The sequence below is a fragment of the Myotis myotis genome, unplaced genomic scaffold (assembly GCF_014108235.1).
Source record: "Myotis myotis isolate mMyoMyo1 unplaced genomic scaffold, mMyoMyo1.p scaffold_m19_p_3, whole genome shotgun sequence".
Lineage (NCBI taxonomy): Eukaryota > Metazoa > Chordata > Mammalia > Chiroptera > Vespertilionidae > Myotis > Myotis myotis.
In genome coordinates this window covers 149079001-150153115 of record NW_023416335.1, presented here as the reverse complement: position 1 = coordinate 150153115, position 1074115 = coordinate 149079001, and the positions used below count along the sequence as shown (strand labels likewise).

Sequence of the window (1074115 nt, the reverse complement as noted above, 5' to 3'; positions counted from 1 at the left end):
CCACCCCTGGGTTAGGGGGTGTTCAGACTGGCAGGCAGAAGCAGTTAAGGGCAATCAGGCAGGCAAGCAGGCAGGCAAACGGTTGGTCGGACATCCCCCACAGGGTCCCAGATTGGAGAGGGTGCAGGCTGGATTAAGGGACACCCCCCCCCCCGCCCCCGGTGCATGAATTTCGTGCACCAGGCCTCTAGTAATTATTATAATAATAATTACAATTCTAGCCAGAGGCTAGTACACAAAATAGAGCTAGTAAAGAAGTAAATGAAATAGCACATTATTCTCTCACATGGATAAATGAAAGATAACATGGCTATCATTGTGGTATAATAGATAACATGATTTGTGACCAAAACTGTTTCAACTTTTAACTAAATATATTCCTGCAACACCATTCTACTCAAAGATACATCCTGTTTAAAAGAAGCACTTTCCTTACCAAAGAAATAACTTTTGTATGAAAAAAGACATTGAGCCAAAGTCTAATCTTCTATAAGTCAATGAAAATTCTCCCAAAATTTATAAATAACATCCTAATTTATCCTTTCCCCTAACCAAACCAAAAAGCTAAAATCACAAGTGAAACACATAAGCCATCAAAGTAGAATAATTCTGTTTCTTTTTACTAGTCATTTGTATGCCTATGGGGTAGTTTGAAGGAATTTTCGTCTCTATGATTTGTTATTCCTTAACCTGTCACACAACTTGAACTGAAAAATGAAATTTTTTCCTGGCTTCCCCATAATCACCAAAGGACCACACCTCCTTAAACAATCAACTTTCAATTAGCTTTAGATTAAAATTTTAAAACCATGTTTAACTTTTCTTTCAGCGTTCTCATATCATTTGTGAGAACATTCAGGGCACATTAGCTCTGGTCCAATGCAGAGCAATAGAAAAAGCATGAAGTGACTATGACCCTTCTGGAGGTCTTGTGCCCCAGCCGAGGGGTTGGGGCCGGTGGGGGAGGGGCGGTATTGAAAACGTTTCACTTCGCATAAATCCAGAACCTGATCTCATGAGTGATAAGGCAAATTAAGTTTTCAATGTGGTCTTTGTTAACTATTTTTCAAAGGCTCTAAAAACATAGGAAAATATAACAACTTTCCCTCCCCTGTTTGTCAAGCCATAAATAAGAGGCAGGGTTATAGCATGTAGCACAAACCATTTTGAAAGCATTTTATTTTCTTCTTTCATGGGGCTATAAAATTATATGGTGCATTTTCAATTTACGTAGGAAATTGCTGGAGGAAAAGAGCTTAGGAAATATGCGTTTCCTACGGGACACAGGAAATATGCACAGCCTTCTCGCTATCTCTTTTTCCCTTAACTTCTGGATCTAGGCCAACATTTTTTAACTCAGGCTTTGACTCAGTAATTGTTAAGCACAATTGTGCAGTTGTTCTGTTGTTAATTTCCACACATATTCAGTATGTGGGCATACTCAGTATGCAAATTGAAGCGGAACTGAATACATTGACAGTTACTTTCACTCATTCAGGCATGCATACATTTATCCAACAAATGTTTATCGCGCACCTGCTATGTGCCACGTACTGAGCTAGCAGACGCATAGCTTTGTCTCTACTCCCAAGGAGCATACAGTCCAGCACAGGAGGCTAAAAGTAAATGGCAGCAACAATGCAGTGTCTAAAGTGACATGTCAGAGGGATGCTCCGGGGGCTGCGGGAGATGTGGGCTCCCCACTTAGGTGGTGTCCGGGTTGAGTAGGGCTCCTGCAGGGAGGACCCGTCTACACTGAAGCCTGAAAGATGGGAAGGAGTTGAGCCAAGCAAAAAGGAAAGGGGAAGGAGGGGCTGCTCCCAACAGATCCATAGCGCAATCTAAACACCAGAAGCATCGAAGCAAAAGACTTGTGCTAAAACGAATATTTTTGAACAACTACTAATGTTTACATTTCACCTCTGGAAAGTGTGAAGAATAATTTGCAGTGGTGACTGGCTCTGTGTGACCCTGATCAGCCAGTTGATGACATCGTACCAGAAAATCCGGGCACAGGCGAAGGAAGCAGGTCGGAGCTGAGGCCCCCCAGGTGACCAGGATTTCATGTTGTGAAAATCTCCTAAGTGTCCTGGCACAAAGGTCACTTACACTTCGGGTGAGCAGGCTGAGAGAGCGACGGGGAGTGGAAAGCAGGGTGGCGGGAGAGCAAGCAGATGGCACTGACGTTTTCCCCTTCACTTTCTTCAGTTCCTGTTGCTACAAATTCCGTTGACAAACATTTTTGCAGTTCTGTGAAGACTTCCAATAAGTAAAGACTTTATTTAAAGAAATTATTGTGAGATGCTTTTTTTTCTTGCATCTTAAGGACATGAGGAGGCATGTCAAATGTATATCTTTGTTATGAGCATTGAGAAGCAATTGGTTTAGGTTCCTAAATATTTATATTTTGGAACTGAAGGTTTTCCCCCCAAATTTTGGGTTAAATACAGTTGCTTTTAATCCTTGCAAAATGACAACAGATATATGATACATTCTTCAATGATCCATATAAATCTTAGCACAATGACTGGCATATAATAAGGGCTCAATAACAGATTTATTTTTGTTGATATGACATATTTCCAGTAAATAAATTCAGAATGTTTTCTAAGACATATACACTCTTTTTTAAAAAAATAAACAATACAGGCATGTGGTGAAAAAAGCAAATAGTTTGCAAAAACTAATGGAAATGACAGTGACTTGCCCCTCCCACTCCTACTCTCTCATCCTAATGCTCACATACAGCTAAGCACCTGTCATTCTTTTATTGGTTCCTTCAGGTTGCTGCCTATTCTTTCTAAATTATAGACTTTAACGAGTGTTTCATTGATGAACCAATTTGAGGCACTATCAACTGATTTCCATGGCAAATGAGAATTTAGATCTCTTGTATCATTCACTTGCTCATTCACTTTACCAATAATTACTGAGCACCTCCCGTGCTGAGCACAGCTAGCTGGGCCCCAAGGATGCCACTCTGAACAAAGCTGACAAAACTCCTTGCCTGCATGGAGCTTTCCTTCTAATGGGGAGGAGAGACATTAAACAGATAAAATGCATAGCATGCCAGGTGCTTTTAAGTTCAATGGAACAAAATAAAGTGAGGAGGAAAGGCAAGGAGTGCTGGGTGGAGGGGCTGTAGTTTAAATGAGTTGGCCAGGAAAGGCTTCCCTGAGAAGTTGATTATTTGAAATCTTGGGAAATTTTCTTATGTTATTACTATGATGATTTCTTCACCTTCACTTTCTTTATTCTAGCTTTTTGGATCGCTACCAGTCAGATGTTGACCCTGCTGGTTTAATCCATATGCTGCATGGATGTTTTAAATGTTGTTTTCGGTGGGTTTTTTCTTTTTTCTGTCTTTGTCTTTTTGTTCTATTCTCTGGGAGATTCTCTTGATTTTATCTTTTTAGTTCTTCATACAACAAGTATGTAGAGGCCTTTTTTCTAAGACTCTTGAGGTCCCCTGGGAAGTCACCTCTGACCTCTAGGCTCAGGAAAGAAACCAGGCTGCTGACATTTTATGCCCAAAGAAATGGATGGCAGTCAACTGACCCATAAAATCTCCATGTTTTCAGCCCTACGCCTAAATACCACCCACTACCTGGCATCCCAGAATCCTAAGTCCTTCTGGGATTCCTCTGGGAAAATCTGATTTCTTTTGTCTCTGTCCCACTTTGCATGCAAAGAGGCCATTTCTCTTGAGCTGCTGAATTTGCCGAATCTGCATTCCAGAAATGTGAGTCTCTTATTTGCTATTGACTTCAGTCCCATTCTTTCTGTTCTCATGAATCTACACCTCTTATATGCTCTTACTATGGTTCTGACAGGGACCTGGGGAAGAAGAAAAAATTAATACATTAGCTAATCTGCCTTCTATAACCAGATATCTATGTACAGTTTTAAAAAGCATTTATTGGCAGTGCCCTCAGAGGTCCTGGATCTGTCTCTTGCTTCAACAGTGTTTGGACGGAACAGACCCAGGGACGCCCCTTCTTCCAACCTCCGCCCACTCTCCTGCATCTCATCCAGTCACCACCTTCAGAACTACCTCCGGGACCAGCCAACACACTGGGGTTTTTCTACCTTAAATCCTTATTGCCGGCCAACCATGAGCTCCCAAATTCGTCAGAATTATTCCACCGAGATGGAGGCTGCGGTCAACCACCTGGCCAACCTGCATCTGCGGGCCTCCTACACCTACCTCTCTCTGGGCTACTATTTCGAAGACTGTGATGATGTGGCTCTCGAGGGTGTGGGCCACTTCTTCGGCAAGTTGGCGGAGAAGAAGCGCGAGAGCGCTGAGCGTCTTAAAGTAGCAAAACAAGCGTGGCGGCCGCATTCTCTTCCAGGATAAGCAGAAACCTTCCCAGGATGAGTGGGGCAAAACTCAGGACGCCATAGAAGCCGCCCTGGCTTTGGAGAAGAACCTGAACCAGGTCCTTTTGGAGCTGCAGGCCCTGGGTCCTACCCGCGCAGACCCTCATCTCTGTAACTTTCTGGAGAACAACTTCCTGGATGAGGAGGTGAAACTGATCAAGAAGATGGGTGACCACCTGACTGACATCCGCAGGCTGGCCGGCCGCCAGGCTGGGCTGGGCGAGTATCTCTTCAATAGGACCACCCTCAAGCATGACTAGGAGCCTTTGGAGCCCAGAGGCCTTTCAGAGGCCCCTCTGCATCCCTCTGGTGTCTCTGCCTTTTACCTGAGCCTCTTCCTGAAATTACTAGTCATTCTTTTAACCACCCTGGAGCCCGATCCCATGCATTGGACCAAATGAAACAGTAAAGCTTTTTGCAGCAATAAATCAATCAATAAATAAGCATTTATTGATTCTTATAATTCCCACCATATATACATATATTTTCTAGATAGGTATTATATATGTATATGTGTGTGTGTATATACAAATGGATGTATCTGTATGTGTAATCTTTGACTGGTGGAAGGGCATACCATATTGGCTAGAGTGTTGATTCGTTTAGAAAGAAGGAAATGATCACAGGAGATGCTGAAGATAAATTTTTAAAAATGGAGCCAGACCCTGTATTAGTTTCAGATTGAATGTAAATTATAATTGAAAAATAAAAATTAATTATTTTTTAAATGGAGCCAGATGCTAAGGGGCCATGTAAGCAAAGTTAAGAACTTTGAAGTTTATTCTATGATCTATAGAGTCCTACTGAATGAGTTGAGCAGAGGATGATGTAATGAGATTTATATTTTAGAAAAATCACTGGCTACAGCAGAGAATTTAGTAGGAGGCAAAACAGACAGACATGAGGATCAGTTCACAGGCAATTGGAAGGATGCAAGTAAGAGGTAAAGGTGGTCTGAACCAAGACTGTGGCAACAAAACCTGAGGGATATGGGTACCAATTTGAGAGATATTTGGGAAGTAGAGTTGATGAGTCTAGAAATGGGTGTGTGAGTGGGAAGATGAGTTCAGGATAATTCCTGGTTCTGACCCAGGCAGGTGTGTGCTGGTGCTGTTCACTGAAACAGGATCCATAGAAGGAGCAGGAGGCTAAGAAGCTGATGAAGGGACAGAAAAGACAAGATTTAGAAGCCTGCTCTATTCACCAAGGCCGGCCATAGCCAATACAGACCTTAGCATGGAGGGAGGGCAACCTCACCTGCGTGTAGATTGAAGCATTGATGGATATCTCCTGCAGGACCCTGAGAGGTGGTGATTTGGGGGTCCAAAGTGGAAACGGGACTCTAGATTATTTTGTGGGGAAAAAAATACATTTTCCAGAATTTATATCTAGGGACAGAGGAAGTTCACTCCCACTGAATAAATTTATTTTTTTTCCACTGAATAAATTTAAAATTATATTTTTGTTGTAGGCCATGCCTCGTGGACTGAAATACTTATTACAGCTATATGAAGCTCCTTGCTCCCAAAATCAAAGATACGCATCCCATTCAAGCACAAACACAACACTTAGCAAAATCAACCACATACCAGACACAAAGGACAGCCCAGAATTTTTCAAAAATTTGTCAGCATAGCGATGACATTTTTAACCACATTGTCACTAAATTAGACATCAATAATAATAACATAGAAAGGGAGAAACATCACATTTTGATTAAGCACATCTCCAAACAATTCATGAGTTGAAGAGGAAATGACAATGGAAATTACAAATCATTTAGAGCTGAACAACTATAAAAGTACTACATATCAAAACATATGGGGTACAGCCAAAATGGTTCTTAGATATAATTTCATATTGCTTTTAAAAAGTATTAAAATGAATAACTATTTACTTTAAGAAAGTGCATTAAGTCACTTGAAGAAAGTTGGGTATTGAAGTAAGATCTCCTCTTTCTTTATATAAAAAGTTATTGGGTAAAAAAATAGATGGGCATTATTGGGTAAATAAACAAACACCTATTTAACCAGACTAAAATTTATATCATCCAAGAAATACAAATGCTGATTTCATTCATGCTACCCTCTTTGTCTTTTTTACAACTGTATTGATCAAAAACTTCAATGGGTTAGTAGCTATTTGGCTTTCTCATATGCATTATGTATATATAATATGGACATATATATGCAATATGATTCTCTGTATGTATATATTATAGTCCAACTGGAACATTTTGCCTCTAAATAGAAAACAACTCTGAGAGAAGCAAGATGGAGGGATGAATAGGACCACGGGCCCAGGGTCAGACAGCACTGAATTCTGTCTCCACTTTAACCCATGTTAGCTGGGTGACTCAGACACATCTATGTAACCTCTGAAAACTTCTGTTTCCTTCTCTGTAAACTAGAGTTGCTGCAACACTGGTACCAGCCACACATGAGTGTTGCCATGATTCTAAGTTATGCATATGCCGTGCTTACCTCGCTGCCCAGCAGAGCCAGCGATCATTACATAGTAAGTTACTAGGATTAGAAGAAGGGTGATGATACTTTATTGTGGAAGGGGACTCTTAATGTTAACAAGCTCTTCAATGGACACTTTTCATTTGGCTTTTGACATTCCTAATACTCCATGAGATATGGTTGGTCAGGCTTTATTTCTGCTTTACAGATAGAGCAAGCCAAGCCCTAAAAAGCTAATAGCAACTTTGTCTGAAATAAAAAATAAAAACTAGTTAGTGACGATCTGATATGGGAACGCTGCTTTCCTGACTCCTGGTTTGTGTTCTTTCTATGATACATTTCAACAAAGACAGTACTTATCGATCTCTTGTAAAGGAACTTTATTTTATTAGATTCACTTAACTATCTCTTAAGACAGTAGAAAAAATAACACTCTAAAAATACAGACCTTTCTCAGACCAAAAAGACCTATAGAATCTGTTCACATTCTTTTTTAAAAACTTAATGTTTACATAGAGTAAAAATGTATCCTTTCTAAGGTAGTTTTCTGAGTTTTGATAAACACTTGCGTACACATAACCATCACAACAGTTAAGATAAAGATCAATCCTGTTACTCAAAAAATGCTTCTGTGTCACTTTGTAGTCAACTCCTTCCCTCACCTCCAGTCCTTAGCAGTCACTGGTCTATTTTCTCTCTATAAACTTCGTCTTTTTCAGAATGTCACAAAATGGCATGCAGTACTAGCATGTAGCCAATGTAGTTTGGATTCCTTCTCGTAGCAGAGCGCATTAGAAATTCATCCACTTTTTTGCATTTATTATAGGTCTGTTCCATTTTTATTCCTGAGTAGTATTCCATTGTATAAATGTACCACCATTTGTTTATCCATTCCCCAGTTAAGGGATATTTGGGTTGTTCCCAGATTTTGGTGATTACAAATAGAGCCACTATAAACATTCATGCATGGGTTTCATGTGAATATACGTTTTTATTTATCTTGGGTAAATACCTAGAAGTAAGACTGTCCCACGTGTAACCTTCCCGGGAACTGTCGCACTGTGGGCCAGAGTGGCCACACCATTTGCATGCCCAGCTGTGCTCATTCTACAGGCATTTGTTATTATCAGGGTTTTTTTGTTTTTCACCTTTGTTTGATTTTAACCATTCTAATAAGTGTTACGTGACATTATGTTTTACTAAGAGATTGATACAGACTGAATGTTTGTGTTTCTCCAAAGGTCATATGTTGAAATACTATGTAATGATATTTGGAGTTGGGGCCTTTGGAGTGATTAGGTCATGAGCACGGAGCCTTCATGAATAGATTAATGTCCTTATAAAAGAGACCTCAGAGAGCTCCTTGGCCCCTTCTGCCACCTGAGTTCATAGAAGATGGCCACCTATGAACCAGGAAGCGGGCTCTCACCAGACACTGCAAATCTGCCGGCACCGTGACCTTGAACTTCCCAGCCTCCATAATTGTGAGAAATAAATTTCTGTTGTTTATAAAGCTACCCAGCCTTGGGTATGATGTTACAGCAGCCCAATGAACTGAGACAGAGGCATTAGTTAGGATTACAGCCTAAGGATCCTTGTTCAAACAAATGGCTATTTTAGTTTTCAAGGAAAGTATAAATAAGTCCCTAACCAATAACTTTGCTAGTTGTTCCTCTTCCTTATTCAATTGGGTGTATTGCTTAAATAGAGGTATGAGCACAAACATACACAGCCACATAAGCAAATCTCACTACTTTTGTCAAGTGCCCCCCTCTGGGCCTACCAGAGAGCACTTCCTCCTAGGACTTGAGTACTGTGTCCATTTTTCCAAAGGGGAATAAACAAGGCTTGTCAGGTTTGGTAGGTCACATACTGACCCCCAAAGAGGTCAACCCCTAGTTTACTGAACCTGTGACTGTGTTATGTTTCGTGGCAAGGGGGAATTAACATTGCAGATGGAATTAAGGTTGCTACTCAGCAAATCTTGAGATGGGAGAGTATCCCTCATCACCCAGGAGGGCCTGATGTAATCACAGGGGGGGTCTTTTAAAATAAAAGGCAGGGGGGGGGAGTCAGTGTCAGAGTGATGCCATGTGAGAAAGACTTGACCCGTCATTTGTTGGCTTTGAAGATGCAAGCAGCTCATAAGCCAGGGAATGTGGGCAGCCTCGGGAAGCCAGAAAGGGGCAGGGAAATAGGTTCTTCTCTAAGCCTTCCGAAGGGGTGCAGCCTGGCCAGCGCCTTTGCCCAGTGGGACCTATTTTGCACCTCCAGAAACTCAAGAGAATAAATTTATGTTGTTGAAGCCACTGAGTATGGGGTAAATTGCTATTAGTGCCTAAGAGTTCATTACAAGAAGAACCATAGTCTGGGTTGATTTCTGAAAGTCTTTCCTCTCATTCATTCACAAAAGTCTGAATACTAAACAATTGTGATCCCCGCCTTTGCTACAGTTTCTTAGGATTTAGCGCTGGGACACCTCATTCCTCCCGCTTCCCCTTGGCCCTGCAATGGCATCCACACTCATGGCTTCAGGCGCCGTTCGTCTATGTGGATGATTCACAGATTGGTATCTCTCACTCAGTCCCCCTGTCAGAGCTCCCGTTCCAAAATATGTCCCTGTGGCTGTCTCACAGGGATTTCAAACGTGATATGTCCAATCCTGAGCTCTTGATTTTTTACCCCACACCCCCCATCCTTGCATCCCCCCCTGCCCTTTCCCTGGAGTGTTCCAGTTATTGCTCATGATAGAATCTAGTCAAAAAACATTTCATACCTTTGCTCAGCCTCCAGTTACCAAGTCTTATGAAATCTGTCTTCAAATACATCTCTAATTTATCCAATTCTCTCCACCTTTCATCACCAACCTCGTCCAAGCTATCGCTCATCATTTCTTCCGTGAACAGCCTCCTAAAAGCTCTGCTTCCCACAGGATCCCTCCAATTCATTCTCCACTCTGCAGCCAGAGTGACCCTTTAAAACATGAATGACATGACATCATACTGTTTAAAACCCTTTAATGCAGCGGTTCTCAACCTGTGGGTCGCGGCCCCTTTGGCAGTCGAATGACCCTTTCACAGGGGTCGCCTAAGACCATCCTGCATATCAGGTTTTTACATTACGATTCATAACAGTAGCAACATTACAGTTATGAAGTAGCAACGAAAATAATTTTATGGTTGGGTCACAACATGAGGAACTGTATTTAAAGGGCCAGAATGTTGAGAACCAGTGCTTTAATGGCTTCCCATTGCTCATACAAGCAAATCCAAACTCTTAAGCATGGCTTGAAAGGTCCTGCATGATTCTCTCCTCTCTCTCAAAATCTCTCATGCCACTTCCCCTCTCACTATTTCTGGAAAACTGTGAGGTCATATTAAACTTTTATTTGTTTGTTTATTTATGAATGACTCATCACCCAAGGTTCCCCCCCCCCCATTAGTTTTTAGAGAGAATGGAAGGAAAAGAGAGAGGAGGGGGAGAGAGGGGGGGGGAGGGAGGGAGGGAGAGAGAGAGATGTGAAAAAGATACATCGATTGGTTGCCTCCCACATGTGCCCCAACCCAGGCAGGGATTGAACCTACAACCCAGGTATGTGCCCAACTGAGAACCAAACCCACCACCCTTCGATGCACAGGCAGACACTGTAACTGCAGTACACTGGCCAGGGCACATTAACCTTTTAATTCCTTGGGCATCTCAATCTCCTTCCAACGTCAGGGCCTTCCTACAAACTATTCCTTCTGCCTGGAATACATTTCTTCCAACTTTCACTTTCCACCTTACCAAAGAGATCTCCTTTGACTTAAAGTAGTTCTCATCACATCCTGTTATTTTCTTCCATAGTTCTTATCTTTAAGTTATACAAGCACTTATTTGTTTAATTTCTGTGACTCTCACTAGCCTGTAAGCTCCCTGGTGAAGAACCCATGTCTATTATGTTCCTCTCTGCATTGATAGTCCCAGCCACAATGCCCAACACATAGTAGGTAGTCAGTAATTTTTATGAGAAGATAAAATAATACATGAATGATGGATTTGGATAAAGTGAACAGAATTTTAAAAGTTCTCCTATCCTTTCCCCTATTGGAGAGCATTTCTTCCTCTGCCCCCCAGCAGACTATCTTTGTGTGATTTTCCAAAAGATGGGTGTGGTTATCCCATGGGAATTTAGAAAGAAGAGCCTCCTTTTTAGAGAGGCACATATCTGAGCACAGGGGAGCGAGGTTGGGTATGGCGCACCCATGAGGACACACCTGTGACTTGCCCAATTTCTTGGCTCAGTTTCCCTTAGATTATGGAAAAGTCATAGTTAGTGCACAATTTTAGATTACTGTTTTATTATATTACATAAATATTGTTATATTATCAACATAATATTAATAAATTTATCTTATTATTACTACCACCTCCCATTTGGTAATTCTCTTTAGATACATCAACCCGTCAGTGAAATCTAATTTACCCATGTATCTATGTATGAATGGCAAGGCAAACATAAAAGTAATGCAGTATAAAAATATGTATCAGAATATTTTGGTTGCTAAAAATCAAATTGGTTTAAGTGGAAAATGAATTCTTTAGATCATTGAACTGAAGATCCAAGTGCACAAACTATGTATTTAAGAACCTCTCTTTCTTTTCCTAGTGCTATTTCCCTCTGTTGTCTTTCTTTTCAAGCATTCTCTCCCACAGATGGGTGCAATGAACACTATAGTTCCCATTTAGCAAGTTGACAAAATTAGGGTTTCTCTTTCCAAAATGTTTTAGTACTAGGCAGATCCTTACTTGCTTCACTTGTCGAATCCCAAACCACTTGCTGTGGCCAGAAGTGGCCACACCTGTTTAAATGTCCATCTCCAGAGCAGGAGGGTGAGTCAGGCCCTTGAACCACATAAATCAAATCCAAAATGACAAATCTGGATAGCAGGCGCATAGCATTAAAAAATAGATATGTGCCCACGAGTGTGGCTCAGTGGTTGAGCATTGACCCATGAACTAGAAGGCCACAGTTCGATTCCAGGTCAGGGCACATGCCGGGTTTGCAGGCTCTATCCCCAGTGTGGGGCATGAGGGACACAGCCAATCAATGATTCTCAGTCATCATTGATGTTTCTGTCTCTCTCTCCCTCTCCCTTCTTCTCTCTGAAGTCATTAAAAACTTGTAAAAAGAAAAAATAGATATGTAATCTTATATCAGGTGATAAGTCTTCTAAATAAAAACATATCAAAGTAAAGGAATATATCAAAGTAGAGGAGGCCAAGTGTGAGTTTTAGAAAGTGTCAGCAGGAAATGAGATCCCAGAGCTAGTCTTTGACTCTGGGTAGAGTGCTTCAGGTCTGAGGGATGATAGGTGCAAAGGTCCTGAGGCTGGTGTGTGCTGTGAATATTTGACAGACAGCAGAAGTCCATGTGTCTGGAGTCCAGCAAGCAAGGAGTAAATGACAGGAGATGAAGAAAGAGAGGTAGACAGGAGGCAAATCAGGGACAGCCTTGTAGATGACGGCAAAGACTACGTTCTTTATTCTAAATGTGACAGGAAAGTATTGAAGTAATTTGAGCACAGGACTGACATGATGTTACTTATATTTTAAGGGGATGACTGCCTACTGTTAAAGACTTTAGGAGCCATCGGGGAAGGGGGAGAGAGGAAACGGATGAGTTAGGAGGCACAGCGCGCCAAGAGATGAAAGATAACAGTGGCTTGGGCTACAATGGTGGTGGAGGAAGTTGGATATATGGTTAGATTCAAGAATTATCTTTGAAGTTAATGCCAATTAGATTAGGAAATGAATTTGATATAGGATGTGAGGAAAAGGAAAGAGTCTGGGGTGATTTCAAGGTTTCATGCTAGAGGAAGCAAGGGTTTCATTTAGGTGACAATATGTGAAGAATAATGGCACTATGTCAAAACACACACACACACACACATTTTATTAAAGAGCTCATGAACTCTGTTACTGGGGATCTGGCACTCCGTGCCTGCACATGTCTGGTAATCCTAAACATCACTCTGAAGACTTCCATCCTTCAGGCCTCCAGGGAAACACTTCTCAGTATCTCTTGCCCCCTATCCTTAAACTATAAGCATATGACTCCCTCAGTGTGTACAGGTGTGCCATTGCCAGCGCTGGAGATGAAACACCGCTTTGAGAAGAGGACTTGAGCAGTGAAAGTACTGAGGTAAGAGAGAAAGACAAATGAACTTGTCACATCATTCCTCTTGCATAAATAGCACCATTTCCCAACAGGACTGGGCATCCGTTTTCTTGCTTCTTTTGATGTTCCAAATTGTAGTCTGGAAGATGCTCCCCAATTAGCTCATTATTCAAAACTGCTGCACATGGCTTCGGTAGAAAACAATTTGCAACATTTAAAAATTCACATTACTCTTAAATGTATGCACTCAGACTTAGATCGGACTGATGAATAAAATACAGGCACAGGGACGAGTTCCGAAAGATGCATCACTAAGTCACTTCGCCTTGTGCTAACATCAGAGTGCCCTTACGCAAACCTAGGCGGCCTGACCTACTACACACCAGGCGCTCAGAGAGCCTGTTGCTCCGAACGGCTATAAACCGTACAGTCTGCTACTGTGCGGAACACTGTAGGCACTTGTAACACAATGGTAAGTACTTATGTATCTAAACTCATTTAAACAAAGAAAAGTTACAGTAAAAATAGGCTATAAAACATGGAAACGGTACACCTTATAGGCCACTTAATGAGAATGGGGCTTGCAGGACTGCAAGTTGCTCTAGGTGGGGCAGTGAGTGAGTGGTAAGTGAATGTGAAGGCCGGGGACATTACTGTACACCACTGCGGACTTTACACACACCGTACACTAGGCTACACTACGAGGTTAAGTCAAGCACAAAAGAAATTATGCAATCAAGAAACGTGGTAAACTCGAGATGTATGAGGCGGTTGCTAGTGTAACACAGCTTACTGTTTTACAGAAAATATTTTTTATATAAGAAAATGTACACTCAAATAATGATAAAAGTATGGTATGGTAAATGCACAAACCAGGAACATATCATTTACTATCATTATCAAGCATTATGTGCTGCACACAATTGTATGAGCTATACTTTTATATGACTGTCAATGCAGTGGGCTTGTTTTTGCCGGCATCACCACAAACACAAGAGTAATGCATTGCGCTATGGTGTTATCACGGCTATGATATCACTAGGCAATAGGAAGTTTTTAGCTCCATAATAATCTTATGGAATCACTATTGTATATATCATTGACCAAAACATTGCGATGGGGCCCATGACTACATAATATGGATTATTTACATTGTAATTAGATGACCACTGAACACTGGATTTGCAAATAATTTTACTTTTATAAAATATTTAATAATATTTAACTTTTCAAAAACAGTACATTTAAATATAGGAAAATTAGGAGACAAGGCACAGAGCCCTGCAGAGGTAAGCCTTGAATGTTAGCTCTGTGAAATAATCAGCCGCATTTTCTTGTCCATGATCAACACACCATGGATATCCCAGAACCAATACATTAGTATGAACATCTTTTAAAGAGATCAGTTTGTTTTTAAAATTTTGATTTAAAAATTTTATATGCATTAATTATCATGTACTTTGCCTTTTAATTTTGTAGATAATTTTAAATATTTAGAAGAATATTTCTTGAAAACACATAAATAGCTTTAATGGATTGATTTTGCATTTACTTTAATATACAGACAAGATATATTCCAATTTCGTATCCATTGACTACAACTGCATTTTATGGTTTAATCCTTTAAATCATAATTATTAACATAATACAAATTAAATGAAAGTATTTATTATAATAAAATAAATGATTTTTTTGCTAAAGTCAAGAAAAATCTATTTAGGGAATAACTATAAAAATGTCCACAATAATGTATAATAATGTGTGAATTATATTTTTATTACTCATCCAAATGTTACTAGCCTATAAATTAAATAATGTTTAATAATGGCTGTTAAATGTGATCTTCTGCAATATTTTGTCAACTTTCCATCTTATAAAAACAATGTTTGCTCATAATTTTTATTCTGTTATTATGATGGTATATTTGACAAGGGAGACTAGAACATATTTTATTCAACCATTGATTAGCTTGATTTATAACTTCTTAAACATTTGGACATGTGGTATGTAGACCTCCATCTGTGCTTTTTCCTGGGCCCTATAAATGTTATGTTCAAAATACCAGGAGAGCATTGAGGAGAGTGTAATTAACTCTGGGAGGTCTGCAAGGTTTCACTGAGGAGATGGTGTTTGACTGGATCATGGAGGATGGTTAGGAGCTCACCAGGCAAACGCGGAAGGGCATTCAGACAGTGGGAACAGCACATGCAAGGCTGAGTGATCATGTGACACGAAATACAGCAAGCTTAGCATAAAATAGTGTGAGGACATGGAATGGTTGGACATGGAGCTGGAGATAAGACTCGGAGAAAACTATCTAGAACAGATATACCTATCTCAGCTACAGCTTTTATGCATTCAGAAGTATCTTTTTGAGTGTTTACCATGTGCCAGGCATGAGGCTAGAGGCTGGGGGCACCATCTTTTCTCCCCAGGAGTTTATGTGGAGGGAGTCCAGGGGGAAGGCGTTGTGTAGCAGTCACTCTGCACATTTTAAGAAGCTCCATGAGTGAGGGATCCTGGTACAAGTTTCTTTGCAATTCCACTCAGCTCAGGATCAGGTAAATACTTCAGGAATATTCAACTCCTTGCTGAATTGAAGTGAAAACATTACAGCTGGAATATTTGAATTTATTCTTAAGGCTACATTGCAGGCAGCACATTTGTGAACTTTTTCCCAAGGTCTCAAGTCTAAGGGATGCTGGGACTCCATTAGCTCATTGTTAGAAATGCTGTGAGAGAGCTAAAGTCTTGCAAATAATAAAGTATTAATAAAAATTAAAATAATAAGAAATTATTATTGGCAATACTAACAGCTGCCATGTATCAATCTCTCAGTATGCACCCATCACTATGTGAAGTGCTCTGTATGAACAATCCCTATGATCTCTTAATCCTCACACCAACCCTATGACATAGATGGAGATACAGAAGGGCAGCAAAATGAATTAACCTGCCCTGATACCACTGACAGAGACAGACCAGAGGTTCAAACCCAGGTCTACCAGGACCTCCTGAGACATGGAAGGTGTCCTTTACACACACACACACACACACACACACACACACACACACACACACACGGAACAGGCAGTGCTTTTAAAATGGTTCAAAGAGCTGTGATCAGCCTCAAAATGCACCGCCTGGTGGGTTTTTTCTCTCCTGATGATTTTACACAGTTTGGACAATGGCCACATCTATATGGTAAACAGATGGAGCACGGACTCCTTCCATCTGGTCCATCTCTAAAGCATGCTCATCTCAGTAGACTGGTGCTGGGGATTCTGTGGTAGGTCAGGGACTCTTCAGCCAATTGGAAGTACAGTTCCTCAATTGACAGAGCTGAGACCAGGGTTCCTGTGCAGGGTTTCTCAGTCCTGTTGTGAGACTCTACTTGCCTCATCAAGGAATCAGTTGAGAGACACGTGTTGGTGTGTGTGTGTGTGTGTGTGTGTGTTTCAATTAGAAGCATTTCCGTCCATTAGAAATGTTTAGAAGAATGTAACTATTAAGAGAAGGGAAAGAATTACTTCTCTGGATACAAAACCTTGATGAAGAGATTTCTCTACAGATGAGTCTTAGTTCTAAGAGCCAGAAGACGGTGAGAGTTTGCTCAAGATCAGTGGAGGAACTGGGCCGCCATTGATGGCTGGGCCACTGGTTCACTGTGTACCCAGCCCTGGTGGCAAGAGAAACTGAAATCTTGCGAGCACTGTGCTCACCCCGTCATGCACACGGGTGCAGGGCCGTCTGCCCAGAGGGGTACTTTGTTTGAATCTATACTAATAGCCGCCCTGCCCTAACCTCCTTCCATGCTGAGGGTGCTAGTGGTGACCTCAGGTGTTCATTCCCACTCTTCCAACTCTCTCCCAGAATTTGGAGCAGAGACACTATGGAGTAGTAGGTAGACCCCTAGCTCTGCACTATCCTATTCGGGAGTCATGAACCACCTGGGTAGGGGTCCTAATCACTTAAAATGTGGCTGATATAAATTGAGATTTCTGAAATGTAAAATATACATATTTTGAGACAGAATAAAACAGAACTTAGGTATTCCTTAAAATTTTTTTTATTTTGATTACATGCTCAAGTGATAGTATACTAATATATTGGGTTAGAGACTTGGGGTGATAAACACACAATGTAATATACTGATGTTTTGTAGAATTGTATACTTGAAACCTGTATAATTTTATGAACTAATGTCATCCCAATAAATTCAATAAAAAAGCAGCCCTAGTTGGTTGGGCTCAGTGGATAGAGCATTGACCTGTGGACCAAAGGGTCCCGAGTTCAGTTCCAGTCAGAGCATGTACCTTGATTGCAGGCTCCTCCCCGGCTCAGGCCCTCATCAGGGCTCATGTGGGAGGCAATCAATTGCTGTGTTTCTCTCACATCAATGTTTCTCTCTGTCTTTCCCTCTCTCTTCCACTCTCCCTAAAAATCAATGGAAAAATATCCACAGGTGAGAATTAACAAAAAAATTAAATTCAATAAAAAAGCAAAAAACATTTAATTTCACCATTTCTTTTTAATTTTTAAATATGGCTACAAGAAAGTTTAAAATTACGTATGTGGCCTCCTCTGTACTTCCCTTGGTCAGTGCTGCTCAGGAATCAGGCAGAGGCGGTTTAAATACCCCCCCATCCACTGACCAGCAAGGCTTCTTCAGGCAAGTTCCTTAATAGCTTCTGTCCTGTAAAAATGAGATGATAATGTCATAGGGTTGTTCTGGAGAGTAAATGAGGTCATGCATGCATCCTAATACTGTATCTGACACATGAATATTTATTGTCACTATCGTTTCCTGGTCACGTGGCTCCAGAGGGAGGGGCAGGAGAAGCAGGTGGGCAATGCCAGGATCCCAAAGCACCGGTGAAGTTGGGTGCCAGAAGCAAGGCATAGTCTCAAATGGGGAAGGAGACCTTGCAAAGGACCTTGTCTTTGAGCCCCATTTTCACTGTCAGAAACCCTGCCTTTGTTTCCAAGAAGCTTGCTCGCACTAAGGAAGCCTTCTGGCTGGAGCTGACTGCGGCCACCTGCCTGCAGCACACTGCAGTGTGGGTTCTCGGGGCCAAGATGCAGATCTATTCTCTGCACCAGGCTCTCCTGGGGGCTCACTTCTAGGTTGTGTTTTTATCAGCACTACTCTTTAACTGTACCATAAACATACCACTCTTTTCCTCTTTCGGGAGTGTAAAATCAAACAAAACAAGCAAACAAAACCTAGCTATTCTGAAAGCACAGTACTCACTGCTATGCCCGTATATCCAGCTTTTCCTTGGGAAGGTGAAGGTAGGAGGCAATGTTTATAGTTTTCATTTTGAAAAGGCCTCAAAAATCTTTATGGCTTAGTCCAGACAGATTTCTTTGTGGGTACATTTACAATGTTTTTATTCGTAAATTACAAAGCTAAGATAGACATCCTATATAATAAAAGGGTAATATGTAAATAGACCAAACGGCAGAATAACCGAACAACCAATCAAAGCACAATATGCTAATGATATGCTAAGGCTGCTCAACTGCTCACTATGATGTACACTGACCACCAGGGGCAGATGCTCTGACCAGTAGGTTAGCTTTCTGCTGGGGTCCAGCCGATAAGGACATAGTGAGATGGGCCGGACACTCCCTGGAGCCCTCCTTCGGTTCCTCCTTGGCCCAATTGTGCACTGGGGGAGGGGGGACCCCTTAGCCTGGCCTGCACCCTCTCGTAATCCAGGACCCCTCGGGGGATGTCAGAGAGTGGGTTTCAGCCCAATCCCACAGGCCACTCCCCTTGGGAGGGCGCCAGATGCAGGGCTCATGGCTGGCGAGTGCCGGGAGCCTCTCCCTATCTAGACTGATTGGGCACAAGCCCATGGCAGGCACAGTGGGGCCGGGATGAATGGGAGTGGCAGGTAGGAGCTGCAGGTGGGGTTGGACTGTGGGTTTCGGCCTGATCCCTGCAGACCATCCAAGAGGGACCTCACCTGTGCATGAATTTGTGCACCAGGCCTCTAGTATTCATATGAATGCTCAATTTCTGAACAAGACTAAATGTTTGATCGTCTTCTCATTCCACATCTTCTCTTCTCAACCCCCAGAGGGGTTGACACCAAATATCTAGGAGCCAACAAGTTGCAACCGGCGTCAATTGCCTATATCACAAATATCATTTTTCTCTCAACCACCACCTCGGGTGCCTCATGGTCATTTCTTTAGTTTGCTTTCCCACTAAGGCTTGTCCTTGGAATGGCACAACCACAGAATTTTTCACTATAAAGGAGGCCTTGGTAAACTCAAAACCAAATGATTTTTAAAAATAGCAATTTTAAAAAATGGATCACTGTCTGTTGATTGGATCTGTGCTTAGAGAGCCATGGGACATTCTAACTTTTAAATTTTTTTCTAGCCAAAATCAGAAAGAAGAATGTTAGGCTATGTGCCACAAGCTTGGAGGTGCAGGAGGGGGAAGTAGATTAGAATAAAAGGCAGATAATGAATATCATTTATTTTAAGAAATCTGGATTCAGTTGACTGCTGTGAACTTTGAGAGTTCTGGAATTGCCTAGCGCAGGGCCACACTTAGTCAAAAGACTTCCACCCCTTTCTCTCTTCCTCTCTCTTTCCCTTCACTATCCTGTTCTATTTCCAGTATTTTTTTTAGCTGAAAAATATTTTATTTTTGAGTTCTGAAAAACAGGAGGCATGGTCTTAAGCCATAGGCTGTTTTTCATTGGGAAAATGTTTAATGAATGTTTAGTAGCTCCAAGACACTCTCCAGAAATCAAAGCAGACACAAAGATAAATGAGCATCGAGTGTGCCCTCAAGGAGTTTCAGTCTTGGAAAAAAGCTTAGACATTTATCCAATCATTCAACAAATGTTTATTAAGTGCTTACTGCATGCCAAGCATGTTCTAAACATCAGAGACACCGCAAGAAATGAAGTAAAGACATTGCTATTATGCAGCTGAAAACCTGAAGGAAGGAGATTGACAACAAAGAAATAGCTATTCAAGGTTGGGCAAAAGTAGGTTTACACTTGTGAGTGTGCAAAACAGAGTGAATAGCTAGTGTAATAATCATAATCTGCGTGTCTTTTTCCATACGAACAACTGTAAACCCACTTTTGCCCCAACCGGTATAATATCTCTGATATTAGAGTGCTAACTTAGTGCTGGTCACCAAATATTGCTGGTTGCATGCTTGCTGGCCACATGCATCATTCTTCCTTCCCCCTTTTGGTGTAAGTGTGGCCATGTGCCTTGTTACGACCAATGACATAGGAATAGAGGTTACGTATGTCACTTGCCAGCAGAAACTAAGAAACAGCACCCAAACCACCACATTCCCTCACCACTGCTGCGGTAATTGTGGAAGAAGTATGTGAGTGAGGCCTCGTCATTCTGAGACGGTGAGGCCCCCGTTAGCCTGCCGTGGACAAGGTGCATGAGCAAGATGCATTTTTGCTGTGTTTCCCCACTAACATTTGGACATTACTTGTGACCACAGAATAGTCAGAACTCTTCTGAAAGGAGGGGGTGGCTAAGTACACTGTAGAAAAATCAAGCAGAGTTAAGAATATTTTTTAAAATGACACAGAAGGCATGGCTTTTATTTCAGATAGAGTGGTTAGGATTGTTCTCTCTGATAAATTGATATTTGGTCAGAGACCTGAAAGAAACCAGAGTGCCAGACATGAGGGGATCTAAATGAAAGGCAGGGAAAGATGGGCCAGGCAAAGGTCCTGAGATAGAAGCTGCTTGGAGTGTTTGACATGACCAATGTGGCCAAAGTACAGAGAGCAAGGGGAAGAGTAGTAGCACATGAATTTGGAAAGCCTAGTGGGGAGTTGCTGATGAGGAGGCCTTTTCGGTTCCCATGTAAAGGTCAAGCGCAATGGAAAGTTAGAGATGTGTCCTAGCTGCATAGCTCAGTTGGTTAGAGTGTCATCCCTATACACCAAGGTTGTGGGTTTGATCCCCGGATTGCAACCAGTGAATGCATACATAAGTAGAACAACAAATCTCTCTCTCTCTCTCCCTCTCTCTCTCTCTCTCTCTCTCTCTCTAATCAATTAATAAAAAATTAACAAATATAATTGTTTTTTTAAAAAGAAAGGTAGAGAGGTAAGTGATGATAGCAGATGGATGAATGGCAATTGACCTGGTCATCTTTGACTCCTATCTCTACCTCATCTCTTATAGCTAATTCATGATCAAGTCTTAATTATATCTTGGATCTGTTCTCCATGCCCAGACCCAACACCACTGCCACTACCTTGGTTCCAGCCATACTAGCCTTGACCTGAACCATTGCAATGGCTTTCTAACTAGCCAAGTCCTGTGCTTTTTGTAGCTCAAATGAATCTTGCATGCTACAGCCATTGTCTCCAGGAATTGATTCCTTAAAAACTCAAAATTGAGGAAGTCACACAGCCCTGATTATAACACATCAGCACCTCCACACCTTCCAATGAAAAGCAAAACAAACCCAACTCCCTAGCATGGAATTCAAGGCCCTCCATCATCATGCCAGCCCTTAGGTCCTCCCTTCCAGTCCTGACTCACCTTCACCCTCTCCTCCTCCCCTGCAGAGTGATCTCACTCCTTATGACTCCCACACGCCATGTTGTTTTATGTCTCCATGTCTTTGCACATGCCATTCTGTTGGCCTTTCCCACATCCTCATCTGTCCACATCACTATAACCTTGCTTAATCATGGCCTCCTGTGAAAAACTTCCCACGGACACCGTCCCCACAATAGACCCACTGAGGCTCTCTCATTCACCTTAACATTTTAGAGATTACATCCAGGAGTGTAGCTATGACATGATGTGCGGTTCTCGGTTTCTGCGGCTGTCTCCTCTTCTGATGTGTTCATTCTCTGAAGATGAAACTTTGTGATTCACTTCTCTGATGCAAGCTGGGCCCTGCACAGCACTCCCTGCCCCGTGGGGTCATTGTGATGTCTCCTTCAAAGGCATGCTCTGTGGGATTTTTCCAGGCCTTCCCTCCTAAATCTCTTCCAGACCCAGTTGCTCATTCTTCCAACTCTTGGTTTTATCCTCTCTGTGAGCTGTTTGGGCTTAATGTTTTAGACCTATCCATGTTTCGTGCACCATATTTTGCTTTGAATACCAAAAACTTATAATATGGGAACCTGCTTTGATCAATCTTAGTATCTGGACAACCACCAAAACCAGAGTCCTGTCCCCTCATTCAGGCAGCAGGTGGACACTGCTCACCTCAGTGCAACAGCTGTTCCATACAGGATTGCAGAACTGAGCTGATTGCACCTTACAGACAGGCTACACCTTCCTTCTTCTTCACCGTGTGCCCTCCGACCCCCATCAATCTCTGCCTGGATAAAAGCAAAGTTTCAAAATATTTATAAGGTGAGTGGTAGCCTCTTCCCACAGCAGTTTGGGTGGCCCCCGAAGGGCCCCGGGCATATTTTACCCACCCTTCCTCTCCTCCTCCTGCCCTGTCGCCTTTCTCCCTCCTGTGTGGGAAATGCCTTCAGAGCCATCATTTAGCAGTAGAGTTAGTAGAATTTGTCCAAGCCTGTCGAAAATAGGGTTACAAAAACCACAAGAATGAAGTTGTGCGTGTTTTCTATTTGGTACTTGGCAATTCTTCTCAAACATGCATTCTGACACGGGTGCAGGTCAGGATGAGCTGTACTCCTTGTCAGGCTCTGTTATGTTAGCACGAATCTCCTCCTGGGGCCATTTTGCCTCAAAGAGTGTATTTTGAATCTTCTTTGTCCTAGAAAAACCCACATGAGCTGTGAGTAAAGATGGTGGCATGCCGGGGCCTGGGTGTGGGCTGGGATGGCTCTTGCCTGCCAGCTCCAGAGTTTCTGGGAAAGCAGCATAATTGTACTCAGAACGATTTCTAGGCAATGCTGACTTCAGAGAATAAAGGTGAAAGTAAAGGGAATATAAATTTCAGAAATGAAAACAAAGATCAAGTGACCTTCCTTTTTGATGACTTGATTAAGCCCATTACTCCCTGATCGGTGGAAAGATGACCCAGGTGGGGATTTTGAGCTTGTGCTGTCCATGAGGGTTTCATGTCTAGAAAGCAAAAGGAGTTGGAGGAAAGGGCACCGCAGCAGATCGGCGATGTCATGGTCAGTTCTAGATCTCACAAAGGGAAGGGAAGGACTGGCCTCGTCTTATATTAGAAGACTAATGGCAGCTACAGACATCTACAAGGAACATTCAAATGGTAGGTGACTGGGAAGTTGACATCTTCTCTACTTTGTTATTTTGACATGACAGCTTATAGTAATGTTAGACAGTGCTTGTTAAAACCAAAACTATCTTCCCTTGAATTTTAGCTGTGGGTGAAGTGTATTCAGAGACCATTGAAGATGGGTAGGATTCAAGTGGAAAGGTGGAAAAGCTGATTTTCATATAGAGCCCCTTTGCTCTCAACGTTTGAAATAAGTACTAACCCTCCAGCAAAGTGATTTCCCGATCCTGCCAGTGAGCACCGGTAGAACAGGAGAAGCCAGGAGCGAGTGTCTCTGACACTCAGTCAGAAGGCTAGGTCTGTATTTCTCAACATATTGAGATCACCTGGGAATTTTTTTATTCCCAAAGGACAATACGGTTTCTAAATGGAAAACTAGAGCAATGGCGAAGTAGCTGTAATACAGCTTCTGCCTCAACTGTGAGGTAAGAGGGAGATATTAAATATTAAATTTTAATTTATATTCATTGAAAATAGGAAATACATTAAATTAATAAATTGTACATTATTACATAATTATCCATATATTAATTTAATAATCTATACATATAAAGAGGTAGTATGCTAATTGCCGTTATGGTGTCCCTGTAACAACCACTTTACATATTGATGCATGCGCAGCAGGGGGCAGGGGGCTGGAGCCAAGTTCCCCCGGGTCTGAGGAAAGTGCCTGACAGGAGCCCGGACTGCAAAGAAGGAAGAGGAAGCGGCCATGGGGAGCTCTTCCAATCCCCGTGGAGAATGCCCTACCCCACCCCCCACACCCTCAGGGGGGCAGATGGACACCCTACCCCAGCCCCTGCACCCCCGGGGGGGGATGAGGAGGCTGACCAGATGGGGAGAAGACCCAGCCTTGGGGGTAGCTGCAGCCCGCACCTCTGACTCCCGATCTCTTCCGCTGCCACCCCCGCCAGGGGCGCCCACAACAATAGCACGCCGAGGACCACCTGTCAGCGCCCCTGAGGCACCCAGGGCCCGAAGCCCGCCTCTGCGGAGCCCCCTCCACCGGGGCTGGGCACGCCTCTTCTCCCTACAACTCCAAACCCAGGTGGAGGTAGGCCTGAGCGGCCCCTCAGGGTCAGACCCTCTCCCCCCCCCCCCCCCCCTGCCACAGTGAACCTTTCCAGGGGGCTGCTAAACCTGCCCTCCTAGCCCACCTGGCTCCACCCTGGCTGGGCCCCCACCCCGCTCCAGGAGATTGGAGCCCCGCCCTGAGCAGGTACAGCTTCGAAACAGCCACATGCAAGTTAAAGAATGGTGCCAAGCAGGAAGGTTTGACAGTTACTCCCCCTTCGGCCTCGCCGCCCCTCTAGCGACCCCCTAACTCCCTGACCCCTGCCAGCGCCTCCAGGGACAACCACTGCTACAGGGCTGCTGGTCACAGCCCACCCCTCAGAGGCCTGCAGAAACCTCTGCAAAGCGTCCATAGCTACAGTCCCAGGAAACAATCATGCCCTCCTCCCCTAATCAGCACCTGCTACCTGTGAGGGTACCTATGGGCTTAAAAATAACAATCCTTTCCCATTTAGACATCACTTACTTGATGAAACATTTCTAGGTTTATTAGCTCAGAACCTCCTCATGACAACCCAGTGAGGTAGGCGGAGAAGAGATTACAATTCACATGGTATATGCATATGCATTCAGAAATGAAGCTCAGAGAGGAAAAGTGTCAAGCCCAGTAGTTCCCAAGGTGCAGCAGATGCCCCACGGTGGGGGGGGGGGGGGGGGGCAATTTGATTTTAAGTGGAGGCAATTCGAGAATGAGTTAACAGTGATTTTTTTGCATTTCTTATGGTTCATCTACAGCATATCCTACATAATAAAAGGCTAATATGCAAATGACTGAATGGTGGAATGACCAGTCACTATGATGCACGCTGACCACCAGTGGGATGACACTCAAAGCAGGAGCTGCCCCCTGGTGGTCAATGTGCTCCCACGGGGGAGCGCCACTCAGGCAGAAGCCGGGGTCATGGCTGGTGAGCACAGCGGCAGTGATGGGAGCCTCTCCCGCCTCCATGGCAATGCTAAGGATGTCTGACTGACGGCTTAGGTCCACTAAACCGTCAGTCAGACATCCTTCCAGGGCTTCCAGACTGCCAGAGGGCACAGGCCAGGCTGAGGTTCCCTCCCCAGGTGAACGAATTTTGTGCACCAGGTCCCTATCCTATATAATAAAAGCCTAATATGGTAAGTGTCCAACCGTTCAGCCCTTCGGCCAGTCGCTATGATGCGCACTGACCACCAGGGGGCTAATGCTCTGACTAGTAGGTTAGCACAATCGGGACTGGGCCAGATGGGCCAGACATGCCCTGGAGCCTTCCCACAGTCCCTCCCCAGCCCCGATCATGCACTGGTGGGGTCCCTCCACCTGGCCTGTGACCTTTTGCAATCTGGGGGATGTCAGAGAGCCACTTTCGGGCCAATCCCTGCAGGCCAGGCTGAGGGACCACACTAGTGCAAAAATGCATGCACCAGGCTTCCAGTTATTATATATAATTATACTAGAGGCCCGGTGCACGAAATTCATGCACTGGAGGGGTGTCCCTCAGCCCAGCCTGCACCCTTTCCAATCTGGGACCCCTTGGGGGATGTCCAACTGCCGGTTTAGGCCCAATCCCACAGGGGATCAGCAGTCAAACAACCCTATCACAATCTAGGACTGCTAGTTCTCAACCGCTCGCCTACCTGCCAGCCTGACCACCCCCTAAACCAGGGGTGGGCAAACTTTTTGACTCGAGGGCCACAATGGGTTCTTAAACTGGACCGGAGGGCCGGAACAAAAGCATGGATGGAGTGTTTGTGTGAACTAATATAAATTCAAAGTAAACATCATTACATTAAAGGGTACGGTCTTTTTTTTCAATAGTTTTATTCATTTCAAAGGGGCCGGATCCGGCCTGCGGGCCATAGTTTGTCCACGGCTGCCCTAAACACTCCCCTGCCAGCCTGATTGACACCTAACTGCTCCCCTGCTGGCCTGGTTGTCCCCAACTGCCCTCCCCTGCAGGCCCAGTCACCCCCCCCCAACTTCCCTCCCCTGCCGGCCCAATCACCCCCCAACTGACCTCCCCTGCAGTCCTGGTCACCCCCAACTGCCCTCCCTGCCAGCCTGGTCACTCCTAACTGCCCTCCCCTGCCAGCTTGGTAGTCCCTAACTGCCCTCCCCTGCTGGCCTGATTGTCCACATCTGCCCTCCCCTGCCGGCCATCTTGTGACCACATGGGCATGGCCATCTTGTGACCACATGGGGGCGGCCATCTTGTGACCACATGGGTCAATTTTCAAATTACCTCTTTATTATATAGGATTATTTTTCTACTAGAGGCCCAGTGCATGAAAATTCATGCACTGGAGAGGGGGTCCCTCAGCCTGGCCTGCCCCCTCTCACAGTCCAGGAGCCCTCATGGGCAGGAGGCAACCCAGCAATCAGGGGAAGGCGACGCCTCCATCACACCTCTGCTTTTGCCACTGCCGGCAGCACAAGCCTCGGCCGGTCCTGGTTACCTGAGCCTCAGGGAGGCCCTGGGTGTCTAGGGGGGCTGAGGGGACTGGGGGACTCCAGAGGCAGGTGTGCAGCGGGGCTGAGGGGACTGGGTGCTCCCATCTTGTGGCTGTGTGTGCCACCATCTCTGATGGCAGTGGCAGTCAATTAGCATATTTCCTCCTTATTGGCTGTGGGCACCACCATTTTTGTAATATATTAATAGAATTATTAACATAAATTATATAATAATTTAATAGTTATTGGTATTAATTTTATTAAATGTGTTTAATATATATTTTAATGGTATTAGATCAGAGATCACTAAATCTTTAAAAACATATATTCCTATTTTATATAATAGTTCTAAAAACTTTAAAAAGGGGGAAGCTCCCCAATTCCTTTTATGAAGCTAGCAAAATCTTAAAATAAAATTCCACAAAGGCACAATAGCATGATAAAAATTATGTGCAAAACATAACTTAATATTTATTCATTATTTTTTTTACCACAAAAAGTAAGGAAGAGATAGAGAAGGAAGGGAAAGAGAAAGAGAAAAAAAGAGAGAGACAGAAAGGAAAAACAAAGAAACATATGGTAAATTTGGAATTAAAAAAAATTCTTAAGCTGATGTAGATACCTACCCACCACCTAAATCAAACATCATACTTAATGGAAAAACCAGAAACATTATCTTTGAAGTCAGAGACAAGGCAACGGTGTTCACTATTACTGGTTCTATAAAGGACAGAAATACACAAACAGGGGGAAAGAGAGAAAAAGAACAACTGGAAAAATGAAACAGTATGGTCAATATTGCCCAATGACATGATTATCCTATGTAATAAAAGGCTAATATGCAAATCAACCAAATGGCAGAACAACCTGTCAATATGATGTGCACTGAGCACCAGGAGGCAGATGCTCAACACAGGAGCTGCCCCCTGGTGGTTAGTGCTTGCTCACAGGGGGAGCGCCACTCACCCAGAAGCCCTGAGCTGGGCTCACTGCTGGTGAGCACAGCAGCAGTGGTGAGAGCCTCTCCCATCTCCGCAGCAGTGCCAAGGATGTCTGACTGCCAGGTTAGGCCCACTTCCCGAGGGGAGCGGGCCTGAGCCATTAGTTGGACATCCCCTGAGGGCTCCTGGACTGCAAGAGGGCACAGGCCAGGCTGAAGAAACCTCCCAATTGCATGAATTTCATGCACCGGGTCTCTAGTTTATATATAAAATGAAAAGGAATCCACAATTAGTTTAATAAAATTAATGAGAGCTCATCAAAGTTGCTGGGTAGAGAAGCAATATATTAAAATAGTAGCTTTACTCTACCTAATAAAAAATATTTAGAAAATTTAAAGAAAAATCTCATTCACAATGGCAGCAAAAAGATCTAAGGCAGATAATATACACTAATAAAAGACAAACATGCAAATTGACCATACCTTCACTACACCTTAAGCCATGCCCACCAGCCAATCAGAGCGATTATATGCAAATTAACCCAACCAAGATGGCGGCGGGCAGCCACAGAGCTGGAGCAAGCAGGAGGCTTGGTTGCCCCAATGATGGAGGAAGCCAAGTTTTCCGCCTGCCGCTGCCAGCTCTGAGCTCCACTCAAAGCAACAAAGTTTCAATTATAGAAGATAAATAAACCCCAGATACCTGCTTTCAGTGGTGTGGCCACGGAGCTGGAGCCTTGGGTTGCCCCTGGCAATGGAGGAAGCCAAGCTTCCCTCCCTCCCACCCTGGCTGGCTCTGAGCTCCACTCCAGGCTACAAAGTTTCAATTATAGAAGGTAAATAAATCCCAGAATAAAAAAGAAAAAAAGGAGAGGCTGGGAGTTTCCATCGCTGGGTGGGGCTTGGCCAGCCTGAAAACGGCCCTCAGCCCCTCACCCAGACTGTCCAGGCACTCCAGTGGGGACTCCCCACCTTAAAGGGGGTGTGGCCAGCCAGAAAACAGCCATCAGTCCCTCACCCAGGCTGGCCAGGCACCCCAGCGGGACCCCAACCCTGATCCGGGACACTCTTCAAGGCAAACCAGCCAGCCCCAACCCATGCACCAGGCCTCTATCCTATATAATAAAAGGGTAATATGCAAATTGACCCTAACAGCAGAGCGACTGGGAATGACTGGTCACTATGACACACAGTGACCACCAGGGGCCAGACGCTCAATACAGGAGCTGCCCCCTGGTGGTCAGTGCGCTCCTACAGGGGGAGCTCTGCTCAGCCACAAGCTAGGCTGGCGGCTGCCAGTACAGTGGTGGTGGTGGGAGCCTCTCCTGCCTCCTCAGCAGTGCTAAGGATGTCCGACTGCAGCTTAGGTCTGCTCCCCGCTGGCAAGTGGACATCCCCCGAGGGCTGCCAGGCTGCCAGAGGGATGTCTGACTGCCAGCTTAGGCCCAATCCCCGGGGGAGCAGGCCTAAGCCAGCAGGTGGTCATCCCCCGAGGGGTCCCAGACTGTGAGAGGGCATAGGCCGGGATGAGGGACCCTCCCGAGTGCACAAATTTTTGTGCACCAGGCCTCTAGTAAATTTAATAAAAGATGTACAATATCTTAATAGAAAATATAAAAATGTATTAAAGGACATAAAACAAATAAATGGAGAGATATAAAGTATTAATAGATGGAAAGTCTCAATGTTGTAAAATTTATCATTAAAATTAATCTATAAATTTGTTGGCATTCTAATCCAAATTTTAACAAGGTTTCTGATTGAAATTGATAAGCCAATCCTAAAATTCATATGAAAGATTAAAGGATCTAGAGGAATCAGGACAATGATGGTTTTTTAAAAATCCCTACATAACATCTCTACATAAAATGAATTCTAGGTTAACAGTCTAACTATGAAAAGCAAAATTTTAAAATGTGAGAAGACAATGTGGAGACTATCAATATGTAGGAATATCTTTATCACCTCAAAAAAGAGAAAAATGTCTTAACAATCACAAAATGTACCTCATTTAAGCAATTAAATTTTCAGTATGCCAAAACCTTCTAAACAAAATGTAAAGACAGCCCTGGCTAGGTGGCTCAGTTGGTTGGAGTGTTGTTCCGAACACTAAAAGGTTTTGGGTTCAATTCCCCATCAGGGCACATACCTAGGTTGTGGTTGGATCCAGGGTCAATGTGTGCAGGGGAGGCAACCAATTGACTTTTATCTGTCTCTTTCCCTTCCTCTCTTTCCAAAATCAATAAAAACATATCCTGAGTGAAGTTTAGATAAAAATAATAAAATGAAGAGATGAATTCCAAATGTAAAGACCCACTGTTGGAAGCAGGTGTAGATGATATAATAAAAAATATTAGACCCTGGCCAGTTTTTCTCAGTGGCTAGAGTTTCGGCCCGAGGACCAAAGGTTAGAGGGTTCCATTTCTAGTTAAGGGCACATATCTCGGTTGCAAGTTTGATCCCTGGCCCTGGCCCTGGACGGGGCACATGGAGGAGGCAACCAATCAATGTTTCTCTCTCTCTCCTCTTCCCACCTCCCTCCCTTCCACTGTGTCTGAAGATCAATGGAAAAAATGTCCTTGGTGAGGATTTAAGAAAAATTAGTATACAGATTTAAAAATCTATGAATTAACAAGAAAGAGACCTTTGGATAGAAAATGGGTATATGATATGAACAGGAAATTAACAAGAAAAGGATACCACATGGCAAATAATCACACCAAAAGATTTTCAACTCCCCTAGTAATTAGAAAAAATGCACATTAAACAAAGTGAACACATTATGCTAACTAATTTGACAAATATTAAAAAGTCTGACAAAACATATCCTAAATAATAAAAGCCTTATATGCTAAGTGTCCGGTCATTCAGTTGGCCATTCAACCAATCAAAGTGTAATATGCTAATGATATGCTAAGGCCGCTCAATTGCTCGCTATGATGTGCACTGACTACCAGGGGGCAGATAGTCAACTGGTCAACCAGTCACTATGATGTGCACTGACCATTAGGGGGCAGATAGTCAACTGGTCAACCAGCCACTATGATGTGCACTGACCATTAGGGGGCAGATAGTCAACTGGTCAATCAGTCACTATGATGTGCACTGACCATTAGGGGGCAGATAGTCAACTGGTCAACCAGTCACTATGATGTGCACTGACCATTAGGGGGCAGATAGTCAACTGGTCAACCAGTCACTATGATGTGCACTGACCATTAGGGAGCAGATGCTCCAACCTGTAGGTTAGCTTGCTGCTGGGGTCCAGCCGATCAGAACTGAGCAAGAGGGGCTGGACATCCCTGGAGCCCTCCCGCGATTCCTCCCCAACTGGCCAACCTCCCACATCCCTCCCTAGCCCCAATCGTGCACTGGTGGGGTCCTTTCACCTGGCCTACGCCCTCTCACCATCTGCCCCTCCCCGGGGGATGTCGGAGAGCCAGTTTCTGCCCAACAGTGGAACAACCAGTTGTTATGACATGCACTGACCACCAGGGGGCAGACACTCAACACAGGAGCTGCCTCCTTGTAATCAGTGTACTCCCATAGGGGGAGCACCGCTCAGGCAGAAGCCAGGCTCATGGCTGGTGAGCACAGGGGAGGTGACGGGAGCCTCTCCCACCTCAATGGCAGTTGGACATCCCCTGAGGGTTCCCAGACTGCAAGAGTACGCAGGCCAGGCTGAGGGACCCCCCCCCCCCCCCCCGCCGAGTGCACATATTTCGTGCACCGGGCCTCAGGTGTTAGATAAGCTTCATTCAGGCATGAGTTCTAGTGCTGTTGCTATGAGTTCAATGTTAATCAACAATAAATATTAAATAAGGTGTCTTTAAAGAGACATATACATAAGCAAGGTTATATGTTGATAAATTGATGAAAATATTGACCAGAGGCTCACAGAAACCTAACCCTGCATTACTCCTGGGAGCAATGGTTCACTATTCTCTCACTCTGTGCTGCTGGGACATAGACCTTAACTCCTGTGAGTAGCAAGAATTGACTGTGTGTTTAACATCTGAGTTATGGACATCTTTTTAAAATGGTTTGTGAAAAGCTCAGACTTTTTTGTATACACAAAACATTTCATAATTATAAAGTACTAAAAATAAATAAAAGGCAATGAGGCTGGAGCGTAGTCAGTGAAAGGGAAGCTGAAGAGGCAGGCAGGCAAGAACCTGGTCACAGAGGGGCAGTGGGCAAAAGCAGTAAGTGAATTTTTATCAAGACCCAGACTAAGTAACTAATACCAGCAAAGGATTTTGCAAGGTTATTTCTTCCCTTCTTCTCTATTCTCTCTTCATCCTTCTTTCTGTAACTTTCCCACCCAGCTCTCAAGAGGCCCAAATAGCTAGATTATCACATTCAATAGGACTTCCCTAGGATATACATTTCTAGATACTGTACTTTCACTGAGGATTGTGATATATATATATATATATATATATATATATATATATATATATACTGCTGACACCATTCAAGCCTCACCCCTGTCTCTTTCCCTTTGCCCCACATCTGGAGGAGCTGACAGAAAGCCAGAGTGCTCCCTCCTTGGGCTGTGGTGGGACAGTCAAGTCATACAAGTCTCCATTCATGCATCCCCTCAGCCTGACCTGCCCCTCGAACCGTTTGCAGGCCTGCTTGGTGTTCCTTCCCTGCTCTCCCCAGAAAAGCCTCAATTAAGAAAGTAATAAACCTTTTCCTACCCCTTGGTGTGCCTCTACATTGGAACCAAATTAAGGGTGGGGGCCCATCAGATTTTTAAAGAATGGCTATCACATTCAATTTGGGAAGACTATGCCAGAAGGAACTAACACGATCCAGGGCCTTGGGGAAATAAGTATGTTGAGAGATTAATAAGACTAACCATAAATTTTAGAAAAACTAAAGCAACACAATTTCTTTGGTGAGTGATATGCCAAAAAGACTCATTTGGGGTTTTTGTTTGTCTTATTTTAAATGTATTGCACTTTAACCTGAAGAGTATCTTATTCTTAAGTTATAGTAAAAGATAAATAGGAGTCTTTCTAGATTTATCTAAACTATTCATTACTTGTCCAGTGCTATTACTCTTCATATTCATTGCAGAGTCCCATAGCTACAGATCAAAAGATAAGCACCATTCCCTAAGGAGCTCTCTTACTTCCCTGAACCTCTCTGCCCCCTGCCCCCCATACTCCATAGCTATGGCTCATCTGGCTCAGAGAGGAATATAGGATGTTCCCCCTTAAGGGAAGAGCCTTCCATTGCCATTTATGCCATACTAGAAGCCTGGTGCACGAATTTGTGCACCAGTGGGACCCTTGACATGGTCTACACCCTCTCGCAATCCGGGGTCCCTCAGGGGTTGTAGATAGCTGGTTTTGGCCCGATCCCCATAGGCCCAAACCAGACAGGATGGACCCCGATCCTGTTCATTGAGTGTCTGTCCCCTGGTGGTCAGTGTGTGTCATAGCGACCAGTTGACTGGTTGTTCGGTTGTTGGATCTCTTAGGCTAATATATATATACTAGAGGCCCGGTGCACAAAAATGTGTGCACTCGGGGGGAGAGGGGTCCCTCAGCCTGGCCTGTGCCCTCTCGCAGTCTGGGACCCCTCGGGAGATAACGACCTGCTGGCTTAGGCCTGCTCCTGGGTGGCAGAGGGCAGGCCCAATCCCTAGGTGCAGCTCCTGGTCGGGCTCAGAGCAGGGTTGATTGGGGAGGTTGCGGTGCCACCCCCTGTCACGCACAGAGCAGGGCCCATCAGGGGGTGGGGCACAGCCCCCTGTCACTCACAGAGCAGGGCCCATCAGGGGGGTTGGGGCTCTGTACCCTGTCACGCACAGAGCAGGGACAATCAGGGGGTTGGGGCGCCGCACACTATCACCCACAGAGCAGGGCCGATCAGGGGGTTGGGGCGCCGCCACTGTCATACTCAGGGCAGGGCCAATGGGGAGGTTATGGCTCTACCCCGTCACATACAGAGCAGGGCCCGTGGGGGGAGGGGGGGTTGAGGCACCGCACCCTGTCACACACAGAGCGGCAGGGCGATCAGGGGGTTGGGGAGCTCCCCCCTATCAGGCACAGAGCAGGGCTGATCAGGGGGTTGGGGTGCCTTCCCCTGTCACGAACAGAGCAGGGTGGATAGGGAGGTTGTGGCCCCGCCCCCTGTCACACACAGAGCCGCAGGGCGATCAGGGGGTTTGGGCGCTGCCCCCTGTCATGCTGATCCTGGTGCCGGGAGGCATATTACACTTTTACTATATAGGATAGAGGCCTGGTGCACGGGTGGGTGCCAGCTGGTTTGCCCTGAAGGGTGTCCTGGATCAGGGTGGGGGTCCCCACTGGGGTGCCTGGCCAGCCTGGGTGAGGGGCTGAGGGCTGTTTTCAGGCTGGGGGTGACTGAAGCTCCCAACCGCTCCTTTTTTTCTTTTTTTCTTTTTTATTCTGGGCCAACTTTAGCTTTGAGGCTTGGCTCCAGTTCTTAGGTCTCTGCTGCTGAAAGTAGGTTTCTGGCCTTTGCTTACAATGTTGCGATCCTGCTGGCTGAAGCCCGGCGGACTAAAACAGGTTTCTGGGGTTTTGTTTAGCTTCTATATTTGTTACATAGTTGCTTAGAGTTGCAGCTCAGAGGCCTGCAGCGGCAGGTGGGGAATGTTGGAGTCCTCCGTCACTGAAGCAAGCAAGCCTCATGTTAGTTTCAAGCTCCCTGGCTGCCGGCCGCCATCTTGGCTGGCAGTTAATTTGCATATTGCCCTGATTAGCCAATGGGAAGGGTAGCGGTCGTACGCCAATTACCATGTTTTCTCTTTTATTAGATAGGATAGATAGATAGATAGATAGATAGATATACATACGCCTGTCCCTTGCTGTCACATAAGAGGCAGTCAGCTAAAGGCCTGTCATTCTGCATATGAGCTAGAAAAATCTTCCTCTTCTTCCCTCAAAATGGAAAGTACAGCTATAATAAAGGGCCCGTAATTAGAAAAAGGCATTAGCTAAATGTGTATAACAATGTATTTGTGGGATAACAATAACTACCATATTCTGAGCATCCACCATATTCAAAATCATTTCTATCTTCTTCAAGAGGCATTCTCCATGCCCCTTTTCTGGGCTATAATATTGGCATGAATGCCAAGAAATATGATTTAATGAGGGAGAAAAACAAATACCAGATGTTTACACAATATTATCCACTGTGTACTTTGTAAAATTCAGATGGCCAGGATTTGAACCTAGATACACCTGCTTCTATAGCCTGGGCTCTTTGTGTCATGTGAATGCCACCAAGTACCATTAGTCCCTCACCAAACAGACCTTCTCCTCATTCGTCTTTGCTAATAACAGATTCATGTTTCTTTTCAGCTATCAGGTGGCCATGTGCTACAGGGGAATTTGTTCCCTGCCCAGACCAGAGGTTAAATCAAATATGGTAGTTCTATTTCTGTTCTAGCAAATAATTGAGCAATGGGCATGTGACCCAATACTGTTAAATAAGACATGTGGGAAGTCTGAGGGGAGGCTTCTTGAGATATTTTTCTTTCTCTTAAAAGATAAAGATACAAAGATGCCATTGACTTTATTTAGATTTTTTATGTGTGGTTTGGTGGTTTTTTTCTCTCTGTGATGTGATGTTCAGAATTTTGGTAGCCACCTTGGAACATTGAAGGAATTTTCCCTAAGAGGATAGCACACTATCCTGAGAATAGTAGAGTGGGGAAAGAAAGAACCTAGAACCCTAACAAAATTGTTGACCTGATTTAACTAAAACTTATATTTCCACTTTTCTCTTCAGATAAGATAATAAGTAACTTTTGGTTTAGATATATTAGGTTAGATTTTGTACTTGAAGTATAAAATGACTTAACTGAAAGTTAGCCTATAAAATAAGATTTGCCTATAGTTGGTTTGAACACCGAGAAAGGAATTTTCCTAGAAATAAGTCAATAAATAGGATTTCTGACGTTACTATGGGATGTAGGAAGCAGGAAAAAACACCACCCCACACTTATAACAAAACAAAAGCTAGATAATTTATAAAATTAGAACTTCTCTTAAACCAATCCCAGAGCTGTGGTCACATTAAGAAATGCAAAGAAAGATGGTTGCAGAGGAAGGAAGATGGCAGCATAGGTAAACATGGTACTCACATCCTCCCACAACCACAACACAATTACAACTAAAATACAGAACCACCATCATTCAGAACCACCTGAAATCTGGCCAAATGGAAGTCCTACAACCAGAGAAGTAAAGAAAGTACATGGAGACTAGTAGGAAGAGTGGAGGCGCAGAATAGGCTGGTCCAACACCAGCATGTGGCATTTTTAATCGGGAAGAATATCTTGACTGAGGAGGCCCCCTGTGAGGAGCAAGAGGTTCCAACCACACACCAGGCTCCCAGCCCAGGGTTCCAGAGCCTGGAAGACAACTTTGGGCTGTAAAAATCAGTGGGGATTGTAGCTGAGTGACACAGAGGCTTCTGGAGTCCCAGGTTTTACTCTTTTTTTTTTTTTTTTTTTTTAAGGGAGAGGGAGAGAGAGATAGAAACATCAATGATGCGAGAGAATCATTGATTGGCTGCCTGCTGCACACCCCTTACTGGAGATCAAGCCTGCAATCTGGGCATGTGCCCTTGACTGGAATTGAAGCTGGGATCCTTCAGTCCCCAGGCCAACACTCTATCCACTGAGCCAAACCGGCTAGGGCAGCAGGTATTTCTCTTAAAGGGCCAGTGCACAGGCTTACTCAGATTCACACTCTTTGAGCTCTAGCACTGGGGCAGAAGCTAGAAAAGACTCAGGGACATAAGAGGAGGAACTAAATTGTCTGACATCAAGGCAGCTTTCTCACAGACAAAAGTGCTGAGACTTTCCTCCCACAGAGCTGACTGTCAGGTGCCATATCTGAGTCTCCATCAACCTGGCCCACACTGTTTGCCCAACACTGATGAATCCCTAAGACCCCACCCCACCCAATTTGCAACCCCACCTGAGCTGTTTGCAGCAGCTTTTCCATATGAATTGCCTGTTCTGGCTCAGGCTTCAGACTTTCCTAAAATCCCTTAAACAATCAGCAGCTAGACTCAGTGTGCCCCATACCTCTCAGTAAGTAGCCCCAGATCCAGCACTAGCAGCAGCTTGCCAAGGTTCACAACTTGGCCTCCCCTGGGCATCCCCTGGGCATCTCCTAGCCCAAGACAAGTAGCAGCCATCTGTAGATCACTCTAGCTCATGCTGGGTGGCCCCAGGGAGGGCACAGGCAGTGGCTGACTTTGCACTTCTCTGGAAGCCCCAAAGCCAGTGCACTCAGTGGACCGCTTCAGAACACTCCAGATTACAATTCTACCACATTCATGAGCAACACACTCAAGGGGCAGACTCAGTAAGCACCAAAGCGCCACTAAAGCAAGTCCTGCTCCAAAGTAGTATCTCCTACACAGCAGCACTTCCACTGCAATCACAGCTGGTCCTCAGAGCCTATTGGCCTGGGAGTCAATTCCTCCCAGTGATTCCAACAATCAAGGCTCAACTACAACAGGATAATGCACACAGCCCACATAGGGGCACACCAAGTGCCCAGCTCAGGTAACTGGAGAGGCTGACCCACTGAGCCCTACAGGATACCTACTACATAAGGTCACTTTACCAATTCTGGGAGACATAGAAGCTCTACCTAATACACAGAAACAAACACAGGGGAGCAGCCAAAATGCAGAGACAAAGAAACATGCCACTAGTGAAAGAACAGGAGAAATTTCCAAAAAAGGAACTAAATGTAATGGAGGCAAGCAAACTACTAGATAGAGAATTTAAAACAATGGTTATAAAGATGATCAAAGAACTTAATGAGAGCTTCAAGGATTTTAGTGAGAATGTCAAGAAACTTAGTGAGAGTTTCAAGTAAATTAGTGAGAAAATCAAAGACATGAAAAAGGACCAGTCAGCCAGCTGGCAAGCCTCAGTGGTTGAGCATCAACCTATGAACCAAGAGGTCACAGTTCAATTCAAGGTCAGGGCACATGCCCAGGTTGCAGGCTTAATCCCCAGTGGGGTATATGTAGAAGGCATCCAATCATTTATTCTCATCATTGATGTTTCTATCTCTCTCTCCCTCTTCTTTCCTTTCTGAAATCAATAAAAATATATAAAAAGAGAAAAGGACCAGCCATAAATAAAGAATACACTAACCAAAATGAAGAATAATTTACAGGGAATCAACAGTAGAGTAGAGAATGACAATAATCAAATCAGCAATTTAGAATATGAGGAAGCAAAAAATACCCAATCAGAAGAGGAAAAAGAAAAAATAATCCAAAAATATTAAGATAGTATAAGGAGCCTCTGGGATAATTTCAAGTGTACCAGCATTCGCATCCTGGAGATATCAGAAGTAGAAGAGAGGGAGTAAGAAATTGAAAACCTATTTGAAGAAATAATGAGAAATGACATAAAACTTCCCCTACCTGGTGAAAGAAATAGACATCAAAGTCCAGGAAGTGCAAAGAGTCCCAAATAAGATGAACCCAAAGAGGCCCACACCAAGACACATCATAATTAAAATGCCAAAGGTTAAAAACAGAGAGAATCTTAAAAGCAGCAAGAGAAAGGCAGTTAGTTATCTACAAGGGAATGCCTATATAACTGTCAGGTGATTTCTCAATGTAAACTTTGCAGACCAGAAGGGAATGGCAAGAAATATTCAAAGTGATGAAAAGCAAGGACCTACAACCAATATTACTCTATCCAGCAAAGCCATCATTTAGAATTGAAGGTCAGATAAAGAGCTTCACAGACAAGAAAAGGCTAAAGGAGTTCACCAACACCAAACCAGAATTACATGAAATGTTAAAGGGTCTTCTTGAGTAAGAATAAGAATAAAAATAAGAATAAGAATAAGAATGGGGAGGAGGAGGAGAAGGAGGAGGAGGAGGAGGAGAGGAGGAGGAGGAGGAGGAGGAGGAGGAGGAGGAAGAGGAAAAATAAAAATTATGAACAATAAAATGCCAATAAATATCTATCAATAATTGAATCTGAAAATAAAAATAAACAAATAAGGAATCTAATGAACAAAATAAACTGATGAGTAAAATAGAACCAGAGGCATGGAAACATGGAACAGACTGACAAATGAAAGCAATTATGAGAAGGGAAACGGACAAAAGTGTTATCTAAAAAAATATGGATCCCAGTTCCAGAAGTTGTTAAATTATCTCACCTGAATGATCATTGTTTTCTACATTTGCTTCAATTTTGATTCTCCATTCTGGGTTTTCTAATTATTTGATTTTTGTATGTGAAGATTGTTTTTGTGTTATACCTACATATTTATTTTTAGGTATAACAACATAAATTTAGTAAAAACTGTTATTACTATACTACCTTGAATTTGTGAGCATTTTTTAATTAATGACTTTATAAGTGTCATTAAAGGTGTACTCACAACTCCATGGTGAAGGAAGAGAAAATGTAATCATGAGACATAAACATTTCTTTATAAAATGGCAGAGGTTTCTTGTTTGTTTTATCTGAAACCACAATTGTTATCCAAGTCAAGGCCTCAAGTCTTGTGTGCTGTACTCCTGGGTCTGGCTACTGTTCAAGGTAAAAATACACCCCAAACTTCCAGGCTAGGGGAGAAATCAGGAGTTGAAGTAAGAGTACCAGGCCAGAACTAGACATGCAGAAATGAAGATCTGAGACAAAGCAGACACAGTCAGTAGAAAGCAAGGAAGGTCAAAAGCTTTGGGAGTTTGACCAGGCTTTTAAGCCATGGTGGGGCCCTAACTGGTTTAGCTCAGTGGATAGAGCATTGGCCTGCGGACTAAAGGGTCCCAGGTTCGATTCTGGTCAAGGGCATGTACCTTGGTTGTGGGCACATCCCCAGTGGGGAGTGTGCAGGAGGCAGCTGATCGATTTTTCTCTCTCATCGATGTTTCTAACTCTCTATCCCTCTCCTTTCCTCTCTGTAAAAAATCAATAAAATATATTTTTTAAAAGCCATGGTGGGGCAGAGCTGAAAGCAGATGCCCAGAAAAAATTCAATCCTTTAGGCTTTCTGACTGAGAAAAGATAGGGTCAGGGAGGCCAGTTGCCAGGTGAGAGGAGAGAACCTGAGGCTGAACACCCAGTCCAACCTGGGGTGTTTTATACCCTTCCTGATTCAGGTTCACAGATTAGCTCTGGCATGCTCAATTCACCCACCCTGCTCTCCCACATGGTCCAGAATTGATCAGTAAACTTAGCCAAACAGCTAATTTTGTGGAATAAAAAAGCCAAGCCAGTCAACTGAATTGACAATGTCAGCAATTTGTCAGATATCTTGGTATCTTTTGGGGAGAGTCTATTCATCATTATTCCTGCTTATGTTTCAAAATATGGTTTGATGTTGAAAATAAAACATGGAGTGGCAGAAAGGACATTTTGGAATTGAACAGACTTGAGTAAAAATCATTGCTGTTTCTATGCATATAACTTTGGACAATTAAAAATCTCTGAGGAAAAACCAAGATGGCGGCATAGGTAAACACTGGAGATTGCTGCCTCGCACAACCACTTCCAAAATACAAGTAAAAGACAGAACGGACATCATCCAGAACCACAGGAAGGCTGGCTGAGGGGAAATTCTACAACTAGAAGGAAAGAGAAAAGCATACCAAGACTCAGAGGAGGCGCAGTGCGGAAGTAAAATACTAAGGTGTGGAGTGCATGCGGAGCGGGCTGGCGGCTGAGGGCGTGGTTGTCTGTTTCAATCGGGAGGGAGTCTCAGGCTCTGGGCTCCAGTTCCGGGCGAGTCTCTGGGGACCCAGACTCAAACGGGAGAAGGGGGACTGTCTGGCATCGGTTGGACCTCGAGGGCAACTTTCTCTCTGAGGTTTGCAGAGGTTGCTGGGACACTGAGAGGCAGAGCCTCTGGGGATGGGACTGAGAGCAGCCATAACTGCTCACTCCGCCCACCCTGTTGATCCCCTGGGACCTGCCCTGCCCAAGCCGTGCACAGAGGCATTTGCGGGATAGCCTCAGGCAAAGGCTAGATTAGCACCTCCCTAGAGGACAGAAGTTCTCCCACTGCAGACACAGCTGATTCTCACAGCCAGTTGGCCTGGAGGTCAAATCCCCCCCAGTATTACCTACAACAATCAAGGCTTAACCACAACAAGACTGTGCACAAAGACCACAAGGGGGTGCACCAAGAAAGCATAAAAAATGCAGAGACAAAGAAACAGGACACAAATGACAGAAATGGAGGATATAGAGTTCAAAACCACACTTTTAAGGTCTCTCAAGAACTGTCTAGAAGCCGCCGATAAATTTAGTAAGGCACTCGAAAAGACTGGTGAGACCACCGATAAATATAGTGAGATCCTCAGGAAATCTAATGAGACCCTCAATGTTGTGATAAAGAACCAACTAGAAATTAAGCATACACTGACTGAAATAAAGAATATTATACAGACTCCCAACAGCAGACCAGAGGAGCACAAGAATCAAGTCAAAGATTTGAAATGCGAAGAAGCAAAAAACACCCAACCGGAAAAGCAAAATGAAAAAAGAATCCAAAAATATGAAGATAGTGTAAGGAGCCTCTGGGACAGCTTCAAGCATACCAACATCAGAATTATAGGGGTGCCAGAAGATGAGAGAGAGCAAGATATTGAAAACCTCTTTGAAGAAATAATGACAGAAAACTTCCCCTACCTGATGAAAGAAATAGACTTACAAGTCCAGGAAGCACAGAGAACCCCAAACAAAAGGAATCCAAAGAGGACCACACCAAGACAGATCATAATTAAAATGCCAAGAGCAAAAGGCAAAGAGAGAATCTTAAAAACAGCAAGAGAAAGAAACTCAGTTACCTACAAGGGAATACCCATACGACTGTCAGCTGATTTCTCAACAGAAACTTTGCAGGCCAGAAGGGAGTGGCAAGAAATATTCAAAGTGATGAATACCAAGAACCTACAACCAAGATTACTTTATCCAGCAAAGCTATCATTCAGAATTGAAGGTCAGATAAAGAGCTTCACAGATAAGGAAAAGCTAAAGGAGTTCATCACCACCAAACCGGTATTATATGAAATGCTGAAAGGTATCCTTTAAGAAGAGGAAGAAGAAAAAGGTAAAGATACAAATTATGAACAACAAATATACATCTATCAACAAGTGAATCTAAGAATCAAGTGAATAAATAATCTGATGAACAGAATGAACTGGTGATTATAATAGAATCAGGGACATAGAAAGGAATGGACTGACTATTCTTGGGGGGGAAAGGGGTGTGGGAGATGCGGGAAGAGACTGGACAAAAATCGTGTACCTATGAATGAGGACAGTGGGTGGGGAGTGAGAGAGGAAGGTGGGGTGGGAACTTGGAGGAGGGGAGTTATGGGGGGAAAAAAGAGGAACTAATGTAATAATCTGAACAAGAAAAATTTAATTAAAAAAAAAAAATCTCTGAGTCTCAAGGTCCCCTACATGTAACATGGGGTACACAATGTCTATCCCATGGAATTTCCATGAGCAAATCCCATGGGGAGGGGGAGATGCTACTTTTAAAGCACCTCACACATAGAAGGCATAAAGTAAAAAGTAATAATAATAATAATGGTCATTTTTTATAGTTCCTGTGTAAATTGAAGCTTGGACATTTCAAAGTTTTACATAATCCATCTAGTTTATTCATAAATAAACAATCCATCTACTTCATTCAAGAAATATTTACTGAGCACCTACTATGTGCCAAACATTCTTCTATGTACATAGGATTCAATGACAAAGAAAGGAAAATCTCTGGCCTCCTGGAATTGGCATTCTATTGGGAGTTTGTATATTATATGCCACCCACATAGCAAGAGATATTTCTTCCACCGAGAACTACTTCCCCCGCTGTAACTCTGCTGATAATGACTGAGGCCACTGAATTCAATATATTCAAAGAACAGTCTGTGGGTTTCCCAAACAACACCTGCATCAACATAATGTTCTTCTAGAGAAAAAGGTCCCATTCTGAAGAATGATTATCTATTGAAAACTAACTTGAATTTTATAGACTCCCTCATACAGATACACCAGTAACGTTGTTGGTAGTTCAGAGTAATCTTATGCTACAGGAGTCATAGACCCAACTGCCAACTAAGGGCCATGGGCAAATGAGTCAAGAAGCCCAGTGGCATGACTAAAGAGAAAAAATATATATATATAAAAAGTAAACTTTTTTTTACAAAATGTGCAGCCACTACCATTTCTAGTTGACACTGGTGGAGAAAATGCCAGTGTGGTCATATCTGATTTTTCAAGAGAAGCTGAACTTTTACATGAAATTAAGTGATTTTTCAAATAAAATCTTTCAATGGTACTGGTTCTGCTCAGGGGACATCAGTTTGTAACTCCCATCATGGTCCTTAGAAGACCCCATTTTTATAAAGCAGTAGCATAAACAATCTTCGATTCTTTTTTCATTTTCCATACTGAACTGTATTTTTTAAATTGCAGAATGCCAAATGGCAGAGGTTTCTTGTTTGTTTTATCTGAAACCACAATCATTATCCGTCTAAGAATGTCGAGTCCTCCCAGTGGATCCACTAATTGGTGGAAGAGCTACTATCAGAGTGGAGTAATGATGACTAGAGCGAATGAGGTGCTCTCAAGTCATAATGCCTTCTAGCCTACTGTCGCCTCAGAATTCAGGGGACTTGTTTGTAGTCGCAGGTTTTGTATTCTCTGTTGACTGGCTGCCCTGAGAAAGCACATCTGTGACATGTTTGCCAGCATGTCAAGAGTAACAGGACTCTTGAAGCCATTTCAAATGTCATATCAATCCTTTGGCATAACATCTTTAAAAAGATTGTTGCTTTAACAATCTTAATATTTTTTTAAATGAAAAGCAACCTGTTTAGCCACTTAAAAGTGGAGTTCTTTTTCACTAAGCAAAGTTGAACTTTTTAAACTTCTTTTCTTTCTTTCTTTCTTTCTTTCTTTCTTTCTTTCTTTCTTTCTTTCTTTCTTTCTTTCTTTCTTTTACCAAACAAGCTTCTTTTTGGTGGTGAGCAAATAAATTAGCATGTGGGTCCTAAGTGCTCTTAAAATAGTTTTGCTATAGATCTGTCCACTGTTTATAATTCTTGAATAAAGCTAAAAGTAAAGAAAGCTTTGCTCTGAGGTTTATGAGCATTTTTCCATGAAGCAGAAGTCAAACAGAAGATCAAAGAGATCTAACAGACTGCTTCAAACTTGGGTAGGGTGGGCTAAAGGCCGGTGAAAAGAAACCAACCTCTCCAGATAGTTTGGGAGATACGTCTTGTTATTTCAAAATAAAGCAAAACTAAAACATGATAGTCTAAGTGTATCAAACTGACATTTCTGAACCACGATGCTAAAAGTATCAGTCTTTGATATTTCACCCATAGTATCAAAGACAATTTAAAAGAGATTAGGCAACTGTTTTCCCAAGTGGCAAATAGGAACAAAATCAGGTGAATTTCCTACCTCTTATTTCTAACAGCCATTCTTCTCTGGACTTCTCTGAGTCTTTTTGCAAAGGATACACTCTTCCAGGTTCAAGAATTACTTTACACGGTCTTGAATTATCTCAATACATTCTTTATATTTTGTATACTAATTAATTGATATTTTAGCTTTTGATACACTACCCATTTAAGTGCCTAATAACCATTTACTTTAAAAGAGAAAAATAAGACAAAAGAAATAGAATGAATATATTTGCTCAAAGAACATGAATCTAGCCAGCCATGATTAAACCCTCAATTTGTCTGCTTCTAAGCATCCGTTTGGTATTTAAGTATATAGTAACTAGTCTATTAAATATACTTCTATTAATGACAGTTATTCTAAATTTAATGGCAGTTGTTTGAAATATATATCCACAGATTATTAGCAAGATTTTTAAACCAAGGAAAATGAGTATGAATCCATCAGATGTCAATAAGTCAATTACTATTTAATATAGGATGCCGGAATTGTTAAATCAAAACATACCCAAGTGAGAATGCTTTGAAACCGTTTTAATAAAAAATAATTTGCTGGGGAGGAGAGAGGGAATCCATCCGTGAACTGCTATTACTATTTCAACATTAAATTAAGGATATATAACTTTAAAATATATTTACTGTGTATGAAAATATACATTATGTAAAGCGCATTAACTTTTCTTGATTGGGACTTGATTTTAACCAGAATACCATTTTAACATTCTAAGTCAAGTGGTTTTAATATTTCTGTGGCCAAATAAATATGTGCTAAAAATATTACATGCTATTCTATTCTGGGGATTCACAAGCAGGTTTTTATAAAACATTCCTTTACATTGAACATAAGAAAAGCCTTTTCCAAGTTTTGGTGCCCAACAAGTCCCCATCCCTCAAACAGAACAAAGTTCTGATTCTAAATAGTCTGTTTCTGCCTGCTGGCACGTGCTGTTTCCAGTCAGGTGGACTCCGGCTGCCATAACTTCCTGGCAAGTGTGAATGGCCCATGCCACAGTCGCACGGCCTTGCCCTTCCAGCTATCCTCCTCCACATCACTGGTCATTTATTGGGATCAGAAGTGTAGACTGGCAAGTTCATGTGACTTAAGAATCCCAACCTATAAAGCACATCAGTAGACACTTTGTAGCATGTGCTGTTTATTAGGGTTTCCATTAAAAGTATTATGTTTCCATACTTTACAACCATAAAAGAGTAAATAATTTCAAAGGATTGCTTGATAGGAGACTTCTGTTTTAAATGGAACTTGGAAATATCTGGGAAATCACTGGTATAAATGTACTTAATAGACCTGATGCTGTGACGTTCCTTTTAACTGTTTTTAAGAACATAAAAAGATATACCATTTCCTCCAAAATTTTTTGAAATAGGTTTTGGTTTGGGTTTTTTCTCTGTGTATTTGACTTACAAATATTTCTTACAATACTTCTTTCTTTCTTTCTTTCTTTCTTTCTTTCTTTCTTTCTTTCTTTCTTTCTTCCTTTCTTTCTTCCTCATTTTTAGCTAAAGCTGTCTTCCTAACGCCAGCAGATTCTGCCCTGCTTCACTGCTCTAGCACTACAGGGTACGCTGAACTTAAAATCAGAAAGTAACATCACATGCTACTCAAGAAAACCCGTTGCACCACTTGAAAAGTTGGAAAATGTATACTAAATGCCCCTATTGAAATATTTCCTTTTTTAGAGGAAACAAATTCCAGACATGTAACTAAGCAAATATTTCATCAATCTGGGCCATATGTGAAGCCAATACTGAATTTATTGCATGGAAAAAAATCAATAAGGTCAGCTTCAGAATAAAATTATTTTTTAAAAAAATATTGTTAACATCAAACATTTGAAGAAAAGTTAAGTAATCTGCCCAGCCGGTGTGGCTCAGTGGTTGAGCATCAACTTGGGAACCAAGAGGTCACAGTTCCATTACCAGTCAGGGCACATGCCCAGGTTGTGAGTTGTGGGCTCAATCGTCAGTAGGGGGCGTGCAGGACCCAGCCGATCAATGTTCCTCTATCCCTCTCCCTTCCTCTCTCTCTAAAAATCAATTAACATATTTTTTAAAGTTAAGTCAGCTATAAAATATTAACCTGTTATAATCCAGTTGGAACCATCTAGATTGGCTGTCTCCACAAATCTATTCTCCGGGAAATTACAAGAACTTTTGCTTGATTTTGTCTGTGTAGACATGGCATTAGAACACTTCCTTTATTCAGAGTCATTATTTAAAGACATTTCTGAGCACCAGCAACACTAGCATCACAGACAAGCTGATGAGTAGATAATAAGTAGGGTGAAAATCATTTGATTGACAACAGCAACTATCAGACTTGCATGCCAGGCTCCATGCTGAATTCTTTTTTCTTTTCTTTTTTAATATACATTTTTATTGGTTCCAGAGAGGAAGGGAGAGATAGAGAGAGATAGAAACATCAATGATAAGAGAGAATCATTGATTGCCGCCTTCTGCATGCCCCACACTGGGGATTGAGCCTGCAACCTGGGCATGTGCCCCTGACCAGAATCAAACCTGGGACCCCTCATTCCCCAGGCCGATGCTCTATCCACTGAGCCAAACCACCTAGGGCCCAATGCTGAATTCTTGACCCATATCACATCATGTAATTCTTATAGATCCTCCTCATCTTTACTTTATAAATGAGAAAAATGAGGCTCAGAGAGGTTGACTAACTTACCCAAGCTCACAGAGCTAGTAGTGTAGCTGGGATTTTAAACCACCTCTGGCTGAGTCCAAAGCTTATGATCTTAACCAACAGGCCCAATATCTCTCCTGCATCAGAGTTGAGCAGAACTGGAGGGCAGATCCCAGAGCAAAACCTAGAGAAAGGCTTGATTCTTAGGAGGTGAGGATGCAGTGAAGTAAAGAAGGAAGTCATCTGATGGCCCATCATGGGGCCAAGGCCTCGTCCCAGCAGAGTAGGTCTGCTTGGCAAGAAAGAATACATGGGAGGTGCATGAACAGCCTCTTGGGCTGGGGCACAGACTTAATTACACCCTCTATCAAGTGGGAGATGAGTAAAAGCTATATGCTTCCTTCTGGTACTGAGCCAGGCGTATGTGTCTGGGTGGTAGAAAGCTGGTAGACTCATTTAGCCGGGATAGGCCAGAAAAGAGAAATGAAGGCAGGGAATGGCAACTCAAGGCACGTCTCAAGGCGATCAAGGCCTTGTCCTTCCCATCAGTGTCATACACCCTCACCGAATGAGGACACTATTTGGGAGAGGCTGGGAAATAGAGCAGGAGAGGAGGAATCCAGGGCAATTAATCACCTTGCCTGGCAAGGAGGTGCAGTTCAGAAACCAAAGGGAAAAACAGGGCTCACTTCCCCAAAGCACTCAATCTCCTGAAAGAAACAGCATAAATAGAGTCATATTTGCCAAGGAAGGTTTCTAAATGTTTAAACTAGCCAGTAACGCCACACAGATGGAGAAACTAATGCTTGCGGAAGTTAATGATTTGTACTGTAGTCACTCAGTGAGTTGGAGATAGAGCAGATGTGAACCCCAATCTCTTGACTCCCAGATCTGCACATAAACCATCAAAAACGCAAACCTTCTAGCCCTGAAATCTGCCAAGCCTTTTGTCTACTGTGTGGTCCCCTGTCAACCTTCAACATGGCACTACACAGAAGAAATTTCTTTCCCCTTACACAGTCTGTAAGTCTTGGTGAGCTACGTAACCAGGTCTCCGTGATTTTCCCCTTATCCTTTCATTCATTTGACAAATATTTATTGAGTGCTTCCTATGAGTCAGGCACTGTTCTAGATGCCGGGGATACAGTGGCGCACAAGACAAAGACCTTGTTCTCTTGGAGTGCAGATTGTCGAGGGGCAGACAGGCAGTGAACAACAAACCAACAAATAAACACTAGAGAGTGAAAGTACCATACTGAAAATAAAGGGGCATGATAGGATGAAAATTGACAGCAGGAAATACCTTAGAGCAATCAAGGGAGGCCTCTTACAGGAGGAGACTTATGAGCTAAGACTTGAATGCCAAGGAAAAGCCAGCCACGTGAAGATTGGAGGAAATCGGATGTCTCAACCAACACACACTCCCATAGACTTACCCAGTTATGCTCTCGCTTTAACCTGGTTTTCTTCCACACAAGATAACTTACTTAACAGCAAGGGAGTGAAAGGGTCATCTTACCAGAAATGAATCAAAATATTTCATTCTGAACTTTAAAGTTCCATTAGTAAGCTTTGGTATATGGGCTATTGTGAATATTAATTTCTATTGTCATAAAATTCCTTACACATTTCACATCAGATTAAGACACAGCAAAGTCGTGTATTGGAGAGGTTGCTGTACAAAGGAATTGAGAGGTTCACAGAAGAGCTCAATAGCATGACAAGTGCCATCTCCAGATTATGCTCAAATTCACCTGCACAGTAGAACCTATACACTGTGGCTCCCTGCTATCACCATCTCTTCCCGATTTAGGATTATAGCAGCCTCCTAAGTGGTCGTTCGGCTTCTCAGCAATGATGTAGTGTGCAGGTAATGTTTTATCGAAACTTGTGTGGGTTTGCAAACTAATGCCACTCCAATAAATTCAATAAACAAACAAACAAACAAATGAAGTTATCATATCTCTCCACCGTTCACCCCGCTCTGACATACAACCGTCTGCAATTTCAGGTTGTTATGGAATGAATTGCCCTAATATATCCCCAATATATCTGTATTTAGAGATAGGGCCTTTAAGGAGGTAATTAAGGTTAAATTAGGTTGTTAGAGTGGAGTCCTAATTCCATAAGACTGGTATCCTCCTAAAAAGAGCAAGAGATACCAGATCTCTCTCTCTTTCCTCGAGCGCACAGAGGAAAGGTCATGTGAAGACACAGGGAGAAACCCGTCATCTACAAAATAGGAAGAGAGGCCCCACCAGCAACCAACGCTGATGGCACCTTGATCTTGGACTTTGAGCCTTCCAACCTGAGAAAATCAGGTTCTGTTGTTGCAGCCACCCACTCTCTGGTGCTGTGTTAGAGCACCCCTAGCGCACTGTGCAGGGATATTTGCCTCTGCCCGCCTCCTTTTCCCCTCTGACTCATCTCCTAGGTGCTCCCTTCTCCTATTTCCTTCCAGCCACATGGTGGCCTCTTGTTGCCTGTACTTGCAACACTCCTCCCCAGATATCCCCAGGGCATTTTCTCTCTCCTCTTCCAGGGCTTTACTCAAATGTCCCCTCACAGTGGTACCTTCCCTGACCACCTCTATTTAAAATCATGATGCCCCCCCCCCCCCCCGTGCCCTTTGGTTCACAGCAATTCTCTGCTTTATTTTTCTTCACAGCACTTAACACCTGCCAATCTATCTATATAAAACCCTAATATGCAAATAGACTGAACAGCAGAACAAACGAACAACTGAACAACCGGTTGCTATGTTGTGCACTGATCACCAGGGGGCACACGTGGAACATGGTGGGCATCACCAGCAGGTGGCAGAGCACAGAACATGGCTGCTGTTGGCCACCGCAGGATGGCGGAGCAGGTGAGCGGGGCGCCAGACCAAGGCGGGGTGCCAGTTGCTGTCATCAGGGCGAGCCTCTGGTGGTTACTGAAAATTCTTTGCTCCTGTGTGCCAAGGTCCCACCCGGCACTCATTGCTGGGGTCCAACCCCAGCAGGTCCAGGGGTCCCAAAGGTGTGGATGGAGTCGGCGAAGAAGGAATGACATAGAGACAGCATTCAGTTGATCAGCAGCCTAGCCAGGATCTCTAGCCAGGATCTCTAGCCAGGATCTCCAGCCAAGTTCTGGTCTGGATCTCCAGCGAAGTTCTGGTTAGGATCTCCAGCCAGGTTCTGTGTCCATGTTCTCTTGCTAGGTTCTCCAGCCAGGTTCTGTAGCCATGTTCCCTTGATAGGTTCTCCAGCCAGGTTCAGTCACCAGGTTCTAGTCAGGTTCTCTTGCCATGTTCTATCCAGGTTCTGTAGCCAGGTTCTGTCTCTAGGTTTTGTGGCCAGTTTCTGTCCAGGATCTTTTGCCATGTTCTCTCCAGCGAAGTTCTTCTGTCTCTAGGTTCTGTGTAGGTTCTGTGTCTAGGTTCTGTGTCTAGGTTCTGTGGCCAGTTTCTGTCCAGGTTCTTTTGCCATGTTCTCTCGCTAGGTTCTGTCTCTAGGTTCTGTCTAGGTTCTGTGTCTAGGTTCTGTGTAGGTTCTGTGTCTAGGTTCTGTGTCTGTTGTCTTGTTACATCTGTATTTATACCAGTTGATTCCAATCCTATCAATCTCTATTCCAAAGGTTAGGGCGTTTCTTATCTCCATTCCAGGGAGTAAAGATTATGTAGCTTAAGCATGATTGTTTGTAGTTAAAGTGATTAATTACCCACCTGGCACTTAGTTAAGGGGTTTTATTCCCTCCCTAACTTCTGGGGAAAATACCTACTTGGGGAAACAACCTTTCTCAGAGAGGTGACCCTGGTTAAAACACATAGTGCCAAGAAGGTGAGTAAACATATTAAGAACAGTATGCCATATATGCCAGGTCCCTTGAAACAGCAAGGGTGGACCGGCTCCCGGCAGCTCATACCTGCTGCCAGCACAGAAGATGCCGCTCACACCCACTGCTGGCCCCAATTGCTCCCCGCCATCAGCGGGTGCGAGCGGGACCTGCACTGTCAGTGCTTGGGAGCGGTGGCAGCAGAAGCAGGGCTGCCGGCAGACAAGGGACCAGAGGCCACAACAGGAGGGTCCCGGAGGGCACAGAGGATGGGCCGAGACCCGCCCCTGTGTCTATCACAGCCTCACGGCCCAGAGTTCCTTTCAAGGTGCACAAATTTGTGCACTAGGCCCCTAGTATAATATATGATTGACACATATTATTTGGTGTGTTGTCTGTCTCTTCCCATTATTATGTAGGCTCCATGAGGGCAGGGATGGCTGGCTGTTTGTATTCTGCCAAATAGGGATAAAATGGAGAGTGGATGGGTGTGCTGTCTGAGGAAAAGGAGAGGGAGTGAGAAGGGGGAGAGAAATGGGGGGAGTGACAAGAGACAGAGAGGGAGGAGAGAGAAAGGTCATTACTCAGATCAAGATCTTTGCCTGCTGGAGGAAGTTCTATTGAGTTCTTTAACCAAGTTTCCTAGATGTTGACTTATAAATGCTAATAAAGTAAAATAAAATAAAACAACACAAAATAGAGTTCAAAATGTAATAAAAAGGTACTATTGCCTGGTGCCTGGCAGATGACCCATTACAAAACAGACATTCAGTAATTACTTGTTGAACCCAATAGTCATTGCTGCCATAACCATCACTCCCAGAATCTAGTGACTCCTCAATTGCTATGGTCTGATTATGGAAAAGCTTTTCATCATCTGAAAACTTCATAGGTCAGGCAGAGCAAGGTCTTATGTGCTGAACTGCCTAGAGCAATGCCTGGCTTATAGAAGGTGATCAATTAATACTTGTGATATTAATTGAATTAATTCTAATACAGTAGAAAAACCTAAAACTCTTCTGTATAGCTCAATATAAAATTACCTCATTATTCCTTTCAGTAAATGAATTTTCATTATTCTGCTTGACTCTGAGCAAAGTATTCAAATCAGTCACAGACCAAGACAGTATGTAGTAACAGTATTTGACAATTTGCATTTCACAAGATGTATAAGACACATAAATATGCTTAACAAAACCTTGTTCTAGAAACCAAGATGGCGGCATAGGTAAACACAGGAAATTGCTGCCTTGCACAACCACTTCAAAAATACAACTAAAAGACAAAACGGACACCATCCAGAACCACAGGAAGGCTGGCTGAGTGGAAATTCTACAACTAGAAGGAAAGAGAAAAGCACACTGAGACTCAGAGGAGGCGCGGAAGTAAAGTGCAGAGGTACGGAGGCGCACGTGGAAAGGGCTGGCAACTGAGGGTACGGTTATCTTTTTCAATCGGGAGGGAGACACAAGCTCCTGGCCCTGAATTCCAGTTCTGGGCGAGTCTCTGGGGACCCAGACTCATACGGGGAGAAACTGGACTGTCTGGCATCGGTCAGAACTCGAGGACAGCTTTCTCTCAGAGGTGCTTGCAGCGATTACCGTGGGACACTGAGATTACCAGGACACTGAGATCCAGGGCCTCTTAGAGCAGGACTGATGATCAGCCATAGCTGTTTGCTCCGCCCTGTTGATTCCCTGAGACCCTACCCCACCCAAGCTGTGCACAGAGGCTTTTGCATATGAATGACCTGGCCCTTTGCAATCTGAAATTACCTAACAAAGTGCAGCTGAGTCAGAGAGACCCAAAACTTCGAAAAGAAGGCCCAAGGCCCCACAGCAGCTTGCATTGCTTCACAGCTGGGCCTCATCTGGGCACCTCCAAACCCCAAACAAAGAAGAGGAATCTGCAGATCTCTCCATAGCTCCTGCTGGGTAGCCTCAGGCAGAGGCTAAATTAGCACCTCCTTAGAGATCCAAGAGCCAGTGTACCCAGTGGTCAGAGTGGGACCATCCAGATTACAACTCCTCAGATCTATAAGGGACACACTCAAGGGGCAGACTCAGTGAGCACCAAAGCCCCACTGAAGCAAGTCGTGCCCCAGAAGGGTGTCTCCAGCACAGAAGTTCTCCCAGCGTAGACACAGCTGAATCTCACTGCCATTTGGCCTGAAGGTCAATTCCTCCCAGTGATACCTACAAAAATCAAGGCTTAACTACAACAAGACTGTGCACACAGCCCACAAAGGGGTGCACCAAGAGTGTCCACCTCAGGTAATTGGGAGGCTGAGCCACTGGGCCCTATAGGACACCTAGCACAGAAAGCCACTCTATCAACACAGGGAAGCAGCCAAAATGAGGAGACAAAAATTGGGTCACAAATGACAGAAATGCAGGAAAGCAAACTACTGGATATAGAGTTCAAAACCACGGTTATAAGGTTTTTCAAGAATTTTGTAGAAACAACCGGTAAATTTAGTGAGGCCCTCCAGAAATCTAGTGAGACCCTCGATGTTGTGATAAAGGACCAACTAGAAATTAACCATACACTGACTGAAATAAAGAATATTACACTGAGATCCAACAGCAGACTAGAGGCTCGCAAGAATCAAGTCAACGATTTGAAATACGAAGAAGCAAAAAACATCCAACCGGAAAAACAACAAGAAAAAAGAATCCAAAAATATGAAGATAGTGTAAGGAGCCTCTGGGACAGCTTCAAGCATACCAACATCCGAATTATAGGGGTGCCAGAAGAAGAGAGAGAGAGCAAGATATTGAAAACCTATTTGAAGAAATAATGACAGAAAACTTCCCCTACCTGGTGAAAGAAATAGACTTACAAGTCCAGGAAGTGCAGAGAACCCCAAACAAAAGGAATCCAAAGAGGACCACACCTAGACACATCATGATTAAAATTCCGAGGGCAAAAGACAAAGAGAGGATCTTAAAAGCAGCAAGAGAAAAACAGTCAGTTACCTATAAGGGAGTACCCATACGACAGTCGGCTGATTTCTCAACAGAAACTATGCAGGCCAGAAGGGAGTGGCAAGAAATATTCAAAGTGATGAATAGCAAGAACCTACAACCAAGATTACTTTATCCAGTAAAGCTATCATTCAGAATTGAAGGTCAGATAAAGAACTTTACAGATAAGAAAAAGCTAAAGGAGTTCATCACCACCAAACTGGTATTATATGAAATGCTGAAAGGTATCCTTTAAGAAGAGGAAGAAGAAGAAAAAGGTAAAGATAAAAAGTATGAACAAGAAATACATATCTATCAACAAGTTAATCTAAAAATCAAGTGAATGAATAATCTGATGAGCAGAATAAACTGGTGAATATAATAGAATCAGGGGCATAGAAAGGGAGTGGACTGACAATTCTCAGGGGGAAAGGATTGTGGGAGGTGCGGGAAGAGACTGGAAAAAAATTGTTCACCTATGGATGAGCACAGTGGGGGGGGGGGTAAGGACAGAGGGTGGGGTGGGAACCAGGTGGAGGGGAACTATGGGGGGGGGGAAGAGGAACAACTGTTATAATCTGAACAATAAAGATTTAATTAAAAACAAAAACAAAAAAAAACCCTTGTTCTAAAACAACATTTTAAGGAAACTTTTTCTGAGATTTTAAATTTAGTTATTTTGCTTTTTTCTAGTTTTATTGAGTAAACTATTTTTTAATGCAATGGAGAAGGCTTCTCACTTAAACAGAAAAGATTGAGAATAAGCTTACAAACACTCTATCTGCAAGTAATTAATCCTGAGAATTGAGAAAATTTTTCTTTGTTGGCTTATTTTGTTGTTGTTGTTTTATGTAAATGATTTGAATTGAATATAGTTGACATATAACATTATGTTAGTTTTAGTTGTACAACATAATGATTTGATATATGTATATGTTACAAAATGATTGCCACAATCTATTTAGTTAACAGCCATAGCCACTAACCGTTACATAATTGTTTGTCTGCCTGTGATGAGAACTTTTAAGATCTATTCTCTTAGCAACATTCAAATATAAAATATACCATTGTTCACTATAGTCACCATGCTGTGCATTATGTGCTGAGGTGCCTAGAGCAGGGGTGGGCAACATTACATCCCCAGGATTTATGTATCTTATAACCAGAAGTTGGTGCCTTTTGACTCCCTTCTCCCATTTTGCCCACCTCCCACTCCCCACCTCTGGCAACCACCAATTGTTCTCTGTATCCAAGAGTTTGGGTGCTGCTTGTTTTTTTCAGATTCCACATGTAAGTGATATCATACAGTATTTATCTTCTTCTGTGTGACTTATTTCACTAAGCATAATGCCCTCAAGCTTCACCATGTTGTTGCAAAGGGCAGGATTGCCTTCCTTTTTATGGCCAAATAACATTCCAACGTATATTCATACCACATTTTCTTTATCCATTTATCCATTGATAGATACTTAGGTTGTTTTCCATGCCTTGACTATTGTAAGTAATGCTGCAATTGACATAGAAGTACAGCTATCTTTTTGAATTAGTGATTATATTTCCTTCAATAAAATGCCTAGAAGTGAAGTTGCTGGATCATATTATAGTTGTAACTTTAAAAATATTTTATTTTATCTTATTTTATTTTATTTTATTTTATTTTTTTATTGTTGACAGTATTACAGATGTCTCCCATGTTTCTTCCTTTTGGCCACCCTCCAGTCAACCCCAACCCTGCCCCAGGCCTTCCCCACTTTTTTGATAAACCTCCTTACTGTTTTCGATAATAACTATACCAACAGTGCACAAGGGTTCCCTTTTCTCCACATCCTGACCAAAAGTTGCTATTTCTTGTCTTTTTGGTGGTCATTCTAATAGGTGTGAATGATATATCAAGTGATTTTCTTAGAGAGTGTAATATTGAAATTGGCTGTGTTGCATATATTGTTGTCAGTCTTCAAATAATTGTCTGTCTGTTGGCTAGGGCCGTGGTCAGCAAACTGCAGCTCGCGAGCCACATGCGGCTCTTTGGCCCCTTGAGTGTGGCTCTTCCTAAGCCTTAGGAGTACCCTAATTAAGTTAATAACAATGTACCTACCTGTATAGTTTAAGTTTAAAAAATTTGGCTCTCAAAAGAAATTTCAGTCGTTGTACTGTTGATATTTGGCTCTGTTGACTAATGAGTTTGCCGACCACTGGGGGCGTTTAGACTCTAGGGCTTTTATTCTCTTTACACCCATCCCCAAGCTCTGAATATGCTCACGAGCATCTCCACCAGAAAGCCATGCAACCACTCACTCTACATAAGTCCAGGTAGGTAAAAATTATGTGGGGTTAGAAGTAAAGACTATGGTCCAAAAATATCATGCTCTTATATTTTTCATGGATTTCTACGAACCTGGAGCTCTAACCTACTGAGCTGCATGATTGAGTCATCTGGTTACACACATCTTTGCAGGGGTTATAGCGGTTTCTCAGTAAATTTAGTAGAATTTATATGACTAAATCCTTAATATATTGAATATAACAAATTTATATTTTTTACATGGAGAAACTGCAGGTGTTATTTTAATGTGTTTCCTGTTTAGTTTGTTGTTTAAGCAAAATCAATAAACTGATTTTATCAATTTTCTATTCAGTTGAATTTTTACTTGCCCAGGAAACATTTATTCAGTAGCGTGTCAGTATTACAACAGTAGAAAAGCTCTGGCCAGTGTTGCTCAGTGGTTGAGCATCGTCCCATGCACCAAAAGGTCACTGGTTTGATTCCTGTCAGGGCACATGCCCTGTTGTGGACTCCATCCCCAGAGGGGCCATGTAGGAGGCAGCCAATCAATGTTTCTCTTTCACATTGATCTCTCTCTCTCTCTCTCTCTCTCTCTCTCGCTTCCCCCTCTCTAAAATCAATTTTTAAAAAACACATAAAATTTTAAAATAAAAATCTTTAAAATAAAATAAAAATATATGAACACTTGTCCTTTTAGACATTGTTTTTAAGTTATAAAAAAGGCTAACTTCTGCATCTAGAAAGCAGAGACATGCAGAGAAGTCATAACAGAAAGGGGTGAGTGTGAGCTGAGACCATTTGAGGACATCGGGCAACTTTACATTCAGTGCTAGAGAAATGGTAGAAGTGAAAAAGTTGGCCTGTCTTTAAAGACCAGAAGACCATCTAAATAGAGGCAGTGCCTTTTATATCTGTGTCAGAGTTCATTTTGGGATTGCTTTCTTATATCCTCTGGTAATTGTTTAAAAAGATATCAAAGTTGAAACTGTAAGTAAGTAATCAAATTAAGTTGATAGGTTATTAAATATCTCTTCCAAATTACCAAAAATTGAAATACACAGTTAAAAAAATTGAAGAGATACAATATACAGTGGGAGTCTGTGAATCTCCAGACCTCCATTTCTGAAAAAAGCTCTCCAAATATTCATAAATCTAAGTAACTTCCTAGCAGGACAACTCCCAAACAAAGTGTGGCTGAGCACAGAAAGCTGAAATACATTTAAAAAAAATAAAAAATAAAAAAGCATGCTTTAGGTATATACTTTGTCTGGAATTTATTAGGAAACAGAAATGCCACCAAAATGGAAATTGCACATAAGAAAAAAATCCAACCATGCTTTTATCCAAATAGGTTGAAAGTGATGTAATAAGGCACCGTAATTTATGTACATAAATGTGTGGGCAACTCATTCAGGGAGTGACAAATGCAGGATTCCAGTTGGGGGAAAAAATAGTGGACATCAAAGAAATCTGACCAGCTGCCAACCACCATGAATCTCTTCATGACCTCTTTAATATATAGATGCCAAATACAGCTTGTCATTTTATTTCATCCTCAAAGCAATACATTCTTACTTATGAAGTTATGAGAGAATATAACATTATACTCCATTTGACATGCATCCACAGCGTGTACAACAACCTTGAGAAGATTTCATTTTTAAAAATGAGACATTGATAAATCAACAGCCATACACCTCAAGGATAATGGTTTAAGTCTGACCATAGTCCTCAACTTAACGTGACCGTGATCTTCATTCATCTTGCCGTGGTCAGCAAACCACATCACAGAAACCACTGGATGTGATCCATCACTGAGAGCCAGCATGCTACCCAGGAGAGACTTCAAATAAAGATAGCCCTGAATTGTTTCAGATGTGCAGGCGTGAGAAAAACCCTCCCGGATGAAGATAGAATACATTAAATATCTTAAATATCACACTAAGAGAAAACGTTTGTATAGTTGTCGAAAACCTGAGAGTTTTTGGCTGCAGTTACCACAGAATTACAACATTCCCTGGGCTAAAACATTGTTAAATGATAAGCCTTTTTAATAATGTGGCTTTACCAGAAGCCATTTAGCACTCTTCAGATTTATAGTTTGATAGGTTTTCAAGGAGAGCTTCCCTTAAAGATATTTCCTTCTTTGGGTTTCTATAATTCTATATCTTACACGCCTCAGCAGTAAAACACAATGTGTTCCTTATTACTTCTTCTGCAATGAATAACCAATGTTTACCACCTTGAAACATCACTTCAACAAAGTCTAGATCAAATTATTTCTGCTTATCTGGACATGAAATGAAGATGCCTCATAAATAATCATTTAAAATTTACTCAAGTAATGGCAATACTATAATATTATCCCTCCCACAGCAACCTCAACAAATACTTAGAATCAGAAGTGTGTGGCTGTGTGTGTGAGAGAGAAAAAACAGAAAGTCAGAGATAGGAGATCATCAGTCAAATCAAAATTGCGCCCACTGGGGGGAAGTTCTATGGAATTCTTTACCAAGTTCTCTACATGTCAACTTATAAATGTTAATAAAATGACAAAACTTACTTTAAAGAGTTCAGAACGCAATGAGGAGATACTGCTGCCCAGCACCTGGGAGAAGGCCTGTCACAAAGCAGAGGTTCAATGAATACTTTATGAACTTACTGGTCATTGTTACCATAACCATCATCTCCTTAATCTAGCGACCCCTGCTGCCCTCAGCTCCTATCATCTGATTATGGACAAGGTTTTCATCATCTGGAAACTGCACAGGTCAAGCAGAGCAGGGTTGTAGGTGCGCACATAGGCTGGCTGATAGCCACCAGCCCTGCGGGCCTCGAAAAATGAATTTACCCATCTTCTTTAAAGGCGTCCAAAACTGATGTTATTTCCTACCTTGTAAGAAAGTTATGAAGATACTCAATGGGCCCTATTCTCCCCCTTGTTTTTCCATTTGAAGGACAGCCCAGAGTCAGAGTCCATACATAACCTGATCCCAAGCCTCCTACAACATACTACTATTGGGCCGATAGAGAAAGACGAGGCGTTGGAATCCATTCCCATCCTTCCAGGTTCATCTGGAACATTGGCCTGGTCACAGCGTAGGTCTGCACTTTCCAGGAGGCCAAAAGAAAGTGAAGCCAAAAAACCAGCATCCTTTACCAAGTTCTCAGGGCTAGACCTTGCTCCCTTTCTCTTGGTTAGTGACTGTTTCTGACAATTCCTAAAGCCAGTGCCATCACTGGATATATGCGTCATAACTGGCACTCAGAGAGTAACCAGCCTGGGGCTGTATATTCACAGAGATTGGAACAGAAACAGAAGGCAGAGACCCAGAAAGTACCAAAAGGGGGTTAATCACTCTAGGGGCAAATATGGAGGCACACACCCTGGCCAGTTTGGTTCAGTGGATAGAGCGTCAGCCTGCAGACTGAAGGGTCTGGGGTTCTATTTCGGTCAAGGGCATGTACCTCAGTCGCAGGCTCCTCCCCAGTCCGGGCCCTGGTCGGGGCACATGCAGGAGGCAACCAGTCGATGTGTTTCTTCTCTCACATCGATGTTTCTCTCTGTCTTTCCCTCTCTCTGCCACTCTAAAAGTCAATGGGAAAAGCGTCCTTGGATGCGGATTAAATACATATATATTGAGGCACCGGGAAGGATGGTCTTGTCCGGGGAGCATCCTCTCCCAGAACACAGATTTTGATAAGACTGGATGGTCCCAACTGTCCAGGAACACTGGGCGGGTCCCCTATGGGAGGGAAACAATGTGAACAGGGCACATTTTAATAGGCTTCAGCAGCCTGTGTCCAAAGAGCAGAGTCGAAAGTTACACCCCAAGCCTAGTGTACCCGCACTCCCCAGAACCCCCCCGGCTCTGACACTCTGTCCCTGCCTCTGATTCAGCCTGTGAGAGCCAGCTCCCCTTGCAGAGCATCCCGAAGCCAATCCATGTCAGTTTGTTGCCACTCAGTGGATTTTAGTTCCATTTTTACATGACATATCGATGTGAACTCTTTACGTGCTCACCGCCCAGAATTTACTGAGTCGTCATCTCTTAAGATCCCACACTTCCCAACCATTGAATTCACATGGTTTAATTATTGAGGAGCCCTTAAACGCTCATTACTGGCGTGCAACATTTACCTACAGTGAAACCTAGAAACCTACGAAGAAAGAAAGGAAAGATGTGACGGTAATAAACTAGTATTGAAACAGAATCGTAAAGTTAGGTGTCAAACAATAGGGTATATTGTAAGCCATGCCCTTCCCCAAAGTTTCCCTGTGATAGCCACGGCTCAGGACAACATATGATAACAATAAATATGACTTCCACAAACACTACAGCGCTTTCACCACGGGCTCCATGTGGGGAAGATAAGCTATGGTTCTGCTCTGCATTTGTTGTTAAAAAAGAAATTCTTCCTCACAAATAATAAATTTATAGCAAGAGAATGTCTCTGTGACTCAGGCATCCATTGTAACTTAATTGCTTTTATGGACTGAAAGACTAGCCCGATGCGTGGGAAGTTCGTTAGTTAGGGCTACTTGGGATCGGTGGGAATTGGTTAATGTTTAAAAGGGAAACGTGCGATTCACTTTAGAATCTGTTCAGCTCTCTGCCAGACCCCTGGCCATTTCAACCCAATATGTGAGTTAGTACTACTTCAGTCCGCTCTGGAGTAGCCGGTGGTTCGTATTTATTCGTTATATTTGGGTAAAGAAAGATCAATGGAAAAAAATAACAAGGCACACACGAATGTGTACATCGTTCCGTTCGCTGTGTATGTATTTCAGAATACCGTACCCTTATTTACATTTTGGAGACTGTTTCATTCTTAAAACTCTCTCGGTGTTAAAATAGATTCATTCTTCCAGTGTTTGAGGACAAACAGGGCCCATATGATACCAGAGATACTCCGTGTATATAGTTTATTTTACTTAAGCAAACATGTCAGTGGTTTTTATAAATCAACAGTGCCCAGGCAATGAAATATTTTCATTCAAAAGAAAAGCGTATCTTATGAAACCAAATTATTTGAAAAATACCAGCATTGATCTCGCTGTCTATATTTCAATAGTCTGATAATGGCTCTGCACTTAATCTAAATTATTAGCATCTTCCTTTTGTTTCTCAGCACAAAGACCATCTAAACTGGTGCTACTCAAAGGGTGTAGGATGGACAGTGCTGGCCCTGAGCCGATTGCCACCGTGCTGCAGTGAGGTGAGCACAGAACAGACAGTAAGCATTTAGAAACTTCTATAGCAGTTTGACAGGTGATGTTTTTGGCCTGTTGAATCCAATAGTAAACATCAGAGGCTTGCATTTTGCATGAGTTGGGATGTGTTTTTTATTTAATTTTTCTTGTAATTCATTTTTAGTCTATTTTTCAAAAATGTCAGACATGGCTTACTGGAAATTTTAAAAATAGACCTTTGTTCCAGGTAGTTTGAGAAGCATTGGTCTGAACTACAAAGTGATCTGGATTGTCAGGTAACCATCTTGTAAATTAAATGTACAACATTCAACATATATATTTGAATATATACATAGGTCTTATCTATAAAACAGAACAATCAACTCAGCAAAAACAAAGCTTGAAGTTCTCTCTGAACTCATTTCCCCAGCCTCTCCAGATGTGCCACAGCTGAGGAGATTGCTCAGAAATAGGCATGGTTTGATTAGATGATTGAAACAACTGGATTTGTTCTGCCTTGATCCGTTTTATTCCTTCCTTTTCTCATGTCCCCCCTCCCTTCTTTTTTTTTTTTTCCATGCAGACACTATCATTTTCCCTCTCTTTAAGGAGTGAAACAAAGATCCCACCTTCACTCACACATCAATAAAATACATCAACAAAAGTTCACTGAGATGGGGGAAGGAGAAAAGTGTAGGGATGTATGGAAACAAAACTAGGGGTGGAAAATGTGGGTACAGTAAGCTCTAGAGAAAAGCAGCTGAAGCAAACAAAAGGAGCCTTCCATCTTGGGTCCCCAGGGGACCTTTGATTAATATATTTTAATTGTCTTGATCTGACTTTCTGGAGAACTCTTATTGGTTGTTCACTCATGAAAATCCAAAGGAACTATAATGAATGAAAGTTCCTTTAGACTCTTTGGGGGGAAAAATCGGTGAAGCCATTTCTGCTGTTGCACCCCCCCTTACCCCGGCTGAACTGTTGCAGACCACAGGACTTGCATGGGGCCCACATCATTTTTCCTGGCCTCTGAAATGTGGATGGTTAAAATAGGATGCCAAAGCAACCATATTTCCTCCCACTATGCTGTCCCTTTCCATGTACTCAAGACAATGCGGATTTGTTCTGCCTCACCTGTGTCTTATGTTAGACACATGTCCAAGAGTCTCTGACAACTTCTGTCTTTCATTTCACAATGAAGGATATGTACTACCCAGGCTCACGTGAAAACACAGAGAAATGAATCTCTATCCCTTAAGCTTTGCAATTCATTTTTCTTCTTTGTGTGTTCTGAAAACTGAATTCCCTGGGTTGAAGTTTTATGCTAGAATTTTGTCTTCTGCCCTTTTCTCTACTTCCCCTGCCCCATGGGGTCATTGAGTCCAAATCACAACAGCTTTCAAGTGGCTGGGACAAAGGTCCAAAGCTCCTACATTTCCTAGAGATTTTTATTCTTTCCTGGATTTTCCCAGTATTAGTTAGAGGGCATGACTTCGGGGCCAGGGGGATGTCTGACTGTAAGTATTGTGCCTGGACCCCATCCTGTCTACAAAAGTTTGTGTGAAGTATGTTACTCTTTGCCTGCTTCTTAACCTGAGGCTCAATAGTTTTACAGTGTCAACCCTCCCCCTCCCCCCCAACTGTAATTCAAGAGACAGCTGTCTTTGGAAAAAAATTCCAAATAGTTGGTCTGGAAATGAACTTCGTAGTGGGTCCCTCCTCCATTCTGGCTGACTTTTCCCCATTAATTTCTTTTTCTCTTTCATCCATTCATTGGCTGATATGTCTATAAATACACTTCATCTGCTTTTACTTTGCTTTTTAAGAATAAACTGATACCAAGCACACTGTCTTAATTACATCCACTGGCAAAAGCATAACAAGTTTACATGTTGTCACAATATAGTTTTAAAACTTTACATTGTTAATTAAGCCAGCTGTGACTTGGCTGGCAAATAAAAATTCTAATTTGAATGTGTAAATGAGTAATTCATCTGAAATGGAAATTTTTACATTATTGGTACATGACATTACCCAGAAACCTACAAGGCAAAAGAAGAGAGTTGGACAGGAAACTAGTAAGTGGGTTGGTAAGAAAGCAGGAAAGCATGGCCCCCATGTCTCTGGGTCTCCACATTGCTTAAACTGGACAAGTTAGTCCTCCCAGATTTAAATCAAACAGGTCCCTGCTCCATTCTTGAGTGTCCACATTGTAAGGTGGCTGCTCATTTGTGAGGTTATGGATCCCAAGGGCATACCAAGAAGGAAGGCCAGGACAAATTCTGATTCATTCCCAGAAGACAGTAGGTTTTAGAAAGTTCTGCTTTTGAGATACAGACAAAATTGAAGAAAAGGACTTTTAAGAAAGAAAAGTTTCATAAACTTTGCCAGGTATGAAAATCTTGTCAAAATATTTCCAGAGGGTCTGCCAAAGGCAGTGTGCCAGCCATCTTCTTCCTGAGGTTATATAAATTTGTTGTCCATTTTTGTTTAAGTGCCTTTTGTAAATGCACCCATGAAATCATTATCTCTTCCTTTTCTCCACCAGCTGAAGAAAAAAAAGACAAGATCTCACTATCAGTCCAGAAAAAGAAATACTAATCTTCGAACTGGTTATTTTATGACTTAGCAATTTTTCACTCAAATCAAATACCTTTCAAATTATTAAACTCATATGGCTTTACTTCCTTTTTATAATAGTTTGATATAAATAATGATTATGATAGTAAATATCACTCATATGTTCTTGATAGAAAATATTGATGTGATGGTATGGCTGATAATTTTCAGATAACAGTAACCCATTGGGATACATTAACATTCTGAGTTTTGTAAAGAAATCCTTGGTTTCCTGAGGTATTCTGACAAAACACATTCTTATTTGACAAAGAGCATTGGAGAAATAAAAGTCAATGGAAACTTTGCCAGGTATGAAATTATTATAATGCTCCATTTTTCACACAAAAAGCCACACAAAAATAGCAGTTCATATACTTTGAGTCATGTGTGAAAACTGGTAGACATATCAAAAAAGTTTTAACTGAGCCAAAGAAGAAAAGACTTACAGATGGCTGATCGGTCTTGACATTGATGGAGAAGTATAGGAAGAGTGGTGATCAGATGTTTTACTGTTTCTATGAGGACAATTCAAAATGAAACTTAGTCGAAAAGTCAAGTTTGGCAACATATAAGAAATCTCAGACTAGCTGGAACCCATTTATCACTAGAAAAGTTTACTCCAGGAGACTGTGGAAGAATCTATTTTCTTTGAAGAGAATATTTCCCTTCCTTTAAAGAAAAGAAGAAAACCAGTATCTGTGTGAGTAGTGCTCAAACTTCATTGCATCAGAATCACCTGGAAAGATTTGCTGAAACACAGATTGTCAGCCCCACCCTCAGAATTTCTGATTCAGTGGGTCTGGGTGAAACCCAAGAGTGTATTTCTGACAAATTCTAAGGTGATGCCAACGATACTGGTCTGGTTGCCACACTCTGAGAATCACTGGTCAGTGCTAACTCTGTGTTAGGCGTGGCCACATAAATATCTCACTGACTCTTTGCAACAACTCAAAAGTAGATGTAACTCTGATAGATATACATATATTCCACAAGTTTTCATACATTCAATATTCATCTGTCATGTGTGGACAGCTATAAACTGTTTACTACACACCAGAACCACTCTTTTGTACACCAGTTGATGAACAAACTTTTTGAGAGATCCCCTGGGGCTGTCCACCAACTATAATTCAGTTTGGGCAGCAATGCTGTGTGGCACAGACAGTGTGATGAGTTCACCAAACCATTTTGATTCTCTACTGGGAAAATGGGAAAATTACATCGCTCAGTTCTCTTGCATCTACATGGGATCTTGCTTTATGGCCAATAGAATATGAACAGATGTGATGTACATACTTATAGTCTTGGCCCTTAAAAAGACCCATGAGATTCTCCTCATTGTCTCTCTTTACTCATCAGCTGGCTGAATATGGCAGATGCAGCAGAGGCCACCCAAGAAGACCCTAATGGATGGTGGAGCCACTCAAAGAATATGCTGGGATCCCTGAGTCCCATCTTAGAGAAGAGCTACCCAAGCAAGATCACCCCCATTGAACTCTATGTGAGCAAAACAATGAACTAAGCCACTAAGGTCTGGAGGTTCTTCATAGCAACAGCTAACAGTAACTACCCCAATAAATAGCTCCTGTGGATAGAGCAGTCCAAACAAAGTTCAATATTTGTGCAGTTATTTGAATATTTTATTGCAATTTATTATTTTATATTAAAATGATGGAAAACAGAAAAATAAAGGGATAGATACTAGTAATAGGAGTATCACAAACAATATAAACTAAAAAAAAGATGAATATTATAAGGCATGTTAAAAATGATAAATCTATAGCCTCAGCCAGATCTCACTTAACCAATTGACTGCATGTTCACTTGCAAAGAAAAGTTAACACGGGTGACATGCTAGAATTTAAGTCTTTCAAATATTGTCTGAAAAGCAAAACTTATATGGAAACAGGATTTCTCACCCATTAAATCAATTGTTTCACTATCATACGATCAACTTGCAACCATGTTTTAACTATCAAAAGTACAAAAGCACCTATTTCCTCATTTTTGAATATGAGAAAATTGAAAATCAGAGAAGTTGAACAAATTTCCTCAAAACCATGTTAATAAGTAATAGAACTAAGATCTATTCCAAGATTTGCCTCCGCCTACAGCCTTGTTCTTTTCATTACACCTCATTGCCTCTCATCTCTGCAAAAAATTTGGATGCCTGCCTATCTTTGAAGAAAATGTACAAAATGATCTTATAGCGCCCCCTTTGAGCACTTTGATTCTATGATAAAGATATTGCCATAACTTTCTAATCTTGTGAACGCAGGAACCCTGTGAAAAACGTCCCTTTGCTTCTCAGGTGAATGAGTGCCCAGAGATAGGGCTCAGGTCAGCTACATCATGCTGCTTCTACAAAACAACAGTGTTCCTACAAAGTGTTTCTGTTCATCCAACGTGGAAAATGAAGTGACAACAATATTAATGAGTATGCTGCAGTTTCTGAAAACTTGGCCTCTGTCCCAGCATTCTGCCCAGCCACATCTCACAAGGAAAGAATTCCTCCCATCACTCCACAGCAGTCCATTCTGCTTAACTCAGACCCCTACAGACAGGTGGTGATGAAGACAAAAGGTTTCCCCAGACAGAACTGGCAAACAAAAAGCTTGGAGACACTCTAGTTTTTAGAAAGAATAAAATAAATTATTTATTTATTAACATCATAATGGCCCTTAGAAGAATATCATAAAGCACCCTTTGTCACCAGTGACATACCAAAGCAAATATGTATGAGATACTTGAACTGGAAAAAATTATTTTTCATTGACCAGCCAACAATTTTGACCTCCTACGGTATTTTGAGAGCCCACTATTACAATAAATCAGCTCCACAGTCTTTTGGACCCAATAAAATGTGTATGTTGTAGTTAGACTTTTGCTTGTGAGTGGTGTCAATGTAAAAATAACCTTTAATAAAGTTACTAGCATCCACGTACCCATATGGGTACTCTGTACCCATAACCACTCCATGCCTCTAGTTCTGCCAAGATTCTTGCTTGATGGGTATTTCCTGTGAAGCTTCCCTTGCCTTCTCATCCACAGCACTTCCCTATGGCCTGCACAGGGACAGAAACAGCCACTGGGAGAAATTATTAGCTAACTTTCCTGAGTCAGTCAGGAGCTGGGGCTATCCATTGTTTAGGCACCAGTACCACAAGCGATCTACTTCTCTGCAAACCTCCTGGCCTTCCTTGTTCGCATCTGTGAGCTGTGTCCAAAAGTGGAAAATGAAATATGATGATGGATGAGAGGAAGGGAGAGATCTTGAGGTAAGTATTCATGTCAATACAAAGGACTTGTCGGAGCATCTTGCTGCTTAGATCACTCCTGAAGAGAAAGCTGGCCACACTTAGTGCATTGGAACTTCCAGCCACAGAGCCTATGAGCACTGTCAGGAAGTGTGTCCCCAGCAGGATGTGGTACTGTGTGGATCAGTGTTTCTCAAGCTTTAATGCAAATACAAACCAGCTGGGATCATGCTAAAATGCAGGTTCTGACTCAGTGTCTGGAGTGGGATGTGAGATGATGCTTTTCCAACAAACATTAAAATGATAATGCTTTGAGAGGCAAAGGAGTAAAAACACAAAATCCAATTTTAGAACATATGAACTGTGAAACCTTGGGCTTCAGTCTTCTTATCTGTGAAACAGAGATGAAGTATTATCATGTAGGATTATTGTGGGCACTAAATGGCATGATGGCATATAACAAGGCGCATGATAAGTACTCAGTGCATTGGCCACCATCAATATTTTATTTTTACTACTCTGAGAATTGAAGCAGCTTCCAAAAAATGATGCCCATTGTAAACTTGGTTTTTTAATGGTGAGACCAAGGTGTGTAGGATGCAGTGAAAAGTGTGTATGTTGGGGGCTGGGTAGAGAAGGTGGGCTGAAAAGCAAGTCCAGGCAGCAATAAAATTAGAGGTCCCACCTATACCTCGATTCCTGCTTGGATAGAAACTAGCCCAGTAACAAATGCATCTCGGTGACATTACATTAGGAGAGATATTTCCTGGAGCATATGAAGCTCTGTGGTCTCTTTTGATTATTATTCCAAAAAATAAATGTATTGAAGTAAGATTGCAGCTACCAAAAAACCCCCACATTGCTTTAATCCTCATACTTTGATTCTCACAGAACATTTCTACCAGAGGGATAGGTTTATCAACTGAATGAAAGAAAATAAACCAAATAATTTTGATAATCCTAACCAGCCTATTTTTCATTACCAGAGTATTCTACCAAAATTTCAGTCAAGTGTTTAACTCCTGAACCTTTTCCCAGGATACAGATAGTCTAAGCTCATTTCTGAAAATACAACTAACTTCCAATTTAATAAGAATTTGTTGAGTGCTTCTTATGCCAGGCTAGTCTATGTACTAATCACTTGAAATATAAAAATAAATAAGCTATGGCTCTTTCCCATGAACAGTCTTAATATATTTAGGAAGATATATACATCAGCAAAAATTACAATACATTTTAACAAGTATAAAAGAGATACCCACTGAGTATTATGATAGCACAAGTGAAAAATAACTAAAATAGCAGTTGTATCCTGGTAGCCCATGGGTATAATATATACAGAAGTTTTTTTGTTTGTTTGTTTGGTTTGGTTGAGTTTAATTAGTTGGCTACATTAAAATAAAGGAAGGGTTGTGTTTAATTTCCTCCCAGCCACAGTCAGCTGAAGCTGAGTAATGGCTGTTGCTTTTAGACGAGACATACATTCTCCAGTTACCACAGTCCCCACTGTTTCCTACGCTTCATTCACTGACCTTACCAATCTGGCCTATACAGGGTGTTGAGTTTGACCTAAGGAAAGATGGTAAAGAAGCATAGGATTTCTTCCTATAATGATGGAAAGGTGGGAAAGAGATGAAAAATGAGAGGGGGGAAAAAACACAATTTTAAAAATATTAATCCACATATTTATCATTTGGATTGCTCTATCTATTTCTGTAGATCCAAATCCTCATCTGGTATAATTATATTTCTGCTGAAAGAACTTCTTTTAACATTTCTTACAGTGAAGGTCTCTTACCTTTTATTGACCTGAAATGGTTTTCATTTTGCCCTCATTTTTGAAAAATATCTTTGCTGTGTATAGAATTCTGGGTTGGCTGATTTTTCTTTCAGTACTTAAAAGGTAGCATTCTATTACCTTTAGGCCTACATCGTGAGAAGTCTGCTATAATTCTATCTTTGTTCCTCTGTATATAATGTATCTTTTTACCTATGGCTATCTAAATTTTCTCTTTGGTGTTAGTTTCAGAAATTTAATTATGATATGCCTTGGTGTGTTTTTCTTTATGCTGTTTCTGTTTGGAGTTTGAGATTCGTGGATTTGTATGTTTATTAATAAAATTTGGATAATTTTCAGCCATTAGGTCTTTAAATAGTGTTTTCATTTCCCTGACACCACATTTCTAGGATTCTAATCACACAGATGCTGTATGGCTTAATATGGTTCCAGATTCACTGTGGCACCATTCATGTATTTTTTGTCTTTTTTTAACCTGTGCTTAATTTTGGATACTTTTTATGGCTATGTCTTCACATATGGTGATCTTTCTTTCTACATCATATAATATGCTGATAATCCTAACCAGCCTATTTTTCATTTCATCTATTTTCATCTCTATAGGTTACATTTGTGAGATATATATATATATATATATATATATATATATATATATTCCTTTCATCATATTTGTTTTCTTTTATACCCTTAGCATAAGAATAACATTTGTAATAGCATTGTTCATATCCTTGTCTACTAATCTGCCATTTCTCAGTTAATCTCTCAAAATTGATTCATTTTTCTCTTGTTATGAAATCATATTTTCACACTTATCAGCATGTTTAGTAATTACTTTTTGAATTTCACATTTTGTGAATCTTATCTTATTGGGTGCTGGATTTTTATTGTCTTCCTTTAAGGAACTTTGGGCTATAGGGCAGATCAGTTTGATCTATGAGATGCTTGAGTTTAAGTTTTTTATGGTGGGTCCAGAGCAGCTTTTATTCTAGAACTAATGTAACCGCAGTACTAAGGCATGACACTCCTAAGGACTCTGCTAATGCCCCATATATTTTAAAGATTCGTCATTCAGGCTGGTGGAAACACAACTCTTCCCAGTCCTAAGTGAGCTCCAGGTATTGTTCAGCTAAGTGCATTCTGGTACTTCTTTTCCCAAATCTTGGTAGTTTCTTCGTATGTATGTGCAGATAATAATATTCAGCCAAACACATGGGGTAAACTCTGCAGATCTCCGGAGTGCCCGTTTCATTTCGTTTCTTCTGTTCTTGTAAATTCTAGCCTCCTTGGTCTTCCCAGATTTTTTTATCTCTTTCTCCTCAAATCAGTGAGACCACTGGGTTATGCTTTAGTTCCCACGTCCTGAGAAGTGGCCTGGAAACTGTCTTTAAGCAATAAGCTATGGCAACCACAGGGCTCACCTCATATGCCCTCTTACTCACAGGAATAAAATCTTGTGGTTCAATATCTAACATTTGTATGATTTCTAATTGTTTACAGTAGAATGGAGACTGGTGTAGTAATTAATCATTCATGGGCAGGAGGGGAGGTAAGCATAGTTGGTGGAGACTGAAGACCTGGAGAGCATTTCAGGCAGAAGTGGTCACATAAGCCAAGGCAAACAGTTGAGAAACAGCAATCCATGAGTATCAGGAAGTAACAATTTAGTGTTGCTGCACCCTAAAGCTAAAGGCAGGAAAGGACTGGCAAAATGTGTGGCTAGAGCTGGGCCCCAAAGCCAGAATTTGGGCTCGCGGAGATCATGTGATTGAGAACTATGGAATAGGAAGAAAGACAATGGGCAAAGAGTTAGAAGACCTGGGTGTGAGTTCTAGCCTACTATGAGCTCTGTAACTGTAAGCTATTTTGTGTGCTTTTGTTGTCTCAGTTGTAAAGCTGGCCTTCACTGACTCTTATCCAAGACTGTATTTCAAGACAACATTTCTATAATTGAGTTCAGTGGAGGTGGAGAACACTTCAGGCTGGAAACTTCAGAGAATATAGGTCATTAACAAATAGTGTTTATTGATCACCTTCTAACTACATGCCAAAATTTATGCTCAGAGTTTTAAATACATTGTTTTTATGCCTCACAAACCAACCTTACAGATTAGGAAAGCTTGTTGAAGTTCACATATAGCTAAAAATGGTGGAGACAGAATCTGAACCCAAGTCTGGGTAATTAATTTTTTTTGTTTGTTTTATCCTGGACCCAGGCATCAGTATGTTTTTTAAAGATCCGTGGGTGATTATAATGTACATCCAGGGCCAAGAACCAACCTATCAAAAATATTAAAAGCAGGTTTGAGACATCCACCCTAATAATAACAAGTAATGCCTACAATACTGTTTCTCCTCCCCTAGTGCACCACTTTGGACATACTGTGATTATGCCTGTACTACATGCCAACCCCAGGAGGTAAGTAGATGGGAAAAGCTTTAATTTTTTGGAAGAGTATGCATTTAAAGTCTTTATAGACCTTCTTAGTTTAGCCAACGGTCAGTTGTACTATCTTACTTGTGCTTTTTGCAACAGTACAGATTAACTGAAAATATAGTATTTATTAATATTGATTAATGGGGGGAGTAAATTCACCCCCCATTTTATGCCAGTTAATTTTGGGAGCACGTTAATGGCACTGGGGCAAGATTTTATAGTCCTCATAGCAAACAACTGAAACCTTACTAAGGTCTAGGTACACTGTTGAGCAATCTGCTTATATTATCTTGGTTCATTCTCACAACAATCTCATGAGGTAGATACAGTTATTATTCCTGTTTTACAGGAAACTGAGGCCCGAAGTTACACAGTGGGTCACCCAGAAATGAGGCCGAGCAGTCTGGCTCCAGATCCTAAGGTCTGAGCCTTGTACTGTGCTACTCCTCTCCTTGCAATGGTTGCTGGTAGGAGGGACATGTTCTTTATTTCTTTTTAAGTTGTAAATAGTGAAACTAGAATGATCAAAAGGGTTAAAAAGTATTGCCCTACCATCCTTTTAAAAGGTAGAATAGGACAGGAAAGGAAACTCTTGGTACCCTGAAGCCAAACTCTTACATTCTTCTGTTCTATTGTAGGTGAAACCTCATTTTTGGCACACGGGTCATTGCTCTAAAGCAATGCATGCCTTTATCTTTTTGATCTGTGTGTGGTCTCAGTAATGTACGTGTGTTATGGGCCATGCCACAAATCTGGCTCTCTCTTCCCCAGCAAGGATTTTACTACACAGACCACGTTAACGTGAAAAATCTGGAACAAAGAGAAACTTTGACTAGCAGCATTATGTCCACAGCTAAAGGGGCTACATGATGAATCACCCATTGATAAAAAATTTTTAAACATTTTCTTTCAGTATGGGAACCACTAACATCTAATTCAGAGATGAGTGCCTTTTGAAAAGATCTAGGGAGCTGAGAGGCCAATGAACACAAGTGTGTCTCACTATTAGGTCTCAGATATGAAGCAAAATGGTTTATAGAAAGCAATTGAGACCAGTATTGATTATCTAACATGGTACAGGCTTCTGAGCTTCTCCAAGGGACAATAGGCACTTCCCCACCAGTATGTGAAGTGACTTCACTCTTTCAGGAGAAAAGATAGGGGGAGAAGTTGCTTTTCTAACAACCTCCAATCATAGATTCCCATGTCCCTCCCAGCAAGTGTGGCCGTGAAAACAGTATGCGTAAGAAAAATGCATAGATGACTCTATTGTTTCATTTAGGTATTGGTTTCAAGTTCCCTCAAACATATAATACTCTTTGATCAAACTTACTGTAAAATATGAAAATTAACATATTATTCCACCCATACCCCCAGCTCCAAGTTAGAGGAGGCTAACAAAAACAGCAGAAGAGAAGCCAAATACAACATAATCAGAAATTGGATATTAGCCCAGAACAATAGCTGATCAACCTTACATTTCTATCATTTTTTTTTTTAATGTAAGACGCTCTTGACTCAATATAAAGATTATTTACTCTGTGGATCTCTGGAAGGAGTGAGCGCTTGGTCCCAGGGCATAGTCAGTGTAGTACTGCAGGCAGGATTCCCCACTGGGCAGAAGTTTGGACCGAATGATTCTGGATTTCAGATAGCACATGCTGAATTTGACAATGAGCAGATCCATCCAAGGACAGAGCCTGCCCCCCAGCTAGTGCCCCAAATACTTCCATCAAGGTTTCATGGTGGCAACTGGAGATGGGCTAGTTCCTTCTGAAGCGAAAGCATCATGCAGCTCCTGGGTGTGACACAGTGAACAGTCACTACATGGGAGGGCAGGTGGTCTTAACACCCCAGAAACTGTGCTGTAGCTCCCCTCAGTGCCCTCTGCGGTCTGCTGGCAAAGCCAAGTTCTGAGACTCCATGGAGGCATCCATCCCACCCAACACGTTGGAGGTCTTTGCTAGATCTCTATGGAGTCTGAGGCAAAACACTGTGATGCCGCAGGTCCCAGGGATGATGTCCCAACCGCTGCTGGGAGGCCCCTGCCTTGCCTGTATCATTTTAACAGCTGGACACCCAGTGCTATTTCTCAGTTCCTGTTGGAGAATCAGGTGGACCAGCAGAACCCAATCAATTCGAATTTCCCAGGTTAAAACATGAAATCCCTCTGAAAACAGTCATGGGAACATTTTCCTTTTGGTCTTGCGTTTCAAAATATTAAAATAAAAAAAAAATAAAAAAACCTAATAACTGCTTTATTCCCTCAGTGGTAGTGTGAGTTTTACAACTCACTCTGTTACAGAGGCAGGGCCTCCAAATCCCACTTGAAATCTAAGTCTTGCAGAGAGCCTGCCACCAGAGCACGATTGGCAGCTCTGAGCCTCAGAGAACGGCTTCTTCCTCCTTCCCTGAGCAGACAACACTGCGGGGCTGCGAGGGAAGCCGGCTGTGTCCAAGCCGACGATGAGAGCTTTCCTGTGCGTTTCATCAAAACCAAAGCCAAGACCAAAGGATTATGTCAAGGAAATCACATCAGGCAGTGCCCTTTCAACATCTAAACTCCTGTGCCTTTAAAACACGGAATAGAATTGATGATTTCCACCCCCCTGAAGCTATTTGTTCTAAGTTCATAAGGAATGCCAGGAAAGCATCTCTTTTATCTATTTTTTTTTTTTTTTTTTTTTTGCAAGAAGCACTGGATGCAAAGGACAGGCAAGAATCAGTTGGGGACAACATTAATGAGACAGCACAAGACTAAGTATGAATGTTGTGCTGCTCTTATTTTTGGCTGTCGGTGGAAGCAATTGGAACTAATAAAAAATAAAATAAATACAGTTGCGGTGGTGAGAGTGGCCAAGGGTGAAGGAATGCTCTTCCTGGTGCTCTCCTATTGCTAAGCAGCTAGAAGCTGCTCCAGAACATTGCTTCTGATTGTCTGGCTGCATTCTCTTCCCTTTTTTTTTCTTTTTTTTTTTCATACCGGCAGCAGGGTGAGATGTGTAAGAGGAAAGTCACTGGAGACCTGAGTTCTAGGATCAACTCTGCCACCATGCTGTGTATAGTTGTGCTCATAACCTGGGACAATAATAAAACTTGTCCCATGTATAAAGTACCTACTACGTGCCAGGTACTCTTCTCAGTGTCTGTTGGCTTAGTTCATCATCACAATGATAGTAGGTACTATTTTCACACCACTATATAGAAGAGACAGCAATTAAGTCCCTTGCCCAATGTCACAGGCTTGCAGGTGGAGGGCCTGGGACTCAGATCCAGACAGCCGGGCTCCAGTGCACAAGCCCTTCACGACCATACTATCTTTCACCTGGCTGAGCAGCCCCTGTTTACTCATCTTCAAAAAATGTAGATTATAAACCTCATAGATTCACTGTTAGTTAATGAGACATTGTATATATACTGAGCACAGAGCTTGGGGCATACTAAACAATCAAAAATGCCAGCTATTGCCCTAGCCGGTTTGGCTCAGTGAATAGAGCCTCGGCCTGCAGACTGAAGGGTCCCAGGTTTGATTCCGGGCAAGGGCACATGCTGGGTTGTGGGTTTGATCCCCAGTGTGGGGCATGCAGAAGGCAGCCAATCAATGATTCTCTCTTATCGTTGATGTTTCTATCTCTCTCTCCCTCTCCCTTCCTCTCTGAAATCAATAACAAACAAAACAAGCCAGCTATTATTTGTTTGCCTTTCTTTCCTTCTTCTTTCACCCCAGGCCCAAAGAGGCGGAACCAGCAGGCAGGGAGGACTGGCAGAAACCTTGCCAGTTTCTTTTCTTTCCCACCCAGGGTGTCCTGTGCCCATGCTCTATTGTGCTACTTAACGAATATTCACAGCAATAATAATCAGGCCACTGGGTGCCCAGAACATGTGAGGAATTACGCAAAACTCATCATTTTACATGTTTGCTTTCCAAACCTGGCCAGTCTCTGACACGCGGGTTTAAGATTACTAGCAATATATCCATTGCAAACCCTTTAATACAGAGGGTCTGCTGTTTTGTCTTGCAGGCTTTGACTCTGCAAGCATACAGGACGCTTTGATTTCAGCTGCAAGGGTGTTTGTTTGGGTAGCAGCCAGAGTCTGTAACATTTGGGGTCCTTAAGCCTTTATGCATCTGTTGTTTGGCCATCACAACTGACTGCATTGACTCGGTTGGAATTACAACTCAATTTACACCCTATATTTCCCCTTTACTTGTTCTTCATCATACAGGATGCGAGATTTAACAGCATTTCTTTGACTTTCTGGCCTCCTCTCCATATTTTATTTGATTTCTACAAGTCATATAACTGTGTTCCCTGCAGCCAATAATAAGTCTTCAATCGGATACTCTAACCAGGCTCTTTCCTATGGCAGCAAGCAGCTTTCTCTTCTACCCTGCAGGAAAGACAGACACTGGGGCCGGGGTGGGGGTGGGGGAGTGTCCCATTTTTAGAATGAGGCAAAGGCTGGGTCAACAGGTGAATGAAAGCCAACTGTCCTCAAGGTGGGGAGGGTGCTCCCTCGGAGAGGACAACTCCCCCTCTGTAGGAACTTGCCTGCTTAGAAGGCGCAAAGGCCGAGATAACTGGTTGTGGTCCGGGGCACTGCGTGTTGCTCCTGATGCTCCTTGTCACAGGATTGAAGGCAAGTCCTTTTGCTTCTCTGGGACTCAGTTTTCAAATCTGCGGAATAATATTCTCTGGCGTTTTGACCGCAGAGCTTAAAGCAGTTCAGTATATGTTACCTCTTTCTTCTTCCTTTCAGCCTTGAAAGTCAGGCACAGATACTTTGTTTTAGGGCCTACAAGGAAGCAAAGGAGCAAAGAATGTTGCGGCTGCTCACAAATGGCAACATAGGTCGGAGAGGAATTCACCTTATCTTAATGCGAAGTGCTGTTCCCCAGAAATATCTTTGCCACAAAATGGAATTCTTCACATAGAAATAAACCACCTTGCTTGCTAGTCACTTGACTTGGGTATATAAATGAACTTAGGGGATTTGAAAACCCAACCTAATAGAAATTATTAATGCTCAGCCAGGAAAAACAGGTCCAACAGCGTTTCCCATTATAGAAATACTAGTATTTCATACTTGGGGTCTACTGCCTTGAAACCCTGACTACTTAATCCTCACAGTTACCTTGTGAAACACGTTATTAGTCATTTTAGTTCCATTTTACAGCTGGAGGAATGAAGGAAGAGTGTTGGAATGGCTTCTCTGGGGCCTCAGAGGAAGTCAGTACTGCACAGGAGAAATTCTTGTGTTTGCTCTCTCTTTTCTTCATGCAAATAGAGAAAACAGGTTGTCTGGAGAAGTTCTCACAGCTAAAATCATTCCTGCAACTAGAGGCACATCCACATCACGCCAGCTTTTGAGTACAGTAGCAGCTATCAGATTTCTAAAATACAAAATAAAAACAAATGTCAGCTCCATGTTGTGTTTCTCTAATTGTAGTCATTGGGCCGTCAGGAATTTAAATCATTTACAGCCTATGACACGCTCTTATTTATGCATTAACTATATATTTGATGGCATTCAATTAAAAGCTGATGTCTTCTTAGGTGTATGTGAACAAAGAATAGTGTCAAGCTTCGCATTGGTTTTCACAATGTAGAGCTGTTTGTGTGTGGTGGTGAAGAGTGTGTGTGTGTGATGTTAACTAGGCATTTACTGAGCATTAATTACACTGTGGTTACTTGCTGGGAAATAAAAATAAAAATATTCTCTTGACCTCTAAGGAATCTAAAATTTAGATAAGGAAACAAAACAATATACTAGGCTCTGGTAAAACCTGAAATTTAAATGTGTTATTTTTAATTTTGTGGAATACTCTATGTCTTTGACTTTTTGAACCCTGAAAAAACTTTTTTTTTCAAAAGCACCTAATAATGCCACTATAATTAGTTCTTCACATTTAAAAACTAATTTTTTAATCCTCACTTAGGGATATATTTATTGATGCAAGAGGGTGGGGCGGGGTAGATAGAAACCTCAATGTGAGAGAGAAACATTGATTGGTTGCCTCCCATACATGCCTGACTGAGGATAGAACCACAACCTAGGTATGTGCCCTGACCAAAACTAAACCCACAACCTTTTTGGTGTTGGGACAATGCTCCAACTGAGCCACCTGTCACGCTAGAAACTTAATTTTTTAAGCTTCTGTCTGGGGCTGAAACTTAATTTTTTTAATCTCCCAGTCCATATTCAGGTTTAGAATTTCCTAAAAGGTCTTTTACTTAAGCTCCCTTATAAAGCAATATCAAAATTAAAATGCAAATAAAGACTGCCTACTTTACATTATAGTCTACAACTTTAGGTTAAATTTGAGCCTTCTACCTGCCAGGTGCTGAGGGAGACATGTAAGCCAATGATTGCTGTGCATAGGGTGAATGGCGGCTGATATACCTACAATACACAATACATGAGTGCCTTGAGACCAGCCGCACTACCACGTGGGTGCATGGTGGAGGAGGGGGCGGCCATCTGGTAAAGGAAGGCTTCATGGAGAAAGTCATGTTTGAGCGTTTCTCAAAGAACAGAAGGTCCCAAGAGGAAGATGAGAACGTGTCCAGGCAAAAGGAGAAGCATGTGCAAAGCCTAACTGGCATGATTTGAGAGTTTCCTGGGGGGTTTTAAGAGAGAACCTCCCGATAAGATTAAGATGTGGGACAGTGTGTGTAGGGCGCTCTGCACAGTCAGCTGAGTCAGAAACCCGTCTGCTTCAGCTAATGAAATCTACCACCAGCATCTCCTCCCACCAACCCGCGGTCCCTGACACACCCCTAACTTCTCCTGTCTCCCCCTTTTCCTCTGTCAAATAATAGGAGTATCGCTTCTAATTCCTCAAACATGTGCAAAAAGACCTTGCGCTCCACCAATGAGAAGACCAGTCAGAGCTTCCTTGGACAATAACATGTAGTCCAAATTCCAGGACATGGCTGCTTAATTTGTGTATGAGCCACGACTCCAGTTCCTCCCCCTGTTGCTGACCATCTGGCGATTTCACCATTGACAGTTGTGCGCACAACTGCTTGTGTGATTCCACCCTTTCAGCTGCTGTTACTTCTTGTGGGATAAAAGTTAGAACTGAGGATTGCAATAAGACTTGGGAATAGTCTGTGGAGTTTCTGTTTTCAGTTTGATCTACTTCACAGAAAATCAGCATACTTCTTTTATTTTATGGAAAATTAACATTCCTGTCAAAATGTGTGTATATATATATATATATATATGTGTGTGTGTGTATATATATATATATATGTGTGTGTGTGTATATATATATATATATATATATATATATAATATTATTGATTTTTTACAGAGAGGAAGGGAGAGGGATAGAGAGTTAGAAACATCAACAAGAGAGAAACATCGATCAGCTGCCTCCTGCACACCCCCTACTGGGGATGTGCCCACAACCAAGGTACATGCCCTTGATCGGAATAGAACCTGGGACCCTTCAGTCCACAGGCCGATGCTCTATCCACTGAGCCAAACTGGTTAAGGCCAAAATGTTCTTTTACAGTGGATTTTGATGAAAAATGTTTTAAATCTAGTCTCCAAAATTGTTGGACCATTACACTTTTACTTAATGTCTTGAGTACTAAGAAAAGTCCCTATAGCAAGCATAGGGTTTTGACATTATTAGCAAGGGAAAATACTGTATAGAGATAATTATGTGTGGCTAAAGACCTACCTTAGGCTAAAGTCCTTGAACATAAAACAGTAATAAATATCTTTGTTTGAAGTTTTGTGGTGAAATAACCATTGGAGGCTTATGTATATAAGCCTTGATTGATAACTATCCTATGAAAATATTTTTAAAAGGCTGAGCATTTGCTAGGTAACACAAAGTACATTTTAAAAACTTCATATTGGTGAAGGTTATGTACTTTCACTCAGCAAATAATTACTGAGTTGCTTCATTTGTGTAGACACTGTCAGATATAAATGCTTGTCATTTATATAAGAAGTAAAGATTATAGTCACCAAAGGAGATCTTACAGTGATTACTATTTGCAAAGACAAAATTGTAATAACATTACATCATAATGTATTGAGCAATTACTAAGTACCATGTGCTAAGCTCAATGCTCAATGCATATATTATCTTTTAATCCCCTTGAGGTCAGCTTATTATCCTCTCCCCTCCCCCATTTTTTAGGTAAGGAATCTGAGAGTCAGGAAGAGAAAGAAAGACAAGCTGGTGTGGCTCAGTGATTGAGGGTCAACCCATGAACTAGAAGGTCACAATTCGATTCCCACTCAGGATGCATGCCCAGGTTGTGGGCTCAATCCCCAGGAAAGGGCATGCAGGAGGCAGCCGATCGATGATTCTCTCTCATCATTGATGTTTATATCTCTCTCTCTCCCTTCCTCTCTCTGAAATCAATAAAAACAAATTTTAAAAAAGAAAAAGAAATTTATCCAAGTGTATTAGAGTTAAAAACACACAGAGCCAGGTTTTGAACTCAGGAACTTCTAATTCCGAAGACTTGTCTCTTAACCACTATCTTCTATTTCCCCATTGTCTTTGGTAATACACCTGCTATTGGGAGAGCTACTTAGAGCAGATACTTACCTGTAGTTGGTAATATGCTAACATAGCACCTCACAGTTTGTCAAATGTCTTTACATATGTTAGAACTTGTAATTTCACCTTGGAAATAAGTGTTACAAATTTCTCTTTTTTAGAGCTGGGTATATTGAGAATCAAAGAAATTAAAGGACTTAAAGTCATACAGCTAATATGGGGTGGAATGAAGAATGGAAACTAGGGATTCTTGGTTTCAAATTATCTGCTATTATTTCTATGCCTTTTTACTCTAAATAGGTAGAAAGAGAGATGATGGAAAGTTTGCTCTACACAAACATATACGGACATGCACTCAACAAATAAGGAGGTATTACTATAAATCTTTGTGCTAATAAAATGTAACTCAAATTAAAACAAGTCAATTTATATTTCATTATAGAAACTTAGTAGTAATTAACTAAGCCTAATAATAAAGGCCAAAAGAATCAAATATTTATCAATCCTCATGAAATGGTAAGTTTTACTGATTAGAAGATACACTTATCTTAATTTGTCTATTTAATAATCTTTCAAAGAGTGCAGTCTTGCCGGGGTCCAGCCCCAGTGATCCAGCGGTTCCCAAAGGTGTGGACGGAGTCGGCAAAGAATGTTTTACACGGAGACAGTGTTCAGAACTCTCTAGCTCTCTCTAGTCTCCGTGGATCTTCCTGTGCCTGGCTGAGGCCACAGAGAAAGATCCAGAGGCAAGCTGAGCCTTTATTTTTATAGTCAGAGGTAAACAGGTAGTGGTTACCAAAGTTACACTGTTCTTGTGAGTTTCACTTGTTTACACTGTTCTTGTGAGTTTCACTTGTTTTTATTCTTGTTGCACTTCCCTCAGCCCATTAGCTCCCCAGGTAAGATCTAGGGAGCGTTATAAGGTCAAGCCTAATTATGCTAAGAGGACTGTGCCCTCTAAGCTGGGACTTGTTTGTGACTTTGCCAACAGGTCAGTCCGAGGTTTAACCCTATAGCAGCTCCCCACACAGACTCTCAAAAATTATAGATAATGACTTAAAATTTTTTCACCATAGGCAAAAAAAATAACAAGGGGAGTAACTCATTATCTACCTGTTTTAATGTGAAAAGGGGGAAATTTTTTCAAAATGCATGGTTAGTGAAAAGTCTGAAAAGATAATGAAGCAAAAGACCTTTAGATCTTGTTAGTTCCTGAAGTTGAAATTTTTATATCTAAAATGGAGAGGAGAGAGTAAAAATGTAGCCCTCTGAATGATGTTCAGAGGATAATATAATTCAAGAAGTCAGTGCCAACATAGCATGCAGACCAACAAATTCCTCTTCCTTGGTTTGTATCTGGAGAGGAAAACAAGTCAAAAGGAAAAATTCCAAAGAATTTCCCTCCAATTTATTTTTTTTTTATTATTTTTTTTTTCAAATTCATTCCCAAACCTCAGAGCCTAGCTCAGGTTTGTCTGTGTGGTTTTATTGCTTAGTTCACACACACAAATTAGCACTGGCAATCCTAAGAGCCAGCTTTAATTTTTTTTATTTTTTTATTTTTTTGCTTCTGGTGTTGATGAAAGAAAACACTTTCTCAAAAACGTGATTATTTGGTTCCTCACAAGTTAAAAATGTGTGAAAAGAAAGAGGGGAGTTTCTTAAAGGAACTTTCTTCCACCACATTTTAAAACGCTGCTCATTTGTCAATGATGGGCAATCAGGGGCTTCTAAAAGCAGGGAAACATAATGGCATCTTTCAAATTAGTCAACAGGGAACTTAGTGTCAAATTATGTATATAACCAGAATACCATGGAGTTGCTTTCTGTAGTTACTTCTTTATGGGGGAAAAAATAATACAATAATTTACATTTTAAGTCTTTGGGATTTAACAGTGACTTTTACTACAGTAAAATCTCATTGGGGAAAAAAATATTGCTACAACATTCCCTCAAGAATAACTATTTATAGTTATAGTCAGGTAAAATATGATTTGCTTATAAGGTGAAAGCTACTGCTATGCCCTACCATCTGCATTATATATTACTGTGAAATTATATTGAAATAAGGATTAGAATAACACCAATTGTCTAACCAAAGAAAACATTCACAAATCTAACAGTTTAAAAAAGGATATGAGAAATGTAAGTTATAAAATGTGTACTTTGCTAAAGTCGTTTAACACAATGATCAGGAAAAGAGAGAAAATTGCCTAGAAGTGCAGGAGCTGGGAGTCCCGTGCTGAGCGCCTGGATGGGTAGTCTCTCTGTCCTGGCATAACCGTGCCAGTCACTTGTAAACACACCATGTGCATTGGCATTTGAACTTTATATGTCTTTCAACACTTCAGAAGCCACTACCAATCAAACTAGTTTTTAAAAATACATCAGATCTTGTTTTTCTTGGTCAACCTGGTAAAGCTTTTTGAAATTTTATACTTGGTAACATCCACAGTATCTGTATGGGTTTGAGAAAAGAACAACCTTACTACTCATTTGTTTACTGCTTAAAACAGACACCAGCCCCTAAATCTGTGTTTTCATTCAAGTTTGCTCATTTCCAGTTATCTTATCTTAGCATCTTTTTACACTTTGTAGATGAAATTTTTTGTCTTGATAGGACATGGTCAAAAGATAGAACTTCTATTAGATGTGAGGATTTTGAAACTGCCTCCACCATTGGAAAGTATTGTTTACCAGTACACCTCAAAGAACATACACCCCAAATGTTTTTCAAAAATTAAACAAGATACACCATTATGCCCACTAAGGATTTTGAATACATCTAAATTTTAAATGATTAAAAAAACAAACCAAGCCATTTTGGCTGAACCTCACATGACCACCTACTCTGGGTAGATGTAATGAAGTTGAGCTTATGGGGGTATGACATCTGGCAAGGACTTGTGAATTACAATTTTCTTTTACAACTGAAAACCATATCCTGGTCAGGTCTCAGTGGGGTTTAATGCTGTCAGAGAACACAAGGTTTGTTTTGATCTGTTATGGAGTTACACACATCGCTTTCGTTTCACACTAATAACATCCCCATGTCTGGTATACGCCAATCCAGAGCCTACTAATTAAAGGTTGGAATTAACCAAACACGGTTTCCCCAAGAAACATGTGAAACTTATTAAAACTTAAAAGTAACTGCTGATTCTCAATATAGGCAGAACTGAAGAATGTGAGTCTTGTGAGGTTACTTGAGCAAAAATGTTAAAGCACATTCAAGATGCTTTGTGTCTGCCTGTTGAGTACGCAATGTGTTAACATAGTAGAAAAATGTGCTAAACTTTTAAGATTACTGAAAACCAAGAGATAAAAAGAATTCACCAGGGTTGCCTCCTACTGAGTTTTGGGTTTAACAAATAATTCTATATGCAGTTGTTACCGCACCCATTTCTCGCCAGAAAACTGTTTGTTGATTTGGACATGAAGGGAGTGGTGACCGGCGGGAGATGTGGAGGCAGATCCAAGGACGTGCATTTCAGCCCCCGTGTTATATAATTCAATATAAGGCAACAGCTTTATTTTATTTTTTATTTTTAACGATATATAAAATAAGTATTTAAAAATGCTATTTCGTGAGTGTACAATTTGCTAAGTGTCCACAAAATGGATGTATCTGTGTAACAAGTACCCAGGTCTAGAAACAGAACATTCTTGGCACTCTTACAGATTTTTTTTTTTAACTGAGAGATGTATCTTTACCCACAGTGGACACTTAGATATTGCTGTATATCATGCTTTGAAAGAATACTGAATTTCTGAAGCTGGACAGCAATAGAGATGGCAATAGCTAGCATTGAGTTCTCTCTGCTTGTGGTTTTGACAGAGCTACTGGGTCCCAACATAAGATGTGTGACAGCAACCACTCAAACTGAATTCAAGGAAGGCACAAAAGAGGAGAAAAGCATTTCAATTAAGAGATCCAAGGTGGCGGCAGATTAGGTGGATATTACACTCATCTCCTCCCAGAACCAAAGTGGAATCACAACTAAAACATAGTGCAATTAACTTGAATAACCAACTGAACACTAGTTGAAGGGGAGCCTTTTAACCAAGGATTTACAGAAAAAGACACATCAAGACTGGTAGGAAGGGTGGAGATGTGAAAAGAGCGGACTCACTCCAACAGGCAGCAGCTGAGATTCTGGAAGGAGGAATATCTCAGCTGTAGAGGTTCCCCCAGAGGGGTGTGGGGTCTCAACCCCAAGCCAGGCTCCCCAGCCCAGAGCATCAGAGCTGGGAAGAGGAGCCCACATAACATCTGACTGTGAAAATCAGCAGGGATTCTGTCTGCCAGGGACAGGAGGCTGCTAGAGATACAGGCACCCTATTAAAGGGCCAAGGCACAGAACCTCATTTGCAGCCACACACCCTGGACTCCAGTGGAGAGAAGGCAGGACTAGAGTCACGTAAGGAGAGATTGGGGTTTGTAGCTCTGGGGAAAAAGCTGAAGGAACAGCTACCCAGATACCTGTGCTGAGTCCCGCTTCCTCACTACAGATGCAAACTTTCTTGGGTGGAGCATTCCCTTTGATGGCATCAGCCTGGAGCAATGAAATAGTCCCACCCTCTGAGCTTCCTGCTGCCCTACCCTGGGAAGCTCATGCCCTGCTGAGGAGTCAGCTGCCTGGGCCAGGGTGTAGAGGTCTGGGCAGACTCCAGGGTGTCAGTGACTGAATTGTGTGGCTGCAGGGTGGGGGCCATCCCTCCACTTTCCTGTGAACCCCTCACAGGATATCTTCTAGCCCCACTGCTCTGCTGAAATCTAGACAGAATTTTGGATAGATTAAATTGTGCGGCTCTAAGATGGGGGCCATTTTCCCCTCACACACCCAACCAGTGCAGAGCGCTCCCTTCACAAGGCCAAATCTTGGTCTGTTTGGGGCTGATAAACTCTATTGGCCTAACCCTGATGACTCCCTGAGAACCCGTTCCTCCACAAGGTATGCGAGCAACCAGCTGGTGGCAGCTAGACTTGGTATGCCCTGGGACATTTGCTGAGTGGCCTCAGACCCAGCAGTGGCACCAAATTTGAACTTGTATCAGTCTGATGAACACCATTTACCTCTACCTGGTGACCCACTGGGAACCTACCTTATACAAGTAAAGTACTGCCAGATGCTCTTTCAGTGACTGAGCCTAACAGGCGGTGAACACGCAGAAGCAGGCAAAGATGGATTTCTGGGTGCCTTGGGACTTTTGCTGACCTTCCCCCAGGCCCAGTGCTGGTAAAATCTATCCTTGGTGTGTAGCTTGGTCCTTCCCATGCATAGCCAGGGCAAGCAGAGGCAGGCACAAACTGTGGATCATTCTGTAGCTCCAAACAGGTGGCCTAGGGCCAGTCACAGGCAGCATCTGACATTGGCCTGCACCAGAGTCCCTCCCAGGAGGCCCCAGAACCAACATACCTGTTGGCCAGCATCAGACAACATCAGAGCAGGATACAATTAGCTTCATAAGCAGCATATCCAAAGGGAGATTTCAGCAGGCAACAGACCATGCAGAGGTAAATTCCGCATCATGTAGTCAGTACCTGCACAGCAGCTCATACACTGTGATTGGAGGTGATCCTCACAGTCAGCCAGCCTGGGGGTCAACCCACACATGAACAGGTCAATAGCAATGAATGGGTTAATAGCAATCAAGACTCAATTACAAGGAGAAACCAAGATGGCGGCATAGGTAAACACCGGAGATTGCTGCCTCGCACAACCACTTCAAAAATACAACTAAAAGATGGAACAGACATCATCCAGAACCACAGGAAAGCTGGCTGAGTGGAAATTCTACAACTAGAAGGAAAGAAAAAGCATACCGAGACTCAGAGGAGGTGCGGTGCGGAAGTAAAATACAAAGGTGCGGAGGTGCATGCGGAGAGGGCTGGCGGCTGAGGACAGGATTGTCTTTTTCAATTGGGAGGGAGTCTCAGGTTCTGAGCTCCAGTTCCGGGCAAGTCTCTGGGGACCCAGACTCATACGGGAGAAACAGGACTGTCTGGCATCAGTCAGAACTCGAGGACAGCTTTCTCTTGGAGGCACACCCAGCGATTGCTGGGGCTTCTGAGGACAGGACTGAGAGCAGCCATATTGCTCGCTCTGCCCGCCCAGTTGATCCCCTGGGGCTCCGCCCCCCCCCCCCCAAGCCATGCACGGAGGCTTTTGCATATGAAAGGCCCGGCCCTTTGTAATCAGAAAATTACTTAACAAACTGCAGCTGCCCAAGGCCCCAGGGCACCTTGCATTGCTTTACAGCTGGCTTCTGCTAGGTAGCCTCAGACAGAGGCAAGATTAGCACCTCCTTAGATCCAAGAGCCAGTGTACCCAGTGGTCAGAGTGGGACCATCCAATTACAACTCCACAGATCCATAAGGGACACACTCAGGGGGCAGACTCAGTGAGCACCAAAGCCCCATTGAAGCAAGTCTTGCCCCAGAAGGGTGTCTCCAGCACAGAAGTTCTCCCACTGCAGAAACAGCTGATTCTCACAGCCAATTGGCCTGGAGGTCAAATCCTCCCAGTGTTGCCTACAACAATCAAGGCTTAACTACAACAAGACTACAACAAGACTGTGCACAAAGCCACAAGGGGGTGCACCAAGAGTGTCTACCTCAGGTAACTGGGGAGGTTGAGCCACTGGGCCCTATAGGACACCTAGCACAGAAAGCCACTCTAAGGACACAGCGAAGCATAAAAAATGCCGAGACAAAGAAACAGGACACAAATGACAGAAACGGAGGAAAGCAAACTACTGGATATAGAGTTCAAAACCACACTTTTAAGGTTTTTCAAGAATTTTCTAGAAACCGCCAATAAATGTAGTGAGACCCTCAAGAAATCTAGTGAGACCCTTGATGTTGTGATAAAGGACCAACTAGAAATTAACCATACACTGACTGAAATAAAGAATATTACACTGAGATCCAACAGCAGACTAGAGGCTTGCAAGAATCAAGTTAACGATTTGAAATACGAAGAAGCAAAAAACACCCAACCGGAAAAACAACAAGAAAAAAGAATCCAAAAATATGAAGAGAGTGTAAGGAGCCTCTGGGACAACCTCAAGCGTACCAACATACGAATTATGAGGGTGCTAGAAGAAGAGAGAGAGCAAGATATTGAAAACCTATTTGAAGAAATAATGACAGAAAACTTCCCTACCTGGTGAAAGAAATAGACTTACAAGTCCAGGAAGTGCAGAGAACCCCAAACAAAAGGAATCCAAAGAGGACCACACCAAGACACATCATAATTAAAATGCCAAGAGCAAAAGGCAAAGAGAGAATCTTAAAAGCAGCAAGAGAAAGACAGTCAGTTACCTACAAGGGAATACCCATACGAGTGTCAGCTGATTTCTCAACAGAAACTTTGCAGGCCAGAAGAGAGTGGCAAAAAATATTCAAAGTGATGAATAGCAAGAACCTACAACCAAGATTACTTTATCCAGCAAAGCTATCATTCAGAATTGAAGGTCAGATAAAGAGCTTCACAGATAAGGAAAAGCTAAAGGAGTTCATCACCACCAAACCAGTATTATATGAAATGCTGAAAGGTATCCTTTAAGAAGAGGAAGAAGAAAAAGGTAAAGATACAAATTATGAACAACAAATACACATCTATCAACAAGTGAATCTATAAATCAAGTGAATAAATAATCTGATGAACAGAATGAACTGGTGATTATGATAGAATCAGGGGCATAGAAAGGGAATGGACTGACTATTCTTGGGAGGGAAAGGGGTGTGGGGGGTGTGCAAAGAGACTGGACAAAAATCGTGCACCTATGGATGAGGACAGTGGGGAGGGGGGGTGAGGGTGGAGGATGGGAGGGGAACCGGGTGGAGAGGAGCTATGGGGGGAAAAAGAGGAACAACTGTAATAATCTGAGCAATAAAGATTTAATTTTTTTAAAAAAGACTCAATTACAATAAGAGGTCCCACATAACCCACACAAGGGATATTCCTGGAGCACCCAGGTCAGGTGATCAAGAAGACTGTGCCACTGGTTTCCATAGGACACCTACTACAGAAGGCCACTGTACCAAGACTGGAAGTCATAGAAGATCTACCTAATACATAGAAACAAAAACAAAGTAGCAGCCAAAATGGGGAGACAAAGAAACATGCCCCAAATGAAAGAACAAGAGAAATACCAAGAAAATGAGCTAAATTAAATGGAGGCAAGCAATTTATCAGATATAAAGTTCCCCCCCCCCAAAAAAAAAAATGGTTATAGAGATGCTGAAGGAACTTTGAAAGAACTGAAAAAGGACATAGAACCCATAAAAAAGAACCAGTTAGAAATAAAGAATACAATATCTGAAATGAAGAATACCCTAGACGGAATAAAGAATAGGTTGGATAAAGCAGAGGACTGAATCAGCAATTTGGAAGGCAAGGTAGCGGAAAACACCCAATCAAAGCAGCAAAAAGAAAAAAGATTTTTTAAAAATGAGAACAGTTTAAGGGACCTTTCAAACAACCTGAAGCATAACAACATCTGCATCGTAGGGGTACCAAAAGGGGAGAGAGAGCAAGAGATTTAGAACCTATTTAAAGAAATAATGAGTGAGAGCTTTCCTAACCAGGTGAAGGAAAAGGATGCACAAGTACAGGAAATGCAGCCCCAAACAAAATAAACCCAAAGAGGTCCACACCAAGATACACATCATAATTAACACGGCAAAGGTTAAAGACAAAAAGAGAATCTTAAAGCAGCAAGAGAAAGACAGTTACCTACAAGGAAGGAGCTCCCATAAGACTGTCAGCTGATTCCTCAACAGAAACGTTTCAGACTAGAAGGGATTGGCATGGCATATTCAAAGTGATGAAAAGCAAGGAGCTACAACTAAAACTACTTTCCGTAGCAAGGCTATAATTTAAAAATGAAGGAGAGATAAAGAACTTTCCAAACCCCCCGACCCCCCCAAAAAAAAGCTAAAGGAGTTTGTTATCACCAAACCATTATTACAAAAAGTGTCAAAGGAGTTTCCTAGAAGAAGAAGGCAGAGGAGGAGGAAGAAGAGGAGGATGGGAAAAAAGAAGAGGGAGAGGAACACAGTTAAAAGAATAAAATGGCAATAAATACATACCTATTAATAATCACTTTAAATTTAAAGGGATTAAATGCTTCAATCAAAAGACATAAGAAAACAAGACCCATATATATGCTGTCTACAAGAGATCCACCTCAGAACAAAATGTACACACTATAAAAGTAAAGGTATGGAAAAATATTTCATGCAAATGGAAATGGAAAAAACGCTAGGGTAGCAATATTTATATCTGACGAAATAGACTTTAAAACAAAGATATAATAAGAGACAAAGGACACTGCAAAATGATAAAGAGATCAATCCAACAAGAGGATATAACCCTTGTAAACCTTTATGCACCCAACTCAGGAGCACCTAAACATACAAAGCAAATCCTGATGGACATAAAGGGAGAGATTGCCAGTAATATGGTCATAGTAGGGGATTTTAACACCCTATTAACATCAATGGATAGACCATCGAAACATAAAAACAATAAGGAAACAGCAGCCTTAAATGACACACTAGATCAGATGAATTTAATTGATATCTTCAGAACATTTCACCCCAAAGCAGCAGAATATACACTTTTTCAAGTGCACATGGAACATTTTCTATGATAGAGTACATGTTAGGAAATAAAACAAGTCTCAATAAATTTAAGAAAACTGAAATAGTATCAAGCATCTTCTCCTACTGTAATGTTATGAAACTAGAAATTAGCTACAATTAAAAAAAAACACCTGAAAAACATTCAGATTCATAGAGTCTAAATAACATGTTACCGAACAATGAAGGGGTTAGCAATGAGATCAAGGAAGAAAACATAAGATACTTGGAAACAAATGAAAATAAGAACCCGACAACCCAAAATCTACAGGACACAGTGAAAGTAGTCCTAAGAGGGAAATTCATAGCATTACAGGCCTACCTCAAGAAACAAGAAAAATCTTAAATAAGCAATCTAATTTACACTTAAAGAAACTAGAAAAATAAAACAAAGCCCAAAGAGAGCAGAAGAAAGGAACTGATAAACAGTGGAGCGGAAATCAGCAAAATAGAGTCTAATAAAATGACACAAAGTCAATGAAATCAAGAGCTGGATCTTTGAAAAGATAAAACAAAATTGACAAACCTTAACCAGACTCATCAAGAGAAAAAGAGAGAGGGTCCAAATAAGTAAAATCAGAAATGAAAGAAGAAAAGTAACAGCTCACACCAAACAAATACAAAAAATTGTAAGAAAATGTTATGAACAACTTTGTATCAACAAATTGTATAATATGGATGAAATGGATAAATTCCTAGAAACATACAATCTTTCAAAACTGAATCAGACCAGATATCAAGTTGTATTACAAAGCCACTGTTCTCAAAACTGCCTGGTACTGGCACAAGAATAGGCATATAGATCAATGGAATAGAATAGAGAGCCCAGAAATCGGCCCGAACCAATATGCTCAATTAATATTTGACAAAGGAGGCAAGAACATACAATGGAGCCAAGATAGTCTCTTCAATAAATGGTGTTGGGAAAATTGGACAGATATATGCAAGAAAATGAAACTAGACCACCAACTTACACCATACACAAAAATAAACTCAAAATGGATAAAGGACTTAAATGTACGACAGGAAACCATAAAAATTCTAGAAGAATCCAAAGGCAACAAAATCTCAGACATATGCCGAAGCAATTTCTTCACTGATACAGCTCCTAGGGCACTTGAAACTAAAGAGAAAATGAACAAATGGGACTACATCAAAATAAAAAGCTTCTGCACAGCAAAAGAAACCATCAACAAAACAACGAGAAAACCCACTGTGTGGGAAAACATATTTGCCAATGTCATATCTGATAAGGGCCTAATCTCCAAAATTTATAGGGAACTCATACAACTTAACAAAAGGAAGATAAACAATCCAATCAAAAAATGGGCAAAGGACCTAAATAGACACCTTTCAAAAGAGGACATTCAGAAAGCCAAGAGACATATGAAAACATGCTCAAAGTCACTAATCATCCGAGAGATGCAAATCAAAACAACAATGAGGTACCATCTCACACCTGTCAGACTGGCTATCATCAACAAATCAACAAACGACAAGTGCTGGAGAGGATGTGGAGAAAAAGGAACACTTGTGCACTGCTGGTGGGAATGCAGACTGGTGCAGCCACTATGGAAGACAGTATGGAGTTTCCTCAAAAAACTGAAAATGGAACTCCCATTTGACCCTGTGATCCCACTTCAAAGAATATATCCCAAGAAACCAGAAACACCAATCAGAAAGGATATATGCACCCCTATGTTCATAGCAGCACAATTCACCATAGCTAAGATCTGGAAACAGCCTAAGTGCCCATCAGTAGATGAATGGATTAGAAAACTGTGGTACATCTACACGATGGAATACTATGCTGCTCTAAAAAGGAAGGAACTCTTACCATTTGCAACGTCATGGATGGAACTGGAGAGCATTATGCTAAGTGAAATAAGCCAGTCAATGAAGGAAAAATACCACATGATCTCACTCATTCATGGATAATAGAGACCATTATAAACTTTTGAACAATAATAGGTACAGAGGCAGAGCTGCCTCAAACAGATTGTCAAACTGCAGCAGGAAGGCCGGGGAGGGTTGGGGGGCAGGAGGTAGGGGGGTAAGAGATCAACTAAAGGACTTGTATGCATGCATATAAGCATAACCAATGGACATAAGACACTGGGGGATAGGGGAGGCTAGGGGACTGTCTAGGGCGGGGGGATAAAATGGACACATATGTAATACCCTTTGTAATACTTTAAGCAATAAATAAAAAAAATAAATAAATAAAAATTTAAAAAAAACTGAATCAGGAAGAACCAAAATATCTGAATAGACAGATTACAACTAATGAAATTGAAGTAGTAATAAAAAAAAAAAATCCCAACAAACAAAAGTCCTAGGCCAGGTGAATTTTACCACACATTCAAAGAAGAACTAACACCTATCCTTCTCAAACTATTTCAAATAAGTCAAGAGGAGGAAAGACTCCCAAGCTCATTTTACAAGGCTAGCATTATCCTAATTCCAAAACCAGATAAAGACACTACAAATAAATAAAATAATAGGCTAATATCCCTGATAAATATAAATGCGAACATCCTCAACAAAATATTATCAAACTGGATCCAGCAATACATTAAAAAGATCATACACCATGGTTAAGTGGGATTTATTCTGGGGATGCAAGGTTGGTACAATATCTGCAAATTAATAAGTGTGATAGAACACATAAACCAAATGAATAATAAAATTCTCATGATCATATCAATATATACAGAAAAAGCATTTGATAAAATCCAGTACCCGTTTATGACAAAAACACTCAGCAAAGTGGAAATAGAGGGAACATAATAAAGGCCATCTATGCCAAACCCACAGACATCATAATCAATGGGGAAAAACTAAAAGTGTTTCCTTTAAGATCAGGAACAAGACTGGAAGGCCCACTTTCACCACTCTTATTCAACATAGTACTGGAAGTCCTAGCCACAGCAATCAGGCAAGAAGAAGAAATAAAAGGCATCCAAATTGAAAAGGAAGAAGTAAAACTGTCATTATTTGCAGATGGCATAATACTGTATTTAGAGAACCCTAAAGATTCTACCAAAAACTACTAGAACTGATAAATGAATTCAGTAAAGTATCAGAATACAAAACAAATTTCCAGAAATCAGTTGCATTTTTATACACCAATAATGAGCTATCATAAAGGAAAATTAAAAAAATAAAAATAAATCCCATTTACAATTGCATCAAAAAAGTAAATAAAATACCTAGAAATAAATGTAATCAAAGATGTAGAAGGCCTGTACTCGAAAAAATTGCAAGACAATGAAGAAAGAAGTTACAAATAAATGGAAGCATATACTATGTTCATAGATAGGAAAAATTAACATCATTAAAATTTCCATACTACACAAAACAATCTATAGATTCAACATAATCCCTATCAAGATAACAATGGTGTATTTCACAGAACTAAAGCAAATATTTCAAAAATGTATATAGAAACACAAAAGACCAAGGAATAGCCACAGCAATCTTGAGAAAGAAAAACAAAGTTGGAAGAATCATGCTACCTGATATCAAACTATACTACAAGGCCATAATAATCAATACAGCATGGTATTAGCATAAAAACAGACATATAGATCAATTGAACAGAAGAGAGAGCCCAGAAATAATCCCATACCTTTATGGTCAATTAATATTTGACAAAGGAGGCAAAAACTTACAATGAGATAAAAATAGTCTTTTAAATAAATGGTGTTGGGAAAAATTGGACAGATACATGCAAAAAAAGAAAAATGAGCACTAACTAGTTTGAGCGTCGGCCTGCAGATTGAAGAGTCCCAGGATTAATTCCGGTCAAGGGCATGTACCTTGGTTGTGGGCACATCCCCAGTGGGAGGTGTGCAGGAGGCAGCTGATCGATGTTTCGCTCTCATCAATGTTTCTAACTCTCTATCCCTCTCCCTTCCTCTCTGTAAAAAATCAGTAAAATATATTTTTTAAAATTAAACTAGACCACCTTCTTACACCATACAAAAGAACTCAAAATGGATTAAAGACTTAAATGTTAGCCTTGAAACCACAAACATCTTTGAAGAAAACATAGGCAGTAAAATTTTAGACATTTCTCGTAGCTATATTTTTTCTGATATATCTCCTTAAACAAGGGAAACAAAAGAAAAAATAAACAAATGAGACTACATCAAGCTAAATTTTTTTTTGCAGAGCAAAGAAAACCATCAACAAAATGAAAAGATAACCCATTGAATGGGAGAACATATTTGCCAATGATATATCTGATAAAGGATTAATATCCAAAATTTATAAAGAACTTAGAGAACTCAACACCAAAGAAACAATCAAATTTAAAAATAGGCAAAGGACCTGAGTAGACACTTTTCCAATGAGGATATACAGATAGCTGATACACATATAAAAAATGTTCAATGCTAATCATCAGAGAGATACAAATTAAAACCACAATGAGATATCTTCTCATACCTGTCAGAATGGCTATCATCAGTCACAAACAACAAGTATTGGTGAGGGTGTGGAGCAAAAAGAACCCTCATACACTGTTGATGTAGGTGGGTGCAGCCACCGTGGAAAACAGTATGGAATTACCTCAAAAAATTAAAAATAGCCATAACCGGTTTGGCTCAGTGGATAGAGCATTGGCCTGCGGACTGAAAGGTCCCAGGTTAGATTCCGGCCAAGGGCATGTACCTTAGTTGTGGGCACATCCCCAGTAGGAGGTGTGCAGGAGGCGGCTGATCAATGTTTCTAACTCTCTATCTCTCTCTCCCTTCCTCTCTGTAAAATCAATAAAATATATTTTTTAAAAAATTAAAAATGAACCGAAACCGGTTTGGCTCAGTGGATAGAGCGTCGGCCTGCGGACTGAGGGGTCCCAGGTTCGATTCCGGTCAAGGGCATGTACCTGGGCTGCGAGCACATCCCCAGTGGGAGATGTGCAGGAGGCGGCTGATCGATGTTTCTCTCCCGTCGATGTTTCTAACTCTCTATCTCTCTCCCTTCCTCTCTGTAAAAAATCAATAAAATATATTTAAAAAAAAAAATTAAAAATGAAACTGCTTTATGACCCAGTGATTCCACTTCTGGGAAACACGGAACACTTGAAAGAATATATGCACCCCTATGTTCATTGCAGTGTTATTTACAATAGCCAAGATTCAGAAGCAGCCCAGGTACCCATCAGTAGATGAGTGAATAAAAAAGCTGTAGTACATATTTACACAAAGGAATACTATTCAACCGAAAAAAAGGAGGAAATCTTACCTTTGGGACAGCATGGATGGACCTGGAGAGTATTATGCTAAGTGAAATAAGCCAGTCAGAGAAAGACAAATACCATATGATTTTACTTATATGTGGAACCTAGTGAACAAAATAAACTAACAAACAAAATAGAAACAGACTTATAGGTACAGAGCACTGACTGACAACTGTCAGAGGGGAGTGGAGTTAGGGGACTGAGTGAGAAAGGTGAAGGAATTACTAGTAAGCGAAGAAAAAAAACAACTCGTAGACACAGCCAACAGTATGGTGATTACCAGAGGGTAAGGGAGGTGGAGGGAGGTAGAAGAGGGTATAGGGGGATAAATGTTGATTAAAGGAGACTTGACTTGGGGTGGTGAACACATAATACAATATACAGATAGTTATCATAGAATTGTACCCTAAAACCTACATAATTTTATTAACCAATGTTACCCCAATAAATTCAATTAAAAATTTTTCAGAATACTTTTCAAGTTTTTTTTTTTTTAATCTTTCCCTGAGAGGCATGCTCAAAGTATGCTTACAAGAGTCATGAAAGTACTGTGGTTTGGGGACTAAGATCCCAGGATGTAGAGTCAGGGATACCATCTTCACAACTCACTAGAAGGAAGACCCAGTCCAAGTTGCTTAATTTCTCTGAGCCTCAAGAACTCCATCAACAAAATTGAAATGTGCCAATCTCACTAAGTTATTGAGAGAATCAATGACATCCCCTATAGTTGCTTGTGAAAAGTGCTGAATACAAGCAGTAATCAAAAGATTATTATAGATATTATTCTATAATGATCAAATCATTATTACCTTTATTACAATGCCCGAATATCTGAGTCATCCATTGGAGAGACCGCTTGGTTTTCTCCTCCGTTAACTGTCAGTTCACCCTCCTCATGTGGGTTTTGTCATCTATCTCTTAGCCTGTTAGAACAAAATTCAAGATTAAAGAGTAAGTGGCCTCTGCTGGTGAAAGAACCCAGGTATTCCGTCCCTTCTTCTCTGGACTCACCTAAATCTTTAAACAAACACCTCCTAACATTTAACCTATGCCAGGTTTTCAAAATCTGGTATGTATAAATGTCACCTGGGTTTCTAAGGCTCATACCTAAATATTCTCTTCCAGTAGATTGGGGGTGGGGCCTAGGAATATGCATATGAATCAGTGCCCAAGTGAGTCTGACATAGGTGATCTCTGGGCCACCCTTTCAGAAACACAGACTCTCTGAGTCTCAGGACCTCGGGGATTATAAAAAGAGCATCTGCTGAAGCAGAGGAATATTCACTGACTCAATTGTCTAGGCTGTGCAGACAGTATTTACAGTTGACACTTTCCAAACATTAAAGGAATGTTTTAAGGAATAAAAAAATAATTCTCCAAACATGTGGGCTGCTGGCTTTCATTTCAGATAGATCATTTGTATATCATTAAAAGTCCTAAGCAGAAATAAGATGCTAATGAAATTGGTTAAGTCAAATCAATGCAACTTTAAAATTCATGAAAGCAAAAATAAGATTCCTGCAAATGAATAAATGTAACATTTTTCTCATTATGGTTTTCTATTTCTGGAGCATATTCCTTGGCATCTGACATTCTTTATTTTTTTGGCATTTTTAGTTCCTCTTATTTTTTTCCTAAAAATAGGCCCAGTAATACTATAGCTCAAGATATTTGTACATGTGCTCTTAGAGACATACATTTATATATCTTGAGATAAGCATGCTTTATTGAAAAAAATACTTCTTCCTGACCTTCACACTCCCTTTCTTTTTCCTTGTTGTCATCAGTATCACCTTATTCAGTGCATAGAAAGTTATGTTCACTTTCTTAAAAGATATTTCTTCAACTAAGTTGAAATACTAGTAAATTGGGATGCCCTACCATTAGAAAATAGAGTGTAGAGCCATTGTAATTGGTGCTATTATCAGACATTCTTATTTGTATTCTAAATCCAAGTGCATACTAAGTTCAAAATGCAGTCACTTTGAAAAAGGACCCTTGATAGAATACACAATTTTTTTTTTCTTGGATGTCAAGATCTCAGGCATGAGTAAGATTGAAGATAGTTTAGTGTTCTTTTTTCACCTCAAGTTTCTAAAATAAACATGAATAATTTTTATAATTAGAAACATCCCAGTAAATGTTATTATTTAGGAAGAAAATTTTAGACTCATGGAAGCCCACACATAATTAGGCTTTACCCAAATGTATCTCTACACTACAGTTGTCTAAATGCTTTCGGTGTGGTGGTCAATTTCTTCCAATAACATTCAATGAAATTTATTTGCTTTAATGATTTTAATAATTAGGTATCTTGTATATACTCCTGATTTTTTAAGTCAATCTGGTGTTGGTATGAAATGAATCCAGGAAACTGTACAATTAACAAAATTCCATCTTTGTTGGATATGGCCTTTTAAATAAGCAAGTGTCAGATTTATAATGTGGGACTTATGAAAATGTCCCATTACCTAGGATTATCATAATCCTGGAAATGACAATTTTAAAATTTGTAGATTCATTTTAAGATAACAGAGAAGGATGAAAGAAGGAGTCTATATTTATGGTGACCAGGTGTTCCTGGCCCACCATCTTTCATAGCAGAGCTCACATTGTTCTATCCCCAGAGCTCTGATCAGGAAGACATAAAAGGTATGAACGTCTGAGAGGGCCTGGTAAACTCTTCACCCTAACTGTTCAAAGTACCTCATTCTTGGGGTAGGACTTAACAGCTTCCAACTAAAGGTGAGAAGTGCTAAGATTTCTGCAAGCAGATGTTGAAGTCAGTAAACTCAGTCTATATCTAACACATCATCCCACTGGACCAAATAGGAGAATCAGAAATTGAATTCCTTCAAACAAACATACATGAGAAGGCAAACAAGCATGAAAAAACAAATGATAGAATTGGCTAATCCCAGGCTCAGCCTGAGTGGACTCACAGAGAAATCACTTTTATCCTTATGTTTCCTCTTACAGGCAATATTTAATATTGAAAATGAAATTTAAGAGAAAAAAAAAAAGAAAATGAAATTTAAGATATGCGATACTTTAAAATAATATCAATCAGAGAAAGGAGAAATATGTACATATCTGTATGGTTTAATATACAAGGTTTATTTGTAAGCCTAAAAAATATTATATATTTTAAATACAACTAAGGATAATTTTATTTTTTTAATTGTTCATCTTTATTGTTGAGGATAGTACAGACGTCCCCTATGTTTCCCCCATTTCCCCTCTCCCCTGACTCCCGTCCCACCCCAGGCTTTCCCTCACTGTTGTCTGTGTCTGTTGATTATGCATTAGGTTATCCTCTGCCCACCCTTCCTCCCCCTTCCCTCTGAGATCCATCAGATAATGTTCTTAGATGGAACTATTTCTGAAAAGAAAGCTTTCTTATTTTATCTGTTAACAATCTTGTTCATGAAGATTGAGTTGCTCTTTAAAGGTTTACTACTTTAAGCAACAAAGCAATGAATGAACTCTAGTGCAGGGCATATGAGCAGATTGTTCTCCAACACGAGACACAGAGGCCACTGGTTGCCTTGCAGGGTTCTCCAATAACTTGCATAGTCCTTGGGTGGGAGCTAGATAGACCCTCTCACGGTGCGCTTTGCATAGACTAAGTTTGAATAGCAATGGAGCAGATCAGTTACTGGGTGGAGCCAGACTGCTTGGGTTCAAATCCCGTCTCCCCAGTTTACTAGCTTGTGACCTTGGGTGACTTATTTTAGTTCTTTCTGCCTCTGTTCCCTTGCCTGTAGATAAAGATAATACTACTACTCTATCGTAAAGTTGTTGTAAGGTACAATTAACCCAAACAAAGTTCTTCGAGTAATGCATGGTACATAGTAAATTGTAAATATTAACTGTATTCATAAATACAGTGAAGATAGAAATGAAAGAAATCAAGAAGGAAGAAAGAACAATTGCCAAATAGTATCATGAAGATTATTTTAGGAAAATTATGTGCAAATGTATTCATTGTTGTGCTTATGTAGTTTTCTTTTCTTGTCTTTTTTTCTCTTGCATCTGTGTGAAAGTCTCCAGGAAATGTGAGTGGAGACTTCTCCATTGTTATCTACAACAACCAATCAAGGCTGAGATGGCATTTCTAAAGAAAGAGCAGTTGTTTGTGAAACATTTCCACCTGTAAAAGTAATGGCCAAAACTTGTTCTCAATTTCACTTAGAACCCATTGTGTTAGAAGTGAATCTCTCAAGGACTGGACATCCATTGCACGCCTGTGGAAAATCACTTTTTAATGGCCTGCCGCCGTGGGAAGTGGTACCGAAGAAGGAGGCCAGCTAATGAACGGGAAGCACAATGATGAGTCTAGTTCATCAGATTTCTCATGTAAGTCAAATGAAGAGGAAGGTAACAGTGGATTAGTATATTTCACTCAACACTTCTCCTTCTGCCAAGAATTTTTTAAATGTCAGAAGACTATAACTCACATGCTTCACAGATTGTGAGCAGCTTTCTCCAAACCTTCAACCATGTGTGCAGGAGCACCCACACTCAATGTACTCCAAGCAGGACAGCAAATGGCCAAACACCATCTCGAATGCCCCAGGATATGAAGGAGTAGAGGACCCCATGCAACACTTGCTCACAGAGAAGGACAACCAAATGCTGCTGGGAGTGGTGCACTATGAACAAACAAACTGTAGCTCTGCCAAAGCATGGGAGAAGCTGGGAGCCATCAACAGAGTGAGCACAACGAGAAACTCCCAGTGACGGTCATCTTATCAAGGTGGCTGGCGGTGAAGAGGAAAGATACTCTTGAGCACTGTAGTGCCAATCATGTACAAGTCATGGACTCTTGAGAAGGAAGATCACTTCTTTTCAGCCTTTGGTGGTCAGAGTTGAATACAGTTCCTAACGTATAAAAATAATGATGATCATTAACACTGTTGAAAACTAACTGTATTCCAGGCACTGTGCTAACAGCTCGACTACAAGTATTATCTCATTTGATCCTAAGAATCCTATTTTATATTTCGGGCACCTCAGACACACAGAGGTTAGTATTTGACCTGTCACCCATTAGCAATTGTGACTCACATAATCAATACTCAATATGTATTTAAATGAAAAAATGAAGTGAATGCATTTTAAAGTGGAGTCTAGTTTCCCGATACACAAACTCACTAGGTATGCACATAGTACTAGAGCTGAAGGGAAAGGATACCAAAAAGAGGCTGAGCCCAGCTGCGGTGCATCCACTGTTGAGCATCGACCTATGAACCAGGAGGTTACAGTTCGATTCCCAGTCAGGGAACATGCCCAGTTGCAGGCTGGATTCCCAGAAGGAGGGGGTGCAGGAGGCAGCTGATCAATGATTCTCCCTCATCGTTGATGTTTCTATCTCTTTCTCCCTCTCCCTTCCTCTCTGAAGTCAATAAAATATACATATTAAAAAAAGAGGTTGAATAATTTGAAAATTACTAGGTTCAAAGGGCTTTATAATAACCATGTTGTGGGAAAAATCTTTGAGGCAGGTCACTATTGTTAACCTCATATTTCTATAGTAAACCTGAGATTCAGAACTGTTTGCGTGGTTTCAGAAAGGTATTCTGAGGGAAGGGCTGTGCATGCTATAGAAATACTGAGGATCTCCAGGGTCATGAAACCTTAGGAGTGTTGTAAGAGGCAGTGTTGCTCCTCTAATTTGAGACAGTTCATGCAAAAAAGAAATACAAATAGCCAATCAATATATAAAAATACCTTCAACCTCAACGGTAATCAAATTTGAATTATATCAATTTTAAAAAATTACTAGGATTGCTTAGCAGATGGGAAGAAGCATTATTGCATACTGCAAAGAAATACTGTCGTTATCACACTACCTCCTCCTTGTTATCTTCCTTTTAATTCAATTTCCCGCAAGTATGCTTAAATGGGCCTTTCACTATTCTGAATAGCCTTTATCATTACTGCTTGGGGGTTCTTTCTCTTTTTAGAGCTAACAGTTTATTTGTCTCAAAAAATGGAAGCAATTCCTTTCTTCTTCTAGGAGCAGCCAACTAGTAGTAGCCCAAGCACTCATTTGTTCATTCATTCATTCATTCTACAAATATTCCCAGAGCATCTATTCGATGGGGACATGGTGGTGAACCAGACACAGTCTTGCTTTCAGCATCTTACAGCCCAGTAGGAAACCTAGTGGTAAACAAGTAATTGCCCAAATAGTGAACAAATCATAACTAAGATACATGCTATCAAGGAGAGATACATCATACATGAGGGATATAGCGATGAAACATACAAGCCTGGAGGAGTCGAGGAAGAGTTCACTGATATGATGTTTAAGCTGAGACCTGAAAAGGAAATACAGAATATGAATGGAAGTTGGTTGGGGTGGGGGCATAAGTAAAAAATGTTCCAGGCAGAGGGAACAGCCTGTGACAGCAGGTATAAGGACCATGAGGCAGGGAGAAACTGGACTCAGCATGGATATTTGTTCTAATTATTAAATATTAACACTTTATTGGTTGTCAATCGAGCACTATCTTCTAGGAACTGCCATGTAAACTATCTATTAGAAAATAAGATGCTACAAGGTAGACCAAGAAAAGTACTCAAACCCTGGACAATCCACCATCGGCCATGGTGTAAGAAATTGGATCTATTTGCTCTAAGAACATCTCCAAGGAGTTGCTAAGAAAATCCTGTTGCCTCTCTGAGGCTCTCCTGCCCCCTCCCACCATACAGAATGAGAGAGAGGAGAGAGAGAGAGAGAGAGAGAGAGAGAGAGAGAGAGAGAGAGAGAGAGAGAAGCTTATGGAAGAACCTCTCCCAAAACATTCATCTGATGCATATTCAGGTCTTCCAGCAAAACAGTGTGGCGGTTGGCCCCACTGCCTCTCCATTTTCTCCCCACTCACACTCTTTCCCTGAGGCCTCCACCCACCTTTAACTTAAAAACTTGGGCTTATGCATCTGCCAAAGTAAACAGAGATGCCTTTTTTTTTTTAAAGCAGAGGAAAAGGAGAGAATGAAGAAAATAAATCCCCTCAGGACATCTTGCACTTTGGGATCCACCCAGCAAAACTATCTGAACGCCAACCTGACTCCTGTAGCTTTTCAAAGCACACAACAACCGGGTCACCCAGCTTAAGTGGCATAAAAAGCAGACCCACCAACTGATTGCATTCATGGTGTGTGGTCCAGAAAATTAATCCACTTGGAGGACAAAGCCCACACCTCTTCTTTGCAAGTTCATTCGGTTTCCTCACTTATTGTTTTCTCCAGGTAATGCCTGCAACCTAAGTAGGATCAGTAAAGTAAGTAGCTCTTGATAAAGCGCAGGAAACAGAGGTGGGAGGGAGAGCACGGAGGGAGGTGCGAGGCGAAGTCAGAGAACCTCCGTGTCCTGGGACCCAAGGAAAAGTCCGATCAGAGCCTGCGATGCTCGAGTGAACTCTTAAGGTATGGATAGGTCGTATAGAGCTAAATGTTACTTTTTACTTCTACGTTAATATAAAGCTCAATCACAGAGGATTCAGCATTTTCCTAATTTTTGAAACCCACTCTGAGGGAAACAGTCCTAATTTGGCATGGAAATGGGGTACGTCCCCCGCCCCCCGCCCCGCGGGCTTTTCTGCAATCTCAAATCTCTCTTAAGAGACCGGTCAAGGGTTTCATCTTGCCACCTATAGTCACTCACAGTTTATGGGTGGCTTTTAAAAGTAAATTCTGAACAAACTGTGTACTGTGTAAGTTTATCCTTAGTTCCGTTTTGAGTCTTAAATCAATCTCATTGTTTTAAACAAACAAAACATTTTTTAATTGAGCCAAAAAAAAAAAATGTTACCTATATATTCCTTTTAGGAGTGTGTGTGTATGTGTGTGTGTGTGTGTGCTCGAGTGTGTGTGCTCGCGTGCGTGTGCATGCGTTGTGGATCAAATCTATCTCCTTCAGAAGATTTCCTCTGTCAATAGTTCCTAAAGCAGGAAAACTCAGAGCGCCTCAAGGGTGATGTTCTCATTTTCATGTTGTCCCCTTGTTTCCACAAGACATAAGCCAGCCTCCTACATTGTCCAACTGCAGGGAGCACCATGTTCTTGCAGACCAGAGTAAGAAGGGCACAGGATGGAACAACGGTTTCAAATGTATACCAAGGTCAGGGGTTGCAGAATAGTGTAGAACGTTCGCCAGATGTACACCAACTTCTACATGCACACAGTGTTTTTCCCAACCGCTCTCCACAATGAGTCTTCTCTTGGTCACCCTGTCCCGAGTGGTGGAGGTGGTGGTGGAGGCCTCCGGGAAGTAGGGCCAAGTGAGAGGCGGGTTGGCTGAAACACCTTCCTTTATCCTCTGAACCAGGATGGCCCTGGAGCCTAAAATCCATTCCCCTTTTATGTTTTCCTTTTATCTTCTTAAAATGAAGTATGTCCACCGAGTGCCATTGCAGCCACCCTCCCTGTGACCAGTACACAAAACCCACTCCGTGCTCAGAGCCTAACAACAGCCCGTTTCACAGCTGAGACCTCCTGCGTCTCGCATCCCTCGGTGTCCTATTTCCCCCGAAGCTTTTGCTCTTCAAAGAGGGACATCTCTGGGCAGCAGCGCAAGTTTTACTGATAAAGTTAAACCGACCCCGTTGACACAGGGCAATCTGAACGAACAGAGAATTCAGAATTCAAACGCGGCAGGATAAGGAGAGGCGCTGAGGTCTAATGGCCTGGCTTTTGAGTGCTCGGTTCCCAGGCTGTGCCCCAGGGAGGATCAGGCTTCCCGGACACTCAATATGCTGGGAGGGTACCCGCCTCAGCCCCGGGCTGCGGCCTAGAGGAACCAGAGAAAAACAATTTTCTCCGGAAGCGCTGGGGAATGCAAAGATACATTTAATAATAATATTTGATGGGGGTGGAGAAAGAGGTTTTTTGTGTGTGTGCGCGCGCGTGTGTGTTTTTCAAGGAGAACTTTCTCTGGCACCACAAAATTAAAGGAATTTCTAACCCCGGTCTTCTTTTCGTCTTTCCCAGAGGAGGAAATTGTAAAGGCCGGCCCTTGAAAAATAATATAGTAAAATCTAACTTTATTCCCCTAATCTCTTAATAATGCTGCAGCTGGCCATGATCTATTTAGCATAACACAAAAATAATGTATTTGTACCAAGCAGATTTGAAATGCTTTAAAATAGGGAAAGCTATTTACTTGATTGATTAAGTTAAAGTGTTTACATAAAAGTGTCGTATTTTGACATCAGTCATACAACACCACATATGGTACTTTTAATTAAATTGTGTGAAAAAGGCTACATCTTATATTCAGTCACAACAATATGGCTAACGGGAAGCACAAACGTATTCGTCATGCCAGAACCTGGGAGCCGCGGTCATGGCATGTGGCTGCTAAAATCCCCAGATTCGGATTTTTAAAGCTTTCATAGCCTCCAACACATGTTTTGCCTGAACAAAGACGAAGCAACTGGGCCCCACTTCTGTGAGTCAATGGTTCTTATTTTTCCCATTTTGATTTAAACCTCTCCAAGCGCCATCAGTGAAGTAAAATATACTGAGAATTAGAAGCAAGTTATCCTAAGGAATTGGTGCTCAGAGCCCAGGTAAGGCGCTTTGTTTTGTTAAGCTTTATTCCTGGAGATTAGGAAATAAACCCAAGAAACTTTCCCGGAGAAACAGGGGAGGGAGACCCTATTATTCTATCCGAGTGAGAGCTCATTTGTATCTTTGAAGTGTGGGACTCATACATCCCTTGAAAAGGGCCTGCTCCTTCCTTCTCCAAGCACTTGATTTAAACCACTGCCCCCCTTTTCTTTCTCCCAAAATTAAGATGAAATATTTTAAATATAACAAAGGACAAAATGGCTTGGCTTGTAAAGGCATGCTGACTTCACTTTTAATATAGACAAATAATACTTCAAAGTCCTCTTTGTGTGTGTGTGTGTGTTTTAAGCTAACTTATGTCCACCCCATGTGCAAATTCAATTGACTAAGTCCACAACCGAAGTGAGCCTCCCTGGGAACCATCCATTTGCTACGAAGGTAGAGGAGACACTGCTGTATTTTCTTAAAGAGATTCCTGGCATTTTTCTCCTCCTTCATTTCGCCTTAAAGACTACCTTGAGAAATGTTGCCCAGCAGTAAAAGGAAAATGAGTCCAAGCTTCAAAATCAGGAAATTTGGGTAGTAAAAATGTAAGTTATAAAGCCAATGTTGATCGGAAAATAAATTGAGCTCTTTTAAATGGTGGGTTAAGTGTCAGCCCTGAGAAGTAAAGACCATCCAACTTCCTATAGAACTTATTCGTCCTTCCTCAGGCAAACGCTGCCTCCAAAAGGCTCCTAAGCTGCAAAAGGGTATGCTGGCCCAAGTGGCGAAGCATTTGAACACACATACGGGGCATGCACTTATTTACCATGTACCATGTTCAACCTAAAGAAAACAAAAGGGGGAGGCGGGAACCATGAACAACTAGAGGGCACGGTTTTCCATAATTGCAAGGAGGTTTAGGTAATGCTCTGCGTGGTGTTTGATTTAAAATGTTAAAATATTAACAAAAGTTTTCTATAGCAGAGTGTTCCTATCACAGTGAAATGACTCATAAGAATGCTAAATTCAAACCAGATGGGCACAAACATTAACTGGGGGAGAAAAAAAAATCAGATTTTTAGGGGTCAGCATGGGTCTTCACAAAAATGAAGACCTTGTCTGAGTTTGTGAAAAATGAACTTTCTGTGATAAAAACTAAAACAAGAGAAAATATTAGTGACTTTATTTTAATTATACAAGCCACCGTCAATTAGAAGAACTAACATTTACAAAACTTGGCATTGCCATTTTAATTTGAAAAAGATGACTAGGGTAATCTTGAGACTTCAGATACACAGGGACTTCAGTGTGTCCTGTGCACCCCGAGTGAGGGACACACGGGTTCAGCTGGGTGCCACGCTCTTCTACAACAATCTCTTTGCTTCCCACCGAGAAGTTCTTCTCATTGAAGATTTGTGTGGTATAGAAACCTCCAACCATGGGTCCCCGGCGTGAGGCCAGCCTCTGCTCCTCTTTCAACAGACCACAGAGGAAAATTCTCACCGCCGGGGCAGACACCTAACCGAGTCTGCTCTGCCCTCTTGTTAAAAATATGTTCCCTCGCATTTCTCCCTTTTTGGTTTTTGTCCTGCAGAGCTTTTTACCATTTACAGATTGTCGGCAACATGTGCTGTGTATAAATGTGTACATACCCTACAAGAAGAAAAATATGTGGGCTCAGAATTAATATTGTTTTTGACTTATAGGGAAATTCCAGGTCTGTTTAACTTGGACTGTGGGATCCAGGAACATTACAGAGAGGAGAAACGAATGTGTTTTGAGAAAAAAAAAGAAGAAGAAAGTGTACGGGGAGTTCCCTACTGTTTTGTTGCTGGAATCTTGGGCAACATGGGGAAAAGTGACAAGCACATAATTTAGTCTGGCAGCCGTACACTCTGTGCTGTGCGCCTGTCAGTTCTTACCAGCTAAGTAAGGACTGGCCTGCTTTGGGGTGAGGATGAGAGACCTCCCAGGAACAAGTAGGTACTTCAGGAAATGGTGTTTCTCATTCAGTAGGTGGCCTCTCCTCTCCCGTCCGTGTGTGAATCGATGCCCTGCGTGGTGTTGGGGGCACTGTGCTGCACTAAGCTGTTTACCTTTTGGATGAAACCTAAAACCACAGACCTAACCATTTGTGGTCACCAGAGATCTTATGGCAGACTTTCTAAGAGCAGTTGTGTTAACTCAGGAATCCTGGCCCAAGTCCAACTAAAGTAATTACATTCTGCCTTCCTAAAATTCCCCCTGCAGTTTCAATTGAATACGATAGTCTCAACCCTCCATCTCACAGCGTCGCTAGGCATGGTGGTTAGCATTCCTTGGAGGCGCAGCCCGCAACTCCATGCTGGAAGAAGTGATTCCCTATTCCTCAGCAAGGTGTGGCGAGGCTTAATTAATGCATATTCATACAAGCATGTGGAGAGCCTCAGTTTAGAGTAGGAAGAGTGGCAGGAATGTACACATGTTCAGTTGTCCATAAGAGCCAGCGGCCAATGCACTAGGTGACTGCTCTAATAGAAGCATAAATTCAGGACAAGAGAGGGAGAGTTAGAGTCCTACTGCCCTCTGACCTGGAAATATAACATTTGGGCTAGTGTGTTCAATTCTGGGGATGCTTTTAAATGAGGCCTCATCTAAGTACAGCGTATCCTGAGAGGCCACCAGAATGATGAGAGCATCTAGAAATGATGACATGCTGAAGCATGACAGACACGCTTCAAGGAACTGAGGATGTTTAACCAAAAACAAAGGGAAGGAAGAAAGCAAAGAAGGAAACTGAAATTTGAAGCGCAAATGTACTTTGTAACCTAACAGAACCAGTGGTTGGAGGTTACAAAGAGAGAAAGCCCTTCTTCCCATCCCTTGCCTAGAGTCTTTTCCCACCACCTCTGGGCATCAACTCTTACCCATTCACTAAGACTAAATTACATTCTATCATCAGATGAAATTCCTTCCACCAAGAACTCATCTTATGCCACCTCACTCAGCACTTACTGTCTGAAGCACTAATTTGGCCCTATCATAGGCTCTCAATGGTTAGCTCATTAATTCTGAATTTCTTTTCTCATGACTATGTCTCTAAGAGTTATCAGAGGAAGAATCATGCATTACACGTCATATATGTAACAGTAGTAAGCAAAATACATTTAACTCAGTTTTTCACAATAGCTATTTATTAAGAAACTACGACATGTGTCCTGGGTATACAAAGATGAATATGGCAAACCTACCCCCAGGGTTGACCTCCCTCTGTATGGCATAAATTATTTTAAAAATAAATAAATAATAGACGGGGGAAAACATCAAATTGGAAGATTCAGGAAAGGTTTTCATGGAAAAGTGATATTTGAGGTCCACCCTTGAAGGAAGCATGTCTTTTTAATAGGCTAGTGTCAGGGAAACATTTTACATGGAAGGAACCTTAAAAGCAAAGGCCTGGCAGTGGGAAAACATGGAGTAATTTCTTAGAACAATGTAAAGATGTTTCTTGAAATAGAAACTATAAGTTAGGGGAGGGGCAAGAAATAAGGAAAAGCTAATTGGAAATATATATTTGGAGGACTCTAATACTTAATAAATACCAGCTTGTTAATTAAAATTATATTTTTGTTTCAATGGGGAATATTAAGAAGAGAGTTATGCTTTAGGATGTTGATATAATAGGGATGTGTTAGGTGAGTTAGAGGGATGAAGGCTGGAGTCTAGGTCAAGGTAATTGTAGATCCAACCAAGTAGTAAGCTGTGGTGCTAAAGACATGGGGAAGGGGGAGAATTGAAGGAGAGAGAGATTGATTTTACAGAACTTCAACAAGTTTGCCACAGGGATGTAGAATATTATCTCTAAGTTGGAATCTATATTTTAAAAAATAAAGAAATAAGGAAAGTAGCTGGTTTCCCAGGAAAATAATTAACTTGGTTTTTCACATGTTAAGTTTAGAAACTTGTGCTGAATCCAGGTGAAGATTCCTAAAATGCAGCTGGAAATGCAATATTAATCTTCGGGGTAAAGGACATAGTGATATACCTACTGCCTCTATTGACATGGGGGAGGGGCCAAGGGACAGAGCACATAGAAAAGAAGAATTCTCCCAAAAGGGGAAGCAGTCTGTCGGGCCCTCTGCTGTACAGAATTCAGACATGACAAGGTGGCATATGACTTGATGATTAGAAGGTCACAGGTTACCTTCAAGAGTAGACTTCCATAGAAAATTGAAGGTGCAACATCACAGAGGAAAGTAGAAATGAGAGCAAATATAAATATTTAGATTCTAGTAGGTTTAGAAAAACTATCATAAAGTATATGATAAAAACAGAATAAATAAACAAGAGATGGATTTTAAAATGTTGAGCAATAGTGAATAACTATGGGAAATTTTTGGGATATTGTAAGCACCAAAACAAAATAAAACCACAAACAATAAACACTGTCTTCTTGTTTTTCTCAGTAGTATACCACTTCCTGGTAGTGCACCAACTAGACAGAAATTAAGGGTTGGTCTGGGTGGGGATTTGATTATTAGGGAACTGGGCAGTAGATTCTGGTAGCAGGGCAACATGCAATTGACTCCCTAGGATGGAATCTGATGAGGCTTGAGGTGAACCTGGCCCCATGATCAGGTTAAAGTTGAGATAAGAAAGCAGGAGTGGTAGACACATTCTTTGATACCTGCCCAGGTGCTACGGGTGTGGAGATGGAGATGCATGTATCTCTGAGGGAGTGTTCAAAGAGGACAAGTGGGAAATATTTGCATTGATGATGATGTACAGGTATGATGATCAAATCCAGCCTCCACCACTACCTAGCTATTTTATCCTAAGCTAGTACTTAACCTTTAAGCCTCAGTTTCCTATTCTGTAAAACTGGGGTGGCAATCTTCCTCACAGAGTTGTTATGAGAATTAAATAAAATAACCCATGCACTTGGCTCAAAGTAAGCACCTAAAGAATTTCCCCAAGGTCACCATGTGCTCTTCAACCTACTCCAATCTGCAGCCTTTTCATCTAGCCCTTTCCCCCTCATGCTAGGTCACCATTCTGACCTTCTGTAAGTGGATTGCCCTGACTACTATCCTGCAACACTCTCCTCTACTCCCCAACATGTCCCTGCCACACATACACCAATGAAAGACTAACTGTGTGCTACACTCAGAGGTGTAGGTTAAGGGTTCTGAGCTAAGCCCTACTAAGTCTTAATGAATTTCCCAGCCCTTTATCTCTCTGTCCCCAGGAAGAAGTTCAGATTCATAGCTGAGGGACTGTACCCTAATAGGAATTGGGTGTGCACTGACTAGAGGAAGTCGGTTCTCTCTTTAATTGCTAGGCCTGACTCCAAGATTTCTCTTTCCTCAGTGGAACAACTTAGCTATGAGTCATTCTGTGGGAACATGTCCTCAGGGAATTTGATGAGGAAGGAACTTGAGTAGCAAGCCCCTTGGAGACAGCTACAGTATAGCAGCTATAGCGTAAGAACAGAGAAGGAGGAAGGCAGTACATGGTGGGGGTCCCAGCCCCTCCATTCTGTGCTTCTCTTGGGCCCAGAGCTTTTCCTTTGTGAACAGTGCTGTCTATACCTTGGGTGGGTAAAAACTTAGCTCTTTACTGCATTTTGAGGAGACCGTAGTGCATTTTACCTTAAAAATAAGGCCCAACATTCTACTAGTCTTATAGTCTTTACATTTCCCTTCTAATACCAAGGTTAAAAAAAATGAATAAAATATTGTCTGTTTGTTTTTCAGAGAGGAAGCAGGGGAGAGAGAGAGAGAGGGAGAGAGAGAGAGAGAGAGAGAGAGAGAGAGAGAGAGAGAGAGAGAGAGAGAGATCTTTATATATAAAAGTCTAATATGCAAAGTGTCCCCTCAGGAGTTCGATCGCTCACTATGATGTGCGCTGACCACCAGGGAGTGGTGCGGAATGAAGGAAGGCCCCGGCCGGCAGTGGGGAAGGGAGGCTCCAGCTGGCAGTTGGCAGCCGGCAGCCACTAGGGACCCTACCTGTGCACAAATTTTGAGCACTGGGCCTCTAGCCAATAATGAGAATAATTGATTGGCTGCCTCCTACATGCCCCCTACTGGGGATTGAGTCTGCAAACTGGACATGTAGCCTGACCAGGTATTGAACTGGGGACCTCTTGGTGCATGGGTCGATGCTCAACCACTGAGCCACACCAGCAAAGCAGGTAGCCATTACTTTTCATTTTTCTCATCTCTTCCCATCTTGGTACCAGTCAAACATTCCCTAAACAAAGCAAGCCACAAACCAACCCAGGGATGAAGGCAAGGTGGACAAAGTGGGATCCACTCAATACAACCTCCCCTCCTAGATCAAGGCTCTGCCTTCACTAAGCCACACCAAAGATAACTGTCCTTCTCGAATATGAAGGTGCAACGTTTCATTAATAAAACAGCTAGTGCATCTTCTAATATGCTTGAAAAAGAAGTCCAACCCACCCCACCCCCAAATTCTATATGTTTTACTGCTCTTGATCATGGGCAGGGGGACTATCTTTCTTTTTAATTGTGAACCCAAAGGCAATGACAAGGAATATTTTCTGAGAGGTGGTACAAATTGTTTTTAATGAAAAGATACATTGCAATGCACTCTGTAATACCCCATCCATTCATTCTTTTAACAAATACTTCTGAATACTGATTATGACTTAGGCACTATCAAACTGCATAATTGCAATCTGAAATAAACAAAGGTGTAGGAATCCTAACTAGAACTATGATCCTAGCATTAAGGTATGTGTATGTTTTCATCTAGTAATGCAAATTGTTAGTTAGCCTTTTCATAAAAATGAAAGAAAGAAACACTTTTTATTATGGAAGCGATGTGTTAATACTAGTTGCAAGAAAGAATAACACAAAACTTCTGAACTTGGTAATATCACTCCAAGCGTCCCTTGCTTCCCACACAAATATATATCTTGCCACAGATATAAACATGATCCTCTGCAGTCCTGGCACTGCAGAGAGAAGGAGGCATGGAAAAAGTAGTTCTTACCTTGTGGCCTCTTTGTTTCCCAGCTAACATATGGTAGCGGGTTCCAAGATAGCTTCAAGAGACAGTTCTGACAGTGTCAGAACTGTCTCTTGAAGCTATCTTGAAACCAAAGTTTACCAGGGATCGGGCCTAAACCAGCAGTTGGACATCTCCCAAGGGGTCCCAGATTGGAGAGGGTGCAGACTGGGCTGAAGGACACCTCCCCCCGCCAGTTCATGAATTTCATGCACCGGGCCTCTAGTATAATTATAAACATCTTTCTGTATTTTTAGAAAGACAGCCTAATGATCTGGTTGAGTGATTGCATAATATTCCATTGAGCAAATCTCTTATTGTTCCCTTAACCATTCTCCTATTGTGAGAAATGTAGGGGGCTTCCAAATATTTACTAGTATACAATCCACTGCAATAAATATCTGTGTGTGTAGCTGTTTCCGAAAGAATTGCTTCCTTAGGTTACATATTCTAGAGTAAAATTACTGGAAGAAAAAGTTAAAGTACACAATGAGGTTAAAAACATGGGATTTGAAATCACATACTTCGGAGTTTAAATCACAGCTCTGTCACTTAGTATGTGACCCGAGACATGAGCTTCTTTTCCAAACCTTTCTGAATTTCTGTTCCCTATCTGTAAAATGGGGATGAAGATATCTATCATTAGGGTTGTTGAGAGAATCATATTGAATAATTCACATAATTAGCACAGTGTTTGACTCTCAGTAAACACTTCCAAAATTATAGTTAATATTGGGATTTTCATCCTATAATTTTTAATAAGATAGTGTCATATTGTTTCCTAAACATTGTTACTAATCTGCACAGAAACCTACCCAGTTTTATTACATTGGTAAAACATTTGCAAATTTTACACTTTACCAATTTAGAATGGTACTACAAGGCTATTTTAATTGGAAGTTTTCTGATCACTTAAATAAATGAAACTTTCCCCAGGTGTTTTAAGACCAAGTTATTCTGAACTCAAAGGACACCATCCTCTCAAACCTCAAGTAAGTGAATAGCTTGCAAGTAGTGGTTGTCAAAAGTTTTCTAACCTAAAATACCTGAGAGATGCAGTGTACCTCATTGACAACAGTGGCATTTTATGGCAGAGTTTTTCTACCTGAGGATCATGTCCCTTGGAAGTTATTCTAGAACTAGAGGCCCAATGCACAAAATTCATGCTAGAGTAGGCCTTCCTTCCCCCCGGCTGCTGGCACCGGCTGCCCTCTGGCACCCGGGACCCAGGCTTCCCTCGCAGCCCCGGCTTCATCCGGAAGGTCATCTGGAAGGACATCTGGTCTAATTAGCATATTATGCTTTTATTATTATAGACTAGAAAAGAAACGGGTTGAATAAGTCTCTCGAGTGATTTACCTCATTCAATTAAAAAATTAGCAATGTAAATAAATATACATATTTAATTGTATTGAAGGTTTAAAATATCAATACTCACATCTTTCATCAGCCTTGTTTTCCTACCTATGAATGTCAGGTTGCAAAGTCTATAAAATTGGAAGATGGAGAAACAGGCTATATAGATGGATATTGAGGAGTAGATCCCACTCAAATGGGACCTCAACAACATACTTGCTCTATTAGTTATCACAATATTGAGGCTTAATGTTACTCCCTACTGCATAACTGCTGTGAAAGCTGGCAAATAATTAGGTACCAGAGTGATGAAGAGGATGGTGATGTGCAGTGAAAAACAAAAGGTCTATTGACATTTGGTGACAGAATGATTGATATCCCCAGCCCTTCCCTAACCCAGTAATAGAAATGGGCTACAGCCATCCAGGACCATGATGGCCCCAACTCCAAAGGGCCTCTCTTCACACAAAGTCAGTGTTGGGGGCTCAGATAAGACATAAAGGATTCAGTAAACAAAAACCCTAGTGGAATGAGCAAGAAACGGGAGAAGAGAAGCCCTTGGAAGAGGAAGAATGGGGACTTCTAAACAGAATATAACAATATAAATTATTAAAGAAAAATGCACAACTTAGTATCTTCTTTGCTGATCACCATCCTAGAATGAGAAATCAATATTGAGTTTCTAAGTTAATCAGTTGTACGTATAATATTGACTCCCCAACACTCCTACCAGCAGTCCTCATGCAGGATGGAGAATAGGTTGTAGTTTATAGAGATTGTGCTCACTGAAGATTAAACTGGGTAGCCCTTGAGGTGAAGATGATGGAGTTGAGCTCTTAGGGGATTTGGAGTTTCCCTGAGGCTTGGGAATAGATGGAGGACAAAGTGGCTAAGGTAGCATCCCCTTACACAGGAGGGTGGCTATGAGATGCTGAGTCTGTGAGCAAGGGAGGATGACTAGAGAAGCACCTCGAAGTCAGGCAAGACCATCATGCTGAAGAGACAGATGTCAGAGACTAGTAAAGACAACTGGGCAACAAAAGGAGTGACAGTAAGGGTGACGTGATCCCAGATTGCTGCCTGTGCCCACGTTTTGTCACTACTTAAAACCAAAGTTCCTGTCTGATAACATAGCATGAAAGAAGAAGCCTCCTAAGTGATTCCAGACAAATTCATGGCCAAACATGTTATGGGCTGAAGCAGAATGAACTTCATCTATAAAAGGAAAGTCAGTTTCTGGTTAAGCATGGCACTAGCCTCTGCTCTCTCCAAAAACCTAACTGACACAACAATAAAGAAAAAATTAAAGCTTATACCCACAAATATAAAGAGAATGAGAGAGAAAACAACATTTTGGAAGCTAGAATGATGATGGACAAATGGAAATACATTTAGTAGACTTAAGAGTTAAAGTTTAAGCTAACAACTAAGAATGGTGACAAGCAACCTGAATTACACTGGGGACCCAAAAAAGCTTCAAATATTAGTGGTATAACATGTATGGTAGTAAGGATGAGGATGGAGTTAAAAACAGAAGTCTCTGATGGAAGTCTGCTTCAGAACAGATGTAACGCCTCACCAGATCTCTCTATCCCACTCCCTGTAGTTGGCCAACTGCCCTCCTTCCCCCAGCAGAAGACAGGAGACTCTATTTCTATAGAGTATGATGGAGGGTCTAGACTGGAGGCAAAGGTATCATGTTGAAAACATCATGATTAAGTGAGCAGTGACATTCTTTATGTTGAGACCCTCTGCCTTCTTCTGTTGAGCTTTCAGGACGCTGACATCCAGGCAGGAGATTGAAAGCATCTTCTCTAAATCATGTGATTATCCCAACATGAAAATCTTCAACTAAATGGTCCAGCCAGCTAACACTCCACACACACCAAGCCCCTCCCGCATGTACAAAGTTCAAATCAGCTTTTCAAAGTTCAAATATTAAATATGAGCAGACAATAAGGATCACCAGAAGAAATCCTCTGACAAACAAACAAACAAAAAACAATGTAGAGGAAATGACTTATGTCAAAAATTGTCATTGATAGCCTAAGAACGATAAAGCATTTTTGACACATGAGTAGGAATCTACTTTTCAAATCAAAATAATGTTCAGAGTACAAAAAATGATATTGTATATTCATATATAAGCAGAAATAAAAACTGAATTGAAAGAATTACATTACATTTGAAATTTTTTCAATATTATTAAGATCATATTTATATTGGCCATGTCTATTAGGATATGGAATAATTTGAAAATGTTAAGTACATGATTATCTAGTCGTTGTCATTTTGAGATACTTGTTTGCAAATAATGGATGTGGAAAAGCTCTAAATGTCCAATTATCTTCATTATGTAGGGCTTTCAAAGAACTTATAGGAACAAGTTTGTTGAATTTCAAATTTATTGAAAGCATGGGTTTACATCATCAAATCTGTACCAAATACTTGCTAATTTGTAATCACCATTACCTCATAGCAACTGACAGTTAAGTGGAACACCCACTTATGGCAGATTATTTTACAGATTCTCTCCCCACCCTGGTAGGTTTGCTTTTGTCAGTGGAATGTGGGCTGAAGTGACAGGGCATCAGTTCCTAGCCTAGGCCTTCAAAGTCATCACTTGTAACTACTTGCCCCTCTGGGAGCTTCTGGCTTCTACCATGGAAAGAATATGCCCAGGACACTGCTGTTTCTCCAATCTGGTGCCCACAATAAGAGGATGAGCAGACCTGAACTCCACCTGCACCCCAGTCAACACACAGACCCATGCAAGAGTTACATGCTTATCATGGTAAGCCACCGATGCATTGTGGTTAGTTACTATGTGTTTTTTTAAAGGGTGCTTCCAAATTCTGTTTGAAAAAAGGCCCCTAAAATTCCACCCCATTGAGGAGCTGGAAGGAGAAGAATCAGGCTCCACACTACTCATGCAGCCATACTCATGTAAATAGTTTTCATTTTACAGACAGCATTTTCTGAATTGAGCACATATTCATACCCATTTTCAGAGTCCTATTATTTACAAACCAGAGCATTAGCAATCCTCCAAACATGGTAGAACTAAACCATTTAGACCAATCTTTCCATGAAAGAGGAACTAAGGAGCAAAAGTAAAACAGTTTTTCACAAAATAGTGAAGAATTCCTGGGCCAAAATCCAGGTGAAGACCCCAGAGAAGTAAACACAGTGTTCAAAGTTGCTCTACCCTGAGGGCATTTGCTGATGAATAAGAAATAGTTTTTAAACAAAGCTGGGCTTTGATTAGACTTCAAAGGATCCAGAGTATGAAAATAAAAGTTACGGGCCTGCCAAAAACAAAGATTCTGGTAGTCTCTCTTACTTAACATCAGCATAAGGATTCCTGGAAGTAGCCCAGTCTTCACAGGGATTTATAGCTAACATCTATCTGGGTTGTTCGGGAAACTTTCAGCCTTCAAAACAGATTATGATGTCTCTAGATTCGGAATGTTCCCAGCCTCCTGGTTGAAGCACAATTGTATGCTCTACAGGAAAATAGATGTTTAGGCCTCCAAGCAGTCCTAAATGTGGTGTCTAGCACACACACAAAAATAATTAGGCACACAGAAAGCAAGAGCTCCAGTTGACAACTGGGAGGAATAACAGCTAACAGACCCATAAACATTTGAGATACTGAAATTATCAGATGAATACTATTTAAAAAATATGCTTATATTTTACAAAGACATAACAGCTAAGCCTGAAACTTTTATTGGGGAACAGGAAACTATAAAAAGTGACAGAGAAGCCCTAGCTGGTTTGGCTCAGTTGATAGAGTGTTGGCCCATGGACTTAAGGGTCCTGGGTTCGATTCTGGTCAAGGGTACGTACCTTGGTTGCAGGCTGGAATCCAGACCCTAGTCAGGGTGCATGCGGGAGGCAACCAGTCGATGTGTCTCTCTCAAATCCATGTTTCTCTCTCTCTCTGTCTCTCCCTCTCCCTTCCACTCTCCCTAAAAATCAATGGATAATGTATTTGGGTGAGGATTAACAACAACAAAAAAGGTGACAGAAGATTTGAAAACTAATCAAATAGAAATTCTACAAATTCATGATACCAACAGTAAAAATATACAAAATCAAGATTTTAGACAAACATAAGGAACTATCTGTATCAGATGCAGAACAGACTCTGGCACTGGCTTCCTCTAAGTTAACAAATTTCTGAAGTAATAATGCTTGCAGCCAAGATAATTTATTTAATTCTTCTAGGTATTACTGGTAGTGCACAGCCTGGGCCACATGGCAGAGATGTGCTGTATTGAGTAGTGGCACTTTACTTTAGCTTGGATTCCCACCTCCTACCCCCACTGAATTATTTCTGTTGATAAGAGTAGAAAGCCAAGTCCAGATCATTGATCTATTCAGTAAGTAGAACCTCCAAATACACAGTCATTTTAAGGAGCAGTTCCATTATTGGACGTTGAGCCAAAATCCCCACTAACTACATTTGTCTATATGACATCGAATTTCAGAATATAGCAGAAGTGGGTCCAGAAGAGAATTAAAAAAGAATAACAATAAAACACACAAGGGAAATCCAACAATATATCTCTTCCTTTTTTCTCTTTAAAATAATAATAATCCTTTCCTTTCCCATATTTTTTTATGAGGAAAGAATAAACTCTGTCTTCAGAAGAGCTTGCAAATTAGTTCTTGCACCTTGGCTTTCTCCATTTTGGGGAAAAATAACTTCTCCTCCATGACACAAAGTCCTGAAGCAGCATCTAAAGCATAAATAATAATAATAAATTTTTTGCCCTGGCCAGGTGGCTCCGTTGATTGGAGTGTCATCCCATACACTGAAAAGTGGGTTCAATTCCTGGTCAGAGCACATACCCCGGTTTCAGGTTCCATCCCCATTTGGGGCACATATAAGAGGCAACCAATTGATGTTTCTCACATTGATGCTTCTCTCTCTCCCTCTCCCCCCCCCCCAGACCCCCCCCCCCCGCCACCCCTTTACTCTCTATAAAAAAAATCAATTAAAAAATAATTGAAAATATTTTAATTACAAAAAGATTTTAATTGATGAACTGTGTTTAGAAGATAGTAGGCATTCAATACATATTTATTTACGAGTGCCAATATTTCTACATTCATTGCTAACACGCTTACATTTAATCTTTGAGGTAGATATGATTGTCAAACAAAGGCTCAGAGAAGTTAAGCCACTTGCTGAAAACCACACAGTTAGTCTGTGTTGGAGCATCAACTCAAAGCCAGATCTGACACCAAAGCTAGAACCACACAATAATACTTCTTTGTGGAATTAACTTAATAAACTCCCAGATGTCCAAACATCCCTAGTTCCCCTGTGAAATGGAAAGAATCAGACTTACCTCGTTTTTTGCCATTTAGAAGCAATTAGGTGCATTTTCTTCCTGTGCTTCCGCCCCACCCCCAACCCCCACGCCCGAAAGTCTTAAACATTCCTGTGGACAGTAAAGCAATATTGCTCTCCTGATTAACTGTTTGCTGGAACAATGGTCTGGTCTTTTTTCATGTGTTTCAGGCAGTTCAACAGTCTTCATATTACTTTTTATGGTTTGCCATTTGAAATATCTACTTGGAAGACTGAGAATAAAACTGCTTTTTCCACAGACTAGTTTCTGTTTCCATTTGGTAGACTCTAATATTTCTTTCTTCTCATATTTCGAATTCAAGTGAAGTCAAGATGGCTCCACTCTTGGCCCTTTCACTATTTTCATCTCTGTGCACCAAGGCCTTTGAGCTCATGAGAACATGCCTGCCTCAGGGAAGGTTGATACAAGGACTCCTGAAGCCAACTACCTTTGAGTCTGCTTCCAAATTCCAGATGCAAAAGCATCCCCCCCCCCACCACCATAGATCAGTGCTCCTGGGGACACTAGAGACCCCCATCACTGCTAATATCAGGCCTTGGGCATGGTGCCTTTGAATAGGGTTTCTCTCCTGCAGTTCCTGCCTGTCCTTCCCTACCTCACAACTTCCTGAAGGATTTCCCCAACTTTCAACCCAAGTGATTGAAATTCCCACAGAAACAACACCAGCTCACCCTCACTGGAGATCCCCAAGGCTTCTCCTCCCCTTCAATACCAAGTTGCCTCAAAGAATGATGATTTTATTTTTTGTAAGATATAACTCTGTGTCAAAGCTAGAAGTTAAGTAAACTCTGAATTAATCAATGTTTGCGATTAACAAGAGATAAGTCTGCCAGATACTTCATACAAAAAAAAAAGAAGAAGAAGAAGAAGTGCTGTTAAGAAAGGCAAAGAGGCATCCTTGGAGGCAGATCTTGCAACTTCAAATGGAATAAAATGACCAGCAATGTTCATACCAGGAAGCTAATCTCATATCCCTGCTCACAAGCTCTAGTACCATGTGTGTGCACCGTTGTCTTCACTCCTGAATGTTACCATGGTTTCTCCTCTTTCGGGTGCCTCTAGAACAGTGGTTCTCAACCTGTGGGTCACGACCCCTTTGGGGGTCGAACGACCCTTTCACAGGGTTGCCTAAGACCATCGGAAAACACATATGTAATTACATATTGTTTTTGTGATTAATCACTATGCTTTAATTATGTTCAATTTGTAACAATGAAATTGGGGGTCACCACAACATGAGGAACTGTATTAAAGGGTCGTGGCATTAGGAAGGTTGAGAACCACTCCTCTAGAACTTTGGTGACTCTCCCTAATACCCTTCTAATAATTGAACCCCGACTTTGCTTCTGTTCCAAATATAGTTTTGGTGTTTGGCTTCAGTCTTTGACCCTCCAAACTGCCCTGTAGTTTTTGTTTGTCCTCCACCATGCCTTGTTTGACTGTCTACCCAGCAAGGAGTATACCAGCAAAGAGATAGCTGATTTTGTTCAGACTTCCACCCACAGTAATGGCTTGTTTGGTTAAGGAATAGCTTCCTTTCTGAATGCTATATCTACAATCGAATTCTAAGAGTCATTTCCTATTCTAAAGCCTTTAGGTTTGGGGGTGGAGTGGAGTCTGAGATGGGGGTGGCATTCTTATACTAAAACCATATCTGTATATTTGTTCATCTTGATCAAGAGCTGTATGTACTTGTGTGCATATCTCCATACAGAAGTATTCATTAGAACAGAGACATTTATTTACATTGTTCTTTTAAAAACACACACGCAATGTGCTGCACTCCATTTCTGCTTCCTGTATGAGTGAGTTTCCTTTCCAGGAATAGTTAGATCATGAAAAACGTTCTCCTGAGTTTTACTGAGCAATAATATGACACATAACCACGAAACCTCATATTAAGAAAAAAATTAGTTTAAATAAGAAATTGAAAATTTTGCCCACAAATAATACTGTAAAAGTTTACAGTCCATCCTATCAAGGATACTTTCCATAACTTTAGGGTTTGGTAGTAAAATATATACACACACATATGCATGTTTCTAATAACAAAGCACCAAAGTAAAATAAACCTGCTTGTCCAAATACGGTTGCGTTTCAGTCAAAGTTTTGCTTAATATTTTGAGAAGAGCTTTGAGAAGATAAATATTCTCAGCCTGGGATCTGACATCAGATGCGCATGGTGCCATCTACTGGCCATTGCTATGTGAGTCTTGATTGAGAGACCTGGATTTGGAAAGTTGTTTTCAGTACAAAGCGAACTCCCAGTTACCATATATCCACAGCTCTGATGGTGACTTGATTTTAAAACATCAGCTGTGCTGATGGGACATCCAAATTCTTGTTTCACTCAAATTATATGACATCTCATGTTTGAACAGCAATGCTTATAATTATATAAAGCCTGAGCTACATTCTGCACCAGGAGCCATAGATTGCCATCGAATTCTAGTGAGACGCCTTGCTCTGTCAGAGCATCAGAATGAGAAGGGGAAGCTCAGTGGTTGACCATTGACCTATGAACCAGGAGGCCATGGTTTGATTCCAGGTCAGGGCACACGCCCAGGTTGCAGGTTCGATCCCTATTATGAGGTGTGAAGGAGGCAGCCTATCAATGATTCTCTCTCATCATTGATGTTTCTGTCTCTCTCTCCCTCTCCCTTTCTCTCTGAAATCAATAAAAATATATATGTTTTTAAAAAGAATGAGAAGGGGAAACAGACCTGGCCAACTGTGTCTTCATGGAAACACCATCTCAAGAGCATAGGATGTTCCCAGTAGCATGAAGCTGATAAGAAAGAGGGGAAGCGTTGCCACTAAAATGACTGTCTCTGTAAAGACAGCAGTTGGCAGGATCTGTCCCACCTCTGCAGAAGTCTCGAGGTTACTGAGGCTGCAGCTGATGGCCCGCCTTCCCCAGTGACTTTCTGAGCCAGTTTTCTCTGGTGGCCCAGTGCTGGAGAGCAGGTCCAATGTCTTCTTCCTTGTTCATCTCCCCACTGAGTGCATGCTCTTTGCATGGCATGTCCTACTTTCATTTGTCTTTCAGAAGCTAAGTTTGTTCTCGCCTCTAACGCTTTCTGTCTCCGGTGCAAGAGACCTCTGTGGGTATCCCATACATCACTAATGAGTCCATGGATCGTCCTGCCTGGCCCCTGTGGAGCTATGCTGAATTTGGAGCTCCCAAGGGCCTGGGCGATTTCAGACATCAGCCCAGCTCAGCCGCAGCAGGAGGGCTTCAGAGCCACCTCCGCCGCTGGTCAGGCCAGCACTGAGCAGCCATGGTCCTTTCACACAGGGGTTGTGCACAAACCAGAAAGTGTTCTGTGGGTCTCTGTGCGGAGACCAGCTGGTCAGATCAGACTTCTGAAATCTCTTTTTTATTTAAAACTCTATTATGAAATTATTTTTCAAAAATTAAATTCCAAACCTGATGTATATTTTGAGGCTGGACCCCAAGCTTCTGAGGAGGGTAGGGGCCCTGTTGACCCCAATATTAACTAAACCCCTTTAAAACGCTATGGCTATCTGAGGTCTCTAACAAAGACTCTGTGAAAAATTTGGTAGAAATTAGGAATCAAAGTCAATTCTTTCTCCCCTACACACCAAACACGGGTCTATTTGCATGTCCTTGAAAATAGTAGTATGACTCATGCAACAATGTCGGATGCATATTGATGACTTGAGCAACCAGTCTCTCCTTCTGCGAAACAATAAATGGGAACTTTGAAAGGGCCTAGAAGTTTATAAGAGCACACAATATAAAGCCCAAGACCACAACAATAATTTTAAACAGCAAGTTCTGTAAGCAGGAGTGATACTTAAAATAAAGGTTGTACCCAAATATTGTTTGACTTTAAAAAGGCTAGTCACACTTCAGTTAGCACAGAAAAGGGGCCTAGAAAAAAAAAAAGGTTGTTTCCTGAATGACACAACCCTAACGTCACTTTGCTGGGATCCAACTGATGCCCATGTGTCAGTGGTAAAGGGTTCATTACCCAAAACAAAACAGTTTTTTACCTAGTACATGTGAGCTATAAGAAAAGCCTTTTAAAATAGAACAAGCCTGCAGTAATTTAACTGAAGATGAAGAGACACAAAATAGACTTGCACAGTACAAAGACATAATGTAAGTTAAAGTACTGACATCATCAACTGTGCCCATTCAGAGCCCAAATCTAGTTGATAGACTTTGTGAATTTTCAACTTGATATATTAACAGAGGTTTAGGTTTTGGTCTGGGCCTTCTGAGGACTATTTCCTTGTTTCAAGTTTTTTAAGTAAAACTACCAATTGGTAAGTGCTACTTTTACTATAGGGAGGAACTCGGGTTATTCGAGAAGGGTGCCCAAAATGTGGCACACCCAAGAAACACAGCTTCTATTGCATTTGAACCTCAGTCATATTTACAATGACAGTGATGCACAGAGAAACTAAAATAATATATTTTCACTGCCCAAACTTCTAACTATTCCAAATGTTCATTTCTCATTTTTGAAAGAGATGTCCACCCATTCTGAATTTTCTTTGAGCAATCTTTCTGTTATTTTCCAAGGATCTGCTTGTCTATAAACAGTGAAGGAAAGGAAAAAATAAGGTGTGCTGAATTCAATGAAAGAAAGAAAAAGAAAGGAGTGAGGGAGAGAGGGAGAAAAGACAACATTCGGAGGAAAGAGAGACACAGAAAAGAGGGAGGCAAAGGTAGAGACAGACAGACAAGAGGGGATGAGGGGGTGAGGGCAGGAGAGTGAAGACACAGAGAAAGGAAATCAGGGAGAAGAAAGAAAGAAGAGGGGGAGGGAAGTCAGGGGGGAAGACAATACCAGAAAGATAAAAAAGGAAAAAGGGGAAAGAAAGAAAAAGCAAGAGAGAGAAAAAAAATTTTTTTAAGAGAGAGAATGGGAGAAAAGAATTACAAAGGGGTGAGGTGTGTGAAAGAGTTGAAGAGTGGGGGGGGGGGTGTTGGTGGGGGCAGATTCCTGGAGAGGCTGAGAAACAGAGATAATAATCAAATAGCCTTTTAGGAATTCCATAGGTGGAGCTGGAAGGAATAGTAGAGAACACCTCATCCAACCCTGCAGAGCACAGATTCAGAAAGAGACAACCAGGGAGGTTAATAACTAAACGAAAATCACCCAGCCAGATACCACTGTTGGGAAAATGCCATAGAAACAAAACAAACAGGCACTTCATGGCAGCTTTTCGGTCATGAAATGCTTGAGCAGCACCCACGCCCTGAGGAATGGACCAGGGTAGTCAGAGGTGCTGGGTGTCCCGGGACCAGGCGGGAGCCGTCTGATTCAGCACCCTCTGACGTTATTCCTGGGCTCCGGGTGAATTCCCCGTGCAGCTGACAGCTCCATAAGCGAATAGAAGTCTCAAAAACAAAAAGAGCAGTAATAACAAAACTCTAATCCCTCTGGTGTTTAGAGGGGGATAGGGCTTGAACTCTAGGGTCAGGCTGCCTCTGTGCGAATCCTCACTGAGCCCCTGCCTGCTGACCCCACTAAAGCCTTTTCTTTACCTGTTTCCTAGTCCGTAAATTGAGATCTCAACAGTATTTACCGCCCAATATTGTCACGAGAATTAAGTAAAACAATCCGTGTGGTGTGATGACTGCAGTGGCCGGCACACCAAACACAAAAGTCTCCGGGACTCCTTGCTGGACTACTTGAGCTTCTGTGCCGCTCAGCTGTGCTGAGAGCATCGGACTGACTGCATTTTACTTTTGTACAATACTTGGTTATGAAATATCTTTGGCATTTATAATGAATGAATGAATGAATGAATGAGAAGGTATAGTGCCAGGCTGGCAACCACTCGGTGAGATTTTCCAAGCTCTACTTACCAATTTTGTGGGAACCTAAATGTCCAATGTCTTAGTTATGAAGAATAAAATTTAATTTTATATTTGACGTGCTTGGCTGCAGGCCTACTGAATGCTATTTGTTTTGAAGTGAAAACGGAAAATTTAAAGTAAAGCAGGACTTCCTAACTTACAAACATTGATGCTGATCTGTTGCGTTTGCTATTAAAACAGCTCTATGTCGATTTCAGCCAAGGTGCCGATCCCCCGTGACCACCTCTGCGTCTTTCTTGCCCCTTCGGAGTGCTCTTTTATTGCAGGAAGTGAAGTAAACCAGTGGGGAGGCTGATTAAAATCCCTGTTAGAGGCAAGTGGGTAAAAATGAGATTAGGGAATGTGAGTGCATCTCTAAATCACAGCACTTGACCAAACCAATTACAGTTAAGTATACTTTTGCCTCAATCCAGGGGAGTAAGCAGTGATCCAGCAAAAAGGAGACTCAAACTCCAAGAATGGTAAGCTATAGGTATTGACTGTTCACACACACACACACACATACACACACACAAGCATGCATGATTTTCCTTAGGTGAAGTGGTATTCCCAACTTCTCCAGATGTTGTTTTGTGATAACAATACCTCCTATTATGGAGTACATTATAAGTGACAGACACTGGGCTGGGAATGTCACATATGTAATTTCATTTAATCTTCACAAATCTGTCCGTGGGTAGTGTTCCCCTTACAAGGATGAGGAAATGGAAGCTCAGAGAATAATAGTTACACTTTTTAAAAAATATTTTTATTGATTTTTAGAGAGAGGAAGGAAGAGGGAGAGAGAGATAGAAACATCAATGATGAGAGAAAATCATTAATTGGCTGCCTCCTGCACACCCGCTACTGGGGACTGAGCCCAAAACCTGGGAATGTGCCCTTTGACTGGAATTGAACCCTGGACCCTTCAGTCCGCAGGCAGACACTCTATCCACTGAGCAAAACCAGCCAGGGCAATAGTTATACTTTTTAATACTTACATGTGCTACGTGTTTTTACATATGTTACTTCATCTAATCTTTTTAATGATTCTGTGAGATGGATTTTTCCCCATTAAAGATGAAAACAGCCCAGCCAGTGTAGCTCAGTGGTTGAGCATCAACTTATGAACCAGGAGGTCAGGATTCGATTTCTGTCAGGGCACATGCCCGGGTTGCAGTCTTGATACTCAGTGGGGGGTGTGCAGGAGGCAGCTGACCAGTGATTCTCTCTCATCATTGATGTTTCTACCTCTCTCTCCCTCTCCCTTCCTCTTTGAAATCAATAAAAATACATTTTAAAAAATAAATATTTTTTAAAAGATGAAAATAAGCTGTGGCCAGATACTCGGTTGATTAGAGCGTCATCCATATATGCCAAGGTTATAGGTTTGATCCCTGGTCAGAGCACATACAAGAATCAACCAATCACCCTGACAGGTTTGGCTCAGTGGATAGAGCGTTGGCCTGAGGACTGAAAGGTTCCGGGTTCGATTCTGGTCAAGGGCATGTATCTTGGTTGCAGGCACATCCCCAGTAGGGGGTGTGCAGGAGGCAGCTGATCGATGTTTCTAACTCTCCATTCCCTTCCCTTCTTCTCTGTAAAAAATCAATAAAATATTTTTTTTAAAAAAAGAATTAGACATCTCAAGCTAAACTTACTGTTAAAAAAAAAGAATCAACCAATGAATGTATAAATAAGTGAAACAAATCTCTCTCTCTCTCTCTCTCAAAATCAATAAATTTTTTTAAAAGTTTAAAGGTGAGAATAGTGTGGCTCATAATTATTTAAAATAGCTACCATTTATTGCAGACTAAGCACGCGTCACATCTCTTAAATACAGCACATTATCTCCTATAATTCTTACGACCTATAAAATAAATCCTAATTCCACTTTACGAATAAGTAAACGAGGCACAGCAAGGCACACAACTTGCCCAATATCGGTCAACTAAGATAAGACAAAGCCAGGGTTTTAACCAAGATTTTGGTGATTTCAAAGCCCGAGTGCTTAACCTATGCCTTGTAAATAGAGTTTTAATAAAAGAATACAGATCTAGGGGGCATGGCTCCAAAGCCAATTTGAAGGAGTTCCCACTGACCAAATCTGAAACAATTTGAGCATCGAAATAAATAATAACAGTAATGGATTATAATACATTTGCTAAGAAGGAATTCTTAAGTCCACACTGATATGAATGAATGAAAAGAAGAGAAATCTCATTCTTAAAGTAGGAAGCCAGCCAATAAATACAGGGGGGGAAAAATGATGGAATTAGAAAGCCACCATAGTAGCCACCATTCTAGTAATAACTAATTCTTGAAAGAAACATCAATAGATGCCAAACTTAGTGGGTGAAAGTGGAGTGAAGAATGAGACTTTATATAGTCTAAAAGTATCTCTCCACACAAGATATTTTTTCATAACAAAGGGAAAAATAACTTTACAGTAGAGAGACAAGGCAGACACCACAATCTTAACTAAGAGGTCAAAGTTAATACCACTAGTAACAAGACAAGTAGACACCCCATGCAATTTGTCTCTCAATAAAATGCAATGAAAAGAACACAGCATCCATGATCTCTCAGCCCAAGATGTACCAGGGTCCAATCATAAGACAATGTCAGAAAAACACAAAGTGAAGGACATCCTACAGAATGACAGGAGTATAATCTTCAAAACCGTCAAGGTCATAAAAGGATTGAGGACCTGCTCCAGAATAAAGACACTAGAGACAAACAATGGAGTGCCGCATGTGTCCTTGAATTAGATTCTTTGCTATAAAGGGCATTCCTGGGGAGGTCATTCGCTGCCCCTATGCTTCAGTCTCATTACTTCTGAGGTCCTTTGCAACCTGCAAATGCAAGTGGCCCGCACCTTCCCAGAAGCGTGTAGCACAGCCTTTCGGTGAGGGAGAAGGGGAGTGGGAGATGGGGCGGGATGTGGTGAGTGTTACTGCGTGGTGTGGGGAGGAGCAGGAGGATGGTGGTGCTGCAGAGCACCAGCCTCCACGTCCCTGGACTTCCAGACCCAACAGCTGCTCGCAATCGATTGGGAGGGGGTCTAAAAATAGGTCAAAACTCCATTAACAGCACAAATGTGGAAATAAAAGTACCGTACTGGAAATATTGGATAGATATTAATACTTAATAGACTTGCCATTTGAATAGAAAAACCTAAACTAATAGATGAAAAATGAAACTATGTGGAATATTTGAAAGTCTCATCATCACAGATGTTCCACTAAAATCCTAGAAATTCCTAGACAGGGCCTGACCTTAAATGTAAGTGGATATTGGGGAAATAACTACTATGTTCTCATTCTCTCTCTCTCTCTCTCTCTCTCTCTCTCTCTCTCTCTCTCTCTTTCTCTCTCCATGCTCCCTGGAACTTCTAAAGAGCATTCAAAGTTAACAGGATATAAATTCCACCTTTGAGGGAATTCTGAACAGTTTTAAAGTTTGAATTTATCTTAATAAGGTGTCAACATAGAAAGCAGACCAGTATTCACATCAAGTTCGAAAGAATTCCTTCTATCCAAAGAGATTGACATTTACTGGATTAGAAAGAAATTTCCCTCTTTATCTTTAGAGATTATAGAATTCCTTCTTTTGTTATTATTTCCTTCTGTTTCTCTCCTGGAAGGATGATCTATTTCTGTTTTTCTTACTGATCCATCTCATCCTACTTTAAAGAAAAAGACTTGAGGTCTAGACAGACCACAGACCGTGTTTCATTGTTCAATCACTATAAAAAAGGCAGAAGGATCCTGTATTGCTAAATTTTCTTGAATATCTTTAGTCATTTGTCTCTTTCTTTAGTAACCTTTCATTCAAATGGTGTGTGTGTGTGTGTGTGTGTGTGTGTGTGTGTAGACACACATGTTAGAAGTGATAATATATATATTTTTTTAATTGATTTCAGAGAGGAAGGAAGAGGGAGAGAGAGATAGAAACATCCATGATGAGAGAGAATCATGGATCGGCTGCCTCCTGAAAGTCTCCCACTAGGGATCGAGCCCACACTCCGGGCATGTGCCCTTGACTGGAATTGAACCTGGGGCCTTTCAGTTCGCAGATGACGCTCTATCCACTGAGCCAAACCGTCTAGGGCTGGTAATATATTTTTAAAACACAAGACAACTTTCTTCAAAAATGTACCTGCTCTTCAGTCATTCTGGGAGGCTGTATGCTCATTCCAGTTCTGAGACATCAAGTTTTTAAGGCTGGCTACATTGACAAAAATACAGTCATTTGACAATATAATCTCTGTTAAAATTCCTCAATCTCAGTTAGATAAGCATATCGCTTAAGTAAATCGATTTCAGCTAAATAAAATTATGGTACTACATGCATACAACTGAAAGTATTCCCAACCTGCAGCTGTTAAAAGGGATTATTTAGCTCATCTCCAATACATTATTAAGTGAAAAAAGACAGACTCAGTGGTGTGTGTGGTGCACTATCATTTACATGAGGGGCAAAAAGGATATATACATATACATGTATAAAAGCACAAAATATTCCTGAAAGAATACACAGCAAACGCTGACGATGGCGGCCAGCGGGAGTGTGGCGAGGTGGAATGGAGGCATGGAAGGACAGACACCTATTTGTGACTGTGTATTTGAATTTGTCACGAATATGTTTTACCTAGTCCACAAAAAAGGAAAATAAGAAAGAAGTCTCCTTCCATCCCATGTTTAATGGTCACGTGGTAGAACACTCTATGGACATGAAGTTGGGCTTTGGGGTCAGGCAAGTTAAGATTTGAATCCACATGTTAACTGGGAGACTTTCTCTGGGTCCCCGAATTTTCCTGAACATCCATCGTCTTCCACGGAGAGTGGGAGGAAGGATCACTGCCTTCAGTGTGTTCCTCCTGGACTGACACAACAATGAATGGAAACCCAGAAAGCGAGCAGAAAACCGCAGCCCTGTTTCCTCCCTGCGTGTAGGAAGGGCCTGTGTTGGTTACGTGAGGTCCTTAGTAATTTTTAAACAGTCCATTGATTACAGCTTGTTCTTTTCCACTCTTACCAAGAGGTTACAAACAAACTTTTGATAAGAAACCCCTCCCCATGCCCTAGGGAACAAACCTCCTGCTTCAAAACCACCATCCTGGTAGAGGCATTGCCTTGGGGGATCATGGGTTTAAAGAAAAAGAAGAAGAAAAAAGAGGGAAAGAAAGTTTTACTACTTGTCTTAAGACATGAAATTTCACCATTAAATTTCTCTCTTTATATCTAGGTGGCTAGTAAATCCCTAGCAGCCTTAGTATAAATGATATTTAAACCTCATCTGCTAACACTTTGCAGGGAATTAGTTTAAGCAATTAAAATCTTTCCCTTCCCTAAACACCACCACCCATAAAACAGAGGACATTGAAAGGGGAGGCCAAGCTGTCTCTAGTCCAAATTGCAACTTGCTGTGATTTTAGCAGTAACACTCTCTGTAAGACCCTCTACTGCCACCTGCTGGAAAATTGTAGGTATCTGCTGTACAGATTCTCCCTGGACTACAAGACAATGGCACCCCTGGAATTGTGCAGCAGGGAGCTCACACACCTGGGAGCAAGGCTCCCCAAACAAGCATCACAGCTTCGCCAAGGACTGGCACCACGCTGCAGCGCAGGCACCGCTGAGAGGCAGCTGTCACTTTCTGGTGTGTGTCCCTCATGAATTCTTTCCCACGGGGACTTTCCTGGCCCATCCGTGGTAATGGCCTGAAGGTTGCTCCCTTCCCCAGAACCTCTAGAGTGGAATAGCTGCAAGGCCCCTTCCTACCATTTCAAAGACCCATTCAGACCATTTTGGAGACCCCCTTTCAGGGGTCCATGACCTCCCAGGTGAAAGAGTGCTTCATGAGTGTGAATTCATCTTCCCATCATTGCTTGAGGCAGCACCATAAACTGTGAGTCAGGGAGGTTAACTGGAATGCAGCATTGCAGGCAAGCTCGAAGGATGGGAAACAGATCTGCCTAGATGCCATCAAGACCAGGCAACTGGCCCCTGGAAACGCTGCTGAGGTCTTGGGTGCTGGGGAGCAGGGAGCAGAGAGGAGAGGTAAGAAGTCCTGAGGGGCTCGCACAGCCGGCCAGGTCCTCATCTCCAAGACAGAAATGAGGTTTGGCCTCATTCTTTTCAGCCCACTGATTGCTTTATTTCAAATTACCCTAACTACTTAGCATGGTGAATTAAGTTGAAACCCCCAAAAGTTTATAGAGGATGTCATCTAATCTGATTAAACGGAATATTCCCGTCACAAGCCAGGGAGGAAATGGAAATTACTCTGAGTGCACTGCTATTAAATAATTTGCATAGACTTGCATATGCTATACATCAGCAAAGCATATGCTGTTTAGATTTAATGAAATAATTTTCCCTCTCTGAAGACTGATTCAGTCTCCGTCCTCCTCGCTCTGTCTTTTTCTTTTCCCATCTGTCTCTTTTTGAAGGTTGAAATTATTTTTACGGGAATGGCACACAGCTATGCACAAGTTACATAAAACACACTAACAACCTTCCTGCTGGCAGGACTGGGAGGTCCTCCAACTGTGAGCTTCCCACGCGCCCTCCCCCTCGTCCACCTCACATAATTAAAGGCTCCCTTGAACGGCCCTTAAAAGGTTCAGCTTGATTCATTTGGGGCTTCCATTGATGGGGGGAGGGTGGTTTTAACCTTTGGCTCTGCTTCCCCAGTGATGTTTTCCTAACCCTAAGGAACAGCATCTAAATCAAACTGAAAATGAAAGGACAGGTCTCCGCGGCGCTCATGTCATCCGTATCTGTTGAGTCTGTGACGCCGCCGCTGTGGCTGCACGTGCGCACTAATCACCCCTGAAAGATGTCTGTGCCTGCTCTGCATCTCAAGGTTCCAAACCCCTGACAAGTGCTGGCCGCTGCGAAAGCGTCGTTCCCATTTTTATCAATGGAGACAAGGAAGCCCGGATAGACGAACATGATGTGTTAGTGGCAAGGGGGCGGGTGGGGGGACGAAATCTATCTATTTTTGTATTCTCTATGGATATTCCCTAGTTTGGGGTAATATTTTAGCAGATCTCATGTTCAGTTGTAATGTAGCCAACAGAGGAATTCTAGTGAATTCCCCAACAAAATTACATTAGGATCAAATGTGATAGTTATAAACACTATCCAGATGTTGGGGATGGACTGGATATAACTCTTTAAGCCCCAAATTACAGTATAATAAATGCAGGCATGGGGATCTGCCAATACATCTGAACTTCGTGTCGGAAACCAGGTCTGACCTTAATTTAACTCTATAAGGAACTAAGAGTTTCCCCACTTGGGTAGTTAGGATGCATCCAAGGCTCTCCAAGTGTTGTGATATTGTCACAAGTTTTATCACTCACTTGAAGAATAACATTATCAGTTCCTGGAGTCCAGCCAATCCTAACACAAGCATTTTATTGCAAACAGAATTGCAAATATAAATAACTACTGAGGTTATGAAACAAACCTGTGAAATAAAATACAATATAATATGAAGATCACATTTGTCCTTGGTGAAACTTAGGGAGTCAAGATCCTATATAATAAAAGCCTAATATGCAAATCAACCAAATGGTGGAATGAGTCGCTATGATGCACACTGACCACCAGGGGGCAGATGCTCAATGCAGGAGCTGCCCCCTAGTGGTCAGTGCACTCCCACAGGGGGAGTGCCGCTCAGCCAGAAGCCTTGAGCTGGGCTTACGGCTGGTGAGCAGAGCAGCGGTGGCGGGAGCCTCTCCCACCTCTGCAGCAATGCTAAGGATGTCAGGCATCCTCTAACGGGAGGGTCCAGGCCAGGCTGAGGGACCCCCCCACGAGTGCATGAATTTCATGCACCGGGCCTCGCGTAGTATAATAAATACTAAAATAATTTACTACATAAACCAGCAGTGCAAACTAGCACAGGCCCACAGCAAAAGCTAAGATTTGGCAAGAAAAAACTTCATCCTCTGCCCCTGATGTTTGCTTTCTATCTGGAGGGCTAATAGAAACTGATCTTTTGTACTATAGCTCATGGTCAGTAGTGAATGTATCCTAATTAGAATGTCTGTGGTCATAAGGGAAGATGAATATTTCAAATATTGTAGTGTCCAGAAAAAAAGAAAAAGAAAAAAGCAGGCACTTTGGAAAGCTGGAATCAATAGACTAACCAATTTGTTAAATGGTAAACTATAGCAAGCCTATCTGTGATATTGTGTTGGATATCGCTGAAAGAAACCAAAAGTAAAAGGAAACGTTTAAAGGGGTGCCAAATATGCATCAAATCCTTCAAGAAATGTATGTTTTTTATCTGGACATACCAAAGCATAGAATGGTCTCCCTGGCGAAACTTAAAAAACACAGTGCCAAAGATATGAGCTATACAGCCCCCCAAATTCAGAAGTTAAATCACCAAACCAAATAATAGATGCCATAAGCCAGCATAAGCACAGCATTGAGGGAGCTCTGTGTATCTCCTACCACTAACTTTCCAAACGAAAAATAACTATTTGTAGCAGTCAAAAAGTACTGAAAAAAAACACAAGAAAACAGCTTCCAAAAAATGCAAAACCTAATTGATGGTTATATTGTATAAGAGTATTTTTTGAAATCATACATTTTTTTGCAAAAGGAATGTAAGTCTATCACTATCATTTATATAGTCTGTGAATGAACTCTCCCTCTGCTCCTTCCTCACCCTGCGGCCATCTTCCCCAATATTTTCCTCACTCGGTATGTGAGTTTGAGACAGACAAAGGAGTTTCAAGAAGGGAAGGTTGTCTGCGAATGGAGAACTTGGATGAGCCAGCACCATGGGCCTCAAGATATTCTCAGCAAAACAACCCAAATTTTCCATCGATACATAAACAAAATGTGATCTATCTGTACAGTACAATATTATTCAGCCATTAAAATGAATGACATTCTGCCCTAGCCGGTTTGCTCAGTGGTTGGAGCATCGGTCTTAGGACTGAAGGGTCTCAGGTTTGATTCCAGTCAAGGTCACAGACCTCAGTTGCAAGCTTGACCCCCGATCTTGGGCGGGGCCCATGCAGGAGGCAACCAATTGATGTGTCTCTCTCTTCCATTCTGTCTAAAAATCAGTGGAAGCTCGACAGTCATGGCTCAGTAGCTGAGCATCAACCTGTGAATCAGGAGGTCATGGTTTGATTCCTGGTCAGGGCACATGCCCGGTTGCAGGCTTGATCCCCAGTGTGGGGCATGCAGGAGGAAGCAGGTCAATGGTTCTCTTTCATCGTTGATGTTTCTACCTCTCTACCTCTCCCTTCCTCTCTGAAATCAATAAAAATACATTTTAAAAAATAAAATAAATCAATGGAAAAATATATCCTCTGGTGAGGATTGACAACAACAACAACAAAAATGAATGATGTTCTGACACTTGCTACAACATGGATGAACCTGGAAGATATGTTCAGTAAAAGAGGCCAGATACGAAAGGCCAAATATCGTATGATTCCACCCTTGAGGGGTATACTTAGAACAGGCAAATTCATAGAGACAGAAAGTAGAATAAAGGTTACCTGAGGTTGGGGGAGCTGGGAATGGGGAGTTATTGTTTAATGGGTGCACAGTTTCCATTTGAGATGGTGAAAAAGATGGAAATTTAGTGGTGGTAGTTGCACAAAATTGTGTATGCTCTTAATGTCACTGAATTGTACCCTTAACAATGGTTAAAATGGTAAATTTTATTTTATGTATATTTTACCCTCATAAACAAATACCAAAAAAGAGAGATTGTTAATATTCTTAAGGGAACAGCCGGCGGAAGCCCAGATGCCCTGGCAGTGACAGACCTGCGTCCACTGGGAGAGATCAGTAAAGCGGTAGAGCAGGTTTGCCGCGGGCAGATTTCCTCCCTGCGGGTATGAAACAGCAGGGAGGAGGGATTACTGTGAGAACTCAGAAGTCCTGGTCCTCCTAAAGACAGCAATACTTCCATCAGAAACAAAGCAAACCCTGGACAAAGCATCTGCAGGGCAAGGCCACCAAGTTTTCACTCCTGATAGCAGGTCTCAACGCATGTTAACCTACAACAAAATACCTATTATGCGGCTTCTACTGCTAAGCACATCTTACCAGAAGCTGAAAGTAGAATGTGTAAGAGAAGGAAAGAGATAAGAGGGTGTGTAACAACAAAATGACCACCACCATTTGCAGTGAGCTACTGTGTGCTAGGTAGGCACTGAAGGTGTCTCACTTATGCTTTCTTATTTAATCCTCAGGGCCACCTCTGAGGTAACAACTACCACCATCCCTATGTTGTAGGTACGGAGAGGAAGGTACAGAGAGGTAAAGCCTCTCACTAGGAGGTAAGTGGAAGAGCCATCTGGTTCCAGTCTAGAGTCCCTGCCCTCAAGGCAAAAAAACAAAACAAAACAAAGGTAAACACTAATGATCCTCAAACTGGAAACCTTTTTCAAACACTAAGGTCAAAGAGACATAATATTTAAAGTCGTGAGAGTAAACAAAGTTGACAAAGGTAAGCATATACAAAAAGGAGATGATAGCGTTAGGAGCTCATCTTATATCCATATTTCAGTGGACAAGAATGCAATGGAGATGGAGGAGTTGTCAGAGATGGAGAAAAATGCCAAGAGTGTTAATGACACCAAGTCAAAGGAAAAGAGGGTTTCAGGAATGTCAACAATATTGAATGCTTCGGAGAAAGGACTGAGACTAGGCTGGTACTATTAGGCTAGAGTGCAATCACAAACAACCCCAAACCTGCGAGCTTTCCAAAAGCAAAGTCTAGCTCTTGCTCGAGATACGTGTCCATCCCTGGTTGGTCATTCTCCACATTGATGTTCTTCCTCCAGGATCCTGGCTCACGGCTTCCCCATGGCAGAGAGGGTGGAGAATGACTGGCTGCTAAGGCCTAGCTCTGAGAAGATTTTGTATGTAAGTATACGTCACCTCATATTGCATTGGCCAAGTCAGTCACATGGCCACATCCCAATGAAGAGGAGAGGGGAGTGAAATTCTACCGTGAGCCTAAAGGGAATCAGAAATATTTGGTGGACGGCACTAATAACTACCATACTACCCTCAAGAGTAGTTGCAGTAACAATACACCCCCTAATGTTTACACAGCATTCCACAGATTAAAAACTATTCTTACATATATTATCTCACAGGAGCCCCACAAATCAAGGTCTGTTTTATTATTTCCATGTTAAAGCTTTGGAAACAGGCTCAAAGAAATTAAGTTACTTGCCCAAGGTCACCTACTACTAAGTGGCAGGGCTGGGATTTGAACCCTAGTTTTCTGGCACTTAGTCCATCCAGGGCTATTTCCTTGATGCCTCCAGGCAGACGGATGGGGGCAGATGCCAGATTGCTGTGCTGAGAAATCAGTTGGAAGTGAAGGAAAGGAAGAGTGTACACTAAGAAGCTTAGATTTGATCTTGCAGCCATGGGAAGTCTCCTAGCTGGAGAGTGACTTATTGAAAGGAATGTTTTAAAAGGCTTAATTTACAGCCCTTCAAGTGTGCCCAGCCAGGCAGTCACACACTCCTGGAAGGATTAATTGTTTCAGCCTTTTGGGAAAGTGGTTTGACAATATGGATCAGGAGTCTTTTTTTAAAAAGTTCATACTCTTCTAGAATTCATCTACAAGAATATCACCAGATAAGGATTTACATGTAAGGTCATTAATATTACAGGAAAATATTTTAGTAGCAAAAAATATTTTGGAAAAAGTTTAAATGTCCAAAAATAGGGAAATAAGAAAATTTATAGTTTTCCCACAAGACAGAATAAGAGGGAAGTTATCAAACAAACACTTTTAAAGAATTTCAGAGGCATGGGAAAATTTTTCATGATACAAAGCTAAGAAAAAAACGCATATAAAATTATACAGTGTTAAGACAATTACAAAAATATATATATACATACATATAGATATTCTCTGGGTGGTTGAATTATGAATGATAGCATTTCATTTCAACTTTCTTAGACTTCGTAATTTTCTACTAAATACATGTGCTATTTATATGAAAAAAATAAGAAAAGTTACAAAAATAAAAATAAATGGCTGAATTAAAGGCAAAAAAAAAAAAAGTCCAGGGGAAGGGGGTTTGTTGTTTTGTTTTAATGAAAAGGTGTTTTACTACCTCTGAGGCAAAGAAGCACAGTTACCAATGGAAAAGTTTTAGCTATTAACCACAGCAGAAATAGACCTGCAAAAAAGACCCCTGGTTACACACCATAGTTTCATTTAGCAGCCCCTCTTTTATTTATTTTTAAAATATATTTTTATTAATTTCAGAGAGGAAGAGAAAGGGAGAGAGATAGAAACATCAATGATGAGAGAGAACCATTGATCGGCTGCCTCCTGCACGCCCCACACTGGGGATTGGGCCCACAACCCAGGCATGTGCCCTGACCGGGAATTGAATCGTGATCTCCTGGTTCATAGGTCAATGCTCAACCACTGAACCATGCCAGCCAGGCTAGCAGTCCCTCTTTTTATAGAAAGGAATAGAATTAATCTTGACATGAAGCAGAATGTTAGCGTTTGTGTGACTAGTTGCCACTGCGTTATGTTTTAGAAAAAGACTGGTCTGAGAGTAGAGACCTGGGCTCCTGGTCTCTGTTATGAACTTCTAATATGTTGCAAAAATTGGGACCTCAGTTTCCTCATCTGTTAAAAAACACAGGATTAAAATAGGTGATCTCTAAAACATGTTTCAGCCTTAAACCCTATGACGATTTTTGGTCTGTATTAATTTCATGTTAATGAAACCAACCTGTAAGAGTATTTGGGTAAAACATTTTCAGCTAGACCACCCAGCAAATGCAACTAAATTGGAATGCTTTCATATGTGCCAGTATTCTAGGTGCCATATTAAATTAAAGCAGAGTCCTTTCTTCAGCATCTGACATTTCCAAATATGGTTCATAGACTTAAAGGAAAAGTTAGCTATGAGACTTTTGAAAAGCTTTACAATGGAATGATTTATTTATTTAATTTGTCCAAAGACTAAAAGACCAGGTAGAGGTGGAAGGTGGGGAACGTATCTAAACACATACACACACACACACACACACACCCCTGGCTGGTGTGGCTCAGTTGGTTGGGCATTGTTCCATGCACTGAAAGGTCACTTGTTCAATTCCCAGTCAGGGCACATGCCCAGATTGTGGTTTAATCCTGTTTGGGGTGCATGCAGGAGGCAACCGATTCATGTTTCTCTCACACAATCAATGTTTCTCTCTGTCTCTTTCCCTCTTCCTTCCTCTCTCTCTAAAATCAATACAAATATATTTTTAAAAAATAAACACACATTACAACATGACAACCCTTTGGTGTCACCCACCTTGCTTTGATACTTATGGTGAGTTCGTATACAACTGCCTTCAAGTTAAGAAATTTAGGGAGGTACTTGCAAATATAAAATGCAACCTAACTTCATTAACTAAGGATGGGAGACATAAAACAGACCCAGCTCACCTGAATTTCCAAATAAAGAACAGAAGCGTTCATTTAATAAGTAGGAGGCAGCAAACTTTTCCTTAAAAGGCCAGACAGATATTTTAGACTTTGCAGGCCAGAGAAGGGTCTCTGTCACAACTACTCAACTCTGTCTTTGTAGCACAAAAGCAGCACATTAACCAGTGGGCATGACTATGCTCCAATAAAACGTTGTTTACAAAAACAGATGGCCAGCCCTGTTGTAAAGCATATTTTTTATTTTATTATTTTTAATCTTCACCTGGGGATATGTTTTTACTGATTTTAGAGGGAGAGGAGAGAGAGAGAGAGATCGGTTGCCGAGATCAGTTGCTTGCTGTGCTCGCCCCCACTGGGAATCGAACCCACCACCTTTTGTTGTGCTGGATGACACTCCAACCAACTGAGCCACCTGACCAGGGCTTAAGTTTTTATTTTTTAAAAATGTTTTAAAGAAGTACGAAAGATAAACAGATGGAAGGAGAAAGACTAAAAGTAAAGGGATGCAAAGAAAAGGGATATTCACAAGAGTGTACCAAATGGGGACCAGGGCAGGGTGGTGACAGCCAGGAGGGAAGAAAAATGGGTCAATTTCCCCTGTCCTTTCGGTCTCTGCTCTCTGGAATTCAAAGCGCCAAGTTTGACCTGCAACCCTTTGGTCTTGCTGGAGATTTCCTGGTCAAAATATTCAGCTGGCACATGCCCAGCAGTAACATGGCCATCCCAGTTCCCCATTCCCTTCAACCCATCCCCAAGTCCTAGTGGTCTCAGCCTACCCTTTGCCTAGCCAGAAATTGCTCAATGTCAAATTCCTCCCTTGCACTGTGAGCTCAGTGTGTATACAAGTCTTTAATGACAAGGGTGGAAAATTAACCATGGGTCAATTTCCTCATCCATTGGTCACACCTTAGCATTTCCTTTCAATTAAGAATTACACCAAAAGGACCTCTAGACCTATGGGGTCCTCTAGCACTTTAGTTCTAACAACTAAAGTATACCCTTCAGGTCTGACCTTTTAAACCTTGTAACCTGAGATGTGAGTGTGAGAGAATAAAGGACTTATAACCATCAGGCGGAATTAAATTTTAACCATCTTAATTAAGTGGGGATCTCCCACTCTCCACCCCTTTCCATTTCTTTCTCTAGCACTCTCCTCCAGAGATAATTCAACAGCCTCTTTTCAACCCATACCTGGCTTTAAATAACACTCACATTCAGGAAGTTCTTCTTTACATTTAACCCAAATCCCTTCTGCTACAGTTAAAACCCATTTCCTCAGTGGAGATTTGGAACAGCTGGTTCCCATTCTCTTTATAGCAACTCTTCTTAAAGATTCATAGGCTTAGAAAGGTCGTCCATACCAACGTCGCCTAAGGCATACAGCTTCCTTTTCTTAAGCATTTTCCAAGAATATTTTCCTATATAGTTATCAATAACCAATTGCCTAGTCTGTGGAGAGCTGGCTCATTAAGCACATTTCTACAGCTGGAGAAAAACAATAGCCCCCTATCCAATTACTCAAGGGATTACCTGAATTATTAAATACCTGTGCTTTTTTTTGAAGACACTTAATTTGCAGTTTGGGACAGAACACAAACTAACACAAGAGCACAATGCTTGCTTATGTCTGAGTAGGGAAGCCTGAGGGAATGACCAATCTTTGGCCAAGTGCCTACAGCTCTGCTCAAGAATATCACCTCTTTATGTGAGCAAGGTGAGGCATTTTAGAATTTTGACAAATAGCACCCAATGTTGGTCTCTCACTGAAATTTGTAACTGTCTTCTCCCCACCACATATCTCAAACTGTTTCTTCTCTAAAGCATTAAAAAAAAAAATCCTGGAGCAATACAAAAGATCTTCAACTAACTTCTAGGAGCAAACAACATATGTTCTCGAACATCTGTGCTTTTCCCAAGCTATTTTTTTCCATTATTGTCAAGAGAAAAGTTTAGTGGAATGTTTATCCACAGAGGCACAAGTCTATAATACTCCCTGTTGATTACATATGAGACACAAAATATTAGTTTATTAAAAGCAGCTTCAACCATTGCTGTACAAAGCAGTTCTCCGATGGAACAGATTTATGAAGTAACAGCTGAAAGGTATGCAGATCACAAGATACATGACAAATGTACTTTATTACATGGATCAGAAATACCATATGTACTAGCAGTTACCCAACTAAGACTATTTAAAGGTTTTGCTGATATTGAAAACTATAAAGACACAATGTGAGAGTGAGAAAGTGTTTCATAAGATAGCATAATGACAAGATAAGTCATCACTTTAGGAAATTAAATATTCTGCATATTATAAAACTATGCCATTCTTTAAATTAAAATGCAGGGGACTTTTCCCCATTCATTGTTTAAGGCAGACGTTTATAACATTTTTCATACTTTAAAATGGAACGTAGTGGAACGAATACAAGACTTAACATGAACACATTTAAGATTTCAGATTGAGATACTTAAGTCGCAATCATGTAGCGTTAAAGACTACACAGAGCAAAGCAAGGACAATGCATTTAGACATGACAGCTTCCTGCAAGGCATTTCACTGGAAAGGACTTTAGCAGCTTTCAACCCTAATTCCACATACAGTAGTCCTCCCTTACCTGAGGTTCCATTTTCTGCAGTTTCAGTTACCTGGGGTCAACTGCAGTTTGAAAATATTAACTGGAAAATTCCAGAAATAAACAATTCACACCACTCTGAGTCATGTGATGAAACCCGAGCTACCCGGCTCCATCCTGCCTGAGACATGAGTCTCCCTTTGTCCTGTGCATCCACACTGTACACAGGGCAGTGAGACACTTTGAGAGACCACATTCACATAACTTTTCCTACATATACATGTGATCCTTGAACAATGCAGAGGTTAAGGGTGCTGACCCCACCCCCCATGCAGTCCAAAAACCACGTATAAAGTTTGACTCTCCAAAAACTTAGTTTGTCCTTTGGTATCTGGGGGGGATGGTTCCAGGACTCCCACCCAAATCTGCAGATGCTCAAGTCCTTTGTATAAAATGGTAGAGCAATGCATACAGTTGGCCCCCTGAATCCTTGGATTTCCAACTGCAGATCAAAAATAGTTTTCAATTCGTGGTTGTTTGAACCCACAGATGTGAAACCCAGGGATAAGGAGGGCTGGCTGTATATTTATTGAAAAAGGCCTATCTATAAGTGGACTATCCTATCTAATAAAGAGGGAATATGCTAATTGACCCTCACACCATCACAAAGATGGCGGCACACACAGCCAATAAGGGAATATGCTAATTGACTGCCCCACCCTCAAAGATGGCAATGCACACAGCCAATAAGGAGGGAATATGCTAAATGACTGCCATGCCCTCAAAGATGGCGGCGCCCAGTCCCCTCAGCCCCACCAGGGCGGCAGATGTGCAGCAAGGCCGGGCAGTGGGCCTAGTCGTTCTGCGCGCCTGCCTCAGGAGTCCCCCAGTCCCCTCAGCCTCCCAGCTGCCCAGGGCCGGCCCGAGGCGCAGGCAAGCCTCAGATGGCAGCTGCCCAGCTGCCCAGGGCTGCCCGAGGCTCAGGTAACCAGGGCCGGCCGAGGCTTGTGCTGCCAGCAGTGGCAGCTGCAGAGGTGTGATGGGGCGTCGCCTTCCCCTGATCGCTGGGTTGCCTTTCACCCCTGAGGGCTCCTGGACTGTGAGAGGGGGCAGGCCGGGCTGAGGGACCCCCCTTCCAGTACATGAATTTTCATGCACTGGGCCTCTATTATTATTATAATTGTTCTATTTTATTATTAGTTGTTGTTAATATCTTCCTGTGCATAATTTATAAATTACTTTTACCATAGGTATGTATCAGAAAAAACAGTATATATAGGGTTCACTGTCTGCAGTTTCAGGCATCCGCCAAGGTTCTTAGACTGTATCCCCTGCTGTAGATAAGAGAGGGAGGCGGGGGCGGGGCTACTGGACAGTGTTTGAATCCATTCTGCTACATTCCAACTGAGTGGCTGTCCAGCCTTAGCTTACAGGGTAGTCCTCCTGAGGCTGCCTGTTCTGCCTCCCAGCATCCTGGTTAGAAAGTTCTTCCCTAGAGTGAATCAGTCTCTCTCTGAAGCTTCCCATTAGAGGCATTCATTCATTCTACACGCTGGAACAGCCATGCTCACTATTAAACAGTGGCATGAATTTGGGCAAGTTTACTTACCTCTTCAAAACGGTATCCTCATCTGAAAATAGGAATAAGAGTATTGATCCCACAGCATTGTTTTAAGGATTAAATCATATAACATAGGTAAAACGTTTAACACAGTATGCATCCTCTAAATGTTGGTTATTACCATTATTCTACCAAATGAGTCTTATTTGACATCTCATTATATTTTTCTCCTGCTCTAAAATAGGTGAAGACCCTTAGCATTCAACTTTGCAAAAGTTAAGGGTTTTGTAGGCAGGCACACTTCTGGTCAGGCTTTCCTGCTATATGATGGGACCCTGCAAACAGCAGAGTGGCCTCTGACCTGCATGAGTACTAAACAGCTCCCCACTCCCCTCCAACAATTCCTTGTAAAATTCGTATGTGCTTGATATATATTTTTAATTCTCACCCAAGAATGTTTTTATTGATCTTATTTAGAGAAAAAGGAAGGAGAGAGAAAAGGGAGGGAGAAAGGGAGGAAGGGAGGAAGGAAGGAGGGATGAGAAAAAAAATTGTTTGCCTCTAGTACTAGTCTGTCCGGGGATTGAACCCGCAGTCTTTTGGTGTGCGGGACAACACACCTATCAACTGAACCACCCAGCCAGGGCTGCAATGGTATTTGTATATGCTGGCAAATACAGGGGAAAAGAATTCTATTTTGTACCTAACATGAATTTGAATCACTCTGCCAAGTGGCATCAGAAGTCAATCACTTAGCTAGTCAACAGCCCCAACATCTTCATCTCAATAGCAGTATTTATAAATTTGGCAATTCTTTTACGTCTCTTTAAATTTCTCCCATTTACCTTATTGTGTGGCTAGCACTTCACTAGTCTAAACCACACACCACTGCCCTTCACCATCATTATACAGTCTATTTCAGATATTCAAATCAAGTCAGCTAGTTATTTCCCCAACTCCTAAAAATCCTATCTTAAATTTGATTCAAATTCTGAACATATACAAATTTTCTAATAAATAAATATGTGAACTAGTGGGAAAAAAATGTATCTACAGCCATGTGACATTAAAAATAAAAAGAAGTGGTCAAAACCACTACTTGACTCTACCTTAAGAGTTTCAACTGTAGTTCGCATTTCTTCTGTTTAGTAGCTTGCACACCACTGACCTTGGGCTTCACCTTTGGGACTGGGTCAGCCCATGCTAAGGGAGTGCTACCCAGGGAACTCCAGTCTGGGCTAGGCCCAGAGATCTGAGAAGGGTTCTATAAACCATTTCTCTGCTAAAACCTATTCTTTATCTGATCCCAAGCTTGCATCATGGTTTGGACCAAAAACAGGTATTCTACCCTAAAACTACCTTTCTTTCCCAGCAAGTTTGTACATCCTTTAGAGGCAGAATAGCATTGTAAGATTGTAGGCTCTGGGGCCTAAACTTGAATCCCAGTTCTCTCAGTTTTAGCCATAGGGCCTGTGTGCCTCAGTTTTCCCATGAGTACCCAACTCATAGATTGCTGGGAGGATAAGTTAATACTGTGATTGAAGAGTTTAGGATTAAATAATTTAGACTAAGTCCTGATATATGAAGCAACCAATAAATGAAAGCAATTTTGATTATCCTTATTTTTAATTTTAAAAAAAATAAATAAAATGTTACATTCAATTCAGAACGTGATTGAGCCCACTCATCCTAATTTCAAAAATGATTTGGTGCTTAGCTTGAGCTCCATCTGGTGGTTTTACAGCAATTCCCTGGAAAACATGAGTCAAATAAAAAGATGACAAATTTTCGAAAAAATATTTTACTCATTTAAAAGATTTAAGGATGTTGCTATACTTCTTTTTAATTTTTTTTTAATCCTCACCTGAGGGTATGTTTTCATTGATTTTTTTTTTAGAGAGAGAGGAAGGGAGAAACATCCATGCAAGAGAGAAACATCAACTGGTTGCCTCCTGCATGTACCCCAACTAGGGATAGAACCCACAACCTATGTATGTGTCCTGACCAGGAATCCAACCTACAACATTTTGGGTGTAAAAAACAAAGCTCTAACCATCTGAGCCACCTGGATGGGCTATACTTCTTAATTATAATCTTTAAATATAAAGCAACAAAAGAGTGATCATATCCTATACTCATTTTTGAATGCCAGTCCAAATTTCCTGCCAAAATTTGGAGGGGGTAAATCTTGCTGGCAGTGCAGTCCACCAACTCTGTGCCTTAACGGCCCCAGTCTCAACCTAGTGCAAGACAATTTCTTTTTAATAGCCTTTCCAGAAGCTATAGGACGCTTGAGGACTTGTTTCTCAAATAAGTTATTGACAATGGTGTTTGATTTTGTTAACTTTATGTTAAATCCTGACTGGACAAACTTCAGGACTGGACAAAATTAAGTGAGCATACCAACATCATTATGAGGCCCTGGATGAATGCTCAAAGCAACTACCACTGGAGTCAAATTAGAGGTTATCAGCAACAGAAAATGTATCTTGGGCACTGGACTCTTGGGCAAAATCCAGTAAAACAATACCTGACAATGTTGCCAAAATATAAATAAGCACTAAATGGGTAACATCACCGATACAGACAATTCCCAATAGAAAAAAAGGTAATTTAGCTAGTATATTTAGGATAATGTTAGCAACTTTTTATTTCATAAATAAACATTTATTTACCTTTTCCTCACAAACTCTATTTGTTGTTCATAACTATACCACAAGGCAAAAAAGGCCATGAATGACATTTATTTTCCAACTCATCTTTTTTTCCTCTAAATATATTTTTATTGATTTCAGAGGAGAGGGAAACATCGATGAGAGAGAATGATTGGCTGCCTCCTGCACGCCCCCTATTGGGGATCAAGCCCGCAACCTGGGCATGTGCCCTTGACTGGAATCGAACCTAGGACCCTTCAGTCTGCAGGCCAATGTTCTATCCACTGAGCCAAACCGGCTAGGGCTCACATCTTCTATTAGATTCTTTGAGAAAACTTATTTTAAGTATTTAAAAATTATCCACTAACTTTTTGGTGAACTAACACTGAGTAAATTGAGAAAAGTCTATTACATAAAATAATTTTTAAGATTTTACTGGCATTCAGTTTTATAACTCAAAACTCCTAAAAGATTTGGGTCATGTCCTATTTATCTCTATATTGTACCCCAGCCTAGCAGTTTGCCTAGCACAAAATTTGTGTCCTGATGACTAAGTGACTTTATTCTAACAGATCCCACTTTTAATTTAGTTTTTTCCTGACGTCAACAGCCTCTTCTGAGTAGACATCCGTAAAGGCAGACATCTTGTATCGTTCCTTGTGCCCCTAGCACCTGGAAAAGACTCTGGCACACAGTAGGCACTCAAATATTTGTTGTTCCAGTGAATATATAGTGATGGTTAATATTTTTACAGTGAAATTTCAGAGGGAACGCTAAGTTTAATTTTTTTTTTGTTAAACTTCACCCGAGAATATTTTTTCTATTGCTTTTCAAAGAGTGTGGAAAGGAGGTGGGGGGGGGGGGGGAGAGAAAGAGAGAGAGAGAAACATTGATGTGAGAAACACATTGACTGGTTGGGTTGCCTCCCACATGCACCCTGACTGTCCAGCACTTGGGGGATGCTAAGTTTAAATGTTTAAATGGCTTAACTAAAAGTAAACTTAGCCCTGGCCAGTGTTGGTCAGTGGTTAGAGCACGGGCCTGTGCACCAAAGGGTTATGGGTTCGATTCCAGTCAAGGGCATGTACCTAGGTTGCAGGTTCAATCCCCGTGTGGGAGGCAACCAATGGATGTGTCTCTCACATCAATGTTTCTTTCTCTCTCCCCCTCCCTCCCTTCCACTCTCTCTAAAATAATCAATAGAAAAAATATCCTGGGGTGAAGATTAACAAAACTAAAAATAAAAAATAAGAGTAAATTTAAATAAGAGTGAAATTAGTAAACTGTAGCAAGACAGAGCCAACAAAAATCATTTCATTATACAAACATTTCCAACAGTATATTCTATTCTTCTGAATACTAGTTTTAACAAGTCAAAGCTAAACAAGTTTCTTTATTGCTAGATCTCTATAAAATAATACTGAGCAAATACTTTCTGTGTATGTAGCACTTCCCAAACTGATATGACTACAAAATGTATTTTTTCACCACACATCTGGAAAAATAGATTCTGAGAAATATACTCTTGGAAATGTTGCATTATATTAGGCTACATAATAAAAAAACTGATAAACATTACTCTAGTTCCCAGGATATTCTAATCTCCTTAAAAGATGGATCATACTAACTAGTACATGTTAATAGTCTATCTAAAAATTTAAAAGAAGAATCTGGACTTCTCCACTACCAGAATACCTTAAGGATACATGAAAGAAAAGATATTCACGATCTAAACAAAATACCTTTCATTATGAAGTATACAAACTCAAAAATCCAAACAAGTACTGCTGATAAGATCCACTGACATTACATTTTAAAATAACATTATATAATTAGTCTTCTTTAATCTTAGTATAGTATCACTTATCTTTACTAATACCAAAAACCACAACCACATTAATATTTGATAGAATCTTGATGTCTGAAATCTAATCCCTGTATATCAGATAGCGTCCAATTAAAATATAAGTATAGCTTTCATTCATCAAAGGAAATATTTTATTCAAATTTCTAAAACAAATTTGAGGTGTTATGTTGGGTTTGAATTGAAGAAAAAGGCCCAGTTAAAAAATGGTTTTCCTTTGATAGAAGCTGAAATAAGTGTATACATTCTAAGCAAAGATCTGCCCCATGTGGCACTTTTCAAGTTTTTAAAAGTCTACCAGGCTAAACCCTTAGCCGCCTTCGCTGCTTTTGCTTTGCTTTTCCCCTTTCCTTTTTCTCGCTTTGCCTTCAGCCTTTTTCTCTGCCTCTGGTTCATCCATATGGGGTACTGTCCATGCTGGTCTAGAAGAGTCTTTTTGTTTCTCTTAATGTCAGTCTCCATTTTCATGTCATCTGAATAAAAAAATGGAAACGCTATTAATACTCACGACTAAAAAATCAACCCTGTAAAAGAGCATATTAATGCAGTGAGGACATCAATAGTGAAAGTGGTCTGAAACTACAAAAGAAAAAACAAATCTCTCATTTGACTAACTCTGAAAACCCCTAACAACACTTTCAGTGGAGACACACACATGCTGTCAAGTGTTCCTACAACTGTGAAAGACAAGTATTTGTGAGCAAAGAGACATCACCTTCTTAATCACTAAAAAACTTTCTAAAGAATGTTGTCATGATTGTCCTTCTTTAGAATAATAAAGGTTAAATAGGAACCATTAAGGATGTATGAATTTGAGTTACTGCGTTAGGGGTAAGTATATGGTTCTGAGTGAGTTACAAGAACATTTCTTAAATTAGGTGCCTTCTTGAGCTAAATAAGACAGCTGAGCCATTAAAAAGTGTACCCACACTTCTAATGGACGGGCCTCAGAAGTAAATGAGCTGATTAGGAATGAATGGCCACTTCTAATACCGTGAACTAGGAAGAGGAGGAGGAGCAGTAAGCAGCAGGATTTAGATGACAGAGATGGAAAGAAAATAGAGAATGACTGGATATATCTCAGGGCTACCACACTTTTCTAGCCAGATCACATGAAGAAATCCAGCTCTACTAACAGGAGACTTGGCAGGAAGCTCAGTGCAACCATGCTGTGGTACATCTACCACCAACCTTACTTATTGTGAAGGACATGCCCAGAATGGCCCTCCCTGGGAACTGACCAAGGTATACAAAGTCTCCCATGCTTTCTACCACCTGACATTCACTTATCTGGTTTACTTTCTCTCTTCTCTAAAACAATGGCAAGTCTACTAGAATAGAGGCCTTTTCTCTAATATTCATTATTTCCACAGTACCTGGAATAACTAGTTGATGAATGATTATTTTAGGTGCTATTCTAGATTCTAGGGACATAGTGGTCCAAATAACCTCCCTGCTCTCAGGGAGTTTACAACGTTCTTTTGAGAGGAGAATAACAGAGCAAACCTCAGCCTGTGGTAAGCAGTTTTTTAAAGAGAGGTTCTGTACCTCTGTCTATCAGAATCAGATTTAGTAACACATGGTAGACTCTGGTAAGCACATGAAAAGACAATGTAGTGTTTTAAGCATGAAAATAAAACTTGATTTATATTCTAAAAAGATCACACTGATTGATAGGCTGAAAAAAATCAGAAGGGAAAAAGAGCTGAAGAGAGAAAAGGCAACTATCATAATTCAGTCAAGAGATAGTGATCATTTAAAGTGAAAGCATAAATGAGAAAAACGAATAGATTCCGTTGTATTTTGAAGATACTCAAGATGTGCTAATTGTTTAGATGTGGGAGTAAAAGGAAAGAGGAATCAAGGGTAACTGTGAGGTTTGTGGCTTAAGAAATTAAGTGGGTAGCTGAAGGAATGGAAGGGGAAACTTGAAAGCAGAGATGAGGAACCATATTGAAAACAGGTAGATTACTAAATGGGGAGACACTGTGAAGAATGGGAAAGGAAATTTCTAGGATTCGAAAGTTAAGGAATGCTGCTCTTTTCCTTAATCACTGTACACCACATAAATACACTTCTATTTTAAGACCCCAAGTATTGTGAGTGCTTAATTTAATTTGTTGTCAAAGTAGTGTATTAACCAGGTGAAAACCAATGAATCTTTCTCTGTATTGAAACTATAATATACAGCCTCCAATTTTAGACTATGATTAAGACAAAGTGGTCTCTAGAATCTGTCAAAATCAAATACAGGGAAACTTTATGAATTTTTAGGATAATGTAAGTGCAGAGGACTCTCAGAGTGGGAACTGGTTCTTGCAAAGGGTAAAATGAAGAAAGATCTCCTTTTGTCCTGCCTCGTCCCTGACTGAATTGTGTACCTTCCAATGAGGATGCCTAGGTTTGCCTACTCCTGTAGCACTGTCTATTTCTGAGACATTTGGGCTATTGCATAAACATCAAAGGCCCACTCTGCAGATCCCCAAACGTGCCTATTCACATGAACTGGCTATAAAATAGTTTAGCACAGGATCTCTAGCAGCACCATAAGCCTTCAAAGAATAATGTGGGCATGGCAGGAGGTTTGTAGGGATGCAAGGGTGGGAGTGAATGGAAGACAGGAAAAAAGAAAAAAAGTCATAAAAGGAAACTGACAGAGTATCTTTTTAACTCACCTTTGTCATCTTTCACCACACACGGGGTTTTCACTTCAGAGTGTTTGGGGACCACCACAGTTGCTACCTCATGAACATCTTTCATTAAAACATCCGTATCTACTTTAAGAATACTTTTAAGTCTGCTAAGCTCCTTTGGGGCATTCTTTTTTCTCTTTTCAGCACGCATCTTCCTTTTCCACTTACTCCGTAAGCTTTTAGCCATATTTTATCTGGAAAGTGAACAAAGATACATATTAAAAAGTAAATATGTACCATCAAAAAGGGGCAAATGCTGGGAAAACCGAATCAAAAGGTATCTCTACAAAACATAAACAAACGGAAGGTAAAGCTCTTTACTCTGTTCATGATTTATGTTGGCTTAATGTGCAACTTCTGTGTGGATCAACATGGCCATGTACAGCCATGAAATAGTGAAGAACACCAAATCCAATTCCCCTTGGCCACTCACTAGCTGTAAGTCACGCCAATTCTGAAAGTTCCTGGAGTTTCCATACAAGATGCAAAAATTTAATTTCCCCCAAGATGCAAAGAGCATCACCACCTTACATTTAGGCAACGACTTACAAATCACAAAATGCTTTTATAAATATCTCTTTTAACTGAATTTTGACTTCACTCACTCCTACAGGACACCCACCCCTTCAAGTCAATCTAGCCGTCTTAAAGTTGTCCAGTTCCACTGCTGCTTTCTCTCCATCCCTTATTCCCAGCCCTAAATCCTCCACAAGGTGGTTAGTGAGCTTTTAAAAACTTAGAGCAGCCCTGGCCAGTGTGGCTCAAATAGCTGGAGCACCATCCCGTATACCAAAAGGTGGTGGGTTCGAGTCCCGGTGAGGGCACATATCCAGGTTTTGGATTTGATCCCTTGTTAGGGTTTGTGCAGGAGGCAACCTATCTAAGTTTCTCTCTCACACTGATGTTTCTCTCCCCCACCCCTTCCTCTCTAAAATCAACTAAAAATAAAATTAAAAAAAACAACAACACAAACACACAACTTAGGAACACATGACCGCCTTTCCTTAATGACTTTCCACCTCCTATCTTCAAGATCTACAAGGTTATTTGTGACCTGACTCCTGGTTCCTTCAACTCTCTCTCCTCTTGTTCCATTTCACCCCCAACTGCATCTGAAAAAAGTCCAACTCGTGACAATGCAGGGACAGTGGGGATGTGACCAGAGGGGGGAAGGAAAGGATTATAAAGAGTTTTTAAGGATAGTTTTGAGAGTGATTTCTATCATTCTCTTAATTGTGCTGGATTTATATTTGCATACACTTATCAAAGCTTATATATATTACACACTTTAAACATATGAAGTCTGTTGTGCTAATTACACATCCATAACGCAGTTATATAAATCGTTATGACACGGCTTGGGTGGGAAAAAGCCCAAACGATGTCCACATCGGTCCCTTTCCATTTGCTCTCCCGTGCCTGAGAACCCATCTTCTCAAGGCTTGCTCTTCACTTCACTGCCTGAGAAAGGGCTTCTCTGCCCGTTAGCTCCCCTCCTAGTATCGCCTATGACAGATCCTTCCCGTCCTTTTTAAGATGTGCTACAGTCTGAAACTGCGTTTATCTTCTGTCACCCCCGATGGACTGTGAGCTCCACTGGGCAGGGACTACATCGGTCTTTTTCACCGTTGGATCCGCCGATACGTAACTCTTTGCACATAGCAAAGGTTAAAAAGACTTGCTGAATTAATAATGACTAGTGGGATACCATTTCTTTGGACGCCAGCAATCACAAACTCAGGCTTTTCCCTTGTGAATAACAACCCCAAACCCGTATGCAGTGGGGATGGAAGGATTTCGTTCAACAGACTTGAGGGCCGAGGTTAACCCGGCCAGACTGAACGACGGACTCCAGTGTGCCCGGAACACCGATGCCCGAGGGCCGCCGAGACGAGAGGCCCCTGCCCCCAGGAGCGGCCTGCACCTCAGCCTGCCCAGTGATGGACGAGACTGCAGGCGGGCTTCTCTACGAGAGGCAGAACGGAGAACCAAGTCCCACGCGCCACATACCTCAGGTTCACCACTCACAGCCCACACGCTCCAAACGACCCGAAGCCCAGCACTTCCGCCTTCCGGGCTGCCTCGCCACACCGCCCCGCCCCGCCCCCTGGCGCGTTGCACGCTGGGAGCCCATATCCGGGCACGCCTCCAGAGGCGGGGTCTTCTGAAGTTGCACGCTGACGCGCTTCCGGCGTTTGCCGGCCTGCAGGCCTTGGAGCCTGGCTCCTCCCAAACAGGTTCCGAAGCGGAAGTTGAAGAATGCGGAAGAGCCCCGGTCGAGGTCGGGGCGCCCGCCAGGCCCGCTTCCCGAGCGCGGCGGCGGCAGTCTGACATTTTAACCCAACGAGTGACGTTGACCCCCGGACCCTGCTGCCAGGTAAGGAGCTCAGAGCCGGCCTTTAGCTCTCACGTTCACACAGTACTAATGGATTCCCGCCGAAACATCCTCCCATGGGCACAAACTATAATGGGGTAAAGGCCTAGGGTAGGGGGCTTTTTAAAAAAATTAGCCCGCTGTATTTGGTCAAACATTTAATTAGTTCACCCCTAATGCCTTGGCAGGGACAGACCAAATGACTTCGCAGGCCGGACGTTCCCTACCCTGTATTAGAACTTCTTTCAAAAATAAATGTATGTACTGCGTTTTAGAGAAAGCTCACTTCTACGTAGTTCAGATTGATTGCATCTTGCTTAACATACCAGGCCAAGGCTATTAAATAGACATTTGGCACAAGAAGAGAGAAAAAGACAAACTTATGAAAATGTCTTGGTGTTAAATATATGCCGTAATTCAGCATTACTAATGCTTTAAAAAACTGAATTTTAACCTAATCTTCTCTCCAGTTTGTATAGTTAAGTGGCCTTGGAATATTTAAAAATCCCTATTCCATTCCTTCATCCATTTGTGTGTACTCTGTGATGAGCACTGTGTGATGAGCACTCTGCTGGGTATACAAAGATGAAGGAAACCCCACTACAGACTTCAGGAAACTTGAACCCCTGATGGAAGGACAAGGCTTCGGGGGTCAAAGTGGACATTGCTTCTCCCCCCTCACAGGGTGGACGGATGCTGTGGGGCGGGAGGCACAGTGGGTCGCACTGCGTACCTGACAGGAAGTGGGCTGTCTCCATCTGAAAGGCATACTGCACTATAGCCCCGGCCCTCACCCCGCCTTCCCAGTCAGGCCTCCGTGTGGAACCCCTGATGTGCATAATCACCTAGTGAAAGAGTTAGACTGCTGGGACTCATGGTGGCTCCTGCTGCCCAGGCCCGATGATGGAAGTGGACTGAAGCCAGGTGTGAGAAGTCATGCAGGCCAGTTAGGCAGGGTCTGCTGCACCTCCTTCCTCAGATTACACTCAGTCAACCGTTCTCAGACACTGCCCCTACCTCCCTCTCCGACTGCATTTTGTACCTTACACATGGAGTTGCCTGTCACTCTGAGTCCCACTAATTCCACTTTTTTAGTATTTCTGGAGTCTGTATTTTCACGTTTACTTGATGTAAAAAAAAATGAAGTTGCACGCACCCTTTTATCCAGTAATTCTGCGTCCGGGTATATTCCCTACCTGGACAAACTCTGTTATCTGTGCATGCTGGTAAACATACAGGGACATACAGAGCAGGACTGATTATGATGGTAAAAAATTCAATGACAGAAGAATGTATGAATAACTATGGTTCCTTTATAAACTATAATACTCTACACCAATGGTTTTCAAACTTCTGGGTGTAGTGGTTTCTGTACACCCTTAGAAATTACAATATTTTTCATACCAAAAATTACAATTTTTGGAAAACTTGATACAATTTTTAAAAGATAAATTATTTACATGTCTACGTTTTATCTTAAAAAGTGTATTTCCCAAAACAAAAAAACAATTTACTGAAAACAGTGGCATTGCTTTACATTTTAAAAAAATGGTTTGGCTCAGTGGATAGGGTGTTGGCCTGCGGACTCAAGGGTCCCAGGTTCGATTCCAGTCAAGGGCATGTACCTTGGTTGCGGGCACATACCCGGTAGGGAGTGTGCAGGAGGCAGCTGATCGATGTTTCTCTCTCATCGATGTTTCTAACTCTCTATCCTTCTCCCTTCCTCTGTAAAAAATCAATAAAATATATTTTTAAAAAATAAAAAATGGTTTAGCCCAGCCGGTGTGGCTCAGTGGTTCAACATTGACCTATGAACCAGGTTGCAGTTCAATTCCCAGTCAGGCAGCCAGTTGATGTCTCTCTGGTGTTGTGGGTTCCATCCCAGTAGGGGGCATGCAGGAGGCAGCCTATCAATGATTCTCTCTCATCATGATGTTTCTATCTCCCTTTCCCTCTCTGAAATAAATAAAAAAATAAATAAAAATATATCTCTTTATATGTTTGTATTGATTTGATTAACTTTTAGAGAAACATTTTGTGTCCCACTTATTTATGTATTCATTGGTTGCTTCTTGTATGAAATTTATCTCTCACAGTTCTGGAGGCTGGGAAGTCCAACATCAAGGTGCCGGCAGATTTGATGTCCAGTAAAGGCCTCCTTTCTAGTTCACAGACTATGTCTTTTCACTGTAACCTCACATGGGACAATGGGTGAGAGGTCTCTACAGGGTCTCTAATCCTTTAAGAGTAGGAATCCCATTCATGAGAACTCCACCCTCATGACCTAATCACATCCCCAAAGCTGTACCTCCTGAAACCATCACCCTGGGCATTAGGTTGTGGGACACAAACATTCAGATCAGACCACTGCAAAGTCCTAACTCTTTTTAGTATCTCAGAATGTGACTATATTTGGAGATAGGTCCAAAAGAGGTAATTAAGGTAAAATGAGATCACTAGGGTCCCCTAATCCAATATGACTGGTGTCCTTATAAGAAGAAATTTCACACAGACAAGTATAGTGAAAGACCATGTGAAAACGGGGAGAATATGACAAGCCAAAAGCGAGGCCTCAGAGAAACAAATCCCAACACCTTGATCTTGGACTTCTAGCCTTCAGAACTGTGAGAAAATACAATTCTGATTAAGCTACCAGGCTGTAATACTTCGTTATGGCATCTCAATAAAGTATTACAGTGAGGAAACTTGCCAAAGTTTCACTGGCCACTAGTTTACAGTTATAATTTTAAAATGAAACCTGCACTTAAAAAAAAATGTCAAATTTTATGTCACAATATCTGACTTTCAAGCAGATTAATTTTTAATACATTTTATGATGAAACATCATTAACACTTTAACACAATTCTGAATAATTCTCTGGAATTTATCTTTTAAAATTTTTCCTTTCTAAATAAAATAAACAAATCCCTAGCAGCTCAAGGCAGAAACCAACCCTGGACAGGATGCTGTCGCATCACAGGAGGCACACATACCCTCACTCACTCTGACTGGGACAGTTCAGACGTGCCAGTTCATCTTTGGGATATGGAAGGAAACCAGGGTATCCAGAGAGAGCCCATGCAGACATGGGGAGAACTTGCAAACTACACACCAACAGTGGCCCTTACTGGGGATGGATTTTTTTTTCTCACTGAACAAAATATTAAGATCCTGCTATATTATAATATAGTAATAGATCAGAAGTACACAGCACACAAATAAAGTAATAATTGATAGTTGTTTCAAACTTTATTAATCATTTTACATATCCTGTTTTCAGTCACTTTTTAGCTGCTTCCAAAAGTCGCAACAGGTGCAAGAATAGATTGATGATATCCAAGTAGAGATTGATGGCAGCTAATACATACTCCTCAGGTGATAGCCTGTGCATCAGTGAATGTGTGTCATAGATGATGAATCCACAGAAAAGAAGCGCTCCTACAGCAGCCACAACCAATTCTACTGTCTCACTATAAAAAAATAACTGTAGGCAAAACATTAAAGTAATAAGTAAGAACAGTATTAAGCATACTGAAATATGTAACTCTTAAGTTACATATACTACATACCTATATATTTAATAATGCTGTACAACTTTGAATACAAATGTTAAAAGAAAAAGGCAAAGCAGGTCCACCCTGGCTTCTGATAGATGAAAGAGTGACTGGTTGAATCAATGGATATCCCCCTACTAGATAACCCACTGACTTTGAACAGTAGCATCCCAAATATAAACTACTAAAAAATTTTTTTCATAATGATATGTGCCACTTGGAGGTTAGCAATTACAAATGAGGGCCTTTAAAACTCATTTGTTCATCTTTCTTTCTATCAATAATACTGATTAACATAAAACCTTGATTTTTCAAAAGATAATTTTATAACCGCTCTATACAAATGTTTCAGATAATTATAATGAAGTATCCTATCTTAAGATTATGCCTCTGACAGCTTTTTTGAGAGTATAGTATTTATATTGACATGGCCAGAATTATATTTCAAGTTATCATTCTAAAATAACTCACCCTCAAGATTCCTGACAAGCACAAAATCCACAAAACAGCAAACAGTCTATGGAAATAAAATATTAATAATTAAAATTAAAATATTAATAATTTAGAATATTGTTTCTTACAAAAAACTTTGTAAACCCATTCAACATATTCTGAAGAAATAAATCCATCCTGCTATTTGTCAAAGAATAGTTTAAATGTAAGAATTCATAAGGATCATTCCCATATATCTATTAGTTTGAAGAAGGATACAGCTTAATCAAATGGATCAAAAAGGTTTTAAGGTTCATGCAGACATCTCCAAAATCTTGCTTTCACCAAGGTTTTGGATGGTTTTGGTAACATTTATGTTAAGACAAAAACCTAAATAATTTAGGCAAATTCCATACCATTCATAAAGCACAGAAGCCTACTCTCTAGAAAGCTAATTTATTTTAGAATTCACTTCCTTTTCAACATAGAGGGGAAGGAAATGACTCAAAGCCAGTTTCCATGCCCTTGAATGTTCTGGGAGAGTAGGATCCTATAACTCAAAGAGATGACCTTTCATTGTGCTCCACTTTAAAAGGCAGTATTCAAAACTAACAGTATAGCACTTCTCTCAAAATTATAATATTAAAGATATCTATCATAGCCATGAATACATTACTTACCCTGCTCCAAATTTGCTGAAATCTTTCTTAGATTGTAGAGTATACATAGTCAAACCAAGAAATACTGCAGTAGTCAGTACAAAAGCTTGGAGAATAATATACACATCATAGAAAGTAACTGTAAAATTAAAAAAAAAAAACAGATTAAAAGTGCATATAAATATACTCAGTATAAAACAGCTTTCTTTCTGGGTCTAAACCAAAATGCTTTATTTTCTCATACTGCATGCCAATAAGAACTAAGAAAAGATTCCTTATTCAGCCTTGAGTATTGATTGGTACAGTAAGACTACCTCCATAATGCAATAACTAGGCTCCAAAATATTCATCAATGCAAAATAAGGAGGTCACATTATTCTGAGTTAAAGAAATGACTGGAGATTACACAGCTAGCCAGTTAGGAGTTTTGGGGGTATGGAGGAACAATTCTCACCCTACCCCTGTTCTAGATGCAATTAATCACTATCTGCGGTGATTGTCCATTATGGCTTAGATATCAATAGAGAGGATTCTGGGTTCTGTGGCTGGCCGGGAATTCCTGGATAGTATATAGCAGTTCTAGCAATCACCTGGTTAATTGTACCCAGTTCATGGATTGAATATGGCTATTGCAGTACAACTGCTTAACATTTTAAGAAAATGATAAATTATAACCTCTTTAAAGGAAGTTAACTGATTTGAACCCCAAACCACGTAAGTTATTTTTAATTTTTCAGGGATTAATTATCCAAGCTCTTTCTATTCCTAAACGCTAAATTATTGTAATTTCTCCATTTATGCCATTAAAGGATTAGGAAGGTGAACGCAGAAAGATAAAACATGAAATCACTTTTGCTTCTTGTCAGTAATTTCAGTGTAAGACAGCCGTGGGCAAACTACGGCCTGTGGGCCAGATCCGGCCCGTTTGAAATGAATAAAACTAAAAAAAAAAAAAAGACCGTATCCTTTTATGTAATGATGTTTACTTTGAATTTATATTAGTTCACACAAACACTCCATCCATGCTTTTGTTCCGGCCCTCCGGTCCAGTTTAAGAACCTATTGTGGCCCTCGAGTCAAAAAGTTTGCCCACCCCGGTGTAAGATGTTCTCAGATTATCCTCTCTACGTATTTCTACCCCCAATTCCAATACCCTTGAAATAAATCTCTTTCCTATATCCCTGACAAATGGTGGAGTCAGGGAGGGCAGAGATGGATTTGATAAAAACATTAATAGTAAGTAACATTAATAGATAATAAATCTAACACGTAAATATTAACACTTCCTATGTTATAAAATTTCAGTCCTATTTTAGTACTATTTTCTTATATTCTAATTATTTTATAAAAGAGGTAATTACCAAACAATACATAAATTCAATAAACTGGCATCAAAAGTTAAAAAAAGTATTGACAAGATAGGAAGAGATAAATATATTAACCATAAGGATTAACAGTTTATTGAGAGTAATGGTTAATACTGACCCTTTTGATACCCCAGGTTATCATTTTGAAACAATCATAATTTTTACTGTTAATCATAAATTTTTTTACTTGAGGCATTAAATAGGGTACATCAAGTAATTATAAAAGACATTCCTTTCAAACACATTTAACACCAAATACAAAACAAAAATTACTGCTATTTTTTTGTGGGGCCATTTTTGAAAAGATGAGGATCTATATATATAAAAAACCAGTGACCAAAAACAAAAAAAAAACCAGTGACCAGAACGCCGTAACGACTGAAACAACCAGTCGCTATGACACCCACTGCAGCCAGCCAACCGACCCGATGGGGGGAAGGGGCCAGCCGGCCAATCTCCCATGGCCCCTCCCCACCAGCCGGCCCTGCCCCTGATTGGCCTCTCCCACCCCAATCAAGGGCAGGGCGGCCAGCCAACCCCCCCCCCCAGCCCCCCCGTGGCCCTTTCCCCTGGCCGGCCCCGCCCCTGATCACCCCACCCACCCCAATAGAGGGTGGGGCCAGCTAGCTAACCTCCTGCAGCCTCTCTTCCCACCCGGCCCCACCCCCAATGGGCCCACACCACCCCGACTGACCTGCGGCCCCTCCCCCCAGTCAGCTCCACCCCCCAATCACCCCCACCACACCAATTGGGGGTGGGGCTGGCCAACCTCCCACAGCCCTTCCCTGGTTGCTGACCCCTGATAGGCTCCCCCAGTCAGCCCCCCCCTCACCCCAATCAGGGCCGGGGCCCACTAGCCAATCGCCTGCGGCCCCTCCCCCCAGCCGGCCTGGCCCTGATTGGCCCCGATCAGGGTGGGCCAGCTGGCCAACCTCCCGCCATCTCCGCCCCGACAAGCCTTGCCCTGATCCGCCCCAATTGGGGCCAGGCTGGCTGGACCCCACCCATGCACAAATTCGTGCACTGTTGCACTGGGCCTCTAGTATCATGATAAAGTATAGTTTGATGCAGACAATTTAAGAGGCTGAGCTCGTAAAAAAAAAAGAAAGAAAAAAAGCCTGGCCAGTATGGCTCAGTGGCTAAACATTAACCAATGAACCAGGAGGTCACGGTTCAATTCCAGGTTAGGGCACGTGCCCATGTGTTGCAGGAGGTAGATTCTCATCGTTGATGTTTTTGTCTTTCTCCCTCTCTGAAATCAATAAAAATATATTAAAAAAAGAAAAAGAGGCTGAGCTCATGATGAAAGTACCTGGCTCAAAACATGTCATCAGCTCCTCTAAGGGCCCTTTAAATTACAGAAAAGATTGACTTATTTTTATAAATGAATAAACACAAATGAATATTATTCTACATTCCTACTGTTTTTCTAATTCTTTTTCACTCCCTCTAAGCTCAGTTGAACTATGTAAAGTATAAACATTTAATTTTTGCCTATATTTTAGGAATTTTTTAGTCTATACCATATTTTTGAAATATGACATTCCATGATGTTAAGCTTTAGTCCCAAATCCTTATCCATATTAAAAACTAACTGTAATACATAGGAGAATAATTATGGCTTACCAACACAGGCCACAGACAGAGCTTCCAACAGTGTCTAAGAAAAAGAAATTGAAATTACATAAATGCATGTGAAATTTATACTGTCATGTACATGGTTCTAATTTCTAGTTCAATGTGATTCCATATGTATGATCTCATTTTAGCTTCAGAGCAGCCTTGTAAAGTATATGGGACAGATAATAAGCCCATCATATAAAAATGAGACCTCAATATATTGAGTGAGAATATTTAGATTCTAATTGTGATCCCATCACTCCTTAAACTCCAATTAGATATTTCATTATCTGTAAGAGGAAAATTATAGAAATAGTACTGAAAATTCTATTTTTCTCACTTTGTGTAATGTAAATAAAAATGAAATTGCAAATCATGTGTACATTTATAAAAACATAAATATCTCACTTAAACATAGGAATATTAAACATTTATATTAAATTACTAATTAATTTAATACTAAATATACAGGTAGCACTTTGGTGTGGCAATCTTAAAACTTTCTCACAATATTCTCTTTCTTCCCTAGTAACAGAATTTTTACCTGGACACACATTTTTACCTGCTTTTATTAAACATTCTATTTTTCAGTATCCCTTACAGCTAGATCTGGCCAAGACTATATTCCAGCCAACAGAATGCGAGTGGAAACATGTACAACTTCTAAAAGTAAAGAGGCTTCCTCCCTTTTCTCAAATAATTAGATGGAATATGGATATGATAGTGAACATCTTATACCATATGACACTTTAGGAATATCTGAACCTTAGCAGGTACCTGGACCTCTGACAACTCCACTAAACCGTCATTCATATTTTTTACATGAAAGAGAAATAAACCTTGTTTTAAACCATATCACAAGTAGCTCTAGTTTCTTTTCTCTTAACTATATATCTTTACTTTTTTTATATGCTTACTCTACCATAGATTTGTCTCAGTCATCTGAGAGACTATATCATAAAAGCAAAGTCAGCAGTATCAGTAGTGGTTTATAATCGTACACAGAAACACTCCCTATTAACCTTCCCTACCTAAAATCAAGAAATCATTAGGACCAGAGCAAAAATGGTATTAGAAACTGTACATGGATGTGGAGTCAATGAAGTCACTGCCACATCCTATATAATAAAGAGGCAATATGCAAATTGACCATCACTCCAACACAAGATGGCCACCCCCATGTGGTCAAAGATGGCCAGCAGGGGAGGGCAGTTAGGGGCAATCGGGCCGGCAGGGGAGCAGTTAGGCATTGATCAGGCTGGCAGGGGAGTGGTTAGGGGTTGATCAGGCTGGCAGGGGTTAGGGGCAATCAAGCAGGCAGGCGAGCGGTTGGGAACCAGCAGTCCCGGATTGTGAGAGGGATGTCTGACTGTCCGTTTAGGCCTGATCCCACCGGACATCCCTCGAGGGGTCCCAGATTGGAGAGGGTGCAGGCTGGGCTGTGGGATAACCTTTCCTATAACAAATTTTCAAAGTCGTGAGCTTTTCTTTCATAATATTAACAAAAAGGTGCTATCAGAATTCATAAAACTTTCTTAAAGGCAGTTTAATCTGATAAATAGCATTGTCAATATTATTTGACTATAAATATTCTTAATAGAAGTTTGGAAGATTTTGATGTACATTTTTAAGTCAAAACTCAAATCACACTGGATATAAAAATGGGAAAAGTAATTTTTAAAATATATAACTTGAGGCCTTACCAACTCATTCTGGTAAGATTCTAAGATTGAGTTTTTATAGGTAGTAGTTTGGGTTTTCATTTTCACAAATATTTGAAACAAATGTGACTTAAACTTAGTTCCCCCAACAATGATTTTGAAACAAGTTATTTAGTAAAGCACATCAATTGAACAAAGTGGTCCTTTAAAAGAACCAGAGTCATTAGACAAAAATAAACCGAGAAATTAATCATAAAGATTTCAATTTAAGGCCTATGAAATTAAGGCCAAAATGTAATTTTTTACCAAATAAAAGCATAGAATATTAGGAGTAGAAAGTATCAAAGGGATAATCTACTTTAATATTTTCATTTTACACATGAGAAAACTTAGGTACAGAAAGGCTAAATGCTCTACCAAATGTCACATAACCAGATAGTGGCAAAGCCAGGTCACGTGATTCCAATTCATTACTTTTTCCACTATATCATAATATTGACATTAAAACTTTGAAACTGACAAAAGTTCAAAAATTTTTACAGACTAGGAGACTAGGAGATTATAAATTCTGTTAGTTTACATAGATGCATTCAATTAAGTAAGTAAATTTAAAACTCAGTAATAAATGTTAAAGGGACAGATATTGTCAAAGTACTCACAAATCCAAAAAGCAGGTACAGGTTAAGGGGATGCTTATGTCTATTTAGAATCAATGCAAAAATTGAACCCAAAGATCCAATGGCAAACACCAAAATTAAGGCAGGACTGAAAGACAAAATTAAAAGCAGTTTAAAGTTAAAAAAAAATACAGCATAAATAATATTACAAAATTTAATAAAATGTGTCTATTTTATGTGTTTGTGAAAGTACAAAAACAATTTGAAGGATCCACACCAACTTGTCAAAAGAAATTATTTTTCCATCAGGGAAATCTGAGGAGTATGAGATGGAAAGGAGTACCAGGACAAAGAAAAGAGCTCACAATGCAAGGGGAAGACTTTTCCTTTTTACTTCATGAACATATCATATTTGAATAAATTTTGCAATTGCTTTTTTAACCAAAATACAAAGAAAAGCTATTAAATACTAAACAAATTTTTTAAATCTTTAAACAAAATTTTTAAATATGTTTTTATTGATTTCAGAGAGGAAGGGAGAGGAAGCAAGAGATAGAAACATCAATCATGAAAGAGAATCATTGATCGGCTGCCTCCTGCATGCCCCCACTGGGGAATCAAGCCTTACAACCCGGGCATGTGCCCTGGCTGGGAATCAAAACGACCTCCTGGTTCATAGGTCGAAGCTCAACCACTGAGCCACATCAGCTGAACAATAAACAAATTTTATACCTAACTACTTTTTTAGGTATTTACTACATAGCTGTAATTTAAATTAATGATCTTTACCCCAATTGCAAACAAATAGTTCAAGATTTTCCTTTTGTAGGGGAAGGGAGGATAGAAATTGTCTACTCCTAAGAAAATATTCATTCCTTATTTTTCCTTTCCTTTAATATAAAGATTCTATATTACTTTTAGCCATAAAAATAATTATTCTGGAGGTCAGGTCTTAAACAAATTTGGGACAAATCATATGGAGTGCCTTTGAAAACTTTTCAGTGAAATTATCCTAGGCCTGATCCAATACTAAGATGAATTAAAAACACATTAGTTAAATACCTTTATTTTTCAAGTGCTCTATTAGGCTTTGGGGACAAGGCATAAGTCTAATAAAAGCAAAAAATTAAGACTAAAAACTGTATACAGTAAAAATTCTTAATACAATTCCAGGAAATAAGGGGGTTTAAACCTATAAAACTGTAAACTAAAAAGTTGAGAGGTAAATACCATGTTATAGAATATTTATCAAAACAAAACTAATGTTATTTACAAGAGTTAATAAACACTTTTACATTCAAACATAAAAAGAGAATAGAAAATAAAGAACTTTGCTTATTCCCTTTTGATCAGAATCGTCTTACCTTTCATGTACAAATGTCCGTATAGACTCGAAGTGTAAAAAAATTGCAGATGTCACTGTAGTTAAGAGAACTTGCAAAGAAAGGATGGTGTAGACTTTTCTTAGAAAGGCTAGAAAAGAAAAAAAAAAATCATACATAACTATTTTCTTAAACATTTGTCATAGAACAGCAAGATCAAATGTCTTATTAAATTTGTATATGTATTTCTTAAATATTAACCCAAATAATGTTATCTGTAACTGAAACTTAAAGAAAATGCTTCCAAAGGGGAAAAAATTGTTAAGAGGTAACTGTCTTCCAAGAAGCATCAACTTAAAAAAAAATTAATGGGCCAGAATGTAAATGTTTTTCCATCAATATAAAAAGAAAGCATTGAATGCATATTTGTAAATAGCAGTGGTACAACAAAAGATTAAAAAACAGAACACTTTAAAAGAATGATTCTATCTTGAAACTGAAATGCAGGAACAGAAAGCATGTGTTTACATATAAATTTAAGAAGAAATCTTAATTTCCAAGCAGTACAAATGTTTCCCTAAAATGAACTTCCCCTTAAAAGGCAAACAATATATAAATGTAACTTTCACTCACCCATTTTTATTTCTCACTTATAGTACCTCTGCCTCTAGTTTTTATACAATAGAAATTCTTACTTTCAGAATATTTTATCAACATCCATAAATTAACTCCAAGGCCTAAAGATTTAAAAATACTTAGTCTTCTGATATAGATAATATAAGTAATACACTGAACACCTGACTCACCACCAGCTTCACAAATAAAACATTAACAACAGTTCCCACCTCCTCTATGTAAACATCTATAATAATAAAAGCATAATATGCTAATTAGGCTGGATGTCCTTCCAGATGACCTCCAGCGGTTCTCAACCTGTGGGTCGCGACCCCTTTGGTGGGTGAACAACCCTTTCACAGGGGTCGCCTAAGACCATCCTGCATATCAGATATTTACATTATAATTCATAACAGTAGCAACATTACAGTTATGAAGTAGCAATGAAAATAATTTTATGGCTGGGGGCACAACATGAGGAACTGTATTTAAAGGGCCAGAAGGTTGAGAACCACTGTTCCAGACGAAGCCGGGGCTGGGAGAGAAGCTGGTGCTGGCAGGCAGGGGAAGGAAGGCCTACTCTTGCATGAATTTCATGCATCGGGCCTCTTGTACTGATAATAACATCCCTCATCCCCTTAGCTAACTGCTAGTCACCTTTCAAGATTCAGCCTCTCTCATTTCCCCAGTCTGAATTAAATGTTCTTCCTCATGCTCCCAGTTTACCCTAACCATACTTCTAATCACATTATTTTTTTTTTTTATTTTTTTTTTTTATCTTCACCCAAGGATATGTTTTCATTGATTTCAGAGAGAGAGAGAGAGAGAGAGAAGGGGAGAGAAACATCGATTGGAGGATAATTAATGATATCAATCAAATTTAAAATATACATACTCTTTTGACCCATTAATTTCACTTCTAAAAATTTATCCTAGAGCAGGGGTGGGCAAACTTTTTGACTTGAGGGCCACAATGGGTTCTTAAACTGGACGGGAGGGCCGGAACAAAAGCATGGATGGAGTGTTTGTGTGAACTAATATAAATTCAAAGTAAACATCATTACATAAAAGGGCACGGTCTTTTTTTTGTTTTGTTTTGTTCATTTCAAATGGGCCGGATCCGGCCCGCGGGCCGTAGTTTGCCCACGGCTGTCCTAGAGCAACACTTGCAGAAATTTACAGAGTTATGGAAAGATGTTCCCTAAAGCACTAGTTGAAGGAATACAAAAAAATAACCTAAATATCCATCAAGAGGGTATGATTAAATTAATTGTGGTACACACATACTAGGTAAGACCACTGCCATTAAAAGGCTATTGTGTACTGCAATTTTTCTAAAATATATATTTTGTTATTTTAGAGAGAGAAAGGGAGAGGGAGAAACATCGATGAGAGAACCATTGATCAGCTGCCTCTTGCATGCCCCTATTGGGATTGAGCCCACACCTGGGCATGTGCCCTGACTGGGAATTAAACTGGAACAATGCTCAACCAACTGAGACACACTGTACTGCTATTTTTACATGTAAAACATATTAAGTGAAAATACAAAATTGCAGGAAAGTATATATAATCCCATAAATTATAACATTCTCCTGAGTCTATAAAATAGTATGTGTTCGTGTTTCAAAAATATACATATAGCATATTGCTAAAATAGACTAGTTTAATAGGCTATAATATATTTCATATATAACTAACTATATAAACTTAATTGGCACTGTAAAAGCCACCCAGCCAGGTAAGAACAATGTTATTTTAGACAAGTGTTTTTAAACTTAGTTTTATGTAAATCATGGGTGTATATTATTTCTGGATTATAATTCCAGAGAAAATGAACTCAAAAATTCATTCTCCCATAATTTTTCTGTAGCTTCATGATTTGTTGTTTTCCAACAAGGAGCCTTGACATTTTATATTTATAATATAACAAAATTATTTTCCAGAAAATGTACACATTACAGTCAGCTTAATTTTGCTTTAAAAAACAAGTGGAACATTTCTTTTTTAAAAAAATATATATTTTTATTGATTTCAGAGAGGAAGGGAAGGGAGAGAGAGATAGAAACATCAATGATGAGAGAGAATCATTGATTGGCTGCTTCCTGCACACCCCCTAATGGGGATGGAGCCCGCAACCCAGGCATGTGCCCTTGGCTGGAATCGAACCTGGGACCCTTCAGTCTGCAGGCTGATGCTCTATCTACCGAGCCAAACCAGCCAGGGCTGGAACATTTCTTTTTTACTTATTAATTGGTAAAGGAACAGAGACAGCTGAGAACCACTTTTTAATACAAATGTAGTCAGCTCAGTTACCAGCCTAATTCCCAGGGCTCCTAAGTAAAATGCTCCAGCATAATTTAAATATTCATGAATGAGTAAATGTTCATTGAGTTTTGGGTTATTTAGATCAGTATTGTCATAGTGACATAAGACATACAGAAATAAATATAAGACTAATTTTTCTTTAAAAACAGTTTAGGTATGCAGAGAGGTAGAAATTATGAAATCTGGTTTAGGGATTTATGAAATCTGGTTTCTAGTCCCGGAGCTTCACTGCAAAGAACCATGCTATTTTATTTATATGCTTTTATTTATTTTAGAGAGAGTAAAGGAGGGACAGAGAGAGAAACATCAGTGGTGAGAGAGAATCATCTACCAGCTGCCTCCTGCACTCCCACTCCCCCTACTGGGGATCCAGTCTGCAACCCAGGTATGTGCCCTGACCAGGAATCGAACTGTAACTTCCTGGTTCATGGGTTGACACTCAACCACTAAGCCACCCAGCCAGGTAAGAACAATGTTATTTTAGACAAGTGTTTTTAAACTTAGTTTTATGTAAATCATGGGTGTATATTATTTCTGGATTATAATTCCAGAGAAAATGACAATATTGTTATCACAAAAATTCTGAGCAAAACTTTGTGGCATTCAGTTTCAGGGGTTGGTGGAAGGGAGGGATAAACGGGGAGAGCATGGAGGATTTTTAAGATAGTGAAACTATTCTGTATGATACTGTAAAGGTAGGTGTAAGTCATTATACATTTATCAAAACCCAAAGAATGTACAACACCTAGAATGAACCCTAATGTAAATTATGGGCTTTGGGTGATAATGATGTGTCAGTGTAGATTCATGGATTGTAACGAATATACCAGTCTGGTACAGGATGTTGATAATGGGAGAGGCTTGGAGTGTGTCTGGGCAAGGGTATATGGGAACTCTCTGTAATGTGGATTTCTTTCAATAGATGGAGTTACACATATGTTGATATATATGCGATTTGATATGTATGCTATTTTGTTGTATTGACAGCAAGCTTCAAAACTTCATATGTCAAACTTGCTGAAGGTGTTAACATCATAGATATTTTTACGCTTAAAAAATGTCGAATTTCGTGCCAAAAAAAGAGCATTTGCGGGAAGTTTTAATTCATTACTTTATTTTGAAGAAACGTGCTGCTGAAAGTTATCGTATACTTCGGGAAGCTTATGGTGAACATGCTCCATCTCAAGATACTTGTGAACGCTGGTTTAAACGCTTTAAAAGTGATGATTTCGATGTGAAAGACAAAGAACGTCCAGGTCAACCGAAAAAATTTGAAGACCAACAATTACAAGCATTATTGGATGAAGATGCGTGTCAAACTCAAAAACAACTTGCAGAAAGATTAAACGTTGCTCAGCAAACAATTTCTGATCGTTTACAAGCAATGGGAAAGATTTTAAAGGAAGGAAAATGGGTGCCACATCAACTGAACGAAAGACAAATGGAAAACCGAAAAGTCATCAGTAAAATGTTGCTTCAACGGCACGAAAGAAAGTCTTTTTTGCATCGAATTGTGACTGGCGATGAAAAGTGGATTTATTTTGAGAATCCCAAATGCACAAAATCATGGGTTGATCCAGGTCAACCATCAACATCGACTGCAAGGCCAAATCACTTCGGAAACAAGACAATGCTCTGCTTTTGGTGGGATCAGGAAGGTGTGGTGTATTATGAGCTTCTAAAACCAGGTGAAACCATTAATACTGATCGCTACCGACAACAAATAATCAACTTGAACCACGCTTTGATCATAAAACGACCAGAATGGGCCAGGAGACACGGCAAAGTAATTTTGCTTCATGATGACGCGCCATCACACACTTCAAAACCAGTTAAAGACACATTAAAAGATCTTGCCTGGGAAGTATTAACCCACCCACCGTATTCACCAGACCTTGCTCCTTCAGATTACCACTTGTTTCGGTCGATGGCACATGCACTTTCTGAGCAGGACTTCAAAACATACGAAGAAGTGGAAAACTGGGTCTCTGAATGGTTTGCCTCAAAACAAGAAAAGTTCTATTGGGACGGTATCCACAAATTACCTGAAAGATGGGGGAAATGTGTAGCCAGCGATGGACATTACTTTGAATAAAGCACTTTTGATGTTTCTCTTGAAGTTATCATTTTTCTTTGATTACAAAATCTGCATTATTAACCGGTACACCGGTACTTTCCACATTTAATTTTGCGGTGAATCTAAAACTGCTTTAAAAAATAAAGCTCATCAAAACAAAATAGGCAAAAAGACATTTCTTCATAGAAGATATAAAAATGGCCCATAAGTATATGAAAAGATGTTCAACATCACTAATTATTAGGGAAATGCAAATTAAAATCGCAATGAGGTATCTCACACCCATTTGGATGGCTACTTAAACAAACAAAATAAATGTTGCTGAGTTTGGACTCTTGTGCAATATTGATGAGAATATAAAATGGTCCAGCCTCTATGTAAAACACTATGGTGGTTCCTCAAAAACTTAAAAATAGAATTGCCATATTGTAAGAAAATAGAAAATATATATTGGTCTCTGTCTCTGGCTCCTGACACAGAGCTCATGAAATCCTTCTAATTTCCTGAGTGATAAGAGCACTTGGTGCATGTTCTAATACTGGTTTTTGACCCTGGCTCCTAACATGTCTGGTCCCTTGTAATGTCCTGGGTGATAAGGGTGCCTTTGTTCTGAGTGGCTTTGGGTTGGCTTCTGGATGGCTCCTGGACAAGGGCCAGGCACAGGAAGATCAAGCTATGATTAGAAGTTGGAATTTTCAGCCCAACCCCCATTTTCTTGAGAAGGGAAAAGGGCTGAAAATGCAGTTAAATGCCTACATGAGGAAGCCTCCAAAAATCCCAGTATTGTGGGGTTAAATTCTTGGTTGGTGAATTTATCTGGGAGGGCGAACACTCCAACTGCATGGAGCCAAAAGCTCCTGTGCTTGGGACCATCCCAACGGGCCTTGCCATATGTGCTCCATCTGGCTGTTCATCTCTTTCCTTTAATGAACTGGTTTCCCTGAGTTCTGTTAGCCACTCGAGTAAATTATCACACCTGAGGAGGGAGTCTTGGGGACCTCTAATTTGTGGTCAAGTCAGACAGAAGCTGGGGACCTACTACTCGTGACGCATCTGAAGTGGGTGCGAGCAGTATTGAGGGACTGAACCCCTAACCTGTGGGATCTAACACTATTTAGTCAGAATTGAGTTAAATAGTAGAACACTCAGATGGTATCACAAAGAATCGCTTGGTATTGGGGGGAAAAACTCACATTTGAAAAAAAAAACAACCTCACATTTGGTGACCAGAAATGTCAGAAGTGTTCGGTGTGAGAAGTAAAAGAGAAACACAGGAGAAAGAACTGGGCTTTTCCCAATGGAAAAACAGGTTTTTCACCAAAACACATTTGATCCAGCAATTCCACTTCTGGGTACATATCCAAAAGAATTGAAAGCAAGGTCCCAAAAACATATTTGTATGTTCTATACATAGAAATGGAATATTATTCAGCCTTAAAAAGGAAATATCTGAGACATTCTGTAACAGGGATGCACCCTAAACATGCTAACTGAAGTGAATCACAAAAAGACAAATACTGTATGATTCCACTTATATGAGATATCTAAAATGGCCAAATTCATAGAAACAGACAATAGAAAGGTAGTTGCCAGGGGAGGGGGGAAATGGGAAGTTCCTTGATGGGTGTAGAGTTTTGCAAGATGAAAAGTTCTGGAGATTATTTTCACAATGTGAATAATACTGAATACTACTGAACTTTAGTACTCTTAAAAATGGTCAAGGTGGTAAATGTTTAATGTTATGTGTATTTTACCACAATTAAAAAAATTTTAATTAAAAGCAAAAACTTGCCAAAATAATTCAAAATTCAATTCCAGAAATATAGTTGCTAGAGATCATGATTCTTAGTGCATCAGAGCTCCATAATTCCTTTTCCAGAACAAGTTCCAGCTGCCCAGTCAGGATGAAAATCTGGGGCAGCTTCTGTCATCAATGGGCTAAACTAGAGGGGACAATGAATTCCACTTAAATGAAACTGAGCATTTTATTTATTTAATATATTTTTATTGATTTCAGAGAGGAAGGGAGAGGGAGAGATAGACAGAAACACCAGTGATGAGAAAGAATCACTGATCGGCCGCCTCCTACATGCCCCACACTGGGGATCAAGCCCGCAACCTGGGCATGTGCCCTGACCAGGAATTGAACCGTGACCTCCTGGTTCATAGGTCGATGCTCAACCACTGAGCCATGCTGGCCACGCAAAACTGAGTATTTTAAATTTAGAATAATTTCTGCCCACTAGATATGGAATAATTTAAAACTAATATGGTATTTTGATTGACTTAGAAATCATCTATTTCCAGTACCTGCCCCAATAACATTCAAACCTATGTTGAGTTCTAGTTCCTACAGAGAAAATAATGAACAAGAATAGATATGGTTCCTGCCCTCACAGATCTTATAATCCAGCAAAGGACACAGATAGAAAAATTAAATTGCATTCACACTGTCCCTGGCTGGGTAATCAGTCAGTTAGACTCAGCATCATCCAGTTACACCAAGGTTGCGGTGGGATCCCCAATGAAATATAAATAAGTGCAACAACAGATTGATGTTGCTCTCGCTCTCTCTCTAATTAATAAATAAACATAAAATGCGTGCCCTGGCGGGTGTGGCTCAGTTGATAGTGCCTCCTCAGGTTGCGGGGCTGGATCCCCGGTAGGGGGCGTGCAGGAGGCAGCGGATATAGATGTTCTACTCCCACATCAGCTCTTAAGTTTCTCCCTCTCCCTCTCTCTAAAAATCAATAACAATATAAAAAATAAAATAAAATGCGTTCACATGCCCTACAGCACAAACATCCCAGCGATAACTCAATGCAGGTTTTGTGTAATCACAGTGATTACACAATACATCACAACGGTTACACAACATTGATTACACAATAAACTTATTTTCACCGTGAAAAATAACCTCTGGTATCTTCTCACTTAAAGATGCCCCAGCACGACTGCTGAGGCTTTCATCTGTCCCTTTCTACCCCGGAGACGACAGGGTTCAAGGAGGAAGGGCTCCAGTTTCGTTTTCCCAGCTCGGAGGCCTCCCTGGGCGGCTCTCCCCTCCGAGCCCCGCGCAGGACCGGCCCGGCAGCCCCGAGGGGAGGCGGGGCGAAGTGCTTCCCCGCCCGGACCCCGCTCTCCCGGAGCCGGCGCGGGGGGCGCTCTCCCTGGGAACCCGGACATCCGCCTCTGGGGCGACTGCGCAGCAGCAGGGCCCGGCGAGCCCGGGAGGGCGACCTACCCATGCGGATGTGCACGCTGGCGGAGGCCACGCAGCTGCCATAGTTGAAGTCGTCCTCGATGGAGGAGCGGGGGTAGAGGGGATCGGCGTCGGCCATGTCGGCAGTGGAACCGCAGCTCCCCGCGGAATGACGCAGAGCGCACGGACCTCAACGGCCCTCGGTCACTTCCTGGGCGCAGTCCGCCCCGAGCGCCCGGCCGCTTCCGCGAGCGGCCGCGGCCAATCCGAGCGCCGGTCTCAGCGCGGCTCCAGGAAGGCTGCCGGGGTTAGGGTGCCGGAAGGCGGGTGCGTGCTCGGCGTCAGGTGAAGGGACACTTCTCTCAGATGTTCCTCAACAGCCTTTTTTTTTTTTTTTTTTTTTAAATCCTCACCGGAGGATGTTTTTATTGGTTTTGAGAGACAGAGAAACATCCATGTGATAGAGAAACATGGATTGGCTGCCTCCCGGCCGCCCCCACCGGGGATCAAACCGAAACCTAAGAGGTGCCCTGGCAGAATGGAACCCTTTAAACCTTGGCTGTGGCAGAGGAGCGCCAGCCCGCAGCAGGGCCAGGGCGCCCAGAGGGGGGTGTTGAGGGGCCCTGACAGGCAGCGCCCAGCGCAGTGGGTTAGGACCTCCTGATACAGCCAGGTTGCGGGTTGGATCCCCCGTCAGGGCACAGACAAGAAGCAACCAAAGAGCGCATAATAAGCGGAACGACACACTGGTGTTTCTCTCGCTCCCTTCCTAAAGTAATCAATCAAGCACTAACCGGTTTAGGTCAGTGGATAGAGTGTCCGCCTGCGGACTAAAGGGCCCCGGGTTCGATTCGGTCAAGGGCATGTGCCTTGGTTGCGGGCATATGCCCAGTAGGAGGTGTGCAGGAGGCAGCTGATGATGTTTCTAACTATCTCTCTCCCTTCCTCCTCTCTGTAAAAAATCAATAAAATATATTTTAAAAAATAAAGTAATCAATCAATTAAAATTAAAATAAACCCTCTGGCTAGCAGAGTTGCTAAAACAGTTAGAAAGCGAAGTCCCATCCCTTCCCATTAATTCAGCGGTTCTCAACCTGTGGGTTGCGACCCCTTTGGGAGTCCAACGACCCTTTCACAGGGGTCACCTAAGACCATCGGACAACACATATATAATTACATATTGTTTTGTGATTAATCACTATGCTTTAATTATGTTCAATTTGTAACAATGAAATTGGGGGTCACCACAACATGAGGAACTGTATTAAAGGGTCGTGGCATTAGGAAGGTTGAGAACCACTGCATTAATTCAACAAATACTTCATATCTCCTACAATAATCACACTGGGGATGGGTGTTTGTTTGTTTTGGTTAATCCTCACCTGAGGACATTTTTGCATTGATTTTTTTTTTTTTTTTTTTTTTTTTTTTTTTTTTTTACAGAGAGTGGAAGGGAGGGAGAAAGACAGAAACTAATGTGAGAGACATCAGTTGGTTGCCTCTTACTGAATCCCCAACTAGGGCCCCAGATTGAACCTGCAACCCTTGATCGGAATCCAACCCAGTACCCTTCAGTCCGCCTGCAGAAGCTCTATCCACTGAACCAAGCCAGCATTTTTTTTTCTTTTTAAGTCCTCATCTAAGGATATGTTTTTTTCATTGATTCTAGAGAGAGAGGAAGAGAGAGGGAAAGAGAAAGAGAAACATTGATCAGTTGCTCAAGCAATCCAACAGGGATGGAACCCACAACCTTTGTATGTGCCCTCACCTGGAATAGAACCCATGACCCTTTGGTGCATGGGAGGACATGCTACTGATCCACACCGACCAGGGCCTGGAGGTACATTAAAAAAATTCTTTTCAGATCTGCCCTGGCCAGGTGGCTCAATTGGTTGGAGTGTCAACCTGTACACCACAGGATTTCCTATTGGATTCTAGGTTAGGGCACATGCTTAGGTTTAGGTTAGATCCCGGTGGGTCAGCAGGTGCAGAGGCAGCCTACTGGTATTTCTCTGTCACATGGATGTTTCTCTCTCTAAAAATCAATTTTAAAAACATCTTCAGGCGAGAATTAAAAATATATATATTAAAATTTTTTCAGATCTAAAATTTTATTTTTTAATTTTATTTTTCATTTACAGTTGATATTCAATATCCTATCCTATATAATACTAGTAAAACCCTAATATGCAAATCGACCTAATAGTGGAACAGCTGGTCGCTATGATGCACACTGACCACCAGGGGGGCAGATGCTCAATACAGGAGCTGACCCCTGGTGGTCAGTGTGCTCCCATAGTGGGAGCACCGCTCAGCCAGAAGCTGGGCTCACGGCTGGTGAGCGCAGCAGTGGTGGCGGGAGCCTCTCCTGCCTCCACAGCAGTGTAGGACCCCTCGGGGGATGTCCAACTAATAGTTTAGGCCCGCTAGTTGGACATCCCCTGAGGGGTCCTGGACTGCAAGAGGGCACAGGCTGGGCTGAGGGCCCCCCCTCCCCCGTGCACGAATGTCATGCACCAGTCCTCTAGTTATTTTATATTAGTTTAGATGTACCGTGTAGTGGTTAGATAATCATATATTTTACAAAGTTTTCCCTTGATATTTCCAGTACCCACTTGACACCATACATAGTTATTATATTATTAAATATATTACCTATGTTGTACTTTATATCCACATGACTATTTTGTAACTACCAATCTTAATCTCCACCTTTTTCACCCAGTCCCCCAAACTCCCCACCCCTCTGAAACCATCTGTTTTCTGTATCTATGAGCCTGTTTCTGTTTTGTTTGTTTATATTGTTTTTTAGGTTTCATGTATAAGTTAAATAATTTGGTACTTGTCTTTTTCTGACTGACTTATTTCACTTAGCATAATATCCTCAGGGCCCATCCATGCTGGTGCAAATGGTAAGATTTCATTCTTTTTTATGGCCAAGTAATAGTCCACTTTTTATCCACTCATCTATTGATGGGCACTTGGGTTGCTTCCATATCTCGTACATTGTAAATATTGCTACAATGAATGTAGGGGCACATACATTCTTTCGAATCAGTGTTTTGCATTTCTTTGGATATATACCCAGAAGTAGAATTGCTGGGTCATAGGCAGTTCCATTTTTAATTTTTTGAGGAGCCTCCATACGATTTTCCATAGCAGCTACATCAATCTGCATTCCCACCAACAACGTAAGAGGGTTCTCTTTTCTCAGCATCCTCAGTAACACTTGTTTGTTGATTTATTAATGATAGCCCTTCTGATAGGTATAAGATGATATCTCAATATACTTTTAATTTGCATTTCTCTGATGGTTAGTGACATTGAGCATCTTTTCATATGTCTATTGGCAGTCTGTATCTCTTCTTTGGAGAAGTGTCTATTCATAGGGATGCATTTTCAATTCTGTTATTTTAACAATAATATTAATCCCTAAATGTAATGAGCATTTTCTATAAACCAGGTTTTTGAATGAAATAATGCTTAATCCTGGAAGACAAGTAGGAGCCAACCAGAGAAGAGTGGAGTGATGTAGGTAAATTCTCAAAGGACCAACATCTGCAAAAGAGGGAGGAGGGCAAGCCTCAGTGGGAGTGGGGTACAGAAAGCAACCAATAGGCTGGATAGATAGCAAAGGCCAGATCTCTGTATGCTATCCCAAATGTAGAATACATTGGAGAGTGTCCCAACCAAAGGCAGGTAAGAGGGGCTATTATATTAATCTAAAAGAAATGATGGTGGCAAATTCGATGAATCAGTTACTATTTGTGATATTGTGTCATTTCAATATAAAGGTGAGGTGTAGATTTACCCAGAGTGACATCATCCCAGGGTCCCGGGGACATTTTTTTGATGAGTTTACATTCACTCCGTCCCTACTTTCACCATAATACAGTACTCAAAAGACTTACTAAAAGCGGAACTCAGAATAGCTGTGGAACTGTCTATTTTGAAACTAAATTCTTAAACTTGATGATATTGGAAGCTTTGGTCAAAAAAAATTAACCTCATTTCCATAAGGATAAGCCAAGAAGCACCTTACATGTTATGACTTCACAGACATTTTATAAGCATATTACCCATTTTAATATTAAGTCATAACAAAAGGATTTATTATATTAAAAAACTGGAGTCCTAGCCAGTATGCTAGCTAAGTGGTTAGCACATCCTCTCTTCTCTCTTCTCTCTTCCTCTCTGTCATGTACCTACCAAGGAAAGGTAGAAGGAGGAGAACTCTGTCATCTACAAGCTAGAAGGAGGAGAGCTCTCAGCAGAAACTGGACCCTGCTAACACCTTCATCTTGGACTTGTAGCCTCCAAAATTGTGAGAAAATACATTTCTGTTATTTAAGCCCCATAGTCTGTGGTATTATATGTCAGCCTGAACCAGTTAATACAAGATTTATTTGGGAAATTTATTTAATAGCAAGGAAATGAAAGTAAAACCCTTGAGAGAGAAAATGTACACGATTTGCGTTTATTACATGACAATGAGATTTGTTTTTGTAAGCATTTTTATAAGTATTTTTTTCAACAAACATTGCATCCAGTGTTCTTACAGCCAGGAACAGTTTTGTCATCTGTACAATGCAGGAATTGGACTAAGATCTCTAAGCCCTTTCCTAGTCTTAAACTGCAAACAATCGGAGTAAATATTTTACTGCAAGAGAAAAACAATGTTGCCATATTCTCAGATCTTTTCACATGTCTGGGATTCTTCTAGGGATAAAGAAATGTTGGCTTCAAAAAATAGCACCTTAGCTAATATTGAAATTAGTATGAAAGCCCTTGGCTGAAAATTATTTGATTATAAAAATCAGATTTTAAAAGTCAGTGATAGCTAGGGACACGTTATTATAGGAATACACCCTGAGGTGCAAAGGGCCATGAAAATAATTCAAAAAGAAAATAGTGGCAGCTGTCCCTATGGAACTACTCCACTCCTTTCCCCACCCCCTTTTCCCTGGTGGGTTTTCCTGGCCTTTCTCTCTCCTAAGCTCCAAGGGCCCTTCTTTTGCCTCTGTAACTTGGTTCCTGGATGCATTTCTTCTACCTCTGTGACTTTCTAAATAAACTTTCTCTTATAAAAAAATAAATAAAAATAAACTGTCAAATGGGATCAACCATGCAAGTGTTGGAAGAAATTATTTTCTAGACTTTAGAATTTCCTAATCATAGATACAATGCAATTTAACTTTTGGGAATTTGGAAAACACAGGTAAGAAATAAAATCACCAATAATCCTTGAACCTAAAATGTTAATCATTCAGACCCAGAGAAAGATTGAAATATCTGAATGAGACTTGGTCCCCTCAAAGCCATATATTATTGGCGATATCAGTCACATGCCAACCTGACTCTCAGTGTACAAACCACTGTAATTTTAAATTTGGAGGTCAGGGTAGACCTTAGCCATGTGATAAGTGCATACCAGGCAAAGGAATAGCAAGCCCAAAGGCTCCAGTGTGGGACTCGACCTGGTGTGTTCAAGGACCAGCAAGGAGGCAGTGTGGCTAAAGTAGAATGAACAAAGAAACAATATCAGAGGGTACACAGAGCAGAGGGGCAGGGCAAGAGAGAATTCAGATGGTATAAAGAGTTTGACTTTTATTCTGACTGAAATGAGAAGCCAGTGTTGGCTTTTGAACAGAGGAGAGACATAATCAAATTTGATTTAAAAGGGTCATTCTGGATGCAGTGTTGAAGAAAGCCTGTAGGAAGCAATAGTGAAAGCTACTTTGAGTTAGGGGACAACTACAGCAATCAGACAAGACATGATGACTCAAGCCTGGGGTGGCAGCAGTGGAGGTGGGGAAAAGTGCCAAATTCTAGATACAGTCTGAATAGAAGCAGTAGGATTTGCTGGTGGATTGAATGTGGGCTGTGAAGACATGTAAGAGTCAAGGGTGACTACAGTTTTTGGTTCGAGCAACTGGAAGAACAGAGTAATCTAGAGGGGGGAAATGTGAGTAAAAGTAGATTCAGGAGGCATGATCAAGAGTTCAGTTTTGGACATGAGTCTGGAATTCAACAGACAGATCTGGGTTAAACATATATGGCAGTTCTCAGTAGGTGAATGGTATTTACTAGTAAAGCCTCAACACTGGTTGAGATCACCAAGGGAGTGAGTATAAATAGAAGAACCATGGACAGAGCCCTGGAAGAAGAGGAACAATAAAGAAAGTTGAAGAGTGACCAGTGAAGTAAGTGGAAATGTATGAGAATGTGGAGGGCAAATGAAGAAAGTGTCCAAGAAGGAGGTGGTGATCAACTGTGTCAAAATTTACTAATAGGTCAAGTAAGATGGAGACTGAACACTATTATATTTAACAATGATGTGGACGTAGGTGACCCTGAAGAGAGCAATTTCAGTGGAGAAAGGTGAGTGATGGTGGTTCTACTTAGAGTGAGTTTAAGAGAAGAGCAGAGGAGAAAAATTAGAGACAGTAAGGATATTCAACACTTCACTACAAAAGGGAACAAAGAAATAGGATGGTTGATAGAAGAGGAAAGTAGCATCAAACAGGTTTGTTTTTGTTTTAAGGTGAGAAGAAATAACATCGTATTTGTATGCTGATGGAATTGATCAGCAAAGAATGAGATATTGATTATATGGCAGAGAGTGAAACAGCTGCCCTTGATGTCTGTGAGCGGGGACAGGAGATAGGACCTCGTGCACAAGTGAAGATATTAGACTTAGACAAGAGCCTAGGTAAATCAGTCTTGGAAAAGAGGGGAGAATGTATATTGGCACAAATTCTGGTAGGTAAATGGACATGGTAGTGAGATCCTGTGGATGTTTTCTCCTGATGCATCAGTGTTCTCAAGAAATACTCTCAAGATCATCAGCAGAACCTGAAGATTGGGGAGAAGATTATGTGAATTGAGAAGAGAAGACATAAAACAGTTGTCAAGGAAACCAGAAGAGTAAATGGACTAAAGGTACATCATGTACTGCTTGGCAGCATCAAGGACCAATTTGAGAGTCACGGCTATGATTTTAAACTGAACCCAATTAACAGGGTTTGGATTCCACCCCCTAGCATGGGTGCAGAGCCAAAAATTAGAAAATGAGATTTAATCAGGAGGGTAGATTTGTCAAAAGAGTTCAATAAAGTGAGCGAGGAGCACGAAAATGGAGAGCATAGCAAAGGAGGGGTTATAATAATTGAGTGTGAACTTTATGGATAAGGACAAAAATGAGGGCTTCAAGAGGATGGGGCCAGAGATGGGATGGTAAGACTTTGGATTGGCACACAGCCAGTGTGGCTAAGTGTTTAAGCATCAACCTATGAACCAGGAAGTCACAGTTCTTTTCCCAGTCAGGGCACATGCCTAGGTTGTGGGCTTGATCCCCAATAGGGAGCATGCAGGAGGCAGCCAATCAATGATTCTCTCTCATCATTGATGTTTCTTCTCTCTCTCCCTTTCCCTTCCTCTCGAAAATCAATAAAAATATATGTTAAAGAGATTTGGGATTGGTATTCTGGTGAGAATGAAGGATTATTGATGTTAGAATACTAGAGAGAATGCACTACAAGTGCAAGTGGTGTGGTCAGAGGGTGGATTTATAAAGTATGGATGGGGTGCAGTTATTGACAATGACAAGTTCTAGGGGATGTTCATGCGAGTGAGTGACTGAAATTGGGTGGAGGATAAAATCATTGAAGGAGAGGAGTCAAGGAACTGAGAGTCCAAAGTATTGGAAAGATCATAATCTATTCTACATATATTTTAAGTCACCAAGAATTAAGACAGGATTAGTATTGAAGATAATTACAATGAGAAGGAGCTATATTGTCTAAAAATGAGGAGTTGGAATTGAGGTTGGGGTAGCAGAGGATGACAGCAAAAGTGAAGAGAATAATGAATGATGCTTGGCCAGTGTGGCTCTTGGTTGAGGGATGTCCCATGCACCAAGTTCAATTCCCAGTCAGGGCACAGGCCTGGGTTTTGGGCTTGATCCCCAGGAGGATGTGCAAGTGGCAGCCGATCCATGCTTCACTCTCATTGATGATTCTATCTCTCCCTCTCCCTACCTTTCTCCCTCCCTACCTCCCTCCCTCTCTCTCTCTCTCTCTAAAACAAACACAAAAAGAGTATAATGAGTGATATAATCTAATGATACAGAATTCAAAACTCAGAGGCAGTTCTAGGGAATAGGGAGGAAGCATGGTTTGATACTAGCTACCAACGTTGAAAATACAAGAGGTTTCACATAATCTCTATAGATTTCACATAATCTGGCTTTCACATAAAATTCTTGCTTCTTTGTAAATCAGAAAACTTGGCACAGCAGGCCTTGGTGACTGCTTCATTCATCTTCAGTGATTTCCTGGCTCCTCTGTGTACCTGGGTTTGACTCCCCTGTTCTAGCAACTCAAGAGCGACCAATACTTAATCGTATGTTGCTTCATTACTCACCTTTTTCAGGTGGTCCCTTTGAGAAGTATAGGGTTTCTTAAGCATGTACAGGTTGACAATAAAATCCTAGCCATTTGAACAAAGGGATATAGAAACTCTTGCCCAAACAGCATTGCCTTTACTAATTTTTAAAAAGATGTTATGTAATACTTTAGCTGAGAACGTGAATATTCAGATAGAACTAATGATAGTGTATCTTCACTGTTGATATCTAGGGGGCGCCATTCCTAACGACTGCAAATCTGCAAGGTTTCAAATAGGTGTTGACATTTTTTCAGTTAATGGTCACGGCCCACTCTTCCAGTCATTCAGGTTGGGATGTTTCTCATCACTTTCGAAGCATCCCTTTTTGTCAGCAGCATTTGTGTTATGCCAGCTGGGGGGATATTACCTCATAACAGTAGAAGATTTCAAAACAATAGTCAATTTTACTTAAACTCCATGTTGAAAGCAAAAGGAAGATTGCTTGGTAAGCCCTTTGAGGAAGAACAAAGTGGTCAAACAATGTTTCATCAAGGAAACTCAGAGAAAAAGAGAACATGGTAAAACCAAATACAGTCCAGTGTGTAGAAAGAGGCAGCCTCGTGAAGAAAGTCACTATGATTTTATTCTACTTTTTCTGTCTTTTGTTTTTCTATTGTTGGCATTTGTGTCCATCTTTTCCAATAACTAGTTCATATACGCACATTAATCCGCTTTCATTCAGTAACAGTTGGGAGGATATTGTGCCAGAACATTTGGAGTGGTTGTTGGTTGTCTTCAACACGGTGGGGCTACGAGTGATTATTTTATTCTTTCAGTTTTTCTGGGTTACCCAAGTGTTCCTCACTGTGTCGGTTTTGACAAGATGAGAAGAAGTAAACTCGGTACATAAGTAATGACAGGCCTCATCCCCATCCGCGCCAGGAGGCAGTCACGCCAGGACAGGCAGCCGCTCCATTCCTTCTGCGCTTCTGGTTTTCCTCCAGCTTGCACTCTCTGCTGTGTCTTCAGTCACGTCCCAACCCCAGAGAAAAGAAAAGAAAAAAAAAACCTCTTCAAAACTTAAAGCCGATGACCAGGAACCAGCAGAGGCACGGAGACCCCAGGGCCAAGCCGGGCGTCCCCGGGGGCATCCGAGGGGAGCGGCACTTTGCGTCATGCAGGGCCCGCCCCTTCCAGGACCTGGGTTCGGCGTGTTCTGCCGTCTTGGCCGCAGCCGTGGAGCAGGATTTCCGCGGTTGTGTAACGGCCCCTCGCGGGCGTGCAGAGGTCTGGGCCCCGCATCCCTTCACCTCCCGGCCCCTGGTCTCCGGCGGCCGAGCCATGGCCTGCGCGGCGGCGGGGAGCTGCGGGGCCGGCGGCGCGCTCTCGGTGCACACCCTGCTGTTCGACCTGCCGCCGGCGCTGCTGGGCGAGCTCTGTGCCATCCTGGACAGCTGCGACGGCGCGCTGGGCTGGCGCGGCCTGGGTGAGTGCTGGCGCCGGGCGGCCGCGGCCGGGAGGGGCGGCGGGGCCCCCGCGCACGCTCCCTCCCGCCCGTCCGCCCGTCCGCCCGCCCGCGCTGCGGGGCAGCTGTGCGCGCTGCAGGGCGTCTCTGCGCGGGCGGTCCTGGACGGCGGGGAAGGGCCCCGGGATGCAGCCGCCTCTGGGTGGTTCCCACGGGGAAGCTGCCCTTTCCTGGCCCTGGAAGGACACCACCTCCCGAGACCCTCCCCAAAGCTGCCCCTTCTCTTTCAAAGAAGCCTGGAGTATGGCTGCAAGAGTAAGTGAGCAGAGGCTGGGCAAAAACAGCAAGCCGCGTGCAACCATCTAATATGTATCAAGCGTTCCTGTCTTCCTTCGCTCAGTCCTGTCTTCCTTCGCTCAGAGTGTTGTCAACCCGCATGTCTGTGCGATGCTTTCTGGTCGTTGTTAAATTAGCCGAGACTGGTGTGTTCAGTGCCCTCTCAAGTGACCACCTTACTTAAATGGCAGGTGAAATGCGAAAGTGAAATGCTCTTTGTAATGAACGTGGCTCTCCGTCTTCTTAATTATCTCATTTACCCAATTCGATGGAATGACAGTTTAGGCTCTAGAGCAGCGGTTCTCAACCTGTGGGTCGCGACCCCTTTGGCTGTCGAACGACCCTTTCACAGGGGTCGCCTAAGACCATCCTGCATATCAGATAGTTACATTACGATTCATAACAGTAGCAACATTCCAGTTATGAAGTAGCAACGAAAATAATTTTATGGTTGGGTCACAACATGAGGAACTGTATTTAAAGGGCCAGAAGGTTGAGAACCACTGCAGAGAATGGCTTTTTATTTTAGTCTGGAAAGTTGGCTTCAAAACCCCATTTTATGCAGTCATGGGAAGGTTGAGACACTGCCTGTGGGAAGTGTTGAGTGTGATCGCCAGAAATGATTCAAGCAAAAATCTTTGTTTTGTTAAGCACAGGCGTTTGGGGTTAGATTTGATACTCTGTGATGCCACATTGAATGTTAGTTGAAAATAAAAACAATTATGTCAAAACAACTTAGCCTTAATTCTCGAAAAGTGCTGTTTTTCTTACGAAGGATAGCAGAAGGCCTAGGAGGGAAAAAGTTGTAATTGTTGTTCATGAATATGGTCATACTTTCTGGAATGTGGCATTGGGCTTCTAGTTACATAAAAATTATTTGTATATCATAAGCTCTGTACTTCTAAATTATAACCCTTAAATAAATGCCTCAGAAAAGTATACCCGAGTCTTTGATTTCTGGAAAGCACGGAAATTTCTAAGATACCTTTGAGGAATAAGAACCCTCTCAAAACATATATATTTTATTGATCTCAGAGAGGAAGGGGGAGAGAGAGAGAGATAGAAACATCAATGATGAGAGAGAACCATTGGTCAGCTGCCTTCAGCACGCCCTACACTGGGATCAAGCCTGAAACCCAGGCATGTGCCCTGACCGGGAATCTAACCATGGCCTCCTGGTTCCTGGTTAGACTCAACCACTGAGCCATGCCGGTTGGGCCCAAACAGATCTTTTTGAAATGGATGATGGCATTGGCAGTTTTTGCACCCACTGGTTTTCTAGGGTTACTAATTTTGTGAAAGAAAAATGTAGTTAGCCCAGTACACAGGTAGCAAATGAGGCCAGGTAGGTATTATAAATGAGTGAGGCTGGTTGGTGGAAACTTGGAAAGGGGAAGCACATATGTCTCATTTAAAAAGGGCGGTTAGTAATCAGCCCAGGGCCACTGTGGCTTTCCAATAAGTTCAGCCCAGTGTTGCTGGGTCTCTCTTTCTTTCCCTGTCTCCTCTCTTCTCTCTCACCATCGAAATTCATATATTCATATTTTACATGGGTTATCCCATATAATTCTTCCAGTTGCCCAATGAAGCCGGTGATACTATCATCACCAATGTTTTAACAGACGAGGAAACGGTGGTACAAATTAGTTAACTTGACAAATTGACACAGCTAGGAAGTGGCAGAGCCAGGACTTGAACCTTGGCAGTCTGAATCCAGAGCCTGTGCCCTTTCGCAGCCCCTCTATACTTCCCACTTGACTTCCCAACCATGACTTCCTCAGAGTCACAGGTACCGCTGCACTCTTTCTGCTACACTCTCCAGTCTCCCTAAGGTACGGCCATGTCTGCCATGGAAGAACAATCCCATGAGCCATTTTAAGCCACAGCCCCATTTTCCTAGTTGTGGAAGGAAATGAAGACCACCCACACGAGAACAAACACAGGCTCCTTATTCAAAGCAAGGGAGTCAGCCAGCATCACTTGCATTTCTCAGAGTGCCAAGGCAGGCAGAGGAGTAGAAAAGCTTTATAGTGGAAGACAGGGGAGGCTTCAGATATGCCCTAATTGGAGGCTGTTGGCATGAGGACGCTGTAGAGGGACTAACTACAAGTGGAGCATTCTGTGTGATTGTTTAGGGTGCATATCTGACTTTCTCCCATTTACCCAAAGTTGGAAGCAGGGGCAAACCTTGGGGAAGCTGTTAGTTATTAATCAAGTCCTGACCATTTGGGCCCGATTTCTACAGGGGTTATTGTTTGGCTTCCTGGACTAGAGGCTACAGATACTAATTTGACTTCCCGGACTGGTTCCTGTAGGTGGTAGATTGGCTCCCTAGGCTGGTTAACACATGATGTGGGTCAGGGTTGCATTCTCACATATAGTCTGGCCACTGTTCCTTTGTGTACTCATTCTGTCATAGGGGAACGCCTACTTCTTGATTCTCCAGCTACAGTTCATTGTGCAGGGGGTGGTGTCTATTGACAGCCTGGACCACAGAGCTCTGAAAGGAGACTTGGAGCACACCAGCTGCTTCACGAATTGTTGGCTCAGCAAGAAGGGAAGACCGGCTCCGTTCAGGGTAGTTGAGGGCAACTGCCTGTGTTAAATATGCTGAGTTTCTCTATTGGCCATTGAAAGAGAAAGCGGGGGAGAGGTGCAGGGAGGGAAGACTTGACTTAGAAGTGGGAGAAGAGAGTGTTGGGGGACTGAATTAAGAAGACAGTCCCTTTTATTTATGCTCAAGACAGTGGAGAGCCTGAGGAAACAGAGGGTCCAAAATTCCATATAAACAACAACTGTAATAGTAACAGGTAATGTAATACTTTAAACAATAAAGATAAAAAAATTTAAAAAGTCGCAGATAAGACTGTCTTGAGCTGATGATGATTCTTTTCTTAAATTTTTTAAATTTTTATTTATTTATTTATTTATTGCTTAAAGTATTACAAAGAGTATTACATATGTCTCCTTTTTTTCCCCCCGCCCTTGACAATCCCCTGGCCTTCCCTACCCCCCAGTGTCTTATGTCCATTGGTTATGCTTATATGCATGCATACAAGTTCTTCGGTTGATCTCTTACCCACCCCCCTCGTGCCCTCCCACCCTCCCCGGCCTTCCTGCTATAGTTTGACGGTCTGTTCGAGGCAGCTCTGCCTCTGTATCTATTTTTGTTCATAAGTTTATAATGGTCTTTATTGTCCAGAAATGAGTGAGATCATGTGGTATTTTTCCTTCATTGACTGACTTATTTCACTTAGCATAATGCTCTCCAGTTCCATCCATGCTGTTGCAAATGGTAAGAATTCCTTCTTTTTTTCAGCAGCGTAGTATTCCATTGTGTAGATGTACCACAGTTTTCTAATCCATTCATCTACAGATGGGCACTTAGGCTGTTTCCAGATCTTAGCTATGGTGAATTGTGCTGCTATGAACATAGGGGTGCTGATGATGATTCTTGATGATGGTGACTATCAGGCTGTATTTACAAAGGCAGCTCTGATGAAGGCGAGTCATGTGGCAGCCTATGTGATATGATATGACAAGATAGACCAGTTGTTCACAAACTGGAATCCCATACCATCTTTTAAAGATACCAATGTCCAGGCTCCACCCCGGAGCTGTTGATACAGTAAGTCTGCATGGAGGGTCCAGCATCTTTCTGGGTTTTTTTCGCCAAGCCCTATAGGTGATGCGCAGCCCAGTTGGGAGCCATTGCTTAGGTCAAATTCTCTTCTTTGATAGCATCCTAACATAACAGTTATTTCCCCACACTCTTTTACCACTCCACTTAGTTCTTTTTATCTTTAAACAAATTCTACGTAAGAATCTTCAGATCAATTGTATCAAGTATTGTTATTTAAAAGAGTATCATCACAAGGTAACATATTCTCTGGTTGATGTTTCTATTGGTTTTACAATGAAAGTAGAGCTCTCATTAGAAAATGGTATTTATCTTATACTACTTTATAGACACGGTGTCATGTATACAGAGCCTCTGGTAACAACTCATTTCAGTCCATTACAATAGACTGGTATTTGAATTAAATTGTTTGGAGCACTTCAATAATACACTGAGAAGGAAACCCTTTTTACAAATACTATATAATAGTTATATTCAATTTTCTTCTGCTCAAAAAGGAAATAAAATTATAATAGAAAAAAAGTAATCACTTGAAAACAAATTAAATCTAAAATCACATTAAATGTGTATTTGAGTATTCAATAAAGATTTTAGATAGTAATAATAATAATAGCTGCCATCTAGTGAGTGTTGACTATTTGCCATAAACTGTGCGTTAAGCATTTCACACTCATTTATTTATCTATGAGGTTGTTATTCTTTCTATTTCCATTTTACAGACAGAAAAACTGTCAGAGAATTTAAGTAATTTACCTCAAACCATTGTCCAGTAAATCACAGGATTCTAACCAGAAGGTCAGAGTCCAGAGCCTAGCTATACCCTTATTTATTTATTTAATTGTTTTATTAAATATGTTTTTATTGATTTCAGAGAGGAAGGGAGAGGAAGAGAGAGATAGAAACATCAATGATGAAAGAGGATCATTGGTCAGCTGCCTCCTGAATGCCCCCTACTGGGGATCAAGCCCACAACCCGGACATGTACCCTGACCAGGAATCGAACTGTGACCTCCTGGTTTATGGGTCAATGCTCAGTCATTGAGCTACACCGGCCGGGCACTTATGCTCTTTTTATTTATTTATTTATTTTTTTAAAAATATATGTCTTTATTGATTTCAGAGAGGAAGGGCGAGGGAGAGAGAGATAGAAACACCAATGATGAGAGAGAATCATTGATTGGCTGCCTCCTGCACACCCCCTACTGGGGATTGAGCCCGCAACCCAGGCATGTGCCCTTGGCCGGAATCGAACCCGGGACCCTTCAGCCCCCAGGCTGACACTCTATCCACTGAGCCAAGCCGGCTAGGGCCACTTATGCTCTTTTTAAAAAAATGTTTAAATTGCCCTAGCCGGTTTGGCTCAGTGGATAGAGTGTCGGCCAGCAGACTGAAGGGTCCCGGATTCAATTCTGATCAAGGGCACATGCCTGGGTTGCGGCCTCAATCCCCAGTGTGGGGCATGCAAGAGGCAGTTGATCAATGATTCTCTCTCATCATCAGTGATAATTCTAACTCTCTCCCCCTCTCCCTTCCTCTCTGAAATCAATAAAAATATATTTTTTAAAAATAAATAAATGTTTAAATAGAATTGTTTAGAACAGTTTTAAATTTACAGAAAAATTTAGAAGATAGTACAAAGAGTTTCAATATATTCTATATCCTTCCTTCCCATATACTCTGCATCCAGTTTTTCTTATTATTAACATCTTACATTGGTATGACACATTTGTTACATTGTTGACACACTGTTATTAAAGTCCATACACTATTCAGATTTCCTTCATTTTTACCAGATATCCTTCCTGTCTTCCAGGGTTCCATCCAGGACACCACGTCACATTTAGTTGTCATGTGTCCTTCTGCTCTTCTTGCTGTGATAGTTTCTCAGACTTTTCTAGTCTTTGGTGACATTGACAGTTTTGAGGAGTATTGGTCTACTGCTTTGTAGAATGACCCTTGACTGAAATTTGTCTGATATTTTCCTCATGATTAGATTGAGATTATGGATTTGGGAGAGGTAGGCCACAGAGGTAAAGTACCGCTTTCATTACATTACATCAGAGGTACATGATATTTACATGACTTATCACTGTTGATGTTAACCATGGCTGAGGAAGTGTCTGTCAGGTTCTTCACTTTAAATTGCCCTCCCTCACCCCCATGACCACGTTATACCCTCTGGAAGGAAGTCACTCTGTGTAGCCCACACTTAAGAATAGAGAGTTATGCTTCCCTTCCTGAGTGGAGTGGAGCCTGTGTTCTTTTGACCACCATGTTATTTCTCCCATCTTACTTGTTCTGTTTAGATCTGACTTCTACTCTAAGTTATGGCCCTTTGTTCTGTTCCCCTTTATGATAATACTAGAGGCCCAGTGCACGAAATTTGTGTGTGGGGGTGGAGGGGTCCCTCAGCCCGGCCTGCGCCCTCTCGCAATCCGGGACTGCTGGCTCTTAACCACTCGCCTGCCTGCCTGCCTGATCGCCCCTAACCACTTTGCCTGCCTGCCTGATCGCTCCTAACTGCTCGCCTGCCTGCCTGATTGCCCCTAACCGCTCGCCTGCCTGCCTGGTCACCCCTAACCACCTCTGCCTTGGCCCCCTCTGCTGCGGCTTCGTCTGGAAGGACGTCTGGAATGATGTTCAGAAGGTTGTTCGGCTATCCAGTCTAATTAGCATATTACTCTTTTATTATTATATTATTATAGATTCCTAAAAAGAGCTATTTATGCTCCAGTTCCTCCATTCTCCCTGAGTCTGCTCCAGTCAGGTTTCCTCCCCACCGCTCCACTGAAATTCCTCTCCTCCAAGGTCACCATGGCAGAATCATCGGTCAGTTCTTCATCTTATGTGGCACATTTGGTCACTCCTTCTTCCTTGAAGCATATTCTTTGCTTCTAGGACATTACACTCTATATTATTCTCTCTTTACAGTTCCTCTTGACCTCTGATCTCCTAGAGTGCCCCTGGGTTAGTCTATGGACCTCTTCTCTTCTGTGTATCTACTATACCCACTATCTTGTCAATTCCATTTTTTTTTTTTTTTTTTTTTGCTAATAACTCCCAAATTTCTAGCCTGGGTCTCTCTCTTGATTGTCAGCCCCATCCATCTACTTGCCTGTTTGATAGACAACTCCAACTGAACAGTCCAGTTCCCTTTCCTAAAGTTTTTCTCCAGCCCAGTAATGGCAACTCCGTCCTTCATTTGTTCAAGCCAAAAATATTAGTCTTCTGTGACTTCTTGCTTTCTCTCTCAAACCACTTCCTATCTCTCAGCAAAGGCTGTTGACTGTACCTTCAGGATCAATCTAATAATCTGACAACTTCTTACCGCTACCACCACAGCCATCCTGGTTCAAACCACCATCAGATCCCACCTAGATAATTTCAGCAGCCTCCTCAGCAGGCTCCATGCTGCTGCCCTGGGCCAGTCTCTTTTCAACACAGAAGCCAGTGAGTAAAATATATGTGTAAAGTATATTATATCATTATCCTATTCAGAACCTTTCACTAGCTGCTCATCTCACACTTAACACCAAAGTCCTACATCGCCTTACTCACTTCTTTTCTGCTCAATTGGCCTCCTTGGACATGCAAGGAATATTTTTCCTGCAGGTAACCTTGAGGCTTACTTCCTCACTTCCTTCATGTTTTTGATGAACTATTACCTACCCTAACCACTCTTATGCTTCTTTCCTGCTTTATTTTTCTCCATGTCACTTATTCTTCTCCACATACTTTATGTCTTTATTATCCATTTAGCAATAAGCATCATGAAAAATGTTTCCCTCAGCCAGACCCAGCCTCTCATCTGGGTAGCCGTGCACACAATAAAAGCTCCCCTTACCACTTGGTGTTTCTTTGTAGGCATGCCTCCCCAGCTCGACTGGAAGTTTCCCAAGAGCAGGGAATCCTGTGTCCCCAGAGCCTAGCATAGCATGCTGTTCATAGCTGAAGCTCCATAAATATTTAGAAACGAATGAATGATGAATAAAAGTGGAGATGTTATGAACATAGACTGTACTATCTGGTAAAAAAAAAAAAAGCTTCATGAGGGCAGGGTATGTTTGTTGCTTTGTTTTCTGCATACTCCTCTAGCGTCTAAAATTGTACCTGGTACAGAGTAGGCATTCGGTAAATATCTGTTGATTGAATGAATTAATGAACAGACAGCTGTTAGTGAAACATCCAAAATATTCCTGGGCAGAATCTTAGACAAAGCATTGTACAACATCGTGGTCTCTGCTTGTAAGAATTTTCCAATTTAATATAGGCAACATCTATCCAGATGCTATAAAGAGGTTAACAAGGGAAGACAGTGTGGGAAAATAGTACTGATCATCACCTGGGTACGGACTCTGAGTTCCAGACTGAAACATTGGTGTTGAGAGTGAACTGTTCTTAAATTCTCTCCCAGAGGTAATGTTAAGTCCTTCCCTAGATCTGAGATTGAGAAAGCAGGACAGATGGAGGGATACCTGAAAAATCACGCACAGCCTTTCCAGATATTAAGTTATGAGCCCTACTCAGGTATTGGAGTAACAAGTACACATATGCCTAGGTATGGATAAGTATTGTTTCTTATAAAATTTCTTAGCTAGTGGGGATGATTGCTTCGGTCTGGAAAGAGAAGTTCAGCTAACTTACACTTCTGAAATTTGTTTTACCTTTTTTTCAATTAAAAATATCTTCAATCTCAAATGTGTTTTTTAAAAAATGACTTTTTTTGTGTGTTTTGTAGAAAGAAGAGGCAAACTTATCTTTGTCTCATTAAGTTATCTCAAAACAAACTTTGTGGGACTGTAGTCTTAATTTCCTACAGGTTTTAGCATGTGGTAAAATGCAAATAAAAAAGCTCCAAATAGGGGTGTGTTGCATTATTCTAAAAAACCCCTTCTGACACATATTTGCATATGGAGAGTGATTTCTGCGTCTGAATTCCCCAGCGGTTAGCACTACCTAGAGAGTCCTGCCTCTCAAAACAGCACCTTAGAGCACCCAAAGATTATTTAGCAATCGGTATCTTCAGATAATCTAATCTCTGAGCTCCTCAGGTCGACTTCATGTCTTATATTGTGAAAGATTTCCTTCCAAAAAGTGGTTTTAAACAATGGTCTGCTATAGCATATTTTTAATTTTTTTATTTTATTTTTTACAATATACAAAATAAATCTATTATCAGATTGTAGATACAAAAAAATTAGCCAATTATGTGCAATAAACATTAATATTTCAAGAAAAACAATTTTAAATATAATAACATTACATACAATAAACATTAATATTTCAAGAAAAAAAGATTTTAAATATAATAATATTACCAAAACTGTACTAACGTAGTATAATATCACAAAAGTTGTAGGAAATATTAAAAATCTGCAAATAACAGGATTACTTCTATAAATATTCTAAAATATTTTTTTTCTCTGGCTCTATTTTTGTTCATCAGTTTATGTTGTTCGTTGTATTCCACAAATGAGTGAGATCATGTGATATTTATCTTTCTCTGACTGGCTTATTTCACTCAGCATAATGCTCTCCAGGTCCATCCATGCTGTTGCAAATGGTAAGAGTTCCTTCTTTTTTACAGCAGCGTAGTATTCCATTGTGATGTACCACCTTTTTAAAAAATTCTTTATTGTTTAAAGTATTACATTTAATATTACATATGTCTCCTTTTTCCCCCATTGACCTCTCCCCAGCCATCTCCACCCCCCAGCACATATCCTTACCCCCCTAGTGTCTGTATCCATTGGTTATGCTTATATACGTGCATACAAGTCCTTTGGTTGATCTCTTATACATCCCCCTCCCCTGCCTTCCCTCTAAAGTTTGACGGTCGATGCTTCTCTTTCTCTGGATATATTTTTGTTCATCAGTTTATGGTGTTCATTATATTCCATTGTGTAGATGTAATACTGTTTTTTAATCCACTCTTCTGCTGATGGCCGCTTAGGCTATTTCCAAATCTTAGCTATTGTAAATTGTGCTGCTATGAACATAGGGGTGCATATATCCTTTCTGATTGGTGTTTTTGGTTTCTTGGGATATATTCCTAGAAGTGGGATTACTGGGTCAAATGGGAGTTCCATTTTTAATTTTTTGATGAAACTCCATACTGTTTTCCACAGTGGCTGCACCAGACTGCATTCCCACCAGCAGTGCACGAGTGTTCCTTTTTCTCTGCATCCTCGCCAGCACTTGTCGTTTGTTGATTTGTTGATGATAGCCATTCTGACAGGTGTAAGATAGTACCTCATTGTTGTTTTGATTTGCATCTCTCAGATGATTAGTGACTTTGAGCACGTTTCATGTCTCTTGGCCTTCTGTATGTCCTCTTTCAAAAAGTGTCTATTTAGGTCCTTTACCTATTTTTTAATTGGATTGCTTATCTTCCTTTTGTTAAGTTGTATGAGTTCCCTGTAAATTTTGGAGATTAAACCCTTATCAGAGATAATATTGGCAAATATGTTCTCCCATGCAGTGGGCTTTCTTGTTGTTTTGTTGATGGTTTCTTTTGCTGTGCAGAAGCTTTTTATTTTGATGTAGTCCATTTGTTTACTTTCTCCTTAGTTTCTATTGTCCTAGGAGCTGTATTGGTAAAGATATTGCTATGACATATGTCTGCTATTTTGCTTGCCTATGGATACTTCTAAGTTTTTTATGGTTCCCTGTCTTACGTTTAAGTCCTTTATCCATTTTGAGTTTACTTTTGTGTATGGTGGTCTAGTTGGTGGTCTAGTTTTATTTTTTTTTGCATGTATCTGTCCAATTTTTCCAATACCATTTATTGAAGAGACTGTCTTGACTCCATTGTATGCTCTTCCCTCCTTTGTCAAATATTAATTGAGCATAATGGCTTGGGTCTATTTCTGAGTTCTCTGTTCTATTACATTGATCTATATGTCTGTTCTTGTGCCTGTACCAGGCAGTTTCGAGAACAGTGGCTTTGTAATACAGCTTGATATCTGGTATTGTGATCCCTCCAACTTTGTTCTTCTTCCTCAGGATTGCTGCAGCTATTTGGGGTCTTTTTTTTTTAATCCCATATGAATTTTTGGAAAGTTTGATCTAGGACTGTGAAATATGCCATTGGTATCTTAATGGGGATTGCATTGAATCTATAGATTGCTTTGGGTTGTTATGGACATTTTAATGATGTTGACTTTAGCAATCCATGAACACGGTATAATCTTCCATTTGTTTATGTCTTCCTCTATCTCTTTTTTCAATTTATGTCTTCCTCTATCTCTTTTTTCAACATCCTATAGTTTTCTAAGTACAGGTCTTTTACCTCCTTAGTTAAGTTTATTCCTAGGTATCTTAAATTTTTTGTTGCAATGGTAAATGGAATTTTTTTTTTAGTTTCTCTTTCTGTGAGTTCATTATTGGTGTTTAAAAAAGCCATAGATTTCTTGGTATTAATTTTGTATCCTGCTACATTGACAAATTCATTTATTAAGTAAAATAGTTTTTTGATGGAGTCTTTAGAGTTTTCTATGTACAGTATCATGTCATCTGTGAATAATGACAGTTGTACTTCTTCTTTTCCAATTTGGATGCCTTTTATTTATTCTTCTTGTCTGATTGCTATGTCTAGCACTTCCAGTACTATGTCAAACAGGAGTAGTGAGAGTTGGCATCCCTGTCTTGTTCCTGTTCTTAGGGGAAATGGTTTTAGTTTTTGCCCATTGAGTATGATGTTGGCTGTAGGTTTGTCATACATGGCCTTTATCATATTGAGATATGTTCCCTCTATTCCCATTTTGCTGAGAGTTTTTATCAAAAATGGGTGTTGAATTTTGTGGAATGCTTCTCAGCACCTATTCATATGATCATGTGATTTTTGTCTTTCAATTTGTTTATTTGATGTATCATGTTTATTGATTTGCAAATATTGCACCAGCCTTGCATCCCTGGAATAAATCCCACTTGATCGTGGTGTATGATCTTTTTAATATATTGCTGGATGCGATTTGCTAATATTTTGTTGAGGATTTTAGCATCTGTGTTCATCAGGGATACTGGCCTGTAATTCTCTTTCTTTGTAGTGTCTTTATCTGGTTTTGGAATTCGGATAATGCTGGCCTCATAAAGAGTGTTTGGAAGTGTTCCTTCTTCTTGGATTTTCTGAAATAGTTTGAGGAGTATAGGTGTTAGTTCTTCTTTGAATGTTTGGTAAAACTCCCCTGTGAAGCCATCCGGACCTGGGCTTTTGTTTGGGGGGAGTTTTTTGCTTACTGCTTCTATTTCATCAGCTGTTATTGGCCTATTCAGGTTTTCTGATTCCTCCTGATTTAGTTATAGGAGATTATATTTTTTCTAGAAATTTGTCTATTTCATCCACATTTTCCAGCTTGTTGGCATATAATTGTTTGTAGTATTTTCTTACAATCCTTTGTATTTCTGTGATGTCAGTGGTTACTTCTCCACTTTCATTTCTGATTTTATTTGTTTGTGTCTTCTCTCTTTGTTTCTTGATGAGCCTGGCTAATAGTTTATCAATTTTGTTTATCCTTTCAAAGAACTAGCTCTTGGTTGCACTGATTTTTTTTATTGCTTTTTTAGTCTCTATGTTATTTATTTCTTTTTATAAAAAAGTATATTTTATTGATTTCTTACAGAGAGGAAGGGAGAGGGACAGAGAGCTAGAAACATCGATGAGAGAGAAACATCAATCAGCTGCCCCCCATGCACTCCCCACTGGGGGTGTGCCCACAACCAAGGCACATGCCCTTGACCGGAATCGAACCTCAGACCCTTGAGTCTGCAGGCCGATGCTCTATCCACTGAGCCAAACCTGTCAGGGCTATTTCTGCTCTAAAATTTATTATTTCCTTCCTTCTACTTACTCTGGGCTTTTCTTGTTGTTCTCTTCCTAGTTCTTTAAGTTGTAGGATTAAGTAGTTTATTGTTCATTTTTCTTGTTTTTTAAGGTATGCCTGTAGTGCTATGAATTTCCCTCTCAAGACTGCTTTTGCTGTGTCCCAGAGATTTGGGGTTGTGGTGTGTTCATTTTCATTTGTTTCCAGGAATTTTTTGTTTCTTTCTTGATCTTGTTGTAACCCATTCATTGTTTAACAACATGTTATTTAGTCTCCATGTGTTTGAGTGTTTTTATTGCAGTTTATTTCTAATTTCATTCCACTGTGATCTGAGAAGATGCTTGATACGATGTCAATCTTCTTGAACTTGTAGAGACTTGTTTTGTGTCCTAACATGTGGTCTATCTTTGTGAATGATCCATGTGCACTTGAGAAGAATGTATATTCTACTGCATTGGGGTGAAATGTTCTATAAATGTCAATTAAATCCATGTGATCCAGTGTGTCCTTTAGAGTCTCTGTTTCCTTGTTAAGTTTTTGTCTGGAAGATCCATCCAGTGAAGTCAGAGGGGTGTTAAAGTCCCCTCCTATGACTGTATTGTTGTTGGACTCTCCATTAAAGTCCTCTGGAAGTGTGTGTGTGTGTGTGTGTGTATATATTTAGGTGCTCCTATATTGGGTGCATATATGTTTACCAGGGTTATATCCTCTTGTTGGATCGATCCCTTTAGTATTATTTAGTGACCTTTGTTGTCTCTTGTGATGGCCTTCATTTTAAAGTCTATTTTGTCAAATATGAGTATTGCTACTCCAGCTTTTTTTTCTTTTCCAATTGCATGGAAAAAAAAATTTAATTTAAATTCTTATTGTTTAAAGTATTACATATGTCTCCTTTTTCCTCCATTGACCTCTCCCTGCTGCCCTCACCCCCTTGCACATGCCCTCACCTCCCACCCTTTCTGTGTCCATTGGTTATGCTCATATGCATGCATGCAAGTCCTTTGGTGGATCTCTTACCCCCTCACCCCCCGCCTTCCCTCATAGGTTGGACATTCTGTTCAATGCTTCTATGATTCTGGTCCTATTTTTGTTCATCAGTTTATGTTGTTCATTATATTTCACAAATGAGTGAGATCATGTGATATTTATCTTTCTCTGACTGGCTTATTTAATTTAGCATAATGCTCTCCAATTCCATCCTGCATGAAAATTTTTTTTCCATCCCTTCACTCTCATACTCTGTGTGTCTTTTTTTTTTTTTTTTGAGGTGGGTCTCTTGTAGACAGTATATAGCTGGGTCATATTTTTCTATCCATTCAGCTACCCTATGCCTTTTGATTGGAGCATTTAATCCATTTACATTAGGGTTATTATTGAGAGGTACTTATTTATTGCCATTTTAATTCTGTATGGCTAGGTCTCTCTCTATTTCTTCTTTTTTTAAAAAAATATATTTTATTGATTTTTTACAGAGAGGAAGGGAGAGAGATAAAGAGTTAGAAACATTGATGAGAGAGAAACATCGATCAGCTGCCTCCTGCACATCTCCTACTGGGGATGTGCCCACAACCCAGGTACATGCCCTTGACCGGAATCGAACCTGGGACCTTTCAGTCTGCAGGCTGACGCTCTATCCACTGAGCCAAACTGGTTTCAGCTCTATTTCTTCTTATTACAGCAGTCTCTTTAGCATGTCTTGTAATGCTGGCTTGGTGGTGATGTACTCATTTAGCCTTTTTTTTTGTCTGGGAAGCTCTTTATTTGACCATCAATTTTGAATGATAGTCTTGCCGGGTAAGTAATCTTGGTCTCAGATCCTTGCTTTCCATTACGTTGAGCATTTCATGCCATTCCCTTCTGGCCTGTAGAGTTTCTGATGAGAAATCGGGTGTCAGCCTTATGGGAGCTCCTTAGTAGGTAACAGTTTTCTTTTTTCTTGCTGCCTTTAAGATTTTCTCTGTCTTTAATTTTTGGTTTAATTATGATGTGTCTGGGCATGGGCCTGTTTGGATTCTTTTTGCGTGGCATTCTCTGTGCCTCCTGAACTTGTGTGACTTTTTCCTTTACCAGGTTAGGGAAGTTCTGCCATTATTTCTTCAAACACATTCTCTATCCCTTCCTCCCTTTCTGCCTCTTCTGGCACACCTGCTATTCAAATATTGTTATGTTTCACATTGTCCCACAGATTCCTTAAGCTGTTCTCCTGTTTTTTAATTGTTCTTTCTTTTTGGTTCTCTGATTGAGTGATATTTTCAACTCTGTCTTGTAATTCACTGATTCGATCCTCAGCTTCCCCTAATCTGCTGTGTATTCTTTTCAATATGTTCTTTATTTATGTTATGTCATTCTTTATCTCAAACTATTCTTTTTCATAGTTACTATATCTTTTTTCATGCTACAGCATATTTTAATGTATCTTTTTATTTAGAATGCTCCTAACTTTAACAACACAATGATAGAGAAGTTTACTCTTTATTTGTTTAGTACCATGAGTAAATAAAGTTCTATGTCCTGGAAGGGAACAAATACGGAAGGATAAGAGAAGACTAGGAATATTGAGGAATATATTAAAGTCAAGAGTTTGCATCCTTTTGCATCAAATTGATGGTATTGTTTTGTGGAATTTGATCTAAATGAATTATACATTTTATGGAAGCTAATAATACTCTTCAGTGGTGTTACTATTCAGAATGCATTATCATTGGCGAAAACCTATTGAGGTTGCACTTGGATCACTAGTTGGAGAAAGAAAACACATTTCATTGCTAGTCCTGGAAGCAACCCATGTATGCAGTATCCATTTTAACTGAGCACCAGTCAGTTTTACACTGGGAACTGTTCTTATCAGAAAAATGCCTTTGCCTAATGTAGCTTTCCTTAGACTAGGGGTGGGCAAACTTTTTGACTCGAGGGCCACAATGGGTTCTTAAACTGGACCGGAGGGCCGGAACAAAAGCATGGATGGAGTGTTTGTGTGAACTAATATAAATTCAAAGTAAACATCATTACATAAAAAGGTACGGTCTTTTTTTTTTTTTAGTTTTATTCATTTCAAACGGGCTGGATCCGGCCCGCGGGCCATAGTTTGCCCACGGCTGCCTTAGACAGTGCAAACTCAAAGCCCTTTGCCCCTGGTCAGTGTTAGGGAACTAAGAACTCCACTTTTTGGGCATCTGTTCACTCACCCACCAGCTGAATCTCAGAAATGTGCTTAAGGAAGAGCATTTAAAAAAAAAATTTTTTTTACAGATTTGAATGTTTCTTTTTTTAAAAAAAAATTTTTTTGTTGACTTCAGAGAGGAAAAGAGAGGAAGAGAGAAATAGAAAGATCAATAATGAGAAAGAATCATTGATAGGCTCCCTCCTGCATACCCCCACTGGGGATGGACCTGGCAACCTGGGCATGTGCCCTGACCAGGAATTGAACTGTGACCTCCAGGTTCATAGGTCGAATCTCAACCACTGTGCCACACCAGCCAGGCAAGGAAGAGCATATTACATTAGCAGTTTCTCAGCCGAGTCACAGGACCGGAGAGCACAGACTCATGGCCTGTCGCGCTTTTAAAAGGAAAATTCAGAAATTAAAAAAGAGAAGGGAAAACGGGAAATGGAATTATATGGGAAATCTGACATCCTTTGGACCTTGAAAAGTTAACTCCAGGTTTCCTTAATAGTTAAAAAAAAAGTTCCTTTCCTCTTGTGAGAATCGGGAGAAAATGCTTATATCTTTTTATGTGAAAATCTTGTAATCAAGAAGACTCCTGCTACTATTGCCACCAGATGGCTCTTCCAAAAAGTAAAGCTTCCATCTTTGCGTCAGAAATCTTAAATTGGCCAATCTAACTTATGCGAACACTCAGGTCCCTCTCTGTCCTTTAGTAAATATATATTGAACACCCACTATGTGCTGAGCATATTCTTACAAAGCTAACTTGGGGACTTCATGAAGCTCGTCCACCTGTTCTTAAGCATAAACCTCCACTCTAAGCAACACTGGTGTGCCTTGCCTCCTCTTGCTCTTTTCTCCGTTTCTGGAACAATTCCCCATTTGACAGGCTCTTTCATCTTCCCTCGGCCTGTTTAAACTTTACCCCAGCCCACCCCTGCTGCAAAGCCAGCTGAGGTGGCATCACCCTCACACTCTTTCCCTGACTGATAGCCCACAAGGGAGTCTTCTTTCTTCACCCCTATTAAATTACACACATGCCTCATCCCAAAGATTCAAAGTATAGAGGGAACTGTTTTTCCTGAAAAATAAAGGGAGTAAGAAGAGGCTGGCCAGTGTGGCGCAGTGGTTGAGTGTCGACCTATGAACCAGGAGGTGACAGGCTTAATTTCAGGTCAGGACACATGCCCGGGTTACAGGCTCGACACCCAGTAGGGGGCATGCAGGAGGCAACCAGTCTATGATTCTCTCATCATTGATGTTTCTATCTCTATCTCCCTCCTCTTTCTCTCTGAAATCAATAAAAATATATTTTTTAAAAACATAAAAGAAAGAAAAAGAATCCTGTTTTATGTTACTATAAATATTACTAATCTGTATGGTACATTATGCCTAATATTATCTAAATATTAGCCAATTATCTTACTAATAGAAAAAGTAGAAACCTAAGTTTCCCCTTCACTGAACGTTGAGATTTAGCATTTCCTCATTGGAATGTTAATTTTGAGACTAGGAAGTATTTTAAAGACTGGAGGGGTTTTAAAGTCATGCTCGTATAATTAGCAGGCCAGGGAAGCAAACTAATTTGCTATTATGTTTTGGGGAAGGATTACTTCAAAAGACAGACACTGATGAGAATTTTCAGGTTGCTCAGTGAGACTATGACTTGTCTGCACTGGCACCATAGGTCGATGGCAGAGCCACCACTAAACCAGCATGTTTCTACATAATTCCAGGAGGCCAGCGATGCTGTTTTGACTGGCAACTTTTCTCCTTAGAAGACAGTATAGTCCATGAGGCTCACATTTCATTCTTCTGTTTGTTTTTCAAACTGAAACTCCACGATTTTCTCCACCTTCCCCCCCCTCCACAGAATAGTGTACCCTATCCAATAATTCCTTAAGAATTGGCCTCTCTTTAGAAATACTCCTAGTTTTAGCCCTAGCTGGTTTGGCTCAGTGGATAGAGTGTCAGCCTGTGGACTGAAGGGTTCCAGGTTCGAATCCAACCAAGGGCACATGCCTGGGTTGCGGGCTCAATCCCCAGTAGGGGACCTGCTGGGGGCAGCCTATCAATGATTCTCATCATTGATGTTTCTCTCTCTCTCCCCTTCTCCGTTTCTCTCTGAAATCAATAAAGAAATATATTAAAAAAAAAAAGAAAAGAAAAGAAATACTCCTAGTTTTAAACTTGGCTTAGGCCCCAGTAACCTTGCCCCTAGGACAGTGGTCGGCAAACTGCAGCTCGCGAGCCACATGCGCCTCTTTGGCCCCTTGAGTGTGGCTCTTCCACAAAATACCATGTGCGGGCGTGCATGTACAGTGCGATTGAAACTTGGTGGCCCATGCGCAGAAGTCAGTATTTTGTGGAAGAGCCACACTTAAGGGGCCAAAGAGCCACATATGGCTCGCGAGCCACAGTTTGCCAACCACTGGCCTAGAACATCTGCTGAGCCAGAAAATAAGGAAGTGTTCCAAAAATGATAGGACTTGTCAAAAGAACACAGGAGCCAACCTGAATAGACAAAGCTGGAATAATTTTAGCAACAAAGTAAAATAATGATGGCACTGGATTTTAACCTATGACATAAATATTCATGAGTCCATGATGTTAAAAATAAATAAATTAGTTAAACAAATGGGGGAGAAGAGACAGCACTTTCTTACAGAAGCATTACAGCTAATGAACATAGAAGGAAAAAAGAGAAAATAAAAATATTACCATTAAGCAAACACCAGAGTAATAATTGTGATAAACAAGTTCCACTAGTAGATGTGAACACTTATGGGCAAAATCTGAGGAGAAACAGGATATTTCCATAGTTTTGAAGTATTTCCCCCAATATACTTATCCTATCTAATAAAAGAGAAACATGGTAATTAGTGTACAACTGCTACCCTTCCCATTGGCTAATCAGGGCGATATGCAAATTAGCTGCCAGCCAAGATGGCGGCCGGCAGCCAGGCAGCTTGAAACTAACATGAGGCTTGCTTGCTTCAGTGATGGAGGAAACCAACCTTCCCCGCCTGCCTTGCTGGCCTCTGAGCCTGCAGTTTGAAACATAGTTACAAATACAGAAGCTAAACAAAACCCCAGAAATCTGCTTTCAGCAAGCTGGGATCTCAGACCTGGAGTTATACATTGTTTCGATTATAGAACCGAAACAAACCAGATACCTGCTTTCAGGAGTAGAGGCCTAAGAGCTGGAGCCTCAGAGCTAAAGCTGGCCCAGAATAAAAAAAAAAGATAAAAAGGGGTGGTTGGGAGTTTCCGTCACCTGCCAGCCTGAAAACAGCCGTCAGCCCCTCACCCAGGCTGGCCAGGCACCCCAGTGGGGACCCCCACCCTGATCCAGGACACCCTTCAGGGCAAACCAGCTGGCCCCCACACGTGCACCAGGCCTCTGTCCTATATAGTAAAAGGGTAATATGCCTCCCAGCACCGGGATCAGCGGAGCCGCGAGGCCTCCCGGCACCGGGATCAGCGTGACGGGGGCAGCGCCCAAACCCCCTGATTGCCCTGCGGCTCTGTGTGTGACAGGGGGTGGGGCCACAACCTCCCTATCGGCCCTGCTCTGTTCGTGACAGGGGAAGGTGCCCCAACCTCCTGATCAGCCCTGCTCTGTGCCTGACAGGGGGGAGCTCCCCAACCCCCTGATTGGCCCTGCTCTGTGTGTGACAGGGTGTGGCGCCCCAACTCCCCCCCACCCACCACGGGCCCTGCTCTGCGTGTGATGGGGTAGAGCCATAACCTCCCCATCAGCCCTGCCCTGAGTGTGACAGGGTGCGGCACCCCAACCCTCTGATGGGCCCTGCTCTGTGTGTGACAGGGGGCAGTGCCCCAACTCCCCTATCGGCCCTACTCTGTGAGTGACATGGGGGAGCTCCCCAACCCCCTGATGGGCCCTGCTCTGTGTGTGAAATGGGGAGCTCCCTAACCCCCTGATCGACCCTGCTCTGTGTGTGACAGGGTATGGAGCCCCAACCCCCCTGATGGGCCCTGCTCTGTGAGTGACAGGGGGCAGCGCCCCAACCCCCTGATTGGCCCTGCTCTGTGCGTGACAGGAGGTGGTGCCACAACCTCCCCATCGACCCTGCCTTGAGTGTGACAGAGGGCGGTGCCCCAACCCCACAATCAGCCCTACCCTGAGTGTGACTGAGGGTGGCATCGCAACCTCCCGATCTGCCCTGCTCTGTGCATGACAGGGGCGGTGCCCCAACTCCCCAATTGGCCCTGCTCTGAGCCTGACCAGGGTCTGCACCTAGGGATTGGGCCTGCCCTCTGCCACCTGGGAGCAGGCCTAAGCCAGCAGGTCGTTATCTCCCGAGGGGTCCCAGACTGCAAGAGGGCACAGGGTGGGCTGAGGGACCCCCCCTTCCTCCCCGAGTGCACAAATTTTTGTGCACCGGGCCTCTAGTCCTATATAATAAAAGGCTAATATGTAAGTCGACTGAATGGTGGAATGACTGGTTGCTATGATGCACACTGACTACCAGGGGGCAGACACTCAACGCAGGAGCTGCCCCCTGGTGGTCAGTGCCTCAGCAAGAAGCTGGGCTCACCAGCAGGCTCAAGGCTGGAGTGCGCAGTGGAGGTGGCAGGAGCGTCTCCCGCCTCCGAGGCAGTGCTAAGGAGCAGCAAGCCTGGCTTCTGGCTGAGTGGTGCTCTCACAGGGGGAGCCCCACTCAGCCAGAAGCCGGGCTCATGGCTGGTGAGTGCAGCAGCGGTGGCGGGAGCCTCTCTCGTCTCCACAGCAGCGCTAAGGACCCCTCGGGGGATGTCCGACTGCCAGCTTAGGCCTGCTCCCTGGAGTGAACAAGCCTAAGCTGGCAGTTGGACATCCCCCGAGGGGTTCCAGACTGCAAGAGGGCACAGGCCGGGCTGAGGGAACCCCCACCCCCTCCCAGTGCGTGAATGTCATGCACCGGGTCTCTAGTTGATGATACTAAAAGGAAATGATAGTAAAAGGAAAGATAATTTCATAGTGCAGATACCACTTTACCCAAGTGATCAAGATGAACATCACCAGAGATAAGACATCAGCATCATGAACCTTTTGATTTTATGCATTGAGAAGGACACAATAGCATTTTCCTGTCCTGCAGGAGAAGGAAAAACTGAGGAACATAAGACTGGAGGAGATTAAAAAGAAATAATAACTAATTGTAATGCGGGAAACTGGGTGGGATTTTAGAAGAGAAAAAGGACAGTAGGAAAACTGATGAAATTAGAATAAGGTCATCACTAATAATTGGACTGTGGTTATGTAAAATTTTAAGATTAGGAGAAGCTGGGTGAGGAACTAAAGTTAGTTCAAAGTAAAAACTATAAACAAAATTAAATAAAACACATAAGGCACACCAAATATTTCAATAACGTGAACTGTTCTTTGGTTCTTCCTGTTGCATTTCCACAGCGGAGCGACTTTCAAACACCTGGCTGGACGTTCGTCACATTGAAAAATATGTAGATCAAGGTAAAAGTGGAACAAGAGAATTACTTTGGTCCTGGGCACAGAAAAACAAGACCGTTGGTGACCTTTTACAGATTCTCCAGGAGATGGGACATCATCGAGCTATCCATTTAATTGCAAACCATGGTAAACACTGATTTTTATGACATGGCTCTTGGTCCATTTTATAGGAATAATAATTTGTAAATGTAAATATTGCATTTTATTCAAGACAATGACTAGTTATGCTATATGTCACAGATTTCTTACCAGTGGCATTTATCTGAAGTGGGCCTTACTGCTTCACATTTTTTTGGTGCCACTTTCTTTCTTTGCTACATAATGTATACAGCACATTCTTTTTCTACCACTTTATAGTTTGGGGTTTAAGATTTTTTTTTTTACTTGAAAATCACACTTTTTGAACTGTTTTATTCTTAGCAATATGAACCAACTCTCCAAAATGCTGAAACTCTTTGGAGCATAAACATAACCACAATCACAATATAAGTAAAATATAGATAATTTTATAATTTGTTTTATCATATGATTAGAAGTTAAAAATATAATTGGATTTTCCCCCTGTATTTTTGTGTAAATGATATCCCTGCAGAATAACTGTGGGATTTCTCTTTTATCTGCATTGCTCTTTTTATGCCATTGCCTCTAACTCTGCCTTACCTGTTTACTGTTCATTACACAGGGGTCTGATTCTTCCCTTTGTCTTGTTTGTTTCTCATGCTGCGTCATGCCTTACATGAAGAGTAACCTGATAAGTAAAGCTCATGAAGTTTTCTCCATTCATTCTTTGTCAATAAAGTAATCTCCTAATGTTACCTGTTCTGTTTATTCCACTTTAGATTTATTCACTTCAATAAGAATGATCTTGAGTAATCTTGGGTCTTATAGACTCAGGGCTCTTAGGTTGGAAACTCTTTTGAATCACTATCCTTATTATTTGCCTCTTTCATTCAGTAACATTTTTATTTCTCTATATTTGCACACATCCTTTTGAATAATATACTAAGTGCTCTTGAACCTCTATGTTATTACCCAAAGAAACTTTGCACACACAAAGAAGAAATCCTGAGAGATTTGTACCAGAAAACTGTAGCTTCAGGTTCACTTTTATTCTGTAGGTTTTCCATGTTAATGGGATATTAGGCAGTTTCCAATAGGCTTCTACCATGATATTATCTGCATGACTTGGCTAACTCCTTTTCAACTTTAGCACATTATTTCTTCACTTAGTTTCATAGAGCAGAATCCTGCACTATGAAGCTTACTGATCAATTAAAATGCAGTGAGTCCCCGGGAACTGTGAATTCAATGCCTGATCATTATCTGAGCCTTTTTCAACCACTGAAACCATCCACACGATTCACTATTCATGTATAAACTCACACCACTTTGACAGGACACGTGGGATGTTCTATACTTCAGTGTTCTGGAATAGATTTCAGGGTATCTTTTGCTCTCTACATCATTTATTTATGCAGCAGAGAATGATGCGAACTGATTAGACAAAAATGTCACATTCTTGATTGACTCCTAGTCTGTTGCATATGCAAAATTGATTTTAGTTTTTGAAGGGGAGATTGGCTGATTGGTGAAAAGACAACTATTTACTGCCCTAGTACCAGGAGATAGATAAATTTGAGATGAGTGGAGGACAGCACTTTGCGCTGAGTCCTTTTCTGAGGAAAGTAGTGATAACCAGAACAGTGAACCGAGGTTTCCCCCCAGGGGGTTGTGTGTTTCCACACCAAAGAATGAGCTCTGCAGGCCAAAAGATTGAAGCAAATGCATGGAAATTTATTGCAAGCAGATTCGGGCTCCCCACATGGGGAGGGAGGCCCAATAATGGGTCTCCTGTGAAGCCTGGTAGTCTAGGGGTATATATTTGCTATAAGCCTGCTCTATATCTATGCTAATTGATTCCCTCAATTGTTCTTGCCCAGCAAGTTTCACATGCCTCCCACTTTGAGGCTGCTCAAACTGCCGTGCCTGCCCCTGAGGTATGTTCTACTAGCCTTTGTTTTCCACTGGACCCCTGCCCAGATTGCCTGCGTGTCAAGCTAAGCCTCTCAATAGCATTATTTAATTGTGATTTATTTAGTGGATGCTTTGATTATCTTAAAAAATGTTCATTGTATAGCTTGTTAAAAGCAGCAATGTGATGATTCATTGGAAACAGTAAGTGTAACCTGCTGAACAGATATCTCCTATGATAACTACTCACCGATTTAGGAGTTAAGATAAAAATATTTAGTCTTTGTTGCTACCATGGACAGAGCTATCAGTTATCCAAATAATTTATTATCCATCCAGATATCCATTAAAAAAATTTTTTTTTAAATTGATGTCTGAGAGGATGGGCGAGGGAAAGAAAGAAACATCAATGATGAGAGAGAATCATTCATCGGCTGCCTCCTGCACGCCCCACACTGGGGATTGAGCCCACAACCTTGGCATGTGCCCTGACCGGGAATTGAATCATGACCTCCTGGTTCATAAGTCAATGCTCAACCACTGAGCCACGCCAGCTGGGCCAGATATCTATTTTTGTCTACCTTTTCTTACAATTGTTCAATTTGGTGGAATGGTTTTCATTTTAGAGAAATTCTTACCTTTCACTTGCCAGCCTTCAGGGATCACTTTATAGACTTGGATTTTATTATGAGTCCTTCTGAGAAAGGACCTGTAGTCATCATTCCTGCAATTCAGGTGGCTGCATAGGTGGTTTCTTCACATCCATAAGACATTCCCAGATCTCAGGGCATAATCAAGTTGTTCAAGAAATTAGAATCTTTACTTGCTGTCTTTATACTTCTGGCATGCTTGTCTTTATATATCACATTTTGCATTTATATTTTAATGATCAGTAATTATTTCTTAATTTTGATGTGAAATCCACAGCTTCCTGCTGGCTTCTTAGGAAAGAGCCACATTGAGTCTTCCATTTTATATGACAATGAAGTATTGTCCTCTCTTTTTATGAGCAACAAGAGCAATGACTTTTAGTGCCCTTATAGCCCCCAAACTTCAAATTTTGTACTACACGACAGTACTTTAGGATCATTGTTATATCTTTTTCTTGCCTAATTTCCCTAGCTAGAATCTCTAGTATATTGTTGAATAGAAGTGGCAAGACCAGACATCCTTTTCTTGTTGATCTAAAAGAGAAACTGTTCAGTCTTTCACAATTGTAAATGATGTTATCTGTGGGCTTTTCATAGATCTTTTTATCAAATTAAGGAAATTCTATTGCTATAGTTATTATGATAGGTTATTGGATTTTACAGGTTTTATTCTTCATTCTATAAAAATGATTTATTTTACTGATTGATTTTCAGATATTAAGCCAATATTGGATTTCTGGGATGAATCCCACTTGGTTGTGGTATATAACCCTTATATGTTTCTGGATCTGGTTTGTTAGTGTTTTGTTGAGGATTTTTGCATCTATATACATAAGGGATATTGGTCTGTAGTTTTCTTGTGATGTTTTGTCTGGCATTGGTGTAAGGAAAATATTGGCCTCAAAGAATAATTTGGGAATAAATTCTATTTTGGAAAAATTTGTGAAGGACTGATGTTAAATCTTCTTTAGTTATTGGTAGAATTCACCTGTGAATTTACCCCAACTTGGACTTTTCTTTGGGGAAGTCTTAAAATATTAACTCCATCTCTTTCTTTGTTATAGGTCCATTTAGATTATTTCTTCTTGAGTTAGTATCAGCAATTTGTGTTTTCCTGGAAATCTGTTTATACCATCTATATCATCTAAGTTATTTAATTTTTTTCATACAGTTGTTCTTGTATTCCCTTATAATTCTTTTTATTTCTGTAAGGTCGGTAGTTATGACTCCTCTTTTGTTTTTGTTTTAGTAGTTTTAGTCTTTTCTCTTTCTTGGTCAGTTTAAATAATAGATTGTCAATGTTTTTCTTTCTTTAAAGAATCCACTTTGGTTTCCTTGATTTTTCTCTTTAGTTTTCTATTTTTTATTTCATTTAATTCCACTCTAATCTTAAATCTTTTTTCCCTTTTGCTTACTTCAGTTTAGTTCACTCTTCTTTTTCTAGCTACTTAAGGTATAAGTTTAGGCTATGGATTTGAGACATTCTTTTTTAATGCAGGCATACACAGCTATAAATTTTCCTTTAAATGAACCTCAATAAACTTTGCTTTTGCTGTATTATGTTTTGATATGTTGTATTTGGTTTTTTAATTTTTTTTATTGATTTCAGAGAAGAAGGGAGAGGGAGAGAAAGATAGAAACATCAATGATGAGAGAGAATCATTGATCAGCTGCCTTCCGCAGGCTCCACACTGGGGACCAAACTCACAACCCAGTCATATGCCCTGACCAGAAACTGAATCTCAACCTCCTGGTTCATAGGTCAAGGCTCAACCCCTGAGTCACGCCCGCCAGGCCATATGCTGTGTTTTTATTTTTATTCATTTCAAAGTATTTTATAATTTTCCTTGTGATTATTCTTTGACTTTGTTATTTATGAGTTTGTTGTTTAATTTCCATGTATTTGTGAACTTCCCAGATTTCCTTCTGTTACTGATTTCTGCTTTAATTCCATTGTGGTCAGAGAATATGCTTTGTATGATTTCAACCCTGCCAAATTTATTGAGGCCCATTTTATTGTGTTTTGTTGCCAGTCTTCTAAGCAAATAATTTAAGAAATAGTAGAACACAATCTAAGAAAAATTTGAAGATGAAATGAAAATTTTCTAAAGTCTGAATCAGAATATCAGAAGCGACTGCAAAATATTGCAGGGCTTTAATCTTTTGTAGGAAGCCACATAGACTACTTCAGTTCAGACAGAACTATAACAGACAGAAGTTACAGTCTAAAACTGGGGAGCAGTGGCGGGTGTTTGTAGTGGTTAGCACAAGCATGCACACAACATGCATGTGCACCCACACACATACACACATATGGCATAAAATACTATAGTTTTAAAAAACAAAAATTAAATATATATGCAAAAAGATGATAACAATGTTTATTTTTCTTTCAACTTTCTACTTTACTTTTTAAAATAATATCTAATGCCCTAACTGGTTTGGCTCAGTGGATAGAGCGTCAGCCTGCGGACTCAGGGGTCCCAGGTTTGATTCCGGTCAAGGGCATGTACCTTGGTTGCGGGCACATACCCAGTAGGGAGTGTGCAAGAGGCAGCTGATCAATGTTCCTCTCTCATTGATGTTTCTAACTCTCTATCCTTCTCCCTTCCTCTCTGTAAAAAATCAATAAAATAAAAAAATAAAATAAATAATATATAACACTAATTTAAGGTAGGTATTCCTGTTTTAAGTGAAACAAAATATGTGTGTAAAGTATTTGATCATTAGAAAGCTATTCACATGCATACTTTGCAACAATTCAATGGAAATGAAACTGAGCTTTAGAAATGAACATTACTAGCAAGGTGTTTATTTTTACAGTCTAAGAAAGAAAAAAGAACATGTTTATTAGGAACATCAAAGGTTTTTGTATCTAGCTCCCCTTACCTCTCTTTCAGGAGCAGCCTTGAATCCTCCAGAGCAGCATCATCAGGGGGATGGATTTCCAGACTTGTTCTCCAAGGTAGAGTGTGCCCGCACAGATAATGACCCTTGAATTCTGTTGCATACATAATTGAGCATAAGTGCAGAAAAATGCTGCACTTCAGGTACCCATGTAAAAGCAGGCAAGCCCAGCTCTCATTATTCTTTCTTTAGTTGGGGATTCAGGAAATTAGAGATTCATAGATGCTTGAAGAGTTCACTTTCTCCTCGCAGTGATCTGTCAGAGATGAGACTTAGAACTATTAAGGGTGCTGGGAGTTATGCATTTGTCTTAATTTTCCTGTTCTAATTGGTGCTTTGCATATTGCTGTTAGCTTTTCTTACAGCAAATTAGCAGCGATCACTTTTATAGCAATAGAAGTCATTTAAAATTGAGTATAACTGAATATGACGTTGATATTTGAGTTTTTACAGTTGGTCTGGAAGCCTTAAATATATAAGGCAATGAATATCGTTGAATAAAATACAATAATTTTGCTTTCTACTAGCTTTCTTCTAAATTAGATTTCACTCTATTGAAATGTATAGTCCCAGAGGGAGCTTTGAATTCCTGTTGAAATTCTGTTCTGTCTAGATTTATGAAACTGAATTACTTTAATATGTATTTCTTCTCTTAGGAAACAGCCAATGTCACAGTGGATAATGTTCCTATCCTTGAACATAATAAAAAAGGTAAAAAACACACAAAAAAATCAAACACCCAAACTTCTTTTTAAATCATGTGTTCAATTAAGTCATTTGAGAGGGAGAAATATCCAATAAGTATATTAACTATTCATTAATATGCAGATTCAGGATAAAATTTTCATAGATATAAAAATATTTGCAATTTTGACTGAGACAGTTCTGATGATATATCATTGTGAAATTAAAAATCTGTTGGCCAATGAAGAACATAATTGTGGTCTCTTAGGGGATTTCTTATTTTTTGTTAGTGAAATTTGCTATTTTTATGTGTCAGGAAAACATCTAAAAATTATGTTGGGTTTTACATAGCTTTAAATTTTTTCATGGCATTCGCAGAGATTTTTAGAGATGTTTGTAGAGCAATTCTGAAAGTCACTATGAAAATCCAGTTATTTTCCGTATCAACTTTCCTAGAGAATAATTTAGTTCTGCCTAGGAATCATTCTGATCAACTTCAGTGGCTCTCTAAGGCTGCCTTGTCTAATCCTTGCCACTAGATCTGATGCTTCTTTGGTTCAAGAGAGATTTAGAAAATGTTGGTCCTTTTAAGATTTAGCAGTAGGGTCTAAATCAAACATTAAATGTGGAAATATAGCCAAAATTGGGTTCTGAAGGATTTAGCCAAGCTTTTGCTTTTGGATTTATATTTGATTACTTTTTAAATGTTTCTTCCCAATCTCTGCTTTAGCATCTTCCTAATTTATTCTGCAGAAGTAAAAATAGGCATTTAGAAGTTTTGGCTAATGAAAAATGTTTCCATCAGTCATTCTTGGAAAATATTGTTTAGTAATAGCAAGTTTTCCACTAATCTACTTTTTTTTTTTTTTTTTTTTTTACTGGTTTTTACATTCTTCATAGTTCTAGTGACAAAGAAATAGAACCTTGGAAAAGTTTCCCAACTAAGCTTTTAGGCTGATCTCTTTGTAAGGGTGATAGAGCCACAGTGCTCTTGTTGGAATATCTAAAAAGCCATTTGCTCTGTGAAATGGTGGGCACCAGACCGGAATAAATGTGTAGAGAGCGCATGTGGGTTTCCATTTGGTTCCTGGGCCTCACCCGACTGACTTTCCACGGGGTTTCGATGCGTTTCTGATATGGAAGGCCTAGTTTTTTATAATGGTGGCATTGACTCTTAGAAAAAGAAAAGGCAGCTTATCTTCTCTCTACTTTCCTTCCAAAGGAATAGTGCTTAACTCTTCTATCAGCTTTCAAAACATCATAGAAGGAACCAACAACTTCCACAAAGGTTTCCTCATCGGAGAAGGGGAGATTTTCGAGGTATACAGAGCGGAGATCCAAAACCAAACCTATGCCATTAAGTTGTTTAAACAGGTATGGAAAGAATTACTGCCACAGGATATCAGCTCCACTTATTTGCTATGCTTCATACTAGAAGGTGTCATTTTTCATCAAGATTGAAAAGAGGTGCATTTGAAAATATAATTTCATAAATGGAAATAAGATATATGATCTCAGGTGACTGGAGAAATGACTGAGAAATGAAATGAATGACTGTCTGGCAGGAATGTGGAAGTCAAAGCCTTCCCACCCGCAGATGTATTGCATGAGAAAGACTTTTCTGAAAAGCCTTGTAGGACCTTTGGGACTTTGCTTCAGATGGTCAGATTGTGCCGGCTGCTCCCATTTTCCTGTTTGTTGGATGGGCAGCTTCACAGGCTAAGCCACAGACTGGCATCCCATGCTACTTGTTAAATGGTCTTCTGTCAGAGCTCTGGAGGGTAGCAAAGGGGAGGCTTCAAGTAGGAGCAGCAAGGCGACAATGAGAGTAGGAGATTGGGAGACAGCTGAGCGATTGCAGCCAGTAGAGCAGCAAGGGTCCTGAGGCATCTAACCCAGAAGTCGGGCAGAGATAGGTACACCATACCCCCCAAAGAGCTGCTCCTCATGTTCTTCACTGTTAGTCAATGATTACTAAACAGTTTCTAAGCTTCTTCTATGGGCTGGGTGTTGAGCCTGCAAAGATGAATAAGGCATATTTCGTCCTCAAGTTGCTCAGAGTTTAACAGGGTTAAACAGCCAGCTAAAGAAAATGTTAAATTGCAATGTGAGAAGTACTTTAGCAGCGATTTGTCCAAAAAGTCACAGGATCACGTACCATATAGCCAGAGGAGGGGCACGTCCAGCACCCAGGAGAGTGCCTGGCACCAAGTAACCATTCACTAACAATGTCTGCAATGAACAGATGGAGGAGTGGATGAAAGGAAGTGACCTTTCAGCTGGCTTTTGAAGGATGAGTAGGACTTGGCCGGCAGTGAGGGAGGGAAGTACGTCAGGGGTGGAATAAGTAGCAGAGGCACAGGCCTGAAGGCGCAGGCATTCATTACTCATGAATAATATGTCATTCAGTGGAGTAGAGATCAGTGTGGGGGTGGGAAGGAAGAGGCAGAAAAGGATACTGGAAAGATAGGTTACGTCCATGGATGGTTTGTAAGTGGGAGAGTGAAAAGACTAGATTTGAGTTCTTGAAATATAACTTTGATTAGATGATAGACAGGAAGTGAGCAGAAGCATTGGAGGAAGGGTGGCAAGAACTTAGACCGGAGGTGACAAGACCTGGCAGAGGGATCTTTCAGATGTGTACATGAATTGAGCTTAAACTAATGTTCTTAGCCCTAATATTAGAATCACCTCTGGAGCTTTTTTAAAAAAAATGATCCCTTAGTGTCTGGTTAGGTCAGACTAGAGGGCGGTGGTGGCAGGCATCAATATTTTTTAAAAATTGATATTGAGAGAGCCAGCGAGAGAGAAACATTGATAAAGGAGGCATCATATGGGACGTGATGTATGGGATGATGCTCCAACCAACTGAGCCACAGTGGCCAGGGTGGCGTCAGTGCTTTTTAAAAGCTTCCCAGGTGGTTCATACGTAGCCAGTGTAAGGTGGGGTAGAGGCAAGGGTGGGGGGGGGATGGCAAGGAGAAAGTCTAAGAAAAGAGATGAAATGGACCAAAATAGTGATCTATTAGATAGGACTGGGGAAATAGGGGAGAAAGAGGGAGGACCTGAGATGAACCCTACTTTGCAGCTTACATTACAGGAACTTAAAAAAAATTGTTAGCCTGATTTCTCCATTTCCTCAATTGCATTTTGTCCACTAATTCTATATAGACATCTCAAAATTTCTGATAAGAGGAATGGTCTATTAAACAAATGGAACTATTTACCGGTAAAACCATTCAACAGAGAATGCGGTTACTGTAGAGGTGGCCTAACTAGAGCCTCTGTCTTAGCACTAATGTGTCTCTGGCCCCATTTGTACATTCTCCTTTGGTTGCACCCCAGGGCCACCTCCCCAAAGGCTCCATCCATCTACCTTCCTCTTCTCTCTGCAGCTACCACCAACTCATACTCCCTTTGGGGAGTTTTGTTTCCAGGAGTCTGGCTTCAGAATGAGGTGTCATTGCCTCTAGATCTCCTTCCTTTCCTGCCCCAGAGAATTATTTCCTTGATTGCCTCTGACCCCTCCAGGATGGTTTTCTGACCCTCCTAAGTGTGGACACAGCATCGCAGCATTATATCATAGTATCGATTTCCTCACCTGTCTCTCACAATAGGCTAAATGGTTTTCTTCAAAGAGCTCTTATTTATCTTAGTATCCCAGTGCCTCACTACAGGGCCTGAACCATAGTAGTTGCTCAATAAATGTTTGTCAAGCAATGAAATGAATGATAAATATGCCCGTTTTATGATTTTTGTTGCTGATATCTAGGAGTAAAAAGACAGGAGATGACAAAGGAAGAGGGAAACATACTAGATGTGTGAGATAGGTACATCCAACACCTGGGGAGCTTACAGTTCTGATGCAGCACATCTGGGCAGGGACCTGAGACAGCCTTTCTCCTAGTGAAGCTGATGTTCCTTGTGCACAGACCACGCTTTGAGCAGCAAGAATGCTAGGTTAGCACGAACACAGAAACCAAACCCTTCGGCTGTTCAGATTAAGAAAGCTCTGACCTCAGGGAAATTAAGTGACAGAAAAATCACCAATAGTGAGTGCTAGAAATGAGCCTGAGACCCAATCCACTTGGATCGCATGACTGGTTTTTTTAAGTATAAATTTTCATAAAGATGTCTTTGAAAATGAGCTATCAAACTAGTTTATTGTTTCTGACTTTCTGGATTAACTCGGAAAATAGTTTCCAGAATTCTTGTTGGACTTCTCTCCCTTTATTTCTGAGGACAGAGAGGTCTGAAAACTGCCCAGTTTAGCAATTTGCAAATGAAAGAACCTTACAGCTGATGGGACCTAAGGATGCACTTAATTTAAGTCTTTTATGGTAGAAGTTAGGAACCTGAGATTCAGAGACAAGTGTGACATAAGGTGTAGGAAGCCCTGGAGAACAGTGCCAGGTACAGAATAGATGCTCAGTACAATATCATTGAACTCATTAATCTATTCAATAAATATTTGTCAGGCACTGGGCTAGCTGCTGAAGCATCTTTGAAGTAAGGAGTTATATTTTCCATTTGCTTAGTAGGCCCATCTTTTCAAAATTAATACAGAGGTAAACTTGAACCAACATGTTCACATGACCCAAGTCATAAATGCCAAATTAGTGAGACCACTTCTAACCAGAATGCGAGGATGACAAACTGAATTCTTCATGAGATCAAGTGGGGAATTTCTAGACATCATGGGATTTATTTGAATACATATGCTATCTTTAAATTTATGAAAAAGGTGAAAGTTTAAACTATAGAATATGGCAACATGATGCATTGCATGAAAAACTTAATTTTAAAAAATTAAAATTTAATAGCATTGGTTCTAAATCTGTTTGGGGGTTAATGGGTTTTTGAAAATCTGATTAAATCTAAGGATTCTCTTCCCAGAAAAATGTTCATTTGCACTTACACCAAAAAGTTCATCTAATTTCAGGGAGACCATGGCCCTAGGCTAAGACACCCAGGAATAGCGAGCCTTTCCGTAATTTCCCCCCTTGTTTTTCTGTATGATATTTAGGAGAAAACAATGCAATGCAAGAAACAATGGAAGAGGTTTTTATCTGAGCTTGAAGTTTTACTACTGTGAGTATATTTTGCCTGGAATGTCTCCCTTTGTGTCTGGTTTTCATCTCTGTTCATCTTTGATTCTGTAGCATGGTTGGCATTTAAAAAATAAGGGTTGGAAATAGAACACTGTGTAAATTTCTGACATCTGCTTCAGTATATTCCTTAGAATACATTTAAAAATAGGCCATTTACATAATTCACTTGAACATATTTTAACAAGAAACTGTCACAGGGAAGTGGGTTAAATCATGTGTGACTAACATAGCTGAGTGTAAAATAATTCCTAGAACATTAGAATTGTATATATTTTACCATTTCCCTCTTCCTTAGAGACATTCCAGTCAAGAAACTGTTTCATCGGTATAACCCTTGTCAGGAAGAGAATTTTAGACAAAGAAATCAAGTACTTTTGATGTGTATATTATTTTCTGGGAATTCATTCATGAGCCTGAGCGTCCTTGGGGACAAACTAAAATGACTTCATTTTCATATATATTCATCTCTGCAGCTGTGCAGCTTGCCTCATTGAAGGCCCCTAACCCTATAGAGTTCAATCATCACCCTTTACAAATAGAAAATGTTCTCTTCAAACGTGACCAATACGTGCCTGGGGGAGGGAATATAAATCCTTCTCCTTTTATACCCAGGACCAGAAATCAAAATCTTAAAGACTAATTTTAAAAACTTAATATCAGAAACATCGATCAGACCATCAAACCTCAGAGGGAAGGTAGGGGAGGGTGCAGGTACGGGGGAGAGATCAACCAAAGGACTTGTATGCATGCATATAAGCCTAACCAATGGACACAGACACCAGGGGGGTGAGGGCATGAGTGGGGGGTGGGGGGAGGGCAATGGAGGGATAAGGACACATATGTAATACCTTAATCCAGCAGTTCTCAACCTGTGGGTCGCGACCCCTTTGGTGGTAGAACAACCCTTTCACAGGGGTCGCCTAAGACCATCCTGCATATCAGATATTTACATTACGATTCATAACAGTAGCAACATTACAGTTATGAAGTAGCAACGAAAATAATTTTATGGTTGGGTCACAACATAAAGAACTGTATTTAAAGGGCCAGAAGGTTGAGAACCATTGCCTTAATCAATAAAGAAAAGAAATAAGAAAAAAAGAAAAATAAATAAAAATTTAATATCTAGCCCAGCTGGTGTGGCTCACTGGTTGCGTGACAACCTATGAACCAGGAGGTCACGGTTCAATTCCCTGTCAGGGCACATGCCTGGGGTTGTGGGCTTGATGCCCAGTCTGGGGTGTGCAGGAGGCAGCCAATCAATGATTCTCTCTCATCATTGATGTTTCTATCTCTCTCTTCCTCTCTGAAACCAATAAAAATATATTTTTAAAAACCTTAATATCTATCATTTACTCAATGAACCACTAAAAGCAAAATTTCAATAATAAGGGTTTTATATTTAAGTTTTATTTATTTGCTTATGAATAAACAAGTTCAAAAGATTTCAAAATTCCAAAAGTGAAAATGGGTAAACCAAGAAAATGATTTCTTCCACTATTATCATCTAGCCGCCCAGATGATTTTCCCAAAGCAATCAAGTTATCAATTTCTTGTATGTTTTCCATTATGTATTTGTTTTCTTATTTTCTTCTTCTCACATAAGAGATAGCAAAAATACTTTGTTCACTTTGCTTATTTTAGTATTCCATGTGTGCTGTACTGTAACATTCTCTTATTGATGGGTTTTTATGTTCTAATTTATTATTATTAAAAAATAACGCTGCAACAAAAAAACTTTTACATGTTATTTCATATATAAATATTTGAATATATCTAAGATAAATTTACATAAATAAAATTATAGGGTCAAATGGTGAAATGTATGACATATTACCAAATTGTCTTTCAGTTATGCCAATTTATACTTATACCAGTCATATGTAAGAGTGCCTGGTTCCCCATATTCTTGCCAACATAGTGTTTATTCTTAACTTTTAATTTTTGCCAGTCTGCTAGGTGGAAATGGTTTCTCAGGGTAGTTTAAATTTCTTTTTCTATTATGAGTGAATCTTTTTACATATTAAGAGATATATTTTCTTTTCTATGAAAATATCTTATAATATCCTTTTGCCCCTGTTTTTTATTAGGCCTTTGGTTTGTAAGAGCATTTTAAATATTAGAGAAAATTATCCCTTCTTTTATGTTATGAGATACAAGCTTTTTTTTTTTTTTTTTTTTTACCAGATTGTCATTTGTCTTTGCTTATTCTATCTAGTTTTGGCCATGTGAAAATGGTTTTCATGTAGTTGAATTTAATATTTTTCAACTATATTTTCTTTTATGGACTCTGGGCTTTATATCATAGTTTAAAAGTTCTTTCCTACTGAGAGGTTATAAAAAAATATAGCCATTTTTTTCCAGGTACTTTTATGATTTTATTTTTTACATTTGTAGATCTGGGTCATTTGGAGTTATTCTGGTAAGGTATTTGTATATTTATTTATGGAGACATAATAACTCTATGATGTTGAATATTCCTCATGTACCATCATTATTACTTATATTGCTAATAGTTATTATCAAGAACTTTATATGTATTGATTCTTTATTTCTTTATTTAAATGGTGAGAGTTCCTTCTTTTTTAAAAAAATATATTTTATTGATTTTTTATAGAGAGGAAGGGAAAAGGATAGAGAGTTAGAAACATCGATGAGAGAGAAACATCAATCAGCTGCCTCCTGCACACTCCCCACTGGGGATGTGCCCGCAACCAAGGTACATGCCCTTGACCAGAATCGAACCTGGGACCCTTGAGTCCGCAGGCCGACGCTCTATCCACTGAGCCAAACCGGTTAGGGCATGTATTGATTCTTTAATACTATGAGATAATTATAGGATTACCTATGTGGTAATCAACTTGCCTATGAGGTAAGTACAGCTGTTATCCCCATTTTACATACAGATGAAGAAACTGAGGTAGAGTCTATCCTTTTTCTTTTTTTTTACAAGTTTCAACTTATTTTCTAAATCATCTTGAATCTCCCTCTTCTCCGAGTTTTACTTGTGAGTAAGACAGATGCAGCTTTTTCCTTTCAGAGCATAGTATCTGAGATGTTTGGAGTGGGATTAGACGAGAAGTACAAAATGGCAATTTCAGAAAATTAAGTGATAAGATGAGGAAGTACAGGCATTGAAGAAACTGGAAATAGAAACTTGTGTGTGTGTGTGTGGGGGGGGGTGCTGCAGAGTAGGCTTCTTGGAAAAAGTAACATCTAAGCTAATTAGACCCCATCTAGGACCTGAGGATAAGTTTTTGTTTTGTTTTTTAGTTTAATATTAAGGAAACTGCTTAATCCTTGTGCCTTAAATAGAATTATTCTAAACTCCTTAGAATGTGGCATCTGGTTCTTTTTTTCCCCCCCTTCTTCCTCAAGGGAAGGGAAAGAAGTTAATAATTTCTGAGGTTCTGAGACTTGTCTAGATGTTTAACCTTTAATTTAATTTTCATAAGAATCTCAGGATTGGCTGGCTTAAACAACAGATTTATTTTCTCACAGTTCTGGAGGCTGGGATCAAGGTCAAGGTAGATTTGATTCCTGTGAGGACTCTCTTTCTGGCTTGCAAATGACTGCCTTCTTGTTTTGTGCTCTCGTGGTATAGAAAGGGAGTAAACTCTGTTGCTTCTTCTTATAAGGGCACTAATCCCATCATGAGGACCCCACCTTTATGACCTCATCTAACCCTCATTATCTCCTAAAGGCCTCATCTTGAAATATTATCACTTTGGAGGATAGGGTTTCAAGATATGGATTTGGGGGGGAACACAATTCAGCTTATAGAGATTAAATAACTTGCCCAAGTTTATACAGCTGCTAAAAAGAAAGCCAGAGATTCAAACCCAGGTTTGTCTGTGTTCAACTCTCTCTGTTCTACCACACCGTAGTAGCTTGCATCATGTTTTATCTGTAGTAGGCACTCAGAATATTTGTTGACTTGCTGACCTTTAGATCTATATAATCTAAAATCCCACTGAAAGGATTTTAGTGAAAGAATGGGTGAGGTGGGTCCATATAATTAAAACCAGCAGTCATTCCTATGGCATTTCCATGGTCCATACCTTGATAAAAAGTAACCATGTTTTTGCTTGATCAGTAATAATTAAAAATAAGCAAATGGTCATTTCTGCTCTGTAAGCAAGAGAGCAGAGCCGTGGCTGTGTCTATACAAGGTCTTCTATCTACTGCTTTCCAAAAGATTTATATTTCCCTAGAGGCCCAGTGCACAGATTCGTGCACCAGTGGGGTCCCTCCGCCTGGCCCGCACCCTCTCACAATCTGGGACCTCTTGGGGAATGTCGGACTGCCGGTTTCGGCCCAATCCCCACAGGCTCAGGCCTGAGGGGATTGGGCTAAAACTGGCAGTCCGGCATCCCCTGAGGGATATAGCAGTGTGAGAAGTGGCTGGCGGCAGGAGAGGAGCCCAAGTAGGGGCCAGGCACTGCTCCAGCTCGTCCCGGCCATGCTGCACCGGCTGCTGCCACCACTCAGTAGCTCTGCCGGAGGCGGGAGAGGCTCACACTACTGCAGCTGCGCTCGCCAGCTGTGAGCCTGGCTTCTGGCTGAGCGGCACTCCCACTCCTGCGTTGAGCATCTGCCCCCTGGTGGTCAGTGTATGTCATAGTGACTGGTCAACCAGTCGTTTGGTCGTTCGGTCGCTTAGGCTTTTATATATATAGATTAAATTATTTTAAACTGCAGGAGAATCAACCAGCTAGTGGCATAGATCAGCTATTTAAGCAACCAAATACACCAATTCACTTCCTTTTCAGTCCATTGCTTTTCATTTTATAGATATGATCTGAATCATAATAGGTGCAGGAATCTTTGTGTCACAGTTTTTCACATATCTATATATATAAAAAGCTAAGTGACCAACTGTCCATCTGACCGTCCGACTGATGAACCAGCCAGTACATATGACGCCCACTGGCAATTTAAAAATAAATGTTGACTCATGCATGCATGATACATATAAAGCTCTCACTGGTGCCAATTGCACACGTGTTTTAATTTTATAATACTATATTATATATACTATTTTGACATGTAATTTTTTTCACTAACGTAATTACTGCACGAATCTTTCTTCTAATTAATTTCCTTTCAATGTGCACAAATCCATGCACTGAGCCACTAGTTTAACAATAAAAGTCTGTGTGTTTGTATATGTTTGTATACACACATACACACACATACACCTTTTTTGAGGAAAGAGGAATAGAAGGACTCAGAAGGGAGATATAGATGGATAGATAGATAGATAGATAGATAGATAGAAAGATGAACAGATAATCTCCCTATAGATAGATATCTCTATATACAGGGTGTCCCCAAAAATGTATACACACTTTTGTCTGATAGCTCAATTGATGTTTCTTTATTTTCAGATTTAACCCATTGGAATTAATAATTATTCAAAGTGTGTGTACATTTTTTTGATACCGTATAGATATGTATGTGTGTTATAGCAACGTTTTGCTATTGAAGAAACAAATAATAGGTCTTTATAAATAGGACCATTTTTTAAAAATAGCTTTATTTATTTTAATATCCTAAGCATGCCTACAACACAGTAGATGTTCAATAAATAATGTATTAATTGAACTGAATTCACAGTATGTGGGAAGTTCATATGTTTTGTATTTTATAGTTATTACCTGGGTTTCATTGGTTTTCACAGTGATGACATACACATTCAAGAAATAGAGCTTGAAGGAAAGGAGCCTGAAAAATGAATCTTACACTGACATAGAATTCTATGATTTAAAAATCAGTGATATGTGTTTCATTATCAAACTTAACTAGTCACTTGGGTTTCAGATAACAATACAAACTTTGTGAAGACATTGGCTACATCTTTTACCTGTGTGACTGATGCCTAGTGCAGTACCTGCAGCATCATAGCTCTCAGTAAATGGATGAATGAAAACAAGTCTTTGGTACTCTTCTCTATTGGTGACTTAACTTACACATGTCTACCTAAAGCAATGAAATGGATAAGTTCAGTTGCATTAACTTTACTTATTTAATAAATAGGTTATATTGAGTTTTATGCTGATAAAAATAAATTAATATTCAGTATTGTTGTCTATTTGTTGTATAGTTTCCAACACTCCAAATCTTAAGAACTCTCCGCTTTCTTAAATTTTGTCTTATATTTGGATATTTTATTTGTATTTGCATGTTCACAATCAATCAAAGAGTGACTAGTATTTGTTAAAACACTTGACCAATTTGGAAAGCAAACCTGTGTTGTGTGTCCAATGAAATTACTTCTTTCTTGGCCAAATTTATATTCTGCGTTACACCTATTCCCTACCCCGTGGCCAGAGTGTTGTTGAATAAGCCATTTGATGGATTTAAATCAAATCTTGTGTTTTAAGATTTCATCATCCAAACATCCTGGAGTTGGCCGCATATTTTACAGAGAGTGAGAAGTTCTGCCTGGTTTATCCATTCATGAGAAACGGATCACTTTTTGACAGATTACAGTGCGTAGTAAGTCATTTCCGTTACTCTTCTTGCTACTCCAATTCCCTGTCGCCCCTGGGAGCTGCTGATACCTTTGATGAGAGCTGGGAGCCCAGTGTGCATGCTCACATGAGGGGACAACCTACACTGGGTTTCCCAAGGAGGCAGAGGACTTCTCCGTGAATTAATTTCTTGCTCTTAGAAGACGGCATAAACACCTGAGTTACTACGTGCTGTGCAACATGGTGGCCAAAGGATTTGCTAGGTCCTTACTCCTTATTGATTCTACATCTCAAATGAGTTTACATCAATTACTCTTACTTCTCAGATCATTTTTCATTTATATAACATTACCAAGGTACCATTCAATACACATAAACATAAAAATGGTACAGACTCCTTAAAGTGAAGGAGGTTGAACAAACGTCATGATTTCTCATAAGGTGTTGTTTGAAATATGCTTAAAAATTGATTCCAAAAAAAAAAAATTGATTCCAATAAGATAGGTTTCAGTTAAGATAAGAATAAAATCAGATTATTTTCCATTATCCACAGTATTATGCCACAGATAATTTTAAAATCTTATTTAATGAACTGTTAAACATAATTACCTTATTACCCATAATTTGATTAAACTAATATTAACATTAATAGTTATCTCACTAGCTACAAAGGCCTAGAACAGCTATTGGAAGTAGAGGAAAGCCTTTCTTGAATTAAAAATCCATTACTGTAAGCCCAGCTTCTGTTCAGGCAATCTTCTATGTAATGAATACATGTCTGGCTTTTACTCCGAAAGTGCAACTAGAGCAACTACTCTTGTCTTTTTAGGGGAACACAGCCCCACTCTCTTGGCACATTCGAATCAGTGTATTAATCGGAACAGCCAAAGCCATTCAGTACCTGCACAACATGGTCCCGTGCTCGGTCATCTGTGGCAGTATTTCAAGGTAAGTTCTCCCAGAGCTTTAGGTTCTACCTGCAAGCCCCTTTCACCCGGTGAGTCAGACTTCACACTATTTTCCGCCTGTAGTTTCCCTGGCATGTACATGTACGTTAAAAATGCTCATCTAAGTATTTAAAACCTTACCTTTTTATTAATGAAAGCACATCTACCAAATTTAAAAAAACTACATTTATGTTGCCAAAGGGAGAGTTTATATTATCTTGGGGAATTATTAGTGAATAATATAGGATAGACAGTTTTGTGTATTTTATTAATTATACCTGATAGCAAACTGTGAACTGAACCTGTATTAATCTGACTTACAAGAAAAACAAACAAACCTCCCCCCACCACCACCCAGGTTAAAGGAAAGGTTAAGTGACTGACTTATAGGGGGTCGTAGCAAGGTAACAGTAAAATTCTTTGGCAATTAAAATTCTTTGTCGAGTCTCCAGTGTCTTGCTCTTTCTACTGAGCCTGCTGCCTCGTAGCCATATATATTCATCTGTGACAAGCCGAGCAGCAACTCCCGTGTTCATTTGTGAGACATGAGAAACTTAGAAGCAACAGCTTCCATTAGTAGACATAGGAATCGTTCAGAGAGTAGATAGCCTGTGGCAAACCTCTCTGTGAATTTTTCCTATGTGCCCTTTACCTTGAACTTGTCCAAAAGTACCCAAACACGCCTCTACTGAAGAGCAGGGAAGACTGGATTTAAAAGGCTGCTGCCTTTTCTGAACCATCTCCTAGGATCTTAGGAAAAGCTTTTCGTGTGCTTTTGAGTTGACAGAAGAGGGACTGATTGCCCACTTCTTTGTTTTGCTGGTGAAATGAACTCCATATGAAAAGACTAGATTTTCATTTAGTCCCGGAGAAGTGGGGGATCCACACAGAGATGTCTGCTCCTGTTGCAATGTGGTGATTCATCAGCTGCTAGTGGCCCCATAAATCAGTATAAAATTAGTGCACCCTCATGGCACCTGGGACATAGATGGACGTCCAGTGGAGGTCTCAGAGGCCGGTGGTGTCAGCCACTGCGGTTAGTTCCTAAAGGCTGTGGTGGGTACCCCTAACCTAAAACAGTCCTCTTTCACACAGCTCTTGACCAGCTCTGCCCAGCAGGTGCTCAAATATGTTTTAACTGAGTAAATAAATAAATATCTGGAATTTTGCTGTACATATCCTTTCCTTGGTTTAAACTTGAAATGAGCATGAGCATATTTTCAATCCCGAGCAGTAGTACATGAATTTAATTAATTTTCCTTTTGTGTGACTAAGTTGATCAAATCCTCTCCTGAAAACGCAGCTTGATACGGAAGAGGGGTGAGAAGAGAGAGAATGTCAAGGTTTGGGTACTTGATGGGAGAAGGGGACGGGGAAGGTCACCAACCGGAGCAAAGGGAACATGGGGTGGAGGGATGCACATCCAGGCTCCGCCGGGTCACAAGGTTTTCCACAGCTGGCACACACTAGGTGAGGAGATTTGGAGGTGTCCCTCCAGCATCTTGCTCCTGGTTTCTGGGTAGAGATATGATTTCAACCGGTGTGCCGTGAGAACTTTCAAAATACGCAATACCTGAAATGCCTGACTATTTTGTCAGGGGCACCGATCTTGTTTCCCTTAGATTGTCAAATAAAAAATTAACAGCAGCTAAAACAATAATAGCTGTCCAGTGTGAATGAATCAAAATTATACCTATTATTTTTGTCAGATCAGCAAAAAATATAAGACCCTTTTAGTAATTTAGTAGCAGAATTTTAGTAATAAGTTTATGTGTGCCACGAGATGAAAAAGATGGAGAATCGCTGGGCTAGAGCACAGACTGTGGGCCCTGGTTTCTGCTTTCCCATTCATGTTTAGTGTCTTCAGGCAGCTTCCCAGGAAACAGGCTCAGAGGCAGAGGTTTGCCTGCAGGAGATTTTGAGGGGTGTGCTCTCAGGAACAACAAATGTCAGGGAGGGAAGGAGGAAGGCAGAATTGGGCGGTTGGAAACGCTGAGCTGGAATATTGTCCTAGAGGCCTTGGCTGATTCTATGGGATAGCTGAAGTTGGGGTGACCCTTCAAAAATATCCTAAAGTGAGGCAAGGCGCTCAGGTTTTTGTACCTCTTCATCTGACTGGCTCTGAGAAGGGCTGTAACTTGGCTGAGGCAGCTCCCTTCTTCCAGGGACAGATCCCAGGTTGGGTTTAGCTGTGAGCCATCAGCCACTCCTCCCCGATGGGAAATGGGAAGCGAGTGCCTCCCTGGGTCCTGAAGGAGAGATCTGGGCCACACCGCTGCAGCCACCACAGTTAGGCATGGAGATTGGACTGGATGCTGCTCTGCAAAATGTGACCAAATTATTCTTCTTTCTCATGTGCTTTCCTTCCCACCCCTTTCCATCCTTTCCTCTTAGTTCAGCAGAAGCTGACTTTCTACTTACACTGTGATTCTGAGCAATTTGCTTAACTTATCTAAGCCTTAGTTTCTTCCTCTGCAAAATGAGAATAAAAGAATAACAGCTTCGCCCTGGTGGGGTGACTAGGTGGATGGAGTATCGTCCTGTACACCAAAAGGTTTTGGGTTCAATTCCTTGTCAGGGCACATACTTAGGTTTTGGGTTTGATCCCCAGTTGGGGTGCATATGGGAGGCAGCCCATGGATGTTTATCTCTCTCATCAATATTTCTCTCTCCCTCCCTTCCTCTCTCTCCAAAATCAATAAACATATTCTCAGGTGAGGACTGAAAAAAACAAACGACTCTTAAAAAAAAGAATAAAAACTTCCATCTTAGAGTAATATGACAAAGTATATTGGTGCTTGGCAAAGCATATACTCATCAAATGGTAGTTCCTGTTACAATTGGTCAAGAAGTGGTGGAAATAACAGTGGAGGAGGCTAAGATCTGATGGCTAATCATTCCTTTTACTTCTCTTTTACTTACTGTCTTAACTCATTCGGAATGCTATAACCAAAATACTATGAAGTGGGTGACTTATAAACAACACACACCTATTTCTCACAGTTCTGAAGGCGTGGAAGTCCAAGGCAGGCCTGCTCTTTGTCTGTGAGGGCCCACTTTCTGTTCATAGACAACCATCTTTCCCCTGTGTCTTCACGTGGCTAAAGGGACAAGGGGTCTCTCTGGGGCCTCTCTATAAGGCACTACTCCCTTTCATGTGGGCTCTATCCTCACACTAATCACCTCCAAAGACCTACCTCCTAATACAGTGATGGTGAACCTTTTGAGCTTGGTGTGTCAACATTTTGAAAAACCTGGAGAACCAAGAGGGTGGCATAGGTAAACACCGGAGATTGCTGCCTCGCACAGCCACTTCAAAAATACAACTAAAAGACGGAACGGACATCACCCAGAACCACAGGAAGGCTGGCTGAGGGGAAATTCTTCAACTAGAAGGAAAGAGAACAGCATACCGAGACTCAGAGGAGGCGCAGTGCGAAAAATACAAAGGTGAGGAAGCGCACACGGAGCGGGCTGGCGGCTGAGGGCGCGATTGTCTGTTTCAATCAGGAGGGAGTCTCAGGCTCTGAGCTCCAGTTCTGGGTGAGTCTCTAGGGACCCAGACTCAAACGGGAGAAGCGGGACTGTCTGACATCAGTCAGAACTCGAGGGCAGCTTTCTCTCCGAGGTTTGCAGCAGTTGCTGGGACTCTGAGAGGCAGAACCTCTGGGGACGGGACTGAGAGCAGCCATAACTGCTCACTCCGCCCGCCCTGTTGATCCCGTGTGACCCACCCTGCCCAAGCCCTGCACAAAGGCATTTGCCGGATAGCCTCAGGCAAAGGCTAGATTAGCACCTCCCCAGAGGACGGAAGTTCTCCCACTGTAGACACAGCTGATTCTCACAGCCAGTTGGCCTGGAGGTCAAATTCCCCCAAGTATTACCTACAACAATCAAGGTTAACTACAACAAGACTGCGCACAAAGACCACTAGGGGGTGCACCAAGAAAGCATAAAAAACGTGGAGACAAAGAAACAGGACAAAATTGTCAATGGAGGATATAGAGTTCAGAACCACACTTTTAAGGTCTTTCAATAATTTTCTAGAAACTGCCGATAAACTTAATGAGATCTACGAGAAATCTAATGAGCCCCTCGATGTTGTGATAAAGAACCAACTAGAAATTAAGCATACACTGACTGAAATAAAGAATACTATACAGACTCCCAACAGCAAACCAGAGGAGTGCAAGAATCAAGTCAAAGATTTGAAATGCGAAGAAGCAAAAAACACCCAACCGGAAAAGCAAAATGAAAAAAGAATCCAAAAATACAAAGATAGTGTAAGGAGCCTCTGGGACAGCTTCAAGCGTACCAACATCAGAATTATAGGGGTGCCAGAAGATGAGAGAGAGCAAGATATTGAAAACCTATTTGAAGAAATAATGACAGAAAACTTCCCCTACCTGATGAAAGAAATAGACTTACAAGTCCAGGAAGCACAGAGAACCCCAAACAAAAGGAATCCAAAGAGGACCACACCAAGACACATCATAATTAAAATGCCAAGAGCAAAAGACAAAGAGAGAATCTTAAAAGCAGCAAGAGAAAGACAGTCAGCTACCTACAAGGGAATACCCATACGACTGTCAGCTGATTTCTCAACAGAAACTTTGCAGGCCAGAAGGGAGTGGCAAGAAATATTCAAAGTGATGAATGCCAAGAACCTACAACCAAGATTACTTTATCCAGCAAAGCTATCATTCAGAATTGAAGGTCAGATAAACAGCTTCACAGATAAGGAAAAGCTAAAGGAGTTCATCACCACCAAACCAGTATTATATGAAATGCTAAAAGGTATCCTTTAAGAAGAGGAAGAAGAAGAAAAAGGTAAAGATACAAATTATGAACAACAAATACACATCTATCAACAAGTGAATCCGGTTGGGTGTTTTTTGCTTCTTCATATTTCAAATTGTTGACTTGATTCTTGTGATACTCTAGTCTGCTGTCAGGATTCTGTATAATATTCTTTATTTCAGTCAGTGTATGCTTAATTTCTAATTGATCCTTTATCACAACCTCGAGGGTCTCATTAGATTTCTTGTAGGTCTCATTAAGTTTATCAGCAGTTTCTAGAAAATTCTTGAAAAACCTTAAAAGTGTGGTTTTGAACTCTATATCCAGTAGTTTGCTTTCCTCCATTTCTGTCATTTGTGTCCTGTTTCTTTGTCTCTGCATTTTGTATGCTTCCCTGTGTTGATAAAGTGGTTTTCTGTGCTAAGTGTCCTCTAGGGCCCAGTGGTTCAGTCTCCCCAATTACCTGAGAAGGACACTCTTGATGCACCCCCTTGTGGTCTTTGTGCACAGTCTTGTTGTAGTTAAGCCTTGATTGTTGTAGGTATCACTGGGAGGAACTGACCTCCAGGCCAATTGGCTGTGAGAATCAGCTGTGTCTGCACTGGGAGAACTCCTGTGCTGGAGACACCCCTCCAAGGCAAGACTTGCTTCAATGGGGCTTTGGTGCTCACTGAGTCTTCCCCCTGAGTGTGTCCTTTATGGTTCCACGGAGCTGCAAACTGGATGGTCCCCCTCTGACCTCTGGGTACACTGGCTCCTGGATCTCTAGGGAGGTGCTAATCTAGCCTCTGCCTTAGGCTATCCAGCAAAAGCCTCCCTGCAGGGCTTGGGCAGGGCGGGTCCCACGTGATTAACAGGGCGGGGCTAGCAGGTATGGCTGCTCTCAGAGGCTCCACTTCTCAGTGTCTTGGCACTTGCTGCTAGCCCCTCCAAGAGAAAGCTGCCCTCGAGTTCTGACCGATGCCAGACAGTCCCGCTTCTCCCGTATGAGTCTGGGTCCCCAGAGACTCGCCCAGAACTGGAGCTCAGAGCCTGAGACTCCCTCCCGATTAAAAACGACAACCGCGCCCTCAGCCGCCAGCCCGCTCCGCATGCGCCTCCGCACCTTAGTATTTTACTTCCACACCGCGCCTCCTCTGAGTCTCAGTATGCTTTTCTCTTTCCTTCTAGTTGTAGAATTTCCACTCAGCCAGCCTTCCTGTGGTTCTGGATGATGTCCATTCCGTCTTTTAGCTTTATTTTTGAAGTGGTTGTTTGAGGCAGCAAACTCCGTTGTTTACCTATGCCGCCATCTTGGTTTTTCCTCTCTCTCTTTTTTTTTTTTAATATATTTTATTGATTTTTTACAGAGAGGAAGGGAGAGAGATAGAGAGTTAGAAACATCGATGAGAGAGAAACATCGATCAGCTGCCTCCTGCACATCTCCCACTGGGGATGTGCCTGCAACCCAGGTACATGCCCTTGACCGGAATCGAACCTGGGACCTTTCAGTCTGCAGGCCGACGCTCTATCCACTGAGCCAAACCGGTTTTGGCCTCTCTATTTTTTTAAAAAGTCACTTCTGTGTTAACTTTTTGAACATTTAAAAAAATTACATTCATTTTAATTCACAAATATTCATGGAACATCTGTGTGCAGAGCATTGTATTAGACCATGATGACCATAGTCTTGTCTTGAAGGTTCAGCCTGGTGATCAGAGAGATAACACAATCACAGAAAGTATACAGGGCACCACTAACTATGCCCAATGCATGGCTGGTCTGAGAATGCTCTTCTTCTAATTTGGTAGTTCTAACCCAAGTCTTTGAGGAGATAGGTCATGGCAGTGGATTAGTTGAAAGAAAAGAAGAGACTATTCCTGGTGGAGGTGATAATACGTTCAAGGGGACAGAGTAAAGAATTGCCAACCATATAATGAAAGCAAGACAAATTGATTGATTGGAGAGGAAAGGATGAGGTTGGAATAAGGAAAGATAAGACTGGAGAGGGGTGAGGAATGTGGTTGGGTTGGATAGAGCCTTGAGGTCTAACTGGTCTGAGGACCTAGATTTGATAAGCAGGGCTCTCTCAAGGGACTCCGAGGCTTCTCTGGGGTGTAAGGGGCAAGAGAACGGTTCTGGAATCAGCAGTAGATACCACAATTTTAAAGGAGGCCACTTATTCCAGGCCACTTATTCTCAGTACCTGTTTGGATGTGCTGAATATAAAATCATGCAAGGAACACACTAGATGAGCGCTCGATGAGTAATGGAGATGCAGAGTATGGAACGATATCTCATCAGAGACAGGGAGAATTTCATGGGACAGGCAGAGTTTAAACTGGAAACGCAACTAGCAACATATTTTATTGTTTTAGTTGGTGAAGGGGCTGCCAATGATTGCTGCCTTTTGGGTTTTTCAAAGGGCTCAAAGCCTCAACATAATCATCTGTAGACTATGCCCACCCAGGTGTGTCAGGGTGTGGAGTTGTGTTATATGGGCACTTACTGAGAACTGGTTTCACAATTGTTCATCAGTGTGTTCCTCTCTGCCTCTTTCACAGACACTGAACTCTTGACTTTCTGCTAAGCCTGCCAGCGAAGATGTTAATTAGCAGATTTCTCCCTTCCTTCGGTGATGCACACACCTGTTCTCTAGAAAGTGGAATGAGACCAACTCGTTTCATTCGAGGCACTGAGCATCTGTCAGGTGGTAGTGACTTTCAGTCCCCAACAGCCTTGGCCAAACGTGAACTGGCTGACCTAGATCACCCTCCCGAGTTTCTTTTAAATGAATCTTTCACTTTGCTCTAAGTGTGGGCCTCCTTGGTTCTTGGTTCCTCTGTGTACAGCCTAGTGCGCTTAGGAATTCTTACTTTTCTGCCTTTGTCTATTAATTTTTTAATTCTTTGTAAGGAAAGGCAGCTTCTAGGAGATCTGTCATTTTGTTACACAGCCCTGATAATAGACAAAAAAAAAAAAAAAGGACATTTCAGAACGTGTTAAACAGTGATGAGTAAGTCAGGGCTCTGTTTGTGTTGGAGACATGGGAGATACTGTAATGGGAGATACTGTATTGTTACCTTTATTTTCATTTCTGCATCTGGGGCTCAGATGATGGATCACAGAAGAGTTTAGTGTACATCTTTGACATTATCAAATAATGTTTTTAATAGTATGAAATAACCTGGAAGAATGTGCATAAAGTGAGATTAAGTGAAAAAAGCCAAATTGAAGTAGCATTGAGTACACGATTATAACTTTGTAGTACTACAAATTTATGAATTAAAGAATAGATTAAAGTAAAACATACCAAATAAAAAGTAAAACATACCAAAATATACATAAGGCTTTATTTAGACAGAGAGATGTAGCTTTTAATTTAATGGCTTAGTTATTACTTCTATGCTATGTTTTTAAATAAAATTTATAATAATTATAACGTTTATATAATTGTATAATAAAAATAACATTTATTAGAAAAAAATAACTTGGCATCAGATCTTTCTATTTCAAACCGAGGAAGCAGAAGAAACTCCAAGAAGGAGTCTAGTTACTAAGTGATGTCTGAAAGTTCTGTTTTATTCATTCCCTGTAATTACTTCCATCTACAAAAGAAGCTTGGTAATCTTACGCCTTTGTGGTTTTTAAAATAGTTTAAGAAATGAAGATTGTAAGGTCATTATTCTGCAGCCTGGAGCCCAAAGTGTGAGCAGCACCTTCGTCTAAGCAACGAAAAGGTGCCTGCACCAGCACTGCAGATGACAGGGCAGGAGCACAGGAAATCCGCTCAAGCCCAGGGCCTCCCACTCTCAGGCCACGGGTTTCTTCTCACTTGTATGATCTGAGCCAACAGGGATGGTCTCACGTTGGAGCTCTTCTTGCTTTAGAATTCTGTGACACTGCCCCTGCCTGTTTTTGTGCTGTGCTCTAGACCCAAATCTAGGGATTGTACCAGGAGAAGGATGTGAACCTACATTTTTAAAATCTTGGTCATGCTTTATCCTGATCAACTTCAGAGCAGGGATGAGTTCAGCTACGTTAAGGAGGTACCTCCAGAGACCCACTCACCCTAGAGCAGGCGAGGCAAAGTCCTGAATTGCCTGTTCCCCAGAGTCTTCTCTCTCTCCTTTCCCCTTTTCAACAACCAGCCAGATGTTATTGCTGTCTCTGTTTCTTGTCACTGGTTACGTGTATGGCCTTTGGGTCAGGAAGATCTCGGTTCAAATCCCTGCTCTGCTGCTTGCTATCTGTGTGACTGTTGGTGAATTCCTTAAACTCCCAGAGGCTCAGTCCTCTTATCTGGAACTGAGCCGGCTACTACTGCACTCATCCCAGGTGGTGAGGATGGAGGGAGATCATCTATATAGAGCACCGCCCAGGGTTGGCAATAAGCTGTAATTTCTCTCACCTAGTGGAGGCTGCCTCTTCCACCTCCCAAGTGTCTCATCCAGCACAGCAGTTGTCAGAGCACCATCGCGGTGCAGCTCTGATGATTAGAGCTTCCTTTATAGTGAGCTAAAACCTGTCTTCCTGTGATCGCTCAGCCACTGTTTTGCACTGGAATTTTCTATATACACCTAAAGAAAAGAGGAGATAAAAGTTCATTTCAATTCTGCTTTGTAATCAACAGTTACTTAATCTCTTATGAGTAGCTGAATAAAAAGATTTTTTTTCCCAGTTAACTATAGTAAATTGAAAGAGCACTGAACACAAAAGAAGGAGGGCTAAGCTTTAGTCCTGGCTCTGCCATTAAAAAGTTATTTTGCACCCTAGCCATTTTGGCTTAGTGGATAGAGTGTCGGCCCGTGGACTGAAGGGTCTGGGGTTCAATTCCGGCCAAGGGCACGTAGTTCAGTTGCAGGCTTGATCCCTGACCCTGGTCTCTCTCACATTCATGTTTCTCTTACTCTGTCTCACCCTCACCCTTACCCTGTCTCTAAAAAAGAAAATCAGTGGCCCTAGCTGGTTTGGCTCAGTGGATAGAGCAGGGATGGGCAAACTTTTTGACTCGAGGGCCACAATGGGTTCTTAAACTGGACCGGAGGATGGAACAAAAGCATGGATGGAGTGTTTGTGTGAACTAATATAAATTCAAAGTAAACATCATTACATAAAAGGGTACGGTCTTTTTTTTTTATAGTTTTATTCATTTCAAATGGGCCGAATCCGGCCCGAGGGCCGTAGTTTGCCCACGGCAGGGATAGAGAATTGGCCTGTGGACTGAAGGGTTCCAGGTTCGATTCCAGTCAAGGGCACATGCCTGGGTTTTGGGCTCTATCCCCAGTAGGGGGCCTGCAGGAGGCAGCCGATCAATGATGTTTCAATCTCTCCCTCTCCCTTCCTCTCTGAAATCAATAAAAATATTTTTAAAAACCCAATGGAAAAATATCCTCGGGTGAGGATTAACAACAACAACAAAAAAAGCTATTTTGCACCAAATAAGTCATTTCAACCATGTGGGCCTCATTTACCTCATCTGAAAAAGGGGCGATTATTTTATATAGCAGTGATTATATAGCAGCGATGATGAGTCATTTTCATCTCACATTTCATCTTTGATGGATTGGCAATGATTTCCCACAGGCAGTATTGAAAGGGAATTGTGGGAGGGGGAGGGTGTGCATTCTGAACTCAATTTGTGATGTCTGCCAAGAATATGGGAGGATGTTTTGGCAACATTGGGGCCACATATTTGCCATATGAAGAGAGGTTTAATCTACTTATGGTTTTAAATTCTCTTAATTAACAAACTGATTATATAAACACATGTTTGTTAACTATTTTCTATAGACTCAACATCATGCTTATGTAAACAGAATCTAGTCTCTTAGTAAGAGTCAAATGGCATATAGTGCAGCTGTGCAGTGGGGACTTGGAGAAAGAAGGACTGCTGGAATTCAGGGCAGCTGAGTGAAAACTTCATGGAGGAAGTGAGTATTAGGCTGCAGAGAGGCCTGGATAAAAATTGGGGGGAGGGGAGGAGTACTTTGCAGGTGAAGGGAACAGTATAAAGAAAGAGCACTGAACACAGAAAAAGGAGGGGAATGGCAGAGGAGTAAAGGGTAAAGGGAATCAAATGTTTGGTGACAGATGGAAACCAAACTTTTGGTAACGAGCATGCTGTAGTGTATACAGATACCAAATGATAACACTGTGCAGCTGAAACTTACAAAATGTTCTTAACCAATGTTACCTCAATAAAAATTAAAAATTTAGCCCGACTGGTGTGGCTCAGTGGTTGAGCATCGACCTATGAACCAGGAGGTCACGGTTCAATTCCCGGTCAGGGCACAAGCCTGGGTTGTGGGCTCGATCCCCAGTGCGGAGCCTGCAGGAGGCAGCCAATCAATGATTCTCTCTCATCACTGATGTTTCTATCTTTCTTTCCCTCTCCCTTCCTCTCTGAAATCAATAAAAAAAATATGTTTTTTTTTTTAATTAAAAATTTTTTAAAAGAAAGCAAGCCCTGCCGAAACCGGTTTGGCTCAGTGGATAGAGCGTCGGCCTGCGGACTGAAAGGTCCCAGGTTCGATTCCGGTCAAGGGCATGTACCTGGGTTGCGGGCACATCCCCCAGTGGGAGATGTGCAGGAGGCAGCTGATCGATGTTTCTCTCTCATCGATGTTTCTAACTCTCTATCTCTCTCCCTTCCGCTCTGTAAAAAATCAATAAAATATATTTAAAAAAAAAAAAAAAAAAAGAAAGCAAGCCCTTAAACACCAGTAAGTGCAGTCCTCCTTGCCTGCATTAGTAAGTGCTAATACCTCAGGTAGCTTACAGGCTGCAGACAGATCAGGGGGTCGGTGAAAGCTCGAGGGCTTTAGACCTGACCTAAGAGCCCACTGGACAATGTATTAACCTCCCCAGCAACCCCGAGTTTGGGTACCATTGGTCTTATCTCAGTTTGACACAGGAGAAAGCTGAGACTTCCAGAAAGTAGTAACCTGCTTCTGTCACACCTCTGTAGAGGTAGATGGGGGAGGGAGGCGGGGCTCACATGTGTGTGGGCCCAACAATCACGCTCCTACTGGGTGATGAGTCATTGTCTCTGGGGGCACGTTGGCTTCATTGGGCAGAGACGGGGAAATGGGCAGGAAAGGAGAGCGTGATTAACGTGTGCAGATTTTGAGATGCTGACGTCAGACGCCTGGTGAAAACGGCAGCAGGCGGTGGCCTGAGCTGGAGACGGGACCTGGGTGTGCGTTCAGGACCCTCGCCTGCGCCTGTGAAGCAGTGAGAGCAAACAGGCTCCCCGGGAGACGCTGTGCCAAGGACACTCAAGGAGGAAGCCAAGCCCACATTTCAAAAGTGTTTTTGAGAAGCCTGGTGGTTTCGTTTGCCCAAAAATGTCTTCGTAATTTGAACTCTTCTGAGAGAATGTTATAAAAACAAAACTTTATTTCCAGATGGTGGAATTTGAGGAGGAAAAGGATTTAAAGAAAAGAATCTTAAAGAGTTGACGTCTCTGCTCTTGACAAATGACCTTCCCATTTTTATTTGGGGAACAGAGATGTTTTTGAATTACGGGAAAGCAGTGGTTGTTCTTGCTTTTTCCAACCTATCCCTTCCCGAGCTTAATTGTTTTCACATTTATGAACGATCTTAAATTCAAATGCATTTTATCTTTGGCATTTCTCATCCCAGACATTCATCCCTGTTCATTTCCTGGCGAACATTTCTAATGTTTCCTGTGAGATTATGTCCTCGCATCATTTTGGCCAGATGCATTGCATGCTGCAGCGGGGAGGGCTGTGTGCACCCCTCCCAGTCACCTGCAGGCTCCTGGGGAGACTGGGTCTTGCCCCATGTGGTGAGGGGTATCTTGGTTGTGGCAACAGCAGTAACACAGCAAGATGTCCCATCGCTTCAGGCTGTTGACCAGAGGCCACGTGTGTCCTCTATCTCTGGGGCCTATGGGGTGGAGTCTGGACTTTCCCTGAGAGTTGCCAGGCACTCATGGACTGGGGTACTGGGCACCAATATCGTCCCATAAAATCCTATAAAAGTAAATGTATCTTTAAAAAACAATCTTGCACCTACATATCAAACATGGTATTTGCACTTACGTTCAAATCCTGCATTATAGTCTAGGTATGTTATCTTGCTTTCTATTTAAGGCCCACAGCCTTCTACTAAATCAGGAGACAAACTGGTGAGCAAAGAAAGCAATTCTTGTAGCCATTGAGGGATGCAGTTCCCCCAAAAAGAATTGTGTTAAAGACTTAGCAAGAGGGAGATGAAGTAATATTCCCGCAGTGAGGATGTACGTCACCACCTGTGTAGGCTTCTTCCCATCTCCTTCGTGACCCTATCATTGATCCTTCTGTGGAAGAATGATCTAGAGCAGGGGTCCTCAAACTACGGCCCGCGGGCCACATGCAAATACAAATATTGTATTTGTTCCCGTTTTGTTTTTTTACTTCAAAATAAGATATGTGCAGTGTGCATAGGAATTTGTTCATAGTTTGTTTGTTTTTTTTAACTATAGTCCGGCCCTCCAACGGTCTGAGGGACAGTGAACTGGCCCCCTGTTTAAAAATTTGAGGACCCCTGATCTAGAGGCCTCTCTGTTACAGTAAGTGGTCTTGTGGGAAAGAATAGAAGAAACAGGTTGTAGAGACACTAAATTAAGTGTGTGGGCCATTGGATGTTTCTCACCTGTGTCTTTGGTAGCCACAATAGCTAGCAAGCTGCCCTGTTAGTGCACCATATTGTTACATGGTTTCAGTTATTTATGTTGTCTTTATTTTTTCACTCGTGTTTACCCCCATAGGATAAACGCATTCAGTTGACCTACATGGTAGCTGAAGGCACTTTATGTTGGAACATTCTATTTGAGGTAGAAGCAGGGGAAAGAATTAGGGCAGAATTGATTGTTGACGGGCCTTTTGCAATTCCCACTTTTCTGAAACAGAACATCCTTCTTCCTCGGCTACCATTAACCTTTATTTAGAACAGAGTAAATCACTGGGCTCAAAATTTATGTTATACACTAAGGTCTGCTGGTACACAACTTGTCTTTTCACCAAATATCATTATTCAAAGTGTAAACGCAGTGCCCTCGGACAATTTCGCATTCTTATTGATGGCCTCTCGCTGCCCGAATCCTCCGTGCGTTTTACCGGGTAGCGTATCGTGGTTCCCCGGGCCGCCTCTTACAGAACTGCTTCACCCGCTGCCGGAAGCTTCCCACCAGTTCTGCTGAGGGTCAAGTAAATAGATTCGATTATGGTTTTTGTTGTTGTTGTTACTGCTTTTTTTCCCTCTCTCTCTTTTGTACCTAGGAAAGAATTATTCTTTGGGAGTCTGAGTGATCCACAGATTTAGCTTTTTGCATTCTCATGGCTCTGGCACTAAGTTACGCTTTAACCCTTCTTCAGAGCTGGTGGGGGAAGAAGAGGGCTAGGAGTTTGACAAGGAAAATCTGGCGTTCAGAGCTCTGCTGCCTCCTCCTGGGCTGAGATGAAGAGGGGCGGCTGCAGAGGAGGGCCCGGCCCTGAGTGCGGCAGAGGCTGGAGGGGCGGAAGGCTGGTCCTGGTGATGAGAGGACCTCTCTGCCCACCTCACACCTGGCACATCTGGCACACTCCTGCATTAACTACCCCGGCACTCAGAATTGATCAGGGCATCTCAGGAGCTTGGCCTGGATCTGAAAGAGTGCAGTGCACACCCGTGGGAGAAGTAATTATGAACTAAATGTCTATTCTTACCGAGAGATGGAGAGAAGGTAGGACCTGGCTCTAGTATATTCCTCACCTTCAGAAGCATGTCAGGATAGTTAATGCTGTTTTCCAAATGAGAAACCCAAGAATGGGTGAGGAGTGACATCGGTGTGTGAGACCAGGCTGGTCTTAGAAGCTGCTGGGTTTGAAATATCAGCGGAGAAAAGACAAGGCAGGGAGAGAACCGAGGACTGTGCTTCTGAGATAAGCCTCCTCCCAGATGCAAGTCCCTCCCTGACTTTCTCCTCATTAATGAAGGGACCGCACAACAGGTAGGGGCTCCAGGGCTTATGCAGAAGGTGGGTTCTTTGGGACTTGCGATTCTCCTGCCACCTTCAGAGGAGGGAGAGTGACATGAAGTTTAAGGCGTGTCTTTCTGATCCCGGGGAGCCCCATCATTTTGGCTGTCAATTGAGTCCGAGACAAAGCCTGGGTTAGAATCCTCAAGGCCTCCATTTCAAGTCCTTGAAACAGGGCCAAGACTGACTATTCGGAATCACAGCAGCGCCTGCAGTTCAGACGTGTGGAGTGGCCTGCTTGTCAGCCTGCTCGTCCAGGGACAGCAGGGACTCTGGAACTTTCGTGAGACCCAACACTTATTCAGAATTAATCATTTCCTGTGTTTATCCTGCAGCTATTCACCATGTTTAACAAGAGTATGTGGCATTCCAAAGGCCCATGTGGCATTGGGATGGGCAGGGATCTCATACTAGCTTTGGTTTCAGGGGACAAAAACAAGCCCTGAACAAAGTTGAAAAAGCAGATAACTTTCTCTTAGCCCAATAGCCATCTCTTTTCTCAATAGCCATCTGCTCTCCTGTGAGGAATTACTAGCCTCCATCTAAGCCAGCGTTTACTGAGCATGCCCAGCAGTAGCTGTGTCTGTGCCTGTGAGCTCTGTTGTTTTCCTCATCTCACTCGTGAGGGAAGATGCTGCTGAGGTTTCCAGGGTGAAGTGACCCGCCAGTGGCTACAGAGCCAGGTGGGCCGTAGGAAGTGGGGCTCCCCCTCAGCTTATCTTTTCCCACCTCTCCTACAGCAGCCCTTCCAAGGTCAAACAAGCTCGCGCTTACTTCCAGCCAAGATGTTAAGTGACTATTAAGGTTTGCCTCTGCCTCTTTAGATGGTTATATTTTAAACAAGACTCAAAGACAAGCCGTGGGGATGGGACTGTGGAGTAGGGTTATCCTTAAAGCGGGGCCACTGAAGATTCCTCAAAACCTTGCAGGTGAGTGGCTGTGGGCAGAGCGTTCCACAGCAGAGCTCCGTGCACAGAACTGACAGCTATTGGCTGAGTAAGACCCAGGTCATGTTCTCATCATGTGCAAGAAGAGCACAAGGAAGGCCGCTTTGGTTCACGTTAGTGTCTCCTCTTGACGAACCATCAGCTTTATCCACCAACTCCACGTAGGTAGCTGTAAATTCTAAATGCCCACGGTTTTTAGGTCAGGATTTGGTTTTTGGTTCTATAGAACACTTGGATTTAGGACACATTCTCACATTAAGAAAAATGAAACTATGTCCTACAGTTCATGGAAAATATGGATGGCTCTATTTTGTCCATGTTTGTAATGAATAAGACATGAAGGTGAGCTCGTCGTGTTGTTTTTCACCAAAATGTCTTCATGATGTTTTTGTCTTGTTTGTCCTTGCTCCTCAATTTAGTGCCAACATACTTTTGGATGATCAGTTTCAACCCAAACTCATGGATTTCGCCATGGCACACTTCCGGCCCCACCTCGAGCCTCAGAGCACCACCATAAGCATGAGCAGCGGCAGCAGTAACCACCTGTGGTACATGCCGGAAGAGTACATCAGGCAGGGCAAGCTGTCCACTAAAACAGATGTCTACAGCTTTGGCATCGTAAGTGACAGTGCTCTCAATTGAGTGGGACATTTGAAACCTGTTTGATTTTATTAACCAATGTCATGCAACAAATGATCTCCTGTTAATCATTGTCTTATACATTAATTTTGGGTAATCAATCAGTAATACAATATAAATTCATTAATTGGAATGAACTATATTCATTGTTAAGGTTACTAGCCACCACTAACATGTGGATATAGTTAATGTGCGTAACTGACTTTCTGTGTGTCCTTTGTAGGTGATAATGGAAGCTCTGACCGGTTGTAAAGTGGTGTTGGATGACCCAAAGCACATTCAGCTGGTAAGACTTGTCCTCCCCTTTGCACCGTGGTCATTTTTCTGATAGAGTTCTAAATGAGGTTGTCTTCTTCTCCTCCTAGAGGGATCTCCTGATGGAATTGATGGAGAAGAGAGGTCTCGATTCATGTGTCTCATTTCTAGATAAGAAAGTATTTCCCTGCCCTCGGAATTTTTCTGCCAAGCTCTTCTCTTTGGCGGGCCAGTGTGCTGCAACACGGGCAAAATTAAGACCATCAATGGATGAAGTACGTATGCACACAGTTTTATTAAAAACTGAATCCATGGAGCCATTGAAAATCTAAATAGGACAAATGTGTATTTATTAATGAGACAAATCCAGCCCCCAAAATAGAATTCTAATCTAATAGATAGCTTTTCTAGGTCGAAATGTCACATCATCAAGTACTCTAGTAGAGGTCATTCTTGGGTGGAACCAGGGCACCATGAACATTTTAAGGAAGAGACATAGTAATTTGGAGATAACATTTTATTCAACCTTCATAAGAGATCTGCCCATTAAAAATGCAGTGTGTATTCCCCTTATTGGTTTTTATTTATCTTTCCATCTGTTTAATCGTCCATTCATTTATTTGTTTACAATAAACAAATATTTACTTAGTGCCTACTTTGCAAGGGTCAGATGTTGTGCTGGGTGCTGGGGATACTACATTGATCAAGATACAGCTGCTGCCCTCAAACCCACTATCCACAGGGAGAGTGACCACAGGAAACATGGGATTTCAGGACAGAAAGATAAGGATCCTGGTAGATGGGAGCATGGAATTAGTACATTCTAGCTGATGGAAGTCAAGGAAGCTTCTTGATGGAGGAGCCAGTGGAGTTAGGACCTGAAGAACAGGGTGGATTTAGGTAGCCAAAAGGATGGATGGACATTCCAGGGAGAGAATATACACCTGCAAAGGCTCAGAGGGCTGGATTTCATGTCGCTAAGACCACAGGTAGTTCTGCTTCTGTGGGACTGTGGGGAAGGAAACGCTGCAGTGTTGTAATAGAAGGTTCCAGGTGATAGAGCAGGGGTGGGGAACCTTTTTTCTGCCAAGGGCCATTTGGATATTTACAGCATCATTTGCGGGCCACATAAAATTATCAATTTAAAAATTAGCCTGCTGACCTCTAAAATCAATAAAAATATATTTTTTAAAATAATAAGAGATTCACCCCAGGTCCAAAAGTAGTGGTAGCAAATCTAGGCCTAAGGTCAGGTCTCCTGATATTCAATTCCATGCAGTTTCTTTTATCCTTTGCTTCAAGTCACTTAATTTACTCATTAAAACGAAGCTATTAGCTAATCTTTAATACCTTCTCATTCAAAATTCTGTAGTAGAACTGATTTCATGAAAACAAAAGCACAGTCCTTCAACGGTAGACAGAAAAAGGGTAAAAGGAAACGTTAGTCAAGCTTAACTCTATGTTTGCTTGCTCCTTGGTTATTAGGTCCTAACTACTCTCGAAAGCACTCAAGTCAGCTTATATTTTGCTGAAGATCCTCCCACCTCACTCAAGTCTTTCAGGTGTCCTTCTCCTCTGTTCTTGGATAACGTGCCAAGTATTCCAGTGGAAGATGATGAAAGACAGAACAGACAGCCTCTGCTTCATGATCAACATTTGAGGAAAGAGAGAATGGTTCAGAAAATCCCCTTTGAATGCAGCCAGTCTGAGGTTACTTATCTGGGCTTGGATGGGAAGACAGGGAATGAGAGAAAGGAGGACGCTTGCAAACTGCCCAGTTCTCCTCCTGAAGAACGTTGGTCTCCAAAGCATGCGGCACCAGCCTGGGATTCAGGGGCCCCCCGTGTAGATGCGGACCCTTCTGCAGAAGCTGCAGGCCATGCTCACAGGAGCAGGCCAGTGGAGACCAGCTGTTCCAGTGAATTTGTCTGGAATGAATGTGAGCAGAACAAAAAGGAATCCATTTTACCAGAAGATAAAGAAGATGACAAGTACTACCCAGGCACTTGAGTACAGGTGGCATCTTGGGAAGACATTGCCTTCATAAGTAATGCCCTGAGGGTGATCCATGTGACCTTGGCAATGAGGATCAACAACCTGGACGATCCCATTCTTCGCTCTCCAACTTGGAAAACAGGGGGCCTTAAAAGTGTGTTTTGTCGGGTAATTGCCTCAGATCAAATCTAGGCTGAATTAGAGCCATTCGTGATTCCTTAAGATCCTGGGCCCTGACTTCAGACAAACACAGCAATCAAAACCTCCCCAACGAGACTGGATTCTTACGTCCTTCACGGCATTGATCTGAGTCCTCAGAGCCTCGTTCTGCTAAGTGTGTTCAGTTGGATTCCACTGTTGGGTGTAGCTTGCCTGTGAAGTCGTAGGAAATGTCTAGTTTGTAAATATTAATGGTTGCCCTTTAAAGAATTGCCTTTCCGTGTACTTTGACCCGTGGCATTTCCCTGTTCATCCCTATCAAGCTTGCCTGTGTGAAGATGAGCCAGGCTCACCCTTGGCTATGATATGGTTTCTGCAGAGAGTAGATTTTTGCCCAAGATCTGTAGTCTGTATTTAAACTCTTAGGATAATTTATCACATAGAATACAATTGTTGACTATTATTATAAGTTCTTTTTTACAAATGTAGGTACCTATTATATCCTAAGTAGGATGTATGAAATTTTAATCAAGTAATTTCTGTTTCTGAGAAAATGGCTGGTCATAAGAGCCTAGGTCTGTGTTTTGATTCTGTACCTTCCAACTCGATGCCTTTGCTCCTGCTGTGTCCTGTATCCCTTCCCTTTTAAAATCTTACCAATCCTGCAGGGCCCAGCAGAACTGCCATCCTCCTGAGACTTCCCTCATCTCCAGCCAGAAGTACTCACTTTACCAGCATTTCCATAGCAATATTGTTGTATTTATATTTTATACTCGTCACTTTCTGAATGATACCAAAGTTGCTTGTGCCATCTCTCTCTCTGACCAGGCTTGTAAACTGCCTGCATTAGTTTTCTATTGTTGCTGTGACAAATCATCACAGACTGAGTGGGCTAAGACAACGTAGGTTAATTATTTTGCAGCTCTGGAGGTCAGAAGTCCGTGGCATCCCTTCTGGAGGCTTTAGGTGCAGATTCGTTCCCTCACCTATTCAGGCTCCTGCCTTCCTTGGCTTCTGGCCTCTTCATCCTCAAAGCCAGTAGCGTAGCATCTTTGAATCTAGATCTCTCTTTCTCTCTGACTTCTTCTTTATCACCTATTTCTCATACTTTGGCCCTCCTGCCTCTCTCTTATAAGGATCCTTGTGATTGCATTGGGTCCTCACAGATAATCCAGGAAAATCTCTGCATCTCCAGATCCTTAATTTAATCACATCTGCGATGTCTCTTTTCTTCTGTAAAGTAATATATCCGCAGGCTTCTTAGGACATGGACATCACTGGGGACCATTGCTCTGTCACATACCCTGTGTGTGCAGGGGCCGTCTCTTCAAGGCCTAGCCTGTTATCCTATACAGAGCAAGTGTTTTCTTATAAGTCAAGTTGGATTAAATGATCTCTGTGAACCTACATACTCAAAAATTCAGCTACAGTAAATGCTGTTGGGTAAATTAACAAAGTGGGGATAATGATTGTCTTTGTGATGATGGATGGAAATACTCAAGAAAACCATTTCCAGAGGATTTATAACTGCTCCCTCTTCAGGGCATGTATAATGAAAGGGTAGATCTCTAGCTTCAGAGGAATAGACACATGGCCCGCATGCGCGCGCGCGCGCGTGTGTGTGTGTGTGTGTGTGTGTGTGTGTGTGTGTGGTTGGGTTAAGCATAGATTAGAGTCCAGATTCAAGAACAACTGATCAAAAACAAGAAGTTATCAGGAATTAGGGGCAGGTTAGCAGACCAAGGTCAGAAATGTGGAGCTATAGTTCTGGGGGATAAAGGATTTCATGGCAGAAAGTGAGCTTCAAGACACAATAAGCCTTAGTCTGATTGACAGGCCCAAAGCAGGCCCCAGGTAAGCAGTTAGGAGAGGCCAAGCAGTTAGGAGGGCACAGGCAGGTCTGCCGGCCGGCTGTCCAGTGCTGTCTTCCGCGTCTGATCACGATGTCTGTGTTCACAGTGCTCCCAAATGGTCCCTCTGCTAAGACTAGTAGGGGAGCAGGCTTGGACTTGACTTCAGATGATTTCAATTCTTGTGACCTGAGCTGGCTGGCCACTCTTGATTATCCATGCTAATGAAAGGAAGCAGTAGAAGTCTTTGGCATTTGAATTTATATTATGTAAACCATTCTGAGGCTGATTTACCTTGTTTCATTTGAAAATAAAAAACAGCGAATGTGTTGCTTATTTTATCAGTATTAACTTTATCCTTCCAGATTGGCAAATATTGGAGCAATTGACAAGAATGTGGGCAAAAGGACATTCTTGTTCACTATTGACTGGAGTGACAATTGGTACAACCTTTCTAAGAAGGCAATATGTCCATAAAGAATTATTTAACAAAAAAAGAAGGCAATATGTACTAAAGTTGGCAATATGTATAAAAAATTTAAACGACACACTTTTACCCAGCAATTTGTTTAGGAATTTATTCTAAACATTCCCTGAGTGTGCAGGGGCCGTCTCTTTAAGGCCTAGCATGTTATCCTATACAGAGCAAGTGCTTTCTTATAAGTCAAGTTGAATTAAATTATCAAGTGTGTAAATAAGATGGCAAAGATGTACTTTATGAGATGTATGATATTAAATCATTGGAAACAGCCTAAATGTCCTTCAATAAAAGATGGGTTACACAAAGTATAACACACATATACAATTGACTTATATGCAACTGTCCTTAAAGATTATTTAGATCAATGTTTATAACACTGAAAATTTGTCACTGAAATATTAGTGAATGAAAACTCAGACTCCAGAATAGCATGTTTAATAGGCCACATTTATAACACTGGATATTTTAAAATAATATATGTTTCATAGAGAGATCTTTGCCAAAAGGTTAATAATGGTTTTTTTCTGGCCTGTGGTATTTGGATGATCTTTACTTTCTTTAGACTTTTATGTATTTGAAATTTTTATAATGAGCATGGATCATTTTTATTTTCTTAAAACAATAAAGCTATTTTTATTTTGGAAAAAAATCCTCAACATTTCTATGTTGGCCCTCCTCTTTGCTTCGCTGTGCCCTTGGTAACAACTGGCAACTAGCAATGCTGCTTCTATTCCATTGCCCTTTGTTCCTTCTGTCCTCAAAGCTTAGTGACTGGAGCTCCCACATGGATTTGTCTGGATCCTCAGAGTAACAAGTTTTGGATTGAAAAAGCAATCCCAGAGGCAAAACTAGACAAATTGAAATACAAGAATAGACAATGGCCCTGGCTGGTGTGGCTCAGTTGGTTGCGCATTGTCTTGTGCATTGAAAGGTTGATGGTTTGATTCTGGTCAGGGCACACACTTGGGTTGTAGGCTCCACCTCCAGTAGGGGGCATGCAGGAGGCAGCCGATAGCTATTCTGCTCTCACATCGATGTTTCTCTCTCTCTTCCTCTCTCTCTAAAAATCAATAAAAATATCTTAAAAAAAAAAAAAGAATGGACAATGGATTGCAGTACACAACTGAGAATACTTTATAATTAAATATTACTCAATTTTGGTAAAATCTTTAAAAATCACCTTTAGTATGTACACCTACAAATCATTATTTCAATGAGTAACCTATAAGTAAATTTAAAGATCTTTGGGGAGATAACATTTCCATCATAAAATATCCATTCCTCAGACTTGTGCCCCACTATCCCTTTTAGCCCACATAAAAACTATAACTTGCTGAATTTAGTAGACTCTGGGCTATAGTTATCAGTTGAAAATCAAACTTGCAAGAGTGCAGAGAAATTGTGACTAAATACAGTGGTTTTCTCTAGCAGGTAGAGGTGGAGTCCGTGTAGCAGTGTTAATGGGATTCACACTAATGCATTAGTTAAAGGGAAATAGCTACTATACTCCAGGCTAAAATACCAGTTCTAATGAATCCTGTCTGGAGAGACTGTTTGTGGACATAACTAAGTTACAGAGGGTGTCAGTATGACAACAGCAGCAGCAAAACCCCCATTTCCTTGGCCACTCTAGCTAAAAGACAAATTAGAGCTGGCTTCTTAAGAGCATAACACAGACACAAATTTTGTTCTTTTGATACCAAATTAAGGTGCTGGTGCTGCTTTTGTGTTTTCTGGAAGGGAAATGCCAGCCGTGCCATCACTGCGAGGATTTTAACAAAAGACAAGTTAAGAAATCGAATGAATGAACACTATAAAATGGAGTTGTTCTGACAGCACATTGGAGTGAGGCGTAAATAGCTTCTGCTGGTCTTCTTAACCGGCTTAATCCCTTTATTCACTAATGGTAATTTCACGGCATTCTGAAAGTGTGTACACGCGAATTACAGTGCGCTTACCCAACCATCACACGTTGGGCCTGTGATATTTCTTTTTCTTTTATGTTTGTAGCACAGGATTTTTAAAAAGACCTGCAATGACTTCAGCCGAGAGCAAATATTAATCTATGACCTTTTACTGTTTTTATTTTATATACCCTAGAGAAAAAGGTAGGATTCCAGTATGCTCGCAAAGCCAAATATGCATAATTGTGTTAACTCACTGCCGACAGCTCTGAGGCCTGAGACAGGAGGCAGAGCAACCTCTGACGTTTTCATTATGCATTTGGCAGTTAGAAGGGAAGAAATAATTCATGTCATTACTACTATCCTGTCTTGGCCATTAAAATGTATTTCTCTAATAAAAAAAATATTACCATATTTTAGAAGACAGTCTGACATGCTCTCATCCTTCTCCCTGTCTCATATCCTGGCATTATTGTTTCTTATTTTAACAGTCACTTGAGTGAACCAAGTAGCACCATCACATCCCAGTTAAAAGATCATCAATTACAGTGAAACGACACTTTCACTTCATCTCAGCCACTGTTTCCAAGGCTGTACTCTGAGCCTTATCACTACCTGCAACTGCTAACGTCAGAAATCATAGCATGGTCCTGGCCAGCATGCTCAGTGGTTAGAGCATCTGCCTGCCCACTGAAGGATCTCGGGTTCAAGGGCACAAACCTGGGTTGCAGGTTTGATCCCCGGCTCTGTTCAGGGCAGATGCAGGAGGCAACCAATCGATGCGTCTCTCTCACATCAATCTCTCTCTCTCTCTCTCTCTCTCTCTCAAAATCAATGGAAAAAATATTCTCTAGGGAGGATTAACAAACAAAAAAAATAAATAAATCATAGCATGTTGCTCCTGAAGTCCTGTTATATGATTTTTTTCTGGCCTATCAATGATCTCCTCCTCTTCCCCATTCATATTATTCTTTGCATAGACTGGGCTGTGGGTTCCCCTGCATCAGTGGAGAAATAGAGCCCCACTGAGTATTTCAAGCATATAGAATTTAATATTGGCAATTGGTTACCAAAGGGGTGGAAAGGAAAGGCTAGAAGAGAAAAAAAAGTGCAGTTAGAGATTAATAGCTACCGGAAGCCATTCTCATTCTCATGGATGAAGGAGCCAGGCCATGCCCCACCGAGGCTGCTGAGAACTTGCTGCTGCCATTGGAATGGTGCTGCCAAGGAGGACAGCAGCCTGAAGATGGCACCGCCCCTGCAGCCCCTGCCCCTGCCCCTGCTGGGCCCAGTGAGGAGCAGAGAGGTGGAGCTTCTCCACTTTATCCAGGCTCCACAGTGAGAAGTTAGCTGCTAGGGGCATCCAGGAAACGCAGTTTCCCCTGAACTACAGGACAGCACAGAAGTGCAGGGATAGAGCTCTGAGCCAACCGACAAAACCTACTCTTTGCCTGTTCAGCATTTATTCTCACCCTTTACCCTATATTCAACTTCCAGGAACAATAGCAGGATCACACAAACACCTCTTAGATAATTGAAAATGCTGTCACTTTCCCAAAAGAGAGGCCTCATCAGTCATTATTTCCATCTCTAGGTGATCTGCTCCCATTTGAATTTTCTTAGAATAAAGGTAATCATCAGTAACATTTTTTGTCCTAATATATAAAAAAGCCAGGGGCCGTCATGACCAAAACAAGCGAACAGACAACCAGACGCAGGCTGCTGGGGCAACAAGGCTGGCAGGGGGGTTAGTGAGGGATGAACAAATGACTGAACAGCAGGCTGCGTGGGGTGACCAGGCCGGCAGAGGGGGGCAGTTGGGGGTGACCAGGCTGGCGGGGCAGGGGGGGCAGTTGAGGGCGGCCAGGCCGGCAGGTGGGGGCAGTTAGGGGCAATCAGGCAGGCAGGCAGAGGTGGTTAAGGGTGATCAGGCTGGCGGGGGTGGGGGACAGTTAGAGGCAATCAGTCAGGCAGGCAGGTGACCAGTTAGGAGCCAGTAGTCTCGGATTGTGAGAGGGATGTCTGACTGACAGTTTAGGCCCAATTCCTGGGATCGGGCCTAAACTGGCAGTTGGACATCCCCTGAGGGGTACTGGACTGGAAAGGGTGCAGGCTGGGCTGAGGGGACCCCCGCCCCATGCATGAATTTTGTGCACCAGGCCTCTAGTCTATAAGAATAAAAGCATAATATGCTAATTAGACTGGACAGCCAAACGACCTTCTGGACATCATTCCAGATGTCCTTCTGGACGAAGTTGCAGTGACAGGGGCAAGGCAGAGGCAGTTAGGGGTGATCAGGCAGGCAGGCGAGTGGTTAGGTATGATGAGGCAGGCAGGCAGGCAAGGGGTTAGGAGCCAGTGATCCCGGATTGCAAGAGGAATGTCCGACTGCCGGTTTAGGCCCTATCCCGGGGATCGGGCCTAAACCGGCAGTTGGACATCCCCTGAGGCATCCCGGATTACTAAACACTATATACAATAGGATTCTATTTTTTGCATAAAAAAAGTATATGGACACATAATTGTAGAAAAAGGACTAGAAGAAAATAAAAATATCTAAATGAAACTGGGTATTATGAATATAATGATGTCCCCCTTTATCTATATTTTCAAACTTTTCTACAATGAACATGTATTATTTTAATTTTTAATGGTTGCCAGGATTAGAATAGTTACAAATTAATTTTGTAATATTATTTGATGGAATTTGAATAGTAAGTAAAAGCTATATGCAATAATATATTAGTATTTTCATTATGTAGCTTTTTGTGTAAGAAAACTGCTTTTATCTTTCTGCTTGACCTCTTAATTTCTTGTAGTGATATTCCACTATAGTAGCTCTTTAAACTTATTAATTGCCAGTATCTATTTATGTGAATGCAGACAAGGCTTTGTGTTGCTGTCCTCTGGGAGAGGCTACTATAAGATAGTAAGGATAATGACGGCCAAGCAAATATTCAAGGGACTGAGCTTCATTTGTTAGCATGCTACAGTGATGCGATAACAATGATGGTTTTGCTTCCAGTGGGGAGTATCTAATAAACTGCAGAATGTACCCCTTCGTGGTCCATCCTCTGCCGTGTTGATTAGAAAGGAGACCACAGAGAACAAGGGCAGATAAGCATGAAATATCCTCCCACTGGCCAATCAGTAATCCCATGTTTGTATGGGAAGTGCAGCTGCAGTTGGGTCAGTGAATGTTACTATTTAATTATAATTCAATTAAAATCTAATTTAATTTCTAAATTCAACGACTTTAAAGCCAGCATGATTAAAAGAAGTGAAATGAAAAGTTGTCCGGAAAGTGTTCTCTCACATTCTCATCCTCATACACTTCTCTTCCCTCCGGGGTTGATTCGCTCACTGCTCACCTACCTCCCAGACATTGCTGGTCCACCCTGTGGAATGTTTATTTGCTTGGAAAGAAACTTCTCTTTATTCTTAACCTGCACAAAGACATTTTCGCCCTTCCCACTGTCTTAATGGAACCCGACTCTCTTCTTTTCTTCCTTTGCAATTGTGCCCATTCTTCCATGCCCCTGGCCCTTCTAGGTCCGGGAGGAGGAGGTCTGATTCTCCCAGCTCCACACCGCTGCTGCTATACCACTGACCGCCCAGTCCAGGGCCGCCTCCCCGGCAGGCAGGGGCCCAGCGCGGTCACACAGGCTCGGCACAGAAGTGCCCCAGGGCTTGGGTTTAATGCTCTGAAGTTAATCTTGACACTCAACCATTGTTATGAGCTAATTGTGCCCTCCCCCCAATTCATACATTGAACTCCTCACCTGCAGTACCTCAGCTTGTGACTGTATTTAAAAATAGGGTCCTTTAAAGACATTTTACTTGAAGTTAAATGATGTCATTTGGATGGATCCTAATCCAATATGACTGGTAAGAAGAGGCGATTCCTAACTTTATAAAATTCCTGATAGGGGAAGGGTTAGGGCATAGACACGAAAGAAAGACCATGTAGGACAGAGGGAGAGGCCGGCCCTCTGCAAGCAAAGCAAAGGCCGCAACAGAAACCAAACCTGCGACGTCTTGATCTCAGACTTCTAACCTGCAGAAATGGGGTGAAATAGATTTCTGTGGTTTAAACCACCAGGTTCTTTGTGACGGCAGCCCTAGCAAACCAATATAACAACGTTACCTTTTAATTTGTGCTTCTAGTGAAGTTGATGGCACAAGGGAGCACACAACAGGGTCCCGGGGCCTTGGCTCCCATGGGACCCCACCTTCTATTGCCTCCCCACCTTCCCTGGGCAGGTTCTTGGCTCCCACTCCTCCTCTCCTCTCCAGAACCCTGGGTCCTGCCCAGCCTGCCCTCCTGGCCTCTTTCCCAGGGCAGTGACTGTGTGATGACAGAGTATCAAGCCCAACTGTGTCCCACATTGCCCTCTGGCCCTGGTGGGGACTGGATGCAGGTTCGGGTAGGGTTGGGATTGGGTGAACACCACCTCTGGCATCTTTAGCATGGCAGTGCCATCTCTGCTCTAGGCTGGCAGGGCCACAGTGTGTGTTTGGTGGGCACTTGGCAGAGGTGGGTCCATCGCCTACTGTCACGCAGGCACCAAGGGTGTCCTGGTGGTTATCTCCCCTTGGGAGCAGCCCTTCTGCTGTGGGTGGCGGAGTTGTGCTGTGGGAGGGAAGACTGATTTCTTTGTGTCCAGCAGGGGTGCAGCACATCAGGGGAGTTAGAAATGGAAAGCCGGTGAGCCGCACAGGGACGGAGCCCCCACTGGGCGTCTGTGAGGGTCTGCGCTCACCCTGCAAGTGTCCCCATGTCCAAGGGATGGCAACATGACACAGCAAACAAAACACCGTGACAGGTCAAGAGGGAGCGACTGCAGCAAAAAGGAAAGAGTTTTTCTTAATATTTTAGTATATTTAACAGCATTATATTTGAACAAAGGCCCCCACATTTTCATGCTGCAATGGGTTCCACAAATAATATAGCCAGCCCTGCTCAGCCCCCCCCCCCCCCCCACACACACACACACACACAAATGTCACCACGTTTAGGACTCAGACAACCTGGCTATTTTACACTCTCTCCTCAGTACTCTTGCATACATACAATTTATTCTCTGGCTAGTCTTTTCTTTCTTTCTTTCTTCCTTCCTTCCTTCCTTCCTTCCTTCCTTCCTTCCTTCCTTCCTTCCTTCCCTTTCTCTCTTTCTCCCTTTTCTTCTTCCTCCTCCTCCTCTTCTTCTTCTTCTTCTTCTTCTTCTTCTTCTTCTTCTTCTTCTTCTTCTTCTTCTTCTTCTTCTTCTTCTTCTTCTTCTTCTTCTTCTTCTTCTTCTATTTCAGGAGGAAGGGAGAGGGATAGAGAGATAGAAACTTCAATGAGAGAATGAGAGAATCATTGATCGGCTGCCTCCTGCACGGCCTCCACTGGGGATTGAGCCCACAACCGGGGCATGTGCCCTGACCGGGAATATAACCGTGACCTCCTGGTTCATAGGGCAGTGCTAAACCAGAGCCATGCTGGCTGGGCTCCCTTCTAGTCTTTATCCCCGCTCCTAGCCATCATGGTGTGGTAATCCATTCCTCACACGTCAGACCCAGCTACACCAGATGTCCCCTTCCCTGATCCCTGACCTGCAAATCCAGTCCAGGAGCCCAACTCAGTCCCCTGGCCCATCCTCCTCTCTCCACCCTCAGCTCTGCTTCTCACCTCAGGGGATTGAGTGCACAGCCTGGGGCAGATCAGCCAGCTGTGTGACACTGGACGAGTCTGCGGCTGTACTTGAGCCTCGGTTTCCTCGCCTGCTGTAAGGTTCAGTAAAATAATACACAAGATGTGCTAAGCCTGGTGTCTGGGTCATATGTGTCCTCCTGGATCACAACTTCCCGTCCCTCTGGCTGTCACCTTCGTACTCCCATCGAAGCTGGCTCCCAGCACCAAGATCTCCGGGCTCTCAATCTCTCCCTTTTCTGTCGTCATGACAATCCCACCCCACCTCCAGGCTTCACCCCCTCTTCTGTAATCTTGGCAGCATCCTCTGTTTCCTTTCTGCCATATCTGATGGGCAAAATACCTGATCTGCAAAAAATTGTCCAGTTCTTTTCTCGTTCCCTGCGATCTGCTTTCCCTGTGCCGTGACGTCACAGGCGCCCGTTCCTCACTGCTGCTCGGCCATCTGTCCCCTCCACGCCCAACAGCATTGTTAGAAGGCTTCTCTTCAAGGCTCCGCTCCTTTTCTGTCTTCTGACTCGGAGCCCCTGTGTCTGATTCCCACTTCAGAGGGAAACAAAGGCGGCGCTGGCTGGACCCCGTCCCCTCTCCTGCTTCTGCACTGACCCCTCTGCACTGGAGGCTTCCTGCCTCCTCCCCTCCGCCCGCCGGCCTCCTGGGCCTTCTCCTTCTGTTCCGTGCCCTGGGGCCTCTCCTCTCCTTCCCTCGCCAGCCGCCTTTCTGCTGTCTCCAACCGCTCATGTTCCGCATCTGCTTCTCCTCGACACAGAAACCTGCTTACACCCTTTTCGGTATTTAGGGGTGTGTGTGTGGGGGGGGGGGGAGCGCTTCTTTAATCGCATCTTACCTAACTTCCTATTCTTCCAGGCAGGCCTTGGATAAGGCAGACTGCACCAACTCCCGCCTCCTTTCACGTCCTGTTTGCCCCCCCATCCCCCCCATCCCACAGTTTCTCTCTGAGACAGCCAGAGGCTCCTCAGACATCACCGCTGGACTTCTCTGCAGCATCTGACATTGGTGACTTGTGCTTCTCCCTCTGTCCCCCCACCTCCCTTCTAGAACATAGCTCCCTCGCTTACACGTCTACCATTCCGACCCCTCCCTCTCTCTCCCTTGCTGCCTTCATCTCCTCCTCCTCCTCTGCTGTTTGCTGGGATGTTGCCATTCTCTGGGCTTCTCTCAGCTCCCCTTGCCCTCACAGCCTCCCTTGATGAAGTCCTTCGCTCTCCTGGCGTTAACCACCCTGTGTTCTCCCGCTGGACAGGGGTAGCGTGGTGGGGTCAGCATCCACCAGCCACACCACTCACCAGAGCAGATTTGCGTTAACCTGTGAAAGTCTGTTCCTCACTGGTACAATGAGACTAGATATCTTATGGGCTGGGCTTACTGTGGGGATTAAAATAATGCCGAAAAAACACGGTTCCTGGCTTATATAAATGACTCCATAAGCGGCAGTAATCCCACTGTGGCTAATGGTGCTGCTCCTTAAAGGGAACAGCCGCCCAGGGCCCGCTGGGTACCTGTGAGGTCTCGCCTGCACCTGCCGTAGCCCACCAGCTATAGGTGAACTGCGGGACCTTTACGCGGGCCCACTGGCGCCTCTTTCTGCCCAGAACCATGGCATTGGGAACTGTTGCATGTTCTCCACTTCCTCTCATGTCTAACCCACCTCCCAGCCAGATGCCTTTGCTTCCTGACCTGAATAACCTCCCGTCCCATCTGACCTGGTCTTCTGAGGTCTGCACATGTAAAGAAGCCCATCTCTCCACAGTCTCCCGAACCCAAGCCAGGCCTAGCTGGCACTAACATTCTCCATGTGGTCTTGTGCAGTATTCGTTACAACTCGGCTAATATCAGGGGAACACGGTTTGGGGGACACCACCCGATAGGATAAAGGGCTGGTCCTTACATACTCTTCTACCTTTATCCACCATCCTGTGAGTGCTTATGCCCCCCGCCCCCCAGATGAAACCACTGGTGACTTTCAGCAGGTACCCTGCTGCTCTGGCTTCTCTGTCTGTTCGCCTCTCTCCCCCCCACCCTGCTCTGTGCAGCCGCCCCTAACATCTCTCCCCGGCTCCTAGCCAACTCAGCTACGTCCACTCTGTTGCTCTCTCCTGCAGCTCTGATCAACCTTTTCTATAAATGTTTGCCTCTCAGCTTACCAAACTTGACTTTTCAACCCTGTCTTGGTCCCCACAGCCTTGCATACAGCGGACCTTCAGCGTCCATGCAGCGATTGAATAGGTAAACGAACACTGGAGAAGCGCTTCAGCAGAATCCCACAAGGGGGCGCGTTCTCTACATTTTAGGAAGAAACAGAGCCGGCACTTAGGAAATCAATTCTTTATGAAAAATCCAGCTTTGTGTTTAATTTTTAAAGTCATTTGCTGTTTACTTAATGGGAACTGAAATTCTGCCATGTTAAACAAGCCTCGAAGCACTGTACCACTGCCAACTCTTTCTGCTTCTTACGGATAATGTCAATATTCATGCTTGTGTAAAAAAACAAAATTACACATGGCATTTAATTTTGCATATTAGGAATTCAGATCACTGAATTTATATGAAACTTTCTTCCATATTTTTTAGGTTAATATCCTTAGGTAAGGTTACTATTGAGTTAGTTCAGTGCAAATAGGTTTACAGATTATCCCAAAGACCTGTTCTTCTAAACCTTAATTTCTTTAAAAAAAAATATTTTATTGATTTTTTTACAGAGAGGAAGGGAGAGGGATAGACAGTCAGAAACATTGATGAGAGAGAAACATCGATCAGCTGCCTCCTGCACACCTCCTGCCAGGGATGTTCCCGCAACCAAGGTACATGCCCTTGACTGGAATTGAACCTGGGAGCCTTCAGTCTGCAGGCCAGCGCTCTATCCACTGAGCCAAACCAGTCAGGGCTAAACCTTCATTTCTTCACCATACTTATTTTCATTTAATCTCAGTTGTAAAATTAATGGTGTATTCCTGCTGATCATCTTGACCTGCCTAATACCACAGGGATTTTAATAAGGGGGGTGGAAAGGGGAGAAACTGATTTTACCAGCAATTAATAGCCACGTACATGCAGTACAAACACACTTAGACAGGTATCATGCTTTAATATTCTGGTGACTCCCTTCAATGCAATATTCCTGACTGGCCTCTAAAGCAGCCATGGGCTCAAGGTTCTGCTTTTAAGGGAAAATGTTGTTCTTAGCATCAACTGAAAGCAAAATGGCGCAGCTAGTGGACAGACACTGAGATTATACTCACTGTCAGCTGTCTAGGAAACATGGAGACATTGACGAACGATTCAACACCATCGGGTAAGAACAGCAACAGAACATGAACCATGTACTATGGGAGTTGGTTCAAGTACGATGGCGTGACAGAATGAACTGCAAGGAATGCAGTCACCTTTGGAAAGTGCATGAACTGTCTCCATCCCATAGCAGATGACTGCATATGGAGGTGGGTTCTTTCTCCATAGTATGCCAGTGAGAGTATCTCTGCTAAGTAAACTGTGTGTGTGTGTGTGTGTGTGTGTGTGTGTGTGTGTGTGAGAGAGAGAGAGAGAGAGAGAGAGAGAGAGAGAGAGAGAGAGCAGATTGACATCAGGGATGGCATTTGGAAAATCAACATTCACGGAATTGGAGGGAGGCCTCGCTTTGTCAACTTGGCTCTTGCCCTTTGGAGCAATTGGCCTGCATGGGCACCTCTCACCTGCTCTACTCTCATCCCGAGGGCACGTGTTTCTCACAGAACGGAAAGCAGTTTCTCTTCTCTGCCTGGAACCTTCCCCTGCCCAAGTGATGTGAGAGCACTCCTCCTCCTCGGGACATTCACAGAAGGGTGACTCCAGGCTTGGAGAAAACCTTTCCTGACCGCGTGGATCAGGGCAAACGTCTGTTAAAAGTTCTCTTTTTGCTCTAAATATTTCTCTTTTGTTGCACTTACTGCTATTGCAATGTTGCATTGCTTTAAAAAGATAAACTGAGGCATAGTTACCATTTAAGAATTTATTTGAGCAAAAATCTATTAGAATTAGGCAGTGACAAACTGGCATTTCACTTACAGGAGCTTGGGGAGAGACTTTTATAGAGAAAGAGTGGAAGCAAAGTAAGGGGATTATTGACTGGCTAGAACTGAAAGTCTGATGGCTGCTTGTCGTCCTTAGGTGTCAATCTGTAAACTTAGGGAAGCTACTGTGTTAGCGTCACCTCGGTCTAACGGCCTCCTTGTTTAACTAATTCAACACTGGTAATTATTTAATTAAATACGGACTCCGCTGAAAGCGCTAGGAGACCTCCAGGTATGTCTTTGCTCCCCATTACCTAGCGGAATGCCCAGCACAAAGTAAGCATTCAATAAATACTTGTTGGGTAAATGCATGAATGAATATTCCAAAGGACGAGTAAATCATTTTGTTAGGCTGCAGCACTGGCGGGTTGTTCTGGGAAAAGGGAGAATAAACGTATGCTTGCTTTTCTCTCAGAGACTTGGGGGAACGTAGGCAAGCAGAGGTCCTGACTTTGAGCCCTGCTTAGAGAAAAACTCCCTCCCAAGTTTCTGTCAGTTCTTTTAAGGCAGAGCTCCTGGCTTAGAGTCGAAGGTTCTTTGTTCAGGAAACGTTGGGAAATGTCACTAGCTCAGTGAGCTGATGGTGGAGGGCCAGGCAGGGTGCTCACGGCATGGAAGCTCCATGATCCCAGTGGGTGACATGCTTACCCATTTCTCTGTGCTCCGTTAGTCTGTCATGTCTCTTTCTGTGGGAACACATCTTAGAACCCTAGACTAGAGCTGTACAGGATTGCACCGATTAGCAACAACCTCATTGTATCTGAGCCACAAGAGTCACAAAATTCTGCAGCCTTCTGTGGTCCTCCCATACAAGTAAAACATCTCAGGTTCCTATGCAGTGTAGATGCAGGAAGTAGAGTCACCACCACCCAGCTATTTCAGGGAATTCCCAGGGGAATGTTCACATGGCCTGTTGTCAGCATTCACCACCAATGTCCCTGCCTTCTTCTATCCTCCTGCCCATCCCCCCTTCTTCTCCTGATGTTCCAGCTCTGTCTGAACCACTCACTTTAATTTGGCTACAGCCCAGCCTTTCCTTTAAGACCTTATGAGCCCAGCACCGTTGTCTATAACTTGCTTTATAAAAGGCTGGAAGGAAACAGAGTGGAATTACTAAGCAAAATAAGAAACTTTTGACTCAAGTATCAGACTTGAGCTTACTCCTGCTGGTCTCCTTGGCCTGGCCAGATGCCGTATTGCTGGAAATGGTCTAATCCTATATGGCAAAAGCCTAATATGCTAAGTGTCTGACCTTTCATTAGACTGTTTGACCAGTCACTATGACGCACACTGACCACCAAGGGGCAGACGCTCTGACGGCTAAGTTAGCTAGCTGCTGGGGTCTGGCTGATTGGGACTGGGCAAGATGGGCTGGACACACCCTGGAGCCCTCCCGCGGTCCCTCCCTGGCCCTGGTGTGGTCCCTTGGCCTGGCCTACACCCCCTTGCAATCGGGGGATGTCAGAGAACCAGGTTCGGCCTAATTCCCACAGGCCAGGCCTAGGGACCTTACCGGGCCTCTAGTTTATAATAAATGTCTTCACCTCGTTCTTTATTCTCGATTCTTTTTTTAAAGGATATGTATTTTATTGATTTCAGAGAAGAAGAAAAGGGAGAGAGATCAATGATGAGAGAGAATCATTGATTGGCTGCCTCCTACATGCCCCCTACTGGGGATCAAGCCCACAACTCAGGCATGTGCCCTGATGGGGAATCAAACCATGGCCTCCTGTTTCATAGGTCGATGCTCAACCTTTGCTCCCCTGCAGTCAGGCAAGCTTTAAGCCCACAACCCTCTGTCCTCAGCCCCTTCAGCCCAAATCAATTATCATCCAAAGAAGCCCCCCGAGGACCATGCCCTTTCCATTTTATCTATGACAGTTTCATTTATGCATGTTTACTTTTTCTTATCCTTGTTAGACTTGGAAACTTGGTGATGCATAGCCAAGAGGTTCCCTAAAGCTGTTATCGCTCCAAGATTAACTCTGCTGCATTTTCAAATAGTAATTTTCCCCACTTGCTGCCTATACTCTTTTTTTTTTAATCCGAACAATAACGATTTAATTTTTTTAAAAAAGAAATCTGAAAAAAAACCATAGACAAGCCACAAACAAAAAATACAGTGGGGCCTTGACTTAAGAGTTTAATTCGTTCGATGACGGAGCTCATAACTCAAATTACTCGTATGTCAAATCATAAAGTGAATGAGTGAGACAGGTAATGCTGGGCTGATGTTGTGGCGTTCACTGTGACGTTCGCTGCGCCAACTAGCGGTGGGGTATCTGAAGCTGGCTCGTAACCCGAATTTTAGCTCGCAACTCAAAGCAAAAAATCTGCCGAGAGACGGCTCTTATCTCGAAAAACTCATTAGTCGGCTGCCTATACTCTTTTGATAGGAAAACAGAAGTCCCAAAGTCCTAGTGACTTCAAAGTGGCATAGCTTTTCAGAGGTAGATTTTAGGCCAGAACCTTTAGTTGTGAGACTTCTCACTCCCAATCTAGTACACTTTCTGTATAAATCTCTCTAATCTAATAGCCGAGGAGCTCCTTTAGGGCATGGAAGAGTAATCTCGCTCAGCACAGTGCCTGGAACATGGTAAGATTATGCTCCGTGAATGTCTGCTGCTGAATAGACATGCTTCATCCACATTTCCTCAACATCCTTTTAGCCCCAAGCTCTCCAGCCTTTCCCCTGGGAGCCAGCGACCAGCTGTGACCAGTAGAGGGCAGCAGAGGAGCAAAAGCACTGGCCCTGGAGGGGATGGTTGAAGTGTTGCAGTCAAGTCAAAGCCAGAAACATCATGGAATACAGATGTCACATCTAGCAAATAAAAACACCAGACACTCTGGGACATGCTTAATTAGAAAGTTATTCCTTGTCCTGGAGAGTATTATGCTAAGTGAAATAAGACAGTCAGAGAAAGACAAGTACGTATCACATGATGTCACTCATATGTGGAATCAAATGAACAAAATAAACTGTTGAACAAAATCAATCCAGAGACATAAAAGCATGGAACAGACTGTAAAATCTCAAAGGGAAGGCAGGGGAGGGTGGGTGGGTGGGTGGTGGGAAGAGATCAACCAAAGAACTTGTATGCATAGGTACATAACACATGGACACAGACAACAGGGTGGTGAAGGCCTGGGGCAGGGGATGGGGGTGGGCTAGAAGAGGTGAATGGGGGGGGGGGGAAGGGGACATATGCAATACTTTCAACAATAAAGATTTTTTTAAAGTTGTATTGCATGATGCAAATAAATTATAAAATCTAAATAGCAATTAAATACATTTATGATTAAACAACTGAGTTATTCCTTGTCTATCTGAAATTCAAATGAACTAGGCATCCCGTGTTTTACCTGGCAACTCCAACAAGTGCCATCGCACATGAACCTGATGCTCAGTAAGTGGCCTGGGTCCTCCTGAGGAGCCTGGTGGAAGGAATCTGACAGGGAAGGTGTATGGTGAGCTTACAGAAATCAGATGGTGACAGCTGAAAGGGGATTGCACCATCTCCATATGCGGGCAATTCATAGCTCTTTGAGGGCCTGTGGGGCAATGAACAGGGAAAGCTCCAGGGAGAAGGTGCGCTTTGAGCGAAGACTCAAAGATGATGAGGGAGTTAGCCATGCAGATCCATGGGCAGGAGCAGAATGGGCAAAGGGGGGCAGAGGAGGAAAGTCCGTGAGACCGACAGGAGAGCAGAGCATGGAGGAACTTCTAGGCTTTTGCTTTCACCATAAATGTGATGTGGAGCCATTGCAGGGTTTTGAGCAAAGGAGTAACACACTAAGACTCATTTTATTTTATTTTTAATGCATTTTACTGATTTTTTTACAGAGAGGAAGGGATAGGGATAGAGAGAAGCATCGATGAGAGAGAAACATCGATCAGCTGCCTCCTGCACACCTCCTACTGGGGATGTGCCCGCAAACAAGGTACATGCCCTTGACTGGAATCAAACCTGGGACCTTTCAGTCCACAGGCCGACACTCTATCTACTGAGCCAAATCAATTAGACTCATTTTAAAAGGATCACTATGGCTGCTATGTTGAGGAAAGGCTGTGGAGAGTGAAAACTGCAGAGAGGAGGTTGGTTAGGAGGTTACTGCGCTAGCACAGAGAATGCAGAGCTCGGACTAGAGTGGGAGCAGTGGGCATGTTCAGAAGCCATGAATTCTGGGTATATTTTGAAGGTGAGTCAACGGAATTTGCTCATGGATTGGATATAGAATCTAGGAGACAGAGGCATCAGGGATGAGTCCAAAGAATTTGGCAAGAAAGGAGAATTGCTAGAGTGATGTTCCTGAGTAGATGAGAGGGGACTGGATCTAGACCGTATCCAAAATAGGACTACAACTAAAGCGTTCATACTTCATAACATCAATAAGAAGGAAGATGCTGCTAAATAAGACAGTAAAATATTAATAATATGCTTGCATTGTGAAGACAATGGATATAAAAAGAAAGTGGAGATTGTGAGGCCAACCAAGAGGCAATTGTAATAAGTTAGGGGAGATGAGTACAGATGAAGGTGCTGTAACACTCAGGCTTAAGTAATCAGGGCTCCTCACAAGGGCCCCAGGCATTAGGAGTCTCACTCATAGAAGTGACTTCCTTAAACCTGTGACCCTCTCTGGTACCTGGGACCAGCTGAGATTGGACTGGCATCCACCTGGGAGAGGCACTCCAAGCTACGACTGGGGCCCCATGTACTAGTAGACCCAGTTCCATTTCTCTATTTTGGGATGCTCCCCTTCCTGCAGTATGCTGAGTGGAGTTGACCAGATGTCCCAAGTTGCTCCATGATTCATGCCTATCTGGTCAGTTATCTTGGGTTGTGGCTGGGTCCTGGCTCTAGGAGGTGCCCTGGAAAGCCAGTCATGCCCCTGGGCAATGCAGTTTTGTTTATTTGTTTGTTTTTAAGAACTGTGTGAGATTGGGTTCCCAAAATGGCACTGGCATGCTGACTTAGGCGGCTTAAATCGTTTATGAAGACGGGGCCCTGCAAAAAAAACCCATTTGCACCAGGCTCTACATACCCTAAGGATGACCCTGAGTGTGATATAGCAATGAAGGTTCAATCAAAAAGATAGTTTAAAGAAAAAAGGATTGGATTGTTTATTTGTTTGGCGTTGAGTTTTATGAGTTCTTTGTATATTTTGGAAATTAAACCTCTGTTGGAGCTGCTATTTGCAAATATCATCTCCCATCTGGTTGGCTGCCTGCTTATTTTGTTGTCCACTTCTTTTGCTGTGCAGAAGCTCTTCAGTTTGATATGGGCACATGGTCCTACATACAGATTTTGTAAATTAGTAATCCACACATGTAACTTATATGTTCATGTAGACTAATGTCGCCCCAATAAAATTTAAAATAATAAAAAAAAAACATAAAGAAAAAGGGAGAATGGACACCACCTCACATTATTGGATATAATGATATCTGAGTGTCATCTTAGGTGAATTTCCCCACTACCCACCCCAGAAATGCCTCCAGCCTGTGCTTCCCCCCACCTTTTGGTAATAATGGGATTTAGCAAAGAGATAGCAGGCGGAGCTTTTTGAAGAGCAGTGCGGGAGCTGTAAGGAAGTAATTTTTCTCAAAATATGAAGTCATGGTCAAATATTATGGGGAAGGTGTCAGCCAACAATAATCCCTCCAGAACAGAGCCAGCCAGGAAAGAGGTAAACAGCATTCATTTCTCCCACATGCGTTATTAATCTCAGACCCCTGAGCATAGAGTTCTTACTGATTGATCCAGCAGCTATGTGAAAGATGAGCACACCCCCTCCGTGCAATTTAAGTTATTTATCACTTATTTATGACATCACGTTGTGGGTATCTTTTAAATCTACTCTGAGATCTCAAAGCAGTCTGTGCATGTTTCACAAATCTTAAACAAACAAGTGAGAGGCAACACATTGAGGAGTTTTATTCAGCTACAAAATGAGTCCCCCACATAGCCCAGTGTGTCCACGGTGGGTGTACAGAACCTGAGAACAGAGCTGCGCCTGACCATGTAGTAGCTCAGAGTCTGGGCACGGGAGCCAGACTCTGGGCTCAAGCCTGGCTCATCCACTTCCAACCTCAAGCCCGGCATTTTACCTCTCACTGTTTCCTCAGAGTCGAACGAGTGTTTTAATGGCATCTACTTCATAGATCTGTTGTGAAGAGTAAATAAATTAATTTATAAAAAGCACTTCATGGTTGGCACATCACAAATGCTCAAAAGTACCCATTATTATTGTTTATATCTAAAGGAAAAAGACAAAAATACACAAATGGCCCAGTAGGCTTGGCTCAGTGGTTGAGCATTGACCTATGAATCAGGAAATCATGGTTTGATTCCCATGTTCCCTGGTTGCAGGCTTGATCCCCAGTGGGGGGTGTGCAGGAAGCAGCCAATGAATGATTTTTTCTCATCATTTATGTCTTGCTCTCCCTCTCCCTTCGATATATATATATTTAAAATACACAAATATTCCAGTTCCTGTATATGAAAACATTTTCTCTGCACTCTCCAAATTCTGTTTACTTCCATAAAAAAGGGGGATTTTAGAGATTTTATATGCCTTAGGAAACCTGCCATTGGGTAAAATGAGTTGTCACAGTGTTACAGTTATTTTTTAAAAGAATTTTTAAGTTCTTTTTTTCTGTTGCCCTGCATCTGCTTCCTTGCGCCTCAGTGTAATTTGCTTTCTGTGTCCTATTTCTTGTCTCCCAGTCATCCCTTCTTTTTTTGCTCATGATTATTCCAACCTACTCTTTTTATTTTACCTTTGTCCAGTGCTTCATAAGCTGCATGGTTTTTTCCCCCCTTGACAGAAGTAGATGTGGTAGGTGGAGTCTTCTCACAGGTGGAGGGAATTGTCCAACCATTTAGAATAAACCCAAGAAAACACCTGCTAATCTGAAGGCAGTTTGATTTCTGCAACAAGGCTGGTCCTGCGGGCTGCTCAACTGTATTTCCATTCCATGAAGTCCGTCTTCATCTATTGCTGATTATGGATTGCATGAGCATCGCACTTTCACTTGTTCCCCAATTTGCATTTCTTCTGTTCAATTATTCATCCCTCAGCCAACAAACATAGCATACTATCTTATCAATGTCAATTTAATAATATTTCTGCCTGTTTCCATCGATCACTGCATATGAAATAATAAATCTCCTCTCCAGTCATTTTCTGTCCCCTTAATTGCTTTCATGGTTGTTTCTAGTTCTTAGAATCACTTGATATTTGCTTTTACTTGTTCTTTGACAATCTCCTCCCACTAGAATAGTGGTTCTCAACCTTGGCTGCACATTAGAATCACCTGGGGATCTTTTTTTAAAATCCTGATTTCTGGGCCTCATCCTCTGGAAATTCTGTTTCTTTGTTACTAATGTTGTGGCCTCACCCCATAACAAAGAAACAGAATTTCCGGAGGATGAGGGCCAGAAATCAGGATTTTAAAAAGATTCCCAGGTGATTCTAATGTGCAGCCAAGGTTGAGAACCACTGCACTAGAAGGTTCAGCAACTTGGTTTGTTTGTTCACTGTTCTTCTCTAGTACTCTTAACAGTAACTGTCTTGAAATCTATATTGACTGAATAAATGAGTTATAATCGTGTGCATCTTCTTACTAATATTTTCTAAACTTCTGCAGCTTTTTAAATGTATTGTATAAAATAAGATGAATAATTTTCATAAAATGCCTACAAATTAAGACCAATATGGCGGACTAGGAATGGCTCCCCAGTACCATCTCTCTGGGGTAGCAGAGTTGATGTGTTTTGGGTTTGGTGTTTACCATGATCATGGCATGTTTCTTAGGAAAGAAGCTTATAGAAAACATATTTAAGGAAGCAATAATATTTTCATCAGCATGTTCTCCTACAACTTAAAATCTCACCGACTGAAACAGAAATATTAGAACATGGATTTAGCCCTACAAATATTTTAGCTACAAATATTACCTAAATTGTCACAATTTAGGTAATAATGCAAACTAAAGTGAATGGCAATGGAGGTGATTGGGATCATTTCTTTGTAATATTTAGAGAAAAGGGATTAACATTAAGGTCAACTCATTACACTAGCATTTTGACTGAAGCACCCATATGACAAAGAAGAGGGCATGGATGCCTCATGGGTCTGGAGGTATTGTCCAACCTGTGACCACAAGGATGAAATTACTTTTAGGTTTTATCTTTTACCTTAAAAGTTCACATCAAGTTTCTTCCATATAATATACTAGAGGCCTGGTGCATGAAATTCGTGCACAGAGGGGGCGGGCTCAGCCCGGCCTGCACCCTCTCCAATCCAGGACCCCTCAGGGGATGTCCGACTGCCTCTCGCAATCCGGGACTGCTGGCTCCTAACCGTTCGCCTGTCTGCCTGCCTGCCTGATGGCCCCTAACCACCTCTGCCTGCCTGCCTGATTGCCCCTAACTGCTCCCCTACTGGCTTGATTGCCCCTAACTGCTCCCCTGATGGCCTGATCGCCCCTAACTGCCTCTGCCTTGCCCCACACCCGGGATCCAGGATTCCCTCCTTCTGGCCGGCCGCAGGCACCCAGGAACCAGGCCGGCTTCGCCCAGGCCAGTCGCAGCAGCAGGTGGCTGGGACCATGGGTCGGGTGGCTTGCCCTCTCCCGGACCACAGCCCCAGCTGCTGGCACCCAGGACCGCAGGGTGGGCAGCTTGTCCCTCTCCCGGGCCACAGGCGCAGGTGCAGCTGCTGGTGCCCAGGACCATGGGGCGGGCGCCTTGTCCCTCTCCCAGGCTGCAGCCTGGCTGGTCCCCATTCCTCTCTCCCCAGTGTTGAGTGTCTGAGCCTTTGGCATGACGACGTGAGGGTGTGACGGCCATTTGCATGTTAGCTCTTTATTATATAGGATCCTTATTTTTGAAATATAAAAACAACATATTAAATAATAAATATAACATGAGTCAACTGAACACTCCAATAAGCCTTTTATCTTGAGTGTTATTCTCTTTCTGGTGTTCACCACTTACCGAGTAGGAGTCTGGATTCATTAGAGAATTACAGAACTAGATGTCACTCCGGGGTTGGCTCCTGCTTCTCTGGCTCTCTGTTGGTGCCGCACAGTGCTCTCCCAGGTTCTAGCATGCAAAGCTCCTCTGCATCGGCCCCAAAGGCACTTTTTCAGCCCTTTGCCCCATTAACTCCCAATCTACATACTTTAATTCAATTATAGGAACGTTTTGGGAAGGGCCATTATTGTTTCCTTACGAATCTCATTTAACCTACCAAAAATAGACATCTAGTACATGTTCAATATTGTCAGTGAGGCTACCCTAGGTTCTGCTGATAAGAGAAACAAGTCCACAGTCTTGGTGGGTTAACGCAACAAAGATTTATTCTCCTTTATTCAAAGTCTACTGCAGGTCCACGTAACTCTACAGGACATTTGTCTGTTATAGGATGGCTCACTGTTGCACCTCACACTCCCACAATCACCGTGGAATAATCCGTGCTGGAGAGTTGAGAGATGCAATTAAATGCTTCCACCCTGAAGTGACATGTTGCTCTCATTTTATTGGCCACAGCAAGTCAGATGGTCATTACTAACTTCAAGTTCATGGGGAAATAAAGCCCTACTGTGTACCTGGAACGAGAGGGACACTGGATATCAGTGGGCAACAGTATTACCTGTCACACATACGTCTACCTGTTGACCAAATGAAACCCAGCGCCTTTTTATTATAATTTCGGCTCTGTGCATAATTGTCAATCTCTGGTAATCCTATTATTTAACTTGTTTCTTGTTTTAATTCTACCATTTCCCTTTGGACCCCATTTTAACAAACACAAAAGACAAAATGCTAATTTAGACATGCATCAGGATAAATTAATTTACTAAAGCGCTTCCCCAAAAGTGTGAAGCCATCATTATCATAACTACACATTAATTGGATGCTCTACCTCATCACATTAATTAAGCAGGTCACTAAGCCTTATTCCCTCCTCACTCTCCCAATCAAATGTTTAGGTTTTACTAATAGTAACTTCACAGCGTGGTACTTGCCTTGACACCCCCCAAAGCACTCTAAAACAAATGTAAATATAACCAGAAAACACGTTACATGCAACCTAGGAAAACACTCCTACGTGAGAAGCAACAGGAATGAGATACTGACATTTTTTGCTTCATAATTCAGATTAATTGCTTTCTTTCATAGGCATTTCCTAGGAGAGACTTCACGGGGACATGGAAGGGAGAGCTTGGTTTCTGCTTGATGAACAACCCTGTTTGCAGAAGAAAATGGGTAAGCTGTTTGCAGCCTTTGGTGGCTTCTCACCGACCCCACTGTGGCCTCTCCAGCACCGCAAGCTGAGGTCCCGCCCACCTCCCTAGCCTCCCATGCCCACTCCTCGTCCACCTGACTTTGGCTACTGGCCTCTCTGTCAACCCTGGAGCCCCTCTTGTCCTTTCCCACCTTTCCCTCATGACACCGACTTTTTGGAAAATCCAGGTCAGCTGTCTAGTAGAATGTCCCATCTGCTGGCTTAGGTGTGGGCAAATTTTGGCCTGTTTTGTACAGCCCTGGAGCTAGGAATAGTTTTATATTTATAAAGGGTTGTAAAAAAGAAGAGAAAGAAGAAAGAAGAGGAGGAGAATGATGTGAAAACTGTATGGCTTACAAAGCCTAAAATATTTACTAGTTGGCCCTTAAAATTTTTTTTTTCTGACCTCTGTTCTAAATCTTTGTTTCCTCATGGTATTATTTCGTTTATGCCTCAGCTCCTTGGATTTGGGGCAAATTAGATTTTGGTTCTAGAACTATGTTGTCCAATATGATAGTCGCCAGCCACATGTAGCTATTGAGCACTTGAAATGAGGCTACTTCAAATTAAGGTGTGCTATGAGGGTAACATCACATCAGATTTCAAAGATCTATGATGTAAAATATTTTACCAATGATTTGTATATTGATTGCCATGTTGAAGTAATATTCTGGATATATTGAATTAAGTTCATCTTTAAAATTAATGTCACCTATTTCTTTTTTTCAATATAGCTATACTACAAACTTTTAAATTATATATATAGTTCACATTATGTTTCCATTGGACAATGCTGTCCTAGAGCCGTGCTTAAAATCAGGTTAAATATTTTTGGCAAGAATACTTCATAGCTGATCTTATGTTCATCACTATATTGTATCACAGTGAGACACATTTGTTTGTCCCATCATTAATGACTAGAGGCCCGATGCATGAAATTCATGCAAGGGCCTTGGCCTTGGCCTCGGCCCCCGGCCCCCAGCTGTGACTGGGGGCCTCTACTGTGGCCCCCACCCGTTGCCACTGCAGTCAGGGGCCCCTGTCATCCCTGCCTCAGCCCCTGCCCACTGCGGCTTTGTCCAGAAGGAAGGACGTCTGGAAGGACATCCAGTCTAATTAGCATATTACCCTTTTATTATTACAGATACTAAGTTTGATAACTTGATTAAGGGATGAATGACAAGTACGTGTTTCCATTGGAAAGGCACATTTCCCCCTTCATAATCTGTAAGCTGTTATGAGACTATCAGTTTCCTATTGACTTTTCACTTTATGCTTCCCACATCCTTTGGGGATCATTGCTTGAATCAGTTACCTCACTAGGGATTGCAAAATGATGCTTAATATTAAAAATGTTTTTAATTTAACTGGCATTCTTTTCTTTTCTTCCTTAAAATTTTTTTTTTTAGTATCACAATGGACACATCAAATTTTTATTTACTCAGTGTGTTACAATCAAGCACAGTAATTCTTTCTGATACTCAAAACTCCCTAAATTTGCTTACTGGGACTCCCAAATCGTTTTATCATAACTCCATTAATTTTTTAGTGTTTCCTTGCCTTTTGGTACAAAAAGTCCCAGGTCCATCTTGTACTTGCCCTGTCCCAGAAGTTGAATCAGCCATTTCTTAAGAAGCCTCCATTGCTTTTTAGTAAGATACTAGAGGCCCGGTGCACGGATTCGTGTACTGGTGGAGTCCCTCGGCATGGCTGCAGCGATCAGGCCAAAACCAGCAGTTCAACACCACCTGCTGCTCCTGCCTGCTGCTCCCACTCATCCCAGTCCCACTGCTCCTGCTGCGGGCACATGCCCAGTCAGTCCTGACCAGAAGAGGCTCACGCCAGCAGCCGTGAGCCCTGCGTCTGGCACCCGTAGGCCAGCTGAGCGGCGCTCCCACTGTGGGAGTGCACTGACCACCAGGGGGCAGCTCTTGAATTGAGCATTTGCCCCCCTGGTGGTCAGTGCTTGTCATAGCAACTGGTAGACCAGTCATTCGGTCGTTCGGTCATTTAGGCTTTTATATTTATAGATGGTATTCCCAAACCAAGATAACATTGGTAGACATGGTCAAAGTTAGTAGGGTGACACTGCTTTTGGCCCTTTCAGTAAACAGAGCTAGAAAATATAATTTAAGAAATCACAAGCTCATATTGATATTTCCAATTCAAGTTTAATATTGTAGGAGTTTTTCTTAACTTCTTTTATTTTAGGTCTGTATTTCTTTTCCATGTACATTAAAACCATCATTTGATGAAACATGGATACGTTTTCTTTTTGCTTTATCCTATAATACATAATTTCAAAGTTACTGTAACAATATTACAACTTACAGTAACCATACTGTGTGGTGAGTTTAAGATTTCTTTGTAGACCTTTTGACCTCAGAATATCATCTACTAATATATAGTCCAAGTAAGTTAAAATATTTATTCAAAGTATTCAAAAGTAACTTGAAGTAATTATTTTCCCTGAGAGGTTATGTTATACATTTGATAGACAGTTTCATTTATTTCTGTTTGTGTCCCATTTCAGGTTTTACTTTCTGTTTCTTTATTTTTGAATATGTAAGACATTTACATGGTTCAGTAGTCAAAACCATTACAGAAGGTTAAATTCAGAGATTTTGTGCCATCCCTATCTCTGTACCCTGTTTCCATCCTATTTGTAGGTAACTATTTTCATTAATTTCTGGTGTATCGTTCCTGTATTTCTTCCCCCCTCCCCCAACACAAAAATAACACACACATAAATAAAACCACATGCATTGTTTATGCCCTGCTCTTTCTTGTTTAACATGTTTTGGAAAACACTCCCTATCATAGAGATCATAGAGATCTTCCTCCTTCTTCCTTTTCTTAAATTGCTGAAGAATGCTCCACTGTGGGGATGTACTCTAGTTTATCAACAAGTCTCTTATTGGTGCACATTTCTGCTGTTTCCCATCATTTGCTACCACCAAATTACATAGTGAATAAACTTATGTCTGTGTTGTTTGGTGTTTGTGGAAATGCAGCTTCAGGGTAGATGCAAGAATCTAATTTTTAGAAACATCCCAAGTGATTTCATGCACAGCCAGGCTTGAGTACTGTTGCTTACTGTGTATCGGAAAAATGGTATCCAGGAACCCATTCAAATAGTAGCTGCATGATTTTCAAATAGTAGCCAGAACTGTTAACTTTTTCTTAAAAAATAAGGGATGGAGTCCTGGCTGGTGTGGCTCAATTGGCTGAGCATTGTCCCATGCTCTAAAAGGTTGCTAGTTAGGTTCTGGTTGGCCACGTGCACAGGTGGCCGTCGATCCCTGGTGGGGGGCTGATCCATGTTTGCTCTCACATAGATGTTTCTCTTTCTCTTTCCCTCTCCCTTCCTCTCTAAAAATCAATAAAAATGTGTATTTTTAAAGAGGGATGGCACCCAGCTGGTGTGGCTCAGTGGTTGAGCATAGACCCATGAACCAGGAGGTTACAGTTCAATTCCCAATCAGGAAACATGCCTGGGTTGCAGGCTCAATCCCCATGGTGGGAGTGCAGGGGGAAGCCAATCAATGATTCTCTCTCATCATTGGTGTTTCTATCCCTCTCTCCCTCTCCTTTTCCTCTCTCTGAAATCAATAAAAACATATTTTTTAAAAAGAGGGAGGGGGAAGATGAGGAAACAATAGGTAAAGAAGCAAGGTTATCATCCTGAATCCTCCCCTACCATATCTAGTCGAATGCAATTGAGTTATATGAATGGAAGGTGAACTTCTGGAGTCGTGTCCCCAAATCAGCATGTTGGTAACAAGGCTACCCTATGTATATACACATAAGTGACCCAGATTTGAGCAGTGAACAACTCTCAGTTTGGATGTTTTGAACCTCGAGTAGCCCAGGGGCATCCAATATGGCATCTAATGGGCAGTGGTTTGCACAGGTTTGGAGCTCAGATTAGGAGTGTTTGCTGTAAACAAAGTCAGGTATTCTGTCACAAAAAGGATTAATTCAGGAGAAAAAAAAAAAAAAGGTTTGCAATCCAGTGTGTGCAGACATGGTGAGAGTGAAGCAAGAAGATCAAGAAGCAGCAGGAAGCCCCTTTTTGCTGAGGGGACTAGCAAGTTGAGGGGAGGGGCTGTTGCGCCCACAGAGCTCTGTTGTGAACACAGTTTTTCCTGCAGGGCTTTAGTGACTGACATGTGGTGTCAGAGCTCCTGCCACAGGCCCTCCTCCCGACTCTTGTGTAGGTTGAAGGTCTCATAAATTTTGACAGGTCATTAGCATGTAGGTGACAGAGTAGGTGAAAGATGATTGAAGGGAGGATTAGAGTGAGAAGTTGCTTAAGATGGAACCCTGGGGAACGGCAGTACTTAAGAGGCCAGTAGAGGAGCCCAATAAAGTACATATGGCCAGAGGGGCAGAAGGAAGACCGGAGAAGACAAATCATAAAAGCCCAGGAAGCTGAGTGTCACAAGAAGAAAACAGTTTTCAGTGTCAAATACTGGTGAGAGGTAAAGTCAGAAAAGGCTAAACGCTATCGGTTGGATGTAGCAACAAAGAGACCAGCTGTGTGACTTTTGACACAGCAGATTCAATGCTGTGGTGGAAACAGTAGCCTGAGAGTGTTAAGGAAGGAAGGCAACCTCCTTGAGATGAATCTTGGATCCACTGGTGTTTTGTCAGTTGCAGCAGAGATTTTTTTCTTCTGAAAGCCACAAAAGTGGACATTTGTACCCAAAGGGAGGAAAAATCAATTTTGGTATTTTCTCAAACCTTTGGTGCTGGCTGTTGTTTATATTAGAATCTAGCATAAGATGCTTTTGGATTTAGCAAACAGTGTATGCAGGGTTATTTTAGGTATACTATTAATAAAGTAATTTCATAATAAGTAGTACCCAAATAGTAATATAATGATATATTTTACCCTTACAGAGCACCATGATTTTCAAATAGTAGCCCCATTAAGTATGAGAATCATGGCACCAGAACAATTTTTAAAAACATTGTCGTTTCTCTTCTACTTTGTTGCCCCCATCTCCCTCTATACTCTGGGCTAAGAGTAGATGTTTGTTTGTTTGTTTGTTTGTTTTTGTTTTTTTTGCTTAAAGAAATTTGGGAGACCAGGGTGTACTCACCAAGAAAAAGATGAAAAGGGCTTCAAATGTTACCTAATACAGTACAGTGGTTTCCAGACCTGACAGAGCATCAAAATAAAGAACCTTAACTTGCCTTAAAAGACAGAACCCTGGGCCCCTGCCCTAGATCTAGATACAAGGGGTGGAATGGGGACTAGAGATCTGCACCTTGCATAACTGCTTTTGATGACAGAAATGCAACTCCTTAAGGAAACAGAGGCCCCAAACAGTCCCTAGTCTCAGATCGGAGATTCCCTGTTCCGTGCTCCTGAAGGGCATCTGGATTTTCGTTTTGGGGGTGGTGGGGAGGGCTTGCTTTTCCGGGCTCTCTAGGCTCACTAGACGTAGCCTTCCCCCGTGATTCAGTCTCCGAAGGAGCTGTCGTGGGCTAGCGGCCCAGCAGGTGCCACACATGCAGCTGTCCAGCGAGCTGGTTTCGATTTCGTCCTAACCCCTGGTTCCGTCCAGGCACTGACCCCCTCCGCCCCCGACCCGTGCACACCGCCCGGCCCGCGGTTTGGGGGCGGAGCTTCGTTGCAGCCCCGCCCCTCCGCGCTCGCACTGGCGTTCCCGGAAGTTGACGGTCTTGCAGCCGCGGGCCTGATTGGCTGATGAAGGCCGGGTGCCCAGGCCGGGTTTTCCCGGGTTGGGTTGAGTTTCGGAGAGTTGAGTTATGGCCTCTAGGAACAAGCAATTGCGCGAACTACAGGGACAGCTGCTCCCGTCCAAGGCCCTGGTGGAGGTGAACGAGGACTGCCTGGAGGAGGAGGACGATGACTGCCTGGCGGAGGAGGAGGACGAGCCGGTGTTTGTGGACGCCGAGGAGCTCTGCAGCGGGGGCCTCAAGGCCGGCAGCCTCCCCGGGTGCCTCCCCGGTGAGGAAGCGCGGGAGCCTGGGGGTGGCGTGGGCGACGCGGCCCTGTCCCGGGTATGGCGCCCCAGCGCTGTTCGCAGACTTCCTTGGGGACGGCCTAGCTGTTTTGTTTACTTAGGATAAAATTATGTTGATACTATAGTAGCAGTAACTTGAGCAAATACTATGTGTTAAGCTTGTGCTCTACATGTATTCTCTCTTGTAATGTTCACAACTCTTTGAAGTAGTGAATCGGGGGCTTTTAACTATTTCCGTATCCAGCCTGGAGTCAAATACGAGATTTTTTTCCTGCTGCTTAGAAAACACAGGCGCCCTGGCCGGTTTGCTCAGTGGATAGAGCATTGGTCTGTGGCAGTGGTTCTCAACCTGTGGGTCGCCTAAGACCATCGGAAAACACATATATAATTACATATTGTTTTTGTGATTAATCACTATGCTTGAATTACGTTCAATTTGTAACAATGAAATTGGGGGTCACCACAACATGAGGAACTGTATTAAAGGGTCTCGGCATTAGGAAGGTTGAGAACCACTGGCTGTATGGAAGGAAGGGTCCCCGGTTCAGTTCCGGTCAAGGGCAAATGCCCGGGTTGTGGGCTCCATCCCGAGTAGGGGGCGTGCAGGAGGCAGCCGATCAATGATTCTCATCATTGAAGTTTCTCTCTTCCTTCCTCTCTGAAATCAATAAAAATATATTTAAAAAATAGAAAACACAGGCACCGAAGAAACACCATCAAGGCATCATTGATTCATTAACCTTGTGTTAATACTATTGATATCAGTGTTTAGCGTGTGCAGTTTCCTATGTTATGAATTATCCTTGTGACAGCTGTTTATAATATTTTACTATTTAGACCAGTGCCATCCAGTGGAATTTTCTGTGATGATGGCATAGTTTTATATTTGCGCTGTCCAGTACAGTAGCCACTAGTCACATGTGTCTATTGAGAACTTGAAATGCAGCTAGTGCAACTAAGGACCTAAATTTTAAAATTAATTTAATTTAAATTTATTTATTTTTATTTCCTTATTTTTTAAAATAATTCTTTATTGTTGAAAGTATTACATGTCTCCATTTTTTCTCCATTGACCTCCTCCAGATCACCCCCGTCCCCCACCCCAGGCCTTCACCACCCTATTGTCTGTGCCCATGCATATGCATACAGGGTCTTTGGTTGATTACCTCCCAGCCACCCACTCTCCCCTGCCTTTCCTCCAAGATTCTGCACGCTGTTCCATGCTTCCATGTCTCTGGATCCACTCGATTCATCAGTTTATTTTGTTACTTGGATGCCACATAGGTGTGAAATCATGTGATACTTGTCTTTCTCTGACTGGCTTATTTAGCTTAGCATAATATTCTAGGTCCCTCCATGCTGCTTCACAGGGTAAGAGATTCTTCTTTTTTATTGCTGCATAGTATTCCATGGTATAAATGTACCACAGCCTTTTTATCTACTCATCTATTGATGGGCACTTGGGCTGTTTCCAGATCTAAGCTATTGTAAATTGTGCTGCTGTGAACATAAGGGTGCATACATTCTTTCTGGTTGATGTTTCAGGTCTTTTAGGATATATTCCTAGAAGTGGGATCATTGAGTCAGGTGGCAGTTTCATATTTAAATTTTTTGAGGAAACTACATACTGTTTTCCATAGTGGCTGCACCAGTCTGCATTCCCACCAGCAGTGTACTAGGGTTCCCTTTTCTCCACATTCTTACCAGCACTTGTCATTTGTGGATTTGTGGATGGTAGCCATTCTGATAGGTGTGATGTGACACCTCATTGTCATTTTAATTTGCATCTCTCTGATGATCAGTGACTTTGAGCATTTTTTCATATGTCTCTTGGCCCTCTGTATGCCCACTTTGGAGAATTGTCGATTTAGGTCATTTGCCCATTTTTTAATTGAATTGTTTGTCTTCCTTTTGTTAAGTTGTATGAGTTCCTTATATGTTTTGGATATTAACCTTTTATCAGATGTGTCATTGCCAAATATGTTCTCCCATACAGTGGGTTCTCTTTTCATTTTGTTGATGGTTTCTTTTTTTGTGCAGAAGCTTTTTATTTTGATGTAGTGCCATTTGTTTATTTTCTCCTTAGTTTCCTTTGCCCTAGGATAGTGGTCGGCAAACTGCGGCTCGGCAAACTGTGGCTCGGGAGCTGCATGTGGCTCTTTGGCCCCTTGAGTGTGGCTCTTCCACAAAATACCGGCTCTTCCACAAAATACCAACTTCTGCGCATGGGCCACGAAGTTTCAGTCGCACTGTATGTGTGCACCCGCACGTGGTATTTTGTGGAAGAGCCACACCCAAGGGGCCAAAGAGCCACATATGGCCCGCGAGCCGTGGTTTGACAACCACGGCCATAGGAGATGTATCCATAAACATATTGCTATGAGAGATGTCTGGGATTTTGCTGCCTATAGTTTCTTCTAGAATTTTTATGGCTTCATGACTTAATTTAAGTCTTTTATCAATTTTGAGTTTATTCTTGTGTATGGTGTAAGTTAGTGGTTTAGTTTCATTTTTTTTTTCTTTGCAATAATGGTTTTAATCTACTATTGATGATAAGTTTAAAAACACTTTTAATGATACTTTTTAAAATAATAAATTCACATGTATCCTTTTGGGTACAATTAGACGATAGTCTAAGTAAATATAGAACATTCAACATAAAACCAGCAAATGACAGATTTTAGAAACAGTAGCCCTTCCATGAAACAAATAACGTAGAGTGACAAATCTTTTTCAACAGGTACAGTTAAACCTCGGTTCTCGAACATCTCCCATCTTGAACATTTCGTGTGGTTTTTTTTTTTGTTGTTGTTGTTGTTTTGTTTTTGTTTTTTTTTTCTTTTATTATTAGTTAAGGTATTACAAATGTGTCCTCATCCCCCCCATTAACCCCCAACCTCCCCCCCACACACACATTCATACTCCCATCCCCCTGTTGTCCAATGTCCATTGGTTTGGCTTATATACATGTATACAAGTCCTTCGGTTGATCTCTTCCCCTTACCCCCGCCCTCCCCTACTTTCCTTCTGGGGATTGATAGCCTGGTCGCTGTTTCTCAGTCTTTGGGTCTGTCCCTTTTCATCAGTCTATGTTGTTCTCTATTTTTTTTGCATGTATCTGTCCAATTTTCCCAATACCATTTATTGGCTCCACTGAATGCACTTGCCTCCTTTGTCATATATGAATTGAGTGTAATGGTTTGGGTCGATTTCTGGGGTATCTGTCCTGTTCCATTGATCTATATGCCTGTCCTTGTGCCAGTACTAGGCTGTTTTGATTACAGTGGCTTTGTAGTGTAACTTGAAATCTGGTATTGTGCCTTTTATTTCTTCTTCTTGTCTGATTGCTGTGGCTAGGACTTCCAGTACTATGTTGAATAAGAGTGGTGACAGCAGACATCCCTGTCTTGTTTCTGTTCTTAAGATTTGTCATATATGGCCTTTATCATGTTGAGATATGCTCCCTCTATTCCCACTTTGCTAAAAGTTTTTATCAAAAAAGGGTGTTGGATTTTGTCGAATGCTTTTTCTGCGCCTATTGATATAATCATGTGATTTTTGTCTTTCAGTTTGTTTATGTGATGTATCATGTTTAATGATTTGCGAATATTGTACCAGCCTTGCATCCCTGGAATAAATCCCACTTGGTCATGGTGTATGATCTTTTTTAATATATTGCTGGATCCGATTTGCTAATATTTTGTTGAGGGTTTTAACATCTATATTCATCAGGGATATTGGTCTGTAACTTTCTTTCTTTCTAGTGTCTTTATCTGGTTTTGGAATTAGGATAATACTGGCCTCATAAAAAGAGCTTGGAACTGTTCCTTCCTCTTGGATTTTTCAGAATAGTTGGAGAAATAAAGGTGTTAGTTCTTTGAATGTTTAGTAAAACTCCCCCATGAAGCTGTCTGGACCTGAGCTTTTGTTTGCTAGGAGGTTTTTTTTTTTTTTTATTACTGCTTTTATTTCATCAGTTGTTATTGGCATATTCAGATTTTCTGATTCTTCCTGATTCAGTTTTGGGAGATTGTATTTTTCCAGAAATTTGTCCATTTCATCCACAATGTCCACTTTCGTTTCTGATTTTATTTATTTGGGTCCTCTCTCTTTGTTTCTTGATCAGTGTGTTTAACAGTTCATCAATCTTGTTTATCCTTTCAAAGAACCAGCTCATTTTTTGTATTTTTTTTTTTTAGTCTCTATGTCATTTATTTCTGCTCTAATCTTTATTAGTTCCTTCCTTCTACTTACCCTGGGCTTTTCTTGTTGTTCTCTTTCTAGTTCTTTAAGTTGTAGGGTTAAATAGTTTATTGTTAATTTTTCTTGTTTTTTTTTTTTTGTGGTATGCCTGTAGTGCTATGAACTTCCCTCTCAGGACTGCTTTTGCTATGCCCCAGAGATTTTGGGTTGTTGTTTGTTCATTTACATTTTTTTCCAGGAAGTTTTTGTTTTCTTTTTTTATCTCATTGGTAACCCATTCATTGTTTAGTAACATGCTATTTAAGCCCATGTGTTGGAATTTTTGGGGTGTTTCTACTGTAGTTGATTTCTAATTTCTTTTCACTATGATCTGAGAAGGTACTTGATATGACTTCAATCTTCTTGAACTTTAAATATTTGTTTTGTGTTCTAACATGTGGTCTTGCTTTGTGAATGATCCATGTGCACTTGAGAAGAATGTATATTCTGCAGCTTTGGGGTGAAATGTTCTATAAATGTCAATTAAATCCATCTGATCCAGTGTGTCCTTTAGAGTCACTGTTTCCTTGTTAATTGTTTGTCTGGAAGGTCTATCCAGTGAGGTCAGTGGGGTGTTAAAGTCCCCTACTATGACTGTATTGTTGTCAATCGCTCCATTAAAGTGCTCTAGAAGTTTTTTTTATACATTTAGGTCCTCCTATATTGGGTGCATATATGTTTACCAGGGTTATATCCTCTTGTTGGATTGATCCCTTTAGTAGTATGTAGTGACCTTTGTTGTCTGTCGTGATGGTCTTCATTTTTTAAAAAATACTTTTTTTATTGATTTCATAGAGGAAGTGAGAGGCAGAGAGGGAGATAGGAACATCAATGATGAAAGACAGTCATTGATCAGCTGCCTCCTGTTCACCCCCCACTGGGGATTGAGCCCACAATGCGAGTGTGTGCCCTTGACTGGAATTGAACTTGTGACCCTTCAGTCCACAGGCCGATGCTCTATCCACTGAGCCAAACAAGACAGGGACGTAATGGCCTTCATTTTGAAGTTTATTTTGTCAGCTATGAGTATTGCTACTCCAGTTTTTTTTCTTTTCCATTTGCATGGAAAATGTTTTTCCATCCCTTCACTCTCATCCCGTGTGTGTGTTTTGTTCTGAGGTGGGTCTCTTTAGAGAGCATATAGTTGGGTCATGTTTTTGTATCCATTCAGCTACCCTACATCTTTGGAAGGGAGCATTTAATCCACTTACATTTAAGGTTATTATTGATAGGTACTTATTTACTTTTAATTCTGTATGCCTAGGTTTCTCTCTATTTCATCTTCCTATTACAGCAGTCCTTTTAGCATGTCTTGTAATGCTGGCTTGGTGGTGATGTACTCCTTTAGCCTTTTTTTGTTGTTGTGCAGGAAGCTCTTTATTTGTCTTCTAGTAGCCTTGTGCAAGAAATTCGTGCACATTAAAAGGGAATTAATTGCCCTAACCAGTTCGGCTCAGTGGATAGAGCATCGGCCTGTGGACTCAAGGGTCCCAGGTTCGATTCCAGTCAAGGGCATGTACCTTGGTTGCGGGCACATCCCCAGTGGGGAGTGTGCAGGAGGCAGCTGATCGATGTTTCTCTCTCATTGATGTTTCTAACTCTCTATCCCTCTCCCTTCCTCTCTGTAAAAAATCAATAAAATATATATATTTTTAAAAAGGGAATTATTTAGCAGAGATATTTTAATATTGCTATTTGCCCTTTCTGTATAATAGAAGTGTGAGAGATGAAAGGAAATTAGTAAAATGTATATGAAAATAATATATAAATTTATTAATAAACAAACAGTAACAAAAGGATATAACAACAACAGGCATGATATAAAAACGACAAAAACATGATATGAAAACAACAAAAACATGATATGAAAACAACAAAAACATGATATAAAAACAACAGTGATGCAAATGACTGATAAAGTGATTAAACTTATTCTAATGTCTCCCTGTACACCATATTAAGAGTGAAAACACTTTCAGAGTGCTTGACTAATTTCCCTTGTGATGAAGTACTTAGAACTTTAACTGTAACATCACATGCTCTTCAAACTCGAGAGAAAGCAACATATAACTGACCATGTGCAAAAACGGGTTCAGGTAGGAATATGCCTACTTTGTCTAGAGTTTGTCCTTGTGATTTATTAATAGTCATCACAAATGCTGGCATCACGGGAAACCGTTGTCGAATCAATTTAAATGGGAGGCCAGTGTCAGATGGGGACAAATTAATTCTTGGAATCAGAACAGCCTCTCCCTCTGCAGATCCTGTTAATACTTCAACTTCGATAATGTTAGGTCATAATCTTTTGATAATAAATCTGATACCATTACAAAGACCCCATTTACTATTGAGATTTCTCAATAGCATGATGATTGCACCCACTTTCAATTTTAATTTATGACACAGCATTCCCAAAGGAGTAATACTATTAAAGAAATTCGATGGGAAAATTTTCCTTTTCCACATCATCTGTGGAATCAATGGAATCATCACTCAAATATGTGTGAAAATCTCCATCGAGTATATCCAAATTTTCTTCATTTAATTTTTGAACACACTCAGTTTTTGGACAAAGAATTGCACATTTAGCTAATTTTTAATATTATCTATAGCAATGGTTCTCAACTTTGGCTGCACATTAGAATCACCTGGGAATCTTTTTAAAATCCTGATTCCTGGGCCTCATCCTCTGGAAATTGTTTCTTTGTTATGGGGTGGGGCCACAACATTAGTAACAAAGAAACGGAATTAAAACTTTATTGCGGGGAGCTGCTACAGTATTTTGGACAGGTTCACGCCTTGGACTGATGAGAGGGCACAGTCCTCTCATTGCCACGTGCAAGTCCCAGCTTGGAGGGCAGGGCCCTCCCAGCGCAATTATAGCCAACAGCTGTAGTTGTAAGCTTGAACCTATGGTCCAAACACATGCCTGAGTGATGTAGGCTTGATAGAGTTTAGGTGCATGTAGTTGAGTAGATTGAAACCCAGGAGAATGTTGTAAACATCTTGGTTACGCCCTTACTTTGCCTCATGGCAGATCTGCTATAAAATAAAGACACGGCTGTGGGCATGGTTGCTGTCTCTCAGAGAAGCAGCGTCCCACCGAGACCCAGATTTCATTCTCTGTCTTTTCTAAGCCTTTCAGCTGCCCCTACTCAGGTTCACCCTTGGCCGTGCTGGCACGGCACAGTTCATAAAGATATGCTTCCACGCTCCCAGGGTAGGTTCCTGCCTCAAACCCCGCCCTTACAGGAAACAGCTTTTGGGGGAGGGCGTAGCTGTTGCCCAGACAACCCCTGCAGGGCTGACTGCCTTCCGCTTGGTTGTGGAGGTTCTGGACATGATGAACACCACCCAGGGTTTTTATAAAAGTAGATCCTTTATTTTTTAAGTTATTTTTATTGATTTCAGAGAAGAAGAAAGAGGGAGAGAGAGAGAAAGAGATAGAAACATCAATGATGGGAGAGAATCACTGATTGGCTGCCTCCTGCACACCCCTCCTGGGGACTGAGCTTGCAACCTGGTCCTGTTCCCTTGACCAGAATCAAACCCAGGACCCTTCAGTCCACAGGCTGACGCTCTATCCACTGAGCCAAACCCACTAGGGCTTGACTATCTATTTTGAATGATAGCCTTGCTGGATATAGTAATATTGGTTTCAGATTCTTGCTTTCCATTAACTTGAGTACTTCATGCCATTCCCTTCTGGTCTGTAGAGTTTCTGATGAGAAATCGGGTGTTAGCCTATGGGAGTTCCTTTGTAGGTAACAGTTTTCTTTTCTCTTGCTGCCTTTAAGATTCTCTCTTTGTCTTTAATTTTTGGCATTTTAATTATGATGTGTCTGGGCATGGGCCTGTTTGGATTTTTTTTTGCTTGGGGTTCTCTGTGCCTCCTGAACTTGTGTGACTTTTTCCTTTACCAGGTTAGAGAAGTTCTGCCATTATTTCTTCAAACACGTTTCTCTATCTCTTTCTCCCTTTCTGCCTCTTCTGGCACACCTGCTATTCAAATATTATTATGTTTCACATTGTCCTCCAGCTCCCTTAAGCTGCCCTGTTTTTTTTAATTGTTTTTTCTTTTTGGTTCTCTGAGTGGTTTTTTTCAACCCTGTCTTCTTATTCACTGGTTCGATCCTCAACTTCCCCTAATCTGCTGTGTAGTCTTTCCAATGTGTTCTTTGTGCTATGTCATTCTTTATTTCTGTTTTCCTAATTACTATATGTTTTCTCATGTTGTTGAGCATCTTTACCATCATTATTCTGAACTAGATAAATTTTTTATCTCCATTTCATTTTTCTCTTCTTCTGGAGCATTCTCTTGTTCTTTCATTTGGGGATTGTTTCTTTGTCTCATTTTGGCTGCCTGTTTGGGTTTGTGACTCTGTATAGGTAGATTTGCTAAGCCCCTCAATCTCTAGTTCTGAACAGTGTCAAACTGTTTCTGACTAATTAGATCAAGCAGAGACTCAGATCCTCCAGAGACCACCCATTAAGAGACTGGGTCTCAGGAACTCCACACTGTGCTGAGCTAGCTCAGCCAAGGGTTCCGCAAGCCTGAGGGAGGGCGGTGAAGGATGAAGAAATGGCAGACAGAGAATAAGCTGGGTCTAGGTGGATCTTTCTGTGGCCTCAGGTGGCTCTTCCTGTGCCATTTGAGGCCACAGAGAGAGATCCAGAGGCAAGCTGAGCCTTTATTTTATAGCCAGAGGTAAACAGGGTAGTGGTCACCATAGTTACAATGTTCTTGTCAGTTTCACTTGTTTTAGCAGCACTTGCTGCACCCCCCACAGCCCACTAGTTACCCAGATAAGATCTAGGGAGCTCATAACGTCAAGCCTAATTATGCTGAGAGGACTGTGCTCTCTAAGCTGGGACTTGTTTGTGGCTTTGCCAACAGGTCAGTCCCAGGCTTAACCCTATAGCCGTGCCCTACACACACCTTGGGGCGAGTTGTTTTCCAATAGGGTGGGTCAGCTATCTTCCCCCCGGGCAAAGTTGCCAGTATAGCAAATGTCTGTGTGACAAAGATGACCTCTGCTGTGTGAGGGAATGACTCAGCACAGGAAACTGGGGTGTCTGCCTTCTGAGCTCTAACCCCAGAGCCCCCGTTCCTGGCTCCTGCTCACACAGCTCCAATCCACTCTGCCCTCCCTCTGCTGGAGCATAAGGTGAGTGGGTGCGTTGGTCCTTTAAGAGGGTGTGTGAATTTCCACCTCTCTGTCCCTGGAAGATAAGCAACCCTGCTGCTTTTCACAGCCAGATGTTTTGTGGGTACCCTTCTCAGTTCTAATGTTCTCTGCTGGAGGGCCTAGCTTGGAGATTAGCTCCCACAGTTCTCAGTGGCAACCCCCCTCAGCTGAGATCTCTCTCTGAGACTTCAGTTGCTGTCTGTGGACACCCAGCCAGCCCTTTCACACCTCCGCCCCTCCTACCAGTCTCTATGCGGTCTCCACTTTTGGTCCTCAGGTATCAGGATTCTCTCCTGCAAGTTTTCCGTTGATTAATCAGAAAGTTTTTCTGTATTATAGTTGTAATTCCAGTTTGGTCCTGGGAACAGCATCCACTTACTCAGCCGCCATTTTTAATATCCTATTTAATTTAAATTTAAATAGTTACACATGAGTGGACAACACAGGTTTAGACAATTTTCAAATATTTGTGGAGGGTTTAGTAATTTATCCTAAAAGTATTAGTGACTAGCTACCATGTCCCAAGCAAGGTTGTTGCAGGGATACCCTGGAGAGATATGATGATGAGGTTGCTGTCCTAATGGAGCTTACTATCTAGTGAATTAAACAGACATTCTTTAAATAATCACAGAAGTAACTATCATGTTACTCAGTGCTTATGAGAAATAGTAAGTTGTGCTAGAGAGGTTATATTCATGAGACTCAGTGAAGGCTTTTGGGAGGAAGATAGTTAAGCTGAGATAAATGGGATAAACAGTAAAGAAGAGAATGCTTGAGGCAAATGGAACAGCTTATTCAAAGACCTGGTGGTGGGAGGGACCATGACATTTTTTTTAGAAACTGCATGAAGGTCAGTTTTGGCTGAAGTCAAAGTAGCAGAGAGAGGAACTACTTTTAGAAGAACAGCAGGCTTTGCCATGCACCATGCTTACCTCTTGGAGCTCAAAGTCTAATGAAACATTGTCCTATGCAAGAGGGCTTACAGTGTAGTGACCGAGACAGGGAAACAGGTAAGTGGAATATAGACACCCTAATAGATGTCTGTACGGGTGCTGTGTGTGTGCGGCGAGGGCACAGAGGGGGTGCGTGGGGGAGAATTACAGAGAATGATGGATTGGTTAAAAAACAAAAACATTGGGAAAGAGGTTTTAAAATATACTAAATAAACTTTTTTTTTTTAAGTTGTAATTTCTGATGAAAACACTCGGAAGAAGTATGAAGTGTCTGGACATTTTCCATTAACGGGTCCTTGGTGGCGAGTGAAGGTACAAGTAAAGCCTGCAGGATCAAGGAACTATCAAGTTCAAGGATTTCCATCGTACTTTTTACAGTCCAATATGTCACCACCAGATCAAAAAAATATCTGTTCCCTCTTTCTTACGGACTGTAATGCCCCCAGTGACACTATAACTAAATTTTTAGCTTGGGTAAATGCAACATTAGGCTATGAAAATCTCAACTTTGAAAATCTTTGGGAAACGTTGAGAACTTTTGAGAAGGAAAATATGAAGAATGGTAAAAAACAATCTACACAGCAAGAGTCCCAACCAGATAACCAGATGTGGCGTTCTGTGGAAAAAACAAGTGGGTGTGACTTTTATTATCGAGTTTAGTGTAATTGAGATACTTACTGACTTAGGTCTTTTAAATATTGCCACAATGGTATCTTGGCATAGTACCTTAATTTTTTTTTTAATTAATCTTCACCTGAGGTTATGTTTAGAGAAGTCGCGAGGGGGTGGGGAAGGGAGGGAGGGAGGGAGGGAGGAAGGGAGGGAGGGAGGGAGGGAGGGAGAGAGAGAGAGAGAGAGAGAGAGAGAGAGAGAGAGAGAGGAGAGAGGAGAGAGAGATCGAACCTGAAACCTAGATATGTACCCTGACCGATTCAAACCCAAAACTTTTTGGTTTACGAGATGATGCTCCAGCCAACTAAGCCACCCAGCCAGGGCCATAGTATTCTTTTTTAAATTGGTTTGATGAAAATGTGTTTATATTGCTTTTGAAGTATGTCATTGACATTCCAGGTTCCTCATCTTTAATATGAAGAGACTGAGTCCTAGCTGGTTTGGCTCAGTGGATAGGGTGTCGGCCTGTGGACCGAAGGGGCCCAGGTTTGATTCCATTCAACGGCACATACTTGGGTTGTGGGCTCGATCCCCTATAGGGGGTGTGCAGGAGGCAGCCAATCAATGATCCTCTCTTATCATTGATGTTTCTCTCTCTCCCTCTCCCTTCCTCTCTGGGAAAAAAAAAAAAAAAAAAATACATATATATATATATATATATATATATATATATATATAAATATATTTTTATATGAAGATATTGGGTGAGATGATCTTTGGCAGAACACCATCATATGACTTCAATGACAAAAGGATCACAGTTGCAATGAAATTGATTAAGGTTAATATGTGTATTATTTTTATATTTAGCTTTGATTTTATCTTTATGTCATTGAGTCAAGAATTTTATTCTAATTATTTCCAAGCAAAATGAAACAAAAGACTAGGAAGTTACCTAAGCATTTAAAGGATATAAATTTAATACAGTGAAAACCATCTCAGTACAAATAGATTGTTATAATATGAGTTTTCTTGCTGGTTAAAGTAAATTTATTAATCTCTCTTTGATTTGTATTTCTTGAGCTGGGGTACTAAATAAGAAAATCCATCAAATTGGTTGTTCTGTGAGCTCATTTGTATGTTTTGATTTGTTCTTTTTGGTATCCTGCAGTTCCATTTAGAAGTGTAATGACAGCGTTGAAGTTTCCAAAAATAATGGAATTTCTTCCAGTTCTTCTGCCTCGACACTTTAAGCAGCTCATAAGCTCGTGTCCTAACGAGGTGTTGAGAAACATGGAAGAGATTTTAGGTACACATCCATGGAAGCTTGGATTTAGTAAAGTAAGTAAAACATTTGCTTAGAATTTAGTAATCTTATATAAGGCAAGATTTCTCAAACGTGACAATTTTTATCTCTTTCAAAGGAAAAAAATTGTATCGATCTCAATGTTGATGTATTTTTCTCTTTTAAAAAAATGATTTTATTGATTTCAGAGAGAGGATGAAAGAGGGAGAGATAGAAACATCAATGATGAGAAAGAATCATTGATTGATCAACTACCTCTTGCACATACACTCCCCGTCCCTCACTGGGGATCAAGCCTGCAACCCAGGCATGTGCCCTGACAGGGAATCGAACCGTGACCTCCTGGTTCATGGATTGATGCTCAACCACTGAGACACACCAGCCAGGCTAATATATGTTTCTTTGATTGTTACAAATTAAATATAAACTTACTTTTTTTTTTTTTTTTTTTTTAGTGGGGGGAGAGGGGGAGGAGATCTAAATATAAACTTTTAAAAAATATCCTCATCTGAGAATATGTGTGTGTAGTTTTTTTGTTTGTTTGTTTTTTATTGATGAGAGAGAGACAGAGAGACAGAGAGACATCAATGTGAGAGAGCAATATTGGTTGTGTCCCATACCTTCCATGACTGGAAATCAAATTCACAACCTAGGTATGTGCCCTGGCTGGGAATTGAATTCACAACTTTTTGGTGTATGGGACAATGCTCCAACCATCTGAGCCATATGGCCAGGGACTAAATAGAAAGTTTTTGTGCTTCTAGCTCTTATGCAATAAATATATAAGGGAAAACAAAACAACGAAATAAATGCCAGTCACATTATTAATAATTTAGTTATATAATTTAATTTAATATGGCAAACATTTTTTGCTAACTTAATTGACATTTGCAACTTGAGTATAGATTTCATTGAAGACACAAGTTCTTTGAGTTTGGCAAATGCATTCTGCAGTGCAACTCAATCCTGTACTTTCCTATTAGAACTTTTAAGAACTTTCACTGCTCATATCGGATAGCATGATTAATTCAGATTTTTAAAGTTATTACAACAATATTATTTATGAACGACTACACTTTTGTTATTATTAGACATCAAGGGGCTCCAGTGGCATTGGAAACCAAACGTGGCACTGAAATTTTGGCCGTCCTTGGTTAAAGGTGGTTTTCCAAATGGAAGTACAATTTAAAAATTCTAATGTAATTTTTGGGTCCCCACGAATGTGTACAGACACCCTCCCCATCCTGTTTGAGAAATACAAGAAGAATGAATTTGCCGAAACCGGTTTGGCTCAGTGGATAGAGCTTCGGCCTGCAGACTGAAGGGTCCCAGGTTCGATTCCGGTCAAGGGCATGTACCTGGGTTGCGGGCATATCCCCAGTGGGAGATGTGCAGGAGGCAGCTGATCGATGTTTCTCTCTCATCGATGTTTCTAACTCTCTATCTCTCTCCCTTCTTCTCTGTAAAAAATCAATAAAATATATTTAAAAAAAAAAAAAAAAGAATGAATTTGTTTTCTACGTAAAATGACTGGTTTCTGTATGCTTTGAAAAATAAGATCCTGGGATGTTAGATTATTATATATATTTATTCAGTAGAGAAGCAATCAGAGCAGTGAACATTCTGGGACTCAAGTGGGAAAAGGAGGCTTGAAGTTTCACTGTTGACCATCCAGAATAAAGACTTGTACTGAGGTATTGTATTAATTTGCTAGGACTGCTCTAACAAACACCATAGACTGGGTGACTTATACAACAGAAATTTATTTTCTCACAGTTCTGGAGGCTACAAGTTCAAAATCAAGGTGTCAACAAGGTCGATTTCTTCAGAGGTCTCTCTCCTTGACTTACAGTCTTCTTGCTATGTTTTCACACGGTCCTCTCTCTATAGAGAGAGTTGTCTGTGTCCTAATTTCATAAATCACATTGGATTAGGGCCCTCCCCAGTGGCCTCATTTTAACTTAATTACCTCTTTAAGGACCCTTTCCCCAAATATGGTCACATTCTGAGGTACTAGTCCTTAGGATTTCAACATATGAATTGGAGGTACAATTCAGTCCATAAACATGTGTATGAGGCTCCATGAAAAAAAAAAGATGGAGCTGGTGGAAGACCCGCTAAGTGGATCCTGACAAGGAAGTTCCTTACCTCTTTTGTAGCCTTTGGGCAGAATTGTTCATAAGCACAAAGGAAACTAAAGAAGCCAAGTAACCTGGCTGGTATGGCTCAGTGGTTGAGTGTCGACCTAGGATCCAGGAGGTCACAATCTGATTCCCGGTCAGGGCACATGCCCGGGTTGTGGGCTCAATCCCCAGTGTAGGGCATGCAGGAAGCATTCAGTCAGTGATTCTCTCATCATTGATGTTTCTCTCCCTCTCTCTTCCTTTCTGAAATCAATAAAAATATATTAAAAAAAACAAGAAAAAAAAACAAGGAAATGAGATAGTCATTAACTTCATGGAACACACAGAGTTTATTATAAAGCTAAGGAACATAATCATGGGACATCAAGTTGCTTATCTGAATCCTATTTACACTGATTGAACCCAAATCGATTAACAAAATGTATACTGTAACTTTTTTCAAAAATGAGAAGGGGAGAAGCATATATGGAGGTGATAGTATAAAAGAGAGAGATCTTCTGTAGAGAAAGACTTTCCATAATAGGGAGTTAATATGAGGGAGAGGGAGGTACGAAAGGATAAAGAGGGTCAAATATATGATGATGGAAGATTGGACTTTAAGTGATAGACACACTATATAATATATAGATGATGTATTATAGAATTATAGACCTGAAACTTATATAATTAACCAATATTACCCCAATAAATTTAATTTAAAAATATCTAAAATTTAAAATAAAATTAAGGAATAGCATATTCCTTAACACTAGATTGCCCAAGGAAGTCATTTTGACTGCTTTTTAATTTCAATTAGAAAAACAATTATGTATATAAGGACACAATGTCTTAGAATTTTGTGACTTTTTGTACAACGTATAAATGCGTTTATTAATAATTGTAGTTACCTCCCCCTCCTTCATTTCCGGTATATATATATGTGTTATACCTATATTGCCCAAAAGCAGTCATTTTGACTGCTTGGGAAATTTTAGACTCTTATTATTGAATTGAGTAAATTTCTTATATGACCAGTTCGGCTCTGCATTGAAATAACAGTTTTCATTTTTTTTCGATTACTGTCACATGATAACATACAAGTACATGATAAATTGTCGACACTTGATAAGTTGCAGTTGCTCAATAAGCTAAACTAGTACTTGTTATTCGAATCTTTATGCAGTGATACTTGTTCTAATAAGTTGTTTATTTTATTTCTTTTGCGCCCTAAATTCATGAAAGAAATGTCGAACAGAAGTGAGTTATTGGAAAAGCTAAGGAACATAAGTGAAGAGTGCTCCGATATTATTCTTTCACAATGCAGTCATTTTGACTGCTTTTGGGCAATATAGGTATATACTAAGTTTCAGTCTTTCTAGTGTTAATATACTATACTTTGAGAAAATATAATTTTAATTTAAAAATTATATAGAGCTCTAATCACAGGATAGTCAATAAAAAATTAGTGATGTATTAGAGTTGTTTCCTCCAAATTTAGTTGAAATACATGTCTCTGGGACTTAAAAAATTATTAACACATAACATTGTTTTTACTGTAATTTTTTTTTTTTAAATATATTTTATTGATTTTTTACAGAGAGGAAGGGAGAGAGATAGTTAGAAACATCGATGAGAGAGAAACATCGATCAGCTGCCTCCTGCACATCCCCCACTGGGGAAGTGCCCGCAACCCAGGTACACGCCCTTGACCGGAATCGAACCTGGGACCCTTCAGTCCGCAGGCCGACGCTCTATCCGCTGAGCCAAACCGGCTTTGGCTTTTACTGTAATTTTAATAATACTCATGACCATGTACAATTTTTATAAAGCAGCTTGAACTTTATTTTCTTAAAGGTCACCTACAGAGAGCTGAAGCTTTTGCAATGTGAGGCAAGTTGGACAGCATTTTGTCAGTTTCCGTCTCTCCTCCTCCTGATGACTGATGTGCAGAAGAATGGGTTGATAGTATATTCTAAGCTGAAGCAGCTGTGTAGAGAGCATGGGCACACATATGTGGAAGGACCTGACTTGACTTCTCAGTTGTCAAACCAGATGTCTTTTCATGATGTTTGGGAGTGTCTGAAGTTTTTGAACGATATCCATGTGGTGACCTATAAGAAGGGCTGTGTCTTTCTTTATAACCTTTACCAGGCTGAGAAAGGCATTGCCTCTTCTATAGGTGACCTGATGAAGAGGCCTCCGTGGTGTTTTCATGTCGATGTGAAAAAGGTGCTTGCGTCTATTCGTACCAAAAAACCTGAGAATTCAAGAAGGGGTGATCCATTGAACGAAAGTAAACCTGATGAAACATTAGAAACTTCTGAGGCCAACACACAGGACAGTGGGGACCATATTTGTGATCATGGTGAAGATGAAGGTAATGCAGAAATACCTGACGATCAACTGGACCAGGACCAGGTGGCTGCCTTGGAGATGGTCTGCTCCAATGCTGTGACAGTCATCAGTGGGAAAGGCGGTTGTGGGAAGACCACAATTGTTAGCCATCTTTTTAGGCATAGAGAGCTGTTGGAAAAAAGGGAAGTAAAGAAAGCTTGTGAAGACTTTGAACAAGACCAGGATGTACCAGAAGAGTGGATTACCTATACCGAGCAAAGTCTGCCAAAGGCAGACAAGGGTATAGAAGTTTTACTTACGGCACCTACAGGGAAGGCTGCTGGCTTACTGAGACAGAAGACTGGTTTTCACGCTTATACACTGTGTCAGGTAAAACCTTTTCTATTTCTTCTCAATAGGAAACATTTGCCTTAAAGACAGACCTTATTTAATTAATTTAGTTTTCATTTCTTCATGACGACGTGTGGGAAATATGAATGCTTTTGCTGAATATACACGTTGACTCTAGCTACAGTAGAAAACTTAAATAAATTAGTAGTTACAAAATAATGACAAGGATGTAAAGTACAGCCTGGGGGACATAGTCAGTAATATTGTAATATTATGGTGCCAGGCAGGTACTTGAAATATCGGGGCAACACTTTGTAAAGTACATGACTGTCTAACTACTAGGCCAGTGATGACGAACCTTTTGAGCTCGGCTTGTCAGCATTTTGAAAAACCCTATCTTAACTCTGGTGCCATGTCACATATAGAAATTTTTTGATATTTGTAACCATAGTAAAACAGATTTATATTTTTGATATTTATTTTATATATTTAAATGCCATTTAACAAAGAAAAATCAACCAAAAAAATGAGTTCGCATGTCACCTCTGACATGCGTGTCATAGGTTCGCCATCACTGCACTAGACTATACACCTGAAACTAATACAGAATAATATCGAATGTAAACTGTAGTTGAAAATAAAATTTTAAAAATTACGTGTTACCATTTAAGAATCCTGTGTATACAATATATGTGTACTTATAATATAGAAGTGTTTCTGGAATGATAGAGACCAACCTATTTAAGATGATCTGGCTGCAATGTTACAAATATTTACTCATCTATATTTTTAAAATAGTGAATATTATTACCTCTGTAATAAATCATTTTTAGTTGTTGGGTTTTTTGTTTGTTTGTTTGTTTGTTTGTTTTAATGTGAAGAAGAAGTACGTATTAGGCTGGGAAGACAGCACTTTATTTGGGATGGAGTGTTATGGTTGGGAGAAGAGGAGGACCTAAGTGATTGGGTAGCTCAGACCGGGAGAAGGCTTATTTGGGAATGGAAAAGGCTATAGAGAGCTCTCCCTGGTCAAAAGTAATAAGGGGAGGGTTGAAATTTTTGCAGCGGGATAGTGACATATACAAAGCCTGTTCAACACACTAAGTAGTCATTAGGAAGCACTTTTTTAAATTATTAGATCTTTTTTTTGTTTTTAGATTTATTTGCTCTATCTATTCACCTCTATAACTTTTGTGTTCTCTATTTCTTTAGCCTTTTTCCTATGTTACTCTACTTACACGCATTACCCACCGCCTCCAATTTAAGAATTTTGTTTTCAAATAACATGTTTCAAAAAAAAAATATTTTGGGTAAATTTTATAACCTGAACTTAAAAGTGCAATACTTTACTTGTAGGTCAGTTACAGCTTCTATTTTTGGAAGAAAACAATGGACAAGGAGAACAGCGAGAATAATAGTCCATGGAGATTTTCTTCAGTGAGAGTTCTGGTTGTGGATGAAGGGAGTTTGGTATCTGTAGTAATCTTCAAATCTGTTTTAAATTTATTGCTTGAGCACTCCAATCTTTCTAAGCTTATTATCCTTGGTAAGTTAAAATATTGTTGGAATTCTAATTGTTCAGTTCACAGCATTGTGGTTAAGTGGCGGTTTATACAATTCACTGCTTTAATATCCATATCCTACAATTGGGAAGGCATTCGTCAAAGCCCATACTGAAGCTGCACTGAGTTCAACTTGACCACTCTCTTTAGCAGTTTGGGAGGCTCTTTGTTTTGGCCAGGAAATTGGCAGGCTAGGATATGAATGAAATAGAGATGTGAGGGGTCACTGCTGATCACCTAAATGATAGCTATAAAAATGGTAGAAATGTCACAGATCCAAAGTAAATAAGGATATCGATTTATTTGGAAATAATAAAATGTCTGAAGTATAGACCTCTTAAAAATAATTTTATGATTTTAAGCTAATAGCGCAAATTAGACCTCACCAACCTCTTAAGTCCTTTTCAATTCTGGTGAGATTCAGTTAGGTTCTATTGGGAATATTGTTCTGTAGACGGTATGATTTAATGGAAAAAGAAATAGAATTGTAGTGTGAGAATCAAATTCTGTATAAGTAATTTTTTTGGATATTTGAGGATATTTTATAAACAGTTGATTCTATTAAAGGTTTAAGCATTCTCCTATCTTTCACCTAGAAAGTAGTTTTTCTTATCTTTATGGTTGATTGGATTTGTTTAAAGTAAAAATGTTTTTAATAGAGCAAAATATTATCATTACATTACTAGAATTTATCTGTTAGCAAATGCATTTGGTTTGTTTATTTTGTATTTTATCTGTTTATTTTATTCATTTGAGGCCATAGATTCTTTCATGTTTAGTAAGACATTGAGCAAGATTGAATAAGTACCTGCTATCTCAGGCCTGTGTTTTTCTTCACATGTTGGCCAAAATATATGTCTTTACACAGTTGGCCTGTGGTTATAGGTAGGAAAGAAGTTTGACTCAGATTTTACCTTGTTGAGTTATTGCTATTTTATCCTAATTGTTTAATCTGGATGGTATTTTTGTGTGTGAAAAATTTTAAAAGACTTGTTCTCAAGTCATTTTAAACAAAGATTTTTGGGGAAGGGTTTTTTTTTTTTTTTTTTTTTTTTTCTCAGAGTAAGTCTATATAATTGTGGCATATATCAGTAGGGCGAAATAAAAATAATTCCTAAATTTCAGAACCATGGTTACCTAAAACCTATATCTATTCCCACCCCCACTTTAGGTGATATTAGACAGTTACCCAGCATTGAACCTGGCAACTTACTGCAAGATCTTTTTGATACTCTTAAGTCAAGGAATTGTGCTATTGAACTAAAGACAAACCATAGAACAGAATCTGAGCTAATTGTGGACAATGCTACAAGGTATAATATAACTAACATTTTCCATTTTCTCTTTCTTGTGTTAAAAATAAAAGGTTAAAAAAATACATATTAGCTTTTATTTTTTGGTTTGTTAATCCTCACCCAAGGATACTTTTTCCATTGATTTTTAGAGAGAGTGGAAGGGAGGGAGAGAGAGAGAAACATCAGTGTGAGAGAGACACATTGATTGGTTGGTTGCGTCCCACCCAGGGATCAAGTCTGCAACTGAGGTACCTGCCCTTGACCGGAATCAGACCCAGGACCCTTCAGTTCATGGGCCCATGCTCTATCCATTGAGCCAAACCAGTTAGGGCCATATTAGCTTTTGAATTAATGACAGTACATTTATTATGCCCTTTTAGCAAACCTATTCTATCTTTCAGATATATACATACTAGGCCCGGTGCATGAAAATTCATGCACTGGAGGGGGGTCCCTCAGCCGAGCCTGCCCCCTCTCACAGTCCGGAGCCCTTGGGTGGGAGGTGACCCGGCGATCAGGGGAAGGAGATGACCCCATCACACCTCTGCTGCTGCCACTGCTGGCAGTGCAAGCCTTGGCCGGCCCTTGTTACCTGAGCCTCGGGTGGCCCTGGACGGCTGGGCAGCTGCCATCTGAGGCTTGTCTGTGTCTCGGGCCAGCCCTGGGTGGCTGGGAAGCCACCATCCAAGGTTTGCCTGTGCCTCAGGCGTTGGCTGGGCAGCCAACATCTGAGGCTTACTTGCTCCTCGGACTGGCCCTGGTGGCTGGGGGGCTGGAGGATTGGGAGACTCTGGAGGCAGGCGCGCTGAGTGGCCAGGCCCGCCTTGGGTGGGCCCAGCTGTGCCGCGCACCTGCTGCCCCAGCAAGGCTGAGGGGACTGGGCATCACCATCTTGTGGCTGTGGTGCCGCCATCTTTGAGGGCGTGACAGTCAATTAGCATATTCCCTCTTTATTGGCTGTGGGCGAGCCATTTTGTGAGGTTGTGACACTCAGTTAGCTTATTCCCTCCTTATTAGATAGGATACCTTTTCCTCCGTAATTAGAAAAACAAAGGTAGTATTTTTCATTACTGGCCCAGTAATAAAATTTAAGAGTGAATGTGATTTCAAAGTGTGTATGTGGATTAAAGTTACATCAGTCTTGACCTGGACAGTCTTTCTCAGTGGTTAGAGTGTTGGCCTGTGGACTATAGGGTCTTGGGTTCAATTCTGGTTAAGCACATATATTTCAGTTGCAGGTTCACTCCCCAGCCCCAGTAGGGGTGCAAGCAGGAGGCAACCAATTAATGTGTCTCAAGCATGTCAATGTTTCTCTCTCTCCCCTCTCTCTCTCCCCCATCCTGTCCTTTCCACTCTCTCTAAAAATCAATGGAAAAAAATATCTTCATCCCTTGGGTGGGGGTTAAAAACAAAAGGTTACATCAGTCTTAGTGACTAGAATGAGCCCAAGGGGGACAGAGACTTAGAAACGAGTTCATTAGAGTTCAAGGGAGACTTTGGGAAAAGATTTCCCATAATTTTTGCAAGAGACCTCAAAGCAAAATAAATGAATATGGCATTTTATTCCTTGATGAATCTTGGTGGCATCCATGGCATAGTCTTCTCCTTAAAGTAGAAAAGAAACCTTATTTTCTCATAGTCTTTGCACAAGTCTTTGGAGTGATCTTCTGTAGTAGATGATATGGGAACTCAGATCGCTAAGAGATGGTTTTATTCATGGGCCAAAATTTATCTTTGTTTTGATGTTCTTTTATTGCTTGAACATTTGATGTTGTTTTATTGCTTGAACATTTCCTTGGTTGGAGATGAGCAGAAACTAGAATATTAAAACCTACTTTTTCCATACCCCTGTCTACCTTGGGTTGGATAGTGGGAGTACAGGGAGAATTGATAGGAAAAGGGTAGATGATGTAGGTTTATATTAAAACACTAGAGGCCTGGTGCACGAAATTTGTGCACTTGGAGGGTGGGGGCGTCTCTCAGCCTGGCCTGCACTCTCTCGCAGTCCAGGAGCCCTTGGGGGATGTCCGACTGACGGCTTAGGCCTGCTCCCTCTGGGAAGTGGGGAGTAGGCCTAAGCCGTCAGTCAGACATCCTTAGCGCTGCTGCTCCGGAGGTGGGAGAGGCTCCCGCCACCACCGCTGCACTTGACATCCATGTGTAGCAGCTTCTGGCTGAGCGCAAGAGTGCACTGACCACCAGGGGACAGCTCCTGCATTGAGCGTCTGCCCCCTGGTGGTCAGTGTGCATAATAGTGACCAGTCGTTCCGCCATTTGGTCAATTTGCATATTAGCCTTTTATTATATAGGATTATGAAAAATATGCAATTGGATGTGTTATATTCTTTTTTTGAATATATTTTTATTGATTTCAGAGAGGAATGGAGAGGGATAGAGAGATAGAAACATAAGTGATGAGAGAAAATCATTGACCAGCTGTCTCCTACACGCCTCCTACTGGGGATTGAGCCCTCAACCTGGGCATGTTAACCAGATTGAACCTGGGACCCTTCAGTCTGTAGGCCGATGCCCTATCCACTGAGCCACACCAGTTAGGGAGGATGTGTAATATTCTTTTCCTATAACATTTCTGCTCATTTTGGGGATGTTGGTCGACGATTGGTCATTTTAAAGTCTAAAAATCTTAGGGGAATCTGAAGCACATTAGATTTCAACTCAGTTTTATCTGAAATTTAGGAATGCCTTTAATTAACCCCTTTAATACCATTTGGGCTGAGCTGTGCTCCTTTCATCATTTCTTTGTAATCATCATCAAATATCTATAATCCCAGTGATACCAGATAGAAATATATTGAGATAGAAATATATTACATGTCCTGGGTCAGAAGCAAAATGGGAAATGCGTGGTGATTTTCAATCCCCCAGAAATTAAATCTGGGATATTTCCAGCAGGGCAGCCTTCTTCCCTCTGCTTTCCTCCTCCCAGCTCTCTTGGGCAGGGTTGAAGATGACACAGTTGGGTACCGTTGCCTTTGGTAGCCAGGCTGGTGTTCAGTCATGAGGGAGTCAGTCATCCTCCAAATAACCAAGGGGAGACTGATGTCAAGGCACCTTCCCCTTTCTCTGTTTTCTGATAGAATTTGCTAGTCTTGGGAAATAGAAGAACTAAAGAGGGATGGGGACGGAATAGAAGGAAAGAGAAGATGTGGATACTTGGTTCAACTGGGAAAATGAGGCCACTCATATATGATATACACAGAAGAAAGGGGAAAAGAAAGAGTAAATGTGAGGATCAGAGTCCAAGGTAATTCAAATAGACAAGGATATGGAGCCAAATAGGCCCAAGGAGGCTGACTAGCTCCCTTGCTTCCTAGCTCTGTGGCCCGGGCAACCCACTGCAGTTGACTAAGTCTCATGTTGCTCACATGTGAAATGAGGCTGTACCTACCTTGAGTGGTTCTTTTGGAGAAACGTAGATTAAGTTCTCAGAATGGCGCTTAGTAAACTCCCTGACAATTTTTTCTAATGCTTTTAATTTGCTAGGGATGGGGATCTGATTGCTAAATGTAACATTATGGTCTTGCCAATTCTATTTAAAAATTCATTTACTATTTATAATGCGTATATGAGAGTAGCCTGTTTGCCCTCTATATCTATGAGCAAATATTGATTATTGTAATGACATTATCTCTGGTTATATATAAAGGTACATTTTTGGATATTAAGGTTCTTGGTGTACCATTTTACCTGTTTTTAAGAATCTCAAAACGCCAATTTCCAAAATTTGATGCGGAGCTGAGTATCTCCGATGATCCAACAATCCCTGTCTCAATACAAGATAAAACGTTTATTTTTGTGAGACTCCCAGAAGAGGATGGCAGTTCTCAGTCATCGAAAAGTAATCACCATTCTCGTAAGTATAAACTGGGTTATGTAGGGTTACATGTTTCAGTATTGTAATATAGTTATTAAAGGACTAGTTAGAATGTTATTTGATGGTAAAGATAAGTATTGCTGGCGAAAAAATATCAGGCACTGAAAAGGAAGGAATTTATTAATCATCAAAAGCAGGTTACCCTAGAATTTTGTAATCTGCAAAGGCAGATTACCCTAGAATTTTAGATTTTTAGACTTTTAGCTGTTGTCACATACATACTAAGAGCTCAATAAATATTTGATGAGAGGATAAATGGATGTAGATGATTAGTTTAAAATAAAAGAAAACAAAGCTCCAGTAATACAAGTTATTCAAGAGAAGGCATGTCTTTTTTTTTTTAATCTTTATTATTGAAAGTATTGCCCCATTGACCCCCTCTATCCCACCTTCATGCGCCCCCACCCCCCGCCCCCTGCCCCAGGCCCTCACCACCCCACAAGAAGGCATGTCTTAATGAAGTTTTTCTTTTGTAGCAGTTGTAAAAGTAAATGCATTTGTTATTTTGATTTATTTGTGAAACAAAAGTAATGGCTGTCGACTGTTGCCAAGTTGAGTCCTAATATTTCTGTCCTATTTCTTATTAAATGGACAAGTATTACTTCTATTTATGGGCATTAGGAGGACACTATGACAGGGTTGAGGAAGAGCATGGGATAGGAAATCTTCACCCTTATTTATGTATATGGTCCATGTCACATCACTTAATGGTTTGTAAAATGGGAATCCTAGAGACAGGGCCTGTGGAGCAGTTGTGAGGGTTGAGGCCATTCATCAGTTTTGAGGCACTACATAAAATTTTAGTGTGTTTTTTTTGGTGAATAATAGATATTAAGTTATTCCAAATGAACTTATTTAAATAGATTAAACCTTTTGATCTTTATTTCTATTATAAACTTACTTAGAAAACTTTTTGTAGTAGTATAATGGCTTCTTCAAAGTTGAATCAGTGAAGATTTAAATGATTATTATTGAGGATTTATTATAGTTGGCACAGTTCTTGAAGGATATTTTCCCTACTTAGCTACTTTCACTTTGTATGTGACATTAAGTGACAGAACTTTACCTTTAAGGCTTTCTTCCTTTGTGTGTGTCACCATGTGTTACAATATTCTGTTTTCTTTTTAATACATAATCTTCTATTAATGCCTTTTGGGTTTTTTTTTTAACTATAGAAATAATTTATAACTTAAAAAAGTCAAATGATACCAAAGTACTTGAAGTAAAAATTAATATTTCCCAGTAATCTTCCTTTTGCCTTTTCCCTCAAGACAACCCCATAAAGGTCACATATATGGTAAGGGCTTGGTGTTTACCCTTTTAAACATCATATCCAAAAACAACATATACTACTTATTTTAGTTTTATATAAATTGGATTATAAGCTGCACACTGTTTTGTAATATTTTTAAATTAAATATATTATGAATAATGAATAGATAGTATTTATTGTCACAACAGCTTAGTTAATATAGGTACTAGTACAGATGAAGAAAATGAGACATAGATGGTTAAGTAACTTGGCCTCTTTGCCACTCCATTTAGATCTACCTAAAATATGGTTAGTTTATTTTTGGTACCCCTTCTTTATATTAATGAAAATGTACTTTGAAAAATTGTCTGTTTCAGAATGGTAGCAAAACTTAACTAATGTTGTTTTTCTATCTTTATTACAAACTTTAGCTGGAAAATTAGTCTTCTCTTTAAGAGAATTGAAAAAATACTCCTTAGGCATACAGAGCTTTTTCATTAATAATTAATTAGGTTGTTGAGTAAATTATTTCCATTATTGCAGAGTACAAAGACCTAAGACAGGCTTCATAGCTGGGTTAGAATGAGGTGATAAAATGTGAGCCAAACACATATCGTAGAACCAATGAAATACGATGTGCATATTGATCTGTGAGATGTAGAGAGAGTGAAATAAGTGAGGAGCAAAGCAGCATGATCCTGTATGTGTAGAAGAGAACTGAACTCTGTGAGACCTTGGCAACTCCTGCTCTGGAAGACCAGGGTTGGCCGGGGTGAGCTGAGTATTGGCTACTTTTTAGTGCTCATCCTCCCTCCATCTGAAAAATGAAGTGTTAGCTCACAGCTAATTTAGTCTTTGTGGAGCAGGGCCTCCCAAGACCTGATTTCTTCATTCTCCTGTGGTTCACCTGCTGAGGGAAAGGCATACAGCTGAAGTGTTCTTACTCAAATTGTTATGTCTTCTCTCTCTCATGAGAGATGTTTGTGTTTTGTAGTATTGCTAAGAGAGCTTAGAGGAAGCCTGCTTCTTAGTGCTCTGAGGAAGGACAAGTTGTAAGTGGATGTTGTCACTGTCAATGATCCGACTCCAGTTTCCATTTGGAAAAGTACCTTTGCTTCCAAAAGCCTCAGTTTCACATTCATAACAAGGATGTAATCAGTGTGGTGATAGTCGAACTAATTACTAGCTGGTAGGGTATAGTCCAGGGGTCCTCAAACTACGGCCCGCGGGCCACATGCAAATACAAATATTGTATTTGTCCCTGTTTTGTTTTTTTACTTCAAAATAAGATATGTGCAGTGTGCATAGGAATTTGTTCATAGTTTTTTTTTAACTATAGTCCGGCCCTCCAACGGTCTGAGGGACAGTGAACTGGCCCCCTGTTTAAAAAGTTTGAGGACCCCTGGTAGTCACTCTGGGAATGGGTGCCCCTGCCGTGCCAGGTTAATTTTTTAGTTGCTGAATCATGGGGAGGTGTGGCAGTGCTGGGGGAGGAAAGACCTGTTTGGAGTGGGAATGGGGCATTATGGAGTTTGAGAGTAACCGTCTTCCAGCCATTTTATCTTAATACTAGTGTCCCGGTGCATGGATCTATGCACATTGAAAGGAAATGAATTAGAAGAAATGTGTGTGTGTGTGTGTGTGTGTGTGTGTGTGTGTGTGTGTGTGTATAAAGGCAGTGACCATGACGACTGAAATGACCGGTTGACCAGTCACCATGTGGTGCTAGCATAGACACAGGTAAAGTCTATGAGTGAACTAAGAATGAACAAGACAAATGCTTGCCTTCACAGAGCTCGCACTATAAGAAGGTTAGGTCAGGGATGAGAATTCAAAATTGCCACCAGCACAGATGTGAGTTGCTGTTTCTCAGAGTGGCCAGAGATACACCCAGTAGCGGACTGGGGTGTGACTGAAGGGCTGGCACTGACATGAAGGCAAGGCCATTCTGGATTTCCCAGAGGAGCCAATGGCTGCCTCGGAGGCGGAGCTTTTGATGCTGACTGGCATAGAAATGTACCAATCAGAACCTAATCTGGGTGAACGGCAAAGGCAGAACCTAAGGTGGGGGCTGAGGAGGGTTTTTTTAAAAAAATATATTTTATTGATTTTTTTACCAAGAGGAAGGGAGAGGGATAGAGAGTTAGAAGCATCGATGAGAGAGAAACATCGATCACCTGCCTCCTGCACACTCTCTACTGGGGATGTGCCCACAACCAAGGTACATGCCCTTGACCGGAATTGAACCTGGGGCCTTTCAGCCCACAGGCCGACGCTCCATCCACTGAGCAAACCGGTTTGGCGAGGAGGGGTTTTAAGGGCAACAGCTGTTTGGTGTAAGGTATAAGAAAGCAGTTCAATTTTTTAATAACGGGTTTGGCAGTATCGTGCATATGGCTGGCTATCAATCCAGATATAGGGATTATGTATTTTTGTCTGCAAGAGCATCTCCTCCTGCTGAAAAAGGCTTTTCCACCCCATTTAAGCAATCCTATCTTATATAATCCATCTATACTAATAAAAGGGTAATATGCTAATTAGACCGGGTTGACTGGCCATCTTCTGGACGTCTGACTTCCTTCCGGACAAAGCCATGGTGGTGAGGGCTGAGGCAGAGGCAGTTAGGGGTGATCAGGCTGGCAGGGGTTGGGGATGATCAGGCTGTCAGGGGAGGGCAGTTGGGGGCGACCAGGCCAGCAGGGGCGGGCAATTAGGGGCGACCAGGCTGGCAGGGGAGAGCAGTTAGCAACCAGGCTGGCAGGGGAGGGCTGTTGGGGGCATTAGGCAGGCAGGCAGTTGAGTGGTTAGGAGCCAGTGGTCCTGGATTGTGAGAGGGATGTCCGATTGCTGGTTTAGGCCCGATCCCAGGGCCTAAACCGGCAGTCGGACATCCCCCAAGGGGTCCCGGATTGGAGAGGGTGCAGGCCGGGCTGAGGGACACCCCCTCTGTGCACAAATTTTGTGCACCAGGCCTCTAGTATTTTAATATTGCTATTCACGTCTTGCTAATGAAAAGAAAATAGGATTCTACCAAGTCTCCTATCTATCTACTCCAGGACTTCTGTGAGGATCAAATGAGATGAGGCATGGAAAAACGCTTCACAAACATCTGGTTAAACTGTAAAATGTTTGCACCTGGTTATAAAGCAAGTCTGTTTCCTGGGCTGAAGAAACTCTAAGGGTGCTAGTCGCTAGGGAGAGGAAGCTGGGCATTGCTATGTGACATCATTACCCAGCACCCACAGCCACTGTTTCTGGGCTGGGCTGGGCTGTGGGCCACATTTTGCACCGTGGGGTCTTGGCAGCATTGGCTGCGATTTGGTGAGGTGTCGCTCCAGGGTGGTGGTGGGGCCCGTGTCCCACTTGGGGGAAGCCAAGTGTTAGTTTGTCGGTGCCAGGTCTGTGGTGCCGTTTATTTTTAAATGGCCAGTGCACGTCATGGCAGCTCCTGTGTCAGGGGACGCATCTGCCTCCTGGTGGTCAGTGCGTGTCATAGCTACCAGTCAGATGGATGGACGCTTAGCCTTCTATATATATAGATTTTATGCTGGTATGTATTCACTAAATATCAGCCTTGGACATAATATGTGCCTTACTTATATGAATGTTATGAAGATGAAATTTAAATGTAATACGCAGAGCTGTTCTCAAATTTTAACTCACTACCACTAGTACTACCAGAGCTTAAAACAGAAAGAAGTCTTGCATTAGTAATTCTGTTTCATATTTTTGTCCTCTTGTTCATATTTTATTTATTTATTTAAAATATGTTTTATTAATTTCAGAGAGAGGAAGGGAGAGGGAGAGACAGAAACATCCATGATGAGAGAATCATCACTTGGCTGCCTCCCACATGCCCCCTACTGGGGATCGAGCCCACAACACTGGCATGTGCTGTGACTGAGAATCAAACCGTGACCTCGTGGTTCATGGGTTGATGCTCAGCCATGAGCCACACCGGCCGGGCCTCTTGTTCACATTTTAAATTTAGCATTCACAAATCATCAATGAATACACAGTTATTTTATTACGAACTAGGAGCTGGCTATGGCTGGCCTCTCTGTTGAGGACAGGGTGTCTGGAACCCTGTCTCCACTCTCTTCTGTTGCTCTGGCTGATGCAGGGAATGAGGTTGATGTTCCTGTGATGAACTTGTATTCTGTTTGGTGAGATGTTTTCCTGCACCCCTTAGAAGCAATTCTTAATTCGTTTCTTCAGTGTTGTAATTTGGTGCTTTTCCATGTTAACTGTTTTCTTTTGAATTGTCAGATTTATATTCTGCTGTTGAAAATTTACTCAAAGAAAAGGACCTAGAGAGTGCAGAAACATCACAATTTATTGCATTTAGAAGGTAAAACATTTGCAATATTTTAATGTCTTTAGCCTTTAAATCTTATTAATATAGATATTGTGTAAATGAGAGTCTCTCTCTTTTTTTTAATCCTCTCCGAGGACATGTTTTTATTGGCTTTAGAGAGAGAGGAAGGGAGAGGGAGAAAGACAAAAATCTTGATGTGAGAGAGAAACATTCATGTGTTGCCTCCCATACCTGCACTCTGACTGGGGATTGAACCGGCAACCTAGGTATGTGCCCTGACCGGGAATCAAACCCTCAGCCTTTTTGTGTATGGGATGAATACTCCACCCAATTGAGCCACACCAGCCAGGGCAGAATGAGAGTTGCTTCTAGTTCATCACTGTTTATTCTCTCTCTGATTTCAGGTATTTCTTTGTTAGACATGCAGAGGGCATTTTCTAAGCGGGGCTCTTTCTACCAAATATTATGTTTGGAAATTCACAGGATCTCTGACTGGGGCAAAGGTTTATGTTAAGATCAAATTTACAAAGTACTTTTTCCTGGAGAAAGTCCTGGAGACTTTTATTAGAATCCATTATGTCATATTGTTGGTAACAGAAACAAGCACAAAACGGTTCAGGTGACCTTTGCATTTTCATGTGTTTCAGGCAAGACTGTGATGTCATCAACGACTGCTGTTGCAAGCACTACACAGGCCTACGGCACAAGTGAGCACCGAAGAGCAGGGGCTTTGGGGACGGTCCTACCTTGACTCACTGTTCTTTTGTTTGTTTTGGCATTGATCACTGTAGCCACATATTTAAACATTACGTTTTTTTATTCATTTGTGAAGTAAGATGATCCCTTCAATTAAATATCATTATACCCTAGGAATTGACTTTTTGGTAGCCAGTGTAGTAAACAAGTCAAATTTTCTTTGTGGTTTCTAGGTTGGCAAACTCCAGCTTCTCCAAGATGAGCCTGGAGAATTCAGGAGAATTTTTCACATTCTAATATGTGCGTAGTGTGTCCAAGAACTGTAGCAGCAGGCTGCATGCAGAGAGCACCTTAGTGAGCATCGATCAGAGAAATATGAGTGGAGAAAAGCCATTCTATGAACACAGGAAAAATTAACTCATATCTGTTACATTTATCAATACCTTCTACTTATTAAGTGCAGAAAACTGAGAGATGTGTTAGTTGAGGGAATACACACACACACACACACACACACACACACACACACACACAGCACGTTAGGTAACCTACGAAAGGGTTAACAAGCACGAGATTGGGGGCATGTATTCTGGATTCCAGTGACTATGATCTTGGGCAGGTATGTGAAAGAGGGTACTTACACAGGATTTCCTCATAGAGCTGTAGTAAGGATAAATGAAATAATATGCCTAAAGCACTTATTGCAGTAACTGGCATATTGCCAGCATTTTTTCAATTTGCTGCTATTATTTTAATATGTTACAATTATTATCATAGAAATATGTATAAGTGTTGTAAGACCTGAAATAGGGTAGTGATAGGAGTAACTGCAGAAGAGAGGATGAATTTAAAAGGTGGAATCAGTAAGATATTTGGTAACTTTTTGAATAGAGAGGGAAAGAGAGACATCAACATTTATGCCAAGATTTCTAACAAAAATTTGGCTGGACAGTGGTCTTGAATTTGAGGTGGTGCATAAAGTTTATGTAATCAGGCCACACCTGTGGGAGTCTGATTCCTTGTTGAACTTTGGATAGTAAAAGTGGAGTAAAGAAAATACGGAAATTATTTTGAGCATCAGATTGGATCTGAGTAGGAGTTAATGCTTAAACAAAATGAAATTAAGGTTTTCCAAACTTAATATTGTCATTTTCTAACCCAGAGACCATAAGAATAGACTTATATTTGGAGTTGGCCATAAAATTTGTTGTACCAGGAATGCATATCTCTCGGATTTACTGCCTGAAAATAACTTCAACAGTCAGAAAAGTAATGAACTAGAAGATGGTATGCCTCATGGTGTTGCTAAAAATAAGCATGACTTTGAAAGTGGTATTCGACTCTGCAATGGAGAAATATTTTTCATAAGGCAGGTAAGTGATAATAGAAAAATTGTACCTTTTTACCTATTAGAGGCAGATTTTTTCTTTTTATTGCTCTATGATTGAATCAGAATCCCAAATGATGCTGGCTTTATAAAATGAAGGCTTTCATATATCTTTCTATCTATATATCTATATACAGTGTGTGTGTGTGTATTAATCCTTATCTGAGGACATGCTTGGAGGAACGGGGGGTGGGGAGGGGGAGAGAAGAGAGAGAAGCATCGATGTGAGAGGAAAACTTTGATGGGTTGCCTTCTGTAGGTACCCCAACCAGGTATGGAACCCACAACCCAGGCATGTGCCCTGAACAGGAATTGAACTGGCAAACCTTCAGTGCACAGGATGATGCCCAACCAACTGAGCCACTCTGGCTGGGTTCTTACATTTCCAAGAAGACTTTGTGAGAAACATTTTTAATAAGTTTGAAGTGCTTGAGTAACAAAATCAAAGGACAAATGACATATTTTACAAAGCATAATTTCCTTGGTTGCTGCTTAAATATAGAAACTATAAAAGTAGTCACCTTGAATTTGTTCTCATTGTGGAAACACTCTCTTAAACTAATAAGCTTATTCTTTAAAAGTAGTTTTGCAAAGAGTATATGCAGACTTATATAGTTAGTATAAGAAATAAAATGTTTAGACTTCAAAATAAGAAAGACAACATATACTTTTCCAGAAAGCTAAGTTTCAAGGACCAAAAATTTCCATTTGTGTTTATTAAAATATTTGTGTGTGTGTGTATTTAGTTTTTGCTCAAGCATTGGTTTTAAGCCTTTTGAAATTCTTAAAATTATACTGAATATACATGCTATTTTACTCATAAGGTGTTTGCATATGATATTCAATCCAACCATAGAATATCTTTGCAGCGTGCATATTTGAACACATACAAAATAGTTCTTTGTTTTGATGACAGGATATAACTGATGTAACTTTTGGAAAGAGAAGATATTTGACCATTGATAATATGGCTGGTTTGGAAGTAACTGTGGATTTTAAGAAACTAATGAAATTTTGTCGCATAAGACATGCATGGGCAAGAACCATTCACACTTTTCAGGTAAGAATCAGATTTATGAAGCTGTTTAAAATAGCTTGCCAAGCCATAGAATTCCTTGTATTATTTTCTTCCTAATTTTTATTGCTTTTATTTTTTTAAATTAGGAAACAAAATGTACAAAAGCACAGAAAATGCTATACACAAATGTAAACTTTCTACTCTTTTTTTCTTCAGAGTTGTCTTTCTGAGGAGCTAAGACATGCTAGCTAAAGCCTCATCCTCAGGCCTTCCCTTCCCACCAGGGGTAGAGGGTCAGGACCAGCAGGACTGAGTTTGCCTCTTGCGTCCATCTCCACTGTTATTGATCTTGTCTTTATTTAAAATTTTGATATTTTGTTCATCATGGATCTTTTTGCTTTAAATTTTGCTTTTTAAAGATATTATATTGCAATATTTATCTTGATTGCTGAGTTTCTTGGCATCCTCTTAAATTTTATGTCCTAAGCAAGTGCCTCACTTCTCCTACCCTTGTCCCATGCCTTCCTACCCCTGTCAGAAGTTGCTTCTGCTCTGAATTTGCCCATTCACACAGAAATAGTGTCACCAAGGTGTGCAAAATGGTATTCTAATGCTTATAGATTTTTGTGACTTGCTTATTTTTTTATGTAATCAACTATTATTGGGGTATAATTTGCATACATATTATAATTATAAAGTTGGATGAGTTTTGACAAATGTTTCCCCTTTCTCCACCCTTGTGAGGCAACCACTTTAAAAGAAAAATGTTTTTACTGATTTCAGAGAGAGGAAGGTAGAGGGAGAGAGAGATGGAAACTTCAGTGAGAGAGAAACATTGATCAGCTGCCTCCTGCACAACCCCTACTGGAGATCAAGCCCACAACCTGGGCATGTGCCCGGAACCCGTGACCTCTTATAGCATGCACTGACGCCCAACTAACAGAGCATCACCGGCTGAGGGAACTACTTTTTTTATTTTTTATAGAGAGGAAGGGAGAGGGATAGAGAGTTAGAAACATTGATCAGCTGCCTCCTGCACACCTCCCACTGGGGATGTACCTGCAACCAAGGTACATGCCCTTGACTGGAATCGAACCTGGGACCTTTCAGTCCGCAGGCTGACACTCTATCCACTGAGCCAAATCGTTTAGGGTGGGAACTACTTTTTATTTGGGAATAATTTTAGATTTACGAAAGAGTTGGGAAGATAGCACAGAGAGTTCCCATATACTCTTCACCAGTCTAACCTCGGACCACGTTACAGTTAGTGCAACTTACTTTTAAGCTCTACTTTAATGCTCTTAAATTTTCATAAGTTATTAGTGGCTCTGTTATTTATCTCATTGTTTTGAGCTCCCCTCTCTGAGATTGGCATGTTGTTTTAATGATGAAGTTTCCTCAGCTTCCATTTTTATGCAGAAAAATTTAGGTCAGCCTATATCCTCTACGAGTAGGCAGACACTAATTAGTGTAGGATTTTTATTTTTTAAGTGAATGGTGTCATACTTACCCCATCTCAGTTTCAAAAAGAATTTGAAATAGCTACAGATGTCCACAATTCAGCATGATGTTTAAAAAAAGATAAAGAAATGACATCAAGTGGAAAATAAAGGTAGGGATGGTGAAGGATTCCTGCCAGGAGTGGATTGGAATGCTTATACACACACCAACCTATTTGCTTGCTAATGCAGTAGATCCTGGGACAGAAAGAAGGCACAGCGAAAAAACTGGTGAAATCCAAACGAAGTATAGAGTTTAGTTAATAGCATTGCACCAATAGTAATTTCTTTTTGACAAATACCAAAATTATTTAAGATGTTAACTTAAGGCAGATTTGGCCTTAAATTCCCCCAAATAAGAGAGAAACAGTCAGTTGACTGTTTCTATTGGATAAAAACAACAACCATTTTTGAAGATGTGCAGTATTTGTGGCTGTGAGATCCTGGAGAAATTTCTTCCATGGTCTCTATACTTCTGAAAACTCATATCATTCAGTTCTAGGACATTTTCTTGAATAATTTCATTAAGATCTCATGTCCCGAGTTTCCTCTGTTTTGTCTTTCTAGAACAGTGGTTCTCAACCTTCCTAATGCCGCGACCTCATGTTGCAGTGACCCCCAATATAATTAAAGCATAGTGATTAATCACAAAAACAATATGTAATTATATATGTGTTTTCCAATGGTTTTAGGCAACCCCTGTGAAAGGGTCGTTCGTCCCCCAGAGGGGTTGCGACCCACGGGTTGAGAACCGCTGTTCTAGAACCTCAGTTATGTTGGACCTCCAGAAGTGGTTATCTCAGTTTCTTATCAATCCCTTTTATTTTCCATCTCATTATCATTTTGCTGTATTTTCTGAGATAAAGTAAACTACATATTATGTTAGAAGGTGGTAGATGCTATGGAAAAGGGGTGGGGTGCAGTTGTAATTTTATTTTATTATTATTATTTTTTCCTCACCTGAGGACATGCTTAGAAGTAGAGAGGGAGGGAGTGGGGGAGAAAGAGAAAAAAAGAAAATCAGTGTGGGAGAGAAAACTTTGATTAGTTGCCTTCCCTGTGTGCGCTGACCAGGGATTGAACCTGCAACCTGGGTATGAGCCCTAACCATGAATCAATCCAGCAATCTCACAGTGCATAGGACAGTGGTCCACCAACTGAGCCACTCTGGCCCGGCTGCAGTTGTAATTTTAAATTAGGTGGTCATAGGCCTCATTGAGAAGGTGGCATTGGAGTATAGACTTGAAAGAGGTAAAGAAGTTAACCATGTGGGTATCTGGGAGAACATTCTAGGTGGAGGGAAGAGCCAAGGTCAAGGTCCTTAGGTGGGAGCCTGTCTGGCATATTTGAAGAGTTGGAACAGACAGGAGGCCAGTGTGGGCGTGACAGGAGATGAGGTCAGAGAAGTAATGAGGGGGAGGGGGTTAGAAGGATAGGTCACATCCACGGGCCTTCTGGGACTGTGTATTAGTCAGTAGAGTAGCCAGATCTGGCTCTCCACCTGTTTTTGTAACTAAAGTTTCACGGGAACAGTCACATTAATTTATATGTTGGCTGTGACCGCTTTTGGACTATACAGGAAGAATTGAGTAGCTGCCATAGAAACCATCTATCTACAAAGCCTAAATATTTATTTTTTGACCCTTTACAGAAAAAGGTTTTTGGACCCAATGCTAAAGTCCATATAGACTTTCAGATTCTCAGTCTATAAAATAATGAAGGTTTAAATATTAATGGTTTGTGTCGATTCATACAAGTTGTAAGTTTTAGAACAAATTTAGAGAATAGATATGTATATAATTAAAAGTAAATGTACAAAGCGTGCCTCCCTAAGAAGTTAATAATAGTGTTAATAATTGAAAGAAGATTTAAAGAAATGGACATGTGGCTTATAGCAGGTGATTGAAGAAAAGCTAGGAGTCCTTGTCCTGCCTTCTGAGCCCACCTTTGGCAAGATGTTGTAATTTTTATCATCATTCACTCAGTGAGACACAGAATAAAGAACAGTGAGCAGAATAGAAGTGGTCCCACCTTCACAGAGCTCACAGTCCACTGAGGAATACAGTTACGAAGGTATCTCCCAGGCTAAGAATTCTGTGGTAGAGGAAGTATAGTGTGCTGGAAAGTATAGGGACGGGGCAGGAAGTGAGCCCAATGGGCTGAATGCACTGGCAGAAACACGGAGCGTTTCCTTGCGCTAGAGGCAGCATGGCTCATGGGAATGGAAAGGGGAAAGGAGGGAGGGGAGCAGGGCCGAGGCTGGCTCTTGAAGGGCCATATGAGCCATATTAAGGAGAGACTTTGAGATCCTGGAAGCCATTATTTTTTTTTTTTTAATTTATCTTCGTTGAAAGTATTACAGATGGCCCTAGCTGGTTTGGCTCAGTGGATAGAGCGTTGGCCTGAGGACTGAAGGGTCCTAGGTTCGATTCCGGTCAAGGGCACATGCCCAGGTTGTGGGCTCGATCCCCGTGCAGGAGGCAGCCGATCGATGATTCTCTCTCATCATTGATGTTTCTATCTCTCTCCCCCTCTCCCTTTCTCTCTGAAATCAATAAAAACATATTAAAAAAAAATAGAAAGTATTACAGATGTTCCCCTTTTTCCCCCATTGACCCTCCTCTCACCCCTTCCCACTTTCTCAGGCCTTCACCACACTATTGTCTGTGCCTTATGGGTTATGCATATCTATAATAATAAAAGTGTAATATGCTAATTAGACGGGACATCCTTCCGGATTCCAGACGAAGCTGTGAGGGCTGAGGCAGCTGCCGCGGTTGCCTTGGGCCGGGGCTGCTAGGGCCAAGCCCCTTGCATGAATTTCGTGCATTGGGCCTCTAGTATGCATATAAGTTCTTTGGTTAATCTCCGCCCCCCCCCCCCTTACCTCCCCCTTTCCTCTGAGATTCGACAGTCTGTTCCATGTTTCCATATCTCTGGATCTATTTTGTTTGTCAGTTTATTTTGTCATTAGATTTCACATGTAAATGAGATGATGTGTTACTTGTCTTTCTCTGACTGACTTATTTCACTTAGCATAATACTCTCCAGGTTCCTCCATGCTGTATCAAAGGGTAAGAGGTCCCTCTTTTTTACTGCTGCATAGTATTCCATGGTGTAAATGTACCACAGCTTTTTTATCCACTCATCTACCAATGGACACTTGGGCTGTTTCCAGATTTTAGCTATTGTAAATAGCGCTTCTCTGAACATAGGGGTGTATACATTCTTTCTGATTGGTGTTTTGGGTTTCCTAGGATATATTTCTAGAAGTGGGATCACTGGGTCAAATGGCAGTTCCATATTTAATTTTTTGAGGAAACTCCATACCTTTTTCCATAGTGGCTATACAAATCTGCATTCCCACCAGCAGTATACTAGGGTTCCCTTTTCTCTACAACCTTGCCAGCACTTGTCATTTGCTGATTCGTTGATGGTAGCCATTCTGGCAGGTGTGAGGAGATTCCTCATTGTCATTTTAATTTGCATCTCTCTGATGGTCAGTGACTTTGAGCATGTTTTCATATGTCTCTTGGCCCTCTGTATGTCCACTTTGAAGAAGTGTCTTTTTAGGTCCTTTGCCCATTTTTTAATTGGATCGTTTGTCTTTTTTTTGTTAAGTTGTGTGAGCTCTTTATGTATTTTGGAAACTAACCCCTTATCAGATGGATCATTGGCAGGTATGTTCTCCCGTACAGTGGGATCCCTTACAAAATAAAAAGAGTCATTAATGCGTTTTAAGCAGAGTCTCTGTTGATTGAATTTGCATTTTACAAGTATCACTGTAGCTGCCTTGAGGGCAGCGGAATGTAGCAAGTGTGAGTCCAGGGAAACTGATTGAGGCTTTGGGATTTTTCTCATGTTACTTAAATGATGAGTAAGAACTCAGCTCAGTTTAGGTAGACATTTACCTGTTTGGGAATACACAGTGTAAAGTCCAGAGGAGCAGTGGTGCTGTGTATCTGTTGAATGTATTTAGCATTTCTCTAATCAAGTATCATTTAAGACAGTTTCTGAGACCGAGCAGCACTGGAAGGTAGCATTTGTCAGACTTTTATCATCTGAAGAGTTAGTTCAAACTCCTGGTGTCTACGGAGATAGAAGTGCTTTCTGTGCAGAAGGTTGTTTTTTGTTTTAACTGCAGATCTGTATTTTCCATGTGCCCATCTAGTCATTTGTCTCCCCACAATTCTTCTTTTGGCAGGGGAATGTGGGAACATTAGGGGAGATAATGGTTCAAACCACTTCTTAGTTCATGTTGGCACAGAAAATATAGGGGCTAAGAATAGCTACAAAACGATGCTTTTCTCAGTTAATGGTGACATCCGGCATTTTTCTTGCCTGTACCATTCTTGGCTTGCTAAACTTTTGTTTATCTTGAAAAAAGTAATGAATGGTTCAACAATGGGAAAATACAGAAAAGTAGGACAAAAAAATGATCCATAGGCCTTTCATTTTGGAGACAGTCTAGTTATAATTTTGATAGAATTGCCTTCCTTTTTTGTGATTTATTTTGTTTTGTCACATATTTATGTTTATTTTATAGGTACTTTTTTGGATCAGAGTAATTTTATTTTGTGTTACATAGTTGTAATCATATATATAGTCAATTTTTAAAGTTATATTTTTAAAGTATCTGATGTTTGCAATGTAGTATATCATGTATCTATATGTAGATACTTGATATAAATATATATAAGTAAATATAGTATATATATTCGACTACTGGATTTTTAAGATGTCTGTCTTTTGTAATATAAAGTAAGAGTGGGATAATACATTTATACACAAGCTCATACAACCATTTTATTTTATTTTATTTTATTTTAAATATATTTTTTATTGATTTTTTTACAGAGAGGAAGGGAGAGGGATAGAGAGTTAGAAACATTGATGAGAGAGAAACATCGATCAGCTGCCTCCTGCACACTCCCCACTGGGGATGTGCCCGCAACCCAGGTACATGCCCTTGACCAGAATCGAACCTGGGACCCTTCAGTCCGCAGGTCGACGCTCTATCCACTGAGCCAAACCAGTCAGGGCAATCATTTTAAATTATTCCATTATTTGGCGCTGCACACAGACTTTAAAGTTTATTTCTGGGTTTCTACAAGCCAGCTGTGGATCCGTGAGACCTAAAGTTCGCAGCATAATCCGAAAACGCAAGTGCTTGGGGAATGGGGGGGCTGGGCCCCATCCCTATGAACAGCCCGGCAGGTAGTCGGTGCTGGGCGCACTTGTCTCCTCTGCCTCTGGGGGCTGAAGACACGAGCCTGTGCGCAGTACTAAGTCCCCGGTGCGTTCTTCCCTGTCAGGGGTCCGAGGAGCAGACCGTCGTCTACGCGGTGGGCAAGGCGGGCCGCCAGGACTGGCAGCACGTGTACACGGCGGTGACCCGCGGCCGCAGCAGAGTGTACGTCATTGCAGAAGAGGCTCATCTCCGGAGCGCCATTTCCAGGAACAACGTCCGCAGAAAAACTCGTTTAAAACATTTTCTGCAAGACCAGCTCTCCTCAAGCCCTGCGTCTCCGCCGGAGGGTGCGTCCCCGTCCAAGGGCCCCGAGGACAGCAGAGGCGCCAGCACACCGCCGCCAGCATCCCCGTTCCCTGCAGCCGCCGCTGACTCGGCGACCGGTGATGGCCAGGCCTCTGCGGCTGCGTTCGAGGCATTCGCCTGCCCTGTCGGCTGGAGAGGACCTTTCCCTGGTGAAGTGAATGCAGGCGGAGATCCATCCCAACCGCGAGGGTCCAAAAGAACCTGTGCCATGGCTGGTGAAAGTCCCAGCAAAGTCCGCATGGTAGGAGTGATGTTCTCACGCGCTTGGCTTTACCTAAATGCCGCTCCCGCGGTTGCTGATGTTGCCGGGGCGCCTGCGTTTCTGTCCGTGTGGCGTTGGCTGTAGGACTGAAACAGCGTTTTCTCGCGTCTGTTACGTCCTCTCTGCTGCCCCGCTGGTCCTGGGGTTTCTCCCTCCGCACGAGGCTGGCATGCCAGGCGGCCTCGGCGATGGGCTTGCAGGAGAGGCTGCTGTGTCTGCTGCACCTTCTTTCTGCAGATCCTTCTCACCCTCCCCTCCCTGTTGTAGGCCTAGTCTCGCTTGTCTCCTCACAGCTCCATGGAAGCGGCTGGTTCCAGTCACCTGTCAACCCGAGAGGCCTGTCCCTAGGTCTTGTTCTTGACTGTTTCCCTGACATTTCTAGTAGTTTCACACGCTGCCGCAGTTTCAGTGGTGCCTGATCTCACACCTCCCCCACCTCTGTCTCATCACCCCCTCACCTCTTCGCTCCCCCTCTTGTGTCTTATCTTCCCTCCCTCTGATGGGCACACCTCTCCGGGCTCAGTTCTTCTTCCCTTTGAGGACCCTTTCCACTCTCTAGGTTTCAGCTGTCACCTTTGCACTGATGATGTGTCAACCAGTAGTCTCAACTGTCCACTGCATTCCCGGTGTGGGGGACTCAGTGGTAAGTGACAGTCCCCACTCTCGCACTGCTGGCCTCGGGTGGGGACAAAGGCTGTGCTTCCCCGAATGCTCTTCACACTGAAGAGGATGGACAACCCGGCTCCCCAGGCTGCACCTTTGTTCCTGGGATTGACTTTCTGGGACCACGGCCCAGCATCTGACTCTTTTTTTCTACTTTCTCCACTTCAAACAGCATTCTCCCTATTACACAAGCCGGACTCACCTTGCCTTCGCCCTCTGCCTCCAGCTGATAGATTTATTGCAGAATGTAGCTCTCAGGAATTTCTTTCATTCTATGAAGTCTGGGCAATTTTAGAGCCTTACTTCATTTTTTTGGATGATTGCTGACCCGCTGCCTTCCCCCCTCACTCCCATCCTCCTAGAACACTCTGCACCTCGTTACCAAATTCACCCCCTTAAGTGCTCAGCTCTTTCCTGTGTTAAAAGCCTTCAACTGAAGTTCCAGACTGTCTAGCTTGGCATTTGAAACCTTGCACAGTTTGACTCCAGCTCTCGGCATCATTTTATTTCCCACTGCTCTATTCCTGCGTTAGTCCAGCTAGTCCTCATTCACTGAAATGAACCGAACTTACTCTCATTTCTTCCTTTTGGCTTTTGCTGTGCGACTTGGTTTGGATGCCTTATTCTCTCTGCCTGCCCTCGTTTATTTAGCATTTGATGGAAGTTTGGATCCTCTTCTGGTCGCTGACCTAAATGTGGAGGGCGTAAAACAGCCCCCTCTCTGACTTTGTTGACATTATAGTCTACCAGAGGGTCATAGGCAGAAAATACAAGAGAAATAAAAAGTTCAGGTCAAGAAAGATTCTATGATGAAAAGAAAGGTAATGAGGTAGGGAATGGTGGGAGCCGGGGCGGAGGAGGGCGGCAGGAGGTGCTACTTTGCCACGGGAGTCAGGTAAGGCCTTACTGAGGAGAGCACATGTGAGCTGACCAACCAACAGCCCCGTAAGGCTCAGAGAAGTGCCTCCAGGTGGAGGATACAGAAGAGGCAAAGCCTGAAGAGGGAACGGCCTTGTTGGAAGGGAAGCGGCTGATGTGCCAGTGGGTGAGGAAGAGGGTGTGTAGGTGGCGATGCTGGAGAGATGGCGGGGCCGTGGTAGGGAGGTGGGGATGCGCTGGAGCTTTAGCACAGGGGTGACCCTCTGTGTGCTTACAGTCAGCCCGTGTGTTGCTGTGGAGAGTGAACTGTGGAAAGTGCGGTGGGAGCAGGGAGGCCAGTCAGAAGGCTGTCGTAGGGAAGGTGTAGGGAGGAGCGGGGAGGTGATGAGAAGCGGAGAGATGCTGGATGCATTCTGCAGATGGAGTCAACATGACCTGCTGACTAGATGTGAGGGGGTAAAACAAAACGTTATCCAGGCTGGTTTCTGGGTTTCTGGTTGAAGGAACTTGGTGAGTGGCAGGGCCGCTTCCTGGGATGGCAAGGCCTTGAAAAGAGCCGGGTAAGGTGGACTCACTGAGGAAGCCAGTGGTGGTGGTGGTGGGGGGAGGGTTAGGGCCTCAGGGTGGATTGGGGTGCGCAGTGGTGGGTGGTGGGGGAGTTAGGACCTCAAAGAGGATTGGGATGCGCAGTGGTGGGTGGGGGAGTTAGGGCCTCAGGGTGGATTGGGGTGTGCAGTGGTGGTGGGGAGTTAGGGCCTCAGGGTGGATTGAGGTGCGCAGTGGTGGGTGGTGGGAGAGTTAGGACCTCAAAGAGGATTGGGATGTGCAGTGGTGGGTGGGGGAGTTAGGGCCTCAGGGTGGATTGGGGTGGGCAGTGGTGGTGGGGAGTTAGGGCCTCAGGGTGGATTGGGGTGCGCAGTGGTGGGTGGTGGGGGAGTTAGGACCTCAAAGAGGATTGGGGTGCGCAGTGGTGGGTGGGGGAGTTAGGGCCTCAGGGTGGATTGGGGTGGGCAGTGTCCATGTGGGAGTCATTTGCATGAAGTGGTACTTAAAGGACTAGGAGAGTTAATTTCAGGAGAGACCACAGACAGGTCTGGCAGAGGAGGAAGAACTAGCAAGGGGCCTGGAAAGGTATGAGGGAGGGAGAAGGAAAAGCGGGGTGGTGGGAGGGACTAGGAGGTGGGCGCGTGGGGGAAGCCGTGGGGCAGCGTTTCTGAGGAGAGAGGGCTGTGCAGCAGAGAGAGGGTTGTGTCTGGGTGGACGCCCTGTGGTCGGGGAGCACGTCTTTATTTTGGAGGGCGCATCAAGGCATCCTAGGGTGTTGCTGGCACGGTCCAATGGAGAACAAGGAATTCATGATTCAGAGACGGGCAATTGCAGGAATGGTGTCCGGAGGTGGGTCAGATGGGAAAAATCACGAGTGTGCTAGGTGTTGCCTTTAGATGCAGTCGGGGACAGGGACGCTTCTTCCACTGCAGCCGGGTGGAGCGGGCGCGGTGTGTTGCTGGGTAGAGTGGAGGGCGGTGTTCTCAGCTGATGACCTCTGCCTCTCTTCATAGTGGAATTGAGCTCAGTTTCTGTTTTGTTCATGAAACCTGCCCTTTCTCCGAACCAGCACGCTCTCCTGTGTACAGCACGTGCAGCCAGTTTGACTTATTGAGGGCAGCATGCCGATCCCACGGGAATAGCTCAGAAGTACTTGGTGGTTGTACGAGGAGTTGTGAGTATGTGGCATTCCGACCTTTAAATAAACCGGGCCCTCAGAGTCTGGTTCTTTCATGTGCTCAAGTCCTACGTGTTCTGTAGCCCCCGCTGTGCGAGTTCCTTTGAGAATCCCTTTCAGAGGCAAGAAAAGACCCTTTTGAATGTGTATTATAAGGGAAGCAAATGTCTACTGGGACCTATTTTTGTTTTTAGAAATAACCCAGTCCCATAGTTTTATGAATCAGATGATCCAATTTGGATAATAGCATTTTGTGGGGAAAAAAAAAAAAAGGTGGATTATGAATTATCTGGGTGGGTAAGTTGCTTTCTGTGCCAGCAGCAGACTTGCTGGGGCGAGGCTCAGGCGCCCAGGGCTGAGCCGTAAAGCCGGGGTGGAGCGGGCCACTGTGGGAGCCCAGGGGAGCAAGTGCCCACAGAACCCACCTCTCCTAGGCCAAGTTCTGGGGAGAAACGTCCACAGACCCCACAAGGGTACACAACAGTTAAGCAGTTCACTGGGCGTGTGCCCGGCAGAGGGTCCAGTTGGGAAGGACTGGCACATTAGGCAACGCCAGTCTAGAACAGTGGCTGGAGCAGGGCATGTAGGGCAGGGCGGGCTGAGCTGAGGACACTGGGAGGGGGAGAGGGCTCCTCTACAGAGAGTACATCCGCTGCAGCCATGGAGAGCCCGGAGCGTTGGAAATCTGTGGATTGACATTTATGGAGGTGACTCTGACTGGAGTTTAGTAGATGATGGTTAGGCAGAGGCTAGGGGCTGAGTTCCCAGCAAAAAGATGCTTTGAGTAGCTTGTACAAAATGATTACACCCTAAGTCAGGTGGTGGCAGCTGGGGTGGAGAAGAGACACTGAGGGGTACAGTCGATGGGACTTACTGGTCAGTTACTTACATAAGGGGGTCAGTCCTGAAGGTGACTCCAGGCTTCTGGCTTGGGCGTCCAGATGGGTCCAGGTACCGTCCGTCAGGACTGGGCACAGAGGCTGAGGGACAGGTCTCGTGGGGAAAGTGATGCAGTTGGACATAGTGGGGAGGAAAAGTTTCTTGTTTTTCTTCTTAGTAGCAGCAGGCCCACTGCTGACTCTCAGCTTCTGCCTGTACTCCATGGGATGTGGACTTTCCATCTCAGCAAAGCATCTCTTTTTCTGAAATGAAGTGTGTTAACTCTTAGCAAGACCATGGGGTAAGGAAGGCTCTGACCGGAGCAGAAAGCGAGGCAGCTCCAGGGAAAGGATCTTTTTCTGAAAGTGCCTGGCGATGTATTTCTCAGCAGGAACATGGTGCATGGCTGTGGTTTCTGTGGGGGTGCCGGGGAAGGTGGCAGCGCGATCCCTCTTCAGCTCGGAGCTGCCTCCGGCTGAGGCCGGCATCGCAGAAGACCTGTGAGCAGAGTGACGGCCCAGTGCCGGCTGATGCCGCGGCAGGAGGGCAGCCGCGCAGCCACGCGCTCCAGCTGTGGATTCCTTACAGGGTTTGCCGTAAGCATGTGGCATTGACAAGAATCCCTGGAAACGTGGACTAGGATTGAAAGCTTCAGGGCTGGTGAATTAGGAACCTCTGGGTTTTCATGACTGTAGGCTTTTCGGTGCACTGAGATGTGTAACGGGTCGGATGCAGTGCCAAGGGCTGCCACCCCCTTGCTTTGCACTCATACTGCTGCACGGGAGCCCACCAGCATGTGATTCCTACAGATGCCGATGCCGGGCCCTCTGAGGTGGCAGCGTGTGCTTTTCCATGGACTCATAGCTTTGGCTTTTGGAAAACATCCTAAAAGGAAATGTTAACCTGATTTTTTTCTTTGTCTAGCTTCCCCCCACCAAGAAAAAGGGGGGGGGGGGAGATAGAAATCTCCCTTTAAATGAAAACATGTGTGCAAACATTCTCAAATTTATCACATAAAACAGCGATTTCCAGATTTTTTGAAGGAAAATGACATTTTAAATTTAAAAATCTAGGAAAGACATAATCACATAATTCCTGAAAAAAAGGTAGTCCTTGTATTAGGATTCTCTAGAGAAAGAGAGCCAATAGATATGTCTCTATCTGTCTGTCTATATATCTATCTGGATTTATTTTAAGGAATTGGCTCATGCCATTGTAGAGGCTGGCAAGTTCAAAATCTACAAGGTAGACCAGGAGCCCAGAGAAGGCTTGTTGGCAGCTGGGGAGAGGCCAGTGTTTTCTCTGTCAAGGCCTTCAGTTGATTGAAGGCCCATCTAGTCATGGAGGGCAATCTACTTTACTCACAGTCTACTGATTTAGATGTTAATCTCACCTAAAAATTACCTTCACAGAAACACCTAGAAATACATTTGACAAAGTAAATATCTAGGTACCATGGCCTGGCCAAGTTAACACAGAATGAGCGTGCCTGTGACCACACTGGGCCATTGACTTTAGCTTGGGGATCACTGACTGTACCAAGAAGGTGCCAGTGGAATGGCAGTGTTCCATCTCGCCGCACATAGGGCCGTGCAGCTTAGGCAGTCAGTCACCCAGGCCTTTGTGCTTAGAAGGATCCCGCTCTCGTTATCATGTTCTGCAGGTATCATCTTGAAATTCTTAATTTCTGAACATGGGACCCTCGTTTTAATTTTGTACCAAGTTGTCAAAATATATAGTGGGCCCTGTCCACACCTTTGGAAGCTAGGTATATGGACTCATTCAGCAAATAGTCCCTTCGCCATGCCAGTGCCAGAGCTGGGGCTGGGGTACCGCAGCGAGCAAAGGCAGACGTGAGCCCACAGGAAGGAGCGGGCCCTGCTTGCTCTGGTCTGCGTCTTCCCAGCGATGGGGGAACGTGTTCTTCCGCAGAAGCAGTCAGGGGGAAAAGAAGTGCAGAGGGCAGACTGACTACACTTTTACAAAACTAACCTTTTTCTTTTCTTTTCCCCAACAGATGGAAGAATCATCTCCACAAGTGTCTTCCAGACTTCAGAATTTGAAACTAAATAATTTAACCCCCAGGCGACTTTTCAAACCCGCAGATAATCAAGAAACTTAATTTTATTTCAGATTGCTCATAATCATTTGTCTATTTTTTTTCCATTCAACACAAAATGAACATCATCACTTCAATGTATCAAGATAAAAGAGGATGTCTATAACCGGAGTTCTCTTTTAAGGCGTTTGTGCTAGCAGGTGCTTTAAATTCATTTGATCAAAGAAAACCTTAATGATTTCAGTACCTGTCATCACGAGAACTGATAGCACTGGACATGAATGAGGGAAAATGATGTCATATATATTTTTAAAACTCTGTACTTTCAAAAGTGTTTTATTTTAGGATAATGCCTTATTGACTTCCACGATCATTGTGCGTGATCCTCGCCCACGGGATGAAGCATTCGTATAGATACATGGCAGCTGCATCTTACCGCCCCAATTCCAGGACGGCGTGTCTGCCCCAAAGTGGTCGCCCCTCCAGGCTGCCCTTTGCTCCGTCACTGCGCTGGCTCCGCTGCACCGGGGCTTCCTCCTGGAAACCCCTTTTGAGTTGGGAGCACACTGGTTTTTATTTTCTTAATTTGAGATACAGTGGATGTGTAGCATGGTCTAAGCTTAAGGTGTTCAATGTGTTGATTTGATACTTACATTTTGCAATATGATTACCACGATAGCATTAACTAACACCTCTATCATGTCACATAATTATCATTTTTGGGAGGAGCACATTGTTTTGAAGACACTCTACTTTGGAAAAAATTTTTCTCAGTGATTTTTCTTTTTCTAGAGTTTTATTTATTGTTAAATAGTAAAATGAATAGTTAAGATTTACGTATTATCCCAGTGTTTTAAAAATAGCCTTATTGAGATAAAAATCACCTACAAATCACCCACTTACAGAGTTGAGTGGCTGTTAGTATATTTGCAGTTGTGCTACCAACACCACAATCAGTTTTAGAATATTTTAATATAATCTCCCAAAGAAGTCTTATACCTCTTAGCTCTAATACCCTCATCCCCTCCAGCCCTAGGCAACTGCTAATCTATTTGATCTCTACAATAGGCTCTTTTTACTTCTTTGATTTGCATAATATTTTCAGACTTTATATTGTATCATGTATCTATCAATGTGTTTCATCTCTCTTTTTAAAAAAGGGATAAAAACAATTATGTATAAAAAGCTAGCATTGTTTCTTTTATTGGGTAGATGTCTTGGGTAATCCAGTCAAGGACAATCACTCGATCCAACTTGAAGCCTGTGTCCTTCGTGTACCGCGGGAAAAACTGGCAGCATATACTGAGGCCATTTCTCCATCAGACTGCTGGTTTGAGCTGATGGGGCACGATTGGGACCCCTGGCTGACTTGTACAGGTGGCTCCAGAAGAGTTCAGGTGACCCTCTTGCTTTCAGTGCTGCCATGAAGCAAAGAGCCTTCATCTCTTTTTATTACTGAGTAATGTTCTGTTGTATGGATATAGCACATTGATTTATTCATCAGTTGATGGACATTCAGGTTGTTTCTACTTTTGGGCTATTTTTTAAAAAATATTTTTTTATTGATTTCAGAGAGGAAAGGAGAGGGAGAGAAGAGACAGAAACATCAATGATGAGGGAGAAACATTGACTGGCTGCCTCCTGCACACCCCACATTGGGGATCAAGCCCACAACCCGGGTGTATGCCCTGACTGGGAATCAAACCACGACCTCCTGGCTCATAGTACAATGCTCAACCACTGAGCAACACCGGCCAGGCTACTTTTTGGCCATTATAACTAATGCTGCTATGAACATCTGTGTACAAGTTTTTGTGTGGACATATATTTTCATTTGTGTAAGGTGTATACCTAGGAATGGAATTGCTGGCTCTTCCTGTAGCTCTATGTTTAACCTTTTGAGGAACTGACAGACTGTTTCCCAAAGTAGCTGCACCATTTTATATTGAAACCAGCAGTGTGTGAGAATTCCAGTTTCTCCGTATTCTTGCCAACACTTGTTATTATCTGACTTTTTTATTATATAACTAGAGGCCCGGTGCAAAAAATTTATGCACTCGGGGGGGAGGGTCCCTCAGCCTGGCCTGTGCCCTCTCGCAGTCTGGGACTCCTCAGGAGATAACAACCTGCTGGCTTAGGCCTGCTCCCGGGTGGCAGAGGGCAGGCCCAATCCCTAGGTGCAGCCCCTGGTCAGGCTCAGAGCAGGGCCGATTGGGGAGTTGGGGCACCACCCCCTGTCATGCACAGAGCAGAGTGGATCGGGAGGTTGCGATGCCACCCTCAGTCACGCTCAGGGTAGGGCTGATAGGGGGGTTGGGGCACCGCCCCCTGTCACGCTCAAGGCAGGGTCGATGGGGAGGTTGCAGCACCACCCCGTCACGCACAGAGCAGGGCCAATCAGGGGGTTGGGGTGCTGCCCCCTGTCACTCACAGAGCAGGGCCCATCAGGGGGGTTGGGGCTCCGTACCCTGTCACGCACAGAACAGGGTCGATCAGGGGGTTGGGGAGCTCCACCCTGTCACACACAGAGCAGGGCGGATCAGGGGGTTGGGGCGCCGCACCCTGTCACACTCAAGGCAGGGCCGATGGGGAGGTTATGGCTCTACCCCGTCACACACAGAGCAGGGCCCATCGGGGGTGGGGGGGTTGGGGCGTCGCACCCTGTCACACACAGAGCAGGGCCGATCAGGGGGTTGGGGCACCGCACCCTGTCACGAACAGAGCAGGGCCGATAGGGAGGTTGTGACCCCGCCCCCTGTCACACACAGAGCCGCAGGGCGATCAGGGGGTTTGGGCGCTGCCCCCGTCACACTGATCCCGGTGCCGGGAGGCCTCGCGGCTCCGCTGATCCCGGTGCTGGGAGGCATATTACCCTTTTACTATATAGGATAGAGGCCTGGTGCACGGGTGGGGGCCGGCTGGTTTGCCCTGAAGGGTATCCTGGATCAGGGTGGGGGTCCGCACTGGGGTGCCTGGCTAGCCTGGATGAGGGAATGATGGCTGTTTGCAGCTGGTCACACACCCTTCAGGTTGGGGGTCCCCACTGGGGTACCTGGCCAGCCTGGGTGAGGGGCTGAGGGCTGTTTTCAGGCTGGGACTGAAGGTCCCAACCGCTCCTTTTTTTCTTTTTCTTTTTATTCTGGGCCAGCTTTAGCTCTGAGGCTTGGCTCCAGCTCTTAGGCCTCCGCTGCTGAAAGCAGGTATCTGGTTTGTTTGGGTTCTATAATCAAAACACTGTTTCAACTCCAGCTCTGAGATCCCGGCTGGCTGAAAGCAGGTTTCTGGGGTTTTGTTTAGCTTCTATATTTGTAACAATGTTTCAAACTGCAAGCTCAGAGGCCGGCAGCGGCAGGCGGGGAACCTTGGAATCCTCTGTCACTGAAGCAAGCAAGCCTCATGTTCGCTTCAAGCTGCCTGGCTGCCGGCCGCCATCTTGGCTGGCAGTTTATTTGCATATCGCCCTGATTAGCCAATGGGAAGGGTAGCGGAGGTATGGCTAATTACCATGTTTCTCTTTTATTAGATAGGATCATGTAGTGGGTGTAAACTGATATTTCATTGTGGTTTTGATTTGCATTTCCCTGTGGCAAATGGGTGTTGATCATCTTTTCATGTGTTTCTTGTCTATTTCCACGTCCTCTTAGAACAGTGGTTCTCAACCTGTGGGTTGCAACCCCTTTGGGGGTCGAACGACCCTTTCACAGGGGTCGCCTAAGACCATCGGAAAACATATATAATTACATATTGTTTTTGTGATTGATCACTATGTTTTATGTTCAATTTGTAACAATGAAAATACATCCTGCATATCAGATATTTACATTACGATTCATAACAGTAGCAGAATTACAGTTATGAAGTAGCAATGAAAATAATTTTATGGTTGGGGGTCACCACAATATGAGGAACTGTATTAAAGGGTCACGGCATTAGAAAGGTTGAGAACCAGTGTTTTAGAAGAAATGTCTATTTAGATCTTTCCCATTTTAAAATTGGGTTATTTTTTTGTAAAATTATCTATATATATAAAGAGCCAGGGTCTGTACCGTCCAACATGACTGAAGGCTCAAACGAATGCCAGGCGGGGGGTGGGCGGGGTCGGGCGGGTGCGGTGAGGTACGTAGCCTCCGGCCTGGGTGGCCCACTGCCTTGGCAGTGGACTCTAGCAGGACCTGGGCCCTCCCCTCTGCGGACCAGAGGCCCTTTTCCTGATGCCATGTTTCCAGGTCTCTCAGACCTGTTTGTGGAAGTCAGGAAACACTGCATGTGGTCATCCCGCCCTGGGGACTCCCAGGGCTGACAGCAAGGGTGGGCTTATGTGGGGTCCCCTCTGTTATGCGATCCAGGTTCGCTATATCCTAATATTAACTCTGGCAGGACTTGGGCCAGTCCTCTGCGTATCCGAGGTCCCGCTCCCTATACCTAAGCCCCCGAGTCTCTGAGACCCAGATGAAGAAATTGCCTGTCATTGTCATCCCACCCTAGGGATTCCCAGGGCATACAGCGGGGGAGGACTTTAGTAGGGTTCCCTCTGTTGTGGTGTCCAGAGTCCCTTTAGTGTTTCCTTGGGGTCCTCACCTTGACTCTGGCAGGACTTGGGCTGGTCCTCTGCGTATCTGAGGTCCTGCTCCCTGTACCAAAGCCCCGAATCTCTGAGACCTGGATGCAGATCCCTGGGTGGGATGATTCTGTTCTAGGGTCCAGGGTCCCTCCCTCCTCCCTCATGTTCCTCATCTTGAGCCCTGGCAGGTCCTGGGATCCTTCCTCTGTTGACCCAAGGCTGGACTCTCAGATCAAGGCCTCACTGCCCTGAGTCCTCTGCAGGAAGTCAGTGTATGTCACATCCGGTACCAAGTCCAGCAATTACAAAGACTGATGGCAGGGGCTGATATGGATTCTGTAGGGTCCTTTAGCCCTCCCTCTGATCCATACTTTGACAGGGCCTGGGCCTCCTGTCCTCTATGAACCTGAGTCTGCAATCCTCAAATCAGGTGTCTGACTACCGGAGTTCCCTGAGGAGGTGGGACAGGGGGAGGTGCAGTTTTCAACATACAAACAGGAAGCCCAACTTCGGGAATTTAAATTCCTGCCTCATTCACCTTATACTGTTAAACCCCAAATCTAGAAACTATACCTACTATGCTCACCCCCAAGATTTTAAACAGAGCTAAGATAACCAGTTGAGTAACTATTAAAAACAGCCTAAAGGCAATGATTTCAACATTGAAAATAGAGAGCTGAGGAGAGCCACATGGACAGTGGAAAAAGGGGGGTGAGATGGAAAATTTCTCTGGTAGTAGCCAAGAGAATGGTTTTCAAGGTGCGTATGAGCAACCTGTACTAGGGAAGCAGGATGATTCACATCTCCACAGAGACAGTCACATTACCTTAAAAGATTTTAGGTAAATCTTATGAAAATGAGCTAATGGTGAAGGATGAGAAAGAACAATGAACCACTGAAATGGGTAGCCTAGGGAAACGTTTAGGAAGCATCATCTCCCTACCATGTGACCCATCAGAATTGAATGTGGGGTCAGTAAGTTTGATAAGGCTTAGGAGTGCTAAAGAAATGCCCCTTTTCTCTTGCCAAAGCATCTCAGCCTCCTCACCCCTCCCCATGGGAGTGTCAGGATGGTGTTTTATGATGTCTAAGTTTCTCTCCCAGAGCTACCATTAGCTGGAGGAGAGGCTTCCTGATTGATTAAAGCAGGGGTGGGCAAACTTTTTGACTCAAGGGCCACAATGGGTTCTTAAACTGGACAGGAGGGCCGGAACAAAAGCATGGATGGAATGTTTGTGTGAACTAATATAAATTCAAAGTAAACATCATTACATAAAAGGGTACGGTCTTTTTTTTTTTTTAGTTTTATTGCGGGCCGTAGTTTGCCCATGGCTGGATTAAAGCCTAGGAGGTGTGGGCCCTCATTGTCCTGGAGAAAAGCATATATTCAGGAGGCCTGGGGCAGGGCCCTGGGACATTTTGACATGGTGAAGATGACCAGGAAACCACAAACTCCTGGCACAGTTATGTAACCACCAACCCCATTCACTAAAAGAAGGTAAAAGAGGAAGAAGCCCTGTTAACCCAGGTCCAGTGTCCAGGATGAAAGGACCACACCCAAACTTCTCTTCTTTAGAGGTGTATCCCCAAGACTCCCTGATCTTCCCTGGCAGATTCCATCCTCAACCCATACTTTTTCTCATGAAGACTTTTTTCCCTTTCATCCCAACCATTTCATCACAAACCAATGTCCTACGCTCACTCTGTTGTCCTTTCAGGTACTAAAGACATCCATGAAGGTGGAAATCCCTTGAATTTAAGGGAATTCAAGGAAAGGAGCCTTTCCAAAAATTCCTACCCCTTCAAGAAAACCTATGAAAGCTATAAAACCAACAATATGCGGCCATTATCACAGGCCAAATGAGGAACTGAATAGAAATGATCCAGAAACAGACCAAGATGATGTAGAAAAATTCACCACCTCAAGTGATAACTTGTGCAGCCAGTAACTTCAGAGCAAGGCCAAAGACATCAGAACTATCTATGAAGTCTCTGAAGTCTGGCCCCCAAGAAATGCTGATAGTATGGAAGCCAAATTTTACACCTACAGGGTACACCAATAGTGATGATTAAAATAAAATTGATAAGGGGTTCACTTCCAGTGTAAGCATAATTTGCAGACAATTTTTATTAAATTTATTGGGATAACATCTATACTAATAAAAGAGTAATATGCTAATTAGACCAGGAGACTTTCCAGAGACCTGGACGTCCTTCCAGACAAAACCATGGTGGTGGGGCCGAGGCAGAGGTGGTTAGGGACAATCAGGCCAGCAGGGGAGAGCAGTTGGGAGCAATCAGGCCATTAGGGGAGAACAGTTAGGGGGATCAGGCCTGCAGGGGAGGGCAGTTGGGGTGATCAGGCCGGCAGGCAAAGGCAGTTAGGGGCGATCAGGCTGGCAGGCAGAGTGGTTAGAGGCAATCAGGCAGGCATGTGAGCAGTTAGAAGCCAGTGGTCTCGGATTGTGAGAGGGATGTTTGACTGCAGGATTGGGCCTAAAACAGGCAGTCGAACATCCCCGAGGGGTGCCAGATTGGAGAGAGTGCAGGCTGAGTTGAGGGACACACACCCCCGCCCCCCGTGTATGAATTTCGTGCACCGGGCCTCTAGTTGAGATATAAGTTCTTTATATTCTACAGAGAAGTCCCTTATTAGGAACATTACTTGCAAAAAATTTTTTTTGCATTTTGTGGATGTTTTCACTTTCTTGATGGTATCCTTTGAAGCACAAGTTTTGATATCATGCAAATAGAGATTTACTTCTTTCAAATCTGGGTGCCTGTTATTGTGCAGGTGGCTCCAGAAGAGTTCAGGTGACCCATCTTGTCTCAAATCTTGGGTGCCTTTTCTTGTCTTACTGCCCTGGCTAGAACTTTTAGTAAACTGTGAAACAGACGTGGTGAGAATGGACATCCTTGTCTTGTTCCTGCGAATTTACAAGGTCTGCGAGGCAATCTGCGAAAATGCAAGTGTTGGGACTATTAGTGTAGTTTGTTTTCTTTAAAGGTAGACTAATTAAAATTTGTATATTTTTAATACTTTATGTAAATATTTCATAGAATACATGTATGTTCTCTGAGGGCAGATGCCACCTAAAATAAACGTGCCTTTGTCCTGGGTGTGTTCCTGTCGGCAGACTGTTCCAGCACTTACACGTGTTCACACCTTGTCCTCACAACAGTCCTGGAGAGCAGATACAACCTTCGGTATGACAGGTGGGAAAATGGCTCCCGGTGAATTTCATGCCACCAGTGAGTTGGCATTCCAGCCCAGGTCTGATTTCAAAACCTCTGCTCTTCCCACTCTTCCAAGCTGCTTTTCAAGTTTATGGAAAACCGCCCCCTTTAAAAAATCATGTAGCAATAAGCGTTGTGTAAGGCTCAGTCTAGAACATGAAAACACCTTCAAAACACACCAAAAAAAAAAAATGCATGTCCAATTTTTTTGGCTTTTTAAAATCACTGTTTATTCCATTTGGTAGAGGGTGTTTTTTTTTCTCCATACAAATATTTGCAACAATTTTGAATTCCCCAAAACCATACATAGACGATAAATACCATGCTATTAAAGTATTAAATTTGTACAAAAATACTTTACAGTTTAATACTTGTTTGTTACAAATAAAAATACATATTTAAGTGACTCATGATCTTTTTTTTTTCTAACATGATTCTGCTCTATACTTTCTTGCCCTGGCGGTCCTGAAATGTGATCGAAATGATATATTTCTCTGCACAGAAAGAAAGGTGAACTTTTTCCTTAAACAAAGGACACAGTGTTCAAATGCTTCATCTAAGCGGTCGGTCGTTTGAATTATTGACCAAAATGAAACAATGTCTGGAAAATAACTGTTTCAATGTGGATATTCTACAATCAATATACAGATCTATTTGTTTTTACATTCACCAAATAACAGTTATTAGTGTAACTATTCAAAATATCTGAACAAAGGGAAACAGTTGCTGACGAACATTGAATGCAACTGTCACAGTTTATTGCTCTGAGGGATGGTAATAATTGGCAATGCGTTTTGTGGAAAGTGTATTTACAATCTCGGTGCGTGGCGTGGCTCAGAACAAAAGACAGTCCAGTGTCATTTTTAAGTCCATGTGCTGTACACCCCTCAACAGAACCTGTTTTTAAAACACGTCAAGCAAGATGAGTTTGATTTGCCTATCCTTAAGAGAAACCTCGTTTTAATAGACTTCATTCTTAAATTCTTAGTTTTGAATTTTTAAAAATAAGATAACTAGCTGTCAGTGTTACTAAACACCCTAATTCATTATCTGAGATTTTCAGCTATTAAAAATGTGTCCTTAAAGGAAAAAAAAACCCAACAGGTAACAAGACATATCCTGTTTGATCATTTGTTGCATAGGGAATAGCATACATCTTAGTTAAAATCATTCCTATACTTGGGCAAAACAGTTCCCACCACCTATTAGGAGCTCCCACGTGCATCATTGCGGAAACATCTTAGGATAATTTTCTACCTGCACCCCTCCCCTAGCAGCCGCCCGGCAGTCACCAAACTAGTTCCCCCAGTAGAGCCAGCTTTACGGATTAATGACTTCCTAGTAAGAAACTGATTTCAAAGTGAGTTAAGGAAATTATCATAGAGACTATTTTCAAACAGACGTTTTCCAAAAATCGATAGGAAGATGAGCTTGTAAAAAATGCCCTCCGATGTTCATTGTGGGAGGGGTGGCCTACCTCTTTTTCTGTTTCTTTACCATTGGGCTTGGCAGGGAATCGTCTGCCACATACCATAGTGATCACCAAAAAAGAAACCTCTTCTACGTGGAAAGGGAAGTGAACATGAGCCATGAGAGAGATTTAAAAGACCCCTGTGCTTGCAGTTAATGCCACGTGATTATCTGTGCTTCAAACGTCACAGAAATCTTAAAGGGATTTTTTTTTTAGCACCATGTAGATATTGTCTTTTGTCCTGCTTTATAAAAAGCGTTGCTATAATGTATTAGTGGGCTCTCGAATCTCCAAATTACCACCATGGCTAGGCTGCTGGAAAAAAGCACTGTTCTGTTCGCTCCATCCTCCCGGGAGAGTCTGGTCTGTAGATTTCTGGGAGGCCAGTGGGTTTCTACTGATCACCAGGTCCAGCTTGTTACCAGATTCCGCTATGAGGGGCACCACAAGGCAGCAGTCAAAGTCCCGCGTTCGGACGTGATTCACCTGAAAGGTCAAGGAGGGCCATCCTGAGTCATTGGTGCGTTCTTCAAATCATTCCCAAACCCAGAGGAGCCCCTCAGGCAGAAGGAGTTGTCTTAAAGGTATTTGAAGCTGCACCTGTACTGACAAGTCCATCCCTGCTCTGGGAAGACATAACACACTCATTGGCTTACATAGTCCCTGCTACTCAATGTTAATGCCCCGGAGAGCTGGGAACAAGGACACATCGCCCCGTGCAGAACAGACTGCCTCGCCCACGGCAGGTGTTCCAAGTGCTGAATGAATATTATCCCCAATTTACAGATGAGGACAGTGAGGCACAGAGTGGTTCAGAGATTGGCCTTAAAGAAGCAATTGGGCAAGTGGTCCAGCTAGGATGTGTGATCCCAGGCGTCTGGTGGATTCCAAAAACCCATTCTGTCTTTCTTTTTTTTAAAATATATTTTTATTGATTTCAGTAAGGAAGGGAGAGGGAGAGAGAGAAACATCAATGAGAGAGAACCACAGATCGGCTGCCTCCTGCACATCCCCTACTGGGGATGGAGCCCACAACCTGGGCATGTGCCCTGACAGGAATGGAACAGTGACCTCATGGTTCATAGATGGATGTTCAACCACTGAGCCACACCGCAGGGCAAAAAGCCCGTGCTCTTGACCATGATGCTGAACCACCCTCTTAGGGAACCTCTCCCCCCCTCTCCACCCCCCTCCTCAGCGCACACAGGCACTCATCTCCTGGCTTTCTCTTTATTCTTCACCAACAAAAGTTGTTAAAATCGACATGCTGCTTCCATTCTGTGACTTTCCATTCTCTCCCCAATCTGACCTGACGCTCATATTATACAAATGACCCCAACTGTCCACACAGGAGCCGTGTCTAGGGTTGTCGTTCCCTTTGGCTTTCAGCACCGGCCGCTCTGGACGCCCACCCATCCTTAAGCCTCCACGTCCTGGGCTCCTAGGACGCTACTTTGCTTGGATCCTCTTACCATTTTAACTGCTCGCTTTCGGTCCTTTCCTGCCTCTATTTCTTCCTGTCCTTTAAACTTTGTTTTTCTTATAAGTCCATCCTTGGTTCTCTTCTCTTTATTACTACAAGTCCACCATAGGCAACTTTATCCGAACCCACACCTTCAGCATCCTAAATCTTCAGCTCTGACTCTACCAGCTCTTCTGAGCAACAAATCCAAACCTCCTCCCAGACGGCTCTACCAGGATGCACTGAGGTATGACAGGTGTGGTGCCGGTGTCTTCCCCATACCTACCTGTCTCCTTTCCTGTGATCTTCCCTTCCCCACTCCCCCACCCCAACGCACCCATGATAGTATTTTATGTTTTTCCAAATTATAAATTGTGTCATTCTGCTTACGAAATCAATATACCTCCAGAATGAGCTTGGCAGCCAAGCTCATTCTGGAGGTATGACATCTTGACATCTTGTAATGACATCCAAGAGTCTTCACAACCCGCACCCAATCTACTTTGATAGCCTCCACCTGCATGGAAATAGGTATAGCTCCAATTCATGGGTGAGGAAGACACTCTTAGAAGGCAACTTGTCCATAGTTATTCATTCATCAAATATAAAAGCACCAACGGAAAACAAAAGTGTCCCACACTTCTAGGACAAGACTAACTGTTCTCTTGCCACGGCAACAATGATCCCCAGAATTGGCTGTAAAACTGTCTGACTGATCAGCGTGTTCAGTGAACACGCCTCAGTGCAGCCTCATGCTTTCAAAGCCAGCTGTTTGGTGACACACTCATTCCAGTCAAACACACTTTTAAGACTGGATGCCGATCCTTTCCTTTTCCTGCAAAATGTTCTTCCTAAAAACTGTACAGAAGAAGTGGCTTGGCCCTAGCCAGTTTGGCTCAGTGGATAGAGTGTCGGCCCTGCAGACTGAAGGATCCTGGGTTTGATTCCGGTCAAGGGCATGTACCTCAGTTGCAGGCTCGATCCCTGGCCCCACTGGTTAGGGCACATGGAGGAAGCAACCAATCGACGTGTCTCTCTCACATCGATATTTCTCTCTCTCGGTCTCTCCCCTTCCTTACACTCTCTCTCTGAAAATGCCTGGGAAAAATGTCCTCAGGTGAAGATTAACAACAACAACAACGAAGAATTTGCTTTGCTCAATGAAACTACACCTGACCACGATAGGACTCCATCAAGTAAACAAGGTTCAGCGTTGGTTAGAGATTGAGCTATCGAGCATCGGCCAATGGGAGAACAAGGCACTGGCTCCCTTCTTAAGAAGTGTAAGATCTGCTGGGGCATCAATACAGGGAAACAGGCAATTTCAATAACCCGTAAGTCCTACCAGAGGAAAAGCTTCTATCCTGATCTAGTCCCCGGGCAAAGGAGGATGGGTGGGCTTTGGTCAAGAAAGACTCAGAGGGATAAATTAATGAAAATTCACCTGCGGTCTTACCTGTAAGAGCCTGTCATAGGGCTTTAAGCCACCGAGGTCTCCCGGTCCCGCGGGGCGAATGTTTTTGACGTACACGCCCTTCTCCAGCAGGCCATCTGCCACGCTGAACCCGAAGTCCTCCATGTCCGAGCTCTTGTACAAGGTCACCTGCAGCAGGAGAACGGTGGCGGGGACATTTTAGCCAGGTTGGAGACTGGGCCTGTGAATCTTCTTGACCAACCATCTTTCCAAACTCATTTCAATCACATAATGGATTTGTAATACATTAGGCAGCCCCCCCCCCCCCCCCCCCCCCCCCCCCCCGCCTTCCCTAGAATATCCTTGGAATTTGTAACAGAAAAATAAGGAGAAGGAGAAAAGCTGGAGAGGCCTGGCCTTCCTCTTCTTCTTTTTAAATAGCAGTTCCCAGGTACATGTGAGACTTGGACCAGGGCAAGCTGACTTTTCTATTTTCCTGGACAGCCCTCCAGTGCTGGGAGAGCCAAGGCGGCCCTCAGTCCTGCTGGACACCAGGGCTGAGCCAAAGGCCTTCCCTCCTGCCGCGCTCTGCCTAGGGCTGTGCTGGGTACCGGGCCCAGCGTTTCCTCCTCCTGTGAGCAAGTCTCGTGAAGTCCATCATTTTATTTGCTCTGGTGCCGCAATCATGACTCCAATAATGTTGGTAAAGCAAACAAACCAACAAAAACAGCTACAAGTGCGCCTGTAACAAACCCCTTGCTCTGGGCCCGGCTTCAGCAGCCGCCTCTGTTTGTGTGGAGGGCTGGGTGGAGCAGCTCGAGGCATTCCCCTTCTCAGCTGTGGGCCACAGCTGGTTCTCTCTACACCTGAGACCAGCTGCCGCCAGTTAAGCTCCCCCCAAGGCTCATCTCTCCACCTGGCCATCTGCAAGAGTTAGCCCAGTGTTCGGCAAACTACGGCTCGGCAAACTGTAGCTTGGGAGCCGCATGCGGCTCTTTGGCCCCTTGCGTGTGGCTCTTCCACAAAATACCGACTTCTGCACATGGGCCACGAAGTTTCAATCACACTGTACGTGCGCGCCCGCATGTGGTATTTTGTAGAAGAGCCACACGCAAGGGGCCAAAGAGCCGAATGTGGCTCGAGAGCCGTGGTGTGTGGACCACGGAGTTAGCCTGAGGTTCCTTCACTCATCCAATCATGCCTACTTTCATCAAATGGGGATTGAGTCCCCACCCTGTTCTGGGCACAGGAAACAGCAGTGAATGAGAGGGAAGAGCCCGCCTCCCAGAGGCCCGCGCATTGGTATGTAATGTTCCCCAGCACAGTGCCGGGCCCTGCCCGGGACAAGCTCAGCGCCTCACACTCATTTCACACTTAAAGGCGCCCACTGTTTGTCCCAAGGCTGCCAAATGCCCTCTGCAAAACCCTGTGCACACTTCAAGCCATGACTTGGGCTTACTTTTTTACCCTCGTGGTTTAAAAACATGCCTTTTAGTTTACTTTCACACAAATAATATGGGGACGCATTCTTGCAGAAGAGTAAAAAATTCAGAGCTGTACAGAGCAAAACGTGAAGATGAAAACTTTTAGAGCAGGTTTATTTTTTTATACCCAGTCATTTTAGTTCAGAGAGGTAGGACACATGGAAGGAAGCAGGAAAGTGGCCAGTGTGCGGATTTTTATTTTACTGGACAGAGAGCTAAAGCACCTGCTGGCTGGGTCAGCACGATTCACTAGGCAGCCCTAGTGGTTACTGCCATGTGGAGGTGAGAAAATTCTATTTTATAGAAGGTTAGTAACTTGCCCAAGATCACAAAGGTGAGGGATGGTGGGGCTGAGTTTGTCTGACTACAGACACGGAGCACTCCACAGTCGCGCAAAAGGCCTGATTTCATAGGTTCCAAGAGGCACTACTTTAATATTTTAAAATCTCTGAAATCAGACTGTTTTATTATCAATGGCACCTTAGGTGAAATAAGGCACGTGATATGTGCTGATACATCAGCATATACTAGCATATGGTTTTAAAATCCGAAATGGCCTGGTTTCTGTGGAAGGATCACTTCTGTGGCGTTCAGTTCCACAAAGATAGAGCAGCCAGCCCCGCTGTACTACATAAAAGACCGTGTGCGCCTGCGCGGATGTGTGTGTGGTTTAGAAAATCCAGCCTCCCCCCCACCCCCCCATCGGAATGCACCCTTTGATGTTTGGGGAGAAGTGCGTTAAAACTGAGTAAATGAGAACATGCTCTTCCCCTCCCCCCACCCCGCATCCCCAAAGCAAATCCCATCAGGAGTGGAGGAGACGATTTTCTTGGTGACTTGGGCTCAGGTGAAGTAGGGGAGGACGTGGAAGATGCCCCTTCAGGGAGCTTGAGAGGAGCAAGGACCTTTGGGATATTCATTTCCATATCCCAAATCCCTAATCCGGTGCCTGCCACATAGGAGGGTTGGTATTTTTTGTTGAATAAATTAGAAGATTGGTTCTGACAGTCAGTACTGTCCACCATAAGCTGGGAGTGTGAACTAGGCTGGGCCCCGACGAGGATCCAATGGCGCCACCTGGTGGTCACAGCAGGTGAGAGCACCTCTGACATTGAGCCAGGCCTGTCCCACAGGAGAGAGATGGATGGAAGGTTGAGCAGGAGATGCTGGACTTCTGGCTAATAAGGTCTGTGGGATTTGGCGAGCAGATTAAAACGCAAACAGAATGCTACCGTCGCTACCAAGCTTGTGGAGCAGATCACATGGACAGGGAAAGGAAGGCTCAGAGAGGGTTAGAAACCTGCCCAAGGTAAAACAGCAAGCAACAGAGTGGTTCTGACTGAGAAGTTCGGATTGCTCCATGGTACACTTCCTTAGTAAATGCTCATTTCAGAGAAGAATTTTTAGGCCCCTCTATAACCACGATTTGTCATAGGCCAAGGATAGGAGAGAAAGCTATTTTTAATTTTTTCCCAATTTTATCAAGATATAATTGATGTACAGCTCTGTATAAGTTTGAGGTACACAGAATAATGAATTGACATAAACATATTGGGAAATAATTACCACAGTAAGTTTTGCTAGGAGAAAGCTATTTTTTAATGAAAAAAATGTCAAACACATTCAAGAGCAGAGAGAGTAGAACAATGAATCCCCACATACTCATCACTCAGACCCAACAACCATCAATAGCTCACCACACTTACTTCATCCACCCTTCTGTTTTCTTTTTGGGGGTGGTATTTTCAGGAAAATACCAGTCCTCATGCTATTTCACTCTTACATACCTCAGTATGAACTCTAAAAAACATGAACTCTTCCTATGTAACCTCGATGCCACTAATTCATTTGCAAAATCAATTCTTACTCCTTGATATACTCCAATATCTAGTCCATAATACAATTTCTCTGATTGTCTCAAAAGTGGTTTTTAGAGCTGGTTTGCTCAAATCCGAACAAGGTCCACACATTATGTTTGCTTTCAATCTCTCCCCCCACCCCCCTTAAAATACATTTCTATTGATTTCAGAGAGGAAGGGAGCGGGACATAGAAACATCAATGATGAGAGAGAATTACTGATCGGCTGCCTTCTGCATGCCCCCTACTGGGAATTGAGCCCACAACCCAGGCATGTGCCCTGATTGAGAATCCAACCATGACCTCCTGGTTCATAGGTCAAAGATCAACCACTGAGCCATACCAACTGAGCTCTATCTCTTAAATGTCCTTTTATCTAGAGTATGCCCCCATCTTGTTTTCTCTGTGCTGCTGACTTATTGTGGAAATGGTGTCATTTGTCATTACTATGCTCTTTTATCCCCCGTATGTCCTCTAAATAGATGTGAGCTCTGGATGCTTGATGGGAGTCAGAGGGGGAAGGGTATCCTATATAATAAAAGGCTAATATGCAAATCGACCAAACTGCGGAACAACCGAACAACTGGTTGCTATAACGTGCAATGACCACCAGGGGATGCACACTGAACATGGCAGGCGTCAGCAGCAGGTGGCAGAGTGCAGAACATGGTGGGCATCAGCCAAGGCCAGATGGTGGAGCAGGTAAGCGGAGGTGCCAGACCAAGGCAGGGTGCCAGTCACTGTCATTCGGGCAAGCCTCTGGTGGTTACTGAAAATTCTTTGCTCCTGCATGCCACCATCCCGCCTGGCACTCGCACCCACTGCCAGCACCTGGCGCCATCCCCGATCACTTGGTGCCATCAGCGGGTGCGAGCGGTGGCTGCCAGCCCCAATTGCCCCTCAGGTCTTCTCCACCTCCCCCTGCTCCCGAGGGGCGATTGGGGCAGCAGCCCCCACTTGCACCTGCTGCTGGCGCCAGCCCCAACCACTCTGTGCCATCAGCAGGGCCATCACTGTCAGCACGTGGGAGCAGTGGTCGCAGGAGTGGGGATGCTGGCAGACAGGGGACTGGGGGCCGCGGCAGGAGGGGCTGGGTTGGGGCATGGAGGATGGGCCAAGACCCACCCCTATCCCCACTGCAGCCTCGCAGCCCACAATTCCTTTCAAGGTGCACGAATTCGTGCACTGGGCCCCTAGTAAAGATATATTACCACAGATGGACAGTGTGCTTCCTATGACATCTTGTCACTCAATGTCTAGTCCACTAGACATTGGGTTCTGGTGATGACAGCTCAATTTCTCCACTGTAAGGCTCCCTATCAACTTTTAATCTAGTGGTTTTATCCACTGATGACCTTGCTCTGAATAAATACTTTCATTAGGGCTTGCAGGGTGATAATCTTTTTCTAATCCTATAATATCTTCTGTATTAGCTACAATTCTTTTGTAAAGAGGACTTCTCCTTTCTTCAATTAGTGCTATTTGATTACTCTGAAGTACAGAGTTTGTACAAGAACGGCAAAGGGAATGCTAATTCTTTCCTTTTGTTCTTAGAATAGGAAATTAGGGCACTAAATACTTCCAATGGTGTCCCAGGGAGGGTTTTCTGGGAGGAGGAATGACTTTTGTTAAGTAAAATATCAATATAAACCTTTGATGATCAATTGTGTCATCATTACTTTGGATGCTCAAATTATCTCATCTTTGACCAAGGAGAATCCTTAATGTTGACTCCTATGTCCTTGTGATATGACCCATTTGTTATAACTTCTTCGCTTTCTAGCTCCAGCTGTCACAGACCCACTATGGATATTTCTTGTTCCCCATATGGAATCAGCCATACCTCCAAGGAGCCTTGATTGCAGAAAACATTTCTGGCTTATGTACCAGTCCTTCCCTCCCCTTCCCATGCTCCTCTCCCAAAGAGAGGAAGAGGAATGGGGGGATCAGGGCACAGAGGAGGAGGAGGTGAGTGGCTAATAGGATTGTGGCACCCTGCATCCTTCGGGCCCTGTTTCCTAGAGGGAGAAATCTCTCTGCTCAGGGTCCCTGCTTATGTGCCCTTTGGCTTGGTCTGTGCCTTGTCTGTGGGACCTCTTGTCCTTGTGCCCCCTTCCCACCTTTATTCCCGGCCACGTTCTCTCCAGTGACCAGCAGCACACCTGGGGCAGGAACCTCCTGGAGGTGAATTCCTGTGAGTCCTAGGGACCCTGTGCTTACGGCTGGTTGGGTACATGGATTGGCGTCTGCCCTGCAGACTCTGGGCCCGCCTGGGAGGGTTGCAAAGCCTGTACTCACAAGCAGCACTAGGAAGCCCACTTCTTTCTGAGTTCTGAGGCATGTTTTCCAGCACAGTGACCCTGAATCCTGGCACTGGGGGAACATTGGGCATGGGCCTGGCACAACAGTGACGTCTTCATTGCTCAGGTGGCCGGTGGTTCTTGGATGTCTGCTCCACAGCCAGGACCCAGGAGGGGCAGAAAGGTGAGTGGCAGCCAACGATGCCAACACTAGCCAGTGGGAATACATTCACCAAAGCATTACAGGTGGATGCTAAGCAGAGCCGATGAGCAGGTGAAGGGCACAGCTGTTGACCAAGAGGCTTCACTCTCCTAGGCCTCAGACTTGACGTGTCTCTGTGGTAAACTCTTCTGCATAAGAGGCAAATAAGCGGTTTAAATTGGAAAGTAACCTGTTTCTCTGGAAAGATTTCCTAAGGTGAGAAGAGACTGAATTTTAATAGCCAATTCTGTGGTTCTCCTGGAACTAGCTTATAAATAGCACATAATGAAAATGAAATTATTTTTAAATGACCACGAAAGATAAGATTCCAGAAATCAATAATTCACAAAACTGGGCAGCACAGCTGACTGCGCTCAAAGCAGCAATAATAAATTGTGCCAGGTAGCTGCCGCCCCCCATCCCACTGGAGGTTGGTGGTGGTTACTTCTGATTTATTTCCCGTCCAAAAATAATTCTAAGCATGCCGGGGGTTAGGCCATTTCGTTTTTGTTTTTGTTTTTGCACACATGCCTCCCTTACCCAGGCACTTTCCTACATGTGATTGCTTTTGATCTCCAACAACTCAGCAGCACATTCATTCCCTTCCTGCTAATGGGGATGCTGACTCTTGAAGTTGATGGACAGGCTGGTCCGGTGAGAATGCACAGGCTCTGGGATTCGGTACTAAAATATCTGACCTCATTAGCTGTGTTTGTCAAGTCATGATTTTTTTTTTTCTGGACATAATCTCCTAGCTGGTCAGGCAGCCTTTATCCATTTCCAGCGGCCCAGCAAGAAAAGATGAAAAGTGCTTCATGTCTGCTGATTTCTTCCCATAGAGCCCTCCCGGCCTCTCCATGGGCATCCCCGTACACTCCAGCTCCTAGAGCTCCTCCCGGTCCACCCCAGCCCGCATGAGCCAGTTCATCTTGTAGGGTCTCTATTCTGAGCAGACCAAAGGCTGCCTCCAGGGAACCTGGATAGATTTTTCTGTTCTAAAAGGGCCAGTGAACATGGGACATAACACTCCGGCAAGGACACAGCTCCACAAAGCCCAGTTCCCTTTGAACCCTTGGCCAGCATGTGCTGCAACTCTCCTAACCCTCCTGAGAACGGAGCCTTGGCAGGAGGCAGAGGGTTCGCCGCCATCCACGCTGAGCCTTGCCTTTTATTTCTATCCACGCGTCTGAACAATGTCCTCGAGGCAAAGATCAGAGACCTCCAGCTTGTGTTTTCAGTCTGACATGTGAGAGAAGCTTCGCAGCGGAGCCAGCTGTCCCCGCGTGGATGCTCAGGGCAGCTGGGCCTGCGATCTTCGGCAGGCCACTCTGAGTGACAGGTGTCCGCCGGAGCAGTTCCTACGCACTGCAGCCTCTCTGTGCTCAGCCCCCGTCCAAAGGCCTTAAGGACTTCTCAGAGGTGGTACTGGTCTTCCCGTCAATCACCAGGCATTTGAGTTCATTCTTGCAGGCTCTGCGGGGGTCGCCTTGTTCCTTCAAACCTGACAATTCCCGGAACAGCAGTTTTGAGAACAATCCTGCAATTCCTGGGGGGCTGAAAGGAAAAACAAAGCATGGCCTTCCCAGCCGCATTCTTCCAGCCCAAGAGGAAGGAGGCCATGTCTGTTTATGCCTCTCCAGCTCCTGCCTTTCAAGACTCACTGGGTCAGAGAAGGCAGCGGCTGCCTTCCCATCTGTGAGTCTCTGTTGGCAGAGGAGAAGGAGGGACAGCTGCTTCGCACTGTGCCTCCTGCTGCTCCCTGGCAGGGCCGTGGCACGGGGGTCGACAGTGAGACAACCAGTGTAAGTGTGAGCAAGTCAGGGGCTGACCGGCCCTCGGAGAGCTGAGTCCCAACCAAGGGAGCGCCCGGCTTTTAGGTCTGGTTTTCTCCATTCGTGCAGATCACCTCTTGTCTATCATTTCGCATCAGATCAAAGCGGCAAGCGTGAGCTCATTCTCCCAATTCTCCAGGCGATCAAGCCAAGCCATGGCAGCTGACGGACACCGCGTCCTCGTCAGCTCTGTCGCTGGCCCCTTCCATGTGTTCTGGCCGCCACCGAGCCAGCCAGCAGTGGCGGCGAGTCTGTCCCGGCACCTTTGCCCAGGAGGCTGCTGGTTCCTCACAGCACCGGCCCGCTGCTTTGGCCTTCATGCTCCCCTACCAGGTCTGCTCCGGCCTGGCTCTCCTCCAGCTCTTGACCCTTCCCGATTCCCTCTGCAACTTACTGACCTCATACCCTGCAGGCCTCTGTGGGTAAAACGGTCACGATCACAATGCCAACATGTGTGTAGGGGGCAGGGGGTGTTTCCCCCCACCGCCAAGCAATGCTGCTGCACCAGCTGGGTGTCCTACAATTCAGATCTGGTCTGACCCGATCTGCCTGAAGATAGTATCGGATCCCCCAGGTTAAGGGTCCCGTCCCACAAGGCTGCCCCTCAAAGCCTTCAGGTGCCAATTGCAGGTCTAGCTTATCACTTGGGCTGCTGACCAACGAGCTAGCCACCAGAGGTTCCAACAACCCCCTTCTTGGGTTTGATAATTTGCTAGAGTAGCTGTCAGAGCTCAGGAAAACACTTTACTTACTAAAATACCCGTTTATTATAAAAGATACGTCAGGAAGAGCCAGATGGAAGAGACGCACAGGGCAAGGTGTGGGGAAAGAGGTGGAGCTTCAAGTCCCCAAAGTGCACCGCTCTCTCCACATGTCCACGTGTTCACCAGCCTCTCCACTCTCTCTCCTTGTAGGTTTTACAGAGGCGTCCTTACTTAGACCTGCTTGATTAAACCATTGCCATTGGTGATTGATTCAACCTCCAAGCCCTCTCCCTTCCCTCCTCCTTAGGTGCTGTCCAAAAGCCACCTCATTAACACAGCTAAAGACACCCTTACGCTCTCCACACCCAGGGCATTCCAAGGGCTTTTGGAGCCCCGTGCCATGAGGACATGAACCAGGGATACACGCCTTACTATAAGTCACAATATCCCAGTGGGATTCCTGGCTCCAGCAGCCACCTGCTCCTCTGGGTGGGAGACCAGCCCTCCACCCACCCTCTGGGCCCAGGGAATTCAGGGCCAGGCTCCCTGTCCTTCAGGAAGGATAACAAGTTACAACTGACCAACTCCTGCTGCACTGAGTACGAACAGTCTTGACTGCATTTCCTCATTCCAGGGATTGCTGTGGCCCAACACTACAAAGATTCTCAAGCAAGGAAAGATCTCGGCACCCCACCTGGGGAGACAAGCCCCGGGCTGGACCATGATCACGTCCTACCACAGATCTGCTAGACAAGCAGCAGGGCAGAGCCACGCGGAGGGAGGTGGCCAGCAGGCTTCTCTCCAAGCACCTGGACAGTCAGGAGACAGGGTGACCCTCAGAGAGCTGCACCGCTGGCCAGATGACAGAATATCTTATAGATAACAGAGTCTCTTACAAGCTATAAACATATTTGATCACCACAGAGACATCAGGAAGAGATGAATGCTCTGCAGGCCAGAGCTAGACCCAAGGGAAGCTGGGCACACCTCTGAAGAGGGGTGGTGGTGGATCCAGGACGGAAGGGACAAGACACGTGGTCAAAAAGTGAGAAGTAAGGCACACTCCCCACTGTCTATCAAGCCTGCCCAAGGGCCATCCTTGTCTAGGGGTCGGCAACTCTGTTTGACTTACCAGTTCTATTGCTCAGAGCAGAGCTCAGACTCAAAGTGATAGGATGCAAAGCGACTTCTGTCTGGTAGAATGCAAATGATTCTTTTCCATTAGAAAAGACAACCTCAAAGGCTTTGCTATATTTCCCTGTAAGACACTGAGCATCTTTATTCTAAATTGGGAATTGTACTCCCACATTCGTTCCCTCCCATAGCCTGAGAATATGAGCATATCTATCTATCTATCTATCTATCTATCTATCTATCTATCTATCTATCTACCTACTTACCTACCTACCTATCTATTTATCTATAGATAGATATGTGATACAAGCCAATCATTTGCATATGAATTATGTTTTTCACATTTTGAAAAGTTGTTTTAACAGGAGCATAGACAAGGGAAGCTGACCGAAATGATACATCCTGAGGATTGTCAGGGTTGGATAATCATTATATAAAATGTACAACCTGAGCTCTTTCCCTGCCGCCGCGGAGTTGCGCGGAGGCGGAGGCTTGGGTGCGTTCAAGATTCGGCTCCACCCATAACCCACCGCCATGGCCGAGGAAGGCATTGCTGCTGGAGGTGTAATGGACGTTAATACTGCTTTGCAAGAGGTGCTGAAGACCGCCCTCATCCACGATGGCCTCGCGCGTGGAATTCGCGAAGCTGCCAAAGCCTTAGACAAGCGCCAAGCCCACCTTTGTGTACTTGCATCCAACTGTGATGAGCCTATGTACGTCAAGTTGGTGGAGGCTCTTTGTGCTGAACACCAAATCAACCTAATTAAGGTTGACGACAACAAGAAACTAGGGGAATGGGTAGGCCTCTGTAAAATCGACAGAGAGGGAAAACCCCGTAAAGTGGTTGGTTGCAGTTGCGTGGTGGTTAAGGACTATGGCAAAGAGTCTCAGGCAAAGGATGTCATCGAGGAATACTTCAAATGCAAGAAATGAACAAATAAACTTGGCTTTTGTTTATAAAAAAAAAAAAAAATAAAAAAAAATAAAAAAAATAAAATGTACAACCTGAATTCCAACCCTCATTCTACAATCCATGGTCCCTCAACAACATTCAGATACTTAGCTGCTCTAGTTTCACAGGGCGAGAGCGCGCTGGTCACGCCGATGCGGTGACAGGTTACTAGACACCCCCCATTTGCCTTTGGGTCTCATTCTGGCCCACATCCCCGCCTCTGGGGGGCGGGGGGAGCAGGAAGGGGCTCTGAGGCAGCTGGCTGGACCTCCTGTAAGTCTGGGATCCTGAGGAGACCTCATGTTCTGGGGTTCTGACAGTGCATGGCTTTGGCGAGATCTGAAGGATGGCAACTTCCCCAGGGAAAATGCTGTTTTTGAAGTCTCTTCTCCTGCTAATAAGCTGTCCCTCTGTGCTAAGTGAGCAAACCGAGGATCTGGGAAGTGAGGCGGCTGAGGACTGTCAGGCTGGGCCGAGCCTCAGCCTGCCTGGCGCTCCCTCATTCATCACTCCTCGCCTGAAGGGAGGAGCTGTCTAGCACAGGGGCAGGCAAAAGAAAAGGCTCAGACATCCAGTTCGTAGTTTTAGCTTCTCGTGAGACTATGCTACACTAGATTCGGAGAAGGCCTGGTGTGAGGGCACCTTTGATCTGGGCACCAACTCCTGATACTTGGTGAGGAAGAGGCCTGGGGCTGAATAAGCATGTGCTTCCATTTCACATTCCCGCCTGGGGCTGAGCCTGCTCCTCTGGGGGGGTGGGGGTGGGGGGCGAGGGTGAGGAGGGCTGTGGAAGAAGCTGCCATGGAACACCAAGAAGGGCGTCCTTCCGAGGAGAACACGCTTGTACTCTCAGGAAGAACGGAGTCCCCTCTCCAAACACTCAAATGCGTGGGAACCGCAGAGCGCACTGGCGGGGCTGGGCAAGTCGATGGCAGCAAACGCAGCCACAAGAAACAAACCGGCCTCCCAGTGACGCAAATGCCACCCGAAGCCGCCAGTAACAGTAGATGTGGGAATAAATATCTCTGCGAAATGAAAAATAAAAATAGTTGCATACAAATAAGCCATGTAATTTCATGGAAAAACATGCACGACAGAGCACAGGAAATGTCAATATGATTTTAGAAAGTCCAAATGCTCTGAATGTGGGGAACTTTCTACTCGACTGAAATTTTTTTTGTCTTACACTGTGCAAAGTGAAGCTGGACTTCATCTCAGAAATGGATTAAGTGGACACCAAAGGATATTCACGCTCAGGCGGGAAAGAAGGGTTATCAATAAACTGTAGTGAAGATCCCAGGCGCCTTACTTGCAAAGAGGAAGAATCTGCGATAAGCTGCAGGACAAACCAGAATTCATTGCAAAGATAAAACTCAGAAGTTCCAGGGCCAAAGATGCAACCTCATCTCTTTACCTCATCACCCAGGTGCTGCCTGGGACTTCACCGAAACAGAGGAATCACTGCTACACCCAAGGGAATGATACTCCATCTTTGGGTGCAACAGAATCCAATGAAGGGGTTGCTAAAGGGGAGATTATTGGCCTGACCTCCCAGAAAATGCCGGCCAGCTCAGTCTGGGTGGGGACTAGGAGCCTGCATTTGAACAAGCACCCCATGTCATCACAGAAAAGGTCAGCAGAGGGTCACACGCCAAACTGTTATCTAGGGCTGCGGTCTGCAAACTTGGTTGTGACCCATTAATAAGACTGAAAACCAGCTTCATGCGATCACATTTAAGAAGAAATAAGCAAGAAACAGAAGATGTCAGTGTACAAAATTTCGATTCATTCACATACGAATGTGGTGTATGTGTGTACTGACGTGTGAGATAAAATGATTTCAGACTGTGTGCCTCAGCCAGGACAGTCTGACAGGCAGTGGTCTAAGGGGACATGAGTATCACTTCCCAGTGACCCCCAGCCTGCCTCCCCCCAACAAAGTACTAAACCATCAGTCCAGCTTCAACTTCCTCCCCATCCACACGGGAAGTGGGGCTTCAGTTCTGTTTGTTCTCGAGTGTCAGGAAGGATGGCTAGCGATTTGGGCTCATGAGAAAGATGGACAACCAGACAACTTCAAGGAAGCCCTGCCAGGACCTGGTGGAGCCTGAGACACAGCAAATGACGTGAAATGAACGAAACCGCTTAGACTCTGACCTGAGTTCAGGATTGCTGAAGGTCTAAGGAAGAGAAGGAATGGCTAGGAAGACTCGGTGGAACATGGGCGCAAACAATGAGAGTCAGATGAAACCCAAGAAACTGAAAGACAAGCCCACACTTTGTTCTGCTGTGTGAAGGCGTTAGTCGTCCGTCACCAGGAGATGGGCAGCTTTTCCTTTTGTCTTCTCTCCAGGAATGGGGGTGGATACCTGCTCATTCGCGCCTAGCCTCCTGGTCAGCTTCTAGCGACAGTAAGCGATTGCAGGCGCCGGCCTGGACAGGAACGGCCCACACTGTTCTCATGGAGACAGCTTTCCAAGCACCAGCGGCCACGAGAAAGATGGCCACCGGAAAAGAACACAAAGGTGTTCAGAATGGTGTGTTGCCCATGCCCCCAGCCTCTCACTCAGCTCTTCCCAGCTCCTGGGGAATTCCTCCACCAGGGCCACTTAGAAAGTGCACCCAAGGGGCTCAGGGAACTGAAAACCAGCCCTCACCCCATGTGTCAGGCTGGGTACTCCATCTGGGGGAGTCTTCAACTTGAGGGAGGGGTGTGTTTCTAATTCCCTAGCCCAGTGGTCAGCAAACTCATTAGTCAACAGAGCCAAATATCAACAGTACAACAATTGAAATTTCTTTTGAGAGCCAAATTTTTTAAACTTAAACTATATAGGTAGGTACATTGTTATTAACTTAATTAGGGTACTCCTAAGCTGGTCTTTGCTAAAAACGTCCTCAATCTGATTGAGGTACGTTCGCTGAGGTCGACCCCTTCCAATTCTCCCATCCACACTCGTCTTGTATACTTGTTTCGTCTATCTCCTTTCATTCATCCTCTCTATATGTCCAAACCACCTCACCATACCTTTCTCAAGCCTCGACACTACATCTTCTTTCACTCCACAACGTTCCCTAAAATTAACATAATAAACTTTACTTAAAGTTTTAAGTCAACTTCACACTGTACGTGCGCGCCCGCACGTGGTATTTTGTGGAGGAGCCACACTCAAGGGGCCAAAGAGCTGCATGTGGCTCACGAGCCGAGGTTTGCCGACTACGGCCCTAGCCCCTTCTCTACACCATCACACGAGAGTAATTTTCACAAAGGCTTGGTGCAGGCTGGTGGTACCCAATGAAGGATCACTCAGGTCTGTCAACACGTCACTGTGCATTTCCAAGGTGTCAGCTAATCGTCCAGTGTTCAAAAGGCACCTCCAGGAGGAGGTCTCGGCTCTGAGCGAAGTGACTTCTCATGACCATTTCTCCTCCCGACCACTTCAACCCTGAAGGTTTCACAGCCACCACGTGGCTGGCCTATCAGAGCAACTGAAGTCACTTAGAAAGGAAGAGAGGCCTGAGATGTGAGCAAAAACCACTCGGAGAATCCCGTACAGTCGGCTGCAGGCTCCGCCACTTCACCAGGTCCTATTAGGTGTCACATGATGCCCAGCCACCGTCTATTTTTCAGAGTCTTATTTAGTTTGAGGTCAATTCAGAAGGAAGGGAAGCTATGAGGGAAATGCACTGAAGTGAAGCGCATTGGTTAGGTAAAGCTGGCCCACCCGTGTCTGTGATGGCGAGGCCTCCTGATCCACACACCGGCACAGCTTCAGCCAGTCCATTCCCCGCCACTCACTGTGCTGGGTCAGTGGAGGATGCCTTCGAAAAACTTTTCACAGGATCTATTTTCAGCACAGCCATTTTTTGACCTCAACTGTAACAATTTGCACATCCAATTCACCATCACTATCTGTGCTAAATGCAGCCAGTGCAGGAGGGGAAGGGAGACGGGCCTTTTGTATTGCTGGGCTATCGATACTTTTCCCTGGAGGAGACTGCTTTACTCCAGAAGAGAAGTGACTCTATTTTGTACTTGCGATTCCCCTGTCCTATAGATGGGGCTAGTAAATATCTGCTGAGGAGGGCTATTGTGAGGGGTATACACCGGTGACATGCAGCACACAGTAGGCGCTCTGTACCTGTTGGTGTCCTTTCCCTGGCTGCTGAGGGCGGGTGGGTCAGAGCGTGCTCTCCTCTGCCTGGGCATGGAGAGTTAGAGAAGAGGGCAAGAGGGAAGGGGTCGGGAGGGGCCAGCCCTTTTCTTGATGCAGCAAAATTAGCACTGACTATGCAGCTTCTGCAATTGAAGACCCATGTGAGGCCTTCAGACTCCTAATGGTACTGTCGTTAGTGTGTTAGGACGTGTGAGAGGGGGTGAAGGCCGGTGATCACCAGACAGACACATCCTTTCAGGGTAACTGGATAAACAACCTAATTTGTGGTAGTGACACCTGGGTCACTACCCTAAAACGTCAGAAACTCCTTCGCTTTTCTGTAAAGTTCTGTAGTTCCTCATAAGGCACAGGCTCCAATTCAAGGCTCTGGTGATATGTTGGAATATTCTCATTCTCTCAGCACATCATAGTCTTGACAGCCTTTACACATGCTTTTTTCTGTACTTGGAATGCCTTCCCACTCTTCACCTTTCCACTCCCCGCTTTCCTCCAGAGGCAACATCTGCTCCTTTTCTATTCCTCTGTAGTGGGAAGGGTCCACCCTCTGTCCTCCAAGACAACCTAGTCTTGCTTCTGTCATTGTACCTATCCCACCATCTTCCCACTGTCTCCCAGAATGTCTCCCCATTAGACTACTGGTATGTGCTTGCTGGGGATTCGCAACAGATTCTTTAAGTGAATGAATGCATCCAGCAATGGAATACCAAGTTCAGAACCCAACTTTTCACAAAGTCCTTTCTTTTACCCTGTGCTCTGTTGGCTGTAAAAGAAATAGCTACTTTTAATAGGTGGTTAGGGAAATTGAAGTCTTTAGAGCAGCGGTTCTCAACCTGTGGGTCGCGACCCCTTTGGGGGGTCGAATGACCCTTTCACAGGGGTCGCCTAAGACCATCGGAAAACACATATATAATTACATATTGTTTTTGTGATTAATCACTATGCTTTAATTATGTTCAATTTGTAACAATGAAAATACATCCTGTATATCAGATATTTACATTACAATTCATAACAGTAGCAAAATTACAGTTATGAAGTAGCAATGAAAATAATTTTATGGTTGGGGGTCACCACAACATGAGGAACTGTATTAAAGGGCCGCGGCATGAGGAAGGTTGAGAACCACTGCTTTAGAGGAAAAAAGGAGTGGCTGGACTGTCACCTCCTTTTAATCTGACATTTATTTGCTTTTCTGGGCAAGATAAATAATCTCTAGTTACTAGATTATTGACTACAGAGAGGGTCTTGGCTTTCAAGAAAAATGGAGTGAGATTGTACGTACCCTTATGCATTTACAAAAACAAAGCATTAGTTCTACAAAAGAAAACCAGAGACACCTCTCTACCACAGCTGTACTCGATAGTGGATCCACAAACACTGCCACTCACATATGCCTTATTTAAACTCTGCCGGCCGCTCAAGTTCAGCTCCGTGTGCCATTGCGGGTTTTCTTCCATGAAGTAAAGCGAGGCAACTATCGTAGCAGACATGGAACATTGCCAGGCTTACCCTTTCCAAACCCAAGACGTCTAAATCATCTTGAAGAGAACGTCATGTCCCTCAAGTAATGTAGCCCGCTACTGATAAGTCCAAAATTAAGGATTAAGCCTTCCCACATTATACCTCAAGCCCCTTTCAGTCAAGCTAGGAGCATATACATTTAGGAAAATCCTTCCTGCCCTTCCCCGTGAATTTGGAATAATAGACCAATCATCAAAGCTTCATGTGACACTGGAACCTTGAACTTTCGTAAGAAGATTTTTTGCCACAAACACATTTCTTTATTAATTCATTGCTTGAAAGCTAATTATCTCTGTTTTACAAAAATAATGTCTCAGTGTTGAGAGAACAAGCAAAGTCTCTGCCGGTCTACCTTTAAGCCCTGGCTTCCTTCCTTGGCTGAGACCGAAGTGCAAGGTCATTATCATGCTTGCATCAGGCTATGCACAATGGCTACTACCTGTGACCCTAAGGGAAGAGAAGAAAGCTTCCTGACCTTGTGCAGCTCCACCGGAGTCGGGGACATGATCTCCTTTATTTCTTGTTTCATTTTCCTCAGGGGGACGGACCTCCTGCCCACCTCTGAGGGCAGAGTGTTGCTCCGAGTTGTTTGGCTATAGTGTGGCCGCGAGCTGCTCCGTTCCTGGAAGCTGGCCTGTCGCCCCAGCTGACTGCGAGGTGTTGGGGCCTCATGATTCAAACTCATCGTGCTCCCCGACATGATTGTTGCCTGTGGCATTGACAATTTTCAGAAACAATTAAGCCACAGACGAAGGAAAGGGTTTGGTTGCTCAACATTAAGCACATTTCTGCCTCTGCCCAGTCAAAATTCAGTGTCTTCAGGGCATAACCAAAGACTGAAGGATGGATATAGTCACCCAAGTATGAAAATCTGAAAAAAATGCTTTGTAAGTGCCATTTGTAATGCGCATCTCAAATCCAATTTAAGTACTTAAGCTGCTGGGCTTATTTAATCAGATACCACCCCTGGCAGTTCTGAGGCAAATTGAAAAGCTCTAACATTTGCTTACTGTAAACTACATTTTAAGCATTAACTTTCCATTGAGTGGGCTCTAACGATGGGATTCACGAGGCAACCTCCAATGTGTCTTACAGAAATGAGCTAAGAACAAACAATGGCTATATGAAGGTAAAGTCAAATTGGTGAATCTGCCGGAAATCCTAGGAACAGAAAACAGGTTCCATATGCCGTGTCACTGGCTGCAACTCCACGTAGAGGTTTATAATAATGCTGATGCTAAAAGTAACAGAAGTGTAATCTGTTGAGTCCTTTGAATGTATTCACCCATTGAAGCCTCACAACAACTTTATGAAATAAGCACTGTTATTCCTCCTAATTTTACAAATGGGGAAACTGAGGCACAAAGAGGGTGACTTACCCAAGGCAAAATAGGCAGTAAGTGAGCCAAGGGCAGTACCTAAAGTCATAGATCAGGAGGAAACACTGCACAGTGGGTAGAGCTTTCATTTTTAGCTAAGGTTTTATAATTCCAAATTCGCCTGGTGTCCAACTATAAATATACCTCCAACAAAATTTTTGAATGGCAAATTTTAGTGCTCTTATGCACATATTTACATCTCTGTTGAAAGAGAAGAAATAAAAATATCCTAACTAGATCAGTTTTTAAATGATAATTTTGGAAAAGTGAATGTGAAAAAACCTTCCTGGTCACTGAGCATTAACGTGTGCTAAATACCACTTATATATATGTGTGTGTATCTAGAATATCATTTAGTTATTATATCTTCACATTTCAGTTAAGGCAGGGGATGCCTGGGTAAGTTAAGCAACTTGCCCACGAGTCTTGGATTGCAACCTTAGCAATCTAACTCCAGAGTTTATTCTTGACTACCAGGGTTATAGCTTCTCAGCCAAATATTATGTTGAAACATATAAAACTGACCTTTTTAGTCGATTAAACCCTAATATTTAATCCAGTATGAATTATCCATATTTTGGTTTATTTCAGATATATTCCTTCCCAAATAAAACTTTCAGTGACCAGCTTTATGGATATCCTGGGACATCCTTTTATTTTATGGCACTTAACTCACATGTATCATTTTTTGTTTTGTTTAATCTACTGTAACAGACAGCACCCAAGATTGCTCTCTGGCTGTGGGGACCATCTACCTATTATTGTATTTGCCTATTTAGGCTAGTTATTTGCTTTTATTAACATCTAATTTTTACATTCATTTTTTCGTGGGGCCAGCAGAAAACATGTTGGAAATAACATACTTAATCACTGCAACTGGGAGACAAGTTTGCCTTAGTCATGCAGAAGTTACAAACTGGTCTAGAAAGGGTTCTGATGGGAGCAAGGACATATTCTCAAAAGGTCTTTAGTTCACGTTGATGACTTGATTGCTTTGTTTAAAATGAACTTCAATGGAATCAGTGACATCTCTGAAGCAATATAACAATTAAAACACAAATACATGAACTACAATAAAATGTTAAAAAATATCTTAAATTTTCTAGGATTTTTTTGGGCTCCAAGAGTTATTTATTGGCTTTTTTTATTTTGCATAACTCATAATTTATAATTATAATTTCCTCTTTTCTACATTATCAGTGAGATAATTGGTATGTACAAACAACTTAGAAGAGATATATTCAAGAGTTCTCTATCTGACATTTAAACCTTCTTTCTGTATTAGACAAAAAGTAAAAGCAGTGTTCATTAATCAAACAAATGGCAAAAATAATTCATTTCTATTGGACATTTAGTAAGTGCCATGTAAGTATTAGCTCATTACAAACCCCATATTTTAAAGAAAGAGATATATCTGATAAGACATATTAAGTAACTTGTCCAAAGTCTTAGTTAGAATTTTTCTCTTTTGTTAAAACTACACATTTTTCAGTGCTTAAGTTGAACCTAAATTATTGCTAACAATGGGGAAAATGACTAGTATAATTTTCCTTTTCATTTCAATTGTAGTCATTTCAACTTAGTTAATCTACATTTGTTACAGTTCTAGTGCATTTTGACTTTTATAGTGGATATAAATTTCATATGTATGAACCTAGATCAAATAATATATTTTTTTGCATAGTTAGGGTTTGCAATCAAGGGATCAGAGTTCATTTAAACTAATAAATGAATGTGTTTTTGTGATAAAAGTGTAAATAAGACTGTAATTTACGGTTTGCCAATCATTCTTTCTAGGTGAGGACTTTAATTTCTCAGCCCATTTCCCTTCTGGATTGCTAATTTCAGAAGCCACACCTGCCTGAAGCTACATTAGAAGCTTGGCAGGCGGTTGCAGTATAATCTTTATGCTGATGGGTGCTGTTTTCACTGGATAACTCAATTTTGGGGTGAAAAACACATATTGTGTTTTATATCACTTGCATTTTACCTGATATAACAGAATATTAGAAGGATAGTTGCTTCTACAAAAAAGGATCAACATGCAAAAGGCACGTGAGCCAAACACATGCTTTCAAAAGCAGGAGTATGTTCAGGAATTGTGAACTGAGCTCATCCTTCAGTTTGGGCCCCTTTAGGAAGTGGTAAAAGTTTAAATAAGCCAGCCGATGCTTAAGCATTCTACACTTTTGGAAAGTTGCATGAAAAGGAATTAATTGCTACCATTTTAATGTATTCAAGTTTTATAGGATTATCCATCTCCAGGTCCTTTAACCATGCTCGGAAGCGGAAATTCATGCCAGGTAATACTATGATGTTTACAAATTTAAATTAATATTTTTGTTTATAATTCTCTTTGCAGATTCACACAAAATATCCACACATGCAACTGAGAAGCAAAATAATATAAAGATGAGTCATCGTTTTAAAATTGCAAGAGTTCCACCCAGTTTTGCCATTCACATTCCTTATGGTGACTTGGGGACCTCGTATGACATCAAAATAAAAATGAAACTTTTGCCACTTTATTTTTTACAGCTTAGAAAATTTAAAAGAACATAAAAGGAAATAGTCCAGGACTTCCCAGACCAAAGTGTGAGTACGTCAGCAAATTCATGGCTTTGATTAAAGAACTCGGCAGGAGTTCAGCTACGACGCTCCATCTCACCAGGACTCCTCAAGTTCACACTAAATTAATATGGGATCAGAATTTGCAATGAGCAGCAAAGCACTGTGTAACAGTCTGGCTGCTTAACCCACAGACCGGCCTTTTGCACCAGCTGCATCGCCATCTATTTTAAAGGAGAAAACAAAAGAAAATAAAATTTCCTCTTATGTTCCGCTTCACGATCAAATTAATTTCTGTACCAGGTACAAATGAAAACATGCCAAAGAAACCTTTCTTAAGCGACTAAGGGAATGAGATGCGCCACTGCCGGGAGACGGAGCTGCCTCCTTAGCGATTCGGTGGCAAACAGGTACAGTCAGGGTTAGCAGGGAGCAATGGCGGAAGCCACAAGTCAGTCAGCTCAGGTGGGGGTGGGGTGGAAATGGGGCAATCAATATACTTTTCACTGCATTGGATCAAATCAAATTGCTGTCTGGAAGGCAAGGGGGGCAGGGGAGGCAGCTTCACAAGCAAAAATATAAACATAAAAGGGTAGCTACCAAGAGAGTCATGTTTCTCACAGACACACGCCTGTCGGCTTTCTCCTGTGGAAAGGGGTTAAAGCTTTTAAATGAACTGGTGTGATAAATGCCAACTCAGAAGGACCAAAAATCATGAATGTAGAAACAATCAAAGTAAGGAGCAGGACCCAGGCTACCTCAAGCTCTCTCAGGATCCCCGACTGCCCGCAGGTCTCCAAATCCTCCAGCGCCTGGGACCAGAAGTTTTCCTCCTGCTCCGCCTCCGCGCCGTCAGGAGCCCCTGTGAAGCTGTCACCAAAAACAGTCTTGGTTACGGCGATGCTGCTAGATTTGTTTTCGTCCTGTATCCAGGCTCTCACCCCTTCATCTCACACACCCGAAAACCCCAGGTTCATTTTGGGTTTGGCTTTCTTCCGACTGCGGCCTCCAAACAGTGCTGGCGGGGAGGGCACCTTAGGAAAGGCTAGAATGAAAGGAGGCCCGTGGTCTTGCTCACTGAACTTCAGAGCGCTCGCGGCCACCGCCGAATGAGCTGCATGAACTGGGCGTTTGTGTGGGAATATCTTTCAGCTACTATAGCTGCAGGGGAGGAGAAGTCAAACTTTTCTCTGAGAGAGAGAATGTTTTCCCCACCCTACGGTCAACACAGTGTAGATCAGTGATTTCCAACCAGTCGGCTGCAAGAATTCTTAACACTATTTAGTCAGGGGCACTGACCTCTTTTCCCTTAGATCAGCGGTTCTCAACCTGTGGGTCGTGACCCCTTTGGGGGTCGAACGACCCTTTCACAGGGGTCGCCTAAGACCATCGGAAAACACATATATAATTACATGTTGTTTTTGTGATTAATCACTATGCTTTAATTATGTCCAGTTTGCAACAATGAGATTGGGGGTCACCACAACATGAGGAACTGTATTAAAGGGTCGCGGCATTAGGAAGGTTGAGAACCACTGCCTTAGATTGTCAAATACAAAATGACAACAGCCAACACCACAATAGCTGCCCGGTGTGAATAAATCAAAATGACACCTATTTTTTTTTTTTTTTGTCAGATTGGCAAAAAATATATTTTTTGGTGTACCAAAGAATTTTAGTAATTAGTATATGTGTGCCATAGATGCAAAGGGTTGAAAATCACTGGTATAGATCAAGTGCTATCATTTTTTATAAATTTCCTTAAAGTATTTTGGTAAGGAACACAATGCTAAAATGTATCTTAGCAAAAAATATGGGACCCTAAGTGTATCTTTTTAAAAAATAGAAGTTGATGTGAAACTACCTTTTAAATGAAAGGAGCGGGAACTAGTCACAGAGTGAGGCCACGGTCGTTAGAAGTAGATTTTCCCCACGTGCTGTTGTTTTCTTTAGGGGACACAGCGCTTGCCCTGCTGTGTGGTGGTGCCCAGGTTCCCACTGGGCAGGCACAAGTGTTAGAATCCTGCCACCAGGCCAGCATGGCCGATTCCAGCAGCTTCAGGAAGCCAATGCTGGCAACATGTGCCAATGGACGTAGAGAGGTTCAGATCTGCCCCCAAACACAAAGCAGTCGGGACAGGGCCACGGTAGATGAGCCTTACCCGCTGACCGTGGAGCGGTCCCAGTCTTCGTTACTCAGCCCCACATCCGGGTAAGTCTGGCTCCGAGGCTTAGCGACTGGGGACAAGCTCCCTCTCTGCTTGGAGCTCCTCCAGTCGTAGGTGTTGAAGTTGTATCCCGAGGCCTGAAAGCCGGGCCCTGAAACCAAGCACAAGGCATTCTCTTCTGCCCCTGAGGCCCTCCAGTGAGGTCTGCTTACCAACTTGTCTTTTTCTGTGGTTTCCATCGTTTGTTCAAGGCGGTTGACTCTGACGGAATTTGGGGTCATAAAGGCCATGAAGATAACACTAAAGTCTTACATTTTAAACGCATCCACACACATTATCCCAATTGATTAACAACATCCGTGAGGTAAGACCTTTAGACCCAAGCAGGAGGGGCCGCTGCGCTGGGCTTGTGCTTTGTGTAGCTCCTGCCCTACTCTATCTGGGCAAGAAATCTATTGGGCCAGGGGGATATGCCCAGCAGACTTATATCCAAGCCCTTTTAGAGCAAGTTCCAGAAAGTCAGAACCCTGGATTTCCTGCCCAGGCAACCTCCGAGCTATGTGAGGGCTTCTTACCCAAGTGTGACCTGAGAGTGGAATGTGCTACAAGATGTAGGTTCCAGACCCAAGGAGTGGCCAAAGGGGCTGCTAGTTGCAGATGTGTGGACAGAGCTTGGATATATGGGCTGTGGGCACAAATGTTAGGGACAGGCCTGAGGATGACTTTAGTCCAATGAGAAATGTCATTGTTAGCAAGCAGAGGGATCGAATAACAACAGCAACAACTGTAACAACAGCGAGCACAAAGTGGGTACTCATTCTGCGCCCAGAACTTCATTACGGGCTTTCTTTGTATATACAGCCTTTATGTATTCTTCTGAACCGTCTTTGAAAGTAGGTACTATCACTATTTGCACTTTACAGATGAGGATACTAAAGACTCAGAACAGTGGTTCAAGTACCTAGGACTATTTGCATAATTTCTTGGGGGTTCCAGTCACACGTTTGGGAGAATCAGTTTTCAGATCATCAAGTTGCATGTCCCCAAAACCGACTTGGCTGAGGAAGCACCAGGAGTCTGAGGTCTCCCAGCTCTCCGAGCCTCTCCCTCCCCTCTCACAGTTGTTTTCTGCCTCTTTACAAAGGAATGACATTTATCATCCACCTCAAGCCTTTGAAGGAGGTTGGGCCTGGGATAGAAATAATCTAGAGGTAACTGGGAAAGGCTTGCTCCTGCACCCTGCTGGTGTGGCTCAGTGGTTGAGCATGGACCTATGAACCAGGAGGTCACGGTTCCATTCCCAATCAGGGCGCATGTCCGGATTGCAGGCTTGATCCCTAGTGGGGGGCGTGCAGGAGGCAGCCAATCAGTGATTCTCTCTCATCATTGATGTTTCTCTCCTTCCCTCTCTGAAATCAATTAAAAACATTTAAAAAAGAGAAAGGCTTGTTCCTGAGGGAAGATATCTGAGGAGCAGAGCTTTATGTCAACCAAGTACAGACTCAGGCCAGGCTTTGACCTCTCCCATCCATCGGCCTCTCTGCATCTCAGAGTCAGAGTCAGAAGTGCGGGCACTTTAGTGTGTTTATTTGAATTGCAAATGAAGATTGACTTCCTCTCTGATGAGGAGTTAAGTCTGATTAGCTTGATGGGTGAGACAGTGAGGGATGTTTTTGGCAATTAGCTTATATAATGAACACTGTCTATGAATCTTGAGCTAAATTTTTGGCTCTGTACTTTGACATGTATTATAACATATTTACAGTAAATGGGAAATTCTAGTCTTTGCAAGTATTTAAATTTGGGGAGGAAAACCTTAAGATGACAATTGTAAATGTGTGATGGGGTCTGCAGCTTTTCAAAATTCCTCTGGGGGTTCAGTGGGAGAGCAGGGGCTCGTTGCAGGCCTGACTCTATAGCTTGTGCTGTAGCCACTACTGCTCCATCCACCCTTCAGGTTGTGACCTATTGTGTGTGTGTTTACATGTGTGTCCTGGATTGCAATAAAACATGGGTTTCTTACTGTGTTTAAAAACACTTGATAGCCCAGCACGTGTGGCTCAGTGGTTGAGCGTCAACCTATCAACCAGGTGGTCATGGTTCAGTTCCCAGTCAGTGCACATGCCTGGGTTGCAGGCTTGATCCCCAGCGTGGGGCATGCAGGAGGAAGCCCATCAATGATTCTCTCTCACATTGATGTTTCTATCTCTCTCTCCCTCTCACTTCCTTTTAGAATTCAATAAAAATAGATTTTTTAAAAACCACACAAACAACAACAACAACCCCTCCCCCGGCCCCCACTTAATATAGCAAATAGGCCTCGGCCTATTTTCACATCCTGTTAAATGACCGGACCATGGAAGATGACTGTCTCCATGGCACCCCTGCTTTGTCTTTCTCATTCATGTTCCCTCCACTTGTTAGCTGGCAAAGTGCCATCCTTCCTCTTGGCTACAGCGGGAGAAAGCAGGATGTCCAGAAGACAAAGCTCTGATGAAAGGATCTGATCTCAGGAGAGCGGGAGTGCCCACAGCCGCAAGATGGAGCATCCATGATGGAGGGCACTAAGGATTACAAGTCCTCGGAGCCGGGGAAAGATCTACAGTTCAATATCCCATTTTCTTTCCCGGATAACTGCAGGAGTGTGGCTAGCCACCTGGGAAGAAATCTTGCATGATGAATGTGCAGTTTTCTGTCAAAAGTGGTGGATGAAGGGGACACACACAAGTCCCTTCTAGAAGGGGAGTGACCAGCAACACCACATCTCTCCTGGCTCCTCTGACAGGCAATCTGTTTCCTCCTTCTGAACAACCAGCCCCCAGGTACAGGAAGTCTCTCTTGTTATGATACAAAAAGTGTTAGGCGAAGCCTGTACTTTCCTCAACCAGCCTAGACCTGCTGAGAGCCGAATGCTGTATGGTGGTGTCCTCCTGGGGTAACCCTTTCTGATCAGCACTAACCCACAGGACCATTCTCTTCCCCAGGGAAATTCCAACAGGTTTTAAACTGGGCAAATTAACTTTTTAAAATATATTTTTTTATTGAATTCAGAGAGGAAAGGAGAGGGAGGGAGAGAGAGATAGAAACATCAATAATGAGAGAGAATCATTGATTGGCTGCCTCTTGCACGCCACCTACTGGGGATCGAGCCCACAACCCGGGCATGTGCCCTTAACTGGAATCAAAACTGGGACCCTTCAGTCTGCAGGCCGATGCTCTATCCACTGAGCCAAATCAGCTAGAGCAAAATAACTCTCTTATTTCCCTCCAGCTGTTGTTTGTAAGTGGTTCTTGGTGAATTGGGCAGGAGGGTAGGATGAGCAGATGTGCAGCATCGTCACTAGACAAACGCCATACTGGCGGGCACATGTAGTACACCAAGAATGCGTTGTCTTTGTAAGCACTATTCAATCATTATTGCATTACAGCTGGGCAGGCATGAAAAGGGGATAAAATTTGAATAGCTTCAAATCAGGTGTAGACCCAGAAAACTGCAGCCTGGTCCACTCTATGCTGGCACAGGACTGAAGTTAGGAAAGTCCTGGGTTCAAATCCCAGTTTTGCTACTTTCTCACCCTGGGGGCTTGGCCACTTTGCCTCAGGGACAATGACACATGCATCACCAGGCCGGTGTGAGGAGAAGAACATATATGAACACTTATAAAAGTGCCCAGAACACAGTGAGGTTTTCATGAACATAGATGTCCATGACTTTTATTATTTACTATGCCATTCAACTTTTCAAGATCTCAGTTTTCTCATTTTAAAAAAGGAGAGCAGCCAAAACCTGCTTGGCTCAGTGGATAGAGCGTCAGCTTGCGGACTGAAAGGTCCCAGGTTCGATTCCGGTCAAGGGCATGTACCTGGGTTGCGGGCCCATCCCCAGTGGGAGATGTGCAGGAGGCAGCTGATCGATGTTTCTAACTCTCTATTTCTCTCCCTTCCTCTCTGTAAAAAATCAATAATATATATTTTTTTTTTAAAAAAAAGGAGAGCAGGCAAGGAGGAGAGCCTCACCATCACTCATTCAGTACGTGTTCGAGCGTTTCCCAAAGGTCAGGTACTATATGAGGTGCTGAAACGCAAAGACACTCTCCAACTGCGTGGCTTAGAATATGCATGGGAGTGAGAGAAGGAGACACAGTCATAGAAATAAGCATTCTAATAGCACAGAAATGTTATCTCTTTAGTCTGAACACACTGATTGCAAGAATGAAACCTTAAAATAGGTGGGAATTAAGTTCCTTTAGAGGCCAGCTGGTTGCCTTGGTTGAGAAAAAGTTAGCAGGCCCTGAGAAATATTCCTTTACACCAGGAATCAAAGTTAAAATTCAAAGAAGAAATGGAATAAATGAGGCAGCCCAGGTGTGGGAAGAATCAACTGACAGAAATATAGACTTCATTTTAACTGAATGATAGTACAAATGCATAAAATTAAAATATAAGCATGACATTGGAAACTAGATTTTAACTTCAAAATTGATAAAAGAAACACATTGAAAGATAGCAGTTCTAAAATTTATTTCCTAGGTAATTAGTCTTTTTATTTAAAATGAAAAACCTTTTTTCTTTTTTCTTTCCTTCTTCTCCCCTCCCTCCCATTTTTCCTTTCCTTTCCTTCTTTCCCTCTTTCTCTCTCTCTTTCCCTTCCTTTCACATCTAGGTTTTCATATCTGGTTTTATACTTTGTATCATAATGTTAGGTATGTTATGGACTAATTGTATTCCTCCAAAATTCATTTGTTGAAGCCCTCACTCCCAATGTGACTATATTTGCAGACAGAGCCTTTAAAAAGACAATTAAGTTAAATGAGGTCATAAGGGTGGGGCCATAGTCCAATCTGATTGGGGTCCTTATAAGAAGAAGAAATGTAGAAACATGCACACCAGGGATGCTCACACACAGAAGAAAAGCCATGTGAGGACCAATGAAAAGATGGCCATTTGCAAACCAAGAAGAGAGATGCCTCAGGAGAAACCAACCCAGCTGACATATATTTTTGTTGTTGTTGCTAATCCTCACCTGAAGATATTTTTTCCATTGGTTTTTAGAGAGAGTGGAAGGGAGGGAGGAAGGAAGGAGGGAGGGAGGGAGAGAGAGAGAGGGAGAGAGAGAGAGACATCGATTGGTTGCCTCCTGAGCGTGCCACTCAGTCTGTGGTATTCTGTTATAGCAGCCCAAGCACATTAATACAAGGTAAGAGATTCAGTCTAAATTCCTTTCACTGAAAGTAATGTTAAGTTTTATTCATTTGCTTAATGGAAAATAGGTCTTCACAAATGTAGGTACTTCTGAAAGTTGATGGACTCTTGGTAATGACACTTATTTTTAGGATAACCATACCTCAGATATTTGTAAAATTCTGACACTCCAATATTAGGCAATTGTTTTTCAGTACCACAGTGTTGTGCAGATTAATATCTTCCATTTAGCTCTGAATTATCACTCAGTATTAATTTAGAAAAGTGAGCTAAACAAAGACTCATGTTCATAAGGTTTGAAATTGGAGAATGGTTTTGGAATTCAATCTTCAACTCTATAATTTAGGACTGTAGCTCCTGCCGTTGCTTCATTTTTGGAGCCAATTTTAGTCTAGCAAAGCAAGTCAGATAATTCCCTGCCAAATTGTTTCCTAAAGACCCAATTTTGTTAAAAATGAGAAAAATCAGATCATATGTTTGTGTAACTACTTGTAATTGTTCCTGCCAAGAGCTGTGTAAGGTGTTTGGATGAGACTGCGGTTTGAAAATGGCAGAGCTGCTCTCCCTTCTCTCAGAAATCACCTCAAATCAAAAAGGGATGGAAAAAAAAATAGAACGTGAACTCCATCTTTGGAAAAATTAGAATTTCAAACCATTATACACCAGAGATGTTACCAAATTCTGTGAAAGTCAAACAGGGTATGGGGGGTTCTGTTAAGAAGCCAAGAGGAGATACCTGTGGCCAGAGGTTTTAGCGAAGGCCCGGTCCTCCAAATCAGGGACCAAACGAAGCTTTGTTGGGAGCTCTAAGGACTGCATAGACTGGCGGCAGGAAGTGTCATGACACTAGGGAAAAGCTGGGGAGCTGGGCTGAAAGACAACACCTACGCATGTGCCAGACGCTGCAGGAAGCCAGCTAGTAGTGAGGCGGGCTAGCAGAGAGGGCTTCTGCATTGCTGGCCGTCTGCAGTTGCTGATGTCTCTGGCTGAGAACGAATGCACTCATCACAGATACTGGGAAAGGGTAGGTTTTGCTAGCCTGTAGCACAGCTTGGGCTCTTCTGTCTCAAGACCTCTTGCAAATTTCCAAATCAGTAGGAAATCATCTCATTCAAAGATGAGCAATAATTTAAAAGAAATTGGTATACCAAGTTGACGAGAGAGAGAGAATACTCATGAGAAAATGGCTGCCATAGAGCAAATGATAAATATAACCAAATATATCATCTCAAAATTTAAAAATTACAAACTGAAGCCATCATCTCTCTAAGAGATCAAAGCAGAGATATAAGAGGGCCAGGAAAACTGGGCAAAGCAAGGCAATAGTAGCAGTGAAACATAAGCTTGTAGAGCCCAGAAAAGAAGTGGAAGAGGGAAAAAAAGTCCCTCCCCCGCCACATGGGGAAAATACTGCTGAGTGTCTGGCTATGTGCTACTCTCTGTGTGGACCATGTTGTGTCCCCTAACCACATTAAAGGACAGTTGGATCTCTAGCTGTACATGTTGGTGTCTATTATTAGTCATCACCATCTTTATGAGATGAGAACTACAAGGAAGCATGGAAACAAATGAATAATGCACCCAATTCAAGTCATAAACAGAAAAAAAACCTCTAAGAAGAACACAATAAAGTTAATCAAATTAAAAGCAAAAATTTATTTTAAAAAATCAGAGTGGAACTAATAAGTAAATGCAAGAGTCAGTTCTTTGGGGGAAAATACTGAATAAAAACAAACCATTACCAATATAATCAGAGTGAAAAAACCATAAATACACCAAATATGGAACAATATTGAGGATATAATTCTAGAAACCTAGAATATAAAAATAATTAAACAAGAGATTACTTAATTGTATGCAAATACATATGAAAACCAGGATAAAACAATTTTTTCCCCGAGAGAATACAAATGATAAAAATGGCCTCTAGAGGGTTCAGCAATCCTACTTCTGAGTATATATCCAAACTAAATGAAATTGGTATCTTGAAAAAATCTATTCACTCCCATGTCATTGTAGCATTATTCATAATAGTCAAGATATGGAAACAACCTAAGTGTTTGTCAGATGAATGGATTAAAAAAAAAAAAGAAGTAAAACTCATAGGAACACAGAGGAGAATGTGGCTGCCTGGGGCTGGGGAAGGAGAGAAATAGAGAGATAGAGAGATGTAGGTCTAAGGATAAGGTGAATAAATTCTGGGGATTTAATATACAGCATGGCGACTATAGTTAATGATACTATTTTGTAATATTCTTTAAATTTGCTGAGAAAGCCGATGTCAAGTATTCTCACCACACACGCACACACACACAAATGGTAACTATGGGAGGTAATGGATATGCCAATCAACTCGATGGTGGTAATCATTTCAATATGATTCATACATATATATGTATATGTAAAATCACCACATTGCACATTTTAAATATATGCAATCTTGTCAATTTTACATCAATAAAGCTGAAAAAAGGAACTCAGAAGAAATATCTAAAGATATGATAAGGCAGAAATGTAACTACCTGAGCTGAGAGTCAAGAATTACAGACATCACAAGACCCTCACTGTCTATGAGAATGACAGAGTCCAGGCACCAACAAATCTCCTCTTGTATTGACTGACCTTTGCTAAATCCAAGGAAAGCAACCCTAAGGTTTTCTCAGAGTTAGAAGGAGGGATCAATAAGACAAGGGGGGCAAAAGCATATGATTTTGATAAGGCAGAAGGGCATGAATATAGAGCATGGGGACTGGAAGAAGCTGACCCAGAGGCTGACTAGAAAAAGTTTGCATCCTAGCTACACTCTAGAATCGAGAGTCATCATTATGAGACTTCCTTGAACACACTCCTTCTTTCTCTACCAGCTTTGATTACTCCATCCTTTCCCCCTTTTCATTGGCTACGTAATGCTTTGCACTGTTGGTTGGTTAATTGCCTGGCCCTTCAGCTGGGTAACCTCTTCCATGAGAACAAGGGCCACATCTCCTTTGCCCAACATTGTATGCCCCCTATACTGACCTTACGCTGTGCCAGCCATGAATGGGGCAGGCTTGACATTTTGGACAAAAGCAGGTAACAATAAGGAATGTAGCTGCAGAGATACAGGAATCAATGGAGGTGCAACATCCTATTGGAAATGGGGCAACTAATGTAGACTTACAGGTGCAGTGAGAACGTGCAATCTTTCTAGGAAATGGTAGAGCAGCTGAGAGGCCAGAGGGACAGGTGGGAGAGACAATCTACGTCTCACAACATGATAGTTAACTGGGGAAAAAGGACAGTTCCATGCCTTGCTTTAGAAAAGTTAATCCAGTGGTCGGCAAACAGCTGCTCGGCAAACCGTGGCTCGCGAGCCACATGCGGCTCTTTGGCCCCTTGAGTGTGGCTCTTCCACAAAATACCGACTTCTGAGCATGGGCCGTGAAGTTTCAATCGCACTGTACACGCGCGCCCGCACGCGGTTTGCCGACCACGGGTTAACCCAATATCAGAAGTAAAAGGGGAAAAAAACCACAGACTTTGAGTTCTTGGTAAAGAGTAAGCTCAAAATGAGTGACAGATGGGATATGACCATCAAAATTCTTAAATCGAGAGAGGCTGCACTGATAGGTTCTACAGTCTTCGGCGATAAAGGTGAAAGCCTTGGACTGCTCCGGGCTGTCATGATTGTCTGACTTCCTTCCTGAGTGCTACACTTTAATAAGGATGGAGTTAAATTTGAACATGTTCAGAAGAGAGGCCCCAGGATGATAAAGATACTCAAAAGTAAGCTGCGCAAGGAACAGTTGGAGGAACTGGGGCTATTTTGCTTAGAGAAGGAAAGACTGGAAGGAGGCATGATAACGGGCTTTGAGAATCTGAAGGGCTGTCAGCTGCAAGAGGCTTGTCTAGTTCCGAATGACCTCGAGGGCAGAACTAGCACTGATCGGATTTTCGCTCAGTGCAGCTGAAGACTCGGCGACAGAGCTACGTTCGTGGAGAAGGGAGAGCAGTGAGGGAGCCCCTGTCTCTGGGGTGCTCCGGCCCCAGCCCAGGCAGTGTGGTTCCGCAGCGAGGCTGGCCTTGCACCCAGGCTGCACTCGATGTCAGAGAGCTGACTTCTACATTCTCTCCCAACACTGAAATCCGGTGAGCAACGAGCCTTTTGACTTCTCTGTTCGTGATGGGAATCACTTGAGATTAATTTTGTGAAAGTGGTTTGTAAACACTAAAGTGCTTTATAGATACAAGGTCTTGTGACTATTTTCTCATCACCTTGTAAGACTTCAATTCTGTTCTGATTGCCACTTTCTCTACTTATCTCTAATTTCTCTTCAACCTCATAAAGATTTCTAATTGATAAATGCCAAATGTAATAGTATTGTGACTACTATTCCCTGTCTAGGATTTCAAATGTTCAAAGTGCTTTGTAAATAATAAATGATTCTTCATTTTTCACTGATGAGGCGAAGGCCCTCTATTGAGTATGCTGCTCATGGTGCTGATCCTGCAGTGTAAAGGGACGGGGTAGCTGAATTATTACACACCCACCTTGTGGGGTGGAATTCATTAAAGTCAGTAGCATGCTCACAACATGTGGTGTAACAAAATAGTCTCCACAGTAATAAGCGATCAGCAAACAAACACAGTAATAAATCAACCTCAGAGTCCACACTGACACAACTTGGCTTCTGCTCTCTGTCAGAGTGACCTCTGGTGGCCCACGAACTCTCAGACAATGAGAACACCAGTTTTGGTGGCATAGCTTACTTGTTACAAAGCATTACGACTTAGAAAAATTAACTGCCAGACACATAAATTCCCAAATCTATTTTGGGGTGTTCAAAATTTTTTTCCCACCAAACTCTAATATCATCTCTAATAAGCAATGACTTGAGAGCTCTAAAATATTTATTTTCCTTTTTCTCCAAGGGACTTAGCAGAGAGTGACACAGGCAAAGGCAAGTGGGGAGAAGAAAACCAGGGAGAAAGCAAACTGGATGTAAGTGCTCTTAAAAGGTTAACCAAATTACACAGCAACCCTCACACCCAAACGTGTGTTCTCAAAACTGTTCATCTATTTCATCCTCTGGCTGACGGACACCCAGAGCAGAAAGGGGATTCGGAGCTGAAGTTTATACAAGGCAGCGCAGAGAAGGTAAGCCTCAGATAAGGTGAAGTACAAAGAATTTTTGGATACACTTCTCTTTTGATGCTATGTACCATTGGGAGGGAAACAGATTTTTTTAAAAAAAATATATTTTATTGATTTTTTATAGAGAGGAAGGGAGAGGGATAGAGAGATAGAAACATTGATGAGAGAGAAACATCAATCAGCTGCCTGCTGCATACCTCCTACTGGGGATGTGCCCGCAACCAAGGTACATGCCCTTGACTGGAATCGAACCCGGGACCCTTCAGTCTGCAGGCCGATGCTCTATCCACTGAGCCAAACTGGTTAGGGCCAGATTTTTAAAAGAAGCTTTTTAGTTCATATTCTATATTCAGTCTAACACATTCTGTGTTTACTTTCTGTTCGTGAGTTTTAACTTTTAATGTAGGTTATACTTGTTCACATGATGATGTCTGCGAAGAGAACTCTATTAAATATTTTCATATGTTATAATTACAACTCTCTAATAATGAGTATTTGGGGAAACCCCTACAAGTTGTTTTTAAAAGTCAGAGGAGGCAGGAATAAATAGATCATTGGCTAATCTCTCATGCTCCTTGTCAGCACCCCAATCCATCTTTGCCGACAAGGTAAGACCATGGGGCTATCTTCAGTGAACCGTTCTGTTGCAGGGTTACCCTCATAATTAACTGATGCAGGAAGGACACGCTCCGGATGGAAGACTTGAACCTCGGCGGGTCTAATGGGGGGCCTGCTAGTGTTTGATAAATGTTCATGATTTATCAGCATTAAGGAGGAGGAAATGCGGGGACACTATAGCCATGTGTTCAATACGGTCACATTGACGCAGACATAAGTGAAAGGTGTTCTTTTCGTGGGGCAGAAGGTGGACCCTTGAGAAACATGGGCTTCAGCAATGACACTGCCTCTTTCCTCAGGCCCAGGACATACCTTGACTCCCGTAGCTGGCGTCGATTCCAGAGCCATCCCACGAGTCCACAGCACTGTCCACACTGGGCACAGTGGACGGGTACATGTCGGAGAGTTTGCCCGGCTTCTGTGCTGGCGAGGAGTCCTCCTCCATGTCTCCCAGGTCACCCAAGTGGCTGGGAGTGGGGAATTTCTTGGGACTTGACGCTGACTGAGCTTTAAAGACAGGAAAGAAGTTTAAGCATCAGCGTAAATTTAAAAGCATTTTTATTGCTTTTTTAAAATATTTTTATTGATTTCACAGAGAGGAAGGGAGAGGGAGAGAGATATAGAAACATCAACGGTGAGAATCATCAATCGGTTGACTCCTATACGCCCCCTACTGGGGATTGAGCCCACAATCTGGGCATGTGCTCTGATCAGGAATCCAACCAGCAACCGTTTGGTGCATGGACGACACCCAATCAACTGAGCTACACCAGCCGGGGCCATGTAAATTTAAATAAAAAGATAAACGTTCCCTGGCTAGAGAGTCATTTTCCTAGAAATGCACACAGAGACATTTGCCCATTCTTTTTGGGAAGGAAATGCACTGGAAATTCTTAACTGTGGCTCTCAACCCACTCACCATCTGTCTGTTTCTTAATTTTCAAGGTGACAGTCTCTCCCGCCATTTGTAGCAAGTGGATGGCCTCACTCAGGGGCTTCCCTTTCAAGCTGCTGCTGTTGATGGCCAGGATCCGGTCTCCGATGTGGATCGCGCCGGTTCTGGAACACCCAGGAGCAACAGGAAAATAGAAATAATCCCTGTGTGCTACTCAATATAGATTCCCGGCCATACTTTATATATTCATAATAATAAAGACTTGGCAAGGGTCTCTAGAAACCACGTCTAGCTTTCTCCCGGGCAACGTTACAAGACAACTGCATCTGTTGTGAATTACTTTTTAGTTTCGAATAAAATTAGAAAAATTGTTTTAATTAGTAGTTAAAGTGAACTTGTATGCTTTTTAATTCCAAGAAAGCAGAGTTATTTGGTAACCCTCTTAAAAATCCCAAGGAAACGAACAAGATTGGACAATGAATGTAGCGATGTTTAGCACGGGGCATTCCTTCTTCCTACAGATTTAAAAATGTTGAACATACTCATTCTCCCAGCTCACCAGAAGTGAGGTTTAGAGAGATGGGGACACACCCCGGACGCTGGTGTGGCTGGGCCCCCTGCTGGTGATTCAAAGGAAACGAAAAAGGCTGATCTCGGCAATCAATTGCTGTACAGTCATGCACCGCATAACAATGGAAACACCTCCTGGAAAATGTGTCGTTAGGCGATTTCCTTGTCTTGGGAACATCATAGAGTGTACCTAACATGAACCTAGATGGTGTAGCCTACCACACACCTAGGCTGTATGGTACAGCCTATTGCTCCAGACTACAGCCTTGCACAGCATGTTACTGTACAAAACAACTCGACATCAAATCAAGGCCAAGAGAAAATGATGCAACCAAGAGACTCAGTGAATACGAGATGTATGAGGATGCTGCCAGCATAACTCAATGTACTGTTTTACAACAAACATTTTTATATAAGTAGAAAAAGTACACTCTAAAATAACAACAAAAAGCATAGTATACTAAACACATAAACCGGTAGCACAGTCAGTAATAATCAAGTATTATGTACTGTGCATAACTGTATGTGCTATACTTTCATAAGGTTGGCTGTGCAGATTTGTTTACACCAGTGTCATCACAAACACGTGAGCAATGCGTTGTGATATCACATTTGGACAGCTATGATGTCGTTGGGTGTAGGAACTTTTCAGCTCTGTCATAATCATATGAGACCACTGTGTACGTGTGGTCATCGTTATGTAGCACATGACTGTGGGACTAGGTTTGAATCCAACTCTGCCACCACCAGCTGTGGGACCTCGGGACCCTATGTTAATCTCTGGGTGTCAGTTTCCTCATCACTACATGGGGGCAATCATCTTACTGGGAAGCCCTGAAGATTAAATAGGAAGCTGTATGTATAGGGTGCGGCACACTATTTGAAACGTGGAAATAAAAAATTAATTTATTGATCAATAAACTAATAAACCGATGGCCTTTCTTCTTCCCATGCTCACCCAGTTCTGAACGCGCAGGTTGGAATGTACAGTCCTCATGCTCAGCATATCTATCTTTGCTGGGGAGCACTGGGTGGGGAAGGAGTAGACCCACAGCAGGAAGCTCAGGGATAGTGGAAAACCCAGATCTCTCTGTGCTGAAGGCTGCGGAGAGGGAATCCATGCGCTGGCCTCCTGTGCCCTGCTCACTAACTGCAGCGAGGGAAGGGGTCAGCCCAGTGCCCAGGGCTGCTTGTGACTGAGCGCTCTGACCACAGCTGGCTCTGGGGCAGTGGGCAGCTGTGCTGGGAAGCAGAGGAGACACTGGATCGTGCAGGTTAGCGGGGGGGGGGGGGGGGGGGGTAAGGGGGCGCTGCTTAACAAGTCCACCAATGCATCAACTCTCAAAGAATTCTTCCCCCTGAAAAAAAAAATCACTTCATTCTCTCATGAGGAATCTCCAGATTATGAAAGATCTGTGTTGTAAGCCATACAACACTTGACCAGTAGCTTGCTAAAGCAGAGAAACAGTAATCTTTTCTCGTGTGCTCCCTAACAGAGATACCTAGAACAGGGGGACGCCTGAAGAATACCATGTTACAGGTGTCTCTGTTAATATCAGGTTATGAAATTCTAACAGGGTGATCCGTTTGAGCGGCCTCAGGGCCCTCGCCTGACAGATGAAAATGTTGGCTGAGATGATTTCTAAGGTTCCTCGCAGCTCCACAGCTCTGCAACGCTACGTCTCTATTCTGTTGTCCTCCAGTGTCAGCATGAATGATGTGCGTGCGTTCCTGAGCCGGGTTACAGGAGGCCAGGACTGGCTGTGATGCCTGGACCATCCCCCACAACAGGTCTCAGGAAGATGCAGTTTAGCAGGGGGCTGGGATGTGTGCTCATGAAAACAAATTGCCAAGGGAACATTCCAAATTGCAAGATATCATTAAGATGCTGCACTTTGCTTCCCGAAATCTTTGAGGATACAGCCTGTGCCATCCTCTCCTGAAAAACAGCAGCTGAGGCCATGCCTGTCCGGGGAGAGGCTCAGCGGACGTTTGCTGAATTGAACTGGACAAGCCTCTTAACCTCCCTGAACTTCAGCCTCCTTCTCTCAAAATGGACAGGCTATAAATCTACCTCCAGTCAATTGTGGTCCGTTTATACATTTCTAGAGACTAATATCAATGCTCAGCCCCTGGCACCTTTCACCGCCAGTAAGATGCCCCTCAGAGTCAGGTCGGAGCAATGCCCAAGAGCTCTCAAAGCTCTACAGTCGATCTGGGAACAAACCCACAGAAAACCCACACAGGGGAGGGGAGCACGTGTGTATGCGGCTGTGAGGAAGGAAACCCATCTCGGACCCAGGTAACTGGAGCAGTGTCTTCAAATTGTACCTTTCAGCTAATCCCCCTTTAGTGAGGCTTGAAATGATTATAGGATCGAATGGCTCTTCAGTTCCTGAAATCGTGATGCCGAGGGGCCCCCCGTAGCGCTTCAGTTCCACAGTGTAAATAATTGCCCCGGAACTTTCTTGCTCATCTGCAATAAATGGCAAGGAGTCATAATTGGTTTCTTTGAAAAAAAAAAAAAAAAAGCAAAGTAATAAGACAAATATATTCAGACATAAAACAAGAAATTCAGAACATCGGCACCAGCACATTATGTCGAAGAAAATAATTATTTGGAGAAGTAGCATTTCCTTCATAGGATATCACATTCTAACAGAGAACATCCTAATGACTTATGCTTTAAACCTGAAGAGAGCCACCAGGTGCCCTGCAGGCCCTGCACGCATGCCCATGCCTTGCATGGTGCTGGCCCAGCATTTTGTGAGTGTGCCATCGATACCAGCGGAAGGAACACACGGCTGAGGAGGCAATTAGGGAGGAGAGAGTCATGCAGTGACAAAGAGATCAGGCCACGCAATTCCTATTTTCAGGCTTTACAGCCAGCTAACTTTCAACACAGAAAAGTCGACTTTACTCAGGGTTGGAGCAAGCTTTAACTTATGTGCATGGTTAAGTGGGGCTTGGAGAGGTTGGTTGGCCTGGAAATCTAGAATCCCTTACATATCATCCCACCGACTGTGTCTTCCAATGTACATCCTGTTGATGAACTCGTGGATTTGAAAACAGGTTTGAATGATTACCTCTCCTCAGTTTTTGAATCAAAAGCTGTGTTAGGTTATGTTTCGGTAGCATACACCCGGGTGTCACACTGTCATACATTTATTTTGGCTGCTTTACATTAGCACAAGGGAAGACATCTGTGAACGGGTCTGCCTAAAGCCTCGGTCTGAAAGACGTCTTGAGGTGCCTTCAGCATCAGTGGGTGTTTTGACTGTGTCAGGCTTGCAAATACAAAACCTGTTTCGTATTTGCTGGTGGCATGGTAAAGATTTTGAGCATTTCTTGTTTTATTCCTTGGGCCTCAGGGGGCTGTGCCTGGTTAAGGAGCTATTTCATTTCTGTACCCAAGGACGCAATGAAATGGTCTGGAAGCTACTTTAACAAAACAGTCAGCTTTTACAGTCAGACTGTGTCATGGCGAAGCATTAACGCAGTCACACATCTACCTATCCGTCTGTATCTATCCATGGATATGAAAATCAGGCAAAATGGAAACATTAAGTGAATATTTAATGATATTAAAATTTTTTGCCAATATTTTAAACTGTGATATTTAATTATATATCTTAGAAGTCTTAAATTAGGGCGGGAGTATAGACCAGCAAGATTGATCATAAGTTACCACCTGTTAATGCTAGGTGACGTATGATGGTTTATGACACCATTTTTCTCTATTTTTAAATATTTGAAGTTTATATAATAACATTTAAAATGTAATAAAATGTTATTTTATTAAATGATATTTAATACATTTGTAATAATATTTAATTTAATAAAAACATTAATTCCCTCAGAAAACTCTGTGATGCCTTGAGTAAACTGACATTAATTAGTTTGGTTTGCTCATCTTCATATACTGTGGTGGAGGCCCATTTGCCCACCAGGCGAGGTCCCAGCGCATCCCACTGCCACCTGCACTAGAGGAGGCAGACATCTCAGCTCTGCCCCGGGTTTCATAACAGTGGTTTCTTCCACATGTTTTCCTGATAGGGATCCAGCCTTTGTCCCTCTCCCTTGCATTGATTTTCACCGGTGCTGCCAGCCTATAATTCCCTTTCCGTTCTTCCTGGAATATTTCAAAGGCATAAATCTGAATGTCACTCTCTTACTTGATGCTTTTCATTGGTTCCCCAATTCCTTAAGAATAAAATACAACCCCTTTCTGTGCGCGAGCTGAGCTGGGGCCGCCATGTCTCCAGAGGGCCACCCCCTTCCCATTCCAGCCCAGCCTCCTACATTCTTCCTCACCTAGTTTCTGTAAAAGCACTTCCCTGACGTCTTTAACCTTGCACATGCCACTCACTGGGCACAAACACCTTTCTCTCCTGGAGAACTCCTACTGGGGCCTCAGCACTGGGCGCAGATGTCTTGTCTTTCAGGAGGGCTTCCCGGCTCCCCCGCAGGAGCTCCAGGCCTTTCCTGGGAGAGCCCGCACTCCTGTGCATTCTTCTAGTGCTTCTCACCTTTTAATTTTAATTCTTGCCTCGGCCCCGCGATGAGGAGAGAAATTAAATTAAAATTCTTCCTAACGAGAGAAATAGGAAGGGCTAAGATTCACTCAGGTAGGGCTGAGCTGTGGAGGGCCACTCACCACTGTGATGTAACATCTCCGGTTCCTAACTCTCTGAGATGAGAACCAATTTTTGCCCCCACCCACTGAGAAGGCACGCGCTCTAGCCAGTCCTGTTCACTAGATGCTTAATTATCTCTCTCCTTGTCTCTTCCATTAGAATAAGATCACCTTGAAAACAAGATTTTCATCTTCGTATCCCCAGAGCCTAGATCTAGGACCCCAAGGCTGCTGCAGTAGATGCCTGAACAGGTGAGTGAAGATGAATGAATGTTCACGTCACCAGCTCCGAGGGAAGAGAGCTCTGGGAGCCACCCTCCCAGCTATTCCAAGGCCTAGTTTCCTTTTCCAAAGTGATGTAAATCCAACCTGGCTCCTGCCAAGTGTGAGGGTAAGACCGGGGCTGCCTCTGTGGGAACAGCAGACCTGGAGCATCCTCCCCTCACAGTCCCGAGAATGGCTGCGCCAGCTCCAGGCTGCACGTCCAGGCCCATCTGCCGCCTAGGGCTGGAGCTCAACTGGCACGTGCACGGCTCTGCAGTTGAGGAGCTGGCAGGAATGCCCGTGATGCTCAGGCCATTTTGGAGGTGGAAGCCCTCCAAGTCACTCTCTCCTCCAGGCTGCTCCAGCGTAGAAAGCAGCAACTGGAGGGTTTAAGGAACAGAAACTTTCTGAAAAGGAAAAATGCAGGATCACCAGTAAGTTGCTACGGGAGCCTAACCAGATGTTAATGATATTATAAGCAGCTTTTACATCACAACAGAAGGCTTACAACTATTAGTGAAAGACATGACAGGGGGCCAGTCTCCTTGTTTGTTCTGCTTGGCTCTAGTTAAGAAAATGAATGGGACCACGGAACAGATGCGGAATTGCAGCATTAATTATCAGCAACGTTGTTTTTGGGCTTCTCAAGTGCCTCCTGTTTAACAGAATGAGCGCTCTCTGGCGTGAATCCATAACGGCAGCTGCTCCTGTGGCCGAATAGGAGGCTTGGATTTGGGGGAGAGCCTTCGGAATGCCTAACTGTACAGGTCAATCAGAGTTCATTTTAAACTAAAAGTGATGGGATGCATTTCAGAGTATGGCCACCTTTCTTGGAGGGGGACAGCTTGAGTAAATGAACCATTTAGAACAGCTTCCTTACTGTGGTGTGGTCTCTGCAGACCCCTAGAAATGATTGGAGACAGATTTGGAAGCCTCCATTAACCTCTTCCTACAGTTCCTCCAAATTCTATGCTGTTTTGCTTCAAGGTTCCTTCTCAGATCACCAAACTCTTGCATCTGCGTTTCTAGTGAATCTAGATGCAACCAAGGCAAAGCAATAGATTTTATTTCAAGAGGGTTATTTGCATCTTTGGGGACCTGGGGATTGGGTAACAGCCATTGTTTTGGTGCCCGGGACCCAGGCAGGAACGGTTTGGCTCTACTTAATTTATGTTTCTGTGGTAATGAAAGAAAACAAGTGCAAAGGCTCCTGAAGGCAGAATGGTCTTGAATATAGAGGGAAGGAAATGTCTATAATCAAGTGTTCCAAAGATTGAGCCATTGTAAAATGAAGCTAAAATTAGCGTTAGTAACACCCTAATAATGACTGTTGATCATTAGCATTCATTGGGCCTTATTAAGTGCCAAACATTATTGCTGAGCACTTCAATTTATTACCTCCTTTGATCCTAAGACAGCCAGACGAAGTAGGCAGTAAATGGACATTTACAGATGAGGAAACTGATGCTCAGAGAAGTTAATTTCCCATTTCCCAATGTGTCAGTTGGGAAGCCAATCTAGTGTTTTGTTTTTTTTAATTTTATTGATTTTTTACAGAGAGGAAGGGAGAGGGATAGAGAGTTAGAAACATCGATGAGAGAGAAACATCGATCAGCTGCCTCCTGCACACTCCCTACTGGGGATGTGCCTGCAGCCAAGGTACATGCCCTTGACCGGAATCGAACCTGGGACCCTCCAGTCCCCAGGCAGATGCTCTATCCAGTGAGCCAAACCAGCTAGGGTCAATCTAGTGTTCTTAATCATTTTCTTCTTCAGCTTCTCCCAGAAAGGACTAGAAACAGTTAATTTAGACGCTCTCAAATGTCTCATTCAATATTCTAGTAAATGATTGCAACTGGTGGTCACTGACCAAACACTATGGCCTCACTCTCCTGCGATAAGCCCTCCGCACTGGCTTCTGGGGTAAGTTCAAATGTCTTAACATGGTTAAGAAGGACCATGATGATTGGCTTTAGGAGAGCTTTCTTCTCTCCTACTGCCGAGTCCTTACGCATCGTTTTTGCTTCAGCCACGTCTGGTACTAAGATGTGCCATGCTCTCTGGCCTCCTGCTTGGTTCATACTCTTCCTCTGGTTGATTCTAACAATACCTCCCAGACAATGTCAAGACAGAGATTGTTCGAAGCATTCCTTGAGCTCTCCAGGCATCAGGGCTGCCTGTACATTCTGCTAACATTTTCTGCACACCCTTAGAACATGCATCATGTTTCTCTTATAAGGCGGTGACTGATATAAGGGCAGGCAGGGACTGTGTCCTTTTTAATCTAATTGGCAGTCCCTGGCATAGTAGATTCCACCTCATAGACACTAAATAAATTGTGTGACTGAATGAAAAACAAAGACTTAATGTTTGAGAATAGTTCTGCCATCTCCCTGGGTAAGGTGCAAGGCAGAGCAATGAAACCAGTGAAGCTGGAAAATATGCTCAATAAGCATATCCTAATTATCATCATGTTAGGTATAGAGATTATACCTAACATGAGATTATAGCGGGAAAGGTCTAAAGGGGGAAAATGAGCTGAAGGAAAGCAACGATTCACGTTTCTGAAACTCCTCCCAATGTGCCTGCTCAGCTTGGCTTTGGAACTGGAGCATTGCCAACCGGGAGCTCCAAATACTGACCAAATACTATGGCCTCATTCTCCTGTATATTCCTCTGTCTTGGCTTTTTTGCTCTGCAAGGAAGGTAGCTGAGACCTGCTTCGCTTGGCAAATCGTGCAAAGTGGGGTTCTCCACGGGGCCTTGCCTCTTCTCTAGGACAGAACCGAGTGTTGCTGGAGGCTTTATCCCTCCAAAAGGAAAGTGCAATAGAAGCATGCTTGTAAGGAGAGGAATGCAAATGTTGGCACAAAAAGCAGTTGCTTGGGAAATAATAAGTAGAAACCTATGCATATTTTAAAATGTTGGTTATATATTTGGACAGAATCGTCCTTACCAGCTGTGCAAATTGGCTGTAACTACCAATTTGTTTTGACTTTGAGTAGGAATCGGCAACACATTGCCTGACATAACCATGAACTCAAGGTCTAGATGGTTTCACTACAGGTGACTCCAGAACTTGCATAATAACTCATTATTGGTTTGGATGAAATTAGAAACAGTAGAAGCTCTCTTAACCAAGCTCCAATCACCCAATTGACTAGACTACTTGTGGCTCTGCATTCTCCGCGAGATTCCTGGCGGATGCCATGGACTGCTGCGGATTAGTAGGTCTCCCTCTTTAGTGCCCCGTACTTCTGCTCCTGCTACCTCTTGAGTTATAAGTTTGAAATTTTAGAGTCAATTACATTTATCCCCAAGCCTGTTTTATCCAAGTTTTACTTGTTATTGTAACTATGTAATTTAATGAATCTTACATAATATATAAAACATGAGTATAGTGGTTCTATGAAAATAAAATCAAATGCTTTGGAAAGATTCTATAAAAGGGGTTCATTAAGCAAACATGAACGTATACTTATTAATTATATAGAGGAAAAAGTCAAAAACATTTGGGAAAATAAAAATCTAGATGGAGCAAGCATTCTGATTGCATTGAATTTTTAAAATCCTCACCATATTAAAACAAATGAACAAAAAAATCTAAAAGTGGAAATCATAAATCGATTATCATGGGTATAGTTTGGGCAAAGAAACAGGCAACAAGACATGTAACTATAATCTGCAGAATATTCTTAGGAAAGGCCTTGACTTCACTGGTAAGACTGGCAAAATTTTAAATTAAACATTTATATTATGGATATACTAGAGGCCTGGTGCACAAATTCGTGCATGGGTGGGGTCCCTTGGCCTGGTCAGCCATCGGGGCTGACTGGTGCCGCGGGAGGTTGAAGGGGGGATGGGGGGTGGGAGACCACGGGAGGTTGGCCAGCAGGGGAGATGGGGAGGGGCTGCTGGAGATTGGCTGTCTGGCCCTGATCAGGGCCAACCGGGACTAGACAGCGGGGGGGGGGGGGGGGGGGGTGGATGGGGGGGGTGGAGTGGCTGCGGGAGGTTGGCTGGGGGAGGGGACACGGAAGGTTGGCTGTGGGAGCATACTGACCACCAGGGGGCAGCTCCTGTGTTGAGCATCTATCTGCCCGTGGTGGTCAGTGCATGTCATAGCGACCGGTCGACTGGTCATGCTCTCGTTTGGTCGTTCAGTCACTTAGGCTTTTATATATATATAGATATATTTTCCATAATTCCCCACATTTTGCTGACTCTTTCAATTAATGAACTTTTCCCAATAAGCTCTGGTTCTTATCATAATTAGATAAAAGGGCTTCTACTGCAGGGCTACTCGGAGTGTGGTCCTTGGACCATAGCAGCATAATGAGGAAGTTTGCTGGAAATGCAGAATCTCAGGGCCCCATTTGGGAGCAATGCCCAAGAACTGTGTTTCTTTAAAAAAATAATTTTTAATTTTCCTATTACAGTTGACATACAATATTATATTAGTTTCAGTTATACAACATAGCGATTAGACATTTAGGTAACTTATGAAACAATTATTCTGATAATTCTAGTACCCATCTGGCACCATACAGAGTTCGTATAGCATTACTGACGATATTCCCCGTGCTGTACTTCACATTCTGAGTCTACTTTGTAGCTACCAGTTCATGCTTCTAAATCTTTTCCCCGCTTGTCACCCATCCCCCCACCTCTCTCCCATCTAGTAACCACCAAAAAGTTCTCTACGAGTTTGTTTGTTGCTTTTTTAAAAAAATCTTTACCTGAGGATATGTTATTGAATTTTTATTTTTTAGAGAGGGAAGGAGAGAGAGAGAGAGAGAGAGAGAGAGATCAGTTGCCATTGGTACGCAACCTAACTAGGGATTGAACCCACAACCACTTTGGTGTACGGGACAACACTCCAACTAACTGAGCCACCCACCTAGCTGGGACTTGTTTGTTCATTTCTTTTTTAAGACAAGCTCTTTAGGCGATCCTGAGGCCCACTAAGGCTTGATAAGCACTGCTCCAGTGGATGCATATATTGCTGGAAGCACTAAAAATGGACACAGCCCTTTTAGAAAGAAACATGGTAGAAGACTCATCAGGAATCCTAAGATTTCCATCTCAAACTGACTCAGCAATCTTCTAGGGATATTTCCTAATGAAATAGTTCAAAGGATGAACAACTGAATAAAGATATCTATGCCTAAAGATATCCGTGATTGCACTATCCACAATAATAAACAATTAAAAGAAATCTAAGCAAGAAGAGAAGAATGGTAAATAAATTGCAGGCAGTAAATAAAAAATATAGTAAGGGTTTGTAAAATGATAACTGGTTTATAAAATTAAGTAAAAATGTAACATGCACTATGGTTATAATTATGAAATATAACTATCAACTTGAAAATGACTTGTTCCATTGTACTAGGGTGGTACTGGGTGATAATTTAGTTTTCATCTTTAAAGATTACTTAAATACAGTTGTAATAATGGTTCTATAATGACACTATCTTAATGATATCATTTAAAAGCACCATTACTTAAAATTGACACTAAACTCTCAATGCACAATTTAAAGCCCCTTTTAACTATGCAAAACTCCGCTGCAATGTCACCAGCCAGCTGTTGTATGTAAAACATCAAGATCTAATATCCTCTGTGGCAGATGGGCAGTTAGAGACACCAGTTCCAACGGCAAGGCTATCAATACCTGAATTGTCTTCATCTTTGCGGATTTTGAGCTTCACCAGATCTTCGCACTGCTGGAGGATCTGAACGGCGTCTTCCATGGAGCAGTTGTCCAGGCGGATGTTGTCTATTGCAAGCAATTTATCTCCAAGTTCCAGCGTTCCGGTCCTGTTGGCAAATGCATAGCAACACGCTAACGATGATGAGCACGGACCCAGGCCATTTCAGAGGCGTTAGCATCATGCAGCATGATGGTAATCTTAGAGGAAAAGCGGTTCCTCAACTGCTTTTAAATTGAATTTTATTGACAACTCCCCCCGCCCCCATTCCCTAAGTCTTATTTTGGATGGTCGCCATGACAAGAAATCGCAGAGTATTAAAAACAGCTTTTTCTTGTGCTGCCTTCTATAAGCGAGGACAACACTGTCAGCCTCACTCAGGAATTCTAAGGCTCCCAGGAAGGGAGGGAATGTCCGGCCTCCTATGCTTCTCCACGTTGTCGTGCCACTTTGGACCCTTGGCTGTCGCTAGGACAGGGTGGAGGGAGCGAGGGCAGCCAAGGGGGGAGGGACAGAGTGGAGGGCTGAGACGCGGCGCCTCTGCCATTCCCACCTGCGCGGGGAGCTCATGGTGGGGAGAAAAGGTGACTTCCACGCTTGCTATCTGGAGTGTGGCCATGGAGGGCCTAATACTAGCTGTGGACCCCTGTGGGTCTCTGGAAGTTTGTAAGGTCCATCAAGAAATAAGAAAAATGATACGATTGTATATGTGTTTGTGTGTGCGTATATGTATACACATATAATTGTAAATAAGGTTATGTTGTTTTAAAAAACGTATTTTTATTGATTTCAGAGAGGAAGGGAGAGAGAGAAACATCAATGATGAAAGAGAATCATTGATCTGCTGCCTCCTGCACGCCCCCCACTGGGGACCCAGCCCAGGGCATGTGCCCTGACCAGGAATTGAACTGTGACCTCCTGGTTCATAAGCCAATGCTCAACCACTGAGCCACGCTAGCAATAAAGTTATGTTTTGATAAGAACTATCTTTTATGCTTTGGGTCCGCGAAAGAGATTGCTAATTGCTTCCCAGCATCTCTTCTCTCCTTCCTGCTTTGGGATCACGCCCTAGCGATGCACACCCCAGACTCTCTCGGCCCACTCCTACCTCCCTTCTGTGGCTAGAAGATTGCAACACTGAGCAAGCTGTGAGGATGGCGAGCTGCTTCCCAGCCCTGCAGGGCCTGCCCCACTCCCCACGGTTATGTGAGAGACAAACTGCTGCCTTGTTTGATCCACTTTACCTATGAGTCTCTTTGTCACAGTGGAGCCTCTACCTATATACACCGACACTCACACACTGTCCTTACTACCTTTTTTAAAAACAGATTTATGCATTTATTTATTTTTTAAAATACTGATTTCAGAGAGTAAAGGAGAGGGAGAGAGAAACATCAATGATGAGAGAGTATCATTGATCGGCTGCCTCTTGCACACCCCGCACTGGGGATGGAGCCTGCAACCCAGGGATGTGCCCTTGACCGGAATCGAACTCAGGACCCTTCAGGCCACAGGTTGATGCTCTCTATCCACTGAACCAAACCAGCTAGGGACTTACTATTTTTTGAGGGTTAAAATATTTCTTTAATGAAATGGCTGTGATAATAGGTGGGATTTTTTAAAAAGTCCTTAACTGGAAAGTAAAAAAAAAAAACAACACCCCAAAACAGTCTTACAGTAGTGTTCCCCAATCATTTAAAAAATATTTTTGATCCGTGAAACCAAAAGTTTGAGACTTCCTGATTTGGATGGATATGGACCAAATAGGAGATAAAACATAAAGGCTGAATGAAGGACCTGGCTGGGCCAGAAGGACATCCTGGCATCTAGCAAAGCTCTTGCACAAGCTACTGTCTCCACGTGGGGTGTCTGGTGTACCTAAGGCCGCTTTCAGATTTCCAGTTGGAGAATGAAAGATGGAATATGATCAGTGAAGGAGAGCCTCTGTTGGACTCATAAAAGGCCTTACAATACATTTTCAGGCCTGTGCTTTCTGTACTGGGTGCAGAAATAAATCAGCATGCTGAGGAATTTCTACAACAGCACTGACATTGGGAATACCAAATATGACTGATTCATGGCAGCTGCCTGGGATATATTGAAGCTACCACGATCCATTAGCAAGGTCTGCCTAGGGTGTGGCCGGGGTCATTTCTGCTTTACGAAGAAATGCCTTGGAATAAACAGAGAAGACGTTTTCCTTACCTGTGTGCCACACTGCCTTTTTTGATATCTGAAATGACAAGGGGATCTCCCGGTTTTCTACTGGACGGAGCTGTAACAATGAAGATAGAATAGTCACATCTTTATATCCACGATTCACCTACTATACATTTCCTATTTTATAACAACTGTTAATGCAAGTATAATTTGTATGTAAAGCAAAGATGATCAACAAATGAATTAGAAATGTGCACACTACATCTTCTTGATGTAAACATGTTTATATTACCTACACTAATAAAAGAGAAACATGCAAATTAACCATCATTCTGCCACTCCACTACACCCACCAGCCAATCAGAGTGACTATGCAAATTAACCCAACAAAGATGGTGGTTAATTTGCATACACAGGTGCAGAAGGAATCCTGAAGATGACTGAAGATGACTGAAGATGGCGGTGGCCACAGAGCTGGAGAGAGCAGGAGGCCTGGGTTGCTCCCAGTGATGGAGGAAGCCAAGCTTCCCACCGGCCCTGGACTCCGCTCAGGGAGTGGCTGGGGGCCTGGTCACCAGGGGCAACCCCGGCTTCCAGCCTGCCCTGGGCTCCCTTTGAGGAGCTGGAAATAAAAAAAAAAAAAAAAAGGAGGGGCTGGGAGCAGCCGGAATGGAGAAGCCAAGCTCGCTGCTGCAGCCAGACCAAAGGCCTGGGTCCCAGGTGCCAGAGGAAATCCGGTGCTGGCAGCCAGGGGAAGGAAGGCCTATTGCACGAATCTTCATGCAACAGGCCACTAGTAGTATTTATAAACTTAAAAACTAAAGCATAGCCATTTTAAATTTGTAATTGCAGAAAACAATCGGAGAGCTGCCCATCAGATCTAAATCTATTTTTATCTGTGGTTCTCATGAGAGGGAGACGAAGGGTGGATTCTCCACTGGGCAGGTTGCAGGCTCAATCCCCAGTAGGGGGCATGCAGGAGGCAGCTGGTCAATGATTCTCATCACTGATGTTTCTATCTCTCTCTCCCTCTCTAAAATCAATAAAAATATATATTTTAAAAACTCACTGGGGGCTCCTGTTAGTGGTACTCATGTGTGTTCCCTTTTCCGGTCCTTAACGCCTTTCAAGGGAGAGATACCATTGTCATGGAAATGTACTGTACTACTCAAGTGTCCTGGGTGGGAATGTGGATGAGAATCACTGATTTAAAGTTTTTTATTTTCCCAGATGGAAATCTCTTGCTAGATATACTATAAATCTTTAAATTTTGTTTACAAATTCATACCTGGAATGCTCTAAAATATTTTGGAATGTGACTATTTTATTTTATTGACAGTAGTAAATATTTGGTGCTACTTAATTACATTTTTATGCATATTCATAATATAGTCATGTACATATAACCTCTATGGAGTTTACAGATAAAATTATTATCTGGCACAGTAATCAATTTTGAGCTTTATAAATTTTCTTAGGAATATTTCCATTTTATGAGAATGAAAAAAAAACTAGTAATGAGTCTATGTAGAATTAATCTTGAAAATGAACTCTAGTCCTAATAAATTCAAAAATATCATCTTAATTTAAGAATTTAGAAGTATCATTTAATTTAGGCTGATACTTAAAATTAACCATACCAACATTTGTAAAAAAAACGATTTGCTTCCAAGAGGAGATGTTTTGCCAACCTAAGCTTGTAGTGATCATTAAAAGGCCCCTAAAGTAAGATTTTCTTATAAACAGTCTGATCACCCCATAATAATCATAGAACCATATCATAGCCCGTAATCCCATCTGAATCCCAGAAAAATGTTTATGCACAAGAACAGATGGCTTAATATCTGAACACAACATTGAAAGAAAAAGCAAACACATATACCAATACCATACCCACTGTCTAAATTAGTGCATAGGAAATGTTAATGGGACTTCATTCAATCATTATTCTTGGCTTCTAGCAAAGAATGCAAAACATTCTATTCACTACAATTAATTCATAACTCTATCTCCACGCAATGATGTGAAATAATTCCTCTAGAGAAATATACACATCTAGCATTTTTACTTGTGCCATATTTCAGAACAGCAAATTGTTCTGGGCATGGGACACAGAAATAAAAACTTTGTTATTACCAGCAAAAACAACTTTCCAAGCATCTGCCAATGAATTTACACAATATTTTGCCAAGCAGAATCCACCATGACACAACACTCAACATATCTCTTGGTTTTTTTTGTTTGTTTGTTTGTTTTTTTTTAAAAAAAAATCCATGTTCCACTGAAATGATCTGAAACAAAACAATAATAGATGTACCATCAAACCCATCTTTGGGTATCATCTTTGCAACAGGGGAAACAAGCACTGTGACCTCTTGGACAAACCCATGCAGATTTCCAGAGATGTCGGAAACTTCTCATGGTCTACAGACAAGTATGGTGGCCATTCCCACATTTATTAGATACTTCTCTTTCTCCTTTAACCAAGGCCATGCCTGAGGTTTGAAAGGGTCTTCAGGGTGGATGACCATCGGAGGGGTAAACCTGAACCCAGAAGTGGGGCCAAATCTCTATGGGCTGCTGACAGTGTCACTGCCAGGCCCACCAAGCACGTTAAACGTGGCAATGCATGTTCTGGGGACTCTGTCATGGTGTGAACACCCTGGCATCGTATTTCAACTATCCACTCACTACCTGAGAAGAAGTCATACACCAAGCATGCTTTGCAAGGATTGTAGTGCTTTGAGAAAATTTAGTTACCAATATATCAAAATTGTAGATTTCATATAAATGTATAGCTTCTTTAAAAAAATTAGAGGTAATATGGTATAGTGGTTACTGGGACTTGGCAGTCAGAGTGCTTGGGTTTAAAATCCTGGCTCTACCACTTATTAGCCATGTGAGCTTGAGCACGTAGTGTTTAGGCACCTTAGTCTCCTAGTCTGTACAATGGTGATGAAGATAGTAACAGTGCTTGTCTCATACAGTTTCTGTTGTAGGTTGTTCTCACATGTAGAGTGATTGGACCAGAGCACGTGAAATGCCCCTCATAGTGTTTCTTGTTGGTAGGATTTCCCAGCCGCACTGGACTCGTTTTCCCACCTCCCTCCCCTTTAGGTGGAACCTTCCTTCTCCCTTTGTTCGCTTTAAAAAAAATTTTTTTTAAATTTCTTTTAAATATAGTTTACATTCAATAGTATCTTGTATTATTTCAGGTGTTTAGGACAGTGTTTAGACAACCATATACTTTACAAAGTGTTCTCCTCGATATTTCCAGTACCCATCTGGCACCGTACATAGTTATTACAATACTAGAGGCCTGGTGCACAAATTTGTGCACTGGTGGGGTCCCTCTGGGTCGCCTGCCGAGATTGGACCCCAGCTCACGCCCCCAGCCTTGCAGCCCCAGCTCTTGCCCCCAGCCTCACAACCCTACAGCCCCACCTGGCACCCCCATCTTGGCCTGGTGCCGCCACCTCAACTGCTCCACCATCCTGCCTGCAGGGCAATTGATCAAGGCCCATTGGGGCCGGGCCCCCTGCCTGGCTCCCTCAGTGCCTGGTCACCATCTGCGGGGCGATCGGCTGATACCTGCAATGTTCCGTGCCACCCCCTGGTGGTCAGCACACATCATAGCAAGTGGTCAAACTCCCAGTTGAACGACCGCCCCAGGGATAATTTGCCTATTAGGCTTTTATTATATAGGATTATTGACTATGCTGTACTTGACATCCCCACGACTATTTTGTCACTACCAATCTGTACTGCTCAATCCCTTCATCTTTCACCCCATCTCCCAACCGCCCTCCCCTCTGGCAGCCATGAGTCTGTCACTGTTCTCATTGGAAGGATCTCACTCATTAACTGGCCTCACTCCTGAGGGCTTCTGAGAGTGAGACACTTTGAGTGGTGTGGGTCTATTTTCACTCATGACTCATGGACCCATCAATTTGGAAAGCTATATCCATCAATGCGAGGCAATTTTATACAATGATTTGATGCTTCACTTTTCTCTTTCTTTCTGTAATGGTTGTTATTTGAACTTATCCTGTATAATTCCTCTCTATTCTAGATCCCTCATTTACTTTTGTTCCAATTTCTGGAAATTTTCCACAAACTTATTTTCTAATATTTTATTGACTTTTATTTTCATTTCTGCCATATTATTATGTTTCTAAAGCTCTTTGTTCCCCTCTGTATGTTATTTTGCAATAGTACCGGTAATCATTTCCTCCCTCCTATGGATATAATATCTTATGTTGCTAATGATGTTAATGATAGTTTTTTTTCTTAAGTTTTCTTCTTCCTACATGTGCTCTTTCTCTGTTTCTCTTCCTTGTTTTTGGTGACAGTCTTGCATATTAGATTCTCTCCTCAAGTGTCTGTTTTTGTTGTTGTTGTTTTGTTTTTGTTCTTCTTAGTTCTCTGTTTACACTAGAGTGTGACCCAAAACAGCTGAACATTTGGGGCATCTGAGTGGGCTTGTGCACTTTGGTCTTCACTGTATAGTTCAGGCTAGGCTGTTTCTTTGGGTCAGATGGCTCTGATTCTTTCTCTTGTTTGGAGGGTATTAAGCCTGGCTACCCGGTTTCTTTGAACTTGGGGTTCAAAGAGGTGGGGAGGAGACTAGCAGTCTCAACATTCAGTATGTAAACTTTCACCTACTCTGTTTTCAGAGTAGCCATGCCACACTCAGCTGTGCCCCCCAATCCAGAGACCCTTGGTTCCCAGAGACTAAAACTAGGCTTCTGCCAGGGAGGAAAGGGGTGTCTGGCTGTGCTGAGTGGGAGAAGGCATCTAAGGGACTAATTCATTCTTTTCCTTATTGACACTATTAAATATGTCCTCCATTTTCTCCCCCTAATAGACTTCCAACCAATACTCCTGTCATAGCTCTACCATCACTCTCACTTCCAAAAGTTCTGGATTTCCACCATTTCCTGGGTCTCTTGGGAGTTTAGGATATAAATCAGGTTCCCTGCCAGCTTTCTCTTCTGCTTCTTTAAATTCATCTTTCTCCATGTTCTTTGCCGCTTGCAAATTTTGTTGCTGTTGTCTATTTTCCATTTCCTCTTTTCTTTATGGTTTTTGGCTTTTTGAAAAATCTATACTGTCATTTTAAAATGGGGTAAGAGCTAAATCTATGTGTTCAAGCTATCATCTTTGACCCCTGAAGTTTTAAAGTTGCTAGTCATTCTTTGTTATCAGAAGCTATTCTTAAAGTGAACATGGATTCTTTTCCTCTCAAATAGTTGTTGGAAGAGCTAGAAAATTACAGAATTTATCATTTGTTTAAAAAAACTTTGTAGTAAAAGACAGGTGAAATCTTCTGAATTTTTAAGTGAATTAAATGTGAATCAATAAAGTATTCCAGGAACATGCTATAATATGTAGCCATTCATAGAATTTACTCTGCTAGTTAAAGTACTTTGCTCAATGGGCCTGATAAGTGTCCAATGTCATTGGAGTAACACACACATGATCATTCAGTTTTATTTTAATTACATTTATATTACTTGACAAGTGAAACAAGTTATTTGATTTTGAAGTGAGTAGAGATTTTATTGCAAACTTGGCAAAAAACTTCAACTACTCTCTTCTAAATATGCTTAAGACTTTAAGGGAAAACGATGGATTTGTTGTGCATGTCATGAACTGCTTAATGATTTTATTTTTTAAAAAGTGAGACTTTATTCTTGCAAACAATCTGGTCACAATTGAAAAGGAAAGTCAACAAATTAACTGCACTCCCCAAATGCTGTCTTTTGCTTTTTTAATATGGGATCTGGGGAGGTTCACCAATGAGATAGAGACAGGGATGAGTGGTAATGTGACGGCAAAGCCAATGTTAAGTCAGACAGATGGGTTTGGATCCCTATTTAGCCTTTATAGCTCTCAGTCTTTGGGAAGTTATCCAGCTGAGCCTTACCTTCCACTTGTAAATGGGCATAGATGTCACAGGGCCACTTTGAGGATTAAACGGGAAGATACATAAATTGCTTAGAGGCATGCTCAGAACAAATCAGATACAAATTCGTATAATAAAACCAAGGAAGACAATGTCAATATCAAAGGGACTTTACTGAAAACTGCACATGACAACCAGGATCCTCTGACTTGAGAGGCAGGTGGGCTGCACTCTCTGGCTTCTGATTGGGTGAGGTGTCAGAACTTGAAGATGCTTCTTCCAGTCACAAACTGCATCCTTCTGCCAGGTCGTTCACTTCATTGTTATGATAAATTATTACATGGTATTGCCATAACATCAATGAAAGTAAATGCCTTATGCTAATGTGCTATGAATGTCTCACCAAGAACTTCAGAAAATTAGTCTAAAACCGCTCACCACATCCAAATTCAGAGGGATTCATTTCTCAGTCAATTAGGTATGAAGAGTGAGCCTTAAGCCAAATGTGAGAGGCTCTGATGGTATCGTTCAGAGATGGAGGCCTGTTTCTTACCACTCAGGAGTTTCACAAGGTGAAGAAGACAAAAGAGGAGTTTGTATAAAGATGGTGAGAACCATCAATGAACCCTTGCAGTTCCTTGGTTTCACTAATAGCACTCTGTGTATGTTTGAGAAAGGGTCTCTTGATTTACTCCTTTAGCATAATTGCCATTGGCACTAAAGCTGGTGGGGGCAAAGCTTTGATTTAAATATTTCAGAGGACTCTATGGGTAAAATAAATAATGATCATCATAATGAATAACATTTGTTAGGATTATAGTTATATACAAATGTAAATAAATATATATATATATAGTTATATAGGGTGTTTTAGGCATTTTACCTATAGTAATTCTTTTAATCTTCTCAACTATGTTACAAAGAAGGTAAAAAGTGCACCGTTTTATAGACAAGGAAACTGAAATGAGCTGAGGGAGATTAAAAATGGAGGCAGAGTAAGTGGATGCTGCACGGACATGCTTCCAGGAACAAACTGGTATTACAACTAAAGTACAGAAAAACTTCCTGAATAATCAACAGAAAACTCACAGGAGAGAACCCTGACACCCAAGGATCAAAGATGGAGACTGCATAGAGACTGGTAGGAGGGGCAGAGGCGTGAAAGGGCTGGGCAGGCGCCCACAGATGGCAATTGAAGTCCTGGAGAGATATCTCAGCTATGAGGGGTGCCACTGAGAACTCTGGGATCTAATCCCAAAGCTGGGCTCCCCAGCAGAGAGAACCAAAACTGAGCCACATGACATCTGGCTGTGAAAAGCAGGGCGCTATCTTCCAGGAAGTAATAGCTGAAAATTCAGGCACCCTCTTAAAGGACAGCACACAAAATTCCCTGTGGAGCCACCCATCTTGTGCTCTGGCAGAGGTAGGGTGAAGTGGACTGAAGCTGTGAAAGCAGAAGTCAGGACTGGGGATAGAGCTCAGAAGGCAGACACATTCATTTTTTGGGCTGAGTCATTCCCTCATGCAGTGGAGCACATCTTTCCCATGTAGACATATGCCTAGCCTGGGCAGAAGAGAGTAGACACACCCTATTGGGAAATACCTTGCCCTAAGGCCACTTAAGAGATTAAAAATAACAATTAGCCTCCAGGCAGTAGCAACTTCCCCACCCTGTTGAAAAAACTCTCACCACACCAGAGGATGATTGCCTGTGGGGCAATTCAAGTCAGAATCCTGTCAGTCTGTAGACAGAGGTGGTCTCTGGAGGCTTTAAGTCTTTGCCTTATCTAATTAGTCAGAGACAGCCATTAACACTGTCCTGCACTAGAGATTGAGAGGGATAGAGGATCTACCTAATACATAGTCACAAACCCAAACAGAAAGCCAAAATGAGGAGACAAAGAAACAACCCCCAAATGAAAGAACTACAGAATTCTCCAGAAGAAGAGATAAATGAAGCAGAGATAAGAAATTTATCTGAAACAGAGTTCAGATTAATAATGGTAAAGATGCTCAAGAGCATGAAAAAAGATATAGTAACTATGAAAAAGAACAGTCTGAGATAAAAAATGATATAACACAAATAAAGAACACATTGGATGGAATACACAGCAGATTAGGGGAAGCTGAATCAGTGAATTAGAGACAGAGTTGAAAATATCACTCAATCAGAAAACCAAAAAGAAAAAAAACAATTAAAATAGGGGAGGACAGCTTAAGGGAGCTGTGGGACAATGTGAAACATAAACAATATTTGAATAGCAGGTGTGACAGAAGAGGCAGAAAGGAAAAAAGGCATAGAGAAGGTGTTTGAAGAAATAATGGCAGAAAATTTCCCTAACCTGGTAAAGGAAAAAGTATCACAAGTTCAGGAGGCACAGAGAACCCCAAACAAGAAGAACCCAAACAGGCCCATGCCCAGACACATCATAATTAAAATGACAAAAATAAAAGACAAAGAGAGAATCTTAAAGGCAGCAAGAGAAAATAAAACTTTTACCTACAAAGGTGTTCCCATAAGGCTAAAACCTGATTTCTCATCAGAAACTCTATAGACCAGAAGGGAATGGAATGAAGTACTCAAAGTTATGGAAAACAAGGATATGAGACCAAGATTACTATATCCAGCAAGGCTATCATTCAAAATAGACAGTCAAATGAAGAGCTTCCCAGACTAAAAAAGGCTAAAGGAGTACATCACCACCAAGCCAGCATTACAAGACATGCTGAAGGGATTGCTGTCATGAGAGGAAGAAACAGAGAGAGAAACCTAGTCATTCAGAAATATAATGGCAATAAATAAGTACCTCTCAATAATAACCCTAAATGTAAATGCACTAAATGCTCCAATCAAAAGATGTAGGGTAGCAGAATGGATACAAAAACATGACCCAACTATATGCTGTCTACAAGACACCCATCTCAAAACAAAAGACACACACAGGATGAGAGTGAAGGGATGGAAAAAAAATTTCTATGCAAATGGAAAAGAAAAAATAGCTGGAGTAGCAATACTAATATCTGACAAAATAGACTTTAAAATGAAGGCCATCACAAGAGACAACAAAGGTCACTACATAATACTAAAGGGATTGATCCAACAAGAGGATATAACCCTGGTAAACATATATGCACCCAATATAGAAACACCTAACTATATAAAAAAAAAAACTTCTAGAGGACTTTAATGGAGAGATCAACAACAATATGGTCATAGGAGGGGACTTTAACACCCCTCTAACTTCACTGGATAGATCTTCCAGACAAAAACTTAACAAGGAAACAGAAACTCTAAAGGACACACTGGATCACATGGATTTAATTGACATTTATAGAACATTTCACCCCAAAGCTGCAGAATATACATTCTTCTCAAGTGCACATGGGTCATTCACAAAGATAGACCACATGTTAGGACACAAAACAAGTCTCTACAAGTTCAAGAAGATTGACATCATATCAAGCATCTTCTCAGATCACAGTGGCATGAAATTAGAAATCAACTACAGTAAAAACACCCAAAAGCATTCAAACACATGGAGGCTAAATAATATGTTTTTAAACAATGAATGGGTTATAACGAGATCAAGAAAGAAATCAAAAACTTCCTGGAAACAAATGAAAATGAACACACAAAACCCCAAATCTCTGGGACAGAGCAAAAGCAGGCCTGGGAGGGAAGTTCATAGCACAACAGGCATACCTCAAAAAATAAGAAACACAGCAATAAACTATATATCCCTACAACTTAAAGAACTAGAAAGAGAACAACAAGAAAAGCCCAGAGTAAGTAGAAGGAAGGAAATAATGAAGATCAGAGCAGAAATAAATGACATAGAGACTAAAAAATAAAAAATAAAAAAATCAATGAAACCAAGAGCTGGTTCTTTGAAAGGATAAACAAAATTGATAAACCATTAGCCAGATTCATATAGACCAGGAAACTGGGTACAAAGAGATTAGACAGTCAAGGAGGGGGGCAGTTGGGCTCTGAGTCCTTGCTCTTAATCATTTTCCAAGCCAGTGCTTCTTCAGTCCACACCATAGCCTCTGCACAGACATCTATATTCATCACCTTCTTCAGAGGCTCATTTCCCAGAGAGCACAGTGGCTGGCAGAAGACTGTTTATCATTGACTCCTTATTCATTCACTCAATAGGTAAACATTCAATGAGCACCTGGTATGTGCCAGGAGCTGTGCTAGGCTTCAGGAGTTCACTATTTCATAATAATGAAAATGGATTCTGGCTTTTCTTTTCTTTTAGCAAATTCTGCTTTCTCAATGGGCAAAATATGAGCATTTTCCACAAGGAGACACAAACTCAGGATGGTGATGATTAGTTGTTTAAATGGAGCTGTAACTCTAGAAGGGCTGACAAGCATGTTTGACAAGCTTATGTGTCATTTCTCCATCCAGCGAACATCACACTTTAGCTTCCATGAATAATGTTAGCTTAGGGCCAGCTAAAAGTCAGGCCATTCTTGTCGGGGGTGGCTTGGGGTAGTTTCCATTATTGGTATTAAAATCAATTTTAGAAGTCATACTTAGTGCATATGTAGCATCATCATATAGTGTGATTTTAAATGGTTCTTCATGTGAATAAAATATTTTATAGTTGTGTGTACATGATTACACCTTAAACAAATTGAACATATAAATATTGACTTAAAAAAAGGAATATATCACAGGATTTGTTTTTAAGTGAATACTCTCCTTTATAGTTAAATCACATTTTAAGTATATCAATTTTAAGAATAAATCTGTTGTATAAGAACACAAAAAAGACCTTTTCCCTAATAAAAATTTGAGAGTAAATTAACTGTGTGGCAAAATGTGTAGCAACAGAAACTTCTGAGGAGGTGTCTTCAGTATATGCACTAGCAGTAGCATCTCTAAGGCAGGGAGTGTATTCTCCAAAATTCAGCACTGGGCCTGGGCATGGTGGCCACTCACAATGCGTTCATTCAATGAAGACAAAAGGACGAAAGAACGGAGTGGAAGGCAGGGCCTCTGTGCACAGCCAGCAAGCTATGCACTGCACAACTCCAGGAGGTACCACTTCCACAGCCAATTCTGATGAAATAAATAAACAGAATGGAATAAATAGAATAAATGAGAGCATGGAGTTACAGAAGCTATCTTGTGCTCCAAATATTTTTATTGATTGATTGATTTGAGAGAGAGAGAGAGAGAGAGAGAGAGAGAGAAATAGATTTGTTGTTCTACTTATTTATGCATTCATTGGTTGATTCTTGCATGTGCCCTGACCAGGGATCGAACCTGCATCCCTGGTGTACTGGGATGACACTCTAACTGAGCCACCCAGCAAGGACCATATTTTTAGAATAGTAAGTTCTGATGAGCTCTCTTTTAACTTCACTAATCACAGCTGTTGTCAGAATAATAGTATATCATCTTTGCTTCAAATTGAGCAAACTGAGAGGTTAAGTGACTCAATTAAAGGCATATATGACTTTAAGGACCTAGAATAGGTCTGGAGTTGCCAAAATTCCATTTCACCTTTCTATTTATGGTATAGAGGCACATCAGACACTTCAACCCTACTTTTCTCCAGTAAATCACACTGAGGTTTGGTGGTGGTGGTGGTGGTGGTGGAGGGGGTGGGCGGGTACAGATTCTCTCTTATGCATATTGTATTATACTGGTGTGTGCAATTTATTAGTTATAAATAACATTTCATTTTCAGTGTTAAATTTATATGGTCAATGTTGAACTGGACAGCCCCCGTTTCATACTGTCCAATTGAGATCTCTTTATTTTTGCCAGAACCACTGACATAAATGCTATGCAGCAGAGTGTAATGAGGCACTTTCATGGAACCTCATCACTCTTTCTTGAAGGGACCACCCCTCGGTCACAGACATTGCCTCTGTCTCCTTTGGTCTTTATGCATTAATCATTTGCTTCATTTCCTGGGGGGAGGGGACATTTATGGATATAGTTTATGGATATTAAAAGCAGTAAAACCTCAATTTCCATTCTATAAAACTCCATTGGGGCTGAAATTTTCAAAGTTATTTTACCAAAGCAGTTATAAATCTAGAGCCTGATAAGAGGAGGGAATGAAATACATTTATATATATATATATATATATATATATATATATATATATACACACACACACACACACACACACACACACACACACACATACACATACACACACACATATATATATTTCAGAGAGGAAGGGAGAGGGAGAGAGAGATAGAAGCATCAATGATGAAAGTGAATCATTGACCGACTACCTCCTAAACGCCCCACATTAGGGATGGAACCCGCAACCCAGGCATGTGCCTTGAGCGGAAATCAAACCCTGACTTCTCGGTTCATAGGTCAATGCTCAACCACTGAGCCATGCTGTCTGGGCTATGTTTTCTTTTTCTTTGTGATTTGGTTACTCAGACACCTTGTATCATGGAGGAGTTCAGGAAGTTACTAAAGTAAACACTGTTTTAGTCTTGCAAAATAGATTTTAGCCCTAACCGATTTGGCTCAGTGGATAGAGCGTCAGCCTGCGGACTGAAAGGTCCCAGGTTCGATTCCGGTCAAGGGCATGTACCTTGGTTGCGGGCACATCCCCAGTTTGGGGTGTGCAGGAGGCAGCTGATCGATGTTTCTCTCTCGTCGATGTTTCTAACTCTCTCTCCCTTCCTCTCTGTAAAAAACCAATAAAATATATTTAAAAAAATAGATTTTAGACGCACAGTGACCAGATGGGAAAATGGTCTTAAAAGTAAATAAATGTAATTTTTGTTAGTTAAATAGATGACTGTGAAAACTAAATCCATAATATATTGAAATGTAGAGAACCTATATGCATTTATATGCTCACCTAGTTATTAATGGAGGATGGTAAGAGACACATTTATTGAGCACTTATTACTTGCCAGGGACCACACTAGGTATATAAATGTGTTATTTTATTTAATATAACTCTGTATTTTATAGATATCATTTTCATCTTACAGATGAAGAAACATAAGATTGGAGAGTATTACAGCAACTTGCCCATTGACACAGCTTGTAAGTGTTGGAGGTGGGATTGGCTCCACATTTTTGTATCATTATGTAGAAACTTGTCAATGACACTTAAAACGTTTGCCACACCTGTAAACCGTTTGACAATACAATTTTCTAGTGTAATTTTTAGCGACCACATTTTAAAAGAAATCACTTCTACTTACAACTTATGGTTATTCCAAGTTCCACGTTGTGCTTTTTAGGGAGCTTTACATGAAATGTTCCACTACTCGGGATGACAGACTCTGTAATTTCAAAACAAAAGAGAGTGTTTATCAAAGGTCGGCAAGAAGGGAGCACCAATCAATGAAAATGGACCAGGAAACTTGCATCAGAATCCCCTGTAGTTAAAGCTGTACAACTGAAGAAAGGTGAGTGCCTGTAAAATCCTGGAACCCTAAGCTCCTGGTGAAGAATGTCCTATCCACAGCCACCGTGCATAATTCACAGCAGCAGTCAAGGTCACTGTTTCTTCAGTGTCATTCAGGGAACATGGGCATCAGATTGACCTGGGATGCAAGTTAAAAATACAGATACCGGAACCATCCCAGATCTACAGAAGGAGAATGTCTGAAGAAGAAGCCTAGAAATCTGCATTTTAAATATGTTCTTCAGGTGACTGTTAGGCATAATGAAGTTTAAGAACCTCAAACCTAGTTATATATTTTTTTCTCCCCTAACCATATTTTCCCAGAGTTTACTATTCAGCAATTCATTTTTTTCAACCCTTGTTTGAAGGTACTAGCGGGAAAATATTTTAGGAAAGTTTTCAATTTGGTGTGATGGTTGTTGACTTAGGAGGAGGGGAAGGGAGGTGCCTTAATTTGTAAAGAGAAAGAGAGAGGGAGAGTGGCAGTAAGGGAGGGAGGAAAGAGAGAACCATCAATTTTTGTTCTGCTTATTTATGAAGGTATTAGTTGATTCTCTCCTCTCTCTCTCTCTCTCTCTCTCTCTCTCTCTCTCTATATATATATATATATATATATATATGTATATATATTTCAGAGAGGAAGGGAGAGTCGATAAACAATGAAAAGTACACCTAAAGAGGTAGAAGCAGGAGTGATATTCAAAACTTTTCACAACCAGGATGGTTGCCCATAACCAGTCAGACTGGATGCTGAGCACAGCTGGGAACACAGGGGCCAGGGAGGCCCAGGTGCACCAAGGTTGACCCTTTAGTTTCTGGATCCTGTGGAGCTCCAGAAGGTCCCAGAGAGGAGCCGGAGAGTGACACTGGAATAGGGTGAAGGTGGGCTCTGAGACTGGCCACCTGGTATAGAAGGAAGCTGAAACTATAGTAACAGAGAGAACGAGTGAGCGCTGGTTGAATCTCAACTTTGGATGGAACTAAGTTGATTTTACCAGGATCTGACTAATATTTTAAAAAGGAAAGGATTGCTACATATTCTTAAATATATTCTTAAAATTTCTTTAACAGCCTGGGAGACCTTTATAAGATTAAAATGGAAATATCCTTTGAAGAGATAACATCTATTCACCCTAAATTGCTAATGACTATAATTATTTCTTGAAGGTTTTGGGAAGGGGTGGCAAGAAGGGAGGGAAACATTAGAATAAAGGGAAGACTGTGGGATGGCTGAGCTAAATGGCTTTTACTGCTTGCTTTTGCTGAAGGCCAGCGCCCACCCCCCCAACCTACCCACAAAGAATTAATGACAGTGGCTGTGATGTGAGAACTATTGGGTCCTCAGGCCTCTGGCCCCAATTTTTTTTAAAATATATTTTATTGATTTTTTACAGAGAGGAAGGTAGAGGGACAGAGAGTTAGAAACTTCAATGAGAGAGAAACATTGGTCAGCTGCCTCCTGCACACCCCCTACTGGGGATATGCCCGCAACCAAGGTACATGCCCTTGACCAGAATCGAACCTGGGACCCTTCTGTCCGCAGGCTGACACTCTATCCACTGAGCCAAACCAGTTAGGGCTCTGGCCCAATTTGTTAACCACATATTTAACATTTTGAGTCCCTGCAAAGCAGGGTAGAAGTTGGGATGGCCTCATGGAAACAGAGTTAAAATACTCCCTTCCTTGCCCTGCTTTAACTTGCCCTTTCTGGCCTTCTGTACTTTCCCACGAGGAATTTAGGCAGTAAACTTTTTACAAGACCTGAATCTGATCTTCCAACTCAGAAGATTCTCCATTGATTATTAAACTGCTGAACAAATAAAACTTTGGATTTGCTGGGCTCTCCACCTGTAATGTCACCTATAAAAGACTCTTAAGACCCCTAGGACTCTACCTGTAAAAAAGCATTCCAGTGTTTACTCTCAGGGGAGTGCACGAATCTGTTACCTTCTCCAACTTTCTCACCTGAGGATATGTTTAATGATATATATATATATATATCTCCTATATAATAAAGAGCTAATATGCTAATTAGATAGACGGCAGAACGACCTTCCAGAATGACCTTCCTGAATGACCAGTGGGTGGGGGGTGGGGCAGCCGGGCCACAAGGGCCTATGTTTGCACAAATTTCGATCATCGGGCCTCTAGTGTCTCTCTCTCTCTCTCTCTCTCTCTCTCTCTCTCTCTATATCTCTATATATATATATATATATATATATATATATATATCTCCTATATAATAAAAGCCTAATATGCAAATTGTCCCCTTGGGCGGTCGTTTGACCAAGAGACTGCTCACTATGACGTGCACTAACCACCAGGGGGTAGCATGGAACATGGTGGGTGCAGCAATGCAGCACTGGCAGCGGGAGGCAGTGGAGGCACTGCTGGCCCTGATGGGCCCCCACGAGAGCGGGACTACGGTGGGATGGTGGAGCAGGTGAGCAGGCGGAGCCAGGCCAAGGCGAGTGCAAGTGGGGGCTCGATCACCCCACCGATCGCCCCACAGACAGTGACCAGCGGCAGTGGCGGGCAGGGCCGCCCGGCTCCCAGGCGCTGAGAGCGTTGGGCAGGGTCCCAGCCTCCATCGATCGCCACGCAGGCGGGATGGTGGAACAGGTGAGGGGGCAGCGCCAGGCAAGGTGGGGTGCCAGGCGGGGCTGTGGGGTTGGGAGCGCGAGCTGGGGCTGCGAGGCTGTGGGCATGAGCTGGGGCCCAATTTCCACAGGCTACCCTGAGGGACCCCCCACCTGTGCACAAATTCATGCACCGGGCCTCTAGTGTGTGTGTGTGTGTGTGTGTGTGTGTGTGTGTGTGTGTGTGTAGAGAGAGAGAGAGAGAGAGAGAGAGAGAGAGAGAGAATCGGTTGCCTCCTATACTCACTCCAACCCGGAATCAAACCTGCAACATTTTGGTATGCATGGGATGACACTTCAACCACCTGAACCACCCAGCCAGGGCCTTCCTCCCACTCTTCTTAATCCTGTGAGGTGTGGTCTAGTGAGGGCCACAGACTGAGATGCCCCCTCTGGCATTGCTGTTATCCTCCCCTAACACTCTATTGTGCCAGGAAGGACGCTTATTTATTTATTTACTTAGAATTGGTACCCTCCTCATTTCCCAAAGGACTTGAGCTAGATACATTGCTTATGCCCCCCAGAAGGTTTTTAAAAAGCTGGCTAATTTTGATATATTGGGGCAGACAAAGAGAAATGCGGCAAGTTAGAAATATGTAGGTGAGCTCTACTTTCTTATTTCAGGTTCTGCAAGTGTCAGAAATATTTATTACCAAAATATTTTTCAGTTTCATGCCTTCCCTCCATCTCTTTCCTGAGTCTTCTCCATCCCTTGTTCCAGTAATGGAAGGCTAATGGACACCTCCTTCCCACCCCTAAGGCCACAGTTTAAGAATTTGCAATGAGCATGCAGACTGGGGGCAGAGAAGGCATTGGGGAGTGGCCATTTCCCCCAGTAGCCAGTGTGCCAGGAGAAGGGAGAAAGAAAGAAGTGCAGATGAGGAGAGAGCACGAGGCCCCAGAGAGAACCTGCACTCAGCTGGATGGTCTTTGATGTCTGGTCCTAGCTCTTCCTGGGGCTGCCTCCGTAAGGGTCGTGAAACACCCGTGTGCTTCCCGTGAATGCCTCTTTCCGTCTAAACCAGCTTGAGTGCATCTCGGTTGCTTCCAATGGAAAGATCTCTGATGCACACATTAATCAAGTAGAGGAAATGGGGTGGGGCTAAAGGGAAAGGCCCCACACGAGTGCTCACGGGGTAACAGAAAGAAATTGTTTGATTATTCAGATGAAGCATGCACGTGCCCTAAGGAAAGGCACAAGAAGCTATAGAGGAACAAATGGCTTCCCTATTAATGGAGCTCATTTCATGTATGTCTCAGTGTTATTTATTTAAGAAAAAAGTTCTCTGTGAAAGGGGAGGGGAGCCTATTGTATACTTGTATATGTACATATGTATCCATGTAAGTATAGGACATCTTGCCCATGATACTATGCCGATATAAGTGAATGGTAAGGGCTGGGAAACACTGATCTAGAATAGTTACCATAGCAACACTGCTTTTATACATTTTTCATGGCGGGAACCTTGACCAAGATTAACATTGTTAATGACACTGGAGGGGGTATTATCACTTCCTGGGAAACAGTAATGGATCACTTTTGACTACATAAGATTTGAAATATTCATAATGATGAACAAATATCAACAAATAAATCTCTTTGATCAAGCTGTGTCTTCATTTTAATCTTTAAATGCCAACATGATTTATTTTATATTTGGTCATTTTTCTCCCTGTATAATTACTTAGTGGCTAAAGCAAAGGAACATTTAATTTGGGGTTTCTTACAGAAATACTAGTAAAGAGAAAAAAGGTCCAATATTTGGAGAAACAATAGGTTTAGAATAAGTAAATAGACTTCATTCAAATCAGGCTCCCGTGTGATTATTTTGCGCTTCCCTGGTTTTGCTTTATCTTTGTTAATACTATAATTAAAAACACATTTGGGTAAACAAAGACTTCCTTTTTTCCAACTGGTCTGCTTTTTCTGCCTGAAGCATTCACTGTTGGCACAGGAAGATAACCACCACATCTGAGTCCATCAACCTTGTGAGATTTGAAAAAAATTAAGGATTCTAAGGGGGATGAGTGTAATGTTCAACTCCCATCCACTCAGAGAAAAACACCGGGGGTACCAGTCATGCGGGCAAATAGCATTTGATAGCATTTTCTCTGGGAAGTCTTTTCAGAGTTAAAGTAGAAACTTCAAGTATTCACAATACTGTAGATTGGTATTTGAAAAGACCATATTGAAAAAAATTGTGCATATATTATGAGTATAGTTTTATAAAATCATATATGGTAAAATAATGTAAAAAATTCCATTAATGTTACTACAATGTTGTTTGTACAGTAGCATTAAGAGATAGATTTAAACAAAAGTGCATTCAGTCAAGCTTCTTAGCCACTTACAATGATTATAAGATAGAGATTGCTCATCTCTAAGACCCAGTAGCTTGGGATGATACCTGGGTACAATATATTTCTGAGGAAGAGTTTTGGAAATGGATGGCTCACATCCAGACGATTAGGAGCGAATCCAGAAAAACAGGGCAATCTTGAAATAGCTCGTGTCCAGACATTTCCTACCAATATTTCAGGTTCTCTAATGGCAGTTGGGAGTTGAAAAGAATGATGAAGTTTAGAATAGCTAATAGGGAAATCTGTGAGGAAACCACCCAGACTCATGTTAAAGGATTTTTCAACTGGGCAGTGGGCCAAGCAGAGTCCAGAAGCTATAACCTGCATAGTCAAGTCCGTGTGTGTGTGCGTGTGTGCGTGTGTGTGTGTGTGTGTGTGTGTTGTCAGGAGACCTCAGTGGCTGAGGAATAAGAGCAGAGGTGGTAGATGATTCGATTGAGCCAGAGGCTGAGATTTCTGGAGAAGTTTCAACAGAAGGAGGATTTTAGTCACAGAGGTTCAAATTTTTGCAGAAAGAGTAGGTGAATAATTACAATAACAGCACCAAAATCATGATAATATTTATGAAATGCTTACTCATGTCACTTTCCTAAGCACTGTGTGTGCATCAGCAAAAGGCGTGAGTGGCTGAAGTGGAGAGGAGTGGAGGCAAATATTCAACCAGAGGACTGGGCATTGGGAATGCGGTGTGGTGGAAGGACCATCCACACAACTAAATTTCTCGGGCGGAGGGCAGGACTTGGAGTGAGGAGGCGGGTAGATGCTAGCTGCTCTTGCCATGTCGAGCACAACCCCATCAAAGAATCTCTGCATTTGGGGTTTCCTCTTCTTGGCAGCTCTGCCCCAACATGTTCAAATGGCTTGCTCACTTCATTCAGGCATTTGCTCAAACATCACTTGCTCAGAGAAGCCTTCCCTAACCGTCTATCACTCTCTGTGTGCCCAGATTTATGGTTCTTAGCCCTTCTCAAGCTCCATCCAATGTTGTGTAGCATATTTATTTGCTTATTGTCTTGTCTTCTCCGGTAGAAAAATGTATCATATCAGGGACCTTATGCTTTTTGTTCATGAATGTACCCCCAAAATAGTTCTTGGAATACAGGAGGCTCTCAGCCTGGAGATGAATAATGTTCAGTGACTCTCCTGAAGGACCCACATCAGGAGACAGGTGCAATTCAACAGACTGGGTTCTACTCAGGAATTTCAATTTGCATGAAGAACTGACTTTACAGCCAGTTTCTTTGGGGTTCCTGGCCTCTGGATGCTGCTTGTTTCTGCTCACCTGCCCCATTTGTCTCTGTACAAATTTTCTCTGACTTTTATTTCATTTTTGTCCTGACTTTAAATTATATATAGCTGTTTCACCTTTGCTGAAGTATCCAGCTAGCATCAGCCAGTTCTCATTTCTGATTCTTAAGAGAAACAATCTAACTGGCCCAACATGGGTTTGGTCTCCTCCCCTTTTAGTTAGCTGTGGCCAAGCGAGAATCCAGTAAGGACCCTAAGAGAATCAGTCAGATGGCAGCGAGGGCATGGTTTTCAAAGAAGGCTATCCGCCCAGCAGCCTCAGAATGTCATTACTACAATCACAGAACAGACTGGTGGAAGGACTCACCATCCAGTACCTTCACTTACTTAAAAGGGGGGAACTGGGGTTCAGGTAAGGACACTCAAGGTCATACAGCAAAGTGAAGAGTAGAACCCAGTCTGTTGAATTGCACCTGTCTCTTCCAAGCCATATGAGGTTGCCTCTTCAAAGAGACGTTAAGAGTTCCCAGCATGAAACAGCTGGCTTTCTGAAATGCACCCTGCCCTCCTGGCATTGCTTGCTGAGAGCAGGCAGCTCTCCTGTGCACCACGGGCCGTGGAGCAGCATTTTCCCCCTGGGTGCCAGCAGTGGAATGGCCGGCACAATTTGACCTTCTTCATAAGCAGTATCTAAGGATTAACTTGTGCTATAAACACATTTTTATTTTATGTGTATCCTCAATATTTGTCCACTGTTTAACCTATACTTAATGTATATGTATATTTTATGTACTTGTTGATTAAATGCTTTAATATCTTAGGTTTAAGCTCCTAAAAATTAGACACTGTGCCCATTAAGCCCACATTGTTCCAAGCTTGCTTAAATAAGGGACAGTAGACAGGGACCTAAGGGCATCTCCCTCTGCCCTCGGTTACTCCAGAAATAACCCGTATCGATCGGATAGAAATGATGTAGAAGAGGACCGGAAAAATATATGCTCCCAGCCTGTCACTCCCTTCTCCCTTGCTCATGGCAGACATCACTAATTGATGCCAGCATCCTCCTGCTGAGCAGCAGAATCCTCAATATAACACTCTCGTTAGTCATTAGCAAGTACTAGAATCTATTGGAAACTTCTGGAAACCTCAATCTTAATCTCTGGCTCAATTTAATCGTCTACTCAATATCCCTCACTGTACCCATTTTTCTTCCTGAAGACTCCCAGTGACTGAAGTACTCCCTTTCTTTCCAGTCTGTCAGGCCAATCCTTTATTAACTTCCATCCCTCTCCATCCTAGACTTTTGCAAACACAGGCAGTATGTATAGTGGTGAGAGTGTGGCCTTCAGACCCGCACCGCCTGGGTTAAAATCCCAGCCCTACCTTAAACTGCTGGGCCTCCATTTCCTGGGGATGTAATAATAGTAATCTTCTCCATTGTTGTTATAGGGCTACGTGAGCTAATGCACACACAGTACTCCTGACCAAAAAACAAACAAATAAACAAAAACCTTGCCAAAATAATGAAACAACAACAACAACAATGAATGACTTGACCATGCTGGTTAGAGCTTCTGGACTCTGCTTGGCCAATCCCTTTACATGAGTCTGGTTGGTTCTCTCACTGATTTCTCCATTAGCTATTCTAAGTCTTCATCACTCTTCAGCTCCTCAAGATGCTGACCTTTTCACCCTTGCTTGACAGTCCCTACAAGGACTCCCTAATCACAACTAAAAATATATTTATACTAGAGGCTCAATGCACAAAATCTGTGCAAAAGTAGGCCTTTGCAGCCGCGGCGGCTGCCTTGATCCCCTCCTGGTAGCTGCTGGTGGCTGCCTCGATCCTGAGGCTGCAGCCCTGGCTTCGTCCCTGAAGGACATCCGATCTAATTAGCATATTGTGCTTTTATTATTATAGGTTCTCTCATTCTTCTCTTCAAACTCATAGGAGGAGCTCTTCTATTTTCTGTCTTAGACTAATTATTTCTGTATGTTCTAGATAACTTCCCCTCTTATCCATTTGGGGACCCAATTTCATCAATTATCTCTTTTCTCCATTCATTTCAGGCCTCAAACATGCTCAAATCTCTCCAATCTTAACAAAACAAATTAACACCCCTCTGAACTCTGAATACCCCTCTGTTGTCCCACTTTCTTTCATCTATAGCTAATTTAAAAATATATTTTTATTGATTTCAGAGAGGAAGGGAGAGGGAAAGAGAGATAGAAACATCAATAATGAGAGCAAATCATTGATTGGTTGTCTCCTGCATGCCCTCCACTGGGGATCAAGCCTGAAATTGGGGCATGTGCCCTGACTGGGAATCGAACTGTGACCTCTTGGTTCATAGGTGGATGCTCAACCACTGAGCCATGCTGGCTGGGTAAACAGCTAATTTTTTTGACATTGCCAAATGTTCCCTGCAGCATACCAGATCTTGGTTGAGAACCACTGATATAAGATACAGTAATACAAAACAGAGCACTGAGTATATAATTAGAGGCCCAGTGCACGAAATTTGTGTACGGTGTGTGTGTGTGTGTGTGTGTGTGCGTGTGTGTGTGTGTCCCTCAGCCCAGCCTGCACCCTCTCCAATCTGGGATCCCTCTCACAATCCAGAACTGCTGGCTCCAACTGCTCACCTGCCTGCCAGCCTGATCACCCCCTAACCACACCCCTGCCAGCCTATTGACGCCTAACTGCTCCCATGCCGGCCTGATTGTCCCTAACAGCCCTGCCAGCCTGGTCGCCCCTAACTGCCGTCCCCTGCAGGCCTGGTCACCCCCAACTACCCTCCCCTGCTGGCCATCTTGTGGAGGTCATCTTGTGTCCACATGGGGATGGCCATCTTTGACCACATGGGGGAGGCCATCTTGTGTTGGTGTGATGGTCAATTTGCATCTTACCTCTTTATTAGATAGGATGTTATGAAGTTCTAAAAAGAGAAGCCCATAGAGGCCTCGAGTCCCTTTTATCCGCTCACTGCATTTTTCCTGCCAAACCCTTTTCCAAACACCAATTCCTTGGCAGATAGCAAGCACAGCTTGTCTGCATTCCACTCTCCCCTCCCTCCCTTTTCAGCTCACTGCAGTCTGACCCTAGTCCTCCGTTCTCTGAAACCACTCTGCAATGTCTTTCTTCCTAATTGCCAAACCCCATTGACATTTCCTGCCTCCTATCACTTGAATTCTCCACAGCAATTTTACTCTATTGACCATGACTTCTGCCTTGAAACTCTTGCTTTGGCTTCCAAAACCTTTTTTGGTTCTCCTCCAAAAAGAAGAGTGGATCTTTGTTATCTCCTTTGCTAGCATCCTTTTCCTTTAAACCTTAGCACTCCTTAAGCAGAGTCCCCTCTTCCTGGCACTCTTTCCCTAGTGTTTGCTTCAGTGCAAAGACTTGAACACTCTCTGGCATGTTCCTTCCTGAGTCCTGCTCTGGAGCCCAGGCCTGACCCTGACTCCAGGAGGTATTGCCTGTAGTCGCCTGGGCACTTCCTTTTGCAACTGAAATGCAACACACATTCAGTAGGTCTATTCTTATCTTTCAGCAGTTCTTGCTCTTGTCTAACTGGCTATGAGCTCCTTGACGATATCGATCCTTTCTATTTTCTCTTTCAGTGATCTGAATACAGGACAGTGCCTAGCACTCAGTAACTGGTGCTTGATAACTGCTTTTTGGATTAAGGAATGAATGTACTTGTCCTTTTTCCCTAGCATTGGCAGTGGATTTACCTGCTCAGGTCTAAATTAGAATGTTTGCTATCCCCAAATTTCCACTCTTCAAGTCCTCTTCACAGTTAAAGACATCAGAATTTACTCAACTGCTATCCCTTATATTCCTCACCCCATCCTTCATCTTCCATATCTAATCCATGAGCAGGTTCTGTTAGCCAAGTCCTAAATTTCACTATTCGTCACCATCTCTAGCGCCATTATTTCTTACTTATCCAACTGCCACCACCTCCTAACCAGCTTTTCTGCTGCTGCTATTGTCCCTTCTCATCTCAGACGATATCTTCAAAACATTCACCAGGCTACCTCGCTCCCTTCCATAAAATGCTCCTTGGCTTCAGTGCATCTGGAATCTAATCCACTATAGTCTTTCCCAAGGCCCTTCATAAATGAGCGCTTTCCAACCTCTCCCACCCCATCTCTAAAGCCAAACCTGATTCTTAGCCCAACTCCCTTATCTGCTGTAGCAAGAGCCCTTTTTGCTGTTCCTCAGACCCACCCAGCCTCTTATTTTGGTTCACATCTTGTACACCAGCTGCTCCCTCTGTCTGGAATGCACTCCTCCCAGACTCCCCTGGCCGGCTTCTTCCCAACCTTCACATCTCTGCTCCAATGCCACCTCCTTAGAAAGTCATCCTATGAAAATAGCTCCCCACTGTCATTCTCTAACCCCCATCCTGCTTTACTTCCCTTAGAGCACTTATTATGGTCTGACTTTATATTTGTTAACTTAAGCATTAACTTTCTGTAAGATATTATATAAGCTTCATGAAGACAGGGATTTTTTCTTTCTTGTCTACTATTGCACCTTCATGGTATAGAAAAGAAATTGGCCCACAGTAAATACTCAGCAATGTAGAGATAATGCAATCTCTATATCCAAAGGCACATCTGCACGGATTGGCTAAGGTTATTGGCTCTGTGAGGTGCTGTTTCCCTGGGTGAAGATAACTTTCTTAGATGGGAACCGGCACCAACCTCTACAACCCACACACATGTACTGACAAGGACTCCCTTCATAATCAAATTCAGGCTCCTGTGGGCCCTCTTCTTGACTAGGACTTGTCTTTGGCCGAGCCCTTAGCCGGCGGAGCCAATTTAGCAAGTCTCCTGCTAACGCAATTTACTGAGTATCCCTCCATCCTTGAATATATAATCACATCTCTCATCCCTCCACCATTGATATCAAATCAAATTCCTCTTAGTAATTTTCAATCCAATGACTCCCTCTCCTTCTCCTTGCCTGCTGGCTATAAATTCTGGCTGTCTTTGCTCTCTCATGCAATAGCCTTGAATAAAGTCTTCCTTCTCATTTTTAACAAGTGTCTGGTACAATTTCTCTTTAACATCAGAGACCAAATAGTTACCCACTGAGCTTGTATACAGCTATTTAATGAATTTTCACTGGTCCCCTTCAAACCTTCTTATGTTCTTTGCAGTGGGAAGGGTCAAAAAGAGGCTTTTCTTGTCTGCGTGACTGAAGAATATGGTTTCTCTAGCATATAGGAGAAAGTCAGGAAGAATAAAGGCTACATGCTTCTTTTTATCACCTTTATAGTGGCTATTACTTATTTATTTTGTCACATTTATTTTCTACTGTTCTTGTGGTGACATTTTAATGAATAATACAACAACCATGTTCAATTCAAAATGACACCCCAAATCTCCTAAACAAAAGCATGTCAGTGTATAAAAAATAGTTCCCCATCTGCCACGAAACCCATGCAATTCACAGGCAGTCCCCTCCTAACTCGGCAGCCAGCTGGCGATGATATGGTTATACCTGCCACATCGAACTCGATTTCCAGGGTGACCTTGCTCGTGATGGAGGAGTCTCGGAGGAGCTGATTGGCTTCCTCGAAGGTGCTATCTTCGGTTGGAATTCCATTAATGGCCATCACTCTGTCTCCAATCTGTAGGACCCCACATCTGAATGTAGAACCACATGTTAGAGGTTGCATAGAGGGTAAATTATCATCAGTCGACGTTGCCACATCTGCTTTGTTTGACCCTTGCAAAATGGCATAACCATGTGGTCTTGTTTATTCAACACTGTGGGAATCCTATTAGTTAGGTCAACTGCAATGTCTTGCACTTTTGCATCTCATGGCTACCAATGTGAGCAAGGGAATCTTGAAGTATTCTAGCAAAGTAATTAATAATTCAGCACCATGGTATTTTTCTAATCTGATCTGAACCAATATATAGTGATGATGAATGTACATCCCTCCATGGCAGAGAAGCTATTAAAATTTGAACTTAGAGATTTTTTTAATAGATTTTTTTCCTTTTTAATTAATATACCCTTAGTCCCTGATGGACGAAACCCTGCTAGATAAAGGCATTATGCTAATAATTCTTCTCAAAACTGATCAAGAACATAAAATTTTATTGTCAGAACAGAGAGTTCATTATATCTTACATTTCCTGCATTGAGCGCTGTTCCATAATTTATTAGTTGTCCAAAAAGAGCCGGTGCACAAACGCACAGCAGGAAAAGATGCTGTGAAAGAAAGCGTCTCACCTCTCTGCAGGGCTGTCAGCCTCAATGTAGGAAATCAGAGGCGGAGAAGAGAGTGTCTCTGTGGCAAACACACTGCCCTGCAGCTGGATCCCAAATCCTGTGACAGGGTCTGCCGTCAGCACCACCTCTGTGGTTTCTGTGTGAACGACCTGGCCAGCCAAGCCCACTGTGCTGGAGGCTAAAGACACTAGAGGAGCAACACGAACAAGAATGACGTCAGGTTGAAGCAAGCACCAGAAAACCAGCATTTCTAAAACAGATCATGGCTCTGAAGAGCAGCTCACTGGCTACGGTGGGAGGTCATATTTTGGCGTTCTGGTAACAAGTTTAGCCAGAGCTGAACAAGATGCGTAACTCTCCCAGAACTAGTCAGTTCTCAGTCACAATACGCAATGTAAGGTGTTGCCTCCTCCCCTTACATACCTGCCTGTTAGGGGCAATTGTGGGAGTTGCAGGAAGAAGACACCACAGGGTCAGGGTCAGGGTCGGTCAGGGTACCTGGATTCTGGTCCTGGTTCTACTACTGAGAAACCATTAACCTCTTTCCTATCTAGAAGGAGGGTTGGGCTAACTCGTCTAATGGTTTTTCTACTTCAGCTTTAAGATTTACAGACAATCTGACCTCCAGCTTTGAAGAAATGCTCTGAGTCTAACTCCCAGAGTGGTAAGGAAGTGCTGGTCATCAACCTCATTCTAGCATCAGGTTGGCATGATGGAGTCATTTAAACGCTACATTCCTCCTACTCTCAAATTTGGTCTCTTCAGTCCTTATTTCTTCCCAATGGGTCTCCAACACACTCTGTCATCTCTTATTTCATTTGTTCCTCTGATAGTCTTCTCAGCCCCCAGGCACACATCTCTGACTTGTTCCCATCCCCACCCATGTCACAACTGACTGCTGCACTCCTGGACGCCTTCCTCTCAGGCGTGACCTGTGCCTCCTTTGCTCCCTGAGAGCAAGAGCTCTGTCTTTAGGGTCACCCTCTGCCGCACTGTCACTTCCTCCCAACAGAGGCTTCTGGCCCTTTAATGGAAACCTGATGAGAACACGTACCTCAAAACCTTCTCCAACCAGAAGCTGTTTTCTTTCACTCTCCCTGCACGGGGGCAAGGAGAGAGAAGGGTTTCTAATACTGCTTGCTTTCCATGTAGTGATCTTTTATTTGTTTTTGTTTTTTTTTTTATCTCATACCACTCCTATTTAGAGTTCCATATGCTGTACTAATTTCTGCTCTGTCTCATCTTCAAACCCTTAGTTTTCTGTTTACAAGATCCTACCCCTCTTCCTCACTGAATTCAGGACTTGGCTCATCGTCTATCTCCTCTGACCTACAGCTTTTCATTGTCCTAAGCCCTTTGACATGATGGGAATAATCTAATGTGCTGGGTTTGTGGTTCTTCAGCTCTCCCATTGCTAGCATTCCACCCTGTCAGCTCTCTGCCACAAAGCCCTGGGCGGACCCCATCCTCCTTTGAAATGGGTAGAGCTCCAAGATCTCAATCCTCCTTGGTGATCACATGTCCTTATTAGCTATCTGTCCCAGCCTCTACGATCTAATTTTCTGCTCTTATGACTTCTGCTCCCATTGCCTCTCACTTGTCTCCTAGTATTTTTAGCAACAGATCACATCCCCCCACCTCTTCAAATGAAGGCAGATGATAAGGGATGCCTCTATATTCCACATGGAAACAGAACTACTGCAGTTGACGTTGGAATGAGACCCCAAGCCTTTGTCCTCCCTCATAGGGGAATCTGTGAATGCAGTTTAAAGACCATCATCTTTATCCATCGCCTTTTACTAGCATCCTTTCCCTCCACACTCCACCTGGACCTCTGGTGGCCACTTTAATGATGCATTTGCTGGTAAGAGATTCTGAAACCTCACGTGATTGTCTATAGGCTAACGCTCTGTCCTCTTTGGTAAGGCCCAGTTAACTCCACCGCTGTTATTAAGTTGCTTAGGGGTGTTGAGAAAGTCATGACAAATTCACATTATTCTCTATGGGGCCCTGGAATCTTTTGCTGCGTAATATTTTGGCGCCTTATTAGATTTCTTACAGGATCTGTCCCAAACATTTCTACCCTTAGTAAGGTCAAACTTGACTCTTTATTTCTTACAAGACTGAAAATATGCCACCATTTAACAAGAGTTCCTTAAACAACATTGTTTCGATCTTAATTTCTCTGTATCAGTGATTTTCAACCCTTTTCATCTCATGGCATTAATGACTAAAATTCTACTGTACACCAAAAAATGTATTACATTTTCGGCCGGCCTGGCAAAAAAAAATATAGGTATAATTTTGATTCATTCACACCAGACGGCTATTGTTGTGTTGGCTGTTGTCATTTTTTAAATTGACAACCTAAGGGAAAAGAGGTCAGAGCCCCTGACTAAATAGGTATTGCATGTTTTAAAAACTCTTGCAGCACACCAGTGTGCCACGGCACACCGACTGAAAATCGCTGTTCTGTATCACCATCTGTTCTCTCTTTCCCCCATTTTTTCCTGCTTCAGGGGGATGTATCCTTTTTCCATCTCCAGGATAACTATTAAGTATTTTTGATACTATCCTTTTCCGCTCCTTTGATTTTGTGCCATAAAATCTTTCTTATCACTTTTCCAACTTACTTACTCACTCCCCTAGCTTTCTGACCTCTCTCTGATTTGTACTGCTTCTAAATGGCTTAAACTGTGGCTTCTTCCTTTACCCTTTACTGAAACTACTCTCACTGCTGGCTTCCTGATTGCTAAAATCTATGGCCTCAACTGCCCTAGTCACTAAGTAGCCACTGGCTTTGGGAACCATCACTTTCTTTCTCAAATTGCCCTCTGGGTTTTGATGAAGCTTGGTTCTTAGTTTCTCACTTTTTAGCACCCACCATTCTTTTGCTTTATCTGCATGTCAAGCAAGCTAATGCCCATGGTTCGGTCCTAAGCCTTTTTTATCTCATTCTTTTCCTCATTCACTTCCAGTAAAATATGATCCAGTAAAATACATACCTTTTCAAGTCTACCTCTCTAGTGATGAATTTCCGTACTTGATAGATGCCAACTACAATGATGTCTCATTGACTCCTCAAACCCAACATTTTCAAAATTGAGTTAATCACCTTCTCTTTTCCTATGGGACCACAATTACAGTCCTTCGAGCTTGAAATCTCAAAGTAGCCTTTGACCCACAACTCCCCATTGTCTCAAACTCAACCAATTTTGTTTAAATCCCCCTTTCCATTCTTACGGTCAATGCCTTAATTCAGGCTTTCATTACATTTACTTCAATTAATCTAATATACAGATTTCTGGGTTTTTTCATGCCAGTGCTTTCAATATATTGTTGCCAGATTAACATTCTCTTCAGAATGAGGCCCCAATTCATCCACTCCTCTGGAGCAGAGCCTCATAACTTGGCCTTCAGTTCTTTGCATGTCTGGGACCCCAGTGCCTGTACCATTCAGTGAATGCTACGTAAGTGAGGAATGAGTCACATTTTGTGGTATCATCTGCATTTCTTGTTTTGAAACCAACATTTCATGTAGATTCTGCTAAGTTAAGGAACTAGGAAGTTGTTCTTTGGGACGCAGATTTTTCCATGATGTGGATCATTCCAGCACTGCAGCTGACGTGGCAGAGGATGGTGGTGGGTCAATGTCTGGAAGGAGTAAGGGAACTGTACTTCTTCTAAAGAAGCACAATCATTGTTCTGTCTCAGCAGGATGAAGTCAGTGAGATTTCTGCAGCCTGCAATGGGGAGTGAAGGGAGCCTCCCACCCTAAGCTTTTTACAGGTGGCCACTTACAGTTCCAAAGTCTCATGGACTATCAATTATTTTCGTTTTTAAATTAAATTTATTGACATGGATTAATAAAATTTTATGTTTCAGGTGTGCAATTCTATGATGCATCACCTGTATATTGTATTGTGTGTTCAGCAGTCCAAGTCAATTTTCCTTCCATCACTATTTATCCCCCTTTATCCTCTTCTACCTCTCCCCAAACCCTCCTCTCCCTCCAGGAATCAGTAATACATTGTCTGCTTCCTTGAGGTTTTTTTTTTGTTTTGTTTGTTTTTGCTTAATCCCTTCACCTTTTTCACCCAGCCCCCAAACGCCCCTACTCTCTGGCAGCCGTCAGTCTTAACTTAGATTCTGCTTCTGTATCTATGAGTTTGTGTCTATTTTGTTTGTCTGTTTTATTTCTATTTTACTTGTCAGTTTATTTTGCTCATTAGGCTATCACGTATTTTCTAGGATGCTTTTGTGGATGTGAGCTGTACTTGGATTGCTCTCCAGATCATACATGTATTTTTTTAATGCTGGCACAAAACCAGTAGAAGATGCCATTTCCTGTCTGTAAGCGTCTGGAAAGTTGCATTTCTTTCCAGCCAGTGAGCAGGAACAGAATATTAGAACATCACTTATTTGGCAGATTACTTCCAGTTCTTGGTGGAAGTAAGTATTTTTGGATGTCAACAAAAATACTTTCTGTGAATCTTTATACATATATTTCATCTGAAATCTCAATTAGGTGCAGATTTTTAGACTACTTAATTAGAGTTAGAAACTATTTTTGGACTTCTAAGTCAGAGACGCCCTGAGGACACAGGCCTGACAGAAGGTGTGAAAGTTTCTGAGGGTCGTGCTCTAGGGCATGTCAGGATATCTACTCCAAAGGGAAGAACAAGTTTCTGCCCCTTTCATCCCCTCTGCATAGGAAGAGTCAAAATAATCGATGGGCATCTTTAGATATTAGATATCAGTTTCCATGTGCCACTGGGACCCATTAACCAGGTGATCCACAAAGTTGGATCAGTTGGAATGAGCAGCTAAGACGACGCTACAGCTGCTCCCCAGAGTGATGCACGTGGCTACTCCAGGCCGGTGCTTTCTGAGGGAAGCTTACAGCCATAGCAATGAGACTCTGACACCAGACTAAACCAGAAGTGATGGCCTGCAATTTCAGAAAGAGAGGAGAACGGAAATGCCAGTGTACAGCTACAGAGAAAACGGATCATTTGAATCCTGTGGCTTCTGGGACGCAGGACAGAAAGGGACACTGTGTCCCATTCTAAGCCTCGTATTACAAGTTCACTTTTAACTATAAGCCTATATATTGTGATAGAAGTAAGAAGGTGAACATTAAAAAAAGAACTTTTAAGTCAGCTGATTACCATCTCCATTAATTAAGAATCAAGACGAAATGGTCGGTTTAATAACAATGGGAGAGATTAGGGGAGCTGTAGCAAAGACCCTCTCCAAGGAGAGGCTTGCTATGTTTTTTGGATCAGTTAGAGAAGATGAAAATTTCATTCTGTAGAGGGTTTTGAACACAGAAATAAGCACTAATTCACTGTGGGGAGCATTAAATTTATAAGCTCTATCTAGAGGCAAGTTGAGGTGATAGAAATCATTAGGAACTTTAATTTAGGATTAAAATGTATTAAACATGGGTTTCATAATTATATAAAGTTATAATTTATCTAATAAAAACAGGCTTACATTAGAGCGAGGATTTTACAATTCACTCTGGAAGTCCTCTGACACATTGGGATCTATTCTTTGAAACGGTCAAATTTCAGTTGAAATTGCAGGTACTGATTACTCACAGGCATTAACGTCTTGAAAATGATTACCAGACATGATAAACATCAACTGCAGACTCAAGGATGATAAGCCAGAAAGAAAAACAACCAATATTCCTTGGAAGGGAAAACGATGAACTTGATTACCCCGCTTCATTAATGTGGTCAAGCAGCAGAGGAAAATGAAGGGGATTTAATCCTGAGTTCAGAAAGTTGTAGAATGAATTCTCTCTCCAGTAGCAAATGCCCCTGCAAGGCACTGGTCCTGGCCTGAGAGGTGCCCATTTCTACCCGCAGGTGAAGGTGGACATGACTACACTGCCGCCATGCTGTGTGTGAATACCAGTCACTGGTGTGTGCCAGCATTCACACCTGCATGTCCTGTCCCTTTCACACCTGGAGGGTTCTGTTCACAGCCCTTCAGGTTTGCAGGGGATGGCCCTGTGTTTTGGTCAATTCTTACCTTTCCGAGTGTAAGTAAGGGAGGGGAACTGAAGGCAGTTTTCTAACTCCCAAAGTTTAAAAATCAGCACCATGTTTCCTTCATTTAGAAGGCTGAGAGGTTTACTGTTAGATATGAAGAGCATTTAAAAAGTACAGAGAGCAAAGGACCTCACAAATTTACTAGTAGCGCGGTGTTTGTCATTCTTTGACCCTGTAATTTAAGACATCTCACTGAAGTGTTCCACATTTAGGGTCGACCCACTGTGGACACAACACATTGTGTATCACGTGGTCCATTCGGGAGCGCAGCGGGGTGGCCAGCAGCCCCCTCTTCCACGCAGGGCTGGTGGGGGCAGGTCTTACGCTGTCAACTGCCAGCGCTCTGTGCTCCGTCACTTATAAACGCTTACCATTAGCTGCCTTGGCCTTCCACTTTTTTTTCAGGGGTCGGTAGAAGGGATAAAAGTTGTTAGTCTTTTTCATTCTCTTCCTCTCAGCTATCTGCAATGCTGCCCTCCCTAGTAGTAAGTGCCAATGACAAAAGAGGCAAAGACCGTCTGGGCATGTGCTCTGACGTGTACTCTCTGTTGTATCTCAGGCTGACTGGGCACAGGCAGTCTCCCCACAGGCTCTGGGTGCAGGAGCAGGAGGCAGACAGCAGGGGAACTGGCTCAGTCATGCCTCTAACATGGGGTGTGGGGGTGACGGAGTCCTGGAAGGAGCCCTGGCCTCTGCAGTAGAAAAAGGGCAGCCCGGGTTGTGGGGAAAAGTTCAGTAACATTCCAGAAGCGGTGAGGAGAGGTTCCCTCTGTGACACCCTCCAGGCTTTGTGACACTCCTCACAGCCGAGGCGGGGGTTGCTCACCACTGTCCCTGTGGAACTACCAGCACTTTCCTGTTTCAATGCTTGTAACATATGGTCACGGCTTTTCTGTATTCTCCCCTCTAGGCAACTGTACAGAACGTTTTCATATTTATGTGAGAAGATTTTCCACTCTTCCGGCCATGTCCTTCCTTCGTCCTGGAAACATATGTGAGAATTCTTTCTGGTTTCCAGGTTCTGGCCTCAGATGCTCACCAACACAGCAAAGAGGCTTTTGATTGTATTTGGGACTTTGCCAGGACTCACCATTCATACAAATGGCATGGTTGCTATAGAAACATAAGAGTGAGAAAGGGGGCAGCCAGTGGTGGCACGGAATAAACACATAAATAAAGTGGTGGAAATAAACCAAGGTAGAGTGAGAGTGGCAATAAAACTTTTATTATCAGTTATTTGGAGAAACCTTTCTCTCTAATGTGACCATTCCAAGCTTAACAACAACAACAACAAAAGAATGGAACCTAATCTTGAGGATTTTTGTGTGTGATTTTGGAAAACTAATTTTTTAAGGCTCTTTGAGGTTGGAATAAAAGTTCATAGTTTGTGAATCTTATTGTTGGATTAAAATATAACATACATGATCTCCTGAGACAAACATTCTGGGCTATGTATGGTCAGTGAGGCTCTAGTAGCGAATGTCTACAGCAAACACAAATAGCTAGAAATTTCTTCAACCAGCTCTGTGTTTATATTTCCACTATGTTGGAGAATAATGTGCTGATTCACGAGAGAATTTATGAGCTGGCCATGGATGTCAGTGACAGTGTGGCCTCAGCTTTGTTTCCTACCACAAAATTCAAGATGTGCAAATATCAAACCCATTATCATTTGTTTGTAGTCCCTAATGTGCTTAGTCAACATAGGCAGTCTTACCTAACACAAGCAAATGTTTAGCCACTGAAGCACAAGTACAAACATTAATGAATTCGTTTTAATTGCTCTTCCCTGCTGAGGGATGTTAGCCTGTTTTTGTCAGTGAGGAGTGCTGCACATGAAGCTATTCTATGTAAAAATATTCATAAGCAAATGCCCACCACAAGCCCTGAAGGCACTGCATGGAAGACTCAAGATCTATGTGTTATGCCAAAGTGTAACCACTGTGAAAAATGCAGAACTTTGAGAGGAATGTTAACAGAGTTTTGCACAGGACCGCTCAGACTCAGGCAGAAGAGCAGCTAACACTTAATCTATTCAAAAGAGCTAATTATATGACCTGAGAGACTGTTTCCTGGGCTGGGTGGTGGTCAGTTTCCTACAATGATTGTGGCGCGGGTGGGACTGGTAGCACATCCACCTGCACAGATGAATCTCTGGCAAATAAGCTGAAGAGCCAACAGGCTCAACCACCCCTTCTCACAAGAACATTCTCTCTTCACTACCAGCTTTGAAGTCTCTGGGTTTGGCTTTATTTAGGTAACTTAAGGGTGTTCTTTATTTTATTCTCATGGTAATTCCAGGAAGAGACCCTATCTCCTTTGAGCTTCTTTACAGGAATCACAACCATGGCCAAAAGGGACACATAGGATACAACCCATGCACGCTCTAGACTACAATTAGATCTCGCTGGAAAGATAGGTGTTCTCTTCCTCTAAAACGTAATGTGATGATGATGAGAAATTATGATCTTCCCCAGCAAGAAAAATTAGGAGCTATTTGAATTTCTTCCCTGTTCACACAATCATTACCCTTTTTCTCTTTACCAGTATGTGTATAACCAGTCATCCAAAAGCAAGTAGCCAAGCACACTTTCCTAGTCTTGCTTGGTCTATACTGAGCATGGCTGTCCCAGAGGGTCATATTTCCAAGAATTCTATTTGAAATTCCTGGACTTTAAGATGCTTGTTGTAAAGATGAACATCCCTCTCATCTTCTTAAGGCTGAAGTGGGCAACAGAAATATATGTTCAAGCTGTGATTCTCAATGGGGTGGGTCCCTGGGGAAAGTATTGGAATCTTAGGGAATGAGATATTAATGGCATTAAACAAAAGTGTGAGGTTCTTATATTTACCAAAAAGGAGACATAGTTTTCAAAAAACTGCTTTAGAGCGAATAAGAAACTAAGAACAAAGGTCATGCTCGAAGCTACCCTGAACACAGGGAAGGAGTTTTAAAGGAAAAAAATCACATCTTAAGTCATTTTGTTAGATCAAAGGAGCAAGAAAAAGTTTCACATAAAAAGTCATAGGCAAGGGTAGTATGAACTAATTCAATCTGAAATTGCATCCCCTGTAATCACTATCCTAGAGATAACGGATATCACTTTAATGGTCTTTGGCACCGAGCTGGACCTGCTTGGCATCTGGCCTGATGAGCAGGCTCTGTAAACTCTTCCCACAGACCTCTGTGGACCAAAGACTCTAATCTGCCCACACGCTTTCTCCAGGCCACACAGCACTGGCTACCATTCCACTTACGTGAGCTTTTGAAGTCTTTCTTTTTCAGTCTCCTCCTCATCATGGTTCCACGTGGACTAGTGGAGTAGAGGCTGCGAGGCAAAGTCCCCATGTTCAGGGAACTCAGGCTGTATGCACTCATGGAGGTAGGAGAGAAGGATGAAGACACCAAAGCTGCTGTAAGAGAATGAAGACTTGGCACAGAGCATTCCCAGGTGGGGTGTGAGCCTGCCACACGTGCCAACCAGCGACAACCCAGGAAGACACACAGGACGCACAACGGTAGCGAGTAAGTGCCCCAACCAGACAGAGACAGGGCTCGGGACGCAGCGCTTTAGCTTCTGAGTTACAAGAGCCCATGGACACCTGAGGGGCAGATGGTCCCCGTACACATAGTGGAACACAGAGAAGCTCTATGAGTTTTGCTTCAGACACACTAAAATCCCAAACATTAAAACAAGTTTCTTCATAAACAACACAATGCGTCAGATACGTAATCTCATTTTCATAGGTATTTTCTGACATGACTTTTGCATGTGATTCCACATATTCAGAGAAGATCTGCAAATACTGTACGCTGTATAACATTCTGAGTGGTTATTTCCTGACCACATGTAAAGCATTCTGGACATTTATATCCTCTCCCCATATGCGTTCTGATGGAAAAGAAAAAGACATGGGGGATGTGAGACATGATAAGCTGCTGCAACGAAAAAAGCATACAGTGCCCATGAAACCAAATACGGTATGAATCAGATGAGCAAGGAGGGAGATGAAGATAATTGAAATAAAGGACCAGGAGGAGAAAGCCTGGAACATTACGAGGGCTGTTTGGAGGAGGCGCTTTCGGGAATGTCAGGGCCGGCAGTCTGCCATGGTCAGGGTGGTGCGCGTTAGAGTGATGGTAGGTGTGGAGGCTGCAGTGGCTGCTGGCCCAGGAATCCCAGGTAAGTTGCCTGTCGCTCCTCTGAATTTTCACTGCCCATATGAAGTGATGATGGGAAATAAGAAAAACAAACAACCAAAAAAGAGGAAAAATAACTGAATTGCACAAATAAGAAGTGTAACAAAAATGAAAGCTTCTTGAAAAAAAAATCTACTGTCTACTGCCTTTGCCCTTTTCTCAGTGGTCAGCAAAACAGATGATTAAAATCAGGATGGAAACTTTCAACTTCCCAAGACTAATGCATGTTTTTTCCCCAGCCCATTTCCCCCCTCTTTTAAAGATGCCTCTTGAATCAATTTCTAATCTCCCCCCAGTGCCTCACGGCAGCGATTAAAACCATTTTTTAAAACTTAAAAGTCAACCCCATAATGATTTATGGCACATGATTAGTAATTGAAGATTTGCAAATCTTGGCTAGTTAGTGGCATTTGTTTTGAGAGAGAAAAAAAGAAGAAACAATAAATCTCATAGGCTCATGATTCAAGTGGTTTACTGGCCACACATCACAGTTTACTGCTCTGACTTAATTGCTCTATGATCCATCACTTGGACTTGGACTTAATTTTTCTCAACATTAAATCACTCAAATCATCTATCAATATCAGAATCTTATCTGTATCCTAATAAGGAGAAGATAAAAGTCTCAACATAATACATTTTTTTTGTATTTTTGAAAGAAGGTACTTACATTTGAAAGCAATAATCAATTCTTAAAATATTTCACATTTTCTTATATTTCCTTAAGATGCTACAAAATTTTAATAAAGTTTATTTTAAAATGTTGGCATCCTTTTTATTTTTAAAAAAATGTATACTGTGTTTCCATTCTAATTCCAGTATTGTTTCAATTTGATTTTCTACTCAGTGTTCTAAAGTATGACCAATATTAAGTTTGTTACTATGTCTGATATGAAAATTTTCATTTTGGCTGCTTCAATGGGTTACAACAGCGGTTCTCAACCTGTGGGTCGCAACCCCTTTGGGGGTCGAATGACCCTTTCACAGGGGTCGCCTAAGACCATCGTTAAACACATATATGATTACATATTGTTTTGTGATTAATCACTATGCTTTAATTATATTCAATTTGTAACAATGAAAATACATCCTGCATATCAGATATTTACATTATGATTCATAACAGTAGCAAAATTACAGTTATGAAGTAGCAACGAAAATAATTTTACGGTTGGGGGTCACCACAACATGAGGAACTGTATTAAATGGTTGCAGCATTTGGAAAGTTCAGAACCACTGGGTTACAATGACCAAGAGATGCAGATGTGACTGCTATTAATCTCTCCAGCTTCATACCCTATCATTCCACTCATCATTGATTGTTCCACCAACAATGGTCTTAGGTTTGTTGGTAATACAAGCCAGGCTCCTCCCTACCTCAGGGCATTTGCAGTTCCTATTCTTTCTGCCTCTATATTCTCCTCCCAGTTGTTTGCATGGCTGGCTCCTCCTCATCATTCAGATCTCAGCTCCGCTCAGCTGCTACCTCCTCAGAGTTGTAGCCGACTTCTGTGACGGAAGTAGCTGCCTTCTCCCACACTATCCTATTACTGTTTTATGTTCTTCATAGCACTTATTACTGTTTCATTTATTTAATGTATTTTCAGTGTTTGTCCCTTTATATTAGAAATCCATAGAATAGGAATCTACATTGCTGTCTTGCTTACTAGATGCACTGTAGCAACTTTAACCAAGCCTATTACATAGTGGCTGACGAATGAATGAATGAATAACTGAATGCATGACGAATAGGAATATCAGGGAGAGTGCCCATGTCTGCATTGCTGCAGCATTTTCCTTCTGATAAAGTGCTGCAAGGCAAGTCCCTAATGGATTCTCCTTCACCGTCCTTATTCTACGTCATGGTGTAGAACACCATGTTTTATAGCAACGTGCAATCATTGCTGGGCCCGGCTAATCTACACCCACAGCCATCGATTTTACTCTTTACAAAATATTGCCTGTGCTTCCCATGAAGTATAGTGAGTGGACTTCAGAATTCTAAACTGAATTTTTGATCCGGTTCTTTATGGAATGCTTTGAAAGTAACTGGGAACTTTTGGGGCTGTCTTATATTAGGCAAGTATTTCAGGAGTTTAAAAAGAAAATGTTAACATTTTTTTTAAACACTGTCTAAGTCTATATAACGGCTTGTCTCATAGAGGAGAGAGCACCGGAATAGGTTAGACTTTGTTACTATAGAAAGCTAGAATGTTACATTTTTATCAAATTCATTTTGCAAAAAAACATTCATACACATTTTCCCATTTAATGGTCCCAATAATGACAGAAAACTTTCACTGAATACTTGCTATATACCAGACACTGGCTAAGTGCTTTCCCATTGATTATCTTAGACAGTATTCTCAATAGAATCGTGAGGTAGGTATTACTCTAACATCCATTTTACAGAAGAAGAAACTGAGGTATAGAAAAGTTGGATAACTTGCTTAAGGTCCCAAGTGGTGGAGCCATAATTAAAACTCTGGAAGAACGACTCGAGAGTCCCTTCCCTCAGCCACCACACTACACTGCCTCTGCCTTTGTTACAAATAAATAAATAGTGAAAATACAATGCTGTTCCATCATTCCATGGTGACATCATTGCTGAAGTCTTAAGAGGTATCTGCCTTGGAGTTGTCTTCCTCTCTAAGCGCACCCTCTTGCCCTGTCTGGGGCATCTGAGGGTACAGGCAACAGCAACTTTGGGGTGGTTCCTGGAGCTTGCCGATGCACATCCTCTTGGCACAGAATATATCAAACCTAGCAATTCCGCTTACGTTTACCCCCTAAAGTCTCAGTTTCCTTCAATTATGATTAAGTATCCCAAAGATCCTCTTTGGGTACAATTCCTAACCTCATTGAAAAGTCATTCTTGCTGGGTTATTTACTAGCAAAAGGCACAGTCAATCTCTGATTGCTAGTTGATGTGCCCATTTCTATGTTTCATAAAAACACTGGTGAATGCTTTGTTGATAAACACAATTTGGAAAATGTTGTATCTCCCTCCACCTGGGATGAGAGATATGCTGTTTAGGCATCAGAGATCTTGGAAAAATAACCAGAACTTTCTTGTGGAAAAAGTGTAAAACTATGTAAGACAATGCTACTAATCACAAAAAGAGAAGTTTGAGGATTATGAACACCATTTTGGGGGCTATTTTCCCCCCTTCATAACTGTGATCTAATTATGCTTAGGAGCCTATATTTATTTCCTTTTGGAAATGCAAGTCCGATTTTAATGTAAAATGTAGGGAGCTGCTTCTATGCTCGATAAGGAAGATGGTGAGCAATTGTCAGCAAAAGTGGATGATATGGTCACAAATTAGAATTACGTAAATTACCAGTTCCCTGAAAAATCATAAATGACATCATGTTCTCTACAGTGAAGAAAAAGAATTTGTTCTTGGTCTCCATACATTTTAGTGTATACATTCATGTTCTCAAATTGTTTTGGCAGGTAAACATATTATTTCCCACGCTGGAAACAACTTGAACTATTTATGATTTGTATACAGGGCAAATAATTAGGAGAAAAAATGAGGTTGCTAAGGACAATGACATTTTTAAAGAGTCTGTTCAACATTTCTGGTTCACTGAAACCAGAACTTGCCAAGCAAAACCTCACGCTGAAAAAGCGCAACATAATGTGCGCTCTCCTCCCTACTGTGCTCCAAATCCATGACGGCTGCAGATGAGTTTAGGAGAAACTTACAGTCCTAGAAATCTCTCCTCTCAGCCAGTTGCAGGCAGGAAAGGCCCATGGGGCCTCCCGACAGGAGCGGCCCCCGGGAACTGCGTCCTTTGAGAGCCTCACATGAGGCAGAGTTTCTTCATAACCTGCCTGTACGGCATCGTCCCTCCACTCCAATGTGTAAAATTAAAATCTGATAAAGGTAATGCTGTACTAGAGATTTTCATTAGCTCCAGGGCTGCCTAAGCTCCATTTAATTAAAAGAGGTTGCATCCAGCTGACTCATTCAGTATGAAAATTAACTGGTCCCTCTCTTTTTTTCAAATTGCGGAAAAGTGCAGTGTGTTTTAGGAGGTGGGAGACACGTAACGCAAATGACCTCCTCATAAGCAAAATTACAATTACAGAGAAAACTGTTCTCTTTCTCTACACACACAGCAGTGCCTTCTTCACCTCCAGGGCACCTTGGAGGCTTCCAGGATTTGATTTCAGGAATAAAAAGGAGGGCACTTGTCTTAAGGAAAAGGATGGAGGAGGAACTGGAATAAAGGCCCCACTGGGGAGTCTTTCTTTATTTGATTTTGGGCTCAAAGTACTTTTTCTTGCACCAGGTTTTCCTTAAAGAGGCCCAGGTGAAGGCTATATAAAGGGAGGGCAAAAGTAGGTTTACAGTTGTGAGTATGTGAAACACAGAGTTTATTCTACTATTATTATTATTTATTAACTAGAGGCCCAGTGCACAAAAATTCATGCACTCGGGGGAGTCCCTCAGCCTGGCCTGTGCCCTCTTGCAGTCCGGGACCCCTAGGGGGATGTCAGACTGATGGCTTAGGCCTGCTCCCCAGGGGATCAGGCCTAAGCTGGCAGTCAGACGTCCCTCTGGCAGCCCAGGAGCCCTCGGGGGATGCTCGACTAACGGCTTAGTCGGATATCCTTAGCACTGCCATGGAGGCCTCTCCCACCACCGCTGCTGCACTGGCCAGCCATGAGCCGGTTTCTGGCTGAGCGGCACTCCCCCTGTGGAAGTGCACTGACCACCAGGAGGCAGCTCCTGCATTGAGCATTTGCCCCCTGGTGGTCAGTGTGCATCACAGTGACCAGTCATTCCACCCTTAGAGTCAATTTGCATAATATCCTTTTATTATATAGGATGATTGTATTATTTTCCATATGAACAACTGTAAACCTACGTTTGCCCACCCTATAAATACTCAGCAAACTGTGATTTGTGGGATGGTAACACTGTAGATTCCCTCAGCTGACACTTGCTATTGAATAGGTGTACTCAAGTATTAGGATTCTCTCAGGGAAGATATTTGGTCAGAAAGGTTGTTCTCCATTGTAAGAAATACACTCCTCTGGCAAACAGACAAAATATAGAGAAAATCAACTCTCCACACAACTATTCCCCACTCCCAAATATTTGAAGGATCTGCTATTAATACCCATTTTATAACTATTTACAAAATGAAAGTTTTACTATTTACCTTCATTGTCCTTCAAATAGAGTGGAAATTTAATATAACAGGTTATCAAATAACTTCCCTTCTCTCCACACTCAATGTACATCCAAGGGTTTTGTTTTGTTTTTTAAATATCAAATATTACTAGCCTGAAAATTCTTCAAAACATTCTCAAACAAGGTTTCTTTGCTCAATGTGGGGCTTTTAAGTGAATGACATGCGTCTTAGCAAAAGAGATTCGGAGGATAAAGACCAGCAAACAAAGATAACCTGCTGTTTTGAAAAGAAATGACTAAGGCAGAATTAAACCCAGGATCTTCCTAGCTCTGCTGGAAGGAGCAGCAACTGCGCAGAGAAAGCAGAGACTTATCCCGAGGGCCTCACCGTGGTCAGGTCCCTTCAGCGCCAGGCGGGTCTGGTGGTGGGGAAGGATCTCCAGCTTGACCTGGTCGGTGGTGTTGGCCAGGAACTGGGTCGCCTCAGCTAGCGTGCAGTACTCCATGCTGGTGCCGTCGATGGACAGGATGTGATCGCCCACGTGCAGCGCTCCACACCTGCGGGAGGGGAAAGGCTCAGTGCACTTCCTCTTTGGAATGTGGCTTTCATGTCCTTCAAAGTTAAAATTTCCCAGTTTCCATTTACACCCCTTCTCCCCACCAAAAATACTGGAGTGTTATAGGAAACACCCTGGCAAATGTTAAGAACATAGGAATAGGAATGTAAAACCTTGTGGCAAATACAGAAAAACTCAATGAAGTGTTTTCCTCTTGTCCTTCGAAAACCAGCACACAATTATTTGGGGGCAAAGGTGCCAAATGTTGAGGGGAAACGAGCAGGGGGACAGGGAAGGATGGGCAATGTGTTTCCCTTGCCTCTTTCTGTGATGTTTCCTCTCAGGTTTTTGTGTTTATAAATACGATTGGTAACTATTCAGAATGTCAAGATGTGACTCACGGAGTTTGAACAGGGACATTGACAACTATTTTATGTGTGAAGGGGAGTAACTTGGGGAAGTTCAGCTAATGCTTCCTCATAATCTTTTCACTCAGGCCCCCAGATCGCCAGTTCTTGTATTCTTGTGTTTTGGTTTGTTATTCTGGAGTTAAACACTTATGAGTACAAAAGCTCTCAAAGACGGTGGGAATTATGCAGGAGGCACTAAACCAAGGCCTGCGTGGTGAGAGATGGGGAGTGCAGGGGGCAGGGGGGCTGCTACATCTCACTGAGCTCAGAGACTGGCTACTGGGTGAGCAGAGAAAAACACAGTGATCAGCACCACACTTGATGTACCAGGCAAGTGGACAGCTCCTGACACTGCTTCCCCCTGTGGATGGGAAAAGACGGAGGAAATGAGAGCATCCTGCACCACTGAACTGGACACACCTGGATCAGTGGCCATCATGGTTAAAGGACAGAATGCAGGGTAAGACCACAGTGGGGCAGTAGGCTGGCCACTACAGGGGTTGCTGCAGGTCACTGCACACAGCCAGAGGTGTACTAGGCATGGTGAGGGCATATGGGGAAGTGGGCTGAAGACATGCAGGGTGAACTGGGCATTCAATCTTATCTAAAAATGTCCACCATGAGAACAGTCCCCCTCTCAAGACAAAAGCATTTCAAGTCATCTCTTCCATCTACAATTATAATTCCACGTGGAGGTACTTGGAGTGCTTCAGCTATGGGAGGTGGGCATTTTCTTACCGGGAGCTGTAACATAATGTATTAGGTGGTAAAGTCATCTTTGTTATCCCTCTTCTAACTTGTAAGTCTAAAATACCAATTAGGAAAAGGAATTCAAGAAAACGGACTTCCTATTTTTACTGTCATAGGAATGAATGATGTTTTTAGGGACCCTCGAAGTTTGTGAAACCCTAAGATTAACATACTAAAAGTTGGACCTTTCTTTAAAGACGGTGTAATTAAAAAATTGTTTTATTCCTTTAAGAAAAAAGGACTGGGCCTTTACGGTGGCAGGACTGAACTGTTGTCAGGGAACACCATGGCTTCCCTGCATGGATCCTAATAAAGTTCTGCTCAGCTGCCCTTGTCCCAGGACATGGTAGGAAAACTTGCTCAGCCTGACTTTTTTCTTTTCCATTTTCAAAGGCCACACCAAACATTTGGAGGAGGTGACATTACATCATGGGGTGGCTGATAAGGGAGGTGAATTTTTAAGCCCTAGTACACTAACTTGTTTTCTAGCTGAAACTTGTGTAAATTGGCAGGAGAACTGTGTTTTACTATGTGTGTATGTATATGTATCACATATGCATGTATATACATATATAAAAACCTGTATACTAGTCTATATACTATTTGTGTGTGTGTTTTAACACACATGCAGTTTTGAAAAGCTGATGCTTCCTACAACACTCACCTGTCCGCAATGCTTGCAGATTTGATTTTGTCTATGACAATGACCTGCTTATTACAGCACATCGAGGTAGTAAGGGCAACGCCAAGGCTGGCACCAGGAGTTTTGGCAACTTCAACTAGTAATGGCCCGGATGCTGTTGCCACAGAATCTATGAAAGAACGAATATCAGAAAACAAAACAAAATTAGACAAATAAGCAACCAGACACACACACACACACACACACACACAAATGGATAATGTTCAGTCTGATATTGGTCTATCGATTTCATCACTGAAACTTAAAATTTCCTCCAAATGACATCCCCACAGCCAGTGGTAACTTCTTGGGGCATCTCTTAGGACACCTGTTCCATGCAGCTGGTCTTCAGTAATACGGGCACAGGCCCGTCTCTTCAATTACATGCTAAGCTTCACGTCAGCTGGGATAAGGTCCATGTATCTTCATGCCTCTACATCACTTGGCGCATACAGTGCCTGGCACATATTAGGTCTCTCAATAAATATTTTAAAATTAATTAATCCATGTAATAAACATCTTAGCACCTACTCTGGATGGCTGGATGGCTTGAAGAAAGGAAGGAAGGTAGGGCAGGAAAGTGAGAGGGAGGGAGGGAAGGATGGAGGGAGGAAGGGAGGGAGGGAGGGAGGATGGAAGGATGGATGGATAGATGGGTAGATAAATAAATGATGTCTCTAATTAGCCACACAGCAGGAATGCATTTACTGTTGAATCTGTAAATCCATTGGTTCTTTCATTAATCTAGACCTGATCTGGGGTCACCTCTCCCTCAGGAGTGACTTCAGACATGCTTTATTTTTTGCTTTGGAATACTCTTCATTCCTTCAGGTCCCACTGAACCTTGGGGACACAGTGTAAACATCAGTTCCTCTGGGGATCCTCTCCTGATTCATGGTTTCTCTGTGCGCCCACAGCCAGCTGTATTCCTGCTTGTAGCAGACACCTCAGTGGCATAAAAGGCAGTGTGGGTTATATGCCTCTATCCCCCCCTAGACTGTAGGCTTGCTGCGAAGGCAGAGACTATGCCTTGTCTATCACAGCATCCTCAGTGCCTGGGATAGTGATGGGTACAGAGGAGTGTGCAATCAATAGCTGTTGAACGAATGTATGGACAAATGAGAAAACTCATGAAATCGCTTAAAGCTCAGAAGAGGCAGGGGTCATACAGGAAAAAGTCCTGGACACAGAGTTAGAACATCTGCATTTAACTCTTCTCTTCACAATATTTTGATTATGATTCTTTAGACAAGTTACTAAAACCTTCCAAGTCTGCTTGCTTACCTATAAAATGGTATATTTTCAAGTGTTTATTACACCAAAATCAATGTGTAATTAAACAGTTTATAATTTTCCAAGTGCCTTATAGAACATGATTATCATTGATATATTATGACCTCAAGCCTTGAGTCATCTCATTTTTCAAGACTGTCTTTCTCATTTCCTACTGCTCTGGTGTTTGAGACTTCATTAATACAACTTGTCATTATCACCAAGGCGCCACTCAGATATAGTAAACAGGAAGTCTGTACTCCTGCTGCTGAGGTTCAGGCAGTCTGCACTGACTCCCGAAGATGAAAGTTGCATGGGGAGAGCCATTTTCAGTCTGAGATGCAATAACACATTTCTTAAATGAGGTAAAGACAGAATATTCATGCCAGCAACAAATGATTGGTGATATTGAAATAATTTAGTCCTAAAAAAAAGAAATATTTTGCCCTGGCTGGTGTGGTTCAGTTGGATGAGTGTGGTCCCTGAACCAAGAGGTCACCGGTTTGATTCCTGGTCAGAACACATACCCGGGTTGTGGGCTCAATCCCCTTTAGGGGGTGTGTAGGAAGCAGCTGATGGATGTTTCTCTCTCATCGATGTCTCTCTCTCTCTCTCTCTCTCTCTCTCTCTCTCTCTCTCTCTCTCTCTCTCTCCCTCTCCTTTCCTCTCTCTCTAAAAACATATTGAAAAAAAGAAATTATTTAGTTCTAAAAATGGTTGAGAGACCATTAGGGCCTGTATCTCTTCCTGTCAATTCCAGGGCAGAGCCTCATTGCTAATAGCTGGAAGGAGCCAACAATCTTGGTCTGCTAAGAGGACTTTTTGGTTCTGCAGTTTCATGGCTGTCATTTCCCCATTATATTATTACTAACTCCCAGAGATTGTTCCCAACCTAACCCTACAGTGGCTGCTACTCTCTGCTCTTGCTCACCTTGCTGTCTGAATTCCCCTCACCTAGGGGTTTATATTGAGTGGTCCCTGTGCCTATATGCAATAGTGGTTTGCTCCTCATCTGTGGCAGTTGGGGCGCCCTAGAAAGACTTTGGGTCAGTCCCTGAAGCCCCTGTTTTAGTTGTCTTTCCATGATGAGAGTAGTTGATCCTGCCTGCCTCTCAACTCTAATAGTCAAAGTTCTGCTGCAACCCACGTGCACCTGCTCTGATGTCACCAGCTCCATCCAGAAGCTTGCTGTCCTCTTCTTTGAGCGTGGTGCCCCCTGGCAACCTCTCTTCCTGCTCAGATTGAACCTCACAGGAGGCTCTGGCCTACCAGGCTATTTCTACATGTATTTATAGAACTTTAGAAGGGCTAATTTTAGAAGGACTAATTTCCCAAATGACTTCCTATAGACTTGTTGAATTTTAATAGGTAGGTTTGTGAGGTGGCAATCACATATGCTCTCCCATCTGGTTTGCTCATGGCTAAAGATAAACTTACTTAGCTTAACAGATGAGAGTAATCAAGTTTCTCTGTTACTTATTAACTTAATCTCTTACAAATGACAGAAAATGACAATTGTCCCTTGGTATCCTATCTTCCCCTTTTCTTCAGTAATAAGCTTCCTAAGTGTTAGCTGAGCAAATGGCTTTCCAGTTAAGGACAGCATTTCCCAGACTCCTTTGCAGTGAGGTGCAGCCCTGTGACTAAGTTCCAGCCAATGGGAAGTGGGTGGAAGAGAGATGTGACCCATTTTGGATGTGCTCTGAAAAAATGGCTGTGTCTGCCTCTTCCTCATTTCCTACTTCTTGCTGTTACCATATGTGCCCAGAACTGGTGAGCCACGTTCAGCCATGAAGACAGGGGCATGGAGCCACAACATAGAGGAAGGGTAGGTTCCTGACACCATATCTCCAGAGATTGCTTAATCACCCAAGAAATAGACAAATACCCTTCACCTCAAGGCCATGAAGAGATGTGGATGCACTGGGTGTCTGGGAGAGGACGCTATCTGGCCCTAGGAGAATCTGCCAGACTGGCCTAACTATAGAGGACTCTAAGCAAACCATGATGACTAACAGCTGAACGGAACCACAGAGTAGAAGGTGCTTATTTCAGTCCTAGCCAGAAACAGATGGTACTCAAATTAGGATAATTTGAGGAGAGTGTCATAAGGGGCTATTTAGAAAGATGTGATAAGGTTGTAGGGAAACCATAGGGAATACTCTAGGGCCAAAAGCAACAGGGCACCATGCCCCATTAGACCTCATGCCTCACTAGACCCGAAGAAGCAAAGGATAGAACTGTTAGTGGAACCAAGATTTGGAGAGGATATTTGCAGAAAGGGCTACCTGACAGGAGCTGGGACCTTCCATCAAAGAATGCAGCCAGCCCCAGTGAGTCTACAGGGAGGAAGCCAGGGAAAAACACCCTCTGTCACTGTTCTCCCTCCCTCTGACCTCCTGCCATGATTCACTATTAGCTAAACCCAGAAGGAGCCAGAGGCATGAGAGCCTGTCATGCAGGGCAACAGGGCATGGCACAGAGCAGCAAGGAGAAGGGCGGTGAGTGGCTCTGGAGGTAAAAAGAAGGATGTCCTTATTTGTATATGTCTCCACTCAGCTTCTTTCCACAAACGTCTGGAGGCTGCTTGCTTTAAACAAAATATGCAATATAAGGAAATACTAAGGAAGAAGAAAAAGCAACTACAAATGCCTTGGCCACGCAGGTTAATAGATAATTTAAAAAATAGCTGAACTATATAGGTAAACCCACAGAGACAGAAAGTAGATTAGAAATTGCCAGGGGGTGGGGACAGAGTGACTGCTTGAGTTTTGTAACTACACAGAGGTGATGGCTGCACCACATTGAGAATGTACAACATGCTACTGAACTATACACTTTAAAAGTGGTTAACTATGTTATGTGGATTTTGCTTCAATTAAATAAAATATGATTCTGAGCCTCTGGAAACCAGGACAATCAAGGAAATATGGTCAAATATACAGTTGTCACTGCTGGAAAGGAGAAAGTCTGCCCCTACAATGGAAATAACGATTCCTCAGGCAGAGAATCCTAAAAGATATCTCTCCCCCGGGTTTTATATATAGTAAATGCTGCTCACTGATAAATGGGCAATGTCCTCCACACTATTTTATAATAGGATGCAGAGGGGGTTTCCAATGGCTATGCCTTCATCAAGGTTGAGGCATAAGGTTAAAAAGCAAATGAATGATGATGTCTCTATAATGGAAAAGCTAATGTGATGGTTTGATCTAAAGACAGATCCTAGGGTGGACAGACCGGATGTCTCTCTGGGGATCTTTCCTAGATACCTGCCTTCCCCCTCATTTAGTTTTCCAACAGAAGCTGGACATTAGACAATATAAGAAGGTCCCCTGTGATGAGACCCTGGTATGCTGGCAATTTATATACACGACTGAGACCACATCCAAAAGCTATGGACATCAGCTAAATCAGCAGCAGAATCAATGTACTATCAGGAGGCTGTTCTGGCAAAAAGAGAAGAGCACCCACCTCACATTCCCACAGAACAGGGCTTCCTAATTCATCATTCCTGCAACATGAAGTTAAAATATACTATTACTGAGCGCTAACTATATACCAGGAACATCAGAAGATGCTGGGGACTCACAGATGAAAATGTTACTATCCCTCCCTTCTAGTAGCCCCTGGGGATAGCTTGCCGAGAAGGTGATGGAACAGGGTAGACTCCTGGATTTCATGATGGACACTTATTCTGTTGAATCTCATGAAGTTTCTAGTTACATTTTTTTTAAAGACTGAAGACACCAAATGTTTGCAATTTACTCACCACCGCACCTCTGCCCCAATGAAATCTTTAATCTAGTAAGGTCAGCGTACTTATAGAAAACTAGAGGCCTGGTGCACGAAATTTGTGTGTGTGTGTGTGTGTGGGGGGGTCCCCTCAGCCCAGCCTGCACCCTCTCCAATCCAGGACATCCCTCTCACAATTCTGGACTGCTGGCTCCTAATCTCTCACCTGCCTGCCTGCCTGGTCGCCCCTAACTGCACCTCCTGCTGGCCTGATCACCCTTACCTGCACCCCGCTGCAACCCCTAACTGCCCCCCACTGCTGGCCAGGTCACCCCCAACTGCCCCCTCCCTGCCGGCCTGGTTGCCCCTAACTGCCCTCACCCCGCCGGCTGGGTCACCCCCAACTGCCCCCCCTGCTGGCCTGATCGCCCCTAACTGCCCCCTCCTGCAAGCCTGGTCACCCCTAACTATCCCCCACTGCCGGCCAGGTTGCCCCCAACTGCCCCCTCCCTGCTGACCAGTTGCCCCCAACTGCTCCCCCCCCCCCCCAGCCTGATTGCCCCACGCAGCCTGCTGTTCAGTCATTTGGTCATCCCTCACTAACCCCCTGCCGGACTGGTCGCCCCACGCAGCCTGCTATTCAGTCATTTGGTCGTCCCTCACTAACCCCCCTGCCGGACTGGTCGCCCCACGCAGCCTGCTGTTCAGTCATTTGATCCTCCCTCACTAACCCCCCTGCTGGCCTGGTCATCCCATGCAGCCTGCTGTTCAGTCATTTGGTCGTCCCTCACTAACCCCCCTGCCGGACTAGTAGCCCCACACAGCCTGCTGTTCAGTTGTTTGGTCGTCCCTCACTAACCCCCCTGCAGGCCTGGTCATAGGCTGCTATCATGTGAGGGCATGAGGGTTAATTTGCATATTACCTCTTTATTATATAGGATACTGGGTTATCCAATAGGATGTTATCTCCAGGTTCCTAGGAAAATTACTCAAGTATGGCAAAAAATCCACAGAAGGGGGCGGAAGCTCCCTGTCCATAAGGACTACCTGTAGAACAGCAATCGTTATTACCAAATATCTACAGTACATGATAAGGGAATGGCAGTGACAGTGAGACCTATGGGGATCTGAGTAGGCTGAGCATGGTGGCTGGGATGAGTGTATTAGTGAGATAGAATTTGACCTTAATATCTCTCAGCTGCCTCCATTTTCATGGGCGCTAGGAAAACAACAAAGTATTTTAGCAAGTATGGCTTTCTAGCATTACCCATGTGGCAGTTCCTTTGTGCATCACAGAAGGGGATCTACAAATGTTAACATTTAGTGATCATTAGCCTTCTCTGGCAATTGCTTTCCATAATAAATGTCTCCCCACAATAACATCAAGACGCTCATGCTGCCTTGGTATTAACTATTTCCCTAGCTGCCACCCAATTTCATCCTCAGAGGGCCTTAGGAAAAGCAGGAGTCCAAAAGCCCTGGCTTTATTCCAAGATGTCTAAAGAGATGCACAGGAAAAGAAAAAGCAAGCAGACATGGTGGATGGATGGGGCACTCTGATTTAAGAAAGTGCGAAAGAAAAAAATGGAGTGTGTCAAAATGAGAAAAATAAACAGAAGAAACATGAGGAAGAAATCATTAAGAACCCATCCCCTGACAGAAGATTAGTTACTCCTGCTGAAGTGAAGCATGGTTGAGAAAAATAGATCATGCAGATATAAATTCTTCACGGTTAAAGATGTCTTGGTCATTAAGATATTTGCCCCACACTGAAGTCCTTGCATGCTGTGTTGATTTATAGGCTACATAATTACATAGGATATGCTGATGGCTGTTTGCAGGGGAAACACACTGGATTTTTATTTTGTTAATCAGTTTTACCACCCTGAGCCCTGCATTTCAATCAGAGTACAGGCTTGATTAGGACCTCCCAGAGGGTGGCAGAAAGACTGTGTGCGGTCATGTTAGCTTTCCCTGCCTTATATTACTGCAAATGTAAAGTACCATTTGGGGCCCTTTTCAACTTATCCGTTAGTTAAAAGTATTTTTATTAGTGATAGTCTATTCATACAATGCTACTAATAATTTCAATGCTTTTCAGATGAGCTAAATTTAATAAAATTTTTGTTAACTTAAAAAAAAGCCAATTTATTTTAGTCTATTGACATATACTACTTGGGAAATATTCCGGTATAACAAAAAGTATACCTTCCATGTTCAAGTGAGCTTTATCTTAAGTCCTAAGTTTTTCTGTGGGAGTTAAAGGAGACAACTTGAACAGTTAATTACTGCAGGAAGAGTCCAAAGCAAGGAGCACTCAAAAATAAGTCCCATGTCAACTTGAACTTGGCTAAAGCATGATTGGTGATTAACTTTCATTCTCCTATTATCAGGCTCACCCTAGTCATTTAGTTAACTTTGGATTATCTTCAATTCCTTCATGCTCTCCCCACCCATTTTACATGACAGATTTTTTTGGTCGCCTGCTTATTGGGTTACAGTGTGTTTTTAAAAATTTTATGGAAGTAAAAGAAACATTTAGAGAAATACATAAATCATAAGTTTGCAGTTGTTAAATTTTCATAAACTGAACACATCAGTGTAACCACACCCTGATCTAGAAATAAAACACTACCAGCATCAGAGAGTCCCCCCCCCCCACCCCCCAATATATACTCCTTTAAAACACACCCCTATCCCACAAGTAACTTCTAAGAGCATAGGTTACTATTGTTTACTCTTATGCGTTTTAAAAAAACAGACTCAGTTTACACTCTTCTATATCTGGCTACTTTTGCTCAATATTATGTTCATGAGATTCATGCATATGGTTGGAGTAGTTTTAGATCGTGCATTATCATCTATAATAATAAAAGCATAATGTGCTAATTAGACCAGATGTCCTTCTGGACGACCTTCCGGACAAAGACGGGTCTGCGAGGGAAGCCCGGGTCCCGGGTGCCAGAGGGAAGCTGGTGCCAGCAGCCGGGGGAAGGAAGGCCTACTCTTGCACAACTTTTGTGCATCGGGCCTCTAGTTGCTATATAATATTCCAGTGGGTGAATGTGCTATAATGTATCCATTCTACTACTTTGGTGTTTTCTGGTTTCTGACTAAAACAACTATTGTTGCTATGAATGTTTTGGGTTATTCTTTGAAAAGCACAGGTATGCATTTCTGTGGGAGTCATGACCAGGAGTGGCACTGTGGGGTTGTAGGCTATGAATATGTTCAGCTTAAGTAACTACTGTCAAAGAGTTTCCCAAAGAGTTGTATGGATTTACCTTCTCACCAGCAGGAAAGGAGTTTCAGCTGCTCTACACGTTTGTCACCTCTTGCAGTCGTTCCCATTGTGGCACTCAGGTGGGTATGCAGTGGCATCACATTGTGGTTTCAATTTGCATTCCCCTGACTAAGGTGTTGAGCAATCTTTCATTGCTTATTAGTCATTTGGATATCCTTTTATAAAGTATCTGTTCAAGTCTTTCCTCCTACCTCCCCTCCCTTGCCAACTTTCTATTAGGTTATCTGGCTTATTGATTGGTGGGAATTAATAAACATTTGATGAGTTCTTTATTGGATATATAGTTTGAAAATACATTTTCAAGCCCCTGTGTGGCTTACCATTTCAGACTGTTAATGATCTCTTTTGATAAAGTTCTTAATTATTATTTTGTATGTTAGTAGTTTATGTGTTCTGTTTAAGAAATCTTTTCTTACTATAAAGTCATGATGATGTTCTCCTATGCTTTTTCAATAGGCCGGATTACCTAATATTCACATTTATATCAGTAGCCCATCTGCATTGGTTTCTATGTCTGGTGTGGAGTAGGGTCACAACAAATTTTATCTACACGAATATAACTGACCTATCATCAGTTTTTGAAAAGAGCATTCTTTTCTCACTCCATTTATTATCACCTGTCATAAACCAGATGGCTATATATGTACCAGAGGCCTGGTGCACTAAATTCATGCACAGGAGTGGGAGGGGTCCCTCAGCCCAGCCGGCACACTCTCGCAATCCGGGACATCCCTCTCACAATCTGGGACCACTGGCTCCTAACCGCTCACCTGCCTTCTTGCCACATCACCCCTAACCACTCTTCCTGCCTGCCTGATCACCCCTAACTGCTCACCTGCCTGGCTGATCACCCCTAACCACCTCTGCCTTGGCCCCCGCTATTGTGGCTTCGTCCGAAAGGACGTGTGGAATGATGTCCAGAAGGTCATTCAGCTGTCTGGTCTAATTAGCTTATTACACTTTTATTATTATAGATAGTTCTGTTTCTGGACACTGTCCTGTTCTATTGGTCAATCTGTGTTGTTCTTATGACTTTTTACGAGATCTTGACATCTGGTCCTGTAAGTGCTCTGGTTTTGTTGTTCTTCAAGATGGCACTGGCTTCCCCTGGCCCTTTGCAGAGTGATGTCTTACTGTGTATCAGTTCAGAGAAAACTAGAACCCACTAACTCAGTAAGTGAAGGAGTTTTGGCCCCTGGCTAAAGACATCTATGAAATAATTGTGACAGGATTTACATGGGAGGTTTCAGTATTAAATCTGATAGACCGACCTAGTATTTATAGATATTTAAACATGTTTTGCAGAATACTAATAAAAGTTCTCCAACTTAAAATTTTAGGGTTCTTGTTCTTAAATTTTAGACTTGTAAAAGAGAGAATACAATAAGTCCGGTTACAACATTTTTTGAAGAAGTGTCTGAGCTCCGACATGGTGACTCGGGACACACTCTGTAGCCAACGCGTGTCCCTTACCACACAAGCTGGGGAAGCTTCCACTCCCACTGTCAGCACGAATGGGAACACTTTTAAAAAGGGCGTAACTTGGTCTACCAGAAGCACGCTTCCAGAAAACACCCAAAATTTATGTCCCATTTGCTTTAAAAAGTGTAAACAGCCCAATGAATCTGGCATTTAAGTGATCCATATCAATGGGGAAGTAGATACATTGGCCACAGAGTAAACAATCCTTTGCCCTGACTATTAAAAGATTTGGCATATACACAGGGCTAGTGCATAATCATCATATTCATATCATCACTCTCCAGAAAGTCTGATTCCTCCTCACTCTAAAGATAGTCCCTGTCAGGTTTTTCTCAGCTGGATAAGTGATCCACACAGAAAAGAGAATGAATCTCAATCAGATTCTGCTGAGGCAGAGAAACTAAAGCAGGAGGAAGTGCCTGCCAGCCTGGAAAAGAGTTCTTCCTGCTCAGGGTTCTAACCTCCCGAGACAGGAGGAGACGTCCGTCAGCAAGCGGCCAGGACTCAGCAGCAAATGCCACCTCTCTCTGGAATCCTGTGCTAGACGAGGCTTTATGTTTACGGTTAAAAAGAAAAAAGGACCCTGGTTCTCAAGCATCCAGATCTGAAATAAGACAAACAGATAGCAACCAGGCCAACATCCTAAAAGCAATTTACTTGTAAGTTGCCAAAAATATACTTAGAAATATTTAAAGCATCTATATTACTGACTGACCTTGATTTTCACGGAAAATAAAAAACAAAAAACAAAACAAAAATAAAAAACACTGGGCAAATGTACAGGCCTAAAGACATGGCTAGGTAAAAAAGGAAAAACAACTTGCCCACTAGGTTTTAAAATCACCAATGCCCTGGAAATAAAGAAACAGAGGAGGTCTGACCAGAGGCCCCTCCCCGCACCCCCAGCTTGGGCCAATGTGACCACTGAGCATTGGACAGGAATAATGAGCACACAGTCCACCGTCTTGAATTTGTGGGTCCTCAATAAATACTCATGTGTTAATCATAAAACAAGTGAAATTTGTAATTGGAAATTTTGACATATAGCTGGAAGGGATAGAAAATAAATTGGATGTTGGGTGTCAAAAATCAGGATCTAAAAAAGTTTTGACAGGTCGGAAGGATGGGAGGATATTTAGAAATTATTATTTAATAGGGTAAGTGATTATATGCCTTACATTTTTACTGTGAGTTATGCAACAGCCCTCTGGGACGGGCCCGGGCATTTTAAATGCAGTGAGGCGGGGGGCTCCTGCTTTGGGCTGTAGGCTTGGTTGGCCAGAGTGGTCTATTGTTAGAGATGTTCCAACAGAGCTTGGTAAAGAACGTCCTGAGGGGTCACAGCCTTGGAGAGTGGCACAGGGACATAATGCTGGGATGTAGTGATTGTGGCATGCTCCCAACTTTGGAGAAGACCACCTCTGGGGAGCCCACTTGCCTTCGGAAACACCCTTTGAACATCCTATTTTCACCAATTTGGTTAGATAGGTCTTCTATAGACATCTATTTACTTTTTAAAAAATAGGTTTTATTTACTTTTTTAAAAAATATATTTTTATTGATTTCAGAGAAGATGGGAGAGGGAGAGAGAGGCTGAAACATCAGTGATGAGAATCACTGATTGGGTGCCTCCTGCATGCCCCTATTAGGGATCGAGCCCGCAACCCAGGCATGTGCCCTGATTGGGAATCTGAACTGTGATCTCCTGGGTCATAGGTCGACACTCAACCACTGAGCCAAACCAGCAGGGCTTATTTACTTATTTTTATGCATTTATTTATTTTCAAAAATTTATCTTTATTGTTGAAAGTATTTTAGATGTCTCCCCTTTTATCTCCATCAACCCCCTTCCTGATCGGGTCTTAGGTAGAGCACTGAAATGTGAAAAATTGCCCTTTACACCCCTAAAGGAAACTACCACTGACAGAAACTGCAAGGTCACCTGAAATACTTCAAAAGACCAAAGTAGAAAACTTCCTGAACCAGTACACCCAGCAGAAAGAAGAGCCAACTAGTTCTGTGGGGAACTTGAGGATCGTGGAGTCCAAGTCCATTCTGCACATGTTTGTAGAATTAAGGAAGCTGAGCGCCTTTGCCAAAGGACAAGAGTTAACAGACCATTCCGTTAAAACCCTTCGTTTATGGAACTGATTTTGATGATGGCGCTATAATATTACTCATGAGATCTCTAATACATTAAGAAGTGAACACAGACCCTACTTTTGGGGTACACTTGTGGTCTTTTCCTGGGCTATCTATTCCTCTCCTCTCTGGAGACAAGCGAGATCCTAACATTCTGGTTCATTACGGAAATCTGGGCTGCAATGCTGGGCCCAGGAAAATGTGAAGATGTCTCTGGGTCTGGAGAGAGTAAAGAAAAAAAAAAAGGTAGAAGGATTCCTGGAAAATTATGCCTCACTCCCTTAACTTTACCATAATTTGAATCAATAAAAAATGCCTGAATGATTAAACACCAGTAGATAATTAATTCAGTGTCTCATTTTCTTCCTTCTTACTCAGAGCTCTCTCAGGGTGCTTAATGTTAAATATTTGATGTTTTGGGATATTTTTTTCTTGCTCAGTAATGCACGTAGGCCTAAAACAATTACATTTTAGATGATTAGGCTTTTATTTTTAAATACTCCCTGTAAGACTTTTATTTTTGAAAGACTATTAACTGCCTCAGTCGCCCATTTTAACGGCAGAATCTTAAGTTTAGAACAAAGATACATTCCATTACTTTTTGTGCTTTCAAAATGTTCATCCACACTTAAAACATTTATTGTTTCATATATTGGCTATAATAACTCTCAATCTTCTGTGGGTATATTATCAGATTTTTGAGGTCAATCTGGGTTTGGTTTAATCCTGGCTAGGTTTAACACAATATGATGTGTGTGATACTGGGCAATTTATGTAACCTCTTCGAGCCAGTTACTTCATCTATGAAAAATAAGGATAGTCATGTATATGTCAGAGGGTTGCTATGACAATCAGAGTTAATAAAACGCATAGAGCAGTGGTTCTCAACCTTCTGGCCCTTTAAATACAGTTCCTCATGTTGTGACCCAACCATAAAATTATTTTCGTTGCTACTTCATAACTGTAATGTTGCTACTGTTATGAATCGTAATGTAAATATCTGATATGCAGGATGGTCTTAGGCGACCCCTGTGAAAGGGTCGTTTGACCGCCAAAGGGGTCGCGACCCACAGGTTGAGAACCCCTGACATAGAGTATACCCTGCACAATGCTTGGCGGAAATTAACCACACAAACTGTTAGTTCTCTTCTTGGGTTAAACTCAAGGCATGTAGATGCTGCTCAATTAATTTCCCAGCTGGTGTGAAAAATTACTTTCTTTACTTGGCCAGAGAAAGCTAGAGAAGACTTAAGTAAAAAAAATAAAATAAAATAAAATTCTTTACTTATCTGCCCCAGCACTTTAAGTTAGTGTGTGCCTCTATGTAAGATGTGTGATATTGTCCTTAAGAGAAAGTTATAACAGACAGAGAGAAAGAAAGCTGAAGGGGGAGCTAGATGGTACTTTAGTGTACCATGAGTTAGATTTTCATGTGTCGCTTCGCTTACTTAGCTTTAAGTGTTGTAAATGATTTCAATATTACTCTCTCTGCAATTTCAAATTTTCTATACAGCTATAGATTGAGTTTTATTTTTTTTTAATTTTTTAATTTTTTAAAATATATTTTATTGATTTTTTTACAGAGAAGAAGGGAGAGGGATAGAAAGTTAGAAACATTGATGAGAGAGATTGATCAGCTGCCTCCTGCACACCCCCTACTGGGGATGTGCCCGCAACCAAGGTACATGCCCTTGACCGGAATCGAACCCGGGACCCCTCAGTCCGCAGGCCGACGCTCTATCCACTGAACCAAACCGGTTCGGCTAGTTTTATAATCTATAACTACCAAATCCATATCTTGGGCAAGATACTAAAAAAAATCAACATGTGGAACCTCTGAACTACACAAATTATGAAAATTAAATTACTTTTTTTCACAGGTAGAATATTCAACATTCCTGCTAAATGATATCTTTTGCTTGACTGACCAAGCTAAAACCTAACTCAGGCCCCCATCTGCCCTCCCAAGGGTAAGAATTCTGCTGGAGAGGCTACCAAGCTTTTACTATAATTCTGTTTGGACAGTAAGACAAGTGAATGTACCATTCAGCACAAAACTGTCTTCCAAGTTGCTCAACAGATAAGTTCAAGGTAAGGAAGTGCCCTGTGAGAAGAGGCTCCATAGCACCCAAAGCATGTCCACACTGAGACAGCTCAGTAGAGTCTGTGACAAAACTTCAAAGGGGCCAAAACCGGTTTGGCTCAGTGGATAGAGCGTCGGCCTGCGGACTGAAAGGTCCCAGGTTCGATTCCGGTCAAGGGCATGTACCTGGGTTGCGGGCACATCCCCTGTGGGGGATGTGCAGGAGGCGGCTGATCGATGTTTCTCTCTCATCGATGTTTCTGACTCTCTATCTCTCTCCCTTCCTCTCTGTCAAAAATCAATAAAATATATTTAAAAACAAACAAACAAAAAAAAAAACTTCAAAGGGGTCCTAAGAAGTAGGTAACCAACAGTGACGAACCAAAGTGCATGCGACGAAAGACCAGTGCGATTTCACAGGAGTGCGGCTGAAATGTCACCGGAGTGCTTCACCCAATTCTTGTGAGTTAATGATAACCACTCCTTGCTACTCTCTGAGAGAGAGTGTGTGGCTTAGTAGCTATAAGCTTAACCATGCCAGGATGAAAGTGTCCAGTGGGCCAAAATGTCATGTCAGTACTCTGCTTGTTCAAATACATGATGCTTATCTGAAACCACACCTAAGGGGTGGCTAATAGAATCTTCCTTGTACCTGTGCCTACAAGGCGCAGGCCTCTGTGGAAGGTATGGGATACGGCAGGGTTTGGACGATGAGTATGGATGATACAATAGATTTACATTCCTGATTAGCAGCAATAGCTGAAACTAAAGAGAAGCTGGGGAATCCTCAAATGACCTACCAAATAACAAGCTTTCAACCGGCCAAGATACCAGAGCAGGACACCTTTTAAAAGCTCCATTTTTAGGGACTTACATCATGAAGACCCATAATTGCTGTTTTGTTAAAACAAGGTTCTTCTAACACAAGAGGGCTGGACCCAGGGTGACATAGGCCACTCTGATCCCAGTACTTCCCAATATTCAAAGAATGGGAGAGAAATAATTTGTTGCTTGTACACCTTCTTTGGAGAGTCTAGTATATTTTTTCAGAGTCTTGATCTCTAGGTTAACATTTACTATTAGAGTTTGGAGCCATGGTGTTCCTGAATCACTGGAAATAGCTAATGAACAACTGGGCAGGAAATCAACTATGAGTGTGGACCAATGAGTCATGGAAAACCCTTCCACACAGTTCTCTAAGATTCAGGCACCATGAAGCTTTTATTTATAACCTGGAGAAAATGCTTTTTAAGGGAATGAAAGGGAAAGGCAAGGGTGAGGGGAAAGAGGAGTGAGGGAAAGGAAGGAGGAATGCATAAGAATATCCAAATATGAGTATATATTGGCTACTTAGGCCTTTATTACATCTTTTACTACTATCTTTGGAGTTCAGAGAAAATTAACTATTTACCCTTAATTTTGCAAGATGAGAAGATTATCTTACCGGTAAATTAGGATTATAATGGTGATGATTATTGTAAAGGAAAAGTAAGGGCAAGTAAAACAGGAAGACCTAATTTAGATAGGGTATCAGGAAAGTTTGAGGAAGTGACATTTAGGCTGAGACATTAAAGAATATGCACACAATGGCTGGGTAAAAAATGTGTGTTTGTACATGTGCAAGGGTTGGAGAATCACTTCTGAGGCAGAGGGAAGGGAATATGCAAAATCCCGGAGGAGAGGAGGCAGGTATGGGGGAGGAGCTTAAAAAAAAAGCCTTGGGACTCAAAGAGAAGTGAGCCACAGGAAAACTAAAAAGTTGAAGTAGAGAGGCCACTCTAGAGACTGAACATGCAGGGACTCATATGCACAACAAAAAGTTCACTTTTATTCAAAATTAAGAGTGATGACACTGAATGAGAGGGCATGGTTCATTGTATGCTGCATAAAAGGCTCTGGGGCTTCTGGGTGAGCAGGGATTTGAATGGAAGTGGGCAGCAGAGTGCAGGCAGACATGAGATGTGAGGTGACTGCAGTTCTCTGGGAGAGAGGGTGGCATCTGTGAGAGGCAAGGACAAGTGTGTGGAAAGCAAACCAGAGACAAGCAGGATGACTAGAGAGAAGAGTTGGGACCCTGTGTAAGTGGGGCTGGGAAAAATGAACAATGACCCAGACTTTTTTTTTTTTTAATCCTCATCTGAGTACATTCTTTCAACTGATTTTTAGAGAGTGGAAAGGAGGGGGAGAGACAGAGAGAGAGAGAAACATCGATGTGAGAGAGACACATTGACTGGTTACCTCCTGCACATGCCCAGACGAGGGCCAGGTATCGAGCCTGCAACAGAGGTACTTGCCCTTGACTGGAACCTGTGACCCTTCAGTTCAAGGGCCTTTAACCACTGAGCCTCTAACCACTGAGAAAAACCACCTAGGGCCAGACTTTTAATTTGAGAACTGCTCAGATAGAAGCACTAAAGCCTGAGATGAGAAAGATGGGACAGAAACAAGGTAAGGAGAGGCTCTGAGTTCAGTTCTAAACATTTAGTTTTAAGAACCCTATATAATAGAAGCCTAATATGCTAAGTGTCTGGTCATCCACTCAATCAATCGAAGCGTAATATTCGAATGATATGCTAAGGCTGCTCAACCGCTAACTATGACGTGCACTGACCACCAGGGGGCAGACAGTCAACCGGTCAACCAGTTTCTATGACATGCACTGACCACCAGGGGGCAGATGCTCCAACCAGTAGGTTAGCTTGCTGCTGGGGTTTGGCTGATCAGGACTGAGCGAGACGGGCCAGACATGCCCTGGAGCCCTCCCGTGGTCCCTCCCCACTGGCCAACCTCCTGCATCCCTCCCCACCCCCAACTGGGAACCAGTGGGGTCCCTCGGCCTGGCCTGTGCCCTCTTGCAATCTGGGACCCTTCGGGGGATGTTGGAGAGCTGGTTTCAGCCTGATCCCACAAGCATAAAAGGCTAATATGCAAATTGACCAAACAGCAGAATGACCGGTTGCTGTGACGCACACTGACCACCTGGGGGCAGACTCTCAACGCAGGAGCTTCCCCTGGTGGTCAGTGCACTCCCACAGTGGGAGCACTGCTCAGCCAGAAGCCAGGCTCACGTCTGGCGAGCGCAGCGGCAGTGGCAGGAGCCTCTCCTGCCTCTGCGACAGCACTAAGGGTGAAAACTGCCTGCTTAGGCCTGAGGGTTCCCGGATTGCGAGAGGGTGCAGGCCAGGCTGAGCACCCCCCTCCCCCCGAGTGCATGAGTTTCATGCACCAGGCCTCTAGTTATCATATAAGTGTTGCATTAAGACAGCTCTGATGGTTAAACTAGAATTGAACATAACAATTTGAATTCTGGCTGTTATTCTTTACCTATGCAAGTTATTTTATGTTCTCTGATTCCTCAAATGGGTAATGCCTAGGTCTATCTCTTATGGTAAGAACACAATGTTTATACAGGGATTTGAACACAAAAGATAGTAACTGGAAGCTATTATGACTGTACTAGTAAGTTGCTAATAGCAGTATATTATTTTAGACAAAAGACTGAGTTTTGACTTTGGCACTTATAAACTATCATCTAAGCAAATAATTTACCTTGGATTTCTAATTTTTAAAACACCTAATACCTTCCTTTCCTATATCACAAGGTAAATAAAACAATAATTATGACTTCTACATTTAGCCTTCAACCTATAGGTCCCATTGATCGGTGTCAAGAAGTCTTGGAATGAAAGACCCTCATGCACAGTTGGTGGGAATGCAGATTGGTGTAGCCACTATAAAAAACAGTATGGAATTTCCTCAGAAAATTAGGAATGGAACTGCCTCATACTAGCTCGAAAGAATATACACAGCCCTATGTTCATTGCAGTGCTGTTTACAATAGCCAGGCTATGGAAGCAACCCAAGTGCCCATCAGTAGACAAGTGGATACAAAATTAAGATATAGATATATATATATATATATATAATGGAACATTACTGAGCCATAAAAGTAAGAAAAAAGAAATCTTACCGTTTGTGACAGCATGGATGGACCTAAGTGAAATAAGTCAGACAAAGAAATACAAATACCATGTGATTTTTATTTATATGTGGAATGTAAAGAGTAAAATAAATGGACAAACAAAATAGAAAGGAAGGGACTGGGTGAAAAAGGTGAAGGGATTAAAAAGTACAAATCGGCAGTCACAAAATAGTCACGGGGATGTACAGTACAGCATAGGGAATATAGTCAATATTATTTAATAACTGTGTATGGTGCCAGCTGGGCACTGGAAATATCAGGGGGACCCCTTAGTAAAGGATATGGTTGTCTAACCACTATGCTGTACACCTGAAACTAAAACAAAGTAATACTGAACATAAACTGTAATTGAAAAATAAAATAAAACAATTAAAAAAAGGAAGACTATTTTGTACCTCAAGAACAAGAAGATTAGGAATATTTACAGCCTGTGACCACAGGAGCTCTCAGAAAAGCAGCACTGCGAAGAGAATAGCAGGTTGCGGGAAAGGTCTTATTTAAGGTCAGTCTCACATACACATTACTGAGAAGGAACAAAACTTCCCTAAAATATTCAAATGTGAACTCCAAAGTTCTCATGCACTGTTCTAGGAATGTGACCTTCGACTTGAACATTGAATGTGTGGTGACCCTGGAGCCTCTAAAACCCTGTATGTTTTCTAAGAACAAGTTTTATTGAGGAAATAGGATTTGTTCACTTTGCTCACTTAAGTTGCAAATGAATTCACTAAGCTGTTGTGAACTGACCTACTGTAGTCATGTAGATTCTTGTACTTATCAGAAAGTGCCAGAGTCCCCAGGTCAGCATAACCCTTTCAGGCTTTCTAAAAACAAAACAAAACAAAAACAACCCAAAACAAAACAAAACAACAACACACACAAAAAGGAGCTTGGTTTCCTTAACAGCAAATGGATAAAATAGGACAGTGGTGTGAAGTGCACTGTTAACACAATGGGGAGTATAAAGTTAGTATCCAACCATAGAGAAAAGGAATCCTGATTAGTATCTTGGTAGTTCTCTAAATAGATGGTCAAGAACTGACCTTATGACCCATCTAAGCATTTGTCTGCTACTCCTCTAAAAAGGAAAAGCAGTTCTCACCTACTTAATACATGTATATGATCCCAGAGAACTGACTGTGCAGAGACAGATTTCCCCTGACAAAGTTCAGTCAGTTTTTCATTTTTCTATAATACACTACAATTAAAAGGCTAATTTTCCCCTTAAGGGACATGTTTAATTTTAGAAGCATAATATTCAATCTGAGGGAACTTAAAGCAACGTTTTATTCATTTATTAAATGTCTCAGAATGCCAAGAACAAGATCATCGCAGATAATGGCTTCACAGCAGCATGTTGGCCTTATGCCATGACAAGAATGCTGGGAAATAATCCGTGGGACATTTGTAACTGTTAACGGGACTGCTGGGTTTCATGCCATTAACAAGGGAAAATGACCAACTTTCCTTTTTAGTTGGCGGTTTTAGCTGTAACCATTTTAATTCAGTCTGAACTACAGTTAAATGTTACCTTTAAACTATTTTTATTGATATTATTTTACTTTGGAGCTATGTCAATGAAAAAGAAGTGATAACTTCTTAATCCTTTTTGAGAAGTTCCTAAATTCCAAGAGTCACAGAATATTAGAGCCAGAAGGACTTTTGAGATATTGTAGTCTAGTCCTCTCATGTCACAGGTGAGGAGTAGTGGTGCAAAAGATTTTAAAGATCCTGTCAATTCTCTCACAATGGATATCACTTAAAATATAGTCCAATGGGCCCTTAGGGAAAAGGTAGATGTTAAATTACTAATACATGTGACTGCCGCTCCCATACCACTCCTCATCTCCTTGGCACCTAGTGTAACACTAAACCTCTAAGAGGAATGAGCTCCCAAGTGGTATTCCACAGTATTTTATATCGTTATCTTCGTGTTACTGAGGTATTTAAAAATATCAATGGGTACCTTTTACACTAAAATGAGACTATCCAAATGACTTCAGAGACCTAGAAACTAATGATTAACTTATTAGGGATAAGCCTTCTAGATTCATGTCTTCCCCAGCCCAAGGAAACAATCAGGTGTACCAAGAGTGAGAGAGCAGGCCCAGCAGGGACAGAATGGGGCCAACAGGGGCTCACGTGAGAGAGGCTGAGAGAGTGGGCTGTGCTAGTGGGTTGGGTTGAGTATCTCAGCTCTCCACTCTGTATTTTGCCCAAAATTTTCACGTTCCTTCCAGGAAATGAGAGATTAGACAGAGAAAAATGTGGAATACTTGCAACATTCCTGAGAAACTACACAACCCAGACTGAGGGCTGACACAGAAAGGTGACGGTGTAGAGCAAGGGTCCCAACCCCAAAAGCCTGCCGGGGACAAGCATGATGTGGACTTGTAGGGTGTTGGTGTCGGGGAAACAGTGTGGACCAACTGGAGAGAGTATTTCCAAAGAGGCAACATGGGACTCAACTCAAGCCAGTGGTTACATGCAGGAGGGCTGGCCCAGTGTTATCAACTTGTTAAGAGCAGCCGGATACTTACATTATTAAAAATAAAAAGCCCTTGTTTTTAGATGTTGAAAACTAATCCCAACTTTTTAAAAGAAGACCTGAGAGACAGAATGCCTGTGACAGAACTGAACTTGTGTGTAAAGGCAGGAGACACCTTGGGCTTCTGAAAGCTAATCAGTTCCCTCCTTAAGCTACTCTACATGAGGTTTTTGCGACTGGTACACGACTGAGCTATTTATTGTTCCTCATTTTCTCAATTGAAGACACATCTATTTAGCTTTATCCTAGAGTGACAAAAACTTACCTGAATAGAAGCCTATAAACTTTAAGTTTTAAACATTCTTTGATAAATTTAATTCTTTTGTACTTCTAAATATCTCCTGGTTTCCTTTAAGGATTAATAGTTTTATTTTAAATGTTTAATTATTGAGGATTTTACTACCCCAATGAGCTGAATAAGAAAAATTTCATTCTTATTTCCCATTTAAATATCTCATTAAAAGTTAGGTAAAATGTTTTAAAAAATGTTACATTAATTATTCAATTGTTAAAATTTTTCTCGCTTGAGAAAACAAGAGTAGTTAACTATTTTTAATGGAAATTTGACTCCCCAAAAGTCTGAAAGAGATAATTGAGCCTCTCAGAGTAACAAGTAGGCTGTGTTGTATAAAGAGCTCATTTTACTCCATTTGAGAAATAATATCCAAAAGTTGCAAAAAAAGAAAAAAAGCAAACAAAAAGAAAATGTGTTTTTTTGTTGTTGTTATAACAGGAAAGGTTAGTTTAAAAGTAAAGGTGAGTTAATATTTTATGAACAATAATTCTAAGTGAAAGTACCCTATATTACAATTTTCTAAGGCACCACTTTTACTTCCCTTTCCTCAAATTGTCATTCTCAATTATTGGACCTTATCTATAGCCCTGTCTTAACCTAAATTAGGAAAATAGGAATGGGAAAGAAGCAAGGAAGAGAAAAAGGAAAATGACTACAGGGAAATACTAGAAAGACCTCAAGTAAGACAATTAGAATACAGAAGAATATTGACAAGCGAGAAGCTGAGAGCAGAATATTATAAAGAATGGTGTGGCTGAAAAGGGAAGGAGGAAAGGAAGGGAGATAGAGAGTGAGGTTCAGAGTAAGAAAGGAAAAAGTTGAGAGAGAGAGCGAGAGAGAGTGAGCACAAGAGTGGTAAAAAAAAAATAAAAGAGAGAAAAAGGAACTAAAAAGAAATAAAAAAAAGTTTGGTCATTTGCTATATAAAGTTAACAAAGCTTAGAATATTGCAACAAATGTAGTAGGTAAATACTTTTTCAAAAAATAAATCTGTGTCCTTTTATGGTAATTAGAACCCTTATGCTAAGACTTTAATTCAAAAGTCCTATCCTGAATTCTGGTGTGGAACTGGATACAAAGAGAACAACTAGCCCAGAGCTAGACTAGTATATTTAAAAACTTAATGTACGACTTTAAAAAATCACTAATCAGTGGGTATGTGATAGATTCTTTTTTAACTGATCCAGGTATATTGGTAACTATTTAGAAAAATATTATTTAAATCCTAAGCAAAATCCTAGATCCAACGATAAAAAGAAAAACCAAAACCAAAAGAAAATAAACTTCAATATCTCAAAATAAAATATATTGGAAATAAGCTACCGAGAAAAGTTTTTACAAAAAACTAATGTCCTTAACATATAAATAGTTTATACAAACCAATTAAAAAAAAAACAAGTAAGGGTACTTGCATCAGAAAAATGAATAAAGAACACAAGCAGAAAAGAGCAAATGAAAATGGCTAGTGTTCATACGAAAAAATACTCACTTGCACTATAAGTTTTTAAAAAGGTAAATTAAAATGTAAATGCAACTTTTACTTAACATCAGAATGATTAAACATAATAACAGTCAATGTTGCAAAGCTCTAGTGGGAGCGGTACATTTAAAATACTGCTGGTAGTAATATAGAATACAAGGCAGGGCAAATGTGGGTTTACAGTGGTGAGTATGTGAAACACAAAGTTTATTCTTGCATTATTATTTATTACTTATTTTATTATTTTCCATACAAACAACTGTAAACCTACTTTTGCCTTCCACCCTGCAGTGTAATCTTCCTGGAGGACAATTTAAAATTATGTATCAGCTATTTTAAAAATAAATATAGTCTGACTTAATGAAATCAGAAATACAGGCAAAAATTTGGGTAAAAGGATATTCATTCCAGTTATTTATAATACCAGTCTGTTGGGAAATGGTTACATAAATACAACATTTATTTTTGGATGTGAAATGAAGTAGGAATTTAATTGACTTTTCCCCATGAGGCTAATTGACCCAGCATCATTTGCTGACTAGTTCAATCTTTGTCCACTGATGTAAGACCATACCTCTGTTTCTATATCTGCAGTGGCCTTCTAGCCATTCCATTTTCTTCTGTTGGTCTCTTTACCCCACATTAATATTATATACATTTAATGGCACAATTTTAGAATAAGTCTTGACATTGCTTAGAACAAATTTCTCTGCTTTTGTATTGTTCCAAAGTATATTGCTGTTCGTTCCTCCCAGCTTTCTTACACCATGTACATTTTAGAAAGAGCTTATTAAGGTCCCCTGACCTCAAGATCCTTCTGAGACTTGAAATAGAATTAATTTATTAATACATTTGAGAGAAGTGACATCTTTCAGATATTAATATTTCTCATCTAAGAACATGATACAGTAAACCCTTGATTTTGCAGACTTCAAATTTAATGTATAAAATGTCTGGTCCTTATGTCATATGGAAAAATGAACACCCTGCTAGTTTTAAAATCCTTTAAACCAAGATTTGCTTATAATTAAATTAACTGTTTTTTGTTATTAATTCATCATTATTTTTGACAAATTTTAGCAAATGTTGGAAACATTTTAGCAAATGTTGGAAAAAACACTGTAGTAATTTCGCTGACATAAATAAATATTACATGTCTACAACTGTACATGTTTAAATCCAAGAGTTCTTGCTGGTAAACAATGTTCAGCTATGATTGGCATATGATCACACTACATCGAGAATGGTAATTGATTTTTTGTTCCTTGGGTGACTTCCTGCAGCAGTTTTAATGTGTGCAGGCTGATGTTCCTATGTGCCCCAGCTGTGTGCATCTGTTTATTGGCAGTGACTGGTGAATGCACACATTTAATGGAGCTATTCAGTATAAATTTAAATTACTGTAATACATATAGAAAATTTTTCTGTGAAATTTAACTTTTCATACATAGTTAATTTTCATTACACAAACACATCTCCCTAAGTAAAAACAGATAAACTAACTAATTTGTCAATTTTTAAACATATATTTGGAAAATCTACTTTATTGTGTAACAAACTTTCAGGTTTAACGGACACCCCCTCACCCAAATTAACCCATATATTAAGGTTTTACTATCTAGGTCTTCATTTATTTCTGTATTCTTTATACATCTTAATAGACTCATATACCTTTTGTTATATTTATTTCTTATAGTAACCGTATTATTTTATTTTTCTTATCAATGGTATCTTAAAATTTAACTTTCTTCCCTGGTGGTTTTGCTGTGTGGTTAGTGCATCAGCCCACAGACTGAACGATCATGGGTTCAATTCCCTGTCAAGGGCTGTACCTGGGTTGCAGGTTTGATACCCAGCTCTGGTCAGGGAACATGAGGGAGGCAACTGGTTGATGTGTCTCTCTTACATTGATGTTTGTCTCTCTCTCTCTCCTCCCTTCCTCCCTACTTTTCACTCTCTCTAAAAAGCAATGAAAAAAATATCCTCGGGTGAGGATTAAAAAAAAACAAAACAAAAAAATTTAACTTTCTGTTTTTGGTTGCTACAGAGAAATGTTTTGTATATTAGTCTTATATCTAGCAACTTAGAGGAACTTTTAATGTGTTTCCTTCCTGATGGCCTACTTTCCCCTATATTAGGGGGATATCTGAGAGCTCTGGAGTGTGAAAACTGTCAAACATCATTAAGAATGTGAGTGTGGGTTGGGGAGAAGGCAGACAGGTGAGTCACCTCATCCCCTCCCAACTGGCAATAATGAGACAGGGAGGAATCTTCTCGGAAGAGCTGCTCACCCCCATTGGGGAGGTAGACTGCAGGCCTTAACAGGCTATTTTTATCTTCAGTTTGGGAGCTGGTTCTTTCTAAGCCTTCAGGTTTTAGCTTACCTGTCACCTCTTCAATGACTACCCTATTATTGGAACCTGCCAACCCTCACCTGTGCCTGCCCTTATTCCCTATTACAGAATCCCATTTATGCCCTTCATGGTAGGTAATGATCACATTTTATGATTGCTTGTTTGGTAAATTACAGTTTACTATCTGTTCCCCCAACACTCGTGAGCTTCATAATGACAGGACTGGTTTGTTATTCTGCATTCCTGGTACTTCCCACTAAGCTCAATAAATACTTTTAGACTGAACTAATGAGTTAAATATGCCAAACATCTGTTTCAGTTTTTAATGTTAACAATGTATTGTATCAACATTTAAAATATATTTACTTGTATAATTTATTTTTGTTTGCACAACTACCTTTTAAAATAGGCATTACTAGTCCCTATTTGACAAGTGAGGTCACTAAGGCATGGGGAAATAAGTAACATAGTCTGAATTACAGCTAGAAATCAGTAGAATTGAAAACAGAAGCCAAATCATCTAACTAAAAATCTAATTTAAAAATCACATAACAAAAGAAAAAGAGAAAGAGGGAGGGAAGACAAGATAAAGGAAGGATGAACGAAGGGAGAAAAGTTCCTTCATATTTAGGGCATATCATCCTATTTATCCTGCTAAGAACTTCTTAGGTCTCACACTTTAAGCCAGCGGTTCTCAACCTGTGGGTCGCGACCCTTTTGGCGGTTGAACAACCCTTTCACAGGGGTTGCCTAAGACCATCCTACATATTAGATATTTATATTATGATTCATAACAGTAGCAACATTACAGTTATGAAGTAGCAACGAAAATAATTTTATGGTTGGGTCACAACATGAGGAACTGTATTTAAAGGGCCAGAAGGTTGAGAACCACAGTTTAAGCCCTTAGGGAACCTCAGACCTAAGACATTTCATGCTAGGAGGCAGTTTAAGAATACTTTCAAGCAACACTGTTCTACATGAATCATACAGAGTGGGAAATAGAGGAGTTTGCAGTTACAGAATATGTTTCTTTTTCTGTGCATAAACTCATGGGTAAAGTCTGGTCACATAATCAAGTCTGATAACTGTAGGAAGTACTTACAATACGATTTAAGCTTCAATTTCGGGGTTTCAATTGACTCTCTCATAAGTTTTCTGCCTTAGCCAACATGACACAAATCTTTGGCCCTCTCTTAACATTTAAAAGCCACATGAGACTATCTTCCCAGTTATATTATAGTTATGAGGGTAGAAATAAAGTTACTTTCTATTGGAATCACTATTGAAAGAAAGAAAGAAAGAAAGAAAGAAAGAAAGAAAGAAAGAAAGAAAGAAAGAAAGAAAGAAAGAAAGAGGGAGGGAGGGAGGGAGGGAGGGAGGGAGGAAGGAAGGAAGGAAGGAAGGAAGGAAGGAAGGAAGGAAGGAAGAAAGAATTAAAATCAACTTCTGATTTTAATCAATGACATTACATGTCCATTTCCTTTCTTTGTCCCTAAGTCTGATGATGAAATGGCAATTTCCATTAATTCTGATTATCTGGCTTCATATTGTGACATTACAAAAAAAGAAAGGAATCCCCTACTGGGAACTTTTACTCTGGAGTAAAAGAAAAAAATATCCCCTGAGTTAACAATGCTATTTCTGTGCTTTGGAAGGCAAAACTACGTTCCTGCCAAAGGGTAATCCCCATATAAATGCTGATTGCTAGGTGAAACACGCTGACAGAATGAGACCTCCTTATAGAGTCTATTGACACAAGAACTCTAAATTGCTGAAAGGAACCACTCACCTCTTCCTGAACACAAACAGAGTTATGCTATGGTATTGATGAAATTTTGTCTGCTCCAGGAGGACATAGCAGATCATTCTCTTTACAAAGTAGTTTATCGGGGATGGACGATGACGTGTACTACAGCTTAGGGATCATAACGGAAGGACTGGGACATACCCATTACTGAGACGTCATATTCTATCAGCAGCGTTGCTTCTTGTCCACACTGTTTGAGAATACTCATGGCTTCAGCATGCGTGGTTCCCAGGAGTCGAATTCCATCCACACTGAGCAGCCTGTCGCCAGGTTTAATTGTGCCCTCTCTGAAGGGAGAACAGAGGAACAGTCTCCAGCAATTTAGCATGACGGGGCTTACTTAGCATTAATAGTCACTTAGCCAACATGGTTCTTTCATACACGCTCTACCATCCACTCCATTTGCATTTCCTTTTAAGCCTCAAGTGTGACAGTAGGAGAGTAAAGAGGTAGCCCTGAACAGAAAATTGCTGCAATATGAAAATCAGTAATAAGAGAATAACTACACATTAGCAAGTAACCAAGTCACCCGCAGTTAACTCTTGGGGTACAAGAGTAATGAGGGCACATTTCTCTCTTCTGGATTTTTGCCCACATGTCTGAAGATGATTTATTAGAGTCCAGGAAATAGCATTCACCTATTTTCCCAAAGCCAGGTGAGCATAAAAGCCTGCTAGTTCCATTCAATTTATTACCAGTGAACCCAAGCAGGACAGGAATGCTGGTGAAAAATTTCCCTAGTCTATAAAATTTCCTACTGATTTATAAGGCCATTTGGCGATCGTTAAATTGATTCAGTTTCACATTCACTGGAAAAGTCAGGCAAATACCATTCTCCCTGCTGGGACCACAGACACTCAGGGCACTGGGAGAGATCCCTCAGGACCTAGTGACACCACTAGGGCACGGCTTCCAGATCATAACCATCCTGCCTCAGGGATGGTCACAGCGATGAGAAAAGCAAATTGGGGAGGGGAGGGGGGCACAAGTCTAGGATTTGGGAAGAGTAAAAACAACCTCTTAACTATCTCTCAGCTATATAATGCTCTAACTGTTTTGACTTTAAATGTTTATCTTAAATGCTTAGATTTCCTTTAGTCCTACATTAATTTGGTAATCTGTTGCTCACAAACTAGCCTGCTTCTGATGTTTCTGTTGACTCCAACTCTAAATGGTAGTAATCAAGAAACGAAAAAGCATGAGAAGGGAAAATTCTGGGGCTGACCAGCAGACCCTGAGCGATGGATGAGTGGATTACTCCAACACAACATTTGCTGTGAAAGAGAGAGCTAAGGGACTGTCTGGCTACCGTAACTAGACAGACCCGACTGCCTGTCTCGTTAGGCTTTTATTGCAGTTTTTATCTTTAGATACAATCAGTAGGGTGAGTAATCTTGGGAGGACACATGTGCTTACATTGTCCTCTAGGCAAGGGCATCCAGGGATTAAGCATAAGGGATTAAGTAAACACCAGGGGGTCTGCATGTGCACAGACTTGTTTGGAAAGATCAAGGAATAATCAGAGGCGCCGCCTTCAACACTCCCCAAGTCTCCCCTAAGCCGGAATTCCGATAAACAGGGCAGGCGGCCTTCCACACACTTCCCTTTTCTCAGAATGTCCTCCTTACAAACTTTCCAACCAAGTCTCATGCTTCCCCACAGGAAAAAGGCAACATTTCCCTGGAAAATTTGACTTTGTATTATTCTCTGGAAACAAATATATTTTAGCACAAGTGAAAAACCAGTGTCTTCATATCCTCTTATTTTATATTAAATATTAACTTTTTCAAAATATCTGAGCTCACAGTATGAGCACTGAAGGAAAATAAACCTACACTAGCTCTTCGATGTACTAGTTGAGAAGTCAGTAACCATGATGGGCCTCAGTTTTGTCGCCTGTAACTGTAGATACAAATACTTCATTTCATGGGTGGTTGTGAGGATTATATAAGGTAATGTCTGCCAAGCACTTTGCACAGTTTCTGGCACATGGTAAGTGTCAATGAGTAGCACTGATTACTATCACCATTTCTATTGCTTAAGGAAAGGTTTCAAACAATTTTCCTGGTCTGAAACATAGTGGGGCCAGGGGTCACCAGTGCACTTTTCTCCCACCTTTCTTTCCACAATATGTAATGGCAGGAGTTGTGTTCCCCCACCATTATGGGCTCCGCTTTTGCTGTGGAAATGAATACAAAGATAAGTATCTCCTGAGATACCTAAGTTGGGATTTTACTTGGGATCCCCCCAAGGTTTATGAGATGAAAGCTGAAGGAGCTATCCTTCAGGTAGTCAAATTAACCAGGGAAAGAAAGCACTAGAGACCAACAATACTTCATTTTATTAAAAATTACTTCCCTCTGACATACCTCATCATCATCAAAGGGACTAATGATAATGATAAGGATGCTGCTAATAGTAAGACTCGGACCACCACCACCTGTCTTTCCAGGACAGGAGATTAGCAATAGGAGCTGATGCCCCTCAAGTGCCTGCCTTCAAGGTGCCAGCTGCCTTTTATCCCAGAGCCACAGCACGGCCAGTCCCCTGCAATGCACCCAAAGCAACAGTCATTGATAAAACGGAAAACCTTGAAAGCTAGCTGTTCTCTCCCTTTCACAAAGAGGAAACTGAGCTCAGAACTGTTGACTCACTTGCCAAAGACAGGGCAGTACGTGTGGCATCTAGAGTCAAGCCTTTCTTTTGATTCCGCAGCCTAAACTAATTCACTTTTCACATTCTCACACATTTAGTTACTATCTATCTTATGCTATGAAATTTATAACCCATCAACGTCTCTGCCAAAGTCCCTAAGCTTTATTAATCTGTTTGGATAGTGACACAGAAAGATGGAGCTTACCTGTCAGCAGGCCCTCCAGGACGAACACATGTTATCACAACGGGACGAGATTTATTTCTGTCATCGTGTGCTCCCCCTGGCAACGAAAAGAAATACAGCTCCTTTCACTAAAAACCTTCACTTACAAAATGCCAGCTGAGAACTTTTGTTGATGTGTGGAGGAAAATGCAAATTATTTTTCTTCTGGCATACAGTCGCCTCAAAAACCTTATTCATTTTACATGGAGTGTGTTAGAAGTCATCATTTCTTCACCTCTCAATAAATATATGACTGTAATTACAGGTGACATAAAATACTGAACTACTGGTGTGACAAGGGAATCAGTGCATTATCAAGTCCTAGCCCGATGTGAACAGCTGCCAGTTATAAACAAAGTGCCGGTGGGGAGACCAGGTGCTAATTACCTGGGCTGTAATGCAGGTGAGTAGGTCTACAACAGGAAGAAAAACCTGAAGTAAAAGAAAATCATCCAAGTATTTAAAAAAGAAAGAAAGAAAATTGAAGTGGCTGAAGTGACCTCCATTAAATTGGCATGTTCAAAATTCCGGGGGTAGATTTGGCAGACTATGTCAAGCCAATCGCAAAGCTAAATGGGAATTTTAACTTTGTATACAATCTTACTCATCAATAATTTTTAGAAATATAGAAGCTTTGAGATAGAAGGTAATTTATTGAAAATTCTCCTTTTATCTAGGACCCCTTTGTACAACTTGTTTAATCTGTGCTCCCCCAGCATCCACTCGAGACCCACCCCTTGTTCTGCTCACTAGATTGGAGGCAGCCCATTCCACAGATGGACAGACACCAGAAGGTTCTTCTTAATATTCATCTTTCATCTAGCTTCCTTCAACTTTCATCCTTGCATCTCTGTTCTGTTATCTACAGCAGTAAAAGAAAAATGTATATCCTCACCCAGCCAGTGTGGGTCAGTGGTTGAGCGTTGATCTATGAACCAGGAGTTCACAGTTCAATTCTCGGTCAAGTCACATGCCCAGGTTGTGGGCTAGATCCCCTGTAGGGGGTGTGCAGGAGGCAGCCAATCAGTGATTCTCTCTCATCATTGATGTTGCTATCTCTCTCTCTCTCCCTCTCCTTTCCTCTCTGAAATCAATAAAAATATATATATTTTAAAAGTATGCTCTCTTCTACAAGTGTTTCCTGAAAGTTGAAAATAGTGATTATACTGCTAAGTCTCATCTTCTTGAGGCTGAACATTTCCAGTTTCTTAACTGTCAACCATCTGACCTGACTTCCTTGTCCATCACCACGCTGGCTGCCCATCTGGGTGGTCTCTAGTTGCCATTATGTGATTAATATGAATGTACTGCCAAGTAGTCGTTCCTTAATGTCTGCCTGGTAGAACAGACTGACATTTCCCAAGCTTGGCACAGGTAGGGAGGTCAACTTAAAGACCGTAAACTGATGAACAACATAGATCCAGAGACATAGAAGCATGGAATAGACTGTTGAATCTCAGAGGGAAGGCGGGGGTGGGTTGGTGGGAAGAGATCAACCTATGAACTTGTATGCATAACCCATGGACACAGACAATAGTGTGCAAAGGCCTGGGGCAGGGGGCATGGGGCAGGCTAGAAGGGATCAATGGGCAAAAAAGGGGACATATGTAATACTTTTAGCAACAAAGATTTTTTTTTTTAAAAAAGAACCTAGCCTAAGAGAAAAATACTATTATGTAACTTCTCATTTGCAAGGTGATCATTAATAGATAGGTTTGCTTTCCCCAGAAGCAGTATTGATTTAGAAAAGGATTGGGCCTGAAGACAGCAAGAAACTTTTCCATAATTTTGATTTGGAGGTCTAAATTCAAATATATACCAGTGAATGCATATTAAAGTATGAGAGAGATAGCTCTAAATTTCATGATATATGACATTTTATCAGTACTTGAAATGATGAACGAAATTTAGTGACTGGCTTAGGTTCCAGAAGTTTGGTGATGCCAAGCAAAACAGAAACCATTTGGAGACTAGTGGTACTCTCAATCCTGGCTGCATTCTAGCATCACCTACCTGGGATATTTTTGTAAAAGTATCAATGCCAGGCAGGGCCACTGTGCAAACCAAATCCAAATATCAGGCTCCATACGTTAGATGAGTATATCTACCTACAATTTTATAGTTGAGAGTGACTAGAAAAAGTTTCCTGGTCTAAAGTGAAAAGTAACTTATGGCAGAGTGATATTCCTATCAGCCCAAACCAACTCCTGTAGCTTGGTGGTAAGGGAATTAACTGAAATTTAATTCTCCAAGATTTAGGCCAGAACATCATTTTTCACTCTATGGATGAAAGGTTCTATTGTTTGGTGAGCCAAGGTTTTTAGAACCTGTGACATACCATTAGAAATGTAATTCCATTCAGTAGCTCAAAGCCGGTTTTATTGTTCTAAGACCCACTTTAATTGGTTAAGAAAGAATTCTCCTGAGCTAAATGAATATGCTCCATCTGCAAAATCTTCCCCTCTTTTCTGAATGTCCTGGTCGTCTCCATTGATTTAAGTTTAGCTCAATATTTATGCAACTGTAAACTATTATCTGCCATGATGACATTTACCGACTGTCTCCCTCTGCAGTTCTTTTTGAGATTAACCAATGATTCCCAAAGGGTGGATGGTGGCCCCTTTTTCAGCATGGAGGACCCTCCAGACAGATCTCAAACTGATATAAGTTGTTTATTTGTCCTTCATTGAAAAATTATGCAAAAAAGTTAAACAAACTTTTATGTTTAACCAATGTAAGGGAGTTATTAAAGCCTACAAAAATGTGTCACCCATAAACTAAAATGGGTTCATTTTGAGAAAGACAAATATCACATGATCTCACTTATATGTGAACAAAATAAACTGATGAACAAAGTAGGTCCAGAGGTATGGGTGCATGGAATAGACTGACATCTCTCAGAGTGAAGGGGAGGAGAGGATGGGAAGAGATTAACCAAAGAACATATATGCAAAGAACATATATGTCCATATAGCCCATGGACACAGACAGTAGTGTGAAGAAGGCCTAGGGTGTGACGGGGGGCTGGGTGGAGGGGTACAAAGGGAGGGAAATGGGAGACATCTGTAATAATCTCAACAATAAATAAATTTTAAAAATTAGTATAATACTAAGAAATCTGATGTCCACATAAATCTAGGCAACAGTCTATATTTATTCCTTCATTTATTAAGTGCCTACAATGTACCAGGTAGTATTCCAGCCGCATACAAAAGAACTCTTACGAGGCATGCACACGCAGACAGATGTTCAAAATTCCTGCAAATTGTGTGAAGGGGATTTTGTTTACATTATATCATCAGTTGTCTTGAGGTGGCTGTGGATTTCAATTACTTTTTTTTTCAGTTCTTGATGCTAAATTACTGTTGGTTTAGCTTTTTTCATTAGCAATTTGATTGGTTATTGATTAACCAAACAGCAACTAGTGATAAATATTTGAACCAGCAGTACTTTCACTGCAGCTTTCCAATAATTAGGCGTGTAGGCATGTGATCAAGTGCCTCCTTTCATACCTATATTGCAGAAACAGATCTGTATACACCACCTCGTGCTAAAATTACTTGTAAACTGACTTTTCATTACATTCACTTACTAGTTCTTTTACACAGAAATTTGGAAATGGTTAAGGTAACAGATGAGGGTGAATCGATCTTCTTGTTTCATCCAAAAATAGGACCTGGTCAGGAAAACGCAATCACAACTGGTCTGAACCACTCAGTGAGCTCCTCGATGCCCATTTTCTTTACCACTCGCTTGGGCACTTAATCAACTCATGTCCAAAATTCACCGAGCTGTAACTGACTGTAGATAGGGGTCCTGTCTTATGACTCCAGAGTACTTGGCCCTATGCGGACATGTTGACGAATCTTTAATAAATATTTGATTGATCCATTTGCTACATGACTAACACAGAATGAAATCTAATGCTTAAATCTAATGCTCAGTCATTTAAGGTAAGTCTATAGGACTGAACACATCTCATTTTTTCCTTGATGTTTGTAAATTTATTAAGATATTTAGTTACTTTTAATTAATGTTTTAATAAATTGGGTAGAATTTTGACTCTGATGAAATACAACATATAACAGATAAAAATAAATCAAGAAATGTCAAATCTTTAAAGATTCCTGGTGCATATATAGTTCCCTCACTTTCACACTAGGATTTATGAGTTGTTAATGTCTGTGCAGTCTTTAAGAAATAAAGCTGCTGAGAAAAATAGAATGTTAAAATCCAAAATTACAGCTCAGAATTAAGGGTTTTATAGACAAGTTGGAATCACTCAAAATATTTATTATTAATGTCATCTCATTCCATAATAAGATGAGTTGAGCTGATGTACAAAGGTGCTAAGGGATTAGATTATCAATTCATCTTTAGAAAGCTATAACAAAATGTATTAAAATAAGAGAATAAAAGTTGCTTAATTCTAGTGTATTAAATCAAATCAAGTCATACTCATCACATCAACGTTTTTCCCCAAGGGAAAAAATAATCTTTATTTAAATTATGAAATCAGGGATTTATGACAACATGACTTTTTAAAATTTTTGTTCTTTATCTTTAAAAAAATTAAATTAGAGATAATGTACTATATATATAGTAATATATATATATATAGTACATTAACTTATACAACATAATTATTTAACATCTATATACCTAACAAATTTATAACATGATTAAGTGCAATAACGATCTGGCACCATGCAAAGTTATTACAATATTATTGACTATATTCCCTATGCTTTACGTTATATTCCTGTGACTTATTTATTTTATAATTTGTTCTTCTTATTCCACTTCTTTTTTGCTCATCCCCCTATTCTTTTCCCTCTGGCAACCATCACTCATCTACAGTTTTGACTCAGGGCTATAGAAGAGTATAAAGGGAAGGTAAAAGGTGATTGAAAAGTGGCAAATAAGAAGGATGACTGTGAACAGATAAGGTTTACAGACGTGACTTCTTGGCTCTGTGTTAACAGGCTGAAAATAAAGCTAGGTCATTTGGATTCCACTTTGATTCCCACTCACTGCTGCTTTATTTCTTTAAAGAAAATGAACTAACAAGCAAAATAGAGATAGATTCATTGATAGAGAGCAGGCTGACAGCTGTCAGGGGGTGGTGAGGGGTTGGGGAGATGGAGGGATTGAGCAAAAAAGAAGAAAAGAAGGAGAGAAAGAGCTTATGGATACAGACAACAGTGTGGTGATTGCTGGGGCAAGAGGGATTGGGGGGGAGGGAGAGGAGAGCCATAGGGGGGTAACTGGTGATGGAAGGAGTCTTGACTTAGGTGGTGAACATATAATACAGCTGATAGATGATGTGTTATGGAACTGTGCCACTGAAACCCGTATAATTTTCTTAACCAGTGTGACTCCAATTAATTCAATAAAAAAGAAAGAAAGAATGGGTGCAAATATTATAAAGCGACTTTATATGCTGGAAAGATCAGGGTTTTTGAGGATGACTTTCTAGTTCACTCCCAATATTTAAATTCTCCAAAAATATATGACGGTTTATTAAACCATCACCTACCTCGTATTACAAAACCAAAGGTATTGCCTTCTTTATGTAATGTGACCTCCACTGTTCGGAAAATAACACTCGATCCTTGGACAGCTGAATGTAGAAAAGAGACAGGCCAGCATAAGTTTAAGTCATAATAACATTTCTATATTATTTGATGTGGCATGTAATATTGCAGATTCCTGTTGCAAATAATTATTGCTTTGAGTATTAAAACAGCAATAATTTGTTTTCAAAGAAATGTTAGAAAAAATAACTGGAATAACATACAAATACCATAAAAGAGTCCATCTGCACACACAACTCATACAGATTCAAGTGGAATCAAAATCACAGGCACTTCTTTTTCTCTTGTGTAGCCAATTTCTAGGTAGAGGGTAATACTCGCATTGTTAAAACTCCATAGAACAAGAGAGACACTTTTCATATGATAAATAGAATCGTTTTTCCTTTGTGAAAAGCAAAAACAATGTGATTTGTGTAAAACTAATGAAACAAGTAATGTATTTATTTTTGCAGCTAGCAAAGGAAGAAAAAGTAATATTCTCAAATTGCTATTAAAAGATTAGGCTGATACAAATAGATTTTTTGACATGATGCAAAGCAATTAAACAAAAACATCAGCAACACAAATGAAACTTGGAGGGCAAAAGAAATCCTAAGTACATTCAAAATATTACTACTGACTAATGAAATAAAGATCCACTTAATTTTATTTGATATCATGTTTGCCTGTTTATTGCTCTCATGTCAAAAAATGAAATTACATTTTCCAAGTTGCAATCTCTAATTATATTACACACAGTATGAGGTTATAAATTGTGTGGAGGTGTGGTCACTACACTATTCTTTAAGACTGCTTTAAAAAAATACTGATGAATAATTTTGTTATATAGTGCACTACTGGTGAATTAAAAACAAAAAAATCCACAAATTAACATTTCATCATTAGGATATAAAAATGGTTTTACTCATGGAGACAGAAAAGTTTGCAAAGTATATAATTTGATGGTCTTAGATCCTTGTATTAAATTTTTACAATGATATCTAATTATCTAATGTTATTTTCATGATCAATGACATTTTTACATTGTTACTAGATCTTGAAGGTTATAGTGTATAAAACTATCAACAAGAAATATATAGACATGATTTAAGGCATTTAAAAAATAATACTTCTTGCCATAACAGAAATAGGAGATAGCTTTAATTAAGTATTAACTACAATTATCTTATTAGAAATTCTGAATCCTCGAAGGAACGGACATGATTATGTAAAGCACTCAGCTAAATTCACAAAGCTGCACATATCTGGCTGGGACATAAAGTACAATAAGAACTTGGATCTGCCGAAAAACATAAACCTACCGCTGACCAAATGTTTTTGTGCATTGCTGATTTAATTAAATGTCATATTCTCGCTCTCAGGGGAATTTCATTTTATTCTAATCAGCTAGGTCAGTATATACAACTAGCCAAAACCATTGAGATACAGATTTAATTCCATAAACAATTTGAGTTCAAACCAAATGTTTTCTTATTTCTATGATCCACTTCTAAGAAACCGATTAAGCACATGAGCTTTTTGTTCTATTGGTAAGGGAGAAAAGGAAAAGATACAGGGAGAAATAATTCATGAGCTTCTACTGTGTGCCAGGAATTCTGCAAAGTAGTTTGCAAATATTATTTCACTTAATCATTAAGTCAACTTTCAATTATATACAACTAAATCTAATTCTGGGCCACCTGTCCTTGTTGGCTGGGTGTCTGCTGTGGAAGGCAAAACACTGTGATTTTAATTTTGCTTGAACTAAATCTAGCTGACCACCAAATCTTACAATCAGATCTAACGTTAATAAAAAGACTTTTAGGATTATTTACAGCTTTAGGTTATCCACACTATTGATGTTCATTATTTACAAAGGTAAATGTGAATGTTGACTACATTTTAATATACTTAATGAAATAGATTTGGTCTTTATAATTTTTTTATTGATTTCAGAGAGAGGAACAGAGAAGGAAAGATAGAAACATCAGATGAGAGAGAATCATTGATCGGCTGTCTCTGCATGCCCCCTACTGCAGATCAAGCTTGAAACCCAGGCATGTGACCTGACTGGGAATTGAACTGTGACCTCCTGGTTCATAGGTCAATGCTCAACCATTGAGCCACACTAGCCAGGCTGGTCTTCATAATTTTTATTTGTATGATTGGTTCTGGGTGACTACATTTTTATATTCAGAACCAAGATATTTTATATTGCCATGTGAATTTTACTCATTACATGTGTGTATGTGGACATAAACACCCAATTAAATGGTTTCCCCAAAGAATCATATCTGGTACATAGAAGGGCTAGGTAGAAACCAATTTCACAGTGAAGAAATACTTCTCCTTGGTATTTTAGTTGTACTGTTGTCCTTTGTTTCTATATGTACTACATGTGTATTCATATTAATTTACTATGGCAAATTAGATTTTTCTAAATTATATACTATTTCCCTGACTCCTCAATTCCTACCTGAACAGGGGAATCGGAGTTGTGTTCTTTCCCACCTCATTATGTTAGGCTTGCCCATGTGACTTGCTTTGGCCAATGGGATGTTAAGAGTGTGAGCAGTGATTGGAAGTGTTTTTCCACTACCACTGCCACTGGAAGAGCTTTCCCTGGGAGCTGCTGCTCCTTCGGACAGAATCCCAGGATGATCCAGGCGGAAGAGATCTGAGACTGCTCCTGCCCACCAGCACCACCACCACCACCACCACCACCACCACCACTACCATCATCATCATCTATCTCTCTTAGAATAAGAATTGAGAAGAAGGCTGTCACAGAGACATGCTTCAACACATTTATTTGAATTAATGAAGAACTCCTGATAGAAAGCTAGTCTGATTTAGCTGATGGTTTAACAGTGAGGATTGCCTTTGCCAACCCTCTGCTGTATTTTCCATAAAATAGGACATATTCCATAAAATATGTAGCTCCAAGTTTCAATAAAATAGTACTTAAGATATATAAAGAAAATCATGCCAAAAAATAAATCTTTTTGAAATATTTAAGCTTTATGGATAAAGAATTTTAGGTGTTAACTAAAAAGATGGCTGAGGATTATATAATATTTCAAAATTCTTTAGCGGTTATATGGTAAAAAAATTTGAAGGCAGTGCTCTAGGCTTTAATACATAAACACCTGATACTGTTTGGAATTTTCTTTCTAAATACAGTCTCAAACCATCACATAATTTTAAAGTCAAAAAGAACTTTATAGCTTATGTAGATGGACCATTTCATTTTCATAAAGACACTGAATCTTGCCCTGGCCAGGTGGCTCAGTAGATTAGATGTACACCAAAAGGTTTCAGGTTCAATTACTGGTCAGGGAACATACTTAGGTTGCAGGTTCAATCCCCAGTCTAGGCATGTAAGGGAGAGAGCCAATCAATGATGGCGTTTCTCTCTCACTTCTCTCTCTTTCTCTCTTCCTCTATCTCTAAAAATCAATAAAAACATAGCCTCCAGAGAGGATACAGAAATTAAAAAGAAAGAAATGGAATCTTAGAAAAGGTAAGTGGTTTTCCCAAGATCAAAGTTCCATCTTTCATCTATCAGATCACACGCACACAACACACACACACACACACACACACACACACACACACACACACCCTTCCACTTTTTTCTAGACTGGGGACTGGGTGGGAGGGGGGTGGTTGGCTGAGGCTCAGATTGCCGTGATTAGTGAAAGAGTTAGCAGTCTCAGCCTCAGGGGCTCTGCCTCCAGCAGCCAGTGCCCCCCTCCCCCGCCCCCCTCCGCTGGCGGCTCCGGCTGCCTGAGCACAGTGAAGGGGAGGCGTATTAATTCCTTCAACCTCGCTGAACACAAAGATCTTATTAATTTATCCAGACATAATAGAAAATGACAGAGATAATCCTAGGAGAACAGACCTCTCCTATCTATCTACTCTAAAATTCACACTTTTGTGTTTAAAAATAATTTTCCCATTTCCCATCAGACTTATTGCATGCAGAAAGAAATGCTGGTATAATCACCAAGTCATGATAGGTTTTAGCCCCTGATATGTCTGATACCCACCCTCTCCCCTTTAACTCTATGGATGCTATATTGATCCAGGATATCACCTCTCTTTTGGAAAACTGTAACAGCCTTCGGCTTATAGCTTCTGATATATTCTCCATTTGGGTTTTTAAAGTGATAAGTCTAAAAACTCAGGTCTGGCGATGCCATTCCTTGGCTTTATAAGACTTCAAAGGCGCTCCATTGCCTACTTGATGCCATCCAAGGTCCACCGCCAAGGCTCACACAACCCCCACTGTTCCATTCCTGTTGCTGTTGCTGGCCTCAGTCCTCCCAGCCCTCCAGGCCTCTCTGTTTTTCTCCGTGGGCTCCAGCAACTCCACTCTGTGTGTAGTTCAAACCGTGCACTGGGCTGTGTTCTGACCGCCTCGCGTTATGCTCTGCCTAGAAAGTTCCTCTTCCGACGGGACTTGCCAAATCTCCATAAACTTGGCAAATCTCCTCTACTGTCCCCTAGCCCTGGAAAGCTATCCTAAGAGTTCCTTTTAGGAAGAGATTGTGTTTTATTGATTTTCACATCCCCAGTGGAGTAAAAATGCTAAGTCAAAGAGCATTAGCTCTAGATATCTGGCTTCTCTTAACTCCTTGGCATTGGTTTGAAGTAGCAATTTCAAAGCAAACAGACTCTTTTAAAGTTCAAGAAAACATAGTACTTTCAGTGTAATAATAATAAAAATGGCAATAATCACTAATGTACTATGGCTTATTGAATACCTGGTAATGATCTAAATACTTTACGAGATTATAGCCTTGAATTCTTAGAGAAAAAATTTACATCTATTATAGCCACTTTGTAGATAAGAAACCCAAAGCTCAGAGAGTTTAAATAGCATGTCCAAGGTCACAAAGCTAGAAAGGGGCAAAACTGACATTTAAGCAGTGACACAGTCCAAGCTCTCTACAGTGGATTTTGCTGAACAAATACATTGTAATCGAGTATTAATATTCAGTCTAAGTTCTCACCAGGACAGAAAAGCAAAGAATTTTCTCCGGATAGTATCCCTGTTAATAGCTTAATAGTAGGAGCGGTGGTTGTAGAATAGCACAGCTTAAAGGTAGGGCAGCAGTAATACATAGCGTAAGGTATACCTCACACTGAAGAAGCATATGGACTTTGGAGTCAGGGAGCCTGAGTTCAGATGCTGACTTTGCTGCTTACTCATTTGGGAAAGATATTAACTTAAGCCTCTGTAGAATGAGAATAATAATGATAATAATGCCTATCTTGAGTGTTGATTAATTTGTGTATTTATTATTTACCAAAAAATGTTTATTGCTCTAAGTTAGTGGTCGGCAAACTGTGGCTCGGCAAACCGCTCATGAGCCACATGCGGCTCTTTGGCCCCTTGAGTGTGGTTCTTCCACAGAATACCGGCTCTTCCACAAAATACCGACTTCTGCACATGGGCCACAAAGTTTTAATCGCACTGTATGTGCGCGCCCGCACGTGGTATTTTGTTCACAGACCACCTTAATAGAAAGCAAGTTCTATATAATTTCATTGATATCTACATTCTTTTCAATTCTTCCTGAGCAGGCTACAAGCTTATCAATTCAAATAATTACTATTATTTTTAATTCTCACCTGAGGATATTTTTTCCATTGATTTTTAGAGATAGTGGAAATGAGAGGGAGAGACAGAGAGAAACACCGATGTGAGAGACACACATCAATTGGTTGCCTCCCGCATGCCCCCCACCAGGGCTAGGAGCCTGCAACCGAGATATGTGCCCTTGACTGGAATCGAACCCGGGACCCATCAGTCCCCAGGCCGACACTATCCACTGAGCCAAACCAACTAGGGCTCAAATAATTTTTAAATATCAAGAAACTATGCTCTGCCATCCCAGTAATGAGACAATGATGGCAAAAAGGAAGAAAATAAGAAACAACCTTTTAGGCAAAAACGTGGTGCGGCCGTTCTGCCTTGGGTGACAATTACTTACAGACTGGCGGCAGCTCATACTCGACTTCAAGAACCACTCTCTCCCCCACATTCTTCAGCAAACTGATGATCTCGTCATGGCGGAACTTGGCCAGGTTGATCCCATTCACGGCTTTGATGTAGTCACCCACATCCAGCTGGTCACTTCTGCAAAATAGGGGATGTCACCTCAGTGGACCCATTCTCTCCACAGGCCTGTCCGACTGCATTTCCACGTTCCCTTCATGATTATCATGCAAGGCCCACGGAGCAGCAGTCCCAGCCTCCTGAGCTATGGCTGGTCCTGGGAGTGGGAATACAGCCAGTTGGATGCGAGAGTCCGCGGACCCCTCTTACTCATGCTGACTCTTAGCTTTTAGAAGTCTTGCTCTGGATCTGTGGCTGTCTCTGATTTTCCCCCCAACCCTTTGCCTCTTCTATTTTTAGAGAGAATCATGAAACAAAATACAGAATATTTTTTTTTAGTTACTCTGGCCATAAAGGATAGGCTATCTAGGGAGGGAGAAGGGGCGGGGTGGGTAGATTATCCAGATCCTGGACACACCAGGATTTTTCCTTTCTTCACATTCTTCCCCATTTTTGCCACCTGTCTTTTGGATGCCACAGCTTTCAATATCTTCGTTGGGAATTTCCTAAGGAAAGCATCAGCTTGTTTTGCTATTTATTGCTTACAAAGTGAGTGACAAAGAAGAGTATTGGTGAAGGAGAAATTATAACAAAAATACTAGGCTTTGGTAACATTCCTGTTTCTCTTCACCACCATAATAGAACCCTGGCTGCTTGTGGGCTTTTAGTCGAACTCTACTTGTAAGCCAAGAGCAAGCAGCTAGACGAATGATAGGACTTAAAATTAGGGCCTTCAATAATATTTTCTCCCCAAATAAAAATACCTAATTCATTTATTTTATGTAAGTTCAGCTCCAATCATTCCTTCTTCAGTGAGCCTCCCTAATCCGCTGCAGCCTGCCGGACATGCTGCCACGGTTACCTCGGGTTTACTGACACTCACCGGGCAACTTAACCGCCGACTGCTCCGTGACAACTCCTGTTGTTGTTCTTCACTGTTATTATTATTGAGCTTTTGCAATGTTATTATTATTGAACTTTTCATGTTTTCTATTCCATATCTCCTCTAATAGATTATAAGTCCCCTTAGGGCAGAGACCTTATCCTAAATTAGTTTGGTTTACTACCTATAAAATGTAGGTGCCTTAAACAGTGAATGTTTGGTGATTGATAATAATACAACCAGCACAGCACTACTAGTAACTACAGCATCAATACAACTGCCAATGGCATTCCCCCCCACCCGCCCCACCGTGCTCACATGAACCTCTGGAGACATACACAGCCCGAGCATCACGGACTGGCCATGACTGTTACAAAACAGGAGGCTGCAGGTGTGGAAAGACGTCTCTTAAAAGCCTGAAGAAAGGAAATCAGGATGCTTGTGTGGACACCGGCCTGTTTTACAAACAGTACCTCAGATCATGGAGCAATCAATTGGACTAAGCTTATAAATTAATTGTACACACAGGTTCACCAACTGGAGTAATCACTATTTCAAATGACACTTTATAAAGCAAGCACTCTAAACCCTAATTGGCCATTATGTGGACAAAAGCACTGGTGTCCAGGATTTAAGGTACATGAACCTCACTTTGAACGGAACCTGACCATCCCATCCCCTCTTCCAGAGGCGGATTTTTGAATCTGTCTACAAAGCAAGCCCACTCCTGCCCGGCGTCCAGGACAGACTGCCTTTGGCAATAACTCGGACAATTTGCAGCTCACTGGGAACAAGCACAAAATGAGACCTCCTCGACTAAGCCTGCTGTCCTTTTGAAGATCACCTCTGTGTCTGATGAGAAGGGAGATTCTGCCGGGGTCCGGCCCCAGCAGGTCCAGGGGTCCCCAAAGGTGTGGACGGAGTCGGCGAAGAAGGAATGACGCGGAGACAGCGTTCAGTTGATCAGCAGCCTAGCCAGGATCTCCAGCCAAGTTCTGTTCTGGATCTCCAGAGAGGTTCTGCTTAGGATCTCCAGCCAGGTTCTGTGTCCATGTTCTCTTGCTAGGTTCTCCAGGCAGGTTCTGTAGCCATGTTCCCTCGCTAGGTTCTCCAGCCAGGTTCAGTCATCAGGTTCTAGTTAGGTTCTCTTGCCAATTTCTGTAGTCAGGTTCAGTCCAGGATCTTTTGCCATGTTCTCTCCAGCGAAGTTCTTCTGTCTGTGTAGGTTCTGTCTTCTTCTTGGTTCTGTCTTCTTCTTTCTGTGTTCTAAGTTCTGTGTTCTAAGTTCTGAGTTCTAAGTTCTGTGTTCTAAGTTCTGTGTCGTTACATCTGTATTTATACCAGTTGATTCCAATCCTATCAATCTCTATTCCAAAGGTTAGGGCGTTTCTTATCTCCATTCCAGGGAGTAAAGATTATGTAGCTTAAGCATGATTGTTCGTAGTTAAAGTGATTAATTACCCGCCTGGCACTTAGTTAAGAGGTTTTATTCCCTCCCTAACTTCAGGGGAAAATCCCTACCTGGGGAAACAACCTTTCTCAGAGACCTTGGTTAAAACACATAGTGCCAAGAAGGTGAGCAGATATATTAAGAACAGTATGCCATATATGCCAGGTCCCTTGAAACAGCAAGCATGGACCGGCTCCCGGCAAATTCCCCCTTTTTTATTTTTTAAAAGCGGGCATTAAAAAGAAAAACCCCAAATGCTCTCTTGTATCCATTTTAAGAGTAGGATTGGCACTTTCCGCTATTACCTGAGTCCTGATCTATCACCCCAGGGAGAGCTTGCCAATCCTGCACTTTCCCAGGGTGGAAAGGCTGCAGTGGGGTTAAGGATAAGGCTCCTTGGGCCTACCTTCTCCCATGCCATTACATTTACCTTTCCTTCCTCAGAAAAGCATGGACATATTTCTTGTATAAAACGTTCTGTCTGACTGGGAGTAACCTTAATTCCTCTGCTAGCAAGCGTATATGTTAAAAGATCAATACAGAGTCTTTTTTCTTTAGACTCAGTATGGCACATCTTCTTAATCTAAAGATCAATACAGAGTCTTCTTTCTTTGGACTCAGTATGGCACATCTTCTCAATCTAAGAATCAATACAGAGTCTTCTTTCTTTGGACTCAGTATGGCACATCTTCTCAATCTAAGAATCAATACAAAGTCTTCTTTCTTTGGACTCAGTATGGCACATCTTCTCAATCTAAGAATCAATACAGAGTCTTCTTTCTTTGGACTCAGTATGGCACATCTTCTCAATCTAAGTTCTGTACTATCCACCTTCTTACCCTACTTATCCTCTATAGGGGGGTCTGCAGTACCCTGGTGGAGTCCTATCCGTCCCGAATGTGGGGGTTCTCAATGGGGGAGCTTACCTAGGGGAATCCTGTTCCATGGGTTCCCAAAGGTGTGGACGGAGTCAGCGAAGACTATCCACCCTCTTCCTACGGTGGAGTCCTATCCATCCCAAGAGTGGGGCTTACCTAGGGGTCCCTGTTCGGGCGCCAGAAGCTGGGGTCCAACCCCAGCGGGTCCAGGGGTCCCCAAAGGTGTGGACGGAGTCGGCGAAGAAGGAATGACATGGAGACAGCGTTCAGTTGCTCAGCAGCCTAGCCAGGATCTCCAGCCAAGTTCTGGTCTGGATTTCCAGCGAAGTTCTGGTTCGGATCTCCAGCCAGGTTCTGTGTCCATGTTCTCTTGCTAGGTTCTCCAGGTTCTCCAGCCAGGTTCTGTAGCCATGTTCCCTCGCTAGGTTCTCCAGCCAGGTTCTGTCCAGGTTCTCCAGCCAGGTTCAGCCACCAGGTTCTAGTCAGGTTCTCTTGCCAATTTCTGTAGTCAGGTTCAGTCCAGGATCTTTTGCCATGTTCTCTCGCTAGGTTCTGTCTCTAGGTTCTGAGGCCAGTTTCTGTCCAGGATCTTTTGCCATGTTCTCTCCAGCGAAGTTCTTCTGTCTCTAGAGAACGTTCTGTGTAGGTTCTGTGCCTAGGTTCTGTCTCTCTTAGTTCTGTGTTCTAAGTTCTGTGTTCTAAGTTCTGAGTTCTAAGTTCTGTGTTCTAAGTTCTGTGTCGTTACATCTGTATTTATACCAGTTGATTCCAATCCTATCAATCTCTATTCCAAAGGTTAGGGCGTTTCTTATCTCCATTCCAGGGAGTAAAGATTATGTAGCTTAAGCATGATTGTTCGTAGTTAAAGTGATTAATTACCCGCCTGGCACTTAGTTAAGAGGTTTTATTCCCTCCCTAACTTCAGGGGAAAATCCCTACCTGGGGAAACAACCTTTCTCAGAGACCTTGGTTAAAACACATAGTGCCAAGAAGGTGAGCAGATATATTAAGAACAGTATGCCATATATGCCAGGTCCCTTGAAACAGCAAGCATGGACCGGCTCCCGGCAAGATCCCACAAGTAGAAAAGTGGAGAAGATGCCAGACCCGCAAAACTGTCCCACAGAAGCTCAGAGTCGGGCCTGGCCATGCCCTCTCTGGATCATCTGTTCCCCAGGTACATGATCAAAGGGTCTCATCCCATCGCAGCCCATCTGTGTTTAGTGGCACATTTGGGGACTGCAGCCATACAGGGGTTTTAACGTTAAAATCTCACGAGGGCCTGGCTGCTCCTGAGATGACCTCCCAGGTGACTCGGGCACAGGCAAAAAAAGCCACACCCTGAACCACGCCCCATCGCACTTCCACTGTCATTCATTAATCGGTGACCTTCTCTGGGGGAGCTTTAGTGTTTGAGTTAATTTCACCACATGTCCCTTTGCCCACACTTCCCCGGGATGAGGTTACCTGGCTGCAATGCCTCCTTGCCGCAGGTTAGAGACTCTCGGCTTGCCGTCCTTATCCACTCCGCCCGACACGGTCAGTCCCAGGGTGGTGCCTTCCTTCTTCATCAGCTCCACGAAGGTGGAGCCCTTGAATTCCTCTGTTGAAAGAGAAAACCATTTGCCTTATGAAATGAGATTAGAAACACAAGGTGTTTTGTGTGTGAGGAACGGACGCCTCGCCAGGAACTATTTCCACGTTTCCTTTTATGTGCAAAGATCTGTGGCCTCTTTTAATTGCAATTTGCAGAGTGCTTCATAAAGATTGCATGCAGATATTCCATTGTTATTAAAATGGGTACCAGTGGGACAGTTCACTCTAGGTTCACAATAAATAGTCCGATACGGCTTATGTACAAATCATACGCTTCGCCCTTTGCTTTCTGCCATTCTCAAGTGGCTTTCTCTGGTTTCTCTCCTTGTAACTCTAAAGGGAAATGAGAGCTGTAAAAGAAGGGGCTAGGCCAGTGGTCGGCAAACTGCGGCTCGTGAGCCACATGTAGCTCTTTGGCCCCTTGAGTGTGGCCACGAAGTTTCAATCACACTGTACGTGCGCACCCACACGTGGTATTTTGTAGAAGAGCCACACTCAAGGGGCCACAGTTTGAAGACCACTGGGGTAGGCCATTTAAAAATAATGATGCAGAGAGAAACCAAGGTGGTGGCATAGGTAAACACCAGACTTTGCTGCCTCAAACAACCACTTCAAAAATACAACTAAAAGATGGAACGGACATCATCCAGAACCACAGGAAGGCTGGCAGAGTGGAAACTCTACAACTAGAAGGAAAGAGAAAAACATACCGAGACTCAGAGGAGGTGCAGTGCAGAAGTAAGATACTAAGGTACGGAGGTGCATGCGGAGCGGGCTGGCAACTGAGGGCGCAGTTGTCATTTTCAATCAGGAGGGAGTCTCAGGCTCTGAGCTCCAGTTCTGGGCGAGTCTCTGGGGACCCAGACTCATCTGGGGGAAGCAGGACTGTCTGGTATCGGTCAGAACTCAAGGGCAGCTTTCTCTCAGAGGGGCTTGCAGCAATTACCAGGACATTGAGACACGGAGCCTCTGAGAGCAGCCATAACTGCTAGCCCCATCCTGTTGATCCCGAGGGATCCGCCCCGCCCAAGCCCTGCAGGGAGGCTTTTGCTGGATAGCCTCAGGCAGGGGCTAGATTAACACCTCCCTAGAGATCCAGTAGCCAATGTACCCAGAGGTCAGAGTGGGACCATCCAGTTTGCAGCTTCATGGAACCATAAGGGACACACTCAGGGGGCAGACTCAGTGAGCACCAAAGCCCCATTGAAGCAAGTCTTGCCCCAGAGGGGTGTCTCCAGCACAGAAGTTCTCCCACTGCAGACACAGCTGATTCTCACAGCCAATTGGCCTGGAGGTCAATTCCTCCCAGTGATCCTACAACAATCAAGGCATAACTACAACAAGGCTGTGCACAAAGCCCACAAAGGGGTACACCAAGAGTGTCCACCTCAGGTAATTGGGGAGGCTGAACCACTGGGCCTTAGTGGACACTTAGCACAGAAAACCACTTAATCAACACAGGGAAGCATAAAAAATGCGGAGACGAAGAAAAAGGACACAAATGACAGAAATGGAGGAATGCAAACTACTGGATATAAAGTTCAAAACCATACTTTTAAGGTTTTTCAAGAATTTTCTAGAAACTGCCGATAAACTTAATGAGACCTACAAGAAATCTAATGAGACCCTCGAGGTTGTGATAAAGGACCAACTAGAAATTAAGCATACACTGACTGAAATAAAGAATATTATACAGAGATCCAACAGCAGACTAGAGGATCGCAAGAATCAAGTCAAAAATTTGAAATACGAAGAAGCAAAAAACACCCAACCAGAAAAGCAAAATGAAAAAAGAATCCAAAAATACAAAGATAGTGTAAGGAGCCTCTGGGACAGCTTCAAGCGTACCAACATCTGAATTATAGGAGTGCCAGAAGAAGAGAGAGAGCAAGATATTGAAAACCTATTTGAAGAAATAATGACAGAAAACTTCCCCTACCTGGTGAAAGACATAGACTTCCAAGTCCAGGAAGCACAGAGAACCCCAACCAAAAGTAATCCAAAGAGGACCACACCAAGACACATCATAATTAAAATGCCAAGAGCAAAAGACAAAGATAGAATCTTAAAAGCAGCAAGAGAAAGACAGTCAGTTACCTACAAGGGAGTACCCATATGACTGTCAGCTGATTTCTCAACAGAAACTTTGCAGGCCAGAAGGGAGTGGCAAGAAATATTCAAAGTGATGAATGCCAAGAACCTACAACCAAGATTACTTTATCCAGCAAAGCTATCATTCAAAATTGAAGGTCAGATAAAGAGCTGCACAGATAAGAAAACGCTATAAAGGAATTCATCACCACCAAACCAGTATTATATGAAATGCTGAAAGGTATCCTTTAAGAAGAGGAAGAAGAAGAAAAAGGTAAAGATACAAATTATGAACAACAAATACACATCTATCAACAAGTGAATCTGAAAATCATGTGAATAAATAATCTGATGAACAGAATGAACTGGTTATTATAATAGAATCAGGGACATAGAAAGGGAATGGACTGACTATTCTTGGGGGGGAAAGGGGTGAGGGGGAAGCGGGAAGAGACTAGACAAAAGTCGTGCACCTATAGATGAGGACAGTGGGTGGGGAGTGAGGGAGGAGGGTAAGGTTGGAACTGGGTGGAGGGGAGTTATGGGGAGAAAAAGAGGAACAAATGTAATAATCTGAACAATAAAGATTTAACTAATCAAAAAAAAAATAATGATGCAGATGCATACAGTATAGCCACAGAGTCCAAGTTCATGTTACATTTCAGCAAAGAAAATGAGGACTCAAGCAATAGAAAAGAGCTTTCTACGTGTTTGAGCTTTACTTTTTTTTTCCCTTCCTGTTGTTCAGAAAACAAAGTACAATGGCCTCATGTAGCAACTCATCACTTCTTACAGAGTATGTCACGATATGGTAAAGCAGGTTTGGCCCTCAGAAACCTGGGTAATTGCTGCAAAGTCCTCATTCTCTACACATAAAAATGTAAAATCTTACAGATTCTATGGGGATGTCTTTACACTAAGAGAGAACCCAAATCTTTTGATTTTAGCCACAACCGAAGGTAAGAAAACTTGAAGACTACCCTTCCTTTCTGAAAGAAAAATGAGTAGAGTCAGCATGCAGGATTAAGTCCAGAGGCTAATTATGATAAATACTTCTTTAAAATTCTCTGTGATGTTTTGCCCCCTCTGCATGCACACTTTTGGGTAGGGATGGGGAAAATGGACAGTTTTCCAAATCTTTCGGGACCAGGTTATGAATTTCAGGGGTTATGAACTTCTGGGACATCAAAGGCATTACTTAAAATGCAAGAACAGACTTTCTTTTTCAAAGTCCGAAAGCTAAAAATATTATTTGTACAATTCTGCCCCTTTCTTAATTACATAACAGAGGTAATTTTTTAAAAATGTAAATGAACCTTTATCTTTAAAAACCCATAAAGGGTTTTAAATTGTTGTTGCTAATATACTATCCCACCTACAGGTGAAAAAAGTCAACTCATGTTGGGGAAGGAAATAATCTCTCATCTGTTAAGAAAAACAGAGTACCATGGGAAAGCAGGTGAGTGGGGGGCAGGGACAGGGCACGGCTTCCCCTGTGACACCCAGAACGTCATTCCAGACAGGGCTTTTGAGATTGCTAGGTCCTGTGACCTTGGCACCCAGTGTACTTCTCCTTCATGGGTGATTCTTGACAGTGCATACGTGAGCTGTTGCTGCCTGTTAAAGTAGAAGCCAAGGAAGAGTTTATGGGTATGAGTGATGTCAGCTTCATTAACTACATTTTATGTGAGATCACACAATGGATGAAATTCAGGAATCAAAATTCTTGTCAAGTATACAAAAAGTACAGAGCCTTTTAAATCATTTAGCAGAAGCACTTGTAACAAAAGTCCACCACTGTGTACATTTCACCTTAAAATGCAATAAAAAAACCCCCTACACACCAATAAAAACAGACAAAGGCCCAACTGATATTTGCAGAGATCAGTTAAACAAACAACTCCCCTTCCAAATCCTTCCTGGCAGAAAACCAGGTATAAACTACTTTAAAAAAATAAAGTGAATAATTAAAATAATTTAATTTAGTAATAAATTAAAGTACATAACAGATGATGACTATCCACACTACAGGGATGCAATGAGCTCAACAATTTTTCCCAACAAAAGAATTCTCTGCATTTTCTTTAAACATGTAGAACAACCCTGTACATGTAAACATTTGATTATAGATTTTAACTTGAAGAGTTGGAAGCATAGTTTTTTAAGGGTCCATCTTAAAGGTCAGTCAGCAGTGCACAAAGAAGCAACTATGAAATAGTACTACCTGGCAAGAGAGAAGTCAGTTTCAATTCACAAGTCTTTATTCCTATTCAGGTTTTCAAGAATGAGCTTCCTGCATGAATGAGATGCTCACACTAAGGCGCAGTGTCCTGGGGTGTGGACCATACAGTTTTCTTCACAAGGAACCCAGGTCCTTCCAAGGCTTCTGGCTGAACCCTGAAAATCTAGAAGAGCTCAATTTCTGTAGTTTAATTTGGTCTCTGTTACAATACAAATCCATCTGGGCTCCTTTTTTTTTTTTTTTTTTGGTTAATCCTCACCTGAAGATATTTTTTGCATTGATTTTTAGAGAGTGGAAGAGAGGGGGAAAGACAGAGAGGAATATCCATGTGACAGAGACACATTGATTGGTTGCCTCCCGCTCCCTGACCAGGGCCAGGGATAGAGCCCGAAAGGTACATGCTTTTGACCAGAATTGAACCAGGGACCCTTCAGTCCGCAGGCCGACGCTCCAACCACTGAGGGATGAGCTACTTTTTAAATTAGTCAGAGTCAACTACCTTCTTGTTTAAAAATATTTCAAATCTTTTCCCCAGGGCTAATTTTAATACCATAAAAGACAGAACATATTCATGCCCTAGTTAATTGAGCAATTTGTGCATTCATTGATTCAAGCATTTATTGAGTGCCTACCGTGAGCCAGACAATAAAACGGAAAAATGGAAAAAGTCTGAGGTGCTTATAGCCTAATCACAGAGGCAAATGGTTCAGGAACCGACCAGCATGCCACAGTGTGGGTTGTGGGGGAAGGGAGCATGGAGGAGTCAGTCCTGCCAACAATGTAAAGTGAAGGCTTGCTGTTCCAAATGCGATATTTGTGCCACATTTTGTCTTCTGTCTAATCTGTCTGTACTTATCGATCAGCATTAGCTAAGTGGAACAGACCAAAGGCAGAATCTAAATTAGGCAAAACTCAGGAGGAAAGATAGAATATTGCTGCAAGAAAATGCGCTGGATCACAAGAATGTTAACTGCCAATAAGTATCTCTAGTCCCTGAAGGATTGACTACATATTTCATGGGAATGTCTGAAGGGGTAGGAGAAAAGAAGCAGTCTGGAGAGAGAGGAACATGCTTCTGGAGTTTGCTGAGAGCTAACTTGCACTCTCCACTAGATTAATCAATCATTTCATGTCTTTCTTGGTGTTTAATGTTTGCATAATGATCTAATGGCAAAGAGAAATGAAGACAGATGCATTCATTCGCATGAGTTCACTTACATATCAAGGCTTACTAAATCAAGCCCTGCAGTGAAACAAATCAGAAAATTTAGTAACATAGATGGTAACAAAATTAATATACAAAAAAACCATAACCCTTACATAAACAAACAACAGCCTATTAGAAGTTATCATTGAAGAAAAAAAAAACATTTACAATAGCCAAAAAATTAAATCTCTAAGAAAAAATTTAATGAAAAATGTGAAGGAAAAATTTAAAACACTTCTGAGGGCTATAAGATCAGAACAAATGGAAAGGCATCCATTCCTTCATTCAACAAAAACTCAGCACCTACTATGTGCCAGGCACTGTTCTAGGGTTTGGAGACACAGCACTGTACAAAACAGAGAAAAACCCTCCCATCTAGAAACTAATATTCCAGTGGACAGCATAACCCAATACCACCAATCGGCCAATTCTCCCTAAGTTAATCCATAAAGCTCACAATATCAATAAAAATGCTAATAGGATTTGGAGGGGGCACAAGATATACTTTATATTAGTGCAAAAACGGAACATGCATCATTGCAAAAATTCTGTGAAGAATTGTGTTCCCACAGTACGGCAGCTTGCTGTGAAAGAAAAAGACAGCCTGCCCATGAGGCCTACCTGAATGAGGTAATGGAATTATGACTGAACTACAATTGTACCTCCCTCGATAGCATTTATAAAAAGAAACAGACATCCCAGAAGCAAGGGCCTGGAGTGGGAAGGCTGGCAAAATCTCTGTGTCTGCCCCCAAACATTGGTCAGAGTCTGGAACTATTTGGACATACAAAAAAATAATAATTCAGAAAGAAAAGCAGAGAAGTATCATAGGCCTAGTGCATTCAAAACCCATATTAGGCCATTTCAGTGTTTTGTAATACTGTTCTACATGGACTAAAGGTGTAGCATAATCATCACATTTTGTTCTGTTTCAGAAACTCTCAGCATCTGAAATTTCTTACCTCATTTCCTATTTAAAAAGTATAATTAGGCTTAATTATAATTATAGAAAAAGGGAGTTACTACTACTTTTGGAAGTTTCCTAAAATTCAGGGGCTAAATGAACAAGGAATTAGGAAGTGAACAATTGTAAAAACAGTTGCTGAAAGTGGGGAGACAGGTAAAAAGTGATGATACAACAAAGAGTGTGAAGGGCTATGGCAGTGAATACATAAAGGCCTATCACGCTGATACAGGGAGGGTCCCTCATCAGACAGGGGGTCGGGGGACCTGACAGTGTGCTCTGGACAGTTCCTTGGAGGAGGTATCCATGAGCTGTCTTGAAACAGCCTCAGCTCAGCAAATGCAGGGAGGGAAGGTGTTAAAGGCAGAGGAATAGCACAGGCTACTACAAGGATTCTGCCCAGTGCAAGTCCATGTCTGACATTAGGGGAAAAGCATTCCGTGTGTCATCATTCAGTGCTAGGTCAGTGGTTGGATTTTGTAGATACTCTTTATCAAGTTGAGGAAGTTCCCCTCTACTCCTATTTCTCTGAAAGATTTTTCTTTATCATGAATGAATTTGAATTTTGTCAACATTTTTTGCATTAATTGATATGATCATGTGATTTTTCTTCTTCAGTGTGATAATGTAGTGGATTACATTGATTAATTTTCTAATATTGAACCAATCTTGCATTTCTAAAGAATCTCCATTTGCTTATGGTATATAATTCTTTTGATATATTACTGAATTCTATTTGCTAATATTTTGTTAAGGATTTTTTTTGCATCTGTATTCATGAGGGACATAATGTGTAGTTTTCTTTTTGTACTATCTTTGGTATTGGTATCAGGCTAATAATACTAGCTTCATAAAATGAAATAGGAAATACATTTCTTCCTCTTCTATTTTTTGGAAGAGATTATACAGAATTGATGTTTATTCTTTTTAAACATTTGGTGTAATTTTTCAGTGAAGCATTTGGGTTTGGACATTTTTCTTCCCCTCCTCTCTTCCTCCTCCTCCATCTACTCCTTATTTTGAGTTTTAAAATTTTCAATTGAAAAAAAATTCCTGAATAGTTACAGGGCTATTCAATATCCAGTTCACACTGGGTAAGTTGTGGTAGTTTGTGCTCTTCAAGGAACTGGACTTTGTTATATTTTTAAAGTGCCCCATGTGATCCTAACATGCAGTCAAGATTGAGAGCCACTGACTTAGGGTTTGGTGCATAAGGAAAGAAGGGTGGAAGAGAGACTGGGAAGCAAATAAACGCTCAGATTTGAGTTTAGAAAAGCTTAGCCTATTATTAATGTAGCGCAATTTATTTGGTAATGATGACATGAAGCGTTGGGAAGAAAGGCATTAGATTTGGGCCAAGGAGATTCATTTAAAGACCACTGTAGTTAGGCTAGGTTGTGTCAACAAATCCAAAAATGAATAATGGCTGAACCACAACAGAAGTTTATTCTGTTCATATACAAGTCTAAGGTGGGTGCTCCTGATCAGCAGCCAGTTCATCTCCACATAGAGATTCAGGGATCTAGACTCTTCCACTTGGTGATTCTGTTTTATCCCTGTTTTATTCTGGTTTCCAAACTGTGCACTAGGGTGCCTCAAGTTCCACAGTGAACTCACAGGACCACCAGGAATAATTTTAAATTTCTGAAGGAAATACAGTCCTACTGGGTATCTGTTGGACACAACACCACTGATTAGCTGGAGAGAGCATTTTTTCCAACCCTGTCTTTCTAAAGCTGGGTTTTTGGTGGCTGCTATGGAAAAAAAAAAGTCAAAATCAATGTGGAACAGGAAATGAGATTGTAATATTTAATTTTATTTGAAGGTTTGAGAAGTTGTGCAATGCCCAACCATCACACACACACCATTACTAAATACTTGTGGTTGTTTTGATTTATATGTATTTTTAAAATGGTTACTAAGTGGTTAGGATATAATTATGTACTATGCTATTTGGGTCTAAGTACTTAATGAATGGAATTGCTGATGTTTTATTTGACCCAGAGGTACTGGGAAAGACCACTGACATGCCAAGGGCTCTGTGAACTAAGGAAGTTTGGAGACTTCTGCCCTAGGACTTTACTCTGTCTGCATTCACCAGGTGGAAGGAGAAAGAGCTCTCTTAAACCCACCACTGGCCTCCTCCTGTTCACATCCCAAAGGCAAGAACTTGTTGCCTGGCCACACCTAACTGCAAGGGAGGCTCAGACTTGGACTGTAGATGCCAAGGCAGTAGGATAAGGTGGATGTGTGTGTGTGTGTGTGGGTCAGGGGGGTGGGCAGTTAGACAACTCACCAGAGACTGAAATCCACCAGTAGCAATGTGGTGGGCATGGAGTCAGGTATTGAGGAAGAACTGCCCTGAGTTAGAGACAAATTAGTGTGTGTGGCGGGGTGGGAGGGGATGTGGGGGTGGGGTGCGGAATTGTGAGAGACAAGAGGGCCTGAAGTTTTCTGACTTGTTTGTTTGACGTCTGTCACTAAGAAAGGGAATCTGAACAAGGAGAGAAAGTTTGTGTTGCTGTGACTGATTGGAGGAGGGCAGTTACGTGATACAATATCACCCAGAGAGAAACTAAATGAGATTTAAGTACCATGGAACACCCTAGTCTTAGGATAGTTTTCGTCACACCCCAAACAAAGTGAGGGGTCTGTGAGATCCTCACCCCATAGCTGTAACGTAAAGAGAGAAAATGCATATTAAAAGCAACCACCATAGGTGCGTTCAGCAGAACAGGTGTGGGGAGGCTCTTCGCGTCTTGAAGTTTCATGAACAACATAGACTATTAAGAATATCATAAACAGTGAAATAGAAATACCGTTGTGAAAAACTCTACAGATTTTCACAGATTTCCAAATGCCAGTGATAGAGATAACGCTTTCCTCCCTTCTGTGTCTCCAGTGCCTAGAACGGTGCCTGGCACATGCACAGGTGCCCTGTGGTAACTGCTGATGAATGAGCACATCAGTCCCACTGCAGGGAATTGTGACTGGGCGCTGGGCACTGGCTCCTGGCAAACAGAGTTATTGCTGAATGGTGCAGAAGGAAAATGATAAAGGAGCAGAATTTGAACAGGAGTAGACATATTTCCTTAAGCTTACTTGGCTGATTATGTTTTATCATTGCTTTAGTAAGGGGGATTGAGGCTTATCCCAGAATGCTTTAGCTATGTCTGGGTATTACCTTTGGAGAGAATATTACTGCCCACACTACAATTTTATCCGTAGATTGCTTTTAGTGATGCCACTAGAAAGTTTATCCCCCTCAGGAAATAAACAGATGCTTTTTCCAATACTCATTTCGAGTTCCTCCTAAGATGCCCTGGTTCAGCAAAACTGTGGGGATCAAAGTGGGGTTTCTGAGATGAAGGGCTGCACTTGCGGCGTCAGTGCTTGCCACCTGCACAGCGGAGAAAGGGTTCCTGGCACTCCCCACCTTTACGTAGTGACAGGAGGGATCTGCCAGAATTTCTCTCATTCCCTGGGAAGCTGAGCATAAGTCAGCTTAGTGGCAGGGATGTACCACTATAAATATTACCTAGCACAAATCGTCACGTGAATAGCTATGATCTGTATTTATCTCACCCAGTGACAGGGAGGATTGGATTAATGTCCGTATGTTTCTTAGAGAAAGAGGATATACAAATATGCAAGTAGAAAATATAAAAATCTGAGGCCCCTGAGAGCATGTGATATACAGATCAGGATTTAAAACAACAGAATAGAGATATGGACTCTCGGTGTAACTGATTTAGATATCTTATGTATCCTAAAGGACCCCCCCCCCCCCAAAAAAAAAAAATCACTACTTTTAAAATATGGTAATACTAGAATTCTCTCAGTCTCCCACTTCTCAAAAAAGCAATGATTTAATTGTCAACATTTTCTATTAAGCTTTCCAGTGTCACAATTTATTAACAAGTTATTTAATTTTGGGGGGGATCTTAATTTTCTTATCTCTAAAATAGGCATAACAACCATACCTATCCTAGAGTATTGTGAAGATTAAGTGATAAAATTCCTATAAGAAACTTATTGTAGTCCTAGACACATATTGAGTGTTATATGTTAGCCATGGTGGTATTATTATTATTATTATTATTATTATTATTTGGATATTGGAAAATTCCAGGTATTCAGATTGCCGATATTTTACTGCATCTTGATATAAATAGAAGACAAAACAATTAGCAGTGGTAGTTAATAATTTTTTAAAAAATAATAGATTCCTTGGGGAATCTAATGATCCCATGGGCCCTCTCCCCAGAAAAAAAAAATTTGTATAAAGTTTTAGGGGAATTCATGGACACCCCGAGGATCTTAAATCAGATCAGATTTGAGCAATGTGAAAATCAAAGACCATTTTCTCTTAGGCTGACATTGTATAATCTGTGTGCATGTCAGGTAGGGATCATGGAGTAGCAAACCTATCAGTCACGTGTTCCTACATAGGCATCTACTAATCAAAATGAAACCATAGTATCAGAAACAGGAAGGGACTCGCCTCGGCCACACTTCCCTTTTTCCTGAGCAGGATGGCTGAGTGGTGGGCATTTATACCTGAGGCTCCATGAGGACCAGCACAAGACCCCGGCAGGAGAACCAGTAATTGTACTTGTTTCCAGAGCCCCCGGCAATGTCCCTTTGGGCAAACTCTCCACCTGTGATTTTTTTTACTTGTCTGTGGTTATAATAACATTTTCAAAGTTGTTGACATGATTGAAAACTGGATTCTTCAAGTTAAACTTAAGCAATTGGCAGAGTTCATTCTGAAATTACGCCAATTTTTAATGTGCTCCTGGGAAGTTAACTGCATCCTTATAGCTACTTGTGGACCCTTTTGGTCCAAAAATACTTTGTGAGCATCTACAGACTCTGTACTAGAGCAAATTGCTGAGCAGATTAATGAGATACTGTTGTGGAGGGATTTTTTTGGGATGTCTTTTTGATACCCTTTTGGCCAGTATCTTATGTTGAATAACTATTGAAACATGAAAAAGTAGAGCTGCTGTGCTGGGATTGGAATGAGCAGATGGCCTGGTCTGTGAGTCCAGCTGAGCAGGGATGAGAGACATGTCTTATCCAGCTGGTAGGTAAGAAAGGATCACTCCAGAAGTAAAGGGAGACCCTAAGACTGAGAGGTATTAGGTGGCAATGCTCTGGAAGCTAGTCAGAGCTAGTCACCAGTGAGTTATGTGGCTTAACTAGGTCCAGGTTAGGGGAGCTAAACATCCCTTAGGACAGCGGTTCTCAACCTGTGGGTCGCGACCCTTTTGGGGGTCAAACGACCCTTTCACAGGGGTCGCCTAAGACCACCCTGCATATCAGATATTTGCATTACAATTCACAACAGTAGCAAAATTACAGTTATGAAGTAGCAACGAAAATAATTTTATGGTTGGGTCACAACATGAGGAACTGTATTTAAAGGGCCAGAAGGTTGAGAACCACTGACTTAAAGGATGTTGCTTCTTCAAAGATAACTACAAAGACCATGCCTGGGAGCCCACGCTGCCTTAAGAGGAAAGTGAGGGAGGATAAACTTCAACAAGAAATCAGACCTCTTAAATAATCAGGGCAAAATGAGACTTAGAGCTATACTTGCTTGGCCTCCTCGTTCCATGGATATCTAAAGTTCCCAGAAGTCGCTGGGCTGTTGTGGCTCAGTGGTTGGGTGTCAACCCATGAACCAGAAGGTCTTGGTTGGATTCCTAGTCAGGGCACATACACGTAGTTCAGGCTTGATCCCTAGAAGGGGGTGTGCAGGAGCAGCCAGTCAATGATTCTCTCTCATCATGGATGTGTCTATCTCTCTCTCCCTCTCCCTTCCTCTCTCTGAAATCAATAAAAACATATTTTTTAAAAAGTACCCAGAGTCAAGCATGAACTAGACCAGTGGTTCTCAACCTTCTGGCCCTTTAAATGCAGTTCCTCATGTAGTGACCCAACCATAAAATTATTTTCGTTGCTACTTTATAACTATAATGTTGCTACTGTTATGAATCGTAATGTAAATATCTGATATGTAGGATGGTCTTAGGCGACTGCCAAAGGGGTCGCGACCCACAGGTTGAGAACCGCTGAACTAGACAAACTGATTGAATAGAGAAATTAAAATAAGTCCCTGACACCTTTTTAAAATTATCCATCATTTTAAAAGTAGTTAATACTTTTAAAAATATCCTCATATCCATTATCTAATTCAACCTTCAGACCAATTCTGTGAAGAAGATATTACTCCTACTTCGTAGATTAAGGAACCGAGACTTAAAAAATTTGCTAAGCGGAACTTTGTATGTGTTTTAAGTACACGGAATTACCTCCTCATATAACTGAATGTTATCAATTTTCAGAGTCATAAAGTAATTGCTCAACAACGGGCACATGCATGTGTAGATGAAATACTACTGAGAAAAAGGCTGAAAAACAAGGCCAGCCTCAGGCAGACTCCAAGGCCCTAGGGTAGTAGTGAATCAGTAAATCCCTCATCATTTTGTTACCAATATCAGAGGCATTTATTTGACTTTCTCTTATTTTATGAGACTTGATCCATTTCAAATAAAGAAAGAGATGGAAAACTAATAGAGCAGTCGCTGCAGATAATCAAGAGGCAAGGCATCAAGTGAGCCCTGTGGACTCTCCCTGGAGAAGCCACGCAGCCTGCTGTAGGGAGCTTGAGTTTTATTAGAACCTTATGGAGACCCTGCTGGGATTCGGAACTGCCTGCGTCAAAGACAGCTCCCAATCCTGCTCCAGCTTCCTCCACCCTCACCAGGTGGGAGCCTTCTCTTCTGGCCCCTCTCATGGTCAAGCTGTTTTCTTCTACTCCACATGAGAAACAAGCATGTTCTTGTCTCTAGGGAACTAGCAGACAAACCAGAGTCATTATTTCCTCTCTGCTCAGTCCTTTGTATTAGTATCTCAATCACCATATATAGCATTGCCTTGCCCAATTATCTTGTAGTCTCACTCTGAGGATGAAATGTGTTCCTTCTTTCCATCCATCCATCCATCCATCCATCCACCCACCCACCCTTCCTCCCTTTGAATATCTATTGATTATTTGCTAAGTGCTAGGTACCCTGATATCCAGCAATAAACAAAACAGAATTAGTTCCTGCCCCCACGTAATTTTTATTCTAGTAAAAAAAAATATAGATTTTAAGCTTTTAAAAATCATAGCCAATATAATTAGTGATGATTAGCAAGACAAAGGGTAAGGAATCTATCTGGGGCTAACTAAGGAACAACTGCTTTAAAAGTATTTGCAACTGCTTCATTATGTCCTGGAAAGCCCAGCCGTACTGCCTTGGGCAAGTCACTAAATCCCTCTCTGGGCATTAATCTCTGCACTTCAACGTAAGAGAATTTAACTAATTGGTGTTAAAAATACCATATTTCATTGACTTCAAGATGCTATCACCTGTAAGACACACTGTTATTTTATTTACCACTAAGAAATGCTGCCAATTAAGTTATAACATAATGCTTCCTTATTACTAAGTTGTTTTTCAGTTTTTCCTTATAAAATCACTCAAAGTTCATGCATGAAAGGGAACATGTAAGTTACATAAATGGGTTAAGGTAGCCAGCCCCATGTTCTTCACAGTCACGTTCTGACCCAATGGCACTGATGTCCGGATTTCCCACATGATGCTCTTCTCCACGTCAAGAACAGTGGAGAGGCAGGCTTCTCAGAGGATGCTCTGCCAGTGTCTCTTGGTCTCTCTTCCAAGCTGCTGAGACCTGCTTGGCAAGTTTTGCGCCTCCTTGATCTTATGTGAAAGTGTCAACAGAATGTTTTAGACAATCCTTCCTCAGATGGTCCTTAAATGGTTTATTGTCTGTATCTTCCAGGGGTTCCACTGACCCAATCACACCACCAGGAATTATAACCAAGTAAGGGCATGCACAGGCAGTAATGATGACATCACAACCACTGCAGGTTCACGAACAACCATATGATGAATCCTGGTCCCACAGTTGTCAAAGTGTGTGTGTGTGTGTGTGTGTGTGTGTGTGTGTGTGTGTGTGTGTTGGGGGGAGTGGGTCTTTGAATAAATGAAATATAATATGTTCCTCCAAACTCCACTTTCAACTGAAGTGCTTAAGGTACCCAAGGAAGGGGGAGGGGGAAGGGTAAGCAGGCATATCTCTAAGTCCCTTGTCCCCCTTCAGCTAGTCTTGTCTGTTCTCTCTTCTGTTCCTCTATGTAAGATTTTGTTTGCAAATAGGTTTTTTACTGTGAAAAAGCAAGTGTGAACCCTGTCAGATGCCTCCCAGCTCTGGCACTTGGTAATTCTGAAATAATAATGAACAGGAGAAGCTACTGACTCTTAAAAGTCCAGGAATTTCACTGCCACAGACATCTTCCAAAGCCCTGGGAGGGGCCCTAGCTATGTTCACATGGCCACATGGTTTTTAAAATTGGAAAGTATTTTTTTTGCTCTTAAAGAGCTGCCTCCCCCAAAGTTTACAAGCTTCTGGTGCCACAAAACCTAGCCCCTCCTTTGACTGCGCCATTTCACACCTATGTAGTCCTTAATGAGCTACCTAGTAAAATCACATACATTTTCTCATTTGATTCCCACAGAAACCTAGGATCTTAAACATGAAATACCTGAAGCTTTTCAAGGTTAGATGACTTACTTAAGGACACCATAGCATGCAAATCATTTCGCTAGAACTTAAAACCAGGTGCTTTAACTCTAAAGTCAGTCTTCTTTCTCCTTTATTACTTTGGTTAACATGGTTGTCTTGGATCAAGAAGTTGCTAAAGTGACTGTTATAAAAGGTTTTTCCCCCAATTCTAATAAAAAGTTCTAACCCTATTTTTCTTTGACTTTTTGAATGTAAGTATGAAACATTAAAACGAATTGTGGTTCAAGTGGATTGTGAAAGTCACTTTCATACAAAGGGTAAAAGAATATTTACTGGTTTGTATTGAGTCATCGATCTGCCAAACCCTCATTTGGAAGGCCACACCAGTTCCAGAAAATAACAACTTTGTGTTGGAATTCAGGAGAAATATGTCCTGCTGAATATCTAAAGAAAAGGCTTACTCTTTTTTCTCTTGTTTAATCTTTGTTCAACCCAGTGATATATGCACACATAGGAACATATTTTTGTCATATCTGGAATCTGGATACATATTTCCTGGAAAAATATTACCCATTTATTTGGTTTCCATTGCAAATTCTCCTTTAACAGATTCATCATATGGCCTGAATACAATCTCCACCCTTGTTATCCAGCACGAACAGAGCAGAGGACAATTCCTTTTTAAAAGCACAACGCCCTACCAGTGCCTTTAAAATCTATTAAAGAAGATCTCACCAAGCCCCTGAGAGCATTACAATAATTGCTTCTCTTACCCAGGTGAAAAAAAGGACATATCTGTCAACTAAAGAAGTGCAGAAGCAATTAGCACCTCAACACTCTACTGGGAGATTGCTTCAATTAAAGAAATAACAGGGATGCTTCATGCTTATTGTATCACTAATATTTAGTTACTAGCATGGCAGTAGAGCCCCTCAGTTACCCTCATCCACCCTTCCGTGCCCTGGGGCCAGGAGCTAATGTGGGCATGGTCCAGGGTGAACGCGGGCGCTGGCACCTGTGGCACAAGTGGTTGTTTGGTCACAGTTTTCGGAGGCTGAATGCACGAACAGGGCTGGCATGTGCCCTGATGAAATCAACATGCAAGGCTATGTATGTCTTACATCAATAAAAGCACATTTTTTTCAGGCATTAAAAGAACATTTCTGGATTTTGTGCTATCTCAATGAAACTGCCTTATCTGTCCTTTTCAAAGGCTGGGCTACTAAAGAGAAAGTTTATAACAGGGAATTTGGAAAATGAAATGTATTTTAATAGACACTGCCTTTATAATTATTCAAAGGGTGTGTATACATTTAAACGGGACACCTCAGATTTACCTAGCCGTCCATATAAACAGCGGAGGCTCATGACTGAGCTGGGCAGTGAAACAGGCAAAACCCTTGTTTGTTAGCAGCAAGATCTAGATCTCTCTAGAAGTCCCATCCATCATCTTTTCCGCTTCTGGGAGCCACCCACTCATGTTGTATGCAGCCTTTATCGAGTGCAATCTAGGAACACAAGCTTGATTAGGGTTTTGAGAGACACAGAAGCTGAAATCAGGGCCTGGGTTCCTGCAAGTCTTAGTGAAGCTAAATGTAACTCTTTTCTTCCTTTCCACCCTCACCCCCACCCCAAAGCTTGGTTGTTGTAAAGAGGGACCAAAGTCACTCCGAGAATTCTCAGAGAAAATCATGTAGGATAGACTGGTGCCCATTTTTACACAGGTGAAGTCAGGTAAAAATGAAAAAGATAACACGCGAGAAGAAAGATGTTGGAAGAGATTGGAGGAGGAGGGCCTGGTTACTGACTTAATCACATATGATCCTAAAGGTCATCTGGTTCAAGACCGGTCTCCATTTAGTGTTTATCATCACCCAGCACCTGTCTGACTACCCCAGTGTGAGAAACTAATCCTCTCTGAAAGCCACCCACGACTTCTTCATAAACAACCGCTGCATGTATTAGGCACTTAGCGTGCACGCGGCCTCGCTGAGTACGCTGTGACAGACGCACTCCAGGCAGCCATCATTCTTCCCAATGCCTGTTGTCCCCCTTCCTCCCTCCCTCCCTCCCTCCCTCCCTCCCTCCCTCCCTCCCTCCCTCCCTCCCTTCCTCCCTCCCTCCCTTCCTTTTTTGTTAACTTTTAAAAAATCCACACCCAAGGATATTTTTTCCATTGAGTTTTAAACAAGTTGAAGGGGAGGAGGGTTGTGGGGCGGGGGAGAGAAACATCAATGTGAGAGTCACACATTGTTTGGTTGCCTCCTGCTCACGCCCAGACCAGGGCCTGGGATCGAAACTACAACCGAGGTATGTGCCCTTGACTGAGAATGGAAACCAAGACTCTTTGGTCCGAGGGCCAGCACTCTAACCACTAAGAAAACCGGCCAGGGCTTGTCCCCTTTTCTTGAGTATGGACATAACCTGTGACTTGTATCTAATCAGCAGACTATGGCCAAGATGCTGGGATGTGTGATTATGGTATGTGGTTACCCACATAGAACAGTAGTGCTCATCCTGCTGGAGACCTGACCATCTTTGTGGGCTTTGAGGAAGCAGCAGCCACATTGGGTCTGAGGGTCACCTCTGGCTGACAGCCAGCAAGAAACTGAAGCCATGAATAAAATTCTACCAACATCCTGAGTGAGCATGAATGCGGACCCCTCCTCAGTCAGGTGTCATCTCAGTCAGATGAGACTGCAGGTTGTGAGACCCTAAAAAGAGGACCAGAGGATCAAGCATGCCTAGACTGCTGACCCTCAGAAATGGATGTAAAAAAGTCTGTGCTTTTAAGCTGCTAGTTTTGGTAATGCTGTTACACACCAATAGATAACAATACACAGAGGTTCGCCTTTATCAACAGGGATAAGTTCCAGGATCCCCTCAGTGCATGACTGAAACCTTAGGTAGAACCCTATATATAATATGTTTTCCTATGCATACACACATATGATAAAGTTTAAGTTATAATTTAGACCCAGTAAAAGATCAACGACAACTATGAATAAAGTGGAACAATTGTAACAACATCTATACTAATGAAAGCCCAGGTGGTCCTTGCGCTCAATGTTGCCACAAGATGGCCGCAAGCACAGTGGAGGCAGGGCCCGGTGGCCGCTCCATGTGGTGAGGCCTGGGGGTCCCAGGGAGGGAAGTTGTGGGCGATTAGGCCGGCAGGGATAGGACCTAAACCAGCAGTCAGACATCCCCTGAAGGATTCCAGATTGGAGAGGGTGCAGGCCAGGCTGAGGGACAACCCTGCCCCCCACCCCCCGCCCATGCATGAATTTCGTGTGCCAGGTCTCTAGTACTGTAATAAAAGTTACATGAATGTGGTGTTCTCTCCATATATATATTCCTCTCAAAATATCTCACTGTATTGTACTCAACTTTTCACTTAAAAGAGGCACCTTGCGAATTTTTTTTGGCATACCCGAATTACCAGCATCACTACTCTTGTGCTTTAGGGCTTTGATTGAATAAAATAAGGATTATTTGAACACAAACATTGTGATACCACGACAGTCAATCTGATAACTAAGATGACTACAAGTGACTAACGGGTGGGTAGTGTATACAGTGTGGACATACTGGACAAAGGGATGATTCACAATACTCAGAATGGTGCCCAATTTAAAACGTATGAATTGTTTATTTCTGGAATTTTCCATTCAATTTTTTGGACCATGGTTGACCATGAATAACTGAAACTGCGAAAAGCAAAACCATGGATTGTGGGGGCAGATTACTGGAGATGCTTTATATGCATTAACTCATTTAATCCTCATTACGCTCTCATATCATACAGAGGGAAAATTGATACAAGAAACATGAAATTAACATAGCAATAGGTGGCAGGGCTGGAATTCAAACAAGACAGGCTAACTCCAGAGCCCGTGTTCCTAGCCAGTAGGGTTGCTCCCTTTCTCTACTTAGAAACTTCTGTCTTAAGTTGCTTCCAAATCTCACTCCTATAACTTAGCCTTATAGCATGGCTCAAATATCCAAATGCAGGTGTTAGTTAAATACATTAAATGAATAAAACAAGCTGTTTGTAACCTGATCAGTAGGGTGTGAACATGAACTGGGGTGAAGAGCAGCAGGTGTTGCTTTAAGGAATTTGCTGGTCAAACAAACACATCTGTGGACTGCCCTCAGCCAGTGGGATAATCTGGCTGGTGACCCTGACATATGAGTTATGGTATGCTCTGAGATCAGGGAGAACACACTGCTCCTTTTCCATATCACTTAAAATATCAGAAAACAGTTATCATTTTTGTTCCAAATCTTCTATTTTCTCCTGTTTTTATAAATGACGAGACCCTCGCATTTATGTTGTGCTTTCTTGCAGACGGTCTTTGGTCTTCTTGACACGTGTATAAATATTTAAAAGGTCCAGGCTCTGTATGGTTTCAGCTGGCAGATAAGTATCTCTCCTCTTCTCCACCTGCAGGGTTGGGTCTGGTAGGCCCACAGGGATATGGTTCTGCTAGGTAGCTCTAATCCATTAATATTTCTCTTGTCTTTATAGCATTTTTACAGAAGTCACTAAGGTATTACACAAACACATTTTGGTATAAGATTCAAATGATACATAAGTGCATGGAGCAAAGCCACACTCACCCTATACTCCTCTCATCGCAGAGGAAACTACCACTGGTCTTTGGCCCAACCTTTCATTCTCTGTTGAGACACTAACATTTCACCTAAATTGGATTAAACAATAATTATATATTCAATCAAACAATATGACTTGGAAATCTTTTCATGACATGGCCTATAGGTCTACCTCATACTTTTTTTTAATTTTTTTAGCAGTTTTATACTATTTCTTAGAATGGCTGTGTCCTAGTTTGTTTGAACAATTCCTCAATTGATAAATATTTTAGGTAGTTTCCAATATTTTACTAACAAGCAACGCTTTAATGAACATCTCTGTAAATACTGATATGCTAGCACATTTTATTCCCAGTTCTGCCCATTTTCATGGTCAACCATACCCCACCTCACTCATAACTGACTGACTGGACTCTCAGTTCCTACTTGTTAACAACGAGGAACCTGAGTCGGGGGAGGTCCCTTTCTATTCCCACAGCCACCCTCCTCCAAGTCAACGATGTTTGCCTCAGAGATAATGAGTGATGGTAAAAGTGGTTGTGGGGTGGCTTCTTAGATTTAAAATTTTTTTTTTTTATTGATTTCAGAAAGGAAGGGAGAAGGAGAGAGAGAGACAGAAACATCAATGATGAGAGAGAATCATTGATCAGCTGTCTCTTGCACACCGTTCCCCCCATCCTCCCAGGGATCGAGTCCACAACCCGGGCATGTACCCTGACCTCCTGGTTCCTAGGTCGATGCTTAATTACTGAGCCACGCCAGCCAGGCGCTACTTAGATTTTTTCCAAAGCATTTCTTTATCAAATTGAGATGATTCTCAAAAATGATCACATCTTGAAAGTAGGCAAATATGGTTACATCTTTGTGCACAGGTGTGAGGGTTACTGTAGGATATATTCCCAGAAATGCTGGGAAAAGTGCAACATTTGAAAACATTTTGATTGATGTTGTCACAGTGTCTTCCAAAAACATATTTTTACCAACAATATAGGAATGTTTCTATTTTCCTATGCTCTTGACAGCACTTGACAAAATCATTTTTAATATTTGTCATTTCAGTTTTTTGCCAACTCCTAACATTTTTTCTCTTTATTCTTGGTGCCTGGAGAACAAAAGAGGAGTTCTTGCCATCATAACTATTGCCACCTTCATCTGGTCTCCTAGAAAGAATAGTTCCTGAAATATGTTTTATTAGAATATGGACAACTTTATCATGTGAGGACTGTAGCTAACAGGAGTGTTAAGGATAATTGGAAGACTTTTTCCAAGTTCTCTAGGCCAGAATAAGAAGAACATGGAGAAGAAATCTGCACTTAGAAGCTGGTGTAAAGTTACTTTTAGCATGGTGAAATGCTGAGCTACTCAACTCCCATGATGCATCTCCAGTGGCCCCTAAGGAGAACAATCTTAAACTGGAAAGGATAGGATTTAACATTAAAGTAAGAGGAAATTTATGCCAAAGGTGGTAAAGTGACAATAAGAGAACACTTTAGCTGTTTAAAATGTATTTGAATTTCTAGAGCCAGATAAATTACCTCCCCGACAATTAAAAGAATGTGCAGATGTGATGGTGAAACAAAGAGAAAGATGAAAAATGTGGCAAAAGGCTGGGAATGAGTGAGCATCTCAATTTCTATAATGAAGGGCTCTGGAAATCCTAGCTCTCTGGAATTGATGGCATGTTTTGGCAAAAAAAAAAAAATGTAGAAAGAATTATAGTATCATTGAAGAATAAGGTCTGCAAACCAACATTATGTATAAAGACAGTTTAATGAGATTTCAGAATTTCAGTGGGCTTTCAGAGGCATCTGTCATGATAACCTGTGGGCAGAACAGAGTACTGTGAGCTGAAAGTCTAGGAAGTTCATTAAGGATGCAAATCATTGTTAACGGTGAAGGATCACAGTTTCCGGTGGGGATGCCGCAGAGCTCTATTCTTGGTACTGCAAGGTTCAAAATTCTTAATACTCTCAGATGCTTATTAAATTTGTGGCCAATCCATTGCTAATAAATGTAATAAATGTATGTGATGATGATCAAGAATAGAACTATTTCTACTATGTTGAAAAGATGAGCCAAATCATTAGAGAACTGGGTACATAGCTGAAAGATTAAGGCAATTCTAAACTTAAATACCAGCTCTGTTGTTGTTGGGCTAATTACTTAAGCCTCTGTGAGCCTCAATTTCTTCCTCCATAAAATTGAGATGATTAACTATTTATCTTGAATAAATAAGACTGGTACATGACAGATGCCCCACAATTGTTAGTAACCTCCCTCTCCTCCCATTCTCAAACTTTATCAGCTGAATATAATAGAAATAAATGTGCAGATAACTGAACGAAGGGTGTAGAGTTGTCCAGCATTGTACAAAGTGCTACTACTCAAGGAAGGAAGCCTGACTCTTAAGAGGAAGTCATGAGGACAAGGTTTATAAGTTTTAGTTGTGCAAAAGTTCAATGTAAATAAAGATCATTATTGCATGTAAAATATAACCTTAATCGGCATTAATTAAGTAGAACATCCCGATCAGGGAAGGTAATGGTTTTCTTGCACTCTGTTCTCTTCAGACCACAGCTGGGGGAAGGGTGCAGTTTTGGCTGCCAGATGCTACAGAGAACTGAGGAGCTGCAGAAAGACTCTCAGGGTGATGAAAACATGCCACAGAAGGCAAGGTGGAAGGAAGGAATATGCTTTACCTGGTTAAACCACGACGACTGTGACGATGACACAACACGATGACAATGACTCAGGGAAGAGATTACAGGTGCATTAAAGTACCTGAAAAACTTAATTTGGGGAAGTTCAAAATAATCAAAAGAGCCAATTGTTAGAGGTACGGGTTGGGGGGCGGGGGACTTCAGCCCCATGGTATGAGGAATATTTCTTAACAGGAAGACATATAAAAAATGGGGGCTACCTTGTAAGATAGTGTTGAATGCACAAATAGGGCTGTTTTTCCTGTTTCTAAAAATATTGAAGCAGAAGAAGTTAGATGTGGCATTTCCTATACTGAAAGAGGAAAACAGAGGAAGATGTGTGTGCATGCATGGTATGTGTGGTAGGTTTAGTGTTCATTAGAGAAAGAGCAGTAAGGGTACTAACAAGGTGTATTCCTTCATTCCATCTCATTATTTTGTAAGGTTTGATGCACAGTAGTGATCAGATCCTACGGTAGATGATGAAAGGAGAGTCTAATTCAACAAATGTGGACCACTTCAGCTATGAACCCCGCAGGGTACAACTTTGTGGAGGAGTTTTTAATAAAGATATTTTCTTGAATTTAAGGGACTTTAGCTTTAAATTAGAGATAAATCTAGAACCCAAGAAAATAATTGCAGAGAAACTTGATATAGAATGAGGTAAACTGCCAAAAGATTTAATAAAAGTACATAATATGCTGGGTATTCATAAAAAGAAATGGTTGTGGAAGGAAGAAATTGTCAAGGAGCTCCCAGGGGAAATGGAATATGGTATATGGGGATGACATGGGACATGAGCATTAGATGGGTAAGTTCATTTTAAAAAGTATATTTATATTGATTTCAGGGAGGAAGGGAGAGTGAGAGAGAGATAGAAACATCAATGATGAGAGAGGATCATTGATTGGTTTGCACAAGCCTACTTCCCAGGCATGTGCCCTGACCCTGAATCGAACTGTGACCTCCTGGTTCATAGGTCGATGCTCAACCACTGAGTCACGCCAGCCGGGCTATGGGTAAGTTCATTTTATCCCTTTTTTATTTGAAGAGGTAGGATATGTAAGAGAGAAAAGGATACTATTTAGTTAAGAATCTACAGGGCTGCACAGTAATCCTTGGCCATTGCCTTAGGCAATCCACTTTCCCAGCCTTTGAAATGACACCACCTCCCCTCTGCACAAGGCTAGGGCATTCCCTTCCTCTCCTTCCTCTCTCTGATGACCTCACCTGCATTTCACTGAGAAACCCAGCAATCATTAGAGGACTGACACATCCTCTCAGCAGGAAACCTACCATCCTCTAGGCCTGTGTGCCCTTGGACCTTTGTCTGCCTTCCCTCCTGCTGCCACTGCCACTGCAGGATGGATGTCCCCCTCCAGCCTCTTCAAAGACTTTGCTTTTCCCCCTCCATCTCCCTCCTCAATTTCTCAAACTCCACTAGACCAACCACACCAGCACACAAACGTGCTAATGTCTAGGTTTTATCCAAGAGCCACTACTCTCCCGCCCTGTGACTTTGGACTGGCTTCTTTAGCTCTCTGAACTCAAGTCTGCTCACCTGTTAGAGGGGAATGAACAAAACTTACTTCCTGAAGGTGGTGTGAGGAAAACATGAAGCAGTATTTATGAAAATGCTTAGTCCAATACTTGGAACACAGCATGAAATGAATAGCAACTAGTATTTTTACTATTATCTCTAGCTTCCCTCACTCTCTTTCTAGGTTAGGTTACTCTGGTGATCAGGACATTCTTGCTACTCCCCAGGCTTTGGGTGAATATTATTCAACAACTGCTTTCTCTTTAAGTATTTCTTTTCTCTTTATAGCAAAAGCTCTGAATGCCCTTCACTCCCATTCAGATCACCTACTTCTGCACTATAAACCAACAACTACTTTATCAATATATCGACAAAGTATATAGCATAGGGGTTCCCAACGTCATTTCTTCTGAGAAGAATCTCCTTCCAAGCCAGTGTTTGCCAAATTATGGTGTAATAAACATTGATAAATGTATTTGAAGAGGACATATAAATCTTTAAAAAATTTCAGAGTTAAAAAATTTATAATTTATATTAGAAAAATATAATTACCATATCAAATCATAGATAGTAAAGGTCAGGATAAAGCTAAGTAAACGAGGAGAAACCAAGATGGTGGCATAGGTAAACACCGGAAATTGCTGCCTCCCACAACAACTACTTCAAAAATACAACTAAAAGACAAAACGGACATCATCCAGAACCACAGGAAGGCTGGCTGAGTGGACACTCTACAACTAGAAGGAAAGAGAAAAGCACACTGAGACTCAGAGGAGGTGCAGAAGTAAAGTGCAGAGGTACGGAGGCGCACGAGGAAAGGGCTGGCAACTGAGGACACGGTTGTCTTTTTCAATCGGGAGGGAGTCTCAAGCTCCTGGCTGCTCTGAACTGCAGTTCCATGTGAGTCTCTGGGGACCCAGACTCATACGGGGAGAAACTGGACTGTCTGGCATCAGTTGGAACTCGAGGGCTGCTTTCTCGAAGAGGTGCCTGCAGCGATTACCGGGACACTGAGACTCGGGGCCTCTTAGGGTAGGACTGAGGAACAGCCATAGCTGCTTGCTCCGCCCTGTTGATCCCCTGAGAGCCCGCCCCACCCAAGCTGTGCACAGAAGCTTTTGCATATGAATGGCCTGGCCCTTTGCAATCTGAAAATTACCTAAGAAACTGCAGCTGAGTCAGAGAGATCCAGAACTTCCAAAAGAAGGCCCAAGGCCCCATAGCAGCTTGCATTGCTTCACAGCTGGGCCTCATCTGGGCACCTCCAAACCCCAAACAAAGAAGAGGAATCTGCAGATCTCTCCATAGCTCCTGCTGGGTCGCCTCAGGAAGAGACTAGATTAGCACCTCCTTAGAGATCCAAGAGCCAGTGTACCCAGTGGTCAGAGTGGGACCATCCAGATTACAACTCCTCAGATCCATAAGGGACACACTCAGGGGGCAGACTCAGTGAGCACTAAAGCCCTACTGAAGCAAGTCTTGCCCCAGAAGGGTGACTCCAGCACAGAAGTTCTCCCACTGCAGACACAGCTAATTCTCACAGCCAATTGGCCTGGAGGTTAATTCCTCCCAGTGATACCAACAACAGTCAAGGCTTAACTACAACAAGACTGTGCACAAAGCCCGCAAAGGGGTGCACCAATAGTGTCCACCTCAGGTAATTGGAGAGGCTGAACCACTGAGCCCTATAGGACACCTAGCACACAAAGCCACTCTATCAACACAGGAAGCATAAAAAAATGCAGAGACAAAGAAACAGGTCACAAATGACAGAAGTGGAGGAAAGCAAATTACTGGATATACCACACTTAAAAGGTTTTTCAAGAATTTTCTAGAAACTGCCGATAAATTGAGTGAGACCCTGAAGAAATCTAGTGAGACCCTTGAGGTTATGAAAAAGGACCAACTAGAAATTAAGCACACACTGACTGAAATAAAGAATATTATACAGAGATCCAACAGCAGACTAGAGGGTCGCAAGAATCAAGTCAAAGATTTGAAATATGAAGAAGCAAAAAACACCCAATCGGAAAAACAAAAAGAAAAAATAATCCAAAAATATGAAGATAGTGTAAGGAGCCTCTGGGACAGCTTCAAGTGCACCAACATCCGAATTATAGAGGTGCCAGAAGAAGAGAGAGAGCAAGATATTGAAAACCTATTTGAAGAAATAATGACAAAAAACTTCCCCTACCTGGTGAAAGAAATAGACTTACAAGTCTAGGAAGCACAGAGAACCCCAAACAAAAGGAATCCAAAGAGGACCACACCAAGACACATCATAATTAAAATGCCAAGAGCAAAAGACAAAAAGAGAATCTTAAAACCAGCAAAAGAAAAACAGTCAGTTACCTACAAGGGAGTACTCATACGACTGTCAGCTGATTTCTCAACAGAAACTTTGCAGGCCAGAAGGGAGTGGCAAGAAATATTCAAAGTGATGAATAGCAACCTACAACCAAAATTACTTTACCCAGCAAAGCTATCATTCAGAATTGAAGGTCAGATAAAGAGCTTCACAGATAAGGAAAAGCTAAAGGAGTTCATCACCACTAAACCAGTATTATATGAAATGCTGAAAGGTATCCTTTAAGAAGAGGAAGAAGAAGAAGAAAAAGGTAAAGATACAAATTATGAACAACAAATACACATCTATCAACAAGTGAATCTAAAAATCAAGTGAATAAATAATCTGATGAACAGAATAAACTGGTGAATATAATAGAATCAGGGGCATAGAAAGGGAGTTGACTGACTATTCTAGAGGGGGAAACGGGTGTGGGGGGTGCAGGAAGAGACTGGACAAAAATAATACACCTATGGATGAGGACATTGGCGGGGGGTAAATGCAGAGGGTGGGGTGGGAACCGGGTGGAGGGGAGCTATGGGGGGGAAAAGAGGAATAACTGCAGTAATCTGAACAATGAAGATTTAATTTTTTTTAAAAAAAATAGCTAAGTAAACGAGTGAACTAATTTAAATGTGCCTAAAATATTAATCATAATACAGGTGGAACACAGATATATAACAAACATTATGAATTTGACGTGTGTATGACAGAAATTTGGGAAGCCGTTCTAAATCATGTAAGCCCAATGGATAAGAAAGAAGTATTAATGGCCTCACAGAAAACTGTGTAAGACAATTCTTTACTTTCCCTAATGCCAATAAATACAACCTGTACCCAAGCCAATTTTCTAAGGTCACTTCATTAAAGCTCCTTGGGTTGAAGGTCTCCCTAACTCATAGAGTGAGAGAATTAATTTTTCTTCAATGCAGAATAATAGAGAAAGAAGACTTTCTTCTTGTAGCTCTTCTGCATATGTTGTTGAGCCTCCTTGTAAGATTCTCTTTAGACCCGGGGAGACTGTGCTGGCCATCGCCCGTGTTACCCAGTCTGAATACTGTGGGTACCCTCAGCATAACACTGACCAAAGGCCACTACTCCTATAACACAGGGGGCCCGGGCAGTATCAAGGCACAGTACTAATTCACTATAAAGAATCTCCCCCTAAGTTGCATGCTGGAATAATTAATGTTTAAAAATCACTTGCTGCACATGTACTGGTTCATTCTATTTCACCCATGTTTGCTAAGGCATGAGCGAAGTTCAAACATAATAGACTCATTTCTCTGAATCACTAATGAAGCCACAGCCCTGCACACACAAACCAAGCTGCCCACCTTGCCCAGTGTTACTGGGGAACTCAGTATGTACAACCAGCCGCAGAGCAAAGTGGATCAGTCCTCAGGGGGAAATCCTGAGTGTGTACCTGCCATAATAAGTAATAAGTTCTGCTTTGCATCACTCTATTTATAGACTCTGGCTATTTTCGCAAAATTTTTAGCCTTTTTGGTAGCTGAACACTTGAATAAATCATTCTGATCTTGTCAATTTTATTGTTAAATGGTGCTCAACCTTTCTCTTAAGGGGTTCCAGGCCTACAGACATTTTCTGCTCAAACAGAAACAGATGAAGCTGGGGGGAGACCTCTGGCCTTTAATATTCTCTAGCTTCTAGCTGACCTATATCTCACTCATTAGTGGTGGGCAGCCAACGATTTCCTTAGAAATGTCATATTTTGTGCAGCCTCAAGGCTAACGTGCACAGCATATGAGTCACAAAACGTGTTGCACGTTTTGGCAGGAAAGTGTACTAGTCATAAGGTAACAAAGTCTGCACAGAGAAAACCTGCCCGGCTGCTCTCTGCCTGCGCATTCAATCCACAGGTGATGACACCTACCACTGGATAAGCACTGTCCTATGCACAGATAGTAAACGAGACATAAAGCGCCCGTTCTCAGAGAGCTAGCATTTTAGTGAGGAAATGAGAAACAACTGCCAGTTAATTTCAAATAGTGACAAGGACTATAGAAAACACAAATCAATAAACGAACAGGGGTGTGAGCAGAATCTCACACATATTTGCAGTGCTACCAAGAGTCTCAACTCTATGATCTTAGAAACTTCTCTCTAAAGAAGTAATATAGTGTTGCTAATTTCTTAAATATTCAGTAATTTCAACATATGTAAACATCACTGTTTTGGGCTTTTAATGCTGACTCTGAGGGCTCTGGTGGGGCACACCCTGAGCCTTAGGTCCCTGATGTCCTCACCTTGGCCCACTGGGTGCTTTTGAGGATGCAGGGACAGCCTGACTGAGTAGCAAAGGTCCTTGTCCCATGGCATGTTCCCACATGGGTCATTCCCTCACTTGACAACTTTGGGCAGCATCTGCAGCTCCATGTTTTTTTTTAAATTTATTTTGAAATAATTGTAAAAATGTATGAGTAGCAGGAACACTATAAAGCACTCCTTCACACACACACAGAGAGACACTTAGTTTTTTTCTAAATCACCTGAGAGCACATTGCAAGTGCAATGGCCCGTCACCTCTTATTTTATTCTAGCTTTACTAGGTGTACTTGAATATTTAGCGCGCACAGTGTGATGACTTGATGTACATCTGCATTGTGCAGCACTATTATTTGCATGACATTTCACACTTGCTTCATTCAACTGATTTTGGTTTCCTATTCGTGACACTCGCCCATTTTTTTGGAGGAGCTCCATGGTGAAACTAAACAGAAGAAGCAGAACCAGGCCAGAAAACTAGAGTAACTGTCCTTCATACACCTGAAGAGTGCTATAACTCCAAATCCTAGGGCAAATGTCACACTATATACCTGCATATATACCTGCTACAATAATGAACGTTTCTCTCTGGCCCCCTTCCTCTCTGTAAGCATGCCCTCGGGGGAGGATTAGAACAAAAAAGGAAAATGCAATAGAGGTGAGTGTTTGACACTATCCTGCCCTTGTGAATTGCCCAGAATTCTTTGGAAGACCAGCATAAGAAAGAAAGCTGTCCTACCTGGAAAGGTGAAGCAAATCAAATAAATAATACATAAACTCCAGGTCTATGTAGTATCCTGTTTTCCCTTCACTGGCACTAGACAGTCATGATTAAATGCCTCAGCTCTAAGTGGGTAAAGCCAAAAATACTTGCAAAATCTGTCAAGAATCTGTACAAATTTCCTCTAATAATTTGGACAAACCACTCAAGTGGTCAAACTTCAGTACACCAGTAATATGTCAAATATAAAAGAATAAAATCAATACATTATTTTTAATAAAGATAGATGTGTGGTAGAATCTGTTAGTTAAAAAAATCTCTGTACTTGAAATTCATCTTCTCTTTGGAAAAAAAAAAAGGGGGGGGGCAGAAATGAGATTGAAAATAGTCATCCTTAATTATTTTTTTTTTTTACCAGAATGTTGTCTTTTATCTAAATTTAAACTTTTTTTTAGGGACACTCAACATTTTTTAAAATACCCTCATTATTAAAAATTTTACAACAACTTAGGAAAGAGTAAAAATATTTTTTCTTACACACTTTATGCCATAAGAGGCATGATTAAAATGACGAGTTTCCAAATAACATGAATAATGCATTTCTCCTTTATCCAAAGCAAATGTACTTTGCTCCTAAGGGATGTTTAATCCATTTTCTTTTTTGAGAAGAGCAAAGGAGGGTGATGAGGGATTTATACTTAGAATTATCATTCAATGTAGGCACATATTTGACTTGTGATTATAAAATAATTGTTGTAGTAAGTTTGAGTTTAAACAAAGGCAGTGAATTTTGATATGAATGAAAAGCAAATTATATTTCTGTTAGTATTCAAGGTTACCTTTTTGGGACAGAATTATGAAACGGTACTGTTTATTATGTTATGGAAAATGTGGAGCCCATGTTAAGAAATCTTATGTATTCACATGTGAATAAATATTTACTCCAGGAGTAGCAGGTCTACATTTGTAGGTCTACATAAGTTTCAAAGAACAGCCTAAGCTTTCATAAAACTTGGACAGAGAAGCTTAAAATCCTTCCACTACCCTCCATTTCCCCACCCCCTTCCACCAGAAAAAGTGGTAAGTAGTCAAATCCAATCACCATCCTTGGATCCCTGGGAGTGGAGCTGTGGGGAGATGTGAGGAAAAGCCATAGATCCTTTGAGGTTTCAGCTCCTTGTGTTTGCTTATCCCCAGTCACAGGGAAGGGTAAGGGCGGCGGGGGGTAAGGGCCTCTGTGCTGAGGTGCCTCTGCACTGGGGAGATTTGGGGGCTGATAGGTGAGCTGAGCTCTCCTTTCTGCCTTCTTTCACTTCATCGGTGCACTTTTCTCTAGACACATTTTTCCTTGCTCCCAGGGTAGTAATACTATCTTTGAGGGAAGTAAGATGGGACATGAGCACAGGAGAGAGAATCAAAGGCTGTAAATGTGCATTTTGCTCTTATAGCCCCATGTGGTCCAACTTACTTCATCAGAACACTCTGGGATTTTTCAGCTGAAGCTCCAGCAAGTAATAAAGAGTGTGCTTTCCCTGGCCTTTCCATTTCTCTCTTGTGGACTTACTAAGGGTAAAGGTGGACATGGTAGGTGATGGGTTAAGATCTCTTTGTTTTAAGTGACTTTTTGGCCAAAGGTCAGGGAAGACTTCCTTTTGTCAGAAAAAGAATAGTTTTTTATTGATTTTATTTTATTTTATTTTTTTAAGAGAAAGTGAAACATCAATTAGCTGCCTCTTGGGGACTGAGCCTGCAACCTGGCACGTGCCCTGACATGGAATTGAACCAGCAACTTCTGAGCCACACTAACTGAGCCACACCAGCCAAGGCAAGAATAGATAATTTTAAAATGACAGTAAGGTTTCGGAATTCCATGTGTCAGAAGTCGGTTAGGAAGCATCCAAGAAGTTCCTTGATTTTCTCAAGAGAAGAGTAATATAGTAATAGTAATAGCACCAGAGGGAAAGGGGAATGGAGGTGGGTAGAAAAGGGTAAAGTGGCAATAAATGGTGATGAAAGGAGACTTGACTTTGGGTGATGAACACACAATATGATATACAGATGATGTATCATAGAATTGTACAACTGAAACCGATAAAATTGTGTTAACCAATGTCACCCCAATAAATTCAATAAAAAAGAAAAAAATACATAGAGAAGATCTAGTAAAAATGTGATAAATCTGGGCCCAGATTCCCTAGGCTTGATACATTTCTTTTCTTTTTTGAAAAAAGAAAAGCCAGAAATCTCTATTTTTTAATATAATATCTCCCAAATTTTAAATATTGGCTATTCATTCAAAATTTTTAAAAAGATTACATAGGCCAGACAAAAAGAGTAATAATCAGCTCCTAACCACTTTGTTTCCTTAGCCCTGTGGCTGGTGGGGCTTTTTTCTTGGACTCTTCTAAACAACTAAGATTTTGAAGACCTTTGGCCCTTTGACCACTATCTTCTGAGAGGTGGGCAAAAGGTGTTTGTGCCTATTTAAAACCCCAGGAAAACAACCCATGAAGCCTACAAAACAGGCCCATGATTGCAGTGACTTTTAAACTGTTATAAGGAGGAACAAAAGGAAAAATTACACAGTGAAGAATCACTAAAGTGTCATGAACCAAGAATTATGATGAACGACTTCTGTATATTCTCCCAACCATAACATGTAATTTTTAAAATTAGTCAGTGACTTTAAGGCAAAGCCTGGCCCTCAGACATGTGTTATAATTTAGTACACACCATTAGAGAACCCATGAAAGGAAAACATGATGACAGTCGGTGCTTTTGTTTTGTGTCATACAATGTGGTAAGGACAGTGGTAATTCTCTCCACTCTTCCCCACAGAGGAGTACGGAGTGCCAGCTACTGTAGAGAAGACAAGAAGGAATTGATGGGTAGCTAGCATTCTTGAACTGCAAACCTTGTACTTCCTTGATGCTGACAAGGAGAAAACAGAGAGCACAGCCCTCAGCTAGCTACAATAGTTTTTCTAAATGTGACCAGCACTAAGACGGATGTTTTCTAGGATGGAACCAAAGAAGTCTTAGGACTGCGGGATGCCATCTAATTACTGAATTCAAATTACTTTAGCAACTTTAAAGCATACAGACAAGGGTGCATAACATATTCACAACATGCCCCTTTTTTATAAGCCATGTACTTTCATAATGAACCTAAGCCTTCAGAATGAGAACAAACATGACTACATGTAGTTCTTATACAAATAAATAATAATCACGAACAGGGCTGCTCAGAACGGAACTCATCTTACTCTTTATTCAAATGAAAGATTCCCCTTTTCACTGAGAGGCAAAACCATTCAATTCACTGTTGAGGACACTGCCTTGTTTCTCCTGAATTGCTAAATCTACTACATAAAATCCTGTAGCGAAGGTTTAGCTGTACTCAATTTCCTTGTATTAAATATATAAAGACATTATTTTTCATAAATGTCTAATGCATTAGTGCTTTTAACCCTTCCCTTAAGTACAGTTGCCTCCATAGAGGTTTTCCATAAATTACCTAGTTCAGATGAAGTTTTAATAATATTTTGAATACCCTTCCACCTTTAACTTTAAGAAGATATGTTATTGTCAAAGTCAAAGCTTTAAAATATTGAAGTTCGGGGGTAAAGACATTTAAAGATAGCTCAAAATGTTTTTGTTGAAAAAACAGGTGTCACTTAAATGTTATAAGAATCCTCATCACAGCTTCCTAAGGAAAGAAAATTCCAGAATTTTCCAGGAGTTGTCCAGTGGAAGTAAGTTCAGGTTCAAAGAGCTAAGAAGAAAGGAATGATTTTTATTCAGCACATACACAATCAGCTACAGCGATTTTGAGCCTCTTTGTTCTGCTGGTTATATCTCAGTAAAGAAATAGATGCTTCTGTGAAAGTCATCCCCTGAAAACAGAGGTGAGAGCAGGAAAATGAACATGAACTGATATAACTTCAGGTCATTTCACAGAGAATTTGCACACAAAGTGAATTCTCACAAGTTTGCAAGCTTTTCCAGAGTCTAGCTTTCATGAATATTGTTGTGAACAAGTTGTATAGAATGCAGTCTATGCCCTATGGAACAGCATCATGTTTATTACGACGGTGGGATTATTTGGCATCACCAAATAGCAGGGTTCAAATGTCAAACAGCTGAAAAATCCAACAATCTGGTCTAACCTGGGATGCTCTGTCTCCTCACAGCCAATGCTCCATCAGGCGGCTTTGTCTGGCTGGCGGATTTAGTGTAGGGACTCTCATCTGCAAAGGTACAATGAAGGGTTTGGTTAATTTCCATCCAGTTTCTAATGCAGTGAAGACTTTTAGTGGATTGCAGTCCTTCTGCCAGAGAGAGGAGATATGGCATGGTACAGCACAAAGAATCGGTAGACCTCGGTCCTAACCTCGGCATAGATAGCTGTGGGGCCAATTATTTAAAATGCTCTGGGCATGGGTTTCCTCTCCTCTAAAAGAGGGATGTATTTCTCACCCACCTCTTAGGATTGTCAGGATTGAACTAGAGTGCACATGAAGGCATCAAATAGTAAGAAGTATGCAAATAGAGTATGCAAATTATTTGCCTGTCAGCTTCATTCATTGATAAATAAGTATCAGTGAATATCAGTAACAGGAAGACAAAGAGAGAATAAAATGGCTCGATGGGCACTAAGAATAATCAGGTAGAAGGACAAAGGAAATGAGAAGAAATGTTATATTTCCGATAAGCAGATGACAGATCATTAGTACTGCAGGGAAATAAAGACACACAGAATTAGTGGGTTCCTCAGCGTGTGAAGTGGCAGCCAGCGCCAAAAGGAGGGAACAGGGGCATTCAGAGTGAGACCAGAGAAGGGAGGTTGAGAACAGGAAAGGCATGATGGTTTGGCAAAAGAACAGGTATACAGCAATGAGCTGATTGGCCTTCTTTTAGAAAGAGATGGAAATAATCTGAAGAACCATAAAAAAAGCAACTGAAAAGACAGAAGCTCAGTGTATCTGTGAGAGTTAGGCAAGAAGCTGAAGAGATGACCAGATCTTAAGAGGTGACGGATTCATCAGATTCTGAGTAAAATGATTTTGTTAAATCTAGAACAGAAGTTAATCTGGCTTGGAATAGAGGAGTAATGATCTAGGATGGCAAATATTAGGGTTAAAACAGAAAGGACGATTTCTTCTTAGTTTGCATGCAGACATTTGTATAAAGTAGAAGAGGTGTCTGAGTAAAGATTAGCATGTATATGGCCTGAGTAAACATAATATAAAATACTTAGCGAGTAAATCTAGGCAAGCTAGATGACCCAAATGTTACTTCTGGACACACCATATGGATGGTTTGTTGTAGTTATAATAGGAAATCATTAATGGATTAAAAAGAACGATATTGTGCTTGGCAAACTACTAAATGTAACAAGGATTTAATTCAGCAACAAGGCTTTGTCATATGAAAACATTAATTCTCCCAACTAAGTGGTTTTGTGTTTTAAAATTGAGGAACTCGATTTCTCTCTGGAACGTACTTCTGGTTGAAATGATTCATGATTTCTTCATAAAACTAACAAGGTCTTTATAAGGAATGACAAAAAGGAACGATGAACACTGCTGTAAGCTGCAATTAACTTAAAAAATGAAGTCACACTGCTTCATGTTTGTATTCCATTTGTCACACAATTCTTTATATTCTCCCAACCATAAACTACCAACTTTCAGACACCAATACAATCAGCAGCATTCCTTTTGCTTATGAAGCAGTATCCCAGGTCTCTGACTGTTTACTTTGCAAATGCAATGTTTAAAAAATGTATTTTTTTTATTGTTGACGGTATTACAGGTATCTCCCATTCCTCCCACCCCCTTTACTCTCCTTCTCCAAGATCTTCTCTACTCTATTGCCTGTGTCCATGGGCTATGCATATCTATAATAATAAAAGCATAATATGCTAATTAGACCAGATGTCCTTCCGGACGTCCTTCTGGACAAAGCCGGGGTGGTGAGCGAAGCCCGGGACCTGGGTGCCAGAGGGAAGCCAGTCCTGGCAGCTGGGGGAAGGGAGGCTTACTCTTGCATGAATTTCATGCATCGGACCTCCAATAAGTATATAAGTTCTTTGGTTTATTTCTTCTCATCCTGCCAACCCTACATCGAGGTATGTCAGTCTGTTCCATGCCTCCATGCTTCCGGTCTTATTTTGTTGGTCAATTCATTTTGTTCATTAGATCCCACAAATAAATGAGATCATGTGATATCTGTCTTTTCAGATTGGCTATTTCACTTAGCACAATATTTTTGAGTATAATCACAAACCACAAAAGGTAAGCATCACAGTACAAAAGTCTCCATTTCCCCCACCGTTCCCACCTGAATATTTGAGTGTTTTTCTCACACTGTTGATTTAATAACCAGGCAATGTGCTTTACATATATATATATATATAGCACCTACTAAAACAAATTTTCTATATGTTAAAATCTTAATTCTTAATAAAGCCAATTAAAAATACATTTTCTTTTATTATCCAAAAACTTTGAAACGGTGTATTTATGGGTACAGCGCAATGAACCAGGGGATATGGATCATAACAACCAGTTTTACCGCAGGCACAGCATCTCAGAAGCTTAAAAGTTTTCTTCAGTTTTCAACTTGTCAAAAGTCCAGCCAATTAAAATCTTGGTTGAATCCAGTGTTGGATATCTTAAAGGGAAGTAAGAGATTTGCACAGGAGATGCTGAATTTTTTTGCACTTGATACTCTATATTTTAAGGAGCCATTTCTTTAGAAGTTTACCCAGTTTGCATTCCAGAAGTAGTCAACCCTGTTAAAACTGGTTTCTTATTTATAGTGAATTTGAAAGTAGAGCTGAGATAGTTTAGTTATGCACATCCTTAAAAGGTTGAAACTGAATTATAGATGGCTACCTGACCAGCTTCTACATATGTATTCCCCAGCTCCCACCCTCATTCTCAGGATTCAGTGTCCTTACTGAGATAGATGGAAGTAAACAATTATCTAGAAGCCAAAAGTTGTACTGGTCAAAGGATCTGACTGAAATAAGTCTAAACGTAACTTGCCAAAGTCAATCTGGGTGAAAGCAGTAATAATTCCTAATGGAAGTGAGGAGAATCTTGGCAACATTTATCATGAGAGTAAAAGGAGAGCATAGCAACAGAGCACCATTTAGCATTTATTTTTAAAGAAAAATTTTCTAAGAATATATCTTTATTTTAAATCACCAAAAGACACTGTGGACTTTCATAAAAAAAGCAACCCATTACAGAATGAACACATCAACTCCCATGATGTAATTTACTCAACATCAACTCTTGATTCAAACATTGAAAACAGTAATGGATGGAAGACACTGAATGTTTCAGTCGCAGATGGTCCCATAATAGGATACTAAAACACAAGCATGTCTGGAGTATAGTTTTAATCCGCCAAGTCATGAAGAGCTATGGAATCTACTGTCAGGGTTTTTCATGCGGCCCCTAGTGCAGATGTATAGATATAATCACTAAAATTTCATGATATAAGGGATGATCTAGACCACTCTTTCACTTTATAGTTGAACTTGAGGCCCAGAGTGATACATTTATAGAAGGACATATCTAGAGTGCTCCTAGAATGCATTTCTTTTATTTTTGTTCCCATGCTATTTCCTCTAGGGTGGACGATGAGATTTGATAGGTGATCAGGTGCACATTTCTGTATCACACAGGTAAGTGAATAGACACAACCCTCCAGCAGAGATCTTGCATGATGTAAGTTAATCCTTACGGAGAAGCCTATGTGTGAATATATATACATGCGTGTATATAAACTTCATTTCCCTCTCCTCCAAATATTTGTTTGTCTAAAGTGAAGTACATATAAATTGTTCTACAAAACCAATTTATACTTTTCATTTCATTTGTTTTTGCAGACAAAATTTTTAAATAAATTCTAATACAATTCATTGTTCCTTAGTAAGGGCCTCAAAGGTTCAGTGAATTATAAAATCTGTGTTAATACTTCTCCTTTATCAGGGAGACACTAACTAGACCCGTGGTCGGCAAACCGCGGCTCGCAAGCCACATGCGGCTCTTTGGCCCCTTGACTGTGGCTCTTCCACAAAATACCACTTGCGGGCGTACACGTACAGTGCAATTGAAACTTCGTGGCCCATGAGCAGAAGTCCGTATTTTGTGGAAGAGCCGGTATTTTGTGGAAGAGCCACAGTCAAGGGGCCAAAGAGCTGCATGTGGCTCACGAGCTGCGGTTTGCCGAGCCGCAGTTTGGCGACCACTGAACTAGACCTTCAGGTTTCATCCCAATTACATGAGTTAAAATATTAGCCAAATAACAAAGAAAGGAATCAATCCTAATATATAAAAAGCCAGCGGCCGTCATGACCAAAACAACAAGGACAACCGAACAGCAGGCTGCGTGGGACGACCAGGCCAGCGGGTGGGCGGGGGAGGGCAGTGAGGGGCGATCAGGCCGGCAGGGGGGGCAGTGAGGGGTGATCAGGCCGGCAGGGAGGGCAGTGAGGGGCAATCAGCAGGCGGGGGGAGGGGGAGGCAGTGAGGGGCGATCAGGCCAGCAGGGAGGGCAGTGAGGGACGATCAGGCCAGCAGAGGGGGGGGCAGTGAGGGGCCATCAGGCCAGCTGGCAGGTGAGTGGTTAGGAGCCAGTGGTCCAGGATTGTGAGAGGGATATCCAAGGGGTCCCGGATTGGAGAGGGTGCAGGCTGGGCTGAGGGGACCCCACTCTCCCATGCACGAATTTCGTGCACCGGGCCTTTAGTTATTAGATAAGATCTCTAAAATGGTACATGACCCATAGTATGCATTCATCAAATGTGTGCTGATAGATGAATGAATTATATTCAACTTTTCAAACTAAAGCATTTATTATAAACTAGAGGCCGGTTCACAAAATTTGTGCACGGATAGGGACCCTAGGCCTGGCTGGGGATGAGGGCCGATTGGTGGGGCAATCGGGGCCGGGGGGCTGGGGGGGACCTGCTGGCATCGGCCTTGGCTGGCCCCACCCCCTGCTGCTGCCAATCACCTCTCTCTGCGGGGCAACAGGTGGGGGGATCTGGGGGCCCCTGCTGGCACCTGCCTTGGCTGAACTGGGGCCTGCAGGCTAGGGGCAGCTCCTGCGACGAGCGTCTGCCCCCTGGTGGTCAGTGTGCATCATAGTGACCGGTCGTTCCATGGTTGTTCTGCTGTTTGGTCGATTTGCATATTAGGCTTTTATTATATAGGATAAGCAATCTGAAGGAAGTCAAATATTTGCTTTGAGCTTTCCTCCCTCTTCCTTCCTCCCTCTGATTTCCCCCCTAGTTTTATAGCCTATTCCATTTAAAGTCACAGCATCGCCCAATAGCTATTGAGTACTGACCTATGGCATGTTAACAATCTGTGACTCTTTATAAAATGGATATTAAAATATTTCCTTTAATTTTCATTTAGACTACAGAAGGATTTATTGAACAATCTTTAAAAGAATGCCTTTAAACAAACTAATTCTGATTTCCATACCAGACTCCCAGCCTTGACTTTGATGGTGGAACATATTAACAGGGATCCTTATTGACATTCATTATAAGAGCAAAGCAGACATGCAGTTGGCGAGCTAGTGCTCAATGAAGTGAATGTTGCAAGTAATCATTGCGTGCATCTCAGGGACTCAGAACTGTCAGCCTTTTCTAATGACATCTTAGCAGATAGATAATCACTGTCACACATGATGGCCACCCACTGTCCAAAGGGCTGCATATTGGTCACAACAAGGAAGAGCATGGGTCCCCTTTACAATGTCATCCCATGAGGCCAGAAAAAATCCCCTACAATAAGTGAAAAGTCAACACCATGACAGAGGCACAGAGAGGGCTGAGCTAAGCATATACTTAAAACAGAGTGAAACGATGGGGCTGGGGAGGCATCTGTCCCTGACATTCCATCCATTTCGGCCAATTTCCTCACGTGCCAAACACAGGAGGGGCAAACACAGATCATTTGTTTTGATTCCATTTTCCAAGTGAGGCTGGTGTATAAACTTGGGAAGCAAACAGCAGGCACCTAGAGAGCAATGCTTCATTCTGCATCACAACAAAGCCCTGTCGGAGCTGAACCACATTCTGTGGAAGAGACTCAGGTCCCTGCACGTCATAACCTCGAATGCTGCCTGGCATCAAATCGCTCCCACGCGTGGTGAGGCTGGTTCTTATCTCCCACCTCTTGCCTCTCCCATCTCCAGGGTCTGGGCTTAGCAGATGAATTGGATATGACTGTGGTTTCAAGAATCTCTAGCTGTGTTCAGGGCTTTGTTGACGGGAAAAAAATTTAATTTCCTTTGGCTGAGACTAATCAGCCTAGGCTCAACAATTCCTAGCAACTAATTATGCAGAATTGAAGCACCTGCTAAGCCAGCAGATCCCGTAACTTCTTGATTAGGAAAAAAATAAAAGGCATTTTGTGCAATTAAACATTATGGCCATTTCCTAGCAGCAGGGAGACAGGCAGCTCAGACCACAACGTTCATGCTTATCATTACAAACTCTGAAGAAAACTCTGTTTTTCATGAATGAACCAAATGAAATCCATTGTGAAGGAAATAATCCTTCCCTTGAAGTCAAGTACATCCCACAAATGTTAGTGCCTACTATGTGCAAACGAAGTATCAGTTGGATAAAAGAAAATAACGCTCTAAGTAGAATGGTGATGGAGAAGTCCTTATTATGCCATAGGTTTGAGGCAAGAACTTGTCCTTCATTAGCTGAAGGAGAACAGAGCAGGGGCTTGGGTTGCTGGTGCAGGGTGTGTGTGTGTGGGGGTGGTGGTGGTGGGGGTAGGAGGCGAAAGGATGCTTCATGGCAATGAATTGATCCAGAACTTCGCTATCAGAAAAAATGAAGAAACAGGCCATTTTAATTTTCAGCTAACATGGAAGTTTTGTGTGGTGTGGGACCATGACCTTTCCAGTCCTTGGGGGCCCGTGAACACTTCATCTCAGCCCAGCAGGAAATTCTTGCACGTTGGCTGTTCCTTGCAGACACTAGCTCTCCAGTTCAGTGTGCTGCCTTGGGGGTTTGATGGCACACTACCATTTAAGCAGCGGTTCTCAACCTGTGGGTCGCGACCCCTTTGGCGGTCGAACGACCCTTTCACAGGGGTCGCCTAAATACATCCTGCATATCAGATATTTACATTACGATTCATAACAGTAGCAAAATTACAGTTATGAAGTAGCAACGAAAATAATTTTATGGTTGGGGGTCACCACAACATGAGGGTCGCAGCATTAGGAAGGTTGAGAACCACTGATTTAAGCAAGGCTTCCTGAAGGGGCAGTGTCAAAGGGTGTTGATAATAGGATTTATGCAAGTATGTCTTTCTCTTCTTGTTAAAATAATGCACAACTACAAGCTCAGTGCCCTGCATAATTTTTATATATTTTTATTGATTTCAGAGAGGGAAGGAGAGAGAGAAACATCAGTGATGAAAGAGAATCGATTGGCTGTCTCCTGCATGCCCCACACTGGGGATCCAGCCCACAACCCGGGCATATGCCCTGACTGGGAATTGAACCGTGACCTCCTGGTTCATACATAGGTCTACTCTCAACCACTGGGCCCCCGCTTCATTTAAAGAAATGCAAATTCAAAAGATTTGATCAAAGACTCCTCTTTAATCCTAAGAAGCTCTTGACCCCAGGTTAAAATAATGCTGTTTCTCTAGTGTCACACAAACAGTGTACCCTCAATCTTTCCTAGAGTCAGGGGGTTCTGGATCCTACATAGTCTCAGCTCTATGGCACTGGCATATTGAAGCTCTGACGGATAGCTGCTTACAATTGATCTCATTGGAATTCATTTCTTCTCCTTCCCCAATGGGATAAAGCAGTCCACACAAGTTGGTTTAAACCAGAGGGAGTGAGAATGATCTGAGGTTGGTGGCAGCAGGTAGAGGCAACTCCACTATAGTCTCTTTCCTCCAAGGTCTACTGTCCTTCCTCTCCTTTGTGATTGTTTTGCATTTGCATGGCATTAATGTCTATTCTTCATGTTGCAGGATTTCTTACAGTTTTATGGTCTAGACCAGTGATGGTGAGCCTTTTGAGCTTGGCGTGTCAGCATTTTGAAAAACCCTAACTTTGGTGCCGTGTCACATATAGAAATTTTTTGATATTTGCAACTATAGTAAAACAAAGATTTCTATTTCGATATTTATTGTATATATTTAAATGCCATTTAACAAAGAAAAATCAACCAAAAAAATGAGTTCGCGTGTCACCTCTGACACGCGTGTCATAGGTTCGCCATCACTGGTCTAGACACAGATGTGCTTTATATTCTTAAAGGGCACCTGGTCTTTTGCTTTTGAACATGAAAAAAAACACATATGCAAAAGAGCACAAATTTATTGTTAAGACAAATGTACACTGGTTTCTTCACAATGATAGAATGTCCTCAAAATTATATAAATCACAACCACACAACCATTCTAGGGATTAAGTATTACAGCTAAAATATGCCAACTACACAGCTCAGGTTGCTGAAGGCCTGTCTTACAACCCATTTTCTCCATCCCTGGTCCCTTATCTAGGTTATTGCAACTCAAAGTGTGGCCCATGGGCATCACCTTGGAGCTCATCAGAAATACAGACACTCAGGCCCCAACCCAGACCTATGGAATCGGAGCCTACATTTAATTAAACCTCCAGGAGACCGGCCAGTGTTGCTCAGCGGTTGAGCGTCCACTTATGAACCAGGAGGTCACAGTTTGATTCCCCGTCAGGGCACATGCCTGGGCTGCAGACTTGATCTGTGTGGGGCGTGCAGGAGGCAGCTGATCAATGATTCTCTCTCATTGTTGATGTTTCCATCTGTTTCTCCCTCTCTTTTCCTTTCTGAAATCAATAAAAATATATATTAACAGAAGAAATGCAAACTCAAGGATTTGGTCAAAAATCTTTGCACAGGGAGAAAGTGCCGGGAGCCGGTCCATGCTTGCTGTTTCAAGGGACCTGGCGTATATGGCATACTGTTCTTAATATGTTTGCTCACCTTCTTGGCACTATGTGTTTTAACCAAGGTCTCTGAAAAAGGTTGTTTCCCCAGGTAGGGATTTTCCCCTGAAGTTAGGGAGGGAATAAAACCTCTTAACTAAGTGCCAGGCGGGTAATTAATCACTTTAACTATGAACAATCATGCTTAAGCTACATAATCTTTACTCCTTGGAATGGAGATAAGAAATGCCCTAACCTTTGTAATAGAGATTGATAGGATTGGAATCAACGGGTATAAATACAGATGTAAGAAGACAGAACCAAGAGAGACAGAACCTACACAGGAACGAGAAGACAGAACCTACACAGGAACCAGAAGACAGAAGAACTTAGCTGGAGAGAATATGGCAAAAGATCCTGGATTGAACCTGACTACAGAAATTGGCAAAAGAACCTGACTAGAACCTGGTGACTGAACCTGGCTGGAGAACCTGGACAGAACCTGGCTGGAGAACCTAGCGAGGGAACATGGCTACAGAACCTGGCTGGAGAACCTAGAGAACCTAGCAAGAGAGCATGGACTCAGAACTTGGCTGGAGATCCTGAACCAGAACTTCCCTGGAGATCCAGACCAGAACTTGGCTGGAGATCCTGGATAGAGATCCTGGCTAGGCTGCTGATCAACTGAACGCTGTCTCCGTGTCATTCCTTCTTCGCCGACTCCGTCCACACCTTTGGGGACCCCTGGACCTTCTGGGGTTGGACCCCGGCAAGAAAGAAAGGTGCTGTGGCGGAGCCTCTGGCCAACCTTGTGGAGGTGGTGAGAACGGTGCTCGGTGATGCCTGCAGGCCTTTGGAGGAGTGGCTGCTCAAGTCAGGTCAATTTGTAAATCCTCTGTGAAATGAATGAGCATGAAATTGCACATTTTCTGCCTCCAGTATTCCTATTGCTCATGTGCCTGAATTGTGACGATAACTCCTATATTTCTCCCTGGAATTGTTTCCAGTGAGGACTGATGAGCAGGAGTCCCAGCAGTCCCAGACTGGCTCTCTCACCCAAGAACCAATAACATAAAGCTTGTTTTCATTACCATATCAAATCCCAATTTAAAGCTTTAAAATATTAAATTCAGTACAGCTTTTACATTTTCAGTGTCAGGGGGGCATAATCTGACTCGTTCTCAGTATCTCAAGGCTGTGAAATATGCACAGGTTCAATAAGGTCTTGGCATTAGAATAATACTCTGGTGAAAAATATGAATTACTTCAGGGTAGTACTGGCTTTTTAAAACCACATTTGATAATTCTTATTTAAAAAGTGCACAATTCTTCAGGAAAAAGTATGCATTTATGTGGGCATTAACAGGCTACACCAGCAATTTTCAACCTTTGCATCTTATGGCACACATAAATTAATTACTAAATTTCCCCAGCACACCAAAAAATATATTTTTTGCTGATCTGACAAAAATAGCTATAATTTTGACTCATTCACACTAGACAGCTGTTGTGTTGGCTGTTGTCATTTATTTGACAATGTAGAGGAAAAGATGCCAGTGCCCCTGACTAAATAGTTAGGTATTGCATGTTTTAAAAAGTCTTGTGGCACACTGGTTGAAAATTGTTGGGCTAACCATTATTTAAGTATTCTTGGAGGATAAGAATCAATTATTTTATGTAATAGCAACAAGAGCTGGATAGTAGGATTAATAGAAATAAATAACACATTTGGAGAAATTAAGGTTCTGCAGTTTTTTAAACCAATGGATGATATGCAATTAAAAAGTTACTATCACACATATCGATTACATTTGAGACTAGAGTAAATTTGAAGGGGAAATTTTAAAATAGTATACAGATTTCCTCGAGATAACTCATGTAATAAAATGTTGGAAATATCTTCATTGGAAAGACTGAGAATATTGTTTTAAAAAAAAACATTCCAATAACAATGGTCACAGCTTTACAAGTGGATGATTTAAATAACAATATCTCTTAAATAATTTCTTTTTTTGACCCTTGTTTTGGACCTTTATTTATTTATTTTTTTCATTTATAATATAAATTGGAGAGGAAAAGATATAACTTTTTGAAAAGTCAGGGCTCTCCTAGAACTTTCCTTTTACATGATATTACTGCAAAGATTTCTCTATTTAGAAAATTTCAGTCTCAGAGTTGCTAGAATGATGTCAAGATGGATGGGAAAAATAAGAGAAAGCCAAATGCACCCAGGACGACTTTAAGAGGTCCTCACTTTATGGTGTGTGAATGACCATGGATGCCATTAGAAAAATAATGATTCACATATATCTGTGGGGAGGGCCATCTGGGTCTAGGTTTGATTATGGAGAAAATAGCCTTTAAAGACCTCACCTGTCGCTCTGACAGTGACAACGAGGAAATTTTATAATTTAGGCCACTTTCAGCCACGGTTCCGTGGCTCAGTATTTTCCTTCATTTTCCCTGTTAACCAAGTTGGAGTGAACTGAAACAAATGTAAATTGATGGTAAGTTATTTTATAGAAATCAATGATCAGATACTGCTGATAAATTTATAAATGAAACTGGAAAAAAAAGCATTAGCAGCACTGTTGAGGCTCAGTTTCCAATATACAAGCTGAAAGTCTCTTTCTAACCCTAGCATCCCGGAGTAACAGAAGGGGAAATGCATAGTGCACATTTATATCCTTGAGTAACATTCTGGAGCTCGGGGAACAGACTATTTTCCTCAGGGTCACTGGTGGGCCTGAGACATGAGGACCATATGTGACGGCCTGTATGTGCCAAGATCCGCTTGGGACTCCCAACGCCCTCTTCGTGTTGACCTATGTGGTGGCCTCGGAAACAATGACCCCAAAGATGTTTGCAATATGCAGAGGAAAACGAAGCTGTTTCTGGGAACCTATTTTAATTCATAATTAAAACAGTGAGCTACAGATGAGACTTTGTGGAAACGGAGAAAACGGAGTAAGCCAGAAGTTATCAGAGTGCAGAGAGAGAGCTCTCCAGCTTACCTATTTTTATGTTGAAGACCCTGGTTGTGTGTAAGAGGTGTAAGTTATGTGAAGAAATATTAGGGCTTGATTCTAATCTTATAACATTTTTAGATGCTTCTTTCCTTATATATCAATGCCGTTGTTTTCCCCTACAAGTAATCCAAATAATTTCTTACGGACACTTTCTTTACCTCCGAGTTGCACATGGTTTAATAAGCAGTTCAAGCATACTTGAATCAATCAGAGACTGTTAAAAATGTCAACAATACTAATAATGATATAACAATTAGGGCTAATACTTACTGAGCACTCATTAAATGTCAGCATGAAATCTTATTTCTCCTCACAATAACTTAACAACATTTAAAATAACAGGAAAAGTTAAATTCACTTTACAAAAGGAGTCCCAGTTTTAAAGAACTTGCCATTGTTCATCCTAAATCATATATTCCAAGGGAATTTTAATGAAACTGCTATTATGCTAGAATGGAGAGTAGAGCAGTGTGGGTGTGTGACATGCCCAGCGCTGTGCTTAGTACCTCATAGACACATATTATCAATAATCACAACAATGTAATTGCACAGGTTCAGTTATACTGCTTGAAATACAAGGATTCGGAGGCTTATAGAGATGAAATGATGCTCCTAAATGTTCCCAAGGAGAAAAGTGCAGAAAAGTCTTTATAGAGTCTGCTTTTCACCACCAGAACATACTATTTATCAAAATTTGATTCACATATTTTTTGAGTGTATGTGTGTGTGTGTGTGTGTGTGTGTGTGTAAAGAGAGGCACTCCTTCACATAGTACTCACTGGGTCAACTCTGGGTGACTATATATCCTTGATATAGGGACTTGAGGCTGCATTTGAAGATTCCCTAGACTTTCAGATTAGAAGAGACAATATCTCTTCCAGTTTTCAGATCTCCCTTCTTTGTCATGAATTCTTGGTTTAATTTATGACACAAGATTCAAGGTTTTTCCTGGCACATAAACAAATCACTTGAAATAATGCCTTTTAGTCAAGAAGCTTCCAGAATTTTAGGGGATGAAATCTGGCTGAATTTATCTCTCTAACTCCTGCACTCCATGCCAACCATTCTCTACTAATAGGGCATTTATGAACTGGCTCCTACAAGTGGTTTATCGTCGTAAAATGAGTAAGTGGTGGGACACTCTCTTTTCTCCTTTAGTATTCCAGACCACATACTCATAGCCTGCTGCCTACAATATTTCAAACCTTTCATTAGCGTCATGTAGCTGGAGGGAGAAAATAAATCTTGGGCCAGGTGACATCCAGGAATGCAATGAAGAAAATGGTGGTGTGACTTGTGCAGCTGGCAGAAGAGATCATCGAGTCTGTCTTTTCTCTCCCTCTGGCTTTCCAAGTCCATGTCTACAAATAGCCAGGCTCCAGAGCAGGGGTGCTGCAACCTTGGTTCTCAACTCAGGAGTGCCTTCCGTGCAGCAGGGTTACTGGGCGGACAGGTGTGCAGCAGGGTTACTGGGCGGACAGGTGTGCAGCAGGGTTACTGGGTGGACAGGTGTGCAGCAGGTTACTGGGCAGACAGGGATGTAGCAGGTTACTGGGCAGACTTTGGGACTTCACAGGGAGCTTTTGAAACCCAGGTGATAACACAACCATTAGCCATTCTTTCCAAGATTGTCACCTCTTCTGGCCTTGTCTCATACCAGGACCTGTCTCTGAACTCACTTTTTTTATAGTTTTGAAAATTTCAAGGTTCTAAGTGTGAGCCAGTCTCCTTATATACCATTTTAGAAACCATATCTTCTTGTCAGGAGGGCGGGAGCTGAGAATCACATGTAGATCCCTTGGGAATATTTCATACATATGCCTAGAGTTGTCAGATATTCAGCTTTATTAATTCATTGCCAGTTCAAGCAATAGCAGAGGACTGCTTATCAAACAGATGACACATGTTTTTAATGCATGATTAAAGCAGGATTTATCGTGGCTGTCAGAATCCAGGGAGTTTGTGATTATTGTTATTTAAAGCTGTCCTTTGAATACTCTGGTTTTACAGCGAGAGGCATTGATTAGACAAACAAAGCACTACAAGGGTGTTAGAACAGAAGTAATTTTTTTTATGGAAAACACTAAACCCATTTTTAAAGAAGTAAAACTTTACTGTCATATAACTTTTATAATTCATCCTGCTATACCACTTGCTGGCTGTGTGGCCTTGGACGAGTTACACGTTCTTCCTGAGCTTTGGTTTCCTGCCCTATAAAATGGAATAGTGCCTACCTCATAGGATTGCTGTGAGGGCTGGAAATACACAAAGCACCAGACTTCAAGAGGTGGCTCTTTCCCTTTATCTGGTGGATGAGGAAGCTGGTGGATGAGTGGAAGTCAAGGGCTAGCAGGAATGAATATTTCGATGGTATGAATTCCTTTGAGAGAAGATTTACTTCTGTAGGCATAGATATTATTATCCCCATTTTTACAGATGAGAAGATGGACTCTCAGGGAAGTTAAACATCTGTCTAAGCTGCAGTGGTTCTCACCTTCCTAATGCCGCGACCTTTTAATACAGTTCCTCATGCTGTGGTGACCCCCAACCATAAAATTATTTTTGTTGCTACTTCATAGCTGTAATTTTGCTACTGTTATGAATCATAATGTAAATATCTGATATGCAGGATGTATTTTCATTGTTCGCGACCCACAGGTTGAGAACCGCTGGAAGGCTAAGCAGCTAATGAGTGGCAGACACATGATTCTGACACCAAGGGCCTTCTTTCCCCAGTATGGCTGCACTGCCTCAACAAAGAGTTCGCACCACAAAACAACCCTTAGTGGAAGGACAGTCTTTATCCGACCACTGTAAAGCGATCTGAGTGTTGTCTAAACCTGTCTATTGAAATAAAGAGGCAGATACTGGGCACTTTCTTTTTTTAAGGCTATGGGCTACCATTTGCTGAGCTATTAGTTGGAGAAATTCATTGATATTAAATGGTCTATTATGACTCAATTTGTCAGTGGCAAAAGAAAAATTAAAGCCCAGGTACCTACATTTAATAGTCCAAAGATTATCAAATTATCTTCATTTGCTTCTGAGACAAATTATTCAGACGTATAATTTCCTCCCGAATTACTTGCTTGTCTAACTCTTCTTGGGTTATGTCTACTTCATCAATTTTACTACTTTTCCCCATAAATTTTGCCCGTACAAAGATTCAGCTTTTATAGTTAATTAGGATGAACGAGTAAAATGCAATTCAACTTCACAAAATGTGAATGTTTAATTTTGAACGATCTTGTAGCATTATACTCAATAGGACTCTTCTGATTTTCCAATGAACATGTTACTGACATTTACAATCACCTAGCATAAAGGAAATCTTTTTCTTCCATCACTGTTTGTTAGTTTCATTACTGAATTTTGGGTCTGCTTTGGAGACACTTCAATCATGAAAGTAACCATGTAAAACTATTGGATTCTATTAGCACTAATACCTTAGAGGAGTTTCATTTATGATAACTGAAACTTTCTCAGATCCACTCTCATCTGCCATGTAATTGCCTTAGGTATTTTAAAATTACATCATCAAAGCTTTAGCAGAGTCCTCCTAAGCATTTAACTCTGAGCTGCATTATATTTTAAAACAGATTTTTATGAAATTTAATAATGACTGAGTGACAGGCAACTTTGTATTTTTCAATGTAAATAATATTTAAAATTTCTAGGTAAGTGTCTATCAATGCCATATGAGACAATCAAAAAGGTATATAACCACCAATACATGCATACATACATATACTAGTATACTTATATATTTCATAGTTGTAGTCATCCCTTCTCTCCTATCCTGCAGGGCAAAATACAATGGGTGAAAGCTTTATCCCAGTGACTTCTTTAAAATATATATTTTTTTATTGATTTCAGAGAGGAAGGGTGAGCGAGAGAGAGATAGAAACATCAATAATGAGAGAAAATCATTGATCGTCTGCCTCCTGCATGCTCCCTACTGGGGACTGAGCCCACAACCCTGGCATGTGCCCTGACCAGGAATCGAACTGTGACCTCCTGGTTCATGGATTGATGCTCAATCACTGAGCCACACCAGCCAGGCATATCCCAGTGACTTCTTATTGAGCCTGCAGTAGAATGATCAAGAGCTTAGGGATAATGGCAAGACCCATGATGGTAAATAGCTTCTGTAATAATCCAGAAACTTCAACTTTTAGAGAATATATGAAAATTTGTGCATTCATTTATATAGTTCATAGACTTTAAAATTTGACATTTAGGATTGCCACAGTCTATCAAAAGATGCTTTAAGAGAAATTGCAATTTAGCTTGGAGACAGCTTACAAATTGTAATGCAGGTTCACAGCTGGTAGAAGAACCTCACAGCTATGGGAGAAATTTGTTCATCTCAGTGGTCCAAAGTGAATGATTCAAGCATAGCACAGCAGACACTGTTGAGGTGGGCATGATTACCATTTGACAAGTGCTGTCTACATATTCCATACATAATGTAGTAGCTTAGAAATGTGATGTGTGTGTCGTAGATCTACTGAACAATTCGGGTGCTGACTGTAAGTGTAGCCTGCCTTCACATTTCTCCACTGTAGTATAACTGCAGCCTTTATTGACTTCTATTTTGTTTAAGACAGGCTTAACAAAACACTCAATATTTATTGTGTTAGAAAGAGTAAACAACACATGATGGTTATTCTGGGTACAATAAAGCTGAGATATTTGCTTCTTTGACAATTAGGGGTGTATTGCTTGAAATAAGTAAAAGCATTCGTGCTTATCTGAAAAATGTCACATTTATGTAAACAGAGACTATAAAACTGAAATATGTAAGCATCACTGGTACAACTCCTGTCAGCATCTTCCCTCTAGAAAATGATTTCAAGGGGTATTGTCTTTATTCCAACTATGAGAGATTTTTAGCTAAAACCTATTAGGTCAAAAAATTCTGTGTTAAACCAAATAGAAAGCGTTGCCACTTTTGTTAAATATCTACGAAGTTAATTGAAAAAAAAAGTTACATTTGGTAGAGAAATATCAGAAAGCCTCAAGCAGCTTACATAATTAGACCACCTTTTTAAATTTTCTTTGATCATTTTTCCCCTTTAGACCCCAGAACTTCATCTTGCATTGCATGTTTGTGTGTAAGTATGATGCAGTATAATGTAAAAGCTGAACTCTCATTCTATGAGCCCTTAGAATCACTGGCGGGTGAGCTGCTCAGTGAGTAATGTCGATTAAACTTAAGGATTAAGTGTACATCCACTAAATTGTTTTGTCTCATTTGGACGGTGAATCCTGTGGGCCTATTACAAATTTTAAAAATATAAAGGAGGCAGCCTGGCCAGTGTTGCTCAGTAGTTCAGCACTGACCTATAAACCAGGAGGTCATGGTTTGATTTCTGGTCAGGGCACATGCCTGGGTTGTGGGCTTGATCCCCAGTAGGGGGCGTGCAGGAAGTGGCCAATCGATGATTCTCATCATTGATGTTTCTATCTCTCTCTCTCCCTTTCTCTCTGAAATCTAAAAAGGAAAAAAAAAATATATATATATATATATATATAGATAGAGAGAGAGAGAGAGAGAGAGAGAGAGAGAGAGAGAGAGAGAGGGAAAGGAAGAAAGAAAGAAAGGAAGAAAGAAAGGAAGGAAGGAAATAGATATTGACCACATTTGTTTTTTATCTGCCATCAGCAAAGATAAATCAATTGGAAATAAATGGTAGAGGATTCTTTTTCATCTAGAACTTTTCTTTTTTTTAAAATATATTTTATTGATTTTTTACAGAGAAGAAGGGAGAGAGATAGAGAGTTAGAAACATCGATGAGAGAGAAACATCAATCAGCTGCCTCCTGCACATCTCCTACTGGGGATGTGCCCACAACCCAGGTACATGCCCTTCACCAGAATTGAACCTGGGACCTTTTAGTCCGCAGGCCGACGCTCTATCCACTGAGCCAAACTGGTTTTCGGCAGAACTTTTCTTCTTAAGGTTTATAGCAACAGAGTGCATGTGTATGCTATCCTTATAATATTGCATTCATGCGATGCCTACTCGGCTAATATGAATGCAAACAGTGTGAACACAGGGATGTGGGGTCTTGCGGAGAGTTGGCATGGTAATGTGGAAAGCACACAGGCTTTATATTCATAAGATGCTAGAACCCTGGTTTCTCTGTTGACTTCGGGCAAGTTACAGAAATCCTCTAAGCCTTGATTTTCTCATCTCACAAAAGAGGGATAACAATATCTATTTTTCAAACTTGTGATAATTAATTGGGAAAATGCATGGAAAGACCCTGGTTAGCTATAGCACAAGCTCAACAGCACAAGGTCACTTCCTCATGCCACTCTGGCCAGATATGATTTCATGCAACACTTGGGCCTTTGATACATGTTAACTGATCATACTTAGTAGAAATAAAAATAATGCACATGGAGATTTTTAAAAGGATAGAATATGTCTTGTTTTCATTTGTTTTTATTTTATTATGAGGGAAAGACAGGATCCAAACAACAGAGAACAAAAACTGCTGTTTCCACATAACTAAATTAATTAGAGATGAGTTCTGAGAGGGCTAAGCATGACTCCTTAAAAGAGTAGTTAATCCCCCAAATACACATGAAATCTATTAAGTATAAAACATATTTTTAAACTAAATCCTCCCAGAGGCATAACTTAGCCCCCTAAACTAGACATGTAAGGTGGGCAAATGCCTGTTCTTTTATGGCACTAGATCAGTGATGGCGAACCTTTTGAGTTCAGCATGTCAGCATTTTGAAAAACCCTAACTTAACTCTGGTGCCGTGTCACATATAGAAATTTTTTGATATCTGCAACCATAGTAAAACAAAGGTTTATATTTTTGATATTTATTTTATATATTTAAATGCCATTTAACAAAGAAAAATCAACCAAAAAAATGAGTTTGTGTGTTACCTCTGACACGCATGTCATAGGTTCGCCATCACTGAACTAGGATCTCATTTATGAAATTACGTTTATAGTGCCCTGGTGGCCCTGGAACTAACTCTCCTTGTAAAGGTTTAAGTTAGAATGAGGGAGATGACTTGCTCCTCTGGTGTCTTTTGCAAAAGTCTCACTAACTGCACAAATCTGGCTTGTATTTGTGCCATTAAGTATCTCCAGTGACATTGTTCTGTACACAGCCCAACTCTGAGATGCACACTCTGTCTGCACACAGAACATTTCCTACACGTTACAGTGAGGTTCAGGATTTTAATTAAACAAATTGAGAAACAACTGAATAGCAAGGCAGCCAGCTCTTTTAAATAATGAGTACTAGTATGCACGATTCTCCTTGCTTTACATGATAAATGATGACAAAGGACAGGGGAGTAGCATTACCCAATTGGCAACAACTATGAAAAAGAAGAAGTTTTAAATTTCTTTCTATAAAACTTTATTTTAAAAAGTGAAATACGGCAAAAGGTGAGTACTCTGTGTATTATAACTCCTCTCCGAGCTAGGAAGAGAGAGCTGTTGGAAGGTCTGCGCAGGCCACGCCGATCTGTTCTCTTTTCCTGAATCACTATTAGGATGCACTTACTTTTCATTGGATTTAGTTTTTTTCTGTGCAAGCATTGAAAATAGGCTCCCACATCCTGGAGTTTAAAACTATAGAAACAGCGCACACTTACAAGGCAGTATAGGCAGCCCCCACTTCTGGTCAGAGGGTTTTCTAGAATCATGTCTTCAGACATATCACCTTTAATGTCCCTTATTTCTTTATTCTAGACATTTTGACAGCATTACAGGAGTCGATCTCTCAGTCCCCTTGGCTCTGGATATATCAGATGGTCCTGCTTCCCACCCGCCTCACCAACCACACCTTCGCAGCCTCTGTTGTTGCCACCCTTCCATCCTCCCTCCTTTCAGACCTGTAAGTGTGAACATGTCCCTCCTCTTGTCTATATTCCCCTCCCCCCTTATCTCATCCATTTCCATGTCTTTCAGTGCTAATGACTCCCCATATTTATATCTGTACATGACCTCTCCCACAGCTCTAGACTCAGGATATAAGCTGTATATTGGGCATCTCTGCTCGAATGTCAAAAAGCCTTTCAATCTTAACATGCCCAAAATAGAATGAGTGATTCCTCCGTTACCTTAAGCCCGTGGCATCCCCATTCAACAAGTTATTCAGGCCCAAAACCTCTGAGTTATCTTGGATCCTCTCTTGCCCTTACATTCTATCTTGAATCAGTAAGCAAGTTCTGCTGGCTCGCTCTTAGACTATAACCCCAATCCATCCACGTCTCACCACCTACAGACCCACCACCCTGACCTAAGCCACTATCACCTTCCTGCACTACTGAAACAGATTCCAGAACTTGCTGACCTACTGCCCACATGACAACCGAAGTTAACTACCAAAGTTAAAATTTAAAACAAAACAAAAATATCATATTACTCTTTGGCTTAAAGTTCTGCAGAGGCTTCCCATGATACTTAGAGTAATATCCATACAGCTGACCATGGTGTCAGATACCCGCTTTTCTCCCCTTGTCTTAGATTTTTCTCCTCTCCACTCTACTTCAGCGACACTGGTCTGCCTTCTGTTCCTTCACCACGCTACAGTCATGCTCACCTTAGAGCTTTTACCCTGTTCTTCCTTCTACCTGGAACATAATTCTGCAGGTCTTTGCACAATCAACCTCTTATTATTCTGATCTTGCTAAAATGTCATCCCTTCATCTTGAGCATCCTTTCCCAATCTGTCCCTCTCTTCCCAAGTCACTCTATCCATTAATTTATTTTATTTCCTTTCCAATACCTAAAACTATCTGAAATGTCTATACATGTACTTGCCTGGTGTCTGTCTCTCCCACTAGAACTCCACTAAATCAGGAGCCTGGCATGTACTGTCCATGTGTCTTAGACCACAGTAGGTATTCAATAAGTATTTGTTGAAAGAATATTTGAATGCATTCCTGATCAACATATCTATGTAAAGATGTATAGGCATATCACATAACAAAGTCAAACATAACAACTTAATTCCTTTATAATAATTAAAATAATAAAATCATGCTCCTGGCAATATAGTTCAAGGACTGGAAAGGCCTTAGAAAGTATAGTGTATTCTCTCAGAGAGGGTCAGAGAGCACTGAAAGTTCACAGCACGAGAGAGGCAGAGTCAGGCCTGGCCAGGTCCCCATCACGGCATCAACTACAGCTGCTGCTCCTTATACATTGCACATGGGCGACTGTGTGGAACCACAGACTACACAAAGAAATCCAAATTCAGCACCAAAGTGCACACCTACTATGCATAGCAAGCAAAAATATGATCTTGCATCATAAATTTGATTTATCTTCAGTGCATACACTAGTGCTCATACTACATTGTAGTCTTCTAATAAGCAGTGTACTTGCGTTGGAATTTATTATTATTATTTTTAATTTAATTTAATTTTTTATTAATCTCACCTGAGGGTATTTTTCCATTGATTTTTAGGGAAAGTGGATGAGAGAGGGAAAGACAGAGAGAAACATCGATGTGAGAGAAACACATCGATTGGTTGCCTCCTGCAAAAGCCCTGACCAGGGCCTGGCTGGGGAGGAGCCTGAAACCAAGCTATGTGACCTTGACTGGAATCGAACCCAGGACCCTCTGTTCCGCAGTCCGATGCTCTATCCACTGAGCCAAACAGGCTAGGGCTGCATTGGAATTGAGAACGACTTTTCAAATATCATAAATGACACATATCTCTTAAAAATATGAACAGAATAGTTTTAACTGACACAGTTTCTCTCCACAAATGTCCATAAACATCACTTGCAAATATCTGCATAGCTACATCTCAATATCTGGGTGGCATTTAGTTAGGAGACACAATGATGCATGTAATGTAGCCCTCTTGAGTACCCAAGTCAAGAGAGCCTAGGCCACTTTAAATTTTTGAGACAATTGGTATTTTTAAAAATAAAGACATATTGAAATGGGGTTATCACAATTATGGAATATTTTAAATATTTGCATTGAACAAATCAACTTATTAACCCCCCAAAAGAGTGCCTTATAGTTGTAGGATTTATAAAAAAAAAAAAAAAAAAAGTCTATTCTTCGTGCTCTAGAGGTACTTTGATCTCCCACAGAAACATGTGATGTGAAGCTGTTAAGAGGCACACCTCCTTGCAATGCTGTTCTTGAATCTCTGGGACATGTATATGGAAATAATGGCAAAAGTCTAAGTTTGAGGCTCTACATGAAAGTGAGACTGGCCCCAAGTGGGCCTCCTAGCACCCAGATAGGCCATGAGTATTTGATTTGCTTGGCTTTCCACCTTCTTCAAGTGGGAGCAAGTGGTGTGGGGAGAGGATGGGAGGGATGGGAGAGACAATAGATTCAAAAGGCAGCGGAAACCAAATGTACACAGAGTGCGGGAGGGAAAGAATCTTTCTAGTCTCAGAACTTGAAAACCATCAACCAAACAAGCTAAATGAACTGATGTAACTCTCCTCATCTCTCTCAGCCCACTGCCTCTCTGATTCTCGGGGGAAATTGAGTAGCTGTTTGGGATTTACAGTTACTGTGGCCAATTCCCCAGTGAAGATAATCTGTCCTGGCCATGGCCAAATCCCGCCATGCACATTCCAGGCATGGCTTGAAATGAAAGCAAAATACCCATTTATTAGAAGAAATCTCAAAAGGCATTATTGGAGTTGCAGGTTTGTGCTCTGAAATGTCTATGGGGTCCAGAAAGGTAAGGTAACTCATAGGAAAAATGAAACAGAATTCATTTCCTCAAAAGTTAGGGAGCAATTTGAAGCAATAGACTGTGTGTGTGTGTGTGTGTGTGTGTGTGTGTGTGTGTGTGTGTGTGTGTGTGTGTGAGAGAGAGAAAGAGAGAGAGAGAGAGAGAGAGAGAGAGAGAGAGAGAGAGAGAGAGAGAGATTATGTACAGTCCTAAGTTCCTTTCATTTTCAGAAAATCAGCTCTCCAGTGGAAATGAGAAAAACTCAGCTTTAATTATGCAAAGAGACCCCATCTCAGGTCTGCCTCTTCCTCTCACATAGCTAAAGACAAAAAGAGACACCTGTAAATTACTGCATTGGTGGTCCTATTCATCTTTTTAAAGTGACATTATCCAGCTAATAAAGTCTTAGTTCTTAATTGTTCTTACAAGAAAGATGCTTAATCGAAGCTAATGATATCAGGGTACTTGAATCACCACAGGAATTAATTTAGCATTATAAATGCTTCATCACATTCCCTTATTTCTGTCAATATTAATTAGATCATTTCCCCCAAATAGTGAGAAGTCCCAGGGATCACCCAGATATCTCATTTTTCTACCCACAGTAGGCAATTCTAAGAGTCTGACAGCCACAGAAAGACTGGTTTTGGTTAAAGATCAGTTTCTAAGATTTACCAAAATCTGGGATATTTACATGTACTTGATTTTAACACGCCATAACAAAAACTCAGCAGAAACAATGGGCCTGTGATATTAATGAAAATTCACAGAAAAGGAAATACCAATGACTCGTAAAAGTAAAAAAGCTGTTTAAACTTACTCATTAGAAACACAAATTAAAGCCACAACAAATATATATATATTTTACTTTTAATATTAGAAGTAGTGAGGCTGTGGGGAAGCAGGTATTGTCATACATTAACAGGTGGGGATTTAACCTTAATAAAGGGCCATCTGGCAATATTAGACAAAGGCTGTGGAAAAGGACAAGTGACACAACCATCTAATACAATAATAGAGGAATATGCAAATTAGCCATAATGGTGGAGAGCTACAGGAGGGCGGGGCAGTGGCGGTGGGCAGGGTGGCCAGTTGAGGCAAGTGGCAGTGAGCTACTGGCACACAATTCGTGCACAGGGCTACTAGTCCTATCTAATAAAAGACAAAAAGGGTAATTAACCATACCTCCGCTACGCTTCCATTTGGCTAATCAGGGCGATATGCAAATTAACCACCAACCAAGATAACGGCCGCCAGCCATCCAGCTGAAGTGAACATGAGGCTTGCTTGCTCCAGTGATGGAGGAAGCCAAGGTTCCCCGCCTGCCGCGGCCTGGCTCTGAGCTCCAAAAGCAACAATGTTTCAATTATAGAAGCTAAACAAACCCCAGCTACCTGCTTTCAGCCGGCCACAGCCTCAGAGCTGGGAGCGCCAGTGATGGCAACAATGTTTCAATTATAGAAGGTAAATAAATCCCAGAATAAAAAAAGAAAAAGAAAAAAAGGAGAGGCTGGGAGCTTCAGTCGCTGGCCAGCCTGAAAACGGCCCTCAGCCCCTCACCCAGACTGGCCAGGTAACCCAGTGGGGACCTCCACCCTGAAGGGGGTTTGACCAGCTGCAAACAGCCATCAGCCCCTCACCCAGGCTGGCCAGGCACCCAAGCGGGACCCCCACCCTGATCCGGTTCACCCTTCAGGGCAAACCAGCCAGTCCCCACCCGTGTACCAGGCCTCTATCCTATATAGTAAAAGGGTAATATGCAAACTGACCCTAACAGCAGAAAGACTGGGAATGACTGGTCACTATGACACACACTGACCACCAGGGGGAAGATGCTCAATGCAGGAGCTGCCCTCTGGTGGTCAGTGCGCTCCCACATGGGGGAGCCTTGGTCAGCCACAAGCCAGGCTGATGGCTGCCAGTACAGTGGTGGTGGTGGGAGCCTCTCCTGCCTCCTCAGCAGTGCTAAGGATGTCCGACTGCAGCTTAGGTCTGCTCCTCGCTGGCAAGTGGACATCCCCCTGAGGGCTGCCGGGCTGCCAGAGGGATGTCTGATTGCCATCTTAGGCCCAATCCCCCCAGGGAGCAGGCCTAAGCCAGCATGTGGTCATCCCCCGAGGGGTCCCAGACTGCGAGAGGGCACAGGCCAGGCTGAGGGACCCCCCCCCCCCTCGTCCCCCCGAGTGCACCAATTTTTGTGCACTGGGCCTCTAGTCTGTAATAAAAGACAAAAACTGAGATGTTCACTGGCTATCATATATCATTTTGGCAAGATAAATAAAGGACCTGTTTATTTGATTTCTTTACAGGTTTCTAATATTGGGAAGTTAAAGCTCTGATTACTCTAAAATATGATGTCCAGGCAGATTGAACCTCACATTAAAATACTAAGATAAAAATATAAAGGGCATTTTCTCACAGTTCTTTGTTGTTGCAGTTATTTGAAGTCTTGTCTGGATAATTAAAAAGGCAAAAGAACCCAAGGTATCAATATCAAGATATAAGACAAAATAAGATTAAGTAGAAGGTGCACATTACTGGTAAATTCAAAGGGAGCAGTGAGTAGAGAAATACTTTGGGAGCTGCAGAGCAAGCAGGACTACAATATGAGTTACATTTCTGTTTTAAAAGGCAACCAAAAGCTCACATAAAATAAGTTTAGATGGACATATAATGTTCACAATTCACAATTTTAAAAGGACACATTGAGAGCGAGGCACTAGATCACAGGGCCCAGGGGCCAAGGTAGAGTAGGAAAAGGTGGGCATACGTAGACAGAGCCATAATGGGTGGTTTTCCTTGGTCTCTCTGGATGAACGGCACACATTAGGGAATTTTTGCTTTATTCCTGGTGGCAACTTTGACAAAAATAGCTCCCAGTATTTGTACTCCAGATCCATTTCAAGAAGAACAGATCAGTGAGCTGCTAGCATTTGCCGAGTATTGGGTAAAAGAAAGGAGAGCAATACATGAACTGAAGGTGAAATCAATGAAGACTATAAAATGGCCAGAACATTAAACTGTTCCCTTTTTATATGTCTTGTACAAGAAAACTAGAAGAAGAAAGAAATGAAAAAAGAAAAGAAAAGGCTTAAGGGTAATTATAAATTAACAACGTCCTCCAAATAGTTACAAAAAGCAGGTGACTAGATATTGTCCATCTAAATTTATTCTCCAGTGAAAGAGCAAACATCTAATTCTCTATGGATAAAGATGAAAAGAGATGATAAAGATGAGTAAAGAGGTAAAGATGAATAAGAATTAAAAAATACTGGTTGACTATTATATGGTTTTGATTGTTAAAGGGGGAGTAAGTAATTGATGTAGGGGAGGTTGAAATTACTGCCTTTTACAGACCTCTAATAGAAACAACTCTTATTTATGTACTAGAGGCCCAGCACGCGAAATCACGTGCAGTAGGTAGCCTGCCGCTGCTCGCAGCCCCACCCACCCGCCCACTGAGCTTGCCACCCCACCCACCCACCCGCTGTTGCTCACCACGCTTGCTGCCCTGCCCACTCACCACCCGCCTTCCTGCGATCGAAGCCTGTGGGCCACGGGGGAGAGACTGAGAGGTGCTCAGTGCACCTCAGGGTGACTGGTCATTTGGTCCTGCTTGTCACGGACACTGGCTTTATATATATATATATATCTCTCTATATATATTTTAATATTTTTTATTGATTTTATAGAGGAAGGGAGAGAGATGGAAACATCAATGATGAGAGAGAATCACTGATTGGCTGCCTTCTGCATGCCCCCTACTGGGCATTGAGCCTGCAACTCGGGCATGTGCTCTGACTGGGAATCGCAGCCTGACCTCTGGTTCATCAGTCGATGTTCAGCCCCTGAGCAACACCAGCCAGGCAGAAACACCTCTTATTCAGAAAGCACTTTACAATTTTAGTGCCACCTTACATCCATTCCTTCATTTGATGAGCGGGCAGTATCCTCCCTGTAATACAGACAACATATAGAGACCAAAGCTCAGAGGCATTAAACTACCTGCGAGGTTGCACAGGTAGAGAGGACTGAAGCAGAGATTGAAACCTAGTTCACGATTCCAAAGGTTCTGTGCTCTGTGCTCCATAGATACCCAAGTATATGTGTAAGTAATGGTACCCAGCTCTCTTTAAAAAATGAGGCATTCAGGTCCTCTTTATAGTAACCAGCTGGGGACTACCGGTACTTTGACAGTCTGTGCCAATGGTGTGCTGAGGGAGCTCTCAAAAATAGGTTCCACGTTAGTTACAAAGACACATTGATGCATTGTCACCATCCGGAACTCTCGATTCCCTGCACACAAAAAGACAATGTAATTTTGAGCCATCAGCTGAGCAAGGAATTGATTTTCCCTTAATTCACATTCCTCAGTAGGCTACTCTGGAAACCCGGGGAAGCTTTGCTCTCACCTGCTGGACATCCCACTTCAATATGAGGCAGATGTTAACAATTAGAGATGCTCAAAGAACAAGAAGCCATGTAGGAGCCGGCAGGATTGATCTTCTACTCCAGGTAATAGCTGTGGGGATACTGTGCCTTTCTTGAGAGCAAGAATAAAAATAAGACCTTCATGAAGCTGCAGACCAGTGCTTTTAAAATTTTTTGGTCTTCCCCCATTCTGCACCCACTCCTACCTCATTCCCTCCCACCACCCACCCAAAGCTTCTTTTACCCAAGTGGGACTAGTGGTGGAAGGGCCTTCTTCCTCCTCCACATTCAGAGTTGGGTGTAGACACTCTTTTGAAGTCTGGAAGCTAGAGGGTGAGATTATTCACTCCGAACATCTCTTCCTGCCCAAACCTCTCTAATTAGCTCAAATTCACACACTCACAAAATTACAAAGGCAGCAGGCAGATAACAAGTGAATTTAAATTTCAAAGAGCTGTTTATATTTAGAAAAGGTTTGGTTAATTGTAGGAAAATCTTTTATAAAGTTCAGGGCATAATGATTCCATGACTGCACAATATTATATTTTATATTGTGGTATAATACATATAATGTAAAATTTACCATCTTTACCATTTTTAATTGTAACATTTAGTGGTGTTAAATACATTCATAATGTACAATTAACACCACTATCCATCTCCATAATTCTTAACATCTTGTGAAACGGAAACTCTATAGCCATTAAATAATACTTTTTCCTTTCTACCCTCCCCGCAGCCCCTGGTAACCTCTATTCTACTTTCTGCCTGTAAGTTTGGCTATTCTAGGTACCTCAGATAAGTAAAGTCATATAATATTTGTCCCTTTGTGTTGGGCTTATTTCACTTAGTATAATGCCTTCAAGGTTCATCCATGTTGTAGTATGTCAGAATTTTATTCTTTTTCATGGCTGAATAATATTTCATTGTATGTGCATACCACATTTTGTTAATCCATTCATCTGTTAATGGACATCTGGGTTGGACCCACCTTTTGGTGACTGTGAATAACACTGCTGTAAACACTAGTGTACAAGTATCATTCCGAGCCCTATTTTCAACTCTTTTGGTTACATACCTAGGAGTAAGGTTGTTGGATCATATGGCAATTCTGTGTTTAACTTTATGAGGAACCTTCAAACTGTTTTCCACAGCAACGACCCATTTTATATTCTCACTAGTGATACACAAAGTTTCCAGTTTCTGCACATCTTTGCCAATATTTATACTTGTTATTTTCCATTGTTTTTGTTTTTGAGTAATGGCCATTTTAGTGGGCACACAGCGATATCTCACTGTGGTTATAATTTCATTTCCCTGGTGACTAGTGATGTTGAGTACTTTTCCTTGTGCTTATAGGCCTTTCCTTTGGAGGTATCCTCTTTGGAGAAATGTGTATGCAAGCCCTTTGCTCACTTTTTAATTGGGCTATTTTTTGTTGTTGAGTTGTAAGAGCTCTTTATGTATTTTGGAATATATTAATCCCTTATCAAATATATAATTTGCAAATATTCTCCACAATTGTGCGGGTTGCCTTATCACTCGATAGTATACTTTGATGCACAAAAATATTTAATTTTTATGAAGTCCAAGTTATTATTTTCTTTTGATGCCAGTACTTTTGATGTCATATCCAAGACCTCACTATTGTGATTTCACCTTGAATAACCATCAATAAGCAGTATTTTGGGGTTACACTACAAGTCACCTTAGCCCCAAATAAACCCCAAAGGCAATGTGATAGGCTAAAGGGCAAAAGATGCACGAGTGACTTCATATTAGCTTCTCATTACCTTTAAGCACAAAAATATGTAACAAGATGATTTAAAACTTTAAGTCAAAGTGTATAATATGTAACCATAGTTATGAGTTAATCCCCCTAAAGAGAGAAAAAATTAGAAGTTAAGTAAAATTTTAAGGATGGATACATTAGAAATTTACCATTGGATAGATTACAAAATCTCTCTTGCATATGGCTAATATAAAAATACTTTATTGATTCTCTCTGAATGTATTAAAGAATTAAAGCATACAAACTAATCATTTTATACTAAGGACATACAGTGAAGAATCAAAATTATTCTCTGTAGCAAGCACTAGGCCAATGGTTAATAGCACATGCATTCATTTTCACACTGCTTTCCCTTTTTAATATATCTCACAGGAAGACAGTGGTTATTAGTTGGGGTTCCCATGTGAACTTTCTCATATACTGCAGTAAATCTTAAAAAGTTATTTGAAAAGTACATTTTTCTTTCAGGATTCTCATTCAGAGTTAAGAATGCTTGTGGGCATATTTCATTTAGCATGGACAACATTTCCAATTTAACTTGTTCCAGAGAATGTAACATTTGCAGCTAATTTCCAATATAACATTTAGAAATAGCTCAAAGTGAAAACCCATTATTGGTTTTTGCCATGTTTAAAAGCCAAATGCAAATGAAAACCAAGGCAAGACTATATTTTACTTTTAGAGCATGTATTTCAGTTGCTTTTCCAGGAAAATAAGTTTGGTGTAGGTGGAAAGCCTGTAATGTCATTCTTGTTTAAAACACAAGGCAGAAAGGTCACAGAGAGGAGAGGACACACATTAACATCTGTCAAGACCCTATACTTAGAAATCTGCCATCTGAAGCCAGGTCTTCAAATGACCAGATGGGTGTCCGTGTTCTCTAAGCCACATAAATTGGCTTCATTTTCTGTTAACCAATATAGCTTGTTTTGTTTTTTATGTTCTACTAGAGGCCCCGTGCATGAAAATTCATGCACTGGCGGGGGTGGGGGGGGATCCCCTCAGCCCAGCCTGCCCCCTCTCACAGTCTGGTAGCCCTCAGGGGTGGGAGGCGACCCGGCGATCAGGGGAAGGCGACGCACCCATCACACCTCTGCTGTTGTCACTGCCAGCAGCACAAGCCTCAGCCCGGCCCTGGTTACCTGAGCCTCAGTTGGCCCTGAGCGGCTGGGCAGCTGCCATCCAAGGCTTGCCTGTGCCTCGGGCCAGCCCTGGGCGGCTGGGGCGCTGAGGAGACTGGGCACCACCATTTTTGAGGGCGTGGCAGTTAGTTAGCATATTCCCTCCTTATTGGCTGTGGGTGCTGCCATCTTTGCGACAGCGTGAGGGTCAATTAGCATATTCCCTCTTTATTAGATAGGATAAGCTATTCATCATGGATGGCTTCCATTTTGCTTTGCCCAAATTGAACTGACTCCCTGATTTGGCCCATGAATCCTACTTGCAAATGGACAGATTTTCACATATATACTTTCCCATATGAATTGATGACCCAAGTAGGTCATAATATTTTCTGAGTATTTATCATGTTATAAATTACTACATTAATTTTCAAAGGGACTCAATAAAGTAATAAAAGATTTACAAACTTAGATTGAAATGCAGTCATTTATACTATAAAACAAGAAAAATCATAGTTACTATTAATTATTTTTAATATAATTACCCTCTGACAATATCCATGAAATGAGGGAATTCAAAATGATGAAATAACCTAGACGTTTGAGCTAATATAAGTAGCTTTTTAAGCATTAACGTTTAATGGAACTGTCATTGAGGTAGAAAAATTTTGCAAACATAAATTTTACATGGAGTTTAAAATTTAAAAGAGATAATTTTAAGATAATCTAACAAATAAGGAGTCAGGGATTATTAAGAACTTTGCCAAAAATAAAAATAGCATAAAGAGTGTATAGAGACTTTTGCATAAGGAGTATATAGATGTGCCTTCCTTTTAGGATTCCACAAATATTAATTCCATGCCTAGATACTGGGACTCCTGAGAGGGAGGGAGAAGGCACCATCAGGTAGGGAATGCCTCACTGAGGACTCCAGTGAGGACAAAGATCCAGCACCCCCTCTAGAGAGGAGGGTTCCAGATAAGGTAAGAACAAGCACATGAGTCTCAAAAGCACATTAATAGTATATTTAAAAAAGCAAACACTGAGTCAAACAAAAGTTCAATGAAAAATTAATATATTTATGTATAACTAAGGTATATATATTACTAGAGGCCTGGTGCACGAGATTCATGCATGGCAGGGGGGTCCCTCAGCCCGTCCTGCGCCCTCTCGCAGTCCGGAAGCCCTTGGGGGATGTCTGACTGATGGCTTAGGCCCGCTCCCTGGTCAGTCGGACATTGTTAGTGCTGCTGTGGAGGTGGGAGAGGCTCCTGCCACCGCCGCTGCGCTCGTTAGCCATGAGCCCAGCTTCTGGCTGAGTAGCACTCCCCCTGTGGGAGCTCACTGACCACTAGGTGGCAGCTCCTACGTTGAGCATCTGTCCCCAGTGGTCAGTGCGCATCATGGCGACTGGTCATTCCACCGTTTGGTCAATTTTCATATTAGCCTTTTATTATATAGGCTATTCTAATAATATACATGTATACATATATATGCATATGTGTATATATTTATTATGTAATTTATATTCATATACATAAGTAATATTTCTATTGAGAAAATGGAGGATACATTTCTTAAATGTTTTGAATATCAGCATCGGAAGCTAGTAGTAACTGGACAGCTTATACACTAAAAACATCTGCTCACAGTTTGTCCTAATAAATCTGCTAGGTCCTTCTTTCTCTTGGCCTCTTCTTCTGCCAGGATCTCATATCCTGTCCTCGTCTCCTGAAAGCTGTGGAAGGTCAGAAGGCCGTACTGTCTCAATTAAAAAGAAGTATGGTCAGCATCGCAGAGAAATGAGCATAGTATCCTGAGGAGAGAGAGGCCTGCTTCTTTCTACAGAGGTGGCTCTGCAGGTGGATAAAAGAAAGGGTGCTGAGCTGGGCCACCCAGGGCCTTGGCATGGCTGCTATTTTGTCAGGATTCATGCTCTTGTGCTCTCTGACCATCTCTGCCTGGTCCAGGTAATTTATTTGCATGGATGTTAAGCTCCAAATGTCACTGCACGCTGTGCCTTTCCATTTTCTAACCACAGGTGCTTACAGATCAGGCTCTTGCTCAAGCTGCCACTGGCTGCCGAGCCATTATCTGTCCTGCAGAGCACGAGGACAGCTGCACTCTCTCCTTTGATGGAGGATACTTAGGTGTTCCACCTTATTGCTCAAGACAGTGTGACACTCAACTTAGCAAGACTGTATTAATATGGGCTTTTCATCAGATGGTTGCTTTGTGGGAGAGATCGGTGTCTAACCTTGGGATGTTATGTTCCTGTACTAGGAAGGAGACGGCAATCCTGAAATTCAACACAACAACGAAGTCGACCAAATCTCTTTATCAGACTCCCAGACTCCCAACTGGTTTCCCTGACTATTCTCCCTCAATGATCAGAGCTCTAAATGTTAAACAAAATGGTAATACCAGTTCATTGGCTCATTCACTCATTCACTCAACAAATATTCACAGTATTTACTGAATATTGTCCATGTGCCAAGCACCTGCCGTACAAATGTCAGAGTGACTGTAGCAGGGCTCACAGTGCAGCCAGGCAGGCTGCTGTAGTGGACAGGGATGCTTTTGACTAATTAGCAGCCATGTTTCCCTTTCTCTCAACAGTACTTGGATTTTCCTGTGGAAACATCTTTCTCTCATTCTGATGCCATTGGGTGAAGCTACGTCTACCTGCAGATTTGGGGAGACGGGGTGCTGAGACCTAATGCTTGCCAATCAGAGCACTGTATCCTCCAGGGTACAGTGAAGTTTGGGATCTCTGGTGCTTTGGTTGGAACTGTTAGGAAGAAATAGCAACTACGGCTGAGGGTGGAGCTGAGGTTGCAAGGCCACTACAGGAAGAAACTTGCCTGTCTGGGAATGAGGATGGGAGGGAGGGAGGGGGCCTGAGGGACAGAGAAGAGGGAGCGAGGGGCACACATATATAGCTATATGGACTAGATAGACATAGATATATACATATATCGATATATACATGTATAGATATATAACTATATAGATATATATTCTATCTATCATTCTATCTATCTATCTATCTATCTATCTATCTATCTATCTATCTATCTATCTGTCATCTACCTACCTACCTACCTATCATCTACCTATATGAGAAGGGTTAATTCCAACATTTGAGTGTTTAGATCTAATTGTGGGCCAAAGCTCTCAGGGCAATGATGGACGTACTGACAAACCAGAAAATGAACACTGGGGATGGAAACATACATCCAGCTGGCACCTGCCTATTCTTCATTATTCTTCAAATGTCACCTTTTCAGGGAAAACTTTCTCTCTCTCCCTGCAACCTCCAGCAGGAGTGCAAGCTTTCTGCATTATATTCCCAATAGATTGTGAGTTCACAGGTACCAGAGCATGGCTTGGTCATATTTATGTCCCCCAGTGCTCTGCACTGTTCTTGTTAGGTTGGATGTATATTATGCCTTTGATGAAAATCCCAGGAGTGCCTTCAGGTTCCCAGCCCTACAAGGGCAAGGGGTTCAAACAGGAGTAGGACACTGGCCCTGCCCTTGAGGAATTCACCAGGGTAACTAACATGTACAGAAAACCAGATTTTAACCTTAAGTAACTTGTTTTTCCCCCCTCATTTCCCCTACTTCTCTCCATGTCCTTTCCACCTCCCTAAGCCCTCTTGTCTAGTCAGTCCCATCAGAGCTTAACACACATATTCCCATGTCACTTCTCAGAGTTTTGCCAATTTAGGTCCAATTTCCCTGTTCGAGGTTCTCCCAATGCCTTGTATTTCTCCTTTATATAATCAGTGCTTCTCAACCAGGGGTGAGAACATCTAAAGACCTTATGATTGTCACACTTGGAGGGGGTTGCTATTGGCTACAGTGGGTAAAAAATAGAGATGCTGCGAACTATTCTACAATGTACAGGGCACTCCCCACCACAGAGAATGATCTTGCCCCAAATGTCAGTAATGCTGAGGTTGAGAAACCCTTACATAAATCATCACAGTTTAGAACTACTGATCAATTTTTGTCAATATTTGATGACTGTATTTTCCCTCACTAAACTGTAAGTTCCAAAAGGGCAGAGACTAAGTCTGTTTTGCACCATTATTTTCTCAAAGACTCTCAAAGAGAAGGGCCTCAACGCTCATTTGTTGAACACTGCCTTTAAAGAAATGTTAAATCTGCTCTCTGAAACAAATTCAGAATTTGAATCATTCCTGCTTCTTTCTTGCAAGTATTAGATCAACAGGCAAAATTTAGTTCTCTGTCCTCATGTATCATTTTCTAGAAACAAAGGTTGTTGGTTGCAAGGTTGTATTTTAGCTTAATTGAGAAGGCTTCATACCATATGAAAATATGAGTATTAATATTAAGAGATTCTGGGCAAAGCTGACAAAATCCATGAAAACATAGCCGTGGCACAATAGTCCCCAGAATTCCAAGCCTCATGACACAAATCAGAGGAATCCTGATGTGTGTGATGACTAGCATATCTCAGAGTTATCAGAGGGCACCATAAAAATATCCCTGAAGTCAACGATAATAGAGGCTCTTATACTTCATATCTGCTACCGAATAGCAATCAGCGTGGGTTCTATTTAGCGGTGTCTTCAATGACCAGTAATTCTAAAGCCTCTAATTATAACCTTGAGTCATAATATTTGCTTTTAAGCTTTACCTCAAGTGTAATTCAAATGTGATTTTTATATAGAAGTCAATTTCTGAAAGAGCTGTGATATAAAAACACTGGAGAAAGGATGTGGCCAATTATTAACCTGCATCTAAAACGATGTACTAAAATGTACTACAGTACTTTATAAAAATAAAGCAATGAGTTTATAGAGGAGACCGTCCTTAAAAGCATGTTACAAATGCACACTGGGCCTCTTTTCACCAACAGATGCTTATCTTTGGCAGGAGGCAGTGAAATATTTAAATATACACAAGGCCTTCACTTGAAAGCATGCTAAACATTCATCTTTTACATTTCCCCGGTGAAATTTTGTATGAAAGATGTCTCAAGATTCTAGTTTCAAATGATACAAACTTAATTTTGACTTAAAAACAAAAAGGCTTTGCCCTAACCGGTTTGGCTCAGTGGACAGAGCATCGGCCTGCGGACTGAAGGGTCCCAGGTTTGATTCCGGTCAAGGGCATGTACCTTGGTTGCAGGCTCAACCCCCAGTGGGGGGTGTGCAGGAGGCAGCTGATCGATGTTTCTCTCTCATCGATGTTTCTAACTCTCTATCCCTCTCCCTTCCTCTCTGTGAAAAATCAATAAAATATATTTTTTAAAAAAAGGTTTGTTTCCTCCTCAATGCCCCACCTTCCCCCTAAAATCCTTAAGTCTCTCTCTGGCTCTCACTCATTTGTGTGTGTGTGTTTGTATTTGGCAACTACAATTTGTAAGGCCCTTACTGTTGGGTAATTAAAATTAAAGACATAAAATTTGGAATCCTTGTTCTCAAATTCCAACTCAGAATCTCCCTTGATTCCCTCCTCCCCTCTGTTTTCTGGACTCAAGATACTTAAACTCTTGAGGGGGCAGAAAAACACGAACTTTAGGGCTCAATTTGTACAAATATATGTATATATATGTTTGAGTGAATAAATGGATCTCATTTGATAAGTGAGAAAAGTAAGACTTAGAGAAGTTAGTTGAAAGCATCTTAAAGCAGAGGATTTCTTTTTGTGTCTTTTAAGGGCATATATTCAAAACTTAATTTGTCTACCATTATGAGACTGCCAAGTCCATGCAAAGGCAGGGAGCAGAGACTCTTAGAATGGTCTGGTTATACTCCCATGAACCACAGAGCAGTCTTCTGCATCTCATTGCACTTTCAGGGTGGAAAAGGTGTTCTCGAGTAGATGAAAATCACTGTTGAAGGATACATGTCAATTCTTAGGATCTTATTGTGAATACCACCCTAGAAAGAAAAAGGCCAAAAATACCCTTGCCGAGCCAAGTTTCCATATGTTGGCTGAATTTAATGTGATAACTTTGGGAATAGGAGATGAGGAAGGAACACTTTCTCTTACTATCATGCTAGTAAGATAATTGGGAAAGCTAGTATTTCCCCAGGCATAGGCTTGATTAGAAATTCATTGGAGCTGGGACTATTTCTCATTCATATTTCTTCCTTACACAGTAACTTGCACATTATAGGTACTTAAGTATTTGTTCATTGAGTTTGCTTACTACTCAGATAAAAGGGCTACAAAAGGTGCTATTTAACTAAGACATGAAAATTTATTAACAAGAAAAATAAACACTATCTATACACAATCTTTTTTTATCACTATAACAGCAATACTAAAGACATATATAATGTATAGTTTTTTGTTGTTTTACTCAATTTTAGTAAGCATTAGAAAGAGGTAAGATTTTTCTCCCTCTCTTAATACAATGTCATCCATTGTGGACATCTGACTTTTTATTTTTAATATATATTTTTATTGATTTCAGAGAGGGAGAGAGAGATAGAAACATCAATGATGAGAGAGAATCATTGATTGACTGCCTCCTGCACACCCCCTACTGGGGATCGAGTCTGCAACCCAGGCATGTGCCCTTGGCCGGAATTGAACCTGGGACCCTTCAGTCTGCAGGCCAATGCTCTATCCACTGAGCCAAACCAGCTAGGGCGACATATGACCTTTTATGCAACAAAGGAAAAGTATAAGTGATACATATTCCTGTGACTATTATGGGAGACTGGTGACAAATTACAGAGGGTTGATATTGAAGGGACAGAACTAGAGCAGAAATGAAATGAACATTTATCATCATTATGACAAGGCCTGGCTCAATAGTTTCAACATATTTTATTCTATTTAATTCTTGTATAACCTTATAGTGTAGGCATTTTTTTAAAGATATTTTTATTGATTTTTAGAGAGATAGGAAAGGAAAGGGAGAGAAAGAAATATCCATGAGAGAGCACAACATTGAACAGCTGCCTCCTGTATGCCCCCTACTGGGAATCGAGCTGGCAAACCACGCATGTGTCCTGACTGGGAACTGAAGTGGAAACCTGTGATGACACCCAACCGAGTCACACCGGCCAGGGTGAGACAGGCATTCTTTCTGACAGAGGTTCAACATGGAAATGATTAGGAAGTACTGTGATGGGCAGTGCGTATACTGAGAGAATCTCAGTGAGCACATCAACTTCTTGGCGAATCTCATTGGAGCCCTGCCTTGCAGAACTCAAAACTATCTGCACACCCAGAGTGGTCCCATTTCTCAGAGGTGAGAAGCGTATTACCAAAAAGAAGAGACTGATGTATATTGAGACGGATGCCCAATAAGAAATTTATTGTCCCACAAACAAGAATACTCACTGTAAGCAGAACTACATGGAAGACAAAATATAATCAGAAGTTTAATGAGTGAGTAGAGAATGAAAAGAAAAGGAGCCATATCTAAAAGGATGGCCTTTATTATGTTAAGTCCATCCCTTTAAAAAGAAATGGAGAAAACAATTCCTTTTGCAATAGCAACCAAAAGAATAAAACACCTTGTAATAAACTTAACAAATAACGTGAAAGACCTATGTACTGAAAATTACAAAACATTATTAAAAGAGATTGAAAAAGATACAATGAAATGGAAAAATATCCCATGCTCATGGATTGGAACATAGTTAAAATGGCAATTTTACCCAAAGCAATATACAGATTTAATGCAATTCCCATCATAATCCAATGTCATTTTTTAAAGAATTAGAAGGAGAAGTCAACAGATTTGTATGGAACCACAAAAGACCCAGAATAGGCAAAGCAATCCTGAGAAAAAAGAACGAAGTTGGAGGTATCATGCTACCTGATTTCAAAATATACTACAGCGCTACGATAATCAAAACAGCATGGTATTGGCAGAGAAACATACACACAGATCAATGGAGTAGAATAGAGAGCCCAGCTATAAAACCACATGTATATGGAGAGGTAATTTTTGACAAAGGAGCCAGAAATGCACATTGGAGTAAAGCTAGTCTCTTCAATAAATGGGAAAATTGGAAAGTCACATGCAAATGAATGAAACTAGATTGCAGTTTGTCCCCATGTACAAAAATTAATTCAAAATGGATCAAAGACTTAAACATAAGACCCGAAACTATAAGTCACATAGAAAAAAATATTGGTACCAAACTTATGGACATGGGTGACAGAAAACATTTTATGGACTTGACCCCAAAGGTAAGGGAGGCAAAGTCAAAAATAAATGAATGGGACTATATTAAACCGAAGAGCTTCTGCACAGCAAAAGAAATGGACAACAAAACAAATAGGCAGCCAACCAGATGGGAGATGATATTTGCAAACAGAAGCTCTGAAAAGGTTTAGTTTCCAAAATATACAAAGAACTTGTAAAACCCAACACCAAACAAATAAACAATCCCATCAAAAAGTGGGCAGGGGACCTGAAAATACACCTCTCCCAAGAAGACATACAAACAGCCAATAGAAGTATGAAAAGATGTTCAACCTCACTGGCAATCAGGGAAATGCAAATTAAAACTACAATGAGATACCACCTTATACCAGTCAGAGTGGCCATTATCAATAAGACAAGCAATAACAAATGTTGGGGAGATTGTGGAAAAAAGGGAACCCTCATTCACTGTTGGTGGGAATGTAGACTGGTACAATCACGATGGAAAGCAGTCTGGTGATTTCTCAAAAAAGTTAAAAATAGAGCTACCATATAACCCAACAACCCCACTCCCGAGTATATACCCGAAACATTCAAAATCATTTATATGCAAAGATATATGCACCCCTATGTTCACTGTAGCATTACTCACGGTGGCCAAGAGTTGGAAACAGCCAAAGTGCCCTGTGTTAGAGGACTGGATAAAGATGTGGTACATATGCACATGGAATACTACTCAGCCATAAGAAAGTGAAATAGTGTCATTTCATGAAATAGTGTCATTTATAACACCACTAGAGGCCCAGTGCACAAAAATTTGTGCACTGGCGGGGGGGAGGGGGAGTGGAGTGTCCCTCAGCCCCACTTGTGCCCTCTCACAGTCTGGGACCCCTCGGGAGATAACAACCTGCTGGCTTAGGCCCACTCCCGGGTGGCAGAGGGCAGGACCAATCCCTAGGTGCCTGCCCTGCAGCTCCTGGTCGGGCTCAGAGCAGGGCCGATTGGGGAGTTGGGGCGTCGCCCCCTGTCATGCACAGAGCAGGGCGGATCAGGAGGTTGCGATGCCACCCTCAGTCACGCTCAGGGTAGGGCCGATTGGGGGGTTGGGGCACCGCCCCCTGTCACACTCAAGGCAGGGTCAATGGGGAGGTTGCGGCTCCACCCCGTCACACACAGAGCAGGGCCCATGGGGGGTTTGGGGCGCCGCACCCTGTCACACACAGAGCAGGGCTGATCAGGGGGTTGGGGAGCTCCCCCCTATCAGGCACCGAGCAGGGCCGATCAGGAGGTTGGGGCGCCTTCCCCTTTCATGAACAGAGCAGAGCGGATAGGGAGGTTGTGGCCCCGCCCCCTGTCACATACAGAGCCACAGGGCAATCAGGGGGTTTGGGCGCTGCCCCCTGTCACACTGCTCCAGGGACCAGGAGGCCTTGTGGCTCCGCTGATCCCAGTGCTAGGAGGCCTCACTGCTCCGCTGATCCTGGGTTCGGGAGACCTTGTGGCTCCACTGATCCCAGGCCGGGAGGCCTCGCTGCTCCACTGATGCTGGTATTGGGAGGCCTTGCGGCTCCGCTTGACACAGGGGCATTGAGGCCTCACTGCTCCGCTGATCCCAGTGCTGGGAGGCCTTGCATCTCCGCTGATCCCGGTGCTGGGAGGCCTCACGTCTCCACTGATCCCGGTGCTGGGAGGCATATTACCATTTTACTATATAGGATAGAGGCCTGGTGCATGGGTGGGGCCCGGCTGGTTTGCCCTAAAGGGTGACCTGGATCATGGTGGGGGTCCCACTGGGGTGCCTGGCCAGTCTGGGTGAGGGGCTGAGGGCCGTTTCCAGGCTGGTGGGTGACTGAAGCTCCCAGCCTTTCCTTTTTTCCTTTTTTTTAATTCTAGGATTTATTTACCTTCTATGGCTGTCACTGGAGCTGAGAGCCGGCTTTAGCTCAGACCAGCTTTAGCTGAGACCTCGGCTGCTGAAAGCAGGTTTCTGGACTTTGTTTACCTTCTGTATTTGAAACTTTGTTGCGACTCTAGCTCTGAGATCCCGGCTGACTGAAAGCAGGTTTCTGGGGTTTTGTTTAGCTTCTATATTGTAACAATGTCTCTTAGAGTTGCAGCTCAGAGCCCAGGAGCGGCAGGCGGGGAACATTAGCTTCCTCCATCACAGGAGCAAGCAAGCCTCCTGTTTGCGTCACTTGCCTGGCTGCCGGCCACCATCTTGGTTAGCAGTTAATTTGCATATCTCCCTGATTAGCCAATGGGAAGGGTAGTGAAGTTATGGCTAATTACCATGTTTCTCTTTTATTAAATAGGATGGATGGACCTTGAGAGCATTATGTGAAGTGAAATAAGTCAGACAGAAAAAGCTAAGAACTATATGATTTCACTCATATGTACAATATAAAACTGAAATGTATGACCACAGTAGCAGTGTGGTGGTTGCCAGAGGGAGGGGAGGGTGGGGAGAGAAAGGGGTCCTAATATGAGGTGACAGGAGAAGATTTGACTTCGGGTGGTGGGCACATGGTGCAATATACAGATTTTGTAACTTAGTAATCCACACATGAAACCTATATGTTCATGCTGACTAATGTCACCCCAATAAAATATAATTTATAAATAAATAAATAAATAAATAAATAAATAAATAATAAAGGGATGGCGATGCCATTGTAATAGGAACCCTTTCCAACAAGAACAACTGGACAGCTCCTCTGTCTTTGTCTTAGGGATGATCTAGATCAGTGTTTCTCAACCTGTGGGTCGCGACCCCTTTGGGGGTCGAACGACCCTTTCACAGGGGTTGCCTAAGACCATCGGAAAACACACATATAATTACATATTGTTTTTGTGATTACTCACTATGCTTTAATTATGTTCAATTTGTAACAATGAAATTGGGGGTCACCACAACATGAGGAACTTTATTAAAGGGTCGTGGCATTAGGAGAACCACTGATCTAGATGTTGGCACTGGAACTCCTCAAGACCATGAGCTAAGATTTCCTCTCCTCCCTGGAGGGTGTCAGTATTTGCTGCTGTGACGTCCTTTTTTACTCTACTTCCAGTGAGGACCACGCCCTCTTCAGATGAACACTTTCCTTATGGTCGTATGTTAACACGTCTGGTCAGGTTATGGTCGTCTTGCTTTTTAAGAAGTTGTTAGTCTCGTGTTGAGGAAGTGGTTTTTAAACATGTTTGAGTCATAAACTTCTTTAAGAATGTTTTGAAAGGTAAGGACTTTCTCTCCAGAAAAAGGTACACAGAAAAATACAAAAACACATTATTTCCAGAATTCTAGAAACCCATACTTGAATCCAAGATTTTAAGCCATTGCTTAAGATAAATATATATTCATAAAGTGGAACTCTCACAGTCCATGGGGGACCTATGACCCTTATGAATTGGTACCATTCTGATTTGGTAAATAAAAACGTGAGGCTCAGGGAGGGTAAGGGACTTTCTCAGGGGCCAGAAGGGGGCAGAATAAGGAATCTACTAGTTTCTAGAGCAGAGATAAGAATTTCTGTAATTTTTAAGATGACTCCTAAAAATTTCATCCCAAATTTAAAAAAGAAATCAAAAAGGAAGAAGTGGAGGAAGAATGAAATAGCTGTTTTATGACTTGTGAATATTTAAAGATGGCCACAACTTTTTTCTTTTAAACAGCAAAGATGTGGCTTAAGCTGCCACTATCCTCATTTTACCAAAGGGTAGGAATTACCTGAGACTAAATAACTTGCCCAAGTTTTCTTAGCTTTAAGGGACAGAATTAGAATTGGAACAAGGAAGTTGTTCAAGTTTAAGGCAGTCAGAGTCCAGGGTAACCCTCAGATAGGTGGGAAGAATAAGATTCATAGGCTTCTGTTCAGTTTTTCAAAGAGATGTAAAAATAAAAAATAAAGAGATGTTTTAGTTCAAAAATGGTCTGTCTTTGCATTTTCCTTTTGTGTTGTGTTATATTTCATTAGACAACAAAGGCTTCTCTTCTTCCTCTCCTGGTAATAAATAGTGATTAATCACGACCACCTGTCACGCTCAATTTTGCATTCATTTCATGGGAAGATTTTCCACACTCTCCAAGGTGAAATTTACATTTTAATGTCCACAGATAAAAAAGGAAAGCAGTGTGTGTGACATTTTTTCCCCACTACGAAAACCATTTTCAGGAATTTAGAATGTTAAATAATCATTCTCTCTATGGGACTAGCTCTAAAGATACATATAAATTTTGAAATCTATAGTATTACTTAGCAATTTTAGTGCTTTACTTTTTGCAGCCAATCATGGAAGACTGGCTTTTATAACTTTATCTGCAGAGTCATCTTAATTATAGGGAAATCCTGTTACAGATGGCTCCCCATGTACAGGGCTTCTGCTGGAATCTAACGTTGGTTTTATTGGAAATGATGAACAATTACTTTCCCTAGGATGCAGAGTTAAGAATCAGGATTGGAAGTGAACTACATTTTTTCAGCTTTGGTAAAATTCAAACTTACATATTATTTCCTTCAAAACTTTATCCCAAGGAGCAAAAAATAAATAAAGCAAAAAACCTTTTAGATTTCTCAGAATCCTAGAAAATTTTTCAAGATGAAAGGAGTCATACATATCTAATTCAATCCACACATTTAACTGGCAAGATGAGTTTCACCCAATTGCAGAAATAGTGACAGAGCTGGGCCTGGGAGCTTTATGGACTATCACCAGACCTTTGCGTCACACTTTGCTACAAATGTACCCTTCTTCTTGTGCTTTTCCCAAGGAAGGGTTCTCTGGCCCTAACGACAAGAATTTCTTTTATTCTTTCTTCATAGCACGATGACAAGCTGGCATTAAGTTATATATTCGTTTATTTATTGTCTTTCTCCTCAAAGAATGTTAAGTTCCAAGAGGGCAAAAAAAATCTGTAGTTTCTAATAGCGTTAGGGCACATAGCAGGGCTCAATAAATACTTGATAAATAAAGTTTCAAATTTAACATTCTCATGTATCCCATGTTTTCTTTAATTAGGATTTTGAAAAAAATATCTTTTAAAAATATATTTTTTATTAATTTCAGAGAGGAAGGGAGAAGGAGAGAGAAATAGAAACATCAATGATGAGAGAGAATCATTGATTGGCTGCTTCCTGCATACTCCATACTGGGGATTGAGCCTGCAACCCGGGCATATGCCCTGCCCAGGAATCCTTCCTGGTCCATAGACTGATGCTCAACCACTGAGCCATGCTGGCCAGGCAAAAAAACTAAATATCTTAATGTACTCAATGTAGAAGACTTCTTAACAAGATAAAAAGTCATAAAAATAATTTCTGTTACATTACAATTAAGGACTTCTGATCATAAATACAAGTCACAAATCAAGAGAAAACTGCCACAAAGATAAGCAACAAAGGATTAGTATCCAGAACACATCAATAACTTCTAAAAAATAAAACATGTAATCCAATAGGAAAAACATGGTAAAATATATGAACAGATATTTTAAAGAAGAGCCAACACAAATGGCTAATAATGGCCTATAATAACCAATAAAATAAGATATTCAATTTTTCTAGTAATGAGGGAAACAAAAATTAAAAACCACTATGATATACACTCAAAAGAACTGAAAGCAAGACTCAAATAGAACACCCATTTTTGTGCACTTATTTGCATACCCATGTTCACAGCAGCCAAAAAGTGGCAACAACCCAAGTGTTTATCAATAGATAAATGGATACACAAAAGAAATTCTGTCATGCTACAATACAGATGAACCTTTAAGACATTATGCTAAGTGAAATAAGCCAGTCAGAAAAGGGCAAATACTGTATGATTTTACTTACACTAGGTATATAGAGTTGTGAAATTCTGCTTAAAAAAAGAGTAGAATGATGACTGCCACGGGCTTGCAGGAAGGGGAGGGGGAGTTTTTGTTTAATAAGTATGGAGTTTCAATTTGAGAAGATGAAAAGACTTACAGAAATGGATTATGTGATCGATGGTTGCACAACAATAGGAATGTACTTAATGACAGTGAATTGTATACTTAAAATGGTTGAAATGGTAAATTTTGTTGTGTATGTTTTATCATAATAAAGAAAAAGTCACACTGAGATATCAATTTATATTCACTAGCTTGACAAAAATAAAACTTCTGACAACAGCAAGTATTTATCATTGCTATGGACTGAGTGTATCTCCCCCAACCCCCAAAATTTGTATGTTGAAGCCAGACCACCTTCCCTACCCTCTATCTGACTGTGTTGGAGACAAGGCCTTTAAGAAGACAATCAAAGTTAAATGAGGCCATAAGTATGGAGCCTTGATCTCATAGAACTGCTGTCCTTATAAAAGAGAAAGAGCTCTCCCCTCCACTGAGAACATAGTGGGAAGGCGGCTGTCTGCAAGCCAGGAAGAGAGCACTCACCAGAAACTGAACCCTGCTGAAAACTTAATTTTGGACTGTCCAGTCTCCAGAACAGTGAGAAAATAGATTTCTGTAGTTTCAGCCAGCCAATCTATGGTATTTTGTTATGACAGCCCAAGACAGTCATAGTAGAGCAGTGGAATCTCATGTGCTGCTGAGAGGACTGTATATGGTGACCATCTGGCCTAGTCTAGCAAAGCCAAGGCTATGTACCCTTACAATCCAGCAGCTCCATTGCATGGCATACATTCTTAAGAAACTAACACATGTGTAACCGTGGATAAATACATGGAAGTTAAATGGGACAGCTTATGTATTAGCAAAATCTGGAAATAACCAAAATGTACAGTGAGAGGACAATAGGAACTATAAAGAAAAATAGGTAAATGATACAAAACATAGGATGCCATTACATCTGGGTGATAAAGAACAATGCTTGAGGAGAGTACATGGGCTTCATGTAGTCATCAATACTCTATAGTCTAAGCTGGATGGTGGGCATATAGACATCTTATTATTATTATTTAAAGCATATGTATCCATTGTGCATATTCTTATTTCACACATGTAGAATATGTATTAACAATTAAATAAATAAAACAAATGACAATCTTCAATACCCAAAGCACAAATAAATAAGAGCATAAAACTTCAAGTTGCAGGGCATAACCAGGATAGATAACAAAGCAAACAAAATTCCTATATAATGAATTATTTGAACTGCTTAAAAAAGTTGGCTACGTAAATCACAATTTTTACCAGAAGTACTGCGAAATCCATCCTGGCTACCAAATGCACTATGAACAGTAAAACATGTTTGGTATGCTATCAATGCAGACCCCACATCATGTATGCTAAGTCTGAAAGCCATTTATTTATACATATCACCATCAAGAGCAATGTTTTCCCCTCAGAGTGAGAATGGAGTTGCCCACATGAAAATATATACTGTATTTTGTATGGCCAGAGGTGGGTGATGAGATGTTAGACAGTTAGAGTGAGAGCAAAGAGTTAAAAAAAAAGAACATCGAAACCATTAAGCAATGCCATATTTTACATTTTATTCCTCCAGGGTAAACAGATTATTCTGGGGCACTGACAATGTGACAAATAACTGTTTTAGGTGCATTCACATATATCATTTTATTTAATCTTCAATACATCATCCTTGATAGGTATTACTTTTCTCATTTTATATAGAGAAAGAGAGAGCGATGAAATAACCTGCCCGGCATTCCTGTGCAGGTGAGAGTGTTGGAATTCAAACCTAGTTCTCACTCAAAGTCCAGCACTTTGGCTATTACACAGTGTCTTTATGATTGCCTTAAAAAATAGGTTTTTGTAACTGGCAGCAAAAATTATTAACAAATCAAGAGTTAATCAGCCAGGCTCTTTATCCCCCTTCTCCCCTCCCCCCAATGTAAGGGCTTTTCCTCTCTCTTTGGATATCTTCTTGCTCATTGTTTATGTCTTAGTAAGATGAACCAAGGAAATAAACTATGGAATCGAGCCTGTCAATTTAGGTTCTTCTTGGAAATGCAGATAATCATGTCTAAAATGTGTCTTAGGATTTTTTTTGTTTGTTTGTTCTTAGCCATACATCCTGTAACATACACAAAGTATTCATGGTACAGTGCTGCCCAGAGTAGGGGCTTTGGAGTGCATATGAATCCAGAGGCAATGGTTAGAGCTCCGTGTCCTTGGGAATTTTACAGACCTCTCTGTGTCTTAGTTTGTCAGATGGGGATAATATCTCATAGTGTGGTTGTGAGGATTAAATGATAAAGTGCACATAAAGCATTTAATAGTTCTCGATACATAATAGGGGCCTAATAAGTGTTAGGCATTACTATTAGTAGCAAATATACATATGCATGTATCTTATATACACTAATAAGTTGTAAGTATTGCTATTAGGATTATTAGAATATTCTAGCATTAGTATGCTCAGGTGCCATGCAGTGTGGTTGTGGGGAGGGGACAGAAGCACAGAAGCAAGGCATCTCAGCAGAAAAGGATTAGAATGACCTTCTGGAAAGGGCTAATCTTGACCTGGATTTTGAAAGGTGAGAAGGAGTTAGATATATAAAGAAGGTAAGGTGTATGTGCTGGGGCGGGAGGATGGGAGAGCAAGGAAACTTCAGGCAGGAGGAAACGGCATTAATGAAATCCCACAGCATGAAATGGCATGATGTATAGGGTAGATTGGTTGGGGCAGGACATCAGCATCAAGGGACCAATTACAGTGAATCATTGGCATGGAGATCAAACTGAGGTGGGCCCATAAGGGACTGGTGAGCAAGTAGAAAATGACTCTTTCAGGGAGGCACACTGTGAAGAGATTAAGTCATTGTTCTAAGTTAGAAAGAAACATAGAAAAGACTGGTAAGTAGTCCAGCAAAGTATGGCTACTTGAACTGTGATCCAATTCTTACTTAATTTTTGTATTTTCTAGTATGAGAGTCTAAAATTTCAGAGATAAAAGTTGTAGAAAACATCTGCATCAAATATCCTCATTGCCATTTTTCTATTAAAAATTGTCACAGCCCTGGCAGGTGTGGCTCAGTTGGCTGGGCATTGTCCTGTGCACTGAAAGGTTGCTGGTTTGATTCCCAGTAGGGCACATCCCCAGGTTTTAGGTTCAATCCCTGGTAGAGGGCATTCAGGAAGCAGCTGACAGATGTTTAACTTTCACAGCAATGTTTCTCTCTCTCTCCCTCTCCTTCCCTCTCTCTCTAAAAAAATTAAAAAAACAATAAAAATATTTTTAAAAAGTTGCCACACATGAGAATGAGCGAAGTCTGTTTTCTCATGGCCCATATGAGGAACTGGATGAATTTAGTATAAGCACAAATATACCGGTAGAATTAAAACTGAAGTTAAGACAAGCCCTTAGGAGATTAAATTCAAGAACATAACTCTTCTTTCTATCCACCCTGAACTACCAGTAATATCAATTGCCCTTCTGCATACCCACACCTGTCCTCTCTTCTTGGCCTTCAAAATTAAGTTGAGGGTCATTTCCTTTGGGGGCCTTCCCCAGTCTTCCAACATGCTTTAGGTGCATGTTTGCTTGTTCTCAGACCTCATACATGCTTCCATCTTAGCACTAACCACACTGTAGTGTAATTGTTGGTGTTATACTAACTTGAATTACCAGTAACCTATGAGGTCCTTGAAGGCAGGGATCATGGTTATTCAGAATACAGACCATGCTTGATTCTCTACCCCTAATTCCAAGCATATTACTTAGCACATATTTGGCACTAATTAAATGCATGTAGTTTGTTGATTCAACATAAGACAAGTATGGATTGAAAAATAAATTTATCCTTAAGTAACAAGATGACTTTAAAACAGATTCCTTCTTTCTCTACCTCAAACCTACAAATAGATTGTATACCCTGAAGATACCCAAGGTCAGACAGAGACATCAGACAATGTCTCACCCAGTGTTTTAAGGAGTGGTATAAGAATTTGTTTCTTTCTTATGTCCACTGAGACTCTCATTTGATTTAAAGATCAGTCTACCTTCAAATCAATAGTTACAATTTTTCATTATTGTAAAAGAACAACTCTCTCATCCACAAAATAGGCTGTTATAGCATTGCTGGGTCATTTTCTCCATATATGAGCATAAAAACTAAAAGATGAATTTTCAAGGGATTAATGTTTCAAGTAAAACCCATGCAGGGTTGGCCATTATCTTTCAAGAGAATCGTCTCTCTGGTTCTCCCAAAGCACATTTTCACGTCAAGGAAAATCACTTGACTTTCAAGGCAAAGACAGACAAAATACTGCCTGGAAATAGTTTGTACACCCCATTGGGGCAAAAAGTTCTTTACACACAAGAACAGAAAAATATTACAGTGAATAAGACAACAAAAGTCCAATGCAAAGAGTGTCAATCCCCCCAATTTCTATGCAAAACCTGAAATATGCTGGAGTCGCCTGAATGTAAGCAGGCCTAGTAGATAGAGGCACATTTTGTTCTCATTGTAGATAAATACACTTTGGTCTGACACACTGAGGTAGTAATCCTTTAGGGTTATTTGTCAGTTTGTTCAATTGACTAACTATGCCACACTCTGTGGAAACAGTAATAACAGAGGCAGACACATGCAGTCAAGAGCACAGAGAGCAACGATCTACACAGGGGCTACCACAGCTGAGGAGCAACAGCTAGTGGGCTCTGAGAAAACTGCGTGACATGTGAGGTGAGTCTTACAGGATGAGCCTAAGTGAAGTACTCAAGTAGTGATGGGTGTGGATCTCTGAGGAGTTGATCCAAAGACATCATCAGATGAATTTTGTAAAGAACTGAAAGGATTCTCAAGGGTGTTATATTATAGGTCATCTTTCTCCCTTGTGCCCTTAGACGTATAAGGTTCCCAGCCCTGTGCAGATCACATTCCTGTTGATCTGATAAGAAGGCAAAATAAATATTATCACCCTTTATCCTGAGTTAGTAAATCATCTATAATAATAAAAGCATAGTATGCTAATTAGACCGGACATCCTTCCAGATGACCTTCCAGGTGAAGGTGGGTCTGCGAGGGAAGCCTGGGTCTGGGGTGCCAGAGGGAAGCCGGTGCCGGCAGCCGGGGGAAGGAAGGCCTACTCTTGCACAAATTTCGTGCATCGGGCCTCTAGTAAATTATATTGACAATGCAAAAACTGTGGGGGAGGACAATAGTTTCTATAACAGCCATACCATCAATAGAAAGAGAATAAGAAAAAGACAGAGCATGGTGTCATAGATACACACAACACAGTCATAGCAGCAATGTTTCGCTCACGGCTACATTCATCAACAATAACGGACTGGGCATCCTCAGTGTCAGTTACAGGGGAATTATAATGGTAAACAAGACACAGAGCTTAGATGGTCTTATCAACCTAGTGGGAGCGATAAGCCAGTGAACAGGTTCTTACTATACAGTGTTAAATGCCATCCTGGGGAAACCTTACAAGATGCTAAGGAAGACAGAATGGGATCAACTAAACTGAATTTTGTAGGGAAATGAAGAACAGTGACATCTAAATTGAGGCCAGAAAGAAGAATTTGCCAGAAGAAGGGGAGGATGGGGAGGAGAGAGGAATCAGAGGAAACATTTGCATTCCATTGGCTGGAGGCAGCTCGGGAAGACTGGGACAAGGAGTTCAGCGTGCGTAGGGGTGGCGGTGCAGATGAGACACTGAAACTACATTACTAAGTAGTAAGAGGCAGATCACCCATGGCCCTGAGACGGTTTTAAGCAGTTTGAACCTTATTTCCAGGAGAGTGGGGAGCCACTGCAGTACTTGTGACACGCAGACGACACGCATACCTGTGCTTTAGGGAGGCCTCCTTAGTGTAGGGTGGACAACAGCCTCGAGGGGATCAGGCAGGACCCAGGCAAGCAGTGAAGAGCCCGATCCAAGTAATGCAAAGGCCAGCATTTTTAAATTGTGAAGAATGCTTTCTAAAGCCCATTTGGAAGAAGGAACGAATGAGAATGGACATGACTCCTTCTAAGCTCTCCACCTTCTGTCCTAGCCAAGGCATTAAATTTATTTTAAAACTACAGCAATTAAGAGAGTGATAATAGCGCAGAAATGGTACAGGCAGATGAGTGGAACAAAGTCAAGAAATAAGCCTAAGTATATATGGAAATTTAGGCTATGATAAAGATGGCAAGTGGAACTGTTTTAAAAAATAATTAGGCTTTCTCTGTACCTAACCAAAAAGTAACTCTAGATAAAGATTTAAATGTACAAAATAAAAGCTGGCAAAAAAAAATCATTATAGGTAATTACAAAAGAAGAAAAGCAAGTGCTTAATAAATATAGATACCAATTTTTACCCAGAAGACTGGTAAGAATGAAAAATAGTTCATAATATTCATGGGCAGTGAGATTAGAGGGAAATCAGGTTCCTTCTACTGCATGGGTAAAAATGTATAAAATTGGTATGTCCTTTCTGGAAGACAGCTTAACAATATGAATCAAACCCTTGGAAATGTGCATGAAGTTTGACCCAGACACTATACCTTTAGGCAGTTATCCTAAGGATGTAACTGGAAAACTACCCAAACATGTATATACAATGGTGGCAATCACAACACTTTGAATGATACAGAACTTTTTTTTTTTTTTTTTAAATATATTTTATTGATTTTTTACAGAGAGGAAGGGAGAGAGATAGAAACATCGATGAGAGAGAAACATCGATGAGAGAGAAACATCGATCAGCTGCCTCCTGCACATCTCCTACTGGGGATATGCCCGCAACCCAGGTACATGCCCTTGACCGGAATCGAACCTGGGACCTTTCAGTCTGCAGGCCGACGCTCTATCCACTGAGCCAAACCGGTTTCGGCGATACAGAACTTTTTAAAGGCATGAAAAGATATTCACAATATAGTGGTAAGTGAATCAACAAGGTTATGAAACTGTGGATATTACAACTCTACTATATATATATATATATATATATATATATATATATATATATATATACACACACACACACACACACATACACACAGAGAAATTGATATAGAGTTATTAACAGTCATTTTCTTTGGTGTTGAGATTATGGTTGGTTTCTGTTTTCTTCCTATCTATTTTCTGAAAATTTCTTGTCATAAGTACGTATTGCTTTTATAATCATAAAAAAGTAAAGACTCTTATCCCTTTACAAAGAAATGTCAAGAGTAACAGTGATGGTGGAGTTAATAACTCAAGAGAATGCGGGAAAGAGCAAGTGCCTGTATCACATTAACAAGTGCCAACTATTCTGTCTCTCTCAGTGGATTCAAGACAAAAACTGACACAGAAAGAACTCTACCACCTTACCTCAAAAAAAAAAAAAAAAAAAAAAAAAAAGAATGAAAATCCTTGTCAGGAAAACCAGCAGTATTACTGCATAAATTACAATACATTTTGCACTTCAATTGCATAGGTAACATAGATACTTAAACCACACTTTCACATTCAACCCCACATCATGCCTGCCCATTTGTCAAACCATGTCAAATAGTACAGTACAACTTAGCTTAAAGAGCCCAGGTTGTTCTCTTGTGTAGGATTACGGTACATTTGCACAAATCTTCCTGTCTCTCTGTTTTTTCACTTATAAAACAGTAAGGAGATGTTTCAGGTATCTAACTTTGTATATCAAATACAGCATGCAATAATATGGCAAATGTTGTTTTCATAATAATCTAAATTCAATACAATAAATGACACCTTGATGTTATAACGTATAGTTTTCTAATATTCTTTTGTTCACACTAACATACAGTCTTTAAAAGTCCATGTATAGTACAGGAGCAGGCATTTTTACTATTATTATTATTATTATTATTCCTATTTATATAGAGAAGTCACAATCAGAAGAGTTTATTGCCTCAAGGGTTTCATGGTCAATCGGCCACCAATTTGGATTCATGTTTTGCTTTCATGATGGTATTTTTTCAGCTTCTATAAAGGACACTTTTTTGTTTTGTTGTTAATCCTCACCCAAGGATAGTTTTCCATTGATTTTTAGAGAGAGTGGAAGAGAGACGAAAAGACACACAGAGAGAAACATCCATGTGAGAATTGGTTGCCTCCCACACTCATCCCGACTGGATTGAACCCGGGGCCCTTAAATCCTCAGGTTGACGCTCTATCTACTGTGCTAAATCAGCTAGGGGAATGGACACCGTTTTAATGAGAAATAACGGAGTTGACCAATTTTATTCTTCTGCCATAATAGAGAGTTTTAAAATTATGAAGCTCATAAAGTCCAGTCTCCTTGCCTTATTGACAGAGAAACTAAAGCCCGGGGAGAATAAGTGACTCTTCTCACATCTCAACAGTGACTAGCAGAATGGGAGTGAGACCTCAGGTCCCCACAGCTGTTCTAGTGTTCACTGCGCGACAGAGAGCCCGAGGGCCCTACAGCCATAATGACTCATAGAGTGTCTTCACATATATTTTCTTCCACAATTACCCTCTGAGGTCTTATTATTTATTCTTATTTTATAAAAGGATAACTGTTACTTGGAGAATTGAAGTGACTTTTGAATACTTTCAGTTACAAAGCTCAAGGTTTCTATACCCGAGGCCAGCGCTTTTCCACTCTGAACTTCAGACTGGGATGCATTTTCCATAATTCCCTCTCAATTCAAGGGCAACCATTGCTGAAAAAGTTTGGAAACTTAAAACGATATATCAATCTTAGGACAAGATTCACGAACTGTGTGAACATTATTTACCAAACAATATCTTTTAGATCATATCTCTTCTCAAAGCATTGGCTTCCTACAGATAATTAAAAATCGAACTCAGCAAATAATGAAAGCTTACCACTGTTGAGTTTGGCAAGAAATGCCAGAGGGCTCTGATCCAAGCCAACCTTTGTGTCATTAACCTCAGGAAGCTCACAGCTTAAGTGGAAATCGTCAATGTAAGCATCCAAGGCTTCGGAGGCAGAGGAGTACGGCTTTTCTTTATATTGGATGGAACCGTCAGTGTTAAAGGAGATGCTGCTGAGGGTGGGAAGAGAGGGCTCAGAAGTGCTCAAGTGGTGTTTCTTAACTGACTTTGCCATGGCTTTCTCAAAATGGGCTGTAATGTCCATTCATCTTTTAAAAAACTCTAAACACAGAAAAGGGTATACAAGATTTCAGTTACATAGGAATGGTCATCCGTGGTGATCCTTGAATCCTGTGTATTTACTTTTTACAAATTAAATCCCCCCCCCCCCCCCCCCCCCGCACACACACACCCCTCTCTGCACTGTTTATATTGAGTTCTCAAGCAATACTTCTTGACTGACAGTTTCACTGACATGGCCACAATGTAAATGGCACTTTAGCCACATATTAAGAAGCTAGCAATATAAGCCCTGCCAGGTAAGTCATCAAATAGAGGGGGTGCTTTCCTTGGACTTTAGTTTTACTCGACTAAATGAGTAGCTCTGGAATAGTGAGATACTTTTATTTGCTACGTTTAAAATAAGACAAGGCCTCCAGAATCATGTCATGGTTTTTCATTCCACACCTGTTCTCCTCTCATTCATGGGACAGGGAAAATCAGGGATGAAGACAAGGAAGCAACAGGGGACCCTGGCTCAAAAGATGGCAAACGGAGACCAGGCAGCAAGATGAGGTGAGTGCCGGTCCTGGACCTTCTGCCACTCTGACCTTGGTGGAGGAATTCAGCGGCTGCAGACCTTGTTGGTCCCATCTGGCCCCCACCACTTACTCTCCGCAATAACTATAACAATTAAGTAGTACCAGTCTCCTAGTTTTCAAGATGAGAATACAGTGGCACATGGAGACTGAGAAATTTGTCTGAAGCTATGGCACAGGGAAGCAACAGCCATGGTTGAGCCCCAGTGGTCGGACCCAGAGCGTGAACTGAATTGTTTGCACTAGACCACCGTCTCACGTGTGCTGGGATTGCCCTATGACCCATGATCTCTAAATGTTGGCCACAACTGTTGTGCCACCAATGTCTGCCAGGGTTGGGTGCCTGTGTGCTGTAGTCTCTCATTTCTCCAAGAGTATTCATTGGTACGTGCAGGAGAAATGCCATTTATTTGATAAGAATATATACGTAAGTGCCAAAGAGAGAGAGAGAGAGAGAGTACTCACTTTTCCAGGCCTTTGATGTTCGAATGGGCATGTTGTGGTTTCAGAATGTTACATTATATGACATCATAATCCCTAATATTTCCATCTTTGGGGTATTTTGAGTGTCCTCTAATGTAATGGATTTATACTGTGGCTGTTGAGAACCAGAAGAAAACTATGGATCATCTTCCCACAAAAACGCACACTGGCAGACACAAATGAGATGAGTTCTAGGGTTCCGGAAGTTCATGGCCCTTTTGCATCTGAACCCTAGATTTGGAATTTTTGTCTAATTACAGTGGCAGATGTGGGAAGAAGGGAAGGGAAAGAAGGCTAGCTAAGGAAAAGAACAAAAAGAGATCCTTACTACAGACGGAACAAAGTACCCAATAACACAATTCTTGGAGCTTTTATGATAAAATCTCTTTTGACTTAAAGACCCAGCTCAAAAGGCACTTTCTTTATAAATCATGAGCACGATCCTCTTCTCTGGATTTGTCAGTATGAATTAGTTACTATTGTGGACAATGGGCTTCAGAATGAGAGAGAGGTGGGTTCATCACCAATCATATTTGATTTTCTCACTTTTAATTCTGTTTAATAATACGAGCTCATTGGGTGGCTGTGTTTAACCTGCTGCTTTGCACCAGGATGGCCACATCTGGGCTAAGATACTGAAATACTTTCAAAACAGCTGGAAAAAGCTCCTGCCCTTCATGTGCATCCACCCCCCCCCACCCCCAGAACCAACACACCAGTGTCTTCTTGCCACCCCAGCCCTGACCCACTTCACCCAGAAGTCCTTGTACCTTCCCACGATCTGGCAACTTAATGGATACTGTCTGCCTCTGCGGGACTCTTCTCCAGGCTGTGGCCAATGCCCACTCTGTCTGGTCAGTGTCTGACTATACAGGTGGTTAAATGTTTAGAATATGGCCCCTGGTTTGACCTATAGAAGAGCTGGGTATATGTCTTCTTCCCTCTAAAAGCTCAAACAAAATAAGGAATGAATGTGTATCCCTCCTCCTGCCCCAGTTTTCCAGTCCATGGTAGTTGCTCAATAAATGTTTGCTGAATGTCAGCAAACATTTTCCTTTCAATATAAAGCAGTGTGATGACTGCAGTCATAAAAATGTTCTGAGGCAATCAATAAAGAAATATATTTTTAAAAAAGGGGGGGGTGCAAAAAAATGTTCTGAAAGATCAAGTCCTGTTGGTTTATTATTAGATGCTGAGAAGCAATGAAACAGGAGACTAGAATAATGTGCTCAAGTCCAGGATTTAATGAGAGAAAGGCAGAATGCAAAGAGAGCAAGAAGTTGATGAGAGAATTGGTGAGATTACCAGCCATGTTGGAATATTTTTGAGGTTCACTTAAGGCAAACCTTTATTACCCAATTGTTCAATGTGTATCCACAGCTGAAAGTCTAGTTTTAAGTGAATATTTAAAGGCATTTTCTGTACCACCTAATTGCATGAACACCACTGTAAAGGAAACTTAATCATTACTATTTCTAAAACAACACAATGGAAAAAAATCAATGCATAAGATATATGTCGATCATCCTAATACAACAAACAAATTTATTTTATGACTTTCATTTTATCATATACATAGCAATGTGAAAATTCATTCTCTTGATTTTTCACCATGTGGACTTATAGGGGCTAAGCAATGAAAGAAATGAACACTTGTGACATTTAAAATGCAAGAAGACCATATGGAATAACTAAGAAAGAAAACAGAATCAATACATTGCCTAATCATATATCAAATAAAATGCAGATTGCTTGGGTATTTCCCCTGGCAATTTCATGTTTGAAGTTGGTCTCGCTCAATTCTCTTTGATAGTATTTTTTAAAATGTATTCAATCTATAGACTTCTCAGAGTGCATCCATCTTCCAGGAGGCAAACAATTCCTGAAGAAGACAGATGACTGCAAGTAGGAACACTAGGACAAGACATCAGCTCCATCTCCCTTATCACCTTAGGTTAAATCAGACTCAATCACAGAAGCTGAGTCCCTCAAGCCTGAGCCGAGAGAAAGGTTCAGCGATCTGCACAAAGTTCGGTTTCCTTCTCTCATTCAATTCAATTAGACACACAATTACTGACTGCCAGTGTGCAAGGAACCATGCTAAGTAAGCAGTGATGGACAAGACATTATTTCCCTCCCAAAGATGTAGTCCAGGAGGAAAAATAAGAGCAGCATATAAATGATTACAGCCCAAGGAAAGGCGTGCCAAATGCCACCGAGCACCCCCAGGGGCTGGAACACAGAGAGGAGAGAAAGCACTTCTGTTTGGTGGAATCGGGGAAAGTTTGACTTTAGTAGGGTATTTAAACTAGGACTTGCAAAAGAGGCAAGTTTCAGACACGCAGACATGAGGAAAATGGAAATGCTAGGAACACTGAAATAGAAAAACCACGTACATATATGGATGGAGGAATAAATCTGATTCACCTGGGTTGTCAGGTAGAGAGAAAAAAGGCTGGACATACTGTATTCCATCCTGTATAGACCAAAGTGGCACGTTTTAGGGCTGGGTATTATATTTATTTCACAGAGAAGGAAAACTGAGCCTCAGAAAGCTTTTAGAATGCTCTAAGAGAATATACCAGTAAGTGATAGATTTGAGACTTAAATCTTGAAAGCTCATATTTTTTTCCCACCACACCACAGTGTCCACTCTCTGCCATCCTCCCCCAATGACAGCAGAGTGAAGGAAGCCAGGCAACCCCTTCTGCATACAGCATGGTGGTTAGCACCAGATCCAAGAGTAAGAGTATCCCACCCATCTGTGCAGCTCTGAGAGCTCCATATGCCAATTTAAACCATTCATAGAACAATGATTTTAAAAGGCAATTGGTTAAAATTTCCTTCTTTTTTTTCAGCTGAGTACTATTCCACAGCTCTTTACCCATTCATCTACTGATGGGCACTTGGGGGCTGTTTCCCAATCTTGGCTCTTGTATATAATGCTGCAATGAACATAGAGGTGCATATATTCTTTCATATTAGCATTTCAGGTTTCTTGAGATATATTCCCAGAAGTGGAATACTGAAACCTGTATAATTTTGTTGACCAGTATTACACCAGTAAATTCATAAAATGGAAAAGCAAAACAAAACCAACCAATCAGAAAAAGGCTACTTGGGTCATCTGGGCAATGAGCTACCTCCATCTATGCCAGCTCTATCCATCTCAGAATGCTTGAGGGAGGCAGGGGGCAATAAGGAAGGGTTCTTCCTTAATCTTCAGGGCTTTGTCCAAGACACTTAGTAAGAAAATAAGGCATATTTTATTAGCCTATCTGTTGTCAATCTGACTCTGGGGGAATATTGAGCTATTGAACACCAAGATGTGAACATGCTATGCTTTGGAATTTGAATTTTAGTAGCATATAGTTAGTGAGATGCAACTTACGTTTTATCAATAGATAGGACCTAATGGAAAAGATTTCACACACTGTCTCAATCAATCACCAGGCACTATGAGAAGCAATACCTTCTTTGAAAGAGAGCTTATACATACTGGTCACTATTATTAACTGTTCAGAGTTTAGACCACAGGCTGATCTTCATTATCAAGAAAGAATCAGAGACGAAACCAATGTTTGAAACACATAGGATATTACAGACCACACACAGTCTTTTGAGATTGGTCTGCTATCAATTTGGTACGTGGTATACCACGAGCACAAACATAGACAGGCACTACCCTTGGGCTTATAGTTTTGGGTCTGTAACTATTTGAGATGAACAGAATATTGCAGTATTGTGTAGTGCTCTTTTATAAACTCAACTGGCAATCCCTATACCCCTGAGGATGAAACACTTCCCTCAAGCTACGATCCCTCATTTATTCAAGGAGTATTTACTCTAAATGTAGAAAGGTCATGCAGAACAGAGGTCAGGAGTCTGGCTCTGGTACCACCCTGGCCAGCTTCAAATCTAGCTGCATGACTTTGGGCAAGCTACTTAACTTCTCTGTCCCTAAATGTCCTCATCTCTAAAATGGCATGATAATAAGACCCAACTCATGCCACTACTGTACGGATTCAATGAGATATTATGGGTAACACTTAGAACAATGGCTAATATACAGGGAAAGTGTTCAGTAGATGTAGGGAGTAGTTGTTATTATTTATTCCCTTATACATGTTAGTATTTATTACCTACATGTCTTTCTGCTAGAACATAATTTTCCATCAGCATGTATACACTTTGTGGTTGTAAGGGAGTCTACTATGTCCAGTCAAACACTGTGCAGCAATTCTGGAATAGGAAGCATCAAAATAAGAAACCTACAATTTCAATCATTGTATCCATTAATCTCCTTACATTCACAGTCCATAGATGAAAGGATTATCTTAAAGCAGGATCGATACTTGATTCACTTCACATCCTAGAATATTCTCTACAGTCCAGGAAAGCCTGAGGCTTGAGGAAAGGTGTCAGCAAAATCTAAATCATTTCCTAAGTCTTAAGCTTTAAGAAAAATTGTGCTCTGCTCCAGGGACTGCCTTTCTCCCTGTGTCATTTAGCTTTTCCCCCTCCAACATTTTCAATTTCTCTTAATTCGCAAATCAGAATACTCACAATTATTGTGTTGTTGTGTGTTTTTTTAACAAGGATATAAGCACTTCAGCAAAAATAGCTGCCAAAAGACTTTAAAAGATGTTACTCACTTTAGTACACCATGACTAATTGAGGGAAAACAGCAAACAAGCATATTAGGATCCTATCTGCAGGCTGTAACCATTCACTGGCACACTGGCAACATGTTAAGCAGAATTTGACAATACTGGATAATGAGGAAAAATATTCTTTTGCTTGGTAGAACTCTCTATGGGCATAATTTTGAGGAGGAAGAAAGGGAGCTTTTACTCATTCTTTCTAAACTAAACAATATCATCCATCACTTCTGAATACACTGTTTTTATTAGGAAAAAAAATTAGCATCAGGAAGGGAGTACATGGACCACCCAGATACATTTCCTACTGTAATGCATACCATCTTTCAGGAGTTTTCTCCATGGAGGTTGTGGCATCTGGAAATTATTGTGAGAAAAATTAAAATCCTAGGAAGCAAAAGAGGTTTGAGTAGTATGTCCACATTTAATGAAAGGGAAGTATTCCACCTTTTGGAAAAGGTGAAAATTTTTCTTTTTTTTTTAATATATTTTATTGATTTTTTATAGAGAAGAAGGGAGAGGGATAGAGAGTTAGAAACATCGATGAGAGAGAAACATCGATCAGCTGCCTCCTGCACACTCCCCACTGGAGATGTGCCTGCAACCAAGGTACATGCCCCCGACCGGAATCGAACCTGGGACCCCTGAGTCCGCAGGCCGACGCTCCATCCACTGAGCCAAACTGGTCAGGGCTGAAAATTTTTCTTAATGAAAAACCGAAAGATGTGAAACAAATTCTTATTCTGCTGCTTGTACTGCCGTATGCCAATCCCATCATGGGAGCTACGGAGGAAAACAAGGAAATAGAGGAGACAGTGGTTTACTTCTATGGAGAGAAAATGTGTTTGACCCTTATTGGCACTCTGGGTGGTTAGTGTTAGGGTGGCCAAAAGTACAGGCAACATAGAGGGTGCTGAGGAAACTGGCTCACTGGTGAGCGGATGTGTCCTGCCCTTATCTCTCCCTCTGGGCGCTCCTCCCCTTTCTGACCAAAACTGATTTGACTAGTGAGAAGTCTAGCCTTTCCTCTGAGAATCTGATGACAGATTGTCACTCCAGGGACTCTTGCTTAGCACTCTGACTTCAGGGCCAGGGGAGGCCTCACCAACGGAGAAAGGCACAGGTGGGGATGCTGCAACAGGCTGCAGCTGTTCATTTCTAGTGTGTCTGATCTGTAAAGCAGGAATGCCAGTTGCTTTCCTTGAAAGACTAGAGGCCTGGTACATGAAATTCGTGTGTGTCGGGGGGCGGGGGGGTCCCTTCAGCCATGCCTGCACCCTCTCCTTGGGGGATATCCAACTGCCGGTTTACTGGCAGTCAGACATCACTCTCGCAATCCAGGACCGCTGGCTCCTAACCACTCGCCTAACCACCTGCCTGCCTGATTGCCTCTAACTGCCTCTGCCTGCCAGCCTGATCGCCCCTAACTTGCCCCCCTGCTGGCCTGATCACCCCTAACTTGCTCCCCAGTCGGCCTGATTGCCCCTAATTTGCTCCCCTGCTGGACTGATTGCCCCTAACCGCCTCTGTCTTGGCCCCCCCCGCCTAAGCCGCAGTCTGGTCTCCTTATGTGGGAGGCGACCTGGTGGATCAGGGGAAGGCACCACCCCCACTACCCTGCTGCTCCTGCCACTGCCGGCCTGAGCCTCGGCCCTTCGCAGCCACCCACGGCTGCCTGAGCCTTGGCCCTTGCAGCCATTGCAGCTTTGTCTGGAAGGACGTCCAGAAGGTCGTCTCGAAGACATCTGCCCTAATTAGCATATTACCCTTTTATTAGTATAGATTCCAGAGGTAAAGAATGAAAAAAAAGTCCAACACCAAAGTGTTTTAATTTGTTTTTTCTGGGATAAATTCTATTGTACTCACTATTATAATACCATGGCAGAAAAGCTGTGGCTGGTGAGTGGGTGATGGCATTGCTATGCTTGGGAAGAGCTGCATCCTTGGGCTCCTAGATACTGGTTTCTAGCTCACAGGCTTTCATTTTCTACAATTTTCATTGAGTTTCTAAATTTAAAAGGGATTAAAAAAACAAATCTCTTTCATACAAGTATTAATATGCAATCAATTGAATTACTCCCTTACTATAAATTTAAATACATCGGTTTTAGGGGGAAAACACCAAGTAACTAAAACCAGACACTTTTTAAACTTCAGGTGCCCCTGTAAGCTGAACAGCGCCCCTTTTCACAGGATACTTATCAGTTTCACACTAGCCCACCTATCTCCTGAAAATGTCACCTCGAGTGAGTACTGATTTGGAAATAGACTCAGGAAGCCATCTAATTCCCCTGGATTGGCAATGTCTCCATGTGTTAATCTGCTGTACCTTTTCTTCAGCTTCTTACAAGCCTCAATCTGCCACGTCAGCATTTATGTCACTGAGAGGACTTATAAAACCCAGGAAACTGTTGATCCGCACTAGACCTGAAAAAAGAAACTATTTGCTATAAGACTTTGGCATAGAAAGTAAGAACTGGCTCTTTGAAAATATAATCAAAATTGCCCACAAATTGGAAAACTTAGAACAAATGGATAAATTCCTAAAAACATACAATCTACCAAGACTGAATCATGAGAAATAGAAAATCTGAACAAAACAATTACTAGTAAGGAGATTAAATCAGTAATCAAAAACCTCCTAACAAACAAAAGTCCAGGACCAGATGGCTTCACTGGTAAATTCTACCAAACACTCAAGAATAATTAATACCAATCCTTCTCAAAATCTTCCCCCCAAAAAATGGAAGAGGAAGAAACCATTTCAAGGCTACCATTACCCTGATATCAAAACCAGATAAGGACACACAGACACACATACCAAAAAAGACAACCCTGATGAACACAGAAGCAAAAATCCTCAACAAAATACTAGCAAATCAAATGTAACAATAAAAGGATAACACACATAATCAAGTAGGATTTACTCCCGGGATACAAAGCTGGTTCAACATCCACAAATTTGACAATGTGATACACCACATTGACAATATGAAGGATAAAAATCATATGATCATCTCAATCGTAGAAAAAGCATTTGACAAAATTCAACATCCACTGATAGACAGAAACTCTTAACAAAGTGAGTATGGAGGAAATGTACCTCAACATAATAAAGGCCATGTATAACAAACCCACAATTAGCATCATACCCAACAGCAAAAAGCTGGAAGGTGTTGTTCTAAGATCAGAAACAAGATAAGAATGCCCAGTCTCACCACTTTTATTCAACACTAGAGGCCCAGTGCACGAAATTTGTGCACTGGGGGGGGGGGGCAGGGAGGGGTGTCCCTCAGCCCAGCCTGCACCCTCTTGCAATCCGGGACCGCTGGCCCCTAACCGCTTGCCTGCCTGTCTGCCTGAATGCCCCTAACCACTCTGCTGCCTGCCTGATTGCTCCTAACTGCTCACCTGCCTGCCTGATCACCCCTAACTGCCTCTGCCTCAGCTCCTGCCACCGCAGCTTCATCCGGAATGACGTCCGGAAGGTCGTTCGGCTGTCTGGTCTAATTTGCATATTACGCTTTTATTATTATGGATAGTACTGGAAGTCCTAGACAGAGCAATTGAACAAGGAAAAAAAAGGATCCAAATAAGAGAGGAAGAAATAAAACTCACTATTTACAGATAACATGCTATTATCTTACCTAATAATAGACAAACATGGTAATTGACCATACATTCGCTATGCCTCCCATTGGCTAATCAGCGAGATATGCAAATTAACCACCAACAAAGATGGCGGCCGGCAGCCACAGAGTTGGAGCAAGCAGGAGGCTTGCTTGCTCCAGTGATGGAGGAAGCCAAGGTTCCCCGCCTGCCGCGGCCTGCTCTAAGCTACACTCAAAGCAACAAAGTTTCAATTATAGCAGGTAAATAAACCCCAGATACCAGCTTTCAGCCAGCCGTGGCCACGGAGCTGGAGCCTTAAGTTGCCCCTGGCAATGGAGGATGCCAAGCCCTGGCCGGCTCTGAGCTCCACTCCAGGTTACAAAGTTTCAATTATAGAAGGTAAATAAATCCCAGAAACAAAAGAAAAAAGAAAAAAAGGAGAGGCTGGGAGCTTCTGTCGCTGGAGAGGCTTGGCCAGCCTGAAAACGGCCCTAAGCCCCTCACCCAGACTGGCCAGGCACCCCAGTGGGGACCCCCACCCTAAAGGGGGTGTGGCCAGCCTGAAAACAGCCATCAGCCCCTCACCCAGGCTGGCCAAGCCTCTATGGGGTGAGGGTCCCCACTGGGGGGGGCTTGACCAGCCTGCAAACAGCTATCAGCCCCTCACCCAGGCTGGCCAGGCACCCCAGTGGGGACCCTCACCCTGAAGGGGTGTGACCAGCTACAAACAGCCATCAGCCCCTCACCCAGGCTGGCCAGGCACCCCAGTGGCACCCCTGTGGGGACCTCCACCCTGAAGGGCAAACCAGCCGGCCCCACCCATGTACCAGGCCTCTATCCTATATAATAAAAGGGTAATATGCAAACTGACCCTAACAGCAGAACGACTGGAAATGACTGGTGATTATGACACACACTGACCACCAGGGGGCAGATGCTCAATGTAGGAGCTGCCCCCTGGTGGTCAGTGTGCTCCCACAGGGGGAGCTCTGCTCAGCCACAAGCCAGGCTGACGGCTGCCAGTACAGAGGTGGTGGTGGGAGCCTCTCCTGCCTCCTCAGCAGCGCTAAGGATGTCAGACTACAGCTTAGGCCTGCTCCCCGCTGGCAAGTGGACATCCCCCGAGGGCTGCCGGGCTGCCAGAGGGATGTCTGATTGCCAGTTTAGGCCCAATCGCTTGGGGAGCGGGCCTAAGCCAGCAGCTGGTCATCCCCTGAGGGGTCCCAGACTGCGAGAGGGCACAGGCCAGGCTGAGGGACCCCCTCCCCCGAGTGCACAAATTTTTGTGTACCGGGCCTCTAGTAGTATAGAAAACCCTAAAGCAGTGGTTCTCAACCTTGGCTGCACATTAGAATCACCTGGGAATCTTTTTAAAATCCTGATTTCTGGCCTCATCCTCCGGAAATTCTGTTTCTTTGTTACTAATGATGTGGCCCCAGAATTTCCGGAGGATGAGGCCCAGAAATTAGGATTTTAAAAAGATTCCCAGGTGATTCTAATGTGCAGCCAAGGTTGAGAACCACTGCAGCCTAAAGACTCAAAACATCATTAGAAACAATACATGAATTTAGTAATGTTGCAAGATACAAAATCAATTTTCAAAAATTGTTGTTTGTATACACTAATACAGAGCAGGGACCGTGATCCCTGCTTCTGAGATAGAGGGATGAGCAGAGCCACCAGGCACCTAACCAAGGTTTTAGATTTAAACGCTCTGAGACAGAGTCATCCGAAGATCTGCTTGTCGACGTTTGATTCCCAGAGGACAGGAGACAACTACAAAATGTTGAACACGGGGAGGTGATCTTAAGGAAAGAAAAAAAATTCAAAAATCAAAACAATAAAAAAAGCAACAAAAAAGACCAAACCAACACTTCTACCTAAGATAACCTTCCAAACCAAAATCTTAAATACAGTACCAAAGTGAATACAAGTGCCAAAAATATAATGACAATAAATATAGGTCAAGTCCTACAGAGGAGGCAGGACTTGGAGCAGGCTTGTAGGAAGGAGTTTTGGAAAGGTAGAAAAGGAAGGGGTGTTTTGTGAAGGAGAAACATCTTGCGCAAAATCTTGAGAGTTGAAAGTGGAATGGTGCTTGTTTTGTGGAAGGCACTGGAGGGATGCTGAGAAGATTAGGGATAGTGGGAGGGGGAGATATGCTTTATAAACTGAGATGGGGACAAACTACAGTGATACCCAAGTGCCGGAAGAGGAACCGGAATGTGATTTGTGAACAATGCCTGGCATGTGTAGGACAGAGATGTGATGAGCGCGATAAGAGCATTGCACAGGACAGAGTGGAGGGGGAAATGCAGGCTGTCAGACATCTGGAGGTGATGACAGTGGATAAGGTGTTAAATGATGATGTCTGTGCTGTAAAGATACAGTAAAAATGGGAAGAGACGCTCTGAAGGTCAACTTCATAAGTAACAGACTGGGTTAGCCACTGGGGACAAACAAGCGGGAGAATTTAAATATCTCAAGTCTGGGAGGCTAGTGCCATTAAAGCAATGGTGAAAATTAGAAAAGACATTCCCTTAGGAATAAAGAGAAATTCTAATTTAGTCATGCTGGTTTTCACATTCCTATTCTATTTTTATTATCTATTTTAAATATTGTAAGCAGGAAGATGGAGAAAACACAGTCTGCCTAAGTACTTGTCATCAAGATTTAACAAATATTTACATTTTGTCAAAATTACATCAGATATTTTTAAAGAAATAAAGTGTTGCACATACAATTACAGACCAATATCTCCATCTCATTTCCCTCCCTCTTCCCCCAGAGGCACCCATGGTCCTCAAGTGGGTGTTGTTATCCTTGGGCTGTAGACATTTTCATGCTTTTCCTGCTGTTGCATGTTCCTACAATATATAGTATTGGTTTGTGTGCCTTAAAAATTCACATAAAATCATTCTGCTTACTTTTGCAGCTTTTTAATTTCCTTTTTTCTCATTATTATGCTTTGAACATGTATTCATGTTGATTCAAGAAGACCTATTTTATTGATATACTAGAGGCCCAGTGCATGAGCTTCCTGCACTGTGTGTGTGTGTGGGGGGGGGGGGGGGAGGCCCTCAGCCCGGCCTGTGAACTCTCGCAGTCTGGGACCCCTTGGGGGATGTCCGCCTGCCAGTTTAGGCCTAAGCCGGCAGTCAGACATCCCTCTCACAGTCCAGGGCTCTCACAGTCCAGGACCCCTCACTCCTTACCACCCATCTGCAGTGGGGGCAGGGGAGGGTCCCGCCACCACCATTGCACTCACCATCCTTGAGCCCAGCTCAGGGCTTCTGGCTGAGTGGTGCTCCCCCTGTGGGAGTGCACTGACCACAGGGGGGCAGCTCCTGTGTTGAGCATCTGCTCCCTGGTGGCCAGTGTGTGTCATAGTGACTGGTTGTTCTACTGTTGATTTGCATATTATGCTTTTATTTTATAGGATCATATTTGAAGGAAATTAGACATACTGAAGGTCAGGTGAGAGACTAGAACTGTACATGTTGATTTGAAGCCTATAGGCATACAGGGAATGACTGAACTGTGAGTATGGATCTGTTTTTTAGATGAGGGTGAGGCATTGCTGGACTGAGTTTTTTAAAATTCAATAGCCCTTATTGTTGAAAGCCCCACAGCACCAATCGAGATTGATACTCAGTAAATGTGGGTTGATAAATGAAAAATAAATGGATGAATAAACAACTTTGTTTCCCTCCTGTGGGATATGCAAGGAACAGCCAGGAAACTGGCAACCGCAGGCAAAATCTGAACTATAAGTGAAATTTGTTAGCCAACACGGTATTTTTTTTAAATAGAATCAACATTTTATAATTGGGAGGTTTCCCATGTAAAGGCCAGGTTCCTGGCTTTTATTCCAAAATCTAAATATCTGACACAACCTGGTTTGTATTGCCTTGTAATTTTTTCTGGCAACAATCAAGGTGGGCAGCTGCAGCCACCTTCCCAGAGGCTGCATGTTTCCAACGTGACACCTTCACTTCCACTGCTGTCCGACACCGAGGCCAATGGTCAGTTCCATGGGTCACTGCTGCCTGTTGTGTTTCCTACAGTAGAAATATTTCATTGTATTCTAGCCCTTAAGAAAGACGGAACAAGTACATATGGGCTGCGAGGGCCCAGTGTGTGATGCAAAGTTGAAGACAACATATTCCTTTGCAAAAATGGAAACTGTGTCCTTAGGTGTTTAACATGCTGACTGTGTCCCAGTCAGTCAGTCTAGGTCAGGGGAATGGCACTTATTTATTATTAAATTAATATTACATGCCTGGCTTCTAAACTATGTCTGTATTTGGGAGTCATGTTAGTGCCCAATCTTTATACCAGGACAGAAGAGAGCATCAGAAAGGGTGATGGCGACAGGCAGGCTTCATGCCTTTATATGGGGTGTCCCAGCAGCCTAAAGGATTCTCTATTTGAGTTTTACTTTGATCATCTGTTTTAATACAATAGTCCTTTCAGTTCATTTACATCAATAGAAGATTATTTTTCTTGAGAAAAATGGTCCTTGATTAGAAAGTAAATGTTTCCCAGTCCTACAAGTAGGAGAATGTGACTCCGATTAGAAAAGCAGAACCCGAAAGCTGCACCATCCCTCATCCTGTATTTCTATGGGTTTGAGCTGGTTTATCTCCAGCTACAGCAGGTTCCCTTTCCACTGCATTTTAAAGATATCCCCACATTTAGCATGCTCCACACTTTCATGAAAATTAATAAAATCTTCATAGATGGCTAAGAGAATGACAGTACACAAAGCATGAGAGCCATTTCTTCCACATATTTTTTTTTAAATTTGTTTATAGTGATATTTTAGGTGATTTTGAAGTTAACTCTTAAATGTTTGACAAGGTCATTTGTTCTGAGGACTTAACTAAATTTGGGTTCTGACAGAAATATAAAAGGTATTTAACATTTTGTAAGTTTACAGTCTTCTCTCACCCTGCTCTAAGGAGGGCAAATTCTCAGGTTTCAAATGTACCTGTCAATACAATCAATGGTAAATAATTGTCTCAATTGTTAATAAACAATATATATGATGAAAAGTTTTTACTCAATTGACATATTAATGCAAAAAAAACCCCAGAGAGGTAAAGACAAAAGAAATCATTAATAACAATGGAAATGATACACAAGATTTTGCTACTATTAATTAGCTAATTACTTTGAGGACTTAATGCAGCTGATGCTGACTGTGGATCTGGTTGAGGGCTCTCTTGGCAACTAGGGAAGATCCTTGTGAATGTGAAGAAAGGCCTAGTAAGTAAAGTCTGATACTAAATAACTTGAAGTCTTTTTTCTTGTAATACACACCTTTACGGGGCATCTCTGGGATGTGACTGCAAATGGATAAGCAGAATCAACTTAAAATTTCTCATTTAAAAAGCAAGTCCTGCTCTAACAATATTGGCCCCTTGATGAGCCTTGCACCCCAAGCTCATTCCTACCTCAGGGCCTTTGTCCTTGCTGTCCCCTTTGTATAGAACACTCTTCTTTCAGATACTCTCAGATATGGTTTTCATGTCTTGGCTCAATGTCCTCTCATCAGTGCGGCCATCCTTGACTACCCCATCTCAAATGCCTCCCCGCTCACCCTCTCACCCCACATCCTCCTGTAACTTTCTGCATAACACTGAGCGTGTGCATTTATTTGTATATTTGTTTATTGTCTGACTCCACCATTAGAAGTCAAGCTCCATTGGTGCAAAAACAACATTTGTTTTGTTCATACCAGTGTGAACCCAGAGCTTTATCTCACATTTAGTAGGAGCTCAGTAACATTATGGATAAATTACTGAATGAAGCTATCGTTTTACTTCCCTTTTTTTGAAAGTAACTTGGCTTTATTTCCTTCCAGACAGAACATCTTTTGTTTGTGTGATGCTGCTAAACCAATATTTTTTTAAACATAAAACATTTAAAAGCTACATTTCTACACATAGTACAGTGTCACACAATCCTTGTGGATGTTAACGTACTACTTCCATTTTATAGGCTCCTAACAAGGAACATATGCACCAGTCTCTGTATAGGTTCCAATTTAACATACACCATATAGGTACACTGAACTTTGTCTAACAGAACAATTCTTTTTACTCTCAAATGGTTGTTCATTCTGACAGTGTATCCAGTATGTCCTCTAAACATGGACATTTACAAGATATACTTCTTGCAGGACCCAGTCTTGTACCATATACTCACCAGAGGTTCAATAACTGTTAACTCTTGGTGAATTGTTGCCTTGCAATTCCCTTGTAAACTCTCTCTAGTGGAAAAGAAAAGGAAGTTTTGCCTTGCTTTTAGACCAGAAAAAATGGTCTTATATAGTAAAAATGTATCTCAAGTTAACACAGTTTCTACACGCAAAACAAACAAAGGGTTGTTTTTCTATTAAAATAATTCAGTTTGCTGTACAAAGACGGCCATCGAAATAAATCCATGTTCATGCTTCTCTAGAGAGAAGAACTATAAACTACCTATTGTTTTCTATGATTCTCCTGTTGGTGCCTGAACTGTATAAGATTCACCGGGTTCAGCCCTACTTTTCTATGGTAAATGGTTGGCTCTCATTGAGGTTAAGGAATCTATATTGTGTCCTCATTAGAATTTTCCTCATTTATCTTCAAATCTTTATTTTGTTATTAAAATGATCTCTAGCATTCATATCCTAAAGTAATAGCAAAAAATAAAATATTAAAATCAGTATCATAACATACTATGTATTATAATGATATGCCTATTCAAATGAATGGCAACATCTTAGCTGCTAGAATACTTATCAAATTGTTCCTGTGTCGCAACTAAACATTTAATGCTGTGTGAGGCAAGGAGGAAAATGATTTAAGTTATGAATTATCCTCATTAATATTTTAACTAATGAATCTATTCCTCAGCTAATGACACAGTATTAATTGCTTATTATCAATCCAGGGTCTACTACTAAAACTATACTTATATTGTATAATTATAACATTTCAAATATTCATATTTTATGGGAACATAACACAACCCTATATTTATATAAAATTTTACAAAACAGTTTCACATACATTTGTCATCCACCATTTCCAGTCCACTATTTCTTATGGTAACATATACTAGCACATTTCTACTTTGGGGGAAGATGTGTGAAGAGAAGGCTAAGTTATTAATTTTATTGTAAGTTCCATTTTATTTATTTATATTTTTATTTTTATTGATTTCCTGATATGTTTTAGGCATTTCGTTAGGTGCTGAGAATACTGAGAGGAGTAAGATATGGGCCATGTCCATTACATTAGTGGCTGTTTAGGTATGGGGAAAAGAAATTTATTTTTGTGTTAATCCTCACCCAAGGATATTTTCCCATTGATTTTTAGAGAGAGTGGAGCGGGAGAGACACAGAAAGAGAAACATCAATGTGAGAGATACACATCGATTGGTTGCCTCCCACAAGGGGACTGAGCCTGCAACTGAGGTACATGCTCTTGACAGGAATTGAACCCCGGATCCTTCAGTCAATGGGCCGACACTCTACCCACTGAGCAAAACTGGCTAGGGCATGAAATGTATTTTTGCAGAGCATCCAATAAATTTGTGTGTGCATTTTTGTGTATATATAATATCTATCTATCTATCTATCTATCTATCTATCTATCTATACAGATATATACAACATACAAATTATATACATGTATATTACATATATGAATATATATTGTAAATTATACAAACATAAACACACAAATATTGACTTTGGAAGGGGGGTTATAAGTTTTAAGAAAATAAAAGCTTAATATGCAGATATATGGTGGCTTTCCTAGAAACATCAGAAATATGCTCAAGTTTCCAGATGCGATTCAGGATCCATGACCTTATAGAAATTGAGCAATACTACACAGTAATCTGAAAGCAGAGTTGCCCTTAAGTGCAGGAAGCAACCTCTGCAGCTGATTTGAACTCCCGGTGCCAAACAGGAGCCATCCAGAGCGTTAAGTTCTGCCTCTGGAGATTTGAGTCTTTTCTTTTTTATCCTCACCCTAGGATGTGTTTTTTAAAATGATGTGTGTGTGTGTGTGTGTGTGTGTGTGTGTGTGTGTGTGAGAGAGAGAGAGAGAGAGAGAGAGAGAGAGAGAGAGAGAGAGAGAGAGAGAAACATCAATCAGTTGCCTCCCTTACATGCCCTGACAGGAATCAAACCCCAATTTTTTTTTTTTTTTTTTTTAATACATTTTATTGATTTTCCACAGAGAGGAAGGGAGAGAGATAGAGAGTTAGGAACATCGATGAGAGAGAAACATCGACCAGCTGCCTCCTGCACATCCCCCACTGGGGACGTGCCCGCAACCCAGGCACATGCCCCTGACTGGAATCGAACCTGGGACCCCTCAGTCTGCAGGCCGACGCTCCATCCACTGAGCCAAACCGGCTTCGGCAAACCCCCAATCTTTTGGTGCATGGGATGGATGCTCTAACCAACTGAACCACCTGACTAGGGATGGAGATTTGAGTCATGAGGAAATTTTGCTCATCTAGAATTCCCAATGAAAAAGGTCAACCAAAGTCATAGAAGTTGAATTCTAAAAAAAAAAAAAAAAGATTATTTCTCTCTAAAACAAAAAACAAACGAAACAAAACTAGCTCTGAGAAGAAGATCCTTTGGAAATGAAACCCTGATTAGATTCTGGAAAACCTAGGGAGATGTAAAGAAACCAAAACAAACATCTATTACTACTTTCAATCAGACTGCCTAGAAAATTTATCATAATCTTTATTAAAACACTAGAGGCCCGATGCATGAAGTTCGTGCAAGAGTAGGCCTTCCTTACCCTGGCTGCTGGCACCGGCTTCCCTTTGGCACCCAGGACCCGGGCTTCCCTCCGATCACCAGCGGGCACCCGGACCCGGGCTTCCCTCGCAGCCCTGGCTTCTTCTGGAAGGACATCTGGTCTAATTAGCATATTACGCTTTTATTATTATAGATAGCAGAGGGACTTCATTTGAATATTAGACTCTATATAACATACATTTTACACTGTTTTACCTAAAATTTCACCGAAGTGATGGAAAAGATGGAATAATTTATACATTTTCTTTTCCCCAAATTAGTATTTTTCTGAGTCCTTATTTACTTTTACTTTACTATTGAAGTACTTTCTCAAGCCTCTACAATGACTACTGGCCTATTTACGCAGTAAACAACCCTATTTTTCTTTCCATTTCTGCCTTTGACATTTTAAATAAAATAATTCATCCTAAAATAGTCTTTAGCACTTAATCTTTCACCATGTGTCTCAGCTGAACAGTGACATTTCAGCCAGGTGAGATGTAGGTAAAGCAAGGCTCTCTTCCTTCCTGTAAGTAATGCTGCAGCCTCTCTCACGCCAGGTTCAGTGAGCGGATTAAGCCCAACCTTCTAAGCTGTCTGTGCTCCAATGCATGTAGAATTGCACTGTGTGTTATCCTTGGAAGAATTAGGGAAATAGTCACTGAAAACATTTGAAATAAGGAACCAAACTGAAAGATCCAGATTTAGTCCATTCAAAATGTCCTGCGGAGGTTTTCTTCTAACCACGGCTAATATCTGTTCATCCTGGTGGCCCCTTTGCTATTTTTGTAGTTCACTGTCTGCTGTAGTCAGGAATCCTGCTTCCTCCCTCTGCATCGTCCCCTCCAGATTCTCTATTTCCCCACTCCCTCCCCCCCAAAAAAAAAATATGTACAAGTTAAACACAATACAGAGGAAATTGTGCATAAACTGTTTAACTTCAAATCTTTTCAAGGTAATTCCTTTGGGAGGGAGAGAGTTCTAAGAAACTTCTGAGAAGAAATTTTGGCTGAAAAAGCTGAGATCCTTGTGCGCTGTCATCGGAGGTATGCTGTCTCCAGGGGCAGAGTGGAAGCACACGTTTCTTTAGATGACTGGGGTAACTATCTCAGGATGCTTTACCCACACGTTATGGTTTACAGACCTGCCTCTTCCTAGGATTTGGTTAAAACAAAACAAAACAAAACAAAACAAATCATCTCTCTGAAATATTTCTATCACTTACCTCAATGTTGAAAAAGATCTTAGGGGAAAAACAAAAAAAACACACAAAAAAACGCTCTTCCTCCCAGAATTATAATGACTGTCCTGTGTGACTGTCGTTCCTGCCAGGCCACTTACTATAATGACATTTTTGGGAATAATTCCTTCATGGTGGGCTCTCTTGTCAAAGTGGGAAGCCACCTTACATTGCAAAACTATGACTCGTTTTCTCCATAAGAACAATAAATGGTAAGCCTTCAATCTATTATTTTGCATTAAGGAGACAGTTTTTCACTGCTGAGTACTGCTCTATCCTTGCTTCATCACATTGAGATGAGGTAAGACTTTTTGTCGTATTCATTGATCTTCTTTGCCTTTGATTCCACAAACAGGAACTAACAATGAGTCAAGCTGTACAATCTTGGATTAAAGCCCAGGCTATTAACGCTTTTTCAAAGGGTATGCCATAATACTACTGTCAGAATCCGTGTGGATAAGGGTGCCCGTTTGACAGGTCAAATTCCAAGTCTAAGTGGTGTAGCGTTCCCCCTCCTGTTAACCTTTATCAAGATAACTTGATAATGTTTTGCTCAGTTGGAATTATGCCCACAGGTTCTACCAAATTGAAAGATATGCCATTGTCTTATTATTAGGGTGTATTGATTATTGCTGTAAAAAATTTAGTGTAAGACACACTTATGATATAATGTTTATACTTGGCAGACATCCTGACAAATATAATTGACAAGTGACAAACTGAACCTCCCCTGAGAAGTCTAGTTATTTCAGAAATCTTTATTGCCAGACTCCCCAGGAAGTGGCTGCATGAAAAACTAGACCGTGCTGGAGGGTCACCTGCCTCTTTCATCATCTGGTTGGCTGACTGGTAATAGCTGCCTTTTAAATGTTATGAATTCAAATCATCTCTTTCATGTTTTACCGCACAGAACTTAGTGGTTTCATGGAATTGACTTGAAATGATTTGACAGATTCAAAATGCAGACAGCTCTGCCCTTTGAGGGGTGGGGCTTAGTGGGGTCTAACCCAGCTGCAGAGAAGCCTGTAAGGCTTTCACATGAAAGTGAGAGGAGTATGTCTAGAAAAGAATTTGTTCGACTCGAGTTTCTGTACCACTCACAATTCTGAAGCACATGGGTTTAATTTTATAAAGAATACCAGAGAACACTGGCAGTTGAGGCAATTCTCAGAATAGTCAACTGCTAATTTTTTATTTTCCAGTGCTTGCCAAGAGTGCGTTTGAAACAACTGTTTTTGAAAGCTACTGTCTACTAATGACTACTAATATCTACTAATGACTGGTGCTTCCTTTTAAAAAATATATATTTTTATTGATTTTAGAGAGGAAGGGAGAGGGAGATAGAAACATCAATGATGAGAGAGAATCGTTGATCAGCTGCCTCCTGCACGCCCCCTACTGGGGATCGAGCCCACACCTGGGCATGTGCCCTTGACTGGACTTGAACCCAGGACCCTTCGTTCCACAGGCCGACGCTCTATCCACTGAGCCAAACCAGCTAGAGCTGACTGGTGCTTCAATGTTTGCTACACTCCAACCTGTATTGAAGTAAACTAACATTTCCCTAAATCTGGTTTCCACAGTGTTAGGGTTACTTAAAAAAAAAAGTCCCATTGTCAAATACATTGAGAAAACACTGGATTAACTCAAATTAAGTAGCTTTATTCCCTATTTTATTTCTAAGGGTCTTTAATATTCTAATATAGTTTTTTAATCTAAAAATGAGAGATTACAGTTTGATGCATTTTCCAAGATAATTTAACTTGAACCCATTTTGCTGGAGTAACTACTGTATTAACATCTAGCACAATTAGTTTTCTAATGAACAAAGGTTGGGAAAAGCTCCAGATGTCACTATGTCCAGACTCAACTACCTGCATTTCCTAAAACCCCTGCATTATGATGTAGTATTATGCCCTTTGCTTTTTATATTGAGTCAGTAAGAGAGTTTTTAAAATAACTTTTATTTTGCCATAACATAATTATAGCATCTAACATACATTAGATAAACAGGGTTTTGTTTGTTTGTTTTTTTAATGGGTATTGAGATTTATAAACACAAGAAAAGCCTATTTTTTTCCCTTGACTGCTAGGGAACTCCAACTCAAATGTGCTTTAATGTAATAACACTAGAGGCCCGTGCATGGAAATCCATGCACTGGAGGGGGTTCCCTCAGCCCGGCCTGCCCTCTCTCAGTCTGGAGCCCTCAGGGTGGGAGGTGACCCAGTGATCAGGGGAAGGTGATGCCCCATCACACCTCTGCTGCTGCCACTGCCGGCAGCACAAGCCTCGGCCGGCCCTGGTTACCTGAGCCTTGGCCAGCCCTGGGCGGCTGGGGGGCTGAGGGGACTGGGGGCCTTTGGAGGCAGCTGCACGGAGTGGCCGGGCCCACCCTCAGATGGGATGGGCGTGAGTACAAGAAACAATGGAAGAGGGAAACTACTTTTTATGTTTTACACTTCTCTACTTTTAACGTTAAAAAGAGAAAAACAAAACAATTAAAAGTAACTTTAATATTAATAACAGCTACAATTTATTTCATGCTGCTATTTCTGATATGCTGAAGTAGATATTACATGTAACTTATCTCAATTAAATCTTCACACTTTATATCCCTTAGATGGGCCCGGCCTTGCTGAACGCCTGCCATCCAGTGGGGCTGAGGGTACTGGGCACTATCATCTTGTGGCTGTGGGCACTGCCATCTTTGAGGGTGTGGCAGTCAATTAGCATATTCCCTCCTTATTGGCTGTGGGTGCCACCATCTTTGAGGGTGGGACAGTCAATTAACATAATCCCTCCTTATTGGCTTTGGGTGTTGCCATCTTTGAGGGCAGGCCATCAATTAGCATATCCACTCCCTATTGGGTGTGGGCCCCACCATATTTATGATAGCATGAGGGCCAATTAGCATATTCCCTCTTTATTAGCTAGGATATTCTGGGTTGTTGAGATTTATTTTTCTAAATAATGTTTTATGTTTTTGTACTATAATTGGGTATTTTGATGTTTAGTTTTTATCATTATAACCAGGTTAATAAACTCCACCCTAATAAACGTGGTAAAGAATATAAAGTGTGAAGATTTAATTGAGATAAGTTATATGGAATATCTACTTCAGCATATCAGAAATAGCAGCATGAAATAAATTGTAGCTGTTATAAATATTAAAGTTACTTGTAATTGTTTTGTTTTTCTCTTTTTAATGTTAATAGTAGAGAAGTATAAAACATAAAAAGTAGTTTCCTTCTTCCATTGTTTCTTGTTCTCATGCCCATTCCTCAACAGGAAACATTTTCTTATTGTTTCAGTTGCCAAACTTCTGAAAATTCCAAAATAATTATAACCATTTCTTCATTTATCAATTTTAAACAATATTTATCAACATTGGGAAAAAGAAAGTTATTTCATGTGCATGGTCCTCTCTTTTTTTCCTCCTCCTCTCTATTTTGACAGTTAGCATTAGTTTTTCATTTAGTTATATTTATGAAATATAATGTACTAAAAACTTTGGTTATTAAAAATAAACCTTTTCATGAAATACAGCATATGCACTGAAAATGCACAAATCAAAAGTGAACGGCAAGATAATTTTCACACAGCAAACTCAACCATGTAATCACAGCTCAGTTTAAGACAGAGACCAGCACCAAATCCCTGTCTCCACCACTGTTTTTATGTCTATCGTCATATATCAGTTTTCAGTGTTTTTAAACTTTTTAATAAATGAATCACATAGTCTTTGTATTTAGCTTCTTTCACTTAACATTATGCTTGCGAGATTCGCCCATTTAATTGCATGTAGCAATAGTGCATTCTTTTAAATTATATACTGTGTGCTATTAGATACCATCATGCACTTATCCATTCTACTGCTAAGGGGTATCTGGGTTGTTTCCACTCTTGTGTCAGTGCAAATAAGTGCTGCAATGACCATCCTTGTGCAAGTGCTTTGAGTCATACATTATGGATTTTTGTTGTGTGTAAAATGAGGAATGGAACTTCTATGTCATATTTAGATACTACTAAACAGTTTTCCAAAAGTGGTAGTACCAAATTATACTTCCATAAGAAGTATATGAAAATTCCACTTGCCTCATATCCAAGCCAGTATTTAATAGGGTCAATCTTTTTTTCTTAAGGTGTAAACTTCACATAGTACCTTAAATATATTCTACATAAATTGAGGAGACTAGTATTCCTGTACTTTCCTCCATAAATCTCTAAGTTTCATTGGGTATATAATCATCTTTATGTTCTACAAGTTTATAATATTTACATTCCTTTCTGTAATTATAATTTAACTTTGTGCTCCCTCTGTACAGACTGTAAAAATAAAAATATAATAAATGACAATATCAAATTGATTCAATAATTATTATTCACTACAAAATAAAATAATGTGATGAAATCTCTAAAGCAGGAAATGCAATTCTCTGTTACCAAATCTGTGCTACTCAATGGAGAATATTTCAAGTATAAAGGTTAAAAACCATGGCTCAAAAACAAGACCCTTTTACATTTTTACTTTTTTTCCAGCTTTTGTACTCTTTAGGGTTTCTAACTGCCTTACTTTATCTGGTTGACAAAAGAATACTTATATCTCTACTTCTTCATTAATTTTACCCAACTTATTCATTAACTGTTATAAGAAATCCACAGTCTTGGGAAGATGCTCTTCTCCTGACTTGGATGAACTGCTCTCTACCACACAGCTGCCTTTCCGGGGCATCTTCCCACTGCACTCTTACATTAGGTCCACGGCTCCTCGACTTTTACACGTTCCTCTCTCCCGGATTCAGGGTGTGTGTGTGTGGCTTAAGCATATTCTCAGGTAGTTATTTCTAAAATGCATGTTGAATATGAATTGTCTGAGTTACTGTGTGCCTAAAAATGTCTTTATTTTATGCTCACCCTTGAGTGACAGTCCTAGGTTTGAAAGCATACCTTCTCAGAACTTTGCCAGCATTGAAAAAAATTTTCTAGGATCTAGTGTTGATAAAAAAGTCCAATGCCATGCTGATTCTTATTCCTTTACAGAAAATGTATTTTTATTTCTCTTGAGAAGATCTTAGGATCTTTCTTTTTCATGCCTGGCATTTCAAGAGAATTTGTCTACGTCTTTCTTCAGTCATCCAGATTAGGGCTCAGTGGGCCCTTTCAATCTGAAAATGACCTTTAATCTCAGGAATTTATATACAATTTCCATTTTAATTTCTTCTCCTTTCTTCCTTCTGCTCTCTTCATGTCTTTTTAGGTGGTTGTTGTGTCTTTCCAATTCACCTTCTAGATATCTACTTTTATTCAAATACCTGCCTTTATTTTGTCAACATTTTCTTTTAATGAATATTTACTTTAGCAATCATATTTTCATATTTTAAGAATTCTGTATATTTCTCTTTTCCCCCTTATCATTATAGTTGGTCTTGGTTTATGTATGTAATACCCTTTTCAATGTTTTTGATGCTACTACTTAGACTTTTACAGAATGTATCTTTTGTTCCCAAATTGCTTCTTCTTTCTTCAGGTCAGTTTTCAGTCCTCAAATGTCAGTGATCATCAGCTTATATTTATTAATAAAGAACTAGGTTGCTTGATACAAGTAGCTATTATGAGTTACACACATATGTTTTCTTAACCAACCTCTCCTCAGAATGACAGGGCATGATCCCTGGCAGGCTTTATGTGAGAGCCTTGGCTGAGGACAGACAGCAAGGCAGGCAGGCACGTTACACCTGCCTATTCCTCACTAACTTCATGCCACAATGGGCAGGGCTTTGCTTTGGGGTCATCGTCTCTGCAAATCCTTGAGTTTCTTCCAAGATTGATTTTCTGGTTTTAAATTAGGGAACAATACATTAAAAGGGAGGCAGGTTGACTACTCCAGCTACCACAGCCTTCAAAATATTACCTTGTTTTCTACCCTCTTCTTCCTGATCTCCAAACCAACACATGTTTGGAGTCTGTGAGGCTCCAGTGCCAGAAAGCACCACTCCCCCCTTCACGTCCCTTGTATTTGCTCCGGACTGTAATGTGTGTGTTGGTTTATCCACTTTCCATTGTTCAGACATTGCTGAAAATCTCCGGTCTTTTGAAATCCACTCCTCTAATTTGTAGAACTGCCCTTTTTTACATTCATGTTGACATTTGTGATGTAGCAGAGGAAAAAGTTTTTCTGGGGGACAGTATGCCTTGAGCCCCTTAGCCTTATACAGTTTTTAACACTTTGGAGGCATACACTTAAAACAAACAAATATTATCTACATAAAAATATCATTAGGAAGTAATACTCTTTGGAAATTGTTTTGATCTGAGACATTATAAATGAATCTTCACAGCATAGGAACCAAATTGACCAACAAATCACTTAGAAACTAAAGGCAATGAAATAATTCATTTCTTATCTGTATTTAGTCACTTAGCATGGGAAAGGCTCCATTCAATCAAAACTTGGTCGGCCCTAGATATTCCCCAGATTGAATCCCACTGGAAATTTGGTCATGCACAACCTAACCACAGTTTGCCCTTCAGCCTCCAAGCTCCAGGATGCTGTTCCTGGCCTCCTGCCAATGTCTTCCCCCAGGTGGCCCTGAGCAGGCTTGGGAGGAGGAGGGAAAGGAGGGCAGAGGGAGCAGGTGTTAGGTGATGCTGAAGTGCCTTGGAAAAGTCCCAGGGCTTCCTCATGTGATGTGAAAACCTGAAAGAATATTTTCTAAAATCAAGAGCTCTGGTAAAAGGGAAGGAGTTGTTTGAAACTTTCCAAATCCACGGGGAACATGTGAGATTGATTAATACAAGAGATCTGTAGCTATTAACACTATCCATTCAACATGGCATTTTCGTTGTACCAAATTCTGTGTACTTGCTGGTGACATAACAATAAGTAAAAGATGCACACTAATGTCAAGGAATTCATAGTCTCATGGCTGTATACAGATACACAGAGAGTCACCACCTCCTTTAGAGAGCACAAAGAAAGACACCTGCACAGGTGTTACCAATAAATAGAGTGGCGATACCTATTCAGTAGTATGTTGATAAATGATAAACAACTGACTTTCAGAGGCTTAGGGAGAAGCCCTGATTTATAGCATTTGCCAATTTCCATGGTGTAAATACACCATAGCCAATTTCAAACCATTAACAAAATGTCACTGGATGGGAACTTGGTAAGAGATGTGCAGTAGCACACTGTTATATAGTATTTGCACAATACTTATACACAGACCTCAGCAGTATACATAATCAGATGGAGTAAAATAATATTAAGTGATAATTAGGAAGTAAGGAATGTTGAGTATTACCTTTGTTTTTAATATAATTCATTTAATTGTAAGTTTATATGTAATAAAGTTTAATAATAGATGTGTTTAACAACGGGCTCACAAAACTCTTGAAAATTTAACTCAGTACAAGCTGGCTCCAGCATGCAGCTAGTCATGCTGGGACGACAGACTTCCTGCAGGATACAAATGCGGGAGCAGTCGTTCACCATAAGTCAGCTCTATGCCAGTTAGATTGGAAGGGGGAAGGCACTAAAAGAAGGAAAGAGGAAGTAAGGAGAAGAGCTGATGATGCCCAGAGAAACAGTGCACTCCAGATAGCCCAGCAGCACAAACTTATGACCCTGCTCTGTACCTGTGCTCTTTAAACAAGCACCGTCTGCTCAGGCAGGAGGGAAAGCGAGGAGCCCTTGGCTCCTGGAATAGCAAGGACAGGAAAATCACAGGGAAATAAAACATTCCATCCCTATCTCAACATGCCTTCTAGTTCATGCTGATGTCGACGGCCAAGTGGGCAGAGGCGGAGGCAGTAGATCAATGGTCCACTAAACAAAAAGATCCAATGGAGATTCTAAATTATCAGTGGTGTTCATCACCCAACATGGAGTTGGGGGACCAAGATTAGTTGAGTCTGAACCTGGTGTTCTGTGAACGTGAGGGATTCACGAGTCCACAAGGGTTGAGTCAGATGTAATTTTTAAAGTATATCTTAAAAACTCATAAAAATGAATACACTAAGATGTGTTATAACCATTTCTGGCTTCTTTTGACTGCAACTGACAGAAACACCTGGCTTTAATTAGCTTAGGTGTTGAGGGTAATTATTAGCTAATGTCACTGAAGAAATTCAGGGGTAGAGCTGAGCGTTCACTTAAGATAGTTTTTGTCCAGAGACTCTGACACTGGGACCTGGTGTCTCTTTCTTTTGGCTCAATTTCTATTTTCATATGGGGGTCTGCCTTCAAAGTCACAGGAAGACTAATCTGCTCAATTTCTCCCTCCCAGCAATTGAATCAAATTCCTGGACTTGTCTCTGGTTGAAACACACCCAAAGGTCCAGTGTTACATCTAATGAAGCTTCCAAATCCATCTGCACAGCAGAATCAACTGAGGAATTTTTAAAAATTCCAAAGCATAGATCACATCCCCAGTCAATTTAATCACAATCTCTGGGTTGACATAGGTGCCATTATTTTTTAAGCTCTTCAGGTGATCCAATACAGAGACAATTTCGAAACCCCTGGTTTAGGAGCTCATAAGAATATGAAGACAAATAACCCAATAAAAAAATGGGCAAAGGACATAAATAGACACTTCTCCAAAGAGGACATACAGATGGCCACCATATGAAAAAGTGCTCAAAGTCACTGATTATCAGAGAGATGCAAATTCAAACACCAATGAGGTGCTATCTCACACCTGCCAGAATGACTACTATCAACAAATCAATAAATGACAAGTGCTGGCAAGGATGTGCAGAAAAGGGAACACTAGTACACTGTTGATGGGAATGCAGACTGGTGCAGCCACTATGGAAAACAATATGGAGTGTCCTCAAAAAAATTAAAAATGGAACTGCCATTTGACCCAGTGATCCAACATCTAGGTTTATATCCTAAGAATCCTGAAACACTAATGAGAAAGAATATATGCACCCCTATATTCACAGCTGCATTATTTACAATAGCTAAGGTTGGAAACAGCCCAAGTGTCCATCGGTAGATGAGTGGATAAAAAAGATGTGATACATTTACACAATGGAATACTATGCAGCTATAACCAAGAAGGATCTCTTACCCTTTGAGACAGCATGGAGAGATGTGGAGAGCACTGTGTTAAGTGAAATAAGCCAGTCAGAGGAAGACAAGTATCACATGATCTCACTTATATGTGGAATCTAATGAACAAAGTGAACTGACAAAAAAAAAAATAGATCCAGAGACATTGACGCATACAACAGACAGACGGATTTGAGGGAAGGGGTCAGGGGGTGGGAAGAGATTAACCAAAGAATTTATATGCATATATGCATAACCCATGGACAGACAGTGCAGTGAAGGCTTGGAGAGGGGGGGGGGGCGGGTGCAGACTAGAAAGGGTCAATGGGGAAAAAAGAAGACATGTATATATATATATTTTTTTAAATATATTTTATTGATTTTTCACAGAGAGGAAGGGAGAGAGATAGAAAGTTAGAAACATCGATGAGAGAGAAACATCGATCAGCTGCCTCCTGCACATCTCCCACTGGGGATGTGCCCGCAACCCAGGTACATGCCCCTGACCGGAATCGAACCTGGGACCCTTCAGTCCACAGGCCGACGCTCTATCCACTGAGCCAAACCAGTTTCGGCAGAAGACATATATTTTTAAAAATATATATGAGTGTAGAATGTTCTAACTTATTAACAAAGTCAAGTCAGGCTAATTTCCTTAATGTCTACTTTAAATCTTTCTTCCTGTGTTTTCCCACCTGTATGACAGGAGTGTTCCTCTCGCTGGCCAGGCTGGCGTCCATCTGCATCCCCCATCAGCATGGTCCTCATTCCATTCACCCAGCCTCACATTGCTCTAGGAGTCATCCCTCCTCTGGTGCCCATCTTACTGTTCCGCCTCTCTGCTGGTTCCTTCTCCTAAAAAAATGCTCAGATCTCTCCTATCCTGTAATACCCTTCCCTATTCCCTGCAGCCCCACCCTCCATCCCCAGAGGCTACTGCTCAGTGTTAGCCTGGCCTTCACTGTCTGCTTTAGAAGAGTGAGCTGCACTCCGGGCCCCTGTATGCCTAAACCCCTCCTAATCTGGTTGTGGACATCGCTACCCTGCCAACACTGTCCTCTCAACGGTCAGCATGACCCCCTTCCAAATCCAAATGGCCGGTTCTGTCTCATTCTCTTAGTTACGAAGGCTGCTCTCTCTCCCCTGTCTGAAATGCCATGTTTGCTTTGTGTTGTTTGGGGTTTTTATATATATATATATATATATATATATATATATATATATATATATATAAATATATATATAAATGGCAATATATATATTAATATATTATAATTATAATATATTAATATATTATAATTATTATAATATATAATAATATATTAATATATTATTAATATATTAATTATTAATATATTATAATTATTATAATATATAATAATATATTAATATAATTATTAATATATTATAATTATTATAATATATAATAATATATTAATATAATATATATATATAATACATTATAATATATTATAATATATTAATGGCATCCAAAGGCTGCTTCCCTCACTAAATTTCTATCAGTTTTATTGATTTAGAAAAGCCTTTGAGAAAATGTGTTGGATATGCACCCTAAACACAATTCTCAGGAAATACATATCAGTAGATACTAAAGGGAGAATACATTAAGGTAACAATTTAAAACACAAAAAATTTCTTTAAGATATTCAAAACCATCCTTTATTAGAGTGAAGATTTGGAATAGGCAGATGTGTTAAGTATGGTGATTCAACAATGGAATACTATGGAGACGGTAACATTTTCCTATGGCAAGTGTGCACTGACATGCACAAGTGGGTATAATATTAAGAAGAAAATGTAGGGCAAACATATTGTATACATAGTATAAATTCAAATCTCAGTAAACAGCACATAGAATAAACTGCAAGTCAACTTGTCCCCTTCCTCCTCCTCCACACAGTTGTGTTCCCATTCCAATACTGGCAACAGATCTTTAGCGACATTAGGTTTTACCTTTAATCCTAATTTGTCCTGGTTTTAAAATCGCACAGAAACTTTTCTTAGTACAAATTTTAATTATAGTGCTTTGTCATATATTCAGCTATTTAATAACCTAATATGAATTAGTAATAAGAAGCCTTTTCCCCATTTTCTAATAGCCTAAGAGGCCTTGTCTGAATGTAGGCAGTTATCAATGACTAAGAAATATGAAAAGCATTTTGTTTTTATTGCTTTTGTAAAGGCAAGGTCAAAGTTCCTCTTTGCATCTGAAGGGTGAAGTAATATCCTTCAAGAAGATAAATGTAATAAACTTCTGAGACATGGGTTTTTAAAAATTATATATGGTATTGAAACTTTAATAAAGCAATTACAAAAGAAATTTTGCACAAAATATTTTCTTCTGTAGATTTAATAAGACATAGATTATTGATTTTTAGTTTTACAAGTAGTTCTCAGATATATGAGCAAAATAATGCCAAGAGACTACATAAACTTGAGAGGGAAAAAGAGAAAGAGGGATCTAAACATTGACTGCATCCTTATATTCTTAGAAATTACCAGAATATCATATTTCAGCTTCTCTACAATAGTGGGAAATTACCAAAAATATGTTCCTGCCAGAATAAAGTGACTTTACTAAGGTAAAAAAAAAAAATCAAATACATCAATCACAGTAGAAAATTTAAATCAAACTATCTTCTTATAGCTAACATAAGCATAAAACCATATGAAACTTTTCACAAATGATTTTAATTTATCAATGAGAAGCCTGAGATTCAGTGAGGAGGCTCAGTTCTTTTTTTCTGCCACACAGGTAAAAGCAGAAGAGCTGAGACAGGATCAGACATCTCCCTTGCAAGTCAGTTCTATTTCCCCAACACCATCTGGAATGTGAAGGACTCATGATGCATTGCCTTGGTTGAGTTCTCTTAATATTCTAGATGGGCAGGTCTATAGTTTCCACCTAGAATATTAGAATGAAACATTGGTTCTCATTTTTCCAAAGCACAGAGGTTAATATATTAGAATGCCTATCCTAAATTGACCTCTCTTTTCCCAGTCATAAGTCAGCTTTTCCTTCCTTCCTGATCGGCACTGTCATTTCAGAAGGGTATGGACTTCTTGTTCATAGAAGGTTGTATGAGGGATAGCCAAATACTCCATCAGAAGGATGGATACCTCCTGGAAGGAAGTAAAGTATTTCTAACATGCAATTCCCATCCAGAAGATGGAGTGTGTGTGTGGCGGGGAGGGGGGGTGGTGGAGGGAAGAGGGCAGAATAAAACTGTGACTATAAGTACAGCCATTTTCACATATGAAAAGCTTCGGACCACTAGGAGTAACATGGTCCAAACCACTGTCCAATGTCGACCCCCTGAGAATGCAGCCAGAAATCCATCACAGTCACCACCACCATCAGCAGCTGTGGGAGAACCTCAAGACCTGCCTGGGGTCTGGTTACGGAATTCTTTTCCAGTGGGGTCTATTTGTGAGAGACATATGCCTCATGCCCGAGCAATAGATCAAACTCCAACAAAAGAAGACAATCTTATTCTGGGAACTTACTTTTAAGTACATAGTATTTTTTAAAGTTTACAGGCTGGAATGATAAATAAACTAGCTTTGATGGGATGAAATTAAGAGGTACGGGCAAAGGAGAAAGGTAAAATTTGAAAAGGGACAGAAAGTTAATGAGGTGGAGAGATACAGTCAAGCTGTTCCAGATGGCAGGATCTGACAGAGGAGGCCAGCGCGGGTTAGCAGAAGAAATGAGGATGGGGAGACGGGAGACACGAGGTCCAGCAGAGAGCGAGCGTTCTCAACCTAGATGATAATCACTTCTGAATCACATCACGGAGTGGACGAGAGCCATTAGAACAGAATGCTGGAGGAGCCGTGCGATTCGACACAGATGGATGGCAAAGTGCAGGGGGGTCTAAACAGAAAATGTAGGAGCAATCATGTTAAGAACAATGGCATTGAACTCAATGACTGATGCAAAGTTCTTTGTATTAAAAGAATGTTACAGAAGGGAAGAGATAGGAAGGACCTTCCTTTTCTCTTCCATGAAGACAAAAAAAAAAGTAAATGCATTGTTGAAGTTGATTGCAATTGCACATAGAAAATTAATTTCTGAAGAGAAAACCTTTTTTAAACATTAGACGAGCATCGAAGAGTTTAAAGGGATTCAGAAGTCACGTGAACAATCCTTTGAAAGGTTATCAGACACATTGTGAGACTGTCCCTGTTGGAGAGAATTAAGATGAAGATTGCTGGCTGTCTAAGATGGTTGAGTTTCAGTTCTCTCAGGAGACAAATCCTAGATTAATGTCTGACCTCCCCTTTCAAGCATGGTGATTCCAAGATTGGGGGAAGTGCAAGAAGCAAAGACTGCAAGGAAGAGCATGCGCTTGTGATCAGAACAAAGCCCTTTACACCTGCTCAGCACCAGTGGCTAAGTAATGCCCCTGAATGTCCAGGCAGCAGAACAGAAGGAAGGGTATCGAGGTTGGGAGGAGAAATCCAGGAGAGAGAGAGGCAGAGAGAAAGAAGGCACACACAGCAGGAAGCTGCTGGATGCCAGCCACAAACATCTAGCTCAGACACCCCACTGGGACGCAGGGCAATGGCTGCCAGTAGTAAGCTGATGGAAAGGGGCAGGGAGGGTTAATGCTATTCTAGGCCATATGTGTGTTTGGAAAGAGGCAGGAAGAGAAAGCAAGTAGAAAATAAAATGACAGTGAGGCCAGTCATAATGAACAAGTTTGAAATCTAGACTAAAATGAAGACAAATTTTTGGACATGAGTTTCGAGCAGGTAGAAAGAAGACAGGGAGATAAAGTGAATGGTGACAAAACCCACAAGGTTATCTGAGCCATGGCCTCTGTGGACTGTGAGTAAGTATGTATTGGCTGATGTTGACTTTGGCAGACAGAATAAAAGCTCCATTGCCCGTGGAGCACAGAGGTTCAGATCACTGAGCTAAAACGGTGAGAAAGAAGTAGAGTAATACCAGTTATCATGACAGAAAATGATTCTTTGCATATGAAGCCAACCAATCTCAAGGAGAAAGAGATGACACCATCATAACAAAAGAAAGAGAACAAAGCCTGTAAAACATGAAAAGGTATTCCCTTCTCAAAGGACCTGTTCACGTCTCTGGAGGTACCGCAGCCCCTGGCAGAAGAAGCGGGGCTCTCGGAGGTAGGCAGCTGGAAGGTAGGTGCCAAGAAGCCTGGCTTTACTTGCTCAGGAAAATTCCTTTGTCTGACCGATGTGGCTGGGAAGCTGAAAAACTGTTATTTTTGGATTTGTCTCCAAGGCTAGGTAATCAGTAGACAGTCTCATTCTGGAGGGAGGAAGGAAGAGTTGAGGCAGAAGACTCTCTCTTCTCTGGATTTCGGCATGAGAAGTAAAAGAATACTTTTGACAGTCTGGGTCTGTCGGTGGCCCAAAGTTTCTGTTTTAAGGGCAGGGATGGGCCTTGGGAGTCAAGGTTATTTTCTTGTTCTTGTTTTATCTTGGTAGGGGGCCAATAAGGCAAATAAATGGTGCCTTGGAAACTTAATAAGAAAAAGGACTCAATTCCTAAGTCTGAGAAGTGCTAAGTTCACCTAAAATATGTCCTGCCATATTATCGTGGGCCATGCTTCTATGTGGATGACCAGAGGATTTGTCTATAAAATATAAGTTTTATAGATCTTTTAAAACAGCTTCCCAAATAATAATTTATTTATTATTTTAATTGAAGTTATTGAGATGACATCTATAATAAAAGTGTAATATGCTAATTAGACTGGACATCCTTCCGGACGACCTTCCAGATGAAGCTGGGGCTGAGAGGGAAGCCCGGGTCCTGGATCCCAGAGGGAAGCCAGTGCCGGCAGCCGGGGGAAGGAAGGCCTACTCTTGTGAAATTTTGTGCATTGGGCCTCTAGTTGGTTAATAAAATTATAGGTTTCAGGTGTACAATTATATCATACATCATCTGTATATTGTATTGTGTGTTTAGTTAAGTCTCCTTTCATCACCATTTATTCCCCCCTTTACCCTCTTCTACCCCCCAACCTCCTTTCCCTCTGGTAATCACCATACTGTTGTCTGTGTCTATGATTTTTTTCTTAATACCTTCACCTATTTTACCCAGTCCCCCATGCTCCCTGCCCTCTGACAGCTGTTAGTCTGTTCTCTGTATCTATGTCTGTTTCTATTTTCGTTTGTTTATTTTGTTCATGAGATTCCACATGTAAGCGAAATCATATGGTATTTGTCTTTCTCTAACTTATCTCACTTAGCATAATACTCTCCAGTTTAAAAATGCTGATTATCCCATAAAATGTCCCAGTCCAGGATTCTAGTAGTCAATAGATATTTGTTAATTGGACAACAGATGAATAAAGAAACCTAAAAAATATACCCAAGTAAAATACTAAGAATATGAATGCATATAGAAAATAGTTTCCCTTTAATTGCATACATCCCTTTTTCCTTAAGAGAATTCAAAAGATATTGTAATTGCCGTACTGCTTTTTCTTATGGGTGACATCAACCACAAATAACAAGGTTGTCTCAGAAACATGAAACAGATCTTTCCCCCTTCTAAGAGCTCACAGGAAATTTGAGTCCTACCACTGTCAACGAATGCCAATCCAATTCATTTCAACAGACAGTTACTAAGCATCTACTATGTCCAGGGCACTCAGGTAAATATCTGGAGGAAGTATATTAGGTGCAGCCTTCATGAGTATAAAGAAATATGTGTACTTGGGGGTTGAGGGTGAGGATGTGCAAGTTGTATGGGTAGGAAGGATGGGACAGAAATTTCATCCAAGTGCACAGCCACACTACACCCCCCTGGAAAAGACGGGGCATTTAAGGTTATAATTACATACAATTCTTGGTTTCAGTATTACAGCCTAAGAAAAATAGCACCCCAGGTAGGGATGAGGTGATGGAACTCATGCATCCATTTCAGAACAACAGGTAGCACTGGTGGGACTTGAACTTTGTTGAACAGGGGATGGCAAGGTTGGCGTTCCATTACTCAGGCACATTCCTGGCCAACATTTGAACATCTAGTCAAACACGCAGAGGAGCTAAATGATAGCAAATTGATTCCATAGAGATATTTTTGTTGTTGTTAATCCTCACTGAAGGGTATTTTTTTCCATTGATTTTCAGAGAGAGAGGAAGGGAGACAGAGAGAGGGAGAAGAACATTGATGTGAGTGAGACACTCTAATGGCCACCTCCCAATTGCCCCCAGTGCCCCACCAGGCCAGAGATCGAACCTGCAACCCAGGTACATGCCCTTGATGGAGACCACTGAGGCACATTGGCCAGGGAGAGAGATTTTATTTTAGTCATCAACTGGAAGTCTTCAGCTAAATACCAGATAAAAAAGAGCAGATATAAAGATATTGGAAGGAAAAGTGAAATACCAACTATGAAGAAGGTATCAATACTTTCTTCATTGATATAGATTTTTTTAAATTTTAAAATTGATTTTAGAGAGGAAGGAAAAAAAAAATATATATATATATATATATATATATATATAGAGAGAGAGAGAGAGAGAGAGAGAGAGAGAGAGAGAGAGAGATCGGTTGCCTCCCATATATGCTTCAATCGGGGATGTGGCCTGTAACCTGGGCATGTGCCCTGACTGGGAACTGAACCCACAACCTTCTGGTGCACAGAAGTATGGTACAACCAACCGAGCCACACGGGCCAGGGCTGATCTAGATTTTTAACAACTATCTTAGTAAACATTTAAATCTCTATTCGCGGTGTGAGGTAGATGCTTCCATAAGACTCAGAAAACTGGAAAAAGCTTAAAAATATTTGTAAGAACTAAAAATTGCTTGGTTTCACTTGCATTCTGGTATGTAGGATTTAGAAAAGAATTTCTGAAATACACGAATAGAAAATATTGATTGTTTCATGATTATAATGTAAGACAAGCATCAAGTTCTCAGCATCAAGCTAAGTAAATGCTAAAATCAGATAAGAAAAGAACTTTTTTGAATAAGAGAGCTTTAGAAGTCTTAGCCAAAACCACCACATAAAGAATAGACTTTCAATAGCAATTCATAAACAGAAATTATACATTTGTATCAATTGCAGAGGATAAAGTCAAAACAGTACTTACTATCTCATACTAACAGCTTAGTTTAAAATGGATTGTTTTTCCTGTATTCCCCCAAAGAACTTTTGGAAGGACTTGCTCTGCTATCCAAACAACTTGCAAATGCATTAGGTCAGTTGGGCTATAGTATCTATTCTCTTTCCTGTTACTGATCTATTTCTCACGATTTGCTTTGTGCTCATTCTTCTGCCAAATAAAATATTAATTGCATTTTTAGCTGCACTGCTGGCCATCAAAGAATTCTGATATGTCGAGCTAAACTGATAGAAATAGCATCCATTAACATATTTATAGGTTCAGAGCTTAGAGCATAATTACATCCATTAATTACTCGACAGCGCCTTATATTACAGGTTAAAAAAAGGGGAGGGCATTTTCAGCTACACACTTTTACCCAGAGTAAAGTTGTTTTTTTTTTTTTTAAATAATACATTCTCTCTAAAGAAAATTCTATCTAAAAAATAATAATAAGTAAGACAAGAGGGCTCACATATCTATACGTACCTAAGGCTAGCTTTTTGAAGCCACCATTCATTAACTTTGGGATGGAATGCACGCAAAGTAAATGAGATGGTATAGAGTGATTTCCAAGAAAAACACATTTTCAATATTAGAGGCTGAATTAATATTTTAGAGTTGTCAGAGAGACAATCTCAAGCCAGTCATACTTGAGTGTAAGACCCAGAGCAACAATTTTTACTTTCAAATAAAGTTCGAATATCACCTAGGACCAAAGCATTTCAAATTACCTACATTTATGAACGTGCAATTCTAAAATTAAAAAAATTAATGCTGTCCTGGGAAAAAGCTCACGAGATTTGGACATTACTAGGATAAACAATAATTCTGTGGATTCACCGGCTGTGCCGGTCCCCGAGGCAGCCGATGGCATTTCAGTAAGTGTATCAGGGAAAGGACAGTAACACATGCTTGATGCCTCTTGACCAGTGAATCAGCAAGCAAAACGATGGTTTCCCATAATAACTTCAGTCCCGGACCCAGACACATTTTCTTTTCAGGAAAGAATAAAGTCATTCAGGAAAAAACATACAAGCTGGTTCATGATTTCAGCATGAACACAACCAGGCTGTGAGGGGAAAGCCAAGCCGAGTTACCTGCACATATACATCTATACATATTTCACTGACTTCTTTGTTGCCTGACAGTAAACTGAAAAGACAGTCATATTTGAAAGTAAAAACCATTAAACTGTGTTTATAGGCCACCGCAACAGACTCGGTGAGTGAATAGGAAGAGAATCACAGTACCTTTAGTGAGTCGCCTCAGAATTTGACAGCGGCATTTGAAAGAGACAGCTATCATTCTTGCTCCCTGCTTTCTGTGGCCAAGTGTACTCGGGGCTCTGCTCTGCTGGCTGCAGCGGCAGCCTACGAATTCCTTGCGCACATACCACGAGAAAGGTAGTCCCAGTGGGGAGTGACAACGCTTAATTCCTCTTGGCTGATGCAGAGGTCCGCTGTCATCTGGCAGAGCTGTGTCATTCACTACTACTACCACCCCTGCCCGCCACAACCCCCTCCCCCTGCACCATCACGATGGCTTAGAAAGTAAGGCTGTTTCGATAGCAACAAAGCACCAAATTGTAGGAAGCAGGGACGACGCCGGGAGAGGAGCCATTCCATAAATCTAGCGCTAAGCACCGCGCGGTGCCTCCAGTTTTAGGCAAAGGCATATGCATTCCAGGCAGTTCAGCCGTCCCCACCCCCTTCCGTCCCTGTGCTTCATGTGTCTCACTTAACTGGAAACGCAAGTGAAATGCTTGCCCTCTGACTTTAGGAACAAATGTGTGCATCTTATACCATGTTCTTTTAATAACAAAAAAAGAAAGGCAAAGGAAGGATGCAGATTATCTTTGGGATGCAGTAGAGAACAATTACTTTGCGTCTCTCAGGGAAGCAGCCTTATGATAGTGTCAGAAAGGCAGGCGTCTGTGGCACTTTACACATCTACTGAGGGTCAAGCAGGCTAGGTTTAGAGGTGAAATGCAAGAAGGGCTGAGGGAAAGGGCTCAGGCAGGCAGGCAGACCATGGGGCAAAAGGAATCCCGGCCCCTTTAATCACCCTTTCCAAAACAGGACTTGGCTGGAAAGCAGCACAGTCAAGACTGTTTCTAAAGAGGTGGGGAATAAAAGCAAACAAGGCCAAGTATTTCTATTTTTAATGCACCTTACGATAACCCTCCCCCAAACCGTTCTTCTCACGGTGCAAATAAAAGCCTTGCGACACAGCAAATATCTGTGAGTATCTGCTCCAGTGGAGTAAAAAGCAAATTAACAAACCCTTCACAATCCATTCACAGACTGACAAGAAGGCGGAGCTCATTTCTCCTTCTGCCAGCACCCGCCGACTCACTCCACAGTTAATACCAACGGACATTTGGTATGGAATTTTCATCACAACCCAAGGAGCTCCCACAGGAGTTAACGCAAACATTCAGAAAACAAGCAAACAAAAAATACAGTTGGTCAGGAACTTTAAAAAAATCAGTTAGTCCAAATGAAAAGCTATATCACTGTCCAAATTATTTGATTCATATTTCTAGGACTCTATGAATTATTCACACAGACTTATCCTCTACTATAAGACTGCACAAAAACCTTTCAAGCTGGTTTCTAAAGTTATTTCCAATGTTCCAAATTTAGTGATAGAGCTTTCTCCTTTCCATTCATAAATTCCACATTAAGTCAAACAATTTCAATCCCCTGATATTGAAATGCACATGCATTCTATTTTGGGTACAATAGAAAAATAACTCCTATGTGGGAAAAAAAAAAGCTGAGTATCATGGGCATCTACTTTAAAGGTCTTTGGAAAGAACAGAATTCCCTCACCAAGATGGTCTAGCTAAAGCAGGCAGCCACCACTGATCAATAGGAAAGTAAATTAAATGGATTGTATTGCAGAATCAAATTTTTATAATTGTTCCAATTAGCCTTAATCTGTTTTGAATTTCAACCCATCCTATTTTCATCCCTGGTAATACTTTAGCCCCTTTGATATTTTTTTGCTCTAAAAGCAAATGTACTTTAGTGCTAGAGAATTGGGTTATTAGCTAAAGTGAGGTAAATATTTATAGTTAGCTCTTTCCAAGATCCTTCCCCCAATTTAACATCTTGCTTTAAAACCAGGCACTCAGAATATGCAGCTGTCAAATGGCATTAGTAAAATCTTGCCCATGCAACATCACCACTCCAGCCCATTATAATAATGTCTTTTCAAATAAAACTCAAAATCATGCAGGAATCTCTTGCCCCTCTGCTATTATGCCTACTCAGATCTAATTTGCTTCTTCCTTAAGGCTAAAATGATCACATATTTCCCATCTGACTAGACGCTCAGGCTCAATTTTTGTAAGGATTGTCCGCTGGTCCTAAGGAAGATCTTCAGAACGACTAAAATGTCCTATTTTACTGGCAGGGGAAAAATTCTTCCTGGCGCCCTTTGAAAGGTTTCTGGGGCTCAACTTAAGGGATTTATTTTTCTCTTTGGATAATGTGGCTGCCAACCCATATATATCCTATTAGCCAGCTCAGGCTCAGCTCCAGGAGTCTTAGAGAAAGGAACCCCTTTCCAGGAAGTGGAGGAATCTGCCCTGTGTTCCCACCGTCTTCCATTTTTGACCTCGCTAGTCCTCATGGATTTCCCTGGGAGCAATTCCCAGCCCAGTTTTTGCCCTCAGACCTTCCTCTGCCCTCCACCTAATGCGAGCCTAGCCTCAGACCCTGAACGCTAGTGCTGGCAAAATGCCTTCCAGATGCGCATGGTTTTCTACCTCAAAAATCACTCCCCTGTAGGACAAAGGTCCCAAGGGGCCAAGGCAGCTGGGCACAGTCTAACATAAGCCACCAGTGGGCAGAGTGACCTTCATTTCTCAGCCACCAGGTTACTGCAAGCAGGTGTGTTTGGGATCCTGTCATCAACCATGTTAAGTATGGTGGCTCCGCTATGTAGATAACTCAACTTTCCAACATGCTCTTTGAAAGTCACCAAGTGGAGACTAGGGACATAGCAAGCAGTCAAAATGGTACAAAATATTTGTCTGGTTAAGCTCCAAAAGTGATCTGGAGAAAAGCTAGTTCATGAGGTTTGTTCCTCTTTAAAACAAACAAACAACAACAACAAAATATACGAAAACATAACTTGCTGAATTCAGGGCTCATTATTCTGTTAAAATGATCCTCCTTATTTCAGGATTTCTTTAAAATATTAGTTTTCCTAAGATACAATACAAGTATACTATGTCTATAGAGAACTTAGTGAGTTACAAAGCACCTTCACACACAATGGGTCATAGTTACTAACTGTTAGGCACAGCCCAGGTCTTTGGGGTATTTTATTTTACTTATTTATTTTTACTACTTAACTCCCCACCCCCACCTAAGGATATGTTTCCATTGATTTTAGAGAGAAAGGAACAGAGAAGGAGAGGGAAAAGGAGAGAGAGAGGGAGAAGGAGAGAGAAAGGGAACCATTGATGTGAGAGAAACATGGATTGGTTGCCTCCTGTATGTGCCCCCAATGGGGATAGAAGCTGCAACTTAGGTATGTGCCCTGACTGGGCATCGAACCCGAGACCTTTTAGTGTACGGATGAGTCTCCAACCAACTGAGCCACACCAGCCAGGGCTTTGGGGCATTTTAGAGTACAATGCTCATGGAAGTATTAAAGATGTGCCCAGCACCCCTTTACAACTTCTTATGGACAATTTCATTGGCTTAATCCTTAGCTTATAATAATCGGCCGTGCTTGGTATCCTTTTCAAAGATGCTAAAAGCAACCATGAGCCTCAGATACTATAATCCGAGTGGCCCCTGTCTGCCCCTTAATTCATGGAGTGTGTCAATGTGAGCCCAAACATAGGGATCGGGCTCCAGACAGAACCCGCCGCCGCCAAGCTGCAGCTGAGGACTCCTCTGAGAAGCAGGAAAAGCAAGACCGAATTTACTAACAGAGGCTCTCAGGGTGTGGAGATTGGGTGTAATTGCCCAAGACAGGATTTATGAGGCATTTTCTACAAATATTTTATGAGAAAACATTTTTGTAGATGTAATGATGCCCTTTAGGAAGTGTCATTAGGACATACTCTTGCAAATCTAGGGTGATTAAAAAGCACTTAGTGGCTCTGGGCCTCGGGTGTGCTGTGGCTGGAAAGGGGCACACTCCCCGTGTTCCTGGCTTATCCGGTAGGGGTTCTCATGCGCCTCACGGTGCCAAGGGAAGGAGGTGGCCTTCACTTAACATGAGAAAGCCAGGAATGCTCCCACAAAGGTAAGGACCTAAGACATTTCTCAGCTAAGAGCATCTGGTGGGAAATGTAAACGAATGGGATATATAGAAAAGGAGAAATGCAGTGCAAGAGGAAGCAGAAACCATCTCCTTAAAAGCCCCGGTTGAATTCAGCTATTTACTGAAGCATTATGTAGAGAAAAGATGGTGTCATGGCCAAAAGTCCAGGCTTTGGCATCAAATTGTTTGCCTTTGAATCCTGTTTTTATTGTTAAATGGCTGTGTGAACTTGAGCAAGTTTGTTAACATCTCTGTTCTTCCTTTACAAAATGGTGAAAATCATTTCCAGGCTTGTTTTAACAATTAAATCGAGCAATTTGTGTAAAAATGCCTAAAACAGCGAATTGCAAAAGGTTTCATGAGTCACTATGTATTTGGTAGGGAACGAAATCTTATAATCGGGCATTTGACTGCAGAGCCCAGACTCTGAAGGAGGAGGTTGGGATTAACAATTGAAATCACTTTCTTTAAAGGCTTCCATGATTGCAATGGCATGAAGGGGCCGCCCTTCCCCCTGCTCCGCCCCCCCCCCCCCCCCCCCCAGCTCCTGAGAAGTGTTCCTGCTCTCATGCCTCTCCTTTCTCCTGCTCCTAAATGATGGAATTCCCCCAAGTTCTGGCCCTGCAGCTTGGCCTCCTTCCACAGCATTTTATCTGCTCCCAGGGCTCTAGCAATCACCTTCCCGCTTTGTCTCCCAAATCTCGATTTTCAGCCCAATTTTTGCTCTCGTTCCAAACACCTCCGCTGATCCTTGATTCCCATATTTGTTGGCACCCTTCCTGACCATCTCAAACTAGCCTTGAACTAAATCTATTCCAGCTCCTCATTTTATGCCCAACAGGATGCCTGCTCCTCCTGCATGAACTCACTGACATCACTCTCTTCCTCGGCAGTTCATTCCTTTCAAGTCCACATTTAAAATCCTGCTAATACTCCCATACTGACCCTCAGCATCCTAGTTTAAACCTGCCTGGTCATTGCATGCAGTGGTTTTCTCTTACAAACATTTATTGATTTGTTTGAGGCACTGGGGCACTGGGGCACTGGGCCCATGCTGAATATACTGGCTAACTCATTCCAGAATCAGTGGCCAATACTTTAAAAAAATGTTCTTATCAATATCTGAGTAGTTCTATGGGGGCAGCAATATTCTTCAAATTTTAGTGTAAGTCAAAGTTTGTTCTTTTTAGGGCTAAATTAAAGGGTACTTTCATATAAATAATATCATGATTAGTACAACATTCAACCCCAAGTTATGTCAAATACTTAAGTATGTTATTTGAAGAATTAAGAAAAGTGGGCAGTCCAATAGGAAGGATTCTATGGTTATTAAAATGAAAATAAAAAGACTACCTGTAGAAGCACAGACTAAAGATGAGTTAAAGGAATGTTAATTTTCCACACCCCAGGGTACATCCAGGGGTCTATGCCACTGAGAAGGCAAAAAACACAATTCATCCCGGAGCCCAACCATAAGGAGAGGTGGTGTGTGGGCAGAAAACAGGTTAGATCCAGGGAAGAATCCTGGATCACTTTTTCCTGGATCACTCAGCACACTGTCTATTTCAATTGTTTATTTTCTGTCTTCCCCAGTGCCTGGAACATGTTTTATTTAATGAGGGCAAGATTTTTGACTATTTTTTCACTGTCTAGAACTACACCTAGTCCAATATTTTGTTGTTGTTGTTGACTAAGTAAATGTTGGGGTTTTCCTTCCAGTGGACGACCTTCATAAGCAATAGTGTTTCTAAAGATCTTCTGCAAAAAAATGAAGTTAGCAAATTACTGTTTTAAAAATGAAGCTCTGCCACTTTAAGAGCAGATTCTTCCAAATAATATGTTTCTTAAAGACTGCCTGTTTTGGGGGAGGGAGGCCGGGGGAGAAAAAGATCGAGAAAAAGAGGAGAGAGAGAGAGAGAGAGAGAGAGAGAGAGAGAGAGAGAGAGAGAGAGAGAGAGAGGTGCGCCATGTGCCCTCCTCTCCAGAGCACACCTCAGATTTATTCCTGGTGCTTCTGACAAGATGATTCATAGGGACCCTGTTGTTCTCCAAGTAATATGAAGAAACGCACAGCCCAGCTAGTTTTTCATGGAAGTCAAAGGCAGCAAGAGCAACAATGGAAAAAGAAAAGATGCAAAAATTAAAAGAAATTCTCTCTTTGGCTTGGCCCTTGAAGAAAGTAGCCAATCTGATATAGCTCAGATGAGTGTGTGATAGTCCACACACTCATCTGACCTATAGCGCATAATTACAGCCCGTCAGGGATATAATGTATCTCTGCATAGCCGATGGGTCTGTTTTTAAACATACTATATCCTTTAACCCACCAGCAAAAAACCTGTAACTCCATCTTCAACAGGACTTGGTGCTATAACAGTTAACCCCCTGCCTGACCTTGTTGCCATTCCAGCTGCTGTGCTGACAGCTTTTGTTTTGTGGACCTAGGAGTTAAGCTTTCCAGGGCAAGAACACATGCATTAAACACAAGCAACTAGCCCAGCTGGTGTGGCTCAGTAGTTGAGCATCGACCTATGAATTGATTCCTGGTCAGGGCACGTGGGAAGCAGCCGCTCAACGATTCTTTCTCATCACTGATGCTTCTATCCCTCTCTTCCTCTCCCTTCCTCTCTTAAAACAATAAAAATATATTTAAAAAACAAACAAAACCAACAACTACAATAGCACAGCTTCCTCCATTCTAAGACACCTTGCTCATATAATAAAATTGAATTGAGAATGTTTTAAAGTATTCTATAGACACATAAAAACCTAAAGAATTTAAATACGAGGAAAAGTAAGTCTTGATATAATTGTTTCATGTAATACAATGAAATGGACAAACTCCACTTCTTCAAGCAATGCGGAAAAACACATACAATTGAGTGGCAAATGCCACCAAGCCCCAGAATACTGGTATTTTAATCAAGTAACACTGATATGATGGTAGGAGGTACAATAAAGGAAAACTGCACGTGGGAAATAGGATGGCAGCATTGAAAGACGTTCTAAGGCAGTGGTCGGCAAACTGCGGCTCGCGAGCCACATGCGGCTCTTTGGCCCCTTGAGTGTGGCTCTTCCTAAGCCTTAGGAAGTACCCTAATTAAGTTAATAACAATGTACCTACCTATATAGTTTAAGTTTAAAAAATCTGGCTCTCAAAAGAAAATTTCAATCGTTGTACTGTTGATATTTGTCTCCGTTGACTAATGAGTTTGCCAACCACTGTCCTAAGGGGACGGAAGCCTCAGGTTGAAGTTCAGATGCAGTTAGTTACAGACTGGCTGCGACCTTCTTTTATGCCACTTAACCACAATGTGCCCTGCAGGTACAAAGGTGAAATAGACCCAGTCTCCTTGTGGGAAAAGTATATTAGTGGGGGAAGCTCCAACTCAGAACACGCACACATAACCCAGAATTCCAACCAACCAACCATGGAACTGCTTTACACAAAAGGCCATCTGACTTTACAAGTTGCTTCTGCCTATGCAGCATCACACCCCCTCCCTTTAAGGAGTAATAAAAGACTGACAGCCCTTGATTTTCTTTTGAGGACACAGTCTCAGTCCATGCGTGTGGGTAGGGAGGCGCTCCTTCCAGTGCTCTTGCAGGTGGGCATTAGGTCTGACCAAGTGGAACATACGAACCCTTTAACCACATGGATTGGTCCAGACACAGGCAGTCACACAAGCTGACTTGATGAGCTGCAATCCAAGGGTTTTTGTTAGAACTACTGCAGAGCAGATACGCGTTCCACCAGGAATGGTAGGTTGCGAGCCTGGACCTGCCATCCTGTTACCATTTTTGGAGAAGCTGCCTTTGAACCATGCCATTCTAAGGCAAAGAGAGTCAGGAGATGGAGAGTGACAGATTCCTGGACATGTGGGAACACCTGGATCCATCCATTCCTGAAACCATTATAACCCTGGACTTTTCAGTTATATTTGTCAACATTGTCCCCTTTTGCTAATCCATTTTGAGTTGGGTTTTTGACATTTGGGATCAAAAGAGCTTTGACTAATACTCCTTCTAAGCTTCAGATTCTTGGTCTGTAAAATAAGGAGTTATCCCCCTAAAATCCTTCACAGATCAACCATTCTATTACAATACTGAATTCACTGATCTTACAGGGTTGCTGTGGTGAGCAAGTGAGATAATGAATAGGACAGCACTTTATCAATTTTAAACGGCCCTACAAGAGTACAGGAGTTTATGAAAATGATAATATTCAAACATATATGTTTGTATATATGCATGTGTGCAAGTATATGCTAGTATGTATATAAATGTACATATATGTGCAACTGTGTGCATGTGTGTACTGAAAAAATATTAGAATATTGGGAGGTCCATAGTCCACCACCTGTAATACAATTATATCAGTAAAAACTCAGAAAACAAAAAGGTCTCACTACTTCTGTGCTTCTCTCATTTTATCAAATCTCACAGGTTTCTGCTAACCATATCCTGCTAAGCTCATTACCACATCCCAGAAGGGCCCTTCTCCCTGACTTAAGAAAAAATCATGTCCATCATTTTTCATTTTCCCCCATAAAAATAAGATTAACGGGCTCATTGGGGATATTTAGCAAAACAAACAATTTTAATCACTGATCAATGACTGAAAAAAAAGGTCTAAGTGTTCCTTTTATTTCCCTCTAATATATGAAACCACCCTCTGATAATGCCTAAAGGGGGCAAGGGATCTATATGATGAAGGGAGTGCAGAAATGAGGGGACAAAAGAAAACCCGGTATAGAGGGACATTCTAAATTGGGTCTCTTTCTCTCCTCAGGCATCTTCTTAAGATCCAGGTACATGAGCCCCCTGAGATCCAGTAAGAATAGCATTGGTTTTGTGTTCTGGCTGCTCAATGGGCCAAGTAGCTACTAGAGGGCTGCAAAGGTTGGGAAATGGGAGTGCAGGTCTCAGGAGGGCTGGCTGAACTGACCTGGGACCAAACCGCGGCCTGTGGCCTGGAGAAGACTTGGTCCAGCTTCCCGTCACAGGACAGGGAGAATGAACTTGCAGTGGACCCTTCAAGTTCTTAGATGGCTTATGACAAAGCCTGTGTTGACAGCAATGTGAGGACTTACCTGAGCATCTAGTAATAGGCACACAGCTAGAGTCACCAAGAAACCAGGGGTGTAGGGGAAGGGGAGGCCAACATCCAAGAAAGGTTGGGAGGAGGTTGGGAGAACCTGTGTTCTGGCTAGAATTCATGGGCCCCATTAGGTCAATTGGTCATGATGACTGTTGTCATCTTTCCTTTATTGCTGTAGTCATCATCATCATCATTGTCGTCATCATCATCAACAACATCATCATCATCATGGCTAGTCCTTACATGGACCTGAGTGCTGACCTAAGCTTCATTGACTCCTCACATTAACCTAGGCAGGAGGGACATTATTATCCTATTTTTTCCAATTGAGGGAGTCCCTTCCCCTATTTGCCCACTGCACATCGGAGCAGTGATGGCCAAGTCCCCAGAGGCCTGGAAGCTTTTGGAAGCACAGTCTCCATTTTTGGGGTCTCAGCACCTAGAACTTGGAGAACACTAGGCTCTTAACAATTTTTTTTCTTGCAGGAATGAAAGAATGGGGCATAGAGGAAAAGACTGGAAGAAGAATGTGTTATTTCAAAGTGAACAGTCAATAAACATTGGGGGATAAAGGGCCAAGGATGAATCCCAAAAGAGCTGCGGCTCTCAGACATGGATGCCCAGGACCAGCACTAATGGGGCCCCTCAGCCTGGGTATGGAGTCCTGGCAGCAGCTTTCTCTTGCAGGAGGTCTTCACTACCTCTGGACCTTTCCTTTCCTAGTCCCCTTTTTGTGCAGGAGAAGCTGAATAAAGAGACATTTTAGGAAGCGTTATACTAACCAAGAGCTGGGAGTGGGTGCTGAGGTGTCTGGCAGATAGCACTCTGGAATAGGCGTGGGCTCTCAGGTGTGAGGTCACCTGGTGGTCAGGATGCTGCAGGACCATCTGGAGGATGTTGGCTATGTGAGCTCTAGTAAGCAAGGTCAAGTCTAGAGCTGGTCTCCCCATTTCTGAGTCCTTTCTATGCTCCCAGTGGTTTCCTTCTGCCTTCCGCCTCTCCCCAAGCACACATCTTGAGTGGCTGATCCCAGTCTCTCAACAGTTTTCTTAGGAAGTTTCCGAAATTCTCTGGCTTCAGAAAATGCAGCAAAAGTACTTCAAGAGCCAACAGATTCCAAATATACCCAGACCAGTTTGGCCACAGAGAGCCCTTAAAAATATCCCGAGGGCCAACAAAAAATCGGCTTCACAAATGAGGTACATGGGGAAAAGATTTTCCTTACATAAAACAGGAAAGAAGTCAGAACATTTAATTAAAAATAAAATGGAGAAGCCGAGGCCGGTTTGGCTCAGTGGATAGAGCGTCGGCCTGCGGACTGAAGGGTCCCAGGTTCGATTCCGGTCAGGGGCATGTACCTCGGTTGCGGGCACATCCCCGGTGGGGGATGTGCAGGAGGCAGCTGATCGATGTTTCTCTCTCATCGATGTTTCTGACTTTCTGTCTCCCTTCCTCTCTGTGAAGAATCAATAAAATATATTTAAAATAAAATAAAATGGAGAAAAGTTCACTTTCAATTTTTTTGTAGGACATTAATAAAAGACGTAGGCTTTCACTGGAGCCATCAACGTTTCCCTTTGTTTCTGTATAGATAGATCTCTGAATGGTTTTTCCGGGTTGGTGGTGTTATCCAAGCCTAGAATTCTATAATGTCCTCAAAATGCCCTTGCTCACTGAATCATCCATATTTTGGTTGTGAGTCTCAGTGGTCAATAAAAGAGTTTTCTTTACTAATATTTTTAAAATTCCAAAGCTACTTCCCTTTAAGCTTCCTATCTACTGCTCTAAGGATTGGCATTAAAACTAGTCCCCAGGAAGAGAGGTCTCCCAGGGATCTCTCTCTGTGTTTGGGGATGGAAGGGACAGGAGCTTAATCAATCAAAGGGGCGTCACAGGAGGATGAAATATTTGCAGAAGCCTATGCTAATGGCTGCACACCAACTGCCAAGACCCACTGCTTCCAGGAAGCGGCATAACTGGCGAGCTGAGGGAAATGCACAGCTGTAAAGTAACAGCCAAGTCTACCTTCCCCCGCCACCTCCCTCCCCCCTCCACAGCTAGAGTCACCAAGAAACCAGGGGTATAGGGGAAGGGGAGGCCAACGTCCAAGAAAGGTTGCATCTTCCACGTAGGAAATTAGAGACCCGTTTGATATGATTTCATGGTATGTGACAGCTCTGGAGTAAATTCACACCCTGTTCCCCCTCCCTCCTGCCTTCAGTTTTCCATTATCGGCCTCTCAGCAGGGCCTGGGTTCCAGCATCAGCACCAACAGACAGAGCTGCAAGCAACTGCCCTTCAGAAATCACCGCAGGCTCCCATGTTGTGATCCCATCCTCACTCGTCAGACGCAGTGTCCACGTTCCTGCTGCAGATTCAGTCAATGCTCTGTCATGACAACTGTCGTTTCGCTCTTATGTCAGGAGCTTATTTGTGAAAACCCTTAGGAAGCCCTACTCTTTGGAGGAGGGTCGGATGAAACAGGAGTTTGAGCAGAGCAGGAAGCGGGCGCTTTCTTTTCCTCATGCAGCTGTCTTACTCTAATGTACCTCCCTGGATTGCTGTGATGACAGTCGGGGCCAAAGTTGTCGAGAGACAAAAGAGAAGGCCATCTATCACCATTATTTGGAAATCCCATCTAGCAAAGGATTTATGATCTGCTCATTTCAGAGGAGATGAAAAAAAAAAAAAAAACACACCTCGAAGATTGAATAAAGCGTCTCTGGCGATGCATGAAAATGAGATGAGTTCACAGAAGACCTGGGGCTGACTGCAGTCTGTCAGAAGTGCCACAACATGCCTGTGAGTCTGGGACCGTTGAGAGGTATTTGCAGAGTGGCCGGTACCCAGGGCAAAGGCAGTCAGAACAGCACCATGGGGTTAGACTGCTGGCTCTGGAACCAGGGGTCATGGTATGGATTTGGGGAAGTTGCTAAACACCACGGTGCCTCAGTTTCCCTGGCTACTCGGAAGATGGTTCCAAGGATTAAATGAGTAAAACGTGTGCCCAGAGCCTCTAGAACAGTACCTGAAATACGGTAAATGCTACATAAGTGTTTGCAAATCCAGGAGTAACTTAGCTCCCTAGATTGTTGAGATGATTAAAGTATTTAGAATAGCCGTTGGTACACAGTAGGTACTGGAATGTCAGCCCTTATTATCATGAAAGTTGTTATAATAGTGATGCTAGTATTCTCCCCATGGGGGGAGGGCGAGGCTCCCCACCTCAAGGGGACCAGGTCTCCAGTGTATTCATCACAGGCCACTGTCTTAGCTCAGGTTGTGAGCCCGCCAGCTCCTGGATCACACAGGACCTGTAGGTTACTTCTTTTGCCTGAGCTGTTCATAAATATTATGAATTGGTTGTACACCTCCGGCATTTCTGCAGCTCATTTATAATTATGGGTTTGTGGCTTCTCTTTAAAAACTCCAGAGGCCATCCCACACTGGGCCTGCACTCCTGTATGGCAGCTCACCCGCGTCCCCACCAGGTTTATTTCACGCACTGTGTCACCCGCCTGGCCTTTGTAGGCACGTGTTTGCCACTCTGCCTTCAAATTATTTGACGCTTCTTTGGCTGATGCCTTCAGACGGAACATGTTTTTTTATGGTTGGAAACCCTCCTCAGTAAAATGCCCACAAAGGCTTTTGTTCACAGGACATGATGATAATTCCAGGGATCGTGGACCCTAAAGCCCACTTATGGAAACAGTCCCAGCTTTAAGGGCTTATCCTCGAACAAGAAAATGCCGGTAACCCTCAGTCTTCCCTAGCTTCCCTAGGATAGCCACATTGCTGCGGGAAAGCATGACTGAAACGAGGTCAGTTCTGCAGAGGCCTACCCCAAAGGACTGTGCTTAGCAAGAGGCCATGCTTTGAATTGATGATAAATTTATTGGTCTATTTTGTTTCAGTCAAATTTTACATCTTTAAAGTAGAAATGTTATATGGGCTTACTATCTCATTTCATCTCCTGAACACCCCTCAACTCTATCCCTGTTCCTCCTCATCTCATTGCCGGGGCCACTGCTATGGAGGGTCCTACTGTGAGCATGAGAAAGAGGCATCCCATTAGACCCCAAGAACAACAGTCTGATGATTGTCAGAGGGGTGGAGTCAGAGCCTGGGTGAAAGAGGTGAAGGGGTTAGCAGTACAGATTGGCAGTTACAAAATAGCCATGGGTAGGGAATATAGTCAATTATATTGTAATAACTATGTATGGTGCCAGGTGGGTCCTGGAGATATCAGGAGGAACACTTTGTGAAGTATATGATTGTCTAACCACTATGCTGTACACCTGAAACTAAATAACATTGAATATAATCGGTAAATGTAAATAAAATTTAAAGTTAAAAAAAAAAAGGAAGAAAGGAATAAGAAACATTTTACTGCCATCTGCTGGGCGAAAAGTGCTACACTAACCACAGATATGCCTGATGTCTAAGACACCTGGCCCCTAGGCCCAGGCCCTGGCGCAGCACGGGGCTGCATGGCATGGTCCAGCAGGTGGGAGCTGTAGCACCTGGCATGCTGCCCCTCACCACAGGAGGCTGTTAGCTGGGCGAGGCCGCTCAGCGCAGTGCTTACAATCTTTGTTGTTTGAGTTTTTAGAGAACTTGCTCTTTTGAACTACTTTTAAACTTAATGAGAGGCAACAAAAATAGAACATGCCCCTTAATCAGGCTCCTCCAAGAAGTTTTGGTTTTGTAGCCATAAAAAATCAGGGTTTAAATCAAGATTCTGACAAGATCTTGGCAGATGGGCACAGTGCCAACACACGGTAACTTATAGGGTATTATCATTACCCACTAGCATCGGTTTCCGTAACTGTCAATGGTCTGTAGTGTTAAAGATCACATTACATTGTATGTAAGTATTTAGCACAGTGCTTGATACACAGTAAGATTAATTGTTGGTTATATGGGTAATGCTATTAACTGTTAATATTTCTGTGCTCTATTTTTCTTCCTCAACCATAGTATACTCCCATCCCAGTTTCTGGGTATCACATCATAAGTCATCGCTGCGAATGAGATGCTTCCACATCCTGGGAGGTCGATACCAACTCCTGCGTGACCACATCCCGATGGATGTCCCAAAAGAAACCCAGAAGCTGAGGGCAGAACCAGCCCCAAGCTGAGGGTATGACTAAGAGGGACCTTCTACTTTGTATCTTATCTGACACCTCTCCGAGGGGGCTGCTGTTGTGTTCATTTCATCAAAGAAAGGCAACTTTAAAAAAAAAAAATAAGGAATGGCCTTTTTCTTCCCACTTTCAAATCACCTGTCCCTACCAAGTCATAGGGACCACCAGGCTCCCAGCGCAGGTGTGTGAGATTTTCAACAGGAGAAGTGACCTGGCTCCTAGATCAGGCTCCGACTCGACTCCTCGGGGTGGAGACGGGGTCAGGAATCTGTGGAGAGAAGCCTTGCTCTTGGAAGGGAAGACACTTGGCTCAACGCACTCCTAGACTGCTGACACCGCATACCATCTAAGCTTTTTCTTTGCAGCATCTGTTTATACAAATTCTGACCAGGTGGCAAACGCTTCCCCTCTGCTCTCAGCAGCAGCATGCAGGACAGAGAACACCTGTTCTAAAAACGGACTGATTAGCCCAAGGCTGGCACACACAGCACGGGCTCGGGGCCACACGTGGGGAGGAGATCCTGTCTTCTTGTCAGCTGTTGGCTCGCCTCCTCCTCTTGGCTCTAGCCCATGCCCACTGCTAATGGGATTGATCCATGGGCATAAATCTGAGAGACTCTGCTAGGGATGTGGGAGGCTGCTCTACCCCAAACTGCCACTCCGTGCCGTAACTAGTCTAACCGAAAATGTTTGGAGCACTGGGTAGGGTGCTAAAGGTATACAATGAGCATGATTGGTCCTTGCTTTAAGGATTTTCTTGGGGACAGGGTTACTAAAGAAGTTAGAATGAAATGAAAATATCATTCACTGAATGCCTTTTCAGCGATGTAATTTACGTACGCAGGATCACTTTAAACAAGTAACAATAATTGAATGGGATACCTGTTTACTGGTACTGTTAATAGAACATTGTAGAAGCAGAAGGATGGAACAAATTAGTGAGGTGAACAGAAAAGTGAGGGAGTGAGGAAACCATGAGTCAGTTTCACAGAAGAGGAGGCCTTGGAGCTGGATCTTGAAGAATAAGTAGGAGTGTGTCCATGGAGGAGGAGGCAAATATTTCAGGCAGAAGAATCTGCATGCAGATGGGAACGAAGCTCTAATGAAACTGAAAGAACTAAGTGAAGAGGTGAGGAGAAAATAAAATTACATTTTGGAGAAGCTAATAACGCAAAGTTACTCTTATTTTAAAACTTCATTTTCTTATGAGGATAGCACATCACAACACTTCCCATCTAAATGGCTCTTTACAAATTTTGGCTACTTTCATGTCTCAGGAACGGTCCCTTGACCCAGTGGACATAAAGAAATACAAGTCGCCGAAACCGGTTTGGCTCAGTGGATAGGGCGTCGGCCTATGGACTGAAAGGTACCAGGTTTGATTCCGGTCAAGGGCATGTACCTGGGTTGCGGGCACATCTCCGATGGGAGATGTGCAGGAGGCAGTTGATCGATGTTTCTCTCTCATCGATGTTTCTAACTCTCTATCTCTCTCCCTTCCTCTCTGTGAAAAATCAATAAAATATATTATAAAAAAAAAAAGAAAGAAAAAAGAAATACAAGTCACACAACCTATTCAGCTCCTCAATCTACGGAAAACTAACTTTGCATACATACTCCTTGTCACTTTAAAACTTGTTTTCTGGTGAGGAAGATGCCAACCTAAAGTAGAATGCTAATCTAAACATTGTTATGGATGGAGTAACAGAAAAGACACGCTACACGTTCTTTATTCCAACTGTCATAATGGTCAGAGACCAGAGAGAATATAAGGTAGCAAAAGATAGAATATACCCAAATGAAAAAGAAAATTAAAAAATTATTTTATTCTTTGATATCTATCTATCTAGATATAGATATAGATATAGATATAAATATAGATATAGATTATTGATTTCAGAGAGGAAGGGAGAAGGAGAGAGAGATAGAAACATCAATGATGAGAGAGAATCATTGATTGGCTGCCTCCTGTACACAACCTACTGGGGATTGGGCCAGCAACCTGGGCATGTGCCCTTGACCAGAATTGAACCAGAGACCCTTCAGTCCGCAGCCCGATGCTCTATCCATTGAGCCAAACCAGCTAGGGCTGGATTTTATTCTTTTTTATGGCCAAGTAATATCCTATTGCATATATGTATGTTTTAGCCACCTGTCTATTGATGGGCATTTGGGTTGCTTCCGTATCTTAGCTATCATAAATAATGCTGTAATAAATATAGGGGTGCATATATTCTTTAGCATTAGTGTTTTGGGTTTCTTCAGATATATACCCAAAAGTGGAACTGCTGTGTCATAAGGCAGTTCCATTTTTAATTTTTTGAGGAGCCTCCATACTGTTGAAAAAGCAATTTTTAAAAATAATTATAAAAGTTTAGACCTAGGAAGGCTGTTCAGCAGCCTGCACCTACCAGAACATGGCAGATACTCAAGAAAATACTTCAATGACTGACTGAATAATTGTTCTACTTCCATGGTTTACAAACGTGGCTCCTAGAGGTGGCTCTGGATTCTGTAAACACCAATGTGATTTTCATACAACAATGAAGGTTTAAACTGCTATGAAGACAAGCTTGACCTATGCTTAACGTAAACAGGTGCTTTATAAATAGTTGATAGTGAATAAATGAAGAAAAAGCAAGTATACTAATAAATAAAAGATTGGAATGGTTTGAACATTACCAATTGAGAAAGAAGAAAGTAATTTCTAAATGGAAGAAGAGAAAGACTAAGTTTCATTCTCTACTAACGTACTTCAAATTTCACCTTTGCCATATCTTACTTTCCCTGGATCAAAAGAAGCATAAAAATGACCTTTTCCTCATTTGGGAGGAATATGAGAAGGGTAATGAGTTCCTTGGAGAGAGCCACGGCAGGTATTAATTTTATTATTATAAGCTGCTTATGAAAACAGCTGTCATACCTTTAAACCATTTTTTGAAAATATCTCCAATACTTCAACTAGAACAGCATATCGGTTATGCTCAATAGGGAAAAGTGCCAACAAAACAACTCACCTGGTCCTCAGCCTCAGACTCACTTGGGGCTCAGTTCTGGGGCAATCACAAACTTAAGACCTTACTTTAGGCAAAGGGCTGGGATGTGTGCTGTCAGCCTCACTGAGCTGAGTGGAGTCAAAGGTGAAACAAATCCATCTTTCTTTATCCATTGAAAGCACTGATTTTGAACTAAATTCCGGGAGAAAAGGTATAAAGAAGATGAAAGTCAATGACTCAGAAGGTATTTTAAGTGGGTTATTCTCTTTGTAAGAAGTACTGACCCTATTCAAACTTCATTTCTCATGTCAACATTGCAGACAAATTGCTCTAATCAGCAAATGCAAATTGAGACCCCTTCAGTAAAAGGAAGTAGGATAAGAATAAAAGCTTATTGATCTGCTTATTATTGATCTGGTCCATACATTTAGATTTACTTGGATCCTAAAACTAGAAGAAAAATCTTCAATGTATAGAGAAAAGAATATGAATAATGGTTTCTAAAATACTTACACATACAGATGATTTCAATGCAAAAATGTAGTAAGTTAGTACTGGTGAGCCTTGAGCAGTTCAAGAACTAACATTCCCCCCCCTCCCCCCCCCCCGCCCGATCCAAGGTCAAAAACAAGAGAGATATGCAACGGAGTCAGGCAGGTAGAAAGAAGCAAAGCATCTCCCTTACAACTGATAAAGCTGATCTGGAGAAGGTGGCTTAGTGTGAGGATGCAGAGGGACTTACACTGTCAATGTCCATAGCAATGCTGAACAACCATGGCCCCTGCAGGAGGCCTTGTCTGCAGAATGTAAGGCATAAAGGTGTCAAGGAGCTCTGGCTCCCAAAGAGAGAAGGGAGGAAGGAGCTGAGGAGCTCAACTTCATTCCCCAACTAACCCTCCATCAGTCCACCTGCTGTGAGGGAGCAGGTGGGGCAAGAGTCATGCAGCCAGGGGGCAGAAGCTTCCCTCTTCCTGTCCAAGCAATATTAGAGATATGCACAGAGTATCGTAGTGGCAACAGACGGGAGGACACCACCCAGCTGTGGCGGGGCATGCAGAAAACCAGAGAGAAACTCCTGGAAGAGTTTCAATGGGTAAGCAGGAGTTAGGCATAGAGAGGAAGAGAGAAGAGGGAGACAGTCCTGGCAGAGGGAAGAGCATTAATGAAGCAGGGATCTGAAGAAGGGCATGGTGTATGCTGGGACAACATACAGTTTGGTGTTGGTGGAGTCACAAGTTCATTCTGGGAATTGCAAGGCGCAAGGCTGGGGAGGTAGGCGGGAAAGGTCAAGTCTGGGGAGAGCCTGTGTACCGTTAGGGGGAGTGGGTGCATCACTGGTTACAGGAACCACTGAAGGCTCTTCCTCAGGGTGTGATATACCAGTTGGTTTTAGACAGGCTGGGTGTTGAGGATGGACAGGAGGCGGAAACATCAGGTCAGTCAGGAGGATGTTCAAGTTTGTCCAGGGCTTGAACTAAGATAACGGTGTCAACCATGAGGAGAGGATGGACTCAAAAACTATTCTGGAGGGTATGATTGGCAGAACTTAGGAACTGATTTACTATGGAGTCTTCTGGCCTCCAAGCTGTCCTTTCTCCAACCCATTTTGAATCCTCCACAGGCTGCCTGAAGTCCTGCTATGTGCCAGGCGTCATGCAACATGCTTTATTTTCATGTTCATCCTCAGATTAACCTCATGAGTACCAGTAAGTCCTGTTTGACAAAAGAGGGAATTAAAGTTCAGAGAGGTTAAGTCTAAGAAGACCAGAGAGGAGATGATGGAGTTGGAATTGATATCTAAGCAGTCTGACTCCAAAACCTGTGCAAATAACCAAAACAGACTCTCACCCTTTCTGCACACATCTGCAGGGCCCTACTCCTCTACTGCTGTTCCCTGATTCACCCAAGTGGTCTCCCCGGTCTCTTTGCCATGACTCATTCCTTCTTCCTTTTTATAGCTGCCTCTTTACCACTGCTTACTCTGGCACATTTCAATTGAGTAACTACTTGAGCTACCCAACTTTAATTGTACAACGACACACATTTATTGATTAGAGCATTGTCCTGATGTATTGAGAGTTTGGGCTCGATTCCCCATCAGGGGTCAGGGCACAAAACAAGAATCAATCAATGAGTGCCTAAATAAATGTAACAATAAATTGATGTTTCTCTCTCTCTCTCTCTCTCTCTCTCTCTCTCTCTCTCTCTCTCTCTCTCTCCTCTCTCTCTCTCTCTCTCTCTCTCTCTCTCTCTCTCTCTCTAATTGATTGATCAATTAAACTATTTGCATAAGGTAAAAAAAACCTCAACAATCTAATTGGGAATACAGTAAAAAACAAGTTCTCCCCCAGATCCTTTCTCTATAAGCAACTATAGTTATCAATTGATAGAATACTTCTGGAAAGATATACATAAGCAAAAATAGAGAATATTCTTCAGGCTGTCCACAGGAAGGTTTCTCCAACTCCTGCCTTCACTGCTCTTTCCTCCCCTGGGTTCCTCCTCTTATCCACAGAGCAGTGCCCCAGAGGTTAGGGCACACATTAGCTTCAAGTTGTTTAATAAATATTAGCCTTGTCTCCTTGAGGGCAATGGCTGTTACAGACACATCAGAGCATTAGACACACAGTAGGTGTTCAATAAATACCCGCTGATTAATTAAACATCCTTGAATCAACTTCACGCTCACTTAAATGCTGTATTTCATGGAAACCTTTTACAGAAGCCATCACATAGCATTTTACATAGTTACTTTTGTAATATCCACCTACTTAATAGGTCATCAGTCTCTTTTTAGAACTGTAACTGTACAAGTAGTTGAAAAAATTTGCCTTTATAAATGCTGACACTACAGTGAATGCAGTCATTCGAAAACAGAAACCTCAAGACATCCAAGTATCACAGAACTAGTCACGCAACACAAATTCCAATTCCATTTTGAAAAGTCTGGGTTACAAATGATGGCAAAAGGTAGGAAAGGTTCCCATAGCACAGGTATTATTTCTGCCATTTCTACCTATTTGCACTAGGCTATATACTCAGCTGGGCTAAACTTTAAATATTTGCTCTACTATATTCATGATATTCCATTAAAAGGAGATCACCAAGGTCATTACATTCACTCTTTAAAGGCATGAATCTCAGGTAACCTATCAGAAAGAGACAAAATGCTTCTTTTTACTGTGATTCAATGATGTTTATATTGAATAGTGCTCTAGAATTACACTTTCCTCCCCTAATTTGGGACCTCTTGTACTAATTCACTTCTTTTGTTCTCCTGACAGCTTTCAGTTATGGTTTAAATACCTGGAGTTCTGCTTTCCGGGTAGTAAGTTTTGATCCTTATTTTTAATGACAGCAAAAGCTCTATGACAGGGTTCACGTGTATGGCTTGCTCTGTGCCTTTTACAAGACCAAAGAAAATTACATTTCAGAGAAGGTAAATTTTCCGTTACTAGGAAATGAGTTATAACAAAGTGGCCATAAGAGGCAGCATAACAAAAACAACCTCAATTAAAAGTCATTGTAACAAGGCAAAAAAAGAGACAAGATGCAATGCATACTCACAGCTTATTCAGAAGCTAAATATAGAGTGGGTGTAGGAAAAAGGAAGTTTCTTTTACATACAGGTTAATCAATCATTCCATTAAGCAAGAGGTGAATAGGAAAGGGTAAGAGTCTCTTCTGCAATCAATGGGAGGTAGCAGACCCAAGATGGTGGCAAAGTTGGTGGATGTTACACTCACTTCCTCCCAGGACCAAACTGGAGTTATAACTAAAATATAGAGCAATCTGCCTGACTGGCATGGCTCAGTGGTTGAGTGTCGACCTATGAACCAGGAGGTCACAGTTCGATTCCTGGTCGAACTTGGGTTGCGTGTTTGATCCCCAGTGGGGCGCCAGGCAGGAGGCAGCCAATCAATGATTCTCTCTCATCACTGATGTTTCTATCTCTCTATCCTTCTCCTTCTTTCCTCTCTGAAATCAATGAAAACGTATTTTAAAAATCAAATAAAATATAAAGCAATCAACTGCATAACCAACTGATGATGAGCTGAAGAGAAGTCTTATAACCAAGGATTTACAGAAGAAGCCACATTGAGACTAGCAGGAAGAAGAGAGATGGGAAAAGGCTGACCCAGCTCCTAAGGGTGGCGACTGAGAGTCTGGATGGGTATCTCAGCTGTGGGGATTCACCTTGAAGAGCATGGGGTCTCAAACCCAAGCCAGGTTCTATAGCCCAGAGCATCAGAGCCAGGAAGAGGTGCCCACGTAACATCTGGCTGTGAAAATCAGCGGGGATTCTGTCTACCAGGAAGAGATGGGAGTCTGCTAGAGACACAAGCACACTCTTTAAGGGTTAATGCACAAAATATCATTTGCACCCACTCAACTTGGGCTTTGGCGGAGGGAGGGTGGAACGGACTAGAGTCAAATGAGAAGAGAGAAAGAGAAGCTGGTGAGGTTTCCAGGGAATAAACAAAGATATACAGCCTTCCTGGAGTGTGAATGAAACGCAATAAGGCTTAAGCTTTCTGGCTGTGTGTGTGTGTGTGTGTGTGTGTGTGTGTGTACAGAGGGGAAAGTGGAATTGAGGTGAGAGAAGAGTTCTTGATTTCTAACTTTGGTGGGGTGGGGGGAAGGAAAAATTTATCATGAAAGTCATAAACTTCAGAAACATTTTAAGGCAGAGCAGTGGCATGATCATATCTGCATTAAGAAGACAAAATAAGCCAGTCAGAGAAAGACAAGTATCACATGATCTCACTCATATGTGGAATCTAATGAACAAAATAAACTGATGAACAAAATAGATCCAGAGACATTGAAGCATGAAACAGACTGAGGAATTTCATAGGGAAGGCAGGGGAGGGTGGGAAGGTGGGAAGAGATTAACCAAAGAACTTGTATGCATATATGCATAACCCATGGACACAGACAATAGGGTGGTGAAGGCCTGGGGTGGGGGCAGAGGCTGGGTGGAGAGGGTCAATGGAGGAAAGATGGGACATCTGTAATACTTTCAACAATAAAGATATATTAAAAAAGAAGAAGAAGACAACCAGGTGGTTCCAGCATGGAAGATGGATGGGAGTAGGCAAAGGCAGAGGAACCAGATTCGCTGGGAGGCTGAGGAATTGGTAGGTGATAGGACCTGAGCAAGCGCAGGGTAGAGAGAAAATGGGGACCCAAGGAATGGTAATGGTAGAGGACCAACAGGACAAGTAACTGATGGATGTGAGGAGAGAGGAACAAAGAAGAGCCAAGATGATTCCCAGTTTTCAGGCCTGGGTTGCTGCTGGAGGGGAAAGCACTCAGATAATAGAAGATACACCAGGAGAAGCATTTCAAACAACACTCCACATATGTAAAATTATGAGCATCAACTTAAAGAAGGCTGAGTGGTATGATGTGTATCAGAAATTTAAATACAATATAAAATCAGGCCCTGGCCAGGTAGCTCAGTTCACTGGAACATCATCCTGATTCACCAAGGTTTCGAGTTCGATCCCTGGTTAGGGCACATATAAAAATCAACCATTGAATACATACATAAGTAGAACAACAAATCAATATTTCTTTCTCTCATCAATAAATAAAGATTAAATATATATATTTATACAAATCTATAATAAAATCATTTGGGAGAAGAGGGGAGTTGAGGAGTTATGGTTTAATAGTTACAGTTTCTGTGGGATGATGAAAAAACAGTGGTAACTGTGAATGCATTTAATGCTACTGAATTGTACACTTTAAGAATGGTTAAAATAATAAATTGTAATAATAGGTAAAATGATAAATAAAGCAAAAGTCATTTGACAAAGGTATGAGACATACACAGCTAAAGCATATCCCAGTATTTGAGGCATGCAGTAGATGACAAAAGAAGGACACATTAATATGAAAGGGACAGAGGGTAAAAAAATGTCCTCCAAAAAAGTCAATTTAGATACATTGCACAAATATCAAAATAAACTGCAGTTCAGTGAGCATAACATGTTAACAAAAAACATAAAATATCTAGAAAAACATTATAGGGAATATTTGATCTGTGGATAGGAAAGAACTTTCAAAGCATAAAAGCAATGGAAGAAATTATAAAGAAAATTATCAACATATTTTTATATTTAAACAATCTGAATGTTAAAAAATTAAAAGGCAAATCAGGAATTATAAAGAATTTGATGCAAAATCAGAAAGGTTAATATTATTCCATGAAAAGTACACGGGGATCAATAAAAACTTCACTAAGACCCGCAGAGAAAAACGGACAAAACATGAAGAAACAGTGTAGTCAAGGGCAAATACAAATATACAACAAATGTATGAAAAACACTTCAGTGTCATGAATAATCACAGAACAGCAAAGCAAAACAATGAGATGTGATTTTCGCGTGTTAAATGAAGGGTTCTCCAGGGCTCGAAAGCCCTCTGAGGTCCATTGAGCACCACTTTTTCAGAGAGCTCCCTGATGACTCGTATCAAGAGCATTAGAAATGTTCCCTTCCCTTGAACCAGGAATTGCACTGTAGGGATCTATTCTAAGAAAATACTCAGAAACACAGCCAAGATTTTTGCATATTATCATAATCTCTTTTTTTTCTACATGAAAATAAAAGATTTGCAGAACTTTTCACCATTATTCCCGCCCCTCCCCCATTATTCCTCTAGGTAATTCCTTCTTTCCATCAGGTCTCAGCCAGTCTCTGAACCCTGACTGCATTGCTATGGCTGCCAGCACTGCTATGGCATTCTGCAGTCCCCTTTATGCCGGTCGTTGTGCCAATATTGGCTGTCTTCCTCTTGTGTACATGTCTCACCAGGACAGTAACCTCCACGAGATCTTCTTTTCTGGTATATATCCATCACCCAATAGACCCCTTAATACAAAGTACTTGTGGAATGAAAGCATGAATGAATGAATGACTGCTGAGAAACAAAACTGCAATCATTTTTACTTTCCTTCTTCCTTTTCCCCTAAGATTCCTTACAGATGATCTCATGGGACTTTGCTATACAGGGTAAGTACAACAAAAGCTATGAAAACAACATCCTTTCATATAGTTCACCTTCTACACTAAAAGTCAATACTTCATAAACTGTGACATGCTTACTTTGTAGGATTTAAAACTGATCAAAACATCCCTTTCGGACTTGCTTTTTAATGTTTCAGTAGGAGAAAAATGAAAACAAAGTGAACCGCCCTTGCACTTCCAGGCTGGCTCCCCACCCACAAAGCTGTTCAAATTATGTCCACTCCTGTAACCAGTCTGTCCCCAACGCCCACATGTTCTTGGAGATGCCCAACATTAGAGCCGTCCTGTCCTGGTCTCTGTGCTATAGCTGTTATTCTGAGAGCTCCCGAGATGTGAGATACCAGAAATATTTATTACTAGTGCAGATACCTGCACTTATTTTGACAGGTTAAATCATACCATGTGAATAAGCAAGGTGGAGAAAAACTTGCTTACACTCAGTCTCTAAAGTCTGGTTAAAAATAGTAAACACAATCTTTCTTCTCTGAGTAGCAGCACTAGGCCTTGTGGTTTTGCTGCCTGAGCCAATCACTGTTTTAAGAGAAACAATGGTATGAAAACCGTGGGTTGGCCCATTTAGAGGCACTGACCATGTCTTCCATCACCCTCTCTTAGCACCTCAAGTAATACTTCTTTTAAAAAAAGGTAGAGCTATGCCAGTGGGGTTCAGTGGTTGAGTGTCAACCTATGAACCAGGAGACCACAGTTTGATTCTTGGTCAGGGCACATGCCCAGGTTGCTGGCTTGATCCCTAGTAAGCAGCATGCAGGAAGCAGCTGATTGATGATTCAAGCTCATCATTGATGTTTCTATCTCTCTTTCTCCCCGCTTCCTCTCTCTGAAAGCAATAAAAGCATATTTTTAAAAAGTGCTAATTTTTAAAAAAAGAGGTAGGGGTTTTTTTTGTGTGTGTTTTTTGTTTGTTTATTTTTGTTTGTTTGTTTGTGAAAGTGGAAAAAAGATGGTAGCATTCTCCTTCCTTCTCTTCCTCCTTGGAACCTGGCGAATGTCCCCATAATTCAATCACTCCTAAAATTCCTTTCAGTGCCCTGAAATGCTATGTATTGAAAAATCCATGAATTTTTGCTAAAATAGTCCTCCATCAGTTTTTACATGTTCCATATTACTGCTATACTACAGAATAAAAAAGAAATTACAACTGTAATTAAAAATACATTTGAAATAGTATACTATGCTAGACTTGAAAAAAATAAAACAGGTCTATTCTAATTACTGTGTAATACTGAATGTTAACCAAGAGTCCATTTTGCCTGGGAGAGGTTATTAACAACTTTTTCAAAAGAAACACAGAGAAGCAATGGGTATTTGTATAACAGTCCCTATTTTCAGAAAGCTATTAAGAGTCTCAAAGGGCATATTTTCAGGATCCGCTGTTATTGCCTTTTGAATATTTAAGGTGAACTGGCCCATCGACTCTCTGAAGGCCCCCGCGGCACGGGGCCATGTGGGACATAAGCACATGTAGCATGTGCCCCGCAGGAAGAATGCCATGGCAGCGCCCAGAATGCTTATACATCTATACTCGAGTGACAGAATTAACCGCAGCTCCTGCAGAATCAAAGGTGGCAAATTAAAGGTGATTAAAAAAAAAACAAGTAAGGAAAAATATAACCCCTGTCTAAAACTTTGTTTAAGTTTTAGGTATCTGTAATGCAAGAAGTGTCTTTTAAGATTATTTATTCAAAACAATGCCAAAGATTTACAACCCCAGAGTATGTTTTGTTAGTTTCCTGGTAGGTCTGTTCTATGAGGAAGCTTACATTTGCAATGCTTATTTTCTTAGTTCAGACTCAGGTAGATCAATGTCAGTCCAGCACTGCCACGTGATGATCAAATAAATTATTCCTAGACTAGAATAAAAAATAAAATCAACCTCTCAGTGATTCTCTCAGTAAAATTCTCAGTCTTCTTTTTCTTTTCAAAACCAAACAAACAATAGCAACCACAATAAAAAAAAAAAAACACAGCCAGTCGGGTAGAACAGCACCCTGGCTGTTGGGTACATCCAAGAACAAAGAGATGGAAATAGCGAGCACTAGAACATATTTATCAGCAGTGTTCACACTGTATAATCCTATGGAGGTGGAGAGATTTGACGTTGAGTCAGAATGTGTCCCTACACCTTCCTGAGCAGCAGGATTGCGAATGAAACTGTTGCATATGCTTCCCAATTAATGCAGCAAAGGAAGACCAACTAACAACCCTCAGGAGTGCTATGACGTCACAAAGGGCAGGCCGACTGGAGGGTACCGGAGGGGCAGTGGGGAGCTGCTGGAGAGCTGCTGGCTCTTCTCACTGATGAGGTAAGGAGGCAGGTGCTTCCCAGGCAGCCTGTAGACACCACACATGAGCTATGTAGGGCCCATGGCCGGTTTCTATGGGAAACTGACAATAATATACTCTTGCACCTTAAGATTTTATAGCAGCTTTAAAAGTTCCTTTGGTAATGATAAGTCCTAGTTTCAAAGATAGGATTTGATACAATTATATTTTAAGGCTATGATATTTTAACTTCTTTAGAGTATTAAGAAGAATTAGTTTTTATGCAGCTCTCAAACATAAACATATGCTTTGTTTGTTCATGTAATATTCATGTCCTTTTTATACTTCATATGAAAAGATAATTAAAACAGTATGTCAGGTAGAAGAATATAGCTGAATATTTTTATGCAAATGAAAAATCAAATAAGCTTGTGGTCGGTCCACAATGAAAATGCATGATGTTAGGTTATATTTATGCTTTCATTGAGGATATACTTAAAAATTGTATGCTTATGTATTTTGAACCCCGCCAATTCTTTTTCTTTGAATGTCTTAAACTACATTTAGTTGTAGTTGACTCCATCTACTGGCTAAAAATGATATTTTTTTGTGAAAACATTTTTCTCGATTTGACATACAAAATAAACACCATTTGTAAAATCTGATAAATTAGTAACATTACTATGCAATATGATTTTCATAACCAGAGAGAAATTAATTTAAAAAGAAAATATATCATCATGAAGTTGAATAGAATAAAAAATAAGGGAATGAAAGTTTCCCAGGGCATTTAATATACAGCAAAGAAAATAAAATATTTTTTAAAAAGCATTTTGAAACAAATTTTAGAGCTGATCCAAGAATCTGGTAATCATATTCAAGGACAAATACAGTTTTTAAATGATTAAGAAGCAAAAAATCTCAGGATCTGTGAGATCTGTCACATCTATGAGAAGAAAATGTTTCTGCTCACTGTTTTTTAATCAGTGACTCGAAAGATTTTTAAAGCATATTTATAAAAATTGTTGATGACTCAGAAGGAGAAGGGAACACTCATGTACTATTGGTGAACAGACTAAGGACTCAAACTGATCTTAACCAGGTGGCACAATGGATTGACCAGCTAATCCCTTATCGACAGTTTCCAAACCAAAAGCACCAAAACCCGAAAGTTGTTTTTTAACCCTTTTGGTGGCAAAACCTGACCTGAGCTAACAAGAGGTTTATAAGTCTTTATTAATCCCACTTAGTCTGAATATCCATACTTTTCATTGTGGAAGTATTAATATGTTTGGTTACAGGAAGCTGTTCCAGGATTATATGGGCAGGGGGCATAGGCTATAACATGGTAGGTAATTGTGCAACCTTCTAAAGGCTGACAGTTCAAGGCATCTTGATATGCAATCCCAATATGGGATTGTGAAAATATAACAAAAATAAACTGAAAGGGGTAAATGTCAGTGTGCACACCTGGAACCAAAAATCCAACAGCACAAATGCAGGAGAGAGACCAGCATATATATATGACTAATATGCAAAGTGTCCCCTCAGGAGTTCGATCGAGAGACCAGGAGTTTGATCGTTTGCTATGATGTGCGCTGACCACCAAGGGGCGGCATGGAACATGGTGGGCGACAGCGGCTGTGGCAGGAGAGCACTGAGGGAGTGAGCGAATGGGGAGTCAGGGAGGCAGGGAATCTGATCAGCCCTGATTGCTGGCCAGGCCTAGGGGCCCTAGCCATGCACAAATTTCGTGCACGGGGCCTCTAGTATTTAATATGAGGAGGTTGGTTAGTTTACAATGAGCTGCTGTTTTTAGAACACCTATTTGCCTAGCCCTTTGCAAGTCATTTTATATAAATTAGCACTAATCTTGCAATAATTGTGTGAAGTAATGATATTACTCTGATTTTACAGACGAGAAAACTGAGGCTGAGGGTAGCCAATGATGTATGCAGAGATCATAGCGATTCCATGGCAGACCCAGGGACTTGAGCCCAATTCTTTCTGACTCACAGTGGTACCCTTCTACAGTGCCATCATCCAAAACAGGAAGGGACTTGAATGTAAACCATGCTAAGAATATTGGAAGGAACTGGGAGAGTGTTGCCAAAAAACAGTATTTGCTGGGATTGCAATCGAGAGTGGGGTGGGATTTAGAGGCACAATAGCTATCTTCAAGTATCAGACTTCACTAATGGGAGCTATAGTGAAGATTTCAGCTCAAGATAAGGAGGCATTTTGTAACTTTCAGAGACTGTAAGTTTCACAAAGGCAGGGGTATTGGTCTGCTCTGTTCACTGATATACCTAAGTGACTGGAACACAGCCTGGTCAATAGCAGTTAGTCAATAAATATTTCTGGGATGAATGAATGAGCTGACAAGAAATGAGAAATGTGAGTCTGTTGTCAGTGGTGGCCCCTCCCAGGGCAACCATAGCTCCTTATATTACCTCGCTTATCTTCTAGAACTCATTGTACAATTGTTTACTTTGCTTCCCACCATCAGGTGAGCTCTGTAAGCCAGGGATGCTCTTATCCTTTTAGCCTCAGCATATGCTAGCACAGAAAAGATGTTCAATAAATACTGGTTGAGTTAATGACTATGTAAATGAATAGCAGATAATGGTTACCCAGACCTGCTGAATAACAGATTACATTTGGGTAAACAAATCTTGCCTTAAAACATCAACATAACCCTGTTTCTTTATGTTCAACAGAAGGGCTAATACCCGAGACTACACTATAATTAGAGTCAATCCCTAAGATTTTACCTCTTGGTCTAGAAACGTAAATATGTATAATCCAGGGCTCAGAAATGACAGCGGCACCATCTAATGATGATGCTGTTCATATTGCAGAGAACTAATTCTCAATAGCTAGAGCTAGACATGGCTCCCTAAAAATGAGAGAAAAATCCAATAAAACTTGTGCAAATATGAGTCCTCTGAGTATCTAATGCAGATAATTCATGTACAGAACTTTGTAGGTTTTGTTTGCTATAAAATTTTAATTTTAAAATAGTTTTAGGTTGGTAAAAAATAATGGCCCTGAGCAGTGTTGCTCAGTAGTTAGAATGTTGGCCTGTGTACCGAAGGGTTGCAGGTTCGATTCCCAGTCAAGAGAGCATACCTCGGTTTTGGGCTCAATCCCTGGCCTCAGTCAAGCCAAGTGCAGGAAGCAAACAGTCGATGTATCTCTCTCATGTTGATGTTTCTCTTACTCTCTCTCCATCCCCTCCACTCTCTTTAAAAAAAATTAATGGAAAAATAGTACTCTCGGGTGAGGATTAAAATCTATACATATAAAAGCCCAGCGACCAGAATGGCAGAACAACCAGAATGACCGGAACGACCCGTGGCTAGGACGCACACTGTGGCAGCCAACCAGCCTGATCTGGGCCCTGACTGCCCCCCCCCCACCCCCGCCCCGCTGGCCTGGTCCCTGATAGGCCTCCCAATCAGGGGCAGAACCAGCCAGCCAACTGCCCATGGCCCCTTCCCACCAGCCCAGCCCCACCTGTGAATGAATTCATGCACCAGGCCTCTAGTAATATATATATATATATATATATATATATATATATATATAGAGAGAGAGAGAGAGAGAGAGAGAGAGAGAGAGAGAGAGAGAGAGGAAATACGCAAATTAGGCTAGGACACCATAACAGGTCACAACCACAGGAGGAGGTTGTACGCACAGGTGAGGCCTGGAGTGGAGACAGACAGGGACAGGGACAGGGGGGCCAGGCCACAGCCTCCACAGCCAAGCGCAGGCCTGGAGAGGAGACAGCTGGCCTGCCTCCCACAGAAGCAGCGCGGCTCCCTCCTGCCTCTTGCGGAATCGGTGTGGGTCCCTCCCGGCTCCCGTGGAAGCAGTGTGGCTAACCTCCTGGCTCCCGTGGGCACTGGCGGCTCGCTTCTACCTCCCCCAGAAGCTACATGACTCCTGTGGAAGCAGTGTGGCTCCCGGTGGTGTGCTGTGGTTCCCGCCAGCTCCCACGGAAATGGCACGTGGCCTACTGCGTGCGATATCACACGATGGGCTACTAGTCTATATATATAAAAACCTAAGTGACTGAATGACTGAACGACCGGAATGACCGGTAGCTATGACGCGTACTGACAACCAGGGGGCAGACGCTTAATGCAGGAGCTGCCCCCTGATGATCAGTGCGCTCCCACAGTGGGAGCACGGCTCAGGTGACTGACCTGTCCCAGTGGCCCACAGCTCAGCAGCAGCCACTCACTCCCTCAGTAGTCCTGCAGGTCCAATCTCCAGTGAACGGGCCAGGCACTGATGGACCAGTGCCGCTGGCACAATCCTGACAGTGCTACAGGCCTCCTAGAAGTTGGTCTCAGGCACCAAGGCCGCTTCCCCTCCCTAGATGCTCTGCAAGGAAGAAACAATATAAAAGCGGCTGCCAGGTGGCTCCTGACAAGCAGCGCAAATGTCAGTGGGATGGACCTGGACCTCGGGCTGGCAAGGGCATCCCGCCACCCACCCATGGGGCCGATCGTGTCCTGGCCCCCCCATAATCCTTCTTGGGACCCCACCCATGCATGAATTCATGCACTGAGCCTCTAGTAATAATAATAAAGATATTACAGAGAGTTCCAATATACCCCACACCTAATTTTCCCTTTTAACAAAAGGGGAAATTAGTGTGGTACATCTGTCACCATTAATGAGCAAATATTGATAACAGTCATTAACTAAAGTCTGTGTTTTATTCATATTTCCTTAGTTTTTACCTGCTGTCCTTTTTATGTTTCAGCATCTCCTCCAAAAAAACATGCTGCATTTAGTTGTCATGTCTCCTTAGGCTCCTCATGGCTGAGAGTTTCTTAGACTTGTCTTGGTTTTGGTGAACTGACAGTTGTGAGGAGTACTAGTCAGGTATTTTATGGAATGTCCCTTAAGTGGGATTTCTCTGATGTTTTTCTCATGATTAGACTGGGGTTGTATATTATTGGGAAGAAGAACAAAGAGGTAAAGTGCCCTTCTCAGCACATCCATGAAAGATCCCTGCTGGTAACATGACTTGTCACCATTGATCATCACCTGGCTGAGGGGTGTTTGTCAGGCTTCTCTGCTGTCAAGTTTCTCTTTTTTCCACTTTACATACTGTGACTTTTGGAAGGAAGTCACTATGTACAGACCACACTTTAAAAGGGGGAGTTATGTTTCACCTTTCTAGAGTGTTTTTACAAATAGAAGAGGGTAGAATTATGTCTTAAGAGAGAGGTGAAATAGTTTGACAAGAGACACAAAATACCCTCCACCCTTCGGAAGATTACACACTAATTGTGGGAACTATTAGAATAATAAATAGTCTCTTAATAATTGGTGCTTTGCTCTCTAAGACATTTCCAACTGAGAAGTACTCTATGGTCTTCCTTTTCATTGGAAACAAACTGTATGGCCATTGTGCTTTTATCCCCATCTTTTGCAAACCTGCCTTATTCTTGAAGGAAGTGGATATTTATTTATTAAAACATATACATGTAGTACATGGCTGTGCTATTTCCAAAACTGATCGATTTGTTTCCAAACCTATACATGAACTTTCTTACATCTATAAACAAAATGCATATAAACCAATGCAACTTGAGAGTTTACTGCTGCTATCCCCCCTGAGTTAATGACCCAAAATAAAAAGAAGAAATTCAGCCCACTCTCTTGTCATACACTTTTTGAGGCCTTATGATTAAAGAGAATCTTAACATAAATAATGTATGGTCAATAACATAGTACACCAAATTGCATTTAAAATATTCATGCAATTCTTTTTAAAAATAAAACTACAAATTGCAATTCAGGCTGAGGCTTCTGAAGGGATACAATACATAAATGGCCTGCCCATTGTGGCTCAGTGGTTGATCATCCACCCAGGAACCAAGAGGTCGCTGGGTTTCCGGCTTGATCCCCAGTAGGGGGCATGCAGGAGGCAGCTGATCAATGATGTTTCTCATCCATGTTTCTATTTCTCTAAACCTCTCCCTTCCTCTCTCTCTAAAAATCAATAAACACACACACACACACACACACACACACACACACACACTCTAGAGGCCCGATGCACAAAATTCATGCACTTGCGGGGGGTGTCCCTCAGTCCCGCCTGCACCCTCTCACAGTCCAGGAGCCCTTGGGGGATGTCTGACTGATGACTTAGGCCCCCTCGTGGGCCTAAGCTGTCAGTCAGACACCCTTAGCACTGCCGCGGAGGCGGGAGAGGCTCCCGCCACTGCCGCTGCGCTCACCAGCCATGAGCCTGGCTCACGGCTTCTGGCTGAGTGGTGCTCCCCCTGTTGGAGTGCACTGACCACCAGGGGACAGCTCCTGAATTGAGCGTCTGCCCCCTGGTGGTCAGTGTGTGTCACAGCGACCAGTTGTTCTGCCGTTCAGTCGATTTGCGTATTAGCCTTTTATTATATAGGATATATATTGTCTGAGTATCTCTGAAACGAATTTACAGAAAAATTTTCAGGTTTCTGTTTTTTCAGGATCACTTCAGCATAGATTCTGAAAATACTAGATAATGTGGTATGCTTGCCTAAGATATGACTTTATAGAGAATGTATTTTCTTTCATTCTTCACACATAGTGACGTGATTCTCTAGATCAGTATCGAAACAACTTTGGGTATTGATTTGGAGTTCAGATGAATAAACTGCTTTAGAGCTTTCTTGGTCTGATTTCTGCTTTAAGGAAAAGTATTTTCAAAATGTTTGGTTAAAAATGTATTTAGCAGGAAAATAACAAGGCCACAGGATTTTAGCCTCCATTAAAAAATGAATTCAAAATTGATGCATCTCAGTTGTCAGTAATAAATACATGTCCCTGAAAAATAAAATTTGTAAATGTATATGCCAAACCCTAGATATTTCTAAAAATTTATGAGCACAATTAAATCATCAAGAAAGTTTTTTGAGCACTGTAAATTAAAAAATAAAGCACTGATCTCACCAAAGATCAACAAATGGTTTCGACATCAAAAAAATTAAATTTGGTTAAGCCTTGAAATAAATCAACAAAACAAAATTCACTGTGCTCTTAAATATCAAAAAGCCTAAACTATGAAAGGTATAACATATAGTTATAGTCATCATTGAGGTTTTTCTCAGTAGAATAATTGAGTTCACACTAATCCAAACCTTAGTAAATTTATGTCTTATAAACTGAATAACTATAAATTCAAGGGCATGAATACACAAGTAACGGATAAATTAAAAATCCACCTACCCAAATGCCTTTTTGGAACTCAGAATTTGCCTGTTTGCTCTGCCACAGTGAGCTACACATGACAAAGCATGACTAATAACATTATAGTTTATAGACTGAATTTGAGTACACCCAAACAGTTGTTTGCCAAGCTGCTCAGAACAGTCTGAGTCATAGACCCTGAATGGGTAAATCAAATCTGGACCATTAATTGGTATGAACAGAACAGAAAGAATACCAAATGGTTCAGTATCATTTTTAAAAATAGATATTCATGTAAACCTATCATATCAGTGAAAATTTAACTAAATTCAACTACCCAAGAACTATAGTTTGCCTTTTATGTTAGCGACAACTTTTGTAAAAAGTAATAAGTATTTTTTATTTTTTTAAAAAAATATATATTTTTTTTAAATATTTTATTGATTTTTTTTACAGAGAGGAAGGGAAAGGGATAGAGAGTTAGAAACACTGATGAGAGAGAAACATCAATCAGTCACCTCCCGCACACCCACCACTGGGGATGTGCTCGCAATCAAGGTATATGCCCTTGACCGGAATCAAACCTGGGACCCTTGAGTCTGCAGGCCGACACTCTATCCACTGAGCCAAACCAGTTAGGGCTTTTAAATATATTTTATTGATTTTTTACAGAGAGGAAGGGAGAGGTATAGAGAGTTAGAAATATCGATGAGAGAGAAACATCGATCAGCTGCCTCCTGCACACTCCCCATTGGGGATGTGCCTGCAACCAAGGTACATGACCTTGACCAGAATCGAACCTGGGACCTTTCAGTCTGCAGGCCGACACTCTATCCACTGAGCCAAACCAGTTAGGGCAAAGTAATAGTATTTTTTAAATGATGGTGCTTTCAATCCTTGAAATTTAATACAATCATTTACATCATTTGTTCAACAATGAAATGTGCTGTTTCTAAGCAATCTGATTTCTGAACACTATTTATGCTTTCATACTTTAAGTGAACCTTGATACTTACCAGTTGGAAAAAATATTTGTTATTAACAAAATCATCATGCAGTGTTATGATACTTTTTGTCAAAAGCACTGGATATTTTTACACTTGATCCAAGCCAAAAGGCCGAGAATTGATTAGAATTGGATATTATTTATGGATAAAACCTACTAACATTCTTAAGATCCAATAAGATTTAGGAAAATGTCAGAACCTTAAAATCGGCAGGAAACAAGTTAGGATGCTGTACATAGGACACTGAATGACTTGATGAGGCCAGATAGCTTGCTGACATGACACAGATATTCTTGGATAGCTTTCAATTTTGAACATAAATTTTGAGGGAACTTAAGATTTCAGTGCATCTTATATACACAACTCAATTATATTTCATGATTACTTTGGCATCTATATATATATAAAAGCCTAACCAACCATACGACCGGTAGATAGGACGCACAATGACCACTAGGGGGCAAACGCTCCAACCGGTAGCTATGACGCACACTGACCAACAGGGGGCAGTTGCTCAACACAGGAGCTGCTGAGCTGGCGGTGACTTGGCAGCTGCAGTTCTCAGGTGACCCACCCAGAACCAGAGAGGAGGGAGCCTGATTCCGGGGTGCCTCACCCAAGAACTGCCCTCTCGCAATCCGGGACCCCTTGGGGAATGTCTGAGAGCCAGTTTCGGCTCGATCCCCACAGGCCAGGCCGAGGGACCCCACCAGTGCGTGAATCCGTGCACTGGGCCTCTAGTAAACAAATGAAAGCAAACATAAGTAAAAGGACAGTATGCTGATATATAAATGCAAGGAGTAATAATAATGTATTTTATAGACATTGAGTTCCAATTATAGTTTTCATGCCTTGCTATAATGTGAGCTAAGGTGAATCACTTAATTCCTAAGACACAGTTTCATCATCTGTAAAATAAATGTTCTGTAAGGTTCTTAGGGTTAAATGGCATATCAGCAAGTGGAAAGTGCCTGACCCAGTGCTTGGCACCATTCTGCAGACCTAGACTTATCACCGTGGAGTCATTGAGCTTTGCTTGTTTGTCTTCACCTATAGGTGGAGTACTCATTGAAGGCAGTGTTTTCATCTCTATATTCCTAGAACTGTATCTGCAGATTAGTAAGTCCAAGAAATGGTGGCTAAAGCAGGATGAGTGAACACAGCATATTTAAAAAAGTTCAAAGTATTTTTGTAGAAAGTATTTAAGCTTTTAATGCAGAAAAGACAGGAAATAAACCAACAGACTACTTTTTCTTCCACTATAATAACCTAATACCCTCCCTTCAAAAATTTCCTTCCCTAATTTTTGTCTTTATAACAGTCAGCCCTTCTAGTTTCTTAAAATGGAATGGGCAACAGTAAACTCACCTACTCACAGCCAAAGCAGAAGGGACCTAAGAATGCGAGCAGGAATCATCCCTTATGAGTCAATTGTCTAGCAAGTGGTCTTGTTCCTCAAAATACATTCATCAACCACCTATCATATGCCAGGTAGTATGCTAGGTATCGATACAGTGATAAGTGAAACAATCTCTATTCTGGGAATTTAACATTTAAGAATGTATGCACTAAGCTAGACTGTAGTGGGCCTAAGAGTTACCTGGCGTACTTACTAAAAATGGAGATTCTTGGGTTCCCCATCAGAAGAATGGAACTGAAATTTCTAGCTCTCAGTCCCAGAAATTAACCAGTTTGCCTCCTAAACCCCCTGTCTCAGTGCCTTTGTTTATACTGTGCAGTTTGTCTGAAAAAATATCCTCCACTTGCCATCACCCTTCCCACTCACCCTTCGCAGTTCTGTTCCAATGCTACCTCCTCTAGCATCTGTTCCTGATCATCCATTTTCCCCGTAGAGTTAATTCCTTCTTTCTCTGACACTTTGTGTACCTTGTACCCATTTCTATCGGTTTACACATCTGCTTCCCTTACTGGTCTAGGGGCTCTGCCAACAGAAACGGGGCCCCGTTCACCTCTGCAACCAGGCCCTAGCACCGGCCTTGTATGAAGTGGATGGTCAGGGAACATTTACAAAATTATACATGGGAAAATTGTAAAGCTCCCTGAAAAAGTTGGGAATGTCTGTAGTCAGAGACAGGCAAGGGTGAAAAAATCCATTTAAATTCATCCTGTTGCCAATACAGTGACCCAAGAGAGTCAAATGCTCCCAACTTCAGGGTTGTGACAAGCCATATTATTTTAAAATTTCCTACAAGTTGTTTTCAGTTGTGATTTATTAAGTTCTAAACCAATGTAAAAAATATTCTTACTCTTTAAATCTACCCATCAGATCTGTTCGGTTTGATTTAGGTCTAATGAAGACTTTTTTTTTTTTAGAAACTAAAACTAGAATCCAATTTAGAAAAAGGATTTGGTATATTCACGATGTGACATATTTGAAGTAAACATTTTCTGTTCACACTATATTTCATTGAAAATAATTTAACTCCTTAAAACACAAGTGTAAGAGACTACAAAAATTAAAGAAAAGACATAAACACAGAGGATCAATAAAGAAAATCAGCTGGCTTGCCCTGGCCAGGTGGCTCAGTTAGTTGGAGCGTCACTACATGCACCAGAAGGTTTTGGGTTTGATTCCTGATCAAGGCACATGCCTAGGTTGTGGGTTCCATCCCCGGTCAAGGAGAGGGCAGGAGGCAGACAATAGATGTTTCCCTCTCACATCCATCTCTCTCTCTCTTTCTCTCCCTCCCTCTTTCTCTCCCTCCCTTTCTAGAATCAATGAATATGTCATCAGGTGAGGATTTTTTTAAAAATGAACTTGCTCAATTATCAATTTGATTTCCAGCTGTGTTTGTGTCCTCTATACCTTTCCTTTTCTCTTTTATTACTGTAAAAGTGTGTCAGAATATATCTAAAATAAATATTCACATAATTTTAATTTTTCTGTAATTATACCAAATAACCTCTTTAATAGTTTCCTTTCATAGTTTTAAACTTAAAGATAATTATTAAATAATTACTGTACTTTTCATGCACATTTACAATTTAGTTTCACCTCCTGGGCAGAAGCACATGTTTTCATCTCTGTTGCCCACATTTCAAGAGAACTGCCTGGCATGAGGAAGACAGATTAAGAAATATGGGTTGAATAAATGAATAATTGTCTACTTGGTGCATGCCTAAGACTGGTCCTGCTCAGAGCTGTGCCAGAAACTATAAAAACATTAACTTGTGTAATAAGTGGGAATAAACACAGAGTTCTAAACAGCTTAATTAAGGTAAAGGAATTGCTTCTGCCTCCTTCACCCCACCTCCAAGCATCTCTGTCCTTCTCTCCTGTCCTCACTGATTCTGCAGCGGGAGCTCTGATGAGACACTTTAGATCTAGGAGTTTAAGAAGGGAAGAAACTGAGTATTTGGAATAACTTAAGAGGGTTTCCCCACACCGGAACATTCAATCAGGCCCCGAGGCACTGCTCACCTGGCATGAATATTTCACTCGCCCATCTATAACTCCTCTCACTGATGGTGCCTCTGAGACTTGCTTATACCCATTCTGTGCTATGGAGGCTTTGCTGTAGCTGATATACTAGTACAAGGGTCAGTTTCCTTATCTAAAAAATGATAATCACCTTTCCTTATTCTCTGTTATAAAGTTCAAATGTGGTAAAGTGAAACTACTTTGAAAAACCATAAAAAAAATCAAATACATTTAATTTATTATTATTAGCTTATGTGAATTCACTTATTTTCTACTTGTTTCTTAATTGAGTTTTGCAGATTTGATGAAACTGGGGTTTGGGTTGGGAGAAAAGAGATTCAGATATTTTGGATACCGAGTCCGTGATCTGGCTGTTCCTTCGAGGCTCCCGAGGACATGAAGATGCCTCCCACCCCCGGGTCTGGGAATTCTGGGGCCTGGAGAGATGCCTGGGGATCGGCATGTTCATAAAGCTCCCTGGAGGACTTCGATCATCAGCTAGGTTGAAAACTCCTGTTTTAGGTTTCTATCCTTTGAGAAGGTGTTTTTTCAAAGTTGGAAGTATGTTTCCATCTGGGCCATGGACAAACGAATTCAAATCTAGAGGCTAAACATGCCTCCTCCATTCCTCTTGACTCGGTAACTATGGTGGCTTACCTGGGGGCGATACCACAGGCGTGGAAAAGCGACAGCCTCATAAACTCCGCTGTCCCACCTCTTGAGGCAGGACGTGCAGGCTTGCCCTGCGTACTACCATTCAGCTAGTTTAACAGTCCCTGACCCTCCTCACAGCCAAACACACAGCTCAGGCAAGAAACTGGGAAAAGTGCTGAGAACCTGGCTACTATTTATATACTCCTCTGTTTTCATGGCAGAATATGTTTCAAGTTCCAAAAACCTTCTTCAAGAGTCATCTTTAGAAACACATCTTCTTCTCAGATAGGAAACTATCTCTGTTACCCTAGGGAAAAAGAGTCTAGTGAGTTACAAAACACACATATTTATACCAGCCTGTTTCTATTTCTAGACAACTTAGGACAAAATTTTCTTTCTCTTGAATTTTGTAGACAGAGGGCAGCATGCACAAGCCAACCGTACAAGCAAAAGCCTCTGTGCCAGTTTTAGAGACGATGCTCTCTTTAAGACGTCTTTGTGTAACGGTCCTTTTAAAATTCAAAATGCTGTCCAGTCACTTAGAGTAAGCTGGCGTTTTGCTCACTGCAAAAACAACAACAACAACAACAACACCCATAACATGGCCCAGGACGGCGTTTGTTTCTTTGGTTTAGAAAATACACGCCCGTGATGGCTCCACGGCTTTGGAGAGGGCACACACACAGGAGCGAAGACAAGCATCACGCCAGAAAACTCAGTAATTAAAAATGGTATCTGATCTTGCTGTGCTGTCATTATGCAAATCCAAGAAATGTAGTGCCAAAGTGATGGATGTTAGTGCAGTTGAAAGACAATTAAAAATGTAATCTTCAGCAGATCATTTTACAATGACCCTCTATGGCTGCCCATGCCTTATAATGGTGATGCATGTGAACAGTAATTGTGTTGGTCCGCCTTTTATCAGAAATGATATGGCACTTAAATCCAATGTACCCAACTGCCAAACAAAATTAGGTTAGCGGACTTTATTTATTTACTTATTTTTAAATATGTTTTTATTGATTTCAGAGAGAGGAAGGGAGAGGGAGAGGAAGAGAGAGATAGAAATATCAATTGGCTGCCCCCTGCACGCCCACTACTGGGGATCGAGCCCACAACCATGTGCCCTGATAGGAGTCGAACTGTGACCTCCTGGTTCATAAGACAACACTCAACCAACTGAGCCACACAGGCCAGGGCCAAGTTAGCGGACTTTAAAAGATACTGATTTTAAAACTTATTTGGTGTTCTGAGTCTCTTTCCCATTTTTGTGTTTTGGTTAACACAGCTGCTCTTGGACTAGAGCAGTGGTTCTTAACCTTCCTCATGCCACGACCCTTTAATACAGTTCCTCATATGGTTGTGGTGATCCCCAACCATAAAATTATTTTCGTTGCTACTTCATAACTGTAATTTTGCTACTGTTATGAATCGTAATGTAAATATCTGATATGCAGGATGTACTTTCATTGTTACAAATTGAACATAATTAAAGCATAGTGATTAATCACAAAACAATATGTAATTATATGTGTGTTTTCCGATGGTCTTAGGCGACCCCTGTGAAAGGGTCGTTCGACCCCCAAAGGGGTCGCGACCCACAGGTTGAGAACTGCTGGACTAGAGGCTAACACCCCTATGGTTCACTTGTTCAGGGACAATGGCTAGATGGGACCCTGTTTCCAGGGAAGACGTGTTCTACAGACAGGAGCACTGAGTGCATCAGTGCTAGTCACCACAAAACCGTTTCCATGGAGATCTGTCTCTGATATCATACTTTGGTAACTGCCTTCCAAATCTCCTGACTAGTTTCCAGCTGCAGACCCTTCCAGCTACGCTGGAATGTAGACATTCACACGGTGGCTGGTCAGTCCTCCAGGCTGCAGTGAAATCCCTCATTAATGCCAAAAGATTCCACCACCCCTAATGTTCTGCTGCTTCTGAGTTGCCATGAGTTACCAACACTGGTGAAATGAAATGAGGGAGGTTCTTCTAGGATGACTGCCAAGTTTTTTCCAACTTGTTGATCCCAAGAGCCCACACTAACTCTTATTTTACAGATAGAAAATGTGGTGAAGGGGTGGGGTGGGGGGTGGGGCAGAGGCGGGCTAGAAGAGGTCAGTGGGGAAAAAATGAGGGACTTATGTAATACCTTCAACAATAAAGATTAAAAACAAAAAGAAAATAGGAGCCCTCATGATTAATATTTAGGGTAATCTTTTTAACAATTTGGAAAACACACATACACTTAAAATAATTGGAATTAAAATCTGCTTAATCTATCTTCATTTATTTTAATCCTTACCTGAGGATATGGTTTTTAATTGATTTTTAGAGAGAAAAGAAGGGGGGAGTGAGAGAAACAAAAATGAGAGAGAGAAACATCGATGGGTTGCCTCCCATACCTGCCCTAGCCAGGGATGGAACCCCCAATCTAGGTACGTGCCCTGACCAAGAATCAAAGCCACACCTTTTGGTGTGTTGACCATGCTTTAACCAATGAGCCACCGGCCAGAGCACCTAAACTATTTTTATAAAAGAGAGAATACTAAACTTTTTAAAAACATAATTACGTTTGAGAAACAGTAGGATAAACAAAGTAGAGCAGATTTCCTTCCTACAGAAATTCTCATTGCTCTCTGTGAATCTGTGGGAAGGGTGATGGTAAATAAAAATGTTTCCTGAACATTTTTTTAAAATATATTTTATTGATTTTTTTTTACAGAGAGGAAGGGAGAGGGATAGTGAGTTAGAAACATCAATGGGAGAGAAACATCGATCAGCTGCCTCCTGCACACCTCCTACTGGGGATGTGCCCGCAACCAAGGTACATGCCCTTGACCGGAATCGAACCTGGCACCCTTCAGTCCACAGGCCGACGCTCTATCCACTGAGCCAAACTGATTTGGCTCCTGAACATTTTTTTTCTCTTTTCTTATAGAGCACTTTTGAGATCTAGCAATCTGCAGAATAAATTTGGAAGACACTACTACAGAGGCATGGAGTGACTCTGTAATTTATTATCCAATTAGAAAGTTTTGAGAGTGAAAGAAGATGCCATTAATATTGCATTGCGAAAACAGGCATAAAGTGGGACTGACCTGGATAGGATGTATGGTCACCACACAGAGGCATAAAACAAAACAAAACATCTTGAGAGCTAAACATAACGGAAAGATAGTCATAATTCTGATCCTCAACTTGAAGACTATAATATATAAGAAAAATGAGTACTAGTCTGTGCTGCTCTAAGAAAGCAATAATGATAACAACAATAACAAGGCCAACAACAATAATAGGAGGAGGAGGGGAAATTACACAAAGGAAGACTTTCACACAATGTGACAAGGAACTTCCTAGCAATTATATCCATCCAAAAAGGAAATTAATTCTGTTAGGAAGATACAGCTCCTCCCTATCTCCCAAGAGATTTAACCAGTGAGGGATGCTACATGGATTAGGAGTACATGATTTCTAAGAGCCAACTAATATTTTTACAATTCCACGATTTCACAAATAGGAACTTATTGTAAAATCCTGAGACATTACTACAATTCAACCCAGATAAACATGCTCATTTTAAGGAAGGACTCAGAATGTCTTATAATCTAACACTTTGCAGTTAACCATTTGCCAAAAGGCATAATATTAGTATACTACTGAACAAATGAAACATCATCATACCTGAGTTTCACACAAGTTAAAACACTTGTGTAAAGGCTGAGCACTTTGCCATGAGGCTTTGTTCTCAAAGAGGTCATTGCATTTATGTAAAAATTACTGCTCTCAAAATTTCCAGGGGTGGTGATGTTCAAATTAAAGAATTTGGAGCTTCAGACTTAGGTGCCATTTATAGATTAACCAAATGCAGAGTGGAAGGAACTCCGTAGGTCATTCTAATTCAGTTTGTTTATTTCCGTATAAGGGCACCGGCCTAGGCACAGACAGCATCTTGGCCAACATCACACAGTAATTTAGGAGCAGAGTTGAAATCTCAATTAGGTATGAATGTGAATAAGACATAGACAGAAGATTAAAATCATTTTACCTATTCTCACATAAGAAAATAGGATGTATTAACAAATTAAGGTGCTGAGTTCTCTTAATTTTATCAAAATATGTGGTTTCTGGAATAAGTCTCTCACTCTTCTAGTGCCTAGGAAAGAAAATTCAAAATAAAGGTATCAGCAGAAGTAATTAATCAGCGGAAGAATTTAATGTTCTTTAATGATGATATATAGTGATGTAGGATCAAAATTGCACATGTTGCAGGTGAGAAGGTAAATGGTATGACCAAGATCAAACAGCTAAAATGGGAAGAAGTAGAATTCTAACCTGAATCATGTCACTTGAAGATAAGTATAGTAGTATTTTCATTATGTTTGCCTGTCCTCTATAATAATTTTTGAGGTTATTTCCAAAATTTCATTGTATTGAAGAAGCATTTTGATAAAATCAATAAAGAAAAGAAAACCCTACATTTGTAGGATCCATTTGTCCTCAGGCCTTCACTAACCCTACATCAAGCCACTGGAGCCACAGGCTCAGAGCTGGGTCCCTGGGAAGCAGTCAATAGACATCTTTTGGAAAACAAATGAAAGAATGTAATCAGGTGAATATCTACACATGGGGATCATCCATCAAGTAAGAGTTTCTCATTTTCCTTTTGGCTTCAGAATGAAAACAGGGAGTTCTGCACACACACCCTGCTTCACCGCGGGGTTTTCTGAAGCCACACCACAGCAAGAGGCCTATGTGCAAAGCAGTCTGAGATGCTTCAGACCAAGAAAGGGTAGGGGAAACACAGAACTAGGAATTATCTGAGATAGCTTCAACAGAAAGAATTCAAGAAGAGCTACCCATTTTGGAGTCATTTCGCAAACACATCTGATGAAGAAAACAGTGGTTCCGTGAAATGAACATTTCTCCCATTATGTCAATGGGTTATAGATTAAGCAGTGAAGTGGAAGGGGAGAGATGGGTTAGGAAATAGAAACAAAATAGAACACAGAAATGGTGCCTTGTACAAAGAAAGGGTAGGGTAGGAAAGCATGGAGCCCTCAATTCATAACACTTACCATTCCTCTGGTTCCAAGTCAGAGAATGGGAGTTGAATTAGTACACGATTCCTTTTAGGAAACGCTGGGCGTTCACACTTGAGTAGTAAGGGATGCCAGTTGTATGGAGCTCTGCTAAATTGGAAATAGCTTTTTTGGAAAGCTTGTTTTCGTTGTCCCACCATGAGAAGTTCCTGACATATATGAACAGGACACAAGCTGTGCCCTCTTTACACATATCGGCACTTTTTAGCAAACTGTTTCTGTGACACTTTCATGAGAGAGGAGCAGATGGGGTGTCGATACCCAAAGCAACTGCCCACACTCTCATGGCCTTTCCTTAGAGCTGCATTGAGCAGTGTGCCTCATGTATTACATGACTGAGGCAGCAGGGAATTCACTTCATCACAGCTCCTTGTTTCCTAGGGATTCACCATCACACGTGTCATTTAAGCCTCGAACATTTCAGTGAGAAGTCAACCAGCCTTCAGCTGTTTTACCTTGAAAACTGATGTCTTACGTGAGTCAGGGGGCTTTGGACATCTGCTGTCCAGAATGGACTCCAGAGACAACGCTTAACCACAGGTGCCTCACAGGCTCAGACACATGTTCATCTGGTGTTCTGTACTCTGAAGCCTTCCTTTAGAAGTTATTTCGTGCATCAATGTCCATTTGTAATGGGCAGATAACTAAAGCTACTGCTACCTTGGGTTTCCCACATCACCATTTGCTGCTTCAAGAAAAGAATCTAGGGAGTTCAAAGGACCTTTGCCTGCAGAAGTAGAAGGGACATAGTGACATGGAGTCCACGTAAGGGCTGACCCTGTGTCAATGAGGTGGCATGGGAGCAGGTGTGTACAAAGCCCCTGACTGCAAGACACACTCCCCCTTACTGCTATCTCATTTCTCTCCACTTTGCTGCCCAAATGACAAGCTCACACATTACAGATTCCCGTTAGAGTAAGGGAATCTTTTTTAAAGTACATTAACAAATAGAATACAGGAACATTATATGATGTGAAGGCAAACAAACATTCAGAGCTAATCTTGATATTATCTTTATAGTTTCTTCTTCTATTATATATATATATATATATATATATGCACATTTGGACTATATATATATATATATATATATATATATATACACACACACACACACATACACAAAATGTATATGTATTGCTTTTACAAAAATGAGACATGTTTCAGTTAATGTATTATAAGATCTTTTAAAATCACTAGATCATGTGTGTAAAAATTCACAGGTTCACAGAATATTAGAGCTGGAAGAGACTACTATTCAAACTTTGACTGCACCTATACTAAAAATACATCTTACATTGCAACTCAGTACATGCATTCATATTTGTTATAAACAGAAATACAACTTTCATGTAAGAAGCACTCTAATAATTTCTATTTTATTTTTATTATATTAAAAAAGTGCCACTGATGACGCCAAATCCTAGCAAGGATGTGTAGCAACAGGAACTCTCATTTATTGCTGGCAGGAACACAAAATAGCATAGCCACTTTGGAAGATAGCTCAGTGGTTTCTTACACATCTAAACACAGTCTTACCATAGGACCCAGCACTCCAGCTGGAGCCAGCATTCCTTGGTATTTACCCAAAGAAGTTGAAAACTTATGTCCATGCAAAAATCTGCACTCACATGTTTATAGCAGCTTTATTTATAATTGCCAAAACATGGACACAACTGAGATGTCCTTCAGTAGGTGAGTGGCTAAATAAACTATGTTACATTCAAACAGTAGAATATTAATGAACATTATAAAGAAGTAAGCTATCAAGCCATGAAGAGACATGGAGGTATCTTAAATGCATATTACTAAGTGAACGAAGCCAACTTGAAAGGGCTACATACTATATGATTCCAACTATATGCATTCTGGAAAAGGCAAAACTATGGAGATGGTAAAAAGATCAGTGGTTGCTCGGGGTAGGAGGAGGGATGAAAAGGTGGAGCACAGATTTTTAGGGTAGGAAAAATACTCTGTGTGATACTATCAGGATGGGTACGTGTCATTATACATTTGTCCAAAACCATAGAACGTACCCCAAGAGTGGACCCTAATGTAAACTATGGCCTTAGATGATTAGGATGCATTAATGTAGGTTCATCAATTGAAACAAATGTTATGATTCTGGCGGGGGAGGATGATAACAGAATGATTAGGTATGTGTAAATGAGGGAAGCTTATGATAGAATTCTGCACCTTCCTCTTCATTTTTCTGTGAACCTAAAACTGCTCTAAAAAATAAAGTCTTGCCTGGCCGATGTGGCTCAGTTGTTGAGCATCGACCTATGAACTAGAAGGTCGTGGTTTGGTTCCCTGTCAGGGCACATGCCTGTGGGCTCCATCCCCAGTGTGGAGCACACAGGAAGCAACCTATCAGTGATTCTCTCTCATCATTGATGTTTCTATCTCTTCCACTCCCTTTCTCTCTGAAATCAATAAAAATATTTTTTAAAAATAAAGTCTTAAAAATGCTGGTAGAGATTTTCTGTAGATTTATGTCACCACTGGACTGTGACCCACAGTTTTTGGGAAAATCATCTAACTAAATCTCTTCCTTTGAGAAGAAAACAGGTTCAAAGAAATTAAGTGCTTTCCTAAGATCACACAGTGAATAAATTGTCATTGTCACAAACAATTGTCATTGTTCCTACCCTACACCATCCCAGCCACTCCACATCACTACCTATGGGTAGATAGACGTGTGTGTGTGTGTGTGTGTGTGTGTGTGTGTGTGTGTGTGTGTGTGTGTGTAGGGGATGATAGGGGAGCTCATGGTATCCCAAAATATATAGGAAAGTGCTCAACATTTTTTCATGAGAAAAATAAATTAATATCTAATTTATGATGCATGAATCAAATTTCTCACACTGTTTTATAATTTTCTAGGGCAGCTGGTCCAGTACATTTCCACAACTGAATAAAGATCAAGCTGGTACATGTGCCAGTAGTTAGAATAGCTTTAAGCCACAGCATTGTAGACTATGCAAGATTATCACTCTGGTTTGGTAAAATAATCTTGACTTTTTGAAGTTCAGTTATTTTCTATATTATCTGCAAAATGGAAATGACTGCCCTACATATCTAAAAGAAATGTAGGACATAACTAAAAAAAACCCCCACCATTTTATTTCTTGTTTTGCCAATTCCAGTGCAGGCTGAGTGACAGCCCAGTGGCTGTGCTCCATGTGGCAACTCCATGACCCCAGCTCCCACCATCTCTACCTGCTTCCAGGTCAATCCAGTAGGAGAAGAAGAGATAGAGGGTGACAAGCTGACTCCTAAATGCATTGGTCCAGCAGCATCATAATAACATCTACTTACCGCTCACTCAATGTCTAGATATAGTAACTGGCCCTACCCAACACAAGGGAGCCAGAAAAACATGGAGTGGAATAAACTATACGAAGTAAATGTCTCTCTCCTCAGGGAATGATGCCAAAATTGTTAGAAACCGACTAACCATAATGAGCTATTCTAGTGCACATGGCTCGGCTTCACCAGACTACCATCATGCTCAGTGTTTGTTTTTCAAACTATGATCTGAGGGCATGAACAATACCCTTTTAAAAGCTGAAGCACCTATTTATAATTGCCTTCACCTCTAATAACCAATGAAGCAGATCCTCACGGAGCTATTATATTTTATGTCCACAGAGACCCCAATGTATATTGCAATTATGTGTAGAAACGACACTCTGTGGTGCAGGTTATTTTCAGCACTGTTCCCAAAGCATCACCGAGCTGAAGGCATTTCAGGCAGTGAAGTCAGCCACTACCTTTATTTTGTCCATTAAGTAAAACCAGCTGGATTCTAACATGCAGTGGCACCAGTCATCAGAATCAAAAGTGAATTTCCTTAAGAGACCCAGTGTGACAGTGACCCTGCAAGACACTGGCTGGGAGCTCTGGCCTTCAGAATTATTTAAACACACTCTGCACATAGTTCAGTTAACTCACCAACCCATTAACAATGTAATACTATAAATCTAGACTCTCTCTTTCTAAAGATTATAAAATAAATAATTCTCTAATATAAAACTCAAACCTCCCGAAGTACATATACACTCCTTTTTGGACCTTACTCCATCTATATCTTTTTAAAAAATATTTATTGTTGAAAGTATGACATATGTCCCCCTTTTTTTCCCATTGACCCCTTCTAGCCTGCCCCTGCCCATTCCATCTTAAAGTTAGAATTAGATGAATCTGTGTGCGTGTGCGTGTATGGTGAATATCAAGAGAAAGCATACATTCACTGTTCTATAAAGTATGGCTTCAAATATTTCCATTTTTATGATATAGATCTGCACCCTTCAAAGAATAGGTGGAATAGATCTCCCTGCCTCCTTGAATTTGGCCAGTGGATGTGGCAGAAGTGAAAGAATGATCATTCCAGGTGAGGCCTTCAGAGACTCAGGCCTCTTCCACTGTCTGCCAGTGGATTGTGAACTGAGTAGCTTCCAGTTGCAGAATGAGAGACAAATGGAGCAGATCTGAACTCAATTTGCATCAGAAGCAAAGCTTCCCAGCCACTCCACAGACCCAGTAGAGAGAAATCTAAATGGAGGTTGTAAGCACTGAAATCTTAGGGTTATCTATTATGTTGTCTATGTCATGTTAATGGAGAAAAACCTAACTGATACAAATGAGGAAAACAAAGAAACAGAATATTTTTCTCTCACCTATTTCTAAAACTAGTTTTACAAATTTTCCATTCTTAGAACATATAGCCTCTTAAAAGAAGATAGAAAAGGAACAGAAATGGCATGAAATTAAGGATGTTGCTTCATGAGGATCTATAAGATAAAATGTAGATGCTGAAATAGATAATATGGGTATAGAAATATGCATATAAACTCTGAGGAGCTTCTGACCTACTCAGAGAAGCCTGGGAAAATTCTGTATAAAGAAAAGTGTTTTTGCTTGCCTAAGAACGTGGACAAGAAAAATTTCAACTGTTTTTTAACAGTGCTGTCCATGGTAATGCTAAAACTTGACCTGGATTAAGTCCTCGAATGCAGAAGGGCTGATTAATACCTACAGATGTTATGACTTTATAGAACAGATGGGGCACTTCAAAGAGAAAAACACAACACACTCACTGCCAAGATTAATATCCATCTTGAGGGCTGACATGTTACAAAAATGAAATGGAAGATAATTCAGATTTAATGTAGCTCAGATTTTACAACCTATAAAAATGCCCTTCTATTACTTTTAATGTTTAGAATTAGTTTGGTTGTGGGTAACAGATAACCTAAATAAATAGTGGCTCATACATAGTAGGATTTTTTCTCTCATAAAAAAAAAGTTCAGAGGCCCTCAATACAGGGCCTCAAGGCTCACTGCAAAGCCACATGGGCCCAGGATCTTTCTATTTTTGTTGCTCCAAAATTCTCAGCACACAGCTTCCCCCTTTAAGCTCTATGATGCCTTCCTGATCTCCAGCCATTGCATCCATATCAGGAAGCGGAATAGGGGACAAAATAAAGAAGACCATGCTTTCCTCTGTAGGGCACTTCACAGATGTTCCATGTCACATTTTAGCTTATGTCATATTAGCTAGAGCTTAGATTCACAGGTAACTTTAAAGGAATGCACTCAGATTTCTAAAAATGGGTTTCTATTATTAAAGAAGGATAGGACGGAATTAGGGAATGAGTAGCCTATGCTACAATTTTTATTGTGTCAAGAATGCAACATATAGGCAAGAAACAAGCAGTCTTTCAACAGCCCACCCTAAATCATTATTGCAAAACAAGATAAGAAATGTGCAGAAAAAAACAACAGCATTTCATTTTAAAATTTAAACAAAACACTAGCAACATTAACTCACAGAATCTCAGCATACATAAAACATAAACATAAAAACGTATATAAAAAAAGATGACATCTATAAACTTTCCTTTCTCCCTTCTTCCCTTCTTTCCTTCTATTCCTTGGTGCCAATTAAAATATAAAATCCGGTAATCTTTAGCATTATCAAAAACATTTTTCTATGCATTATCAAAAAGGACTGGTTGATTAATTTGATTAAAGAAAAGTATTTGTTCTTCCAGAAGATTAAATGTAAAACAGGTGACTATAGTTGATAACAATGTATTGTATAATTGAAATTTGCTAAGAGAGTAGAACTTCATGTTTTCCCTAAGAATAAATAAATAAATGAAGTGATGGACTCATTAATTAACTAGATGGAAAAAAATCCTTTCACAGTGAATAAATATATAAAATCAACTCGATGTATACTTTAAATATTTTACAATTTTATATGTCAAATGTACCTCAATTAAGCTGAAAAAAAAAAGTAAGCTTTGTTCACATAAAACTTATCACTCTTGATCACTAACATGAATGGCCTAAATCTGATGAAAAAGGGGCACATATTATCTTTTGCCTTATGATATTTAAGCTGGTCCCCAAGGTTTTTGGTTAACATTGAGATAGACCATGTTGGCGTTAACCTTTTTCTTCATATAGAACACTTATTTTGAATGTGCATAATTCTTTATGTACACGGTGGGGCAAAGTAGGTTTACAGTTGTGAGTATGAGAAATAGTTTATTCCTGCATTATTAAATATTTATTATTGTATTATTTTCCATATGAACAACTGAAACTGTGTATTTAGGTCAGTGGTCAGCAAACTGCGGCTTGGCAAACCACGGCTCGTGAGCCACATGTGGCTCTTTGGCCCTTGAGTGTGGCTCCTCCACAAAATACCGGTTCTTCCACAAAATACTGACTTCTGCGCATGGGCCATGAAGTTTCAATTGCACTGTATGTGCACGCCCGCACGTGGTATTTTGTGGAAGAGCCACAGTCAAGGGGCCAAAGAGCCGTATGTGGCTCACGAGCCTCGGTTTGCCCACCACGGATCTAGGTAATACTTGCTATGTGCCAGGCACCATGCGATGCACCTGCCATTGCTTATTTCATTTAATTCCTTTCCTCAAAAATAAAACTAGAAGGAGAGACTGTTTTCCAATTTACAGCATAGAATCTGAAAATGGGGAAGTAATTAGCTCATGGTCATATGTTACTGGATACAAATTTAAGTGTTCTCTGAGTATAAGACTCAAGCTTAATCAGTGTTTCATTACACTATGTATCTTAAGGAAAATGGTAAGCAGCTTGGATAAAGCTAGGTAATTACATATTTACCCTTATCTTTATACTTCCTCTTTGTCTTATCATCTTCTTGTTAAATGAATGTTCAGAAAATTCCATCTTATAATCCATCACAAAACCAATGACCTGTAGAGTGACTCATATATAATAGCCACTCAATAGTTGTAGAATGACTGACCACAATGTGAAATTATTACACTTATTAGTAGTTCTATTTTCAATTCACTTTCATATATATTTTATGTTATACATTATATATTTCATATATATTTTTAATATATTTTATTGATTTTTTTATAAAGAGGAAGGGAGAGGGATAGAGAGTTAGAAACATCGATGAGAGAGAAACATCGATCAGCTGCCTCCTGCACGCCCCCTACTGGGGATGTGCCCGCAACAAAGGTACATGCCCCCGACTGGAATCGAACCCGGGACCCTTCAGTCCGCAGGCTGACACTCGATCCACTGAGCCAAACTGGTTAGGGTTATATTTCATATATTTTAATACACAATACTTATATGCCATAGTAACAGTTTTTGTTTTATAATTACACTTAAAATTACAAACTTTCCCAATATCACATACAATTCCACCACTCTGAATTTCTATAAAATACTAGAGGCCCGGTGAACAAAATTCATGCACTGGGGTGGCGGGGGGGAAAGTGTCCCTCAGCCCAGCCTGCACCCTCTCCAATCTGGGATCCCTCTAACAATGAGACTGCTAGCTCCCAACCACTTACCTACCTGCCTGCCTGATTGCCCCTAACCACTCCCCTGCCAGCCTGATTGATGCCTAACTGCTCCCCTGCCAGCCTGATCACCCCAACTGCCCTCCCCTGCTGGACTGGTCACCCCCAACTGCCCTCCCCTGCCGGCCATCTTGTGGAGGCCATCTTGTGACCACATGGGAGCGGCCATCTTGTGCGAGGGTGTGATGGTCAATTTACATATTACCTATTTATTATATAGGATCATCTATCACTAATGCCTAGTAGTGGTTTTAAAATTGTTTTTTAAATTGCTATAACTCTAAAGGTCTTAATATTTGAAATATATATATGTATATATACATACATATACACACACACACACACACACACATATATACATATACACACATATACTAGTATATATAATTTATTATAACATTCTAGAAGCAGGAATAGTGATTGGAAAATGCGTTATTTATTGCTTACAATCATATCTACAATTTGTTTCTAACTTAAAGATCAACAACATTCTCCTGATTTTACAATAATAATAATTGTCCAAAAAACAGCTTCAATATAAAGTATATATGTGAATTATACATCTTTTTTCCAAAAATAGGTCATCCAAATAAGACACATATTATTGTTGTCCTCAACAACAACTGGATGCCAGCCCAAGAGTAAGATGCCAGGAGAGTCATCCATGCAGAAGAGACTGACCTGGATGTGGTACTGCCATGCCCACTGTGGAAGGGGGAGGTGCTAGAACATAGCACTGGCTGGCGTGCAAAGAAAGTGGCTTCTTACTTCACATTTTCAAGAAATGTGTATGTAACTTCTCTTTATGTGCCATTTGTTGCCCTACCTGTCACTGAAACTTTATTTAAAAATAGAATAGTCTCTACTCTTGAGAAGAAAGGGCATTAAGGAAGCATGGAATGCACAATTATAAATGTTAAAATTAAAGTCCTTGTTAAGCTTGTTGGTTGAATAACAAAGAGAGACTGTAAGCCCATCTTGTAGCTCTGGGTTCATAAAGTGCCCATGTGGTCTTCTACCCCATTTTTTTTTCCTTAAGGAGATCTCATTAGATATTTTCTCTGCTGCTAGGTTTCATTATTTTAAAGAGAACCATTGGATTGCCAGCCAAGGAAGAAAATAATAGATTCTATAGGTTTTATAGATTAAAGTAACACAGAATGAAATATATATATATATCCTATCTAATAAAAGAGAAACATGGTAATTAGCATACAACCGCTACCCTTCCCATTGGCTAATCAGGGCGATATAGAAATTAACTGACAGCCAAGATGGCGGCCGGCAGCCAAGCAGCTGGAAGCGAACATGAGGCTTGCTTGCTTCAGTGACGGAGGACTCCAACGTTCCCCGCCTGCCGCTGCCAGCCTCTGAGCTGCAACTCTAAGAAACTATGTTACAAATATAGAAGCTAAACAAAACCTCAGAAACCTGCTTTAGTAGCCGGGCTTCAGCCAGCAGGATCGCAACATTGTTTCAAATACAGAAGGTAAACAAAGACCAGAAACCTGCTTTCAGCAGCAGAGGCCTAAGAGCTGGTGCCTCAGAGCTAAAGCTGGCCCAGAATAAAAATGAAAAAAAGGAGTGGGTGGGAGCTTCAGTCACCCGCCAGCCTGAAAACAGCCCTCAGTCCCTCACCCAGACTGGCCAGGCACCCCAGTGGGGACACCCACCCTGAAGGGTGTGTGACCAGCTGCAAACAGCTCTCATCCCCTCACCCAGGCTGGCCAGGCACCCCAGTGGGGACACCCACCCTGAAGGGTGTGTGACCAGCTGCAAACAGCCATCATCCCCTCACCCAGGCTGGCCAGGCACCCCAGTGGGGACCCCCACCCTGATCCAGGACACCCTTCAGGGCAAACCAGCCGGCCCTCACCCATGCACCAGTCCTCTATATAGTAAAAGGGTAATATGCCTCCCAGCACCAGGATCAGCGGAGCTGCGAGGCCTCCTGGCACTGGGATCAGCATGACAGGGGGCAACGCCCAAACCCCCTGATCGCCCTGTGACTGTGTGTGTGACAGGGGGCGGGGCCACAACCTCCCTATCCACCCTGTTCTGTTCGTGACAGGGGAAAGCGCCCCAACCCCCTGATCAGCCCTGCTCTGTGCCTGATAGGGGGGAGCTCCCCAACCCCCTGCTTGCCCTGCGGCTCCGTGTGTGACAGGGTGCGGTGCCCCAACCCCCCTGATGGGCCCTGCTCTGTGAGTGATGGGGTAGAGCCATAACCTCCCCATCGGGCCTGCCCTGAGTGTGACAGGGGGCAGCGCCCCAATCCCCTAATCCGTCCTGCTCTGTGTGTGACAGGGGCGGTGCCCCAATTCCCCTATTGGCCCTACTCTGTGAGTGACAGGGGGGAGCTCCCCAACCCCCTGATGGGCCCTGCTCTGTGCGTGACAGGGTACGGAGCCCCAACCCCCCTGATGGGCCCTGCTCTGTGAGTGACAGGGGGTGGTGCCACAACCTGCCCATCAACCCTGCCTTGAGTGTGACAGGGGGCGGTGCCCCAACCCCCCAATCAGCCCTACCCTGAGCGTGACTGAGGGTGGCATCGCAACCTCCTGATCCGACCTGCTCTGTGCATGACAGGGGCGGCGCCCCAACTCCCCAATCAGCCCTGCTCTGAGCCTGACCAGGGGCTGCACCTAGGGATTGGGCCTGCCCTCTGCCACCCGGGAGCAGGCCTAAGCCAGCAGGTCGTTATCTCCTGAGGGGTCCCAGACTGCAAGAGGGCACAGGCCGGGCTGAGGGACCACCCCCCTTCCCCCTGAGTGCACAAATTTTTGTGCACCGGGCCTCTAGTATATATATAAAAGCCTACGCAACTGTTACGACTGAACGACGGGAATGACTGTCAACCAGTCACTATGATGCACGCTGACCACTAGGGGGCAGACACTCTATGCAAGAGCTGGCCCCTGTTGGTCAGTGCACTCCCACAGCCAACCTGCCGCAGTCCCTCCCCTTGTTTCTCCCCCAAGCTGGCAGGTCCCGATCAGCCTGGTCCCAATTGGGACTGGGAGAGAGGGCCCTGATTGGCCCTGATCACCAGCCAGGCCTAGGGACTCCACTTGTGTATGAATTCATGCACCAGGCCTCTAGCAGACTATAAAAAGAGGTCAGTTGTTGTTATAATTGTTATTTTAAAAATATTAAAAATGAGAAACATTTTGGGATTATTATTAAGCTAGTATTATAACACCTTGGACTCAAAAGAGACTTTAGCCAAAACCGGTTTGGCTCAGTGGATAGAGCGTCGGCCTGCGGACTGAGGGGTCCCAGGTTCGATTCCAGTCAAGGGCATGTACCTGGGTTGCGGGCACATCCCCAGTGGGAGATGTGCAGGAGGCGGCTGATAGATGTTTCTTTCCCATCGATGTTTCTAACTATCTCTCTCCCTTCCTCTCTGTAAAAAATCAATAAAATATTTTTTTTTTTAAAAAAAGAGACTTTAAATTATTCATGTCATAAAAACTATCTTAGCCATCTGGAATTTTAGGTCTTAAATTTAGTTTTAGAGATTGTGGGGTGGTGGTGCTGTAACTGCATAAAATCACTTGTGCACTGTTTTAGTTAAGAAGGTTCCCAGTTTAGTAGTACATTGTCCAATGAGACCTGTTTTGTAAATTAGGCCATTTACAAAATATCTGTCTTATTTAATCAGTTTTATTTAATCCAAATAAAATTGATGAGAATACGACTACTTGTTATCTAAAAATTCATATGCATGAGCAAACATTCATGAAACATTACTTTGTGCCAGATACAATGGTAGACAAGAAAAACAGTAGGTCATAATTGAGAAAAAGCCAATGGGCATGTCCCTTCTGTTTCTCTCCGGGACTCGGATGAGATGGCTGAAACTCTGGCAGCTGTTTTGGGGCCTGCAAGCAATAACCACATAATACAGATGCCCGAGCAGGAGAAATGAAAGGTTCCTGGATCTCAATGGAGGCCGTGGAATTGTCTCATGTGGACCCCCCATACTCTAAAATCCCCATCACAGGAGTAAAAGAATCAATTCATTTATGAAAAGCCAGTATCTCTGAGTGTTTGTGACTAGCAGCTTTATACCATTTCTTACTAATCATCAGCTAAAACAATTAGGACAGATATGCTACCCCACTGAAAGAAGAGAGCCCTCTCCAATTTTTAACCACAATGTCTGGTAAAATCTTAACCTCACTGTACAATAAGTAAACATTTTATTCCAAGGGAAATCAAAGGAGAAAGAGTGGTGCCTTTCACGACATTTCGGAGTTAAGTGTGCTGAAAGCCACGGCACGTCACTGCAGGGCATCCTTCCAAACACAGATGCCGGTTGCCGTTTGCCAGGAGAGAGGTGGTTTTCTACATAAGCGGTAACCAGGAGAGACACAAAGGAAGCCCGCGGCCCACACAGCAAAAACAGCAGGAGTCAAAGTTGCTTACTTTGTAAATCTGGAGATCTGAATGGTGTATACGCTAGGCTCTCAGAGGTCTAGTATAATAAAATTCCTATTTTAATTACAGCAGCTTGCCTAACGTGCTATCATTAAGGTTGTGTCAGCAATTACTTTTTTACAACCTCATTTTCCAGAGAAGAATAAAAGTGTTTGGGACTGACACCTTGGCCTAAAGAGGCAGTCAGCTCTCCATCCACATGCCTTTTCTTGTTTCTGACAAATTAGAAGAGAACTGGGGCTATGTTTGCTTGACATTGTGAAAGAGAAAATTCTAACCGGCAGACCTCCAAGCACTGTGCCTTTGATTGTCTGAAATTCGGGTCTGTGAACCGTCAGGACTGATCGCTGCTGTCACAGCTCAGGATGACAACTGTGGTTTCTGTGGTAACAGAGGCTCGAAATGATTAGTGCTTAAAAATTAAAGTCTTCTCTCTGAACCGTACTTCAAAGAAGGACACCGGAGCCGTGATACAGGAGTGTTAACTTGGTACGTAGCTCCATTGTGGAGTGATTTGTGCAGAACAAAATAAGAGACTCAAAGCAGTGCGAGAAAAATATTACTTCAGAAATGGAACTCTCCATAGATGGATGGAAATAAACACCGCCGTTTTGTGAATGGTGGAAAGAGTTATGAAAACAGCAAAAAGGCAGTATTAGGAGATTCTTTATTAGAAAGAAGTATTACTAAAAGAATTGAGGCTTAAAGAAGAGTGAAATCTCTTTATATAAGACTGATATGTTAAAGGCTGCACATGAATGTCAAGAATCAATTATAATAATACCAAGTATGATTAGTATAATAATTAAAATTGATTGAGCAGTAACTGTGGATAACAGGCCTTTTGATAACATTTTTACATGGATGAACTCATTTAACACTGATGACAATCCTATAAGGTAGAAACTTTTATTACTCCCATTTCACAGATGTGGAAACTAAAGCAATCAAATACTTATCCTCTGAGCAGGGATGGGCAGTAAAAGGAGTCTCCTGCATTCTGTTCTTAACAGATACTATTTAAAGGAGCACGGCTGACTGCCCAAATCTATTGTGCACAAATCTATGGAAGAGTGAGCTTTACTATATATAACAGATTTCTACGGTTTCATAAAAGAAGGACAGGTGGGTCTTTAAGATACTCATATAGAAATTAAGAGCCCTATGTTTGTAATGTTGAAACGGCAACGATTTGGGGAGGCACAGAGAAAAGATTAGGAAGGAGAAAGAATTCTGGACTAAAGAAAAGTTATAGGGACCAAGTCACTAAAAGAGACTGCAGAGTCAATAATAAGAACTCTCAGTGGCCTAGTGGCCGTGGTGACAGGGGAGCCTGGCAGGATAACAAGCCCAGCAACTGGACATAAATTTCTGACTCACTCCATATTGCCTGGAGTCATTCTAAGACTCCTTTAGGACAAAAAGGAAAATCTGATCAAACTTGGTAGGAAGATAAAAAGTTTAAGTTGCAGCAGTGTGTGTGGGGGGGGGGGGGGGAGGGGGAGAGGGATGGAGGTGATAAGAGAGAGAAAACCTGAGAACAAGTGTCAAGAAGGGAACAACCATCAAGATTTGTCTGAGGAAACAAGCCAAAGAAAGGAGGACTGCAGGAAGAGAGAGGCAATGGATCACAAGTGGCAGGACTTTCTGATACAAAAGCTGCCATTACCAAGACAAATCTTTTCATAATCCCGTTTCTTATCAATTTCAGCAGGAATCCATTCCCCAGGAACTATGTTTCAGCATTAAACAGTAATTACAGGCTCTTCCCTCCACTCCCTCCTCACCAATAAGCAAAGACAGCCCTTAGGATATGACACAGTTAAATAAGAAGAGGAATCTTCACACAGACATGCAATGCAGCACCCAGGAAAAGGACAGTGAAGGTGAACATAGAGTCTACATATTCGAACTGATACTCATCTGCTGCTAAAAATCCCTGAGGGGGAAAAGCTATATTTAATTTAAAGAGATATTGGGAAAGAGGTGTGCTTAAGTAGATGAATTTTTGTCATAAAGATGCATTGAAATTAGACAAGATCCATGATGGCATTTTCTGGGAAAGAAGTCTCCAAATGGAATAGGCATCAATCGGTGCTTGCTTTGGCATTCAGTGGTTTCACAAGTCTTTTTGTTATTGCTGTTAAAACCCTAACATCCAAACATTCACAGAGCTTTGCAGACTGACAATTATTCCACAAGAATTTTCAGGCACAGCTGCAAAGTGGCAAGGAAGACTAATATTTGAAAAGTCAATGGTGGTCATGCATGCATCTCGGTCAGTTAAATACAGCATAGAGCTAAACATCAGTTTCCTTCCCTCTGTACCAGAAGGTTGCTAAGTCATTACCCTGCTGCACAGGGTGTGAGTCTGCTTAGGTTGCAGTTCACTGTGACTGACTGCCTCCCCCCCCCCCCCCCCACTACGTTCTGCAGAATTGTCCTCTATTTCACCCCTAGTATTTCCCAGGTACTTCTGGTCTCTTTTACATACTTTCACCTCATAAAATCACCTCATTACTCCTTATCTCTGTAGTCTTTCCAGCATAACTTCTATCTCCTCCTTCCTCTCCCTTCAACCTAGTGTCCTTTTGAGAGTATTTTTAAAGGCTAACAATATTGCCACCTGTCTTTGCTGCATCCTGGACCTATTTTTTCATTCTTTTGCCCATCCTTTAACTAATATTTAATCATCATCCACCATGTGCCAGATGCCATGATAGGCATTCAGGATACAACAAGAAACAAGGCAGACTGAGTCCATGTCCTATGATGTTTAAATTCTAGTTGAGAAGGCAGCCACTAAAGAGGCAATTATTTAATAACATATCACAAGGAAAAAGGGCAGAGTGCAAAGATAGCATGAACAATGGGAGCTGACCAGGTCAAAGCAATCAAGGAAAGTGTCATTGTGGTGATGGGGGAACAGAAGAAGGAAAGAGTGAGAGAAAATCCATTTCTAGATTTCTGGTGCCCAGGACCCCTTGGCTTGAAGGTCTCAAGACAGACAGAAGCACAGATGTTTGAGGATAGACAGAAGCACAGATGTTTGAGAACTGGAAAAAAGTGCAGAGATGGGTTGAAAGGAAGCAGAGCAGAAGAAGAGCTGGTGAGGTAGGCAAGGTCAGAACGTGAGAGCCTTGTTAGTTAAAGATTTGATGTTTTATTATCAGAGCAATGTGAAGCCATCGGAGGATTTTAAGCAGAAAGGAGAGGATGTTTTGTATGTTTGGAGAATGCTCATTCCTGTGACTTGGAAAAGAGGGATCTCAAGAAGACACAAAGAGGCCAGCAAGGAGGCCATGGTAGTAATACAAGGGAGAGATAAAAGGTGCTATCCGTGAGAATAAATGGAAATGGGTGAGAGGAAGGGATAGTAATTTTGGAGAATAAATATGGCTCATAAATGCCCTGGGTATTTCTCTTCTTGCAATAACATGAAGGTGTTAATCTGTGGTCTGGATGGAAGCCTACTCTCTCATGTTGCCTCTTCACTCCTGCTAGAAACCCATTCTGCCCAGTTCCTCCTTTACACATTCAGTGTTCTTCTGCCCCTTATTTTGCTCAGAGCCAAGAGAGCCTTAGATATTTGTTTATAAATTGACATTTTTAGTAAGTCAGTATTTTCCCCAGTGACTCCAAACACTGGGTTTATAATCTGCTTGGATCACGATAAAGTGTTGAGTTCAAAGGATCATGATACTGAAGTTGTCAAACAAGTCCATTGCCTACTGTATCACCTGCCAATTGAGGAATTAAGATTAGGGAATTGATAATAATAATCATTATTAACATCTACTGAGTACTTAGAAACATGGCAGATACTCTAGGGTGATTATCAAATTTAAACCTCAGAACTCCTATAAGGTGGGTCCTATAATTTATTTTCATTTTACAGATGAATAGACTGAGGCTTAGAAAAGCAAAGTAATTTGCACAAAGGCACAGAGAGTGAATGGCCGAGCCAGCAGTGTGGCTCTTAAACTGATTGCACAAGAGGAGGCTTTGTCTTCTAAAGGAATCTTTGGCTCCCAGCCTCTTGTACCAGTAAAAGGTACTACTGAGATTTCCTAGTCTTGGTGATACCCATATTTGTCACACTGACTACTGGGATGATTATAACTCAACTACTTCTCTGTTTTAGTTCTCTTCCTGGGTAGGGGGATCATTCAATAGCCCTCTATACAATCCCCTATTTCCAATCTGTAAATCAAGTCTCATGTCAGGTTCTGGAATTCAGGCAAGCGAAATTTAAGGGAAATATTGGATCAGTTTTGTCCTTTAAAGAAAATCAGCATCAAGTAAATCTTGCTACAAGTCTGTTGAGGCTCCCTCAGAACTAGTCTGTACCTGTTACTGGGGCCCTCAAGTTCTTTATACATGAAATCCAGTAAACAGGTTTATCCTTGAGCCTCTACCTTAGTAGCAAGCCCTGCATTCCTAGGACTGAAAGCCTACCTTTTCTAACTCTTTTCTGCAGTGAGTCCTGGCATTTTTACCTAGGCTCTTCTAACAGATGCCCTAGGTGTGAATTTAGTAGATCCTCATATATAGCCAGTGTCAGGAAGCCTGGTGGCTGGGCGTGGTCTGGTGCTCAGAAAATCTTATTACGATGTCATATATATTAGACCCCCAATGATGAATGTAAGTCTATCTGCTGCCATGATCTCTGATTTGTGTTCTGCTTGACATTCCTATCCCCACTTTTTCCTTATAATGGGACAGACCTAATCCCCAGTCATGTTTCCCTCAGTTGGCTCTAGCCGTCTGGGTTTAGCTGGGCCATCCCCAGCCCTGTCCGTGCCTATAAGGCATTAGTGATACAAATGGCCGTGTCAGGATCGATGTAAGGTTTCTGACTTCAATGAAGGGATGTTAGGACTAGGGTCACCCAGCTTCTCTCCTAGAATCTTAACTGTGGCCAGCAATAATTTCTGGGCTCTGGCCCAGGGCATAGAAGGGTTGAAACTTGAGTTCTAATGCCAAGAGTGCTTTTAACTCATAGAAGATGTTGGATAAATCACTTAGCCTACTGTTGATTCATCCCATTAGAAGGATACAGGGCCAAAATTCGGGGCAGTAAATGAAGATTACATTTTCACATTCAAAGTTATATCCAGAAAAACAGTTAATATTTATTGAGTATGCCAGACACCGTGCTAAATGCTTTGGATAATTATCTCATTTAATTTTCACAACAATCCAATGAATACTTATTATAATTATCTTGATGTTACATTTGAGAAAAATTAGGTTTTGAGGGATGAATTAACTTGCCTAAGATCAAGAGCTAGGACATGGTGGAGTTAGGAGCAAGCTCAAGCCATCATCTAGACCAGGGGTGGGCAACCTTTATGTGAGTGCGTGCCAAAACCAGCAAAATCTCTGACTCAAAATTCTTCTGCGTGCCAACCCTAATTTTTTGGGAACATGTTATGCCTACTTGATATTTTTTAAGGTGTATGTATGTGAAGAACCTTGAAGAAATAATAAAATTCATTCGAGCGACAAAAACACAGTATATGATGATGAAAAATACATTTATTTTTTAATGTACACATGTACACTGATAGTCCAACAGAAAACTTTATGACTCCATTTGATATTATCAGTGGGACTTTTGCTGCTGCATCACTGATGACAGAGATTTTACACCAGGTTTATATTTCGTAACTTTCAGAGATATGCATGAACTACTACTTTCACCCGTCAGGCTACTCCTATTATGAGACTTAACAAAATTCATCACTGAGAAGAAAGATTCACAATTGTAAATGGAAGATTATAAGAGAGGGTTTCGCGTGCCAGCAAAAGTTACTGGCATGCCATGTTTGGCACGCGTGCCAGGGGTTGCCCACCCCTGATCTAGACCCTGGGCAGAAGGGTTCATATTTTCTCTCAGCAAATGCACTAAAGATGTGCCTATAGACACATATGTTTTAAATATATGCAAACCTATCCATAAAAATAATTCTCCGACTATATGTTGTTTATGCTCTTTACTCATGTCTACATCCTACTTTAACAATAAAATTCCAAAACAGATAAAAAAACTACATTAAAAAAATCAACAAATTCACAGGGAAAATGTGAGGTGAAAATAAAATCAGCCAAAGAAGAAAGTTAACTATGGTTAAAATGTCAAAGACAGAAAATAGTCATACTGTTGTGTTGTGTGGCTAGACCAGCACTGTCCCAAGAGAAATATAATGTGAGCCACATATGTAATTTAAAATTTTCTGTAGTCATCTTTAAAATATAAAAAATGTGTAAACTTAATTTTTTAAATCCTCACCTGAGGATATGTTTTTATTGATCTGAGAGAAGGGAGAGGGAGAGAGAGAAAAAAATATCGATGTGAGAGAGGAACATCAATCAATTGCCTCCTGTATGCTCCTCAACCAGGGATTGAACCCACAACCTAGGTATGTGCCCTGATCAGGAATTGAACTTGCAGCCTTTTAGTGTAGAGGATGATGCTCCAACCAACTGAGCAACCTGGCCAGGGCAAGAAAACTTAATTTTTTAAAAATACATTTTTACTAGTGGCCAGGTGCACGAAATTTGTGTGTGTGTGTGGGTGGGGGGGGGGGGGGTAAGGCAGTGTCCTTTAGCCCATCCCGCACCCTCTCCAATCTGGGACCCCTGGAGGGATGTCCGACTGCTGGTTTAGGCCCAACTGCCCCCTCTCCCGGCCTGCTCGCTGCCAACTGCCAACCCCTGCCAGCCTGCTCGCTCCCAACTGGCCCCCCTGGAGGCCTGCCCACCCCCAACTGACCCCTTGCTGGCCTGTTCATCCCCAATTGCCCCTCCCACCAGCCCATTCGTCCCCAATTGCCACCCCCCCTGCCAGCCTGTTCATCCCCAACTGCCCTCCTCTGCCAGCCTGATCGCCCCTAACTGCCTCTGGCTCGGCCCTGCCACTATGGCTTTGTCTGGAAGGATGTTCAGAAAGTCTCCCAGTCTAATTAGCATATTACCCTTTTATTAGTATAGATTGATTTCAGAGAGGAAGGGAGAGAGATAGAGATAGAAACATCAATGATGAGAGAAAATCATTGATCAGCTGACTTTTGCACACCTCACACTGGGGATCATGCCCACAATCCAGGTATATACCCCGACTGGGAATCGAACTATGACCTCCTGGCTCATAGGTCACTGCTTACCACTGAGTCACACCCAGCTGGGCCAGGTAAACTTAATTTTAACTTAACAAACATATCAAAAAATATAATTTCAACATATAATCAATCTAGAAGTTAAGATACTTTATATCTTAATAGAGATTATTAAAATTATATATATACTAGAGGCCCAATGCACGAAATTCATGCAAAGGGCTTGGCCCCCTCTGCAGCAGTGGCTGCCTCTGACTCTGCCTCAGCCCCCACTGCCGTGGCTTTGTCCGGAAGGTCGTCCAAAAGGACATCCAGTCTAATTAGCATATTACGCTTTTATTATTATAGATATACTAGAGGTCCCATGCACGGATTTGTGCACTAGTGGGTTCCCTCGGCCTGGCCTGTACTCTCTCACAATCTGGGACCCCTCAGGGGATGTTGGACTGCCCATCCCCACAGGCCAGGCCGAGGGACCCCACTGGTGCATGAATCCATGCACAGGCCCTCTAGTATGCATATAAGATCTTTGGTTAATCTCTTCCTGCCCTCCACCCTCCCCCTTCTCTCTGAGATTCTTCAGTCTGTTCCATGTTTCCATGCTTGTGCGTTGAGTATCTGCCCCCTGGTGGTCATTGTGCATCATAACTACCGGTGGGTCGCTTAGGCTTTGTTCTATCTATCTATCTATCTATCTATCTATCTATCTATCTCTATCTAGATATAGATATATAGATATAGATGCTAAAACTTGGAATCTGATATGTAGTTTTCACTTACATTATGTCTCAATTTGGACTAACCACATTTCAAGTGCTCTATGGACACATGTGACTAGTGGCTATAGCATTGGACAGCAGAGGTAGACTGTACAAATCTGAATATTCTTCAAGTTTCTAGAACATCATGGCTTTCCATCTTCAGAGAACAGCCAGCTCTTCACTCATTCTTTTCTTTCCTAGCACTTTTCCCTGTCATTGTTTCCCACCCTCTCTGCCAATTCTTTACTCAATTCAGACTAGAAAAAAACAATTTTCTGTCAACAGACCACAATACAGAAGAAATTAGGCACCATTGTACCCATCTTCCTCTGTTTTATACGGCACCCAGATTATTTCCCTGCTCTTGCATAATTTTATTCTCATACACCTGGCCTTTGATTTATAAGGGCTGCCAGTTTTCCACATGATTACTACTGAAAACTCCACAGAGTTTCCTCTGAGAAGTCTAATCTTTCTTTCTGATATTAACTGTCCTGTTCCATTTGCATTTTTACTGGAAGCCACCTCCACACATCGTTTCTTTCTTTCTGGGATATTTGTCACCAATGAACTACTAATAAAATGGGTTTCTTAGGGAAAAAACTGAAGCAGGGTGAGGGGGAGGCAGGGACAGAAAGAGAGACAGAGAGAACAGAGTCCAAAGTAAAAATCTGACAGCAGACAGAAGTGTTTGCTTATAATCATCATGGAACTGGTAAGAGGATGCCTAAAGGAGGTATCCTGCCCAAAGAGTGTCCTGACAAAACCTCCAGCCCCTCTCTCTGAAAGTAGAATAAATTATTACAGGAAGGTAATTAGAAAGTAAAATAAACAAATAAATAAATAATCATGGCATTTCCAATATTGTCCTGAAGAAAGGTGAACTGGAAATGAGGTGATAAGCAGATTTACACTATTTGGATAAGATGGATCAGCGGTCATGTCTGGTGTGTCATGGCAGACACACTTCACGTAGAAAAATGTCAAAAGCATCACACTGTAAAGTTGCTTCAAGTGAGAGATGAAACAGGAAATAGAAAACAATAACATCTGAGCAAATGGCTGCTTTTCCCCAGATGGTAATAGGAGACTACAAGCTGAGAAAAGAAAAGGGCAAATGAAACAGGATGAGGCAATAAAAAGTAAAGAGAGAATGTCAGTCCAATTTATTATCTATATTTTGACAATTAAAAACAATAGTTAATTCAAGGCAGTTAATGACTAGCAAAAGTAGAAGGTAAAACAGTCAACTTAAGAATAAAGTTCATATTGAAAAGAGCAGTGCACGACCTTTCTGTGAACATAGTACAGGTAGTTAATGTTCAGGTGAACCTTCTCAACACAGCACAGTGCCAGCGCCTTTCCCAGTCAGACTCTGCAAATAAATAGGCCAATAAGAGATGTCAACTCCTCAAGGCAAACCAGCAGCCCTCGAAAACCCACGGAAACAATCACAGCAGATGTGAAGAAAAAATGAAAGGAGAACTGGTCTGAAGCTCGGATGCAGGCTTATCATAATGCCTGACACATAGCAGGTATTCATTAAATATTTGGGGGCAAATGGCTATAGCTTCCGGTTACTAGGAGGCATATTTCTATCCCCAAATATGTTGGGGTATAAAAATGTTGAGAACCACTGGGCTAGTGGCACCCTCCCCCAAAGTGGAAGGGTTAAGACTGAGTGGCAATGGGAGTCTTGCTGTTATCTGAGCTGATGAAGTGACCATAAGGAAGTTTATCACGAACCCCAATCGGAGTAGGGGTCGTGAGGAAGAACCCTATCAGAAGCCAAGGTGTGACTGATCCAACCAGACCCATGGATCAGAAGCCTGGGACCTCGAGGAAGTCAATACATCAATTGGTATAGGACAGTGGTCACGCCCTCCGTGGAGCAAGTTGAGTAAATAAATGGAAAACATAATATATGCAGACTTTTTTGTAAGCAGGAGCTTGACCTTTAACAGGACTCAGAAGGAGGCTGTCCTGGAGGGTGCAGGAGGTTGTGCAAGTCCCCCAAAGTGTGGGATAAAACAAGGAAGGGAATGTTAACGTTCCATAGTAAAACCAGACAAAGTTAATGGTGCTAAGATGAGTGTGCCAACAAGTTGACCTATTTTCTATTCAAAATCACCAGTTCCCAAAGGATTACCACAGGGCCTCGGGTAAGGGAAGGCTGAAATCTTCCTGGGGGGCCTATTCTCCTCTCCATTACATATGTAAGTGGGAGGTGGCAACTTCTCAAAACCAGTAGCCTCTTTACCTTCCCGTCAAGAACACAGACACTCTATCGCTGTATAGACAGACTTCCTTGTTCTCACCTGTGATAATAGCTGTTTCGCTCTCAGGTGCCTTTCAGTGCTTTTCCCTTGCTTCCTGGGTCATAATGAAAACATTATCTTCATTCCCTGAGCATGATCCCTAGAGATGCACCTAGCTTCTACTCTCCCAGGTGGTGGCGGTGAGGAGTTACCAAAGTGAGCGGCACAGTAAATTAATATACGAACAAATACATCAAAGCATGAAAAACGGAAGAAATTGAATATTGCTTAATTCTGTTCTTACTGCATGTCTCCCCATTCATTTCTCACCAATGCACTTGGCAAGGTGGTCCTTTATTCCTGAAAAAAAAAAGTCCATTCCTATAAGAATAGACTTCCCCTTCCTCTTCACCTCTTCTCCAAGTATTTCATTCTGCCTGCAATACACAGACTACCCATTTTTGGGGACTGATGCCTGAGAGATAATAAAAAGCAGGGGTTCTTATTGTCCCTATACAGATTTTTTTTTCTGAGTTTCCAGTTCCCCTTGGTCCTAGACTGCTCAGGGGAATTCTTGCTGTCTTATCCGTCTTCCTGGACTCAGGCCCCACTGTGCATTTTGATCTGTAAGTTTTGTATAAACGGGAGTCCTGATGATGAAGCAGTCTGCTCCGGACTGTTACACTCACTGCAGACCTCTGTGCAGACCCTTCCTCCAAGGCCCCTCTGGAGGCCTGGCCCACCACCCTATGTATTTCCTATCTTTGCACTTTGTCCCGGACACCGGTGTTTCAGTGTCAGCACCTCATTCTGCATAGACAACCCAGGACCACCCAGACTCTGATATTATCTAAAGGTTATTCCCTCATCCCCTGAGCTGCATACAGGAAATTCCACCCAATTCTATTTAAAACAATTCTATTAGTACTGCTGACAATTACTAAATTCATAGTACTGTATGGCTGTGTTATACATCACCAGCAGAAGGTTAATGAATTAGGCTTCCAGTTCTAACAAAGTCATTTTTGGTCATGTAAAAGGCAAAGGTAGGAAGCATTGCCTTGCAGGGGCTACTTGAATGCCAGGGACAAAGTATTTCATGCCTCCCTGACAGTTGTAACTGGAAGGATTGCTCCATCACAGGAGGTCCATAGGTAGTGAGGAACATCAAAGGCTTCTATGGCTCCCAGGTGGCAAAGCTACCAAATTACTTCTACAGGAAGTCTGACAACATACATAAAGCAGTCAGTAAAAAGGACTGCGGTTTTACAGGGTCAGCATTTGGGAATAGTCAGGAAAACCCAGCAAAAATATACAAATGACTTACAGGTAATTTATACAGGGAACAGAGAGGCCTCATTGGTTTGGCCAAGATTATAGATAGATCAAAGCTGAGGGAAGGCAAATTACATGGGGTAAAGGATGAATTGGGAATCATACAGAGTAAATGATAAGGAAAAACAGGCTGATCAAGAAATGTATTCATTCAGCCAACATTTATTCTGTGCCCAGGAGGTCCCAGATACTGCACTAGGAGTTAGAGAAAGTTGAACAAGATCAAGTTCTTGTTCTCGAGAAGCTCACATTCCCAGGCAAAGACAAACACATAATACAACATTGTAATAGATGGTAAAGTCTATGGCAGAATTACGTAAGGCCCTTTACAGAGCAGAGAGAAGTGACTAACTATGGCGCACTTGGAAGTAAACTTTGAATCATCTTAAAAAGGAGAAAGACTTGACATGCACAGAGAGGTACAGAGAAAATTCAAAGGGTAAGAAAAGGTTGAAAACGCCAAAGGAGAAAGGGAAAGGTAGTTTACTGAAAAGGATCAGTTAGGAAGGAGCAAGACACAGGGGCATCCCAGAAGCCGTGAGAGGAGAGAGGTTCAGTGATCAGAGTGAGTAGCAGGGTCAGAAGCAGGGAAGCTGGGCCAGTGAGATGCCGGGCATCACCCAACCACACCCAACAGATGCATGTGTGACTTTGGCCGCTGTACAATATATTGAAAGCTTACAATTTAAGAATGGTAAATTTATTCACTTCAAGTTAATTCTCATATGTATGAGCTTAGAATACTTCACAAAATAAGCATCACATGAAGGACCAGTCCAGCTATAAGAAAAGACAAATTTTTCTCTAGCAGGACTTGCTGGCTGTCATGACTACTGAATTTTAGAAAAAGAAAGAAAAGGGACGGAAACATCAGAAACCTTGTTGCTTGAAAAATACAATAATGCTGCTGAGAGAACTTAGAAGAGAAATGAATCTCCGTAAAGAGGAGCTAGAAGAAAATTTAGAGATGGAAGAACATCCAAAAAAGTTCCTTATTTCCATAACTTTCCTGGGTATTTCATAGCTTTGCTACTCAAAACGTGGTTCTCGGGCCAGCAGCACCAGCCCTGGCGGGAAGCTTGATGGACATGCAGCATTTGGGCTGCACCTCAGATGTGTCGAGTCTGAATCTGCGGCTCACTAAGAGCAGTTTATGTGAATCACATGCACAGTGATGGTTGAGAGGCACTGTTTTAGAGAACCCGGGAAAGTGTCCATGCTGCAAGAGGGCATGGGAACTACTGCCAAGGCACGAAGTAGAAAGGTGCCCTTCTCCACCTCTGGTCCTCAGCGCCCTCTTTTGGCGCTCTCCATTTGAAATCTTGCAGGTCTGCCAAACACTTCCCTGGAATGTCTCAAAATATCTGCATTAAATATATGCCTACATCACTGTGACTGAGTTTAATAAGGTACCAAAAGAAAAAGAACATGATTATCTCATTAACTTGATATCTCACGCACCAAGGTGTGAAAGGCTGATTGAATTAACATTCTCACAATGATAGACATTTTAAGGGTATTGGTTCATCCAAATAAATTTCTAATTGGTAGTCTATGGAAAATAGTTATTTTTGAACCAGGAAGGTTTGTATTGTCCCTGTCTACTGAACACTACTGCTAGCAGAACAATAAATTATTAGAATCCACCTATGGGCCAAATAAATCAAACCATCTTCATCTGAGGTGTAGAAATAATAGTGATAACAGGCTAAGCAGACTTGCTAAGATTCAATTACATACTATGACCAACCCCCCCCCCCCCCTGCGCTCCCCCCACCACACACACAACAGCATGGATAGATAGAACAGTAAATTGGATTTAGGATTTGAAAAATTGATGTTGGATGTTGAAAAGAAGTGAACTTAGGAGGAAATAAACAAATTATATATTCTATACTACAAAAAACCTTTAAGATGATCTCTAGAAAGAATATAAGGGATAAAAAATAGAGTGATACCCAGATTATTTGGCTGCATAGGCTATTTAAAAATTAAAACTAGAAAAAAAAGAAGGGGGCGATATCAAGTGAAGGCATTTCTAAGTTGAGTAATAACCATCGCATTACTGCCTACATGACCCAAGAGGTATTTTTGTACATGAAAAGAATGTTTTTTCATTAAAAGCTTCTAAAATCAGGCAAGTTATATGTTCTTGGCAGTGGTCCAAAATTTAAATCATCTATGATAAAGCTGAATCAAAAGAAGCATTTCTTTCTATGCTTTTTCAGTGGGTGAGGAAAAATTAAACTAGTTTTAAACAATAGAGGATGGAAATTGTGTGGGATAGCAAACAAAACAAGAAAAGCTACACACGTAAAAGTTTAGATTTGAGCAAGAGCCAGGTTACTTAACATTTTTAAGACTTGATCTCTTAATCTGAAAAACTGGTTTAACAATAACTACTTTGGGATTTTTAGGGTTGTATTAATACTTGGGGAAAAGTGTAGTCTCACTCAGGAGCAGCCAACAAATATTTGAACTTTTGTATAATTCCCAAAAGAAGGAAATAGGGATTACAATAATATTTTAATGTAAGAGACTGTAATTCATATTCAATGAAAGTTTTAAAATAATAAAAGAGGGATATATATTTATATGTAAATATGTGCACATATATATCTATTTCTTCTCTCTCTCTCTCTCTCTCTCTCTCTCTCTCTCTCTCTCTCTCTATATATATATATATATATATATATATATATATACTAGAGGCCCGGTGCACAAAAATTTGTGCACTCAGGGGGGGAAGGTCCTTCAGCCCGGCCTGTGCCCTCTCACAGTCTGGGACCCCTCGGGGGATGACCATCTGCTGGCTAAGGCCTGCTCCCCAGGGGATTGGGCCTAAGCTGGCAATCAGACATCCCTCTGGCAGCCCGGCAGCCATCGGGAGATGTCCACTTGCCAGTGGGGAGCAGACCTAAGCTGTAGTCAGACATCCTTAGCGCTGCTGAGGAGGCAGGAGAGGCTCCCACCACAACCGCTGTACTGGCAGCCATCAGCCTGACTTGTGGCTGAACAGAGCTCCTCCATGTAGGAGCTCACTGACCACCAGAGGGCAGCTCCTGCATTGAGCGTCTGCCCCCTGGTGATTAGTGTGTGTCATAGTGACCAGTCATTCCCAGTCTTTGTGCTGTTAGGGTCAGTTTGCATATTACCCTTTTACTATATAGGATAGAGGCCTGGTGCATGGGTGGGGGCCGGCTGGTTTGCCCTGAATGGTGTCCCGGATCAGGGTGAGGGTCCCGCTTGGGTGCCTGGCCAGCCTGGGTGAGGGGCTGATGGCTGTTTTCAGGCTGCCCGCACCCCCTTCAGGGTAGGGGTCCCCACTGGGGTGCCTGGCCAGTCTGGGTGAGGGGCTGAGGGCTGTTTTCAGGTGGGCCAAGCCTGCAACTGAAGCTCCCAGTCTCTCCTTTTTTCTTTTTTTCTTTTTATTCTGGGATTTATTTACCTTCTGTAATTGAAACTTTGTTGAGGCTCCAGCTCCGAGGCCGGCTGGCTGAAAGCAGGTATCTGGGATTTGTTTAGCTTCTATAATTGCAACATTGTTGCTTAGAGTGCAGCTCAGAGTCGGGCAGTGGCAGGCGGGGAACCTTGGCTTCCTCCATCGCCGGGGCAACCAAGCTTCATGTTCGCTTCAGCTGTGTGGCTGCAGGCCGCCATCTTGGTTGGCAGTTAATTTGCATATCACCCTGATTAGCCAATGGGAAGCATAGTGGAGGTATGGTTAATTACCATGTTTGTCTATTATTAGATAGGATATTCCTGCATTCTTATTCTACAACTTCACAGCCCTAAACTATAAATATTAATTACTCATTTAAGGGCTCTAGAGCCAGATTGCTTGGGTGCAAATCCTGGCATCACCTTTAATAATTTTACAATCTTAGAAATCATATTCAATTCTCTGTGGCTCAGTCTCCTCATCTGTGAAATAAGGGTAACAGTAATCCCTACATCTAATATTTCTAGGGCATTTGTTTGCCTGTTAGCCTTTTAACTCTCATTACTTTACTGGCAGCAGCACAGTCCTTACCCTCCAAGTTGTTGACATGTTTCCCAAGGTTCCATCAGTAACCAACCAAAAGTTGTTTTGAAAACATTGCATGATGCCCAGCAGCCTTGGGATCCAGAGAGACTTGAGGTCCAGTTCTATTTGTGTTGTGCAGAAAATAAAAATCTGTTTGCTTCACAACATCCAGTCACTGAGCCCACTGGTCTGCCGTGTCTTAGCTGTCTGGACTTTTCATGTGTTTTTTTCCGTTCAGGTGCTCCTGGGTCTTACATTCTTTGTTCCAATTTGATTGCTACTACCATATTTAAGTACTTTTTACAAATTACATGGATAAGATCTAAATTCTATAAGTTCTATAAAATATACTACATAGAAGTGTACCCAACTCCAGAGGTGAAGACTCTTACAGACTTTTTATGTATAAACTCCAGATTATTGCTATGCATACATCACAGATAGATAGGTAGATCACTAGTATAACCATAGAGCAGAGGTAACACCGAGCAGCCACTTAACAAACGTTTGTTGCGTAAGTTAATTACTACACCAACTGTACCAGAGACTGCCAGTTGCCCACCAGTATCCATTCTTCCCATTCTCCCTTTCTTTTACAGAACCCCCTGATTTTACCTGGGTATATCCATTACAATATTTTCATGACACATTTGTCTCCCTCGTTAGAATATGAGTACTCAAGAGCAAAACCTATGTCTTTTTCAATCTAATTTCGTAATTCCTTATACAATATCTGATGCCTACTAGGTATAGAGTAAATGTCGGATGAACAACACTATTTATTGGTCCACCTATTTTCTGCATTGTTTTATCAGTAGTCTTTATGAAAGAAATAAACCCACTTGTCAATGGTCCTTACCTTGCCATTCAGCCAAGATTACTTGCCTTTTCTCAGTCATACACTAGTATTAGGCAACAGCTTTCCAATGGGAAAACTGATGAGACTATTTCTGTCCTCTGCATTTCCTATAAGCCATTAGTATATTTTCTGCTGTGTTTTACTGACTCTACCTAGATGCCAATTTTACAAAAGTATAATCCTTTTTACAGACTAGTATATAGTAGTCAGACTTCCTGTGGAGGTAATTCGGCAATTTTGCCACCTGGGGTAAGTGGGGATGACTTCGTTTCCTAGCTTCCCCTGCAGCAACTGGATATGAGCTGAATCGATGCATGCATCTTCTGGATGGCCCTTCCACCTCTTTCTCCCTTCCGGTTGGTTGAAATGCAGATACAGTGGTGGTGAGACATCTTGGATAAAGACAATACCCCAGGGATGAGGAAGCAACAGGGTAGAAGGATCCTGGGTCCCTGTCACCATGAGCTGCTTATGCCCAGATGGGTACATGAGATTGAAATAAATTTCTACCTTTATTAATATCTTAACTAATAACAAGAGCAGATTATCTCACCGTGCTACCTTTCTCATACTCCTCTCATTTCTCAGGCAAACAGCCAGGCATTAGTAGAGGTATCCTTTAGGGATTCCATCACCTCTACAAAGTAGCCCCAACTAACCAGAGACGGTGCATTCAAAGTATGTGTCTATTGTCTCTACCAGCCGTGGGCAAATTACAGCCTGCGGGCCGTATCCGGCCCGTTTGAAATGAATAAAACAAACAAACAAAAAAGACCGTACCCTTTTATGTAATGATGTTTACTTTGAATTTATATTAGTTCACACAAACACTCCATCCATGCTTTTGTTCCGGCCCTCCGGTCCAGTTTAAGAACCCATTGTGGCCCTTGAGTCAAAAAGTTTGCCCACCCCTGGTATACCAACAGAGTACACTCACACCTCTTTCCTCTCATAATAGGTGCTTATATCAGCTTCCTCTTTTCTGCCCAGTACTATTATACCAGATGAATTCCACCTGTCAAGCACCAGGATTTGGAGAGAATTCTACATCACATAGCATGAATTTAAGAGCAAGCTTTATTAGGAAAATTTATATAAGCCAGCTAGCTTATTGTCCAGTCAATCCAGAGTTAACAGAGCTGACACTCCCTGTTCAATTCTGAGGATATATAGCTGCTTTTGAACACAACTTTAAACAAGTCTGTTGAATCAGATCAGAGTGCCAAAATACCTAGAGATAGTCAAAGGAATACAATTTAAAATCAGTCTTAAATGATATGCACTAATAGCAATAGTTTCCTAGAATAAGCAAAAGACTGGTGAAAAGGGGGTTAAACCACCAAACTACAGATATCAAAGAGAATTTAAAATAAATTCTTTACATGTGATCATTAAAAGCGCATGGGCAATGAACTATAATCCAGTTCTTAAAGTATTAGGAAGATTGATTTAAACTAATAAAGACTAAAATATGTTAAGGTTGCTATAACTTTATTCTCTTTCATCTTCAGATATTTATCATAGCAGTCTGCTTTTGGGGGGCTAGCCTAAAAAAGATTTCAAGTTAAACTAAAGATACAACCTACTTGAGAAATTGAGAAAGAATTACAGATGCAGCTTAAGGAATCCTCCAGAGCAGCGGTGGCCAACCATTTGGAACTCACGGAACACCAGTGGTCGTGGACCACCGGTTGGTGACTGCTGCTTTGGAGCTCTAATTATTAGATTTTTAAGGTAGGGACATTGGAATGGTTGCCCCCAACAGAACTGTGTATCAGTGATAAAACAACTTACCCCTAGCAGCTCTAACTATAATGAAGAGGGAAGGGAGAACTGAAAAATAAGAGATCAAGAAAACGAAAGCTCTTAGAGGAGTCACGTGAGTAGGGAAACTAGGAGAGGTGGGACTGTTCAAGGATACACCAATGTATGGCCAGAACTAATCAGCATAACTGGGAAAACTATTCCTTCTTTCCATATCCTGCCTTCTGTACCCACCCAAATCTCAACCTAGTCCACACCCTTCAGAAATGAAAGGTAAAGCTATATTCAGGATTATTTCTTCCACTGGGAAATGTGCAGCCCACGGCACAACTACTGAATGCTTTGGTTTAGTTATTTCCATTCTAACCTGGCTCAAAAGTCACTTCCTCCACGATGTCTTCCATCCCCACAGGGTGAGGGCCTCAGGGGCAGGAGTTAACACTTCTTGATTTTCCTGACTGGCTTTTAGGCAGATGCTCCACAGATGGAATTACATGAGAGTATAGATTGAGAGTGGTGCTTCCATTAACCCCAATGAGAAACAATTCACAGTTAGTTTAGTTAAAATGAATAGATTTAGACTTAGTACCACATTCACCTCCCTTACAAACTTGGCAAATTTGCCTCTGAGTTTCACATATAATTTGAAAGAGCTGACAACATGTGTCACCAGCTTAAAGTCTACATTATGATCCAATGGTGGGAAGTGAATCTAAAATGACTTGAATAACCCTGCTGCAATTTCAAATAAAAGCAAAGCACAGAGCCATAATGAATAACTATCAGTAAGGTAAGCATGTTGCAAATCCAAGGGTCCAATGCAATAGGCACAAGAGAGCTCTAGGTTATCATTTTCACTGGCAGGCCCTCAATTTTTCAAGTCTCTAATGAAAATGCTTCTTGTATAGAGGAAGTATTTATACATATTATAAACCATAACAAAGCTTGACATATCAATTTATTATGGTTAGAAGCTTCCATTTAAAAGACAACTGAGACTATGCTTATAAGGACATGGCACAGAATGAACAAAGTGAACTGGCTGGAGTATGGAACATTTTTATCAAACACCTGCTAGCCCTTCCTCTGAGAGTCCCACTAGTCCACCATGTGCTTCACATGTCTGTTTTAGATGTTTTCTAATTTGAAACAAAATGACATTTAGTTTTAGAGTAAATTAAACCAAAGGATCTGATATAGGACTACAAAGAGCACTCTTGAAAATGTCATAAAGATATTCCAATGACAATCGTGCATTTTTAAAAATTTGAAATCTTAAATACCTAGAGAAGAATATTTCTCACTATTATGCCCCAACTCAAAGCCTTGTACATATGGGCAATTAACATACTTGATTTAATGATACAATAAAGATGCCCCTTAGTTGCTAGTCAGTATGAATTCCTGAATTATTTAGACATAGTACCATGGGCTAGTAACATTGCTTTACTATACCTCTTAGTTAAAACCAATTTCTATAAAGTTATTATTAAAACATCAGCTAATTAATAAACACTGACTAAATACTTTTGTACCTCAGCTGTTTAGGAAAACTATAGGAAAATATATGAAGTGTAAAATGGGTCCCTAGGCCTGGCTGGCGATCAGGGCCAATCGGGGCCTTACTTCGTTCCACGTTGTCCCCTGGTGGTCAGCACACATCACAGCGAGCAGTCGTACTAGGTAGAACTCCCGAAGGGACAATTTGCATATTAGCCTTTTATTATATAGGATTGAAAAAACAAAGCATACATTTTTAATAATGCATTATCAAAATAAAATGCAATGGATCTAAAGTACTAAATATAACATCTACTTCAAAAATAAATTTCAGTCCAGCAAATTTCCATCCAGTCAGTAATTATCTCTACTAGAGGCCCGGTGCACAAAAATTTGTGCACTCGGGGGGAAGGGGGGGGGGTCCCTCAGCCTGGCCTGTGCCCTCTTGCAGTCTGGGACCACTCGGGAGATAACGACCTGCTGGCTTAGGCCTGCTCCCGGGTGGCAGAGGGCAGGCCCAATCCCTAGGTGCAGCCCCTGGTCAGGCTCAGAGCAGGGCCGATTGGGGAGTTGAGGCGCTGCCCCCTGTCATGCACAGAGCAGGGCGGATCAGGAGGTTGCGATGCCACCCCCTGTCACACACAGAGCAGGGCCGATTGGAGGGTTGGGGCACCGTCTCCTGTCACACTCAAGGCAGGGCCAATCAGGGGGTTGGGGCACTGCCCCCTGTCATGCACAGAGCGGGGCGGATCAGGGGGTTGGGGAGCTCCCCCCTATCAGGCACAGAGCAGGGATGATCAGGGGGTTGGGGCACCTTCCCCTGTCATGAACAGAGCAGAGCGGATAGGGAGGTTGTGGCCCCACCCCCTGTCACACACAGAGCCGCAGGGCAATCAGGGGGTTTGGGCGCTGCCCCATCACACTGATCCCGGTGCTGGGAGGCCTCTCAGCTCCGCTGATCCCGGTGCTGGGAGGCATATTACCCTTTTACTATATAGGATAGAGGCCTGGTGCACGGGTGGGGGCCGGCTGGTTTGCCCTGAAGGGTGTCCTGGATCACGGTGGGGGTCCCCACTGGGGTGCCTGGCCATCCTGGGTGAGGGGATGATGGCTGTTTGCAGCTGGTCACACACCCTTCAGGGTGGGGGTCCCCACTGGGGTGCCTGGCCAGTCTGGGTGAGGGGCTGAGGCCTGTTTTCAGGCTGGCGGGTGACTGAAGCTCCCAACTGCTCCTTTTTTTCTTTTTGTTTTTATTCTGGGCCAGCTTTAGCTCTGGCACCAGCTCTGAGGCCTCTGCTGCTGAAAGCAGGTATCTGGTTTGTTTGGGTTCTACAATCGAAACACTGTATCAACTCTAGCTCTGAGATCCCAGCTGGCTGAAAGCAGGTTTCTGGGGTTTTGTTTAGCTCCTATATTGTAACAATGTTTCAAACTGCAAGCTCAGAAGCCGGCAAGGCAGGCGGGGAACGTTGGAGCCCTCCGTCACTGAAGCAAGCAAGCCTCATGTTTGCTTCAAGCTGCCTGGCTGCCAGCTGCCATCTTGGCTGGCAGTTAATTTGCATATCGCTCTGATTAGCCAATGGGAAGGGTAGCGGACATACGGCTAATTACCATGTTTCTCTTTTATTAGATAGGATAGAGAAAACCCAAATATGCAAATAGGCCCTATGGCAGAACAACCAACTGAGCAACTGGTCGCTATGAGGTGCACAGACCACCAGGGGGCGCATGTGGAACATGGTGGGCATCGGCTGTAGCAGGATGGTGGAGCAGGTGAGCAGGGGTGCCAGACCAAGGCGGGGCACCGGTCGCTGTCATCAGGGCGATCCTCTGGTGGTTACTGAAAATTCTTTGGTCCCATGTGCTGCGGTCCCACCCAGCACTTGCACCTGCTGCCGGCACTGGCCCTGCTCACACCTGATGCCAGCGCCCGGCACCAGCCCCCATCACTTGGCACCATCAGTTGGTGTGAGCGGTGGCTGCTGGCCTCGATCACTCCTCAGGGCTTCTCCACCTCCCCCTGCCCCTGAGGAGCAATCAGGGCTGGCAGTCGCCTCTTGCACCCACTGCCAGCACCAGCTCCGCTCGCACCCGCAACCAGCGCTGGAGACAATGCTCACATCCACTGCCGGTGCCCAGTGCTGGTCTCAATTACTCGGCACCATCAGCAGGTGTGAGGAGCAGCTACCGGCCCCAATCACCCCTGAGGGCTTCTCCACCTCCCCCTGCTCCAGAGGGGCTATTGGAGGAGCAGCCACTGCTTTTACCCAATGATGGCGCCAACCTCGCTCACATCCACTGCTGGCACTGGCCCCAATCTCTCCTTGCCATCAGTGGGTATGAGTGGGGTCAGTGCTGTCACCATTTGGGAGCAGCAGGAGTGGGGTTGCTGGCAGAGAGGGCCTGGGGGCCATGGTGGGAGGGGCCAGGCGGGGGCACAGAGGATGGGCCGAGACCCGTCCCTGTGCCCACCACAGCCTCACGCCCAGAGTTCCTTTCAAAGTGCACAAATTCATGCACTGGGCCCCTAGTCTATAAAAATAAAAGCATAATATGCTAATTAGACCAGATGTCCTTCTGGATATCCTTCTGGCGAAGCCACCGCAGTGGGGGCCGAGGCAGAGGCAGCAGAGGCTCCCAGCTACCATGGCGGGCAGGAGCTGAGACAGTGGCAGCCACCACGGTGGCAGGGGCCAAGCCCCTTGCATGAATTTTGTCATTGGGCCTCTAGTTTACTTATAATGTTAAAACAACAATGGAGAACTGTAACTCCTTAAACTTCTCAGTCAGTTATTTATGATCTCTTATAATCTGGCCCTGAATCTCCTTTCTAGTATTTTTTTCTCATTGACCCCCTCCTGCCCACCAGGCTGAGCCAAAATACAATACTCCCTCCTTCTGAAACTCTTCTTATCACTGTGTGTGTGTCTCGTGCTCCCCTCTGCTGGTTATGTAGCTATCCAACCTTACTTCTTAACCTAAAAAAAAGATCTCACTGTACCAAGATTACTTATAGTTACTAATATATGTGTTTTTCCTCTTCTATTTAGACATATGGCTAAAATACATTCTCATTCCCTTGCAGTTAGATGTGGCCACAAGTCTGAGTCCCAGAAAACAGAATGGGAATGGGAATGCTGCAGGCCACTTCTTGGTCCGGCCCATAAAATCTTCCATCTGCAGACCTCTCATTCCAAGGATCTGGAAGAAGGTAAAACAACATGTGGGAAGGGACTCAGGGTCCCTAAATCACTCTGTGGAGCAGAGCCACCTTCCACCAGTGCTGACCTTCTCTGGGCTGTTGGCCTGTGACATAAGTGAGAAAAAAACTTCCTATTGTGTGTAGCCACTGAAATTTTGAGTTTATGTTATAATACTTAGCACTGTTTATCTTCATGATTACACCCACTGATCCTTTAGTCACAGATCAAAGATTCCACCTCCACAGTCTTTTCCACCCCCTCAACAGAATTACTCACCCTCTTCACTGTGCTCCCAGAGCATTTATTATGCATATTTACCATTTGCTGCTGTCTAATCTATGAACTAGCTTCTCAGCTCCCTGAGGGTAGCTACTGTTTATTCACCTGGCAATCCTTAACCTAGCCCATAGTAGGTACTCAGTGAATGCTTACTGAAAGTTCTTGAGTGGTCCATGGTACCTGAGGACCTTGTATTAATTTACTAATGCGCTTATACATAAATTGGATTTAGAACACAGAAGAAAACACCTCCTCCCTGCCCCCAATTGGTGAGAAAATACTACTATAGGATCCAGCAATGTATTCAACTTACACTTGGATGCCATGCTAAATGGTAACATTTCTTTGGATAAACATGGTTTATTTCTTCTTCCCTTTTATGATGCTTAGAAATGTGCATCATCAACTGCAAGTACCATAAATGCATTTCCTCTTCCTCTGACTCTTAATAGCCCCTGAGGGTTTCAGTCACAACCTGCTGGTAAGTAATTATGGTCTGTTGCAATTTTTGAAAATAGCCTTATTGTTCTTTTTGACAAAGGAAAACAGACTGTTGGAAAGTTACCTCTGGTGTACATTCAAGAATAATCTAGCCAGAAATAATTTAAAAGGGTCTGCAGAACAAGTGTTAACGTAAAACTGAAAATAGGCAAAGGTTCACTTTATACCCATTGTATCAGAAATTGAAAAAAACTCATACATTTCCAGGTTCATAAGTGTTCTGTGCCTGCCTCTCTCCCCAAGGTGCATTTCCACACCGCAGGAATTCTTGGGGACAACAGATGGGAAGGCGAAACACACATGCACACTCATACGCATGCACACACAGAATACAATTGGATTAAATCCCCGGCTAATTAATGAAAGAGAAAAAATATTATATCCCCAATATTATTTTATTGCCCGTGAGGACTCGTAGCAAGGGCTGATCCTGCACTGCCCCCTCAGGTAGGGTCTAATAGGCTCTAAGAGCACAATTCTTCCCAAACCCCTGCCCTTTAAAACTCAGGGCTTAGATCTTTATTCCAGAAGATGTAAGACTAGCATGGAGTTCTCCTGACTCTCAAACCAGCATCAGCCTGAGGGAAGGCCCTCTTCATACAGGGGCACTGGAAATGGAGGACAGGGAGGAGTGGAAGGTGGAAAGCACAGGAGACTCTGACAAGAACTCCACATTCCAGTACTTTGGGAAGCACATCTCCTGCTTCATTTTAATATCCTTTTATCTAATTGGCTGTCATGTGAGCTTGGTCTAAGGGCTATGATCAAAAATCCATTTCCCGCCCGGCCTGTGTGGCTCAGAGCCAGGAAGTCAAGGTTCAATTCCCAGTCAGGGCACATGCCTGGGTTGTGGACTCGATCCCCAGTAGGGGGCGTGCAGGAGGCAGCCAATCAATGAGCCTCTCTCATCATTGATGTTTCTATCTCTCTTCCTCTCCCGCCCTCTCTTAAATCAACAAAAATACATTTTAAAAAATAAAAGAAAATTTTAAAAATCAACTTCTCTACACACAAAACTATGCTACCATTTACCTAGAGGTAAACAAGCATAATTTCCACATTTTCTAAATGTGAAATTATTTAAAACAGGAAATATTTTTATATTTTCTCAAATGCCACTACATTTAATTTTACCTCTAGGATATACTAAACACAGTGTTGATTCTAGTAAAACAAAAGAAAGTTGAGCCAGAAGAAAACAGAAGGGAACATGTGATCTGCATCAGGAAATGTTCCAATGAGAAAACAAGCCCAGAGTAGGAATTGAGAACACAATTGCTACAGCGATGCTTGTGGATACTTAGAACATTAAAAAGGCTGTGAAAAATCAGGACTATAACATGTTTTAGAAATATGAACTATTTTGGAAAAAAAATGCTCTCATTGCATAATGTGATAAATAAGTAACTAAGATAAGTAACTAGGACTCACTTTATTTTCCAAAGCAAAGAGGGCAAAGAATGTGGGGAGCAATCTGAAAAATCATACTCTGCATCCAGACAAAAGTAATAAAGATATATTGGTTTCTAATATAAGACACACTGGCTAACAGCAAGGCTTTTATATTATTTTTTTAAAAAAAAAAGAAAAAGAAAAAGAAAGGTAGAGTGCAGTAGCAATTATTTCATCACCATAAAAACGCATACACTGCCCATCGTCAGAGTCCCTTGGCTGTACTTTCTCCCACTTAGGTAGCTCAGTTTTCACCACCAGCATCCCCTTGCCCTGGGAGTGTTCAATGTTCCGCTGGGCAGCTGGACCCATCAGTCATCCACCTGGAGTTTCTGGCTTCTCCCACTACAACAGCTGGACAGGCTCAATGCCACGTGGAAATGTGGGGGACTTAATTTCTCTGACCTGTGGGAGCTGGGAGGGAGCTGGGTGGATAATGGCCCTCCTCTCTCTCCCGGGCACTGCTCTGAGGCCTGATTCTTTTTTCCAGCATGTCCAGAAAAGTTCCGTACGCCAAGTGGATGCACCTGCCAAGTGGCTGTGTCCACAGGTGGCCTTGTGAAGCAGTAACCAGCCCTGGAACCTGTTGCTTTGCATTGCTTGACCTCCTCCCTTCTCTCCCTCCCACTCCCCCTTTTTAAAATAATGGCAAAAATCACATGACATAAAATGTTCCCCCTTAACTATCTTTAGGTGTACAATCCAGCAGTGTTAAGTATATTCACACTGGCATGCAACAGATCTGTAGAACTTTCTCATCTTGCAAAACTGAAACTCTATACCCACATCTCTGCACGACCCCCCCCCCCCCCCCCGCCCCCAAACCCAGCCCATGGCAATCATGATTCCACTTTCTGTTTCTATCAGTTTGACTGCTTCAGGTACCTCCCTTGTCTTTGTGTCACTCCCTTCCCTTTTTCTTCACCTCACTGATCTGGAGTTGTATATCCCAAATAAAGTCTTAGCATTTCAATCCTTGCCTCAGGTAAAAGTGTCTGGAAAATTCTTTCTAGAACAGTGTTCTGCATTACTGAGAGAAAACTCATTGGAGCCCTAAACATGTCTCTTGAAAAAAGGTCCTTGAGTTGACATTAGAACTAGTGTAGAAACTTGTACCATATAATACTGTTGCATTTTCTAAGCATCCTTTTTTGTTAAGCACCCGGTTTTTATCATAAAGTTTTTATTGAAGATATTAAACCAGCCACGAGAGCTGTAGCAATGGAGGTGGCAGGGTGTGAGTGATAGCGGAAGTGCTAGCAGTGCGATGACAGAAGAGACAGTTAACCACTATGGAGCACTGTGCATCATCTCATTTAATCCTACCCGCAAGGAGGTACATCTCATCATCTCTGTATGACAGGTGAAGAACTAAGATTATCAAAATGCACTGAGAACTTACCTTGGGCCACAGAGTCAATAGGAGCAGAATGGGGATTCAAACTGAAGTCTTTCTGCCCTCAGAGCCTGGTGCTTAACCACCTGTGCTACAGATACTGCCTCCCTTTCAGTCAAATCAATCTGAGTCCTCCTATGTGTCAGGAACTTTATCAATGCTCCATGCACCTTTTTGTTCTTGCTAAGTCCCCCAAATGAGTCTATAAAATCAGAAAAGCTCATCCTATATAATAAAACCCTAATATACTAATTGTTCGGTAGTCCATTTAACCAATCAAAGCATAATATGCTAATGATATGCTAAGGCCTCTCAATCGTTCACTATGATGTGCACTGACCGCCAAGTGGCAGACACTCCAACCAGGAGGTTAGCTTGTTGTTGGGGTCTGGCCGATTGGGACTGAGCAAGATGGGCTGGACATGCCCTGGAACCCTCCCATGGTCCCTCCCCGGCTGGCCAACCTCCCACATCCCTCCCACCCTGGCCCCGATCATGCACCAGTGGGGTCCCTCGGCCTGGCCTTCATCCTCTTGCAATCTGGGACCCCTCAGAGAGCCAGTTTCGGCCCAATCCCACTCAATAATGCAGGAGCTGCCCCCTGGTGGTCAGTGCGCTCCCACAGGGGGAGCACTGCTCAGCCAGAAGCCAGGCTCATGGCTGGCGAGCACACTGGCAGTGGTGGGAGCCTCTCCCCCAAGAGCTCCCGGCTGCGAGAGGGCACAGGTCAGGCTGAGGGACACCCCTCCCCCCGCCCCGAGTGCACGAATTTCGTGCACTGGGCTTCTAGTTAATACATAAAATCATCTCTATTATTTCCCCCCCCAAACAAATCTAGAAAGAAAATAAAGCTTTCCCATGTATTTTATTATAGGAATAAAAAAGAAAATTTATAAATCCTGTGAAAAATATTATACTTACACAATGTAGTTAGTTTAGAAAAAGAAAAAAAATATTTCTATAGAAATATTTCTATAAACAGAAATGGTATACAGTGGGGCCTTGACTTACGAGTGTCCCGACTAACAAGTTTTTTGAGATGCCAGCTATCTCTTGGCCGATTTTTTGCATTGAGTTGATAGAGTAATTTGAGTTAACGAGCTCCTTAACGAGCTTGGTCTCGGAATGAATTAAACTCGTAGGTCAAGGCCCCACTGTATGCATTTTTATCCCAGATTAGTATTGTAAAATTAATCCGGGATAAAAATGCATACACCATGAAGACTACACACTATCAATATTTTAAACTTCCTTAATTTGATCTGGAACTTGTTTCAATGTTAGTGCCTTATCCTTGTTAGTGAGATTCCTGTTTGCCCCCCAAAAGTAGTCTGGGGTGCCTTTGTCTGTTAGCATGATTCCAGCCAGGATGCTGGGCAGGTTGCATACTTCAGAGAAAGCACTGAGTTCTACACAACCCTTCAAATTTCCACCCAGTGTGTGATGCCCTGGTAAACCACTTCAGCTACTTCAGATTAGTCTACAGTTTTCAACCGACTTAGCAAAATAGTCCATTCCTTCCTGCCTTCATACTTTATAAGTGCAATCCCGTGATTTCATCCCATTCTTCCCCTTCCAGTTGTCCCACCTTGTCCCTTGACACCTTGTGATAGGTCCTTACTGATAACCTGCCTTTTCTTCATCCTAAGAATCATCACTACAGGTAAATTTTTCTGAAGCACAAGTCATTTCCCTATTCAAAAATGTCCACGAATTCATGTTGTTGTTTTTGTCTTCTACGTTCAGCACCTATAGTTTCTTCTGTCACCCAAGGCCACACCATCATGATCTGCAGTCAGAGGTGGGTCTCTGCTTGTCCATTCTGCATTCTGCTCTGCCTGTTTCTGCATCTCTGTGTATCTCTCTACCTCAAATGAAGCTACCACAGCCTCCCCAACAAGCCTTTGCCAATCCTTCAGTCTGTTTCCAACGCTCCAGGCTCCACAAAGCCTATGTCCCCTCAACTAAATGTGATCACTGCTTTTCTTTGATCCCCACCACACTGGGCCTCTCCTAGGACACCTCATTAACTCTGTCACGTACTGTCTCCCTATGCAATGGAAAGCTTCCTAAGGACAGGTGTGTCATATTTATCGTTCTTCCTTTGGAGTCTAGCACTCAACAAGGCTCATGTTTTTTAATGGAAATAGGAGCTTGACATCAGTCTCAAGGGCTTATGGTGTTTAGAAGCTGAATTTTAAAGATTCAGACCCCAGCTTCCTCAACTCTTTGTGCTTCATTAAACAACTGAACAACAGAGGCAACACAGCTTAACAGGGAAGAGCATGGATTCTGCAGCCAGACTGCCTGGGGTTGAGTCCTGGCTCTACCACACACTAGCTATAGTGTGACACTGAGCGGTTTGCTTTTTTTCTCTCTGCCTCGGTTTCCTCATCTGTAAAATAAGGATAATTACATTGCCTACTTTAGAGGCTTATTAAGAAAAATAAATGAGTTGATATTTGTACAGCACTTAGCTCAGTGCCTGACACATAATAAATGTAATACTAACACTGAGTCCCCATGGTGGTTTTATTCTTTCCGTGTTAATCACCTTCCATCATGAGATAATGGCTTTGTGGACTTGGAGAAACTCTCTGGGGATTTATATTTACTTAGTATGAGTTTTACTTAACATTAAATGTCAGGGCATAATTGTCAACTAGGAGATACTCGACTGCAGGCGATTTACCTGGCCTAGAGGAAGCAAGCTTCTGCCACACACCTGTGTCAAGTTCCCTTCCTCTGGTCAGAGTAGACTGTGAGGGAGAACCCCCAACCCTCAGTCAGAGTTGCTGACACTGAAGGATGAGGGGCTGGGAGCATTTCTGCCAGCTTCCTTTCCCAGGTTCATCTTCCTATTACCTGTTGTTAATACCCTTTCCGATCTTCCCCTTATTTTTATGTCACCGTGTGTGCTGTACACCTTAAAATGTGTAGCTACCATCTGCTGAACTCTTTCCGCAAACAGATGCAAACTTTGGTTCAATAGTTGGTTCACTTCAGTTCCCCTCCTGTGTCAGACGTGGTACTTAAGCAGGGGAATCAGGGAGAAATGAGGCAAGGCCCCTGCCCTCCAGGAACTCCCGCCTATTTTCGCAGGAGACAGACATAAAACACTCACCTGTGAGGCAGTATGTTAAATGCCTTCACGGGAGAACAGACAATGTGCGTGCTTACACAGATTGATTCTGCCCTGGGGACTGGCTTTATTAAAACATCTAACAAATTAGTATACAATACTGGTCGATTTCACTTCATCACTCCCTGTGTTTAACGCTTTGCCTATGAGGCTGTTACCAGGGGCTACTGAGCTGAAGAAGTGAAAACAGTCACTATGATCATATTCTTGAATATTATGTTTACAGAAGCTGCCCACATAATGGGCTCTGTTATTGCAAAATGCATCTAAAAATGATCTGCGGTACTTAAAACACTGTATCTTTAAAACTGGATCATGTGCTCTCTACTGTTCAGCTATTCCAGGGATGGCGAACCTTTTGAGCTCGGCGTGTCAGCATTTTGAAAAACCCTAACTTAACTCTGGTGCCGTGTCACATATAGAAATTTTTTGATATTTGCAACCATAGTAAAACAAAGACTTATATTTTTGATATTTATTTTATATATTTAAATGCCATTTAACAAAGAAAAATCAACCAAAAAAATGAGTCTGACACGCTTGTCATAGGTTCGCCATCACTGATAGTCCTTGCTGTCTTCCAATCAGGCCCTGGAGCAAGTGCTTCCTTCCCTCTGTGCTTCCATCACCAGATTTCCACGTGGACCCCGAACTCCAAAGGCCAGTGACCGCACCTGCAACTAGCGGTGGGCCCTCCAAATCAGCCACCATAGTTGCAGTTGCGGCACTGGCCTGGGTGACCCACTCTTTATTTTTTTTTCCCCCCAAGCTTCCCTCAAATCAGCTAATCACTGAAAGGCTTGAATGAAGTCCCACATAGCTGACCCTGGGCAAGCTATCTGGTCTTTAGGAACAAGCTCCACCGCAGAAATGTGTTCTGACATAAAATTACAACGACTGTCGGTCTCACCACAGTCCATGATAATTCCCCAGGACTCAGCTTGACAAGGAGAAAAATGAAGTGGAAGAAAACTAGACGCTTGCCAGCACGGCTGTTAAATGTCAGCTATTCTGGGTTTTATCCCCACATGAGGTATTTCTTTGGTACTGAGGACCATCACTGGAAAAACTCGACAACATAATAAAGCCACAGAAGGCAACCCCGTCATTACTGCTGCAGGAAATAAACACAGATTCATGCCTCCAAAGCGAACGTCAGGAGGGGGAACGACAATGTCTACAAATGAACCTTCTCGTCCCGGACAAAAGGGCTTAAGCATCACCTACGAGTGAGTAGTAATTATAGACAAATCACCAATGACAATGCTATCTGCTAGCCACGTATTATGTTCTCACTGTTTCAAAGAGTTTGTTTTCTATTTTTCTCTGAAATTTCTCTAAAAGTCTTCCCACTTGGATTCCAGTGACACAAATGACAAAGTGGTGCCGCAAACACTTACATGGCTTAACAAGGCACACGCAGCCTGCCATGGACAGTGAGGGGACACCAGCCCCCCCCCCCCCCCCCCCACTCCGCTGCTCAACGTGCCAGGAGGACAGTGCAGCTGTGGACAAAACAGGCCAGAGTGATGTAGGCCATGTGGAGAGGCTATTTGAGCGTCCAAATCAAAACTGGATATAAACAATTATTTGGAAAATAGGTGCCATTTGTGCTTCTGGCTGCAGAAAAATGGGGCAGGGAGTCAAAAATAAATGGGAAAGAATCGGAGGGCAAGGCTGACTGATATGAAGAGTGCAGCATCTAGTTAGAATGTTAAAGATGGAAGGAGACAGAATTCCTTCATCTTGGCTCCAGTCATTTCACTACTAACTAGTAGCCTTAGTGTGGTTGGTTAGAGCACCACAATACTCACATCAGCCTTTGCAACCTCAAGGTATGCCTCAGGAAAACAATAAATGGCAACCATTTTGCTAAGAGCTATTACTTCATTTACACTGAGATCCTTGAGCAAAATCTAAGCTCCACTTTTCAGGGTTGTGCTTTATTTTATAACAACTCCACCTATACTTGAGAGCAAACGAATGGGTCATAGTTACTGCAACCCAGTCTACTCATAGGTGAGTTCTTGACAGTTTGTATTTATTAAAGCCTATGAACATTCATGGTCATTTAAGAGGATGAGGGGTAGAAAAGAAGATTGTGTCTTCTTCCTCTTTTCTTTATATTCTTCCCTGTTGGGATAAAGCAGCCGTGGGCAAACTACGGCCCGTTTGAAATGAATAAAACTAAAAAAAAAAAGACCGTACCCTTTTATGTAATGATGTTTACTTTGAATTTATATTAGTTCACACAAACACTCCATCCATGCTTTTGTTCCGGCCCTCCGGTCCACTTTAAGAACCCATTGTGGCCCTCGAGTCAAAAAGTTTGTCCACCCCTGGGATAAAGTGTTGTGGAGCAGAGAACATCACTTGGCCTTGAGCAGAGCCTGCATCCCTGGCCTACAGAGCCAGTGCTGCCCCCGACCTGTGAAGAAGAGAACAGCTGAAGTAGGCTGCAAAATGTAACAATACCAATATGACTAATAACAGCTAGTGCTTATTTAGGGCTTCCTTGGTTCCAGACACTGTTCTAAGTGACTTAGATGAGGTAATCATCTAATCCTTATAAACCTTATTTATTATACTCCTTATTTGAAAGATAAACGGAATGATACACACACACACACACACACACACACACACACACACATATATTTTTCTCATAAATAAGTTACCCTCTTGCAACTTCAATAGAGTATGTGACTAGAAAGGAGATGGAGTTCTTTCTCTTACTAAATATATACCCTTCACTGAAGGTTCATTTGGTCTTCCCTTCCGATGGGGAGGCCCTTGGTCACAGCCCATTCATCTGATCTGGTAATACTATTTCATAGACTCAAGCACTCTCCTTCCTCCCTCCCTCTTCCCTCCTTTCCTTCCTTCCTCCTCCCTTCTTTCCTTCCTCCCTCCCTCTCCCTTCTCTTCCCTTCCCTTCCCTTCCCTTCCCTTCCCTTCCCTTCCCTTCCCTTCCCTTCCCTTCCCTTCCCTTCCCTTCCTTCCCTTCCCTTCCCTCCCTCCCTTCCTTCCTTTTTCTTATTAAAGTATAGCTGACAATGCAATATTATATTAGCTTCAGGTGTACAACATAGTGATTAGACATTTACATGTGATCACCATTACGATGTGATCACCACAAGCTGGAAAAAACTTTGGGTCTCTAATGGAGTCCTGTAATGCAACCCTCTGCAGGAACCATCCTTTCTGACTGGGTTTCTGGCAATCGCCTCAACACCTCAGGCCCACCTTGTCGATGGAGAGCTCTGGATGCCAGGTTCTCATGTTATTCGGGCTCATAACAAGTCTTTGAAATGGCTCTTCTTCAGTCAACCAAGGACTTCTTCCTTGGCAGAGTTACTCTATGCAGGTGAAATAGTCAGGAGGAATATCGTAGTTCCTTTTCATTTTAAAAAATAGAAATTGGGTAAAATCAAGAGTGTGATACTACAGATGTTAGTAGGAGGCTGTTCCTTATCTATGGGGTGTGAGATCGGACCCTCATTCCTGGTGGTCATACTCTTAGCTTCATCCGGCCTCTCCTCTGGGAATGCGCTAAGACTCCCTCATATTGCCTTAGTGAAAACACACTAGAAACCAGCCATATGTAAGATTTATGTCAAGTAGGAAGCTGTTGATAAGTGAAGCTGAAGATGTTTTTTAAAATTTTTATAAATGGTATGAAAACTCAGTTACCCAGAGTCTATTTCAGAGAAAGAATTATCCATTGGATTTGAGAGAAGAGGCAGGAAGAGAAAGGAGGAAGGAGGAGAAAGTGGAGAAGAAAAATGGGCAAGGAGGAGAAAATGCCTGCAGACTTAGGACATCCTTAGGAAAAGGGTCCAAGCACAGTCACCTTCAGAACTGCAGACCACCCAGGAATGCTCTTAGGGTACAGCCACCCATCCTTCTGAGCCCTTCCTCCTCCTCCAGGACTCACCACACTGTGGCTCCGGTTTTCCCCTGAAATATGAAAACATGCTCAGAAAGAACTCCTGAGGCGCATCCACACGGAGATGGAAATGACTGATGAAATATCCACACCATCAAAAGTGTATTTTTAACAGGAATTAAAGCTTGTATTACAGGGCCAAGGCTCCAGGTCTGGAATTTAGTATATCAACCAGCAACTGGCAGCGACATTTGGGGGCCAGTGGCAGTGAGCCTTTCCAAGACCAGGCGACTCCCTGGGGCTCCCTTTGTCAGACCTCTGCACATGGCATCACTTTGGAGAAGGTGGAGGTATTCCAGGCAGAGCTGCCCCGCCCTTCTTTGAACCTTTACTAGCACAGGGCATATACCCTCCATGAAAGCATTTACTGTACATCTGAGTTCACACGTCTGTCTCCTGCACCAGCCTGTGAGCTCCTTGGGGGCAGACACTGTATCTTGGTCACTTTTCCATTCTCAGCACTTTGTATCAGGCCTGCTGCAAACTGACTCTTCTTCTTTAATCCCACTGCCGATCTAGTCATCTTCAAATCTCCGAAAGCCACTATACAGCTTCTGAATATAAAGGCTTTAATTTGATTTGCTTTAAAAATTCAGTTTAAAATGCTCTTATCTTTACAAAGCAGCACCTTTAAATTCCAAATTGCGTTTACATTGAAAGTGCTTCCTTAACAAGATATCTGCAGAAACACTCCAAATCAGAAGCCAGTCACCTCTGGGGGATGAGGAGTGAGAAGAAATTCTCAGAAGTAGCATCTAAAGATAAGAGACTTAGGAAGGGGAAAAAAAGCAAACAAAACTACGTTTCATTATTTATCTCACCCATGCTTAGATGTTTAAAGAGGTATTTCCACAGAGAGGTCTGCGGCGGGATTAAAGGCATTAAGTTTTCTGATATATCTAATAAGCAGTAGAGCGAAGAAGAATGCTCTACATCATAATTCTTGCCTTCCCAGCAAGTGTCAGTCTCATGTTAAAAAATAGCTTTAATCGCTATCACTGACCTTTGGCAGGATTAATAGGCTACCAGGCATGCTTTCTCATAGGAGGCTGAAAAATTGCAACTAACATGAGAGAAAATTATATAATCACTGAGGCTTAAGACAAGCAAATAATTCATACATGAGGCAACTGAGATGGAGCAGCCTAGACGGGATGCCAGCTTGCCTCTCCTCAGCCGTAGCTACCGGAGACATCACACACATGTTCTGGTGCCATGGTGAGGTAACGTCTTATAACAGCATGAGAGCCTTGAGTTTCTCTCCTTTGGAACAATGTTGAGGTGCAACAACTCATTTGGGATGTGCTTTGCTGAAACAACCACAGACCTGGTAAAGGGAAGATGGGAGGGTTAAGAATCAACGGAATTCCTGTTGAGTGTTTGTATCCTGCAGGCTGATAAAAGGTGGAATCAATTCGCTTCAGCAATGAGTAATAACTTCTATGTCCTTGAAGAGCACTTTGAGAAATGCTAGAGTCACAGAGCTACACATCCGCTGACACTGATTAAATACTCTATTTGCTATATCTGTTATTGAAGGTGGAGGTGGGGCGGCACATTAGTATTGCTTGCTTGTGCTGGGAGGAGCCACACTGAGGAAACTAGGGAGGAGGTCTCCCATCAGGGAAGGCCATTTGCAAATTGCTGGCACTTTCTGGTAAACTTCCCTGAAATGAATAGTTTCTATAACCTCAGTGTAGCAGGCACCCACTTCGCCAAATTACAGTTTTTATTATCACCAATCATTGAAGCGTTTGTCTACAAATGCACACTCACATACAGCCACGTGCGGCCGGGAATGCTATAGGCCTTGTTCACTGGGACTTGCAACCTTGCCAGTTGCTTCCATGGTAATAAAGATGAGAATTTGCCAACACAGGGGATAATGCACCGGAGGGAATTGAGAAAGTTAGTAACGTGCGAGTTCCTGTGGCCCAGCGGACTGGCCAAAAGGCCGAGGGAATGAAGGCAGGCACAGTGTGTTCTCATTTCACCCTCGTCTCTGGTTTTCACAATGTTTGGAAGAAGGTATTTGTCTCTTCCATGCTCAGGTTATAGTGTAAAGGTGTATCATGGAAAATGAACATGTCAGTTAGATACCATTGATACATACTGACATTGCCCCCCTCCCTTTTTTTTTGATGCAATGGCATTTTATCATTGGTGACTGGGGACAAAGGCAATGTTGCATTTAAGAGTTTTCACATTGTATCCAAATAAAAAATGACACTATAAGGAATTTGTGAATATCAACAAAAATATTTTTTCTTGTATAATTTAAGATGAATGATGGTTATCGCTTGTTCAATAAAAAACAAACCAAACTTCTAAAAAAAAAAAAAGAGTTTTCACATTATAGAATGAGAAAACATACACACACACACACAAACCTCAGGTATCCAGAGTGAGAGATCAGTGGATCTTAAACTTCACTGCACATTGGAGTAGCCTGGGTACATTTGGACAAATCCTGACACCCAGCCTACATCCAAACCAATCCATTCAGAATCTCTGGGAATGTGACCCCGTTTCTAAACCTTTCAGGTAATTCCAATGTGTTTCTGGGTCTGAGAACCAATAATGTTGGGCTTGACAACAGCACTTGGATTCCCTTAACCCAGCAGTCTTGCTCTTAAGTGAGCATCCCCGGGAGCCCTTGCTACAATGCAGATTGCTGGGCTGCACTCCCGACTCTCCATGTCCTTGGCATTCCTAACCAGCTCCCAGGTGCTGCTGCTGCTGTCCAGGGGACCACACTTTATGAGGATCACTGCCTCATTCAAATGTATTCAGCCCTATGAATGATTCTCTGGCTAGAAATATTCTTTTGCCTGAGCCTTTCTGCAAACATGGTCCCCTGACCACTGCCATCACAACCCCCGAGGTGCCTACTGAAAATACAGATTCCAAGGCCCCACTCCAGATGTGCTAGATGGGAATTAATATGGATGAGGCCCCTAAAGTTCATTTTACGACTCCTCCCTGGTGATTATGCTCAGTAAAGTGTGAGAATCACTTCTTTACTTCATCTTCCTGTACGCACATGGAACAGTTCACCTCTAATGACCAAAATGACTGGGGCATGAAAGGCCACCAGGCCCCAACCTGAGAAGTGGGGTGGAGGTCAAGGACACAAGTGGGGTGGAGGTCAAGGTGCCAGTTCAGAACACAGTGTCTAAGAAACCGGCTCCGTCCCTGAGCAAAGGCTTCAGTGTGCTGAGCGCACCCCCTCATTATTTGTCTTATTGCTGCAGATCCTCTGAATGTAGGGGAAACTTTTCCAGAAAGTGCACTATAACAACCAATGGTGATTATTTTTGTAATGTCTCTTTTAATCTTCCTGGCTGCATCCATTCCTATCTCTGCATCCACTCCTGAGCTCACAAAAAAATAACCGAGTATCAGGAAAGGAGAACATTCCTTCCCATCCCACTTTGCTGACACTCTTGGTTTTAATAAACGAGGAATAAGGGAACTGGACAATAGTTTATTTATAACTGAAAATGATTCTGGTAACTTAATTGAAAGATGGGTGTTAGAGCTATTTAAATATGGGATTGTATCCCAAATATGCCACTCACCAGCTGGTGGCCTTGGGGGAAATTACTTGCCCCCTATCCTCCATTTCCTTGCCTATAAAATGGAGATAATACTAATGCCTGATGCATGGGATTACTGAGATGAACTGAAGCACCTAGCACAGTGCCCAGCACACGGTGTATATTTGTTAATGTGAGCTTTGATTTTTATTATAACAGAGTGGCACACTCAGCAAATGCTGAACAAAGAATGGCATGAATGAATAAACAAATGGCTATCCAATAAGCCATAAGAAAGGCAGTCCTTTAGGTCTGTCAAATTTCAAATTCAGATGAAGTTATTGCTCAGGGCATCTAAAATGTAAGGGTGCCTGGATGGAGAGCTTGATTCAGTACGAAGTTCATTAACAGAAGTGCTATCAATTTATTTTTATAGCTGGGTCAGACCCAAGTTTATTCTGTGAAAGTTATGTTTGCCAAGAAAAAGAAAGAAAAGGGATTTACACTTTGCATTTTTTTAAATATATATTTTTATTGGTTTCAGAGAGGAAGGGAGCGAGGGAGAGATAGAAACATCAATGATGAGAGAGAATCATTGATCAGCTGCCTCCTGTGCACCCCCTACTGGGGATCAAGCCCGCAACCCAGGAATGTGCCCTGACTGGGAATTGAACCCTTGACCTCCTGGTTCATAGATCAATGCTCAAACACTGAGCCATCACGGCTGCGCAGGCTTTGCATTTGATGGGGCAAACAGTTAATTAAAATAGAATGGCAAGTAGCAGGGTGGCCCACTGACTCCTCCCTGGGGAAGCAAAGGCAGAGCCATGGAAGAGAGCCATCAGTGACCAGAGAAAAGCAGGGGCTGAGGAACATATGGGCAATGGAGCTCCAAAGGGTGAGCTGGATGGGTCAGGGATCTACTTTAACTTTATGATGGACTTTCTCCCCTTTATATTTATAGATACACAAACCATATTCCCTACCTTATGGTACCAGGAGCCCCAATCTACTTTATCAGTCAAACCTTCAATAAAAAGTTGGCAACTGGCCTCTGTGCTGTGGTTTATTATCCAGAGACAAGCCAAAGACTCAGCACCACAGACCATTTCATCTTCTGGAGCCCTAATCTTCAATTGAGAAAAGGCCTATTTGAAGAAAATTCATTTTTAATGATGATACTTTTATTCTCATTATTACATTTTTCTGACCTGATACTCAAATGTAATATAGGAACACCATAGATCATTAAGTTTCAACTATATTTAAGTGTGTATATTGGGCCACAAGCATACGAGATCTTGCACACACACATATAACACACCTAGATGCACTCCTACCCAAACCATAGAGTACATTATAAAACAAGGCCTACTCATCTATTGCTACAGATCTGTGGAATATGTATTAAGGCTGAATTAAATTTCTGAGTTCATTTTGGTCTAAGGAATTTTGGATACAATCTGTATTCAGCCAATCCCAGGCCAGAGTGGCCCCAAAGAACAAGTCATTTCTAAGACTCACTCTAATTTGTTTTGAGGGTTACACAACTGACCTGGCGTTTAAAGGGGCTACTGTGCTTACAAAAGCCATCTCAAGGCCAGAGAGTCTCCTACTGGTTTGGGGGAAAAGTAAGTCCATTAAGCCTAAAGTAAACAAGAAATGTTACTTCACCAGTTCAGGCCAAAGCCGAAGTTCTTAGGGTTTGGCCACATACAGCCAAGTCTTGGATCTACTATGGAGGGTAAATCTATGGAGGCACATTGCAATTGCTACAATTGACAGAAGGATCTTTAATTTATTAAAACAGGACCCACACCCATGAGTGATACATAAAATAAATGAGAAATTAATACAACAAGGAAGAACTGGGTCATGAACAAGAAAAAATAGTAAAGGGTGATCCCAAAGTACAGAGAAGGGAGCTAAATCCCCAAATAAGCCAAACCCTTTGGGACACACTGAAAATGACACAAAGGACATTTTATTGATGGGGTTCAAGACTGAGAGAATAAATCCTGTTGGCTCCAAGCTTCAGTCACAGCTGGGTAGCCTGAAGGGCTAATGGGGTATGCCTTTAAGAGAGGAGTGAGAAACCACCAAGGGAATATTACATCCTAAGAGGGAAGCCTGCTGCCACGTGAGGATAATGGCAGCAGGTTGGAGGGGAGCCTGATCTGAGTCATTAGTGTGTGTCACCTCTACCCCATAGGCCGGTGACAGAGCCCTGGGGACTGAAGATAGAAAAACGCTGCTCTTTAATGACCTTTAGGCTTTGGAGAGCCCAGACAGCCACTGGAAGGTCCATGTGACAGAGTGCAGTACAGATGAGAGAGAAAGAGCTTTTCCCACTTGGGGAGACTCTCGATGGCCCCTGGAGACTCCGGTGGGGCCGGCACACAGGCTGGAAGCCGTGCCCCAGAGCATTAGGCCTAGGAGACCCACAAGGCTGCAGGAGATGAGACCCTCCCCAACACATGCAGCTGGGAAAACAGGGCTTTCAGACCAAGTGAACAATAGACCCGACACGAGTTGGAGAGCTGGGATATTGAGGAGATGCCAGAGGAGAGGGAAGTCCTGCAATTCCTTTGATATTTATGTGAACATTCAAAACACAGAGAACAGTATATTTGAGAGTAAATTCAGTGAGATATTGTCATGTGGTAGGAAAAGGAGAAAACTGAATGGATCGGGGATGGCTCAAAGTCTTTGTTAAGGCATAATGCTGTTGCCTCCATTTTGCCATCCACCTAAATGGAGATCATGAAGCTCTTAGCCCACAGCTTGTGGGATGTTCAAATGAGTCCATGTTTTCTTATGAAAATGCTGTGCAAACTGAAGCTCCTAAAGCTGCCTATCTACCCACAGTCTGTGTAAAGGCCTGGGAATAAAATTAAACCAATATGAAAGTGACACGACTAAGAGAAAGCCAAGTGTTGAATAATGAGGAAATGAAGATTAGTAAAGCACTCTGCCTCAGGAACAATGAGATGGGATTCAACAGAGATATTCTTTCATTAACATACAATGTTTTAACTGCACAGGTATTGAAAAGTGCGGAGCCGCAGCCCTAACCTTAGAGCATCTGACGTAGGAACAACCTTGGAGGTCTCATTTCACCACAAGCTGAATATTAGTCACCAATAAGATCTGGATACTAAGAAGGGAATGCCACCATATCCCGAATTAATGGAACTATCACTCCAGGAGAGCAGAATGGGACTGTTATTTCTCTTTGGCTGGCAGTACATCTGTATCACTGCAGCCTTCATGAATTAACTATTTATAGCATGGTTTGGATACACTAGGGGTTAATAGGCTTTTAAGGGCTGATCTGGAATCATAAGAACCATAGACAACATTATTCAGCAGGAGGGGGAAAAAGTGCTCAAAGTTCCAAACAGTCAGTTTACTCATATTCTTTGGAACACAACTGATTCACAAAGCAGGTGGAGCTGGAGAGTGAAAGTACTGGGGGTCATGTCTCTCACACAGAGCACCGCCCCCCCTCCAGGGTGGGCCTCTCATTTCACAGGAGGTGCCTGCTCTCTCTCAAAGATGATTTCAGAAGATGGAGGTAAATTAACATATTGATTTCCCAGCACTCTGAAGGCCAAATGCCGCACACACTCGGTCATGTTTCCAATGATGGAATGTGAAATTAAATTAAAGGATGCATCTGTGCTCAGCCCCTAATTGCCAGCCTAGTGGATGTTATAAGGAGCACAGCGAGGGAAGAGAGAGAAATGAGAAGGGGAAGAGCAAGGTGAGTGCATTAGAGAGGCTGAAAGCACAGGCTGTAACAAAAGGCGGGGAAGGGCACTGGATTTTTATGCACAGAGCCAAGTTCTCAGGGCCTATTAAGGAAAACTCCGTAACTGAAAATCCATGCAAGAGCATCTTTGACAATACAAGTAGAAGTTTTAGAAGCATTCCTCGGACAACATTTCAGGTGTCTGAACATGTTACATAGGGGAAATTAGTATATTGTCTTATTTTTTAAAATCATCGCTTTCTCCATATATCAATTTTAAGGCTTATATTTGTTCCTAAATTCTCAGGTTAGCTTTAATGTTTCTAATTAGCCCTAGGATGTAGTCTATTAAAAAAATAGATCACTAAATTAAAATGTTCAGTTCCTTCATGGTCTCTTTCTATAGTCAATTGGCTACAAGCCAGCCCATACCAGATACAAACTCTTCATTCAATGAATGCATGCTAGGAATATATATGGTAATTATGCATATAAATTTAAATAAGTGCCTCTATTGCTAGAAAATGAAAAACAAGACAAAAACCTGATCTTGTTTTTCTCCAAATCTATTTTGTGGAAAACTAGTACCCTGTGCTATATTGGTAGTTATTACTAAGAAAAACACAGTTTTCTGTGGTCAAATCAATTTGACAAGCATTGAGATAAAGAGTTTTCTTTACCACAGGACTTCTCAGAACCCTTAATATGCTTATGTGCACAGAGAAGGGAGAGTCAGTATAACATTTCCAAAATGGAACATTTGTGATTATCTCCAGGGACTCAGTGTGCAGGGAGACCCAGCCCAGGAAATGCTGCTCATCTTCCTGACCCAGCTCGCACTCCGCTCCTCTGTCCAAATCCATTTTCAAATCATATTTTCAAGATTCGCAAAGCTAAGTGACTGCATACCCATTGGCCTAATGACCTGAGCAGCCAGATGCCCAAGGCTATGGACCAGAAATTGCTGCTCAGTTTCAAGATGACGAACCAGATAGAAGCAGACAAAGATACAGGGATCTGGCTGACCTGTATTTACTGCCACCTACACAGGTATCCAATTCAGTCCGGCTCAGGTCTTTGTATATTTCAAGAAATGCTTACTTTGGGGATTCGAAATAAGATAACAAATTGACTATAGCCATCCTGAGCTCTACAGATAGAAGACATCATTGTTCTCAGCTAGCAGTCAAAAACATGTAATCCAATAAATCAGAGAGTTCCACTGACCCGTCTTGCTGTCAGTTTAATTATTAAATTGATAATACAAGTATAAGACTATGTAGCATAGTTCAAATAGAATTAAGTCATTCACTTGTTAATCAACAAAGAGATGATAACTTCTTATTGTGCATTTAGCAAAATTGTAGTCATTGGAGGAGGGTATAAAAAATGAGAGATTAGCCCTGACTTTGAGAAACTTATAGCAAAGAGTGGGACACAGGACACAAACAGCTAAAATACAAAGCAGTATTTGTTACAATAGATGTAAAGTGCAGAGCAGTTTGGGAGCCCTGGGGGTGGGGTGGGGAAGGGAGTAGAATAAAATCTTCATTATTATATGATTTAGAATGAGGGGGGAGTGGGAATCAGAGTAAAATTATACCAATAGAAGAACACTTTTACTTATAGAATTACCAAAAATAAAATTATTGATTAACTACTCTAGTAATAGGAAAACAAGCAGTCTCACATATTGTAGATGGGAGTCGAAATTTGTACAATCCCTTGAGAAAGCAACTGGGAAATATCTGGGAAAATGAAAAATGACCATCCCTGCATCTATTTCATCGCTAGAAATTTATTCTGTATGTAAATACACACACGTGAGCAAAAACACATGGATTCAAGGATGTATAATGTGTCGTTGTTTAGAATATAGAACAGGTCAAAAAGAACCTAAGTATCCCTCTGAGTAGGAGACTGGTAAATAAATTATGGTACATCCACACATTGGAAAGCTTGTGGCTGCTAATGAGAATGTGGCAGAACTCCCTATGCTCAGAGCAATAGTCCCAGGGGTCACAGTAGCCTGTCTACAAAGCAACAAGACCCACCATCCTCTCCAATCCGAGCTCACTCACTTCCCTGCTCCTCTCTCGCACTTAATTCCAGACGCATTGACCTCTTCATTGCTCCTCAGAAGAGCTGAGCACGTCCACCTTAGGCTTTTACATGCCTCTCCCCCTGTTTATAACACCCTACACCCCAGAGTTAGCCCCTTGCCTCCCTCAAGGCATTGAGCAAGTCTCACCTTCTTGCGAGGTCTACCCTGAGCGCCCTATTTGGAATGGAAACTCCTGTTCCCCACAGTTTTTCCTTTTTTATAATACTTGGTACTTCTAACACACTATATAACTTACCTACTTAGATATTTGCTATCCCTCCCCTTTAAAATGTAAAATCCAAAGGCAGAGGCATTTCTTGGTGTTGTTCACAGATATAACACAAGTGCCTAGCAAAGTGCGTGGCACATAGTAGGTTGTCAATAAATATTTATTGCATTGAACACATGCAAATACACATGCAACACATACACACACACAATACATGCATACATATACATGTACAAACACACACACACACATACTTATACCACACTAAAGAATGACCTCCAAGATATATATTCGTGAGAAAAAAAGGACTAAAACATAAAACTGTGCATAGTGTGCCTTTATTTGTATTTTTAAAATGAGGAAAAATACAGCTAATGCATAAAATAATTCTGAAAAGTATGTGAAAACTGTGTTTGCCTTTGGGGATAAAGACGGAGGAACTGAGGATGAGAAGTATAGGGAGTCTCTCCCACACTGCATACTTTTTTGTACATTATTACTTTCTTTTCCCCTTCCTCCCTTCTGTACTTTAGAAAACAGCAGCCACTATTAGCTAATGAGCACTTGAAATGTGGCTAGTCCACATGAAAACATATTGTAAATGTGAAATATGTACTGGATTTTGAAGAACTATACACAACATAAAATGTAAAATAGCTCATTAACAATTTTTATATTGATTGCATATTAAAATGATACTATTTTGTATAGTATATTAGTTTACTAAAATCTATCATTAAAGTTAATTTTACCTATTACTTTTAACTTTTAGAAATGTGGCTACAATAAATATAAAAACAGATATGATACTTTTATTTGTGGCTCATATTATATTTCTATTGGACAGTGCTGCCCTCTCTAAACAAAAAAAAGATAATTATCTATACACATCCTTACACACACACACACACACACACACACACACACTTATTAACAAGAATGTAAAGACACTAAATTAGACAGACAGACTTAGGATAAAAACTACTTTGCTTTCACTAACTTCTCTGAGCCTTAGTTTCCTTTGCCAGTGAAATGGAGCTACGATCACCTATTGGCAGGACTATGTTAGAAATCAAATGAGATAAATGTATCTAAGTGCTTGGTACAAGAAGGTGTACTACAGTGCTGGAATCTTTTTTAGAGAAAAACAGTTCACAAGGCTTGTATGAAACCATGAGCCCTACCATTAAGCTGTGGGGCAGTATTATTTATGTGCATGCTTGTGCGGATTGTATTACCTATGGAAAAAGAAAAGAAAGACACTATGAAGAAAGGAAAACAGAAGCAGGAGAAGGTAAGTAGAAGATAAGTGAAGGAAAAAAGGGTTGCATTTTCAGTGCAGGGCTAGAGCCATATTTCTACATGTAGTTTCATAGTATTCAGTAGGTACCAAATTGCTCCACAGTGAAAACGTCAGTAAAGAGAAGGGAAATGAGAAACGATGGAGAGCTGTGGACTGTGTACAGACACGGCCCAAGACATGAGGGCAGGTCTGAACTGGCCTCATCTCCAGCAAGTCTCGGTTTGGGAGCATGGGACAGCACCCTATTTTTTAAATTAAATATATATTTTATTGATTCCAGAGAAGAAGGGAGAGGGAGAAAAAGATAGAAACATCAATGAGGAAAGATAATCATTGATCAGCTGCCTCCTGCACGTCCCCCACTGGGGATTGAGCCTGCAACCCAGGCATATGCCCTGACCAGGAATCGAACCGTGACCTTCTAGTTCATAGGTAGACGCTCAACCACTGAGCCACGCCAGCCGGACAGATAGTGCTCTATTGAATGTGAGGTGCAGAGGACAACAGCAGCTACATGGCCCTGGAAGCATGCCTCCCAAAACAGGAATGCAAAGATGAGGAAGAAACCAGAACACCTGTTCCATGAAGACAAAGCGCTATGCTTAAAGAAAATGCCTTTGTTAACATATAATTTCAGGGAGAAAACGAGTTATCAGATTTAAGGAGCCCAAGGACAGTTTGTCTTCCTATTCCAGGTCAATATGGCAGATTTTCCAATTAAACTGGACTTCACAATCTGCCACACCAGAGGGCACCAAGGGGGATAATAAGAACCCCTTGAAAGTAAAAAGCTTGTGCAATGTAGTGGAGCATTTTTTATTTTTTATTTTCTAGTGGCTGAATTTATTTTAATGGCTTTAGAAATGATTTTAGTTCTGTATTCAAAGATACACTAAGAGGTCACTTAAATTTTTCAGTTACACTTTACTGCATTTTACAGAGGAAATTTTATGTGATAATATTTGTGAATTGGTGGAAACAAGAACCCCCTGGGCATACTCCTCATGGATGACACAGGTCTACTGTATCAAACACTACTAGAGACGGGAAGGCTTTCTAGTAAACTGAGGACCACAAGATAAAGCAGCTCAGAGGCCATAATGATAGTTACCATACAATCAGGGAACCTGGAGTGCCATTCACGTCCCTCCCTCCCATTCTCCTTCCTCCCTTCTTCCTTTCTTCTTTCCTTCCTTTCCTTCTTCCTTTGTTCTCTCTCTTTCTTCCTCCATCCTACCCTCCCCATCTCTTTTTCAATTTACTAACATTTATTAAGCATCTACTGTGTGCCAGGAACGGGGAATGCAGTGTTCAGTAAGACAGGATTTCTTACATTACAGTGGTTGCCATGGGGGACACCCAATAAACAAAGAAAGAATGCCATGTGATGGTAAGTGCTGCAGTGAAAAGAAAGTAGAACAATGTGGTACAGACTGGCTGGGAAACAACTCTAAACTGGAAGGTCAGGTCTGTTGGAGGAGATGACATTTACACAGATACCTTCATGGTAAGAAGCAGTCAGCCATGTGACTACATTCAGAAAGCACATGCCAGGCTAGTCGGAAGGCCCTGGAGCAAACTATTTGAGGAACGGAAAGAAGACTGTGGCCGGAGCACAGGCAACAGAGAAGTGGCAGAGGAGGGCAGAAAGGGAGTGAGATCCTCAAGGTAAGAGGTTTGCATTTGATTCTGGTTGCGATGCACGTCATTGGAGAGTGTTCATCAACCGGTGGTGTGCTTTTAAAAGATCCCTCTGAGAGGATTCTGGTAAAAGGTGGTGGTAGTGGCAGCACAATGTTGGATCTTCCCAAATCCCCCCATAAAAACAGACGCAGGGGTGGGCAAACTTTTTGACTCGAGGGCCACAATGGGTTCTTAAACTGGACCGGAGGGCCGGCACAAGAGCATGGATGGAGTGTTTGTGTGAACTAATATAAATTCAAAGTAAACATCATTACATAAAAGGGTACGGTCTTTTATTTTTTTAGTTTTATTCATTTCAAACGGCCGGATCCGGCCCACGGGCCGTAGTTTGCCCACGGCTGGAGATAGTCAAAACCCTAGGAACAACATTTACACAAAACCAGGAGACGGTGTAACTCACAAACTCCAGATTCCAAACTGGTGAGGACAAAACACCAGGAGGCACAATATCAATGTCTATGCAAGAGAAAGCAAAGAGGAGCAAAGAAGTGTTTGACAGCTCTGAGAAGAAAACGCCGGACAGCCATTCTCGCTAGGGAGTGACTGAAACTGCCCAATACAAAAGCTAGGCAGGGCAAGAGGCCCATGGCAAGGCCTGGGTGGTCTGGAACAGTCTAGACCCTGTGGACATTTCAATGTGACCCAGCCAGGGCTCCCTCCACACTGAGGACCCCACCTTGAGGAGGAACTGCTGGGAGTGGAATCAAAATTGAGCTGGATGGGAACAATAGTGGTGGAGGAGAGAGAAGATGCAGATAAAAGGGGAGGCATATTTTCCAAAGCTGTGCCTCACAATATCTCCCATTATACATGCTCTTTATTACTCAAATGGCCCGGTGCACAGGTCCATGTACATTGAAAGGAAATTAAGTAGAAGAAATATTTTAATCTCACTATTCGCCCTTTTCTATAATAGAAGTGTCAACCAAATTCACAATCGACAATGCCAGATCGAAACACACAGTGTGAATGGCGCCAGCATGAGCATTATATGTATCATGCATGCGCAAGTCAACTTAGCCATATATATATATTAGAGGCCCGGTGCATGGGGGGTGTGGGGGGAGGCACAGTGGTGTGTGTGTGTATGTCCCTCAGCCCAGCCTATGCCCTCTCTCAATCTGGGACCCCTCGGGTAGGGTCTGTAGGCCGGACTGAGATCAGGGCCTATGGGGGCTTTCCTTCCCCCAGCTGTTGGCAGCTGGCCCCACCCTGCCTCTGCCACTGCTTGCCATCTGTGCAGCGCTGCCCCCCACCCCCGCCACTGGTTGCCTCCCTATGCAGGTGACAGGCATGGGGGAATCACTTGGCTGGCCTGGGCCTCCCTCTGTGAAGCAATCACGGAGTCCCCCCTTCCCCCCCCCCCCCCGCTATCGATTGCCCCACTGGCTGGTGGCCTAGGCCTCTCTCTTTGGGGTGATCGATTGCGGAGCCCCCCCCCCCATTGATCACCCTGCAGAGGGTAGCCTGGGCCTCCCTCTGCAGGGTAATCGTGGGGTGATGGCGCCCCGCCCCCAACCAATCACATCACACCCATCTTGGCTGGCCTGGAGCCAGTGCGTGTCATAGAGTGGTCATTGGATGGTAGTTCTGCTGTTCGGTCGTTTGGTAGATTTGTATATTATGCTTTTATTATTATAAATAGAACAAGCTTGCTTAATTAGACCTGCTTTCTGATTTAGCTAAACTTTTTCCAGCCCAGTGAAGCACCCCAACTTCTCTTTCAGGTAATTGTCAGCAACACAACAGTAAATACCAACACAAAGCAGATTATTATTGTAGATCATGCAGGGAGAACAAAGGGTAAAATATTTAACTGCAGCAGTGTTTGACTATATTCTGCACAGTGAGAAAACTGAAGTCATTTTAAAGGTCCACCGTTTCTTACTTCTCAGTCAGGTCAAGTTTCTAAACTTTCTAAATCTCCGTTTTCGGCTAATGAAAAGAAAATAGGATTCCACCGAGTCTCCTATCTACCTACTCCAGGACTTCTGTGAGGATCAAATGAGATGAGGCATGGGAAAACGCTTCACAGACATTTAGTTAAAGGGTAAAATGTTTGCACCTGGCTTTAAAGCAAGTCGTGTTCCTGGGCTGAAGAATCACCAAGGAGGCTAGTTGCTAGGGAGAGGAAGCTGGGCGTTGCTATGTGATGTCATTACCCGGTGCCCACAGTGACTGTTTCCAGGCTGGGCTGGGCTGGGCTGGGGGCTGCATTTTGTGCCATGGGGTCTTGGCAGCGTTGGCTGTGATTTGGTGGTGTTGCTCTGAGGTGGTAGTGGGGCCTGTGTCCCACTTGGGGGAAGCCGAGTGTTGCTTTGTTGGCACCAGGTCCATAGTGCCATTTCTTTGTAAATGGCCAGTGCATGTCACAGAAGCTCCTGCGATGAGCGTCTGCTCCCTGGTGTTCAGTGCACATCATAGCGACTGACTGGACGATCAGAGGGACACTTAGCATATTAGCCTTTTATATAGAGAGATGGTGACTTTGACACCCCTCCCATGGGTGATCAGGTCTATGTTCCTGCCACTTGAATCAGGGCAGAACTTTGTGAATTAATCAAAAAACTATGGCAAACATGACTATGTGACTTTGGAGGCTAGCTTGTAACAATGCCATGCACGTACACCTTGCCTTCTGGGGACACTCTTCGAACTCTCCCTCTTGGAATCCAGCTGCCATGCTGTGAGGGAGACGTAGTCTAATTGATAGCTGAGCTGAAGTCTCAGCCAATAACAAGCTGAGGCCCCGGAAACTATAGAGTAGACAAGTAATTTCTGCTGTGCTCTATCTGAATCCCTGGCCCACAGAATTTAAAGAGCATGATGAGGCAGTTGTTTTCACCACTGAGGTCGCAGGTGGTTCATTACCCAGCAACAGTAACAGAGATACCGTAGTTTTAGTTAAAAACTTTTATCTCGTGGCAAAATGTATATGGCACACTTACTTTAAAAGTCTTCTTTATTTTCAGTAAATTATAAAATAAACTCAATGTGGGTGTAAGGGGTCCCCTTGGAAAAGAGTAGCTTAATGGATTGGTGTAGCATAATCAGTTTTCCTCTGCTTTGGATGGTAACTCTTGCTAGAAAGTGCTTCAAAGACCATGCCAGGAAGTTTATGGTTTGGTTTGTTTTTTCCACGTAAAGCAGCCACACTCATTCAGAATGTTTTTCTTTCTCTCCATTTTAAAACTCATTTGCAAAAGGTAGAAATGGGGTAAAGTAAGATGACCACATAATTTATCATCCAAGCTAGGATAATTTTTAAAAATACTTATATTGAGGTAAAATTCACATACCATAAAATTTGCCTATATAAAGCATACAATTCAATGTTTTCAAGAATTATAGTTGGAGTTCTGCAACCATCAGCATAATCTAATTTTAGAACAGTTCCATTCCCCCTAACCTGGGACAATTTGAAAGTGAAGGAAACACTAGTAATAATTACACAAGGACAACAGCTATACCCTTGGTATATCCAAAGTCTATCTAGGGAAACCCAGACAGTATCATCCCCTGAAGTAGAGGATACAGGTATTGGGAAGAAATCTGTAAAACCTAGTTCAAAATAGTAGCCTGCAGTCCTGGCTGCTGTTGCTCACTGGTTAGAGTGTAGGCCCATGCACCAAAGGGTCACAGGTTTGATTCTCGGTCAAGAAAACGTACCTGGGTTTCAGATTTGATTCCGGGTCTCAGTTGGGGTTCATGCAGGAGGTGACCAGTCGATGTGTTTCTCTCACATGGATGTTTCTCTTCTCTCTTGCATCTCTCTCTCTCTCTCTCTCTCTCTCTCTCTCTCTCTCTCTCTCTCTCCACTCTCTCTAAAAATCAATGGAAGGGATTTTTAAATGTGGGTATAAAATATAGATAATAAAAAATAGAATTCTCATTCCTGGCCTGGGCTGTGGGGGGGTATAAATTGATGGAACCATTTTTGAAAACTAGTGCTACCAATTAAAGCTGCACATATGCATTCATAGTGACCCGGAAATTTGACTCCAAGCTATCTAGTCAATAGAAATGAGTGCTTGCTATATGATTTCATTCGCATCAATTTCAAAAACATGCAAAAGTAATCTGTCATGGTACAGATCCGGATAGTGGCTAACCTTGGACAGGAGGTAGTGACTGGAAAGGGGCATGTGGGAGATTTGGGACTGCTTAACCTGGGTGCTGGTCCCATGGTTGTGTCCACTTCATACTTATTCAACAAGCTGTATGTTTTTAATCTGTGCACTAGTCTATAGGAGTGTTAGACTTCAACAAAAAGCTCACTTTAAAATGGATAGGTTTATGTTTGCTAGAGGAACTGTAAGAATCTGGATGGAGACAGGATTCCCAAACCCATTAACAGAAGCTATCTTAAAGACAGCAATTAAGAGCAGTTAGTGTTCTCACAGAAACAGCAACGTGTTCATTTTCTCCTTAACACCTTTCCCTTAACTGGAGGCAATACAATTCCTAGGGAAATAGAGGTGGTGAAAGCACAGGGTCCTTCCCTCACATAATGGAATGTGTAAGCAAAGACTGCAATCATTTACTACTACTTAGGAATGGGGGAGGCTTTTAAAGAGCTTTTAAATGCTTCCGTTAACCAGGCTAGTATTTTAGACTTAGAAGTAAGATTCAAGATCATTTAATCAATTTATTTCACTTCACAGTTGAGGAAACTAAGATCAGGAGAACTGACAGGATTTGCCCCAAATTCACAGCTAGTTAGTGTCGAGGCTGAGTCCAGACCCCAGGACTCTTGACTCAGTAACTATTTTCCTATTAATACTGGAAGTTGCTCTTAAGGCTTACCATGCAGACCATTACTACTGATCTAATTTAATCTCCACAGGAGACAGGACGTATACCAATGACCCCCGTTTTACAGAAAGGAAAACTGGGCATGCTTAGAAAAGTTTATAGCACTAGCCAGTTTGGTTCAGAGGACAGAGCGTCGGCCTGCGGACCGAAGGATCCAGGGTTCAATTCCAGATAAGGGCATGTATCTCATTTGCAGGCTCTTCCCTGGCTTGGACCCTGGTCGGGGCTCATGCAGGAGGCAACCAGTTGATGTGTTTCTCTCACATTGATACTTCTCTGTCTTTCCCTCTCTCTTCCACTCTCTCTAAAAATCAATGGAAAAATATCCTTGGGTGAGGATTAAAAGAAAAAGAAAAATTTATATACTTTGACAAGGTTAAAAATCAATTAGATAGAGAAGCCAAGATTCCAATTAGTTCTCACACTAAACTCTGAGATTTAACCAGGGAGCAATACTGCTTCTTTGAATTAATAGCAATACTGCTTCTTTGAATTAATAGTACATTGCAATGTTTCTAAGCTGAAGAGTAAGTAAGTATACAGATGTGTTCTTCCTCCCTCCCTTCCTCCCTCCTTCCCTCCCTCCCTCCTTCTCCTTCCTTCCTCCCTCCCTTTCCTCCCTCCCTTTTCTCCCTTCCTTCCTTCCTTCCTTCCTTCCTTCCTTCCTTCCTTCCTTCCTTCCTTCCTTCCTTCCTTCCTTCCTTCCTTCCTTCATATTAATTCTCACTGGAGGATATTTCTCCCATTGATCTTTTTAGAGAGAGTAGAAGGGAGGAAGGGAGGAGGAGCGAAAGAGTAAGAGGGTGAAACATCCACATGAGAGAGACACATAGATTGGTTGCCTCCCACACACACTCCGAAGGGGGAGGAGGGGTTAAACCTGCAATCCAGGTACATGCCTGCAACCCAGGTACATGCCCTTGACTGGGAATCATCGAACCTGAGACCTTTCAGTATGCAAGTCGACGCTCTAACCACTGATCCACCAGCCAGGGCCAGATGTGTTATTTCTTGATTTTTGTGTCATGGAAGAAGAGATGAGTAATTTATTTCTGTGTTATAATCCAGTTCTTCTCACTTAATCATATTGAGGAAAATACATCCTTTGGACCAAGGACCTCTCTGGTAGGCTCCATCTCTAAGTGAAGTGGCTCTGCTTAACCTCCTAAGAGTTATTCAACAACCAGAGAGATGACCTTGCAATATGACCTCTTTTAATGACACATTTTATTTCCTTAAGCGATGTTAAAGATTCATGGTCAACACATCAATTTTATCGTTTTCTTCTTAAGTATCCATGGATATTTCAGAAACGGTCCTCCAAGTAGAGTCTAAGTAACTGTTCCTACCCTGAAGTGCTGAAAAACATTATGCTAAGTATAATACAAACACAAATGAAGTACATTCAGATAAAATACATTTCATTTGGCAAAAGATGGCTGGCTTTAAAACTTGATTTTCCTCACCTTCTTTCTAAATACCTAATATGCAGGAGAACTAAGACACCTAAGAAGCACAGGCTCATTCATTATGCAGTACAAAGTGAATTTCCTTCCAATTCCTTCATGTTGCAAGGTTAATAGAACAGTAGAACAAAAATTGTATTTTCCTTCCATATGATTGTCATAATTTTAAACTTATGATACCCAAGTAAGGATGGAGGGAAAGAAAGGAACTCTTTATGGGAGAAGGTTCATAATTTAAGCCAGTGCTCCTTCTAATTTATTTTTTTTACATCGTAAGTAAAAAACTGTAATGTAAAAAATAAAATGCAAGGACTGAGTATATATGATTATTGCATTCAACCACACTCAAAAGATGATAAAATATATGGCCTACTTTCTCCCACTCCTATGGCAGACACCATGAACTGATCAGGGATTGCTTCCTCACCTAGCGTGATCTTGTAATCTTTCTTCTCTGACCTCGTGATCTTCCTCAACACTAACAGTTAACACTTATGATGTATAAGGCACTGAACTAACTGCTTTACATGGATTATCTCCTTTCAGAGCCACATACTATCCCTAATGAGATATTACTATTATTCCCCTTTTAGAGATGTGGACACTGAGCATCAGAGATTAAGTTACCCAGTAGGAAGGGGCTCAACCAGCACTCAATGTCAGGTTCATTTTACTCCAACGTCCAGACTCAAAAGGACCACGCTTACCGCCAGCTCCCACCAACTGACAGGCTAGCACATAATACATAAGCTGTTTGGCATCTTGATTCTCCATGCATGCATTCCTTCTATGGCATTGCTAATAGCGAGCACAGAAAAGATTCAGTTTTGTTTTCTGAAAAAAAAAAAAAAAAAAAAAAAAAATCTTTCCTGAAAGCTACCCACTGGTTTCAGCTTTTTTTAAAAGGCCACAAAAAGCAAAATCTTGGTAGCACTATTGTACCCCCAACCCCCTCTGCTATTTTTCTCCTCTTTTCTGAGGTAAACATCTTCAGTCTTTCAGCCAGTCCACATGAGTCTAGTCACTGTTCTCTCGCTGTATTTCAGTTTGTCCACATCTCTCTGATGCGAACAGAATGTCTCTAGTAAGGTCTGCCCAGCACACAGCGCAGTAGGGCTTTCCAGCCCCCATGTTCTTACTCTCCTGATTATCACATCTGAAGACTGATTTTCAAACTAATTTCATAGGTCTATTGACTCATGCTGACTACTTAATATTCTACCAAGTCAGCATTGGCCACAAACTCCGAAGAAGAAAAAGCTGGCTAGGAGGAAAGGAAAACAGAAGAGAATTAAAAACTGGCAGGAGGAAGAAGGTTGAGGAAATGAAACCATTTCTGACAGGACAGACTGCAGATTCCCCCTCTCAAAGTGTCCTCATATTTAAATAGAATATGCTCAGACGCAAACTTTAGTAAAAGTGATGTTATTTACTTTTTGCCTGAAATTCCATCACTTAAAGATATGTTGGTGTTAACAAGCAAAAACAAACAACAAAAAGCAAAACAAAACAAAAACTTCACCAGTAATAATGTGGATCACACATGTTGAGAGTTTAACAGTAACCTGGCTGAGTGAATGACATAAGGTGTGGTACTGAGGTGATTAACTTTTAGATTGGGATAAAGTTTGGGGAGAAGGTAGACTGGGAATTGAGCATGGGTGGGGGTAGAAAACCAAAACTCATTCTAGAGGATGGATATGGTGACCATGTTTTGCAAAATAAAAATCAGTACTCATGGGTGACTACAGGACAAAGGATTTTGGACTGGCACAGTGGCCAAACACCTGAGGAGACACATGGAGGCCAAAAGTACTATGTCGGTGAGCAGGCCTGGAAGGAACATCACCAGGGCGCCATGCAGCCAAAAGCAGGAAGCAGGAGGCAAACTGACCTTTCTTCTCCCCCAACCCAAACACAGATGTCATGGATCTCTTATCACACACAGACATGGACCATGCTGCGTTCTTCTCAGCATCCCTAGGGCCTCACACAATGTCTAGTTCTGAGCCCTCAAGGATGGATGCTGCTAGAACAGTCCTCGGCACCAAATGTCTGGCCTGTGAGGTGCTGTCGCTGAAGGAGAGTGTTGATCGGCTGGCTCTCCAGGACATACGACTCCCGGGGCCCTCAGGGGACAAGGCAGAGAAAGAATCCACAGTCATGATTTGCCAAACAAGGCCCCATTTACATGGAACCTCAGGGTGGAAACTGCACCAACCATCGTCTGACAAATTAGCTTTGGTTTTGCTGTGAACCTCACACACTGTAATTTAATCAAAGTGGCAGTCTCATAATTCCAAGGAAGAGCCACAGCCGACCCCTCAGGTCTAGCCTTTTATACCTGCTAGGAGCGGAGGGAAACCCAAAACGAAGCAACAACAAGCTGTGGTAACACTGTGACTACAGCTTATTAGGTTTAATTTTACACACCAGTGACCTTGGATACCTACTATTTGACCTCTAAATGGCCCCAGCTGAGCCCAAGTACTATCTAGCTACACACACACACACACACACACACACACACACACACACACCTGTATTGTAAAGGTTACACAGAAAGGGAAAGGAAACATTTTGCTTCCAATAGACACATTTGCAGTGCAGAACTATGGACTATGTTTGTTGTTAACTTTACTAGTAAACAATTATTTAGCATGAACTCTTTCATTCAAGAGGGTACTTCTCATGCCTGCTACCATCACAAGATATGTCATCCTAGACATCTTCAGACCCACCAAAAACATAATAAACTACATGAAACAGAACAGGTAGGAGCCCAAGGGGAAAAGATGGGTGCAGTGGGCAATAGTGATTGGCCTGCCCATTAGCCAATACCCCTCCCTCATTGTGGTAATGGCACCTCAATCTTTCTCTCTCCACTCTGAGTTCATAGGGTTTAGATTTCTGTTCCTGTCACTTTTCCCCAGGTTCTAGGGGTGGGTAGGTGACCCAGGACTGGTCGATGGGGGATTCCATCACCCCCAGCCTTACAGATGGGCACAGAGCTCAAGACAGATAGAATCCATTCAGATCTATTTAGCAAAAGCAAAGTTGAACGTTGAAGGAAGAACGGAACAGAATCAAGGCAACCCTGAGACTTTTTTTTATTAAGTAAACAAATAAATTACTTTGGCGTAGGGATGGAGGTGCTAAAGACTGTTTGAATTCGGTTTCTGTAACTTTTTCCTTTAAAAGTCTGGACAAGGTAGAGAGAGGTCAAACTGCTGGAATTTCATTTCTTCTGATTTATTCTATTTGAACAGCACTTAATATGGACGTGGCACTTCAGTTGGTCCCAAAGATTCTGGCCTTCTAGTATTCACCCTCTGGTATAATCTCACCCCCTGGAATGTGGGTTAACCCAGTGATTCTCTTTGAATAAACAGAGGCAGAGTGGTGGGTTTTCAGTTCCTAGATGAAGTTACCAAGAGGCTTTTGTCTTGCCTGCCTTTCTCTCTCTTGGCTCCTTTGCTCTGGATGAACCAGCTGCCACGTTTGCACAGCCTAATGGAGAGAGAGAGAGAGAGAGAGAGAGAGAGAGAGAGAGAGAGAGAGAGAGAGACCCACGTGGGGGAAAACACGATATCTCCAACCAACAGCCTGCGGGGACCTGAGACTAGGGCTACACAAGTGAGTTTAGGAGATGCTTGCCCCATCTGGCCTTGAGAGACTGCGGCCCCCGTCTGCACCTTGATGGAAGCCTTATGCGACACCGTGAGCCCCAGGACCCAGCTAAGTGGCAACAAGATTTCCGACCCACAGAAATTGTGATATAATAAGTATTTGTGGTTTTTGTTTTTAGGAGGTCATATTTTGGGGTAATTTGTCATGCAACAGTAGATAACAAATAGAATGAATTAACCCCAAATAGATTAACAATAAAATACTCATCCTTTGCCTCTTTGTTATGTTTCCTATGACAACTCTCAATTTATATAAAGTACATTATTTCCAGGACTTTACAAATGCAATTCCAATATTTTCAAGTGCACAGCATAATTCCATTAAGTTGATAAAATATCATATTTGAGTAGAAAGATTCTTTGAGAGACTGACAATTGAAATTTCATTCTACTGTGGAATAATCCACTCAACAAATATACTTTTGCACTGGCTGTATCCCAGACACAGGAGGATAAATAGGACAGGTTAGCCCTGTTTTAAAGACCTTGAAGTACATTCATGAAATAAGAAAAGCTCACAAGATATGGAAACAAAATAATCAAGACTAGTGCCACTACTCACTATCTGTGTGACACTAGACAAGCCATTTAATTTTTCAGTGTTTTTTCCACCTTCTGCATAAAATAGGGAAGTAATAATAATTACAGCTGATTTACTAACTTATAAGATTGCTAGAAGTACCACAGAAGAAAATGTATGTAAAAACATTTTAAAGTTCTAAAACAAAGTGAAATAAAAGTATAATTACTGTAATGCTTATTACCAAAACTATAATATACAGGCTCTGCTATGAATATAGATAATAATTATTCATAATTAAGTTGTTATTTGCTGGCATGTGATAATTCTTGTTCTATGAACTATTTAAACATATCTTTACATTTGAAATTTCAAAATTGAAAATTCCAAAGGTATCTCAGCCTTAAGCATTCCTTTGAAAATTATGCAATTTGAAATTACTTCTCCTCTGAATTTAAATCTCTCATACTTTATTTTTAATTTAGTCTCTGTGAGAAAAACTTTATAGTTGTTGTTGAAAGAAAAACTGATTAAAAATCACAAAGAACATAAAAATTCTAGTCATTTTGGTTAATTAATAACTTTCATAAGCAAAAATGTTTCCTATAAAAAAGATTTTAAAAGCTTTCTTTTTAAAAAAATCCTCACCTAAGGATATAGTTTCATTGATTTTTAGAGAGGGGCGGAAGGAGGGAAGTGGGAAGGAGGGAGGGAGGGAGAAACGAAGGGAGGAAGGGAAGAAGGGGAAAAGGGGGGAATGTTGATAGGCTGACTCCCTTAGGTGCCAAGCGGGGTCGAACCCACAAGCTAGGTATGCACCCTGACTGGGAATTGAACCCGCAACTTTTTGGTGCTCCAATCACCTGATCCACCAGGCCAGGGCACTTCCTTTGCTGTTAAATTTAAATAATATTTAGAGTTACCATTTAGAATCAATTAAATGTTCTCATTATTTCTATTGCCTTTCTCCACTAAGCTTCCTTTGATATACCTCATGATTTAATTAGATCAATGCTTTGAGGTCACCAAACACTTTATTTCTCATATTTTCAATATGTGACTGTACTGAAATTCATTATTCTAATCCAAATAGCAAGTCCGTTAATAAAAATGCAAAGGCAAGAATAATTGATTCCATTTTAGGGAAAAGATATCAACAATAAAATGCTTTGGACTGAGCAATCAATGGTTATTGAATTTTAGGCTCCAAGCTAATATTTCCAGCTACACAGGTTCTTAAGACTTAAGTTGCCCACTTTCCTTTTAATGAACAAGGTCAAAATCATGAATTGAAATGCTAGGACACTAATAGAATACTTTACCTCAGGAAAATGTTAGCCTCAAGGCATCATAAACTACCAAGTACCTCTCCAATTGGCCTAAATATTAATATACATCAAAGCTGAAGATAGATCTGTCCCATGGAATCCACTATTCTTGTCATCTACTGTTTGCTGTAAAATAAAATAAAACAAAACATTTATTAAGCTCTAACTATGGGCTAGCTTTAGTGCAGAGGGAATACAAAGATGAAGAAGTAGATGAGGCAAATAAAATGGAATTGTAAAGCTTTGAGAATGTATGGTGAGAAATGATCTTGAATTTCCTAGTATGGGCAAATTTTTAGAGGACGTCGCCTTTAACAGAGAAGGGAGCTGGAAGGAACATGTTGGGGGAGGGTGGCAGGTATGAGTTTAGTTGAGGAAATGCTGAAATCTGAGGAGATGGAGCATCCAGAGAATAGGCAGAATGGATCTGGAGCTCATTTGTGACATCTAAACTACAAAGAAGAGGAAGGAAGAGAGCGTCCAGGAAGAGGTTACAGAGGGAGAAGGCAAAAGAGCCAGGACTAAGCTCTGGCGAATTCCAGAGTTACAGGGGAGCAGAAGGAAAGGGTGATCAGAAACGGGGAGAAGAACCAGGAAGAAGATGGGTCATAGAACCAAGAGAAGAAAGACTCCAAGACCAAAATGCTGACCAGTTGTCAAATATTACACAGAAAAATCAACCAAGTTAAGGAAGTTTTAAAAAACCACATTAATGGGGACATCTATAATAGTGTCAACAATGAAAATAAAGTTATTTTTTAAAGAAAAAAAATAAAAGCCACATTCAGGAGGCCCCTGTGATCTTTGCTGGATCAATTTCAGTGGAGTGGAAAGTGAGGATTCCAAAGGCCATGAAACATTGTTCCACCATATGTTTCCACTTTTCCAGCCTAATATTAAAACAGCACACTCCTTGTGCGTTGGAGATAGGAAAGTACAGCTGTGCGTTTGGTAAAAGATATTTGGGGAAGGAGAGGTGGGAAAGGAGAGTCAGGAGAACTTAGAAGTCATCTATGTCTTCAATTGAGAGTGAAGTTAGGAAGGGAGGACCAGGTTGGGACGTCAGAAGAGAGGTAGAATTTGGGAATAATTGCTGAAGGCAAGGAAGAGTGGCTAGAGACAAAGACAAAGAATAATGACTAGTATTGAAAGCCCAGCTGGAACTAGTATGTTTGTAATGCAGCCAACCTCGTGGTCGTACAGTCCTTTCTTCCAGTACTGACATAGCCTGAGAGTATGAATCAAGATCCCAGATGGTTTGGGGACACTAAGGCCAAGCTGGCAGGCACCCGAGGCTGAAGTAAGGGGAGACAAACGAGGACCTGGTGATCAAACAGGGAAGTGTGACTAAGGAAAGAATGAGAGGCAAGTATATTCTGAGAGGTAGAAAGGACAGGTAGAGCCTCAAGGACCTGGTGAGTTTAACATTCAGGTTTGATGGGGAGGGAGAGGTAAAAAAACGAGATTGTATAAGATTTTTGAGAAGACAATGGTATAAAAAAAGAGAAAGGAAACCTACTAAAATTAAAAGTTAGCAAATGTCTTTAAAAAGCAAGAAAACTGATTCTACATTTTTAAAAATGACATACATACTTCACTATTCCTCTTCTCTATATAACTTAAAATATACACTATCCTCTTAACATTACATATCCCAAGTAATAGCAGGGCATTTCTGGGGCCTGCCATTACATTTCAAACTAAGAGACTCCTGTCAAGTTAATAAAGTACTGCAGTATCTGATAATTTGGGAAACTTTTTTAAAAGTTAAAAAAAAAAAAACACCTTCCAAATGAAAAGAATAAATAGCTATTGTTTGAGACAATTACAAAACCCCAAGACACTCTGACAAAGCTAAACTCCAACTGGACAATATGTGACATAACCTGACACTAAGTTCCTTAAGCACTATTGTCAAGAGTAAGAGTAATACTCATTGTTAAACTTTATATCTTAGGGTATATAATTTCCCTCTACTTGAGCAATACTTCCCATCACCAAAGTTGATATGTGAGCATTTATTTTATTTGGGGGGATATGATTCATGTGTGACTTCGAAATAGAGAATATAAATTTTTAAAAAGTAGTTCTGCTATCACTTTCCAATTCTCGTGAATTCTAGGATTTATTTGGAACCTTGAAGAGAACACTTTTTATGACAGATTTATAGCAATACTGACATTTTTGTTTATATAAATGCATTATTTTTGTACTGTTTCATTTTTAATTTGAATTTTAGGTATCAAAGACACAGCCTGTATTCATTTTGAGATATTCAGATGGTCTCTTGTTCTCCCTTCCATGTTGCTTGAGGGATTATGACCAAAGCTTAGTTGAGGTCCCAACCTAGATTGAATTGGTTTGCTGCCTTGGTGATAATAAGTTTTCCTCCAGTCCAAGTACACTGTGAATTATATACATCAGTTATGAATTTCCGATTCAATGAGGAAGCACATACTAAGTTACACCAGAATGTAGGCAAATGTCATGGTCAAGGCACAACTGCATTTAAATTAATTGAATAGAGAGGACTGAGAAGAAAATTTATCTCATTACAGAAATGATGAGTCATAACAGGGGTGACATGGAATTAGATCCAAGATGACTCAGGAGTTTATCAACCTGTCAAGAAGTTTGATGTTCCCATCACGACAGCAGCCTTGAACAGCAGCGTGGGGGAGGAAGAGGCACAGCACTGCAGTTGGGAGATGTGGTCCACTTGGCCCAGCTGGAATAGCACATAGTAGAGTGCTTAACGAATATCCGTTAATACGTTTGACAGTTCAGATAATTGTATGGCATTGGAACAGTTAATTAAGCTCTTTCGGCCCCAGTTTTATGGAAAATAAGGATAATAATATCTGTCTCAGGGAGTTTCAAGAATTAAATGAGATAACTCATGTGCAGTGCTTAGCCCAGCACTATCTCAGAAGACCAAGCATCAAGAACTGTGTAACACGTGTGTGTTGAAAAAAGAAGGCAGATCTATAATATCTAATATGTAACATTTTCTTTCCCCTTCCATTTTCTTTCCATTTAGAGTCTCTAAAACTGTTGAAAGTCTGTGTTTTCTCAAGCTACCGGAGTCATAGGAGAGGAGCAGGATCAGAATCATGGATCAGCAAAACTCAGATGTTTATAGCCAAAGAGGGTTGTTTCCTAAACTTGCTCATTCTTTCAGATATGTGAAATAGGTTTCTGTGGGTTCCTCATGGGAATCGGTCTTCACATATTTTCAAACAAAAGGTCCAGAGGCATGGGTGCATGCAATAGACTGACAGACCTCAGAGGAGAAGGGAGGCAGAGGGATGGGAAGAGATTAACCAAAGAACTTGTATGCATATATGTATAACCCATGGACAACGGTGTGGTGAAGACCTGGGGTGGGGTGGGAGCTGGGTGGAGGGGATAAAGTTGTGGGGGTGGGAATGGGGACATCTGTAATACTGTCAACAATAAAAAAAATAACAATTAAATAAAGGAAATATCTATTGATGGTCCAGAATGGGACAGGCAGCCAGGCACTGTCCTGAGTGCTGAAATACAAAGCTGAGGAAGTAGCACTCCCAGGAAAGACATTCATCCATGTAATCACAAAACAATGGAGTGCGTGAGGCAGCATTCTTATGCACAGGCACCCCAGATCTAACCTTTGGGGCACAGGTGGGGTTGGGAGCATCACATGGAGGCAGTCTTTGAATCAATGGAAAGGGTTTGGGGGAAAATAAGATTAAAAATACATCAAGTTCAGAGACTTAAATGCTATGGCAGTTCTATTCTTAGCTGCCTTTGCAATCCGGAGGTAGATATTTTCTCTCCTTAAGCCTTAAAAAAATTACTGAACAAATTATTATGTTGTTATAAAAATTTATATGTAAAACCAGAGGGCTGGATTGGATGATCTTAATAGTTTTTCTTAGCTTCAAGATTTGTATGCCTGATCATCTTCCAAATGACCCTAAAAACACCATTACACAAAAGCTTTGGGGTTTTTAAGAAGGAAAGAAAATGGCATGCTTTCCCTATAAATCTTGAAAACTTGGTATTGGTAGACAAAACCAGCCATAAACAACAGTTCTCAGGTGCTGGGAATTTCCCAACTCTACTGCAATAATGAAAGGCCACTGTAAATCCATAAAGTGGACATTTATAACCAACTGCTGAGCATCTGAATTTTTCACCCTGCATTTTGACAGCTGCTCCCTTAAAAGTAATCATGACTCTAGGCAGAGTGAAATGTACTAAGCAAAGTATTTTCAAAGTATAAATTCATATCTTTGAAACACTTGCAGAAATTAATTTTCCACATGCCCATCACAATTTACAAAATCAAGTGTTAACCCCAACTGTAATCATTTCAAAATTTCTACTGTAGTTATATGTCAACCTACATCCAAATTTTAGACTCAGCAAGATGCCACTGTTGGCTTCACATACTTTACTGGTTGCATTTGACACGTGCCTAGTTTTATCTAAAAAATGGGGCTTCACAAATCAAATGTTATTTTCTGCACCTGCAAATTCATGAATCAGACACCACCACCAGCACAAGGGCAACATGAAAACATAAAACCAGCTCAGCAGTAACCAGAAGGGCCTGTTTTCACAAAATGCAGACCACTGTACTGATATTAATTTTTAAGTTTGTTGGTTAGATACATCTCCTGAAAAGCAATTTGAACAGTCATCAGAAAACAGAAATATTTTAAAAATTTTACACTAGATTTTTTTTTTCTAACTAGAAAGGATTAATACTCAGAATCATATTTAACAAACAGTAGCTAATCTATAAAACAACTTAATATTTTAACAAGCAACAAAATTCCCTGGTTATCTCTTGCTAGTAAAACAATAAGCAACAGAAACATAAAGTGTCCATTTCTCCATTAAGCACAGAGATTGATGCAGTGGGCTGTAACCCGAGAAACCCTGTACAACTTCGCTCACTCTCTGGAAAAAATTGTTTTGACATACAGTCTTTCCTATAAAATGCACAAGCCACTAAGAGTCTCTATAATATGGTGATTTTCAAAAGACTACGGAGAAGTGTAACATATGTGTGGACTACAGAAAGCAAACAAGAAACTATAAAACAATCAGACATTTTAGTATCCTGATTATGTGGCAAGCACACTTTTAGCTTAAGAATTGTGTTCAATGGACGTTTAGGATCCAAGTGTAAAGAAGATCATGACATACTTATATGAATATAACGGTAGAAGAAACTGTTTTTACGTTCTCTAAAAAACCATTGCCACTTTAAGCAACCCCTAACCTGTCAGATGAACACTCCTAAATATATATGAATGACAACCACAGCCCTCTCTTTTTCAGCGAAGTAAAGGTTTTCTCCAATAACCATGCCTTCTTTGGCCACAGCCACACTTTACCTATTAGTGAAATATTGAAAATGCCTCTATAGCCAGACCTGGCTTGAAATCTCCATTTTTCTAGAAAGAAACGCATCCAGAATTCTAAACAATTGGTTTTACAAATGCACTTTAAAGAGACAGACCATTCAGAAGATGTCAACACAAGTACTGTATTAAAATGAATAACTACATTTCTAACTCCTAATGCTCTAGCCTCCTAAACAGATCTTCACACAGTGCACCTGTCTCCTCAATCAGGGTCAGCTCAACCATCCATCTCTCAAAGAAGAATCACTTTAGCTAAAACACTCCTTTCTCATCGGGCTGGTGTTACTCAGTGGTTGAGTGTCTACCCATGAACCAGGAGGTCAGGGTTCGATTCCCAGTCAGGGCACATGCCCAAGTTGCAGGTTTGATCCCCAGTAGGGGGCGTGGAGAAGGTAGCTGATCAAAGAATTCAATTTATGGCTCAATGTTTCAGGAAAGCTTTATGGCTCTATGCTTATGATACAGTTAATGAGATATTGGTGTAGAATTCTAACACTTCAAATAAAAAAAGGTATAAAATCAATTCTATTATATATTCTAAAATGTCACTGGGAGTGTTTCCCTCTGGCACCATGGTGAAGCATTCTGTATTCAATGTTTTCTTAGACTTTTTTTCCTGAGTTGTTACTTAATATTCACTTCTTTAATATGTGGTGACAGGAGAAGATGTGACTTTGGGTGGAGAGCACCTGGTGCAATATGCAGATCTTGTAACATAGAAACACACCTGAAATCTATATGTTTATGTTGACCAATGTCACCCCAATCAATTTAATAAACAATAAAAATCACTTCTTGATTGAATAATGCTTACGATGTTCCACAGTGGAGGAAAAAAAACCAAAAACCATGACTGCCACTCAGGAGTAGACATAAATAAATAAACAAACAAACAAATAAAACCTTGTACATATTGGAGTGCCTATGCCCCTACCTTAAAATAACTTAAAATAATTTAATAATATTTTAAGGTCCAGTTACAGAGTTGTCCAACCATCACCATAGCCAAATTTTTAGAATCTTTCCATCATCCTGTGCCTATTTGCATCAATAGATGACCTTTGAGTCTAACTTTATTTCACTTGGCATATTTTTTGAGGTTCTTCATGTTGTAGCACAGGGGTCCTCAAACTACGGCCCGTGGGCCACATGCAAATACAATATTTGTTCCCGTTTTGTTTTTTTACTTCAAAATAAGTATGTGCAGTGTGCATAGGAATTTGTTCACAGTTTTTTTTTAAACTATAGTCCGGCCCTCCAATGGTCTGAGGGACAGTGAACTGGCCCCCTGTTTAAAAAGTTTGAGGACCCCTGTTGTAGCATGTACTATTCCCGATTTTTCTAAACTCATTTAGAAGTAGATTTATCTCTAGGATACCACAACTGAATACACAACACTAATAAAAATCCAACTTTTAAATCCTAACATCTATTTCTTTCCTTTTTATTGAATTTATTGGGGTGGGCACTGGTTAACAAAATTATACAGGTTTCAGGTGCACAATTCTACAACACCTTAACTGTTCACTGTACTGTGTGTTCACCATCCTAAGTCAAGTCTCCGTCCATAACTATTTATCCTCCATACACCCTCCTCCACCTCCCTCCACCACTCTTCTCCCTAAAGCAAAAAAGAAAAAGAAAAAAAGAGAGAGAGAGAGAAAAATATCACGGACACAGACTAACACCTATTTTTGAGTTGCATTTCCCTTTGCATAATGAACTTGCATTTAATCTGCTGTATCATCATTAGAAGAAATTAATCAAATGAGCAATCAATTCAGTACTCATTACAAATTCCTTTATTAAGGTATTCACAGAAATTATTTCTTTATCTGTTGAAACTCTCTCTTATATCATGAGAATTGCATGTTTTATCACTTTTCCTGGATTGGCTCCAGCATAAGACTGAGTAGGAAGCGACCCTAACCAAGTTCATCTAGTCCTTTGGTTCCCAATGTGGGGCACACACCCCACGAGGGGGGGGCAATTTGATTTTTAAGGGGAGCAATTCAAGAATGAGTAATTAACAGTGAATTTTTTGCATTTCTTATGGTTCTAGGGGCCTCATATACAGTATGTAAATATATATTGTGACATTCATGCATTTCAGTTCTATTATATGTTTTGAAACTTTGCTATTTTTTCATCTCACTTCATATTACTATGATTTTTTTAAACAATTTCTTAGTGGTTTCTTCCTTAGTCCTTTCATTCTTTTATTTTTCTCTTTCATGGATGCCATGTTCTTTGGAAGCTTGTTTAAACCAAGTTAACGGCCTTTTAGGCTTTTCCCATGTGAATAGGAGTTTACTTTTTGAGTAATAAGAATTATATGTCACGGGGAGAGGAGGGGGGCAGGCATCAGGATTTTAGAGATGCTTAGAGGGGACATGGCCACAAAAAGTTTGGGAACCACTGAACTAGTCCCATGATTCATTCCTCAAATCTAGACCCATGTCTTCCAAATCCCTTGAGCCCTGTCTGTACCCTCACCTCAATTCCAGCTTCTACATGTCTCCTAACAATTCTCCTTGGACATCTTGGCAACTCAAACTCAGTATGTTGAATATATTCTTTCTGTTCACACCTACATTTTCCCACAACTGCCCTATCTGCTCTTTTATTTATGTCTTTCCCTGAAATCCCTTTATACACTAATCCCACACTAATCTTTCTAAAGTGCAGCTCTTTTCTGGTTATACCTATACTAAAAAACCTATAACAGTGCCCTGAAGCCTAAACAAAGAATTTAAGCTCTCTAGTCTGCCATTCATAACTATCCAACATGCTTACTCATTACTTTATGAATAAAGCTTCCTTCTATTAACATTTACTAAGTGCTCACTATGTCTCAATCACTTAATGTCGTATTATGTCATTTAATCCATAAAAATCTGGTCAGGTGGATAGTTACTGTCCCAATTTCATAGATGAGGAAACTGAGGCACAGGCAAATGTATTTGTCAAGGTCACATATCAATTAAGGGAGAGAGCCAGGATTCCAACTTAGGACATCTCATCCAGGTCCCGCATCCTTAACCACCCTATTAAGCTGCCTCTGAGAGAAACAGATATCGCCTTAAAGCAGCGGTTCTCAACCTGTGGGTCGCGACCCCTTTGGTGGTCAAACGACCCTTTCTCAGGGGTCATCTAAGACCATCCTGCATATGAGATATTTACATTATGATTCATAATGTAGCAACATTACAGATATGAAGTAGCAACGAAAATAATTTTAGGGTTGGGTCACAACATGAGGAACTGAATTTAAAGGGCCAGAAGGAATAGATGCTGTTGTTTACCTCACGAATATCTATGTGAGTGCAGAGTGTGTGTGTGTGTGTGTGTGTGTGTGTGCGCGCGCGCACGCACGCGCGACCATGTATGCCACACAAATCCTTTGGGGATCTCACTGTCCTGTACATTATACTCTAAAGCAGTGGTTCTCAACCTTCCTAATGCCGTGACCCTTTAATACAGTTCATGTTGTGGTGACCCCTAACCATAAAATTATTTTCATTGCTACTTCTTAACTGTAATTTTGCTACTGTTATGAATCGTAATGTAAATATCTGATATGCAGGATGTATTTAGGCTACCCCTGTGAAAGGGTCGTTCGACCCCCAAAGGGGTCGTGACCCACAGGTTGAGAACCTCTGCAAAGCATCTAGTTTCAGGGCACATGCTGATTAGAAATAATTGTCTATTATCTCCAAATCCTCTTTATTCAGCTGTAGGTACTAGGGGCAGAACTCCAGTGAGATGAATCAGGGGAAGTTGCATGGTCCCCTCTGGAATAAGATTTAACTCTGAATGAGAAACGAAGGCAAAAGGATGTTAAAACACATAGCAGGTTATGCTGCTAAGAGAAATCTTCTGCTCAAATTTGCCCACTGGCTGTCTCCTTCCTCCACCTGCTTTGGCTGTGTGCTGTCCTGAGAGCTAAGCCTGCTGGTGATTCCCTCCGCAGGGTCTTTGTCATTCTGCCCTGGAATACAGGGCCCTACAAGCACAGAGATCCAAGTGAGTCATCTAAAGTCGCATGGTTCTGCCCTGGCCGGTGTGGCTCAGCTGAAGCGTCTTCTGTGCACTACAGGGTCTGGAGTTCCATTCCCGGTCAGGGCGTGTGTGGCTGCAGCCAAGTGATGTTTCTCTCTCACACCGGTGTCTCTCCCTGTCCCTTTCCTCTCCCTTCTTCTATCTCTCAGAATTCATGAAAAAGTGTATCCTTGGGTGAGGATTAAAAATAAATAAATAAATAGTCTGGCTTCGTGGACAGAGGATAGGCCTGCAGACTGAAGGGTCCCCGGGTTCAATACCAGTCAAGGGCACATGCCCAGGTTGCGGGCTCGATCCCCAGTGGGGGGCGTGCAGGAGGCAGCTGGTCAATGATTCTCTCTCATCAATGATGTTTCTATCTCTCTCTCCCTCTCCCTACCTCTCTGAAATCAATAAAAATATATTAAAAAATAAATAAAGTTACACAGTTCCTTAGTCTCATTAAGAAAATTACATTTTAGAGGACAGAACAAATCTAGTTTCCATCTCTAGCACTTATTTCTATCAAATAAAAATGCCCAAATAATCATATTTTCCAAATTAAAAAAAAAATGCCACGAGCCTGAGTTTCAATCCCAGTTCTGGTCCTTTCTAGCTACATGAACTCCAATCTGGGCAGCTCTAGAAACCTCAAGGGCTAGAACTGTAACCAGAAATCTGTGATGGGGTCTCTTCTCCTTCATCTCAATCTCTTTTGCATGTTGACTTGATTTTCTCACAGTCCAGACTGTATTTTTTCCCCCCATGTGGTAGAGGACACTGAGTTGAATTTGCAACTTCCCAGAGGAGCACTCGAACTGACCCAGCGTGGTTTATGTGTCCATTGCCTGACCAATCACCTTAGCCAAAGAAATGGTACAATATAATCATGTCAATTTTGGTCAATCAATAATGACCGAATTGGAGGCGAAAACAGGGGCATTTTAAATATGAGACTGCTCCTCCCAATGGGGTAAGAAGAGTTTCAGGGCAGACATATAGATGTCCACCACATCATGCAAACAGAAAGCACTACGTGTTTTCCATTAAATCAACGGAAGGTTTGGTGACTTTTTAGAAATACATTTTTTAAGGGAAAAAAGAAAAGCTATCACATAAATGTGGGCCCGATACAGAGCTCTTCTGCGTTTGTGTAGTTAAAACAAAAATAGCATTGAAGGAATTACCACCACAGACCATATGTTACATCGGTGAGAGAATAATGTGACTACAGAGGAACCATGGCATCCTATTTCCCATGCAATTTAATAGAGTCTATATTTATTTGGGTCTAGAGAAAATTTTGAGGATGTATTTGTTGGAAGATGCAAATAACTGAACATGTAATTTCAAACTTGTTTAAAAGAGACATAGGTGTGTTCAGCGACTTGCCTCATCTAGGAGGGAATGCGATGTACTGGAAGATTGAAACAAAAGCTAACGCTAAGGGTCTCTGATAGAATTATGCCACCCTACGTCCCCTGAAGGGATATGAATTGACAAAAGCGGCCGCATTGGCAAATCACAGAGCAAATGGGAGGTGATACAGAAATACTGCTAGCTGGTTGTTTTGAGTCGCTGACAATCGCTGTCATTACCATCATCTATAAGTAAGACATCCTGTTAATTGGACTACTTATATTAGGAGCTAGTTTTTCTTCAAGAGTTTAGTTTAAGATAAGAGGACCCACTGCTCTAAAGAATAATGCCACCCAAAAGGGAAATGAACAGTTATAATTCACACATACATGGATCCAGCCCTTAAATATCCGAAGTGATTGGACAACTAAAACTAAACGGTGAGTGTGGAATAAGGCTCTATCAGGAGGGCTGCCTTTTGCAAGGACCAGTGCGGGCTTGCATAAGTAAGTCACTTAACTTGCTTGTATCCCAGCTTATTCATCCCCCCCAAAAAAACACTCAGGTTGGACTCTAAGGTCACTTTCAATTTTAATATTTCTTTAAATTATTCCACATGGGGAAAATACAGCTAGAGATAATAACGTTGATGACACAAAATACCCCGAACAAATGGAAAGTGGTAGCCAATCAATTTTCAACAAAACAACTATATTGCAGGTGGAAAGCCATTCTTGGGAAAGAAAAATAAGCTGTGTAGTCATTTTTAAGAAAAGCAAGTTTGCCCAGCTTCTACATAATTGATGTTTCTTCTAATTCGTTTGGGATTTCTTGAGTCAAACTAAGTATAGGTAAGGCTTAAATCATCCCATATCTCATATTCAAGATCTGTCAGTCCGATGATCAGTGTTTTTAACACAGAAACAAATGGCTTTTATGCTTGTCAACCTTGGAGGATAAGGATAACCTATAAAATGTGCTGCTTCTCTCCTATTTTTTTCCTCTTCTCCCCCCTCCCCCCATCCTCCCTTACCACCTCCCTTAGGCTGAGGGAGGCAACCCCCCCTTTGATTTGCACATAAAGGAGCAAGAATCAGCCCCCTTCCCACAGTATATGTAAAAGTTCTCACTCTATCGCTTTGGCACCCTTATCAAGAGAGAGAATCCTAATTAGACGTCAATTCTGGGAAGCAGAAAGGATATGATTATATGAATTTCCAAAAATAAATCTTGTTAATCCTTTAACTAGTGAGAAGAAATTATTTAAACGAATTACCCATACCAGTTCTAAAAAATTCTCAGGCTACACATACCTTGGAGATTTCATTTTTCTCCAAGATGTGGCTGTTGTTGTTTTTTCTTTTTCTCCAAGAACAATGCAGGGCATTTTTCAATGAAATAAAATAAAGTGAGCAGCCCTCTTAAAACGTACTTTAATGTGTAAAATAAACTGGTGAACAAAATAGATTCAGGAGCACAAACACATGGAACAAACTGACAGAGGTCAGAGGGAGGGTGGTGGGGGGCACTGGGTAAAAGAAAGTGAAGAGATTCACCAAAGCACATATATGCATGGCCCATGGGCACAGACAATAGTGGGATGAAGGCTGGGGAGGTGGGCAAAGGGAAGTGGTGGTGAATGGGGGACGTCTATAATAGTTTCAATAATAAAAATTAATTTAAATTCTAAAAAAAAATTTACAGTTTAAAAAAAAAGCAGTTTGAACATCTCAGGCACTTTAAAACCTGAACTGGCTAATAACTAGGGGTCGTAGATGCATACCCTGTTTAATAAAGTAACTTAGCTAACAATGTTTTTACACAGGCACATCACAATTACTGCTCAACATCTATTAGAATAGGCAAACAACAATAAAAGCAACAACAATACGTTGATTTACAAATACAAATGACCTTTTCTTGGAAGGTCTAAACCATATTTCCTGGAAGGACTTCAGTAGAAGAGGCGAACGGGTGGCTAATGACTGCCCTGAGCAGCTTTCCTGCACAGCTTTGCTCTGGCCTAGGTGGTTCAGGGAGAAAATCGAGAAGGGCGGTTACCATGGAGGAACTCCATGCCTACGTCAATGCCATTACACATGAGCAAAAGGTGCCAGGTCCATAAGTGAGAGTGGCTCACATACTCCCATTCATCAGAGATTAACAAATTCCTCCTTTTTAAGTAATTCAATCACCCTGCCCAGCATGACCATGGCAGGTCAGAATTTCAATATGAATACGAGCAGTGCTAAGAGAGGGCTTGTTAAATGTTACATTATCTGTTTTATAATTTAAATATTATCCGGTGTGGATTTATTTTTTGTATCACAGATTAATCAGAATATGGTCTTCCAGAGCCTTTAAAACTCCATTGCTGTAAGTTTTTAGTGAAAAACAAATAAAAGCATCAAACATAATAAAAGTGAATTTCAAGATCTTCCTCTAGCTTTTTGTTACATTCATGTTTATGAATCAGTTTCATAACCAGTGCCAATTTTTCTTAAGAAAAAATATAATATTCTGTGTGAGAATTTCAGAGTAAATGGTGCTTCTTGGCAGATAAGATTAAATAAAAGATGAGGTCTAGGATTTACCAACATGCTCAGAATTGTGTGGGTTTAAAAATATTCCCCAAAACTCCTTAATAGTCAATGATAGATTATTATCATAAAGGAAAGAATCTCCCTACTGACAATTCCTGCCAGAAAAACAATTCCCTCTGGACATCCAGGTGAATTTTTTTGGTGGAAACCCAGTTAAAAATCCTTCAGCCAATATGTTTATATGAACTGTCATAGAATAAAACAAAAATTACAAAGATTATATAGTTCTAGAACTTGAAAAATCTTACCAATAATTCCACCTCTTGTCAAATTTTAAGAGATGAAAACCCAGAAAAGTTTGGGGATTTGCCCAAAGCATTTGTCTAGTTCCGTGGTCGGCAAACTGCGGCTCGCGAGCCACATGCGGCTCTTTGGCCCCTTGAGTGTGGCTCTTCCACAAAATACTACAAAATACAACATGCGGGCGCGCATGTACAGTGCGACTGAAACTTTGTAGCCCATGTGCAGAAGTCGGTAATTTGTGGAAGAGCCAGTCAAGGGGTCAAAGAGCCGCATGTGGCTCGCGAGCCGCAGTTTGCCGAGCCGCGGTTTGCCAACCACTGGTCTAGTTTATTTAAGCTCTAATCCCAGAATTATGAAAGAATAGATGAGTGATGAAAGCAGATTTTTTAAAATTAAATAGAGTCATTCCACGAACAATGACATACATCACGTCAAAATAAAATCAGGGAAGATTCAAAATCAGCCTATCATCATCACTATTAAAACTGGAGTTACAGAAAAATCACCTATTTTCTAAGTAACTTCTTTAACATAAACTCAGATTCCCCCGGACAGTTTTCGGGCTTTTGCATTTCATGAGATTATAAATTGTGTTGTTTTTATGATGAAGGAAAAGATGGTAAAATTCTAAATCAGAGCCCACCATAGAAGAGACATTATTTAGGGGAAGTATCAGCAAACATTAGAGAATGTACTAAAAATGAGCATACTTATTGGAGAATTTTCTGGGAGGGTCTTTCTCGCTCAGTCTTTCATTATTATATGAACAAAGCTCTTGGGGTAATCTGGACCACTAGCTAAACTGGCAACACTGGGAGGTAAGCTTCTTTCAAGATTGAAACAAACAATATAAGAAGAAAAGCAAGAGCAACAATACTTCTGGTTTTTCAATGGCACCATTAACGAAGATGTGAGCCATCAGTCAATTCCACCATGTTTTAGCCTTAATGTGAATAGTTTCTCTAAGACATCTAGAGAAACACGGGACATAAACTTTCAACGTATGCCGAAGACTAATCAAGATAGATACGCCGTAGATGTAATTGAAGTAAACCATATTACCCATTTGAGAGGATTGGTTTTTCAAATCAGTCCCACCCTTTAATACTTTGCTAGAGCCATAAAATGTAAGTGGATGTCTCCCCTACCCAATTCAGAGAGGCCCCAAAACCGAAACCAAGATGAACTGAGAAGTCATTAAATATATGACATGTCTTCTTTAAAAGCTCTGGCTATTTAACATTTAATGAAATGCCAAGGGCCTGCATCCTCCGTGACACACGTTTACTATACAACAGTTTGAAGTTGGCGACAAACTGCATCTGACTCCACAAAGTTACGTGTTACACATAATGGGTGCTCTCTGATACATCACAGGGGAAAGCATGTTAGTTTTGCATCTAAAGCAAATCACTCTTGATGCTTAGCATCTTATGGTTAGCATGACCTTGACAAATCAGGTAAGTTAAGATATGATTCCCTTTAAGTTACTGCATTTGATGGATAAAGGCTACTGCCTTAGCTGTAGCATCCTCCTAGTCCGAGGATATTTTTAGACACCACCACAAATATTTCTCCTTGTAGGCACATTTTGTAAACTTATAAAGTATCTCTGTTGTTTTTAAATTCTTACCCAAACTAATAGGGTGCTGGCGTTTGAGAGATTTATTTTTTAATTTGTACAAACACATCACAATACAAACTCAAAAAGGTATAAATTTGACTCATTTTATATATGGGCTATAAGACATTTGTACAACAAACATAACATAATTGAAAGTTCCTAAGGGTTTTTTTTTAATCTACCAGTTTTCAGAATTATGCAAGCAAGCTGACAGTATTTTTTGATGTGACACAAATCTTAGTTTAATTCTTGAATATATTATGGAAACTAAATTTAGGAAACATAGACTGTCACTACATTAGAGCATATTATTCATGTAAAAGCATTATAGAAGAGAAACATAAAACTGAAATTCATAGATTACTCTGTAAAGCCACACAGCCATATTATCAAGGCAAGTGTCAAAGAATTATAATTTTGCATTATTGTGTTGTTGCCTCCACATGAATTTTCAACTCTCAGTTTTCATCAATCAAATTTCTGGCATTTAGACCAAATTCTCATGGATGTCAATACCACAGAAATGGATTCTAAATTATTTATTGGCCAACACTCAGATGCTGTAGATGGGATATATTACAAGACATGAAAAGGACAGGAAGAATTAGGATTGGAATACAAGTTTATAAAGATCCTTATTCAAGAAGATAAACATCTTTTTTAATTTTGTAAATGCTGATCATAGATCATTGTCAATTCTACCCACTTAGGACACCTCAGAAATTCATTGATCTCTGCATGCAGCTGCTTTCCCTCTGCACCCATAGGTATTTCTGGGCATTTTAAACCTACTGGGACCCATCTCACCCTCACTAGGAACTTAAAGGACTGCTAAGCACAAGAAAAACTCCAGTTCTCTGCTATTTATAAGCTAATTTAATGTCTTAATATGGGCATACTATTTTATTCTACAGGTATCACTACTTCTAGCTGACAGCAAATAAGAGTCTCCTTAATTTAATAACAAAACTATGAACCTGCATCAGAGAAAAGCATTTGAACATCCGTATACAAATAACACCTCAGATTCCTCACAGGTAACTGTCTAGAAGTCTGTATCAGGAGCGTTAATCATCACCATCAACTTGATCAATTATTTCTTCCAAATAAACTAGCCTTCTCTATTTTAAAGAAAACACAGTTGTTGAAAAACACCTCCAACAGAACATAATTTAACCATCTACTACCCTGGCTTGCAAGATAATATTTGAATGGTTCACTAAAATGATAACAAAATCAATGAACTGCACCTAAAATATTAATCATCTGCTGCATAGACCTGGGCTGGTGATACTGTCTGGATGCTATCTGACGGGTATTCTTGCAACAAATCAAGCAATAGGTAGCACTTCAGTACTTACAGACTGCTCACCCAGGATACTCTCTGGGCAACCTCTTGCAGTTAAGATTAAAGCACCACTCAGGGTTTATTGTTAAGGAGCGGGAGGGCGGAGGGGAGCGCTTACTTCGGAAATGCTCTGAAGTGTAATAATAGACATCCTCATAGCCCTCGTGGTAATCCTCTTCTGGCCGGTACTTTTTCCCCTTTCTTCTCCTAGATCTTCTTATTTGCCTGACGAAACCCAGGAAGCGGTCCATCTCTCCCTCCCCGCGCAGCCTGACTCAGCCAGCGCGGAGCAGCAGCAGCCCAGCTGCTCAGTGGGCTGCTGGAGCATGAACGCCCAGCACTGAACCGGGACGTGCTACCCTTCCATCTGCCTCGGTGCTACCATCCACGCAGAGGTTTCAGCCAGGGCAGGGAAAACAAAAAACAACACAGCGATATGGGTTCGCCTTGACAAGATTTCTTACTTTGCTCAGTAAACTGTCCAGTGTGCAATTTAAGAAGAAAAACAAGGAAAAGAGGGAGAAAGTAAAATGATAAAGACTAAGAGATAATTTTAACAGCGAAGGCTTGGACTTCAAAAGGCTTCAAAACAGAGGAGAACAAAGTTCAACAAGCGATTCAGCTGAGGGGAGTCCCAGCACTAGGATTTCACTATGCAACATCTCCATCATCAGGGGCGGGGACTCGTGCTGGTCAATGGGCTGAACCAAAGCTGGAGACAGAACCAGCTTTTCCTTACCGGCCAATCCCACCCCCCTCATGGAACGCCCTTTGCAGTAGCAAAGCGCAGGGCTTGGGAAACTGCCCTGAAAGCTGTTGGTCTGCTCTGGATGGACTGATTCACTCTTTGTGCTCTCTTGCATATCATACTCATGAGCAGTTAAAGTGGTTTCATCCATAGGCACTGCTGACAAAAGTGTGCTCTATGTGTTAATTGGAGCAGCAGGGAGAAGGCTCAGCAGCTGCTTTCAAATGACACATTTACCCACTGGGCATTAGTGTATTCCAATCGCTATTTGATCTAAATATTAAAATGCACTGCACAGGGAGGCTTGCTCATAGGCTTGGTAACAGCATATCATAATCAGCCAATAAAAGAAACTGCATGGTTCTGGGACGAAGAGACACAAATAATCCAACTCTGCCTACAGGGAACTCAAACACAGGAGTTGGTACACTTCTTTAAAAATATGAAAATACATAGGCTAAAGAGCAAATAAAAAGCTGGCTCTTAGTGAAGATGGGGAGGAGAAGTTTTGTGAAATGGTCACACCCTGTTCATCTTTTGTCTCTAAAATAGCAACCGTTTTAGAAACACTTCAGGCTCCATGAAGGAGGTACTCTGAAGTCTAGACAGGTCAGCGTTAATCATGGACAATCTTTTTCTCTCTGGCTTCTTTCTTAAGGTCTTTAAATGAATGTGAATGCTTCATACCTGGAAAAATTCGATTTCTTTACAATACAAGTAAGCAAACATGTCAGCAAGCAAACATATTACCTACTAAAGAAATAATATTCTGCAGCTCCATATTCCCAGAAATGTAATTTTTTTAAAAAAAGCTACTTACTATATAAAAGTCTTCCATGGCTACATAATATCAAGTCTGTAAGACCAGAGGGGCGTGAATGCACTTTGCATTATCGGTTGTTGGATTCACAAGCATTTGCCTCTCTTCTAGATGCGGATAGTTCTCTATTTTCAGATATGACTTGCTAATGATTAGTAGGCACACATTTACTTGAGAGGTAAATATTCATCAACCAGGAGCATTTCAGCTCTGAAGTGTGTAAAGTTAGATCCAACGAATTCCCACTGTTCCTACAGATTTCCCTTTTGCTTTTTTCAATGCCTTCCAAGTGAATTTGTGAAAAGAAACACAAACTTAATGATGCTGACAAAAAGATACTATGAAATGTTTTAGGAACATCTTTAAACAAAAATTCACTTGTCCTTAGGTTCCAAATATTTTCTTTATTATTCTGACTCCCCCAATCTAAATACACCAGAACAGTTTAAAACAGTGAAATTTAAAGATCTGGAACCTAGACTTTGAATAGGTCAATAAGTAAATGATAATAATACATCACCTTTTAATTTAATTCTCCTTTATAATGAGGTGATGCCTCTGTAGATAAGGAAAGAAGGTTCAAAGATGTTTTTAGTGGTTTGTTAAAGATCACGAAATACTACCTATCACAGGTATTTTTTCATACAAATTCAGATATTGTCTTGTCTAAGACTTATTTGCATTCGGTGATTCATTGTTTTCTATGTGAGTATGCTACTGAAATGGAGTTCAAAAATAACTGTTTGACGTTCATTTCTAACATATAACTAAGCATATATCCTGATTTATGTGACTAATTTCTCAAGTACATATGTCCCCAGAGATTATGCAGGCAACAAAGATTACCCAACTACGTCTGAATTATTAAAACTACTGAATTAGTGGAGTCCACATTGTTTTCTAGTTTAATCCAAAACAACTGACATTATGGAACAGATGATGCTTCATTGGAGAGAATGTCCTTTTTATATAGATCAACTTAAAACACTCCACCACAGTTTACCAGTTTTTAATATTCAAAGAGCCTGACAGTTTCTCAGTCAGTGGTAAGCAACTATTTTTGAACCAGAACCAATGCAATGTAAAACTGTCTACCTATCAAACTGTTTTCAGATATTATGTTTGAAGCACCTTTCTTTGCTTTTCCTGGTTTTGAACGATTTTATTTGGGCAGTTAACATTTCAATATCTGATTATAATGGGGGAAAATTATACAAGAGGAAGTTTGATGACGCTAGGAGAGAATTTAGAGTTCAACCACACAGTTGGAGGGGTATAGTGGTCACAACCCAAAAGACAGAAGGCGAGACAAATGCTACACTGCCTAAAGGGTGGTGCAGTTGGATTGGATCTTTTAATCTAATTTCCTGAGTCCACACCTCTGAAATTTTCCCAACTTCTATCTTAAATCCTCCATGGTTAACAAAGGAGGACCAGTCTAAAATCTAAAAGGACTTCAGGTTGTGCAGCAGTCAGCTAATACCCTCACAATAATTGACAAATGGGTGAAATTCAAGTCCCATTCCGTTAGGTTGGCTACTATTTCTGAGAGAATCGCCCTTTGTCTCCATAGCACAAACACTGGTAATCGGCAGTATTCTTCAGGATTGCACTCTACTACAGTCTAAACAAATGGGGTAGTTTACAGGTTGAAAATGGCAGTTAGGACACGTATCTCCCATAAATGTGCTTTGTTTGGCTCACATAAGTGTTAACTTTTGTCTGTTTGTTTTAAACTGGGTCAATATCTAAGAGTCAGGTATTTCACAAACAAATCAGACATTTGAGTTTTTTCTTGAAAAGTCAAAAGATCTGGCAACTCTGGGCCTAACTCCAATGTGGTGTGGCAACTATTCATTAAAGCTAAGTGGCGGCTGCCACCCACAAATAAATATGTACTTTCCACTGAGCCACAGTCCCCTCCCCTGCGTCCAGTTCTCTCATGCAGTTGCCACCTGGCCCCTGCATGCATTTATGGTTTGATCCTTGGTTGAGGTGCTATCCTGACTAGCCAGGTCACACACACTAATTTCTTCAAGAGAAATTTCAGCTCCCATAGAGTTTCATGTAAAGAAAACAGATTATTATGACAAATTGGTTTTAGTTGAGCTAAATGTTCACTAAACTATAAAATTAAATTTCTTAGAAAAAAATTGTTCACATGAGAAAATAAAGCAGGTTGAATTATTCAACAAAATGTGCTTCCATAAAAAAATCACAAATATATATTAGCAAATATAATTTTTAGGAAGCTAATTCTTTCCCATCTGGGAGGTAGGCAATATCTGGCACAATATTTACAAGGTTTCCATACTCTTCTAAATTAGGTTCTTCATCACCTTTCAGGAAAAGAGGAACAGGCCAACTATTGAGATTAAATCTTCAATTTACAACCTTCTCTAAATCACTCAGTACATAGTATTCTTTTGCATATATTTAGATTGAGTAATAGTTATAGTATTTTTTGAGTAGCGGTATGAAATATACAGTTTATTAGAAGAATCTTTGAAACATTAAACCAATTGGACCCTTTCAGATACCATTGTGCTTGCTTGTGATGCCAAGAACTGTGGCTGACTCCCTGTGACCTTAGGGGAGGCACTCTGTCACACCTGATCCCCAGCAATGACAGTATTCTTAACTCTGTCAGACCCAACACCACTTTATTGTAGTAAATGATTTGTAATATCCCACTTTACTAGTCTAAATGAAATGGACAGATCATGTGAGCCATGCACACATCATTCAAACATAAAATATCTTATAAATAATATATTTAAATATGTTTAATAATATGTATTTAAGTTAGTAAATCTCAGAACACAACCTCACCAGAAGATGTAGTTACATCCTTGCACCTACTTCATTTTCTGTATTGATTTAGAGAGAGAGAAACATCAATTTGTTATTCTACTTATGTATGGATTTATTTATTTGTGGGTTCCCTGACTAAGAATTGAACCCACAATCTTATCATATTGGGACCAACTCAGCTACCAGGCCAAGGCCAAAAGGTGATCAGAAGCAATTCCATACAATATAGAGAAAATTAAATGGTAGAGGTACAAGTAGACGACACAGTAAAAATTAGTATAATCACATATATTAAAACTGTGAAGAATATCTTATGTCAAAAGAATGGAAAGAGAAGTCACAAACTGGGAGAAAATGTTTGCAAAAGAAACATCTGGTAAATGACTGTTGTCCAAAATATATAGAGAACAGAATATAGAAATATAGAAAGAACTCTTAAAACTTAATAAGAAAAACTACCTGATTAAAGACTTTAACAGATACCACACGAGAGAAGATAGACAGATGGCAAATAAGCACATGAAAAGGTGCCCCACTTCAGATGTCATCAGGGAAATGCAAATTAAAGCAACAAGGACATAGGACTATACATCTATCAGAATTGCCAAAATCCGGAACACTGACAACACCACATGTTGATGAGGAAGGGGAGCAACAGGAATTTTCCTTCACTGCTGGTGGGAATGCAAAATGGTACAGCAACTTTGGATGACAGTGGCTTTCTTATAAGCCTGAACATATTCTTACCATACAATTCATCAGTTGCACCCTTTGGTATTTACCCAAAGAATTTGAAAACATGTCCACACAAAAACCTGCAGTTGGATGTTTATGGCATCTTTACTCATAATTGCCAAACCTGGAAGCAACCAAGATGTCCTTCCGTGGGTGAATGGATCAACTGGATAATGGGATATTATTCAGCGCTAAAGGGAAATGAGCTATCAAGCTCTGAAAAGACATGGAGTAAACTTCAGTGCATAGTACTAAGTGAAAGAAGCTAAAATGAAAAAGCCACATACTGTGTGATTCCACCTATATGACATTCTGCAAAAGGCAAAACTATGGAGAGAGTAAAGAGAGCAGTGGTTGCCAGGAGTTGGGGAGAGGGAACACTGAATAGGCAGAGCACATGGGGTATTTAATTAGGCAGTGAAAATACTCTGTATAATACTATAATAGTGGATGTCATTATACACTTGTCCAAACTCAAGTAATGTACAACACCAGGAATGAACTCTATGTAAACTATGGACTCTGGGTGATAATGATGTGTCAATGTAGGTTCATGGTTTACAACAAATGTACCATTCTCATGGAGAAGGCTGATACTGAGGGAGGCTATGCATATGTGAGGAGGGAGTATGCGGGACATCTCTGTACCTTTCGCTCAATTTTGGTGTGAACCTAAAACTACTCAAAAAATAAAATCCATTTAAGAAAACAATACCTTATGCCTCTGTATTTAACAGTATTAGCTTTGAGGCTCAAATCATGAGAAATAAGTTTTCACTTATAGGAACACTTTTTCATATATATATTTGAAAGTTTACAGATGTAGGACAAATTTTCAATTTGAAGGAATTTCTTTCTCATTTCAGCAGTTCTAGCACCCCAGGCCTCATCCACACCATGCCCATATAAATTTCCAATAGGGGCATGTTGGGCTACCCTGGCTGCAATTACAGAATGAAATTAATCAAGCAAATGCTGCCCTACCCTGGAATTCTTCCTGTGCATTGTCATAATTCCCCATGCCTTTGTGTTGTCCTTGCTTAAGATACTTTGAAGTGTGAAGGCTAATTTTATCACTCAGCTATTTCAACAGTTGATATAGAAAGACAGGTCATATTCTAAGAAATCTGAATGGCATAACTCTTGATATTTTGTGTTCTTGCTCTTCATGAATTTATAAAAAAATTCAAGAGAAATTAAGTTTTAAAATAAATGCTTCAAATTAAATAGAAGTGCTTCACACCAAGACCCAAGATTTAAACTATTATTCTGCCAGTGATTACATTTAGATTTACTAGAAGGAAAACGCTGTCTGTGGTATGCTAAAATTAAGTCATTTTCAATAAAGAGCCACCAGAGCCCTGAAATCAACAAATACTCCAATTCTTACATTTATTTAAGTAGTAAGAACACTTGTTTCCATTGTTTAAAAAATATAGTAAAATAATTTTACTAATGGTCATGATCCAAGTAGGGGTCATCAGAGCCTGAAGGAAAAGGCTTTTAATGTAAAAATAATTTAAAAAAATTCTCCTCAGGCATACATATCTGTGGGTAAGCAGACTCATTTACAAAAAGATAGGCATTCATTGTTCCTGGAAGATAGTAGTTGCTCAATAAATCTTTTTGTGGCATTCATATGATAGCAATGGTAAGATATCTTAGTTAATAAGAGAGAGAAAAATGTAAAGACATAAAAATTTTTTGGAATTTTAGATTCACAAACTACTGATGTTGGAAAAGATTTCAGAGATCTTCCCACCCTCTCTATTCCCCTAGCCCCACCAGTATTCAAATCTGAGGTTCCCACCAGACCCACACTGGGAACTGAGGAAGGCCCAGTCCTAGAGCTGTCCTCTCTTAGGCACCCCAACTCTACACTGGAGCGGAAGAGCGGCCTTTTCCTCGGCACTGCAAGGGGACTTTGCTTCTGTCTCTTTTAAATGCTAGCTCTCCCCTGCCCCCCAGTGTCCCTTGACTCAAAATTCTAATTATTTAGTGTATAGGAGTACTTATTACTAATTTGAGATATGGACAATGATATATATATTTTCATTTAATATGATATCTCTTTTATTTCAGGGAAAATTATACTCAATTTACTTATGACTTTTAACTCTGCTATTTTTTTCTATAAGTCTCTTTTCAGAAAATTAACAATAATATAATGACAACATTAAATTTACGTATTTTTTGCTATGAGCCAGTCTCTTTAGAGTTTTATGTTCTCATTTAATCCTGGCAACAACCTTATAAATTTAATACCATCATTTGTCCTCACTTGCAGAGGAAGCAAGAAGATACAGAAAAGTTTAATAACTTGCTGTTAGCCATACAGCTAAGGATGGTGCATTTACTAGTCTGAAATAAAATTTATAGATTATGTAACCCTCACATACATAATTTTTAAAATGTTTACTTTTTTCAATTATAGTTGACACACAATATTATATTAATTTCAGGTGTACAACATAGTGATTAGACATTTATATAACTTACAAAGTGCTCACCCCATAAGTCTAGTATCCATCTGACACCATGCATACTTAATGCAATATTATTCCATACTAGAGGCCCGGTGCATGAAATTCGTGCACTGGTGTGTGTGTGTGTGTGTGTGTGTGTGTGTGTGTGTGTGTGTGTGTTTGTGTGTGTGTGTGTCTGTCCCTCAGTCCAGCCTGCACCCTCTCCAATGTGGGACCCCTTGGGGGATGTCCGACTACCAGTTTAGGTCTGATCCCGCCTAAACCGGCAGTCAGACATCCCTCTCACAATCCAGGACTGCTGGCTCCTAACAGCTTGCCTGCCTGCCGGCCTGATCACCCCTAACCACTCCCTTGCTGGCCTGATTGACACCTAACTGCTCCCCTGCTAGTCTGATCGCCCCCAACTGCCCTCCCCTGCTGGCCATCTTGTGGCAGCCATCTTGTGACAGACAATGTGAGGGCAGCCATCTAGGGATGACATTGTGCGTGATGCCACCTAGGCTTTTATTATATAGGGTAATTTAAGTATATATTATGCTCTTACATATCATGCTATACTACCTTTCGAGAGTTTTTCTACTTTAACAATAATTTTTAATAACTTTAACAAATTGCTGCGATATTTAGTTGTCACTGAATACATTCAAATGAGTGATCTAATGGGTTTATTTAAAATTTATAATATGCTAGAAATGATTTCTTTTGCAAATATATAAATGATGAAAAATTTTACTTTAAAACTTTATTTTTCAATTATAGTTTACATTCAATATTGTTTTACATTCGTTTCAGGTGTACAGCATGGTAGTTACATAATCATATACTTTACAAAACGATGCCCCATATTCCAAGTACCCACCTGGCACCATACATAGTTATTAGAGTATTATTGACTGTATTCCCTATACTTCACTTTACATCCCCATGACTATTTGGTAACTACCAATTTATACTTAGTCCTTTCACCTTTTTCACCCAGTCTCTGATGCCTCTTCCCCTCTGGAACCAACTTTCTGTTTCCTGTATCTATGAGTCTGTTTTTATTTTGTTTGTTCATTTATTTTGTTCTTTAGATTCCACATGTATTTGGAATGGGTTTTCACATGGTATTTGTCTTTCTCTTATTTCACTTAGCTTAAATTACAGACAGATCACAAGAATTCTCGTGTTTCATATTATACAGTGTTTTACAAAGTATCATACTTTAAAAAGCTATTAGCTTGTAAGAACATGTAATAAATAACTTCAAATTTAAATTTAAGGTGTGCCTTTAACATTTATGTAAAATGTTTTTTATACTCCTTCAATAGAAACTTATGTGGCCACTGGGTAAAGCTAGCAATAAAAATAATGGTTCACAATGTGTTAATACCTTCTAGGTCCATCCATGCTATCACAATGTTAAGATTTAATTTCTTAATGGTCAAGTAATATTCCGCTGTATAATGTACCACCACTTTTTTATCCATGTGTCTACTGATGGTCACTGGGTTGCTTCCATATCTTTGCTATTGTAAATAATGCTGCAATGAACATAGAGGTGCCTATACACTTTCAAATTAGTGTTTTGGGTTTCTTTGGATATATACCCAGAAGTAGAACCACTGGGTCACAAGGTAGTTCAATTTTTACATTTCTTAGACACATCCATACTATTTTCCATAGTGGCTGCTCCAATCTGCATTCCCACCAACAGTGCATGAGGGGTCCCTTTTATGATGAAAAACTTTGGATGTGAAGTTAAAATCTCTGGGGAGAATTTTTTCCCCAAATTCCCTTAGTGTAGACAAGTTTAAAACCACTGCCTAAATATAGTGGTGGTTCCTTTTCACTTTTGTATCCTTGGGAGAGCATGTTACTATATGCTCAATGCCCGATGAGCGGAAAGATGGAATGAAGGGTGAATAATGGATGAATAAATAATTGATTGAGTGATGACTGAAGAGGCAAGATTTACCTAAGATTGCTCCCTGAGAGTGGGAGAGCTTTTATATACTGGAAATATAGCTGTGTCCTATCACACTGGGCCACAGAGAAGACAGGGATGTGAGAGGAGCCATGGAAGACACAAGTTTAGATTTGCTGTCTTGCACTCCTGTGAGGCTCCAAGAGAATATACTAAGTAAGCCCTGCCCCTTTAAGTGGAGACGAACCTGAATGAGACACCCAAAGCGGACCTAAACCAGACAGCCTGCAGCCAAGCCCACATGCCTAGCAGCCTGAAGCAGACCTGCCAGGTTGAACGCAAACTCCGTACAGATCAGTTAGTGGGAAAATAGAAATGATCGTGCCTGTAAACCACAATCATTGTAGGGGTGGCTCAAAATGCAGCCTTATGAGTATATGCTAAGATACCACTTACCTAGCACAGTTCATACTGTATTGCAAGTATCTATTTTTAAACCTGTCTTTCTGACTAGACTGGGAAATACACAGAACAAGAGCCATATCTTATCTATTTTTAGATCTTTGGTCTCTGGCACAGTGCTGGGCACAGAGTAGATGTTCAACACGTGTTTAAAGATGGGGCGCATAGATCAAAGAATGAAGTGTTACATTATTTCTGAGGTTTCTTTCATTGAGTACCCACCCCTAGGCACTGAGTAGGCCCACATATACATGGGGGAGCCTCAGAAATAGACCAGTGACCGCCTAGGAAACGTCTAGGAAATAGTCCCAGACATGATGGGCACTGATCATTGTTCCCATTGTTCCAAGACTGCACATCTTAAACACATAATGCATGTATGAGGAGAATCCTCTCTGGGCCTCCAGAAATTAAGATCAGGTTGTGGCAGATTCCCTTCAGTCTGAGGATCAGTGATGGCTGCTTGACAGAAATCTAAATTAGGTGTGGCTTTAACTCTTAACACACACACACACACACACACACACACACACACACACACACACACACACCTTACTTCTTTCTTTGAACATTAAAAAATCCCAATTGTGCCTTCTCTATGTTATTTATTTTTAACCGCTGGTTGATGTTTTTGAAATTGGATGTTTCCAGCATTCTGGGTTATGGGAGAATAATCCAATACTCCATGTAGCCCAAAGGCCAATCCAAGGAAAGAAATTCTGGTCTAACTATTTAAGTTTCACTGATTCTGTTTCGCATCAGGACATTTAGCCTCATGATGAGAACAAAATGTCAAATGTTACCAGGAAAGGCTAGAATTCAGACAGTTATCCTCAGTTGGTCAGCTTTAATCTCTTATTCTGTTTTTCTACAAAGATTAAATGTATCTAAAAAAGAATATAAACTATTGGATTATTTTTTTAAGAAAAATGACATGAAGTGGAGAGTTTGTTGCTAAGTCTTTCAAAATAACCAAATTAGTTTTGCAAGTCTACATAATACCCAATATTTGCCTATTTTCTTGGACTGGTTTACTAAATGGGTATACAGGCATGTAGTACATTATGCCTTTAAGTATCTCATTGCTGGAGGATGATGTAAAGCTAATAAACATAGAAAAGTATCTTACTGTAATTTATAATGGGTACTATGTCATTAAATAAAAGGAGAATGCTACTCTGTTCATTTTCTCACCCACAGACTACACCTCCACTGAGCTCTAGGTTCATGTAATGATATCCATCTTTCTATTAAGATGTGTTATAGGCATCTCCAAGATAACAAGGTCAGAGACTCTGGACACGGCCCTCAAAGCTGTACCTCCTATCACAGTTGCCATCATATTGAACAGTGTTTTCCTTCCATCAGAGCCATTCTTGATTCCTCTCCTTTAGATGATCCACATCCAATTTATCAGCTATACCTTCAAAATAACCCCAAATATACCAATTTTTCTATGCCCACCGCCACTCCCAAACCCAGCCAGCATTCTTTCTAACTATGCACCATATTTCTACTCTTGCTCTATTTTCCCTACAACAACCAGAATGATACTAAACATACATCAGATGATATCAATTCCCTGCTTAAAAAATTTGCAATGAGTTCCATGTGCTCCTAAGGCACATAAAATAAAATAAAACTCTACAATCCTTATCAGGGCCTTTAAAGCCCAAGGTGAGCTGGCCCCTACCTACTGGTAAGTCTGTAGCTTCTTCTCATATTACTTCTCACAATGACCTTCCTGACCCTGGCAAAATGCCAAACCCAGAATTGCCATCCTTCCTGTTAACTCTGCACCAAATTCACTGGCCCCAAATGTTTTCATGGATGGATCTTTTTGTATTATTTAGATCTCAGCTCAAATTTTGTCTCCACCTGGTGAGGCTGTACCAAATCCCCCATTATAAAATAGCCACCACACTTTCCATCATATCACTCTGTCACTTATCACTATCAGAAATTACTTTGAATATGTTCTTACTTGTATGTTATCTGTTTCTTCTCCTTTAGAACACGAACTCCATGAGAGTAGGGGCCTTTCCCCTCATGCACACTGCTCTATCTTTGGGTTGTAAACAGTGCCTGACAACATAGACAAATAATAAGCATTTCTTGAATGAATGAATGAATGAATCAGTTGATATGAGATAGCACATACTGTTCATGGTTCATGGAAACACACTATTTAAATTATACAAGGACCTTTAATGTTTCCTTCCTACAAAGTGTATTAAACACCAAAATCACTCAGCAAGAATACAAAATACGACCAGTCCTAAATGTTGGTCAAGCTGGCATGGATTACGCAGCTAGCATGTTACAGGTGTTAAATACATTTGATCTAGTCAATAAATGAACTACAGACAGTCCAAAGCCTTTTTAAACTCAGGTTTGAAACTCTTCACTAAACTTGTAACTACCCGAATATCAAATAGAAAGATGACTTAAAAGTCTCCCCCTCTTGTTACACACTCACTGCATAATAAATATTGATTGTACAGTATGCATGTAAGGTACATTTGAGCAAATAAATGTACAATCAAATGAATGAACCAGCCAAAGGTTCAATAATAAAGTTAAAAAGTGAGGCATGAACATAGGTTAATCCAAATTGGATAAACAGCTCAGAAAAAATCAACAACTCTTAAGTCCTTCAATAACAAACCACAAGTGTGCCTGTCATTGGGGTCTAAGAAATGGCTCTAAGAGAAAAAGGTCACAGTGGTAAGGTGAATCATATGGCAAAGCACTTAGAGGAAGGAAAAGAAGAGAAAGTTAAATCAGATTAGTCATCACAACCCTAAAGTGAGTCTATAGACACTATTATAAATACCAAAAAAATGTTCCCAGAGCCAAATGAATCGATTAAAAAAAAAATGACACTAAGCTTTTAGAAATGCTATGCTTTGGTAAATCAACCAGTCAAGGAAACATAAATAAACAAATAAATATGTGCCACTTAAAAATAGATTTGTCTTGTTCTCTAGCAGCCTGGAAGGACAAGTGAAAGAGCAATAGAGGGAGGAAGGAAGTGTGAATGAATTCTCAGGCAATAGAAACCATTAGGTAATATATTGTTCAGAACCATCAATAGGAAGCTTAAATAGATCCTGTGAAGTCTCACAGTTACCTAAAAAGACTTCATAATCACCACTAATTTTCCCCACACTTGAATGCACCTAATTGTGTAAAAATAATAACAAACACCTTGCAGATAAAAGAGACTTGCCTGAATCATCTATTTATGATATATTACATATTCAGGGTAAACATCAATTCAGTACTTTGTGTATTTTTCAAATTTCTAAAATATTCAGATGACACATTTAGCATTTCAAATTTGGAAGTTAATTTTACATTTTAATTTTTAATTTTCCTATGCTCATTCCACACTTAGTTATTGGTTAACTAAATTAATTATACATCATAGAAAAAACCTGAAAACAAAATCTCAGTTATTCAAGTCCTTTGAAGCCTAAAACATTTGGAATCTCAGAATACTCCCTGACATTTCATTTTGCAGGAAGTCTAAACAACCACAATAAATTTACACATGCAGACATGCCACAGTTAAATTTCATTTCACGCTTAGTAAGCAAACATTATCAAACTATAAGCACTGTCCTCCACTGTCTTTTTAACTCAAAATCTTGTAACCAATGTTTGGTAGACCTTGAAATATTTCACAGATGGATGAATTGGCTTAGTTTATTCATCAATTTGCAGGCTAGCAAACTTAGGCTGCATGCGTTACATAGAGCAGGTGGCTCTATGCTTTATTTCATAAACAACACAAATAATTAGTGATTAGACAGAAGCAAATTAGGGACCCAATTAGGAATTGTTCAGGGGAAAAGTCTTCTAAAAATAATGAGTATTTCTTCCTGCATTCAAATTTCTTTAGAAACATGCTTCCACGTTACTTTCTTAATGGCAAATTTCTTTAAACAGTTCGCATCCATTGCAATGCAAGCAGAAAAACATTTCATTGAAGAAATCATCAGGTTGTGCAGGGCTTTGTGAAACTAAACGAGGACTGAGTGAGTGGAGCACCAGGTGGCTACATTAACCTGCATTTTTGGATTATATAGAGAGAGGAAGCTCTCTTCACTTAAACATGTTTCGTTTCCTAATACTGCCAATTCTTTTGTTGTTCTGCATACATCAGTTACTCAGTAAATGTAATAAAGGTATATTAAAACACATAGGAAAAAAAGTCGTAGCACACTTTATAGTCTTGATGGCAAAATCCCACTTAGCATATGAGAACCTTCTGTTCAACTTTTATTATTCAGTTTAAAAATTGTTACACGGTATCAGCTTTCAATTACAAATGATTAAAAAGGCAAATCATTGATGCCAATTTTATATCAGGGGAAAATTTTTTGACTAATCAAACGCTAAAGCTGACAGTTGTGAACTAAAGTGATTTTTTCAAGTTGCAATGCACATTATTCACCAGTAGGGAAGCTTAATCCTGTAGAACCCAAGATAATAGTTTCAGTCATGATTTGAATCTAATGCTAGTGGGCAATGTTAACTCACTTATCCATATCCATATTGACTTTCTCTTTCCTATCACTGGTGCATCATTGAGTAAATTTCTTTTCATAAGCTGTGCCCTAGTGACTTCACACTTTAAAGAAGTAATGTCACTCTTTCTGCTATCTGGGAGCCTGCGGAGGCTGCTGGGAACAAGACTTCAGTAATGACAGATATGTCTGGAAGTCTGTACTTTAAGGCCATTTCTGCTGGCTACAAGCAGGGCCTCCAGAACCAGAGGGAGCACACAGCTCTTCTTAAAATGGAAGGTGTTTATGCTCGAGACGAAACTGAATTCTATCTATGCACTCTTGTGCGTGTGTACAAAGCAAAGAATAACACGGTGACTCCTGGTGGCAAACTGAACAAAACCAGTCATCTGGGGACAGGTAGCTGGTGCTCATGGGAACAGTGGCATGTTTCATGCTAAATTCTGAAGCAATCTTCCTGCTAAGACCATCGGGCGATCCGTATGATGCTGTAACCCTCGAGGATTTAAACTTCTTGAAAAGTAAATAAATAAAATGGATTTGTTTTCTTGTTAAAAAAAAAAAAAGTGATGTCATTATTTTAGTGATGTAGTTAATATTGAACTCCTGTTCAAAATCCACCTAGCGACAAAGGATATCTAAGGACTCTTTTTGTAAGGCATTATTAAAGAAACAGAATTCAATGATTTCTATACAGTAATAGCTGTCAAAGTTTAACTCACAGAATATGTTCATTAGCCCTATTATAGCTGCTCTTCATATCACATTGTAATCATCAGCTTACTTAACTGTGAGTTCCAGGGCAAAATTGTCCTTTTCATTGCTGTAGATTGAATGTCTAAGCATATATATCTCTCTGTATTCATTGGTTCTTTCAAAAAAAAATTTGCTGAATGCCTACTATGTGACCAGCTGCACTGAGGATACCACACAAAACAAAAAGCAGACAATGACCTTATCTTAATGAAGCTTATATTCTTGGGGGAGGGAAATGACAGTTTATTAAAAAAGGTTAAAAAATCAGTAAGAAGGACCTACAGTGGATATTTATATCCTTGATTTAATATGTAATATATATGATAAGTGCTCCGTACAAATTTGTTTAAAGAATGAAGCAATTACTACTTAATTCAAATTTCCACCAGAATCTAACGAAGGAAAAGTCAAGTCTCATTATGAGGCATCTCATCAATGATTAGGGGAAGGGCTTATAAGAGGGGAGTCTCAGAATCAGATAGGGAGGAGTGTTTTTAAAAGCACAGTGACCCTTCAACACGCACATCAGGGATTCCCTCCTTCAGGAAGGCTTGCCTTCTGCTCCCCCTCCCCCATCTCCTCCAAGGGGTCTAGGCTTGGGAGTTACAGCATCCTGAGCTTACTGTGCTAGTTAGGACACTGGTGGTTCAGGTGCTTTAACAAATAAGTAAGGGTGTTTAAACAAGATGGATGGCTTAATTATTTCTTATATTAGGGTCTGTGCTGGTTAGAGGTTGGGAGAAAGTAGGTGGCGCTGGCATATAAAAAAAAATCATCAGGGGATCTGGGTTCCTTTTATACCTCGAAATGCTGTCCTCATGCTCCTGAGTGTGATTCACCACTGTCATGGCCAAGTTTCAGCCCGATGGAAAGGGAAAATAGATAGCAAAGTTGCCTTTTGAGAATTGAATGTGTAAGTTGCACATATTACTTCATCTCCATGCCACTGTTATATGGCCACACCTTACTGCAATTGAGGAAAGAAGGAAAATGTGATTCTGCAGCTGGAAGGCAGCCAGAACATGGGAGTTTCTATTAATAAAGAATGGGCGAATGAGTATTGGAGGATTACCAATTTATCTCCCCTCATTTATTTTATTATAGCATTATTATTCTCTGTTGTAACTGAGACCCATTGGGACTGATCTCAAAGTCTGTTAAGGAAAGAGGCAGTGTTCTATCCATCTGACCTTCCCTGTAATCTAGCATAGAGCTTGATCTCTAGTGGGCACTCAATTCCTGTGTATTGACTGTACTATGCTCTCTGTAGAAATTTCATTTTCTTTGTACAACAACCTAGTGAGAAAGGTATAACAATCTCATTTTATATGCACTAATACTTATAAACTTATCCATTAAAGACAATAAATTATGGATTCAGTATTGGAAACCAACCTCATATGACTCCTCAAATCCTTTCCTCTTACAACAAACCATGCAGGTATATTTTAAGTAAACAAAAAAACGTGGAACTACTATTTTAAAATATAGCTCAACGCCTTTCATTAGAGATGTGTTAGAATTTTCAGATGATAATAACATTGACAGCCTTATATTTATCCTATACCAATGCAAATTTCCTTAAGACAATAAATAAGAATTCAAATGGGAAAGACTTTGAGGTTCTTACAGAATCTTAAAAACATAAGATATATATATTTAAAAAAACTAGATCCTCAGCCACTTGTACTCCTTAAATATTATGTTATTGGCCTCATGATTAGGGTTTCCAGCTTTTATATACTAAACTTGAGAGCTGTGATATTTATAGTAATATTTAATTTTTATTTTACTGTGGTAAAAACACTTAGCATGCAATCTACCCTCTTGACAGATTCTTAAATTTACAATACAATACTGCTAACTGTAGGCACAATATTGTATAGCATATCCTTAGAACTTATTCATCCTACATAACTGAAATTTGTCAATGGGAATGCAAACTGGTGCTGCCCTTATGGGAACCAATATGGAGTTTCTTCAAAAACTAAAAAATGCATCTACCATATGGTCCAGCAACTCTGGGTCTTTATCCTAAAGATATGAAATCAGGATCTCAAAGAGATATTAGCACTCCCATGTTCACTGCAGCACTAGTCACAACAGCCAAGACATGGCAACAACTTCAGTGTCTTTTGACAGATGAATGAAAAAAGAAAATGTATATACATACAATTAAATATTATTTAACCTTAAAAAGATATAAAATGTGTAATATAATAACCTTTTAACCAATGCAAGGCACTAGATCTTTCAAGTGAGATGAAAGTGAAGCAATATTTGTGAAATATTACTCCTCACAAATACTCCATTCTCCAAGTAACAGCAGGATTTTATCCAAGAGTTTGAGAAACATCAAAATAAACAAAATTAAGCATGCTTTTCGGCTGTAGGACATCTAGGAACTTCTATAATACCACTGTGCCACTGTACATCATAACTGGCTGAAAGGGAGCAAACTTATTTCACCACCGTATGTGCTTTTCCTGTGGACTCCTTTACAGCAGTGGTTCTAAACTCTGTTGTCAAGAACACCACTCTCTTAAAGGTTACTGAGATCATAAAAGGGCTTTTGAGTTACATCTATTGATATTTAGCCATATTAAAAATAAAATAGAATTTGAAAATATATTTATTACTCGTTTATTTAAAAATAGCATGTTAATGTAATAACATTACATCTATATATATAAAAGCCTAAGCAACCATACGACCGAACGACCGGTTAACCAGTCACTATGATGCACATTCACCATGAGGGGGCAGATGCCCAACGCAGGAACGTGCCCCCTGGTGATCAGTGAGCTCCCACAGCCAACCTCCTGCAGCTGGCCAACCTCCTGCAGTCCCTCCCCCATGACCGGTTCCCCCCCTCAGCTGGCTGGTCCTGAACCACCCAAATCGGGGCTGGCAGGCCAAGCTCCCATAGTCCCTCCCCTCCAGCTGGCCAGTCAACCTCCCAAGTTCCCTCCCCCTGCCGGCCAACCTCCCCAGCCCCAGTTGGGACTGAGTGAGATGGCCTTGATCAGCCCTGATTGCCAGCCAGGCCTAGGGATCCCACCTGTACATAAATTTGTGCACTGGGCCTCTAGTGTTAATATAAAACCTTACATTAATATTAAAAACCATTATATGTTAATATAAATAGCAAATTTTATGAAAAACCACTATATTTACAAAAAGAAATTTAATGAGATTAGCACTGTTTTATAGTTTTAAAAATATGTAGCTTAATAAGAAAAAGCTGCATTTTCATGTCAGATTCTACATTCAACCTGTTGCAATGTGTTGTTTGTTCAAAGCATATAAAGAAAATCCAGTTGCACAAATATGTTGTTAGAAAAAGAAGAAGTGTTTTAATAGCTTTTTCAGATGATAGAGGATATTCTTTTTTATATAATACCATAATTAAACAGAAGTTGAATTTTTTAATTACTTTCTTATTTGCAATGTGAAATCTGAAACTTTGTCAAACTTTCTGTATCTTTTACATTACAATCCATTGGTCTATCTTACATTTTGAATAGGTGTTTACGCATGCTTTTGTATCATCACGCATTCACCTGGAAAATAAGTGGTTCAATGAGTTATGCAGGTCTTCCAAACCTTAATGGTTCATTACACTGGATCAAAGCATCGTATTCATTATCACCGCTGACCTTATTGGCAAAGTCGATAAGTATTGGAAAGCTGTCAAGCCCAAGATGGTGGGTACAAGTATCCCAAACTTCAAATTTTCATTTTAAAACTCATATTTTATCTTTGGTAACAAATATTACCTGGTTTATCTTTGAAGATATAGGTTCATTTCATACATTTTCAAGAAAATGTCTGCTAAATACCCACGTTTGAATAGCCATAGGTTGCTTGTCAATTCTTTTAAAAAAAAAAATGTTATTCCATGGGGAAAGTGGTGAGTTTAGTTCCAAATTCAATTGAACTACTTTTTCCTGAGCCACTACTTTGGTATACAACAGAGATCTTTAACGGTACTCCCCATTTCATATGAGAAACATGCTTTTTGCTTTTAACTGCAATTGTATGGTGGTGAAGAATATAATGACTACTAGTGCACGTTGTTGCCACTATCTTGTTGCTAAGTCAGCACCAGAGGGTAACAGCAAATACTGTGGACAACCCAGGGTCCATGGACTATACTTTGACCCTGCTGTACACAATCACTTCTGATAAAAAGAGGCAAGTGCCTTGGTTTTCTATTATTTGCTCCAAGTTCTTAAAAGGGGTTTCTCAAAAAACTAAGTGCAATTTAAAGCTTTAATAATTTCAGATGTAAAAATGCTAACAACTTAATGTCTTTCCCATGTATTTAGTTCAGAAAGAATAAATTTTTATGTAAAAGTTTTGTCTACAACTGTTTCTAGATGAATTGGGAGAGGAAGCCCTTTGCTTGGCCACCCACCTTCGTTATCAGATCTGCCTGCATTAGTTTTTTTGTTACTGTTGTTGTGGTTTTCTGTAGGTAATCTCTGAATTGCTACATATGTATCAAAACCTTGTTCTCCTGGTAATTTTAAAGCTAAGACTACAAATACAATCCTTGCAGTTCATAAACACAGCTGGGGAAAATTTTAATAAAATTTAAAAATCAACTAGAACAATATAATAATGTAAGGTGGTAGTTATGTTGAATTGTAATATGAAACATCAATATTTTAAAACATTAAGGAACCAACCTTTCAAATCTTACTTTCTGTAAGTAATGACACTATATTATTCATAGATTACTGGTATCAAAAAGAAAATATAGTTAAAAAATGTAAATTACACCATTCACTCAACAGTTAATAAATATTTATTGAGTGGTATTATGCACCAGGAATTAGGCTAGGAATTGCAAAACATTTAGTAGAGGAAGCTTTTAAATAATAGACATTGTTATATTGAATCTATTCTTCACAATGCCAGTACAAAGTAGTTTCTGAGATTTTTATGTTTAAAATGTCAAACTAAACTGATAATTTTTATTATTCACCTAATTCAACCTCATCCTAGTCCAGCATTTATAGTAAAATTATAAACTTGGGAGAGACATTAAAATGAGAAATTATCATTGACATTGTTTTTAAAATTTATCATAAGATAATGAGTACTATAAAAATGTTGCTCAAGACTTTGTAACTCAACCAAAAGATAGAAAGTTATGGGTGAATAAAGGTCAATGATAACGGTTTTCTTTATGGGTGCTATGAGCACTCAATTCAGGAGCACCCTGACGTGAATAATTGTGGTTCTTCTCTGACTTCTTGCTTTCTAACATGAGAAATAAAGAATATTTCTTTAGATTCGGCTTGTTATTCTCTTACCTAAGTTGAGAAAAAGTGAAACAAATGTCAGTCTACAGAAATAAAAACGTTATCCTTGTTAGTACAATTTAGCCAAAGTTATGTTTTAATATTTAATGGTGCTAACTGGTCTCCCTGGGGAAATTAAACCAATGGTAATTAGACATCTCTCTTATACATATTCACTCTTCTGCATCTTGATAAAAAGTAAGCCACTGAGATAGTCAGCAATGTACCCCTTCTGAAGCAGAGTCATGCAACACTGAATGAGGGGCGTATGTTCTAAGGAATGCATCCTTAGGCAATGCTGTGCGTGTATGAACACCAGAGGTTGCACTCACACAAACCTCGATGACAGAGCCTACTACACACAGCTAGATGATACCACTCCCAGGCCGCAAGCCTGTACAGCATGTTACTGAACTGGATACTGTGGGCAACTGTAACACAATTGTAAATATTTGTGTATCTGAATATAGAAAAGTTACAGTAAACATGTGGTATAAAAGATTTTTAATGGCACCTCTGTATAGAGCACATACCATGAATGAAACTAGCAGGGCTGGAAGTTGCTCTGGGCGAGGCAGTGAGTGAGTGGTGAGTGAATGTGAAGGCCTGGGACATTGCTGGACACCTCTGTGGACTTTATAAACACTGTACACGAGGCTACCCTACGTTTATTTTTAAAAACTTTCCTTTCTTCAATGACAAATTAACCTTAGCTGACTGTGACTCTTTTACTTTATAAACTTTTTAATTTTTTAAACTTCTGACCCTTTTGTAATAATAGTTAGCTTAAAACATGAATACATTGTACAGTCATATAAAATATTCTTGCTTTATACCCTTATCTATAAGCTGTTTTCTATTAAGAATTTTCTTTTTACTTTTAACTTTTTTGTTTAAAACTAAGACACATATACACACATCAGCCTAGGCCAGCTGTGGGTTGCGACCATCGGAAAACACATATAGCATATCAGATATTTATATTACGATTCATAACAGTAGCAAAATTACAGTTATGAAGTATGTACGAAAATAATTTTATGGTTGGGGGTCACCACAACATGAGGAACTGTATTAAAGGGTCGCGGCATTAGGAAGGTTGAGAACCACTGCCCTAGGCCTACACAGGGTCAGGACCATCAGTGTTACTGTTTCCCACCTGCATGTCTTGTCCCACTGGAAGGCCAGCGGGGGCAGTAACACAGGGAGCTGGCATCTCCTGTGACAACAATGTCTTCTTCTGAAACACCTTCTGGAGGGCCTGCCTGAGGCTCCTTTTGAGAAGGTGACTCGTTCTCCATAAATATGCCATGTAGTTGGTTCAGGTCAGTTCTTTTTTTCAATCACAGATTTGCTTATAAGCAGATAATGAATAGTCCTCTCTATTAATGAAAACTTTTCATTTTGGGGGTCCATGTTTTCAAACTTTTCAAAGAGCTTGATGAAGTCTGCAAAAACTTCTGCTAAACCCTTCACTGTGAATCTTCCTGGGTGTTTTTCTTTCCCTGCCATTTCCTTTTCTCTTGCCCCTTCTTCAAACAGGCATTCCTGTTCCATTTGCAACAACTCCTCACTAGCCAGTTCCTCAGGAACCATCTCTAGGCCCTCATCCACACCCACGTTAAGGTTGTTTGCCATCTCAACCACAGCCTTGTTGGTTTTTGCAACCTCCTGACCCTTGGCAACTCCTTTGAAGTCCTGGACAACCTCTTGTGCGTGTTCTGCCAGAGGCCATGCATACGTTCCTTGGGGGACAGCACCCCAAGCCAGCCAATCTCTGGATGCAGTCAGTCTTAAATGCTGTAATCCTTCCAGAATTGCATCAGTGTCTTCCGCAGTTGCAATAATAGCCTAGGCAAAGATCCTCGGGTAATAGTTCTTAACAGCTGCTACAACCCCTTGATTCATTGGTTGAATCAAAAAGGTGTTTGGAGGGGTGGGGGGGGGGGGAACACCACTTTGATATCAGGATGAAGATCATCAATAAAAGAAGGATGTCTGGGAGCACTGTCTACAATAAGCAAAATCTTGAAAGGTACGTTATTCTCCAAACAGTACCTCCATTTCACTGACATAGCAGTTCAGAAGGGCTTCTTGGAAGAGGACCCGGGTCACCATGACTTACTGTTCCTGGTGTACAAAGCACTGTGTGCTCACTGACACGCTTGAAGGCTGGGTTCTCACTGCGCCAGATCACAAAGGGTTTTCATTTGTAGCTTGCAACACTGCTCCCAAGCAAGTCTGTTTTCCTGCCTGTAACGGCCCTGAAACCTGGTGTTGATTAGCCTCCTTATGGGTAAAAGTCCTTTCAGGCTTCTGCTTCCAGAACAGGAAGGTTTCATCTGTAGTGACTATTTGCTCTGAAAAGTAGTTTTCCTCCACAACCAGCTTATCTAGAATGTTTGAAAATTCTTCTGCCTTCACATCAGCACTTGCAGACTCACCACTCACGTTCACATTATGTAATGAATAATGATTCTTGAATTGTTTAAACCACCAGAGCTAGCAGGAAATTCAACACCACAGTCAGTCCAGTCTTCTCATCCAACATCACACACATTTTGCTTTGGCTGGGAGCGCCACGGTGCCAAGAGGGATATGCTTCTGTGTCTGGTTTTTAATCCAGGTCATTAGAAGTCATTCCACCTCTGATATAGGCCCTTCTCAAATTTTTATTAGTCTTGTTTCCTTCAATAAAGCAGACATTTTAATCTTGTTCTTGTTTTTCATATTGTAGCTTTGGTGGAATGGGACATGCTTAACAGTTGAGCAATACATTACTGGTTTTCCACCTTCACAGTCCTTAATCACTTTTAATTTAGTTTTCAGATCAATCACTTCACCTGTCCTCTTACTGGCAACACTAGGAGTAGGCTAAGTGTCCATAACAAATGAAACAAGAGATTAAAGCAAGTACAAGAGAAAATGATGCAATCAAGAGACCTGGTAAACACGCAATGTATGAGCCGGTGTAACACAGCGTAGTGTTTCACAGCCAACTATAGAGTACACGCTACAGTGACAATGAAAAGTACAGTATAGTAAACGCATAAACCAGTAACATAGTTGCTTAGTATCATTATCAAGCATTAGGTCCTACACTTAATCGTACCTGCTATTCTTTAACCCAACGGCAGCGCAGTAGGTTTGTTTGCTTCAGCATGGCCACAAACATGTGAGCAATGCGTTGTGCTATGACATTACAATGGCTACCACGTCACCAGGCAACAGGACATTTCATGAGACCATCGTTGTATTTGCGGCCCGTCCTTGACTGAAACGTCATTATGTGGTGCACGACTGTAGTCTTGTGGAAGCAGGTGGCTTCTCACGGGAAGGAGTGGGACGGAACATGAGATGTGGACACCCATCAGAATGAGGGGCACTTCTGTGTACATCTCATCGAACACCAAAAAGTGGAGGCTCCGCCCCAGTGTTTGTGATCTAGGAGGGGTTGTGTGCGCCACATCCCTGGCCAACCCCATCCACCTGGGGAAGAAAACCCAAATGATGAGCACTTCCTACACCGGACCAGAGAGAGAATAGCAGCTGAGTGAGGGCACCATGTCTATCTTTTATGTGGATATGCAACACATCCAAATAAACGTGTCTTCTTTTCTTTTCAAATTCTTGGTATTCAAAAAGCATCATGCAGTTGAAACATGTGGGTGGGCCAGGAAGACATTAATTAGCCTGACTTTAAGTGACTCAACGAATCCCAGAAGCCTTACTGCAACACACCTAGAAGCCAGCGTAATGCCTGGGAGAAGGTGGCTTTGGTGTTCCGTTTTCTTTCTTTCTTTTTTTAAATTTTGTTTTATTGCTTAAAGGATTACAAAGAGTATTACATATGTCTCCCCCATCCTCCCCCCGCCCCCACCTTCTTATTTTCACCTATAAGGCTTCCTGGCTAACAAAACCATCGTTTCTCAGCGTACCTGTGGAAGGTTCTAAAGGCCAGTCCACCATTCCATTTATACAGTTGAAGCTAGTGAAGCAGAAATCGGTCTCCTGCCAAAGAGCAGACCTGGTTTCTGGTTCCAGCAGAGCCGGCTCACTCACTGCACAGCTGTGGGCAATGACGTTCCCTCTCCAGGCTTGTTTTCTGATCTGGAAAATGAGGGGATTGCACAATATGATAGCTTATGGGCTTGGCGCCTCTAAAATTCTACAACTACTTGATTATATATTCTCACACATTTTGAATATAAGAAACATTTTGAATATCAAAATGTCCTAGGAAATTAAGAGAGTGTTGCAGAGAATTGTTTTTTGTTTTTTGGTGTGTGTTTTTACAGTTGTGTGCTACTTGTACATGTTGGTAATGTTTCTCAAGTAGCTGCCTTTGTATTTGTTTGGGAGATTAAAATTCCTTGAGCATGGAGATCTCAACATTTCTATTTGGTTAATTACCCAATAATGTCTAGTCAAGTGCTTTGCACATTAACATTTTCATGATAAAAATGATCAATGATCATTTAAAGCTTCTCTTGCTAAGTACTGGTTTATAAGAAAATTATACCTCCATTAAGATTCATCTTTCTCCTTCATCATTATTTAGTACATACTTTGGTACCTAGAAACCACGTACATCTGTCTCTACAGCAAATAAAATAAAATAAAATAAAAATTAAAAGAAAATTAAGGTTTTGGTACTTTAAAAATATTAGAGACATTTAATGGAAGCAAGACTGGGAATCAAATATTTAATCAATAAACACCACTTGTAATTCTACAGAATCATTTTTCTGTACAAATCCTTTCCTCAACCTGAGAATTGTGCCACTAACTCACAGCACTCATGGGTGCCCGCCTCTAAGGAAGTATTTCTGAAAGAATTGCCGGCGGGCAGCACAAGCCTCCCTCCCTTCCCAGATCCAAACACCAGCACTATCCATGTGCTCTTTACTGCCACGAGTGAACTAAATGTCTTACCAGTTGGACTATGTGTAGAACAGAAAATGCAATGCCCTCCATGACTCTGAAACAGGGAGTCCCATGATTCCCAGGAGAGGACACAGAAATGGCTCCAGCTGTCCTAGGGCCTGTGGTTTGCTCGTTGTACCAGCCTGACACATTTTCAAACGCAAATAGCCTTAGCAATGCTTTCCATCATGTAACCATGGCAGAGGTGCCCTGAGTATGCCATGACTTTTAAAAAGGTGGGTGGAAAACAATCCCTCAACACTAGGAGGTTCAAGGATAAGGCATTTTAACCACCAACCAGAAAATTAGATGCACGCACACAAATGCGTACACATATGCGAGAAGTAAAGAAGAAGGAGTTGTTGTTTGAAGGGCACTCTCACAGAGGGGTTGTTTTGGGGTTGCCAAAGGGGAGTGCTAGACAGAGAAAAGGAAAGAAAGATGAGTGAAGGGCACGGCAGCTGCTGTTGAAGCTCCAGGCCCAGGTGAAGCCTCTACACTAGGACTCATGCGACCAGTCATTCCCTGATTGGCACCAGGCACTTCAACTTTTTGATGTGACACAGCTTCAAGGATTTCAGGGGGTTTTGGCACTGCGAGTGGTCTTGGTCATCAAGTCCAAGCACCACCTTCTCCCCATCAAGCTAAATCCCTCTGCATAATCCAGACAAGCGGTTTTTCCGTTTCTCCTCCAAGTTGCCCAATGATGAGAAGCCCGTCAGAGTTAAATAACTGTGCTTTGCAGGAAGCACAGGGGGCCCATTATTCAAGGATAATTGGTACCAAGGAGAGGCAACTCATAGCGAATCCACTTAAAGCAGAAGATAAATTTCACGGTATACAGCAGAAATAACAAGGCTTGGAAAATGAACCAAAACAATCAAGTATTCATTTTTATTATTTTTGGAAGAGGAATTTTTTTTAATGTTACTGAGATTTATACAATAGAACAAAATTGTGTGATAGCAAATTTTAACTTTATATTGGACTTTCACAGCCCAGTCTAAAACAAGTCTTCATTTTTGTAAATGTTTCAAGGGTTTTATTAATTTTCCCAAAGGCCTTTCTTACACCCTTGATAGACAAATCATTCACTTTAGAAACCTATATTACACTATTCTTGTCTATTTTTCATCTAACCAGTCCAGTTGTATCTTTAGATTTGAGTCATTTGTCCACATCTCTTTATCAACCTCATGAAACTCTAAATCTTTGGCAAGATTTTCAATTTATACTATTCTTCATTGTCAAGAAGCGTAATCAGTCATAGTATACAGTATATTTATGGTATCTCCTAAAAAGGAAGAAAGACCAATGGAAAAGAATGCAAGACAAGGTAGATAGTAAATACCTGAGGAATGTGAGAACACGTTCATAAGTCAATTGACTCGTGTTGCACGATTTCTGCTTTGCAATTCATTTAACATGCATTCTTACAGCATTAGCATTGTTACCTTTTCCTCTGTGACTACACACAAGGCATGAGAAGTTAAATACAGAGGATGCTTAGAATATGTGTGATTATATTATACACATAATATAATCAAAGAGAATTCCCTGCCTTTTCTCTTGGGGAAGCTAAGATGCTACAGAGAGGCCTCCACCCTTATTTTCAGGGATTAGTAAGTAGTAACCTCTTCAGTTCTTGAGTTGGCTTGGTTGCCATTTTACTTGGCCAGTTGCTAAAGCTGAAACTTTAGGCAAGACACTTCCCCCCTCCATCCCACAACTTCTCATCTATAAAATGAGTATCATGATAGTACCTACATCACCAGCTGTGCATGGAGATGGTTGCAAGTAATCAGCGCCCAATAAATGTCAGCTGTTACCCTCCTGCTGCTGCTGTTGCGATAAAATGATGGGAATGCCCTTTGAATGACTAATAACAAATCCTTTTTTTATTTTTCAAGGAAAAATTTATATTTAAAATTGTTAAAAAGCATCTCATGTTTCTGGAATAAAAAATTTTGATTGAGATGAAAAAACTAAACCTTCAACTAATATTCAGAGTTTTTATTATCCCAAAATACTTGTAAAGAATTAGGCAGATTGAACTAAAAAGTTAGCAAAACCTTTTTTTATAATTGAATCGAAGTCCTCAATTCTATTACTACAAATGCTACTGGAGTTACAGATCTACAGTATTATCTAATGAAATGCCTGCCCTACAAGTATTAGGTGAAAATAAAATCACCAAAAAGAAAAAATAGAATAATATACAGTGGGGCCTTGACTTACGAGTGTCCTGACTAACGAGTTTTTTCAGATACCAGCTGCCTCTCGGCTGATTTTTTGCATTGAGTTGATAGAGTAATTTGAATTAACGAGCTCCTTAACGAGCTCAGTCTCGGAACGAATTAAACTCGTAAGTCAAGGCCCCACTGTACTACATCAGTGGTTCTCAACCTTGGCTGCACATTAGAATCACCTGGGAATCTTTTTAAAATCCTGATTTCTGGGCCTCATCCTCCGGAAATTCTGTTTCTTTGTTATGGGGTGGGGCCACAACATTAGTAACAAAGAAACAAAATTTCCGGAGGGTGAGGCCCAGAAATCAGGATTTTAAAAAGATTCCCAGGTGATTCTAATGTGCAGCCAAGGTTGAGAACCACTGTACTACATTCTATCCAATGAAGAAATAACTTGAAAGTGAGAAAGGAATGGTTTTCCTCCAAAGCTCAAAATTTTAAATACCATTAAACTTAAGTTAAAATTGTGGTGAAGGTGGGAAGAATTCTCAAGTTCTGAGTATATAATAAGCTTAACTCTTCCTTTCAAAATATTCACTAGGTATATTCAGTGTTTGTTTTTCTAATGCATAAAGGAGACTATGGGAGTATGGGTAGAAGAAAATCAACATATAAACAATATACAACCAGAATATATTATATTATTTTCCAAAATAATTAGGAGCTGTTTAAAGCTATACTTATACTTATACTCCCTTCCTTGTGGTAAGCTTTTGGATGTCGAGAGCAAAATCCAAATTCATTGTATCAACCAACATCTGTCATTACACAATAATACCCAAATTTAGTAGCACAAAACAACACCCATTTTATTATCTCACAGTTTCAGTGAGTCAGGAGTCCTGACAATGCTTAGCTGGGACCTCTGCTCAGGGTGTCACAGGCTGCAATCCATGTGTCTGAGTTCTCATCTGAAATTCAAGTGGGGAAGCATCCACTCCAAGCTTACCAAAGGTTGTTAGCAGAATTAAGTTCTTGAAGTTCCTAGCTGTCAGCTGGAGACTGCCCTCAGTGCGTAGCGGCTGCCTGGAGTCCCTTGCTACACAGTGTTCCCCACTGTGGCTGCGTGCCTCTTTAAATGAGCAGTGAGGGAATGAGGTCACATATGTAATACCTTAATCAATAATGAAACTAAAGATTGAAAAAAAATAAAATTAAAATTAAATAAATTAATTAAAATAAAATGAGCAGTGAGAAACACAGGAAGAGGAAAGGGAGAGCAAGAGGGAGGGGAAGAGACAGACATAGAGCAGTATGACAGACACTACAATCTTATGTAACAAAAACGTAATTACATACATATAATCACTATATCCCATCATTTTGCCATGTTCTAGTGCAGCCGTGGGCAAACTACAGCCCGCGGGCCGGATCCGGCCTGTTTGAAATGAATAAAACTATTGAAAAAAAAAGACCGTACCCTTTTATGTAATGATGTTTACTTTGAATTTATATTAGTTCACACAAACACTCCATCCATGCTTTTGTTCCGGCCCTCCGGTCCAGTTTAAGAACCCATTGTGGCCCTCGAGTCAAAAAGTTTGCCTACCCCTGTCTAGTGGTTGGAAGCATGCCACAGTTCCTGTCCACACTCAAGAGGAGGGAATCACACAAGGGCATGAGTACCAGGAGCAGGGGATGTGGAGGCCACCTCAAGAATCTGTCAGCTACACTCATCTATTTTAATACTTACCAGATTAATTTTTAGTGAAAAAGAAGGGTGACATTAACTTTTAAATGAAAAAGTCTCTATTCCACTCCTCCCATCCGTTAATTGAGTATGGATTCTTTCAATGTATTATTTTGAAATGGTTGTGAGAGCTAGATATACATCTGCCTATAATTCAAACTTTAATAGATTCCTTTTCATACAAATATATTTTGCTAAATAAGCATAGTACACAGTGTGTCTGGTTCTAGTGTTCCAATTCTCAGAGTCCAAAATGGACCAAATATTAGTCCCAAGATGACATAATTTACCAGCATTTTGGTGAGACAATTAGCTTAATATTCAGGCAACACCACTCTTTCTACAGGCTTTAATAAATTCAAACCAGTTCTTGTGAACCAGATGACAAGATCACAATTATGGATACTGTTATTGGTGATAATACAAGGTTAAAGACATTGCCAAAAGCTACACTAAAAAGAACTAATGAATAGACCCAATACTTGAGTTCTTGACCTTGAGCTCGCCCTTCAGAATGTAAAGCCACACCATCCATTGTCTAACCTACTGATGTGCAGTACTTAAATAATATGATTTGGAGATTATCGGCATTATTTAATAATCAACGCTTCACATCCCCATAGCTTTTACATTTTCAAAACACACTCATAACTATTATCTCATTTTAGATAAGTAAAAATGGAATCAAGTATCATTTATCCCTACAGTTTTTTAATCTGACTTTTATTATATGTCGTGAGTTTTATCTCTCTTTTGCAATGGAAATTATGTTAATATCTTTTCTTCAAAACTCCACTCCAATTAGTCCTCAGGTGAGAAAGCCTTCTGAGAGAGCCTTCTGCAGACTGCTGGGGCGGCCTTCTGCCTTTGCACGCCCTCGGCAGGGAGATCTCTCTGTTTCTTTGTCTCCCTCACAAATGTGGGTCCTTTGCAAGTGTGTTTTCTATTTCCTTTGCTAGATGGGAACCTTATGAAGTGGGGCGGGGGAGTATTTGTTTTTATTTGTGTTTGCAATTGCTCCTATAATGCCTCCTAAGAGTGCTCTTGCTCACAGAAATATTCAAGGAAGAGTATCAAAGGTCTGACACACAGCTGCTGGTTGAAGGATCTTTACCATTTCTGAAAGAGGCCCCCAAGCCCCTAGTTTTCCCTGTGTCTCTGTGGTAGGCTGAACAAAATGAATGCCTTCTTTACCACTGGTTACTAGCACTGCTCTTACAAAGAACTTCTAAAGAAATACAGCCCAGCATGTTTTCTGAAGCATGATTTTCAAACTTAAAAAAAAACAAAAAAACAACCACCACCACCAGAATTACTTTTTCAAAATCTTACTTGAAATTCTCAATATATAAAAGCCATCAAAGCCATTTTGTTCTGATGGAGGTGGTGGGGAGTGCAGGAGGGAACGGATCCAGCCTGGCTTTCCATGGCCCTCCGCCCCCTCCCAGGACCCCCTTCAGCAAGCCAAGGTCAGAAGTGCACAGGAAGCTGCTCTTTTGCCTCTAAACGGTGACACTCAGGTCTGTTTTTCTAGGAATGATAATTAGTTCATGTTGATTTATTCACATTAGCATTATGTTCATGTCCTTGATACTTTCCAGGACTGCGATGTATCTTACATTATCAGTTTCTCTCAAGAAGGACAAGAGAAAGAATGAGTTGACTCGGTCACCCCAAGTTTAAAGGTAGGACTAATCACACTCCTTTCAAAATGTCACAGGTTGACCCAACCAGGTTCCCCAGACATACTTCAAAACTACAATGGCTAAGAATATATGCTCCATGTGTGTCCTCACAAACAACACTTCAAAGCAGCTGTTCCACCCTCCATTTACAGTTTTTACAAACTGAGACTGGGAAATAGCTGCCCTGGAGCCTGCACCTACGGCCATCTATCTCTAAGACATGCTCTGTCCAGTGGAGACATGTGCTGCCTTGGGGAGAAGCATGTTCAAACCCAGATTTTCCTGTTTTCTTGACAAGTTACTTAACCTCTCGCAGCCTGGGTTCCCACCTATCAAATAGGCCACAGTGAAAACTAATTGAGTTAAACCATGCAAGGTGCTTGGCAAAGTCCCTGGAATACAGTAAGGTGTTCAGTACATATTTTTAATTATGACTATGATCTACTAATAGATTTGAATTTTAAGCCAGACTTTCCTCAATCATTCTGCACTAATCCAGAGTCATAAAAGGGGAAATTTTAGCTTCTGTCAAGATCAGGAGAAGTTGTGAATTGAGACAAGTTACCTCTGAGTCTCTCTTTGTGTACACGGGAGACCAGTACCTTCCTGCTGAATTAGTTTCATGCTTAGAAAATATCAAGAGGTTGTTGAGTTCATCTTCAAGCTGTGGCCTGGTCCCTTCTGAATTTATCTACTTCGGTTTGAAATGCCTCCAGAGAAAGAGACTTTATAGCTTCCTGTGGTAATTGATTCAAATGTCACACTTGGAAAGGCCCAAAGCCACAAGCACTGAGGCTAGCGTTTCATTTCAGGCATGAGGTCAGAGATACATAAAATGTAATCTACGATCTTCCTGTAGAGACCTGGGCTTTTTACAAAGGGGCTTTTTGAACTTAGGTGATTGTCTTCCTTCTAAATCTAAATCAATGCTTAACCCATTCTTCCTTCCATTCTTCCTCGGAACTCATGAATATCTTCATTTAAAAACTGTATTATTTGTTTATGGAAGAAAATTATTGTCCTTTAAGACTGCAGACCTTGATAAAGAAATAATTCACTGCAAAATAAGCCCAGTTAATGGAGCAAACCTGGAGAGGGGGAGCCACAGGGAGTACTTAACTGGTTGTAGTGAGGTGTTCAGAAAATCTCTAGACTGGAAATAAGGAGAAATAGATTTTACAACAGGCTTCTTCATTTACTGATTATCTGGCTTTAGGCAAACCCATAAAAGGGTATGATGACAACTACCCTGTTTATTTTACAGGCAAGTTGTGAAATCCAGTGCGATCATGTTAAGCAAAGTGCATCCGTGACTACAATAGTGTGTAACAAGTGACCCCAGGGGAAATTCTGTGATGCCACCAAAGTTTATGTCTGACCTGCAATCCTCACAGCATGACCACAGGCACTCCACTCTCTGAGCCCTTCCCACCCTTGCAGGAGGGGGTTTGCTTTGAGGTGTGTTCCTCCTGGTGGCTATGGGAGTGAGTGCCTGGTGCCCAGAGACATAGAGATGGAACCCAAGCAAGTAAGGGGCAGAATCTGCCTGTGGAACTCCCAGTTTCATGGAGCCAGTTCCCTCCTTACACCTGAGGTCCACTGCAGCAAGATGTAGCCGGCTTTCCTGGCGCTGCCAGTGGAGTTACGGACGATGCTGAGTCAGCCTGGGCTCAGCCAGAGCTGTCTGTTTAACAGAGGCCCTGGCCACGGCTCCAAGAAGGGTGTGCACTCCATGGCAGCCCTCCCGGAATATTCAACTCCTACCACCTCTTTATTCTGGCACAGACTGGGGCTTCTTTTCCTGTTCTTCAGAAGCATCACCATATTGTCAACCTGGGCTCTGAGTGAGACCCACGGACCCCCATTTTTTTTCCTGTAGGGATCCCAGGTGTCCTCACATCACTCAAAGCCTCTGCCATTCGGTTTCCCTCTCTCTGGGGAAAAGGTCCTTTCTCTTAGGCCACTGGGCCCTAGCTTCTCCACCTCCTCCCTTCTCCTCCTCCTCCTCCTCCCCTCGCCATCCTTCTCCCCTAGTTCACTCATAACCTGCAGACCTATACCCCTCACCCCACCTCTCACTGGACCCTCACTACTCAAACTGTGAATTATTATGATTCTAGCCATCATTATTATTGTAATTCAAAAATCATCCTGAAGTTGGGTGCTGTTTGCAGCGGAGTAAAATAAGTCACACATTATTTTTCTATCTCCTACATTAAAAAAAAAAAAATAGGCAAGCTCAAGAATCAAGAGTAGAAAGAAAAGCCTTAATAGATAATAATAGACAACATGTATGAAGGGCCTACTATATATGCCAGGCATCAAAAAAGTTTTAAATGAGTGTATCATTTAATCCTCCGTACACACCAATGAGTTGGGTATTGCTCTTTCTAGCTCCATTTAACAAATGATTACACTGAGGCTTTGAGATGGTATATCCCCGCAGATTACTCAGTTAATAAGCAGCAGAACCAGGATTCAAACCCTTATGCTGCACTGCCTCTGTGAAATAATTAAGCAAAGGCCTTTTACTCCTCACTGACACATTAATGTATGCAAGAAAAAACAGTGGCTCTGAATTAATACAGGTACAAGACAACGCAAGATAATAATCCCAAATGAAACGTCTTCCTTTGGAACAAGGAAAAACTAAGATTTCGTTAAATAACAATTAATAATAGTCAAATCAGCAGCCAGTATATGCTAGCATTTCTTTATATTTTGTTCTTCACTGTATTTGCCTTAAATACGCTTTAGAGTTCTTAAGGTTTGTTGATGATTTATATCATTTTAGTAGAAGCACACACTTGGCTGAACTGTATCTATGGGTCAAATGAGCCCTTTTATGTAAGCCTGCTACTATTCTTGGTAAGGAGTAAAGGCTCTAATGAAATAACAAATATGATATGATCATTTTACTATCCTGCTATGTCTAAGATCTCTGCGCCCATCTAAGATATAATAAGTATTCCTTATGAATAAAAAATCACACACAACTCAACATTTCTGTCTAAATGCTTGGAGAAGCGCCCAGCCTTGGAAGCCCCAGGACCTCATCTCCTCCCAGAAGATGCCTGCCTCCCCCGCGCCTTCTCCGTCCTCCAGACTTGCTGGGCCTTTAGCCACAGCCCTTTCATGTAAGCCTGCCACTAGTTAATGGGAGCTTTCAGGCAGTGACAGAGTGGCAATTACATTAGCTCTTCAATACATCTTTAAAATAGGCTATAGCTCTTGGAGCGGAAATGTCCTTAGAAGGATCCCCACAACCACCCTCCCCAAAATTGATTTCACTAAATTTGGAGAGGAAATACAGCACATATACCTGTTTTTTTCTGCTTATGAATCTCTAGTTGTAAACACATATACCTTTTAACTTGTAGACGATGAAATAATGAGAACCCTTCATTGGAAGGATGCGAGATTGGCATTGATAAAAACGCCTCCATTAATGACATGGATTATGGCCAGCAGGAGGACTTGGGGTCTTCCTTCGCTTGGGCTCCCATTTACAGCCTTGAAATGAGTATTATCATTACTAGGCCCCACTTGCGGGCTGACAGCAGGTTGCCCCACCAAAAGTTGAGCAATGATTCGTCCCATTGAAGAAGAGGATGTTTATTGCTCACAGTTGGAGAATTCAACCATCAAAGCAGCATAATGTTCTTTCAAAGAAAGGAAGGGCACATTCGTGCTGTTTTTCTCTTCAAAGCCCATCTTTCCAATGGGGGTTACACGGGAGGAAATGCATGCTTTTATCCAAATGATTACTGCTGTCAAATAATCGGGTATGAAATCATTTCCACTGTGCACTGAATCATTGGAATCTGTCACTTCCATTGATTTCCCTAGACTCACATTACTCATGGCTTTTCTCTTTCCAAGGCAGTAATGCCTTTATTCTCTGATTCAAATTAATTTAACACAATTTACTTAGTACCTACTATTGAGCCATAGCCAGCAGAAAGTAAAGGTAAATAAAACATTGTTCCAATCTTTAAAATCTCACACTAGAGAAGGGGAAAGAGATTTAGAGAGGAGTTGCATTAACACAGTTATGGAAAACATACAGAAAAAAGAACAAAGAAGCAAGTGGTTGACCCTACTTGGGTGGGTCAAGGAAGGCATCCCAGGGAAAAAGATATGTGAGCCAATCACTGATGTGCACTTGGTATACATTCAGAAAAGAAGAACATTCCTGTAGCAACAGACAGCAATGCCCAGAGGCCTGCCTTGATTCCTTCAGTGTGGTATGTGCGCAGACATAGTGAAAGGAGGACAGAGAAGTTGGCAAAGGCAAGGTAATGGGGTGTTAAGGAGTTAATAATGGATCTTGCAAACAATGAACAACCAACCACAAACCAACTTGAGTTTTAGAAAAATCACTCGTGTTACAGTATGGAGAGTGGCTGAAGAAGGGTATGAGAGAGACAATTAGATGCCTATTACAGTAGTCCAGGCATAGGGAGTGAGGGTGTGAACTAAGGCTGTCACGGAGGAGCAACGAAGAAAGGTCAAATGTTTACAACTTAGAGACAGAATAAAGAAGAAAGCATCGAGATGGGGATCCAGTCTTCAGCTTGGGTTCTCTGAGAAGGGGGATGTGAGAACAATTTGGGGGAAAGACAATGAGTTCATTCTTTGCAAAACAACAACAGATGAGGTATAAGACACATTCTTCATTCCCTCATCCATTACCATTTATACTTCCATGTTTTTCAGAGTACTAATTCTAAACACTTTTTAAAAACACTTCAACTGTTTCAAAGTAAGAAAGCTTATTGGACAATGGGCAAAATCGTTAACAGAGAGACAGAGATGGGGTTGGAACATCAGCATTACATTAATGAGACAGGACTCTGCTTGCCTAGAGCGAACACAGGGGATGCAAAACCCTGATTAGACAGGAATCTTGCCAGGAGCAGAGGTGTGACACTCTCACTCGTGCATGGAGACAAATCAACTTAGACACAATAAAGCCAAAGAAGTTGATTAGAAATGTCTGGGATCAGTGACTGGGTTAAAATAACAGGAAAGGAAAGCACAAGGACAGAACATCCCCTGAGAAGGGGGCACATACTTTTGTTTGGATTGATAAAAATAGGTGAGTGAGTCAGGTAATTCTTTCTGTTTGGTAATGGCAGTGATGGGGAAAGTGAGAAAATGGGAGAGGTTAAAAAAAGAACAGCCCATTAAATAAGAAAGGAAGGCAGAAGAGGCAGAAGGATAACAGAATCGTCAGAGTAAAATATTGGGGTCATCAATAAGGGCAGCTTCCTATGTATAAAGGCCAATTTTAAACTTACCAGTGAATAAGACATCTTAAAGGGCAAGTCACATGGAGGCAGAAATGGTTAGCTGCCTAGGTCACAAATACAATAAGAACTCTAGCACAGACTTGAATATTGTACAGCAAACAGCAATGAAGTCAAGACACTAAGTGCTGGCTATGCAATAATGAGACTATTGCTATGAAAGAAAATGAGACTAATTTAAATCTAATTCCCAATTCACTCATATTTGAGGTCAAATACAAAAAGAACAGAAAAACGAGGGGGAAAAACTTACATTTACTGAACAGAAAGAAGCCTCCCATTCACTATTGGTAAGTAATGGACAGGTGAAATGATTTAGTAGGCAAAATTGCCAAATCAGGGACCTAGTGTCTCTAATGAACCTATTGGAGACCACTGTGGGCAAGTAGTACAAGTAGACAGGCCCAGATGACTCTTTCCTAATGTTACCTGCACATTGTAATAGATGCAATTCTATGGGATGCCAATTTTCAAAAAGATTTAATTCTGCAAGGTAACTGCATGTAATATTCATTTGTAAGTTTATTTTAAATATACATTTGCATACACATACTAATGCCTCAGTCTATGCATATATGTATGAGAGCATATGAAGCTTCATAGTCATATGAGAAACATCTGAAAAATTCAACTCAGGCAGGTCAGTTTCAGCAGCTGTGTAGCATGAGAAATAATGAAGAGATATATCCCCAAAGGACAGTCTTGGGCTTCAAAAGCCAAAAAAGAAAACAAAAATTCATGGCAAAGCATAAATAATAGTCTGCTAAATGATAGCTTACTTAGAAAAAGGGGTACCCCAACTAGTCAGACTGAGGGGAGGACAGAGTTCAGGTCAACACGTGTTAATTTCACATTTACCCTGTGCAAGGCTCTCTGCCAAGTGGTCCATGTTGTCAGAGAGCCAGTCTTTGGCCTCCTGTACCCATCTCCTCTCTTAGCTTGTTATTATCACCACTTATATTTGACAGTGTGCTCAAAAGAGACTCTAGCTAGCAAATATAATCCATAAGGCTGCAAATTCAATACAGTTTAATCTAGGACCAAAATGGGAAATTAATTTAGACACTGGTATGTACTGGCTTTGGTCCTGCATCGCTGGTTTGTAGTTTAGGCCACACATTCTCTCCCACTCAAGCCATGAATGCCTCAAACAACCCCAACCACAAGGATAAAAGGGCCCCTTAATGTGTAACTAAAAGAAAATCTCTACACTTGGGAGTTTAAAGTAATAATAGTAACAATAATAATAGGCTTCTGGCGTCGACTGCCAACTAAGGCAAACTTGAGGGGCTTTTAATTTCCATAGCTAAGCAGTGGATGTTATTCTTATCAAGGAACAATAATGAGCTAACACGTTTGAGGTGGTGGCTTTTAATCACTAATGAAATTGTGAAAACGCAACATTTTCCTAATGTTAATCTGCTAGAGAAATGACTAGAAAACAATGTAAGAGGCAGCTTTAAAGGAAGAAAGTGTGTCCTAGACAAGAGCAGGAAAGGAACAAGATCATTAGACAATGACAATAAGGGCTGCACTGTTAATGAGGCAGATGGAAGATTTTCCTAGCTGATTGGCTGACGCTTTTCTTGCCAGGGATGTTATTACTCACCTTGTAAAATGAAGTCCTTTCACATCAGGGCGCAGCATTAACTCTGGAATACCCAAGTATTTCATACTATGGAAGAAGCCATTGCTTAAACTGAAACCTATTGAACTCCTACTGTGCGCCAGACTTGAGGGAACGGAAGTCCCCAGCCCTTCTCACTGGTCACTGGGGCTGCCTGAGAGGCACTAGTGGGTAGCAGCTATGTCAGCCTCTCATCCTGCAGTGCTGGACCAATGACACCACAGCCCAATGAGCCTCTTTAACTCTAACTGGCTGGTAATTCAGCTCCGTTTCCCCAACTGGCTCAAATATTTTAAAATCCTTTTAAAATTTAAAAGAGTCATCAGCTACTGGGGGTTGGGGGGGAGTGGCTGGGGATAGGCCAATGGGGGAAAAAGGAGACATATGTAATACTTTAATCAATAAAGACTAAATGAATTAATTAATTTAAAAAAAGAGTTGTCGGCTAAAATATAGGACACCCATTTAATTTTGAACTCCAGATAGTGACTTTTAATGTTTATTTTATTTTATTTTTTTTTAGTATAAGTATATCCCAAACACTGCATGGGATATACTGCCATTAAAATTCAATTATTTGGTATTTTTCTGAAATTCAAGTTTAACTGAACATCCTGGATTTTATTCGCAAACTATGGCAGAGCTGAGCTTTGCCAAAAAATCATCAGGGTGGGGTGGAGGCAAAAGAAACTGAAGATGAGGGATTGGCACACACAGGATGCTTCCCGTGGGATCGTTCCTTCTTCCTTTCCTCTTTCCCGTCTTTTCTTGCCCCTTGCTAGACCTTAATGGAATCCAAAAACATTCATGTCCCTCTCCTCAGTGAGTACGCTACTAATAAAACAAAAAAAAGCAGTACAATAAAAGACGATATGTGCCAGTGCCAAAGAGGAGTCTGGAAGCAACCTCCTATAGAAAGTGAGAGATCATGTCCAGTGAAACATGTGTCCTTATCTAATAAGCAAACAGCCACTAAAATGAGATGAAGCTGGTCATCACATGGGGCTTTTTCTCTGTTTGTCACATTCCTCAATACATATGTGGAGGCTTACCTTTCAATTCCCTGAACTATTTTCTACAGGTACCGGCTCAGTCTCATGTCTTTGTAAGTTTGGCTCAAACCTCGTCTCAACTGGGATTTTATGACGTATGTCTTTAAAGGTGACCACAGTTAAAGGATATAAAAGCAACCAGCCCTGAGAAACTGGGGAGCCATGCCAGCAGCCCAAAGGAGCCTCTGTTGCTTCTGGGGAACATACTGGGATAAATATCCTCCTTTCACAAATGCCAAGCACAAGGCTTATAGTTCCCTATTGTTCACATCCCATTTACAAAGACAAAAGTAGCCAAAATCATTAAACGCACATGTTCAAAATACAGATTTTATTTTAAAAAGATAAAATAATGTTTTCTACACTCTCCCTAGGTCAATGACTTTCCTTGCTCCTATGCCACTCCAAGCATGGAGATTAATTCCAAGTGCTTATTTTAAAAATTCTTTTTCTAAAAATAAAAACACATCCATACTTTAGAAGAAAAACACCCAAACCTCTAAAATACTTGCTGAGGGTGTACACCTTCATATTTCCTTTAATTTTCTTAGATAGATAACATATAATTGAGATCGTATTTTACATATAATCTATATATATGAAAGCCCAGCAACCGAACGGTGGAACAACCAGAATGACCGGTCAACCAGTTGCTATGACATGCACTGCCCACCAGGGGGCAGACGCTCAACACAGGAGCTGCCCCTGGTGGTCAGTGTGCTCCCACAGTGGGAGTGCTGCTTGGCTGACCGGGATGAGTGGTGCTCCCACAGTGGGCCGATCCCTGCAGGCCACGTCCCCTACCAGTTCACAAATCTGTGCATCAAGCCTCTAATCGTTTATATTAAACTAGAGGCTCGGTGCACAAATTCATGCATGGGCGGGGTTCCTTGGCCTGGCCAGCTATCGGGGCCAATTGGGGCTGGCCGGCTGGGGGGAGGGACCACAGGAAGTTGGCTGGCCAGGGGGTGGGGGGAGACCGTGGGAAGTTGGCCGGTCGTGGGAGGTTGGCTGTGGGAGCGCACTGACCACCAGGGGGCAGCTCCTGCATTGAGCATCTGCCCCCTGGTGGTCAGTGAGCGTTATAGTGACCAATCGTTCAGTCAACTGGTTGTAACTGTCACTTAGGCTTTTGTATATAGGCTTTTATATAGATAGATTTTGTACATGCAGTATTAAATATATATTACACATATGATTTAATATTAAAGAGATATCCCATAATTTGATTCATCACTTGTCTATTTTGTAAGAGCTGTTTCTGGGACAAGACTGCCGGTGTCGGATCCTAGCACCTCTAATTACTGTCATGTGGCCATCAGCACTTCCTGCCTTGGTTTCCTCTGGATGTTATGAGTCATAAATAAGTTAGTTGTAAGGAAAGCACTTACCTAGTACCTGACACATTATGAATGCTAAATAATGTTAGTTATTAGCGTTTTTATAATTATGATAAAATTAATTTGTCATTTTAGAGGCTAGAAAAATCAGAACAATCAGAGTGTAGATAAAACTCCATGGGACTGATAGAAATGTCTCTGATACTATCAGAAATGAAATTTTGTATGGATTTCCAATGTTTGGCACATAATGGATATTCAGTTAGTGCTGTTGAATGAATTAGTCAATAAATTATAGACCAATGGCTTTTAGCCTTGGGGCACAGACCACATTTTTATTTGTTTCCATATTAAAATGTGCCTCTGGAAACTGAAAAAATAAAATATAGAAAGTCATCAACTTCTTAGGTCCTTGAGATCAAAGAAAAGATTCAGTTTGCAGGACCACTTAATTAATAGGGAGAAGGTTGTCAAAATATCGCATAAGTGTATATTTGGGAAGAGAATCATTTATTTTATTGGAAGAACTTTAAACTAAAATTGTCAAAAAAAATTCCTGATAAAATCCTTAGTAAATACCAAATAAAAATGGAGAGAAAAGAACAGCAAAACAGGCTGCTTTGGGGGAGAAAACTTCCTAACCATGAAATGTGAGATACTACTTCTAAATTAATGACAAAATATTTAAGAATAAAAAAGATTCCATTTACAATAGCATCAAAAAGAATAAAATACTTAGGAATTAACTTAAGGAGACAAAAAAATCTTGTGTACATTAAAAACTAAGAAACATTGCTGAAAGAAATGAAAGGCTCAAGTAAGTGGGAAGATGCCTGGTCTTATAGATTAAAACACTTAATACTGGTTAAGATGTCAATACCATCTGAAGATTTAATGGAATCCCTATCAAAATCCCAAAGCATATTTTTGCAGAAATAGGAAAATCCATCCTAAAATACATATGGAATCTCAAGAGATCTCAAATAGCCAAAACAATCTTGAAAAAAAAGAAAAATGTTGGAGGTCTCATATTTTCTGAGTTCAAAACTCATTACAAAGCTATGGTAATCAAAAGAGTGTGGTACTGGCATAAAGATAGACAAGAAATCAATGCGAGAGAGAGCCAAGGGGAAAAAAAATTCTGAATAGAGAACCCAGAAAAAAAAAAAAAACACAAAAATTTGTACATATATGATCATACATATGATCATCCAATAAGGGTGCTAAGATCATTCAATAGAGAAAGGACTGTCTTTCAACAAATGATGCTGGGAAATGTGTATATACAAATGAAAAAGAATGAAGGTAGACCCTTACCTTATCCCATACCCAAAAAGTAACTCAAGATGAAAAAAAGACCTAAACATAATAAGAGCTAAAACTATGAAACGTTTAAAAGAAAACAAAGAGGGAAATATTCATAACAATGCATTTGGCAATGGTTTCTTTCTTGAATATGCCACCAAAAGCAGAGGCAACAAAATTAAACCTGCTTTTAGAAATGGGCAAAAGTCGTGAATTGACATTTCTCCAAAAAAGATATACATGTGCCAATAAGAGCAGGAAAAGATACTCAATTAATTCACTAATTATTAAGAAAATGCAAATCAAAACCACAATGAAATGCCACCTCACTCTCAATTGACAACTATTAATAAAATGTGTTTGCAGAGAATGTGAAGAAATTATAACTATTATGCATTGTTGGTGGAAATGTAAAATGCTACAGTCACTATGTAAAAAACAGTATAGTGGTTCCTCAAAATATTCAAAATAAAATTACCACATTGTCCAGCAATTCCACTTCTGGCTATGTAATCAAAAGAATTGAAAGCAGGATCTTAAAGAGATATCTGTATGCCCATGTTCACAGCAGCATTATTTACAAAGCGAAAAGATGGAAGCAACCCAAGTGATCATCAATAGATAAATGAATAAACAAAATGTGGTAGATTATATAGATAGATAGATAGATAGATAGATAGATAGATAGATAGATACACACACACACAGTGGTGTCTTGACTTACGAGTTTAATTCGTTCCGTGATGGAGCTCATAACTCAAATTACTCGTATGTCAAATCAAAAAGTGAAGGAGTGAGACACGTGATGCTGGGCTGATGTTGTGGCGTCCACTGTGACGTTCGCTGCGCCAACTAGTGGTAGGGTATCTGAAGCTGGCTCACAACCCGAATTTTAGCTCGCAACTCAAAGCAAAAAATTGGCCGAGAGACGGCTTATATCTCAAAAAACTCGTTAGTCGGGGCACTCGTAAGTCAAGGCCCCACTGTATGTATGTATGTATGTGTATATATATATATATATATATATATATATATATATATATATATATAATATTATTCACTTTTTAAAAAGAAGAAGAAAATTCTGATACATACTACAACCTGTACAGACCCTGAGGACATTATGCTTAGTGAAATAAGCCAGTCACAAAAAGATAAATACTGTATGATTCCACTTATATGAGGTACCTAGAGTCGCCAAATTCATAGGGACAGAAAATAGAATGGGTTTTGCAGGAGCTGGAAAGGGAGAGGACATTGGGAAGTTACTGTTTAATGGGTGTAGATGGCAAAGTTTATGTGTATTTTACCACAATTAAAAAGAAATACACAGTAAAAATGTTTAAGGACAAATATGGAAATATTTCATGACATATTCTTCTTGGCATTAATTTTTAGATTCCACATCTCTCTTTTTAAATAACTGTGTAAGTATAAGTCTATCTCCCCAACAAATCTGTAATTTCCATGGGATCATGGACTGGGGCCTGTGATTTGGGCACACAGCAGACTTATAATAAATCTTTGATAGCTGACTGAAATAACCATTAACAGGATAATGTTTGGAGAAGCTTCTTTTGAGCCTGAAACATTAATACTCTCTACACTGGCTGAGCAGAATCAGCAGGCAAAGGAGAATCTCTGTCCTGCAGGAACATCTATTCTAAAAGACAGAAAAGCCTGAACAAGAAAAACACGATTTAATTCTCTTAATGAAGTGTCAGAGGACTAAGGGCACTTAATAACCTCCTTACCTTCCAGGCCTTCAAGGGCAGGATAATTCGGTATCTGGGTAGTACTCTACACCTAACTCCACTCCTCCTCTTACAAACTGTCTGCTTTCATTAAGCTGGACTATTTACTGTTGTCCTAATTTGCAAAACACATTTTACTTCTGTACTTTTGTTCATATTTATTCCTCCTGCTCAGTAGTCTCTTGCCTCAGGTCTCATTCCCTGCAGGAAGTATTCCTCATAAAAGGACTGCCATGTTTGGCGATTTCTACCATCTATAATTCTCACTTGCTGAGATATTTTGAAGTTGATTATTCAAATGTCCTTCTTTCCCAACAGATGCAGTCACCAGTCCTAAACTGTACAGCCGACTATCTCCTTGCCATTTCCCCTTGAATATCTCAAAGTTACCCTAATATCAGTGTGCCCCAATCTGAACTCAAGACTCCATCCCACAACCAGGGCCTCTCCCAGTTTGCTCAATGGCCCCTGTCACACCAGCCAGAAATCTAGGAGTCTTCTTCATCACCGACTTTTCCCTCATCCTCAATAGGGACCTAGAATTCAAAAAACCTGCTTTTAAACATGGGCAAAAGGCTTGAATAGACATTTCTCATCCTAGAATTCTGTGGATGTTATCTCCTAAATATCGCTGCCTTCGCCAACTTCTTGCTGTCTTCATCATCAACTTAGTCCAGTGTTAATAAGCTTTGTTATTATTTAGATAAGGCCAACAGATCTGCCATTGAGAAGAGTTTATTCTACTCACAGTTCCCCAGAGCGGGAGTACATGTCACACCACAGGGGCCACACAGGGAACCACTGAGGCAGTGGGAAGAGGGGGACTGTGGGCAGGAGCCTTTACTGTGGTTTCCACAGGAAGGAGTGAGTATGACAGCGTAAACCAGCTTAGGGTTGGCTAGTTTGAATAATTTCCATGGGTTCTGGGCACGGGGCCTGTGGCTGGTTGTCTGGTATCTGGGCCTGTGATCAGAGTAGGTGAATAGTGGCCCAGAGTGTGAGAGCCCAGTAAAGGAAGAGGTTGGTGGTGTGGACTTAATCAACTGCTCCAGAAGGGGCACGGACTGACCGCTGGGGTCAAGACGGTATTGAAGCAGCTCTATTATATCATATCACCCTGGGCTGTTTACTTCAGTCACTCTCCTCTGCCTCTAATGCCTTCTCCATCTACCCTCCTCTAAAATCCTTCAGAGGATTTCTACTCCCTTAGAATAAGGGCAGAATCCTCTCACATGGTTTATGAAGTCATGAATACTCTGGTCCTAGCCTACTTCCCCAGGCACAGCTGCACCCGGCTTCCTCTAACTATATACCTAGCTCTTGCCTACCTGTATATATAACTTGTCATTTGCTCAACAAAAAGGTACTTCTTGCTGAGATGTAAGTTGCAAGAACTTTGATGAACTCCTTAAATCAATTCTGGTTATTTGAATTACTTTTATTTGGCAAATTCAATAACTTTATTTAATGTTAACTAATCAGATATTAATATCCATTTACATACTTATCTGCATCATTGATATGAACACTGAAGGTAAAATGACTGAATTTTTTTCATATAAAGAATAGGTTTCAAGCTGACATCTTAAATTTGATTATTAAATCTTGCAATAAAAATGTTCTGTTCAGAAAATCCTTGTTTCTAGAAACTTTATGAGCTAATGTAGTCATAAATTTTGCTTTAGAATGTGCCTGACAATTCCATCAGACTCATAAACATCCTCAAGATCCGATGGCAGCATGTGAAAAACTCATTTCGGGATGAAATTTTTCCCACAGCATTTAAATTACAGACAGAAGATATGAGAATGTGTTTTAATTTCCTTTTGTTGATGCACTATCAATGTGGGTATTGTTTTGTTTTGTTTTGTTTTTTTAAATGTCTATTTAACCAGTAGCAAGTAAGTTTATTTGATCCTTAGATTTGTCATAATTTCCCTTACTAACTTAAAATTTTTTCCTCGTTTTACTAGGAGACAGGACCTAGTCATGAGCAATATGATTTGCATCATATATGACTTTCAAAGGCCATTATGATAACATCATATTAAATCAATATTAATGGGCTTTATGGAAAGACACATTAAAAGCCTAGTTGAAAACAAGGTTCTTTTGTAATAACTCCAAATTAGTTATTTTATTTCTAAATCTTTAATTGTTCCCTTCCTTCCTTCCTTCCTTCCTTCCTTCCTTCCTTCCTTCCTTTCTCCTTTACTTCCTCCTTCTCTCCTTGTTTCTGTTTCTCTCTCTTCCCCACTCATCTCTCCCTCCTACATGAATCTACTAGAGGCCTGGTGCACAAAATTCATGCACAGGTAGGATCCCTAGGCCTGGCCAGCGATCAGGGCCAATCTGTGGGACAACTGGCAGGGCGATTGGGGGGCCCCCGCTGGCACCCACCTTGGCTGACCTGGGGCCTGCAGGCTGGGACAGCTCCTGCATTAAGCGTCTGCCCCCTGGTAGTCTGTGCACATCATAGCGACTGGTCATTCTGCAGTTCGGTCAATTTGCATATTAGGGTTTTATTATATAGGATCCTTTCAGCTAGTCAGTCATTCTGAGCACTTTCTCTGTGCCAGATACTATACCAGGCCCTCGGAAACAAACAGTGAACAAGACAGGAACTGGTCCTGTCATGGGGAAGTCCAAAGGAGTGACCAACCATTAAGCAATTGCAACATGGCAGGGGAGATGCTATGGTGGGCAAAGTGTAGGGTCTTATGAAAGCACATACAGAGGAAATAGCTTAAACCCAGGGATCACAGAGGCTTTCTAAAATAAGTAACATCTAAACTATGGCATGAAAGAATTAGCCAGGTAGACATTTCAATTAAATCTCAAATTAAGAAAAAAGAACACTAATTGGGAGTCTAATTTTAAGTATTCTGGCTCTACCAGTTCCTTCACTAGCCTCTGTGTCACACTGAGGAAGTCACCTCAACATCCTAGGCCTCAACCCAAATCTATAAACAAGGAGACTGCAGGTGGTGAACTCCTCTTTAGGCCAGGATCCTCATTTTAAGTCTGAATCTTCCTATCTCTTGTGTCTTGCTCCTGCTTTCTCCCAGCTCCATCCAGCACACTGTTGCCAGCTTCATCTTCCTAAAGCCCTGTTCTATGCCCCTTTTGTGCCAGCTTCATCTTCCTAAAGCCCTGTTCTATGCCCCTTTTGTGCCTCCAGGATATTCAGTGGCCGTCAAGATAACACCTCACCTCACCCCGTGCTACCAGTCCTGCCTCATCTCCCCAAGATGAGCCTGCCACCTTGAGCAGGTTACAGTGCACACCCAATGCTGGGATCACCCACACCTGCTCCTCCCCTCTAAGGGAATTTGGGAATAGAGGCTATGACGGTAAAATATTAGTAAGCGATATAGCTGATCCATTTTAAAAGCTTCCCCATCTGAAAGAATGACAGGCTTTCACAAGACGCAGGACAGCTGGGAGTGGAAGCAGGAGGCTGCACACGGAAAATGGGAACATAGGCAAGTGCCTCTCTACAATGAAAGGAAATTATAGGCAAGAGGATGTTTTCAAGGCTAGAACTGTCCATCTGAGAGCTCAGCAACCCAAAGCCAAAATACACAGCTTTATTATAATTGCATTTGAACTGTACATAGCCATTTCATGCTATAAATAGCTAGGCAAACCTTCATCCTGCAGGCCTCACAGCCTGCCAGTAAGAGTTTACCAGCTGGACCAATCTAGAAGTGAATACATTGCAATGAAATCAGAATATGAGGCTGAAGTGCACCAACTTCACTGATCCGGACTCAGTTTCTCCATATGTAAAATGGGCTTATTTAAGTCCCTTTTCAGCAATAAAATCCCATAATTCTACTTTCCTAGCCATTTAAACTGGGTACTTTCCCCAGCTTCTGAGAGCACTTGGCTGAGTGGGATTTAGATCCTCTTTCTTCGTTCTCTGAATTTTAGTATATTTTAAAGATTTTCCTTCTTTATATTAAATAACCGAAGTGTTCAAAGAGTAAGCATTCTTCCTTTAACCCAAAATCATCTGTAATGTTTAAGTTGGCTCTGGACAGATATGTAATCATAAAACTTTAACAAAAAACAACCTAACAGTTCACACCATGTACAAGTCAGACATGATTATGACTAATATTCCTTTCCCTCATCACATCATCAAGAATTAGTCATAATCTACAAATAGAGGGGACAGGATTTCAATATAAAAAAATCAGTTTTATTTTAGGGATAAAGTCAGAGCCAGTTACTTTAGTCGAGAAGGACTGGGTAAAAGACTGTGAAAAGAGTTGTCTATTCAAACACAAATTCAGTCTTCCATATTTGAACACCTTTTGTGCCTACTGTAGTCATGAAAATTATAACTCACAGAGCTGTGCCAGGGTATTATTTTTAAGTAAAGTTGATGCCTTTCCAAAACTGCATATTATTTGACTTAAGTCAGGAAAGAGGCCAAGATTTACCCACTTTGTTAAGTTAGCAGGTCTCCCAAGAAGTTAAATATGAAGTCAAATAAACAGAAGTGTAATTTAGAATGAGACTGCAGTAGAAAACAATCTCTTACTATCTCCTGAGTTTAGGTAGAATTTTCAATTACCCCAAACTATAAACAAAAAATGCTAATATACAAGGATAAACATAACAGAGTACATATATATATATAATACTATTCTACCCATTAAAATTAATTTGGGTATTTTTTTCAAATCCTTATAAATTTATATAAATTTAAAAATGTATATTTTGATAAATAAAATGTATTTTCCAAACACCAATTAAATAGAGATATCAACTCTAATGATTCTGAAACATTTACTTGATATATTATTAATGGGAAATCTGGGCCAATTCCCATGTATTTCAACTAATGCCAAAAGATGTAAAATGATTCCATTTATAATTCAAAGCCTGGAATCATTGCAAGTAAAACAGTTTTACTGTTAAACATTGCGAATCATTAGTGCTATCAGCCTATATGTCTTTGGAGGGAAGACACATCCTAACAAAGACCAACCTCCATTTCGTGCAAGGATAGGAGGAAGTAAAACACGCCAGGCTAGCAAAATGCACCTCAACCCTCCCAAGCGATGGCACTCCTCTGTTTAAGTTCCTCTTCGTACACATGAAGTGGAAAAGTACCGGACAGTAAGATGCTATTGGCTAAGAGTTCGTGTCTGTCTCGTGGATCAGACATAGGGGCTCTTTCTCCTGATGGGAGAATTTTCAAGTAACCATGAGAGATTTCTTTATGTGACTAACAGAAAAAAGACTTTACACCTCTCAGCTGCTGTGGAGCGCATGTACTCTGAAGATACTCAAATACTTCTGTAAATATCCTCAAATCTTCCTCATGCGAGGCAAGTTGTTTTTTTTTTTCTTTCTGAAGACTTTATTATTACCTGTCAGCAGCGCGTGACGCATTTGATATTTGGCTTCCCTCCTAGACCAAATGTAAAAGTCGTCCCCAAAATGAATTATAGAGTAGCTGGCAGTGCAAACTGTTTGACGGAACTTCATTTTTGAAATTTATCTTTTTTTTTTCCTCCTTACATAAGCAAAAGTGAGGGAGCCACTTTAACAATTCTGCTCTTAAGTAATAATTAAGCTCCCGCGACACAGGAGTTTATGTCTTTATAAATGTCAGGCCAGTTCTAGCGAGTCGGAGCTGCTTCTCAGCAGCTCGAACAACACGCCCAGGAAGATATAAGATTTTGAAATGCCTTTTTGCCACTTATACATTTATAAATCATGGGCCAAAGTTAACACCCGAATCAAGTACGTGCCTTTTATTAATTCCTGAACCAACAATTAGGGCATGCATTTTCATACCAGAATTCCTCCCAAATTACATGATGTGGAGGCTGCAGAACGATTTTAAATATCTAAAGTTCAATTACCCTTAATTCTATAAGAATATATTTGAGAATTCATAAATATGATTGGTTGCTATTTATGGAGTTTCTTAACATACACACAAACCTATCATTTTTTTCTAAGTAGATATTAAAAACAATAGGTTCTTTAAAAAAATTTTATTTCAAAGAGGAAGGGAGACGGGGAGAGAAACAGAAATATCAATGATGAGAGAGAATCACTGATCAGCTGCCTCCTGCATGGCCCCACACTGGTGATGGAGCCCGAAACCTGGGCATGTGCCCTGACCAGGAATCAAACCATGACCTCCTGGTTCACAGGCCAACGCTCAACCACTGAGCCACGCCGGCTGGGCTAGGTTATTTTTTATATAAAAATTACTAATATGTCTGGCTCTATTAGGATTAATACATAGTGATGAATCTTTTCATTCTCTTTGGGTTGGCAGGCATAAGGGAGAAAAATAAGGTAATGGAGAATCCATGAAGCAAAGATTTATTGGTCACTTGCTGTATAACAGATATTGTACACTGGGAATCCAAATATAAATAAGGTATAGGTTCCACCCTTCATGTGAAATCTTATGAGGGAACAGACAGATAAACACTGCATTAAAATGAGTAAGTGCAGCAAGATAGCACAAAAGGGAGATATCATGCTAGGGGGTGGGCAAGGGTAGACAGAGGAGCTCTCCTGAGGAGGAAAGGAAGTGCATGGCAGGAAAGCAAAGGCATACAGGTGAGAGGAGAACTGAGATGTGCAGGGTGACTGGTCCCAAAGTGTGAAGAAGAGAATGATGGAAAATAGGGCTAGAAATAAGCCAGCTCATGAGGGACCTCTAATGACTCAATAAGAGGTTTGGTTTGATCCTGGGAGCACTGGGAGCCACTGAAGGATCTTAAACAGAAGAATTCAGATTAATATTTTACATTAGTTACTCTAACAGGAGTGCTATGAAGGAGGGCTTTACGCGACTAGCGTTTATTAAATAGCTATTATACCTCAGACTCTATTTATATTACCTTGCTGAATCCTCACAACAATCCTAGATATCATTATCTCTATTTCTTAGCTGAGGAAAGGAGACAAGAAAAAATTAAATAGTTTAGCAAGATTACACAGGTGCTACGTGGTAAGACTGGAATTAAAATGCTGCCTGAAATGCAATCCCCAATTTTTCAACTACGTCAACATGTTGCACAAAATGCAAAATGAGAAACATGAACAATGTATGTACAACCCGTTTCATGACCATGGATGCAAGAGGGGAATCTGTGGAATGGGGTGAAGGACAGGAACATTACTATCCACACTACCCACAAAGGCAGAGAATGTGGAGAAACCCCAAAATGCTTTCAAGATGGACTGTATGTCCCATGGCACTTCGTTAAAATAAGTTGCAGTATCAATCTTTGTCAAGGTCACCACTATGTGAAGTGACATCATCAGGCGATTCTTTCTTTCCCATCTGCTCTTTTGGGGTGTGTGTGAGGGCAGCTGAGGGAGGGAGGCTGAGGTCTGGGGAGAAACCACATTGGTAATCAAATGTCTTATGTGTTACTAAGTCATTAAGATTGAGTTGCAAATATTAGGCTTTACCAGCTGCTTCTGTGCACACAAGGCACGTTACACAACGGGTCAGATGCTGTTCGCCACTTCAAGGACATCTCTGTCTTCCGAAAATGACCCTACTCTCTAAGCACGTTTGGTTTTAAAAAAGAGCCTTATGAGTGTTACATCTGGAATCAAGCAGAGCAAAATCTCACCTCTGCATTGTTTCCTTCTTCCGTCCTGTTTTGCCACTTCAGGAACTCAATACCCCCACTTTCTAGGTGAGAAAACTCAGGTTCGTGAAGAGATATGACAAGTACACTCCATAGAGTTTGTGAATGTCAGGCTCAGGGTCCTTGAATCCAAGCCTGTTGACTCATATCACTTAATGTTTTACTTTCAAGCTTCGGAAGGAAAAACTAATAATATATTTGCGAAGGTCAAAGCATTGACAAATCAAGGAGTTAGAAGAGGCCCTCAATTCTACATGTCTCTACAAGGACACTAGATTATGTCATTCTAAAATAGCAGAAGAAAAGCCCCTGGCTCACATTATTCCCAAAACTAATAATTAAATATAAATATATGACTCGCACAGCATGCTGAGGACATGACTGGAACTATCTAGAATCTTCTAGAATCTGCTCTGGAAGTGTTCCGGAGGGGATTCTGGAGAACACTAGTCCCATAAGACATTCCATTGTTTCAATAAATCTGTGAAACACTAAATACTTTATTAGCTTCAGCAGATTCCTAACGCCCTTTGGCAGATAAAGAATTGATAATGTAAAGAAACCTATTGACCTTAGTTAATTCAGAGTGTTTCAAAATAATAAAAGTGGAACAACAGAGGTGCCTGAAACTCGGTGACTGAGATACCAGAACGTTTTATAACATTTCTAGATTGAACTCCATCAGAATACTTAAACCAAAAGTAAAACTAAAGCATGAATTTCTTATGATTGCCATTTAACATCATTTCTTACATAACAATAATGATTGCTTACTATGAGCCAGTGCTCTGCTAGACCAGTGGTAGCAAGGAAGTTGAAACTAGTGTGCCAATCACAATGAATTTGTAGCAAGTAGCTTACTGAAGTGTGGTGTGCAGAAATACTGTGGGGCTATGCCTAGTCTCTGAGAGAAAGAGCGCCATGATTGATTTGTAATGTCTACTATCTGCCACAGATGCGGAATTTCAGATGATGTGCCACAACTGTTCCATCCATCAACTGGGCACTGAGGATATATACATGAATAAAATGTGGTTCCTGACTTCAAGAAGCACATTTGGGCGTTGGGAGAGGCAAGACATATCATCATATGATTTCTACAGCGAGACAGGAACAAGAATAGGAGGCCCTAATAGAAAGAGGAGACGAGTAATCAGCTAGCTTCAAAGATCAGAGGACACTTGATCTGAGTCTTGAAGGAAGCATGCAAGTTTATCAAGTGTGCAGAAGATGGGGTATCTGCTTCGACACTATAGGTAGGGGCAATATCAATGTAAAGCATGGAAGGTTGGAATAGCATAGCTCATTCACAGGGACCTCACTAACACATCTTGGCTGGAGCACAGGAATTATTTTTCCACCTTTTTTAAAATCATATTTTCCAAGGCAACCCTCTCAACAATCATGAGTTTTTTTGTTTGAGGTTTTCTTCATGTATTTTTTCACATTCAGTATTGTGAAGTTATTCAACATGGTAAAAAAAAAAAAAAAAAAGGAAAAAAGGGAGAGAGAGAGAGATGTTTTGTTTAATTAAATAATATGTTTAGTGGAGGATTATTACATATGCAAGAGATCACTTTTATTCTAATTTTCAAAATGATCCATATGCTCTTACCTAAAACAAAGCTCGACATATTTTATAATATGCTGCTCTTAACTGCTTCTTTGTGATCATTTATTTTCACCATCATATAAGTTGCATGACTCTGAGCTTTGTATATTTAAGAAATTATGATGAATATGTATCAACTTTATGATGTATTCCAGAACTACTCTTAAAAAATATAAGTCACTCAAATTGACTTGTTTTTCTTGGCACTTTTTTTTTTGCAGATTGTAGACTACAGCTTTCCCATGAATGGAATACTAGCTAATAACATCTACCATTTCCCTGGAAAATGGTTCATTTTCTTACAGAGAAAGGTGAGGGTAAAATGAAATGGCCAAGATCCACTTCTAAAACTGTCTTGAGACAATAACCAGATGCAATTAATAACAGACTTCCTTCAGAGGAGCTGTCATCTTACCTCCATCCTCTTTACATTTAAAACAAAATCCTCTGCCCCAGTGATTTTCAACCGATATGCCACAAGAATTTTTAAAACATGAAATACCTCACTATTTAGTCAGGGCCACTGCCCTCTTTTCCCTGAGACTGTCAAATAAAACAATGACAACAGCCATCACAACAATACCCATCGGGTGTAAATGCCCTGTCTTGAACCATAAATATGCACCTTATTAGTCATGTTGCATAGTAAGATTGAGTTCTGATTGGCTAATTCTTGGTACCAGAAATCCTAATATACAAATATAGGCACCTGATTTTTTCAAAAGTCACTTTGGAGCAAAAAGGGTAATAAGTAAGTAGTATTATTACATTTTTGGGGGTGAACCAATCAAAATTATAGTGACTTTTTGTCAGATCAGCAAAAAGTACATTTTTGGTGTGCCACAGAATTTTAGTAATTAGTCCATGTGTGCCATGAGATAGAAAAGGTTGAAAATCGCTGCCCTGCTCCAAGGAGCCATGGACTTGAAGCAAAATGAAAAATGAACAGGCAGTACTCAGAGGCTTATGAGGAAAGTACTAATTGAAATGGAGGAAAAGCTCAGCCCTGAAAAAACGACCTAGTATTTTAGAGTTAATTCAGTGTCTGTATTGTTGATGTTGGTTAGAGAGAAATTTCCTGTTTCAGAGCTATTGCTTTAAAGCAGGGATGGGGAACCTTTCTTCTGCCAAGGGCCATCTGGATATTTATAACATCATTCACAGGCCATATAAAATTGTCAACTTAAAAATCAGCCTGCTATATTTGGTCAAACATTTAATTAACTCACCCCTAATGCTTTGTCAGGGTCAGACCAAAGAGTTCCCAGGCCCAATGATCCCCACCCTGCAAAGAATGAGATAAGGGTGCTGATTGACAAATTACCTCCATAACCATGAAGACTGACTATTTTGACCCAGTTTTCCTATTACCCAGTCTTTATGAATGTGTGCAGGTATTTTTCTCTACCAATTTCTACCCCTTTTGTATATTTAGGAATATGAGCCATATTCGGAATGTGCATTTTCTAGTGATATAAGACAAACTAGAAGCAAACCATTTTTTACTCTAGGATACTAAATGTAACAAATTGCCTGGAGATAACAAAATGAGGCTTAAAAGATTAGGATAAATATTCCCTGCATTTTCTAGAAATACCAATATTGGCCCTCAATGGCCAAGGCCATTTAGTACCTTTAACACCACTGTATGAGCCTCAGCATCCTCACAATAAGCAGTTTAATTTTTACCAACTAGGTATGATTCTACTGCTAAACCGTTACTCAACTTTAATATTCAGTTCTGCTTACAGGTATGTACAATACATGAATTACTAAATGCTAGTACAGAAAGAAAGAAAAAATGAATGAAATAATTTTCTTGAACTGAGCAGCAATCTTGCTATAAAACAAAGAAATAGATGTAATGTCTTTATCTTACTGAGAGATATGATTCCACTCTCTGTGGGAGACTCATCAAGGAACTTAGATAAAACAAGGATTCTGATATAAGTGAGGTAATTACAACTATATTAACCCCTGAAAATGGTTGTGAAGGGATCAGTGGCAATATGGGCAATTCCTAAAACCAGTGCCCTGTGGGTTACTCCACATCCTGATGAATGTTGACTTGTAAGGAACACCTGATTGGATTTGGGACAGAATGCTGAGATCCTGAGCTCTCCTGAGCTCGGCACGGATATAATCCCATTCTGCCACAAATCCCTACTGCCCCCCCTCTGCAGTCAGCCCCCACCTCCTCAGGACCACAGGGCTTCATTACATCCCCAGTGTCCTGACGTGGCACTCAGAGGACCCACAGCCCCAGGAAGTCACTCTTAAGTGCTTAACTTGTACACTTCCCAACATTTACATTTTTTGTTTGTTTGTTGTTGTTGTTGTTAAATTTATCTTTATTGTTGAAAGTATTACAGATGTCCCCTTTATTTTGTTTTTTGGGGTTTTTTTCCCCATTGACTCCCTCTATCCTGTACCCACCCCTCCCAGGTACTCAAACCGTTGGTCTGGAAACCAATCCCTTCCTTTGTTACCTGTAACAGGTTATAAGGACAGATAACATTGGAAAAGCTTGGGCTTTGGGGCCTAACAGAGCTGGTTTCAGCTTTAATTCATCTTTGACGGGCTGTGTGAACTTCGCAGTTTCCTCTGCTGGGACAGTATTTTCTGACCCTCAGACTTATTGTAAGGATTAAATGTGAATCTCAGCCCCAATGCCTACCAAACACATACTTGTACTTAGTACATACCTGGCCTCGCACCTCCATTGCTGAATCGGTAATGTGGTTGTGTGGTTGTTTTTTTTAACATGCTCTTCCATCCCCTGACTATAAACTCCCTGGTAGCTAGCATCCTGACTGGGCTATTTCCGCAATCCAAGCCCAGGATGCACTGCTTGACACACAGTAGGCTCTCAACATCTGCTTACATTAAAGAAAGAGGAGGCACTTAATAGGCAGTGCTTCTCGAGTGTTAATGTTTACATGATTCATATTCTGATTCACTAAGTGTAGGGGGGAGGGGATGTCAAGATACTGCATTTCTGACAAACACCCAGGTAGACACAGGCTTCTGGACCACACTTTGAGTAACTGAGTGCTAGTTTCCCTCCCTTCCTTCCTTCCAACCTTTTTGGCTACCACAGTAATCCACGAAGTGGCAATGGAGAGTGGTTGGTAGTAGCTCTCTGAAGAAACACATCTATTCCATGATGCAAGCACAGAGGGCAGAGCACCCAAGATACTATTAGTGTGGAAATTATTTGCTGATATATCCCTACCCTATTAGAACAAGCTATTAAGTGAACTCCAATGTTAAGCTTCAGAAAAATAAAAAGCTCCTTAAGGAGTGAGGAACAGTTTCACTATACTTCTAGAGGGCAATACTACATAATAATAATGTGCCTGTATAAGAGACAAATTTACAAATAATTGACATTTAATACCTTGTATTTCAAAAAAAGTGTCAGACCCTCCACTGTAATGCTAACAGAACGAGTATTTATAATACATGCCAGAAATGCACACAGCACATTAGCGAAAGGAAGCCTTCATCTGATTGCCACACAGTGCCATCTGCTGGACAGCTGCTGATGTGCAGCAGGAAAAATGCAAGATACCCATTGGGAATGACAGGGAATTTTCTGCAGCTTTCAATGAGATTTGTGCAAACTAAATCAATTTCTTACAATTCCACACAACTTTATTTGGAGATAATATTGTACAGCATCTATTCTCTTTTTCTTAGAAAAGTAGAACAGTTTTATAGAGATATGTATATTGATGCTGGGCCAAAGGCTGAACGAACATACACAAATCCCATATCGCCATAATGAAGAAAAACCTGTTTCTTTCTAAAAAACAAAAACAAACAAACAAAAAAAACTCGAATTTTCTGGGCACATCTAGAATTACTGACTCTTCATCAATAAAGTCTTAGTGCTCTATTTTGCATCACCCCTCACAAACAAAAATAGATAAAGTAGAAAATTCAAATCCCTAATTTTGTTCACTTCTGGGCACAGGTTCCTCTGGAACCCTAAAAGTGGACAAATTCTTTCGCACAAGTGGCAAGAAAAAAAATAAAGGGGGAAGACATGAGGCTATGTAAGTCCCTCTTCCTGGCTTCTTCCAAGGAAAATGCAACCTGCTCTATCATTTCCTGTCTGCATGGGCTCCCAGGTGAGTTGCAAGGGCTTAGGTCTCAGGCCATCTTTGATTTCAAAGAATTAAGCAGATGTATGGGTATAACTGGGCTTATTAAAAAAATAATGATTAGTTCTATGAAATAACTACTCTGGGATGTTAGAAAAAAATACATATAACCAGGTCCTTTTAGGCAATTTTCTATGGGGGATCTCAAAGGGCATTACTGGCTTTCACTCAACGACCCTCCGAATGATCCTACTGAGGTTCTCCTAAGATTCAGAAGTGGCGTGTATGAATAAAATATGGATCAATGAAGTATCCTATAGGTCAGCCGTGGGCAAACTATGGCCCGCAGGCCGGATCCAACCGTTTGAAATGAATAAAACTAAAAAAAAAAAAAAAAAAAAAAAAAAAAAAAAAAAAAAAAAAAAAAAGACCCGTACCCTTTTATGTAATGATGTTTACTTTGAATTTATATTAGTTCACACAAACACTCCATCCATGCTTTTGTTCTGGCCCTCCGGTCCAGTTTAAGAACCCATTGTGGCCCTTGAATCAAAAAGTTTGCCCACCCCTGCTATAGGTACTTTAGAGGAACATTAACTGGATTGCCTGAGGTCACAAAGTCCTCATGGTGAGGGGGAAAAAAGAATCTGGAACTCCTAGGTCCTAGCTTAAAACACTCAACGCACTTCCTCCCATGGAATACTTCTTGGGGGACAACCCCATAATTAATTTAAGTAGCTTTCTAGGCACATTAATTATGTACACCAGGCCACTCAAAAGGAAAAACTGGCTTTGTTGCTGCTCAGAACTGGGAGTGGTTTCCTCTCAGTGGGACCCGGAGCACTGAAAGGCATTGGAAGTAAACAGCAGACACGAGGGCTGGGAACACAGGTGGGCACAGGTTTCTCATCTGACTGTCTAGTCTCACCCTGTGGAATATCCTCAGCCTGGGAAAACTAACCTTTCTTTCCAACTGTGGCACCTCACCCCCACCCCCTCCAGGCCTTCATCACCCCCAGAGGGAAGAATCCCAAATGTAAATGTTGGTGAACTGAGCACTGCCTGAGGGCCCAGCTGTAAGGCAGGGCACTCTGGTGGATCTCTGTAATGGTTAAGGCAGCATTACTCTTCCCTTCCCCCACCCATAAGAATTTCCAAAATGCTGCATGTACAAAGCAAGAAGAACAGAATGGACTTTTTGGACACCTTTGACAATACAGAGTCACCATCAGCCATGACAGTCATGTCAAGTGCAATGTCAGGACTGAAGTAATGGGTTGCAATGGAAATGCCCTTATGACGGGCCAGAATGCTCAAAAGGCTGGCCTCTCAGATAAGGACTCCATGTGGACACCATGCAAGTGGGACCTCCATCCCTGTGGGCTATGAGAACTCAGAGAGCCCACAACCCCAACTCAAGCTTCCCCTGGACCAGACGCACGGCAAGGCCACTGTAGCTGCCTGGCTTGAGACTTGAGAGACGGATACCCGCCTCTCCCTCTGTGACCAGGACTTTGTGCCAGACACTTGCTCTGCTCACTTCTACCGGTGTAAGCTCCCCTGCCTGTGACTCTATTGGCCTCCTGGGGAGTCTCCCCTCATAAGCCCTGCACTGTGGAAAGACAAACATGTGTGGGTGACTCCTTTAGGGGATGCTCCCTTGCTCACGACACTGCACTTTCCAGGAAGTTGAACCAGTTTGGGGAGCAAACTCTTACATGGTACGATGATGAACATTAAAATATGAACAATGGTCCTAAGATTGAAATACCAAAATAAAACAAGCACATTAAAGTTGGTTACGAACAGGATCCTTGATCGTGATACGGCACCTGGTAAGGCTCAGAGAAAGGAGAAGGTTCTTTAGTCACATGTGCTGAAGTCTAGAACCAAAACATGACTTTACTCACTTGAACTGAAGCTAGAGCTGACTGAAACTTCATTTCTCTCACCCCTTTTCTACCCTAATTAAATTACCTAGTGCGCCCTAAGGCATATCTGCATTTTCAAGCACCACTGCAATTGTTCCTGCCATTCACTCACTCACTCATGTGTGCATTGGACAAATATTTATTAAGGCCAACTCTCTCAAGCACTGTTATGGGTGTTAAGAACAGAGAGTGTACAGAATAAACAAGTCCCTGTTCTTGCAGAGTTGCCTTCCAGCAGGGTGAGGCAGGCAATAACTAAATAAGCCAATAAATATACATGGGGGTGAATAACCTATAGGAAGAAAGATGAAGCAAGATAAGGAGACAGAGTGATGAGGGAGGTGTACTTGAGCCATTGGGGAAAGCATTTCTGAAAAGGTGACAGCTGAACCTTATCAGAACAACGGGGGAGGTTCGGAGGAGGAGGAGATGGGGGGAGAGCGGATGTTACAGGGAGGAAGCATATGCCAAGGAGAGGGGAGAGCAACGGTGAGAAGTGTTTGCTTGGCACGTTGGAGGAACCGCTAGGAGGCCTGCAGGTGCACCAGTAAGCGAAGGCTGGGAAGAAAAGGAGACGGAAGACACAGGAGCAAGATCACACAAGGCAGGGCTCTGTGGTAAAGAACCACTTCTGTTGTTTCACTCTGTTGAAGATTAATTATTTTATAAAACACAACCAAAATATCACAGCAATATCTATTGCTATAGAAGTTTCTGATTCTATTTCCTCACAGACCCTAGCAGTTCTCAGACCAGCAGTGAGCCCGGGGCACGGAGGTGGGGTCGGGGAGGCCAGGGTCAGCGCTTTGAATTTTATTCGGAGGGAATAAAATTCATCAGCTCTAGAATGTTCTGATCAGAGAGGCCTCCGATCCTTCAGACTGAAATGCCCCTCCCTCACCACCACCTGTCAAGACCCCCCTCACTTCCATGAGCCATAACCCCTTTTACAGAGACCATCTTCAGCCAGGAGGGCTTCAGGTTCGCTTGTGCTGACCTGCCCTCACGGCTTCTCCTACACCCCCGCCAAAAGAAATCGTTTTCAATGGGAATATTTCTCCCTTTTTGGTACACTCTTTGTGGCATTCATCTACACTATATTAAGATTTTTTAGTACATGCCACATCTTTTCAAATAGTCTGTAAACCCCTGGATATCAGAGACTGTTTTATAAATCTTACACTTATTATGTTAACTTGACAGCCAATACATGCTCTTGAATTGAGTAGTAAAGCAGGTCTATAAACTTCGGTCATCAATAATACGATCTGACTGTATCAAACAATGTTTTCAGCGCTTTGGAAGAAGTGCTGACATTTTTCAAGCTCCCTGTTACTTTACAGATCAAATCCAGAAAGTTATTACTGGTTCAAAACTTCTGTAGTTCTAATCTCTCATCTTCAGTGAAGTTCTTGAAATACGTGGCCCACTGGCTGGAACCTGTTACCATCTTAGTGCTATTTAGATCTCTTTGCTGATGAAATGGGTTGTACTAGTACTGCAATTTGGCCTGTAGAGCGGAAATGCTCCCTTAAAAAGTCAACGACCAAGAAACTGTATTGTTTGTATGTGTCCCAGACCCAGAGTTAATTTTAAAATGATAAGTAATGATCTGCTATGTTCAATGAGTCAGAGAATAATTGAACACCTGGATTAGGAGAGTGTGAGAGCCCAGTAGCAAGTTGAGAATTTAGCTTTCAATATTTTAGCCCAAAGAGGCATGACAAGAAGTTTACTGCTCAAAAATCGATATGAAAAACTTCATGGTGGTTCTAACTTTATTATGACGAGCAGAAACAGAGTTGGCTGTAAAATCTTGATTATTTTTCTTTGGACTGAATCACAGTTTAATGTGATGACATTCTTCATTTAAAATAAAATAAAACGTTACTAACCCTAGAATGTTATTATTTTTCTCAAAATTACAACTTTCTCTTTTACAAAAGAGGAAAGCCTCTTTCGAGTGAGAGGCAGGCAGTAAGGAATACCTAAATAGAGCAGATTTTTGCTGTCGTTTTTTTGCATAGACAGAAATATATTCATTTTTAGCTGCAAAGGATCTCTTTCTTGATAAAGGCAGCTTTAAAACGTCTTAGTCATTTCAGGTGCTATAACAAAATGCCACAGACTGGGTGGCTTATAAACAATATATATTTACCTCTCACAGTTCTGGAGGCTGGGAAGTCTAAGACCAAGGCACACGCTGATGCAGTGTCTGGTAGGAGCCTGGTTCCTAGTTTATAGGTGGTGCCTTTTTGTTGTGTCTCATTTATAAGGACACTAATCCAATTCATGAGGGTTCACCCTCATGACATAATCACCTCCCAAAGGCCCCACCTCCTAATACGGTCACCTTAAAGGTTAGGATTTCAACATATTGACACTCAATCTACAGCACTCAGCAACACATTATTCATTACTGCATCTTCCATTCATCCAGACATCCATCTATTCACCCACCCTGTTCATTATGATATACATCCATCTATCTGTTGATCTATCCATCCATCCATCCATCCATCTACCCACCCACCCACTCATCCACTCACCCACATACATCTCTATCTCTTTCTCTATCTCTCTCTCCTTTTTATAATCTTCAGAATGAAGCAAATAATATTTTCTTCCCCCAAACCACAAGACTAAGACAAAGACCTAGGCATATCTTTCTGCTTATCTTTCTGTATTCCTGGATTATCACCTTTCTTGAGCAATGTTCCTAGGTTTGCCTTTTAAACCAACTCACTTTTCTTCTTCCCCTAAGTTTAATATTTTTCTTTGATATGTAACTCTCCATTTCTTTCTGTCAACCTACAGAAGAAAGTTTAAATGAATCCCATAACACTTGCTCAGGGTCTGTGTAAAGCAAGAAAAGAACAAGGAACCAAGGCCTTCCCTCCTGGGCCTTCTCTCCGGTCCCCTTCCTGGGGTTGTGACTTTAATTGATGCCTCAACAGACTTTTCACTTGGTGGTATTTGTGCCAGCCAGCATTTGTCCAGGGGAAACATATGAAAAATCTATGACCGTCTGAAAAAACCTATAAGAAAAATACAAAGACCTGCTCCTAAATGATTTTAAAAAGAAAATGCAGTTATTTCATATGGTGCATTTAAAAACTCATGACTAAAATGTGACCTCTGGACAGATACTGGTGCCCTTGACTGAAATGACATAATACCAGACAGGCTCAAAATATTGAGACAGCATCATTGTTTTCATTACAAATTTAAACATATAAAGTGTAGGCATTTAGAGGTTATCTTTGGGCAGGGTTGGAGTAGGCAAAGGGTGACGAGGGACACAGGGGAGCTTTCAAATGTGCTAGTTGTATATGTTTCTTAAGTTGGTTGGTGAATAACAATGCTATTTCATTCTTTATACCTTACACATATATCATTATTATCTTGTCTATATTTAATATCTAGTAAAACAAAATTAAATGCCATCCTTCAAAAAGAATTGACTTAGAATGTTATCTGTTTAGAAAAGGACAGAAAAAAATAACTATTGTCTGTAGACAATTTAAAATAAGTCCACCAGAAAATCAAGATAAATACATCTCACAACTTTTTATAGAATTGTGTGATAATGAATGTGAAAGCATTTAGTACATTGCTTTGAACACTGCACGTATTCAATGACTGTCCTTGAGCCAAATATAGATTGCTAAACAGGGAACAAAAATCTTCTATAGAAAGACATGCAGAAAGGTTTGGTATTGGACAACAATAAAATTCAATTCCATGTGAAAGGAAAGATACGATTGTTTATTTTAATACAAAATTGGAAGTCGTGATTGGTAAAAGATGGTATAACACAACTATCACATAATTAATCTCAAAGTATGGGCTAGAGAAGGAAAACTGCTTAAGGGTTCACTCAAGCAAACTATGACTGTCTTAGTCCAGTCAGGCTGCTCTAACAAAATCACAAATGCTGGGTGGCTTATAAACAACAGAAATTTACCACTCACAGTTCTGGGGTTTAGAAATCCAAGATCAGGATGCAGCATGGTCTGGTTCTGGTGAAGACCCTCTTTCGGGTTGCCCACGACTGACTTCTGGGTGTGTCCTCACATGGTAGAAGGGCCCAGAGAGCGCTGTGAGGTCTCTTTTATGAAGGCACTAATCCCATTCATGAGGGCGCCACCCTTCTTAAGCACCTTCTAAAGGCCCCACCCCCTAATATCATCTTTAGGGGTTAGGATTTCAACACATGATTTTGGGGGAGACACAAACATTCACACCATAGCAATGGTAACCTGTGGAATTAGTTAAAATTTACATGAAGCATGCCTTATCAGAAAACAAGAAGAAAAAGTTTATGCTGTTGATCAGAATGAGCAGAGAGATGGGGGGCAGGGAGGGAGGGAATAATCTATGCTGGTAAACAGTGAGGCAACAGAAACCACTGCTCAGATAGAGAAGGAAAAAGAGTTCCCTTTAGAAATATTACCTAAGTGAGGAAGATAAACAGGTAAGGGGAGGACTCACTGAGGCATTTTTGGCAACCACTCTGTCATCGCAACTAATCTCAAAAGTATGATATGCAGATGTCTTTAGACTGTCTGTCCAGACAAGGAAATCATAGTTCTGTGAAGTTAGAAAAGTTACCCCAAAGGTTACCCAAAGCTATAGTAGGAATTTAAAATCCAGATATATTTGACTCCAAAGCCTGTAATTTTTCTACCATGTCACCTCAAGAATAAAAATGTCTACAGAATATAATTGGGTTAGAGGGAAGAGAGCAATCAACTACTCACAACATGGGAAAACTAAAGAATATACAGAAATTAAACAATTGTTTTATTTTAGTTGTTACTGCAGCAGATAGAAAGCTAAAATCATCTTTTGAAACTGAAGTCAAGTTCATGCTAAGAGTACATGATGTTCTGGGTCTAATTGACACTGGACACAAATAAATCACCAGAAGTGGTTGTAATACACTTTAAAGGCCTCAAGAAACTTCAAGATGAAGCAGTATAACACTGGGCCAAAAATGTACAACTTGTCATTTACAAAATTATCCCTGATGCAAGGCATCTGGAACGCTGCCCGCAAGGTTCTAATACAGAATACGGGTTCCGGAGGTCTGGATCAGTGAAGAACTTTCATGCATGACTGGCAGGCAGGCTCTACAAGGATGACGCTTCACACACGCCACAGAAGCACTGCAACGCACATGCATTTCTTTCTAGAGTACTTTACAGTTACTTATGGAGATGTCTTGCCACCCCTAACGAGGGTCTAAGCAAGGGCTGTTCCTTATTCGTCCGGTATTCCCTGACAGCCTGCCATACTGACCTGCACTTAACAGATACTACTCAATATTTAACTGAATCAACCCCTGAGCACATCAGTAGGCACAACTGCGGGGTGAAAAGACAACGGTGGTTTCTGCTGGGGGGGCGGGGGGTGGTGGTGGTGGTGGTGTTCACTGATCACTAGAATTCTTTAAGAGACTGGCATCAGTTTGTGGCCAAGAAGACCTTGTGGACATACTTTTCCAAATGAATTGTATGATGATTGGGAACATGTTTTTCAAGGGAAGAAAACATTCCAAACTATAAACAAGAAGAAAAAATAAATGTGTAACTTTTCTAAATGAAAGAGTTAATAGCAAGGAGTCTGTTACAGCTGACCTTAATTAACATTTCTAAAATATAAATCATCTGGCTGATGAAGCAATAAAGTAGTCCAGATTGCAGATAAGAAGTCAAGCTGATGAACATGAATGGGAAAACAAAAACAAAAACAAAAAACTGCAAAGAGTTTAGTGACAGATGTGCTCCATTGAAGACAAGTACAAACTAATGATTAAAATGCACAAGTACCAGCTAGGAGGATGGGGTCTGAATAATTACTAACAATTTAGGAAAGCAATGAATGTCCTAAGCTCAGGCATTCTTACTTTTCTTCCTAGTTAATATGTGAGTTATATATTCCTAGCATTGGCTCAGACAAGGGGGAAAGCACGATCACCAAGACACCCAGTCAAATCCCAATCACTGCATAGGAGAGCGGGTCTACAATCAGACTGGCTGCATCAAAATGCCAGCACTGCTGCTTATTAGCTATGGGGGACCCCTTTGCGCCTCAGTTTCTTCATCTGTAAAATCAGATAATAATAATATTACCAACCTGGAAGGGTTGTTGTAAGGATTTAAAAGAATTAACCTATAAAGTGCTTAAAACAGTGCCCAGCACACAGTAAACACTCAATAAGTGTTGGTATCATCATCATCATAGTCGTCACTGTCATCATCATCATCACCATTTCTTCTCAAGGTCACACTGTGCCAAGACAGGAACTGATGGGCATGGAGCCACATGCCCAGTGTAAAGTGTAAAGACGGCAGAGTTAAGCTGATTTACTTCACCTCTTCTGATAATATTCTGCAGGTCGGGTTTTTCTAGGAAAGACTGAAATTAAAATTAGATTGGTCAATGTCTTGCTAGGGCAAGGGATTTTCTCTTGAGTTGTATACACTGGTACAAAATGTAACAGCCTCGCCTGCAGACAGACCTGAGTACTCCAATTGTCTCTAGTTTTCGCTTTGGCACCACCAGAATAATCCTCTGAGTTGTGGTCAGCCAAAATTCTGTTTGTCTTGCAATGTATCCCATCTTGTGCATAATTATCATGTTGTCAAGCTACCCAGCACCGTTCAAACACCCTCACTATGTTGGGGAAATTTGCAGTCTTATGGATCTCACTTTATCAGAATCCAGAAAACTCAAGTCCCAGACTCCTTCGCAACTGGGATACAGGCACTTGGACTAGATTTTGCCTGTCAGTCAAGTTTGGTTTGTAAACAAGCAATTTGCGGAGCCGAGCTTGGGGGGAACCCACGCTGGGGGCCTTGGTGGCAGCAGAGGTTTCCAACCACCAGGGGCAGCCAGCCTTGGGTGCTTCCTTGGTATTTAGTGGAGAACAGCAGCAGTTGCAATTTCCTCATCAGGCAGGTTCAGATTCATGGGTTAGAATGGTTCCTGTATGTTTGGATTCCTCTCTGCAGTTCTGTGAGCTCCTTAATATCCTTATAATAAAATCCTTTTCTGGTTAATCAGTTACGGTTGGTTTGTGTTGCTTCCAGCTAAAAATCTTAACTGAAAGAACTGTCTCCTAGTAAAGGGATTCAGGCACCAACCAGTACTAATAATATACATAAAAAATACCTGGTGTTTAAAAATGGCAGTGAATATAATTAAGTCTGCCGGAATGTGCAAATTTCCTCTCCAAATTTTTCAATGCATTCTGCTTCTACAGAGAAGGAACAACTCTGTTCAGGATTTGCAGTTGACAATAATGTTTTGCCATTATAATGTCAAATTTACCTTCTCAATTTTTTCCAGTTAACTGCACTATGAGATAAATTACCCCAAAACTTGGTGACTTAAAACAACAGAGGTTTTATGATGCTCACAGATACAGGGGGTCAGGACACAGAGAAGATGTCTTCTTTCTGCTCCAAGATCTGGACTTCCGTTGGGAAAAATTGCGGGGTGGCTCACGGCTGAGAGTTGGAATCACCGGGAGACCCCTTTTCCTGTGATCATCTCTGTCGCCTGGGCTGATATGACAAAGACTAGGCCTACTGACTGGAGCACCGACAGGCTTCTTGGCTTCCTCACATGGTAGCCTCAGGGTCATCGGACTTGGTACTGTCAGCTCAAGTATTTCAGTTAACAAGGGGAAGGTGCATTGCCTTTCATGGCCCATCTAGGAGGCCACACAGTGTTAACTGCAGCACACCCTATTGGCCCAAACAACCACGAGCCTGCCCATATTCGAGAGGAGAGTGGTTAGACTCCACCTCCTGACGGGGAAGTGACGAAGTCACATTGTCAAAGAGCATGTGGGATGAGAGGTGTTGTTGCATCCATCTTCGGAAAGTAAAATCTGCCACAGTGATGCAGGCAAAATAGATTTAGAATCCGAATTTTAATTCTAAAGATGTCTAGTAGTAATAGTCAGATATTTCAACGGCGAGGGTACTTGGAGGCTTAGTACAGGCACACCTTAGAAATGCTGCGGATTTGGTTCCAGACTACCACAATAAAGCAAGTAGCGCAGTAAAGCTAGTGGTAATTTTTGCTGGTGGAGGGTCTTGCCTTCAATTAAAAAACAACAAAAACACAAACCCATCATCTGTGAACTGCAATAAAGAGCTGTATGCATCATAATAGTCTGCCTCCAATATAGGCCCCAAAAGGATAAGCTAACTTTCTCAATTCTGCTTCCTATTTTTCATCCATCCGTGTGTAATTTGACCATGGAATACCCACCTAGACAAACGTCATGACTACTTCAATTCTGAATATTAAAATCTCTCAGTAACAGTCCAAATTAATTTGTGTGTGTGTGTGTGTGTGTGTGTGTGTGTGTGTGTGTGTGTGTGTTCCCCAGCTTGCAATAAATCCCTGGTACTATGATTCCTCTGCAAAATAGTTAAAGATCTCTTGAAAAATCTTGTGTTTGCTTTCAGAGCAATGTCATGAATATAAAATCCTTTTGAAGATAAAAGGACTTTATATGATGCTCATGTATTTCCTCTAGTTTTATTGATGGAAGATGGTGTTGATAATGGCATGGTAATTTACCTCCTACTCACTGAGCAGGTCATTGCAGCTGAGCTTTCCATTGAAAAATGCAATTACATTTCTCTTCATTTTAACACCACTGCCAAAAGATGCACTGAAATCTTTTCTGACTCCCTTCTAGGCAAAAAGAGGTTCTGCTATGAAAAGTCTCTTAAGATACTTGAAGGACATTTCTCCTCATCAGTATGTAATATGCAGGAGAGATACGCGGTTTCAAGACACTGGCTCATTCAGTTATTCTCTTGGTAAATGTAAGAGCTTTTGCTTATCTGATTGCAAAGGCAACACCTGAGAGCTATTAGTTTTAGGGTGCCAATCCTTTCCAGAATATATATCCAGCATCCTTTTTAATGGATTATCATTTGTTCCTCAAGGCCAAGGCGTGGGTCTCATCCACTGATGTCCAACCCAATACATTTTCATAGGGGCTCTTCAAAAAACGTCTGTTGATGAGAATCTTATGATGACACCTTGCTTCCATGAATATATAATTCATGTACCACCATGCTGACTCTTTTATATATGGCTAGAATTTAAAATTTTTTCAACTTCTGGTGGCTTACATTCCAAAAGACAGTCATTATATTCACATTCTAAGATACATTACACTTCATGCATACATACCCTGTCTGAATGCTACAAAGTCAAATCCATCAGAATTGGTAATAAGATGCATGAGGGTAAGAACCATGTATATCTTACATATTCCTGCATGTAGCAAAGAGCTTTATGTAGAGTAGTTGTTCAATAAAGTTTTGTAAAATGATGCATTGATTAGATAAATGAAAGAATGATAAGACATGTACTTGGGTCTTAATTCAGCTTGTCTTATTCATTCGTTGTCTCATGAACAAGTCTCATCCTAAAAATAAAGTTGGTAATATCTACACTGTTACAAAATGGGACCTCAGCACTCTAGGAAATAACTGGCTCACATCCTGTACTGACATCACCAGAAAGGATTTAATTTCCAGCAGCAACGTATGCAAATTGAGCTAGATCTCCAGGCCTGTGTTGATTTTTTACAGAGAGGAAGGGAGAGAGATAGAGAGTTAGAAGCATCAGTGAAAGAGAAACACCGCTCAGCTGCTTCCTGCACACCTCCTACTAGGGATGTGCCCTCAACCAAGGTACATGCCCTTGACCAGAATCAAACCTGGGACCTTTCAGTCTGCAGGCCGATGCTCTATTCACTGAGCCAAACCAGTTAGGGCCAGGCCTGATTCTTGATTGGACTGAACAACTAGAAGTCCTGTACTGATGTGCTCCTGATAAGTGAGCAGGAAGTGACCAGGATGTAGTTATCTACCTGCAAAATTTCATTTTTATGCCCTCTTCTCTGTGGTTGCTAGGGCTCACCCATAAGGCTGCTTGATAAACATTACACATCCTCCATAAAAGTAAAACCTGGCATCGTCGCTAGTTAGTAATTAAGTTCCATGTACATCCAGAATTTTGTTAGTATGTACATTTAAATAATGAGCTTGTTTTAAAGGCTGCTGAAAGGTAATGGAAGACTTCATTGCTTAACCAAAGTCTGCCAATTATCCTTTACTTGGCAGTTTTACTAGGATCAATCATCCATCATATTGTGGTGTTTTAACTGGTTACAAATTAAACAGGAAAAGTAATAAGAAAAGAAAACTAATTTTCCTAGACTACCCTAATCTTGCCAAGCATAAAGATGCACTTAACTGAGAAAACTGCTGAGAGATTCATATAGAAGCCATGTCCTACTAAAGAAATCATTATAGCAGCTAAGTTCTGAGAATAGGACCTCTGCAAAAACAGTGGTGCAATAAAATTTAGTTATTTATATTCTCTACCAATTTAAAAAGGTTTATATTAGTGTAACTTCATTTAAAGTTGGTATGCAAATCTTCAGTGTGTCAGTGACAAAAAGAATTCAACTGTTAGGCAATTTAATTTATAGTATTAGCTAAAGGGAAAAGAGCATTTACCTTAAAACAAGGAAATCTATAAAAGTGATAAGGATAAAACTGGAATAAAAATCAGGGTACCTAGCTACTTAAAGAAAAAAAATGCTAGTTAAGTTAGAAAATCAAAATCAAATAACTTGAATTTTATCTCAAGTATAATTCTTTATCACTGTCATTGTCATCAACATTATAATCATACTAGGGGCCTAGTGCACCTTGAAAGAACTGTGGACTGAGAGGCTGCGGTGGGCACAGGGGCGGGTCTCAGACCATCTTCCATGCGCCCACCCAGCCCCTCCCACCACTGCCCCTGGTCCCCTGTATGCCCGCAGCACCTCTCCCACCACTGCCACTCCCACACGCTGACGGCGCTGGCACCCACTGACGGTGCCAAGCGAGCAGCGGCTCAGGCACCGGCTCTGGGTGTGAGCGGGGCCGGCACTGGCATTGGGTGTGAGTGGCGGTTCCATCACCGGCAGCGGGTGCGAGGGGCAGCTGCTGCCCCTTTTGCCCCCTCAGGAGCAGGGGGAGGTGGAGAAGCTCTCAGGGGCGATCGGGGCTGGCGCTGGGTGCCTGCAGTAGGTGCAAGTGGCTGCTCCAGCAGCGGGTGGGAGCGGGGCTGGCGCCAGCAGCAGGTGTGAGCGCTGGGAGGGACTGCGGCGCGCGTGGGAGCAAAGAATTTTCAGTAACCACCAGAGGCTTGCCCTGATGACAGCCACCGGCACCCTGCCTTGGGCTGGTGCCCCTGCTCACCTGCTCCACCATCTTGCCATGGCCAACACCCACCATGTTCCGCACTCTGCTGCCTGCTGCCGATGCCTGCCATGTTCCACACGTGCCCCCTCGTGGTCAGTGCACGCCATAGCGACTGGTTGTTCGGTTGTTCTGCCATTTGGTCTATTTGCATATTAGGGTTTTATATAAATAGATCATCATCACTGCTACACTTTACCAAATGTTTTACTCTATAGCAAGCACTTTATACATATTTTCTAATTTAATCCTCAGAAAAGCTCTATGAGTTAGGTTCTATTATTACCCGTGGTTTACTGTTGAAGAAACTGAGGCTAAAACAGGTTAACTAGTACAAATTACTTGCCTAAACCTTGTAAGGGGTAGGTTCAAATTCCAGGCAGTCTGATGACTCATTTCCTCATATGTCTCGATGTTTCTGACAGTAGGTCTGAGGGGAACTGTAGCTGCAGTCATAACAAAGCTGTCAAGCAGCTTATGAGCCACATGAGGCATGACCGGTTATGTGACCAGGTTCAAGCAACTGAAACTTTCTGGTTCTTAAACTCCTCAAGGAGGTGGTAGCACTAGGCTAGAGATTTGCAACTGGGTGGCACTAACCACTAGGGAACACTCTCTAGACATTATGAGGAGGTGGGATCACAATGATTGTGGACCAGTTTGAGGGTGTTTGGTGATAATGAATGGGACAATTCCACTAAAGGAAAAACTGTCAAATGTTCCACCAGATATTCAGATATTAAGTAAACCCTTATCTGAGCCCCCACATTAACTCCTTTTACACATGTACTAGTAAACACAAGTGTTTTTTTTGTTTTGTGCTATCTTAATACACATTGATTTTTTCCAGGAATGCAGCTACAATATGCGTGTATGTGTGGGTGTATGTGTATGAATGAAATGGCTTCATTTTGAACTTTACCAATGATAGCTCACCATCTGAGAAAATCACACTATTGACGTAAGGCCATTTATGGTGTCTGATCTGCCAATACACCACACCTGTATCTGACAGAACTTGTGGCTGTTCCTTTCATGATGATTCTACATACAGGTACAATTACCTTCCTACTTCATACGTCTTCCAGGAGTCATGCTCAAGCACTTATATACATAGATACTGAGGCATATATATGTGCATATGTGATTTTTACATATTAAAAATATAATTTTAAATATAAGTTATATATATATTTTTTCTTTTTTATAGGCGAAGTTGCCCAATATCAATTCATTCCACTGGGTACTTAAATGGAAGAGAAACATCGATTGGTTGCCTCCCATATGTGCTCTGACTGGGGATCAAACCCACAACCTAGGTATGTGCCCTGACCAGGAACTGAACCCGAGACCTTCTGGTATACAGTGGGACTCTCCAACCAGCTGAGCCACCTGGCTGGGGTTAAATTATATATAATTTAATCTCTATATACATATATTCAATTTTTATACAGTATTTTGTTTTTATTTTTCCTTTATATTTCAGCCAGGGTGTTATATTAATCTTTTAAAAGTCCCTGTGTGTTCATTGCATTTAAGCCACTAAGTTGTTGTTACTAAATATTTGTAAAAAAGGGTGCACTGGTCCTGACAAGATAAAGAAATTCTGGACTAAGTAATACCTAAGGTCTCATTCAGCTTTAAAATTATACCCCAATCTATTAAATAAAGCCATAAGCAGCTATTTTCTCTACAAAAGTGGCTCTAGCTAAAACCAAAAGTAAATTACACACACCCACTTATTTAGCTTTACTGCTCATAGAACATACACTTATATTTCTGGAAATTCCCTAATTTGCACATTTTTTGTAATGAGAAATGCCTTTCCCAGTCTATGAAGCAGAAAATGGCATTCCACACACACCCACACATATTCATTCCATCCTCTTCACCCACACATAAAACATACCTGGCAGAAAGTCAGTTGGATTAGAAAATGAAATGAAACTATGCTTACAAATTAACTTCAAATAAAAAAAAAGTTTTCAAATTGAGTGAAAGGAGTTAACAACAGAAACAATGGATGGCAAGTGAGAGAAATGATGTGGAATTAAAGTAATTCGATTACTCGGGCCAACACTTATGGGCCAACACTATAGCAATATTCAGAGAATTATGATGAAGTATCATAATTTTTACTAAAGAAGAACTGAAAGCCTCCTCAGTGCTTTGCCGTCTAAAGGAGTCCATCATTAAACAAGAGTTCTGAACTCTTTTCAAAGGGCTATGATTGGCCTTTCTGAAGTGCCTCTTCACACTCAGATTCAATTAATTAAACAAAGGTTTACAGAGCACCCACTGAACAGAGGGGCAGAGCACTGCTCTTGGTACTATGAAGTACAGGGGAAATGATGAGATTCCTACACTCCATATCCCTGCAGGACACACATATGTAAATAAATCTAAAATAAGGAAGACTGTGAAACTAACTATAAGAGAGGTTCAAAGTACTAAAGCAACCTGTGAGAAAGATTCATGTCAACTGGAGAAATCTAAGAAGGCTTCTTGGAGGAGGTAGGATTGAGCTGAACTTGAAGAAGAAAAGCTTTGATAAGCAGAAATGAAAAGGTGAGGGAGGTAGCCCACATATAGGAAACAGCTTGAACCAAAACCTGGGAGAGAAGATGTAGGGCAAATTGGAGTGATAGTGTTAGTGTGTGGCAGTGACACTGGGGAAGGCCAAAATAAACCTGAAATCCAGTTTGAGAAGTGGGATTGTATTCCACACATTCAACATTCACTAAATATTACAGAGCACTACTATGTATACAATTCTGTTTTAGGCAGTAGGACTATATCAGAAAACAAGGCAGACGAAAATCCCTCATCTCATGGAGCTTACCTATTTAATTGGCAAAACATACAAAAAGATAAATAAGAAGGAATATCTGTGTCATAAAGTAAGAAGTACAGTACTGTGGAGAAAAAGGACAACAGGATAAGGAATAAAGGTGTTGTTATTTTAGAATGTCCAGGGAAGGCCTCGCTGAGAAGGGGGCATTCGGAACAATAGCTCATTGGAGGTGAGAATATAGTATGCAATGGGGATTCAAAAGTACACTGTGACCACTGCATACCTTTTAGAATGGCCTAACGTCAGGACACTGACAATACTAACTGCTAACATGGAAGTGGAGCAACAGGAACTCACATGCATTGTTGGTGGGAATGCAAAATAGAACAGCCACTTTGGAAGACAGTTTGGTGGCTTCTCACAAAACTAAACATACCTAACCACACAATTCAGAAATTGTGTTCCTTGGTATTTACCCAAAGGAGTTAAAAACTTATGTCCATACAAGTCCTCCACCTGGATGTTTAAAGCAGCTTTATTCATATTTGCTAAAACTTTGAAGCAACCAAAATGTCTTTCTGTAGGTGAGCAGATAAAGAAACTGTGATATATCAGATCATGGGATATTATCCAACACTAAAAGAGAGAGAGAGAGAGAGAGAGAGAGAGAGAGAGAGAGAGAGAGAGAGAGAGAGAGATCCATTAAGCCCTGGCTGGTGTGGCTCAGTTGGTTGGAGCGTCATCCCCTAGACCCGTGGTCGGCAAACTGTGGCTCACGAGCCACATGCGGCTCTTTGGCCCCTTGAGTGTGGCTCTTCCTAAGCCTTAGGAGTACCCTAATTAATAACAATGTACCTACCTATATAGTTTAAGTTTAAAAAATTTGGCTCTCAAAAGAAATTTCAATTGTTGTACTGTTGATATTTGGCTCTGTTGACGCATGAGTTTGCTGGCCACTGCCCTAGATCAAAAGGTGGCGAGTTCAATCCCTAGTCTGGGCACATGGTGGAGGCAACTGATTGATGTTTCTGTCATATTGATGTTTCTGTTTCTCTCTCTTTCTCTTCCTCCCTATGTCCCTTCCTCCCATCCTCTTTCTTAAAAAAAATAAAAAATCAATTTTAAAAATCTATTAATCTAAAATACATGAAGGTACCTTAAGTGCACATTACTAAGGATAGAAGTCAGTCAGAAAAGGCTATCCCATATAATAAAAGGCTAATATGCAAATTGTCCCCTCGATCGGGAGTTCCACTGGGAGTTCAACCAGGGGGCGGGACCGATCAGCCAATCACCCACAGCCCTGCCCCCCAGCCAGCCCCACCCCAGAACACCTCCCCACCCTAATCAGGGGAGAGGCCGGCTGGCCAATCACCTGCAGCTCCTCCCCCCGGCCGGCCCAGCCCAATGGCCCCTGATCTGGGCAGGTCGGCCGGGACCCACCCATGCACAAATTCATGCACCCAGCTTCTAGTATACTATATAATTCTAACTATATAACATCTTGAAAAAGGGAAAACTATGAAAACAATAAAAAGATCCATGGTTGCTGGTGGGGCATGGGGAGAACAGACATGGACAGGCAAAGCACAGAGGAATTTTAGGGCAGTGAAAATACTCTGTATCCTATCTAATAAAGAGGTAATATGCAAATTGACCACCACTCCAACACACAAGATGGCTGCCCCCATGTGGTCAAAGATGGCCAGGAGGGGAGGGCAGTTAGGGGTGACCAGGCCAGCAGGGGGAGGCAGTTAGGGGCAATTGGGCTGGCAGGGGAGTGGTTAGGGGTGATCAGGCTGGCAGGCAGAAGTGGTTAGGGGCAATCAGGCATGCAAGCAAGCAGGCGAGTGGTTGGGAGCCAGCAGTCCTGGATTGTGAGAGGAATGTATGACTGCCCGTTAAGGCCTGATCCCAGTGGGCCTAAACAGGCAGTCAGACATCCCTCGAGGGATCCCAGATTGGAGAGGGTGCAGGCTGGACTGAGGGACCACCCCCCCCCCTTTGCACAAATTTCATGCACTGGGCCTCTAGTGATATTATGTTAGATATATGTCATTATACATTTGTCCAAACTCATAGAAAGTACAACACCAAAAGTGAACCCTAAAATAAACTACAGACTTTGAGTGATTATGATGTTCAATGTGGGTTCATCTTTGGTTAAAAAAAAAAAATAATTAAAAAGGAAAAAAATGAAAAAATGTACCATTCTGGTGAGTGGTGTTGATAATGAGAGGATATATGCATATAAAGGAGCAGAGGGTATATGGGAAATCTCTTCACTTTTTTCTCATTTTTGTTGTGAACTAAAATTGCTCTAAAACATAGCCTTTTTTAAAAAAGAAGAAATTGTGCACAACTTACAGAATCAGATTTGTCTTTGAGATGGTACCTCTAGAAACAATATGGATTACTGATCTGATTCATACATTGGAGGCAGTAACCAAAAGAAGGGAGATAACGCACCAGCACAATGCATTGCACACCATATACTACTAGTGTTCGCTAAAGGCCTGATGCATGAAAATCTGTGCAGGAGTCGGCCTTCCTTCCCCCAGCTGCCAGCACCGGCTTCCCTTTGGCACCCGGGACCCACGCTGGTTTCCCTTGGGCTGCCTGTAGGCACCCGGGACCCAGGCTGGCTTCCCTCTAGCCTGGCTTCCTCAGGAAGGATGTCTGGTCTAATTAGCATATTACCCTTTTATTATTATAGACTAGAGGCCCGGTGCACAAAAATTTGTGCACTCCGGGGGGAGGGGGGAGTCCCTCAGCCCAGCCTGTGCCCTCTCGCAGTCTGGGACCCCTCGGGAGATAACGACCTGCTGGATTAGGCCTGCTCCCAGGTGGCAGAGGGCAGGCCCAATCCCTAGGTGTAGCCCCTGGTCAGGCTCAGAGCAGGGCCGATTGGGGAGCTGGGGCGCCGCCCCCTGTCATGCACAGAGCAGGGCAGATTGGGAGGTTGCCATGACACCCTCAGTCACACTCAGAGTAGGGCCGATTGGGGGGTTGGGGCACCACCCCCTGTCACACTCAAGGCAGGGTCGATGGGGAGGTTGTGGCGCCACCCCCTGTCACACACAGAGCAGGGCCCATCGGGGGGGTTGGGGAGCTCCCCCATGTCACACACAGAGCAAGGCCCATCAGGGGGTTGGGGAGCTCCCCCCTGTCACTCACAGAGTAGGGCCGATAGGGGAGTTGGGGCACCGCCCCCTGTCACACACAGAGCAGGGCGGATCAGGGGGTTGGGGGCCGCCACTGTCACACTCAGGGCAGGGCCGATGGGAAGGTTATGGCTCTACCTCATCACACACAGAGCAGGGCCCGTGGGGTGAGGGGGTTGGGGCACCGCACCCTGTCACACACAGAGCCACAGGGTGATCAGGGGGTTGGGGAACTCCCCCCTATCAGGCACAGAGCAGGGCCAATCAGGGGGTTGGGGCGCCTTCACCTGTCACGAATAGAGCAGGGCCGATAGGGAGGTTGTGGCCCCGCCCCCTGTCACACACAGAGCCGCAGGGCGATCAGGGGGTTTGGGAGGCATATTACCCTTTTACTATATAGGATAGAGGCCTGGTGCATGGGTGGGGCTGGCTGGTTTGCCCTATGGGTGTCCTAGATCAGCTTGGGGGTCCCCACTGGGGTGCCTGGTCAGCCTGGATGAGGGGATGATGGCTGTTTGCAGCTGTTCACACACCCTTCAGGGTGGGGGTCCCCACTGGGGTGCCTGGCCAGTCTGGGTGAGGGGCTGAGGGCTGTTTTCAGGCTGACTGAAGCTCCCAACCGCTCCTTTTTTTCTTTTTTTTTTTTTATTCTGGGACAGCTTTAGCTCTGGCTCCAGCTCTGAGGCCTCTGCTGCTGAAAGAAGGTATCTGGTTTGTTTAGGTTCTATAATTGAAACAATGTATAACTCCAGCTCTGAGATCCCGGCTCGCTGAAAGCAGGTTTCTGGGGTTTTGTTTAGCTTCTATATTTGTTACAATGTTTCTTAAACTGCAAGCTCAGAGGCTGGCAAGTCAGGTGGGAATGTTGGAGTCCTCCATCACTGAAGCAAGCAAGCCTCATGTTAGTTTCAAGCTGCCTGGCTGCCGGCCGCCATCTTGGCTGGCAGTTAATTTGCATAACTCGCTGATTAGCCAATGGGAAGGGTAGCAGTCGTACGCTAATTACCATGTTTCTCTTTTATTAGATAGGATGGTTCCTAGCTGCAGAGTAAATGTATAAAAGTACACATATAAATGATAAACACCAAATTTAGATCAGTGGTTATCTTTGAAATGGAAGGAAGAAGGAGGGGAAAAAAAGAAGAAAAGGTGATATAGGAGAGGGTCCTCAGGTGGTCTTTACAATCTTTGTTGCTTTCTTTCTTAAACTGTTAGTGGGTGCATCAATGCTATATTAATCTCTACTCCTATTTGAGTGCCTGAAATAGATCACAAAAATAAAATTATAAAAGTAGAAGCTAGAAATAATTAAAATAGTTAATATGTAATTACCATTTACTATGTTCCAGGCACTAAATGTTACACAGGAACTACCTTAGTCCATACAACAATCCCATGGAAGGAGGTATTATTAATATTATCCTTCATTTGTTTTTAAAAAATGAGGCACAGAGACAGGTAATTTGGACAAGATCACACAGCTAGCAAACCAAGCCATAGAGTCTCTAAACTAAGGCACCCAAGCTCCAAAGATTCAACCTGAAACCACTGAACTTCACAAATTTAAATAAAAGTTTGAGTTGGAGAAAATTGAATGTGAAAAAAGGTTGACAAACATAGCAACAGAGTTAAGAGCACTGTTAAGGGAGAGTGGATTGAATGGAAACTAGTTATAAGATTCACTCATTTATTCTTTCATTTTTTGATTGTTCCACTTTCAACACATTTTTTGAAGTTTATTTACCAGGCAGTATTCCAGATGCAGCAATATAAGAGTAGAGAAGACATTTTATTGGGAACTGGAATACAGTGTGATTAGTGCGATAATAAAGATATGCATGGAGGGTAAGGGAGCCTGTGGGTGGCATATCTAAAACCTAGACTTCAAAGCCATGTTCAAATGAGGAAAAGTAAAATCAATTCAGCAGAGGTTGATGTGTCTGATCACAGCAGGTGAAGGTATTTATACCAAGGCTTACTTGAAAAATTGAAAATGGTTAATATGTGGGGGGGCTGAGGTGGGGCGGTAAGTATTTGCAAAAACTGAAGATGGAGCAGTAAGCAGAGGCCAGCTCAGGACAGGCAGAGATAGAACGATCGGCCATGCAAAGGTACACAGGAGCTAAGTAAGGATGGATATAATTAAGAGCAAATTTAGTGTGCAAGGGAGGGAGCAGTGGAAGCCGAAAACCTCACATTTCCTAGAATTGTGGGTGGTAAGATCTTCTGTAAAGAGAAAAGGAGGTGGGGGAGAGGAAAGCTCTGGGGAGGGGATAAAGGAGGTCAGAAATACCCGTGTTAATTAAACTGACAGGAAATTAACAGGGGATCCAAAATAAATGCTTCATGACAAAACTGAGGGTGTAGTGATGGGAAAGTGCCTTGACCTTGAGTTCATGGGTCAGTGCACGCATCAGTCAACATCACAGTTGGGAGATCCCGATCCATTCTCAACCATCTTGGAACAGGAGCAGAAAGAGTGCAGAAATAACCAGGGAATACAGACCATCACGGGCGGGCACGACAGATTCTTGGACTATTTTTAAAATTATTTATAAGGTTTCAATAAGAAACATAGACTGCATATATTGCTTGCAATTCAAAGAATTTATAATATAATTGGAAGAGAGCAGAAGTAATAAGTAATTGGGAACATGACAGTGTATGTATAACCAATTCACAGTAGCCAAAGATTAGCCAAAAAATTTTCAAAAGAACATTGAACTGATTAACTGGCTGTACCATTCCATAGGCAAGCCCTTAAAAATTCAACTTCTGTTAACTTTTTGTAAGGTTCCTCTCACCTGTGCCCAACACCAATTCAGTTTTTAAGCAGAATTTCAGTTACTCTTCTGTTCTTTTCCTTTCTTGCAAATAATAGGCGTCTCAATTAAGTGGGACAAAAGGGGCTTTTCACTTCTTTGCCCTTCATTCATTAATTCCTACAGAGAGATATTGCTCCAAATGAGCTACCTGATGGCTGGTAAATAGAGTTCCTTTAAAGAAAAAGGCCCCAATGGGTAGAAAAAGAAGAAGCTTCTGTATGGTAGGGAGAAGGGAAGGGGCAGCGGTACACAGAACTTCCTTTTTTCTAACACTACTAGCAATACCAGAGGTCAGTATTAAGTGTTGCTCTATGGCAGCAATTTTCCACCCTTTTCACCTCATGGCACACATAAACTAATTACTAAAATTCTGCAGCACAGCAAAAAATATATTACATTTTTTGTTGATCAGACCAAAAAATAGGTATAAATTTTGATTCATTCACACTGAGCGTCTGTTGCTGTGTTGACTGTTGTCATATTTTTAATCTGGCAATCTAAGGGAAAAGAGGTCAGTGCCCTGGCTCAATAGCCAGGTACTCCAAGGTTGAGAAGTTCGTGAGGCACAGCGGCTGAAAACTGCTGGTTTATGGAGACCTGATCTGGGTATCACCAGGGGAGTAAAGGGTAAAAGACCGAAAAAGCATCACTGAAGAAGCAGGAGCTGCTAATTGGCTCTAATGATCTGAATGCAAATTAATAAATCTCTGTGCTAAAAATTACACGCATATATAATTGGGACTTTTATAACTGCAGAGCTCTATTTAACCCATTATTCTCAGTTTTTCCTCTGTGGAAGCTGGTAGGGATGGAGAACATTTTTTTTTTTTTTACTAACTTTCTTGCACCATCCATCACATGCATCATTGAGCTTTTACAGTTTTTGAAGTCTTGTTAAAAGAATCCAAGGATTGGAGAAACCAAAGCCACAGACAATTTTACAAAGGAGGGGAAAGGATCAAGCACAAAGCTGTGGGAGGCCAAGGGGCTTGAAAATTCCCAGCAAAGTCATCTTCTTAAGAACCTTGGACCCAACAAGAAGAAAAACTTGAAATGTGTGGCTGTGGACTGTCAGAAATAAAGGGCATATAAGAACACAGCTATAACCAAATGGTCAAAATGCACTTTCTTCAACAAAGACTGGAGCAGCTGTCAGGATTAACTGAGATAATTGATATTAAAAGGTCTAATAGAGTGCCTGGTGCACAGCAGTACTCAAATTTGTGTCATTTCATCATCCAACCAGTCAGACAAACAGCATCTAATTCGCAGCTCTACTTCCTGTTAGTATTTCACTTTTCCTTGTCTTCCTCTCTGTATTTTCCTCTTTGCTATGTACTTGCCCCCTGTTCCTTCCCCCCTTCCTCCCTTTTTCCTCTTCCCACGCTTTTCACCATATGCAAAAGCACCAGTTAGCTTCTCTGGGGGCACGTGGAGAGAACAAGCATGGGACCTGGTCATTAAACACTCACCAGAGACTTAAATCCTTGGGCCTCATTACCAATGCTCCCTGTGTAAACATCGGGTAAAAGCCCACCCTTATCAACACAGATGTTGAAGCACCTTAGCCAACATGGTGCCAATGATAAGTTTAAAAGGGGGCCACACTGGAAGGATGGCAGCCAGGGCCGTGTGCACAGGTAGAACCTTTCAAGATCACCCTAGAAAACCAGATGCAAACAAATGGCTATATTGTACTTGAGACCTAGATAGTATAGGAGACAAAAGTAAGAGGAGCCAGTTAACCTGAACCAAACTCCATTTTAAGCCACTAAGTAGCTGTGATCCTGAATAATTGCCTAACTTCTCTGTGCCTCAGTTTGCTTATCTGTAAAATGAAGTTATTGTGGAAATTAAATTAGTCCATACATCTAAAGCATTGAGAACAGAGTCAGGAATGATTTAAGTGCCAAATAAAGTATTAACTACTATTACCTCCACCTTCACAATCATTTTTTTCCAAGATAAGTCCAGAATAAATATTATAATCATTAATATTAAAGGCAATAATAGTATTCTGCTTGTTTTATAATTTGCTTTCGCTTATGCTCTCATTTTGGCTTCTCACCAGCTCTGAGGACCAAGAGGCTTCTTATCTCTATTTCACAGACGAGGAATCTGAGCTGCCTGGCACACCTGCTCTACTCTGCCAGGGCCACAACTAAAGAAACACCTCTCCTGGATTCTGGTCCCAGAAATGGGGGAGACAAGCACAAAAACAAGGTAAGAAACCAAAATTGGGAGGAATATACTTCCATCTCGCCTCTCACATCCCATTCATCATGCAGTTATGTGCATTCTACACCGTTTCCTTCATGTCTCTTCTTTTCATCCCATGCTCACTGTCCTGACCTTTATCATCTCTCACTTGGATAATGGAAACTACCACTTACTGTTCATCCTGTCTGGTCTCTGCCCCTCGCAGCTATTCTCCACATAAAACCCATCAGGTCACTCTCTCCTTCAGGGGCTCCCCACATCTGCCCCTAACCGACTCTTCCAAGCATGGTCCCATTGCATCTGTGCATCCCTGTCTCCTCTTTAAAGCTCTGTTCACCCTACTCTACAAATACTGGCTCGTGTCTCCACACTACATTGGAAATTCCTTTAGAGCATGAACCATGTCTTCATTTTCCAGTACCCATCAAAATGTCCAACAAAAATACATTGAGTCAACAAACTGAAACTCTATAATACAAATAGGGAGGGACTGGGGTACAGCCCTGACCATGTTTACATGGTACTGAATCAGTGGAGACATTCATGGAAAATTGCTTCCTTTATCTGGTTAGAGACTAGGAACTATCCAACCTTGGGAACAGTATCAGAAAGGATCCCATAGTCTCCCTTCACTGTCTCAATTATTATAAGCTCTGCACCAAGAGGGCTTATAGGTAGGGTAAACATATATCCTGATCTGCACAGGAAAGCTTTGGTTTATAACTAACATCCCAGTGTAAATAGCTATGTTACATGGTAGAAAATGGGCAGCCTGCATTTGAGTTCTGTTACCTTCTAGTTCTATGACCTTGGTCAACATCTCTTAATTTCTGGTTCTCTATCTGCAAAATGGGTATCTATTTTCCGGGTTATTAAGATTAAATGAGAAAAAAAGATTAAGTGAGAGAATGCCTGCAAGGTGGTTAGCACAATGCCTGGCATATTGCTCAAAACTACTATCATTGTCACTGAGTTAGAGAAGGTGATCATTCTAATGCACCTGTATGTGTAAACAGGAGAATTGCAATGACTAAATGTTAGCTCTCCCACACACTCTGTCAACAAATTCATCAGGGTTTTAACCCAAACCATGTATTTGTGCCTTTTGTGCAACATTACAATGGCACTTTTGAGAGCAGAGAATTGGGGAAAAGCAGAGCAAAAGGCTGCATGCTTGACCTGTGTATTTTGTTAATAATTTAAGTGAGACCACTTAGTGCTTTTGCTTGCATCAGGGAGCAGAGATCCGCAGCTCCCACTGCTGTATTAGAACTCTTGTCAGCCAGAGGGAATAGAGTGCTATTTGAGAAATGGCCTTTCTCCAGCCTCTAATAATTACATAAAGCATATCGTTGAGTATCTATTATTGGTAGAGAAGGCTAAGACTAAAAAATGAGATTATTACTCTCTAGAACCTTCTTATGATAAATGATACATTTCTTTTAGGAAAATGAGAATCAAAATATAGGAATAGGAAGTAAAGTTAATGCAGCTTAAAATATTACTATTCAGCAGAGTTGGCACAAACTCTGTAAATGAATGATCATGAAATTCAAAAGCTATTAAAAACACACAAAAGCTTTGAGAGCAAAAATTGAAAATTGATTATAAAATGTTACAAATTTCACATAGATTTAGCTTAGTTCTGCACACAAGACCCACTCAATGAATATCTGATGTACACAGCAAAAAGTAACTAAATGCAAAATATATAAGAACAATAAGTAAAACACTACTTGTGTAGGTAGTAGAATAATACTTTGAAATATCACACAAAATTTGCCTCATTCCTAGCAATGCTCATTATCTCAAAGTCCTCCACTCTCAAAAGAAGCCATTGGCCATTTCGGACTTTAAAATAAACTTGTTTTAAAACATGTCATGAAAACCCTGATATTCCCTTGTAAAAGCTGGATACTTAGAAAGAGGTTTTCCATAGACTCCAAATACATGCTTTCCATATTGAGACTAGCTTGAAAAACTGGGTATAAAATTCTATGATGAGCCTGGTGGATCTTGCCTGTTGGGGTCCTCAGGAGGATATATCAGAACTCTTCAGAGAGATTTAGCAGAGGATACTCATGGTCCCTTTTCAAGTGAAGACTCTCATAGTGCCAATGCCACTCAGGGAGGCTGCAGCAGAATAGAAATGCCATTGGGCAGCTTTCAACAGAGAGGACAACACACTCCTACTTCCCTCCATACCAGTTCCCCTTGGAACTGAAAAACTTCCATGGGCCTTCCAGAGGGGCAAAGAGGGCAGCTATGAGTTGCCAGTCAATGTGCTATCCTATCAGGGTGGTCCAAGACAATGACAACCTATAGCAAGAGTTGTGGGTAGACCAAAGCAGGATTTTACTTGGGTGTGGCTGAATCTCAAGGAGAAAATAGCACCAGGAAAAAGTGGAAGTTCTTATATATTTGGCATTTAGTGGGGTTGGGGCAGTGTAGCTAAATGTACTAAAGACCCTTCTACATCCCTGGTAATCCAATACACTCTTTAATCAATCCTCACAACAGCCTGATAACACCACATGGGCACTAGTATTCCCATTTTATGAAGTACTCCAAGGTTCATGGAGGTGAATGAACTTGTACAAAGTCACAATGCTGTCAAGTGGCAAAAATGGGATTCAAACCCAGCTGCCCTGACTCCCCAAAGTCCAGGGTCTCTTTCCGTAGAAAGCAGAATCAAATTTAATGATGTCAGCACCTGGAAATTAAAGGAGAAAAAGCTGAGGAACAGAATTTGGTGTGTGCTTTGCAGCATGTACTATGAACGTGCCTGCCACTAATTTATATCTCATAAGACCAAAACACTGAATGTTCCAAATCATAATGAAACTTACATTAGAATGAGATTATTTTTATTTGCAATGTTTAGAGTTTGTTTGCTACCTTCTTGAAGCAAATATTTATTGAGTTTGTGTAAGTGCACTGCAATGTATTATTAATATTTTAGCACGGATTCATTCAAACTCAGGCAAAAGTATGCACTTAAAACCAAATTAGCCCAGCCGGTTTTGCTGAGTGCCTGAGTGTCGACCCATGAACCAGGAGGTCACAATTTGATTCCCACTCAGGGAACATGCTTGAGAGGGAGCCGATTAATGATTCTCTCTCATCATTGATGTTTTTAATATAGAAAAATTAAAATATATATTTTTTTAATTTTTTTTAAACACTTTGAAGAAGCTATGGCATATGTTGCTGCTGCTGTTGTTAATTACTGCTATTACCACTGTCCCATCCATTTCATAGCACGTAGCACATGAAGCCTCAACAGATTCAGGTAGTTTTACAAGATCACACCCCTAAGTAAGAGTTGGAACTGGAAGTCAAAGTCTCCCTGTGCTCCTTCCACTTCCCTCAGTATCTCCCAGTATCACTCCTTAGCTATTAAACGAATTTCAAATCTTGAAGGTTGGGGAATTGAAAAAGCAAAGCAATTAAAATTGTGGTGTATGAACCACTTGATCTTACCCTTTGTGTTTCTGGCTTTAACTATTTCTGCATAGGAGATTCCCTGCTTTGAAGACCGTGTCTTCTGGCTTTGCCTTAGGAGTAAAACATTTTAATAAAAGTTGGCATTCCACATACTAGCAGTACTTGGAAATAGTAAGGACAACTAAAGCATAGAAAATTTTTAGGAAGAAGGCTCAGAATTCAAACTGTAATTACTACTAATTATATTTACATATGTATAGCTGACCTCTGCGTGGATTGGTTCCAGGACCACTGAGGATACCAAAAGCCCACGGACGCTCAAGTCCCTTATATAAACCAGCACAGTATTTGCATGTAGCCTACACAATCCTCCTGTATACTGTCAGTAATCTCCAGATTACTTATAACTACCTAGTACAATGTAAATGCTATGTAAATAGTTGCTATACTGTATTGTTTAGGGAATAACGACAAGAAAAAAGTCTGTACATGTTCAGTACCGATGCACCACTGCAGTCCTAACTACAGAGTATACACATCAAGAATAACATTAGTGTTCTTTCCCAAATATTTCCACCATAATTGGTTGAATCTACAGATGCAAAACCCGAGGATATGGTGAGTCAACTGTAAATGTAAAACTGCTCACTGTGTCTCAATATTCTCCTGGGTAAATGGGACAATATGGAACCTACTTCATGGATTCTGGTGAGGTTTATGAGATCCTGCCCTAAGGTGCTTGGAATACCGCCTGTCACACCAGGAGCCCATCAATGTCAGCTGGTAGGGCCATCGTTTCTAATGATAAAATAATAAACATAGATACCTTCATGAATGTCTCTTGCTTTTTTTCTGGATTTCAAAGATATGTATATCTGATATTTAGTTGCTTTTTAAACAATTTGACAATTCTACATACATTTTTGTACACCAAATGTTTGTGTTCCCCCACAATTCCTATGTTGAAATCTTAACTCCCAATATGATATGGACCTAGGAGGTGGGGCCTTTGGGAAGTAATTAAGTCAAGAAGGTGGAGCATTCATGAATGTGATTAGGGCATTTACAATAAAGACTTCAGAGAGAGGATACAGTCAGAAGACAGCCATTCATAAAAAATGAGCCCTCACCAAGACACCAAATCTGCTGGTAGACTTCCCAGCCTCCAGAACTATAAGAAATAAATTTCTGTTATTTTAAACCACTGAGGCTATGGTATTTTTGCTATAGCAGTCCAAAAGGACTAAGACATATGTTTTGACAGTGTGTTTGAATGAGCATGTTTTTTGTATTGCTAGTCTAAGCTACAAAATTTCTTAAGGAACTGGCCATTAAAATGTGATTATGACAATTTTAAACATTTTCTTCATATATTTTAAAGTTCACTTTATTAAAAGAAACAGAGGTGTGTTTCCCATGTTAAAGTGCTCCTGAACCAAAGAAAACTTTTACCAATAAGAGGGTGTGAAGATATTTAGTCCCAGGTGCCTCCCTATCAAAAGAAAAAAGAATCTGCTTTAATTAAATATAAATTTAATTTAGATAAGGATAAGCCTCAATCAGCAGTTTGCTGTCCTCTGTGCACATCAGAATCATCGGGGCTCTGGAGGGCTTTTAACAAATGCAGAGTCCAGGTCCCACCCCTGGTGATCCTGATTCAACCAGCCAGAGCTGGGGCCCAGCAGTTGATAAAGTTTAAAATCTATTCAGATGGTAGTAATGTGCACTCAGGGTTGAGAACCATTGACCCAAACTAGATTTCCAAGTTTCTACCCTGCTAATAGGATTTTCTGAGTCTCTGATGTTTTTCTTCTGAATACAGTTGTTATCATTAGACTTCAGATGTTTCGATCTGAGAACAGTAGCCTAAGAGGTTTGAAACTACACTTAAATAAGCAGTCTGGTCTTGTATAAACGCAATGGGGTGTTAATGAAGAAGTAATGCTAGAAAGGATGGTCGATCTAGGGAAAAGAGAAGCTCTAAGGAACATGATTTATTCAAGGGACTAAAGCTAGCAGTAGACTTCAGTATCAAACCTATTTCTTTCTACCCTGACACACTTCTTCTATTGTAAATCGAATTGTTTGTATGCACACAAGAATTCTTTGTTTTCACCGTTTCACATACTTTGAAGAACGGTAATCCAATATTGGCCAGTATCTATTCTACATTATATATGTTGACTACTTTTAAATGTCTACTAGAGGACTGGTGTATGGATTCGTGCACCAGTGGGGTCCCTCGGCCTGGCTGGCACCCTCTCGCAATCCAGGACCCCTCGGGGGATGTCAGACTGCTGGTTTCAGCCCAATTCCCACAGGCCAGGCTGAGGGACCCCACTGGTGCACAAATCCATGTACCAGGCCTCTAGTATGCATATAAGATCTTTGGTTAATCTCTCCCCCCCCCCTCCCTCTGAGATTCATCAGTCTGTTCCATGTTTCCATGCCTGGCACTCATGCTTAGGCTTTTATATATATACTAGAGGCCCGGTGCATGAAAATTCATGCACTGGAGGGGGGGGGTCCCTCAGCCCGGCCTGCCCCCTCTCACAGACTGGGAGCCCTCAGGGGAGGGAGGTGACATGGTGATCAGGGGAAGGCGACACCCCCATCATACTTCTGCTGCTGCCACTGCCGGCAGTGCAAGGCTCGGCCTGCCCTGGTTACATGAGCCTCAGGCGGCCCTGGGCAGCTGGGCAGCCGCCATCCAAGGCTTGCCTGCACCTCAGGATGGCCCTGGGCAGCTGGGCAGCTGACATCCGAGACTTGCCTGAGCCTTGGGCCAGCCCTGGGTGGCTGGGGGGCAGAGGCGACTAGGGGACTCCAGAGGCAGGCACGCAGAGTAGCCGGGCCCGCCCCTGGCGGGTCTGAGAGGACTGTGCACCGCCATCTTGTGGCTGTGGGCGCCACCATCTTTGAGGGCATGGCAGTCAATTAGCATATTCCCTCCTTATTGGCTGTGGGTGCCACCATCTTTGCGATGGTGTGAGGGTCAATTAGCATATTCCCTCTTTATTAGATAGGATAGATAAAAGTCAATTAGCTAAGTGGTCAGTGATGTTAGCCAAAGTACACCCTTTGCTTCTGATCTGTTAATTGGCTTCCAAGTTTTAATAAAAGTTAAATAATACTAATTTCTTCAGTTAATTTCATACTATTTGTATAATATTTTAAAGCATAAATGTCTGACATATATCAGGTCTGAGATGTGTCCCTGAGCAGGGAATGGGTAAGTGCCATCATGTATTGTAATGTGCTAACTTATTTTTCACATCATTGAATTTGGGACTGCATTTATTAAATAAATAAATAAATATATATATATATATATATATATATATATATATATATAGTAACAATATAACAGTCACAACAATAACTGGCATTTATTGAGTATTTATTATATACTAGGAATTATACTCAGTGTTGTATTATACCTAATAGCTTTTAATTCTATTATATAGATTGCATAGATGGGTAAACTGGGGCTTAGGGAACTGTAGGTGCTCACAAGCATAGCCATTTGGTGGTGGCAAAGTAAGGATTCCAATCCAGATTGGTTTTGTTTCAAGGACAATGCTCAATCTGCAAATTTATCCTGCCTTAAAATAATCACTTTGAGACCATCCAAAGTTCAATTTTGTTTAATATAAATACGATTACAATTTTGAGATAAAATTGAGTTTAAGTATAATTTAGGTTGAAAAAACTCCAATTGTTTGAGAAAATACTGATGATGATGAAGATTCACATGGATAAAAAATGAATGTAAGACTGTTGAAGAATTTCCTTGTTCATCTGAGTGACTGAGAAAGATGACACAGGGTTCAGAAGTGATACACCTGTAAATACTATTCTCTGCTCTGCACCTGAGAATGAGCACCTGAGAATATAAAATTAGAAAAACAGGCATAGAGGATAAACTTTAAAATGCAAATAATCCAGTGATTGTAACTAGAATAAAAATGGTTTTATTATAAATGCTAATATATCAATCATCTTTTGATGAAAAAAATAAACTATCTGACTAAAGTTAAATTTTAGCAGGAGTGCAGAGAATGTAATAGGGTAGCAGCTGTGCTGGGTCTACTCTAGAAAGAATTACAGGACTTTAAACTAAGGCTATGGGTCTTTCATCTTGAAGAATTAACTATGGATGCTGCATGACATTCTGATACATTTCTTAGAGACTTCAATAACCTATGAATTTTGGGGAGAAATGGGAAAACAAGTAGTGTTCCTATATTTTAATGTCGATCTTAAAATTATATAGTTGGTTTTCTAGTAGCAGTTTTATGAGGTGCTTAGAAGTCTCACATACTTAGTTAAAAAATAGTTTTAGTGAAATAAAAGTAGAAGGATCTCAAAACAAGCTAAAGTTTATATTTCTGCGTAAAGATTGAGTCTATGTTTGGAAGGCAACTGGCAAAAGTCCCAACCACTTTTTTGAGATAATACCAATGATGATTCAAAATTCATATAAGGCTTCTCATCACCTTACTAAGAAATAGGCTGCAGTTATGACTCAATGGTCCAGAACTGCTCAAAGACTTAATGTAAATTCTGTGTATCAAGGACCTGGCAGGGCTGCAGCCCTGAAAAAGTGTTCATAGCTGAATGGCTACATACCTATCAGCATATGCTTCTAGGAGGATGAAAAGGTGGAGGGCCTGGCTGCCATCAGAAATCCAGGAGGAAGGATTTATCTCCCACCAGAAGGACGCCTGGAGGGCGTGGACCAGTGTACTCATATCAGAATGATGCCTATGGATTGGTGGCCAAAAACAGAAGTGTGGCAGCTGCATCCTCCACATAATAAGGGATGGAAACTGGGATGACTGGGCCTCTGTTGAGTACTCCCCCACAGATCCCTGAGTGGTCCATCTTCTTGAGAGAGCATGAGGATGCACGCCATAACCCTGGATCAATAGGAAGGAAAATGCTTTGATACAGATTCTCCTTCCTCTCTGAGGTGGGAGTGTATCTTGAAAAAGCGCTGAGAGAGAAGGAGACCCCACTGGAAAATATGCCAAAGGTGAACTCTTCCTCCATGGATGTGGAAAAGGACCTAGAAGCTTCCTGAGAGGAATCCACTATCTCCTGAAAAAGTGAGAGTCAGAAGAGCAGAATCTGATACACTTCTGGTGGGAGACAGTGTGAAATTCCAGTTCCAACTACACGGGGCAGGCGGTAGACCCCTTTCAATGGATGGACAGAGAAAATACAGCTCAGACAGCAAAAGCCAGCACCTGTGAAGGCTCAGGAAACTATGGTACAAAGAAGCAGGAACCCATGGCATCCCTAGGGCAACAGCACCTACACTGGCTGTGCCACTCAATGGGCAGCACTGGGATAAGACTGACTCCGGAAGTGGTAGAAGTGATGGCGAAGGGTAGGGACAGGCTCTGGGTCTGGCTCTTCTGAAAGATGCACCATTGCACAGCCCAGAAGGGACAGGTAGCAGCCCCACCTCCAAACGCACCCTGGTCCCAGCCACGATCATCTCTCACCTAGAGTTGTCTCCTAGCGTCCTACCTCCCACCTTCAGTTTCAACTGAACGAAACTGCCACAGAGATCCTTTTTAAATTCTTCAGAAATAATACAGAATCACACGAAAGTTGCAAAAATAATAGATTCCATGTACCTTTCAACCAGTTCCCCCAATAACAACATCTTACATATCCATCAAACAAGGAAAATTAATATTGGCACAGTACTATGAACTCAGCTACAGATCTTCTTAGGACTTCTCCACTTTTCTCATGCACTTATTGCTTACTGTACAGGTCTATGAAATGTGATCCTATGTACAGATCTGTGCGATCACATCACCAGCAGGACACGGAACTGTTCCTCACCACAAAGGAGCGCCTGTGCTATGCCTTTCGGGTCACACCCTCCCCACCCTCTTCCTTGGCCACCGCTGATCTCTTCTCCATCACTCTCACTTCCCCATTTTGAATGTTATATAAGTGGAATTATACAGTATAAAACCTTTTGAGATTAGCCCTTTTTTTTTTTGTTTTTGGTTGGCATACTGTCCTTGAGATCCATCCAAGTTGTTACATGTATTTAACAGTTCTGTTCTTTTTTTTATCCTTGAGTTGTATTTCATTGTCTGGATGTACCCAAGTTTGTTTTTCCATTCATCCACTGAGCACTGAGCTACATTTGGGTTGTTTCCGGTCTTTGGCTTTTACAAATGAAGCTGCTATGTACATTAAGGTACAGGAATTTGTGCAAACGTAAGTTCACATTTCTCTAAACACCCAGGAATGTGATTGCAGGGTTATATGGTAAGTGTATGTTGAACTTTATCGGGAATTGGCAAACTATTTTTTAAAGCAAAGGTCACATTATATCACTTCTTGCTCAAAACCCTCCAGTGGCTTCTCATCTTACTCCAATAAAAGCCAAAGTGCTCTGAGTTATTTTCACCTTATGCAATGCGTACACGTACAACCCACTTCCTCTAACCTCATCTCTTCTTACTGCCCTCGCTCATTCTGCTCTAGCCAACCTCTCACTGACCGAGCCTCTCCTAACTCAGGACCTTAGCATGAACTGCTCATCCCTTAGAAGTGCATGTTCTTGCTTCCTTATCCAGCCTTTAAAATTATAGTGTCTCCCTTTTCTGCTTTATTTTATCCAAAGGGGGTATTTTAAAAAGTCTCCAATCTTTCCTGTGAAGTGCCCATTGGGGTTCATGGAGAAAAACCCTTAAGGGAGTGTGCACTCCCCAAATTTCTGCCACCCCTCAGTGCCTCCACATTCTCTCACTAGTCCACACAGCCCCCTCCAATGTACCAACCAGTGTTCCGTTCAGTCTACCACAGCTAAGCCAGTGTTGGCATCTTATCTGTTTTTGCAGGTACCAGTCTCTCCTTAGATTTTGGGTCAGCTCATTGTCCTGAAACCAAGCTCTCCAATGAGTTTAAGAAAACACATACACATGCAGTTTGATGTGCTTTGTAACTTTTTCATTGTAAGGATGAGAACGGCGCTCTTTCCAGCTGTGAACATGGCAGGGAAGAAAGCCAGATTTGTCTGTATTCCATAGCGTGTGCTGAGCATAGCGCTCTGTGGTCACTGGCCTGGCCACATTGCCCCTCCTTTGCCTTCAAAGTCCCTCATCCACCCAAGCATGCCCTGGTTCCTGAGCTAATCATGCAAATGGCAAGAATTAGATCAGAAGACAGAATACCTACCAAACATAGACCTGGGAATTAAACTGTGCTGTCCATCAGCCCCCATGATGGAAAAGCAGGAGGCATCCATAAGGCCTCCCAGTGGCAATTTTTCTAGCCAATGTATTAGACAACTTTTTCCACAGTCTTCCTGGATATACTAACCAAAAACCTAGGCTCCCTCTAGGATGAGAACCCTACTGCTGGGCTTAGATTCTGTACCTTACTTAGTGCCTCCCTCAGGGTCCTGCTGCTGTCCTCCAGCCTATGGCTGGGGTTCTGCTGTGAAGGAACAGGGTCTTCTGATGTGGCTCAGCTGTGCCCGAATTTGCCCTCTGTGCTCCACCTGGAGCCCTCCATGCACTTCAACCTCTGGGACCATGAGCTGCATGAGCACACTATCTCTATGGACCCATCTGTGGATTGCTCAGGTACCCTCCGGGCAGAGCCCAATTGTCACATGTCATATGGTCTGAATCCATTCTCTTTCCTTATTTCTGCCTGAGCCCTATATGTCTCAACTTCACTGCATACTCTCCAGAGCACCACTAATAAACAAAAATAAGATATGATTATCACTCATTGCCTTACTTAAGGATTTGTCCTTAAAAGTAAAGACAGGCCCAGACCTGACACCATCTCCTGTGGTTAGTAAGTATGCTACTGGTTTCCGTTCATGTTAATGTTCATTTATCAGAAGGAAGAGAGGGTATACTCATCTTATAGTTCCTTGTGGTTCCTATTATGTGTCTTATTCATAATGTTAATTTTCCTCTATTTCCGATTTAGCCCAAAGAATCAATGTATTTAATATTCAAACTGACTATAACCACTTCTGCCGTGTAACATCAAAATTCATATCATAGAGAAAAAAATATTTTCTCCTCTGTTCTTCTCCACTTTCAGGACTTGAGCAGAGGTGAGGAGAAAGAAGGCTGAAACTCCAAAGTTACTGCCAGTTCTGTTATACTGATAAAGACTGAATGGCCATTGTAGATATGCACCACTTCTTCTTAATCCAGGGACACCAGGTTGCTTCCATATCTTGGCTACTATAAATACTGCAGCAAGTAACACAGGGATGCATAGATCTTTTTGAATTTGTGTTCTGGATTTCTTTAGGCAAATATCCAGAAGTGGGATTGCTGGGTCATATGATAGTTCTATTTTTAACTTTTTGAGGAACCTCCATACTGTTTTCCACAATGGAATATTACTCAGCCATTAAAAAATTGAAATCTGACCATTTTCAACAATGTGGATAGACCTAGAGGGTATTATGCTTGGTGAAATAAGTCAGACAGAGAAAGACAAATACCATCTGATTTCATTTATATGTGGAATCTAAAAGATAAAATAAATGACCAAACAAAACAGAAACAGAATTATGGACAGAGAAAGCAGACTGGTGGTTGTCAGATGGAAGGGGAGTTGGTGGCTGGGTAAAAAAGGTGAAGGGATTAAGAAGTGCAATTGGCAGTTGCAAAATAATCCTAGAGATTATTATTTTGTAGGGAATATAGACAATGATGTTTTAATAACTATGTATAGTGCCAGGTGGGTACTGGAAATATCAAGGGGAACACTTTGTAAAGTATATTATTGTCTAACTAATATGCTGCACACCTGAAACTAATAAGATACTGAATGTCAACTGTAACAGGGGGAAAAAAAAATTTTTAAAGAATGAATGATCATTTTGTTTAGCAAGATATTAATGAATTATGAGACAGAAAAAGGGAGGCCTGAGGCCAAAGAGAGGGTTATGGCTAGACAACTCTGCATAAAATAAAGAAAATGTGAATTTTTAAAAAAGAATATGCTTTTATTGATTTCAGAGAGAGGATAAGAGAGGGAGAGAGATATAAAAACATCAATGATGAGAGAGAATCATCAAACGGCTGCCTCCTGCATGCCTCCCACCAGGGATCAAGCCTATAACCCAGGCATATGGCCTGACCACAAATCGGCCCATGACCTCCTGGTTCATGGGTTGATGCTCAATCACTGAGCACGCCGGCTGGGCAAAAAGACTGAATTTAAAGTGTAAAGAGAACTGGAGGGGTGGTGAGGTTGAGAAAGAGCCCGGAGTCTACTATTGGGGTACTTTGTGAGAAAAATTATCTGTGATCGAGTGGCTGAGAGCCATTTAGGAAAAGAAATGTCTACATTCAATTCTAGGCTTTTTGTGTTGTGGGATGTAACCACTAACTGACCCTGTTACCCCAAACATTTACTAAAGTCTGTTATACCCAAAAAGGCTTTGTATGAGTAATCTGCTGGGAAATATAGGGCGAAAGCCAGGTATAATTCAAAATGGAGCAGAGGGAAGAAAATAGCAAGGAAATACAAGACTTCGATGGGAACCAAAACTCAAAGCCAGAAATGACTGTGAGAATATTACGTCTCAAGAATTAGGGTGGGGTCTCTGGTGACCTGGATTCCCCACAAGATGTAGTAGAGAGGGCTAAGTCCATGAATTCCTAAGCTGTCATCTGTGTATACGTATGCATGTGAATGGACCCAGGTCTCAAATGGGTGGTTCTGGTAGAGGCAGAAGTCCTGGTGATGTGAAGAAAGACAGAAGGGGTTAAAAAACCATGCAAAGAACAGCTTTGGCAGGCTGAAGAAAGCGTCTGGAAGCTGTTTTTAGAATGAAGACAGTTCCAAGATAACCAGCCATAATAAATTCTGTATTTAAAGTTAAGTGTCACGAAACAAGGATTAGGAAGAGAGCTTGGCAGTTTTCTGGTTCCAGAACTTCAAAAACATTCCCACGATAAAGGAACAAATAATTAGAATGTGTCAAGGCAGTTCCCAGACAGCCTTCTAAAGTCCTGCTGCACCAGCGGTGGGAAGCTGCTCACACCGAGAGGCAGCAGCGGGATGGTGCCGCGTGTGGGCCCGGGGCTGGCTCGCCCGCGCAGGCACTTGCCGCCCTGAGATCCTCAGCAAGCTACTTATATTGTCTGTCTCCATTTTCTTATCTATAAAACGTGAACAACAGTAAATAGCGCCATATTCCCAGCCCCGTTAGGAAGGTGACATGAATTAATACATGCAAAGCACTGAGATTGGCAGCGGGTTCCCAGAAGGCACTGGGTATGTGTTTGCTCTCTCTTTACTGTGTACAGGGAACAGCTCACTGAAAGCACCCTAAGCCTTCTCCTGAGAACTAGGAAGCACATTCTCCCACTTAGGGAGAAAAGTTGGGGTCAGAGTGTAAGTCTCATGGAGCCTTCCACGGCGGTGACATTTACAGCAGAACAACTGCAAGAGTGTCCGCCTCTTCTCTATCAGCATCTGGCAATACAGAAACTGACACTATTTAACATCTGCACAGGCTTACATGCCATTTAGGTCAGAAAGATGTGCTTGGTTTCAACGAGACCGTAGCCAAGGTGGGCAAGCAGCAACTTCAGAGCACTTGCCTCAAAAACCGACGTATAAATGGATGGAAAGGAGTCAATGACGGTAGCATTTGAGATCTAACAGAGCAGTATTTCCTTTATATAGAGACTAGGGCCCAATGCATGAAGATTCATACAAGAATGGGCCTTCCTTTCCCTGGCTGCCTGCACTGCCTTTGCTCCAGCCAGAGACGCCTTTCCACCTTTGTTCGGGCCTGGAGCCGCCTTTCTGCCTTCCCACGCTGCACAGAGGCCCAGAGCAGCTGGGGTGGTGCACAACGCCTACCCTGCCCTGCCCCTGGCCACTCAGCATCTGAGCATGCAAAGTAACCCATCATCTTTGTTGGGTTAATTTGCATACTAATGCCTGACTGGCTGCTGGGCATCGCGGAGGTGTGGTCAATTTGCATCTTTCTCTTTGATTAGTGTAGATTTTCACAGAGTCGGCAAAGTGACAACAAGCCTAGTAATGTGAACAGATCCAGTTATGGCAAAACAGAGGAAATTATGCTGTGGCTGCACCATATAATGTTTAGACCAGGGGTTTCCTTTTGTGACTTATAATATCTGATTTTTCTGACTTAGATTTTGAAATACCTTTCTTATAGTTCTTTGTTCATGGTGTAAGCTTGAATCCAAACACATACACACATCAGTTATGGCTTTATAAAACCAAGTAATAATAATCACCTGCCACGAAATGCTAGGATCTATTTTTCTACAAAAGCCAAATCCTTGGAAAACAGAGAAAATAATCAATACTGACAAGAATATGTTGCCTAACTCTTGTGTTATAAAAATCTCAAACAAATACGAGTTCAGCTGTTGAGGGGAAAAAATAATGTTTATTTATCACCTTTATCACCTAAATACCTTCCAAATACTATGTTCCATAATCCCCCAAATCCTGCAAAGTGAAGGCATTTAAAAGATCCTTTTATTGATGTTAGCCAAGGCAAGAGCTGAGATTCAAAACCAGTTCTGAGTGCAGAGCCAGTGCTACGCCCACTAAACTAATACCTTGAAACACAGATTGCACAACCTTTCTCAGTAACTGGTTATAGTTTGTGACATTTTTTACCTTTGAAGATGTTCACTTTCAAGAAATGCTTCCCAATAGTTCATCTAAGTCCCTCTGTTCCCCTCTACTTTAAACAGTTCCTTTGTCTTATGTCTTCGATGGGGACAGAGAATGTTGGTCAGTCCTTAACAGCAGCACTTTCACAATTAATAAATCACCTCTACTTCAGACTAAATGCAGCACACTCCTGTATCCTTTTGTTGAAGACCCAATTTTACCACCTATTGATAACTGCATTTGCTCTTCTCTGGATCCCTTCCAAACTCTTGAAGTTTCCCACAAAATGCTATCTTACGTCTATGCATTGCTCTTAAAATTAAGAACCTGTGCCAACTAAAGCTGGACTAATCCCTCCCAGTTCCTTCATGAGAAAGGGGGAGGGAAGCACTGATTTGTAATTTTAGTAAAAGCTTTATCTTGTTAGGATATTTATTATCAATTTACAATCCATTATCACAGCTTTCTTTTTACAACACTCTTCCCTAGTGCACCTTCTACCCAGTGTAGTGTGCTTTTTATCAACAGTTATAATCTACTTTGAAATTACTCTCTACAGCATGCCAAGTGCTTTGGTGCCTGGAGAGGGGAACAGGCTGTGCTGGAAGGGGCTGGGTTGCTGAGCAGGAAAGTTTATGTGAGGCCCCAATACCAAGCATCCTGACAGGGGCTGGGGGAGACAGCAATATGACACAGCGTGCAGTGACAGCATCCTCCCCTCCAGCAGGGGCATGATGCACAGAAAGGGGCGGGGTTGCCTTGCTTCTCTTTGTTGTACCCTTGCACCTCTCTCAGGACTAGTGCCTGAGTAACTTGCTCCACCTCCCCAATTTATGTGCATATTGCTTATCCGAGCTTTTGTTTTATTTTCACCAAACACTCTTTTATCCCAGGCTGAATGTGACCTCTACCTTCTTTCACACGAGCAATCCTACAGGAGGTTGTGGGAAGGAACGTAGAAGACTACAGATCAGTAAGGGCTTAAAGGGAGCTCTCTCACTCACCAGTCCATGAAACACCCCGCGAGGTGCTGCTGCGGGCACAGAACCTGCTTCCTGTAGACATCGCTGGGAAGAAACTGTGTTCCTGCTGCATGTGAGACGCTAGCCCTGCCCAACTCATCTTTTGCCACAATAGATTCTAGACTTCAATGGCGCCTGCATGCAAACCACGGCTCTGCCCTACATACCCCACCCCACCGCCACTGCAGCGAGTGCTGCTGTGGAAAGTCTCTGCCGCTCTGAAAGTCTTTGTGTGCATGGAGAACAGAGCAACAGCAGACATATCTGGGAGTATATTCTCGGGCAAGACCGGTCTGCATATGTGACTTTCAGGCAGGCACTTCCTGTCTGAAAATGCCCGCTTGAGTGCTAGGAGTAAGTAGAGGAGGGTGGCATTAGAGTTGGGAGAAGAGAGGAGACTGGTGAAGTAGAAGTAGATGTTTCTGCATTGCAGTTATGAGGAAGCTAAAGAAAACAGCATTAGGTATGATTACGTGTGTCAGTGTATAGCAGAAACCCCACATGCGTGCCTTAAACAAGACAGAAGTTTGTTTCCTGTTCCAGTAAAGGAAACACCGATGTTGGCAGTACATGCTGCCATGTCGGCTCCAGAGTCATCAGGAACTCCGGATCCTATCTTTCACCTGGCACTCATCCTTGAGGTCCAACGTGGCTGTGCAATGCTAGAGAGTACATTTCCAGCAGAAAGAGGAGGAAGAAAGGAAGGGCCAAAAAGGTGTGCCTCTCAGCTGAGTCATCTGCTTCACACAGCCTTCCTGAAAGCTCTCCTAACACCTTCAGCTTAACCTCATTGGCCACCCAGGGGAAGCTGGGCACACTGCCAGTTACAAAAAAAAAAAAAAAAAAATCAGGTTTCTGTGCATAAACATAGAATGAATATTGGGTATACAGCTAGCAGTTTCTACACTAAAAGCTAAGACAAACGAAATACTTTTGCTCTTGGCTCTTAAACCTGCATGTTTTCTGAAAGCAAGGAGGACATGCACCACCATTTCCCCAACACAACACTCTCATCTCAGGGCAGTAGAAAGAGATGGGGAAGAAAACAGACCAGGATATTTAAGGCAGTGGCATGGAAATTTATCACTCACATTGTTTAGATTATTTTTAACTTAAAAATGAAAGGAAGGCTTGATTATATACATAACAGAACTTTATCATAACAGAGGGAGCTATTCAAACTGAAATGGAGAGCTTTGTTTCCAAAACAAAATACATTCACTGGAGGGGGAGTTAGTTCAATAAAAGAAAGAATGAAACCAGTAAACATCTGCAATTTCACATGATGAGGGAAAAGAATATAAAGCATAGTTATTTTAAGCAATAGACCCAAAAAAAGTGAAAGCAGAATGGAGCCTAAGACTCATCACTCTTTTTTTGTTGTTGTTGTAGTTGTTTTGTTATTCCTTACCAGAAGATATATTTCCATTGATTTTTAAAGAGAGTGGAAGAGAGAGACAGAGAAACATCAATGTGAGAGAGACACAAGGAGATCTAGCCTGCAATGGAGGTAAATGCCCTTGACCAGAATGGAACCCGGAATCCCTCAGTCCACGAGCCAACGCTCTATCCACTGAGCCAAATCAGCTAGGGCAGACTTGTCACTCTTGATGAGACAAGGGATGGCTTCACTCTACCGTGAGTGTGACCCATCTGGTGGAAAGGGAGTCCTACAGATGTCACTGAGTTGTCCTTATGCTTCCTGAGAGGTTATATGGTTTGAGAGGATTGTTTTCTTTTGTGCCAAGGCATGGAATAGTCTCACAGGTAAGTAAGATGGGGCACATTTAAGAGATTGCAAAAGCACTGGAACTCAGGGCTCTCTCAAGAAAGCTGGGGTATATGCTAGAGTTAAGAAACCAGGATTTACCTTTACAATCAGCAACTGAGATTCTTACCTGGAGTATTTATTGTCCTGCAGATAACCACTGGTCCAAGTCTTACTGCTGACCCTGGGAAAACCTGGTCTTAGACAAGAGTCAGGGAGCCACAGGAGGGTGAAGACCTGCTCTTTGTATTTTCTTCGTACCTTACTACTTCAATAATGGACCGAAGGTCCACACTGAATCATGCTCCACAATTGAACTGTAAAGTCTGGGGAGCACCGCCATGCACAAAGCCTTCTCAAAGTCATAGTGCATTCAGCAACAACAAAAGTAAGTATTTCTTTCTGAGATTATCTTCCTGTGCACATGCATATGTGAAGAAAACATGAGCTTTGGGGCCACAAATACCTGATGGGCAATCCAAAATCTACGATTCACTGGGCTAGGGTAACACTGAGAAAGCAATTAACATTTCTCATGTGCCAAAGGGGAAAAGCAGTTTCTTACCTCTTTGGAGTGATGTTGCAGTGATTCAATAATACACAACACTTAGTAGGTATTCAACAAACGTCAGAATCTCTCCCTCTCTCCCACCTCCCCAACCCATTCAATTTCCCCTCGAAAATTCGATGTTTTGAATTTAGATTCATATATTAAGCCCAACTTGATGATACTAATATGGGCTAAATAAGGATGTCTATGTAACACCAGAGCCAGGGGTAAAATCTTCTGCTCCTTCTCCATGTGATATGAGGTGCAGATCTCCGAGAAAGAGCTGATCTGAGTGATGACTTTGGCATGGACTCTAGGGAGGTACAGGGGTATAAGAACACCAGCTTCAAAGCTCAGGTCACCTGAGCAGGCAGACTCCCAGATGTCATCCAGCAGTTTTCATCCTATGCCCAGTCCTTGGCTCCAGGATTTGGCGACAACTTGTGAAAACTGCCAATTCCACTGATCAGCTCAAAGGTGAAATCACCACCTAAGGCCATTTTGGAATGTTGTAAAAGAGAGAGATTCAGGGAGAGAGTGAGAGACAACTGGAGCTTTCTTCGGCGCCAATGACCTAATGTAGGAAATAGTGACAGTCTTCTGGGAAAATTCATTTAGAAGCCATGTAATATATTTGAATACAGACACAGGAAATAATGTGGTGGTTTGAAGAGCTTATATATTAAAATGAAATGTAAAGACTCTAATGAGATTGCCTTTACAGCTTTTGAAATATTTAATAGTGAAGACACATGTTCTGTCTGGATTTCTCATTTCTTCAATGCTCAGAACCAAGCATTAGGGAAAGCTGCAGGTGGGTGTGAAAAAATAATTGCTAAATTTTATTTTTCAAACCAGGTAGTTCTCACCTGTTTATCACCAAACACATTATTTATACAAATAACTAAGATACATTTTTAGAGCAAATGCAAGAAAAGAATACAGAAATAAATAGGCTAAAATCTGAAATAAGACCAAAATATCCATTAAGAGCTTGTTAATTCTTGTTAATTCACATTTAGCAACTGGGAAATCCTTTGTTTAGTATTACGTTATGCAAATCAAAAAGAAAAAAAAGGCATGAAAAACATTAAGAGCATCATACCACAATCCAGTTATCACTTATTTTGACAATTCTAGTCCTATTTTAATTATTTATTATAGTACTTTATGGCAGAGTATAAATGTGCTAAGGTATATTTTTTAAGTTAAAAATTCTATGTACTGCGAATCTCAGGAGAACTTTTTCCCATTAAATGTTTTTTATAACCAGAAAAGAGACTGCTTTTTAGGAAACTTCCAAGGTTATTTAGTGACAGAGCAGAATAAATCATATTCTACTGCTCACCTACTTCTACAATTTGTAGATTTTAAAGATAAAAATGCTTTACTTTTTAAAAAAATAAGTCTCTGGAGAAAATATATTTTGTGGGCCTCAATAAAATTCTTGAGTTTAAGTTTTAGGTTTTCAAGTTTTCTCTTTGAAGGGGAGGTGGGAAATAACATCACAGATAACAAATAATCAAAGAAAGATTCTACGTAAGACTAATTTTCTCTTTAAAGTCTATTTACTGAACTTAAATCAACATAAACAGGAAGGCTTAAACTTATAGATTTTTCCCCAAAACGATATGAATGGAGAGAATGTGGGTACTAGACCATCATGAGTCTAGTGAAGGACACCTGCCTTTGCCATGCTCAAGGATAGAGTGTATAGATTGCTGCTTTTCCATGGGGGGGACAGGAGGAAAGGTAAGAGGGGGAGTTCTTCTCTATTCCCCCTTTCACTCAACCAAGCAAACGGCTCCAAGGATAGAGCCCCTACACAGCAGCACTGTGCTTCTGCACCTGTTGACACTTTAAGATACTGGCTATTTCTTCTACAAGAAGGCGCTTGCTCTTCAAGAAAGTGACTTGCCCTAGCTGGTTAGGATCACTGGATAGAGCATCCCACTCCGGACCTAAGGCTCCTGGGTTCTATTCAGGTTAAGGGCACCTACCTGGTTTGCAGGCTCCACCCCGGCCCAGGCCCTGATCAGGGAGCGTGCAGGAGACAACCAATCGATGTGTTTCTCTCACATCAATGTTTCTCTTTGTCTTTCCCACTCTCTTCCACTCTCTCTCTCTAGAAATCATTGGGAAAAAATATCCTCTGGTGAGGATTTAAAAAAAGAAAAGAAAAGTGACTTGATGATGTCTGTTTTAAGAAAAGGCATTTTAGGGAGTATTTAATAGCAGGTTAATACCCTTTATATAACCAATGTATTCACAGCAGGTTAATACCCTTTATATAACCAATGTATTCTCGGCTTGCCTATCGCTACAAGTTTGTTGCTAAATAATGGACCTCCAGAAATGAACAGCAGAAAGGGGAAGAATTTTTCTTCCTGCTGCACAGGCTAGAGGGCACTGTGGTATAATCTCAGTAGACAGATATTTTTCAACCTTTCTGTAGCCCAGACTTCTGCACACCAGTTATTTAACAAATATTTCAAACCACTGCACATCTGCCGGCCAACACCTCAGTGTGGACAGTGACCCCATCTTGGAGTGAGCAGTAGTGCTCATTTGAGTATTACAAGTATATTTTCTTATTTTGTTGTATCAAATGGCACAGAAAAATGGAAGTCATGAAAGCCTTAGCTCTAATGGTAAAGAGCAAGGGATCTCAGATGGAAAACCAGCTGATCTGAGAGTTGGATTATCTTAAAGATTAAAACAAAAAAAGTAAGGAACCCATCTGAAACGCAGAAAATTTGTATTCTAAGATTGTGCCTGAAAGTACAGGGGTGAACAAAAGTAGGTTTAGAGTCACCCATATAGAAAAACACACATTAATAAAAGTCGTATATCTGATTAGGGATTTCATCCTGCAATTAGTTCTTTGTGTGTGGAAGCCCTACCCTTAAATATAGAAAGCTTGTCGAAATGTAAGATTGGTTTTGTTCATCTTTTTCATGGAGAAGCAAGGAGAGTCTGAAAGGCAGGTCACCTCTGCAGGACACTCAATAAAGGTGCCTTCACCGTTGTGGCCCTTCGATGCAGCAAATGCTGCTGAGACTCTACACATGGTGACCTTGCACAAGTGTTTGTGACACCTCACAGAGTGGGTAGCATTCGGGGGTTCAGGAAATGTTTTCAAAATAGTTTGAAAACTTGGGGGGGGGACTCTCTGTTTCCTTTTTTCTTTTGACTTCTAGTTGAAATTGCCCATGTTACCCATTTTTTATGCTAAAGGAACAAGAGTGTGGCAAGTTGCCGTGCTGCACTGTACAATGTCACTGCTGGAAGCCTCTGCCACAAGCCCCACACCTGCCATCGGTGGGTGCTTGTGCTTGTGAGGCGTGAGTGCCTAGATATAGAAATGGCAGGCGCCATGGAAGAGCATCGGTAGGTAGCTGTGCAAAGCAGAAGTCCAAGGGAGAGGGAGGCTGAGAAACAGACAAAATGGACTTCCCTTTGCTAAGACAAGCAGCTCAACTCTTTGATTAATCGTGCAGTTTATGAGAGCAAATGACAGTTAAGTTATGGTTGACATAGAGTACACTGTGTTTTCAATAGGACATAACTGTAAGTCAAAGGCTTTATGAGCAAGAGGAAAATAACTACACACTGACCCTAAATTTCTATAAATAATTCAACCTTGAAAAAGCCTTTCTTAAAGTTCCAGCTGATTAGAAGGTCTAATAGAACTTATTAATTGCCTGTGCTATTATTTAGTCATTTAAAAGGGATGAACTAAGTTTAGAATGCACTTAGAAATGCTCAGGGATGTTTATGAGGATTTCTGAGGTTTTACACTTGTTTTTTCAACTTTATAAATTGTCTTCAAAGCCACGGTGTTTTGTATTTCTAACACAATGTATTAGGATAAAGATATCCTTTTATATGTGTAAGACATTTTAGAGAAACATGTACTTCATAAAACTTGAGTTGAGATGCTATTAGTGAAAAGGTGATTAGTCCTGTTTGTTGTAAAATAAAATAAGAATTTGTTAAAATCATAAAAAAGAAAAAGATACTAAATTGGGAATTGGGACTATCTTGGCATTCAAATAATAACAAAAAATTTTAATTCAAAGATAAAATACAGACAATTTAGCATCAAGATATAAAGAGACCAGGTTCCCCATTTTTATTCTGTTTTTCTACAGCACAACTCTTCTATATGATCTTCAGTCCTGATGAAAGTAAATCGCCAATACACAGGATGGGTACGGTGTCATTGCCACCAAAAGGCAGGATGCTGGCCTCCCCAGCACATGCACTCTGGGACCAGTCCTCCCTAAAGGCGCCAAGCTGTTGCTAGGTGCGGCAAGAAGAAAACACAGACTGCAAATAACTAAGTGGAAGTGAGCAAGGATAAAAGAATCCAGTGTTTACTGAGCACCTACTATGCTGGGCACCGTTAGAGGCTAGGAACATAAGTAGTTTAGACTTTGAGAAAAGTCTTAAAATTGTACCTTTTACCTAATGCTAGTATCTCACATAATCATTATCAATTATTAAAACTGAGAGACTGACCTTGGTACAATACTGCTAACTACCCTAACACACTTTGTATTTCACTGTTTTTTGCTGCTAATGTCCTCCTTCTGTCCCAGGATCCACTGCAGGATCCCACATTGCATTGGGCATCCTCTCTAATCTCCTCCATTCTGTGACAGCTCCTCAGTCTCTTCTTGACTTTTATGGTCTTGACATTTTTGCTAGTGGACTGTTGGACAATTATAATGAAATATGTAAGTTCCAGGAGGGAACTATGTTTTTGCCTGGGGATAAAAAGACATTTGAGCTGGTTCTGAAAAAATAAAATGAGAGACTGCCAATTTATTATTTCCATCTCATCTGTTCAATTTAACATGTATTTACAATAATGGGAAGAGTGTTAGGCACTGCGAATGCAGCCTTGAAAAAGACAGAAATGGTCTCTGCTCTTACGCATCGCATCGTATGAGGTAATAAACAAGTCATGACAAATGCACTGAGAAGTACAAATGGGGGCAAGGAGGGTTGGGTAACACTCAGCAAATGAACTTCACCTGATCTAAGGGATGAGGGGAGATTGTCTGGAGGAGATGACAGTAAGCTGAGATCTAACCTGGTTTAGTCAGAGGGGACAACAGTGGGCCAGAAAGTAGGAATAGCATCTGCAAACGCAAGGAGCACTTAACATAGTGTAACTTCAAATGCTGCATCACTGAAACATGATGGAGGGGAGTAGTGTGAAGTAGAGACTAAATGAGATTTTAGAAAGTCAGGAACTGCCAGTTGCACATAAGATGAGAAACTTCAAATAGGAACAAAAAAGTACCTGAAAACATAGGTAGAAAAGTAAAACAGACTGAGATTCCTCCATCGCCTGTGTAACAAGTTCCGTTCATGTTTTGAGTTACTTGGGAGAGGATGGCTGGAGCAAAGAGAAAGGAGACAGGTCATCCCGGTGTAAAAATAGCATCTACCAACAAGAAAGAGATGCCTTGGACGAGAACAATCTTGCGTTACCCTGCAGAGAACGAAGATTAGAGCATCAGCAAAATTACGGTACCAAAAGTAAGAACACAATTTTTGAAAAATAAAGAGATTCATTATTTTCCCAAAAAGGCATCAAAAGCTTGGAAATGGTTAAGAACTCTGTTAAACATCCTTAAACTTGTATTGAAATGGCTCAGTGGTGTTTTTACTTTGAATTACATCATGTAGGATATATGATTTCAGGGTGCATGGCTTCTCAATGTCCTGGTCTTGGCTAAAAATATAAATTCTAATAACACTGGTATTAAAAGCCACATGAACAAGAGATGGATAAAAGAGTGCAGAACACAGCTTGGCAGGAGGGCAGGCAAAGACTCACATGTTAGGTGTGAGTGGTGCGCTAGAAGCCATTTAAGATCTGAAACAGGTCTAGCCAGAAAATAGTGACAAGTCTAGGAAAACTTGGTTACAGAAATCAGGAAGGAAAAAATTTCAAGGAGGCACCACTTCTCCCAGACAGGTGAGCAGGAGGAGCAGTAAAATGATTCCTGTAATCTGGCACTTAAGTGTAGCTGTCACTTGGGACCTTTGTTAGAACAGTCATGGCGTAAATGCTGTATTAAGACAAATTGAGGAGTGAATGTGACCTGAAGAAACAGTGCTTTGGCCCTGGCTGGTGTTGCTCAGTCATTAGAGTGTCCAGCCCTCACATAGAAGGATCCAGGGTGTGATTCCCAGTCAAGGGCATGTACCTGGGTTGCAGATTCTCCGCCCGCCCCACTCCGGTTGTGGTAGGTGCAGGAGGCAACCAGTTGATGTGTCTCTCTCACATAAATGTCTCTTCCCACCCACCCCACCCCCTTCCTCCCTTCCACTCTTAAAAAGCAATGGGAAAATGTCCTCAGGTGAGGATTAAGAAAAAGGGGAGGGAAGGGAGGGGAGGGAAGGGGAGGGGAGGACGGAAGAGAAGAAAGAGAGAGAGAGAGAGAGAGAGAGAGAGAGAGAGAGAGAGAGAGAGAGAGAGAGAGAAAGGAAGGGAAGGAGGGAGGGAGGGAGGAAGGAAGGAAGAGCTTTGTACTGAAAACTTTCTTCCAGAGAGTCTGTCTGTGAGGCAGAGGGGAGAGAGAAGAATGAGCTGAGTGAGAAGTGGGGGAGATGTTTATGGAGGACATCGTGCTCCTAGAGCACAGAGGAATGAGGGGAGAGGAGTCCTGCTGAAAGAGGTCCACATGTCTGCAGGGTCCTCTGGTGAAGAGCTGTGCTAATGTTCAGCCATGAAAATGTCTCTCCTGCAGGCCTCAGAGAAGTGGATGTCTGCCCCAACACTGACCCCCTCGAACCTCTCCCCTAAAACCAAACCCCAGATTTAAGCAGACCCATGGGAAGCCTACAGTGCTCCCAGGCTGCCTCCATGGCGGTGCTGACTTAGACTTCACACTTCATAGGGGCTAACTTCGCCCAGCACTAAACACCCTTCTTCCTTTTTAGCACATTCCTCTATGTTTTTGCTATTTTCTTTTTATTACTATTTGTTGTTGTTAAAACTGTTCACTGAATCATTTAAAAAAAATTAACAATGTGTTTAATCATCTTTATCTCAGCCCTTCTTTTTTGTCCTTGTTATCATTCACCTTCTTTGTTTTATACTTTGCCCTGTTAGCATGGTGTAATGCATTAGCTCCTGGTGACATGAGCTTTTGATACTTCCCTCACCTCCACCTCAAAGGGCCTCTCTAACACCAGCCACTGTGCCCTTCCAATGTTCTCTCTGAAGTGTGAGAGAAGGTCATGGGCTGGGAGACAGGGAGATGACGTGGAGAACACAGCAGCGGTGAAAGCTAAATCCAGGCGGCTCCAGACAAATAAGTTATTCACCTGCTCTGTACTGATAAGGATTTTGAAAATTGTTCCATATGCAAAACCAGCTTCCATCTAAATCCTGTTTACAGAACATTTCAATGGGGATGTGTCATCATCAGCTCACGTGGTCAACTTAAGGCTTCTTGTGGCCAGTAGTCAGTTGTCTCCACACGCTACTCTTTTACTTCTCTCCTACTTAAACCCCATACGTATTTACTGAGTGCCTACTGAATGCATTCATCTGGTCACCGAGCAATTACATGAGAAAGCTGCTATAAAGGCGATGACTATAGGGTGGGTGGGAAGAAGGTCTAGCATGTTCTTCCAAAACACCTTTCTTTCCCTTTAACACCTTTCTTTCCCTTTAGCCCCTCCTCTAGCTTCTCTTTCTCTTTACCCCAGACTAGTTTCCTTCTAATACAGGGTGAGGCAAAAGTAGGGTTACAGTTACTTAGATGTAAAATAATACAATAATTAATAAATACTAATACAAGAATCAACTCTGTGTTTCACATACTCACAACTGTAAAGCTACACCTAAAATACCATCTCACCTCATCTAAGCAAATCGTAATCAATCACAGTATTGGTCAGGGCATTTAACCGAAGTCTTCCTTTAGCAGACTCTCAAAGTTAAAAGGCACTGCTACTAGGATGGCTAGTACAGGCAGTGCTTGCAATTCCAGACTAGAAGCCACTAAATTATAAATATCTCTTGCTAGGAAGCAGCACCGAGGCCAGGGACTTATCTCTCTCCTCTCTTCTTGCCACTCACTATTCTCCTTTCCTCTGTCTTTTTACCAGTTTGCTGACAGAGTTCATCAACCGTGTTAGTTCACAGTCCTCACCTCTCTAGGCCTAAGCACAGAAGAGGAAATAGGGCTGAGGGCCAGTTAGTCACGTATTTCCATATTCAGGGCTGGGCACCCCCTTTCCTTTCTTTCCCTGGGTTCTGTAAGATGTAATTTCACATTCGGGTAATGAGCACGGGCTTATAAAGCTCCCAGTTAACCCACAATCAGAGCCAGGAGACAGAACACTGAGGATCTGATGCCATCACCCAAAATGTATTGAAACCAAAAGCCCGAGGCAAAAATATTTAAGCAAGAATGGAGGGGTATGTCTTGCAGCCTTTCCAGCTTAAGAACCAAATTAGTTGTCTGGGGTGCATGAATACAGTCATGGGCCCCTCCTACTTAGCATCTGACTCCTAACCTCAAAAACAACCTGAGGACATCAAAAAGAAAGAGTAGGTTTGAAAATGCAACACAAAAACCTTGAAATAAATATATTACAAACCAAAGAATTAGAGGTCAGAAAGAAAACCAAAGAAATCATCTAAGTTCAACTCAGTAGATCAGCGATTCTCAAACAGTGTCCCTAGAGGTGCTTCAAGGACTAAGTGGGTAGGTCTCCAAGCCCTGACATTCCATTTAATCAGAGAAGCTCCATTTTTATCTCTTTTATATACTAGACCTTCATGTCATATTTCAATTTGAAGAACAGATCCTGCAGCTTAAAAAAAACCCCAAAACCTTAAAAACCATTATTTCACACTATAACCATTCATGCATTCATCCATCCAGGAAACATTTACTGAGCATCTATTATCCTATATAATAAAAACCTAATATGCAAATTGGTCAATCGGGAGTTCAACCTCTTGCTATGATGTGCATGACCACCAGGGGGCGGCGTGGAACATGGCCAGCATCAGCGACGTGGCACTGGCAGCAGGGGGGCAGTGGAGGCAATGCCGGCCCCAATGAGCCCCGACGAGAGAGGGACTGTGGCGGGATGGTGGAGCAGATGAGGGGACGGCACCAGGCCACAGTGGGGTGCCAGGCGGGGCTGCGAGGCTGGGGGCCCAAGCTGGGGTGTGATCCCCACAGGCCACCCTGAGGGACCCCACTCATGCACAAATTCGTGGACTGGGCCTCTATTGTGCTAATAAGCACTCTGCTAAGGGATGGAGATACAAAAACAAGCAACACATTGTTACTGAGCTCAGGGGCTCTTCCTAGACATGAAGATACGGACTGATGACGCAAAACTCAGAGCTGAGTGTGACCAAGTGGCATGACAGGGGAAGAAGAGGGAGGGAGCTTTGAGATTCCATAAAACAGATGCTTTAACATCTGGAAACTGGCTTTCAAGTTCTGCTTAAACATGGCCAATGGTGGGATATTTCTACAAGGAAGCCAATTCTATTTTTAACGCTTGTAATTATTAGAATATTTTCTTTTTAGAGCTGAAATCTATGTTCTGTGGCTTCTATCCATCAGTTCTAATTCTGTCTCTAAATCCACACAGACCAGGTCCATTAACCTTTTCCACAAGATTGCCTTTTAAGATTTGAGTTCAGTCATCAGTCCTTTGCCTTGCCTTTCTACTCTTTAGGCATACAGCTTTTATTTATACCAATTACTTTATGGTTTCCTGTAACCAAGACAAAAAGGGTCAGAATTCTGGGAGGACAGAGGCTTGAAGAGATGGCTCCTTCTATGTAAGAACTTTGTCTTTAGGAGGATAATTCTAAGATCAGTTTTGGTGCTATCCTGGAATTAAGGGGGAAATCATATATATATAAAATTACACATCATAAAATGTGACGATAGACCATTTATAGCTCATTTTTCTTCATAACCTTCAAATTTAATGGAAATCCAGAGGGTGTGCAAAAACATGCAAAAACATACATAAAAATGGTTCATTGATGTTACATTATAATACACTAGAGGCCCAGTGTGCACGAAATCGTGCGTGAGTAGCTCGCTTGCACTTGCCTCAGCCGGCCGCCCCACCCATCATCACTCGTAGCTCTCTGCTGCTAGTAGCTCATACCCTGCCTGCTGAGAGAGCTGCTGCTCGCTTGGTCGTGCCGGCATTACGGCGTGAAGGCCACGGGCCTTTTATATAAGAGATGATATGTTCAATGTGTTGTCCTTTATTAAAATGCACGTTTCAATATACCATTCAAAACTGAGTGAACGCCATATACTAAGTTTCCATCAATGCTCCACAAGCGTCTGAGATATGTTGCCTGAGATGACTGTCTCTAACTAGCATATTCTAGGAGAAGTAACCAAGGAAGATCTAGTAAAAAACAAAAAAAATGCAAAGTATTATTTATGTTTGTAGATTTTATGGCCAGCATCTATTTTTCATTAAATTATACTGTTTTACTTTTTAATTACTTTTAATTATTGAAAACTTTAGAAAGTTATCATGTTTCAGTAACATTACAAACTATTTTACATATGCAATTTTATAAAGCATTTCAGCATTTCTTTTTCTAACTAGAATGTCTAGACAAGGGAATTTCACTATATAATGAATCAAGAAGGTCTGAAGGCCAGTGTGAAATTTAACACACATACAACTTTATGTCGATGAAAAAAAAAATCAGTTAAAATGTTTTTAAGATACATTTTCTGAACACAGGCTTTGCATAAGAGGTATGTTTCACTATTAATATAAAATATAAGTACCACCTGCTTCCAAAGGAATCGAATATACAAGCCCTTTTTTTTTAAGCATGTGTAGACATTACTATGATAAGTATTAAATTTGACTTTTATCTTCCTGGCAGCCTAAACAAAAAGGAAACCATGAAAGAACACTTAATTATACTTGCATCTGATAAGATAAAATATTCGGGGGGTGAGGGGTTAGGGGAAAAAAAACATTCTTACTACTAGTTTCCAACAAAATTTATCTAGATGTACTAATCAAGGGAATTTAAACAAGAGACGTTTAGTGATACCATGTCAATAAAAATAGGCAATTGGAGACAGAAAAACAATCCTAAAATGCTATAAATTATATATCTTCTATAAAATTTGAGGACACAGTATTAATGCTATTTAATGCTATTTAACTTGAGGAAGCTCTCTCGTGAACTGTGATCATTAATTCATGAGGGGAACTTGAATAGAAACGAGATGACTATTATTTTCTTTCTTTCTCCACTGTTACTGTTATAGAATATAAACTTCAAGTTTAAACTCTAAGGGAAAAGCCTGTAGGGAAGATACTTTGTGTTCATGCCCGGGAGAAGAACTTAGGGTACCAAACAAAAAAAAGTGAAAAGTTAATATTCTATGACAGAAGCTGAAAAGCTGTTTATAATCCTTGCCTGGGTAAAGGGTCACCTCATCTCCACACAGGTCAGCCACAGCAGCAGATAGGGACAAAATTGGCCTCATGTTTTGGACCATATCAAATACTACTACTTCTCCAACTCTGCCTTTACTCCAAGACTTCTCAGAGCTTTTAGTGAGCTAACATGCAACATGGTCCTCCCAAAGTGGGCACAGATGGGTAGTGAACTTATATGTCCACAATGCTCTCATTTTTCAGAGCATCTTGCAAAACTAATGTCCCATGGGACATAGTTTAGAAAATACCACCAGCTATGCCATAGTCATACTTTAGGAAACAGATGCCACTATTTCAGTAAAAACAAAAACAAAAAAGACACTCAGTGATGTTCCAGTAAAATGTTTGGTTTTCAGCACTGGTGCCTCAAAGATCTTCCATACAAAATTAATCTTGAATCATGCCCCAAGCAACTGAACCAATCAGGTCTCAGAAAGGCACTGCTTATCATTGCTGGAGAACTGTTAACGAAATCAAAATAGCTTCCACATTTTTGGCATCGTTTAAATAAAGAGTCTCCTTATGACAACATATGGCAACAAGATCACTTGCTCACGAGAGCTACAGATAGAAGGTCAATGTCTTCAGCCTAAAAAGGAATGGTTCTCTATTCAACTATAACAGGAGGCCATTCAAGTAAGAAATCTGAAACCTGCAATAGTAAGATAAATTAAACTGAGCCGACACTTAAATATTATATTGTTTATACCATTTGATATTGAAATGTAATCTATTAGTAGATAATTCATTTCATTTCTGACATCAAAATGTGATTTAAATACTGGTTTTGAAGAACCATCACTAGCTCAAAAATGGGCTGGGCTCACTGGATTCAAAAATGACAATAGCCAATACTTGTTACACTGTAAGCCATTAACTCTTATAACAATTCTATGAGATTGGTTTTATTGCCATCCCTGTTGAATCAATGAGGAATGTTCTATGGACTACAAAGGATACAATTAAAAATAAGGAGATCTTTTCTTTACCTCTAAATTTTAACCACTTTTCTCACTGTTCAAAGAGCAAATTCTGGAATCATAAATCCTTTAACTGGATCTATCTCAAAGACTGTTAAATATGTAATAAACTAGAGGCCCGGTGCACAAAATTCATGCATGAGGGGACAAGTCCTTCAGCCTGGTCTGCACCCTCTCACAATCCGGGACTCCTCAGGAGATGTCCAACTCACACAATCCGGGACCGCTGGCTCCTAACCACTTGCCTACCTGCTTGCCTGATCACCCCTAACCACTCTGCCTGCCTGTCCGATCGCCCCTAACTGCCTCTGCCTCTGCCTCAGCCCCCACTGCTGCAACTTCGTCCAGAAGGTCATTCGGCTATTTGGTCTAATTAGCATATTATGCTTTTATTATTATAGATAATGATAAGAAACAGTCTTCCAGGTTTTCTACCTAACTCTTTGGGGGTTTTCTGTTTGCTTGTTTTTAAACAATATTGGTAAAGTTTATACATACTCTTGAACAGGCATATTCCTTTTGATTTATTCAGGTTGTTATCTCTAGAACTGTAATTTTTGACCTTTATTTTCTCCACAACACATTTGACAGATGAACCTTACATATAATGTATTCCCACAGACCAAACTCTTTCTGACAAAGCCAAATTGTGGTGAAATAAACTGAGAGCATGAAATTACTTTTGCTATCCTATCTAATAAAAGAGAAACATGGTAATTAGCCATACGTCCGCTACCCTTCCCATTGGCTAATCAGGGCGATATGCAAATTAACTGCTAGCCAAGATGGCAGCCAGCAGCCAGGCAGCTTGAAGTGAACATGAGGCTTGCTTGCTTCAGTGATGGCGGACTCCAACGTTCCCCGCCTGCCTTGCCGGCCTCTGAGCTTGCAGTTTGAAACATTGTTACAAATATAGAAGCTAAACAAAACCCCAGAAACCTGCTTTCAGGGAGCCAGGCTTCAGCCAGCAGGACCGCAACATTGTTTCAATTATAGAACAAATGCAGATCCCTGCTTTCAGCCAGCCAGGATCTCAGAGCTGGAGTTGAAACAGTGTTTCGATTATAGAATCCAAACAAACCAGATGCCTGCTTTCAGCAGCGGAGGTCTCATAGCTGGAGCCAAGCCTCAGAGCTAAAGCTGGCCCAGAATAAAAAAAAAAAAAAAAAAAAAAAAAGGAGCGGTTGGGAGCTTCAGTTACCCGCCAGCCTGAAAACAGCCCTCAGCCCCTCACCCAGACTGGCCAGGCACCCCAGTGGGGACCCCCACCCTGATCCAGGACACCCTTCAGGGCAAACCAGCCGGCCCCCACCTGTGCATCAGGCCTCTATCCTATATAGTAAAAGGGTAATATGCCTCCCAGCACCGGAATCAGTGGAGCAGCGAGGCCTCCCAGCACTGGGATCAGCGGAGCAACGAGGCCTCCTGGCACCGGGATCAGCGTGATGGGGGCAGCGCCCAAACCCCCTGATCGCCCTGCGGCTCTGTGTGTGACAGGGGGCAGGGCCACAACCTCCCTATCCGCCCTGCTCTGTTCGTGACGGGGGAAGGCGCCCCAACCCCCTGATCAGCCCTGCTCTGTGCCTGATAAGGGGGAGCTCCCCAACCCCCTGATCGCCCTGTGGCTCTGTGTGTGACAGGCTGCAGCGCCCCAACCCCCTGATCCGCCCTGCTCTGTGTGTGACAGGGGGCGGTGCCCCAACTCCCCTATCGGCCCTACTCTGTGAGTGACAAGGGGGAGCTCCTCAACCCCCCTGATCGGCCCTGCTCTGTGCATGACAGAGGGGAGCTCCCCAACCCCCTGATCGACCCTGCTCTGTGCGTGACAGGGTACAGAGCCCCAACCCCCCTAATGGGCCCTGCTCTGTGAGTGACATGGGGCAGCGCCCCAACCCCCTGATTGGCCCTGCTCTGTGCATGACAGGGGGTGGTGCCGCAACCTCCCCATCGACCCTGCCTTGAGTGTGACAGGGGGCGGTGCCCCAACCCCCCAATCAGCCCTACCCTGAGCGTGACTGAGGGTGGCATCACAACCTCCCGATCCGCCCTGCTCTGTGCATGACAGGGGGAAGCGCCCCAACTCCCCAATCAGCCCTGCTCTGAGCCCGACCAGGGGCTGCACCTAGGGATTGGGCCTGCCCTCTGCCACCCGGGATCAGGCCTAAGCCAGCAGGTCATTATCTCCCAAGGGTTCCCAGACTGCAAGAGGGCACAGGCCGGGCTGAGGGACCCCCCCTCCCCCGGGTGCACAAATTTTTGTGCACCGGGCCTCTAGTGGTATTCATAAAAGTACTAGAGGCCTGTTGCACGAAAAGATTCGTGCAATAGGCATTCCCTTCCCCTGGCTGCTGGCACTGGTTTTCCTCCGGCACCCAGGACCCAGGCCTTCGCTCCGGCCATAGCCGCCTTCAGTCTTTGCTCCGCCGCTTTGTGCCTATGTACGCAAATTAACCGCCATCTTTGTTGGCAGTTAATTTGCATATCTCGCTGATTAGCCAATGGGAGGCGTAGTGAAGGTATGGTCAATTACCACGTTTGTCTATTATTAGATAGGATTTTACAGGTTAATGGGTTAGGAAGCCACAATTTAACAGTTTGTCAGTTTACATGGAGAATTGAATAAATAGTCATTTTTATCTCAAATAATTTTTAATGTGAGCTTTTTCCAAAATGCTATTCCATAGGTAAAGTTAATTAAGCAAAAGACATACATTATTGAAGAATGAGCATAAGAATATATTTTTTTATTGTTTCAAATGATAGTACAGAGAATTTACAGATTTTTTACAGTGTAATGAATGTGCTCATGTTATTGCACATTTTACTTGCATCATCATCTTTTCTGCTGTTTTGCTAGTAACTTTGATATAGCTATTAATATAATTGGTGATTATCAAAAATTTTACTAGCACATCAGAAATGACTACAGCGACCGGCAATTCCTGGTGTGTTAGTTTCAATTCTACCCCCTTCTCTCCCACCCAGGAAAAGATCATGAAGCAATGAGCAGTACTAATGGGATAAATTAGAATCTACTTTAGACTGTATAAAAAAGGAAATCATTAGAAAAATCTTGGGATTTGTTAGTGCATCCAGTAAACTACACAACTGATCAACTGATATATATCATTTCATGATATGTAAGAACTGAATATATTAAAAAACTGCCCTTGGAAGAGACCTGCAAAGTCCAACTTTTCCCTGATGAGGGTTTAGCGGGTGACAGACGAAGTAAAGATCATGACCCCAAAACCTGGAGACCAAGGAACTTACATGAACCTTGGCAGGAGGAAAACAAATATGAAGACACTGCAGGTGGGTCTAATCAGAAAGTCGAATTAATATCAGACTAGAGCTGGAAAAACAACAACAAGCTTTCCTGTTCTATAAGGCATAAAACATGCCTCCGATGGCCCAGTTTTGTATCTCCCAGTTCTCCCAATTCATCTGATCTTGAGGGAATTAATTTCCTAAGATCCAGGCCCCCTGCAGGCAAATAACAAAGTTCCACAGACACCTTAGCACGACCCGAACCTTGCCTTTGGCATGCCCATCCTGACATGTTCCGAGTGAAGGGCTTTAACTACAGGAAGGAATAAGCATCCTCAGTAATTACAAAGTGAGGAAAATACTGGCATTTTCTTTTTGGCAAAAGCCCTGTAACTAGAGTAACACTACGAGAGTTAGACTAGCTTCACTGCCAAGGCATCCTGGGGAGGAGTTCTTGGTAGTGAGAACGTCTATGGGATTCGCAGACACAGCCATCTGGAGATGGAAGAGGGGGTTGTCTAGACAAGGAGACAGCTAGCTTTAGAAAAGAAAGAGAGTTCACTGTGACAAAGGAGAGCGAGATGGAAAGAGGGTGAGAATCCCGCAGTCTGTGCTCGCAGCAGGCGCTGGGTGTGGGTGGGATCAGGCAGCGTGACAGAACAGATACTCCTATCTGTCTGCAGTCTGCAAGCATCAGCCAGGCGGGTTCCAGAGATGGCACGGATCTCCCCACTGTGAGGCTTCTCCTTGTGGGGTCTCCAGTTAATGAGAAAGATATTACATGGGGTGAGTTCGGGTGGGGCCAACATCTTATATGCTGGGTTTGGAGCGTGCCAGGTTTCAACAAGCGTGGCTTTCCCTCCGGATAGTTTCCCGGTGCTCACTAAACAAGCCTAATGAGCTAGGCGCGCAGGCCAGACACTGGGCTATGCATTGGGGATGAGATGAAGAATAAAACACAGTTCTACCTTCAGGTGGCTCTGCACCTATTAACACTCAATCAAGATTGGAAGCAAAATGAGAGGAAGCCTTCAGAACACTCTTCTCACAGGAGCCCTTTGTGAGAAACGGATCATGCCAGAAGGCACTGACAAGCCTTGTGGGAGGCAAGGGTGGGTGGGTTATGGACCTCCTTAGCTTTGCCTAAACACCATGGCACCTCAGGCATGTGCATGCACGCAAGGGCATACATGAATATGTGTTCACACATGGGTATGCATGCATATGTGTACACACTATAAGGCCTAGGTATGTCTACCTCTGCCCTATATATAAAGTGATTTTATAAGAAAGGCTTAGTAAAAAGGAAAATGGTACACAAAATTATTTTTAGTGTTCTTTTTTTTAATATGTTTTTATTGATTTCAGAGAGGAAGAGAGAGACAGAAACATCAATGATGAGAGAGAATCATCGATTGGCTGCCTACTGCACGTCACCCACTGGGGATCCAGCCCGCAACCTGGGTATGTGCCCTTGACTAGAATCAAACATGGGACCCTTCCGTCCCCAAGCTGACACTCTATCCACTGAGCCAAACCAACTAGGGCCAAAATTATTTTTTAATTCACAAAAGAACAAAGTGCTAACATAATATTTTAGGTTGGGACTCCTACAATAATAAAGAGATATATTTTATCTCCGCCCTCTCAGGTTGGAGTCCTCAGCAGAGGGTCTCTAAGGGCTGAGATGCTCCCATATGGAGAATCTGAGAGCCAGAGATATGAGCACAAAACTTTGTGTTCATTTCCCTTCCGCCCACACACAGCTTATAAGCTAATCAGGTTCAGACCCGTAGAGCTCGGCAGCCTCAGCACTTCACCTTCCAGCAACCCCATTCCAAGGCTGCCAGCGTACTGTAAAGTGCCCTTCATGTTTAAAAACACACACAAAACCGCCTTCAAATACAAGGTATTAGAAGCATTATGTTTTTTTTAGAAGAAAAATGCACATACTTCAAAAACTCACATTCCAACAACTTTCATAGAGGATAAAAAAGAATGTTTAACTATATATTTTTGTTCTTTTTGAACAAATGTTAAGGGAACCACCATAAGGAAAAGCAGCCAACAACATACAGAAACTGAAGATTTTGTTAGGAAAAAAAATCTTAACATAAAATAATAATAGTTTCTTATACTACGCCCCTTTGCCTAGGATCAAAAGGCGTTTACTTTTTCTGCAGGCCTGATATTCTAAAGAGATGACTTGTGTTTCTGGTGCTATTATTAAAATGAACTTTGTGCAATATAAGATAGATATCACACAGCACTAGAAATAATATCTTTATGAAATAAATCAGAATGGACGTTTGTAAATTTGGGTTCAAAACTCTATTTTCACGGTAATACAATTAAAGTATGACATTAATTGAAAAAACAGAAGGTAAAGCCATGATTTTCTTTTATCACATGTCAAGTGTAGTGCTTCATTTTAAACACTATTTATCCAACACCTAAAATATGCCAGAGGGGAATTTTCTGCATTAATTTCAATCACTAGACATTTGAAAGACTGTTCTGAATCAGTTTTAAAACATTATTTTAATTCCCCCTATTTTCTCAGCATCATTCTTTTTAAATCAGACAGTCTAGAAAACATTACACTGGACAAATTAAGTTGTTTTATATAATGTTCCCTATGGTATTTGTCATTTTCAAAATAATTATTCCTCTCTCTCTCTCTCTCTCTCTCTCTCTCTTTATATATATATATCTGAATCAAAACCACTTAGTCCAACTGTATTAGTCTGGGTTTGTCAGAGACTCAGAACCACTAGGGTATGGATAGATAAATAGAGAAATTATATATATATATATAATATATATACATATATATTACATATATATTATATATAATATATATTATATATATTATATATATTACATTATATATATATTATGTGTGTGTGTATATATATATATATATATATATAGAGAGAGAGAGAGAGAGAGAGAGAGAGAGAGAGAGAGATTTATTATGTGGAATTGGCACACACAATTGTGGAGGCTGACAAGTCTTGAGATCAACAAGCTGGAGATCCAGGAGAGCTGATGGCAGAGTCCCAGTCTGAGTCTGAAAGCCTGAGAACCAGGAGAGCCCATGGTACAGTTTGGTCTGAAGGGTGGGGGCAAGCATGAGACACAGGGAGGGTCAAAGTTTCCATTCAAGTCCAAAGACAGGAAAAAAAACAACCACCGATGTTCCACTTCAAACTCAGTCAGGCAGGACGAATTCTCTTACTTGGCAGAAGGTCAGCCTTTCTGTTTCACTCAGGTCTTCAGCTGATTAGACAGGGCCCACCCACATTAGGGAGGGCAATCTGCTTTCCTCTGTCTACCAACTTAAATGTTCATCTCATTCAAAACACCCTCATAGCATCATCTAGACTAATGTTTGACCTTTATCTTGGCACCCTCAACTTGACACATAAAATTAACCATCACACAACCAATGATATTCCCAAATGTACAGTGGGGCCTTGACTTATGAGTTTAATTCATTCCGAGACCGAGCTCGTTAAGGAGCTTGTCAAATTACTCTATCAACTCGATGCAAAAAATCGGCTGAGAGACAACTGGTATCTCAAAAAACTCGTTAGTCAGGACACTCGTAAGTCAAGGCCCCACTGTACTTTCTTTATTCTGTATTTTACCCTCATTCTCCAAAATATCAGAGTTTTAGAGGACTGAAATGTTTCTAAACAATTAGTTGAAGTTATTCAGAAAAACCTTATCAATAGCAATAAGTTTTCTTCTCAAGCAGGAAAATGATTCTTTCCTTCTCATTTACGATATTACTTATGTTAGCTCTCATAATAAAGTAGAGATATCATCAATCTAAACTAAAAGAAAATGTCAAGCCTAAATTCAAATACCAATCTTCATTTGGCAATTTCTTCCAAAATTCCCAGAATAACATTAATGCTACGAGGTAAAGACATTTTATAAAAATATACAATGAAAAGTAAGAATATATGAATAAATTAATACAAATGTCACAGAATCTTAACATTTAAGTTTACTTTAGAGCCTTGGAATAACCTTAAAATGCATATGAAAAAATAATTCACAAATATTGAGCTTCTATCATGAATGGTACAGAAATGGGTGAGGCCAAATGGTCATTTGAGCTTCAGGCTCACAGGGGTCAATACCCTTGTCTACCATAATTCAGTAGCTGACTTTTTGCAGTTTAATTTGGTTCCCCCAGGCTGTAACAGGTATAATGGAATGGATTCACAATAATATAATGAAAAAGAAACCTACTGAAATCCTGAATCATCAATTATTTAAGTGTACGATTTTGTTTGGCCCAGGAACTATGGACATATCTGCAGGGAACATGTCCTTCCTGGTGGTTGGGGGAGGAGGAGGGGGGTGGGGGAGGAGGAGGAGGTTCATCTGAAAGCAAAGTTAGCAATAGGCAGCTGGCTGTGTGAGAACAGAAGAGAGCAGTGATTATGATTCTGCTTAGGGAACTGGAATGGTGTAACCTGATGAACTACCCTTCTCTACCTTACAGATATTTTTTATGTTGAGAGCAAGATGACTCATTAATAATCCAAACACCTGCCCTGTGGGTAGCGCAGGAGAAAAACTGCAAATTCTTTCTCTGCGACTCCCTTTTCTTTTCTAGACTACACAGAATGTTTGCACTTGTCATTACATCATTCTCCTCTATTTTAGCTTACATAATAGACTGCTGTCTGTTTCCTAATGATGTAAAGGGAGGCACCTCAATGACACCAGTGAAATGAAGCAAGAATTTGAATTGGGGTTTGATTTTTACCCCCAGACAATTATTTCAATTATCCAATTCCAATGAGAGGGATAAAAATGTGTTATAGTGCATAATGTTGACTTACCTCTCTACCAAAGTAGGTTAGAGGAGACATTGAATAAAGAAAGGTCTGTAGATGTGATAAGAAAAATTTTGCCTTGGTAAAGCTAAAGTGGGAATATTTATTGGTACATCAAATATAATATATAAGTTCATTTAAGAAATGCAGATTAACCACAGAAATATTAAGAAAGCAATGATTTTCAATAATATAAATCCAATAGAGGTGATATTTTATACACATACCAAAAAAAACTTATATAAATAGGTTGTTTGTTGATGCATTTTACTTTGGCAATTATAAACCAATTTCAGTCATAAAACCCATAAGGATTATCAGTAATTTGGATGAGGCAAGAAAAAATTAAACTACCAAGATGTGCCAGATTATTATTAATATATTGAATATTAAAGTCTCAGTCGTCCCACATTGTCGAGCAATGCTCCCTTCCACCTGGGTTAATGCAGTATGCCAGTGGTGTGCTCTTCACCTCTCTCATTCTCCGCTCTCCCTCTTGCTCATCTTCACGTTTCATGGTCCATTTCTGTAATCACTCTTTTCATTCATCCCTGGTCCTCCTTCCTCAAGAGCAACTTGATTATATGACTCCTCTCTATCTAGCCCTGAAGCAACTAAATGTAGGTAGAGAAAAGCCCACCATCATGACAAGGCACACGTCATCTTGAGAGTATCATGCTAAGCGAAATAAGTCAGACGGAAAAGGACAAGAACCATATGATTTCACTTACATGTGGAATATAAAACAAAAAGAAACAAATAAAATCAAAGATACAGACAACAGAATGGTGGATGGGGGTGAGGGGAGGAGGGAAGACAAAGAAGATAAAGGGGGTCGAATACAATGGGGCCTTGACTTACGAGTTTAATTCGTTCCATGATGGAGCTCGTAACTCAAATTACTCGTATGTCAAATCATAAAGTGAACAAGTGAGACACGTGATGCTGGGCTGATATTGTGGCGTTCACTGTGACGTTCGCTGCGCCAACTAGCGGTGGGGTATCTGAAGCTGGCTCGTAACCCGAATTTTAGCTCGCAACTCAAAGCAAAAAATCGGCCGACAGCTCGTATCTCGAAAATCTCGTTAGTCGGGACACTCGTAAGTCAAGGCCCCACTGTACATGGTGATGGAAGGAAACTACTGGACCTCAGGTAGTGAGCACACAATAAAGCAGACCCATGGCCTAAAGTGGTTCACCTGAAATTTACATATTATTAACCATTGTTACCCCCAAGAAATTGAATTTTAAAAGGGAAAAAATAAAAAAGCTCAAAAGAACATTTAGCACCACCCAGTGACTCTCAGAGTTACCAAGAAAAGTTGTCCAGAGTGTGAAATGTACCATCTGGGAAATGTTGGAAGATATTCAAGAATACAGAGATCTTTTGGTATATAGTTCAGAATCACCCCCTTATCATTTATCACTCTCAGTCAATATTCTCATGATTCCAGAAAAAAAAAAGTTCCATACTTCATACATATTGTAGTTACTAGTGGGTATGAACAGCCTTAATCGGGCCCAGATCCCAAAGGGCTTTCCTTAAGATTTCATAAGCTTGGGGGATCTCTAGTCAGCTTCTTCCTCATTTTTTCTTTATTTGAGCTTTAACTTCTGGGCATTCTGATTCTATCAGCTGCCTCTCACACCTGATCAGGGCCCATGAGGACCATATCTTCTGCCCTGCTCGAAATGACTCTGATTTTTAGTGTCACAATCTCTATCTCCCCAACACCCTATCCAGCAGCCAAATAATGGGAAGGTAACACTGGGATCCATTCACTTGGAGTTAAGGCATAAAAGGACTCCCCTGAATACCTTCTGGCAAACTGTAACACGAGGCGGGAGTGCTTCCTCCTACTCCCTTTTACGTGGGATGGCTCAACCCGCCTCTGAACACGGGCATCCAGATGACAGGAAATTAAAGTCACACTTCGGGAAATGAGATGCCCTGATGCTACCATTCAAGGCAGGTGATATGTGAGCCTTTGTTACCAATCATGAGCCATCCCTTCCCACCCAGAGGGAAATAACAGATGAGTTCAGAAGCCTTTCAGTTCGAAGAACTGTTTATAACAGCAAAGAAAATGCTATGATACCCTCCTACCTGATATGTCATCCTGGGAGACAGATGAAATATCCAAGACAACTGTTTTCCATAAATCCAAATGTGTCAACGGCCTAAAGCCCCATGCAAGATTCCACAGGAAATACCAAGGGAAGGGGGTTGCTCCTGGCTCCTAGCTCACATCAATATCTATATATATAAAAAGCCAGTGACCAGAACGCTGTAACAACCAGAACGAACAACCGGTTGCTATGACACCCACTGCAGCCAGCAAACCGGCGATCTGGGGCGGGGCTGGCTGGCCAACCTCCCTTGGCCCCTCCCCCAGGTTGGTCTGGCTCCCAATCGGCCTCTCCCACCCCATCAAGGGCGGGGAAGCTGGCCAAACCCCCACGGCCCCTTCCCCTGGCCGGTCCCACCCCCAATCGCCCCTCTTACCCCAATAGGGGGCGGGGCTGGCCAGCCAACCTCCTGCAGCCCCTCCCCCCACTGGGCACCCCTTCCCCGATTATGGGTGGGGCCGGCTGGCCAACCTCCTGTGGCCCCTTCCCCTGGCCAGCCCCACCCACAATCAGCCCCCCCCCCACCCAATCAAGGGCGGGGCCCACCAGCCAATTGCCCACAGCCCCTCCTCCCAGCCCTGCTTGAGCCCCAATCGGGGCCAGGTGGGCCAGACCCCACCCATGCAGGAATTCGTGCACTGGGCCTCAAGTGTAAGAAGAAAAACCCCATCTAGATCACATGAAGGTGTCTGGGCTGCCTTCCAGCCAAGCTCCTGAGGAATTCCTTCATTTTGTTCTTTATTGTTAATTCCCAGATCAACAGAGCTTCCCATGCCCTGGCCCTGTGTGCACTGACTTCTCCATGTGTTGCAAATGCCAGACTCCAGCGACCTTTGGTCACACCACTGATCACATCCAGTCACTCATTTATACCCTCAGGGCAGGACACAGCGCTGAGTCTAACATCAATCAGCAAAGAACCAGAATGGAAAACACAAATTGGAAATGATAGTTCCTGAATCTGCTTGAAGCCATCCAGAGAAAGTGGAAGCTCCATTCTTTTTTTAAATAAATGTTATTGATTTTTTTACAGAGAGGAAGGGAGAGGGACAGAGAGTCAGAAACATCGATGAGAGAGAAACATCGATGAGAGAGAAACATCGATCAGGCACCTCCCACTGGATTGTGCCTGCAACCAAGGTACATGCCCTTGACTGGAATCAAACCCAGGACCCTTCAGTCCGCAGACCGATGCTCTATCCACTAAGCCAAACTGTTAGGGTATGGAAGCTCCATTCTTAAATGTTTGAAGAATCAGTCCTATAGAACTAAAGGTATTATCTTTCCCTCAACTCTGAATGCTCCTCTTTTACAGGTCCTTATGATATCAGGCCATCTTTCATTTCTTCTCGTTGTCACCATAAAGCAGCTACAGAAGCTGTGGCTAATTTCCTACTTGCCTGCCATCTGAAAGGAGAGAGGATTAGAAAATAATACCACCGCTCCCAAGAACAGAAACACAGAAAATTGTTAACATGAAACAAATCCCTTTTGTTTCAAAAGTGTTTGTTTTACCTTATCTGTTTATAAAAGATGTAGCTGGGTTATATTTCATTTCAAAACCAACTGTTTATAAGAAGAATCAACAACTATGAAATTCTCGCTGGGAAAGAAAGATGAAAACCGATGAATAAATACACAGAACAATCAGCAGCCAACACTTTTTCGATATATCCAGCTTCCCTGTCTCTAGAACACATCGGTAACCCTCTAGCCTAGAACACATCCGTAACCCCAAAACAGTGTGCATGGTGCAAGGCTTGACCTGGGGTGGGAGGAGGGGCACATCATGCTCTGCCCTGTTTCCCCTTCTATGAAATCCTAACTCCATGCTCTCGTGTCATCTTAAAGTAGAAAACAGCAGCAGCCATTTGCATTCTAACCTTGTGAGAGGATTTCGCACTGTATCTCTCTGATGGCTGATGTTCATCTAAGGCTTCCAAAGATTTGGGAACAGAAACGTGTTGCAGAGACTGCTATTGTTTTCAATATCCTTTTTTCTTTAAAAGCAGGTCCCTATATTGTTGTAGGTGGCAATGTGCCTGGGTTTAAAAACAAAAAAACCATAATTCTCAAACCCCCTGGCATTTAAGAGTATCTAAAGATTTCACAGAAGTCGATGATGGGTTTCGGGGGGAAATGTTACAAAGGGAGCTGACTCAGGTGACAGCCTTTACCCTTCCTCCTTTGCTCCCTTCCGCTATCTGAGATGTGGGCACGATGGCCAGAACTCCAGAAATTGTCTTGAGGTGACCTTGAGGATGGAAAGCCTGGAAGAGTGGAGCAAAAAGACAAACAGCTGAGCCACTGATGACTGTATAAATATCATAGAAGCCCTTGAGTACCTACAGTAAGGTTTCTTTTGCGTGACAGAAAAATGAACCTCTACCTTAAGCTACCAGTAACTCGAGTTTACTGGCTGCTGAAACTAATCTCAATTGATCCAAACCGTTATTAGGTTGTTTGACTCCTGTTTAAAAAATTTTGCTTTGCAACACTGGACTTTACTTGGCAGATTGACACCACCACTAATTCATGGTCCGCAGCATCAACCGATTCCCGAGAAATGCCTGCACTCTCCGTCCCTGTTACCATTTCATCCTCCAAACTGAACGAAAGTTCTTTCAAATCTCTCCAGCCTTCCACAAACCTCTATCCTCTTTTTAATCCCACTCAACTCTCAGCAGAAGATCTCATCTTGGGGAAAAAGATCAGAAGTAGAAACTATTAGCTGCCCCCACCAAATCCACAAATCCCCCAGTATTTATGAGTCAGTAGGAATTAAGAGCCCAGACTCTGGATTCAGAAAGACCGGGTTGGCATCGCATCCGCCTGCTGAGAAATCTTGAGACGCTCCCTTACCCTAAATTTCAATTCCTCATATAGAAAGTGAGAATAAATGTTGTAGCTGCACTTCATGGGCTTTTGAAAGGAGTAAATGAGATAAATTTTTAGCATACTTTATCCCAACACCTGAAACACGGGAAGCACTGAAACAATGTTAGTTCATACTATAGTTAAGTCTACACCGTATCTGTCACAATAGCCTCAGTGCAAAGAGCCTGGCATACAGGAGACACATACTAAGTATTTCCCAAATGCCATTTAAAATCTAGGGAAAAATCCTGAAAAATAAGGAATGGTATATATGACCGACACCATGTTGCAGGTAGAGTGATATAGATGTGTTTGTGTAACTTATGTAGAGTTGTACCATCAGCTGACAGGGACGATCACATTCTCTAAACTCTTTTTGTCTTCTCTAAGAAAAAAAAAATTGGTATAGAAGTTGCCTGGCTGATTTTCACAGTGATCTAGTGATGGACTGACTAACTGAGAGAACTGTGAGAGGTACCACAAAACAAATGATGCCTAGCCCATAAGAGAAGCCAAATAAAAGTTAATATTGCAAGATAAACAATATTTATTCAAAATACTAAAAACCTATATTATTAGTGACATATGTTAAAGGATATGCTGAGACTTTCACTTACTAACAGATTTAGTAAGATTGGGCACTTGGGAAGATAAAATTCACAGGAAAAGGATTAAGTAAATAAGTACAACAATGCCAAAAGAATTTTTAAATCACCTTTCATATACAAAGACAGAGATTTTTTTAAAAAAAAGCTAGGTGAAGATCTATACATTACACAGTTACACAGGATGTGGGAATACAAATGAAACACAGTAGGGACAACTGCCAAGCAGCATGAAAACCGCCCAACCCTTCCATGAGTTCAGTCAGGAACAATAACTGGGCAAGAGTCAGTACTTTGAAAATGAAAGTAAAAACACACTTTCAAGTGAGATGTATAATACAATGTAATATGATATTCCCCTTATACTCTATAAGAAGTGTAATACAATATCCTATCAGAAGCATAATACTATATCCCCCTTATGTTATATAGAGGAATGAATGAATAGACATTCAGTTTTTACTTGCCTGAGTCATACAGAGCAGATACTTGGAGAATATCCTAAAAACCATGTTTATTAGAGTCAAACCTGTTGAAGAAAATTTCTGAACAATAAAGAGAAGTAGCATGAAAGTATGAGTTATGAGGTAATGAACTGACTAATTTTATTAGATATTTTAATATAGGAATAACGGTAATAGGTATTCTAAGGGGTGAACCAATAGACCCTCATCATAGGCAACTAAGCAGCCTCCTCCAAGGAAGGCTTCCTTCTCCATGTGAGAAAGTCGTTACCCCACAATGTGCTTCTGAAGGAGTCACCACGGAGTTTTTATTTTAAATTCTCAGCACTTTACAGTCAGTGTTACCAGTCCCTCTGACAATAACCTCAGTGTTTTACATGCAATAATGTTCTTCACCACCTAAGGAGACGGTTACTTTAAAATTTTTCCCCTTATTCCGAAATGGCCCATTAGTGAAATGAAGGTCTATTCAGGACTAGCAAGACTCCCATGGCTCGACGCTAGCCGTTGCCTAAAATCAAACTTTAAAAATCAGCCTGCTGCTCTAATTATCCTTTATTCCCTCCCATGGTCAAAGTGCTGCAGCTCAGCTGAGCCACCTGAGTGCGAGTTCTGCCTCCACCATGTACCAGCACGGAAGCAGCCGGACATCGCCCTGCTTGTCTGTCTCCTGCTTCCATGTACAGAATGGGAGGGTCAGGAGAGATGGTCTTTCAAGTCTTTCCAAAGATGCCGTCACTTCATTCTATATGATTTTTGACAGTAATTGGTATGTTTGGTTGGTAGAATCCTGAGGTTATTTGCTGTTAGGCACTAAGAAGGCAATTTTGTCAGGTTCAAAGTCTAGGCCTCTGTGCTCCAAATAAGCAGCCTTTTGTTGGAATTCCATAATACTGAATCAAAGCACATTCTGCTAGGCTACATTTTTCCATTAGAAATATAGCTTTCCATTAAAATAGCAAAGCACTAATATTATCACAAATCACGCCACTAAAAGCAAAGAAAAAAATGCATGAAGGCACAGTTGGATATGAACTATTTAAGCTAATCATAATGCTTTCCAAAATATAATTAGAGAGCTCACCGTTCATTCATTCATTCATTCATCAATTATTTATTGAATGTGTACTGCATGCTAGGTGTTGTGCTAAATATTCTTATCAAGTAAAAACCCTTCAAAGGCATAGATATCACCCCAACCTGTTACATTATGTCAAGGTCTGGGAGCTTTACTGACATCAGAAGTCCTTCATTACATTTTCCATCTTCCAGGTGAGAAAGAATTAATTTACCTCCTCGGACTTCATACCTTACAGAACCTTCCATTATTCAAGCCTGCCACCGAGCTTCTGTTGTGCATGCCCCTATTATTCCATTATCCTTTCAGAAATCATGAATGATTCTGGCTCCAATGAACACTATTTCAATAAATATGTGGGGTGTACTGGGTATGTGTCAGGGAGTGTTATGTGTTAGACATACATGGTGAACAAATGCAGTAGAAAGTGTCCACTACCACAGAGCTTGTCATTGATTAAAGGTGAATCAGATCAATAAGGCTTATCCTTCCACTACCTCTTGGTCATTCCTGTGGCTATTCTGATTATTTGTTTATGTGCCTACCCTGCGGGTTTCAGTTCTTGCAACACAGAAATCCAGTACACATTTTCTAAATAAAAATATTCAGTCCCTCTGGGTTTGTGTACACAAGAAGAAAAGTCCTTTCCATATAACGTGGCTGCCACCAATGAAGAACAAAGTAAAACTCACTATTAACACATCTTTAGTCATTTCTATAGACTGCTACCTTGTAGGAGTGGATGTCATCTAATATCCATCCTCCCCTTCCTCTTTCCAAATGCAGCCATAATTTAGTGCAGGTTTTCCCCTTTCACTGCAGCCCACAGTTCTTAGGAGAAGGATAGCCTATCGCCCGGGGTGAGTCCAGATTGCCTGTTCTACTATGATCCTGGCCCTGGTGCTAATGGTCAGGGTGAGCACATGACCTAAGTTAGCCAATCAGACTGAAAGAAAGGAGAACAAGCCATTTCTTCCACTATAATTAGGGACAATTGCTGCCAGTAGTGACAATTATCTTGTGAAAGCCAGTATGGGGGAGGTGGGGGGGGGGGGGCGCGGAGGGGGGGGGCGCAGGTAACACATAGAAGAGAGTAAAGCTGAGCTCTTAGAAAAATGAAACTTGACCTCTGGCTTCCAGTTTTGTGTGATAATATAGCTGTTTACTTTTTATTCCAGTTTAAGTGGGTTTTCTGTCACTTATTGTTATAAGATCCTGATATAACCCCTGGAAACTACTGGTTGAACTCCAAGTTAGAAGAGAAGAAAGTGTGCTTTAGAATACATGCATAATTTTAAATGTAAATTCTGACCACAGGGACAGCACATCTCTGCTAAGACCCAGCTGGAGAGTGAGGCATCTGTTATTACAGTTGTGAAGTGAAAACAACATTTACCACAAATAATTTATAAGGTTCTTTTCCCTCTCTCTAAACCTGGTGTCTAGTACCCTTCAGAATACTTAGAAGGACTTTAAAGTTTTCTTTGAATTGAAAAGTTCTTTAAATTAAAAGCAACATAAACAATCAACATTGGATAATTCACTCATTTGTAGAGGAGAAAAAATTAACAATAAATAACCCAGGAATAAAAAACTTTTAAACGAATTGTGGATTGTAGCATCAAAGCTGGAAAAACCTTAGTGCTTTTCAAACTTTTCCACAGAAATGCATGAGAAAAATGCTTTCATGAGTATGGAAATAGTGTATAAAGTGGCCTGTCAAATGCATGAAATATCTTTGACACTTGACTTTTTAATATTAAAAATGCAAGGGAATTTTGCATTCCAGTGCAGAATATTATTTATATACTAGAGGCCCGGTGCACAAAAATTTGTGCACTGGCGGAGGCGGGGGGGGGGGGGGGGGGGGGGGGGGTGTCCCTCAGCCCCACTTGTGCCCTCTCGCAGTCTGGGAAGCCCTCGGGAGATAATGACCTGCCGGCTTAGGCCCACTCCCCGGTGGCAGAGGCAAGCCCAATCCCTAGGTGCAGCCCCTGGTTGGGCTCAGAGCAGGACCGATTGGGGAGTTGGGGCGCCGCACCCTGTCACACACAGAGCAGGGCTGATCAGGGGGTTGGGGGCGCCTTCCCCTGTCACGAACAGAGCAGGGCGGATAGGGAGGTTGTGGCCATGCCCCCTGTCACACACAGAGCCGCAGGGCAATCAGGGGGTTTGGGCGCTGCCCCCTGTCACACTGCTCCACGGGCCTGGAGGCCTCACTGCTCCACTGATCCCGGTGCTGGGAGGCCTCGCGGCTCTGCTTGACACAGGGGCAGTGAGGCTTCGATGCTCCGCTGATCCCAGTGCCAGGAGGCATCGTGGCTCCGCTGATCCCAGTGCCGGGAGGCCTTGCGGCTCTGCTGATCCCGGGGCATGAGGCCTCACGGCTCCGCTGATCCCAGGTTCAGGTGGCCTCGCAGCTCCACTGATCCTGGTGCTGGGAGGCATATTACCCTTTTACTATATAGGATAGAGGCCTGGTGCCCGGTGGGGGGCCGGCTGCTTTGCCCTGAAGGGTGTCCTGGATCAGGGTGGGGGTCCCGCTTGGTGCCTGGACAGCCTGGATGAGGGTATGATGGCTGTTTGCAGCTGGTCACACCCCCTTTAGGGTTGGGGTCCCCACTGGGGTGCCTGGCCAGTCTGGGTGAGGGGCTGAGGGCTGTTTTCAGGCTGGTGGGTGACTGAAGCTCCCAACCTCCCCTTTTTTTCTTTTTTTTTTATTCTAGGATTTATTTACCTTCTATGACTATCACTGGAGCTGAGAGCCAGCTTTAGCTCTGAAGCTCGGCTCCAGCTCTGAGACCTCAGCTGCTGAAAGCAGGTATCTGGTTTGTTTGGGTTCTATAATGGAAACACTGTTGCAACTCCAGCTCCGCCAGCTGGCTGAAAGCATGGGGATTGTTTAGCTTCTATAATTGCAACATTGTTTCTTAGTGTGCAAGCTCAGAGCCCAGCAATGGCAGGCGGGGAACCTTGGCTTCCTCCTTCACTGGAGCAAGCAAGCCTCCTGTTCACTTCAGCTGCCTGGCTACCGGCCGCCATCTTGGTTGGCAGTTAATTTGCATATCGCCCTGATTAGTCAACGGGAAGCGTGTCAGAGGTACGGTTAATTACCAAGTTTGTCTATTATTACATAGGATTAGAGGCCCGGTGTATGAAATTTGTGCATGAGTAGGGTCCCTACGCCTGGCCAGTGATCAGGGCCAATCTGTGGGACGACCAGCAGGGTGATCGGGGTGGTGGAGAGGGGGCCCTGGCACCTGCCTTGGCTAGCGTGGGGCCTGCAGTCTGGGGGAAGCTTCTGAGTTGAGCATCTGCCCCCTGGCAGTCAGTGAGCATCATAGCAACTTGCCGGGGTCCAACCCCAGCAGGTCCAGGGGTCCCCAAAGGTGTGGATGGAGTCGGCGAAGAAGGAAGGACACGGAGACAGTGTTCAGTTGATCAGCAGCCTAGCCAGGATCTCTAGCCAGGATCTCCAGCCAGGTTCTGTGTCCATGTTCTCTTGCTAGGTTCTCCAGCCAGGTTCTCCAGCCAAGTTCTGGTCTGGATCTCCAGAGAGGTTCTGCTCTGGATCTCCAGCGAAGTTCTGGTTAGTATCTCCAGCCAGGTTCTGTGTCCATGTTCTCTTGCTAGGTTCTCCAGGTTCTCCAGCCAGGTTCTGTAGCCAAGTTCCCTCGCTAGGTTCTCCAGCCAGGTTCTGTCCAGGTTATCCAGCCAGGTTCAGTCACCAGGTTCTAGTCAGGTTCTCTTGCCCATTTCTGTAGTCAGGTTCAGTCCAGGATCTTTTGCCATGTTCTCTCCAGCGAAGTTCTTCTGTCTCTAGTTCTGAGTAGGTTCTGTGTTCTCTCTTCTGTGTTCTAAGTTCTGTATTCTAAATTCTGTGTCTTGCTGTCTTGTTGCATCTGTATTTATACCAGTTGATTCAATCCTATCAATCTCTATTACAAAGGTTAGGGCGTTTCTTATCTTCATTCCAGGGAGTAAAGATTATGTAGCTTAAGCATGATTGTTCGTAGTTAAAGTGATTAATTACCCACCTGGCACTTAGTTAAGAGGTTTTATTCCCTCCCTAACTTCAGGGGAAAATCCCTACCTGGGAAAACAACCTTTCTCAGAGAGGAGACCTTGGTTAAAACACATAGTGCCAAGAAGGTGAGCAAACATATTAAGAACAGTATGCCATATATGTCAGGTCCCTCGAAACAGCAAGGATGGACCGGCTCCCGGCAGCAACTGGTCGTTCTGCCATTCAGTCAATTTGCATATTAGGCTTTTATTATATAGGATGGTTTCCCCCAAACTCTTAATGAAAGTAAGAGCCCAGGAAGCTGCACAGTGTCTATTCTGTGGTTTTGAATTGACCTCACTGGCACACCACTATGTATCCCCAAGGGCAGGTGGTATATCTACCCATGTACAGTTCTAGACCATTACCCTTGTGTCTCAGATCAGAGAACTGAAGCAAAGTGAAGTTTTCAAAAAACCTGCCCAAAATTTTAAAGAGAGTTATTGGCAGATCAGAGAACAGAATCAAGTTTATTCTAACTTCCAAAACCAGTACTCTCTCCAAAGGCTTCTTTTAATCTTTGTATGGAAATAAGAACAACCCAAATTAAAAAGTCACCTACAGCTCTAATCATATTCATCAGTCTGTGGGTCATATCCTGAACATGCTCAGCCTCAGCGCCTTTGCACTTGCTAAAAATTTCCTTTAGAAGACTCTTCTGACTCTCTGCATGACTGGTTTCATCCCAACATTCTCAACTCAAATGTTCCCCTGACCACCCTATCTAAAGTGGTCCCCCTCAGCCACAGTTACACTCAACCATATGAGTCTTTCATGGTTCCTTCCTTGCCGGGGTCCAACCCCAGCAGGTCCAGGGGTTCCCAAAGGCGTAGACGGAGTTGGCGAAGAAGGAAGGACACGGAGACAGTGTTCAGTTGATCAGCAGCCTGGCCAGGATCTCCAGCCAGGATCTCCAGCCAAGTTCTGGTCTGGATCTCCAGCGAAGTTCTGGTTAGGATCTCCAGCTAGGTTCTGTGTCCATGTTCTCTTGCTAGGTTCTCCAGGCAGGTTCTCCAGATTCTCCAGCCAGGTTCTATAGCCAAGTTCCCTCGCTAGGTTCTCCAGCCAGGTTCTGTCCAGGTTCTCCAGCCAGGTTCAGTCACCAGGTTCTAGTCAGGTTCTCTTGCCAATTTCTGTAGTCAGGTTCAGTCCAGGATCTTTTGCCATGTTCTCTCGCTAGGTTCTGTCTCTAGGTTCTGAGGCCAGTTTCTGTCCAGGATCTTTTGCCATGTTCTCTCCAGCAAAGTTCTTCTGTCTCTAGAGAACGTTCTGTGTAGGTTCTGTGCCTAGGTTCTGTCTCTCTTGGTTCTGTCTTCTTACATCTGTATTTATACCAGTTGATTCCAATCCTATCAATCTCTATTTCAAAGGTTAGGGCGTTTCTTATCTCCATTCCAGGGAGTAAAGATTATGTAGCTTAAGCATGATTGTTTGTAGTTAAAGTGATTAATTACCCACCTGGCACTTAGTTAAGAGGTTTTATTCCCTCCCTAACTTCAGGGGAAAATCCCTACCTGGGGAAACAACCTTTTTCAGAGAGGAGACCTTGGTTAAAACACATAGTGCCAAGAAGGTGAGAAAACATTTTAAGAACAGTATGCCATATATGCCAGGTCCCTTGAAACAGCAAGCATGGACCGGCTCCCGGCACTTCCTAAAACATATTACAATAAGAAATTACCTTATTTATATATTTGTTCACTTGTATATTGTCTGGTTTCCTCCCTCCTCAATACAAAATCCACAAAGGAACAGTCCTTTTCTGTTTTATTCATTGCTCACACCGAAATTGGGGGTTTGCACATAGAAGATGCTTGAAAATTTTTTTTTAATTTCAGAGAGGAAGAGGGAGAGAGAGAAATATCAATGATGAGAGAGAACCATTGATCGGTTGCCTCCTGCAACCCCCTACTGGGGATCAAGCCCCCAACCCAGGCATGTGCCATGACGAAGAATGGAACCGTGACCTCCTGGCGCACAGGTCGCTGCTCAACCACTGAGCCACACCAGACAAGCGAAAAGTATTTTTAATAATAAATGAATGTATTATTCCTACACTCTCCTACATTCTCCTAGCTATCTTTTTCCAAGGTGCACTCACTTAGAGTGCCTTTCTTTATTCACATGTACCTGTTTTTAGGAAGCCTCCCCTAGATCTATTTACTGACTTAGTTATGAGAACAGGAAACTTGCCTTACTCACGTTTGTATTCCCAGGAACCTAACATAAGATGAACCTTTGATCCCAGTCCTTCACTTTCATCACTGGCTCACTGACTTTCTCATCTCAGGGCACTTTTTCTCTGGGTTCTAAGTGACCATGATAATGTTATTATTCTACTTGGGATTTGCTATATTTTCCATTATGCCAATTCTGTTCCCTAACACTCCAGTGCAAATTTTAATTGTGTCATTTTCTTCCCACGCCTCTTACCATCTTTTGTCTGCCATTCAAGTTTTCTCTCTCCCTCTCTCTCTCCCTCCTCCCTCTCCTCTCCTCTCCTCTCCTCTCCTCTCCTCTCCTCTCCTCTCCTCTCCTCTCTCTCCTCCTCCCTCCCCCCCTCCCCTCCCCTCCCCCTCCCCTCCTCCTCCTCCTCCTCCCTCCCTCCCTCCCTCCAAGCAATCTTTCCTTTGGGCTTTATACTCTTTCATTGAGATCCTGCCTCTTTGTAGTTGATGTAGGTTGTCTAAGTTTTTTTAAATAGCATGCTACTTCCTGTAACAAATTATACTCAGAAGTAATATCTTCCTCTGATCTTCCATCTCAAAACTTCTTTTCCATAATCTACATTGTTATTTTTATGAGCCCCAAACTTAGGCCTTCCTCTGTTTTCATCCTAGAAGGAAGGGAATCCTATCCAGACTCACATGCTGACCAAACAGGTGATTGGGAGAACTCTTAACCCTACTGTCTGCCAGGGAGCAGGTCAAATCCCAGATGTAAAGCAAAGGGATGACTGGTGTGCAGGTCTTTCCTGACTTCAGGAGTCTAGCCTAATTCAGAGCAGCTCTAATGGACCTAGGTGAGATCTTCTCTCAACTCCATGGAATGGTGGAGTTCAGTAGTACAGGAAAAACCAGAATGCATAGGGTAAATGATTTCCTAGGACAATGCATTCTTCCTCCAGCCCCCTCTACACTACATTCTGCTCTGTTCATTTCTAAATTCATTGCCTGTAAGTGGACACTGAAAGTGGAAAGAACAGAATTAAAGCCTCTTGGCGGAAAATATAATAAATGAAAAAAGCAAAGGTCCAAAAACTGAACCTTAAACATTTCTACATGTAAGGACTAGAGAAAAAAGAAGCAGTCCAAAGCTAAATGATAACCACATTATGTCACCCAGATGACTTCAGGCAAAGGGAAGGTTGAAGTACTGCAAAGTGGTGATCATCAACGTCAATGATTTCATCAAAGAAACAGAATGACTACTGCATGATTGGGAAGCCCCTGATGCCCTTGGAATTTTCAGAAGAATAACAAAGAATACCACTGTGGAAGGTGATTATACAATGACTAGAATGATGAAAGAAAGGAAACGAATGTACTTGTTGAGGAAGATCAACAGTGAAATACAAGGGAGAAATAGGTAGCAATATTTTCAAGGAGATGTTAAAGTGTGCAAGTACTATTTAAATCTCTAGATAAAAATAATAGGCATAATCTCCTTTCTTGAGTTTGGAAAGACTATCTCAGGTTTAGAAAATAGTAAGAGTAACCACGGCATACATCCTTTTTAATACAAAGGGGCACAAGTGAGATGAGGGAAGAGGAATTAAACTCCAGAAACTGAGAATAGTAGATAAAGTACTAGTGAGGAAAGCTCTGTGACTCTTCTAATACTGCATTTAAAAACATCTTCCCTTGGGGATGTAAAGTACAGCATAGGAAATATAGTCAATAATATAATAACTATGTATGGTGTTAGATGGTATTAGATTTATTGGGATGATCACTTTGTAAGTTATATGAATGCCCAATCACTGGTTTGTGCACCTAAAACTATACTGTACCTCAACTCTAATCGAAAAATAAAAATATATATTATCCTATCTAATAAAAGAGACACATGGTAATTGGCGTACGACCGCTACCCTTCCCATTGGCTAATCAGGGCAATATGCAAATTAACTGCCAGCCAAGATGGCGGCCGGCAGCCAGGCAGCTTGAAACTAACACGAGGCTTGCTTGCTTCAGTGACGGAGGACTCCAACATTCCCCGTCTGCCGCTGCAGTCCTCTGAGCTGCAACTCTAAGCAACTATGTAACAAATGTAGAAGCTAAACAAAACCCCACAAACCTGCTTTAGTCCGCCGGGCTTCAGCCAGCAGGATCGCAACATTGTAAGCAAAGGCCAGAAACCTACTTTCAGCAGCAGAGGCCTAAGAGCTAGAGCCAAGCCTCAAAGCTAAAGCTGGCCCAGAATAAAAAAAGAAAAAAGAAAAAAAGGAGTGGTTGGGAGCTTCAGTCACCCCCAGCCTGAAAACAGCCCTCAGCCCCTCACCCAGACTGGTCAGGCACCCCAGTGGGGACCCCCACCCTGAAGGATGTGTGACCAGCTGCAAACAGCCATCATCCCCTCACCCAGGCTGGCCAGGCACCCCAGTGGGGACCCCCAACCTGATCCAGGACACCCTCAGGGCAAACCAGCCGGCACCCACCCGTGCACCAGGCCTCTACCCTATATAGTAAAAGGGTAATATGCCTCCCAGCACCGGGATCGGCGGAGCTGCGAGGCCTCCCAGCACCGGGATCAGCATGACAGGGGGCAGCGCCCAAACCCCCTGATCACCCTGCGGCTCTGTGTGTGACAGGGGGCAGGGCCACAACCTCCCTATCCACCCTGCTCTGTTCGTGACAGGGGAAAGCGCCCCAACCCCCTGATCAGCCCTGCTCTGTGCCTGATAGGGGGGAGCTCCCCAACCCCCTGATCGCCCTGCGGGGCTCTGTGTGTGACAGGGTGTGGCGCCCCAACCCCCTCCCCCCAAACGGGCCCTGCTCTGTGTGTGACGGGGTAGAGCCATAACCTCCCCATCGGCCCTGCCCTGAGTGTGACAGTGGCGGCACCCCAACCCCCTGATCGACCCTGCTCTGTGGGTGATAGAGGGTGGCGCCCCAACCCTCTGATGGGCCCTGCTCTGTGAGTGACAGGGGGCAGTGCCCCAACCCCGCTTGGCCCTGCTCTGTGCGTGACAGGGGGTGGCGCTGCAACCTCCCCATCGACCCTGCCTTGAGTGTGACAGGGGACGGTGCCCCAACCCCCCAATCGGCCCTACCCTGAGCGTGACTGAGGGTGGCATCACAACCTCCCGATCGCCCTGCTCTGTGCATGACAGGGGGCGGTGCCCCAACTCCCCAATCGGCCCTGCTCTGAGCTCAACCAGGGACTGCACCTAGGGATTGGGCCTGCCCTCTGCCACCTGGGAGCAGGCCTAAGCCAGAAGGTCGTTATCTCCCGAGGGGTCCCAGACTGCGAGAGGGCACAGGCCGGGCTGAGGTACCCCCCTCCCCCCAGAGTGCACAAATTTTTGTGCACCGGGCCTCTAGTTAAATAAATAATAAAAAATACATAAAATTATTATAAGAAAGTCTTCCTTAACTCTGCTAAGTCATTACCATGAAATTTTTGGACCTCTCTTTTTAATACTTTGTTAAATTGTTATATGGTTCCACTATCAACTACAGGCTATGTGTCAAATTCTGAAGACTTCTTACAACTAAATAAAACAGTGGCTTTGTATGGTTTGATGGCTATACATGATCGCATTCACTGAATAAGATTATAGCAGAAGAAAAGTGAAATTATTTTGAATTGTGTTAAAAATATGTGTATGTTTATCAGCAAGGGAAAGCCATTAAATATTTTATTTCATATCTTATATTCTGAGACTATGAAAAATCTAATTATTGTTTTCAGCCACAACCCAGTAAGACGAATTTATTACATTAAGGCACCTGGCCTAAAGCAAACTTGGTAAAGGCAGTGGAATTGTGTATCTCAGTTCTGATCTACAACCCAAAAGAGCCTCACAAGGATCCCACCCATCCAGGAGCACAAAACCACAGACTATATCTTAGACCTAAATTGTGTTTACTTCATTAGTCATTTAAGAAAGGTGACAAATTGGAAATTCTACCACTCTGAGAACTAATCAGGATCATCTACCAACTGCTTAAATACTCTAAGTTTTATAAAGTAATTCACTCACACAGTATCTATTGAGGACTCCTATAAACCAGGCTCTAAGACTTAAACGAATAAGACACTTAGACACTGACACTGAATTCTCAGTCAAGTGAGCAGAAGGATAACGTTTATATACACTCTAGAAATAATATCCAAGGCATTCAGCTGAAGGGACTAAAGTCAGAGGCAAAAAGACTCACAGATTATCCATTACTTTATTGGCAGTGAACTTAGCATGAAATGACATTAACCCCATAGGCAACAACTTCCATTTTATTTACAACCTTTCCTACGTGTGACATCTTTTAGCCTTTAGTCTAACTTTTCTTCTAGGTACTGAACTTCTTGGGTGAGCATATGTTTCTAAGGTAGATAAGTTTTGATGATGTGACCTAACATTTTTCTTGAGTACAGTCAACACAAATGGAGGCTGGCAACACTTTTCCAAGTCTTATGCCAATAGAAAGGCATGACTGAGATTGTACCTCTTCCCCAAGGAGCTGCACAAGGGCTTGGAATCATCAACATGTTAATTCTCCAGAGAAATCTATAATAAAAGATGAGATCACTTGTGCGTAATTAAACTAAAAATAAATTCTGTCTTAGGTTATATGGAAATGACTGTTGACATGTTCCCCAAACATAACTCTAGTCTTAGGATAAAATCATCTTAGTATTTTGTTGATTTTGAAATTCATTTACCATACTAAACGCATATATCTATTACTAAACTTCTTCCTCTACACAGTTTAAGCGGGGTGTACATCTTAATTTCTGCATATTCAGTTCACACAACAAAAATGAATTGAGGGCCTACTGTGTACCAGCCAGTGTTATAGGCTCTGAGGGCACTGCAATGAAATGAAATGCAGTGACATCTCTGCCCTCATGGAGCTTACATTTTAGTGGATTAATATGTAAATGTACCACATGCATACACAGTACAGTAATATTCCTTTATCAAAACGAAATCTGCTTCCCTTCTTAAATTTGGAAGTACTTAAATACTGTCAGGAACCTACCTAAACAAGCCACTAGGCAACTTTTATTCTGCACACTATTAAACTATAGCCCTGGTTTAAATCTTAGCAGGCTCACATAATACTCTGTGACCCTTTATTTCTATAGCAGGTTGTTTTCCCTGCATAAGTTATCTTTAATAGAGGTATCTTTTTCCATTCTTAACCCCACTAACCTACCTCAGCAGCATTACTCATTCTCCCAATGTGAACTAAAAGTGTTCTCATGCAGGTTGCATTCTAATAGAGGAGCACCTTGTTTTGAATGGTACTTCCATGTCCTTGATCTTATTTTTTTAAAGATTTCCAAGACCTACCTAAGGTGGCACACAATGCAATCACTTCTTATCTTTTCAGGTCATTTCTTACAACTCACTTTACATTCCATAGAACTACTTTTGCTTCTCAATCACCACAGGCCCCATCTCACCTGCGGGCCTTTGCTAACGCTTCACACATTATGGAGAATAAGCTTTCGCCACACTTTCCAGGCAAAATGCTTATTCATCTTTTAATACTTTGTTCAGACATTACCTCCTCCAAGAAACTTTCTCTGACCCTACTCCCTGGGGATACTTTAAGTTCTCCTCCTCTGTGCTTGCAAAATACATAAAGTAAGAACCACAGTAACTGAGCTTAACACACTGTACTGTAATCATCAAATAACAGATCTGAAAGAGGAGATGAAGTCCTGGTCATGTTTGTGGACCAGTGTTTCATACAGAGCCCTCCATAGAGCAGATGCTAAGAAACATATTTGCTGAATAAACGATTTTTTTGTTTATATCCTCACCTGAGGATATTTTTCCACTGATTTTTAGGGAGAATGGAAGAGAGAGGGAAAGACAGAGAGAAATATCGATGTGAGAGAAATGCATCGCTTGGTTGCCTCCTGCATGCACCCAGACCAGGGCTTGGGCCAGGGAGGAGCCTGTAATTAAGATACTTGTCCTTGACTGGAATTGAACCTGGGACCCTTTGGTCCACAGGCTGATGCTCTATCCACTGAGCCAAACTGGCTAGGGCCTGAATAAACAATTGAATGAATTTTTAAAACATATTTCAACTGATGTTTAACAGTGACTAAAACTTATGAAATTACCAAGTTCCCTAAACCAAAGAATCTTTCTTAACTCTGTCCAATGTTTTTCTTTTTTATTCAACACAAAATATCTTTTTGTTTTAACTAGATATTAAGCACAAGTTAAATGCTTGTTTAAACTTGAAAAATCCTACAGGGATCATGGAAGTTGATGGAGGAAACACAGTAAGCAACTGAACAAATATCTGTTATGAGATTTACCCTGGGCCCTGGAGACACCAGAAAGAACTTCATTAGCAAAGATCTTCCCTCACCTATGAGGTAATGAAAGGGGAATTGCCAAAGCCCTCAAGGCAAGGAGTGGGTGACATCAACTTCATCCAGAGCATTTAAATCTATCTAGAATGCCATGTCCTCCAAAAGGGGCCTAGATGAGAAAAAGGAGCTAAACATTTTCATTCGCCTTCTTTTCTACCCTTGGCAGCTGCCCCTCACAGAGAGATGAACAGGAGCTTTGGTTGTGAAATCCCCTTCAGAATCAGGATTTTTTTGCCTTAGTTGTTACTTTCTTATCTCTGAGCCAGCTATCTTTATAGTAAAATTCATAAGCTAAACAGTTTTGAATTTCTGTTGTATAATAAAAAAATGTATCTGGCTTTTCTCCAGGGCCCCTGGGAGGCAGCTTCTAAACTCAGAATGGTCCAAGTGACGAGTGTCTTTGTTATTCATGAAGATCCTCAGGCCTGAATTTAAGCTAATGAAGTGACTCCAATGGGGCCTTAGTTTCAGGTTGGGGACTGGCTATGCCAGAAAGACCAACCATGTGATTCAAGGGTTGGGACTTTGAATCACATGATAACAGTTCAACCTCCAGGAAGGAATGTGAGACTAAGGATTGATGTCAATCACATGACCAATGATTCAATAAATCATGCCTATCCAATGAAACCCCAATACAAACTCTGGGTACTGAGGCTCTGGTGAACCTCCCAGCAGGTGGACAAATTGATGTTTCTGGAAGGCAATGTGTCCTTATTCTAGGGAGAGAATACATGAAATCTCTATATTCAAGACGCTTCCACACCTAACTTTATATATCTCTTCATTTGACTGGCTCTGATTTGTAGACTTTATAATAAAAATGTAGCCATAAGTATAGTGCTTTCCTCAGTTCTGTAGGTTATTCTCGTGAATTATAAAACCTCAGGAGGTTGGAGAAACCTCTGAATTTATAACCAGTTGGATAGAAGTGCAGTGCAAACTTGCAGCTGACATCTATTATGAGGGCAGTCTTGTTAGGGAGTCTGCCCTTTAACCTTTCCCTTAGCTCCAGGAGGTGGTTAGCATAAGAACTGCACTGCAGTATTGCACTGTTCTACCATGGTAACCACACAATTACCATATTTATTCAGCATGAATAAAAAATGTCAGGCCTGGAGTCAGGGGACCTGGGTCCAGGGTCAAAGCTACCATTTAATAGCTTTGTGACCTTGGGCAAGCTACATAATTCTTCTGACTTTTCTCATCAGTACATGGGGGGTGGGGAGGAGGGGCTGGATTCAGTGGCTTCTGCCATTTCTCATCTTTATACTGCCCCCATTAGACCTCTCTATGGAGGGAAGCCAATGATGGCTTTTTCCTCTGGATGATTTTCTTCTAAGCAACGATTTGCAGATAGGTTTGAGGCTTTTGCACTTGCTGTTCCCTCTACCTGGAACACTTCTCCCCCAGATATCTGTGTGACTTACTGCCTAGCTTTCTCCAAGGTTTTTCTGCACAAATGTCATTTTCCTGTTTATCCTCACTGGCCATATTATCTACAATTCAACCCCATACCCAACATTCCACCTCCTCCTTCTCTGCTTTATTTCACTCTATGACATTTATCATTACCTTATGACATTTATAGTTATCATATAAAATACTATACATGACAATGGCTTATTTCTCATCTATTTCCTCAGTAGACTGTAAACTCTGTGAGGGCAAGGATCTTTATTCTCTGGTAAATGACGAATAAATAGTATGTGCTTAATAAATATTTCACAAATGGATCAATGACTTCCTTTTCTGAGATCTGATAGACACAGCAGCTTAGTTAGGTTATCCACATGCTCATATCTGAAATAACTGTAAAAATTATTCCCCTACAATTCAAAAAGGCTAGAAGAAAAAGTGCAATGGCAGGTAATAGTAACAAAATTCTAGTAACTGAGTCAGAGTAAGAGATTATAGAGGTTACTAACTGGGTGGTATTAAGAATCAAAGAATAAAGATAATAGTAATGAGTGAAACAGATGAAATAAGACATTGAGAGACAGTAAGACCATAGATTTTAGCATGTTCAAAAATGAAGAGAAGCAAAGGAGTAACAGAAAAACTGTATAGCAGTTAATGATACCAATTCTGAAAAGTGAGAAATGATTGTATTAGCCCGAGCAAAGATAATGAAAAGCAGGTGGTATGAGACAAAAACTCTAAAATATTGAGAAATTGTGGGGGAATGAAGCTGCTGCCTGATTCAGTACCTAGGAGGGAGCTATTAAGCGTCTGAAATGTGGCTACTCTGAATTGAGATGTGCTGTACGTGTGTAAAATAAATGCCAGATTTCAAGATTTAGTATAAATTCACAACCTAACACATGTCATTTAAAATGTTTACATTAGTTACACATTAAAATGATTTTGGATAATTAGACTAAATAAGACATATAATTAAAATTAATTTTACCTCTTTCTTTTTACTGTCTTAATGTGGCTAACTGAACATTTTTAATTACATACGGGAGCTAGCATTATATTTCTACCAGAAGTGCTAGTCTAGGAGTGTCCAAGGGGTATATGAAGAGTTCTGCAGGTCTGACATCAGCCCCTATGAATCTGGAGAAATGAGGGAGAAGGCATGGTCTCCATCAGAGAAGTTTGCTAAGGAAGCAGGGAAACTTCAAGGTAGAGTTTCAACATCAGGGAGGAAGTGAAATAGTTATTTGGGAAAATGGTACAGTTCAGGTTTCGGAGACAAGGTGGTAAATGAATCACAGGAGAGGGAGACACTTTGAAATTCATCTTCTCTGTGCAGATCCCAAAACTGAGAGCATTTCCATTAGTCAAGACCAACTTTTTGGGAGATGGGTAGGTAAATAAGTCATCCAATTATAATACTGTCAACCAACAAATATTTATTAAGGACTCCATATATCCTAGGCTCTAGAGATCTAAACACGAATAGGTTCCTGCCTGCAAATTTTTGGGGGCTAGTAGAAGAGACAGGTATGTTAAAATAGATAAACTCCAATATATAGCCTGGCAAATACAATAATTACATGCAAACTGGGCCCCATGGTCAGAGGCAGATCCACACAGGTTAAGTCCTGTGTGCTCTTCCACCTGGGCATGGGCTATAGAAATAGTCAACTCAGAACAATTTCAACTCTAGCTACAAAAGGGTCATGTCTTCTTTTACTTAAAAACATAAAGCTTTTGTCTGGGGGAGAAAAACTTATTCCCATAAGACTTTTATAGATATAAAGAGAAATAACCAAGAGTGTACAAACGCACTGCACTCTCCCTCATTTAAACTATAATTATATTTCATTCAAAAACTTTAACAATAGCAGCTTATTATCTGCAACATTATTTTTAGATGTCTTTCTATCAAACAAAGTGTGCCCATAAGTGCTACCTGCTTTTAGTATTTTAAGATGCCAGACGGTTACAAAAGAGAACACTATTTCTTTCATTTTCCTGCTTTCTTACTTTCAAAAAATATAACACGATTTGGTATATTTAATTTATAAAAGATATAATGTGAAGCAGCAAAATCTCATTAGTAGAAACAGATCAGCCTGTGTATACCTTTTTTGTTTCTTTTTGGCATTTTTTCAAAGGCACCACAATAAAGGAGAAGATACCTGCTGATAACAAGGGGAGGGGGGCATGTGTTTGTGGCAAGAACTGATCATCTCTGGGCCCATCCTTGTTAGAGCAGGCCCAAGGCAGGAAGAGAGGCACTGAGCATTAGAATCAGAGGAACCTAGATCCAAATCTCACCTTTACAGCTCATTAAATTTAGAATCTTGGAAATGTTAATCAACTCAGATCTTTAATTTCATCACCAAGATAATGGAACTAATATGCTGCACACCCCTGGCATTCTGAAAATTAAATGAACGTCCTGGCAAACAGCAGGTGCTCAGGAAATGGTAGTTCTCCAGGCCTTTCCTTTCCTCCAACCCCGCTGTCCCTCCCAACCTGGTCATGGTCACACACACCCCAAAAGAAAGACAGGATTACACTAATCAGCACAGCAGATATTACGCTCCTAAGGGTATCAGTGCATCAATGAAGGCAGTCGACCATATGCTGTGTATTAAAATGGAAGAACAAGGTTTCAGAATATAAATGTCATAAATTTCTATGAAAAATTAACTACTTGAGGATTTTCTAGCAAAATTCATCCAAGCTAATTGAGTATTACTTGAAGAGCAAGAAATCATCAGGGCCATTGTAGACCATTGATTCAATTTCTATAAAGTTAAAAAGAAAATTATATAAGGTTGCTATGAAAATGTTCTCCTTATCAGCATGGATAAAGGCTCATAAACTTCATCCATTAAATTCCAACAAATTCAACAGAAGAAAAATATCTTAACTCAAGAAGGTGTGTTTTTTATCAGAAAAATAACCTACCTTAAATGCTCTGTGGAAAGAAATAAGATAAACATTTAATTTTTTATTTTGTAAAACTTTCCATTGTTTATAGCAAAGTCTCCTCTTTTATTTGAATAAGTACAATTTCCACAGAAAAGTTCCTGAGAAAAACAATAATGGATGTGATTAGAGTAACTCACAATGCTGAGCAGTGTCCCATGAACAGAGCACTTCATGAATGTGCAGGAAAAGGCAAATAAGCAGTAAAAGCAAGTATCCTTAACAATGTGTTACAACAAGGCCAGGTGACTAACTCAGGACTGGTAGAAAGTTTATAGCAACTTTGTGGGTGAGGAGGCTCAGAGAGGGCGATTACCCAAGGTCACACTTCCTAAAGTGTGGTGGAGCCCAAATCAGCTGATTCATGTTCAGACCTTTAAAATCTTCCCATTGGAACGCCCTCCCCCATGGAAGTCATCGAGTTTCCAGGCCACACAGGAATCCCATCAATAACGTTCTTGACATGCGGTTGTTTGGTCTCTGTTTAACAGTTCTAATGACTCACTCCTTTTATAAGGTCACCACTGCCATTTCTGAAATGTCTTCTTTACAATGAATCTAAATCTTCTCCCCCACTACTTTTATCCTTCCATCAGACTACACAGCATAAAATCAACCCCCCTTCCATAAAAGAGCTGGTCCCATACAGTTCTTTGTACTTCAAAGCAGAAACGTTCTTTCCACCAATTTGGTTTTACCGTGAGTTGCTGCTATGGGTGCTATCAAGATGTCATATCTGAAAACCCTTGCTCATTTCCACTTTCCATTTCTTCCCACATTTTGGTTTTCATTTCATATCACCCCTGAGACATTTAAAACAAAATCATAAGTAGATTAATAACTAAAAGAATGTTCAATTAAATGGCAACCAGTAACATAACCATGATCTTCCTAAAATACTTAGCACTGTTCAGTGGAGGATTATGCATAATCTGTATCCGTAAGAATCAACAGTTATCAAATCTCTTCTTTTACATTCAAATTCAGAATTCATTTAATTGTTTACACAAGCATTAATTGAACACCAACTACGTGCTATATCTAATGCTAGACTTTGTGGCAAGCACTACCCACAGAGGAATCAATAAAACAGAGTTTCTACCCTGAAGGAGAGAGATTATCAAATACCTTTCATTAAATATTTCCTATGTGTGTTTAAGGACTTTACATGCACGAGTTCACCGAATCCTCACAATGACCACAGGTAGGTGCTACTGTAATCACTATTTTCTAATGAGTCCCAGAGAGGTTGTGAATTCACCAGCCTCCCTTTCTTTACCCACCTTTTTCATTTTTCTCTCCGTTTTTCTGCTATTTCCTGGCTGCCCATGTCCTTGCTAACGTTAAGTACTGTGCATCTTTATTTCATTCACTAATTTACATTAGTATGTAGATGAGTACCAGGCTTCTGCTCTTCCTACTTTCTGGCCCCACCTTCTCTCCCATGTATACAAATGACCAAAGTCGGCAGATGGGTATCCCAACTTTGACTTGACACTTGAACTGAACAATGAGGTATATTTTAAATAGTCTGGGGTTTATATAATATTTCAGAGCATCTGCCCAACCAACATCCTTCATTTCATGCAATACCTGTAGTTGGTAAGAAGGGCAGGTCAGAATAAGCAGTGGGTGCTATGACATGGAAGACTCCATTTGCAGATGGTGCTTTAGGACTTGGGCATTGATTGGGAAAGAGGGGCACAAATGTAAATGCAAGGATTCCTTTGTTGATAATTTTGTCTTCCAATCTTATGCAGAATCATTCCATCTTCCTTGTTAGCACATCTAACGTGAGCTGGAATTTCTCTATGCAATGCCTCATCTGGAGGACAAACGAGCGTTAGCCTATACAGGGAATGGGCAGAGCACACAGGTAGTCAGGGCCTTCATAGCAGGGGCTGAGCATGTGCTTAGGTACCAAGGTGGTGAGGTTTGGCGGATTCCAGGAGCAAGTACCAGTTTGGAAGGGAAGGATAAGGAGCATTGTCAAGGAAGAACTTTCTAATGAGAGTATTATTTGAGAGCCATGAGGAACCATAATACATGATAATATAACTGATATTCATGAATTGATTTCCTCTAAGTGTTATAGTCATTAAAGACATCTTTATTCAAAAGATAGCATTATAAACATTAGAGCTATATTCCTCTTTTCTGAAAAATTTCTTAGTTCATAACCCAGCAAAAGGAAAGAAAGGCAGCAAGCATGTCCCTGATTAAGTTTTTAAAAGGGAAGCAGGCAGCGCATTACAGTAAATGCATTCACACATTATTCTGCTTGTGAAATCTCATTCAACAGATATAATAATCACCTTTTTAGTCTTTGGACCATAGGACATTTAGAAGGTTTTTCAGTTTGTGTGTTTTGTTTTTTTAAATTAAAAAGGAACTTAGAAACACAATGTAAATAAAAATCTACTGAAACAATGGAAGAATATCATTTGATTTGTGTGTTCTTGGTTTTTAAGGTCCCTTTGTGTCAGTGTGAAGCAGGCAGCTGGGTTTTGTCTTAGTCTCACAGGGTATGTATTGTTTAAAGGTTCACTTTGACCCAGGTATTCTGAAAAAAAAACACACACACACACACACAAAATAATATATCTACCACTCCGATCTTTGTCTGACACCTTGACATGACCAATAATTCTCACTCCCAGGCTTTGCAGGAGTTGATGCTATATTACCATGGATTCTTCCAAGTAGAACTTCAGCAGGAGGGGTGACCCGATACCTTTCTCTAGTTGTGGACAGAAAGGGCCTTGAGAGGCTGCTGTGCTGTGAAGCAGAACTCAGTCTTTAGCTGAGGCCACTTAGTTACCCTTCAGGGTTTTGATCTGTTAGATAAAGGGGTGGGACTCCATAATCTCAAAGGTCCCCCTGCTCTCATATGTTATGATTCTGTGACTTGTGTGGATGGCTTGGTTTCCTTCTTTATAGATTTGGAACCTAACAGATAGCCTGACTCTGATGCTATTATAAAAATATCTTTTTCAGAGTATAAGGCTATGTCCTTTTAAGTAAATGTTACATACAGCTGGAAATTCATGTTGATCAAGTGGAGTACTTCACATTTTTGATGGGGCAATTTGCTGAAACAGAGGCCAGTGTATCCATTCTAAGCAATGAAGAAAAAGGAGAGATGCAACTCTGAGAGTAAGTGGGCAGTTAGAGAACTCCAAGATGTGTGAGAAAATCCTGTGGCCTGATGCGCTGATGGGTGTGGGGGTGGGGAATGACAGGAGAGGAACACAGAGGGTCAGAAAGGAAAAGGTCCCTGATGTCTCATTACTGTAGGACCTAGCTGGTCACTCAGAAGGCCCACACTGAGCCAGTCTGTAGTCTTTCCTCATCAACAGCTTTAAAGTCAATTTACACAGGAGGTTTTGAATATGACCTTGTCCCTCACTTCCACAAGGTTCACTACAAAAACAATCATCTATTATGACAAAAATGGGACACAAATGCCATCTTCAACCAGAATAACCTTTAAAATCCAAAAACATTAGGCTCAAATACCCATTAGATTAATCCATCAAATTAGTGGATTAATTAATCTGTCAATAATCCATCACATTTTTATTCCTGATTATTCTATGAAATGATCCTACATCCTCCATATTTCAGCAAGCTTTGGAGACTTACATACCCTGGCTCTGATTTTCCACTTCTGCTGAATTAGCATCCATTGCTTAATACCCTGAAGTTATTCTTGTCCTTGACCTCTGCACAGACCCAAACATGGAGCTCCCCTTGATCCCACCCCTCTTCCTGCATAATCTCTATTATAGAGAGCAATTCAATTCTTTCCAGGCCTGTCTTATAAACTATAATCCTGGCCCAGCTTTGAATAATCCAAGCCTAGAAGATAGCCTGAGATTATAGCCTTTTCTTAAAAATGATTGGCAATTCTTAGGTAGTAGCTGTGGTTTTAAATAATGCCATTTTCGATTACAAATAAATAGATACTTTTCGAAGGAAGACAGAAGAAAGGCCAAAAGATATATGAAAACATGTTCAAAGTCACTAATCATCTGAGAGGTGCAAATCAAAACAACAATGAGGTACCATCTCACACCTGTCAGAATGACTATCATCAACAAATCAACAAACGACAAGTGCTGGCGAGGATGTGGAGAAAAAGGAACCCTACTGCACTGCTGGTGGGAATGCAGACTGGTGCAGCCACTGTGGAGAACAGTATGGAGTTTCCTCAAAAAAACTAAAAATGGAACTCCCATTTGACCCAGTGATCCCACTTCTAGGAATATATCCCAAGAAACTAGAAACACCAATCAGAAAGGATATGTGCACCCATATGTTCATAGCAGCACAATTCACCATAGCTAAGATTTGGAAACAGCCTAAGTGCCCATCAGCAGATGAGTGTGTTATAAAACTGTGGTACATCTACACAATGGAATACTATGCTGCAGTAAAAAAGGAGTTCTTACCATTTGCAACAGCATGGATGGAACTGGAGAGCATTATGCTAAGTAAAATAAGCCAGTCAGAGACAGATAAATATCACATGATCTCACTCATTTATGGAATATAATGAACAACATAAACTGATTAAGAAAAACAGATCCAGAGACAGAGAAGCAGTGATCAGACCGTCAAACCTCAGAGGGAAGGTAGGGGAGGGTGGGGGTAAGGGGGAGAGATCAACCAAAGGACTTATATGCAAGCATATAGGCCTAACCAATGGACACAGACAACAGGGGGTGAGGGCATGGGTGACGGGGGGAGGTAACATGGGGATAAGGACACATACGTAATAACTTAATCAATAAAAAAACACAAATATACTCAAATAAATCAGCAATTTTCAACCTTTTTCATTGCACGGCACACATAAACTAATTACAATTGTAGGGCACACCAAAAATATATTTTTTGCCAATCTGACAAAAAAAATAGGTATAATTTTGATTGATTTGCAAATAATAATTACCTACTCTTTTTGCTACAAAGTGACTTTTTAAAAAATCAGGTGCCTATATTTGTATATAAATATTTCTGATAGCAAGAATTAACCTATCAGGCACAAACTTATTATGCGACATGACCAGTAAGATTCAATTCTATTCTAATATATATATATATTTCAAGGCAGAGTATTCACACCGAACAGCAATTGTTGTGTTGGCTGTTGTCATTGTTTTCTTTGACACTAAGGGAAAAGAGGTCAGTACCCCCAACTAAACAGTTAGGTACGGCATGTTTTAAAAACTCTGTGGCACACTGGTTTAAAATCGCTGCCCTAAATGATGGGCATCAATCCTAAACAAGAGTTAGCCTAAATGTATTACCATGACTTCCAAAAATGGCATCCAAAGTGTATTATTCTTAATATATATTATTACAGGTATTCTCAAACATTAACATTCATTCAATCAACTGGAGGGCTTGGTAAAACACAGATTGCTTGGCCCCATCTCCAGAGCTTTGGTTTCAATAGAATTGGAAATTTGCACTTCAAACATGTTTCAGGCATTGCTAATCCTCTGTCCCTTTAAGAACCACTGCTTTAACAGAAGTTCTCATCCCTTCCACCTGAGGAGAGCAGGAAGCACAGCAGATGCTCTGACTAACACAATGGCTGGAGTTTTCTGCTGAAGGTGTAGGTAGCAAATACTTTCACCTGTCCCCTGTCAGCCCACATATGGTGATGAATCATCCTGTTCCCACAGATTCTATTCCATTTGCTTCCATTCCACAAAGCAAGGGTAGGTGTGGTCTGCATATTAATCATTCTCAGAACCCTGTCACCACAGCAGCTCTAAGGATATGCTCAGGCCTTACATGATAATGTGACACTGTTTAGAAGATGATGCTCATTTTCCATCCCTATCGCTTCCCCTTAATCACCATGATTGTTGGTGATTACTCCCCAGTGCCGGCGGGGGAGAAGATGTAAAGAATGAGAAGTTTGAAGGAGACAAAAGCAATGATATAGTACATGATCCTTCATGTGTTTAGCTTTTAGATGTGACAATAATTTTCATACTCCCTGAGCCAGTGACAGCTGGGTGACTTCTGGCATAGAAACGATTGATGCTGATTTGATGGCTGCCCCCACAGCATCAATGACAAGGCATTGTAAACGATAGTCATAACAAAATTTAGCTACTGTTCAGCATCAACTGTTCAGCATCTTCTCACCAGTCAGATTTCTCCAGAGGTGGGCTATTTCTGGTAGAATCCTTAAATTTATCAGCCTAATCAATAACCAAGTATAAGACACAAAGCCACACACATAGTGACAGGCTTTCTAAGCAACATCTACAGCTAAAATTAAAGAATCACCTTCATGGCTCAGTGTAGAAAGGGAAGGTGATCCTGAACTATCTTTTCCTGCCTCCTCTGTCACAGATTTAGTTATTTTCAGAGACAACTCTAAAGATGCAGGGCCTTATTGTTTATTAAAAAAATGGCCCGTAAAATCCCTTTATAAAGTGGGTTCACCTCACACTGCCAGAACACATCAAGATATACATGCCACTCCCACTGCACCAGAGAAAACATGACTAAAAATTGGAAGATGTTCTAATTCCCAAGGCCAGGGTTTAAAGGTTTACATTTTAAAAAAAAAAATGACTTAGAAAATTGAAGTTTCTATGTATCAGAACTATTTTAATCTTTTAAATTGCCATTATATAGCCTTCTGGGGGACAGTGGGCTTTTAGGGTCTGTCCTTAGATACTATTTAGTCAGTTTCTCACACGCTGGGCTTATTAAGTGTCTACTCTCTCTTCTCTTCATTCTTCTCTACTTCATGTAGCTAAATGATCTGGAGCATGCCTATGCTTAAGAACTCTAAACATGGCAATTTATTATTCAATCATCAAGTTTTATTGGGCAGATAATTGCCTTCAGGACAGTGTTACATAAGCAGGCACCCAAGATGAAAAAGTGATCATACCTGTCCTGAATAAGCTCATAGTCTATGAGGAGATACAGATATGTGACCAGATGAACTACTGTGAAACAGTGTGTGAGAGCAGATAACTAAATACAGTGCAATGGGAACACTCGGTAAGGAGAGACTAACTTTATAGGGATATGAAGAAGGCTTCGAATGGAGGCTTGGTCTGAGCTTGGTTTCCAAGGATACATAGGAAAATGGAAGAAGAGAAAGGAAAGAGCTGTACACAGGTTTTATCTTTTCTCCAATTTGCATCAAGGACAAATTCTAAACTTCCTACCACAAAAACTTGGAATTGTGGAATTTCGTTTTATATCTACTTCCACTTCCATTTTAGCTAATGTTAGGGAATCTCTGTTTTAAATGACTAAAGATGTGTTGCAGCTGAAAGGATAAACTGGGAACACATAGCTAGCCTAAACAGGAGAACAAATTAAGAAAAGGAACAGAACACCCTTCCCTCCAATTCAGCATGATTTCCCCCCTTTTTTTCCCACCAAATTCATCTGGTTAAATGTGTTTAAGCAAATCAAATAGCATTTACATAAATTTTGTTGAAAATGTTTTTATAGGGGGCTTTGGTTCTTTAAGAAAATGATTTGAAGACATAGCTATAGCACTTTATACCACAATCTAAAAGTAGTGTTTATAAGAAAATGGTTAGTAAAAAAGTATGTATATTAATCTAACTGTACCTGCTTCTTAGAGAAAAATTATTGAGACTTTTCTATAAAGCGAAAAAGAAAGCTAAAAACAAACAAGTAGAAACAAAGTCCTAATTGAAGAAAAGAAGCATAATGCCATTTTCCTCCAGTTATACTCTGAGCAACTAGACTGAAAAGTCAAATGAGAAGTCTGTGTACAATTAACCCTGATGGCCTACATAATATGAATGCAAATTTACGGCTAAGAAGGAACTTCACAAGCCCAATAGCTAATGGTCACAATGACTTGATAAAGGATAAATTAAAGATGAGTAGAAAACATATCACTCTTTCTTTTAAAATCTTTTAAAAAAAATAGTTGCTTTATTAAAGTTACACAGTCTTAATGCCAACCTGTATATCTTATTCTAAAAAGGAGACAAGAAAGTGCATTAATGCTAATCATCCTTACTTCTCTGATTGGCCATGGCATACTACCAACCTGGTGCTCTAAGCCTTCCTCAGAAGTTGGCTCTACAAATCTAAGGTCATGAACTGATAACAGATGTGAGAGTTTCAATTTCCTTTACCTCTTCCTTCTCTCATGTTTGACTCTATCCAAAATCTCATTAAAACCTTTCTAACCTTTCTGATATATGGAATCAAAATCAAATTTAATGTCTATATTGCACTACATGGTTTTAGATACAAAAGTAAAGGGAATTCTAAAATAGCCAATAATTCTCAAAATGAATATTTTTAAATGCTAGCTGATAAACAATTTTGATATATTAATGCTCCTATATTTTAAATGAGATAGTAATGTTCTAGATCCTCAAAAACATTTTCATTTCTTTAGTCAAAATAATTTTCTTGAACTGAAATAGTTTATATCCAATCTTAATTTATTACTAATCTTAACACTTAACATTATTAAATGTTATCTTAACACTTCACATCATTAAAAGCCACAGCTTTAAGTAAAATATTTCCTCAAAAAACGTTTCCCAAGTATGAAATCAGTTAAGTTCATTTTAACCAGTGTGAAAAAAAATCAATAAAATAGCATAAGATAAAGTAGAAAAGACTATAATAAAATAAGTTGCATGTACAAATGACAAATATTGATTACTGAAGTTTTAGAGTTTTATTTCAGAGGTGTGTGTGTGTGTGTGTGTGTGTGTGTGTGTGTGTGTGTGTTGAATACATAGACAATGAGATAAACTGGGTCATGGCCAAAACATTTGGGAAAATACTGTTCTAAAACATTTATTTAAGAAAAGTAATGACTACTGACGAGTAGATGCCATTCGTTTCTGTAGCTTAGAGACTGTGCAATGTGGAGGCTGCCACTATGCTCATGCTGCCAGATGAAAGAAGTTGCTTCTTCATAAACTGGTTATAATATGCTAAAGCTAAAGATTGACCACCCCAACATTTGATGCCTGGAACATCCGTTTACAAGTATTTGAGTATCTTTGGCTTCCATTCAACCATGTGACCTGCATTTATCACGACTAATTTATACAGACACCACGATAGGCCTGGGAAGAAAAATGGTGAAAATAAAAGTCATGATTCCTGCTGGCATGAAGCTTATAGTCTAGCAAGTACTAATCAAGTGAATATGCAAATAAGGTATAATGATAGCTGTTCATGCTATAAAGTATGATTAAAAAGATAATGAGGAAGCCTTCCTTGGTTGAGAAAATAATAATTCTTGATCAATATGTAACATATTATAGTATAATACTAGAGGCTCAGTGCACAGATTCGTGCACCAGTGGGGTCCCTCAGCCTGGCCTGCGGGGATTTCTGGCCAAAACCAGCAATCCGACATTGCCTGGGGAGTCCTGGATTGCAAGAGGGTGCAGGCCAGGCCAAGGGACCCCATCGGTGCATGAATCCGTGCACCAGGCCTCTAGTATGCATATAAGATCTTTGGTTAATCTCTTCCCGCCCTCCCCCTCCCCCCTTCCCTCTGAAATTCATCAGTCTGTTCCATGTTTCCATGCCTGTATGTTGAGCATCTGCCCCTGGTGGTCAGTGCATGTCATAGCTACCGGTTGAACGGTCAGACACTTAGCATACTAGCCTTTTATATATGTAGATTTTATTGTTATTAACAGTATTTAGGTGGTATTAACTTCCTGACGGGAATGATATGTAGACTGAGATCTTAAGGATGAGAAGTAGTTAACTACGTAATGCACTGTGCAGGGGGCTGGGGAATGAGCACATTCCAAGCAGAGGACACAGCAGACACAACGCTCCCAGGGCAGGAGGCAGGCCGGCATATTTCTAGGAACAGGAAGAACAACAGTTAAGGTCTCTGGCCATAGCAGGGACCACATGCGGGAAGTGTCTTGTGACATGAGGCTGCAGGGGTCAGTGGGAGTCAGAACATGTAGAAACTTGTAGCCTTGTTAAAGAATGTGATCTTAACAAGGGGGACAGTATATAATCAAATTTCTCTCTTGAAAAGACTACTCTGGCTGCAATACGGATAAGGTTAAGTGAAGAACGAGAATGGATGTTAGAAAACCAGTCTGGAGATTATCCAAGCCTATAACAGCAATCCCCAGTGTAGTCCACGTGAAAGGTTCTGCTGGCTTAGCCTCAGGTGTCTGGCCAGGTGCACTCAGGATGAAGAGAAGCTATAGGGGGTGAAATCCACAGGTGACTGAGCAGAATTGAAAGAGTAAGAGAGGTACCATCAGGATATATCCTAGGTCTCTTGGTATAGACGTGAGTAGACAGTGGTGATGTGGAAGAGGTTTTAAAGTAGGCAATGGGCACGTCCTAGAAAGGGGAGATGTTTGGATGGGCAGGTCTGGTGTTCAGAAGAAAGGTAAGGGCTGAAGACTTTGATTTGATTTTTTTTTTAATTTTAGAAAGGAAAGGAGAAGGAGAGAGAGATAGAAACATCAATAATGAGAGAGAATCATTGATAAGCTGCCTCCTGCATGCCCCAAACTGGGGATCGAGCCCGAGACCTGGGCATGTGCCCTAACTGGGAATCGAACCATGATCTCCTGGTTCATGGGTCAATGCTCAACCACTGAGCCATGCCAGCTGTGCTGAAGACTTTGAGTTTAGACTCAAGAACATATTGTAGAAAACTCATGATAGATAGGATTACAGATGAGATTATTTAGGAAGGAAAAAAGTATAAAGTAAGAAGAAATGAGAGGGAAGGGGATGGGCAGTGACTGAAAGAGAGGGAAGGGAAAGAAAGAGAAGGGAGGAGAGGGAAAGGGGAGAAGCACTGGGACGGACTGAGCCTTGAGGAACCACTGGATGCATGGCTGGGCAGCACACAGAAAGAACACACAAAAAGTTTGAAGAAAACCATGTGCATAAGTTAAAAGAAGAGATGGTTTCAAGGAGGAAGTGACTGTTCAGAAATTAAACAAGATGAGGACTGAGAAGTATTCTTTAGATCTTGAACATTGAGGGCATCAGAGTGCCTAGTGGTCAAGAAAGAGATAATATTAAAGCACTGATTGAGGTTCTCTTGTACAAATTTTGAGAATTTTAAAGCTCAATTATGAATAAAAATCACAGAGAGTATTACTATCAATGGCCTATTACTGGGACCCAATAAAAGGGTCAACAGCATCTCCTTTTACAACAAAAGTATAAGCAACATTTTTATTTATTTATTTTTCCATGATTGATTCCATCTTCTTGCCCTTACCTGGTAAAGTAGGACTTTATATGAATGGCAGATAAACATTTACTTTTTCATTTTAATACAAAGCATAAAGTTTCACCTCAATAAATTTCAAATTTCTCTGACTCAATATATTCAACATCTTTCATGGCCACAATTCAATCTGATTTGACATATTAAACACATTCTCTACTTGCCGCTGGATGAATGATTTCATAAATTGCATACACGATCCAGACCCTAGAGTACTGAAAGGAACAGGATTCTGATGAGTAAATATCTGCCATTTTTAGTTCATTTTTATTGTGCAAACTTGCAAACTTATTCAAATTTATGACGAGAGTTACATGAGGGCTTTTATAAATATTCTGTATAGCTGGACCATAAAAATTTAGTCAAGGCATAGAAATTTAAATTCCAAAGTTGGCTAAGCATGGCTGCAATCCAAATCAGAAGAGGAAATGTTATACTGGAATACATTTTCAAAGCATTGAAATTGTACCACAATTTCTAAAGAAATCATTCAGCTAGCAACAAACAGAAAATAACATCTTTAGAATTTTTTAATCTAAACAAACCTAAAAGAATCATGTATTCATTGATTCATGTTGTCAGTACTTATTGAGTGTCTGCCATTTGTTGCGCTCTAAGCCGCAGGTGTGAATGGACAGACACGCTCCATGTGACAGAAAACTCCAATCATGCCAAGGCTCTGGAGGGAAGGACTAAGGAAGCAGGTGGATTTATCTGACTCAGTCGGGCGGGGGGGGGGGGGGGGTGTGAGCTGGAGGATGGTGATGGTGACACTAGCAGCTGTCATTCATTTAGTACTTATTACTGTGTTAGGCTCTGAGGAACCACAATACAAATTGTCTCAGTTGATCCTGTAATTCTCTGAATTGAGTATTAATGTCCTTATTCCCATTTTAAGACAAGAAAACTAAAATTTAAAAAACACCTGTTTTGTCTGTTTTTAGCATAAACAATGCTTAGAATGCTTATTCTTGAGACATCAAGAAAATCTAAACTCTGCTCAGCAAAATAATAGAGGAGGCAGGTTTTTAGAAATGTCTAAAACCTGGTTGTAAGTTGGTGCTGTGTTGGTGTTCATGAGTATCCGTGGTTTCTTGTGAAGACTCTCTATTCTCCCCAAAGATGACAGATTTAGAAGGCAGTTAGAGAGGGGGAGGAGAAGGGGCAATAAAAGGAGATTGGGAGGACCAGACAGTGGACAAGAGGGAGAGGCATGTTGCAATTATGAAGAGGATAATCAAAAAAGGCCTCCTGGGTGAAGTGCCATTCAGCACAGCCCCAAAAGAGGTGAGGGAGTTAGCCAGGAAGATATCTGAGGGGAGAGGTGGTGATATCTGGCTTTAATTGGTATCTTTTATTGAACCACCTATAATGTGCCAGGCAAATCGCTATTAAGTTAGAATGAGTTTGTTCACAGAAGAGTTGTGAAGACAGTATAAAGAATTGTCATATACCTACCCTTCAAGCAGATTCCCTAATGATAATATCTTAAATAACATTGATCAAAACTTTGAAATTAGCACTGGTAATACTATGTATGAATTAATTTTCAGATTTTATTCAGATTTCAGAGTTTTTCCACTAAGGTTCTTTTCCAGTCCAGAATAGCATATTGCATTTAGTCCTAATGCCTGTTTATTCTCGTCTGGTATGTGACAGTTTCTCAGCTGTTCCTTGTTTTTCATGACCTTGACACTTTTGAAGCAAACTTGTCAGGTATTTTTTGAACAGTTGAGTTTTTGTTGTTGTTGTTTCTGAATGAAATAAACTGGGTTTATAGATTTGGGGGGAGAATGTAACAGAGGTAAAGTGCCCTCATTTCATTAGTTAAGGTGTTGCCTGCCAGGTTTCTCCACTGTAAAATTCCTATTTTCCTCTTTCCATAATTTTAAAAGGGAGTCACTATGTCCACACTTAGAGAGAACTGAACTCCACCTCTTAGGGGAGGGCGTATAAAACATTCTGTGCACTTATGTTAAAACCATCACAGCAATGAATACATCTGTGATATGTGGAAGATAGCTTGAGGTTGTGTACATTTCCTATTTCTCCTTAACGTTTCTCTAAGACTAATCTTGTATCTTCCCTATCCAATCCCAGATTCAGCCATTTCTCCTTCTAATAGAGAATGGTATTTAGAAACTATCTGCGGGCTAGGTATGCTTGCTGCTCCTGAAATGTCACTGCTTCTAGAACCTCTCGGCAATGTGTACACACATATCTATATTTATTTCTGTATCTATATGTATATATATTAGTTACCACTTAAGGTGTGGGGATTTACATCCCACCTCCTTTAAAGTGGAATAGCTCCATGAGTTACTTGGAATTTTCCAGCATAGGAGATTCATCTCTTGTTCTCCATTTATTTATTCAATCATCTATGTATATAAAAGCCTAAGCGACCTTTACGAGGGAACGGCCGGAATGACCAGTCGCCATGATGTGCACTGACCACCAGGGGGCAGATGCTCAACACGGGAGCTGCGGGGATTGGGCCAAAACCAGCAGTCCGACATCCCCTGAGGGGTCCTGGATTGCGAGAGGGCATAGTCCAAGCCAAGGAACCCCACCCGTGCATGAATTTGTGCACTGAGACTCTAGTCTATATATATAAAAGCCTATGCAACCAAACAACCAGTTGACCAGTCACTATGATGCGCCCTGACCACCAAGGGGCAGACACTCAACGCAGGGGCTGCCCCTGGTGATCAGTGCACTCCCACAGTGGGAGCACCACTCAGCTGACCTACAGGTGCCAGATGCCAGGCTCACAGTGAGCAAGCGCAGCCGCAAAGGCGTGAGCCTCTCCTGTCTCTGTGGCAGCACTACCAAGTGGGTGCAGTGCGATGCCCGGCCTGGGCTCAGGCTCCTCCCCGGCCACCTGCCACTTCACACACTACTACATCCCTCCGGGGATGTCAGACTGCCAGTTTTGGCCTGGCCTGTGGGGATCGGGCCAAAACCAGCAGTCATCCCCAGAGGGGTCCTGGACTGTGAGAGGGCACAGGCCAGGCTGAGGGACCCCACTGGTGCACAAATCTGTGCACCAGGCCTCTAGTTTATTTTTTTCGGTATATACTCATGAATCCTGATTTCTTACTTGGGATTACAATCCAGTGCTCTATTTTGCTGCTAAAATTGTACCAATCCTGGCCACTGGGAGCTCTTTTAGTTGGTTCCTGTGTCCCTTTGAAATAACCCCATGCAGGTTTTTTTCTTGAACACTTCCTTACTTTCTGGCACTAGGGCTCATTTTACACATTTCTTGACCCAGTACTAGAATCAGCTATTTCTCCAAGGATTCCTGGTTTCTTTTATTGGAGAAAGGTCTTAGGAACCAAGAATGGGTGCTAGGTTTGTCCTACATTTTTGACCTAATAATTCATCATAAATATTTTTCAATGTAAATATATAATTTAAATGATCATATTTTGAACTATATAATATTCCACTGTGTGGATAAACCATAATATCATCTACTAATGGATATCTAGATGTTTTGATATTGTAAACAAGCTGGAATAAACTTTCTGTATCAAAATCATCGTACTCATAACTAATTATTGCCTTAAAATAAATACCAAGAATTACAAATTATGAGTTTAGTATTTTTAATGTATATCATGAAAGTACCTTCCAGAGTCCCACCTCAGAAAATGACTATCTATTGTTCCACATACTCTCCAAAATCATTATATCATTTTTATCATTTCCTATTTAATAGAAAGTTTTTTGTAGTTGTAATTGATCCCAATGTTTTTAATATCTACTTGCCATTTAAATCCCCTTTTAAAAAAGTTTTCTGCTCAAGTACTTTTCCACTTTTTTATTAATTGATATGTATAGTATTTGTATATTATAGAAATTAACTCTTTGACTGTTATATATTTAACCATCTTCCATCAATTTGTCACTTGTTGTCTAATTTGGTTATTGCCTACTCTATTTCCTTTTACTTTTTTATATATTTTTATTGATTTCAGAGAGGAAGGGAGAGGGAGAGAGAGATAGAAACATCAATGATGAGAGAGAATCATTGATCGGCTGCCTCCTGAATGCCTGCTACTGGAGATTGAGCCCATAATCCAGGCATGTGCCCTGACCGGGAATTGAACCATGACCTCCTGGTTCATAAGTCAATCTTCAACCACTAACCCACAATTTCTTTTTAAACAATAACTTACTATATATCATATTCTATAAATTTAAACTAATTTATAGATTTTTTTTACCTAAGCCACATTTACATTTTACAATTTTGCTCATGGACTAAAAAATGTGTTTACTTCCACATTTTTGCATTATGTGGCCAATCTAAAAAAGAGCTGATGATGTATTATTGATTCTGACACAGTCATGAAAGCACAGATTAAACTACTATTAAAACATAATTTATGACAGATTTTGTCAGGTTTAATTTATGACTCATAACATTTCTGGCTCAGTAGCCACCAATTATCTATCTCCTTTTGAATCTTTATAATATAGTACATTTTCTCGCCAGAGCATTTTGTCAAACATCTTGATACATTCTAATAACAAATTAAAAAAATAACACCATAAAATACACAACAAAAATTGATAAATAGGAAATATCATTTTAAAAAACAATTTCAAAAAACATACACATATATTTATAATAATTCAATCATCACTTTCTATTTCTTATGCTAGTTTCCTATTTTATAAATATATTTTCTAATTCTCAGAAAATGATGGAACATGGATATTCATGTTGTCACATTTCTCTAATTTTCTGAAAATAAGAAACAAACACAAAATGGAACTGATGGAACCATCTTCTGTAGAGCAATAGTGAAATTTCAAATGAGGGAAATATATATATATATAATTAATACTAGGAAATATCGATTGCTAATACTAGGAATTACCTAGGATGATGGGGTTGAGAAAGAAATGGCTGAGAATATTCTAGTCACATGCAGACATTGTGGTGGGAAGATATATGGTATAGTCAGTAAATGGAGGGAAAGTAGGCAGGGCCAGATCACAGGGGCCATCAAGTCTTATTAAGAATTTGAGTCCTTACCCTAAAAGCAGATGGAAGCATATGTAAGTGACTTGTTCAAATTTATTGTTTTGCAAGACCTCTGAGTAACATAGACAGTGGATTAAAGGGAAGCAAAAGTTCCTGAAGTCCAGGACTGAGGCTCCTCAGTGGTCTGGGCTGCAGATGGTGGTGGCCTGACCTGCAGTGGTGAGGTAGAAGTATGGAGAAAAGGGAACGGGTCTGGGGTAGAGCTATATGCAAAATCGGCAGCACTTAAGAGATTTGACTAGAAACAGGGAATGACAGCAATGGGTGGATGGCAGAGCCTTATCATGAGATATAGGAAACACCAAGAGAGGAAGTGTAGTAGAAGGATCAGCATTTTTAATTTTGAGCTTTGCAATCTCTTAGAAATAACCAAGAAAATATGTTGTCACCAGAGCTCAGAAACAAGGTCTGAATTGAGGTTATATAATGAGCATGACTGACATGTAAATCATACTAGAATCCAAGAGTGTTATGGGGTTGATTAGAGAAAGAGTATAAAGTAGTGGTTCTCAACCAGGAGCAGGGAGGTTATTTGGCCCTCAGGGGCTTTTTGAAAATGTGTAAAGACATTTTTGGTTGTCAAAACTGGGGGCATCTGAGGAAGAGAGGCCAGTATTCTCACAATTCCTGCAGCTAATTATCCTACAATGCACAAGACAGGCACCTACAACAAAAACTAGACCAATGTTAGTAGCACTAAGGCTGAGAAACCATGAGAAAAAGCGTGAGGAAATGAGCACTTTCAGGAACTGCACCTGAAGACCATGATGGGCCAGGAACAGAGACTAAGGAAGAACAACCACAGAACTGGGAGGAACGCCAGGAGGGTCTGGTACTACCAACATCAAAGGAAGAGAATTTTCAAAGGCATGGGCAATAAGCAGCCAAATGTTGCTCCTGCAAAATGAAGTACTGCATATACTGGTTCATAGTCTAACACAAAAAAATTTTTTTTAATAATTTCCCGTTAAAATACTTCCAAATTTGTGTTATTTTCCCTCAGGCCACAGACTAGGTATATATTTCTAGAAAAAGAAATGGAATTTTGCATCCATTGTCAGTCATTAATCCCAACTTTGGTCAACCTTCTAAATTTCACCATTTCTCAGATGCTCACCCCATGACTTTACATGGAAAATAGTGAGGACCACTTACAAATATAAAGCATTCCAAATGAACATTTAGAATTTGTTCTCTGGAATTCCGTGTACATCTTCCCACAGAAACAATGCTATAGGAAGTAGCTAAACTTAAGGGAAAACTACAAAAGCTTGTTTTACCTGCAATACCTTTGGATACTGATGACAGCCCAAGTTGTGTAGAGACTCCTGAGTTCAGGAGCATTTGAAGAAAATCAGCTACCTTCCCCTTTCTTGAGAACACCTTTGATCCCAATTTTTTAAAGTTCATTTGTTCATAAAACACTTATTGAGTACCTATGTCATTATTTGTTTAGTGTCTGTGTCCCCTACTAAATGCTAAGCTCCATGGAGCCAGCACCACATCAATTCTATTTACTACTAAATGCTAAGAAATTACCATGATTGTCTGGTGTCCAAAAAATAAAAATGGATTAATGAATGAATGATGAGCAAATGACTTAATATATTTCTGTTTTTAAAAACAATGTTTGTTTATACTAACGTACTTCAAAAGGGTGAATAATTATACAGAATTACCATATAAACTTTAGAAAATAGCCTAGCAGCATGAAGAATGATGTTTTGAGGCAGAAAGGTCACCCATAAGTAGGCCAGTGCTGCCTGAGAGCCTACCCTCGGGGTCAGCTGCGTTCAAATGGAATATATGTATTTATAGTCACATTTTTCTTCCTGCCTTTCAGACAATAAAACATCCATTTTGCCATGGCTTTGGTAGTGGTGACCCAAGTGTAGCCCAAGCTAACAAGCAGTTTTTAAATGTAGGGAGAAAACCTTCTATTTACTTTAATAATAAAAGAAAATCTTCAGGAGAGGCAAGTTTTTGAAATGTTTGCAGACCGACTAATAGGATTAATGTATTATCATAAACAATTTTATGTAAAGAAACTTCTACCTTGGACTTCAAAAGGGAATGGAAATAAGACAGGAGAAGTGGGTCAGGTGGAAAAGACTTTTCTGATTAGGAAAAGATAGTCATCAGGGAGCATTTTACAGGGAACTCAAGCATGAGGCCTTTGTAACGTGCTCTTCTTACAGCTAAACAGTGCTATTTAGACCAAAGCACGATATTAGAGAATGAAAGCATCTTCTCAAGAGCAAGCAGGCAGGAAGGGTGAGAACTCTGTAGGTACTCTGTAGGAAGCCAGGCCATCAAGATGTCAATTAAAGAAGACAGCAAATTAAAAAAAAAAAAAAAAAAAAAAAAAAAAAGAACACAAAAAAATGCAAACACGCTTTAATGAGCCAGCTAATTAGGAGCCCAGGACTTTCAGGTCTTCACGGTACTAACACAGGGTGGGGCAAAAGTAGGTTTACAGTTACTCATATGGAAAATAATACAATAATTAATAAACAATAATACAAAAATAAACTCTGTTTCCCATATTCACAACTGTAACCTTACTTCGCCCTACCCTGTATAAATGTCTTTCTGAAAACAAAAAGGAGAAGACAATAAGACCCTGATTAAACCATAATGAATAAGGTACTCAATAATTTTATTCTGGAGTTTATATTTTATTAAAGGTTCTTTAATAACCTTTGGTTTACAATGTATAATTAGTAACTGGTAGGCATACTGTGCATTTTAATAATTATTCACATACATACATACCCACAGACATAACATGAAGGAGTGCTCCATCACACTCAGCAATCCACACCTTAAGAGAGATCTTCTGTGGTTGATACTTGGAAGCTATAAGCACTAATATTCCAAACTGGAAACATAATGCTATAATTTTAAGTGATGTTGATAAGAGCTAACTGTACTGAGTGCACACTATGTGACAGAAGCATTACATATATCTCATCTGCTCCTCACAACAAACCTATGATAGTGGTAGGTATTATAATTGGATCCGTTTTACAAATGAAGATGAGGTGTAAAGTGGTTAAGTGACTCACCAAGATTCTAGCTCAGTGCTAGAATTTGAACCACACATTCTTCCTAAAGTTCTATGAAGGAATGACAAGTAGTAAGGTTTTTACAGAACGTTTGGGAAAAGCCCTAACCTTCTCCCTGTGTGTGGATTTCCTACTCTCAGTACTCCTTGCTCTTATATTCTGTGTCTGCACTCCTCTGGCTCAACTGCATCCAATTCCGTGGCTTTCACTTTACGTCTAAGTTGAAGATTCCCAACTCTACTCCTCTACAGCCACTGTCAAGTGGACATCTGTCTTGATGTCATTCTGCTACCTGAATCTAAATATGACAAAAACTTAACTCAATATCTCCAACCCACCCCCCATATATTTCTTGCCTCAGGAAATAACCCTATCTTTCTCTCAGTGCTGAAGCCAGCAATTTGGGAGTGATCTTGGACTTCCCTCTTCTCCCTCAAACCCTAGATCCAGTCAAATCACAAGTTCTCTTGATTCCACCTCCTGATTAACCCTCCCATCAGTCTAATCTGCCCATCCCACCTTCCCCATCAACTCCAGCAGGGCCACTACAGCAGCCTCCTAACTGATATTCCTGCTTGGGATCACATTCCAAACATTTTCTATAGTTCTTCCAAAGTGATTTTTTTAAAAGAACAAATTATGATTTGAATTCATTCATCTATGTATATATAAAAGCCTAAGCGACCATTTGTTCGACCAGTAGCTATGATGCACACTGACCACCAGGGGGCAGACTCTCAACACACAGGCATGGAAACACGGGACAGACTGATGAATCTCAGAGGAAATGAGGGAGAGAAAGGAGGAGGGCGGGAAGAGAGTAATCAAAGATCTTATATGCATACTAGAGGCCTGGTGCATGGATTCGTGCACCGGTGGGGTCCCTCATCCTGGCCTGCGGAGACCAAGCCAAAACCAGCAGTCCAACATCCCTTGAGGGGTCCTGGGTTGCGAGAGGGCACAGGCCAGGACAAGGGACCCCACCGGTGCACGAATCCATGCACCGGGCCTCTAGTTTATTTATGTTAATTGGCCACACACCATTCTACCAATAAAAATGTGTAATACTTTCAACAATAAAGATTTAAAAAATAAACAGAATGATAAAAAAATCAAAGAAAATACAACACTGAACAAAAGTTATCCTTCTAACTTCATTCTAGTGGGGAGAGATTGACGTTCATTAAACAAAATGTGTATGTGGGGGGAAAATGAGGGTATTAGATGGTGATAAAAGCTTACTGCTCTGGTGCCAAATCTTAGTATTTCCTCATTCAGACACACAACTTAGAATTCATCCCTATCAGCTACTTTTAATTTTCCAAACATGAAATGCTCCCATATCCAGGCCTCCGCACATGATGTTCCTTCTACTTAAAATTCTCTTTCCCCTGCCCTTGTCACCAGGCTGCTACCTACTTTCAACAAGTCTTCCCTGACCCACCCAGTTCTAAGTTTGTTATCCATCAATGGGCTCCCAATGCAACTGAAACTTCCCCTTTAACACTTAGTGCACTACATTCTTATTACAAAATTACTCACATGTATTCCCTTCTAATCTAAAAGTGCCCAGAGAGCAAGAACATGTGCCCAGATGATGTGATATTTATATTACTTTAGTGAGGCTGCCATAACAAAATACCACAGATTGGGTGGCTTACACAACAAAAATATATTTTCTCACAATTCTGGACGCTAGAAGTTCAAGATCAAGGTGTTAGCTGATTTGGTTTCTTCTGAGGCCTCTCTCTTTGACTTGTAGATAGTGTCTTCTTGCTTGTATGTCCTTGTATGCTCTTCCCGCTGTGCATGTGCATCCCTGGTGTCCCTCTGTGTGTTCAAATTACCTCTTCTCATAAGAACACCAATCAGATTGGTTTAGGGCCCATGCTAGAGGTTTCATTTTAACGGAATCACTTCTTCAAAAGCTCTATCTCAAAATACAGCGATATAGGTTCGGGCTTCAGCATTTGGGGAAGACACAATTCAGCCCATAACAGTAGTCTATAATCAACTCATAGCCTATCTGGTTTTGTTTACAGCCCTACCACCTCACCTACTCCCACATTATTTTGAAGTAAATGTAAGATATATCTTTTAATCAGTAAATATTCTTTGAATGTCTTTGGATAAAGACAATATATTTTTCAATCTGAGATAAAAGAGAGAAGTCCTACTTAGTTCTCTCATTATTTGCTAACATCTCTTCAGGTTTTTAGGAGCAATATCTTTTAACAAAAGATTTTCTCCTTTTGGAAAATATTTCCCTTTATAACAATCATTTACAAAGCAAACAAATTGTTTAAATCTTCAATATGGTAGCTCTTCAGTCTACACTCTAAAGATAGGAAAGGAGATATCTATTCATTTTTTTAATCTTCACCTAAGGATATGTTCATTGATTTTAGAGAGAGAAAGGGAGAAAGAGAGAGACAGACAAGACAGGCACAGAACTAGAGACTGACCCCACACACTAGGTATGTGCCCTGACAGGGAATCTAACCCACAACCTTTCAATGTACGGGATTGTGCCGCGCCAGCACAGCCAAGGGTGATCCTGAGTGGGGGGATGAAAGGACTGAGAAAAGACAGACAAGAGAATGAAAGCTGGGTCTCGGTGGGACGCTGCTCCCTGATGAGGGGACAGCGCCAGTGCCCACAAGCCGTGTCTTTATTTTATAGCAGATGCCACGAGGCAAAGTAGGGGCGTGATCAAGTTGTTTACAGCATTCTCATGAGTTCCAACCCTACTCAACTACATGCACTCGAACTCTAGCACAAGGCACGTGGGGCCACGTGTTTGGACCATAGGTTCAAGTTTACAACCATAGCTGTTGGCTATAATTGTACTGGGAGGGCCCTGCCCTCCAGCTGGGACTTGCATGTGGCAATGAGAGGACCCTGTCCTTTCATTAGTCCGAGGCTTGAGCCTGGCCGAAACACTGTAGCCGCGCCCCACATGGGATGAAGCTCCAACCAACTGAGTCACACCGGCCAAGGCACTATGTGTGGTTTTAGTTAGGCTTTAATTTTTCTATGTCTACTTAGGTGACTGAAAAATGAGCTGTGTTGATGTACCTGTGTGAATCTAACGTATTTTGCCTAAAATGAAGCTAACAGGTTGCAAGGTGCATTTTCTGACTCAGTGCATGCTATTCATACATCATCAGTGAGATCCAAGAAGCTAGACTGTTTTTCCTTTCCATTGTGGATGCTCTTCACAGCACCCCACTCTCCTAACAACTGTCATGGCAACATTATCCTCTGTCAGGATGAGAAAGCGGCAAGGCTCATCCTCTTACTGCATGAATGAACCAGGGACACTTCTGAATTACAGAACTCCCCGGAGTTTGGATGACACCATTGCAAAATGCAGTTTCTGCCAGGCAGTCTGCTTTCACAGTGATGGCTTCTCCATACTGGCTCCTATACATGGATAAAATAAGGAGTAGATGAAAGAAGTGGACTTTATTTTTCATTTATAACCCTATTTTGTCCTTAAATAGAAAGTTATAAAATGACAATGAATAACATAAGCACTGAAAAATATATGAAAGGCATAGGATTTTAACAAATAAATGACAATGCTGCCCTTGCAAATGTTTATAAGAGAAAATAAAAGAATAGCTGTATTCCAGAAATAAACTGAGTATCATAAATACCAAAAGTTTTATTCAGCAGAAATTCTTGAAACTGGAACAAATGGCCTTGGGTAAGAGTTCTACAAATGAACCGCATGTAGGTATGCTCACATTGATTTTTTTAAAATAAATTATATTTTTAGAACAATTTTAGATTTACAGAAATATTGCAAAGATAGTGAGTGCCTATAACCCCAGAGAGGTTCCCATATTACTGGTATTAACATCCTACATATGCATTTCTACATTTAATGAACCAATAGTGATATATTATTATTAACCAAAGTTCCTCCTTTATTTGTATTTTCTTCATGTTTGCCTAATAATCTTTTCTGTTCAGGATTCTATTCAAGATAATACATTTCAGCCCTGGCTGGTGTGGCTCAGTTGGTTGAGCATCATCCCATGCACCAAGAGGTTGCCAGATCGATTCCTGGTCAGGATACATGCCTAGGTTGAGGGCTCGATTCCCCCAGTTGGGGGCATGCAGGAGGCAGCCAAACGATGTGTCTCTTCAATGTTTCTCCCTCTCTCTCCCTCTCCTTTCCTCTCTCTCTAATATCAATTAAAACTTTTTTTTAAGAGAACATATTTCATTTAGTCGTCATGTCTCCTCAGGCTCCTCTTGGTTCTAAAAATGTTTTAAACTTCCCTTGTTTGTAGGGGCACTCATTTCTGTAGAATGTCCCTCAATTGAGTTTTGTCTGATGATTAGACTCAGGCTATGAGTTTGGGGGAGGAAGACCACAGAGGTAAAGTGCCATTTTCATCACATCACATCCAGTATATAATGTCAACACCACCTATCACTGTGGCTGTCAATCTTGTTGTAACCACCACGAAGTTGCATTTGTTTCCTCCTCTCCCTACTGTGCTCTTTGTAACAAAATCACTATGCACAGCCCACTCTTAAGGAGTGGAGCGTTCCGCTCTACCACCCTGAGGGTGAAGTATCTACATAAGGTATTTGGCGTTCTGCAGAGGAGAATCTCTCTTCGCTCCTACATACTTGCTTTTTGCATGGCTGTGCCACAGTTTGTTGATCCATTTACCTACTGAAACATATCTTTGTTGCTTCGTTGTTTCTTTTCTAATATATGCATTTAATACCTTGATTGTTTTCCTCTAAGTACTGCTTTAGCTGCATCCCGCAATTTTGACAAATTGCATTTTCAATTTCATTTTGTTCAAAGTATTTTGACATCTTTGATCCACATGTGATTTAAAAGAGTGTTGTTTAGCCCTCGCCTGGTGACTTAGTTGTTTGGACCCTCATCCCTTGAATCCTGGTCAGGTCAGGGCACACTCCTAGGTTGCGGGTTTGATCCCCATTTGGGGCACCTACAGGTGGCAACTGATTGTTTCTCTCTCTCTCTCTCTCTCTCTCTCTCTCTCTCTCTCTCTCTCTCTCTCTCTCTCTCTCTCTCTCCCCTCTCTCCCTCCTCAAAAAAAAAAAAAAAAAAAAAAAAAAAAAAAAAAAAAGTCAATAAAAACATATCCTCCTGTGAGGACTAAAAAAAAAAAAAAAAAAAAGAGTGTTGTTTAATCTCCAATTATTGGAGGATTTTCTGAATATCTTTCTGTTACTAATTCCTAATTTAATTCCATTATAGGCTCATTACATACTTTGTAAGGTTTCTACTCTTTTAAATTTGTTAAGATGTGTTTTATAACCGAGAATGTGTTTTATCTTGATGAGTGTTCATTGCAAGCTTATGAAGAATGTGGATTCTGCTGTTTTTGGATAGAGTATTCTATAAATGACCATTAGATTAAGTTGACTAATAGTGCTATTCAGGTCAATTATATCCTCCCTTGCTTTTGATCACTGCCTGTTTGATGTATCAATTACTGATACAATAGTGAATTCTCTATTTCTCTTTACAGTTCCATCAGGTTTTGTCTCATGTATTTTTGATGCTCTGATGTTAGCTGCACACACATTTAGGATTCTTGGTGAACTGACCCGTTTATCATTCTTGAATATCTTTCTTTACCCCTGATAATTTTCCTTGTACTGAAATTTTCTCTAAAATTAAGATAGTGACTCCGCTTTCTTCTGATTAGTGTTAACACAATATATAACTTTCTCCATCCTTTTACTTTTAACCTGAGGCTTTGTATGCAGAATGGGATTTTTGTAGCCTACATAGTGTGGGGTCTATTTTTTAATCTACTCTGATAATGTCTCTCTTATTTGGTTAATTGGTATATTTAGACCATTCACATTTAAAGTCATTATTCATATAGTTGAATTAATATCTAAAATGTTTATAACTTTTCTATTATGTGTTTTCCTCTTTGTTTCTTTCTCACCTCTTATTCTGCCTTCTATTATTTTAATTGAGCATTCATCTGATACTACTTTATCTCCTCACTGGGCATTTAATTATACTTCTTTAAAAAAAAACTCTTAGTGGTTGTCAAAGAATTTGCAATATGCATTTTAAACTAATCCAAACCCACCTTCAAGTAACACTATTACCCCACACTTCAAGTGTAGTGTCTGTACCTGGTAACAGATTATCAATTCCTCCCTCCTATCTCTTATGACACTGTTGTTATTCATTTCACATATGCTGTAATTATCTAATACATCACTACCAGTATTAGTTTAAGCAAATCTTTTCTTTTACATCAATAATAAAAAATATTTTCTTTTACCTTCTCTGATACACTTATTTTCAGTAAGTAGATCCAAGTTTCTGAACTTTTTTTTCTGAAGATCTTTTTAACATTTCACAAAAAGCAGGTCTGCTGGTAATGAATCCCCTCCATTTTGCTTGTCTGAAAAAGTATTTATTTCTCCTTTACTTTTCAGGATAATTTCTCTGCATATACAATTTAAAGTTGCTGGGAGTATTTTTTTTTCTTTCATTATTTTAAATAATTCCATGCATTTGCATGGTTTCTAATGAGAAGTCCGCTGTAATTTTTATTCTTGTTCCTCTATAGTTAAGGTTCCCTCACCCCACCCCATCCCATGGCTTCTTTCAAAACTTTATCTTTCTCTTTCTGAATATATTGTACCTAGGTCTAGATTGTTTTGGCATCTATACTATTTGATGATCTCTGAGCTTCCTGGATATGAAGTTAGGTTTGTCCTTAATTTTGGAAAATTATCAGTCATTATTATGTCAAATATTTATTTTGTTTTATTTTCTCATTTTTTCCTCTTCCTGATATTCTAATTACACATATGTTTCACCTTCTGAGGTTGTACCACAGTTGTGGGCTGTTCCTTTTTTTTTTAATTGTCTTTTTCTTTGCATTTTAGTTTGGGAGGTTTTCCTGGACTAATCGTCAAGCTCACTGAGGTTTGCCTCAGCCATGTCTTACCTACCAATGAGTCTATCAGAGGTATTCTGCATTTCTATTAGTGTGTTTCTGATTTCTAGATTTTCCTTTTGATTTTTACATTTTCCATGTCTCTACTTACATTTCCCATTTGTTTTTGAATGTTGTCTATTTTTTATATTAGCGTTCTTAACATATGAATCCTAATTATTTTAAAATCCCTGTCTCCTCATTCCAAAATCTGTGTGCTACCTGAGCCTGGCTCTGATGCTGGCCTTTTCTCTCCATGCTGTGTTTTTCCTTGCCTTTTCATATGTCTTGTAATTTTCTTTGAAAGCCGGACATGATATATCAAATAATAGGAACTGACATAACTAGGACTTGAGTGTGAGGTTTACGTTAACCTGGCTAGGAGTTGGGCTGTGTTTAATGTTAGCTATAGATATAGGTGCAGAGCTTCAAATTCCTCATGTCCTTGTGTAAACCTCTCCTTAGGTGGAGCCTGCATCTGCAGCTTCTTCAGGTATAATCCAATGTTATTCTAGGGGATAAGGAGTGGGGAAGCGTAAGCATTCTATAATCTTATGATTAAATCTCAGTCTCTTGGTGGGCCTGTGTTGCTGTGCTATGACCTTTACCAGTGTTTCTTAGATTTTTTTTTGTCCTCCCTTAGGTGATACAGAAAATTTAAAGAGAGCTTGAATCAGAGAAATGTCCTTCCCCCAGGGGTTATAAGATCTGCTAAAATCATTTTCCCTGGAGAGTAGCCCTTTATTAGAAAGAATACTCTGGGAGTATTTAATAATGGTTACTTTCCCCCTCCCCTTACCAGAGCCTGGGGAGAATCTTTCTTGGCTCTTCACTATGAGATCCTGGTGGGGTTCCTACAGACAAAAACCCAGTAAGTCTGAGGCCCCCTCTAAAGCTGCTGTGCTCAAGAATTTCTCATCCTCAAGCTAGACTATACTCAGCCTCCAGCAATTCATCAAAATTACTATTTAAGTAGTCCCTCCAGTTTATGGCTCCAACTGCTTCAGCTGCAGGTAAGCACACCTTAGCTATGACTGTATGGATTTGACTTTTTACCCAGATTGCAGGGTGATGTTTGGTTTGTCCTGCCACTGATGATGGGTCTAAGAAAAGCCATTGAGTTTCAGTTTCTTTAGCTTTTTCTAATTGTGAGTACCATACATTGATTTTTCATACTCATATTTTAATATTTATTTTTCTAGAAAACAGAATGCTTACCTGCAAAGTACTTATCGAGAACTTATGACAAGCTTAGCTTAGTGTACCAGGTACTTTGGAAGATAAAAATTCATTCACTGGACAAATATTTATTAGGCACCTATTATGATGCTAGGCCATGTGCTATATAGTGGGGCATGGTGATGAAGAAAGACCTATGGTTCCTGCCCTTATAACATTTATATTCTAGTGAGGGACACAGAAAAGGGATATACACATGAAAATAGTAACTTCAGCTCCTAATCAGAGTGACAAAACAAAATGTAATAGTTATAAAAAATACATATGTTTGAATACATTGTAAAGGTAGTTCAACAAAGAAAAGGACTGGAAAGAGGTAAAGTATTCTGGGACTTGAGCAGAAGTTAGAAAATAAGTAGAATTAAGGTTGTGAAGAAATGTCACTTTGATGAAGGGCACAGCAATGGCAAAGACTTAGAGGCAGTAATGAGAATAACATGTTCCAATACAGCCAACACAATAGCATGTTCCAATACAGCCAACACAATAGCATGTTCCAATACAGCTTAGCCGCAGTGTAGTTTTCAACAGAGAGCAATACGAGAGAGCAGCAGAAAAGCTGGCTAAGGCCAGAATTGGAAATTTGTTCAACAAGAACCAGGAGGACCTTGTTATTAAAACATTAGACAGTGAGTGGAATGGAAAACATCTCTGTGCTAGGATTCATGAGGACACCTAGCCTCTGCACTAACCAGTCATGGTTCCTTGGGGGAAACCCCTTGGCTCTCGGTCTATGTCTTCATCTTCAACAAATAAATTCTGGAATCACTGAGTCCTCTTTCCATTTAAATATTCTAAGGCTCTGTGTGGGAGTCTCTTCTACATCATTCCAAATAAGCATGAATCTAGTCTCTGCATGAGTCCATCAATTGACAGGAAGCTCACTCTTCTTTGGGCAACCAATTCAGCAGAACAGGCAGGCACAGTTAACTGACAGGATGCTTTTGTTCACGGTGAGCTGATATCTGCTTTTCCATAATCTACTCTGTTCAAAGATTAAAATTCTGGAGTAGCTCTGTCCAACAGATCTTTTGCACAGATAAAATATTCTATACCTGCTCTGCTCAACTCAGTAACCACTAGCCACATGCAGCCACTGGGCACTTGAAGAGTTGGCTACTCTGACCGGAAAACTGAATTTTGTATTCTATTTCATTTTAACTTGTGGCCACATGTGGCCAGTAGCTACAGTGTTGGACCGTCTAGCTCTAAGCAACTCAGAATAAATGTATCCCTTCCAGGTGACAGCTCCTCCAATATGCATGATAGTTCACTATTGACATGTCTCTCGGGCTCTTCTTTTCCTATCAAGCTAAATAACCATGCTAGGATTTCCTAACCATTGTTCACATGGCATGTTTTGTAACCCCACATTCTTACTGGCACATTCTAATTGACTCACTCAGCTGAGGTCCATGATGGTTTCCAGAAACTATGGAATGCATTGAATTTACATGTAAATCTGTTATGTACACATGTGCATATTTGATGAGACAGCTTCCATGGTTGCCTTCAGGCTCTCAAAGGAATTCCTGACCCCGACATGGGAGGGCTAGGGTAAGAGGGGAAGATAAAAGAAAACAGAACACAATGAGTATTAAAGTCAGCTCTGAAACATCACATTACGTAACTATTCAGAGGCTGAGATGAAAGCAGATCTTAGGACCCCCTAGTGCCCAGCCTTAGCTCCATTTCATTACCATCAATGTATTTCACATGGAAGTTGCCTTAATTTCTTTCTAAAACACAGCCCATCATTCTTTGTCTATAAACATGGTAACATGTAATTTGTATAAATCTACATGTCATATAAAACTAGGTTATTTTCAAGAGAACTATGGTGGGAAGTGTTTTTCAAAAGCATTCTTTAACACCAGAAAAGAAAAAATACACTACGTAGCTCATTCAAAATCTTTGGATACTTATTTTTGACTTTTCCCCCCCGACTGGCATGACAATGTAAAAAAAAAATGAAAATGCACTTCAAAACCCTTTTTGCAGAATGTTAAAGATATCTGTGATTCCCTTGGTTCAGATCTTGCTGCCTCCATATAGAAGGGAATCTTCTGAAAAGATTTTTGAATTCTGAATAAATTCATCATACTAAATCAGGACTTACAGTCTGACAGGTAATCTAACCTCTATTGGCCTAAATCAAAACATCACAGCCTCGCCAGTGTTCATCCTATTTTTAAAGAACTCCAGGAAAGATCTTTCCATTACCCCTTAAATAGCAATTCATTCCAATGTCATTCAATAAAAGACCTGGTGTAATATAACGCTAAAATAATTTTGCAGATAGCATATTGCCTTTTCAAGATATTTATCAAGTAAATGTGCATCATTTACTTGGACAGTTGTGGCTTCTCTTTCTATCATCCTAATTTAATGTAGGCATTAAAATTACATAAGACCCTGTGGCATATTGAATATTCAAGTCTACAGTTTTCCTAGATTCCAGAGTTTAAAGGCAATCTTTCTTTTTCCTCTCTCTTCATTTCTTTTTCTCTGTTTTTTAAGGAAGCAATTACAGTGGCTACAATATAAAAAATTCTAAACAAACAAAAAAGAATGCCCCAACTTTACATTGCCCCGGACCTGTAAGGTTACTTTTTAAATGTTTCAATCTATCTCTTTGCAATTAGATCTTTATGCACATATTTTAGAACATTTACTTTTGCATTTCCAGTTCTAAAGAAAGAAATCACCAGGACACATGAACAAAAGTCTCTCTAAATCATCCTGAATGGCAGAACCTGGAGTCAGACTGACTGGAGTCTGGAGTACTCTTAGGAAATATGCTGTGAATGCCTAAGTACCACCCTCTCACACGCAGACTCACTCTCTCTCTCCTCCCCTCCTCCCCTCCTCCCCTCTTTCTCTCTCTCTCTCTCTCTCTCTCTCTCTCTCTCTCTCTCTCTCTCTCTCTCCCTCTCTCTCTCTCTCTCCCATGTATACTTGACTGCTAAAGACCAAACACATAATCTGGCCCATCTCATTACCTACAGCGCTGCCTCCCTGTGCCACATCCACATGACTGCCCCCCCCCCCCGCCCCCATCAGATCACCAGAATTCTTTCTAACTCATCTCTTTATTCCATCCTTGACCTCTTTTAAGTGAGATCATATTACTCATCAACATGTCCCAAATGCTTCCCAGATCACTCAAAGAAAAAGCTAAAAGGCTTACATGCCCCACAAAACTCGTCTTTAATCAAATGTCACCTTCTCCATAAGCAATCCATGTAAATCTCAATCCCTACTCCCCAAACACACACACAGTTCTTACCTCCTCACGTGCTTCACTGTTCTTCCTTAGTACTTGTAATTTATAACAGATCATAGACTTTACTTATTCATCTTACTTGTTGCCCTATTTATCTAGTATCTCCCCCATCTAGAATGTAAGCTTAATGAAGGCAGGGATTTGAACATCTAGAACACTGCCTAGCATTCGGTGAGTAAGTAGTTGGTGCATAAATTTAATGAAAAGGTTACTACACGGGATGAAGTGAAAATTCAAATCTTCATTTAAATACTGCTATTACTCTCTGGAATATTTTAAAAATAGAAATATAATTTTATGATAATCAAAATGCTCACTTAACAAAATCAAAGTAAAGTCTTAGCAGGGTGTCTAGCACATAGTAAGCACTCAACAAATGTTTGCTATTATTGATCTTTTATTGCACACTCTCCTTGGGATAAATTCTTGGAAGTGCAATTGCTGATCACACAGAGAGGCTTATATATTAAGTCCCTAATAAGGCTAATCTTCAGGGTCCCTCATTTGCTATAGCCTCTTCCAAGACATGTAAAGGGTCTTCAAAATATCTTCACATAGCCATGTATTTTTGTAAATTTTGAACAAATAAAATATTTTAACTGCATCTGTTATGAATGCTGCTGCCTTCCACCCATCCAGCTTACCATTAGATGGAGTGGCTATAAAGCAGCCATGGTCATTTTTGGAATCCAGTAAGGATAAATCGGATAGAGAATTATATTTTAGTTTAGTTTAGTGGCTGTTACGTATGGACTTTGAAGTAAGTTCCAAAGATAGTTAGTGATAGCTGTTCCAGACAGGAATACTCCCATGGCCCATCATTTCAATGCACCCTCCAGATGCCAGAGGTCATATCACAATGAGAATGCCTCTTGCCAAGCCTGGTACCAGAAGTAAGAGGGTGGTAGGAGAGGAACAAGATTTGATATGTATAGAGCCAGGAGCTCATCTGTAGAAAATTATTCCAATCATCAGGTATCTAAAATTGTAAGCAAAAATTCAATTCCATTTTCATCAGTGCCTAGACCAAATGGAAGTAATCTATCAGGATTAAATTCAATAATGAAGTATATTAAATTATAAACACAACAAACCTGTAGCAGCACAGCAAACAGCAAATATGTATGCATGTGCACTGTCAAGTTTTATGCATGCTAACTATTAATAATAAAAAGAAATTTCTGCCCTAGCCAGTTTGGCCCAAAAACTGAAGGGTCCCAGGTTCAATTCCAGTCAAGGGCCTAGATTGCAGGCTCTATCCCCCGGGCCGTGCATGTGGAAGGCAACCAATCAATGTGTCTTTCTCATATCAATGTTTCTCTCCCTCCCTCTCTCTCACTCTCTCTTTCTCTCTTCCCCCCTTCCACTCTCTCTAAAAATCAATAGAAAAATATCCATCTACCATGTTAGAAGTCTTAATTATCTTTCCTGTGCCTTTGCAGAAAATAATACAAAATCATTATCATATGAAAAGTCAAAAAGTAATCAAAATAACATAATAAATAAAATATAGATGAATGTCAGGAAGTTAATTACTAAAAATGTTCATAAACACTAGGTACATTTCATTCAAAGGTGAAACCAGAGACCAATTAGGAGGCTCTTCCAATGATCCAGAAAAGACAGGTGGAGGTTTAGGGCAGGGCGCCAGTAGTAGAGGTGGAGAGAAGTTGCAAATACATCTTGGTCTCTAGTAGTCAACAGACATATACGGAGGTGCATTCTGAACAGTCATAGCAAAGCTGTTATGAGTCAAGGCCTGAAGCCAATCTGACTCAAGTTTGCCACTTAGAGATGGACTCTGTAACACTGATAGTATTTACCAATTTTATAAAAATGTGTTATATATTTTCCCTAATTAAAACAATCTATTTACTTTCACATCCAATTTTGTATTATAATCTTTTTTAAAAGACCCCTCCCCTCGCCCCCCAAATAAATGCATAAGGTCTGTATCCACAAGTCCTGTGTCTGCCCCTGGTCATAGAGTATATGCATTTGAAGTTTTGATCCAAGCTGCCTAATTTCCCACTGGAAAAATTATACCAATTGATAATCCTGGTTTCTTTAAACTTCATTAATATCATTTTTCTAAATTTGGCCAATCTGATAAAGTTTTAATTTGTGAATCTTTGATTACTAGAGATGCTGAAGATATGATTACTTCCACATATATATTGCACATTCAGAAATCTTTCCCTATAGACTACCTCATCCAGTCATTTGCCATTTTTTTCTACTAGAAATGTGGTCTTTGTAACTTGCCTGACACACAAATAAATGCTCACTAAGTGTCAATTATTGTTACTACTAGAGGCCCGGTGCACGAAATTTGTGCACTGGAGTGGGGGGTCCCTCAGCCAGTCTGGGACCCCTCGGGGGATGTCCGCCCGCCGGCTTAGGCCCTATACCCCTGGGGATCGGGCCTAAACCAGCAGTCAGACATCCCTCTCACAGTCCGGGGCTCTCGCAGTCCTGGACACCTCACTCCTTACCGCCCGCCTGCAGCACACTGCCACTGTGCTCGCCAGCCATGAGCCCAGCTTCTGGCTGAGCAGTGCTCCCCCTATGGAAGCACACTGACCACCAGGAGGCAGCTTCTGCGTTGAGCGTCTGCCCCCTGGTGGTTAGCGTGTGTCAGAGTGACCAGTCATTCTGTTCGGTTGATTTGCATATTAGGGTTTTATTATATAGGATGTGTGTATTTATACCACGTATCTTGCACATATATTCCAGTTAAGCCTTTTAGCTCTATATGCCATGTTTCCAACTAAAAAATAAGTTCTCGATAGGCAGAAAAAGTTCTTGCTGGGAAGACATATTATACTATGCCATATATTTTATTTCTTATATCCTCCACCTAGCACAGAACCACAATATTTTAAATAAGTGATACTTGAAACAAAATCTAAATTGCTTAACCCAATACCACCACCATCTCTTCTTAGTTTGAACAGCTAAGTTCATTCAATAAATAGGAGTTAAATACAAATGCCTTACTGGATATGTCACATCTTGCCAAGAGACTATTCCAGCCCTGGCTGGGTGGCTCTGATGGCTGGAGCACTGTCTGGTACACCAAAAAAGAGTGTGGGTTCAATTCCGTCAAGGCACATACCCAGGTTGCAGGTTCAATCCCCATTTGGGGTGCATATGGAAGACAACCAATTGATGATTCTCTCTCATGTCAATGTTTCTCTTTCTCCCTTCCTTTAAGATCAATAATAACATATTTTCAGGTGAGAATTAAAAGAGAGAGAGAATATTCCATTGTCTTGCTTTAAGTGAACACCTACTCCTCTTGAGCTCTTCTCTACTTCCTCCATAATTTCTTAGTCTTTCTTTTTTGTTGGATTCCTAAGACTAACATCCATCCATCCATACATACACACATACAAACATACATTCCAGTCTATGAACCCTGGAGCTAATTAAAATTTGAGGGACAAATTCTGTCTTTTGAATTGAATATAAATTTTAGCTAATTCTGACACCCCGTCAGGCCTTTGAACCCACTTATATGATTGAAAATACAATTTTAGAAACAGTTGCAAATTGCTCCTTATAAGGAATATTAATGGACAGCTCCCAGAGAAAGAGTCCTCAATTTTGGTTCAATTATGAAAAAAACAAAGTATAAACATTAGCATTCCCAAGTATGCCATGTTCAAGATAAGGTCAAAGTTTCATTAATATCTATCAGCATTAAATTCCTTCAGGATAAAATTATCTTAAAAAAATTCTGAATTTTCGTTAAGTTCTATATCTTTTTAACCTTTTCTAATGTAACAAAAATGTAACCGAAAAGTACATAGCTTGATGAATTTTCACAAAATGAAAACTCTTAAGTCATCAGCCCACAGATTATGAAATAGCACTACTAGACCATGCCTACTCCAACTCACTACTTCTCCCCAAAGTACACCAATATCTTGACTTTCAACGCCATAGATTAATGTTGCCTATGATTGAATGCCACATAAATGGGAATCATCCAATATACCCTTTTTTTTTATGTGGCTTCTTTTTTTCTTGTAATCATGTCTTTTCGTGTAACAATAATAGCCCAAACACTCAAGTTTTGTAATATATCACTAAAGAATGCTTTCCTTCAGTCAATATAATTAGTTCCAGAGTTGGGGATAGTTTTTAAATAAAGTTTTATATTTTAGACTTGTAATCCAAATCCAGAAATTATCTTAACAGAAGTTAATATACCGATTCTACCCTAGAGGATATTAGGATGATTTTTTTGACAGGCTAAAGTACAAATTCACACATATAAAAGTGGAACTATCTTTTATTGTACCAAAAATCCCATATAATAAAAGGCTAAATATGCAAATTGTCCCTTCAGGAGTTCGACTGACCAGGAGTTCGACTGCTCGCTATGACATGTGCTGACCACCAGGGGGTGACACGGAACAAAGGAAGGCCCCAGCTGGCGGCTGGCAGCCAGGGGAAGAAAGGCCCTGATTGGCCCTGATCGCGGGCCAGGACTAGGGACCCTACTTGTGTACAAATTTCGTGCACCGGGACTCTAGTGTAATAATAAAGCACTTCTACAGAAATAGTTTTGAACTGTAGATCAAATCCGTGCATACATATATAGCAAAATCACATAATTTTGATTTACCTATTTTTGACCATGTAATTTGAAATAGCCACTCTCCCCCATCAGCCTGTGTCTCAGTAATTACGTTAACAGCTCCAGTCTTCCTCAAACTGGTCCTATTTCTCCCAAGGAGGCAATGCTACTGTCTGAATGGTAATGCCATATGCATCACGCTTCAGCACTCCTGTCTTTCATCTGTCTCAGACCAGCTGTTTTCTTTTTCTAAAAACATTAAATGTTACTAGATTAAAGACCCCAAAAGGGTATTTGTCTCAAAAGCTAAGATTAAAAAGTAAACAAAAATAACTAAAGAAACAACTTGAAAACTTTTTTTAAATACTGCATTTCTACCAAATTGTTCATTTTTCTCTTATGCAATGACATTTTCTTTTACTTGATCTCACTTCTAACCAAGTCCACTAGTAAATTACAGGCAGCTAAGCCTTTGAAAATTTTATCTGCAGTGTTCAGGATCCACAGGGACAAATGGCAACGTGGTCGAGCGTGACCAGGCCACAGCTCGAGCCCACAGAAGCCAGCCAAACTCTACGCCTTGGGCAACATGCCTCAACTCTCTGTGCTAGGTCAGTGACTTTACACCATCTGGGTTGTTGCCCCAGGATATATGATTTACTAAACCCGCTGTGATCCCATGTGTGACTCTTTCCAAAGAATTTAATAGAAAATACACTACTATTCCAATAAATTACAAGCATTTTGATCCCCATGACCCTACTTAAGGATTCACACAACAAACCCAAACCATGAAGTTTCTCTTCTATTTAAAAAAATAAAACAAACAAACAAAATCCAAACAACCTGTCATCTTGCAAGTACCACTAGATAATTTTGGAATTACTTTTAAATGGCTTAATACATTTTGGGAAGGTTGAAAGAAACTCAGTGAGTGGACCCAGAATTGAAAGTAACTTGCTAACTAATTTTATATGGCATCATATTAGACAACACTGAAACCCTACAGCTCCTGTCTTCGTGAACTCAGGAAAACTTCAAACGCCTCATAGGGCTCCAAATTTCAATTTGGGACTTGGACTGAATTTTGATTAGAGAATGATTTCTGTCTCCCAAAAAGATCTGTATCTGTACCTGTGAGTGTGTTCTTACTTGGAATGTGACCTTATTTGGAAATAGGATCTATGAAGATGTAATCAAATTAAGATGAAGTCATTACAGTAAGCCCTAACCCAATATGACTGTAGTCCTTGTAGGAGGGCAATGCCACAGTGTCATGTGATAACAGCGGCAGAGTCTGGATTGATGCACCAGCAAGCCAAGGAATACCAAGGATCGTCAGTCAACATAAGCAGCAGAAAAAGGCAAGAGAGAATTCTACCCAGACTCTCACAGGGAGGATGGCCCTGCTGTCACTGTGATGTTGGACTTCTAACCCCCAGAACTTTGTGAGAATAGGTTTATGTTGTTTTCTACCCACTCCCCAACCCTCCAGTTTGCAGTGCTTCGTTGTGGCAGCCCTAGGAAGTGAACAGACACTATGCTGAGTATATTAACTGGAGTGCCAGCAAGGCTTCTATAGTTCTCCTTCTTTTACAAAACGCCACGCTGCCAAATCAGAATACTCACAATCTAGTATAAGTCACTAAATTTGCTCAATTCTCAGTTCTCTATGATGAGATAAAACACTAAAAAAGTTCATCAATTTGCTTTGGAGAAAGCACTTTATACTTATATTTGAAGGTGAGTGATTGGCATTCTAGAAATCCACACTTCAAACAACAACAGCTAACATACACTGAGTGCTTTCCACGGGTCAGGCATTCGTCTAAGAATTCAAACCCATGAAATACTATTGACTTTATTATACAAATAAGAAAACTGAGACAAGAAGAAATTTGCTTGCCCAAGATCACATCATTAGAAGCAGCAGAACCACCATCTGACACCCCCGGCAGCCTGACTCTGGAGCCTTTCTTCACGAGCAAGCAACGGCGACTCTATTACCGTTCTTAGCCTGAAGTTTTGACCATTCAGCTTATCCCTGTTACTGTTTCTATTCAATGCCTTTCCTCTTCCTCCATTCTTCCTGCCTTGTTCTCCATTACGTTATTTTGAACATGGGCCAAATTACCACTACGCAATGTAAAGGACCCTTGCAAGGAGAGCTGAGTCCTTTCTGCAAATGTGCTGCTTCCTACTTTTCCGAGGGCAGAGAGGTTAAGTATTTTGATTTAAAAGGCCTTCTATTCCAATTGAATCATAGTAAACAAGGCTCCTATTTATGTCAACCAAGCACTTGAAGCAGAGAAGGTGACAAAGTCAGCAAGTCTTCCTCTCACATACTTAATGTGCATAATCTCTAATCAGGAGTTGGCTCAGCAGTGGAGTGCTTTTCCCAATGATCTGCAAGCGGAAGGTGGTCTCTACCTCTTTCTGAATAGCCTTAAAATTGAGTGCTTCTTATGTTTGTCAGAAACCAGCTTCTATTATAATGTGTGTGCAAGTGTTACTTCCCATTTAGCAGTATAAATTCCTCATATCAAAACTACATTGCATGTCTGTCTCCCCCACATCAACTTTCTTGGTGCTTGCATAAAGCAGGCCCTCAAAATACATTTGTTGAATGAATAACTGGATAAGTATATTATGATCATACTATTCGGCAGTGGCTCTACTGATGCTAAATTCTAGACATAGATTGATTATTCTATCTATTGAAAGCAACATAAAGAAAATTCACCTAAAAAACTAATTCCTATCTGTTAGCAAAAATATAACTTAGATTTAAAGCTGAAAAGCAGAAAAGAAAAATACTTATCTGTGCGGCAAGGTCCTACGATAACTTTAACCAAAGAAGATAAAGTCCTCATCAGTGTGGCTCAGTTGGTTGGGCACCGCATCGTCCCATGCACCAAGGGGTCACCAGTTTAATTCCCGATTTGATCCAGTCAGGGCGCCCACAGGAAGCAACCAATCGATGTTTCTCTCTTTAACTCTCCCTCTCCCTTCCTTTCTCTTTAAAATAAATAAAAACATATTTTTTAAAAAAGATAAACAAAAAACCTATATTTTTTTTCAAAGATGAAGGAAGCACATACTTTGACTGGTGAGGTATTCTACCACTATATATTTTCAGGAAAGACTCAGCTCTGCTATACACAGGTTCTTTACCTTTGCCTAGATGGTAAGATGGCCTATTTAAAAAGATAATAATCCTGTGACTTAGTTGAGAATAGAAGGTCAAAAATTTAATTCATTCATTTCATAATTGGCAGGACTCAAATCCAGTCCCTTCTATCTCCAAACTCTTCATAGTAGCAACGCTATCTGCCCATCCAATATCCATTTCTTCTTCCTGATTTTGTGTGCGATGGTAATATCCCCATTAAAAAAGTACTTAACCTCTAGGATGGCTCCAATTGATTCCTGCCTTATTGTGCTTGTATAATCCCTTCCCACTGAATGTGGATTGGACCTAGTGACACCTCTAGTAAATAGAATAGAGCAAATGTAATGTAATGTCACTTCCAAAAGTACTTTTAAAAGACTAGGGCTTCCATTTTGGACTACCCTCCCTCACTTCCTTGTTCATTCTGAGGGAAGCAAACGGCCATGGTGTAACCTGACCTGGGGAGAGGTCCTCATGACAAGGAACAGTCAAAGTTTGGCCAACTAACAGTAAGGAACTGAGGCTATCAGCCCAACAACCCATCCGAGATTGAATCCTGCCAACAAACACCTGAGTGCACTCAGAAATGATTTCTCTCCCAGTCAAGTCTTCACATGAAACCACAGCCCCAATGACACCTTGACTGCAGCCTTGTGAGATGAGACAGAGGCACCCACCTAAGCCTCTGTGTCCTGACCCACAGAAACTGAGGTAATAAATGTGGCTTCAGTTTCTAAGGTAGGATAATTCATCATGTTAGATAACTAACACCATTCCTTTGGAGTTGGTGGGGCTCCATGACCTGGGATATAAGCAGAAGTCAATGAACAGAACTTCTAGAAAAGCTCCTGCTTTCTTAACAAACAGGGAAAAACTCAGCTCTCATGAGCTTTTGGCACTTTTCCCATTCTATCTTTCAAGAATGTAGATTTGATGCCTGAGGTTGGAGCCATCATCTTGGAACCATGGGCACAAAACCTAAATGCTGAGGAAAGGCAGAGAAAAAAGAGGGGAAGAACCTGGATCCTTTATGGCATCATCATGGAGCTGCCTTTCTATCCAGGCAGGTGTGTTGAAGTGCTTTGTTCTCATAAAATGCACTATAAACATAAGGCACGCTTATTATTTTTATTTTAATAACTCAAAATATTATTAACATTTAATGACAAGACTAGGTATAATGTTACTGACAATAAATTCATATGCTTAAATAACTTTAACTCTTAGCAATATTTAAAAAAACACCATTTATTAATAAGTTTTTGAAAACGAAAATAAATTATTTGTAGGTAATTATTTTAACAACTATGTCATAACAAAGTTTTTGTATTTATGTACCTCAACAATAAAACCCATATGGAGTCTTAACTCTCTCACCTATGCTATATGTAAATTTGATTGAGTTGTATCTATATTTTCAAAATAATTCACAAAACATCTGAAATGCAAGCCCAATAAGTAACAAATTAAATCTAATGCTTATTCTTCATCAGGCAATATCATCAATGTCACTTATAGGGCATTGTGCATGAAGTGTATGCCCTTGGCTGCTGCTATCAAGGGGAAAGTATCATGGTGGCTATGTTTTTGAACAATGGGATATCTATTTTCAAATCAGACTCCAGGCAGGAAGCTCATCTTCCCACCAAGGGAGATTTAAAACCCACCTCCTATCTTTGCAGCACACAGAAGACACAGATTACAGCAAAGAAAGCACAGATGAGGATGGTCGGGTTAGAGATACAGCATTACTGGTACGTGACCACAGCCAGCAATTTGCAGAACAAACTCAAGAAGCAAAGCCACACTTAAAAATCCACAGATAACTCAAGCCTGTAGCCTATACTTAAGACTATATTTCAAGAGCATAAGTCAAGAAGAAGGCATAGCTATGAGACTACAACAAAAAGTAGGCAAAAGCCCAGGGAGGATCAAATCTGGACCAAAATTATTTCCATGTCCCCACTGGTTAAAGACTCTCACTGGGGCTCTTTACTGAGAAGAGACCTGGGACTAATATAAAAAAAAACCATTATGTAGTATATTTATCATATTTAAGAACATATAGAAAACTATGGGATAGTCATAATCAATTGTGGAATCAAATGCTCTCAACAAATCCTTGAATTGTCTTCATAAAGCATCAGAATTATAATGATGCTAACAGTACCTAACATTTATTATTTACTATGTGCCAAGTTTTATTCTAAGTGCTTTACACATACTTACTCTTTCAATTTCACAATTCTGAGTTAAGTGTATTAGTATCATTTCCAATTTACAGATGAAGAACCCAAGCAACTTGCCCATAAAGTATAAGATACTATAGCGGTGTAGAAAGTCTCACTTTCAACCACTACACCAGATGTCACCTGTTGACTACAACAAGGACTCTGGCTATTAGAGTCAAGCTACTATTGTCTATTGTGAACAAATTAAGTAAGCAGCACCAGATACAGAAGTTTAATTAACAAGACATTTAATTCTGAGTATGTTAGTCATGTGTTCTGGTTATCTACTGCTGTGAAATAAATGATCTCAAACTATCCCAAACTTAGAGGTTTAAAATTACAACAATCATTTTATTTTGCCCATGAACCTGCAATCCGGGCAGGATGTATCTTTGCTCCACATAGTGCCAACCAGGGTGGCCGAAAGGTTTGTTGGGGCAGAGAGTGACTCTATGCCTGTAGATTGGAATCATCTGAAAACTCACTCCGTCCTATATTGGCAGCCAGCTGCCAGGCAGGGTGGTCAGCGTGGGTGGTCAGCAAGCATACCTGCACATTTCCTTACAGCATGTTGGCTGGAACCCAAGAGTAAACATGCCAAAATAATAAGGTAAAAGTATATGGCTTTTTTATGCCTTAGCTTCAGAAGTCACATGCTATCACTGTTGATCAAGGCAATCACAAACTTGGCTACAGTCCAAAGAAGATATAGACCCCACCACTTGATGGAAAGAGTGCTGATGTCATATGGTAACACAGCTTGCAGTAGGAGATATGCGGTGGCAGCCATCTTTGGAAAATATAACCTGTCACAACAAGGCAATTATAGCTTTTCAAAAGCTAAGGATAATGGACCTATACAGTAAATAAATTAAATAAGTGAAGTCAACAGCATCCTACTTAAATACTTCATGTGTTATTTTAAACATAAAGTTTTCACTATTTAAATTTCCTTCTAGTATAGAGCTCAAAGACATTTCAATTTACAACTTAGTTGTATGTGATGCAATTTCAACTTCCTGGGGACCAAATTTGAGGTTAAATCACTCTACCAATGTGACTAGTTGGGGAAATAAAGATTGATATTGTGAAAGATCAGAATTTTTCTACTATGATATTAAACTGGAAAAGTGAGAACTGCCACTCAGGCTGTCAAAGAAAAAGTGTCAATTTCAGTAACACCTACTACCTCTGAATCATTTCATCCTGCCCTAAAAAAAAGGACTGCAAATCAAAAGCTCAATTCACTTTACCCAAGAGGTCATGTCATTTGTAGCTCCTTCACTCAAGACACTAGAAAACAACTCCATCACTATAATTCATGTGCCTCTGGTCAATGATCAGCAACAGTTACTGATTTCATTCTGATTACAAGTGCTCAGTGTTGCTGTGTCTAAAATTCAGGGCCATCTTTTTCAATGTGCTATGTAATTTTTTTCATCATCACTTTCAGCCCTGAGATATACTGTTCTGCAGCCGACGTGCCCTTCCCCCAACTGACCTAAATCTTATACATTACTTAACTCAATCAGAGATCTTGATTTCTGTACTCCCTCTGAATACACGTCTGCAATCCGTGCAAGAGATACACTTGTGTTAGCAAAATTCTTATCTGAAAATGATTTGGAGACCTGGAAATTCTAAGAAGCTCAGAGACACCATGTAAATGTAAAGAGATAATATACAAGAGTTCTCTCTATTTGGGGTCTGTTAGGGAAGTAAAGGGTTCAGCAAGAGTATTTGCACCTTCTGGGTTAAAAGCTAAAAGGGGTCAGAAAAAGGTGAAATAAATTGGAATAAAGCTGAACTTTTGGATGTTTCCAGGAAAAAATAAGGAATAAGAACCTAGGGGGCAAGATATAAAGGTGAGCAGGTGGGGAAAGGGAGAAACATGATTTATTGTCTCCCCTTACCTGGCTGTAAGTTCTGTGAAAATAAGGGTGATTGTGGGTTTGTTCACTGTAATATCTCCAGTGCCTAGAACAGTACCTGACAGATCATTGGTTTGCTCACTGTAATACCTCCAGCGCCTAGAACAGTTACTTGATAGGTAGATGTTCAATCAGTACTTGTTGAGTGAATGATGATATTGATAGCGAGTAGTAATCCTCAAGATAAAATACAATGAGAGATGGGAATCCCTGAGTAGACTCTTTTGATAAACCTGTGCTTTCAACCTTTGCCCTCGTATCAAACTACTCTTTCTCTCTCCCTCCTCACAAGTCTCAGCCAGAGTAGGATGATAACCTTTTCCCCCACATGGAGAGCTCAAGTGCAGAGTTGTGTCTCCCATTACTGATGTAAAGGAATATCTGCCAACATCTATTCACTGGCACAACAGGTCAACTTTGCAGTCCAATAGCAAGGATCCTCACCTTCTACAAAAGAGCATTACCTGGAGCCTGGGCTTTTAATAGCATGCTAAGCTGACTTTCTACTTACAAGGTCAAAAGGTCACAGTGTAGTCACCAAAGAGTGGTACTTAGACATCTTCCACTCTCACTGAAAATGAGTGAGGAAGAGGTTTCTTCTCCATTTAAAGTTTTCTTCTTAGAACACATCTTCATTCAACTGCCATTTCTCTGCCCATTTTGACAACCATTATTGCCTTCAGAAATGCCCCGTCAATAGCACAACATCATGAGATAGGCTTTCTCTCTTCCTTATGCACTCAGTAAATCTGCCTTGATTTCCAAGCCTGCTTCAGTCACTAAGTCCAAGTCACTTAACCCCAATTCTCAGCTTAATTTATAAAACGAGAGGTCAGGAATAAATAAACTTAATGGTTTCTTCTAGTCACAAATTCTTCAAATCAATAAGTAATTAAGAAAGGAGTCCAAACAATAATCTTTCTGATGGTGTGAAATAATGGGGCTAGTTAATTCTTTCTTGTAATCTAATGGTGCCCCTTATTTCTTTGACCAATAAATAACCAAATGTTCACTAGGCACTCACTACAAGCATAGCACTGCACTATTCTGATGTTCCAGAACTTGTATTTGTGAATGGTATCTGCTTGAGTTTTGATCCATGTTTCGGGAATTTCAGGTTCTTGTTCCAAATTCTGATAAAATGTATGATTTGTTCATTTACCAGTTATTCGAGAGACAGTTAAGAAGCTAGGAGCATATTGATTAACTCCCAATAAAGAAAGATTGATTTGACTACTTTATAATGGAAGGTTAAGTTTAGCATTTGATATTTGCTTAACTTTATGGACTACAATAATGGATAGACAAGCTAACTAGTGATCAGAACTTTCATTTACAAATGTTTCAGAAACTAAATGTCATCATAACTACCAGTGGCTGAGCACTTCCTATGGACCAGTGCTTTATATTCCACCTTCAAAACAACCCTCTAAGAAATGGATTTAGTCCCACAGAAAAGACAACAAAAGAGGTAACAGGTTTTAAAAGATTGTGCAGTGAGTCACAATTCCTGACTCTAAAGCTGTCATTCCCAAAGGTCATAGGCAATTTCCTACCAACATTCTAATTTTCTAAATTTCTGTTCATCAGATTCTCTTGTGCAAACAGCTTCACAATTAAAATGCAAACTTATCCAATGGACAGTCTGTTCTTGGTTGTTACCCTGAGTAGCCAGTTGCTGCACAGTATGGGAAATTTTTACTGAATGAATGCAGTTTTTGCCTTGTTGACAGCATCAAATTTGAGAGTTATCACAGTGAGGATCAGTGTGTCCTTGGGAGAGAGCCATGGTCATAGAATTGCTTCTTCCCCAAGCAATTAACGGGGTGTCTGGTCTGTTCGCCTTCAGGGTTTGGAGTTAAGACCCATCTGTTCGTGCCCTTAATCAAATGGCCTGATGGTGAAATTGTCTTCAGTTCCGCAGATGAATACATCTAAATAGGTTATTAATTGTCCTTAAACAGAAAACCTTTATCTCATGTTTAGAAACCTTTTTTTTAAAGCCTCATATATTCAGATTAAAATGTAATGTTTCTAAAGTTAAGCTTCAAATTGCCTTTGGAACAATAATAAACAATGTCACTAGAGAAGGAAGAAAAATAATGGAAGATAGTAGTATGTTAGTGGGAAATGGAATCCCTAGCTCCAACACAACCTGGCTGACAGCACCAAAACCTTTAATGGAATTTCAGTTACAACCAGAGAAACAAATACAATCAGCTGTGTAGATTGTTGCACTGTGGGAGGCAGGGAAGAAAAGTGTAAATGATTTAAAAGGAATTACAAATTCCAAGGGAAAATGATAAAACTGCAAATGTACAGTTAGATGTTATTCAATACAATTTCATAGGATTAATATAAATGGAAATATTACTGCAAGTTATAAGATCATTATATTATGCCTATTCCTGACTAACAATATATTAAATATATCATCAGGTGGGGCAAAAGTAGGTTTACAGTTGTTCATATCAATTAATAAATGATACAAGAATAAACTCTGTGTTTCGCATACTCACAAGTGTAATCCTACTTTTGACCCACCCTGTATTTTATTAAAAGGCATGTCCCATGATAAAGGTAAAGGAAATACTGCCTCAAATTCTAAAAAGTTAGAAATCTAGGAAGATGAGAATTGTGGCTTCAATTCCAAACTAGGGAGAATAAGACATTGTCACAACCGACAGGGGGAGAAAAAAATTTTCTTCCACATAACAGAGTCAGGAGATATCAAGGAGTTATATAAAATAACATCAAGGGTCGAAGTAAAATATGGACTTATTAGTCAAAATATGTTATTAATTTCTTTAAATAATTATTATTTCTGAGTGAATGCGTACAGGAAAACATGAAGACAGCTTGGGCACAACCAATTTTCAATAATGGGCAATATATTCACAAATTCATATTGTGAGATTCAGAGGATTTATTAATAGTAATGTTGAAATGCAGCCAGCTAGATAGCTAATGGTAATATAAAAGCTGTGAAAAAACAATTTAATTCAACCCAAAAATATACTGAGTGATAATAAGTATGTTTTAATCTATATTAATGATGTCAATAAGAACACTGGGGTTTGTCAACCTGAACCATTTTTCAACTTTCTAGAATGTATTCAGCCACAGCCCATCTCAATTTGGATTCTAGTTTAACAACACTCATGGGAGCTTTGCCTTAATTTCAGCTGTTTCATGAAAGAGAAAATGCTTTCACAGAACAGAACACATTCAAACACCTTTCAAAATATGATTTAAATAGACAGGAATGTCGTGGTAGCGCTGAGATACTTTCAACTGTCTTCACATTTCCAAGAATGTTGTGGGTATGTTTTATTTAATAGGCATAGGCGGCACTCCATTGAATCTTGAATCCCATCCACACTGAGCACTGTGGTTTGCTAATGCAGATATTCAGGGACAACTGCAGAAACATCATTCATGTTCACCAAAATCTGCACATTTCTTTCAAAACTGAATTTATTCTCAGTGTGCTACACCATTCTTAAAGAAGCAGTAATGCTATTGATTTTAAGACACCTCGGTAACAGGACATGCTGCATTGGGCAATCACATTTCTCACTGGAAGCTTACTACCTGAACCCTAAGCAATAATTTTAAGGTGTTTGAAAAATCTTTGTTGCTGTTTAGCTTTTTAATACAAATTCAACTTCAGTGTGTCAATTTAGAGAGAAGTGCAACCAAGCAGGCAGTTGACTCAAGAGACCTTTAAATACCACCAAGTCCTGATTAAACTGCTTGTTAAATGTATTCAACAAATGTTTAAAATAAGACGTGTTATAAACTAACCAGACTGAACACAGATCTATAGAACATTCCACCTAAAAACAGCAGAATACACATTCTTCTCTCGTGCACATAGAACATTCTCCAGGATAGATCATATGGTAGGCCATAAAATAAGCCTACAAATATATATTTAAAAGAACTGAAATTCTACAATGTATGTTTTCTGGCCACAGTAGAATAAAAGTAAAAATCAATAACAAAGAAATTTAGAAAAATCACGAATATGTAGAATTTTTTAAAAGCACTTCTAAATATCCAATAGATCAAAAGGGCAAAGAAAAAACATAGAAATACGTTCAAATGAAAATACAACGTACCCAAACTTACAAGATGCAGCAACATCAGTACTTAGAGGGACAGGTATAGCTAGAAATGTCTATATCAAAAAGAAGAAACATTTCAAATCGCTAACCTAACTTCCCACTTTAAGATACTGGAAAAAGAAAGGACTACAATAATGGATAGACAAGCTAACTAGTGATCAGAACTATACCAATGGCAAGCAGAATGAAGACAATAATAAAGATTATTATTTTTTAATAACCCAAAATTAATTTTTAAAACTACTAAAAATGACATAGAAAAAAAAAATCAATAAAACCAAAGTTGTGTGTTTGAAAATATCAAAAAAATTTGCAAACTTTTGCTAGATTGGTCAAGAAAAAAGACTCAAATTACTAAAAATTAAGAATGAAAGAAAGGCCATTACTTCCAACTTTATAGAAATGAAAGGATTATAAAGGAATACTATAAAAAACTGTATGCCAACAAGTTATATAATCTAGATGAAATGAACAATTTCTTAGAATACTGATTCAATAAGAAATAAAAACTTTGAATAGACTTAAAACAAGTACGCATACTGTATTAGTGCTTTTAAAACCTCCCACAAAGAAAAACCCAGGTCCAAATGGCTTCACTAGTAAATTTTATCACACACTTTAAGAAGAGGAACAAGAAGAAAAAGGTAAAGATAAAAATTATGAACAACAAAGTGACAATAAATACATATCTATCAACAAGTGAATCTAAAAATCAAGTGAATAAAAAATCTGACGAACAGAATAAACTGGTGAATCGAATAGAATCAGAGGCATAGGAAGGGAGTGGACTGACAATTCTCGGGGGGGGGGGGGGAGGGAGTGTGGGGGTGCGGGAAGAGTCTGGCCAAAAATCATACAACTATGGACGAGGACAGTGGGGGGGGGGGGGGGTAAAGCCAGGGGTTGGGGTGGGAACCGGGTGGAGGGGAGCTATGGGGGGAAAAAGAGGAACAACTGTAATAATCTGAACAATTAAGATTTATTTTTTAAAAAATTTATCACACTCTTAAAAAAGAGTTAATGCCAATTTTTCACAAGCTCTTGCCAAAAAATGAAAAAGAGAGAACCATTACTCACACTTTTTAGCATCACTCTTACACCCAAACCAGACAAGTAAAAAAATGAAAACTATGGACCAATATCCCTTATGAATATAGAGGCAAAATCCTCAGCAAATCACTAGCAAACAGAATCTAGTAACATATAAAAAAGACTGTAGCCAGGCCAGTGTGGCCCAGTGGTTGAGAGTGGACCCTTGAACCAGGAGGTTATGACTCGATTCCCAACTGGGGCACGTGCCCAGGTTGTGGGCTTGACCTACAGTAGGGAGGATGTGGAAGGTAGCCAATTGATGATTCTCTCTCATCACTGATGTTTCTATCTCTCTGTCTCTCTCCCTTTCTCTCTTTGAAATCAATAAAAACTTATTTTTAACAAATAAAGACTGTATACTATGACCAAATGAGATTTATTCCAGATATATGTTGATACAATATCCAAAAATCAATTAATGTAACACACCATTTAATAGCATGAAGGACAAAAACCACATGATGATCTCAATAGATGCAGAAAAGTATGTGACAAAATAAAATATCTTTCATGATAAAAACACTCAAGCCCTAAACGGTTTGGCTCAGTGGATAGAGCGTCGGCCTGTGGACTAAAGAGTTCCAGGTTCAATTCTGGTCAAGGGCATGTACCTTGGTTGCAGGCACATCCCCAGTAGGGGGTGTGCAGGAGGCAGCTGATCGATGTTTCTCTCTCATCGATGTTTCTAACTCTCTATCCCTCTCCCTTCCTCTCTGTAAACAATAAATAAATAAAAAAATTTAAAAACACTCAACAAATTAGGAATAGAGAGAAATTTCTCAACTTAATAAAGCACATCTACAAAAACCCATAGCTAACAACATACAAAGTGATGAAAGACTGGATGCTTTCACACCAAAGATCAGAAACAAGAGGTGCTCTCACCAGTTCCATTCAGCATTGTCCTAGAGGTGGTAGCCAGAGCAATTAGGCAAGAAAATGAGATAAAAGTCATCCAGATTGGAAAGGAAAACGTAAGCTCTCTCTACTTGTAGACAACATGATCTTGTACATAAAAAGTCCTAAGGAGTCCATCTAAAAAAACTATTGGAACTAATAAGTGAGTTCAGCAACATGACAGGATACAAGATAAATACACAACTTCAATTGCATTTCTATGCACTTGCAATTAAAAATATGAAAATGAAATTAAGAAAACAACTCCACTGACAATAAACCAAAAAGAATACATAAGTTATAAATAAATTTAACAACAGTTGTATAAAATGTATACTCCAAAACTACAAAACATTCTTTAAAAAAATGAAAGAAAATCTAAATAAATGGAAAGACAGTCCGTTCATGAATCAGAAGACTTAATAGTATTAATATGGCAATACTCTCAAAATGTATGTCTTCCTAACATGTCTAACCAGAAATTACTACTAGCCTCCAAAGCATTCTTTAAAAGTGTCATCCCTTTGGAGAGCCTTCAGTCAATCACGGGCAAACACCTGAACTGTATTCGTCCGTAAACTTCCACAACAGCTTTGCACACACAGAGACTGCTCTGCCTCCTCACCTGCAGCAATTCTAGAAAGGTTATTTTACAATTCAGAAGAACACCTCAACATCAGCCAGTCCAAACACTGTTGAAAGAATTTGTTACAGCTCTTCACTATATTCTGGCTTGTGAATCTTGGGTATTCTGGCCTATACTTTGAATTTTGCCCAAGCTGGTGGTATAGGGTTGCCATATTTAGCAAATACAAACAATACAAAAACAAAATGCCAGGGTCAATTTGAATTTTAGATAAATGTCAAATAATGTGTTAGTATAAGGAGGCCCCATGCAATATGTGAGGTATATTTGTAATTTTTAATATTGCGTGAGATATCCTTATACTAGCACATTACTTGTTATTTATCTGAAATTTGAATTTAACTGGGTGCCCTGTATTTTATCTGGTGACTTTGCCCTAGAGCAGGGGTCTTCAAACTACGACCCGCGGGCCAAATGCAACCCGCCGAAAACATTTGTTTTTTTACTTCAAAATAAGATATGTGCAGTGTGCACAGGAATTTGTTCATAGTTTTTTTTAAACTATAGTCTGGCCCTCCAACGGTCTGAGGGACAGTGAACTGGTTACCTGTTTAAAAAGTTTGAGGACCCCTGCCCTAGAGGATAGAAATCAGACTTGCCATATCTCTAGAATCATCTTCACTCAGCACTGATGTCATACTGCCTAAACTTGCATTTTTGTAAAAATGCTTCCTGGCTAATGCAGTCTATCCCTCTCTTACTCTACTTGCTTAATCCTAGCGTTGCTCCTCCTAGAGATTTTTGAAATGAATTCTGATTACCTATTCAGATTTCGCTCTAGCTCAGCTCTTTGCTTTAAAAGAGCCAAGTCTCCAACAGTGGTTCCCAACATAAATTATTCTGAGGGCTTGTGAGCTATCTAAATTCTCTTCCACAGGCTCCATGACTGAAACAGAAAGGACAAAATAATAATCAAGATACATCCGCAGTCACAGAATGAGAGAGATGCAGCAAATGCAAGGTAATGAATATTTTCTCCAAGACTGTGGGGTCGGAATACATTCAATCAGCATCTACCAGAGGTCACAAGCTCACAGACCCAGACATGCTTTATTTGGCCCACACAGTATAATCCTTTATGGTATTTTTTAGAATTTTCAATTAATTGAAACATAATAATCAGGACACTCCCTTAAAACTCTGTGGTTTCTCTTGAAAAATAAGACATAGCATCTTTGGGCCTGCAGTTCTATCTGATAACCAGAGACTAGAGCTGAAGAGCCACCCAAGAACCCTAAAGATCCCACCACTCACTCCTGTCTCACCTGCATCCCACTGCACATGGGCTGCCTTGGAGTGTGTGACCCTCTCATCCAAACCCTTCACGTTTCACAAGTCCATACCCTGGTTCCTACTCTCCGCCGGCATAAGTCTCGTGTGCTACTTAGGCATGACTCACCTGGCAGATCCCCACCTCATTTGTACAACGTCCCACCTGGTCAGAAGATTATGTTAATCCAGACGTAAAATAAAGGTGAACTCCACACAAGATATAGAGCTTTGCCTATGAGATAAGGACAAAATATCCTGAGGAACATGTGTACCAACTTATAAATCAAGCGAGAAGTGTGGGGTTTAGAATCCTGTAAGTACTGCATGTTAAATGAATAGTATTACATTCAAACTCAATGGAACAGTGCTTTCACTATTAGAGCAAGAATAAATGCAACCATTGCTCCTCAGTCAAAAGAACTGTAGTACAACTATTTATTTTCCTGCTCAAAACAGTGTTTGTAAAATGTACATCTGTCAAAAATTGAAGACAACCAGAGTAAGCATTTAAATCAGCAAATCTTCATGTTGAAATTCACTGACATGATCATACCAACAGAATAATTTGTAAACACTGCATACCAGTAACAGAGCAGAATAGAACGTAGACTCCTAGTATATGCAGCACATTATCTCACATTTACTCTGCAAACTTCCTAAACTTGCAACCTCACAAAAGTTCTGTTACCCAGGGAGCTTAATAGAAGATGATTCCGGCCTTTTTCACAAGTTAGTTCATACAACAAAGTAAATTAAAATTATCTAATTGGTGTTAAAAAAACAATTATTTTCTTTTATTTTAATAGCCATATATGATTAATTGGGTCCATGACTCAGGATATAGTATGTATATCCATTTTCTTTTCTGATTTTTAGAAAGTCACGCAATCTTTTTTTCTTCTCTTTTTTAAATTAACTTTATTGGGGTGGCATTGGTTAACATGAACATATAGGTTTCAAGTGTGGGTTTCTGCTACAAGATCTTTATATTGCACTGTGTGAACACCACCCAAAGTCAAATCTTCTCTCATCTCCACATATTAGAACCCTCTTCACCCTCTACCCCCTTCCCTCTGGCAATTACCACACTACTATTTATGTCCACAAGTTTCAGTTTTATATCCCACATATGAGTGAAATCATATGGTTCTTTGCTTTTTCTGATTAATTTATTTCACTTAGCATAATATTCTCAAGGTCCATCCATGCTGTTGCAAGTGGCAGTATTTCATCCTTTTAATGGCTGAGTAGTATTCCATTATGTATATGTACCACATCTTCTTTATCCAGTCCTCTATCACAGGGTACTATTTGTTTCCATGTCTTGGCCACCATGAATAATACTGCAATGAACATAGGGGTGCATATATCTTTAAGAATACATGTTTTCAACGTTTCCGGGTATATATCCAGGAGAGGGATTGCTGGGTTGTACAATAGCTCTATTCTTAATTTTTTAGGAAATCACCAGACTGTTTTCTATAGTGGTTGTACCAGTCTACATTCCCAGCAACAGTGAATGAGGGTTCCCTTTTCTCACAACCTCTCCCACCCTTATTCTTACTTGTCTTATTGATAATAGCCACTCTAACAGCTGTCATTAATAAAAGTGACAACCCCCTGGCTAGACTCACTAAGGAAAAAAGGGAAAAGACCCATATAAACAAAATCAGAAATGAGAAAAAAGTCACCACAGACATCACAAATATACAAAGGATCCTACTAGAATTTTATGAAAGACTACATTGCAACCAAATTTAATAACCTAGAAGAAATGGATAAGTTTCTAGAAATAGATAACCTTCCTAGACTAAATCATGAAGAACTGGAAAATCTAAGAAGACTGATAAGCAGTGAGAAAATTAAACAACCATCAAAAATCTTCCCAAAAAATAAAAGTTCAGGTCCAGGTGGCTTCACCAGTGAATTTTACCAAACATTCAAAGAGGAGTTGAAACCTATCCTTCTCAAACTCTTCCAAAGAATTGAAGAAGAGGTGATTTGATTTTCAAGAGAACCAGATATACCCTTTTCCCATAAAACTGGACCAGAATCATGGTTTTCTACTCTCCTTTTCTACATTAGTTTCTTTTGCCTTTCCATTTTCCTTTCCTTTTCTTTCAATATTTAACTTCAGAGACTTCTCTAAAGCAAAAAGTCTTTTGTTTCTATCAGAGTTAAAGCAGAGTTACAGATGGCTTTTTGCCTCCAGGGAAGGCTATTTGTGGGGGAGAGAGTCAGTGACCACTCAGGCTTCTACCCTGCCCTTCAGCACCTGGTTTCTCTGTACCATTTGCTTTCTACTCTCCCTGGCTGAGTACTGGCAGGTGTTTGGTCCCTCTGCATACCATGTCCTCGTATGACATGGCAGCCTTGGTCCAAAGAGGCAGAACCTCCTACTCTCCCCCTTAAAGAAATGTGCTAAAATCCTACACATGCGACTTTAAATAAAATTCTAAGTGGAAAGACCATCTTTCACTAATTTATTTATCATCTCAACTTATTTTCTCCCTGCCCCAACCCCAACAATAGCAATTTGCTTAACAGTTTTAAATTCTAAGTGGCAAACTACTGTTAAAGAAAGGACTAAATACATTGCACTTAGTATATTATGTTCTGTTATTTAAAGCTAGAAGCCTGGTGCAGGAAATCTGTGCACAGGTAGGGTCCCTAGGCCTGACCAGCAATCAGGGCCGATTGGGGCCTTCCTTCATTCCACCACCCCCTGATGGTCAGTGCACGTCATAGCAAGCAGTCAAACTCTTGGTCAAACTCCTGAGGGGACAATTTGCATATTAACCTTTTATTATATAGGAGGATAGATAGATAGTACTATTTCAATTAGTTTCCTGAATAAATAATTCTATACTACTAATTCTGTAATAAAGATTGTCATCTCAAAAATAATAATTCCTATCTTTGTTTCTTCTTTCCCTCATCTATTTTACAATGAAACTATCAAGAGAGAGAACAATAGATGTGCATTAGTTTCCTGAAGCTGCTGTAACAAATCACCACAAACTTGGCAGCTTCAAACAACAGAACTGTATTCTCGCCCAGTTCTGGAGCTCCAGAAGGTTGAGACCCAGCAGGGCCACAACGCCTCCTCCAGGGGCTCCAGGGGAGAGTCCTTTCTTGCTTCTTCCAGCTCCTGGGGCTGCTCTGGCCTTCCTGGGCTTGGGGCTGCATCATTCTAACCCATCTTCACATCAACTTCCTCTCTGTTTGTGTGACCTCCCTCTGCTCTCTCTTATAATGACCGATGATGGCATATAGGGCTCCCTCAAATAATTCAGGGTTAATCTCCCCCTCTCAAGATCCTTAACTTAGTTCATCAACAAAGGTCTTTTATCTGAATAAAATAACATTTACAAATTACAGAAATTGGGCCTTGATACCTTTGGGTGGCCATTATTTATCCTACTATAAGATAAGTAAAGTACTACATGTAAAATGTCTTAATTGGCTGCAAAGCACTAGCCAGCCATATGCTATCTTTCAACTGTATAGCATACTGCAGATTCTACGTTCTTATTAATATAAACAAGCCCCAGCTATAGCAGGCACCCTCAGCATTTAGTAGCTGAAAAATCCCAGATACTTAATCTGAAAAAGTACCTAGATGGCAAAGTGTTGGGCTAAATAAGGAAATGTTTCAATGGGCAAAACTATACCTCTCAGAACCTGGGGAAGACCCAGTCTGGAAGACATTCCATGAATAGGATAAAGTTCTATTGTTACAAAACCAACAAACCTGGTTTTGGAGAGGAGAATGTAATATGTTGAAATGTGATCCACCCATAACACTCTGGTTGGTTGGAAATAAAAGAAAAAAGAGGCAACAAAATATCCTTTCTGGGACACCACCAGAAAATGGAGGAGTTAAATGTTGAGCATCAAATGACAGCAAAAACTAGTACAAGTACATTTTTTAAACTTAAATGGAAGAAATAAGAGTATTAGGGAGTTGGGGATGGAATTCATTTTGGAGAAAATTGAAGGAATAGAGTGTATGACTAATTTGGTCAAGCATTATCTAAGATAGGTCAAAACCACAGAAAAACATTTGAAATATGTGCATTCCAGAAAGAGCAAGGAATTTAATATATTACCAAAGGATTAAAAGCAATGGGAAAAAGCTGTCTTCAAGTGAAACCATGAGAGCATTTTGTTAAAGGTCATACACTGGCTTTGTTGCATTAACTTTAAAAGAAGGCAAATAAAATACCAATTTATTTTCATCACTGTGGACAGGAAATATGTAAGTAAGAATTTTTACTTTTTTATAAAGATCCGATCAAAGCCATCTTATCAAAGGTAGGAGCTAGAGAGATACTCTTCAACCCACCTGGAAAGTTTACATAACTTGCTGCTCAGTCCCCTTCAAATACTCAGAAAACAAACTCAAATATTTTATTGAGTTTCCACCCCTTCTTCTATATCTAATCTAAATGTACAGCCTAGAAAGGAAACAGTCCAGTGATATACATCATCCAGCCATCATAAACATAATGTTGACAATGCAAAAGCTATGAGGTGAAAAGCCCTGAAATGTAATGACAGTAATGGAATTATCAGAAATTCACTAGGACGATAGCATTACCTGACATTCATTGAGTGCTTACTATCAGGCACTGTGCTAAGGACTTAAATGATTTAAGTCCTCACAAAAATCTAATGAGAAATTTACTATTTGCATGGAAATTCTAAAGCAAAGGAAAATGAAGTGAAGATCCCAAGACTGAAAGGAGGTGGGCTGGGATTCAAGCACAGAGTCTAAATCCAGAGAGGAATTCTCATCTATGGCTGCGTGGTGCTCTACCAGGCATCTCACACATATGAAAATACTCCTCCCAACCTCCCTGGGGGGGAGGTACTATTAGTAAACCCACACAAAAAGATTAGGGAACCCATGGTCACACAGTTAGTAAATGGTAGACCAGCATTTCAACACAGCAAAGGAAATTCTAAAGGCAGCATATTTGGCAAATACACCAACTAGTGACTTGTGTCTTTCTATATAATAAAAGCCTAATATGCTAAGTGTCCAGTCGGCCATTCAATTAATCAAAGCATAATATGCTAATGGCTAAGACTGCTCAACTGCTCGCTATGACGTGCACTGACCACCAGGGGCAGACAGTCGACTGGTCAACCAGTCGCTCTGATGTGCACTGATCACCAGGGGGCAGATGCTCCAACCAGTAGGTTAGCTTACTGCTGGGTTCCAGCTGATTGGGACTGAGTGAGACAGGCCGGACACACCCTGGTGCCCTCCCACAGTCCCTCCCGAGCTGGCCAATCTCCAATGTCCCTCCCCAGCCCCGATTGTGCACCGGTGGGGTCCTTTGGCCTGGTCTGCACCCTCTTGCAATCCAGGACCCCTCAAAGGACGTCAAAGAGCCAGTTTCGGCCCATTCCCACAGGCCAGGCCAAGGGACCCCACTGGTGCATGAATTCGTGCACTGGGCCTCTAGTATTTAATAAGACTTTCTCTGAACACATACAGAGGGGGAATCCAGTCATCTAATCTGCCATTTCCCTTGACTTCTAAGCATAATATCCCTATGCCAGTTCCCCCAGCTTTTCAAAGGGGAGGGTTAGGTAGCATGGTCACTTTTAGTACAGTTGAATGGGGAAAACAGTGCCAGGTTTCCTAATGACCTGATGCTCTAAGGGCAAGAATATATGAGGAAAGGTATGGAAAGAGGCATCCATTAACAAGTCAGGAATAACTCAAGCACCAATAATACAAATCACTTTCCCACCACTGCCTCTATTCAGTCAGGTAAACACTGACATAAAAAAAAAAAGGCCATGCTGCCAGCCTTCATCTGAGAGGACTTCCAGGTGCATCTAAGAGGATGCTTGCTGGCTAGCACAAACCTAAAGATAGAAGCCAGCAGACTCCAAAGATAGGAACAGAGGACCAAAACAGAAATAAGCCACAAGTAAACCAAAAAGGGTGGTACGTGGTGTGCTTACACATATTATTCTGAGGAAGTTCATAAAGACTATTTATTCCCTTGGCTTGTAGAGCTAAGTATAATCATGAAGAATGTTTCCTAGATCTTACGAATTCAGAGCTAGGCTCAAGTTAGGGCAATCACTGCTCACCTTTTTGGTTTCCCTTTAATACCTAGAATGGGAAACAGAACCCTAGCAGGGAGGGCACAGTGGTGGTAGGTGGAGAAAGGCACCAAATGCCTTAAAGTACAAACTAGATACTATACAATTTTTCTTCCTGTTGTCACACACACACATGAAGTGCAAAAGGACACTTCAGTGTGCACTACAATTATCTGCCAAAATTCAGGACAAGATTCACATGGGAGAAGAAAAGGAATCTACTCCGCATTTACTCAGAAAAATAACATCCAAAATATGTGTGACCAGTAGATACAACCCATCTTCCTGTTTTAGAATTTTCAATAATCCATTGTATTTCTTATATGTGCAGAGAGCAATGTACAGAGTTACCCCTCCCCGACAAAAAAAAATGAAGAGTAAGGCAACTGAAAGAAAAAGGACTGAAGGGTAAATATGACATTACTGTCCAGACTTACAATGTAATTGTTTTAATAAATATACAACCTTTAAAACAACAACAGGTCCACTCCACATCCCTTGTTCCACTTGGTACTATTACTAGTCTCATCTTTCTTTTATTCCCAGTGCCATCCCCACCGACATCCCTGCCACCACAGGAAGATTGGGGTTATGGTATGAGAGCAGTCTTGCCATATAAATCAAAGGTAGAATTTTCTTGCCCAGTCAATGACTTCTATATCTATACTATAAACTCACAGGGATTTAACCACAGCCAACAATCATTAAGCTTTACAAACAGCTGTGTTCTGGCCCTACAATGTGCATCAACATCTCAGAATTAACACTGCCTATGTAAGGATAAAGTTAACAACAAGAAACATATGATGGCATATTCAGCTGAGAAAAATTAAATAGGAACCCACGGAGTTTTGGCAAAAATAACAATTCATGAATAAAACATCTGCATAGTATACTGCCTCAGAAGGAATCAATCATAATAAAGGCTTCTATGACACAGGATAATACGCATGTATTTAAACTTTTCTTCTTGACAAATGACAGACTATCATCAAATCCTTCTGTATTCACTGAAAACACATTGCCAGTCTAAATGCTGACAACATCCACTGCCTCTTCTTATGTGTGACAGGGAACAGGGGAAGGTTCCCTACCACGAAGAGGCAGTGCATACTGCTCCGTTCATGCTTAGAGTACAGTTTTACACACACAAAAAATAAAATATAAAAGGAAATCTGCAGAAATAGCCAACTCTCTGGGGGAGCATGGGGGGAAAGGGAGGGAATGTGGTGTTTGGATAAGCAAGTCTCTAGTCCATTCACCATAATGCATATAAAGATTTATCTTAAAGATTTCCAAAAATAAGGCTATGGGATCATATTAACAGAAAGCCACTCGATCCATTATTATTTACATTCTGCTGACTTTCAAAAAGGAATTCGATTTCATGTACAATAAAAGACACATCCAATCAGAGCTGACAAACAGCAGTTTGGCGCAGTGGTTATGAGCTCTGACTCTGGAGATAGGAAGGATGGGATCTGAACTCCTTCACTGTAGGGGACTAGCTGTGTGACCTTGAGCAAATTATTGCACATCCTAATCCTCACTTTACTTGCCTGTAAAACTAAAGTGCTAACACCTACCTCGTAGGGGACTGTGTGAAATAACATACGAAGCACACATACAGTCCCAGCACTGTGCTAGTGTCCAAATAATAAGTGTTCAAGAACCTGCAGGTGCTGTGAATTTTGTAAGTAATAACAGGCGGTGGGGGTGGAGGTGGAAGGGGGCATAGAGGGGATAAATGGTGTGGAAAAAAATAAAAATAATAAAAAGAGAAAAAATTCGAGGACTCTTCAAGCTATCAGGTTGTCCTTATTAACTATTTTAAAAAAGAAACATCCATATGCTTTCACTAACAAATATGTGCATGACAGATAAAAATTAAAGAACCTGACCCGTGCAGGAAAGTCATTTCACTTTTATACAAACACTAGGAGCCCAGTGCATGAATTCACGCACCTTGAAAGGAACTGTGGGCCGCGAGGCTGCAATGGGCACAGGGGCAGGTCTTGGCCCATCCTCTGCGCCTCCACCAGGCCCTTCAAGCCGCGGCCCCCGGTTCCCTGTCTGCTGGCATCTCCGCTCCTGCCGCTGGCGTTCCCACATGCTGACGGCGCAGAGTGATTTGGGCCAGCACCAGCAGCAGGTGCAAGCAGGGCTAGTCAGCAGGTGCAAGCGGCAGCTGCTGCCCATTCACCCCTCAGGAGCAGGGGGAGGTGGAGAAGCCCTCTGGGGCGACTGGGGCCAGCAGCTGCCACTTGCACCTGATAATGGCGCTGAGCAATCGGGACTGGCGCTGGACATGAGCAGCAGGTGTAAGTGGCAGCATCGGCACCGGCAGCGGGTGCAAGTGGGGCCATCACCAGCAGCGGGTACGAGAGGCGACTGCCAGCCCCCATCTCCCCTCAGGAGCAGGGGGAGGTGGAGAAGCCCTGAGGGGTGACTGGGGCTGGCAGCTGCCACTCGCAGCCACTGATAGCACCGAGCAATCAGGGCCAGTGCCTGGCACTGGCAGCAGGTGCGAGCAGTGGCTCCAGCACCAGCAGCGGGTGTGAGTGGGGCCAGTGCTGGCTGCAAGTGCAAGTGCTAGGTGGGACTGCAGCGTGCAAGAGCAAATACTTTTCAGTAACCATCACAGGCTCACCACGATGACAGCGACAGGCGCCCCACCTTGGTCTGGAGCCCCCGCTCACCTGCTTCACCATCCATCCCTCCACGACCGACGACCATCATGTCCCACGCTCTGCTGCCTGTTGCCGACACACGCTATGTTCTGCGCACGCCCCCTGGTGGTCAGCACACATCATAGCGACCAGTTGTTCGGTTGTTCTGCTGTTTGGTCTATTTGCATATTAGCCTTTTATTATATAGGATGGCCTATAATAAAATCCACAAACGTGAGAGAAAAAGTGGTTCAAGAATTAACTTTGGCCCTGGCCAGTTTTGCTCAGTGGTTATAGTGTCAGCCCTCGGGTTCAATTCCCTGTAACCCAGTAATGGCATGTACCTCGGTTGCAGGTTCAATCCCAGCCCCAGTCTGGACATGTGCAGGAGGCAACCAATCAATGTATATCTCTCACAACTCTCTCTCTCTCACAACTCTCTCTCTCTCTCTCTCTCTCTCTCTCTCTCTCTCTCTCTCTCTCTCTCTCTCTCTCTCTCCTTCCCTCCCTCCTTTGCTTCCTCCTCCCTCCCCTCCACTCTCTTTAAATATCAATAGAAATAATATCCTCAGGTAAGGATTTTTTAAAAAGAATTAACTTTGCATTTATTTCAAGGGCCTAAGCAACTGAGACAACTGGAGTTTTCTATCATGAAACAGACAGCAATGACTTTGGTCTGAAATATTTTAAGAGCAGAAACTACCAGCTTTAATCACAATTTCTATTTTTAAAAACTGCATCCTCTTGTGTCCCAAGACTGAATGAGCCACAAATTGTTTCCTCTGAGAATCAAGCAAAAAAGTTATTTTATATTATGCATCTAATTGCTGAAGATTTTGACAGAGGGGATATTGAGCTTTCTTTCTGAGAGTAATTAGCCACTGCATTCACCTGCCTTGATTACAACATGGAGGAAGATGCTTATCTTTCAATTAACTTTGAGGGAAGGGCATGCCTACAGCTCTTCTAAAAGCCACGTGGGCTTATTTGGTGAAGTTAAAAATCAAGACACCTAGAAGACAATGTTGTTTTATATTTTCGAGGATCGGAATTTGACCTACAAAGGACACATTCTTACACACTATCATTCTCAGAAAGGTCTTATGTTGTGACACAGACTGTGTAGAAGCATTAACACCTTGTGACTGATGTTGAATTATAGTTGACACTAAAATGATTCTGCTTGTGGATTAGCCTGTCCACAGATGGACTGGCCAATGTTGTGCAAGTCTTTCACTGCTGCTGAACATCTTACTGAAATAGACCAAGCCTGTTCATCTTCATCCAAAACAGATGATGACTCAGTGAAAGCTACTGAGAAGGTTGTACATTTTGAATGTACACCTAGAAAAAGGGCAGATCTATAATCAGGGAAAACCAAAAGCCTACCTTTAGAAAATAGTTTAGTCTAAACGTTGAGTCCATCCAAAAGAAATTGTAGTTGATGAACAAATATCAGAGCCATCATGTGGAACAGGATTTTGACTGTTCTGATGATACCTTCGGGTAGTACAGTAGGTATTTCTCTTTTGAGTTTCAAATAATATCTCCACTTTGAGCTGTGACTAAAAAGAGAGGTGTAATGACTACAAGGAGGTATTCCTAGGCGGATAAACCACTACCTCAGAGTGTACTTCTTAATGGTCTAGTGGAATGGTGTCAACCTAGACAAATTTCCATGGGTATTTGGAAACAGGATGGTCTCCAACCCTTCCTTTTCCACCATTTTATATATATCAAACTTATGGGATAATGCAAAGCTAACAGTACAGGTAATATAAGAGAAAAGAAAAACAGGATTCAAAATGGTGACAAAAAGATTAGTGGAATGAACCAAAACATAGCAGACTAAATTTAATTCCCCATTCCATTGACTATATATGTATAGGATTTGACTTAATAGCAATTTGTGGTTTGTTTTTTTTTGTTGTTTTTTTTTTTTAAAAAAAAGAAGATACAGGTGTTTTGGTTGCCTTCAAGATAAACGTAAGTCAACAGTGTTACAGATGCCCAAAAAAGTTAAAAACAATCTAAAATTACATTAAAAGAGATGTGTCTAAACTAAAGCAAGAAAATGAAATCTTCCTTTTCTATTATAAACAGCTATCACCACCAGGAATTGATGAGTTCAGTTGGGGGTGCCACACTTAAGAAGGTCGTTGACAAGCTGAAATATACTTGGGGAAGGTGACAAGAACCTTAAGGAGTTTGAAAACCAGGTAAGAGAAAGGACTGAAGGAAATTAAGATATTAGTCAGAAGAAAAACCTCTGAAAGAACAGGCCAGTGGTGGTGTGTTCACATCCTCATTGTAGCTAACCCAGGGGTCATTAACAAGAGCTGAGGGCAGAAATAGGGAATGCAGAACCACCACGCCCGTCCCCCCTACCCCACAACCCCGCCACACACACACACACACACACACACACACACACACACACTCCACAACTCCTGAGCCTTTGGTCCAGGCCACAGCTGAATTGTGTTATGTCCCAGGGCCCACCCAGTTCTAGGGGAACATCAACACCAAATCCAACAGAATGCCACACATTCGCTGCTTTCCTTGGTTGCCTCCTAAGTGCAGGCTTCTGTACTCAAATGGTCTCTATTGCTATCAACAAACCACCCCATCACTTAGGGGCTAAAACTATCTTTTCTGTCTCATGATTATGCAATTTGGCCAAGCTTAGCCGGACAGTTCTTCTGCTGAAGGTACCTTGCTAGTGGTCACCCAGTGGCTACATTAAGCTGGCAGGTTGGGGGCTGGGTTCAGCTAAGATGACTTGGACGCACTCTCCCTCTCCCCATGCAGTGTTAGGGTTTCTTCCTCTCCACATGGCTTCTCCAGCAGGGTAGTCAGACTTCTTTAATAGCATGAAAGGGCTTGCAAGAGACTAACAGCTTAGTCCTAGAATTGACACTGCCTTGCTATTGCCATGTTCTACTGATTAAAGCAAGTCATACAGTCAGACCAAATGCAAGGGAAGAACATGACACAGGGAGACACGGTTCACTGGGGTCACTAATGGTACAGACTACCACAGCTACTACCACTCTGACTGCTAAGGGATGTCTCTGCTCTGCTGATAACTATGTATCCCACCCTCCTATGCCCTCAACTGTGCCTCTGGAACCCTTGAGATCATGGAATGCCCCATATCTTCAGCCTCTTTCCTGAACAGTGATTTTCACTTCCTTGCCTGCATCTCCTTACCTTATCTGAAACCTGGCTATCCAAGAGGCGTCAGGTCTGCTAGAGCTGTCTAGTCCAGTGATGGCGAACCTATGACACGCGTGTCAGAGGTGACACGCGAACTCATTTTTTTGGTTGATTTTTCTTTGTTAAATGGCATTTAAATAAATAAAATAAATATCAAAAATATAAGTCTTTGTTTTACTATGGTTGCAAATATCAAAAAATTTCTATATGTGACATAGCACCAGAATTAAGTTAGGGTTTTTCAAAATGCTGACACGCCGAGCTCAAAAGGTTTGCCATCACGGGTCTAGTCTCTCATACATTTTCTTATTTCCTTCCTAATATCCACCACCTCCCCACATTTAACAGGTGACCTAGTTTTACATTCCACAGAGAAAACAGAAGGCACCGATAGCCATGGATAGCCCCTCAACTTCCTACAGCATATGGGCAGCCCCTCCTGCAAGTGCAATCATTCGTCTGCTCTCCTTCCTGTAGCAATGGAGGGAGTGTCCTTCCTCCCATCGAAAGTTCAAGATTCTTCCCCTGTAGTAAGATCACAGACTTCATCTATTATCCTTTAACTCTGTTGTTGCATCACTTTTCTGACCCTTACCTTTCCTTCCTCTCCAGACTCAAACAACTTAAAAAGAAAGAAACCTTCTGTAGATATCCTCTCCCTCTCTAGCTGCTACCTTCTGTCTCTTATCCTTCTCAACCAAGTATCCTGAAGAAAAAGAAAGTCTCCTTATCCTTACTTCCTACTCATGTGCCTCCCAACCTAACCTAATCGGCTGAATCTGTCCTTACTAATCTTACCCTTGTGCTTCAAGTGTTCAACCTAATGAGCTCTCAATCTTCTTTACCTTCCATCAGTAGCAGCATTGGACATGTGAAACCAGGCCTCCTTCTTAAAACACCCTCTCTGCTTAGCAATTTTCCTAGGTCCCTTCCTACTTCGGTTGTCCCTGCTTAGCTTCATTTAGAGGCTCCCTCTCCTCCTCCACCCAACTACAAATGTGGAGTCTTCAGGCCGTAAGCCTCATACTCTCTTTCCCTGTACCCTTCTCCCTAGGCAATCTCGCCCACCAGCACGGCTTCAAAGAACCAGAAATGCCAGACTTTCACATCACAACTACCACCCACATCTTTCCTTTAAGCTCCACGTTTGCATATCCAACTGTCTTCTTGACATTTCTACTTAGATATCTCACTGGCATCTCCAAGACTCAAATCATCATCATCTCCCACTAATCCTGCCTCTCCTTCAGGGTTCCCCATCTCCTAAATGACTTCATTCATCCAGTTGCTTAAATAAGATAGTTTGGAATCTTCCTAGATTCCTTGCTCCCTTTTACTCATACATTAAAACAACTGGTCCACCAAATACAATTGACATTTGAACAGCAAAGGTTTGGAGATTTGTGACAATTTGAAAAAACTCATAAACACGTAACATGGAAATATATTAAAAATTAAGAATAAGTTGGGTATGTCATGAGTGCATAAAATTTATGTTGATACCAATCTATTTTATCATTTACTAGCATAAAATATAAACAAATTATAAAGCATTTGAGTGTATTAAAATTTGTAAACACAGACCATATATGGTGCCATTTGTAGTCAAGAGAAATGTAAACCAATGTAAAAATGTAGTATTAAATCATAACTGCATAAAATTAACTATAGTATTTACTGTACTACTGTACTCCCGTATAATCTCAGACACTTCCTGTTGCTACTGCAGTGAGCTCAAGTGTTGCAAGTATCCTCTTAAAACGCCAGGTAATGTTAATCCATCATGTGAGCAGTACATATCTGGAGTTGTGTATTTTTCACCGTGTTTTGTGCAATATCGCAAATCTTGAATAACACCATGGGACCCATACAAAGTGCCACTAGTGATGCTGGAAGTGCTCCCAAGAAGCAGAGCAAAGTCATGAAATTATAAGAAAAAGTAGAATTGCTTGATATGTACTGTAGTTTGAGATCTGCAGCTGAGATTGCCCACCATTTCAAAATAAATAAATCCACAGTTATAATCTCTGTAAAAAAATAAAAGAAAATCCATGCAGCCTTCCCTGCAGTTACACCAACAGGCATGAGAGACTTGCACTTTGTGAGAAATGTCCTTTCAGCTCATACTGAAAATGCAGTCTCTGTGTGGGTGCAGGATTGCCATAAGAAAGGCATACGTATAAAAGGTAATATGATTCAAGAAAAAGTGAAGTCATTACATATCAAACTAAAGCAAAATAAAGGTGAAGGATCTAAAGCTGGAGAATTTAATCCTGGCAAAGGATGGTTTGATAATTTTAGAAAAAGGTTTGACTTTAAAAAAAGTCCAGACAACAGGAGAAACAGCTTCAGACAACCAACAGGCAGCAGATGAGCTCCTAAGCACAATTAAGAAAATCACTGAGGAGAAACCAAGATGGCAGCATAGGTAAACACCTGAAATTGCTGCCTCGAACCACCACTTCAAAAATATAACTGAAAGACAAGACGGACATCATCCAGAACCACAGGAAGGCTGGCTGAGTGGAAACTATACAACTAGAAGGAAAGAGAAAAGCACACTGAGACTCAGAGGAGGTGTGGAAGTAAAGTGCAGAGGTACAGAGGCGCACGTGGCAAGGGCTGGCGACTGAGGACGCGGTTGTCTTTTCCAATCGAGAGGGAGTCACAAGCTCCTGACTGCTCTGAACTCCAGTTCCGGGCGAGTCTCTGGGGACCCAGACTCATACAGGGAGAAACTGGACTGTCTGGCATCGGGCGGAACTCCAGGGCAGCTTTCTCTCAGAGGTGATTGCAGCGATTACCGTGGGACACTGAGACCCAGGGCCTCTTAGGGCAGGGCTGAGGATCAGCCATAGCTGTTTGTTCCGCCCTGTTGATTCCCTGAGACCCCGTCCCACCTAAGCTGTGCTTTTGCATATGAATGGCCTGGCCCTTTGCAATCTAAAATTACCTAACAAACTGCAGCTGGGTCAGAGAGACCCAGAACTTCCAAAAGAAGGCCCAAGGCCCCACAGCAGCTTGAATTGCTTCACAGCTGGGCCTCATCTGGGCACCTCCAAACCCCAAACAAAGAAGAGGAATCTGCAGATCTCTCCATAGCTCCTGCTGGGTAGCCTCAGGCAGAGGCTAAATTAGCACCTCCTTAGAGATCCAAGAGCCAGTGTACCCAGTGGTCAGAGTGGGACCATCCAGATTACAACTCCTCAGATCCATAAGGGACAAACTCAGGGGGGAGACTCAGTGAGCACCAAAGCCCCACTGAAGCAAGTCTTGCCCTATAAGGGTGTCTCTAGCACAGAAGTTCTCCCACTGTAAACACAGCTGATTCTCACAGCCAATTGGCCTGGAAGTCAATTCCTCCAACTGATACCTACAACAATCAAGGCTTAACTACAACGAGACTGTGCACAAAGCCCACAAAGGGGTGCACCAAGAGTATCCACCTCAGGTAATTGGGGAGGCTGAGCCACTGGGCCCTATAGGACACCTACCACAGAAAGCCACTCTATCAACACAGGGAAGCAGCCAAAATGCAAAAACAAAGAAACAGGTCACAAATGACAGAAATGGAGGAAAGCAAACTACTGGATATAGAGTTCAAAACCACGGTTATAAGGTTTTTCAAGAATTTTCTAGAAACGGCCGATAAATTTAGTGAGACCCTCAATAAATCTAGTGAGACCCCCGAGGTTATGAAAAAGGACCAACTAGAAATTAAGCATATACTGACTGAAATAAAGAATATTATACAGAGATCCAACAGCAGACTAGAGGATCACAAGAATCAAGTCAAAGATTTGAAATACGAAGAAGGAAAAAACACCCTACCAGAAAAGCAAAAAGAAAAAAGAATCCAAAAATATGAAGATAATGTAAGGAGCCTCTGGGACAACTTCAAGCGTACCAACATCAGAATTATGGGGGTACCAGAGGAAGAGAGAGAGCAAGATATTGAAAACCTTTTTGAAGAAATAATGACAGAAAACTTCCCCTACCTGGTGAAAGAAATAGACTTACAAGTCCAGGAAGTGCAGAGAACCCCAAACAAAAGGAATCCAAAGAGGACCACACCAAGACACATCATAATTAAAATGCCAAGAGCAAAAGACAAAGAGAGAATCTTAAAACCAGCAAGAGAAAAACAGTCAGTTACCTACAAGGGAGTACCCATACAACTGTCAGCTGATTTCTCAATAGAAACTATGCAGGCCAGAAGGGAGTGGCAAGAAATATTCAAAGTGATGAATAGCAAGAACCTACAACCAAGATTACTTTACCCAGCAAAGCTATCATTCAGAATTGAAGGTCAGATAAAGAGCTTCACAGATAAGAAAAAGCTAAAGGAGTTCATCACCACCAAACCAGTATTATATGAAGTACTAAAAGGTATCCTTTAAGAAGAGGAAGAAGAAGAAAAAGGTAAAGATACAAATTATGAACAACAAATACATATCTATCAATAAGTGAATCTAAAAATCAAGTGAATAAATAATCTGATGAACAGAATAAATTGGTGAATATAATAGAATCAGGGGCATAGAAAGGGAGTAGGACTGACAATTCTCGGGTGTGGGGGGGAGGGGTGTGGGGGGTGCGGGAAGAGACTGGACAAAAATCGTACACCTATGGATGAGGACAGTGCGGGGGGGGGGGGGGGTAAGGGCAGAGGGTGGCGTGGGAACCGGGTGGAGGTGAGCTATGGGGGGAAAAAAGAGGAACAACTGTAATAATCTGAGCAATAAAGATTTAATTTAAAAAAGAAAATCTTTGAGAAGGAAAGATATCAGCCTGGATAAGTTCTTAATGGAGACAAAAGTGCCCTATTCTTGGGGGGAAATGCCATTATTGCAAGGCAGAGAAGTGAGCTCCTGAATTCAAGTCAGAAGGGTTAGGCAAACTCTACTATTTTGTACAAATACAGTCCAATTTACATTCAGGACTGCTCTCATCTATAAAGCTGCCAATCCCCAAGCTTTGAAGAAAAAGTTAAACATCAGTGTCTAGTCTTTGGGTTGAACAACAAGAAGGCCTGAACAACGAGAACCTTTTTCTAGATTGGTTTCATCTATGCCTAGTCCCTGAAGTCAGGAAGTACCCTGCTAGTAAGACACTGCCTTTTAAAGTTCTTTGGGACAATGTCTCTGGCCACCCAGAACCTCATGAGTTCAACAGCAAAGGCATCAAAGTGGTCTACCTGTCCCCAAACACAAAGTCCCTATTTCAGCCTCTAGATCAGGGGGTCATAAGGACCTTTAGGGCCCATTAGACGTGATACTCTATGGAAAGGACTGTCAATGATTTGGAAGAGAACCCCACAGAAAGAACACCATGAAAGTCTGGAAGGATCACACCATTGACAATGCCATCGTTGTTAATAAAAAGCCAGGAAAGCCAAATTCCTACTGGAGAAAACTGTATCCAGATGTTGTGCATGGCTTCAAAGGACTTACAACAGAGCCAATCAAGGAAATCATGAAAGAGATCGTGAATATAGCATAAAAGGGGGGGTGGGGAGGAGAGGGAAGGGTTTTCAGATATGGATCCTGGAGAAATTCAAGAGCTAAGACTCCACACCAGAGGGCTTAACAGAAGACGACTTGACGGAGAGCAGTGCTTCTGAACCATCTCCAGGCAACGAGGAAGAAGACGTAGAAGCAGCAGGACCAGGAAACAAACTGGCATTAGACAATCTGGCAGAAGTGTTCCGATTACTCAAGAAGGATTTTGCCTTGTTTTACGACAGACCCTTCTAGAATGCGGGCCCTGAAACTAAAGCAAACACAGGAAAAAGGATTGGTATCACATAGAAACATTTTGAGAGAAATGAAAAGGCAAAACTGTCAGACAAAAATTACGATGTACTTCTGCAAAGTTACGCCAAGTGTGCCTGCCTCTCCTGCCTCCCCTTCCACTTCCTCCCCTGAGACAGCAAGACCAACCCTCCTCTTCCTCCTCATTCTCAGCCTACTCAACAGGAAGACGACAAGGATGAAGGCCTTTATGAGGATCCAGTTCCACTTAATGAATAGTAAGTAATCATTGTGCCATACAGTTAATAAACTTGTATCTGTTGTGAATTTGTGTGGAAATCTAAAAGCTGTATGCCAAGAACTTTATGAGACTTTTTGTGTCATTATCACCATCACTGCCTAAGCATTAGTTGTGTAAAACATCATGTGCAAGACCTATATGGAAGTGGATTGCCTATCCTTACATAGGCATAAGGTGAGTGATATTTAATGTAAAATGAAAATGTGTTAGTTTTCTTTTTTATACTATTTTATGCCTTTGCTTTCAAAGAATTACATTACTGTACAGCAAGCCTCTCTCTTTCTCTCTTGTAATTAGAGAAACTATGTATTAGCCTATCATCACAGGTAAGTGGTTTGTATTTTTTTAAATCCTCACCTGAGGACATACTTAGAGAGAGGAAGGGAGAGAGAGAATGAAACAGCAATTGGTGCCTTCTGTACATGCCCTGAACAGGGATTAAACCCACAACCTAGGTATGTGCCTGACCAGGATGAACCCCCAACCTTTTGGTACTTGGGATGATGCTCAACCAACTGAGCCACTCTGGCCAGGCTGTTGTTGTTGTTTTTTAATGTAACATTTCCAATGGTGTATTATGAATACGACTTTAATACTATATGCCATAAAATTTTTATAACGATTCATTCATTAGAATATAAGCTAAGCTACTGTGAAGCAATCATATTTATAACACTTGGCAACCATAAGGCAATCATATTGTTGCTTCTTCGTTATCAATTCATGTAGCTACTGACAGAAAAAATGGTTCAGCTTATAAACAGATGATGTAAATTTACAGTATGGACAAATACAGTACAGTAATATAAATGTATTTTCCCTGTGATTTTCTTAACAACATTTTCTTTTCTCACTTCATTTCAAGAATACAGTGTATAATAAACACAGTGGTAGAGAAAAAGTAGGTTTACAGTTGGGAGTATGTAAAACAACTTTTTCTTGCATTATTATTTATTAATTATTGTATTATTTTCCATATAAACAACTGTAAACCTAGTTTTGCCAACCCTTGTATAACATACAACATATGTGTTAATCAACTGTTTATGTTATCCCTGAGGCTTCTGATCAACAACAGGCTTATTAGTGGTTAAGTTTTGAGGGAGTGAAAAGTTAAACATGTATTTTCAACTGCAAAGAGGTTGGTACCCTAACCTGTGAGTTGTTCAAGGGTCAACCATAGCTAATCCAAGTACTTCCAAGTAATTTCTTACAAATGCAAATCTACTGAAAACCCTTCAATAATATCTCCAAGTTCTTAACAAAACAATAATTTTTAGAAGGCCCTGCCAGATCCTGCCCCTGCCTGCCTCTCTAGCTGAACCTCAAACCACTTGCATTCCCTCCTCACTCAGTCCCAGCAAACCCGACCTTCTCTTAGTTCTTTTTTTTTTCATATGTCTATTTATTGTTTTGTTTTTTGTTGTTTTTATTGTTGACATTATTAGAGATGTTCCCCATCCCCCCCCTTGGCCCACCACCCAGCCCCCATAGCCTCCTCCCCTGGCCTTCACCACACTATTGTCTGTGTCCATGGGCTATGCATATATGTTCTTATGTTCTTTGGGTAATCTCTTTTTAGTTCTTTAAATATGTCAAGTTCACGTCCTTCTGCAGGACTTCAGACAAGTTGTCCCTCTGCCTATTTGATCCTCAAACCGTCGAAATCTCTCTCTCTCTCTCTCTCTCTCTCTCTCTCTCTCTCTCTCTCTCTCTCTCTCTCTCTCTCTCCTTCTCTATCCTTCAGGTCCAGCTTATAGGTCACTTTCTCAAGGCCTTACTTCACTGCCCAACCTAAATTTGGTTCTCTCTGTTATCTCTTTCATAGCACCCGGCACTACAGAAATTTGAAATGACATATTCATTGGCATATTCAAGAATTTAATATCAACCATATCCACCATGCCAGGGGTCAGCAATTTTTTTCTGAAAAGATCCAGAAAGTAAATATTTTAGGCTTTACAGAGCACAGGGTCTGTGTTGCATCCATCATTTGCTACTTTAACACAGAAGTAGCCATAGACAATATGTTAAAAAAAAATAAGTGTGGCTGTGTTCTAATAAAACTGTATTTGCAAAAATAGGCAGTGGGCTGGTTTTGAACTAAAGCTCCAGTTTTCAGACGCCTGCTCTAGAGTATAACTTCCAGGGAGGCGGGGATAAGACTGCTTTACTCTCACTATTGTATCTCCACTGCCTAGTAAGTGCCTGGTATGTAGCAGTTACACAAAAACAGTCATTGAATGGGCACAATCTGAAAGACTGTCACAATAAAATTTGCTCCGTGTAGCTCTCTGTAAGTACAAGTTATGAGAGAGCAAATTTAAATTCAATGTAAAAAAAAAAAAAGCTTCCTAAAAGTTCTACCAACTTTACAGAATTACCGTACAAACTAGCTAAAATAATGATTCTTAAAAGTTCTACCAACTTTAAAGAATTAACATACAGATTAACTATAATAATGGATGTGAAAATATTCTATAAACTACAAAGTGTATGTTGTTATCATTAAGAATTATAATTAACCAAAAACATGTGTAGGCTACCCTCTGAGGCAGTGGGGTCCCTGAGTTACTTAATGAGAGCCTGAGGACCCATCGATCAGTGCTCCAGGGCAGCCTTTTGCCCAGGTAGGTGGGAGGTTGGACAAGAAGACTTTGGAGATGCCTTCCAATTTGAAGTTTCTCCATCACTTGGGACCTGCCCATTATGAGCAATAAGGTACTTACTAAATCCTTACCTTGTAAAAAGAACTCTATGTGCCAGGACTTATTTAATTCCTGAAACCCTTCACGTTTAAATGAAATTATCCTCATTTTGCAGACAGGAAGCTGAGAGTCAGAGATGATAAGGAAAAAGGGTAGATCCAGGATCAGGAGCCAGACAGGACTGTGAGTGTGCTCTTATCACGCACTCCATACCCCCCAAGCCACACCAGTCTTTTCTCAAGCATGCCACCCGGAACCCCAAATTTACAAACATACATTTCCTAACATGTCCCTATATTTAGGACTGAAAGGTAAGCCTCAAAAAGCAGTTAGCATCACATTCCTTATAGGGCTCTGACGGAATGATGAAGAAATATAAGAACTGAAACCGTCATTTTTTAAAAGTTTTCCTTTGAAATATGCTGAGTAAATAGAACAACTTTGAAAACAAGATAAGTTATGTCTAAGAGAAACATTTTCGCCTTTGTAAGAAAACCTATTATTTTTCAATCTATATTTCACAGAAGGGAAAACAGGTAGCTAAAGTATTAGGTAATAGTATAAATTACTACATCACATAATTTGGGTAACATTTGTTGGGGAAAGAAAATACCAGCTGCAGCATAGAATAAATATTGCTTTTTCTGATTTCCAAAGAGAGAGTACTTTACATTTCCATATGAAAACGCTTATATAAAAATAGGCAATTTTTATTCCAGAAGGAGGTCAAAAATTAATCTGCTGTTTAAGTCAGAGCAATGGGATTACAAATGTTCTTTATTACCTTCAAATTGCTTATCTATCTTTTCTACATGTTTAATGATAAACATATATTACTTGTGTAATAAAATGGTCAAAACAATTTGACTAGGGTATGTATTTCTTAATATTTTCTCAGTAATTTATTGACCAAATCCTTCCCAATGACTCCATCTATCTCCTGCTCAGTTACTTGGCCTCACCTACCTGGAACACAACTGAGAATTCTGAAGAAAGCTAACAAGGCCTCCGAACAGCCCAAATAGATGGAACAAATCCAGTCTTTGGGCACATTCATTACACAGGAGGGCTTTCTGAGCTCTTATTATTTCACAGTGAGTTCTAATAAACCTAGATAGCTGGTGGACCTAATCTCTTACAGAGCTGGGGAGTCAAATATGGAGGGTTATGTAGTAGACAACACAGTTATCCCCCCAAAATCCATTCTATCCACCCTCCAATGTGTAACAGCCATTCTATCTGGGTGGGAATGAATCCCACCTCCAGAGATATTCTCTGATAACCATAGTAATACCAGAATATTCCCATCTCATTTCATACTCATTGCTGCCTCATATTCAAACCAATAAGCACTTAGAATTCCTTGGGGATTGGTTCAGGAGTTTGTCCAGTCAGCACAAAGCTCAGGATTGTTACTAACAGTTCTGGGCAAAGGTGCTCTTTGTTTCTGATAGCGATCTGTGCAAGATGTAAAACCTGAAAATACGGCAATTATTTTTCACTGTGACGCAGACCAGCCCAAGGCTAACCTCACACGTGGAGCCCAATAAAGTAAGTCAGAACTCTGATCAAGCCACAAAAGAAGCCAACCTAGCCTCAGAGGCAGTATAAAACACCTGTATTGTTTAATTAAGTTAGTTTGTACTGGATTCTGTGTTAGCGATAACCTTGGCCTTCCCTGGAGAGTCACAATTTACACCTATTGTCCCGATATAACTATTACCAGAGTCCCCTTTCACTTCCAGAAGTATTCTGATTTGAATAACCAATTATATGTAGAGTAAACATATAACTCAAACCATAACTGATGTAGAGTAAAAAGGAGGTATCAGGCATTAGAAAAGGCCAAAACACTCACAGTGACACCTGAAAACATTGAAAATAAGAATGCACAGAAACTGTATTTTAAAAGGAGACATAAAATTCCTCAGGAGTCTGAGATCATTTGATGTAGAAGCAAACCATCCCATATATATTGATAGCCCTAGAGGCTATCACACTAAAGCAGCCTTTCCCCCAAAAGCTCTACAGATTTTCTTCAGAACTATGACAAATGTAACACAAGGGGGGTTCTCTGGTCCATTATGTTTAAGAACAGTTCCCCTTGGAGACTTAAAATACACATGAACACGGTGAAGACTGAGTGCTCCTGAAAAAAGTTATTTAATTTTGTTTACCCAATATTTACCCAATGTGTTTGATCATAGAGAATTGTTTTTCTAAGATACCCATTAATGTGCAGTAAATAACTCTTCCGTTGAAACCAATTCGGTAAAAGCTGCCGTCACTAATTAATGATGCTGAGTCATCGAAAAAATCATCAAATTGTATTTAGTTTTTTTGTTTGAAGTGTTGAGAAGTATTTAATATATTCTAGAAAGATTTCCTTACAAAATGGTCAACATTTTAACGTGTAAAATAACTAAATAAATTTTAAAAAAATAAAACCTCACCTGTCTTAGTGATTATGTAAGAATGGTGAATAACAAAATCTCTACTACATAACTAATTTGGCACCTTCTAAGGTGCCATGACTTTTGGTAGGGTATAAGTCCTATTATCTAAGAGAGAAAAAAGCTATGAAAACACACACATACACATCAGTAATTATGTCTAAGTAGAGTTCTACACTGAACAAAAAAAATGTGTAAATGCTATTCGTTAGTACCTCAAGATGTGTATTATTCCAGAGATCAAATCTATCATAATGACTTTAGAAGGGACTTGAGGAATGGCAGTCTTCGCTAGACAAATTCCTAGCAAGCTTAGGGGGCTCTTTCCTGCTGAAATATAAACACAAGCTCAGGAGGAATGTGCCGGGGCATATTTCACTGTCCCCAAGAGGGGTTCTCTTGACTCTGAGTAGAATAAAACAAAAAGCTTCCGAGATGCTCGAACACAAATCCTGCTTCCAGCAGACAGGCTGGCATCTTCATTACAACCTGGGCCTGTCGAATTCTTGTAATTCAGGAAGTCCTCAGAACTTTTGAGAACCACTCTATAAAGACTTCTGCCAGGCATCCCACGTTAGACGACTAGAAACTAAAGGAGTGAGGAGGGAGAGAAAACGCATAGCTTGGCTACAGCATCAAATCCCAAAAGCCCTGCAAGGAAGGAAACAAACAATCCTCCACGGATACTGAGTGTAAACAACCATAAACAACCCCGCTTAAGGGTTTCAACTATGTTATGATGGTGAGAGAGCAATTTCCCTTCAATTTCCACAGGAGGAGGGGTACATCCTTCAGGAGGATTCTTAGCAGCTGAAAACTGAACAGTTGGTATAAAACCAGAAAATGCTGTGGGCCTCAGAAACAGTATCACCTCCACATGAGAGGCAATAATAAAGTGGCACTAGGCTAGAGCATGAAGTAGAAATGACCCTGATGGTGCATTACAATGAGTTCCGACACCAGGAATGCCAGCTGTGGTTTACCGTTGGCCCCACCACCAGCACCACTGTGGCCCTTATTTACTTCTGTGAACCTCTCAAGAGGCTTGAATAAAAATTTAAGGGCACAATAACATCTTACTTACACCTGGGGCTGTATAACTCTAGGTTACCGAGGGTGGGGGGTGCCTAAGGCCCTTCATGCTGAAAGGGCGAGGACTACGCCCTCCATCTTACCTTGGGTCCTCCATTATTGGGCAGAGCCATGTGCTCGGCAAGGCTTCTTCCTGGAAGCCCAAGCCTCTGCTAGCCACACCCAGGATTTCTCTAAACTAACCAATGATAATCAAGGGAAGTGCACGCCATGGAGATGACCACATCCTGTGTAACGAGACACCGACTTGCGCCTGGCCAATCGGCGGGGCCCACAGTCCCCTCTCCTGCCCTTACTCCACCCCCCTATAAAACTCCTCGTCCCATCAGGCTAGGCCTCTCTCTGCCACCTGCTGCTGTGTCAGTAAGGAGGGTGGGGGAGCCAGACTCAAGTTTGAAATAAAGGACTCTTTGCTTTTGCATGGGACTTGCTGGCTTCCTGGTGGGCTCTTGGGAATCTTGAAATCTGGGCATAACACATGCCAGTTGAACCACAGTTTTAATTGTCTATATACTATAGGATGTCCCCAAAAATGTATGCACACGCTTTGATAATTATAAAGGCAGTGCTTATTAAAATACATTTCAATTTCAAAATTGAGCTATCGGCTGTTAAAGTGTGTATACATTTTTTAGGAACACCCTGTATATTTAAGATGCACATGATACTATCCCTTGAAAGAAAAAACATTACTTTGTTTCATAGCTTGTTTGTGTACATGTAAGAAATTGGGTTTAAATGGTTTCTTTCTCTATAGAAAATAGAAGAAATTATAAACACTTGAAAAATTAAAACATTAAGACATTCAGATATTCCAAATATCTGATAACTCCAAATTCACATATACAGACACAAGGATAGATAGGTAGGTAGAGAGATAGAAAGATACATAGACTGACAGATGGATAATCAAACGTAAGTCAGGAAGCCATGGTACAAAGGAGTATTCTGAAATAATCACTAATATCATAACCCTTTGTATTTATTTCAGAAGAATTTTCACACACATTTAATTTGAACAGAGTACGTATTATTTCGTTTTAACAAAGAAGCTAAATGACTTGCCCACATGCTCAAAAGTAGATGGGAATGGCTAAGCTGAGACTTATTATCTGATTACTCCTGACCACCTAACCCCTTCATCTTACTTTAAACAGGATTAAAAATTTGGGGGGAAAGGAATTAATGTCTGAACTTGTACTGAAAAGGACAACTTAACAACTGATGAAGAGGCTATCTGGGTCACTCAATTGGAAACAAATAAACAAATTGGAATAATAATATTGCCTTGTATCTGTAGAGGCACTTTCACTTATTATAGTTCAAAGTACATTTGCATATATCATTTCCTTTGCCTTTACGATATCCCTATAAAATATGTAGCACAGATATAATTCCCCATTTTTCAGATAAAGATATTTAGATACCTAGATATTGAATCACTTGCCCGGAGTCATGTGAATTACTAGAACTTAGATCTGATGGTGGTTACTCAATTCTACAAGACGTTTTTACTAACCTAAGAACATCAGTGTTGTTATTTTTCTGTCTTCCACTCTCTCTTCTTCAGTTCACAATTGAGCACTTATTACATGCATAGCACTGTGCCAAAGGCTCTGGGAAAGGCACATGAATAAGACAGTGAATCTGTTTTCTAGGAGTTTAGAATTTAAGAGTATTGACACCTATTTTCCCTCAAAATACCAAGAATAATGAAATGTGTCCCATTAGGGATATGAAGAACTTCATCATTCATGGACAGAAAAACCAGGGAGAAGCTTGAGAACGGTCATTATATGTCCCAATTTGCCAGGAACTATTCCAGTTGATGCCTGTTGTCCTTTGAGCAGCCTCTTCCCTCTCTCAAAAGTGTCCCCATTGTATGATAAATTATATGATCAGCCCTTTCAAGAAGGGAGTGAAATTTATGGTTGGGGTGTATTTTAATGGATGAAGATTTGGGAAAAAATATTAATAAAAGAAAGGGAACAAGAGAACCAAAGACAAAGGTGGAGGAGCGAAGCATGGCAAATTCAGAATGGTGGACGATCCACAGAGTTAGCTGCCACCCACTCTTTTCCTCCATATACAACTGACCCTTGAACAACAAGAATTTGAACTGAGTGGGTCCACTTATGTGTGCATTTTTCCAATAAATATATATATTACTGTAAATGTATTTTCTCTTCTTTATTATTTCCTTCATAGCATTTTATTTCCTCTAGCTCACTTTACTGTAAGACTATAGTATATAACTCATGTATGTGCTAACTGACTGTTTATATTACTGGTAAGGCTTCTGGTCAACAGTAGGCCATTAGTAGCTAAGTTTCCGGGAAAGTCAGTTATTCTGAGGCTTTTCAATGGCACGGGGTGGGATGGTCAGTGTCCCGAACCCCTGCACTGTTCAGGGGTCCACTGTATGTGAATACTGCTCCACCCATCAAGAGGAGGAATCTCTTTCCCTGAATCTGGGCTGGCCCCTAACTTGTCTTGCCCAGAAAGCACTGGGAGTAACCTCGTGCCAGCTCCAGCCTAGCCTTTAAGAGGCTGAGCAACTTCTGCATTTCGCTCTTGAAAAGAAAAACCAAGAAAGCTGAAGACAGAGGCAGGAAAGGAGCCCAAACCAGCCTGAGGCAATTCCAGCCAAGCCTACTGAGATGACCATTTATGAACGGAGAAGCAGCGATTAAGGCCTTTTCAGCACCAGCAGACCACACGAGGAGCGGAACAACTACTCATCTTGCCAGGTGTTGCAGAATTGAGAGAGAGAGAGAGAGAGAGAGAGAGAGAGAGAGAGAGAGAGAGAGAGAGAGAGAGAGAGAATAAATTGCGTATGTGTTAGGCCACTAAATTTTAAGGTGGCTTGTTGTAACTGCAATAGATACCTGGCACAATGGGTAAGTAGAACATGAGGACTTACACTTGTCTAAGATGTGGTTTGTGAGGTGAGTATTTCTCTGACATCCTATTCAGCCACAACCTTAGGAAAGCCCGGTGTCCCTCTGTCTCAGAGGCAGACTTCTCAGTGATTCTGTCCCTCCTCCAGTGGTAGAAGACTCCTCCTGCCCCCATAAGTCTGGACCCAAGACTGAAGCTTCCTCTCCTCGTCCAGGACTACATCACCCAGGGAGACTCTCAGGTCACCTGTCCTGCCTTTAGTCTTTCATAGGAGCACCCAGTGAAGCCTGTGAGGAGAGCCTTTCGAGTGCTCACTCCCCTGTATTTCCCATCTACATGGGCTCTATATGCTACCACTATCCACTTGATCATTAGGAATTCATTAACTTAGCTGAACGCAGATAATCTGCTTTTACACCGACCTGCCTTCCTCCCTCCAAGTCTGCAGCAGATAAGCCACGGCCTGCAGTCTCTCCTTGGAGGTGCCTGTTTGTCCTTGGATTTTAGGGAAGCTGTTGCCCTGCAACCTCAGCTCTATGACGGGTTTGAGAAAAGTTACAATTGTGGACATTACTTCTTGGATCAGGTTTCTACATGCATTACAGAAGCCAGAAGTATATAGTTGCTCTTTAAGCTGATCCAGGGAACTCTAGGAGGCCTACAAAGGGGCACCCAGGAGAAAGGGGACCCGTTGTCACTGAGTCAGCCAGCCACCTCCATTTTTAAAAACCAAGTTTACATACAGAGCACCGACAGAAAGAAACGTGTGACTACAAGCAGTTAGAAAACCACTGACCCACAGCACGATTTCAGATGCACCAAGCTATCAGTCCCTTCCCCAGACCTCCTCCTCTCTACCTGTTCCCCAAAGCCTGAGAACCTTCCCAGGGGAGAGAAGCTTGGACACCACATCAGAGGCAAAGTTTAAAGGGCAAATACTTCAAGGGAAAGTTGACTTAAAATTCACATGAAATGTAGTTGATAATAGGAATTTCCCCCCCTAATAGCAGGTTTTAATAAGAACAGAGCACAAAAACTGAGTCTGACAAGAAGGAAAAAGGGGTCCTGGATTGGGGACAGAGAATATTTCAAAAATGATGGTCCGGCACAACAAGCCAACCTCCTACATCACAATTTGCCCACGGCTGGTACACATACACAGGCACTTAAGCATATCTCCAGGAAAAGCAGGCAGTCCAGGAATCTATTTTGCCGTTGCACAATGCAAGCAGTCACAGTTAGCACCTCAGGGGGCCCCGAGTGATGACAGATGTAAAAAGCGACACTTTCTTCTCCACCAGCTGGCCTGGGAGCCAGTGACAGACACACAGCGGCTCGGCCCCTCCTCTGGCCCTGATTATACTGCGCGGTAATAGTAGAGGATGAAATATGAAGGAAGGAAGGGAGATATGTTAAAGGTGAACACCATGAAAAACGGTCACTGGAAAGCCACTCAAAATAAGAGCAGCAGAAAAGGTAAGTGCTTCTCTGGAAAGCACCTTCCCTTTCCAAGCATCACATGAATCACCTAAGGGAGAACACCTTCACAGCTGGAGAGGTGACGTCTAGAAAAAAATGCTAACGTTATTGAATGTTACTACTACCATTTCAAGTGAGGGTGACTAGGGCAGCAACAGCATTAGCTATTTTCAAATCAGGCCTCAGGTAAGTAGGTTAAAAAGGAGAGTAAGTGTAGAATTAAATTCTCTTACAATCCTTAGATATAATTACTAAAACAAAGACAGGTGGTTGGTGATGAAATACATATACATGAAAGATTCATGTAAAGACATAAAACATGAGAAAATGTCATTATTTCCTGCAGAAAAAACTTAGATCTCTCAATTAATACCTGAAAAGATAAGTATCATGGAAAACAAACGTCAACCTCAGTTAAAGGCTTCCTTTACTCTTACTTGAATATGTACATAAATCTCATCTTCCCAACTAAAATATGAACCCCTTTGGAGGTCAGTTCTTTTTTGTGACTTCTTTTCTTGCACTTTATGTATAAAATGAACAAACAGTACTTAATAACATAAATACTTGAGAAACAAATAAATAGATTTGGAAGACAGAGATTTCAACCCAAGTCCAAAGCATAATATGACACTGTACTTTCCATAATGTTGTGTGGAAAATGTTTTGACTTAATAAATAATTAATCTTGTTTTATTTCACAGTACCACTCATAACATTTGGGTCCTTTGATGTTTGTGCTATTTTAAGCCTATGTATAACATTTAATGTCTAAACATATTTAAATATCATTAATGCTAAAGGAATTATCAACTTAAACTGTCAGGAAGTGTTAACCTAAGAGCAGACACTGAAAGCACATTTAAACCAATAAGAGTAAAGCCACATTAGTGAGTTAAACTTTAATACAGTTTTCTTTTACAATTTTAATAAGGTATAATTGACATATAATAAACTGCACATATTAAAATATAGAATTCACTAAGTGTTGACTTCCAAGTGTTGACATCCAAGAAATCTTTGCCACCATAATGCTAATATACCAATGCATGACCCCAAAGAGTTTCCTCCCACCACATCCTGTCTTCCACCTCTCCCTTCTCCTGTCCCTAGACCAGTGGTTCTCAACCTTCCTAATGCCCCAACCCTTTAATACAGTTCCTCATGTTGTGGTGACCCCCAATTTCATTGTTACAAATTGAACATAATTAAAGCATAGTGATTAATCACAAAAACAATATGTAATTATATATGTGTTTTCCAATGGTCTTAGGCGACCCCTGTGAAAGGGTCGTTTGACCCCCAAAGGGGTCGCAACCCACAGGTTGAGAACCACTGCCCTAGACAGTGATCTGTTTGCATTTTTTCAAGTTTTATACAAATGAGGTCATACAATATGCACTTTTTGGGGATGGTCAGAGGTGTCTGGCTTCTTTTACTCAACAAAATTATTTTTGAGGTTCATCTGTGTTGTAGCATGTATCAATAGTTCATCCCTTTTATTTGTTGAATAGTGTTTGTTATAATTATACTAGAGGCCCAGTGTACAGATTCATGCACCAGTGGGGTCCCTCGGCCTGGCCTGCGGGGATCAGCCAACACCAGCAGTCATACATCGCCCAAGGGATGTAGTAGTGCACAAAGCAACAGGCGCCAGGAAGGAGCCCGAGCCCAGGCCGGGCACCGTGCTGCTCCCACTCATCCCGGCCCCACTGCGCCCGCCACCTCCACCACTTGGTAGGCTCACTGCAGCTCCACTGCAGTCTGCGCCCATCCTAGGGTGATACCGGCATGCCCATGACTGAGAAGGGGCCGCGGGCTCATGCCCAGTCATTCCCAATGCCAGTCCCAATCCCGGTCTTGGTCCAGATGTGGGAGGAGTATGCAAGGCGAGTGTCCATGGGAGAGGCTTGCACCACTGCTGCCGCAGCTGCACTCACCAGCCATGAGCCCAGCGTCTGGTGCCCATTGGTCAGCTGAGTGGCGCTCCTGCTGTGGGAGCACACTGACCACTAGGGAGCAGCTCCTGCATTGAGCATCTGCTCCCTGATGGTCAGTGCACATCATAGCAACCGGTCGACTGGTCATTCAGTTGTTTGGTTGCTTAGGCTTTTATATATATAGACTAGAGGCCCAGTGCATGGATTTGTGCACATTGAAAGGAAATTCATTAGAAGGTGGCCGGCAGGGCTGGATTGGGCAAGACAGGCTGGACTCGCCCTGAAGCCAACCTCCCGTGGTCCCTCCCTGACTGGCCGCACCTGGGGCAGCACCGGGGCTCAAAGGGCATCTGTGGAGTGAGTGGGCAGATGGGGTCCCTTGGCCTGGCCTGTGGGGATTGGGCCGAAACCAGCAGCCCAACATCCCCCGAGGGGTCCCAGAGTGTGAGAGGGCACTCTGCAAAGTTGCTGTCACTCGGCAGCTCCTGCATTGAATGTCTGCCCCCTGGTGGTCACTGTGAATCATAACTACCGGCCAGTCGGCCCATCACTTTGGCTTTTATATATATAGATATCACAATTTGTTTATCCAGTCATCTGTTGATAGACATTTGGGCTGTTTGCAGGTTTGATTTAACAAATAAAGCTGACATGAACATTTATGTACAAGTCTTTAAATGTACATGTGCTTTTATTTCTTTGCACAAACACCTGGGAGTGGAATGGCACAATAGTTTGGTAGGTAAAGTTTAAGTTTTTAAGAAACTGGCAAACCATTTTTCTCAGTGGTTATACCATTTTACATTCCCATCAGCAGCGTATGAGTGTTCCAGTTCTTCCACCTCCTTTCCAACACTTGGTACGGTCAATCTTTTTAATTTTAACAATTTTAAGAGGTGTGTACTGATGACTCCTTGTGGGTTTAGTTTGCAATTCTCTAATGACTAATTATGTTGAGGACCTTTTCATGTAATAAATTGCCATGTATCTTCTTTTCCTAAAAGTCTCCTCAAATTTTTTGCCCATTTAAAAAATGTATTCCTGTTTACTTGAGTTTTGAAAGTTCTTTATATATTCTGAATAGGTCAGACACAGGTCTTACAAATGTTTCCTCCCAGTATGACTTGTCTTTTCTTTTACTAACAATGTCTTTCACAAAGCAGGCATTTTTTAATTTTGATAAAGGCTAATTTATCAATTTGCTTATTTTTGAATTGTGCTTCTGGTGGCATACCTAAGAAATTTTTACCTAACCCAAAGTCACAAAGGATTTCTCCTATATTTTATTACAGAAGTATAATAATTTTAGGTTTTACATTTAGGCCTATGACATACTTTGAGATTATTTTTAATATGGATAGTCAATTGTCCCAGTGCCATTTGCTAAGACAATCCTTTTTCCATTGAATTGCCTTTGCATCTTCATCAAAAAGAAGCTGTCTGTATATGTGTAGATCTACTTCTGAATTCTCCATTCTGTACCACTGATTTATTCATCTATCTTGATACCAATACCACCACATTGCCCTGATTACTACAGTTTTATAATAAATGCTTAGATCAGCTAGCTAGTTATCTTTGTTCTTTTTTTTATTTTTTTTCCAGTTATTTAGGCTAGTATTCTAAGTCCTTTGCATTTCCATGGGAATTTTAGAATCAATTTGTCAAAAAATATCTGCAGGGATTTTTATTGAGATTGCACTGAATCTATGGATCAGTTGGGAAGAAGTAATCCAGGGCAAAGGAATCCCAAACTTCCACTCTCATCCTTTCCTCCCTCCCTGTCAGGTGTACATCAGTAGAAGACTAAGGGCTAGAGAGTAGAAGCCTGAGATCAAACCAGAAGTTAAGATGTCTCCCTCCAGTAGGTCTCTTTGGGGACCCAAGGCTAGTTCCCTCTGATCTTTTCTCTCCTTTATCTTTGCTTTCCCTTCTGTGATATTTTCTCCTTCATTCCTTCCTTTCATGGGAGTACTACAGATTAGCTCCCCTGCTCCCAGTTCCACCATTAACACCAGCTCCTTCCAGCCAGGGTGGAAACCAAAGTTTCACAGCCATTTTCTCAACTCTCAGGTCCCTGAAGCAAGCAAAAACCCATTTGGTATACACATTTGGCCATCTTTGGGGCCTACCTGAAGAACAATGCTTTCCTCCCACAACTCATCACCCTGCCTTTCTATACTTTCCACAATTCTAGAGAACAATAAAACACAAAGGAATAAAACCATGATGGCCCAAAGGAATGAAGATTCATGTGTATTTCTGAGGCAAACACTGCCTCTAAGGAATTCTGGTTGGGGCTACATGGGAACCACAAGGGGAAGGACAAACCTGCAGCCATAGAAACAGGGCGTGGGGGTGAGGGGGCAACAGAAACCAATGGGGAAGAAAGGAGAGTGTTGAAACCGAAGCAATGAAAGGGGCATGAAGAAGAAAGGGGAGGAAATCCTGTCAGCGGCAGCCTATCTGAGATAGGGCTTACTGGTACACTGTACCTAGAGGCCCTTTGGCTATTGTACATTAGGGGCTGCCTCTCTAATAAAATAGCCATTAAAAATTTTACCATCTTATTTAACTTGTGTTATAAGTGCAGAGTTTAAATTATAAATTATAGAAAAAGTATTATAACCCTAATCACTATGTAAATGGAATTTTTTAAACCTCTATATCTCTTAGAAACATACAAAGAATCAGAAATAGAAATGTCTACTCTTCTATATTTAATTTTACTTCAATCCTAATAAAATCAAAGGAAGGAAATGATTGGTACATATGTGTGTTAATCAAAAGATCTTTACAATAACAGGGTTGTCATAATTATTCCTAGTCAGTGGTTCTCCTGCCAACAGTATTCATAAACTTATTTCAACTTAAAGAAATAATAACATATTTCTGACTGCATTTCCTTTGATTTTTGTCCCAGGGACTCTTCTAAAAGATGTGGTTGAGAACCAAGCCAACTTCTGAAATAACCCATTTCTACTTGAGTACTAGAAAGCACAAAATCCCCTCTATAAGAATAAGCAGAGAGAATAGCCACACAGCCTATGAAAAAAAATTCTTCAGTCCTGTCAGTGTGGCTCAGTGGTTGAGCATCTCCTATAAACCAGGAGGTCATGGTTCAATTCCTGGTCGGGGCACATGCCTGGGTTGTGGGCTCAATCCCCAGTAAGGGGCATGCAGGAGGCAGCCGGTCAATGATTCTCTCTCATCAGTGTTTCTATCTCAATCTCTCTCTCCCTTCCTCTCTGAAATCAATAAAAATATATTTTTTTAAAATCTTCAAAACACAGAATGTTATTATTAGAAATGAAGAAAATAAGGAATTTTAAATTCCAAAGCCATTTGATTTATAATTATTTACTCTTGTAAGCAAGCTTACACTTTAGTCCTCTATTTCCATAGAAATATGAGATACAATAAATAAATGTACATTACAAAGACAACCCTAGCACTTCCAAATGTTCATTACCTTTAATATCACCTCATGGACTTGAATTTCTAAAGCTGGACCATCACAGATTTATTTCGCCCCTGGTTTTAACTTGCAATTTCTACACCTGCCATCAGGTGGTATATTGGGTCATAATGACAAGGATCAGTCAGCTACGTTTATATCTCCAGGTGTGAATAAACGAAAGAATACATAATCTAGAATACATAAGTATGCACATTCTATTAAAATAAATATTTTAAATTGCAAGCATAAATTATTAACTAGTTCCCAATTATCATGTATAAAAGTGCTTTCTCAGCACTCCAATCTGAATTCTCAAAATACCCTTAACTAGCCAGGGCTGTTATTTTTCCTTTTTCATTTGGAAAGGTGTATGGTCAAAGAGCTTCTGCAGCAGCATGAATCTCTGGTCTATTTTCCCATTTAGAAGGTTTACCTCCTCCTTGGGCTGCTTCATGCTTGCCTAAATCCCTAAACACTGCCTCTAATGCAATTTAATTGTCACTGAATTACTTAAGATTATTTATTGAAAACCTTAGGTGCTTTCTGCCAACTATAGTTTTTGCTGAAGGACCGTGTCTTTTTAAAATTTCCTGCTTAAAAATATTAAAAAAGTATAAAGAAGAAAATAAAAACTATCCCTAAATTTACCACCAAAAGGTGCTAAGCGTTTTGCTTTCTATAGTCTTCATTATTATCCCTTTTCCTCTCTTTGAATTTTTTCCCTCAGTTTGTTTTCTACTTTACTACTTGTGGTATTTCTTAGTGTCCCAGTTCTGTTGACTCCTTTCTAAATTGGGTTAATAGTTGCATGTCCCTCATAAGGTTGTCGTGAAGATTAATTGAGTTAAAACATGTGGGCCTTTAGAACAACGCCTGGCCCAAGTGCTCAATAAATGCTAGCTCTTGTCATTATTTCTATTAGGACTGGCTTTCACATTTTTCAACTCTGTCATTCTTCCTTCCTCTTCTTCCTTTTCCTGGCAGCCTGCTTAGCTGGCTGCTGCTTCACACATGCAACATCCCCTCAAGTGTTGTTGAAAACAGAAAAACAGATTTTCTAAGATCATCTCATATTTCATGATCAATCTATTACAGAGAAAACAATTCCTCTGAACCCTTAGGAAAATGGTGACCCCCTTTATTTTGAGTAACAAAATCTCTTAATAGAATCCACAAAAGAACCCTTATTTTCCGATAAAATAATCTCCTGAGTTCAGCTGCTTTCTGGCATAATTTGCTATGGTCCCAAATCTTTCTTAGAGACACATCCCTATCTGGATTGCAGGGAAAATGGTCTAGAGCAGGGTAGGATGGGGAGGAGGACAGTGCTTTACCAGTACAATATCCAGCAGCCTAGGCGACAGTAAAGGAATTAGAATGAGCATCTCTTGACCTCCAATGTGGATCTCATTCCCTGGGAAATGACCCATTTCCCAAAACCTCTGTGTGATGTGGCAGCCACACCAAGAGCAACCTGAAGAGCCTTCCTGTCACCAAGCCTGGAGCTTTGCTTGTGGTAGTCGACTATGGGGGAAGCAAAGGTCAAGGTAGCTATTGAATTACAAATGCTGGCTCCACCAATCCATCTATCCATTCATCCATTCCATAAATAGTTATTGAGTAATATGTGCCAAGTATGTGCTCAACCCTAGGGATGCAATGTTGCCCTCCTGGCTCTCCAAGTCTAATATGAGTGACAAATACCAAGTAGACAATCATAAAAATGACCCTACCATTAGAATCAGAGTACCATGACAGCACAGATCTCTGATGATCCTTAAGGAAGTAATGATGGAGCCAAGGTCTGAAGGATGATTAGGAATTAAGGAGTTGCCCAACACAAAGACCCAAGGCCAGTAGTACTCATGAGGTCGTGTGCTGCAGCAGAGAAGCCACAGTGGACACGGGGCTAGACAGCAGGAGAGGTGCGTATTCTGGATGGCTGCTTCTGCCGGGGTCCAGGGGTTCCCAAAGGTGTGGGCGGAGTCCGCGAAGAATGTTTTACACGGAGACAGTGTTCAGAACTCTCTAGCTCTCTTTAGTCTCCATGGATCTTCCTGTGCCTGGCTGAGGCCACAGAGAAAGATCCCCAGGCAAGCTGAGCCTGTATTTTTATAGTCAGAGGTAAACAAGGTAGTGGTTACCAGAAGTTACACTGTTCTTGTGAGTTTCACTTGTTTTTGTTCTTGTTGCACTTCCCTCAGCCCATTAGCTTCCCAGGTAAGATCTAGGGAGCTTCATAAGGTCAAGCCTAATTATACTTAAGAGGACTGTGCCCTCTAAGCTGGAACTTGTTTGTGACTTTGCCAACGGGTCAGTCCAAGGCTTAATCCTGTATCGGCTCCCCACATGCCTTGATCTAAAAACAGTCAAAACCCCTAGAAGCATTTAAACCGAGATCACATGACAGACCTGCCTCTTAAAAGACTCAATGGAAGTCGGGCCAGTGTGGTTCTGTGGTTGAGCGTCGACCTATGAACCAGAAGGTCAGGGTTTGATTCCCAGTCAGGGCACATGCCGGGTTTGATTCCCAGTCAGGGCACATGCCGGAGTTGTGGGCTCAATCCCCAGTGTGGGCCATGCAGGAGGCAGTTGATCAATGATTCTCACTCATCATTGATGTTTTTATCTCTCTCTCCTTCTCCCTTCCTCTCTGAAATCAATAAAAATATATATATTTTTAAAAAGGCTCATGGAAGTTTAGTGAGGAAGAAGGAATTGAAAGAGGGCAAGATGGCTGCAGGGAGACACACAGAGCAACCTGAATCTCAATATGCCATGGTTACATGCTCACCAGCAGCCCCTCACGCTGCCCCTGCTTCCAAACATTGCATCACTCAGGTCACCTGCTTACTTTCTAGACCCACTGAGGGGAAGGGCCTCTAGGACATCCTCCAACCTGGATCCACTGAAGAAACACCAACAAAAATCCCCCATCACTCTCTGCCATAGGGACTGTAACCACTGGTTTCTCTTGTTAATGTTGATTTCCCCTATTTCTATATCCTTTCAGCCATTCCACTAGAAATTTGGGGAGTACTGGGGTCCCTGCTTACACCAACCCCCAAACCTAGCCATTTCAAATATCGCCTTCTGAAAACTGAACATTCAAATTAAAGAACCATATTTGAAAAGAACCACTTTTAAGTATGTATTTTTAGTAGCCTCTTCACAAGCATATTTTGGATCAAAAGGATAGTTGTAATTATATCAGCAATCTTCAGCATTCATGTAAGTAGAAATTGTTGTAAAACGATTGCTGAAAAAGGAAGCATCTCCCACACCCCTATTATCTCCTATAATGCAGAACACAGCTGGCATGGCGAATAGGCATTTATGAATAATTTTAAAGAACTTTTTATTCAATAGTTTCCACCTCTTCAGTAATTTTTACTAATAAAGATTAAATGTTGTGACTCCCTCCCTCTCCCTTTTTCTCCATATCATGTTTTAATGTAAGAAGTAAAGTATCCCAAAAGCACTCTGAGTAATCCCTGTGGTAACTGTTTACTACGGTCCTAGTAAATGTTCCTTTTACATTTTACAGTACCAGTATATAACAAATGAATTTTTAAATTAGTCAATACAATTTGTAGAACATACTGGTTATAGAATTTCTCAATTTTTTACAGTTATTATTTATTGCAGGACCTACAATACCCCGTAGACTTACTCATTGGGAAACATAATGAGATTCATTGGTATTTTCATTTTATTAACATGGAATCTTGGGCTCACATGTTAAATAGGTTTACATAAAATTTAATCAAGGTCAAATAATAAACCTTTGGCAAGTCCAAAAATAAAACGGATATATTTTGATTATCAAACCAAAATTCTGGCAACCATGTAACATTGCTTTGACATTTCCATCTGTTTTTAGAAAAAAAGTCCCTCCAAAGCAGTCACTGACAGGTGCCAGTCACGCTGACTGAAACTTTGACTATTTATATTGCTGGCAATTTCTAGCAAGCACGTTTCTATTTTTGTATTTTTTTGTACTTTTGTATTTTAAAACATACACGTTCTTCAAATGTGAATTGCTTATATGTTTTTACTTACTTGTTTCCAATGGCAACAATATAGAAAAAAACAAAATCTAATCTAGCAGCTGACTATAACTTTCCTTAAGCCATCATAAGACAATATTACTCTAGGTAAGTAAAAGCTGTCATCAATAACAACATGCACAGGGATGTAAACCTCAAGGTAAACTATAAATACATCCCTCACCCAGGGCAGATTGAAAAACACCCATCTCTTTGTGGCACCATAACTAGCAATGTAGTACATGTAGAAAAACAAAAGAGAAGCATTGATCAGACCATCAAACCTCAGAGGGAAGGTAGGGGAGGGTGGGGGTAAGGGGGAGAGATCAACCAAAGGACTTGTACTCATGCATATAAGCCTAACCAATGGACACACACACCAGGGGTTGAGGGCATGAGTGGGGGAAGGGGAATGAGGGGATAAGGACACATATGTAATATCTTAATCAATCAATCAATAAATAATTTTTAAAAAGCTATTTATTGTGGCTTTTTCATTCAAATGGCAAAAAGTTTCCAATTTGGAAATGTACTTTAAAAGTATAATTTTCTCTCTTTGATTCACATCTCGTTCAGCTATTTCCCATATCCCCCTTAGTAATAAATATTAAAATGAAGCAGTTAGTTCTTCATTTTCACCAACCCTTCTAAAATGAGCAGATAAAATTAAAAATTAATATTACTTCAAACTATGAAAAGGTGATCGGGGCTAAGATGAGTTTATTTATTTAATTTTAAACCCCTCCCCCATCACTTCTACTTAATTTATTTTACCAGAAACATTCTCCTTAGCCCAAGCTGCATAAGGATAAGTAGAATTAGGTATGGTCCCTTGTTTAAGATGTCAACTCTAAAAACTTTCAGAGCTTTAATAAATGAGAAATATGGACAACTACAAAGTTTTAGGATTTAGGAACCTAATTATTAAAAATTTTCCTTCTGCCACTTTTTTCCCCATCAATGGCCTTGTTAGCTCTGGTTTCTCGAGCCCAGAAATGTAAGATGCTAGAGATATTACCTTAGTTTTCTTTATGGACCCCTAATTGCCCATCCCATGTTAGGTAAAATAATAAATACTTGTCTCATAAATATCTGTTGAAGGAATGAATGACCCAAGAGAAAAAAATGTCACAAAATTAGCATGTTCCTGTTCTCCCAACAGATGCTCTGGGACTGGCTATGACCACAGAAACAGTTTGCCCACTTGCTTCTTTGTTCCCTACCATCTGCTTTCCACCCATCACTAGGCTACCAACAGCCTTTTGATGGTGAAATCCAATTCCTAAACATGGTTGCAGCTTCATCCTCCGTACTCTGTTTAGTACTGTCCCACAATGGAACATTCCCATTTAAAACTTCCGCTAACTTTCATGATGCCAAATTACAGAAAATCCTGTTTCTGTATTCTCTGCTATACACACACACACACACACACACACATATATCTTTTATTTCCTTTATTGACTTCTCATCTTCATTGCATCACCTAAATACAGTCACACCTAAGGGGGTGTCCTAGTATTCTCACTGGACATGACCTTTCTCCAGTAATCTTATCCATTCTCAAAGCGTCAATGATACTTTACTAGAGATAATTCCAAAATCTCTATTTCTCATCCTATTCACTCACTAGGCCTCCACATCTGATTCCCAGGGGCTTCCTTGACCTCTCCACCATCTAGGTAACTTACTGTTACCTCAAGTTCAACAAAGCAATCCTGAACTCGTCTTTCCATTCTTGCCAAACGAATCCAATTTCCTGACCTCCATTCCAATGAATGTTCCCAGACACCCAAGCTTAAAGCTCCTGGATCATCTTTGATTCCTCCCTCTCCTTTACCTAAACATCCTGTCAATTGCCTAGTCCTTTACAGTTTGCCTTTCTCATCTTGCCTTTTTCTCACCTAACCAATCTATTACACATGACCTCAGTTTTCTTTATTTTTGTTTATTTTTTTGTGTGTGTGTGGTGTTATCATATTTTAGTCTCATTCCCAACTACTTCCCACTGGGATTCTAAGTCAACTTGACTATAAACTATTCCCCAAACACACCCCATACTTTCCTTCCCCATTGCCTTGGACCATGCTGTTCCCTCTGTTGTGTATGCCTTTCCACCATCTCCATGGGTTGTTATCTTGCCCAATGGTGGAACATTACATGTAGGACCTTCTCCATGAAGCCTTACATGATTTCCAAAACCAAAATGGTTTATTTCCCCTTGAAGTCCATAGTTGTTGTTTTTCCCACCATCTGTCTTCTGACATCATATGCTCCTTTTCAAGGAAAGTCTGCTTCTCATGCCACCCTCTACCAGCCTACAGTCTTTCTGAAGGCAGGAATCATATTTTATATATTTATTTCCCCTGTAGAAGCTTTGCATACAAACAGAATTCAATATTTGTATTTGTTTGTATTTATGTATTTATTCTTCCCTCATCCTGTTCCAAAAATGACTTGTAGTCACTCAATAAATATTTGTTGAAATAACAAAACCAGTTGCTTTTATGCTTAGACCCCTAACCACCTACAATTTCCTTACTCTTTCCTACAATAATAGTCCTTTAATGTTGCTAAATACTTATTCATTTCAATGTTTCAAATAAAATTAACCTAAAAGTAGTTTTAGTTCCCAATCTTTTTTCTCTACTTCTCCTTTCTGAATCATCTATACCAGGAGTTTTTAACCTCAGCACTACTGACATTTTGAACCATTTAATTCTTTCTTGGAGAGTGGGAGAAGGGTCTATCCTATCTCAACCAGCACTATCATATAGAAATATAATGGAAGTTACAAATGCAAGCTACAGGTGTAATTTTAAATATTCTAGAAGCTACATTAAAAATAAAAAGAGTCCTGGCTAGGTGGCTCTGTTGGTTAGAGTGCTGTCCTATAAACCAAAATGTTGCAGGTTTGATTCCCGGTCAGGGCACATACCTAAATTGCAGGATTCAATAACCTGTGGGGCACGCTGACAGGAAGCCACCAATTGATCTCTCTCTCTCCTTTTTTCCCTCCCTCCCCACTTTCCTCTATCTCTCGCAAATCAATAAAAAAAAAAAAAAACATATTCTCGGGTGAGTATTAAAAATATAAATTAAATTTAAAAACTAAAGGTAAACAGATTAAATTCGTTTTATTTATTTATTTATTTATTTATTATTTATTAATATATTTAACCCAACATATTCAAACTATTATCATTTCAACATGTAATCAATATAAGAAAGTTATTAATGAAATATTTACTGTTCTGTTTTCTTACTAGTCTTCAAAATCCAGTGTATATTTTATATTTTGTTCATTTACTTTACAGCCAGATTAGCTAGTGACTACTGTGTTGGACAGCTCAGATACAGACAGTTTTCCCTAGGCTGAGAAATCATTTTTCAAGAAGAATAAAGAAATCTTCTCTTTTCTTCCACCCTAGTCATTCATAGCTACAATCAAATATATCAAGATTCAGGATCAGTCATAAATGCAGAAAATTTCAAAGAAAATAGATGATAGGGGATCTGGGATCAGAAAGTAGATGTGAGGGAAAAAGATGGAAAATCAAGAAATGGCTATATGATTCTATTTCACTAGCTTAGTGCATTTGATCATTAGTTCACATAGAGATGTCACTTTCTATTTGCCTTCCACACCCAAAATTCCCAACCCAGAAAGAAGATCTATATTTGCCTATAATAATAAAAGCCTAATATGCTAAGTGTTCAACCATTCGTTCAACCGTTCAACCAGTTGCTATGATGCGCACTAACCACCAGAGGGCAGATGCTCCAACCGGTAGGTTAGCTTGCTGCTGGGGTCCGGCTGATCAGGACTGGGCAAGAAGGGCTGGACACGCCCTGGAGCCCTCCCGCGGCCCCTCCCTGGCCCCAATAGTGCACCAGTGGGGTCCCTTAGCCTGGTCTGCACCCTATCGCAATCCGGGATCCCTCAGGGGATGTCAGAGAGCCAGTTTTGGCCCGATCCCCGCAGGCCAGGCTGACAGACTCCACAGTGCATGAATCCATGCACTGGGCCTCTAGTTACGTAATATACCTCTACACACCCTGCACAAAGTGTTCTCACAGTGTGCATGAAAATCTTAAGTATTAATTTCTCTGAAGTTCCGGGTGAAGTTACAGATGTGGGAGAGAAACTTACCCAAATTTTCTCATTCTAACCACTTCACTTTACAAACAAAGCAGCTAGGGTCGAAACAGGGCTAGAAATTGGCCTGATATCTTGGAGCTCAGGAAGGACGTCTAAGCCAGAACCCAAGTTCAGAGTCCTGGTTCCAAGCCCTCCTCCCACCCCTTCCTCACTGTGTAATTTTCAAAGAGTAACTTCACCTCTTGTACCATTGGTTTCTTCACATCTACAACAGAACCAATGATATCTACTTGGCACATTTTTTGTGAAAATTACCAGCAATAAGTTAATATATGTGAAAATACGAGGCACAGTGTTCCTATGATTCCAAAGGTTTGCTGAATCTGAAAAGGGTAGACATAATAGAGTCACAAGGTAAGAAGCACCTTGAAGATTTATGTTAATCCATTATTATTTCTCAGGAGTGTTATGCCTAATCTATTAAGGCTGATGAAAATGTAAATGGTGACTTAAAAGCTTTAACGAAATACTGTTAAGAACTCTCTCAACAATACATTCCAATAAAGAACAACTCTTACTATCCAAAAGTTTTCCGATAGGTCTACAATTTTAACCAAATTTCCTCTCTCTTTATAGAAGTATAAACTAAATCACTAATGGAAAATGGAGCTCACCATCATTTCCATGAGGTAACAGCATGACTCCTTCAAATATCTGAAAAGCATTGTTATTCCTTAGCCTTCTTTCCTCAGAAGTTGTAAATATTAACTTTCTGTATTCTGTAGAAAGGTGGGCACTTTAATAACACCTTGTACCAATATTCGGTTGTATTTTGGTCCAATTTGAATTTACTTGCAATCTTCCTCTGGGTAAAATGAAAGAAAAGCACTTTTCCCTCCATGTAGTTCTATAAGTTCTGGTTTCATGCAGGTTCTTTTATGGAAGGACATCCCTTTGAGTTAGATACATCCTGCCTCAGCCTTCCCTCTGCAGGGTGTGCATGGAGGAGGGCTTGCACTTTAGAATTCAGGCCCTTGAGTTAGGGAACAAAGTCTGAATCTGCGCATCCTCCAGGACACAATGGAAGAGCCAGCTGTTTGCTTAGATTTTTGTCTGAGTAGTATTTTATCGAGCTATTATTAGTTTTAATGTTGCAATTAGATGTACAAATGTACCCTGAGGTATGTTTGGATAGGATCATCATACAAATCAGAATTGACAATGATGAACACAGCTGCATTTCTGCCAATGATTAGGCATTTAAATGAGTGCTGGTGGTGTGTTTGCTGGGAAATGTGACCCCATGAAGTGGAGAGGTTAGCAAGGATGTGAGGCTGACAAGGGGACATCAAAAATACCATAAAAACAAAAGAGAGTGAATATATTAAATTCCACTTGGAGACTGGAACTAGTTTCCCTAACCACCCTATCTAAAATGGTTCCCTCCTCTCACCCTGACAATATTATATATTCAAACAGGTTTTTGGCCTTGTGCCTGTTGTGCCTCCCTTCCCACTAGAACATAAGTTTAAGAGAACAGGGACAATGTTACATCTTCAACACTAGAACAGTGCCCAGTTTCTCCACATACTAGATTCTCAAAATTATTGCTGAGTAATTAAGTAGATAAAAATGAATTCCAATATACACTGAGAAGAGTTGGTGTAGGTATGACTTCTTCATCTACAACTTTCATAAAAATCATTTAACATTTACCCCTGGATGACATCATCAAATTCAGCATCATGTTTTTCACCACTGGAACCTGGAGGCTTGGGGTGACTAAGTGACTTGTCCAAAGACTTATAATTAATTAGCCTGGACTCAGACAAAATAGCTGATTGCCAAGTTTGCACTTCATTATGCTTTTTATGTCTATGACAGTAACCATCAGAGGAATATATTAGTGTTCTTTCCTACTCACCTTAATTCTACTAAAATGAGTATAATTGTAATAGAGAATAAAGATGTCAGCACTTTCATCCCTTCACAGCACTCTCAGTTGTGGCATCATAATTAAATCTCTTTCAGAAACTGCTGACCTCTAGAATCCTCCCTCTTGTAGCTCCAAATTACTAAACCTTCCAACCCAGGGCTTTCCAAACCTTGTCGACTTGTCACCTCAAGTCCCGAAGCCTTGACTTCTTGACAAGGTTTCCACCCCTGCCCCTATACTTCTTCCAAATTTTAAAAAATGTGAATCCAAAGGTACAAACACAAGAAATAAGCAGTATATTTCTGGAAGCACATAAGCCCTGCAGAGTCTTTGACAAGAGTGTAAGCCAGTATGGTTTGGAGGCTCTGAGTGCATAGTTAAATAATGTACCAATGGTCTATGAATAGGAATAAAATACTCTAACACTAATGCTATACCAATATAATGTAATCTTTTTTGGAGATTCAGAAGCACATCCTTGCAATTTTGAACACTGATTCTCTCTGCATATTCCTGTAGAAAGAAAATATAATTATTTAAGTTCTTGGATTCTTAATTAATGGAACTTTATAGCATTTTGACAAAGAGAACTTGTGATGTTCTTCTATGAAACAAAAGCAGACATAAAGTAAATGAGTTATATTTCAAACAAAAACAGCTAAATTAAATATTTATCATTTCTTTACATGTAAAAGACTAAATCTAGTTCCCAAACCATTAAAGTATAATTGCATTTATCATGGGTTCTGACCAGAAAAGCTTACTCAACCTTTCGTTCTCAAGCGAATGTTGAAGTTATGAATTTTCTGTTACATTATATTTCAGTTTAGCTACTTTAAATTATGTATCATCCTAAATATACTGAAATTGACAAAAGCTGTTTATCAATTTTAAATATTCAAGTTGATGACAAACATAACTCATCAGTACAATTCACACTGGCTATCTCATATCTAGAACTGTTGTCTGACTAGCCAATAGTACTAACCCAGCTACTGAAGGACTGACTAATCAATAACTTTTTAAAAGCTTCCTATGCTGGTATTCAAAGCAGAAGGGCTTCCAAGGAGAGTCACTACAGAATGTTAACAGCGGAGAAAGGGAAGAACCTGAGCAGAGGCACCTGGAGAAGCAGAAATACGGACATGGGGAGAGGATCCTGAAATTTTCTTCAAACCCTTCTTGTGATCCAGCTCTATGCCCACCTTTGCATTCCATGGCACATCTCTGAATCCTTATGATAAATCACCTCTCTCTTTTAAACTTAACTCCAGTTAGTGTCTGTGGCTTGGGAAAAACATCTTTAACTATTAAACTTAAAAAAAAAATAAAACCCACAACTTTTAAACTCTCTTCTTAGAGTTTCACAACACACATTAATATGAAAGCTTCAGAGAACTCCCTCAGTATTTTGAAACAACAAACCAGTAGACCAACCACCTTTAAGAGAGTACCCGACGGGGCCTTTTTGAAAAACAATGATGCATACATTAATATAAACTTATACAATGTGTTTTGTCACTCAAGGCATCTCAAAACATGGTTGTAAAAGGGAAGGTTTGCCCAGCTTATGTGGCTCAATAGTTGAGCATCGACCTATGAACCAGGTGATTATGGTTCAATTCCCTGTCAGGGCACATGTCCCGGTTGTAGGGTATTAAAGGGGGGTGTGCAGGAGGCAGCTGATCAATGATTCTCTCTCATCATTGATGTTTCTATCACTCTCTCCCTCTCCCTCTCCCTCTCCATTCCTTTCTGAAATCAATAAAAATATCTTTTAAAAAAAGCACATTTAGGTCTATTGCTTATATGCCATGTCACACAGTGGAAAGAATAATACATTTCATTTATAAAAAAAATTTAAAAAGGAAGGCTTGAGGAAGAACCTCAGAAATAGTATCACATAGGCATCTGTCTGTTCCATCTTAGCGAAGGCAGATTCTGTACAAATCAAAAGGTCAATTTCCTCCTCAAAATTAATTCAATTGCCACAAATACACATTTTACCTTAGATGATCCACCACTGACTTTTAAAAATATGACCAACCAACCCTTTAATGTAGCACGACTGCACTTGCTATAAATCAACAGTATACATATGTTCTGAAGTCCTAGACCAGTGATGGCGAACCTATGACACGCATGTCAGAGGTGACACGCGAACTCATTTTTTTGGTTGATTTTTCTTTGTTAAATGGCATTTAAATATATAAAATAAATATCAAAAATATAAGTCTTTGTTTTACTATGGTTGCAAATATCAAAAAATTTCTATATGTGACAGGGCACCAGAGTTAAGTTAAGGTTTTTCAAAATGCTGACACGCCGAGCTCAAAAGGTGCGCCATCATTGTCCTAAACAATGCCTTAAAATGAACCACATCCACATGACCAAACTCATGCCCATATCTCCATAAATATGTAACAAGAAAAAGCCGCAAACCATGTACACATACATACACTCTTAGCACTTATTCCTAAAACAATTTTAAAATGAAAAATAGAGGTCCTGAAAACTTAAAGTTATAAACCATCTTACTGAAAATCAGGAGTTACACAAGGCTTATATTTGGATCAGATGGAATATCATATTTTAAACTGTTCGGGAAGTTCCCCAAAAGCACAACTCGTAAATACGCCATTGGATTTCAATGACTGCTTACACACCATGCTTATTCCAGACATCTGAGCAACATGTGTACATAAAAAGAAACAAGCCCTGAATCTTTTTTACATGCCACGTTCTACCAGACACTGGCACAAAACAATAAATTCTAAATAGTGAATCTTCCATTATAAGCAGATAGAATGAAAATAAATTTGTTCCAGGCAGGATAAAAGGCAGTCAGGCTAGCTGTAGAGTCGGAAGGAATTTGAGTTCTAACACTGGAAATGAATTCTGCACAGCTGGGCTCTCTAACTCTATTTAAACTACAGCCAACGTGGGTGCTAGTCAAAAGCCAATTAAGGCCGACAGCTCCATGTCCAAAACACTCTGCAACACTGGTTCTGTACCAATAGAAGGAATTTGAGTCTCATAGTAATGATTACTGTTTCACAAAAATACCTATGTCCAGAACCCTAGGAACATGAAACACTATGGAGAAAATTATTTCTAGAGAAATGAAGGCTTATTACTTTACAGTAAGCACTAAAACATCTTACCAATTTTCCAAGGGATCCTTCTAGAATAGACCACACGCTTCTAGGCCTTCTTAACTAGAATGTTCAAAACCTGATTCTCAATGACAATTACTGTCTTCTGTCCAGTGGTCTTTGGTGTGAAAGGGTGTTTTAATTTATGTTACATGGACCCTGGCTGAGGTATATTTTAGGTTTCTATTTGCTTTGTTAAGCTTTTCTCTTCCACCCAGTTTAGCCAACCAGCTATTATTTCTTACTATTCTCAAGCTGTTTGCCTATTGCAAAGCCTCTCTCCTCTCTCCCCCTTTCTAACTGACAACTTCTCACAGTTCTATAGCCTCAGAAATCAGTGTTTCAGGTGAGATCAAACAGGCTGACTCAATGCCATGATATTATGGCATCTATGGGCCATTTCCACATATCCTCTGGTTATCAGCTATATTCCAGATGATTGTGGGGTAACTGGAGCCTCAGTAGATTCTCTCCTGCATACTACCCGTCTCTAGCAACTTGTAATGAGTGGCCAGTCCCTACTCAGCAAGTTGAAATAATCTTTGACTCAATATGACCTCAGACACAAAATATATCTTTTTAAACTTATGTTTTTTTAGCCTGTCAATAAACTTCCAAATGATGTTCCTGAGCCTTGTCCTAGAATCCTTCCACAAAGACATAAGTCCTTATTATGATCGTATCATGGAAAAGAGTCACAAACTGAGTAAATGAATAAACAGCTTGTACTCACAGAGAGTTCTTTGGAACTCAACTTAGATGCCCCTTCATGAGACCCCTAAGAGCTCTCAGTGTATCTGTCATTTTCATGTTTAGGTAGAGAGGTAAGAAATATGAATTCTAGTTCAACCACTTCTTACTTGTGGGATCTTCAGCAGGTAACTTACCCACTTCATTCCTGGGTTTCCTCAATGTTAGAATGAAGACACCCAACTGACAGAGTTAATAAGAGAACTAAATGAAATATCTGAAAAGTACTTAACTCAAGGCCTTGCACTCAGAATATGCTCAGTAAAGTTTGGTTACTATGATGGTTAATTTTGTGTCAACCAGCTGGCTGGGCCACAGTGCCACATATCTGGTCAAACATTATTCTAGATGTTTCTATGAACATGTTTTCTGACTGAGAAAACATTTAAGTAACCTTTGACTAAAGCAGATTACCCTCCATAATGTGGGTAGGCCTCATCCAATCATTTGAAGGCCTGAGTAGAACAAAGGCTGACCTCCCCAAGCAAGAGGGAATTCTGCCCATGGACTGCCTTTGGATAGAAGTACAGCTTCCTGAATCTCTAGCCCGCAGGCCTACACCATCAGATTTTGGACTCATCAGATAGCCTCCACAATCGTGTGACCAAATTCCTTAAAATCCATTTCTCTTTCTCTCTCTCTCTCTCTCTCTCTCTCTCTTTCTCTCTCTCTCTCTCTCTCCCTCTCTCCATATACACAGAGAACCCTGACTAATAGAGTTACTATTATAATTACTTATAATCACCTTCATTACACTACTAAACAAAATCTACTGGTCATCCTCTAATTTCAAGTACAAAGGAGATAGGGGGAAAAGCATAATTTCCTCAAACTTCTTCAAATGAAAAAAGGACTGGATGATCCTCAGCAATACTGGACAATTCAGTAAATGCCCCATAGTCACTCACCTAGCATACCAGAATATCTTGGTATCAAAATATCACTTCCCATTCCTAGGTATTACAAATAAATTTAACAACTTAGATATTTCTCTTTTTATAAGAAGTTTTAAGGAGGAAAAGATATATAGCAAAAGAAGACCTGCAATCAGGAAATTAATTGTTTTATATGTGTTACTGTTGTATTTGTTAGCATAAGATCCTTAATGGCATATACAATGCCTGCATCTTTTAGCAAAACCTACAGTAATGTTAACAACATGATTATACATTTATTGCCTCCTGATTTAGTAGGCATATGCTTCGAAGACCTGGGTTTTGCTCATAAAACTATCATAAGATGAAACCCCTTTTTCTATAAAAGGTCATAAATCAGCTTCATGTCTTTGAAGTATGGAATTTTTCACAATCTCTTTTCACATTTTTCTTTTGCAGAGGGTCAAAAGATATCTCCAAACCCTGTAATTTTATTCTATTTCAACTCACAGGACATAAATATCTTTATTTCTCTGCCAAGCACTTTATTTCTTTCCTTGTTCATGTCTTATAGCTGGCGCGTCCTAAATTTCCAGTCTCCTACCTGGTTTCTGGCTTTAAATATCTTCTTCAATCATCAGAAACACAAACACTGTGAGAGGGCCAGGCTGCAAGTGGTCAAGAGGCCAGAACTGAGGCCAATTTAGTGCTGAGAACGATGAGGATGGCACCAGGCAAGAAGACTGACGGGACAATTCTGATGGGCAAGGGTGTGCCATGACTGTGCATCCTGAGAGTTAGACTGAAGTCAGGGCAATGGGGCTGGGACAGAGTGAAGCAGAAAGGGCCAGGCTCTAAGCCTGAGTGAGAAGGAGAGGGTCAGTGTCCAGGGGAACAACCTGGGCAGGCGCAGAGTACATCTTCCAGGCAAGTTGCAAGGAAACAGGCAGAGAAGAGCCTCACATGGGACAAATGGACTTGTCCACATGATAGCACAATTTGGAATGACAAAGGATTCCAGGGCAGGGCCATCTGCCTGCTGTCTCGGCTTTAAATGGCCTCGCTAGAGTGGGTAGATAAAGGCTAGCAGGTGCTTGCCGTTCCCTGACAGCGAGGCCGAGGCTGACACTGCAGGTGCCAATGATTGCGGCTGAGAGAGGCCCTCCGGGGAGCCCTTGTGTTCTATTGCTATCATTGAAATCGACGTAGCAAAGGTTCTTCCCTGGTTTTCATCCTCTTAAGGGCCACGCATGAAAGTATGCGTCTTTATCACACAGACTTATCTTCTGGAACTTGTTAATAGGAGGAATGATTAAACTCTGGGAAAAGCCTGAAGTCTGCTGTGAGAGCTTGGGAAGAATTCAAAAATCTTCCCACTTTCACTAAAACTATAATTGTTCAGGCTCCAAACATCTTCTTTCGTCTCAGAGAACAAGAGAGATTGATCCCTTTTTTTTTTTTTTTTTTTTTTTTTTTTACAGAGATGAAGGGAGAGGGATAGAGAGTTAGAAATATCCATGAGAGAGAAACATCGATCAGCTGCCTCCTGCACACCCCCTACTGGGGATGTGCCTGCAACCAAGGTACATGCCCCTGACCGGAATCGAACCCGAGACCCTTCAGTCCGCAGGCCGACGCTCTATCCACTGAGCCAAACCGGTCAGGGAATGATCCCTCTTAACCAAAAGCCAATTACATCAGCCCCTCTTAAAGCTACAATTAAAAGTATGGAGGCATAAAATGGGAGGGTTTTTATGTTGTTGATTACTCAAAGATCAAAAAAGAAGGTACAGCCCAGAGCAAGACACCCAGCTTTTGTTTTATGTACCCCTTCCTCATTTTCACAGCTGGGCATCACCTTCTTATACTCCCACCCCTTCTCCCAACAACCAAGAATATGGATGCTCTCTCCCTACTCAGTACTATTTAAGGCCAAACAGAAACCCCATAATCCAGAAAACAGTTTATAAACTCACTAAGACGTTATTGTGAGGCGGAGCAAGTTATTACTTAGTTATGTCCGTGATATTTGTATTTGCAGAAGATAGGACACTTAATTTTTTTTTTAAAGGAGAATTTCTAATGTGGAATTTCAAACAGTGAATGGATAAAGAAGTTATTTGGAGGGAATTCAAAGGCATTTCTCAACTGCTTAATTGAAACAGCTTATTTGGGGCCCACTCCACGCACAGATAACACTGACTCTGAGAGAACCTTTTATATCAGAGGGGTGAGTTTTAATTTTAAGAGATTTGCCTATGATTTCTGAATATGTAACTCTGAGAGAACTGGAAAAACACACTAATGCTTCGAGAAAATCAAATGGTGCTTCCAATTTCTACCAAGAGCTATATCCATAGATCTGTTCCTGGAGTAATAGGAGGCGTGAGCTGGTAGGGGCATTTCTTCCACCAGTTAAATATCCTTAAAGAAAGAAACCATGTTGCCTTCTGCTAAGGGGTTTAATCCAAATAATTTTTTTCCTTTCAGATTTCACTTGCAAATTGCTCACGGCTTGAGAGAACTAGGATTTGTAAATACTAAAGAAGTAAATAAAAAATTAAGCTGCTTGGATGTACCATTTACCAATATGGTATTATTCTCCAGGGAAACCACTCAACCACTTTCTTGCTCACATTCACCTTCTATAGCATATTAAAGAGATTAAACCTTTTTCATACAGATTTTTCTAAGTGCCTGTACATTTCCCTTGAAAATCTTTGAAATGAAAAAGCTACTGTGAAAATCCAGTACAACTGTTGTCATAATCATAATTACTGTAAAATTCCCGTGGATTCCCAGGATGTATTATGTATCACAATTGCTAACTTTATCTCATTCTGCCCTGTTCAAGCTGACACCGGCTCCTTCTAATTCTCCTCTAGTGACTGTCACAATGTTTCTATTTTAGGATTTAAACAGATCCTAACCCAGAGTCATGTAATATACTATCCTTCATTAAAAAAAAAACCTCAAAATCTTCTGTGCTCTGAAGACATCTTTTTAAAGAAGCTTTTTGTGTTGTACTAATTCAGAAGCAGACACTGAGTTGACCAGCAGCATAACAATTCTTACTGAGTACTTGCTATGCACTAAGTTTTATGTATGTGCGTTCATTTCATCCTCACAATAACCAGATGAGGAAGGTGTGGTGATTATCCCCACTTTAACCACTAGCAAACTGAGTCATGGAGGCATTAAGTGACTTGCCGAAGGTCATACAACTAATTAATGGCAGAGTTGAGATTTGAATGAGAGCAGTTAGCTCTGCCGATGAAAAACATGAACACAGTAGAGAGAGGGTGTAAAATCATATTGTTTAGGGGGGTGGAATCAAGATATGTCTAACTATACTGGGAAGAGTAGGCCATTTCATTCTCAGGGTTTTTTTCCCTTTAATTAACAAGCAAAATACTGGTAATTCTGTGTCGGAGAGAGAGGGGGATAGAGGTAGAAAGAAGAATAGGGAGGGAAAGAGAGCAACAGAGAAGTAAAAAGACCCTACATCAACTTTTACATAGTTTTAAGAAAGCAGAAAAAATCCTGATCACTCTACTGCATTAAAGCCCAGATAAGTTAACAGGAAATGCTGTATAACTGGAGAAAAATTTTCTTTCTGCTGCCTTGCTCTTCCAACCCCACAGCATGTTTGTTACAAGATGCGGCTTTCCTGGAAGGGCCATGATGTACCTGGTGCCTTTTATTTTAGTTCCTGGAAGGGAAGGGAGTCAACTGCACAGTGTCTGGGTCTAGGGCGGAGTAGACATCTGAGTAAACCACTGTGAGACTAACAGAATTCTGAGCACACTAAGGAATGAGCCTCAAGTTTCAGCTCACAGTTGTAGCTACACTAAGGAAAAGACTGAGCAAAATGATGCCTGTCGTGGCAGTGGGCCGTTCAGGCCTCTCTGTTCGGAGGCTGGGCTTGCACAGGCCAAACCTCACACGGGCTGAGCGCTTCCTCCAGGATCCCCAACACCAGTCAAATGCTGGTGGCAGCGCCGGGGCTGTCAGCACTTCAACCACAGCCAGACAGTACAGTGATCAGACCTGCACCAGGTAGAGGGAGAGCCTGGACTGACCCTGGCCAGGCCAGAGCAGATACACTCCTAGAAAGGGAGAAACCACCTGAGCTTCAGTTGACCTCCATTTCCCAACTGTGTTCCGTCAGTCTCGAAGTCAAAGCCAAGAACTTCACCTACTGAAAGGGACAGGAAGGGGGTAGCCAGCTGTACAGTGCGAAGAGCAGTAGCTGTGGACACAGGAGCTACCTCCTCAGCACTCTCCTCCTGCCACCTGACCTTAGGGAAATCCAAGGATCTCCATGGTAGAAGCTCATGGGAAAACGCAGTTCACAGGCAGTATCTAATTCTCCAGGGTTCTAGTCTACCCAACATTCTTTCATTGTTTCAGTTTTCTAGCTAGGTTTTGCTTACTATTAATTCTAACATGACTGAATCCCATGCTAATTTCTAATTTTTTGAGCCTTGAGTTTTAAATCTTATAGAACATTTACATAAGACATATTAAATTCTGATACAACCAAAATACAAAGCTCTGACCTACATTCAACATTTTAAGTTGTTACTGAACACTTTCATAATTTGAAATTAAATTTTGAAAATCTTTATTTTTAATTCAAACCAATTTCCATACACAAAGCACAAAAACAATTCCAAAACTTAAGAGAATTTATCTAAAACATTTCAAAATGCAAACCAATTACACAAAATAAATTTACAAATAAGTATGAAACATAATTAAAGTTTACTTAGAATCACATTAGTGGGATCCTACAGGATAGGAAACAATGCTTGAGTGGAAATTTGCATTCCTTTATCTTACTTTAAAGGAGGAAAAGGAAAAACACACCATTATCTTAAACAGCCATTTTCAGAATTTTAATTATATTGTTGTACTCTTTATGGCATGTAAAATAAGAAGACTACAGAATTACTAGGCTGTTAAATTTTCATTTACCTAATCAAATTGACATTGTGTTAGACTTTTTGATCTGTCAAAAGCAAGTTTTTATTTGTTCAATACACAATTACCATTTACTATACAAGTGTTTTAATGAAAGTAGCATCTTAAAGGCTTTTAAACATATCAGTAAAACCAAAGATGTTTTAGGTGCTCAATAAAATCACAAATTCTGGTAGTTTTAGTTAGATCTATTAAATTCCCATAATTACTTGAACATAAGTTCCTATTTTCCTCTTTAAAGTGAATACTGCAAACACATAATAAGTAATGGTAACTATGTTTTATGTTTATTTTTCTAACTTAAAAAAAGCAATACATTCTTGTAAAAAATTTGGGTCGTAGAGAAAAATATATAGAAGAAATTCATTTACAATCCAATTACAAAATAACTGTTAATGTTTTCATGTACTTCCTTTCACGCTTTTTTCTGTTGATTTTTCACACAGTTGAAGTCAATATACATATAATTTGATATTCTACTTTTTATACCTAACATTTTAAAAGTCAACATTTCCCATGTTATGCAAATCCTCTTTTTTGTTGTTTTGTTTGTTTAAAATGTTTTTATTGATTTTAGAGAGATAGGAAGTGGGAAGAAACAGAAACATCAATGAGCTGGGAATGGAACCATCGGCCTCTTGGTACATGAGATGACACTCTGGCCAGAGGACAAATTCTCTTTAGTTTTATTTAATATATTTTTATTGATTTCAGAGAGAGGAAGGGAGAAAAGAGATATAGAAACATCAACGATGAAAGAGAATCATTGATTGGCTGCCTCCTGCATGCCCCCTTCTGGGGATCGAGCCCGAAACCCAGACATGTGCACTTGACCGGAATCGAACCTGGCACCCTTCAGTCCGCAGGCCAACGCTCTATCCACTGAGTCAAACCAGCTAGGGCACAAGTCCTCTTTTGAAAAATCATTTGAGGAAGAGATTTTGTCCACTGCAATGTCATCAGCACTGAAGCAATGCCTGGTTCAGTATAGGCAATAAATGGATATTTGTTGAATAAATTAATGAACAAATTATTTATCCCATCATTTATTACCCCATTACCACAGTGATGCACATTTACATTGTTTTCCATTTTTCACTGTTATTGGTAATGCCACGTATCTTTTGTGCATGAAGAGCTTTCAGTATTTAGGATTATGTATTTGGGATCACATTCTAGAAGTTGAATTAAGGTTTGCAAAAATAATTTTAATACTTCTGATACTTATCAAATTGATGTCTCCAAAATAGTACCTTTGTGGTACCTGTTTCAGCTCTCTTTTTGAAAAAGCTTTTCAGACTTCATAGGTGAAAAATAGTTATCTCATGATGCTCTTACTTCTAAGTCTTTAAACCAATACTGACAATTTTTCCAAATCTGTGCGAGACATTTGTATTTCCTCTTCTCTGAGTTGGTTCATCTCAGCATTTATTGATTTCTTCATTCATTCCTTGCACCAGTGGCACATATCTGCTATGCCCTGGTTATGTTTCCTCTTTATTCTTCTTTTGTGGAAAAAAGTTGGTCCTGTTAATTTTTTCATATGAACTTCAAAATGTTTTGTCATAGTCACACACAGACACAAATATACAGATGCACACATATTTATAAGATTTTAAAATATTTTTGCTTATAACAATATATGTTGTAGAAAAATTAAAAAGCAGAAACAGAAAATAAAAGCAAGCACTGTTTGAGTTTCAATATATATCTTTCCAAATTTTGCTTAATGCTATCTATTTTAAAAGAACATATATGGGATCATATATGCATACTATTTTTGCAATATTGTTTTACTTAATTCTATTTCATAAATAACTTGCCATATTCATCAAATAACCTTCATAATATTGTTAATGCTAACAGAATACCATGGTAGGTAGATAAAAGTGTAAAATTTAGAGGCATATAGGTTGAGTTCAGATCTCACCTACAAAATCCTAACTATAAGACTTTATTTCTTTAAACCCTTTACTCCTTGATAAAATGAAGATAACAACACTTATTTCAGATGGATCATTGTTTAAACTACATGAAGTAACATAATTTACAAGGCAACTTAACAGTGATATGATAATAGCTGCTTAGTATGCATTTATCAAATTAATGAAGGATCGATGAAAAGGTTTTTTGTCTTAATTTGCCCCCTAATATCTCAAGTCCTCCATTTGGCAGCATTTCTCCAAGTGTGCTCTTAACTATGTCACTCTCCAAGATGCTCCCACAGCAAGTCCTATGATCAAATAAACATAACCGCTGCTTATTGCTTTACCCCTTCTCCTCAACCCACCAGAGGCACAATGGAATTTCATGTAAATAAATTCTCTGAGAGCCCGGCCCTTGGCTCAGTGGTTGAGCATCACCTATGAACCAGGAGGTCACGGTTCCATTCCCAGTCAGGGCACAGGCCCAGCATGCAGGAGGCAGCCAATCGATGATTCTCTCTCATCACTGATGTTTCTATTTTTCTCTCCCTCTCCCTTCCTCTCTGAAATCAATAAAAATATATTTTTAAAAATAAAATAAATAATCTGAGACATTCTCCAGGTTCCAGTGTTCAAAGGAGACAGAGAGGAAGCTACCCTGAGAGTTTGCCTGGGGTGTCCAAGCAGAAAGAGGGGAACTGGGGAAATGCTGTGTACTAGTGAAAAGCAAAATCAGTATTCTGGGATTTGGGAAGACACTAGACAAAACGCACTTGGGATACAGGAAAGGACCAATGACCGGAGAAGACACAGACCAGGCAGAAGGCATTCAAGGATGTTGGCAGGACTTGGGCTATGTGGTGGTGTGAGCATGAAGGAAACATCAGCATCCTGGGTCCAGAAACCAGAAACAGGGAACAGGGTCCCAGGCAGACTCTAAAGATGGAATGGAGAGACTTGGTAATAACAGCAACCCCAAGCACCAAGAGCTGGGCTGGACCATTACATGTGGTAGGATGCCTATGCATGCCAACCATTTGCTTCCCAGGCTAGTTTTTCAGTTTACTAGGGGCAGGACCAATGCACTCTGCAGGGGAATTCTTTTAAATTTCACTTAACAATCTGTCTACTATGGTCGAAGAAACATGGCTTGAATTAACTAGCACCATGTTCCTGAATTATTTCAGTGATATGCGACATCCATTTAGACTGGTACCCTGGCAACAGAATCCTTAATTCTAATGTGATTGGGACTGAGTACAAAGTGGAAGGGGCCATCAAAGCCAACCTCAGTAACAAATCAACTTCTCCAAGGCAGGGGTTTCCCTGGGAGATTCTGAACTGGGCCACACCATGAACACAGGGGGCTCCCAGAAGTACATCTAGTAGTCAGTAGAGTGGGGAGCCAAGCAGCTCCAAATGGCTATAAATAGTGCAAAGTCCAGTGGCAGAAGGGATCTGGGCTGGGATCGGGAGAAGGAATCCCCTAAGATCCCAGGAGAAGTTTGCTGCAACCTCAAGTGGGAGAGCACTCTGCTGTTCTGCTTTGTGTTGTTTTGTTTTGTGTTTATCTGTAAACCATTAATTGAAGTGTTGAAATGAAATCTAAATCACCACATCTTTGGAGGCTGTGTACACTGAAAGATAATAGTTTGGTTAGTGTATGATTATTTTATTGTCTTGGTTTAACATATACTGAAAGTCTCACATTGAACAAGCCTATTCTTCAAATGAAGTCACTGACAGGAGAAGTGGAAAACTGTGATTCAAGGGCTTGGTGTCAGGCTGAACCACATATCAGCAACAAAATAAACAGAGGCGTGTGGCTTTATAATCAATCCTTGTATCCAGATATGGATAATTCTACAATGAGTTTGGGGCCTTTAAATTTGAACAAATTAGCCTAGATAAGAACAGGTTCTGTTCATAGTTATTTTTTCAACTATTTTAACCAATTGTTACTAGGTTACCAATTAGTTAGTTCGGCATAAGAAATTTATGAACCTCTTACTGCTCATAAAATACAGGGATCTTCAAACATCCTGGAATCCAGCTTCTAAAGCAATCCTCTGGTAACAGCACCACCAAGAACATGAAAACCTGAACTTCATCTTATATATAATCTTGTAATTAGTACACTCATTAGATTTCACAGTTCTATACAGAGCTACCATTACTGAGGGCCTACCATTGACAGAGACGTTTACAGACACTCTTAAAATTGACTACAAACCTACAGAGCAGGTGTTGTTATGGTCTGTTTACAAAGGAAGAGACCGAGAAGTCAAATGGTTTGTCTATAGCCATAGGGCTGCTTAGTGTAGAAGTCAGTATTCAAATCCAACTCTGACTCTGAAAGCCCAAATCTCTAATTAGCCACAGTAAAATCAAGTTTCCTAAATTGTCTTCCCATAATAATTAAAAGTAAAATTTTGGCCATTGAATATTTTTTCCTCATCCACTGTATACATTCCAAATCTAATTGACATGATGAGGAGTCCAAGAGGGGCCTTTGATTCATTCAGGAGTCTTCCTTGAGTTACACAGTCTACAGGAGTAGAAGGGGGTTAGATCAATCAATCAACTAGTGTTTATTGAATGCCTGAGATTTGAGGCCAGGCATTAAAAATATATATATTGTAGAGTAGTAGAACTGATTGTTATTCTGCTATTTCAAAGTTGGGGGTCTGAGGAAGGAAACGAAGCAAATACCTTGGGAATTTAGAAAAAACAGAGGTCCTTTGAGATTAAAGAAACACTGAATCACAGGAAATGACACTTTACATGCAATAGTAGTCTGAGAAAATTAGCTGTTAAAGAGGTGCTTTGGGGGGGAAACTATTGCATTAAACCAACTGCCTTAGTCTAAGTATGATTCATGATTATGCTGAAATTTGAGATTATCCACCATGCAATCAACTGTATCTTTAAAAAAAAAGATGCAGTTAAGAGTGTATGTACATATCAATGAAGCCTTAGAACAAAGAATGATGCTATATAATAACATTACAAATGTTTTCCTAAAAAATATATGAGCATTCCCTAATTGGCTTGCCATGTAACTGTGCAGCCCTTTACTTTCAGTAATAAGCAAGGAAATTGATTAAGTACTACTTCCTGTGTTTGATATTAAGAAAAAACAAATGGCATAATAAATTATTCAATTAAAGGCCATTTTTTTATTTCACTCCATTAGAGTACAATGAATTGGCTTAGAAAAATTAGGACAAAATATACTAATCTTCATTTTACTGGCATGTTATTATACACTGGTAAAACCTATTGGATTTATCTAGGGACAGAAGGAGGCTATTATAAAGATACTAAAGGCCCAGTGCATGACATTCGTGCACTGGGAGGTGTGGGGGTCCCTCAGCCCAACCTGCACCCTCTCCAATCTGGGAGCTCTCAGGGGAGCCCTCTCCAATCCAGGAGTTTCTGTCTGTCTTTGCAATCATATGAGCAAATTGTCTGAGACTCCAACTCAATTTGGTTTGTTGCTCACAGAATAACAGAAGCATTTTTTTTCTTTGCTTCATTGGTGGAGATTTCCTGGAAGTTTTAGGATATCTTCCCTTTAATTTTTCCTAGACACTCTGATTTTACTTATGTCTCTCACCTTTGCTTTCCCTCCATCCCCCACCGCAACAGTAACTTGCTCCAGGCTCACTTTGCTCTAGTGTCACTCTAGGAGATCCCTCTGCCACCAGAACTACGATTCCCAGCATTCCTGGTGCTTCCCCACGCTCTGGGCATCAGCTTCAGGTCCTGGGGTTGCCACCAGAACTACTATTCTCAGAATTCCTGGTGCTCCCTGCACTCTTGATTTTCCCTTCCTGCTCTGTCTCCGTCCCATGGCCTCCCACTCTGCCAAGTCCTCCAAGCCGCCAGCTCTCCCTCTCTGCTCTCTGTCTGGCGGCTTGGGGAGCCAAGTTCCCCAAGCCTCTCCACTGTCCGCCAGCTCTCCCGCTCTGCTCTCCGCCCAGTGGCTTGGGGGGAGCAACTGAGGGAGCCACATCCCCCCAAGCCTCCAGCTCTCCGGCTCTGCTCTCCATCTGGCGGCCTGGGGGGAACTACCAAGGGAGCCACGTTCCCCCGAAGCTGCCGGCTCTCCTGCTCTGCTCTCTGCCCAGCGCCTGTGTATGCAAATTAACCTGCCAGCTTTGTTGGGTTAATTTGCATACTCACTCCTGATTAGCTGGTGGGTGTAGCGGAGGGATGGCCAATTTACATGTTTCCCTTTTATTATATAGGATTGCCTTCAGTTCTCCTGTAAGAATCATGAATTACAAATAATATATAGATAAAGAAATATGTACACTATTCAGATTTTTAAAAAAACATATTGTTGGCAAAACCTCTTTAAATGCCACATAACAAAAACAAAAAATATTTTTTCACTTAAAACATTTGCATGATATAATTCAGTGATGTGTAATTATACTAGGTGGAAATATGCTCTACTCCTGACTTTTACTTAGCTTTTGCCTCTAGACAGAGAGGAGAATATAAGCCTAACTTTTTCCTACCATAACTTTTCACAGTACCAACTCATTTTTGTCTCATGTATTCATTCAGTTAACAAATATTAAATATCTACACAATTCCTTGCACCATGGCAGGCAGGTGAACACAAAAAAGAAAACTATGACACAGCTACTAACTGACACAGCAATCTTATCTCAAAATATCAAGAAAGAGACTTTCACTAAAACATTTCTCTATCATTTTTCTGCTTTAAAACATCAACTATATCACCAACAGAGGGTAATTTTAGCAGAAAACTTTATAGCTCTAGACATTAAAGAACACCTTCAAGAGCCAGTCTATAGATTACTACTGATAGAAGAGCAACTCCCTGCTCATCTGCCATCTTCCTCTCTTGGGGTAATAATAGTCTATTTAGGTTCCAATTCTTCTTCAACCTCAAAGGATAGACTAAAAATGATATGGCACCTTTCTTCCTAGTTCTTCTTCTCCTAGAATCAAGATGCTCAAAATTCAAACATAAACCTCGAAAGTAATGGAAATTCAAATGTGATCAGAACTACTCCATCATCTGAAAATCATCTCTCTGATTCTCTTATTAATACTGTCTTAATGCCTCAAATCATCAGATATTTACTGAGCAGCTACTATAAGCCAAATACTCTTCCATGTACTAGGAATATAGCAATAACAAAACAGATAAAAATCCCTGCCCTCATAGAGCTTTCATTAACAATATAAATAAGCATGCACAAGACATAAATAGATAATATACAAAATAGTAAATAAAATAAACATTTAATGAAAAATGTTTCATTAAACATTTTTTAATGAAAAAATTAAAGCAAGAGAATGTAACACTAGTCGGTTGCACAGTGGTTAGAGTGTTGGCCCTCGGACCGAAGGATCATGGGTTCGATTCCAGTCAAGGGAATGTACCTCAGTTGCAGGCTCAATCCCCAGCCCCAGTAGGGGTGCAACCAATCCATGTGCTCTTTCACATTCATGTTTCCCTCTCTCTCTCCTGTCCCTCTCCTTCCCTTCCACTCTCTAAAAAAAAAAAAAAAATCAAAGGAAAAAATATCCTCATGTGAGGATTAACAAGAAAAAAGAAAGAGAGGATAAGTGTTAGAAAGGTGGCAATTTCAATTAAGATAGTCAGGGAAGTCCTCCCTCACTAGGAAAGTTGTATTTATGGAGACTTGAAGAAGGTCACAGAGGGAGTTATACAGGTAAAGGGAGGAGTAAGTGCAAAGAAAGACCCTGAGACGTGAGCACAATGGTGTTTCTATGGCAATGCGATGGAGCAGAGTAAGGGGGGGGGGGGGGCGAGTATGGGAAACTAAGGATGTGTGGAAGCCTGGTTACAGAGGCCCTTATACTTTGGCTTTCACTCCCGAGTGAGACAGGAAGCCATTAAAGGGTTTTGAAGAGATCTGAGATATTTTTAAAAGATTACTATGGCTTTTCTGCAGAAAACAGTTGTAAGAACAGAGGTCAAGGAGACAAACGGGGGGAAAAGGAGGAGAAGGCAGTAATCCAGGTACAAATAGATGATGTTGGGCTTGAACTGAGTTGAATGTGGTGGAGGTGGGTGACAATAACCAGATTCTAGATATATTCTGAAGGTGGTATCAATGGTATTTTCTGACAGATTGGATGTGGAGTGTGAGAGAAATAGAGGAACCCAGGAAGACAGCAAAGGCCTTAACATGAACAAGCAGTAAGACGAATTTGTCATTTACCAAGATGTGGAAAACTAGAGGAGCAGGTTTGAGGGAGAGAATCAGTACCAAATATATTTTTGTAATCATGGTGAGATGCCTGCCTCTTACACATACAACTGAAAATGTTGAAAGTCAGGTGAATAGGGAAGCCTAGAGTTCAGGAAAAGGACTACGCTGGAGATACAAATTTGGGATGGTCAGCATATTGATGAGACTAGATGAAAGCTTTAAGAGGAGGAGGCACAAAGACCAAGCCTTGGTGTACTGTGATATTTAGGCATCAGGGACCTGAGGGAAAACCACCAAATGAGATGAAGAAGGAAGAGAAGTAAGACAACGTGACAGCCTAGAGGCCAAGTGAATAAAGTGTTTGCAGAGCAGGAGGTAGTTAATTATCTCAAATGCTTCTGACTGCCTGAGAATTGGCTACTAGTTTTAAGAATATGGGAGTCATTGGTGATCTTGGTAAAAGGAAACAGAATGGGTCCGAACACTGAATTGGGGACCGGTTCAAGAGGGAGTTAGAGGAGAACGATTACAAAGTGAATATTGACAACTCTCTCAAGGGAGTTGCTATTACAGTAAACAGAAAAGCGGAGTGGTAAATGAGGGGAGTGGGAGTCAGGAGATGGTTGTATTTTAAAGTAGGCGAAATAACATCATGGTTGTATGCAGAGCGACCATAATCCAGCAGAGGGGGATGATCCTGCAGAGGGAGGAGGATATGCTAGCCACGACCTGGAGTCAGGGCAGGATGGGATCTGGTGCACCAGTGGAGGGCTGGCCTTGGATAAGAGCAAACGGTCCAAGCAGAGTAAGAGGAATGAAGACAGAACACATGGGCACAAATGCAAGCAGAAGTTCTCTTCTAGTTGCTAAGTGAACTAAGAAGCAAAGTCTTTAGCTGAGGCGGAGAATGGAAGAGGACTTGTTGAGGGAAGAGGAGAGAGTGGGAGGGCAGAAGTCATGAATGAACTGACCAAGGAAATGTAGCCGATGACCTGGCAGCTGGAAGGCCCTTTTCAGATTAGTGATGGGGAAATTAAAGTGAAACCAGTCAGCTTGGCTGAGGGTTTTTCTTCAACTACATTAAAGTACACAAGCATATCGCTTCTTGGCCTTTTGGCTAAGATCAAGTGTAAAGTACACAAGCATAAACTAGAATGGTGGAAAGTTGGGTTTCACCAGCTTTTCCAGATGAATCCTACAAAATGAGAGAGGAGAGAGGAAATTAAGAGTACACTCAAGAGACTGATGATGAGTTATACGAAGGAATTTAAATTGGGAGAAGGGAAATGAGGACATGAGAGGAGTGGTGAATAGTATAAAGGGGGTAGGGTTAATGGATTTCATGTCCTAGTGGGATTGAAGGACTATTGGAGTCAGGATAACAGAGGCTGAGTTAGAAAGAGAGGTCCTGATTGGACAGCAGGATGCTTAAAGATGAGACAAGGATGGGTTGCAGTCACTGGTAATGACAAGGTTTAGGGCAGCAGTTCTCAAACATGTTGGTCTCAGGATGGCTTTACAACATTCTTAAAAATTAGCCCTGGCTGGATTTTCTCAGTGGTTATAGTGTCGGCCCTCAGACTGAAGGGTCGTGGCTTCAATTCTGGGTCTAGGGCACATACCTTGGTTGAAGTTTGATCCCCGGCCCTGGTCAGGGCACATGTGGGTGGCAACCCATCAATGGATCTCTCTCATGTTGGCATTTTCTCTTTCTTTCTCATTCTCTCTTATTCCCCTTCCCCCTCCTCTCCCCCCCCCCCTCCATTCTCTCTGAAAATCAATGGAAAAAATATACTAGGGTGAGGATTAAAAAAAAAATTAGTATGGACTCCAAAAAGTTTTTGGTTTATAGGCATTAATATTTACCATATTGAAATTAAAACAGAAAATTTTAAAACCCGAGAATATTCAAGTACACATTCCACTAGCTGCCAGGGTGGAGGCGTTCATCACACCTCATGTATTCCTTAGGAAATTACACTGTGCAATGACAAGTAAATTAAAGTTCGAAAAGCAAATAATGTCTTAATATCATTACTGTTATTATAAAAATAGTTTTTGACCTAACAGAACCTTTAAAAGTGTCTTAGGAATACCCAGAGGCCACCAGACCTCACTTTGAGAACTGCTGGTCTGAGTGCAGCCACGAGAATGAGCAGCTGAGGTACAGTGATGAATGCAACAATTAAGTGGGGAAGGCTGAGGACTGAGACACCAAGAAACTGAGGGGACAATTTATGTGTACATTGAAATCATCAAGAATTATGAAAGAAGTAGTATGGGAACAAGTGGCAGTGAGTCAGGAGTTAAAATGGTCATAGACTGAAGTGATTGCAACAAGGAGGAGCAGTGGTTTGTGTAGTCTGAGGGCACAAGATTTGGAGTTAGGGATTTTTAGAAAGGAGAAGAGTCCAAAAGTAGCAAAAAAAAAAGACAAAAAGGACCTTCCACCCCTCCTCCAGGGGTCTGTGAGAGAAAACTGCCACCACCTGAGAGGGCACGGAGGAAGCAATGCCCTAGGGTGAGTAAAGTTTCAATTAGACTCTTAGAGCAAAGGGAAGGGGAAGTTAAGGGAGGAGGCTGAGGATATACAGGATTTGGCTGATGATAAACAGTGAGTGCCAGAGAATGCAACTGAATGAGAGATAAGGGACAGCTGTGTTACAAATTACCCCCAAACCTAGCTGCCTCTTAACAACCATTTAATTATGCTCATAGATTCTGTGGGTCAGGAATTCGGACAGGACACAGTAAGAATGGCCTGTATCCATCTAATCCACGATATCTGGGACCTCAGCTGTGAAAACTCAAAAGCTGGGGGGACTCAGCAACTGAGGGCTGAAATCATCTAAAGGCTCATGTACTCACATGTCTGGTGTCTGGGCTGGGAGGACTGAAGACCACGATTGCCAAGCAGAGCACCTACACTTGGCCTCTCCCTGGCTTTCCCCACAGCATGGTGGCCTCAGGATATCAGAAGTAGTAGAGCCACCTAGTGGCTCAGGATTCCAAACACGACCGTTCCAGTAACAAGGGAGCTAGCTGCATGTCTTGTGGATCCGAGAGGGACAGAGGTAACACAGTATCACTTCCAGCATACCCAGTTGGTTAAAGCACCCACAAGTCTGTCCAGATTCAAATGGAGGGGACACAGACACTCAAAGAGAAAACTTTCAAAAATATTTGGAAGCCTTAATTTTAAAACCAGCATGTCATCTTTTGCCCAAAAGGAGCAGTTTCCAGACACTGAAAGATGAAATTTATAGGAACATTATATAAACCATTGATTAATCCTCTGTTCCTGTCTGGTATGGACTGTATGTTATGTCCCTCCAAAATTCAGTCATCAAAGCCTTTACCCCAAGGGTGGCTGTATTTGGAGATGAGGCCTCCAAAGTAGTTAAGGTTAAGTGAGGTCATAAGGGTGGGGCCCTGAACCCACAGGATTAGTGCCCTGATAAGAAGCGACAGTAGAGAGCTTTCTCCATTCCCCCACCTCATGCACACTCCGGGGAGAGGCCATGTGCACTCACACAGTGAAAAGGCAGCCACTGACAATCCAAAAAGAGAGCTTTCAACAGAGACTGACCATGCTGACACCTCAACCAAAGACCTCTAGCCTCCAGTACTGTGAAAGATAAATTTCTGTTGTTTAAACGCACCCCCCCCCCCAATAATATTTTGTTATGGAAGCCTGAGCTGACAAATACCCTGCCCTCCCTCCTTTGTCAGCACAATCAGTAGAGGCTCAGAGGGTAGGGTTTTCAGGAAGTGCAGTCATTGAACTCAGAGCCTAAGTCAAACTTGGTAATTTTATATGATTGTTGGTGAAAAACCAGGGCTACCCTTCAATGGTAGGGCTCTCATATACCATGGTATATATCAGCATTCCAGATCACTAACAAAGCCAAATGAGGCACCTTCTCAGCAGATGGAGCACTACAGGTGTCTGATTCTAGCCTGGCAAATTTTCATTCTAACTAATATTATAGGGGGTGGGGCGGGGGAGGTGTGACATAGTAACAAAGGAACTAAATTTATATTGCCTTGTTCAAGGTTTTCATTTAATGAAAATGTGCTCTGCCCTTACTAGAAAATTATACATTTAGAAAGAAACACTTGAAGTCATCTGAAAAATCTAATTTTAAATGCCACTCTCTTTTAGTCAACAGTCTTAACACTTCTGAAGAGGGCGATGCAGACATCCTGTGCCTGCTTAAGCATGACTCCATGAGGATATTATACATTTCTCTCAGTCCTTCTCAGAGGAATTTCTGAATATCAGTAACAGGAGCTATAAATACTCAACATTAAAAGATATCAAAGAAGAAAACTACTCACAGATTATATATTAGAAAAATGAACAAATAAATATCTATTACATTATCAGCTGAATGTTTACCTATGTTATTTTCTACTCTTTGGTTGTTGTTCTTTAATGTACTAACAGGTGAAAACTTTATTCATTAACTTTTTCTCCAATGATAAACTCTAGTGCTTTATGCTGTCAAACTCTGCGTCAAATGTTCATACTGTCTGCTATATTCGGCAACTGTGAAACTAAAACAAATAAACACTTCACCAGTAAAAATATTAATTTTGATATCCATTCATACACATCTTTAGTATATCTAGTGATCCAAATGCACTTATTCAAAATACAAAGTAAACCTTTAAACACATCAATCTCTAACACATAATGCACACTGCAGTTACATGACCAATCCTAAGAAATATGTCAGTTCTCATGTCCTGATGAAATATAAAGAGCAGATTTATCACGAACTATTAAGTGAGAAAGGTTTGTATACAAGGCAGACCAGTAGAAGGTATTGGCTGAAATTACTTGCCAGCTTCAATCTAGGTCATCCCTGAGCTGTTTGACAGTTTCTCTATTTCTTTCTTCCCTGATGTTCAGATCTTAGGGAGGGGTGCCCACCTAATGATGGGAACAGGACTCTTCCCCCTTATCATTCATTTACCCTCCTGACTCCTGTCCCTTCCAGTCTGAAGTTTTTAAGTCATATAAGCCACTTTGGACATCTGGTACAACAGAGAAAGGGAAGGGGGGATATAGGAAGGGGGACAGAAGATCACATGTAAGTGTCCAATATCCTGTAAGAATTCAAGCTCCTTGACAAGTGCAAACAGACAGAAAAACTAACATCTGTGTAGCTTTCACAGCATTAGTGAACACTGTGACTGATAGCCCTCATCACCTAGCATGGCGGTCCCTCTCCCCACAGGCAGCACTCACCATGGCACTGGAGCAAAGCAGGGGTCATGTCTGCAGAAGGTACCGCCAGACACAACGGCTAGGTCCAGGAAGTCCAAACCAGCTGCCAAGGTGACAAGACCAAATGGGAACAGGCTCATTTCACTGGAACCAGGGCACTACGCCCAGTCACAATGTGTGCCAAGTGCAGAGCAATGGACTCAGGGAGGGTCACACAATGAATAAAATGCCCTTCACCCAGTGCCATGAGAATAAGAAGCTTTTCCCTTCACCCGAATGCCATCTTGCGAATGAGGGAAGGGGAAATCCTTGAGAAATAAGAGAAGCAACCACAGAGTTTTTAAACCTTGGAGTAATGTGCTCATTTCCCCCCCTTTTTTATTGAATTGATTGAGGTGACATTAGTTAATAAAATTATATTGGTTTCAGGTGTACAATGCTATAATACATCACCTGTATACTATATTGCATTTCACCACCCCACGTCAAGATTCCTTCCATCTCCATTTATCCCCCCATGCATTCTTCTACCTCCTCCCAACCCCTTTTCCTTCTGGTAATCACTATACTGTTGTCTGTGCCTATGAGGTTTTTGGTTTTTGTTTTTGTTTTTAATCTCACTTGAGGATATGTGTTGTTTTCTTTCTTGATTTTAGGGAGAAAGGAAAGGAGAGAGAAAACATGGATGTAAGAGAGAAGCAGCTATCAGTTGCTTCCCATATGTACCCTGATGGAGGACTGAACCCGCTACCCAGGTATGTGCCCCGACCTCAAATCAAACCTGCAACCTTTTTGGTGTACAAGACAATGTTCCAATCAACTGACCCACCCGGGGTGTTTTGGGGGTTTTATATTTTGTTTTGTCTTTGCTTAATCTCTTCGTCCTTTTCACCCAGGCCCTCTGACAGCAGTCAGTCTGTTCTCTATCTATGAATCAGTTTCTATTTTGTTAGTTTACTTTGTTCATTAGATTCCACATAGGAGTGAAATCATATGGTAGTTGTCTTTCTCTGACCACTTATTTCACTTAGCATAATACTCTCCAGGTCCATCATCAGATGTTTTCCATCTTCCGTGGGAATGGGATCTTGAAGGTAAGGTGAAAGCAGCTACAGAAAATAAATTATATGCATCTTAAAAGTACATTTTTATACACACACACACACGCACACACACACACACACACACATCCTTCTGAACTCTTCTCACCAACCCCAGCTACATAATCGTATTCCAATCCTGTACTATTCAAAGTGTGATCTATGGACAATACTGGGCAGAAAACTGTTTATTACCTGTCCATGGTTACATGAGTACTGAAAATGAAGGTAGGTGATTAGAAATCCCTATAGCAATAAGACACTGCCCCAATATCTAAGTCTGTGATGTATGAGCTCATCTCACTGAAAAGGACATAGACAAGTACACGTATGACCAGAGTCAGGTGGGAGTTGCACATGGTATACTCACTATGCTACAGGACTACATACCAGGCTGAGAATTTTAAAAAAAAAAAAAAAAGACTCCACCACAAATAGTTGAAGAAGTATGAACGCAGCTCAGTATGCTACCTAATACTGCCACCAACTGCAGCACCATACTGGGTTTTGTATTTAGGATCACAATGCAAAACATTGGTGCAAAACAGACCAATGAGAATGGAGGACTTCATATGTAAATGTATGCACATGCTCCGGAAAGACCAAGTGTTAAAACCAAGGTTCTACAGGCATTCAACTAGAAAAGAAAAAAGAAGACAATATTCCTTTCCATTGCGGTGAGTACCATATTCACACTGCAAGAGAGAATTTAATTTCAGGCAAATAATATTAAGTCACAAGAAATTGATGTTAATTTGAAAGTTACTGGGTTTTTTGGTAGTTTTGTTTGTATTTCATTTGCAAAATCTGTTTTGGTTTTGTGTTTGGATGAAAGCTATGACCATCATGAGTTTATATCTGGTTTTATGTTAGTACATATTTAAATCGCATAATAAAATTAAAACAGTGGAGATCTCCCTTGAAAAGATTCCACCCATGATTTCGGTTTGATAAGTAAAGAAGTCTGGACTGGAGAGAAGCAGGAAGTGAATGACAGGAGTAATGGCAAGGCCCACTCAGCATCTGAGCTGGACTTTTCCAGGCAGAGCCAAAAAGGAGGCTGCCTTGAGGAACTATGAAGCTATGTATTATAATTTGCATCGTTTGCGTTATTGTATTATAAATAGAGGCCTGAGGGGAGAACATAATGTATTTGAACTTCATTTTGGAAGACTAAGAATTAGAATTTTTTTAATGAAAAATTCCAGTTTATGAAACAGAAGTTATGCAAATAACACCTCCATCCAGAAACCACCAGCTCATAGACAAGTGTACTTTAAGAATCTCGGTCTTTCAACAACTTCCTCCCTTTGTAACATAACCATGTAACAATAATAGCTTTCACCAGTCACATAACCCCAGGAGGCTGGTATATCAAGAATCATCTTTACTTCACAGATGAGAAGAGGGCAGTTCAGAGAAGCACGCTGTGCCCAGACCCAATAATCAGGAACATGGCTAAGAGAGAATTTTAATCCTGGTTCTCTAACCTTGAGTCCAGTATAAAAAGTATTTAAAACTTTATTAATATTGTGTGTTTTTTAATCTACCCAATTCTATTACTAGGGAAGACATTTCTATAAAATAATTACTACTTTTCTCTTTTTCTGTTTAAAAAAAAAATCACTTAAAATTTCCAAATTAGTTTTAGGAGACAAATGCACAGGATAATAATTATTTTTCCTTTAGGATTAGATAGTATATGAATTTTATATAATTAAAATAAACTAGTGTCCATTAACCTATCATGATGACCGAGCTTGGTACTCAATCACTTTGGTGGTACTCTATTTTTACATTATTCTGCCAAATTATGTGTACATTTTCCCCTTACAAAGATTTGGGGAGGAGAGGAAAAAGAAAGGCAATATGGCCCAGCCAGGGTTGCTCAGTGGTTGAGTGTCGACCCAGGAACCGAGAGGTTACAGTTCGATTCCCAGTCAGGACACATGCCCAGGTAGCAGGCTGGATCCCCAGTAGTGGGCGTGCAGGAGGCAGTTGATCAATAATGATTCTCATTGATGTTTCTATCGCTCTATCCCTCTCCCTTCCTCTCTGTCTAAAAATAAATAAAAACATATTCTAAAAAAAGAAAGGCAATATGTGGTGAAAAGATTACTAGGCACTGAGCCTCATGACACCACTCTGACTCTAATCACTACCCACACCAGACACCTACACCCTCCATATTTCCTAGGTTCACCTGCACACCAAGTCCTCCTCCTGAGTATCTCTTCATGGCCTGAAACAGGGCAGAAGCTTTTTACCTGGTCCCAACTCCACCCCCAGTCGCTCCCTTTTCCAATCTTTCCCCCTTGCTGCCAAGGTGACCTTTCTAAGATGCAAATATGACCTCTTCACTTCTCCCTTAGAAGTCTTTCCTTTAGCTCCTCATCACCTGCTGGATACAACTGAACTCTTCAATCTGGCATTCAAAGTCCTTCCAAAGCTGGCTCTCTGGTCTCATCTCCTCCCACCCCGTTTCTCCACATCCTTGGGAAATGCATACTCATATTCAACAGTCAATATGCTTGCACATATTCTATATTTCAGCCCCTAAGAAATGAGTATTAGCTCCTGGGATATTTTACTCCAAAGTGCTTTGGGACATGCCATGACCTTTGCCCAAAACATCAGTTCTCACATCCCCTCCCAACTAAACTCCTCCCCAGTTAGTGGCCAGTTTACTTATGTATGAAATGTGGCCTCTGACACATTTCTCTCTACAGTGGAGTTTCTTCTTCTTCATGATAGAGTTGGACTAGAATATGTCAAAAACCTTGGTCTTATAAAGTTGTGTAGCTTTTTATTAAACACTGACCTTTTTTTTTTTTTTACTAGTTTATGAAGTCTTTAAATAATAAAAATGTATCATTTCATCATCACCTTGAGGTGTTGGGTTTACAGATCTACATCAAGATATAAAATTAATGGCAGTTGTTATTACTGAGCCCTGAACTATATGCAAGGTACTGTCATAAATTCCCCCACATTTGTTAATTTCATTTAATCCTCCCATGAGGTAGATATTACTTGTCCTCATCATAAAGAAGAGAATGCAATGGCTTTGAGTAGTAAAAAGACTATAGAGCTAGGAAGTGCTGAAGTGGATTTAAACACACAGCTGTTCAACTACAAATATCTTGTGGTCCACCTCTCTGCTGGATGGGGCTAAGGAATCTATCTAGGACAGGAGCCATGTCTTCCCATTCTATTCAACACCTGACCTGGTGCTTAAAGTTTGATCACTGTTGAAATGAAAGGCAGTAAAAAAGTCAACCAGGTGAGTTTTAATTGGTAGATATTTTTAAAGAACATCAACTTTCCCATAAAACTGACAGCACCCTTTGGCCATTGACATGCCTACCCATGTAGTTCTCTTGAATGAGGAGATTTGTATTGATATACTTTCATATCTAGGAAACCTTTAAATTTAAGAAGAAATACACTTTACTAAGAGATAGAACAAGACATGCATAACCAGGTTTTGCTTTAGCGTTTCAATTGCATTCTGTTAGATGTGTTACTTTGTATTACTATTACTTTTGTATATTGTATTACTAAATTACTATTATATTTTAACTGAAAATAAATCAATCAAATTCTAAGTGCCTTCTACCATTAGCCATTACCAGCATTTAACGTAACAGTTTTAAAACTCATGATATTCAATCTTTAATATCCAGTACCAATCACAGTGATACTTTTTTCTCCCCGAAAGAACCAAGCAGGCTGCCACAGAAGAAAGCAACTTCTGAAGTCCCTTTGTTCGGCCACTGGTCCTCCTGATAGTCAGGCTGAGATTTCAGATGGATGGCTTTAATTAAATGAAATGTTGGCAAAAGAGCAAATGCACAATGGCTATTAACAATATAGTACTTTCCCAGTTCATTGCAGTGAGGAAGAATACTTAATTCTTGTTAATTCTTACCTTCCTGACAAATGGGAAAACCATGTGATTATGTCAAGTCTTTGGTGGAAAAACCACTCTCTTAAATGAGTTTCTTTAAGTTTGGTCAAATAATTCTACTTAAAAATATGTTGGTGTTCCAATGCTTATGGTTAGAGCTAGAAAAAGTCAGTTTGCTAAATGCCCAAAATAATATACTGTGGAAACTTCTTCCAGATAGATATGTAACTAAAAAACTCTTCTAATGAAAGATTTGGTGGCAGTTTATTAAAATTCTGTTTTTGTAAAAACAAAAAACAACACATCTATATATATAAGGAGCCAGGGGCCGTCACATCTGAAACAACTGAACTGATGACCACAGGCTGAGTGGGGCTTCCAGGCTGGCAGGGTAGTGAGGGACAGCCAAACAACTGAGCAGCAGGCTATGTGGGGTGACCAGGCCGGCAGGGGGGTTAGTGAGGGACGACCAAATGAATGAGCAGCAGGCTCTGTGAGGCAACCAGCCACCCGGGGGGGGGGGGGGGGGGGCAGTGAGGGGCGACCAGGCTGGCATGGGGCGCAGTTGGTGGCAACCAGGCTGGCAGGGGGGGCAGTTGGGGGTGACCAGGCCAGCAGAGAGGGCCATGAGGGGTAACCAAGCCAGCAGTGAGGGGGGCAGTTGTGGGCAACTAGGTCGGCAGGGGGTCAGTGAGGGGCAACCAGGCTGGCAGAGGGGGGCAGCTGGGGACGACCAGGCTGGCAGGGAGGGCAATAAGGGGCAACTAGGCTGGCCAGGGGCTCAGTTGGGGACGACCAGGTTGGCGGGGGGCAGGTGGGAGTGACCAGGCCGGCAAGGGAGGATGTTAGGGGTGATCAGGTCAGCAGGCAGAGGCAGTTAGGGGTGATCAGGCTGTAGGGGGGCCAGTTAGGAGCGATCAGGCAGGCAGGCAGGAGAGCAGTTAGGAGCCAGCGGTCCTGGATTGTGAGAGGGATGTCCGCCGAGGGGTTCGGATTGGAGAGGGTGCAGGCTGGGCTGAGGGGACCCCCCCACCCCGTGAACGAATTTCATGCACCAGGCCTCTAGTATGATGTTATGATGTTGATATAATCGGAAAACATTATCTCAGGAAATGTAACTTTTTAAAATTATCTCTTTAGAAACTGTGCCCTAACTCTGCTTTGTAACTGTAGTAAACCTTTTTCCCTTTTCTGATTATCTGTTTCTTCATATGTCTGAGTAAATAATAGTAATACCTACCTCACAGGTATGCAGTAAGGCTGTACCAAATAATGCATGTGAAATGTGGATCACAGTGCCCAACGTACAGCAGACGCTCCTTGCATTTTGATTTTTTTCTCCCTTCTCCACAGCACTCTGAGATCAAAACTCAAATTTCAAATTGGACTTTTTGTTAAGCAGGTTGTGGTGGCACAGTCACCAGATCTCCTTGTGATATGGAAAATGAAACAGACCAAAGCTATAAAGAAGGCACACTACTTAAGCCCCCTGTGCTTTCTCATAGATATTTTGTAAAAGCTAAATCTTTATATTTTAAGAGATGCAAACGCTCTCCTCTGACAAAACAGAAGCAAAACCCCAGACACAATAATTTCTACAGAAGTCCAAAGGGAAGTTTTCAAGTTCACTTGTAAACCTCCAAAACCTGTGAGAACAGAAAGGCCAGGGGGAGAGTACCTATACAAAATGCATAACTGTTTCCCCTGGTGAGTGAGTGAGTGAGTGAGTGTGTGTGTGTGTGTGTGTGTGTGTGTGTGTGCGCGCGCGCGCGCGCGCGCATACAAGGCAAAAGAAAGGCATCATTAATTACTGAGGCATCTATTCCTTTATAGTGAGATTTTCCTTAACAACTATATTCCTATTATACATGATCAGCTAATAAGAAGATTAAAACAACTAATAAATTACTTAATTTAATTTGCTTGGAAGGGGTGTTAAATAGAACAGTTTGCAGGATCATTTCACTTCTCCTGAAACATTTACCCAAAAGTGTATTAGGTGGTTTCTAAGTGGATTGGGTTCATCAGCTCAGGCAGAAAACTGGGGGAGGACAGAGAAATGTGTCCTGAATTTTAATAATACGTCACTGTACATAAGTGAATCATAACATGCCATTTTGGAAGTGACTGCATTTACTGCAACAACCCATCTGCTACAGTGTCCTTGCTCAGCACGGGATGCAGTAGCAATAATTCACGCAATATCTTGACAGAACTCTTCAAGATGAATCCAAGTTATTGATGGTGTACAGGTATGGCATGAATCTTTTAGACTGGCTAACCTCTCTTTGTATGTGACGATACCAAAAAAGCAGGTTCCCTGAATTTTTTGAGTTGAGATCAGCATTTTTTTTAAAGACTAATACTGAGAATTACTTGTCCAAATACGTGGTCCTTAAAGAAGCTAGCAGCCTGTATCAATTTGCATTAAGTGTCAGAAAGAAATTTAGCTCAATAAAATCTACATGAAGAAATGTTATGCTAGAGTAGTCTCCATAATGGGTTTTAGAATATTTAAATGTAAATTGAGTGTAGAGAATGTGGAAAGAGCAATGGTTATATCAGTATAACCAACCTTAGAATTTAATGGTAACATATTAGAAATTGACTTTTTAGTCAATGTTATTCCTGGAAAATAATTTTTTAAAAAGTATTTGTTTCCTCTATATTCATTATTCTCCTGACCAACCTGATAATTTACTCTTTCTGTTTATATTTAACAAGAACTTAAATCAACACTATTTGAACCAATTAAATTTGTAAATACAATCTGATTTCAAATGCAAATAGAAAACATTGCTCATTACTTTACAGTAAAATTCAAAAGTATAAGCCAATCTCAAGCAGTGTCCTCTGACATATGCATTAATTTAAATACATCTCTATATATGTATACACACACACTTGAAACACAAAGTAGGAGATTTTAAAAGAAACTAAACGCAAATATGTGTGCATTACCAATGAAGCAGGACCTCAAAAAGAAATACTACAAACAAACAAAACCAATACCAATTAGAAAAGTATCACATAATATAAGCAAAAAGTAAGAAACTTTCAAAGTGAAAAAGCCACAAAGTTAACTAAGGTTCCCTGTTTTTTTCCTATGGATGAAAATAAGACAGAACACCCAATTTCTGACTCAGATTTTTACATTCAGGAGGAAATTCAGTCTTATCTTCACCAAACAGATTAGCTGATCACCTTTCAAAGTTACCGTATATTTCTAAAAGACATACATTTTGTCACAATTCAAAAAATCTACCCATTTCAGCGTTCTGATTCAATTTTTTGCCAGTACTGCGGTATTTTCTCTAGCAAATGGATACATTTAATTGACAGGAGAGACGGTCCATGCTTCACGGAACGCTCGCATGTAGTGCTTTCACCTGGTTATAAATTATTGGTACCACTACTTGCAACTCTTACAGATATGATTAACTAAATGAAAAAGCATTCCTAAGGGGTGCCTTCTGAGTAGGTGAACGCAAAGTTGCTGGCCAGAAAAATGTGCTGGAAATGTACACACATGTCTATTAAAGAAGTGGTTAAAAGGGGATGAATTCCCTGAGTCATTAAACAGGATATAAGCCAGACAGGTTGTGCCACCTAGAGAAAAACTGGAAATCGTGCATCGGCTGTTCAGTAGTAACATCATTTCAAAAGCCTGAAACTTTTGGCATGCTCAATAACCAAGCCACCCTCCACACCAACCCGGCAGCTGCTGGAGTAAGCTTTCCTGACAACTCTGCCTTCTCCATACACCAGACCGGCCTCCTGCTTCCTCACCCACTCACCCTGGCAGCACCATTTACCCTCAACACAGTCTGTGGCCACAGCCCATGCAACCCCAGCATCCTGAAACCCATCCAAGTCTAAAGCATTTTCCTCGAAGCCAGGGCAGGCCGGGGTGGGAGGAGCAGGGGAACCATCCTGGTGGACCTTGCCAGCCAGGGTCCCTGGGGATGCTAGTAGGGACAAGGCACACCCCTCCCCAGCCCCTTGGGGCCTGCGTAGGAAATTCTGGTGCACTCATATCCAGGTTACCGAGCTGAACTCCCTGGCCAACCTCGGCACAAACCAAACACCCTAAAGTGACCTCAACAGAACCAAGCCTTTAAGGTGCAAAAGGCCTTCAACTTTCCTCTCCGAGAGTCACTTAAAAGCAACGTGCCCAGCACCCTTGTCAGGCTGAAGCACAAAAGGTCGACAAGTCACCAGGCACGGAGAGCCGCTTTTACAAAGAAAATAGACAGTAACTGTGAAAAGCCCGCAGTCCTGCGGTATTAACTTGACAGCCAGCACTGCGCTGGGGCATCGCTCATCTTCGAGGCATCACTCCCAGCCCCAGACCGTCGGCCTTAGGAACAGCCTTCCTCCTCCCCGCTACCCCTCCGGAGCCCAGCCCGGAGGCAGCGCCCACCTCCCGCCCCCGCGCTCTTCCTCCACCCCCACCTTCTCCTCCTCCTCCCTGGATCTCCAGCAACTTTGGGTTGTGGAGCACCATCGAAGCTCAGCCACCGGCGGGGACCGCGCGAAGGCGGCCGCGGGAGGGGGAGGAAAGTTTGGAAAGTCGCTTAAAGCACTGCAGGCCATCCCTATCCTCTCCCCCAGCACCCACTCCGCACCCTGCCGCTCCGGGCTCCACGTGCGAGCGGGCCCTGCAGAAGCTGGAGTTCCCCTTCGGGCCTCTCCAGAAAAATCTTTCCCTAAATCAAAAAGTTGGCTGCTGCAGCGCCCTCTCTTTTTCCCCTTCCCTCCCACCTTGACCCCCCTCCCTCCCCGCCCCCCAAAAAAGAAAGAAATCGCTCCGAGTTCGCTCGCCGCCGCCTGGCTTCGCCCGCGGCACCAGTGGGCGCGGCGCCCCTCCCCCGCCGGCCGGTGGACAGGTCGGGAGGGGACTGGGGAGAGGGAGGCACGGGCGGCCGGAGCCCGGACCCCCGTCCCCGCCCCCCGCGCCGTCGCCTCACTCACCTCGCTCCTGCTCTTCCGCCTGCAAGCAGATGGGGATGTTCTTCTTCCAGCCCGGCATGGTGCCTGCTCCCTGCGCTGGCTCTGGGGCTCGCTCTGCCTCGCTCGCCGGCTCCCTCTCCGCGGCTGCCGCGCCTCCCGCCTGCCCTCCGGGGCGGCCGCTGCGCTCCGGCTCTTCAGCGGGGCTGGGGCGCCGCGGCGGCTCCCGGGCGCATCGAGGCGGCGCCACGCGCCCCGCGCTCGCCTCAAACTCGCCGGCGGCTCCAGGTGGCGGCGGCCGGACCGGGCGGGCCGGGCTGGAGGGGCTGCAGCTGCGGCTGCCGCGGTGAGCACGCGAGGCCGGGCCGGGCCGGGGGCGGGGGGCGCGTGCAGGCCGGGCGCCGGGACTGCGGAGCCCCCGGGAGGTGGGCGCCGGGGGGAGGAGTGGGCTCCGGCCGCCGCCTCTCTCCCCTCCTCCTCCTCTTCTTCCCCTTCCTTGTCTCCCCGCCGCCAGCAGGTGGGACTCGGAGCCGCGGCCGCCGCACAAAGCTCCGCGGGCGGCGGGACTGAGGCTGCGGGCTCCCCGGCGCTCGCGGCGGAGCCTCTCCCGAGAGGCGCGCGGAGCGGAGCGGGCACGGAGGGGGCGCGCGCTCACACCCTCCGCGCCCCGGGCGGCCTGCGAAGCGCGCCCGGCCGCAGGTACCGAGCCTGGCACCCCGCCGCGGGTTCGGAGCCCACGCCGCTCCCCTACGGCCGCCTCGCGTCCCTCCCCAGACCCAAACTGGCGGCTCCGCCGGCCGAGGCGACGACCTCAAAGAAGTAGGGGGCAGTGTCCTTCCTCTAGTCCCTCCTCCTCGCCGCGCTCCCCCCGCCCCGCTGTCACCCCCTCCCCCAAGTCCAGACTTGGCAGCTATGGATTCTCTAACTTCGCCCTTCGACTAAGGGAAAAAGCAACTTTCGGGATGACCAGCCATGGTTCCCGGAATACTTGTTCTGGGGGGTGGGAAGGGCATTCATAGACGAACCTCTTTTGTTTTAAAATGAAGCAAAGGAGACCTTGGCGGAGTGACTATTTAATTGCGTCTTCAAGTAGAAGAAGGGTTTTATGGTCTGGTTTTATGATGAATTGCTTCCCCTTGTCATGAGCTCTTAGAAATATCAGTAGAAGAATGAATCAGGGGGGAGGGGGAGGACAGCCTAACAGTAGAGCCTGGAAGACTCTGCCCAGATATGCGGGCCCTTGTTTGTGATTTCAAAAGACTAATGCTAGGTGGGGCTCCTGACAGTCTTACAAATGGCACCTGGTCCGTCCTGCAGAGTTATGAAGTCCATCTTCCCCAAGGCGGGGGTCCTGGCTCCATCACACCTATGCCTTCACCTCCCAAGAACCTGATGTGGACTGAAGAATTTCGAGCCCAGAGGCGACAGCTACTGATTTGTGAGTTGTTGGGGACCAACCACTGCACTGTCATGATTCTCTCTGACCTGCAGTTTATTTTGGCCTCTGACGGAACTGCAGTTTGCTCTCCCAAACTGAGGGCATCGGCTCTCTTCTCTTGGAAACATAATCATACAACCAGAGAATTTAATAACTCCAAAGGACAGCAAAGTAGGATTTTTTTCTCTCTCTGCCACTGCAGAAGCAGTCTTATCCGGCTGATGTTGGCTCCTGCTACTGCCCCTTGGCTGGGTGGCTGTCTGTCATGACAGAAATGCCCAGGTGCCAAAGGCAAGTGACTGTCTCTCCTAAGCAATGGAGAGGCTCAGGCCCAGGAGCTTGAAAGGTAAGAGAATCGAAGGGCAGAATCAAACCATTTCAGGCCGTTATCCTTAGAAATCTGGTCTGAGCTGCTCAAATCTTCTTTCCAGATTCTTTGAGAAGCAAAACTCAGAAAAATCAATATGAACGCCACTCCTGTCACTTTTCAGTGGCCCACCCTCTGTCCTGAAATAGTCTTAGCCTCATCTTGTTTCAAGATCTAGTCCCACTATCCTTCATTGGAGAAAGGCTTTTGTCATGGATTCCCCCAAAGGACAGAGCAAACCCAGCCATACCCAGGGCAGCTGGTGTATGTATGCAGGCAAAGACCTAGGTTTTTAACATGGGTCATGCTTGTTTTTGTTTTGATAGCGTCTTATATAGCATTTTTATGTGTTTGTGGTGGTTCTAACAAGCATCATTCTAGAAAACCTACACACTATAATATGGATTGAACTATACTTGTATAGGTACATTCAGTGGTGTGCTTGTCCTGCCAAAATTGAGTCCTGACAGATTACAGTTGATAGGGAGTTCCAGTGCACATCAGTTAAAATAATAGTGTTTTAACTCAGATAGACAAAATTCCTACTAATGTATTAGATTCTGGGTTAAAAGCCTGGAATCTAAGACAGTTACAATTTAGTAGTGGAAGATCAAGTTAACACATCCTTTTATGTGTTAGGGTCAGATATTTTACAGATTATACAACTGAGACTGGTAAAGAAACTCTTAAGAATAGATTTCTATCTTTCCCAACCTCAAAGTACTTATTGTCTGAACGCTCGTTAACAATATCCAACCTTGTATCATCTTTGTATGTACATGTAAGTCACCAGTTAGCCTCTAAGCTCTCTCAGGAAGAGGGGGGTGTTGGGGGGGGGGGGGGGGGGACTATGGCTTACCTCTTTGCATCCCCAGAGCCAGGGACAGTAAGCATTCAGTCAATGATGGTTGATGATAGTAGGATTAAACCTCATGTAGGCTACCTGGGCTATGCCTAGAACATCACCTCGGGGAAATAGGCCCTTATGAATCCTTTTCACAATACTATGTCACTTGATAATATCAAACCAGAAATAAAAGAGATAACTTAATCATTGAAAACTTCGTCTGATATATTTGTTTATTGTTGAAGTCACCTCATATCCAAAGCATCACATATACAAATTTATTCCAAGGAAATTGTAATACTGTTGGAACCTTTATGAGGAAGATATCTACCAACCAGTAGGATATAAGATATACTACTTTTCTCCTTTACTAAATTTGAAATTCAGTGTCCTTTAAAGACTTTAACTGCAATTACAACCGCAATGTCTGTTTCTAAACATTAGCTCACTTATATGAAGAACTGGTGCTCCTTTTTTTAAACACAAATTCTTCTAAGTTATTTGTACAATTTGAATGGCTTTATAGTCTGGGTTTACAGAATTCAAAGTTTAATTAAAATTAATTGTGCAGTGTACACAGTTGATTGCTCAGGCCATAGGACATAATCCTGGGTGTGCCCTTGCTTGATTTCCTTTTCTATTTAAAACTTTAAAGTAATGAGAAGAGACTTGTTCTCTTCCTACTCGTGCCTTTCTCACCTGGTAGAAAAGGAAAAAAACTCTAAAAGCTTTAATATTGCTATTAGATCACCTTTTCAAACTTACATGGATGCACTCAGCCCATTAAAGAATTGAAAATGTATGTGATAGAAAGAGCAGCCTCCCTTTCAATTCCTTTGTACTCTGACAACTGAGCTTCCAGTCTTCTGTTCATAGGGCTTTCATTCTAACAGAGTGTGATGACTTCCTGAGACTGAATTTCATGCGTTTGAGGAGTCCCCCAGGAGATATAAAACCCCAGCTGTTATTTTGGATTGGCTCCAGGGCCTAAAAACATCCACGATATTTTTTTTTAATCATGCATTGACTTTTCCAAATACACACACTGCATACTAAGCAGCCACCTGAAAGTTTTAGAACTGCTACCAAACATGCACTTCTTTTTTATGGCATGCAGCGAATTTGAAAACTCTTTTAACACTTGATATGCACTCCTAGTGGGTACCCAGGATTCTTTTAGATGTTGTTAACTCACTTTTGCAGCAAAACCCTCTTTGAACATTTAAAATGAAAGAAGCTTCCTTGGATAGTTTGTCTTCCTGGGGGGAAAAAAACAAAGAGAGCAGAAAGCAAACAGAATGAATGACAGTGGTCTTAACTTTAAAATTTTCACTTAGGAGAATGTAACTGGGGAAGGGAAACGTGGAAGGAGAAGAGATCTAACAAGAGTCATTCCGTAAGGAATGTGTGAAAGCAAAATGAAAGTTCATCTAAGAAAAACAGTAGAGTGTATTTTGAAATAGTAGTACAGGGCACAGTGGTTGGAGTCAGAGAGGCAATGGTGGTTAATTTTTTTTAAAATATATTTTATTGATATTTTACAGAGAGGAAGGGAGAGAGGTAGAGAGTTAGAAACATCGATGAGAGAGAAACATTGATCAGCTGCCTCCTGCACACCTCCTACTGGGGATGTGCCCACAACCAAGGTACATGTCCTTGACCAGAATTGAACCTAGGACCCTTCAGTCCGCAGGCCGATGCTCTATCCACTGAGCCAAACCGGTTAGGGCAATGGTGATTAATTTAATGTGTCAACTTGGCTGGGCTATGGGATGCCTAGATATTTGGTCAAACATTATTCTGTAAGGGTGTTTTAAATGAGATTAACATTTAAATCAGTAGAGTAAATAAAACAGATTGCTCTCTCTAATGTGGGTGGGCCTCATCCAATCAGCTGAAGGCCTGAATAAAACTAAAGGACTGACCCTCCCCCAACTAAGAAAGAATTCCTCCTGCCTATCTGCCTTTGAAGTGGGGCACGGCTTTTTCCTGCCTTTGAAGGGAAACATCACATCTCCTTAGGTCTGGCCCTGCTGGCCTCTGAAGGGAACTACACCATTGGTTCTCCTGGTTCTCCAGCCTTCAGACCCAAACTGGGTCTGGTTCATGGTCACCAGGTTCCTGAGTGCAGATCTTGGGACTTGTCAGCCTCCATAATCGTCTGAGCTACTTCCTTAGAAAAAATCTCTTTACACACACACACACACTTTATTGGTTCTGTTCCTCTAAAGCAGTGGTTTTCAACCTTCTGACCCTTTAAATACAGTTCCTCATGTTGTGACCCAACCATAAAATTATTTTCGTTGCTAATTCATAGCTGTAATGTTGCCACTGTTAGGAATCGTAATGTAAATATCTGATATGCAGGATGGTCTTAGGGGACCCCTGTGAAAGGGTCGTTCGACCGCCAAAGGGGTCGCGACCCACAGGTTGAGAACCGCTGCTCTAAAGAAATCTCACTAATACAGAGACCTATATTCAAATCCTGCCTCTACCACATACTAACTCTGCAACTCTGGGCAATTTCTTTAACCTGTCTAACTATGAATTTCCCTATGTTTGAAATGTAATACCTATATGACAATGTTATGGAGAGCATTAAATGAGCTAATACAGGCAAGGCACTTAGCACAGTACCTGACATGTGGCTAACTAAAGTTGGAAGAAGGTATTAATGCATTGGTTACAAAAGAAGTTATTCAGAGCACTCTTTCAGGATTCAATGGCTGGGTTTCAAAAACTCCCTAACATTGTATGCAAATTTCTGAATGTACATCTATTATCCCCCCCCGCCCACCACCCCCCCCCCTCCCACCTACACACACACATGCACACACGCACATACACACTTTTGGACATAAGAGAGTCTATAGTTCTCATCAAGTTCTCAAAGAAATGCGTAATCCAAGAGGAGAATAAAGGTCCCTGAATGAGAATGAGAAGATTCCATAATATATAATTAACGTTGGTTTTGCTAAAGAAAAGAAAATGTTAATCCAAAAAAGGATTTATCTTTCTAAATTATCATTAAGATTACTGATGCTCAAATTCTCCCTTTACATTCAGACTTTTCAAAAAGTCATCTATTTTGCTGATACCCAAGTTTTCAACAGTGATTCATTCTTTAACTGCAGTTTCTCTCTGCAAAAGGCATTATCATCATTTCGGGCCCCTGGGGCGAAAATTGGAGGAACATTTGACTCACTCCCAAATCCCAAATTGGTTACCAAGTTCTTTCAAATCTACTTTGGAAATAATTCTGGTGCCTCTCTCCTTCTTTTCCATGAATATTGCCTTGATCATGCCTTTATTATCTTTCACCTGGACAATAACAATAGCCTCCTCTAGTTTCACTTCCTCAGCCTATCCTTAATCCAAAACCATATGGCTGCCAACCTTGTTGTTGATTCTGTTTAGTAAAATGACAAGTTATCTTTCTGCTCTCTCAAGTCTTCCAACAACTCCTCATACCTATATTTCAATTTGTCTTTAGCCACAGCTGCTTCCCACATACGCCCACCTCTCCCTCCCTCGTTTTTTTCCTCGAAATGCCTCAATACCACCACCCCCTCCCCCCGGAAAACCTCTCTACTATTTATTACTTTGCTCATTAGAACTAAGCCCAACTGACAAGGCTCTGGTCATTAGACCTATGAACCAGGAGGTCACAGTTCGATTCCCGGTCAGGGCATATGTCCAGGTTGTGGGCTCAATCCCCAGTGGGGGACATGAAGGAGGCAGCCCATCAATGATTCTTATCATTGATGTTTCTCTCTCTCCTTCTCCCTTCCTCTCTGAAAACAATAAAAATATATTTTTTAAATGAAACATAACAAACTAGGTCGAGTGCCAGAGGCTAAGAAAAGATCCCTTACAACTACTATATGCTGGAGTCAGAATTTGAGCCCAGGGGTTTTGGGCTCTTGAGTTCATCTTTCCACCCCCCACCCCCCATTAAACTATATCCACTTTCATTTCTACCCATTTTCATCTCTAACCAAAATGATATTGTTCATATTCTACCTCTTCTTTAGATCTTAATTTCTCTGAATTTCCCACCCTCCTATACTACCATATCTTCATATTTACAATATTTTATTACAGCTTATATGTAAGTTTGATCTATACCCTAAATTTTTATAGGGAAGTATGCGTTAAGTCAGTTCTGAAGTGAAATAGTCTAGGTTCAAATTCGTTTGCATGATCCTGGGCAATTACTTGCCTTTCCCTGCCTTTGCTTCCTCATCTATAAAATAGAGATAATAATAAAGCCAGTCTCATGTCATTGTTGGATAGGTTCAATGAGTTAATGTGTGTCAAGCATTTAGACCAGTGCCTGGCACACGGATAGAATCCAGTAAGTTTCTCATATTAATATTATTATCCTAAGGCCAGAAATGTTCCCTAGGCTTCTTGGCCTTGCCACAGGCATCCAGCATTGCACATTATAGTGTGTGCCCGATGGGTGCTTGCTGAAAAGATGAATATTAAGAGAGTTGTAATTTCCTAAATAAATCTCCAGTGATCATGAAGACCTGGCCCATAAACATACTAGTGATGGGAATTTTGCCTATTTCAATAAGGCTTGACAGTATTTCAAAAAGAAACCTTTTAAGTCAGAATGAAGAGCAATGATTTTTTAAAAAAAATTATTGTTATTGTGAACAAGAGCACAAATGACTAATGGAATGGATGACTAGACATAAATAAGTATCTCATCAGGAATATTAAATGGATGGTTTCTATGTTCATGACAAAAACTTCTAATAATGAATTCAGGTTTAGTCCCTTGAGTATCTAAAAAATTAGAGCAATGAAGTGATTAAGAAAACTGACCTGAGAGGGAAAATTAAGGTAGCTAGCTACATCTAGTATAGATTGGCTAAGTAATGACTAAGAGCTTTCTTAGTTGAAATTCATAGGGTCAGTAAGAGAAGTAAATACCAAAAAGGGAAAGGAATTATTTATCATGCTGGCAGGTGATAAATGAAAATAAATGAAAGGAAAGGGTAGGTTGGTCAAGAGGCAAGATTTAAGTTGTACATACTATGGGTAATAGTGGAAAACACTTGTTAGGAAACAGTGTGCCCACATATTCTACTGGTTAGGGTACAGACTAGTACAGTCATTTTGGAAAGCAAGTTGGCAATATGTAGGAAATGCAAACTGCATATCATTTTACATAGTTATGCTATTTTTATAAGTGTCTCAAGGAAATTGTCAAAGATGTGAACAAAGATTTATGCTCAGAGATATTTATCACATCTTTATTTATAATGGCAAAAGATTGGGTGTGGAGAGAGCAGAGCGCCTGAAGAATGGCTTCTCTGTGTACAACACATCCAGCAGCAACTTGGACTTACTCCTCACGGGTGGCAGAATACTATGGCCTTCCTGTGACATTACGCCCTATACATGAAAAGAAAAAAAAAAAAAAAAAAATATATATATATATATATATATATATATATATATATATATATATATATAATGGCAAAAGAATTGGGAAGGTCCTAAATGTCTAACAATAGGGAATTGTTTATAAAAATTATATTGACTGTTGTAAAACCCTTAAGTGATAGTAAATTCTCATGATATAAAGTTCAGCAAAAATGAGGGTTACATATGTACTATATATCACAGGTTCTAAGATGCATAGTTTTTCATATTTTTACATATCTAAAATCATAATATTTCTTATAGCTTGCCTGTGCCTGTGCAGAAAAACACATATATCAAAAAAGTAAATCACAGAGTGAATCCTAAGAGTTGAAGTTCAAGATGAAAAAATTTTAGGAATACTTAACCAGTTAATTTCACTTACTTTTTACTTATGGAAGCTCAAGATGTTTGATAAAACTATGTCTAAATGATTTCTTTCCACAAGTATAAAATAATAATTCTATGTAGTTAAGTGTTGTGTCATAGCATGGTCAGTTTTCCCCCTTGATTCTTAATAGTACGTAAAATAATAGTAGATGTTAATATAGATTACCTACTTAGCTAATGAAAAGCAGCATGTATATATAGTAAGAATCCAATTGTTTTTTAGTGGGGAAGAGATACATCAAAACATGTTCTCTCTGGGTATTAGCATTATCTTGAATTTTTTCCCGTTTCATACATTTTTTTAAAAAGCAGTATTGCACTTTAAGAGGGAAATCTTAGTAAATATTGTTTTTAAAAACAAGTGATTGAAGACTTGAGAATTTTTTCCAGTTACTCTGGAGTTCGAATATTTATGAGCTATTCTGAAGAAAATAGGCTAAGAAATTGAATTTGAGAAATTAGAGCTTTATTCTTGGGTTTGGCAGACTCGCCATTTACAAATAATTTGACTTTTATAGAAATTTTTTTTATTTCCATGTATAGGAAGTACTCAATAATGTTCACTTGCCTACTTCAAAGGAACAGCAAGTGAACATCTGGAATGAAACAAATAGATTGTATCATAATTGCAGGCAGTCCCAGCAAAGAGCATGAACAAAGCCTTTTGTGAAGACAAATCTATCTGCCTTTAACTTAACACTAAGCGGCATTTATTTCCACACAAGCTGTGGGGCCCAGACCAGCCAGTCCATTGAAATCCCCAGGAACACTAACTCAGAGCAGTATCTGTATGATGTTCCAAAAGGATTAAAAAAAAAAAAAAAAAAAAAAAAAAGGCCCTGGCAGGTCTGTGTAGCTCAGTTGGTTGAGAGTCTTCCTTGTGCACTGAAAGGTGGCTGTTCTACTGGATCCCTAGATCCCCAGGGGGAACACATACCTGAGGCATTCTCTCTCACGTTGATGTTTCTCTCTCTCTCTCTCTCTCTCTCTCTCTCTCTCTCCCCCCCCCCTTCCTCTCTCTCTAAAATCAATAAAACCATATTTTATATTACAAAGGCCCCTTAGGGATTTGTAAGCTTATTTATTTTTACAAGCTGAAAACTTCAGTCTCAGCATTGAAGGCGAAGTGCCTGACACATATGCATTATGCATGTATGAGCATTTCTTTATATTCTCTTTGACTTTTAAAAATCTACTCAATGAGCCTTTTTATTCCACACTCATTATATACGATGTTTCATTAAGATCCATGGATAGAGTCGCTCCTAGTTTATATTTACATTATTTAAGCACTACCAGTGATATTTGCTACTGATTATGTAAATAGAAAATAACGCGAGATTTATGACGTGATTTTCTTTCTTGCGCGCGGTGACTGCGTTGCCTCCTGATTTTTTTATTTTTTTTATGCCCTGAATAATAATCAGCCTCTTCCATTTGCCCACCCATTTGCCTAAGCTTTAAGAAGCAATGTAGCTGGGTCATTAGCATTATCTGTGGGAGGAGAAATAACTGTACTTGGTTCGGAATCATAATAGTGAGCGCCTCCTAGAAACGATGAGGCAGGTCAGTTCCCAAGAAGAAATGCCAACCTGCTTTCTGTGAGCGGAGAAGCAGGAAGCCCCAGAGCTGGACTCAGAAGCTCCCCTAGCCTGCTCTTCACAGTCAGCCTCAGGGAGAGCAGAAAGGATTGACATTAGGGAAAAACCTGCAGAGGATTAACAGGTAGACAGAGGAGCACATTCAAAATGTTAATGAACAGTAATAGACTAGATGGGCACCAAGAAATGTGACCATCTATAGCCACCCTGAAATCTAAGGGGAAAAGGCTAGATTGCAAATTAGTTTGTTTGATGGTTGTATGTGTATGAGAGAAAAATGCCTCTCTTGTAAAGGATCTGTTGACAAATCCAGTCTTGTGAAAAGAGAAAGTTATAAATAAGTTAAAGGCACTTCAAGACAACTTTCCTGGATTCACTAAATTATTAAATGTTTTGCATTGTAACCCAAGTGAAAAAAGAAACAAACCAGAAAGACAAAAAAAACCACCAAACAAACAAAAAAAGGAATTTAAGAAAAACCTAACAGCCCCTAAATGAAATGCCAGGATGGCACCATCTCAGGGTCACAGATTTTCTAATGCCCCAAACAAATGGACTTTTACCAAGCAAGCAACATCCCTGAACTTTTACTTCAGCAAAGTACACTCCGTATTCTGCTAATGAAAGGGACAAGGGCATCCTATCTGCGTGTAATTTAGTTCTATTTTTAACTCATTTCACTAGTCCAATTACTATTCTAGTGCTTTATTCATAGTCAGATTCAGAGCAGCCTGGGAGAAATTTTGCATTGGGGCTGCCCCTAACCTTTTCCAATGCTGACCCTTCTCAGCACTCTCTTTTCCACCATTACTGTTTGCTCTCTTTCTCCCTGGAGCCTTCCCTGTTGTCACTGCAGGAGGCAGACCTTCTCACCTCTTCTCCACTATCCCCAAACTGCACCTGTCCCAGTTGTAATCTTTGCTCTCTAAGTGACAGTTTACTAATCTGATAAACTAGTCTATGTTAATGAACTATTGCTCACCATTGTGCATAGGGGAGCAGGTTAGTTCTCTAGCCTCTTTTCCCTTCCAGGAAATTGTACTGCTGGTCTTTGGGGGGGGGGGGGGTCTTATTTGTAAGAGATTCTATTAACAGTGGGAATTTTAGGTAAGATGAGACCTATAGGAGAAGACAGGACAGCCCTTTTTGTTATCCTTCACATCACAACACAGAGGAATGGTGTCACCTGGGTGGTAGCTGATGCATTTGACTATGGTATTATGGATGATTCTGCAACAGTTCTGTTCAGAGCTACTGTGAACTCAGCATTCAGTTGAACCCTAGAAGAACATCATGTAAAGCAAGTTGTATTTTCATGTCTATAGCAAAGTTTAAAACATGAACTCTCTACTTAGTTGGTATATAGTTAAACTCTTCTTGCAAGGGTAAAAGAAAGGCTTTTGGCATTAAACTGCTGCTGCGTAGGTCCTAAATGTCTGAAAATTCATTAAAGTAGCACTTTAATTTTGACAGAGTTGAACTACTGGGAAAATTAATTGATTGTTTCTCACTTGAGCTTTGGAAAAGTCATTAAGGTTTTCATGGTTTATGGAAAATTGAGAATTGAAGTACACTAAAATCAATATGTTATCTGATGTACAGAGAAAATGGCACTTCAGATGAAAGGAAGCATAAACAATTCCTCGGAGCTTTTTCTTTCTTTCTCCTGATTCGACAAGCATGGTTATATAGAGCTTCTATATTTACTTGTGTTCAAAGTCCTTAGTCAGTCATTTCATTGTGATGCGCATTGTGAGGATAGAATAATAAGGGCTGAGAGATGAACCACTGCATTTTAGAATCTATTTTTTCCTGTTAATTTCAAAAATATTAAGGACATAATACAAAATACCAGCATGACAAATCCAGCAGTTAGGTAAGTCTTGAACATCACTGTTGCTTCCAAGTATATCCCTCAGCCTCGGCCTGACCCTTTACCTCCTTGGGTAGCTAAAATCACTTCTAATTCGCCATCCTCCTGCACAGTAATATCCACAGTGGCCCAAGGAGAGTTGGAATATGGTAGGAAACCAGTAAGTGTGGTAGCAATACAATAGTTGCTAGCATCAGCCTTATCTCAGCACCACTAAGTAAATAAAGTAACCCTCTAAATAGCAAATTGGTTATTTTGGTTATCATTGGACACTTGAAAACCAGAATGGTTGTCCAGTAAGAATTTACCCTAAACCAGGTATTCTGAGGTAATCAAGCAAGTGCATCACAAAACAAGAGAGGGCTCATTAAATTAGCATTTGATGTTTGACATGTTCAGGATTCAGTGTCTTTAGTTTCAAACTTTATCCAACTGAGTTAACCATTATTTTCTCTATTGGGAAATTAATAATCTGTAAGGAATATACCATGACAACAAACTCTTTCAGTCTTTTTTTAAAAACCGTATTCTAAACTTCTTTCTTTTGTATTTCTATTAACAAATATGTGGTAAACTCAAGAAATAAATGCCCACCCAAATCAAGGTTGGGTGCCAGTTCATCTCCTGGCTGTCAGTCTGGTGCACAGCCTTTCACCTGGTCTTTATGCTGCCAGCTTGTGAGTGACTAATCTCTGCCTTCTTCTCCCACAGTCAATTTATCCTATTATATGTTCCCATGATAGGCATCTCTGAACGTGTTCTAACAGCTTGTTCAGAGGAAGGCTTTCAGTTGAAATGGAAGACTAGAAATTTTTGCTGCTTCAACAGTTGCTCATAAGAATATAATTTATTAAGCTATAGCTATAAAACCAAGATTAGAATTTCTTGCTCATGATTATACTACAGTTATGGATTTATTGAGACACTAAAAGGAAAAAAATTGTTTTAAAAAGATTCACTCTAGCATGTATTCTTTAAAGGAAGAAAACTGTTAACTAAAGCATAGATTGGGGTCAGGAAACTTAGGTGTTATTACTGTTTTTTCCACCTGATCTGTTTAATGATCCCAATCATTTGACATGAGCACCAAACTGTGCTCTTTTCTGAGCAATGATTCTTTTTCTACCTCTAAGTTTAATGCTCTAGGTTGTGAGATCGCTGTGGTATTATTCTTTCTTCTATTTCTGAGATTACATGTTCCACTCCTAGAAAGAGAATCTTTGGGTCAAGTCATGGTCTCCTTAGAGTCCATATTAAAATATACCTGGGGTATGTAACACAGTAACTTACTCATGTCCATCATGACATAATCACAGGTGGATTTATTGCATGTTAACCAACTAGTGGCCAGCTTGGCAGGAAAAATTGACTGGAGACTAGAAAGACAGCAGAAATCAGACAAGAAGTAGTTCTTCCGAAGGCAGACTTACAATGAGGGGATAGGAAAGGTCCCCAAGCCAGCAGCAGGAAGCACTGCCCAACTAGAGAATGGGGAGTCAGCTAATACTGAAGGGACCTTCCAGAGACTACCCCAACCCTCACAATTCTTTTGTAGTGACTGTTTTCCAACCAGGTCTTTAAATAAAATATCCAAAGTCTGCAGCAAAAAGAACAAAATATCAGTTACAGCATTACATTTCCACAGTTTTCTTTTTCAGCTCTATTCTCAATGTTGGAATTGCATTGAATTCTGATAGCAATATCAGTAGACTGCCTGACTTCTAGTCTGAGAAGAATCATTTGTATTTACTGACACCCATATCATTCTTTTTTTAAAATTGGAAAAACTTAAAGTTGAAAAATATAAATTTAAGTACAGAAGGCTCACATTACATATGTAAATATGGGAGAAAGAATAACATCGTTGTTAACAGCATAGAATCCAACAGAACTGCATTGGAGTCCCAATTCCGTCGCTTACTATCCATGTAAACATGAGCAACCTAGTAGAGCCTCAATTTTCCTGTCTGTAAAATGGAGATAATAATGGTACTTATTTCATGGAAAATAAGTACCCCAGAAGTTAGCTGTTATTAATTTTTAAAAATTAAATATTATTCTACTAGAATTTACTTCTGTGATTTAAAGATTTTATAATATTACAGAGGCAGCTACCATTGGATATTTTAGACAAGTTGTAATCAAAGAAGCATATATCTATAGGGTTTCACATGTCTTATGAATACAAAAGAAATGTAAGCCCACTCTTTTCCTTTAAGTTATATACCTCATAGTTAGAGAGACAAGACTAACTTATGCATATGTAATCATTAATAAAACATACAGTACTAGTAAATAAAACATTGTGGTATTTATTTAAAAGTTGTTTTACAGATGATTATAAAATTATAAGTGAAACAGTCATGCAACATAGTCCTTAGGCTTGCAAAATCTCAAAACAATTATATATAGTGATAAAATAATGAAACAAAGTCAAAAGTTGCAGTGAAGTACTAGCCCATTCAATGTTGCATTTCCTCATTGTACCTTCTTCATTGCATGGGCTTATTCGGCACCATTTTAACCTCTGCAATGGGTCACATGCAGAGCTGCCCCTCTAGGGCAGTGAGTCCAGACTGAAAGGGTTGGACTCATTTCCATGCTTTGTGTACCAGCCAAGTTCTCATTGCAGGGCAGAGACCCAATAAGCCTAGCCAGGTTGGGAGAAGGTGTTTCTGCTAGCCAATCAGAATCCAAATGTGCTGCTGGACCAAACCTCATGCTCCACCTCTGTAAGGTAGGCAGCAAAACCACATTTCCTCTGCCCATTTTTCTTACACATCCCTCAAACTAAACGTTGCCACGTGATGATACTCAGTATCTATTTAGAAGTGATTATGACTACAGTGCAACAACAGCAACAAACATTGGGAAGGAGGTCTTTCAGACTACACTGGCATTTCAGAACCACCCTGGATATCATGCTACTCCTAAGGCGCAGAGGGAACGGGGTTATAGAATGGAGATGCTGACACCGGCTTGCTGCTATGGAAATATTTTCTTTTTTTCCGAAGTGAAGGCTAGAATTGCCTGACTCTAGGAGGTACTGCCTGGGAGTTATTTGTTTCATGGTTCAGAAGTTTGTTTACTGAGCTTTTGTTCCGATAATGATCTGAAAGTCAGTTTTAGTTTGGAATGAATGGCAAGTCTAACTTGAAATTTTTATTATTATTTGAGCTCCTTGAAGAGGTCAAAAATGACCATATCACTGATCCACGGAGAAACAGAGTTATTTCCTGTAAAATAACTAATTTTATCTCTGGTTTAAAGTAACTTTTCAGGAACACACACACACACACACACACACACACACACACACACAAATCTTACTCTGTCTACAAATTTTGCCTCCACAGAAGAGGGGTCAGCAGTTTGAAACTATCAATAATTCTTATCTAAATCAAATCAGTCATTTTTTCCACACCCTTTTTACTTTGACAAAGAATGTATTGATCATTCCCAAGAGTAAACAATTTCTAATGAAAGCCACCTCGTTTGGTGCTAGAAGGTGGGTAGTCGTTAGAGTAACTCAGGTCTTCAGAAGTGTGACGGCCAGTGTTGCTCAGTTGGTTGCGTGTCATCCCAGGCACTGAAAGGTCACCAGTTCAATTTATGGTCACGGCATATGCCCAGGTTGCAGGTCCAGTCCCCCCCCAGGCTTACAGGAGTTGATGTTTCTCTTTCTCTCTCTCTCCCTCTCTCTCTCTCTCTCTCTCTCTCTCTCAAATCAATAAAAACACGTGTACGTGTTTGTGTGTGTGTGTGTGTGTGTGTGTGTATGTTGTGTGTGTCTACAATAGTAAGATGTTTTCAAACCTAGTTGATGGAATTCATGTAGCTATTTTGTTGTCATATATTTTATAGATATAATAAGTTACTTAAGATATTGCATATCTAAATAAATTTTATTTAGATGGGAAAACTACTTCAAAATTATTGGCTATTGAGGTTTAATATTCCCAAGAAAGTATTAAAGTATATTATGATTTCTGTTAAAATAAGAACAAAGAGGCATTCAGAATTTGTCTTATTACTGTTTGAACTAAACATTCAATATTTGTGGCTTACTTAGTCTTCTGATACACAATGCAAGGACAGCCTTTGGTTCATTTAAGTTCATGTGTCTGCACTGCATAGTTAAAATTATATTTTAAAACTTTTGTAAGGGAAGAGAGGGTGACTCCAAATTCTGTAGAGACTAGTTATAGAATTCTTCATTTATATTCTCAAAAGAATACCCCATAATACTTCAGTGGTTTATCTGGACACACACACACACACACACAATTTGAAGAAGTACAATTGCCCTAGAAAATATTCATTAAAATAGTTGTCCCAAGCATGGAGAGACCGGAAGATTATTCCACTAAGCGAAATAAGCCAATCAGAGAAATACAAGTATTACATGATCTCACTCATATGTGGAATCTAATGAAGAAAAAATAAATTAACTGATGAACAAAATAGATCCAGAGACATAGAAGCATGGAACAGATTGTCGAATCTCAGATAGAAGATGGGGGTGGGTGGGTGGAAGAGATAAACCAAAGAACTTGTATGCATGTATGTATAACCCATGGATACAGACAATAGGGTGGTGAAGGCCTGGGGAGGGAGGTGGGAGCTGGCTAGAAGGGGGTCAATGGAGGGAAAAAGGGAACATATGTAATACTTTCAACAACGAAGATTTTAAAAAATAAAATAGTTGTTCCAAATTCATTCTTTTGAATAATATGTGTTATGTTTAAGTGCTTATTTTCAGACTTACGTATGTATTCGTTGATGTTTATCTAGCCTTTTCTTAGAGAACAATGGCGTGAATTCCAACTTCATGTGTGAACTTGCCCTATAATATTCAATGTTAATGTGGATAAGAAGGAAGGAAGGAAGGAAGGAAGGAAGGAAGGAAGGAAGGAAGGAAGGAAGGAAGGAAGGAAGGAAAGCTTTACTGAAAAAAAAATGCAGATTTACCTTGTTAAGAAAGTGAAACTTTCAAAAGTAGAGTTATGCTTTTCACCATTAAATGTGACATTTTGGAAGCAATTTTGGGAAAAGTGCTTCCATTAGCAGCTAAAAAGTAGAAAAATCAGTGCTTAGAGCCGCGCCACTTTATCACTTCCCTCACCATGAGGTCCTCCTGCTTCGTTCATATGAGACTAACATGACTAAGGATTACTTTGGTTTGCAATACTCTGAGGCACAATTATTTCTCTTCAGAAAATACTAGAAGAGGAGAAACATCGATGTGAGAGACACATCAATTGGTTGCCTCCTACACAATTACATTATGATTTACATTACGATTCATAACAGTATCAAATAAGGATCAAGGATCAAGCCTGCAACCAAGATTAAAAATGGTGGCAGAGTAGGAGGATGCTGCACAGACATGCTCCCAGGAACAAGCTGGAGTTATAACTGAAATACAGAAAGTCTTCCTGAATAATCAATGGAAAACTCACAGGAGAGAACCCTGATACCCAAGGACCAAAGGTGGAGACCACATAAAGACTGGTAGGAGGGACAGAGGTGCGAAAGGGCACCCACAGATGTCAACTGAAGTCCTGGAGAGATATCTCAGCTGTGTGTGGGGGGGGGGGGGGGACGGGAGGGGGGAGTGTGGGAGGCACTGAGAACTCTGGGATCTAATCCCCAAGCTGGACTCCCCAGCAGAGAGCACCAAAACTGAGGAGGGTACCCAGATAACAAAAACAGTGGGATGCTGTATGCCAGGAAGTGGCAGCTGAAAGTCTAGGAACCTTCTTAAAGGGTTAATGCACAAAAACTCCCTGTGGAGCCACCCACCTTGTGCTCTGGCAGAGGGAGGTGAAGTGGACTGGAGCTGTGGAGGGTGTAGTGACTGGGGACTCAGGGGATAGAGCTCAGAAGGCAGACACCCCAAGTTTCCTGGACTGAGTCATTCCCTCACGCAGCAGAGGACATCTTTCTCACATAGACATCTGCCTTGCCTCGGGGGAAGACAGTCCACAAACCCTATTGGAAAACACCTTGCCTTGAGGCCACTTAAGAGATTAAAAGTAACAATTAGCCTCGAGGCAGAAGCAACTGCCCCACCCTGTTGAAAAACTCTTGCCACACCTGAGAACAATTGCCTGGGAGTAATTCAAGTTGGAATCCTATTAGTCTGTAGAACAGTGGTTCTTAACCTTTCTAATGCCACAACCCTTTAATACAGTTCCTCATGTTGTGGTGACCCCCAACCATAAAATTATTTTCGTTGCTACTTCATAACTGTAATGTTGCTACTGTTATGAATCGTAATGTAAATATATGATATGCAGGATGTACTTAGGCGACCCCTGTGAAAGGGTCGTTCGACCCCCAAAGGTGTCACGACCTACAGGTTGAGAACCGCTGCTGTAGACAGAGGCGGAGGCTTTGAGTCTGTCTGATCCAATTAGTCAGAAACAGCCTTTAACACTGTCCTGCACTAGAGATTGAGAGTGTAGAGGATCTACCTAAAACATAGTCACAAACTCAAACAGAAAGCCAAAATGAGGAGACAAAGAAACAACCCCCAAACGAAAGAAGTAGAGAATGTTCTAAGAGGTAAATGAAGCAGAGATAAAAAATTTTTATCTGAAACAGAGTTCAGAGTAATGATGGTAAAAATGCTCAACAGTATGAAAAAAGATATAGAAACTATGGAAAAAGAACAGTCTCAGATAAAGAATGACATAACACAAATAAAGAACATATTGAAAAGAATACATAGAACATTCAGGGAAGCTGAGGATTGAATCAGTGAATTAGAAGGCAGAGTTGAAAATATCACTCAGCCCTAACTGGTTTGGCTCAGTGGATAGTGTGTCAGCCTTTGGACTGAAGGGTCCCAGGTTCGATTCCGATTAAGGGCATTTACCTTGGTTTCGGGCACATCCCCAGTAGGGGATGTGCAGGAGGCAGCTGATCGATGGTTCTCTCTCATCAGTATTTCTAACTCTCTATCCCTCTTCTCCCTTCCTCTCTGTAAAAAATCAATAAAATATATTTTTTTGAAAAAAGAAAAGAAAATATCACTCAATTAGAGAACTAAAAAGAAACAATTAAAAAACAGGGGGACAGCTTAATGGTGCTGTGGGACAACGTGAAAAGTAACAATATTAGAATAGTAAGTGTGCCAGAAGAGGCAGAAAGGGAGAAAGGAATAGAGAAGGTGTTTGAAGAAATAATGGTAGACAACTTCCCTAACCTGGTAAAGAAAAAAGTTACACAAATTCAGGAGGCACAGAGAACTCCAAACAAGGAGAACCCAAACAGATCCATGCCCAGACACATCATAATTAAAATGCCAAAAATTAAAACAGAGAGAATTTTAAAGGCAGCAAGAGAAAAGAAAACTGTTACCTACAAAGGAGTTCCCATTAGGCTGACACCTGATTTCTCATCAGAAACTCTACAGGCATGAAGTACTCAAGGTAATGGAAAGCAAGGATATGAGACCAAGATTACTATATCCAGCAAGACTATCATTCAAAATAGATTGAGGAAGAAACTGGTCTTGCAAGATGTGTCAGGTGGTGGGGAGGAAGGTCATTATCACTGGCCCCAGGACAGATCATTGGATATGGCCTGGGGACCCCCAACACCTGGGGGCCTTCTGTAAGCCCATGAAAAGGGGTGGAACCATATCTGCAAGACAAAGAGCCCAGAAGGTTATAAAAAGTGAAGCCCTCTGCGTGTTACTTCACTCTGATTTGGAAATTATTCCCAGAGTCCACTAGTGTTAATAAACGGGGTCTCTCCCTTTCTCTAGGAAGTGTGCTTGGTATTTCTTTGGTCTTCTGCAACATTTGGTTCCCTGACTGCAAAGCTAACTGTGTTTGGCTCTTGCCTCTGGTGAGTGCATGGGTTTTGGGGTCTGGGGGTGCAGGATAGGCCTCTGGAAGGTGCGCACTGTTGATTTTAGCAGAATTGAACTGGGGGGAACTCTAGGCGCTCCCGGACCTCAGCCCAGGACCCGGCCAGCCTCTGGAGAAAGTGGACGGACATCTCTGGACCTGTCAACAGAATTGATAAGGTAGGGGCCCCAGTCAGTCAGGCCCACTCCAAGTGAGTGGAAGGGGGAGGTGATCAAGCTCCCCCTTGAAGTAGGACTTTCTTAGGTAAATCGGGAATCAGGACTCCGGAGGTGAGTGGATTCAGATTCGATTAAGGAATTATGGGTTCGCTCTTCTGTTTGTGTGTGGGACTAGCCAATTTGCAACTGAGAAGGGGGGCTGGACACAGTCTTAACTCCTCCGGTAGGTTCTCAGCAAGATGTCGGTTGAGAATTCTGTTCTGGGGCATGGGTGCCGGGAGTGCCCCCATGCCCATCTGGGGAGTTGGGCATTATCTGCTCAGCTCCAGTCTGGGCTAGTCTACTGAGAGAGTGTGAGTACGGATGTTTGTCTGTCTTGGCATAATTATCTGCTGATTAACTGGTTGGTGTGAAAGCGAAAGCTACTTTGATTTTCTGTTTGCTCATCTGGTTGAAATGTTTGATTTACTGAAGGCTGAACCCGTGATGGTCTGCAAAAGTCTCAAGCAGCGCTGTTGAGTTAAGTTTTCTCAGAGACGTTTGCTCTCTATCACGGAGGGATAGTTGATAAAAATTTCTGTCTATGTTTGTGTACTAGGGGCTTTGGTTTGCTCTGTGATTTTGCTGTGTTAGGTTAAAATTTTGGAATTCTGGGGTAGATTTAAAGGTATTTGTGGTTTTTCTTGTCTCTTTTGGCTGGCTGGGACTTTCAGGGGCGGGGCTCACAGATCCACAGGGCTGGGAGATTTTATGCGCCCTGCCCCTGCCTGTGCTGATTAAGGATCGTTTCTTTAAGGAGACCCTCCAGGCTTTTAGTAAATTTCCCTGCACCCTTATCTGTCTCTCACCACCAATCATCAAGGGGTTGGGACAAAGTAAACCCACTGTTCTCAACTGCATGTTGGAAAATTTTGAAAAGGGTTTTATTGAGGACTATGGTATTAAAACAAACCCCAAAACACTGAGGAAATTCTGTGAATTAGAATGGTCAGCCTTTGGGGTCGGCTGGCCCCCAGAGGCTTTTTAGATGTAGGACTGGTCAGGGTGTGCTGGGGTCCAACCCCAGCAGGTCCAGGGGTCCCCAAAGGTGTGGACAGAGTTGGCGAAGAAGGAATGACACGGAAACAGTGTTCAGTTGATCAGCAGCCTAGCCAGGATCTCTAGCCAGGATCTCCAGCCAAGTTCTGTGTCCATGTTCTCTTGCTAGGTTCTCCAGCCAGGTTCCCCAGGTTCCCCAGCCAGGTTCGGTCACCAGATTCTGTAGCCAGGTTCTTCAGCCATGTTCTGGCTAGGTTCTCCAACCAAGTTCTGTAGCCAGGTCCTGACCAGGATCTTTTGCCAGGTTCAGTCACCAGGTTCTAGTCAGGTTCTCTTGCCATGTTCTATCCAGGTTCTGTAGCTAGGTTCTCTCGCTAGGTTCTGTCTCTAGGTTCTGTGGCCAGTTTCTGTCCAGGATCTTTTGCCATGTTCTCTCCAGCGAAGTTCTTCTGTCTCTAGGTTCTTGTAGGTTCTGTGTCTAGGTTCTGTGTCCTGTTGTCTTATTACATCTGTATTTATACCAATTGATTCCAATCCTATCAATCTCTATTCCAAAGGTTAGGGCGTTTCTTATCTCCATTCCAGGGAGTAAAGATTATGTAGTTTAAGCATGATTGTTCATAGTTAAAGTGATTAATTACCCGCCTGGCACTTAGTTAAGGGGTTTTATTCCCTCCCTAACTTCAGGGGAAAATCCCTACCTCGGGAAACAACCTTTCTCAGGGAGGTGACCTTGGTTAAAACACATAGTGCCAAGAAGGTGAGCAAACATATTAAGAACAGTATGCCATATATGCCAGGTCCCTTGAAACAGCAAGGATGGACTGGCTCCCGGCAAGGGCGGTCTGGAATGTAGTCACAGAAGACCCCGGACACCCAGATCAGTTCCCTTACATAGACAGGTGGTTAGGAATTGCTCAAACCTTGCCACCTTGGGTCCAGTTCTGTAAGGTTTTAGTAGTAGGAGAAAAGAAGCAGGTCTCTCAGAAGGGAATCCAACCCCTTATTCTGCCAGAATCCCCTGAGGAAGTCCCGCTAGTTTTACCATCTCCATATATGCCACAGTCAGCACCAAGTGCTTCCCCAGCTGAAAGGTCCAGAAACACCACTCCCTTCTGTTTCTCCTCAACCAGGCTCGCCAGAGCCAGTTGGGCGGCACTTGCGTTCAGCCGATCAAGGGCCCAGCCACAACCAGCACGTCAAATGCCTCTAAGGGAGATTCGGGGTGCTAAGGTAGTTGGCGAAGATGGGACCTTGCAGGAAGGAGGGCCAGTCTATTATTACCAACCCTTTACCACCGGTGACATCTTGAATTGGAAACATCACACCCCAGCTTATTCTGAAAAACCTCAGGCCATGATAGACCTCCTAGAAATGAACCTCCAGACCCAGAAGCCCACCTGGGTGGATTGTAAGCAGCTCCTTTTCTGGTTCTTTAACATGGAGGAGCTCATGAGAGTAGTAACAGAGGCTCAGAAGTGGCTCCAGACCTAGGCCCCAGCAGGAATATTAGATACAGACAGATGGGCCAGGAAGGCCTTCCCAGATGAGGAACCCGATTGGAATCCAAACTCAGAAGATGGAAGGACCCGGCTAGAAAGATATCGGCTGGCCTTCCTCCAGGGGGTCAGGGCCGGAGCCAAGAAGCCCACCAGCATGGCTAAAATCTCTGAGGTTTTCCAGAAGCCTGATGAAAATCCAGCAGCTTTCTATGAGAGACTATGTGAGGCATACCGGCTCTACACCCCCTTTAGACCTGAGGCCCCAGAAAATCAAACCATGGTAAATGCCATTTTTGTAGGCCAAGCCCAGCCTGACATCAGGAGAAAATTACAGAAACTGGAAGGGTTTGCAGGAAAGAATGCTACTGAACTACTAGAGATAGCTAACAAGGTTTTCATCAATCTACAAGTGCAGCAAGGAAGGAGGAAGAAAAGAGAATACAAAGAAGGACCAATATAATAGCGGCTTTTAGAGGCTCAGGCTCCCAGACAGATCAGCAAGGATACAGACCAGGGGGAAATGGAAGAGCGAGCCTCAGACGAGACCAGTGTGCCTATTGTAAGGAAACAGGACACTGGAAGAATGAATGTCCCAACAGGCAAAAAGACTGGGCCCCCTTTTCCGTCCAGTTGCTATCAACCAGAGCCACCTGAAGCAGATCTCATTGGGCTAGCAATGGCTGATTCCGACTAGGACAGACCGGGCTCACTTCAGCTAGGCCCCCATGAGCCCATGGTCAGAATGAAAACTGGGGGCCAGACTGTGGACTTTATGGTTAATATGGGAGCTGAGCACTCAGTAGTCACTCAGAAAGTAGCACCTCTCTCAAAAAAGGAGGTCACTATTATTGGAGCTACTGGGGACCAGACCCATAGATCACTCTGCCACCCTCACCAATGCCATCTTGCAGTCATCAATAATTCATGAATTCCCGTACTTGCCGGATTGTCCAGTGCCTCTAATGGGTAGAGACCTTTTAGCCAAAATGGGGGCAGAAATCACTTTTGCTCCAGATGGCTCAGCACAGCTTCGCCTAGGTGAGGAGACCTCCCCAATGATCCTGTTCTTAGTGCCGAAGGAGGAAGAATGGAGACTTTATACCCCCCAGACAAAGGCCTCACCATTAGAACCCAAATGAGAGAAGGAATTCCTGCTGGTCTGTGCAGAAGAGAATCCTCCAGGCCTGGCTAAGGACCACGCCCCAGTGCTAATCAAGTTAAAGCCTGGGGCACAGCCTGTTAAAATCTGCCAATATCCAATTCCAAGGGAAGCACGCCTAGGAATCCAGGTCCACTTAGACCGGCTGCTTCAGTGGGGACTTGTTAAATGATGCAGGTCTCCAGGGAACACACTTCTCTTGCCTGTCAAAAAGCCTGGGACTAACAACTACCGCCTGGTGCAGGATCTACGGGCTGTTAATGAGGCTGTTATAACCCTGCATTCAGTACTGTAAACCCCTACACTCTTCTGGGACTCATCCCATCAGAGGCAGAATGGTTTCCAGGCCTAGATCTGAAAGATGCTTTTTTCTGTTTTTGATCACCGCCTTCCAGTCAGCCTCTCTTCGCTTTCGAATGGGAAAACCCAACTACAGGGGCCAAGGAGCAGTTTACCTGGATCAAACTGCCACAGGGGTTCAAGAACTCCCCTACTCTTTTTAGTGGAGCGCTAGCATCTGATCTAAGTTCCCAGGACAGGACTTGGGGTGTGTTCTACTCCAGTATGTAGACAACCTCCTACTGGCCAGCTCCACACGAGCTCAGTGCTGGGAGGGAACACGAGCCCTTCTGAGACTACTAACTGAAACAGGTTATCGGGTGTCTAAGAAAAAGGCACAAATTTGTCAGAAAGAAGTCAAGTATCTAGGCTTCCAGATCACCCAAGGGAAACAAAGACTAGGGACTGAAAGGAAGCAGGCAGTATGTACCATCCCAGTCCCTAGCACCAGGTGGCAGATTCGGGAATTCCCGGGAGTGGCAGGATTCTGTCGGATTTGGATCCCAGGGTTTTCAGACCTGGCCAAGCCTCTCTATGAAGCTTTAAGAGGAGAAGAGAAGGCACCCATCAGCTAGGGTCCCGAACAGGAGAAAGCCTTCATCACCATAAAGGCAAAGCTCACTGAGGTCCTGGCACTAGGGCGACCAGATGTGACTCAAGACTTTAATCTTTTTGTTCATGAGAACAGCGGGGTAGCCCTAGGAGTTCTAAGCCAGGAGTTTGGACCCTGGCAAAGACCAGTAGCCTATCTCTCCAAGCAGATTGACCCAGTTACATCCGGGTGGCCCTGTGCCTCAGGGCCCTTGCAGCCACGGCATTATTAGTCAAGGAAGCGGATAAGCTTACCTTAGGACAAAACTTAAATGTAGAAGTACCTCATGCTGTTGTCACCCTGATGGAAGCAAGGGGGCAGCACTGGCTGACTCATGCTCGAATGGCTCAGTATCAAGGACTGTTATGTGAGAATCCGAGGGTACGATTAGAAGCAGTGAGAGCACTTAATCCTGCCACCTTTCTACCCATCGCTGAGGGGGCCCCTAAGCATGATTGCCTGGAAGTCCTAGAGGAGGTTTATTCCAACCGGCCATACCTAAGGGATAGGCCTCTGCAAAACACAGACTTGGTAGTGTTCACAGATGGCAGCAGCTTCTTAGATGAAGGGAAAAGATGAGCCGGATATGCAGTGATATCAAACTTTGAGACAATTGAAGCACAGGCCCTGCCTGAAGGATGATCAGCACAGAGGCAGAACTTTGGGCCCTAGTAAGAGCCCTAGAACTCAGTAAGAATAAGTGTGCCAACATCTACACTGACTTGCGCTATGCCTTTGCTGCCCTACATGTCCATGGAACCGTATATAAGGAAAGGGGGCTCTTGACAGAAGGAGGAAAAGAAATAAAAAATCAGAGTGAGATTTTAAAGTTACTAGAAGCAGTCTGGGAGCCTAAGGAAATAGCTGTCATCCATTGCAAAGGTCACCAGAAGGGGAAAGACTCAGTATCAGAAGGAAACCAACATGCTGACGCCACAGCCAGCTGGCTGCTAAAGAATAGACAGCACCGGCATGGATCATGTTGTCCCCCGAACCTCCAAAATACACTCCTCAGGAAGAGAAAGGGACCAGAAAGAAGGGGGCAAGAGAACAATGGAAGGCTGGTGGATACTCCCAGATCATAGGGTCTGTGTCCCAGAACAGTTAGCCCATAAGGTAGTCCTCCAGCAGCATGAGCTCACTCATTTAGGAAAGGCTGCCCTAGAAGCTTTGTTAGGCAGGTACTACCAAATTGCCCGTCTACCCTCCTTGTGTACCTCAGTCTCTCAGCGTTGCCTCCTCTGTGCTCAGAACAATACTAAACAGGGTCCTTTGGGACCGATAGGAGTTCAGTGCTGTGGGCAAGCTCCTTTTGAGGACTTAGAAGTAGATTTTACAGAAATAGGGCCTAGCATAGGGAATACATATCTGCTAGTCTTTGTTTTCACCTTTTCAGGTTGGGTTGAGGCATATCCCACTAGCACTGAAAAGGCACGAGAAGTCACTAAGGCATTGCTGAAGGAATAATTCCACAGTATGGAATGTCTCTGGCCATAGGGTCCGATAATGGCCCAGCCTTTGTAGCAGAAATAGTACAACAGGTAGCCAAGGCTTTAGGGATTAAATGGAATCTACATACAGCTTACAGGCCTCAGAGTTCAGGGAAAGTGGAGCGCATGAGTCGGACTCTAAAGCAGGTATGGCTAAGCTATGCCAAGAGACAACCTTTGCCTGGACAGATATCTTGCCTCTTCTATTCCTGCGGGTACGCTGTGCCCCAAGGGCCAGGGTAGGTTTCTCTTCCTTTAAAATTCTATACGGTAGACCCCCTCCCTTAATTCGGCCAAAGGGAGATTTGGGGGAAATAGGGAACTTAGAAATTCAGAAACAACTACAAGGACTTGGAAAAACTGTCTTTGAGGTCCACAGGTGGGTTATTGACCGACTACCCATCTCTCTAGGAACAGCTGTACATCCTTATAAACCTGGAGACCAGATTTGGGTAAAGGATTGGAAAAAGGAGCCCCTCAAGCCTACCTGGAAAGGACCCTATCCAGTCATATTAACCACTCCCACAGCTCTCAAGGTTGCAGGACTGAACACCTGGATCCACCACTCCCAGGTGGAGGCAGCCCACCAGCCAAGTGACATCCAGTCTGAGTGGAAGGTGACCTCTGACCAGTAACACCCCCTGCGGATCACCCTCAAGAAGACAGCAGACCTGGCCAAGCAACCTGCTCCAAGGAATTCAGATAACACCCTGCTGAATTCTCCCTAACACTAATCTCTCTTTCTTATCTCCTCCTAACGTAACATGCTCTAGTATTTCTGGATAATCACTGGTTTTATCTAATAATTCTTATTTTATCTTTTTATGAGTACCAGCGGAATCCGAGACTAGTACCAGGAGGAGAACTCATCTGCTCTTGTTGGGACACAGAAGCACCATAAAAGTACTGCTCCCCACACAGCAAGGAAACAAAGGCCTTATCATAAATTGTTGGATTACACCTTGTCATGCCATCCTTTGCTCCTTGCTTAGAAACTCGCTACCCAAATATGCTAGACCGGGTTGTCCACGAGAAAACCCAATCAAGCCAGATTTTTGTTAGCTATACTTATCAGCCTGCAGCATGTTACGACTCTACTGCCAAATGCACGTGGGGGTTGGGGGGGGGGGGAGGGAATTGTATTGGACAGAAAAAATAATAATAGGACCTATCACAGCCAATGTGCAGCTAATTAATGTTGCTCCTATTTGTTTAAGCAGTACACAGGGCCAACATCCAACAGGTCACCTCCCAGATGAACTATGCAACTCTACCCCCAAGGCTGAAAACACCACTTACCCCTGGTGCCCCCTGCAGGAACATTCTACGCGTGTGGGACCACTGCTTACCTCTGCCTGCCTGCCAACTGGATGGGAATGCCTTTAAACTTCAGATGGTCCTACAAACCAGAAGAACTCCCTACAAACCCCTCTGAGAGGAAGAAGCAGGATGCTAACCCCTTGGTCATCTTCCAGCAGGAAGTATCTAAGAGTTGTCGTCACCCCTGTTCACCATAACATCCTGTGGTCGTTGCTCCACAAGGCTAAAAGAAGCTCGTGGGACAAGGTGGGGGGGTGGGGGGGATGAGGAGGAAACTGGTCTTGCAAGCCATGTCAGGCCATAAAAACTGTGAACAATGCACTGCCGCGGGGGTGGGGGGGTGGGGGGGAGGTCGTTATGGCTGGTTCCAGGACAGATCATCGGATATGGCCTGGGGACCTCAACACCTGGGGGCCTTCCTGTAAGCCCACGAAAGGGGGCGGAACCATATCTTCAAGACAAAGACCCCAGAAGGTTATAAAAAGTGAAGCCCTCTGCATGTTACTTCATTCTGATTTGGAAATTATTCCCAGAGTCCACTAGTGTTAATAAATGGGGTCCTTTCCTTTCTCTAGGAAGTGTGCTTGGTATTTCTTTGGTCTTCTGCAACAAGATGGTCAAATAAAGAGCTTCCCAGACAAAAAATAAGGCTAAAGGAGTTCATCACCACCAAGCCAGCATTATAAGAAATGCTAAAGGAATTGCTGAGAAGAAGAAACAGAGAGAGAAACATAGCCATACAGAATTAAAATGGCTATAAATAAGTACCTCTCAATAATAACCCTAAATGTAAATGAATTAAATGCTCCAATCAAAAGGTGTAGGGTAACTGAATGAATACAAAACCATGACACAACTATATGCTGTCTACAAGAGACCCACCTCAAAACAAAAGACACACACGGGATGAAAGTGAAGGGATGGAAAAAAATTTTCCATGCAAATGGAAAATTAAAGAAAGCTGGAGTCGCAGTACTCATATCCAACAAAATAGACTTTAAGTGCATTATGCTAAGCGAAATAAGCAAGTCAGAGAAAGATAAATATAACATATGATCTCACTCATTTGTTGCTAAGCGAAATAAGCAAGTCAGAGAAAGATAAATATAACATATATGATCTCACTCATTTGTGTAATATAATGAACAACATAAACTGATGAATAAAAATAGAGCCAGAGGAGGAAAAATATTCTAGAATATAATAAAAGTAATCCTGTTATTTTCAGATTTTTAATATTTCCTACAACTTTTGTGATATCGTACTATGTTAGTATAGTTTTGGTAATATTATTATACTTAAAATCCTTTTATTCTTGAAATGTTAATGTTTATTGCATGTAATATTATTATATGTAAGATCATTTTTCTTGAATAATTGGTGTTTATTGCATGTAACGTCATATGTAAAATCATTTTTCCTGAGATATTAATGTTTGTTGCATGTAACATTAAATTTAAGATCGTTTTTCTTGAAATATTAAAGTTTATTGCATGTAACATTATTATATTTAAAATCATTTTTCTCAAAATAAAAAAAACTGGGGAAAAAAGAAAAATCAGGCTGAAGTTAAGGGTATGTCATAATACAATATTTTAAGTTAAAACATGCCGTGTCTGGTCAACTTTCTATTTCTCAGTGTTGCTAATATTGTATTTCAAGTAAAAGAAAGACTATACATAGGCCAAAAATAAGCATATTTTAAAAACACAAAATTTCTTCCTTCTAGTTTAGGCCAGATTATTGAAACAATGTTTATTAGAGAGAAAAAAAAAGATATCAAGGAAATATAAACTTATCCAATCCACATGTTTGATTTTATATTTCAGTTCAAAATAATTCTGCATTTATGCTAACTCCTGTTCTTGATGTTAATCTTTTGCAGGTTGGCTTGAAACTACTAATTCTAAAAGGGAAATCAAGAAGACAATCAATAATTTCACAAATATGACAAGGCCTCCTGCAAGAAAAATTTACAATAGTTGTGAGTTATATTTGTTTTTCTTGTTACTTTTTATTATAAACACTCTTTCACAAAGGTGTTATTTCTTCTTTGCCTGGAGGGAAAAGAGCGGGGCCTTTTGTTGAATTAGTTCATCTAAATGTCAACTCTTTTTTTAATGGAATGAGAATTTTGTCTTAATATTTTCATTTAGGACTACAACTATATGACCTTTAAGATCCTTTCCTACACTATTATGATCTCTGATAATTTTATTATACTTCTCCTTAAAATTAATGGTAAAAATCTTTGTCATAATTGTTAAATAACATTCACTATTATATTTGCTTAAGACAGAATATTAAAATATTTAAGTGAACCATGGCTTTCTGTTGGGATTGTACAGATCCTGGGTAATCTCCAAAGAATTTTCCTAGTGCCTGAGAAAAAGGAAGCATTGAAAGAATTCTCCTCCAAGTTTATATTTTTGAACCCAAGACCTTTCCCTGTCCCCTCCTCCCTCCCCTTTGTGTCGCCCCTTTCTGTTAGTATCTCTAAATGTAATACATGCCCACTAGGACTGCTCGACAATAGAATTTAGCACAGCTTAGCTCACATATTACATGCGGTTAGTCAATGTTCAGATGTAAACTAGGTTGTTGTAATTTAACTCCTTACTCTGATCCAAAAGCTGTCTCCCAAAGTTCCCTGGTAGGTTTGCTGGCTCACATTCCTCCCTTTGATCTCAGGTTTACTCAATCCTTCCTCATGGCTCCCAGCTCCACTTCTTTGGTTCCAGAATAAAAGTTCCCTCACTGCACTGCCCCAGTGCTGACTCAAGGGCTCTGCCTTCTCTTTAGTCTGCCCTCCGCTCTTCAGATTTCACTGCTTCCTGAATGGAGATCTTGCTTCCTGGGCTTGAGGCCTTGGACAGTTCTACACAAACCTTTCTGTTCTGCTGCCACTCATTTAGGGTTTTGTTGTTGTTGCTGTTGTTGTTAACCACTTTACATACCCTCATCAAGTTTCTTCTAACTGTCCTTTTTATACTTCCAGAATTTCCTGATTTAGATTAGCTTATAGCCCTTGCCTTTCCATTATCTATAATTGCATATTCATACGTATAGTCTAAAGAATGTTGTCTACATAGAAATATTAACATTCAGCATAATGAAATGCATTAAATATGTTCAAAAGCATATGAGTTTATAATGATACTTAAAAATACTACTCATTAATCATCTTTGGAAACTGGTAACAAAAGGAGGGGCAGAGACAGAATCAAGCATTTATCATGCTTTTCCCATAAGAACCGTATCTCATAGTTACCAAAGAGTTGATGAGGCCAATTTTTGTTTGTTTGTTTTAATGAATTGCGGCTAATAAATGTAGAAGGGATAATAAATTTTGAATGTCACCATTTTGCAATCCTAATGAAATAAAGAGTCTAAGCAATGACCATCAATTGCTTCTAATTTAATAAAGAATGGATCACACTGACAATACCAGAACCCACTGATCGAGTTTAACATCACAGAAAGGAAAACAACCACACACTCTGTGCTTCCTTATATGATACAAAAATATATATATACAACACCAATGATGAAATATCCTTGTAAATAATTGAATGGGATTCTTATCAAGGCCTCTAGATCTAACTGTTAATTTCATAGGAAATACAGAAGATAAAGCATATCACAGGAAAGCAATCAGCAAAATCCAAAATATGGGAAATTCTACAGGGCAAATTATCCACTTTCTTCAACAAATTACAAGGGAAAAAGGGAAACGATACATAACATTCTTTAGACTATAGGTATGAATATGCAATAGAGACATATTAATATGTATCATATGAACTTTGTCTCCTGATTTGAACAAAGCAATTATAAACAAATGATCTCTTAGGAAACAATCAGAGAAATCTGAAGGCTTGGTGTTTTATAATATTAGGGATTTTTAACTTTTAGGTGTAATAATGGTATTGTGGTTATTATTTTTTGAAAGAATTCCTCTCTTTAAAAGACATATTATAAAATATCCATAGATAAAGTTATATAAACTATTTTTTTTGTATAAAATTAAATCCAGGCAACGGGAGATGTGAATGGGATAGAGATGGAAGAAGACTGGCCCTGAAGTGACGATTACGAAGCCAGTGATGGCCACATGGTAGTTCATTCTGCTATTTTGTACACTTTTGCATATGTTTAAAATTTGTCATAATAAAAATGCTTTCAACGATTCAGTACCTAATACACTTCTCTGCAGTTGTTATAGGAACTCTAATGTCAAGAGAAAAGCTTATTCCAAAAATTACAGCCTATGACATAGACTCTATTCTGTGGGAGTGTAGTGATATTTTTCACCCACTTTCTTCTCTCCTTTTCCTCCAAAAAGCTTCAGAAAATATGATACTGTCTGTTAAAATGTAGACATTGAATGACTGGAAGGTGGAAAGAAAGGTACTCACAAGGGAAGTGGCAGCTTTATCTGTGAGTTTTGGATAATCCCCACTTTGTCTTCATGGCTCTAAAAAGGAATGTGGTGATTCAAGCTGGAGGTGTTAATCCCAGGTGAGCGTCAGTCTCCCTCAACACCCAGCACAGCCCACCAAGTGTCCCAGGGCCACCTCTGAAAGGATCAGGGGAGCCGCAGCCATGTAGCAGGCTGGCAGATCCTTTCTGGGGCTGGGATGGGGAGTAAACTGCTGCTAAAGGAGTAGGATTAGAGGACACTGAGAACAAAGGGGCTGGGAGATTCCCAGGGAGGAATCTACAGTCCAAATCAGGAAGTTCAGGCCATGACAAGTCCAATTCTTATCCCAACTAAAAACTAAAGGGTGAACATAAGAGGTTAAGATGCCACCACAGTGACTTCTCAGGCCTGGCAGGACTAAGGAAGAGGGGGTCAGAGCCCATCTAGAATGCAGGAGAGGCGCAGCCTGAAGAGTGAATTAAAGTAGAGACCAGGAGTCAGGAACACACACATGTTGAGCGGGGTGGGGTGGGGGACGGGGGGAGAGATGCAGTGGATTTGGTGGAAAGGTACTATGATTACGTGATCTCCTATGAGTCTAATGTCACCTGTAACCACACAATGAATTCTGGACAATGGATGCAATCCAGTCATGTTGGAGAGGGAAAGTGAACCCTGGTCTGAGTTCAAGACTTGTGGCTTTCCTATTGCTCAGGCTGCCTCCCAGCTCATTGATCTGACTGGCATGTAGAAGAGTCCTCTCCCAAGCAACCCTGTTTTATGCACTTGGTGTTGTTCTGGTCTGGCATTCCTCCCACCCTCTTGTTAAACGCCAGTCTTTTGCTTAGGCAATGGTGGAAGAGAGCCAACATTGGCACAAAAGGAAGAAGAGAAAGACTCAGTGGGAAAGCGTAGGACTCTGCAGGCAAACTCACCTGGGTTGAATTCTGGTTTAGTTCTTCCCAGCTCACTAGTTTCTGGCAAATTTCCTGTCCTTTGGAGTGTTTGATCATCTGTAAAATGAGCAGAGCATTGTCTATTTTATATGATTGTTGTAAAAATTACTTTTAAAATGGACCATAAAAAATGTGAAAGTAACCAGGAACTCCATCTCCCCTTTTAAAACTTTTGCCCATTTGGGGTCCTGAAATAAATGCAAACAAGGTAGACTGTGTGATAGCAGAATTTTAGTCTCATGTGGCATCCCCACACTAAGAAAGTCAAGTACCCAACCTGTCCAAACTTGACTCGGAAAGAGTTGTTTTTGTAAAAATTTTATGAGTCAAAATAGTATAATACCTTGCTTGGTCTTTTCCCAGTAGTAGCCCATCCCTGGATCACAGAAATTAGGGAGCTGGAAGGGAGTTTCCTGCTGATTCAGTCTTGTCCAAAGGACTCTTTTTTTTTCTATTCTGTAATTCTCAACACCCCCAAAAGATCAGACTTGCAAGAAGCAAGTAGCCTGAGTAATAAATATGAAAAAGTTGATTCCTTTGGTCTGGGCAAAGATGATATTCTAAAGCACTTAGCTAGAGCACTGTGTCAGGTAAAGTCTAAGAGCCTTTTCCAAAGAGATCCAAATATAGGGAGGAGTAGAGAATAGTGTAATGTATGAGGCGTTTCTTTTTCTCACACATTATAATACTTAACTGAGCAGTCCATGTTGAGTGATGGCTCTGCTCTGCGTGGGCTATAGAACATGGAGAGAGTGGGGGAAGACTAGATTGTAAAATTTTTTGCTTGTCTATCATCAGGGTCTTTATGCTTTTTAATATTGTTCCTCCATATATAGCTATTGCTCACTAAATGTTAGCAGCTTTCTTCTTTTCATATCATTCTATATCAAGTATATTGGAGATGGCCAACTTATTTGCTGATAACTTTATGAAACATATAAAATGATTAATTTTGGCCCTAACTGGTTTGGCTCAGTGGATAGAGCATCAGCCTGCAGACTGAAAGGTCCCAGGTTCGATTCCAGTCAAGGGCATGTACCTTAGTTGCGGGCACATCCCCAGTAGGGAGTGTGCAGGAGGCAGCCGATTGATGTTTCTCTTTCATCGATGTTCCTAACTCTTTATCCCTCTTCTCCCTTCCTCTCTGTAAAAAATCAATAAAATATATTTTTTAAAAAATAAATAAATAAAATATAACACATCATTCTTTAAAAAATAAAATCAAAAATAAAATAAAATGATAAATTTTGAAAATAATGTTTCACTTCACCACTGTTTTTTAAAAAAAATAGCCTTACTTTTCACTAGAACAGTCTCTAAAATTGTTATTTGACTTTGAGTCATGGGGTTTTTATGCTTATCTTTTAAAAGGATCACCTGACTAATGTTCAATAGGATAGAACTTTATTATTGAATTTAATTTTAAATGTCTTACTAGGTTAGCTGCTGACACCTCTAAATTTTGGCTGATTTTTAAAAAAATCACCAATAGTAAAGATGCAGAATTTAAGGTACAGGGAAAATAAATGTTTAACCTAGTTTCCCCTTTTATCACCTTTCCAAGATGGTCTTTGATCAATAGCCATCGTATCAAGAACAAGTCTCCAGGGGAATGCTGTAATTTTGTTCATTTCAAGCTAAACTACTGAGGACATTTCTATGGTATTTGTTGTCTCTACTTTATAAAAACTTTTGTGTTACTAAAAGACCATTATAGAACCTTCCCTAACATTAATCTTTCAAAGCCATTCTCTGACACAAATAATTAAAACTTTTTTTTTTGAGACTCACTGGACTTATTTTAGAGCTACTAAACTTTTATTATGATTATGTTGGGTGTGTTTTTGCTACTATTCTTTAAAGATAAATTATTATGGAACATATTTTTCCACTGTTTAAATGACCCCAAAATATCCACATGAATAAAGAAATTTTTCAATTATCTGGGCCTTTATGTTTTCCCATCACAAAACACTAGGTAAAGACCATCATCAGGAACATTAACTTTTTCCCTCACCTCTTACATAGTAGTTTCTGCCTGTAGACAAGAGTTTTAATCTAAAGATGGAATGAAAAGCCAGACGGGATGGATCATGATAGGTTTCTTGAATTCTGGGCAATGTCCCAAAATTGAAATGAATTGTTTTCAGAGCTGCGGGGAGTGGATATCTGAAATTACTCCTTTACAAACTGCAGGAAGCTTGGGATTATGAAATGGTAAAATGTCAACCTGAAGGAAATTAAAGGCTTCAAATCCATGAGCTTGACCTTGGCGAAAAGGTTGATTCCTGAGTAACCACAGTGGAGGAACCACAGCCACAGTGGATCTAGGTGGAGATTATCTAAAGCCAAGCCTCAGAGGTCCCCAAACCAGCAGAATGTTGAAATAAGAAAGAAGCAGGACAAACAGCTTTTAGTGCCAATGCTACTTACTGGTTATTGGCCACTTATGTTCTCTAAAAGCCATTGAGCCAATATGGTGTAGTGTCTTAGCATGTGAGCCTTAGAGCCAGACTGTGCTGATTCGGTCACTTACTACTGTGTGAACTCGTGAATCTTAAACTCCTTAAGGCTCATCTGTGAAATGGGGCTATTAATAGAACCTAACTCTCAGGATTTCATGAAGAGTCAATGAGTTAGTATATGTACACTTGGCACACAGTCACTGCTCACTTACGGAGCTCCTATTATCATTACTCCCAGAGGCTGCTATGAGGAACACAACTGAGATAAAAGATGTGCAATTTTGTGAAAACTACAAATGGCCATGCAAATTCAAGGTATTGTTAGTTTAGTTCTCAATTAGACCTACCTTAATAGCTCATCAGAGGTCTGGATGAAATCTCAAAGCATAATGGGAATGAACACTTTTTCCATATTCTGATACGTCCCTACAACCTGTGTTTTCACGGATTTAGAAGAGAGTTATTTCTTCTTTGTGTGTATCTGATCAAGGAGAGTCCTACCACTGCTGGCAGCCATGCACCTTACCTGAATGATTGCCCATGATGTTAGTAAAGCACAGGTTCCTCCCTTGCCCTTAGAAGTGAGAAATGCTGAGAAACAAACAGGAATAAGGAAGTCATACTTCTTAATTCTTCCTTATCCCACCTTAGACTCCACCCTTCTTAGGTTTTCTGGCCTGTAGATTAACTGTACTTTGAGTCAGCCCATAGGTTCACCATCTCCCTTCTTATATAAAGCTGCCCTCCCCCCAAAAAATAAAAAAATAAAAATGCCCTAGTTAGGAATTACAAAGACCAGCTTTCTGCCTCTACAGAGATTGAATTTAGTGTATGGAGAACTGGACCATTAACTGAGTTAGATTAATTTAAAATGATATGGTTTTGGCTACTTGAGAAATATTTTTGAGATTAAAAAAATAACTAAATGTTGTTAATAATTAAATGTCCTGTGTGCTGTGGGAGTATAAAACAGAATGAGAGAAGGGGCTTATAACTTGGGAGATGCTTTGAGTTCCTTAATCAGGATTCTGTTATCAGAGTCCAAGAACTTTTGCTACTCCATAGCAGTCCTAACAGAAATCTGACTTTTCCCAAAGCCTGGTGGTATCAACTTAGGACTCATAAAAAAATAGCATCAGAAACAAGTTTTGTGGGTGAAATAACACATGGAGTTACATAGAGTTAGCAAAATATACAATATTTTGAAAAACATCCCTGAAACTAAGCCCCAGCTTCGGAGGAAAGGAAATCAATAAGCAATAAGATTCTGTGACAGGAATTCTGAAAATGTGTGAGAAAATGTCCTTTTTCTCTTTAAATGGATGACCTTACATGTTTATACTATGATTGACAACGTTAACATTTATTGACTATTCACTCAACAAAACAAAATGTACTCTCTATATCCTTGCAAAACATCCACCCTCTTAATAATCTCAGCAAAGGGGCATTTTTATCAGCCTAATCCCCAGAGAAAACCTGAAGCTGCCCTCATGGCCTTTCTTGCCTCATGTAAAACACTGTCGGCAGCACGCACCCCTCTTAGCCTTGACGGAATCACAGCAAATGGCCTGTACAATCCTCTTCCTCTAATTTTCTATCCTCCTGAGTAAGGGGCCCTGCGTTCTGCTTCTTCATCATCTCCACTCCCCCGGCACCATGTCATAGGTAAAGTTGGGTAGGTAGATAAGACCCATTGATTAAAATTTTTGTACCTGTTTGCAAAGCAATAAGAAAGTACATTTGATTATGAATTGCAGTAATTAGTGGTGAGCAGCACGCTCACTCGCTCACTTGTTGTTAATGTTACTGCTATTCCAGGCAGAGGTCAACACTGCCTCATGAATGAATGACTCAGCATTGCAAAATTCTGAGGTGTTTCCATTGCAATCCAATTTGGCCCTTTCTGAGGTAATCAAAACAGAGTGCTCATCAGGAAAGCTGGGCTGGGGAATCATTTGGCAGTATAGCTTAGTGATTATTATTATTTTATAACTAGAGGCCCGATGCACAAAATTCGGGCAAGGGGCTCAGCCCTCGCAGCCTCCGCTGGCCCTTGCAGCCCCGGCTTTGTCCAGAAGGTCGTCCAGACGGTCCTTCTGCTGTTCAGTCTAATTAGCATATTAGCTCTTTATTATATAGGATATTTGTGATGGGAACTATTCATTATTGACCAAAAGCCATTCTCCTCTCCTGGGCACATCTTCATCCCACTGCAAGACGGCATTTCCTTGTGCCCTTTGAGACTAACTGTGGCCATAGGACTAAATTCTTAAAAATGGAATGTGAACAGAAGTTATGAGTATGACTTTCTGTGTCATTTGCTTAAGATGAAATTGATACTCTGGACTTGGTCTCTTTCACACATGCTCATGTGCTCAGGATCTGTCTTTGACCAGGCACATAAAGAGGGGGCTCCTTGTAGGGGGTTGCCAGAGTAACAAATTGGGAGACACACAAGCACCCGGATGCCCAAGTAGAGCAAAGACACCCTGGCCTGCATTGCTCTCTTCAGGACCATGGAGTGTGAGGAAACAAGCTCCTATATTCTCTCATCCTCTGTATTTTTGGATCTTTTTGAAAAAGCATATTAGGCTTTACCCTGATGCATAAATTATGCAATATATCCTTCCATGAAATATAATACAATAGTATATGTATACAGTTGAGCCTTGGACAACATGGGGGTTAGGGATGCCCAACCCCCCATACAGTTGAAAATCCACGTGTAACTTTTGACCCCCCAAAACTTAACTACTACTGTTGATCAGAAGCCTAAATAATAGCATTAATAATTGATTAACACTTATTTAGTATATGTATTATATACTGAATTCTTATAATAAGATAAGAGAAAAGAAAATGTTATTAAGAAAAACCATAAGGAAGAGAAGTACATTTATAATACTGTATATATTGAAAAAAATCTGCATACAAGTGAACCTTCTCATTCGAACCATGTTGTTCAAGAGTCGACTATAATTATATTCATTTTCTATGTCACCATAACAAATCGCCATAAACTCAGTGCCTTAACACAGAGAACCGTTAATCTCACAGTCCGTAGGTTACACTGGGTGGGTTCTCTGCTCAGGGCCTCTCCAGGCTGACGTCAAGGTGCTGGCTGGGGCTACCTCTTCTTCTCAGGTCCAGGGTCCTCTTCCACGTTCACATGCTGTTGGACAGAATGATTTCCTGGCTGTTGTAGATTGGGGTCCCTGTTTGCTTGCTGGCTGTAGATCAGTGACCACTCCCAGTCCCTGGAGGCCGGCTGCAGTTCCTTGCCACGTGGCCCCCATAGGTAGTTCACAACATGATTGTTGCTTCTTATTTCAGGCCATCAGCAGCATCTCTCTGACTTCTTTCTCAGATGTTTACAATCTGGAGAAAACTCTGCTTTTAAAGTGCTTGCCTGACAAGGTCAGACCTACCCCACTAACCTTCCTTTTTTCATATTAGATAATATAATCACAGGGGCAATACACATTAATAAATTCTGTCCACACTTGGGAGGGCATTATATAGGGCTTGTACATCACAGAGTGGAAATCTTGGATGGAATTTTAAAATTCTGCTTACCACAATCACATGTAATATACATATGCAATATCAACATACGTGTGATATATAATAACTCAATATAATTATCACTTATAATAATTGTTATGCTTACTATGTGCCAGGAACTTACAAACCATCTTTGGTGTACTTTATCATTTAATCCTCACAACAAGCCTATGAGAGATAATATTATATTCCCCATTTCACAGATTACAGAAGTAACTGAGGCTTATAAAGGTTAAGCAATTGACCCAGAGTTATACAGCAAGTAAGTGGCAGAATCTGTATTACACCCAGCTGTATTACCAGGCAGCATCAACGCTGGAATTGGACAGACTAGCTATGTATACATGCTCCAGGTACCCTATAATTTTCCTTCCTTTGAGTCCTTATTTTGTGGGTTTAAGATGGCTTTTGCAGCTCCAGCCATCACATCAAAATCAAGGCTGGAAGAAAGGAAGTAATTAAGGTAGCTGTTATCTGTCTCATTTCAGTGGGAAAGCAAACTTTCCCTTCATGAATGTGGGTATAACTGGGTTGCTTACAACTCCAAGTGGAAACGGGCAGGGAGAGGGAGATTTTGCACAGTCTAAATTGGGGAATAAAGGTATAGTGAATATTTGGTAAGCAAAATTAGTGTCTGCCATAGGCAGGCATTATTTCTGTCTGATTCATCATTTCATTTCTCAGTTCAATGATTTGCACATAGTAAGCTCTTAATCATTGTTGAGTGAATGTTTGCTAAATAATGCATGCAAAATGCTTAGCCCAGTGCTTGGCATACACTGGGTGATTGATAAACTAAAGTCACTATTGCTAACTACATTGTTTAGAGGCCTCAACGTGTGTGTGTGTGTGTGTGTGTGTGTGTGTGTGTGATCGATGCTTTCCAACACCACAGGCATACCTTGAAGATATTACGGGTTGGGTTCCAGACCATCATAATAAAGCAAGTATCATAACAAAGTGAATAGCAATCGTTTTGCCAGTGGAGGGTCTTACCTTCTTTGGTTAAAAAAAAAAAAAAAAAGCCACATCTGTGAGGTGCAATGAAACGCTGCACAGGTCTGCTGGATGGATTAGCCACCTGAGAAGGGGTCTGCTCTGAGGTGGGAAAGTGGGAAGTGATGAACCTCCTTCTAGACCCCTGGTCTTTGCAGGCTAAGGCTGACCCAAAAGGGACAGTCTACAGCAATTGCTCTGCTGCTGCTGAGCATGAAACTCAGTTTACACAGCGGAAGGATGAATGCTTAAAACATTCTTTCTTTTGGTAAAGGGGGGTGGGGGGAAAGAAACCCTGTCTGAAGGTGGCAAGACTTCTCTGCCTGAAGCTGAGGCGGGAAAGTACTGTAAGACCTCTGTGCCACCACCCTCTTCTTGGAAACATTTCAACCAGCTTGCTGGTCTTCAACTTGTCTCCACCGTAGTTGAGCAGCACGGTGTGTTTAGATCACCAGGTGAAATAGACACAGGTTTGAGCAACTCAGGTCCATTTATACCTGGATTTTTTGGATAATTAATACTGTAAATGTATTCTCTCTTTCTTATGGCTTTCTTGGTAATGTTTTCTTTAGCTTACTTTATTATAAGAATACAGCATATAATACATATCAAATTTTGGTATACAAAATTTGTGTTAATTGACTCTTTATGTTATCAGTAAGGCTTCTGGTCAATGGTAGGCTATTTATAGTTATGTTTTGGGGGCAACAAAGTTTTAAGAAGATTTTTGACGGTGTGTGGAAGGGTCAGTCATTGTTCAAGGATCAACTGTACACTTTAGACTGCTGATTCAGCAACAATGCTGGGATCCCTCAACAATACACGCTGTTTCCCTCTTCCCCAAGTCTCCACTGTGTGACTGGAGTGATTAGATTGGTTTCCTAGAGCTGCCGTAAGAAAGGACTGCATGCACACTGGTGGCTTAAACAACAGAATTGTAATATTTCAGGATCCTGGAAGCTAGAAGTCCAAGAACAAGGTGTCAGCAGGGTTGGTTCCTTCTGAGGGCCCTGAGGAAGGGATCTGTTCCGGGCCTCTCCCCTAGCTGCAGGCATTTTGCTGGCAATACTTGGTGTTCCTCAGCTTACCTTCTTTCTTTGGCTTATAGAAGCATCATCCCGATCTATGCCTCCATCTCCACATGATGTTCTCCCTGTGTGCCCCTATCTCTCTGTTCAAATTTCCCCATTTTATAAGGACACAGTATGTCGAATCAGGCCTATTCCAATGACCTCATCTTAACTCGACAATCTGCAGTTTCTATTTCCTAATAAGGTCACATTCACAGACACAGGGGCTTAGGACTCTGAAGTTCTTTTTGTGGGGGACACAATTCAATCCATAACTGTGAGAACTGGTACATATGTATGTCCCTTTGCATAAACAAAGACCAATGCTGATCTTTGGGCCTGCCCAAACGGTAAATTACTTCTAGGATCTTGGGCAAGAATCAGGAACTATAACGATAATGATTCTATTACCTGGATTTTTAGGATAACACAGACTCCATGTAACATTTTTTAATAAAAGCAATTGATTCATCATAATTTAAAGGGATATATATTTAATGCCTTTATGAATTTTCTCAGATAAATAAATGGTCAACTCAGAAAAAGTAATGGTTATAATTAATTACCATTTATGACATATAACCTCTACATTGGCAGACACTGTATTGGGAGTTTAACCATGATAATACTACAAGGTGGGTGTTAATAGGCTCATCTTATGGGAATAAAGAAGTTAAGTCTTACTGGTAGGTTAGTTAGAGGACACACCAAAGGGCAGACCCAGCCTGGGAGGGGTGAATCCAGAATACTAATCAATATAGATATGTCTGAGTCCCAAAACTGTTTCAAGTATGCTGCCTATTTTTGTTTCAGAAAATATGGTCTCCCATACATTCATGGCTCAAATCAGCTATACAAATTACAATGGCTGAACATGAAAAAATAAGTCTCTGAACAAATTAGACTTTTAATAAAAAGAGAAAAATGTGACCCACAGTGCTGATATGGCCCTTCATTGATTTTCTAATATCAGTTCCATCAGATGTATCATGATTATACCGAAAAGAGCAGGCAGTGGTATGTTCCAACTGCTGTTTAAAAATTTGTGTATTGGTTGTTTTAAATAACTCTTCAAACCTTTAACATATTATTTTTACTTTTGGGGAACACCTGCAGGTGAAAATTAAGGGGACAAAAATTCAAGGCATTGCCTACATCACTACTAAAAGCACTTCAGGAAGACACAGGCATTATTGAGAGAGTGAGAATAGAGTTTTTTTAAGTGTCATTTGTTTTAAATTACTCTTGTGGTCTAGAAAATGTAGATTTCTCATCAAACTATTTAATTGAAGTCTTCTTAATACCCAGGTTAAGCTACATTAAAGAGGAGATGAAGAATCTCTTTAAATCACTTTGCTGTGATAGGATTTTGTGGATAAGAACCTAATTTAAAATAAATGGGCCACCGGCTAGATTTAGACATTTCTGTCATACAAATCTTAGTTCCAAATCTATTTGCAGTAATGGGTTTTGCTCTATTGTGAAATGGTCAATTGTTTTGAGCGTTGTACCTCTCTTCATGTGCAGGTGGTAACCGATGAGCCACTTTTAGAAATATTGCTAATTATCAATGCCCTATGTTTATGATGATAAAGTCAAAGAATTTAGCACAAATGTAAGAACTGCTTTAAGCCTGTAACCACCCCCTCCAAATATTTCTGCTCTGGGAATTCAGATGTGGAAACTACACGTATTCATTCCGCATAGCCATTAAACACCCACTCTGGACCAGGCACTATCCTAGGTGAATGAGATGCATCAGTGAACAGACATAAAGATCCCTACCTCATGGAGTTTACTTCCATTAGGGGGAGACAGGCAACAAACAACAAAATAAGAAGTCAGAAGGGTCAGAATGAAAGAGTAAGAAGGTGGTTGTGCCTTCTTACTTGTGCAAGGCAAGAAGCATTGGGAATGTTGACAAGTGAGCTCATCCTTTTAAAAAGCTCAGTCAGGGGAAGACTTACTGTGAAGGTGACACCAAAGTCTCAAACTGGAGAAGCTGGGAATCAGGGCTTCCACTAGATGAAGTCGAGCAGGACCCGAAGTAGATAGTGCATGTGTATTGTAAACGATGGCCCAGGTTTGGATAGGGTTGCTCTATTTATTTATTTTTTTCTTGCAAGGGAAACTTTTTATTAGCATGAGGGTTTGGAATTGCACATGCTGCAAGGGTTACCACACCAAAGATAAGGCACACAGACAATCTTGTTTGTGGAGTGTGTGACCAGGACTGGGATGTTTTCGATGTTGGCATAATAATGACTCTTGCTACCTTTGGGTAAATTTCTGTTGGTGGTTTCTGTCATGGGGTTCCAAGGATCCAGCAGCCCTGAGTAATTGTTTTGTTTTGTTTTTTCTCTCTTTCTTTTTGGGTTTGTTTTGGCAATGTTTGCCTCCAGGCTTGTCCACAGTGAAGAGATAGGGACATGAAGTGTTTGGAGACAGAAGAAAAGAGAGGGAAACCTTGAGACAGGCTTCCTTCACAAAAAGTCATCGAACCAAATACTAACCAGGCCCCACCCTGCATAGTTGAGGAGGCCAGGCACTGCCAGTGTAATAAACTCTAACATGGTGGAGACTGAGTTCTCACAGGAACTCAAAAAGCAGTGACTTGAACTCAAGTCCTGCACCAAGGAGCTGACTGATACTTAAATAAATGCTTGATAGAAACAGAAAGAGGTTGAGAAATTTGCAGAGACAGACAAATGGATGGGGTTGCTTTGAAACAAGTGTGTGTGAAACAGAAATCACTGGTTTTCTCTTAAAGGCGATGGGAGCAGGGATGGAGGTAAATGGTAGTGAGATGATTGTGCGTAGCAAATTACTCAGAGGTGGCATTCTAAAACCAGCTCAAGACTAAATGAAATTGACCCTTGAAAGTTCCTCTGGAAAGTGCCCGTTGGAGACCAGCAGACCATCTCACATGAACTCATCATAGCCAAGTTTGCTTTGGCATTGCAATAGATTTCTGTTTCTTTGGTAGAGCAGCCAATGAAATAATTGATTTGCATTGTAGGGCCACATTAAATGTTTGAATGTGTGGGAAGAGGTTCACAAGGAGCCTGGGATAGACAGGTCATAGCAGCAGATGCGTGTCTCTTGTCTCACTCTGGGGAACATGATCATTGAGGGAGATGGCAGGCAAATGCTATTTTAATATCTCTCTCCCAAGCAAGCATAGTTAAATTTGCATAAATTATTTAAAATAATAATTTAATGGCTCTACCTATCAAGCCTCCGACTTGTGTTGATCAGCTGCTGACAGTGTGCTTCCATCTCTCTCTTTCTGCCTCTCTGAGACACTGTGTGACCTTCACTTGCCTGTTTGCTACTGCTATACAAGGCCACCAAAGACAGGGCCCTGGGCATTTGCCCTTTGTTATTGTTCAAGAGGGTTTTATCTTTCTAATGCTATTGAAATACCTGTACATTTTTCTCTTGATCTGTTTCATTTAGTTTAATAAAAGATGAGTGAAATGAGTTAAAGGAAAAAGCTTATGCAAAATATCACAATTCGCTTCTACACACGTACTTCATATAGGCGAGATCCAAATTAAGAGAACTGCTCAAGACAGTGAGAGAATTTAGGACAAGTTCAGAATATCATAAAGCTCAAAGACCCTTATTTTAATTATTAGTCAGGATTATTCTGATTACATATGCATAAACTTCTCCCTGTGGATAAGAAGTAAGAAGATTAAGTTGTCTTTTTCTAAGCAATGCATTACAAGCTTAACTCAGATTAGCCACACTATAACAATTACGATTATACATCCAAGATTCCAGTTACTTAATTTAAATATTTTAAAAACTGAAGCAAACTCCTCAAAATTCCCAAACTAAAAAAAAAAATGTGTGTGTGTGTGTATGTTGTATTATGTTTGTGTTTAATCAATTAAGCACAAGACTAAATAGTTCTCTCTCCCTCTTTCTCTCTCTCTCTCTCTCTCTCTCTCTCTCTCTCTCTGATAAAAGTTATAGGAGAAGCAATTAAAATTTTAGGTTTTTTCCAGGTAGAGTTCCTAAAGTGAAGACATTTTCAAGATTCTCAGTCTCCCCAATTTTTATTTTGGTTTCAAGGAGAAAATTCCCTTAGGTAGATTCCTGAGAAATCAGCAGAGTTTAGGAATGTGTAACATAGATTCTATTCCAAAAGAAAAAAATAAAAGACTTAAAATGTACTTCTCCATCCTGGCTGACTGCCAAGTTTCCAATTTTCACCAACTCTTTTATAGATGGAATAACCCTTACTAATATCTAATTTTGCATGTATTTAGGATAAAAGAGTTAAGGCAGTCCAATGGATTTAATATCAAGGATTAGCTGCTTAAATAACTTAAGGGCTACTTTTTAAAATGAAAATCTAGGAATGAAAGATTCCTAAACAGGAGCCTTATGATATAACCTGAAAAAAATTCCAAACACTTGTAATATGAGTGAAAGGAGTGGGTGTGATCTTTGAGAGGGCTGCTCTCCTGGGCACACAGAAATTCTTGATACTTTTTTTTTTTAATTGATTTTAGAGAAAGAGAAAGGGAGAGAGACAGAAACATGGATGAGAGAGACACATCGATTGGTTGCCTCTCATACTCACCCCTATTGGGGATCCAACCGCAACCTAGGTACGTGCCCTGATTGGAAATTGAACCTGCAACCTTTTTGGTGTATAGGAAGACGCTCCAACCAACTGAGCCACCCAGCCAGGGCCACACAGAAATTCTTTAGAATTCACTGTTCAAAATGACCAAAGGGAGCTGATGTCTAGGAGAGTTCTAGAGTGGGACCCAGGGTCCAGGAAGCCATTGCAAATCCTCATACCCCACAAATACATCTGGAGGACCAGCAGGGCAGTTCTGCCTGCTGGGGGGTTATTCACAGGAGGAGCCACAGATCCTGGTGGGAAGGAATTCACCCAAAGAAGGTTGAGGTGTGCCAGCTTGGCCCAAGGACAATGACCCATTGTCCAAGGGGAGGGACAGTCTGAGGTTAGCAAAGTGTACGTTGCTCGGATTTCCCTTGGCTCTTGTTGTATGCGGAGACCAGTGCCCGAGTCTGGGAGAGAGAGTGTCCGATAAGAAGCTGATCAGCAGCATCGTTTCAAAATACATACAGGTCGGGGCAGCGTAACTCTGTGGCCTGTAACAGAATACAACCCAAGAGAGGGGTGGGGTACATTCCTTGGTTCAGCCCAAAGGCGGTTGGCACGTGTTGCAGCAGCTACAAGCTGGAAATGCCATGCAGATCAGCCACCTGGGACCCCGTGGCTGCCGGATCTCCCCGCGATAACCTGACACCTGAGTATGTGCTGCAGGAGCGAAGGCGGGTGGAGACTCTCGTATTGGCCAGGAGGGTTTAATCTGGGAGTCCATGTGGCAGCACGCCGCTGAGGATTTCCTTGGCTACTCCCGGAGGCCTGGACCAGGCCGGAGCTTCCCATGATTCACCTGGAGGGACCAGGCCACACAAACCTGCTTTGTTAAAAAATCCCTGGATCCTCCCTGAAGCTGGTGTGAGCTGCGCAAACATAGGTTAGGTATGTAAGGGCCTTTATTCCAAAACCCCGCTCCTCTCTCTGGCTGCTTGCTCCTTCCCACTTCCCACCCCACCCCCAATGCCTGCACAGTGCCTACATATGTAGAATACTGAGCATCTACAGCATTCAGAGAGGGTACCAACATAACCAAAATAATGGCTTTTACTTTAGACCAGCGGTTCTCAACCTGTGGGTCGCGACCCCTTTGGGGGTTGAACGACCCTTTCACAGGGATCGCCTAAGACCATCGGAAAACACATATATAATTGCATATTGTTTTTGTGATTAATCACTATGCTTTAATCATGTTCAATTTGTAACAATGAAAATACATACTGCATATCATATATTTACATTACGATCCATAACAGTAGCAACATTACAGTTATGAAGTAGCAACGAAAATAATTTTATGGTTGGGGGTCACCACAACATGAGGAACTGTATTAAAGGGTTGCGGCATTAGGAAGGTTGAGAACCACTGCTTTAGACTGTTTAATCTAGTTTGGGAGTCATTATAGGTTTAAAAAAATGAAGCAGAATGAAACAAGCATAACAAATGAAGATAAACGTTCAGTATAGCCATTATGTTGGGATGAACAACCAAGAAGATTCATTCAGGAAAGGTTTATGGGAAGAAATGAGGAGGTAAAAACATTGGAGAGGGATAGTGCTGTTTCGATTTGTGATGATAAAATCCCAGTCCCCTCTGTGCAATGTTAGTTCAAACAGCAGCAACACACACACACACACACACACACACACACACACACACACTCAGCAGGAGTTATCCGAAGTAAAGCAAGGTCATTGAACAGTACTTCCAACAATTCCCCACCGTACAATCTACAGTTCTATTGCCCTCCTCAGGAGATGACAAAGTAAGTAATAGCCATGAAAATTTTAAGTGCCCATATTTGAATCTCTTGGGCACTGTGAAGAGAGAAACAGCCCAAGATTCATTCAAAATTCATGCCATAAAAGCCAAGCACCTACAAAGTGGGAGCTGGAAGCAGCCTGGCTGTGTGAGTTCGACACCCAGGTAGAAGTCCCAGTTCTCCCCTGAATGATCATGGAAAAGGTACTTGTCTCCTTTCTGAACTTGGGTTCCCCATCTGTAAAAGGAGGATAACACATACCTTGAAGAGTTGTGAAGATGGAACATCTATATTATAAAAGGCCTGTGGCCATAATGCCCAAATGACCAGTCACCAGGAGGTGCACGGAGCACCTCTCGGTCCCCCCCCCCCCCCGCTGCCCCCCGTCCCCCCAGCCGCTCGCCATGAAGGGGGGTGGCGGTGGGGTGGGACTGGGAACTGTTGAGTGGCAGCGGCAGGGGGAGGGGGGAGTTTTGGAGTTTTTCAGAGCAGTCCAGAGGCTGGGGGAGCCTTGTGGAAGGGGGGTGGGGAGCCTTGCAGAGCAGTGTCAGGGTGGGGGGAGCCTTGCGGAGCATCTTGGGGCAGGGAACTTCACGTAGCATCACAGGGCGGCAGAGGCCATGCGACGGAAGCCAGGGGAAGCCAGGCTAGGCCTAGGGACCCTACTCATGCACGATTTTGTGCACTGGGCCTCTAGTATGTATATAAAGTCTATTAAGGCATCTAGACTGTATACATTAGAACTGTGGTTCTGCACATGGTAGCTGATGTCTCCTCAACCACAAAACTGATGAAAGACAGTGGTGTGTGGTTACAGGAAATGTAAGAATCCAGTGAAACCAATAGTTCCTGACTGTGTCCAGAAGCATCATTCTATACTCCAGCTACCCTTCTATGTCACAACCCTAAACCCTTAGTGTGTGCCCTTCTGAATCAAGGGGCTGGCCAAGGTCATGCTCACTGTACGAAGGCCTTGAGGTTGGGATCTGAAGACTGCCACTCTGTCCTCAGATTCTTCACTTCTTGCGTGCTGTCCACTGCTGCGGCTCTGGGCTGGGGTAGCTGCCGCTGCTTCTTTCTCTTTGATGCTTCTCTCAACCAGGGCCACTGTCAAGTGCTAGTCACTACTGCCACCTCTCTGCCTGGGGCCTGGTGCTGGGAAGGGGTTGGAAGGAACAGGGAGGTGTTTCCCACTAGTATTGGACTGGCCTTTCGGTGGTCAGCTGGTCTGGCACTGGGGCCGTGTCTCTTGTCTTTGGTGCTGCTCAGTAGCCCCAGCCCTTTTATTTCCTTGAAGGGGAAAAGGTGCATTCCCAATTAAAAGAGAAAACCCTGGGATGCTGGCATGCCGTAACTCTACCTTCCCTAATCTACCATATAATGATGCTGTGAAGATTCTGTCATTTAATACAAACAACAACACTAGAGCACGGATAATCTTTACCCCATTTTACATATGACAGGTAAACCCTTTCATAGCTAGGGAGGCCAAGTCAGGAAACAGGCCCAGCTTTCCTGGCTCCGAAGCCCCTCTGCTTTTCATAACTCTTTATTTACACGCAGAACTCTTACCGGGCAAAGACCCAATCCTCTGAATTATGCCCCCAATATCTCAATAGTCCCCAATCCCTATGAGGTTCTCCATTATAGTCTCCATAAATGGATATTGAGTGCCAGCACAAGGCAATAATCAAACTACTTATTCCATGATAACAGGGCTGCCCCATTTCAAAGAACAATGTTCAGATATATACCATGGGGAGCATGTTGTTTATACATGATGGAGGATTCGGTTAATTTTTCAGTTCACAGTGGAAGATGATGGGCAGGTGAGTCCTTGGTGTGGTGGCACATCCATTGTGAGACATACACACACGAAAGGCCTGAGCAGAGACAGGTTTGGCTCTGTGCGAGCCTGCTTGGACATGAAGCAGTGCTGAGAGCAAACAAGAATAACAGTAGCAGGCAGGCCTGACAAGTGACTTTTGCAGCTAAGCACATTGATATTAAGCACTGCAAGGGAGTTAACGTGTAGAGAAAGGAAACATTAGGGAAGAAATGAAATTCATCGTGGAGGAAGGGAAAAGGGCAGAGGAAAAAAAGCTCACTGTCTATAGGGCAAAGGCAGTTAACAGATTGTTGTACAGATCAGGAAATGAAAAGAAATTCTTTATAGTGGCTTCCCTTCCTCTGTCCACACTACAAAGAAATGATAAGTCCCCTGAGCATTGTGGACACGGCATTCTCTCCTTCTTTTTCCCTCTTAATAAATTACTTGTTTGTAAAAGATACCGTAACAACAGCTTTAGAAAATAAAAGAGTTTTTCCACCAAGAGAAGACCTGACATCAGAGTTGGATTACACGCACAAAGGAGCTCAGGAAAAGACCCAGAAATCTAAGTAACAAGATAAAAAAGAAAGCCCCATACTATCTCTGGTTATTGGCAACTGTATGTCTTAAAATTTCACCCTATTGTGTGACACTGCAACTCATTCATAAATTCATCAGTCACCCAATATTTACTAAATCTTACCCAGTAGCAGGCCGAAGGGTATATAGCTGGAGACAATGAGGCACTGTCCTGTTTTCAAAGAGCTCACACAATTAGGGGATATAACTATATATCTTATTTGTAATAAGATATATAACTGATTCTCTGAAAACACTCTGCCTGGGAAACAGGTAAAAGAGGAGGCTGAAAGGCTTCACAGAGAGGGTACCTGTGAGTTACATCTTGAATAATAAGTAACAAAAGAGGGTGGTGGCAGGTTCAGGCAGCGGAACAGCATGAGCAAGGATTGGAATGCCTGCCTGAATACTGTAATTCTCTATAAGGGGCAAATCCAGACTATCTAGGGCCTGGAGATTATAGTTTTCTATAATCTCTTCAATAAAAATAATAAAAATTATAAACATCAACTAAAATATTAAAGTGAAGATTTATTTAGAATGAAAAAGTAAATGACAACTTATAAGTATACGTGCTGAAAATATCACTAATCTCACAAATCCAGAAAAATAAAATAATATTGAATAAATTAGCTGCCTAACATATAACTGTATAATACTTTCCCCCAACATCTTTTGTGGAGCTTATACCCTTTGATAGCCTCTGCATATGACAACAATTTTACAATATAGTATGTAGGGAATAAGTTGAATTTTATTATTACTAGTTTAGAAAAAATATATTTCAATTTTACAATTCTTTGCTGTTGATGCCATGTTAAATTGTTAGAAGCATTATCAATTTTCAGGAAACATGGTCAAGTTTCTTTTATACACCAGCTCTAAGATTTCATGATGCTTTCAATTTCTTTTTGGTAGTGACTCATCCTCAATTCTCTTTGAATTAATGATAATACCATCCTGTTTTCACCAATGTCTTTTTCATTCTGGTGGTATATCATAACTTTATTTTATCTTCCTTGATGTCAGTTATTTTGTGTCAAAAAAGAAAAAATTGTTAACATCTCCCCACCATGCTTACATGCTTCACTTCATCAATTGAATTATCGAGCAATATGCATGAGCATTTTTATTACGTTTATTACAAATTTATCTCTTCCTATGAATGACTTTATAGCAGCAGAAAAATATCTATAGATTTTATCACATATCATATTTAATTAATTTCATCCAAATTGTTTTACCTTTCTTTAATAAACTTTAGTATAATAAAAGGAGATACCCTTCATATACTTCCAAATCGGGAATCCGTAATTTTTCTTGTTCTATTGAAACGTTTATGACTGCCAAATGACAGTTATTGGTGCTTTTTTGAGTTTTACAAACTTTTAAATAACCCTTTTGCATCAGACTTGTGTCCATGTTGCAAGTCTTAAGCAGCTTTATGATAGGCAGATCATAGTGTTACATCTAGACTGAAAATCATAATCGAAATTGGTTGTGGATTTAAATACCCTATCTAGGAGATGAACCAGAAAACACAGTTTTTACAAAATAGCAAAGTAATCAATACTCTCAGGAACTATGGGGCCAGGCTTTTCCACAGCAAGATTATGGCATGAACTGCACGTGGCACACATTCTGCAAACTTAATAATGATCAATAGTAAGATCTTTGTTCTTACTTTTTATAACAGCTGTGTTGTCACAATGTTTGATTGTAAATGTTGCTCAGTAGCGGGTTATGATTGAACAGATTTGTTTCATCCTGTTAAATAAAGTCACACATAAGTGCTTTTAAAGTCAACTATAAATATATGATATTTACCCCACATAAATATATTCCACTGTAGTCAAACTAAATATAATTCCAAGCCCACCTCTCCTTAGCTGGATTCCCAAAATGCCTTTGCCCACCCAGTGCCACTCAACACTAGGGGGCATGTAACAGAGGGAAGGCTACAGTGGGAAGAGTGTTCTTAACTGAGTGTGCTTTAAAATATCATAATTTTCCTAATTTATGAAAGCATAATTATTCTTTTTTATATCCTATATAATAAAAGCCTAATATGCTGTCGTCTGGTTGGCCATTCAACCAATCAAAGCGTAATAAGCTAATGATATGTTAAGGCCACTCAACTGCTAGCTATGACATGCACTGACCACCAGGGGCCAGACGCTCTGACCAGTAGGTTAGCTTGCTGCTGGGGTCTGGCCGATCGGGACTGAGTGAGATGGGCCGGACATGCCCTGGAACCCTCCCACGGTCCCTCCCTGGCTGGCCAACCTCCCCCGTTCCTCCCTGGCCCGGATCGTGCACCGGTGGGTTCCTTTGGCCTGGCCTGTGCCCTCTCGCAATCTGGGGCACATCGGGGGATGTCAGCCGGTTTCGACTTGACAGCAGAACAACCAGTCACTATGATGTGCACTGACCACCAGGGGACAGATGCTCAACGCAGGAGCTGCCCCCTGGTGGTCAGAGTGCTCCCACAGAGGGAGCTCCGCTCAGCCAGAAGCCAGGCTCACAGCTGGCGAGTGTAGTAGTGGTGGCAGGGCCTCTCCTGCCTCCACAGCAATCAGACATCCCCTGAGGGCTCCCAGGCTGCAAAAGGGTGCAGGCTGGGCTGAGGGACCCCCCCTGAGCGCACTAATTTCATGTACCAGGCATCTAGTAAAAACATAAAAAACCTTTTCCCTTCCCACCCTTCTTTTCTAAACAATTTAGTTCAGGAGTGGTATATTGGCTAAATACCTCTTTATTCAATCAGGTTAAACAAGATAAAGTTTATTTCTTGGATATTATAAACTTGACCTAAAAATGAGCTCCCACAATACTTCATGAAAATTGGTGAGATTTAAATACATATGTGAAAATAAAGTGGGTACATAGCATCTTCATAGCTTAGTCATAAGTTATTGAAGTGCTGGTGGTGGTAGGGGGAGGTATCAAAGGCCAAATAGGATGAAGGGAGAGGGCGTTTGTGTGAGGGAGGACAGGGAAATAGGTAGATGTGGGCTGTCAGAGTCCAAGAAGAATGAGGAGGTTGTCCATGAGGCCCAATGCAGGACATGGTAAATAGAAAAATCTGAGCTCAGGGTGGGGTGAGATGGGGTGGTGGTAGTAGCAGCCCAGAGAAGGGTGTCAGAACCTGAACTGGGTGAGGAGAAAGCCAATGCATGGTTGGTGTTGTCTGGCACAGGGTAATGGGGGGGGAGGGGGAAGCCATGTGGCAGGGATAGGGGAGAAGATTGGTTACATAAAGGGGGAATTGACCCATTTGGTAAATAAATTGAGGGTTTGGTAGCCAGGTTTCTAACTGTCAGAGAACAGAGTTACAGATATGCTCAGGAGACAACTTAAATGAGCCTTTGGTGTTGGATTGCAAAAGGAGGTATCAGTGAAAACTCATATACAGAAAGATATAAAAATACATATAGATGTAAGCATGGGTATATGTGTAGGTCCTTTTGCTTATCCACTTAGAAGGCTTGGAAACAGCAAAAATAAAAACACCCCAAAGCAATGAGCACCCCTAGTGCACGCATCTGGTTTGCCAATACCATTACAGGCTTTGAGTAGGGAAATTACAAGATAAACTTGGAAATATTGTTATTTTAGAAAGCAAGAAGTGCTCAAAGAATAATGGGGACATCTCAAAATGCATAGCAGGAGCTTGAAGGGGATCTCTCTGGCCAAATCTGGGCCAATTTGAAACCAAAATAAAGTATGATAATAACAGATTGGTGCTCGATGAATAAAATAATAATTATAAATTCACACCAATATAAATTAATTAATGAATAATAAATGGGGAAAAGAAAAAGCTTTTCTGACAGTAGAATACCAATGAATAAATGAAGGAAGGAGGGAATTAGAAAATCATCTTGTGGCAACCATTACAGTAATAATTCAAGTCATTAATGAATTGTTAAGACAAGTGGGTGAGAGAAGAGGAAGTTCGCATAGTTTCAAAATATCCCCCAAAATACATTAATTCCAAAGGGGGAAAGAGTAACATGAGGCTAGAGAAACCCAGTAAAAACCACCTCAATCATGATTATGATCAAAGTTAACATCACCAGTAGGAGGACAAATGGAAATCATATACTACTTGAGAAGATGCAATGAGAAGAACACAGCATTACTTCTGTGATGTTCCTGCTGCAGATGTATGAGCTGGATCCAAGCATGAGGGAAAACATCAGATAAACCTGAACTGAGAGACATTTTACAAACTATATGGCTTGTGATTTTCAAAAGCATCAAGGTCATGAAAGCCAGGGAAAGACTAAGGGACAGTTCCAGACTGGAGGAGTCTAAAGATACTTAAAAGTAAATGCAATACATAATCCTCAATTGAATCACTTTGCTCTAACGCATGCTATTGAGACAATTGGTAAAACTCAAATTGAGTCTCTGGATAGTAATAATGTTATCTATTTTTGCAATTTTCCTGTCACTTTTAAATGATTAAAAAGTCCATACAGCTATATGGACATAGAGTTATGGACCTGTCATAAACCTCAGACAGGACCTGTACTGGTGGAGGTCCTTATGCTTATGTTTCATTAGCTTCATGATGAATATGCTTTTGCCTGTAAGTACATAAAGATGGGATGCATTCCTAGAAATAAAAGCACTAACTAAATCGATAAATATGGGTTGTTACAGCATACATTTAGGAAAATATTTTCCCAGCATTATCCCCTGGCTATTTCTCTTTGTCTTCAAATACCTGAAGTTATGACGTCTCCTACCTAAGCATCTTCCATCTCAAATAATGGATGGCTAATCCTTCTGGTCTTCAGTAATATATTTTTCTTTTGTAGTAATGTTTATAGTGCTTCTCTAATGCCAAAGACTTTTCACCAACCCCTAGTTATCTGATGATTGCTACTCTTTTCTCCTCCCATTATCTCTTGCAGGTGTCTTGAGCCTTTTTGGAACCTGAATTTTATGCTGAATAACTTCAGTTACATGTGGAATCTAAAACAACTGAGCTCATAGAAACAGAGCGTAGAGTGGTGGTTGCCAAGGGCTGGAGAGTGAGGGAAATGGGATGTTGGTCAAAGGGTGCAAACTTCCATTATAAGAGATGTAAGACCCGAGGATCTAATGTACAGCATAGTGACTACAGCTAACAATACTGAATTGTATATTTGAAAGTTGCTAAGAGAGTAGATCTGAAATGTTCTCACATTAACAACAACAAACAATTAATCCTTGAATAACATGGATTTGAACTGCATCAATTGACTGATATGTGGAATTTTTTCAATAAATACTATAGATGTATTTTCTCTTCTTTATGATTTGCTTAATAACATCTTTTCTCTAGCTTACTTTATTATAACAATGCAGTATATAATACAAATAAGACACAAATATAGTTAATTGACTATGTTACAAGTAAAGCTTCCAGTTAACAATAGGCTGTTAGTAGATAAGTTTGGGGGGACATCAAAAGGTTTACATGGATTTTTGACTATGTGGGGGGTTCAGTGCTCTTAACTCCTGCATTATTCAAGGGTCAACTATAGTAGTTATGTGAGCTAAAGAATGTGTTAACTAACCTTATTGTGGTATTGATTTTATAATATATCATATTGTACACCTTAAAAATACTGCACTGTATACTTGAAAGTTTCTAAGATTTTAAGTGTTCTCATCACACAAAAAAAATTGTAACCATGTAATGTGACAGATATATTAACTAGCTTGAGTGTGATAATCATTTCACAGTGTATACATGTATTAAGACATTGTGTTGTACACCTTAAATATATACACTTTTCATTAGTTAAGTATACCTCAATAAAGATGGAAAATAGCAACAACAAAAATAATTTACATTTAAGTCCAGGTTGTGGATTTTCCCTTTAGTCCATCATGATTAGTTCAAGAATATAATCTGCATACCTTAATTAGTCATCATCTATCCAAACTGTTTGCCAGATCACAAAAGTATATGACAGACAGGCCATTGTAGAATAAACTTCTATACACACAGTGCAGAATAGATATAACTGGGAAAGCTCATTGGGATCTTATTGGCTAAAAGTATTTGGTAATCTATGAAGTATGAGGCAAAATATGTATTAACTGCCCAGCTGGCATGGCTCAGTGATTGTGTGTCCACCTATGAACCAGGAGGTCATGGTTCGATTCCCAGTCAGGGTACATGCCCCCGTTGTGGGCTCGATCCCCAGTTGGGGGCATGCAGGAGGCAGCTGATCAATGATTCTCTCTCATCATTAATGTTTCTATCTTTCTCTCCCTCTCCCTTCCTCTCTGGAATCAATAAAAATATTTTTAAAAATATGTATTAACAGCATATGTAATATGTTAGCAAAACAAAAATAACTAAATGAATCAGTGTTACTTGGGTGGCTATAAAAGGATTTGTCTGGTGTGATTAAAGTGGGAGTTAGGTTGGGGCCACAGTATTGAGAGTTTTTATAATTTAAAAATAGTTTACATTTAATATTATTTTGTATTAGTTTCAGGTGTACAGCACGGTGGTCAGACAATCATACACCCACAAAGTGTCCCCCCTTGATATTTCCAGTATCCCGGCAGCATGCATAGTTATTACAATATTATTGCCTTCCCTTTGGCAACTATCACTTGTTCCATGGTATTGGGAGTTTTGATTGGCATACTAAGCTGTTTAATTGTATTCAATAAGCAATAGGGTGATATTGTAGTTATTTTAGTAAATCAGAATTGTGTCTAGGAAAGAATCTGAAGGTAATATAGAGAATAGACTGACATGAGAAGTCTGGATACAGAAAAGACTGGAAGGAAGCTGTTACAAAAGTCCAGACATCATAAAATTCTGATCTAAGGCAGGGGCAGTGGGAATTGAGATAAAAAGGTTTGTTAAATCTGTTGCAGACAGGATTATCAGGCTCAGTGTCCTATTACATATGTCAAGTGATAAAAAACAATTTTAAAAAATGCTTGGTTTCTAGCCTGAGTGGCTTGGGGGAATGACTAGTGAGCATAGCAGACACCACACTGCCTGTACGACGATCCACCACATAGCAGATTTGCTGGTTGCCTCACAGGAGACCGTCTTCCTTGGTAACAAAGCCTTGGACAATGTATCAAGCTGAAAATGACATTTCCTGGCCTTCTTTCCAATATAGGAAGAAATCTTGCCTGGGTTATCTGGGAAGTCTCTCTAAAAGAGAGAGATTGAGTCTTGCTCTCTCATTTCCAGAACCCTACTGCCTAGAGTGGAGATACTGGATGGACTGTGGCATGGAAGACTCATACAGAAGGGCAAAGAGTTTAGAGGGAGCCTGCATCCATCATTGCTTCATGGAGGTAATCCAACTATCCCAAATTTTCTGTTTCTGGATTCCTTTATATACTTAAGCCACCATTGATTTAGGTTTTTGTTAATATCAGTCAAACCTAATCATAACTGATTCAACTACCTGCTCTCTTTTCTAATAGAGCCCTGACTCTATTCAGACACCCACCACCCCGAAGCAAAACAAATCATACAAGAGAAGTGGTCTTACTGCAATGACCTGCCTTTCTATTTCACAGTAGATGATTTTAAAAAGAACATATGACACAGATTTGGCCAATGGCATGAGAGGAGGAGCCTTCCTGAAGGCTCCTGGGAAAGGTGTTCTTTGCTGTTATGAAGACACACAGGAAAGAGATAGTCCCTATTTTCTTCCAATGGACTGCTCTGTCTTGATGTAATGCCAGGAACAACAGCAGCCATCTCATGAGAGGCCAGCCTGAGGATGAGCCAATGGGCTGACAATGACAGGAAGTGAAAATAGAAGGTCTTTTAAAAAAAAAACAAACTTTATTGTTGAAAGTATTACATATGTCCCCTTTGTCCCCCATTGACCCCTTCTAGCCCACCCCTCACCCCAGGCCTTCACCACACTATTGTCTATGTCCATGGGTTATGCATATATGCATATAAGTTCTTTGATTGATCTCTTGCCAGCCCCTGAGTTAACCAATCAAAGGACTGACCTATCTTCAGAGTCACATTATGTGAAATAATATCATCATCATGTGGAATAAGTTTCCTTATTGTTCAAACCAATTGAGTCTAGGTGTTCCATTAAAGTTGAAAGCATCCTCACTGATATCTTATTAACTCAAATATGGAGAAACAGATTGGAGGGAACACTAGAGAGAATTCTATTTTCTAAATGTTGATTTTAGTGATTTGTTATGACCATTGAAGCTTGAAATAGCGGTGGAACAGAACATGGGTACCGGGGATCATAGGTATATAGATAGTAGTTGGAGCCATGGTTTAGAACTCCTCAGAGAGCACATGTAGATTGAGAAAAGGGTCATGGATGAATGCCTGGGAAGAAATTTCATTTAAAGCATGAGCAAATGAAGAGTTATAGAAAGAGGAGACAAAAGTAAGGAGGAAAGCTCTGGCCGGTGTGGCTCATTTGGTTGAGCATTGTCCCGTACGCTGAAGGGTCACCAGTTCGGGCCCCAGTCAGAGCACATGCTTGGGTTGCAGGTTCAGTTCTCTGTCGGGGTGCTTACAAGAGGCGACCGATCTGTGTTTCTCTCTCACATAGATGTTTCTCACTCTCACTCTCTGAAATCAATAAAAACAGATTTTTTAATGTAAGAAGGAAAATCATCGAAAGGTGGTGATTTCAGAAAACAAGAGGCTAGAACTTTCAGAAGGGGTAGTTGCTGCAGAGAAGAGACTGTGGGATTTAGCAGTGTGGAATTCACTGATGTCCTTTGAGAGTGCAGCTTTAGTCAAGAAGTGGGGTCGGAACTGGTTGACAATGGAGGGAAGAGACTGGAGAATTGGCCACTTTAGTGGTTCTCACATCTTGGAGCAGCTCTGTTTTAAAAGAAGAAAAATGACTGATTGCCACACAGCTCTTGATTCATTACTTCTGAAGTTGGAGCCCAGGAGGTCGCATTTTAAACAAGGGCTTGGGTGACTCTGATGTGAGTTATTCATGAGCCACACCTTCAGGAGCACTGGGCTACTCTCTCCATAAGTAATTTTTGAAAGAAAGGAGGAAGGTGGCAATTTGAGGCCAGGCAGGGTTGATGGAAGGCATTCATATTAGGGAAGACTCAGCATTATTGAAAGGATACAGGAGGGACAGAGAGATGAAAGATAGCACAAGATCCTGGAGAAGGATGTGGTTGGTCAAGGATGAAGGATTCTCCAAAACCAAAAAGAAACAGATAAGGAGGAGTAAAGCCATTGACCCCAAACCACTTGCAGCTAGTTTTTCTGTGTGTTTCCTCATTCTGCTCCTTCTGCTTTCTGTGTCCACCTGGAGGTGTTCACCCCACCCTCTCGTTTTCTGAAAATCCTTAGAGTTACTCTTAAAGATTCTTCCCAATTGTCCCTTCCTCAATAAACAAACGAATGAGTAAAATGCCACAGTTAGAAACTCACTGTTAGGGTTTTGATTCATAAAAATTATTTTAATCAATTAGATCTTTTAAAATGAAATGAGCTACCTCCAGAAGAAGTGAATTTCTCATTTTAGAAGATCACAAGCCAAGGCTGGAAACTGTCTGGGACAAATGTCGCAGGCAGAATTGATGCACAGGATTGATGCCCCAGACAAGCGTGTGTCCTTTTCCAACTCTGAGATTCTGAGATTCCAGGTCATATTGGAATAGAAGAGCCTTCATAAAGCATGAGAAAAGAGCAAATAGAGCTGGGAAGAAATTGGAAACTATGGGCATCCTGCGAATACTGGAATGGAATAAAAATAGAAGGTAGGAGGGCAGAATTCAAAGTAGGTTTACCTACCTTATGATTTTTGCCTTCGGTGGCCTTAATATTTCCCTAACCCCTGGCTAAGTGGTGGTGCCAACGTTTGATGTAAATTTCAAGTCAAAACCTGAAACTGCCTTAGGCTATGACTAAGCCTCAGTCTGACATTGAAGAGAATTTTTAGTTCATCAGTGAGGCCAATTCTGATGTTTTCGAGGTGAGTGAATTTTTGCATAAGGCATGAAAAAGATAATAAAATGCTGCTGGCTTTCAGACTCTCAGTTTTTTATGGCAAGAATGATTATCAACAGCCACTGTATTAAAACATGACAGAGGGAAGTGATTGTTTGGGGTGTGAGGAGTATTTTTTCCTCAAAAATAAATTTATTTAATGACCGGTGGTAATTAATGTGTCGATTTTTCCATGAATGATGTATAGTTGATTATTGCTATTGCTAAGTAAAAAAGCTAAATGCAAGTAAGACAAAAATGAAAGACAGAAGAGGTGTTGTGCTCACTGGGAAAGGCAAAGTTGAGTACTACTAATAATATTAATTAATTGGCATGAATAATGTATCAAGAAAAGAGGCTGATTAACATTGGTAGGGATGAACTTAAATTATGTAACAGTCTCTTCAAAGCATCCCATGGATTTTGCAGACCCTCTTATAGATACATAACCTCCCTCAAGCCATCAATTCCTAGTTTATAATGGAAAAGCAGGTGTGGGTGGGCCGATGTCTTGTGACAGTCATGCAGAAAATCGCTAGCAGAATCCAAGCTCAGAACAGAGTTCAACCACTGTCCTGTCCAATCCTTCAAATGTCAATTTGTATTTTAAATGCTTTCAGAGAGGCTTGTACTAGTGGAAGAATATCAAACATTTGGCTGCAATAGGAGTGATGGAAATACTGGAAATGACTTCACAGTCCCTGGCTGACTGGAGGAAATGATTTCCTGGTGGAACGGTTGGTGGGAATAGACCTGAAAACGGTTGGTTTAATTTCTTGCCCATCATTAATGGTGTGAAGCCCAAGTACATAATGGGTACAGTTGGACTCAATCTGTTTTATGCACCCATGCCTGACATTACAACAAGGGATTTAGATGCTATTACCAGAACATGTTTCAAAGTCTCCAACATACTTCTCTATCTCACTGGATTTCAAACATCCCCAGAATCCTTGTGAGGCCATTGATGAACTTGCTTATGAGCAAATGATTGTACCCTAGAACAACAAGTCCAATAAGTGACTTTGTAGATTGTAGACTGCTGTGCAGTGGCAGCTGAACAGCAGGGTTTGGAAGAAATTTAAAGGAGAAAAACCAGTTGTAAAATCAGCCCAGAAAAATATAGCCCTAAGACTTTGTTGTTAGAGTAGAATGAAAAGCTTCCAGTGTCTAAAATATTGCTTAGAAATATCTATAGCTCAGCAATAGGAAGGAGAGAGGAATTCTGATCTAGGAGAAGACAGTGGTTTTATGACAGTGTAGAGTGTATTCAGCACAGAATGGATAATCCATTCTGTTTGGAGAGTAGGGTCTGCAAGGGGAAGTAATAAACATACAGTAAAAAGCATGCAGTTTGGAAGAAAAGTTTAGACTTTATTTCCTCCGCTAATTTTTCTCTGATCTCTCCAGCCTAAATGTTCCTGTTAAATGCTCACATAATATCAGACACATTTCCTATTTCATTGCTGTTGCTTTTTAAATTCTGTGATTTCCTGGTAAAACTCGAATGCTCTGAGGACACCTCCCTCTCCCTATATAGCCAGCAGACTCTGGCACTGTAAGTGCTGGATACATGCGCATTTGTTGTGCAAACAAGCGAATGGACAATGAGAAGCCATTGATGGCCTCAGTAGGGAGGCATGTGATTTGGAAGAGTCAGAGGGCGGTGAAATGTAACACAGCTGGACAATAAGACGGGGAAGTCTCCTACCCCCTTACCAGGTGCTGGGCTCACCTGGATCAAACCACTGATAACTGTGTTGTCCTCTAGGAGAGTGTGGGATCTGAGGGAGCAGGGGAGAGCTGCAAGGCATGCTACTGCATCCCTTCCACTGCTGAGGAACTTCACTGTGCTCCTACCATCACTTGGTTTTAACATCACAGAGGAGAAAACTGAGTCTTAGAGGAGTCTGGGGTTTTTCTTTTTTTACTTTTTTTTTTTAAAATTATTTATTTATTTTTTTAAAAAAATATTTTTATTGATATCAGAGAGGAAGAGAAAAGGAGAGAGATAGAAACACCAATGATGAGAATCATTGATCGGTTGCCTCCTACACGCCCCCTTCTGGGGATCGAGCCTGCAACCTGGACATGTGCCCTTGACCGGTATCGAACTCTTCAGTCCACAGGCTGACGCTTTATCCACTGAGCCAAACCAGCTAGGGCTGAATTTTTTTCTTTTTTAACTTTGTTTAGAACATCAGGCAAGCAAAAATAATAATAATAAAAATAATAAAATTCAAAAAAGGAAACAAGAAATAGATTAATACTTTTTTAAAGCATTTTTAGATGATGATGATCACTTTTATTTTTTTTAATTTTATTTTTTAAGGTATTACAAATAGTAGTACATATGTCTCCTTTCCTCTTGCCCTCTGACCTCCCCCCGGCCTCCCCTACCCCCCACCACCACCACACTAGCCCTCCCCCCCCCACCCTCCCGCAGTGTTTTGCATCTGTTGGTTGTGCTTATATGCATGCATACAAGTCCTTCGGTTGATATCTTACCACCCCCCCCAACCCTCTCCCACCTTCCCACTGTAGTTTGACAGTTGGTTTGATGCTTCTTTGCCTTTATCTATTTTTGTTCAACAGATTATAATGTTCTTTATATTCCATAAATGAGTGAGATCATGTGATATTTATCTTTCACTGACTGGCTTATTTCACTTAGCATAATGCTCTCCAGGTCCATCCATGCTGTTGCAAATGGTAAGAATTCCTTCTTTTTACAGCAGCATAGTATTCCATTGTGTAGATGTACCACAGTTTTCTAATCCATTCATCTGCTGATGGGCACTTAGGTTGTTTCCAAATCTTAGCTATTGTGAATTGTGCTGCTATGAACGTATGGGTGCATATATCCTTTCTGACTGGTGTTTCTGTTTCCTTGGGATATATTCCTAAAAGTGGTATTAATGGGTCAAATGGGAGTTCCATTTTTAAGTTTTTGAGGAAACGCCATACTGTTTTCCACAGTGGCTGCACCAGTCTGCATTCCCACCAGTAGTGAAGGAGGGTTCCTTTTTCTCTGAATCCTCTCCACCACTTGTCATTTGTTGATTTGTTGATGACAGCCATTCTGACAGGTGTGAGATGATACCTCACTGTTGTTTTGATTTGCATCTCTCAGATGATTAGTGACTTTGAGCATGTTTTCATATGTCTCTTGGCTTTCTGAATGTTCTCTTTCGAAAAGTGTCTATTTAGGTCCTTTGTCCATTTTTTGATTGGATTGTTTATCTTTCTTTTGTTAAGTTGTATGAGTTCTCTGTAAATTTTGGAGATTAGGCCCTTATCAGATATGACATTGGCAAATATGTTCTCCCATGCAGTGGGCTTTCTTGTTGTTTTGTTGATGGTTTCTTTTGCTGTGCAGAAGCTTTTTATTTTGATGTAGTCCCATTTGTTTATTTTCTCTTTAGTTTCCATTGCCCTAGGAGCCGTATCGGTAAAGATATTGCTACAACAAATGTCTGCTATTTTGCTGCCTATGGAGTCTTGTAGGATTTTTATGGTTTCCCGGCTTACATTTAAGTCCTCCTTTATCCATTTTTAGGTTTTTTGTGTGTATGGTGTAAGTTGGTGGTCTCGTTTCATTTTTTTGCAAGTATCTGTCCAATTTTTGAGTTTGGGGTTTTTCTGTGAGTTCACATACAGGAACAAAGCTGAGACGAGCTCCCAAGTTCCTAAAATCAAATCCAAAAGCTCTTCCTGTTATGCCTTTCTGCAACTCTTTAGAAAAATTTGTCTCTCAGGATTATTTAGGAGGGATCTAAGGAGATAGTGTTAACAAGGAAGGGATTATCAGATCTTCAGATATGATATGTTGAGGGTCCTTGTCAAGGTCATTGTAATGTGACTGAAAAGAAAGACATGGCTCTGAGAGATTTTACAAAGAAAGAGCTTGTTGTTTTGACATTAGGTTAGATCTAGAAGGAAGGTTTTGGGCATAAAATGAATGAAAATGTTAATTCCTGAGCATCCTGATAAATATGAGTCAAGAAGAGAGTGTTTTACCCAATATTCTTGCATAAAAATAATATAGAGGACTCTGTTTAACAAAGGGTTTGGGGTGGAGACTGCAACAGAAGAAGGGAAAGAACAGGAGAAAAAAGGGAAGTCACAGGGTGAAGAGCAAAGGGTCAGTGAAGGTAATAGAGAATACTACTTGTTGCTACGTAATTAATTCTCCCTTCTTTTATTTAGCAACGGAATTCTGAGTTTTAGCTGAGCTTATTACTACACAACTAAAAATAACATTTCCAGACCCTTATAGAATATGTGGCCATGTTTTGTATACTAGAAGGAGATTTTGTGATAGGAAGCTTTTAAAATGGTCCTCAATGATTCTCCCTATTTTATGTTTATTTTTAATTTTTTTATTTATTGATTTTACAGAAAGAGGAAAGGAGAGAGATTTATTTTCTGTTCCACTTATTTATGCATCCATTGCATTCATTGGTTGATTCTTGTATGTTCCCTGGCCAGGGATCGAATCAGAAACCTTGGCATATCAGAATAACACCTTAACCAACAGAGCTACCTAGCCAAGGCTGATTCTCCTTCTTGACTCACCTCCTCGTGAGTATGAGCTGGACCTTCCAAAGAATGGAATATAGCAAGACTGAAGGGAAGTCACTTTCCAGATTAGGTTGCAAAGAGACAGTGGCTTCCGTGTTGGGCTACCCTCTCTCACTCTTTCACGCTGAGGGAAGCCAGTTGCCATGTTGTGATCCGCTCTATGGAGAGACCTGCATGGCATGAAATTGATGTTCCAGCAAGGACCTGAGGCCGGCCAATAGCTTTGTGAGTGATCTCAGAAACACATCCTCCCCACTGAGCCTTCAGATGATTCAGACCCAGCCCTCACTTTGACTGCAGCCTTGTGAGAGATCCTGAGCCAGAAGCCCCTAACTCAATGCACGGGGATTCCTGACCCACAGAACTGTGAGATAATATATGTTGGCTGTTTTAAGCTGCTAAGCTTGCCATAATTTGTTACACAGCAATAAACAACTAACACAGATATTAAGGAAGTGCCATGAGGAAACTCTGGAACATCTCCTTAAAGGAAGACAGCCTACCCATCCGGTGCCATGCAGCCTGGAACATGACTGTGTGGGTTAGAGCTCTGCCAGCCATCCCGGATCCTGGAGTCAAGGACACTCTTCGGGGATGGCACAACGATGAGTTGGAAGGACCTTGTGGAAGTTTTTGAAGACCTTGTGGGATTCCACTTGTCCTGGCTCACTGGCCAGTCTCAGCATGTAACTAAAAGTATGGGAAAAGTTATTCCACCATTAAAGGGCTTGGGTGGCCCAACTAATACCTGACAAATGCAGAATAAGGTTCAAAAAGTGTCACAACATAAGAAGGACATTATATCATGATAACAGTGTGATTTCAACAGAAAGCTTTAACAATTATAAGTATGAATGCTCAACCTCAAGGCTCCCAAATATAGGAAGAACACATGAAAGTTCTAAAACAAAAATATACATCCACGTAATAGTAAGAAAGCTTAACGCCCAAATTTCAACAAAAACAACAACAACAACAAAACAAACAAACAAAAAAGAACTCGTGGAACTCTTACTGGTCATGAACTGCCTACCTCTAGGCTCTGTCAGTTACACTTCCCTAAAATCACCAAGGTTATTTTGTGTTGTGTTTTCTGTTATATTGAATCAGACCTAATCCTGACTAATGTAGGTAGGCAGTGAAAGGAACAGGGGATTCTACCAGTGATACAGAGTATGAATCAAGCTCTAAGAGGATGAACAGTGGAGACAGGGACTTTGGTGGGATGAGCTGCAAATGCAGGGATATTTATTATTAAGGAGGAAAAAAGTGTGACTAACTACTATTGTCAAGGATGCCCTGAATAATAAGAGCCCAGTGACAAAGTTAAAACATAGGTCTCCAAGTTTCCTAGGCAAAACTTTATAGAAGTCTTCTGTCCAAAAATAGTGAAACAGACAACGTCTCTGAAGTTAAAGAACAATTTAAGTTCAATGTGAATATTTTGTACACAATGCCTGGTACCTATTTAAGTTCTATTTCATATAAATCTTTAACATCTCTTAGGTGCTTGGCACTTAAAATATGATCATTTTATTATTATTAACATTATTTTATATTTGTTGTTTAGGCAACTTAGAATAGTTAATACAAAAATGTGCAATTAGGTGCTGTATTGACTTTATTTCTAACAAAGGGAAAAAAATTTCTTCTGAATATTGGCAAATCAACAAAGGGTCATTTTGACTATACCCTCTCAGGGTCCAAGGGGGAAAAAATTGCACCACCACTCTAAATGGGACAGTGGCATTAAATCTGCTATTGCCAGGAAAATACATTCTTGACATGCCTTCCTGGTAATTCTGTCTGCCAAAAGGCAAGGAAAGCAGTAAAGGGAAAGTGTTATTTTGGTTCTAATCATAGCCTACATGAAAAAATGTGCTGATAAAGTATAACTACTAGAACTTTGGAAGAATAAAATGATGTATAATATTTTGTAATAATCAAGGAGAGGAAGGCTGGTCATATTCAGCCATGTATCAGATTACATTTTTATTTATGATAATTATTTTTATTACAAAAGAGGTGTTCACTGTAGAGGAATGCAGAATATGTAGAAATTTACAAAGGAAAAAAGAGTCCAGTAATCTAGAAATAACACTGTTAACATTGTGATGTACATTCCTGGCTTTCTAATACCTTTATTATGTTTCTCTTGTTATACAATTTATATTATATTATACATCAAATTTTATACCCTGCTTTTTCCCATTAACAATATATCATAAACATTTTCCCATTTTACTACATGGTCTACAGTCATTATTTTAATGTCTACATGACATTCTATAAAAGAAAATACTGATGGTTAATTTTCATTGGTACTATGTTCTAGACACTGCATAATTAGTGCACTGTTGGACTATCTCATTTAATGCTCATATCAATCATCATGTTAAGCACTTTTTTAAAAAATATATATTTTATTGATTTTTTACAGAGAGGAAGGGAGAGAGATAGAGAGTTAGAAACATCGATGAGAGAGAAACATCAATCAGCTGCCTCCTGCACATCTCCCACTGGGGATATGCCCGCAACCAAGGTACATGCCCTTGACCGGAATCGAACCCGTCCGCAGGCCGACGCTCTATCCACTGAGCCAAACCAGTTTCGGCCATGTTAAGCACTTTTAGAATCTCCATTTATACTGCAGATTAAGGAAAATAAATAAATTGCCCAACGCTCTAAAGGTAAGAATTATAAGATTCATATTTGAATCCAGCTCATTTAAAACTAGAGTGTTTATCTTAAGTACTACATTATGCTATTTCTCTTGTAGGAATTTATCAAAATTGATTTAATTCAGTCCTGTATTGTGGGTTTACATTTTTAGACTATTACAAATAATGCTGTCATTAACAACTTTGACCATGTACTTTTGTGACTATCCATTGTTACTGCCTTAAGATAAAGTTATAGAAGTAAAATTGCTGAATGAAAGAGTATGCATAATTCTAAGACATTTGCTATAGTTCAAAATATATTTGCCATGTTGAAAAAAAACATTATTTTTATTTAAATTTTAGTTTATTAGATTACTAATGAGGTAATATATTTATTGGATACTTAGTTTATTTTTAAAATACTTGATAGTTTTTAGCATAATTTCTGGCTTAAAAATTTTTCTTACTGATTTGAAGGAATTCATTACATATTAATTATAGTCAAAATTTATCATAAAGTTTTCAAATGTTATTCTAACATTTGACCTTAAAATTCTATTTTTGATTTTTCTCATGGATAAGATTTAAAATATTAGGTAATATATTCATATTTTCCCTAAATGTTTTTCATTGTTGTTACATTCAAAAAAGTGTCTGCTCTCTAAGTTCAGACCAATGTTTCATTCTATTTTTGAACAAATTTAAAACACTTCCCTTTAAGAATTGGATTCGTATTTTAGCTATGTGAACCTCACATATATTTAAGTACATGGCCTGCAAGTTAAATCATGCATAGAAGCCTCAGTGAGAAGACTATTGAGTTATATGTTATGCCTTCATTGTACTTTTCATTAGTAGTGTTGGTAAAACATAATCAGGGTTATGTTGTTGTTTACAGACTAGTCATGTTCACATCTTACATTCATTTCTGAGAAACAGTATGGCATATCCCTAGGAGGATTGCCTATAAAGCAACTCTAACTTACGCTGTTTAGAGTGGATGACAATGAATGACAGACCATTCTCTTTAGCAAAACCTCTTGCTTTATTTTTGGGGGCTGCCATGGGAGGAAGTAAATAATTCCTGTTCCTTACAAGAACTATTATATTTCTATTGTCTGGATCTTTTCATTCTTTCAGCTACCACCCTACATTTTCATATATGATATATTTAACATTATGATACACTACACGGCACCTATTTCTCGGGGGAGAGGAGAGGGGGGTGCTGGTCAGCATTGCTGTTACCCTTCTGCATTTCCTATCTGTACCTTTATTGTTTTCCCTTCATCTGGATGTGTCTTGTTGAATCTCTCTTCCAGAAGAGCTCTTGATTTCCAGATTAAGCTCCTTCAAATGAATTGAAAACAATTTTCTCTATCAGAGTCCCACTTGTTATCATAGATGTGAGCAAATGAGGTGGTGCTGGAAGCTGTGCTGCATTGGCAGGACTAGGGAAAATTGATGCAATAATAATTGAACAATCGAGCTTTCTGAAATTTAATATTTTTATACATCTAAAATTGTATTTGGGTGTATAGTGCAAAATGGAAATCTAATCTTATACTAATTTTCTTAACAAGTAATGAATTATTTCCTCAATTATTTGAAATACTACTTCTTTCATATATAAATTTATATATTTACTAATGGCCCAGTGCATGAAATTCATGCACAGAGGGGGCGGTGTCCTTCAGCCTGGCCTGCACCCTCTCCAATCTGGGACCCCTTGGGGGATGTACGACTGCCGGTTTAGTCCCAATCCTTGTGGGCCTAAACCAGCAGTTGGACATCCTCTCACAATCCGGGACCACTGGCTCCTAACTGCTCACCTTCCTGCCTGCCTGATTGCCCCTAACACTCTACCTGACAGCCTGCTCGCCCCCAACTGCCCCCCCTGCTGGCCTGATTGCTCCCAACTGCCCCCTCCTGCCAGCCTGCTTGCCCCCAACTGCCCCCCCACCACCACCTGATCACTCCCAACTGCCCTCCCCTCCTGGCCTGATCACCCCTAACCACCTCTGCCTTGGCCCGCCTCCATAGCTTTGTCCAGAAGGACATCTGGAAGGTCTCCCGATCTAATTAGCATATTACCCTTTTATTGGTACAGACTAGAGGCCTGGTGCACAAAAATTTGTGCACTCAGGGTGGAGAGGGGGTCCCTCAGCCCGGCCTGTGCCCTCTCGCAGTCTGAGACCCCTCGGGAGATAATGACCTGCTGGCTTAGGCCTGCTCCCGGGTGGCAAAAAGCAGGCCCAATCCCTAGGTGCAGCCCCTGGTTGGGCTCAGAGCAGGGCCGATTGGGGAGTTGGGGCACTGCCCCCCTGTCATGCACAGAGCAGGGCAGATCGGGAGGTTGCGATGCCACCCTCACTCACGCTCAGGGTAGGGCCGATTGGGGGGTTGGGGCGCCACCCCCTGTCACACTCAAGGCAGGGTCGATCAGGGGGTTGGGGTGCTGCCCCCTGTCATGCACAGAATAGGGCCGATAGGGGAGTTGGGGCACTGCCCCCTGTCACACACAGAGCATGGCGGATCCGGGGGTCGGGGCGCCGCCCTCTATCACCCACAGAGCAGGGCCGATCAGGAGGTTGGGGCGCCGCCACTGTCACACTCAGGGCAGGGCCGATGGCGAGGTTATGGCTCTATCCCTTCACACACAGAGCAGGGCCCATGGGGGGGCGTTGAGGCACTGCATCCTGTCACACACAGAGCAGGGCCAATCAGGGGGTTATGGCACCACACCCTGTCACACAGAGCCACAGGGCGATCAAGGGTTTGGGGAGCTCCCCCTGTCAAGAACAGAGCAGGGAGGATAGGGAGGTTGTGGCCCTGCCCCCTGTCACACACAGAGCCGCAGGGTGATCAGGGGGTTTGGTCACTGCCCCCTGTCATGCTGCTCCAGGGTCCAGGAGGCCACACAGCTCCGCTGATCCCAGTGCTGGGAGGCATATTACCCTTTTACTATATAGGATAGAGGCCTGGTGCATGGGTGGGGGCTGGCTGGTTTTCCCTGAAGGGTATCCTGAATCAGGGTGGGGGTCCCCACTGGGGTGCCTGGCCAGCCTGGATCAGAGGATGATGGCTGTTTGCAGTTGGTCACACCCCCTTCAGGGTGGGGGTCCCCACTGGGTTGCCTGGCCAGTCTGGGTGAGGGGCTGAGGGCTGTTTTCAGGCTGGTGGGTGACTGAAGCTCCCAACCTGTCCTTTTTTTCTTTTTCTTTTTTATTCTGGGCCAGCTTTAGCTCTGAGGCTTAGCTCCAGCTCTGAGGCCTCGGCTGCTGAAAGCAGGTATCTGGTTTGTTTGGGTTCTATAATTGTAACACTGTTGCGGTCCTGCTCATTCCAGCTCTGAGATCCCGGCTGGCTGAAAGCAGGGATCTGCATTTGTTCTACAATTGAAACAATGTTGCAGTCCTGCTGGCTGAAGCCTGGCTGGCTGAAAGCAGGTTTCTGGGGTTTTGTTTAGCTTCTATATTTATAACAATGTTTCTTAAACTGCAAACTCAGAGGTCGGCAAGGCAGGCGGGGAATGTTGGCTTCCTCCATCACTGCAGCAAGCAAGCCTCCTGTTCGCTTCAAGCTGCCTGTCTGCTGGCCGCCATTTTGGTTGGCAGTTAATTTGCATATTGCCCTGATTAGCCAATGGGAAGGGTAGCAGAGGTATGGCTAATTGCCATGTTTCTCTAGTATTAGATAGGATGTGTACACATATAGGTCTATTCTGAACTTTTAATTCCCTTATTTTTCCTTGTTGGTCAGTTTCTTCAGCCTTGTGCTGTTCTCATACTGTTTTCATCATTACAGTTTTAAAGCATATTTTAATAATATACAGTGGTAATCCAAATCACCTTCTCTGCCAGTAATAAATTTATTGCTTCTCAGCTCCAAAATCACCCTTCATTGAATGCTCTGGGAAAATGGAGTTGGGTTCCTGAAATATTTTCTTTTGCCAGCAGGCATGATGTTAATCTTTGTCAGCAGAGGGCGCTAAAGAGACATTGCAAGCGGAAGCAGCCTACCTTCTCAGTTTGGAAGAGCTTGCTTGGCAGTCTCTGCAGCAGGCAAGGCCTTTCTAGTGCCTAGTCCTGCAGTGCACGTTAGTCTGAAGTACCCAACAGGCAACACATTTCCCCAGCACTCCCTTTGGACAGTTTTGTAAAACGATTTTAGTGAGACACCTGCCAGTGAACAGCTTTCCCCAGCACTCTAGAATGCAAACCACAGTTTTCTTTCTTTGCCATTCAGTAAGCCACAGCTGTGCCTTCAACAAGGTCTAGATCTCAGTTATTGAGAGCGACTTTTACTTAGCCCTAGAATTCATGGCTGCTTAGTACATAAGTTATTCTTATACTAGAGGCCCAGTGCTCCCTCAGCTTGGCCTGCACCCTCTCACAATCCGGGACCACTGGGGGGATATAGTAGTGTGCCAAGCGGCTTGTGGCTAGGGAGGAGCCTGAGCCCGGGCTGGGTACCCCAGAGCTCCCCTCAGCTCATCCAGCCCATCTGCGCCTGCTGCTGCTCAGTAGCGCTGCTGCTGAGGTGGGAAAGGCTCGCACTGCTGCAGCTGCACTCTTCAGCCGTGAGCCCAGCTGCATCTGGGGCCCATCCGCCAGCTGAGCCATGCTCCCACTGTGGGAGCACACTGACCACCAGGGGGCAGCTCCTGCATTGAGCGTCTGTCCTTGGTGGTCAATGCGCATCATAGCAACTGGTCAAACGATCTACTGGTTGCTTAGAGTTTTATATATATAGATTCTTTAGCTCTCTTTACTTCTTACTAGCCAACCCCTCATTATCACCATTAATATTGAGCTTTCTCTGTTCAAATTATTGTTTTGTTTCTGTCTCCTAATTTTTATAGATGACCTTTAGAATATGTAAAATTCAAGAAAAATCCTTTAAAATTTTCCATTAAGTGCATGTAATTATATAGAATTACATTAATCTTGTACATTAATTTGTATTACTATATTTTCAATATTGAATGTTTCCTTCTAGAAAAATCAGTTCTCCTTTATGTTCTTCAGAAAAAAAATAATCATTTTTTAATTTGGGCCCTACAAATTTCTTAATTTGTAGATTTTTTGTTGGCTGACATTATGAATGTGATCTTTTCCCATTATATTTTCAATCTGGCTCAGAGGTAATGGTTAACTGATCTCCTGCAATTTGGCTCCCAGAAAACAGGCCTTCTGCAGAACTCCATGGAATTTGGATAAAGCCAGATGTAAAACAATCAATTCTGGCATAATAGTGGGATGGTTATATAAACTACAAATGCAAGACTTGAATTCTTGTCTCTGCTTTAGTTACTATGATTACATAAAAATTATCCCAATATTTAGTGGTGTAAAAAAATCATTTATTACACTCATGGATCAGGGATTTGGACAGGACACAGTGAGTATAGCTTCTCTCTGTTCCCTGATGTCTGGGGCTCTGCTGGAGGATGGGGAGGTTGGATACTGAAATCACTGGAAGGGTTGCTAACTCACCTGTCTGGTAGTTGATATTTGCTGTTGGTTATGGGGCCTCAGTTCTTCTCCACATCGACCTGTCCATGTGGTCCCTCTATGTAGGCTAGTGTGTTTTCCTCATTGCATAGTGGCTGGTTTCCCCAATCTGAGTCTCCCCCAAAGAAAGCGCCCTTTGGAAACTGTGTCCTATCATTGAACTAGCTTTGAAAGTCACATAAAATCATTTCCTCTGTATTTTATTGGTCATAAAAGTGACTGGTGCACTTGAGCTTAAGAAGAGGCTAACTAGATGAAATGGTGAGATTCTACAAGAACATGTGGCATTAAAATTATTGCTGTGGCCATTTTTTTAAAATAATACCTCTGCCATGATCCCCAAACAATATCAAAGGAAGGGCTAATGCTTCCCAAACCATGAATGTTGAGGTGGCAGTGCAGTGATGAGGGATAAGTTCCCCTCAGAATCTTGGTCATGTTTGGTGAGGGACTGCTCTCTCCCCAGTTAAGCAGTTTGTAAGTCCCATATCCCTAGGGCAGGATTCCTTTCCTAGATTCTCACACCTGAACCTGCTATGTCTCTATGAGCTTTTTCAGAATGTGAAGGGCAATATTAAACTCAAACACCATGTGCTGCTTCAGTCTCTCTGAGTTTCCTTAATAAATGTTGCAGAGGCTTGTTGTGAGAGCTCTGGCATTAGCCTCTGTTTGCTCAAAGTTGGAATTTGCAGGCATATAAAAGTCTAATTTTTAATATATATAGTCACATTGCTGAACTTTTTTTTATGGCTTTTAAAATATTTTCAGTTGATTCTCTTGGGTATTCCAGGTAACAGATTTTCCAAGTAATGATAGTTTTGTTTTCTTGCTTTTTATTATCTTATATTGGTTAAAATATGCAGAAAAAATGGTAAATAAGAGTACTGTTTGAAAAGTTTTGACTCTTTATTACTTCAGAATAAGAAAATGTTTAGTCATTAAATGTGATCTTGGTAGTGGGTTTGAAATACATTTTTTATTATAATTTTAAAGAACTATCTTTTCAGTCCTCATTTGCTAAGAGTTTTTGTGTGTTTTTTTTTTAAATCAGAGTGAAGGTTTTCTGTTTAGCATTTGTGGAGATTATTTTTTTTCCCTTTAACTTTTTGGGTGGTTGCTTTATATTAGTGCATTTCCTTACTTTAAATCATGCTTAGAATAAGCTCTGTTTGGTCATGGTGCATTTTCTAGTATTAAACTCAATCAACCACTAATATTTGTTTGCATATGGGTTTTGCAGCATTCTGTAGATAGATAGATAGATCAAGCATGTGAAACTCAAAGACTAACACAGCCAAATAAACAAGGTTTAAGTTTATGTGGGCCGCAAAAAAACAAAGCTTCAATTTTCATAGAAACATAGGTTTATTTCAATAGAGATATACTGAATACAAAGGGCTGAAATAAGTGAGTAATCATTAACTAGAATAATAGAACACTTAAATAAAAATTAATATTTTTTCTTGACCATTAACTTACCAGACACTGAATAACTGCACAAGTTTAATAAGCATAATGCAAATAAACCTACTTTTCTTGTTCTCCGAAAGTGAAATATTTCCTGTTGCGCACACCAAACAAATCAGTCCAAGACTAATGACGTGGCCATCGGCTGCTAAAATATTCGCTGCTAGTATTAGTGGTGAGAAATGGTGCGCCTGCACATACGGCACGTAAGGGAAATGAATGCAACATGATTATAGTAATCAGTTATTAGCAAACATTGCAGTTCGTTATTAATAATTATGTATAATAGGATATTGTAAAAATTAAGTTATGAAATTTTTATTAAAGCGTTTCTTACATACCGTTATATTGGCTGGGCCACAAAAATATTCGTCGTGGGCCACATGTGGCCCACGGGCTGCGAGTTTGACATGCTTGAGATAGATGATAGATAGATAGATAGATAGATAGATAGCTGCCTTGGCCTTTTGAAAGAAAGTTACAGAAGCAATGAGCCAGCTGGGCTACATGGACTCAGGAAACAAGTTACAGAGACAAAGGAAGGGCCCTGGAGACAAGTTCAGAGGGTTAGCCCAGGACGAGTTGCTGCTGCTCACTGCTCCTCTGGTTGCAAGTCCAGTGGGACCTTAGTGCTTAGAAGAAAGCAAAGATACACAACTGAAGAAAGAAGGTGTGGGCATGCTCTAGAGAGAGAGTATGCCTCATTCTATATATTTTTATGAAGTGTTCTGATTGTTATTATCTCCTAAATAATTTGTAATAATATTTTTTTCCAAAATTATTTGGGAAAGTTTTTAAAAAAATTATTGTTTCTATTTCCAAGTATTTAAGATTTGTTTGAAATTCTTTTATGATGACTTAGATAGTAAGAAAATATATTTGTTTATAGAAAAGTGTGTATTATTTTAATGTTCTAGTCAGAGTAGTTCATGTTTACAGACATAACATATTAATTCCCAGATCTTAGTGGTTTTATGCAACAAATGTTTATTTTTGGTCACACTACATGTTTTTTTGTTTATTTGTTTTTGTTTGTTTTTAATCTTCACTAAAGGATATTTTTTCATTGATTTTTCAGAGAGAGTGGAAAGAGAGGGTAAGACAGAGAGAAATATCTATATGAGAGAAACACATCGATTGGTTGCCTCCTACACACACCCTGACCAGGGCCCAGGACGGGGAGGAGCCTGCAACCAGGGTATGTGCCCTTGACTAGAATCGAACCAAGGACCCGTTGGTCCCCAGGCTGACGCTCTATCCACTGAGCCAAACCAGTTCAGGCGGTCACACTACATATTGAATGGCAGGTTGGTAGGGAGCTCCACTCCAAGAACTGAGGCTGATGGAATGTCCACCATTTCTTGATGCTGCTATCTCATCTGTGATTTCAGCCTTCCTAACAAGAAAGAGAATGAATGGAGAACTTGCTCTTTCTTTAAAAATATTTGACCTAAAAGCAGCACACATCACTTTCAAAATTGTTCTGTCACCTGAAAAAAACACATGAAGAAGCTGTTTTCAAGAAATTGGACATCAGGGAACTAAGAATAGTGATTCCTGAGAGATAAGGAAAATATTAGCTAAGTCCTACTATTGGCCTGGATTGCTGCCTTGAAAGCATTTCCAGGTTGGAGAACCTGCAGTTCAGGTTGGAGAACCTCAGTCAGATCTGAGTTGAGGGTCAGAGGTGAAGAGTTGGGATATTTCAGGTGACTAGGGTTCATAAGACATAGTAACAGAGAGAAGAAACCTGCACAGAATTGAACTCTAGAAGTCTTCAGAGGGTTCTCCCCTAGTAATTAGCAGAGCACTGATCATCACACACATCTGGGGAAACTACCTCAGGCTGAGGAAAGAATCACTTAAAAGGATTTGAGGTAACAATGCCCCACACCAGCACAAGGCTTGGAATCACGCCTGTTCCCATCAGTCAGTCTGGGAAACATCATTCACAAGGCGTTATTAGGACACTCAGAATAGTTTGCTTCCAGAGTGAGAAATAATGAGGCCTAGACTAAATTATGCTCTGGTGTTGTCTATAATGTCTTAAAAATAAGACCCAAAGCATTAAATTCCTTTCAAGTACCTTAACAGCATCCTAGGACAAGGCTCAAGAATATTTATAATGATACAAAAATATCCAGCTTCTAGGAAGGTAAAATTCACAGTGTCTGGCATCCAGTAAATAATTAACAGCCATGAAAAAGCAGAAAATGTGACCCATGATGAAGAGAAAAATCAATTAATTGAAACTTACCCAGAACCGAGGCAGATGTCAGAATTAGCAGACAAGGACATTAAAAGTTATTTTAACTGTATTCCATGAGTTAAAAAGTTAAGTAGGGATATTACTAAAAATAAATTTTTTAGAGATAAAAACTACAAAGTCTGAGATGAAAAATATAATGGGTGGTATTAATGGTAGATAAGACATGATAGAAGAAAAGTTTAGTGACTTTTAAAACATAAAGCAATAGAAACGCTCTAAAATGAAGCAGAGAGAGGGTGTGAGACAACGTCAAGGAGCCGTATACACTTGTAATTAGTGTCTCCAAAGGAGAAGAGAGAGATGGGGGAACAGAAAAATATTTGAAAAAATAATGGTCAATAACTTTCCAAACTGACAGAGACTAGAAACCCACAAACCCACGAAGCTAAATTAAATTAACGCCAACCACAAGAAATGGGAAGATAACCACACCCTGGCACATTATAAGTAATTTGCTCAAAACCAGTGATAAAGAGGAAATCTTAAAATCAACCTGAGGAAAAAGACACAATGTTCAGAGGCACAAAGATAGGATAACAGCAGATTTCTTGGTGGAGAAAACTTGAGACATCAGTAAAGAAAAAATCTTTAAAGTAGAAAAATTTTCAACTTAGAATTCTATACCCAGCAAAAATATTTTTCAATAATAAAGATGAGATAGTGACTTTTTCAAAAGCTGGAAGCAGACCAGCTTTTTATCTTCAAAATATCTGCACTGCAAGAAATATTAAAGAAGCTGAAACTGGTTTGGCTCAGTGGATAGAGCGTCGGCCTGCGGACTGTAAGGTCCCGGGTTCGATTCTGGTCAAGGGCATGTACCTGGGTTGCGGGCACATCCCCAGTAGGAGATGTGCAGGAGGCAGCTGATCGATGTTTCTCTCCCATCGATGTTTCTAACTCTCTATGTCTCTCCCTTCCTCTCTGTAAAAACTCAATAAAATATATATTAAAAAAAGAAATATTAAAGAAAGTAGTCCAGGTAGAAAGAAAATAATTCTGGACAGAAACAAGGATTTACACAAAGAATGTAGAGTTCTGGGCATTGTTAATTATTCTCATGGACACAATGGCTGGGACAGTTCCTTGCATCATATCCAGAAAAGATCAAATTCAGCCAAAGGAAAGAGGTTCATCTTTGTTAGCATGATTTTTAAGAACAGGAATTCTTTCCAAGAAACAATCCCATATATATCCATAGACTTGCCCTTAAGTCACACTGACCAGCTCTGCAAAAAGAGGACCACCACGATTAGCTTAAATTTAGGATTTACTGTAGAATCAAGTTGGGGAGGAATGCAACAATGGATAACTGAACTAAATTGGAAGTCTGCCATAAGAAAAAGTGGAAAATGATTGGTAGGTAGGCAACCAACATTTTCTGCTAGCTCAGGGTAATTAAATCATTACATTATTTATACGCATATAAAAAAATTTGTGATAATTGGATCATAATATAAAACAGGTTTGAACTTTGTGTTTTAATATATTGTGACCATTTCCTCCACCATTAGTTTCCTATACCAACATTTTACATTGAAGAGGTTTATTATAAAATTCCACAGAGTGGAGGTACCATAACTCATTTAACCTAACTCATAATCCCTTCTGTTGAATATTTGGATTGCTTTGAATTATTAACAACCCTATGATAAATGTTCTTCTAGACATACATCTGTGCCCATAACTGATTATTTCCGTAAGATCAATTATTTGAAAGGGAAGGGTCAAATCAAAAGTGCACAGTAAATGCTGTCATTAGCAAGGTTATACAAGTTTTATTTTCCCACCGCCAGAATAGGATAGCTTCCATATCCCTTCACACTTACTTACTAGCTATGGAACTTCTCCACTGATAGGAAAAACATGTTTTTCATTGTTTCAATTCAAATTCACTTTGACTACTGGTGAGGTAAACCATGTATTTCCATATTTTGTCCCCATTTATATTTCTCCTTTTGCGAAACACCCATTCAATATCCTTTGCCTCCTAAACAAAATGACATTTTACTGCAAACAAACACAATATGAAAGGGAGAACACATAATTTAAGACGTTAAAGAATGGTGTGGACCAAATTATGATATTATCAGAAAGATAAATGGCCAGAAAGAATTGAAACTTATAAAAAATAATAAAAAGGATTCTTATTGGATTTAGCTTGAAGAGAAGAATAAGAATATATTGATTTTATTTTATATGCTCTGTGATGGAGATTGATGGCCAGACCATAAATGTAGATTAGGCATTGATAGGAAAGAATTGATATCCTACCTAGATTAAGAGTTATCAGAGAGAGCTTGCTTTCCAATGAGTTTAACCCTCTGGGACTCATTGAATTAATTGTCAAAGTACTAGTACTACGAATTAGATTGCTGATCTTTAAGGAATCTTACAGAACAAGAGAGTTCCTGGATATCTGAAAACGCAAATGCTGCCTTGAATGTTACAGAAGGGAAAAAAGGTAGAATTTGCCTGATATCCTAGTGATAATGGTGGTATGCAGAGTCCCATTTGATTATAGTCTCTGGTGGAATGCTACAGGACTCAGTTCCCAAATATATCCTCTTCAAAACGTGGATTACAAGCTAACATAATAAAATTGAATGAGAACATATGTGCTAATGAAAAGAAATCATCTAAATTATATAAATAACTTATGTACAAGATTAGGGGTAGAAGTGTAAACTACAGTATGCTTTAGGAAAATTTGTTATTCAATTTTGTTTAGGTCTAATATGGCAGAGATTATTTAAATAGCAAGAAAAATTATTTTTAAAATCTATCCTAGCACTACAAATAAACAATTCCACTTTAGAATGAGATAGGGACTTCAAGATTATTTTGTCTAAGCCTTCATTTTAAAGTTGTCAAAAAGAGATCAAGAGGGGTAAAGTGCCTTTCCCACCCCCCAACAATTTAGTTGTATAATTTCATTCTGCATCATCTGCCATTGATGTTCTCTCTCTCTCTCTCTCTCTCTCTCTCTCTCTCTCTCTCTCTCTCTCTCTCTCTCTCTCTCCCTCACCATCCCATCTCTCTCCCCCAGTTACAATCTCTCATGATCCACTCTTCAGGGAAAGGGTGAGGTTTTCTCTGCTGAACAAAATAGGTCTTTTCAGAGGAAAAATATTGTGAATGTCTTTGACTGAAACATGAATTTTCAACTCTAAATTTCCATTTAGATTCAGGAGTTCTGTAAAAGAGACCTAAATCAATGATTGGCCCAGCCAGTCTAACAATTGGAGTCCCTTGGTCCCACACTGAGACACATTTGGCCCTTCCCAGGGAGGAAGAACACTGCCTGCAAGCATCTTTCCTGCCTCATGCAGAACAGGTGCTCTCCGGCCCAGACGGGCTCCTCATGGGCCGCTCACCTCTCTGCCCGCAGGTTCGATTACTGCGGATCACTCAGTATGCTGCAATGACTCGGGCATTCATTCTCTTTCTCCAATTCACAAAGCCACCTTGTAAAACCTTTCTTCACACCGGCTACTCCCCTTTCTCAAAACTCTACCAGATCTTTATATGAGTGGCCAGAAGGCTCAGTTTAGCTGTGACCTCCCCAGAGAACCCTTCCTTGATGATTCATTCTGAAGTACCTGCTCACCTTCCCTTTTCTTCCCTTATTTTTTTCGTAGCATTTATAATCATTTAAAATTTTATTTTCCCTTTAATATCTTTATGTGTTTATTGTTTGCCTGTCCACACACTCTAAAGCGAAAACTTTACCAGATCAGGGAGGGCCTCGAACAGTATCATTCACTGCAGGATACAGAATGCCTAGAAGAGAAGCTGGCACATGGAAAGATCTCGGTTAATACTTGGTGAATGAATGAATAAAGTCCCCACTTAGACTCTCTGTCCCACTTCCAATGTGGGAATCATAATACTCATAAGTCTTTATTTGGGTCTCATACTTATGTGCACACAAGCACATATCAGAATCAGGCAATGTGGAGGGATTCCTCTGATTAAACTAGTTACTGTTAAACTAGTATATACCTTTGTATTTGCAGTCAAATGCTCTACCACTGAGCTATACCCCCATATACCTTTGTATTTGAAAGAAAAACCAGAATTTCAGAGCTTAAAGAACTTCAAGGATGATGGTTATGATAGATAGATGATAGATAGATAGATAGATAGATAGATAGATAGATAGAAAGAAAGATAGATAGATAGATGATAGATGGATAAATAGATGGATGGATAGAGAGATTACTGAAACTCAGAGAAGTGAAGTGACTAGCTCAATGTGACACAAATATTTCTGGGTAAAGTGGAGACATAATCCAGGATTCCTGACTCCTAATTCCATGCTTTTCCTATTGAATTATACTATCTCTATAAACTCTAAGGCTAAATATGAACTTACAGTGGGAGAGGGAGTATGTTTGGAAAGGATGATGGATAGTAGGAGAAAGTTAGAAAAAAACACACACAATCAATTAACAATGTCGGTCACAGGTACAGAATCAGGAAGTGATGATAAACACTACCACTAGTCTAAGAGGCAGAGAATATCCAATAGCTCATGATATTATAAACCAGGAAACCCTAATCGAATACAGCTATTTCAATTGTAAAGGGTATGAGGTGGCGTTTTTCTTTCCCAGAGGAGAGCCATAGCCTCCTGTAGGTAAAACTATTCAGTATAAGAAGCTCTGAGAGGTTTTGTGATTGCCCCATTATTTAAGTAAATCAGATCAATTTTATGTGCTCATGGAAGATCTCCTCTTAGGAGAAATGTAATGCAAATGTAAGAAGCCATGATTTTTCACAACTGTCACATAAAATTCTATCTTTTGTATATATGTCAGGGCTATAAAACTAGAGATAAACGTGCATATAGAACTGAATTCACTCAACATGACTTGTGTAGAGAAAATGATATTAGATAAGATAGACACATGTGCTCTCTATATAAAATTGTTATTTGTAAATATCTGAGGCTATGCTCAAAAAGAAACTTTCTCATGACTTGCATTTTTGGCAGGGCTTTCTTAACTTCACAAATGATTAAACATGGAATCTTTCTGATAAGATTTGTAAAGATTCGACTTTCTGCATTTCCTCTTACCATATTTTCATTCACCCATAATAGTTGGCTGTCTTCAAAATAGTGGATTTCAATGTATTATTTCATTACCACATTTTTTGGACAGAAACTAAGGAGGAGAAACTATATTATTCAATAAAAACATAGAAATAAAACAGCCTAGTTCTCTCACACATCACATGTGTAGGTGTGGGTTAAGCTGGGAATT

The 1074115-nt window shown here is 41.3% G+C and overlaps 6 protein-coding genes, 1 long non-coding RNA gene, 1 other non-coding gene and 3 pseudogenes across 21 annotated transcripts; 6 read left to right on the top strand and 5 right to left on the bottom strand.

Annotated features, from left to right (window-relative positions):
* Positions 1-4060: 4060 nt before the first annotated feature.
* On the top strand, positions 4061-4649 carry LOC118651448 (annotated as a pseudogene).
* A 93383-nt stretch (positions 4650-98032) lies between these two features.
* On the bottom strand, positions 98033-124130 carry LOC118649484. Its single transcript, XR_004965668.1, has 3 exons — positions 123960-124130; positions 100907-100958; positions 98033-99516 (listed from the first exon to the last, which is right to left on the bottom strand). It is a non-coding gene; the product is annotated as an uncharacterized LOC118649484 (long non-coding RNA).
* Positions 124131-146037: 21907 nt separating this feature from the next.
* On the bottom strand, positions 146038-150762 carry LLPH (LLP homolog, long-term synaptic facilitation factor). Its single transcript, XM_036300328.1, has 3 exons — positions 150630-150762; positions 148602-148813; positions 146038-146399 (listed from the first exon to the last, which is right to left on the bottom strand). Exons 2-3 carry the CDS (start codon positions 148804-148806, stop codon positions 146221-146223), a joined length of 384 nt encoding a protein of 127 aa, XP_036156221.1. The 5' UTR covers positions 148807-148813; positions 150630-150762; the 3' UTR covers positions 146038-146220.
* A 3451-nt stretch (positions 150763-154213) lies between these two features.
* On the bottom strand, positions 154214-170775 carry TMBIM4 (transmembrane BAX inhibitor motif containing 4). 2 transcript variants are annotated; one of them, XM_036300326.1, is made up of 8 exons: positions 170491-170775; positions 162269-162377; positions 160947-161052; positions 158633-158666; positions 158319-158354; positions 155661-155778; positions 155020-155065; positions 154214-154478 (listed from the first exon to the last, which is right to left on the bottom strand). In XM_036300326.1, the coding sequence occupies exons 1-8, from the start codon at positions 170585-170587 to the stop codon at positions 154275-154277; spliced, it is 750 nt and encodes a 249-aa protein (XP_036156219.1). In that variant the 5' UTR covers positions 170588-170775; the 3' UTR covers positions 154214-154274. The 2 variants fall into 2 exon arrangements, with proteins under 2 accessions (XP_036156219.1, XP_036156220.1); XM_036300327.1 differs by lacking the exon at positions 158319-158354 and having other exon boundaries at positions 170491-170771.
* An 8953-nt stretch (positions 170776-179728) lies between these two features.
* IRAK3 (interleukin 1 receptor associated kinase 3) lies at positions 179729-242753 on the top strand. 6 transcript variants are annotated; one of them, XM_036300321.1, is made up of 13 exons: positions 179915-180322; positions 180597-180616; positions 201682-201864; positions 207260-207324; positions 207923-207977; positions 209173-209324; positions 212977-213041; positions 219448-219562; positions 220367-220485; positions 236654-236852; positions 237097-237159; positions 237239-237403; positions 238614-242753. In XM_036300321.1, exons 1-13 carry the CDS (start codon positions 180012-180014, stop codon positions 239136-239138), a joined length of 2037 nt encoding a protein of 678 aa, XP_036156214.1. In that variant the 5' UTR covers positions 179915-180011; the 3' UTR covers positions 239139-242753. The 6 variants fall into 6 exon arrangements, with proteins under 6 accessions (XP_036156216.1, XP_036156215.1, XP_036156213.1 ...); XM_036300320.1 differs by lacking the exon at positions 180597-180616 and having other exon boundaries at positions 179739-180322; positions 209173-209270; XM_036300319.1 differs by lacking the exon at positions 180597-180616 and having other exon boundaries at positions 179746-180322.
* Positions 242754-269290: 26537 nt separating this feature from the next.
* On the top strand, positions 269291-316816 carry HELB (DNA helicase B). 3 transcript variants are annotated; one of them, XM_036299265.1, is made up of 14 exons: positions 269291-269561; positions 280191-280592; positions 281745-281914; positions 285857-286726; positions 288044-288233; positions 289421-289562; positions 293264-293418; positions 298961-299042; positions 299657-299716; positions 300868-301078; positions 302009-302152; positions 308925-309407; positions 309988-310071; positions 315590-316816. In XM_036299265.1, exons 1-14 carry the CDS (start codon positions 269360-269362, stop codon positions 315692-315694), a joined length of 3300 nt encoding a protein of 1099 aa, XP_036155158.1. In that variant the 5' UTR covers positions 269291-269359; the 3' UTR covers positions 315695-316816. The 3 variants fall into 3 exon arrangements, with proteins under 3 accessions (XP_036155158.1, XP_036155157.1, XP_036155159.1); XM_036299264.1 differs by lacking the exon at positions 315590-316816 and adding an exon at positions 310264-311567; XM_036299266.1 differs by lacking the exon at positions 309988-310071.
* Positions 316817-323572: 6756 nt separating this feature from the next.
* GRIP1 (glutamate receptor interacting protein 1) lies at positions 323573-993406 on the bottom strand. Of its 6 annotated transcripts, none has more exons than XM_036297634.1 (25): positions 992649-993406; positions 498257-498337; positions 464642-464777; positions 459839-459984; positions 453800-453883; positions 448243-448318; positions 445524-445669; positions 418878-419025; positions 416885-417054; positions 411202-411357; positions 410401-410556; positions 401078-401264; positions 400337-400482; positions 388362-388442; positions 375289-375358; positions 373047-373192; positions 364804-364948; positions 361927-362066; positions 361320-361514; positions 350048-350204; positions 348644-348755; positions 348486-348530; positions 344414-344647; positions 327819-327965; positions 323573-325386 (listed from the first exon to the last, which is right to left on the bottom strand). In XM_036297634.1, the coding sequence occupies exons 1-25, from the start codon at positions 992704-992706 to the stop codon at positions 325162-325164; spliced, it is 3387 nt and encodes a 1128-aa protein (XP_036153527.1). In that variant the 5' UTR covers positions 992707-993406; the 3' UTR covers positions 323573-325161. The 6 variants fall into 6 exon arrangements, with proteins under 6 accessions (XP_036153527.1, XP_036153530.1, XP_036153529.1 ...); XM_036297639.1 differs by lacking the exon at positions 992649-993406 and adding an exon at positions 551038-551311 and having other exon boundaries at positions 323574-325386; XM_036297637.1 differs by lacking the exon at positions 411202-411357.
* LOC118649988 (40S ribosomal protein S12) lies at positions 337742-338248 on the top strand. The gene has a single exon (XM_036297640.1). It carries the CDS (start codon positions 337825-337827, stop codon positions 338221-338223), a length of 399 nt encoding a protein of 132 aa, XP_036153533.1. The 5' UTR covers positions 337742-337824; the 3' UTR covers positions 338224-338248.
* LOC118652330 lies at positions 413472-413563 on the bottom strand (annotated as a pseudogene).
* Positions 734788-735111, top strand: LOC118649989 (annotated as a pseudogene).
* Positions 993407-1000564: 7158 nt separating the features above from the next.
* On the top strand, positions 1000565-1000693 carry LOC118652387. Its single transcript, XR_004966620.1, has one exon. It is a non-coding gene; the product is annotated as a small nucleolar RNA SNORA11 (small nucleolar RNA).
* The last annotated feature ends 73422 nt before the right edge of the window (positions 1000694-1074115 follow it).

What these genes read in the sequence shown, in the direction of transcription:
- IRAK3 (XM_036300319.1), top strand. Translation starts at nt 179,926, where the DNA reads ATGACCAGGAACCAGCAGAGGCACGGAGACCCCAGGGCCAAGCCGGGC. An exon ending in CCATTAAGTTGTTTAAACAG is followed by an intron (nt 209,325 to 212,976) that starts GTATGGAAAGAA and finishes TATGATATTTAG; the next exon opens with GAGAAAACAATGCAATGCAA. An exon ending in ATCTGTGGCAGTATTTCAAG is followed by an intron (nt 220,486 to 236,653) that starts GTAAGTTCTCCC and finishes TCCTCAATTTAG; the next exon opens with TGCCAACATACTTTTGGATG.
- GRIP1 (XM_036297639.1), bottom strand. Translation starts at nt 551,311, where the DNA reads ATGGACATTACAGCCCATTTTGAGAAAGCCATGGCAAAGTCAGTTAAG. An exon ending in ACTTGGAATAACCATAAGTT is followed by an intron (nt 375,359 to 388,361) that starts GTAAGTAGAAGT and finishes TCATTGTTACAG; the next exon opens with CTCCGTCCAGTAGAAAACCG. An exon ending in GACCGCTCCACGGTCAGCGG is followed by an intron (nt 348,756 to 350,047) that starts GTAAGGCTCATC and finishes TTTTGGTGACAG; the next exon opens with CTTCACAGGGGCTCCTGACG.
- HELB (XM_036299264.1), top strand. Translation starts at nt 269,360, where the DNA reads ATGGCCTCTAGGAACAAGCAATTGCGCGAACTACAGGGACAGCTGCTC. An exon ending in ATTGTGGACAATGCTACAAG is followed by an intron (nt 289,563 to 293,263) that starts GTATAATATAAC and finishes CCTGTTTTTAAG; the next exon opens with AATCTCAAAACGCCAATTTC. An exon ending in GAAAAGTAATCACCATTCTC is followed by an intron (nt 293,419 to 298,960) that starts GTAAGTATAAAC and finishes TTGAATTGTCAG; the next exon opens with ATTTATATTCTGCTGTTGAA.
- TMBIM4 (XM_036300326.1), bottom strand. Translation starts at nt 170,587, where the DNA reads ATGGCCGACGCCGATCCCCTCTACCCCCGCTCCTCCATCGAGGACGAC. An exon ending in TGTACCTGCTTTTTGGATTT is followed by an intron (nt 158,667 to 160,946) that starts GTGAGTACTTTG and finishes TCTTTTTCTTAG; the next exon opens with ACACTGTTGGAAGCTCTGTC. An exon ending in TTCAGCAAATTTGGAGCAGG is followed by an intron (nt 155,066 to 155,660) that starts GTAAGTAATGTA and finishes TTATTTCCATAG; the next exon opens with ACTGTTTGCTGTTTTGTGGA.
- LLPH (XM_036300328.1), bottom strand. Translation starts at nt 148,806, where the DNA reads ATGGCTAAAAGCTTACGGAGTAAGTGGAAAAGGAAGATGCGTGCTGAA. An exon ending in TGTGGTGAAAGATGACAAAG is followed by an intron (nt 146,400 to 148,601) that starts GTGAGTTAAAAA and finishes TTTTTTATTCAG; the next exon opens with ATGACATGAAAATGGAGACT.
- LOC118649988 (XM_036297640.1), top strand. Translation starts at nt 337,825, where the DNA reads ATGGCCGAGGAAGGCATTGCTGCTGGAGGTGTAATGGACGTTAATACT.